The sequence below is a fragment of the Rhipicephalus sanguineus genome, chromosome 10 (genome assembly GCF_013339695.2).
Source record: "Rhipicephalus sanguineus isolate Rsan-2018 chromosome 10, BIME_Rsan_1.4, whole genome shotgun sequence".
Taxonomy (NCBI): domain Eukaryota; kingdom Metazoa; phylum Arthropoda; class Arachnida; order Ixodida; family Ixodidae; genus Rhipicephalus; species Rhipicephalus sanguineus.
The window spans coordinates 131,253,655-132,407,087 of record NC_051185.1 but is presented as its reverse complement, the minus strand read 5'-3'; the positions used below and the strand labels follow the sequence as shown (position 1 = coordinate 132,407,087).

General features: G+C 48.3%; 6 protein-coding genes, 1 long non-coding RNA gene and 1 pseudogene across 11 annotated transcripts in view; 4 read left to right on the top strand and 4 right to left on the bottom strand.

Annotated features, from left to right (window-relative positions):
* Positions 1-293,057, top strand: part of LOC119406743 (agrin) — a 439,130-nt gene extending 146,073 nt beyond the window's left edge. The window contains exons 5-12 of the mRNA XM_049420197.1: positions 5,329-5,699; positions 15,563-15,919; positions 58,021-58,266; positions 123,733-123,851; positions 169,629-169,740; positions 196,016-196,407; positions 253,913-253,942; positions 291,823-293,057. Of these exons, the coding sequence (XP_049276154.1) occupies positions 5,329-5,699; positions 15,563-15,919; positions 58,021-58,266; positions 123,733-123,851; positions 169,629-169,740; positions 196,016-196,407; positions 253,913-253,942; positions 291,823-292,270 (2,075 nt within the window). The 3' untranslated portion in view covers positions 292,271-293,057. The remainder of the gene's footprint in view (positions 1-5,328; positions 5,700-15,562; positions 15,920-58,020; positions 58,267-123,732; positions 123,852-169,628; positions 169,741-196,015; positions 196,408-253,912; positions 253,943-291,822) is intronic.
* Positions 293,058-403,800: 110,743 nt separating this feature from the next.
* LOC119406742 (uncharacterized) lies at positions 403,801-424,402 on the bottom strand. The gene is made up of 3 exons (XM_037673474.2): positions 424,314-424,402; positions 409,733-409,963; positions 403,801-404,177 (listed from the first exon to the last, which is right to left on the bottom strand). The coding sequence occupies exons 1-3, from the start codon at positions 424,400-424,402 to the stop codon at positions 403,967-403,969; spliced, it is 531 nt and encodes a 176-aa protein (XP_037529402.1). The 3' UTR covers positions 403,801-403,966.
* Positions 424,403-425,045: 643 nt separating this feature from the next.
* Positions 425,046-427,110, top strand: LOC119406741 (uncharacterized). Its single transcript, XM_037673473.1, has 2 exons — positions 425,046-425,520; positions 426,896-427,110. The coding sequence occupies exons 1-2, from the start codon at positions 425,046-425,048 to the stop codon at positions 427,108-427,110; spliced, it is 690 nt and encodes a 229-aa protein (XP_037529401.1).
* A 34,974-nt stretch (positions 427,111-462,084) lies between these two features.
* On the top strand, positions 462,085-463,829 carry LOC119406740 (uncharacterized). Its single transcript, XM_037673472.1, has 2 exons — positions 462,085-462,752; positions 463,814-463,829. The coding sequence occupies exons 1-2, from the start codon at positions 462,085-462,087 to the stop codon at positions 463,827-463,829; spliced, it is 684 nt and encodes a 227-aa protein (XP_037529400.1).
* Positions 463,830-464,904: 1,075 nt separating this feature from the next.
* LOC119406739 (uncharacterized) lies at positions 464,905-467,400 on the top strand. The gene has a single exon (XM_037673470.1). It carries the CDS (start codon positions 464,905-464,907, stop codon positions 467,398-467,400), a length of 2,496 nt encoding a protein of 831 aa, XP_037529398.1.
* Positions 467,401-472,007: 4,607 nt separating this feature from the next.
* On the bottom strand, positions 472,008-1,005,420 carry LOC119372459 (inactive histone-lysine N-methyltransferase 2E). 3 transcript variants are annotated; one of them, XM_049419603.1, is made up of 23 exons: positions 1,005,101-1,005,420; positions 949,271-949,362; positions 934,478-934,647; positions 934,289-934,418; positions 932,457-932,886; positions 908,153-908,304; positions 907,910-907,960; positions 875,735-875,902; positions 852,515-852,723; positions 828,922-829,155; positions 799,517-799,594; positions 771,933-772,101; positions 759,853-759,969; positions 737,418-737,662; positions 707,438-707,687; positions 679,207-679,392; positions 670,097-670,208; positions 630,180-630,385; positions 581,665-581,931; positions 581,218-581,304; positions 532,578-532,824; positions 507,743-507,813; positions 472,008-473,154 (listed from the first exon to the last, which is right to left on the bottom strand). In XM_049419603.1, the coding sequence occupies exons 3-23, from the start codon at positions 934,537-934,539 to the stop codon at positions 473,062-473,064; spliced, it is 3,564 nt and encodes a 1,187-aa protein (XP_049275560.1). In that variant the 5' UTR covers positions 934,540-934,647; positions 949,271-949,362; positions 1,005,101-1,005,420; the 3' UTR covers positions 472,008-473,061. The 3 variants fall into 3 exon arrangements, with proteins under 3 accessions (XP_049275560.1, XP_049275559.1, XP_049275561.1); XM_049419602.1 differs by lacking the exon at positions 949,271-949,362; XM_049419604.1 differs by lacking the exon at positions 949,271-949,362 and having other exon boundaries at positions 707,438-707,684.
* LOC119372460 (tigger transposable element-derived protein 6-like) lies at positions 566,540-568,276 on the bottom strand (annotated as a pseudogene).
* A 107,899-nt stretch (positions 1,005,421-1,113,319) lies between the features above and the next one.
* On the bottom strand, positions 1,113,320-1,141,131 carry LOC125760022 (uncharacterized). Of its 3 annotated transcripts, none has more exons than XR_007417686.1 (5): positions 1,140,500-1,141,131; positions 1,139,517-1,139,645; positions 1,137,673-1,137,812; positions 1,135,268-1,135,368; positions 1,113,320-1,113,389 (listed from the first exon to the last, which is right to left on the bottom strand). It is a non-coding gene; the product is annotated as an uncharacterized LOC125760022 (long non-coding RNA). The 3 variants fall into 3 exon arrangements; XR_007417685.1 differs by lacking the exon at positions 1,113,320-1,113,389 and adding an exon at positions 1,131,764-1,131,901 and having other exon boundaries at positions 1,135,264-1,135,368; XR_007417684.1 differs by lacking the exon at positions 1,113,320-1,113,389 and adding an exon at positions 1,131,765-1,131,901.
* Between the last annotated feature and the right edge of the window lie 12,302 nt (positions 1,141,132-1,153,433).

Sequence of the window (1,153,433 nt, the reverse complement as noted above, 5' to 3'; positions counted from 1 at the left end):
GGAAGGGCACTCAAAGAGAGAGAGAAAAAACTTTTATTTTCGAAACCCAAGTCCGGGTCTGGGCTCTAGGGTGAGGCTGTACTGACCTCCCCTAAGATGGTTAGTATGTGGTTAAGGAGAGTTGCCCACGAGGAAGAGGTGGATAGGCGAGCCGACGAACGCAGCCTAGCGAAGGAAACAGCGAAACGAGAAAGCGCGTGCAACTCCGCCAGCGTTCGCTGTAGTCTCGTGCACAACTGCGGCGCCACAACTAAATTTCGACCTCTGGGTGGTTTAGGCGCCCTTTAATATAACCTGCATAGAAGAACATGCATGCTGGAGCTATGCAACACGCTGATGCAGTGGTTTTAAAGACGATAGTCTTTCTTGGGGAACTTAAACGCAGAAATTTTGGTCTGTATTTCTGTCTGTCTTTCTGTTTGTCGGCACGTCACTCGATTCAGCCACCCGGCCAAAGTTGAACCACTTGCTTACCACCCACCCATCTTGAACAGGTATGGCTGTTCATACTTGTGAACGTTGTCGATCAAAAAGTAAATATTACGCATATCTGACGCACAACATCATTAGGTAAGTGTTAGGTGGTGTGTTCCTTTACTAGAAAATACGTAGATACACAATTTTAATGACCCTAGTTTCTTAAGCTGCGCTAGAAATGCGACTGCGCTGAAACTTGTCTTCCTACGTGCCCTCTGCTCAAGCTCATGTTGTGTGTCGGTTTCGGTTCAGTATTGCATTGCACGAATGACAGGGGGCGCCGCTCTGGTATTCCTGTTTTACCCAAGCGACGTGTAAATAAGAGAGTTTGTGGAGAGTACTCGTTGAGTACGGACGTTTCTTCTCCTTCGGCGCATCGCGCCAAACCGCGTGTTCGGGCTGGCCGGCGTCCCCGCCGGTCGCGTTGGTCACCGCCGGTCTTCGCCTGCCGCTGCGCCGGGACTACCAGCCCGCAACACAGCACTCATGTTTCTTGACGTATTGCCAGATGGCGTCCATATCTCACGCAGCGCCTCTTCTATTGTCTTTAGACGACATTTGCAGCGAAGCATGCAGATACGCGGCCATTTTTTTCTCCCTATAATTCTGAATACTTCGAGAATGTAAAACGAGTCATCGTGACGATGGTTCTTAACTCCGGCTAAAAGAAATCGTGCCACCATGGGATGCACGCATGTTTTATGAACCATAACAAAGCCAAAACAGCGCACACTTTACAAGGACGGACTGAAGGAACATATGGCACGGGCATTGTACTCTGTTTATGCAAGGTCACCCGACTAAGCAATTCTGACTACCCCAGTGGCCTCGTCAAAGCGGTCGCCGAATCACTACTGAAAATATCAAATCCCAAAGAAACACTGGTCAAGAAGAAGAAAAGGCCGAACAGAAAAAGAAAAACGCAGTCGTCATACACATGGCGTGACCCACAAACTAAAGAGGGTATCACAATTGCATGTTCTGCGCCGAACAAGCCATACTCAATGTGCGCGCAGGTCAATGATAAGGTTGACAGCAATCGATGCAACAAAAAACGGCAAGAAAATTGCGGCGCGTGCGGAACCGCGGTGATCTACGACATACAATTATCATCATGTCAACGATACATAGGACACGTGGGCAGATGTCGTCATGACAGCGCAGATAGCATGCGGTATCGTTAGAAAGAACCGCTGCTGGACATATCGCCCTCCACAATCGCCACTGTCAGTGCACTGTCCAATTTCACGATAACAGAATTTTAGAAGCCACGGCCATTGACGAAAGTGGACAATCGTACATCAGTGCACCATCCATACTGCTAACAAAAAAGAAAAGAAAGATTAACGCATAGAACCAAATCATCTGGTAATGAGTGAGCAACGCATTGGCTAACAACTGCCATAAGTATGAAAACAAAATTCAATAATCGTTCAGTTGTTTGCAGTAGTTCGCCGCCTGTCCTCGTCCGGGGCTGGAAGCATCCTTGCTAATCACTGAGACACCGATGCTCATTCCACTCTCTCGAAGCTGTACAAAACCGGGCGGCGCGTTCCTTTGGCTGTGTCTACAAACAACACTCACGTGTGACAGACAGCCAGTCTGTCACTTCCGTCTAACGTAGGAGCATTGCACTCGTCTATTCGCAGCACTTCTACGCTCATACCCATCGCATATCTCGTCATCAGTTGGCATATTTTGTTCGACCGAGAGAGGCTTTTAATTCGTCGCTTTTGCCCCACGCTATTTCATATTGGAATACCCGCCACGGTGGTTATGGTGCTCGACTGCTGACCCACAGGTCGCGGGATCGAATCCCGGCCGCATTTTCGATGGAAGCAAAAATGCTTGAAGCCCGTGTACTTAGATTTAAGTGCACGTTAAAGAACCCCAGGTGGTCGAAATTTCCAGAGCCCTCCACTACGGCGTCTCTCATAATCATATCGTGGTTTGGGGACGTTAAACCCCAACAGTGTTATTATTATTATTATTAAATGCGAAGCATTTCTTAGCGAACCTCTGGCACTTTGAGCGTTTCTATCTACGTATCTATCTATCTATCTATCTAGCTGCCTACGTCTGGGTGCCCTCATGATCGCCTCCTTAACTTCGTGTACACCAAAATTTGCATGGGAGGGCAAGAGGATTTGACGAATATGACTGCCGGGTCATGACATGAATAACTTTGAAATCCTGTTGAATACGTCGTCAAACCCTTTCCACTAGACACGTGTGGCACATACCCGTTTACCATGGGCCGCGGTGTACGGGTATGCGCCACAGGTGACTGACAGTTTATATCTACCCAGGAACGGCGAGAACAGACATTGGTAACTTGAATGCTAGAGCATTAAGGAAAACCAACGTCGGCATCGTTGACTCAGCGAATGGAAAGAATGAAAATTAGGATCCCAGCAGGAATCGAACCCAAGCATTCTGCGTGGCAATCAGGTATTCTACCACTGAGCCACGCCAGGTCAATAAACTGGCTTGGAAAGACAGCCTACGCAGGCGTAATAACGGTGCAGCGTCAATTGTGATTCTGGTGCTGGCTATCTAATTTTACAAGAAAGCAATAAACACTACATGATATTCCTACGATGTGTACTCCTAGGATACAGGCGTCATATCAGATTAACGTGTGTGGTTCCAGTGTTGGCTCCGCATTTATTGCAGTCTAATAAACATTACGTTTGTATTCCTATGATTCAGCAAGCTATAATGAAGCATTGCTCGACCCAGGAGGAATATATTAACGAAAGTTACATATGATATCCACATCACCGCATCGTAAGGTGCACTTCGTTCACCAGAACGACGCAGTGCCCTCTTCATTTCTTACGAGGCTGTGTGATGGCCTCATGCTGACCTAGGATGATGCCAGATTGATTGACAGCCGCTTTGTAGACTAGGCTAGTTGGCCACATACGCCCAGGTAGTCTACGAATACGACAAACACCATCCACTGATGTTGGCCTACGTAGCACTATCCAGGCCTACCAGCCTCGACGGTCTATACCACACCAACACGAAGGGTGGCTTCAGGTTCCAACATGTCGGTGTCTCTGTCGACAGACAATTTGTCGACGAAATCACCAGGGCATCCACGAATTTCAACAGCTCTACTATACCACATACTTCACTACACATGGACCCCTCGTCACCATGATCAAGACCGGATCCTATAACAGGTCATAACCAGCTGCTGGTGCTCACTGATAACGGTGATAATGCCCTTGTTCAAGAACTGTCAAGAACTTCTTGCACAAATGCACACGGGTTCGTGAAACGTGCGTGCGTTCTCGGGACACGTATAAGCACTACATATCAGCTTACCGCTTCTGGTGTTGGTAATACCCACGTTGCCATTGGCAGCGTTACCCAACCGTAAACAACTGGTTATATAACACATATCCGGCTCTTCAACATATATATGTATGCGTATAAAATTTATACAAATCTTTAGCGTCATTTGGTAACGTGTCGCTCAGTAAAAAAAGTTACGCCACAGTCACCTACCCGCCGCATGCTTCGCATAACATCTACTCCCACGGTACGTGGGATCTGCCGAATTTTTTTCATATTAGAATGGTCTTCCAGAGAGAGTGCGCGACATCTGCAACCCGCATGCTTTCATAACGAAACCGCACGTCAAGCTCGTTATAGTTAAGTGAGCTCCTTGTTTACGCTCACATAGTTGAAAATATATAGCCATGGTACAATGATCCTTTGGGTAATACGAAAAGCCTGACTTTTGCTAGAGTTATGTTGTAGGACATTGAATAAAGTTTTCTACATACTATTAGCTATTTATTGCTCATTTCCGCCATTGTTTCCGCGTACTACCCACCACGACCAGTGTATCCAACAGAATTGTTTTCGTTCATAGTGCAGTGACCACGTGTACTGCAAATTAAAAGAATCATGCCATGCTCTTTTCTTGCCTAAGGCCCTTCCTGAAACGTATCCATAGGAACTTATTCAGTAATTAAACAAACATTGCCCGATTCTCTGGCTGTCAGAATTCTTGTACAGGGTGCGCTACATTGTGAGTTACAAAATAGAATAAATGAATAAATAATATAATTGTTTGAATTCGACATCCCAAAACAGCGATATCATTATAAGGGACGCCGTAGTGGAGGGCTCCAGAAATTTCGACCAACTGGGGTTCTTTAACGCGCACCTAAATTTATGTACACTGGTATCTAGCATTTTGCCTCTACGGGAATGAGGCTGCCGCGACCGGGATTCGATCCCGCGACCTTCGGGTCTGCAGTCGAGCACCATAACCACTAGAGCGCCGTGGTCCCTTAGCCTAAGACGACTCGCAGGCGAGAGCTCTTTCTTGGCTCCCCCCGAAAGCTTTGTGCACCCAACATGGTTGGGCACTGCATCCAGGATCGGAGCCCCTCACGTGGCTTTGCAGTGTCTCCGGGATCGGCCCGCATTTGAGCAAGCGACAGTGTTATGTGATGACGTCATCGTGTGAAGTCAGATTATGTGATGCCACAATAATGTTGTGATGACGTCTCAAATTTCAGCGACCTGTCACGTAATGACGCCATCACGCGGTGGTTCTTGCATCACTCGTGTTGACACCGACGCCGTTGGTAACTTCTCGCGTTTGATGAGGCAGCTCAGGCCTTAATAAATAAACGCATGAATAAATAAATACCGAGAGCAACAAAGAATAACACAGCTGTTGACGAAGAGTGGACGCTATGGTTCTGTTGACTACTACTTCGCGAGATCGTGCAAGTTACCTTCTCGCACTGAAAAGAATGTACGCCATGAAGCGTGCCGGCCAGGCGTTCATAGTGAGGAGAATATGGCGCATAAACTTCGCAGAGCCCCAGGAAGGTCGTCCCCCGGTGGATGAGGAAGACATCAGGGGAGACGAGGAGCGAGCACCGCCGGAGTCCCCGTCGCAGCCACTCCGCGTGCCGCAGTTTTCGGGACGCTCTTTCCTCGAGCTGCATCGCCTGCAGGCTTACACGGGTCTGTCGCTCGAGCTGGAGCTCAAGGCGGACGCGCCTGACGGGCTGCTCCTGTACAATGGCCAGACCACCTCCGGCGCCGGAGACTTTGTGTCGCTGGCTCTGCGGGATGGACACCTCGAGTTCCGGTACAATCTCGGCTCGGGCCCTGTGCTGCTGCGTGCGCCCAAACCGCTCACCATGGGCCGCTTCCACCGGGTGGTCGCCAAGCGCTACCTCAAGGTGGGTGTCTTCTCGTCAGCGAATCTTCCACGATAGAGTAAGTACGGTGATTCAGCATTCCTACAACACGAAGCTCGGGCTTACCGCAGCCGACAAGAGAGCCCCCCCCCCCCCCCAGATCCAACGCAATTTCCGCTTTCTCAGCGAGAAAGAGGCAAGGAAATGTGGCGAGTTTGTTACAGTGCGTTTTTAAGGCCACTCTGAAGACGTTAGCACAAGACAAACAAGGCCACACGACAACGCGCTCAACTAATGACTAAAGGGTCTACTGAAAACAGGGAGGAATATATACACAACAACAACCACATGTCTTCGCATACTATGCCATCATTCTGTGCAGAAATGTTCAAAAAGGCCGATTTCGCAATACATTGGGCTGATGGATAGAAGCGAAGCGAGAATCATGATTGTTGTTAATGTGGCATGCGTTGATGATTTCGCGTCCGCCGCGTGGCTGAAGCGTACGAAAATGCGAAGACAAATTGCTTGAGGGATAACGTTCGAATTGTCATTATGCCGACGTAAGCTGTCATGGAGGCATGCGCCAGTCCTGCGCATACACATCTTTTCGTAAGAGATTGGCATGATGTAAACAACTTGGCAAACGCAAGTAACAAAGCGTTTACGATGCACACGCTCTTTTCGGAACTTGCTGTTCTCATTGTATCCACTGCATCACAGGCCATTCCAACATTGTTTGGAGCAGCAAAAATAACATTTACAGCAAAACCATTAGTCATCTTCTCAAGGTGATAGGAAAAGCCATGCGCGTAAGCGGGGAGCTTTCCTAGCTGCTTCCTTCCTGCCACATTCAACTATCGACCATTTGCGCAAGAGCATGGTGGCACAATTAGAGGTACCGGCGTAGGCATTTCTCTTCAGCACGACATATGTACCCGTTCACGCGAAAACCAACTAATTTCTTGAAAGCAGTCACACAGGTTTGTTATCATTCATTAAATTTGGATATTCACTCCCTCAAACTCGGTGGCGTCTTATGTTTCGCGGTTTATTTTTCTCACAATACAAGTCGGAATATTGTGTTGAAGGCGCGTATTTGAGCCTCCTCACGTAAAAGGAATGCATCAAAGAACGAGGGGTGCGTATACAGAAGAAATTACCGATTTTCCATATCGTCACCGGCAACTGCCCCCAAAGTGAAAATTGTACAAATACCGCACTCTACTAGTGTTTCTAACATTCGCTGCACAAACTTAGATCAAGAACCACGAGAAGGACCGTGGAATTGAACGAAGAAAGCTAAGCTCAACGATTAAGAGAGACAGAGCAAAGGTTGGTCACGCTTTATTAGTAGTGTCCTGAGAGACGCGACTAGCGCGCAGTGGGCTCCTCCCATGTTGGGACGGGCAGGCTGAGCCTGACCACCGCATCGTGTGGGCTCTCTGGTCGGCCCAGAGCTGGCGTATCCTTTTTAGAGTACAGAGAAAGAGCCAGGACTGGCCAAGGGTGCTATGCCGTAGTGTGGCGAAACTCGGAATCTCTCCGACCTCTGGCGACACCCTCTGTTGAACGAACTAATAGCACGAAAAGGTCAAATCCATCCCTTAGCGCAGGCCACGTTCCATTGATTACGATGGAACGCGGCGTCACGCCAAGGGCCGTCGACGAAGGTTGGTGGCGTATTCAAAGCCTCTTCTTTCGTTTGTTTGTCCTTCCACTGAGTGCAGATGTGCACCCATGCAAGAAAAGTCGCAGAATTTTTTTAGGAATGATATTTTTTGGAGGTACGGGCTGTTCAAACTCATTTTCAAGCGTTTATTGCCTGCACTAAATAATCTTTGAATAATCAGTACCGTAGACTTCGAGATTAGCTCCGGCTGAACGCCTTTCAAGAGCGCGCGGCCGGACCTAATTACCGTCGGAAAGGAACGAAAACGAAAATCTAAAAAAAAAACGATATCTTTGACCGGAACGAAGACATAGCCGAAACTTTATGTATCATTTCGTTCCGGAGTGAAACCGAAATTTTTAAAATCGTTTTCCAGTACACGAGGAAACTTGGCAATCCGGAACAACTGAGGTCATGCAACGTGAGCAGTTACGCATATATCAGGATACAGTATTAGCGTGTACCTCAGGCAGGACTTTCTAAGCAAAGATATGCTGAAATTGTGCGGAAAACGAAAGCAGTGGCAATCAGAGATGTGTATATGGACGCAAGTGGACTTTTGCGTGCCTGTCACGCGGGCCAGCGTGGAGAGGGCGTTCTCGGCGCTGAATTTTCTTACAGCGAAAGCCGTTATGGTATCACACCAGCCGATTTTGGCGCCATAGTTTTTCGTCGCCGTCGCCGCCGGTGTTCGTAAACGCTATCGCGTGAAATAAGTATTCTAGCTACCACAAAGTCACGGTGGTGCTTGACACTCCTTCGCGAAAAAATCACGCCATATCCACGGATGATAAGTGAGCGAAGCTCGAGAGGGGGAGATCATCGGTAAAACTGTAACCCTCCCGTGAAAGATCCCCAATTACATCATTTGGAAAAACGTGAGACTGTGTGCGTATATATAAATCAACTTTTATTTTGTTCTTTTATTTTGTTCGTCTACTGTCTACAGCCACCTGCTCCATCCGGTGACTCGCTGCGAACGCGAGTGTCACTCATGAACGTCGTCTTCTTCTTCTATTGCATACCAGAACGCGCGCAGCAAAGAAGAAAGAATGCCACACAGGCAAACACGCACGAGAGTCACTCGCCAACGTCGTCTTCTTCTGCTACTGCATACCAGAACGCGCGCAGCAAAGAAGAAAGAATGCCACACAGGCAAACACGCACGAGAGTCACTCGTCAACGTCGTCTTCTTCTGCTACTGCATACCAGAACGCGCGCAGCAAAGAAGAAAGAATGCCACACAGGCAAACACGCACGAGAGTCACTCGTCAACGTCGTCTTCTTCTGCTACTGCATACCAGAACGCGTGCAGCAAAGAAGAAAGAATGCCACACAGGCAAACACGCACGAGAGTCACTCGTCAACGTCGTCTTCTGCTACTGCATACCAGAACGCGCGCAGCAAAGAAAGAATGCCACACAGGCGAACACGCACGAGAGTCACTCGTCAACGTCGTCTTCTTCTTCTACTGCATACCAGAACGCCCGCAGCAAAGAAAGAATGCCACACAGGCGAACACGCACGAGAGTCACTCGTCAACGTCTTCTTCTGCCACTGCATACCAGAACTGCATACTAGCTCGTGAGAAGCGCGCGTTCTGGTATGCAGTAGAAGAAGATGACGTTGACGAGTGGTTACATACCGGTCACAGAGGAAGGACAGACCCACGGCTTAAGGAGCTTCGCCCCTAAAATACTCTACACAGGCGGCATGTCGGGCAAGGAATCGTGTTAACATATCTAATGTAACATAACAGAAGAGTGAAATAACAGCGTCACAATGCGAATTGCGCAATAAGTCGGTCGTTGAATGCTTCCAACACACTACAAATGCCTCAGCCATAATTCTTCATCATCATCAGCCACAGCACAAAGTATACAAAATGCGTTACAGATGTGTAACGGGTACCACGATTCTCTTAAGAATGACGTAAATTGGCGTAGTGGGTGCTTGCCTACTTCAGAAAAAACTACGATGATTTATGGCATAGTGGGTACCTTGCAAGTGTGCTTGTATAGTTGCCCCAAGAGAGTGTACAAAGGACTCTAGATATGCTGCTTTTCCAGCTTTCGCTGTGACTGTGCTGCGTGTTCCGCGCAGGCCTGGCGATTTTTTTGAGAACAGCGGTCTCGCACATCATGGAGTACATTCAATGACGTGCTGCTTCTGAGATCGTGTTCACTCCGCTGACACAAAGCATTGAGCCTGCTAAAAAAAATTCATAATTCACTTTAGAGAAACTAAATGCTATGACTTTGAAGGGCATTGGTTTGTGTTAGTTGGTAGGAATTTGGGGTACAGCTAATTCCGCTTCTCGTGGGAAGAACGCGTTTTACTTTTGTCCCACTTTCTTAAGAGGAGCGCAAGTAACTATACCATAAATGCAATGTTTTTTTTTTTTTACACGATTACTTTAACTTCAAATTTCTGCACACAAATAAAAACCGTTACGAACCGTTACGGAACGTTTTTTAGAGAACAAAAACAGAACGGATTTTTTTGTGGTGGAACGAAACTAATACCGAAACGAAGAACATTTCGTTCCGGCACCCTGATTCATCGAGGTCATATGTATTGATCATCATGATCGGCCTTCAAGCGCGTTGCTCGTCCGCCGCGCGCTTTCTTCGTCCTCTTCATCTTCTGCTCGCTCCCCGAACACGTGCGCCCGGCTGATTGGCTCATTAGCCAGGTGCGTGACCTAGCTCATTAGGCCCCCAAGATGAGAGTGAGCCTCTTAGGCCACGTCTTGCTAGGCACATGCCTATTACGATCACGTTAATTAGGACCACGCTAATGAAGCCGTGCCATGATAAGGCTGAGCTAATTCATACCACGCTAATCACGACCAAGCTAATCAAAAACATGCTAACTCAGATCCTGATAATTAAGACTCTGCGAATTAGCACCATACTAAGTAAGGCCTCGGTAATTAAGCCTAAACTAATTACGGTCTTGATAGTTAAAACGAGACTAAGACAAGTCTATTCAATGCCACGTTAATTAGGACCTAGTTAAGACCAACTTTATTAGGACTATGAAAATTGTACCGAGCTGACGCGGTCGTCACTCCGAAGCAGACAGAACAGACTGAATTGACGTTCAGGCTGAATTGACTGAATTGACGTAAAAAGCTGGGAGAAGCTGCTAGTAGCGTCGACTGCATGAGACACTTGACAGTGCGAGTTGAATTCGGGGCGTTCTCAGAATGTACGAGTTTGAAGCCGAGCTCGCGTGCCAAGTAGTTTGATTAACAAGCGCCCGCGGCAAGGCTCGGGCACGCCCATCGCGTTTGCTCTTGCTGGGGCACTGTACTCACGCCGCAACGATTCAGCTAATGGCTGCGACGTAACTTTATAGTATTCGACGTAGCAGACTAATCAACGCAATATTCGATCGAATTGAAACAAGCTGTACGAGAATGCTGCGTGTGCGACCTTGCTGCCTTTGAGTGGAAATTTCCATGCTCCAGGTGGTGTGACAGAACTTGCCCGAAAGAGGATAACCGCCCACGAACGCGCCTATGGGAGGCGCGATGATCAGTTAGTTGGCAAACCGATAGCGCGACAATCACACTGGCGTTGCTGCACTGTTGAAATGTTGGCCGAGTGGCGGCACTGATGCTTTCGCACGCGCGGTTCCTTTGAGAACCGCCGCAAACGCCGGGCATGCGTTTGTGACGACATGCGCGTTTTTGTAGCCGTTTTTCATGGCGTTACTTTCACGCGCTCCGCGCTGTCTTCCTGTCATGACCGCCGTAGTGCGAGCCCGGAGCAAACTCGTGTTCACGAGAAGCTCGGGCCATGCTGATAGCACCCCAGGACATCAGTTCATCATTCAGTTCATCAGTTCTAGGCTGTGAGATGGAAGGAGCAGGAAAGAAAATGTATGTCTTGTTAGTGCGTGCGTTCGCTTTAAGTGGTGTAATGCGCGCATGTGTCACTTGTATATATTCAGCCTTCGTGCGATGAATAAGTTCAGTTGGAAGTGAGCGCTGTACGTGGTTGATGCCTGGGTGTGTGGGTGTGAATGTGTCGTGTGTTTGCGCTCTAATTAGGTTTTTTGGAAATGATCTACCAACTAGCCCAACAACAAGATATTTTACTTCTTTGTGTGTGAGCAGCGCGCTCCTTTCGAAAACGCGGCCGCTGCAGCAAGCGAAGTCCCCTTCGTGCTCTCTGTAACGTCAACGGAAATTTGCGGTGAAAGCACAAGACGTACAAACCGCCCCCGTCACAAGAAAGCGAGCACGCATCAGAGACGCCCCCTGTAGAGGCGTGCTGGCATCGCAACGCGCGGGGCGACGATCTTTAAAGCGCGTCCTGCGCGCTCTTCGCGTTATCTTGGTAGTGACAGCTAGAACGCGCTCAAGCCACCGAGCTCTGAGTACCGCCAATGGTAAATGGTGCATATAAATAGCTCGCCGTTAGTATGGCGGGGAACGTACACTGTGTGGCCGAGTGGTTTCGCGCCGCGCGCTGCGGAGCGAGGGTTCGTAGGTTCGACTCCCGGCAACGGAACTTTTAACAGCGAAGCTATTCTTACTCGGGGCTTTCGTGTCCGGGGTTGGCGTAGAAGTGATCGTGTGGCCTTGCAGTGTGGCGAGAGTCAGGCTGGCTCGGAAGGGGAGGGCTGCGCCGTGCTGCGAGAGGCGAGAGCGTGCGGCGAGAGGCGAGGACGGAGGGTGTCGAGGGGTGAACCTTCGAGAAACGCGCCAAGATGGGGTGAGGCGCAGTGGAGTGTCAAATAGCGGGTCAGTATCGGTGTTCAAAAGCTTGCGCTTTCAAAAATGGCCAACATTTCCCATTCTTCCGATGAAGAAGCTGCCTGACGTGAGCGTCAACGAGAGCTGACGCGAGAACGGCCACGTCGGCGGTGTTCGCGCAAGGGAGGCCGGAGCTAAGCGCCAGCGAAGGGAAGACTTGAAAAAGCCGGCACATCCCACGCGTTCTGGGAATCGATGTAATGCGAAGCAGCCAGCAAAGCGCTGCATACATCGACTTGTATGTCATTGAGGAAAATGCGTGTCATGGTTTTCATGTTAACTCCTATTATTTATGTCCGTCACACAGTAACGTCACGCAATACCAACTTCGGGGTCGATCAAGCTAGAGAAACAGCCGCCAGCGCCTCATGAGCGTGGCACGTAAGTCATGCTGTACATGACATGCGTGTCATGATTTTCATGTTAACTCGTGTTATTTACGTTTGTTACACAGTCACGTCGCAAGATACCAATTTTGGTGTATGTAAAGCTAGCGAAACGGCCGCCAGCGCACCATGAGCGTGGCACGTAAGTCATGCTGCACATGACATGCGTTTCATGATTTTCATGATAACTCGTGTTATTTACGTTCGTTACACAGTCACGTCGCAAGATACCAATTTTGGTGTATGTAAAGCTAGCGAAACGGCCGCCAGCGCACCATGAGCGTGGCACGTAAGTCATGCTGTACATGACATGCGTGTCATGATTTTCATGTTAACTCGTGTTATTTATGTTCGTCACACAGTCATGTCGCAAGACACCAATTTTGGCGTATATCAAACTAGCGAAACGGCCGCCAGCGCACCATAAGCGTAGCATGTAAATCATGCTATACATGACATGCGTTTCATGATTTTCATGATAACTCGTGTTATTTACGTTTGTTACACAGTCACGTCGCAAGATACCAATTTTGGTGTATGTAAAGCTAGCGAAACGGCCGCCAGCGCACCATGAGCGTGGCACGTAAGTCATGCTGTACATGACATGCGTGTCATGATTTTCATGTTAACTCGTGTTATTTACGTTTGTTACACAGTCACGTCGCAAGATACCAATTTTGGTGTATGTAAAGCTAGCGAAACGGCCGCCAGCGCACCATGAGCGTGGCACGTAAGTCATGCTGCACATGACATGCGTGTCATGATTTTCATGTTAACTCGTGTTATTTACGTTTGTTACACAGTCACGTCGCAAGATACCAATTTTGGTGTATGTAAAGCTAGCGAAACGGCCGCCAGCGCACCATGAGCGTGGCACGTAAGTCATGCTGTACATGACATGCGTGTCATGATTTTCATGTTAACTCGTGTTATTTACGTTCGTTACACAGTCACGTCGCAAGATACCAATTTTGGTGTATGTAAAGCTAGCGAAACGGCCGCCAGCGCCCCATGAGCGTGGCACGTAAGTCATGCTGCACATGACATGCGTTTCATGATTTTCATGATAACTCGTGTTATTTACGTTTGTTACACAGTCACGTCGCAAGATACCAATTTTGGTGTATGTAAAGCTAGCGAAACGGCCGCCAGCGCACCATGAGCGTGGCACGTAAGTCATGCTGTACATGACATGCGTGTCATGATTTTCATGTTAACTCGTGTTATTTATGTTCGTCACACAGTCATGTCGCAAGACACCAATTTTGGCGTATATCAAACTAGCGAAACGGCCGCCAGCGCACCATGAGCGTAGCATGTAAATCATGCTATACATGACATGCGTGTCATGATTTTCATGTTATGACTTGTCATTTATGTTCGTCATGCAGTCATGTTACGCCATGCCAGTTTTGGTGCACATTCGATGAACCAAGTGACCAGGAGAGCAGAAAGTCGTAGGCGGCTAGATAGATAGATAGATAGATAGATAGATAGATAGATAGATAGATAGATAGATAGATAGATAGATAGATAGATATATAGATAGATAGATAGATAGATAGATAGATAGATACGCTCAAAGTCGCAGAAGTTCGCTAAGAAATGCTTCGCATTTAAAAAAATACAATATAGCCTGATGAATGGCCGGCATAAGCTGTTTCGACAGTGTTCGCGAAGTGGAGCTGGCTGGATTTTTCGTTCCAGTTCTTTCTTTGCATCTGTTAGTGTATATCTTACAACGTCATATCCGTGACTGAAATACGTGAGTGGAGCCGTGGTGTACCCCGAGATAAAACACTTTCGTATTAAAATTGCGAGAAGCGCCCGTAATTAGGATAATAGTAACCGAAATTCAAGGTCCCCATCGAGGCAATACCGAAACTGAGCGCATCAGGCGCGCGAGAATTCCGTCAGCCCTGTTACGTCAGGCCGGGAGCTCACATGACAATTTTAAGTGCGAATGCACTTTATAAGCGACCCTGAATCCGCCGTCCCATAGCAACGGCGCGAGGAAAGGAGAGGAGCGTCTGTAGCAACGGCGCAGCGACGTCACACCCCACGTGACTGCGCGCGCTCCGCCTCCTCCCCGCGGTTTGCGCGGGCGCGCGCCGGCTCCGCACCGCTCTTCTAGGTGGCATTGGGTGCAGTGCTTCGCCGCTCCTTCTCTCGCCGTTCGCTCTCTCTCCTCCCTGCGCCCCACTCTCCCGTCCGCTGGCTGGGCGCCTCTCGAAATGTGTGCTCGAGACGCCGCTGTGAAACGCCAACGGCGACCACAAGGCTGAGATTATGGCCGTCAGGTACAATGACAACACAAACAGGTGCTGATGAATGTGTAAGTAAATGGTTACGGTACAAATCCTCGTCTCGTCATTAATTTACGCCATTAAAATTACTGCGCCGTGTACTCTCGGCGCAAGAAATGCATTCGCATTTCCTCACGATTCCCTTCGGGGAGGTGGGGGCATTTTTTAAAAGAGGCGCCTCGCCGCGGAATATGATCAGGAAAAACGGCAAGTCGTCCTAAATACCAAAATGGACCGCTTAATATTTACGTTTTGCGTGTAGTGCTTATCTGTTCCTGGCAGTCGTACATGACATTCAGGCATCACGAAAACCTTGCTTTTATGAACGCGCCTATTGCTTTGTGTAGCCAAGCATTCTAACAACAAAAAGCATAGGTGTTGGAAGAAAAGCTCAGACGAATAATAGAATTACTTCGTAGCTTCCTTTTTAACACAATAAGGCCGGACGTTCTTGCGATTATCACATTATATCAGGGATACTAAAGCTAAAGATAATTTGCGCTTCTTCTATAAAAATTTCTCAGTTTTAACAGGTCCGTTTTGTAGCGTTGTCCTGAATTTCCCTGCACCTTTTATTTCGCTCTTCTTTATTCTTCTTTATTCTGTCATCTCGAGTCTTTAAATATGGGTACATTTCCACTGAAATTTGTTGGCACACTAGCACGCGCCGCTCGATCTTGCTATTAATGCATTCGGTTAATTGTGCAATGCCTGCTTAAATTTTCGCCTGTCTGACCTCCAAAATCGACGCCTCGGTGCCCGCGTGACCGCAGGACGGCTTCCTTACGCTGGACGGCGAGGCAGACATCCGCGGTCGCTCGGGGGGCCTTCTGCAGTCTCTAGACCTCGCCGAAAACCTGTTCGTCGGCTGGCTGCCGGGACCGCGGGGTCTGGGACCACCAGCCGGGGTCTTGGACAACGTGGGTGGCGTGGAGCACGGTTTCCGAGGCTGCCTGCGACGGCTGCGTCTGGGAAAACGCGACGTCCGCCTTTCAGGCGCGTCGCGGGATGTGTTGCGCGCAGTGCGCCTTCAGGAGTGCGGCCCACCGTGCGGACCTTGCCTTAACGGCGCAACCTGCCTTGACCACGGACCGGGAAACTACAGTTGTCTCTGCCCGCCGGGATTTCAGGTGAGTGGGACGCACAGCTGTGAGTCTACTAGTTCGAGTGAAACATGTTCCCGCGGAAGAGTAATGCTTAAGAAGACGGTGTAAATAGACAACAAGTACTCCAGCAAAGGTGACCTCAACTCCAATTCCGGAAGTAGTCATAGATAGCAATGGCTTGTTGTCACATGAGCGTTATTCTTGCGTGGTGCGTCCAAAGGGACCTCTTAGTGAGACGTCTTTAGAAACCTATCAAGAAGCGCTCTTGGCAACATTCAACAACCTGTCACGTTTTTAAAAGGAGCCCTCAAGCTTGGAATGATTGGACAGATTGTGTGTAAGCTACGAATCAGCCGCGGTCCCCTTCTCATCACAGAGACTCATCACTTTAACCCTTTTATGCCTGAATTGTGAAAGCGCCGAAGAAAAAAAATTGTTTTTCATTTTTCAGCTTTAAATAGCAAGCTTAACGGAAATCAGCAGTTGTATTATCCAAAATGCAACTTTAATGCATACTTTTGGGTATGTCGCGAATTCGCGACAACAGGCACTTAAAGGGGTCATGAAGCACCCCTTGGGCTGATTGAAAAAACACATCCTGCGGAAAGCTGACACGGCTATGAACTGCTCTGCCAAATATTACAGTCCTGCGCGCCGTGTAATGGCCACAAGCGGAGCGCGAAGTTGCCGTTTCCCCAGGCACCCTCTTTTCAAACAGAGGCCGGTTCTCACTCTCGTCGGTGGGCGGGGCGTCTGTCCGCTGTACGTAGCAAGAGACATAGCATGCTTATTGGCCGATAGCCGACGTAAATCGAGAGCGGCGTTCGGATCAGATGCGCTTCTTGCTGCGGGGTGCCACCACTTGCCGGCGCCGCACTCCTCAGTACACGGTAGCCGCACTCGCGCAAGCGAATCACAGCGGGAGAGCGATCGCGTTTCATGACGCGTGCTGACGTAACTTCTTTCCCCCATGCCATCCCTCCCTGTCTAGCTTCCAGTGCGCTCGCCGGCACGAGAAAAGAGAGAAAGCGCTGGGAGCGTGCGCCAAACCCCCGTAACTCCGCTGATTCTTGACGGATTCGAGAAATTTTTGCGGCAATCGATTCGGGAGGCAGTACACTACGATACTGAGGCCATTAGATCATTACTTGGAAAAGTGGTTCATGACCCCTTTAAGCCAATAGTAGCTCAATCTATTTAATGCGACGCAAGTATGGCATCGCCGCATCAATGAAGCGGATCTCTTCAGGGTGACGTAACTTGGCGTCGTCATTGTTGTTAAACGCAAGTTTGACTTTTTGCCTCCTTCCAAACACGTGACATCGTCTCGGCCACCGTGTGTGCCCTAGACACCGCCGCCCAGTATAGCCGACTTCATGAGAGCCGACAGAATGACATGAAGGTGACGGCACCGAGAAATAGATCTAGCTCACCACGAGACAGAGCCAATCCTTTGTTCGGATTTTTCAGCGTCGCAGACAGATTGCTCTGCTAAACGATGTTTTCCATGAAGGTGTCACAAAAAATTCCTTGAAATATTCAATAGGAGCTCAGACAGTGTCACATTGAGGATGAGCGGTTTTCCAGTGTGGCACTTCCCGCTGTTCTTGACAGTCCTTTTTTTCCACCGCACTGCATGTTTTAGAGAGGCACTAGCTTGGCTGGTCTACCACATCTTCGTCTTCATCCTCACTGCTGGATGAAGACACTCCAGCTTGTGCATGAGGATCGGCATCGGCATCATCGTCTTCGCTGTCATTGAGACAGCTGTCGTCACCTTTATCTTCAGGTGACAAGCGCGCGCGAAGCCTTTTTTTTCCCATAAGATGACCCGAAGTCCATCATGAACTTGTCATACCGGCAGTCATCACTGACTGACTCAAATGCCGGATGTCGCGAATTCGCGACATACCATAGAAGCGAGGATCGCGCAGGAAAAAACGTACTTCAAAACAACATGACACGTTGTGTGCAACCTCTTGTATGCGTGCACATCGAAAAAATTTTATCGGAGATGGAACTTGCGTCCCTCTGGCAGAAAACAACGAAGAAGTGTGAGCTGTTGCACGTGCTTCGCGCTCTCCGGCAACTGATACACAACACTGGGTTCCAGCTTGCAATACCTTACATGCAATGGCGCTAGATGTGCTGAAAGCTACGTTCGCCGCAAATACATGACAGCCGCCGGTGAAGGCATCAACGCGTTTCACGTGTTACTTAACCGCCGTCTTTTGGTATGTCGTGAATTCGCGACAACCGGCAGTAAAGGGTTCTTCACTTATGATGTTCAGGAACACTGATGGCGACTAAATTAAGGGATTAATGAATCGTGCCGTCAAGTAACTCCTTCGCTACTGCGTCTTTTCTTTGTACGCAAATAAACATTCCTGACCTCATATACTCTTTTTTTTTCAATACTACTACAGTTATAAAAAAAAATTGGCCGCGTATCTGCGTGCTTCGCTGCAAATGTCGTCTAAAGACGATAGAAGAGGCGCTGCGTGAGATATAGACGCCATCTGGCAATACGTCGGGAAACATGAGTGCTGTGTTGCGGGCTGGTAGTCCCGGCACAGCAGCAGGCGAAGACCGGCGGTGACCAACGCGACCGGCGGGGACGCCAGCCAGCCCGAACACGCGGTTTGGCGCGAAGCGCTGATGCAAGAGAAACGTCCGCACTCAACGAGTACTCTCCACACATTCTTTTATTTACACGTCGCCTGGGTAAAACAGGAATGCCAGGGCGGCGCCCCATGGCATTCGTACAGTGCAATACAGAACCGAAACCGAAACACAACAATGAGCGCACGGAGGAAGGCGCGTTTCAGCGCAGCTTAAGAAACTAGGGTCTTTAGAGTTACGTATGTATGCATTTTCTATTAAAGGAACAGACCACCTAATATTTACCTAGTGATGTTGCGCCTCAGATATGCGTAATGTTTGCTTTTTGGTCGACAATGTACACAAGTATGAACCTGGTCAGCCGTTCAAGATGGCTGGCCCTTGGGCAAGTGGCTCAACTTTGGCCGAGTGACTGAATCGAGTGACGTGCCGACAAACAGAAAGACAGACCAAAATTTCTCCGTTTAAGTATCCCAAGAAAGACTATCGTCTTTAAAAAACTATGCCTGTGCTCGTGAACATGCCACACAGCGACTGAGAAACGCGAGAGGCAGCGTTCGTAGCTTGAGCCGTAAACGCGCGAAGGCGTTCCGCTTCCCGCTGACGCGTCTCTATCTTCACGCAAGAAGGATTTAAAGAAATTCTTGACGTAGGTCTTCGTCTAAAGTGGATGCTTGGTCGTGTTGGTACAACATAGCGGAAAGAAAACAGCGCAAAAGACAAATGAAAAGGAACCACAAGCGACAGCGCTGACTTAGCACAATGCTTTAATCGTCCACACCACGCAATATATGCTAGCGCAGTGCAGAACGATGGAAGGAAGGGACAATGATAAACAAAAATAACATGAACAAACTATCAGTATCATCACAGTAACTCATGCACATTTTGTGTACAACCCTCCGATAGATAATCAACTTCCTTTCCTGTCAAGGCAATTCAAGGCCTGCTCACGCACACGCTGCCCCAGAGCTGGGCAAAGATACTTTGAAATTGTATCGCGATACGATACAAGGTACTCAGGCAAGAAGTATTGTATTCGATACGATACTTGGCAATTGTGTCTTAAAATACTTTGATACATTCGCAAATTTGTTTTTATAAGTCCATATAATGTAGCAGAAAACGCCTATGCACAAAATTGTTGCCTTGAAAATTTTTTAACTATGAACCATTTCTTCTCATTTATTTATTTACATCACACTGTATGCCATGTGTCCCAAGCAGCAGGGGCAAGGTACAACATAAGAAACACACGTACGAGACACCATTGAAAATCTCAAACGAAGGAAGGCAAATAAACAAACAGCTCTAAAATGGAAATTTTGTTTACGAAATAGTGAAAATGTAATTATGAATGTATTCAGGCGAGTCCAGATGATGAAAAAGTATCAGGTGCCATTCCTAGTAGTTCGGGGAAAAAATAATATAACAAAAATAAAAAGAAACTGAGTGAAATGTCTGTTAGTATCTCAAAATTTTGCCCATCTTCCTCAAATTTCATTAGTTTCCTTCCGAAGCAACTTATTGGCGTCTGTTTTAGCTTCCTAACGCGACAGCTGTTTATACACAACGTTGACAGCGCTTCTTGCTTGTAATTTTTGCAGTTGATGGGAGTGGCTGCTCTGCTTGCCGACAAACTAACGGGTTGCCATCTAATCACGAGAACTTCAATAAGAAGCCTTCGCACGATGCAGCAAATACCGGTGTGGCCATGTCCGTAAAAGACCGTTGGCGCAATACCGGATCACTGGACAGGTGTACGCAGCAACAGCGCTGCTAGCGAATTTTTTAGATTCGAAGCATCTTATGGCGGAGCTCAAATGGTGTGGCGTGAGCACCCTTACTGCGCATGCGCGAACCCTCTCCACAACCCCCTCTCCACTCCCCGGCTCCTCTCCCCTTTTCCCCTCTGCCGATCTTCACTCCCCTCCCCTCTCCACTTTCCGCTCCGCGCTCCCCCTCTCCATCCCCTTTCCCTCTCCCCCTCTCTACTCCTCCTCCTCTCTACTCCCCTCTCCCATTACCCGCTCCCCTCCCTCTCCTCGTTTAGATATAAGGCTCGCGTTAGGTCGTACACACGCTCAGTCACTGCGCCGGTGTCATGAGTCCCAACGTCAAGGTCGGTGCCAGTTGCCGTAATACTTTAAAGGGAGCCTAAACCACCCAGAGGTCGAAATTTAGTTGTGGCGCCGCAGTTGTGCACGAGACTACAGCGAACGCTGGTGGAGTTGCACACGCTTTCTCATTTCGCTCTTTCCTTCGCTAGGCTGCGTTCGTCGGCTCGTCTATCCACCTCTCCGAGTGCCCTTCCTCAGCGTCCGAGATGGAAACGCAAGAAGCGTGCGTATCTGCTAGCAGATAACAGCCTCTTGTTTGCCCACTGACAGCGTCTCTTGCTCGCGACGTCCCCTAATCGTACATGTGACGTCACTGCGGCTGTTGTCAACAGAGCTAAGCAACAGAGAGGAGCAGGTGAGCGTCTGTGGTTGGTTTAGTGGCCCTTCAAGGCCTGCCGAGATCGCGGAGCAGCGGGTGAAGCAGCGGAAGACTCGACGCGCCGAAGCGCAACGTAAACGTCGGCAAGCGGACCCCGAGCTCCGGGATAGGGAAGCCCAGCTCAAACGGCAACGTCGGCGGGAAACTGCTATGGATGAAACGCGGGCTCGACATGCCGAAACGCAACGGCAGCGTCGGCAAGCAAAACCCGCCGTACGCAACGCCGACGTCGAAGCCAAGCGTCAGCGTCGAGCCGACGCGTCGGCTGCGGACAGACGACGAGAGTCCAGCGCCCGTGCAGAACGCCTCGCTAGACAACTTCAACGCCCGGGCTTCGACGGTGCCGACGCCCGGTTCCAGCGCGAATTCCTCGACCGAAGCTTCGGGCACAGCTGTAACGTGTGCGACCGACTTTGGTTCGATAACAGTCTGACCGAGGTCGGTAGCATGCGAAACGAATGCCAACGGAACGCGATCGTCCAATTGCTCGGGCTTTCCACCGCCCATGGTCCCCTTTAGCGGGAGTTGGTGTAATTTTTTTTCTCGACGCATCGTGTATACCAGGGGACTCAAGCACGCGACCCGGCCCGCACATGTATGACCGTCTTCATCCCATATCTGTTTTTATTTTCTTAATAAGTATTTACATGAGCTACACTGACATGACTGGTCTCAGTCATTCTTTTCGTGCAGACATGTGGTCACCATGTGTTGAAACATAACGGTGGAACTAAAACTCCGTTCGGTCCCGGCCGCGGCGGTCGCATTTCGATGCAGGCGAAATGCTAGAGGCTCGTGTACTGTGCGATGTCAGTGCAGGTTGAAGCACACCAGATAGTCTAAATTTCCGAAGCACTCCACTGTGACGTCCCTCGTAATCATATAGTGGTTGTGAGACGTTAAACCGCCGATATTATTATTATGAAAAACTCGATATTTCAGACTCCGCGTCCCGATTTCAGTCATTCTGTATAACGGTATCGATGTTTCTCGAACCCGACACCGAAATTGCTTACAGAAATGACCTATACATGACATATGGGAATAGCTTCCTTTTCAAATGACAACGTTAGCTGTCGTTCAAGTCACTTCATCGCCCCCCCCCCCCACCCCTCGCACATTAACTTTACTGCCCTGGCTCTTGCGGGACAGCATTTAGTGAATGCGGCCCGCTGGCTATACGGCGAGTTTATGACCCTTGGTGTATATACGTAGAGGACGTAAAACTGCAATGAATTTTCATATTGTACTTATCTGCTGGCGTAAAGGATTCTTTGTTGATATACTCACTAAAGTGCAATCTTTTAACAATTTTTCTTCAACGAGAGAACATGTGCAACCCAGAAACGGCTCAGACGTATTGTATAGTTGCACAAAGCGTCGCGGGATACCGCCGCTATTCGCGCTATTGCCACTTATAGTTCTGATCACGTGGCAATTAGTCATACTAAAAAAAAATAGGAAGGCCTTAAAGAGGAAAACAAATATAGGTAAAGTAGAGAGGCGGTTCCGTATCAAACGTTCTCACTGAATGATTACAGAAAGGCGATACAGACGGTGCCCTTAATAGCTATGACAATTAAGCGTCAAGTGTCGGCAACTCACCTGTGAAGGTGAGACAATAGAAAATTCAGTGCCTATGGAAAATTGCCTGAAACGGGTCGTTAGGACGCTCATCAGAAAAACAGAGCATTCGGTATAACAGCGTTTCTCGAACCCCCTTCCTAACATCTTTAAGATGGCTCCTAATGATTTCCTCTTTTATAACGCAAACTCAATTTTCCTAAGCGGTAAGCAGAATGCTTTGTACTGTATACTCAAGGCACGCCCACATAATTGTATATCTGTTTTCACTATCGCCTTGGTAACGTGCAAAAGTGTAAACAGTAGCAAAAATAATGCAGACAATAACAGGAATAACGCAGATATCTTATTTTGGTAGCCCGTTACAAAAGACATACTGCAGTGACCAGACCGTAAGAAACAGTACAGAGACCTTGGTAATGCATGGGATGCAAAAGGACAGCTAAGAAAGCACTTCTCCTAGCATTCAAATTATGATTTCATAAATTCTTTGAATAAGGACAGCAGGAAGAAAAAATACGATAGGCCAAGATATCTTCTGTTAGGTAAACGCTCGCTCTATTATATCTAGAATCAGTATCAGTGGTGCTAAAGTTGGCAGAATTTTATTTGCATGAAAGTTAATTCATTGCATGTAAGTCAAACTTACATCCCCGAGATCCTTCAAATCGCTGGTATGTAAAAGCCACGAGACGCAAAGCAACCCAATCTTTGCAGGCGTCAGATTTCGTTACGAAGCAAGACGCAAGAGAATCTTCAATAACGACACTATAGCAACATCAGAATTGGCGCGATAGACGCCGCACGCATTGGAGTACGTGGCGTAGGACAGTGGTTAAGAGCATGTGTCATAGCCTTGGCGCTAATAAAAAGCAAACAAAGCGAGAAAACAAAAGGTACGTGAGATGGGCGTAAACGCCCGCGCGCTTGTTTTTGTCGAGACTGCGCGAGTGCTGCCACGTGACCCTGCTCCACCAATAGGGACACGCAGACCTCATATTCTGCCCTCACCGGAGGGCACTGGCGCAAAGAAAATTTCATCACTGCCTTTAGTTTTATTCAGATGGCATAGTGGCGCCAGTACCAGGTTGAGGAGTTGAGGTTGGCCAGCGATTATTGTTTCGCACAGTTGTGTGGCGATAGCAGTACCTTGTATCTTAAGATACACTATACATTATCAAATGTATCGGAAACACAGATACAGATACCTGTTTTGCGATACAGATACAGATAGAAGATACCCAAAGAGTATCTAAGATAGTATCTAAGATACATGTATCTTCGGTACTGCCCAGAACTGCGCTGCTCAGCCTAGCCATTTCCAAAGCCTCCATAATTTCTCGTGTCAGCTGGTCCCGATGTCGCTTCACAACCGCAAAATGCTGATACTCAGGAACGCAGCCACAGTCGCGGCATTGAATACCAAGGTGGCCAGATACCATCGCGGAAACGGTGTAAGCGTTCAGCAGTGTGCTTTTCTGGGCTAATTGGTACATCATGAGTAGTGAAGGCTTCCAGCAAGTTTCAAACGCGAACACAAGAAAGGAACGCACAGGACAAGGCTGGACTTACAACTGAAGTTTATTAAAAAAACGGCTTTCTCTAGGACACCATCACGCATGCGTAAAAAAATTACGCCATCTCCCGTTAAAGGGGACCATGAGGCGATGCGAAGCCGGAGTACTTGCACGATCGCGTTCCGTTGGCGTTCGCTGGGCATGCTACCGACCTCGGGCATGCTGCCGACCTCGGTTCGTTATTAACGGTGTTATTAGTGAGTTATAGCCAAGCGGCTCAGCAGGCCAGCGGAGGAGCGGAGAGGGCAGCGGAGCGCAAGACGAAGAGTAAAATTGGGGGACCCTTAAGCTTCGCCTTTAAGAATTGAACGCAATAGCGAAATCCGGCCCCTAGTGCGCACTTCAACCACTAAGTGCATACTTATTAATGTGTATTGTTACACATACACGCACACAGACACACACGCACGCGCGCGCGCGAATGGTACAGGTTTTTGATCTAAAGCAAGAGTCGCATGGCCTCCAAGATATACCGTCGCACGCTTGCCATCTCGGAGGCCATGAAGCGTCTCACAATGCCTCACAGATGGCAGCACATTATCTAACGTTTGCTGTTTGCTTGATCAACGCCTCCTCTGGAAAGCCGGCCTTGGCTTGATATGTTTTCCGCTAGATGGACATAGTTGTCCATTTTTAGAGCTGTTTGAAAGTTCGTGTGTGTTTTTAGCGGCGATGGCTGCACTATCCCGGCCTTTTTCAACGTAGTTTGATGGCCTCCCAAATGCGCCTACAAATCGCCGAATGGGCTCGTTTTCGTCGTGACACCTGTCGAACAAAATGCGTTAAGGAGACTCCTTCCACTACATGGCATTTATGTAGTGTTTTTTTCCGAAGCAGCTGCAAGTAACATCTTGGCTTTGTGGTAGGACGCCTGCTTGCCACGCGAAGGGCCCGGGTTCGGTCCTCAATGGGACCCAAAATTTTATTCTTCATTTTATTTGCTTCTTTCTCGATTTTTTGCTCACGGACAATTTTTGCTCACAACCAACGGTACCGACGCCGACGGCGGAATTTCTGCGACACGAGCTCTCTAACGCTATCGCGTTAATAAGCAAGGGTCGCCCCGCTCGTTTCAGCGGATTACAGCGGTTCGCATTGCTGCGCCACCTGTTGAACAAGGTTGAAGTTACTGTCCATCGAGCACAGGTCTTCCTTCGTCACCTGCCGAATAAAATTGAAGTTACTGCAAAAACAATATTGCAAAAGGAATTTTTTTCTTAGATTTCAATTGATTTAGTGGAGGTGCCACCGCTTGTGTTGGAGGCTGCCATCTTGGTAAACGAAATGAGTCGAAATGAGCGGGAGACGAAAGGAGACGAAATGAGCGGGCGAGCGGTTCGCTCCGTAAGGACGCCGGCTTTCGCAGCGTGCCGCGCATGCGCAGTTCGCCTCTCCGCTCGTCCGCTGGGCGCGCTGGCTCGCAAACCCGCCCAGCTATTACTCTCTATTAACGTTGTAGACGAACGTGAAACGGTTAACGAAGGTCTCTATTGAACAGCGTGTAGTACTTGAGCTCAGTGTGCACTTTGCTTTGATGAGGATGGCTTTGTGGTCTCTGAAGTGAACCGCGAGGTTCACTTCAGCGGTGCAGTGGGTGGATCTTGAAATTCGCGCTGCGCACTACCCGCTTAGAAGAGGAGAGTAGCGCTTGCGCCACGAGAGCAGAAGCGAGAACGCAGGGGAAGTACAAGCAGGGGCTGGTGGAGAAGTGGAGAGAGTAACGCGCAGCTGTTGGAGAGAGGGAAGGAGGATAGTTGCGCATGCGTACCGCACAAGCACCCGAAAGGCCGCCAGGGCTCTCACCGCCCCGAAGAACGCACCACAGCCAGGCAAAGCCAGGAAGGGTCAGGCGAGCGCCATGAGAGCACTCCTCACTATCCTCCTTCATCCCTGTCAGGAAAGTCGGCCCAGCAGACACCCACGGCCATCTCGCTGCCAGCGTCGTCGAAAAGGCACTCAGAGAGCCAGAAACCCTCTCTTCAAAACCCGCTTCTGGAGCCGGCAAGCAGCAGCAACCGGGAGGAATGCTGTACACAGCAGGACAGAAAATTGGCCGCGTATCTGCGTGCTTCACTGCAAATGTCGCCGAAAGACGATAGATTAGCGCTGCGTGAGATAATGACGCCATCTGGCAATACGTCGGGAAACATGAGTTTGTGCACATGGCCTCCGAGATGGCGGGCGCGCGGCGCGTTTCGCGCCCGCCATCTCGGAGGCCGCGTTGTGCAGAGGGCACGAAGGAGGTTCTTTCCTTTCTCCGTGGTCTGAGGGATTTCGTCGGCGTGCATAGCGTGGCATTTTCAGCGCAGCCGCATTTTCAGCGCAGCTTAAGAAACTAGGGTCTTTAGAATTACGTATCTATGTATTTTCTATTAAAGGAACACACCACCTAGTACTTACCTAGCGATGTTGCGCCTCAGATATGCGTAATGTTTGCTTTTTGATCGACAATGTACACAAGTATGAACCTAGCCACCAGATCAAGATGGCTGGGCGTTCGCAAGTGGTTCAACTTTGGCCGGAGGACTGAATCGGGTGACAGACAGTCCGAAATTTCTGCGTGTAAATTCCCTAAGATTTCACCCCGTTCGCACCTCCACAGCAGGAGAGTGAGACAAGCAGCCGCGGGTCACCCCTGCCTCAGGCGTCCCCCCCCCCCCCCCCCCCCCCTGGAAGCACACCGCGCCGCCCTCCTGCTCCCCCGCCGACTCTCCTGGGGACAGCAGCCCAGAGGAAACCCGCTTGGCCGGTTCGCCTGAGTGCGGACTAGCCCACCGCGGGACATACATCCGAGCAAGAGATGCTTTGCATCTAAAAGCCAACAGCATCATCAAGTCAACATACTATCTAGCACGCACCCCCGCCCCCTCCCTCTTTCTTTATCTTAACTGGACCTTAACACGTGTGCTACATGGGAAATCATAGATTCTCCAATTACTGAAATTCTTTATCAGTAATATGCACGTAAGGTTCACTGACACATGGTTCGGCGCCCAACTTCCCGATGTGGAAAGCTTCGCATATGCCTCTGTCTAATCTGTAGACCTTATGCAAAATCTGCGGCCATCTAGCGGTCGCCGTACGCATTTCCGCCATGTTGAAGGATAAGCGCGCTCCGCATGTGCAAGCACGCAGCGTACGTATCGACGTGTGGCGGTTAATAGGAACGGCAATACTGACATATTTTCGTGTACCGTGTTGCTCAGAGAGAAGAAATTGGGGTGCTGAAAAAGGGTCAGAATAAACTAACCTTCACGTTATTAGATTTCCTCTCGGCCGACGAGAAGCGGCAGATCGTTTCGTTGCTCCGGCTACTGCTCACGACTAACGCCGTGTTTACGTTCGCCGTTCGTAATAGATGCGGTATGTGACAGCATCGGCACTCATCAGCGAACACTTTTTCGCGTCATGCCGGAACCAGACAGTTTACGCGCATTGTGCTCTCAGGCACAGACAAACCGCGGCTTTGTGTACGAGCTTCAAAGCTGCATCGCGGCTACTTGCGAGTGCCTGCGCTGCTGTTGACATTACCTTGTTTATTACATTGCGATAACAATTACATGTTAGACAGGTCGCTCGAGTGCGTCATCGATTCTCAGCGAACGGACCGATTGTGCTGTAGCGTGTTGTTTGTAGTTGGTTTTCGATTGTGGAGTTTAAGATTTGGTGGGACGCTTTGCGCGCGTACTGCTTCACTACGCGTATTTTTCATTAGGGTGGCTTGTTGGGCAAGTTGGTACATAGTTCTTCGTGAGGAAATGCCAGCATCACCAAAAGAAAGCAGAAGAAACTGAGCCAAGAAAAAAGATACAGGTACAGGTAGGATGCTGGACTAACAACTGACTTTAATTCGACGAAGACGCGAACAACAAACCGATAGCAGCATGCGCAGCTACAACTGTGAATCACTGAAAGGCACCCTGTGACCGATCACTGTCAAGAAACCTGACCTCCTTGTCATTCAAAAACACAAATGGCACACTCACACACTTATCAGGACCAAGTTTGTGAATCTGAAACGCTGCACTAATTTCACGCTCTTTCTGTGTTTTAGCCCTCCCAGTCACCGAAACGTTGCTGAATAGAGGGGCGCAACCACACACCTTGCAGTGAATCGGTAGATTTCCACCCGTGCCCGTAGGAAGTAAATTTGCATGCTCGCGCATCCTATCGTTCACACACCTGCCCTATTGCCCCATACATTCTTTGCCACAGATCAAGGGAATACTGTAGAGAATGCATGTATCACACCTGCTGAATCTGTTGTCATGCGCCGTGTTACACCTGGAACTACTATCCCCATGCTGAGCAACGCGCTTACATATGCTGGCCAAAATGCAGGGCGCAGAAGAAACGAGCTTGACGGCGTTTCTCACTGCCACCTTCTTAAAATTGTGCGATACGCCATGTAAGTATGGCATAACAACTGTTTGCTTCTTCTCTTCACATTCCTTACCCAGTCTAGAAGGCTTTCTTGGTGCTGATACGTGGTCTTGATAAGTCTTGATAAGATAATCGATAAGATAACTGATAAGATAACTTGGTCCTGATAAGTGTGTGAGTGCGCCATCTGTGTTTTTGAATGACAAGGAGGTCCGGTTTCTTCACAGTGATCGGTGATAGGGTGCCTTTCAGTGATTCACAGTTGTAGCTGCGCATGCTCATATCGGTTTCTCCGCGTCTTCATCGAATTAAAGTCAGTTGTTAGTCCAGCATCCTACGTGTTCCTGTATTTTTTTTCTTGGCTCAGTTTCTTCTGCTTTCTTTTGGTGCTGCTGGCATTTCGTCACGAAAAAGCGCATTTTTTCAAACATTTCTTGCGCTATCATTACCAAATTCAGAGGGGCGGCCCGGATGGCCTGACCTTATTTTTTTTTAATTTATACGTAGCCCAAGAGGAGCACATATATCAGGCTCTCCCAGAAGCTGAGCCCCTTCGGAAAAATCCTGTATACACCCCTGTGTGCTATGAAATGTTAACAGATGCTTGTGTGTAGCACTTTTCGTATGAAATTGAAAAAAATGCTGTACCGGCAGATGTGTTACACTCGACCGTGGGTACGTTACCGTTGGTGACGCGCTGAGGTGGGTTCGCAAGCGTTCAGTCGTCGTCGACGCAAGACTGCCTTGCAGAAACGGGTTGAAATTGTAAGGCGCCAATTGAACCCGAAAGTGACGACGTGAAGGCGAATATGCTTGGCGTATCGTGTTGTTTAAGCACACGTCCGCTTTGAAATGGGTCACCGTTATAACGGTGCCTAGCCGTGTCGCGCGCCAAAGCCTACACTCTTAGCAAACGACCGCTTAAAACAACGCATATAAGGCGGAAAGTAGGTCAAATTTTCGACGCTTATAAATGGCTCTCTAAGCGGCCTACTTATACGGCTCTCTTATGCGGCCCTTCTTCATGCGGCCTCTGGCTAAGCGGCTCTTTCTTATGCGGCCTAAGTTTATGCGGCTCTTCCATATCCGAGGCCATCTCGTTGCCAGAAGGCCGTTTAAAAGTGACCACCTAAACTAACGCATACCGTCGATTTGGTTAAGCGGTATTTCAGGTCAAATCTGTCCCGCTTATATACGGTTCAATATGCGGTCGAAATATATGTGGTACTTTTCGCAAATTTCTAGAAAAAAAAAAGAAATTGTTCTATATTGTAGTTGGTCGTGGAGTGTTCCTCTATTTTTTTCTTTTGTTCTTTTCAGCCTTCCAACTCATGAATATGCATTTACACATCACAAGAACACTGCACAGAGTCATAAACCATGTATCAACACACACACTCCACCACGGGGATTTGAACCCAGGCCAACCGCGTGACAAGCAGACACTGTAACCACTACGCCACCGCACCACACGATCTGGATGGACTTACGCGGCTTTATATATGCACTTCACGTTATCTTGGACCATTTTATGATCGGTTACAACGCTGTAATTTTGCATATGTGAGATGCATCGTTCGCGTATATATGCGCGTGTATACGTGTACACGACCTTAAGCGAACCCTCGCGGGCAGTCACAGTCAGTTTGTGTGTGGAATTACGTTTCTCGTCCGACGGCTTGCGCATCCCGCACGGACATGAACGACGCGTTTCCGAGTGCATATCCATTTGCCGGCATCATACAGCAGCCAAACGTGCCCTGACGTGCAACCAGCCGCCAAAGAAAAGTATTCTGCGATGTTTGACGCAGCACAGGCGGTGGAAGTCAGCTGATCTCATCTCCACTCGGCGAAGTAGTCTCCCACGCCCTTCGCGGGCATCGCGTTGATGTCGGTGCGTTTATACGGACAGTATTGTGCAGAGGTTCATCTCAGGGAATCGGATTAAAACACATAATCGCTTATTCGCGCAACAGATGGGTTTGGTGTAGTGCAGCGCGTACGGGGCGACGGACCAGCTTTCAGAACGGGCGCGCTCATTTCTCCCCGAGTATAGTATAGACGATAAGGAAACGTTGTTGTTGAGTCGACAGAACAACGAGCCTTCGCAGAAAAAGAATGCAGTCACCCGAGCTCGAGGCTGACGGCGCCGACGAGCGATGCCGTGGAATTGTCATGCTGGGGAGGATGGCGGGTCTGAGGTTGTTCGTTCTCGTGGTTCGTTCGTTGTTGACAGTTTGAAGTGATGCTCCCCTTGGCTTCCACAAACGATGAAACGTAGTGCATGACTAGCGCGGAAAGACCACGCATGAAATCGCTTGCATCACCCGTTATAACATTTGTTTCCTGCCAAGCGTCGCATCAAAAGAAGCTAGCAATGTTTGAAATCGAATGAAGTCACAATATGATCCAGCTTTCAAGGATAAAACCATGCTATTTCTTCAAAAGTCAGAAGTGGCCTGAAGGATTCAGAAGGATCATGTGAACAATTATACTGAATAATGCAAAGATTAACTTGAAACATTCTAATATTTATATGGGTGCTGTTAAATCTAAATAACAACCCCAAATTAAATATTCACTTGTTTTGCACCTTGAAGGTTCATGAACGTTACGCTCTACATGTCTCAGTTGACCGCATATCAGCGCCGAAGAGCGATCTGGTGGAGGCCCTGTGTTGGGGAACATGGCAGGTTGAAGGTTGTTTTCGTATTCCACCCGTTGTCGACGAGTGAAAGTGATTACTTCCTTGGCTACGAGATGTGATCTAGGCGACAAGGGCCAGTATTACTTCACTCCACGTGATCCACTCGAGTATGCTTTGAGCTTAACGACGCTTTAATGTATAAACTAGCAAAATGTTAAAAGTGGCTAAACTAGGGCAGTAATCTTGACTTCTAGGAATAAATAATCGCCTGTCTTAAAAATGTGCAGTCAGTAGCATCCTGCTTGATTCGGATCACGGGACGCGACATGTAAACGTATAATACTAAATAGTCCATATAGAGGAACAATTCTTATACTCAATACGTGTCATAATTACAAGTAACAGCTGCAAATAAAAAGCACGCTTTCACACAAATAGCACAACCATAAATGTTGAGCTTTAAGTGTCCCAGTCAACCTCCCTTATGTTCCATACAGGGGCGTAGCCAGAAATTTTTACAGCGAAAGCTGTTATGAGAGCATTTCACCGGCCGTTTTTGGCGCCGTAGTTGTCCGCCGCCGCCGCCGCCGCCGGTGTCCGTAACCAGTTATCGCTCGAAATAAGAAAAAAAACGAAATAATAAAAAAATTCCAGGATGGAACGAGGTTCGAACCTGGGCCCTCTGCGTGGGAGCCCAGTATTCAACCTCTGAGCCATGCCGGTGCTCGAAATTGCTTTGCGAAAAGGTCCTATACAGGCTTCATGTCGGGAAGGAACCACATTAGCATATGCAATATAGCGTGGTAGAGGAGTAAAATAAGCACCGAGCGTAGCACAACGCGAATTCTGTAACCAGGCGTCACACAATGCGAATCGCGCAAGGAGTAGGTTGTTGAATGCTTCCAACCCATTACAAAGGACTCTGCCATAATTCTTCATCGTCATCAGGCACAGCATCAACAAAGTGCGCATAATGCCTTACATGCGTATAGCAGGTACCAACGCTCTCCGTAGAATGACGAAAAATGGCACAGTGCCTGCTGCCCTACTTCTCAAAAATTACAATGATTTATAGCGTAGTGGGTTCCTCGCAAGTGCACTTGTATTGGTTGCCAAGGAAGCCCATAAGCGCATGATCCACTTCCTCGGGGTCTCAGTAAAATTACACTGATTTATAGCGTAGTGGGTTCCTCGCAAGTGCACTTGTATTGGTTGCCAAGGAAGCCCATAAGCACATGATTCATTTCCTTGGAGTCTCAGTAAAGTTCTTCGCCCCCCCTCGTCTCTCTCCCACGTCAACGTATGTTATACAGCATGACGGGAGGGGGAAATAGCGACCGGGCGTCACCCAATGCAAATTACATAACTGGTGGGCCGTTTAATGATTCCAACCCATTACAAAGGGCTGAGCCTTAATTCTTCATCGTCATCAGTCGTCGCGTCTACAAAGTGCACATAATGCCTTACAGACGTGTAGCTGGGGCCTCGCTTCTCCGCAGAATGACGAATAATGGCTTAGTAGGTGCTTCCCAACTTAAAAAAAATTGTGATTTATGGCGTAGTGGGTATCTTTCTAGTGTACTTGTAGCCCCAAGAGAGCTTAACGGGCTCTAGCAACGCCGCTCTTCCAGCTTTTGCTGTGACTGTGCTGCGGTTTCAGCGCAGGCCTGGCGTTTTTTTTCGGGGGGAGGAGGGTTCAACCATACTTTATATATGTTCGTGCATGTGTTTGTATGCGTGCGTGTATATATACGCAAGCACAATTGAACATTTTTGTGTGTGGGGGGGGGGGGGGGTTGAACCCCTCCATCACCCGAAAAATCACCCTGGCTAAGCCCCTGCTCCATACCATGTAGCTTTGCGTGCACTTTTATTTAAATGTCAACTGTCATGCAACATCCTTAGCTTTGGCTAGTACAGCAGCTAATACAAACTGTGCTTGAGAATTCAAGATTTATTGCCAGTACCAACACCAGGTCTACACAAAAACATTCTGTAGTAGTTCACGTGCAAGTGTTGCTGCTTTTTTTCAGATTTAGCAGCTCATATAGCGGTGGCTCACAAAAGCATGCAGACATACACATGTCTAATGTGCAGCTGTTATTCTTTGATACGAAGAACTGCACGAAATAAACTGACACAAGGAGACGCATGGACAAGCGTCTTCCTTGTGCCAGTTTATTTCGCGCAGTTCTTTGTAGCCATGGTTTACCAACTTGCCCAGCGATCAATTCTATATTATCCTTTACATGCAGCCCCCTTCCGTGGCACTTACCACGGCACAACATCTGTCGGACATAAAGGGTATTCGCATAATGTACTAGATTTGTCCTTCACTAAATGTTGATACCTGAATTGTATTTGTTCTTTTTCTGGCACCATTTCAAAACATGACCTTTCCCTTGCAGTGTTGAGACATTTCTTTACAATAAGTTAGTCAGGCATTGAGTCCAAATCCATCACTGTGCCAGACTGGTACTTAATTATGTATGCATGGGTCCCTTATTTCCATGATTCTTCTGTTCTCTGCTCCAAGCCCTTCCCTTTACCCATTACTGTAGAACTGTGGCATATAGGTGTTTCATCTCGCACCGCTAATTATTGTTACATTTTGTGCCATTTCTTCGAGTGCCCATGCCAGTATTTAGTGCATTAATAGAATGAAGGAACATGTTATGCTGCTGCGCAGTTGCACACTGAGCAGAACAATGAGATGCAAAGCCATGAGAGAACAAATAGAGAATATTGTCACGGTACAACGCAAACACAAGACAGTGAGACGTTCTACAAGAGTAGGAGGACAGCTTGTTGACACAAAAGAAAAATTGCAGGCACAAACATGTCTAACAAGACTGAAACTTGGGCTAGTTGGTTGTCCTTCATGATGAATCGGCAGCACAACCATACACGGACAGATGAAAGGTACACAAAACACAGCACTGTGTTGTGTACCTTCTTTCCTATGTCCGTGTGTGGCTGCACTACCGATTCACCATGAATGACAAACATGATGTCTTCGGCAAAATCCCGAAGACCCACTAGGTGTTGATGTTCACTAATGTCCCCATTGTCTTTCTCGCCTGCAGAGCACACGCGTCAATACATATACAATAGGATGCATCATAAGGGTTCTTCACCTATATGCTCTATTTTTGGAGTAATAGGGCATTGTGTCAACTAAATAATCAATGTAATAATAAAATCACCCTAAAATATATGCCATATTCCTTATTGCTCAATTCTCAACCTCCACGTATTCCACTTCAGCACCTGTGAACATAATGGACCCCTAAAGGATCTCGGCAGTACTTTCCCTGAAGTGGTTTTCAAAGTTGTTATTGGATCAGATTAAGCTAACTGAATCTCATGAACTTATCCTTTCAAAACAAATAAGGGGGAGTCCACTTGTTATTTTCTAGCAAGATACTTAGCAATTTGGCCTTGAATATGTGCACTTTCCTTGCAGTTGTGTCCCAAAAGCAGTCAGTGGCCTATCGGTTATCAGTAAAAATTTTCTTTATGAAAAGTCTTACAAGTTCAGTAATGCAGCATTGTAATGGATGTATCGTTCTGACATATAGTTTATGCATTCAAAACTCTTCAGTTGAAATTCCTAACCAGTTTCTCCATCAGTAATGACCACAATTGCTTGCGACTCTCGGTACCATCTGCATGCATGGATTGATGCATTCTGCAATGCTTGTGAGACACTAGAACACATAATTTTTTAGTGTCCCGCATTTGTTATGCAGCGAGCACTGCTCATCAAGGAATATGGACTTATTGGTCTCAAGTGTACGAACCTTGATGATTGCCTGTTCCCGAGGGGTTGTGCTGCTCGGCGTGACCAGGCCCATCGAGCCCCACTTACTTTCTTAAAAAATACCGATTTGGCCTCGCGCGTATAGACATTTTTCCTTGTGACCACTTATTCTTGTTTACGTCTGTGTTATTTGTTTTTTTTTCTTACCTATTCTCTTTCCTTTTTCTTTCCCCCTATCTTCCTTTCCCCAATGTTTCCCCTTTCCCAAATGAGCAGGCAGGCGTTGTGCCCCTTTAGGTGGCAGTTGTCAGCCTGTTCCCTCCCTATTTCCTCTGTGTCTTCATGTTTTCTATGTATTCAAACCAAATAAATAATAAATAAATGCTTTAATCATGTATCTTATCACTGGCCCTGTGATCTCACAAGTCACCTGTGTCCTTCTCTAGACAGTAACAGCTATAAATATTTTGCATAACTCAACTAGTTTTTTTTTCCAAACAGCATGACTTACCTCTATTTGCACAGTCAGTAAGCCTGAACACACAGTGCACACTTTTGTAGTTTGACATTTTATTTTCAATTACAAACAAAACTAAGCAACAATGTATACACCAATACAGCGTTTGTAAACTAATAAGTGAATCTTACACTTTTACAGAAACAAAGTAAAAAAAAACAACTGCGAAATAGGTGATCAAATAATTGAACAGAATGATTGTTGTTTTTCTATGCTTATGGGTTTCAGGCCTTCTCATCTGACTAGAATTGATAATGACCTAGCTTGAGTTTCAGCACGCCTATACGTAGAAAAAACTCTACTTTCTTGCAGAGTTCAGGTCAATACATACATAGAAAATTGCACCACAAAAATGGCAGGAGCTACCTAAATGCCTTCAATTATAATAACTTTACTTAAACACAATAAGATAACACAGAATTGACTAGAGTAACAAAGAAGTATTGAAAGCAGGGGCGTAGCCAAGGGGGGGGCTCGGGGGGTTCAACCCCCCCACCGAAATTTTTCAATTTTGATTGCATATATAGGTACGCACACATACATACACACGCACGAACGTACATAAAATATGGTTGAACCCCCCCCCCCCGAAAAAAATTTCTGGCTACGCCCCTGATTGAAAGTAAGTGGGCCTTGATCGACGTCATATATGTAGCCTTGGAAACAGACGAAGGGCTTGAGGTGTGCTTCCTGCCTGTATCTGGCACTTAATTTGCAATGTATGAGTAGAATACACAGTGCAAAAAAATTCTGTTCTATATCATGAGCTGTGTAGTGCACGTAGGTACTATGATTTATCACAAATGTATGACTAAACTTGATACCCTCTATATTAGTAGGCCTGAAGTTTGAGGACGCAGCTTTTCTGTAGGTAGTGGCTAATAAAATTTCAAAGCATGGGCATCAGCTATGCATGAACGACAAGTGATATGCTAATATAATGCCCTAATAAATAGGACTTTTCATAGTACATGCATCAGAAATAATATGATGACTGTGTATGTTATACTTCGAGGAAAACTACAAAATGAACAATGAATATGTATATATGAACACACACATACACACACACACACATACAGTTATTATTGCACATGATGTCTGCCACAGATTCCAATGCTAGTGTACCTGTTACTCAGGTATCCTCAAGAGAAAGAGCATTGAAAAGTGCATGGACATAAAACGAACTTAAATGTCTCTAAAGTTTGTGAAAATTCAGCTAGCCAGCAGCCTTATCTACCCAGCCTAACAATGTAACAAAAAACACACAAACGAAATAAAGCTGCACAAAAAAGAACATAAGTTAGGCGTTGTCCTTGAGCTTGTCGAGAATCTTCAGCAGTTTACTGCTTGCCCAGCAACGTGAAAAACTCTCTTCCTTGTAGAGCAAACTTTGAATAAGTCCCAATGTTTGGGCGAAAGCAGACGGGTAGGTAACATCCTTTATGTAATGTACGGTCAAAGACAAGAAAAGTGCCTTCTCAAGCGTGCAGTCATCTTTCAGGGTAACACGCTCGTGCTCAGCCCAAAAAATAAGCTTTGTTGCCGAGCTCCAAACAATCATGGGCCCTGGCAACCCATGGACATCTGCAAGATACTGGAAAAAAGTAATAAAAACTAATATATGTTTTATGTTCTGCACAGCACATCTTTATACAAAAAGCTAACAATTCAGAGGTAGTGGATGGATGAATGCCAGCACTAAATATTGCAAGCTTTATATGCAAAACCGTGCATAAATTGAGATTTTTATGGGCGTGGTTTATGCCACAGTAAATAAAGCAGTTTCAGCAACTCCGATACACAGCTATAGGTGCCACTGCTTGAAATTTTGCTAATGCATTCAAAGCAGCCACAGGTACAATGTCAGATCTCACAAGTGTATAAGCAAGCGTTTCTTCGTGTTTCGCACGCAATGTTCATATCATATATCTGTTCCATGAAAATGGGTAAAAACAGCAGCCAAATGAGTGTACTGAGACCATAAGTTATGGAAAGCAGAGCCTTGGCTAGCTTCAATAGTAAGCTGAAGCCACCTCTCAGTGATGACGTATCATAGGTGGTGACAGATGGCATGTGTGTTGGGCATGTCCTTTTGTACTAAACTTGAGTGCTGTAGTGTCACGCTCACAGGGCAAACCTTGAAATACCTGGTTTCTGTTTCTGTTGGGAAATGGAAGAACCACAGGACAAACAAAAAGGCCCGAATGGATTGCCTACATTGACTTACATGATTGTTTATGTGTGTACGCCTTTGTGCATACAGATGTACTTGAACTACCTTAAACTATTTTAAACAAAGGAATTGACTGGACGCTATTTAATGGCAGAAAAGGAACTCTGCTACAAAAAAGGTGGACATAGCGACAGAGTCCGCATTGAAAAAACTAAAGGCCATGTCCACACTAGGATACACAGCAGTTCCCATCATCATGTAAGGTGGCTACGCATGTAAGGTGGCTACACATAGGCTAATATAAATATTCTTTGCAGCACCAAGGAAACAAACTTCAATCTTCATGGATGTTCTAATACTGAAATTTGACATATAATCTTTCGTTGAGTGAATGATACAAATTACATTCAAAGTCAATGTCAGAGTACTTTAGCAGACTCAAAGGGCCCACTTTGTGTACGCAGATGCATGCAGTGAATGATGCTGTTGTATATAGACTAATATCACAACTTTGCAGGTCCTTTCGGCTGTCAATGCACACATCTGAGAGTGGTGCAACCACCTGCTTATTGAATATTGTCTTTCTTTCATTGAAATTAAAGCTCTTTTGCAGAAACACATTCTTGTATTCTAAAGTATTTTGTGTTTGCATACAGCATAATTGGGCGTAAAATTACCCTGAATATCTCCTTTCAACGTGGTCTTGACAAACATATGTATTTGTCGTCTGGTCAGACATAGAATAGCTTTTTTTTTTAATTTCATATGCTGCGCCGAAAATCGCTGCATAATTGTGACAAAATTGTCGTGCGAAAGAAATTCTTCAATGGAATGAGCTAGCTATAGACTTAATTGTAATTTATCAACTCTCCACCAGAAACAAATATCTAAGTTATATCTGTTGCAGTACCTAAACGCAGATTGCGACCTTCATGCATTTCGAAGAAAAGGTCCGAGCAAGAGGCTCCTTCCGATGCGCCTTTCACAGATCTATAGAGACTCGTTAGTTAGGAGCGGTGCTTTGTTTCTAACAGCACAACACAAGATTGGGAGCATCGAAATAAACTCACCCAGTCGTGCATGGTTCACGGGGCAGTGCCCGCAGTATAGGAGCACCAGGCAACTTGATGTGGCACGCCTGGTTCCCCTGGCTGGCGGCTGTACGCGAGCAATCTGATGCACTCACACTCACGTCGCACTGACACACTTTGCACTTACACGTTCCGTCATAACTGCACGCTCCTCTCTGAATGCCTTTGACGTTGGTCGAGGTGTACATCCCACGCAGCAGGGCCTGATCGGCACTGCCGAAACGTTGAAGCACGCCAAGACAATCGCGGGACCGAATTCTCAACGAAAACAGAGAGACCACGCAAGGAGCGGGCGCAAAAGAGACGGACACCGACACCGCTCGACGCGCATGGTAGAGAGAACTGTAGGGGGGATAAGTCAGCAGCGTGAGCAGGGAGAGAACGCGATCAAAGGTGAAAACTTCCTTCGCACGTCGAGTTTGTAGACGTCGCGGGCGTTGCTTGCGTGATAATTTTGCGTATTCTCGAGTAAACAGAAACAAAGGCACGTCTACAATACGAACTTGTATACTTAAAACAAAAACGGTGCGAGGCGAACGAAGCAGCAGAGGCGACTGACGTAACTCGGCACGGCCGCTGCGTTTCCAACGCACGTGCTTCGCACGAAATCAGATACGATTGCCAAGGTCAGGGAATCTCGAGTTCACCGGCCGCATCCGGCGCCAACACAGGAAACACTATACGACGTGGACTTCGAGCCTTGAGCACGCTCGCTCGGCGCTCTCTCGCTTCTCGCCGCGCCGCCGATCTCAATTTCCCGCATAAAACACGGGCCCTGTATAAGCGTTGCGTCCGCTCGAGAAATTTTCGCGTCAATAAACCCCGGGCTCCATACAAGCGTTGCGTCCGCTCGCGGCCGCATATAGCGGGCCCAGCCCGTCACCGCAGAATTTGTCACGCTTAATGGCGATTGAAGGACCGCTTATATTGAGTACCTTGTGGTGGAATAAAAATGGGCCGCTTATGTGCCGGACGTTATGCGGGACTTGAATAAGAGTGTACTTCCAACCATCGTACACTGCACGCATGGTATTCAGATAGCTAACAACGCTTTATTCGTCACACTAAAAGCAGACACACAAAATTTATAAGCTAAGAAAAGCTTCATTCTCAATGACGGCAAGCCTACATGTGGCTTGGTGACAAACTTGTACCTCCATCTCGTTGTGAGGCAGTTCTTTACACGTAATAACTGTCAGCGTAATAGGTAGGAATTGCCGGTAACGTTTACATGCCGTTATACACTCGTCTGACGTTTTTATGGCCCGGTTGCCCACCACCAAAGCAGATACAAGCAAGAAGTTATAGCAGCGACATCAATACGATTCGGACACAAGCCTCCAAAATGGCGCCAAATCGGTAGCTTCGTGAAACCTCCGACAAATGGCAGCAATTTTGCGTAAGGTCTATTGCGTTCCCTCCCCACAATCGAGGCACTCTCAAAATGGGATGTGCATCCGCACCTCTTGCAATGCAAGGGCAAGTGCCCTCCTGTGCCAGTTGGCAGCAAATTACGATGTTCCCGCATGCGCACATTGAGGCATCGGCCCGTGTGGCCCACGTAGGACCGACCGCAGGACAGAGGTATCTATTTATTTATTTATTCAATACTCTGGTTCTTTTCAGCCCTATACAGGAGAGGGCATACAAAACATAGTGGACTTCATATTAGGCAAATGAAAAGAGAAAATCCGCAGTGCAAGGTAACCATAACAGCGACAACAGCAAAAAAATAAAATGCTGCGGTGGCTTAGCTCGGCTATGCCAGGATAGCGTAGCGTTAGCAATGGTTCAGCTGATTGTTCTTAGCTTTCCCGATTGTCTAGGATTAGCTTGATTATCGTGCTTCCTGCTTCTCCAATGACACACACATGGTATTATGTGGCATATGTATATTTATTTTGCCAGGCAACTACTTCGGGATCCGAAGAGTTGAGCTTCTCCGCTCTTCTGCGCCGTTGAGCAGCATTTGCGCTCTGCTTCTCCATGGCTAAACCAACCTGGCAAACGCCAGTCAGAGGCGCTATCAAGCGGCTCCAGCACATTGTCAGACGGCGACTGCGCAGCAAAGGCGAATAGCTGCGCGCGCGCCGGCGCCAGTACATCTACCCCAAATACGTCGTCACTCCACTGGAAAGCGCAGACCGGCGGCAGCGAGTCGCGCGCGGCAGCGGAGGCGTGCGCGGGAGGTGCCGGCTCCGATGCGCCAGCTGTGTGGCATCACTGATCCTCGCGCATGCGCAGCACGGCTCTTTAGGGGCCACGCGAAACTGGCTCGGCTAGGCCAGTGTAGCTAACGCTATAAAAGAAAAAGCAACAGATGACCCATGCATCTAAGTACTTCAAGGGTGTAAAAAAAAAGACTAGCATACATGTTCAAGACGAATCAGAATGTAGCAATAACAAGGTTATGCTATAGGAACAAGATAACATAAAATACACACAGGTGAAAACTGTTAAACACGTGTAATAATGCGCGATACATTGTTTTTTTCCTTTTATTTGCGCACCGATACCAGTGAATTTTATGCAATGCCTCTAAGTGAGATTCCAGTAGCGACAAAAATGAATCAAGTGGTTGAACACTGACGACGTCATTCGGCAGGTCATTCCACAACTCTATAACTGCGGGAAAAAAAGAATACCTAAGCATGTGACAAGAATGGGCGTATGCATTTCTCGTTGTTAGTTCTTCTGGAGTGCCGGTTCGGAGCTTTTAGGTAGATGTCCTTATTTATATTTACTGAAATGGATGGAGAAATGGATATGGTCCGGGCACGTAGCACATCGGCAGGATAACCGGTGGTCATTAAGGGTAACGGACTGGATACCAAGAGATGGCAAACGCGTGAGGGGGAGACAGAAGAATAGGTTGGTAGATGAGATTAAGAAGTCTGTAGGTATAACGTGGCAGCAGAAAGCACAGGACCGGGTTGATTGGCGGAACATGGGAGAGGCCTTTGCCCTGCAGTGGGCGTAGACAGGCTGATGATGATATTTACTGAGTTGTTCGAAAGAAGGAAAAGAAACTTCAGACAAGCCAGCTGTCGTCTGCTAGCGAGAGGTGCGACACGTGCTTGCAAACGTAGCGCGAAAACGCTCTCCTGCCTGGTATACTTTCAATAAAAGAATCTAAGAGCCCGATTTTGAAGTTTTTCTAATACATCAGTCATGTTCTTTTTGTGGGGTATTTTGTGGGGTATAAAAACCGACGCACTTGACCGCTTGTCAGTTGATCGACGGACGACGCCCTGTTCGCCGCTATCATTGTACAGCGTGTATTGCTGTAGTTCTAGTTCTCATTTTCCCGGCCACAAGTTCGGCCAAATAAACAGTTTCATTCTGCAAACGCCGACTGCTTTCTTCGTCGACGTCACGACCACGTGACATCTGTTGCTGCGTATTCTAGGACTATTGCTGCGTATTCTAGGACGGGTCTAATTACTGTTTTGTACGCTGTTAGTTTAACCTGAGGAGAAGTGTCGGTCCGTTTACGCCTTAAAAAGCCTAGTTGCGTGAATGCTCGTGCAGAAATCTGACTACTATGAACATACGACTTTAAAGACTGCGTTATTGTGACCCCCAAGTATTTTACGGTATTCACATGTTTGATGTCTGCCCCAGAGAGGGTTTATTTAGAGTGGAGTGATGTCTTTCCATGGCTGATTGTAATCTAATGGGTAATTGTAATTGTGATGGGTAATCTGTATTAACTTGCAACCGTGTTTTTCACGCCATTTTTCAATATTCTCTAAAAATTTGGCGAGTTTTACCTGGACCTCTGTTGTGATAGTAGGAGAGTATATGACGCATACTCTCCTACTCGGACGATACACTACTGACGTCATGCATTTTGTGAAAACAGTAGAGTGCTTTTTGCCCCACACCCACTCCAGACGGATTCTAAAGATGTTTGCGGTGGTCGATTCGTGAGGCTCCTTTAATGAAGCCGTTCCATGGCTACTTGGAAAAGTGTTGCAGGGCCCTTTTGAGTGGCCCAGGGATGTAGACGCATGTGTTTGCTACATGAGGAAGGAGTGGTGAGGCGTTGAGCCTGCATATGAAAGGTGGCCTGAATAAAACGCTGGATCACCTACTTACGTAATGACAGCCGTTGCTGAGTATCTGCTGAAGAAAATAAAAATAAGCCCAGGGACGTTCGCTCAAACTCGTGGGAATCGACCAGACAAAAGAAATTTTGTTGTCATTCCTTACATCCACGGTGTAACCCATAACCTGAAGAGAATAGCCGGCAGATGCCAGGTTGATGTGGTATTCGCAGCCCCTGAGCTAGCTTTTGGCTAGCTCTTGCAGGGCTGTCAACGATGATGTTCGGGAAAGCCACGCTTGCAGAACCAAGCATCGGAATAAGCTTTTTGAAATACGTGGCGCAAGGTTGCAACTGAGAAGAAACAAACAAAGAACGTCTCTTCTGGTTTCTTCTCAGTTGCAACCTTGCGCCACGTATTTCAAATAACGATGCACCAAGTAGCCCAACATAACGTACTAATAAGTTTTTTCCATGCGCTGAAGACGTGGTATATTCACTACGACTGTCTTGTGGCAAGCGGTACATCGGCCATATTGGCTGGTGCCTCAATGAGCGTCTGAAAGAACACGCTTACGGCGTTTCTGCGACGGTATCTGGCCACCTTGGTATTCAGTGCCGCGACTGTGGCTGCGTTCCTGAGTAGTAGTAGTAGTAATCGACTTTTATTCAGTCAAATTCATAGGCCGAGCATTTCGACCACCTGCGCGACCAGTCGATGCTGTTCCTCCACTTCGGCGCCGATCCAGTCGAGCCACGCGGTGATGGAAAGGGAAGGATTGCTGAGCTGGATTGCTGAGCAGTTGGGCAGTAGAAAAGGCAGTGTAACATGTCTGCATATGTAGAGGGACAATTGGGGCAGCAGGGGTCAGATCTATATTTATTAGGGGTGTGCGAATACTCGAATATACGAATACGAATCGAATTCCAACCTGTCGAATAGTTCGTTTCGCGAATCGAATATGAAGTATTCCGTAACTCGAATATTCGATATATTCGGCGAGTCTGTTTGGTTGGCGGGTGAAACACATACAATACTTTGAGACTGCACAGTCTGTCCAAAAGTACACAAAGTTTGCATGTCACGAACCTGAGAGCACGCAGATTAAATTGTGGTCGTGATACAGCCGAGCCGCGAAACTCAACTAAGACAGCCTTTTGTATGCGCCGCTCGCACAGGCTGCACTATGTCTCACTTCCTACACATGCAACAGTTGTAGATACTTTTGGGAGGAATCGCAGACTGCAATTCGCGAGCACAAAACGAAAGCGCGCCATTACGAACCGCAAAACCACGCACCACGACCGCCACAGAGAACATTACTGGCGTGCAGCACTGGTTGCGTCGCGTCGCTGCGCGGCCGATGATGATGATGATGTAGAAGTGGCCTGCCCCTTTGTAAAGGGGGAACACGCTCAGTGTCGTGGCCTCAAAAAATAAAAAGGGAAAAAAACGGAATCAATAAAACCCGCACGCGACAAAGGCGGGATACGCGCACGCAACAGCCTAGGTCCCAAGTTCGGCGTACAGTTGTCCACCACTCAGCTAACTCAGCTGGCTGGGCGGCACTCGCGCCACCTCTCGGCCGCAGAGCCGCCCAATTTCTCTTCTCCTTTCGCAAACGGGATAGAGGTGGCGCTTGTTTAACTTCTCCGTTGACTCGTCGAAGCTTTTCTCGTGGACATATTCATAGTCAGTGGTGGTTAGTTAACGCGTCTGTAACCACTCTTGCGTGCGCTTTTTAACTTTTTCATTTTTAAATTTAATTTCATTGTTTAGTCCTCTAGGCCGGGGCATCGGTTGATGCCCGCCCGTTACAAAGGGTGGGGCCACAAATCCATTCCAATCCAATCGCTGGCTCCGCGGCGTTTGGCCGTTTGCGTCAATTCTCCGGGCAATCCGAAACCACCAAGTCCCTCGCAATCGGAAGCCACGCCGACGTGTCCTGCTACCGAATTGTATCCGCGCGAGCTGCCGAAAAACGTCGTCCAACGGTCCTGCTGGTCAGGTGCGACATGAGTGAACGAACGAAAAGTGCCATTTGGAAACATTTCGTAAAGAACTCGGCCCAAGAGGCAACGTGTAAAAGCTGTGACATGAAACTTCGCACACCATTGAGTACGACCACGCCACTTGCGAATCATCTCAAGAACAAGCATTTTTCTTTGCACAGTGTGTTCATGAGAGACAGTGGTAAGCAAGGACGACCAGACGAAGCACAGCCGCTCATCAAAAATGCGTTGAAGTCGGGCAAGGACCTGTCGCAGCGCGAGAGAACGGCGATAACCACAAGGATTGCCCGAATGCTGGCGCTCGACATCCAGCCTTACAACTGTGTCGAAAATCGGGGTTTCAAAGATCTGATGAACCACATGGAGCCTTTGTACAAGATACCCAGCCGCACTACGTTTTCAAGGACAATCATCCCGGAGTTGTACCGAGACATGGTCATGGCTGTGAAGGAGAGAATGCACGCGGACTTCCAGGAAGGCGTAGAGTCGATTTCGTTGACAAGTGACATGTGGACGTCGAGGTCTAACCAGAGTTATATCAGCCTGACCTGCCACTATTTAACCTCCAACTTCGAGATGAGAAGCTTTGCGTTGGAAAACCGGAGCGTGACCGAGAGCCACACTGCTTGCAACATCCTAGAGCACCTGCAAGCAATGATGGATAACTGGGAGCTGCCACAGCAGAAAGTGCCAGTCTATGTGGTGACGGACAATGCACGAAACTTTCGCGCGGCCCTTAGGGGTATTTCTTGCGTCCCAATGCACTTTATCAGCCATACACTGCAACTAGCTATAAAAGATGCCAAGGAAGAAACAGCAGGAGTGCCTGCCAATCTCAAGAAGTGTCGCGCAATTGTTGGCCATTACAAACACAGCGCCCAAGCTGCGGCAAGTCTGAAGGACTGCCAGCGACGAATGGAGCTCTCAGTTCTGGAACTTATTCAAGACGTGGAAACAAGGTGGAATAGTGAGAACGACATGCTCTCACGTCTTGTGCAGCTGAAGGAAGCCATTTGTTTGGAGCTGGCCACCTTTGAGACAACTGTGCCCAACCTGGCACCACAGGAGTGGAAAGCTGTGGCTGGACTAGTCAAAGCTCTTGAACCAATCGCATCGGCGACCAAAGATCTTAGTGGCCACAAATATGCAACTTTGTCGTCAGTGGTACCGTTTTTGTATGGAACAGAGATGGTTCTGAAAGACTGTATTGCAGCTGATGATGACACCTCAGAGTTTTCTAGAAATGTGCTGAAAAACATGAGGACAAGGTTTCCAAGGCAGGACGAGCAAAAGGAGTATGCGCTGGCAACTGCCTGTGACCCAAGGTTTAAGAACCTCTTCTGTACTGAAACATTCCAGGAAACAAGGCTCTTGGAGGTTGCAAGAACTGAGTTGCAGCTCCCTCCAGAAGAAGAATCAAGTGACTGTGTCGAAGCATCGACATCTACAGCTCACAAGGAGCGTGTCAGCAGTATCTGGGTCAGCATTGAGAAGCTGGCAGCGTCATCAGAAAAATGACACTCCATGGAAACAGCCAACATTGAGGAGTTTAAGCGGTACCTTCGAGAGCGCACTTGCAGCAAGGACCAAGACCCTCTAGCATGGTGGAAAGAAACAGGCAAGCAGCACTTCCCAGAATTGTGCAAGATGGCCATGAAATACATGGGCATTCCCGCAACAAGTGTACCAAGTGAAAAGTTGTTTTCAACGGCTGGTAACATTGTTACGGCTCGGAGGGAGAAGTTTACCTCAGATCACGTACAACAGCTGCTTTTTTTTGCATGAGAATTTTAAACATTCGTGCTTCTTTTAAATAAACTTGTTATTCGATATTCGATTCGATATTCGGCTTTTTTTTTCTTAATTCGATTCGATATTCGATTCGATATTCGGCTTTTTTTTTCTTAATTCGATTCGGTATTCGATTCGAGACTTACTATTCGGTACTCGCACACCCCTACTAAATACATCTTCCCTAACGTGAAACCTGCGAAAGTACGTGCGTAGCACGGCATGATTGGATGCCGGAGAAGCGCCGGTGGGCGGAGAAATTGCGTGCTTGATGAGGCGGTGGCGCCCTCTTTGCGCGTTGCTGGTGTCATCCTGAGGTTTGGGAAGCATTTTTAGCAATTTTCAGTGAATATTTACAATTAATTCTTGCTTATTCCTGTAGTTTAACTTATTTTGAGTCATGTCAGTCTATTTTGAGCTCGTTTTGAGCAATGTTAGCCTTGTTTTATGCCTGTTTTCTCAACTTGATTTCGAGCGTGATCATGCGACAGACATACTGACGTCGACAAGCCGGGCCCCTAGACTGCTATTCACTTAAAAGCAGCTTTCGTTTCTTTCTTTCTTTTTGGGCGCCGCCTGGTGTTGTCTTGAGCCACTGGGTGCGTCTCGGAATACACAAGCCACAAAGTTAGGTGTGTACAAGGGGCAATTGTCACTGTGAAGGTTCACAGTTCAACAACAGAATACGAAGTGCTAGGCTGCTAGTGCAAGATGTCTTCATGCAAGTACAATATTCCTTTTCGACCACCGCATCTCGCACGTTTCAGCTTCAGTGTTATACACGAATGGTAACAGCATAGTTTGGTTTTCTTCGTTCAGCGAACTGGGAGCGCAGAAAAAAACACAAAGGACGAAGCGAGGAACCACGTAAGACGAGTGCTCACTAACAACTGATTTATTTTCCACATCGGAAGGACACATTTACACACAAAGTGCGCATGTCAAAGAAGATTATGACGATGGCACGAACAGCATGCGAAGCGTGTAATCAAGGCACATGTCTAAGGGTTATCTAGGTAGCTAAATTCACAGTCATGCAGGGAAGAATGACTTGTACATTGATTCGTATTCCTGGAAATGTGATATGCTTCAGATATTTCGCGCGTAGTTTGATGAGGATGCCGGAACAACACAATTGTATTCTCAAACAGAGGTTGGCACTTGCACGAAAAGCAATGTGAAGCTAAATGGGAGTAAGGTGTATTCTTCAACGAGCTTTTGTGTTCTCTGAGACGCACGTTCACACATCGGCCGGTTTGGCCATTGTACATACGTCCACAAGAAAGGGGTATCTTATACCCCTTTCACGAACTTGTTTACATGCTTCTGGAGGCATCTTCTACCTTTAGATGCATTCTGTGCCCTCCTGTGCACAATTGAACATATACTGCCCAATTTATTGGGTGCAGAGAAAACAACGCGCACGCCAAACCGGTTTCCCACATTTTTTAACCCATGGGCCATTTTATGAATGTAGGGGATTACCGCCGCACGCTTCTTTTTTCTTCTTCCCTGTTCCCTGACGAAGTGCATGTGCGTCTTTCATTATTTTTGACCGTACGCAAGAGCTTTTCACAGACTGAGGCCATTACGTAGAAAGGGTATCCAGCACCTATTAGCCGTTCTAACTGTGCTACGAAACCACTTTGCATGGTATGAAGGCAACATTTTTCGAGGGCTGAACGTAAGCACGACATTACGATTCCGCGTTTAACGAGCTTGGAATGACCAGAAGAGTAGTCTAGAACGGGTTTTGCAGAACGAGGATTATATCTCCAGCAAAGATGCTTATCAGCGAAAAACAGGGAAAGGTCTAGGAACTGCAATTTGTTATCTTTAGGAACCTCGGAGGTAAACCGGAGGCCCATGCCTTCATTCTCGAAGCATGCCTTGACACTTTCAACGTCCACTGCTGAACACTTTTTGATGATGATTAGATAATCGTCAACATAACGGAATACTTTTGTGCTTGGCTGAAGTTTAGTGCTGAATTACCAACTGGCCCACCTTTCGATCCTCCTGCAAAGCATAGTTTGGATCTGAGCAAAGTTTATGCGCAACTGTACACGGTGGTCATTTGTTGCTGTAAAACCTGCGTACATTCAACCCGTGTTTTGGCCACCAAAGAGCGACGAGGCGCATCGTTACGGCCAATTCTCTATCACCAGATGCTTCTCTTCGCCTGGCAACATTCTGTGTCGCCGCAGATGGTCCTTGCCCTACCTCGCCATTTATGCACCAGTGTTATGCGCCTACTTCACGTCGTACCGACAACTGGTCACCTATGTGTCTCGCGCACGGCGTCCCTTTCAAGTGCACACCACTTGAGGGGCCCGGTTCATCGTCAATCCACTGTCTCGTGTCGAATGGTAACGCTGTGGTCAATGCATGCCTAAAACAAGCCTTACAATGTTCAAAAGGAGTGCAAAATAAACAATGTCTAAAATAATAACCAGAAAGACCAAGAGTATCACTAGCATTGCCTACAATCGTAAAAAAAAAACATTTCTGGAACATCTGGCTCAAACCCGCGCCGCGCAAGCGAGGGCGCTACCGCCTCGGCAAGCGCGCGATTGCCGAGGAGATGGCAGGCCGCGCGATTGCCAAGGGAATCGCTGGGTTGGCCATGCTACACACTCGCTCTGTGTTCTCACGGAGCAAGCAGTTCCGTCGCAGAACGGGACACCCTGTGGCTGCGCGATGTAGGGTTGCTTGAATGCATGGGCGTGCAATCCCACCACTGCCATCAAATGTAACGGAGCTCTCTTCGCGCACAAGAGACCTCCTGCTCCGCGATCTTCTTGTCGTCTTTCTTCCTGTGCCCAACGCGCCGTCTCGTGGTGCTGCACAATCTATACCTTTTTCTTTTCCATGTCTGCATGTGTTGTTTTGTTTTCTATTTCGCTTAAAGGGATTGAGACACCAAAAGTAGAGGCTATAAAAAGCCTGCTGTAGTCTTCCTATATATGCAAAAACACTCGTCTCGAAGGGTTGGACACAGTAAACGTCAAGATCACATTTTAATTCGGGGCTGCGCAGAAATGGCATGAATGTAAGGTCATACACAGGGGCAGCCCTTCAGTTTGTGGGAAGGCAGTGGTGTATCAGGTGCCTTTCACGTCCGGTAAATGCTATATAAGACAGACAGGCCGCTGTCTGAACGTGCGCCTGCAAGATCACCGTCTATCTTTGAAAGGTCAGCCTTCGTCCAATTTGTCCCTGCACTGCCGTGAGTGTAGGTGTACTCCTCTCCTGTCTGATACCAAAGTGCTCGCACGTCATAGGGACCAGACGGCACGTGAGCTTGTTGAAGCTTTCCTAACTTTGGAAGCTGGAGATAACTATGTGACAAAGCCTTCTCTTGTGTTAAATAAGGCAGAGATAAGGTACCTCGATGCGCACATCAGAGGACCTTGGTTCTGTTCGTGGTGGACATGTGTAGGAAGCGTAACGCAAGCTTTAATGACGTCATACCACATTACAGTGACGTGCAAGAGCGTTGACCGGCAAGCCTAGGGCGGCGAAGCCACACATGCTCGTTTTTCTTAGCGTGTTGCCGAACTAGCCAAGCTTGCTGGCATTTGGCAAAGTGCTTCACATCGTCACGCGGACCTAGGAAGACAGCACTGGAGAATTTTAGTTTGTCTAGACACATCGCGTTTAAGCGTGACACGCCGGATAGGCGAGCCATCTGGTGGAGCTGGGATCAACCAGGCAAGCACAGTTTTGTTATTGTAGAAACTTTGTGTGTTCTACTTCCCTGCTGCCTGTGTGCGTCACAGCTTTGTGGGCCCATCTTGCCATGCTCAGTGACGTCCAGCGCCCAGGATTTGAACCCGAATGTCGTTCACATAACTAATGCGATATTAAATCATTGACCAAAAATATATTAATCTTAAAGCCTGTATCATACTTTCTGGAGCAATAAGAAGCGTTTTAAACAAACGACGCTCGACCCACAAACTTCATGTCTCAACCCGTTTGAGGGCCAGAAATCCATCAAAGCACTCAATGTCACCACTCAGATTCTATTTTTCGACAAGTGTCTGTTCCTTTTACCCATAGCGCTTCATACGATAAAAAATCGCCCGCATCTTCCCACGGGGGGAACTCGAGTAAATGCGTCGCAGAGTGGTGGGGGTATCGCGTGAATGTTGCGTAATTGGGTATGGTTTGAGAATGCTTAATTGTTACACGATGCGCACACCAAGTACGACTTGAACGGCTCCAGCGTGCACGAAGTTCCGGTACGCAGCTCGCTTCAAACGCTTGCGTTCAGCGTCGTATGCTCGTCTCTTCGCAGCCTTGTCTTCTGCGTTGCTTGCTGTCTGTTGTCGACGCCGACGACAGTGAGGGTGCCGACGACGGTGAGGGTGGGGCACGGTGTAAGAAAAATAATTGAGGTGTGGACACTCTCCGCCCGCCGCGAAGGAGAGCGTGTCCAGATAATGTTCGCCTTTAATACATGCGCCGGCCGCAGTTTCGTGGGGGGCGCTGCGACATGGGGGCTTAAGAAACCTATTGCGACGAGGCGAACGCGCGTTGTTCTTCATTTTTTTTTTCACCTCATTGCATTTTTTTCACGGCGAGTTTTCATACGGCCACGGTGTAAACGGCGCACCCGACGCACATAGCGTCCCTAACAGCGTTGCGTACGTAAAAGCGCGGCGTCTTGCTTAGAGCGCGTGAGCAGTCTTTCTGCTCGCTGACTTCTCACGTGCGCAACGCCGTTACGGACGCTACGCACGCAGCTCGTCCACGGCCGGGCTAGACTGCACGCGCGCGCTCGCTTCTTACGGCCTTCGCATCGGGTGTAGTACATTGTTGTTGTAGTGGTTCTGGGGGGGGGGGGGGGGGGAAGACGCTAATTTCTGCAGCCCTTGAGGGAGCACGGCGCAGCGTCTTGTAGTACATGCCTCTCGCCGCTGCTTTGAGGGGGGCGCTGCGACCCTGACCCTCCTCCGCCGCTCCGTGCAGCGCGCGCAACGCCGGCACATGAGTTCGGGCGCGCTTCTTCACTCACCGCGCGTTGAAAAACATGTTGCCTAATCGTTGAAGACGCACGAATGGTTTATTTTGATTTCTTATATGCGCAACGTGCATCGAGCTTAAGCTTATCGAAAAAAACGTATAAATGCAAGAGCCGGGAGTACAGCTCTCCGCCATCAAACGTGTAGACATTCTAAGGTTTAGAAATAAATATTTATTGCTCGTAAGCACTCGCAAATAGTTGAACCCTTTCAAGTGAAAACTTTTCCGGACTTCACAAATGTCTCGTTCACAACCTAAAATGCTTCCTAGTCGGCTTGTGTGCGTAGGTGGAAGGCTTGTCGTTTGCGTCAGTCAGTCGGTTTAAGTGACTGACGAAGAAAAATCTTGGGAATTTTTCGGCTATGAGATCTGCGGATCGTCGGGAGTGGCTGTCGTCAACGCCTTCAGGGCAGCTTAAGATGGGAGCGCGTTGCAAGTAGGGCTGGACTGCTGTTTCCAAAACTTCTAGCACATTCCTGCGTGGCAGGTGTTCAGAGGCCTTATCGAAAAAAGACCACTATCTTGACCAAAAGAGCTAGAAACTCAGGCCTCGGGTAGTGTAGTTCGTTCCTGTCTTGTGCTCGCAGTAGCTTGTACAGCTGATGCTGCCTGTTGTTGGTCGTCAGCAGCGCAGCGCAAGAGTCACATCCGAGGTCTGTAATAATAATAAGCGACGAGGAGAGTCTGAAAAGTGCGAGCGACTTGAGCGGTTGTGCGTTTGAGCGGTGCGATTAGAGCGGTTGTGCGTTGTTAGTAGTGCGATTTGAGCAAATATGCGTATGCGACTTTGTGTTATGAGTTTTGCGTTGTAACCAAGTTGTTGAGAATTAAATGTAAACTTCTTTTTCCCTTTTAACTGTGTGTCGTGCGTTGCGTTTTCAATTGTGTCTTATTTTACGGCCCAGCCATCCTGACGCTAACAAAAGGAACGCGAAAGAGCTCGGGGTCTCCGGAATTAATGTTTCCAGGTGGTGTTAACACCTTGACAATGCACACCACCACTCTCGGGGCGTGCCGTCCGAAGGGGTTATTCAGCAGCAAGAGTCCTCTCTTGTTTTCTTTTTTTAATTTCTTTCTCCCTATACGCAGTTATTTTCAACCCTTAGAGATACAACTCACGTACGTGTTTCAAAGAGCTGTCAAGCTGCAGACTGCAGCTTTTAGCCCTGAAAACCACTCCAAATATATTAGGAAAAATAAAGAAATAGAAAATAGCTAGCAAGGGGAAGGCGTGCTCGTCATTTATGTAAGCGACCTCTCTTAATTGCGCCCTCGTTGTCCAACGAGACCAAGGGCCAAAGGTATTTGATGCTCTCTGCTTGCAGAACAGGTGCACCGTTTTTTATCTCTCTCTCTGATCGTTGCCAGTGCTTCATGCCTCCTGCGTTATGCCTCATGATGGTTAGCGCAAACGCAACACGGACGTAAAGAAGAAAAAACGACTACACAAGCGCTATCTAACAAATGAATGTTTATTGGAAAAATCACAAATATATATGTCTAAGAAAGAGAACTGCGTGAGCTGCCCTTCTATTGCTTTGATTGATGAGGAAGTGTTTTTCCTGGAAAGGGCGTAGTTTTGTTAGCATACACGTTTTTATCTGTCAATTATCTTTGGCGCATGTGCGGGTTTGTTGTTTTTTTTCTCTTTCTTTTACATTTATATTTGTGATTTTTGCAATAATCATTCAGTTGTGAGATAGCGCTTGTGTCGTCATTTTTTCTTCTTTTCGTCCGTGTTGCGTTTGCGCTAACCATCATGAGCATTTTCCAACTCGCCCAATTCGCTACCCTCCTGCATTATGCCTTGTTAGCCGATTCTTCCACAGTTTTACGTAGTTTAAGCTTGTATTCTCCACGGGCACATGCATACCTACATTATGCGGCGAGCCGTCTGATAAAATTAGTTTTTTTTTTTTTTTTTAAGAGACGATCCTCCCACTACCCCCGACTTCCTGAATCATCCCCCTCTCCGCCGAGAACCCCCATTCCGCGGTTTCACATCGAGCAACGCTCTTGTGCCGAGTGCGCGGCGCAGGAGATGCACGGTCAGGGTCGCAGCGCCCCTACCGCCGACGGGCGGCGAAACATACTGAGAAACTCTCCCATTGCTTTCGCGGCGGGTGAGAAGGCCGTAAGAAAAGAAGCGCGCTTGCGGTCTAGCCCGGCCGTGGCTCGTCTTCTATAGTACATGCGCCGGCCGCGGTTGCGTGGGAGGCGCTTCGACATGGGGGCCGAGAGGAGGAAAGAGGCGAACATTATGTGGACGCGCCGTCGGGCGGAGTGTCCACACCTAAATTATTTTTCTTACACCGTGGGGTGGGGTAACGTTGCCTTCAACGAGTGGTGGGACGCTGATTGAAGGTACTGTTGCTTCCATCGCAGCTACTCGAGTCAAGCAAAGCGTCAACACTCTAAAAACTGGCAAGCGTATCGCAAGAGTAAGAAAGCCGAGTTACTCTTCAGAGCGTTCTCTTACTCTCGCAAAGCATCGCATAGAGTGAAATGCACGTTCACTCTGTACGAAAGGAGAGAGTGAAATGTGCTTATACTCTACCTCCATCTGAGAGAGTGGAATGCCCGTATACTCTTCTGGCATGACAGAGTAGAACGCAGTTATACTCCTGCTCCTCATATAGTATATGTCGATGTGCCGGCATACCGCGAGCGATGACCACTCATTATTAAGCACACGCATATACAGTAGAGAGCACTGCATTCGTCGCAGGGCTGGATACAATTAATAAAAAAAAGCAGCGTTTCCAGCACCTCCCAGTGCTTTTCAGTGTACTGGAATGCACCGGAATCCAGCGCCTCCCAGTGCTTTTCAGTGTACAGGAGGACACTGGAATAAAGCCTAATATCCGCGTTTTTAGCTTTGGATTTGTGCAGTTAAATAAGCGAATATCACCTCATCGAGTCGGTCGACGGTCGAAACTACATTCGAAAGGTTTTTAAGTTCTTCGTATTTCAGTATCCACGTTTTTCGCTCGAACGTCGCGCACGGAGTACACTGCCCATAAGCTAATGGTCCGTACGGCTAGAGTGCGCTATTACGGCTGTAGTTGCGGAACGTGAACAATAATGACCGAAAATATGTCCAAGGGAGTGACGAAAACTGAAGTGTTCAATGTGCAGTTCAGAAGTACAGCGTTTTCTACACAGAAATGACTAACCGCTTAGCTGGTCAATGCGAATGCCGCACATATCCTCGGTTACGCTAATCTTGTTTGCTGAGAAACAGGCCGGATTGACGTTCTGATACCGGGAAGCACAAAACAAAGAAATGAACTATCTTGTGTATGGTTGTCGCATGTACGGAGATACTCAAACCGGCGTTTCTAAACAAGAAAATGAAGACAGATCACCGATATGGTCAGTGCAATCAGTGACAACATGAAAGAAAAAGGACATGTTCGTCGTCTCCGAGTGTGGCGTTGTGGTAGCGCGTCGGACTCACGATCTGAGGGTCGCTGGTTCGAATCCCACTTGCGCGTGTTTTTTTTTTTTTTTCTCACGTCTTTTTTTTTGTCGCAGTGCTCGTTATTATGTCATCATTACGATCTACGCATGAATAAATTCTCAAATGCAATATTAAGGCCCTATTTCGCCCGGGTTCTGCTATTTCTTTCTTGAGGTGTACTACTACTCCTTTCGGAGGGGTCCGGCTACTCTGCTTCGGCAAGAGTTATGTTACTCTGTTGAGGTGGAGTACTATAACCCTCTCAGGGGGCATTACTATACTCTGCCTCAAGAAGAGGTGATTTACTCTGGAAAAGAGAGTTAAATATGGGACAAGAATGTACTCTCCCAAAGAGAGCGCCCAGCACTCTCTTAGTTCTTAGAGTGAAGCGAAAGCCAAGACGCCCTTGACTGAATTCCGAACGCGCGCTCTGCCGCTTAGTACACACCGCCCACGTTCGAGGGAGAGGAGGGAGGGAGGGAGGGAGAGGAGAGGCTGACTGCCGGCACGAGACGAGCCGAGCATGCGCAATGGGGCTGTGGACGGCACCGCCGATGCCGCAGGTGCGACTAAGAAATGCTCCGCATTTAAAAACTACCGGGAAATCTGGCGTTACTGTCAATGCGGGACTCCTTGAGCGGCGCTTGAGCATGGGGAGTACAGGCTTCCGATCTGCTTACGATGGATTTCGCTCTTGGGATTCATGGTGCTTGTTCAACGACCTGTAAACTAAGTGATATCAGTTACTTTCAATTAAAATTTGCTTCATTCTTCCGTACGTAAAACTTATTGCAGAAAGCTTGCGTGACTGAAGCGAAGCCTGGACAAATTCCAGGATATGCGATTGCTCTGCAATTGTGTTCCAGATTTGATATTACCAAATAATTAATGAATTTTTCTTTTACAAACAAACGTGCGTGCTTTGGTTTCCAAAGAACCAGCCTATAGTGGATACGGTGCTCGACTACTGGTCCGAAGGTCGCGGGATTGAATCCCGGCCGCGGCAGCCGGGATACAAAAAAGCCCGTGTACTTAGATTCAGGTGTACCTAAACAATCCCAGGTGGTCGGAGCCCTCCACCACGAAGTTCCTCATGTTCATACCGTGGTTTTGGAACGTTACACCCGTACAATTTAATAATTGCTGTCCAAAGTGCGCATAATCTATTTATAGAACTAAAGATACTCTATCGAGCGACAACCACGAAACGTATCGTGTGCTGCGACGTCAGGCGCGTCTGTCCGTGCACAGAACGATTGTAAGAGCAGCGGTACAGCGCATCTCTGGCTGCGCTGTAAAACCCACTCAGCGGAGCGTGACGGTTCGTCCACTTCGCCGTCGTTTGGCAGCCAAGCTGACCGCGTTCCGGCAAGACGCGCTTGTCAAAAGACAGAGAGCAAACATGAAATCCATGCAGCTGCCTGCATTTGCTCGGGTCCCTGTGCGGAACGTTGCGTGAACGACAATTTGCTAAAACTGTCAAATACAACGTGTAAAGTCACAAACTCGCCGCAAACCGAGAGCGCGCTCCAGCCAGTTTTATAAACAAAAAAAGTCACAGGTTGGCCGGAACGGCGAAGCAATGAATGCGATAGCAACAAATTGGAATGTAACGCGAAGAACGGAAAGCAGCTCGAAATTTCCAGCGCGTCGCTCAAGCGCAAAGGACGCACAAAAGAACACACGCAGGACGAGCGCGAACTATCAAGTGTCACAGCTCGACACTTAAAGCGCGCTGCACAAACATAAAAATGGACACACGAAACGAACGCACAGGCATACACAGGACCAGCGCGAACTAACAACTGTCACAGTTTTTAATTCTTTCTGTTTAAACAGCGCGCTCCTTTCACAAGCGCGGCAGCTGCAGCTAGCGAAGTGACCTCCGTAAGCAGGGGCGTAGCCAAGGGGGGGGGGGGGGGGGGGGGGTTCAAACCCCCCGCCGAAATTTTTCAATTTTGCTTGCGTATATATATACACACACATACAAACGCACGCACGAAAATACATAAAGTATGGTTGAACCCCCCCCCCCCCCCCCCGAAAAAAAATTTCTGGCTACGCCCTTGTCCGTAAGATCTGTATTCAGCGCGGACGTCCCGGTGAAAGCGCAACACTTACAAACCACCCCCTTGACGAGATGAGCGCGCCTGTCGGCAGTTCGCTAGCTAACGGAATCCAATTCTTTACTTCCCATGATTCCCATGGTGGTTGAACGATCGCAGCGCCAGATTGCCCTCTAGTTTGTATTGCATCAAAGTCTATGCCTTTACCTCATGCGACAGCTTCCACCTCAGCATGTCTTTCTTGAGCGGGCGCCGAAAGGTCACCGTGTTCCTTTAGCTTCCGCTAGGATCATACGCGAAAGCCTATAGTCTGCGAGGCACCCTTTATTGCACGTTGATTCACGCTTTGTGTCATTTGACTTCGCATTGATTCACACTTAATTCTCTTTATTCATTCTTGATTTCAGTCACTTGATTGACTCTTGATTAGGTCACTTGGCGCGTTCTTGATTGTCAGTTACTTCACTCTAGATGCAAGTTGATGCAAGTTGAATCACTGTCGGTTCACTTTAATGTCTGCGCATTTACACTTTAGACAACGTACGTTGAATCGCTGTTCACTCACCTAATGTACACTGACTTACTCTCCATTTATTTTTATGTACCTTAATTCTGTCGTCTTCAATCTACGTTCATTCATACTCAGTTCACTCACTTAAGTGCACGTCGATTCACTTTTATGTGCGTTGATTCACTTTAAATACCCTTTGAGTTGACTCCTAACTATTTAGCGTCATTAAATCAGTATTTGACGTCACTAGAGTTTGGCACCATTCGTATTCACGACGCCACCGGACGTCGCATTTTTTCGACTGATGAACCATAGCAGGCACTCACCTTAAAAACCACTGCAGGGTGGCCAGTGTGAGCGTCCCCGGCGTCGTGCCTGCGAGCCCGACCCTTGCGGCTTGGGAGCGTCGTGCCTTGCACGCGGGAGCGCCTTCTCCTGCCGATGCCCTGCGGGCCGCAGTGGCCGCCTGTGCGAGGGCCGAGCGGCGGTACCGGACTTCGCGACCGATGGCTACCTAGAGCTGCCGCGCTTGCACAACGTGGGTCAGGCCTTCTCCCTCGAGCTGTGGTTCCTCACCAGGGCTCCACAGGTACAGCATTGGTTGCAGTGAAAGTGAGCAGCATAGCTATGATTCCAGCGCAAATATGCTATCGAGTCATTGGAAAGTTTAGTGCCGGGAGCACCAAGCGTACGCGCGCTCTCGCGTTCCTTTGTGCTCCCAGCCGCACCCATGGAGAATACAAAGGTAAGTGCTTGCGTACGCGAGCCGCTTTGGGGCCCAGCCGCTAAATCATTCTACTGCGGTAGCATTCGCGAGGAAGGGGGTTTCGGTGCCCAGAGTGGAACTCTTACGTGATCGAATGTGTGGCATATGCCGCGAAGGTGCGACATTTAATTTCTGGGGCTCATGATTGAAGTTATAATTTCTTACTCTATATTTCATTTTGGCGTTATGCCGCGCTGATTTCTTATGTATTTCACAAATGAAAACGTACAGCCTGCCCGGCGTTCATGGTGCAAAAGCAAGCCTTCATTTGTGATTCAGTGGCACACTCTCCCCTCCTCGTTTTATTCCTCCCCACCCTCACATCCCATTTCCACTCTCTTGCTGTACTATACATGGCTACTATATTCTCTAGCCTCCTCAATCTCACACTTATCATTTCATATATACCGCACGAGACGACACCACAGAGAAGAAGGCACGCAAGGCACACGAAGCTCTGAAAACAACGAAACAACCGTGTTTATCGGCGGAAAGGAGGGACTGGGAATGCTCTTTCAGCCAAGTTACAGTGATACTTATATAATAAATGCACTACGACGACAGGGACAAAAGGCACAACACTAACGCTTCTGTTTCGCCATGTCTGCCAAAGAAGTCACACTGCTCTACGAGAGGAGAGACTGGGAGGGGGAGCGCATGTCTACGTATCTCCTGTGTTTTTCTTTGACTGATGGCTCGCATGCGCGGATAATACGCGAGGTTCCGGTTTGGGTATATGTTTTCTTTCAAAGCAATACTGTTCTCATTTGTGAGTAAGAACTCGTGTTGGGCACTTTCTTGTCCCTGTCGTCTGAGCGCTTTCAATTCTGGAGATAAGTTTGCGAGAAGCTTACCCTACGAGGCGACCGGGAAGGGACACGACGTTCTCCACTGCCGCTTCTCCTCACGTTCTCCTTTCCAGAGGAGCCCGTCAACCTCTCGTGCAGGCATGAGAGCATCTGACGCGGCCACGCGGCCACGCGGCAAGCCAGCGCCAGACAGAAGCAAGCTTACGGGAGAGGGGATTGGCAATGGCGGCCAATGAGGACAGGCGAAGCGCTGTGACGTGTGCCCAAGCTCGCACCAGGCAAAAGGGCCTGGCAGCGTAGCCACGGTAGCCATGTCGCCGATTAACGGCGGTTCTCGGCGCTCGAACCGCGCGGGGCCAGCACACGCGTTAGCTGGCGCCAAAGGGGAGGGCGCGCTCGGCTCCTAAATTCCCCCGGCCCTCCTAAAGACCGAGGCCAGCCTGTGAAAGAGGCTGTCCAAGGCCAAGTAGCAAGGTCAGCTCAGCCGCAAGGGTGCTCGCCAACGGGGCAATGTTCAAAAGGTGCTGTCATCTTCCCGAAGGCCATGACCAAAGAACGTTACCACACAGCACAAAGGCGAAAATTATGCTTTCGTTGATACGAGTCTATAGGTCGGCCTTGGTTACACTAAACGTTCCAACAAAAGTTCCACCACCAGGGAGAGCACACTGTCGGCAGAAGATCCGCAACCCAGGAGGAACGGGGAAAGACTGCACAAGGGCGCGCAGCTAGCCCGCTTGAAGTTCGCCGGTATGGGGAGGTTCGCAGCCGGGAACGTACGAGGTGTGGCTGCAAGCTGCGTGCGGCAGCTAAGCATCGAAAGTCGCTGGGACAGGGGTTTGAAAGAAACGGCAGGCAGCCAGGAAACGGGAGCCAGGGCGACCACGCCCTGGCCTTGGCCTTCAGTGGGCGGACCTGCCGCCGAGACCGCCAGGTGGGTTAGGCATGGTGGCTGTAGGGAACAAGACAGGGACAAGGCCACAGCAGGGATAACCATGGAACAGCAGGCGAGCTGGTAAGGAACAGGCTGGTGGCACGGTAGAGCCAGGCGCAGGGAGATGACTGGGCGATGCAGGAGAGGACAGGAGTGCCCCCGGCATAGCCGGCTTGCCAAAAAGGGTGCCTGCCTGACAGTGCTGCCCAACAAAGAGGGCGCTTGCCAGGGTATACCTTGTACGACACATGAGAGGGTATTTTCGGCCAAGAGGGCCTTCTACCACTTCAAGACGTGTGTCGCCGCACCTTAGCAGTTATTCTTCATTCACTATCATGGTATGGAGTAAAGTCCAGCTACTTGTTAGTGGGAGAAAGGTTGTTTAGGTGCGTTTCCGCAGGTTGAAAACCGGTGGCGTGACTTGGGGCCAGCCTTCTCATGGTTTTCCTGCGGTTCGGTGACCGCCTCCAAAGTCGTTGCTGCGGGCAACGAAAGGTTTTAGGTCGGAGACGTTAACTGGCCCGCCGACTTGCCTCCCGTGGTAGTCAGCCAGCTTGTACACCAGAGGCGACACTTTGGTCTGTGTATATATATATATATATATATATTGTAGCGAAGCGTTCCTACTGAGTAATGGGTCGTCCTCTCGAGCGCCTTCCAGTGGGTCGTTCTCTTCTCTGAGAGCACGCTCCTCGTGCAGAGAGTCGGCCCCGCTTTTGACTGAACCCCAAACCCACGTCCGTCAAAGAACTGCGCAGTTTCGTAGGACTATGCTCCTACTTTCGGCGCTTCATCCGAAACTTCGCGACTATCATATCACCGCTGACGAAGCTCCTTGGAAGTAACGGGCCCCTCAATTCGTGGTCGTCAGAGTGCGACGACGCTTTCGCAAAGCTCCGTCGTTTGTTGACGTCTCCTCCCATTCTACGCCACTACGACCCTACGGCCCCTACAGAGGTACACACGGACGCCAGCGGTGTTGGCCTCGGTGCTGTCCTTGCGCAGCGCAAACCTGGGTTCCCGGAATATGTCGTCGCATATGCAAGTCGTACGCTTACTAAAGCCGAGACCAACTACACCGTCACCGAGAAAGAATGCCTGGCAATCATTTGGGCACTTACAAAGTTCCGACCTTATTTGTATGGTCGCCCATTTGATGTCGTCACCGACCATCATGCACTGTGCTGGTTGTCGTCATTGAAGGATCCCTCAGGCCGTCTTGCCCGTTGGGCACTTCGCCTGCAAGACTACGACATCCGCGTGCTGTACCGCAACGGACGTCAGCATGCTGACGCCGACGCCCTGTCGCGCTCTCCCTTGCCTGACGACAATACCCACAACTCAGCGTCTCACTTTGTCGTTTCTTCCATCGATATTCACACCATCGCTACCGAGCAGCGCAAGGATAAATGGATTGCCTCACTGATAGACTTGCTGACTGATCCATCGGCCACACCATCCACTCGCTTGTTGCGTCGTCAAGCCCACCATTTCGCCGTTCGCGACGACCTGCTCCACCGGCGCAATTACAACAGCGACGGCCGCCAGTGGCTACTAGTAATACCCCGCAGTCTGCGTCATGACATATGCGAGTCGTTCCACTCTGATCCGCAGTGTGCACACTCTGGGGTATCGAAAACCTACCACCGCATTCGCCAACGTTACTTTTGGCGAGGGATGTACCGCTACGTGGAGAAGTTCGTTCGCTCCTGCATCGATTGTCAGCGCCGCAAAACTTCAACGCACCTGTCACCAGCAGGTCTGCAACCTCTACCTTGCCCTGACCGACCGTTTGGGCGCGTTGGCATCGATTTATATGGGCCACTTCCCCTGACGTCCGGTGGTAACCGCTGGGCCATCGTCGCTGTAGACCACCTCACGCGATACGCTGAAACTGCTGCCCTTCCTGCGGCTACAGCGAGCGATGTGGCCTCCTTCCTGCTGCACCGATTCATGCTGCGTCACGGTCCACCCCAGGAGCTGCTTAGTGATCGAGGCCGTGTCTTCTTGTCGGAAGTCGTCGAAGCCATTCTCAAAGAGTGCAACGTTGTTCACCGCAAAACTACTGCTTACCACCCGCAGACAAATGGCCTCACCGAACGCTTCAACCGCACGCTAGGCGACATGCTCTCGATGTACGTCGCCGCCGACCACACGAATTGGGATGTCATTCTGCCCTTCGTCACGTACGCCTACAATACCGCTCCTCAGAGCACCACTGGTTTCTCACCATTTTTCTTATTGTATGGCAGGCACCCGTCGCACACCATCGACACCATCCTTCCCTACAAGCCGGACCGATCTGAATGTGCGCCTATTTCTGCCACAGCCAGACTTGCTGAGGAGTGTCGCGAGCTCTCCAAGACCTTTACTACGCATAGCCAAGAGCGGCAGAAAAGCATTCGCGGTGACACCACCAGTTCTGCGCCCACGTTCCTTCCTGGAGCGCTCGTGTGGCTCTCGGTCCCTACCACTGCACCTGGCCTCTCTTCCAAACTACTGCCCAAATACGAAGGCCCCTACCGTGTCGTCGAACGCACATCCCCGGTGAACTACCTGATCGAACCCATCGACCCATCTTCGGACATGCGCCGTCGAGGGCGCGACATTGTCAACGTGGCGCGCCTGAAGCCCTACCGCGACCCGTTCATAGTGACAAGTTGCTAGGTCGCCAGGCGGCTCCCTTTTCGTAGCCGGGGTAATTGTAGCGAAGCGTTCCTACTGAGTAATGGGTCGTCCTCTCGAGCGCCTTCCAGTGGGTCGTTCTCTTCTCTGAGAGCACGCTCCTCGTGCAGAGAGTCGGCCCCGCTTTTGACTGTCGCCGTCGCCGAGTGCCTGCTAATAAACGTCTTGACAATATATATATATATATATAGAAGCCGCATGGGCCCAACCACTTGGATGACAGGGAGGCAGAGATTCCTTTAGCGGCGTCACTCAAAACATGATTACGCCTGAGGACGACATCGCGGACATCGTAGTGCACGTCCCGATGCAACCGATCGTACTGAGCCTTCTGTCCAGCTCGCGCTTTCGCCAGGTTGGAACGCGCCAGGTCTAGGGCTGCGTCCACCCGTGTACGCAGTTCCGCCCCGTAGCCAGACTGGCCGGCTTTCGTGGCGTACGTCCCGCTACCGCCCCGCAGGACATAGTCCATGGCGTCGGGCAGCTCTTTCCCAAAATTGACGAAAGCGGGCGTGTACCCGTTTGAACGGTTCACCGTGGCCGGCAAGGAGAAGCCTATCTCGTTAAGACAGGCATCCCAATCGCTGTGTTGCTGCGCAAAGGGTGTCAGAAAGGGCTTGAGGTTTCGATTGATCCGCTCAGTCGGGTTGGCCTGTGGGTGATACGTGGTTGTTTTGCGGTGCTTAACGCCAAAGGCAGCGCACGCATGCACGAACACCTAGCCGTGAAATTGGACGCATTATCCGTCTTAAGGATACTGCATGTCCGGCAAACCGCAAGTCGTTGAAATAGTCGAAGGTGGGTGGCTTTCTTTAGACTGCGGCGTATAGCCACCTTGATAGACTCCTGGGGTGCTTCTTCAGATGGGACATAGCACAGGAGAGCGCCATCAGTATCAAGCAGATACGAGTCCAACGTGCCCGCAGCAATACAAGTCTGCTTACGGCAGTCGGCGCCGACAGCAATACCAGCTGCCCGTTTGCGCCCGGCTGTTTGACCGTCACGCTCCTCTTGGGAGCTCAGGTCTTTTAGCCCGTCAACAATTTGCTGACAAAAAGGATCGTCTTGCTGTGCCTTAAGTAGGTCCTCTCTGCTGCAGACGATACCGGCGGACGTGACACCCTATTGGAAAACCCAGTGCCATACGTGATTATAGACCTTATGCAAAATTGCTGCCATCTGTCGGAGGTTTGACGAAGCTACCCATTCGGCGCCATGTTGGAGGCTTGTGGCCGAATCGTATTGCTGTCGCTGCTATAACTTCTTGCTTGTGTCTGCTTTGATAGTGGGCAATCGGGGCATTGAAACGTCAGACGAGTGCGTAAGGGCCTGTACACGTTACCGGCATTTCGTAGTTATTACGTTGACGGTTATTACGTGTAAATTCCTTATAGCGAGAAGAAAATACGAGTTTGACACCGCGAGTCGCATGTTGGCCTGCTGTCGTCGAGAATGAAACTTTGTGCTAGATTACAAGTTTGCTTTTTCTGTTTTCAATGTAGCGAGCAAAGCGTTGTTAGCTATCTGAATAACATGCGTGTAGTACAGGATGGATGGGAAAAAGCGTTAACGTGCGACACGGATAGGCACAGCGATGACGGAAAGAAAGTTCTGTAGACCCAATTTAAAACGTATTTCTTAAGAGACAGCCTATGTCGAGCTGATGTATTGTGCATCTAATTTTAAACTAAAGGCGTTGTCCTCGTTTTTATTTTTTAAATAAAAAAATATTTCGCAGCTTTAGCCACCGACATATGTTATGTATAAAATTACCGCACGATTAAAATGTAAGATATTTGCGCATCTCACGCACGTGAAAAGTGAACATGAAAAGTGTTGTGTCTCCAAGCAGTAGATGCCGATCAGCTGGTGTTTTATTGAATATCCTTCCGACATGTGTTCCTATAGACGGTTTCAAGATTGCGATAGCAGGAGCACGTGGTGTACCCCAAGAAACTTCCGGTCACCTCAATTGTTATTCTGCAACACCGAAGCGTAAAGCGTTGTTTTAGGTTTTGTCAGAGTAGGGGAATACTCTTTTTCAACTTTCACATAAAAGAAAGGCGCTTATAGTTAAACACTAACACTTTTAGTGTTGTGTGTAGCTTAGATGAATATTTAATTCAAATATTTTGCTAGACACAGGGAGAAAAGTGTTCAAACTCTACGGGCTACTCGCCAAGGCTTTTGTTCCCCGCCAATTCTGCTAGCCAACGCCAGCTCACGAAACCGGAAGCGGTCCAGGGCCTGTGTTAGTAAACAGCGAAACCGTCAATATAACACGATACGCCAAAATCACGTGCACATCGTCGATTTCGGGGCCTACTGGTGCCTTAAAATGTCAACCCGTAGCGGCAAGGCAGTTTTGCGTCGCCGACTGTATGCCTGCGAAACCACCAGTGGTAGCGCGCCCACGGTCGAATACAGCACATTTCCCGGAATAGCATTTTTTTTAGTTTTATAAGAAAAGTGCCACGCACTTGAAGCACCTCTTAAAATTTCCTAGCACACAGGGGTGGATACAGGACTTTTCCGAAGGGTGATCAGCTTTTGGGAGCAATTGATGTGCTCTTCTGGGGGTATAAATTAAACAAAAAGAAGTAAGGGGTGGGGGGCGGTCAGGACATCCGCGCCACCCGTCTGAATCTGGCAGTGATACCACATGAAATGCTTGAAAAATACGCATAGTGAAGCAATACGCGCGCAAAGCATCCCACCAAGCGCTACCTGGTTAAACTCCACAATCGAAAACAAACTACAAACAACACGCTGCAGCACTATCGGTCCGTACGCTGAGAATCAATGACGCGCACGAGCTACTTGTGTAACATGTAATTGTTATCGCAATGCAATAAACTAGGTAATGTCAACAGCAGCGCAGGCATGCGCGAGTATAGCCGCGATGCAGCTTTGAAGCTCGTACACGAAGCGGGTTTGTCTGTGCCTGTAAGCACACGGCACGAAAACTGTCGCGTTCTGGCATGACATGAAAGAGTGTTCTCTGATGAGTGCCGATGGTGTCACATACCGCATATATTAAGAACGGCGAGCGTAAACACGGCGTTAGTCGTAAGCAGTAGCCGCAGCAACGAAACGATCTGCTGATTCTCGTAGGCTGTGAGGAAATCTAATGACATGAAGGTTAGTTTTCTCCAAACCTTTTTTTCAGCATCGCAATTTCCTCAGTCTGAGCAACACGGCACAAGAAAATATGGTGGCATTGCCGCTCCTATCAGCCTCCACACGTTGATTCGCACGCTCCGTGTGTGCACATGCGGAGCGCGCTTAGCCTTGAACATGGCTGAAATGCGCACGGCGGCCGCTAGATGGCAGCAATTTTGCATAAGGTCTATACGACCAATGTGGCGCTGGGTGCTGGGACGCTGGCACGCTGCACGAGGCACGCTGGACGCTGGCGCGCTGCACACTGGGGCACCCGTTACGGGCTTTTAAGGATAACAGAGAGCTGAGGTAGTTGGTAAGTATTCATTCTAAAAAGACAAGGCGTGCAAACACGGACACAAGAAAGAAGTGAGGACACCACGAAGTCAGGTGTCCTGACACCAAGGAAGTCAGGTGTCCTGACTTCTTTCTTGTGTCCGTGTTTGCACGCCCTGTCTCTTTAGGATGACGGGCTTTTAAATTGTTTTTAAAGACTGTGGTCATGCCCAGATCGTAATTAGGACTGCAGCACGAGCACTGCGACAAGAAAAGAAAGACACCCCAAAAAAGAAAAAGAGCGAGCGGGAGTCGAACCCCCCATCTCGACGCACAATGCATTCTGAGTCTGACACGTTACCACTACGCCACACCTGGAACACGATAATCAATTTATTATTTCTTCATGTTATAAATACTTCCGGTAGCGAGTATTTTCATTTTTCTCGTTTAGAAACACATTTCAGTCTCTTCGTCTTCGGGAGAACCTAACAGAAGGCAGTTCATTGGTTTGTTATGTGCTGCCTAGGCTCAAAACGCCTCGATTCTCGAAAAGGCAGCGCAAAGGCAACGAACACGGACACAAAAAAAGACGCAAACACAGGCGCTGTACTGCAACTGGTGATTTATTGTCGAAAGACCCGGCTTATGTATGTGAACCCGCGCATGCGCCCTCACAGCAGTAGATACGATGATGACCGAGGAAACCGCACAAATAAAGGCACAACAAAAAAATCAACAGAAAAAAACAACAACAATAAACAAAAAAACAAAAAAACACGTGGTTCTGATAAAAAAATTTTTGCCACACAGTATGTGGTTACATACAAAGATATCGGCGCGCTTTTTCAGAGAACGCCTATCTGGCACGTTTTGCAGCAAAAAATATTAGCGTAACCGCAGATGTGTTGCGGAAATCGCACTGACTCGCTAACCAGTTAGTCATACCTATGTAGAAAACAACATTTATCTGAACTGCACGTTGAACACTTTAGTTTTCGTCACCCGTTTAAACATATTTTCCGTCCTCTTTGTTTGTGTTCCGCGTAATATACAGCCGCAGTTGTTCACCCTAGCCGAACCAACCGTTAGGCTTAGAGCTGTACTCTGTGCGCCACGATCGCTGTGAAGAACGTGGATATTCAATTACGAAGAATCTAATAACCGTTCAAATGTAGTTTCGATCATACCTGACTGAAGCGATGACATGTTTGCACCTTCGATTACACAAATCAGAAGATAAAAACGCCGAGATTGAGCGTTACATTGGCTCACTGTTGCCAGTGACGTGCGGCCATGGTGGGGCGTTCAGCGGTATGAGCCCATACAGAAAGACTGACTGGTAGAGTAGGTCGATGTTATTATCAGACTAATACTAATGTCATATTGTGTTGCGAATGATAAGTTCTTTCGATGCAGTTATATGAACTACATTCACGACACTCGATCACACACTTCAGATAAAGGGCGCGCGTTCGACAGATGATTGCTTTAGCGTATACGTACGTCCCTCGCTTAACTAAAGCTAAAGCTGGATATGTGTAGGACACAGAATAGAATAATATTTTGAAAATATTTGACAAGTTTGTCTTTCGACTTCTCGCGACCCAATACAAATTTTATACGAATTCCACCCAGCGCGCCCAGGTTTTTTCTAATGTGCTGCCAGTGCTCCCAGTGCGCGGGCAGACACTGTACAGCGTGGCCAGTGTTTGCCAGTGCGCTGTAAGACAGTGGACCAATGGGTACAGTATTCCCAGCGTCTTTCAGCGCACTGGGCGGCACTGGCCACGCTGTACTGTCTGTCCCAGTGCCTCCCAGCGCGCTGTAGTACGCTGGGACACACTGTACAGCGTTTCCAGTGCCACCTAGTGCGCTAAAAGGCACTGGGAGACACTGGAAACGCTGTTTTTTCCGATAGGGCAAGATCTACCAAGTATGCGTCCTCACCCGAGGCGGTCGACTCGAAAGTCACTTTGCCGCCGGGGTTCGCGCCTTTCGACCCATTGGAGACAGAGGCCCCGGAGTCTACTTGGTGCGACTGCTCTCGGGAGTGGCGGACACAAGTGTCATGTAGAAAATTGTGCGGCACGGACTGAAATACGAGGAAGAAGAGTAGTGGGACTGAGGCTGGGGCAGTTTGGACTGTTCTTACGTACGCCATGTTGGGACGGTATCGCGCAGTGCGCTAGTAAAGGCTGCAAAGGAGATTTCCCACATGTCAGACGCCAAAACGGGGGCACGTGACAAGGCGTCGGCCACGGCGTTCGACCTCGCTTTCCGGCAGCGCACAACGTCGACGGTGTGCCATTCGTGGCGGAAACGGACCACGCGGCAGTCACCTGGCTTAAGCGCTTGCGCGAGCCCTCGGGCCACCTCGCGCGGTGGGCGTTGACCTTGCAGCGGTACACGTTTTACCGCTGCAAGGTCAACGCCTACCGCGCGAGGTGGCCCGAGGGCTCGCGCAAGCGCTTAAGCCAGGTGACTGCCGCGTGGTCCGTTTCCGCCACGAATGGCACACCGTCGACGTAGCGGTCGAACTTCCGGAGAGCAATGACTATAGCGAGACATTCGCTTTCAGTCACGCTGTAGTTGCGCTCGGCGGCGTTAAGTGACCGGCTCGCAAAGCGACTGGCCGGAGGACGCCGTCGTGCTCCTGAAGCAGTACCGCCCCGAGACCCAGGTCGCCCGTGTGCGCTTGGACAACGAACTCCCCGTTGAGTTCGGGCAGCCTCAGATCGGTTGTGGCCAGCAGAGCTTCACAGAGAGCCTTGAAGGTTCGCTCTTGCTCCGGCACCCAGCTTCATCGTGCCTACATTTTCAACAGTGCGGTCAAGGGTGCTTGGAGGTCCGCGTAGTTTGGGATGAACTGTCGGTAGTAGTTCACCATGCCCAAAAAGCGCCTCAGGCCTTCAATGGTCGCCGGCGTCGGGTACTCCGCAATGGCTGGTACCCTCTCCTCACACGGCAGAACGCGACCGCTCTCGATGGGAAAGCCCAATAGGGAAACGGGACTCTCATCTCTTTGAGCTTTCTTCGGGTTCAATGTCAACCCAGCGGCACGCAACCTTTAAAGGATATCCTCCAAGTTGTGGAGGTGTTCCTAAAACGTTCGAGATAAGATGGCGATGTCATCGAGGTACGCCATGGCGAATTGCCATTTAGCGTCCGTGAGAATGTGGTCAGTCAGTCTCTGGAACGTAGCTGCAGCTCCAGAACAGCCAAACGGCATGCGGGTAAACTCGTACAGACCTCTGTGAGAGGTGAACGCAGTTTTCTCCGCGTCAGCCGGCTCCATCTGAACCTTCGGCATCCAAGGTGCTGAAGTAGCAGGCACCGCCCAGAACAGCCACAATCGAGTAAACGTTACGCATAGGATAAGCATTCTTCCTCGTGTCCTCGTTCAGCCGGCGGTAGTCCACACAGACCCGATAGGAGCCGTCTGGTTTGGGCATCATTACCACCGGTGAACCCCAAGGACTGTTTGAGCGTTGGACAACTCAGGTCTCAATCAACTCATCCAATGCCTGGTCAACTGCTTTTCTCTTGGCCACTCTGACGGGGCGAGGATTGCATTTTCACTGTTTCGCATCGCATGTGTCAATCCGGTGACTCACAAAAGAGGTGCAACCCGGTCGTTCAGTGAACATATCGCTGAAACGAGTCACAAGCGACGACAGGCGTGCTTTCTCATGTTTCGACAAGCTGTCCGGCCACGGCAGCAGGCAGCAGCGAGTGATCCGAGCTGCTGCTTACCGGGTGGTCACCGGCGTAGCCGGGACCTCATTCACCACGGTAGCGCAATGGTCAAGAGAAAGCGTATGCACGGACCGTTTTCCGGCGCGCCGGCCAAAGTCTTGGCCTCGGAGTCAGGAGCACGGGCCGAGGGGGCTACGCTTTGTCTCCTCTCTTCCTGCTTCCTCGTGGCGCCCGGCGACTTACGGGCAGCCGAGACCACAGGAGGCGTAGCGAATTGCCGTAGGGCGCCGGAAGGGCCGTCCCTGTAGCCGCCGCTCGCGACGTCTATCACGATACCCGTGCGCGGGAGAAAGTCGCGACCAAGAATCACGGGCATGAAAAGACCAGGGAGACGCGCGAAGCGCTGTTGGCGCGCGCGATTCTCCCAGCGCACAACCAATCGCGCAGCGCCGCACGAGGTGGCGGTACCGCTGGCGAGATGGAAGGAAGTGTCGCAAGCTCGAATGCCGACAGCGCGCTCGCGCAATGAGCCATAATTTCTCCGCCGAACGACGAGATCGAAGCCCCGCTATCCAGCAACGCCGCACACTCTCGACCGATCGATCGTAAGGGCGACGAACGGCGCCGGCGTGGCTGGAAAGTCATGTCCAGCACGACACGCCATCGGTGCCAGAGGTTGGTTACACCCCCATGCTCTCGTACTGCTGTCAACGCCGGCGAAGATGGCGCTCACCGACGGCTCACCCCATTTCCCGACGTGCGAGCAGGCCCTTGCGCTGGTAGGGGGGCGTCGCATGTTCGCGCGGTGTGGCCACGCTCATGGAAACGGTAGCAGACGATGCCTTTTCCCCCATCAGTGAGGGATTTTGGCAATCTTTGAGAGCTGGGAGTTCTCCGTTCGCTAGCCGGGGGGGGGGGGGGACTCCGCGATCGGATCTCCCCTCGTGCACTGGGGCACGGGGGTTCTAGGGATGGTCGATTAAAAATTTTAATCGAGTAATCGGTAATCGTTTGTCGATTTTGCCTTTCATCGATTAATTGCTTTCTGTGCGACGTTTTAATCGATTAATCGACAGTTTTTATGCGTGCTTTAAAAGAGATATCGCATTGTTTGAGAGGCATTGTGTGGGTTTGACCTTGACCGAAGATATATCAGACGCGCCAGAGATCACATGTGCGCATGTGCGTCCTCGTGAGAATTCGCACTTTCGCCCAATGGTTACAGGGGGCCCGTCGTCTTTGGGTGATGTCAAGGATTAAAGGATCTATAGCCATCATCTATGGACGATTCGGCCGCAGGTCGTATTTCCTCGAAGCCTGCCTTCTCGAGCGCACCGAAATCGGTGGCGTTGACGGCTACGACACTGGTCGAAAAGACGCGCCGGAAACATGCAGCGTGGTGAAATCCCGCGAAAGGCAAAACAGAGACGAGGAGGAAGGGGAAGTAAATAAGACGCTCGCACTCGCGGGGACGCCATTTTTCCTCCGTTTGTACGTTAAATACTGTGGAAGCCCTCGATAATACTATAATTGCGGACTGACGTGATCTCTTTCTTGACGTCACCCGTGCGAGATTGCACAGCAACACACTGGCCTCAAACAGGCTACTTATAATGTTAATAATAATAATAATAATAATAATAATAATAATAATAATAATAATAATAATATAATAATAATAATAATAATAATAATAATAATAATAATAAATTTATTTCTTCCTAAATAAAATACAGTGACAAGGGAGCTGCAGAAAAAGCTCTAATAGACAGCTTGACAGAGCTTCTGGATATGAGGAAACAGGCAGAGGCAGTTGAAAGCAAGAACCGTCCCAACTTCGTGATAAAAAAAGAAAACACTGCATATCAAAGCAGACAAGAAATCGTATCCAGGATGGATGGTATGAGCGTCCCCTTTATAACGGGGCGGTGACATGCCACCAGGCTAGAAGAAAAAAAAAGAAGAAAAAAAAACCTTCCTTGTTTCATGATGGCCTAATACTTTATCTACATTGATTAAATCTAAGTTATTATACCAAAAAAATATAAATTCACGGTCCATTTCTCTGCCTCTTAAAGCGGAATGACCTTATTTTTCCCCATTATTTATTTTTGTACTTTATCTCTACTTTTCTGCCACCAATACTCTAACCGTCTCTTACTTATTTCTATCGCGGACGTGTTCAGCTTTCCATTGTTATCCCTAAAAGCCAAGGCTTCATGTAGACTCGTGCCCACACGTATAACTGGGTGAATATCGCCACATTCAATCAGTACATGTTCCATCGTTTCCTTAGTTCTCTCGCAGCATGTACATTGTTCTTCTTCGTTACTGAATCTCGCTTTATAACTACGCGTTCTAAGGCAGCCCGACCTTGCTTCAAGCAGCAAGGCGCTTCCCCTTCAATTATCATCAAACATTTCCCTCCTTATTTCGTTTTTCCCCTTTCGGTAGTTACTCAGAGCCGGCTTCTTTTCCATCGCTGTCATCCAATAAGTCCTCTCCGCCTCTCTGACCTTCCGCTTAATGCTCCTTGTTGCCATGTAGCCCGCACTGCTAGCCGTATATTTACTCGTGAGCCTCCTAGTTTTTTTTCTCCACTGCGTGTCAACGCTTTTTCTATACAAATACCTGAAAACCTTCTTTGCCCATCTACTCTTCTTCATTTTCCTCAGCCTCTCTTCGAATCTCATTTTGCTCTGAGCTTCCCTCACTTCAAAGCCTGTCCATCCCATATCACCCTTTACAGCCTCATTTGTCGTCTTCCCGTGAGCGCCCAACGCGAGGCGGCCCGCCGTTCTTTGATTTACATCCATTCCTCATTGTACCTCTGACTTCTTGCACACCACTGAGTTCCCAAATGTAAGCCCCGGGACCATCACACCCTTCCACAGCCCTCGAAGCACCTCGTACCTATTGTATCCACATAAAGCTCTGTGCTTCATAATTGCAGCATTCCTCTTTCCCTTTGCTACCGATACTTCTTCTTGTACCTCCATATATCTATCCCCCTCATTTACCCATACTCCGAGGTATTTGTACTCGCTTACCCTCGGTACTTTTTGGCCCTGTATGAAGACCGCATGGTCTTCGTGATCATTGAATACCATCAATCCACATTTTGTTGCACTAAATCCTAGTCCTAGAGCCTCAGATTCCCTTCCGCATATATCTGCCAGTCGCTGTATATCATCTTGACTGTCCGCAAATAAGACAATATCAGCATAAAATAGACCTGGAAGCTTCTGCTCCACCATCGTGCCGACCTGTTTGTGTGACAAATTAAATTCAATGTTGCTACCTTGTAGCGCTTTTTCCATCCTCACCATGTACAGCATGAATAACAGCGGGGACAAAGGACATCCCTGTCTCAGCCCCTTGTTAATTTCAACGCTGTCCTTGCTACTTATTCCTTCCCATTCTGTACAAACTCTATTTTCTCGGTATATTTCCCTCAAAAGCTGTATACAGTCGTCCCCTATGCCCACTTCTTTCAATATATCCCACAAAATTTCCTGAATTAACGTTATCATACGCCCCGGTGATATCTAGATAAGCTACTTATAAGGGCCTGTTTTCTATTTTCGATATTTCTATACACTGGGTAAGAACAAACAGATTATCTTCCAACCGCCTGTCGATTCGAAATCCATTCTGAAGTTCTCCCAAAATATCATTTTGTTCTACCCACGCTTCTATTTTTAATTTTACTGCTTGCATCGCCAACCTGTATAGCACCGATGTAATGGTTAGCGGTCTATACGAGCGAATGTTATCCTTTTCTCCCCTGCCTTGATAGATTAAGTTCATTCTACCTTTTCTCCAACTGTCTGGTATTTCCCTCTCCTGTAAGCACTTTTCTACGGCTTTCAGCAGTGCTTCTTTAGTGTTATGTCCGAGTTCGTTAATGAGGCTGACGGGAACCCCATCTAAGCCCGGAGTAGTGCGCTTAGGAATTTTTCCTTCGGCCTTCTTCCAATTGAAATTCTCTAGTACTACATCTTCGTCGCTTGCACTCCTTTGCCTACTTTTACTCACCGGGGGAATCCTCTGGGCGACCTTTTTAAACGAATTGGCTGTTATCTTTCGGATGTAACCTAGCGCTTCATACCCTTCCAATTGATTTCCTCCTTCATCTACCATATGTTGTTGCATTGTGACAGACTTCCTACCCAACGCTTTCAGGTGGCTCGAAAATATCCTAGGCGCGGCCTTCTTCTTTTCGCGAATCTCTGTCATCCAGCGTTCACTTTCACCTTTAATTTTTGCCTCGACTAATTTCTGCACAATATATTATTGCTCTGAATATATTTCCCATATTTGGTTGACTTCGTCCTGTGGCCGCTTCTCCTTTTTTGCCTGTCTGTGCTCCCGTGATGCCTCACGTCGCTTCTCGATCGCCTCCCGGATTTCTTTGTTCCACCAACTTTTTGGCTTTCTCTTTACTTTCCAACAAATAGTTTTCTTCTCTTTTTCCATTTTTTCGTTATTAAATGTAGCAGCTCACTATACTTCCAGTCTTTGCCTGGTAGTTTGTCTACTTTTTCCTCGACTCTTGCGGCTATATTTGTTATTTGTTAGTCATTTAGATACAAGCTGCCAAACTTTGATTCTATGTTCTTATTTTCAGTTTTATATCCCATTTGTAATAATATGCGTTTATGATCACTACCTAAGCTGTTAATGCCTTCCTCGTCTATTCTCATCTCTCTAAGTTTGTCATATATTCCTTCTGTCAAGAGACAATAATCAATGCTCGATTGCCTGTTTCCGACTTCCCATGTGATCTGCCCCTCACACTTAGGCCCAACGTTAGCTATCTCAAGACTATGTTGCTCGCAGAGATCTAGCAATAACTTGCCATTCGTGTCTGAATATCCGTCAAGGTCATGAATGTGAGCGTTCATGTCACCTAGAAGGATTATTTCGGCATCATGACCAAATTCTTTAATATCGGTGCTTATGTATTTCACTATCTCCAGATTCTTTTCTCTGCAGTTATTCCTCGTCCACAAGTAAGCTACACCTAGCCACGTTTTCTTTCCACCTACTGTGCCCGAAACCCATATGTGCTCTGAACACGTTTGTTTCACTCTATCCCATTTTGTTCTGCTATGAATTAGCATTCCAACACCCCCACCTCTCCTTTCTGATGTGATCCTTTTACATCCTTCCCAAATATAATTGTCAATATGTGGTGGCTCTTCCAAGTCTCTAAGGTGTGTTTCTGTAACCGCATAAACACCTATCTCTTCTTTGTTTAACTGCTCCTCAATCTCTAACCATTTTGCCTTTTTTCTGCCACCCTGCATGGTAATGTAACTAATTGCAACACGCGCCTTCTCCCTTCTTTTACCTTTTCTCTGGTTTTTCGCTTACTGCCTGTCAAAGAGTCCCCCTGGTTGTTTTCCTCATTACAAGCTACCCTGGGCACCGAAAGGCCCGCGTGCCCCCCAAAAAAGCTACTGCGCGTCCTGCAAGTCGCCAACCCACCTCATGACCAAGCCTCCTATCGAAGTGTATTCCGTCTTTTCGAAAACCACCCCAGCTGTGCACCTCTCTGTTTATGTCCACTACCTTGATGCCTTTCTCTCGACTCATCTGCCATATCTCTTTGTTTGCGTCGACAACCGCTCTTTGCAGGTTGCCATCACGAACCGGTACCTCCGGTATTGTGCATACCACCATCTGCACCTGAGGGGAAATGGCGCGCATGTCATCGACCCCTTTCGCCAATGTGGTGGCTAGTTCGGCTGATTCTTCATTCAAGACGTCGTTTAGACCTCCCGCGATTATCACGAGGTTACGTCCATTAGCCTTAGTTGCGAGTTTTGCGCTAGCTTGTCTCCACACTGATGCCAGCCTATGTCCTGGGAACTTCCCTATTAAAACTCGTTTGTCGCCTGTCACCCTTTCCTTGACTGCTTCTGCGCATCTAACTAAATTCGAGTCCCCGGCGATTATCACGTGCTCCGACTTTTCTGCTGGACTGTTCCGCACCTGGCCACTGCCTCGGTTACTAGCGCGTGCCACTGCTGCTGTTTTGTCCCCTCCCCTTCCCAAAACTACTTCGCGGAAGCTGGGTCCTGTGAGCCTTGCACCTGTCTTTTCCAAACCTGTTTACCCCTTCGCGTCTACCACTCTGGGGCTCGATGCCTCGCTGTTCCCGCTGTCGCTTGCTTCCTTGCTCCCCATGACTACCTTTGCTAACCCCTCCTCGGCTGACTTAAGCCTTTCACCCATAGCCATCGTTTTTTCCCGCTCTGTCGCCAAGGCATTCTCCAGCTCGGCGATTCTTACCATGAGCTCATTCTGGGCAGCCATCATTATTTCCATTTTTGCCTCTAACTCGCATTGCTTACACTTGGCGTCAGCTCCCTCTGTCTTCTCATCCGTATAAACCTCTATTTTCCATCCCATTCCGCACCCTGAACACTTTACGGTCTTTTTGACAATGGCTAGATTGTTCACACGGCGGACTAGATACACTTAAAGCCAAATGGTATCACAAAACTCCGCAAGTATGCTACACTTCAAAGCACATGTGTAGCTTTCAGCCACGTGGTGGCCGAACAAACAAATAATAAAGAAACCCAGGCGACTGACACACAGGATACAGTACAAAGTTGTAAGCCCTATTAAGCTTCAATCTAGTGGCTTATGTACTCATATAACTAAAAAAACAAGCTCGAATCATGCTAAAAAAATTTATCTGACGCTGTCATTCCGGAGCCCACGAAAAACACGTCCGTCCTGTAGCATAACCCTGAGAAGTTAAACCAAATAACAGCCAGACACATAACAGCCAGCGCCCCTGGCGGCCCCGGCGCGAAGCTAGCGCGTTTTCAATGGAACTAGCGAGTTGTTCCCGAATAATTAAGTGTAGAGTGTGAATGTTAAAAAACGCAGACCACAGAGCGCTTCTGGGAACCTAAACGCACGAGAGGACTGCAGCGATCATATTTCATTAAGCTTCAATTTTGTTCCCAAGCAGCTAAAGATTGTACAATATGAGGAAACAGGCAGAGGCAGTTGAAAGCAAGAACCGTCCCAACTTCGTGATAAAAAAAGAAAACACTGCATATCAAAGCAGACAAGAAATCATATCCAGGATGGATGGTATGAGCGTCCCCTTTATAACGGGGCGGTGACATGCCACCAGGCTAGAAGAAAAAAAAGAAGAAAAAAAAAACCTTCCTTGTTTCATGATGGCCTAATACTTTATCTACATTGATTAAATCTAAGTTATTATACCAAAAAAATATAAATTCACGGTCCATTTCTCTGCCTCTTAAAGCGGAATGACCCTATTTTTCCCCATTATTTATTTTTCTACTTTATCTCTACTTTTCTGCCACCAATACTCTAACCGTCTCTTACTTATTTCTATCGCGGACGTGTTCAGCTTTCCATTGTTATCCCTAAAAGCCAAGGCTTCATGTAGACTCGTGCCCACACGTATAACTGGGTGAATATCGCCACATTCAATCAGTACATGTTCCATCGTTTCCTTAGTTCCCTCGCAGCATGTACATTGTTCTTCTTCGTTACTGAATCTCGCTTTATAACTACGCGTTCTAAGGCAGCCCGACCTTGCTTCAAGCAGCAAGGCGCTTCCCCTTCAATTATCATCAAACATTTCCCTCCTTATTTCGTTTTTCCCCTTTCGGTAGTTACTCAGAGCCGGCTTCTTTTCCATCGCTGTCATCCAATAAGTCCTCTCCGCCTCTCTGACCTTCCGCTTAATGCTCCTTGTTGCCATGTAGCCCGCACTGCTAGCCGTATATTTACTCGTGAGCCTCCTAGTTTTTTTCTCCACTGCGTGTCAACGCTTTTTCTATACAAATACCTGAAAACCTTCTTTGCCCATCTACTCTTCTTCATTTTCCTCAGCCTCTCTTCGAATCTCATTTTGCTCTGAGCTTCCCTCACTTCAAAGCCTGTCCATCCCATATCACCCTTTCCAGCCTCATTTGTCGTCTTCCCGTGAGCGCCCAACGCGAGGCGGCCCGCCGTTCTTTGATTTACATCCATTCCTCATTGTACCTCTGACTTCTTGCACGCCACTGAGTTCCCAAATGTAAGCCCCGGGACCATCACACCCTTCCACAGCCCTCGAAGCACCTCGTACCTATTGTATCCACATAAAGCTCTGTGCTTCATAATTGCAGCATTCCTCTTTCCCTTTGCTACCGATACTTCCTCTTGTACCTCCATATATCTATCCCCCTCATTTACCCATACTCCGAGGTACTTGTACTCGCTTGCCCTCGGTACTTTTTGGCCCTGTATGAAGACCGCATGGTCTTCGTGATCATTGAATACCATCAATCCACATTTTGTTGCACTAAATCCTAGTCCTAGAGCCTCAGATTCCCTTCCGCATATATCTGCCAGTCGCTGTATATCATCTTGACTGTCCGCAAATAAGACAATATCAGCATAAAATAGACCTGGAAGCTTCTGCTCCACCATCGTGCCGACCTGTTTGTGTGACAAATTAAATTCAATGTTGCTACCTTGTAGCGCTTTTTCCATCCTCACCATGTACAGCATGAATAACAGCGGGGACAAAGGACATCCCTGTCTCAGCCCCTTGTTAATTTCAACGCTGTCCTTGCTACTTATTCCTTCCCATTCTGTACAAACTGTATTTTCTCGGTATATTTCCCTCAAAAGCTGTATACAGTCGACCCCTATGCCCACTTCTTTCCATATATCCCACAAAATTTCCTGAATTAACGTTATCATACGCCCCGGTGATATCTAGATAAGCTACTTATAAGGGCCTGTTTTCTATTTTCGATATTTCTATACACTGGGTAAGAACAAACAGATTATCTTCCAACGGCCTGTCGATTGGAAATCCATTCTGAAGTTCTCCCAAAATATCATTTTGTTCTACCCACGCTTCTATTTTTAATTTTACTGCCTGCATCGCCAACCTGTATAGCACCGATGTAATGGTTAGCGGTCTATACGAGCGAATGTTATCCTTTTCTCCCCTGCCTTGATAGATTAAGTTCATTCTACCTTTTCTCCAACTGTCTGGTATTTCCCTCTCCTGTAAGCACTTTTCTACGGCTTTCAGCAGTGCTTCTTTAGTGTTATGTCCGAGTTCGTTAATGAGGCTGACGGGAACCCCATCTAAGCCCGGAGTAGTGCGCTTAGGAATTTTTCCTTCGGCCTTCTTCCAATTGAAATTCTCTAGTACTACATCTTCGTCGCTTGCACTCCTTTGCCTACTTTTACTCACCGGGGGAATCCTCTGGGCGACCTTTTTAAACGAATTGGCTGTTATCTTTCAGATGTAACCTAGCGCTTCATACCCTTCCAATTGATTTCCTCCTTCATCTACCATATGTTGTTGCATTGTGACAGACTTCCTACCCAACGCTTTCAGGTGGCTCGAAAATATCGTAGGCGCGGCCTTCTTCTTTTCGCGAATCTCTGTCATCCAGCGTTCACTTTCCCCTTTAATTTTTGCCTCGACTAATTTCTGCACAATATATTATTGCTCTAAATATATTTCCCATATTTTGGTTGACTTCGTCCTGTGGCCGCTTCTCCTTTTTTGCCTGTCTGTGCTCCCGTGATGCCTCACGTCGCTTCTCGATCGCCTCCCGGATTTCTTTGTTCCACCAACTTTTTGGCTTTCTCTTTACTTTCCAACAAATAGTTTTCTTCTCTTTTTCCATTTTTTCGTTATTAAATGTAGCAGCTCACTATACTTCCAGTCTTTGCCTGGTAGTTTGTCTACTTTTTCCTCGACTCTTGCGGCTATATTTGTTATTTGTTAGTCATTTAGATACAAGCTGCCAAACTTTGATTCTATGTTCTTATTTTCAGTTTTATATCCCATTTGTAATAATATGCGTTTATGATCACTACCTAAGCTGTTAATGCCTTCCTCGTCTATTCTCATCTCTCTAAGTTTGTCATATATTCCTTCTGTCAAGAGACAATAATCAATGCTCGATTGCCTGTTTCCGACTTCCCATGTGATGTGCCCCTCACACTTAGGCCCAACGTTAGCTATCTCAAGACTATGTTGCTCGCAGAGATCTAGCAATAACTTGCCATTCGTGTCTGAATATCCGTCAAGGTCATGAATGTGAGCGTTCATGTCCCCTAGAAGGATTATTTCGGCATCATGACCAAATTCTTTAATATCGGTGCTTATGTATTTCACTATCTCCAGATTCTTTTCTCTGCAGTTATTCCTCGTCCACAAGTAAGCTACACCTAGCCACGTTTTCTTTCCACCTACTGTGCCCGAAACCCATATGTGCTCTGAACACGTTTGTTTCACTCTATCCCATTTTGTTCTGCTATGAATTAGCATTCCAACACCCCCACCTCTCCTTTCTGATGTGATCCTTTTACATCCTTCCCAAATATAATTCTCAATATGTGGTGGCTCTTCCAAGTCTCTAAGGTGTGTTTCTGTAACCGCATAAACACCTATCTCTTCTCTGTTTAACTGCTCCTCAATCTCTAACCATTTTGCCTTTTTTCTGCCACCCTGCATGGTAATATAACTAATTGCAACACGCGCCTTCTCCCTTATTTTACCTTTTCTCTGGTTTTTCGCTTACTGCCTGTCAAAGAGTCCCCCTGGTTGTTTTCCTCATTACAAGCTACCCTGGGCACCGAAAGGCCCGCGTGCCCCCCAAAAAAGCTACTGCGCGTCCTGCAAGTCGCCAACCCACCTCATGACCAAGCCTCCTATCGAAGTGTATTCCGTCTTTTCGAAAACCACCCCAGCTGTGCACCTCTCTGTTTATGTCCACTACCTTGATGCCTTTCTCTCGACTCATCTGCCATATCTCTTTGTTTGCGTCGACAACCGCTCTTTGCAGGTTGCCATCACGAACCGGTACCTCCGGTATTGTGCATACCACCATCTGCACCTGAGGGGAAATGGCGCGCATGTCATCGACCCCTTTCGCCAATGTGGTGGCTAGTTCGGCTGATTCTTCATTCAAGACGTCGTTTAGACCTCCCGCGATTATCACGAGGTTACGTCCATTAGCCTTAGTTGCGAGTTTTGCGCTAGCTTGTCTCCACACTGATGCCAGCCTATGTCCTGGGAACTTCCCTATTAAAACTCGTTTGTCGCCTGTCACCCTTTCCTTGACTGCTTCTGCGCATCTAACTAAATTCGAGTCCCCGGCGATTATCACGTGCTCCGACTTTTCTGCTGGACTGTTCCGCACCTGGCCACTGCCTCGGTTACTAGCGCGTGCCACTGCTGCTGTTTTGTCCCCTCCCCTTCCCAAAACTACTTCGCGGAAGCTGGGTCCTGTGAGCCTTGCACCTGTCTTTTCCAAACCTGTTTCCCCCTTCGCGTCTACCACTCTGGGGCTCGATGCCTCGCTGTTCCCGCTGTCGCTTGCTTCCTTGCTCCCCATGACTACCTTTGCTAACCCCTCCTCGGCTGACTTAAGCCTTTCACCCATAGCCATCGTTTTTTCCCGCTCTGTCGCCAAGGCATTCTCCAGCTCGGCGATTCTTACCATGAGCTCATTCTGGCCAGCCATCATTATTTCCATTTTCGCCTCTAACTCGCATTGCTTACACTTGGCGTCAGCTCCCTCTGTCTTCTCATCCGTATAAACCTCTATTTTCCATCCCATTCCGCACCCTGAACACTTTACGGTCTTTTTGACAATGGCTAGATCGTTCACACGGCGGACTAGATACACTTAAAGCCAAATGGTATCACAAAACTCCGGAAGTATGCTACACTTCAAAGCACATGTGTAGCTTTCAGCCACGTGGTGGCCGAACAAACAAATAATAAAGAAACCCAGGCGACTGACACACAGGATACAGTACAAAGTTGTAAGCCCTATTAAGCTTCAATCTAGTGGCTTATGTACTCATATAACTAAAAAAACAAGCTCGAATCATGCTAAAAAAGCTTATCTGACGTTGTCATTCCGGAGCCCACGAAAAACACGTCCGTCCTGTAGCATAACCCTGAGAAGTTAAACCAAATAACAGCCAGACACATAACAGCCAGCGCCCCTGGCGGCCCCGGCGCGAAGCTAGCGCGTTTTCAATGGAACTAGCGAGTTGTTCCCGAATAATTAAGTGTAGAGTGTGAATGTTAAAAAACGCAGACCACAGAGCGCTTCTGGGAACCTAAACGCACGAGAGGACTGCAGCGATCATATTTCATTAAGCTTCAATTTTGTTCCCAAGCAGCTAAAGATTGTACAATATGAGGAAACAGGCAGAGGCAGTTGAAAGCAAGAACCGTCCCAACTTCGTGATAAAAAAAGAAAACACTGCATATCAAAGCAGACAAGAAATCATATCCAGGATGTATGGTATGAGCGTCCCCTTTATAACGGGGCGGTGACATGCCACCAGGCTAGAAGAAAAAAAAGAAGAAAAAAAAACCTTCCTTGTTTCATGATGGCCTAATACTTTATCTACATTGATTAAATCTAAGTTATTATACCAAAAAAATATAAATTCACGGTCCATTTCTCTGCCTCTTAAAGCGGAATGACCCTATTTTTCCCCATTATTTATTTTTGTACTTTATCTCTACTTTTCTGCCACCAATACTCTAACCGTCTCTTACTTATTTCTATCGCGGACGTGTTCAGCTTTCCATTGTTATCCCTAAAAGCCAAGGCTTCATGTAGACTCGTGCCCACACGTATAACTGGGTGAATATCGCCACATTCAATCAGTACATGTTCCATCGTTTCCTTAGTTCCCTCGCAGCATGTACATTGTTCTTCTTCGTTACTGAATCTCGCTTTATAACTACGCGTTCTAAGGCAGCCCGACCTTGCTTCAAGCAGCAAGGCGCTTCCCCTTCAATTATCATCAAACATTTCCCTCCTTATTTCGTTTTTCCCCTTTCGGTAGTTACTCAGAGCCGGCTTCTTTTCCATCGCTGTCATCCAATAAGTCCTCTCCGCCTCTCTGACCTTCCGCTTAATGCTCCTTGTTGCCATGTAGCCCGCACTGCTAGCCGTATATTTACTCGTGAGCCTCCTAGTTTTTTTCTCCACTGCGTGTCAACGCTTTTTCTATACAAATACCTGAAAACCTTCTTTGCCCATCTACTCTTCTTCATTTTCCTCAGCCTCTCTTCGAATCTCATTTTGCTCTGAGCTTCCCTCACTTCAAAGCCTGTCCATCCCATATCACCCTTTACAGCCTCATTTGTCGTCTTCCCGTGAGCGCCCAACGCGAGGCGGCCCGCCGTTCTTTGATTTACATCCATTCCTCATTGTACCTCTGACTTCTTGCACGCCACTGAGTTCCCAAATGTAAGCCCCGGGACCATCACACCCTTCCACAGCCCTCGAAGCACCTCGTACCTATTGTATCCACATAAAGCTCTGTGCTTCATAATTGCAGCATTCCTCTTTCCCTTTGCTACCGATACTTCCTCTTGTACCTCCATATATCTATCCCCCTCATTTACCCATACTCCGAGGTACTTGTACTCGCTTGCCCTCGGTACTTTTTGGCCCTGTATGAAGACCGCATGGTCTTCGTGATCATTGAATACCATCAATCCACATTTTGTTGCACTAAATCCTAGTCCTAGAGCCTCAGATTCCCTTCCGCATATATCTGCCAGTCGCTGTATATCATCTTGACTGTCCGCAAATAAGACAATATCAGCATAAAATAGACCTGGAAGCTTCTGCTCCACCATCGTGCCGACCTGTTTGTGTGACAAATTAAATTCAATGTTGCTACCTTGTAGCGCTTTTTCCATCCTCACCATGTACAGCATGAATAACAGCGGGGACAAAGGACATCCCTGTCTCAGCCCCTTGTTAATTTCAACGCTGTCCTTGCTACTTATTCCTTCCCATTCTGTACAAACTGTATTTTCTCGGTATATTTCCCTCAAAAGCTGTATACAGTCGACCCCTATGCCCACTTCTTTCAATATATCCCACAAAATTTCCTGAATTAACGTTATCATACGCCCCGGTGATATCTAGATAAGCTACTTATAAGGGCCTGTTTTCTATTTTCGATATTTCTATACACTGGGTAAGAACAAACAGATTATCTTCCAACGGCCTGTCGATTGGAAATCCATTCTGAAGTTCTCCCAAAATATCATTTTGTTCTACCCACGCTTCTATTTTTAATTTTACTGCCTGCATCGCCAACCTGTATAGCACCGATGTAATGGTTAGCGGTCTATACGAGCGAATGTTATCCTTTTCTCCCCTGCCTTGATAGATTAAGTTCATTCTACCCTTTCTCCAACTGTCTGGTATTTCCCTCTCCTGTAAGCACTTTTCTACGGCTTTCAGCAGTGCTTCTTTAGTGTTATGTCCGAGTTCGTTAATGAGGCTGACGGGAACCCCATCTAAGCCCGGAGTAGTGCGCTTAGGAATTTTCCTTCGGCCTTCTTCCAATTGAAATTCTCTAGTACTACATCTTCGTCGCTTGCACTCCTTTGCCTACTTTTACTCACCGGGGGAATCCTCTGGGCGACCTTTTTAAACGAATTGGCTGTTATCTTTCGGATGTAACCTAGCGCTTCATACCCTTCCAATTGATTTCCTCCTTCATCTACCATATGTTGTTGCATTGTGACAGACTTCCTACCCAACGCTTTCAGGTGGCTCGAAAATATCGTAGGCGCGGCCTTCTTCTTTTCGCGAATCTCTGTCATCCAGCGTTCACTTTCCCCTTTAATTTTGCCTCGACTAATTTCTGCACAATATATTATTGCTCTAATATATTTCCCATATTTGGTTGACTTCGTCCTGTGGCCGCTTCTCCTTTTTTGCCTGTCTGTGCTCCCGTGATGCCTCACGTCGCTTCTCGATCGCCTCCCGGATTTCTTTGTTCCACAACTTTTGGCTTTCTCTTTACTTTCCAACAAATAGTTTCTTCTCTTTTTCCATTTTTCGTTATTAAATGTAGCAGCTCATATACTTCCAGTCTTTGCCTGGTAGTTTGTCTACTTTTTCCTCGACTCTTGCGGGCTATATGTGTTATTTGTTAGTCATTTAGATACAAGCTGCCAAACTTTGATTCTATGTTCTTATTTTCAGTTTTATATCCCTTTGTAATAATATGCGTTTATGATCACTACCTAAGCTGTTAATGCCTTCCTCGTCTATTCTCATCTCTCTAAGTTTGTCATATATTCCTTCTGTCAAGAGACAATAATCAATGCTCGATTGCCTGTTTCCGACTTCCCATGTGATGTGCCCCTCACACTTAGGCCCAACGTAGCTATCTCAAGACTATGTTGCTCGCAGAGATCTAGCAATAACTTGCCATTCGTGTCTGAATATCCGTCAAGGTCATGAATGTGAGCGTTCATGTCCCCTAGAAGGATTATTTCGGCATCATGACCAAATTCTTTAATATCGGTGCTTATGTATTTCACTATCTCCAGATTCTTTTCTCTGCAGTTATTCCTCGTCCACAAGTAAGCTACACCTAGCCACGTTTTCTTTCCACCTACTGTGCCCGAAACCCATATGTGCTCTGAACACGTTTGTTTCACTCTATCCCATTTTGTTCTGCTATGAATTAGCATTCCAACACCCCCACCTCTCCTTTCTGATGTGATCCTTTTACATCCTTCCCAAATATAATTCTCAATATGTGGTGGCTCTTCCAAGTCTCTAAGGTGTGTTTCTGTAACCGCATAAACACCTATCTCTTCTCTGTTTAACTGCTCCTCAATCTCTAACCATTTTGCCTTTTTTCTGCCACCCTGCATGGTAATATAACTAATTGCAACACGCGCCTTCTCCCTTCTTTTACCTTTTCTCTGGTTTTTTCGCTTACTGCCTGTCAAAGAGTCCCCCTGGTTGTTTTCCTCATTACAAGCTACCCTGGGCACCGAAAGGCCCGCGTGCCCCCCAAAAAAGCTACTGCGCGTCCTGCAAGTCGCCAACCCACCTCATGACCAAGCCTCCTATCGAAGTGTATTCCGTCTTTTCGAAAACCACCCAGCTGTGCACCTCTCTGTTTATGTCCACTACCTTGATGCCTTTCTCTCGACTCATCTGCCATATCTCTTGTTTGCGTCGACAACCGCTCTTTGCAGGTTGCCATCACGAACCGGTACCTCCGGTATTGTGCATACCACCATCTGCACCCTGAGGGGAAATGGCGCGCATGTCATCGACCCCTTTCGCCAATGTGGTGGCTAGTTCGGCTGATTCTTCATTCAAGACGTCGTTTAGACCTCCCGCGATTATCACGAGGTTACGTCCATTAGCCTTAGTTGCGAGTTTTGCGCTAGCTTGTCTCCACACTGATGCCAGCCTATGTCCTGGGAACTTCCCTATTAAAACTCGTTTGTCGCCTGTCACCCTTTCCTTGACTGCTTCTGCGCATCTAACTAAATTCGAGTCCCCGGCGATTATCACGTGCTCCGACTTTTCTGCTGGACTGTTCCGCACCTGGCCACTGCCTCGGTTACTAGCGCGTGCCACTGCTGCTGTTTTGTCCCCTCCCCTTCCCAAAACTACTTCGCGGAAGCTGGGTCCTGTGAGCCTTGCACCTGTCTTTTCCAAACCTGTTTCCCCCTTCGCGTCTACCACTCTGGGGCTCGATGCCTCGCTGTTCCCGCTGTCGCTTGCTTCCTTGCTCCCCATGACTACCTTTGCTAACCCCTCCTCGGCTGACTTAAGCCTTTCACCCATAGCCATCGTTTTTTCCCGCTCTGTCGCCAAGGCATTCTCCAGCTCGGCGATTCTTACCATGAGCTCATTCTGGCCAGCCATCATTATTTCCATTTTCGCCTCTAACTCGCATTGCTTACACTTGGCGTCAGCTCCCTCTGTCTTCTCATCCGTATAAACCTCTATTTTCCATCCCATTCCGCACCCTGAACACTTTACGGTCTTTTTGACAATGGATAGATCGTTCACACGGCGGACTAGATACACTTAAAGCCAAATGGTATCACAAAATCCGGAAGTATCTACACTTCAAAGCACATGTGTAGCTTTCAGCCACGTGGTGGCCGACAAACAAATAATAAAGAAACACAGGCGGACTGACACACAGGATACAGTACAAAGTTGTAAGCCCTATTAAGCTTCAATCTAGTGGCTTATGTACTCATATAACTAAAAAACAAGCTCGACTCATGCTAAAAAACGCTTATCTGACGTTGTCATTCCGGAGCCCACGAAAAACACGTCCGTCCTGTAGCATAACCCTGAGAAGTTTAAACCAAATAACAGCCAGACACATAACAGCCAGCGCCCCTGGCGGCCCCCGGCGCGAAGCTAGCGCGTTTTCAATGGAACTAGCGAGTTGTTCCCGAATAATTAAGTGTAGAGTGTGAATGTTAAAAACGCAGACCACAGAGCGCTTCTGGGAACCTAAACGCACGAGAGGACTGCAGCGATCATATTTCATTAAGCTTCAATTTTGTTCCCAAGCAGCTAAAGATTGTACAATATGAGGAAACAGGCAGAGGCCAGTTGAAAGCAAGAACCGTCCCAACTTCGTGATAAAAAAAGAAAACACTGCATATCAAAGCAGACAAGAAATCATATCCAGGATGGTATGGTATGAGCGTCCCCTTTATAACGGGGCGGTGACATGCCACCAGGCTAGAAGAAAAAAAAGAAGAAAAAAAAACCTTCCTTGTTTCATGATGGCCTAATACTTTATCTACATTGATTAATCTTAAGTTATTATACCAAAAAAATATAAATCACGGTCCATTTCTCTGCCTCTTAAAGCGGAATGACCCTATTTTTACCCCATTATTTATTTTTGTACTTTATCTCTACTTTTTCTGCCACCAATACTCTAACCGTCTCTTACTTATTTCTATCGCGGACGGTGTTCAGCTTTCCATTGTTATCCCTAAAAGCCAAGGCTTCATGTAGACTCGTGCCCACAACGTATAACTGGGTGAATATCGCCACATTCAATCAGTACATGTTCCATCGTTTCCTTAGTTCCCTCGCAGCATGTACATTGTTCTTCTTCGTTACTGAATCTCGCTTTATAACTACGCGTTCTAAGGCAGCCCGAACTTGCTTCAACAGCAAGGCGCTTCCCCTTCAATTATCATCAAACATTTCCCTCCTTATTTCGTTTTTTCCCCTTTCGGTAGTTACTCAGAGCCGGCTTCTTTTCCATCGCTGTCATCCAATAAGTCCTCTCCCCGCCTCTCTGACCTTCCGCTTAATGCTCCTTGTTGCCATGTAGCCCGCACTGCTAGCCGTATATTTAACTCGTGAGCCTCCTAGTTTTTTTCCCACTGCGTGTCAACGCTTTTTTCTATACAATACCTAAAACCTTCTTTGCCCATCTACTCTTCCTTCATTTTCCCTCAGCCCTCTTCGACTCCTCGATTTGCTCTGAGCTTCCCTCACTTCAAAGCCTGTTCCCATCCCCAATCACCCTTTCACCCATTATTTCGTCTCCCGTGGCGCCCAACTCGAGGCGGCCCGCCGTTCTTTGATTTACATCCATTCCTCATTGTACCTCTGACTCTTGCACGCCACTGATTTCCCAAATGTAAGCCCCGGGACCATCACACCCTTCCACAGCCCTCGAGCACCTCGTACCTATTGTATCCACATAAAGCTCTGTGCTTCATATTGCAAGCATTCCTCTTTTCCTTTGCTACCGATACTTTTCCTCTTGTACCTCCATATACTATCCCCCTCATTTACCCCTACTCCGAGGTACTTTACTCGCTTGCCCTCGGTACTTTTTGGCCCTGTATGAAGACCGCACTGGTCTTCGATGATCATTGAATACCATCAATCCACAATTGTTGCACTACAATCCTAGTCCTAGTAGCCTCAGATGTTCCCTTCCGCATATCTCTGCCATCTCTGTATATCATCTTGACTGTCCGCAAATAAGACATATCAGCATAAAATAGACCTGGAGCTTCTCGCTCCACCTCGTGCCGACCTGTTTTGTGTGACAAATTAATTCAATGTTGCTACCTTGTAGCGCTTTTTCCATCCTCGACCATGTACAGCAGGTAACAGCGGGGACAAAGGACATCCCTGTCTCGCCCCTTGTTAATTTCAACGCTGTCCTTGCTACTTATTCCTTCCCTTCTGTACAAACTGTATTTTCTCGGGATATTTTCCCTCAAAAGCTGTATACAGTCGACCCCTGTGCCCTCCTTTTCAATATCCCCACAAAATTTCCTGAATTACGTTATCATACCCCCGGTGAATCTAGATAAGCTGCCTACTTATAAGGCCTGTTTTCTATTTTCGATATTTCTCTACACTGGGTAAAACAACAGATATCTTCCAACGGCCTGTCGATTGGAATCCATTCTGAAGTTCTCCCCAAAATAATCTTTTGTTCTACCCCGCTTCTTTTTAATTTTACACTGCCTGCATCGCCAACCTGTTAGCACCCACCGATGTAATGGTTAGCGGTCTATACGAGCGAATGTTATCTTTTTCTCCCCGCCTTGTATATTAAGTTCATTCTACCCTTTCTCCAACTGTCTGGTATTCCCTCTCCTGTAGCACTTTTCCCGCTTTCAGCAGTGCTTCTTTAGTTATGTCCAGTTCGTTATGAGAGCTGACGGGAACCCCATCTAAGCCCGGAGTAGTGCGCTTAGGAATTTTTTCCTTCGGCCTTCTTCCAATTGAAATTCTCTAGTTACTACATCTTCGTCGCTTGCACTCCTTGCCTACTTTTACTCACCGGGGACCTCTGGGCGACCTTTTTAAACGAATTGGCTGTTATCTTTCAGATGTAACCTAGCGCGTTCATACCCTTCCAATTGATTTCCTCCTTCATCTACCATATGTTGTTGCATTGTGACAGACTTCCTACCCAACGCTTTCAGGTGGCTCGAAAATATCGTAGGCGCGGCCTTCTTCTTTTCGCGAATCTCTGTCATCCAGCGTTCACTTTCCCCTTTAATTTTTGCCTCGACTAATTTCTGCACAATATATTATTGCTCTAAATATATTTCCCATATTTGGTTGACTTCGTCCTGTGGCCGCTTCTCCTTTTTTGCCTGTCTGTGCTCCCGTGATGCCTCACGTCGCTTCTCGATCGCCTCCCGGATTTCTTTGTTCCACCAACTTTTTGGCTTTCTCTTTACTTTCCAACAAATAGTTTTCTTCTCTTTTTCCATTTTTTCGTTAGTAAATGTAGCAGCTCACTATACTTCCAGTCTTTGCATGGTAGTTTGTCTACTTTTTCCTCGACTCTTGCGGCTATATTTGTTATTTGTTAGTCATTTAGATACAAGCTGCCAAACTTTGATTCTATGTTCTTATTTTCAGTTTTATATCCCATTTGTAATAATATGCGTTTATGATCACTACCTAAGCTGTTAATGCCTTCCTCGTCTATTCTCATCTCTCTAAGTTTGTCATATATTCCTTCTGTCAAGAGACAATAATCAATGCTCGATTGCCTGTTTCCGACTTCCCATGTGATGTGCCCCTCACACTTAGGCCCAACGTTAGCTATCTCAAGACTATGTTGCTCGCAGAGATCTAGCAATAACTTGCCATTGGTGTCTGAATATCCGTCAAGGCATGAATGTGAGCGTTCAGTCCCCTAGAAGGATTATTTCGGCATCATGACCAAATTCTTAATATCGGTGCTTATGTATTTCACTATCTCCAGATTCTTTTCCTCTGCAGTGATTCCTCGTCCACAAGTAAGCTACACCTAGCCACGTTTTCTTTCCACCTACTGTGCCCGAAACCCATATGTGCTCTGAACACGTTTGTTTCACTCTATCCCCATTTTGTTCTGCTATGAATTAGCATTCCACACCCCCACCTCATCCTTTCTGATGTGATCCTTTTACATCCTTCCCAAATATAATTCTCAATATGTGGTGGCTCTTCCAAGCTCCTAAGGTTGTGTTTCTGTAACCGCATAAACACCTATCTCTTCTCTGTTTAACTGCTCCTCAATCTCTAACCATTTGCCTTTTTTCTGCCACCCTGCATGGTAATATAACTAATTGCAACACGCGCCTTCTCCCTTCTTTTACCTTTTCTCTGGTTTTTCGCTTACTGCCTGTCAAAGAGTCCCCCTGGTTGTTTTCCTCATTACAAGCTACCCTGGGCACCGAAAGGCCCGCGTGCCCCCCAAAAAAGCTACTGCGCGTCCTGCAAGTCGCCAACCCACCTCATGACCAAGCCTCCTATCGAAGTGTATTCCGTCTTTTCGAAAACCACCCCAGCTGTGCACCTCTCTGTTTATGTCCACTACCTTGATGCCTTTCTCTCGACTCATCTGCCATATCTCTTTGTTTGCGTCGACAACCGCTCTTTGCAGGTTGCCATCACGAACCGGTACCTCCGGTATTGTGCATACCACCATCTGCACCTGAGGGGAAATGGCGCGCATGTCATCGACCCCTTTCGCCAATGTGGTGGCTAGTTCGGCTGATTCTTCATCAGACGTCGTTTAGACCTCCCGCGATTATCACGAGGTTACGTCCATTAGCCTTAGTTGCGAGTTTTGCGCTAGCTTGTCTCCACACTGATGCCAGCCTATGTCCTGGGAACTTCCCTATTAAAACTCGTTTGTCGCCTGTCACCCTTTCCTTGACTGCTTCTGCGCATCTAACTAAATTCGAGTCCCCGGCGATTATCACGTGCTCCGACTTTTCTGCTGGACTGTTCCGCACCTGGCCACTGCCTCGGTTACTAGCGCGTGCCACTGCTGCTGTTTTGTCCCCTCCCCTTCCCAAAACTACTTCGCGGAAGCTGGGTCCTGTGAGCCTTGCACCTGTCTTTTCCAAAACCTGTTTCCCCCTTCGCGTCCTACCACTCTGGGGCTCGATGCCTCGCTGTTCCCGCTGTCGCTTGCTTCCTTGCTCCCCATGACTACCTTTGCTAACCCCTCCTCGGCTGACTTAAGCCTTTCACCCATAGCCATCGTTTTTTCCCGCTCTGTCGCCAAGGCATTCTCCAGCTCGGCGATTCTTACCATGAGCTCATTCTGGCCAGCCATCATTATTTCCATTTTCGCCTCTAACTCGCATTGCTTACACTTGGCGTCAGCTCCCTCTGTCTTCTCATCCGTATAAACCTCTATTTTCCATCCCATTCCGCACCCTGAACACTTTACGGTCTTTTTGACAATGGCTAGATCGTTCACACGGCGGACTAGATACACTTAAAGCCAAATTGTATCACAAAACTCCGGAAGTATGCTACACTTCAAAGCACATGTGTAGCTTTCAGCCACGTGGTGGCCGAACAAACAATAATAAAGAAACCCAGGCGACTGACACACAGGATACAGTACAAAGTTGTAAGCCCTATTAAGCTTCAATCTAGTGGCTTATGTACTCATATAACTAAAAAAACAAGCTCGAATCATGCTAAAAAAACTTATCTGACGTTGTCATTCCGGAGCCCACGAAAAACACGTCCGTCCTGTAGCATAACCCTGAGAAGTTAAACCAAACAACAGCCAGACACATAACAGCCAGCGCCCCTGGCGGCCCCGGCGCGAAGCTAGCGCGTTTTCAATGGAACTAGCGAGTTGTTCCCGAATAATTAAGTGTAGAGTGTGAATGTTAAAAAACGCAGACCACAGAGCGCTTCTGGGAACCTAAACGCACGAGAGGACTGCAGCGATCATATTTCATTAAGCTTCAATTTTGTTCCCAAGCAGCTAAAGATTGTACAATATGAGGAAACAGGCAGAGGCAGTTGAAAGCAAGAACCGTCCCAACTTCGTGATAAAAAAAAGAAAACACTGCATATCAAAGCAGACAAGAAATCATATCCAGGATGGATGGTATGAGCGTCCCCTTTATAACGGGGCGGTGACATGCCACCAGGCTCGAAGAAAAAAAAGAAGAAAAAAAAACCTTCCTTGTTCATGATTGGCCTAATACTTTATCTACATTGATTAAATCTAAGTTATTATACCAAAAAAATATAAATTCACCGGTCCATCTTCTCTGCCTCTTAAAGCGGAATGACCCTATTTTTCCCCATTATTTATTTTTCTACTTTATCTCTACTTTTCTGCCACCAATACTCTAACCGTCTCTTACTTATTTCTATCGCGGACGTGTTCAGCTTTCCATTGTTATCCCTAAAAGCCAAGGCTTCATGTAGACTCGTGCCCACACGTATAACTGGGGTGAATATCGCCACATTCAATCAGTACATGTTCCATCGTTTCCTTAGTTCCCTCGCAGCATGTACATTGTTCTTCTTCGTTACTGAATCTCGCTTATAACTACGCGTTCTAAGGCAGCCCGACCTTGCTTCAAGCAGCAAGGCGCTTCCCCTTCAATTATCATCAACATTTCCCTCCTTATTTCGTTTTTCCCCTTTCGGTAGTTACTCAGAGCCGGCTTCTTTTCCTTCGCTGTCATCCATAAGTCCTCTCCGCCTCTCTGACCTTCCGCTTAATGCTCCTTGTTGCCATGTAGCCCGCACTGCTAGCCGTATATTTACTCGTGAGCCTCCTAGTTTTTTTTTCTCACTGCGTGTCAACGCTTTTTCTCTACAAATACCTGAAAACCTTCTTTGCCCATCTACTCTTCTTCATTTTCCTCAGCCTCTCTTCGAATCTCATTTTGCTCTGAGCTTCCCTCACTTCAAAGCCTGTCCATCCCATATCACCCTTTACAGCCTCATTTGTCGTCTTCCCGTGAGCGCCCAACGCGAGGCGGCCCGCCGTTCTTTGATTTACATCCATTCCTCATTGTACCTCTGACTTCTTGCACACCACTGAGTTCCCAAATGTAAGCCCCGGGACCATCACACCCTTCCACAGCCCTCGAAGCACCTCGTACCTATTGTATCCACATAAAGCTCTGTGCTTCATAATTGCAGCATTCCTCTTTCCCTTTGCTACCGATAATTCCTCTTGTACTTCCCCCTCATTTACCCATACTCCGAGGTACTTGTACTCGCTTGCCCTCGGTACTTTTTGGCCCTGTATGAAGACCGCATGGTCTTCGTGATCATTGAATACCATCAATCCACATTTTGTTGCACTAAATCCTAGTCCTAGAGCCTCAGATTCCCTTCCGCATATATCTGCCAGTCGCTGTATATCATATTGACTGTCCGCAAATAAGACAATATCAGCATAAAATAGACCTGGAAGCTTCTGCTCCACCATCGTGCCGACCTGTTTGTGTGACAAATTAAATTCAATGTTGCTACCTTATAGCGCTTTTTCCATCCTCACCATGTACAGCATGAATAACAGCGGGGACAAAGGACATCCCTGTCTCAGCCCCTTGTTAATTTCGACGCTGTCCTTGCTAGTTATTCATTCCCATTCTGTACAAACTATATTTTCTCGGTATATTTCCCTCAAAAGCTGTATACAGTCGTCCCCTATGCCCACTTCTTTCAATATATCCCACAAAATTTCCTGAATTAACGTTATCATACGCCCCGGTGATATCTAGATAAGCTACTTATAAGGGCCTGTTTTCTATTTTCGATATTTCTATACACTGGGTAAGAACAAACAGATTATCTTCCAACCGCCTGTCGATTCGAAATCCATTCTGAAGTTCTCCCAAAATATCATTTTGTTCTACCCACGCTTCTATTTTTAATTTTACTGCCTGCATCGCCAACCTGTATAGCACCGATGTAATGGTTAGCGGTCTATACGAGCGAATGTTATCCTTTTCTCCCCTGCCTTGATAGATTAAGTTCATTCTACCTTTTCTCCAACTGTCTGGTATTTCCCTCTCCTGTAAGCACTTTTCTACGGCTTTCAGCAGTGCTTCTTTAGTGTTATGTCCGAGTTCGTTAATGAGGCTGACGGGAACCCCATCTAAGCCCGGAGTAGTGCGCTTAGGAATTTTTCCTTCGGCCTTCTTCCAATTGAAATTCTCTAGTACTACATCTTCGTCGCTTGCACTCCTTTGCCTACTTTTACTCACCGGGGGAATCCTCTGGGCGACCTTTTTAAACGAATTGGCTGTTATCTTTCGGATGTAACCTAGCGCTTCATACCCTTCCAATTGATTTCCTCCTTCATCTACCATATGTTGTTGCATTGTGACCAGACTTCCTACCCAACGCTTTCAGGTGGCTCGAAAATATCCTAGGCGCGGCCTTCTTTTCGCGAATCTCTGTCATCCAGCGTTCACTTTCACCTTTAATTTTTGCCTCGACTAATTTCTGCACAATATATTATTGCTCTTAATATATTTCCCATATTTGGTTGACTTCGTCCTGTGGCCGCTTCTCCTTTTTTGCCTGTCTGTGCTCCCGTGATGCCTCACGTCGCTTCTCGATCGCCTCCCGGATTTCTTTGTTCCACCAACTTTTTGGCTTTCTCTTTACTTTCCAACAAATAGTTTTCTTCTCTTTGTCCATTTTTTCGTTATTAAATGTAGCAGCTCACTATACTTCCAGTCTTTGCCTGGTAGTTTGCCTACTTTTTCCTCGACTCTTGCGGCTATATTTGTTATTTGTTAGTCATTTAGATACAAGCTGCCAAACTTTGATTCTATGTTCTTATTTTCAGTTTTATATCCCATTTGTAATAATATGCGTTTATGATCACTACCTAAGCTGTTAATGCCTTCCTCGTCTATTCTCATCTCTCTAAGTTTGTCATATATTCCTTCTGTCAAGAGACAATAATCAATGCTCGATTGCCTGTTTCTGACTTCCCATGTGATCTGCCCCTCACAGTTAGGCCCAACGTTAACTATCTCAAGACTATGTTGCTCGCAGAGATCTAGCAATAACTTGCCATTGGTGTCTGAATATCCGTCAAGGTCATGAATGTGAGCGTTCGTGTCCCCTAGAAGGATTATTTCGGCATCATGACCAAATTCCTTATTATCGGTGCTTATGCATTTCGCTATCTCCAGATTCTTTTCTCTGCAGTTATTCCTCGTCCACAAGTAAGCTACACCTAGCCACGTTTTCTTTCCACCTACTGTGCCCGAAACCCATATGTGCTCTGAACACGTTTGTTTCACTCTATCCCATTTTGTTCTGCTATGAATTAGCATTCCAACACCCCCACCTCTCCTTTCTGATGTGATCCTTTTACATCCTTCCCAAATATAATATTCAATATGTGGTGGCTCACATATTACCACATACATAATTGTCCGGATACGGAAAACTTCCCACCTGGAGGGCGGACACGCATCAGTACGCCGACACCTTCGGATGCACACCTGTCAACGTCGGCTTCAGGGACTTGTGTGTCCTCGTTTGTCCTTGTTGTTCCGCGCTGCGCCAAACAGTCTCATGGATCATAACCAACTCGCCCAACAGCGCGCCTTGAGATACTGTGCTATACATGACTATGCTACGCTCTACTCCCTCCTTCCCATCTTCCTCACCCTTACTGATCTTTCCCGCCCCCTTGCTATGACATAGGCCTATCTACCGGGGGGGGGGCTAGGCCCCCCACTGAGAAATGGTGGGGCTTTCGACAATGGTTATTGTCGGCTGCAGACTGGGAAACTAACAAGTCAGGCAAAGTTTTACTTGAACGTAGCAATAACTTAATTCTGTAATAAAATTTGTCCTACGATCCTGCTGTGACGACCGTCCTCCGTTTGTCATGACCACGCACTGTAGGCTACCTGCGGTGCTGGCAGCCTATTCTACGCTTGTGCGTCTTGCGCTCGAGCATTGCAGAGGAGGCTATCGCTCAGCGGGGGCCCTATTGGCCTGGAGATCTTGGAGTGGCGCCCTCTCGCGTGTGACGTCCGAGTGGGGACTCCGCTCTCAACCGCGCTGCAGCAGCCGCTGCACCTGTATGCGGATCGTCTGCTTCAGGCGGGAACTTTGTCGAACGAACAGCCTCGCGACGGTCAAACAACGCCTGCAACGAATGTTTTCGAGTGTAATCTCGAACTTGTTTTAGTTGCGGCCCAATCGATAGGGCCAAGAAATGCCCCGGATGACCGACGAGTGCGCCGATGCCACCGACCGCATTGCTGGTAAGAAAGTGAAACTATGTGTGGGTGTTCTCGCTCGTTATCTTGTTTCCGCCTTACGATACTAATTAGTTTGGATGTTTCGATATTTCAGTAAGCGTGCCGTTCTCAAGCATCTACAAGTATATAGATAAAGCTTGTGAAAGTCGCGGTGCCTCATCGAGGGCGAGGCAGTGTACGACGCAGGCCACGTTGTTGAATGCGCGGTCGAGGACGTCAACGGAGATCGCATCCCCGTCGCAGCTCTCGTCCTGCAAACAAGTGCGCAAGTGCCGCCTTGTTGCACACTCCCCTCGCGATGCCCATGATCGCAGTTTGTCCCGTAATGTTGGTTCAGTGAGAACGATATTACGTCGTAGTTCATATTAATACCGCAGAGGGCCGCAGGTCGCATGGGTATTAGAATATAACAAATAGTTAATCGCTAATTATATTACGCACAGGGTCACAGGGATTAACGTGGCAAAGGCAAGCTGGGTCCAGTTTCATGCCACGCAGCCTAAGGAAAAGCTTAAAGAGCTTCGCTTTTTTTTAAAAAAAGTGTCTGCACTGCCTCAGGTGAAAACTTTTAGAGAATTTGCATTAAACAGCGGCAACAGGGTTTGCTTATGACTTCATGGTAAGCAGTCCGCTAGGCGCGCGCTTGCCTTCCCAAGTAAAGTACGCATGTACACCATCCAAATGCAGCCGTAGTCTGAGATATCTTGCGCAGCTCAGCTGAGCTGAAGAGGCGCGCTTACGTGCGAGGCAATTCGGAGGCTGCGTCGTCGGCTCCTTGTCTAGGGGCCTTCGTGGCAGGTTGCGGGACAGCACCGCACCTGGTGTAAGTCGCCTATGCTTATAGCCCGCGTGCAATAAACGGCTTAAGTATTGGTGAAGCGCTTAAACACGGTCACAAGCTTACCTAAGAGCTTACCTAAGTACAGTGGGTAGCAGAAGTCACTGTCCGCGAAGTGCTTGCTGCACACGGCCGATGAAGGCGTGGGGCGCATTCCCATTCTGAGCTTGACGATCCACTCCTTCTTCAGCTTCGGGTCCCTAGGGTAGTTGTGAAAGCTAACGCCTTTTTCACGAGCGGACGAAGTACACTGAGGCAGAGAGCAGTACTTCACCATTGCGCAGCACTCGCCGCGGAGACAAACGGCCGCAGTTCTAAGAAACAAAGAGCTGTAGTTCTAAATAAACGTTAAAAGCAGTCCCACGATTGTTAGAACAGAGTCAGTACCCCATACGCAAGATAACCAACTGAACTGCTTTTAAATGCGAAGCATTTCTTAGCGAACTTCAGCGACTTTGAGCGTATCTATCTATCTATCTAGCCGCCTACGACTTTGTGCTCTCCTGGCCGTTTCGTTCATAGGATTTACAACAAAATTGGTATGGCGAAACATGACTTTATGACGAACATAAATGACAGGTCATAACATGAAAATCATGATATCCATGTCATGAACGACATGATTTACATGCCACTGTTTTGGTGCTCTTGCGGCCGTTTCGTTAGCTTGCTATATACCAAAATAGGTATGGCGTGACAAGAGCGTACGACATACATAAGTGACAGGTCCTAACGTGCAAATCATGACACGCATGTCATGCACAGCATGACTTACGTGCCACGCTCATGGTGCGCTGGCTGCCGTTTCGCTAGCTTGATATATACCAAAATTGGTATCGCGTGACGTGACTGTGTGACGAACACAAATAACAAGTGGTAACATGAAAATCATGACACGCATGTCATGCACAGCATGACTTACGTGCCGCGCTCATGGCACGCTGGCGGCCGTTTCGCTATCTTCAATACACCAAAATTGATATCTCGCGACGTGACTGTGTCACGAACACAAATAACAGGAGTTAACATGAAAATCATGGCACGCATGTCATGTACAGCATGATTTACATGCCACGCTTATGGTGCGCTCGCGGCCGTTTCGCTATCTTTATATATACCAAAATTGGTATCGCTCGACGTGACTGTGTGACGAACACAAATAACAGGTGGTAACAGGAAAATCATGACACGCATGTCATGCACAGTATGACTTACATGCCATGCTCATGGTGCGCTGGCGGCCGTTTCGCTAGCTTGATATATACCAAAATTGATATTGCGCGACGTTACTGTTTCGAACACAAATAACAGGAGTTAACATGAAAATCATAACACGTATGTCATGTACTGCATGACTTACGTGCCACGCTCATCGTGCGCTGGCGGCCGTTTCGCTAGCTTGATATAGACCAATATTGGTATTGCGCGACGTCTGTGTGGCGAACATAAATAAGAGGTGGTAACACGAAAATCATGACATGCATGTCATCTAGGTATGATTTAGACGGTCATGGTGCACTCGCGGCCATTTTGTTAACTGCATATATACCTAAATTGGTGTGGCATGACAGCAGTGCCGAACATGAATAGCAGGTCACGCATCCTATATATGTATCAGAATACATGTTTCATTAGCATGGCATATACCAGATTGTACCCGCATGCATGTATGACAATCTCGCGATATATGGCGAACTAGATGTCACGACATGAGTGACTTCATTAGCCTCAATGACAAAGAAGACAATGTATGCAGCTCTTTGCTGGCTGCTTCGCATTACATTGATTCCCACACTGCGTGGGATCTGCCGATTTTTTTTTTTTTGAGATTTACCACAACGGTGGTTTCAACACGGCGCTGGGCATACGTAGCAGAAGAAAGCGCACGAATCCCCGCTCTGACGTCATACAGGCGCCGTTCGCAGCGCCGCCATCGGTCGCACACCAGGCCAATAACATTACAGCAACCTGTCGTGATTTTATTTTGTTCTGCCTGGCGTGAAATTTAAGTAATCCGCGACGCAAATATGGGCGCGAACCAGTAAACGTTTTATATAGCCCGATCAAACGCTCTCCTTTTTCAGGAAATTCGGTTTCTTTCTTTGAAAACGAATAGCATCGCCACTGCTCCATATCCAAGCTGCTGTGAGTTGATGAGTGTGTAGAAGTGCCCAGTATTTTAGTTGTGCCTAGCCAGGACACCTAAAATGGATTCCCACTTTAGTGTCCGATTAGCCTGATTTACTTCGCTTATCATTGGGTAGCCTGCAGCTATCGTGGCGGCTTGTAACAAGGCAGTGGACTCGAGCACATTGAGAAGCCCAGCTTTCAAGTTTGCCCCGTTACTTGATCTACGTCACCAGGGAGATTATCAGCGTCCACGGTTTTCTGGACTAAATACCTACAAAAGATTGTCTGTTCCTAATAATGTTCGTTTCTCTCTCTACCTCTTTGTCAGCTACGATGAGTTCACATGTACACGCGCAAAAACAGCTCAACATCGTTATACTACAACTGAAAGTATCTATTATACACATATAATCAATCTCGTCCGCTGCTATAAGCAGCCGCTGCCAGTGCCATTGGCGGGCAGCCTTATTAAATTACGTTCAGAAAGAGACACTGTCTGGCTATTCCGAAAAAAATTGAGTTGTTGTTCAAAACAGTAATGCGCTGTTTATTGTGCACACTTCATTTTAACGCCCTGTGTTTTCGCAGACTTGTGACGTCCCGTAACAAGAAGGCGATATTAGGGCACATTGAAAATTGTTGACGAATAACGCAGACCCAATGGCAAACAATACGCCGTATTGAAAATGGTTGATTATTATTATATTTTTACGCAGTCATGCATACGTGGTAATTACGCAGTGGATCACTTACGCGTCATTTGTTGCGTCGTTTTACGAGAAGCTGCGGTGAGCATGACCCAGAAAATTTCGACCACTCATTAACAGCTAACGACCTATACGGAAGGAAACCATGCGGGGCAGTTTAACGTTATAATCGCCAACATTTTTTCAAGGAAAGTTTGAGCTTACACAGTTTACGTTGGTTATTTACTTGGATGAACCGGAGGGGGGTGGGGGAGTAGAGGGCCACTTCACCGCTTTTCCGTCCACCCCCCACCCAAGCTGGGAAAGTGGGAGGGCAAGGAATGACACCTTTTCTAATAACGGTCACGTGTGTTGGATGTATGCGCCCCGTACCCAGAAAAAGCTTCTACCATTTGACTCATCACACTCTGAAATCGTGAAGCGCGCCATAGCCACCTTGTGCATCAACAATGCCCTGAACAGAAGCTGCCATCACTTGATGGAGCAAAGTTTTCCAGAACAGATAAAACGTCTGCAGGCGGCTGGCTTCCCTAAAACTGTTCTCAAGGCGGTAACTGAGACAAAACTAAAAAAGGTGAAGCAGACAACTAAAGCAGAACGAGTTAGCAGTGCTAACAAAGCTGCCCATGACGACCGCAAGAGAGTACAGGTCTCACTTAACGTGAAAAAGGTTGCCACACGGCATGGTGTTCGCGTTGTGTTTTCGGCGCCGTGTAAGCTATCAAGCCTATGTGGCAGGATTGATGGGCCGAAATCCAGGAGTGCCCTCTGTGCCGGTCACAAATCTTGTTTTACTTCATGCATCGCAAATGTTATTTATCGTATACCATTGTCGTGTGCTTGCGTGTATATTGGACAAACGGGACGATGCGTTAATGTCAGCTTAAAAGAACATGAAGGTCAGGAGGAGGAGCAAATCTGCCTGCTCATTGCCGGCTGTGCGGCTGTTCTCGTGATCTGAAAGGCACGCACATTATTGGTAAGGGAACCACGCAATATGAACGTGAAGTGATTGAAGCCTATGAAATCTGGAAACATGGCTCAAAAAAATGCGTTAGTGTACCTTCGCTGTCACTTTCAAAGAAAGAGATAGATTATTTAGAAAAATGTGGTGACTGATGTTGTTACTCTTTCGTTGTGAATCACGTGTTTTATGTACGACGCATGCGCGCTTGGCTTTCCTGGGAACGTTTTGTGTGATGGTTTCAGTAAACCTGCTGCTAGTTCCAGCGAGTGTCTGTCGTCTCCTCCTCTTGTGTACGCGTCCGTAAGCTGATTTTTCGTTTCTTCAAGGAAAAATAGCCGGGATGGAATGAGGTTCGAACATGGGCTATCTGCATGGGAGCCCAGTATTCTACCTCAAAGCCATGCCGGTGCTTCAAACTGCGTCGCAAAAAGACCCTATTGGCGGCAAGGCGTTACGGATTCGCCCTATCTCGAACACACCACGATTGCGTGCCATACAGGATGCCGCAGGCGCGCGCCCCATAGGTTTTGCTGTCGGCGCTCTACAATGTCACCTCGCGGAAGCCCTCCGGGACATTTCTGCCGGTACTTTCGAAAAGAAATATGTTCTTTCCTGTCAAAAGAATAGTTTTTGACAAACAGAAAGCACAAGATAGTCTACAGTCGCTGTCTATCTGCAGAAAACCGAGCAGCGGCTTCACGCGGTCACCGCGTTGGAGACCCCTGAACCGGCTTCTTGCGCGAAAGGTAGTCACTCGCTGAGTGCAAACTATGTGAAATATCTCGTTAGAGTAGACTGCCTGTATAGCCAAACGGAGCATAACAGAAAGAAGTCTCAAGCCAGCGATCGCACGGGTTCGCGACGACAGACGGTGCCTCGGCATGAATGAGCGTCTGCATGTATGCTCGTACTGATGTTCTCGATTTACAGCGAAAGCTGTTATGAGATCATTTCACCGGCCGTTTTTGGCGCCGTAGTTGTCCGCCGCCGCCGCCGCCGCCGCCGCCGCCGGTGTCCGTAACCAGTATCGCTCGAAATAAGAAAAAAAAACGAAATAAGAAAGAAAATTCCAGGATGGAACGAGGTTCGAACCTGGGCCCTCTGCGTGGGAGCCCAGCATTGAACCTCTGAGCCATTCCGGTGTTTGGAACTGCTATGAAAAAAGGTCCTATACAGGCTTCATGTCGGAAAAGAACCGCATTAGCATATGCAATATAGCGTGGTAGAGAGTAAAATAAGCACCAAGCGTCGCGCAACGCATCGCACAACGCGAATTCTGTAACCAGGCGTCACACAATGCTAATTGTGCAATGAGTAGGTTGTTGAATGCTTCTAACCCATTACAAAGGACTCTGCCATAATTCTTCATCGTCGTCAGGCACAGCATCAACAAAGTGCGCATAATGCCTTACATGCGTTTAGCAGGTACCACGGCTCTTCGTAGAATGACGAAAAATGGCCCAGTGCCTGCTGCCTTATTTCTCAAACATTACAATGATTTATAGCGTAGTGAGTTCCTCGCAAGTGCACTTGTAGTGGTTGCCAAGGAAGCCCATAATCGCATGATCCATTTCCTCGGGGTCTCAGATAAATTACAGTGATTTAGAGCGTAGTGGGTTTCTCGCAAGTGCACTTGTATTGGTTGCCAAGGAAGCCCATAAGCGGATGTTCCATTTCCTCGGGGTCTCAGTAAAATTACAATGATTTAGAGCGTAGTGGGTTCCTCGCAAGTGCACTTGTATTGGTTGCCAATGAAGCCCATCAGGGCATGATCCATTTCCTCGGGGTCTCAGTAAAATTACAATGATTTAGAGCGTAGTGGGTTCCTCGCAAGTGCATTTGTATTGGTTGCCAAAGAATCCCATAAGCGCATGATCAATTTACTTGGGGTCTCAGTAAAGTTCTTCGCCCCACCCCGTCTTTCTCCCACGGCAACGTATGTTATACAGCATGACGGGAGAGGGAAATAGCAACCGGGCGTCACCCAATGCAAATTACTTAACTGGTGGGCCGTTTAAAGCTTTCAACCCATTACAAAGGGCTGAGCCATAATTCTTCATCGTCATCAGTCGTCGCGTCAACAAAGTGCACATAATGCCTTACAGACGTGCGGCCGGTGCCTCGCTTCTCCGCAGAATGACGAATAATGGCTCAGTAGGTGCTTCCCAACTTCAAAAAAATTGATTTATGGCGTAGTTGGTATCTTTCTAGTGTACTTGGATTGTAGCCCCAAGACAGCTGACAACGGGCTCTAGAAACGCCGCTCTTCCAGCTTTCGCTGTGACTGTGCTGCGGTTTCAGCGCAGGCCTGGCGTTTTTTTTTAATGACATTCGTGAAAATGTATAGGAGGTCACTCAAGTTATTGCTGGGAGCATGCTTGAAGCGAACTTGCGTGCTTGGTACAAACGATAAAACTGTTACGCATATATTTGGCACTGGCGCCTCAGTGACATTTAAAGAATGTTGACGTGCATAATACCCGAGTTCTATTCATGTTAGCCGTCACGCCTTTCGCCTTTCGTGAACTGAACGAGTTTTCAACGCCAAGATTCGCTTGCCGTGGAACGTGAGCTCGGAATCCATCCGCGCGAATCGCACAGCGACGCAACCGATTAACGACGGAGAATCGCAGTATTCGGAGTAACGTCGCTGGCTGCTTCACCGCCGACGGTTACCGGGCCGGTAGCCGATATCGTCACTAAGCCTATTCAATTAATTTCGAAGCCGTAGTCGACGGTGCCTCAGAACAAAGCGCTCACGCTCGTACGCCAGGATGTTTTATTTGTTGCCGTTGTTGGCTTGAACCTCTCCCCGTAATAATTACACAGTGAGATGAGCATGCGCGGATAACCGCGGTATTGTCGGCCATATATATAATATGCCAACACGCCCGAGCACATGCGGTACGCCGGCCACGCACTGCAGATGAATTTCACTTGTAAAGGAACTCATCTTGGTTCTAAACGTTGAACAGTGCACGTCGCTTTCCCTCAAATGAATGACACTCTTTCAGGAGACATTATTTTTGCTTCAATAGAAAGTGTGGCCCACGTTTCCGTCGACCATGGAAGCGAGGAGCTGGCGCTGATTGCATGCAGCTTCGCGTTCGCTCGTCGCACAGCGCCCCGGAAGAAATGCCGCTTACTTTGGACGCCACTCGCGCGACAGATGTCACTTGTGAAGCGGGCTGTCCACGCTGCAGAGACACGGCGGCTCGCCGTTCGCCGTTCTCAGGGACGCAGTGCGCAGGCGGCGATTTGCTGCTAACATAGACTGGATCTTATATCCGGCAGTACTTATCGCAGTAATATTTGCGACGTTCTGTTACGACTCCCTGAGTGGCCATATTTCTTAGAGTATCTCGACTCACGCTGGTATAGCGGTCCCGCCGCGCAATAAATTTCACCCCATGCTCATCTCAAAGCCAACATTGCGCTAAGATCACACTGGATGATGCAATATTTTTTATGTAAGTTTACTGGAACATTTCCTGGAAGCGCGAGTTTATGCAGTATACTAAGTAGTATTGGTGCGAAAGGCACCTTCATGGGCATGCAGTGCCTAATTGTATACACAAGTTTCACCTTTTGATCAATTTTTGGCACTGTTCGCCGCGAAGAATACGGCTGTACACGCAAAACTTGCTAGCTACATCCACACAGCTGCAGTCGCATGCGCACGCGACTGGAGTAGGTTAAGGCTGGTTCACACCGGCGACTAGCACCGGTCGCGCGACTAAGTTAGTCGCAAAGCGACTGGTCGCACACGGTCGCAAATGGCCGTTTTGGTTGCAAAGCGACTGCTTTGGCTCAGTCGCTCGCTGCTCGATTTTTCAGTCGCGCGACTGCAGTCGCAAACCGCTGAACCAATCAGATGCGCAGGAACAGGACATCAGCCTATCTTACGGGGCAAGGGCAATGCAAGCTGTATACGAGCAGACGTGAATTCTATATGGCGACGTATATAGGTCGCACGCAGGTGTGAACATCGGTCGCTTTGAGTCGCTTTTACAGCGAAAGCTGTTATGAGATCATTTCACCGGCCGTTTTTGGCGCCGTAGTTGTCCGCCGCCGCCGCCGCCGCCGGTGTCCGTAACCAGTATCGCTCGAAATAAGAAAAAAAAACGAAATAAGAAAAAAATTCCAGGATGGAACGAGGTTCGAACCTGGGCCCTCTGCGTGGGAGCCCAGCATGGAACCTCTGAGCCATTCCGGTGTTTGGAACTGCTATGAAAAAAGGTCCTATACAGGCTTCATGTCGGGAAAGAACCGCATTAGCATATGCAATATAGCGTGGTAGAGAGTAAAATAAGCACCAAGCGTCACGCAACGCGTCGCACAACGCGAATTCTGTAACCAGGCGTCACACAATGCTAATTGTGCAATGAGTAGGTTGTTGAATGCTTCCAACCCATTACAAAGGACTCTGCCATAATTCTTCATCGTCGTCAGGCACAGCATCAACAAAGTGCGCATAATGCCTTACATGCGTTTAGCAGGTACCACGGCTCTTCGTAGAATGACGAAAAATGGCCCAGTGCCTGCTGCCCTATTTCTCAAACATTACAATGATTTATAGCGTAGTGGGTTCCTCGCAAGTGCACTTGTAGTGGTTGCCAAGGAAGCCCATAATCGCATGATCCATTTCCTCGGGGTCTCAGATAAATTACAGTGATTTAGAGCGTAGTGGGTTTCTCGCAAGTGCACTTGTATTGGTTGCCAAGGAAGCCCATAAGCGGATGTTCCATTTCCTCGGGGTCTCAGTAAAATTACAATGATTTAGAGCGTAGTGGGTTCCTCGCAAGTGCACTTGTATTGGTTGCCAATGAAGCCCATCAGGGCATGATCCATTTCCTCGGGGTCTCAGTAAAATTACAATGATTTAGAGCGTAGTGGGTTCCTCGCAAGTGCATTTGTATTGGTTGCCAAAGAATCCCATAAGCGCATGATCAATTTACTTGGGGTCTCAGTAAAGTTCTTCGCCCCACCCCGTCTTTCTCCCACGGCAACGTATGTTATACAGCATGACGGGAGAGGGAAATAGCAACCGGGCGTCACCCAATGCAAATTACTTAACTGGTGGGCCGTTTAAAGCTTTCAACCCATTACAAAGGGCTGAGCCATAATTCTTCATCGTCATCAGTCGTCGCGTCAACAAAGTGCACATAATGCCTTACAGACGTGCGGCCGGTGCCTCGCTTCTCCGCAGAATGACGAATAATGGCTCAGTAGGTGCTTCCCAACTTCAAAAAAATTGATTTATGGCGTAGTTGGTATCTTTCTAGTGTACTTGGATTGTAGCCCCAAGACAGCTGACAACGGGCTCTAGAAACGCCGCTCTTCCAGCTTTCGCTGTGACTGTGCTGCGGTTTCAGCGCAGGCCTGGCGTTTTTTTTGCTACGAGCGCGTTTTGGCACCGCGCTGTGAACTTTAGGCCGCAAAATATGAGAATTTGTGAGTACACAGACAACTACTGTTGCGCGGACGCTATCAGAGCAGTTCAAAAACAATTTCGTTACAACTACGGCTTCGGTGCGCATTGCAACGTTGTGATGTGCCGTCCGGACGATTTAGTGTTTTTTTTTTCGATCTAATTTCGTGTACGTTTCAATGTCATTTGACAAGTTGTCTCGCACTGCGTATTGATCGGCCTTCTCAGCGGGCAAATGCTGCTGCTTCTGTTTCTTTATTCAGTGGATTCGTTTCGTTTGGTGCTCACAGAAAACGTGAGCAAATGCGACGCCTTTTTTTTATTGCTCCTTAATTATCGTTCCATTTGCATTCCAGTGAACTTGCCGCTCTCCGTCATCAACAAATTCATAGACCAAAGCTTTACCACTTCGAGATTGTTGGTGGAAGGAGAAGTAGTCTACAAGACCGGGCATGTAGTAGCATGCAACGCCAAGGAAAAGAAAGAAAATGCAGTAACGTTCGCAGGACTTCTTGTGCAAACGTCGGCTGTGAACTAGGACCCACGTGAACTTGAAATAGCGGTGAATAAAATAGAAGTTATTGCAGCAACCAGCAGCCACAAAACAGGATAGGAAATATTTGACGAGTACCCGAGCAATTTTTGCAGCAGCGTGGTGCCTAACGCCAACAGGGTGGCATCTTTCCCACGTAAATAAATGAGGCTCCAAGAAAATACATGGGGTTGGAGAGGCTCAACCTCAGTTTGAGAGTGGCACAAATAAATGTGGGCTTTTTAGCACGTAGTGTTTGCGTCAGGGGAACGCAAGCTTGACTGAAAAAATGTTATTGCCAACATAAATGCAGCACACAGCCGCAGCATTTGACTCTCTCACTATGTACGTCCACCAGCAAACGTCGCGTAGCTTATGAAGGCGAAGGCCAGGTGCCTCTTCAAACGGGAAGATTGACCGTCACGGCGTCAAGACGAGTGGCGCAAAAAATAATCGACGCGTGATGACGTCACCATATGACGTCATCATGACGTCACATATCTCCTAAATTTGTAACTTTATTATGACATCACCATGACGTGACGTAACGTGATGTCACATGATGACGTATTCACACGACATGGTCCCTTTGCATTGCCTCCGTGATCGGCCCACCGATCACGGAGACAATGTAAAACGTCGAAAGCCCTAGATGCCTCATCGAACGGGAAGATTGCCTGTCAGCGTCCGCGTCGGCGGCGTCAACACGAGTGATGCAAAAAATAATCGTCACGCGATGGCGTTATCATATCACGTCATCATGACGTCACAGATCGCCAAAGTATGTAGTGTCATTACGACGTACACATAACGTGACGTCACATGATGACGTATTGAACGTCATGGTCGCTTTGCATTGCCTCCGTGATTGGTCGCGGAGGCCGTGCAAAACCGCGTTAGGTGCAGAACGCTTTTGGAGGGGGGCGCGGGAGAATCAATACATCGACTGACAAGAAGAAGAAGAACATGGCTTTCGCCTTCCAGTCATGTTTGGCGAGTACATAAAGGACCCTGTGAGTTTTTTCATTCAACGTATCTGAACAGTGACTTGCGCATCTGCAGCCGATTTGTGGACGCTGAGAACGGAGCCGACGATCAAGAGGTCGCACGGGAGGGTTTTGAGATGGTATCGCACGTGGTAAAAGGTAGCGCCTTTTCCATCCTGTGGCAGATAAGCATCATTTGCCAGCGGGAAGCGCGCGTGGGCCATCGTCTCAGTGCGCGCTGCCTGCTACTCACCGAACATCGCAGGCCCGACGCAGTAGCGAAAGTCTTCGTCACGCCGACGGTGGCGCCGGCGTTTCCAGTGGTGGGCCTCGCGGCCAATACAGGCTTCATGTCGAGAAGGAACTATATTAACACCTGTAATGTAGTGTGGTAGAAGAGTAAAATATCAACCAGGCGTCACACAACGCGAATTCTGTAACCGGGCGTCAAACAATGCCATTTGCGCAACGAGTGGGTTCTTGAATGCTTCCAACGCATTACAAAGGGCTCTGCCATAATTCTTCATCGTCATCAGCCACAGTGTCAACAAAGTGCACATAATGCCTTACAGGTGTTTAGCGAGTACCAGGACAAAAAATTGCACAGCGGCTGCTTCCCTACTTCACAAAAATTATGATTTATAGCGTAGTGGGTTCCTCGCAAGTGCACTTCTATTGGTTGCCAAGGAAGCCCATAAGGCTCCTGTGATCCATTTCCTCAGGGTCTCAATAAAGTTATTTCCCTCCCTCCCTCTCTTATTTTCTCAGGTTAACGTATGTTACAAAGCGTGGTGGGACAGTTAAATAACGACCGGGCGTCACACAATGTGAATTACGTAACTAGTGGGTCGTTTAAAGCTTCCAATCCATTACAAAGAGCTCAGCCATAATTCTTCATCGTCATCAACCATCGCATCAACAAAGTGCACATAATGTCTTACAGATGGTACCTCACTTATCCGCAGAATAATGAATAATGTCGTGGTGGGTGCTTCCTAACTTCCCCAAAATCATGATTTGTGGTGTAGGCGGGACGTTGGTAGTGTACTTGTATTAGTAGCCACAAGAGTTTATAACGGGCTCTAGAAATGCCGCTCTTCCAGCTTTCGCTGTGACTATGCTGCGCTTTCCGCGCAGGCCTGGCGTTTTTTGAGCAATCCTCTTGATGTTGTGCCACACTTTATGAATATAAGGGATTACAACAAATTTTCTTTTATCCCGCTCCTGAGAGGCGGGAGGCATGTTCGAGGCGGAAGCTCTTACATTTCTAAGTAGCTTCTCAGCTACGGAAACGACCAGTTCACCAGGGTAACCTGCCTGTGATAAACGCGCTGTTTGCTGAGAGTAGCTTTGAATCATTTGATGAGGGCAGGATCATTCCACGGGTGCTATGTAGGATGGCCCGAGTTTGGCGAAACTCGGGATTTTCCCGAGCTCTGGCGACACCCCCTTTTGAACGAGCTAACAGTACGCGAAGGTGAAATCCATCCCTCAGCGCACGCTCCGTTCCATTGGTTACGATAGAACGCGGCGTCACGTCAAGGGCGGTCGAGAAGGTTGGGTGGTGTCTTCAAACTAGAGGCACCTTCTTTCATTTGTTTGTCGTTCCACTGAGTGCAGAAGTGCACCCACGCAAGAAAAGTGACAGAAAGTTCTACTAACTATATTTTTTATGTGTTCGTGTGCCATTTGAATTCATTTTCAAGCGTTTAATGTCTGCGCTAAGTATCCTTGAGAACAATCAGCACCGTGGCCTCCTACATTAGTTCAGATCGAGCGCCTTACAACACCGCGGCAAGAGCTAATCGCCGAGGCCACCTGTATAATCACCATGGTCGGCCTCTACATTCTAGCGCGTTGCTCGGCCGGCGCGCGCCCTCTTCGGCCCTCTTATTAATCGCCTGCTCGCTCCCCGAGCAGGTGCGGCCGGCTGATTAGCTAATTGGCTGGGCGGTATACCTAGCTAGGTCAGGACATGCTATGACAAAGCTGATTAAGCCAAATCATGCTAAGGCCGAGCTAATTAAGCCACGTCTTACTAAGACCGTGTGAATGAACCGCGTACAGCTAAGGACAAACTAATCAATACCATGCTAATTAACACGAGGCTAATTAGGGGCGACTAATTAAAAATAATATAATTTAGACAATCCTCACCGTGATCGTGTTAATTTTTATAGTGCTAACTCGGTTTATGCTAATTACATCTGTACTATTCAGGACCTTGCGAATTAAACCAGATGTATAACGTCGTGGTAATTAAAACATTAACAATCAAGACAGGACTATTCAGTATCATGTTAGTTAAGACCGAGCTAATTAGGGACATGCTAATTAACACGACGCTAATTAGGGGCCAGCTAATTCAAACAACGCTAATTAGGAACTTCCTCGCCGAGTACGCGGTAATTATGTTCACTCTAATTAACATTATGTTAAGTACATTCGTGTTAATGAGGACCTTGATAATGATATCTGAATAATTAATGCCGTGTTAATTTAAACATCACGAATTAAGGCATAACTATTCACTGCCATGTTAATTAAAGCCTAGCTAATCAATAGCACGAATATTGAGACCGAACTGACACGTTCATTACTCTGAAACAGGCCAAGCATACTGGGTAGACGAGCCACGTAATAAGCTCGAAGAAGCTAGGTGGCCACAAGCTCCTTCGAGGGCCCCAGCCTTGCACAAGTGGTGCAAGCTGACCAAATTATTTTATATGCAAAGAAGTTGCTGAGTAGCGTCCACTGCATGAAACACTTTACAGGCACACCGGCACTATGACAGTCACGAGTTGAACTGGGGCCTTTTCAGAATCAACGAGTTTGTGCCCGAGTTCGCACGTCAATCGATTTGATTGACAGACGCCCACGGCGAAGCTAGGGTCCGCCCACCGCGTTTGCTCTTGCGGAGGAGCAGTGCTCACGGCGCTACGCCAGCGATCGGCACGATTCATCTATGAGCTTAATCACACAGACTATGCACACACGCACGAAGAACTAAAGGTTATATCTTCACGTGGCTACGATGTCTCGCATTCGACTTCACCGCACTCACGATCTACCACTCACAGCCACGAAGCAAGCGCCCCTGGTGCGATTCGCGGCGAGAAATGGTATTATTTACTTGTTTGTGAGGGCATTTTTTCTACCGATTCGTTACTGCAGAAAAATCTTCAGACGTGTAATGTAAGTATAGCAGTAACTTGTCTATTTATTTGTCTGTAATATTCCAGAGAAGCGAAGCGAGCTGCACCAGAGTGCTGCATGTGCGCCCTTGTTGCCTTCGAGAGTGGAAACTTCCATGCTGGAGGTGGAACGAAAGAATTCTCCGAAAGAGGACAAACGCCAACGAAAACGCCCATGGGAGGCGCGATGATCAGCTGGCAAAAAGATTGCGCGACAGTCACGCTGACGTCGCTACACTGTCAAAATGTTGACTGAGTGGCGGCGCTGACACGTTCGCACGTGGCATTCCTTTGAAAACCGCCGCAAATGCCGCACATGCGTATGTGACGCCACGCTCGTTCTTGTAGCAGTTTTTATCAACGTTGCTATCGAGTGCTCCGCACTGTTTTCCTGACATGACCGCCGTAATGCGAGCTCGGAGCAAACTCGTGTGACCGAGAAGCTCGGGCCATCCTGCACAGCACCCCAGGGCGTTTTTTAGAGAAAGATTGGCAATTGCCCTTTTCACTAACTTTGAGTGCGCTGAGTTAAAAGAAAGAATTCGTTTATTCGCTCGGGCTTCATAGGCCCAGCAGACATGGTTTTCTGAAAAGCTGAGTTTTAAATCTCGAAAACGAATACTTCCTTCGCTGCGAAGTTCGTTAGTGACATGCAACGGATCACAGCAATTTTCAACAAGTGCAAGAACATTTTTGGAATCTTGAGCAAAACCTGCCACGTCACATTCTAAAAGAAGTAAGTAGTCGTCAGCGAATGTAAAAACCTTTACTACATTCGTGGAGCTAACAGCTAAAGAAATTTGTTGCAATCCCTTATATTCATAAAGTGTCGCGCAACACCAAGAAGATTGATCAAAAAGCTGATGTGGAGGTTTTGTTTTCTGCGCCAGCCAAACTCGCTTCAGTGTGCAAAATGACGGACCCTAACTGCAAAGAAAAGAACTCATGTAAAAAGAAACATCAAGCCAGACATGTAAACTGCGTTGAAGGGGTTGTGTATCGCATTCCGCTGGCATGTAACCGCGTGTACAGCAATCAAACAGGTCGCTGCATAAACGAGCGCCTCCGCGAGCATGCGTACAACGTGAAAAACAAAACAGGGGGGTGGCTGGCCATTCATTGCGAAAATGTGGTTCAATATCAAAGTCGCAGTGTAATTGCAAAGAGCAAAAGGGAAACAACACGCCTAATCATGGAAGCTCACAATATCTCATGTCTCAAAGGCATCAGCATGCCATCGATCTCTTAATCAGCTAAAGAAATAGCATGTCTCACCGGTACTACACGTGTGTGTTAGATTGTCTTTGCTTCCTTCGTAATACGAAATGAGTGTATCTTAGTATATAAGGTCACAATTTCCGCCAATAAACTGTTGTTAGCTTGCGCTTCGTCTGTCCATCTATGTTCTTTCTTGTGTCCCTGGCTTATGTGCGCATCAGTTTCCATCAAGCTATACCTTACTATACATGGCAATGCTGTATATTCTGCTGTGCTATACAGAGTTTTGCCTGCCGTAGATGGCTCTGCCCTCCTCCTTGCCATCACTTCCCTTTTCCGCATCCTTACTATATATACATGTTTTTGTCTGTATGACATGGCTATGCTATGGTTTACCCCTTTCCTTCCTCCTCACTTCCCTTTTCAGCCTACTTGCTATACCTGGCTATGCTTCACCGTCTCCCCTCCTCCTTTCCCTCACTTCCCTACCCCCGCGCTTTTACTGTAGCTTACCATACATGGCTGTACTATGCATGGTTTTGCCTGCGTAACACCATACATCGCTATGCCACGCTTCACCCTCTCCCTGCCTCATTTCCCTCCTCCGAATCCTCACTTCCTGTTATGTATCGTTCCTAGCGCCCCCTCGCTCGTTGAGATTAATAAAACGCCTAGGCAAGCCAAGCCTAGTCAGTCGCTCTCTCACGCATGGCGGTGTTTTATTCACGGCTCCGAGCCGTCGCAACATTACGACAGTAACACGGTCCTTTCGACCCCAACAAACATAACATGGTGTCAGAAGTGGGATATGCGAGGTTCCACATCGAGAACACTTGCGATTAGGATTTTCAGACGAGCGATGCAGCTGCGGCGGCTTGTTGGCACTCATCGGGCGATGCTTTGGCTTAGTGTGCTTTTTCTGCTCGTGGATGGCATTAACTTCTGGCTTTTGGTCACACGTCGCAATTTCCTGAACGTGCCTCTTCGAAATTTCTGCTGCCTTGCATGCAGAGATGATTTGGTCGAGTGTTACGTCGCGCTCCCGTAATAGACGCTCGCGGAGAGCTGCGTCCCGTATGCCAACCACTATACGGTCGCCAATGAGTCTCTCGCACTTGTCACCGAAGTCACATTTTTGTGCCTGTCGACGAAGGTCAGTAACAAAATCATCTATGGACTGACCTGGTTTTTGAACCATTGAATTGAACAGGGCTGCCGCCTGTATTACGTTCTTGTACGGGCAATACATGTCGTCAAACTTACCCAGGAGGTACTTAACCGGGTCTGCATCGTCGGTGTCCGCGGCAGGGTCCACCGGAAACGTCTGTGCGATACGCCGTGCTTGCGGTCCCAGAACGTGAAGCAGAGAGCCTTCCTCGTTGGCTTAGGCTTAGTATCGTATTCGCACGCTACTTCGTATATGGTGTAGGCTTCCCGCCATTTCTCCCATGCGGTTGAGGGGTCGTCTCCCGGCTGGCAATGCGGAGGTGGCTGAATGAAGGCGGTGGCCATGCTTGGTGGTTGCGGGCGATGATTCAGTTAAACTTCTGACACCATGTTATGTTTGTTGGGGTCGAAAGGACCGTGTTACTGTCGTAACGTTGCGACGGCTCGACAGTGCCCAGCTTATGGCAAGACTTGCTACAACTGCGGAAAACTGGGCCATTTCGCGCATCTGTGCAAGCAGCCGCGTCAGCAGCCAGTAGCGCGCAGACCGCAAATTGGGTTGCTTGACGAGCATCCACAGCAAGACTCGCAGGAGGAATTATACTTGGGCTGCTTGACTGCATGCAGTGTAGATGTCCGCACAGCTGACTGGAGCGAGACTGTCAGTGTGAATGGGCATGAAGTGACATTCAAGTTAGACACCGGCTCGGATGTCAACATAATTCCACAACAGATCTTCGCTCAGTGGCCATGCAGACCGGCAACAAAGCCAACGACAGCAAAAGTCACTACCTACAGTGGGCAACAGCTTCCAATAGATTACGAATGTGAACTCATGTGTGCAGAAAACAACAAGAAAACAACAAGAAAACAACAACAACAAAGAGCCACTAAAGCCAATACTGGGGGCCACTCCATGTACAGCCTTGGGATTGCTCTCCCGTGTGAAGATTATTGATGCAGCAACGAGCTCACCCAGTACTCTGCCTCAAAAGCAGTACCAACAAGTGCTGGATGAGTTTCCAGATATTTTTGATGGTATCGGCCAACTGCCAGGACTGTACAGCATTCACCTTCGTGACGGTGCCGTGCCAACGGTTTGTGCTCCTCGGAGAATACCATGCGCGCTCGAGGAGAAAGTGAAAAGGGAGCTCGAACGAATGGAGGAGAATGACGTGATTGTCCCAGTGACTGAGCATAGCGAGTGGGTTCACCCGATTGTGGTGATAACGAAAAAAGATGGGACTGTGCGTGTGTGTCTGGATCCTCGCAACTTAAATGCAGCTCTCAAGATGCATCACTACTCAATACCACGACCGGAGGAGCTCTTTGCTAGCCTAAGTGGCTCAACAGTGTTCTCCATTCTGGATGCCAAGAGCGCATTCTGGCAACTGACCCTGGATGAGGCAAGTTCCAGACTGTGTACTTTCACAACACCCTGGGGCAGATACCGTTTTCTTAGAGTACCCTTTGGGCTTGCCACAGCACCCGAGCTTTTTCAACAGGCCATCGAACAAGTGTTTCAAGGCCAAGTCACAGTGAAGCCATACTTCGACGACATACTGGTCGCCTCAAGCACTCCAGCAGAACACATGGCCCACCTTCGAACAGTACTGACAGTTGCAAGAAATAACAATTTGAAGTTCAACAAAGCAAAACTCAAGTTGGGACTTTCTGCCATCACATATCTGGGACATCAGCTTTCCTCAGAGGGCTAGCTCCAGATCCTGAAAAAGTCAAATCCATCGAAGCCATGGCTGTACCGACCGACAAGTCGCAGCTACAAAGATTTTTAGGAATGGTTACATATCTGACGAAGTTCATTCCTAACTTTTCGGCAACAACCAGCCCATTACGTGAGCTGCTCAAGACAGATGTTGCGTGGCACTGGACAAGTCGGCATACTGAGACATTTAATCTCATCAAACAGAAACTCTCGACAGCACCAGTGTTGTGTTATTATGATCAGCATAAGCCCATCACTATTTCTACAGATGCCAGCTCATATGGCATGGGATCAGTCCTGTTGCAGGAAGGCAGACCAATTGCATATGCCTCTGCTGCACTCACAGCGCCCCAGCAGCGTTATGCACAAATTGAGAAGGAACTCCTAGCAGTGGTGTTTGCATGTGAGCGCTTTCACTACTACACTTTTGGCCGATCTGTGACAGTGGAAACTGACCACAAACCACTAGTAGGACTGCAGAATAAGGATCTCGCCAACATGTCACCAAGACTTCAAAGGCTTATGCCCGGCTTCAGTGTTACAGCATCAAACTCGTGTATGTACCAGGGAAACTACTGTCTGTAGCTGATGCACTGTCAAGGTCCCCAGATCCTCAATCCAAGATTGAAACTGCAGACAGTGACCCAGGACTAATGGTGTCAACTCTGGTTCAAGCGTCGCCTATCAAACTGAAGCAGATTCAAGAGGCGACAGATTGAGATCCAACCTTGCAGCAACTAAGCAAGTACATTCAACAAGGATGGCCAGAACGTCTTTCTGATGTCCACCCAGTGGCAAAACCATACTTTCACGTAAGGAGTGAACTCTACATCACAGAAGGTTTCATTTGCTGTGGGCAACGCCTTGTGATTCCGGCAGCTCTCCAAGCTGAGGTTCTGGAAAAACACCAAGCACATCGTGGCATTGTGTCTTGTAAGGGTTTGGCAAGCCAGAGTGTCTATTGGCCTTCACTGAACAAGGACGTCGTCAACCTTGTCTCAAGCTGTGATATATGCCAGTCAAACCAGAAGGCTAACCCTCAACAACCTTTGCTTGACAGAGACGTGCCAGTGCGACCATGGCAACAATTGGCCGTTGACTTCTTTCACTGTCAAGGCAACACATACATCCTTGTTGTTGACTACTTTTCAAAATATATAGAAGTGAAACGTATGGAAACGACGACGGCCTCCTCAGTTATTATGGTCCTGAAGGACATTTTTGCACGCTTTGGAATCCCCAATGTGCTGATTTCAGATCAGGGACCACCATTTGACTCGGAAGCATTCAAGTCATTTCTGCAACAATGGGACATTGTTCACGAACCGTCATCACCGCTTTATCCCAGGTCCAATGGGCAGGTGGAGAGAACTATACAGACGGTCAAGTCCATGCTGATCAAATCATGCAGCGATGGCAAGGAATTGTCTCTGGTTCTCCTAAACTACCGAGCCACCCCAACTATTGGTGCACGCTCCCCTGCCGAGTCGTTAATGGGCAGGAAATTAAGAACGTTTATACCAACCTTACCAGAAAACCTGAAACCGCACTACTCCACTGAGTCACATCAGCAACTTCTCAAATGCAGACAAAAAGCGCAGCACAAGCATGGAGACAGCGGTACTCATTTACTGCCGACATTGGAGATGCATCAACCAGTCTGGGTGAGGCACAAAAACACCTGGCAAAAGGCAGTCATCACACGAGTTGGTCCTCAGCCAAGGCGCTACACTGTGCAGACCGCAGATGGAGCAATACTTGTGCGTAACCGTGTTCATCTAAGGCCACGAATACAAAGGTTGAGTGATGCCACCCACTCAGCAGAAGACTACACCCTGGATGAGTGTCGACCAACCACTGAACCTTTACCAGTACCAAGTGTTGGTGATCCTACAACTGCCAGCCAGTCAGGGGAATGCCAGCCAAGGTCGACCTATGTGACGCGTACTGGGAGACACGTACGCCTACCGGCCAGATACCAGAACTGAACGCTTTTTGTGTTGGTGTCTCACACTTTAGCTTACAAAAAAAAGGGGCATGTTATGTATCGTTCCTAGCGCCCCCTCGCTCGTTGAGATTAATAAAAAGCCTAGGCAAGCCAAGCCTAGTCAGACGCTCTCTCACGCATGGCGGTGTTTTATTCACGGCTCCGAGCCGTCGCAACGTTACGACAGTAACACGGTCCTTTCGACCCCAACAAACATAACACTTCCCTTTCCCGCTACCTTTCTATACTTACTGTACATGGCTATGATACATAGCCATGTACAGTAAGTACATGGCTATATGTACGTGGCTATAAGTACATGGTTATACAGTAAGTACATGGCGTCTCATGTCACTTGCCGTCACTGCGTGACGGCAAGTGACATGAGACGACGACGACAGCATACGACAGCCCCGACATTTAATGCAACTCGGCTGTCTGGTCGGGATCGGGACCACACAGACAGACAGACAGACAGACAGACAGACAGACAGACAGACAGACAGACAGACAGACAGACAGACAGACAGACAGACAGACAGACAGACAGACACAAAAACATAGACAGACAGCGAGAGACCGAAAAACTATTTCGTATCCGGCGTGTTTGTGGACAGGGCTTCCCCATGGGTGGTCTTGCCTCCTAGCGGCTTCTTCGTCCTTCTGGATTGCCCAGAGTAGCTCATCCTGGGCTGAGCTGAGCAGCGCGGCCCGCCAAAGCGCCGGAGGCTATCGATATAGATTGCTAAAAGTACACGTTGCTGGGCTAGTCGGTTCATGTTCAATTACAAGCCACAAGAGTATGGCTTTTTGCGCAATGAAATAACGAGGGAAGGGGTCTAGAGGAGCGCAAATATTCGACTGTTTATTCATGAGATAGTGCAACGAAATATTTTGTCACGTGGTCGTGACGTCGATGAAGACAGCAGCCGGCGTGTTCAATATGAAACTGCTTATTTGGCCGAACTTGTGGCCGGCAAATGAAAAGTCAAACTACAGCTATACACGCTGTGCACGGATAGCGCCGAACAGGGCGACGGCCGTTCATAAAACTGCTCATGGCTGGGACGCGCCGTCTTTTATACATCACGCATCGAACTTTCCAGTCTTATCACTGGTTGTCGCGCCAGCTCTGGAATAATCTAGACTAGTGGCGTGCGCGCAATCTTAACATAGTGATCTACTACAATCGGGAAGTTTCTCTAACACTGCGGCGCGCTCAGCGTCGAGCGTTGATAACCGTCCTTGCTGGTCAAACCCGCATACATCAAAATAAAACAAGAAGCGGGCGTCGCATTGCCCCCCTCTGAAAAAGCATCGTCCCGATGCTTGCGACAGAACATAGAAGGGGTAAAAACAAGTGCATACACAAATAAATTACAATAACAAAGGAAAAAAGTAGAGTCCCCAGGTTCGCTAACGCGCAAAAAACGGCTTAAGGCGCCTGACATTGACGACTTGAGGTTGTGCGCGGCGTCGCTCGGAGTTCGTAATGCCGTCCGGGATGACCTCGTAGTCAAGAGCGCCGAGACGTCGAAGCACCTTGTATGGCCCGAAGTATCGCCGAAGAAGTTTTTCACTGACCCCACGTCGGCGTATCGGCGTCCAGACCCTCACACAGTCACCGGTTTGGTACTCCATGTGGCGTCGTCGAAGATTATAGTGACGGCTGTCGGCCCTCTGCTGGTTCTTGATGCGCAGGCGGGCGAGCTGTCGAGCTTCTTCAGCGCGTTGCAAATAGACGGCGGCGTCGAGATCGTCTTGATCGGTGGCGGTCGGTAGCATTGCGTCGAGTGTCGTTGCCGGGCTCCTTCCGTAGACCAGCTTCTACGGCGACATTTGCGTAGTTTCTTGCATGGCCGTGTTATATGCGAATGTCAGATACGGAAGGATGGCATCCCACGTCTTGTGTTCGACGTCGACATACATGGCCAGCATGTCGGCGATGGTCTTGTTCAGCCGCTCGGTGAGGCCATTGGTCTGTGGGTGGTACGCTGTGGTCGGCGGTGGCTAGTTTGGCTGTATCTCAGTATGGCCAGAGTTAAGTCAGCAGTAAACGCCGTACCTCTGTCGGTGATGAGGACCTCTGGGGCGCCATGGCGCAGGACGATGTTCTCAACGAAGAACTTCGCTACCTCGGCGGCACTGCCTCTGGGTAGGGCCCTTGTCTCGGCGTAGCGGGTGAGGTAGTCAGTTGCTACGACGATCCATTTGTTTCCAGTATTGGACGTCGGGAACGGCCCTAGTAATTGCTGGAACAGCCGTCGAGGTGGCTCGATAGGCTGCAGAAGTCCGGCTGGTCTAGTCGGCGGTGTCTTGCGTCGCTGACTGTCCCGGCAAGCCTTTACGTAGCGAGTGACGTCGGCGGCAAGGCGCGGCCAGTAGTACTTTTCCTGTATTCTTGCGAGAGTGCGAGAAACACCCAGGTGTCCAGACGTCGGGTCGTCGTGCAGAGCCTCGAGGACCTCTGGTCGCATTTTCGAGGGCACCACGAGGAGGGAATCGGCTCGAGTTCTTCTTTAGGAGAACACCGCTGCGCAAGAAAAACGATGTCATTCCCCGCCTGAACACCTTCGGAACAACCGTGGTCCTGCCCTCGAAGTGTTCCACAAGGCCCCTGAGTTCTGGGTCCGCTCGCTGTCGTTCGGCGAAGTCGTCGGCACTTATGGTTCCCAAGAAGCGACGGGGGCGCGAGACAGGCAGTCAGCGTCGGAGTGTTTTCTTCCGGACTTGTAAATGACGGTAATGTCGAATTCTTGAAGTCGTACGCTTCATCGTGCGAGGCGACCTGAAGGGCCCTTAAAGTTAGCTAACCAGTACAAGGCGTAGTGGTCGCTCACAGCTTTGAAGGTCCGGCCGTAGAGGTAGGGGCGAAACTTCGATGTAGCCCAGATGATGGCCAGGCACTCCTTTTCTGTTGTGGAATACTTGATTTCTGCCTTTGATAGCGACCGGCAAGCATATCTGATGACCCTTTCCAGTCCGTCGGTCTTCTTCACAAAGACGGCGCCGAGTCCTACGCTGCTTGCATCGGTGTGGATTTCGGTATCGGCGTATTCGTCGAAATGCGCTAGTATCAGAGGCGTCTGGAGGCGTCGTTCCAATTCTTGAAATGCTTGAACTTGCGACGTTTCCCACCTGAATTCCACGTCGGCCTTTGTGAGTTGCGTCAGTGGCTCGGCGATCCTTCAAATCATATTAAAAAAATCACAGCATATCCACGGAGTGAATGATGATGAGTGGGCGAAGCTGCGGAGGTTCATCGGTAAACCGTGAATCTTCCGTGAATTCTGCCCAGTACATCATCACCGACGTGAGATCGGGCGCGTTTATACTAAAGGTTCGATGAGAGTTATGACCACTTGCAGCTCACTTTAATTTTACATGTACGCTGTGAGAGAGAGAGAGAGAAGGAATGTAGGAAAGGCAGGGAGGTTAACTAGACTAATGTACGCTGTGAATTTTCACTGTGTAATCACGCACAGGAGAAATCGCACACACGCACTACCTTGGAGGTCAAAATCCAGTGCCTACATATACGGGGTGGTCAGTGAACGGTTGTGCAGCGCGAGCGGTCGGTTTTTTCAATCAAGACGCTGCCGCGACGCTGCCTCGCGACGCTGCCTGCGTCGGCGCCGCTGCGCCGCGAGGCAAGATAAGGGGGGGGGGGGACCGTAGGAGAGGAGAAAGAGGGGGAAGCGTAGGAGAGGAGAGGGCGATACATATCACGTACTGTCGCAGCGCATTGTCTTTAGGGAGCCTTCATGTGTGCACGCCCCCTCCGTTTTTAAGACTGGTTACACACTACTACGGGACGAACGCGTGCCGCTATCCGCCTTGTGCGCTGCTGCTTTGAGTTGTACTGGTGGCGCCTCCAACGGCGAACGATGGCGAAAGGTGGATACGCGCGGCTCATAGAAGCCGTGGCCAAAGCGCCCGTTACTCGCCGTTTTTCTATTCATTTTTCATTCTGGTTTGATATTTGTACTGCCAACGCTGCTCCACTAGACAACGATGCCGTTTGTTACGTCGATTGTTCTATATTATTTGTTTTAAAATTACATGCCCATTTTTATATGCGTGCGCGCGATGCACTGCATACGTTTCTTACGTGCATGTGTCCAAGTTGTTTGCGTGGTCTGTTAACACAGATGAAATAAAAACTGTTGCAGTAGGAAACAGCATTTTTGTTTTATTGAACACCCCGAACAGCACAACAACAATGACTATTACTGCTGTATGCCTGCTTAAGAAACGCACAAAAGACACGCGTTTTTATCTTCGCCCAACACTCGTAGCACACAACTAGGCCAAGAAAACCAAAATCTAACTTGCTGAACGTTTTAACAGCCGTCACGCAGCTGCATCATAATGCGTGAAAGTACTTTAGCAAATGACCAACAAACATTCACACAGCGTTTTTTTTTTGTTAACAGACCGTGTTAACATATGAGAAAGTTCTAACTGCACTGCAATCACATATTTCGGAATATCTAATCACTTTCACCATTGAAGCCACAGTCCTCTAACACATGCGCCTTAAATTGAGCATGGCATTACTCAGACTTATCAGGTTTATATAGGAAATGCGCACGCGTGTAATGTATCTCGTATGCTAGATTCTCCTTTGGTACGTGCAACACAACATAAAATGCGATTCTAGAAGTAATGTTCGTGGAGTAGCGAGCATATAGAAGGGAAACTACTTACAGCTTCACTTACCTTTGCAAGAACAGTATTTCAATTGCAATTCAATATTAACCGACGCAACAACGATAACAACACACTTGTTGCACACAGGCGTACCAGGTTGACGCGCGAGGCCAACCGCGGTATTTTAAGTGTAGCACAATCGTGCGCGTACAGTACGCTAGAATATTCTGGCACAATGTCGTCAAGCTTGCAGTCACTTCAGCGGTTCCCACGATGTAGCATCAGTTGACGTCCTCGCGTCATTAAACTGCTGCGACGCCGAGAACTACACACACAGCTGACTTGGAAAAACGCGGTCTTGCAGGAAGCCATCTTGTCCAGCAACCAACGGACAAAAGTACACAACTGAGGCGTCTGAAACATTGCCGTTGATGAAATGGCAGCTGAACGAAATCAGGGTTCACCTTCCGACGTGTGGCCGGCGCCTTACACAATATTAACGTTGCAACGTTCAAGGAAGACGCGACGAGCCCAGCCGGCCTTGTCAGGTGCGCTTTCGACTACACAGTGCACAGCGCGCGCTCTCACGGCCACCGAAAGAAATAAAAGAAAGTGGAGAGAGGAGTTAGCTTGGAGCATGGCCAGTCGGTGGAAGCAAGAGGACGTGTTGCGTCGTCGGTGTGGCGTATTGTTGAGAGATGGCGCTAGTTTGTTTTTGCGCAACGAAATCGCAAACTTCATTCAAAATGCATGGGATCCTATGGGGTGTTGGGAGAGGGTACAACCGCCTTAGCCGAGCGGTGGCGCCACCATACCGATGCACGAGGCGGATAAGGAGCTTCGCCCCTAAAAGTTTGCGCGGATAACGTGGCCGTAGCAAGAACATGACCGGGTCCATTGGCGAAACGTGGGAGACGCCTTTGTCCTAACCCTGCAGTAGGCGTTGTCGGGCTCATGATGATGGACTGCAGAACCATGTAATATACGTAACACTGTGGTGAGCAGTGGCGTACTCTAGAATAATTTTTTTTATCAGCGCTGCTGAAAGTGCACTAAGAAATGGTTTGTGGACAATCTGTTGTTTTCTCATATTCCTTTGTTGCGATGTGTCTTCCGATTCCAGGATGTCTATTTTATAATTTACTCACTCCTGTTCAGAACTTAGTATATGCGTACATACTGTGGACTCTAATGTATTTATGTATTTTTGCAATGTTTTCAGGTGTACCTTTATTATGATATGACAAAAATTCATAATGTGAGGCTCCTTTTCACATGCGCAGGGTCTCTTGCTCTACAACGGCGGAGGATCTTCTGGCCGAGGTGACTTCCTCGCACTGCGACTTGAAGCCAGCCGTGTCCAATTTCGATACGACTTGGGCTCCGGAGCAGCAAATGTTTCGTGAGCACAGCACATGATATCCTCTAAGTGTGCATGCAGTGACCACTTCCTTTATAAGTTCCGTAGAAGTGGTCGACAAAAGACACCTCTTCGGACCCTCTCACTTGCGACAGCAGACGCACAAAGCAGTTCACACCAGGTTCATGAGCACAGGAAAACTGTAAGCATAGCATGAAGGCGTACTTAAGTTTAGACAGACCTTTGTGCAAAAACTTCTTTCATAAAGTCATGTAAGCGAGACATTGACAAGTTTTCTCAATGTCATTATCACGATAACGTGGTGCTTGGAAAAAATAAATGCTTCCAGCCTGCTAGTAAGGAAGCATGGACTGCTCTGTAAGTTTAAGATATGCGCCTTCCTGGTAGCTTCGTCTTGCTGGTATGCCATTGTAACTCAAGCTATCATACAGCGCAAGTGAGTGAAAAAAAATTAGCAACACTGGCCACTAACTTCGAACAGTCTTTATTCATTGAAAGAGCGAGTACTCTATAGTTTTCAGCATAAGCTCGTGACATCCAACTACATCATCTTTCTTTATGAAAATGGATCTCTAGATCGAACAGAAAAAGGTCACAGTTTCACCGCAAGGGCGAAGTAATGAACGCGATAGCAACAAGTTGTACGAAGTAAGGCTGGCAGTTAACTCTTTTGGATCGGGTCTCGCGTAACTCTACAAAACGCTGGCAAATGCGGTTGCTCCCAGAAAAGACGCGAATTTTGCAGTCTCTTGGCGTTGAGAGCAGAGCACGTAGAAGGGCGTACGAGCCGTCTGCTGATGCCTGCCGAGATAGCGCGCTGGCCAGCGTTCGCGACTGCGCGCTTATAGGCAAAGTTGAATACATATTATAGCGGAACAAAAAGATTCCCGCGGGACGACCGCTAGACTTGAACTGAAAATTTTACTCCCGATACATGACATATAAATAGATAACAAAAAGAGAAACATCATCACCTGTTATCACTTCGTATGTCCTGTGTCGGGAGTAAAATTTTCAGTTCAAGTCTAGCGGTCGTCCTGTGCGAATATTTCTGTGTCCCTGTTTTGTTCCGCTATAATATCTATTCAATTCAAAATCAGCTCGCCAAAATTTCAGCTTTAACTTATAATCAAAGTTCACAGTTGCTGCTCGAGCGACGCATCCCCCCTCCCGCCGCGTTCCTTCATGCTCCTTCAAGACGGGCGGAGTGTTTCCTCTGTGCTTGAGCAGAAACGATGGCAGGCCTCACACGAGGGATGATGTTATCACACGGAGACGGGTCTGCTTGTTCCATCTCGCTTCAACCCAGCTCGCGCGCTTTTACCCTCGGGCAGAGCATACGATGCGCGTGTTATCGATTTGGACTTGATACAGAACATGACGACGACGGCAAAAACCCGTCGAGAGTATCCCTGTAATTGCTATCGCAATAAAAATAACCGTGTACTGACACGATCTGGACCGAATCCTGCAATCTACAACCTAATAAAAAAAATATTGGCGCGCAATTTCTTCGCACAAAAGTTGACACAGTCACACGTGACGAACTGTTGCTGAAGATTGTATCAGTCTCTAGTTCCACGAATAAGTATTACAACAAGTTAACACTTCGCTGACTTTCTCGTTTTGCTTTCACGTCGCTACTGATCATTGTTATTTACTCAGAATATTAGGCCACGCTGCGTCTGGCCCAGTAATACACGTGCTTCATGGTTGCACACAGAGGCGGAGTGATGACTGTCTAGTCGCTTGGAACACTCGCGGCGACCAGGCCAGGACCTAGCAGTTCGTTTTATCCGGCGAATGAGAGAGAACGGTCACGCAGAAAACGCAACTGTCGTAACGCTCATGTGAAGTGATTGGATAATGACAACTCAATACACTCTACATACTCATGTCTTTTTCAATTTTCATGCTGACAGCAGGGTAGGTTTCGCTGTCTTCGAATGAAGCTATTCTTATCGCCGTATTTAAACAAAGCAAGGACCAGCACTCAGCCAGCAGCCACAGAACACGAGCGTTAACGAGCCCACGTTACATTCTGAAAGAAAGGTGTTTTTTTTTTTCTCTGTCCTTGCAAGTTATATGAAAAAAGGTATTGCACCTGTGCTTAACTCTTTTGTTGACGTGGGAAAATTGACCACGTTTTGTGGGTTTTAGTAATTATTTTTTGTTATGAATGTTATCATCTAGGCAGTGTATATAATATGAAATATCAATATAAAGCTAAGATATTGCACTTTCCCATGGTAATAGGTAAAAAGACTAGTATTATGGTATACTATACAAGAATATTTATGAAAAATAACATTCATTAAACATTGACTAGAACATTTGTAATATTGTGCTCCCAAGATGAAAGCGAGAAAGAACGAAAAACAGCCTGAAATATACAAACTATTTCCTCATCAGTTTTCTATATTAAAGGAGAGTTTGAATAATCTGGCTGAAAAAGCGCATGAGTTAAATTTTTTTTCTGACAAGTGAAAACTGTACTATTTCATGAGGTTACACAGTTTCATTTTTCGCTGCGCAAATTTTCTAAGCGCAGTAATACAGTGGATATCAATAAGAGGAGGAATAACTTTGCTGATGGGTCTAGCTATTCCAGCAAATTTTGCGAAATAGCAGCAGAGAAGCAGATTCAGATACCGAAAGGTAATACTGTATTTTCTCCACATTTCCATGTCTGACACTATCGGTATAGGCGGAACTATGTCTCTGAATGCTCTAAGATGTTAAAAAAATCTCGCTGTTGTGTAGGCATTGGTCTAGTTCGAAATCATGCGCTTAATGCAGCCCGTGAAACCTGAGGAAGCGCATAGCCCAGCGTTTTTCGTGGCGCATGCCACCACCCCGGCAATCGCGCACTTGCCGAGGCGGTGGCGCCCTCTCTTGAGTGGCGCGGGTATCAGCCGCATGTTTAAGTCAAGGACTAAAAGTGTAAAAGTATTTTCTATAAGCGTATCTTCATAATATCACGATACTTACAGAACACCAAAGCGCAAATTTTCAACAAATGCGGGAAATGTTCGACTTCCACAATTTCTTATCTGTATTTTCTTTACGCTGCGATATTCTATTCGTCCTGGCATGCGCACTTTTTTTGCTCCCATTATTTTGGCAAAATTCTGGGGAAGTAATGCCTACATAAGTGCGCTTTTCTGTGTTTTTAGGGAAATGGCTGTTGAGTGTGTTGGGGTGGCTAGTTGGTGCATTTAGGCCGAGTTCAAAGTGCGCGGAGGACGGAGCACGGCTTGGAGAAGTATACAGGACTGCGCTCACCCTGTCTACTGCTTATACTTGTGTTCCGTCCACCGCGGGAGTTTTAACTCAGTTTAAATGGAGGTTTCTCAAGTAGCGCGGTTAGAATAGTTAGCGGGAAGTCACCATGAAATGCCTGCTTTATTATGATGTAAGAATGGCAGACTGGGCTTGTTGGTTTAACATATTTGATGTGCGCTTTTCTGTGTTTTTGAAGGCGCTCCGTGTGTGTGTTCCTATTCTTCGTCCGTGTCTTATTCGCGCCTTAAAACTTCAAATATGTTAACCTGCTTTATTCGTTTTACTTAAGCGTTAGCAGAGCCTACACTGATGAAAAAAACGTTCTATTTTATTTCATGCGGCAGGGGATCCGTACTCCTTGTGTAAGTATATTTTTGCTCGCCCTACAATTTTCATTCTACTAAGGCCTGCAATGAAATTTTCAGCGGCAAGAAACAAATGAGCTCTGTGTCGAGGCGTCCTTTGCGTACTGAAACCAGACATTTGAACGAAGAGAACCTTTCGTTTTTGGTTGCCGCCTTCGCTTTCTGCATTCTCCTGCGCTATCCCTTCGAGGCTGCAGTATGCTTGCAATCAATCAATCCATAAAAAAAAATAAAACAATTTGCTCAGCAGTCGTTCAATACGAAACGTAGAGCGTCGTGTAAATCACGTTAATTATTTAATGCACAAATGATGCACAAATGATGTTTTTATTCATGATAGAAATGCACCGCCATTTCACAGCGCGGTCACCTTCATTATATCGGCCACATGTTTTGAATTTCTCTGTCCACGTCTTAGCTTTCGAAATGTGTCGTTCAACTCATCGCTTTATTCTCCCACTCCCCTTCATAACGCCTAAGCTAAAGCTTTATCACTGAACGATTCAAATGCACACCGTGTGCAAAACTTCTTTTATTAAGCATAGGATCGGAATTATATTTGTTTCGGGTAAACAGCCGCATTCTACCAAGTTGAAAATGCAACATTTTAATGCAGAGGCGCGTAGTTGTTGAGAATGGCTAAGTTTCAAAAGGAATATAAGCGCTCTGCTGATCCGTGACGTTCCACAAAGGACAGATACAGCTTTTCTGTAAAATCACCTAAGACGATTAAAAGCTCGCGTTATGCGCATAAAGGTTCCTGGAAAGTGTTACAGTATATTCGAAGGTGGCGTGCAAGTCCTGCGTACGAACTGTCGATAATATAGCGCGTCATATGGTTTATTGTTAGAGGAAGGTGTATAAATAGAGATATATTCATGCACTGTTTCCAATAAATTTATTCCATCATTCCAAGATTTGTGCAGTAGCCATCGGTGCATGCTGCAGCGCGATGCCAATGGAGCGCTTGCTACCCCCACCTAATCAATTCGTCCTCACTGTAGTTACGCTTTGGGACGCCTTTGAGATCTCACGAGTACCACACCTGGTGCCGTGAGTTCGCGGATGCAACCACAGGTTGGACCAGTGCACCTATTCCGGCATTTTCTGCTGACACAAAACTTTCTTCGAGAAAATGACCTCCTTGTAAAGGGAATTTGGAAGCGAGATCACGCTACGACTTAAGCTCGCGTGTAAACGCTGTTTCGCATACTGCGATTGCACAAAAGGAAAAATCGTTCCAGTGGCTCTATTCGCAGCCGCCACCAATGGCGGTTTATTTCACATGGGCTGCGAGAGGGCTGCGCTTTTTGCTCTGCGGCTGCCGCAGCACGCAGCGTTGCTTGCTGTCGTTCTTTGTGGTAGACACTGCATAAGTTTTGAAATGTAACGGGAAATGTAACGGGTTATGATATTCCCACGTGCGTTTCTTATCACTTTGGCTGTATTCGGTTTTCGCCTACAAAGACTGTGAGCAACGCTCAGTGCAAACCACGCCTCATTGTTCGTGAAGCTTCGCGATTATTGTAGATCGTTTTGTTAAGATTGCGCTCAAGACGCCAACACTCGAGCTTATTCTAGAGCTTGCGCCACAACCAGCGATAACGCTGGAATATTCGACGGCACATGTAAAAATGCCGACGCGCTTCACCGCTTGTCAGTTGATTGACGGCCGACGCTCTGTTCACCGCTATCAGTGCATACCGTGTGTATTGCTGTAAATTAACTTTCCGTTTCTCGGCCACAAGTACGGACAAATAAAGAGTTTCATCTTAGACACGTCGCCTGCGGTCTTCGTCGACGTCACGACCACGTGACATCTGGTGGATGTGCTGCTTCTTTCATGTACCGGACCCCCCGTCAAACCGTGGACCCAGCCCAAGTTGCGAGGAAGACATCGACGGCAACCCTGAGCAGCGAGCAAGCCGAAGACAACAAGGTATACGGCCAGAGATGGGCCTTTACCTGAAAAGACCCGGTGAACCAAGACCCCGACCTCGACCGCAGCGTCGATGACAGCCCCTGTGCCGTCTGCGCCTATCCTGTTGTTCCGGCAAACCAAGGAGCCTCCGACCTTCCGCGGTTCCGCACTTGAAGACCCGGAAAGCTGGCTCGAAGCGTACGACCGAGTCGCCGTTTTCAATGCGTGGACCAGCGAAGACAAGCTTCGAAACGTGTACTTCGCAATGCAAGACGCCGCTCGCACCTGGGTCGACAACCAAGAGCGAACATTGACAATGTGGGACACATTTGGCACCAGGTTCCTCGCTACATTCAGGAGCGTCATCCGCAAGGAGAGGACCGAAGCGCTGCTTGAAACCCGTTCGCAGCTACCAAACGAAAACGTGATGCTCTTCACAGAAGAGATGACCAGACTCTGCCGCCACGCCGACCCCGAAATGCCGGAAGACAAGCAAGTTCGCTTCCTCATGCGAGGAGTAAAGCAGGAGCTGTTCGCGGGTCTGTTGCGGAACCCACCGAGTACTGTCCAGGAATTCATCTCCGAAGCGCCGACGACTGAAAAGACGCTGGAGATGCGCACCCGACAATTCAATCGCCGCTCGACGCCAGCGCACGCAGAAGTGCAACCACTCTGCCCCGGCGACCTGCGTGAAACGATTCGAGCGATCGTGCGGGAGGAACTGCGCAAGCTTTTACCCCCGCCAAAGCCGCAAGTGAATTCGATCAACGAAATTGTTCGCGAAGAAGTTCAGCAAGTGTTAGAAATTCCCAAACCATCGCGGCCTCATCCGTAAGCCATGACCTACGCTGCTGCAGTCCACCGTCCCGTGCCCGCTCCGCGACAACGTCAAGACTGCGCATCGCGACAGTTCGGCCGCCAGACGCCGCCGCCGCCGCCGCCACCACCGACGCCCTACCGTCCTCCTGTCGCCCATCGCTATGCCCCGCGCAACGCACCAAGGAAGACCGACGTTTGGCGCGTCCCTGACAACTGCCCGTTCTGCTACCACTGCGGGGAGGCCGGTCACCCGTACCGCCGCTGCAGATACCGACAGATGAGGCTACGCGGATTCGCCGTCAACGCGCCGCGCCCGCAGCCAGGCGAACGGCCTCGCGACATCGACGACAACCTCACCGGAACACAGTGGCAAGAACGACGACCTTCCCGCTCGCCGTCGCCCGGCCGCTACATGTCACCGCACCGCCGGTTGTACAATGGCCCAAACCGGGACTGGTCGCCTATCCCGTATCCGGAAAACTAAGGGCAGCAACCGATGGAGGTGCGGTTGCTGTACGACGAAATGCCGAAAATTCTGCACGGCCGCTGACGCCGACAACGCGACGAGACCTCCGAACACGACGCGAACCAGACGAAGCCCTGCCGACGAAACCTCGCGGCTCGAAGACCTGACGACGCGGCATGGAAGCACCGCAATAAATCGACGCAGCCGTGATCCGACGCCGCGGCCTAACCGCAACGCAAGGCGCCGGACTAGCGACTTCGACGTTCTCATCGACGGCCACAACGTCACCGCTCTCGTCGACACTGGGGCCGACTATTCCGTCGTCAGTGGGCCATTCGCCACAAAGCTGAACAATGTAGACTGCTTGGAGTGGACCCGATATCCGGCAAGCTCGAGGCCACCTGATAACGCCGATTGGTGTACCATAAATAATCGGGCTCATCCTGCGAGCTTTGTAAACCTACAAACCTGCTCCAGGGACGTGATACTTGGAATGGACTTCCTAAGTGGCCACGGCGTAGTCATCGACCTGAGGTCTGAGTCGATAACACTAACCTCAGACAAAGCACTCCCGCCCTACGCGACGCCAGGGAACCATGCATTAAATGTGATAGAAGAGCAGGTGACCGTTCCGCCGCGCTCCAGCGTAATTATTTCCGTCGGCACCGAAAAAACCTGCGAACCTTGAAGGCGTCATCGAGGTCGATCAGCACCTACTCCTGAACCGTCAAATTTGCGTCGCAAGAGGTATAGCCGAGCTGCGTGAGGGTAAAGCAAAGGTAGTGCTGACAAACTTCAGGCACAAATATAGGCACCCCAACATTGGTACGACAGTCGCCTACATCGACGAATGTGTGGCCGCCAGCAATGCTTTCGCCCTCTTCGATGCTGCGAAACCTGCTTCGACGAATCGAGATCCCGAACCAGATTTTGACGTCAACCCGAGCCCTTCGAAGGTCAAGCGAGACCAGCTCAAAACCCTGCTCCTGCAATACAAGGACTGCTCCTCGTCGTCCTCAAGAATTCGACAGACCCCAGTCGTCAAGCATCGTATCATAAGAGAAGAAAGTGCCCGACCAATCCTTCAGAGCCCGTACCGAGTTTCGACGCCAGAGCGCGAGGCCGTTAGGAAACAGGTCGGCGAAATGCTACACGACGACCCCATCCAGCCGTCCAAGAGTACGTGGGCGTCACCTACGGTGTTATTGAGGAAGAAGGATGGGACCCTACGTTTCTGCGTCGATTATCGTCGCCTGAACAAAATCAGGAAAAAAGACGTGTACCCTCTCCCACGTATAGACGACGCCCTAGATCAACTCCACAACGTGAAGTACTTTTCTTCGATGTACCTCAAGACCGGCTACTAGCACATCAAAGTCGACGAGAGAGACCGAGAAAAGACAGCCTTCATAGGACCGGACGGCCTGTCGAGTTCAAGGTCATGCCCTTCGGTCTACGCTCGGCACCTGCGACTTTCCAACGAGTCATGGATACAGTATTAGCTGGCTTGAAGTGGCAAACTTGCCTTGTTTACTTGGACGACGTCGTTGTGTTTTCCTCGAACTTCGACGAACACCTCCAGTGCCTTGAATCTGTACTTCAAGCAATCAAGAACTCCGGGCTCACCCTGAAGCCAGGATAGTGCCGCTTCGCGTACGAGGAGCTCTTGTCTTTGGGTCACGTGATCGTCAAGTCCGGAGTGCGTCCAGATCCGCAGAAAACGGCTGTCATCGCCGCTTTCCCGCCACCCACTGACAAGAAGGCCATGCGCCGTTTTCGCCTCCGGCTTGTGCGCCTATTACAGACGCTTTGTCAAACACTATCCACGGATCGATGAACCATTAACGCAGCTCACGAAGACCGACGTCGAACTTAGGTGGCAAACAGCGCAAGTCGAAGCATTTCACGATCTCAAACAATGCCTGCAGACGCCTCCGACACTTGCGCATTTCGACGAATACGCCGATACGGAGATTCACACCGATGCAAGCAGCGTAGGACTCGGCGCCGTTCTTGTGTAGCGAACGGACAGACTGGAAAGGGTTATCAGTTATGCCAGCCGGTCGCTGTCTAAGGCAGAGGCCAACTATTCCACAGCAGAAAAGGAGCACCTCGCCATCATCTGGGCTGCGCCAAAGTTTCGCCCCTACCTCTACGGCAGGCCCTTCAAAGTTGTGAGCGACCACCACGCCTTGTGTTAGCTAGCTAACTTGAAGGACCCTTCAGGTCGCCTCGCACGGTGGAGCCTAAGACTTCAAGAATTCGACGTTACCCTCGTGTACAAGTCTGGAAGGAAACACTTCGACGCCGACTGCTTGTCTCGTACCCCCGTCGACTTACCAACGCCCGACGACCAGGAAGATTACAGCTTCTTGGGAGCCATAAATACCGACGACTTAGTCGAATGACAGCGAGCCGACCCGGCACTGAAGGGTCTAGTGGAATACCTGGAGGGCAGGACTATCGTTGTTCCAAAAGTATTCAGGCGATGATTGGCATCATTTTCCTTGAAAAAACAACGTCCTCGTACAGAATAACTTCTCTCCGGCCCGTGCCAGCTAGCTTATCGTTGTACCTTCGGGACTGCGACCAGAAATTCTGCATGCCCTGCACGACGACCCGACGGCTGGACACCTCGGACTTTCCCGCACGCTCGCACGAGTACAGAATAAAGATGGTTGATCCCTCCGTCATAGGAATCGGTATAGCACGAAAGTAAAGCGTGCCCTTACAGAAGTAACTGAATGTTTACTGTACATTGATATAAGAGAGTGTGTACAATGTATATTGATGTCTGGCAGCTATAGCACCGTTTAACGTGGATGCACCCACTTTGATGATTGGTGGTACATCTCCATGCCGACGACTAACGTCCATGTTATATGATTAAACGAACTCTTGTGTTATCTGCAGTGGTTAACGGTGAAAGCGTAATCAGAGAACGAGGTGTGATAGCCAGAAGAGCGTCGCATATAGGACGCAGAACTTGGTCGCCATCCCGCGGCATGTTAAAATGTGATTGAACACCGTGGCCGGACTAGAGGGAAACGCAAAGCTCGTCGTGCCTGGCCGCGATTTTTCTCGGGGCGAGCGCGTGAGCGGGGAACGCAGTGTTACAGCAAGGTGAGGCAGGCGCGCGTCGAAGAGCTATTTTTGGTTTGTATTAGCGTGATGCTATGAGCGAGGCCGACGCTTTTACGGCGCTTGGGTTAAGATCGCCACCTCGCGGTGTGTTAAAGCATTGACAAAACTGAATTTCTAATGAAAACGCGCCAAATGGGACGGACGTGTAACGCGTTGCAGGTGCTAATTGCAGAGGCCACAGTAATGACGAATTACTTTACTTAACCGCTCCCAGAGGGCGCAACACCACCCCGCCGACTGGGAGAGTCGTAGATATAAAAGGCGCGTTTGTAAAGCCTCTGAAGTCTGTGACCATGGCGCAGTGGATAGCGTGCCCGGCATCTGTTGTTGCGGACCGAGCGGTCGTGGGTTCGATGCCTGTTGACGGATCTTTTTTTCTTTGCCATCTTATCATGTAAACTTTTTCGACGTCGTTTCCGTGACGGAAATACGTCACTGAAGTCTTGGTAGATCCCGGCGTAAAACACTTTCGTGTTAAAAGTACTACTGGCCGCGCCTTGCCGCCGACGTCACTCGCTACGTAAGGACGTGCCGAGACTGTCAGCGACGGAAGTCACCGCCCCTAAGACCAGCAGGCTTCCTTCAGCCAATCAAGCCTCCTCGGCGACCATTCCAGCAGATCGGGATGGACCTCCTGGGGCCGTTCCCAACGTCGACTTCAGGAAATAAATAAATCGTCGTGGCTACCGACTACCTCACCCGCTACGCCGAAACAAAAGCCCTGCCCAGAGGCAGTGCCGCTGAGGTAGCCAAGTTCTTCGTTGAGAGCATCGTCCTTCGACACGGCGCCCCAGAGGTTCTCATCACCAACAGAGGTACGGCGTTTACGGCTGACCTAACTCAGGCGACCTAACTCAGGCGATCAAGGAATACAGGCACACAAGCCACCGCCGGGCCACCGCGTACCAACCACAGACCATCGGCCTGACGGAGCGTCTAAATAAGACCATGCCGACATGCTGGCTATGTACGTCGACGTCGAACACAAAACGTGGGACGCCATCCTTCCGTACGTCACCTTCGCGTACACCACGGCCGTACAAGAAACGACGCAGATGACGCCATACAAGTTGGTCTACGGACGGAGCCCGGTAACGACGCTCGACGCCATGTTACCAAACGTGACCGACGAGGAAAACATCGACGTGACCACCTACCTACAGCGCGCCGAAGAAGCACGACTGCTCGCCCGCCTACGGATCAAGAACCAGCAGACGACTGACAGCCGCCGCTGCAACCTTCGACGACGCCACATGGAATACCAACCCGGTGACCGTGTATGGGTATGGACGCCAATACGCCGACGGGGACTTGGTGAAAAGCTTCTTCGACGATACTTCGGACCGTACAGGGTACCTCGACGCCTCGACGCACTCGACTGCGAGGTTGTCTCTGACGGCTGCACGAACTCTCAGCGGCGCCGTGCGCGACCTGAAGTCGTCCATGTCGTGCGCCTCAAGCCATATTACGCGCGTTAGTGAATCTGAGGACTGTGTTTTTGCTTTATTATTGTACTATCTTGCTTGTGCTTATTGTTTATTGTACTTTCTTGCTTTATTGTTATTTATTGCTGCAAGCATTGGCCACCCCCCCGTGTTCTCTTTTAAGCATCGGGACGATGCTTTCTCAGAAGGGGCTTTGCGACTTGCCTTTCTTATTATCACTTTTGCTCCATTCGGTTTTCGCCCACAAAAACTGTCAGCAACGCTCAGCGCAAACCGCGCCTCATTGTTCGAGAAGCTTCGCGATTACCGTAGATCGTTTTGTTAAGATTGCGCGCAAGACGCGAACACTCGCGCTTATTCTAGAGCTTGCGCCACAGCCAGCGATAACGCTGGAATATTCGACGGCACATGTATAAATGCCGACGCGCTTCACCGCTTGTCAGTCGATCGACGGCCGACGCTCTGTTCGCCACTATCAGTGGATACCATGTATTGCTGTAAATTAACTTTCCGTTTCTCGGCCACAAGTTCGGCCAAAAGAAGAGTTTCATCTTGGACACGACGCCTGCGGTCTTCGTCGACGTCACGACCAAGTGACAATGTTGTTAACTTTTCATCGACGGTAGCGAAGAGCAAGCGTGGTTTGTCCTTTCAAGATAGCTTGTATTCTTAATTCATTTCAAAGTGCGCAACAGCAGCAAACTCGTCGGCGCTATTTTGAAGTGCCTCCGCCACTGCGAACAAAGCGAAACATTTCCAACATGGTGCTCGCTCGCCGCTCACCATTGCGCCGAGAGCGATGGGCCGTTTTTTCGTTGCGAGCGAAATCGCACCCTAACAATCGATGTGTTTTGCGTCACGGTAAACGGCCTTAAGCTCTATCCTACCCCGTTTTTTTAACGCGAAAGCGTTAATGTCGAACCACATGCAACGCTTTTGTCGGCGTCTGTCTGGCGTTTCGTTCCTCGGCGTCACGCGGCGTTGACGCTAGCCGTGACGGCGGCCGAAACGTCCATCTCAGGATGTTTCAGACATCGGCAGCGTCGGCGTCGACAGCCAGACGCAGTTCCATGAATGAAGGACCAATCAGCGTGCTGCTGGCAGAGACTTCCTCCCATTCCTCCTACATAATGTCGTCGCCGCTGCTGCCAACGCTGATGACGTGCGCCTCGGATCTGTAATGTCGTCGCCGTTAACTGTGTGGCCCGCAAGCTTTCAAATGATGTTTGTATTTCACTTCGCTTTGTCCCTAGCAGTTTTGAGACCATATTGCTCGTGCTATTTTTATTAGGCTGGCAGGAGTTTCTCCATTGGCCGTATACACGGCCTCAAAGATGTACGACAGTGAGTTCTCAGAGGCTATAGATTACTTGTTTGTTTTTGTTTCATAGTCAATGGCTTGCGCTACGAGGAAAATAAAGAAAAATGTACCTTTTGGTGGCGCTGTCTCATTTTCTCCTCTACAAATTACAAATGAGGCTTAAAAGCTATAATTAGGAATATTTCTTGTTGGTCCATATACATAAATTGCATACTGCTATGTTAATGAGAAATAACAGACAATAACGCCAAGGAAAATATAGGGGGTGTTATCTGTAGTATTTATATTATAAATGTGAAGAAATTAAAGTGGACGAAAAGATAACTTGCCGCCGGCAGGGAACGAACCTGCGACCTTCGAATAATGCGTCCGATGCTCTACCACTGAGTTACGGCGGCGGTCATCCTCCCGTCCACTTTATGGCGTATATATGTGCATTTAAACCTTGGAGTGTTAGTCAGCGCCATTCGCAGCCATGGCGGCGAGTGTGGAACACTCTTTTTCTGCCTTTCTGGTGTCACGTAGCGCGTGATCTTTTTACGAGCTGGCAGCTGACCAATAATCCCTCGCATACTACCTGAAGGCATCAAGTCTGCCAGAACGAGACAAGAGTATGTCAACTAACAGACAATAACGCCAAGGAAAGTATAGGGGGTGTTATCTGTAGTATTTATAATATAAATGTGAAGAAATTAAAGTGGACGAAAAGATAACTTGCCGCCGGCAGGGACCGAACCTGCGACCTTCGAATAACGCATCCGATGCTCTACCACTGAGCTACGGCGGCGGTCATCCTCGCGTCCACTTTATGGGGTATATATGTGCATTTAAACCTTGGAGTGTTAGTCAGCGCCATTCGCAGCCATGGCGGCGAGCGTGGTCCCTGCGAGGTTTGGTCCCTGCCGGCGGCAAGTTATCTTTTCGTCCACTTTAATTTCTTCACATTTATATTATAAATACTACAGATAACACCCCCTATACTTTCCTTGGCGTTATTGTCTGTTAGTTCTCATTAATATTGTGTCTAACAAAGAAAACGAGCCCTTAAGAGTCATCTTCTTTCCTTCATACTGCTATGTGAGGCTTTGGGGTTATTGCCTGAGGTTACATCGCGCAACGCTAGGCTGGCGCTGGCCTCAGCGCTTCTCACGTGGTTGGCTGCCCGCTGTGATGACGCCGAGAGACGCAATGGCAGTAAACGGCCTTTACTTGGCTAGGTTAGCAAAAGCGCGTGCGCGCCGGGCGCTCACAAAATCCGTCCCCGGAAAGCAGGTGACCCCCCCCCCCCCCTTCGGAACTGACCCAACGTGGGAGTATTGGGTGAAGCCATAATCCCCTCTGAGGTGTTTTAAATATGCGTGACCCCAGGTTTAACCTGATGGTCACCGAGTGGGCTTAGCCAGGTGACGTTGAGTTTACTTGCGTCTATTGTGGACCGAATAAAGTTGTTTCACTCACTCACTCACCCTCAAAACTGCACTGCCCAGCTATGCCGAGGCAGCAAGGTCACCCTTTGTACTCCGGTGCAACGTTCTAGAAAAAAGACGCTCCCACTCTCCACAATTTCCGCCGAAACTTGCAGCCGCCGATTAGGAGAAATCCCGCAGCACAGAAGGACTCGAAAGAAGCGTGCCAATGTCTGCCGTATCAGATGGCCTTCAACTTGTGTAGAGACACTGCCGCAGCAGCCCGCCTAGCTGCAGTGGCTGTCGACGTCGGCAGAAGACCGAAGCGCTCCATTGACGAGGTGTACTTGGCGGACGAGCATGAATTGAAACATGTATGTCTACACCCTATTCACGAGAAGGGCTCGAAACGAGGAATCAGTTCGGCAAAATAAGGTCCGTACCTGATTGTGCGGAACATTGACGCGCAATGTGGACTCGTCAACGGAGCGGCTGGAAAGCTGTGGTGCGTACAGAACGACGTTCGCGGAGAAATAATCTGAGGGTGGCTGTAATTGCTGAAGGGTGAGGGCGCATCACGCGCAAGTGATTTAAACTCAGTGAAACGAACAACACAATTCTGCCTCCCGCGTTGCCTCATTCTTTATAACACAACTCGCCAACGCTACTTACCCCACCTAACAACAAAGCCAAAACAAACGCTTCTCATCTCACAAAAATATCTTGACAATTATCTGCAAGTTTTTAAGTTTGTAGTTTCTGTTTTACTTCGCCGGGGGGATCACCCTTGGCTAACGAGCCTGGTCGGCGCCGCGACAGGTGGACGCACCTGAAGAGCACCTCTCCCACGGCGTGTGTGGCACTGTTGGCGTTTTTCACTGGGAGATTTGGAGCGGTCGCCAAAATCCTGGAGCGAGCACTCGGAGTGCAGTAAACCAATTCTTCCAGATGGCATGCTCCGCATGAGTTCACACTAGAAGCACACGTCACGTTAACCAGTTCCAGAAACTATTCGTGCTTTTGCTCTGTGTACGTTTCCATGACAACCTTAGTCGCCGCTGGAAAGCACGACTGAGGCTGCTCGCAAAATGACGGATGTACGTCTGCTGCTCCTCTCCCGAATCTGCGACTTCGCGGTGGAGCAACTGAGAGCAATCCGGCGCGGAGCGAGTTGCTCGGAAACGACCAGTCAAATACGGATTGACCGCCGCGGTTGGCATTTCGGTTTATGATGTGGCTTTCGTGAGAAAGAGAGTGCGACAAGGGACAAAACATGGAAGCAGGTTGGGACAGAAAGCGAGTTGAGCGACCCCGGAGCGTGGCGAGACGAGCGAGCGAATGCGTGTGAGCGTCTTGTGGACTGTTGTACATATATCATAATCCAGTATTTTCTTTAAAGAAATCTAAATATTGTTATACTTTCTGTGCGTTTACCACGGCGATTAATCACAAGCTGAAAGACCTACTGGGCGAAGTCAAGAACTTGTCCAATACCTCTTTCAGGCCACCCAGAAACTCATCGACAAGATGTGCGAAACATCGGAAAACCTCATTTAACATCAAGATAACTTTCAGCGACAACCTGCTCCAAGTGGCCTAAGAGGATTGGCTTCGTCTGTCGTGTCTCGTGTGTCAGTACAGCCGCCAAGCGATGAATAAGCACGGAATCGGAATGCTACTCGAAAAGGTTTGGCGACACCTCCATCCTTGTGCCAAATCATTTAGGTGCACTTGTTGACCTGCAACATGCCTCCAAATCTCCCCGCGGCTTGAAGAACTACATGAAGACGTCCCAGTTTGGTTCGTCAAACCAGTCCCCGGACTTGCTGCTCTATGTGATGCGAAATTCTTCGAACATTTCCAGAGACACTCCGCTGTCGTCTGCGGTCGTCAGCGCTCGAAGACAGCGGCTCAGTAAATGGCACTAGATATTTTCAACCGTCATTGTGAACGTGAGCAGGCGGGTAACGAATGATACGACTGTCGCGAAGGAGTTTTTGATCTAGCCATTTATGGTGACTGCATTACACCGATGAACTGAGTCCTCACCTTATGAGCACCTAAACCTCACTAATGCATCCTCCTGTTACGCATCCTCAAGTCGGTGTGTGTGGCAAAAGCAGGGACCACAAACCGAGCTGTTCTGCAAACAGTCAGTATTTTCGAACCACTAGGACTTCTAGCCAACTCTTGCTCGCCCCAGTGCTTATTCTCCATAAATTGCGGGAGAGACATCTCGAATGGGATCATCAAGGTACCAAAACCCTTACTGTACTTTTGACAATCAGCGTATGTCGTGTTTTGTGTGTCTTTCATAGTCATAGTCCGGCACGCTGCATCACCTACACGGAATTATGTTCAGTCACCAATTCGCCCAATTGCCTGCTTTGGACGGACCCTTACTGCGACACCGAGGACACTGATGTCCCCTCATTGACAGCCGAGGGGCCATCTGATGAAAACTTCGAACTTGCAATGAGCCGAAAGGCGAAGAGACATAACACCACGGCCTCTTCGTCTCCGAACAACCGAATCAAAAGAGCGCCGCGAAGGGCCGACACCAACACCATCATTTTCCTTCCTGCTGACCCCAACGGCAACATGAAGCGCCTCAACAGGCAATCTGTTTCGGCGCTGCCCGAAGGACTGGCGCCAGATGAAATCATCGACATCAGAGTGAACCCGCGTAAGAACGCCATGGCGATTGATGTTTAGCATGCTGCCGCACTGAACATACTAAGCAACGTCACAGAGCTGGATGGAATCAACGCCCGCTCCTACATCCCGGTGGGCTCCAACGTCGTCACCGGCGTCATCTACGACGTTGACGCTGCCATTCGCATCTCCGACTTGTACGGCCTGGTCAAGCCAGCTAGTGAAGCTAGCGTCATCGCCAAGGTTGCTCGTTTGGGTATTTCACGCTTCTTGAAACTTGGTTTTAAAGGCAACTCTCTACCTCGGTATGTAAAGCCACTGCAGTGTCACACCTGCACGACCCATTCCGCGGACAGTTGTAAAGTCAATGTTCTCAAGTGTAATATTATCTGGGGTTTAACGTCCCAAAACCACGATATGATTATGAGAGACGCCGTAGTGGAGGGCTCCGGAAATTTCGACCACCTGGGGTTCTTTAACGTGCACCTAAATCTAAGTACACGGGCCTCAAACATTTTCGCCTCCATCAAAAATGCAGCCGCCGTGGCCGGGATTCGATCCCGCGACCTTCGGGTCAGCAGTCGAGCGCCATAACCACTAGACCACCGTGGCGGGGCAATGTTCTCAAGTGTTAATTGTAATGGACACCACGAAGCTTCGTCAAAAGGTTGCCCAAACATGAAAAGAGAGATAGCTGCATTGAGACAAATGGCGACAGACCATATATAGCATCGCGAGGCCGCCGCAACCGTCAGAAAGCGGCGTCGTCGGCGTCGAAGTTCACCAGAGACAACCAATGCCTCTGCATCCGCAGCACCCACTGGACGCCCCGCTTCACCACCTGCTTTGCCACCCGGACTGTGCACAGCTCGTATGAAACAGAGTTCAACGAAAGGCATGCTTGATGTGGATTCGACTTGGCCGACATTTCCGAAGCCGCAGCCACAAGGATCGGCAACGGTCTGTACAAACCTGAACACCATGAACGGCATGGACACAACTGACGCACCTTGGCCTCCGTTGCCGAAGTCGCAATGACATGCAGATTCACAGTGCACATCGGCAAGAGTGAACCCTTATTCTCGCACTGACAAGTTGCCAGAAGAACAGGAATCAGTCCTCATAGTGATTATATCACTGTTAGACACACTTCGCGTGTTCGTCAGCAGGCTCAAATCACTATACGTTGAGTGCGTACAACCGGTACTGGATCTTCCATGTCCAGTACTGCAAGCCTTCAGTAGGCATCAAGACTCAACGATTAACAGTGGAACGCGATACGCATGACGTCCTGCGTCTAGTACTATCGGACGCCGCAATGTAGTTCAAGAATAGCAGACTGGGCTTGTTGGTTTAACATATTTGAAGTTTAAGGCGCGAATAAGACATGGACGAAGATAAGGAACACACACACCGAGCGCCACTTCCAACAAAGATTTATTTCCAAAGAGCACAGAACATATTTATACACCACGTGCGCCGTCATCGTGCCTCATTGCGCAGTCGCATTCAAGTAGCGTAACTCTTTTGGGGATAATGAAATGGAGGCAACGCTGACGCATAGACCACCTGATTCGATTATTTTCTTAGCCTCAATAATTAGTCGTACTGATTTATCTGGGCTTCGGCCGACTGCCGCGCAGGCGCTAAAGTCGATACACTGCCTAGATTGTCATTGCGTTCCTGACTTTGGCGCGTGGTGTATAATTATGTTCTGTGCTCTTTGGAAATAAATCTTTGTTGGAAGTGGCGCTCCGTGTGTGTGTCCCTTATCTTCGTCCGTGTCTTATTCGCGCCTTAAACTTCAAAAATGCACTTCAAGCTCACGTGTACCTTTTAAATGCGAAGCATTTCTTAGCGAACATTTGGCACTTTCAGCGTTTCTATCTATCTATCTATCTATCTATCTATCTATCTATCTATCTATCTATCTATCTATCTATCTATCTATCTATCTATCTATCTAGCCGGCTACGTCTGGGTGCTCTCATGATCGCCTCCTTAACTGGTGTAGACAAAAAAAAATCTCACCATCTCCCCGCAAAGGGAACCCTGAGTAGTATTCGACGCAGCCATGAGTCGACTTAGCTCGGAACAGTAGCGCAAAAAATCACGCAGACGACGACAGAGCAAGACGGGACACAGCGCTTGCTCTGTTGTCGTCTGTGCGACTTTTTGCGCTACTGTTCCGAGTTATGCAATACCAACTAGCCCAACAGTCTGTCTTTTTAAAGTCGTCTTAGATATCTGTAAATGTTTTATTTTCTTCATCACTGTTTATGGTCCTTGCATTCCAGGTTCCATTGATGTTGTTACTCGTCATATATGGCCTTACGCTCAGAGCAATGGTTCCCCTGGTGTTGTTACTCGTCATATATGACTTTAGGCTCAGGGGAACGTTTCCCCTTCAGTATAACGGCCTTGGGGTCGGTAAAGTATAAAGTTAATGTCTCTTGCTGCAAAGGTTGTAGCTTGAAATTTGAGAATGCGATGTCAACGCGCCCGTTTCGCGAGGCTTCGCGAGGCCGCCGCTCCGGATCGGCTACGCCGATGCGACGCCGGGGGGCAGGCCTCGTTCATAAGGTGCTTCGCATCTAAGGGTACCTTGCATAATTTATGGCGTAGTGGGACCTTGCATGAATGACGATGATTTATGGCGTAGTAGGTAACTTGCATGCTTTATGGCGTAGTGGGTACCTTGCATGATTTATGACGTAGTGGGTACCTTGCACGGTTGATGGCGTAGTGGGTACCTCGCATGAGTTACGGCGTAGTGGGTACCTTGCATAATTTATAGTATAGCACGCAGCGCAGTAGAGCGAGCGCTCTACCGCACGTCCATATCTCAAGCAAACATTCCTTTCTGCACACCATGCGCGAGCTCTTCTCTCGTATCAACACTTCGTTGTCTTCTTTCTTCCATACATCTATAGTCGCACCGTTCTCACAGGCAAACATTCCTTTCTGCACACCATGCGCGAGATCTCCTCTCGTGCCAACACTTCGTTCTCTTCTTTCTTCCATACATCATCTAGTGGCACGTGAGGCACAGGCTACGCCGGGGGGGGGGGGGGGGGGGACAGGCCTCGTTCATCAGCTGCTTCGCATGTAAAATTGACATGGGAGGGTAAGAGGATTTGACAAATATGACTGTCGGGTCATGACATGAATAACGTGAAAATCCGGTCGCGTACGTCGTCAAAGCCTTTCCTCCAGACACGTGTGGCACATACCCGTTTACCACAGGCCGCGGTGTATGGGTATGCGCCACAAGTGATTGACAGTTTATATCTACCCAGGCACGGCGAGAACAGACATTGATAATTTAAATGTCCGAGCGTTAACCAAAACCGAAATCCCAGCAGGAATCGAACCCAAGCATTCTGCATGGCAATCAGGTATTCTACCACAGAGCCACGCCAGGTCTCTAAAGTGGTTTGAAAAAACAGCCTATGGAGGCGTAAAATGTCGTCGCAAGGTCCATTGTGGTTGTGGGGCTGGATATCTAATTTTACAAGAAAGTAATAAACACTACAAATGTATTCCTAACATACAGGCATCATATCGGATTAATGTCTGTGGTTGCAGTGTTGGCCGCGCTTTTATAGGCTCCCCAAGCATCGCTTAGTGGCGCTGCTGCTCTTAACAGGCAGCGCCATCTCTGGCATAAAAACATAAACTGGTTGCAAGCAACGCGCGTTTTGCCTTCTCTCCAACGCGCTGCCGCTCGCTCCCATGCACGTGCAGAGTTCTCGCGGTCCGCTTGCGGCGCCTCACAATGTACCGCTTGCAGCGCGGATTCAAAAAGATCTTCAAGCTGGAAAGGTACTTCCGAAAAGCGAACTTGTTAAAAGGAGAAAGGCTCGTCAATCACGTTTACGGTGAAGAGCAGACGATCGACGACAACGACGCCCGACTCAAAGTGAAACGCATTTCCCAAGTCGCGATTACACCGTGTAGGACGTATACCTCGAGGTAAGTCTCATTCTGTCGTGTTAAAGATGAATAATGGTCCACATGCACTCCGAAATGAAGCCGTACGCGCTATCGATGTTCTGCGGTGTGGACTACGAATCATATGATTGTTGTTTTGATATGGCATGCTCACAGTAGCAGCCGTGTACTTTCGTGAACAAACGTTTGCGTTTAGCAGAGACTTTGTCTGGGCAAGTTGGTGCGACATTTGCAAAATATAACAGCACGAAGGACAGGACTAAAGACACAAAAACCACAGGACGAGTGCTGACTACCAACTGAGAATTATTTGATGAAAGTGCCTTCTTTATAGTGTCACATGTCACCACCGACAACACGCCCCCCTCAGGAAACCAGTAATATCACCAATCATGAACGCTATCTCATAACAAAACCTGAATCAACGCACAGTTAACAACCGGAACAGCACCCACAGATTATGCGCGTCTGTATAATCTGTGGGTGCTGTTCCGGTTGTTAACTGTGGGTTGATTCAGGTTTTGCCATGAGATAGCGTTCATGATTGGTGATATTACAGGTTTCGTGAGGGGGATGTGTTGTCGGTGGTGACATGTGACACTATAAAGAAGGCACTTTCATCAAATAAATCTCAGTTGTTAGTCAGCACTCGTCCTGTGATTTTTGTGCCTTTAGTCCCGTCCTTCATGCTGTTATATTTTGCAAACGTTTGCGGCCTGCGAAGCAAAGAAATCATACGGCCATGGCACTGTTTCCTGAGAAGGAAGTCCTCCGTGCCGCTGAAGAATCACCCGCCGGTTAAGACGCGAGGCAGCTAGCTCAGCTTTAACCACTGTGAAGCAAGGATGAACTGCTCGCCTCGTTTTTTCGGCTCTCGCGTCATGCTTGCACATTCTTTTACAGCGAAAGTTGTTGTGAGATCACAACAAGGCCGTTTTTGGCGCCGTAGTTGTACACCGCCGCCGCCGCCGCTGGTGTCCGTAACCACTATCGCTGGAAATCTGAAAAAAAAACGAAATAGAAAAAAAAAATATCCGGGACGAGGTTCGAACCTGGGCCCTCTACGTGGGAGCCCAGTGTTCTACCTGAGAGCCATGCCGGTGCGTGAAAATGCTTTCCAAAATGACCCTTTAGAGGCTTGATGTCGGGAAGGAACCGCATCAACACATGTAATGTAGTGTGGTAGAACAGTAAAATAACAACCAGGAGTCACACAACTCGAATTGCGTAACCAGGCATCACAACGCGAATTGCGCAACGAGAGCGTTGTTGAATGCTTCCAACACATTACAAAGAGATCTGCCATTAATTCTTCATCGTGATCAGCCACAGTATCAAACAAGTTAACATAATACCTTACAGGTGTTTAGCGGGTACCACGGTTCTCCACAGAATGACGAAAAATTGCATAGTGGCTGCTTCCCTACTTCACAAAAATGATGATGATTTATAGCGTAGTGGGTTCCTCGCAGTGCACTTCCATTGGTTGCAGAGGAAGCGCATAAGGCTCCCATGATCAATTTCCTCAAGGTCTCAATTAAGGTAATTCCCTCTCTCTCAATCGTCCTTACGTTAACATATGTTATAAAGCTTGGTGGGAGAGTTCAATAACGACCGGGCGTCACACAATGCGAATTACGTAATTATACTCTTAATCAGGTCCCGCTTAAAGTTATAGATATAGCCAGGAAACCGGACATTTGTGTCTAGTTTCCTGGATAAAGCCAGCATTTAGCCAGGACCTGATTAAGAGTGTAGTGGGTCTTTTAAAGCTTCCAACCCATTACGAAGGCGCAGCCATAATCCTTCATCGTTATCAACCGTCGCAGCAACAAAGTGCACATGATGCCTTACAGATGGTACCTCGCTTCTCAGCAGAATGACCAATAATGTCGTGGTGGGTGCTTCCCAACTTTAGACAACGGGCTCTAGAAATGAAATGCCGCTCTTCCAGCTTTCGCTGTGACTGTGCTGCGCTATCCGCGCAGGCCTGGCGTTTTTTTCTTTTGTGAAGATATCGACTTGACAGACGTACAAAACCTGCTGCGCGAACGCGGCTAGAAAATCGCACAAAATCAGAAGGTGGTTATTTCAAGGTTGCAATTGCAAAGCATGTATTAAGTGCCAGTTATATTTAGCGGCTTAAATATATATCGCCCTCATAAAGTGACAAAAACAAACCAACCTGCTGAACGATGTCACAGCTCGCTGAAAATGCACAGACGTCCGTTCCGGCGTGATAAAGGAGCCTTCCCGACGCGTGAATTGCAGGCGCCGAACTTCTCACAATGTGCCGAGCCAGCGCCTCCTCTATTTTTCAGTGCCTGGGCGAACGCTCTCCTCAGGCCGTCGAGCGCGCGCTCTGCGTCCGCTCGCCACTGCCGCGTGGTGGCGCTGTGCAAGTAGGTATAATAACATAGATTTAATCAATGTAAATAAGGTATTAGGCCAACATAAGACAAGGAAGGTTTTTTTTTTCTTCGAGCCTGGTGGCAGACATGTCACCGCCCCGTTACAAAGGGGACGCTCATAGCATCCATCCATCCATCCATCCACGTAGAATCACTAGAAATTCAGAGTATCGCATCTGTTTTCCGCGCGCCGCCGCCGACGCGATTGGCTTACTCGCATCACGTGACCTCTCGCCGCCATATCCCTTCCAGGCGCTTTGGGTGCAGGCGCGTTGAATGCAGAGCGCGGTCGGACATTTAGCAATACCACGGTCCCTAGAAGTACTTCCTCGCTTTTTTAAACGCGTCATGCAGATGCCAGAGAGTAGCTCACCAGTGATCGAACGTTGCTAGTGAGCTACTCCGGGGATTTCGTATATTTTTGCATTCCGTGTGGGAAACATTAACGTCAAAGAGCGTCGTTGTACGTGGCTGCACAGTTGGCCGCGTAATAAGTTCGCCCCCTCGAAGAACACTCCTTTCTGCAGTGGACTACACAAACTTTGCTGGAAAAGCTCTCATGCAACAGGATACTTCACCTTTTCGGTTCGCTATGTTCAGCGATATTGAAAGCTACATACTACATACCTATTTGCTCGGCTGTTTATATCTCGATCTGTTGAACAGATTGTGCATGCATTTCGAGTTATAAGCGTGTCACGCACGAGAGCGAAATTGAAGACTTATTAAAATAATAACTGTTTACTGTACACCTTGAAGGCAATTGTCGCATGATCATTTGCCACTGCGCAAAACTGAAGCGTGGAACTCTGTTGATAAACTTGGTATAAAGCAATGTTATTAAGCGTATTTTATTTTTTTTAATGTTGCTGATGCTGCATTGCGCTGAGCGTACCCTTACAATACTGTTTAGCGGGGGAGAAATGGTCACAGCAAAAAAGAAAAAAAAAGATCGGCTTATCCTCCGACGTATAGAGGGAATCGATTTTATGCGAGCCCTAGATCTGTATACATACTGTGTTGCAGTAGCATGCCCGTTAAAAATTTTCGGGATGTGCTATTTCTGAATAAAATAACATAAAGCACTGCGCCGAGGAAGTTTTAACAAGAGTGCATTACGAAAAAATAAAAGTTGAAATTAAAAGCAGTGCAGAAACCGAACCCTAGCTATTTACGCGCTGGAAACGCCAAAAAAAAACTTTGTTGGAACACAGCAAAATATTTGCAAATGCACTGTAACGTTGGCAATATTAAGGAGACAAAAAATAGGAAATGAAACAACTGAGTAGTGACGTCAATCATTTTTGATGGCCTATTTTCTACGTATCTGTTAGGAAATGACAACGTATTCGCAAAATATGATGCACCTTACCTGCCGCACGCCTATTCGCCTGTGCGTTCGGCCGCTGGCGTTTCGAACCGAGACAAATACTTCCCGCACAACTTCCACTTACCGTACACACACCACTTCTATTACAGATAACACCCAGCTGAACAGCAAGCATGGTGCGCAAGTAAGGTATGCGTCAGCGATCAGTCGAAGGCAGTGCTGAATGTTCTCGAAGTTCGATAATGTTCTCGAATGCGCTATGAAGTGAACCTGAACACCGACTGCAAAGCTAGCGCAAACAGTCAACATTCACCAAGTGTCGAAGTAAAGAGCATCTCGTACGGTCATTACGCTAATGCAACTACACAGCTCCGGACCTTGCGAACACACCCGGCCGTGAAACGAAAAGAGACCGATGAAGCCACGAAGAGAGTTCGGGAGCACATGGCAACATTCGCCGCACGTTTCATTAGCTACACCGCTTACCGCGCAGTCGATTCATGACTCTCGATGACTTGAAATCACTTCTGATATCCTTTTGACGAAACACACACACACATATTGCAGTTACGCCGAGCGTAACACGGCATCGAGGCGAAAAGATCGGTCACTTCTCAACACACGCTACCAACGCGCCGTATGGTCCGGAAGGGAAATGGCCGCCGCCCAATGTTGCCCACGTGCAGCCTACCTTTGCGGTACTCTGAAATTTTCCAGTGACTCTAAGACTACGGGAAGCTGGCGCTGAACGGTCGCTCGTATCACGAAGCTCAGGAATTCGTGTTTGCATCCGAGTTTAATTGCATTTGTGCTTCTTGGAGGCTTTCGCGGATACAGGGGTGATGGAAAGAAACGCGAAAACAGCGGCACGCTGTTTTCATAACGCTCTAATCGTGGTGGCAATAAAAAGATGCTAGATGGTATTTTATTGTGTATGGATGACGTCGACTTTTCATCAATCATCCAGGCTATAACCACTTGAAAATATATGCGAAACAGCAAAGAATGAAGACGCCGCATGTTCGCGTGTATTTCCATCCCCGCTGTAAGTATTCTGCAGGCAGACTCTCAGGCCGTGCTGCTGGTTCAATACTTGCACTCAAGTTTGATAGTATTCGCGTTTTATTTTCTATTTCAATCTATTGCAACCGCCCCAAGTGCCTTAATATGTCATACTGTTGTGTTCCACTCTGCAAATGGAACTGAAAGAAATCACGATTGTCTTTTTTTATTTACCTTTATTGATAAAGAAAAAAATTTTCACAGGGTCCCTTATGTATTCACCTAAGATGACTGAAAGGCGAAAGCCATCTTCTTTTTCTTCTAGTCAATATATCGAACATTCCCTGCCTCCCTCCGAGATATTTCTGTGCCTAACGTGGTTTTCTTACAGCCTCAAGGATCGGAGGTAGTGCAAGCTTTCGGCACATCAGCGGAGGCATGCACTGCCTACGTGATCGGCCCATTTTGACCAAGCGAAGATGTAATATGACGACGCGTCACGACGATGCCACAAAATTGTATGATCTGTGACGTCATATGATGACGTCATCACGTAATTACTTTTTGCATAACTCGTGCTGACGCTGCCGACGGTCAATTTTCGCGTTTGATGAGGCATCTAAGGCATTCGCCTTAATACACTGTTCGGCTGTCGTTCCATGAAATTCCAGCTGCCGCTGGTGTTCGGTCGCGGTGGCTTGCAGTAGTCAGGCGGGATAATTGGTCTCCTAATACATCTTCAAACTACACTAGAATATGCAGCCGTCGTTTACGACGCGAAATTTTCATAGAATATAAGAAACGGCGGCTTACGAAGGATGCAGTAGCGTCACTCTTTGCAGACTACCCTTCACGTTTGCAGCCCAAGGTAACAACTGAATTAAGCACGGCAAGTATCCCTAAACGTGACCGTGTTGCGTCCGAACAGTCAACGAATGCATGTAGTACAAGTAGCAACGCTGCCTCGCGATCGCCGTCATGTGCGTGCAGCGCTGACATTAGGTCCCGAAGCTGAAGAATCCGAGCCCATGGACACTACATGCGCTACCGGCGAAACAACCGACAATCATTAAGTACATTGTCACTGGAAGCAGCTTAGTGACATTTCATGCTATTTAGCGCATGAACTCATGGCTTGCGTATAGTGTGCTACACCAGTAGACGGTAGCACGCATCGGAGAACTTTAAGCGCCCAAGCTTTCAGTATTAGCTCTTGGCAAATGCTGCTTTCGAAAATCGACTTTCAGAAAGTCAATAACCATAACCGACTCTCAGTCAAGCGAACATAACGGTTACAAAATAATTTTCCGCGCATCACTGGCATGCGGTCTCTGGCATCGGGCTAGCAGACGACGCGTGAGCGTCTCGATCAAATAGCCGCGAAAAACACATACCTTCGAAATGGGCTGGTTGCCCAAAACGACAAGTGCTTCATGATTCCAGTTTACAAGTTTTTATTATAGTTTAAACAACGCGAATACAGCCGAAAACTGAACCATATAGCAGCTTCGAATGCAGCCACGTCATTCGTTCCGCGAGCGAAGACGCGACGGCTGGTCTACTACGGTGGCGGCGCCCGGCGGCCAAAAGCCGCACTAACGCTGACGGTCGGTTCCCATTGCGCTCCGCTCCTTCGCCCAGGCACAGAAAAATAGAGGAGGCGCTGGCTGAGCTCAATATACCGATCTCACCGCGAGTTGCACTACGCCACCGCTGCCGCATTGCATGTCGGTACTTAGAGTACTCGGTACGTTCAGCTGTATATAGCTGGTGCACCGGCGAGCTGCATTATCGAGCTTTAGGGGCCGTATTTGGATGAATCGCGATGGTTGGGTTCACATGCTGCAAGCTGAGATGTTACAACAGCAACCTGAAGCAAAATGACTCGGATTTTACGTGTTTTCAAAGGATGTCAAGCTCCGACAGGAGTGTGTGCGACAGCCAACGAAGTCGGACGGAGCGGCAACTACCGCGCACTTTCAACGTGTATTGTTCACCGTGTTTGTGAATTCCGTGTGTATAATGCATTTTAATTTAGCAACAGTCTACTGCGTCATAACAAGCTTTCTGCACTACTGATGTGCCGATCAGCGACAGCAAAACTTCATACAACGTGTGCTCGGTCCCCTCGTCGGGGCGATCGCCGCCAGCGGCGACAGGTTGGATACAACGTGTTTTCCGGGCAAAACAGCGATCGCTCAAATATATAGCGACACCTAAACCGACCTCTCATCAAAAACGATCACGACTGTCAAGTGTCTAGCGTGAACGATGCCTGTGATACAAGCAACCACAGATATCCCTCAGGAATCCAGTATATATTCGTATCTGATGTAATGGATATCCACTGGAGATCCGTAAATCTCCGCTGGAGCTCTATCGGAGGTTCGACAGATGTTGAAAAAAAAACATTTTTGCAGATTCACAGGATATCCATAACGGGATCCTGTCGTGAACATATTATGGACTTTATACGTATGTTGTGCCTGAATGTACAGTGCCCACAGATTGAAACAACAAGCACAAAGCAACACTCAAATAAGGAAGAGACACGTACACAGGAAGGGCGCCTACGTGTCCGTTCCTTACTCGAGGATTCCTTTACATTTGCTCAGACGCCCAAGTTAAGTTATCACCAACTAGCCCAAGTGTCTGCGTCAGAATAACGACTGGTATGCACAATTGCTCAAGTTAAGTGCGTTATGTTGTTACAAATGCAGCTGCCAAAAGTAACATTGCCTCTGATATGAGGGTTAAAGTTGAATTTACACCAATACGACATGAACTGAAGATGCTAGAAATGAAATTGCATTCATAACTTAGCTTTACATTGCACAGTTTCAACCTGTGAGCACTGAACAATGCCTAAGTGTCATGGAAAGCATAAGGGTGCATGCCCAGAGCGACTCACCAAGGAATGCAATTGATACCCAAGTGCACTCAGGCAAGTAAATTATATACATATTTAAAGATAAATGAAATACAAAACAAAACAATGCAAATACAATACAAAACAATGCACAGGCATTGCGTGTAAACACAAGGCAGTGACATTTTCATAGGTCTTCAGTAATGTTGAGCAGGGTTTTTAAATGAAGTAGAAGGCCAGCAGAAGATGCATATACTAGTTCTTATTTCAGTCATTTGGGCTGCCATATGTGCAGTTACACAACTAAACTGTATTGTTACATGCATATTGCCAGCTCCTCGAACCATGCGCGTGTGCGCCGGACGAAGAGAAGGAAGATCTCTCTCCACTCGGGCTCTGAGCTGAACCGATCAGCGCTGCAACCGCTACTGTAAATATATCGTGTAAATAGTCTACGGACTACAGTCTACCGAGTCGTCATTCACGTAACAGTATAATAGAACAACCAAGCGAACAAGTCAATGTTATATTTCGATTAGTAAGGGCTACACATGAAAATATTTGATTGTACGTGGTACCTCAATGATGTTTCTGGGTTCTAAACCTAGTAGTGGATTCTCGATTATGCGTGCCCCGCATTTGCGACGACCCGCACTTCACGACGAATCGGTTTGGTCCCGGCAAAATCCCCATAGAAATAACGTATTAAAAAACTTCGTTATACGACGCAATTTTACACCGACCCCGCATCTTACGACGACTTTCTGATGCCACCCGAGAAAAACAAATCACCTTCTTTACTTGTATCTGAACGCTGACCAAGTATTCGCGAGTGCACAATAAGAACTCTCGTTCCCCTACGTTGACAATTACAAAAGTAGAGAGTGAGACAGTAAATTTATTCTCCTGGCAGTTCATGCGCTTCTGCAATCCATTTTTCCTGGCTTATAAGATAGCTTCTGGATACGCCTCGGTTGCATCCGTATCCAGGGTCGTTACCTAGACAAGCTCTCTCCACACTGAGTAGCTTCAGCTGACCGGTCATTGAGATCGAAATATTTTCACGTTTTCTGTCCGTGGAAACTTTTCCTGGTCGACATACAGCTGGTCTCCTGCCCTCGTTTGCGGCACTCGCAGTCACAGGTCTTGAGCACGCAAAAGGACGCGACGCAGCTATTTTCACCGTACAAAATAACTTTCGCTTGACATGAACGTTCATAATAAAAGCGGGACATCACTAGTCGCACTTCACAGGGGCACAAATACGATGCACACAGCTCAGTCGAGCACGAAAGTAGCCCCCCTAACGAAAGCATTCTACGCAAACTCGTGCTCTGTCGCCATTATGTGATGGCGATGACGCTGTGTCTGACTCCCCTGACGGGAGGCTGTTGCCAACGCGGTTTCGGTTTCGTTTTCACGCACAGGCAACTTTTGAACTCGATTTATACGCCTAGTGCGCGCCGACGGAAGCACCATAGGCGGCGAACTCAATCATTGCTCTCGGGAAAGCAAGCAGACGGCCGCCGTGGTTTCCTACGTCGTTGTACGTGTGTTTCCGCGTTGTTCACGTTCCCGTAGTGAAATAAGCAACGTTCGTCGTATGTGTGGTGGCCGAAACTTCAAGGGATGTCGAATAACAATTGCTGTGGAGTGGAGTGCTCAAAGACCTACAAAAAACGCGCCCGGAACACGGTTTTACTCACTTACCGCAAGGCCTCCTGAGCAAGAGCGACGGAAGCAGTGGATCGCCGCTGTTCGTTGGCAAAGACGAGCCGCTTCGTCATTGTGCGGGTTAACACGCCGCTTCTTGTTCTAATGCTTTCGTTCTGCCATATCGGTGCTCGCTGGATGCACTCGGTGATGTTGACACTGGTAGACGACCAACGTCATCAGCCTGAGCATGCGTTGGTTCGGTACGACCGCCGTGCAGGGCACTTCGCTCAAACGTTCTATATTTCTTAAGTGTTGTAGTTCGGGCGAGTTGGTCATCCGTGAACTTAGCTTGTACTAGCGCGGTACATGTACCGCGCTATTACAAGCTAAGTTCTATATTTATTATTTACAGAAATAGAAATGCAGCAATGGTTGACTTCAGAAAGTACAAGAAGTGATTGAGACGTCACCTTTGTAAACAAAACAAAGCGGATGTTCACCACGAGCTGCACCTCATAGCTGGATCTTGTTACGCTGGTCTGCGCGACGCACCCTTGATATTCACCGGCATGACGATTCACTCCACGCGGACGTTCGTTCTCCTCCGCAGTCGGTCATCACATGTCTTCTCGGCGACCCTCTTCAAAACTTGCCACTGTCATGTCTTGATACTTAACTCACAGCACTAGATCATCAATCAACACGTCTTCTGCGGTCGAGCGAACGATGCTATCACTAGAACGAGATAACTTCTTCGCCGACTAACTCCGCACTGACTGACTCTGCCTCCGCGCGCTTGCTGCGCTTGCATTGCCTGTGTCAGCCTGTATCGGCTCGCGCCTGGGTTCGGGAAGGTGCGTATGATTCGTCTGTGCGTAGCACAACGAACGCTAGGGAAAGGGCGTGATCCTCTCACCGATTCGTCTGCGGAATCAGACGGCGCCGCTGGCTCGGCTTTGCTTTCTCGAATATCCCGATCTTTCGCGTTCGTTGGCTGTGTCGGTGGCGTCTTCTGCGGAGAGGGTAAGAGGCGCGCGGGCGCACTCCCGGCGCCTTTTTTTTTTTCGATGCGCGCGCTCTGTCGCGCACTAATGTCACTGGAACGGGAAAAGTACCGCGACCGTCGTGCGCCCCGCCATATTTGGTCCAGCGCGGCCGAAGCTGCGGCGGTGCGGTGTTGATTTCACGTGTAGTAACGCATGTTTTACGCATTGCGTGCGCTTTTGCAGCCCCGAATGAAGCATACCGTTGTTCTCTCACTGATTAGGAAAGAAATAGCGGCAATTTTCACTTGCCTACATGTGCACGCACGCGTACTAACGCGATAAAGAAATGCGAACCGCGCGGCATTTACGCGCTCGGCTGTCTGCATTTATTAAATGCGAAGCATTTCTTAGCGAATTTCTGTGACTTTATACGTATCTATCTATCTATCTATCTATCTATCTATCTATCTATCTATCTATCTATCTATCTATCTATCTATCTATCTATCTATCTATCTATCTATCTATCTATCTATCCGCCCCCGACTTTGTGCTGTCCTGGCCGCTTCGTTAATGGGAGGTACACCAAATTTGGTATGGCATAACACGACTGTATGAGGAATTTAAATTAAGGTGATAACATGAATATAATGACATGCATGCCATGTACGGCATGATTTACATGCCACGCTCATGGTGCGCTCGCGGCCGCTTCGATAGCTTGATACACAACAAAATTGTTATGGCGTCACAAGAGTGTATGACGAACATAAGTGACTGGTTATAACGTGCAAATCATGACAGACATGCCATGTAAAACATGATTTACATGACATGGTTTCGGGGCGCTCGCCGTCGTTTAATTGAAATGCATATATACCAAAATTTTTATGACGAGCTATTTCTGTATGACGAACGTTAGTGATAGGTGGTAACATGAAAATCATGACTTCCATGTCATGTACGGCATGACTTACTTGCCACACGCATGCTGCGATGGCGGGTGGTTCGCTAGCTTGAAATGCACCCAAATTGGTATAGCGTGAGGTGACTGTACGACGAACACGAATGACAAGTGGTAACGTGAAAATCATGAGGGTATTTATGTTGGTCATAGGCCTCCCAAGCTCGGCCAGGGGGCGCTGCGTCGCACGCGTTTCGCCGCCTTTCTTGCGAAAACCGGTCGCTTCTCTCCCCGCGCCTGGCTTTTGACTGCGCTGTCTCCGCACGTTCAGGCACCCTGCACGCGCTGTTCTTTGCTCGCCGTGCACGTGCAGCTTCACGTGTCGCTTGCTCTGAAGGTTTAGAAAGATCCCAGAGATGGAAAAAAACGTTTTAACGGTGGGAATCTTACCAGAGGAGGACGGTTGATCGACCACCTTTTCGGGACCGAGCAAGTCGTCAAGGGTGATGCTGTTTGTGCGAACGCTACGTGCGTGCCGATGCTGAACGGGCACATTTCTTTGACATGAGTAGGGAGGTGACTGCGCGAGTTCTGTAATTATGTTACCGGTAAAATGCACATTCGTTGCGGCAGTCGTGTATACTCGGAGCTGTCAGCAACCATCCAGCACGCTTTCGCGTGCGTTTTCTATTGATAACTTTTCAATTGCTTGGATGCCAAGTTTGTCGTGCGGCTTTAAATTTATTATGAGCTCAGTGTGAAGAGCATAAATTTACATCTGCCCTGTTGAGTCACTGGCTGCATCGCAATGCGCAGTGTTCAGTTTCGTGGGAGTTTCACTTTTGCCGAGGTTTGCATCGAATGATAACAACGTCGGATCGCAAGTTTAATGTCGCCTTGGATTTTTTTAGAGCTCCCTTTGACAGCATAATGATATACGCAAACAAAAAATAAATAAATGTTTCATGCCCACTTCGACGATGCATGTTTCTTGCAGAGGCGTGTTTCATTTCGAATAATATCGACGCCTGATCACGCACCGTGTTCGCTTATTCGAATGTCGCTTTGGTTGTTTCGACAGCCGCCCGCTTGGTCAGCATCATACTATACAGGGGCGTAGCCAAGGGGGAGGGGGGTTCAAACCCTCCCCGAAAATTTTCAATTTTGCTTGCGTATATGTACACGCACACCGAAAAAATTTCTGGCTACGCCCCTGATACTATACAATACCCACTGGGATCGCGCATGTTTATGATTATGCCGAGATTTATGCCCAATAATAAGCGCATCTGAATTCGCGAAGCCATCGAAAATTTAATTGCCACCTTGGTTCTTTTTTCAGCTCGTTTCCAAAGCGGCATGCAAGGCTTTTTATTACGTGCCGAACGCATGACATTAATACGAGGCACGCCGTGGTGGATTAATTCGGATTAATTTCGGCCACCTGGGTTTCTTTAACGTGTACGTAAATCTAAGTACGCCGGTGTTAGTGCATTTCGCTCCCATCGAAATGCAGCTGCTGTATGCGTGAATCGAACCCATCACCACGATTTTAGCAGCGCAACACTTCAGCCTTCTAAGCAATCACGGCGTGTCGCATGCAAGGCCAATATAAACGCTCAGTGCAAACATACAGCTTAATTCTTTTTACAGGGAGCCGCGACGGGAAATGTACCGCAATCAGCTGAATTAAACACTTAGTACTCACGGTACGTTATTTAAACTGTGGTGTAATAAGCCCAAATGCTCCGCTGCTGCAACATTACATATGGTTGACTCGGAAAGCCAGCGCGCAATCTCGAAACGTACAGTGGCTGTCTATTTGTTGTAACTTCGGTTCACAAACGCACTTCCCTTTCAAATGAGCACGATCATCGCGTTTCTCCCCGTTAATAGTTCGTAATACTGTGTACGACAAAAACTGCTTCAAGGTGACAAGACCGCGAAAGCATCGCGGCGAACTGCCATAATCCACTCTTGACGCCTCTGCTCCTCGGACTGCTTGCATTGGAAACGGTAGAACATGACAGGAAGTTTTCGGCTCTTCGACATTTTTAAACTTTTGTGACAGTTCACAATGCAGCAGGACTGCGTGCCTGCTTTCGAGTACGACGAAGGAACGGCACCCATAGCGTGAAAAATGCGAGATAAAAGCCCCGGGGAGCACGTTCTCCGCGCGCGCGATGGGAAAGCCAAGCAAGAGCGACCCGTCCCAGCTACCGGAGTTTTCCCCTCTCTCCGCTGGGGCGGCGGACGGCGCTGCGCAAACTTGAGCGTTGGAGGCCTATACAGTCACGTCACGCAATACCGATTTTGGTGCATATCAAACAAGCGAACCGGCCACGAGAGCATCATGAGCATGGCATGTAAATCATGCTTTACATGACATGCGTACCATTATTTTCATGTTACTGCACGGTATTTATGTTGGTCATACAGTCACGTCATGCAATATCGATTTTGGTGCATATCAAGCAAGCGAACCGGCCGCGAGAGCATCATGAGCATGGCATGTAAATCATGCCTTACATGACATGCGTGCCATTATTTTCATGTTACCACCTATTATTTACGTTCGCATTACAGTCACGTCACGCAATACCGATTTTGGTGCATATCAAGCAAGCGAACCGGACGCGAGAGCATCATGAGCATGGCATGTAAATCGTGCTTTACATGACATGCGTACCATTATTTTCATGTTACTGCACGGTATATATGTTGGTCACACAGTCACGTCACGTAATACCGATTTTGGTGCATATCAAGCAAGCGAACCGGCCGCGAGAGCATCAGTCATTATTTTCATGCTACCACCTGTTATTTGTGTTTTTGCGCTACTATTACACCATTATGAATTTGTGTTCGTCATACAGTCACGTCAGGCAGGATCAATGTGTAGCAGTCAGTTTTCATAGCGCGCTGATCATTATATGTGAGCCCAAAGGCGTCAATTTTACGCCAAACATAATAAAATGTTATTGTGCATGAACCTCCTGCGACAACCACGCGAAACAAGCTGCACTAGTGCAGGGTAGGCGCAAACATTCCCCGAAACATTCGCGAATTCGCAATGAAGCGCTTACCTCACAATGTGGGTATCAGTCGTGGGAACAAATTTTGCCCGCCTAATTCTGTGCAGCCACACAGCCCGTCGTTTGGCATCCTTTTTCCCGCCGGGAATGGCAAAGAGGGCCTTACCCGGGCATTCTTCGATGCCTCGATAGGCTTTCGATGAAGTTTCAAAACGATACGGGATGTCGTAATGTTCCTGCACGCTTTCCCGAGCCTATAAAAACAATCGCCCTCCAAAGCGCCGTGCGTCTGCGGCCGGGAGACACTAGCGAGGCGAGCGAGCTGGCCCCTTTATGTGGCGAAGCCGCCGGAAGGGCGCGGCGGTGAAGAGAAAAGGAACGCGGTACTTTTCCCGTTACAGTGACTTTATCGCGCACGAACCGTCGGCGCCAGGCTTTCATGCCGCGGTTCGAAATCGGCGACGTGCGCTTAGTTAAAGGGGTGGTGCCACCATGTTTGTGGCTTGCGCGTTCTTTGCTGTAAGCGTTTCCTATAGCTCCAGGAAGCATGATGCACGCACCAAGATTCATGTATTCTCGCTAAATAATTTAATATCGCCTTTTGATGTGGACAACTTTCGGTTTCGGTTTCTGGGCGCCGAGGCTGGGCAGTGACGTAGAAGTGTAGGAGGCTTGGTCACGTGACCACACAAGGCTGTGACGCACTTAGCCAGGAAGCGATCGAAACTCGGCGAGTGATGTAGCAACCGATGCTTTGCCGGTACTACAGTGAACTAGAATATATTCTAGTTCACTACAGCCGGTATGTACGTTGCGGAGGTGGCAGAGGTCCGGAGGTCACTCACATGACTACAGCAGACCTGGTGTGACGTCACTACAACTTTCGTTGCCTTTCCTATACAGCTACGTCAGAGTTGGCGCGCTAGCGATGGGTTTCGATCGGGAGAATGGGCATTTAGGTACACTTTCGAAGTAAATTAAAATATATTCTAGACGTTTGCTGTGTCCGACCCTTCGTGTGGAGTGTCCTTGCATACAGAGGAAACCCACAACAGGCTTGTTATAGCCTCGAAATTCGATGGCACCACCCCTTTAAGCGCTCGTTCGTGACAAACATCGTGCACAAGTCCACTTTCGTAGAGACCCGCGCCTTTCCTGCAGCTGCCAGTGCAGAATTAGTTGTCTGGCACCCGCACGAAGGGGAAATAGCAGCCGCAAACTTCATTCATCTCCTCACAGCAAAGCTGTGCAAAGCGCTGTCGTCTGCTCGGCTTCCCGCACGTACTGTCGGCGACGCCCGCTAGGTGGCTATCAGTGGCGCCTCTATAGGCGGTGCACAAGGCGTATAGGGAGAAAGATGCGCACTGGATTCAATTTTTGAAGTTGAGGATGACGATTCGCTCATACCTCTTTCAACTAAGTAATGCTGCCGTCCGCTGCCATTTTCAAAAATAATTTAATCTGCCTTCCTTGGAAAAGCACAGGGTCGTGTCGTGGGCTTATTCAGGTGGTCTGTTCCCCTTTTCTGGCCAAGGCTGATTGCCACTGCCTATATTCTTAGTTTTTCGATTATACGACGCCCGGATTATACGACGGTTTTGCGTGGACCCCTCACAGTCGTATAATTGGGGTTCCACTCTAAATAATTTTCTGATTATGACCTGTGACGATGCGCATTGCCATGTGTAAGAAAGCTGCTGTTTCAGCTTACGTAGTGAATACACGTTCATTTGTGGACTCCTTCACAAAGTCATACATGAATATCTTTTGAAGATCCATAATCGATTATAACTTCTGTACGTCACAACTCCAAAAATGGATATCCACTATGGTATCTCTAATGTACATCCAATGAATGTCCCACACTGGCAATGGACGTTGGGCTCTTGCATGGATACTGAGTGGATATCCGTGGTTGCTTGGGCAAACTTATGTTTACAGCTCGCCTCATGGAGTGCACGGCGAAATTGCGACCGTTCCGGCATCGCAGCCAACTTCGCCGCCGGGATTTCCCTATTCTTTTCAAAATGTGACATTATAGCGAACGCAGCGTAAAGCAGCAACAGCAGTAGCAAAGCTTAGCTTCTTATATAAGCGTAGGCGGCTCTTAACGAACGTATACAAACCTATACACTGCAGCTTCGAAGCAGTATAGGCTTAGCGACGACATCGGCGCCGAGCAATCAGCTGAGGCTGCCGCCGCCGTCCTGAGCGGGCTACTGCTCATCCGCCACATTGTGTGTGTCACCAAAACCTCTTACTGACTCATCTATCCCTTGTGCAGCAGGAAATATTTTGCCGTTCACAAGATTTCCGTGACGTTAAACTTTTGCAAACGGCATGCGGCTAGTCGTCGCCCCGCGGGCGCGCTTCTAACCTGCTTCACGGCGACCGTCTGATATTCATTCACGTTTAACGCATCACTGTGCTCGAAGTCCTGCGCTGACAACACAGTGTACGTACATTGAAAGTACTGCTTGAACAAGAAAGAAGCGCAAAAAAGCTTTCTTTTTTTCGTCCCATCGGTTTGTTTTCTTCCCGTCTTCGTAGTCGCGGAGAGCTCTACGTTTGGGCAAGTTATTTTCCGCACACTGTAACTTGTATCGCTCGCGTGCTGACGCTCACTAAAGATTTTTGCTCTCATGAAGACAGGAACATGATTTCTCGTCTTTTTTTTTTAACTAATACTTATTCAGTGAAGCGACGCGCGCCCATCAACACGACGAGACCGACCTGGTCACATGTAAACGTTGTCTACCGCTCTTTTTTTTTTCTCCTAAAGCTAGGATATGCAGTGTAACCTAAAGTAAAATAACATACATGAGAGGTCCGGACACAGTTTAACACAGCGTTCAATCGTCTCCTGTGCCAAGGATTCATGCCAAACGACAATATACCTGAAGCACGCAGCAAGCAGCCGCACCAGCAGCGCTCAGAGTACTAACTAGATGGCGGCAGTGCCGCTGTCGGAAACTCGCGCATGCGCAGATCATCTGGTGAGATCGGTCTATTAATTCAACCAACCGCGCAACGCTAACGGTATATTCCGAGTGTGAACGTTCAACAACGACGTTTAGGTCTCACGAACACGCGGAATCAAAACACGAAGTTGTTTCACCTACAACCGGAGCTGGACTTTCACACTGCGAGAAGACAGCGAGTAATCATTACTGTAGTCGCTGCGTACATGCGCCGCGTTACTTACCGATTCAGGTAGTCGGAACGAACGAAAGCGATGAACTCAGACAGCCGAAATAGAAGGCGACACAGCGCTGTCAACTATCCACGCTTGCCGCCTTTATTTCTCGTGCGACACGCCCGGGAACTGATACAGTTTCACACGTGAATGGCGTGCCATGGTGTTGTCTGCACTGTTGTGGCAGGCCACGACACCGCAATACTTCGGACATCGCTTGCGCTTCCGCGGGGTCGCTTCTGCCAACGTGGAAATGCAGCTTCACACAGCAAGCCTCTCGGTTCAGCGCCAAGCTGTTGGCACGGCGCCCCAGTTCTGCGCACCGCCTGAGCAGCGCGCGCGCGTGTGTTCCCGCTGCCGACAAACAGGTTGAGCCGGCTGCGCTTGCACCCAGTTGCGCCAGAGCTTGCCTCCAGAGCCGCAGCGCGGCGCTGTCGTCGCGCCGCAGACTTAGGCTTGGGTTTTCTGTAGCGCTCTAATAAACGTGATTCAGCACGCTATAATAACGCGATAGCGTTAGAGAGCTCGTGTCGCAGAAATTCCGGTGTAGGCGTTGGCGATGACGGCGTCGTTGCGTCGTTGGTTGTGAACGAAAAATCGTTTGTGACCAAAAAATCAAGAAAGATGCAAATAAAATAAACAATAGAAATCTCCGGTCCCATCGAGAATCGAACCCGGGCCATTTGCGTGGCAAGCATGTGTCCTGCCACAAAGCCACGATGTTACTTGCAATTGCTTCCAAAAAAAAAAAAACACTACATAAATGCCCTGTAGTGGAAGGAGTCTCCTTAACGCATTTAATGTTGCATGGCAGAAGCGCACAATCGCGCATGGCGACGCTTAACTTCATCAACTGCTTCAGTGCGATTTTCGTGTGTGAAAAACTTTGAAGTACACATTCATGTGAAGACCAACATCACATCTTTCGCATTCCCATCTGCTCTCGGACTTCTTGCCGTGTGCCTTACAAACTAAGCACAGCCTTTGAGCATTCTTCTTTATTTTGTTCGGCAGGTGTCACTACGAAAATGAGCACATTCGGCGATTTGTAGGCGCATTGACGAGGATATCAAACTACGTTTTTTGCGCGATGCCATGCTTCTAAAAAGCCGGTATAGTGCACCCATCGCCGCTAAGACCATGCTAAACACACACACACACACACACACACACACACACACACACACACACACACGCACGCACGCGCGCGCGCACGCACGCACGCACATGGAGCGCATGTGTGTGTGTGTGTGTGTGTGTGTGTGTGTGTGTGTGTGTGTGTGTGTGTGTGTGTGTGTGTGTGTGTGTGTAACAACACACATTATTAAGTATGCACTTAGTGGTTGATGTGCGCACTAGGGGCCGGATTCCGCTGTCGCGTTCAACTCTTAAAGGCGAAGCTTAAGGGTCCCTCAATTTTTGAAGCATTTCTCGACCCCGGAAGCATACATTAACGAAAGTTACGTATCCTATTCACATGATTGCACCATAAAGTGCACTTAGTTTCGATAATACTGACGTATGTACTCTAACGTGAGGGCTGACGCTACGTCGCACCGTAAGTCACCCTTTAAACGCCAGTGTTGTTGTCTACGTGCCTGGTAAGCCCACGATGTACACACAGCTACTACACTTATCCACCTCGCAACGCTAGGCTCAAAGCCATAAAATACAGCATAGAAGTACTCGCTGACTGCTTCACATGAAACCCACTACGCGTGGGATCTGCCGAATGTTTTTGTATGTTCTTTCTATCTCTCTCTCTCCCCCAGCATAGAATAGCAAACGCGTGTCTGGTTGAACTTCCTGCCTTTCTTTCCTCCTCTTCCTAGACATACACCCTCGAACGCTTGCTTACGTACTATCTCTGTATTCTTCTGGAGGAAGACGACGAAGTGTCTTCTTGGCAGAACGCTCGTTTCTGTGCTCTCTGAATTTTTAGTGAAACCTTCGCTTTTTCGAGGTGCCTCGCCTCCCCGCCTTGCGGTCATGGACGCGGAGCAGGCCAGAGGCCCGTCTGGCCAGAAGTCATCGTGGCCGTCAATCGCAAGGAAGCGAGTTGGCTCACCCAGTGACACTGAGGACACCGAGCTGTACTCTATGTCAGAAGACGACACATCAGACGACAGCTTCATACCCGTCCGGGGTAAGAGGGCGAAGAGAAAGATCATCAACGCACCGCCTTCGACGCTTGCGAGTACAGCGACTATGCAGTCAAGGCCTGCGCGCTGGCCGCATGTCATCATCTTCATGCCGGAGGATCCCTCAAGCAACCTACGACTGCTGAACAGGCAAGCCCTATCCGTTATTCTGGAACGTGCGGTGCCGGATCAAATTAAAGACATCAGAATTAATCCACGGAAGAACATCCTTGCCATAGACGTGAACAACGTGAGTGCTCTGGGGCAGCTTCAACAAATGACGGAGCTAGGCGGCATTAAAATGCGCCCCTTTATCCCGATGGATGATACATCTATAGCCGGTGTAATTTACGACATCGACATTGCCATTCCCAGTGCTGACTTACCTACCCTCACCAAGCCGGCAAACGAGGGCATTGTCATTACGCAAGTGCGTCGCCTTGGGAATACGCGCTGCGTAAAATTGATTTTCAAGGGGGATTGCATACCATCCCACGTGAAAGTCGGACATTTCCGCCATCCGGTTCGGCCATTCATACAGAAGCCGCTTCAGTGTCATCAGTGCTTCAGGCTAGGACACATCAGAGGCGTGTGCCCCAACTCGCTACTCTGTCCCCGTTGCGCTGAACCTCATGCAGAAGACACCTGCCGTGCCACTACTCTGAAGTGCGCCAACTGCAGCGGTCCTCATGCTGCCTCGTCGAAAGACTGTCCTCGCATCAAGAAGGAGCGTGCGGTTCTCAAGCAAATGGTTCGAGACAACTCGACCCACAGGGAGGCAGCCGAAGTTGTCAACTGTCGGCGTCGACGTCGGCGTCATCGTACGTCTTCTAAGAACGCGCATGCTCGAAATGATAGTGCCCACTCCGTGGCGGCACCACTCAGTCGCGCCGCGAAAGTGCCCACCAGTTCCACGAAGGCAGCGGATAAGCATCTTCCTCCAGAGGAATGGCCTACGCTTCCGACCCGGCCCCTTGACAAGGAACCTCGGAAGGTCGCCGCTCCACCGGAGCCATCTCCAGTCATAGATGGTATACCTAAAACAGATCGTCAAGTCATTTCGGTGCTGCGTTCCCTCATGGGAGCCATCCGAGCGATATTAGTGGACATGGGAACAACATCAGCTCGAAGCGCACTTAAAGTGCTGGACGCCTTAAGCCCAGTGCTTGAATCTCTCGAATAGAAAGATGGCTACCCATACCTCATCCTTCCGTCAAGAAGTCAAATCAGCGTCCATCATCCAATGGAACGCCAGAGGGCTTAAATCACGCCTTTCAGATTTTCGTCAGTTTGTGTATAGTAATGTGTTTCCACTGATCGTCATTTGTGAGCCCAATTTGTCGAAGCCAACCAGATTGTCAGGATACGAAGCTGTCATGTCTTCAACAAACGGTGCATGCAGCAAAATCATCGTTTTTGTTCGTCGTGAACTCACCTATGTGGTGCAACCAATTGCGCCTCACGATGACAATCAATATGTATGCATCACCGTTAAAAAGAACAAACTCCTGTTTACTCTCATAGGCGTGTATATATCGCCTTCAAGCAATTTCGATTCACGAAGATTAGCGGATATCTTGAGTGTTTGTCCTGCTCCATGGGTTATCATAGATTTCAATGCGCACCACCCTGCATGGGGAAGTCCAAGGACAAATGCAAGAGGACGAAGATTAGCAAGCGCCGCCTACCACTATGGCCTTACTCTCCTGAATGATGGTTGCCCCACTTTTCTTCGAGGCGTGACATACGGCAGCTCCCTCGACCTTGCTTTTGTCTCTAACTCTCTCGCCAGATGTGTCAAGTGGTTTCCAGATGTTGAGACACACGGGAGTGATCACATTCCCATCTACCTTAGCATCAAAGGCTTGTCAAGATCTGGTCTACGGAAGACCATTCGAGCGACTCAATGGACCACCTTCAAATCTGACATGGAAGATGCTTGCAGCGAGGGCCTACAATCTGGGTTACAGCAAACAATTAAGAGTACAATGCAAAAGGCCACTCGCACGTTGACAATCTCTTCCACGCGAAACGATCTCGACATAGAGTTGGAACGACTTCGAGCACTGCGGCGCCGGGCGGAGCGTCGATATCGGCGCACGAAATCAATTCACGACCTTAGGGCAGCCAGGAGGATGCAAAACAAGATTCAGCGTCGCATGGATAAATTAGCGTCGGAACGTTGGACAAGGTTTTGCCAGACGCTAGACCCCCGCAAGCCACTTTCCCACATTTGGAAAACTGTGCAAGGTCTGCGTTGCCTTCCGGAGCAACGTTTTCCATTCAAAGCGCTCGCACTCTTTGAAGGGCGGCAAGACATCGATGTCGCAGAAGATTTTTGTGCGCGGATCACCAACCAAACGACTCGTCCAGATTCTCCAGCCCGAGGTGACGTCCCCCATTCCCGTGACTGCCGCATGGACCTCCCTTTCACAATGGAGGAGCTCGAGGCGGCACTAGCTCTCTGCAGGCGTTCTAGCACTTCGGGTCCAGATGGTATACCATATCGAGCCTTGTGCAACCTGGGAGGAGCCGCAAGGAGAGAATTGCTGAGCCTCTACAACTCCTCATGGCAGGATGGCAATGTTCCCGACGACTGGAAAGTAAGCCGCTTGGTGCCTCTCTTGAAGCAGGGCAAATCGCCCCTCGAACTCGCCTCATACCGCCCAATTGCACTAGCCAGTTGCGTAGGAAAGATGATGGAAAGAATGATCCTTGGCCGCCTTGAGTGGTATCTTGAACACTACAAGATTTACCCGAATTCCATGGCTGGTTTCCGACGTGACCGCTCTTCCATCGACAATGTAGTTGATCTCGTTTCGTATGTTCAGCACGAAAAGTCCCGTAAGCGACTATCTGCAGCTTTGTTCTTAGATGTGAAAGGTGCATACGATAACGTATTACATGAGGCCATTCTCGATGCACTTGCGGCGGTTGGCCTCGGTGGTCGAATTTTTTCGTGGATTGCAAGTTACCTGGCTGCAAGGTCATTCTTTCTGTTAACAGACGATGGCCCAACTACACGACGCTATACCTCCAGGGGCGTTCCTCAAGGCGGAGTTCTCAGCCCGACGCTATTTAACCTCGCACTTATTGGGCTTGCTGACTACTTGCCAACTACCATCAAGGTTTCAATATACGCAGACGACATCTGTGTCTGGACTTCGGCAGTCACATGTCCTCAGATACGTGCGCGGCTTCAAATAGCAGCAACTTTGACAGCTAGCTACTTGTGTAAACAAGGTCTCAGCATATCACCAGAAAAATGCGCACTAGTGGCATTCACTCGGAAACTAATGAAACCTTATGTCATCTCAATCAACGGGCGGCCCATTCCTTATGCCAGAACTCACAGGTTTCTTGGCGTAATCATCGACAGGGACCTATGTTGAAGCCCGCACGTGGCCTACCTGAAGCAGCGCCTGACAGCGATTTCCCAGTTATTCAAGTTCTTGGCAGGAAAGACGTGGGGGATGTCAGTAGACGCAATGCTGGAACTCTACAGAGCGCTCTTTCTCGGTTTTCTTAGATATAGCCTGCCCGTGCTGAGTAATACTTGTAAGAACAATATTCGTGTTCTGCAGGCAGTACAAGCTCAAGCACTCAGGGCGTGCCTTGGTTTGCCCAGATGTACGTCAATAGAGGCAACTATTGCGATTGCTCGTGACCATCCAATGCAAACTCACATTACGGTGGAAGTCCTGAGAACGCACGTCAGACATTTTGCACGTGCTCCCTGTCATCACCTTGCGACACTGCCTTCAGAGAGGCGCCAAGCATCATTTTCTAAAACTATCGTCAAGTACAACGACAAACTTCCCTCGGGCTTCACCACTGCATCTAAACCACCGATGCCCCCTTGGTGTTTTATTCGACCGACAGTTCAACTCAGTGTACGAGGGATCCGGAAAAAATCTGAGCTGTCGTCACCTGTGTTGAAACAACTGTCTCTGCTTCTTTTGTACGAGAAGTATGCGGACAGTGTACATATATATACAGATGGTTCCACAAACATCCAGTGTTCGTCCGGTGCGGTGGTTGTCCCAGCAAGAGCTATTACCATCAGCTTTAGGACCGACCACTCCACGACGTCGACAGCTGCGGAACTAGCTGCTCTGCGCGCTGCACTTTGTTTGGTTAATCGGGAACCACCTCAAAATTGGTCTATCTTCAGCGACTCAAAGGCAGCCCTACAATCTGTGCTATCTGCTCTGCATCGCGGGCCATACGAACAGCTCGTATTTGAAATTCGAAGTCTTCTCCACACTTCATATGAGAAAGGGCACCACGTGACGTTTCAATGGCTGCCAAGTCACTGCGGCGTCATAGGGAACGAACAGGCCGATAATGCCGCTCGGACAGCTCATGAAAGCACACAGGAAGATACCATCCCACTTTCAAGGTCTGACGCTGCCAGCAGTCTTCGAGGTCTTGCACAGGAGATCACGCTCGCTCTACGGTGCCCACCAAGCAGCCAAACCAACCGGACTAATCGTCAACGCCACCTGTCCTCTTTGATGCATATCTGTATGCCAACTGCACTCCGCCGAAGAGAGGCCACACTGCTTTATCGTTTGTGGCTAGGGGTGGCATTTACGAAATCCTATTCCTTTCGAATTGGAATGGCCGACAACGCTCTCTGCGATGCCTGTCGTTGCGAGGAGACGCTACACCACGTCCTGTGCGACTGTCCGGTATATAATGCTCACAGACAGTCATTGGCGTCCGTTCTAGCGCGCCTTGACAGTAGACAAATGTCTGTTCAAACAATACTTGCATGTTGTCAACAGAAGACATCACAACTGAAGGCGACGAAGGCACTGCTGAGGTTTTTGAGAGCGACGAACTTGGCCAAGCGCCTGTGACAGAAATGTCGCGTACCACGCAAAAGTGACCAACTACCACGCAAGAGTGAGCGACTGTTTCTATGTGTGCTATGCTACCACGCAAGAGTGACCGACTGATTCTATGTGTGCTGAGTCATGTGCTATCTTTCTATCTTTCTCTCTCTCTCTCTTTCCTCTCCATCTTTAAATCTCCCCCACCCTGTCCCCATGTGTAGGGTAGCAAACCGGTTGTACTATACTGGTTAACCTCCCTGCCTTTCCTTTTCTACTATTTCTTCTCTCTTCTGACGGAATAACTTGCAGCAATTACCGCTCCTCGTGTGTGCTCTCTAGCGGTATTTTATGCTCATTTAAAACATTTGTGCTTCCTCCGCTCAGGCCTCGGTTTTCGAGCGCTCCAATGGCAACCCTATTTTCCTATGGCGTTAACTGGGAGTAACATTCAGAGAGTGTATACGGTAGCAGCCTCACAGAAAGCCTCATCAAAAGTTCGTTTTTTGCGCAGGCTCCTTTATTCAGGCGCCCATAATCGGCCTTTCCCTGAAAGGGTTCCCCATTCTAGCACATGAAGTACGCGCTCCAATTTTATCTTACTTGGAAGGAATATCGAAAAGCATCTAACACTCTTGGTGCGCTGCAGGTCTCCCAATGAGGTCACTCTGAACCAATGGCACGTGGTGCGTGTGACGCGAACCCGTCGAGAAGGATCCTTACAACTTGATGATGGACCCACGGTGCACGGAGAATCGAGTGTAAGTAGCTGCCATGTCTTCCAAAACAATGTTGTTCTAATTAAGACGCTCTTGGTGAGCGTAATGTGTTAAAATGAGTTTTTATAGTTTAGCATTCGCGAAGTTCTAGTGGTGCCAGTCTTTTTTTACGGCCATTGTTAGCTACCACTGCGTAGCTGTTCTGATCTGTATAGTAAGTTCATAACGGCGCCACAATTGCATGGCCTGTCGCATTACAGTCCATTTCATGTTGGCATTCACGGGCTTAGGATCACCGCTGGATTTTGGTACCTCAAAAGTACTCGGTAGCGTTGCTTCTCGGGTACCTTCCTCGGGATGCGCTGGCCCTTCGCCTCGAGTACTTGCTGCGTTATCACTGCGGTGCAATATTTTCGACTAAATGGTGCACGAGACGGGCGATTTAATATCGCAATTAGGAAAAGGTATAAAACGGCTAATATTAGTACAACTTTTGGGTAAGTGAACTGGTTCATCGCTTTAGAAGGAAAAAAAGAACAGTATCGCGAATGAGAATGGAATACTTGACGGGCACTAACTTCCGGCCGTGGTTTATTGAGGAACTGGGCCGTATAATAGATCAATACACATGCATTATTAATTCGGATTATTGTTGAGCGTTGAATAGTAATGATACACGGCACTGAGTCTACAACAATTTGTTGTAGGCTGCAGATTTTTCTCATACAAATCTCATTTCTAAGTTAAGTTGAATGCGTGTCGCTTGGCCCCCGATCGTGTGTGGCACTGAACCGTGACATGTGTGCAAGCGCAACACGTATAACTGTGACATTACATGTGTTATGGCCCAACCCCTAATTTCCGCAAGTAGGGAAATCCTGAAATTGTCACCTTGACCGACCACAATTTTTTTTTAAATTGGTCCAACAACAAGTTTTCAGGTTAGGTCACCCCCAAGTTTGCAAACTCCCCCGAATATCAAGTTGATCCACGCACAATACAGGCTTCCTCATATAGTTTCTTCGAACCCTGTGTATTCCTAAGGGCGTCACGCTTTTTTGCCTTGCCAACACAGTTTTTGCTACGATTATACTCGCCAAGGAACTTCCGCATGAGAACTGTCAGTAACGCAAAAAAACGTGTGGCGCTTTGTATTCCAAATAGGAGCATATGGTACGGAAAATGCATGGAATGCTTGCATTTGAGGTAGAAAGAGAATGTTGGAGGGCTCGCTTCTTTTTTTGACGCAGCCTTAATGAACACTAGCAGATAATGAAGCCCAGGAAAATAAAGAGGCGTTAATTCTACTGTTTAAAGTGTTGTAACAATTGTGATACCGCTCGGTATCACAATTGTTAGATGGGCTTCGGTAAAGCCTCGACTTCAATTGTGATATAGATGTGAAAAAGTAAAGTAGACGAAAAGACAACTTGCCGCTGGCAGGGACCGAACCTGCGACCTTCGGATTGCGTTCCCGATGTGCTTAGCAACAAATAGTATTCCACACTCGCCTTCATGGCTAAGAGCGGCGCTAACACTCCCGGGGTTGCATGCGCATAAATAGCCGATAAGTGGACGAGGGGACGACCGCCGCTGTAGCGCAGTTAGTAAGAGCGTCGGGCGCGTAACCCGAAGGTCGCAGGTTCGGTCCCGGCCAGCGGCAAGTTATCTTTTCGTCCACTTTACTTTCTGCACATCTATATCACAATTGTTACACTTCGCTTTAAACAGCACAGTTAACGTCCACTTTACTTTCCATGGCTTGATTCTCTGCTGGTTTTCGTTATTGTATTTGAGCTAGGCAACATTACGTTCATTTAAAATGTTTGTAGGGTGGTCAGAATTAGGGGTTTGACCATCTGAAAGTCTTTGGTTCGTGCCAACTTGAAAAATTTGGACTCTCGAAAATATGAAATTTGGGGGTGGGCGATAGGAAATGCCATCGTTATTGTTTTTATTGATTTATTTATTACGTACTGCTGACCTCTTTACCAGGCCTTCAGCAGGAATGGGCATACAGAGCTCCTTGCTGCAAAAGCAACATAAATAGCATCACACATACAAAGACACATGCCTAATAATTGCAAAAAACTGTAGAGTAAACACATCAACAGAAACACAAAAGTATGGAACATATTGAGAACAATTTAAGAAAAACAAAACAGGAACATTACAACAAATAGCATAATTTTACCCACTGAAACATATTGAACAGAAAGCGAGACGTTGCTTATCTCTGAAAAATGCATGGCTATACAGTCAGTAATAGCACAATTTCTTAATGGTTGTTTAGTGCATTTAGAAATAAATCAACTGTTGTACAATCTACAACGTCGGCTCTTAGGCTGTTCCACAGACGGGTAGTCCCCGGAAAAAAGAATCCTTGAATGCGGTTTACGCAATCTAGAACTTTCTTTGAATGACATGAGCGCACATCACAATCAGCCGTCTGCTTAATATGCATTGCTTTCCTCATTCCAGTTTTGCCATGAAAAGTGAGGCAAAAAAAAAAACCGCTCCGTTGTTCTTCTTGCAGTTTTTCGAGCTCGCCTTTAGTAAAAGAAGTGAAGGTGATGTACGCCAGCTATAACAGTTCAACACAATTTGAACAGATTTTCTTTGGACCATTTATAGTTTTTTTTTCAATATTGGACATCGTAAACGGATCCCACACAGCAGGTGCGTACTCTAATGTTGGTCGAATAAATGTTTTGTATGCGAGAAGTTTGATCTGCAGTGTGGCATTTACGAGCATGCTTCGCAGGTAACCAAGCTTTTTCATTGCCCTTCTTTCAATATATTGAACATGTTCATTCCATTTTAAGTCTAATGTGAGTGTTGACACGGGGTCGTGACGTCGATGAAGGCAGCAGTCGGCGTGCCCAAGGAGAAACTCTTTATTTGGTCGAGCTTGTGGCCGCTAAACTGAAAGTCCAACTACAGCAATATACACTACACTGTACACTGATAGCGGCGAACAGAGCGTCGGCCGTCTAAAAACTGCTCATGGCTGGGACGCGCCGTCTTTTATACATCACGCATCGGACATTCCAGCCTTATCACTGGTGGTTGCTCAAGCTCTGGAATAATCTTGACTATTCGCGTCATGTGCGCAATCTTGACAAAATGATCTACTACAATCTGGAATGTTCCCATTCTGGCGCGGCCCGCTCAAGACAGTGGTCACACGTGCAACGGACCAGTTACAAAAACATAGTAAAAGAACAAAAACATAGCAAAAGAACAAACACATAGCAAAAGAAGTGCCCGTAGCAATATTAGTCCTCAGTATTTGTGTTTAGTGACCTCCGATAAAGCATGACCCATCAATGTGATAGCTAAACAAAAGCGGCTGTTTCTTACCCGTAACTCTCACTGCCACTGTTTTTTCTGATTATTGAATATCTGACATATTGTGCACCACGTTTGAAGCGCCGCTAATGCGGTGTTTAAAGTTTCTTGATGAATATAACTATGAATTTCTTGATATATTATGCAATCGTCCGCGAAAAGCTTTGTTTTTACGGGTACGTTTAGCACAATATCATTGATAAATAACGGGAAAAGCAACGGCCCCAAACGTGATCCTTGAGGTACACGTGATTTCACGGGGGCGGAGGTGGAGCTTACACCATTAGTTGTAACACACTGGCTTCCCATTGAAAGATAAGCTTCTATCAACGCAAATGATTTGTCATTTTTCAGCATTGATTTGAGTTTAAGCAGTAATTTGTGGTGACTCACAGGATCGAAAGTTTTTTCGAAATCCAGTATATAACATCTACTTGAACATTTATATCGATCGCTACTGCCAGGTCATGGAACGTCTCGACAAGTTTGAAAGAGATACGATGATATGATAAGTATGAGGAACCAACAAGCCCGCGTCACCACCCTAGTCTCGATAAGCTGGCTTACCGTAGAATATTAGGTTATTACTTTCGACAAGGACTGTCACATGTTTGAATATTGTATGTTCTAGAATTCGACACTAGAACATAGCAAGCAGATAGGCCTAAACGAGGATACAAGCGAGTGTTCGTCAGTTTTCTACACTGGCGCGATCTTGGCGTGTTTCTACTCTTTGGGAAGCTCAACGCGTGAAAGAGAGGATTTAAAGATCAAGTTTTGGTATTTGGCACTCCATTCAGCATACCTTATAACATATGCGTTAGGTATGGAGTCGCTTCCTGAGGACTTTTTTCGGATCGAGATTTAGCAGAAGCGATAACACACCTTCTTCAGTGATAAAGACATCGTCGATGGACGGTATGACGTCATAGCTAGTGAAATTAGTGGCAACGTCATTATCACGCGTGTATACTGAACAGAAATAATCATTCATTGCTTCTGCTATTTCCCTCTAATCGGTTATAAAATCGCCGTTACTTGACACGCTTGACACGGCACTAAGCATGACACGCGACTTTTTTTGGGCGAAAGGTACTGCCAACACTTATTTGGTGACGTCAAGAGAAATCTTGTCAAAACCTCACTTTGATATTTTTCTTTCGCGTTTTTCAAATTGAATGACATTGAAGTGAATCTTTATTTTCATGTTTGGTACAACATGAAGGATGGTGGGAGTAAAAGCTGCACTAAAATAGCTTGACTAGCACCCGCTACCGAAAAATAAATGAGTCAAAAGCAGTGGCACACAAATAACATAACAAAAGCATGATATACAGAAATATGGTAAAGTTAATCAACATAATTACATAACCTTCGTACGCTCTGTGACTTCAGCGCGGAGATCGCGCGGAAAGCACAAGACATACAAGCCCCCCCTCCACCCTCCCCCCTCGCCCGCCCCCCTCCTTTCCTTGAAGTAAGCGCACGAAGGCGACCACGCCTTCTAGGGCAAAGAGAATCGGCGTTCGCAGGAGCGGGGCGACGACCTTTAAAGCCCAGCGCCCAGCGCGCACATCGCGCCATCTCGCTGGTGAGTAAGAAAGCACGCTGAAGTTAAAATGGTGTATATAAAGAGCAGACAGCGGAAGGGCAAGGTTCTCTCTGAGCAAATATTAGAAGAAGCGAGCGAGCTGGCCGACGATTTTTGAATGCGCCCATTGCGCTCCTCGCGCCATCTCGCTGGTAATGAAGAAACTCTTATAAGCGCCTGCCGTCTCTGAGTCCGTCTGGCGGTAAAGGGTCTGTATATAACGCTCGCCGTTAGTTACCTGGAGGACCTGCGTTTCGTGGCGTAGTGGTTAGCGCCACGCGCTGTGGAGCGATAGGTCCCTGGTTCGATTTCGCACTTCGGAAGTATTTTTCTTTGGGGCTTATATATATATATATATATATATATATATATATATATATATATATATATATATATAGATATATATATATATATACATACTTACACATATACGGTACATGACGGCGGCGACGGGGACGGACACAACCAGCCGAGAGTGGCAATATAATTGCTATCACAATAAAAGTAATCAACGATTCTGATGTTTCAAGCCAATTTCGACAAATCTTCCCTTGTCTTCACAAGAACGGCAGGAAAACCATCCTTGCGTCTTATAAGAATTTTACCGTTCGCACACCACACAAAATGGACGTCATTCTCTCGCGCCCATTCTTTTGCCTCCCAAAGTAGAGTTCACGTTTCAGTGTGTGACGCATCTCTGATATACTACCTATTCCAGACAATGACGTCGTTTTATTTGCTGCTTTCTTGCCTTTTTAAGCTTCCGCCCCAGGCGTACGATTTCTTTTGTCATCCAGGGGTAGACCGGTTTATTACTTTCAGTTTGTGAGAAACAAAGTTAATACAGTTTGTTACTAGATCCTTGAAAAGCACCACAATCGGTCAACAGAGCACTCATTTTCTTTAGAAAGCGTTAGGAAATATTAATAAAAATGGTCGGAAGTGTCTATAATGTCCACGTCACTAGCACGCGAAAACACGGCTACAACGGTGGTCTTTTTATCGGGATTTTTAGCCAAGCATAGTTGGAACCATAAGGACAAACTTTTGTGGTCAGAAATGCCGTCGTAAATTTCTACTGTCGGACTGCGGCGGCATATACCTCTACTAACATAATAATGATATCTGAGGTTTCACGTTTCAAAACCACGATATGATTATGAGAGACGCCGTATTTGAGGGCTGCGGAAATTTCCACCACCTGGGGTTCTCTAACGTGCACCTAAATCTAAGTACACGAGCCTCAAACATTTTCGCCTACATCGAAAATGCAGCCGCCGCGGACCTCTACTAACAAGAAACAGGTCCAAAACCGTGCTAGAATTGTTTTGAATGCGAGTTTTTACCATCTGCGTCAAATCGTGGAACAGCAGAACATCAAGGAAAGGTACAGATGCTGTGGAGAAGACATGTGGAAATCTCTTTGACCTATTTACCATTGGAAAAAATCGCCACTGATTAGGACGTTGCAACTATTAGTTTTATACTTACACAGAAATTCGTGTAATTGTTCCACAAACTCATCACCACAATTGAGCGGACGGCAAAAGCTCCCAATATGTAGCTCATCTGAAAACACTTGGGCAATAACACATTAGATTTCTTTATTACCGGGTATTCGCATCACACATAACAATTCCCCGGAGTCTCTGTCCTTACTGTATATTTTGTGATCTGGTGGCGTTACTTCTAATCACCAATGTCTCGGTGCAACCACGACTGTGTAATTATTAAATGCGAAGCATTTCTTAGCGAACCTCAGGCACTTTGGCCGTTTCTATCTATCTATCTATCTATCTATCTATCTATCTATCTATCTATCTATCTATCTATCTATCTATCTATCTATCTATCTATCTATCTATCTATCTATCTATCTATCTATCTGTCTGTCTGTCTGTCTGCCTGTCTGTCTGTCTGTCTGTCTGTCTGCCTGCCTGTCTATCTATCTATCTATCTATCTATCTATCTATCTATATATCTATCTATCTATCTATCTATCTATCTATCTATCTATCTATCTATCTATCTATCTATCTATCTATCTATCTATCTATCTATCTATCTATCTATCTATCTATCTATCTATCTATCTATCTAGCCGCCTACGATTGGGCGCTCTCCTGGTCGTCTCCATAACTTGTAGTATACCAAAAATGGCACAGCAGGGGCTGAATGTATGACCAACAAGAATCACTAGTCATGACATTATTAACGCAAAATACCTGTCGCGTACGTCATGAAACTCGTTCTCTCAGTCACGTGTGGCACATACCCGCATACCGGAGTTCATGTTATGCGGGTATGTGCCACAGGCGATACATAGTCTCAACCAACACACTAACGGCGAACACACACATTCACCCGCAAGGACGCAAGGATTGATAATAATAATAATTGTTGGAGTTTTATATCCGAAAACCACGATATGATTATGAAAGCCGCCATTCGGAAGGGCTGCGGAAATTTTGACCATCTGGTATTCTTTAACGTGCACCGAGGCCGCACAATACACGGGCGTCTACCATTTTTGCTCCATCTAAATGCGACCGCCGCGGCCGGTATGGAACTTTCGGGTCAGCAGCCGATCACCGTAACCGCTACACCACCGCGGCGGACGCAAGGAAAGTGATGGAGCGGAAGACAGAACACCCCTGGAAGACGCTCAACTACCACCCACTCGTCCACGTGGTCCGCAACGTTCACCACGTGGATTACAAAAAAAAAAAAAACCGGAGTCAATGCATTCCTCTCATCATTACCGGTGACTTCAACATTGACTTATCAAGACCCAACAACGCCTGGTCCTTATGCCGCGTGAAAGACGGCTTGGTGTGGACAGGGCATCAAAGGACCTGGCTGCCACCTCCAGGACAGGAGGCATTATAGATCATTTCGTCGTAAGAGGCATCCAGCATTTCTACCAGCTGTACTATAACTCGCACTTCACCACACTTACACCCCTCGTAGCCGCGATCATGAACGAATCCGATAACAAGTCCGGTCCAGCTGCTGGTGCTCACTGATCACAGTGAGGACCTTGTTCAAGAACTGGCAAGGACCCTTTCTACACATACACACAGGTTCGTGAAACGTGCGCGCGTTCTCCGTCATAACGGACAAGTATAATCACAACAACTCTAACGCAACTGTAACAACTGCACCTGTGACTGTGACGTACGCGCAGTGCACCTGCGCGCGCCACTCGGCTGCGTACAATATATCCAGGGAAACATTCCTGAAAGAAGGTTACTTGCAAAATAAAGCCCGCCCTGTGCATCTGCGTTCCTCCTTTGTCCGGTTCGGATTCGCGCTATCCAGTATTGAAGAATATAAGTGCTACATATGAGCCTCCCGCGTTTGGTGTTGGTAACACCCATGTTGCTGTTGCCATCGTTACGGAACTGTACACCACTGGTTATATAATATATATGCGGCTATTCAACATATGAGTGTGTATGTATGCCACTTCCACATTTCTTTAGTGTCATTCCGTAACGTTTCGCTCAATGTGAAAAATTACGCCAGAGTCACCATCCCGCGCATGCTTCGCACAACATCGATTCCCACGGTGCGTGGGATCTTCCGAATTTTCAGCATATTCGGCTTTTGCGCCATTACAACGCAGTCAACAACCTTGTTAACCAAGCTGCGGGCATTTATATAAAGACAGCAAAACTGTTTAGTTTCCATGTCACTGTTTAACACGCAGCCTGCTACTTCGTCGACTGGTAGGAACCCTTCATGTGGAGACTGTCCCATTCGTGCATTTCGTTATAAATTCGTATGTCGCATGATAGTTTCACCTTTTCTCCCGCTCTCCTGTTATCAGAGGCATTATTCCATAAGTTCTTTCGGATTCGCCTCGTAGCTGCCGAGAAATCCTCAGACACCGAAATGCCCGTTCCTTTCAGTTTGGGACAGTTCTTCAGCGCGTTTCTTTTCTCCCTGTCATCGATTAACTTTACGATAACATGTCTAGATTTGTCGGTTTATTGCGCCCAACCCTTGTAGCTTTCGACAGAATTCACTTCTACACCAAGCTTAGTTTTGAACAAGTCTTCCACTACTGCCATCTCCAGCGATTCTTGTGCTTCACCCGATTCCTCAGGAATACCAAAAACCAAAAGATTGTTTCTTCTGCCTTCTCAATTCGCCAGTCTTTTCTCTAGTCTCCAGTTTTTTCGACACTGGTGACTTTGGTACTCAGTTCCTTGAGGGCTGATGCTGATGTTTCTACCTTCTTAAGCTTCGACGCTATAGCATCAAATCTTTTATGTATAGTCTTTTGGCTTTCAAGTAGCTCTTTTAACAATTGCTCGGCAGACGGACCGGTGTTGGATTCAATATCACCGCAAGGTTTCAATAGAGACAACAGTGTATTCAGCGCGTACGGGTAACCCATGCACGTCAGCTGGATAAAGCAGGGATCACTAGTTTTGGCAGAGTAGTGCTTGTCACTAACTTGCATAAGGTAAAGCAACGGGTTGGTCATAGCTGTGACAGGCGGCCAGCCGATAGTGAACATTAATTATATCTGATTAAGAAGCGGCTCTGCTTTTGCAAGAATAGTGGCTGTGCTTGTTTTTGCGGTTAAATTAAGCGGCTTTGAAAAGTTCGTACGCATCCAGGATTTTAAAAATTTGGGGCAGCTACGCACTAGTGATGCGAAGACTGAGGAATCCTGCTTTCACTTTCCCACCCCTTGCTATATTAAACTATACAAGGCTTTACTCTCTCCCCTCCTCTATAGCAAAGGATATGGCCGTTAGTAAGTACCGTGTATGCTTCGCGGCTCTACAAACTCCGCGAAGGCAAATAATATCCCAGTTAACATTTTCTAACTCCTCAAGTAACTACTGGCCTAACTTCGCTTGATAAGGTGCTAAACATTTCTAGGTTCGGTTTTCAGTAGCGGCCTGTCCGAGACAAGTTATTATAGTAGTGCTTTGCAAGGGTCGGGTGTTCGGCAGCCGCTGGAATGTGGGTGTCAGTCGACAGATTCCCATCTGTAGTCCGCACCAGCGAGGCCATATCTTTTCCTGGTGAGGGTGTAACACAACGAGTATATACCAGCCAGGCACCTGGAGGCGTCTGTTGCAGACTTCCGCGCTTTATTGGTGAAAGTGAAAAAATGGGGGGCCCAGATCCGTGAGCTCATTACGCCATTAAGTTCGGACTAGAAATGTGCCCGAGCGCTTTGGATGAGCTTCCTCCCCCAGCTGTATCCGTGCTTTCTTTAGCTTTTATTTTCAGTTTTGACCTCAAAATGTCTGCGATGCCAACGTTTTGATGGTTTTGAATGGTAGGACTCTTATTCTCGCGTTACATATATACCGACGAAGTTTGCGCTCCTGTTTCGCAAACTTATCGGCCGTCCCCGCGTGGCAGTCGCGTCGGGCGTCCGGCTCGAGCAATTTGGGACATAGTAACGAACTGAAACGAGCTATTCGTAACGGTTACCGTGCTTCGTAGGATTTTGGGATAGTCAATATAACTCGAGTAGAAGGAATATTACAGAGGTCATCTGTTTGATGGCCAACAATACATACTAGTAGTTACCGCTAGGCGAATGACCTATGAGAGAAATCAAAAGAGAACACACTTCTTTGCAGACCTGACGGACAAAGAAAGACGAAACATGGAGAGCCTAGTTTGAAGGGGCAAATGATACATTCCAGCGCTCACCGCTTGGCGGCATGCTCGGACGTGGCTCGAGCATCGTAGATTTTAGTGAAACCTTCTCATGCTGCCTCGTACACGACTATGTTACTAAATAACCCATTCCTTGCTCACTGAATTAGTAGTTTCCCTACCAACGGTCGCTAATACGTTATCTTTTAACACTTCTCTTTCATCTGAAGCTCAGGTATCGTGCGGCGCTTCCTAGGTACCTTATTTTTCTGCTATGTATTACCGACCTCCTAAGCTTAATTTCCACTAAAATTCGTTTTTAAGCCGACGTCTTCGTTTTGTATAACGTAATCAATCCACCTGATGATCATCATACGCTCAACAGTTCATTCTTAAACTTTTACAGGTGGTGTCGAGATTGGAAGATGAACACCAACTTTCAAAGGATAGCTGTCATGTGTTGCAGAAAACCCCATCAACATTTAAATATTCGTTTATGAATTACGTAGTGTTTTGCAGTACAAGCACCTCAGCCTCCTTTCACCACAAGTTTGGCTTTGTCTAATCACATCGACATAACTTGTAACAAAGCCCTCAAAAAGCTTGGATATGTTAACCGTTCATTACGTTCACCTCCAAATCTAACAAAATTGCTAACAAGTAAAACTCTCACGCGACCAGTCTCTCAGTAAGGTGCCACTGTGTTGTATCCTTATGAATTCGGTGATATTGTCACGCCCGCATCTTGTTTTATTTTAATGTATTCGTGTTTGACCAGCAAGGACGGTTAGCAACGCTCGACGCTGACCACGCCGCAGTGCTCGGGAAACTTCGCGATTGCAGTAGATCACTTTGTTAAGATTACGCGCAGGACGCGAATAGCCTAGAATATTACAGAGCTTGCGCGACCACCAGTGATAAGACTGGAAAGTTCTATGGGTGATGTATAAAAGACGGCACGTCCCATCCATGGGCAGCTTTTTCTACGGCCGACGCTCTGTTCGCCGCTATCAGTGTACAGTGTGTATCGCTGTAGCTTGACTTTCTTTCCCGGCCACAAGTTCGGCCCAATAAAGAGTTTCTTCTTGCACTCGCCGACTGCTCCCTTCGTCGACGTCACGACACCGCGACATTTGACGGAGGTGCTGCTTCCTTGATGTTCCGGACACCTACGAAAAGCCGGGAACCAAGCCCACAGCGTGAAGATGATGTCGAAGACCTCGTGCAACAGCGAGCTAGCCGCAGGATACACGGCTTGCAACACGAATACGGTCTCCTACCCGAGGCGCGAGAAACCACGGCGACGAACCCGAGGGTGACGATGACCACGGCTATGTCACCCGCGACAGTAGTGATGTAGCAACCCAGGGATCCACCGACTTTCCGTGGATCGTCGATTGAAGACCCGGAAAGCTCGCTGGAGACGTACGACCGAGTCGCCAGCTTCAACAACTGGGACTCCGATGAAGAACTGCGTCACGTCTACTAATTCAATCTAGAAGACACCGCGAGGACGTAGTTTGAGAATTGAGAATCCACGCTACAAACATGGGATCTCTTTCGGACGACGTTCCGAAGCACGTTCACAAGCGTTGTCCGCAAGGAAAAGGCCGCAGCCATGCTGGAGAGCCGTGCGCAGCTGCCCAATGAAAACATTGCTACTACACGGAAGAGATGAATCGCCTCATTTGACACGCCGACCCAAGTATGCCCGAAGAGAAGAAAGTCAGGTTCCTATGCGGGGTGTCAAACATGAACTCTTCGCGGAATTTATAAGGAACCCACCGAAGACGGTCGCTGAATTTGCTGCGGAGGCTTCGACAATCGAGAAAACGCTTGAGATGCAAACACGGTAATACAACCGCAGCTTCTTCGCCACAAGCTACGCCGACGTTCAAGCGCTGGGATCCGCCAACCCGCGTGAGACCATTCGAGAAATCGTGCAAGAGGAGCTGCGAAAAATTCTACCTTCGTCGCAACCTCAAGTAGATTCCATCGCCGACGTCGTGCGACAGGAGATCCAACAGTCACTGGGCGCGCCTCAGCTATCAGAGCCGCAGCCGCAAGCTATGAGCTATGCTGCTGCAGCCCGCCGTCATGCTTCTCCTTCATGCCCACGCGAAGACGCTACACCGCCGCAGTACCGCCGCCAGACGCCGCCACCACCACAGACACTCTACCGTCCACCTGTTGGCCAGCGCTACACCCCGAGAAATACCGACGTCTGGCGTGCCCCCGACCACCGACCACTCTGCTACCATTGAGGCGAAGCTGGTCACACCTACCGCCGCTGCCAGCACCGACAGATGGGACTGCGTGGATTCGCCATCAACGCGCCACGTCCAGAACGAGGTGAACGGCCACGTGGCATCGATGACTATCTGGCAGGAACGCAGTGGACCCCCCGAGGACCTTCCCGATCGCCGTCGCCAGGCCGCTACGCCTCTCCCCTACGCTGACGATACACTGGCCCAACCCGGGGCCGGTCACCTAGCCCGCATCTGGAAAACAAAGGGCAGCAACCGATGGAGGTGCGGCTGCGGTACGATGAACTACCGAAGATCCTCCGCCGCCGACGACAACGCCGCGACGATGCCCTAGGAACACGACGCAAACCGGGCGGAGCCCTCACGACGAAATTTCGCGGCCCGAGGAAAACCTCACGACGCAACGTCGAAAGAGAGGGACAAATCGTCGAAGCCGTGATCCGGCGCCACGACCTAACCGCCACGCAGGACAACAAACTAAGGACCTCGACGTTCTTATCGACGACCACAGCGTCACAACTCTTGTCAACACCGGACCCGACTATTCTGTCATCAGTGGACCGTTCGCCACGAAGCTGAAGAAAGTTAGTACAGCCTGGGAAGGCTCCAAAATCCGGACAGCTGGATGTCACCTAGTAACGCTGGAGGGAATCTGCACAGCGAGGCTCATCATTAACAACCGGATTTATCCCGCCAACTTCGTAGTCCTGCAGCGTTGCTCGAGAGATGTCATCCTCGGTATGGACTTCTTAGGCCTTCATGGTACTGTCATCCACCTGAGATCCAAGTGGATAACACTATCCACGGAAAAAGTACTGCCGCCGCATACTCCGCCAGGAAAGCACGCTTTGAATGTGCTGGACGAACAGGTCACCATTCCCCATCGCTCCAGCGTCATCATTTCCGTGGGCACTCAGAAATCAGCAGACCTTAAAGACGTCGTTGAAGGAGACCAGCACTTGTTGATCAACCGCGAAATTTGCGTCACAAGAGCAGTAGCCGAGCTGCTTGGAAGGAAAGCAACAGTGGTGCTCATGAAGTTCCGCGACGAGTACAAGCACATGAACAAAGACACGACGGTTGCCTACATCGAAGAAATTGTGCAAGCCATCAGTGCTTTCGCCCTTACCGATTCTACCAAATCTACTCCGACGAACCGAGCTCCTCAACCGGCTTTCGACGTCAATCGGAGCCTTCCGAAGCATAAGCAAGAACAGCTCAGAACCCTGCTCCTGCAATACTAGGACTGCTTTTAGTCGTCGCCGAGAATTCAGCAGACCCCAGTCGCAAAAGACCGCATCATAACAGAGGAATGTGCCAGGCCGCTCGCCAGAGTCTGTACAGAGTTGCGACGCGAGAACGCGAGGCCATAAAGAAAGAAGTCGACGAAATGCTACACGACGACATCATCCAGCCTTCGAAGAGTCCGTGGGCGTCACCCGTGGTGTTAATGAAGAAGACAGACGGAACCCTGCGCTTCTGCGTTGATTATCGCCGCCCGAACAAAATCACGAAGAACGACGTCTACCCTCTCCCACGGATAGACGACACCCTGGATCAACTCTACAACGCGAGGTACTTTTCGTCGGTGGACCTCAAGACCGTCTTCTGGCAAATCGAAGTCGACGAGAGAGACCGAGAGAAGACCGTCTTTATAACACCAGACGGCCTCTTCGAGTTCAAGGTCATGCCCTTTGGTCTTTGCTCGGCACCTGCGACTTTTCAACATGTCATGGTTACAGTACTGGCTGGCTTGAAGTGGCAGACTTGCCTCGTGTACTTGGACGACGTCGCTGTGTTTGCCTCAAACTTCGACGAACACCTACGGCGGCTTGAAGCTGTATTCCAAGCAATCAAGAGCTCCGGACTCACCCTAAAGCCAGAAAATTGTCGCTTTACTTACAAGGAGCTCTTGTTCTTAGGACACGTGATAAGCCACTCCGGAGTACGCCCAGACCCGCAGAAGACAGTCGCCATCGCTACATTTCCGCCACTTGCCGACAAGAAGGCCGTGCGTCGATTACAGGAGGTTTGTCAAACAAAACGCCAGGCCTGCGCTGAAACCGCAGCACAGTCACAGCGAAAGCTGGAAGAGCGGCGTTTCTAGAGCCCGTTGTAAGCTCTCTTGGGGCTACAATACAAGTACACTAGAAAGGTGCCCACTACGCCATAAATCACAATTTTCGTGAAAGTGGGAAGCACCTACTAAGCCATTATTCGTCATTCTAAGGAGAAGCGAGGCACCAGCTACACGTCTGTAAGGCATTATGTGCACTTTGTTTACGCGACGACTGATGACGATGTAGAATTATGGCTCAGCCCTTTGTAATGGGTTGGAACTTTTAAACGGCCCACCAGTTATGTAATTTGCATTGGGTGACGCCTGGTCACCATTTCCCTCTCCCGCCATGCTGTATAACATACGTTGACGAGGGAGAGAGACGGGGGGGGGCGAAGAACTTTACTGAGACCCCGAGGAAATGGATCATGCGCTTATGAGCTTCTTTGGCAACCAATACAAGTGCACTTGCGAGGAACCCACTACGCTATAAATCATTGTAATTTTACTGAGACCCCGAGGAAGTGCATCATGCGCTTATGGGCTTCCTTGGCAACCAATACAAGTGCACTTGTGAGGAACCCACTAGGCTATAAATCATTGTAATTTTTGAGAAGTATGGCAGCAGGCACTGTGCCATTTTTCGTCATTCTACGGAGAGCGTTGGTACCTGCTAAACGCATGTAAGGCATTATGCGCACTTTGATGCTGTGCCTGATGACGATGAAGAATTATGGCAGAGCCCTTCGTAATGGGTTAGAAGCATTCAACAACCTACTCGTTGCGCAATTCGCGTTGTGTGACGCCTGGTTACAGAATTCGCGTTGTGCGACGCTTGCTGCCTATTTTACTCTTCTACCACGCTATATTCCATATGCTAATGTGGTTCCTTCCCGACATGAAGCCTGTATAGGACCTTTTTGCAAAGCAGTTTCAAGAATCGGCATGGCTCAGAGGTTGAATACTGGGCTCCCACGCAGAGGGCCCAGGTTCGAACCTCGTTCCATCCTGAAATTTTTTTCTTATTTCGTTTTCTTATTTCGAGCGATACTGGTTACGGACACCGGCGGCGGCGGCGGCGGACAACTACGGCGCCAAAAACGGCCGGTGAAATGATCTCATAACAGCTTTCGCTGTAAAACTTTGCCCGCATCGCCGAGCCACTTACTGACCTTACCAGGACTGACGTCGAGTTCAAGTGGGGAACGCCCCAGGAGGAAGCATTTCAAGAACTGCAGAGGCTCCGTTACTGACACATTTCGACGAATACGCCCAAACAGAAGTACACACCGACGCAGGCAGTGTAGGACTCGGCGCTGTTGTGCAGAGGACTGACGGATTGGAAAGGGTAATCAGCTATGCTAGCCGGTCGCTATCAAAGGCGGAAGCCAACTATTCTACAGCAGAAAAGGAGTGCCTTGCCATAATCTGGGCTACATCAAAGTTTCGCCCTACCTTTACGGCAGGCCCTTCAAAGTTGTGAGCGACCACCACGCCGTGTGTTGGCTAGCTAACTTGAAGGACCCTACAGGTCGTCTCGCACGATGGAGCTTGAGACTTCAAGAATTCGACATTACCGTCGTTTAAAAGTTCGGAAGAAAACACTCTGACGCCAACTGCCTCTCTCGTGCCCCCGTGGACATGCCGCCGCACGATGGTCAGGATGGTGACTACTTCTTGGGAACCGTAAGTGCCGACGACTTACCTGAACAACAGCGATCCGACCCGGAACTCCGAGGCCTTATGGAATACCTCGAGGGCAAGACCTCCGTCGTTCCGAAAGTATTCAAGCGAGCACTGGCGTCGTTTTTCTTACGCAACGGCGTTCTCCAAAAGTAGAACTTCTCACCACTTCGAGTCAAGTACCTTCTCGTGGTGCCTTCAGAATTGCGACCAAAAATCCTCCAGGCCCTGCACGACCACCCGACTGCAGGACACCTCGCTGTTTCCCGAACGCTGGAAAGAATATAGGAAAAGTACTACTGACCGCGCCTTGCCGCTGACGTCACTCGCTACGTAAGGACATGCCAAGACTGTCAGCGACGCAAGACACCGCCAACGAGACCAGCGGGCTTTCTTCAGCCGATCGAGCCACCTCGGCGACCGTTCCAGCAGATCAAGATGGACCTCCTGGGGCCGTTCCCAACGACGACTAGCGGTTATAAGTGGATCGTCGTAGCTACCGACTACCTGACCCGCTACGCCGACACACGGGCCCTGCGCAAAGGCAGTGCCGCCGAGGTAGCCAAGTTCTCCGTTGAGAACGTCGTCCTACGTCATGGCGCCGCAGAGGTCCTCATCACAGACAGAGGTACCGCCTTTACTGCAGACCTAACCCAGGCGATTCTCAGATACAGCCAGACAAGCCAGCGCCGGACCACCGCCTACCACCCACAGACCAATGGCGTCACCGAGAGCCTAAATGACACCATCGCCGACATGCTGGCCATGTACATCGACGTGGAACACAAGACCTGGGATGCCGTCCTTCCGTACGTGACCTTCGCATACAACACGGCCGTGCAAGAAACGACGCAGATGACGCCCTCCAAGTTGGACTACGGAAGAAACCCACCAACGACGCTCGACGCCATGGTCGACTAAGAAAGCCTCGACGTCATTGTTAACCTTCAACGCACCGAAGAGGCCCGACAGCTCGCCCGCCAACGCATCAAGAATCAGCAGATGACCGACAACCGCCGTTAAAATCTTCAACGACGCTTCCTGGAATACCAGCCCGGCTACCGTGTTTGGGTCTGGACGCCTATACGCCGACCTGGGCTCAGTGAAAAACCTTCTTCGGCGATACTTCGTTCCATACAAGGTGCTTCGACGCCTCGGCTCTCTTGACTACGAGGTCATCCCAGACAGCATTGCGAACTCCCAGCGACGCCGCGCACGACCTGAAGTCGTCCATGTCGTGCGCCTTAAGCTGTTTTATTGCGCGTTAGCGAACCTGGGGACTCTACTTTTTCTTTGTTATTGTATTTATTTGTGTTGCTAAGAGGTTTATTGGCTGAGATTCCGTGTGAACAAGCAGCGGTCACCAGCGTTCGGACAAGCGCAGCAACCACGAGCTCACGGCGATGGCGATGCCGCTGAGGCGCAGAGCAATGCCGCTGAGGCCACTCTTCTTCTCTACAATTGCCCTCCACAGAAAAAGGCGCCATCCTGGTGCCTTAGGGTGAGGACACAACGATTGGGTCGTAGTACGGCTTGATGCGAGAGACGTGGACAAGTTCGCGGCCCCGATAGCGTAGATCTGTCGATGGTGGGATGGGGTCCACGAGGTAATTGACGGAGGACGTTTGCTCTACAACGCGGTTTGGTCCGAGATATTTGGCAACGAGTTTTGCGGAGCGGCCGTGTGCGGTAGCGGGTACCCGAAGCCATACCAAAGAGCCAGGGGAAAACGTTGGTGCCGAACGGTCGCCAGGTTGACGGGATTGCTGCTGCCACTGGTACTCGGTAGAAAAGGAGCGGGAAAGCTGGAGGCATTCTTCAGCATGTCGGGCAGCTTCAGACAGAAAGGTACTTTCGGACTGGTCAGGCTTATATGGTAGAATCGTGCCAATTGTATTTGAAGGTTCTCGTCCGTATAGAAGAAAGTACGGAGAAAATCCAGTAGTAGCTTGTGCCGTAGTATTGTAAGCGTAGGTGACGAAAGGGAGAACTTGGCCCCAATTGGAATGATCACAGGCGACGTAGATTGATAGCATATCGCCAAGAATACGGTTGAAGCGCTCTGTCATGCCGTTCGTTTGCGGATGGTACACTGTACTTGTGCGGTGCACGATTCGGCATTCGTCAAGTCGTGCCTTCAAAGCGTCGGCAAGGAAGGCACGGCCTCTATCGCTTAGGAGCTCGCGAGGGGCAGCATGGCGCAAAACGAAATGTCGCAAGAGAAACGTTGCAACGTCGCTGGCTGTGGCAGTCGGCAGTGCGGCTGTTTCGGCATATCGTGTCAGGTGGTCTATCGCAACGGTAATCCAGCGGTTACTTGCTAGAGTTGATGGCAGCGGTCCGTATATGTCAATGCCAACGCGGTCAAAGGGTCGACTAGGACAGGGAAGAGGTTGTGACGGATAGACTTGTACGGCAGGTAACTTTCGTCGTCGGCACTGAGCACACGAGCGAATCAACTTCCGCACGTAGTTATACATGCAGCGCGAATAAAATCGCAGTCGAAGCCTAGCGTATGTCTTGAAGAGGCCTGCATGCGCGCACTGTGGGTCCGCGTGGAAAGCATCGCATATAACAGCATGGACATGGCGGGGTATCACAAGAAGCCACTTGCGACCGTCCGAAAGGTGGTTGCGGCGATAAAGAAGGTCATCCCGGATGCAAAAGTTGGTAGCCTGGCGGCGGAGAGCACAAGACGGGGATGAGGTGCCAGGATCAGAAAGGATGTCGAGGAGGGCACTGATCCAGGGATCCTTCCGTTGCTCCGCCGTTATGTTGTGTAGGGCGGGTGACGCAAGGGCAGGCTCAAGGGCAGATAGGCAAGCACCCTCATCCGATACCGGTGAGCGAGAAAGGGCGTCAGCGTCCGTGTGCTTGCAACCGGATCTGTAAATAACGCGGATGTCGTACTCCTGAAGTTTGAGGGCCCAGCGAGCAAGTCGCCCAGATGGGTCCTTAAGAGTGGATAGCCAACAAAGGGCGTGGTGGTCAGTGACTACGTCAAACGCGTGAGGTAAGGGCGAAATTTTCCAAGGGCCCAAATAATCACTAAAGACTCTTTCTCAGTAACCGATTTGTTAGCCTCGGCTTTCGTCAGAGTTCGGCTCGCGTAGGCGACGACATATTCATGAAATCCTGCTTTTAGTTGCGCGAGCACAGCGCCAAGTCCGACGCCGCTGGCATAAGTGTGAACCTCCGTAGGAGCGGCAGGATCGAAGTGGCGGAGGATGGGCGACGAAGTTAACAGACGGCGTAATTTGGCGAAGGTGTTGTCGCAGGCTGGTGACCAAGCGGAAAGGTCCTTGTCGCCGCTAAGGAGGTCCGTCAGGGGCGCACATATGGAGGCGAAATTTCTAATGAAGCGTCAAAAGTACGATGACAAGCCGACAAAACTTCGGAGCTCCTTTAGGTTCTTCGGTTTCGGAAAATCGGCGACTGCGCGAAGCTTGGTTGGGTCTGGAAGGATGCCGTCCCGTAATACGACGTGTCCAAGAATGGTGAGCTCTCGGGCGCCGAAACGACATTTTTTTAGGTTGAGTTGAAGTCCTGCATCAGTGAGGCAGGTGAGGAGGCGCTCAAGACGACCTAAACGGGTGTTGCAATCAGCGCAAAAGACAAATATGTCGTCGAGGTAGCATAGACATGTGTTCCACTTGAGGCCTCGTAAAATAGTGTCCATCATCCTCTCAAAACTGGCTGGAGCATTACATAGGCCAAAAGGCTTGACAGTAAATTCGTATAAACCGTCAGGTGTGACAAATGCTGTTTTCGGTCGATCAGACGCTTTCTTGGGAACTTGCCAGTATCCAGAGCGTAAGTCCAGTGAGGAAAAGTATTCCGCTCCCTGCAGACAGTTGAGGGCGTCGTCGATTCGCGGTAACGGGTAAACGTCCTTCCGGGTGATCTTGTTTAAACGTCGGTAGTCGACACAGAAGCGAATGGAGCCATCCTTCTTCTTAACAAGAACGACCGGTGACGCCCAAGGACTGTTGGAAGGCTGTACAATACCTCGCGGGAGCATGTCAGCAACCTGATCGTCAATAACGCGGCGTTCCGACGCCGAGACTCGATAGGGACGTTGCCGTAGAGGCGCATGGCTTCCTGTGTCAATGGTGTGTGAAATGGTCGATGTGCGACCAAGACCAGAAGCATCGCTGTCAAAAGAAGCGCGGAACTTCTGCAGTAGGGTGATCAGCTGGCTTCCTTCTGAAGAAGACGTTGCGGCATCGATTGAGCGATGGAAAGCGTCAAGGAGTGGCTGATCAACGGCAGGGCCAGAAGTGAGTGCCCTGAGGTCCGTAGACAGTGAAGTAGGCGGAGCGTGAAAAATGTGAACGGTGTCGATCGGCTGTTCACGACCGAGGCATTCACCATGGAATAAAGATAAGGGCCACGCCAGTGTGCTGTGAACGGGCGTCTTCGTGACGCCACTGCGGAGAGTAAGGAGAGCGACGGGCAGTGGAGAACATTTGCGGTGAATGAAGAGGTCAGAGGGCGTAGAGAACATCGCCATCTGAAATAGCGGCGCAGGACGCAGGCACAAGCATGGAAGAGCACGGAGGAACGGTTGTGTCGTCGGATATGGACAGTTTGTGTAGCGACCACTGCGCACAGACCTACGCAGCCTCCGTCTCGTCACTGATTAGCCCGGCGTGATACAGCTACTTGCTTCAACACGCTTCCGATAAAGGACAGCGCCACGCAGTTTCGTCGGAGGCTTACGTCACCACTACTGGCTATATAACCCAAGCTACCAAGTTTGGTTTCATGTTTGTTTCTCTAACCTTTCGAAGCGCAGCATCGGCATGCTTGCCCTGCTGCTGCTACTACGTTAATAAACATCGTTTCGTTTTATGTTGGGATCCGTCCTTCACCGACTCCGCATCCCACATCTGGTGACCCGGAAAACGAACAAACCGCACCGCCATGACCCGGACCTTGGAATGACCTTCCAGAAGATTCCACGGGACCTTCACGCCGATTCAACCGACCTCTGACACGCCTATCACGATGGCGCTGCGACCGGATGAAACCACGGCGCACTGCATCTTGCTGCCGCCGGAGTTTCCCGAATTCTGGCCGCAATGTCCAGCCATCTGGCTCATCAAGATGGAGGCTGGTTTCTCCCTGCGTAACATCGTCTCGCAGCAGGACAAGTACGCCATCACGGTAGCTATGCTTCCTCCTGCTCTGCGACGCGTTGTGCCTCCTCTTGGGCCGCAGGCATACGACCAACTTCGAGGGTTCGTGCTAGTCCCACCGCAACCGGCAGCAACCGTGCCCGCACCCGCCGCAGCAACCGTTCCCGCACCTGCCGCAGCAACCGTGCCCGCACCCGCCGCAGCAGCCGTGCCCTCGGCACCCGCCGCAGCAGCCGTGCCCCCGGCACCGCCCGCGACGGCAGACGAGCCCCCGGCACCGCCCGCGACGGCAGACGAGCCCCCGGCACCGCCCGCGACGGCAGACGATCGCTTCGTTTCGTTTTGATAAACATCGTTTCGTTTTATGTTGGGATCCGTCCTTCACCGACTCCGCATCCCACAGTTTGTAACACGGAGGAGGGGTTTCGACAGCATCAACGTCTTGAAGTGGAGAAAGCTCGAGTTCGGCGCGACAGCAGTCAATGACGGCGTTATTACTCGCAAGGAAGTCCCAGCCTAATATTACGTCATGGGAACAAGAGGGCAGCACAACAAATTCAACGATATGAACAACTCCTTGGATGACGACTCGTGAGGTGCAGGCCGCGAGAGGTGTTATGCTTTGTGCTTTCGCCGTTCGAAGCGACAGATCGGATAATCGCGTCAGAACTTTTCGGAGTTTACGGCACAGCTGGGAGGAAATTACGGATACAGCGGCTCCTGTGTCAAAAAGTGCCATGACGACGATACCATCGACCGACACTTCAATGACGTTGGCTGGAGAGGGGCGAGGACTTGTGCATGACGACGAGGACGCAGTTCGTGCCTCGGGAACTGCGGCCATCAGTTTTCCTGCTCGGTGAGTCCGGTACGGCGACGCATCGGAGAAAGCGAGCGACGACGTGGAGATGGCGAGCGTCGGGTAGGTGCGAATGAGCGATCAGGGCGAAATGAAGTGGACGGATTGCTGGAAGGCGCCGAGGAAAACTGAGGAGCGAAAGACGGCACTCGTGGAATGTTCGGAGAGGACGCTGTGCGACGGCGGCAATAACGCGCCACGTCGCCAACACCACCACAAGCAGAACATATGGGACGGTCATCGTAGGTTCGCCATTGGTCGGAGTAGACTCCAAGCTGCGGCTGGGTGGTCGGAAAAGGTGGCCGGTGTGGAATCGGCAAAGGGGGCGGCGAAAAGGTCGGTGGTTGATACATAGGCGGTGGCTGGAGCGTCTGGTGAAGAGGTCGCGCAACGGCCTCTGCGTACGTGAGTGGAGAAGTGACCGGCGGTGGTTCACGGGCTAGAGGAATAGCTTGCGAGACCTGGTCTTGGATGAAGTCGCGGAGCGTAGGTGCCAAACTGCGTGGTTGGTCTGCTACGCAAGACATCAAAGAGAGTTGACGAGCGACCTCGGCGCGTATGAACTCTGGATCTTCAATAGCAGAGGAGCGTGGTCGTCTCCGATGCCAAGGCTGGCGAGAGAGTTAGGCGCCGAAGGACGTCTGGTGTGAAGACGCTGCCGGCGTAACTCGTCGTAACTCTGGCATAATTCTGCGATTTCGACGACAGAGCGAGGACTCTTCGACAGTAACATTTGGAAAGCGTCGTCCTCAATGCGCTTCATAATATGTTTGATCTTTTCCTCTTCGGACGTCGACGCATTGACCCGCTTGCAAAGGTCAAGGATGTCCTCGATGCAGCTGGTGAAATTCTCACTAAGCTGTTGGGATCGAGTACGACGCAAGCGTTGTTCTGCGCGGAGTTTTCGCACCTCGGGCCGACCGAAGACCTGGGTGAAGCTGGACTTGAAAACCGACCACGTAGGAAGGTCAGCTTCGTGGTTTATGAACCACAGTTTGGCCACGTCCGACAGATAAAAGGAAACATAGCTCAACTTGGAGTCGTCGTCCCATTTCTTGTCAACGCTCACTCGCTCGTACGTGGAGATCCAATCGTCCACGTCCTTGTCGTCAGTGTCCGAGAGGATGGGGGATCTCGCAGACGCAAGGAACCAGCGCAGAGCAGGGTGGGAGGTGCCGTTGGAGGAGTCGGATGAGTGGCGCCTGCGTCGTTGGGCATGATGGACGGTAGAGTGCGATTCCGAAGTTCCAGGGCGATCGAAACCGAGCAGCCTCCACCACTTGCTAAGAGGTTTATTGGCAGAGAATGCGTGTGAACAAGCAGCGGTCAGCAGCGTTTGGCGAAGCGCAGCAACCACGAGCTCACGGCGATGGCGATGCCGCTAAGGCGCAGAGCAATGCCGCTGAAGCCACTCTTCTTCTCTAGAGTGTATGCACTTGTTTTTTCCCTAATATGTTCTGTCACCTCAGCCTCCTTTTCACCACAAGCTTGCCTTTGTCTAATCACATCTGCATAACTTGTAACAAAGCCCTGAAAAAGCTTGGATATATTAACGCGATAGCGTTAAAGAGCTCGTATCGCAGAAATTCCGCCGTCGGCGTCGGCGCCGGAACCGTTCGTTGTGAGCGAAAAATCATCTTGTCCGTGACCGAAAAATCGAAAAAGCTGCAAATAAAATAAATAATAAAAATGTTCGGTCCGAGTGAGAATCGAACCCAGGGCGTCTGCGTAGCAAGCAGGAGTTCTACCACACAGCCACGCCTCTGCTTGGAGCTGCACTGAAAGTAACTTTGATGCTTCCCAAAAATACGCGTCCTGTATACAGGTGTCACAGTACGAGATGTAATATGGCAGTAATATTGCGTGGTACAGGCGTACATTGCCATCGGGCGTCACACCACGTCAATATCATAACGACCTGGTGGTTTAAAGACGGCCACCCATTACAAAAGGCACACAGATTACTGCGCGTATTCCCTTAAGACCACGTAGTGGGTGCATCGCAGCTTCGAAAAAGGTTCTCGCGCATAATTGCTCCTGGTTTAAAGCATGCTACCCATTACATAAGGCACACACCTTATTGCGCGCATCCTGTTAAACACTCGTAGTGTTCGAAATGCGCACTAGGGGCAGGATATTGCTATCGCGTTCAACTCTTAAAGGCGAGGCTTAAGCGTCCCCCAATTTTTTAACCGTTCATTACGTTTACCTCCAAATCTAACAAAATTGCTACCAAGTAAAACTCTCACGCGACCAGTCCTTGAGTAAGGTGCCACTCTCTTGTACCCTTATGAATTCGGTGATGTTGCCACACCCGCATCTTGTTTTATTTTAATGTATTCGTGTTTGACCCGCAAGGATGGTTAGCGACGCTCGACGCTGACCACGCCGCAGTGCTCGAGAAACTTCCCGATTGTAGTAGATCACTATGTTATGTTTACGCGCAGGACGCGAATAGCCTAGAATATTCCAGAGCTTGCGCGACCACCAGTGATAAGACTGGAAAGGTCGATGCGTGATGTATAAAAGACGGCGCGTCCAAGCCATGGGAATTTTTTTCGACGGCCGACGTTATGTTCGCCGCTATCAGTTTACAGTGTGTATCACTATAGTTTGACTTTCATTTTTCCCGCCACAAGTTCAGCCAAATAAAGAGTTTCTTCTTGCACTCGCCGACTGCTGCCTTCGTCGACGTCACGACCTCGTGAAAATATAAAAAGCATTGAATTCATCCAGAAAAACGCCAATTGCTTCATTTACTAGCGCTACGATTTTAATTTCTCATCATCATTCCAGGTAACGCACATTTGTTTAACTTCACTTTCTAAACGACACGACATCGAGTCGCTGGAACTTTTTCACTATCGCTTTAATTTTCCGCAATATTCCTTGCACAATAGCTATATGAGATCTGCCAAAGTAAAATTCAGCAAAACCCGTCACGCAAGTTTGCTCCTCGCACTGACTTTTTCAAATACTTTTCCCCCGAAGTATTATAGCGTGCCAGGTCTCATTCGTTCTCTACAGAGAGACGCATTTTTCAATGCGCTGAAATAATGTGTGCCCTAGGCCTCTCTTCTTGTTTTACACATTATTTTTGTTTCTAGTATTCAAATAATTCTGTTTGTGATTTTTTGTAATTCTCTGAGCTGTAATCGTTCGTCGGTATCCCACATGTTTTCGGTTTTCGCTAGTTCTTGCGCTGCACCTACTCCAGCTATAGCCCTGCAGCCGGGCTGCAGTGTGTTAACATAAATAAATAAGATGACCTGGCAATTCATGCTGACGTCATCACCCACGGTGCCGCGTGCGGACGACCTTTTAGGCGTCACTCGAATGCTTACGCATACTCCTGTGCACGTTCCGTATCACTTTTTTCAGGGCGGAGGGGGTTTCAGATCGACATAGTGATGGATGATGATAAATGGACGGGTGCTTACGATTATTAATAATATTAACAATATTGATAATACAACAATAATAAATTTGATCATGTTGCACATGGTGGTGGCTACGCACAAAAAAAATAATCAGCTCAAGAGGTTAGGCCCTTGGATCCGCACATATACCTTCAGAGACTTTGTGACTTCAGCAGCCACGTCTGCATCAAATCTGGAACGGCGAAATAACTTGGGCGTATTTGGGGGTGAAACACACACACGTGCTCATTGCAACGACTTGCTGCATTTTCAGTGACGGGTATGACATATCACGCTGGATGGATTCTTGTAGGGCCCGCTGAGCGAACTAAACCTGGAGCAGCCGCTGTTCCTTGGCGGACTGCCGCCGGAAGCCGCGATGAGCGCCGACGCGGGACCCCGCTCGCCCGGTCTGGACGGGGCGCTGCAGCGTCTGGTGCTCAACGGGGACGCCTGGGCTGACCTCGTAGCACGGGCGGTAGCCTCGGAACGCGTCTCCGAGCATCGGGGTCCGCCGTGCATGGGCGGTGGGCCAGCGGGGCCGTGCCTCAACGGAGGGATCTGCCTGCCCCAGCTTGCCGCCCATTCGTGCCTGTGTCCGGCGCGTTTCGGCGGAGCACTGTGTGAGCTCGCCTTCGACGAGGCCCAGAGGAGACCAGTAGACTTTCGGGGAACCTCGTTCTTACACTTCAGACACGGCTCAAGGTACATCAGGGCTTGACGAAAGAGATGCGTTGGTCGTTAAACGAGTGATAGACACGTTTTCGCGCACGCGCAGAGTCCCTAACAGAAAGGGAAATTGACAACCACCTGTTCGTAGCAGGAAGCCATAAGGATATACGTAGGATTTCTCGCAAAGAAAGCTTTTCAGTTGCCGGAAAATTCGTCCTGGCCTGGGGATCGAACACGGGACCCACGCCATTCCGGGGCGCTCGCTCTACTAATTGCGATAACTTCCTAGTAAGCTAGCAAATGGCAGCGCAAGGGCAAACTAATCGACAACTCGCACGGATACAGCATAATGCAAATTGGTTCTGTGCAAATCCGCCACCTTGCGCGATTCCGCAGCACCGATCTGCAGTAAGCCACAGCGTTCGGATTATGTCGCATACCACTACAGAAAAACACATCATGGTGTCTTTATTTGTCAGCAGACGCGTTCATTGCAATAAATTGCTGAGTAATGCAGGCTCGTCTATTATTATGCCGTCTTTATTAGAAATAGTTCCTGCGGTCGCTTGCTGGCGAAACAAGAAATCGGCATAAACATCAAGAAATTGCTGCGTATTTTGCGTAATTCATAATGCTGTTACACAAATAGGTCTCATTGATGAAGTGCACGCATACAGAGATTTCTGATGTTCTTGTGGCAATGGAACGTCCAAATGACTTAAGCTCTATTAGCCAAGCGTCGATCACAAGACCTTGCGGCTGCAGCGCTTAAGCTGGTCCACATGTGCGTGTCCATTTAAGTCACCTTTTCGTCCACGGCGGAGTCCACGGCCGCCCACGGCTGCTTTGAAAGCTGTGCGAGTGGTTCTGTGGCGAATAAACATGTCGGTGTAATGTTCGGTGTAATGATAGGCCCATATAACTTGTTTTGGGGTCATGAAACGGCAGTGGCACGAAAGTAGCCATGATATTTCGTTGCCGTTCTGCGCTATGATTGAATGCCAGCAGACATTGCTTCCGAAGCGAAGAACTGGCCATGTACGCAATGTCTCGTGCCAAAAGCTAGCTTTTGTAGGGAGCATTAGTGTTTTCTTCCACAACGATGTGACGACCCGGAAGCAAATTGTGCACGAAGGGGCGCTTCATTTGATGGCGAAACAATTGTACCATGCCATTCGAACATGGGTCTAATGGCATAGTTGAACTAGAAATAAAGTAGCTTCGAATTGTCTCTCGCGGTCTGTCGCTATTATTGCGACAGACCGCGATTATTATATAACAAGCAATCCAGATATCTAGGATGAATTCGAACATAGATTCGGCAGTCATGTGGGAAAGTGGCGTTGCCTCCATCCAGCGCTGAATCGTTCAGCGCAAGTGAGTATGTGTCATGGACTCGAGGACAGTCGTGGCGGACCAACAATGTCGACGAGAACACGACCGAAACAGACATTTGCTAGTGGACACACTGTGACCAGGAGTGCTCATTGTCTGTCTGCTAACTTTGGTACGCTGTAACTGTGTACACGCCCATGATCAGCACGCACGTCAACCGTGATACGTGGCCACACGTAGTGAATAATAATTGTTGGTGCTTTACGTCCTCAATCACGTGTAGAGAAGCATTGGAACGCTGTAATGGCCGTGCTCTCGAGCGCCTTATAGTGGGTCGCCCTCTTCGCCTCTTCTCAGAGAGCACGCCGCTCGTGCTCGTGCTCGAGAGAGTCTGCGAGTCTGCGCTCCGTCGTGAATGTCGTAGTTGTGCATCGTCGCTGTCAATAAACGCCTTTACAAAGTGGTGGAGAGTGCTGTACCGTCACCACAACTTCGGCCTCCATTCGATGCCCCTGGAGCTTCGATCCCGTACCGTGCCATCCACCATGCCGCAAGACGCCGCTCAACACACGCCGCCTCCTGCCCCGACCGCTTGTCCCGGTGTCCCCCGTGTCCGCGACCCTCCTGTCTTCACCGGCGCGGATGGCACCCACGTTGAGGACTGGCTCGCGAGTTACGAACGGCTGAGTGTCCCCAATAAATGGGACGAAGCAGGCAAGCTGAGCAACTTGGTTTTCTACCTCGCGGGAGTGGCAGGCATGTGGTACAACAACCATGCATCCGATTTGCCGACGTGGTCCGATTTCAAGACCACCATCGTCGACGTGTTTGGCCGCCCTGCCGTCTGTAAGCTGCAAGCCGAACAGCGGTTACGTGAACGGGCACAACAGGCCGGTGAATCGTTCACGAGCTACATTGAAGACATCCTTGACTTGTGCAAAAAAGCCGACGCGAGCATGCCGGAGTCTGACAGAATCAAGAATGTTATGAAATGCATCGACGACGATGCCTTCACCATGCTGCTGGCCAAAAACCCTCGCACAGTGGCAGAGGTCATTACGCTGTGCCAAAGCTACGAGCAGCTGCGCCAGCAGCGCTTGATGACCCGTCGACCGCCATCACGCGATGCTGATCTCGCGGGCTTGTCGGCCATTTCTGACCACTCCACCTTGCTCGCCGATATCAAGTCGTTCGTGCGTGAGCAAATTGCCCGCCTGGTCTCTCTACTGGTTTTCGCTCCACTGCAGCATGTTGATCAGCCGCCAACATGCTGTCTTCTCTCCGCCGAGCGATTCAGCGAGAAATCACGGAGGTCATTCCTGAATATCACCAGCCGCCTCCAGTGCCTGCGCCACTAAGCTACGCGCAAGCTGTAGCCAGGCCGCCCCCAGCGATTCCTGCGGCTGGCCCAGAAGTTACGCCGAAGCCGTCGTCGGACCCCAGGCCTTCGACGCGGCTGTGCCGTCTACATACGCCGACGTCGTCCCCAGGCCCCGACTGCTGCCCAGTTCGGCAGCGGTGCGCGCCTGAGCAGCACCTAAATATTGCGCTTGCTTTTACAGTGTTGTCGGACCCACGAGAGGAACTGCTGCTGCCCAGCCCAGTTGAAGACGGATCTACGCGACGAGCCCCGGGTATCACCTGCATCATCTGTGTTCGTGCGTGAAAGACGAGGCAACGCCCACTTTACGAGGACTGCCTAGAGTGCCGACGGCTTAAAAGGACCAGCACAGCGAGAATTCGACACAGTTCGGCAGCGGTGCGCGCCTGAGCAGCACCTAAATATTGCGCTTGCTTTTACAGTGTTGTCGGACCCACGAGAGGAACTGCTGCTGCCCAGCCCAGTTGAAGACGGATCTACGCGACGAGCCCCGGGTATCACCTGCATCATCTGTGTTCGTGCGTGAAAGACGAGGCAACGCCCACTTTACGAGGACTGCCTAGAGTGCCGACGGCTTAAAAGGACCAGCACAGCGAGAATTCGACACAGTTCGGCAGCGGTGCGCGCCTGAGCAGCACCTAAATATTGCGCTTGCTTTTACAGGTAGGCGGCATTCTTAGAAATTCCTGTTAAACTTTAGAACTGTGCACTGCTGCCGAACAATTTGTCACTTGTTTTGTTTGTATAGTCTTCGCTGTTGGCTTGCTGTTGGTTTACTGTTGGTTTGCGTTTGCAATGGCTAAAGAAATGACCAAGGCCTTCGAAGATTTCAAGCGTGAGCTTAGGCTAGAAATCAGAGGCTTAAAAGAAAAATTTGAGGGCATTGGTGAAATCACGAAGCAGTTACAGGAAGTATTGAAAGAAAACAGAGAACTTCGTGCCCAAAACATGAAACTGACAAACAAACTAGAGGAGCTAGAACAGTATCAGCGTTCCAATAATGTTGAGATTAAGGGCATTCCGCTTGAGGGTGAACCAGTCGCTATAATCAAACAAATTGGTGTAGTCATACAGGAGGAAGTAACGGAAGCTGACATTGATGTTTGTCATCGTGTGCCTACTGCTCGGCACGACGAATCAAACATAATTGTCCGGTTCATCCGTAGAACAAAGAGAAATGCTTTCCTCAGCAAAGCGAAGAAATCAAAATTAGATGCAAACAAACTTGGATTCCAATCCCCTTCCAGAGTTTATGTGAATGAACACCTAACCCGCTATGGCAAGCAACTGCTCGGTGCCACAGTACAAAGAAAGAAGGAACTACGATGGAAATTCGTGTGGACTGCAGGAGGCAAAGTGTTTGCAAGGAAGGATGAAAACTCACCAGTGTTGAGGATTGCATGCATCAGCGACACCGAAAAGATGAACGAAGGCACGTAGTGCGCAGTCTTCTAGGTGTACTTGTAGAGTGCCGCGTACGCAATGGGCAGTCCTGAAGCGTGTAGCTATTACGATGTTGCCACTTTTAACGAGACTTTTTCATGTGATTCTAAACGGTTTAAAATCCTACACCTAAACACGCGTAGCATTAGAAATAAAGAGCAGCAACTTAGTGACTTGTATGCCTCGATCACCCACAGCTTTGATATTCTGATGTACACGGAAACCTGGCTAACAGAAACGGAAAAACCGCCACATTTCCACGGTTACTCATATAATGGTCTCGTGCGGTCAAGCGGTAGAGGTGGTGGTATAGCAATTTATGTTAAAACGTCTTTAAGGCATGAAATTATTTCTGAGTTTTCAGTAATAAACAACAACATTGAATGTATGTCGGTTCGTTTACAGAAATTACTAGTTGCAGTAATGTATCGACCACCAATGGGCAACAAACTAGATTTTTTTGAGTATTTGGAGCGTATGCTTTCTTTTCTATGTCGATTTTCGATGCCTTTTGTAATAATGGGTGACGTCAACATAGATATGTTATCGAGTAACACTGCAGCTAAAAAGTTTATTGAAATCATACACTCCTTTGCATGCACCAATCTTATTACGGAAGCCACAAGATTAACTGAAAAAAGTGCAACTTCACTCGACATATGTGTAACAAACATTTATTCTCGAGACTGTTTTTCTGGACTGCTAACAGCTGACGTAAGCGACCATCTACCAATTTTTTGCTTACTGCCGAATATGCACGTCAAACGCGAAACCACAGTAGAAGCCTTATCTCGCAGCATTAGTGCTGCACGCTTGGAAGTGTTTCGCTCACATATTCAATCAGTCGATTGGACATGCGTGTTTGAGCATAGAAACCCAAATGCAGCATACGAGGCATTTTTTGAAAAACTTAGAGTATGTTATAATCAAGCATTTCCAATGACCTTGCGAAATCGAAAACCCAAACGCGCAAGGAAGCCATGGATTGATAAAAAACTACTGAAAATGATTAAAACAAAAAATAAATTGTACCACACTTTTGTTCGGTCACGGAACCTGGAGGCGTTCTCAGAGTTTAAAAAATACCGAAATAGGTTGAACACCGACTTAAAGCGTGCGAGGGAAACATATTACGAAAAGTTGTTTACGAAGATAAAAAATGACTCTAGGAAGGTGTGGGACGAGGTTAAGAATCTAATGTCTGAGAAAAAAGAAGCACCACCGCTATGGTTTCATACCAGTGCAGGCACCTTATCTGATAGTGACGCAGCGAATAAGATGAATGATTACTTTGTGACCAGTGCAGAATACAAAAATGATAGCAGTACAGCTCCCTGTGTTACATTAAAAGAGTACGGGCTTAAAAACTCCGTGTCACTATCTCCAGTGACATCAGAGGAAGTAATACAATTAATAAACCAGATTAAGAATAACGTAGCCGCTGGCTTTGATGAGATCAAGGCAACTCCGCTACAATACGTAGCTGATATTACAGCTCCAGTGATCGTTTATATAATAAATCGAATGTTTGCAACTGGCATTTTTCCAGACCGCCTAAAAATAGCGAGAGTATGCCCCGTGTTCAAGGGTGGTGATAAAAGGCAATTCACAAACTACAGGCCAATATCCGTTCTTCCTGTTTTATCTAAGGTATTCGAGAATGCAATAAACGTACGCTTGTACAAATTCTTTGACAAGTATAATGTGATCAGTGAGGCTCAGTATGGTTTTCAAAAAAATAAATCTTGTGAAGCAGCTCTGCTTAATATTAAACATGAACTAATCACAAACATCGAACACAGACTGTACTCACTCGGTTTGTTCATAGACTTTAGGAAGGCGTTTGATTCGGTATGTCACGAAGTACTAACGGGTAAACTTTGCAAATATGGCGTACGTGGTGTGGTTCTTGAGTTAATGAAAGACTATCTGACAAACCGCCATCAATATGTTTGTATAAACAACAGTGCATCCACTTACTTAAACATTACAAGAGGAGTACCGCAAGGGTCAATTCTTGGCCCTCTATTGTTCATAATTTATATAAACGACCTGTGTGATATCCCATGTTCTCCCAAGTTAATAATGTATGCTGATGACACTAACATATTCTTCAGCGGCACATCCATTCTAGAGCTTGAACAGCAGGTTAATAACTACCTACAAAAGTTGTCCGCTTATCTTAGTTTGAATAAACTGCAACTAAATGTTAGTAAAACGAAATACATTGTGTTTGCCCCACCTAATAAGCCGCGTAACTATAGTTCGACTGTTTTATTTGAGGGCAAAGAGATAGAGCAAGTCACCAGCCAGAAGTTTCTAGGTGTATGGTTTTCCGAAGGCTTGACATGGAACACACATATAGAAAAACTAACGGTAGAACTCAGTAAAACCGTTGGATGTTTATATAAGCTCAGCCCAGTCTTACCAAAGTGGTTACAACTAGAATTATATTATGCTCTTTTCTACTCTAAAATGACATACGGTATCTTGGTATGGGGTACTACTACACAAAAAAACTATCAAAAATTACTAGTTCTTCAAAAAAGAGTTTTGCGAGCATTCGAGCAGTACCATGGTATTATCAAGGACTTGCAAACTAAGCCACTCTTTGAAAAATACGTAATACTAACGGCAACAAAACTGTATCACTTCAAACTTCTGCAATGGGTGAAACAAAACAAGCCACAGTGTCTTCAGAACCCGCCTGACAATACGCATTATACCATGCGTCAGCAACGCCGGAAAATCCCAGCATTAAGGACAAATTATGGCAAGCAACACGTTCAGTATCAAATACCCACAATGTTAAATCGTTTACACGGTCTCATAGATTTCAATTCCATACCCTCGAACACCATTATCAAGACCATCCTAATGAACCATGATATTGAGTATGCTTATTAAGTTCCTATGCTTGATTTGTTACATCCTATCTATCAATTTGAGTTATGTGTTGTAGTTTCTTTTCTTATGCTTTATTTAACATTGTGTATTGATGAAGTTTCTTTTGAGATGAAGCTTTTGTGATGAAGTTTCTTTTGTTATGTTTTCTCCGAAATTGTGTAACAAGAACATGCTAAATATTGTTGTGTTATTGTTTTATTTCTGAAAATGTCTGCGACAGAGTGAGATGTTCAGCGGCCTGCGTGCCAAACTGTATTTAGGAGCAGAGGCCCCATGTCAGGCTATATAGCCTTTAGCCTCTGCTCCCGATCCTGTAAGAATTCAGGACAAATAAACTTCAATTCAATTCAATTCAATTCAAAAAAGCCCTCATATCAGCAGTCGCCTCGTCCATCCCGTTCTGCAACATGGATGGGACCCGCGAACCGCTGGCGCACTTCCGACAACCGCCCCATCTGCTTTGCGTGCGGTTGCGCCGGTCACGTCGCAAGCTACTGCATTCGCGTGCAGCGGCCTCGGGTCGCATCAACCCCCACCAGCCCATCAAGCTGGCCTTATTATGACCAAGCGCCGCCTATGTCACCGATGTCCCGCCCCGCACCATCTACCCGCCGTTCACCGTCTCCACGGCGTCGCTCCCTGTTGCCGATGCGGCCACGTCCGGTCTCACGCGACCAGGAAAACTAGGCGTCGCAGTCTACGAGGCAAGGGCTGCGACGCTATCGAACTGCGAAAGCCCTCAGCGAAGCTTCTCGAAGGTGATAGACGTGTTTGTGGACGGTGTTCGCGCATCTGCCCTTGTCGACACTGAAGCCACCGTATCCGTTATGGACGCCAAACATAGCCGATTACTGCGAGAAGTGACGACGCAACTTTCCGGGCTCTCCCTCCGTACAGCCACTGCCCAAAGTATTCACCCTACAGCGTTGTGGACCCGCGTCATTATTCAGGATGCTCTGTACGCCGTCGAGTTGATCATAATTCCTGCCTGCTCTCACGACGTCATCCTAGGATGGATTTTTCTCTCCCGCCACGACGCCGTAATTCATTGCGCACCAGCCGAAACAGAGCTCTCACCATTCTCTGATTTGACGCCGGCAGACAGCCCATCGGCTGCAGGCAAGGTACTTCTCAAAGACGACACGAAGGTGCCTGCAAACTCGTCAACGGCGGTGTCAGTCTACTGCGCCAGTCTCTCCGACACCGTTGCACTCCTCTCGCCATCTGACCGTGTTTGCACGAGGAAAGGTTTGCTGGTGCCTTTCGCGACCATGCAAGTCACTCAGGGCAGCACCTCTATTTTTGTTATCCCCATAAAGTGTCACGTTGGTGCGAGAGGAATGTCTCGGCAACGGCGAACCCCTCCAAGACGCACAAGTTATAGACGAACCAGATGAAATGCACTCCCACAGTTCCAGTACGCTCGGTTGTGTTTCCACGTCTGGATCATCACCCGCTGATGTATTTGGTTCCTCCATTGCTGACAACCTTACGCCGGTCCAGCGTTCGCAGCTTCTGGGCCTGTTGGAAGAATTTCGCTCTTATTTTGATGTCGCTCGAACTTCTCTCGGCCGCACGTCCGCCGTTACGCATCGCATCGACACTGGCGCCCAGCCGCCACTCCGGCAACGTCCATATCGCGTATCTCCCACAGAACGCCGTGTAATCAACGAGCAAGTCGACTACATGCTTTGACGCGATGTTATTCGACCTTCTAACAGCCCCAGGGCGTCTCCTGTCGTTCTTGTTGTGAAGAAGGACGGTTCTGTGCGGTTCTGTCTGGACTACCGACGACTCAACAAGATCACTCGTAAGGACGTGTATCCACTACCGCGAATAGACGACGCGATTGACAGCCTGCAAGGAGCAGAACTTTTTTCATCTCTCGATTTGCGCTCAGGGTACTGACAAGTACCTATGGCTGACGACGCTCGACCGAAGACCGCCTTTGTCACGCCCGACGGCTTGTACGAATTCAACGTCATGCCGTTTGGGCTGTGTAATGAGCCCGCCACCCTTGAGCGCATGATGGATACCGTTCTGCGCAACCTGAATTGGCACACATGCTTGTGCTACCTCGACGACGTCGTTGTTTTCGCTCCGGACTTCACGCATCTTCCACGCCTGCGGCATGTTTTGACGCGTTTGAGCAAGGCCGGTCTGCAACTGAATCTAAAGAAGTGCCGATTTACAGCACGGCAGCTGACAATACCCGGTTACGTCATGTCCAAGGATGGTATTCTCCCCGATCCAACCAAGCTTCGGGCCGTGACCGAGTTCCCCAAACCTACGTCCGTCAAAGAACTGCGCAGTTTCGTAGGACTGTGTTCCTATTTTCGGCGCTACATTCGAATCTTCGCGACTGTCATATTGCCGCTAACGAAGCTCCTCGGAAATAACGGGCCCCTCAATTCGTGGTCGTCAGAGTGTGACGACGCTGTCGCGAGGCTCCGTCGTTTGTTGACGTCGCCTCCCATACTACGGCACTACGACCCTACGGCCCCTACAGAGGTACACACGGACGCCAGCGGTGTTGGCCTCGGCGCTGTCCTTGACGCCAGCGGTGTTGGCCTCGGCGCTGTCTTTGTGCAGCGCAAACCTGGGTTCCCTGAATATGTCGTGGTATATGCAAGTCGTACGCTCACCCAAGCCGAAACCAATTACACCGTCACCGAAAAGGAATGCCTGACGACCATCTGGGTCCTTACGAAGTTCCGACCTTATTTGTATGGTCGCGTATTTGATGTCATCACCGACCACCATACACTACGCTGGTTGTCATCCACTGAAGGATCCATCAGGCCGCCTCGCCCGCTGGGGACTTCGCCTACAGGACTGCGATCTCCGCGTGCTGTACCGCAACGGACGCCAGCATGCTGAGGCCGACGCACTCTCGTGCTCCCCCTAGCCTGACGACAATACCCACAGCTCAATGTCTCACAATGCCATTTCCTCCATCGACGTTCACACTATCGCTACCGAACAGCGCAAGGATCAATGGATCGCTTCACTGATAGACTTGCTCACTGATCCATCGGCAACACCATCCACTCGCGCGTTGCGTCGTCAAGCCTACCATTTCGCGGTTCGCGACGACCTCCTTCACCGACAAAATTACAACGCCGACGGCCGCCAGTGGCTACTAGTAATATCCCGCAGTCTGCATTCTGACATATGCGAATCGTTCCGCGCTGATCCGCAGTTTGCGCACTCTGGGATATCGAAAACATACCACCGCGTTCGCCAACGGTATTTTGGCGAGGGATGTACCGCTACGTGCAGAAGTTCGTTCGCTGCTGCATCGACTGTCAGCGTCGCAAAACTTCAACGCGCCAGTCACCAGCAGGTCTGCAACCTTTACCTTGCACTAACCGGCCGTTTGGGCGCGTTGCATCGATTTGCATGGGCCACTTCCTCTGACGTCGGCTGGTAACCGCTGGACCATCGTCGCTGTAGACCACCTACGCGATACGCCGAAACTGCCGCCCTCCCAGCGGCTACGGCGCGCGATGTAGCCTCCTTCCTGCTCCGCCGGTTCATGCTGCGCCACGGTTGACCCCAGGAGCTGCTCAGCGATCGAGGCCGTGTCTTCCTGTTGGAAGTCGTCGAAGCCATCCTCAAAGAGTGCAACGTTCTTGACCGCAAAAATACTACTTACCACCCGCAGACGAATGGGCTCACGGAACGCTTTAACCGCACGCTCGGCAACATGCTCTCGATGTACGTCGCCGCCGATCACACAAATTTGGATTCCACTTTGCCTTTCGTCACCTACGCCTACAATACCGCCCCTCAAAGCACCACTGGTTTCTCACCTTTTTTCTTATTGTACGGGAGGCACCTATCGCACACAATCGACACAATCCTTCCATACAAGCCGGATCGATCTGAGTGTGCGCCTATTTCTGCCACACCTAAATTTAGGTACACCTAACGTGCACCTAAATTTAGGTACACGGACCTCTAGCAGTTCGCCTCCATGGAAATCTGGCTGTAACGAGGGTAGCGATGCGGGCTTGTTGGTCTGTCATGGTTCTTGGATGTGGGCGCGAAAAGATAAGGACGAAGGGAAGAAGACCCCTTCGTCCTTGTCTCTTCGCGCCCACATCCAAGGACCTGGCTGCAACGGCCGACATTCGATACCGCGGCCGTCGGGTCAGCAGTCGAGCACCACAACCACTGGACCACCGTGGTGGTGGCCACACGTGACGCCAGCTGATGAGGCGTTGTGTTGCGCTTATTCCCGAGTGCAATAAGGAGCAAAGGCATAGGAGACATTGCAGTGGGATGTAAGAGAGAAATTGCAGTGGGATGTAAGAGAGAGATATCGGCAAGGTGTCAGAAATTGCGTAGAGTGTCGGAAGAACTGAATGTGGTAATGGCATATATTAGAGCGTTGTGGTCGGGGAGACTGAAGAACCGACGATTTTCGACGGTGGGAGGGTTGTGGAGCACTGCCAGGTAGATCGCCAGCAATGCGCGGCCGCACATAGCCGGCTGCCCGCGGAGTGAGCTTCTCTGAAAAAAAAATTACTGATCCCTCCGTCATACGAATCGGTATAACAGGAAAGTGAAACGTGTCTTCACAAAAGTAGTTGACTGTTTATTGCACATTGTTATATGAGAGCGTGCACAATGACCATTCCCGTTTTACTTGCGAAGCAGCTTTTGCGCTGTGCTTTGTCCGTAGTTCCATTGGCGACTGTCCGCTTTCTAAAACCTACTATGGCCATCTGTAACATATTGAGCGCGCGCTGGCGCCAAGGAGAAGTCTTCTTCATCTTCTTCTTCGACCGCCTTGATGATGATACGTGCATAGCACTTCAGGGATCCGGGCTGCCGTATGCTGTCCTAGCTTGGCGTAACGCGGACAAAACCACATACGCTGGCACGCACTAGCGCGTTCGTGCCTGTGTAAGGGGCTGGGTAAGACGCTGTGGCCTCTCCCCCTTACGCCTTCTCAGCAATCATGTGATGGCGTCGGGGAATGAGATTCTGCAGACGCGCGATGAACCCACGTGGCGTGCTCCCATAAGAGTTCGGGATGAGTAACAGCAGCAGCAACTACAGCGAATTCATGGTGTGCTCCACATGCAAGGACGCGTTAGCATCGGGCAAAGTGCCCATGATGAACGCAACTTTAAGTCGACCCATGCGCTAATTCGCATACCCACATGGTTGCCTTTAGTTGGAGATGGTGAAATTTTTTCAGCTATGGTACCGTTTGAAGTGGATGCGTCCGCATTTCCATGCTGACGACTGACGTTCTTTGTGGTACTACACTCTAAAAAGTTTTCGGGAGTAACTGCGCAGTTCATCCGAAAAAGGGCGCTTTACTCCCTCGAAGGACGAACTGCAGAAGCATGCGTGCCGTGCGCAAAGTTCGGAGGGTAACTGCTTGGTCCTTCGTCAAAATGAGAGGAACGGGAGGACGAATAGCAACACTTACTCCCGCCCGCCTCGCGAAGGAGAGGGAGGGAGCCTGGGGTTGAGGGGGTGAGCGGGTAGATCTCCTTTCACTACTAAGCATATTTTTACGTTAAGTGCATTACGAAGTGTCAGTGCCTGGAAAATGTATATTAGTGGCCGTAACAATGCTCGTTCGTTTCTTGTAAGCAATAAGTGGATGAATAAATAACTAAAATAAAATTGTTAAGAGAGATGACAGGATGACCTTTATTGAACGGTGGAGGTGGGCCCTGTTTGCCCGACGGTATGTATACGTCCAGGCCGGTGCACCGTGGCCCATACTTCCTTTATTCCAGGGTCCATACTTCTTCGCACGGGGTATGGGGCACTGGCGCGAGAGCCAGATAGTATATTGCTTGTGGTTTCGTAGCTGTGGGGCGCGTTGTGCATTCACATTTCTGTCTCACGACTTGCTGGTATTTGCTCATGACATAGAGCTTCCTGTTATGCTTACTGTATGAAAGTCTATGGTGTCTTTGGCTCGTCAGTCAAAAGTAGTGCTGCGTTTGAGAACATCGCAAAGAAAGGAATTTCTTGTTTGTCTGGTGATATCACATTAATGTAAACTTAGTAAAAAAACGTAGAGGTTCCTTTCATTTTTGTAAAAAGACCAAAAAGCAGTAGATTCCGTCCCCTTTTCACTGAGTCAGAAGAAATTACAAACATCAGTAGAGCTACTGATAAATCAGCAGTCATGGCAACGAGGAGCGCACGTGGATACGTGCCGTACAGTGTTCTATGCCGTGTGTCGCGGACAGTTTGTTTTGGAGTTTCCAGTGCTGGCAAGAGCCACGCGTAGCGAAGGCCGTCTAGCATACGGCCCCCGTGTCCGTGGCCTTGGAACATAGAAAGCGCGCTTGACTGAAACCGCTACTGTTCCCCCCTCCGAAGTGGGCCATAAAACGGGGGACACGTGCACCAGTGTCCTTGGGGTAGGCAGGGGGGTGCAAAAGGGGCACTTGCTTCCCTCAAGCCACACCGGCACTTGCCCCCCCCCACCCCAAGCTATGCCAGCTCTCTCTCTCTCCCCCCCCCCTCCCCCAGACGCGATGTAACACGGGTTTGCACCCCCCAAGGCAAAATCCTGGCGACGCCCATGCTAGTGTCGGTGGTCGTTTTTGTGTGTGTGTGTTTGTGGTGCAAGGAGGAGAATCCGATCCGGCGGACCCAGGAAAACATCAGTCGCCAGCGAACCTTTTGAGCTGCGTGGACGTTTCCTGTTTTGGTGTATCAGTAAATAAGTTCGTTTTGTGTTAATCACCGGCTTTGTTTCACTTTTGGGTGTTTCAGGACTAGAGCAATCGAGTCGTAGAGACACTACACCGTGTATGTGTGAGCGAGTGCATGTGCCGCGGCAGGCTTGAGAACTGTTCTTTGTCTTGCGCCGTTGTCGGCCCAATGTCATCGAAGTGCCTCGTTACATACGGCGACAGAAATGCCATCATCACTTTCGACGAGCCGTGGATGGGGCGGGATTCAATGGAACATATAAAGGAGTTGGACATGTTCTCTGAAGTTGACGTCTCCACCATCGGCTTAACGGTGAGTGCTTGATCGTCATGTTGTAGCGGTTGCAGCAGCGTTTGTCATCGATTACTGCAGCTTTGTGTTACATTTTTGAGCATCGTCCATTTTATATGAAAATCCGGCAGCGCTAAATTTTACGTTATTGCCAAATTTGGTCCCATCTAAGCCTTGATGACAACATTGTTGCACCGAATTTAGCCCTCACTTCTTTCATCATAGAAAACGTGAAAGTTATTTCTGTTGAGTAGGATATCCTTCTTCGAGGCCACGCAAGGCGTCCATTCCAGTAGTGTTCGGCATCTAGCGCTGCTGCACGTGTATGAGTAGCCGACACTGTCAGTAGTCGAACCTCGTTATAGTGTGTTTTAATTTTAGATGTAGTAAAATGTCGCGCTTGTCACTTGCTATGACGGAAATTTGGGATATATAAATAGTATGAATGCTTGTGGCAACAGTAGGCTGTGAATCTTTGTTGGCCAGCATTGCAACCACGACACTTCCGAACTTTTCATCCGTGTGTTACGTAGTTCCCTTCTGAGTTCTGGCATTCTTATTTTTATAGCGTTTCGACGAAGACTTCCAAGTGTCTGTAGACATTAGAGAAGTGGACGTGATCGAAAATAGAGCAAGAATAAATGCTCGAGTGACCAGCCAGGTCCCGTGAGTAGTAGTATCGTTATCAATTACTACTTAGTCTGCTTGTTGCACACCGCTTTGAGAAAAACTTTAGTTAAATGGGGAAAAACAGCTAAAAAAAAAAGACGAGGTCGCAGGAACACAGTAGACTGGACGAGCGCTGAACTTACAACTGACATCTTTATTGCACCAACCTCTCGTTTTTACAGCGCTCAAGCCGAGCACGCCATTCCAATCAAACCGCCAATCAAAATCATCAGGTATGCAAACTACATTGTCACTGAAAGCTATCACGTGTACATGAATGACACCGTGCGCATGAATCTTTCACACTCAGATAAAATGAACAAACCAGTTCCTAACAAGGATGAACAAGCAACAAAAAAAAAACACAAAAAAACAACAACAAACCATGTTCGAGGCGCAGGCTCACTTTCCGCGATAACAATGATTGAGAGTAAGTCGATGGAAAATTAGAGGATGACCAACAAAAAACACAGTAAAGGAAATGATTTACATGAAACCTTTGAGATATTGAATCTCAGCGTCAGTGAGCAAAATAGATGGCTTGCTGATGCAACTGTCTCCTGCTTCCCTGATAAAAAACGCTTCCACGATTTCAAATTCTGTTTTGAGAACACACAATTTTTAAAGAAGGCAAACGCCAAAACAGAACGTGAAATTCATGTACATGTGATAGCTTTCAGTGACAATGTAGTTTGCATACCTGATGATTTTGATTGGCGGTGTGATTGGAATGGCGTGCTCGGCTTGATGCGCTGTAAAAACGAGCGGTTGGTGCAATAAAGATGTCAGTTGTAAGTTCAGCGCTCGTACAGAGTACTCTGTTCCTGCATCCTCGTCCTTTTTTGCGCTGTTTTTCCCCAGCTAAGCATGTACCAACTCGCCCAAATCGAAGTCTTGCTCGTAGTTAGTTTCTTTATAAAACAGGCCTCTCAAATGGATAAGCCTCTTTGCTCAGTTGCTAGTTGCACCTTCAATGGATAAGCCTCGCCACAGTGGTCTAGTGGTTATGGCACTCAACTGCTGACCCTGTCATTCGATCTCGCGACCTTCGGGTCGCGGGATCGAATCCCGACTGCAGCGGCTGCATTTTCAATGGAGGCGAAAATGTTTGAGGCCCGTGCACTTAGATTTAGGTGCACGTCAAAGAACCCCAGGTGGTCGAAATTTCCGGAGCCCTCCACTACGGTGTCTCTCATAATCACGTCGTGGTTTTGGGACGTTAAACCCAGATATTATTATTGGGTCATACCATGCCAAGTGTCCCAGACGTGGCGCTCGCACGTCGCAAATTTTGATGATAAAATTTGTGCCTTTTTCCTCTGCCACATAGAGTATTGTGGCAAAACATTTTTGCTCGATAAAAATTTTGACGATCATGGCGCCCCCTCTATGTTCGCTTGTATTTGTTAAACTGTGCCTAATAGAAAAATGTGCATAAAATCTTTTTTTTTTTGTGTTCAGCTTTGAAACCACGCTGGCGCTATCGCAGAGGTTCTCTTTAGTTGTCCTATTCATTAATTCCGAAATATTTGTGTTTCACTACCAGTTACGTATCTTCAAAAACTACAAAACTCTTCAATGTTCGTGATTTTTTCTTGTGCTATCTCCAACTCCCCCTAACCAATCTTAATACTAGTATGATTTTCAGGAAAGTTTATTATAGTACAAAAATGTTTAGGGGTAAAATAGACTTCAAAGCTTCCCGAAAAAAATTGTGAACTTATGCGATTTGTCGCATGTTTGACCGTATTTTTCATACTGATGCGGTCCAAGTAAAAATCCTCGTCATGCAGCGTTTGATAGAAGACTTTGTCGTTAAGTAATGAAGAAAGTCTAATCAAATCATTTTTTGTTTTAAGGAAGAAAATAATTTTTGAATTTGGCGCTCCGTAAGTGCCCGGCATTTCTTTTTGTTGCCACTTCGCCGCAAAGCACGTGGTCGCCCTTGCAGCTGAAACTCGTCACAGGCAGCGGCAAGATGCGAGATGTATGTCAGTGGCTCGTGAGTGCTCGAAAGTCTTGTCGCGTTGATGTCAGGGTGACGAGTAATGAATTCGCGTTACAATGTGAGCTTGCTTGGCGAGCCCAATGGGAAGTATGGACGCCCGAGAGCAGCCTATGGCGTCGTCGGCACAATGTGCTAGAGGCCGTCTGCACAACACGTATACCCCCAAAAAAAGTGTGTACAATGTGCATTATTTCTTTCGGTATATATGTGTATGCTAGTTGTGCAGACGGCCCTGTAGCACACTGTGGTTGGAAGGGGGGCTACTACACTCAAAAGTCGGGGATTTGCATTGGGTCGAGTGTGGCGCCAGTGTTGAGTGAAATTTTTCTTAGTGTGGTTGACCGTGGCCTAGCGACCGCGTTGGAATCCGTTGTGGTAAAGACATTTAGATACGTGGACGATTACATGGTTTTTGTAGAGGACGTTCGGTGTGTGAGCACTAGGATTGATGTATTGAAGGTGTTCAAGGAATTGGGGTCCGGGCTGAAGTTTACATGTGAGGTTCCCAGTAACGGTCGCATACAGTTTTTAGATCTGAGCATATTTTTTGGAGGAAGCCACGTATGTTGGATGTACGCCCCCCGCAGTGTAAAACCTATCATCGACTTCCGTTCGGGGATCTCTAAAATAGTGAAGAATGGTGTTGCGATGGCCTGCCTAAGGGCGTCACTCAAGAAATCGTGCCCTCATCTCATGAATGAGAGTTTTTCACGGCAGATAGAGAGGCTCCGGCAGTCTAGGTTCCCAGAGCGTCATTTGGCCGTCCTGAGCGAAAGGATCTTGCAAAAGATGAAAATGGAGGCGCGGGGTGGAAGTCGAGTGAGGCAGAAGGAAGGGAAACCTTTTGTAAGCATTCCGTATGTTCACGGTGTATCCCATAGGTTGAAGAAAGTGGGGAATAGGTTCGGATGCAGTGTGGTTTTTTCTGCTGCAGACAAGCTTGGGCGTGTATGCGCGGCCGTTGGTAAGAAGCTGATAGGGCAGAGCAAGCGGGACCACGGGTGCGACATCAAGCACCGTGATAAATTGGTCGACTGTGGCAGAGGGGTAGTATACCATATACCGTTATCGTGTGGTAAATGCTATGTCGGCCAGACGGGACGATGTGTGAACAACAGACTGTTAGACCATAAAGCTTCATTGAGGGGAACACCTTGTTCTAATCTGTCTTTACATTGCAGGGAGTGCGGCTGCGCACCCTTGCTATCAGAAGCTAAGGTGCTGTCGAGATTAAAAGAGAAGGTTGCGCGAGAAATTGAGGAGGCTTTCTTCATTAACAGATCGGGCGAGACATGCGTAGCGAGGCCATCTATCACGTTGCATGCCACAGAGATAGATTACTTGAACGCCTGCCACTAATCGAGTTTATTGTTTGCTAAGGTGACTCGTGACTATGACCTGCTCGTTTATATATGTGTGTGCTTTACGAATAAAATCAGTTGATAGTTTGCGCTTGTTCGTCTCCCATCTTCTCTCGTCTTGGTATTTGCGCTATTCTACCGAAGGAATGAACCAACTCGCCCAACAAGCCACCTTACTGAATATTTTCTCTAGTTTCACAATTTTTTTCGGGAAGATTTGAAGTCTATTTTACCCCCTAAACATTTATTCAATCATCAATTATTCAATCATCCTTTGCAATTCACAGCCATCTGTAAGGTCACATAGTTCTAAAATGTGTTTTGTGCGAGGTGTTGGCAAAATGAAGGCCATGAAGACCAGAGACGGCATGGTCTTTTCGCACTCTGTTTACTTGCGGGTCATTGCTGTAGTCATGCTAGCATGCTGGGCATGCTCGGTTCTTTCATGCCTCCAATGTAATCACTTACAATAATGTTTTCGTCGATAATGCAGTTCTTAACTCCACAATTCTGTCGATTGATGAGATCATGGCCGAGTGTGCCAATGCGTGCAGTGGTGGTGAAGTTTGGGAAAAAGGGCTGTGTTTTTGGTCTTTCACTGTTGCAAGACATGCGGCCATTTACAAGCCACACCAACCTGGCACTATGCCGAAAATACTGAGCAGGTCAGCTGAGATCGTCATTGCTCCTGGCATTATCGCCGGTGCATCCAGCGATAATCTTGTTTATGGATGTGAAAGGATCACGACGGATGGTCGCTTCAAGATACCGTTTTAGGTGCTGGCCACTCAGACACTGGGTTTATTCGGAAAAAATGTACACTCAAGTTATCATGGCAGGAGCCACGTGGCACAATGGGTATCTATAATTAGTGCAGGAAAGTAAGTCTCTCAAGTCGATAAATGATTCTAACAGCTCAACTCCCACCTACCACAATGAATTTGCTCGCATTGTGCTGATCAGATGGAAAAAAGGTACAGGAGCCAACGCTGCACTTTTTTTTTCATCAATAACCACTGAGATATGATTGTGCATTTCACTACGACTCTCACTTTTACTTTTTTTCCCGTTTCCTGGCTCCTACATTCTTTTTGCACATGGCCTTGAAAAATGTATCAGCAGGGTTCTACTTTATAAAGTATGCTAGCATGAGTGCTGCCTGCAAACAGCAAAGGCCTCTGTTTTTTTTCAGAACCAATTAATTGGCTTCCGTGTAAACGAGACCAATCTCTAACCTGTGGATAAACCTGTAGCCTTACTGCAAATGCTTTGACTTGTTAAGAATGTTCCTTCCAGTGTCGAATCATGCTTTGCAAATAAGTTGCAATTTCATTTATTTGTCAGTGTGTCGTAAAGCATTAGGTTTTATCTGTTGCTACATGAAGCAGCTGCTGTAATAATGAAGCAACAAGCGTTGTGTTAAAATGTGCCTTTTTTTGTAGGACCCCATCAAGACGCATCATGTGCCGACAGTGACATACAATGGAAGCTTGTTGACTTCAAGGGAATTTACTATGCGCCTGGAGGGCCTTGATATTAAGGAGACTGACCTTTTGGCAGCCATTGCCACACAAATCGCGCTATACTGGGCGCTGAACATTGTTTTCGGCAAGAAAGCTCAGCGGACCTTCGATCTCCTGTGTCAAGTTCTGAAAGTTCAGAGCGTCTTGCGGCCGACGTCACTCGTCCGTGTGGCTCTAACCATCTTGAGCCAGTGAACAGCCAGACTGATTTCAATAAAGTATTTTTCTCACAAATAGATCTGGATTTCTACCCTCTCCTGGAGCATTTGTGTCAGACTTGGCGCAGCCCGATGAAAATCATGTTCCTCAAAACTTTTTTTCATTTGCCGATGGGAGAGCTGGACTGCTGGTTTCTTGAGGAGCACTCAATACAAGCAAACGTTACTCCATCGAGAGGCATTGAGGATGATTATAACTGCATGCTGCTCCGATGAGGAATGTTGTGAAAGAGTAAATGTCGCTCCCATGGGGGTATTGAGAGATAATATACATTCCTCCCTGCGGGACTAATGGGAAAGAGTAAGTGTTACTCCATTTAGGTGTTCAGAAAGAGCAAGCATCGCTCCCGTAGGAGTATTGACAGAGAGCATCCATTCCTCCTTGTAAAGAGAAACCGTCGCTCCCCTGGGAGTATTGGAAAAGACTATCCTTTCCTCCTTCGGGAGTATTTGTAAGGAGCAAGTGTCACTCCCATAGGAGTATTGACCAAGAGCATCCGTTCCTCCCTTTAGGAGTTTAGGAAAGGAGCAACGGCTGCTCTCTAGAGGAGTAATCGAAAAGAGTAACTGTCGCTCCCTTGGGGGTATTGAAGAAGAGTAACCGTCCCTCCCGTGGGAGTATCGAAAAAGACTATCCGTTCCTCCTTTGAGGAGTATCGAGAAAGAGTAACCGTTGCTCCCGTGGGAGTTTTCACAAAGAGCATCCGTTGCTCCAGTCAGTTACCCCCTGAAGGAGCAACTTCTACGGGGAGTAACGGTTCGTCCCGTCGCAGTTACCCCCAAAAAGGAGTAATGGGTGTGGCAGGTTAGTTACTCCCCTAAAGGAGTAACCTCGACCCCCCATTTCCTCCTTTACTTTTTAGAGTGTATAGCTGAAGCAATCAGCATACGCCTCGGCACAGCATATGGTGAATCCCGCGCAAACATGGCATCAACAAGCACACAATAAACACTGGTACTCGATATGCACTCAGTCAAAGCGTCGTCATTTGAGGAGAGAAACGGCAAGCTGTACGCTCCCCAGCAATAGGGTAACCTAGGTAACCTACGCCTCAAGCATGCAGTACTTCAGTACCGCGAAAGGCAGAGTTCGTAGCTTGACAATTGTTATAGCGCAAAATCCGGACAAATACAAAAGGTACAAAAGGTTGTCCAGCTTTTGCGCTATGACAGTTGTCATGACCTACGAACTAGCCCAAGCCGCTGCCCTTCATAGCTTGAGCCGTGAACGTTCGAAGGCGTTCCACTTTCCGCTGGCGTCTCTCTTGCGAAAAACGTTCGAGATATATAAGGCGCGTTTGTACAGCTTTGTGTTGTGTATGTTGGTAGCTTACTGGGTAGAGTGCCCGGCACCTATCGCCGCGGACCGCGAGGTCGTGGTTTCGACTCCCAGGTAATCCGCAGCAACGAAAGTTTTTCATATATTCTTGCGGACAAATTTTCTTGGCAATGAAGCGAAGGCTACAGCGCCAAATCGTGCGTATCCTATCGCTAATGAATGTAGGCCCAAAATTGTGTCTATACTTTGTGCGTGAGATATAAATAAAACGTGCCTTTTACAGAAGTAGGTCATTGATATAAGAGAGCTTGCACAATTTCTACCGGTGTCTGGCAGTTACAGCGCACCCACGTTGACGCTTGGTAGCGACGGAGCAAGGCGGTGCAGCTCCACCGCTTGAAGTGACCAGATAACGTCAACATGCCGAAGAACCACTTCACGCTGGCGGCGTCTGCCGGTAAGCAGGGGAATTCCCGCAGTTTCGGTTTCCGAGGGAACCGGCCACACGCGTTGCTCCCGCTCCGCCGCAGTCACGGCCTCCATGGTCATGGCACATAGACGCGGAGCGCGTTCAGCCGCGTTCGTTTCTTGCTCGACCTTTTCCCTGCGAGACTTGCGCCCGCTTTTGCAGGTTTCAACAAAACACCTGCATCCCATCTTAGGTTAGCAAATACTGAAGAGAACTGCGCGTAGCAGCGCTATTACAGCCCTCTTGCAGACGCTGACCTGAGCTGTTGCCACGGGCTATAACTGAGAAGGCTTTAGTAAAACTTGTTGTTGGGCTAGTTGGTGCACGTTACAAGAAAATTCGACGACGCAAACCACCGAGAACAGAAGGCGAAAGGAAAGAGCGTCAACTCGCAACTCATTTTATTCTTGCAAATCCACCGCAATATATACACCATGCCACACATGCGCAATAACACACTATGCGTCTCATCCAACAATCGCCCACTCTCAATGCATGTGCTAGTTCAGAAACCTGTCAAAAAAATCAAATTCAGCTGAACGCAGTACCGCCGACGTATCGCTAATACAGATATCTTTTTTCTTTCGGATGAGGTATGCTTCTAGCATCTCTCGCTCAATCACCTCCTTGCTTCTACCTAAAATAGAGATATTGGCAAATCTTGCCTCACATCCACGCGCGCTGCAGTGCACAGGCAAGTGTGCCAAAAGATTATTCTTTATTGAAAGAACATGCTCCCTCGCTCGATCGTTTACGCATCGGCCGGTCTAGCCGATGTAAACCCTTCCACAGGAGAGCGGAATTTCGTAGACCACTCCCGTCGCACAGGTAACGTAGGGCCTCGCATGCTTCTTACCGCAGGGGGCAGGCACGGGTCCTCTGGAAATCTGTGGGCACAGGCCCGACAGTTTCCTTGGCGCAGAAAACACTACAGGTACTTTGTACTATTGGCCACCTTTTTAAGGTTGTGTGCAATTTTATGGGCGTACGCGACAACTACTGGTCTTTTTTCGAACCGCTGAGCTTCCTTCTTTTTCCCTTTAATCTTTGAAGCAAGGATTCAACCGCTGCTGCAACGACCGAGCGAGGATAGCCGGCTGCCGGTTGTCAAAGCTCTCCTGCATTCTGTGAGGGCAAGACTTAGCCAACGCACCTTCCAAGCATATAAAAGCAGTTCCTCTCTTAACTACTTTAGATTCGGCAGCATCATAGGGCATCAGCTCTTTGCACGAACGAGGCCAGTAGGCCCAACAGATGTGCTCTTCCGTCAGAGTGAGGCTCAAATCTGAAAACTGAATTTTCTCGTTAGTAGGTAGCTCATGCGTCAAGGACAGCCCCTTCGCATGTTGTCGAAATTTCTTTAAAATTTAGTCCACCAATTTGGTGGGTGTTAAACCTGGTTTAGTGTTTAAAACTACCAAGAAGTCGTCCATACACCTGTACACCCTGCGCACATTTGCATTGTCAAGAGCCTGAGCCAATACTCTGTCAAAAGATGCTAAAAACAAACTGCACAGTACGGGCGCTACACACGAGCCGACACATATCCCGTTACGTTGAAGATAAACCTGTCCTTCGTGCGTCACAAACGTCGAACACAAATAAAATTCTAAAAGGGTCATGAAATTATCAACAGAGATACCCGCACTCCTCTCAAGTGCCAAAACGCCATTGTCTTCAATGCTAGCTTTCACTACTTTGAACAATTCAACATGCGGCACTGAATAAAATAGATCTACGACATCCAACGAGAACGCATACCCGCCCCCTTGAACATCAAGCAAAAATTGGGTAACGTCAGCAGAGTTCCTTATAACAAAGGCATCTTCCACAGGGAGCATACTAAGTTGCTTTAACAGGTATCTGCTCACTGGATTCTTCCACGAATCTCTTTCGCTTACAATACACCGGAAAGGCTTCTCAGGCTTATGTGTCTTCACACTGAAAAAAATTGACAACACACCTAGCTTGGCAGCATTAACAGATTTAGAAAGTCTCGTCAGCTCGAGCTCTTTACAAAGCAACGTGGTCTTGGCTTTTACCTTATTCACTTGGACAGTCACCGGTTTGAAGTTCTGTTCTGTGTCAGCTGCCGCTTGTGTGCTGAAGGCACTCGTGCTCAACACGACAAAGCCTCCCTCCTTGTCAGCTTGTAGGAGTTGAAGTTCGTTCTGCTTGAAGAATGAAACCACTTGTCGGCACGAATCCTTACGACCCAGTTTGGCAGGCTGAACACACTTGGCAAGGCAGCCTACTTCTTCCAGGAGGCATCTTTCTTTGTCTTCCCCTTCCACTGGGTTCGCCACCCGCCTGTTCAGTGCCAACAAAGCTGGAACTTGAAGCCCGGTGGTGTAGAATACTTTGGCCCTTTAAAGCTTCAGTGTGCTTGAATTTCCTTCAGGCAAAGACACATCACCCAGAAGATGCAGCTGGGCAGGCCTTGCAGCTTCCCTCTTGCCAGCCCTGGGCAAATAGTTCAACGTGCACCGTCACCAAAACTCTGTTGTTTGCTCCGCGGCTTTCTGAAAGTACTTCAGTTTTTGATGAGCTCGCCAGCCTGTGTCATAGATAAAGCACTTCACACGCAGGCAGTCCTGCAACAGGCGTATTTGTCTCCAAACTTCCGACTTCCAAACTCGGCGAATCCGCCAAGCTCGGCAAACTCGGCAAAGCGGGACCAATCCATTCTTGATGTGATACGCCAGGTATCTTGCGCAGCAAGTAGCATGGGCAATAAGCGCTCCGAGGACAAGCTGCGCCACGTCTACTTCTACCTAGAAGACACAGCAAGGACCTGTTTCGAGAATCGGGAGTCCACTCTTCGAACCTGGGGAGTTTTTCACAGCGCTTTCTTGGAGACCTTCGCAAGCATCGTCCGAAAGGAAAGGGCCGCGGCCTTGCTGACGACACCGGTTCAACTCCCAAATGTAACCGGAGCCATCTATGCAGAGGAAATGTTTCGCCAGGCTGACCCTGCCATGCCCAAGGACAAAAAAGTCCGCTTCCTCATGCGAGGAGTAAACGAAAAGCTGTTCGCTGCGCTGATGCGGAACCCACTCTCGACAGTTCAAGAATTCGTCTCATAAGCAACGACGATTATACGTCGTCGCTTCCGTGGTTGCGCTGTACGTGGTTGTTGCCGGGGTGTGTGTGTGTGTGTGTGTGTGTGTGTGTGTGTGTGTGTGTGTGTGTGTGTGTGTGTGTGTGTGTGTGTGTGTGTGTGTGTGTGTGTGTGTGTGTGTGTGTGTGTGTGTTTGTGTGTGTGTGTGTGTGAATGTGTCATGTGGTTGCGCTCTAAGTTTTTGGAAATGATCTACCAACTAGCCCAACAACAAGTTTTTTACGATTGAGAAGACGCTGGAAATGCGCACCCGCCAGTATATTTGCCGATCGATTAAAGACACTCCACCTGTTCATGCCCACGGCTCCGACGACCTGCGCAAAACGTCCCGAGCGATCGTCCGGGAGGAACTGCGCAAGCAGTTACCCACATGACATCTGCGATCGAGTCCACTCGATCGCAGATGTCGTTCGAGCAGAAATCCAGCAATCGCTGGGCAACCTTGAACCGCCACTGTCTCAGCCGAAAACCTTTAGCTATGCTGCTGCAGCCCGACGCAACACACCCCTCCTCGCCCACGTCAAGACGTCGCGCCGCCGCAGCATCTCCGCCGCCAGGCACCACCGCCGCCACCACCAACGTCATACCACCCGCCAGCCAGCGAGCTATACACGCCGAGGAAGACCGACGTTTGGTGCGCCGCCGACCGCCGCCCGCTCTGCTACTATTGCGGAGAAGCTGGCCACACCTACCACGCTGCCAGTACCGACAGATGGGACTTCGTGGTTTCGTCATCAGCGCGCCACGTCCAGAACAAGGTGAACGGCCACGTGACATCGCCGACTATCTTGGAGGAGCGCAGTGGACCACCCGAGGACCTTCCGATCGCCGTCGCCAGGCCGCTACGCCTCTCCCCAATGCCGAAGATCCACTGGCCCAACCAGGGGCTGGTCTCCTAGCCGATATCCGGAAAACTAAGGGCAGCAACCGATGGAGGTGCGTTGCTATATGACGAAATATCGAAGATCCTCCGCCGCCGACGACGATGCCACTACGAAACTTCAGGACACGACGCAAACCAGACAGAGCCCTGACGACGAAACTTCGCGGACCGAAGTAGACCAAACGAAGTTATGTGGAAGCAGCGGAACAAACCGACGTAGCCGCGAGCCGACGCCACGACCTAACTGCAACGCAAGACGACGAATTGCAACCTCGACGGTCTTATCGACGGCCACAGCGTCACAGCTCTCATCGACATCGGAGCCGACTGTTCAGTCATCAGTGGACCGTTCGCCACGAAGCTGAGGAAAGTTCGGACAGTCTGGGAAGGCCCCGAAGTCCGGACAGCTGGACATCACGTAGTAATGCCAGCGGAAATCTGCACAGCGAGACTCACCATTAACAACCGCATTTATTCCGCGAACTTCGTAGTCCAGGGCGTTGCTCGAGAGTTGTCATCCTTTGTATGGACTTCTTAGGCCTTCATGGTGCAGTCATCGACCTAAGGCCCAAGTCGATAAAACTGTCCACGGAAAAGGCACTACCGCCGCACACTCTGCGAGGAAGCACACCTTGAATGCGCTGGAAGACAAGGTCGTCATTCCCCCTCGCTCCAGCATCATCAATTACGTCGGCACTCAGAAATCAGAAGACCTGGAAGACCTGGCGACCAGCGCCACTTAATTGACCGCGAGATTTGTGTCGCAAGAGGAGTAGCCGAGCTGCTGGCAGGGAAAGCAGCAGTTATGCTCACGAATTTCAGCAACGAGTACAAGCACGTGAGCAAAGGCACGACGGTCGCCTGCATCGAAGAAATCGTAGAAGCCAGCAGTGCTTTCGGCCTCACCAATTCTCTCGAGCCTACTCCGACGAATAAAGCTCCGCAACCAGCTTTCGACGTCAATCCCAGCCTTCCGAAGCACAAACAAGAACAGCTCTAAGCCCTGCTGTTGCAATACAAGGACTGCTTCTCGTCATCGTCAAGAATTCGACAGAGCCCAGTCACGAAACATCGCATCATAACAGAGGAAAGTGCCCGACCAATCCGTCAGAGCCCGTACTGAGTTTCGACGCGAGAACGCGAGGCGGTCAAGAACCAGGTCGACAAAATGCTACGCGACGACATTATCCAGCCGTCCAAGAGTCCGTGGGCGTCACCTGTAGTGTTAGTGAGAAAGAAGGATGGGACCCTACGTTTCTGTGTCGACTATAGTCGCCTGAACAAGGTCAAGAAGAAGGACGTGTATCCTCTTACACGAATAGACGACGCCCTAGATCGACTTCACAACGGCAAGTACTTTTCGTCTATGGACCTCAAGACCGGCTACTGGCAAATCAAAGCCGACGAGAGACCGAGAAAAGACTGCTTTCATAAAAGCACACGGCCTCATTGAGTTCAAGGTCATGCCCTTTGGTCCTTGCTCGGCACCTGCGACATTCCAATGGTCATGGATACAGTACTAGCTGGCTTTAGGTGGCAGGAGAACTTTTTGTTGGGCAAGTTCGTGAACGTTCTTGTGTATGCCCTCCTTTGCGCCTTAAAAATCAATTATAAACGTTCGCCAACTTGCCGAACAAAAAGTTCTTCTAAACCATATTTCTTGTCCCTTGTCCCATCTTGTCCTCCTATGCGTCCTATTTATGTCCTCCTATGCGCCTTAAAAATCAATTTTGAAGCGGCAGACTTGCCTCGTGCACTTGGACGACGGCTTTGTGTTTGCCTGAAACTTCGACAAACACCTACGACGGCTTCAAGCTGTACTTCACGCAATCAAGAGCTCCGGACTCACCCTGAAGCCAGGAAAATGTCGCTATGCGTACGAGGTGCTCTTCTTCTTGGCCCACTTGATCAGCACGTCCGGAGTCCAAACCGACGAACAGAAAACAGCTACCATCGCTGACTTCCCGCCACCCACCGACAAGAAGGAAGTACGCCGATTTCTACCTTGTCAGTAAATGAATTGTACTAACTCGAATGGTTCGTCCGTTACTAAATCGTTAGTAACCGCACGAGCAACTTAGTTACCGTACTAACTCTAGTGGACTACAATGAGCCAACCAGAGGTTTACGCCTATTTCGTTTGTATGCTCGTGTGCATTGCCATATCAAGTTCATTGTACCGCAGAATCATGTATAGGCGAAATAAAACAAGAACAAAATGACACGGCTTGTTGCACCAATGAACAACCACTAATTTCTTTAATTAATTATCACGGTAAGTATGCATCACAACAGCGTGGATTGGGGTATGAAGGGATTGTAAGTGAGAACACAAACAAGCACACCCAGAACATCAAGGCTTCTACGCACGCGCCATTTACTCTAATAGCAACTTGACGGCTGTTTATCTACCTACTTTGGAATTTCACACACTGTACTGGTTAGCAGTAATCAAATTTAGAGAGATAGTCGATTATTTTTTACCGAGTGTCTTGTATCCTACTCTTTGTACGTATGTATGCCATCACGTATCACGACGCTGTTTTTCTAACATAACCTAGAAAATTGAAGTTTTCCCTAAATTTTCCATAAGACTACTAGAATTACGGCATAATAAACTGCGGCATCTACAAAGCATCTGGCAACAGATGTATTTTAGTAGTATAGTTAAAGACACTAACAAACGCTCCCCGGTTAGTAACGGCAAAATTTACGAGCTTTACTAGCTGCTGGGTAGTAAAGGGATGTCGAGAAGGTTGCGAAATACGATCGAAACTAGTAAATGCGTGCATGTACCGTTTACTAACATTTTTCTAAGAGTATTATCGCTAGTAATTTTACCGATCGCACTACTGATTGCACTATCGATAATTTATCGATAGTAGTACTATCGATAGTTTGTTTACACCATCGATAGTTTAAAGTAAACTACCGATGCTACCGATAGTCAGTTTACCGAGCGCGCGCCTCACATCGTGCGGTGTGTTCATCTAAGTCCATTTTAGTGGGGAGAGGTCGGACCAGAAGGGCTGTGCGCCACAGTTCTGGTACCTTGACCCGCTCCTGTAGGTGGAAGTCATGTTTTATATGCAGTCGCGCAAGTAGACTTTCGCCAGAGTGTTTGGGCCAACCGTGTGTACTGGTTGAGGAGGTTGGCTGCCCTAAGCTCCTGATATGAGTTCACCACACCCAAAGCCTTAAGACGGCTGTTGGATGTAGAGACCAGAAGGTCAAGAGCCCTCTTGAACGTTTTCCTAATTACTGCTTCGATTTTTTCTTCCCCATGTTTGCGGAGGTAGAGGTAAGGGACGGAGTGCATGACCCTGCTGGTTACAAAAGCGTGCGCCAGCCGCAACGCATCTTTGCACCGAAGTCCCCCCCCCCTCTTGTTGGAGATCCTGCGGATCATACGACCCACCTGGTCCCCTATTTTCCTCAGTTTAGTCATTGTTGTGTCAATTCGGCGCTGTTGGTGAATGTATAGGCCCAAAACCTTGATCTTCTCCGCTCGTCTGATTGGACCCGTAGGAAGCGTGATGGAGATATTTGTATTTTCTTTAGACATGCCTCTGATGTGAAGGAATTCAGACTTGTTGGGCGGGCATTGGAGTCCGCAGGGCGCCGCGTAGGTGTGTACAATTTCTGCAGCTTGTTGCAGGCTGTCCTCAGTGTTACCCAAGTTCCCTTGTGTTGCCCAAACCGTGATGTCATCTGCATAGAGGGCATGGCGAATGCCATCTATGCCCGCCAGCTGGCGTGGTAGATGCATCATGGCGATGTTAAATAGGACGGGAGAGAGGACAGCCCCTTGCGGTGTCCCTCTAGTACCCATTTGATATGGTCCGTATTCTGAGTTTTCTGTGCGGATCAGGGCGGCTCTGTCCAATAAAAAGTCCTTGACGTAATTGAACGTGTTGTTTCCACAGTTAGTGCCGCTGAGGTGTTCGAGAATGACGCTATGTTTAACATTATCAAAGGCCCCCTTAAAATCTAAGGCTAAGATGACCCTGTCGTTGTATTTCATCACCGCCGGTTGGATGACCTCTCGGTGTAGTTGCAGGAGTACATCCTGTGCCGATTTATGTGGACGGAATCCGAACATGGTAGGAGCAAAGGCCCCCTTCTGCTCTAGATATTCCGAAAGTCTGTTCCGCACCATCGTTTCCATCAACTTGCCCACGCAAGATGTTAGAGAGATGGGGCGAAGGTTGTCTGTGTTTACTGGCTTCCCTGGTTTGGGGATGAATGTGACCAGGGCTGTTTTCCACTCAGGGGGGACCGACATCCGGCCACTCCAGATATCATTTATGTATTTCAAGAGTTGTGTCAGCGTGGGGTCGGCCAAGTTTGCCAGCGTCTTGACCGTGATGTTATCCCTACCAGGAGCTGTTCCTCTGCGCATCTTTGCCAATGCTGCCTTCATGTCATGTAGGAGGAAAGGGGCGTCTAGGGTCTCGTTTTCCCTTCCCGAATATGTATACTGCGGACCTCGCGCATCTTGCTGCTGGCAGAGATACCTGTCCCGAAGCGTTTCCGCTAGTTGTGTTGTGGTACCTTGAAATCCATGAATGGCTCTTCGGAGGTGTCTTTGCGTTTCTGCGCGCCTTTGTGTGGGGTCAATGAGGTTGCGAAATAGCCGCCACGTGCCCTTGTTTGACATCTGATGTGCGATATCATTACATTTGTCTGCCCAGTTTGTATCTGCTAATTGCGTCGCGTATTCCGCTGCTTCTCTTGTTAGGTCCTGAATTCGCTTTCGAAGGGCTCTATTATGCTTCTGGCGTTTCCATCGGCGCGTGGGGCTCTGATGGGCCCCCCACAAATGCAGAAGGTGGTTGTCAACCGCGGGGTGTTCGTCCGATGTTTGCATTATGGATTCGTACTTCTTCTGGGTGAGTATGATGTGCGCAGCCCAGTCTGCGTAATTGCCTGAACGGAGGATAGGCGGGATATTTTCCGTGCGCATTTTGTCCCAGTTAACTATTCGCGCTTCTCTGTTTTTCCGTCTGAAAGGGTGTGTGGAGAGTGTGATGTTTAGTAGGCAGCGGACACTGCCCAGTGTCTCCTCTAGGTTAGTCCACGTAACGTGTCGTGTGTTCTTAACCAGAGTGAGGTCAGGGCATGTGTCCCTGCTCACCGAGTTACCAAGGCGCGTGGGGGTGGCCGGGTCGGTTAGAAGGGTGAGGCTTAAGGTGGATATAAGCTCCGCAAGCCACCTCCCCCTGGCCTCCTCGCGTTTGTACCCCCAGAGTCTCCAGGGGGCATCGAAGTCGCCTGTGATAACCAGAGGTGCACTGTAGCGCATTTTAGTGCACGGCAGAAAATGTCTGCATAGGTGACGTGGTTTGTTTTGGGTGGAGTGTAAATGTTCAGTATATACACCGCATGGTTTGTCCTACGGAGGGGCAGGATCTGCGCCATGGTGTAGGAATGCTCCGAGTTAAGCCCTAGATCTATCTCTTGCGCGGTGTACGATTTGTGCACCAGAATACAGGTGGCTGGGTTCCTTTCAAACGTGTTATAGCTTGAGAGTTTAGCCTGCAAACCTGGCTCTTGAAGTTTATCACTGCAGGTATTTCGTCCAAATTTTGAATGTAGAGGTGCAGGTGAGATCTTTTGCGCCGGTCCCTGAAACCTCTGCAATTCCACTGTATTATCGAGAGCGATTCTTTTTTTCTCCGTGCTTTAGAGGTAGGCCCTGCCATATTTATTATATTCGTTGAGATGGGTTAGTGAGCAGTGCCGCGGGGAGAGCTGTACCGCCACATTGCACATTCTCTTGGAAGCCGGCGAATTCCTCGTGTTTCTCGCCCTCCGCTGCGCGTAGAATTTTACTGGGGCGCCCGACCTCACGGATAGGCCCTGTGCGTCGTGAGAATCTCGGGTTACTGCTGAGCCATGTCTGAATGGACTGCGTTACTTGCTGGGTTACAGTTGCTACCATGTGCTGCGTCTGCAGCTGGATAGCTGCCTGCACGGCTTGAGTAATCATATTTGGGAGCTGAGTCATCTGTTTGGTGAAAGCTAGTAGCTGTTCTTCGATATTAGAGACCCGGGACTCCAGATTTTCGGTCGAGGCCGAGGGAGATGTTATCGTACTGCACGAGCACACAGAAGCTGAGTCACTGTCGTCATTCATGTGCGGTGTAGGGTTCTCCGCTCTAGCCTTTTCGAGTGCCTGAATTTTGGCTGCCAGCTGCGCATTTTGTTTCCTTAAGGACTCCAACTGCTTACTCATCTCGAGTTTGCGAGAGGTGGAGGAAGGGGAGGAGGACTGTGAGGCAGTTCCTGTCCAGCCACTCACCTGTTGTTTTGGAGCATTGTTGAGTGGAGGGAAATCCCCGGCCTGGAGAGTCGGGGACTTCTTTCCTGGTCCTGGCTTGACTTGTTGAGACGTGCTTGACTTGTTGAGACGGCAACCACTGCTTTCTGTTGCGGTGGTTGCCGCTGTTGCTGACCTTGCTTCCCCATCTTCGGAAGTGGGGGGCTGCTTGCTCGGTGTTGTTGAGGGTCCTGCCTGGTTCGTTGCCTCAGAGCGTTGTAGCTTACGGAGCTTTCCTGTGCAGTCCGCGGACCCTGTGAGGTGGGCCCCTCCGCAGATCATGCAGGATGGCTGGCACTCGTGTTCTGTTAGGCCGTCTGTAGTGGCCCCAACTTGCTTGCCGCAGTATCCGCAGCGACCGTCTTCGGGGGGGGGGGGGGCAGTTGTCTACCCGGTGGCCGACTGTACCGCATCTGTAGCAAGCCGGGATCGTTTCTTGTAGGTTCTCACGGGGACACATTCATAGTTGTAATGGATGTATCGGGGGAGTCTTCGGCCCTCGAAAGTCACCACCGCTACATTTGAGGAGCCCACTTTTCTGACGAAAGCGATTTCGCCCTCCCTGCAGCGGAGTTTCGGCTTCAGTGAAGCAGAGGTTTCGTCATCACGGACGCGGATGCAACAGTAACCGTTTATTTTCAGGTGGCCACGGAAGGGATAATTCTCTTCCTCCACCGTGAGGTCAAATTCTTTGATAAGTTTGTCCGCCACGGCTGTAGTCTGCGTGCCGCAAACGATCACGTTCTGTTCCCACACAGGCCAGACGCTGAGGTCTTCGGCTGTTAGGTCACCCACGTAGTTAGCTACTGCAGAACCCACTTCTCCGTGCTTGAACACCGTCTTTAAATCGAGCGTCCCTCGGGGTTTCAGGACCACGATGAGGTCTTCTGAGCGCAGGCGTGGCGTCTGTTTCGGGCGCCACTGCTGTGCTGTCTTCCTACTTCCAGTCTGCGGCGCAGCGCGAGCACCGCCGGGAGTTCCTGAGCGGGGAATCCCCGCCTGTGCCAGCGACGCTGCGCTGGCGTCTCCCTTGGTTGTTGTGTTCGCCTGTGTCCTGCGTTGCCGTAAGCGCATTAGGGCTTCCAAACACTCATTTTCCGTGGGTGGAACATCTTCATCTTGGTTTTTGGTGTCAATTTCAGTCCATTGCATGGTGACCGGATCATACCCGGTGATCTTCGTCACTGCCATACCTGGGAAACCCCGACGCCAGCTGCGTCGAGCCCAGCCCTTGATAGGGTCAGCTCAACCGCGTCGAGGCGGAAACTTCAAGTTGGCTTAAAAGTCTTGAAACTTAGCCCACCTGTAATCGGTGTCCACAGGTTCCTTGTGATGTTAAGGCGTCCGAGGGCATCGATTTCGTTGGGGTTCAGCTTATAGATCCACGGTTGCAGTCGAAAAACGATGGAGCCGTTGCGCCGCACGTCCGATCACCTTGCGCGCTTGCAGCGCCCCCCACTCTGAATGTAGGAGGCGGAGGTCCGTACGCACAAGATGCAGCGAATGCCGCGGCTAGCTTGTTCAGGCATCCGCACTGAGAGCTCTACAGGTTATAGCAAACGTGGGGTGCCTTTGCCTCATGGCACGTTGCACCCGCTCCGCCGCCGTAGCGTCCGCGTACTCGCGCAGCTACTGCGTATCCGTACGTACTCGCCGAGTGGTTCGTCCAGCGCTTAAGTACGCAGCTCCAAGTCCCTGCGCATGTGCGTGGTGTAGTCGTAGAGGAGCAAGTCCGCCCAGAACATGCTTCGAAATTCGTCCATAGTCTTCGCCGCCTCGCCCTTGGAACTTTGATTCGCGGACGTGATGAGTTCAACGTTCGCAGCACCTGTTGCAACGCACTAACGAGAACTTCCGTCAGGGTACCAGCTGTAGTGGTCATACCATCGCTCTCGGGCGCCGTGTCACGTGGACTCTTTGTCGGATGAGCCATGCCACGCAGCTGGATTAAATCCAAGCCAAGTGCTCAACCTGCGCTTGAGTCCCCCCTCGGTTCCCTGAGGGTTGTTTTTGGCCAGCCCACTTTCCACACCTTTGTTGCCCGTAGAGACCTCTCGACCCTTTGGCAACCGCCACGGGGGTTTCCTGCGCGTCTCCACCTGAAGAGTGGCCCCCGTGTCGCCGGCTGGAGCCTTCCAGCTTGTCGGCGAGCTGCGTGGATGCTGGGAGCCCGTATCCACTTGGATGCAGCTCAAGCCGCTGGCTGCAGCCTTGTGGGCCACTAGCATAGCATGAGAAGAATGTGGGTCTCCTTCCAACTAGAAATGGTCCGTCGCGTCGCAGACTGAAACTTTCCAAACAGAACACGTTAACTTCTGTGAGCCCTTCGCGTCGCCAGCCAAGTTTTTCTGGCCTGGTAGCGCTTACTGGGCTGCGGCGCAAGCACCGAAATCTTCCGGTGCGGAGGCCGCGAGCGTGGTGGCAGAAAAGGGGCGCATTATAAAAAGACAGGGCGTGCAAACACGGATACAGGAAAGAAGTCAGGACACCACAAACGCCGACTAACAACTGAATAGATGCACAACGGCGGAAAAGAAAGAAGGCACGAAAACTTATCTGCGCATGCCGATGCAATAGGCGAACCTATCAATCCGGCACGCGTGGGGGCCTACGCCAAATATAACTGTTAAGGCATTTGATGTCATTGTTATGGAAGTTAATCGACGGTTCGCTCACGCATGCGCTACCACTATTCTGGATATGCCATGCCTCAATCATCAGACGCGTTTCTTCATTCCTATGTCGGTACAAAACTGCGCATTCATTGAATTTTGGCGTGCACTTGCAATCTCGACAATGTAACGATAGATTAGAAGGTGAGCCTCCGGTTAGCGATCTTTTATGTTCCAATTCCATCATAGATTTTTTCGAACTGCAGCATAATGATTTCGAGCGAGCATCACATTTCGAATCAGTGGAGCAATTGTGGCAGAGATTTAAAGGCAATGTCGTAACTTGCGTTCATCGCTTTGTTCCTACTCGTATAAAGAAAACGCGTAAACGAAATCCCTGGATAACGCTCGAAAAAAAATTGGGGGACGCTTAAGCTTCGCCTTTAACAGTTGAACGCGATTAGAGTCACTGTATATGCTACCTTATACAGTAACTCTAAACGCGATAGCGCAGTCCCGCCCCTAGTGGGCACTTCAACCACTAAGTGCATACTTATTAATGTGTGTTGTTACACACACGCACACGCACAGACACGCAACGCGCGCCCGCGATGTATCTATAGTAATGGTACAGTATTTCGATCTAAAGCACTTCCCTGGTGCTAGAGTCGAGACATGTTTTAACACGGAAGTGTTTTATGCCGCGGTCCACCAAGTACATCCGTCACGGATATGACGTTGATAAAATGGATGCCAACGGGTGAGAAAGAAAAAAACCAAGAAAAAGATACCCCGCTGGGAATCGAACCCACAACGTTGCGGTCGCGACGGCAAGCGCCCGACGCCCTACCAACTAAGCTAACTCGGGAGATGCTAGACACGGCGCGAACGCGCCTTATATCTTTCACACATTCTCTTTCGCGGCGGGCGGAGCGGGGCGGTGCCGCCGTCTGTGAGATGTGAAAAGAAGTAATGATTTACGATAGACACTTACTAGCGCTTACTCCGAGATTGCACGCGATATCGGAGGCCATGGTTAAAGCGTCTCGATACCAGAGAGGTAGACTGGCCGCGCTGGCGTCGCAGAGGCACACTTGACGCAGTTACGTTCTTTGCCTTTGGCTTCGTGTGAGCGCGCGTTGACTGCTTCAATTGCGAGAGCACCGACTAACAAAACTGCTGCAATACGCGTTGCAGAAAGGACGCGATTTCGACGGGTGAACGTCGTGCCTTGGTGGAGCGAGAGCAGCGCCTGCGAGACAGAAACCAGCGGGACGCACGCGTTTGCTGTCCGTGTTGCTGAAGCGCAGTGTGTGTTATGTATGCATGAGCACAGGCGTCGGCTACCCATTACTGGAAAACGCACAGCGTGCCGTTTCTCTCGTTAATTGACGACGCTTTGAAGAAGGGCATACCGGGTACCAGTGTTGATTACGAGCTTGTTGATATCATCCTTACGCGGGATTCACGATTCGCTGTGTCCAAATATGTGTTCACACCGTCAGCTACCACAACGGTTTAATCATGACCATGGGCGTTAGTCGTCACGATAGAGACATGCTGTCAACATGGGTGCATCCACGTCAAACGGTGCTATAGCTGCCAAACACGTATAGACATTGTACAAGCTCTCATATATCACTACACAATAAGCACTACTTCTGTGAAGACACGTTTCACTTTCGTGTTATACCGATTCCTATGACGGAGGGATCAGCCATGTTTTTTTCACAATGCCTCACAGATGGCAGCACATTATTTCATAGTTGCCTGATATGTTTTCCGCTAGATGGACATAGTTGTCAATTTTGCAGCTGTTTGCAAGTTTTTGTGTGTTTTTAGCGGCGATGGGAGCAATATCCAGGCTTTTTCGAAGCATGGCGTCGCGCAAAAAACGTAGCTCTATGTCCTCGCCAATGCGCCTACAAATCGCCGAATAGGCTCATTTTTGTCGTGACACCTGCTGAACAAAATGCGTTAAGGAGACTCCTTCCGCTACATCGCATTTATGTAGTGTTCTTTTTTCCGAAGCAGTTGCAAGTAGTACTGTGGCTTCGTCGTAGGACGCCTGCTTGCCACGCAAACGGTCCGGGTTGGATCCTCAATGAGAGCGAGCATTTTTATTGTTTATTTTATTTGCATCTTTCTCTATTTTTCGCTCACAAGCGACGCCGTCACCGACGGTGAAATTTCTGCGAAACGGGCTCTCTAACGCTGTCGCGTAAAAAGGCGCCGTTCTTGCGACCGTCCCATTAGGCGCGTTTCCAATACAAGTTTAATTTTGTCAAAATTTTGACACACCGTGAGGTGGCAGCTTTAGCTCAAGCCTCGTTTTTAGCATCCATACATATCGAAAAACAGCTCTCCGACGCTCGCCTGGATGTCGCACCGCGTTCCCCGCTCGCCCTGTGAGAAGTAACGGCCAGACACGAAACGCGTAGCGTTTCTCTTGGCATTTCACGATGCTTTGAAGGAATGCATATGGAGTATAAGTGTTTATTATTTTCTTTTTGATGCCATATTTGCGCGGCATTCACCCCCATATGCGGTGTCCACGTATATGTTAAAAACTTCAGCTACCGCAAGAGTTAAATCATGACCATGGGCGCTTGTCGTCGGTACGGAGATGTGCCACTAGGCGTCAACGTGAGTACGATGCGTCCACATCAAGCGGTGCTACATCTGTCCAACAGCAGTAGACATTGTACAAGCTATCATATATCAATGCACTAAAAACAATAAGCTACTTCTGTGACGACACGTTTCACTTTCGTGTTATACCGATTGCTATGAGAGAGGGATCAGCCCTAATTTTTACAACCTTCGAGTGCTTCGACGAAAAATTTAATAGCGGTTTTGAAGATCTAGGAGCATACTGCCAGCACACATGGTTCTTCTGAAACGTTAGGGAAATGTCTAGAAATTGTATCCCATTATTCTGAGGCAACTCTTTAGTAATGTTCAGCTCTCCTCCATTTAATTCAAATTTTTCGCTCATTGAGGTTACCACGTTTTCAAAGCCCTCACCATTACAAAAAATCAACTAATCGTTCACATAACGAAAAACCTTAATAACCGAATTACCTAAGGCGCCTTCCAAAAGATTGTCAATCTTGCTAAGGTATAAATCACTTAGAACCGGAGCAACCTTAGAACCAATACATATCCCTGATTTCTGCACATACACGCCTTCCTTCCAACCTACCAGCGTCGACTTTAAATACGTGGAAAGAATTTCTAGAAAAGCACCGGTAGAAACACCACATTTATCGGTGAAACCCATCTCGTGCCCTTGTTCGTAAATGCATTCATTAACACATTTTAACAAGTTCTCATGCGCCAAGGAGTAATAAAGGTCTTCAATATCCATACTAAAAGTTTTACAACTACCGGGGTTCTCCTCTGAGAGGAACTGAACTAGCGCCTGAGAATTACGCATACGAAAAGGGTCTGGAGAACTCAATGAAGTTAAGCAATTCTGCAAATAACTAGATACAGCGACTTGCCAGGTGCCTTTCTCTGAAACAGTTGCTCTAAAAGGAATCTCCATCTTATGTGTTTTCACTGATAAAAGAATTCTAAAGTAATTGATTTAGCCTTCTTGACATTACAAGCTATTCTCTCAAGATTATATCCTAACAAAAGGTCGACAGCAGGTTGCCTAACTACTGATAGTTTAAGTTTTACCGTCCAAAAATCTTTTGTTATGGCTGTTAATGCTTTTTCCGAGAACAAACTGTCCGGCATAATCACAAGATACCCTTCCTTATCTGAAATTACTGGCCAGACTTTCTTCTCCAGACACTAAATAACGAAAGGCCGGATAGGATCAGGACACTTGAGATGCATATTAGATCCCTTGATACTAGCAACGCAGTCTGTAATGCAGTGGGAGCGCTCTTCTTCAGGAACTACTCTAGTGATTGTACCCAGCAAACTTACAACGTCTATCATACATACCTTTCGTTATTATATTCCTCCGGGGTCGAGCAATGCTTCAATATAGCTTGCTGAATCATAACAATACAAATTTAATGTTTATTACACTGCTATAAAAGCGGAGCCAACGCTGGAACCACAGACGTTAATCTGATATGACGCCTGTATCGTAGGAGTACATATGTTTATTGCTTTCTTGTAAAATTATATAGCCAGCACCACAACCTCAATTGACATTCCACCGACGTTACGCCTGAACAGGCAGTTTTTCCAAACCTGTTTATAGACCTGGAGTACCTCTGGGGAAGAATACCTGATTGGCATGCAGAATGCTTGTGTAGGATTCCTGCTGGGATCCTAATTTTAGATGCGAAGCATCTTATGAGCAAGCTTGATCCGGTGGCGTCCGCGCTCCACTGCGCATGTGCCTACTCTCTCTCCCACTCTCCTTCTTTACGCAGGTGTTCGGTCGCCTTTTCTTCTCTCCTCCCCCCGCGCTGCAGCCTGTAAACCAGCCCTCTCCTCTCCCTCCCTCGTTTCATATAAGCACGTGCGCTCGGTCGGCTTCCGTCATTCTTGCTTCGCTCCCGTTCAGATGAGTTGTAATCTCAACGTCGGCGTCATTCTCGCTTCGCTCCGGTTCAGATGAGTTGTAACGTCGTCAGCGCCAGTTGCAGCAGCACTCCAACCTCTGCCGAGGTCGAGATCGTCGTGGAGCAGCAGCAGCGCAGGGCTCGCTACGTAATAATATCACAAACACTAAAGACACACCGCACAGACAAACGGAAACGCCGAGTGAACAAAACGGAAACTTGGTCTGCACCCCCAATGCTGGTTCGCATCCCCTCATGGTTCCCTTTAGTGGGAAATGATGTAATTTTTAATTCTTTCCATTCGTTGGGTCAACGCTGCCGATGTCGGTTTTTCTTAACGCTCTCTCATTTAAATTACCATTGTCTGTTCTCGCCATTCCTGGGTAGATATAAACTGTCAACCACCTGTGGCGCATACCCGTACACCGCTGCCCGTGGCAAACGGTGTGTGCCACAGGTGTCTGGAGGAAAGGATTTGACGACGTACGCGACCTTTTCACGTTATTCATGTCGTGACCTGACAGTCATATTTGTCAAATCCTCTTACCCTCATATGCCAATTTTGGTCTACACCAAGTTAATGAGGTGATCATGAGAGCACCCAGACGATGGATGGATGGATGGATGGATGGATGGATGGATGGATGGATGGATGGATGGACGGACGGACGGACGGACGGACGGACGGACGGACGGACGGATGGATGGATGGACGGTTGGACGAGTGGATGGATGGACGGTTGGACGGATGGATGGATGGATGGATGGATGGATGGATGGATGGATGGATGGACGGACGGACGGACGGACGGACGGACGGACGGACGGACGGACGGACGGACGGACGGAGGATGGATGGATGGATGGATGGATGGATGGATGGATGGATGGATGGATGGATGGATGGATGGATGGATGGATGGACGGACGGATGGATGGATGAGTGGATGGACGGATGGATGGATGGACGGATGGATGGATGGATGGATGGATGGATGGAAGGAAGGATGGATGGATGGATGGACGGACTGACGGACGGACGGACGAACGGATGGATGGATGGATGGGTGGATGGACGGATGGATGGATCAATGGATGGATGGATGGATGGATGGATGGATGGATGGATGGATGGATGGATGGATGGATGGATGGATGGATAGAAACGCTCAAAGTGCCAAAGGTTCGCTAAGAAATGCTTCGCATTTATTAAACCGTCCTCAATAAATCAGGTAGCTCTATAGCTTGCTAGGGTTAAGGCTTGGGCAAGTTGGCTCATTGTGCAAGGAGGGAAAACAGAGCGAATTTTTAGACGAGGGTGGCGATTTGGGCTTGTTGGTATGGTTGCATGATAACTGATGGTAGCGCAGGCCAAAGACACGGACAAAAGAAGGCGTCTCATATGCCTTCTTTTGTCCGTGTCTTTGGCCTGCGCTACCATCAATTATCATGAATTTTTAGACGAACACAAAAGGGAGACAGACGACGACAGGCGCTGACTTACTACTGATCTTTATTTCTGTGAAGTAGGCACGTTTATACCATGTCAGTGTACACACACGTGACTGCCATTAATGTGTTATCATCCCTCTGACATCGACATCACCGCATCACCATTCTGCGTCACAAAGAAGCGTGAATCATCTCAATGACAATAATCAATTTCTTTTGCGGATAATGTTACAGATGCCATACTAACACATTTATCTTTAAGGCGTACTATTTCGGCTGCTTCAATTATTTCTCTAGTTCTTTTTTCTTTATGTCTGGCAATGACAGTTGTCTCGCGAAACTTCGGTGCGCAGCCACAATCCCTACAATGGATACCGAGGTGGCCGCTGACAGCTTTTTATACGTTATACTCGTGCTCTTTCAACCTTACATTCAAGCATATTCCTGTTTGACCTACGTATCTTTTACCGCAGGGCAGCGGGATCGAATACACCAGGTGTTCCGCGCATTCTACGAACCTGAGTTTATGGTTCATTGCGGAGTACCGCTGCTTACTTGCTGTGTGGTTCATTTTCGCGTACACAGAAGATAGCTTTCTTGGCGCAGAGAATAGCACTCTCACATTGGCATATTGCCCTATCTTTTTCAAATTATGCGCAATCCCATGCATATATGGTATAACAGTCAACTTTGGATTTCTGTTGCAATCTGATGTCGACAGCGCCTGTCGTCGTCTGTCTCCCTTTTGTGTTCGTCCAAAAATTTGGTCTGTTTTCCCTCCTTGCAGCTCTATAGCGCTCTAACCTTACTGCTACTCATGCCTCGGGCCAACCTTACTTGGCACAGCTAATGGGTTCTCGCAAAGGTCCAGGATCGGTCGTGTTGTGTGCCTGTCTGGTATATTGACGCTCTTCACAAACGTCGCCGTCCTTGCCGCTGCCGAATTGTCGTCCGTCATCGTCTTCGCATGACAAGGGCTAAACTCTTGGGCTCTTGGGCTAAACTCGGAGGTCTCCGCCCTGACGTGGCGGAGACCTCCGAGTTTAGCCCAAGAGGCAGTCGCTGATTCTCGGTGTCAAGAGCCGACCCGGCCTACCGCGGACTGTCTTCGGCGGCTTGCTTCGAAGGGGGCTTGGGCCAGGAACGCCGTTGACGGCTGTGTGCGTTTGCTGCATCCAGATCAGCCTCACTCGAACCGGTTCGAGGCCTCCGGCCACCTCTCGGGACGCCCGCGTGACAGGCTGCAGAGTCGAACTCCTGCCGCTCCCGTCGCCAGTGCGCTTGCTGGCGATACAACCTTCGCCTTCCGAGCCCACGTAGTTAATGCCAGCGCATCGTTGCTTGCATCCCGATCACAGCTCGGGTCACACGCCTTGGGCTTCTCCACGTTATGGTGCGAGCGCTCACGCCCTTTCGAACGTTGTCTGCATGCCGTCATCGTCATCTTTCTTCTTCCGAAGAGCGCTTACTCATCACATCTATACGTCGCAGAGGATACACGTCCTTCTTTGTGATTTTGTTCAGGCGACTATAATCGACGCAGAAACGGAGGGTACGTTCTATGCTTCTTCCTCACTAATATCACGGGTAGCGCCCACGGGCTCTTTGACGCCTGGATGATGTCGTCGCATAGCATTTCGTCGACTTGTTTCTTACGGCCTCGCGTTCTCGCGTCGGAACTCTGTACAGGCTGTGACGAATTGGCACTTTCCTCTGTAATGTTGAGATGTTTTGCGGCTGAGGTCTGTCGAATTGTTGACGACAACGAAAAGAAGTCTTTGTATTGCAAGAGCAGAGTTTTGAGCTCTTCTTGCTTATGCTGCGGAGGCTAGGATCGACGTTGAAAACTGATTGAGGAGCTTAGTTCGTCGGAGTTGGCTCGGAAGATTCGGCTAGGGCGAAAGCATTGGTGGCTTGCACAATTTCTTCCATGTAGGCGACCGTCGAGCCTTTGTTCACGTGCTCATACTCGTGTCTGAAACTTTTGAGCATCACTGTTTCTTTCGCTCCCCGCAACTCGGCTATTCAACTTGCGACGCAAATCTCGCGGTTAATCAACAGGTGCTGGTCGCCTTGAAAAATGCCTTCCAAGTCTGCAGATTTCTTAGTGCCGACGGAAATAATGAGCTGGAGCGAGGGGAAATGGTTACCACGTCTTCCAGCACATTCAAGGCGTGCTTCCGTGGCGGCGTGTACGGCGGTAGTGCTTTTTCTGTGGATAGTGTTATCGACTTGGATCTCAGCTTCATCACTGCACCATGAAGGCCTAGAAGTCCATACCAAGGATGACACCTGTCGAGCAATGCTGTAGGACTACGGAGCTTGTGGGATAAATCGGGTTGTTAATGGAGACTCTCGCTGTGCAGATTACGCCGGCGTTACTAGATGACCTCCAGCTGTCCGGATTTCGGGGCGTTCCCAGGCGGTCTTAACTTTCTTCAACTTCGTCGCGAACGGTCCACTGATGACAGAACAGTCGGCTCCGGTGTCGACAAGAGCTGTGACGCTGTTGCCGTCAATAAGAACGTCGAGGTCGCTAGTTCGTCGTCTTGCGCTGCAGTTAGGTCGTGGCGTCGGATCACGGATACGTCGGTTTTTCCCGCTGCTTCCACGTTGCGTCGTCAGTTCTTCTGCGGGCCGCGAAGATTCGACATCAGGTCTCCGTTCGGCTTGCGGCGGGTTCTTTAGATTTCGTCGCGGCGTCGTCGTAGGCGGCGGAGGATCTTTGGTAGGCGGCGGAGGATCTTTGGCGGAGGATCTTTGGTAGCAACCGCACCTCTATCGGTTGCTGCCCTCAATTTTCCGCATACGGGCTCCGTGACCGGCCCCGAGTTGGGGAAGAGTACGGTCGGCGTTGGGAAGAGACGTAGCGGCCTGGCGACGGCGATCAAGAAGATCCTCGGGGGAACCATTGCGCTCCTGCGATATAGTCGGCGATGTCCCGTGGCCGTTCACCTCGTTCTGGACGTGGCGCGTTGATGGCAAATCCACGCAGGCCCGTCTCACGGTAGCGGCCGCGGCGGTATGTGTGACCAGCCTCTCGGCAATGGTAGCACAGGGCGCGGTGGTAGGGGGCGCGCCAAACGTCGGTCTTCCTCGGGGTATAGCGCTGGCCGACAGATGGGCGGTGGCCGACAGATGGGCGTCGGCGGCGTCTGGCGGCGGAACTGCGGCGGTGCGATGTCTTCACGTGGGCGCGGAGGGGGAGCGTTACGACGCGCTGCAGCAGCGTAGCGTAGCGTAGCGTAGCGTAGCTTCCGGATGTGGCTACGGTGGTTCGGGAATTCCCTGCGATTGCCGGACATGTTCGCGGGCATGTCGGCGATCGAATTCAATTGAGGCTGCGCCCAAGGTAACAACTCGAGCAGCTCCTCCTGCACGTTTTGAAAGGGTATGAAGCCGCTTCTGCAGCCGGCAGAGATGCGGCAAGAAGCATGGCACGACGTACGGGAAATGTGCCAAGGGCGTGGTGTATGAAATCCCCTTTTCTTGTGGCAACTCTTACATCGGGCAGACCGGGCGCTGTATTAATCCTCCTGCACGATCGCTATGATGGTTTCCCGCAGGTCGTCGGCGCCTAGCGAGTGCGCTTCGGTGTAGCCTGTACAGAGGGTTGAGTGGTTGTATTGCTTCGTCTGCATCTAGAGTAATTTTTCAATTGTAGCCTCCGTTAGGAATTCGTTTACTGTATTCGTTCCGTACCAATCCTGCAAAGGGGTCTTGTTTCACTTCCCGCATAAGGAAGCGGACTTTTTTCTCCTCAGGCATGGCAGCATCGGCCAGGCGGCTAGGTGTAGATGGTGACCGGCTGCGCTCTTGTGTCCAGCAAAACAGCGGCCTTCTTCTTGCGGGCAATGCTCGTGAAGGCATTAAGGAACCTGAAGTAAAAGAAACAGCTCAAAAACACAATACGCCTCACAGAGAAAAAACACGGCACACTGTTGGGACTCCGGGTCCTGCAGGTGACCGGCTGCAGGACCCGGAGTAGGATGCCCGTGGTAGGATCCATCTTCCAACAATTCAGAGGGAAGAGGCGCTCGTACGAACGACAGAGGTTTATTTACATGGTAAGAAGTTGAGAAGAAATTATCAAGTGATCAAGTGACATGATATACAAAACGTCTTCGGCTTTTTATAGCGCCTCGTTGCCAACCCTGGGCGCATTGTCCGCATCTTCAACCAAAATACGGTGTCCGCTGGTGTTGGCGCTCCGCCCACGAGGGAGGGGAAAGACACCACACAATACACTTGGAGAGGGCACAATCTAAAACGATGCCCAAATATGGTCACGAAATCTAAAACAATCCCCACATATGGTTACGAACTCACAGTACCAAGATTTTGCACACGGCATGGTCCCAGAACACTCCCGGCGATGGAGAAGAGCCTGAAAGGGGAGATGGGGTCGTCAGCCTCGAAGAGACCTGCTCCCTGGAACACGTGCCGAACTTGCATGTCTGCGTTCTTCGAGCGGTGCTTTTCCAGGCTTCCCTTCAAAACGGCCACCTCATGCAGCAAATACTACAAAGAGAGAGAGAGGGGGTGATCGACTAATGCTCGTCGTTTATTAGGAACCAGTCCTTAACACCTGCAAATTTCCCTTCTTGTCGGTGTTCTTCACGCAGAACCGGTCCGTTGACATCTCTGTTCTCGCTTCGCTGCGAGGCCGTCTCAATGCATGCTCTTCCTTGGAATGCGTCGACGACCTAGTTGTCGGGTTCGCAGCCGCGAGAAGAAATCCAATGCTGGTGACGGTCATAACAACACACAAGCGCTGTGTGTGCCGTGTCTTTTCTTTGTAAGGCGTCTTGTGTGTTTGTCCTGTTTCTTTTACCTCAGGAATGTGTGCCAACTAGGCCCAAATGAAGTAGTATTAAGGAACGTCGTCCGAAAGAGGTCCCAGGTTTGAGGTGTTGATTCTCGGTTCTCAAACAACGTCTTCGCGGCATCTTCTAAGTACAAGTACACCTGGCGCAGCTTCTCTTCAGAGTTCCAGTGGTTGAAGGTGGCGACTCGGTCCTACATCTCCAGCCAGCTCTCCGGGTGTTCAAACGACGATCCACGGAAAGTCGGTGGCTCCGTTGGCTGCTGCATCACGAACGTTGTAGGTGGCAGAGGGGCTGTCATCGTCTCGGCGGTCGATGTGACGGTCTTGGGCTGCCTGGTGTTTTCGGTAAGGAGCCCGTACACTGGCTGTGTTACCTTCTGCCGGCGGCTAGTTCGACGATCCGATTTATCTTTAGCGCCGTCTTCTTCGTGGCTTGGGCTTAGGTCAGCGCCCCGCGGTGGCGTCCGGATCATGAAGCAGCACCTCTACCAGATATCACGGAGTCGCGACGTCAACGAAGGCAGCAGTCGGCGTCTGCAAAATGAAACTTTATTTGGCCGTACTTCTGGCCGGGAAGCAAAGTCAAACTACAGCAACACACACTGTTGTACACTGATAGCGGCGAACAGAGCGTCGGCCGTCGAAAAACGGTTCTGCAGTAAGGCCCGTCGGCATTTACACATGCGGAATCGAACTTTCGACTTCACAGGATAGCGCACACTTACTACGGGGACAGAGGGAGAACACGACAACACAAGCGCTAACTTTCAACTAAAGTTTAATCAAGGAAAAACGGAAGATATCCTGTGAAGATGAAACGGAAGCTATCCTGTGAAGATGAATACCTACCAACTCGCCCTGTTTTCTGTTTTGTTGCGAACTTTTGAGCCTTATCTCTGGTGGCCGCGTTAGTTCCAGAATAATTTCAGCTGTTCGCGTTTGCGCGCTCAAGTATATCAGAAGATTCTCACATAATCTGGGAGGTTTCGAGACATTAGGGCGCGGCTTGTGCTAGGCAGCGGCTACGCGTACAACGGACTTGTTAGATAATAATAACAAAAGAAGCGCGCGTGGATATAGGGTCTTTTTCATAGGAAAATGACCCTATGAAGGCGTCATTTTGGTTTCGGTGTTGGCTACCCATTTATGTAATCATGTAATGCACATTAGATATATGTATACTCCTTAGATATAAACGCCTTTACAACTCCTATGACTCACCAAGCTATATTCAAGCATTGCTCTACCCCAGAAGCTAACGAACGCTACGTATGATATGCGCATCACCACACTGTGGATAACTCGATATAACTGACATCTGTGCTCTAACGTGATTGGCGACGTTACGTCAGACCATAAGCTACCCTTTTAGTGCCAGCGTAGTCGACATGGCTGGTAAGCCAGCGATGCAGGCACAGCTACTCCCTTTACACAAACACGTCGATCCATGTCTTTACGCTAGGCTTAAAGCGAAAAAAACGCAGTATAGGTAGCTGCTCGTTGACTGCTTCGCCTGAAACCGACTGGTATTGAGTGGGATCTGCCGGCATTTTTTTTTTAAAAAACGTGGTGCTCGCTCGCTGCTTCATTGCGGCACATGAGCGGTGCAGCTGTTGAGGATATTTTAAAACAATGCCGTGCTTTAGGCTCGCACGTATGGGTGAGCAGCAAATGGTTGCTTTTGTCTACCTCAAGTCTGATGCACTGACCCGCTCTTGTTCTTTGCGGCATCGTAGTACTATTACCTTGGAGAAGCGGTGAAAGGCGGGCTAGTTGGTACATAACTTAAAACTTGAGTAACAGCGCAAACACAGGACGAAGGAAAGTGACACACGGACGGGCGCTGACTGCCAACTGAAATTTTTATTGACGAAACCAAGAATAAGTAGTAGACGAAAGAGTGAAAAAAAAACGATAAGGTTACAAGATTTTTGTCACGTGCATGACGTCAAAGAGCTGATTTCTTTTTAACACGAAAGTGTTTTATGCCGGGGTCCACCACGGCTCCACTGACGCATTTCCGTCACGGATATGACGTTGTAAAATGTAAAGACTAACATATGGCGAAGAAAAAACTAAAAGGAAAAGGTCCGTCACCGGGAGCCGAACTTACGACCTCTCAATCGCCAGCGCGCAGCGCGAGACGACTCCGCCACAGACGGCATGTTCTCTGCTATGCTAACGGCGAGCTATTTATGTACACCATTTGCCGGTGGCGGTACTCAGAGATCGGCGGTACAGCGTGTTTTCGTTACCACTAGCGAGATGGCGCGAAGGGCTCGAAGAGCGCGCTTTAAGAGTCGTCCCCCACGCGGATTAGCGCGCGCCTCGACAGGGCGTGGTCGCTCGTGCGGGCGCTTATCTCGTGATCTCGGTGGTTTGTACGTCTTGTGCTCTGCCTGCAAGTTTCCGTTGGGAGCACGAAGGTCACCTTGCTCATGTAGCGGCCGCTTTTGCGAAAGGAGCGCGCTGCTCACACAGAAATAAGTTACAACTGTGAGAGTTCGCGCTCATCCTGTGTGTGTTCGTTCCGCGCGTCCTTTCTGCTTGAGCAGTGCATTGCAAGTTTCGAGTGGCTTGCCGTTCTTCGCGTAACATTACAATTTGATGCTGTAGCATACATTCCTTCGCGCTTGAGGCGAAAGAATGCACAACAAACGCTCAACTACGTCTGTGAAGACACGTTTCGCTTTCGTGTTATGCCGATTCCTATGACAGAGGGATCAGCCACGTTTTTCTAGCAATTCGAGTGACGTGCGTGACGTCGAATCAACTATTTGACGTCACGCACGTGACAAAAATCTTGTAACCTTATCGTTTTTTTTTCACTCTTTCGTCTACTACTTATTCTTGGTGTCGTCAATAAAAATTTCACTTGGCAGTCAGCGCCCTTCCGTGTGTCACTTTCCTTCGTCTTGTCTTTGCGCTGTTTTAAAGACGATAGTCTTTCTTGGGATGCTTCAACGGAGAAATTTTGGTCTATCTTCTGTCTTTCTGTTTGTCGGCACGTCCCACGATTGAGCCACTCGGCCAAAGTTGAACCACTTGCCCAAGGGCTAGCCATCTTGAACGGCTGACAGTTTCATACTTGTGTACATTGTCGATCAAAAAGCAAACATTACGCATATCTGAGGCGGAACATCACTAAGTATGTATTAGCCAAAGCAACCACGGATATCCTCTCAGTATCCATGCAAGAACCTAACGTCCAGTGCCAGTGTGGGACATTCAATGGATGTACACTGTCAATTTTTATGAAAGGGAACACGCGAGCGCGTGGCCCGCGAGCTCCGGCGGCTGCTTGCAGCGCCTTCAGGCGTGCGCAAGAGCAACCACGGTATCTTTTCGCGTCATCTAGTGGAGAATAAAACAACCAGTCATGGGTAATATGCAACCAGCTGCAAGATTGCAACCCCCTCCCCCTTCAAGCCGATTACACAAGAGGCCGGGCCAGCGGCGTGTCGTCTGCTGCTCGTAAACTGCGTTTGGCACGCGGGCGCAATCGAAACGCGGAAGCTCTGTCGCTTGGCTTTCGCGCCTTACACTTCGGCCGATTTAGATTTAAGCGACAGCGGTTCATTCAGGTAAATTTTCGTTGCTGGTTTCCGGTTTTCAAATCTCGCATCGAATGCTGTCGAAAACATTTTTCTGAGTAGAATCCCACTTAGCGGAGAACGTGTCACCTGTCGTTACAAAATGTACTGACAAGTCTGCGCTCGATGCTTTAAAGTCATGCATAGTGACTTCCGCCGGGTTTGGCCTCCCCAGTCTCGAGATCTTAACACCATCGAGAACTTCTGGGGACTTTTGAAAAGCGCGCTGGCGGGCCAGTCCCTGCATGGACTCTCGGCGGGCGACCTCTGGGTTGTCATTAAGGAGGAGTGGGAGAAGCTGAGAAGGGACACGTCCCTAACGCCCGCTCTTTATCAATCCCTACCAGCTAGAATGGCAGCTGTTATGGCCGCAAATGGTGACGCCGCGAGGTATTAACAATTGTCATAATGTGTTTTTACTTTTTATGTGGGGGTCAAAAGCAAGACGACATTTTTCCAGTTTCAATAAACTCATTGAATTTTTTTTTCATGTTTCATGCTCACGTCATTTATGTTAGTGATAATTATCGATCGAGATCTTTACAACCATGACAAAGCCTTTTCTCCTTCTGTTTGCTATGCAGCGCCATTTCGCGCTCTCAACACAAACCCGGCGGAAGTCACTATGCATGACTTTAAAGCATCGAGCGCAGACTTGCCAGCACATTTTGTAACGACAGGTGACACGTTCTCGGCTAAGTGGTGTTCTACTTAGAAAAATGTTTTCGACAGAATTCGATGCGAGATTTGAAAACCGGAAACCAGCAACGAAAATTTACCTGACTGGACCGCTGTCGCTTAAATCTAAATCGGCCGAAGTGTAAGGCGCGAAAGCCAAGCGACAGAGCTTCCGCGTTTCGATTGCGCCCGCGTGCCAAACGCAGTTTACAAGCAGCAGACGACACGCCGCTGGCCCGGCCTCTTGTGTAATCGCCTTGAAGGGGGAGGGGGTTGCAATCTTGCAGCTGGTTGCATATTACCCGTGACTGGTTGTTTTATTCGCCACTAGATGACGCGGAAAGATACCGTGGTTGCTACTCGCGCACGCCTGAAGGCGCTGCAAGCAGACGCCGGAGCTCGCGGGCCACGCGCTCGCGTGTTCCCTTTCATAAAAATTGACAGTGTACATTAGAGATACCATAGTGGATATCCATTTTTGGAGTTGTGACGTACAGACAAGTTATAATCGATTATGGATCTTCAAAGGATATACATGTATGACTTTGTGAAGGAGTCCACAAATGAACGTGTATTCACTACATAAGCTGAATCAGCAGCTTTCTTACACATGGCAGTGCGCATCGTCACAGGTCATAACCAGAACATTATTTACAGTGGAACCCCGATTATACGACTTTGAGGGGTCCTAGCAAAACCGTCGTATAATCCGGCCGTCGTATATTCGAATGAAGTCACACCATCTCCTGCTAAAGGGGACCATGAGGCGATACGAAGCAGTGTTTCGGCATGTAGAGCCCGCGTTTCAGAGGGAAAGGGGAGAGAGGAGGGGGAAATGGGAGAGGGGAAATGGAGAGGGGGAGGGGAGATGGGAAGTAAAGAGCGGTTGTGGAGAGGGAGAGGATGTGTGTGTGGAGATGGCTTGCGCATGCGCAGTAAGGGTGGTCACGCCGCACACCACCACCACCGGATTGAACTCCGCTATAAGATGCTTCACATCGAAAACTAAGAATATAGGCAGTGGCAGTCAGCCTTGGTCAGAAAAGGGGAAGAGACCACCTGAATAAGCCCACGACACGACCCTGTGCTTTTCCAATAATAATAATATCTGGGGTTTAACGTCCCAAAACCACCATATGATTATGAGAGACGCCGTAGTGGAGGGCTCCGGAAATTTCGACCACCTGTGGTTCTTTAACGTGCACCTAAATCTAAGTACACGGGCCTCAAACATTTTCGCCTCCACCGAAAATGCAGCCGCCGCGGCCGGGATTTGATCCCGCCACCTTCGGGTCAGCAGTCGAGTGCCATAACCACTAGACCACCGTGGCGGGGCTGTGCTTTTCCAAGGAAGGCAGATTAAATTATTTTTGAAAATGGCAGCGAACGGCAGCATTACTTAGTTGAAAGAGGTATGAGCGAATCGTCATCCTCAACTTCAAAAATTGAATCCAGTGCGCATCTTTCTCCCTATAAATCGAGTTCGAAAGTTGCGTGTGCGTGCAAACGAAACCGAAACCGCGTTGGCAACAGCCTCCCGCCAGGGGAGTCAGGCACACTGTCATTGCCATCACATAATGACGACAGAGCACGAGTTTGTGTAGAATACTTTCGTGCTCGACTGAGCTGTGTGCATCGTATTTGCGCCCCTGTGAAGTGCAACTAGTGATGTCCCGCTGTTATTATGAACGTTCATGTCAAGCGAAAGTTATTTTGCACGGTGAAAATAGCTGCGTCGCGTCCTTTTGCGTGCTCAAGACCTGTGACTGCGAGTGCCGCAAACAAGGGCAGGAGACCAGCTGTATGTCGACCAGGAAAAGTTTCCACGGACCGAAAACGTGAAAATATCTGGATCTCAATGACAGGTCAGCTGAAGCTACTCAGTGTGGAGAGAGCTTGTCTAGGTAACGACCCTGGATACGCACGCAACCGAGGCCTATCCAGAAGCTATCTTAAAAGCCAGGAAAACTGGATTGCAGAAGCGCATGAACTGCCGGGAGAATAAATGTACTGTCGCACTCTCTGCTTTTGTAATTGTCAACGTAGGGGAACGAGAGTTCTTATTATGCACTCGCAAATACTTCGTCAGCGTTCAGATACGAGTAAAGAAGGTGATTTTTTTTTCTCGGACGGAATCAGAAAGTCGTCGTAAGATGCGGGGTCGGTGTAAAATTGCGTCGTAAAACGAAGGTTTTTTAATACGTTATTTCTATGGGGATTTTGCCGGGACCAAACCGATTCGTCGTGAATTGCGGGTCGTCGCAAATCCGGGGCACGCATAATCGAGAATCCACTACTAGGTTTAGAACCCAGAAACATCATTGAGGTACCACGTACAATAAAATATTTTCATGTATACCCCTTACTAATCGAAATATAATATTGACTTGTTAGCTTGATTGTTCTATTGTAGTGTTACGTGAATGACGACTCGGTAGACTGTAGTCCGTAGACTATTTACACGATATATTTACAGTAGCGGTTGCAGCGCTGACCGGTTCAGCTCGGAGCCCGAGCGGAGAGAGATCTTCCTTCTCTTCGTCCGGCGCACACACGCATGGTTCGAGGGGCTGGCAATATGCATGTAACAATACAGTTTAGTTGTGTAACTGCACATATGGCAGCCCAAATGACTGAAATAAGAACTAGTATATGCATCTTCTGCTGACCTGCTACTTCATTTAAAAACCCTGCACAACATTACTGAAGATTAGAATAACAGAGAGCTGAGCTAGTTGGTAAGTATTCATTCTAAAAAGACAGGGCGTGCAAACACGGACACAAGAAAGAAGTCAGGACACCACAAACGCCGACTAACAACTGAAGAGACGCACAACGGCTGAAAAGAAAGAAGGCACGAAAACTTATCTGCGCATGCCCATGCAACAGGCGAACCTATCAATCCGGCACGCGTGGCGGTCTACGTGGAAGATAACTGTTAAGGCATTTGATTTCATCTTTATGCAAGTTAATCGACGGTTGGCTGCCTGTCACTGCCTTGCGTTCCACACCCTTATGCTTTCCATCACACTTAGGCATTGCTCAGCGGTTCACAGGTTGAAACTGTGCAATTTAAAGCTAAGTTATGAATGCAATTTCATTTCTAGCATCTTCAGTTCGTGTCGTATTGGTGTAAATTCAACTTTAACCCTCATATCAGAGGCAATGTTACTTTTGGCAGCTGCATTTGTAGCAACATAATGCACTTAACTTGAGCAATTGTGCATACCACTCGTTATTCTGACGCAGACACTTGGGCTAGTTGGTGATAACTTAACTTGGGCATCTGAGCAAATGTAAAGGAATGCTCGAGTAAGGAACAGACACGTAGGCGCCCTTCCTGTGTACGTGTCTCTTCCTTATGTGAGTGTTGCTCTGTGCTTGTTGTTTCAATCGGTGAGCACTGTACATTCAGGCAGAACATACGTATAAGGTCCATAATATGTCCACGACAGGATCCCGTTCTGGATATCCTGTGAATCTGCAAAATTCTTTTTTTTTTTCAACATCTGTCGGACCTCCGATTGAGCTCCAGCGGGGATTTACGGATCTCCACTGGATATCCATTACATCTGAAACGGATATATACGGAAATTATTCGGATAAAGCGGATAAGCGGAAATTATTCCCCCGGGCTATAGCATAGTTAGGCAAGACCGATCAAGAAGAGGAGGAGGTGTTGCTATCGTGATTAAACAAGATATAGAATTCACCACCATAGCAGTCCCAAGCGACATCGAATCAGTTTGGATCAAGATAACGTTAAGCAATCGCAGTGTTTTCATTGGAGGAGTATACAGGTCTCCTAACACGACGCTAGAACAAATTACTCATTTACGTAACTTCGTCTATTCAAAATTTAAACCCGGTGACAATATGCTGCTGTTGGGTGACTTCAATCTTCCCGATATTGATTGGAATTGCTATTTGCCTGGTGAAACAGATGTGACACTTAGTGAAAATTTCTTAGAATTACTATTTTGTTATAACCTAGTACAAGATGTAAAGGATCATACGCGGATATGCGCAATAAGATCCTCCATATTAGATCTTATTTGTGTGTCTAACTCCCTAATTAGCTTTATGAATGATGTAGTAGTCTGTGATGGTATGGCTGACCACAAAATGGTTATATTATGTCTTGACTTATTTCCACACTGTTTGCAAAAGGAATTACCAAAACAGATATTGAATTTCCATGCCGCGGATGATGTTAGTATATTAGACTATCTTGAACATTCGTTTGATGAGTTTGCCTCATTATACAAGTCAAAGGGTAGCACGGACAGCTTGTGGGAATACTTTTCGTCTGTGGTGGCTATCTGCATTGAACGTTTCATACCCAAGTGTAACAAAAAGAGAAAGTTTAAAAACCCATGGATCAACAGAGAAATAATACACGCGAAAAGAAGAATCCAGAGGAAAAGGAAGGCATGTTCCAAAAACTCGAGCACGGACATGAACACCCTCCGCGAAATGAGGAAAGAACTTAATAGACTTGTTCTGGAGTCGAAGCACAATTTTTATAACGTCAGATTGCAAAAATTTCTCGCGGATGCACCTGCTAAGTTCTGGCGATATGTCAATCCATCATCTAAACCTTATTCTACAGATAACCGGAAGGTTACGAAGGAACGCACAGAAGCTTTCAACACATTTTTTTCTTCAGTATTCACTCATGATGATGGAACGGTGCCCATCATGCCTGTTTCCCCTGACCGTCCCTCTGCTGACGATATCGTGATTAAAGAGGAAGGCGTCCTAAACCTTCTGTTGCGTATTAACGTTAAGAAAAGTGCGGGCACAGATGGTATCCCTAATGAGTTTTTATGCCGGTACGCTGAGTGGGTAGCTAAATATTTGACATTAATATTTCAGTCATCGATTATCCGTTCTGACTTTCCTAAGGCTTGGAAACAAGCTAAAATTGTACCCATTCACAAGGATGGCATTTCGACCGATGTGCGTAACTACAGGCCTATTTCCCTTTTGATAATAATAATAATAATATCTGGGGTTTAACGTCCCAAAACCACGATATGATTATGAGAGACGCCGTAGTGGAGGGCTCCGGAAATTTCGACCACCTGGGGTTCTTTAACGTGCACCTAAATCTAAGTACACGGGCCTCAAACATTTTCACCTCCATCGAAAATGCAGCCGCCGCGGCCGGGATTCGATCCGGCGACCCTCTGGTCAGCAGTCGAGCGCCATAACCACTAGACCACCGTGGCGGGGCTATTTCCCTTTTGAGTACCCGCTCTAAGCTGTTGGAGCATATTGTTAGTAAACACCTTTCAGATTATCTCGAAACACATAATTTATTATCTCCAGCTCAACATGGATTCCGCAAAGGTTTGTCTACCATAACGCAACTTGTAGAATTAGTTCATTATATATCTGAAACAATCAATAGCCGTGGACAGATAGATCTCATCTTTCTAGACTTTTCCAAAGCTTTTGATAAAGTATCTCACCCAAAATTGCTGTCCATAATTCATGCCTTCTTTAAAAATCCCAATATAACTCACTGGTTCGAATCTTATCTTCATTCTACAGAACAATACGTCGAAATAGGTGGCTATAAGTCAAGTCCCCTGCCAGTAGTATCAGGGGTACCACAGGGCAGTGTATTAGGGCCTCTGTTGTTTTTAATATTTAATAATGATATTGCAATGTGTACAAGTGTTCCACTTCGAATATTCGCGGATGATTGTGTATTATATAATAGAATAAAATCAACAGACGATCAAATGAACTTACAGGCTGGCTTACAAAAAATCTCTGAGTGGTGCAGCCAATGGCAGATGACACTGAACCCAGAAAAATCTGTGTCTATGACTATAACAAGGAAAAAAAACAGTTCATTCCTACACGTACACAATTAATGACACTGAATTAGAGAAGGTAAGGCAACACAAGTACCTAGGAGTGATATTCACCGATGACCTTAGGTGGAACTCCCACATAGATATGGTATGCAAGAAAGCCAGCAGAGCTCTATGGGGTCTAAGACGCAAGCTACGTAGTGGAACTCCTCTAATTAAAAGCTTAGCATATACAACCTTAATAAGACCCATTATAGAATATGCAAAAATAGTATGGGACCCTCACACGGCAATAAATCGACACAAATTAGATCGAGTCCAACGTCTAGCAGCTAGATTTATCTTTAACAAATATCGTCGCTGTTACTCCCGTACTGAACTGTGCCGAAATGCAAATCTTCCTGCTTTAGAATTAAGGACAGCAGTGGAAAGATTAAAATTCCTGTTCTTAATTGTCCATAACAAGCTTAAGATTAATGGGCCCGACTTTTTCAGATTATCACCGAATCCACGTTTCAGTCACAGGCATAGTATGTATATTGAACCTCCATTGACGCGAATCGACTCATTTAAGTATAGCTATTTTCCACGAGTAATTAATGAATGGAACATGCTGTCCGATTCACTGGTTTCCTCTTCCTCCATTTCTGCATTCTTAAACGAGCTTCATACTCTCGCCTATTCGGGTCATTCGGCATTTACAAGCACTAATCATTAACGTTACGATGTGGTCTCGACGAGTACATTTGTGTTGTTTTTTTGTTTTTTTTCTTTTCTTCCTTTTCTCTTTTTTGCATATCTCTGAAGCAAGCATGCTGCAGTGCCCTTGAAATCATGTTCACATTTATGTCGCGTGTATATTTTTTATTGAACTGTATCTGATTGCTGATCCATTCCTGTAATGACCCTTCTAGGGTTAACAGTATTATTAAACAAACAAACAAAATACTGGATTCCTGAGGGATATCTGTGGTTGCTTGGGAGGTGGTGTGTTCCTTTAATAGAAAATGCATACATACGTAATTCTAAAGACGCTAGTTTCTTAAGCTGCGCTGAAAATGCGACTGCGCTGAAACTTGCCTTCCTCAGTGCCCTCTGTACGAGCTCATTGTTATGTTTCGGTTTCGGTTCTGTATTGCGCTGTACGAATTCCATGGGGCGCCGCTCTGGCATTCCTGTTTTACCCAGGCGACGTGTAAATAAAAGAGTGTGTGGAGAGTACTCGTTGAGTGCGGACGTTTCTTCTGCTTCAGCGCTTCGCGCCAAACCGCGTGTTTGGGCTGGCTGGCGTCCCCGCCGGTCGCGTTGGTCACCGCCGGTCTTCGCCTGCTGCTGCGCCGGGACTACCAGCCCGCAACACAGCACTCATGTTTCCCAACGTATTGCCAGATGGCGTCCATATCTCATGCAGCGCCTCTTCTATCGTCTTTAGACGACATTTGCAGCGAATCACGCAGATACGCGGCCAATTTTTTTCACGTTTTAAACTATTATCTTCTTGCACAGTTTCCACTTTTGGGTATTTTAGAGTAAGGGAAAAGAAAGAAATGAAAGGACAAGAATTCGTTGGCCCCAGAGTACCGCGTACTACGAGCTAGTGTTTCCTAGGGAAGCAATAATAAAGTACAACAGTTAAGAAGTGTGGTTCCTTGGGCTAGTTGGCTACGCATCTTGTAAGTGAGAAAAGCAGTGCCAACAGAGACATAAGCGAAGAACACGACAGGGATTGTCGTGTCTGTCTGTTCGCTTGCGAATCATCTCGTGTGTCGCGTTGTTTTTAATTAACAAGATAACAGTTCAGCATAACTTCGCACTGATCCGGCACCACTAGATGCGCCTCTTGCATTGACAGCAGAGTTGCATAGTACATATTATTTAAGCTCTGGAAGTATGCAACGTTTCGTTGCCCAATTCCTTTGTCCACCGCCATACAGTAAGTCCTGGTACAACTGTGCCAAGGAGTATGGATGATACTATGAAATTTGTGTGTTTAGCACGAAATACCTTACAGGTTCATAAGGACATTCGTGATGTGCACCAGTTACTACGTCAGTGTTGGTGTTCTTGCACAAAGTGTGTTTTAAATATGGCTTTCTATTTTTCCAGAGAGCCTGGCGTTGACGAAGAGCCGTTAGGGTGAGTGAACAATGTTCCTTTATTGTTCAGCGCGCAGCTTTTCGCCATAATTTTAATGTTTCAGCTGGCAATTCTTCCTGCGTAAAAAAACCGACTTTTCTATAGTAAATACCACACCACCATAATTAATCAACGTAGCGATGTGCTCTTAACAACGTAGCTGTTTAGGCTTGGCGAAACTCCGGCATCGTCCGCACAAAACGGGCCGGGTATGCGTCACAGAATGCGGGTATGTGCCAAGCATAGCCTTGCCTACACTGCGCACATCCAAGCGTGGTATAGAATACGAACGGGGTCGGAAAAGGAAGTTGGGAAGGGGATATGCGGGCCAGCAGCTCTGCTGTTTTCTCAGTCTTCACACCACTTGCGCGTAGCTGCCGCCCTTTATTTTTCCACATCGCCTGCTTGAACGGTTCGACCTGATGTTTATTAAAGTTGTTTCTGTCGACAAGTTGCTAAAAGTTTCCTATAGATTAACGTGTGCATGCATAACATGTGTAGGCGAAGATAGATGTCGGCGAATGTTCTTCCAACATTGCCAGGGAGGCTGCCGCTTTTTTTAGCAGCGTTTTTCAAGCGAAGCTTGTATTGACTCACCGGTGATGCTGGTGTTCCAAAACGCCTATTGCCACGGAAAAAACACTTGACGCGGTCACCCAGATACCCTCCCCACACACACCTGCCGCGCACCAAACAAATTATAAATAAAACCAAATAAAGTTTCTTTCCGGAGCTGGGGTTTTAACTCGGTTTCTCCGGTCCGAAAGCGAGTGCCTTGACCACTAGGCTACGCGCGCATGCTTGCCCAATGCCAACTGAACTGAAGCATACAAATGCGTTCTACCGACGATGTAAAAAACAATTGAGAAGCAGTACACTTGCTATGGGCACTTCACTGAAATATTTGGTGTTGGTAGACTATAAGCTATGCGCTGGACAGCCCGTAATGTCGATATCCGTAATTGCGCATTTTAGGAAAATTCCTACTTGGAGAAAATTTAGTTCCATGCATGCGCGCTTGCTTTTAACCTCTTGCTTTTCAACGTGTCATTTTTCAATAAACCCAGTTACAAGTTTAGGCGCATGTGTGTCACTTTTAGCAGCGAGGCTGTTTAGCAAATCATTCCTTGTGAGTCGATCGCAGAAAACTATTATCTTAACGAATATGTGTCACTGTGTGGCTACCTGAGAACCACTGCAGAAAGTAAGAGAGAAAGGAGGAAAGAAAGAAGAAAGAAAGAAGAAAGAAAGAAAGAAAAAAAGAAAGAAAGAAAGAAAGAAAGAAAGAAAGAAAGAAAGAAAGAAAGAAAGAAAGAAAGAAAGAAAGAAAGAAAGAAAGAAAGAAAGAAAGAAAGAAAGAAAGAAAGAAAGAAAGAAAGAAAGAAAGAAAGAAAGAAAGAAAGAAAGAAAGAAAGGCGTTGTCTGTATCAGGGTGTCGGAGCGGAACGAAAACAAAAAAGGAAAAACGAAAAAAAAAAAACGATATTTTTGACCGGAACGAAAACGTAACCGAAACTTCATCTATCATTTCGTTCCGGAGTGAAACCGAATTTTTTTCAATCATTTTTTCGTTTCCGTCGTTTTTTCAACGAGAAAACTTCCCAATCCGGAGCAACTGAGCTCATGCAATGTAAGCATATCTCAGGGTATAGTATTAGCGCGTACCTCAGGCAGGAATTCCAAAGCAAAGATATGTTGAAATTGTGCGAAAAACAAGAACAGTGGCAACCAGAGATGTTTATATTAACGCAAGTGGACTTTTGCGTGCCTGTCGCGGAGGCCACAGTGGAGAGGGCATTGTGGGCGCTGAAGTTTGTTACAGCGAAAGCTGTTCTGAGATCACAACAGCTGATTTTGGCGCCATAGTTGTCAGCCGCCACCGGTGTCCGTGACCGCTATCGGGTGATATAAAAAAAATTAAATGACAAAGAAATTTCTAGAATCGGATGGGATTTCCACCGGCGCCCTCTGCATGGCAGTCGGGTCTTCCACCAGTGTGCCACGCTTGTGCTTGTAACTCCTTCGCAAGAATACTCTATACAGGCGTCATGTCGGGCAAGGAATCGTATTAATATATGTAATATAGCGTTGCAGAGGAGTAAAATAACAACCAGTCATCACACAATGCTAATAGCGCAAAGAGTGTGTTGTTTAATGCTTCCCACCAGTTTTGCGGATTTGCCCCACCAGAATTGGAATGACTCCAAATCATTCCACATTTTCGCAACCACGGAATGGAATGGGGACAACGCTTGGATCAATGGAATGGGAATGGAATTGAACGCCTTTTGCACGGAATGAAATGGGAATGGAATTACGTCTTTTTCCGAAAATAGAGCACGTTTTCGTCTACGTGCTGATTTTCAAACTTGAAACATTAGTAAGTCAGAGCCTCGAAATTAACAATGAAGCAGTATTTTTAAAATGGATTGGCTGATTACAAGCACGGTACATTTATAAGCAACGCGCCTACTAGAAACCGTTCATTAGTACTTCTTCTTGGGCGAGTTGGTTCATATTGTAGATTAAGGGGGTAACAGCGCGAACACACACCCACAAGAGAGACGACACGGACACAAAAGCGCTGACTGACAACTGGTTTTAATGGCAGAATGATACACCTTATATACGCCAAAGTGAAGCATGAAAAAGAAAAAGAAAAAAAAAGAAAAAGAGAAAGAAATAGAGGGATGAATAACAAAGATTAACAACCCGCAGCGCCAACAACGCATAACAGCCAACCAAAGAAAACCGCAGGAAAACGTGACCTAAGACCCGACAGCCGCATCTAGAAGATAAAACTCACAGTCAAGGAGGGCAAGAGATGGGGCGCTAACACACTTGTTATCAACTTTCTTAATATGATAGGCTTCTAAACTGACACGTGCAGTCTTGTCTTCGCTCCTGCCATGAATCATGGTCCCTTCAAACCGGGCCACACATCCTGTGCATTTAATGACATGCGCAACTAAATGTGCATACTTATCATCTAGCTTTTTTAATTTTTGTGCGTGTTCCCCCAAACGGCCGTTGACACAGCGCCCAGTTTCGCCAACGTAGAACATCCCACATGACATGGGAATGCAATAGACCACTCCAGTGGAACACTTGACGAACGGCGTTTGGTGGTTCTTCTGGCAACCACGTTTGCTGGTGTTGCAAATACGTGGGCACAGCTTTCCCAGCTTATTGGGGGCCGAGAAACAAATTGGGACCCCGTGCCTACTTGCCACCTTCTTTAGATTGTGGGAAAGCTTGTGAACATACGGTACAACCTCAGGCCTAAGGGCCTTCCGGTGGTCCTCAGCCGTTGTACGTCCCGTTCCACGTTTCAACTTTTGAAGGAGGGTCTCAGAAACACCAGTCAAGACCGAGTTGGGGAACCCCGCAGCCGAAAGACGACGTACCTGATTGTCGAAACTAGGCATCATTTGATGCGGGCACGATTTTTTGAGAGCCGATTCCAGACACATCATCGCTGTAGCTCTCTTAATCGTCTTATACCACTGACACACGGCCACTCTAAAGTCCTTTAGAAAAGGGGACATCTTCCGGAAAGGCGTTCGAGCGCAGTGACACACGACAAAGGAGTAACTCCCTTCCAGAAACGATCCTTTTCGGAAAGGCAGATCGCGCATCTACTTTTCGGCCAGAAAGGGAGTACTCTCGCACACAGTGTGCAGAATTTATGAATAAAAGAAAACATGTTGCAACACTAAGGTGCCTAGTGACTTTTTTTTTTGCGAGCGAAAATGTTTTAATTTTCAGCAGTAGAACGATTTGTCGAAAAGCGAACGTTTATACAGCAAAACAACTATTCATAGTTGCCAGACGAAGTTAAGTTGCTGCTAAAAACGGAAAAAACGAACAAAACTTGCGAGTATGCGAGTTATAAGCCGCCAGACAATAAAAAAAAAAAAGCTTTCATGCTTTAATATCGCGAAATATGATGCACATGTGCATTTTTTAATACATTTCCTATTTTGTTGCTTGCACAAACAGCGCCATTTTTTTCTACAGCGTTTTTCTGAGGAACCACCTAAAGCAGTTGTCCGGTGCCGTGTGTCATCGGCACAACTCCTTTCTGCAAATGGTCCCTTTAGGCGACAAAAGAGGTTTACCTCAAAGTACTTTACTATTGCCCGTGTGTCAGGGGTATTAGAATGTGCCGAATCAAAGGGCAGCAATCCCTTCTTAGCCCTCGGGTAGTAGCCCCAGCAAGCGTGTCCATCGCAGAACGTTATTTTAAGGTCTAAAAACTGTAAAACCGAATGTTCGGGGAGTTCGTGGGTAAAACGCAACCCAAGTCCTTGTGCACTAAAAACTGATAAAACTTCACCTACTGTAGAGGGGTAGGTGAAGGCTGGCTGTTTCCTTAAAACCACTAAAAAATCGTCAACATACCTAAAAATTCTTAAAACGGGCCCCCCATTAAAAACCTGTTCTAGAGTCTTATCAACCTTAGCAAGAAAAATATCACACAAGATAGGGGCTACGCAAGAGCCTATGCAAACGCCATCGCGCTGCAAGAACGGCTGTTCGTCAAACATTATAAAAGTAGAGTTTAAATAAACTGCAATTTTATAATGTTTGACGAACAGCCGTTCTTGCAGCGCGATGGCGTTTGCATAGGCTCTTGCGTAGCCCCTATCTTGTGTGATATTTTACTTGCTAAGGTTGATAAGACTCTAGAACAGGTTTTTAATGGGGGGCCCGTTTTAAGAATTTTTAGGTATGTTGACGATTTTTTAGTGGTTTTAAGGAAACAGCCAGCCTTCACCTACCCCTCTACAGTAGGTGAAGTTTTATCAGTTTTTAGTGCACAAGGACTTGGGTTGCGTTTTACCCATGAACTCCCCGAACATTCGGTTTTACAGTTTTTAGACCTTAAAATAACGTTCTGCGATGGACACGCTTGCTGGGGCTACTACCCGAGGGCTAAGAAGGGATTGCTGCCCTTTGATTCGGCACATTCTAAGACGATTAAGAGAGCTACAGCGATGATGTGTCTGGAATCGGCTCTCAAAAAATCGTGCCCGCATCAAATGATGCCTAGTTTCGACAATCAGGTACGTCGTCTTTCGGCTGCAGGGTTCCCCAACTCGGTCTTGACTGCTGTTTCTGAGACCCTCCTTCAAAAGTTGAAACGTGGAACGGGACGTACAACGGCTGAGGACCACCGGAAGGCCCTTAGGCCTGAGGTTGTACCGTATGTTCACAAGCTTTCCCACAATCTAAAGAAGGTGGCAAGTAGGCACGGGGTCCCAATTTGTTTCTCGGCCCCCAATAAGCTGGGAAAGCTGTGCCCACGTATTTGCAACACCAGCAAACGTGGTTGCCAGAAGAACCACCAAACGCCGTTCGTCAAGTGTTCCACTGGACTGGTCTATTGCATTCCCATGTCATGTGGGATGTTCTACGTTGGCGAAACTGGGCGCTGTGTCAACGACCGTTTGGGGGAACACGCACAAAAATTAAAAAAGCTAGATGATAAGTACGCACATTTAGTTGCGCATGTCATTAAATGCACAGGATGTGTGGCCCGGTTTGAAGGGACCATGATTCATGGCAGGAGCGAAGACAAGACTGCACGTGTCAGTTTAGAAGCCTATCATATTAAGAAACTTGATAACAAGTGTGTTAGCGCCCCATCTCTTGCCCTCCTTGACTGTGAGTTTTATCTTCTAGATGCGGCTGTCGGGTCTTAGGTCACGTTTTCCTGCGGTTTTCTTTGGTTGGCTGTTATGCGTTGTTGGCGCTGCGGGTTGTTAATCTTTGTTATCCATCCCTCTATTTCTTTTTCATGCTTCACTTTGGCGTATATAAGGTGTATCATTCTGTCATTAAAACCAGTTGTCAGTCAGCGCTTTTGTGTCCGTGTCGTCTCTCTTGTGGGTGTGTGTTCGCGCTGTTACCCCCTTATTCTACTAGAAACCGAGGTGTAAGTTAGTGTGCAAACAAATGCATTATCCCAGCAGATACCGAAGGGAGAAACAAGTTAACCCTGCGCGTTGCTTCCCATTGATACCCCCACACGATAGTGGTGAATACTCTATGCAAAGCCTGATCTTTATCTCACGAGCAGTTTAGTACCTGACACACGTAAATATCCTTTGCGGCAAGGAAGACATGGCATACCTGCGCACAGGCGAACACAGAAAGTTCTCCTCACCCCTTCCATGCTTGCCAGGCGCGCTTGACAAGCGTGAGTGCTGACGAGCAGTGCGGTCCAGTGTTCCGTATTCGACACAAAGGCTTTCTATTTTTACCCCAGAAACACATTTGTGCTCCTAACATACCTGCCATTAAACGAACAACACGTGTCGACTATAATTCCGTGCAAAGACGACTACAAGCTACGAATTTTGATGCCCTCTATGATGAAGACGTGGACGTCGAGTGTGATAACATTGTACAATGCATTGTGGATGCCATTGAACGATCAACGCGTAACTGTTCGCGCCGAAATTATGACCATGCCATATGTCCATGGATGAATAGAAATTAATATACTTGAGGTTTTGAAGCTGAAAGATTTTTACTACGACAAATGGAAAAATAACAGCAGCAATGAATACTACCATCAGAATTTTAAGTTTTACAGAAATACGTCAGTAGCAATGATAAGAAAATGCAAGAAGTGCTACTATACCAACCTAGTGAAAAAAATGATGGTAACACGAAGAAGATATGGCAGAGACGTCACTGGCATGGGTAGCAAACAACGCATTATACCTGATAATCCAACTCGCGAAGTGGCCGACAACTTTAACGATTACTTTACTAATATTGGTCTCAGCCTTGCGAGGAAGTTCCCTGCTCATATGCAGACTTTAAATGCACCCTGTACTGTTACCAATAATTTCCATCTATGTGATGTGACTGAGCATGATATCCGACAAGTTATTAAGAAGTCACCAAGTTATTAAGTTATTACAAGTTATTAAGAAGGCTCTAGAAAGGCCGCTCTTCCCGCTTTCGTTGTGACTGTGCTGCGTGTTCCGAGCAGGCCTGGTGATCTTTTTATCAGAACAGCGGTCTCGCACATCAGAGTACACTCAATGACGTGCTGCTTCTGAGATCGTGCTCACTCTCTTGACACAAATCATTGAGTCCACTAAAAAATTTGTATTTGTCTTTTGAGAAAACAAATAGTATATGACTTTAAAATTGATACTGGTTTGTGCTAGTTGGTACCGTTACTTCCGTGGTACCGTTACTTCCGCTCCTCTGAAGAACGTGTTTTACCCTTTTCCCGTTTTCCTAAGAGGAGGGCAAGTAACTACATCACAAATCCAACGTTCTCTATGGTTACCTTAACTTCAAATTTCTGCATAAAAAATACCATTACGAACCGTTACGTAACATTTTTTTCCTTCCGGAACAGAAACGGAACGGAACTTTTTGCGGTGGAACGAAACTAAAACCGAAACGAAAAACATTTCGTTCCGACACCCTGCTCTGTATGCGGTATGCTGTCCCTGGTGGTCTTGCGGGCAGTGCCACTGCGCGCCGGCGCGTGCTTGTCATACCTCGACGCAAAGGCTTTCCGGTCTGCGATGTGGGCGTGGCTGAGTTTTCCCGAAAGAAGATCTTTCAGCAAGTACGCGAGCGGAGTGCAAGCTTTCTCTACTCGGTACGGACCAAGCCACTTAGGGGCGAGTGAGGCTGAGATCCCCTTGCTCGCGTCGCTAAGAGCGTGGTTACGCTTCAGGACCAAGCCACCTAACTAAAATGAAAGATGCACTGATAAATTCATTGGTGCAGTGATCAATTCCTACGGAACGGCACGTATTACCAAACACCCGAGCGTTGAAATACGACGCGTTGTCCGTGATCAGCCTTTCCAGAAAGCCGAACCGACAAAACACTTCCTGCAGCCTCTCAAGTACCGCTCGCGCAGTCTCCTTCCGAAGCGGAAACAACTTCACCCACTTAGAGAAATGATCCACGACTAACATCAGATGTATGAACCCCTGCTTATCCCTGGGGAACGGTTCCCTTAGATCGCATGTGGCTACTTGCCACGGACGCGCAGTGACAATCGGTTTCATCAAGCCGGGTGGCTTGCCACCCCTTAATTTCACTGTTTGACAGACGTGCCAGGCACGGCAATAGCGCAACATATCACACTTCATGCCAGGCCAGGTCACAGTCTGGCTCAGTTTTGCAAAACCTTTGGAGCCTTTCAAGTGACCGGCCATGGGCTCGTCGTGAGAGGATTGCAACAGTGCGCCTCTCAGACTTTTGGGCATAACCACCTTAAACGGGTCCACGGACTCCTCATCGGTGGCTATGTATTTCAGCAGGAGTCCATCCGGCAAGTATGTATGCGTGGGGGACCCAGCGACACGCGCTGGTTCCCGTCCGCCTGCGCCCGCACTGAGACCGCCGCTCAACTCGCGACAAAACGGATCATCTTCATGGGCCTTCAGTAGCTACTGCCTGCTGAAAGCGATTCCCCTTCTCCCAAAGTAGAGCCTGGTATCGTTCCCACTTGGGACTGCAGCCATCGCTGCCGCTTGCGTAGGCGTCACGGGTTTGCTTTCGTGTAGCTCGCCCGCTTCGCGGCACGTTGCTTGAATGGCTCGCGGAAAGGGTTTGTTCGTCGGCGCACTCACCCTTCTCTCCGCTCCGCCGTCGTGATGCAGAACTATCGATGATACCATCGATACCATCGATAGTTCAGTCGCTATCGAACTATCGTTGGCAAAAAAACTATCGATAGCGCTATCGCTAATAAGTTTGATAGTACTACCGATAGTATAAAATCAACTGCACGAAGTCATTGCAGCATAAACTTGGTTCCCCAAGTGGGTGGAGCAGGAGGACCAGGGACAAAAAATCTGACATACTTCACAAGAATTCTTGGCTGACATATGGCAATTAGGTTCAATTATTCAGCTGTACAGCAAACGAGATCGTTGCATTTAACGGTATCGTGCGGCTTCAAATTTATATTGCATTTTGTGATTTCGAAACAAAAATATATCAAGAACTAGGTTTGGTAATTGCAAGGTGTAAGTGGTTACCTGTGAATGGGAATTTTTTGATGGACATATTCCTGCATTTTCACTGCTGAAATAACTTTTACTTCGCCAAAGCATTGCTCACAAATTAAGTAAACTGAGTATTGCTGATAGCAGGCTATTGCAAACGCTTTTTGGCAATATCGCCGGCCAGCAACAGCATAATTATTCACAGCACCATTGATAGCAATGTCGCTAGTAATAGTGCCGATGCAACCATCGATTGCACTATCTATAATGCTATCGATAGTTTATCGATGGTAGTAATATTGATAGTTAAAAAAGCTATCAATGTTATCGATAGTCGATTTGGGGATACTTTTACATCACTACTCCGCCGCCGTTTCGCCCCCGACGCTTGCTTGCGTAAAGGCACCGCTAGCGGTTGTCGCCCCGGGATCCAGGCTCCCGGTAGACACTGGGGCACGAGATCAGCTACCATGTGAGTGCTACTCTTCCAATACTGCACTGAAAAGTCATAATGCTGTATCAGGAGAGTCCAGCCTGCCTGCAGGCTCATGGAGCCGCATCAGCCAGCTTAGCGCGCTGTGAGCTGTTTGCACCGCAAACTTCGTCCTATCTAGGTAGACATCAAACTTCCGCAGTGCAAACACGATGGCGAGACACTCCCTCTCAGTCACTGAATAATTGTTCTCCGCGGGTATCAACGAGCGGCTGGCAAAGGCCAACGGCCGCAACACGCTATCGTATTTCTGTAGGAGAACTGCTCCTAATCCCAGATCGCTCGCATCAGTCTGGACCACGAACGGTCCGGTCAGGTCGCGTAGCTGCGCTGTCTCCGCAATGGCGCTAGGTCTCCATCGCTCTTGCTGCTCAGGTCTCCATCGCCACACAGCGGACTTACCCAAGAGCTTGGTCAAGGGCACCTGCACTCGGGCACAGGACGGAATGAACGACCGGTAAATGTTGGCCATTCCCAGAAAGCCGCGTACGGCCTGGGGCGCGGGGAAATCGAGGATTGCTCGAAGTTTCTCCCGGTCTGGCCCAATGGAGCCTTCACCCAGCGTACACCCAAGAAAATGAACTCGAATCTGCGCTAATTAGGCCTTCACAAGATTTCTCGTCATCCCAGCGGCCCTCACCCTCTCGGGCACATCGGCAACAAGGGCCAAGTGTTCTTCGAAGGTTCGCGAATAAATCACGATGTGGTTGAGGTAGCGCATGCAGTATGGCACTTTACTTTCCTGCGAACGCGGTCCACGAGTCTCTGAAAAGTCGCAGGAGCATTTCAAAGACCAAAGGACATACGAGTGAGCTCAAACGACCCTCTGTGGGAGGTGAACGCCGTCTTGCACCGGTCACGCTCATCCAATAGCCGCGCAGTGCCTGTAGGTAACCTTTGGAGGCATCAAATGTGGTGAAGTACCGCGCAGTACCGAGATTTCCTAAGATGGAACTAATCGTCGGGAGCGGATAGGCATCCTTATGAGTCACTCCGTTCAGACGGCGGTAGTCTACGCACAGGCGATGACTCCCATCTTTCTTAGGCACCAACACAATTGGAGACGCCCAGGCGCTGGATAAGCGGCGAACAATGCCAGCTGAGAGCATCTCGTCAGGCGAACCATCGATAACGTGCCTCTTGGCCAGGCTGACGGGGCTGGGGTTACTCTTCAAAGGAAGCGCGTCGCCAGTTTCGATCGGTAGATCGGTGATCGGTGATCGCTTGATCGTACTGGCGTAGCTATGCGGGCAGACGAGCCTTCTGTGTATCATCCAGTTCAGTCGCACAGACGGTCGAAGGATGCGGGACCTCCACGTGTCGTGCCGCTCGATCCCAATGGGGATTTTCAGCCGACGAGCGCAAGCCCAGGGGCCTGCCCACAAACTTAGCACGCGACACGCTTCCGACGCCGCTACTGCAGAGGCAACAGTATACGCTGGTGGGCTGATGAACGGCTTCAGCTGGGAAAAAGGCCCATCGCGATACATTCCATCTCTCTCTCTCTTTCTTTCTCTCTGTACTCGTTCTCTCGCCCGTCCGAGTTATTGCATCCCACGCCGGACAAATCGGCGCAGCGGCAGAACGCGCGTCGGCCGAGTTATTGCGCTGCACGCGCTGCAAAGGTAGAGGTCATTCATGATTCTGATAGTTTATGCGAACGCGTGACTGCGGCTACTACCTGGTCTTTCCCGCGCTGCAAAGGTAGAGGTCATTCATGATTCTGATAGTTTATGCAAACGCGTGACTGCGGCTACTGCCTGGTCTTTCCCGCGCTGCAAAGGTAGAGGTCATTCATGATTCTGATAGTTTATGCGAACGCGTGACTGCGGCTACTGCCTGGTCTTTCCCGCGCTGCAAAGGTAGAGGTCATTCATGATTCTGATAGTTTATGCGAACGCGTGACTGCGGCTACTACCTGGTCTTTCCCGCGCTGCAAAGGTAGAGGTCATTCATGATTCTGATAGTTTATGCGAACGCGTGACTGCGGCTACTGCCTGGTCTTTCCCGCGCTGCAAAGGTAGAGGTCATTCATGATTCTGATAGTTTATGCGAACGCGTGACTGCGGCTACTGCCTGGTCTTTTCCGCGCTGCAAAGGTAGAGGTCATTCATGATTCTGATAGTTTATGCGAACGCGTGACTGCGGCTACTACCTGGTCTTTCCCGGGAAGAAGATACAGTGTTGTGCTGTCTGCGTCTGGGTGTAGCGTTCACCAACGCCTACTCATTTAAGACAGAGATGGCCGACAACGCCGAGTGCAACGACTGTGCCGTTGAGGAAACTATTGAGCACCTTCTGTGTTACTGCCCGACATACGCAACCGAGATGCTTCACCTCAGCACTGCACTAAATCAAATGGACGGAAGCGCTTTCACTGTCGCGAAAATATTAGGACCATGGGGCTGCCCATCACAGTTCCGAAAGGCAACGAAAGCGCTGTTGCGTTTTCACAAGGATACCGGACTGATTCGTCGTTTGTGATGTCAAACGCGGAACTGTTACGTCGGCTGAAAGAGTGACTTTTCTCTCCTCCTCCTCTCTAACTTTCCTTCCCCCTTCCCCAGTGCAGGGTAGCCTACCGGGCTCAGCCCTGGTTAACCTCCCCGCCTTTCTTTTATTCTTACTCTCTCTCTCTCTCTCTCTCTTTATGCGAACGCGTAACGGCACAACGAAAAGCATAACAGCACCGCTGTAAAAATCATCATCACATGATGACGTCATAAATAGCCTAAATTTGCGACGTCATCATGACGTCACTGTGACGTCGCATGGTGAAGTCATCACGTGACATCATTGCTTTGTCAAAGGTGGGCCGATCCCGGAGGCAGTGCAAGACAATGTGAGATCCAGAAACTTACCACGCCTCCGATTTTGGAGGGATTGCAAAACTACGTTAGTTGCAGAAAGCTTTCAGAGGGGGCGCGAGAGGTTCAATACATCGACTTAGAAGACAGAGAAGAAGATGGCTATCGCCTTCGAGTCGACTGAGGCGGATGCATAAGGAAACATAGGAGTTTTGATCTATCTATCTATCTATCTATCTATCTATCTATCTATCTATCTATCTATCTATCTATCTATCTATCTATCTATAGCCACCTACGTTTCGGCACTCTCCTGGTCGTCTCCATAACTTGTAATATACCAAAATTGGCACAGCAGAGGATCAGTGCATGACGAACACGATTCACTGGTCATGACATGAATAACGCAAAACGCCTGTCGCGTACGTCATGAAACCCTTTCCCTCAGTCACGTGTGGCACATACCTGCATAGCACAGTTCATGTTAGGCGGGTATGTGCCACAGGTGATTCACGGTCTCAATTACGTGATTGAGAAAAACACAGTAACCACAAACGTACGCATTAAAATGCAAGGCAAGTGAAGGAGCTGAAGACAGAACACCCCTGGAAGACGCTCGACTGCCACGTGGTTCGCCAGAATGACTGATTGTTCTCTGCATATCTTATGAGGATGGGCGATGGCCTCATGCTGACCGAGGCTGACGCCAGATTAATTAAGAGCCGTTTTGACGAAGCACATCACTTCTCAATAGAATTGAAACGGGTGGGACTGCGAACTACTACAACCACGATATACGCCACAAAAATACCTCGTGTAAAAGTTTACCCTTGCGCAAGCAAACGCCAAAACTGTAAAAAAGTCACGCAGGGCTACATACGCCCACGTAGTCTACGGATAAGATAAGCGTTATCCACTGAAGTTGGTCAACGTAGCACTTTCCAGGGCTACCATCCTCGACGGCCTATTACGGATGCAGAAATATCGATGGTACACTCTTAATTTGCTTACACATAGGTTCCCTTAGTAAGAGCAACTTCCTTTCAAAAACGTTCCCCTTATATAGGAGTAACACATGAACTGGATAAAATTTTATTTATGTAGAGCATTGTTGCTCTTAAGTTTAGAATGACGTAATAGAAACCATCATCCCCACATTAATACATGAAACAATGTTCCTCTTCTATGCAGAATGATATAAGTAAAACGATGTTCCATGTTAATATCTGGAACACTGTTCCAGCTAGCCAGGTCGCCCACGGTGGTAAATTGCAGGAAGCAACTAAAACATTCTGCTAGAAGTCTTGCTGTAAAATGGTGCTAAAGACAGCCATGCTGTTTCAAAATGAAAATACACTTATTCAGTAGTAGGAAACCACTGTAAAGATTACACAGATGCTGTATTTGATACTTTATTATATAAAAGCTATTTTACATAATTGCATCAGAGCCGCAACAATGCAAGAACAAGAACGTCAAAGCAAATTACTAAACAAGCAACAGACGTATACTTCACAGCAGAAAAAATGACTAAGGAGTAATACTGAAGGCTACATGCCAACACTACAATGTGTAATCAATGAAAAGACTGCTAAATGATACCATTATACAAGATTGTACTTTCGTGTGACCGTTATATCTTTAAAAAAAAGTTCTCCTTGTGCACTAAAAGCGGAAACACCAATATAGCAAGAACAAGAGCAGCCCTAACAAAAAGCAACATTCTGATATCACAAAACATTCAAACATATTGACATGTCTTAGCGCCACTACCACAATGAAAAGGTAGTGCTGAAAAGTTCTCGATTGCTTACAGTACCGCTCACAAATTATAAACATATATAAAGACACACTTTCCTCCAAATGGGACTTCTCAGCCTGACTAGATAATACTAAAATATAAGGCAGCTTCAAAGCTCAAAGAGAGGTACAGACGTTGCTTGAAACTAAACCTGCTGTCAATCATAAACCTTCCAGCATAAACTATTATTACTTATTGCAGTTCACATTTACTGAGCATTTGCAGCTGTATCGTAAATTTTATTGCCAAAACCACTAAAGAAATCAAAGAATGCTTTTTACAGCATACCTCTACTACATTGCTGTAGCGCCGTGCACCAGAGCGAAGCAAGCACAAGCACTAAACAGCTACTCTACTGCATCACAGTGAACAAGCAGTAATTCAGAAGGCTAAGTGGAGGCAAGGATAAGATGTGTCGCCACTAAAAAGTCTGAGAGGCACGCTCTGTATAAGAGGTGAATATTTTTTTTACCCTGACATGTTTAGAAGGGAAAGCTGCTTCTTTTTCATCGTCTGCGCTGAGAGAACAAAAAAAGAACAGCATAGCAGCCGCGGCACGCATAACGAACAGTTGCCGAAAATGATTCATTGAAGCCAGCAATATTATGTGCTGCTAAACTATCACCGAGAAATGCAAGCAGACAGCTATAGTTTCACTTTTTGAGCGCACAAAAGAACAGGGACAAAAAACGATGCGGACACAGCGCTGACTTCCAACATATGCTTTATTTTCTACAGTGGTACATATATATATATATATATATATATATATATATATATATATATATATATATATATATATATATATATATATATATATATATATATATATATATATATATATAACAGAAAGCAACGCACGCAGGCGCATTGTACAGGAAGGCTTCATGTAAAACCACAAATAAGTATGCGTGATAAGCAATCAAACAACCTGATACAGGATTTTTGTTTCTTTAAAAGATCAAGCGGTCATTCCTGACTACCACTATCGTCAAGTCACCCTGTGGGCCTTGCTTAGAAAGTCTAGTTCTTTTTTGGATAGGTCAATTGAAGGTGCACTAATGCACGTGTCTCCCAAACTTAGGTATAGGTATTGATTTCACTTTCCCAAACTTTGAATGAGATTTCTTTGTCTGACAGTTCATTCACTGTCTGAATAAAATCTTGAAGCTGTCCTGCTATAAAACTTCGTTTTCAGGTTGTTCGCATAACCAACAGCAAGGAAAAACATTGAGTTCAGCTGAGACATGCTTGGGGGAGGAAAGTTGGCAAATATTACATAAAACAGTGCGAGCTTTCCATGCATGCCTCGTTTCATACCAAAGGGTTGGCAATTTCTACATTGTCGCAGTATAGAAGCATGCCAAGGCCACCGTCCTGCTTATTCAGCATAGCATAGTGGCTGAATCTCAAACCATCACACAGGTTCCTCAGGAAACCATCTTCAGAGAGAACAAACTTTTGCTGAATATGGCTACGTGTTTCTGGATGTTGGTAGACGTTTTCTAACAGTGCCCTTAGTGATATATAATAACCATCGGAAGTATTGGAAAGTGCTTTTTTGCAAGGTCCAACATTTATGTTATTACGTTCATACTGACGTTTTCTTGCCTTGTCTGTTAACAAACCTGATGCGTCTAGCTGAAGGCTCTTGGAGTGGAACATTTCTTAAATGTTTTTCACAACAGCACTGACAGCTTTTTCTGCACATCTGTGCGCACCCTGGAAACGCCTACACAGATCGGAGAGCATTGCTTCATCATTAAGCACAGACGGCTCAAATTCGGAGACCTCAGTTTCAGCGCTCATGCCGTGGTGTCCCATTTCACTGTCGTTTCTCATCAAATGCTGCTCTTCACTGGCCGTGATCAAGCTGTGAAACTCATCAAAATGCTGTTTATAACGGGTAAAAGCTGCAAAAGTGACCTTAAAAAGGCCACAGGCGTACTTTTTCACAGAAGGATGAGCAACTTTCACGTGATATGCAAAAGGACTAATATAGTAAGATAAAAAGTCGCAGTGTCCACACTTATGATGTACCTGGGTCGAGGTGCTTGCATGAAAACTTTCTTCGGTCCTGTGCGTCAGTACAGAGGTGGAAGCACATCCTGGGTGTCAAACTTCATTGCCTGCTGCACTGTCAAATGAATAATCTTCGACAGGTCGTGCAGGCCTTCTTTCTGGGAAAGTTGTGGTGTCCGTTGACTACTGCTCAGATATTTGTCAAGCTAAAGACTTGTGGTGCATTGTAAGATCCAGCTTCCTGCAGACATCCTGTAGAAGCACAACAATGCAAAGCAGTGAGGTCAGGAAATTTTTCCAGTGTTCACTGTGTGTCATAAATCCAATACGAAATTTAAGCTGCAAATGACGGTTTTATCAAGCTATGAAAAAACTCTGCTTAATAGTTACTATGGGCAATCAATGTTTCTCAGGTGCATCCCGTACACGTATGCTGCACAATGAATACAGATGAAATGCCTCCCTCATACGTTCTATAATTCCATATTTAATAGCACTCACGCCACCTGTAATTTCCATGGCGGTATTTGAAGCTAAATTTCCTCATTCATCGGGATTCAGAAAACTGCTCAAGCAATTTGTTTTAATTACGAAATAATTGACAACTAAATAATGCAGCAACGAGCAAACATTTTTTTCCGATGTCATCGTGGTTGAAAAAGATTGCAGTGTATTGGTGCATGCATTTCTCACGGGTGCCCTAATAAGCCTGGTGCCTCATTCACCTTTTGCAGGTAATAAGAAAAGCTGAAGTGCACTTTAAGAATAAATTTATTAACAACATTTTAGCGTGCCGTGACAGGAATGGAAGCTGGACAAAAATACCAGGCCTGCGCTGAAACCGCAGCACAGTCACAGCGAAAGCTGGAAGAGCGGCGTTTCTAGAGCCCCTTAAGCTCTCTTGGGGCTACAATACAAGTACACTAGAAAGGTACCCACAACGCCATAAATCACAATTTTTGTGAAGTTGGAAGCACCTACTAAGCCATTATTCGTCATTCTGCGGAGAAGCGAGGCACCAGCTACACGTCTGTAAGGCATTATGTGCACTTTGTTGACGCGACGACTGATGACGATGAATTATGGCTCAGCCATTTGTAATGGGTTGGAATCTTTAAACGGCCCACCAGTTATGTAATTTGCATTGGGTGACGCCCGGTGGCTATTTCCCTCTCCCGTCATGCTGTATAACATACGTTGACGTAGGAGAGAGACGGGGGGGGGCGAAGAACTTTACTGAGGCCCCGAGGAAATGGATCATGCGCTTATGGGCTTCCTTGGGAACCAATACAAGTGCACTTGCGAGGAACCCACTGCGCTATCAATCATTGTAATTTTACTGAGACCCCGAGGAAGTGGATCACGCGCTTATGGGCTTCCTTGGCAACCAATACAAGTGCACTTGCGAGGAACCCACTACGCTATAAATCATTGTAATTTTTTAGAAGTAAAGCAGCAGGCACTGTGCCATTTATCGTCATTCTACGGAGAGCGTTGGTACCTGCTAAACGCATGTAAGGCATTATGCGCACTTTGTTGATGCTGTGCCTGATGACGATGAAAAATTATGGCAGAGCCCTTTGTAATGGGTTGGAAGCATTCAACAACCTACTCGTTGCGCAATTCGCATTGTGTGACGCCTGGTGACAGAATTTGCATTGTGCGACGCTTGGTGCTTATTTTACTCTTCTACCACGCTATATTGCATATGCTAATGTGGTTCCTTCCCGACATGAAGCCTGTATAGGACCTTTTTGCAAAGCAGTTTCAAGCACCGGTATGGCTCAGAGGTTGAATACTGGGCTCCCACGCAGAGGGCCCAGGTTCGAACCTCGTTCCATCCTGGAATTTTTTTCTTATTTCGTTTTTTTCTTATTTCGAGCGATACTGGTTACGCACACCGGCGGCGGCGCCGGCGGACAACTACGGCGCCAAAAACGGCCGGTGAAATGATCTCATAGCAGCTTTCACTGTAAAAAAGTATTGCTGGAAACTTTTATTCAGCAGTGCGATAGTAGTAGCTTCGACATTTAGCACGACATGCTACACTCCTGACAAAGCTGTCGCACCTGCTTTTAAATGCAGACAGCAGCTCAACTTGATGTCAAATTAGATTCACCCATTTTACCAGCCTGTTTCGTGCAAAACTGCCCTGTCACGAATTCATCTTATAAAGGGCAGTCTCATACTCCAATCTTTATCAATGGCAAGAGAAAAAATCATCTAAGTATGAAAAGCTGTTCTCTCAGAGGTTTGTTTGCTGCACATAGCTTTCACCAAGTCCATCAGTTATCAAAGAAAAAGTGGCATGAAATGAGGCACAAATGTATTCCTTAAAGAAAGTAAACAGCACAGATGATAAGGGACAGCAAAGTAAGACAAGTGGAGACGCGCAATTGAAGTTTGTTTCAGAAAAATGGTGGAATAATGTTCTTTTGTTCACTGTCCCTTGTTTGCACTGTTTACTTACAAAGGTGCACCAACTTCCCTAACAAGCTATTTTAGTAGATAAGCCATCACAGCCCACTTTAAGCGAGCATGACGTAGGTTTGCAAAACTATTCCTGTAGCAGCCCCTTGGTACTAAGTAAATTATGGAAATATTTAAGACTGGAATAACTTGAACCACTGAAGCCTCACTTACTTCACTTACCACAGCGCAGCACATTAGCATTTCTGTTTTCTCTGCATTGTACAGTACTGGATAGAGAAAATATGACGAAATTGAATATCCCACTTAGAACACAGCACATACTCGCACTGCTTTTACACCGAGAGCAAGCGAATTCCATCTAGAAGAATGTAAACACACCTTACATTTGAAAGGACCCAAAATATAATTTTCTCTGGCTTGCCAGTAACCAAACATGAAACAGAAAAAGAGCAGCAGCCCGGTGAAAACCTGTCCCCTATTTAGGTTCTCAGAATGCTGCTAACATAAGCTTCAGTTATCACCAATGCAATGTTGCTGAAGGGGCTGAACGTATGAGTATAATATGCACGGAGTGAATATACAAAACCTCTATGTGTCAGCAAGTTTGCTTCTTCACAGGCATGGCAGTGTGCTGCCAACCTAAAACAAGGCAGTTCAAGTTTTTGGGGTTTGTACAAATCAATGATACTTACCTTGCCCTCTTGGGCACCCTCATAGAAGCTGACGAGAGCTCCATGGGAGACAGACGAGTGCCCACAGAGAATGCACCAGCCAATAGGTACTTTGTCATGGCCAACTAGATCAACAAGGCGCTGAAAACCATTGCATTCGAACTCCTTGCAGTGCCCTCTCAGAACGCCGGTGATGTCCTGCGGCACCGTCGAACACGCCATTATTCACGTATATATCCACCTGTGAAATTAGGCAAGCTCTTGTAAACCACACTCATAAACAAAACGCAACCCCCCCCCCCCCCGCAAGAAACCTGTAAATATTAAACGCTTTCTTAGCGAGTCCGAGCTGTTACTAAACTCGGCAGACGTTTTGGTATTCCAAGACTTAAGCATGACAAGGCTAAAGAGGCAACAGGGCAACTCGCTGATGACAGTTTTCACAATGGCAATCACTTCCATATTAAAAATAACTGTGCACGGCGTACTTATCCGTTGCTCCATGGCAACCCCCTGTCTACTAACAACATCAATGTTTAGAGGAATCGGCATGTCAATCGGGTGTTTCAACAATTGGCTACGGCACCGGCTCGTATCGACACTATGCCAATTTGACGTTGAAACAGTGTTACAAAATTACCTGCACAGGAGTGGACGCGAAAACAAAGCAGAAAAAATTAGCGTAGTTTGCACTGGATGCACAATGCTAAAGAGACAGCGGAGCTGATGGGCACCTAGCTAGTGTGAGCTTTTCGGCTAGGCTAAGCACTACCATGTCATCCCAGCTATTTCCGGAATTTATTGATTATTGATCGATTATCGATTAGCTATTGACACAATGAATGACCTAGCTACAGCGCAACAGTTTTTTGGAAGGAAGCGAAGAGGCAGGAAAGAACGCAGCTTCCAAGAAATTCTTGCCATTTACCTCGTTATTCAGTATGAACCAACTCGCCCAAACCAAATCAAGCTGTTGTTGGCTATCACAAGGTATTTGTCACGTATTGTACAATGCTAAGCACTACCAAGGCATCACCAGCATTTTTCGGATATTATCGATTAGCTTTTCAGTGGATATTGACTGGATATCAATGACTAACTAAGCTCCCAACCATGCCTGGCTAGACTTAGCCAGGCTGAGCTTCGCTAGTTCACAGGGGTATGTGCCATTGCGCTTGGACCATTTCTGCACAATCCCGAGGATCGACCCACCGAGCTTTTTGCGGACGACTTACGGAATTACGCGTAGCTTAAACAGCAGCTCTGTTAAAAGCGACGTGTGATTTCAGTTCTGCACTATAAGTTATCCCCGCCTGAGTGCCGGGCAGCGCTGAGCTGCCCAGAATTTGGGCGGGCGTGACATACAAGTTGCGCCGCCTCGCTCCGGACGTGTACCTACTTAACTTCCATTTCGCTAGCTCCGGGGCTGGCGCCTACCAATTTTGGACATGTTCTTGCAGAAAGACGGCCATTAAAAAGTGCTTTTCAAAAGTTAGCAGCAATTTTCCCGTCAAGCTCGAAATGCTTAAGCTTCCTCTTTATTCGTTGTGACTGCCCGCTCTGATTGCCTGAGTGCGACGAGAACATATCTCGTCACTTAGCTTCTCGAATCTTCGCCGCATGCTTCACTGCATTGCATGTTTTCAAATCAAATCAAATCAAATCAAATCTTTATTTCCACCGTGTACTTTACAGATGGAGGACAACGGAAAAAAAGCTGCCTATAGGCGGCTTGACTAGTCCGTAGCCCGTAATGTATGGCGTGTGGCCAACAGCAAGGAAAAACAGTCACTTAACAAGTCAAAACATATTATCAGTGCAGAATAAAAGTAATACACAACAGCCTGAGAAAAAAAAATGCAAAGAAAAAAAAATACAATACAATACAACGCCAGGATAAATGAAATTAGCTTTCTTCTACAAACATCGATCTAAGTTTTGCTAAGGAACAACCAAACAAATCATAATTAATTAACTGAAAATGGTTTAGCAACGATGGTAAAGAATAAGACAAAAGCTGTATGCCAGTATTCAAACGGGGTGTGACAACATTCCAATGCTCTCTGTGTCTTGTTTTATAGCAATGCTCATTTGTTTCCAAATGTGCTAGGGTATCTAAATTACGTATATTATTTCTCACTTCATATTTAAATCTAGAACTCAGCCGATAATAGTATAGCTTATGGGCTGTTATTATACGGGTTTTGTGGAAGAAGCCTGTGGTTGTTGCATTATACTCAGCATTGTAAACATTACGTAGATATCGTTTCTGCATAATGTAAATTTTTTGTAAATTAGAAAATGTAGTTGTACCCCAGACAAGTTGGCAATAGTTAATGTGTGAATAGAAAAGAGAATGGTAAACTAATATTTTAAGTTTTGGAGAGAGAATGTATCGCAGTCGACCGACTATACCAGTTATTCTAGCTAGTTTTGTTTTGTTAACAGCCAAGTGGAACAGAAGAAAATTACACCATTTCCCGCTAAAGGGGACCATGAGGCGATGCGAAGCGGGAGCACTTGCACGATCGCGTTCCGTTGGCGTTCTTTGGGCATGCTACCGACCTCGCGCCGTGGAACGCGAAGAGGAACGCTACGCGCGTCTTGTCTTCCCTCTAGCCTGGCTGTTAATTCTCACAGGGCGAGCAGGGAACGCGGTCGGCAGGCGTGCGAGATTGGAGCAGCATAGGAGAGGAGAGAGAGGGGGAGGGGACGCGCATGCGCTGGTGCTCATCGCGGCGTTGCGCAGGAGAGAATTTCGGCATGTCTAGCCCGCGTTTCAGAGGAAGAGTGGAAAGGGGGAGGGGAGAGGGGAAGTGAAGAGAGGGGAGAGGGAAATGGAGAGGTGGAATTGGGAGAGCGGAAATTGGGAGAGGGGGAAAGGGAGAGGGGCAGCGGAGAGGGAAGTGGAGAGAGGGAGGGGAGAGGGTATGCGCATGCGCAGTAAAGGCTCTGTTATACTCCGGCGTCCGACGCGAGCGCCCGCGAGGACGTTGCGTTTCGTCACGCCGAGTTGGCGACGCTACGCCAGGCGCAAATCGGTCTCCGCTACAGTCGAGCCGGCTCCAACGCGCCGGTGCGATCGCATCTAGAAGAGCGCATGCGCAGTAAAGCGAAGAACACCCGCGCCACCTTTCGGGAACCGACGAAAGAGCCCGCGAATCAGGTTCCTGTACATGCGAGTCCGGCGCGACCGGCGCGAAATGCAGCAGGATCTAGTCGGCGCCGAGCGACGCCCCAGCCGACGCCCCAGCAGCCGTCGGCCGCGTCGGCGGTCAGCCGACGCCGGACTACAGAGGGCTGTTTTTTGCTGACGTAACGTCGCCGTGACGCGCTCCCTCGCTCGTCGACGTTACGCTGGAATATATCAGAGCCTTAAGGGTGGTCACACCGCACACCACCACCACCACCGGATTGAGCTCCGCCATAAGATACTTCGCATCTAAAAAATGTCGCCCGCATCTTCCCACGGGGGGAGCTCGAGTAAATGCGTCGCACAGTGGTGGGGGTATCGCGTGAATGTTGCGTAATTGGGTTTCGCAGAATCGTCGCGCTGCCCGAGTGATGGATCCGATGCTCGACGTTCACGAACGGTTGCTGCTTCTCGAGCACGACGTTCAGGATCCGCAGCCCGTCGTTGCCGTCTCGCAGCAGCTTCTCGTGCACGAAGTTTCGGGTCCGCAGCTCGCTTCAAACGCTTGCGTTCAGCGTCGTATGCTCGTCTCTTCGCAGCCTTGTCTTCTGCGTTGCTTGCTGTTGTTGACGCCGACGACGGTGAGGGTGGGGTAACGTTGCCTTCAACGAGTGGTGGGACGCTGATTGAAGGTACTGTTGCTTCCATCGCATCTACTCGAGTCAAGCAAAGCGTCACGTCAAGCGAAAGCCAAGTAAAGACGCCCTTGACTGAATTCCGAACGCGCGTTCTGTCGCCTATATACACACCGCCTGCGTTCGATCGAGAGGAGGGAGGGAGGGAGAGGAGAGGCCTGCTGCCGGCACGAGACGAGCCGAGCATGCGCAGTGGGGGTGTGCACCAGAGGTGTGCACGGGCTCCGGGTAGCCCTAAAGCCCGAGCCCGACCCGGCCCGCGGGCCGGGCTCGGGCGGGCCGATGTACTTTCACCTCAGGCCCGGGCCGGGCTCGGGCTACTTGGAGTTTTGTCGGGCCGGGCTCGGGCCCGGCGCAAAGCCCGACTCAAGCCCGAAATATAGAAAATGAGCGGGAATTGTTTTCTAGCACGCATACAGCGCCTTTTCCGCGACCGCCCTTTACCGCTTTTCCTTTCCATTCGCTACTTTAAACAAAAGGGGAGCAGGTAAAGCAATGCCTCTGTTGCACTCCGACGAACAGAGAAGTAACACCACCTGAACTAGTGACGGCGCCACGCGACTGTTCGCGTTACATTTAAGGCCAAATCCCATATGAGTGAAAATGCACGCGACAGTGGCCCGACGTATATCGCCTTCGTGCAAGCTGACGCTTGAATGGGCATACCATACACGTGGATGCTTTGGCGAGCGAACTCCATTGTTGCTGGCATGAAGCCGTCTACTTGTATAGCAAAAGTGCCGCGCTGTCGCAGGTATGCAATGAAAATAAAATATTTGTTGCATGTTGGTACGTAAAGCGTTTACCGTTGTCTCGCAGTATTTTTATATGCACGTGCATAATTATTACGTTATTTGTTGGTGTACAGCTGATGTGCTTAGTGCGCAGCAAATCTTCTGTAAGGGCACGCTTTACTTTCGTGTTATTCCGATTCCTATGACGGAGGGATCAACCATCTTTTTTTTTCATTTATTTCCTTTCTCATCTATTTAAATTATGGCAATCTTTTAATGCCTACTCAGGAACGCACAAGACAAGCATAAATGTAAGCATAGTCATAAAATATGCAGAACTCCCAAAGCAAAGTTGAAAACTAAGTGTTGGCCAGAACAATAATTTTGTAAAATTATGAAGAAAGATCAGGTATTAGGACGTGTTTTGAGGATAAGAGGCTCTTATAAAAATAGCTTGACAATCCCTATTTTGTAAAAATTAATTGCATTTAACACAGAACATGCCCAGACACGCACAAAATTAGATAAAACTTACCAGTAATGACCTGGAGGAGCTGCAAAGCGTTAAACGGAAGTTTGCCTTTTCTCCCCGTTAGGGAAAAATCTTGCGCCAAGACATCTGCCATATATCTCCTCATCAGCTGGTGTAAGGCATCCTGAAGAGAAGAACCTCCCAACCGAGAGAAGTGAGCCACCTGAAGGAAAAAAACAACTGAGCTTCAACACTTAGCAGAGCATACTGAAATAATGCCAGAAAAAATGCTTCCATATGACTGAATAGCCATGCTTAACGCTGCACAAGGTCCGCAGTAGGGTTTGGTACTGCTGCACTACTCTGGAGCAGATTCCTGAAATATTACAATGTTATCTGATTTAAAAACACCAAACTTACTAGATCAGTCCTATTTTTCGGTGTGCGAAGATACTGCTCAAGTTCCTCCATGTCACTGTGAACGGCCAAGGGAAGCAAATCAAGCAGGGCACCATCAATGGGATCTGCCGCTGTACGGTTAAGTTCAGTCGGGTGTTGCAAGCTCTCCATAGCATTCTCCAGTGCTTCCAGTTTGAGTTTGATCTCCTTCAGCAATTTAAAGGTGTTTCCTTGCACTGTGAAAAATTAGCAAAGAAAAATCGGGATTCACAATAACAGACTAGCAAGCACATACATACAGGCGCTCAGTGAAATGAGAAAGCCTTAAATATTGTTTTTTTGCTGTAAAAATAATTTCAGAATGAAGTGACCTGTAAGTCCTCCCCAAGCAAATTCAAACTGCCCAATATTGCGAGCTGCATAATTAGGCCACAGAAGCACTGCTATAAAAGCTGCTGCAAGCATTTCCACACACGTGTCAAAGACTTTGCTAGACAATTGCAAACAGCAAGTGCGGGGTTATACTAGTTACTTCCTGAAGGTAGTTTAATGCTAGCGCCAAACAACCCTACAACCATGATGGTCAAATATGTCTTACAACAAAGGCATTTGAGTACCCATGAAAGCGGTAGCTACTAAATATTTTTCCATGTACACTGCTCTGTGTGCTACAGTGAGTGACATGGGCTTTTTAGCTATTGACATCAAAACTGCTACTGACACCACTTTGCTAACTACCGAAATCAGGCAGCAGTGTTATTATCTTAAAATGCAAATCTGTACAAGGCTTTTGCTAATGAATTACAGAGGCAATGAAACATGACTGCTATTTTGCTTCTGTTGCTGAAAGTTGGCATTATGGTGAATTGTAATATAAATGATTGTGCAGTAAGGAAGCATTAGAAAAGTGTAATAGATCGAGGTGGTGTTCCTAACAAAGTCATTAACTAGAACAGGTATTTTTATTCAATACAAAAATTGACAGCCAAAGGCTGTTCACTCAATCCTTCAAGTGAAGCTTAGCAGCTGCAGAAAAATTTGTCCTGGTCCAGGCAGTAACACTGAGCACCCCAACTCTCCGACCTGTCACTACACAAACTGAAATAACCATGCACAAAGCTAGCTGTACTAAATTCAGCATGATCCATGCTGTTCATGGTTAACATAACGTATACCTGCCGTGCTGCAGTGTTTGCATATCAATAGGAGGATATAGCATAGCTACCGTGTGACTAAAATGAACCATAACATATGGTCGCAATATCTTAACAAAATGCTAATTATAAAAGTTCACACTTGACTGCCTCACAACAGCTTTGGTGCACTGGTCTAAGATGGTTTTTAAAGATGCCGGTCACTTCGTGGCTTACTTTTCAGGACAGCTTGGATGCTGGCGGCAGACGATGGTTGCGAGGTAGTCAAAAGTGGTTGGAGGGTAGGTGCAGTTGGCTGTGATGCAGTAGCTGAGCCCTTTGAATGTGCTGTCTTCCGAAACTTTGGGGGTGGTGGTTGTGCAACAAAGTCGAAATGAGACCTTGCTGAATTATATGATGGTCCTGGCACTGGTGTCACAGGTTCAGTATCTGAAGCATGAACAATTTCTTCATCCGATGGAATCAGGCGCTTAGGTGGCCTCCTATCTCTCTTTTTGCTTATAATGGCAACTGTCAAAGGCAAGACGCTTTTTCTGCCTGGCAATTAGGTCAGCTGAAAAGTAACAATACAACAATACACTATGATGTAACACAGTCATCAGAGTCAATAAATGCACACAGAAGCATTTAGACTGTTTTTCCTTGCACCGAAAAAGTTGCAAAAACTACCAAAAAAGGTATGTACCATTGGTTTCATAACATCCAAATGTCCCCTGCAGCATCATGAGGGCTTAATACAAGCTTGATCTACCCTTAACACAAATTGACCCCTGTTGGAATTTAAAAAGAAACCTGCCCTATGCTTTAAAAAGCTAAGGGTCCGGAGTTCCGCTAAAGTTTGCACGCACTTCACAGAAACTTCTATGTATACGTATTCCGCATTAGCCATATACAATAACTACTGTGGTTCTTTCAAGTTTGTGTGAGCTCCGACTATGACACATTCTGGCTTGTACAACCTCCAATGGAACACTGATTTCTGAGCTTCCATGAACTGCTGAGACAGCAGTCTTCACAGTAATTCCACAGTCAGCTAGATGAATTTTACTACAGTACAATGTCAAATTTAGTGCTGCAATAGGACGAATATCTGAACTGGTGTGGGGACTATGTGCAAAAATGGTGTAGGGTACGTAGAACAGTACGTACATTTATATTTAGCTGTATTAGCTTGGCTAATAAAAAATGAGGGCAAAGACTTCCTGATTCGCCCTTATATTTATAAGTAGCCTGGCTGCGTATACTCACCACCAATCCTTTCAATTCAGTGTAGTGCACTGGTGTGGGTGTGCAGAAGGGGGAAAACGACATAGCTGTCCACACCATTTGCTAGGCAGACACATTTGTGCACAATGTCACCGTAATTCCACACTGCCAACTCTTGTGAAATACTTTTGGCAACAAAAAAATGCCAGGCCTGCGCGGAAAGCGCAGCACAGTCACAGCGAAAGCTGGAAGAGCGGTATTTCTAGATCCCGTTGTAAACTCTCTTGTGGCTACTAATACAAGTACACTAGCGAGGTACCCACTACGCCATAAATCACAATATTTGTGAAATTGGGAAGCACCTACAACGCCATTATTCTTCATTGTGAGCAGAAGCGAGGTTCCAGCTATACATATGTAAGGCCTTATGTGCACTTTGTTTACGTGGCGACTGATGACGATGATGTGTGACGCCCGGTCGCTATTTAACTCTCCCACCATGCAATATAACATACATTGACGTGAGAAAGAGAGGCAGAGAGAGGGGGGAAGAACTTTATTGAGACCCTGAGGAAATGGATGATGGGCTCATGGGCTTCCTTGGCAACCAATGCAAGTGCACTTGCGAGGAACCCACTGCGCTATAAATCATAATTTCTGTGAAGTAGGGAAGCAGCCACTATGCCATTTTTCGTCATTCAATGGAGAGCCGTGGCACCCGCTAAAACATGTAAGGCATTATGCGCACTTTGTAGGTGTTGTGCCTGATGACGATGAAGAATTATTGCAGAGCCCCTTGTGAAGAAATATTGCAGAGCCCCTTGTAGTGGGTTGGAAGCATCCAACAGCCAACTCGTTGCGCAATTCGCATTGTGTGACGCCTGGTTACAGAATTCGCGTTGTGTGGTGCGTGGTTGTTATTTCACTCTTCTACCACACTAAATTACATATGTTAATGTGGTTCCTTCTGGACATGAAGCCTGTATAGCGTCGTTTTGCAAGGCAGTTCCAAGCACCAGCATGGCTCTGAGGTACAACACTGGGCTCCCACGCAGAGGGCCCAGGTTCGAACCCCGTTCCATCCTGGAAATTTTTTCTTATTTCATTTTTTTTCTTATTTCGAGCGATAGTGGTTACGGACACCGGCGGCGGCGGCGGCGGCGGCGGACAACTACGCCACCAAAAACGGCCGTTGAAATGATCTCATAACAGCTTTCGCTGTAAAACAAATAACTGTGACGATGGCACTGGACGTGAATACAAGTCTGTCAGTTTCCAAAATACTGCCCACAGAAGCTGATTGTAGTGGATGACTGAAGAAAGTTGGCTATCAACACAATGTGGCCATTTTTTTTAAAAGGACACAATTATCCATGTTGTTGTTCTTCAGCACAGTGCCCGCAATCCCAAGAATAGAGTAGTGATGGCCTTCAAAACCCGGAGGCACCGGACCACGCTGTGCTTTCCAGAAAGCCGGGGACGAGAATCTGGTGCAGGTAAAGTAGATTCACTTAGCCAACTTTCTTCATGAAGGCGCCTGACAATTTGTTGAAGAGCTCGAGCTTTTGACTTGACCAGCGTTTTTAGCTTATACAGGAAGTTCTCGAACGGAAATGCAGAAAATTGATCGAGCGGACCAAACCGGCGGACAACATCAGCAAGATGCAAGAGAGAATGCACATTGTACACGTAGATACCCTTGCCATAAAGTGAGCCAGCCTCAGAAACAAACTGCTGTAGAAGGCTCTCAGCAACATCAGTATAGTGCACAGCATATATGGGACAAGCAAGAATGAAAATAGAAATGCTGAGCTTCATGAAATGATCATAGAAACGTCTTTCATTATTTCCTTTTAGGGCAACTGGCCCATAATAGAGAAGAAAATTCCTGAACTCTACTGCTTTCCAAAGTTCCACGAACTGCAACGACCGGGGCCTTCGTTTCATGTCACTTGGAACTGTGGCACCAAAGGCAACAAGCATATCAGAGAAACGGAGCTTTGGGTCTGAGTGCATTTTTGAAGATGATGTCGTAGTAGAACAGCGCCGGCGAAAACAACAGACCAGACGAGGAGAAGGACACGTAACACAAGGCGCAATAACAACTGAAAGTTTATTCGGTATCTGCACAGAATGAATACTGCCTTCACATGAATAAACAGAAGAAAGAAGGTTACAAAAGCTATGACACTGTATCACGTGGTCACTCCTACTGTGCGTGCAAAACGGTTCCTGAAAGAAATCTGACATCCTTCTTTGAAAGCAAAACAGAAGGCATGCTGACACAAGATTCCCCGAGCTTTTTAATCTCTAGGGCTTCAACAACCTCCCTTGTTAACCTGTCAGCTGACTTGTACATGACGCCAGTGCTTTCAAATCGAGGTGCGCAACCGCAGTCTCTGCAATGGATACCTAGATGCCCCGATACCACTTTCGTTGTGTTGTACTTGTGCTCTTTTAATCTATTATTTAGGCATCTTCCTGTTTGGCCTATGTATGACGCACCGCAAGACAAAGGGATTGTGTAAACCACATTATCGGTGCACTGTACAAACTTTCAGTTGTTAGTGCGCCTTGTGTTACGTGTCCTTCTCCTCGTCTGGTCTGTTGTTTTCGCCGGCGCTGTTCTACTACGATTATGAACCAACTAGCCCAAAAGTACATTTTGAAGAAGATGGTTTTTTTGAGAGCCAGTATTGAAGCAGCAGCTTTTTCACTACCCCTAGGCACACCAGATGCATATAATCGAGTGGAAACTGTGTTACCATTCCAACACATAGGCACTGCAATAGAGATACGCTGTGGTGATTATCTTTCTGAACAAAGTTTTGAAAGCTCTCATCAGTTCGCAAAGGGCTGTCACATTCTGGAAAAATTACTTTCCTATCTATATCGGAGTACACGCCCTTCTGTGTGCATTTTTCACAGCCAAAGTAAGCCGTGTGCCCCTTTATGCATTTAATGTAAGCCCTTGCCGGTGCATCACACACAAACGCAGTGAGTGTCACAGAGTATGACTTGTCGTTGTACAAAAGTCCACCTGCAAGCAGTTGACTCATTTCACACACAAACTCATTCAAGTACAAAGTTACATCCTCGGGCTTGCTGTCTCCCTCATAAAGGGCAGCAACAAAAGGATAATAGCAGCGGCTTTCCTTGACTAGCACAAGTATTGGCCAGAACTGCCTTCGAGAGCTGTGTGATATTGGAAGCCCATCCACATTTACAATTAATGAAAGCGTCTGACACACTGGTGGAATATGCTGCGAAATGTGCTGAATCAGACCGGATGCTACTCCAATGTAATAGTACACTCCACCACACATTGGCATAGGCTCAGTTTGTTTTAAAGTCTTCAGTAATGTTCTTGCATCCGCAGGTAGCTCTGGATGGAAAGGCTTGAGCACCTTTAGGAGAGAAGTAAGGTGAGAGGCTGGCACTTCAGTTGAGAATGTCCACGCGCTCAGGTTGCTCTCAAGTGAAGACTCGGGTCTCTGCGGACTTGTCCCATCACCTCCAGAACTGCTAGCAAACCTGTGTTCGCCGTTATGCAAGGTGGAAGCGGCTGATTCAGCGCCAGACGAAGAATAAAAGCCACTAACATCACATTCCCCTGTGATTGATTCGCACGGTAAACTGAGCGCGCCGTGCAACTACGAGCGCCGAGCAGTTGGGTCAGAAAACGGAACTTCATTCCCGCGCTCTGCTGACTCGTTCACCGAGTGATCGTCGCTCCAACAGCCGTCACTTGCATCACAACAGCTAACGAGCTCATGACGAACATCTTCAGCTATCCTTCGACGCTTTTGCCTGTCGCCGACTTCACTCAATGCGCACTTCACCCGCTGCATTTTTCGCCCGCGAACTCCGTATAAAGCAAAGAGCCAAGGCAGGAAAAGGAGCAAACCACGGAAAATTCTGCGAGTGAATCCAGAAAACACTTACCGTTCTCTTTCCAACGCAGTATTCTCGTAGTCTTCAGCTGGGCGCCACGAAGACCTCAAATATCGCGAACAACTTTCCGCGGGAAACTGCGCTCGGCCATTAACGATGTCAGTAACCGTAGGACTGCCGCTTATAAGCAAAGGCTCTGCTTTTTGTTTCGGTTTCACGCCGCTTGCCCCTGCGGCACCAGTGCGCCAGAATCAATGCGTCAGTGGGATAATTTATGAAAGTGCATATTTAACACGAGGTACGTATCGTATAAATCTGTTTTGAATATGCGCTGTGTACTTGAACGCGCGCGCTTTCATTTCAGGCAGCAGTGCAGCAATGGTTATTTATTTTGGGCAAGCAGCTGAGAAATCTTAAATTGAACTGTGCATGCCGCGGAAATAACACCGGTTTTGCAGTTGCAGCTGTTTTGCAGTTGCGGCGGCGATGTTCCAGTCGTGTGGTCAAATATGTGCCAACGTCTGTCAACATTTGACAACATTGTATTAACATAAAAAATGCAACGTTACCTCAACATTGCTGAACGTTGTCTAATGTTGAGCAACATCTGACGACATTGATACAATGTTGTGAAATGTTGCACAACATTCAACAACATTCGCAACATTGTGCAACATTGCAGCAACAATTCGTGCTACTAGGGAAGCGGCTTCATTGCAGATGCGGCGGCTTGGGCACACATAACACGGCGATGCGCAACTTCAGCGTAGGCCGCATCCTTGTCCTGTCTCTCCACAGGACAAGGAAAGAAAGAGCACTGAAGCACAGGACAAGCGCTGCTCGCTCCAAGCGTTATTACGAAATACTTCCCTACATATATACCAGGCCTGGGCAGTATCGCGATACAAGAGTATCGCGATAGTATTTCAGAGATACTTTTGAGTATCTGTATTTCTGTATCGAGATACATTTGAAAAATGTATTTGTATCTCAGTAGTGAAATACATTTACGATGTATCGCCTATATCGCGATACTATGCAGGACACGGGTATCTTGTTACATTGTTTTTTTGTGTCGGAAATGAGTTGAGGCGTGTTTCCAATGGGGCAGGGCTGGGCAGTATCGCGATACAAGAGTATCGCGATAGTATTTCAGAGACACTTTTGAGTATCTGTATTTCTGCATCGAGATACATTTGAAAAATGTATTTGTATCTCAGTAGTGAAATACATTTACGATGTATCGCCTGTATCGCGATACTATGCAGGACACGGGTATCTCGTTACATTGCTTTTTGTGTCGGAAATGAGTTGAGGCGTGTTTCCAATGGGGGAATGGCGTTTTTTTTTTCTTTTTTGTGCCACGACAAGCAAAGGCGCACCGCCGGTCGCCGACAGATAGGGCGGCGATCGTTTCCCCTCAAGCACAGAATGGTCCATGCGGTAAAGCGCGCGATGCCGCAGACGGCGGAATCACGGGGGCAGTGTTGTCGGCCTCTGCCGACGAAAGTCGCTGTCTCTCAAGGTCAGTGCAGCACGCCTAATTTTTTTCGGGTGGCAAGCAATTACTTCGCGACCCCCCGCGCGGATACCGCCTTGGAACAGGCTTTGCAATGCTTCGCGTGCGTTCAGTTATCAAAGCGGCGGCACTTCCAAAAGCAGTTCCCGTAGTCGCGGCGGAAGTGACTAGAAGATGGCTCGCTTTCAGCTACCTCTCCATGCCAGGGTGCGTTCCTAATTGATTACATGCGTGAAACGGTCTTTTGTGGTAGCAGGCTCCCCCACCGCCGGAGCCGACTTCGCCTGTTGCGGCTTTCTGAAATGGGTGCTGGTAGCGTCGGTGGTGGTGAAAGCTTCATTGAAGCCGACAGGGTCAGACGGCTGAGGATTCCAAAGATGGGGACCGACTTCGGATTCTGAACAGTCAGAGCAACCCAAGTGAGGGTGGAAGTGTTTCGGTATCTAGATGACCCGAGAAGAGATATGGCCACACTGCAGGGCAATCCGGCTATAAAGGCGGCATTTATTCACTATAACACGAATTTGTGCTCGCCTTCAGCGGTAGACAGACTTTCTTTCTTTCGTGAGTCTTGTGCTGAGCAGCCTCAACCGACGCTGTTAGAAGACAGCCCATTTGAGAAGCCTACACAGCAACCTTCTCAGCAAAGCAGATCTTCAAAATAAATCTGTGCTTTTTCTCAATTCACTGGTGTTCATTAGTGATTCGAGTGATTTGCTTAGGATGTGCTATTTCTAGCATAGCTTAGTTTGCTCGCCAAGTATGTAGATTTCGGTCTCCAATCCTTGTTACTGTTGCTGTGAAATAGTGTATTTTTATTGGAATTGATACTTGTAATTATGTCATTATTACTAATTATGTACTTTGTCCGCCCCCCCTCCCCTGCAATGTCTTAATGGCGCTGATGGTACTGTAATAAATAAATAAATGAACTGAACGTTTCGATGCGCAGTAACTTTAATTACAAGATTATGCTGCACTAATAGGTGTCTTTGCGTAGTATGAGCATCCTTGAAATAAAAAAAAGTATTGCAGTATCTGTATCGCTGTAACTGTATTCCGGAATACTTTTTTCGTCTTATTGCAAAAGTATCTCCGAAATATCGCGTTACGTTAAAGGAAAATGTATCTCAGTATCCGTATTTTAGGCTTCCAATTGATGTATTTCGATATCTGTATTCCGGAATACTTTTCTGGGTATCTCTGCCCAGCCCTGATATATACACAGCCGCGTTAACAGGCGCGCTGCCCGTTGCAGCCACACAGCAATCATCAAGATCGCAAAACAAAACAAATACAACCATCTTTCTGTTTTTCTTTGTTGCGCACTACAACAGGCGAGTCCCTTGCTCTCTTTCTTTCTAAGCTTGCATGAGTTCTCTCGACTGCGCATTCCCACTTCTGCCCAGAATTCGAATGCTAGTCCGCACTGGCTCACAGGCACAGGTCCTACAGTCATATGTAAATGATACGGCAAATTATTTCAACAGATCACTCGTGGTCATGTGCTCCATCGCTGACGAATCGACCAGCTTGCCCGGCATAAACATTTCCACAAGTGGGTGGGATTCTGTACTCGATGCCTAAGGCACACGTAACATAGGACCTGACGTGCTTTTTTACGTGCTTCGGTTTGTTAGGTGGTCCCGCAGGGCGCGGGCATAGCCCAGCCAGTTTGTGCCGCGCTGAAAAAGCACTAGGAACATTGGCCACAATTGAACAGCGGATCTGTTAAAGCCGGGCGTAAGGTCTGATCCGTGGACTGGAAAACCTCTCCGAGCGATGAAGTCACTGCGCGTCGCTATGGCAACCGGGTGCCCAATAAATCATAAAAAAAGCCACACTTCCGCCGCAACGGCGAAGCAGTCAACGAGGGAAGCAGCTCGAAATTTCCAGCGCGTCGCTCAAGCGCAAAGGACGCACGGAAAGAACACACACAAGACGAGCGCGAACTATCAAGTGTCACAGCTCGACACTTAAAGCGTACTGTTCAAACGTAAAGCGCGATGCATGAAACGAATGCACAGGTATACACAGGACGAGCGTGAACTACCAACTGGCACACTTCTTTCTGTTTGAACAGCGCGCCCCTTTCGCGAACGCGGCCGCTGCAGCGAGCGAAGTGGCCTTCGTACGCTCGGTAACTTCAGCGCGGACATCGCGGTGAAAACAGAAGACATAGAAACCACCCCCCTCACGAGATAAGCTCGCGCAAACGACCACGCCCTGTAAGGCAAAGTGCGCCTGGCGTGGCAGGAGGCGCGTGCGCATCGCAACGAGCGCGGCGATGACCTTTAAAGCGCGCCCCTCACGCCCTTCGCGCCATCTCGCTGGAGTAAATGGTGTATATAAAAGGTGAAAACACGCTGAAGTAAGCGGTGTATATGAATAGCTTGCCGTTAGCATGCTGAAAGACATACGCCTCGTGGCCTAGCCGTCTAAAGCGCGAGACAGACGGTACGATTTTCCATGCGATGTGGCAGCCAAAATGGTGGCTGTCCGATGCTATTAAAGGTCACCATTCCGGTTTCCCCACCGCCGCGTCGGGCGTCGCATCGCATGGAAAATCCTACCGGCTGTCTCGGCCTTAACGCCGCGCGCTGCGGAACGAGAGGTCGCCCGATCGATTCCGCGCTTCGGGGAAAATTTTTCTGAATAATTTTTCTTTGTGGCCTCTCTCTCTCTCTCTCTCTCTCTCTCTATATATATATATATATATATATATATATATATATATATATATATATTATATATATATATATATATGAGGCATGACGGCGACGGACGACAGCAATAACCAGCCGAGAGTGTCCATATAATTCCTCTCGCAATAAAAATGCCGCGAAATGCATACCTATGGTCGCTTGAGCTTGGGTAACTTATCAATCATTAAATACCCGATAACCATAAAATATAGTAACCTATAACCATTAAATACGCGATAATTCATATAAAATGCCACGAAACGCACAGCTCTGCTCGCTTGAGCTTGGATGCACGTGTAATACCGATCGATAGCCAATCAATACTTTCGATAACCAATCAATACCCAATATTTCATATAAGATACCGCGACATGCATGCCTATGTTCGTTTGACCTTGGATACACGTGTGACACGATCGACAGCCAATCAATAACAAATCACTACTGATCGAGAACTAACCGATGCCGGTTACGACCTCGAAGAAACCTGATGAGCATTACTTGGCGAATGTGGACTTCATCGGGCCAATCCGTACCGATCGATAACCAGTCAATACTGATCGATATTCAAAACTGATGGAACACGATAGCGGCATATCATAGCCGTATATGGTATCGTATAGCAAGGGGTGGCAAAGGGAAGGCTCAGCTCTTTCCTCAGCCTTCGCACCACTAGTGCGTGTAGCTGCCCCAATTTCTGAAATTTGTGCGACACTCTGTGCGCACCACTTCCGGCTTTTCAGCTGCAAGAGCAGGTTCAAGCTCCTTCTTGTTGCCCTGAAGTTTCTGAATGAGTGTTTCCGACGCAGCAGGCGAGTTCGAGCAGGGGAACCCGGCCGCCTGCAAGCGCTCAATCTGTCTTTTAGAACAACCCTGAGCCAAGTGAGCACAGCACTTTATCAGCACCGACTCGAGTCGTTGTGATGCAATAGCTCGTTTTACTGCCTTACTATGATCAGAATCGAAGGGTGAAATCTCCATTTGAGCACGCGAAGAGTACTTCCAGCAAATTTGCTTCCCCCTAGAAAGCCTGTTAATATCTAAAAATTCAAAGGCGTCAGTGTTCGCAAGTTCATGGGTGAAGGCTAAGCCTTTTCGATGTCGTCTAAGCAAGCATTCGTCCGGATGGGATAAGCGTTTACAGTCACGAGAAAGTCGTCTGCATATCTAAAAACTTGTAGGACCTTCTCGTTGTCCGAAAGGTTATTCAAGTCACGCTCAATAGAAACTATATAAACAGATATTGCAAAGTACTGCGGCAAAACATGAACCAATACAAATTCCCTTTCGCTGCATGAATATCTCGCTGTCAAAAGCAACACAACGTAGTACCATAAAATTATCAACAAAGATCCCGGTAGCACTCTGGAAAGCCACATCACCGTTATTTTCAGTACAACCGCACACACAGGCAAAATGGCATCCTGTGACATCAGGTCCTCCATGCATCTATCGAAACGGCAGGCCTACAGGAATTAAGAGACGCCGGAAACGTAGTCACTTGTTTCGAATTTTTAGCAATGTAGGAATCGCCAATAACAAGAGCGCTTAAGTGTTTCAAAAACACAGCAAGTTTCTGATGTCTGTCGAAACCGCGCCCTTCGAGCGGCGCTTCTTGCCTCTGGCGTCCCTTCATGCTCATTACGAAAGACGGGTGGGGCGTTTCCTGTCTGCTTGAGAGGGCAGGCCTCGCACGCGGGTTGGCGTTATCGCATGCGCCCTCCTTGCAATAATTTAGACGTTTCGTCTCTGCTTCAGCCGCGTTCGTCGCCAGCGCTCACTAGCTTTTACTCCCGGGTAGAACATACGATGTGCCTGATGATGGTATGAATTTTATATGAATAATGACGGCAAGAGCCTGTCGAGAGTGTCCATACAATTGCTATAGGAATAAAACTGACTCAGCAGCTGCTGCAAAATACTCTGCTAAGTAACAATACTTCTAAAAGGCATGTGCAGCGTGTGGGTTTTAAGACTGCGAAATACAGCAAGCTTTTGCAGCAAGCCACAAAAGCTTGCTGTTCATAATAAACTTACGTACACAACCATGAAAGTTGCAACTCGTTGCAGAAAGAAACAGCGTTACAGCTTTACAGGAGGCTTTACACAGCTTTACAGGAAGGAGAACCATGCGGCTCTTCTTCAACAAAGCCGGCCGAGCGGACACGCGTTGCGTTGCGCTTGCGGTCCGGCTGCTCAAAGCCATTGCGACAGGATGAATCACCTTGTCAGACATGGAGTAGCAGATCTTTCGCTCTAAGATAGTTTGATATTGCAGTCTATCGGAGGAAAAATATGGCTTATCTCGTACTGTAACCAAGTGAGTTTCCCATCGCGTCAGGGCGTCGCCGGTGCAGCCGAGCCTATAGGCCCGCAGCATGCCTCTTTGGGCTGGAAACCAACTCGTATGTCTGGGTCGGTCTCTGGACGTCGTGAACTCTGCTGCCTCGCTGTCTAGTGCTTGGTGCAGAATCGTTCGTAACTCAAACGAAGCGAGAGAATGTCGATTTCGGTATGCGACACGTGCGTTAGAATTTTGGGAAGGGTTACGTGCGTTAGAATTTTGGGAAGGGTTAGATGACCTGATCTCAACTAAACTTGTTTTACAAGACATAAAATAGGCGACAGTGCTCGTGAAAGACTGTGTAACGCGCCTATTGTAACGAGAACGCCTTGATCACGATGTCTTTGTGTTTTGCATCTTTCTGTCACTTTAAGCATCACCGCGTTCTCCTTGCCGCAGCGGTGCCCCCGAGAACGAGGTTGAGATTCGCTTCCGGAGCCGGGAGCCTCGCGGCCTGCTGCTCTGGACGGGTGGCCGGGGAGACCACATGGCGCTGGCTCTGGACCAAGGCCGGCTGCTTGTGTCGTACGACCTAGGCGCTCGACGACAGGAATTGTGGTCCGAGTCGCGAATTGACGACGGCCGCTGGCACACAGCGCGGCTACAGCGCCAGGGTCGGCTGGCAACGCTTGTGGTAGACGGTGCAAAGCCGTTGACCTCGAATGCTGCTCCTGGTGCCACACAGCTCAACACTGACGGGCTGCTGTGGCTTGGCGGATGCCCCAAGTTGCCCCCCGGGCTTCCGGCAGCGCTCTACTTAGGCTTCGTGGGCTGCATACACGAGGCGACCGTAGACGGGCGCGAGCTGGCGCTTGCAGGCCCTCAGTGCGCAGACCCCATCACCTGAAGCCGCCGTGCACGAAGTTCCTGAGGCGCTTACAACCAGGCGACGACAGAACGCTCCAACAGAAACAAGCGTAGCTGCGGCGCCCATAAACGTTACGAGTGTTTTGCTTTCAGCGATATCAAAAATCCATCAAGCGCTCGTAGCGTCAAAACGCGCTGAAACCATTATGCTGTCGTGCAAAGCGCCCCTTTGTCATTGAGGCTTGGAATGCACCGCTCCCAACACTGTCGTCAAGTGGCCACACTGTACAATGACATTACATAGATATACATGCATGCGCAAGTAAAGCATGCATCTAGCTATGCGCCACGTGTGCACGGTTCGTTAACAAGGTGTAACCATTGTTCTTTTTATCACTTATAGTGAATAATTATGGCGACACTTGTCATTGCGGCTCCTTCACAATTAACACGCATTTGTCTTTCTTTTTTTTTCTGCTAGACACGTGGCTTTGAGCAGGGCGATCTTCTTGCGCACGGCTAGGGAGCGCAACTTGAGCACGGATTAGCCCTGATAAGAAATGTTTATGGGTGGCCCTGAGTCTTCCCGTGCCTTGCTCGCCTAGGTTCAGACCTGAGGTGTCGCTGTCACAGTCTTCCAGAAACGTGCCTCTTCCCTTGTGCGGGTTACTCATTAAAGCGACATGCTGGCCGAAAGTTGTCCTCGATTGATTTAGGTGCTGCTGACCACCTATTGCCATGGCACTTACGGGCTCTTCAATGCGACGGCGAAGAAGTGACGTTGTTTTTCACAATCCCTGTCTTCGCCGATAATAAAAACTGTGGTGAACAGAAAGTTACTGTTAACAAAGCTTTTTCGTTATACAAGGGCCCAAACCCACTTGGTGCAACGCTTGTGCCGGCTCTGTGATACAGCGCTGCATAGGGTAGGAACATGTGACTAGGTGGACTCACTCGCCTGGTGTGCAATGACTCCACTATGCCTCGTGTAAATGCAAGGTTAGTGCGCACAGTCGGCCACTATGAATCGTACTAACATATTACGTGTCTGTTATTGTTCGACATGTTCCTATAAGATGTACACTAACTTCCACATATGATACTCTCTGGTACGAGCTACTGAATACACGATGTTTGAAAATCGCGCAGTAGAACCGAGCGGCTGATCTAAGTTTGCATTAAGTAACCGCTAATGTCAATTTAACATCAAAGTACGGATTTGTCATGGTCGCATATAACAATAGAACTATGTCTTGCTAAGAGACAATAACACTAGTACTACTATGTAATTTGCTGTTACATAGTGCTGAAGGAGGGTCCGACCCCCTTCATTCAATTTCGACATTCTACCTGAATAGCGAACGTTGAAGACTGCGATCATTTATATGTGTGCTGCCTATATGCGGCATTTTTGCTTAAGAAATAAACGACTTTAATACAGCGTACGCAGCCACAATAAAAGCACTTGCACCATAGGCGTAACTGTGGGGAGAACGCTGTCTAGGCACTCCTGGAATTTTTCGCTTTTCTTATGTGGCACATGACAGCTTAGGTTGCGTAAGCATCGCGCCGTGCATTACACAAAACGTATTTACTCGATTGTAACATGACCACGATTGTAACGCCAGGGGTGACATTTCATTACGTCCAGGAAGAAAAAATTGAATTTCAGTATTCGATTGTAACGCGAGGGTCGACTTTAGGTTGCAGAAATCTAGAAAAAAACATGGCTGATCCCTCCGTCATAGGAATCGGTATAACACGAAAGTGAAACATGTCTTCACATGTTTGCTTATTGTGTAGTGATATATGAGACCTTGTACAATGTCTATTCGTGTTTGGCAGCTATTGAGCTTAACGCGGCAAAACGTCTGAACTCATGCAGCTACTCTTGCAGTTTAGAAGCAGCAAATTTGTTCTCACCGCGGACATCCGAAAGGCCTTCCTCCAGATATGGATCCGGTCGGAAGACAGAGACGCTCTTCGCTTCGTGTGGATCGACCAATTACCGACACATGAGCATCCCGTCCCAACAATCATCGAGTGCCGCATGACCCGGGTCCCTTTCGGAGCATCTTCTAGCCCGTTCTTGTTGTCAGCAACCCTACAGCACTGCCTCGAAACATGGAAGACGAAGCACCCGGACACCGTCGCCCGCCTACAACGGTCATTCTACGTGGACGACTTAGTCATCGGCGCGTCTTCCGAAGAGGAGGCATTGGAGATTTACCGAGAAGCGAATGCTATCGTTACCGATGCGGGAATGGAATTGAGAAAGTGGTGCTCAAACTCTCGCCTTCTCTGCGACCAGTTCTTGAACGACGGCCTCTCACTAGAGAATGTCACCGAGCAGAGCTCTAAGTACAAGGTGATTGGTCTGCTGTGGGACCGCTCATCAGATGACATCATCATCACTACGCAAGGCGTACTCACGTTCGTTTCCAGTCAACCGTCAACGAATCGAACCGTCTTGCAAGCATATGCCAGGCTATTCGACCCCATGGGCTTCGTCGCTCCATTTCACGTGACAGCTCGTATCCTGTTTCAGCGGTTATGGCGACAAGGCATCGATTGGGACGAGCCTCTTCCGCGTGACATTGAGGAATTATGGAAGAAGTGGGTGTCGGAACTGCCTGTTTTATCTGCCGTTCGTATTCCACGTTGCCTCGCATGGGCATCCCAAGATCAGGGACGCGCTACAATACATTTGTTCGCTGACGCCAGCCCTCATGCGTATGGAGTCGCAGTGTTCGTACGCCAACCACTAGACGATGGCCGTGTTACCGTCCGACTCCTCATTAGCAAGTCTCGCATTGCACCGCTGAAGCCGATGTCTCTACCACGCTTAGAGCTTCTTGCCTGTCTTCTAGCGGCGAGATTATGGCAGTACATTCAGAGAATACCCGAGTTCTCGTCATGTGTCGCCTCCTTCTGGACGGATTCAACGATAGCGCTACATTGGATCTCTGGCGATGCTCACCGTTTGGAGCCATTCGTAAGGAACCGTGTGCAAGAGATTCAGACTTTGACTCGACGCTACAATTGGCGGCACTGCGTGAGCACAGACAACCCAGCAGACCTTCTGACCCGCGGAGTATCGGCAGCGGTTTTAACACGAGAGACGAAGTGGTGGACGGGACCTCCTTGGTTGTCAAAACCAGAGGGCAGCTGGCCTTTGAGTCCTTGCTCTGCGCTGACGGTTTGTGACCTGAACAGCAAAGTTGCGTCTGTGTGCCCAACCGCAGTCTCACCGCAAGCTATACATCTACACCCACCGCTACTGGACCTCGAGAAGTACAGCTCACTCTCCAGGCTTCTCAGAGTAACCGCCTGGAGTTTGAGGTTTTTCTGCAACGCCTCCCGAAGACAGGCATCCTTGTCTGGGTCGCTGACGTCCCTGGAAATAGATCACGCGGAGAGACACTGGAATAAGTTTCTTAAGAAAACCGCATTCTCAGCAGGGGTCGCTGCACGTCACGCGGGCCAGCCGTTGCCAGCACGTTCAAGTGTCCTAGCACTGCGGCCGGATATTGACCAGGATGGGTTGCTCAGAGTTGGAAGCCGCTTACAGGAACTTCAGGGGCCAGAGGAACTTAAAAACCCCATCCTATTGCCAAGTGACCACGTCTTTACATGACTCTTGATATCCGCTACACATGTCCGTCTTCTACATGCCGGAGTTCTCCTTACGCTTCTGGGCCTCCGATCAAGATTTTGGTTTTTAAAAGGAAGACGAACCGTTAAGGAAGTGCTTCAGTCGTGCTTGGCATGTCGCCGCCTACGTTTGCATCCAGCATCAGTCCCAGTGGCACCACTACCGAAAGACGCATAATGGAGACGTCACCGTTCGACGTCGTGGGAGTCGACTTTTGCGGCCCTCTTTATTATCGGTCTACTCGACAGCCTGCGAAGCTTTATATTGCCGTCTTCTCCTGTGCGGTGACACGGGCGGTGCAACTAGAATTAACCTCGAACATGACAGCACCCGCATTCATCCTTGCCTTTCGTCGGTTTACATCCAGGCGTGGCATTCCATTTACAGTTTACTCGGATAACGCCAGGACATTCCTCAGCTGTTCCGAACAACTGCGATCGCTGCTCAGCGAGAGCGTCCAAGACCACGCAAGTGCCCACCGAATCAAGTGGAAGTTCATCGCCGAACGAGCTCCGTGGTGGGGAGGTTTCTGGGAGCGCGTCATCGGGACAATTAAGGATGCGCTCAAGCGCTGCCTTGGACGAAGCAGCCTCAATTACGAAGAACTGCTCACTGTGTTGGCTGACGTAGAAGCGATAGTCAACTGTCGCCCTCTGACGCAACTCTGCGAGGACACGGAGGATGCAGAGGCGCTGACGCCATCGCACTTCTCAATTGGCAAGCGTGTCGTGGGGTTACCAGCAAAGACCAACGGCTGTTTGCCTAGTTCTACGGCGCCTGACTTGCGAAGGCGGGTGAAATACAGAGACGAGCTTCTGCACCGATTGTGGAAACGGTGGAAGAAGGAATTGCATGAGAATTGAAACTTGAGCTAGTAGGTACGGATTCATCATGATTTAAGTAGCGCACTGACGAACGAGGACAGAGACGAGGCGTGTTGTGCACCTTCTTTTTCTCTGTCCTCGTCAGTCAGTGCGCTACTTAAATCATGAGAAAGAAGGAATATCTGCTTCTCCTGCGCTCCGCTCATCACTGCCCGCCGTCGTCTTCATCCCAGCTGCGCGTTGGTGTCTTGGTGATTGTTAAGGACGACAACGTGCCAGCGCTGCAATGGAAGCTCGGCAGAGTGGTCGAGGCGTTTCCAGGCCGGGACGGAATCGAGAGGTACTTCAAGATTGCATTCCCAAACGGTCAGCAAGTACGTCGCGCCGCTCAACGGTTGTACCCTTTGGAGGCAAGCGAGCACAGCGCGGCCCCGGGAGGATGTTGAGTTTACCGCGGCAAAACGTTGGCGGGAAACGCCATGCCGCGCACAAGACACGCGAAGAAGCGGGCGTAAAGCGGGGCTGCTTGAGAGCACGCAATAAAAAGAAGGGAGAAGTGTTCAACCAGGGCAACACGGGTGTCGGCCTCTTCTCTGTCGCTACAGCAGCTATAGCACTATTTGATGTGGATGAACCCATGTTGACAGCATGTCTCTATCGCGACGACTAACACCCATGATTATGATTAAACCGTTGTGGTAGCTGACGGTGTGAACATATATTTGGACACAGCGAATCGTGAATACCGCGTAACGATGATATCAACAAGCTCATTATCAACACTGGTACCCGGTATGCACTTCTTCAAAGCGGCGTCAATTAAGGAGAGAAACGGCACGGTGTGCGCTTTCTAGTAATGGGTAGCCGACGGCTGTGCTCATGCATACACTAACACACACTGCGCTTCAGCAGCCGCAAACGCGTGCGTCCCGCTGGTTTCTGTCTCGCAGGCGCTGCTCTCGCTCCACCAAGGCACGACATTCGCCCGTCGAAATCGCGTCCTTTCTGCAACGCGTACTGCAGCAGTTTTGTTAGCCGGTGCTCTCGCAATTGAAGCAGTCGGCGGCGGAGAAATCCCGTTGGTGCACGTGGAAGCTGCACTACTCCGATGAGCCGACGCACGCTAACACGAAGCGAAAGGCAAAGAAAGACCTTAACCAACGTAACTGCGTCAAGGGTGCCTCGGCGACGCCAGCGCGGCCAGTCTACCTCTCTGGTATCGAGACGCTGTAACCATGACCTCCGATATCGCGTGCAATCTCGGAGTAAGCGCTAGTAAGTGTCGATCGTAAAGCATTGCTTCTGTTCACATCTCACAGACGGCGGCACCGCCCCGCTCCGCCCGCCGCGAAAGAGAATGTGTGAAAGAGATAAGGCGCGTTCGCGCCGTGTCTCGCATCTCCCGAGTTAGCTTAGTCGGTAGGGCGCCGGGCGCTTGCCGTCGCGGCCGCAACGTCGTGGGTTCGATTCCCAGCGGGGTATGTTTCTCTTGGGTTTTTTTTTTCTTTCTCACCCGTTGGCGTCCATTTTATCAACGTCATATCCGTGACGGATGTACTTGATGGACCCCGGCATAAAACACTTTCGTGTTAAAAAAAATTCGGCAGATCCCACTTACCGTGGAATTCGATGTTATGCGAAGCATGCGCGGGATGGTGACTGTGGCATAAGTTTTCATGTTGAGCACGCGCCACCACCACGAAGTCAATTACCACTAAGTTCCTCAAAGGCCTTGTTTTTAAGTATCAGGCTTAGACGACGTCCGATCGCAAGTTTGCAAACGGTCTGTAGATGATGGCGAGTCGACGTCGTTAAAGCACAAGACCTGTGACATGTTTGTATTTCCGCTACCACCACCGATCTCCACTTTACACCGGCCTTTTTACATTTATTTCACGCTTCACCGTCAGCTTCAAAAACGTTTTTAAAGACTGCGATACGAGCATTTAGTGGGCACATGCAAGCCGTTAAAAACACCGTAAAGGAAAGCGTGTAGCGAAACAGCTTCTGTAATATCCCTTACAAAAAACGCCAGGCCTGCGCTGAAACCGCAGCACAGTCACAGCGAAAGCTGGAAGAGCGGCGTTTCTACAGCCCCTTGTAAGCTCTCTTGGGGCTACAATACAAGTACACTAGAAAGGTACCCACTACGTCATAAATCACAATTTTTGTGAAGTTGGGAAGCGCCTACTAAGCCATTATTCGTCATTCTGCGGAGAAGCGAGGCAACAGCTACACGTCTGTAAGGCATTATGTGCACTTTCTTGACGTGACGACTGATGACGATGAAGAATTATGGCTCAGCCCTTTGTAATGGGTTGGAAGCTTTAAACGGCCCACCAGTTATGTAATTTGCATCGGGTGACGCCCGGTCGCTATTTCCCTCTCCCATCCTGCTGTATAACATACGTTGACGTGGGAGAGAGACGTGGGGGCCGAAGAACTTTACTGAGACCCCGAGGAAATGGATCATGCGCTTATGGGCTTCCTTGGCAACGAATACAAGTGCATTTGCGAGGAACCCACTACGCTCTAAATCATTGTAATTTTACTGAGACCCAGAGGAAATGGATCATGCGCTTATGGGCTTCCTTGACAACCAATACAAGTGCGAGGAACCCACTACGCTATAAATCATTGTAATTTTTGAGAAGTATATAGGGCAGCAGGCACTGTGCCATTTTTCGTCATTCTACGGAGAACCGTGGTACCTGCTAAACACATGTAAGGCATTATGCGCACTTTGTTGATGCTGTGCATGATGACGACGAAGAATTATGGCAGAACCCTTTGTAATGGGTTGGAAGCATTCAGTAACCTACTCGTTGCGCAGTTCGCATTGTGTGACGCCTGGTTACAGAATTCGCGTTGTGCGACGCTTGGTGCTTATTTTACTCTTCTACCACGCTATATTGCATATGCTAATGTGGTTCCTTCCCGACATGAAGCCTGCATAGGACCTTTTTGCGAAGCAGTTTCAAGCACCGGCATGGCTCAGAGGTTGAATACTGGGCTCCCACGCAGAGGGCCCAGGGTCGAACCTCGTTCCATCCTGGAATTTTTTTCTTATTTCGTTTTTTTTTTCTTATTTCGAGCGATACTGGTTACGGACACCGGCGGCGGCGGCGGCGGCGGCGGCGGCGGACAACTACGGCGCCAAAAACGGCCGGTGAAATGATCTCATAACAGCTTTCGCTGTAAAATATCTGGTAACATTCACGGTCTAAAGACAATTGTTACTAGAACCCACCAACGATCAAAAGAGTGTCTGCAAACTGTCTTTATACGTCTGTACCAACGATCTATCAACGCTCTGGCTGAAATTGGCCACCAACTATGAACAAACTCATGTCCATAGGCTGTCTGGTGACCTCGTAGTAACGAATTATCAACAATGTTCACTAGACACCTTAGTAACATACTCTCAATAGAAAGACGGTCCACGAGCAGTCTGTTAACCATCTAGTAACCTGTCTTAATACACTCTTCTAGCAGTCGGTTACAATAATTTTATTGAAGCATGCTTATACACGCTCTGTTAACGATTTGTTGGTTGGTCCACGGGGTTTAACGTCCCACGGCGAGTCTGGACGCCGTGTCGAGGGCTCTTGATAACTTCGACCGCTTCGGGTTCCTTAACGTCCATTGACTACGCGCAGTACCCGCACCTTTAGCATTTCTTCTTCGCCGAAATGCGACCGCCACGGCCAACATCGAACACCCGTGTTTCGGGTCAGCAGTCGAGCACCTTGACTATTACGAGAATGGAGTTGTGGCCGTGCTACACTACCTACAAACCCATGCCTTTCGGCAGCATGCGTATGTGGTATGTGTGAACGTGTTGCTTCTAGAAGGCAACGCAATCTAGAAGATGCCTGTGCGAGAAAAAATCGACGGAAGGTTACATTAAAAATCTTCATTTGGAGTTAATTGCACTAGTGGCTTGAAACTATTTGCATCCATTATTAGTCACACAATTCACCTAATGAATATGCAAAAAAAAAAACTCGAAGTGAACAACGCATTTCAAACGCACTCATGATTTACAGAATCATTTGAACACATAAATTCACATTAGCACAGTTGAACGCCGTTGATATCACAGTAAAATAATATATGAACCTTTGCAGAAAGCGCAGAAATTAAGATACTGAAGTAGAATAAGATTTGGCCAAGTGAACCTGCTACATCCGCATCAAAGAATTTAAAGTTCAATTTTAGAAATAAGACTAGTTATAAGACACCAACTAAAATGAAGCGTTTGGCAAGTTAGCAGTTATGATGTCAGATCTCAGTAGCCCATACTGTCACATGATACCTCAGGCAAGAAGAAAAACAAACAGCGCGAGGCATCCAAATAAGGCCCCCCCACACACACACACACTGCTAAGCTCGAGGTATTATTCTAACGAACACATCAACTATCCCGCAAATCGTACATGAAAACCTGCAATGTGCGCCCGTTCGGTAGGTAAGAAAGTAGAAATATAAGACCAAATGAAAAAGTCAAGCACACCATAAGAATAGAACACACAAGAAAGGGCGTTCAATAGTTAATGTTTAGAATAGATAAGATGAGTTAACAAAAGACCGATGAGACGTAAGAGCAGTCAACGTGTGGCCCTATCTGCAGCTTGAGATTCGCGAGTGCTGCTGGTTTCTCGCTGCGGTGGTCTCTGCTGAAAACAGTGACGGTTTCTTGCCACGTGTCGGTGTTCTTGACGGGAACACTTCCATGGTATTTTCACGACATCGCCTTCCGGCTACTCATATCCACCAGCGGTCAGACTGGCTCTCGCCGCAACAGCGGCCCAGGTCGCGCGAACTGCACAACCACGTGTGGCTCATAAGAGGAAAGTTCCACAGCGCTTCACTTCACCACAAACGATGACATCGGTATCACAAACCTACAATTACGTAGTATCAATCAAACAAGTCAACAAACGTAAATGAATGTTTTGAAAAGCACACGAGAAATCGAAAAACGGGCGAGCTGCGTGCAACCTTGCCCACTCCGCGACGACGAGGCGAAAAGGGAAAAGACGAACAGGTCTGAACAGGATCTCTTGGGCACCATGCAGCTTGTGTGACGTAGCGCGCCCGGTGCCGGAGGAGAGAGGGGTAAAAATACCTTGTCAGGCGAGTTTCGGGACAATGGGGCGCGTTTATCCCCACAGCACAGCCGCTCCACAGCTAGTCATTTGAGGTGTTATTCTAAACCCCCTCCTCCCTCCCCCTCCCCCGTGATAGAAAAAAGAAGAGAAAAAAAACCATGTTCCAGGTGTTCATGAAGGCACGTGCATGAGTTGTAACTGCATTTCTTTATCGTACTTCACACGCAGGAATAATAATAATAATAATAATAATAATAAATTTATTGTTTTTAATAGCGTCTGAGAAGCACTGAAAGAAAGATGTTTTGTGCTTTCAGACATGACATGACATGACTTGACAAGAACTTTATTGGAGTCCTGAGGAACTCGAATCTGGGGAGCCGGAGGCCCCCAGATCAAGTTGGTGGCTCCGCCCATGATGGGGAGGGCAAAATTATTTGACACCATTGCAGCTAATACGCGCATTACAGTTCACTGATCTGTGTAGTTTATGAGCACGCACTCAGTGCCTGGAAGGGTGGAAGGAACGTAGTGCTGTAAATGTCTCAGGTTCGGTTCAGCGCGCATTCAGAAGAACGTCTTACGCTAAAAGCATTCGTATGGGAATATTTCGGTGAATTCTGATGCTGGAGATATGAACCCGGTAGCGACCAATGACAAAAAAAAAAAAACATATTAAAGAGAAACATTGTGAGTTTGCCCCATGAGTTCAATGCTAGATGTTATCGAATTTCTACTTCTTGGGAGTGTTCAGCATATGGCATCGAGGGAGTTAATTATTTTGTGATGGCCACCTTTGTGGGCAGAAAAGTGATTGCGCTAATGAACACTGTTGAACATGGGGATAAAGGAAAACTGAAGAAGGAAGGAATGATACGCCTTCCATCCCTGAGTCGTATGTACGGCACTAGCACTATACAGTGCGCGCCCACTTATTTGTGTTAGCACACCAATTCGGCTTCGGTGCGGGAGCCTTTCTCATATAAAGCCGCTGCATGCGTACATGCAACGAGGACCTGCATGGATGCCATATTATTACATCTGTGTAGGTCCTCGATCGGCACGTGCACAATTATATGTCAAGACATACGCGTTTTGGGGCTGGGAAAGTGCGGAAAGGTTTAATGTTCCATGATGTCGCACCCCTAGCTAAAGCTAAATCATCTTTTCAAGGTACATTTAAAGTAGTACTTACAAATGAGGCCTTGAGGGATTGTATTTAGAATAGTCTTTATACGTCAGTAAGAAGGAGGGCTTTAGATGGTCTGCATAATATAGTCTTTCGAGAACAGTAAGAAGGAGGCCTTCAGTCGGTCTACATAAAATAGTCTGTATACAAAAGTAAGAAGGAGGTCTTTAGACGGTCTACGTAGAATAGTCTTTATAAAAAAGTAAGAAGGAGGTCTTTAGACGGTCTATTGAGAAATGTTACTAGATTGCTAACGTTACTAGACGGTCACCAATGTCAATAGATGGTTACTATAGGTGGTCTACTCAATGTTACTAGCCATTTTTGTAAGGGATAGTACGAGAGCTGTCTCTAGAGATTACGTAAATGTAATTTGCTTGCTCAAAACAGCTGTCACTCAATTGGCCGAATGCTCTCAGTGCTGCCTGAGGCGCTAATTTTATTTCAAAGCGGGCGCACAACAAGCGCACTGCATACATCGTCGAGCTTGCTAGCGCAATTTGAACACACTTACGTGTAAGTTTACGCCGTACGGTGCTTGACACTTCGCCGAAAGGTGACAATCGCTGTCTCTGCAAAAAAAAAAACGCCAGGCCTGCGCTGAAACCGCAGCACAGTCACAGCGAAAGCTGGAAGAGCGGCGTTTCTAGAGCCACTTAAGCTCTCTTGGGGCTACAATACAAGTGCACTAGAAAGGTACCCACTACGCCATAAATCACAATTTTTGTGAAGTTGGGAAGCACCTACTAAGCCATTATTCGTCATTCTGCGGAGAAGCGAGGCACCAGCTACGCGTCTATAAGGCATTATGTGCACTTTGTTGACGCGACGACTGATGACGATGAAGAATTATGGCTCAGTCCTTTGTAATGGGTTGGAATCTTTAAACGGCCCACCAGTTATGTAATTTGCATTGGGTGGCGCCCGGTCGCTATTTCAATCTCCCGTCATGCTGCATAACATACGTTGACGTGGGAGAGAGACGGGGGGGGGGCGAAGAACTTTACCGAGACCCCGAGGAAATGGATCATGCGCTAATGGGCTTCCTTGGCAACCAACACAAGTGCACTTGCGAGGAACCCACTACGCTATAAATCATTGTAATTTTACTGAGACCCCGAGGAAGTGGATCATGCGCTTATGGGCTTCCTTGGCAACCAATACAAGCGCACTTGCGAGGTACCCACTACGCTATAAATCACTGTAATTTTTGAGAAGTAGGACAGCAGGCACTGTGCCATTTTTCGTCATTCTACGGAGAGCGTCGGCTAAACAAAGTGCGCATTATGCGCACTTTGTTGATGCTGTGCCTGATGACGATGAAGAATTATGGCAGAGCCCTTTGTAATGGGTTGGAAGCATTCAACAACCTACTCGTTGCGCAATTTGCATTGTTTGACGCCTGGTTACAAAATTCGCGTTGTGCGACGCTTGGTGCTTATTTTACTCTTCTACCACGCTATATTGCATATGCTAATGTGGTTCCTTCCCGACATGAGGCCTGTATAGGACCTTTTTGCATAGCAGTTTTAAGCACCGGCACGGCTAAGAGGTTGAATACTGGGCTCCCACGCAGAAGGCCCAGGTTCGAACCTCGTACCATCCTAGAATTTTTTTCTTATTTCGTTTTTTTTTTGGTATTTCGAGCGATACTGGTTACGGACACCGGCGGCGGCGGACAACTACGGCGCCAAAAACGGCCGGTGAAATGATCTCATAACAGCTTTCGCTGTAAAACAGCTTCTTCCACGTCATAGACATACTTCGCATTGGACAGCTTCCGTCCTTTTGACAGCACACTCTCGCGAAGGTACCCGTCCGCACACACCACATCAATACCCAACGAAGTGCACGGCTAAGCGCTTTCCGTCATAGCTCAATCAGTAGAGCATCGGGCGTTTAGGTACCATCAACGGAAACGGTGATCATTCGTTCACTTTATTACATTTCAATTTAGGCCATTATTGCTACACTACAGAGAAATACAACAATTACAATTCCCTTGGCTAATCGAGTGATTTGGTAGCGTCTGTAGACATGTAAGTTCTACGACCAGCGACCTTTACGCAGCCAGACTAAAATCCTCGCTGTGGAACAATTACGTCCATTCTTTGCAAAAACGAGCCCAGCACTGCAGACGGCGACGCAACTGCAGACACAGCCTCTGAGCAGCATGTGGTAGGCATGAGAGCGTCGTGTGCGTACATGTGTCTGCACACCCGTCTACTTCTATAAAGTTGATTTTCATTTCATTTCATTTTATTATACCCCTCAGGGCCAGAGGCATTACAGAGGGGGAGTGGTAACAACACTTTGACACAAAAAACAAGAAACAAAGGGACGAAAAAAAAACAAAAAAGTAATAGAAAACGCACATGAAACAATAGAGCAGAATGTCAATTTACAGTGAGTTTACAAAGAGCCTGAGTATACAATGTTAGCTATGGAATTACGGAACTGTTCATGATGAATAATGTTCACGACGTCCGCGGGAAGGCCATTCCAATCGCGAGAGGTTCGTGGCAGAAATGGATGATAAATGTGCGCAGTATTACATGAAGCGAGTACGACTTTATGACGATGGTCTGTGCGATGGGATACATAAGATGGCTCAGGGATGAGGCGATCGCGTAGTGCAGGATGATGATGCGTCTTATGAAACAAGGCAATGCGTGACACTTTTCTGCGCGATGATAATGATGGGGGGGAAAGGTTTGATTTCATGGAAGTTATACTGGCGGTGCGGCTGTAATTAGAGTGAATGGAACGTGCGCAGTTATTCTGAACCATTTCTAGAGCATAAATTAAGCTTGCTTGGGTGGGATCCCAGACCGGTGTAGCGTATTCCAATTTCGATCTAATTAGTGTTTTATAAAGGAGGAGTTTCAAGGAAGGAGGAACATGGTAAAAGTTTCGACGAAGGTAGCCTAACATGCGATTAGCTTTGTTAATTAAGTGCTCGATATGAGTAGACCAGTTCAGGTTTGCTGTAATGTACCCGCCGAGGTACTTATATGAAGTGAGTGATTCTAAATTAATGTTATCAATGTAGTATGGTGGTGGGCAGGAAGATTTTCTAGAAAGGCGCATGACATTGCATTTATTAATATTTAGCTTCATTGACCATTCGTTACACCAATTAGCAACTGCACCAAGATCAGATTGGAGTAAGGAAGAATCGTTAGTATTCGTTATCTCTCTGAAAATGACACAGTCGTCCGCGAATAGAAGAATGTTAGAGTTTACAACGGAAGGAAGATCATTAATATAGATTAGAAATAATAAAGGCCCAAGGACTGAGCCTTGAGGAACGCCTGAATACACATCTGTAAATTCAGAGTTAGAGCCATTAAATGAAACAAACTGTGAGCGGTTTAAAAGAAAACACTCAACCCATTTCAGTAAATTATTATCAATATTAAGCTTGTTTAGTTTAAGCAGTAGTAATTTATGACATACCTTGTCAAATGCCTTACAAAAATCTAAAAATATGCAATCGATGATTGATGATCGGTCTAGAACTTGATGTAGTACATGAGTAAATGATATGAGCTGAGTTTCACATGAATAATGTTTTCTAAAACCATGTTGTGCTGAAGAGAAGAAAGAGTTTAATTCAAGGAAACTGACAAGGTTGGTGAATATAATGTGCTCAAACATTTTACAACATGTGCTGGTTAAAGAAATGGGGCGATAGTTAAGCGGAGATGTTTTGCTGCCAGACTTGTGAATTGGAATGACCTTCCCAATTGTCCACACTTTTGGAAGAAGGGAATGATCAAGTGATTGCTGAAAAAGTTTACACAGGATTAACGCAGTATAGGTAGAAGTGTTTTTCAAAAACTTCGCACCAATATTATCACATCCGGGTGCTGAATGAAGGCCAAGTTTATTAATGAGCTTAAGAAGACCGAATGTACTGATTATTATAGGTGGCATAGCTTCAAAAGTATGGTTGACAGTTGTCGGAGTATGAATAACCGGGATAGCTGAGAAGTTCTCAGCAAATGTACGGTTAAAAACTGTGGCACAAACATCCGATGAAATGGGGTCACCAGAGGAATCGGTCAGCGTGATAACGTCATTGGTTGAGGGATTAATTGTTCGCCAGAATTTTTTAACATTAGTGGTCAACATAGAGGGCAGTACATGTGAATGAAAATGTTTTTTTGCATCTCGAAGGGCTTGAATGTACAACGCAGACGCTGTTGTGTACAAAGCCCAGCGATCACTACTAGGCGAAAGCTTTGCGGCGCGAAAGAAACGCTTTTTTCTGTTTGATAAACGCCTGATATGGCTATTGTACCAGCACCCGGATCTGATATGGCTATTGTACCAGGGAGCATTTGAGCTGTTGGTTACGATACGGTGTGGAATGTATTGATCAGTGAGCTGCGTCATTTTATCTGAAAACATGTTCCAGTTAGTTTCGACACTCCGATCGTCGAAACCGTCAAGAAAAAGATCGGTGAAGTTAGAAAGTTCATTGTTGATCGCCTCAAGGTTACCCCTGTTGTAGTCACGTATCATTTTTTTCTTTTTGTTTGTTCTCGGGCGGGCTAATTTAATGTCAAAATATAGGAGCAAATGATCGCTAAGACCTGGAAGGTACGTTATGGGTGAAATTATATCCGCACTGTTTGTTAGTATTAAGTCTAATGTGTTTGAAGCGTGCGCTGCTATTCTTGTTGCTTGAGTACACATTTGCTGTAATGAAAATACCGAGCAAACATTTAAGAATTCGCGAGCTTGGGACGAGAGTGGCAAAATTGAAGCGGAATGGGAATTCCAAGCTATATTAGGAAAATTGAAGTCGCCTAACAACAGCAGCGGAGAGCAGCTCTGCACCGCGCTAACCATAACCCGCCCGAGCACAGTGCCACATCTCCCTCGCCGGCCGTTTAATCTAACTGCGGTCAATACGCGAAACGCGCGTGCGCCATGAGGCGCAAACTGCTTTACAGGGGGGTGATATCACCCCCACAAAGCGCATGGGCGCAGCGCGCGAGAACTGTTAATCGCGTCGGTAGCATTCGGCTAAACCGAAGCCATTTTAGGGGCGAAGCATCTTAGGGTCTCACGTGTCAGCGTGCATCGTCGTCGTCGTCTGCTGTCGTGGTTGTGCATCGTCGTCCGCTGTCGGGACGGTCCATGTGCTTGAGCGCAAGAGAGGGCGCCACCGCCTCAGCTATTGCCGTGTGGCGAGAGAGAGAGAGCAAACGACACGCCTGTGTGTCGACTAAATGTGTCCGTGTGTATCATCACGATCGTGGGAAACCTGAGCCTTCGACAGCGAGTGTTTGCGCTGCCAATTGATGTCTCTTCGTAATTTGCACCGAGCCAGTGTCACCATCGATGCCTCGCGCTTCGGGCGATTCAGCTGCAACTTCTTTCTCATTGATGTTCCCTGTTTGGCAGTGGCAGCAGCACTGGAAACACGTCTGACTCTCTGTACGCTACTCTTGCAGTTGCGGCATTGGAGCCCTACTGGAGCCGTCCTAATTTCAACCCTACCAGTGCATCGCTGAATCAGCTGTTTCTACGCACGCTCTTGTCGTCAACGTATTACGCCGACGAAATCTGGTGGCTCGACCGTCTCCCGCTGCTGGCTTCGAGATTGTCACGGACGCTGACTGCGCAGGCGCTGTCCGACGCTTCGTGGCCTCATAAAGGGGGGCGTATCCCAGGCGGCGGCATTTTGGCAGTGGCAGCAGCACTGGAAATACGTCTGACTCTCTGTACGCTACTCTTGCAGGTTAGTAGCTCTCCCTATGTCATAGCGGTTTTCTTTTTATGCTGCTGCTGCTGCCACTGCTGACATTGTTGCTATACAGTGATATAACAGGCGTAACTGGTATTTTCTTGCATTGCTCTGTATCTCTTTGTTAGTGTTCTCTGCGCTATGTCCGACACTTGCTTATTGTGTCAGTTACCTGTACGTGAAGAAGAGTCTGCGAAGTGTAATGAGTGTTCATACATGTACCATTTTGGGAAATGTGCTGGCTTGCAAGAAAAATTGTACAAATCTAAATCAGAGGCAGCAAAGAAGTCGTGGAAGTGCACGACATGTAAGAGTGTGGGACCGCGGACTAATCGCAGTGACAGTGAAGTCGATGTACATCTAGTTTTAGCATCGATCAACCAGAAACTTGAGGGCTTACCGGCTCTAATAGAAAAAGTAAACGCCATGGAACAGTCAGTTCAGTTTATATCCAAGAAATTTGATGAGTTTCAAGAAAAGGTCTCGAACCAAGACACTGAAATTAAGGAATTAAGAAAAAGAGTGACAGAACTAGAGGAAAGAGAAAAGGTGCATGAATCTGCAGAATGTGACCTCCAACGGCAAGTGAATGATCTTGAGTACCGAAGTAGGCGGCTGGACCTAGAAGTTCATGGAAACCCTGTTGTGGAGGGTGAAAACTTGATGACCTTTCTAAACAAAGTCGCTGACAAGCTTGAAGTACCTCAGCTTACAAAAGCCGATATTGCATCTATGCATCGGCTGCCGGCTAAGCAAGGTAGAATACCAGGAATTATTATCCGTTTCACAAAAGAAGAGACCAGAGACACATGGCTTAAAAACAAGAAATCGCTCGCGGACTGCAACCCTCGAATTTTCCTTCAGGAAAACTTGAGTCGAAATAGCAGGGAGCTTCTAAGGGCTACAAAAGCAATAGCGAAGCGAAATGGCTACAGGTTCGTTTGGTACGCCAACGGCAAGATCCTTGTTCGAAAATTCGAGGGTGCTCATGTAGTTCATATCAGAGATAAGGATGACCTTGACGAACTGTAAACAGTAAAGTTCACTGCAATACCTGAATGGAATGGAATTTTACTTAACTGGCGATGTAACCGACATCGTAGCAGCACTTCCCACTCCTTCCATCAAATGCATCCACCTAAACACGCGATCTGTGAGAAATAAGACATTGTGCTTAGAGGAACTATTTGCCGAATTTTCTTTTCAGTTCTCAGTGATCATGTTAAGCGAAACATGGAGTACTTCAGAATGTGATATATTTAGGTTGCCCAATTACAATACTTATTACTTAAACAGGTCAAACTCTCGAGGGGGCGGAGTATCATTACTGGTTGCTGATGACGTTGACTGTCAGATTCTTGACTGTTACACTGTGCTTTCACCTGACTATGAAATATTGACACTGTGCACTGCTAAGCATGTGTTTTCTGTGTGCTATCGACCACCTACTGGTGACATACCGATGTTCATCCAATTCTATGAGCAATTTCTTGCATATGTGGTTCAACAGCATAATTCGAAAACGTTAATAGCTGGTGGAGACTTCAATATTGACATGTGTCCCAATAGTCAATCATCGAAATCTTTCAATGCAATTATATTATCTAATGGTTTTACCAACTTAATTAACATGCCTACCAGGGTCACATCTGAGGGTCAGTCAACCCTGGATCTATTTATCACCAATTCCTCACAGTCCAATATTAAATCTGGTGTCTTATCTTGTTCTGTCAGTGACCACTTGCCAGTATTTTTGTGTGCTCAAATACGTGGGTTAAGAGAGAAACATTTCCCTGCACTGTCCTACCAAGTATTTACGGAAAAAACTTTACAATCTTTTTGTGACTCCTTGCTGAAAGTTGAATGGGATGTGATAACTAAAATCACGGATGCCAGTGACGCTTACAATATGTTCATTGACATATTCTCTGTCGTATATCACCAGAGCTTTCCCTCTAAGATACGTAGAAAAAGTAGAAAAATCAGGAAACCTTGGGTTACGTCTGAACTACGTGAGGAAATGAAAGTCAGGGACAAGTCGTATCAACACTTTCTTTACACGCGATCAGCAGATGACCTCGCCACATTTAAAAAGTACCGGAACAGACTTACTAAGAAATTACGGCAAGCACGCACAACGTACTATTCATCTCTCTTGGTCATCGAAAGCCGCAACCACAGCCTACTATGGTCGAGGCTAAACCGACTTTTAAATCGCAACGAGTGTCACAAGCATTTACAGCAGTTGCAAATCAATGGCAAAGAGTTGTCAGGTGTTGAATTAGCCGATGCGTTTAATAATTTTTTTACAGATATCGCACGCCCACAAGCCAAGCCTCCTCAGGCAAGTAAATATATTGGCACTAATAGCGAGAATACAATATACCTTGAACCAGTCATGGTGTACGAAGTTGTCTCGATTATAAAAAGATTAAAAAATAGCACTAGTTGCGACATTGATGGTTTTCAGGTGTCCCCAATTAAACATGCAGTTGAAATTATTGCTCCAATACTCGCTCATATCTTTAATGTGTGTCTGCAATCCGCAGTCTTTCCTGAAAAAATGCAGTCGGCAAAAGTTACCGTTCTGTACAAAAAGGGAGATCGAAATGATTTGGGAAATTATAGGCCAGTATCCATTCTGCCAATCTTTTCAAAGATATTCGAAAAAGTATTGCACTCCAGAATAGCAACCTTCGTTGAGAAACATAACCTGCTAACACCACACCAATTTGGTTTCCGTAAGAATAAATCAGCTGAATTAGCACTAGCAGAGCAGAAAGAATATATATTGACAGGGTTTGAAAACAGAGCAATAGTCATTGGTATTTTTGTAGACTTTTCGAAAGCTTTTGATTTGGTTGACCATAACACTCTAGTGGAAAAACTAAGCTATTATGGAATCCGAGGACACGCATTATCTCTGATCAAGTCCTATTTATCCAAGAGAACCCAAATTGTGAAAATCGACACCTTTACTTCTAAGGCAAGATCTGTCCAATGTGGAGTACCACAGGGAAGTATTTTGGGACCTCTACTTTTTAATATTTATTTGAACGATATCATCAATATTAACCCTGAGGCAAAGTTTATTGTTTGCGCGGATGACACGAGTATTTTCTTCACTGGTTATGATATTCATGATCTAATAGAACAATGTAACAATACAATGAAAAATCTAGAGGAGTGGTCTGCATTAACCTAATCAAAATAAATATAAACAAGACAAAAGCAGTCATATTCAGGCCAAAGAACAAGCGGTTGCCCCCACATCAAGACATTATGTTACATTCCCGAAGTATTGAAATTACCGAGAACTTCAAATGTCTGGGTGTTATCTTCTCAGCCAATATGTCATGGGATAATCATGTTAATTACGTCCTAAATAAAGCTAGCAAAATCACTGGTGTAGTAGGCCGTTTACGCTACATTCATCCCACATGTATTAAAGTTTTACTATATAATTCACTTTTTTAATCTCATTTAAACTACTGTCAAATAGTATGGGGTAACACAACGCACACCAATCTAGAATGTATTTTCCTGTTACAAAAAAAAATGTCTCCGCCATGCGTACAACGCTTCTTACACAGCATCGACAATAACTTTCTTTAACAATTCGGGCGTGATCCCTGCACATAATTTGTACAAATATCGTTTGAGTCACATATACAAACAAGATAATTATCGGAACATAAACAACCTAGGTAATCTTGCCCAACTTCAAAGAAAAGCTCCAAGTTACAGTACCAGACACTTAGAGGAATGGTTAGTGCCAACACCACGTTCAAACTACGGAAAACAAATGCTTCACTATACAATACCTACACTATTAAACAGCTAGAAATCAATACAGTTTGATCTTTTCACGGCCTCCTTCAAAGAACTTAAAAGGATGTATGTGGTTTCTACATAGATTCAGGTTGCAATGTTTAGACATCTTTGACTTCGTTGCCTTTTAAGATGAAAGTGTGAGTTGAAATATGTTAAAGCACTACTATGCCCCTGTATATATGCGCGTGTGTGTGGCTTTGTGTTTGTATAATTATGTAAGAGTGTATGTACATATATATGTGTGTTTATGTGTGATATTGCCTTACTGCCAAATACAAAGGGTTGTAGGCTAGTCAAGCTGTCCGGGGACAGCTTTTTTTCTACAATCCCCCCATCTCTATTTCACAAAGATGGCAAATAAACTTATTATCATTATTATTAATTTAAATTAATATATTCTTAGCGGGACGTGTAAGCAAGTGCGTACACACACATTATCAATTGGAAATCGCCTACTGAGACACTCTTTAAAATTACATTGCATGTCGTCGTAATGAAAATAGAAAAAATGCATATTTGCTGAAGAACATCTTAATGAAGATGCAGTAAAACCTCGGTGATACGAATCTTGCGGGGTTACCAAGAATATTCGTATCATCCGAAATTCGTATCACCAGAAAACATGGAAACTTAGTATGCGACAAAAGAAAGTTGGCATACGTTTTGATTTAGTGTTTCTCAGGGCCGCAGCGACGTCATGAACAACTCTGAATGATTACCAGTAAAGTTTTTAGACGTCAAGGGTCATACTTGTACTCGTAAATATACGGTGCATGTGCGCGTGTGTAATTAATGAACCGGATGTGATGTGCCCCGTGACCGCTAGTAGCCCTTGACTAATCTTACTGCGCTTTTATGCATGACACCAAAGTACTGCGACAGAAGTGACTTCAGAAGCGCTTTGCACACGATAGATAGAGGCCAAGCTTCTTCGCTAAGACCATCTGCTTCGTCTCTGGGGTCTTCTTCCACGTTTCATGGGACATGACGGACCAGCAGCCCAAGTTTCAGTCTTGTTTCATAGAACGTCTGATTGCGGGGACATGGCTTGCATCAACGTGGCAGGCATGTGTTAACACTGTACAAAGACGCTGCTGCCTCGAGCAAAGGAGCACGCGTCACCACGTCGAGAAAAAAAAAATGCGCGACGTCAACGTCATCTGTATTCTAAACGCGAAGTCGCATAAAGGCCTCCAAGATTCACGCGCACTATCTCGGAGGCAACGACGCACCATTGCTGGTCGCGCAGCGCGCATGCCCACGCCCGCGTGTGACTGTCGCGTCTTCCGCGACAGCGCGGGCAGCACCTGTTCGTACCTGTGCGCCAGCATACCCCTTTGCGACACGGCGTCCTCGTTTGGGGACGCGAACTTCGGAGGCGCGTCCCGCGCCGCGTGTTTCTTCAAATGGCCTGAAACTCAGTGTGCACTTTCGTGCACGCTTCCTGATTAGACAACTAGCGGTCATTTAACTTCATTGTCCTGCGTATTGCTGCAGAGCATCACTTTGCTGGAGACACTACCGTGTTAGACGATCGTTCGACGTGCCGCGTTCCAGGACCAACGTCAAGAGTACTATTTTTCTCTGCTCTAAACGAATACAACCAAAAAAGAAGGTGTGCATGCTTTTCGGGCCTAATACTTTATTCTTTTTATGCAAGTATTGAAGCTGACTGATAGCAGAAAAATTAGATAATTAGTTACACGCTAAATCACATTAATTACTGGAACTCACAAAAAACAACACATTCCTTCGTTTTCTTTCTTGAAATGTAATACTGAGTGCCTTCGAATCATGCCATGCGAATTTGACGCATTTGCAGACAATGCATCATAATGCGTGTCTGAAGGGGATACGTTCGTATCAAACGTCGCGGGGTGCAAGTCGGTTCGCAACAACCGTACTCCAATACATTGCAGGCTAATGGGCCTTGGCCGGGACGACAGAAAAATTCGTATAACCCCGAAATTCGTAAGAGCCGTGATCGTATCACCGATGCTTTACTGTATTATGTTTTGAAAACGTCGTGAAAGTGAATAAATATTAATGAGCTAGCGAAGGGCGACAGTTAATTCACAAAATAGTTTTAATAAAATTCGTTTCTGCCCAGTTGAAAATGACAACAGGACTTGCCTTGAGACAACAGAAATTTCTGTTGTCACAACAAGATTTTTCTGTAGTTACTACACATTCCAATTGTGGGGACAGACTTCTCTGTTGTGCAGCGCATATTTTTGTCGTCTCAACAGAAGTGTGTTGTGTCGAATGTGTTGTGGTACAAAAGGAAGCTGTAGTACTACGACAAATGCTTATAGTACTCTATAAAAATGTGTTGTCACAATAGGCACCCGGCTGTTACTACAGGAATGTCCCTGCAGTATGTGACAAAATTTTGTTGTACTACAGAAATGTGTTGTGCTACAACAGAAACTAGTTGTCTTAGTGTGTCTTCAGTTGTGACAACAGAAGCCTTCCTCAACTAACGCGACAAAAATTTGTAGTACTACGAAAACGTTTCGTGGTACAACAAAAATTTGTTGTCTAAGCATGCATCCAATTGTGACAACAGAAGTGTGCCTTGAGTGAGACACACTTCTGCATTACTACATCTTTATTTGCTAGTATTTTCTGTCCTGAAACCTGATGCCTTTATACACATATATATCAACTGAAAACTGATTGTGCTGTATATCTATGAAAAGTATGCTAGTGCCCAATGTGCCAGTGCACAAGACAGAGAAGCATGCAGTCATGATGAAACTGCCCCAGCCATGAATATAGTTGATAGAGCTTGTAGCTTGGGTGAGTTGGTGATTGAATATCAACATGGCTGCATAGCATAAATTGAACGAAGACAGAAGTGAGGACACAACACAGTGCATGCGTTGTGTCCTCTCTTTTCATTCATTTGTGTTGTGCAGCCATGTTGACATGAATATCCATTTTAAAAATTTATAATATGGCCATGGAACACCCTTTCCATGGTATTGTCAGGACCGAACTATACATGTAAATGAAGAGAGCAAATTAAAAATTGAATTCCAATTTCAAGAACTGAAGATTCACTTTTTGGGGTTAGCGCAGAACAGCATGTGCATATCCATGTCCTTGCCAAGATAAAAATAACAAAGAAAGTGGACAAGATAAGGTTTTGGGCTTTACATTGGGAAAACATAATGAGGCATGGTGCAGCAGGGGACTCTGGAATAATTTATACCACATCAGGAGATTTAATGTGTACTTAAATCACATTTAAAGTGCATGCATGTTTCTTCATTTCACCCTCATTTAAGTGTGGCATGGACAGATTCAAACGTGCATGCTTCATGCTAAGCAGCTAAATGCTATAGCCTCTTAGCTACCACGTTGGGTAAAAAGCACAGTGAACTGAAGTCGTGTATATCTCTTTAATATCAATAATGCATCCAGCCAATACATTTTTCACAAGCACAGAAGTCCAAGATGAGTCTTTTTTCTCTGTGGTCCTTCAAAACAAAAGCTAAGTACACAATCATTACCACACCAATACCATGCTTACGAGGACAAATAAATGTACAAGTTTGAACGAGACATCATTATAACACCACTGACACAACCACCTTCGCATGTTAATTGCTTCTTCAGGTGGTATGAAGCAGTGGGGTAGAGCACGTGCCTGTTGAGAGAATCTGGCCTTATGACTATATACAAATGCTTCAAGGAAACTTATATAATTACTCGTAAACATAGCTCGTTGTCAGATGCATCACCTTTCAAACTGTGGCAGTCAGTTTCCACAATGTAACTTTTCGTTTCCAAGTCTGCCTACTCTTATGAAGTGACTGCGTGTGTGTTTGGTGCTTCTGCTGCAGTGTTTAGATGATGCACACATGATGCGTGATATTTGCAACATGCAATCTGGAAAGGCTGCAAGCATGTCGAATGGCCAGTTGCCTGTTGATGAGGAACTATGTGCAAAGTGGCAGAAGAAAATTTGCCGGAAAGATTTTGGTTAATGACAAGTCTCTCCCCATAGTTCTATGCAGCAAGAATATTATTTCGCGCCACTATGTTAGAGAAAAATCTGGTCCCTGGTGCAGTGTGAGAAGCATTTGGGGGGTGTCTGCACAACCTGAAATACCTCTGCCCTCTGCAGACCCTCAGCAAAGAAACTGCGTAAACATAGAAAAGCTTGAGATTCTACTTCTTCGAGCAAGCCAGAAAACTAGAGAGAGCCAGATGGTCATGAGCCTGCCATTTCGTTTGCCCCAAAAAAGAAGGTTGAACAGATCATCACATAAACAATAACAATGCACAACGAGCCAGTTGACACATTTCATCGATAGCGAGGCTTCTGTCACAGGTTACACATTACCCTGTAGGTGGAAGGTCCGCAGCAGCTAGGCGCTGAGAGAAAAATGTTGAGCTTTTGCGGTAACAACAAGCACTACACCTCACTCTTATAGAATTTCGTGGATGTGCAAAAGGGGGAAAAAAGCTGCTTTGCAGCCTCATTGAACTGAAAGACTGAACGTTGCAATCCTACCCTGAAAAAATCCTCAGAGCGGATCATACGGTGCCCTATTTTGCTCAAATGCCATGACCGTGCCTGAACCAAGCTGCTGACATCATTACCGCTCACTGTGGAGGTACGCCAGTCTTAGCTCATGATCATTGAAAATGAGTGGTTGAATTAAAGAAAGGCTGGTTTGACAAAGCTCCTCTCCTAAGCCGCACCAGTGCAAGCCTTCATTAAGAGTAGTTGAGCTTTCAATAAAGCCATAGTGCGTATAGATGATCGGACGTCTGACATGGTATTCGGCATCAGACAGGCAAGAAAACAATAGCCGAGCAGCACGAATGAAACTTTTGCTAACAGTGTACTGTATGCGACGAGCTTCAAGGAGTAACCATTTCGTAGAACGTGCCATGTTTTGTTATTTCAGAAAAAATCCAAGCGGAAGAGACTTGTTTTCCTAGATGAATGTCGAATGTCGTCATTGAAATTGTTGAAAAATGCCTTTATTCCTCAGAGCACAGTGCTGGCCAACAAGCGGGCTGGATGCTAATGGCAGCTGATGACAAAATTGTAGTAGTGTGGCGTCTTGAAGCGATTGCGCAGGGTAAACAGCAATAGTGCACCTTGTGGCTCTCGACAGAAGCTATGCTGGCCATACTTATGCATACCATACCTATGTTCGTGCATTTGTATGTGTGCGTGTGTATATATACACATGCAAAATCGAAAAACTTCGAGGAGGGCCTACCCCCCAATGCTACGCTAGTGCACATACTATACGACAGATGTCTTGTCGAAAGTCGTGTTCATGTTGCACATGTTCACAAGCATGCTGGATCTTTAGAGCCACTTAGTGAGCCATCATCTAGTGTAATGGCGAATCATTGAACACACCAAAGTTTCACTGCACCCCCATGGAAGAGGAGTTGCTTTCAAACGAGTTCATTTTTTTAGCTGTGAACCAAACCCTATAGCTAGGGCTCCGTGTTTTCAGCTTTATCCGAAAAAAATTCGATAAAATTCATTGATAAAATTTTTAACAATTCGTATTTATTCGATAAACTCTGATTTCAAGGGCCAATATGACCTCGTGCTGTTCTTTATCGAAAGGGCAAGTTATAAGCGCTCATTGATACATCTTCTGGTATGACCGATTTATAGATTACCACGCCTAGCTGTATTAGGCGATGTAGCTGTATGGTGCTCCGACTCGGCTTCCTACATGCAGAAGCTTCACAAGGTCTTGCAACTTTCGAACCCCAAATTCAAGGCGCTTCAATTCAAAGATCCACGCCACCTACTTAACAACGCTCTGGAGGATGGAATCAGGACGAGCTCGTTCAACGTAGTTCATGATTTTGTAGTGCCCTTTCCTGCCCTGTTGAGGTCGTCGCGGGAGCTGCGCCATAAGTTTGGTCTTGTGTGCTTGGCCACGGGCATTCCCATCAAGTCGCTGAAAACCGTATGTTCGCTGAGGTGGTTCTCTTTTTATGAAGCTCTAGAAGATACTTCGGACAACTGGCGCGCCATTTCGTCTTTCTTGAGAAGCGACGAAGCCAAGGGAACGAAGTGTGAGAAGCTCAAGAGTCTTATTTCATCGCCTGAAGCTGTGCACGACTTGCTCGTTAAGGTGAGGTTTCTGAAGACCAATTCGTGTGCCGTGCTCTCAATCGTCAAGGAACTTGAGGCAGAGAGTATGTGTAGGATAAGAATGGCGAAATACTCAATGCTGAATAAACAAAAATAGAAGCACTGCAGTGCGCCCTGCTATTTGTGTCTTGAAAAAGAGCTGTTGTCCGGTGTTCACAGTGTGCCCATTCTCCCGCATCGAAGCTGCGCTTTCCAATATTCGACGAAATACATTGCCCTTTGCATTAAGGCGGAAAGAACCACACAGTCCCTGCAGTGATTTTAGTTTCTTTTATGAATTGCCGTGTTCGTTAAACGTCCCACTTTTTACAAGACAAAACTCACAAGGTTCCGATGCGTTTTTATAGCATCGTCACTCCCAGGAGAGTAAAGGCCCAGAAAGACGGTACGATTTTCCATGCGATGCGACGGCCGACGCGGCGGTGCGGCAGCCGGAGTGGTGACCTTTCATAGCATCGGACAGCCGCCATTCTGGCTTCCGCACCGCTGCGTCGGACGTTGCATCGGATGGAAAATCGCACCGTCTGTTTCGGCCTTAAAGCGCGAAACAGACGGTACGATTTTCCTTGTGATGCGACGGCCGACGCGGCGGTGAGGCAGCCTGAATGGTGGCGGTACGATGCTATGAAAGGTCACCATTCTGGTTTCCCCACCGCCGCGTCGGACGTCGCATCGCATGGAAAATCCTACCGTGTGTCTCGGCCTTAAGGCACCCGCGCTCCAAAAGACAACATGCTTGGCTTAAATTCGACAATAGCCATTAAAACGTTCAAAAAGGAAGAAACCTGAGAAGCAGGAGCAGAGACAGGGAACACAGGGGTGGCACTGACAACTGACGTTTGTTTCGAAAAAACGCCTTCTCCTAAGTTCGTAAAGCGCATTCGCAAAAGCACCGCACTGAATCACATCTCCAATCTTATTTACGCATGCTTTTGCGCATGCGCTGTACGGATTTTGGAAAGGCGTTTTTTCGAAATAAACGTCAGTTGTTAGTGCCACCACTGTGCTCACTGTCTCTGCTCCTGCCTCTCAGTTTTCTTGCTTTTTCGACGTTTTAAAGCGTAGGTAAGATTGTAGATGTGATTCAGTGGGGTGCTTTTGCGCATGCGCTGTACGAATTTAGAAGAAGGTGTTTTTTTTTCGAAATAAACGTCAGTTGTTAGTGCCAGCCCTGTCTTCACTGTCTCTGCTCCTGCCTCTGAGTTTTCTTCCCTTTTCGACGTTTTAGCTTTTGTCGAATTTAAGCATGTGCCAACTTGCCCAACAAGCAACACTTTTGAACGTGCTTCGCAATGGACGGAGATGAAGCGATGACGTTCTTTGTTTGTTAGTCTGTTTGATGTACAGAGGGACATTGAGTAAGGGGTGCTTAGTAGGAGTTAAACGAAAAGGTAGAAAAATTTCGAAAAATACACACACGTCTCGTAAAATTTCATTGAAAAGCATTACAAATGACAAGAAAAGGAAGTAAACCCATCTTAACTTCGGTCATTCACAGTCTATAGATTAGGTATTGAAAACAATACAAATAAGTAATCAGTTAATACTATAGGCAGCCTGGGATTAGACAAATACAAGCAACAAAATCTTATTGGCTTTTGCTTATAGACCTTCAATAGACTAAACTTAGACAAAGAATATTAGACAACTTAATGATTTTTGTTTATAGAAAATCTATAGTCGGGAATTAGACAAAAGTTATATTATGCGAAATTGTCTTTTCTCTATAGATTGTACATAAACTGAAAATTAAAAAAAAGAAACATGCGCTTTTTTACTTTTGTTTATAGACAATCTATGGGATACACTTAGACCACAAGTAACATGCAATTTGTCGATTTTTATCATACACCGTCTATAGATTCTCTTTAGACAAAAAACTAAATCTACATAACGGCAAAGTTTTCTACAAGAAGCCTGCAGAAACTCTATAGATTATCTAAATTCATTTTTGTAAGGGAAGAGCTCGTCTGCGCACTACTGCGCCGTCTTTGGATGCCAAAACAAGCAGCGCAACAGCAGGGCATTAGCGCTGTCTGCGACGATCTCGACGCGTCACGCGAATAGTGCCGGTGCGGTGTTTTCAGCTTCGCCGCAAGTGGATAACTGATTCAGAAAAACTAGGGGCCGAGTGAAAATGCGCGAGTGAGTACACTAACTGCATGTATTCTGTAGTGTGATGCCCACCTATTTCAATTTACGAACCTAATTTGCGTGGCACGCAGCTGGGTTGAAGGCAGGCGTGAGCTTTGTGTGGGGGTGTAATTCATACCTTTGAGCGTTTCCTTTGACGAAAATGTAGTGCAAGGTAGTGCTTTCAAGCACAAGCAATCAGCATGATTTGCCTTTAGCTTTAGTGCTTTTGATGGCATCTACGCCTTCAAGCTTTCGTCTCCAAACGTAGTAAATGGCACGGTGTTCCTCAACAGCTGGCCAGAATTTCGTGCTTTCATTTCAGTGTTTGATGTCCTCAAATTTATTTGGAGACGAGGCATAATATATATATTGGCACGTAAGTAAACAGTACTCGCTCCAGTGTCCTTTACGTCGCAGGCGTAGCGCTAACTCAAGCAGCTAAATTTTTAGCATATTTACACAGCACACATTTAATAAAAGACGGCTGGATTCCGCCCCTTTCAATATCGGCTTAACTAAGAGTAGCACAGTTTCGCGTGTAAAGCATCATGGTTACAAGATTAAAATCGCGCAGATAGCTTCCAGAAGGGACCGATGAACGATACTGCAGGCGATACTCTCTGATAGCACGCCTTTGTGAGCAAGACACATTATTGTAGGAGCGCTCGTGAAACAAAAATTACGTTCCGCGAAACTACCTGTAAAGCGTAAGCCTAACTATCCCACGATTCATGTTGAAATGACGAGTTTTCACAACGCTTTGAGCACAACTTGTAATATGGGGCCACAAAACATCGTTTCACTCTTTCGCGAGATGTACTGCAATTACGATTCACGCGTACTACAGCGAGGACGTTTTTTTTTACAGATGTAACAGCGTACGCACCTGACGAGGTTGCTTCCACAGCCTGCTCAGCACGTACTGTATACATTGTGGACTTGCGTGAGCAAGGTGCTCTTGATGTTCCAATGAAAACAGCGAAAATGTCCAGGCTAGAAAAGACGCGAAGCACGCTCTCCGACGGGCTGAGTTTCGGGAGTTCCACGTTTGCTCTGTGTAGCGTCTGCTGGCATGACAGCCCGGGCATGTTGTTTTGTCGCGTGTGCGATAGATGGCGATGCAAATATGGCGCTGCGCATGGAATTTGCTGTGTTCTGGTCTATAACGTTCTGGAAAATAGGAAGGATTTGTAACGTATATGAGAGTACTGATGGACACGTGGACCATGCAGAATCCGATTAGCAAACAGCACGGCGATTACGAGGCCGATACAACTTCAGTCTCCACTAGAATTACGCAAGGGAAATTGTCGGGGCTGAGGATGTAGGAAATTGCGTGACGGAAGAGGAAGGGTAGTGGAGTGGAGTGGAGTCTGGAATTGTTCGATATGTACGCCATGTTTAAGAGCGCCAATAAAGGCCGCAGAGAGATATTTCCCAAAGGTGCTAGTGCAAGCAAGCCGACGCTTGTTTATGACTATGTTTACATTATAATTACATGTTTACATTATAATTTGTTTACATTATATATGTTTACATTATAATTAAGTTCAACTGTATAACGTCTCAAAAATGTAGCCAGGGGTGGTGTGGCTCTACGCTTTGCGATATTTAGTTAATTTGTATATGGGCATATAGGGTAAGGCGGGGCAAAATGAGACGCGGGGCAAAACGCGACATTTTGACTTTGACGCCCTCTACAGCTAATAAAAAAAGTACCTTTTCTTTGTTTCTTTATTTCAGCGATAGGTGCCGGTAGCTTACGACGTTTTTTGTAAAAGTTGATGATTGTTCACAGCGTTGGCGCGGGAAAAATTGCGTGTGTGTGTGTGGGGGGGGGGGGGCAAAATTCTGCTCGGCCAAATTTTCGGATCAGTGCATGAAGCTACTCTGGCGTCAGTACAACAGCGTAAGTATTTATATTGTTACTTTTTACTACTAGCTACATTCTATCAAAAGTTTAGTTCATTTGGTGCCGTGGCCCAAAGGGCAAATCTTTTTTAATCCGCGGGCATGTGAGAGGGGCAAAACGCGACAAAAAGGCATTGAATTGCCTTAGAGAGTGCCTTATTAAGTAAGCCATTTATTTACGCTCATTATATGTAATATTTTTTTGTTTAGGATGGTACGGACGTACAAGAGAATATTATCTAGAGTTTCCTGGGAGGAAAACGACATGAAAAAAGCACTGAATGCTTTTTAGGAGTTTCGGAGCAACACAACGTCGGGTTCTGTTTGGATTCAATGCGTGGAGTGCAAAGACTGGGCACATGAAGACTGCGTGGGGGCCCACGGAGTGAATTTGAAGTGCTTCTTCTGCAAGAACTCAAAGGATAAAATTTTTTCACACTGTCTCGTTTTGCCTCACGCAGCGTCTCGCTTTGCCCCGCAGGTTGGGGCAAAATGAGACATCTGGTGCATTTTTTGTTTCTTTTTAAAATAAACTTTTGAACAGACGCAACATCGCCACATTTATGTAGCACATACCTTGTACCCAAAAGAAAGTTTCTGCATTGGTGGTTTATCGTAACAAGTGAAATGAAATAAAAAAATTCGGCAGATCCCACGTACCATGGAAGTCGATGTTATGCGAAGCATGCGGCGGTTAGGCGACTGTGGCGTAACTTTTTTTACTGAGCGACACGTTACAAAATGACGCTAAAGATTTGTATATATTTTATACGCACACATATATATGTTGAAGAGTTGCATATGTGTTATATAAGCAGTTATTTACGGTTGGGTAACGCTGCCAATGACAACGTGGGCATTACCAACACCACAAGCGGTAAGCTGATATGTAGTGCTTATACGTGTCCCGAGAACGCACGCGCGTTTCACGAACCCGTGTGCATGTGTGCAAGAAGTTCTTGACAGTTCTTGAACAAGGGCATCATCACCGTGATCAGTGAGCACCAGCAGCTGGTCATGACTTGTTATAGAATCCGGTCGTGACCGTGGTGAAGAGAGGTCCATATGTATTGAAGTATGTGGTATAGTAGAGCTGTTGAAATTCGTGAATGCCTCGGTCATTTCGTCGACAACTTGTCTGTCGACAGAGCCGACGACATGTCGGAACCTGAAGCCACCTTTCACGTTGGTGAGGCATAGGCCGTAGAGGCTGGTAGGCCTGGGTAGTGCTACGTAGACCAACATCAGTGGATGGTGTTTGTCCTATTTGTAGACTACCTGGACGTATGTGGCCTACGTAGCCTAGTCTACAAATGGCTGTCAATCAATCTGACATTATCCTCGGTCAGCATGAGGCCATCGCCCAGCCTTTTAAGAAATGAAGAGGACACTGCGCCGTTCTGGTGGACGAAGTGCACTTTACGGTGCGGTGATGTGGATATCATATGTAACTTTCGTTAATGTATTCCTCCGGGGTCGAACAATGCTTCAATATAGCTTGCTGAATCATAGGAATACAAGCGTAATCTTTATTAGACTGCTATAAAAGCGGAGTCAACACTGGAACTGCAGACGTTAATCTGATAGGACGCCTCTATCGTAGGAGTACATATCGTAGGAGTATCATGTAGTGTTTATTGCTTTCTTGTAAAATTAGATAGTCAGCGCCACAACCACAATTGACGTTGCACCGATATTACGCCTGCGTAGGCTGTTTTCCCAAACCAATTTATAGACCTGGCGTGGCTCAGTGGTAGAATACCTGATTGCCACGCAGAGTGCTTGGGTTCGATTCCTTCTGGGATCCTAACTTTCATTATTTCCATTCGTTGTGTCAACGCTGCCGATGTTGGTTTTACTTAACTCCCTAGCATTTAAGTTACCAATGTCTGTTCTCGCCGTTCCTGGGTAGACATAAACTGTCAATCACCTGTGGCGCATACCCGTACACCGCGGCCCGTGGTGAACGAGTATGTGCCACACGTGTCTAGTGGAAAGGGTTTGACGACGTACACGACAGGATTTTAGCGTTATTTATGTCATGACCCGGCAGTCATATTCGTCAAATCCTCTTACCCTCCCATGCAAATTTTGGTCTATGCCAAGTTAAGGAGGCGATCATGAGAGCGCCCAGACGTAGGCGGCTAGATAGATAGATAGATAGATACGTAGATAGAAACGCTCAAAGTGCGAGAGGTTCGCTAAGAAATGCTTCGCATTTAATATTTGCTATTTTCAAATTTTTGTCACATTTTGTTCAGCCCTACCACGTGCGTTTCTTTATCACTTTTGCTGTATTCGGTTTTCGGCCACAAAGACTGTCAGCAACGCTAAGCGCGAACCGCGCCTCATTGTTCGAGAACCTTCGCGACCATTGTAGATCGTTTTGTTAAGATTGCGCGCAAGACGCGCACACTCGAGCTTATTCTAGAATTTGCAGGACAGCCAGCGATAACGCTGGAATATTCGACGGCACATGTTTAAATGCCGACGCGCTTCACTGCTTGTCAGTTGATCGACGGTCGACGCTCTGTTCGACGCTATCAGTGTATTGCTGTAGTTTGACTTTCAGCTTCCCGGCCACAAGTTCGGCCAAATAAACAGTTTCATCTCCGACGTGATGACTGCTGTCTTCGTCGACGTCACGACCACGTGACATCTGGTGGAGGTGCTGCTGCTTCCATGATCCGGACGCCCCCGCGAAGCGCTGACCCAATCCCAAGCCGCGAGGAGGACGACGGCAAAGAAAACCCGGATCGTCGAACAAGCCGCAGGCAGAAGGGACTGCAGCCAGAGCACGGGCTCCTTCCCGAACAAACCAGGCAGCCCCAGGTCCCAACACTGACCGCAGCGACGATGACCGACCCCGTGCAGCCTCCGCCGATCTTACTCCGGCAGCCCAAGGAGCCGCCAACCTTCCGCGGGTCGTCAATCGAAGACCCGGAAACCTGGCTCGAGACTCTCGAAAGGGTCTCAACATTCAACACCGGCGAGGACAAGCTGCGCCATGTTTACTTTTACCTTGAAGACGCAGCAAGGACCTGGTTCGAGAATCGAGAGTCCACTCTTCGAACTTGGGAGGCCTTTCGCAGCGCTTTCCTGCAGACGTTTGCAAGCGTCGTCAGAAAAGAAATAGCCGCAGCCTTGCTAGAGACGCGGGTCCAACTTCCAAATGAAAGCGTTGCCATATTTGGAGAGGAAATGACCAGACTGTTCCGTCACGCTGACCCAGCCATGCCCGAGGACAAGAAAGTCAGGTTGCTCATGCGAGGGGTAAAGCAAGAGCTCTTCGCTGGGCTGATGCGGAACCCACCCTCGACAGTTCAAGAATTCATCTCTGAGGCGACGACGATTGAGAAGACGCTGGAAATGCGCAACCGCCAGTATAATCGCCGATCGATTAAAGACAGCCCAGCTGTTCATGCCATCGGCTCCGACGACCTGCGTGAAACGATCCGAGCGATTGTGCGGGAAGAGCTGCGCAAGCTATTACCCTTACCACAGCCTGAAGTTGCTTCGATTGCTGACATCGTCCGAGAGGAAGTCCAGCAGTCTCTGGGCACCCCCGAGTAAGCGCAGCCGCAGCTGCAAGCAGTGAGCTATGCTGCTGCAGCCCGACGCAACGCCCCCACTCCTCGCCCACGTCAAGACGCCACACCGCCCCAGCAGTTCCGCCGCCAGGCACCACCGCCGCCGCCACCGACGTCATACCGCCCGCCAGCCGGTCAGCGATACACGCCGAGGAAGACCGACGTTTGGCGCGCCCCTGACAACCGCCCGCTCTGCTACCACTGCGGTGAGGCCGGCCACACGTACCGCCGCTGTCAGTACCGACAGATGGGGCTTCGAGGATTCGCCGTCAACGCGCCGCGCCCGTAGCCAGGCGAACGGCCTCGGGACATCGACGACTACCTCACCGGAACACACTGGCAAGAACGACGACCTTCCCGCTCGCCGTCTCCCGGCCGCTACATGTCTCCGCACCGCAGAAAGTACACTCGCTCAAACCGGAGCCGGTCACCTAGCCCGTATCCGGAAAACTAAGGGCAGCAACCGATGGAGGTGCGGTTGCTGTACGACGAACTACCGAAGATCCTCCGCCGCCGACGACAACGCCGCAACGAAATCTAAAGAACACGCCGCAAGACGAACGAAGCACTGACGTCGAAACTTCACGGCCTGAGGAAGAACTGACGACGCCACGTCGAAGCAGCGGAACAAACCGACGCAGCCGTGACCCGACGCCGCGACCCAACCGCAACGCAAGACGACGAACTAGCGACCTCGACGTTCTCATGGACGGCCACAACGTCACCGTTCTCTTCGACAGTGGAGCCGACTATTGCGTTAACAGTGGGCCTTTCGCCACGAAGTTGAAGAAAGTTAAGACTGCTTGGGAAGGCCCCGAAATCCGTACCGCTGGAGGCCATCTAATAACGCCATCTGGAGTCTGCACAGCAAGAGTAACAATCAATAATCGCACGTATCCTGCGAGTTTCGTACTCTTGCAACACTGCTCCAGCGACGTTATACTTGGCATGGATTTCTTAAACCATCATGGCGCCGTCATTGACTTAAGAACCAAGTCGATAACCCTATCGTCGGACAAAACGACACCGCCGGATACGAATCCATGTCACCATGCCCTGAACGTGCTCGAGGATCAAGACATCGAAGGTGTCATCGAGAGCGATCAGCGTTTGCTACTAGACCGCGACATTTGCGTTGCAAGGGGCATTGCTCGGTTGCATGAAGGAAAAGGAAGCGTGATGCTAACGAACTTCAGCCAAGAATACAGACACCTGAGCAGGGGCACGACGATTGCATACATCGAAGAAATCTTGGCCGTCAGCGATGCGTTTGCCTTTTCAGATTACGACGAAACTACGACGACTACCCCAACAGCTGAGCCACCCTTCGACGTAAACCCAAGTCTTCCCGCTAGCCAGCTTCGATGCCTTCTGCAGAAAAACAAGGACTGTTTCTCGTCGTCATCGCGGGTCCGACAAATGCCCCTTAGTAAGCACCGCATTATAACAGAAGAAAATGCTCGACCACTCCGTCAGAGTCCCTACCGGGTTTCGACGCGGGAACGGGAGGCCGTGAAGAAACAGGTCGACGAAATGCTACGCGACGACATCATCCAGCCGTCGAAGAGTCCGTGGGCATCCCCCGTGGTGCTAGTGAAGAAGAAGGATGGGACTCTCCGTTTTTGCGTCGATTATCGTCGCCTGAACAAAGTCACGAAGAAGGACGTGTATCCCCTTCCCCGGATAGACGACACCCTGGATCGATTACACAACGCAAAGTACTTTTCGTCGATGGACCTCAAGACCGGTTACTGGCATATAGAAGTCGACGAGAGAGACCGAGAAAAGACTGCCTTTATAACGCCAGATGGCTTGTTTGAGTTCAAGGTCATGCCTTTTGGTCTTTGCTCGGCACCTGCGACTTTCCAACGGGTTATGGATACAGTACTGGCCGGCTTGAAGTGGCAGACATGCCTCGTGTACTTGGACGACGTCGTTGTGTTTTCCTCAAACTTCGACGAACACCTTCGGCGCCTTGAAGCTGTACTTCAAGCAATCAAAACCTCCGGACTCACTTTGAAGCCTGAAAAGTGCCGCTTCGCGTACGAGGAGCTCTTGTTCTTGGGTCATGTGATCAGCAAGGATGGTGTTCGCCCGGACCCGCGGAAAACAGCTGTCATCGCTGACTTCCCGACGCCCACCGACAAGAAGGCCGTACGCCGTTTTCTTGGCTTGTGCGCCTATTACAGACGTTTCGTCAAGGAATTTTCACGGATCGCCGAGCCACTGACGCAACTCACGAAGGCCGACGTCGAATAGTTGTACCTTCGGCACTGTGACCAGAGGCTCTGCAGGCCCTGCACGACGACCCGACGGCTGGCCACCTCGGCTTTTCTTGCACGCTCGCGAGGATACAGGAAAAATACTACTGGCCACGCCTTCCTGCCGACGTCGCCCACTACGTTAAGACTTGCCGAGATTGCCAGCGACGGAAGACACCGCCGACTAGGCCAGCGGCCTCACCCGACTACCTCACCCGTTACGCCGAGACAAAGGCCTTGCGCAAAGGCAGTGCGACCGAGGTAGCCAAGTTCTTCGTGGAGCACATCGCCTTGCGTCATGGCGCCCCAGAGGTCCTCATACCAGACAGAGGTACCGCCTTTACTGCGGACCTAACTCAGGCGATCTTCAAATACAGTGAGACGAGCCACCGCCGCACCACCGCCTACCACCCACAGACCAATGGCCTCACATAGCGTCTAAATAAGACCATCGCCGACACGCTGGCCATGTACGTCGACGTTGAGCACAAGACGTGGGACGCCGTCCTTCCGTACGTGACCTTCGCTTACAACACGGCCGTCCAAGAAACGACGCAGATGACGCCGTACAAGTTGGTCTACGGAAGAAGCCCGGCGACGACGCTCGACGCCATGCTACCCAACGTCACCGACGAAGAAAATCTCGACGCCACCGCTTACTCACAGCGCGCCGAAGAAGCACGACAGCTCGCCCGCCTACGGATCAAGAACCAGCAGACGACTGACAGCCGCCGCTGCAACCTTCGACGACGCCACATGGAATACCAACCCGGTGACCGTGTATGGGTATGGACGCCAATACGCCGACGGGTACTTAGTGAGAAGCTTCTTCGACGATACTTCGGACCGTACAGGGTACTTCGACGCCTCGGCGCACTCGACTACGAGGTTGTCCCTGACGGCAATACGAACTCTCAGCGGCGCCGTGCACGACCTGACGTCGTCCATGTCGTGCGCCTCAAACCATATTACGAACGTTAGCGAATTTGAGGACTGTCATTTTGCTTTATTATTGTGCTTTCTTTCTTGTGCTTATTGTTTATTGTACTTTGTTGCTTTATTCTTGTTATTTATTGTTGCATGCATTGGCCTGTTCTGTTTTAAGCATCGGGACGATGCTTTTTCAGAGGGGGGCATTGCCACGTGCGTTTCTTTGTCACTTTTGCTGTATTCGGTTTTCGGCCACAAAGACTGTCAGCAACGCTCAGCGCGAACCGCGCCTCATTGTTCGAGAACGTTCGCGATCATTGTAGATCGTTTTGTTAAGATTGCGCGCAAGAAGCGCACACTCGAGCTTATTCTAGAATTTGCAGGACAGCCAGCGATAACGCCGGAATATTTGACGGCACATGTTTAAATGCCGACGCGCTTGACCGCTTGTCAGTTCGCTTGTCAGACCGCTTGTCATCGACGGTCGACGCTCTGTTCGACGCTATCAGTGTATTGCTGTAGTTTGACTTTCAGCTTCCCGGCCACAAGTTCGGCCAAATAAACAGTTTCATCTCCGACGTGCTGACTGCTGTCTTCGTCGACGTCACGACCACGTGACAATACACACGTACAATTACGACAATAATGTCCGTATGAGAACCGCCGTTCTTTGCACGCGATCCAATTACGTTAGCCTTCTGATATGTTTGAGCCCTCATAACGTTGGGAAAGTCACATTTACACAGCGCATTTGTAAAGAGACATACCAACACGGCTTCGCCAATGGTAAACATTTTCGCGTGCTTTCGACAAGATAATATTTTCAGAACAGTTTTCTGGGCACACCTAACTTCCAATGAAGCGGCTCATTAAGTGAAAACTGCGCGAAAAACTTCGACAAAGGGAGAAACGGACGACACAAGTGCACTGTGTCGTCCGTTTCTCCATTTGTGTACGTTTTTCGCGCAGTTTTCACATAATGCGTCAACCCAACAGTCTGTTCTTCGAATTGCTTTCGAATAAACTAGACGCCGAACCACCACCAACAGAAAGACAGAAGAAATCAGAATAAGGGGCGCCCTTTCTGTTTCCTCTGGCGGTGGTTCGGCGTCTATATAGTTAATTCAGAGTAATGTGTCAAATGGCCCAGCAAACAAGTCCGGCTCAGTTACACCGAGATTGTGAATCTTCACTGTAGCAATCACCCCGTTTTCATTTTTATATTTTGCATACCTTCTAGCAGTCGCTTCGGCTACAAGAATTAATTTGCAGTTTCTCTCAAAGGCACGTATACGAAGCAAGCATCCATTAAAATCTTTGAAGTTTCGTCCATCAAGGCTTACGACGTCAAGTCCTAGTTAATAACGATAGACGCAGAACGAAATCCCCATTGCAGTGGCTTGGCTCGGCTATGCCAGGATAACGTAGCGTTAGCAAAGGTTCAGCTTATTGTTCTTAGCTTTCCTGATTGTCTAGGATTAACTTGATTATCGTTCTAAAAAGGCAGGGCGTGCAAACACGGACACAAGAAAGAAGTCAGGACACCACAAACGCCGAGGCGTTTGTGGTGTCCTGACTTCTTTCTTCTGTCCGTGTTTGCACGCCCTGCCTTTTTAGAATGAATACTTACCAACTAGCTCAGCTCTCTGTTATTCTAAGCTTGATTGTCGTGCTTGCTGCTTCTCCAATGACACACATATGGTATTATGTGGCATATGTATATTTATTTTGCCAGGCAACTACTTCTGGCTCCGATGACTTAAGCTTCTCCGCTCTTCTGCGCCGTTGAGCAGCATTTGCGCTCTCCTTCTCCATGGCTATACCACACCGGCAAACTCCAGTCGGAGGCGCTATCAAACGGCTCCAGCGCAGTGTCAGACGGCGACTGCACAGCAAAGGTGAATAGCTGCGCGCGCGCCGACGCCAATACGTCTGCCAAGGCTACGACGTCACTCCTCTGGAAAGCGCAGACCGGCGGCGGGGAGTCGCGCGCGGCGGCGGTGGAGTGCGCGGGAGCTGCCGGCTCCGGCGCGTGACATCACTGATCCCCGCGCATGCGCTGCACGGCTCTTGAGGATCCACGCGAAACTGGCGCCGATAGGCCAGTGTAGCTAACGCTACAAAAATTGAGGAGGGTCCAAGGCTGTTTGGAAGGCTGTTTCAGCTCCACTAACGTCAAACCTGTGGAGGGGCGAAGCCTGTAGTGTGCGCCGGTGTTTCCCACAGCAAAATCACTGTTAATAGGCAATGAGAGACAGAAGATTAGACGCAGAGACCCCCGCAGTGCGCTTTTAGTTAACGTGCACGCTGCGAATCTTTACTGTTCAACTACGCACAAGAGAAATCCGCCACCGGCACTACATTGCAGATCAAGGGTGGCCGGTGAACGGTTGTGCAGCGCGAGCAGTCGGTTTTAAATGCGAAGCATTTCTTAGCGAACCTCTAGCACTTTGAGCGTTTCTATCTACGTATCTATATATCTATCTATCTATCTATCTTGCCGCCTACGTCTGGGTGCTCTCATGATGGCCTCCTTTACTTGGTGTAGACCAAAACTGGCATGGGAGGGTAAGAGGATTTGACAAATATGACTGCCGGGTCATGACATGAATAACGTTAAAATCTTGTCGCGTACGTCATCAAACCCTTTCCACTAGACACGTGTGGCACATACCCGTTTAACACGGGCCGCGGTGTACGGGTATGCGCCGCAGGTGATTATTTATATCTACCCAGGAACGGCGAGAACAGACATTGGTAACTTAAATGCTAGAGCGTTAAGGAAAACCAACATCGCCAGCGTTGACTCAACGAATGGAAAGAATGAAAATTAGGATCCCAGCAGGAATCGAACCCAAGCATTCTGCGTGGCAATCAGGCATTCTACCAGTGAGCCACGCCAGGTCTATAAACTGGTTTGGAAAAACAGCCTACGCAGGCGTAATATCGGTGCAACGTCCACTGTGGTAGTGGTGCTGGCTATCTAATTTTACAAGAAAGCAAAAAACACTACATGATACTCCTACGATGTGTACTTCTACGATACAGGCGTCATATCAGATTAACGTCTGTAGTTCCAGAGTTGGCTCCGGTTTTATAGCAGTCTAATAAACATTACGTTTGTATTCCTATGATTCAGCAAGCTATATTGAAGCACTGCTCGACCCGTAGGAATACATTAACGAAAGTTACATATTATATCCAGATCACCGCACCGTAAAGAGCACTTCGTCCACCAGACCGACGCAGTGTCCTCTTCATTTCCTACGAGGCTGGGCGATGGCCTCAGGCTGACAGAGAATGATGCCAGATTGATTGACAGCCGCTTTGTAGACTAGGCTACGTAGGCCACATACGCCCAGGAAGTGTACGAATACGACAAGCGCCATCCACTGATGTTGGTCTACGTACCACTATGCAGGCCTACCAGCCTCGACGTCCTATACCTCACCAACGCGAAGGCTCGCTTCAGGTTCCGACATGTCGCCGGCTCTGTCGGCGGACAATTTGTCGACGAAATGACCGAGGCCTCCACGACTTCCAACAGCTCTACTATACCACATACTTCACTACACATGGACCCCTCGTCAACACGATCAGGACCGGATCCTATAACAAGTCACGACCAGCTGCTGGTGCTCACTGATCACGGTGATGATGCCCTTGTTCAAGAACTGTCAAGAACTTCTTGCACACATGTACACGGGTTCGTGAAACGTGCGTGCGTTCTCGGGACACGTATAAGCACTACATATCAGCTTACCGCTTCTGGTGTAGGTAATACCCACGTTGCCATTGGCAGTGTTACCCAACCGTAAACAACTGGTTATATAACACATATGCGGCTCTTCAACATATATATGTGTGCGTATAAAATATATACAAATCTTTAGCGTCATTTTGTAACGTGTCGCTCAGTAAAAAAAAGTTACGCCACAGTCACGTACCCGCCGCATGCTTCGCATAACGTCGACTCCCACGGTACGTGGGATCTGCCGAATTTTTTTGCAATCAAGAAACTCGCAAACAGACGCTGCCTGCGTCGGCGTTGTCTCTCGCGGGCGAGGGCGAGTTGTCCTTCCTTGCGACCTGGTAGTCTAGCGTTGATCGCAGAAAGAGTTTTAGAGCGAAAGCTGTTATGAGATCATTTCACCGGCCGTTTTTGGCGCCGTAGTTGTCCGCCGCCGCCGCCGCCGCCGGTGTCTGTAACCAGTATCGCTCGAAATAAGAAAAAAAAAACGAAATAAGAAAATCGATGTAATGCGAAGCAGCCAGCAAAGAGCTGCATACATCGTCTTGTATGTCATTGAGCAAAATGCGTGTCATGGTTTTCATGTGAACTCCTATTATTTATGTTCATCACACAGTAACGTCGCGAAATACCAACTGCGGGGATCAAGCTAGCGAAACGGCCGCCAGCGCACCACGAGCGTGACATGTAAGTCATGCTGTACATGACATGCGTGTCATGATTTTCATGTTAACTCGTGGTATTTATGTTCGTTACACAGTCACGTCGCAAGATACCAATTTTGGTGTATATCAAGCTAGCGAAACGGCCGCCAGCGCACCATGAGCGTGGCGTGTAAATCATGCTGTACATGACATGCATGTCATGATTTTCATGTTATGACTTGTCATTCATGTTCTTCATACATTCATGTTACACCATACCAATTTTGGTGTACATTCGATTAACCAAGCGACCAGGAGAGCACAACGTTGTAGGCGGCTAGATAGATAGATAGATAGATAGATAGATAGATAGATAGATAGATAGATAGATAGATAGATAGATAGATAGATAGATAGATAGATAGATAGATAGACAGACAGACAGACAGACAGACAGACAGACAGACAGACAGACAGACAGACAGACAGACAGACAGACAGATAGATAGATAGATAGATAGATAGATAGATAGATAGATAGATAGATAGATAGATAGATAGATAGATAGATAGATAGATAGATAGATAGATAGATAGACGGACGGACGGACGGACGGACGGACGGACGGACGGACGGACGGACGGACGGACGGACGGACGGACGGACGGACGGACGGACGGACGGACGGACGGACGGACGGACGGACGGACGGACGGACGGACGGACGGACGGACGGACGGACAGACAGACAGACAGACAGACAGACAGACAGACAGACAGACAGACAGACAGACAGACAGACAGACAGACAGACAGACAGACAGACAGACAGACAGACAGACAGACAGACAGACAGACAGACAGACAGACAGACAGACAGACAGACAGACAGACAGACAGACAGACAGACAGACAGACAGACAGACAGACAGACAGACAGACAGATAGATAGATAGATAGATAGATAGATAGATAGATACGCTCAAAGTCGCAGAAGTTCGCTAAGAAATGCTTCGCATTTAAAAACTTCGGCAGATCCCACGTACCCGGGGAGTCGGTGTTATGCGAAAGCATGCGGCGGGAAGGTGACTGTGGCGTAATTTTTTTTCCTGGGCGACAAGTTACAAAATAACGCTATAGATCTGTATAAATTTCATACGCACATATATATGTTCGAGAGCCGCATATGTGTTATATAACCAGTTGTTTACGGTTCGGTAACACTGCCAATGGCAAAGTGAGTATCACCAGCACCAGAAGCGGTAAGCTGATATGTAATGCTTATATTTGTCCCTTATGATGGATAACGCACGCACGTTTCACGAGCCCGTATGCATGTGTGGAACAATTTCTTGACAGTTCTTGAACAAGGTCATCATCTCCTTGATCAGTGAGCACCAGCAGCTGGTCATGACTTGTTATAGGATCCGGTCGTAATCGCGGTGACGAGGGGTCCACGTGTAGTGAAGTATGAGGTATAGTACAGCTGTTCGAATTCATGGATGCGTCTGTCATTTTGTCGACAAATTTTCTGTCGATAGAGCCGGCGACATCTCGGAACCCGAAGTCACCCTTCGCGTAGGTTAGGTATAGGCCGTCGAGGCTTGTAGGCGAGGATAGTGCTACGTAGACCAACATCAGTGGGTGGCGCTTGTCGTATTCGCACACTTCCTGGGCGTATGTGGCCTACGTAGCCTAGTCTACAAAGCGGCTGTCAATCAATCTGCCATCATCCTCGGTTAGCATGAGGCCATAGCCCAGCCTCGTAAGAAATGAAGAGGACACTGCGTCGTTCTCGCGGACTAAGTGCACTTTACGGTGCGGTGATGTGGATATCATACGTAACTTTCATTCATGTATTCGTCCGGGGTCGAGCAATGCTTCAATATAGCTTGCGGAATCATAGGAATACAAATGTAATGTATATTAGACTGCTACAAAAGCGGAGCCAACACTGGAGCCACAGACTTTAATCTGATATGATGCCTGTATCGTAGGAGTACACATCGTAGGAGTATCACGTATTGTTCATTGCTTTTCTGTAAAATTAGATAGCAAGCACCACAAGCAGAATTGACGCGTTGCATCGATATTACGCCTACGTCGGCTGTTTTTCCAAACCAGTTTATAGACCTGGCGTGGCTCTGTGGTAGAATACCTGACTGCCACGCAGTATGCTTGGGTTCGATTCCTGCTGGGATCCTAATTTTCATTCTTTCCATTCGTCCGGTCAACGCTGCCGATGTTGGTTTTTCTTAACGCTCTCGCATTTAAGCTACCATGCTGTTCACGCCGTTCCTGGGTAGATATAAACTGTCAATCACCTGTGGCGCATACGCGTAAACCGCGGCCTGTGGTAAACGGGTATGTGCCACACGTGTCCAGTGGAAAGGGTTTGACGACGTACGCGACAGGATTTTCATGTTATCAATGTAATGACCCGACAGTCATATTCGTCAAATCCTCTTACCCTCCCATGCATATTTTGGTCTACACCAAGTTAAGGAGGCGATTATGAGAGCACCCAGACGTAAGCGGCTAGATAGATAGATAGATAGATAGATAGATGCGTAGATAGAAACGCTCAAAGAGCCAGAGGTTCGCTAAGAAATGCTTCGCATTTAAAAATTCCAGGATGGTACGAGGTTCGAACCTGGGCCCTCTGCGTGGGAGCCCAGTATTCAACCTCTGAGCCATGCCGGTGCTTGAAACTGCTATGCAAAAAGGTCCTATACAGGCCTCATGTCGGGAAGGAACCACATTAGCATATGCAATATAGCGTGGTAGAAGAGTAAAATAAGCACCAAGCGTCGCACAACGCGAATTTTGTAACCAGGCGTCAAACAATGCAAATTGCGCAACGAGTAGGTTGTTGAATGCTTCCAACCCATTACAAAGGGCTCTGCCATAATTCTTCATCGTCATCAGGCACAGCATCAACAAAGTGCGCATAATGCGCACTAATTGTTTAGCAGGTACCAACGCTCTCCGTAGAATGACGAAAAATGGCACAGTGCCTGCTGTCCTACTTCTCAAAAATTACAGTGATTTATAGCGTAGTGGGTACCTCCCAAGTGCACTTGTATTGGTTGCCAAGGAAGCCCATAAGCGCGTGATCCACTTCCTCGGGGTCTCAGTAAAATTACAATGATTGATAGCGCAGTGGGTTCCTCGCAAGTGCACTTGTGTTGGTTGCCAAGGAAGCCCATTAGCGTATGATTCATTTCCTCGGGGTCTCAGTAAAGTTCTTCGCCCCCCCCCCCGTCTCTCTCCCACGTCAACGTATGTTATACAGCATGACGGGAGAGGGAAATAGCGACCGGGCGTCACCCAATGCAAATTACATAACTGGTGGGCCGTTTAAAGATTCCAACCCACTACAAAGGATTGAGTCATAATTCTTCATCGTCATCAGTCGTCGCGTCAACAAAGTGCACGTAATGCCTTATAGACGCGTAGCTGGTGCCTCGCTTCTCCGCAGAATGACTAATAATGGCTTAGTAGGTGCTTCCCAACTTCACAAAAATTGTGATTTATGGCGTAGTGGGTACCTTTCTAGTGCACTTGTATTGTAGCCCCAAGAGAGCTTAAGGGGCTCTAGAAACGCCGCTCTTCCAGCTTTCGCTGTGACTGCGCTGCGGTTTCAGCGCAGGCCTGGCGTTTTTTGCATAATCAACGCGTGCCGTTCGCTCTCCCGCTCTCTCGCCACACGGCAAGAGCTGAGGCGGTGGCGCCCTCTCTGCGCTCAAGCAGATGGACAGTCCCTACAGCAGACGACGATGCACGCCACGACAGCAGACGACGACGACGATGCACGCCGACATGTGAGACCCTAAGATGCTTCGCCCCTAAAATAGCTTCTGTTTTGCCGAGTGCTACCGACGCGATTAACAGTTCTCGCGCGCTGCGCCCACGCGCTTTGAGGGGGTGATATCACCCCCCTGTAACCAGTTTTGCGCCTCATGACGCACGCGCGCTTCGCGTATTCGCCGCAGTTAGATTAAACGGCCGGCGAGGGGGATGTGGCACTTTGCTCTCGCGGGTTATGGTTAGCGCGATGTAGGGAGTCTTCATACACACACGCCTCCCTCCCGGTTTTAGGGTGGTGACATCTCGAAAAGTGCGGCCGCTAGTAGCCGCCAGATTTGACAGGCAACCCAGTTGCCATCCTTAGTCGCCGCTAAAGTTGGCGGGCCGCCATTTTGTTTCTGACTTGCCACGGCATTTTGGCAGATCCGCGGCAGGCCAAGGACACTCCGAATGAAGCCCCTATGCAACAGCTCGAGGCGCTCCAGTTGCCGGAGAGGAAGTGTCACCAGAGGCAAGGCGTACAGGAGCCTCGCGGTTGCAGCTGCGACATGAAGACGAAGAGCCCAGGATGGTGCGCAGCTGCGGCCGCTCTGGAAGATGCACTTCGCCGCCTTCTGAACTCTTTTCACCATCCCCATGGCCTCTTTGATGGCGGGAGCCCTGGACAGCCGGTGGTCGACGCGGAGCCCAAGGTAGGTCACTGTAGTCTCCCACGGGATCGTGGAGCCATCTATGGTGAGGCGCGCCACGCGGCTGCGCGTTCTTCTTGCCTTAGGGTGCACGAGAAGGGCCTTCGTTTTGGCCGAAGACACAGCCAGGCCAACAGAGGCGATGTGGTCGACCACGGCGTTCAGTGCATCCTGGAGGCAGGATCGGACAGAACGCATATTCCTGGTGGGGCCCCAGTGTTGTGAAACAGAGTATAGATGACAGTGGCACGACGTTCGAGAACGAGAGAAATGAAGGGATGAGCTGGACAGCTATGTTCATTCTGCAGAGTTCCACAAAGATATTCTAAATTTGCTCCAGTGGTGGAAATTAGAAACAACGAATGCCGATGCCTTCGCCTTGACACTTTACCTTGACACTTTAATGCATTCCCTATCTCATTCGTCCTCTGAGTGTAGTTTTTACGCGCTAGCGGAGCTCATTTGCAGTCGAAGCGCCACTCATGTAATGTTAGCGCCCGCCGCATCGAGCGGCCGCTGCTGCGGGTTTGTCAAGCGGTTGATCGCCAGACAAAGCTTCTCGTACCATGCAACCTGGCCGCGGATTTGTTTTTGTGGAGCTTCTCCTTTGTGATTATGTCGCGTACAAATTTTTTTAACAACTTATATCCGATTTCCAGCGCATAACGAACGGCACGGCCGCTAGGCTGACTTGGTCAAATTTCAAGCATTACAACTTGTTGGCAACCAAAATAATGCAACGTTTTTTTTTACGCAGAAAGGTAGGTGATGTCCTTGGCTTCAATCAGAGGGATTATAAAAAAATTAAAAATGGCCTTTTTGAGAAAACAGTTTTCAAACTTCAGCGCTTTGGGAAACCACTTACGTTTCAGCACAACTATAAAGTAGTACGGAGCGCTAATAAACCACGAAAATTATTCTAAAAGACAGCGAAAATATCAAAGTTAATCTGTGCCGAGTTATATCATCCTGAGTTTAAGTTATTTGCAGCAATAAAGTCCTAAAATACAGGTACTTTGTGCGGTTTGCCATGTTTGTGATTTTTTTCCTCAAAAGCGATTCAACCTGTAAGAAAAATAATAGACCTATAAGATTGTATTCCACTTGTTCTTCGACGGGAATAAATATTGTGGCCAAAAAATGAACCGTTTTTTCCCTAGGTGCGCTCAAAAGTCAGAAATCGCGAATTTAGCAAAAAAGTGTTTTTTGCGGCCAAATATTTACATATTTTTTCAGGCGCACTAATTTTTTTTTCTCACGAAACTAACTTCGAGACCCTTGTCCTGGGCCTAATGCCTAGGCCTGTAATAAATTTCATCAAAATCGGGAATGGTGACCGGGACCTCGTGTTCGATCTTTTCTGGACACACCCAGTGGTGTGATATATGAAAAGAATGCTATGACAAATTGTTTTTTACTTCCTTTTGGCTGCTTATACCTATTTCTAAAAGTATACGTGGTGCACGCGGTTCATTAAAATTTTTATATAAAGGTTTGTGTATTTACAACAAAATAATAAATTTGCTTTCTTGCTCTATTTCTCTTCCTGTGGCAAGGTGCTACGTTGCTGAACACAGGTGCTACATATCCAGAAGGGCGCACGATCAGCTTTGTCGTTATAGGGCATGATTTAAACTTCAAAGGAGAGTGCAATCAAAACAAAGTGAAGAGGGCGTTTTGTTTTGTCTCTCCTGTTTTTATTGTGCTGCCTATTAAAACTGAACTTATGTTGCAAATCACTTTCCTTGCTACAAAACTCCCTTGATGATCCCTATTGTATTTGCAGAAAAAGTAGGTTCAGTGTACCACTGCTCATTCTGACATACTGGGTTCATTGTACCCAGTGTGTCCGCTCAACTGTTTCCACCATGAGCACCTTTTTAAAAGAAATTACCGCAGGTTGAAGTATAATTGTTAACGAAACATGCGCCAACAAAGCGCATATATTTGCCACTTAAAAAACCTTGCTGTCAATTTCGTGTTCGGTCAACACCACCTAGAGTAGTGGCTCGGGCCCCTGTCGGGCCCGACTTGCGGTCGGGCTGGGCCGGGCCGGGTAGGCGAATTTTTTTCTCGGGTTGAGGCGGGCTCGGGTCTCGCTTTCAGTCACCAGGCCGGATTCGGGCGGGTAAGCTTGAACGAGTTCCGGGCCCGGGCCAGGCCCGGGCTAAGAATCACGCCCCGTGCAGTGCTCTCGCCCGTATTCTGGTGGGAGACCTTGCTGCCTGTGACAGGCTCGCTGGTTGGCGTCGATGTCCCCTTGACCAAAGTATCTATAAACCTTTCCCTTGACGGTGTGGACTTGGCTCACGGTTGGAGGGGGGTGTACGGTACATGGACCGGGAAGCACCTCCACCAGATGTCACGTGGTCGTGACGCTGACGAAGGAAGCAGGCGGCGTGTTCGAAATTAAACTTTTTATTTGGCCGAACTTGTAGCCGTGAAGCGGAATGTCAACCTACAGCAATACACGCTGTACACTGATAGCGGCGAACAGAGTGTCGGCCATCGATAAACTGACAAGCGGTGAAGCGCGTCGGCATTTTTGCATGTGCCATCGAATATTTCAGCGTTATCGCTCGTTGTCGCGCAAGCTCGAGTGTTCGCATCTTGCGCGCAATCTTAACAAAATGATCTACAATCATCGCGAAGCTTCTCGAACAATGAAGCGCGGTTTGCGCTGAGCGTTGCTGACAGTCTTTGTATGCGAAAACCGAATACAGAAAAAGTGATAATAAGCAACGCACGTGGCACAATAACAACTACCAGACATTTGCAGGGACATATATGACTAGCAGTGGACTGGGCGACTTCCGCTCAGTTGGTGCCAGTGTGTACTGATGATGCCACCCTCATAGGTTGGCGAAACGTCCATGTAATTTTGTTATCATTCTTCGTAAGAAGCGCAAAACTATACACAGGGACAGCAAGAAAGAAAGACACTTACACAAGCGCTTGTGTAGTGTCTTTCTTTCTAGCTGTCCCTGTGTGTAGTTTTGCGCTTCTTACGAAGATGGATTTATACCAAGTAGCCCGTTACACTTGTTTATTAATTTTGTTATATTTTTGTTGCGTCAAGTCGGAGCAAATATTTTAGAATCATGAACTCACCTGGCTTTTGGAACATTTTTGCACCTGCCATTGCTGTCCGTCAGCTGCATGCTTGTATAAAAGTGGCGTAGTAAGAAAACATGAGTCAGCATTGTTTAAATGTAGAGTATAGGGTGTCATGTTCGTGCATGTTTGCATGTATATCCATAGACGCAGCATACCAAGTTTTCTACTGTTAGCACACCAAATTGCGCAGCTTGTCTGGTACCACCCACAATCTTGGATCTTACATACAGTGCACTTTTAGGGCTCTAACGGGAATTATTCTCTGGTCTGACGTAAAACTGCCAGTTGTACCAGACTTGTTAGTACCGACATAGCTATGCGACAAGCCGCATCTCATTGTTCGATAACGCTGTTCGAAGGCCGCTTCAAGGCCCTCATCCAGGATTCACGGCTCTCTGTCAATCGCTTTTCGCCGTGGGAAATTGGAAAAAATTCAGAGCATATCCACGTGGTGAATGATGATGAGTGGGGCGAAGCTCCGGAGGGAATCATCGGTAAACCGTGAATCTTCCGTGTAACGACCCATCAGTCATCATATAAAGAGTGAGAAACACTGCGTGTGTATCACAAACATCAAACTTTTATTTTTCTTAATTAGATGATGCTTGGCTTGCGTTGCGCCTTCATTATCACGGCTTTATGGTCCGTGAATTGAAGGGATAGCGGTTCCTGTACGGGTTGCAATTAAAATTTTGAAAATACCAGGTCTATACTGGTTGCGTTCTCTGAAAAAGCGTGCCGATACGTTGGTATATAACCACATACTGTGGGGCAAAATTCTTTATCAGAACCACGTGTCTTTTGTTGTTTTTTGTTGTGCCTTTATTTGTGCGGTTTCCTCGTGTTTTTCTGGTCCTCATCGTGTCCACTGCTGTCAGAGCGCATGTGCGTGTTCACCTACATAAACCGGGTCTTTCGACCATAAATCACCAGTTGCAGTGCAGCGCTTGTGTTTTGCGTCTTTTAAAGACGATAGTCTTTCTTGGGGAACTTAAACGCAGAAATTTTGCTCTGTCTTTCTGTCTGTCTTTTTATGTGTATGTATTTGTTGCCCTTTTGTGCGCTGCCTATTCGAAAATTATACACGTCCCTCAGATGGTCGTTGGTCTCATATGATCAAAGGACGTGCACGTGAGGGCATATTTGACTGTCATATGTTGTATTAACCACTCATTGTTCTTTCCGGTAATTTTTATTTTTATTTTTATTTATTGATACATCAAGGGTCCCAAGGGACATTACATGAGGGGTGGGCATCAAAAGTAAGAACAAACGACAGAAAAATAGGCGGAAAATACAATAATTAAGAACAAAAAACAATCGGAAAATGCAAGATACAAAAGACGGCAATGATAACAATTTGAAAGGAAGCAAAAAAATCTATTTACAAAGGTAAGTCCAAAAACAGCAGTTCCGTATATTAGACTAAGAGTTCGGTAGCAGATCGGAAGCACGCTGCATCACGGACGAGTGCGACATCTCCCGGAAGGCCATTCCAGTCTCAGGCAGTTCAGACGAAGAATGACTGATGGAATGTAGTGGTGCGGGTTTGGGGTGGAATTACTGCGTTCATGTGGCCTGTTCGAGATGTACGATGAGTCTGTTGAATCAACTGGCTGTCACGAGGTATGGTACGGAAAAAACTTTTATTTAGGTCCGTCGGGGCGTGCACTAGCACGTAGCGAGCCGCTCCCACGTCGGGACAGATAGGCCTAACCTGTCCGCCACGTCGTGGGCCCGTTGGACTGCCCATAGCTGCGTCCTTAAATCCGTACTGCGTAGCGCAGCATCCCACTTTGACGATGTAACGTTTTCAACCCGTAACGCAGGGCACCGCCAGAGCATATGATCTAATCTGGCAATGTCTGAGCAAAGCGCGCATGTGTTTGACGTCTGAATTTCTGGGTAAATTTTGTGCAAGAGTGCGGGACTGGGATATGCCCCGACCTGCAGGAGTCTGAGCGTCAATGCCTGAGGCCTGTTCAGTTTACTGTGCGGTGGCGGATACTTTCGCCTCCTCAGATAAAAGTTCTTGCAAAGTTCATAGTACGTCGTTGGGGGATCTTTGTTGTCAACAACCTCATCGTCACGCCGTTCAGTAGCTACGCGGTCGACGACTCCTCGCGCAGCTCTGTGGGCCTTCTCGTTGAGGTTGGACGGAGCGCCCTCGATCTGTCCCATGTGAGCTGGGAACCAGACGATTGTGTGTTGTTGTACCTCCTTATTTCGCAGGATCCGCAAGGCTGATTCCGAGATGGTGCCCCTACCGAATGCTCGGACTGCTGATCTCGAGTCACTGTATATTGTTGTTCTCCCGTCGTCTAGCAGGGCCAAGGCTATTGCGACCTGTTCGGCAACATCAGCCGTTGTGGTCCGGACCGACGAGGAGTTTGTAATGTAACATGGTAGGGCGCAGACAAGAACGCCAGCGAAAGAAGAAGACGAAGACGGTTGTTGTTGGTGCTCGCGCTTGCTCGGTTTGGACCGCTGATCGCTTCAGCTGCTGCAATCTTCTAATAAACGCGTTACTGCCTCAACGTTAAACGCATACCATCAAGTGGTGGAGAGTGCTGGTTCTGTTCTCCATCCTGGAACTCCGCAGCCGGACTCTACTTTCCCCTTCAACAATGCCGAACGATGCTACCACACCCCAAGCTGCCCGCTGTCCCGGTGTTCCAAGAGAGCGGGACCCCGTCATTTTCAGCGGTACTGATGAGCAAGACGTCGAGGACTGGCTCTCTTCTTATGAACGAGTGAGTGTCAACAACAGGTGGGATGACAACGACAAACTTGGCCGCGTCCACTTCTACCTGAGAGGAGTAGCGGAACTCTGGTTGAACAACCACGAGGCTGAGATTTCCAACTGGGCCTCTTTCAAAACGACCTTCGCGGACGTATTCGGCCGACCAACCGTGCGCAAGCTCCGCGCAGAACAGCGCTTGCGTGATCGCGCCCAACTGGCTGGCGAGTGCTTCACTTCGTATATTGAGGACGTCGTAGGCCTCTGCCGCCGCTTCAACCCTGTCATGTCCGAAGCCGATAAAGTCAAGCACATCTTGAAGGGCATTGAGGACGATGCGTTCCACATGCTTGTGGCGAAAAACCCTGAAACAGTCGCAGACGTCATTCAGCACTGCCAGAGCTACGATGAGTTGCGAAAGCAGCGCATTTCCACGCGACGTCCTAGTTCGGACATGACCAGCACGTCAGCAGCGACCGTTGGCGCAATATCTTCGGACCCGGCGGTCCTGACACAGCAGATTCAGCAGTTTATCCGAGAGGAAGTGGCTCGCCAATTGTCTCTTGCGGCCTTTCTCCCAGGCAATACTCATGGGCTCACTTCATCGCTGCGACAAACCATCGAAGAGCAAGTCTCCGAGGCACTACCACCCACGTACCAGCCACCGCCTGTATCCGCGCCCCTCACCTACGCTGACGTCGCGAGAAGGCAGCCACATGCGCTGCCGCCCATCGCGGACACTGCTCCCCAAACAAACGCATTTTACGCAACGCGGGCGCCGGCAGGCCCGCACGTTCCTCTTTATCGCCGTCCTGCAACGCCTTCCAATAACCCTTGGCGCACATCGGATAACCGGCCAATCTGCTACTACTGTTGTCTACCCGGCCATGTTGAACGGTTCTGTCGCCGGCGCGTCCCTCGTCCAGGTACCATCGAGGACAGCTACAGCTACGTCCTCCCAGAGCCACCACAGTCAATGCCTCCACACGCTACTTCAGACACCTTTTCATCGAACCGCCGCGCCTTCAACCCACGTCGATCGCCCTCCCCGCGGCGACGTTCGCTTTCACCTATGGTTCGTCGACCACCACCCGCCCAAACGGAAAACTGACCATCGCAGTTCCGGAGGCAAGAACTGCGCCGCTGTCGAACTCTACAAGGCCTCGTTCTCTACCTGCCAACGAAATTTCTGTGTGCGTTGATGGTGTTGCCGTGCAAGCATTAGTCGATACTGGAGCTGCTGTATCTGTATGGAGTGAAGCAATGTGCCGCAAGTTAAAAAAAATTACTATTCCGCTTTCTGGCGTCTCCCTGCGCACGGCAACCGCGGATCACGTAAAGCCTTCTATGACGTGCACGGCTCGGCTACTCATTCAGGACGTTCTCTATGTGGTCGAATTCGTTGTCTTTTCGCAGTGCTCGCACGACGTCATATTAGGCTGGGACTTCCTTTCCACACATCATGCCGTTGTTGACTGTGCCCATGCCGAGCTAGAATTATCAGCGATCGCCGAAGTCGATTCTTGCAAGTCTTCTTTTTCTCGTGTCCTCGTCGCCGCGGACACGGACATCCCACCTTTGTCTTCTGTTCTTGTGCCGATCTCCTGCGACTATGCTCCCTTCTCTAGCGCCATGTTCACGCCATCAGCAGACTTTGCCTCTCGCAAGAACTTCATTCTTCCCTTTGCTCTTCTCACGATCGTCGACTCTTGCGCAACCATTTATGTGACGAACCTGCTTTCGGTCCCCGCCACATTATTTCGCGGAGAATGTATAGGCCGACTTGAGGACATTGATTTTGTTTGCGCCAGTCAAATGCCCGATCGCACGACAAGCCTCCAGGTCGACAGTGTCAATTCCGTTACCACGTCCGACGCATCCTCCCTGGACGTCTTCCTTCCATCAATTGATTCGGAACTTCCTGTTGCTCAACGGACCCAACTTTTGAAGCTCCTCGACCGCTTTCGGACGTCTTTCGACTACAAGCAACCCACTTTGGGCCGAACATCTGCAATCGTTCATCATATTGACACCGGCACCCATGCACCCCTGCGCCAGCGTCCATACCGGGTCTCTCACGCTGAACGCCGAGTTATTGACGACCAGGTGACCGATATGCTTAATCGTGGCGTCATACAGCCGTCCCACAGCCCTTGGGCCTCCCCTGTGGTGCTCGTTAAAAAGAAGGACGGTAGCATCCGATTCTGTGTTGATTATAGGCGCCTTAACAAGATCACGCGCAAAGATGTTTATCCGCTCCCCAGAATCGACGACGCTCTCGACTGTTTGCAAGGGGCAGAGTTCTTTTCATCACTGGATCTTCGATCGGGTTACTGGCAGGTACCTATGGATGAAGCTGATCGCCCCAAAACTGCGTTCGTGACTCCCGACGGCTTGTACGAGTTTAACGTGATGCCGTTCGGCCTTTGCAACGCCCCTGCCACTTTCGAGCGTCTTATGGACAACACACTTCGAGGTCTCAAGTGGCAGACGTGCCTTTGCTATCTGGACGACGTCGTCGTTTTTTCAAAGGACTTCGATACCCATATTCTGCGCCTCGCAAGTGTCCTAGAATGCCTCACACATGCTGGGCTCCAACTGAATTTGAAAAAGTGCCATTTTGCCGCCCGGAAGCTCACCATCTTGGGGCATGTTGTCAGCAAGGACGGTGTTCTACCCGACCCCGCGAAGCTCCGCGCCGTCGCCGAGTTTCCCAAGCCGTCAACACTGAAAGAACTCCGGAGCTTCATAGGCCTATGCTCGTATTTTCGGCGATTCGTCCGTAATTTCGCCTCCATAATGGCTCCTTTAACACGCCTACTTGCTGACAGCCAAGGTGTCACAGCATGGTCTTCCGCTTGCGACGACGCATTCGCGAAATTACGTCATCTACTGACATCACCACCGATTCTTCGTCACTTTGACCCAGATGCCCCTACCGAAATCCACACGGATGCCAGTGGAGTCGGCCTTGGCGCTATTCTTGCTCAACGCAAGTCTGGCTTCGACGAGTACGTCGTTTCTTACGCCAGCCGCACTCTCACCAGAGCTGAAGAGAATTATTCGGTCACAGAAAAGGAATGTCTAGCCATCGTGTGGGCAATCACGAAATTTCGACCTTACGTATATGGCCGCCCATTTGATGTTGTGACTGATCACCACGCCCTCTGCTGGTTATCGTCACTCAAAGACCCATCTGGTCGTCTAGCTCGTTGGGCGTTACGTCTCCAAGACTACGACATCCGTGTCGTCTACAGGTCAGGCCGCCGACATTCAGATGCCGACGCTCTTTCCCGCTCTCCTCTTCCCCATGAATACGGAACTGCGTCTGTTTCCAGCTACGATTCTGCGTCACTTACATACGCTGACATGCCATCTGAGCAGCGCCAGGACCCTTGGATAGTCTCTATCATGGAGTTCCTGTCTCGGCCATCACCACCTACCGCCACTCGTTCGCTGCGACGCACAGCTCGACATTTCACCGTACGCGACGGGCTCCTGTACCGCCGCAACTACCTATCTGAGGGCCGCAAATGGCTGCTGGTGATTCCTCGCCAGCTACGGGCCGATATCTGCGCCTCCTTTCACGCGGATCCCCAGTGCGGCCACGCCGGCGTAATAAAAACGTATGCACGCCTCCGCCTGCGGTACTACTGGCGTGGAATGTACCGCTTTGTCCGACAGTACGTACGCTCGTGCTCCAAGTGTCAACGCCGGAAGAGCCCAGCGCACACAGTCACTGGACCACTACAGCCGTTGCCTTGTCCCTCCCGGCCCTTTGATCGCATCGGCATAGACCTGTATGGCCCCCTTCCCTACACACCTGACGGGAACCGCTGGGTGATTGTCGCTATTGATCACCTGACACGCTATGCTGAAACTGCAGCGCTGCCAGAGGCCACATCACGTGAAGTCGGCTTATTCATTCTTCAAAAACTCGTTCTTCGCCACGGCGCACCTCGCGAGCTACTCAGCGACCGCGGACGTACGTTCCTTTCTGAAGCCGTGCAAGCCCTCCTTCGTGAATGCAACGTTGTGCATCGGACAACCAGCGCGTACCATCCCCAAACCAACGGAATGACTGAGCGCTTTAACCGCACACTGGGCGACATGCTGTCCATGTACGTGTCCGCTGACCACACCAACTGGGACCGCATACTACCCTTTGTTACGTACGCCTACAATAGCGCCACTCAGTCTACGACAGGATTCTCTCCATTCTTCCTTCTTTACGGCCGTGAACCTTCCTCGTTTATGGATACCATTCTTCTGTACCGCCCGGACGCTTCAGAATCCACGACTTTATCTGAAGTCGCCAATTATGCCGAGGAATGCAGACAACTCGCGCGTTCTTTAACCGCCCAAGACCAAGCGCGCCAGAAGGACCGTCACGACGTAAACCTGCCTACTCCGTCATATTCGCCTGGAACGTTGGTGTGGCTTCGCGTTCCCTCCTCTGCTCCTGGCCTTTCCACAAAGCTACTGCCTAAGTACGAAGGCCCCTACCGCGTCCTACGTCAAACATCCCCAGTCAACTATATTATTGAGCCTGTTCAATCATCTACGGACCGCCATCGTCGCGGCCGCGAGACTGTTCACGTCGATCGACTGAAGCCGCACTATGACCCACCAGTTGTACCTGTTCCTTAGGTCGCCAGGATGGCTCCTTTTCCGCGGGGGAGTGATTTGTAACATGGTAGGGCGCAGACAAGAACGCCAGCGAAAGAAGAAGACGAAGACGGTTGTTGTTGGTGCTCGCGCTTGCTCGGTTTGGACCGCTGATCGCTTCAGCTGCTGCAATCTTCTAATAAACGCGTTACTGCCTCAACGTTAAACGCATACCATCAGTAACAATGCCATCTTGATCAACAGTGACCGCAACGAATGCTTTTCCGTTTGGGTAACGTGCAGCGTCAACGAAACAGCAACTCCGGGCATGTGCATGAGCACTCTCCAGTAGGGCTTTAGCCCTAGCCCGTCGTCTGCCTACATTGTATTCAGGGTGGACATTCCGAGGTATGGGTGCCACGGTAATACGCTCTCTTTGTTCTCGAGGAACGCTGCAGTAGCTGGTATCGATTTCTGCCGGGTGAACTCCAAGCTCTTTCAGGATGTTTCTCCCGGCACTGGTGGTAGAAAGTCTCGTGAACTGCGCCCTCTCTTGTGACTCAGCTATCTCTTCCAGCGTGTTGTGCACGCCGAGGTGAAGCAGCCTCTCTGAGCACGTATACATGGGAAGCCCGAGGGCTCGCTTCACCGCTTTTCTTATCAACGTGTTCAATTTATCCGGCTCCGACCTCTGCCAGTTGTGTATTGCCGCTACGTAGGTGACGTAACACATCACGAAAGTATGCACCAACCTGATGAGGTTGCCCTCGCATAGTCCTTGCTGCCGGTTAGCAACCCTTCTTATCAACCTCAGGGCGTTGTCTGTTTTCCTTGTAAGCTTCAGTACAGTCTGGTTATTTGAACCGTTTGACTCAATCATCATACCCAGAACGCGGAGGGTGTCCACCCTGGGAATGATACCACCCTCACTTGTCCCTAGAGTGATGTCGGTGTCCTCTACAGGCCTCCAACCTTTCGGTTTGGGGCCCCTGCGCTTGGGGCTGTAAAGTAGCAGCTCTGATTTCCGCGGTGAGCATCGGAGTCCAGTAGGTCTGAGGTAGCTTTCTGTGACCTCGATGGCATCTTGAAGCGCAGCTTCCAAATGCCCATCGCTGCCCCCGGTGCACCATATGGTGACGTCGTCTGCATATATAGTATGATTAATGCCGTCGACCTCCGAGAGTTTTTTGGACAGACCAATCATGGCGAGGTTAAAGAGGGTCGGGGATATGACCGACCCCTGTGGCGTACCTTTAGAAGCAAGTTTAACGCAGTCTGAAACGATGTCTCCCACTTTGAGGGTGGCTTCTCTGCCCGCCAAAAAGGATCTCGTGTAGTCATAAAAGTTCTTGCCCAGACCAAGGCTCGAGATCGTTCCCAAAACATAGGAGTGTAGGATGTTGTCGAAAGCCTTCTCCAAGTCAAGGCCAAGAATGGCTCTCGTGTCTCTCGTATTGCGATCAATGATCTGATTCTTGATTACCTTCATGGCATCTTGAGTAGAAAGCCCAGGTCTGAAGCCTATCATGTTGTGGGGATAGACGTCATTGTCTTCCAAGTATCGGGAGAGCCTGTTCAGGATTGCGTTCTCGGCTACCTTGCCCACACACGAAGTGAGCGAGATGGGCCTAAGATTGTCGAGACTGGGTGGCTTTCCAGGCTTGGGAATAAGGATGACGGTGGCCTTCTTCCATAGTGCTGGAACATTTCCGTTGCTCCATGACTTGTTGATGAACTCGGTGAGGTGCTCTATTGATTTGTCATCCATGTTCCTTAGGGCCTTGTTAGTGATCTTGTCTGGACCGGGCGCCGATTTGCAATTTAGGTCGTGTAGGGCTTGCCTGACTTCTTCAACACCAAACTCTGCGTCCAACTCTGGGTTCTCAACGCCCTCATAATCCTTGAGGGGACGATCATCCATCGGGCTGGAATCCACCTGTAGGTGCTTGCTCACAAGCGTCTGTATAACTTCATCGTCCGTGGATCCCTGTCTGGCTGCATGCAAAATGCGTCCCAGCGTGCTTCGTTGATTCGACTTGGTATTTGTCTCATCTAGCAAGTGCTTGAGGAGGTTCCAGGGCCCGGCACGGCGCATTTGACCATCGATGGAATTACAGACATCGTCCCACTGCTGCCTGGAAAGGACCTTGCAATGCTCCTCTATGGTTTTGTTGACTTCGGCAATCTTCTTGCGAAGCCTTCTGTTGAGACGCTGCCCCTTCCATCTGGACAGGAGGGACCTCTTGGCCTCGATCAGATGTGCTTGTCTGCTATCCATCTTCTCGACCGGGAGGTCCGTGCTAACTTCCTTGGTGGCAGCCTTGACATCTCGTGCAATCTGGTCGGTCCAGCGTTCGAGATCGGGCTTCTCCTCGTCTTCCACATAATCCTCCCTAATCTTGCGAAATTTGTCCCAATAGGTGACCATAAACTTGCGCAGTTTTCTCTGCTCTACCTGCAGGGTCGTGGCCAAGATGTAGTGGTCACTACCCAGGTCTATGTTGAGGTTGACCCACTTAGCTTCCGCCGCTCCTCTGACGAAGGTTAAGTCAGGAGTAGTGTCCCTGCTAGCCGACGTACCACATCTAGTGGGGAATGACGGGTTGGTGACAAGCATCAGGTCCCGGTTGAGCGCCTCTCTCCAGAGATCCTCCCCCTTGTGTGTATCATATGGATAGCCCCAGGTGTGATACGGAGCATTAAAGTCGCCGGCAATGACCAGCGAGGAGTCTCTGGCGAGCTGTGATGCCCTGGAGACGAGGGTCTTAAAGCGCTGCCTCAAGTCTTTTGGGCTGCTGTAGACATTCAAGATGAAGATGCTTCCCCTACTCACGGGTCCAGGAATGATTTCTATCATTATGTATTCGATTTTACTTGAAGCCACTTGCAGGTCGTGGGTGATATGTGTCAGCCTCTTGCTTATCAAGACACCGACGCCTCTTCCTTCATTGTGCTTTGCAACAGATCGGTAGCCGGGTAGACCTACGCTTTCGGTTAGTGTTTCTTGCAGGAGTACCACGTGTGGTTTCTCCTCGTGTGTGCGAATAAATTGCTGCAAGGGGGCCCTCTTGTGGAGAAACCCCCTGCAATCCCATTGCCATATTCTAAAACAATTTGTTTGGCCATCCTGTGGCTGGTGCTGAATTGTTGCACTGACCATCTCGAAAGCCCTCACGTTCTCACCGGCTGAGGCCGTTACCTGGAGTGGCCGCGGGCCCACTGCCACATTTTCTAGAAACGATTCTATTTTGCAAAAGCGCTGATGGTACCTCTCTTCCATGGTTAGCATGCTGCACTGGAGGTGGGAGACCGATACATTCAGCTGCTTCACGCTCTCGCTCAGAGAAGAGAGCATCTCGCGAATCTCTGACTTTGCTCTACTCGCCATTTTCTCCTGCTCTCCAGCAATGGCCCTCTTTTTGGCGGGCCTCTCCGCGTCACAGGCGGCCACCACGGGTATCTCCGTCGGTACCGACTCAGCTATTTGCTTGTCTGCCAAGCTAGAGAGCTCTCCCTTGCCTCTCCTAATCTCGGCCATTTCTGCCATGAGTTCTGCTATCGTATTCCTCATCAGCTCGTTTTCGCGTTCTAATTGCGCAAGCCTGTCGTTTTCATCCTCTGGCGGCAAACCCTGCGTTACCTGTTTTCCGGTGACGTCTCCACGGACACGATCAGCTCAAGTCGGCTGGCCCCCTGGTCTTCGTTCCCTGGGGGGCTATCTTGTACGCGTTCTGTCACAGAACGGAGGCGGAGCGTTCTGTGAGCTGCACGGGATTGGTCGAGGCTCGATTCAAATTCAGATTGAATATGCATTGTTTAACGGTCCAAGACGTGAGAATAGCCTGGAAAAGCCATAGAACGGTTACGTGATAGCCACAGAACGGCCGGAGACCTCGTTCCGTCGACCTCCTCTCCCCGTTCTACCGACAAAAGTGGATACAAAACAGTCTCCGGACGACTTGGATTGCATCCAAACGTATGCGCCTGGGTTGGGGAGAGGGGGAGCGGCTTCATGCGCTGACTGGCATTCAGCCATCTCCCTTTTGCGACAGTTTGCGAAAATGGCGTCTTCGTTCTCGTTCATGCCATTTCGTGTCGCCTGCGGGGCTGCTGCAGTCACGCAGAAATGAAGCCCCGAGGTAGAAGATGCGTTTGAGGTGATGACTGAAGAGGAGTTCCGGCGGCACTTTCTTCTGAATAACGGTTCGAATGCTCGCGCTGTTCAAATATTACTACAAGTGGACAAATACTAGAAGTATTGGTTGAAACCGCGTGGCAGCCAGCGTCACTATCGACAGTCTCTCGAAACTATGACACCACCTAGCGCTATGTGAAGATGCTAACATAAATAAATTGTTAATATAATCGTATTCTACAGTTTAAAGCGTTGAAAAACAATGTCAGAAAATATTGATGTTCAGCTATAAGGATTTCATATTTTTTCGAACGCTGAAAACATTCCCGAATTCCTATTGGCTGCTTGCTCCCTCTCGTTCTTCCGTTCGGTCCCGCCTCCGTTCTCTGACAGAACGCGTACAAAATAGTCCCCCTGGTCAGGGACCTCGTTGACTCGAACTTGACTTCCAGTCCTCCTCCGCCTCGGTGACATTGGTAGCTGGAACGCTCCCTAGATCGTGACCTGGCCGTGGACGAGGAACTAGAGCGCCCTGTGGACCGGGAGCGCCCTGTCGACCGGGAACGCCGTCTGCACCTGGAGCGTCCTCTGTGCCCTTGTGTCGAAAGCTGCTGAGTCTGCTTTCTGTCACCGCTGCCAGATGGTGGGGTCGAGTCTCGGTTTCTGTAGGCTTCTGCCGTCCTTTCCCATCTTCTTCTCCTTACCACGTACGGGATCTGGTACCGGTGTCTGCACACTTTGGCTGCTGTCATGTGCGCACCATCGCACAGCTTGCACTTGGGAATACATTTATGCTGCTCGTCCGGGTTCGGTGCGCTGCATCCCCTACAAATAGTTTCGCTCGGGGTGGGACACACATCGGCCCGATGTCCCAATCTGCCACATGCATAGCAGTGGTCCACTTGTTTTCGATACAAACAGCACCTCACTAGCACTGGTCCGTAGCGCACAAAGTTCGGAACTTTCCAGCCGTCGAATGCCACAATAACTGAGCCCGTGTTCTTGATCCTTTTCGCGGCCAGAGCCAGCGGATTTCTGGCATTGATGATGTTCCTCTCCAACTCCTCAGGGCTGTCGCTCAGGGTGATGCCTCTAATCACCCCCTTACAAGTACAGTGCGGCGCCGCTTCGTAGGCACTGACCTCGTGTTCTTTTCCCATCACCACGATCGACTTGATTCTAGTGTATCTTGCTGCATTGTCCTTGTCTGGCGTGCTAACCACAATTATATATTGCTGCAAGTTCGGGCAGATGACATCTGCTCCAGTATGGGCTTCAGTGACTCCTGCTGCTGCCATGACTGCTCTTCCTACGGTCGTTGCACCAGCCTTGGACACATCCAAGCATCCCCTTGGCCTTATTATGATCTTAGCGTCGTCTTTAGGGAGCGGGGGCATGCGTCCTGCCTTGATCACTCTTCTCTTATTCCACTCTTCATTCTGCCGATGCCCGGCAGATGTACTGGCGCTAGCTCTAACATCTTCCTTCTTCGATTCGACGGTACTTGCTGCTCTTCTCGACGAATGCCTGGCAACGGCCGTCTGCCAGCCCAGATCTTCCGAAAACATTTCGGGGAGCAATTCCTCTCCTTCCACGGAAACTTCCATGTTCGGTTAGAAAAGTATGTGGGTACGGCGCTCGGATGCCGCGCCCGGGGTTAGACTAGCTCTCGGCAGCGCGATCCGGGCGAAATACACTTGGAAAAACGAAAGAGTCCACCCACCAGCCAAACTTGTTATCGGCGTTGTCCTCTCGTCTTTAGGCGTCTTGTGGTAACAAAATCCACTCGGAAAATCTCGAAAATCCAGACGAAAACATTCTAGAAAGCGGCCGATGTTTGCAGAACTCTCCTAATCAGCGTCTTCTTCGTCTTCCTCTCGTCACGAGGTATGGTGTGAAAGAATCTGTGACAGAGGCATAGGCGTGAGATGCGACGACGAGAGGCAAGATGTACTAGCTCCAGTTTAGACGTTGGAGACGAAACGCTTGTGTGAGGAGTACTCGTAAAGAATAAATCTAGCAGAACGCTTTTGAACAGATTCGAGGGCTTTAGTGAGGTTAGATTGATGGGGGTCAAAGATAGCACAGGCATATTCAAGTTTAGGTCGCACGAGAGTTTTGTAGGCAAGTAATCTTACGTGTGACTGTGCCATGAAAATTTTACGGCGAAGATAACCAAGCATTTTGTTAGCCGAGTTGATACTGTCATGATATTACAGTCATGATCCGCCCAAGACAAATCATGAGACAGGTGAAGACCTAGGTACTTGAAGGAATGCACATTAGATATAATGCAGTTATTATTCTTGTACACGGAGGGTGCGTAGTTAGGTCGACGATGGGATGAAATGTTCACGGTCTTACTGGTGTTCAGTGACATGAGTCATATAGCACACCAGTCTTGAATACGAAAGAGGTCTTCCTGAAGAGAACAGACGTCAGAGAGGTTATTGATAGGGCGGTACACGACGCAATCATCTGCAAAAAGACGTATTACAGAGGGGTGTGTCCAGATAAGATAGAACACGAGGTCCCGGTCACCATTCCTGATATTGATGAAATTTACTGTAGGCCTAGGCATTACACCCAGAACAATGGTTTCGCAGTTAGTTTTGCGGAAAAAAATTTTGTTCGCCTGAAAAAAAATACACACATTTTGACCGCAAAAAACGCTTTTCCGCTAATTTCGCGATTTCTCAATTTTGAGCGCACCTAGGGAAAAAACGGTGCACTTCTTCGTCATAATATTTACTCCCCTTAAAGAACAAGTGGAATACAATCTTATGAGTCTATTATGTCCCTTGCTTGTTGAAGCATTTTTGACGAAAAAAATCACAAACTTGGCAAATTGCACAAAATACCTGTATTTCAGGAATTTATTGCTGCACGCAAGTTAAAGTGAGGGTGATAAAAATCGGTACATATTAACTTTGATACTTTCGCTTTCTTGTAAAATAATTTGCGTGGTTTTATCGCGTTGCGTTTTACTCGATAAGTGGGCTGAAATGTAAGTGACTTACCGAAAACGCCGAACTTTGAAAATGATTTTCTCAAAAAGACCATTTTTAATTTTTTTTTAAATCCCTCTGATTGAAGTCAAGGACGTCATCTACCATTATGCAGAAAAAAACGTTGCATTATTTTGGTTGCTAACAAGTTATAGTGCGTCAAATGTGACCATGCCGGCCTAGCGTCCGCGTCGTTCGTTATGTGCTGAAACTCGGATATAAATTGCTAAAAATACTTGTACGTGACATAATCACAAATCAGAAGCTCCACACCAACAAATGCGCAGCCAGGTGTCATGGTTCAGCAAGCTTTGTTTTGCGATCAGCCGCTTGACAAACCCGCAGCAGCGGCCGCTCGATGCTGCGGGCACTCACATTACATGACTGCCGCTTCGACTGCGGATGAGCTCCGCTTGTGCGCCAAACTACGCTCAGATGACAAACGAGAGAAGGAATGCATCACTCTGAAAGTTAAAGGCTGTTAAGTGCCAACAAATGTCATAATATACAATGAAAACTCTGCCGGCAATTTCCCAGTGAGCGCCTTCAATACAGCACGCATGTATTTTTTCCCTGCTGTTATGCCCGAAGCCGTAAAGTATCGTGATAAACGCTCGACTTGCGTTGAATATTCTATCTGCGGACGCACAACAATACAGTATTGTAAAAGCGGTTCTTTAATGAAGCAAAGGACTTGGACACGCTTATTTTACAGCCGGCTGACACAAGTGTTCCGGCACAAGATGAACAACTGCAATTTGAGTTGTTCGACCACCGGAAGCACGTATGACAGCTTTCTTTAGATGTCAATGGCTTTCTTTTGTGTCATATGTTGCTCATAGAATGAACGTAATTATCTTTAGGCCATCAGAAGAGAGAAAGCAAAACATGAGCGCACTACTGCAGGCGCTCACTGGGAAATTGCCGGCAGAGTTTTCGTTGCATATTATGACATTTGTTGGCACTTAACAGCCTTTAACTTTCAGAATGATGCATTCCTTCTCTCGTTTGTCATCTGAGCGTAGTTTGGCGCACAAGCGGAGCTCATCCGCAGTCGAAGCGGCAGTCATGTAATGTGAGTGCCCGCAGCATCGAGCGGCCGCTGCTGCGGGTTTGTCAAGCGGCTGATCGCAAAACAAAGCTTGCTGAACCATGACACCTGGCTGCGCATTTGTTGGTGTGCAGCTTCTGATTTGTGATTATGTCACGTACAAGTATTTTTAGCAATTTATATCCGAGTTTCAGCACATAACGAACGACGCGGACGCTAGGCCGGCATGGTCACATTTGACGCACTATAACTTGTTAGCAACCAAAATAATGCAACGTTTTTTTCTGCATAATGGTACACGACGTCCTTGACTTCGATCAGAGGGATTTTAAAAAAAAATTAAAAATGGCCTTTTTGATAAAATCATTTTCAAAGTTCGGCGTTTTTGGTAAGTCACTTACATTTCAGCCCACTTATCGAGTAAAACGCAACGCGATAAAACAACGCAAATTATTTTACAAGAAAGCGAAAGTATCAAAGTTAATATGTACCGATTTTTATCATCCTCACTTTAACTTGCGTGCAGCAATAAATTCCTGAAATACAGGTATTTTGTGCAATTTGCCAAGTTTGTGATTTTTTTCGTCAAAAATGCTTCAACAAGCAAGGGAAATAATAGACTCATAAGATTGTATTTCACTTGTTCTTTAAGGGGAATAAATATTATGACGAAGAAGTGCACCGTTTTTTCCCTAGGTGCGCTCAAAATTCAGAAATCACGAAATTAGCGGAAAAGCGTTTTTTGCGGTCAAACTGTGTGTATTTTTTTTTTTTCAGGCAAACAAAATTTTTTTTCCGCAAAACTAACTGCGAAACCATTGTTCTGGGTGTAATGCCTAGGCCTACAGTAAATTTCATCAATATCGGGAATGGTGACCGGGACCTCGTGTTCGATCTTATCTGGACACACCCAGAGGTTAAAGCAGATGGCAGGTCATTGATGTACATTAGGAAGAGGAGCGGTCCAAGAACAGTTCTTTGGCGCACGCCAGATAGAAAGGGCGAAGTGGATGATGTGAAGGTGTTCGCATACACGAACTGCTTCCTGTTGGATAAGAAACACTCGATCCAGTTGCGAACAAGCGGATCAATGTTTAGGCGCGATAATTTTAACAAAAGAGGAGAATGAGCAACCTTATCGAAGGCTTTTTCGAAATCTAAGAATAGAGCGTCGGTTGGATTATTACAGTCTAAGCTTAAATGAATGTCATGAGTGAATAGAGCAAGTTGGGATTCGCATGAGTGACCTCTCCTGAAACCATGTTGATTGGGATGAAAGAAGTTCACCGAGTTTAGGAAATGAGCAACAAGAGAGTAAGTGACGTGTTCCATGATCTTGGAGCGTATGCTGGTGAGCGAAATGGGACGGTAGTTACCTGGGGAAGACCGGTCACCTTTTTTGAAGACTGGAATGACCTTCCCTATTTTCCAGTCGTTCGGCACTGTACCTGTATCAAGTGAGTGCTGGAAAATCATACAGAGAATCGAACTGCACACATACTTTGTATTTTTTAGCACTTTCGCGTTGATTCCGTCTATACCACAGGACGATGAGCACTTCAGGGAGTCTATGATCTTAACAATGCCTTCTGCCCTGAATTCAATACCCTCCATTGGAGGAGAATTGAAATATGGAAAATGTGGTAATGCATCTGTACATTCCTTTGTGAACACTGAACAAAACGCTAGATTCAAGGCATCGGGAACATCGGAATCGGCAATGGTTGCACCCGTGTTATCACATAATGAAATGGAACTTTTATTATCAGGCTTAATCGCTTTCCAAAAACGTCGCGGGTTAGACTGCAACATATTTGGTATGGTAGTGGAATAGAAGTCACGCTTTGCACGGGCTTTTAATGAGTTGTACTCTTTAGCGGCTTCATTATGTTTTTGCCAGGCCGAAGGAGAACCAGTTCGTTTAGCTACTCGAAATAATCGTTTTTTCTTATTATTTAAGCGCGTTAAAGACTTATTAAACCAAGGAGAACGTGTTTTTTTTTTTCATTTATAGTGATAGTCGGGATGTAAAGATTCATTAAACGCAGCATTTCAGCTTTGAAGAGTATCCAAATGCTCTCAGTTGATTGCTGCCGATACGTAAGGGCAAGTTTCTCGTGAAAAACAAAGTTCACGCTTAATGCTGGAATAGTCCGCCTTGTCGTACAGCGTAAGTAGTTTTTTAGATTTCTTGCTTTTTAAGACGTTGCAGGGAAAGGTTGCATGGATGACGTTGAGGTCGCTAAAACCACTGATATACGTAAGGGGGGGGGGGGGGGGGCACGTTATCGGGGTGTGACGTGAGAAGGAGATCCAGGATGGTTGACGAGTGTTGGTTTATTCGGGTAGGTTTAGTGACCAGCTGCGAGAGGCCAAAAAGCAAACACGTGTTTACACTGAAGATTATAGCGCACGAAAGACACGGACGAAGGAAGACGTGACACACACAGGCGCTAACTTGCAACAATGTTTATTTCAAAAACAGGGAACCACATATATAGGCAACATCGCTTAACACCATCATCATACATGCACTTTGCAAATTCAGCTATCTTTACGTAGATAGGCTAACTCCTTACAGGAGAGGGCAATCGACGGTTTGTTAAATGCATTTATCTTCCAGCCTATCAATCAACTCAGCCTCGATAATTTCGCGGGTTAGCTGACCTCGGCTGGTATTGACAATTGAACATTCTTGAAAAATGGGCATCCACGTTGTCTGAACATTGTTACTTGCACTGGTACCTGAGTTAGTGCAGTGCCTGCAGTGGGCATCGAGGAACCCACCCCTTTTTTCTTTCACGTTGTAGTGGTGCTCCTTTAAACGTTCGTTAACGCACCGTCCACTTTGACCCACATAATTTTTGCCACATGTTAATGGAAGCCTGTACACTAATTCATGAGCACATTTTACAAACCTATTTCTATGCTTCGTTTTGCACCCCTGCTTCTCCGATGAGGCAGGTCTGGTTAGTCTGCACAAACACTGCAATTTTGTGGGAGCCGAAAACACTACTTTTACGTTCGCACGTTGTCCTATCTTTTTTAGTCTGTGTGATAACCCGTGTATATACGGAATGACCGCGACTTTCCTCGTGTCAGCTAGACCCTGGCAGGCAGGGGTCTTTTTTGACGCGTTAAACTTGAGGATGCCCTCAGAAACGCTGACATGCACGTGCGTAGGGTAACCCGCGGTCCGAAGGCGGCCAATTTGTTCATTGAAACTTTCGCTCATGCGCTCAGGACATGATTTGCGTAGGGCGCTGAGCAAGCAAGTTTTAGCTATTCCCCTCTTCACCAACTTGGAGTGCGCCGACTGATACGGAAGCAGTGGCTTGTTGGCGCGAGGGTCGTACTTCCAGTGAATGTGTTCGTCATGGAATAAAAGTCTGATGTCCAGAAAGCTAATACTACCATCAGTAGGTTACTCATGTGTTACGACAAGAGGGGATAAGCCCTCGCGTACGAAAGAAAGAGCGTTAGTGGCTAAAGAATCAAAACAGTCAGCGCTGCAGTCAAGAAAAATTAAAAAATCATCGACATATCGAAATATTCTCTTAATCTTAAAATCTGGGAGCCGATCACACATGTTTTTGTCAAGTTCCGCTAATAAGAAATCGCTAAGAACGGGTGCAATGCAGGAGCCGATGCAGATTCCCTGCTTCTGTACATAAGGCTCCCCTTCCCATAGAATAAAAGTAGACCGTAGATAAAAACTCAGGAGCTCTAAAAATTCCTCGCTTTTCATTCCGGTAGCGTTCATGAAGGCGACATTTCCAAATCGGTCAATACAAGCCTGAACGCAAGACAGCAGACTAGAGTGTGGCAGGGAATAGAAGAGATCAGCAATGTCTATGGAAAAGGCATTAAGATGCTTATGCGACGACGATCGAAGATAGTCCAAGACAACGTCAGAGTTTTTTACAAGGAACGGATCTTCAAGCGGTAACATGTTGAGCATTTTTTGGAGAAACAAGGCAATACACCTTTGCCAGGTGCCGTTTTCCGACACAATGGCCCGGCAAGGTGCGTCTACCTTATGCGTTCTTACGCTAAAGAACACGTCAAGGCAATCACACTTACTAGCACTAATACCCTTAAGAACACTGTCTAGTCGTAACCGTTTACAGAGCTTCTTAGCCTTTGCTTTTTCGCTAGAAATCGACAAATTTTTACATGGTTTAAAAGCTTTCTCGAGAGCGTCAAGGGCTTTTGAGTTGAAGGTACCATGAGCCAATACCGCAAAACCACCCTCCTTGTCAGCGGGTAAGACGCAGAGGTGATTGTCCTTTAAAAAAGTAGCTACACGTTTTACAGATACCTTTGGTACAGGCGGCTTGTTCAAGTTCAAGGCATCGACACCATCCGACACACAACGCCTTGTCGACTCCTTGCCGACAAGCCGACTATGCCAAGAGGAAAAGTCCACTTCCTTCAACAGGGAAGTCTTCCTCAGGATGTGCAGCACGCCCTCGCCTTGGGACCAAAGTTCGCTGTCGAGAAGAAGAGAACCGCCCCGGAACTTCTCACTCTCGTCAGACAGGTTTCCCAGAGGGCGCCGGCTGAAGACGCAGTGCGTTGTGTGTCGGATGGTGTCGATGCCTTGAACTTGAACAAGCCGCCTGTACCAAAGGTATCTGTAAAACGTGTAGCTACTTTTTTAAAGGACAATCACCTCTGCGTCTTACCCGCTGACTAGGAGGGTGGTTTTGCGGTATTGGCTCATGGTACCTTCAGCTCAAAAGCCCTTGACACTGTCGAGAAAGCTTTTAAACCATGTAAAAATTTGTCGATTTCTAACGAAAAAGCAAAGGCTAAGAAGCTCTGTAAACGGTTACGACTAGACAGTGTTCTTAAGGGTATTAGTGCTAGTAAATGTGATTGCCTTGACGTGTTCTCTAGCGTAAAAACGCATAAGGTAGACGCACCTTTCCGGGCCATTGTGTCGGAAAACGGCACCTGGCAAAGGTGTATTGCCTTGTTTCTCCAAAAAATGCTCAACATGTTACCGGTTGAAGATCCGTTCCTTGTAAAAAACTCTGACGTTGTCTTGGACTATCTTCGATCGTCGTCGCATAAGCATCTTAATGCCTTTTCCATAGACATTGCTGATCTCTTCTATTCCCTGCCACACTCTAGTCTGCTGTCTTGCGTTCAGGCTTGTATTGACCGATTTGGAAATGTCGCCTTCATGAACGCTACCGGAATGAAAAGCGAGGAATTTTTAGAGCTCCTGAGTTTTTATCTACGGTCTACTTTTATTCTATGGGAAGGGGAGCCTTATGTACAGAAGCAGGGAATCTGCATCGGCTCCTGCATTGCACCCGTTCTTAGCGATTTATTATTAGCGGAACTTGACAAAAACATGTGTGATCGGCTCCCAGATTTTAAGATTAAGAGAATATTTCGATATGTCGATGATTTTTTAATTTTTCTTGACTGCAGCGCTGACTGTTTTGATTCTTTAGCCACTAACGCTCTTTCTTTCGTACGCGAGGGCTTATCCCCTCTAGTCGTAACACATGAGTTACCGACTACTGCTTTCTGGACATCAGACTTTTATTCCATGACGAACACATTCACTGGAAGTACGACCCTCGCGCCAACAAGCCACTGCTTCCGTATCAGTCGGCGCACTCCAAGTTGGTGAAGAGGGGAATAGCTAAAACTTGCTTGCTCAGCGCCCTACGCAAATCATGTCCTGAGCGCATGAGCGAAAGTTTCAATGAACAAATTGGCCGCCTTCGGACCGCGGGTTACCCTACGCACGTGCATGTCAGCGTTTCTGAGGGCATCCTCAAGTTTAACGCGTCAAAAAAGACCCCTGCCTGCCAGGGTCTAGCTGACACGAGGAAAGTCGCGGTCATTCCGTATATACACGGGTTATCACACAGACTAAAAAAGATAGGACAACGTGCGAACGTAAAAGTAGTGTTTTCGGCTCCCACAAAATTGCAGTGTTTGTGCAGACTAACCAGACCTGCCTCATCGGAGAAGCAGGGGTGCAAAACGAAGCATAGAAATAGGTTTGTAAAATGTGCTCATGAATTAGTGTACAGGCTTCCATTAACATGTGGCAAAAATTATGTGGGTCAAAGTGGACGGTGCGTTAACGAACGTTTAAAGGAGCACCACTACAACGTGAAAGAAAAAAGGGGTGGGTTCCTCGATGCCCACTGCAGGCACTGCACTAACTCAGGTACCAGTGCAAGTAACAATGTTCAGACCACGTGGATGCCCATTTTTCAAGAATGTTCAATTGTCAATACCAGCCGAGGTCAGCTAACCCGCGAAATTATCGAGGCTGAGTTGATTGATAGGCTGGAAGATAAATGCATTTCCAAACCGTCGATTGCCCTCTCCTGTAAGGAGTTAGCCTATCTACGTAAAGATAGTTGAATTTGCAAAGTGCATGTATGATGATGGTGTTAAGCGATGTTGCCTATATATGTGGTTCCCTGTTTTTGAAATAAACATTGTTGCAAGTTAGCGCCTGTGTGTGTGTCACGTCTTCCTTCGTCCGTGTCTTTCGTGCGCTATAATCTTCAGTATGACATACCAACACGCCCAAAACGCCACGTGTTTACAAATTCGCTAGCCATGTTATTTTGAGCAAGACATGACGCAACATTACTCCAATCTATTGTAGGAAAATTGAAATCCGCGAATAGTAAGACGGGGGTGTTGGGATACGTCGTTGCTAGTTCTAACAATGCTTCATGAAAAGACGAAAGAAAGGAGCTATCAGTGCTTGGTGGACGATAGCAACAGCCGATTAACATGCGCGGTGAAGTGGCGTGGCAGCACGTCCAAACCATTTCCAAAGAAGTTTTTACATTTACAGCCGAGCACTTAAGCAAACAATGTGTGGCAATAGCCACACCGCCCCCACGGTTATCATCAGTGCGGTCTTTGCGAAAGATCTCAAAATCTGGTAGATCGGGAAGAATTTCGGAATCAAGTACGTTAGAGGTTAGCCACGTTTCCGTCAATAGTACGACGTTGCAAGAAGATGATGAGATCAAGGTGCATAACGGATCCCGCTTAGGTATCAGGCTGCGAATGTTAGTGTAGGGCAACAGGGCTTGTTGCTGAGCTAGTTGGTTCATAACTTGAGGAAAGAACTGTAATGACGCAAAGAAGACGGGGACGAAGCGAAGACACGACAGACACGGCGCCCGTGTCTGTCTGTTCGTGTCTTCGCTTCGTCCCCGTCTTCTTTGCGTCGTTACAGTTTTTTCCTCTATTGTAGGGCAGCGAGAGATCATGCTTTCAGCCTTGGTGGCTTTTGCGCTCGTTGCTAGGCTTGGCGTTCGACAACCAACTGCTTAGCCTGATCATAAACGTATGTTTTACGGCCACAGATGAGCTTGTCAAACGGAGCTTATACGGGGAGTGCTGCGCTTTTCCAAATTCTTCTGGCTGAGCGAATTTCCGGGCGGAAGTCTTCACTGATGCCGTAATCAGTGCCTTTCAGCTTACCGCTAGACGAAAGGAGCGCTTCCTTATCCTTGAAATGTGAAAATTTCGCTATTATCGGTCGCCGTTTATCCTCTCGATAAGTTCCGAGTCTATGGGCACGTTCTACACTCTTAATCATGTCCTGCTTAAAGTGGCAGTCTATAAGCCCGGAAACGAGACGAAAAATCTAACGCCTATAGACTGTTTTTGTTTAACCGGCGCAACCTGTAGGCGGTGCCGCCCGTAGCCGTCATGAGGCGTAGTAGTTTTCTCAGCGGCTCATCTCATAGGCGAGATTCAATATAGGCCGGAGATTTTTCGTCTCGAATCCCGGCTAGTTACCAGGCCGGCTATGGAGATCTCCTCGTTCCGCGTGAGCCTAGCTACGGTGTGTCCCAGCTATAGGCGGTGTATGAAGCGGCGAAACAATAATTGATTTTCAGTCACCTTTTAAGCACTAATCGGGAATTGGGAGGCTTAGACACACATTGTATGACATACATAATTCATATACACGTATTGCACTCAGAAGTAAACCACAGAAAAATTCACAACAAACACACACGGATTCGAACTTGCGAATACTCGATCAGCAAGCGCGTACGCCAACCACAAGACCACATCACGCCGCGGCCGCAGTGATAAAATAACGGGGGTTTATATGCACCAATGTGTCGCTACACCCTGTCGTATTAGTGCAGTGAAGGTTATTATGCATGCAGCGTTCACTCATACGTAAGGAGACATTTTACAGCGAAAGCTGTTATGAGATCATTTCACCGGCCGTTTTTGGCGCCGTAGTTGTCCGCCGCCGCCGCCGCCGCCGCCGCCGGTGTCCGTAACCAGTATCGCTCGAAATAAGAAAAAAAAAACGAAATAAGAAAAAAATTCCAGGATGGAACGAGGTTCGAACCTGGGCCCTCTGCGTGGGAGCCCAGCATTGAACCTCTGAGCCATTCCGGTGTTTGGAACTGCTATGAAAAAAGGTCCTATACAGGCTTCATGTCGGGAAGGAACCGCATTAGCATATGCAATATAGCGTGGTAGAGAGTAAAATAAGCACCAAGCGTCGCGCAACGCGTCGCACAACGCGAATTCTGTAACCAGGCGTCACACAATGCTAATTGTGCAATGAGTAGGTTGTTGAATGCTTCCAACCCATTACAAAGGACTCTGCCATAATTCTTCATCGTCGTCAGGCACAGCATCAACAAAGTGCGCATAATGCCTTACATGCGTTTAGCAGGTACCACGGCTCTTCGTAGAATGACGAAAAATGGCCCAGTGCCTGCTGCCCTATTTCTCAAACATTACAATGATTTATAGCGTAGTGGGTTCCTCGCAAGTGCACTTGTAGTGGTTGCCAAGGAAGCCCATAATCGCATGATCCATTTCCTCGGGGTCTCAGATAAATTACAGTGATTTAGAGCGTAGTGGGTTTCTCGCAAGTGCACTTGTATTGGTTGCCAAGGAAGCCCATAAGCGGATGTTCCATTTCCTCGGGGTCTCAGTAAAATTACAATGATTTAGAGCGTAGTGGGTTCCTCGCAAGTGCACTTGTATTGGTTGCCAATGAAGCCCATCAGGGCATGATCCATTTCCTCGGGGTCTCAGTAAAATTACAATGATTTAGAGCGTAGTGGGTTCCTCGCAAGTGCATTTGTATTGGTTGCCAAAGAATCCCATAAGCGCATGATCAATTTACTTGGGGTCTCAGTAAAGTTCTTCGCCCCACCCCGTCTTTCTCCCACGGCAACGTATGTTATACAGCATGACGGGAGAGGGAAATAGCAACCGGGCGTCACCCAATGCAAATTACTTAACTGGTGGGCCGTTTAAAGCTTTCAACCCATTACAAAGGGCTGAGCCATAATTCTTCATCGTCATCAGTCGTCGCGTCAACAAAGTGCACATAATGCCTTACAGACGTGCGGCCGGTGCCTCGATTCTCCGCAGAATGACGAATAATGGCTCAGTAGGTGCTTCCCAACTTCAAAAAAATTGATTTATGGCGTAGTTGGTATCTTTCTAGTGTACTTGGATTGTAGCCCCAAGACAGCTGACAACGGGCTCTAGAAACGCCGCTCTTCCAGCTTTCGCTGTGACTGTGCTGCGGTTTCAGCGCAGGCCTGGCGTTTTTTTTTTAATGACATTCGTGAAAATGTATAGGAGGTCACTCAAGTTATTGCTGGGAGCATGCTTGAAGCGAACTTGCGTGCTTGGTACAAACGATAAAACTGTTACGCATATATTTGGCACTGGCGCCTCAGTGACATTTAAAGAATGTTGACGTGCATAATACCCGAGTTCTATTCATGTTAGCCGTCACGCCTTTCGCCTTTCGTGAACTGAACGAGTTTTCAACGCCAAGATTCGCTTGCCGTGGAACGTGAGCTCGGAATCCATCCGCGCGAATCGCACAGCGACGCAACCGATTAACGACGGAGAATCGCAGTATTCGGAGTAACGTCGCTGGCTGCTTCACCGCCGACGGTTACCGGGCCGGTAGCCGATATCGTCACTAAGCCTATTCAATTAATTTCGAAGCCGTAGTCGACGGTGCCTCAGAACAAAGCGCTCACGCTCGTACGCCAGGATGTTTTATTTGTTGCCGTTGTTGGCTTGAACCTCTCCCCGTAATAATTACACAGTGAGATGAGCATGCGCGGATAACCGCGGTATTGTCGGCCATATATATAATATGCCAACACGCCCGAGCACATGCGGTACGCCGGGCACGCACTGCAGATGAATTTCACTTGTAAAGGAACTCATCTTGGTTCTAAACGTTGAACAGTGCACGTCGCTTTCCCTCAAATGAATGACACTCTTTCAGGAGACATTATTTTTGCTTCAATAGAAAGTGTGGCCCACGTTTCCGTCGACCATGGAAGCGAGGAGCTGGCGCTGATTGCATGCAGCTTCGCGTTCGCTCGTCGCACAGCGCCCCGGAAGAAATGCCGCTTACTTTGGACGCCACTCGCGCGACAGATGTCACTTGTGAAGCGGGCTGTCCACGCTGCAGAGACACGGCGGCTCGCCGTTCGCCGTTCTCAGGGACGCAGTGCGCAGGCGGCGATTTGCTGCTAACATAGACTGGATCTTATATCCGGCAGTACTTATCGCAGTAATATTTGCGACGTTCTGTTACGACTCCCTGAGTGGCCATATTTCTTAGAGTATCTCGACTCACGCTGGTATAGCGGTCCCGCCGCGCAATAAATTTCACTCCATGCTCATCTCAAAGCCAACATTGCGCTAAGATCACACTGGATGATGCAATATTTTTTATGTAAGTTTACTGGAACATTTCCCGGAAGCGCGAGTTTATGCAGTATACTAAGTAGTATTGGTGCGAAAGGCACCTTCATGGGCATGCAGTGCCTAATTGTATACACAAGTTTCACCTTTTGATCAATTTTTGGCACTGTTCGCCGCGAACAATACGGCTGTACACGCAAAACTTGCTAGCTACATCCACACAGCTGCAGTCGCATGCGCACGCGACTGGAGTAGGTTAAGGCTGGTTCACACCGGCGACTAGCACCGGTCGCGCGACTAAGTTAGTCGCAAAGCGACTGGTCGCACACGGTCGCAAATGGCCGTTTTGGTTGCAAAGCGACTGCTTTGGCTCAGTCGCTCGCTGCTCGATTTTTCAGTCGCGCGACTGCAGTCGCAAACCGCTGAACCAATCAGATGCGCAGGAACAGGACATCAGCCTATTTTACGGGGCAAGGGCAATGCAAGCTGTATACGAGCAGACGTGAATTCTATATGGCGACGTATATAGGTCGCACGCAGGTGTGAACATCGGTCGCTTTGAGTCGCTTTTACAGCGAAAGCTGTTATGAGATCATTTCACCGGCCGTTTTTGGCGCCGTAGTTGTCCGCCGCCGCCGCCGCCGCCGCCGCCGGTGTCCGTAACCAGTATCGCTCGAAATAAGAAAAAAAAACGAAATAAGAAAAAAATTCCAGGATGGAACGAGGTTCGAACCTGGGCCCTCTGCGTGGGAGCCCAGCATTGAACCTCTGAGCCATTCCGGTGTTTGGAACTGCTATGAAAAAAGGTCCTATACAGGCTTCATGTCGGGAAGGAACCGCATTAGCATATGCAATATAGCGTGGTAGAGAGTAAAATAAGCACCAAGCGTCGCGCAACGCGTCGCACAACGCGAATTCTGTAACCAGGCGTCACACAATGCTAATTGTGCAATGAGTAGGTTGTTGAATGCTTCCAACCCATTACAAAGGACTCTGCCATAATTCTTCATCGTCGTCAGGCACAGCATCAACAAAGTGCGCATAATGCCTTACATGCGTTTAGCAGGTACCACGGCTCTTCGTAGAATGACGAAAAATGGCCCAGTGCCTGCTGCCCTATTTCTCAAACATTACAATGATTTATAGCGTAGTGGGTTCCTCGCAAGTGCACTTGTAGTGGTTGCCAAGGAAGCCCATAATCGCATGATCCATTTCCTCGGGGTCTCAGATAAATTACAGTGATTTAGAGCGTAGTGGGTTTCTCGCAAGTGCACTTGTATTGGTTGCCAAGGAAGCCCATAAGCGGATGTTCCATTTCCTCGGGGTCTCAGTAAAATTACAATGATTTAGAGCGTAGTGGGTTCCTCGCAAGTGCACTTGTATTGGTTGCCAATGAAGCCCATCAGGGCATGATCCATTTCCTCGGGGTCTCAGTAAAATTACAATGATTTAGAGCGTAGTGGGTTCCTCGCAAGTGCATTTGTATTGGTTGCCAAAGAATCCCATAAGCGCATGATCAATTTACTTGGGGTCTCAGTAAAGTTCTTCGCCCCACCCCGTCTTTCTCCCACGGCAACGTATGTTATACAGCATGACGGGAGAGGGAAATAGCAACCGGGCGTCACCCAATGCAAATTACTTAACTGGTGGGCCGTTTAAAGCTTTCAACCCATTACAAAGGGCTGAGCCATAATTCTTCATCGTCATCAGTCGTCGCGTCAACAAAGTGCACATAATGCCTTACAGACGTGCGGCCGGTGCCTCGCTTCTCCGCAGAATGACGAATAATGGCTCAGTAGGTGCTTCCCAACTTCAAAAAAATTGATTTATGGCGTAGTTGGTATCTTTCTAGTGTACTTGGATTGTAGCCCCAAGACAGCTGACAACGGGCTCTAGAAACGCCGCTCTTCCAGCTTTCGCTGTGACTGTGCTGCGGTTTCAGCGCAGGCCTGGCGTTTTTTTTGACCGCCAGTCGCAAACGGTCGCGCGACCGTTGCTAGTCGCCGGTGTGAACGAGCCTTTAGATGGTTGTGCTTGAGTGCATGGGATAGCCTTCTGGTGTTTTTTACGTATACACTCCCTTAATTTTTTGTGTGAGTGTTATCGAGAGGCGTTGCGTACAGCAGAAATCCAGAACGTAGTATAGTGGTGCATTAATGGAAAATGTCTTTGACACTATCGAATGATAGGGTCTAGTGTTGCAGAGCTATACGCAGATGCTAAAAGACAACCTGTGGTCTATGAAAGATGCCACTTTTGTTGCAAGCTGGATTTTTTTTTTTATTGCGCACATGCAAAGCGGCTGCACCTCAGTGCGGCAGTCATCACGAGGAATTTAAACTGCTAAATTATGACATATTATCACAATAAAGTTAACGTAGAGTGGCCATTTGTGGAACATGAGGGTGTTTAACTATTTCTGAACTTTCTAAGCCAATGCAGCGATGTCATTACGCGGTGCATCCACCGGCGTGCGCACTTGGCACTGGCACACTGGCAAAGGCTGAGCGGTTTTGTGGAATCTAGAACACCTCGTGGAAGCTCTACCGCCCGCGCTGATTTCAGCAGCATGCCTTTACTGACAGTAGAACATTAGGTTATATATGTACATTTCAGCGATATAATTCGTACATTTGTCCAAAGAAACCTTTTGCTTTCCATCATTACCGGCCTATTTTATGTCGACTTGAGGATGAAGGTCTCTTCACTAATCCCCCATTGATCCTATCCAGCGTCCGCATTACTATTATTGTGTATTTGCGTGTGTGTGGCATACAGAGGAATCAGTCAGGTTGCGGCATCCCTAATGCAGACTCCCTTGACGTCAAATGGCACACCGTTTAGCGGTTGATTGTGGGCTAATTGAGTTTTAGAATTGTGCACGCAGACGTGCACAAGGGCCTCCCCCGAAATATTTATGATACATGGTGTTTTACCGAAAATAAATAATGAAAATAGGCGTTTTCCTCAAATACGAAAAAATTCCTGGCTACGGGCCTGACATGAGGCATTACACATCTGACCGAGTATGACTGTGACCTTGTTGAACTTTTCCATGAAACTTTCAGTTTTTCTTAGAAGTGAAGCTCTGTTTCGAATGTCAGCTGCAAGTGAAAACCACAGCACAGTCGCAATTTGATGAGAATCACGTACAAGGAAAGCAGTTTTACAATAGACTCACGATACATTTGTTAAATAAAATGGCAGGCAAACTTGGCTTGAAATTTGGTTGCACAATATTGCACAATATTGCAATAGCACAATATTGCAAACAAATTTTCTTCAATACCAGGTGAATGCCAGGCACGGCGAATGTTTGAATGGCAGCAACCAATGCATGATTAAAAATTAATTCGCTGCGGCGGGTCAATGCTCGGCTGCGGCGGCGATATTTAGATGGGAGCTAAACGCAAATAAATAAATAAATAAATAAATAAATAAATAAATAAATAAATAAATAAATAAAAACACAGAAAAGAAAGATCCTATGCTCAGTTACCGCATTGTAAACAACACCACGGCCGGTGCTGCTGCTGCTGCTACTGCTGGAAACCTGCAATGTGTGAGCTCCTGGCCAGCTGCTCGATAAAACTGCGCCTGGCTCTTGTGTCACAAGGTTTTGTCACCTGCAAACGTATTCAAATTCTGTGCATACTATCACGAGGATGAACGACAATTATATGCTTTATTACGACTACTGTATGCACTTCACTTCTCTGTAATAACATTAAAATTGAGCAATCCAACAACACAAATAATGAGCTGCCAACGAAAACAACAGCACTTTTATACAACCATGGTTATATATCGCTGCTGCATCGCATGAAATGGTGGATCCAGAAATGCAGAGAACAGTTGCTAGCCCAAAGATAAGAAGCCACTCGAGAGCTAAAATTGCACAGCTTGTCAAGCAACACGAAGTGATCATCTCGGTGACACTTGTCAAGAGCGACGAAAGAGCCTGAACTGTATGAGAGTTCACAATAAATGCGACCAACACGACAACACGTGCGCGACTATAGAGACGGACGACGATTACAGCAAAGATAAGTACTCGTATAATTACTCGTACGCATACTCGTACAGTTGCTTCAAAAGCCACCAAAACAATATTCTGACAGTTCAATAGCGTCATTCAAATATATCAGCGCAAGCATGCAACAATGTGAACACTAACAGCATGAACATATATGTGAAGAAAGAAGAACACTCACCCAGGCGGATATGATGCGCCGGGCTGTCTCCGCAGTGAGCGCACCAGCTAGATAGAAATGGCGCGAAATCGTCAGTCGTGTAATCCTGCGTCAACAGCTTGCGTGTATCCAACGCACGTGCACGGGGATGTCGCTATGTCCTCGCAGCACCCCCTTAATATTGAGATAAGAGAATTTTTCCATGGCGGCAGAGTACAGGCTCACGCCAACACGCTCAACGAACCACACCAACCTATCAAACATCCGCCGCTGTCGTGGAATGCGCTACAACTAACCCATTTCGCGCCAAAAACGCAACCCCCTTCCCGTCGCGCAATATCTTCGAACTCTCGTTTTTACCTCCTTCCTTTCTTTTCTCTGCGCAAAAACAGCAGAAGCGGAGTGCCACGGAGAGCGTACCAGCCCTTATTCCCTTTCACGCACGCAAGAGAGAGTGCGTAGTTAGCTCCATGAGTATGCCTCCTCGCAGCATAGCTCGCCTTTGCGGCTGACGCTATCGGCGCATGCGTATTCGCAATGCCCATAGACTGTCGCGCCGCCAAGCGGAATTCAGGAGCGTCCTCTCGAGGAGGGTTAGTAGACGACAAAATAGCAGCACTACGCAGTCGCTCCCTTGTTCGGCTGTGCTAACCTCAGTGTTAACGCGTTGGCAAGGAAGGAACACTAGGACTTGGCATGTTCCCTGCATCAGTGAACAAACCGGGCCCTCCGTGACACGAGAAATCTGATTCGTTCTTGCGAGGCGCGAAGTTTTCGTGAAAATACGTGGCGACTCGCGCTTTCAATGCTAGCCCACAGCCTACGCATACTATCAGCTTCGCGAGGCTTTCTGTAGCCACGTACGTTAGTTAAATGTTATCGTCTGACATATTCAGTGGAAGCTCACCCTGTTTTACTTGTATATAGCATTGATCAGTGTTTCTTGTAGTGTATGAATCCCATAACACTGAACGCGGGAAGTCGCGCCGGCTCGCGATGTGCTCTTGTAAAACTGAGCGATCTCAAATTGTCGATATATTAAAATATGCCTCTATCCTTTGTCAGCAAAGTGCTCTTACTAATCGTGCGAGCGACGTTTCATTCATATGAGGACGCGTCTACTCCACGCCTTTCGTGTAGCGAACGCTTTCCACGCCGTCCTTCGCCAGTGTTTCATAGGTTTCATAGCCAGCGCTGCGCCGCTTGTTTTTGTACGTTTGTTGACAGGTGGCAGCACACTGCAAGCGATTTGCTCGTTGACCGATCTGAGAGCGAAATGTTCTCCGCGCCCAGACGTCTCTGTAATTGTAAACGTGGTGACGCGGAGTGGTCGAAGTTGTTTGGCGGAGGAAATTCTTCAGATTGCTTCAGCAGTGATGTTGAAAGAAACCATCTTGACGACGAGGATTTTTCACTGGACCTAGAAGACTGTGAAGGCACCGAGAGTGACAGCGACGGTGAACGATCAGCTGCTAACTCACGAGAGCGAGTTGCACTTCACGTCCCCCCGTGCGTTAATGTTCTTTCACGCTCGTAAGTCAGTTTGATTGTATTTAATGTATAATATCCTTGAGCGAGATCAAAATAAAAGCATAGTTCCTCTTGTGCATTGCATGTATCAATTATTGTGGATATTATGGAGCGCCTCATGCCGCCAACACGCTCGAGCTCGACCAGAGAAGCGAAATGGTTAAGCGTTGGAACATGCAGTCACAGCCACAACCCACGCCTCTCGGCTAACTTCGCCGACGTTGCGAAAAGGATACGTGTGCATTCTATTCGACATTCGTGTTTCGATCGTGCTGATCGAGCCTGCAACATGCGAGTGAAGTGAATTGCACACGGCTAGAGTCTCAGCATGGCTGTGACACAAGCGCTACTGAATGGGAAGTTAAATGCTTGTGTTCCGTTGAAGACGTAACTCCGCGTTCCCGACTGCACAAGTAATGACGACGGCGTACTATGTTTGCAAACCATCACCATGTTAAACGTGCGGTCCCGTGCAGCAGCGATGGCGCTACTCGCTGGCGGCCTACTACTGCGGCAAATCCGTAAGGCAGGCTCGGTACAACGTATCTATAAACGTTGGCTCGGTACGTACTACCTCGGAGTGCCTTTCTGCTCATACGTCAATTTTAGTTCATGCAGTTTTATGTAGCACGCACAGGATTTCGCAAAGCATCGTTATGCACGGTAACGGAGCTGAAATATAACCTTTCACACCGCAGCAAATAATTAGGTGGCGAGTACTTAGCACTTTCCATGGTTTGGGAAAGTAGTTTAGTCTCATATCCAATTCAGCACAGCTCATGACTTCATCCGGTGAAAGTGGCACGGGGCCGTACGTCCGCACGTACTATCTGTTCCTATGCTAACAAACGGGTTGACCCTCCTCCTGGCACCATCTTGAAAAGCACGGCGCGCCACCTATAGTTCGTGGGCATTGCGAATACACCGACGCTTGCGCCGACAAGCTATAACACGAGGTAGCATACGCTGAGCCGTAGCCAGGATTCTTACTTACGCGGGCCACACCGACGCGCGACTGACACTGCAGGCCGTCTATAAGGCGGCGGTGAAGGGTGCACGTTCTTTATATACACTTGTCACGGCTAACTCCCTTTCCAAGGCCTACTATAGCCGGGAGTTCTCCTGAGTTTTGAAGCGTCCCGCCTACGGGGCATGCGTTAGCCAGGACTTGATTAAGAGTGTATGACACGACTTTGAATAGTCATGCCCAGCCTTTTGTGACAGAGTTCAGTAATTAATTCTTCACTATCACGCCACGTCTCGTTTCGTACATCACTAAGACCGTAAAAAATCAGGTTACACATTCGGGATCTGCTTTCCATGTCGCTAATCCGGTCAGATAGCCTGGTTACTTGAGCAGCGCTGTTAGTGGCAACACTTTCAATGCTGTCGATTTGAGACTTTACATTTGGAAGCGACAGTAAGTCAGATTCTATCTTGGTCAACCGCTGTGTGATAACTGCAACTGTGTAGAGACTATCGATCATCATTTGTGCTGCTGTATGCTATTTCAAACACATCGCCGGACTCTCCAGTGTGCCTTCAGGAGACTTGACGGTCGGCCTTTTCCCGAAGGAAAGATCTTGGGAGTCTGTCTTCATAACACATCAGCCCAGAAAACCACACGAGCCCTCCTGCAGTACTTCAAGGCAACAAAATTGAGTGACCACCTGTGATACACTCCTCTGTGTGTGTGTTGTGAAATGTGTCTCTTTCTCTCTATTTTTACTCTCTCATTCTCCTCCCATGAGTAGGGTAGCAAACTGTTAAAGCTGAAATTTGGGCTAGTTGGTCTTGACATAAATACATAATATAGCGGAACAAAACAAGGACAGAGAAAGAAGCACACAGGACGACCGCTAGACTTCAACTGAAAATTTTACTCTGGACACGTGACATGTAAAGTGTAAAACAACATCTAAACTGATGGAAACGTCACCATTCTGCCTTCGCATCAAGCTGCACGTGCCAAGCTGATGCGCTTGGCACGTGCTGATGCGCTTGGCACGTGCAGGCAGAATGGTGACGTTTCCATCAGTTTAGATGTTGTTTTACACTTTACATGTCACGTGTCCAGAGTAAAATTTTCAGTTGAAGTCTAGCGGTCGTCCTGTGTGCTTCTTTCTCTGTCCTTGTTTTGTTCCGCTATATTATGTATTTAAGTAGCAAACTGGACGCAAGTTAACCTCCCTGCCTATCCTCTGTTCGTTCTCTCTCTCCTTCCAACAAGAAAAAAGTTCAGCGCAAGATGAAGCGTTGAGGAAACGTTTCATCATGAACGCTTGTCTTCGTCAGGGCCCTGACGGCAGGGGCATAGCCAAGGGGAGGGGGAAGTGAGGGTTTCAACCCCCCCCCCCCCCCCCCCGAAAATTTTCAATTTTGCTCGCGTTTATATACACGCACACATACAAACGCACGCACGAACATACATAAAGTATGATTGAACCCCCCCCCCCCCCCGCCTCCCTCCGAAAACAATTTCTAGCTACGCCCCTGCCTGACGGAAACTAGTCCCCTTGTCGAGTCGTTGACTTCAGCGACATTCCCTTTTCGACAATTTCTCTTCACTTCATCCTTGCGTTTGATTAAGTAAAGCCAATGAGACGACGCTTACATGTTGCAGAATGGCTGTGCCAGATCCTAAATTTTGTCATATTGCACTGTTAGTTGTTTGACAACAATTTTGCGAATGATGAATCGCGCAACAAAAAGTGTTCTTGAAGGTTGGATACTATATAGCTGCATTTTATTTACCGCGATATTTTGCGTTCTTTTGCCGCTTCTGAATAATGTTATAAGTCGCATGCTACATCTCATTTCGTGGTTTTTACGTTTCTATGCTGTACAGGAATCGTTGTTTTACATAATAAATTATGACATGACCACTTATGTCGGTGAAACTACTGAGCTCTCACTCTGTAATAGTAACTACATAATAAAGTAACAGTAATTATTATAACGGAGAGGGCTTCCTAAAAACGTGCACTATTATAATTGCATGCGCAAAAACAAAACAGCTCAAAGAAAAGAGATCCTGCATGACGTCTTAAAAACGTTTAGAAAACGTCTTTTCAGAGATGATGCAATGGGATATTTTTATTTTAAAAGTGGGACTTTTTGCGACGTTTTTAAAAAGTTTTCTAGATCGTCCTAAAAACTTTTAGAAAACGTCTTTTCAAAGACGACGCAATGGGATATTTTTAACTGTTTTAAAAATGGGATTTTTTGCGACGTTTAAAACGTTTTTAAAACGTTTTCTAGATCGTCTTAAAAACGTTTTTTAGGTCGTCTTAAACACGTTCTCTAGATGGTCTTAAAAACGAATTCTAGCCGGACATTAGACGAGATATAAAACGTTTTCTAGACCTTTAGCTTCTATTCCGTGACGTTTTCTAAACGTTTTTGTCGTCTCGGATAAACGTTTACAAAACGTCAATTATCCGTTTTGTGCTACCTGGGCATATTGGCAAATTCTTGTCGCACGACGGCTTGAATAAGCGATATGGTTGCCAAGTTGTATTGCGCAGGGGGCTGATAAGTTGCGGGGGCCATGGCTTCCAGCTCCTGGCGAACAATCCTTGTGATGTTGGTAAGATTCGCGAATGGACGCGGTGTCACAGGATCTTCGCAGGAAGAAGTCGCAGCGGTGTACGGGAGTCGGTTGAACCGTTGAGTAATCCGCCTGCTTTTAGCTTGCTCAAACCGCCGATATTCAGTGATGACTGAGTCACCGGTGGAACAGTTCTTACAGATTAGTATGTTGAAGGCATCGTCAGCTATGCCCATCAACACGTTGCTAACCTTGTCAACCTCTGTCATGTATTTGTCAGTCTTACGGCAGAGGGCTAGGACGTCTTGGATGTACGCGACGTATGACTCCATGGATGATTCAACTCGCGACGCGAGTTCCTGCCTGGCTGCCATCTGTCGAGCGACTGAGCCGCCGAACAAGTCACGGAGCTTCTGCTTACGCAGGTCCCAACTTGTGAGGTCTTCCTCATGCGTCTCGTACCATGCGCGCGCTGCGCCGCTTAGGTAAAAAATGATGTTGGCCAGCATAAGCGTTTCATCCCACCTGTAGTGCTTGCTGACGCGCTCGTATAAGACGAGCCACTCGTCGACGTCAGTTGTGTCCGTGCCGCAAAATGTGCCAGGGTCAAGGAGGTGGGGAGGGATCACGGGTGCGGGAGCTGGCGTGGACTGCGAGGACTGCGCGCCGTCGTCAGGCATCGTGGCTGGATTAAGGCGGCGTCCGCTACGGAGATCCAGAGTCGGGTTGTTGTAAGAACCGCAAGCTCCACCAAAAAGATGTTACGGGAAGAATTTATTCAGTAGCACTGTTCGAGCTAACACTGCACACAGTGCACAGGAACGCAGGTCAAAAAAGGCAGCCCAGACTCTGCCCCAGAGCAACAACGTCGTCGTCGTCTTCATCCAACCGGTATCAATGCGGCGCCCGTCCTTTCCATACCAGTGACAATATATGTAAAAGTCTAAAAGAAAAAATAATTCAGAAAAATATCGGCCGCGTATCTGCGTGCTTCGCTGCAAATGTCGTCTGAAGACGATAGAAGAGGCGCTGCGTGAGATATGGACGCCATCTGGCAAATCTTCGGCAAACATGAGTGCTGTGTTGCGGTCTCGTAGTCCCGGCGCAGCAGCAGGCGAAGACCGGCGGTGACCAACGCGACCGGCGGGGACGCCAGCCAGACCGAACACGCTGTTTGACGCGAAGCGCTGAAGTAGAAGAAACGTCCGCACTCAACGAGTACTCTCCAGACACTCTTTTATTTACACGTTACCTGGGTAAAACAGGAATGCCAGAGCGGCGCCCCATGGCATTCGTACAGTGCAATACAGAACCGAAACCGAAACTCAACAATGAGCTCGTGCAGAGGGCACGGACGAAGGCAAGTTTCAGCGCAGTCGCATTTTCAGCGCAGCTTAAGCAACTAGTGTCTTTAGAATTACGTATGTGTGCATTTTCTATTAAAAGTACACACCACCTAAAAACTTACCTAATGATGTTGCGCCTCAGATATGCGTGAAATCTACTTTTTGATCAACAACGTTCACAACTATGAACAGCCGTACCAGTTCAAGATGGCTGGCCCTTGGGCAAGTGGTTCAACTTTGGCCGAGTGGCTGAATCGAGTGACGTGCCGACAAACAGAAAGACAGACAAACCAAAATTTCTCCGTTTAAGTATCCCAAGAAAGACTATGGTCTTTAAAATGCTTCCGAAGCGCGGAATCGAACCAGCGACCTCTCGCCCCGCAGCGCGTGGCGGCAACCACTATGCCACAAAACGCATATCCTTTCAGGCAGCTAACGGCGAGTGTTATATACACCACGACCTACTGTACTCCTGACCTGCCCAGATATCCCCTCCCCAGCGCCCACGTTCTAGTTCATACCTCCTGCCGCTAGGGACGTAACCTACGAGCGTTGTGGCGCTAGTCAGCACCTGTTCGCTGACGTCAGCTTTAACGCTCGGGGTGATGTGTCGCCAGCGCAGAGCGCTCATATCATGTAATTATTATGCATAAATGCAAAATACTTCGGAAATAAAAAATACGGAAAGTGAATTAGAACTTTTTTTTGCATTTAAAAGGACAGAGCCGTACTACACTATGCAAGTCTACGGCTTCTCACGTCAACCAGTGCGCAGTAAATATTTACCCGCACTGAATAGTTTACTTGAACCCCGGTCTAAGTTTGCAGAGACAGCCACATAATGCCGGCAGTTCGTCACATAATACAGGCGTTTTTACACCAGCGCCGTCCAAATGGTCGAAGAGTAGCAGACGATGATGATGATGATAATGATGTGGTGCCGTTCCCTTTATAACGGGTCGCCGCGTGTATAGCGGCTTGGTAATAAAAAATACAGGAGTATAAAAACCCCAGCTAAGGAGAAAAAAGGAAAAAAAACGATTAAGGAGGATGTGAGGGACGACCTACTCTATGAAAAAAAAAGAGCGGGGGGGAGTTCACTTCGCGACCCTCTGAAGAGATCAGATTCTCCATCTTTCCAAGCGCCGCTTAGTGCGCTCCACCGCTCCTCTGCTCATCTCCCCACCATAACCCTCGAATCCCAGTGCGAAATGCAACGGAGTGTCTCTACATTGGGGTTCGATTTCCCTGCACTGCACCACAATGTGTTCCATAGTTTCGTCCGCACACTCACAGACCCTACACAGCACATCCCGCTACTCACTATCTATAGTCCGCTGGCGTTCCAAGGTGCGCAGGGCCCCAACTCGCGCCTCGAAGAGCAGGCTGCTTCCAAGGCTATTGTCATATATGAACACCGCGCCAATAGTCCGCTTGTGTTGTCCATACAAGGTCATAGAGCTCTTGCCCCCCCATCCCCTGCAGCCACAGCTCCTCTTCCTTCTCCTGGACATGGTCGCGCACATCCTTCACATATTGCTGCCATGTGTCCGCCTGTATAGGTGCCGTGAAGAAGCCATATTTCTTCTCAAGGTGGCATATTCGGTTTGTCCAGTTGGTGCGCATACACGTCGCTGAGAGGTAGTCAAAGACCTGTCGGGCGAGTCGCTCTTTTCGCAGAAAAGGCAAGCGGCCACGGTAGGTCAGTTTGCTTGCCGCCTCCCGTGCCTCGAAGGTCGACCACCCGAGGTCTCCTTGAAAAGCATGGATAGCTACTGCCCCATGCGAACCCAAAGCAGTGCGGCCGACCTCTCGCTGCCGTCGTTCCAGCCATTCCCTGGTCGCATGAGACAAGCAGACAACGGCGTTGCAGAAAGTCAGTGCCGGCACATGCACGAGCTTCCAAATGTCGCGGACCATCAGATATCTGTTGAATCCCCATATGCTTCTGCGCTGGAGAACACACTGTGCCCGCAGGGCCATCCGTCTGACTATTTCCTCGTGTTCACTATAAATGTCACCTCCTGCACACAGCGTCACTCCGAGGTACTTGTACGATGAGGCAACCCCCAGCGCTTTTCCGGACAGTGTCAGGGTTTCGTTGCCCAGTGTCACACCCACCAGCTGTACTACTGTCGTCTTCTTGGCGTTATAGCGAAGCCCCAGCTTTTCGACTTCCGCTGCACAGATGTTCAGTAGTGGCTGCATGTCTCGATGATTTTCTGTCATTAAAACGATGTCATCTGCAGACGCTAGTCTATACCGGATTTTCGTCTATACCGGTGGTGCTGTATTTCAGGCTGAAGCCAAGGGAAGAGCTCTCTATCGCTCGCTCAAGTCCGGACACATACAATAGGTATAGTATCGGCGATAGTGGGCAGCCCTGACGAAGACCCCTCGAAACCTCCACAGATTCTGTCGTGACCCCAGCAAAGGACGTCGTAACTGTGTTGCCGCTGTACAACTGCTTAATTGTTGTCAGTAGTGTTTCTGGGAGACCCAGGTCTCTCAGGCAGTTAAAGAGACTGGCATGCGGAACATTGTCATATGCTTTCTCCACATCCAGGAAGCAGCAAAGCAGTCCACGGTTTTCTTTTCTGGCAGTCTCGGCACACTGCGTAATCACGAAGAGGTTGTCTTCCAACCGCCTGCCCTTTCGGAAGCCATTCTGTAGTTCTGTGAGGAGACCTTTGGACTCCGCCCACTCGTAGACCCAGTCTTTTATCACCTGCGTGAAGGCTCTGTATAGCGTGCAGGTGACTGTCAGTGGTCTGTAGTCGCTTAGATGACTTGTATTGCCTCCTTTCTTGGGGATCAGCACTACTCTGCCGAGTCGCCATTCTTTGGGTATCTCCTCGCCATCCAACATGTTGGTGAAGAAACCAGCCAACTGTTCTTTGCAGTCTGAGCCTAGGTACTTAATTAGGCTAGCTGGTATGCCGTCAGGCCCTGTGGCTGTGTGCGTCCGAAGGCGGGAGAGTGCACGTTCGACACTCCTGTGTGAGAAAGCCCAGTTTGTCTCCGAGAGGTGCGGAGCGGTCGGCACACTTCGAGTCTTGCTTGTAGGAATGTCCTTTGCGTCTGCAGGACTATACAGGGCCTCTAAAATACCCTTTAAGGTCTACAACCTAGTGATGCAGAACTATCGGTAAATTGACTATCGATAGTATCGATAGTTCTTTTGAAACTATCGATAGTGTAAACAAACTATCGATAGTGCTACTATCGACAAACTTTCGATAGTGCAATCGGTAGTACCATCGTTAATATTACTATAGCGATATTACTGCCACGCGTGTTCATTGCTTTGTTTTGACGTATTCAGGTTTCACCCAAAAAGACTGTTAGCAACGTTTGACGCAGAACACGCCGTAATGTTTGAGAAGCTTCACAATTGTTTGCGATAATTCTGTTAAGATTACGCGCCGGACGACAACAGTCAAAGTTATTCGAGAGCTTACGCGAGCACCAGCGATAACGCGGGACGGTTTAATGACTGATGTATAAAGGACGACGCGCTCCAACGATGATCACATTACTCAACGGCTGACGACTGCTTCCGGCGCTATCAGTGCATAGCATGTATCGCTTGTATTTCGAGTTTTGATTTTCTGGGCACAAGTTCGCCCAAATAAAGAGCTCCGTATTTCCCAGCCTTGCTGCAGCATTCTTCACCGTCACAACCACGTGACAATACTATCGATAGCGGTGTGAACAATGATGCGGTTGCTGGCCGGCCATATTGTCAAAATATTTGCGATAGCCTACTACCAGCTTCGCTTAATTTATGACCAATTTTGGCCGAGAAATTATCTATTTCCGCAGTGAAAATGGCGGACTATATCCATCCATAAATTCGTATCCAAAAGCAATGAGTTACAGCTTACAATTCACTTCTTGATATTTTTTATTTTGAAATCATAAAATGCAATATCAATTTGAAGCCGCGCAGTCCCACCACATGTAAAGGCTTCTATACCGCTACAGCTGAACAGTTTGACATTATGATCATGTGTCAGCAAAGCACTCTGGTGAAGAACACAATCATGTCAACTTTCTTGCGCTTGAGCCTGCTCCTCCGGCTCCACTATGTACCACGCGCGGGGAACCAAGTTTATTCTGCAGTGAGTCGGCGATGTTGTTTTTATACTATCGATAGTACCATCGAATTTCTTACTATCGATAGCGCTATCGATAGTATTTTTGACTATCGATAGCTCGATAGTGACTCAACTATCGATAGTATCGATAGTACCATCGATAGTTCTGCATCACTACTACAACCTGCTGTCCTATTTCGCTGTCCATGATTTGGAGCTCCGGCTGTTCTTTTCTATCCAGCGACCGGACATAGTTCCAGAATTTTGCAGCCGTTGACTCCCCCCCCCCCCCTCGCAGGTCCTGTAACATCTGTCTATTGGCATTGGCTAGCTTCATTTGAACCAGAGCCTGCATTTCGTGTTTCAGCTTCACGTAGTGCTGCCATTTTTCACTACAAACCTCGGGGTCTTTTGCCTTGACCGCACGGCGGTGGGCACGGTTTGCCTCTCGGCGTGCCTGCCACGCCTGAGCGACTTCCTTGTACCACCACAGTTTGCGCGTGTGGCGCGCGGTGTTCTTGTTGCGGGACATGTGCCGTCGCATGATGCTGCGCAATATGTCGACGTATTCTTCGTACGTTTCCGCCTCTCGTCGTCGTTCACTGTCCTCAAATTCTGCAGCCACCGCTTCAATAGCTTTAGCCGGAAGGTGCATTTGACCCTCGGATGTCATGCGGCGCTTCGGTTTGAGGTGTTGTGTGCGGGAGAAGTCGATCCGAATACGATTATGATCGCTTCCAATGCTATAGTCTCCTTCTTCATCTATATCGAGGGAGTTGAGGAGGCGAGTTAGGTTATGCGAAAAGAGGACATAGTCTATAGATGTTGCACTGCCTCGAGCGCACCATGTGTGTTTTCCCTCACATCTGGGATCAAGATTAGCCATATCCAGTTGTAGGCGTTCCGCCAGCTGCATCAAGAGGCTACCATTTGCGTCCGTGTATCCATCCAGTTCAGATATATGCCCGTTAAAGTCTCCAAGGATCAAAACTTCCCGGCCGTCGGTCACGCACTTTGAGTCCTGGCACACACACTCTGTCAGCGCCTCGTTGGCCTCTAGCCGAGTACCGCTGACTGCCATATATAGAACGCACACCGCGACAGAAATCCCCATGATTTCCCCCATTATCCACATATGGTCATTGCAATTTCTTCCGGCACCTTGCCATTGGGCGTCCCGCCGCCACATAAAACCGACTCCTCCTCCTTTGCGGCTGGTTCCGGATCTATTATTTCGCAGCCAGCACCAGTCTTCATGTACAGGTGGTTCTTCGAGGTCTCTCAGGTGGGTCTCCGTCACTGCATACAGTGAAATCCTTTCAGCCCTCAGCATACGATATACTTCCTCCCATTTGTCCACTCTACGTGCCCCATTAAGGTTCAGGTACGCCACTCTGAAGGTGTTTTGCTTCTTTCGTCGGGGTCGTGGGCGGACTTCCCTGGAGCGCTTCAGTGGAGCCGGAGGGAAGTTTGCAGAAGGAGATGCTGGCGGACCAAGTTCCCCACAACGTGAAAGATGTCGGCGCCAGCATTCAGGCTGGGGAGCGGAAGTGGCTGGTATCGCAGTTGATAGGGCTGGAAAACTGGGTGCTGTGGCTGGTTGCCGGTGTCCAACCTGTGCATCTGACCCTCGGTCATCTCGTGCGTCTGGGGAGGGTTCGTTGTGTGGCCCTCCACGCCGTTCCCAAAATTCACATGGTTCCAGGGGGGCTCCTGAGCTGCAGGGTTCGCGAGTGGGGGAGGCATTTCCTTTGACATCTCTGTCGGGTGCGAGTGGTGGACAGCCTTCTCTTTCGTCGGCTCGTCTTTCGGCCGGCCCTTGCGCCTGCCTTCTCGCACTCGTGGTCTCTTCCCTAGTCCTAAAAAGGTTTCCCATGCTCTGCTAGCTTATCCGCCACGTTTCTTGCTGTTTCTGCACGGAAGTGCATGCCATCTCGTGCCAGGCACCCTTCCTCTTCCAGGGTTTTTGATAGGTTCACAAACTTGACCCCCAAGCTAGCGCAGAACTTTTTCAGTTGGGTGTTCAACAGCACTGCTCGAGCCTGGACCTCTTTTCCTTTGGTGGAAATCTCGGGCACTGAATACATGAGAAAGCTCGGCCCGTGGTGTGCCATCTCTTCCTGAATGCCCGCCAGGGCTGCATCTGTCTGTACATTCTTAATAGCATCACTCACTCCATCATGAAGAATGACCAATCTTTTCTTCTGGCCCACCATATCAGTGTTTACGCAGGAGGCCTATCGCCCCCGAGAGGGTTGTGCCTTTTTTGAAGAGCGTCTTTACGTTCACCTCGCTCTTGAACTTGCGTCGTAGCGCCTTAGCGATGCGTGGCGCATTCCCGTCGCCGCATACAATTATTTCCCTCTCGACACCATTTGTGTGGTAGCCTTCACGCTCACGGTGCCTGTTTCCGTCTTGACTATCCCCTGTGTAGTCTGTGGCGTGGATGTTAGGGGTTGGTTGGGCTCCGCTTCCTGTTACTAAGGGCCCAGCCGGATCGGCTTCCTTCCCGAGTTTCGGTTTCGCGTTTCGTACGCTCGATCCACCACTGCCCATAGTAAGCCGCGCCGGTGCCTGTGGATGACTGTTCATTCCCTCATGCACGCTGCTCGTGTCATCCTTCGGTTGCGCTGTCTCCGTTGCAACTACTGGCTCCGTGAGTGGGCCACCATCGGCGCCCTGGATCGGCTGGCGTCCTGGATCTGCTGGCTCGCGGCCTGCGGCCTTTGGTTTATCCTCTGTCTCTGTTAGTACGTTCTCTATCGAGTGATCGGTGTGAGGGTTCTGATGGCTACTGCCACATCCACTGTGCCCCTCCCCAGGCTGCGTTGTTAAGTCGCGCATCTGCCTTTGGAGGTGCTGCACGAGTTCGCGAAGAGCGACAGTCTCCGCCCGGAGGACCTCCAACTCTGTTTGAAAGACATTCTGTGTCACACACAATGTACACACAAACTCTGCTGAATCTGCTTCCTGTTGGCTTTGGATATCCGTCTCGTCAATGAAGGCCCACCTTGAACACTGGTCACATTGGATTTGGAGCTCGCCGGTGTTCTGCCGGCGTTTCCCTTTTTTCGCCATTGTGATGCGGTAACTGGCGCCGCCTCTCGTCCGCAGTCGGCACCACTACGCGTCGGCGTTGTTGCTGTTTCGGCGACCACTAAGACGAGGCCGGCCCTTTAGGCCTCGTCCCACCGTAGGCTTGTACCGCGCAACTATACACTGTCACCGCACATAGATGGTATCCCGATGGTCCCTGGAGCTCTACGAGACACTCCCCGCACCCCCGGAGCGTAGGATTTGCTGACATACGCCTTAACCGCACATCACAGCACACACTCACGAGCACACGTGCGCCACGTTGACGCCAACTTTATGTGTGGCGGCATTTCGTCCACTCCCTGTGCATTTCGTCCACTCTGTGCATTTCTGTGCATTTCGTCCACTGTCTTCTTACGCTAGGAATGTGCTGGCGGATTCGGTGCGGCGACGTGGTCAAGAGCGAGGGGACATCACGGCTCACCGCTTTTTCAAATCACTGAATGCACTCTGCCGAAATGCACTGTGGACATCTACTTTGGATGAACGCATCGAGAATAGCTCCCCACTAGTTGTAGTATCTTTCTTCTCCAGAAATATCACGAGTATTGCCTGACGTTAACGCTGCCGCGTCCTCCAGTCTTAAAGGGCGACGACCCAACTCGCTGGATAGCATATTCTTGGAGTCTTGGACCTAGTACAGGTTATAGAAAGCGCCACCTAGGTGGCGCTTTCTACGGCGAGCGGTTGAACGAGACCTGGGACGCGCGCTTCCATAGGACCTCCGCTATCTGGGCAGGTCAGGAGTACAGTAGGTCGTGATATACACACCTTTCACCGCTGGCAGGACTCAGAGACGGCAGGCGCTTATAAGCGTTTCTTCATTGAATTGAATTGAATTGTGTTTATTCACAACAAGGTTGCGAGGATGACCAGGCAAAAAAGCTGCATTGAGCAGCTTGAGGGGAACCTGGCCACCTCATACACTGGGCGGCTTCACAGCGGTCAAACACACGATATACATAATCAATGGACTAACAAAAACAGAAAAACAATAAACATCCACGGTCGGAAATAAATAAACAAGGTTATTGTGGAAACATATGAAAACAAGGGAAAGAAATTAGGCGAAGTGTTAAAGGCATATAAAAAGACAAACAAATGGACCCATGGCAGCACAAGCAATCACATAAATACATCGCGTAGCCTTTTTAACGACAGAGTTGATATACTGAGACCATTCTCTTTGTATAATTGATTTAGAGCAGTAGGTAAACAAAACTGTAGCATTTGGTCACTGTATTTAGTTCTGTTTTTGTTAACGATCCAAGGTTCTAAATGACGAAATTTATAAAAAGAATTATGTTGCTGTAAGGATGCCAATTTTGTTAAATCGTTATCATTCTTACTTCTTTCCATTCTATACATGCGGCAAAGCCTATATGTGTAAAAAGATTCAATTTTTATAGTTCTAAGCGTTGTAGACAAAGGAGCAGTATGCCAAAGATATGGCACCCTGGAGACAAGGCGTATTGCTCTTTTTTGTAATACCGTCAGCTTGTGAACGTTCTCAGCTGAAGTCGTCCCCTAGACTAGAATTCCGTACTGAACTAGGGAAAGAAACATTGAATTATATAACATCATATTAATGGATGTAGGAAGATAGTTACAATGGCGACGCATAGTACCTATTGCTCTAGATAATTTACTAACTAAGTTATTCACTTGGCAATCCCACGACATAGTTTCAGAGAAATATACGCCAATTGATTTAAAAGACGATAGTATTTCTATTTCAGTACTATTTAATTTAATGGGGGTTAGTTGAAATTGTTTGCTACGTGGATGAAATATCACCGCCTTTGTTTTTTCTACATTAATCTTAAGACAATTACTTGTCGCCCACTTTTGTATACTTGCAAGCGTCTTATTGGCTCGATTTGACATTTCAGAACCTAAGTCACCATCAAAAAACAGACTTGTATCGTCTGCGTAAATTACGCACTTAGCAGATGGATCAACATTGACTATGTCATTGATGTACAATATGAAGAGATACGGACCCAATATGCTCCCCTGTGGGACGCCTGTTCTTACAGATTTCAACTCCGATTGGTCCCCGGCTATAGCTACGAACTGTGATCTGTGCTGAAGGTAGGACCGGCGAGATGGCGAGACGGCGAGATTGCCGGCGAGATGGCGCGAGGAGCGCATTTAAAAGTCGTCGGCCAGCTCGCTCGCTTCTTCTAATACATAGAGTTTCTTACAATAATACCTAGAGGAGAATCTGGCACTAGTGTCTACGCGGACTCCTTGAGCGGCGCTTCAACCATACAGGTGTGCGCCTGTATAAATAGTACACTGTGCATAAATAAATAAAACAGATCGGTAAGATATATTTCTGGGTGCGTTAGTACACTTTTTCCTTTCATTCTTACTCGAGTAAATCGATAAATAAGTACAGAAGTAAAGAGAATGGCAAACTTAACTGAGCTATATATATAGCTGCGCTAGTTAGTAGGTATTCACGTTAAGAAGACATGACGTGGAAACACGGACATAAGAGAAAAGACGAGAGAGTGAACAGCTATCTCTCACGTAGACCACTACTCGCACTTGATTGATAGGTATGGCCACTTACGTGGGAATGCGCAGCTAAATATTTGTGTCTACCTTCGGTCCCGCCGCTGTGTGATTTTTCAGTTGTTAGCGCCTTTTCTGGTTTCTTGACTCTCCTGTGTCCGTGTTTGCACGCCCTGTTTTTATAAAGGGCCCTTAAGCCTCTGAATATACAACAAAAAAACAAAAACAACGAGCGCCTTATTCACGACCTACTATACTCCTGACCTGCCCAGATGTCCCCCCTCCAGCGCCCACGCCCTAGTTCATACCTTCTGCCGCTAGGGATGTAACCTACGAGCGTTGTGGCGCTAGTCAACACCTGTTCGCTGACGTCAGCTTTAACGCTCGTGTTGATGTTTCGCCAGCGGAGAGCGCTCATATCGTGTAATTATTATTCATAAATGCAAAATGCTTCGGAAATAAAAGTACGGAAAGTGAATTAGAACTTTTTTTTGCATTTAAAAGGACACAGCCGTCCTAGACTATGCAAGTCTACGGCTTCTCACGTTAGTCAACCAGTGCGCAGTAAATACTTAACTGCACAGAATAGCTTACTTGACCCTCGGTCTAAATTTGCAGAAACAGTCACATAATGCCGGCAGTTCGTCACATAATACAGGCGTTCTTACTCCAGCGCCGTCCAAACGGTCGCAGAGTAGCAGACGAACAGGTTATAGGAAGCGCCCCTTACGGCGAGCGGTTGAACGAGAGCGGGGACGCGCGCTGCCATAGGACCCCCGATATCTGGGCAGGTCAGGAGTACAGTAGGTCATGGCGTTATTCTCTCTTGGCGTTTCTTGTCTTTTGGTGCACTTCGTGATGCCAGAACAGTAATTCACGTGACATCATCAGGGTACATACCATCGACTGGTCCATATATTAGAAATAACAATTGTGAATTGTCTCCCATACTGCTTTGCTATACAGCCACCCACCCGCTCTTTCTTCTCTCGCACTACTATCGTGTGCGATTATCTGATTTTAATCAATTTTGTGCGTTTGCGACCGCGCATGCAGGGATAACAGACTGTAGCCGACAAGCGCGAAATGATAGGTTCAACGCTTAGTGCTGACATTGTACGAGTGCTTTATAAAGAAATAAGTAGTGAGGAGATGTCCCCTGTAAGAAGGGTATTGAAGGCGAGAACGAAACCAATGGAAAATGCGCGGGATTATATGATTCTTCCAACGGACGCACTCTTTACAGCGGAGACGATGCAGCTTTCCAGAAAAATACGAGCCCGCTTCGACGGTTTTTTGTACATTTTTTATTGGGTTAGCAATTGTATGGACACTCAGGACAGGTTTTCACCGTCTCCGTCATGTTCCGTATAAACTCTAAATCGATAACATCGCTCCGCGCATTGTATGTTCTAGCCGCGAGTAAAAGCTCGCGAGCGTTGGCAAGGAACATGGCTAAAGCAGAGATGAAACAAGCTGGCCATTTCCATCACACGGAACATCAACCCACGTGCCAGGCCTGCCGTTGATTGCTCTTCAAGCAGAAGGAAACGCCCCGCCCATCATTTGTTGGGCGAAGGAGCAGGAAGGGATGTCTGGAGAGAGGGACTGCGTAACTCGAGCAGCAACTGTGAACTTTGACTATAAGGGTGCGGTCGAGAGCGCTGGCACGCGCGCTATTTCGGCAGACCTCTCCCAGCGAACGGCTCGTATACCTTCTACGCGCTGTGAGCGCTGTGATCTCACTGCTTCGCACTCGGACCACTGATACGACAAACTGACCAAAAACCGCTTCTCTCCCGGGGAGCCGCCGTCATACATCAGCGTTTTGTAGAGTTAAGGGAGATCGGAGCAAAAAGAGTTAGCTGCTAGCCCTCGTTCATGTAACATTACGGCGTGTACTTATCGCATTCACTGCTTCGCCCCCCCCCCCCCCCCCCCCTCGCCGCGCCGCCGCCGGTTCGATGAACCCCGCGCCGTTCACGCGCCGCCGCCGGTGATTTTGGGTCCGGCGCACATGTCTATTCAGCCACCATGGGAATGATGGGAAGTACAGGCTTCGGATTCGCTTCGGATGGATTAGGTTCCTGAGATTCGCGACGCTTGTTTGCCGAGTGTAAAACAAAGCGATATGAACTTATTTCCAATTAAAACTTGCTTCATTTTTGTACGTAAGACTTACTGCGGAAAGTTTGCGTGACCGTGAGATGGAACTGAAACCTGAACAAATTCAACTACCACTGCTCTGCAATTGTGTTCAAGATTTAGCATCACAATAAAATGAATTATTTTTAGTGGTGTGCGAATAGTGAAATTTTACCTCGAATCGAATTCGAATCGAATAGTGCCAAATAGTGGTCAAAAATATCGAATATCGAATCGAATATCGAATACTAAAGATTTTTTTCAAAATTTAAAGAAAGAACAGAGAAATTAAATTCTGCTCATGTCTTTGAGCACACAAAGCGGTCAGTGACTGTTACCGCAAGGCTACAAATTGTCGTGCAGAAACACAAGCTGCTCCACATGACCTGGCTTCAGGCTCTCTCGCCGCGATGTCACCGTGTTTCCCGCAGTCGAAAACATGCGCTCACTTGGCACCTCCGTAGCAGGGATGGGTAGGTATCGCAAAGCAATCTTGGCGATTCCTGGATACAGTGAAGCTCCGTGCACTTTCCAATATTTCAGAGGGTCCTCCTTCCTTGGGATCAGCGGCTCAGTGAAATATTTTTGAACTTCTTGACTATAAGGTGTCAGCTCATTGTGCTGGTTCTTTTCTGACGCCAGCTGTTCGACAGTCTCCCAGACTGTTCCCTGGCCTTCTTTGCTTGCGGCGTGATTTGTCGATGGCTTCGGATTTTGAAAGTGCTGCGATGGAGAGTTCATGCGAGCGTGTCGAGCACTAATTTCGGCTTCCAGCAGCTCAGCAGCCTGTGTCTGACTGCATGAACTTGTGCAGAAAATAGATTTAAACCTCGGATCGCATAGTGTTGCGAGCATCAGTTCCTTGCGTTCTGTATAAAGAGGGAACCGTGATTCCAAGCTCTTCAGCAAGTTCTTAGCAAACAAAGCTGCTTCGTTTTCAATGTTACCGTGCCTTTTAAGGACCTGTTCTGTCCCGTAAAGAAATGGCACAATAGATGATATAGTTCCATACTTCTGGCCGCTAAGATCTCTAGTCGCACCTGCAATAGGCTGCAGGATCTGCACTAAGCTTGCAGCAACATTCCACTCACTTGGGGACAGGCAGCTCACACTTGTTTCTGATGTTGCTATTTCGAGTGAGACAGCGTCTCTTAGCTGCACCAAGCGGCTCAGCATTGCGTGTTCACTATTCCAACGCGTGTCCACATCTTCAATGAGACCTATACTTGGCAGCTCCATGCGCTTCTGGCAATCCTTGAGCCGGCGAGTTGCCTGAGCGCTGTGTTTATAGTGCCCCACTAACGCTCGTGCCTTCTTGCACAGTGATGAAACCACCGGCGTTTCTTCTTTTGCGTCCTTTATTGCCAGTTGCAACGTATGTCCCATGCACTGAAGTGGGATCCATTCCATCTGACGCACGGCGGCACGGATATTCCGACCATTGTCTGTCACCACATACACAGGCACAGTGCTGAGGTCAAGAGACCACTCCTTGACGATTTCGGTCAAGCAGGCTTGGATATTCACAGCTGTGTGGCTTTCTTGCAGGTGACAACACGCCAGGGTGAAGGCCTTGACTGCGAAATCTTGGGTCATATAGTGGCAGGTCAAGGAGATATATCCTTGATTTGCCCTGGATGTCCACATGTCGGTTGTGAATGCGAGCGACTCTAATCCTTTTGCTATGTCCGATGCGATTTGTGTCTTGAGTGAGTCGACTGTGCGTCGGTACAGCTCAGGAATTACTGTTCTTGAAAACGTAGTTCTGTGCGGGATCTTGTACTGGGGCTGGAGGTGGCGGATCAAGTCCTGAAATCCTTTATTTTCCACGAACTCGTACGGCTGGAGGTCTCGAGCGATCATGCGCGCAATGAAAATCGTCGTTTCCTTTTTCGCGCTTTCGGACAGCGCACCTTTCGCTTTAGTCAGATCCAGCAATGTTTGCTGGCTTTTCTCCTTAGGCTTCGGTTTTTCCTTAGTCAACTTCTGGAGTTCCAAATACTGCATGTGATGCTTGCTCCTCAGATGATTCACGAGCGGGCTTGTAGTGCTTGACGGTGTCCTCAGAGTCGAACCGCACTTCGTGCAAATAGCAGAGCACGGAGTTGCCTTGTCGAAAAAATTCCAAATGAAACTTCTTTTTTCGCCACGGCAATCCATGTTGCAGAACGCGGCACATAAACGCTTGATGACTAAAAGCGTGCTACTGACAGCTGCAGTCACAACTGAGCACTTAACCGCACACAAGCTACCGCCTTCAAACGACAGCGCGTTATCACGGCGCCAACGGATTGCCTCGACAGAACGTGCGCATCGAAAAAAAACGCCAGGCCTGCGCTGAAACCGCAGCACAGTCACAGCGAAAGCTGGAAGAGCGGCGTTTCTAGAGCCCGTTGTCAGCTGTCTTGGGGCTACAATCCAAGTACACTAGAAAGATACCAACTACGCCATAAATCAATTTTTTTGAAGTTGGGAAGCACCTACTGAGCCATTATTCGTCATTCTGCGGAGAAGCGAGGCACCGGCCGCACGTCTGTAAGGCATTATGTGCACTTTGTTGACGCGACGACTGATGACGATGAAGAATTATGGCTCAGCCCTTTGTAATGGGTTGAAAGCTTTAAACGGCCCACCAGTTAAGTAATTTGCATTGGGTGACGCCCGGTTGCTATTTCCCTCTCCCGTCATGCTGTATAACATACGTTGCCGTGGGAGAAAGACGGGGTGGGGCGAAGAACTTTACTGAGACCCCAAGTAAATTGATCATGCGCTTATGGGATTCTTTGGCAACCAATACAAATGCACTTGCGAGGAACCCACTACGCTCTAAATCATTGTAATTTTACTGAGACCCCGAGGAAATGGATCATGCCCTGATGGGCTTCATTGGCAACCAATACAAGTGCACTTGCGAGGAACCCACTACGCTCTAAATCATTGTAATTTTACTGAGACCCCGAGGAAATGGAACATCCGCTTATGGGCTTCCTTGGCAACCAATACAAGTGCACTTGCGAGAAACCCACTACGCTCTAAATCACTGTAATTTATCTAAGACCCCGAGGAAATGGATCATGCGATTATGGGCTTCCTTGGCAACCACTACAAGTGCACTTGCGAGGAACCCACTACGCTATAAATCATTGTAATGTTTGAGAAATAGGGCAGCAGGCACTGGGCCATTTTTCGTCATTCTACGAAGAGCCGTGGTACCTGCTAAACGCATGTAAGGCATTATGCGCATTTTGTTGATGCTGTGCCTGACGACGATGAAGAATTATGGCAGAGTCCTTTGTAATGGGTTGGAAGCATTCAACAACCTACTCATTGCACAATTAGCATTGTGTGACGCCTGGTTACAGAATTCGCGTTGTGCGACGCGTTGCGCGACGCTTGGTGCTTATTTTACTCTCTACCACGCTATATTGCATATGCTAATGCGGTTCTTTCCCGACATGAAGCCTGTATAGGACCTTTTTTCATGGCAGTTCCAAACACCGGAATGGCTCAGAGGTTCAATGCTGGGCTCCCACGCAGAGGGCCCAGGTTCGAATCTCGTTCCATCCTGGAATTTTTTTCTTATTTCGTTTTTTTTTCTTATTTGGAGCGATACTGGTTACGGACACCGGCGGCGGCAGCGGCGGCGGCGGCGGACAACTACGGCGCCAAAACGGCCGGTGAAATGATCTCATAACAGCTTTCGCTGTAAAAAAAAACAATTACCAAAAGGTGCCGAGAGCACGCCCCCTCCCCCTCTCCGGAGCTGAGGAGAAACAAACATTTTATAAGAACAGCAAACTGAGGTTCCCGTGGCTAGAGCCCCTTTTTCAGGGCCCCACTTGCTCGAGCAACTCGCTTGGCCTGGTAGCCGCCGAGACAGCTAACTCCCGCGCAATGTCTGGAAAGATCCAGAAATCAACTCGGCTACCACGACGCGTCTGCCCGTCGACGCCGGCCAGACGAATGTGCGAGGAGGTACTAGCCCTTTCCGCAAGCCTTCACTGTGCTGTGAGCAGATCGGTCATATTGATTCCTGAACCCAGGTGCAACCCAATATAAGCGCGTGGCGACGGTTGTGCAGACAGGGTGTGAAGGAAGATTTAGATTTGTGTAAAAGTGTTTTACGGCGCTTGCGGCATACGCGACCGAACTACGCAAGAAGTCCGTGTTTTCGTTTCGGAGGTGAATTTCTGAATGGCTTGACAGTTTTCTCATGTTTTTTTGACGTGTGGAAATTGCATAATCTCCTTTATTATAAACATGCGCTCGCTTTTGAGCCAGGATACCAGCGAAAGTTTTAACGAAAGGCCTACTGTAACGACGTTAGCATTAGTTTTAGGCACACCACCCTAACCAAGTTGCACCATTGGCCTTTGTCACGTTTTAGATATTCGTCCTGTCGAATTATTCGAAACATCGAATACTAGCTATTCGAAAATCGAATCGAATTATTCGATTAGGTATTATTCGATTCGAATTCGAAACTCGAATATTCGCACACCCCTAATTATTTTCTTTACAACACTAGAAACAAACGCGCTTGTCTTTCCCTCGAAAGTACGCATTATCTATTTATGGAAATAACACTTCACGTATCATCTGCTGCGATGCCAGGTGCGTCTGTCCAAGTGGCCTGCCCCCAACGCATCTCTCGTTTTGTTGTGAAGTCGAGTCAGAGGAGCGAGACGGTGAGTCTACTTAGCTTCGCCGTCATTTTGCAGTCGATTTGAAAGGGTTTTGACAGGTAGCGCTTATCACAAAACCTGAACTCTATGCAATTTCTCGCACTGGCACGGGACACTACATCTACGCGCAGTGGTGAGTGCACCACGCTTTACTAAAACTGTTAAATACAACCTGTAAAACTGCAACGTGGCAGCAAACCAAGAAACCTAGCGGTCTTCAGCCTCTTTGAACAAGGGCACTGCTTGAGTGCTTTGCAACGCACCCCGCTGCCCACGCCTCGCAAAGAACGAAACTGAAACTATAGAAAAAGATCCGTAGACAGTTCGCTAGCTAACGCAATGCAATCCGAAGCCTGTACTTCCCATCATTCCCACGGTTGTTGAACGCAAGATATCCTCCTTGGTTGAACGATCGCAGCGCCAGTTTCCTCTCTAGGTTATTGCATGAAACTCTGTGTTCTAATATTTGCGCAGGGAGAATCTTGCCCTTCCGCTCTCTGCTCGCGCGTTAGTTGCTGCCGGGGGGCAGCGTAGCAGCGCGTCCATCACGGGCCGCTTTACTTGCTATCGCATTCATTGCTTCGCCCTTGCGGCGAAACTGTGACTTTTTTTTATCAAGTTCGCTTTTCGGAAGTGCCTGTCCAGCTTGAAGATCTTTTCGATGCCACACTGCAGGCGGTACATTGTGAGGCGCCGCAAGTGTACCCCGCGAGCTCTGCACGTGCACGCAAGCGAGCGGCAGCGCGTTGGAGAGAAGGTAAAACGCGCGTCGTCTGCCCCCAGTTTCTATTTTTATGCCAGAGATGGCGCTGCCTGTCAAGCGCCGCCAGAGCCGGCTGTCAGGCAGGATGGACGTGTTTTTTGAGAGCTCCGGAACGACAGCGACAGATAACTATATTTGCATGATTTGAGCTTGCCTCTGTCTGTCTGTAGCTTTCTATAAGGCGTTAGCGTAAAGCCTGATTGGGTTTATTACTTTGTACTGTTTTTTTTTTGTTTTTTTGTTTCTGCCACCACGTGGCTGAGGTCCGCGCGTAGACTGAGCACGTGCATGCACAGGTGCCTTGAAGTGTAGCGTGTTCATTGATTTTGTGGTTCCTTTTGACTTAGGGCAGTGTATTTTGTACGCCGTGATTATTTGTGACAGTTTTCTAATACGTGGCAATCGGTGAACAGATGTAGCCATGGTCAAAAAGACCGTAAAGTGTTCAGGGTGCGGGGTAGGTTGCAAGATGGAAGTTTGTGCGTACGAGAAGGCAGAAGAAGCTGACGCCAAGTGTAGACAATGCGAATTCGAGGAGAAAATGGAAAACATTATGGCTGTCCAGAGTGGGCTCATGACGAGAATCTCGGATCTGGAGAATGCGTTGGCGACAGAGCGAGGGAAGACGAAGGCCATGGGAGAAAGGCTGAGGTCAGCCGAGGAGGGCCTATCGAAGGTCGTCAAAGGGAACAAAGAAGACGCAGGTGACGGTGGAAGCATTAGGGCGACGACCCCCCGTGCGGGAGAGACGAAGGGAACATCAGACATGACAAATGCAGGTGCAGTGGTCACAGGGCCCAGCTTCCGAGTAGTTTTGAGGGATGGAGGGGACAAAGCCGCAGCCGTGACTCACGCTAGTCCCCCAGACAGCAGCCAGATGCAGGATACAGAAGGAATGTCTGAGCAGGTCATTATTGCCGGTGACTCAAATTTAAACCAATGCGCAGAGGCAATCACAGAAAGGGTGAAAGGAGATAAGAGATTTTCGATAGGGACATTCCCAGGAAATACGCTGGGGACAGTCATGAGGCAAGCGAGTGAAAAACTCGCAGCTAAATCTCACAGAGGTAACCTCGTGGTAATTGCGGCAGGGCTAAATGACGTGTTGAATGAAGAATCGTCAGGACTAGCGACGACCTTGGTGAAAGGGGTCGAGGACATGCGCGCCGTGCCCTCCCCCCCCCCCCCCCAAGGTGCAAATTGTAGTATGCACAATACCGGAAGTACCAGTGCGCAATATCAACTTGCAAAGAGCGGTTGTCGACGCAAACAAAGAGATATAGCGAATTATTCGAGAGAAGGGTTTCGAGGTAGTGGATATAAACAGGGAGGTGCACAGGTGGGGCGGTTTCCAAAGAGACAGAATTCACGTCGATAAGAGGTTGGTCATGAGGTGGTCTGGCGACTGGCAGGACGCGCAGTAGCTTTTTTGGGGGGCACGCGGGCCCTTCGGAGTCCGGGGTATCTAGTAACAGGGAAAACAACCAGGACTCTTTGACAGGTAGTATTGCGAAAAACCAGAAAAAAGGTAAAAGAAAAAGGGATAAGGCGCGTGTTGCAATTAGTTACATAAACATGCAGGGTGGCAGAAAAAAGGCAAAATGGTTAGAGATTGAGGAGCAGTTAAACAAAGAACAGATCGGCGTTTATGCGGTTACAGAAACACACCTTGGAGACTTGGAAGAGCCACCACATATTGAAAATTATGTTTGGGAAGGGTGCAACAGGATCATATCAGAAAGAAAAGGTGGGGGTGTAGGAATGCTAATTCACCGCGGCGCCAAATGGGTTAGAGTGAAACAGACGTGTTCAGAGCACCTCTGGGTTTTGGGCACAGTAGGTGGAAAGAAAACGTGGCTAGGGGTTGCCTGCTTGTGGACGGGAAATAACTGCAGAGAAAAGAATCAGGAGATAGTGGATTGCATGAGTGAGGATATTAAGGAATTTGGTAATGGGGCCGAAATCATCCTTTTAGGGGACATGAATGCCCACATACACGACCTTGACGGATATTCAGACACCAATGGGAAGTTATTACTAGATCTCTGCGAGCAACATAGTCCGGAGATACTTAACACGGGGCCTAAATGTGACGGCCAGATTACGTGGGAAGTCGGAAACCGTCAAGTATTGATTATTGTTTCATGTCTGAAGAAATTTATCACAAACTGAGAGAAATGAGAATAGACGAGGAAGGGATTAACAGCTTGGGTAGTGATCATAAACGAATAACATTACAAATGGGATATAAAACTGGAAATGAGAGCAGAGAATCAAAGTCTGGCACCTCGTATATAAATGACAAACAAATAATAAATATAGCCACAATAGTCAAGGAAGAAGTAGGCAAAATACCAGGCAAGGACAGGGAGTACAGTGAGCTGTTAGATCTAATGACGAAAGAGATAGAGAGAGAGAAGAAAACTATTTGCTGGAAAGGAAAGAGGAAGCCAAAAAGTTGGTGGAACAAGGAAATGCGGGAAGTGATCGAGAAGCGGTGTGAAGCATCAGGAATCATAGTAGGGCAAAAAAGGACAAGTGACCGCAGGACGAAGTCAACGCAATATGGAAAATATATCTAGAGAAAAAATCCATCGTACAGAAATTGGCCGAGGCAAAAATTAAAGGTGAAAGTGAACGCTGGGTGACAGAGATTCCCGAAAAAAAAGGAGGCCGCACCTTGGATATTTTGGAGCCACATAAAGGCGCTAGGTAGGAAGTCTGTCACAACACAACAACATATTGTAGATGAAGGAGGAAATCAATTGCAAGGGTACGAAGCGCTAGGTTACATCCGAAAGGTAACAGCCGATTCGTTTAAAAGGAGCGTCCAGGGGATTTTCCCGGTGAGTAAAAGTGTGGCGGAGAGAGCAACCGAGGAAGACCTAGTACTGGAGAATTTCAACTGGAAAAAGGCTGAAGGAAAAATTCCAAAGCGCACTGTCGCGGGCTTAGATGGGATTCCCGTTAGCCTCATTAACGAACTAGGAAATAGCACTAAAGAAGCACTGCTGAAAGCTGTAGAAAAATTGGCCGCGTATCTGCGTGCTTCGCTGCAAATGTCGTCTAAAGACGATAGAAGAGGCACTGCGTGAGATATGGACGCCATCTGGCAATATGTCGGGAAATATGAGTGCTGTGTTGCGGGCTAGTAGTCCCGGCGCAGCAGCAGGCGAAGACCGGCGGTGACCAACGCGACCGGCGGGGACACCAGCCAGCCCGAATACGCGGTTTGGTGCGAAGAGTTGAAGCAGAAGAAACGTCCGCACTCAACGAGTACTCTCCACACACTCTTTTATTTACACGTCGCCTGGGTAAAACAGGAATGCCAGAGCGGTTCCCCATGGCATTCGTACAGTGCAATACAAAACCGAAACCGAAAGACAACAATGAGCTCGTGCAGAGGGCACGGAGGAAGGCAAGTTCCAGCGCAGCTTAAGAAGCTAGAGTCTTTAGAATTACCTATGTATGCATTTTCTATTAAAGGAACACACCACCTAATACTTACCTTGTGATGTTGCGCCTCAGATATGCGTAATGTTTGCTTTTTGATCGACAATGTACACAAGTATGAACCTAGTCAGCCGTTCAAGGTGGCTGGCCCTTGGGCAAGTGGTTCAACTTTGGCCGAGTGGCTGAATCGAGTGACGTGCCGACAAACAGAAAGTCAGAAAGACAGACCAAAATTTATCCGTTTAAGTATCCCAAGAAAGACTATCGTCTTTAAAATGCTTAAAGGACCCCTGACACCGAATTTGGAAACTCGAGATGCTTGTGTTGTTTGATAGTCCTATATGCGGGGGCACTTCTGACCGATTATGAGTGACCAGCGTTGCCTTTAAGATATATTTATTTGCTTTTAAAGTAAGCCTAGGTGCTCATCTGAATTTTGAACGCCTATCAACATAACCACTAGTAAGACGTAGGCCCCTTGCGACGTTTCAGAGGTAAAGCGAGTGTTGTCGACGTCAGAGACAGAAAGAAATCAGACCATCTCCCGCTAAAGGGGACCTGAGGCGATGCGAAGCAGCGTTTCGGCATGTAGAGCCCGCGTTTCAGAGGGGGAGTGGAGAGGGGAGGGGAGAGAGGCAGAGGTGAGAGGGGAAGTGGGGAAGGGGAGGGGAGAGAGGGTGAGTGGAGAGGGTGAGGAGGTGTGTGGAGAGGGCTTGCGCATGCGCAGTAAGGGTGGTCACACCGCACACCACCACCACCGGATTGAACTCCGCTATAAGATGCTTCACATCTAATATGCGCGGTGCACTGTGGTATATTGCGAAGCATGTTTGCTCTTTGCTCCTCCCACCTTCTCCTTCTTCGGCACGTGTCGGCAGGCAGCCTGAGCTCTCCGTGTGTGTGTTCTCCAACTGGCAGTTGAACAAGCGCGTGGCTGACGTCACCCAATACTGAGCGCACGTCATCACGTGTGCCCCGAGGCGCGACCGCCGCGGCGCGGCGCTAGTTTCTTATACTCTTTCGGCGCGCGTTTTGAACCTACACTAAAAATGACCATAATTAACGCTGCTAGGATTAATTAGACATCACGTGTTAGGCATTTACGGTGTCATTCCGTGATTACAAGACATATACCTACTTATTACAACATAAATGTCACAAACAAAAAATCGGCTGTCAGGGGCCCTTTAAAAAAGTAGAATGAACTTAATCTATAAAGGCAAGGGAGAAAAGGATAACATTCGCTTGTATAGACCGCTAACCATTACATCGGTACTATAGAGGTTGGCGATGCTAGCAGTAGCAATGAAAATAGAAAAGTGGGCAGAACACAACGATATTTTGGGAGAACTCCAGAATGGATTTAGAGTCCACAGGCGGTTAGACGATAACCTGTTTGTTCTCACTCAGTGTATAGAAATATCTAAAATAGAAAATAGGCCCTTGTACATGGCTTTTCTAGACATCACTGGGGCGTACGACAACGTTAATCAGAAAATTTTGTGGAATATATTGAAAGGAATGGGCATAGGCGACGACTGTATGCAGCTTTTGAGGCAGATATACCGAGAAAATACAGTTTGCATAGAATGGGAAGGAATGAGTAGCAAAGAGAACGTTGAGATTAGCAAGGGGCTGAGACAGGGATGTCCTTTGTCCCCGCTGTTATTGATGCTGTACATGGTGAGTATGGAAAAAGCGCTGGAAGGTAGCAACTTTGGTTTTAATTTGTCACACAAACAGGGCGACGTGATGATTGAGCAGAAGCTTCCAGGATTATTTTATGCTGACGATATTGTCTTATTTGCTGACAGTCGAGAGGATATACAGCAGCTGGCGGATATATGCGGAAGGGAAGGGGAAGCTCTAGGACTAGGATTTAGTGTAACAAAATGTGGATTGATGGTATTCAATGATCCTTGTGATCAGGCGGTGTCAATACGGGGCCAAGAAATACCGAGGGTTGGCGAATACAAGTACCTCGGAGTATGGATAAATGAGGGTGACATGGAGTACAGGAAAAAGCCTCGGTACATGGAGGTACAGGAAAAAGCCTCGGCAGCAAAAGGAAAGAGGAATGCTGCAATAATGAAGCACAGAGCGTTGTGGGGATACAATAGGTACGAGGTGCTTTGAGGTCTGTGGAAAGGTGTAATGGTTCCGGGGCTTACTTTTCGGAACTCAGTGGTATGCATGAGGGCAGAGGTGCAATCGGGAATGGATATAAATCAATGGACTGTGGGACGCCTCGCTTTGGGTGCTCACGGGAAGACGACAAATGAGGCTGTAAAGGGTGATATGGGATCGGCAGGTTCTGAGGCGAGAGAGGCTCAGAGCAAAATAAGGATTGAAGAAAGTCTAAGGAATATGAAGGAGAGTAGATGGGCAGGGAAAGTGTTCTGTTATTTGTATAGGAAGAGCGTGGACACACAGTGGAGAAAAAGAACTAGGAGGCTCACTAGTAAATACAGGGCTGGTAGTGTAAGCAGTATGTCAACAAAGAGCGTTAAGCGAAAAGTCAGAGAGGCGGAGAGGATTTACTGGACGGCAGCTATGAAGAAAAAACCGGCTTTGAGTAACTACCGCAAGGGCAAAAATGAAATAAGGAGGGAGGCATTCTACGATAATTCAAGGGGAAGCGCTTTACTGTTTGAAGCGAGATCGGGTTGCCTTAGAACGGGTAGTTATGGGGAACCAGCGCTGGAGTTTCCGCTAGAGTTATTGTATATGCTACCAAAACGTAGCATATACAGTAACTCTAGTTTCCGCGGACAGGGTGTGCCGCCCTGTCGGGCACGGCTGGAAACACTTGGGCATACAAACAAATACAAGTGGCTACTAACGTCAACCATGCCGCCGTGCGCGATCATCAAACGAGGAAAAAGAAGCGTCGAGTCCGGCGGTATTGTTGTATTCAGAAATGAATACAACAATACAATGGCGTTAGTGTTAGTTTTATCCACCCTGCCCTAACCACGTGGCACCATTGGCCTTTGTTGTGTTTTAGATATTCGTCCTGTCTAATTATATGAAACTTCCAGTACTAGCTATTCCAAAGTCGAATCAAGTTATTCTATTCGAATTCAAAACTCGAATATTTGCACACCCTTAAGAATTTCCCAACATAAGTTTGCTTACAGTCTATTGACATCATACATAGATAAGTCTGAACACAGCCCTTACATTCATATTGCAAGACTCAGGTGGCACTCAAAAAAAGTAAACAGAAGCCGCTGGTTGTATGGCATTAGTGCATGCTTGGGTGGTAAGCAATATTGTCTACAGGAGCATGGCAATCACACTAAAAGAAATAAATGACTGCATAGCCTTATTATGTAATTTAATGCATTAGTGAGAATTCACATTTTGCACATTCTTTTTCAGACGGTGTGGATACGGAAGACGCTCGGCCTTCGAGTTATCACACCGTCTTTCATACATGTCTGATGATGCTCTTGAACCTCTTCCACACATGCTTCTCCACTGCCTGCACTGTGAAGCTTCGGAACTCTGAGACTCGCATCACAGCAAGAGTCGAGTGCCCTAACACACACACGTACACCTGGTGATGTGAACATCTTTTTGGCGACAAGCCAAAGGGGAACATTGACTTGGCCACAGCATTGCAGTTTTCTAGATAGAGTGTTGCCTCCAGCCTATGAATGATGCCTTTCATGGGTCTCCAAGCAGTCATTGAGCAATCCTTATTCTGAAGTAAGGCATGTTGTAGGTATAGTTGGTTCATAAATTTAGAAGAACGTTTAAACTGCACGAAGACGACACGTTGGAAACATAACACGCACACACATGAAGTGCAGACATTCAAGTGTGTCTATTTCTTGAAGGTAGAACATTTATAGGAGTTGACAGAGAGCAATTGCACTGATAATCTAAGAGGCTGCGAAAATGTGGCAAGACCACGGGCGCGTTGCAATTCCAGAAGGGTCCATCTTAGATGTGACCATCTAAGAAATTTATTTCGTTTTTTGTCTTTTTTTGCGATGAAGAAAGCCTTGATGACATGTTTCTGTTCTCGTTTTTGCCTTAGAAATGAATTTACTTTTTTCCAGCTGAGGAAAACAGCTCATGCTGTCGCAGTTCTTGCATTGTAAGGCAAGATTACTGTCCGAGCCAGTGCGCATGAATTGCTTGTGTTCCTGCGCGCATTCATTGAAGCAGCGGCCGGTTTGATCAATATACGACCGACCACAGGACAAAGGAACTTAATAAATAATATTTGATATGCATTTTGTGTACTCATTCTTGTGGTCCTTTGTGCACGAGCCTTGCTCGTTTTTTTTCCTTTAGTCAGGAGAGGGCACACTTTTTTATGTTTGCATGACACTAAAAACACGACGCGAATTTCCTACCATTGTGCTACCTTTTCAATATGTGATAGGCAATGCAAATATTGCATAACTTAAGCTGGTCGTTGAATGAAGGGCTGCTGTTTCCTTTCTGTGGATTTTATTTTCGGAAGTAGGCTTTCAGAAGTGCTGCGGATTAGGTGATCTGGGTAACCGGTGGACAGCAGGCACTCAAGCTAGCTGTTGAAACTGGCTACAGCTCTGTGTGCACAGGATTTCTGCAAGGCTGAGAGGAAGCTAATGATGCCTTGCTTCATAAGTTTGTTGTTTGCGCTCTTGTAATTCGACAGACCAATTGTAATTCGGTAGACCTTGAGTTGTACGACCAGCAAATGAGGGTGTCGGTGAAATGCAGTTTAAAATCTAGAAACTGGGTGCAGTTGATCATGGTCAACAAACTGTTCGAAGTACGGAGCACAGCGATGTTTAGACACGAGGTGGAACTCCGGGTTCTCTGTGACGCATTCTTCAGGCTGCGCAGCAGTGACAGGGTCTCCCATCTCTCGACAGCAGAGGCACTCCTCCTCGCTGAAGTTGTCGAGTACTACGCAATGTTCGCAGTCGCACCTGAAACAGCACCAAACAAGCGCTCAAAAATTTCCCGTTGGGCTGCAGTCATAAGATAGTGCACGCAATACATAGCTGCTGGAGGCGCCTTTTTGCGTAAGATATCGTTGGTCGGGAGCTGCGCATGACAAGGTAACAGGGATCATTCGGTCGAGGTGGAGCCTGATTAAGATCCAATTCCTCGATAAAAATTTAAATAGCTTCATTCTTCACTTACTCGCGCAAACACACAGGGACAAGAAGAGACTTACGAGGACAGGCGCGATCAAACAACTGATTTATTGTTCGGAATACGCACACATTTAACAGCCCACTGTTCTGCTCGAACAGGTTAAAAACACCAAAAACATGAAACGCACACACTGCATCATATGAGCACACGCCTTAACGTACTGATATCAGCGACAACTCTTTTGCGAGCAAAGCAATCTAAAGTCTCTTCTTGTCCCTGTGTGTTTGCGCGAGTAAGTGAAAAATGAATTTGTTCCAACTAGGCCGAATCGCAGCTTTGCTTAAATAGCTTCCTTGCGGTGTCAGTAGTAATTGTAGCGCCGTGAAACGGCGCTTCCGAGTGTGCGCCAATGTGTGCGCGAATGTGTGCTTCTGCGTGTGCGCGAAGGCCAACAGCGCAAGCGCGAGGAACCACGTGACTTTTCTTCGTGCACTTCAAAGGAAATAAAAGTACAGTTGTTGCTTGGGACGCGAGTGGCTTACTTTGCTAGCGCTACCTGCTCGCCCAGCTCGGCCTCGCAGTGCGTTCCAACATTGGTGACCCGGAATAGTGGTGCAGCCACCGGGGTTGAGCATCAACGTCGCCATGCCTTCGACGTCGACGACAGATTCCGCGACTATGACTTCGACGTCCACAACGGACGCTACGCCGACAGTCTCCTCAGTTGACGGTAAGCGGCCACCCTTTTGGACCGCGGACCCCGCACTCTGGTTTATTCAAGTAGAGGCCCAGTTCGCAGCGCGACGCATCACATCAGACTTGACCAAATACCACTACGTCGTAAGCAGCCTCCCGCCACCCACAGCCAGTGAAATACGGGATCTCTTACTCGACCCACCTGCTGAAAAAGCATACGTAACACTAAAAGAAACTCTCATCCGCCGTGTCACGCCCCCCGAATCGCAGCGACTACAGCAACTACTTCACGACACGAACCTCGGCGACCGTACTCCTAGTCAGCTGTTGCGACACATGCAACTATTGCGCGGCGAAACAAGGAACACCGTAGACGAACCATTGTTTAGAGAACTGTTTTTGCAAAAGCTGCCGTCAAGTGTTCGCTTGGTTGTCGAGGCGTCCGAGCAGAAAGACCTAGCTGCGGTCGCCGAGCTCGCTGATCGGCTCATGGCGGTCACCACGCCCACATCACTGGCTGCCGTGCGAGAACAACAGGCTCAGGATGAACTGCAGCAAATGCGTGGCGATATTTCTCGACTCACCGACACGCTATCAGCTTTGCGTACAAGCAGTACAGCACACAATGCAAGCGAGCCAAACACGTGCTATCACAATCTCAGCGACAAAATATATGCTGGTATCATCGACGGTTTGGGAATGCTGCGCGTAACTGTGTTCCACCCTGCGCGCGCTCGGGAAACGACCGCGGCAAGCACTGAGGGCGACCAGTGCTTCTACGCTGCCTTTAAGTCGTCCCTCGGTATGTTTTGTTACCGGGGCTCGTTTCTTAGTCGACACAGGCGCCGAGGTGAGCGTGATACCAGCGTCACAAACCGAAAGGAAGAATCCAACTACATCGCCACTCCAAGCCGTCAATAACACAATGATACGAACATACGGACACCGTTCACTCACGCTGAATTTCGGGTTCAACAGAACGTTCAAATGGGTGTTCATAGCCGCTGATGTCATGTTCGCCATATTGGGCGCTGACTTTCTGCAACACTTCGGTCTAATGGTTGACGTTCGAAACAAACAGCTTCAGGATCCTCTATGTCGTGCAGTGGTTCAAGGCAAGCCGTGTTTGCGTCCTCCGCTCAGCCCGACCCTACTCCGTCCACCAGGAGAATCGCGCTTCACCGCCATAGTACAAGAGTTCCCAGAGCTGACGCAACAGCAACAGGCATTCGCCGAAGTAAAACACGATGTTCAGCATCACATAGAAACCACAGGACCACCGGTCTACGCGCGGCCACGGCGTCTTTCGCCCGAGAAGCTACGGCTAGCCCGGCAGGTGTTTTCGCATATGATGGAACTCGGCATAGTACGCCCTTCATCCAGCCCGTATGCGTCACCTCTTCACATGGTCCCCAAATCAACAGGTGGTGATTGGCGTCCTTGCGGGGATTGCAGGGCACTAAACCGTGTGACGGTGCCGCACGTCCACGACCTGACCTCCGGCCTGCAGGGCGCGAACATCTCTAAAATAGATCTGGTGAGAGCATACCATCAGATACCTGTTGCACCAGAGGATGTTCCCAAGACCGCAATAACAACGCCATTCGGAATGTTTGAATTTACGGACGCCTTTTGGCTTACGGAATGCTGGCCAAACGTTTCAACGGTTCATGGATGGCGTTGTCCAGGACCTCGACTTTTGCAAGGTTTACCTGGATGACCTGCTGATTGCTAGCCGCACGCCCGAAGAGCACGAGTCACCTACGCTGCGTGCTACAGCGACTGGCCGAACATGGCATTGTTATCAGTACGGCCAAGTGCGTGTTCGGGGTACCAGCGCTACCATTTTTGGGCCACAGCATTTCAAGCGCGGGAGTGCAACTACATCCGGACAAGGTCGAAGCAGTGCGGAAGTTTCCACAGCCAAAAACCATCCGCCAGCTCCGAGAGTTCCTAGGACTCGTAAACTTCTACCGTAGGTTCGTTCCGAAGTGCGCCCACATCCTTCGCCCGCTGCACAGCCTACTAGCAGCTCCGGGAACTAAGGCAAGCGACATTCAGTGGAACGAACAAGCGGTACATGCGTTTCGGCATTTTAAGGAGTCTCTCGCGAATGCCGCCCTGCTCGCATACCTGCAACCCGGGGTACCGCAATGCATAATGGTGGGCGCCTCAGACGCAGTTATCGGAGCCGTACTACAGCAGAAGTCAAGCGGAAGGTGGCAACCAATTTCCTTCTTCTCCAGAAAATTGAGCCCAGCCGAACGCCGATACAGCACCTTTGGTAGAGAGCTCCTGGCCATATACGCGGCTATACGACATTTCCGACACTATGTAGAAGGAGGGTAGCGAATTGGGCGAGTTGGAAAGTGCTCATGATGGCTAGCGCAAACGCGACACAGACGAAAGAAGAAGAAACAGCGCTTGTGTCGTTGTTTCTTCTTCTTTCGTCTGTGTCGCCTTTGCGCTAACCATCGTGGACTATGTAGAAGGTCGAGAATTTTTTGTGCTCACGGATCACAAGCCGCTGACTTACGCATTGCGCGCGATCAACTCAGATACGGGTGCACACGTGGCACGAGAGCTCCGCCAAATGTCTTACATCGCAGAATTCACGACGGATATACGCCATGTCAGCGGGAAAGACAACGCAGCGGCAGATGCTCTTTCGCGCAGCCCAGTGAACGCCGTCACCCTACCAAGCGGCGTTGACTGCACCACACTAATGACGGCCTAACGCAGCGATCCGGAGTTGCAGCACCTACTGAAGTCCACAACCAGCGCCTTGAAACTGCAATGGGTAGATGGGCCGACAGGAGCTGTATGTTGTGACATGTCTACCGGTAGGGCCCGACCGTTCGTGCCCCCGGATCTTCGCCGCAACATTTATGAATCGCTGCACGGCCTCTCGCATCCAGGAATCCGAGCCACTCAGCGACTCTGCACAGCTAGGTTCGTGTGGCCCGGAATAAACCGGGATGTCCGACGTTGGACTCGGGAGTGCCTATCCTGCCAGCGCTCCGAAGTGCAGCGCCATACTGTGACCCCCTTAGGATCTTTCCCCGAGCCGGACACTCGATTTTCCCATGTACATTTGGACATTGTAGGACCATTGCCTTATTGTCAAGGGCAAAACTACTTGCTAACTTGCGTCGACCGCTTCACGCGATGGCCGGAGGCCGTCCCCATCCCAGATATCACTGCCGATACGGTTGCACACGCCTTCATCTGCCACTGGGTAGCGAGATTCGGAGTCCCATCGACTGTGACAACGGATCGCGGAACGCAGTTCGAGTCTGCCCTATTCGGGAACATCACGCGGGTCCTAGGAATCCGGCGCATCAGAACAACGGCCTACCATCTCATCAGCAACGGTATGGTGGAAAGGTTCCATCGCCAACTGAAGGCTAGCCTGACGGCAACTACAAGTCACAGTTGGGTCGAGGCTCTACCTCTGGTTTTGTTGAAAATTAGGTCGGCTCTGAAAGCGGACATTGGCTGCTGCTCGGCTGAACTCGTATACGGCACAACACTTCGCCTTCTGGGGGAGTTTGTCGCCGACAGAAAAAACGCAAACGCCCAGGCCAACAGCGAGTACGCCCTGCGACTGCAGGACATTATGAGCAAGCTGCGCCCTGTCCCTCCGCGTCTGCCAGCACCACGGCCCGTCCACGTCCCCAGTGATCTCTCGTCCTGTTCTCACGTATTCGTGAAGCACGACGCTGTACAGCGTCCACTCCAGCCCCCTTATGACGGGCCCTTCAAGGTGGTGAAACGAGGAGAAAAGCACATCACGATCGACAGAGGTGGCCGTCATGACGTAGTCCCGCTTGACCGCGTAAAACCAGCGCACGTGGACAGCAATGAAGTGCGTGCACCACCTCGAGTTCCACAGCCAGAAAGGCAACCAGCAGACCAGATTGAGCCAGCCCAACCATTCGTCGAAAGGTTCACGCGGAGTGGGCGACGCACAAGACCTCCGGTGCGATTGAACTTATGAACCACAACGTAGTGTTGACCCAATTACTAGGGGGGGGGGGGAGTATTGTAGCGCCGTGAAACGGCGCTTCCGAGTGTGCGCGAATGTGTGCTTCTGTGTGTGCGCGAAGGCCAACAGCGCAAGCGCGAGGAACAACGTGACTTTTCTTCGTGCACTTCAAAGGAAATAAAAGTACAGTTGTTGTTTGGGACGCGAGTGGCTTACTTCGCTAGCGCTACCTGCTCGCCCAGCTCGGCCTCGCAGTGCGTTCCAACATAATAAATAAGTTCTATCCGGGTCCGGGTGAGTTGGTGTCGTTTGACGTACAATACAGGTGTCGCAAGGCGCGCTTATGACAGTTATCGAGTCCAATCGGAGTCAAGTTTTTTAATCGCGACCGGCTCCCGTTTGCGGTCCCTATCGCGGCTCGAATGCGATCGAAAGTGCACCATGTGACGAAACATTCAGCGCGAATGGCGCACTCCTAGACACAACGGCGTAGACACCGCTGAGAACTGGGCTCAGTGACATCGCCCTGATACTGCATAAATAAGCCGCCGGAGAGATTGCGCAGCGCACGCGGACGGAATTCTGGCCCGAGGTAAACCCTCGCTTCGTCGCGTTGACGCACCATCCTACATGCAGAAGCACCATTTCTTTTCCCTGAACGAAAAAAATACGTGGGCAGTTAAACGCTTTAGCACTTACCAGTCAGTACGGGTGAGTCGCGAATGAAGCTCTTCACCGACGACGTCGCTTGGCTGACTGGCCGCCTCGCCTTCCGTCGACGAAAACGAGGCTTCGCTCTCCGACGGCGTGCGCTGAAACAACAGCCGCGCGAGCTCGAAGAAGTATATCGCGCTCCACTTGGCTGAAGTGGCTGAAATGTAAACCCATTTCCCTTGCGAGGTCTTCGTTGCAAGGTTCAGCGGGTTCAATCTGCACCGCTATACATCGCAGCCATGATCGCGGAAAACACCGAAGCAGCCATGAACCAGCGGTGGCGGCCGCTGACGCATGCGGTGACGTATCATGGCGCCCTCTGATTCGCTGAGAGCAAAGAACGCAATGACGACACAGCTCCAGCGCCGGATTTCAGGCGAGTGAAATTGAGGAAGAGATATTCGGTCTTTGATTACGGATTTCTCCACTAATAAGTCATCATTTTGCACCGAACAAAAACATGCACGCATTCTCGAATGCCCATCTTTCGTCCCGTATCAACTTCGTGTTGCTCTTTAGTGTACCTTTAAGAAAATGGTTTTGCAGAAAAATCACACCATCTCCCGCTAAAGGGGACCATGAGGCGATGCGAAGCAGCGTTTCGGTATGTCGAGTCCGCGTTACAGCCCAGGTAGCACAAAACGGATAATTGACGTTTTATAAACGTTTATCCGAGACGATAAAAACGTTTAGAAAACGTCACGGAAAAGAAGCTAAAGGTCTAGAAAACGTTTTATATCTCGTCTAATGTCCGGCTAGAATCCGTTTTTAAGAACATCTAGAAAACGTTTTTAAGACGATCTAGAAAACGTTTTAAAAACGTTTTAAAAACGTCGCAAAAAATCCCATTTTTAAAACAGATAAAAATATCCCATTGCATTGTCTTTGAAAAGACGTTTTCTAAACGTTTCTAAGACGATCTAGAAAACGTTTTAAAAACGCCGCAAAAAATCCCATTTTTACAACAAAAATATCCCATTGCATCGTCTTCGAAAAGACGTTTTCTAAACGTTTTTAAGACGTCATGCAGGATCTCTTTTCTTTTAGCTGTTTTGTTTTTGCGCATGCAATTATAATAGTGCACGTTTTTAGGAAGCTCTCTCTGTTATAGTAATTACAGTTACTTTATTCGGTAATTACTATTACAGAGTGAGAACACAGTCGATTCACAGACAAAAGTGGTCATGTCATCATTTATTATGTAAAACGGCAACGACTCATGTACAGCATAGAAACGTAAAAACCACGAAATGAGATATAGCATGCGACTATATAACATTATTCAGAAGCGGCAAAAGAACGCAAAATATCGCGGTGATTAAAGTGCAGCTATATAGTATCCAACCTTCAAGAACACTTTTTGTTGCAGGATTCATCATTCGCAGAATTATTGTCAAACAACTGACAGTGCAACATGACAAAATTTAGGATCTGGCACAGTCATTCTGCAATATGTAAGCGTCGTCTCATTAGCTTTACTTAATCAAACGCAAGGATGAAGTGAAGAGAAATTGTCGAAAAGGGAATGTCGCTGAAGCCAACGACTCGACAAGGGGACTAGTTTCCGTCAGGCAGGGGCGTAGCCAGAAATTTTTTTCGGGGGGGGGGGGGGGGGTTCAACCATGCTTTATGTATGTTCGTGCGTGCGTTTGTATGTGTGCGTGTATATAAACGCGAGCAAAATTGAAAATTTTCGGGGGGGGGGTTGAAACCCCCCCCCCCCCTTGGCTACGCCCCTGCCGTCAGGGCCCTGACGAAGACAAGCATTCATGATGAAACGTTTCCTCAACGCCTCATCTTCCGCTGAACGTTTTTCTTATAGGAAGGAGAGAGAGAGAGAAGGAACAGAGGATAGGCAGGGAGGTTAACTAGCGTCCAGTTTGCTACCCTACTCATGGGAGGAGAATGAGGGAGTAAAAATAGAGAGAAAGAGACACATTTCACAACACACACACAGAGAAGCGTATCACAGGTGGTCACTCAATTTTGTTGCCTTGAAGTGCTGCAGGAGGGCTCGTATGTTTTTCTGGGCTGATGTGCTATGAAGACAGACTCCCAAGACCTTTCCTTCGGGAAAAGGCCGACCGTCAAGTCTCCTGAAGGCACTGGCACACTGGAGAGTCCGGCGATGTGTTTAAAATAGCATACAGCGGCACAAATGATGATCGAAAGTCTCTACACGGTTGCAGTTATCGCACATTGATGAATCTGCCCTACCAATCCGATAGGTGAATGAGTTAGAAGACCCTACACCGAGCCACAGCAACACAACAAAAAGACGTGGACAGTAGAAATGGACAAGGCAGCGCTTACTCCTGTCCACTTCTACTGTCCACGTTTTTTTTTTTCAGTGTGCTTCAACCTAATTTTCCAAACATGAACGTAAACCAACGGGCCCAACTCGCCATCTTGCTCCAACACAGCATTCAAAGCAGGCAAGGAGGCATGAATCAAGCACTTGGTGTGTGTCTCCCTTCGTTTCAAAACAATCGTTCAGAGCGCTACTTAAGACCACAGTTAAAGGAAATCGACTCCAATGTGTTGAAATCACTAATACCAAAACAAAACTGCAAAATAATATTTGGCCCACCCAGCCAAGAATGCGTAATGAAAGAAGAACGTAAATTGCTAGCTCACTGTTGCTGAAGTGTATTGCTCACAAAACGAAACATTAGGAACGTTCTTACAACATGCTTCTGTTGGAACATTTCTCACTGAAAAAATGTTGGCAAAAAACTCTGGCATCATTACAGAAGTAAGACTAGACGTTGGGAACAAAAGGCGCCATTTTAGACGTTAGCTAAAAATATTTGTGCATGCAGCATCCGTGTTTCAAACGGCGCCCACTAAAGAAGTAACGGTTTCAGGCTTCGAAATGCAGCGTACAAAACTTATCCCAGAAATCATGGTCTGACATCCCTAGAGAGCGCACAGTTAAGCTTAAATGTGCCATGGCTAGCAGAAAATATGAACACTGTAAATTACAGCGACATATAACAAAAAGTGCAACTAAACCAATTGTAGCGCGAAAACAAAATGTATGAACAGAAAACTAATCCAAACGACCACGAAAATTACAATGAATGAGTCACTTACTAAAATGAATAAATAAAAATTAGGAATATGAAAATGGCAGCCTGATAAAAAAAACATCTTTCTTTTATGATGCCCAGTATTAGAAAATGTCAGGCTAAAAGAACAAATTAACATAATGATAAGACACATCAGCTAAAGAAATTGGGACTCTTCCCCATTTTTTACTCAAAAAGCACACAGCTGTAAACTCAGGATTGTCAGAGGCAGATCAGGGTATTGCACTTAGTACATCACATTGCTCAGTGTCAAAATATCACAATGTGTGGCAAGTCAGTCTGAACACATGGCTTCATGACAGGTACTTGATGGAAATCACTAGGCACATCCGGAAGTCTGCAAAGAACACTACAAATAGCATACACACGAAAGTTGTGCCATTAGCAGCATGGGGCAGCGTTTCACGTCAAAGATATTTTAGCACAATAGCCCAAGTTCGGTTTCTTGAAGATGCCGACAAACACAGACGCTCAGAAAGGTTAACTGCTTTACAAACTGTGACCTTTTGTTTTTGCAAGTTTCCAATGGAAAGAGAAAAATGTCAATCTCTTGACATCCATCTTTTTTCATACTAAAACCTGTCAGTCAGCCCATCAAAAAGAAGAAAGTAATAATTTAGTTGGTGTAGCCTTTGTTTCTAAACATCTAGGGCAAATACCATCTGCAATAAATAGGAGAAAAGATCATTTCAGTATTTGGTATTATACCTATAGGACGGTGTGAAAAGATGAAAACTCGATAACACCGTGCGGCGACAGAGAGCGAGCCTGCTATATTTAACCAGGCACAAGAGACGCGCAAGAGAACCTCTTGGTTCTGCTAAGAGCTGCAGGCTTTACCGAGAAAGGAGGAGGTTAACAGAGCAGGGGAAACAAATCACAAGTCCGAAAGCGCATCGAGATAGTCAAGGCAGCACTGAGAAAAAATGCCGAACTCCTCCCCGTGAAACGCGTCTTTGACTCTCATGCCCTCAGAAATTCGCAACTAACAGAAAAGCGTGCCCAGCCTCTCGTTACATGTAGCTAGTACTGTGGAAGGAACCATGAACCAGTACGCTGTCGCTGCTAAGATTCTCTCATCCACAAACTTCAGTGACACAATAAAACAGATGACACATGCCGTAACTTCCAACAATGCAGTTTTAAAATTGGGGCGCGAAGCTCTGCGTTTGTTCATCGCCAATGCAAAAGTGGCTACTCCGCATGCGTCGTACGCCATCCTCTTGCGTACTCACGTTAAGTGGCGGAAATAGCGTATGCGCCCACCGAACGCTATCTTTGCGTACCCTATTCTAAAACTGCTTCTTACGCGGCACACATAGCTTAAGCTAATGTGTATCTTGAAACTCATCAAGCGGCCAAGAAAAGACAGTCATTTTACTGAAATTAGGTTAACAAATATAAATATGGTTTTCGCCGATGTTCGTTCGAGCATGAACGGAAACCACGACGTGCATTTACGTTTAGAGAGCTTTATCATGTATGCTGAATAAATTCCGCAGTAACGTACTGCTGAAACATGTCGCACATGCAGCCCGTGATGCAATGGAACACGCTTTTTCATTTGTCATAGTTCTGAAATACTGAGCGCAAATGCAGTAAAAATGAACTTACCTTCAAAAATGACAGAAGCCCGTGGTTTACAGTATCCGCAAATCCACAGAAAACTAATCGCACATCAAAGTAACCACGCCCGTCCCTCGAGCATAGAAGAAAGGAAGTTGCCAGAGCGTCGCGCGTGCAAGCTGATGAGTGAATTTTTCCGCAGAGAATCTTACGGGACTCTAACCGTCAGTCAGCGTAACAGTCGCTCCACAGAGACATACTTCCTTCCGGTCCACAAGTTTAACACGCAGCGAAGTAGTTTCTTCACAGCTGCGTTTATAGCCTCCACGAACCACGACACAAGCACGAAATATAGCAAAAGAGTGCATGACCGGTGAGCTCGACCGCCCATGCGAAATCGGCGAACTTAACTGACATTGCAGAAGCAACGGCCGCGCGGATGGATACAGTCAGCGCTAAGGCCTTCGTGCGGAAGTTAGACGGTTATCGCTGCGAGTAAATTACAGCAAATGACGTAAAGTTTACTGGTTAACGAACTTTGAAGTCTTCATTATTGCTGATGCAATGGAGACACCATACGCCTTTATCCTTTTGCGCGCTACTTTCTTTATCGCAATGAGAGATGGCGTGCGCAGGCTCGAGTTCAAATTTCAATTCGCGGTGGTTCATGCATGCCCATGCATGCATGGGCCAAGTGGCGCGCGGTCCGCTGCTGGGCGACAAAACGTCTTATAAAGTGCGTCTTCTAGACGTCACAAACAAGACGTTTTTAAAACGTCGAAATTGGTTTAGGATCGAACAAACGTCTTGACATATACGTTCCAGACCAAAATGGTTTTAAAAAATACGTTTTCTAGACGTTATCAAAAACGGATATAATACGGATTTTCTGTGACGTTTCTAAAACGTCGAAATTGGTTTAGAATCGAACAAACGTCTTCAAATATACGTTGCCGACCAAAATGGTCTTAAAAAATGCGTTTTCTATCCGTTATCAAAAACGGATATAATACGGATTTTCTGTGACGTTTTGAAAACGTCGAAATTGTTTTAGAATCGAACAAACGCCTTCAAATATACGTTCCAGACCAAAATGGTCTTAAAAAATGCGTTTTCTAGACGTTATCAAAAACGGATATAATACGCATTTTCTATGACGTTTTTAAAACGTCGAAATTGGTTTAGAATCCGTTTTATCCGTTTCATCCCTAAAAAAAACGTTTTCTAGACCATGTGTGCTACCTGGGAGAGGGGGAGGAGAAAGGGGAAGTGAAGAGGGGGAACGGAAAGTGGAGAGGGGAAGGGAGAGAGAGAAAGGAAAGCGGGGATAGGGGGAGAGGGAAGTGGAGAGCAGGAAATGGCAGAGGGAAAGGGGGAGTGGAGAGGGGAAGTGGAGAGGGGGTACGGGGAGAAGAGGTGTGGAGAAGAGGTGTGTGGAGAGGAGGTGTGTGTGTGTGCAGAGGGCTTGTGCATGCGCAGTAAGGGTGGTCACGCCGCACACCACCACCGGATTGAACTCCGCCATAAGATGCTTCGCATCTAAAAAGTACCCGCGCACGTGTGGAGGATGAATGGTGTGCCATTCAGAGCCGCATCAAGCCTGTTTCTTCTTCGTGCCACTCTTCATCATCACTCTGAGAATACCACGGGACAAAAGGAAGAGATAACCAGCGGTCTAAAACACCAGTTTTATGTCGACGACATTGTGGCGGGAGCAGACACGGCGGAAAGTGGAGAGGGGGAGAGGGAAAGTGGAGAGGGAAAATGGAAAGGAGAAGGGGAGAGGGTAAGTGGAGAGGGGAATGGGAGAGGGTGAGTGGAGAGGAGGTGAGTGGAGAGGGTATGCGCATGCGCAGTAAGGGTGGTCACGCCGCACACCACCACCACCACCACCACCACCACCGGATTGAGCTCGGCCTTAAGATACTTCGCATCTAAAAAGTATGTGTGAGTCAGTCCGAGATGAATGCATACTTCAGTCTTCAGGCAGAATGGAATTAAATGGAAGTTTATAGCGGATTGCGCCTCATTGTGGGGCGGTTTCCGGGATCGGCTGATATGTACAGTACAGACAGCACTACAAAAGGCCTTGAAGACAGCCTTGCTGAACTATGTTGAATTAGAGACCGTGTTGACGGAAGTTTAATCCATAGTAAACTCTAGTCCATTGACAGTAATACCAAGTCAGCTGGAGGAGCCACGGCTTACACCGGCTCATTGTCTGGTTGGCCGAGGGTCAGTCTCCATCCTGACGATGAGATCATGGAGACGGAGCCTAGTTCGACCAAAGATGAACTACAAGGACGTTGGAGGCGAAGAAAAGCATGCCTTGATGCCTTCTGGAAGAGATGGCGCACGGAATATATTTTACAGCTACAATCAGCTCACCACATCAATGGCACTGCTTGTAGTGAAGCAAAAGTAGGAGACGTCGTACTTATCATGAACGAGAAATCTCCAAGGCTCTTATGGGTTCTGGCCGTAATTGAAGAGACATTTATGGGTCGTGACGATCACGTTTGTCTGTGTCTCCTGAGAAAGTCAATGGAAGGAAAGCACGAAGGGCTGTGCAACACCTTTAACGCTTGCAGGCTTCAAGCTGACCACTTGGTCGGTGGGAAGATGTTGGAGATTCATAGCAACAGAGAAAAAGAAGATTTGTTGTTGTTGTCCTCTGTGCATGGCTCTCGGAGCTCCTGGCACATGCCTCTTCTTCTTCTTTATGGTTTTTTTTGCAGCTCTAATAAACACCGTCTTGGTGCTGATAGGTCTCCGATTATTGTCCATTCTAAAAGGGCTGTGCCTCTAACTATGCCAGTGGTAGAAATCAACATTTTCTCGACCAATTATACCTGTCTGCTTTGGTTCACTTTTTCCTTAATTTTTTTACTGAGGGCACAATTGGTTGAGGGATTTTCCAAATGCCAGAGAGTTTAACGTTTTTACGAAGACCTGAACAAGAAGACTGGACAAGGATTCAAAGCAGCTTCCAAACACTGCCATCGCAATGCGCCTGCAATGATATCTCAATCATGAAGTATTGGACAGAAGACGATATTCCTGCATTTACACAATGATTCACTCACCGTATGCCATTCCAGCTGACTTTTATAAAACAGAAAATTAAAGGTCATCATCAGTACCATACCGTGACTCATAACAGTTTATTTGATCCCTGGGTCACTGACCCATGGAAGAGGGTTCAATGTGCCTGTCTAAACACTGCTAACGCATTGCAGCTGCAGCATGACAGCACATAGCTGCAATGGTCCCTCAATGACGAAGCATTGGACAGAAAAGAAAGTTCCTGCATGTTTACAATGATTCACTCACCCTACAATATTTCAGGTAACTTTCCTGAAACGAAAAACCATTGCCAAGAAATGGCTCGTGACATTTAACCCTTTACTGCCGGTTGTCTCGAATTCTCGACATACCGAAAGACGCCGAATAAGTAACACACGAAACACGTTGATGCCTTCACCGGCGGCTGTCACGTATTTGCGGCGAACGTAGCTTTCAGCACGAGACATCTAGTGCCATTGCACGTCAGGTATTGCAAGCTGGAACCCAGTGTTGTGTATCAGTTGCCGGAGAGCGTGAAGCACGTGCAACAGCTCTCACTTCTTCGTTGTTCTCTGCGCGAGGGACGTAAGTTCCATCTCCTATAACATTTTTTCGATGAGCATGCATACAAGAGGTTGCACACGACATGTCACGCTGTTTTGAAGTACGTTATTTCCTGCGCGATCCTCGCTTCTATGGTATGTCGCGAATTCGCGACATCCGGCATTTCAGTCAGTTAATGATGACTGCCGGTATGACAAGTTCATGATGGACTTCCGCTCATTTAATGGGAAAAAAGGCTTCGCACACGCTTGCCACCTGACGATAAAAGTGACGACAGCTGTGTCAATGCCAGCAAGAAAAAAACTATCAAGAACAGCGGGAAATGCCACACTGGAAAACCGCTCATCCTCAATGTGACACTGTCTGAGCTCCTATTGAATATTTCAAGAAATTTTTTGTGACACCTTCATGGAACACATCGTTTAGCAGAGCAATCTGTCTGCGACGCTGAAAAATCCGAACAAAGGATTGGCTCTGTCTCGTGGTGAGCTAGATCTATTTCTCGGTGCCGTCACCTTCATGTCATTCTGTCGGCTCCCAAGAAGTCGGCTATACTGGGCGGCGGTGTCTAGGGCACACACGGTGGCCGACAGGATGTCACGTGATTGGTAGGATGCAATAAAGTCAAACCTGCATTTAACAACAATGACGACGCCAAGTTACGTCGCCCTGAAGAGATCTACTTCATTGATGCGGCGATGCCATACTTGCGTTGCATTGAACATATTGAGCTACTATTGGCTTAAATGCCGGTTGTCGCGAATTCGCGACATACCTAAAAGTATGCATTAAAGTTGCATTTTGGATAATACAACTGCTGATTTAAGTTAAGGTTGCTATTTAAAGCTGAAAAATGAAAAACAAATTTTTTTCGGCGCTTTCATAATTCAGGCATTAAAGGGTTAAATTTATCACACGCACAAGGGACAACTTAAAAATAGTTCTGTGACTAAAGGCAGACACATATAAGTAATGTGTAGCTCCCTAAAGAAATGAAATACAGTTAAAACTTGATCTAACAAAACAATTTTATGAAGTTCCTGATCTAACGAAGTATTTTGTGATTTACCAGCAAATACCCATAGAGCTGAAATTAATGAATTAGCTCGGCCACAAAACCCGATTTAACGAAGTTTTCTTGGAAATTACTGCGTAAAAAGCGGTGATTTCCTCTTAATTTTGCATAGATGGGTTTTTCTTCAAGGGTGGACTCTAACGCTTTAGCCCTATAGAATTAGTTTGACAAGGCTGGGCGCTCCACTGTGCCCATGCATGGAGCAATGGACTCGGCAGTCAGTAGCGTTCTTACATATCGGATGGTGCTACAGGCGGCGGTGGCTGGTGTTGTGGCACTAATAGTCTCCTTGCAACTTTCTGGCTGGACCTGCTCGCACAATCACTTCATTCGTTCTCCACGTATATTGTTCGCCCGTCATTGCTTCACGTAATGGTCTTTCTGGCTTGCATGGCCTGGACATAGGTGACAAGGGAGCCTCATGTCAGAGCCACCCTCAGGCCAGCCTCGCGGATTTTTCACTTGCGCAGCAATAGATTAGTGGTGAGAGCAATGGCCTGGTAGCTTTTGGTTGTTGCTATATGTTACAATTTTAGATTTCAAAGAGCCGAAAAATCCCCTTCTCGATTTTACGAACTTCCCGATTTAATGAAATAATTCAAGCGTCCTCATCACATCGAAGTTTCAACTGAATGCCGTAATATCCCGAGCAAGACCCCCCCCCCCCCCCCCCCCTGTGAAAGATCGGACAAGATTTGGAGGGGGGGGGGCCTTGCTCAGTCACGGATCAAAGTTCAAGATGGCGGTGGAAGAGCCGCACGTGCTTCCAATGAAATGCGTTTTTGAATAGGCATGCATTCACTGTCGTTATTAGCCCTCGTCAAGCAAATAAAAGAACTGAATGAAGCAGTGTAAAGGACGGGAGGCCGAGGGGTACTTGCTCGGTCATTGGCGGATGTTTCAAATATCCAGAAAAAGTGAGGGGCGCTTGGTCGGGATTTTACGGTAGGTAGGCAGAAGATATTTTTCTACATCAAGTGTGGATGTTGACGGTACAACTTAATTACATTCCTAATAGACCTTGGTTGTGCTTTGAGCCAAGTGTCAATAACACCATGTGTGAGCTGGTACCTTTGGACTATTATGAAGGGATGTTGCATTATGCCCGGTACCTCTACTGTGTCAGAGTGGCAGCTGCACCCTTGCATGTTGCTGTAATCCTATATTCGGGAGACACAGAAAGCATGTTTGCCATGTTATTGTAGCATATAGAAGACAGAAGAGCAGTCTAGCCTACGACATGTTCATTCAATAAGCAAGTTTGAGTGGTGTGAGCGACAAGCAGTGTTACACAAGGGTCTTCCAGGAAGCGTAAGGCCACCAGACTGTGCACCCATTGGTCTGTTGCCAAGTTTGTTGCTTGAGCTAACCTCATTCTTGGTGTTCATGTCTTAAATAAAGATTCATATATCCTGCTGTATATAGTCATACTTTTTTTATTAACATTTGTTTCTTATTGCAAATACTTTAAATGCATCAATCTCACAATCCTTATAAGCATTACATGGCGCATAATTTTACTGAAGGGCAGCTAAGCAGGCACATGAGATACGCTGTACAAAAAAAAAAAGAGTGCACGCTTCTCGTCTTTCATTTTATATGTTACGTCAGTACGCTTACAATTCAGCTTACGATTCTTAGAATGCTTTTTACAAACCATCACCAAATGCGAGCGCACTAAACACGTTAAGTGTTGTCTGGTGAACTGTGGCACTTGTATCAAACTAGCGAACGGAAAGAGTCTACTTCCTCTGGCAAGCAGCTGTAATCCCTTAGAGACACGAAGCGTGATGACACTTCATAATACAAGCAAATCCGACATTCAAAGGTGAACACTTGCGAAATTGCCACCAAGTGAGAGCCTTCAATCAAACTATTTTTATGCGCGAAGAAACTGTTCCTATTAGTTGACGAGATAATAATAGTATATAGCAGTTATCACTTACGCAAAGCAGAACATTGCACTAGTTGGTGCAAGTTAACCTTGTCGAACTGTAGCGACTGTAGTGCATGAAAACACACGATCGGTTCTTCCGCAGCAAATTATTTTCTGCTCGCGCAGCGATCGTGGATGAGCCTCTTGTGCCGCAGTTCGAAATGTTTATCATGCTCCGAACCCACAACGTAAGAACGGCAGCATAGCTATACTATCACACTTTGATATGTAACCGGTACGCTGGCACTTGTGGCTATATTACTCGCGACAGAGGCTAGCGGAGCAAAACTCGATGTAACAGAGATCGCTACTTACTTGTTGTGGCAAAGCAGCGCATTGCAGCATCTTCGCTCTGCTTCGTCCTCGACGTCCGTCAATCAAGCAAAGGCGGTCACGACAAAGTCGCTACGGGACACCGGTTCACGGACTACGCTGTTGAAACGAAAGCTGCACGACTCGCGGTCATCGTCGTCGGTACAGAGACGAGAGACAAACGCGCGAGCCCGTGCACACGTGGAACACAGCCGACACCGGTCGGGGCACGGCCGGGCTAGAACGCACGCGCGCGCTCGCTGTGGTCGGGGCACGGCCGGGCTAGACCACTGACCTCCATTAAAAAAGCTGGACGGCGCACCCCCGCTCTGCGAGGCGGGCGCTTGTGAAGCCACCGGAAGGTCCCCTGTTTGTCCCGGAAGCTGGCGTCTTCTGTCCGTCTCAGTCGCGCAATTCAAATATTTTCGGGTGGCAACTCTTGTTATGATCGTTTTTCTTTTTTATTTCTTCAAACTCTGCGGCTACGCCTCACTTTAGACGCCGACGAACGCTACACGAAAGATGACAGACGCCGTGACGACACCGTCCGAATACGGCGGAGTGCTGCAACGTACAAAATGCGTGAAAAGTAATGCAACTTTGAGGTACTTACGCGTGAAATGACTTCCCTGACGACTTTTCTAGTCGATTCGTACAGTTTACTGCGCTACAGGCAGGTATTTCTTTGAAAAAAGAAGAGAAAAGTTCTCTTCCGGGACAAAAACGGCGGCTTCCGGTGGCTTCACGCCCGCGTGCTCGATGCGCCATCCAGCTCCTCCTAGTGGAGATCAGTGGGCTAGACCGCACGCGCGCTTCTTTCCTTACGGCCTTCTCACTCGTCGCGAAAGCAATGGGAGAGTTTCTCAGTATGTTTCGCCGCCCGTCGGCGGTAGGGGCGCTGCGACCCTGACCCTGTGTTGCTCGATGTGAAACCGCGGAACGGGGGTTCTCGACGGAGAGGGGGGGGGGGGATTATTCAAAAAGTCGGGGGTAGAGGGAGGATCATCTCCTTTAGAAAAAACTAATGTTATCAGGCGGCTCGCCGCATAATGTAGGTATGCATGTGCTCGTGGATAATACAAGCTGAAGTGAGGACAATTAAAACAAAACTCTGACCACGATTAAAAGCAAATAAAAGCACGACGTTTCGGCCCCCGTACGGGAGCCTTGTTCACAAGTGAAAAATGACTGTGTGAGCGGTCCGGTTATGTGTGTTATAAAATGTGACGTAAGCAACGTGTGTAGGCGTGTGGAAAGTTTCCGTCATTTCGATTGAGTGTGTGCGCCGTTGTCCGGATCGTGATAGATTCGAGATGAAGCCGAGATGACCAGTTCTTTCAGTTATTCTTGCGTTATCCCAGTCTATTTTGTGTCCGGACGTTTCCACGTGCTCCGCCAGCGCATTTGATGAGACCTTCTTCTTTTTTACGTCATACAAATGCTGTTTCAGCCTTTGTGGAAAATTACCAGTCTCGCCGATGTAACTTCCACTACAGTCTGCGCACGGGATGCTGTAGACAACGCCAGGAAATTTTTTTTCTTTTGGCAGCTTGTCTTTTACCCTCACAAGGGAATGCCTCAACTTGTTTGTTGGCACGCGTTTTGATGTCCTACGAAGACATATTTGATTTCGACAATCGCCCGCTGGGTCGAACCGACATCGTAACCCATCCGATCCACACTGGTGACGCTCCGCCCACCCATAGGCGTCCCTATCGTGTGTCGGCGGCAGAACGTCATGTCATACAAACAGAGGTCGAGAAAATGCTCTCGAAGGACATTATCGAGCCCTCCTCCAGTCCGTGGGCATCCCCTGTCGTCTTAGTAAAAAAGAAGGACAATACTTGGAGGTTCTGGATAGATTATCGTCATCTGAACAAGATCACGAAAAAGGACGTTTACCCGCTTCCGCGTATTGATGACGCCCTGGACTGCTTACATGGTGCCAGTTATTTCTCTTCCATCGATTTACGTTATGGTTACTGGTAAATCGCAGTCGATGACAGAGATCGCGAGAAGACGGCTTTCGTCACCCCAGATGGTCTCTACCAATTCAAAGTGATGCCCTTTGGACTATGTAATGCCCAGCCACCTTCGAACGCATGATGGACTCTCTTATACGTGGTTTTAAATGGTCCACGTGCCTATGTTACCTTGATGACGTTATTGTTTTTTCACCGACGTTTGACAGCCATCTCCACCGGCTCTCGGCCATCCTTGACGTCTTCCGACGAGCAGGCCTGCAGCTCAATTCTGCGAAATGTCATTTCGGCCGTCGTCAATTACGAGTCCTCGGTCACCTGGTGGACGCTACTGGCATACAGCCGGATCCTGACAAAGTGCGCGCAGTCCGCAAATTTCCACCTCCTCGTACCTCTGCTGATGTTCGAAGTTTCCTGGGGCTGTGTTCCTACTTCAGACGATTTATTGAGAACTTCGCCGAAATCGCTCGTCCTCTCACCAATATTCTCAAAAAGGACAGCCCATTCAGTTGGGGACCAGAGCAAGCTCAGGCATTTTCAACGCTTACGAGTCGCCTTATAAATCCGCCCGTTCTGGGTCATTTTGATCCGTCCGCTTACACTGAAGTTCGTACGGATGCAAGTGGCCATGGCATTGGTGCTATTTTGTCCCAACGACAGCGGGAGGTGAATCGTGTCATCGCTTATGCTAGCCGCCTTCTATCGCCCTCAGAGCGCAATTACTCGATCACAGAACGTGAGTGTCTCGCCCTTGTTTGGGCCATTGCCAAGTTTCGACCATACTTGTTCGGACGACATTTCACCGTGGTAACAGACCACCATGCCTTATGTTGGCTGTCCTCACTCAAAGACCCTACGGGACGCCTCGGTCGCTGGGCTTTACGCCTCCAAGAATACACATTTTCTGTGTCGTACAAATCTGTAAGGCTACACAAGGACGCCGACTGCCTCTCCCGATACCCCATCGACCCACCTGACACCACCGAAACTGATTCGGATGCCTGTGTTTTGTCGCTCAGCGACTTCGTACACGTCACCGACGAGCAGCGTCGTGACCCACATTTGCGATCTCTTATACAACGCCTCACCTCAGAACAACGGGACGGCACCCTCCGTATGTTTGTCCTGCACGACGGCACCTTATATCGACGCAATATGACACCACACGGTGCTGAACTGCTTCTAACTGCTTCTCGCTGGACATTTGGGTGTTTACAGAACTTACGATCGCGTGCGCAGACGTTTCTTCTGGCCTGGCCTATACCGCTCTGTTCGGCGCTACGTCGCTTCCTGCGAGCTCTGCCAACGCCGCAAAAAGCCTCCTCTTCCACCCGCTGGGTACCTTCAGCCTATAGCTGTCCCCAGCGAACCATTCTTTCGTGTCGGCCTGGACCTCCTTGGCCCTTTCCCGACGTCGTCCGCGGGTAACAAGTGGGTGGCCGTAGCGACTGATTATGCCCCACGTTATGCCATCACGCGAGCCCTCCCTACCAGCTGTGCAACCGATGTCGCTGACTTTCTCCTCCATCAAGTCATCTTACACCATGGTGCTCCTCGTCAGCTGCTGACTGATCGAGGTCGCTGTTTCCTTTCGAAAGTTGTCGACGACCTTCTCCGCTCTTGTGCAACGTCCCACAAGTTCAGCACCGCTTACCATCCTCAGACAAACGGACTTACTGAGCGCTTGAACCGTACACTCACGGACATGTTATCGATGTACGTGTCTGAGGATCATCGAGATTGGGACTGCACCTTACCGTTCGTGACGTTTGCCTATAATTCGTCGCGTCACGACGTTACTGGCTATTCTCCGTTCTATCTGCTGTATGGCCGCGACCCGCTCTTGCCTCTCGACTCGCTACTTCCTTCAGAGGCAAACTCAACCACATTCTACGCTCACGACGCCATCGCTCGAGCGGCGACGGCACGTCGCGTTGCCCGTGACCGACTCCTGGCGTCTCAGGCCGACCAAAAGCGCCTGTACGACAGCCACCACCGGGACATGCGTTTCAGCCCTGGCTCCCTGGTCTTGCTCTGGCTGCCTTCGCGTCGCGTTGGCCTGAGTGAAAAACTGCTGCCGCGCTACGCTGGACCTTACCGAGTTCTTCGCCAAGTAACCGAAGTCACCTACGAGATCTCGCCACTCACCCCCAAGCCTTCGTCCCCCTCACCAGCTGCATGTTTCCCGACTAAAACCCTACATCGCGTACGCCGACCCGACGCACCGAGACGGTGCTTCTGCCGCCGGGAGTTAATGTCACATAAGTGTTTGTGCCACTGGACTAGACGCTACTAGACGCTACTATCCGAAGACGAAGTTGAAGTGCCTCGGGCTTAGATGGATGCTGGCGTACTGGTCATAGTGCGTCAACGCTACACCTCTTACGTATTGTAAATATACTGTAAATACTGCAACTCTACGCGTAACAATATTTATTTCCAGACCTCAGAATGTCGAGACGTTTGATGGCGGAGAGCTGTACTCCCGGCTCTTGCATTTATACGTTTGTCGATAAGCTTCAGCTCGATGCACATTGCGCATATAAGAAGTCAAACCATTTGTGCGTCTTCAACGATTAGGCAACTTGTTTTTCAACGCGCGGTGAGTGAGGAAGCGCGCCCGAACTCATGAGCCGGCGTTGCGCGCGCTGCACGTAGCGGCGGAGGAGGGTCAGGGTCGCAGCGCCCCCCTCAAAGCAGCGGCGAGAGGCATGTACTACACCCGATGCGAAGGCCGTACACATCTGTTTCCCACGACTGACCAGAGGTGGCGCAAGCTGACATCAATCAATCAATCAATCATGTTTTATTTTTCGTCCTTCGTTTACACGATAAAACGGAAAAAAGGTGGCAAGAGAAAAAGCTGCTTCGTCGCAGCTTGACAGAGCTCCTGCCACCCGTACATAGGCAACATACAGCGAATACATAAGCAAAAACAACATGACACGCAGAACCACTGATCTCCATTAGGAGGAGCTGGATGGCGCATCGAGCACGCGGACGTGAAGCCACCGGAAGCCGCCGTTTTTGTCCCGGAAGAGAACTTTTCTTTTTTTAAAGAAATACCTGCCTGTGGCGCAGTAAACTGTACGAATGGACCGGAAAAGTCGCCAGGGAAGACATTTCCCGCGTAAGTATCTCAAAGTTGCATTACTTTTTACGCATTTTGTTCGTTGCAGAACTCCGCCATATTCGGACGGTGTCGGCACGGCGTCTGTCATATTTCGTGTAGCGTTCGTCGGCGTCTCAAGTGAGGCGTAATCGCAGAGTTTGAAAAAATAAAAAAGAAAAGCGATCATAACAACAGCTGCCACCCGAGAATATTTGAATTGCGCGACTGAGACAGACAGAAGACGCCAGCTTCCGGGACAAACAGGGGACCTTCCGGTGGCTTCACAAGCGCCCGCCTCGCAGAGCGGGGATGCGCCGTCCAGCCTTTTTAATGGAGGTCAGTGCGCAGAACGCCAACGCGCCGGAGCAAAGCAGAAGAGCAGCCCGAGATCCAGTGCGACGAATGCGGGATGTGGGTCTTTGTTGATGAAACTCCTTTCCCAGACGTTACATCGGCGACGCAGGGAGGGCCCTTCACGTGCAAACTGTGCGAAAAGTTAGCTGACGTCAACGTGAGACTGACCGGTCTTGAGGGCCACCGCGACGATGCGCCCCGTTTAAAAATGGAGGCGCTCGAAGCCCTGGTTCAAGAGCTCACCGTAAAGCTCCAACAGCAGCTACATCGTGTGGACATACCACAGACGCGGCACACGACATGAATACCAACCGCGAGCCAATCACAAATGCAAATTCGACAAAGCCCAGCCAACATGGAACACCAGTGCTGGTAACAACACATAGCGCTACACAGCCTGAAAGCACCGATGAAGACGAAACCTCCACACCTATGGGTGGCCAAGACAACAGCGGAATAACGCAGGCCGTGTCACCTCCAGCAGTACTTCCTGTGGCTGACATGAAGGATACTGGCCAGAACGGGGTAACACCTGCACACAAGAATTCAGGAGAGCCACGACCTGCCCCGCCGAGACATAACCAGAAGAGGGTAGCGAAGGAACGGGGAACATCGGGTGACAGTGGAAAAGAACCCCCGAAGAAAAATGGGTCCAACGCGAATGCCAAAGAGGCCATCACGAGACCACATGGCAGGAAGGGGAAGCATAAACAGCCCCGTTGACCAAACCAGACCAGGGAGCCCCCAAACAGGCAGCCTCCGGCGATAGCGCCTGGGTCAAGCCTGGACCAAAGGTCTCCAGAGAGCTGATTCTGGTAGGAGACGTTGGCAGTATCGCTGACGCTGTGAGGGAAACCGTGAACGTTCCCAGAGCTATAGGCTCCCTCTACAGTAAGAAGGCCAACGCAACAACAGCAATGAGATACACTGCCAGCTATGAAAAAAAAAAGCGAGACCAATACAGTGGCAATATATCGTTCACGTAGGGCTCGCGGATGCGTACGACGTGACCCCGTCGCTGTCACCAGAGCCCTGAGCGACACCTGGGCAGACTTGCAGAAGTGTTGAAAGGCGGGCAAGTTGGTATAAGTTCATACTGAAAATTGGCAGCGCAAACAAACGGGACACAGATGAGGAACACAAACAGGCGCAGACTGAAACTTGGATTTATTCACAGAAGATAATATATACCAGAAAAAACATGAAGGGAAAGGGAAATACATGAGGGAAGGATCCACCATAATCAGGTGTCGTCCATAAACGAGATTTCACAATCTAAAAGCGATATAGAAGGTGAGCTGACACAACTATCGATATTCTTTTTAATGAAAAAGGCTTCCGCAATCTCCCTAGTTTTAGTGTCACGATGGGCATATAAAACAGACGTGCGCGAAAATTCAGGTACGCAACCACACTTTGTGCAATGGGCGGACAAATGTAAACCCGGGGCAGACTTAAGCGCATTGTGGTGTTCTCGCAAGCGCACATTCAGGCAGCGCCCTGTCTGCCCGATATACACCCTGTCACAAGACAACGGGATGCAATAAACCACTTTTGACCGACACTTAGTGAAACAATTGACATGTTTAACACCACAACCTTCCTTCACAGGGCCTGCTTTCAATTTGCATTTTCTGTCAATTTTGGAACACACCTGCTGCAATTTTTCACTGGCGGTAAAAACAACGTCAAGGTTAAATTTTTTTGCACATTTTTTTATCCTATGCGAAAATCCGTGTACATACGGGACAACCGCAAACTTCTGTCGCTTTTTTACATCATTTGTAGGGCATCCTTTTCCTTTCTTCAATCTCAAAACCTTCTGAGCGGCGAACACCAAAACTCTGGACGGAAAGCCTGCTTCTTGTAGCCTAGTTATTTGTTTTGAAAAAACACATGCCATTTTATGGAAACATGATTTCGTAACAGCTGAATTCAGAAGGTTAACCGCAATACCTGATTTTACAACTTTAGAATGCGAAGAAGAATAGTCTAAAATTGGTTTCTTCGAACGGGGAGAGAAAGACCAGCATAAGTGGTTTGCATGAAAAGATAGCTCAAGATCAAGAAACTGTAATAAATTATCTTGCGGAACCATGAAGTTTCAACATTCCTGCAGTACCACTTGTCTGCCTTGAATTTTCAGGACCCTTTTCTCGTAAAAGGATCTAACCAGGTTGTCGAATTCTTGGCAAACAAAAAAATGCCTATTTGCAGTGGTTTTAGCATTGATGTAGTCGATTTGTTTTACTCTGTACCACATCCTGAACTTATGAAGTGTGTAAAAGAATGCATCACGCAGGAAAATGACGAACTTACATTTATCAACAAACGCATGATGTCTGTTGATAGCTTTATGGAACTACTACTTTTTTACTTGAATTCTACTCTTGTAATTTGGGGCGACAAGTTTTACGTTCAGAAATCTGGCATTTGTATCGGCTCTCGGGTTGCACCTGTCCTGTGTGATATATTCCTAAGTTATTTTGATAGGGCTTTGAAAACTGCGCTGAGTAGCCTTGTAATTAATGTCTTCAGGTATGTGGACGATTACCTTGTGCTTGTCGATTCTGCTTCCATGGAACAGAACCGGGATAAGATTATAGAAATCTTCGAGCAAAAAGGGCATGGGTTGCGTTTCACGCACGAGGTTCCGCAAGATAATTTATTACAGTTTCTTGATCTTGAGCTATCTTTTCACGCAAACCACTTATGCTGGTCTTTCTCTCCCCGTTCAAAGAAACCAATTTTAGACTATTCTTCGCATTCTAAAGTTGTAAAATCAGGTATTGCGGTTAACCTTCTGAATTCAGCTGTTACGAAATCATGTTTCCACAAAATGGCATGTGTTTTTTCCAAAACAAATAACTAGGCTACAAGAAGCAGGCTTTCCGTCCAGTGTTTTGGTGTTCGCCGCTCAGAAGGTTTTGAGATTGAAGAAAGGAAAAGGATGCCCTACAAATGATGTAAAAAAGCGACAGAAGTTTGCGGTTGTCCCGTATGTGCACGGATTTTCGCATAGGATAAAAAAATGTGCAAAAAAATTTAACCTTCACGTTGTTTTTTCCGCCAGTGAAAAATTGCAGCAGGTGTGTTCCAAAATTGACAGAAAATGCAAATTGAAAGCAGGCTCATCATGATTTAAGTAGCGCACTGACGGACGAGGACATAGAAAAAGAAGGTTCACAACACAGTTCATAAGCAGCTCTATGTCCTCGTCCGTCAGTGCGCTACTTAAATCATGATGAATCCGTACCAACTAGCTCAAGTTTCAATTCTCATGAAAGCAGGCCCTGTGAAGGAATGTTGTGGTGTTAAACATGTCAATTGTTTCACTAAGTGTCGGTCAAAAGTGGTTTATTGCATCCCGTTGTCTTGTGACAGGGTGTATATCGGGCAGACAGAGCGCTGCCTGAATGTGCGCTTGCGAGAACACCACAATGCGCTTAAGTCTGCCCCGGGTTTACATTTGTCCGCCCATTGCACAAAGTGTGGTTGCGTACCTGAATTTTCGCGCACGTCTGTTTTATATGCCCATCGTGACACTAAAACTAGGGAGATTGCGGAAGCCTTTTTCATTAAAAAGAATATCGATAGTTGTGTCAGCTCACCTTCTATATCGCTTTTAGATTGTGAAATCTCGTTTATGGACGACACCTGATTATGGTGGATCCTTCCCTCATGTATTTCCCGTTCCCTTCATGTTTTTTCTGGTATATATTATCTTCTGTGAATAAATCCAAGTTTCAGTCTGCGCCTGTTTGTGTTCCTCATCTGTGTCCCGTTTGTTTGCGCTGCCAATTTTCAGTATGAACCTGGGCAGACTGCCCGGATGAGCTGATTGTATGGTGAAACACACAGCGCGAAACTACGACGGGGACACAGGAAGGAAACACACACATCGTCAAGGTCATGAATGTGAGCGTTCATGTCCCCTAGAAGGATTATTTCGGCATCATGACCAAATTCTTTAATATCGGTGCTTATGCATTTCACTATCTCCAGATTCTTTTCTCTGCAGTTATTCCCCGTCCACAAGTAAGCTGCACCTAGCCACGTTTTCTTTCCACCTACTGTGCCCGAAACCCATATGTGCTCTGAACACATTTGTTTCACTCTATCCCATTTTGTTCTGCTATGAATTAGCATTCCAACACACCCACCTCTCCTTTCTTATGTGATCCTGTTACATCCTTCCCAAATATAACTGTCAATATGTGGTGGCTCTTCCAAATCTCTGAGGATTGTTTCTGTAACCGCATAAACACCTATCTGTTCCTTGTTTAACTGTCCCTCAATCTCTAACCATTTTGCCTTTTTTCTGCCACCCTGCATGTTAATGTAACTAATTGCAACACGCGCCTTCTCCCTTCTTTTACCTTTTCTCTGGTTTTTCGCTATACTGCCTGTCAAAGAGTCCCCCTGGTTGTCTTCCTCATTACAAGCTACCCTGGGCACCGAAGGGCCCGCGTGCCCCCCAAAAAAGCTACTGCGCGCCCTGCAAGTCGCCAACCCACCTCATGACCAAGCCTCCTATCGAAGTGTATTCCGTCTCTTCGAAAACCACCCCACCTGTGCACCTCTCTGTTTATTTCCACTACCTCGATGCCTTTCTCTCGACTCATCTGCCATATCTTTTTGTTTGCGTCGACAACCGCTCTTTGCAGGTTGCCGTCACGCACCGGTACCTCCGGTATTGTGCATACCACTATCTGCACCTGAGGGGAAATGGCGCGCATGTCATCGACCCCTTTCCCCAATGTGGTCGCTAGTTCGGCTGATTCTTCATTCAAGACGTCGTTTAGACCTCCCGCGATTATCACTAGGTTACGTCCATTAGCCTTAGTTGCGAGTTTTGCGCTAGCTTGTCTCATCACTGATGCCAGCCTATGTCCTGGGAACTCAGTAGGTGCGCCATGGAAAAATTTACTTTAATATCAAATTAAAATATCTTATCAGCATTTGCTGAGCTTCACACTTGCTCAGAGCCGTTTCTGCATGCAGGAGGTTGGTATGGCGGAGTAAACTCGCCTTCAAAAAAAGGTGTCAGTACCCCTTTAAAGGGACCGTCAACTGATTTTTCTTGACCCAGTTTTTTACTGCGCGACAGGAAGCTTACCCTTGGTAGCGTTTGCAGCTGCAGTGGTTTATCCTAAAAGCAGTATTTTTCGATCTGAAAGGCTCCAAACACGCATGAAGGCTTGCTCCAACAACGCTGAGAATTGATAGCGATGCCGCCAGCCCTTGTGAAAGCTGTCGTTGTTCTGCTTTCGCAGGAGTTACTGTAGCTGTGCTTAACCTCCTTTATTTTGAGCTTTCAAACCATTTTTGAAAATAGCAAGCTGTTACAATGAGATGATGTGGCTTTATACACCTTCTCGGTATTTGTACAGCGTTGTGTGCGCCTGCACGCAAGGTTGCCTGCGCCTGTGTCATGGATGGTTTGTCCTGGCATGGGATCATTACGCCAAGCGGAGGCAGCGCCACTTTGTTGCACACAACTAACGCAGGTCTATATGTACATTTTTATGGAGTAATGTCTTTTAATATAAAGAAATGAACAATATTTCAGTACTAACACAAAAGTCATCGAACGCATACACCATCAATGGTCACGTGACCAGCTTCATCGGACCGTTTATGATTTTGCCGCCAGAGGCGCCAAAGGTCATTTTTCGCGACTTTCAATGAAGAAATAAAAATATAAATCCACCTCACGAGATAAACAGGGTTGGTTTGAGTCAATGCGACGGACAATCTTTCCATCAGTGCAGTCATCTCATTTCATGTTCTGGGCAGTTGTCGGTCCCTTTAAACCGCAAGGATGGATGGATGGATGCTATGAGCGTCCCCTTTATAACGGGGCGCTGACATGTTGCCACCAGGCTCGAAGAAAAAAAAAGAAAAAAAAACCTTCCTTGTTTCAAGTTGGCTTAATACCTTATCTACACTGATTAAATCTATGTTATTATACCAAAAAAATATAAATTCACGGTCCATCTCTGCCTCTTAAGGCAGAATGACCTTATTTCTCCCCATTATTTATTTTTGTACTTTATCTCTACTTTTCTGCCACCAATACTCCAACCGTCTCTTACCTATTTCTATCGCGGACGTGTTCAGCTTTCCATTGTTGTCCCTAAAACCCAAGGCTTCATGTAGACCCGTGCCCACACGTATACCTGGGTGAATATCGCCACATTCAATCAGTACATGTTCCGTCGTTTCCTTAGTTCCCCCGCAGCATGTACATTGTTCTTCTTCGTTACTGAATCTCGCTTTATAACTACGCGTTCTAAGGCACCCTGACCTTGCTTCAAACAGCAAGGCGCTTCCCCTTGAATTATCATAAAACCTTTCCCTCCTTATTTCGTTTTTAAATGCGAAGCATTTCTTAGCGAACTTCTGCGACTTTGAGCGTATCTATCTATCTATCTATCTATCTATCTATCTATCTATCTATCTATCTATCTATCTATCTATCTATCTATCTATCTATCTATCTATCTATCTATCTATCTATCTATCTATCTATCTATCTATCCGCCTACGACTTTGTGCTCTCCTGGCCGTTTCGTTAATCGGATGTATACCAAAATTGGTGTGTCATAACACGGCCTTATTACGAACATAAATGACAGGTCATATCATGAAAATCATGACACGCATGTCATGAACAGCATGATTTACATTCCACGGCCTTTGGGCTCCCTGGCAGTTCCGTTAATCGGATGTGTACCAAAATTGGTGTGTCATAACATGGCCTTATCACGAACATAAATGACAGGTCATATCATGAAAATCATGACACGCATGTCATGAACAGCATGATTTACATTCCACGGCCTTTGGGCTCTTGCGGCCGTTCCGTTAATTTCATATATACCAAAATTGGTACGGCGTGACAAGAGTTCATGACGAACATAATGACAGGTCCTAACATGCAAACCATGACGCGCATGTCATGTGCAGCATGATTTACATGACATGGTCTCGGGGCGCTCGCGGCCGTTTAAATGAAGGGATACATACGAAAACTGGTATGACGAGACATTTCTGTATGACGAACATAACTGACACGTGATAACGTGAAAATCATGATATGCATGTCATGTATGACATGATTTACATGCCACGCTCATGGCGCACTCGCGGCCGTGTCGCTAGATTGATATACACCAAAATTGGTACTGTGCGATGTGACTTTATGAAGAACACGAATAACAGGTGGTAGCATGAAAACCATGACAGCCATGACATGTATGTCATGATTTACATGCCACGTTCATGGTGCATTCGCGTCCGTTTCGCTTGCGTGATATACACCAAAATTGGTGTTACGCGAGACGACTGTATGACGAACGTAAGTGAGACGTGGTAACGTGATAATCATGACATGCAAGTCATGTACGACTTTATTAAGATGCCACGCTCATGATGCGCTAGCGGCAGTTTCAGTAGATTGATATACACAAAAATTGGTATTGCGCGATGTGACTGTACGAAGAACATGAATGACAGTTGGTAAGATGAAAACCATGACATGCATGTCATGTATGTCATGATTTAATTTCCACGCTCATGATGCATTCGCGGCCGCTTCGCTAGCTCGATGTACACCAAAATTGGTATTGCGCGAAGCAACTCTATGACGAAGGTAAATGAGACGTGGTAACATGAAAATTATGACATTCATGACATGCACGACATGATTTATATGTCATGCTCATCACGCACTCGTGCTGTTTCGCTTGCTTGACATACACCAAAATTGGTATTGCGCGACGCGACTGCATGACGAACGTAAATGAGAGGTGGTAACATGGAAATCATGACATGCAGGTTATGTATGTCATGATTTACATGCCGCGCTCATTGTGCATTCCCGGCCGTTTCGCTAGCTTGGTATACACCAAAATTGGTATTGCGCGACGCCACTGTATGACGAACGTATATGAAAGGTGATAACATGATAATCATGACATGCATGAAATGTACGAGATGATTTACATGCCATGCTCATGGCGCACTCGTGGCCGTTTCGCTAGATTGATATGCACCAAAATTGGTATTGCGCGATGTGACTGTATGAAGAACATGAATAACAAGTGGTAACATGAAAACTATGACATGCATGCCATGTATGTCATGACTTACATGCCACGCTCATGGTGCATTCGCGGCCGTTTCGATAGCTTGATATACACCAAAACTGGTATTGCGCGATGAGACTGTATGATCAATACTAGTAACAGGTGGTAACATGAAAAACCATAATATTCATGTCATGTATGGCATGATTTACATGCTCTACTCATGGTGCACTCGCGGCCATTTCGCTCCTTTGATATACACCAAAATTGGTATTGCGCGATGTGACTGTATGACGAACATAAATGAGGTCTTGACATGCGAATCATGTTATGCATGTCATGTACGGTATGATTTACATGCCACTGTCATGGTGCGCTTCCGGCCGTTTTGTTAACGTGATATATACCAAAATTGGTATGGCATGACACGAGTGCGTGATGAACATAAACGACAGGTGATGCATTTATATACTAGAATATGCGTTTCATTGGCATGGTGTACACTAGATTGTGCATGCATGCGTGCATGGCAAACATGCGATATATGGTGGACTAGATGCCATGGCATGAATGATTTCATTTGGCTCAAAGACAAACAAGGCGATGTATGCAGCTCTTTGCTGGCTGCTTCGCATTACATCGATTCCCACAGGGCGTGGGATCTGCCGAATTTTTTTTCCCTTTCGGTAGTTACTCAGAGCCGGCTTCTTTTCCATCGCTGTCATCCAGTAAGCCCTCTACGCCTCTCTGACCTTCCGCTTAATGCTCCTTGTTGCCATATAGCCCGCACTGCTAGCCGTATCTTTACTGGTGAGCCTCCTAGTTCTTTTTCTCCGCTGCGTGTCAACGCTTTTTCTATAAATACCTGAAAACCTTCTCTGCCCATCTACTCTTCTTCATTTTCCTCAGCCTCTCTTCGAATTTCATTTTTGCTTTGAGCTTCCCTCACTTCAAAGCCTGTCCATCCCATATCACCCTTTACAGCCTCATTTGTCGTCTTCCCGTGAGCGCCCAACGCGAGGCGGCCCACCGTCCTTTGATTTACATCCATTCCTGATTGCACCTCTGACTTCATGCACACCACTGAGTTCCCAAATGTAAGCCCCGGAACCATTACACCTTTCCACAGACCTCGAAGCACCTCGTACCTATTGTATCCCCATAAAGCTCTGTGCTTCATAATTGCAGCATTCCTCTTTCCCTTTGCTACCGATGCTTTCTCTTGTACCTCCATATATCTATCCCCCTCATTTACCCATACTCCGAGGTACTTGTACTCGCTTACCCTCGGTATTTTTTGGCCCTGTATGAAGACCGCATGGTCTTCGTGATCATTGAATACCATCAATCCACATTTTGTTGCACTAAATCCTAGTCCTAGAGCCTCGCATTCCCTTCCGCATATATCTGCCAGTCGCTGTATATCATCTTGGCTGTCCGCAAATAAGACAATATCAGCATAAAATAGGCCGATGATCCAGGCGGCCGTGCGCTGACGAAACGAGAGTTGCAGTAGATCCCGTGTCCCATAGCGCTAGTGTCTCCACACCGTTGATCTTCGTAGGCACGAGAATGAGCCTGCCTTGCGTGCGCGTCGTCACGATGCGGTGGGTGCGTTGTTCTCGCGCTGCTCTTTCTTCCCTTCGTTTTGCGGCGGCTGCCTTCTCCTCTTCGATGCGTGTGTCAGGTTCCGTGCAGTCCTTCGCGCGGTGCCCGCGCTGTAAGCAGCGAGCGCATGTGTCGGCGGAGATTCTCGTGGGCTTGCTCGGTTGATGATCATCCTTCGCTGTGCTCTTTGCTGTCTCGATCCGCGCACTGCTGTCACGTGGGGATGGCTTCACGCTTGTGGTTTCGCCTCTCGTCGATGTCGTGCGTCTGTCGAACTGTCGCGCGTAGCTGATCAAGTTCGACACGCTTCCTTTTCGTAAGTCGTGAAAAGCCGCGAGCATGGGTTTTGCGTTTTCGATCGAATGCCTTGGATGAGCCAGTCGACGACGTCGTCGTCGCTTAATGCGTACTTGCCGCGTCTGATGCGTTGCAGCCGGGAATACATATAATAGTCTGTGATGTTTTCGTCTTCTTTTTGTCGCCGTGCGTTCACGCTCTTTACCCACTAGCAAAACAGTGGCTGTTTGTCGAACTACTATCGTAGTGCCGCTACCCAAGTGTGCCAGTCTTTGGGGTTCACGCCGTCCATGCGATGCCAAGCCGCTGCTCGTCCCCGAAGCCTTGAAATGCCGGCGTTTAGCGTGGCCATGTCGTTCCATGAGCATCTCTCGCGCACGTTCTCCACAGACGTGACCCATTCGTTCACATTGTCGTTGTCTGTACCGAAAAATGTAGGGAGAGTCGCCGCGACACCAGGCATGGTGGTAATCTGGATCGTGGCGTTTTCGTTTGCCCCATTGACTGTGTTTCCATGGGTTCCCATTTGTCGTTCCAGGAGCTGTGCCATCATTTGCATCGTAGTTGCCAGTATCGCGAGTTCCGTCGCGCTTTCGATTCATGTCGTCGTGGGCGTCTCGGGGGAAAATCTGCGTCGTTGCGTGTCGCCGTGAGGGTCTTCGCTCTCGTACTCGTCGTTGAGCGTCGAGTGTCTCACATCGGGTTCTCGATCCGTCATGATCCGTCATGACTACTCGTTTGTTGCACGCCGTGCTTCAAGGGCGTAGCCAGAAATTTTCGGGGGGGGGGGGGGTTCAACCATACTTTATGTATGTTCGTGCGTGCGTTTGTATGTGCGCGTGTATATATACGCAAGCAAAATTAACTGAAAAATTTTAGGGGGGGGGGTGAACCTGTTGTGTCGTGCGACCCCTGGTGCCTTGCTGAGACACCAGTGCTGTTGTGTTTTCTATTCATGCTACTGGGGGGAGCTGGGTCTCTGCCGTGCCTCTGTGCTACCACCAATCCGGCGTGGTCATGCCGGTCATGTGACCCGTGCCTCGCTGACCAATAACCTTTCTTCTCGCTCCTTAAAACCGCCTGCAATAAACGCGGGAGAGCAGTCTCTCGTCAGTCTCGCCGAAGCTTGGTCTCTGCGTCGTCACTCCGCGCGCCCTCCCGTCGTTCGGCCTCTCCGTCGGCCCGCCGCGGGTTACGCCGCGCTCCTGCCTACACAACACATGGCGACGAGTTACTGAACCCGGTTCAACAGGCGACGCCAGGAAGAGCACGACGTAAGTGACACTCACCTCGAGTCGCATTTCTCCTGCACGTCGGTGCTTTGTCCTTCCTGCTTGCTACATTGGCGTCGACCTGACTTTTCTTTGTTCCCGCTCCGGCTCCCTCTACGACGCCAATTTCCTGCTTGAGCCTTCTGCCTACCTCCTGCACACATGGCGGCCCTTTTTGCCAACCTTCCTCCATTCCTCGACGTGCCCGGCACGCCTCCTATTCCGTGGCAGAAATGGAAAAAAATTTTCCAGGTACACCTGAAGGCGGCCGGCGGAAGCGGCTGGGAGGACGAAAGACGCGCGTCAGCACTTCTCAGCGCGCTCGGTGTCGAGGGCCAGCGGAAATACTTCGCCGCGCAGGAGCAGCTCGAAGCTCAAGGCGTCCAAAATGCTCCACACACAGCCAGCACGCCGGCGGCGTTGGGCACAGGTGCGGTGTCGACGACGGAAGCGGCGGCGGCGACGGAGTACGACACGTTGCTACAATTCCTAGACGGGCTCTTTGCCGAGACGACTAACGTGCTAGCCGAGCGGCACCTATTCACGAGCCGCGAACAACTGCCCGGCGAAACCTTCCTCGAATTCGTCGCAGCTCTCAAGGAGAAAGCCCTCTGTGCAAGTTTGGCGCCACTTACGACGACAGAGTGCGGGACCAAGTAATTCACGGAGTCGCCAACGCACATGTACGGGCCAAGCTACTGTCGTACGGGGAAGCCCTTACGCTGCAGAAAGCCGAAGAAGTTGGACGCGACTTGGAGGCGCTCAACAAAGCCAACGCGGCATTCGGAGAGAATGAACGGCTACTCGGCTCGCTCGCCGGGGACGGCGGTAGCGTCCAGCGCGTCGCACGTGGCTACGCAGCAGCATCACAAAATGGCGGGTCGGCTTCCTCGGCGGCCCCGCATGTGACTCAACATGGCGGCGGCTTCCCCCCCAACTCGGGTGGCCGCGTCCAAGAGGGTGGCGATGCGCGCTTGTTGGTTGGTCATACTTGAATGAGTTGAGCGCATACGAGGACACGGACAGAAGGAAGAGAGCGTCCAAGATGGCTACGCGGGCTCGTCAGCGCGCCTCCAGGACGGCGTTCGCGGCCAAGATGGTCAGCCTGCTTCCAAGCCTCTAGTTGACCCTTGTTTTCGCTGCGGCAAGTCAGGGCATTTGGCGAATTCCAGAAATTGTCCGGCAAAAAACAAAACTTGCCAATTTTGCCGCATCAAGGGGCATTTCGCGGCAGTCTGCCGCAAACGGCAAGCGTCGGTGCAGGAAGTGGTCCCCGTCCAAGACGCTGACTCCGGCACTGCCACAGTCCTGTCCGTGCAAGCTGCGCCGACTAGCCCACGGGACTTGCGCATTCCTGTTATCGTCGGAGGACATAGCCACATGTCATTGCTGGTGGACACCGGAGCCACTGCATCGCTAATGACCAAGAAGGACTTCGACTTGCTTTTCGCTTCGAAGCACCGACTGCTCCAAACGTCCATCCAACTGCAGAATTTTTCGAAGCACCGCATACCGGTCCTAGGGTATTTCCGCACAGACTTGCAGCACCATGGCAAGCGGGACTTTGTCACCTTCTACGTGACAGCACACGGCACTTCACTGCTGGGGCTCGACGCCATCCAGCAGTTGGGACTCCTGATCGACGGCGCAACGCTAACGTGTCGTCTGGCTTCACCAGTTTCCTCGCAGCTTCCTGCAGGTGTGCCTCCGGGGTTCGAGCACCTGTTCGACGGGGAGCTGGGACTTGTGAGGGACTACGTCCACCGGGTCAAGAGGCGGCCGGACATCGTACCAGTGTCCGCCAAGCTGCGTCGCCTGCCTCTGGCGCTCCGGCAACAAGTCGCCAGCGAGCTGCGTCTACTCGAGGACAACGACGTCATCGAGCGAGTGTCGGCATCCGAATGGGTGTCGCCACTCGTGGTCGTGCGCAAGAAAGACGGGGACATCCGCCTCTGCGTCGATCTGAGGGAACCGAACAAGGCCATCGTCGTCGACGGGTTCCCACTGCCCCGTGTGGATGAACTGCTGCAAATGTTGAATGTGCCCCGGCTGTCCAGTGCGACGGCGCACCAGCTGAAGTGCACACTCCGATGCCTGCGACCCAGGATCAACCATCGGGACTTCAGGAGGAAAGTCCTGGGTGTTCCTCCTCACCTACAGTAAATGCACCAAATTCCAACACGGGGGAGGGAAGAGATGGGAATGGGTCTTCAAAGTCGGCTCAAGACAGCCGCAGCCCACAAAGTTTTTTGCCTGGGAGTGATGGGAATGGGTCTTCAGAGGTGGCTCATGGCAGCCACAATCCGCCAAGTTCTTCTGGGAGAGATGGGGACGGGTCTTCAAAGTCGGCTCCCGACAGCCGCAACTCTCAAAGTCTTCCTGCAGGGCCTGGGTCACGTCGCCCACAGCGGACGCGCAAGCCCCCAGCCCACTTGAAGGACTACATCACAGACTATAGTCCGCGTCTTCTGGGGCTATACTGCCTTAAGAGGCCCGCAGTATAGCCGCAGAGGTCTGTGCGTTTGTGTGAACTTTTCGTGAATAGTGCAAGCTGGCACTTGTGTTGGTGTGGTCAAGTGACTTTTTTTTTTGTGTGTGTAACATATGTTGTAATACGTACATCTAGGACTGAACTTCTGCGTATTGCAGGTGCCATCTTTATCGGAACTTGAATGTGATTTTTTTAGTGGTTCCTGATGTACCACAGTTACAATTGTATAAGGATGCAATTCTTCCCAGGGCGGGACGATGTAAAGTCACTGGAACGGGAAAAGTACCGCGACCGTCCTGCCCGCCGCCATATTTGGTCCAGCGCAGCCGAAGCTCCGGCGGCGCGGTGCTGATTTCACGTGGAGTAACGCATGTTTTACGCATTGCGTGCGCTTTTGCAGCCCCGAATGAAGCATACCATTGTTCTCTAACTGATTAGGAAAGAAATAGCGGCAGTTTTCACTTGCCTACACACGCACGCACGCGTACTAACGCGATAAAGAAATGCGAACTGCGCGGCATTTACGTGCTCGGCTGTCGGCATATATTAAATGCGAAGCATTTTTTTTGCGAACTTCTGTGAGTTCGAACGTAGTATCTATCTATCTATCTATCTATCTATCTATCTATCTATCTACCTATCTATCTATCTATCTATCTATCTATCTATCTATCTATCTATCTATCTATCTATCTATCTATCCGCCCACGACTATGTGCTCTCCTGGCCGTTTCGTTAATGGGATGTATACCAAATTTAGTACAGCATAACATGACTGTATGACGAATATAAACTACAGGTGGTGACATAAAAATAATGGCATGTACGCCTTGTACGGCATGATTTACATGCCACGCTCATGGTGCGCTCGCGGCCGCTTCGCTAGCCTGATGCACACCAAAATTGATATGGTGTGACAAGAGTGTATGACGAAGAGAAGTTACTGGTCATAACGTGCAAATCATGGCAGGCATACAATGTAAAACATAAATTGCATGACATGGTATCGGGGTGCTCGCGGTCGTTATGTGAAATGCATATATACCAAAATTGATATGACGAGATATTTCTGTATGACGAACTTTAGTGACAGGTGGTAACATGAAAATCATGACTTGCATTTCATGTACAGCATCACTTACTTGCCACGCTCATGGTGCGCTCGCGGCCGGTTCGGTGTCTTGATATACACCAAAATTGGTATAGCGCGAGGTGACTGTATGACGAACATGAATGGCAGGTGGTAACGTGAAAATTATGACATGCATGACACGCACGGGATGGTTTACATTACACTGTCTTTGTGCGCTTCCGGCCGTTTTGTTAACTGTATGTATACCAAATTTGGTATGGCATGACATGGTGCGTGATGAACATAAATTACAGGTCATGCGTTGTATATACCACATTTTACATTTATGCATGCATGACAAACATGCGATATATAGTGAACTAGATGTTATGGCATGAATCACTTCATCTGCCTCAAAGACGAACAATGCGATATATGCAGCTCTTTGCTTGCAGCTTCGTATTAGATTGATTCACACAATGCGTGGGATTTGCCGGACTGACAGAAAAGACACAATTATACAGTCATGTCACGGGCTACCAATCTTGGTGCATATCAAGCCAGCAAACCGGCCACGGGTGCACCATGAGCATGGCATGTAAATCATGCCTTACATTGCATGCGTGCCATTATTTTCATGGTACACACTGTTATTTATGTTCACGCAATACCAATCTGCAGCAGTCAGTTTTCATGGCGCACTGATCATTATATGCGAGCCCAAATGCGTCAATTTTACGCCAAACATAATTAAGAGCTGCCCGGCAATTTTTTCGTACATGAACCTTCTGCGGCAACCACGCGATACAAGCTGCACTAGCGCAGCGGAGACGCAAACATTCCCCGAAACAACATTTGCGAATTCTCAATGAAACGCTTGGCTCACAAAGGCGGGTATCAGTCGTGGGAACAAATTTTTCGCGCCGTATTCTGTGCAGCCACACAGCCCATCGATAAGCATCCTTTTTTCCCGCTGGGAATAGCAAAGAGAGCTTTGCCCGTTTCCCGCTGGTCAATTGCTGCACCCAAACGCGCAGCACCCAGGCCTTCTCGATGAAGTGTCAAAACGATACGGGATGTCGTAATGTTCCTGCACGCTTTTGTGAGGCTATAAAAACAATCGCCCTTCAAAGCGCCGTGCGTCGGCGGCCGAGAGACACTAGCGAGGCGAACGAGCTGGACCCTTTATGTGGCGAAGCCGCCGGAAGGGCGCGGCGGCGAAGAGAAAACGAACGCGGTACTTTTCCCGTTCCAGTGACTTTAGGACGATGTTGTGTCGTGCGACCCCTGGTGCCATGCTGAGACACCAGTGCTGTTGTGCTTTCTGTTCATGCTACTGGGGGGAGCTGGGTCTCTGCCGTGCCTCTGTGCTACCACCAATCCGGCGTGGTCATGCCGGTCATGTGACCCGTGCCTCGCTGACCAATAACCTTTCTTCTCGCTCCTTAAAACCGCCTGCAATAAACGCGGGAGAGCAGTCTCCCGTCAGTCTCGCCGAAGCTTGGTCTCTGCGTCGTCACTCCGCGCGCCCTCCCGTCGTTCGGCCTCTCCGTCGGCCCGCCGCGGGTTACGCCGCGCTCCCGCCTACACAACAGAACCCTCTCAACCCCCTCTCCCCTGGCTACGCCCCTGCCGTGCTTTGTTTAGGGGAATGATTGGACGTTCGCTGACACCGTGAGGCCGGGGACGTTCAGATTCGCTTCTGTCCCGCGTCGTTGACCTCGTGTCTTTGTCCTCACACCACCTTTTCAGCCGTACCGTGTGCTTGCCTTTTTCGCAGCATGGATTGCTGGTTTGTCCGCGTTGGTGCCTTTAAATTATCCTCGTCGCCATGTCAGGGGTTGGTGCACATGATGACACGACCGTTGATGGAAAACAGATTTATTAACGATTTAAACGGATTACATAACGGCTTCTCTAGCGAGCGCGTCTTTCCGCTCGAAACGCCAGACGTCACGTGATCTTCTTTTCTCGCCTCGCGAGCCAGGCGCACTTGTTCCTTCTCCGATTCGACGAAAGGTGTCGCTAGTCTCAGCTAAGGGAAAGAGAAGAAAACTGTTTCCTGGAAAGGAAAGAGGATGCCAAAATGTTGCTGGGACAAGGAAATCGGGGAAGCGATCGAGAAGCGACGCGAAGAATCACAGGAGCATAGAAAGGCAAAAAAGGAGAAGCGGCCGCAGGACGAAGTCAAGAAAATATGGGAAATATGTTTAGAGAAAAAAATTCATTGTACAGAAATTGGTCGAGGCTAAAATTAAAGGTGAAAGTGAACGCTGGGTGACAGAGACTCATGAAAAAAGCCGGCAGATCCCACGCGTTCTGGGAATCGATGTAATGCGAAGCAGCCAGCAAAGCGCTGCATACATCGTCTTGTATGTCATTGAGGAAAATGCGTGTCATGGTTTTCATGTTAACTATTATTTATGTCCGTCACACAGTAACGTCGCGCAATACCAACTTCGGGGTCGATCAAGCTAGAGAAACGGCCGCCAGCGCCTCATGAGCGTGGCACGTAAGTCATGCGGTACATGACATACGTGTCATCACTTTCATGTTAACTCGTGTTATTTATGTTCGTCACACAGTCACGTCACAAGATACCAATTTTGGTGTATATAAATCTTGCGAAACGGCCGCCAGCGCCCCATGAGCGTGGCACGTAAGTCATGCTGTACATGACATGCGTTTCATGATTTTCGTGTTAACTCGTGTTATTTCTGTTCGTTACACAGTCACGTCGCGCAATACCAATTTCGGGGTAGATCAAGCTAGCGAAACCGCCGCCAGCGCCCCATGAGCGTGGCACGTAAGTCATGCTGTACATGACATGCGTGTCAAGATTTTCATGTTAACTCGTGTTATTTATGTTCGTTACACAGTCAAGTCACAAGATACCAATTTTGGTGTATATAAATCTAGCAAAACCGCCGCCAGCGCCCCATGAGCGTGGCACGTAAGTCATGCTGTACATGACATGCGTGTCATGGTGGTTAGCCCCCTGACATTTTCGTGTCAGGGGGCTAACCACCTCCTTTTGTCCTGACCGCGGGCAATGCTTTTGTATTGTTCGAAAAATCAATAAAAAAAAAAAAAAAATCTCGTGTTCTTATGTTCGTCACACAGTCACGTCGCGCAATACCAATTTCGGGGCAGATCAAGCTAGCGAAACGGCCGCCAGCGCTCCATGAGCGTGGCACGGATGTCATGCTGTACATGACATGCGTGTCATGATTTTCATGTTAACTCGTGTTTTTATGTTCGTCACACAGTCGCGTCGCGCAATACCTATTTCGGGGTAGATCAAGCTAGCGAAACTGCCGCCAGCGCTCCACGAGCGTGGCACGTAAGTCATGCTGTGCATGACATGCGTGTCATGATTTTCATGATAACTCGTGTCATTTATGTTCATTACACAGTCACGTCACAAGATACCAATTTTGCTGTATATAAATCTAGCGAAACGGCCGCCAGCGCCCCATTAGCGTGGCACGTAAGTCATGCTGTACATGACATGCGCGTCATGATTTTCATGATAACTCGTGTCATTTATGTTCGTTACACAGTCACGCCGCAAGATACCAATTTTGGTGTATGTAAAGCTAGCGAAACGGCCGCCAGCGCACCATGAGCGTGACACGTAAGTCATGCTGTACGTGACATGCGTGTCATGATTTTCATAACTCGTGTTATTTACGTTCGTTACACAGTCACGTCGCAAGATACCAATTTTGGTGTATGCAAAGCTAGCGAAACGGCCGCCAGCGCACCATGAGCGTGGCACGTAAGTCATATGCTGTACATGACATGCGTGTCATGATTTTCATGTTAACTCGTGTTATTTATGTTCGTCACACAGTCATGTCGCAAGACACCAATTTTGGTGTATATCAAACTAGCGAAACGGCCGCCAGCGCACCATGAGCGTAGCAATATAAATCATGCTGTACATGACATGCGTGTCATGATTTTCATGTTATGACTTGTCATTTACGTTCGTCATGCAGTCATGTTACGCCATGCCAGTTTTGGTGCACATTCGATGAACCAAGCGACCAGGAGAGCACAAAGTCGTAGGCGGCTGGCTAGATAGATAGATAGATAGATAGATAGATAGATAGATAGATAGATAGATAGATAGATAGATAGATAGATAGATAGATAGATAGATAGATAGATAGATAGATAGATAGATAGATAGATAGATAGATAGATAGATAGATAGATAGATAGATAGATAGATAGATACGCTCAAAGTCGCAGAAGTTCGCTAAGAAATGCTTCGAATTTAAAAAGGCGGCCGCGCCTAGGATATTTTGGAGCCACATAAAGGCGCTAGGTAGGAAGTCTGTCACAACACAACAGCATATTGTAGATGAAGGAGAGAATCAATTGGAAGGGTACGAAGCGCTAGGTTACATCCGAAAGGTAACAGCCGATTCGTTTAAAGGGACCGACAACCAACTTTTGTGGTACCCGTTTTCTTGAGTGCAACGGGAAGCTTACCGGTCAGAGCTTCTAATCACGGAGTGGTAACGCGGAGAACGCCGTAAAACATTTGTAATCAGAGTTTTTCGATCTGCAGCGATTATGCAGTCTTAATATCACATGCTGCAAACAGTGAGAGGTGAGCGCGATAGCGATTATACGCCAGCAGTGGTGACAAGTTATGCCCTAAGTATGAAAAGCCTACGTTTGCAAAGCCTGCGGTGCCGCGACTACTGCTTTCTAGCCTATAAATTATTTTACAATAGTTATAGCATTTTTCTGGGGTTTCTTATAGAAGTACTTTGGCCGTACACAGGTCGCTTTGTCACATTTTAATCAAGCCAAGCCAAGCTAAGCCTTCGAAAACGAAACAAGTGGTAGGATACACCAGCAGTGTTGTTCATGAAGTGGTAGCAATCCTCCACAGAACAGTAAGTCGATGGCATTTTGCGAGCAGCAGCGCAAACTCGCGTGCTACTCTTCAAAAGTCCGATACGACGAGAGCAGACGAGAGCCGAGTACGCGGGAAACGCCGCCGGACGACGCGCGCATGCGCCGCAGCCTCTGTTTCACTGGAAGCCACGAAAGCAGCGCCGCATCTCATGCTTTACTTCTTTTACCTTAGAAACAAACGGGATTTGACAATAACATACATATTCAAAATTTCAGCCCTCGTTCTGGTGCGTGTAAAAGCATTGGACTACGTACGACAAAGTGCTTAAGACTGCATACGTCTAGTTCATGGCGCTCGCGCTAGGCTGCGCGACATGCCGGTTTTTGTTACTTTTAAAAGCGATTTAAACATATAAATCCTACTCAGATCGTGAAAAGTATTCTGGAATCTGTCACTATAATTCACGGCCTTTTCATTTCCACCAGGATCTAATCGCCCGTTCTGGCCAGTTGTCGGTCCCTTTAAAAAGAGCGTCCAGGGGATTTCCCCGGTGAGTAAAACAGTGATGCTACCGAGGACTTCTGATTTGGAGCAATTTTTGGAGCAGCAAAATTTCCGCTTTGGAGCAGCAAGAATTTGCATCTTGGAGCACTTTGGAGCAGATAATTTTGCATCTGGGAGCACTCTGGAACAGCAAATTTTACATCCTGGAGTACACTACAGAAGCATATTGCATTAAAGGGACCGACAACTGGCCAGAACGGGTGATTAGATTTTGGTGGAAATGAAAAGGCCGTCAATTATAGTGACAGATTCCAGAATACTTTTCGCGATCTGAGTAGGATTTATATTTTTAAATCGCGTTTAAAAGTAACAAAAACCGGCATGTCGCGCAGCCTAGTGCGAGCGCCATGAACCAGACGTATGCAGTCTTAAGCACTTTGTTGTACCTATTCTAATGCTTTTACACGCACCAGAACGAGGGCTGAAAATTTAAATATGTATGTTATTGTCAATTCCCGTTTGTTTCTAAGGTAAAAGAAGTAAAGCATGAGATGTGGCGCTGCTTTCGTGGCTTCCAGTGAAACGGAGGCTGCGGCGCATGCGCGCGACGTCCGGCGGCGTTTCCCGCGTAGCTCGACTCTCGTCTGCTCTCGTCGTATCGGACTTTTGAAGAGTAGCACGCGAGTTTGCGCTGCTGCTCGCAAAATGCCATCGACTTACTGTTCTGTGGAGGATTGCTACCACTTCATGAACAGCACTGCTGGTGTATCCTACCACATGTTTCGTTTTCGAAGGCTTAGCTTGGCTTGGCTTGACTAAAATGTGATAAAGCGACCTGTGTACGGCCAACGTACCTCTATAAGAAGCCCAAGAAAAACGCTATAACTATTGTAAAATAATTTAATAGGCTAGAAAGCAGTAGTCGCGGCACCGCAGGCTTTGCAAACGTAACATTGCCTTTTCATACTTAGGGCATAACTTGTCACCACTGCTGGCGTATAATCGCTATCGCGCTCACCTCTCACTGTTTGCAGCATGTGATATTAAGACTGCATAATCGCTGCAGATCGAAAAACTCTGATTACAAATGTTTTACGGCGTTCTCCGCGTTACCACTCCGTGATTAGAAGCTCTGACCGGTAAGCTTCCCAATGCACTCAAGAAAACGGGTACCACAAAAGTTGGTTGTCGGTCCCTTTAACATTTAAGCACCTGATTATTATTATGGGGCTCTTATGAAAGCAAGAAATATTTCGATCCATGGCAAATCTCATGGAAAAAATCATATCAGGAGAACTCCATACTTCACTCGCTAATGAAAAAATAAGGGCTCATGCAGGTGAGTGTTCTGGATTAACCTCGTCGGTGATTATTGTCGCCACTAGCAAATAAACAGAATACCGGATCAATAAAATTGCACTTTATGAAATAACCCTCTAAATACATCTATGTGGTTATCAGCAGACGTGGTAGACAAACGCCGTAATGTACAGCAGTGCCTCAATGCCAAAGAGCCCCACTGTCTCTAATACATTCCCCTAAAAAAAACTCCAAGGCGAAAGCCAGGTTCTTTTTCTTCTCGATCGGCGTGTTGATCCTCCCCCTCCCTCTCTGCATGCTTTCTGCACCTTACTGGTTTTGCACTAGCTCCATGATCGGCGCACTAATCACGAAAGCAGAGTAAAGCGACGATGTCATGTGATGATGTCATCACGTGACATCACAATATATGACATCACGGTATATGGTGTCATGATGACGTCAAGTTTTGACGATCTATGACGTGATGATGACGCCATCACATGATTCTTTTCTGCATCAATCGATTGACGCCGCCAATTTTCGTGTTTGATAAAGCATCTAAGGCTTTCGCATTGAGATTGCGTATTGAACAACAGCCTGGCCGTTAACAACCTGGTCTTACATACCCAACTGCCCTCCACAATGTCACCTCTGTGCCATGCGTGAAACAGCTTCGCTTATCATCCACTTCACAAGTGAAATGGCTCCTCAAATATAAACAAAATTTATTGTGATAGCGATTATATGGACACTCCGTCGAATTTTTGCCGTCGCCGTACTTTTCCGTATAAAGTCCAAATTTATAACATCACTACGCGCATTCTAGCCGCGGGTAAAAGCTCGCAAGCGCTGGCGACGAACGCGGCTGAAGCGGAGATTAAACTAGCTGGTCGTCTGTCTCCGTCGCACGGAGAGTGCATGAGATAACATCTTCCCGCGTGCGGGCCTGCCGTCGATTGCTCATCAAACAGAGAGGAAAACGCCCCGCCCGTTTTTTGTAAGGAGCATGAAGGGACGCCAGGGGGAGCGGAGGGGGGGGGGAAGGGGACCGCATCGTTCGAAGGGTGCAGTCGCTTGCGCGCGCGCTATCTCGAGACATCAGGAGACTGCTCGTAAACTTGCTCTGCTCTCAACGCTTACTGTGTTTAGAGAACTCCATGGAGGAAGGAAAAATAAGGAGAGGCCCTGACGTCACATTCGTGAAGCCTCCACATCGCAAACACCCGCATCGCCTCCTAGCGAAAGAGCCTCGAAACATTTCGCGATTTCCGTCGTGTCGTTTGCAAGCGCAAGCGCGATTCGAGCTTTTTTCGCGGCGCAGTCGATTCACGCATGCTGCTTCTGGTGTGCGCTCTTTAGGAAAGCTACGCAATGCCCAGCTGTTGCGTATGGTTGCGTATACCCGATGCAAATCGCGTGCACTGCGGAGAGTACCGGGTGTCACTTTTCATGTGTACGTACACGTTCGCTTCATTGCTGATCACTAATGCATGGTATTTGTATGCGAAGCTCTCGGATGTGCGCTCTGTTGCTTCTTACTCATTGTGTCAACTCAGAACACACGTGCACTTTTGTTTTTGGCGTCTGACGCGCCGTACATAACATGCGCCGAAGGCATCGTAGAGGCTGTGTCGCTCAACGAAAGGGCAACAAATTTATGTTGTTGTTATCGGACTACGTGATGTATGTATTGTGCGGTGTGCGCTCGCTGCGTGCTTGTTGTGTGTGTACTGGAATTACAAACTTTACGCGCACGATCGCGTATACAATACAGCGGTGTCCTCTTTTCGACGTGAAGTTGGCGTTGCGCCGAATAGCTACTACGCTCACTCCATATACACGAACAAAGAACCGCTAATCCGGCAACAGATCGGGAAATCGGACTACGAGAAAGGGAAGGCCTAACGCCCAGCAGAACGCGTAAGTCACTGCTAGGTGAGTTCGAATACGATGATGCAGGGGCTGAACGTTTTTGATCACGGCACGTACCGGTATTCTGTACTGTTGCACAAAAACGCTCGACGAAGAATTTCAGCACGCCGCGCTCGGGCCTGCCACGCACGAACACCCTTGTAAACGTCTGCTTACAACATTTTACTGCGTGCGAACCGCACAATACGCGCTAAGTTTACGCCGGGACTACAAGTCTGCGCAGAAGCTAACCACCGCGCAGAGCACGCCGCGGGGCGTCTGCTGTTTTGTTTGCCCCATACCGGTTTGTTTGCCCCATAAATCTGACGTCACTTCCGCCACACTTTTCTCAATGCATTGAAATAGGATAGGGCCTCTCCTTAGTATTCCTTCCTCCATGGAGAACTCGGAGCATGAAAACGCTTCGGTTCCTGGAGCAGCCATATTCCCTTAAACCAGCGTTTTGTTGAGTTACGCGAAATCGGATCCAAAAGCGTTAGCTGCTAGCCTTACTTCGTTTAACAATACAATTTGTTGGTATCGCATTGATTGCTTCACCCTTAAAGGCCAACTCCGGCGATTTTTCGAGGTCGATGGATCTCAATGAAATTCGCTGGGTACGTTCCTTTGCACGTTTCCGTCATTTATGGCAAATTACAGGCTTGAGATATGCGCAGATTGTTTGCAAATGAATTTTAAAGATTGTCTGCAAACGCCCTCCTGGCTTCCCACAGTTATTGGCAACAGTGCATCTGTGACGTCAGTATTGGGAAGGCGACGGAAGTGACGCAGCCGAGGGCACCGCTAACTTCGGCCGCTACAGCGAGCGTCTGCTGTGCTGGCCGAGACACTGTCATTATCAGACGCGGCACTGTCAGTCGCAGACATTACAGCTGATGCGCGGCGTGCTCACCTCTCCACTGTGCGCCTGCTCGTCCCGGCTGTCACAGTTTTCATTCTCCACGCCGGCATGACCGGCATGCCTTGCACGACTTCCGGTTCGTTCGTAAAAACGTCTGCGCCATACGTAGACAGTACACTCGGTTGTGTTTCGGTGTTGCGCTTTTTTGCTTATTTCAAATTATTCTCCAATTTGCCGAGTATTTTTGCTATCGGGCCCGTAACAGGAGCGTCTCAGGAACATAAAAGCACCATTACTTTCACATGGCCAAAAAATCGCCGGAGTTAGCGAAACCGAGTTTTTTTTTAACCGTCAGCTATATTGACCCTCGAAAGTGCGGGGCGGAGTGTAACATATATGGCGTAGCCAGAAATTTTTTTCGGGAGGGGGGGGGGTTCAACCATACTTTATGTATGTTCGTGCGTGCGTTTGTATGTGCGTGTGTATATATACGCAAGCAAAATTGAAAAATTTCAAGGGGGTTTGAACCCCCCCAACCCCCCCCCCCCTTGGCTACGCCCCTGGGCGTAGCCGCTTCACTGTGGGCCGTCAGCGACGGGCCCGCTATACTGACAGCTGCGCATTTGCGGCTGCTCCGACCAGTAGATATGCTTTTATTAATGAGATGAGATTTTTAAAAAAAAGCAAGCAAAAAATTCGAATTAGAACCCTAGCACGTGAGCTCGAAAGGGCAGGGCCTTTTAGGGGGTACTACCGCAGAGTGATTACAAACTCGGATGTGCTGGTGGAAGCAATTACGATAAAGCTTTTCTGGATGAAGATCCATGGATAAAGTATATCTGAGGAAAAGTGTCACCGCGTTCCCACCGTTCACGTGCTCTTCCATAAACGCGAAGCAAGGAAAATTCGATATCCTAGATTTCATTCCGCGACGTCCAGAAACAGAAGTGACAGACATTTTAGCGGCACGCATGTAGTTATTACTGAACATTGCTTTCCTTACGTGCCGAGCGACGCTTGAAACGAGCTATCAGCAGCGTTTCTCGAACAGACGACGTCCGCCGATGAATCGCCGTCGCACTTCCTCGCTACCGATAGGCCTAGACCAGGGGCGTAGCCAGGGGGGGGGGGGGGGGGGGGGGGCTTATGGGGCTTCAGCCCCCCCCCCGAAATTTTTCGTGCTCTCATACACCACCAACCAGCGGCGTCACCCGGGTGGTGGGATTTATTGGGCTTCAGCCTGATTATCATTTATTTAATTATTTATCTTTTTATGAGCCTCAAAATGTTAGCTGAAGCAAGTTTAATAATAATAATATCTGGGGTTTAACGTCCCAAAACCATGCTATGATTATGAGAGACGCCGTAGTGGAGGGCTCCGGAAATTTCGACCACCTGGGGTTCTTTAACGTGCACCTAAATCTAAGTACACGGGCCTCAAACATTTTCGCCTCCATCGAAAATGCAGCCGCCGCGGCCGTGAAGCAAGTTTGATATCGGGCTCTACACAGATGGCTCAAAAGTGGATGATGACACAAAACATCAACTGCTAGCTTCTCCTTGGATTCCTCCGCCATGCTATATGTTTAAGTCTACATATGAACGATTTTAAGCAGAAACGAATGTTTACGTGGCTTGGCTGGACAGGTATCGATGGCTTAGCTTCTCAGCGCTTCAAGAGGGTGCGTTTTGCCGAGTGTGTGTCCTTTTTAGCAGAAGTGAGATTGGCAAGGGCCAACATGCGCGCACTAAGGCCCTCGTATCCAATCCATTTCAAAAGTGGAAGCACGCCCTCGAAGTCTTCGGTGCACATGAAGTCACTAAATATCACACTGACGCTCATCTGGTAGCCGATAGTTTTCTTCAAACCTTCTCAGGATGTGTGCCCAGTGTTGTTGATCAGCTGGACCATGGCAGGCAAATTCAAATAAGAGAGATCCGAAGGAAGTTACAGCCTATTGTTGAGACAGTTCTCTTTTGCGGGTGGCAAGGTGTGGCTCTCTGTGGACATAGAGACAGTGGTCCCAGGGATTCAAGCACAGCCTCCTCTACAAATACAGGCAACTTCAAAGAGCTGCTTCGCATGCGCGCGGATTGTGGCGACACAGATAAAAAAAAAAGCATTTGGAAAGTTGCCCAAATAAGGCCTCATATTTTAGTTTATATGTACAAAACCACATTATAGAAATCTCTGCTGCAATCATCAAGGAAAGCCTAGTCGCAAAAGTAAACGCTGCAGGCTGCTTCTCCGTACTTGCTGATGAAACGACGGATGTTGCGAGTATCGAGCAGCTTACTGTTTGTGCAAGGTACCTTAATAAAGATGCGAACGGAATCGAAGAAGTGTTCTTTAGGCTTTGTGCCAATTCACGACCAAATGGCCGGGCCCTGGCCGACACCATCATAAGGCTCCTTATAGAAATGGGAATTAACATGCAGCATCTCCGTGGTCAAGGCTACGGTGGTGCAAGTTCGATGGCCGACAAAACGAATGGTGTTCAAGCTGCTGTCCGTGAGAAATATCCAGCCGCACTCTATGTATTCACTGCGCGTGTCACTCCCTTTATCTAGTTGTGTGTGCAGCATGCTCCATCACAGACATTCGAAACTGTTTTGGGACTCTGAAGGCGACGTCAGCCTTTTTCCGTAAATCTTCTAGCCGCTCACACGTTTTGCGAAAAGTGATAAGTTTGAGCTGTCCTGAGCCTACAAGGCAGCGTCTTTTGGGACTATGCGAAACGCGCTGGGCCGAGAAGCACGATGCAGTGCTTTCATTTGTGAGCCTCTTTCAGCCGTTGACCGCAGCACTAGAGGAGACTAAGTTTAACGGAAATGGCGAAAGTCCAGTGCAGGCAAACAGTCTAATGTTGGCACTCTTTTCACCAGCGTTCCTTGTAAGCCTGCATGTGACGGAACACGTGTTAGCACTGACTTTGCCACTGTCAAAGAAGCTGCAGACGAGGAGCATCGACATGAGAGCTGCCATTGACGACATAGAAGTGATACAGCAGACAATTGAAAGTGACCGCAAGAACACGAATGTTTCTTTCTCAAAAATATTTGCACAAATGCAGGCATTGGCAGAAAAACTGAATGTGGAGATCACCAGCCGTCGAGCCGGCGTCCGGAAGCAAAACCTTGGGAGCAATGCATTCGAAAGTGCGGAAGAATATTTTCGCAGAACCCTGTTCATTCCGTTCATGAACCACGTACTAGCCCAGTTAAACCAACGGTTCGAACAGCACAGGACACTTCTAAAGGACTTTTCATTAATTGTATCATCCGCAATACCACCAATGCAAGATGATCGGGAGAAAGGAGCAGAAAATCTCCTGACCGTTTTTGCGCATGACGTCGAAACGAGGGCTGGTTTTGGAGAACTGCGACTATGGTGGACAAAGTGGGCGAACAAAGCAGCAAACCAGAGCCCCGGTACAGGAACCGATGCCCTCTCTCATTGCGACAGCAGTTTCTGTGCGAATGTGTACAAGCTACTCCGGATTCTAGTCACCCTTCCAGTGACCACTGCCAGCGCAGAGGGAACGTTTTCAAGCATGAGGTTACTTAAGAACTACTTACGCTCCACGATGTCTGAGGAACGCATGGTTGGCCAGGCACTTCTGTACGCCCAGAAAAATGTCGACATCAGCGTGTCGGAAGTCATTGACCGCTTCGCTAAGCTTCCTCGCCGGGTCAACGTTGTCCTTTGATACCGAGCAGGACAAAAATCAGCGCAAACGAAAGGAAAAGACACTACTGTTCCAGAGTTCAGGTCAATGAGCCCGTAATTCTGACGCAATATTATTGTTCACCACCTTTTAAAGCCGTGAGGATTTTGTACCTTTTAGCAGTTAACACTGTGACCTAATATAAACATAAGAATACGGGCATCAGGTGGACATTACCAGCCAATCGACAGCTTCACCTTGTTCACTGAGAGGTCGGCATACGCGGCGTTACCAAACAAATTCAACTATTGGGAAGCCGTACTAACAGCATTGTTTATTACTTTCATTTGTCGTTTTTGTTCTTCATTGCTTTTTGAACTAGAAGCGGCAACCTTCCTTTAAATTGAGTGCACAATAGTGGTTCGCACTTTTAAAACAGTTTTGAAGTAGTTTCTTTCGTTATTTCTGCGCTCTTCCTTTATAGTTCTGTTTACATGGTGCGTCCGAGACAGCAGCTTGGCCCAAGGACATATCAGTTGGCCATTATGTATAGTGATCATTGCTTCCCAGACAACAGTCGACATCTTATGCTCGTCCTCAAAAGGTACAAACGTCTTCGTCCGCTTGGTAGCATTCTGAGTACGTCCTCAGGACCTCGTTTGCAGGATTATCCTAAACGTGCTCTCATGCGGACGTGTTCGGGACAGCAACAAGCTTGCGCTGAACTGGGAATTACAACATTTGTGCAATGAACACCATTTGACTGCATGTTATTTTTTTATTTTAAAAAATAGAACATCTTTATCTGGTGACATAATTATGATTGCCGACGGACACGTTTCTCCTTGTTCAGAATGAGTACATGTATTAATCGCCAACGTGGCGAGGGTAATGCGATGTATTAATTGCTTGTTTAAAAAGCCCAATTTAAGGGAAATACGCTTCGCGAAGTTAAAATTCGGTGACATATATTTAAATTTCCCGCACTTCGACCGCTGGCAACACTGTGACCCATGTGACCAAAAAAAAAAGAGTTGCCTCTTGGTGGTCCCAGACTCCCAGCAGTCCCCACGGGCCCACGCGCCCACGCTCAGGGTTGCCAGGTTGGGCTATAAATAGCCAAATTGGGCTACATTTTTGTGGACTTGGCGGGATCTTTTGTCGTTGGCTATTTGGCTACTTTTGGGCTATTACCTGCCTTCGCTTCACATGCTTGTTTTCCAGTGCCTTTTCTCCTCTTTAGTGGTGGTTGTGCCTCAAGTTCGTTGTGAATCAAGTGTTTACGTACACAGTTATCCTTACTTCACTCTTTCTACTATCCTTTACCTGTGCTTTTGCATTCTTTAGGTATCAGCAGCCTCCACTAGACAATTACGGTAGTCAGTAATAACGAATCTGTTCCCTTACAGTTAAGGCGAAGCTTCCTTTGCCGGGTTTCGCGATGCTGCTGAGTTGTTCCTTCTCACGGCGAATAAATTTGTGGATTCAAATATAAAGTGTAAATGATAGTACACACGTAGTAACTTGGAGCCTCGCAACGTTTTTCTGTGCTATGCCTACTATCACCAGATTATACGCATCGCTGTTGATATCAAAGGATATATATAATTTACCGCTTTACTTTAGCTTAGCTTGATATATATGGATTCCAACATATGCTCTGAATGTGATCCGCATCGTTTAGCTTTAGTTATTCGCTTTAAATAACCACGGCCGCTACATAAAAAATGTAGCGGCCGTGAAATAACAAACGAGCAACCACTAAAAACATTCGTCTCTTCCATGGGGTTCTCCATTCCTTTGACTACAATCCTCACATTGTATCGTCACTTCAAAGAAAACAAACAAATTAATAATAACAAACAAGAAAACAGAAATTCCAGCAAATAAAGTGACATTTCCTTTCTATTTCTACTACCTGCACCACACGCGATCTTGCAAGCAGCAGCACAATTGGAGACATGTATAAACCCTCTGTGTATAAATTATAATAAATGGAAATCTTTTTCTATATCTGCTCTCTTTGGCTATTTTGGGCTATTTTTTATAAATTACGTTTGGCTACTTTTGGGCTATTATTGGGCAGAAATTTGGCGGGTAGCTCTCCGAGTACCTGGCAACCCTGCCCACGCTGTGTCTTCACGGAGAGGTTGTGACATGGCGCATGCCGGACTGAATATCGGTGAGTTCGATCCAAGCGTCTTTTTCTTCCTCTAATCACCACCACCACCTTTTTGTGTTCTGGTGATGGCGGAGAGCAGTGAACGAATATTTCGCCGCGAGCGAAAACGCCGCGTCGATGCATCTGTTCAGCTTGCGAGCATGAACAATGACCTCGCTCAGCCGGCGTGTCGCATTCAAAGTCCGACCGAGTCCCTGCCCGACACCAATTCTAGTGGTCGCGCCCTGCATCAAGTCGAAGGGACTCGGCAAAATGAACAGACGGTAGCGCATCCTCCTGAGTTATGTGGCGATTCCGCCGTCTTTGTTAGTGATGATGTACTACACGTGGTGTATCAGGATGTTGTAGGGCCAGTAAGTAGTCCGATCAGTGGTGGCTCGCGCGATAACAGCATATACTTGCCGCCGTTGCAGCGACGCCGCCACAGCAGTGAGGCAGTGATGTGCAGAGTGCAGATTACGACCATGTTAGTGGAGCCATTACGTCTGACGACGAGGAAAGCAATGTGAACTTCCGACAAAGGTTACAAGCGTGGGCGGTTGAATCGCGGTGCTCGCATGCCGCTGTCACGTCACTGCTGTCAGTTTTGCGGAGCCACACTTGTTTTGTGTCACTACCGTCGACTGCTAGGACGCTCTTGCAAACTCCAGGTAGGGTCCGCATCAGAGAGCTGGCAGGAGGGAAGTTTCGCCATTTTGGCCTTGAGGCAGGACCGCGGCAAACTCTGCTGGACTGTACACACTTGCCTGACGAACTCGGCCTTTGCTTCAATATTGACGGTTTGCCATTAGTCCCGACCAAGCGCCCCTCTCCCGCCATTTCCACTGTTTCATTCACTGTTTTCATTCTCCCGGCGAGGGTGAATACATGCGTAATCATTAAAGCATTTTATTAGCACAGGTGTGCATTCCTTATTCTTAACAGCTCCTCCGCCACCATGTTGAATTTTGATTCATGACTGAGCAAGCGTGCCCCTCTCCAAATCTTGTCGAATTATCCTTCGATGTAGGGACGGCGCTTGCTCGGGATTTTACGGTGGTACCCTCAACAACTGTTATCATGTCCTCATAAAAAATTTTTGACTTTCTTTTAGGATCACCGGAAGGACAGTAAGATTATTCAGCTGAATGAACATTTCATCGAATGCCTCGCCGAGCTCATCCCTTGAAGAGTTGGTTTGCTGGAGGCATCGAAATAAAAATGTATTACCTAGAAACATATTGTTTTTGTGCTTGCTTTAGCAGGTGGCACGGCCACGTACCTTGCATGTGCATTTTCTGCATATGCACCGACACTGTTCTATACTATGTGACATTCCTTATACTGACTAGTCAGTGGTACATAACTGTGCTCTAACATTAAATTCGTGTAAAAGTAAAATCTAAAATCCAATAATTAAGCATGCAACCAATCTTGGTGTGTAGCCCAGTCGGTACGCTGCATGTTCAGAAATGTCCTGGTGGACCAATTGATCAATATGCTTCAGTCCCCAATAAATCCTGAGATTGTGCCCTGGTGGACCAATTGAGTATGTTTCAGTCCCCAATAAGTCCTGAAATTGTGCCCTGGTGGACCAATGGAGTATGTTTAAGTCCCCAATAAGTGCTGAAATTGTGCCCTGGTGGACCAATTGAGTATGTTTCAGTCCCCATTAAATCCTGAAGTTGTGCCCTGTTGGACCAATTGAGTATGTTTCAGTCCCCAATAAATCCTTAAATTGTGCCAAAAATGTCCTGGTGGACCATTTGAGTATGTTTCAGTCCTCAATGAATCCTGAAAGTGTGCCAGAAATGCCCTGGTGAACCATTTGTGCATGTTTAAAAGACATGCTGAGGCCGGACAATAGTATCTTTCTCGGACTCCATCAAGACTAGTTGAGCATGTTTTCGGGACGTCACAATGTCCTCACGAGAACGTTTTGAAAACGTGCTGAAGATGTGTTACTGTTGTCTGGGTTCCGTTTATTGATTGCATATTTAAATGTACATTTGTGAAGTTTTGCGTAAGCATACTGCGCACTGTTTCCGGTGACTTATATTTTGCCCGTATTCGAGGTGTACTTTCCCATTCTTACTTTTCCCTGGCCGCATCATTTGTGCAAAAAGATGAACATTTTGCGTAAACAATCTGCATTAAAATCCTGGTTATTTCGTGGACTTCATTTTTTTGTTATCAGGCACCTCTTCAGTTCAAAGCTGATGCAGTTCCGAAGTTTACGTGATATTTGCCGTACCTGTTACACACACACACAAACACAAATATTGAAAAGATTGAAGACAGTTATTCCTGGAAAGATTTTGCGGGCATGCCAACATAATATTTTTACGAAAAAACACATTTCTTACTCGTTCTTAACAGAGGGCAGCATTCAAGAAGCGATTTGCAGCATCTAATACAAATTGTCACTGGTAATACATATTAATGGTAGTACCAGTGACAATGTATGTACATGGTAATACATGTAAATACCCACGCCGCTTTTGGAAAATTATGAAACCGGACGACAAAACCACAGTCTCTCTTTGTGACACTTCTGGATCCCCCGTTGCCGACTGCGACGTTCCATCCGTCAACTCTGCATTTTGTTCAGTCTTTACTAACGAACCTAACAACGAACTTCCTGATTTTCCGCATTTTGCTTTTCCGCCAATGCCAAAGATTACATTCAATTCAGAGGGAATTGTAAAAGTTATTAACCAATTAAAGAACTCTTCGTCATGCGGTATAGATGGCATAAACGCCAAAATTCTGAAAAATACTAAACATGTATGTGGTTCCACATTGTCAATCATTTTTCAGCAGTCACCCGACACAGGTGAAGTCCCATTAGACTGGAGAGTTGGGAAGGTCTTTCCGTTCTTCAAGAAATGTGACCGCTCATTTGCAGGTTGCTACCGACCAATCTCGCTCACTAGTGTTTGTTCAAAGATCATGGAACACGTCATCTTTTCTCACGTTGCTACATTTTTATCATCCGTAAACTTCTTTCACCCAAACCAACATGGCTTTCGTAAAGATCACTCATGCGAGACCCAACTAACATTATTCCTGCACGACATTCACCTTCATATGGACCGTAACATCCCAATTGACACACTGTTCTTAGATTTTGAAAAAGCCTTCGATAAGGTACCCCACTCCCGTCTCCTTCAAAAAACCTCGCGTCTAAACCTTCATCGGCATGTTTTTAACTGGATTAAAGCATTCCTAACAAACCGTAAACAATTCGTGCATGTTAATGATCACTCCTCCGACCTCTCGCATGTCTTGTCCAGCGTGCCCCAGGGTATCGTCCTAGGGCCTCTTTTATTCCTAATATACATTAACGATATTCCGCTTTCCGTTGAATCTAACATCCGTATTTTTGCTGATGATTGTGTCCTCTACCGCCCTATAAATAACCCCACCGATGTCTCCTCTCTACAGCATGACCTCTCACGCATTCAGCAGTGGTGTACCACCTGGTTGATGTCCCTTAATGCGAAAAAAACATTACTAATTTCTTTCCATCGTCGCCGAAACCACACGCCGGCTACTTACACAATCAACAACTGTCATATAGCTGCTACTGACTCGATTAAATACCTGCGTGTCCATCTTTCGAGTAACCTATCTTGGGGCGACCATATAAATCACATAATTCACTCCGATAACCGCGCCCTCGGGTACACACGCCGTAACATTTCCATGACCCCACCTTCCGTTAAACTACTCGCTTATAACACCATTGTCAGACCAAAACTTGAGTATGCAGCTGCTGTCTTTGACCCCCACCAAACTAATCATATCGAAATACTTGAGTCAGTACAGAACCGAGCAACCAGATTCATTGTTTCAGATTATTCCCGCTACTCGAGCGTCTCCGCCCTCAAATCCCAGTTAAATCTTTCTACCCTCGCTCTTCGTCGTCGTATTGCACGTCTCTGCCTTTTTCACAGATTCTTTTATTCAACCCCGCGTGACAACCACCTCATCCAGCCGGTCCATCGAGGTCATCGCACAAGTCATCCAAATGCTGTGATTCCGCCATGTGCCCACACCACCTCATTTCAGCAGCCCTTCTTTTTGCGCACCACCCGAGACTGGAATGACCTTCCGAACGAAGCAGCAGTCATCCGCGATTTTGCGCGCTTCAAAAATGCCATCCAGGAAGCAGACTCAACCACATCCTAACATACACCTTCATCGATACCGCCATTTTATGACGCCCACCCCTCATGTAAAGTCCCATATGGGACCTTTGAGGATATAATAAATAAATAAATAAATAAATAAATAAATAAATAAATAAATAAATAAATAAATAAATAAATAAATAAATAAATAAATAAATAAATGTTATTTATATACTTAGTCGTTCTAAAAATTCAATGAGGAGGTCGCGCTGCAACGTGAGCCCCCCCCGAACAAAATTCCTGGCTACGCCACTGGCCTAGACGTCACGAGCCTCTGCGGAGAGCGCGTTTTGCTGTCGAGCAGACTTGCAGAACAGAAGCTGCGTCGGCACCGTGCATGGCATCGTCACCGTGGCTTGGGACGCACGCGTGAGTGCTATTTATTCAGCGGAATAATTCTTGGTACATGGTTGCGACTTCGGCAGCCCCAAGATCAAGCTGCACATGTTCTGACTGTTGTATTTGTCGAAGATTGTGAAGCGACCACCCACTTCGGAGCAGCTTGGAAGGCCCCGCGGCGAAAGGGAGGAGGACGGGCAACTCGGGGGGGACGCGTTTCGGCGTTGCGGCAGCAGCGGCCCGCTATCTGGAGGCGACAATGGGTACCGGAAAAGCGGAAAACGTCTACAGGTGACATCGTCGTTTTACGACATACGCGCCCAGCCCGTGAAAGAACACTGAAGCACATGGACCGTCTGCTCTTCAAATCAGTTGCACGTGCGGGGTGCAGAGGAAACTCTTTTGACTGTGCCTGTGTTTTTGTGTTCTGTTTTCCCTTTTTTTCCCTCTCTACGAGAGTCCTGTAAATAGTGGAAGAATAAAACCAGTCTTCGTGATGCGTTCGAACCGAGCGGACGTCTTGATCCTCCGTCGTCGTCCAACGCACTAAAGAAAGTTTGCCTCCCTGCTATTCCGCCACAATAATTTTCTGGTGCCGAAACCCGGGAATATAGGGACCCAAAGATGGACATCGACAGGATCAAGCGCAAAAGGGCCGTGGTGCGGACGTCAACGACAAAGCTTCTCAACGACATAGCCACCATGGAGGACGACGCATCACTCGGTGAGCTTGAAGAAAAGATCAACCTTCTCTCACTTAAGGAAGATTCACTCAAAGAGCTAGATCGGGAAATTGAGAGTGGCGTAGAAGATGATGGATTAGAAGAGGAAATTGCATGCTCCGAGACCTACAAAGAAAGAATCAGCATAGCAAAAACCAAAGTACAGCGCATGCTACGTGAGCGTAACTGCACTGACACCTCATCAGTGACCGCTTCGCTAGATCGCACCTCAAGCTCCTCAGATCAAAGAGAATCTAGCAATAACATACCGCAAGTAACCCCCACAGTAAAGCTGCCAAAGCTAGAAATGGCAAAGTTCAACGGTGAGCTTCGACAGTGGCAAGGCTTTTGGAGCCAATTCGACTCAACAATAAACGCTAACCACCACCTGTCAAACGTGGACAAATTCAAATACCTGAACAGTTACCTCACAGGAAAAGCAGCGGCTGCTGTTGCAGGGCTTGATTTGTCTGAAGGAAACTACGAAGTTGCTCTCTCGCTGTTAAAGGAAAGGTTCGGCCGAAAAGAAGTCATTATCGAGGACCACATGTCCAGATTGCTCAATATCAGGTCAGTGCGTGACTCACGGAACCTCAGCCAACTTCGAGGCCTTGTTGACGAAGTAGAAAGGGGTGTACGAAGCCTCACTTCTCTGGGCGTAGGTGTCAGCACGTACGGAGCTTTGCTACTGACAGTTGTAAAGAAAGCGGTGCCTGCGGACCTTCATCTCGAATACTGCCGAAGAAAAGACGCTACGACAGGAGGCAGTGAATTGGAGGCATTTGTGCATTTTTTGAGAAAAGAGGTTGAAGCACGGGAGATCATCCAGCGGGCCGAAGCACCCAGAGGCATGAGTGTAGAGTCGTCGACAGAAAACCGCAAGAGCACCTTTAAAGCGGCGAGAATGTCTTCGGCTGCGGCATTACATACAATGACCAAGGAAAGAATAGGGTGTCTGTTTTGTTCGTCAGAGTGCCACGAAACCAGTAACTGCGACGCAGAGATGTCGGCAGCTGATAAAAGGGAAATGCTGAAGCGTGAGAACAGATGTTTCCGTTGCACAGTAAAGGGGCACACGTCAAGAGAGTGCCGTAAGGCCAAATGGCTCAGGTGTGCCAACTGTAGCGGTAAACACGCCACGGCTATGTGTGATCCTGATTTCAGAGGATACCGCGGCACTGGTGAACAGAATCCATCCTCTCGACCAGTGACTGAACAAGCCGCAGTGCTAAAGTCTTCTCTAGGCTCAGAAGAGAATTTTATGTGCACGGAGGGGCATCAGTTGCTTCTTCAAACCGCGCGAGCTTGGACAGAGGGACCGCACAAAAGTACACTTGTCAGGCTTCTCCTAGATGGCGGCAGTCAAAGGACATTCATCCATCGCAACTTATCTGAAAGACTGCAGTTAAAGGTGCTTGGGGAAGAGGAGCTTAGAATATATGCCTTCGGCGACAAGTCGGCTGTAAACCGCACTAAAGCGCGTCGGGTCGAGCTGTGGCTCCGAAGCCAGTACGACGGGAAAAGGATACGAGTCGAAGCGCTGGAAGTTCCCTGCATCTGCGCGGATATCATGTCTACACCATCAAAGTCAGTTCTGCTTGAACTTTCGAAATTTGACTTACCCATTGCAGACGTCGCGCAGGGTGACGAATGTGAAAACATTGACCTTCTAATCGGAGCTGATCACTATTGGGAAATAGTCACGGGATCCACGAAGCGCCTAACCTCCAAACTGATGGCAGTGGAGACAGTATTCGGGTGGACAGTCCAGGGTCAGGTCGGCACAAGAAGGTCAACAGGAGTCTGTTCCTCTGCTGCTGGCGTAATGCGAGTGGGAGTGAGCGAAAAAACAGACAAGGAAATATCCGCACAGTTGAGGTCCTTCTGGGAGCTCGAGCACATTGGTATCAAAGAAAATGAACCAGCTCGTCACCAAGACGCAGTCCTACAGCACTACAAAGAAACCGTCAAGTTTGAGCATGGTCGGTACAAAGTGTCATTTCCCTGGAGGCCAATGGTCAGTGAGCTCGACGACAACTACGAATGCGCCGCGAAGCGTCTTAGAGCCCAAACAACGCGCCTTTTGAAAGAAGATTCCTTGATCAGGGAATATGACGCCTGCATCCGCGAATACATCGAAAAGGGCTACGCAGAGCCAGCCAACGAGCGTTGCAGCACTTCGGAAGGTCCAGTATATTATATGCCACATCAAGCAGTTGTTCGTCAAGAAAGCCAGACAACAAAAATGAGGGTAGTATTCGATGCATCCTCCAGTGCCAAAAATCGCCTCTCACTGAATGATGTTTTGGAAAGTGGTCCGAAGCTTAATCCAGAGCTGATCGATTTGCTGATCAACTTCCGCACTTACAACATCGGCCTCATTGCGGATATTGAAAAGGCATTTCTTCAAATATCCTTGTCAGACGACGACCGGAACGCTGTGCGTTTTCTCTGGTATGCTACTACGCCGAAGAAAGGTGAAGAACTACCAGCGGTGGCGGCCTATCGAATGACACGCGTGCCGTTCGGTGTCACATCCAGCCCTTTCCTATTGGCCGCAACATTACAACACCATCTTGAAGGACTCCCGGAGCAGTATGCTGAGACGGCGAGCATCCTACGCAACCATCTCTATGTTGACGACCTAGTGACTGGGGTCGACAGCCTTGAACAGGGTAAAGTGTTATGCCAGGAATCAAGCGATATATTATCACAAGCAGGAATGCGACTCCACAAGTGGATGTCTAACGACCACGATTTAGTCAACTTCATAGAGGATGGGAATGTGACAAGAAGTAATGCCAATGCTGAACCTCCTGCAGCCACCAAGGTATTGGGAGTGGCCTGGAATGCTCAGACGGATAATTTTGAGTACAATATGACCTCACTGCTTGATTTCCTCAACACAAGAGCTGACAGCAAGAGATTCGTACTGCAAGTCTCAGCCAGAATTTTCGACCCCTTTGGGTTTATTGCTCCCACAACACTGTACGTAAAGATATTGTTCCAAAGATTGTGGGAGTTGGGTGCTGGTTGGGACGATCCCTTGCCAGAAGAAATGCGGGCGGAGTGGGACTGCTGGTGTGAAGAGCTTCAATGCATCAAGGGAGTGTCCATTCCGAGAGTCATAGCAAGGGATTTCCGACATGAAGAGACAGAGAAAGTGTTGCACATTTTCTGCGATGCCAGCCCGAAGGCCTACGGTGCTGTCGCATACGTTGCATGCAAGTCTCCTCTGGGAACAATCACTATAAGCCTAATTGTGGCCAAATCAAGAGTAGCTCCTTTGAAGCGCCTCTCGTTACCCCGACTGGAGCTGATGGGGGCCCTCATTGGCGCTCGACTGTGCCGCTACGTTGTCAAGGCCTTGGACCTCCAGAATGCTGCTACCATTCTTTGGACTGATTCCACAGTGGCTATGCACTGGATTAAAGGAAACGCTGCCAGATGGAAGCCCTTCGTGGCAAACCGGGTGTCAGAGCTACAGGCGCTGACTGATCCTAAAGATTGGAGACACTGCCCAGGACCAGACAACCCCGCTGATCTAATCACTCGCGGTATCCTCCCGTCGGCCTTGTTGGAGAGCGAATTGTGGTGGAAAGGACCCCATTGGCTTCACGGCGATGAGACGCATTGGCCAACGACAGGCGAGCCGAGCCCAGGGGTTGCAGAATGTCACGTAGAAGAGAGAAAAGTGACGGTGATGCCCATTGTCTCATCATCATCCGAGGCAGTGCTGAAAGTGGAAGAGTTCAGCTCATTCAGCAGAGTCGTTCGCGTAACTGCGTGGATCCACCGCTTTGTCAACAATTGCCGCAACGGGAAGGAAAGAAAAAGTGGCCCACTACGAGCTGAAGAAGTGATCGATGCTGAGAGGTACTGGTTGGCTGCAACTCAAGGAGAAGCATTCAGCGACGACATTTCCAACCTGAAAGCCCAAAGACCGCTGCGCAAAGGCTCTCCTGTTTTGCCATTCAACCCGTACCTTGACAGGGAAGGTCTCATGCGAGTTGGTGGACGCCTGCAATTCACTGACAACCATGAAGAGACCAAACATCCTATCGTTCTCCCTGGCACTCACCCCTTCACGCTGCTGCTCATAAGGAAAGAGCACGTGAGAATGCTGCACTCAGGGGTACGCGACACTCTGGCGCAGTTGCGAGAGTCGTATTGGATCATCCGAGGGCGCCAGGCCGTAAAAAAGGTTATCAAGCGGTGCCTCATTTGTCGCAAACAAAGTTGCCCTCCCGCCACGGAACCAGTAGCACCACTTCCAGCTGACAGAGTGACAAAAGGAAATCCGTTCGACACCGTTGGCATCGATTTCGCAGGACCTTTGATTTGTCAACAGTCGCGCGACGTCCGGAAATGTTACATCGCAATTTTCACCTGCGCTGTGACACGTGCCGTGCATCTTGAGCTCGTCAGCGACATGTCGACTACAGCCTTTCTCCTGGCATTCAAGCGCTTCGTGGCTCGCAGGGGAATCTGCTCGACTATTTATTCGGACAACGCGCTAACTTTCAAGAGAGCAGCAAAAGACCTGAAAGCGATGTTCGCGCTACTAAAATCACAGGAAATGCAGTCTTACTTCGCCGGAAACCAAATCAGGTGGAAGTTTATTGTTGAAAGGGCAGCTTGGTGGGGCGGATTCTGGGAGCGGTTGGTGCGATCGGTGAAGGTAGCGTTGCGCAAGGTGTTAGGTCGGAGCAGTTTAAACTTTGAAGAACTCACAACGGTCTTGTACGAAGTGGAGGCCGTGATAAACTCACGCCCATTGACTTTCACCTACGAAGATGCCCGAGAGCCAGAACCACTGTCGCCGGCGCACTTCCTCGTCGGAAGAAAGCTGACAACCCTTTCTCCACACCACCTGCCAGCCGAAATTCCGGGCGGTGACGCGCATCTCTCACGGCGCTGGAAGTACCGGTCAGCCATGGCTGAAGGATTTTGGAGACGATGGCGGAAAGAGTATTTATTGGAGCTTAGATCAGCCCATTTGTCTCACCCAACGACATCGAGTGACCTAAAGATAGGCGATTTGGTGCTTTTAAAAGAAGACCATTTGAAACGCCACATGTGGAAGATCGCCAGAATCAAAGAAACGTTCAAGGGCAGAGACGGCAGGGTGCGGGCCTGCCGGCTGGCACTAAGCGGGGGAACGGAGCTGAAACGACCAATACAGCTGCTTTATCCTCTAGAAGTCGACGAACAATGAGCTAAAGAGTTCGCTCATCCGGGGGAGGTTGTTGTATTTGTCGAAGATTGTGAAGCGACCACCCACTTCGGAGCAGCTTGGAAGGCCCCGCGGCGAAAGGGAGGAGGACGGGCAACTCGGGGGGGACGCGTTTCGGCGTTGCGGCAGCAGCGGCCCGCTATCTGGAGGCGACAATGGGTACCGGAAAAGCGGAAAACGTCTACAGGTGACATCGTCGTTTTACGACATACGCGCCCAGCCCGTGAAAGAACACTGAAGCACATGGACCGTCTGCTCTTCAAATCAGTTGCACGTGCGGGGTGCAGAGGAAACTCTTTTGACTGTGCCTGTGTTTTTGTGTTCTGTTTTCCCTTTTTTTCCCTCTCTACGAGAGTCCTGTAAATAGTGGAAGAATAAAACCAGTCTTCGTGATGCGTTCGAACCGAGCGGACGTCTTGATCCTCCGTCGTCGTCCAACGCACTAAAGAAAGTTTGCCTCCCTGCTATTCCGCCACAATACTGACGCGCCGCCCCAAACCCGAGACATATTGGCGCAGCTTGGCGCAATTTTCGTCGATATTATCAGGATGGCGCAGTAAATGTAATTTCGCGCACTTTGGCGCAGTTGGCGCAGGAGTGGAATCACTGGTAAAAGTGTGGCGGAGAGAGCAACCGAGGAAGAGCCAGTACTGGACAATTTCAACTGGAAAAAGGCCGAAAGAAAAATTCCAAAGAGCACTGCCGCGGGTTTAGATGGGATTCCCGTTATCATTAACGAACTAGGACATAACACTAAAGAAGCATTGTTGACAGCTGTAGAAAAATGCTTAAAGGACAGACAAATACCGGACAGTTGGCGAAAAAGTAGAATGAACTTAATCTATAAAGGCAAGGGAGAAAAGGATAAGATTCGCTCGTATAGACCACTAACCATTACACTGGTCTATACAGGTTGGCGATGCAAGCAGTAAAAATGAAAATAGAAAAGTGGGCAGAACACAACGATATTTTGGGAGAACTCCAGAACGGATTTCGAGTCGACAGGCGGTTAGAGGATAACCTGTTTGTTCTCACTCAGTGTATAGAAATATCTAAAATAGAAATTAGGCCCTTGTATATGGCTTTTCTAGACATCACTGGGGCATACAACAACGTTAATCAGAAAATTTTGTGGGATATACTGAAAGGAATGGGCATAGGGGACGACTGTATAGAGCTTTTGAGGGAGATATACCGAGATAATACAGTTTGCATAGAATGGGAAGGAATGAGTAGCAAAGAGAACGTTGAGATTAGCAAGGGGCTGAGACAGGGATGTCCTTTGTCCCCGCTGTTATTCATGCTGTACATGGTGAGTATGGAAAAAGCGCTGGAAGGTAGCAACTTTGGTTTTAATTTGTCACACAAACAGGGCGACGTGATGATTGAGCAGAAGCTTCCAGGATTATTTTATGCTGACGATATTGTCTTATTTGCTGACAGTCGAGAGGATATACAGCAGCTGGCGGATATATGCGGAAGGGAAGGGGAAGCTCTAGGACTAGGATTTAGCGTAACGAAGTGTGGACTGATGGTATTCAATGAACCCTGTGATCAGACGGTGTCAATACAAGGCCAAGAAATACAGAGGGCAAGCGAATACAAGTACCTTGGAGTATGGGTAAATGAGAGTGATAGATGCATGGAGGTACAGGAAAAAGCCTCGGCAGCAAAAGGAAAGAGGGATGCTGCAATAATGAAGCACAGAGCGTTGTGGTAATACAATAGATACGAGGTGCTTCAAGGTCTGTGGAAAGGTGTAATGGTTCAGGTCTTACTTTTGGGAACTTAGCGGTGTGCATGAGGGCAGAGGTGCAATCGTGAATGGATGTAAATCAAAGGAATGTGGGACGCCTCGCGTTGGGTGCTCACGGGAAGACGACAATGAGGCTGTAAAGGGCGATATGGGATGGGAAGGTTTTGAGGCGAGGGAGGCTCAGAGCAAAATAAGGTTCGAAGAAAGTCTAAGAAATACGAAGGAGAGTAGATGGGCAGTGAAGGTGTTCCGTTATTTGTATAGGAAGAGCGGGGACACACAGTGGAGAAAGAGAACTTGGAAGCTCACTAGTAAATATACGGCTGGTAGTGTACGCAGTATGTCAACAAAGAGAGTTGAGCGAAAAGTCAAAGAGGTGGAGAGGATTTACTGTACGGCAGCTATAGAGAAAAAACCGGCTTTGAATAACTACCGAAAGGGCAAAAATGAAATAAGGAGGGAGGCATTTTACAATAATTCAAGGGGAAGCGCTTTATTGTTTTAAGCGAGATCCGGTTGCCTTAGAACACGTAGTTATAAAGCGAGATTCAGTAAAGAAGAACAATGCACATGCTGCAGGGAAGATAGGGAAACGGCGGAGCATGTTCTGATTGAATGTGGAGATATCCACCCAGGTGTACGTTTGGGCACGAGCCTACATGCAGCCTTGGGTTTTAGGGGACAACAATGGAAAGCTGAACACACCCGCGATTGAAATAAGAAAGAGACGGTTAGAGTATTTGTGGTAGAAAATTAGAGAGAAAGGACAAAAATAAATATTGGGAAAAAAATAAGGACAGTCTTCCGTAAAGGGCAGAGAACTGGGCTGAGAATTTATGCATTTTTTTTTCCCGTAGTAAGACAGATTTTATTGAAGTAGAGGCATTAGGCCAACATAAAAAAAAAGTAAACAGGCTAGAGATTTTTTTGTCGAGCCAGGTGGCACACTTGTCACCGCTCCGTTACAAAGGGGACGCTCATAGCATCCATCCATCCAACCACACTTGCAGCGATCTCTTATATGAGGCGGTTCATAGAATTGCCGGCGAAAAAGTGGCAGGTAGCTTCTGCTCATTTGCGTTAGCTGACGGTGCTGTTCCTGTGGTTACTCGAGCTATGGATGCGGGAATGTGTTTGACATTGTTCTTCGCGGCCCGGACATAGAGCGGATGGACGAACAGCCAAGACTCGACAGTACCTCCATCTGCTGCGTAACGAAGTTAAATGTGTGTGTGGCCACCACGGCCTCATACAATGCGTGAGCAAATCCGAGCACAGATCGCTCGCGCCTGGTGAAAAACATGAGACAGACAAGCCTGACTGCCTTTTCTGCACCTCAATAAAAGTTTGCTTTCCCGGCCATCCAGCAAGCCGCGAGGCGGTGAAGAGGCAAGACCTCGACGTCCCCACGTGGGAGGCCAAGGCACTTAAATTGCTGGTTCTTAATATCCTCCTCCTCCCTCGTGAAGATCTCGCAGTCAGACTTGATCACAGGTGTAGCGCGATTTAAGTTAGACTTTTTTATAGGCAACTAGTGAAATTTCATCTCGAATCGAATATTGCCGAATAGTGGTCGAAAATATCGAATAGTATCGAAGCGTGTACCGCCAGTTACGGCAAGACAAAAAAAAATCAAGGAAGCTACGGCGTGGTGACAGCTGGCGCGCTTGTTCAGGAGTCTTTTTCTTTTCTTTTTCCAGCTTTTATGGGCGTGCAACCACGTTGATAGAGCAGCTGCCATAATAATCAGCAGCGCCACTTTTAACTCCTAATGGGTAACAGAGGGCGGTACAGTAGATAGCTTTTTTTTTTTCCTACGGCCGTGCAATACGGTGCACTTGACAATGGTCACGTTATTGTGCTCCATCGCCATGGGTGCTCTGGGCCCGAAAATCTTCAGGCGCCCGTTCACAGCAGCGTTTTGAATGCATGCCGAAACGATGGGAGTTTCTGATAGAACGGAGTTTCTGAACGAGTCGTCAGTGCGGCTGTGGCGACTGCACAGCGCGAACAAATTTTCGCATCTGAAACCAATCATCAAGGGTTTCGCGGCCCAAAGTCTGGATGTTTTACGGCGCTTGCGGCATATGTGGCCGAAATAGGCAAGAAGTCCGGAAGCCAAGTTGAGAAGGGCTTACCACTTTTCTCGTCTGTCTTTTTTTGACGTGCTGAAATAACATAATCTCCTCTAAAGTAAACATGCGCTCATTTTCGAACCAGGAAATCTATGAAAGTTTTAACGAAAGGCCTATTGTAACGATGCTAGCGTTAGTTTTAGCCACCCCACCTTCACCAAGTTGCACCATTGGCCTTTGTCGCGTTTTAGATACTCGTCCTGTCGAATTATTAGAAAGTTCGAATACTAGCTATTCGAAAGTCGAATCGAATTATTCGATTAGGTAGTATTCGATTCGCATTCGAAACTCGAATATTCGCACACCCCTACTTTTTTAGCTTTCATTGAGTAGTCACTTTTATATGCGGTGTAACCATACGAATCTCGAAGATTATGCTTTCCTTTACGATAAACGAAAGTATCTTACTTGTGCCACACAGCTAACCTTACGGTCAACTTGGCCACTCTCTTCTGTGGCTCAGAGCGCACTTGACGACGTATCATACAGTCCCACAGCAGTGACAAACTCGCGGTGCCCATTGGATCCTACGGGAGCTAAGCCGGGACCGGCAGAAAATGATGAGAGAATGCAGCATTAAGGAGCATAACAGAGGGGTTCCATTGTACACATGGTGCAAGCTCACCTTGAAAATGGCTAAATCTGCATTTTGTGGCTACTTCAAGATTGCACACATGAATGTTCATGTCAGGCATGGCTCAAGAAGGCAGCAATGTTTATTTACAGCTTCAGGCATGGAAAGAATAGGCGCTTCTTCGCAGCTTTGCCATGGCTCCCCTCTTTCACAGTGTCAGGGGCTGCTCATAAAGACACACAAATGAGCCCAGGTTATATAAAATAAGTTATCACACAGGTTTTTGTCAATTTAACTTCTTTTTTTTTTCATATTAAAAGAGGCATGCTCAACCATATCAATCAAACCCTGAGCATAACAATAGGATTGCAAAGTGGGAGCACATGCGTTGACATCGAAAAGAGAATAAAAGATGGACAAAACCAGAGCAGTGTAGCTTGATAAATGACCACTTGCAGAATTGTAACATTACTAATGGCATGAGTAGAGCATACATATCCTGAACCACACGTGACCAGAACTATGACTGATCTTCGTCATCAAGCCACATATCGAAGCACTTTAACAGGCATGTCAAGCAGCAGTCGCAAATAAAAGTATACAGAACACAGAGGCATGTTTTTCCGAATCGTTATAGCAGCTGCCGAATTTCAATGTGCTATACTGCTCTGGTCTCGTACAGCTGGCAGAAAATTAAAAACACCTGTACATGTCTAAATCAGCATCGGTGCTGATTAATAGACTCGAGTCCTTATGTACACTATGTACAAAATGCACAGGTATAAAAACGGTGCTGCAGTCGCACTGCAGTGCAACACAAGCATTGTAAGGATGGCCATCACTGGAGAACTGAACCAGATTTTATCGCCATGGCCACCCGAATTAGACACCGGAAATCATGACATGACAACAGACAGGACATGTTGGGAGACTATGTATAGCTATGTACACAATGGATGCGAGCCCACTTGACACAAGAGCACAGTGGAAACAACGTCTCAACAAAACACCTTGGGATTGTCCGACAGCCAGTACCACAGGGATGCTGTGCGCAGACTAGCTGTCACCATGGGTGTTTTTGAGCACACAACTGGCCTTCGAGGGTCATCCCACTCAAAGGTGAGAAAACAAAGTAGTGAGAGGGGCACTATCATACAGGTCTGTCAGCACCACTGGGCTTAGTTGTGGTGAAAGTAACCGGGTCGATGTGATGCTGGCACGCTTGCTGGTGCAGAATCCAAGGTCTGTAGAGGTGTGCCAAAGGGCAGAACCTGCACACAACAATGCATTAGCTGAACATCACACTCTCTATAGTTCCTGTCGTGTTCTCTCAAGCATGGGAGATAACTTTGTAGTCATTCAATATATATCAAATTTATCTGCGTACTATTAGCCGTAAAGCTACTGAGCACTTGTGATATGGAGAAATTTCCTGAGGAACAGGATTTTTATGTTGAAGCACTTTGGAGCAGACAATACAGTAAAACCCGGCGATATGATCACGGCTAGGCCGAATTTCAGAGTGATATGAATTCGTAATATTACCCGGCCAAAATGCATTCCTTACAACACAGAGAAGATAGGCTGTTCTAAATGAGTTTCCGCACTGCTGCGGATCACACAAATGCATGAGAAACCGCGGCGGCGGCTGATGGAGCGACTGGTACAGCGCAATATTGGTGGGATCCATAGTCGGCGAGCAACTGTCTATGTCATGAAGCTGTGCAACCACTCACTGGTGCCCCCACCGAGCAGACCGAACCATTCGGTGTGTATGAAGGGAGGAAGCGCAAGAGAGACAGCCAGCCTTTGACAGCCCTGCTTGTGCTGAGGCATGCGTGTCCTCCCCTACACGCTGTGTCGAAACCACTTTCAGCTTTTCTTTATCTTTCTTTTTAAAAAAAAAATATGCGACACTTGCTGGCATTGACTGCAAGGGTTGGCAGGTTTGGCTGCTTTGCACCAATTTGACTACTCTTTTTGGTTGATGGAAGCAGAAAAAACATCTAGGCTACTTTTTGGCTACATTCCTGTTCCCTCAATTTGAACCAAAATATCAATATCTGGTTCACTGGCATTCGAGTATGCCGTGTCAGAACATGGAGTGTTTCGGGCTCCCAAAATTGAATTTGGCATTTGCATAACACAAAATAAAAGGCTTTTAGATATGCGGCTGACCCGCCACGGTGGTCTAGTGGTTACGGTGCTCGGCTGCTGACCCGAAGGTTGCGGGATCGAATCCTAGCCCTGGCGGTCGCATTTTCAGGGGTAGAAGTGGGCTTCAGCCTTTTGGAGCAGCTCAGGGAGCAGGAATAATGCTGTTTTGGAGCAACTTTGGAGCGGTAAAATGGGAGTTTTGGAGCGATGCAAGTTAGTTTTGGAGCAGGCTTCTTGGGTCAAACATGATTATTAATTGAAATTTTTTATTTCCGGTTCACACGAAAAATTCCAGTGGTTTTTACTAAACATCCAATACAGATGAGCCGACCAGACTTACCACAAATTAATAATATACATGTACATATGATCCCACCACTAAAACATCACAGCTGACAGAGCAATAACTTGGAGATATAAGCGATGCTTTGGATCACTACAGTTGACTAGACCTCGGACAAATGAAGAATGTTCATGTCAATAAAACAACATAGCTGAGATGAACAACTGAAGACTGGAGATAAGATAATAAAAGTTACCTTCATTCTAAGCCTATTGACACTCTATAAAATAAATAAAAAAAAAGTCACAGTTTTACAGCAAGGGCGAAGCAATGAATGCGATAGCAACAAATTGTAATGTTATATGAAGTGAGGCTGGCGGCCAACTGTTTTGTATCCGATCTCGCGTAACTACAAAACGCTGGTGTAAGAGAATATGGCCGCTCCAGGGAAAGATGCTCTCCGCATAGTCACTTCGCGTTGAGAGCGCAGCACGTAGAAGGGTATACGAGCAGCCCGCTGTGATGGCTGTCGAGATAGCGCGCGCGCCCTTAGAAAAGGCGCGACACCCTCCCCCTCCCGTCTTTTCATAGTCGTTAAAGACGGGCGGGGCATTTCCTGTCTGCTTCGATGGCAGGCCTCCCGAGCGGGCTGATGTTATCGCATACACTCCCCGTGCGACGGAAATGGGCCGGCTCGTTTGATCTCTGCTTCGGCCCCGTTTGTCACCCCCTCTCGCGCTCTTTTACCTGCGGTAGAACGTACAATGCGCGGGGGGATCTTATCAATTTGGACTTCATCCATCTTATCATTTGGCGCCTTGCACTTCCAATGGCCAATTTTCGCGGAAACTGCTGTCTGTGCGCAGCAGGCCCGATTGGCGCAGAATGGTGCATATTGGAACTTTAGCGCACACACACGAGGACACACAAGAAAGAACACACGGACCAGTTCCAATATGCAGCAAAACCAACTAGCCCGCTTTTCCGTATTATTACAGAATGGTGCAGTTGGCGCAGCACTTCCACCTCTGCATTTTCGATGGAGGCGAAAATATTTGAGGCCTGTGTACTTGGATTTAGGTGCACGTTAAAGAATTCCAGGTGGTCGAAATTTCCGGAGCCCTCCACTACGGCGTCCCTCATAATTGTATCATGGTTTTGGGACATAGAACCCCAATAATCGTTATTATTGGATGTGTGGCTGGGACTCGTGAAATACTGTTGCATGGCACCCCATTTTGAAGACCGCTGAACACAACTTTAAACCGTAATTGGGAAGGAACATCATAATTGAAAGCCCTTTCCATCTAAGGCGCTCTGCACTCATTGACATTAGGAACCGGGTGTCTCAGAAACTGCTTGTGTCACATCTTAGGATTAAGTACGGACTGCGACTCTGGTAATATTAACTGATTGTAGTTTTCATGCAAGCGTTCGTTTCACAACTACAGTTTGTGCTCTGATCTCAGCAACTGCGATTTTGAGCACAGTCATTCCGTATTCATTTTTACTGTCGTCACTAGGCTTCTAGTCCTGTTGAGAACAGTCATGTAAGATGGATGAAGAGAGCAACAGGGCAAGAAACTTTGTCCTCCTACATAGTCAACAATTTATGCTTCAATCTCGAAAATTGCGATGTTGAAGTGTTCATGCTGTACTTTGTTACGTTTTCACCAAAACGCTTTTGCATATACTCATTGAAACAAAAACTTTGCAGTTGTTTTCACACCCGTGTGGCTACTACGCTAGGCTTGCAATATTTTTGCTAGCTATTTCAGTATTTCTTTTTTGTGATTTTTTTTTTGTTCTTTCGACCTGGCAACCCTGTTGCCCACTTGTCTTGCAGCCTCGGTAAGCCATTTTTGCAGAGTTCAGTAGTTCACGCTAGCGGTTTCATGCTCGCTTCATGTTAAACAGTTTGCTCGTCTATGGAATTTGATCTGGTCCTTGCCAACATGTCATGAAAGCGAATGCCTCTGTCAGTGAATGAATTTGACATGCTGCATAAGGTGGACAAGGGTTTAAAAAAAGAAATGTATGCACTCAATGTGAAAGCCGTAGGAAGTGCAGAGCAGAGATTTTTCGCCTGCCTGTGGCCGATGCCAGCGTTCAAGGGCAAGCGCGCAGCCTGCTCGGTGTCCATGGCGGGAAAAGAAACCTTAATTTGTGATGCCCCATCTTCCCTTTCCCACCCCCTTGCTACGCTATGCTTTACCTGCCCCTCCTTTCCTCACTTCCCACCTTCTTGCTATACTCCCACCTTCTTGCTTACGTTGTACCACGCCCTGTTTGAATCACAGTTAAAATATTGCGTATTGGTATGGGGAAGTTCAACAAAAACAAATATTAGTAAACTAGTCTCTATGCAGAAAAATGCGCTTAGAGCGATTGCTGGCGTGCCTTACAGAACGCACTCTGAACCACTGTTTACCACCTACCATATCATGCACTTTACCAACATGTACCATCATCGTCTTTTACAGCTCTACAAATCACAGATTGAACGCGGCATATTGTTCTTATGTGAAGTCGCTAACCTCCACACCAACATTCTTTGCTACCTTACAAGACACCACGAGTACTGGTCTGTGCCTCACCCACGTACTAATTACGGCTTTCAAACCCTAAGCTATACATTACCTTCCTTGCTTAACAAGTTTGGCTTTACTCACACCTCGATACGCGAACTTTCCTTTAACTCTCTTCGAAACTTATTTCGTTAATGTGTACATTTTTGATGATGATTTGTGATTTTTGATTTTTAATGTGTGCACCTTAATTATATTTTGTGTACGCAACTCTATTTGAATATATCTGGAGATATAATGTGTTTGTAGTGTCACCCATTTTATTGTGCACCGTGTTCTTTTTTTCTGCTTTGGAGTTCTTGTTTGTTATGCTACAATGTTATCCTGTGCTATTTCTGTTTCGTGCATACCGCAGTGCCGATGTATACGGGGGGAAGGGAGCAATGTCAAGCCGCGACTGTGCGGCTTTTTTTCCCTCCTCCTCAGCCATGTATATATATATTTTTTTGTATGCATGTCTGGAATAAAGACTCAGACTCAGACTCAGACTCAGACTATACGGCTATGCTTTGCTTACCCTGCCCTCCTCCTCACTTGCCTTTACCACTGCTTGCTATGCTATACTATACAAGGTTCTGCTACGCTTCTCCCTCTCCCCTGCTCCTTTGCCCCCTTACCCGCCCCTTGCTTTACCATATACTATACATGGTTATGCTATGCATGGTTTTTGTCTGCGTGACGCCGCACATAGCTATGCTATGCTTTACCCTCCTCCTAACCGTCACTTCCTTTTCCAGCCCCCTTGCTGAACTGTATAATACGGCCATGATATGCTTTACCGTCTCACCCTCACTTCCCTTTCCCACCCATTGCTGTACTATACTACACGTGGGCAGTGGCACACTGGGCCCCCGAATTTTCTTTTGCCATGGGATACAAAGCACAAAATGACATTCGACCACATCTCCCTGCCCGGCCCCCACTTCAGATCAAGGAGGTGCCCCCACCCCCGACAAAAATTTCTGCCTAAGCCCCTGCACACGACGGGTATGCTATGCTTTACCCTCACTCTTACTTCCCTTTCCCGGCCCCTTGCTACACTATGCTATACATGGCTCTACTACTGCCGCACGCTCCTATGCCTTTACTTTAGATGTGATCGGGTTTCGCTCACAAAAACTGTTACGACCACATGTCGCAGGCTGCGCCGCAATACTTAGAAACTTCACGACTGTTTCGCATAGTTCTGTCAAGATTATCAGCAGGCACTAGCGATAACGCTGGAAAGTTTGATAAGGCACATATAAAAGCCGACGCATTTCAGAGATGAGCAGATTAGAAGCGTCAACTGCTGGGCTATGGTGAGACGTGTAGTTTTTTACGAGCGAAAACTTGACGATGTAACTACGTCGACGACAGCGAGTACAGACAGGAAAGACACTCAATTTGCAATTGAGTTAGATAGGCATGAAATAATCTCAAGATAACAACCGCGCATGTGCCAGAACCAGTGTGCCTCTTGAGAAAAAAACGCACTGCCCAAAAGCAAGTATAGAAATAATATGGTTAATAATATGGTTATGAAATATTATCGTTAAATATGAAAATAATACATAATATGGTAAAGATCAAGTATTATCCTTTTTGTTTTCATAATTTGTTTTTGGGCAGCACATTTTTTTTTTCTCAAGAGGCACACTGGTTCTTGCACATGCGCAGTTGTTGTCTAGGGATTATTTCATGCTTGTCTAACTCAGTTGCAAATTGAGCCTTTCTGTCCTTTCGACCTGGCAACCCTGTTGTCGACTCGTCTTGCAGCCACCGTAAGTCATTCTGAAAAAGAATTTTGACAAAGGTTTTATGGCATGCTTATTGGACATGAATGATTTATAATTTTACAAGGTGGGAGGACGGAAGGTTTAGCCGAGAATCCAGCCTCACTTCCTTCTCCTCTTTCACCCTTCGTCGGAGGTATCGATTCCCCCGTTGCAGACGATGTCCACCGGACGAGTCAGTCAGTGTCACGCATGGCATGGCCTCAAATGGGTGACATGCATGACGTCAGTTTTCCTGCAGCGATGGCCAGTAGGTGTGAGCCGTGACATCACGTACGTAACGTCGCCAAGATGCAACAAAGCGACAAACAGACCTGTGTAGCGGGCCAGAAACTTTTGGTACGAGCCACGTTTGCCGTATGGAGTCCACAGCCACACCATATCACCTTTGCTGTACGCAACATGTCGATGTCGCTTATCGTAGCGAGCCTTTGAACGGTCTTGGGAAGCGAAAGTTTGTAGACACGCAATGTGCCTTGCCTCCTCTGTGTTACAGAGGGTCTCACCAAGAGATGGCTTTTCCTGCTCCGAAAACGGAAGAATGGAGTCAAGGGCACTGCATGGCGGATGGATGCAGAGAAAGTAATAAAACGGGCTAAACCGGTGATTTCATGCAGCGCAGTATTAGAGGCATAAGTCATAAAAGGTAAAATGGCATCCCAGTTCTTGTGTTTGGCGTCAACGTACATAGCAAGCATGTTATGTTAACGAGCGTCCTGTTGACTCGCTCAGTCAGTCTGATGGTCTGTGGATGGTGCGAAGCGGCGTGGTGAAACTGGGAAGCAGAGTGGCACAGCAGTTCCTCTACGATGCTGGCTACAAACTGACAGCCTCGATCGCTGATGGTGGCGCAAGGAGATCCATGCCGGAGGATGATGTATCGTAGTATGAAATCTGAAACGTGATCGGCTGCTACAGCAGATAGCTGTGATTTCAGCATAACGAGGGAAATGGCCAACACAGATTATAATCCAGCGGTTCCCAGCGATCGATTGTGGGAAAGGGCCCATCATCTCAATACCGACGACATCCAAGGAGAAACACGGAGGGAGTATGGGATGGAGAAGTCCCGGTGACGTACTTGTGGGCTCATATAACTTTAATGCGTCCACACTAAAGAAGTAACAACAACAACTGAACTGATTGCGGGAGCACGCACAGCTGTTGTCTTCTGTCGGGTGAGAGTGTTCTTATCACACACTGGCGCTCAATTTAGTAGCGTCGACGCTGCGCGCATGTGCAGAAGCGGCGCTGCACCGTGCCGCCACACACTGATTGGACATTTGTACCGTTGGCAATGCTCACAACTCGGGACATACCTATTTAGCTGTAGCTTGTTGCATACATGGCCAGTAGAAATGTTCCAGTGTGCGGTATAATTTCTGGCAAATTCCATATGGCCAGACGTTGAGTTGCCGTGCATAGCTTGCAACACGTTGGGTCGCAAAGCCTTAAAGACAACCAAAAGTAGGCAGGCCCCCTCTGCAGGAAAATTTTGCTTGTAAAGGTCATGCTGCTACAAGGAAGTGAGAAGAAACTTCAACTTGAAAACAATGACTCCCGCTCTTTCCTCCACTGGAAGGGCACGTCCTTGTTGAGCAGAGTAAGGGGCTGAGCCACATGAGTGAATTTAGGAACAAAATGCCGGAAATATGAGCACAGGCCCAAGAAGCTTCAAAGTTCTCGCAGTGAGCGCACTTGAGTGAAACTGCTGACAGTGGTTGACTCTACTTGGATCAGGTCGAACACAGTGCTTGTCTACGAGAGGCCCGAGAAGGATAGTCTCACAATCACCAAAATGGCATTTTTTAAGATTAAAGGTGAGTGCCGCATTCTGAAGGCACATGAGAACCACATCAAGTCGACAATTGTGTTCGTCAAACGAGCGGCCAAGAATTACAGTAAACTGCCGATTTTTTGGATGCCCGATTTTCCGGACGTGCTCGAAAATTCGGACGCTTTCGTGGCACCGTCACCAGCCCTATAGATGTCAATGTATTAGAACGTCCGAAATTTCGGACGCTGAAACTCTTCCACGTTCGATTTTTCGGACTTTCTGCCCAAATTGCAGGTCCGAAAGGAGTTATTGAAGCCCCCACCTCTGCCGCATCTATCATCTCGTAGGTTCGAACCAGTGCTTTCGCGAGTCGATCTGTTTGCGACAGTAGCAGTCTGAAAGTCAGCTTTGCTGTAATGCTGCAGCGTTATCGGGTGAAGCAGACCAGAAATTCAAAGGGGCCGCTATCAGGCACCGTGCAGCGATGTCTTTATGGATAAGCAGCGGAAATGCACGGAGGCGTGATGGCGGCGTGATGGCAGCAGGTGGCAAATGCGCCAGTATGGCTTAATCGCTGACAACCCTTATGACAAGCATCTTCAGTTAACTGCTTGGTAGTGCATGTGGCCTAGCGCAGTTGTATGTGTACTGCACGCATTTAATAGGCGAGAACCAAAACGCACCGCCATTCATGCTGCCTCTTTGTGCAAGACCACTAAGTGCGCCGTACAGACGCGTTGCCTTCACAGACGAAACCAGCTCGCCATTGCTGCGCCCGTGTGCGGCCAGGAACAAAGTGCACATCACGAACCCTTTCATGATAAATGCGTGTGCGTACGATGCAGCAACAGTACAGTGACTGCGTCAGCTTAGTTGGCGATGTGCTGCACACAACTATAAACGATTAGCTTCACACAGCAGCAAATGCTGTGTATGCGGAGATTCGGCGATACAGAGCGTTTGTGTGTAAGCATCGTTTACATGCGCACACGCATCGGGGAAAGGCGTATGAGTCGTCTGCTCTTTCGCCACAGTCTGTGTTCCGCGTCACCGTTTCCAAACGCTCCATGCGAGAGCCGTAATCTATCGCGCGCTTTGCTGGTATCAGCGGCGCTCATCACGAGATGCAAACTTGCAAGTGGTGGTTGACACGTGGTTAAGCGGGGTTCGCGGCAGGTACCGAATGTATTTGCGAAAGCCTGGGCGCGCACCAAAATGCCTGATAATTGTACTGGGAGGCATTAAAGCTTTTTTTGGACGTGGCTGTGGAGATTTGACCACTTGAGCGGAATAAAAAAGCATGAATTCGTTTTTTCGGACTGCCCGATTTTTCGGACAATTTCGCGGTCCCTAGGGAGTCCAAAAAATTGGACGTTGACTGTACAACATCATCAAGATAACAAAGGCATATTTCCCATTTTAAACCGCGAAGAACCACAACCATAAAGCGCTCAAATGTGGCAGGAGCATTGCATAGACCAAACGGCATGACATTAAACACGAATAGACTGTCTGGAGTCATAAACGCTGTTTGTTACTTGACGGCAGAGTGCATGGAGATTTGCCAATATCCCAATCTCAGGTATACGGATGAAAAATACGAAGTAGAGTGCAGACAATCAATAACATTATCAATGCGGGGAACCTGATATACAACCTTTAGTGTGACAGAATTCAGCCGCCGGTCATCTACACAAAATCTCCAGGAACCATGCTTCTTTACAAATATATGACACGCACTGCCCAAGCGCCAGATGACTCCTGCATAACTTTCTTTGCTTGCATTTCTTCCGCTTACTGAGAAATAGTTTTACACTCAGACAAAGATATTCTCTATGGCCTCTGGTGAATGGGATGGGCAGAACCAGTATTAATGACATGGCAAGTGTGTGAAGGCGCTACAGAACATTTGTGGGCATTCTGTGCAAAATCAATGACTGAGGCATGCGTGAAGAGAATCCAAACTACCAATTGTCTCTTCTCTGGCAATAGCGACTTATTCATCCTAATTATGAATATGTCATCACTAGGGCAGGCCACATCGGATGCATTTTTTGTGTCACTGCTAATGACCAAAATGTCAACGTCACCCCTTGCGTCCAGTTCAAACACAGCCAGCCGCATTTCACTAGGCAGTACCACCGGCTCGAAAGAGGAGTTTATAACCCACAGGAAGGATTTGCCACTGCTCGCTGAAATCACAACGCGGTGCTTCTTTGCGCAGCTCAGCTCGAACTGGTCAACTATAACATCAATGTTATCAGCTGCGACACCAAATATGTCAGCAGGCACTCGAATTATGGACTGCGCTGGCAGAACTATGTCCTCAAAGGCGGCAATAGTCTTGTTGGCAGCGCATGGGCTACTCACAAAAAGCAGACAGTGAAACTTCACCAGCACCGCAGCCCATGGTGGCTCTACATTCTTTCAGAAAGTCGATCCTCAGGATAACATCCTAAATAGAATTCACAAGAACTGCAAACTCTGCCTTGAACAACATTGCGCCGAAAGGAACAAGTTACAGTATACACTCCCACCGGGTGCAACGATTCCCCACTTTGTGTGGAAACGTTCTGTTGTTTCCTCACTGCAACACGACTTTCTGACCAATTCAAGTCTTGCAATCACTGCTCACAACATAAACAGTTGCTCCCATGTCGACTAAAGTTGACGTGGGAGCACCGTCTATAAGAACACTGACCTTATTCTATAACAGAGAAACTGGTGGAGGCATATCTGTGTGCAGCGAAAAATGTCCGGCGACCTCACCCCTCCATTGGCCGCGGTGCCTAGTTTCCCGGCAAAGCAGGAGAGGTGAGACGCCGACAGCCTGATGATGGTGATATACGCTGATGGAAAGTTGGTGGCGTCATGCTCCACACAGAAGCAGGTGAATCGCCGCGGAAGTTCTGATGGAAGTTGCTGCCATAGTAGCCGTTTGGTGGGCCGCGGTAGTTACCACGTTTACTTGTGCGACGTGAAGATGCCGGTAGTTGTTCATACTGCGGTGGAGGTAAACGACGGCGCTTCAAGCAGAAGTGGGCCATATGTGCACAGATGCCGCACTGCAAGCACACAGGTGCTTTACGCACCGTACGCTCCTGAAGGCAGTCAGCAGGATGTCGCCACGCTGTAATGCCGGAGGGTGACATCTTCATGACATCTTCACTGACGGGTCGACAAAACACTTCTTTATCTCGCCTACGAAATTTGCCCACGTAGTCAAATTCTCCTCGTGATTCTTGAACGACATCAATGTTGTTCCCCAGTGACGCTACCGAGGACTTTTGATTTGGAGCAATTTTTGGAGCAGCGGAATTCCCATTTTGGAGCACTTTGGAGCAGCAAAAATTATAATCTTGGAGCACATCGGAGCAGATAATTTTGCGTCTGGGAGCACTTTGGAGCAGCAAATTTTACATCCTGGATTGCACTAGAGAAGCAAATTGGGTTAACATTCAAGCACCTGAATAATTATTATGGGGCTCCCATGAAGAGCTAGAAATATTTCGATTCACTGCAAATCTCTTGGAAAACATCATCTCAGGTGAACTCCATACTTCACTCGCTAATGAAAAAATAAGGGCTCATGCAGTTGAGTGTTCTGGATTAACTTTCTCTGTGATTATTTTCGACACTAGCAAATAAACAGAATACCACATCAATAAAATTGCACTTTATGAAACAACACTCTAAATACATCTCTGTAGTTATCAGCAGACGTAGTAGACAAACGCCGTGACGTAGAGCAGTGCCTCAATGCCAAAGAGCCACAGTCCCTAATGCATTCCCCTAAGACAACTCCAAGGCGAAAACCAGGCTCTTTTTTTTCTCGATCGATGTGTTGAGCCTCCCCCTCCTCCCTCTCTGCAAGCTTTGTACACCTCACCTGGTTTTGCACTACCTCCATGATCACGGAAGCAGCGCCGATCACGGAAGCAGTGCAAAGCGATGATGTCGTGTGATGACGTCATCACGTGACATCCGATATATGACGCCATGATGACATCACAAGTTTTGACGATCTATGACGTGACGATGATGCCATCACATGATTATTTTTCGCATGAACAGATTGACGACGGTCAATTTTCGTGTTTGATGAAGCATCTAAGGCGTTTGCATTATTATTGTGTATTGAACGTTAACAGCCTGGCTGTTAACAACCTGGTCTTACATACCAAACAGTCCTCCACCATGTCACCTCTGTGCCATGCACAAAACAGCTTTGCTTATCATCCGCTTCACAGAGCGAAATGGCTCAATTTTTTTAAAATTTTTACTGTGATATCAATTATATGGACACTCTCGACGGGTTTCTGCCGTCGCCGTCACCGTTACCGCAATTTTCCGTATAAAGTCCAAATTGATAACATCACCCCGCGCAATCTAGTCGTGGGTAAAAGCTTGGGAGCGCTGGCGACGAAGGTAGATGAAGCGCAGATTAAACGAGCCGACCGTCTGTCTCCGTCGCACGAAAAGTGCACGCGATACCATCTTCCCGCATGCGGGCCTGCCGTCCATTGCTCATCAAACAGAGAGGAAACGCCCCACCCATCTTTAGTAAGAACCATGAAGGGACACCGGGGTGGGGGAGAGGGAACGCATCGTTCGAAGGGCGCATTCGCTTGCGTGCGCTATCCCGAGGCATCAGGAGACGGCTCGTAAACTTGCTATGCTCTCAACACTTACTTCGCGTTTAAAGAACTCAGAGCAAGAAAACGCTTCGGTTCCTGGAGCGGCCATATTCCCTTAAACCAGCGTTTTGTTGAGCTACCCGAGACTGGATCCAAAAGAGCTAGCTGCCAGCCTTACTTCGTATAACAATACAATTTGTTCGTATCGCATTCATTGCTTCGCCCTTAAGCAAAACTGTGAGTTTTTTTAACGTTTAGCTATTGACCCTAGAAAGAGAGGGGCGGATGTGTAAGATCGTGTAGCCCCTTCACTGTGGGCCGTCAGCGATGGGCCCGCTACTGACAGCTGCGCATATTAAAATGCAATTGCGGCCGCTCCGACCGGGAGGTACGCTTTTATTAATGAGATGACATATTTAAAAAAGCAACCAAAAAATTCGAATTGGAACCCTAGCACTCACGAACTCGAAAGGGCAGGGCCTTTTAAGGGGTGTTCACCTCAGAGTGGTTATAAACTCGGATGTGCTGGCGTAAAGAATTGCGAAAAAGCTCTTTTGGATGAAGATCCATGATAAAGTATATCTGAGGAAAAGTGTCAATGCATTCTCACCGTTCACATGCTCTTCCATGGACGCATGTACGGAAAATTCGATATTGTTCCATATATCTATTGCTAGCGATCCCAGATTTCATTCCACAATGTCTAGAAACAAAAGTGACGGACATTTTAGCGGCACGCGTGTAGTTATTACTGAACATTGTTTTCCTTCCATGCCGTGCGACGCTTGAAACAAGCTATCAGCAGCGTTTCTGGAACAGACGACGTCCGCCGATGAATCGCCACCACACTTTCTCGCTACCGACAGGCCTAGATGTCACGAGCCTCTGCGGAGAGCGTGTTTTGCTGTCGAGCCGACTTGCAAAACAGAAGCTGCGTCGGCACCGTGCATGGCATCGTGAATTACTCGGGGCGCACGCGCAAGCGCCATTTATTCAGCGGAATAATTCTTGATCCGTGGTTGCAACTTTGGCGGCCCCAAAATCAAGCTGCATATGTTCTGACGCGCCGGTGGTGCGATTGCCGGTGATGGACGACCCCAAACCCGAGACTCTGGCGCAGTTTGGCACAGGAGTGGAACTCAAGAAACAGTGGTACGTAGTTCCATTGGCTGGCAGTGTCCCGGTGGCCTCACCCAACGGTAGTGCTTGAGCCATTCCTCGACATGCTCTCCAACTTTCCCAGAGAACGTGCGCGGCTCTTTGTAATGAAGACAAAACAAAACTCTGACCACGATTAAAAGCAAATAAAAGTACGACGTTTCGGCCCCCATACGGGAGCCTTGTTCACAAGTGAAAAATGACTGTGTGAGCGGTCCGGTTATGTGTGTTATAAAATGTGACGTAAGCAACGTGTGTAGGCGTGTGGAAAGTTTCCGTCATTTCGATTGAGTGTGTGCGCCGTTGTCTGGATCGTGATAGATTCGAGATGAAGCCGAGATGACCAGTTCTTTTCTCTCAGTTATTCTTGCGTTATGCCAGTCTATTTTGTGTCCGGACGTTTCCACGTGATCGGCCAGCGCATTTGATGAGACTTTCTTCTTTTTTTACGTCATACATATGCTGTTTCAGCCTTTGTGGAAAATTACCAGTCTCGCCGATGTAACTTCCACTACAGTCTGCGCACGGGATGCTGTAGACAACGCCAGGAAATTTTTCTTTTGGCAGCTTGTCTTTTACCCTCACAAGGGAATGCCTCAACTTGTTTGTTGGCACGTGTGCTACCTGCACATCGTAAGGGCGTAGAACACGCGCAAGGTGTTCGCTGATGCCCGGAATATATGGCACAGAAGCACGTTTTCTTGGGCGAGAGTTTCCAGAACGTGGCGACCGTGCCAGCTGACGTTCCACGAGTCAGGGTAGCCACTTTGCGAAAGATCCCGATGCACATGCTCCATGTCGGCAGTGAGTCCTCTGATTTTACGCAAACTCTCTTTGCGCGATTCATCAGCGAGGTCACCACGGACCTTTTGTGGGAAACCGGGTTCACGGAATTGAAATGCAAATAGCGACCCCTGCGGGTGCTTTTTCTGTAGACACTGAATGACATGCCTTCTCCTTTGCGCCTGACGAGGACGTCTAGGAAAGGAAGTTTACCGTGCTGTTCTTCCTCTACGGTAAACTTGATTGCTGCGTTCATGTCGTTCAGGTGCTGAGTGAATGCATTCAATGCCTCCTTCTTGATTATGCTGAAGCAGTCATCCACATAATGTAAAAAGGTCTTGGGGGCAGGACAAAATGCTGTCCAGAGGTGCTAGACGGAGGCGGTAGGATGAAACATTCATTCCCACATAAAGGGACACTGTAGTCAGTGTGGACGATCTCGACTGTTTAATGACACCACCGTTGTTTTTCACCATGGGGACCAACTAACCAAGAAAACTGTAGAAGCGTTTCACATTAACAAATGAAAGGATGGTTGCATTAGTCAATCATCTGTTTCAACGAGTCATCGGGAGGTCACCTTCCTGGAAGGACACTGGTCATAAGTTAATAATTTGAATTGAATGTGTAGTGTTTTCAACTGTCATGCACTTCACCAAGTTATCGATTTCCATTCCTGGTTTGAGTATGTGTATGTTACTAGCTGTTACGCTCTGTCATGACTAAGAAGTAGGTATGGGCGAATGTGATTTGGTCGAATAATTTCAAATCGAATAGTTCGAACAGTACTCACCACATATTATTAAAAAAATGAGCTTTTTGTCATGACCCTTGCACAATACTTTTAAGGACTGGAACTATGTATGAGTGAATGTCACTTTTTTGGTTTGAAATGAAGTGGAAGCAGCCTTTAATAGTATCAAGATATGAATAGCAGTAGGGTGCAAGTTATAAGTGGTGCAATATGTTACAATTTAAAAATTACTATACTTAGCGCATATAAGCCCATATAACATGCTTTTAAACTTAAAAAAATATGTACATTTAACCTTGAAGTGTGGCTTCGCGGCAGTGCAGATTTCCCCTGGATGGTATGTTTCACGGCACAGCAACCAGACGCCGCAGCGAAACCACCTTTACAGGGGGTTATGTGCGGTCAAATGTATACATATATTCAATTATTTCGAATACTTCGAAATTTCGAATTATCTAAATTCGTATCGAAGCGAATTCAAATACTGTAATATTCGTTCGAATATTCGCCCATCCCTAGTAAGAAGTATATGCCAGACGAAAGACGACGATGACGACGAAGCTGGCCAGGTGTTTGAATCTGCACGAGCGCGTGCTTGGAGGACTATCGAGAGCACGAGGCACGTGAAACAAGCCGAAAAGGAGGAAGAAGACTGGTGAGCAGGCATTGTATGCATGGACTCGGAAGAGGAAGGTTGCATCACCAGTAGACACACTGGCGACGGGAGCGACGAGCATTCAGGTCTGCAGCCAGTGATGCGGGTGTCCCGAGGTGAGGCCGGCGAACTTGAAGGCGTTCAAACGAGGCTCCTCGGAGATGCAGCTACAGCGCCCTGCAAGTATGGACGTCCCTGACGCAAGCCACCGAAGGCAATCCCCAGAGGGCCACATCGGCGGTGGAACGTTATGCCGGGGGAAGGATGTGACTGTCAAGAGTAACGATAGGACGACGCGACGTTCGGCTGGGCCGGCGACTAACTGCCGGGCCATGTTTATTGACACTATATATATACACCTGTAACCCCTTAGTGGCGCCGTCTGTTAGTGTGTTAGGGTAAGTGACGCCACCTAGGATTAATATAACAAAATACAACACTACATCTCTCTTTCCAAGATCTACAAATTCAGTCTTTTGGGTGGGACCACACGCCTTTTGGATCTGGTAACCTTGTGGGGTATGCTGTCAGGGTCTGCGCCGGTACTCGTATCGTGCTGGCCATGTGATGGTTCCTCCTGGCCGAGTCTGAGCTCCTGGTTTGGGCTCGAGCTCGGAAGGGAGACTGGGGATGATGCACTGAGATCTGGGGAATAAGGCACGAGATGCCGTCGGTTTCACTGTATAACTCCGCTGGGAGTTTCCACAATGTAGGATCGGGGACGCTGGCCCCGGCTAAGAACTTGGGCCCGGCACTCCGCATCAGTTACCCACACTTCGTCTCCTGAAGAGAGGTCCCGGAGCACTCTCGCCCCATGCCGACGGTTGAAGTCTCGAGTTTGCCTTTTCTTAGCCAGGGATGGAAGCGGGCTTGAGTGTTTTGGAGCAGCTCAGGGAACAGGCATAATGCTGTTTTGGAGCAGCTTTGGAGCACCAAAATGTGTGTTTTGGAGCAATGCAAGTTAGTTTTGGAGCAGAATTGTAGGGTCAAACATCATTGTTGTTGATTTTCTTTTTATTTCTGGTAAACACTAGAAATTCCAACCATTTTAGAAAACATTCAATACTGATGAACCAACCACACTTAACACAAATGATATATATATATAGATATATATATATTTCTCCAGGTCATCGTGACTGGGACGAAGCTCTGGCGTTCGTAACGTTTCCCTACAACACGTCTCGGCATGATACCGCAGGATTCTCTCCATTTTTTTCTCCTCTACGGACGAGAACCCACGCTGCCCTTCGACACGCTCCTTCCTCCCGTTCTTGATACGACATCAAAGTACGCTCGTGATGACATCGCTAGAGCTGCAGAGGCACGCGAGGTTGCCCGCCTTCGTCTTAGCACTCCGCAGGAAAAACAACGACGCATCTACGACGCCCGCCACCGCAATATCCACTTCAATCCTGGTGACATGGTCCTTCTTTGGACGCCGTCACGGCGAGTTGGCCTTAGCGAGAAGCTGACTTCTTCGTACTCTGGTCCATACCGTGTCTTGCGCCAAGTCACCGACGTCACGTACGAAGTCAAACCTCTGGACACTACCATAGCGCGACCCCCTCAAATTGTTCACGTCACTCGACTCAAGCGGTATCACTCGGACCAATCAAGCACCGGGTCGGTGCCTTCGCCGCTGGGGGTGATACTACGAAGCGCTACCGAAGAGGAAGAGGGAGACGTGATGAAAGAGGACAACGTTCCCTGATTCCGCCCGGACTTGGCTCCATCTTGTATGCCTGGCTTTGTCCTCTTATATACCTTGTAAATATAACCTTCCACGCCTTTTTCTCCCCTTAACAATATATATATATATATATATATATATATATATATATATATATATATATATATATATATATATACAGTTATCTACCTAAAAGGTCCCTGGCGTCGAGACTACGCATTCGGTCCGAAATCGAATGCGAATGTGTTTCGGGAACTCATTCGACAGGAAATGTCATTTTCATTGAATGGCATTAGTTTCCCCGTGTGACAGCAAACAAATGACATTACAAACGAATGACATTAGCTGTAAATGACATTAGATTTGCCGTGTGACAGGGGTATAAGCTCGTCGCTGCACGAGCGCGTTTACATGCTGCATTTATAACGTCTAACGGCTTGTGTGCAATGCAAAACATTCTCCACATGGCACGCTCTCACTAAAGAAAATCAGTTTCGGAAATGGTCCAACCGACTTACACAAACCGAAACCTTGTGAGTGGTTTCGCGGTCGGTAGCACTGGTAGTGGCTTCAGACCGCAAACGGATAAGACAAATTTTTCTTTCTCATGCAGATGTATGACACAAAATCCATCTTACACACTCAGCTATACAGCAGTTTCCTTAACGCAAAGTATATATATATATAGATATCAACGTTTTTCACCAGCGGCGTTTCCGCGCCGCGTTTGCCGGGTTGCTACATTTTCGTCAAAAGCCTACGCCGGCTTCAAATTGTTCCTTCGAAATGCGCGGAGGTCAGCGCCGTCTGGATGCACTGGAAGAAACCAAGGAAACACGCGTCTGCACCCTAAACTTCGCTTGCCGGACGAGCGAGCGCCGCGCCGCGCGAGGCGTTTTCGAGTAGGATGACGCGGCGGCGCGATTTTGAGATGGCGTTCGTCAAAATGACGCGCGCGACCGTCCGACCACGCGCGAGTTGCGCATGAAATCATGCCATTCGGGACGCAACAGCGCGATTTCGTGATGGCGTTCGTCAAAAAACACGCGCGTCCCTCCAAACGTGCGTAAATCGCACCAAAAACTGCGCCATGCGGTTCCACCTTTTCCCTTCAATTCCCTTCCGAGATTTGTCAATTATTGGTGTCGGTTATATGCCCGCAAATATTGCACATGAGGTACGATGATACTAGATGTCGCAAGCACACAATTTGTATCGCGTGATTCTGTTTTCGTACTACCTCACATTCGTCTCAGTAATAAGCGTTCCAAGTGCTATCTTGTTCTTTTTTGTACATTTCTTCACTCGCCACCTCATGTACCAGACCACACACAGCAACGGCTGCGAGCGGATGGTACGAGCTACAGCGTATTCAACCACGAGCCGAGCGCAGGTTCTGACGAGCAAAAATCGAACAACGCGACCAATCGCACTGGCAAGACTAAGCTCGTCGCTGCACGAGCGCGTTTACATGCTGCATTTATAGCGTCTAACGGCTTGTGTGCAATGCAAAAAATTCTCCACATGGCATGCTCTCACTAAAGAAAATGAGTTTCGGAAATGGTCCAACCGACTTACACAAACCGAAACCTTGTGAGTGGTTTCGCGGTTGGTAGCATTGGTAGTGGCTTCAGACCGCAAACGGATAAGACAAATTTTTCTTTCTCATGCAGACGTATGACACAAAATCCATCTTACACACTCAGCTATACAGCAGTTTCCTTAATGCAATGTTTCTAAATACTCGTTGCGCGTTTACGTCCGCGGCAGCTGCTCGCACTATCCTCATGGCCTCACATCAAATTAAATATTCGCAGTAAATAGAACCTTTTCGACATTATGAAGCGTCAACGCACTTACTTTTATTCATGTTCGCAATCCCAGGCCACGATGACAGCAACTGCCTCATGATTGCAGCACGCCAAAAAACTCCGTTGCCGCCGGCGCCATCGAAATATGGCTGGACAACTCACTTTCTTGAATCTAAAAACGTTGCTTTCTTGTAGCTAGCTCCTGTACAGGCTCGCTAGCTTTTTTGCGCCTTCGACGATGTCACGAGAGCGCGCCAAGTGATGTGATGATGATATGAGCATAGGCTCATATCGACGACCATAGGCACGCCATGACACGGATGACAGCGGCACATGAAGGCACCAAACGTAGCCTCGGTTATCAGTTCCGGCAGCGCAGCAGAGCCCATCGCGGAGGCCGCCCATCAAAGACCACTTGGTAGCAGTTCCGGCGCAATATTGCGTTTTGGAGCAGGATGGCGCAGCAGAAGCGGATTGGCGCAGCGTGGCGCAAATGGCGCAGCACTTCCACCCCTGCTTAGCTGCGGCATCCTTTTGGAAGACGACGTCTGGTCGTGGTAGGTCTGGTGACAGCTTGGCCGGGTCCCTGGGAATGCGTGTCCGTAACCGTCGCCCCATGAGAAGTTGGGACGGGCTGTACCCTGTGACCCCTGGCGTGTCACGATACGCCAGCAATGCCAGGAACCGGTCGTTGCTCTGCGGAAAAGATCCTTCACAGTCTTAACAGCCCGTTCCACCGCACCATTCGATTGAGGATAACCAGGACTACTAGTGATGTGTCTAAACCCATAGCTCTGGGCAAAACTTGAGAACTTGTGTGACGAGAACTGGGGGCCATTATCACTTCGAAGCACTTCCGGTATGCCGAATCGAGCCATGACACTCTTGATAGCCGATATCACCGCTTGGCTAGAAGTGTTGCGTAGCGTGATAACCTCTGGATAGCGTGAATAGTAGTCCACGAGCAGCAGAAAATTTTGTCCCTCCAAGTGGAACAAATCTGCTCCCACTTGTTGCCATGGGTACACCCTCCATTGAAGGTGTTGGCAGGAGAGGCTCGGCACGCTGGACCCTGGTAGTTGCACAACGTTCACATGATTCCACCATAGACACGATATGTTTGCCTATATGAGGCCACCAAACAGCATCCCGCGCACGTGCCTTGCATCGGTTCACCCCCTGATGACACTCGTGAAGTGAATCCAAGACGTCCTTCTGCAGAGCCTCCGGAATCAACAGACGTCCTCCTTTAAGGAGCAGCCCATTGCACACTGTCAGCTCCCCTTGGTACCTCCAATACTTCGAGAGGTTTGATGGCACTTTGTTTTTCTGAGGCCAACCTTGCCTGCAGTACTTCACGAGGGTAACACACTCGCCATCCATCAACTGGTGCTGACGAACTGCTTTAAGGCTAACTGGTGCGCCTTCCGCAATGTTGCCGACGACCTCACTGACGTACAACTCCACTTGGTTTCCTTCTGCTGGAGACGCTGATGTGACGGGGGCTCTTGAGAGGGTGTCAGCCGTTGCCAGCAGCTTCCCTGGAACGTACAATACCGTGTACTGGTACCTCATGAGTTTCAGTCGAATCCTTTGGATCCTTGGTGGTAAAGAATCGACATCCATGGAACCAAGCAAGGACGTGAGCGGTAAGTGATCGGTCTCGATGGTGAAATGTAAGCCCCGGACATACTCGTCAAACCGCTTGACAGCCCATGCAGCTGCCAAGGCCTCCTCTTCCGTTTGGCTGTACCTTTGCTCTGTTGGTGTGAGGGAACGTGATGCGTAGGCCACGGCTCTGCGCTCTCCGCTCGGTTGGTCTTGTAGCAAAACGGCACCTAAGCCAAACGAACTGGAATCTGCGGATACGATGGTCGGGTACAGTGGGTGGTAGTTAGCCATGCAGATGTTGGACGACATCATGTCTTTCAACTTTTGGAAGGAGACCTGCTGGGCCAGTCCCCACGCCCAGTCACTTCTTTTGTTGAGCAGTCCTCGAACGGGTGCCGTCACCTCTGACAGATGGGGTAAGAACCGTCCCACGTGGTTTACCATGCCCAATAATCTGCGGACGCCACTGACGTCGACAGGAGGTTCCATGCTCTTGACAGCAGCAATCTTGTCTGGGTCCGGCGAAATACCGCTGCCGCAGATAACTACGCCGAGGAACTTGACGCTTGTGACGCCGAATTGACATTTCGACTTGTTCAGGGTCAGCCCGGCGTTTCTCAATCGAGTCAGCACTGATTGGAGCCGGCTGTCGTGTTCTGCACGGTCGCGGCCAAAAACCAAAATGTCGTCGATCATGTTTACGACGCCTTCTTGACCCTCGAGAATGTAACTCATTTGGAGCTGAAAGTATTCGGGGGCGGACGTTATCCCGAATGGCAGTCGACGGTAGCAATAATGTCCGAACGGCGTTATGAATGTTGTTAATTCTTCAGACTCTTCTGCCAGTTTTACTTGATGAAAACTTGATGTAGCATCAAGCTTCGAGAACACCTGAGCATTACCCAGTAGTCCCAACACTTGGTCTACGGTGGGCAAGATATGGCGCTCGCGCAACACTACCTGGTTCAACTTGGTGAGGTCGACGCAGATGCAATATGAACCGGATGCCTTCGGTACGACGACCATACCGGCGCACCACGGAGTAGGCTTAGTCACGCGTCTGATCATGCCCTCCGCTTCAAGCCTGTCAAGCTCCGCCTTCACGACACTGTGTAAAGGGATGGGCACACGTCTAGGGACCAGCAGCAAATAGGGGACAGCATCTGGTTTTAGGCGTATAGTGTACGCTTCTTGCAGCTCGCCCAAACCACAGAACAGCTTGTCTGATGCCGCCTGGTTGCCTTGCGTCTCGACCACCGGATCCACGAGCTTGACCACACCCAGCTCTTGGATAGCAGGAAATCCCAGAAGTGGCATGACCTGTGACCGAAGCACGTAAAGTTGTTGCGTTGCCGACTTGTTCTTCCATTGCAAAGTGGCGGTGAACGTTCCCAGCACGTCCAGCGGTTGTCCCGCCGGTCCTGAAAGTTCCCCTTCCGGCGGCTCAAGATATGGCGGAATTCCAGAAAACGTACTGGGGCGACTGTGACCTCGGCGCCGCTGTCAACTTTGAAGCGTAGAGGCGTTCCGTCCACTTTTACATCCACGAACTTGGCCCGCTCTCCGCTGTTCGAACCGACAGCACCCAATTTCACAACGGAAAGTTGCTTGCTAGCCCGGCAAACCACTGCGAAATGGCCCTTCTTTCCACATTTGTTGCAGGTTGCTCGGCGTGCGGGGCATTCTGAGCGCAAATATAAGGACCGGCCACAAAATCCACAAGGCGAAGAAACATGCATCCGTGGGGCAGCTGCGTTGCACGTCTCTCGCTGCTGTGGGCGGTTTTGCATGACTTTTGCCGCGTCCACGTTTATCGATTCGTGATGCGTTATCACCGCTGGCGATTTGCCCTTTCCTTCTTTGCGTCTTCTGCTTGACGGACACAGATGCGCGCTTCGTCTAACGTAAGCTTTGGATTGCGGCAGAGCTTATCTGATAACTTCGTGTCACGAAGGCCAACGATAAAACAGTCGCGGACCAGTCGCTCCTCTATGTCCCGTGCAGAGTAATTGCATCGTTTCACCATATTTCCCAGTGCCGTGAAGAACGCGTCAGCTGTCTCGCCAGCCTGTTGAACACGTTGTTGGAACCGTGCGCTCTCGTAGAGCTCGTTGGCGGGGTGTAAGAAGTATCCGTCTAGCTTACCAACGATGACGCTGTACTTTGAATAGTCTACGTCCCGTACTTGCAATGAACACAAAATGTCCCGTGACCTGGTGCCCATGCAGTATAGCAGCGTTCTGACGTGAACTTCGTCATCCGCCGCATGAAGACCCGTTGCAAAACTGTAGTCGTCGAACTGCTGACGCCACCTCTGCCAAGCCGCTGGGTTCTCGAAGTCGAAATAGGGTGGCGGTTGCAAGTTGGGCCCAGCGACCATGGCCACCATGGCTTTCCCGCCGGTCGCCGCAGGTAGCTCGCTGTCCTTGTTCTGCTCGCCCAGAGGCATTCTTACTATGATGCAGATCCCACTTCTGACACCATGTCGAGAGTAACAATAGGACGACGCAACGTTTGGCTGGGCCGGCGACTAACTGCCGGGCCATGTTTATTGACACTATATATATACACCTGTAACCCCTTAGTGGCGCCGTCTGTTAGTGTGTTAGGATAAGTGACGCCACCTAGGATTAATATAACAAAATACAACAACACTACAGCGACGACGACATTAGGCCTAGCGGGTCTGAAGACTTGCGACAGCGATACGACTGCCTGCGCGTACAGGCAACGGATAAAGTAATGTACCTCGCACTGGATCCGAAGGTCGGCGAAGGACACAAGAAATGACCGAACAAGGACGACTACTGACCGGACATTGACGACGAACCGCGTCCGCACAAGCAAGTAAGAACTGCCTTGCACACTAGCAGTTCTGGAGTTGCTGGACAAGGAGTAGCTAGGACAGTTTAGTTATATTGCTAGTTGAGAGTTGGAGTTTCTTTGTGGTGACTCTATTTTTTGTACATTTGTACATTTTCTGAAAGCAGTGCCTTTTGTTTGATAAATGTGTCGTTAATAAATAAGTCTATCGCCCGGGACCACCCGAATCCGTGACACCCTCGTCTGTATATTTTTTAGAGTGTCTAAGCTATGCATGCTTTGTCCTGTCGCTTGAGTGTACGCAATGTACGTTCTCTGATGAGAGTGCATTTGACTTGTTAGTTCCTTTCTCTTTTCTTGAGAATAAACAAACACTCGGTAAAGTTTCAACAAAAATGAATCGATGTTCATGTCAGTATGAGTATATTTCGCCGTGGAATGCTACAGACAAGTGCAGTGATGCTACCGAGGACTTCTGATTTGGAGCAATTTTTGGAGCTGCAAAATTTCTGTTTTGGAGCACTTTGGAGCAGCAAAATTTTCATCTTGGAGCACTTTGGAGCAGCGAATTTTACATCCTGGAGTGCAATACAGAAGCATATTGCATTAACATTCAAGCACCTGAGTATTATTATGGGGCTCTTATGAAGGCTAGAAATATTTCGATTCATTGCAAATCTCATGGAAAAAATCATCTCAGGAGCATAGGCATGCGCACAGGGGGGGCAGGGGGGGCGCCCCCCCCCTAATCACCTAAGAGGGGGGGGGGCGCAAAATCTGCCCCGTACATTGACCCTTGCGATAGCAATTATATGGACACTGTCGGCGGATTTTTGCCGTCGCCGTTGCCGTAATTTTCCGTATAAAGTCCAAATTATTAATCACCACGCGCATTCTAGCCGCGGGTAAAAGCTCGCGAGTGCTGGCGACGAACGCGGCTGAAGCGGAGATTAAACTAGCCGGCCGTCTGTCTCCGCCGCACGGACAGTGCATGAGATAACATCTTCCCGCGTGCGGGCCTGCCGTCAATTGCTCATCAAACAGAGAGGAAACGCCCCGCCCGTCTTTCGTAAGGAGCATGAAGGGACGCCAGGGGAGCGGAAGCGGGGGGGGACGCATCGTTCGAAGGGCGCAGTCGCGCGCGCGCAATCTCGAGGCACCAGGAGACGGCTCGTAAACTTGCTGCGCTCTCAACGCTTACTTCGCGTTTAGAGAACTCAGAGCAAGAAAACGTTTTGGGTTCCTGGAGGGGCCATATTCCCTTAAACCAGCGTTTTGTTGAGTTACGCGAGATCGGATCCAAAAGAGTTAGCTGCTAGTCTTACTTCGTTTCACAATACAATTTTTTGGTATCGCATTCATTGCTTCGCTCTTAAGCGAAACTGTTTTTTTAACCGTTAGCTGTTGACTCCCGAAAGCGAGGGGCGGACGTGTAACATGGCGTAGCCGCTTCACTGTGGGCCGTCAGCGACGGGCCCGCTACTGACAGCTGCGCATTTGCGGCTGCTCCGACCAGGAGACGTGATTTTACTAATGAGATGACATTTTTAAAAAAGCAAGCAAAAAATTCGAATTGGAACCCTAGCACGTGAGCTCGAAAGGGCAGGGCATTTCAGGGGGTATTTAGCGCAGAGTGATTACAAACTCGGACGTGCTGGCGGAAGGAATTACGAAAAAGCTGTTCTGGATGAAGATCCATGGATAAAGTATATCTGAGGAAAAGTGTCAACACGTTTCCACCGTTCGCGTGCTCTTCCATAAACGCGAAGCAAGGAAAATTCGATATTGTCCCATATATCTACTGCGAGGCGATCCCAGATTTCATTCCGCGATGTCCGGAAACAGAAGTGACAGACATTTTAGCGGCACTCATGTAGTTATTACTGAACATTGCTTTCCTTACGTGCCGTGCGACGCTTGAAACGAGCTATCAGCAGCGTTTCTGGAACAGACGACGTCCGCCGATGAATCGCCGTCGCACTTTCTCGCTGCCGATAGGCCTAGACGTCACGAGCCTCTGCGGAGAGCGCGTTTTGCTGTCGAGCCGACTTGCAGAACAGAAGCTGCGTCGGCACCTTGCATGGCATCGTGGCTTACTCGGAACGCACGCGCGAGCGCTATTTATTCAGCGGAATAATTCTTGGTCCATGATTGCGACTTTATTGGCAGCCCCAAGATCGAGCTGCACATGTTCTGACGCGCCGGCGGCGCGATTGCCGGTGATAGACGCCCCCAAACCCGAGACTTTGGCGCAGTTTGGCGCAAATTTCGTCGATATTATCAGGATGGCGCAGTAAATACAATTTGGCGCACTTTGGCGCAGGAGTGGAATCACTGCAAGTGCTCAAGAAAGATTTGTGCCTACCTTCAAGAATGGCATTCGAGGTTGAAGACCTCTGTCATCTTCTGCATTTCTGTGTTAGTAACATTTACTTTGTGTTTAATGGGAACTTCAAAAGACAACTTTCTGGCACAGCCATGGGCGCATCCGTTTCTCTGACATGTGTAAACCTGGCCTTGGAACTCATGGAGAGCAAAGCTGTGGCTACCTTTGAGCATCGTCCCAAGACTTTCTTCGGTATGAGGACGACTTTTTCTGTGTAATCCACAACTCTGAAGTACAACCGTTTCTGGACCACCTGAACTCTACTGAACGGTATATTGAATTTGAAAACGAAAGCAATGAATGAACTGCCTTCCTCGGTGTCCTTGTTCAATGCTCTTCTGGCAGTTGTTCCACAACTGAGCATAGAAAGCCCACACATTCATGCAGGTACCTCAGCTTTACCTCATTTCATCCCACAGGACACAAATGCTCTGTGGTGACTCCCCTGTTCCAGTGTGCACTCAGTCTTTGCCCAGAAGAATCAGCACAAAGGTGGCAATATACAAAAGTAAAGCATGACCTCACAGGCAATGGCTACCCTTGCCACCTACCATGTCAGCAGGAACTTTGCTCCAGAGAAACTCCCAGAAACATAGTCTACGAGCGTAGCGATGTGGGCTTGTTGGTGCATAATGGAAAGGCAGTTTCTTAGCGCTGTTGTAGACGAGGACACAAAGGAAGAGACACTAGACACATGGGCGCTACTCACAACAATAAAGTTTATTCCTTGATCGCTTCGAACAAAATTGCCTTCACTTACACGTCACAAAACCATGTGACCTTCGTGAGATACCGGAAGCAGACAAAACCGGACGAATGAACAAAAAACAAAACACTGCAGCGGAATCACACAATAGAAAAATGTTTATGGTTTGCGCAGGAAGCTAATTTCTTTCTCAGACAGCGTTAGCGAAGTCTTGCTGATACAAGAGCTACCGTAATAGTCAATCTGCTCACTTTCTACTATCAATCGGGTGACTTCGCAGTTGCTATTTCTAACAATGACAGTTTTGTCAAACAATGGCACACACGCGCATTCTTGGCAATGTATTGCCAGAAAACCATCTGCGGGCGTCTTATTGCATTTATAGTGGTGCTCTCGAAGACGATCGTTCACGCACCTTCCTGTTTGTCCGATATAAAAGCGCTGGCAGGATAACGGAATGCGATAAACAACACCTCATTTGCACTCAACAAACTTTCTCTTGTGGTTCTTACCGCACTTGTCCTTAATCTTCGTTGGATTAGTTTTTTTACACAAACTTAAGAGTTTCTCAGGCGCTGTGAAAACAACCTGAACATTGTCCCGAGCCGCTATTTTCTTTAAGTTGTGCGATACCTGGTGGATATACGGAATTACAGCTACATTGCGTTTGTCAACAGCAGGACTTACGTTGGTGCTACTTACGGCACGACTAGCTTTTAGGTGCCGCAGTACACCTTCAGCTACCGATACTAACAAATCAGTGGGATACCCGGATGTCAAAAGTCGCGACACTTGCTCATTGAAGCTGCTTTGCATCAGATGGCAACATGACTTGTCGAGTGCATTATTAAAACATAACTTGGTGATACCACGCTTTATCAGTTTGGAATGGCACGAATGAAATGGTAAAAGTGCCTTATTCGCCCTGGGTGCGTAACACCAACAGGTGCGCTGATCTTTGAACAAAAAAGATACATCTAGGAACCTTAGGGTTCCGTCAACCTGACGTTGCCTACGCACAGGTTAGGCAGTTCCGGCACCTTGCGGACCAAGTCACGGAGCACCTTTGGAGTGTCCAATTGCGACAGTTGCGGAATCTTACCGCTAAGTCTCACCAAAAAGCCAGCAACAGTGTTCACGTTCCCGAAGGCCTTTCGATTCCAGACAGTGTTCGGCGTGTCCTTGAACTCGGCCCCAAGTTTGCAGTGGACTCCAGAAGGACAAATGCGGAGCTTCTGAGCGTTGTGCGCCGGGTTTCAAAGCGCGTTCCCGAAGACGAGGCACCAAGACTGAACTCTGAGGGAGTGGACGTCCTGCTTCGAAGTAAGCCCCGCTCTGACGGCATTCCAGTGAAGCGTGTTTTGTCATATCTCAATGATAATTCTCTTTGCGTTATTCCCGCAGACAAGGAGGGCGGTTTTGCCCTATTCTCACGCGATGCTTATTTAGAAAAGGCTGGAATTGCTGTATCAGCTGTTTTTAATGAGAAAAGGGTTGTGTCCTTGCCTAAGGTAAAAGCCCGCGCACTAGAACTTTGTAAGAACCTCGGTCTTGAGAATTTGCGGAAAAGTATTGTAAAATGTGCCAGCAATTCTTTAAACGTATTCTTTAGTGCCAAAACACACAAAGAAGGTATTCCTTTCAGAGTAATTGTTTCGGAGAGAGGCACGTGGCAAAACCAAGTCGCGTCCTATTTAAATGGCATGCTCAGGCGGTTGAAAATCAATGATCCATTTCTCGTAAGAAATTCTAACCAAGTGTTAGATTTCGTAAAGGCTCATGAAAACGTGTCCCTCAATGCCTTTTCCGTAGATGTGGCAGATTTATATTATTCCTTACCGCATGATGACTTGTTACGATGCGTCGAAGAATGCATTGATGAGTATGGGCCAGTAAAATTTTCCTGTGAAGCTGGTGTCGCTATCAGTGGTTTTTTAGAAATGCTTCAATTTTACCTCTCATCAACCTTCATTGAATGGAATAGTCATCCTCATTTACAAAAGAAAGGAGTTTGCATTGGCTCCTGTCTGGCTCCTGTTTTAAGTGACCTGTTTTTAGCAAAGTTTGATCGTGCCTTGTCCCTACGCTTAGCGTCACGTAGAACCTGCCTGAAAATCTTCAGATATGTAGATGATTTTATTGTGTTCGTTGACTGCTCTGTGGAGCTTTTCCAAAATGAATGCGATGACATCGTATCGATTATGCGTAAATGTTTTCAACCCCTTGTTTTGACTATCGAAACGCCTGTTGACGGAACCCTAAGGTTCCTAGATGTATCTTTTTTGTTCAAAGATCAGCGCACCTGTTGGTGTTACGCACCCAGGGCGAATAAGGCGCTTTTACCATTTCATTCGTGCCATTCCAAACTGATAAAGCGTGGTATCACCAAGTTATGTTTTAATAATACACTCGACAAGTCATGTTGCCATCTGATGCAAAGCAGCTTCAATGAGCAAGTGTCGCGACTTTTGACATCCGGGTATCCCACTGATTTGTTAGTATCGGTAGCTGAAGGTGTACTGCGGCACCTAAAAGCTAGTCGTGCCGTAAGTAGCACCAACGTAAGTCCTGCTGTTGACAAACGCAATGTAGCTGTAATTCCGTATATCCACCAGGTATCGCACAACTTAAAGAAAATAGCGGCTCGGCACAATGTTCAGGTTGTTTTCACAGCGCCTGAGAAACTCTTAAGTTTGTGTAAAAAAACTAATCCAACGAAGACTAAGGACAAGTGCGGTAAGAACCACAAGAGAAAGTTTGTTGAGTGCAAATCAGGTGTTGTTTATCGCATTCCGTTATCCTGCCAGCGCTTGTATATCGGACAAACAGGAAGGTGCGTGAACGATCGTCTTCGAGAGCACCACTATAAATGCAATAAGACGCCCGCAGATGGTTTTCTGGCAATACATTGCCAAGAATGCGCGTGTGTGCCATTGTTTGACAAAACTGTCATTGTTAGAAATAGCAACTGCGAAGTCACCCGATTGATAGTAGAAAGTGAGCAGATTGACTATTACGGTAGCTCTTGTATCAGCAAGACTTCGCTAACGCTGTCTGAGAAAGAAATTAGCTTCCTGCGCAAACCATAAACATTTTTCTATTGTGTGATTCCGCTGCAGTGTTTTGTTTTTTGTTCATTCGTCCGGTTTTGTCTGCTTCCGGTATCTCACGAAGGTCACATGGTTTTGTGACGTGTAAGTGAAGGCAATTTTGTTCGAAGCGATCAAGGAATAAACTTTATTGTTGTGAGTAGCGCCCATGTGTCTAGTGTCTCTTCCTTTGTGTCCTCGTCTACAACAGCGCTAAGAAACTGCCTTCCCAGAAACAAACGCAAAAAAACTGCATCCATTCCATACGATCCCGGCATAAGCGAAACCCTGGCAAGAATTTTCAAGAGTTATGAAATGCAAGCGGCACACAGGCCCTAATACAAATTAGGAAGCCAACTGGTCTGCGTTAAAGACCCATTGCAACGAGAACGCTACTCTGGAGTGGTATAGACGGTTTCGTTGTTTGTAAACAAACTGGCATGCGCCGAACGGTCTGCCCAAGAAGACTTCCGGTGCGCCACTTCCGGTAATACTTTTTCAACGGTCCCAGCGGTGTTTTCCTGGTGTGTTTGAGTTTGTTGCGCTATTATTTCTGGCGCATTCCTTCAGATGTGTTTGGAGAGATGTCTCGGGTGTATATGAAGGGGCTCGACAACGTCGCACGGGGGAGGCACAAGCAGAAACTGCAGTGGAGAGAAGAATTTGCCTGATACGCTGGATAGGGAAGTCAGCTTTTCTACTGGAGCTAGAAACCTGTCTCCTGTCACAGCCGCGGACATAATGTAGTTTGTCTAGACACGTAAGGTCACGATAAAGTTATTATTGCGCTTGTGTCACAACGGGCACTCTTGATGGAGATCGGCGCCGATCAGAATCGATCGGGATCCAAAATATTCGGTGTGGCTGAGAAAATATAAAACGTACTCATTATGTGATGGGACGTCAGGTGAGGCTCAGTCACGCAAACTACTATGGTTTACTTACGAGCACGGTATTCACGTATAAAGCTTTCAAGTTAGCCTGCCTACATCTGCAGTTCACGCTCCAACCGAAAGATAAATTAGCTAGAGTGCAACGAAGTCCATTGGCGGCAACACGACAGTCGATGAGTCATTTGCTCGCACCGATGAGAACCTACTCGCAGGCGTCGCTCACATAATAAGCATATGCAATGGCGTCACTGCAATTGGCAACAAAACGTGAGCACCGTGACGTACACTGTGTATTCATGTTGAGCACGGCTGCTTTGGTGTCCCTAGTGTTGCTTCGAACAGTACACATCACTGACGAGGCTCCAACTAGAAGAAACACCTTTACGGTGGATTTTCGGTGTTAACCACCCAGGTGAAAATTTCCTGCTGGTTCGCTACTGGTTCCAGTAGTGATGGTTTATTAGCACATTCCCAGCAGCTGCTGGAACCAGTAGGTGATGGAACCAGTAGGTGATGGAACCAGTAGGTGATGGAACCAGTAGGTGTGGAACCAGCAGGCGATGGAACCAGTAGGTGATGGAACCAGCAGGCCACGGAACCAGTAGCTGCTGGTTCCAGCGCAGTTGGCTCCCCTCAAGAGCTTGTAGTTCCATTGATGTAGCTTTTTCAAAATCCCATTAAGAACACGTATAACACAAAAAGGTCTATTTGAAGTAATATATTTCATCTGAAAAATCATTGTATACACTTGAAAGAGTTCATTTTGCCGGCTTCAGTTTGCGATTGACATTTTGAATCTTTTTGGACAGAGATCCGCAGGAGGCCTTGATCCACAGCAGTGGTGTTTGTGTTGTTGAAGGTACCCGAGTGACGCGCAGGCAATCTGTAACAAAATAAAAGGTTTGATTGCCCATGCAGATCACGACTGCAGACATCTAACTTTTTCATAGCCATTAATTCCCTCAACAAAGTAGATTTAAACATATTGTTACGCTTGCGGCCGTTAAGGCTAGAAGGGGCCGTTTGTTACGTCGTGAAGGTGAGCTCAGGAGCAGCCGGCTAGTTAGAGATTTTCACCTCGTATTCTCCCTTTCTAACCCGGAGCGGCACTCACGATCACTGGTCTTCGTTGTTTTCGTCCATATGCGCAACAATGTTCATTCTTTTTGTTGCACGCAGACAAAGACTCCTTACACAATCCGGTATGTGTGCTTCGCGCATATATATACATCGCGTACTACACCAAGGTGAAATGACACTGCGCTTAATAAAGCACAGAAGCGGTCGGGACAAACGTTCGCTACATATTTGAAATATATAAGTGCAACACTTACCGACAAATGGAAGAATGAGAGCTGAGGAAATCGGTGTCCCTCGATCGGCACTGTCAAGACGCCGCATAGTACAGCACCAAAAACCACTCGGATATGCTGCTATTGACTCGTTACACTTTCCACAGATGAAACGTGAACAAAAACTATTACATGTTAATTAATGCCGCACAGGTTCTGCTAGTAAACTCGCTACTTCGCTGCACTAGCGAGCACACACATGCAAAGAAGGCATCACGACTAGCCAGAACTAGCCGTCATGTGCTGTACGAAGCTACGGCGCTACGCGATGTCATGATAATTTATACGGTGTATTGGCCACCATTGTAATGCTGTTACACGTAAATAAAAAATACAACTTTTTCAGAATGTAGTATTTATATTATAAAGTTGGTCACTATTTAGCAATAGCGTCGAAAAACATCAAGAAAAGATACGAGACTAATGCTACTGAGATGTCAACAAAAATGACCTCACTTAGCAATGCCGCGTTCTTTACGGCGGTGTTCGCTTCAGTTCGCTGCTGTCCGATCGTGGCAGCTGAGAATGGTGAATGTTCATAACAAGAAGCTCCTTTTCGCAGGGAAGTAACCGCTGTGCCGTGAACACTACCTGTTTGCGCAACGGTTAAGTATGACCAAACTTTAGTTGGACGTTTACATTAGCAAGATGAGCCGTGTCGGTCGGACGCACATCTACAGGAAAGGTCGAATAAGTGTGTTTTTTTTTCCGGCGATATTTTTTGTAACCCTGTCGTACGGGGCACTTTAGATCTCTGTTGTAAAATGTGCACTCTGTACAGTGTGATGAAGATTACGATCTTATGAATGCACACCATGCTATGTACGTCACTTGTTTATAGCGCACTGTTATGCAGCTGGAGTTGTTTTTGTACTTCAAAAGAGGATAATTTTCTGCTAGCACATTATTTCCCAAATGAAAGTGGAAAAATTTCCAGATGAAAATATGACTTCCCGACTCTGAAAATGCCCTTTCAAGCTAGGAATGGTTCTTATTTCCAGCCAGCTTGGAATGAAAAATTCCAAGTCAGAGCGATTTTTAGCTGAAAATGATGCTTGAAAGGGGATTTGCAGCTGTTAATTCACACCGATTTCATGTGCATTGCTAGAACCAGTTCAAGCCAACTGAAAACCAGCAGGTTACCTGGTGGTTCCAGCAGCATCCTAGGAGAAAACCAGTATCTTGCTGGAACCAGTACACAAAACCAGTAGGCATCCTGCTGGAACCAGTACAGTCAGCAGGATGCTTGCTGGGACCAGCATAAAACCAGCAAGCACCCTGCTGGAACCAGCAGAGGACCAGTAAGCATCCTGCTGGAACCAGTACAACCAGCAGGAAACCAGCAGCTCTCCTGCTGGTTCCACCAGAAACCAGCACAAACCAGCAGAAAACCAGCAGGAAATTTTCACCTGGGCAGCTTTCACATTTTGCTATCCACTTCAGGCATCAGTGCAGCTATCTGTCATGGGTGGCAGACGATGGCGTCCGACGTGTTCCTTGTAAGTGGGGGCCTTCGACTAACGTCTGAGCATTGTCTGAGTATGCATTGAACTTTACTTGTCTTAAATTTGATGAAGTGGGCAGAACAAATCTGCGCTCTTTGTGGGAATTCAGTTTTTGTCGCCTGATCGCTGCAATCCAGGCGCTCTTTCTGCCTTCATCTGTTGGAAAAGATAATGTTTTGACTTGTGATAGCAAATTAGTTGCGGATCGCAGACTGCATCCTGGCACTACACATCAGTGCCCGAGTTACGAGCGCTTCATCGGAATAATTTTATCCGCAGAAAACATCGAAACACAAGCAGTCACGACCAGCAACGCAGGCTAAAACCACGCTAAAACAAGGTAAACAGGAAGTTTTATAGGGAGCATTTCCGGTGAATGCACAATGTTGCCAGAGAACGGTAAGCGCTGGCGAAACCGTCTATATAAGATACCTTGTCAAGACTGCCATGCATCATACACAGGAGAAACGGGCAACTTCAAACGGCGTATCAAGCAGCACGAAAATGGCGCAGCTAGGGAACATGCCACCACCAACACACTAGCTGAACATCACCTTAGTACAGGTCAAAACATTGACTGGAATTCTGCGACTGTCATTAACACCAAAATATCACTGTCATCCCGCCTTCTATTGGAATAATTATTCATCCAGTCACACATCATACACTTAATCAAACATGTGAAAATCTACCTAATACATACACCAGATTGTTGCACCATCTACTATACGCATATAAAGGCACAGCCCAACTTGCTTCGCTTGTATGTGAACGTCATAAATTGATTTTCATTGAAACTTCGGTCACTGTTTGTTTATTCTCAAGAAATGCATACCCCTTGCTGGACAGTGTTCCGTCAAACCCTGGACCACTAGTTCCTTTCTGTGTTGGTCGAAGGCGCGCGGGTACATGCATATATGAAATATTGTTTCTGAAATAAAATTAGTTGCGAGTGTAGCGTCTTTCTTGTCCCTTTGTCCTTGTAAAAGTGTGCTACTTCGCCTATACCGGATGATAATACTGGCTCAGCAAAGACACATATGAGAAAATGATTGTTAACCCTCATGTGGCCATTCTAAAGAATTAAGACTGACATCGAACACAACAATGAGTCACTGACGAATCAAACGTGTGGCTATGTATGTGCATAGTCTCTCAGTACAGTAAAAAGCCTACTCTGGAGTGCTACCTCCATGTGTGACGCTAAGTGGCACAAGAAAGTGGTGGACCTTGCTTTTCAAAGGCTCTTTATAGCCCACGCACATCATTTATTTATTTAATTAATACCCACAGCGCCCATACAGGCATCATCAAGCACCCTTGCCATTTCGAAGCTCTTTCTTGTGCAGCTCCTTTAAGCACAATGCACATTTTGCACTGCCTGCATGAAGCAGCGCAAGGGAGACACAGAATGGGCCCCTACCTGCAGGGGCGGTGGCAAGTACCCTCCGTACATGTGGGGGGCACCCAGGGGCAGCAGGGCATCTTCGGGACCTGCGACCAAGGACTGCTGTTAGCCACAGAAATCTATAGTGGCACTTGGCATTCTTCCTAACAAGGGAACCACCCTGACCCTTCTTATATTCCTTACCTTTCTGGCTCTTTACTGCATTTAAAGTGCCGAGCTTTCCTTCATCGGCCCCAATGGGCTAGCCAAACTTAAGTTCACAACTTAAGGTATCATCTGGGGTACAGCTCTTTATCCAATCCAACATGGCGATGTGCACACAGTTGCATCTGGAGCTCCCATGGCTGCTCCAGAATCTTCAGCATACATCACTGTTTTCATTGCTCAAATACAGCGAGTAGCAAAAAGGGAGCAGACAGAACCTGTCATAAACACTTCCACCATGCAGTCAGCCTTTTCTTTTAAATTATCCCATTTCCACAGTTGGACTGTGGTGTGAAAACGTAACGTCGAAAGTGCTAACAATGGATTTAAAAATAAAAATAAATAACCCCATGTAAGGTAAACATAAAAATATGCACATTTAAACATAAGGAACCAGAATTACAATACATTCATAAGGAGGAGATATTCTCCTTTTGCGCTGAGAACTTAGTTCACTTGTTTTGCACACATTGTCCATTGCTCTAATGACATCGCACACCCAGTGGCGGCCACCAGAACAGTGCCACACACAGTAGCCACATAAGGATGTTCTGGAAATTTAGCCTCGAGACATCCTCTTTCCCTAGAAGGGGATGCACTCAACTCCCTTCATGCTCACAAAAGCAAACATACACAAAAAGGACAATGCCAAATTTTAGCAAGCATGTTATTGTGACGGCATAGTGGCCAGCCCGAAATAAAGTTGAATCAACAATGAGCAAACCGCCTGTGCTTGCTCGCAGTTTCATTAACACTTTGCTGTAGGAATAAATTAAACACACCTAAGCATGGCCGCTGGATGTAAATACACACAGTGCGGCCTGGCGCATCATGCAGCTTTCTGTGGGAGAGGGCATGAAGGACCCATGTTGCAGACGTGATCACTCAGGCGCCGTGGAGGTGGCTCGGGTGCGGGAGTGTCGCGGCGGCCGCTTCAGCAGCCTTCACACGACCGTAACGCAGGTAGTACTGTTGCTTTTTACTGACTGCACTCAAATCAGTTTTCCCACACCTATACCAGCCATGACAGTTGTAGTTTGCCTGATCTGGTTCATTATCAACTCTTCTTTGTGACTACATGCCGAGATCCCTACATTTTTTCATTTATTTTTATTTTTTCATGCCCAACTGCTTGCTTTGTATCTGAAAGAATAAGCCCATTACTGCAAACCCTCATTATAACAAATTGAACAGGATGGCGAAAAACTTGTACATATGCGATAAACTCAATAAAAGCAACCACTCGGTAAAAGCTAAACTAAACTGCGAGGAAGTCTAAACGCGAGATGTTCAGGTATTCAGGGAAACAAGAAAGGTGCAAAGTCTGCGGCATTTGTAACCTGGCCATGACCAATCCCTGCTCTAATTTGCTCCTACATTACATGGCTGCCATTCACGCGTTCAACTCCTTCGCAGCAGACGGAGGTACTCTCGAGCCTGTGCCGTGGTTGACATTTCATGTGGTTCTTTGTCCACTGGTTTTTAGTCTTTGTCCGGGCCACAAAGAACAGTGTCAACTATTCCAGCATCCATAGCAGGGACAACAACAGGAACAGCAGCGTCAGCCAAAGCAAACGAGTCCAAGTCGACTTCCACTTTGCTGGCAATTCTATGCACTGCCTCAGAGAGATCGCTGCAAGTTTGGACACTGTTGGGCTCACTGGCACCGCATGGGAAAAGCTGGTATATGCAAAGTAGTTGGCAATGCGCAAAGCAGGCCACAGAAGGGTATGCATAATGAAGCACTTTGCACTCTTTCTTTTTGGAATGCTCAAGTGTGCAAGGAGGATTATTTTGTAAGGTGGTACGCCAACAAAACTGCCACTTGCAGGACTAGCAGAATACATGCAGCAACCAGAAGCTCACTGGTCTACAATGAGGGCCAAAAGAGAGTCCTTCAATAACTTCCTGCTCCCTGTCATCAAGCTATAGGAGAGCTTCATACACTGCTCAATGGTGCCACAACGATATGCCACAGAAAAGTGAGCTAATAGATATAGTGCGTTCTGCACATATGAAGGATAGCGATGAAATCGATGGTTTGACGATAAATCGTCTGGTTGGGAACAGGCATAGGGTTTCTTACTATAATACCTAGAGAAGAATCTGGCGCTAGTGGCTATGCGGGCTCCTTGAGCGGCGCTTCAAGCACCATGGGAATTCTCGTAAACTGTTGCGCGTGAAAGACATAGACGGGGAACACAAAAAGACACACACGGAGCGCTCCGTGTGTGTCTTTTTGTGTTCCCTGTCTACGTCTTTCACGCGCAACAGTTTACGAGAATGACAAACCAACAAGCCCAAGTCGACACCCTTCTCAAGACCATGGGAATGATGGGAAGTACGGGCTTCGGATGGATTAGGTTCTTGAGATTCGCGACGCTTGTTTGACGAGGGTAAAACAAAGTGATATGACATATATTTCCAATTAAAACTTGCTTCATTCTTTTGTACGTGAAACTTATTACAAAAAGTTTGCGTGACCATGAGATGGAAGTGAAATCTGGACAAATTCAACGACTAGGGTATGCATTGCTCTGCAATTGTGTTCCAGATTTGGCATCACCAAATAATGAATTATTTTTTTACAACACTTGAAAACAAACACGCTTGTTTTTTCCTCAAAAGTAGGCACTATCTTATATGGAAATAACAGTGCTGTATTGAGTGAGAAACACTTAACTTATCGTCTGCTGCAATGCCAGGTGCATCTGTCCAAGTGGTCTGTCTACAACGCATCTCTCGTTTTGTTGTGAATTCAAGTCAGAGGAGCATGACGATGCATCTACTTAGCTTCGCCGTCGTTTTGCAGCCGATTTGAACAAGTTTTGGCAAGATGCGGATATAAAAAAACGTGAACTCTATGCAATATCCTGCACTGGCATGGGACGCTACATTTATGCGCAGCGGTGAGTGCACGATACTTTACTAAAACTGTCATATACAACCTGTAAAGCTGCAACGAAACAGCAAATCAAGAGATTTAGCGGTCTTCAGCCTCTATGAACAACAAAGGCACTGCTTGAGTGCTTTGAAGCACACCCCACTACCCATGCCTCATGAAGAACGAAACTGAAACTGTAGAAAAAGATTCGTAGACAGTTCGCTAGCTAACGTTATCCAATCCGAAGCCTTTACTTCCCATCATTCCCATGGTGGTTGAACGATCGCAGCGCCAGTTTCCTCTCTAGGTTATTGTAAGAAACTCTATGGGAACAGGCAAGCTGAGAAAAAAAAAAATATATAAACGCCGACCAAAATGAAAATGAAAAGTTCACGTTCACATGAAGGCGGCCCGACAAGGCGAGCTTATGTCCATTTCAGTATGTGACCAAAACACCTGGTGGAAAATTGCCATCATTCCTCTTCAGAGTTTCCCTTGTACAGTGAAACCTCGTTAATACGTACCTGCCGGGAACGCGGCATAACTACGCACTAAACGGTAGTACGCATTAAACACCAAGTACAAATTTGCATCTCCTAGCGTACGCCATCGCCGCCAGCAAATAAATAGAGTGCCACAGCAAATATTGCCTAAAGTACCCATCGCAAAGCCTTTTCTTTCTTTTTGCCAAAGTGGAGAAAAGATCCTGGCACACTCGCACGGCCGCCCGATAGCGCGTAGTGGCGACGCCGAAGAGCATTTCGAAACTATTGCAGGGTCCGGGATACGCGGTCAACGCAGTGACCGACATAGCGACAGAACGGACAGTGTCTGCTTTCCGCGGTATATGTGCGTGCATCTAACCGCGATCTGCTACTGAACGAAAACTGACACAGTTCCAGTGAAACGTGGTACGGCCGCGTGGAGCCGATCGCCTCCCGGCTAGTTGTGTGCAGCGCGTCGCCTACTCGGCTCACGCCGTCACTACCGGGCCGCTTGCTGTGCCGCACGCGCGCATTTATCGTGGGAATCTTGTTCGTACCTACTTCGCTCCAGATCGTGCACAGATGCGGCGAGTAGCTTGTTCGGTTAACGCAGCGATGACGAGCTTCATGCAAGCGATGCGCCCTCCGCGATGCTCTAGCGGTCCTGGCAGCGGACGGAGGCGCGTTGGGTGGTCGCCTAATAAAAGCGTGCAGTATGGTTACACCCGCGCTACGCTTGCTGTATCTTACACGTGCGTTTAGTGCGATAGCGTCAATGCAGCGAGGTTTCTCGGCGCCCGCAACGCTAACTACGCAACAGCGATCTGCTTTCGCTTCTACAAAGCGGTGCGCGCCTGATGACGGCTTAGTAGCGTTTGCTGTCGGGCTAGTTGGTACATCGCTGAAGTTCTTGGTCCCTGTCCGAGCATTTGTGCCATTAATTCAACTTCAGCCTTGAAGACGGCCGCGCACAGCGAAGCGGCAGCGATCGGCGGCCCATCGCGTTCAGGTTGTCGCCTAATAAAAGCGTGCAGTAGGCTTAAAAAGCAGCGCTGCGCCGCACGCGTGCCCGAGCAGATAGCTGAAGATACTTATTGTGATAAGGTTGTCGGCGATAAGTCATGTCGGCGCGTTCGTCGGTGGCCGCCACCTCACCTTCGTTCTTTCCCGATGCTTACCCGCAAAGGCGTCGCCGCAATCGCGCGGAAGACGGGATCGGGGATCGACTGATCAGCGCACTTCTCAAAAAGGCGGAAGACCTTTGGCGGCACATTCTGGCGTCGGGAAGTTGAGCGGCGCAGTAAAATTTTATGGCACAAAAAGTTATCGCGGTACGCAGGGTACGCACTAACCGGTAGGCATAGGGCGAACCACTACGGCTTAAGCGGTCAGCGAATGCATTGGGCTCTATGGGACTCGGTCGGGGATTCGTCGCAACTACGTTTTAACCGTTAGTACGCTTAAAGCGGGTACGTATTAACGAGATTCGACTGTAGTCTGGAAAAGACGCAATTCGAGAGATTGATGGTGCAGTCAAATCCCGCTGAGGCAAAAACCAGTCAAAAAGACGCCGGACAAGGGGAAGAAGTGACACACACAAGGACTGGACTAGCAACTGTGCTTTATTAGCTGACAGCACCTCCCAGAAGAACCACGGCGCATGCGCTAATCACGTAAAACCATGAAGTCAAAACCCAAACCAAGAAAAAAGCAAAAGCAGAAATTGGCCTACATACCGGCCAAGAATCTACCGCCAGAGTGACAGGAACTCGCATTCTTTCTGCAGTAATGAAATAGACGTACTGCTTACACAATCATCGCGGTGCGTGTTTATATGATAAGCCTCAAGGATTTCGCGCTCCTCCTTGCCCCTACCTCTACCTAAAATCTTAACATTGGAAAACAGCGGCACACAACCACAGAACTGGCAGTGGCGGGGAAGATTAGCCCTGTCTGACGTGTTCAACGAATTGTGGTGCTCGCGCAGTCGTTCATTCAAGCATCGGCCAGTTTGGCCGATGTATACTTTTTCGCATGTTAGCGGAATCGCATACACAACATGTTTCGCGCAGGTAGTGTACTTGGTTTTATGCCGAATAGAACACACCGGAGTGCTCGTGTTTCCGCGAGCAACACGTGCACACAGCGCAGAAAGTTTGCAAGGCGCCGAAAAGACAACATCTACGCCCTGTCTCAGAGCGACTTTTTTCACATTGTGGGAAACCTTATGTATGTAAGGCATCACTACAACACTCTTCCGCTGGGAATCAATTGGTTCTGGACGTCTATTCGCCGACCTTTTCACCTTTTGCAGCAGCGTTTCTGCTACAGCTGTCAAGACCTGCCTGGGAAAACCCGCTGCTTCCAAGCGCTCAACCTGACAATCAAAACTCGACTTAACGCAGTGGTGGCAACTCTTCTGCAGTGCATTACGGAAGCAGTTACTCGCGATCCCTCTCTTAACAATTTTTGAGTGCGCGGACGAGTAGGGTAACAAGGCTTTCTTGCTTCTGGGAGAAAAGCACCAGCACAAATGTCCATCATCCCTAAAAGTAAGCAAAAGATCCAAAAACCTAATGGAATTGTCAACCGGAAGTTCATGAGTAAAAGATAGGGCGTTAGAGCAACCTCGGAAGTAACTCAGAACTTGTTTTGCTGCCAGTGTGACGGTGTCATTAGATGATAACTTTAAAATGATCAAGAAATCATCAACATATCTAAAGATATGACAAACACGTGAATCATGAAGAGAGCCCTGAAGCAGGTTGTTAAACTTGGCTAAAAATATCTGGCAAAGAATCGGTGCTACGCACGCCCCAATACAAATTCCTTTTTTCTGTAAGAACTGCGAGCCATTGAATTCCACGACCGTGGAAGAAAGATACATAGTTAACAGTTCAAGGAACGCGTCAACGGACAACCCACAGGCATTTTGAAAGGAAACAGGACCATTCTGATCAATCAGTTCACGCACAGCTAAAAACAGTTCACCATGGGGGATGCTATAAAACAAGTCCTCTATATCAACAGAGAACGCACCATTGGCGCCTGGGAATCCTTTCCTGAGCAGCTCAACAACACCAGAGGAGTCCGCTACACTGTAAGGATCCTGCAAGGTCAAGGATCGCAGATAGCGCTGCAGAAACTGGCCCACAACTTTCTGCCACGTGGCCGCCTCTGTCACAATAGCCCTCAACGGGCTCAACGGGCTAATACGCAAAAACTAGCTATTCGCCAACGACCAGGTATCCAACAACACCGAGATGCAGGCGTGCTATCGCGGAGCGATGACATACGCCTTATTCTATCCTACTCTTATCATCCACTCTCGGCTGGCTGATCCCGTTGATAATGCGGACAAATCGTTGCTCTGACCACTGGCCGCACTGGCCAAGCGCGAAAAGCACGAAAAGCATTGGCATTGGAAAAGGCATTGTTCCATGATTGCAAGGCACCTCAGGCTACAGCGTGGACAACTGAGCTTCGGCTTCGGATTGTCTGCGACTAAGAAGCAACTCAAGCCAGTTGCAAAAGCGGGGCAGTCCCATCGCCGTTGCTATCCAGCGATGGCAGCTCCCATGCTCAGTCAACAGCGGCGGTTTCTGGTGGTGCTAACACGCGATTTAGACATTGTAGACGTATTTTTATGTTATAAAATGCACCAAAACATTCGAGATTGTGTTTATTGCATGGCAAATTAACATTTTGAGCCTGGAATTGCATCCTCAGATTTTCTTGAAGCGGAACGGCACAAGAAAAAGTGTTCGTTGTGGTGAGCATATTTATGCATTGAATCCTACGGACTGCTGACGGGAAACCGAGAATTGTTTGTTGTACCGGAAATTTTGTTGAAGCGGCGTTTGACTGTAGTACCAGTTTCTATCGTTTGCAATTATGCTCGCCTTGGCTCAGTGAAGCGCATCATTAGAAGTTGTCACATGTTCCGCAAGTGCTCTGGAGACAACATTCTCTCCGACATCCATACATGTGGCACTTCACCACTCTTTCAGAATATCCACGCTCGCTGATATAGTAAACACAGTCACGGTCTGCACAGGGAATGCTATACATAAACAAACAACCCCTGGAAACTTTTATTTCTTCAGTGGGTCCTTCACATGCAGGCAATTTACAGGCACGAAGACGTGCCACATGTACGTCGAATGTCCACAGAACCCGCGCCAACGTTTCACTAACACCCGGCACACATAAAGGACGGCTGCACGATTTTTGGACTGCACTGTGCGTGATGACTCGTTGCACGCACACTGTTCTACGGAACGAGCAAAACTAACAGGGTACCCATTGTCAGATAGTTGGCTGCACACCTTGGACAGGTCATCTTTGTTGGAGCAAATCCTACGTGTTCTCTCTGTATCATGGAAGTGGCAACCATAGGTCGGCAAAAAGATTGGAGCTCACTCAGACTCACTCGTGAAATATATTTTGCTATGAGCACTCACTAGCACTCAGACTCACCAATATTTTCCTCAACCACACTCACCAACATATCACTCAGCCGGACTCGTGGCTTCACCCAAGTCTGAATGAGCCTGAGTGAGTGAGAAACTCATGAACGAGTTTCTCGACCCATGGCAGCAACTGAGCGCTTGTGGCAGGGCAGGTGGATTGGCTTGTAACACAAGTAACGACCACTATGTGTATCCGTTCTATTGATAGAACAGAGACCGTTCTATGACCATTCTTGCCTATTCTCATGTCTTCACCGTCAAACTAGCCTCCACCAATCACGTGCGGCTCGATAGAACGGACCGCCTCCGTTCTCTGACAGAACGCTTACACAATAGCCCCCCAAAGCAAAGGTGGCAAGAAAGACATCCAGAGATCTCCATTTCATTTGAGAGCTCAATGGAGGCTGCTCAAATGCGACGAGAATGCCTCTGAAGCTTCCTTCTTGTCAACATAAAATCAGCCATCAATGTACCGCAGGAAAATCAGTGCAGGGCAGTTGTCAAAGCTGGTGTCTCCTTTGACTCCGTGGTAAGGTTTGCCGCCGTAACTGACAGTGAAGCACCCATCGTGGTTCCATGTAGACGACATCGTCAAACACAGTGTGTTTCCCAGGCAGAACTTCAGTAGCTTGAGAAAGATCAGGTGTGTATCAGTGATCTGTTGGACTGTAAGGCAGCCTCGCACACTTCCACCGCCAGATCCACTGGAACACTGGTGAAACGTGACATCCCGTGGAAGGAAACTAATAGTCAACGTCCGATTCTTTGGACTCCCTAGGGACCGCAAAATCGTCCGAAAAAATGAATTCATGCTATTTTATTCCGCTAAAGCGGTCAAATTGCCGCAGCCATGTCCGAAGTAGCTTTAATGCCTCCCAGTACAATTATCAGGCGTTTTGGTGCACGACCAGGCTCTCGCAAATACATGCGGTACCTGCTGCGAACAGCGCTTAATTGCGTGCCAACTGCCACTTGCAAGTTTGCATCTCATGATGAGTGCCGCTGATACAGAAAAGTGCGGGATATATTACGGCTCTCTCGCATGGAGCGTTTGGAAACGATGACGCGGAACACAGAAACTGTGGCGGGAGAGCGGACGACTCGTCCGGCTTTCCCCTATGCGTGTGCGCACGTAAACGATGCACACACACATCGCTGAATCTCCGACGACACGCAGCATTTGCTGCCGTGCGAAGCCGATCGTTTGTAGTTGTGTGCAGCACATCGGCAACTAAGCTGACACCGTCACTGTACTGTTGCTGTATCGTACGCACACATTTATCATGAAAGTGTTCGTGATGCGCACTTTGTTCCTGTGGCGCACTTAGTGATCTTGCACAAAGAGGCAGCATGAATGGCGGCGCGGCGCGTTTGGGTTCTCGCCTACTAAATGCGTGCAGTATGCATACAACTGCGCTAGGCCACATGCACTTCCGGGCAGTCAACTGAAGATGCTCATCGTAAGCGTTGTCAGCGATTAAGCCGTACTGGCGCGTTTGCCAGCTGCCGCCATCATGCCTCCGTGCATTTCTGCTGCTTATCCGTAAAGACATCGCCGCACGGCGCCATGATAGCGGCCCTTTGAATTTCTGGTCTGCTTCACCCCATAACGCTTTGGCATTGCGGCAAAGCTGACTTTCGGACTCTGCTACTGTCGCAAACAGATCGACTCGCGAAAGCGCTGGTTCGAACCTACGAGATGATAGACGAGGCAGAGGTGGGGCCTTCAAATATTGCCTTTCGGACCTGCAATTTGGGCAGAAAGTCCGAAAAATTGGATGCGGAACACTTTCAGCGTCCGAAATTTCGGACGTTCTAATACATTGACGTCTATGGGGCTGGTGACGGTGCCGCAAAAGCGTCCGAATTTTCGAGCACGTCCGGAAAATCGGGCGTCCGAAAAATCGGCCGTTGACTATTCCTGTGGTGACCGGACCTGCGGCCATAGCGCACAGTAGTGAAAAAACAGTAGCTGCTGTCAGGGGCACAGGCACACTTCTAGAGTGCGAGTGGAACGCGGGCGGAGAGGAACACGCAAACACACACACACAGCCAAAGGTAGTGTCAGGGGCACAGGCAGTAGGTAGTGTCAGGGGCACAGGCACACTGCCTGTGCCCCTGACACTACCTTTGGCTGTGTGTGTGTTTGCGTGTTCCTCTCCGTCCGCGTTCCACTTGCACTGTAGAAACTTGGCACAATGACCCCACAAGTCATGCGCTCCACTTTTTATTGTGGATGGATGGATGGATGCTATGAGCGTCCCCTTTATAATGGAGCGGTGACATGTGTGCCACCAGGCTCGACAAAAAAAAAAACTTTTCCTTTTTCTTTTTATGTTGGCCTCATGCCTTGTCTACTTCGATTAAATCGATCTGAATATATATAAAAAAACAAATTCACAGCCCAGTTCTCTGCCCCTTACGACAGAATGCCCATATTTTCCCCACTATTTATTTTTGTCCTGCCTCTTTAGTTTTCTGCCACCAATACTCTAACCGACTCTTACTTATTTCTATCGCGGGTGTGTTCAGCTTTCCCTTGTTGTCCCTAAAACCCAAGGCTGCATGTAGGCTCGTGCCCAAACATACACCTGCATGGATTTCTCCACATTCAATCAGAACATGCTCTGCCGTTTCCTTATCTTCCCCGCAGCATGTGCATTGTTCTTCTTCTTTACTGAATCTCGCTTTATAACTACGCGTTCGAAGGCAACCGGATCTCACTTAAAACAATAAAGCGCTTCCCCTTGAATTATCGTAAAATGCCTCCCTCCTTATTTCATTTTGCCCTTTCGGTAGTTATTCAAAGCCAGTTTTTTCTCCATAGCTGCCGTCCAGTAAATCCTCTCCGCCTCTTTGACTTTTCGCTCAACTCTCTTTGTTGACATATTGCTTACGCTACCAGCCGTATATTTACTAGTGAGCCTCCTAGTTCTCTTTCTCCGCTGTGTGTCCACGCTCTTCCTATACAAATAATGGAACACCTTCTCTGCCCATCTACTCTCCTTCATATTTCTTAGCCTTTCTTCGAACCTTATTTTGCTCTGAGCTTCCCTCGCCTGAAAACCTGCCCATCCCATATTGCTCTTTACAGCCTCATTTGTCTTCTTCCCGAGAGCGCCTAACGCGAGGTGTCCCACAGTCGTTTGATTGTACCTCTGGCCTCATGCACACCACACCTTTCCATTACACCTTTCCACAGACTTCGAAGCACCTCGTACTTACTGTATCCCCATAACGGTCTGTGCTTCATTATTGCAGCATTCCTCTTTCCCTTTGCTGCCGAGGCTTTTTCCTGTACCTCCATGTATCTATGTATATTGTACATAGTACAAATAGCACCACCTGGTGGTGCCAGTTGCCACTACTGTGTTTTCACTACCATGCTCTATGAGTGCAGGTCCGGTCACCACAAGTGGGCGAGGAGGATGAGATTTGGGTCATTCTGAGATCACATGCTACGAGACCAAACCATCAGTGGCATTAATGACATGCCAATGCAAACGCAGTTACAGGAAACAGCCAATTCAAGGGGGGACGCATCCTTTGAAAATAAAAAAATTGCGAGACACTCGATTTTTGAAAAAAACATATATTTCAGTTGTACGTATTACAAACTACCTTTCCTGTAATTATGAACACCTAATAAATCGTAAAGGTACGTAAAATCGGGTAATAATGAGCAGCAGCAGCTGCTGTGCTGGCCAAACAAGCACCAAACCAAGCCCAACTTCGAGCGAGCACCATTCCCGCGCCGTTCAACCGATCAGTGTCATCTTGGTTTTGTTTTGTTCGTGAATTCCTGCTCATTTCATTACCACCCTCGGCGGTAGGGGTAGTGCTGGGCCGAAGCATGATTCGCGCTTATGATTGGGGAGCTCGCAGAGGTTTTCGAGTTTTTGCATCTCGCCTGCCGACTAAGAAGTGTCACGTGCCTACCATTGTGTTAACACACGCCAGTAGTCACGGTACACGCGTTCGGTGGGTTGGTGTGCTGAACCGTTATATAAACTTTGTTACCATGGTCAAGCGCACCGCCAACAATGATTATGACGGTCCCTTGTGTCAGCAAAGCAGCCTCTCTTATCGATAAAGACAATTGCATTGACGGTGTCAGCGCTTGTATCTCCAGAGTGTGCCAGCAGCACATGAATGCATATTTGAAATGTTCTTGGCGTCTCTAACCAACCTCCGCGATCGCAACCCCGACCTTGTATGAAAACAAGAAAACAAAACCAGGAAAGGTGGTATTTTTTAAATCTGCAGGGTCGTTTTAGACCAAGATACATGATCGAAACTTTCGAAGCCCAATATCTCGAAATGACATGTTTGGCTGGTGAAGCTGCTTATCAAGATGTATTTCTAAAATCATTCATCCGATTTCCATCAGTTTTTTTTATTATGAACCTGAATAAATTTCTCAGGGAAAGACAAGGCTTTTTTTTTTCAATATATTGTGTCTGTATAGAAAAGGGATCACTGCGCTACCTAACACACATGTAACAACCACACACACACACAGGCGCCTCTGTGGTTGTTACGTGTGTGTGTCAGGTAGCACAGTTGTCCCATTTGTATTCAGATGCACCAACTCGCCCAGCAGCAAGTTCTTCTAAACTACATATTGTGTCTGTAATTTGTAATAATTAAAATTTCACTGATGAAAGCCTAATCAGCAACACTACATTCAGTGCTCTGCTAACATTCTTTAGCAAGGAAAAAAGAAGGGGGGAGTTAAGTTCGCCAAGCCGAACGTTAGCTCGAGTGAGACCTCGGGCAGTGCGCAGAACACGTGCTCCGATTGTTAGAGGATTAGTCGCAGCCGACCCCACGCCACTGTTCACTTGGTCCGATAGTTTGCTGCTTTGCGGTAAAAGAACCATTAGTTTCAAAGACGCGCGGCCATTCCGCCGTGTCATCTGGAGGGGCACGAGAGTGGACAAAGAGCCTCCCCGACGGCGTGCGCCTTTTACGGCTTCGGGGGAGATAAGAGACATGGGTCATGGATTGCGCGGCACGGAAGACGAAGTTGCTTATGCATTGTTGGCGACCCTCGGACCAATTTGTGTGTTTGCGAGCAATGTTGCCATGCCAGACCAGCTGTACAGTGGTCGTCTCGTCACGTGTAGGCATGCCACATACAGTAGCCCGAAACCTCCCGGTGCCAGCAGCATCATTATCTGAGTGGGGCCTAGATGCTGACAAAGCGGACTCTTCGGCGGCGCGGGTCTATGACTTCAAAAGGACAACAGTGAGGAGAGGTCCCGCGTTGACAATGCGTGGGGCGAAGGGCGAGATAACTTGTTCATTGTTGCCAACATTCTAACCAGTTGTTGTGTTCGCGAGTGATGTCGCCGCGCCAGGCCAGCTACACTGAAATGGACGCAAGTTGTAAACAGGAGAGCCCTGGGGCACTGCTGTAAGTGTCCCACAGTGATGATGGTGAAGCGCTAAAAGAAACGGAGACTTACGAAGAACACAGGACGCAGCGCAGTCCCACAGTGTTACGTGAACGATGTGTCTGGAAGGCGGGCTCGAAAGGGGGCGCTGAAGGTGCCCCGCCTCTTTTTCTATCTTACGATATCACGCACTCACTGGTCAAAATTGAGTGAGAAGTTTAAACCATGGTTTCGGCCCACATCGCGAGTGTTTATAAACGGGTGTGTATGTGAATGAAGGGGAGAGCGTGAGCCGGGCATTGGCCGCCGCTGGATAGTCCTGTATGTTGATCCGATCTGATCTTGCCTTTTTGCTTTTAATAAACAGTTTTGTTTTTGGAAGTTGACTCCCTGGTTGCAAGGTGTCTCCGGACGCTAAGGAAGAGGCATCCCTAGTAGTGGGAAACGCCTAGCCTCCTACCAGCCTGGGACAGATCTTAACTGGGGGCTTTGTCTTGCCCCAAGGTACCCATCCAGGAAACTTCATAGTGAGTTTCACAGTGCTAGCACATTTTCCAACTTCTCCAGGCCCTGACTAAGGGCCTGGAGAAGTTGACTACTTTGACATATGGCTGTAACTTGGGAACCAGTTAACACAGCTGCACGAAAGTTTGTGGTTATTTAAATGACTTTGCTTTTAATCTATCCTGAAAATTTCATTAAGATATCTCAACAAACAAAAAAATTGCTCTTCCCAGGTGCCTCTCTCTTTAAAGGTGGAAACCGCAATGGGTTGGTACAGTATGGGCCATTGAGGCTGCTCGCAAGGATTCCCGTACGCTGAGCGCTCACCCAACACCACAGACGGAGCCAGCCCAATTGACAGCTGAAATTGCCATGGTGGCAACAAAAGCAGTGTAAAATGGCCGTCGCGAACGCCGGTGTTTCTGCTGCGGCTGTACCGATCAAGCACACCAGTGCCAACAAGTCAATTCAGAAAAACTTAGCAGTGGGCTAGTTGGTTAAACATTATTGAAGATTTTTGCGCAAACTTTACAAAAAGGGACTGGGAACAGAGTAAGAGCACACAAACGGCACATATGAGTGCAAACTAACAACTGTTCATTAGAACTATGGAATGAAATATATACGGTAACCCACGCATGCGCAGCGCTGCCCTAGCTACGACGCCCCCTGCTCTCCTTTATCATCTTGATTTCCATATCGGTGAGCGCAATAAAGGCGCGCTTATACACTCGCCTTCTGCTGCCGTTCTAATAATGAAGGCTTCGACGACCTCCCTTTTGGTGAGCTTGCTCGACGTGTGCAAAATGTCCGTTTCTTCAAACACCGGATGACACGTGCACCTGCTGCAGTGTGTCGCCAGATGCCCCGGAGCTTGCAGGAGGCCACAATTGTGTCTATGTTCCTTCAGCCTCTCATTGACACACCTTCCCGTCTGCCCCATGTAATGAGCTCTGCAGGACAGTGGAATTTTGTATACCACGTTTTTTGTGCACTCAACGAACCTGTTTGCATGTTTGGTCAAACACACTGCTTCCTTGTCCCTGTCGGGGTCGCCGTTCACTTTTGTGCATAGTCCGATGAGCTTTGTCGGCGCAGTGAAGACCGTCCTCACGCCGTACCTTGCCGCAACCTTCTTGATTCGGTGTGCCACCGTGTGCATGGACGCCATTGTTATGAAAGGAGGCCTTCTGCCATCTTCTGGAAGTCTCTCTTTTGTATGCCTTAGCACAAATGACGACATTATCGATGACACCAAATGACGTGGGCAGCCACTCGTTTCAAGGCGCTTCACTTGCATACCAACTCCTTCTTCGATGGAGTGCTCACATGGCTTTTTTATCGCTTCCAAAAGGCATGCTGTGGCTATGCTTCTCTTTACAATCTTTGAGTGTCCGGAATCAAACGGCAAAATCTGTTTTTTACCTCTCGTCTTGTACATCCAGCACGTGTGCTTGCCTTCCATGGTGGTGCTCAAATCGAGATACTGTAGGCGTCCGTGCTCCGGAACCTCTGACGTGAACTGAAGCCCTTCATGTTCTCTTTCAAATAAGCGCAGCACTTCGTCTCTTACCTTCTCAGACACCAGCTCGTAGGGAAGGCACACTAGAAAATCATCGACGTACCTCACACACTTCACCACCCCCACTTCCTGTAAACAGGCCTGCAGTTTTCCGTTTCCTTTTGCCATGAACAGGTCACAAAGCACTGGAGCGATTCTTGAACCTATGCAAATTCCGTCTTGTTGTAGAAGCGTCTTCCCACCAAAACCGACGAACAGTGATTGGAGGTACCTCCGAAGTAGGTCGACAAAGTTTTGCATGGACGTGCCACACTCGTTTTGAAATTTTGTCACGCCGAATCCTTCGATTGCTTCCTCAACAGCCTCGACTGCCACTTTTTGTGGAATGCTGTAAAACATGTCAGTAACATCCACTGAGAATGCACATATCGGGTCGCACTCTTTCAGAAATAGCACAACTTCTTCCGAGTTGCGAATCAAGAACGGGTCTTGCACATCGAGTTTTGCCAGGTGTTCTTGAAGGTACACCGCGAGTGCCTTCTGCCATGTGCCCTTGCCATGTGCCCAGTCCCTTTTTGTAAAGTTTGCGCAAAAATCTTCAATAAAGTCAATTCAGTTTGCTACAAATGCGGGCGGCAAGGGCATCTGGCAAGAGTGTGCAAGATTGATAGCGAATTAGACAGGCACTCCACATGCAGATTTGGTGTGAATACCGTGGATGAAGTGGACAACATTTGGGCACTTCAGGCAGCCGGACTGGTGCCAGTGCGCATTGCGGTTATCATTAATGGTGTGCCACTAGAAATAGAACATGATACAGGTGCCAGTGTCTCAACCATAAGTGAAAAAAACTTCATGCAACTGTTCCCATCGGCCGCTTTTGAACAATCTGACGTACAGCTGAGGAGCTTTTGTGGAGACATTAGAACGGTAAGGAACTGCGCGATTGACGGAACACAAGAAGAAGTAGTACACAGGATAAGCGCAGACTAACAACTGATATTTATTGAAGCAAAAACCTTCCACTTCAGAAAACGTACATGCGCACAAGCTTTCTCGACAATATCACACACCACAGTAAAAGCCCTTTATCCACGCTAAAAATGCCAACTCTTTCTTATGCAGACAAACGGAGGGTTCACTAATGCATTTATCAGGACCAAGCCTCGAGATCACTGGCGCTTCCAAAATTTCCCGTGCTCTTTTTTTCTCTGGCATGCCCCAGCACTTTCGTTTCTTCAAAAAGTGGGATGCAGTTAGCGCAGCATCTGCAGTGAACCGCCAAATGTTGCCCACAGGGTGAAGCTACAGCATACGAATGCCCCAAAAGGCGTTTATTTAAACATCTTCCGGTTTGGCCGACATAGACCTTGCCGCAGTTGAACGGGACCTCATAGACAACTTCCGATCTGCATGTACGTTTTCTGAAGTGGAAGGTTTCTGCTTCAATAAATTTCAGTTGTTAGTCTGCGCTTGTCCTGTGTACTACTTCTTCTTGTGTTCCGTCAATCGCGCAGTTCCTTACCGTTCTAACGTCATACCAACTAGACCCACAATGCGCTTTACTTGTGGAGACACGTGACCAGTCGCCGGGATGTTCGTGACCGCTGTAAAGCTTGGGGAGGAGGAGAGACCACGACCTCTGTGGTGATAGGGCAGTGCCCCACATTGTTTGGCAGAAGCTGGACGAAAGAACCTAAGGAGCAAGGAAGTACCCGCGCGAATGCACACTCACAGGAGAAACGACACGTACACACAAGCGCTGACTGATAACTGGATTTGATGAACTTTTGATGAAGGAATTTAAGTTAGGAATCAGCAAGCTGGTATTTTATCCTCGTCGTCTGCAGAAGAAGCTGTGGACCGTTTCATGAAGTGTTTTCAGAAGGTTTAGGCACGTTCCGTGGGGTTAAGGCTTGCATCATGGTGCCGCCAGACACTAAACCACGTTCTTCAAGGCCCAACGGATTTCCTTTGCTCTGATAGACAAGTCGGAGGTGTCGCTGCAGAGACTCCTCCGTCAAGGCGTGGTCCGACCAGCGACAGAGTGCCTCAATGCGTGCGCCCCCACTTAGAGTGGTGTCAGCTTTTGAAAGGGCAGGTGCCGCCTCCTCGGCCTTGGTGGCAGCGTGGACGTCATTTTGACTCCTCCGTGCGGTCATTTGCGCGTGGTGTGCGTGCTGTTAGGTCGGTGCTCGTTTCCCTCCTGTTTTATGCACTAACTACCGTCACCATGGCCGGTGTTGTGTGCCGCAGTGCACCAATCATTCCAGGGACGCTGGAAGCTGTATTGTTTTCCAAGAGACCCGAAAAGGAGGCTTCCTTTGGAGAGTAAAAATCAAATGTGCCAAGTGGTATCCGACAAACACATTACCCATTTGCAGCTTAAGTATTAAGCTAGTATTTCGAATGGACATGCAAGCAAAACTCGTGCCGGCGTCAACCTTGTGTAAGAAATGGACACTGATGTCAGCTGTATGCTTAAAAGATTTTGGTTCACGTGTTCATGAACCCTGCATTTTATTTCTTAAACATTCCTTACTGCACTTGGTCGGTCCCGTATCTGCCTATGATTTTTGCTTTCGCTATTTTTTGTGATCTGAAATGTATGATCTAATATATTATGCATGTGTGTCTGTAGATGATATCCTTTTTTCTAATAATAATTATTTGTGGGAATTTACACCCCAAAACCACGATATGATTATGAGAGATGTCGTAGTGGAGGGCTCCGGAAATTTCGACCATCTGTTGTTCTTTAATGTACACCTAAATCTCAGTACACGGGCGTCTGGCCTTTCGCCTCCATCGAAATACGGCTACTGTGGCCGGGATTCGATCCCGCGACCTTCGGGTAAGCAGTCAATAAGCACCATAAACACTAGAAAACCACAGCGGGTTCTTGTTTTCTGTATTCCTTTCTGTACGCCTTCTGTGCTGTCTCCTGCTCCGCCACTCTCCAAAAGCTGTGCGCACCTAGCGTGATTTTGCATTGCCTCCAGAATCGGAGGCACCTCACCTGGTTTTGCACTGCCTCTGTCATCTGCCCACTTTTGACCGAGCTACGATGTCACGTGATAACGGCGTCATATGACGTCATGCCAAAATTTGTGACGTCATATAGTGACGCCATCGCGCGAAGATTTTTTTCATCCCTCGTCCCCGACGCCGTGGGACGCCGACGGTCAATATTCGCATTTGATGAGGCATTCGAGGCTTTCACCTTAAAAAAAAAAAACGTCTGCCTCGGTGGTATAGTGGTTACCGTGCTCGGCTGCTGACCCGAAAGTCGCGGGCTCGATTCCCGGCCACGGCGGTTGCGTTTCGGTGGAGGCGAAATGCTAAAGTCCCGTGTACTGTACGATGTTAGTGGAGGTTAAGTAACACCAGATGGTCAAAATTCATGGAGCCCTGCACTACAGTGTGCCTCATAATCATATAAAAAAGAAAACTGCTCGAAGCTTGCGATGAAAGCTGGAAGAGCGGCGTTTCTAGAGCCCCTTGTAAGCTCTCTTGGGGCTACAATACAAGTGCACTAGAAAGGTGCCCACTACGCCATAAATCACAATTTTTGTGAAGTTGGGAAGCACCTACTAAGCCAATCTTCGTCATTCTGCGGAGAAGCGAGGCACCAGCTAGACATCTGTAAGGCATTATGTGCACTTTGTTGACGCGACGACTGATGACGATGAAGAATTATGGCTCAGCCCTTTGTAATGGGTTGGAAGGTTTAAACGGCCCACCAGTTATCTAATTTGCATTGGGTGACGCCCGGTCGCTATTTCCCTCTCCCGTCATGCTGTATAACATACGTTGACGTGGGAGAGAGGGGGGGGGGGGGGCGAAGGATTTACTGAGACCCCGAGAAAATGAATCATGTGCTTATGGGCTTCCTTGGCAACCAACACAAGTGCACCTGCGAGGAACCCACTACGCTATAAATCATTGTAATTTTTGAGATGTAGGGCAGTAGGCACTGTGCCATTTTTCGTCATTCTACAGAGAGCCGTGGTACCTGCTAAACACATGTAAGGCATTATGCACACTTTGTTGATGCTGGGCCTGTAACAATGAAGAATTATGGCGGAGCCCTTTGTAATGGGCTGGAAGCATTCAACAACCTACTCGTTGCACAATTCGCATTGTGTGACGCCTGGTTACAGAATTCGCGATGTGCGACGTTTGGTGTTTATTTTACTCTTCCACCACGCTATATTGCACATGTTAATGTGGTTCCTTCCCGACATGAAGCCTGTACAGGACCTTTTTGCAAAGCAGTTTCAAGCACCGGCATGGCTCAGAGGTTGAATACTCGGCTCCCACGCAGAGGGCCCAGGTTCGAACCTCGTTCCATCCTGGAATTTCTTTCTTATTTCGTTTCTTTTTTTCTTATTTCGAGCGATAGTGGTAGCGGACACCGGCGGCGGCAGCAGCGGACAACTACAGCGCCAAAAATGGCCGCTGAAACGATCTCATAACAGCTTTCGCTGTAAAAGCCGTAAACAGGAGGTGGGTGCTCGAGCAGCCACCTCCTGTTTACGGATTTTTTCATCATAATCATATCGTGGTTTTGGCCCATAAAACCCCAGATATTATTATTAATAAAAAAGACAAACAATGCAGTGGATCTGCCACACAGAATGCAAAACAGTATTGAAAACACTCAATAACATATGCATGCAATTGGGCATCCAATAAAAAAGAAAAGCTACAGAAAAAGAAAAAGCGCAGACACTACGTGTATGCAAAGTTTTATGGCATGCTACACAACGACGTATTCATCGTTTTGATAAAGACACCAGGTCCAACTCGAGTGCCGATACAAATGCGGCCACGGATTGTGAGCAAGAAATGTCAGCAATAATAATGATAAAAAAAAAGCTTTCGTTTCATTTTATCGGGATATTTGCACCATACTGCCCCTCGGCCCTTTATCCTGTGTACAATATATATGATGCCATTTATAATAAACCAGTAATTTGTTTGTAAACTTAGCAAAATAAGCCACCTTAATTGCACTTAGGTGGCTTTGCAACAATAAAATGCGTACGTAGAGATGCATATACTGCTGCTGACGTGCATATAAATACTTTAAACAATTATTTGTCTACTTGGAATGCAGAGTTTACAAGAAAGTTAGCTAAGACTTTATACTTAACTCAGTCGTTTCCAGCGTAAGGAAGAGGATTCGTTTTCAACATAACAGAATCTATGCCTACCTCTAGCACATAACACATGCACAGGCCGTCAGCTTACATGAATTACATGCTCCCTTAATAAACATTTAGGCAATGACAGCACTAAAAGCTCTCCAAGCTTCAAATAAGAAAAGAAAAAGCTCGCTAGCGTGCACTTATTTCCGGACGTATCCGTGCACCTCAAGTGCGTTGTGTGTAGCACATTTTGCATGCTGCGGTAGGAGGCGCAATGGCGGCCGTCACAGCAGACGACACGGCTGTCCTGACCCTCAGCGGAGCGCATGTGCATCAAGGCACCCTAACCACTGAAGACTTGTTCTAGTGCTAAAAAACAAGATGGGCACTTGCGCATATGCGGCAATTTCAAGTTGACTATAAATCCCTTAGGACTTGTGGAAATGTATCCCGTGCCACACACAGAGGAATTGTTCACGAAGCTCCAGGTAGGAGTTAGGTTCATAAAGCTAGATGTAAAGGACGGCTACCAGCAAATCGAGCTGGAAGAACAGCCACAGGGGTTTGCCACTATCAATTCCCCCAAGGACTTATTTCAATACACAAAACTGCCATTCGGGGTTGCTTCCACCCTGGCAATATTTCAACATGAAATAGAAAACCTCCTGGGGTGGTCTTGATCATGTCGCAATCTACTTCGATGACATTGTGGCAATAGGCGATAGTGACAAGGAACCTTGGACAAACATCTGCGAGGTGCTAGAGTACTTGCAAGAGGTGGGCTTGAAGATGAAACTGGCGCGCACTGGAACAGGGAAGCCGTCACAAAGCATTTGTGGCCTATGGGATGCAATGAGGCAAGGTGAGGTACCTGCATGAATGTGTGGGCTTTGCATACACAGTGATACCACGGTGTTGATCACCGATTCTTTCGCTCAAGGCCTGGGGGAAGTCCTAGCACAGAGAGTGACTACTAGAGAAGAGCGGCCTTTGCGTCAAGAAGCCTCCCGGCCGCTGAGAAGAATTACAGTCAAGTGGATAAAGAGGCACTTGCTCTCGTAAATGGTGTCACTAAGTTCAAGCAATGTGAACTGCACTAAATCCGTAAACAGGGGGTGGGTGCTCGAGCGGATGTTTTGACAAGTGGACTTGTCTTCTTCAAGGCTGGAACTTCTTGTCTTCAAGAGAGCTTCTTGTCTTCTTCAAGGCAGTTCCTTGTCTTGAAGAAGACAAGTCCACTTGTCAAAACGTCAGCTAGAGCACCCACCTCCTGTTTACGGATTTTTTCATCGCAGCCTCCATCTTCCACTTCCTGCCGTTTTATGAACTGCACTAGTGTGATTATTTGGGCCAGTTGGTACATGTTCATAGAATACAAGAAACAGTGCGAACCACAGGACAACAGGACAGAGACGGCAGCGCTTAGTCCCGTCTGTCCTGTGGTTTGCGCTTTTCTTGTTTTCAAGCAGCATCTCTGGGGACGGAAATTTGAAGCGGCTACCGACCACAGACCCTTGTAGGGCCTGTTCGGTGCAGGAAGGCCCGAAACATGCTTGCCGAGGCTTCTTTGCTGGGCGGCAGGGTACAGCTACAGCTTGAGCTATAGGCCTGGAGGCCTGATAGCTCATGCAGGTGGGTTGAGTAGACTCCCCTTGTCAACATCTGGGTGTTCTCCAGGGGCACCTGTGGAGCTATTTATGCTCGAAGGTGTCTATCCCCCTGTTCTTTCATCAAACGTGGTAGCAGAAGCCACTGCAAGAGACCGGTGTTGTCAAGAGTGCTACAGAATTTATGGTCTGGTCATGTCCAAGATTTAACATCAGAGGTGGGGCCATCTGTGTCCCACCTCAATGAGTTGAGTGTGCACCAGAACCGTGTTCAAGGGGAAGTCCTCAAGTTACTGCCACCCTAGGGTCACAAAAATGAAAGCCATCACCCATGCATGGTTACCAGTGTTAGACAGTGACATTATAGCCACTGTACAAGAGTGCCAACAACAACAGAGGTCATCGAGACCATTGCCTCTGATGCCATTCCCAGACAGCCTGGTCAAAGATCCATGTGGGACCTAAAAGGAATTCCTATTTTTATTGCAACTGATGCATTCTCTAAATGGATTGTAGTTTTTCCCGTTTTATCACCCTCAGTACAGTGTACAATTGCGTGCATGCGAGTCATGTTTACGAATCAAGGCCTCCCAGACATGGCGGTATTGAACAATGGTCCCGCGTTCGCGAGTGAAGTGTACAAGACATTCTTGGAGAAGAACGGCATGAAGAGGATGCCAGTACGGCCCTATCACCCTGCTTCTATGGTGCTGTGGAGAGGGTTGTGAAAACTATCAAAGTAAAACTACAGAAAGCTGGCCCAGGGGACCTGTGTGCACTATCCATCGATGCCCCACGAGGTCACCGGGTGTTGCCAATCCGAGCTAATGATGGGACAGAGGATCAGGAATGCACTGGATCTGCTGCGGCTGGACCTCAGGAAAACAATCCTCCACAAACAACTCACTCAGAAGATAGAGTACAATCAAAGAGCGAAACTGAGAATGCCAACACAATCAGGAGAAAGAGTTTTCACAAAAAGTTTTTGGCCAGGTCCGAGCCTGATTCCCGTTGTAGTCACCAGGCAACACAATTCTCAGAGGGAGCTACAGCTGGAGAATGGGCAACAATGGACAGGCACCTCGGCGATGCAAGGCCACAATCAATGCCCGACCAGCACAACCGTCAGTGCCCCAGCACCTCCACCAAACTACATTTGACCCTGCCCTCAGGCACCAGAGGCACAACTCACTGCGGTTTACCCGAAGCGGCGACAAGTTTGGCAGGCCAACTACTACCATCCAGCGAGTCCTATCAACTGGAGGCCAGTGACACCACATCACTACGCATAGATTGCGCAACAACTCCTCCAACACCGCAGCTTTGTTGGAGCACTAGGGAACGCCGTCCTGTGCTCTTAACTGAAGTCGCTCCAATGGAAACTTCGACAAAATGCCGTGTCCATGTGATGTTGTGTATGTGTAGGGGTGTGCGAATATTCGAGTTACAAATTCGAATCGAATAATTCGATTCGACTTTCGAATAGCTAGTATTCGAAGTTTCGAATAATTCGACACGACGAATATCTCAAACGCGACAAAGGCCAATGGTACAACATGGTTAGGGTAGGGTGGCTAAAACTAATGCTAACGTCGCCGTTTGTTAAAATTTCATTGACATCCTGGTTCAAATGCGACGGCATGTTGACCTCAAAGGAGATTATGTTATTTCCACACGTAGAAAAACACATGAGAAAACTGTCGAGTCCTTCACAACTTGGCTCGTGAAACTAAGGCACGGGCTTCTTGCGTAGTGCGGTCGCATATGCCGCAAGCACCATAAAACGACCAGGCTTTGGCCTGCAAAACCCTCGGCAATTGGCTTTGCATGTAAAAATTTGTTCACGCTGGGCAGTTGCCATTGCTGCACAGCACCACTACTTCAAAAACTTGCATCGTTCCTGCGCGCAGTTAAAACGCTGCTGTGAACGGGCACCCGAAGACTTTTGGGCCCGGAGCACCCATGGCGATAAAGCGCAACATTACAGTTGTCAGATGAGCCATGTTACGCGACCGTAGGGGAAAAGAAAGACTAGCTACCATACCCCCCTCTGTTAGGAGGTCAGGAGTGGCGCTGCTTACTGGAATGGCGGCTCTTCTATCAACATGCCTGCTCGCCCATAAAAGCTGAAAAACAAAGAAAAAAAGCCTCCCAAACAAGCACGTAATAAAGCACGCCGTAGCGTCCCTACTTTTTCCTTTGTCTTGCCTTAACTGGTGGTAGACATTGCGTGTACATATACTATTCAATATTTTTGGCCACTATTCGATTCGAGATGAAATTTCACTATTCGCACACCCCTAGTAATGTGCCCGTCAGAGCAGAAACCACAGCGTCGACTGCCGGGCAGTAAAGGCAGGCAACTTTGGGCAAGGCAAATGCTGCGTCAAGAAGCCTTTCCAGGCACGTGATCTGAAGTGTGCTAACGCTGTGCAGACCACTAAAACATGATTTTCATTCAAAATAAGCCTTTGCTTAGCACAAAACAAGCACTACGAGGTTTTTGTAATGCTATTTCAACAATCAATGTCAACTTAACATTTTCCTTTAGAGTGCCTTTAACATAACAGTAGCCGTCATTGAGGAAAACAGCTGTATAAAAGTGGAAACCTGTGCACACCTGATGGGGTGGTGCCCCTCTCTGTGTCGGAGTCATCGTCCAGCAAGCCAAACTCTCGGCGCAGCCTCTGGCTCAGCCGCTCTCGCTGGGGCCAAGACTCGTCGTCATCTACAGCCCTGGAGTCGGGTGGGATGTCGTGAGGCTGGCTGAGTGAACCACGCTTGATGTCAGGCAGTGCCATGGCCGGCACTGCAGCTAGCGGTCGTGCAGTGTCTCGCATCCGCTGCCGATATTCAGACAGGCTCACCTGTGTGGATGAGACAACAAGCCACATCACCCACCACACACACCAAGGCTCTGAAATGTGAAAAAGAGCCTTTGAGGAAAGTATAAACACCTTGTTGTGCTATCGTGGCCTGTGGCCACGAAGAAGGGAGCCGACCAGCCACCATAACACAACGAAACAGAATGAACTTCATTTGACGACACCCAAATACAGTCACCGACCGTTTATTCAGACACCTTCGCGGCACAGTCATTCGTCCCATTGAAGTAATGTAAACTCATGACCGAAAATTCGGATGCCCCACACGCCGCTCAATTTTTCGGACTCCGGCTGCCTGATAAGTCCACCTTCGAACACCATGACACACTGTCAGTGATGTTTACAATATTCCACTAGGTTGCCAGCACAAAAGGTTGCACTGGCTATGGCTGAAGGTCGTGCCAGTGTCAAAAGCCATGCAGAAATTAAATTGTAGATCTCGAAGGCTACGTGTGTTGGCTACATGTAATGGTTGCCTTTTTGCTTTAGCCAGTCAGGTATCCATTGAATGCCAAGCCAAGCCAGGCGCGATTCTGCTGAAATGGCTCCAATGCACCCGCTTCATCTGTGTTCTCGGTACTAATGAAGAAACGTGGCAACTACAGGACACTGATGATGGCGAAAAAAGCAGCGATTATTTGCCAGGTGTCAGATGCCGGTCCTCAATCCAAAGTTGCTCGGGAGTTTTTGCCGAGTTGGACAACGATCGGGTCGGGTCGCCGAACCAGCACAGGTGGACAGCGACTCCGATGCTAAGGCGCCGCCCACACTACAGCCATCAAATTCAGATTTAGCGCAGGCCACCACAGTGCTATCGTTGACCTACAGCGATGGCCAAATAGTGGCTGAAATACATGCCGACTTGGTCGCACGTGCAGACGCACAATGAGAAGTTTTACAGCGAAAGCTGTTATGAGACAGGGTTCGTACAGGTTTCCAAAGGAAAAATTCAAGGACTTTCAAGGACTTTCCAGGACCTCTCACAAGTTCTTCAAGGACTCAAAGCGGCATGCAAAGTTACAATTTTTGTACTGGAAAATTTCCAAAATGAAAAATTTTATTGCACTTACAATAAATAAATGCGTATCACAAGAACAACAAAAATGCCTTGTCCTGATAACTTCTCAAGATCACGACATGCAATGGATGCTTACAATGTAAAAGAGGTGGAGGTTTTTCCAGTATAATCTTCAAGTTCACCAGACATACTCAAAACGTCCAGTGTAGCATTATTTCACTCATATAAAGATAAATAAATGTATGTTATAATGGTGTTAATAATGACTAAGCTGCATTGCTTGGAAAGCCCAGAAGAGTAAAAAGAACAGTTCACAATACACAACGGCCGCTCTGACCTGAACAGTGTTATCTAAGCTTGTTTACCAACATCTCCAAAACATTCGGCCTAGTCTTGCTGCACTTCCGTTAAATTAATGTCTGTAGGAATTGTGTAAAACATGTATAATCCTGATCACTTCTCAAGTACAAGATGATAAAGTTCCCACAATGAACATGTAACAGCTGCAGAGACTACGTCAGTATTCGCTGGATTGGTTGACCAAGCATTTCCAAATCATTTAGCACAGTGTTATTGCACTTATACCATATTATAATAAACAAAGTTATACCACAAATATATTTAAAATGTCCAGCCGTTATCACTTGTCAAGTCCACAACACTGAAAGCTTCACACCACACACAGAAAAGTCTAGAACAGCTACTGACAGTTTTGTACTACATGTATTATTGCACTCAGTTACCCATAAAATGTACATCACAACTACATTATAACACTGCTTGATCACTTGTCCGGTTCAAAATATTGAGAAACAAAGTTTATGACTAATGTTCACAACTTCTGCAAGGACTTGTATAAGCTCTGTATTGCGCACCATTAATTTCCAGCTCGGAACACTTCTGCAGTCACAACAAAATACAAATGTTCACAACAAACTATAGCAGGTTCACAACAGCTGCTGGGACTTCTCTTGTATTAGCTGTATGATGTTTTTCAGCTCTTCCGCTTTAGTTTTTGCAGTCCTCTGCAAGCTGTTGGACTTCACTACGAAGGTAATATCATTTGACTGTTCTGCTTTTTCTGAATAGCGATCAGCTGAACCAGTCGAATCTGCTACGACAGCTTCCAGTACCTTTTTTCTTTTCTTCATGCTGTCGATCTCATCATTGATCAGACGCCTTTTTGAGTGCCTAGCGTCATCAAGTTTCTCCTGCTTTTGAGCCTCAATGTGTGCACTGTACCGATTCCTTGCTGCTGATACTGATATCCGTAGTTCCTTCGTAATGGGGACACTTAAAATACCACCAGCTTTCTCTACAGCGTCACATATGATGCGTTGTGACACATAGGACAAGTCTGTGAGGTTCTCTACAGCAACTTGACGGTTTATGCTAAACCCACGCTCAACTGTTGCTTGGCCATGGCTGAGAACAAGTAGCAATTTGACAACATTCCAAAGCTCACCATATGAGAAATTTAGGCCGATCAGCTCATGGAAAAATTCATCTAGCCTATTTGAGCCTTTCTGAAAGAGTCGAAGCTGATTCTTTTCCTGTTGCAACAGCTTCGTGTATTCAGCTAAAACAGAGTCTCGTTGCTTTTCGTCAAATCTGTGAGCTGCAGTGAGAGCATCAACCACTTTCCTTAGGCTTGAGAGACATTCATCTGGCTTGCAGCACATAAGCCGTGGGTCCAGGCAGGACAGGCCTCTGACAAGGGTCAACTTCAAAGGGCTTTTGTCGAGAATTTTTTTTGTCATGGCTATCAGAAACTTCTTGCATTCCATTTTGAACTGGAACACATCTTTTGCACTTGCTTTGCAGTCTTTTATAATCTGCTGGCATGTGTGGCCGATGTCCACTTTTTCCAGCGAAACATGTTTGCTCACATCTTCAATGTCTAGCCTCAAAAGGCCACTGATCCCCGTTGCAGACAAAATTGAGCATTTCATGAACTTCATGAGCAGCTTTCTTACAACCGTCTCGAGGTCTCTTGCCAAAAAGAAAACCATAGGTTTGTCTACTTGGTATTCAACCAAGAAGGATCTGACAGCTGAAGCAACAATTAGGGCAAAGTTCAGCTTTGCCAACACAAGAGGGTCATGGAAGAACAGACACAAGTTCTCAAAAGAAGCGCACTTTGGTAGGGTGACATTCTTGTTCCTTGCTGCTTCTATGCATTTTTTCATGTCGCTTCAGAGAAGCAGGGCCCTTTCTATTACCCTGACGTTCTCCACCCAGCGATGCGCTACATACTTCAGTAGAAATGTGCTCTGCCCAGTTATGGCTGTAAAATCTTCTCTTCGTGCCGGGGAGTTGTCAAAGAGCATGCTCAGACTTGACAGTAGGACATCAAGTCCCCATGTACTGGCCACGATACCTGCCTTATAGGCATTGTGGACTACGTGCAGGCCACATGTGCCGACATCAAGACACTGCACTTGGTAGTTTTCATGCAAGTCTGCTTGCAGGGACCTGAATAATTTCAAGTTAACATTGGGCCCATCCATAGAAATTTGGACAATCTTATTGGTAAAGGTTCAAGGGCCTTCAACAACCTTTCCTGGATGTCGTCAGCAGTCGTATGCCCCATGAAGATAGATGTGAGATATTTTGTTGTCACGTTGTGCGAGGAGTTCCAGTATCTCACGTGTACATCCATTTGTTTCTGGTGCATACATTCAATAGCAGATTCATCAAAAAGGACGACGTAGCAGTCTGAGTTTTCAACCTCCCTCTGCAAAGCTGATTGAAAAAAAGGTCTAAGCCCGTGGCACGCTATATATGAGCATTTTTTCTCTCCACAGGAAAAACCTTTCGCAAGATCGCTATCAGGGAACACGCGCCTAAAGAGATGGGCAGCTTGTGAGGAAGACCTGTAAGAATAATAGCTAGTGACCACCTTCAAGGTCCACAAAATTTCAGCGTCTGTGTCATGGGTCTGACAAGCACGATCTAAATTCATAGCCTGCGATGACACAGCGCGGGTGGGTCCTTCACTTGCACTAGCGCACTGTTCTGTCCTCGGGACAAGGTAGTTCTGTGCTTGGCACTCTTCATATGGCTCTTCAGAGCCCACTCACCCATCGTCGCAATGTCCAAAGTTTTCCGGCATCGTTTACACGAGGCTCGGTGAGGGTTTGTCGGGTCCGGCGAAATCCATTTGTTATAGCAGTCGTGGTTAAGCCACCCGCTTTGAAACTTGCACTTTCCCGGCATAATTCCAGAGTTTCACAATTGATGCCGCTCACATTAAAAGATGGAAGCTGACCATGAAACTCCCGTTCTACGCGAGCGTTCATCACAACACAACGCACGTGCACCACAAACCATAGAGTTTCCTACAATACTTACTAGAGGGAACTCTGGCGCTAGTGTCTATGGGAGCTGCAATGCATCGCGCTTCAGCCAGCATGGGAATCATGGGTAGTACACGGATTTGTCTAAACTTCGTTCTTTCGGCTCCGTTTGGCTCCGCGTCGCCTGCATCGCTTTGTCGCAAAATGAAGTTCAGCAAAAATCAGCAGTTTCACTACACCACTTTAACTTCTTTAGGCTCACCGATTCAAATCTGGTCACAAAGTTCACAACGATCCATTCTTTTATCCGAAAGAAAACCAAAACATAGCAATAAACAAAGCCACAAGTGCATTCGAAGCCCACAAGCACGAAGACTAGGCAAATCCGTGTACTACCCATCTTCCCATGGTGGCTGAACGACCGCAGCGCCAGAGTTCCCTCTAGGTCATTTTAGGAAACTCTATGCTTGAAACCAGATATCACACACAAAGCGCCATGCACGATGCGATGAAGCATAGTTAGAGTGACCTAGAATAGGGGGAGTGTCCGAAGCGCCGGCTCCCGCGTGGCCCTTTTGCTGTGAACTCCCGCGCCGCGCCGCTGCTGCGCCGGACCCGTGGGCTTTCCGCACTCGGCAAGCGCGCGGAAAGCGAGGGGCGTCTGCTACGCGCTGTAGTTTTTTGCGCCGCGTTTCCACACAGGGCACTTGAAGTCTACTTAACTTTAGTAATGCGGTCAGGAATGAAGCTTACCCATCTTTAAGCGTTGTGTTAGTGCTGGGGCAACAACAGAATGCCAAAAAATCATGTGTCAAGCGGCATCAGCGTGGCGCCTAGTTCCGGTCACAGAGTTCGAGAACGTTGGTGCGTGTGTAAAAACGCGCAAAACGGACACGCACAAGCAAAGAACGAAAAAAAGAAACCCTATTCGCACGAATAATCGGGCAATAGCATCACGCATGCACGAATTAAGAGTAATAAAAAAGTAAATTGCACGCGCAGTCAGCTGAAATACTTGGGCGCAGTGACTTCACAAGCTTTTTACTCATATTTGCTGAACATATGTCATATCATAGTCGCCACTGGTTTGCTAGCCATATGCACACCGCTTTATTTGACAATTCATTAGTCTCCACAAGCTCTTTATTATGTACGGAGCACACCGGGAAGACGCAAGGGTAACAAAAAAAAAAGGTAAAAAAGAGTAGAGACGGCCATACGACCGCAATGCTGTTGGCTTATTTTTATTTCTGAGGTAGCTAACAACAAGGCACACCGTGCGCGAACATTTGAAAGAAAAACAATGCAAGGTAAACTAAGCTTATTCCACAAGTTTTTGCATAAAAGGCGTAATATAGAAAATGCTTTACAAATATCCAGATATCATGAAACAAAGTTGCAAATGCCCCCATTCTTGCTGTACAAGCTGCCTGAACGAAAATACGGTAAGAATATATATATATATATATATATATATATATATATATATATATATATATATATATATATATATATATATATATATATAATAGCATGTTGCATTGGATCGCTGAACGTCAGTATGAAACGTTCGCGCGAGATGTGTGCATTGCTTCAAGCCTTCACCATACGAAATGAAAACAGTTTCAAACAGCTCATTCTCAACTTCAGATGTTTTCACGGGACTCGGAGGTTAGCGTTCACCCGGTTCAGAGACTTTACGAAAAGATGTGGACGAGTAGTTACATAAAATACGATTGTTTCTGCGGCAGTTGAGTGCGCGCCAACAGGGCACGCGACCGCAATTTCCCGCTTTTTCTTGATGACCTCAATATAGCGTCCGCCACAATTTCGTGCTGAAGCTCCGGAGTACTTAAATAGCGAGTCTGCTCATCTCTTGAATAAATATAAAGAGATGACCAGAGGGGTAAAGCAAGCCTCTTTTGTCCGGCAGACGCATGCAATCAGCTGCTCTGAACGGAGAATCACGTTTGTTTTCGGGCGATCGCTCGTAACATGAAGTGAGGCATACACGATGTTGCACTGTTATCGTTTCATTTTCTTTGGTTTGTCTTTTTTTAATGCTAAAGCCTTAGATGCCTCATCAAACACGAAAATTGACCGTCGGCGTCCCGCGTAGCTAACACGAGTGATGCACAAAATCATCACGCGATGACGTCGACCGAACTTACCACGTCACTGTGACGTCATTCAACGTGACGTAATATGATGACGCCATCACATGACATGGTCGCTTTCCATTGCCTCCGTGATCGGCCCCCGATGTAGGCAATGTAAAAACAGGTGAGGTGCAGAAAGCTTGCAATGCCTTCGATCCTGTGCGCAGTCCGAAACCACGCTATGTGCAGAAAGCTTTCGGAGAGGGGCGAGGGAGGATCAATGCATCGACTGACGAAAAAGATGGCTTTCGTTTTCGAGTCATCTCAGGCGAATGCATAAGAGACCATGTTTTTTTTTTCTAATTTTTTCTCGTACATTTTACCTATGCGGTCCGCTCTTCAATATGTATGGGTAAGTCTAACATGTTGACATCGATATTGGTGACCACCACGTTTTTTATAACCTGACGGAAACAAATCGTCAGACCACACATCGTCAGAATTATTTCTGGCTGAAAGCGGGTTTGCCCGCCATACACCATATTATTATTGTTATAACGTCGAGGTCTGGGTCAGTTGGTACATGACGCTGAGGCAGAAACCAGTAAAAAAAAAAGACGCCGGACACGGGGAAGAAGTGACACGCACAACGACTGGAAGTCGTTGTGTGTGTCACTTCTTCCCCTTGTCCGGCGTCTTTTTTTGACTGGTTTTTGCCTCAGTATTATTGTTAGTCGTTACGCAAATGGCAAGCATGTCATGTAAGTGATGTATCGGTCGGGTTGGGCATACGTACATTCGTGCCCCTCCGTGTCAATTTTCGTGCATACGAAGTGAACGAGACGCGAGTTACACGAGTAATTTTTTACTTTTGATAGCGCGGCCACGCCGACTGACACATTCGTCTTCGCATGAAATGGCTTGAAACAGAAGAGTGCCGGAGGCAGCCTTGTAAAACAAATCGAATGCACGAAATAAAAGATAGGATATGAAGGGTGCAAACGCGTTAGCATGCATGAGCTAGTTACTACGTGCATATGTGCTACGTTCTCCTGGTTATCTCCAGTTTATTGTCTCCTGCAGCAAGTTTACGTTCGTCATTCCACACGAAAGTAAGCTAAGCGCCTTTTCTCACGATGAAGTGTGCGCAGGATGCGTTCCTCAAACAGCCGCGGAAGTGTGGACCAATGCGGTGACAAATCAGCTGCAAGGATATATACAAAACCCCATTTCAAAAACACACAAACGCGTTCTCTGTGTCGCTGCAGTATTATGTTACAGTGACGCAGTATTAAAGTTTGCCCAAATTTCCACAATTTTAGCTAATAGCGGCCAAAATATCACGCGCGTAGCAGACGCTCGCCGCTTTGGCGCGGCTTCCGCCGCGGAGAAAGCCCACGGGTCCGGCACGGCAGCGCCGCGGCGCGGAAGTTCACCGCAAAAGGCCCTCGCTCCTCCCATGTATTTGCGCGGCGCTTTGGACACTCCCCCTATTCTAGGTCACTCTAGCATAGTGTAGAGACTAGTGTAGACACACACAGCACAAACACAGACTGGCATTGTGTCAATGTTGCCAACAGCTAAACGAGAATCTGCTATGCCTGTGTTGTTAATGTCTGCTAAAAAATAAAAATACAGCGTCGAAGCCAATTATTAAGCGTCAGATGCTGTAATTAGAATTAGTACTTTTGGTGTCTCGCTGTAGAAGTTTTTTTTTTTTAATTTTCCGTTCCTATGGGTGCGATGGTAGTACAACGACAGTGTAAGAAACTCTATGAACGACAGTGAATGTGCATTAAACTACTGGCAACATTGACAAGACAACTTAAACTGCTGGCAACATTGACAAGACAGCCCGACGAGCCCGACGGGTGGCGATAGAGGGGACAGTGTAAACGCTGGCAAGGGGCCAGCACCGAAGAGTGGTTGGTACGTGTCGTTCGCTTCGTTGACTCGCGGTTTGACGCGGTGTTTTTTTTTGTCTTTTTCTCAAGCAGTTCTGCAAAGCGCTGCACTCGCGCTGAATTACTGTTTCCGAAAAGGGGAGTTTGTCAGGTCGGAGCCAATCTACTCCATTACGGAGGTCGCATTGCTCAAGAAATTCAAGGACTTTCAAGGACCGGAAAAAATTCCAGGACTTTCAAGGGCCTTGAAAACGGATTTTTCAAATTCAAGGGTTTTCAAGGATTTCAAGGACCTGTACGCACCCTGTGAGATCACAACAAGGGCCGTTTTTGGCGCTATAGTAGTCTGCCACCGCCGCCGGTGTCCGTAACCACTATCGCTCGAAATAAGAAAAAAAAAAACGAAATAGGAAAAAATTTCCAGGATGGAACGAGATTTGAACCTGGGCCCTCTGCGTAGGAGCCCAGTGTCCTACCTCAGAGCGATGCTGGTGCTTGAAACTGCTTTGCAAAAAGACCCTATACGGGCTTCATGACGGGAAGGAACCACATTAACATATGTAATGTAGCGTGGTAGAAGAGTAAAATAACTACCAAGTGTCACAGAACGCGAAATCTGTAACCAGGCATCACACAATGCGAATTGCGCAACGAGTGAGTTGTTTAATGCTTCCAACCCATTACAGAGGGCTCTGCCATATTTCTTCATTGTCATTAGCCACAGCATCAACAAAGTGCACATAATGCCTTACAGATGTTTAGCAGGTACCATGGTTCTGCGCACAATGAAGAAAAATTGCGTAGTGACTGCTTCCTTACTTCACAAAAATTATGATTTATAGCGTAGTGGGTTCCTCGCAAGTGCACTTCTATTGGTTGCCAAGGAAGCCCGTAAGACTCCCATGATCCAATTCCTCAGGGTCTCAATAAAGTTAATTCCCTCTCTCTATCTCTTTCTCACGTTAGCGTATGTTATAAAGCATCGTGGGAGAGTGAAATAACGACCGGGCATCACACAATGCAAATTACGTAACTAGTGGGTCATTTAAAGCTTCCAACCCATTACAAAATGCTCAGTCATAACTCTTCATCGTCATCAGCCGTCGCATCAAGAAACTGCACAAAATACCTTACAGATGGTACCTCGCTTCACCGCAGAATGAAGTAATGTCGTGGTGGGTGCTTCCCAACTTCACAAAAATTATGATTTGTGGTGTAGTGGGTACATTGCTAGTGTAGTTGTATTAGTAGCCACAAGAGAGTTTATAACAGGCTCTAGAAATGCCGCTCTTCCAGCTTTCGTTGTGACTGTGCTGCGCTTTCCGCGCAGGCCTGGCGTTTTTTTTTTCTGGCCACTGGGTGAATAAAGGTGGTTTTTTTCTGGTGAATCCTTTTTCCAAACTTTCATTCAGACTTTTTGGCGGTTCCCGCTAAGTCCAAATAAATGGTTGGCGACCGTATATACATGGAAACAACAGCTTACCCAGACTCAGACACACCAAAAGTTTGCTCAACCAGACTCACTCGAATTCAGCCTCACTAAAATTGTTCTTAACCGGACTCACTCAGACTCAAACTCACCATTATATCACTCAGCCAGACTCACTCAGACTCAAAACTCACAGCTTGCACGAGTAAGCCTGAGTGAGTCGACTCATGAGTCTGTTAGCATAAAATTACCTTTTTTGATCATGGTGTCAATGCTCTTTAACGCCAGTATCTAAAAAAATCGGTGCTCTAAGATACTCCTTTCGATCTTGTACTTTCAAATACGAGTTATCTGTGGTTTCAATCCAGTAAGGACATTTTTATGAAATACGCGACTCACACGAGATATTTTTAGCAAGAACTTCCCGTGAAAGTGTTCTCCCCTAACTCGTATGCCTGATAAATAAACATTGAAGTGGCGCATGAACGCTAGTGTGTTAAGTATGTGTGTGTAGACTTGAGTATAAATGTCAGCCGATATAAGGCTGATCATAGTGCCGAAGATGAGTAGATAGGACCATAGGTTGGCAAAAAAAGGTGGAGCTCACTCAAAAAATATATTTTGCACTTAGGGCTCACTTGGACTCAGACTCACTAAAATTTTCCAGAACAGGACTCATTCAGACTCAAACTCACCAAGACGGTGAGTTGGGCTAGTTGGTGAACATTCATGTTGAAGCACAAGGCTTATAAGCGCACATAAAACGGGGACCGAAGAAATAAGAACTTGACAGGACAGCGCTTACTCACAACTGAAATTTTTTATTGAACAGAATAACATTTAAAAACACAAGAGAACGAATTGCACATGCGTAGTCGAACAAGAGGCCTAACTGCCTTCAGGACCAGAAACAATGAACACAGCAAAGTGATACAAACAATCTTCACTTATCAAGAAAGTCAAACTCCTTATCGTGTAACGTGATGGAAGGTTGACTAACACAGTCAGGGCCCCTTTTTCTAATATGAAATGCCTCCACTATTTCACGTGTTGCTTGATCTTTATGCCTAAACAGTATCTCGGTTTCATGCAAAACAGGATAACATCCGCATTTACGGCAATGCATTGCGAGATGCGAATGGGCTGAAGCTTTCAAGGAAGCGTTGTGTTCCATAAGACGTTCATTTACGCACCTACCAGATTGGCCAATGTATACCTTACCGCAAGAAATCGGAATCATATAAACAACTTTCATGTTACACTCCACATATTGGTTCGGTTTTCGATGCTTCACGGTACAGCCACCTAGCTCCTTCGGTTTGTTAACCCTAGGGCACAAGCGTGCCAACTTGTTTCTCGCTGTGAACTTCACATCCACGTTATATCTGTTTCCTATATGCTTCAAGTTATGTGCCAGCCCGTGCACGTAGGGAATGAAAGCCATCCTGCGGTTTTTTGAAGCGGCTTCTTGCTCTGTGCGTCCCCTTTTCCCCTTCTTGACTTCTTTAAGTTGTGGCACACTGAATTCATCAACTGCTGGGGGTAGCCAGATTCCTGGAACTTCACTTCTTGGCTTCTGAAACATTCGCTTACGAGATGCGCACACGATTTCTGCAATGCTGCCATGAAACATGCTTTCACGATGCCCCTTTTTACTAATTTAGAGTGTCCGGACCTGTAGTCTAGCATTGGTTTGACACTTCTTGGTTGGTAACCCCAGCTTATATGAAGTTGTTTATATGATTCCGATTTCTTGCGGTAAGGTATACATTGGCCAATCTGGTAGGTGCGTAAATGAACGTCTTATGGAACACAACGCTTCCTTGAAAGCTTCAGCCCATTCGCATCTCGCAATGCATTGCCGTAAATGCGGATGTTATCCTGTTTTGCATGAAACCGAGATACTGTTTAGGCATAAAGATCAAGCAACACGTGAAATAGTGGAGGCATTTCATATTAGAAAAAGGGGCCCTGACTGTGTTAGTCAACCTTCCATCACGTTACACGATAAGGAGTTTGACTTTCTTGATAAGTGAAGATTGTTTGTCTCACTTTGCTGTGTTCATTGTTTCTGGTCCTGAAGGCAGTTAGGCCTCTTGTTCGACTACGCATGTGCAATTCGTTCTCTTGTGTTTTTAAATGTTATTCTGTTCAATAAAAATTTCAGTTGTGAGTAAGCGCTGTCCTGTCAAGTTCTTATTTCTTCGGTCCCCGTTTTATGTGCGCTTATAAGCCTTGTGCTTCAACACAAACTCACCAAAATATTACCCACCCGGACTCACTCAGACTCGGACTCACGGCTCGATCCGAGTCTAAGTGGGTCTGAGTGAGTCGGCTCATGAGTGAGTTTGCCAACCTATGGTTGTGAGTGAGCGCTCGTGTGTGTACCCCTTTCCGTCCCTGTCTGCTTGCGCACTTTTTCTTTACAATGCTTCAGATATAGCTTCTGTCAAGTTTGGCGTCCCACAAGGATCCGTTCTTGGGCCTCTTTTCTTTTAGATGTGAAGCATCTTATAGTGGAGTTCAATCCGGTGGTGGTGGTGGTGGTGGTGGTGTGACCACCCTTACTGCGCATGCGCATACCCTCTCCACACTCCCCCTCTCCACTTCCCCTCTCCCCCTCTTCCTCTGAAACGCGGGATAGACATGCCGAAATTTTCTCCTGCGCAACGCCGCGATGAGTGCCAGTGCATGCAAGCCCCCTCCCCCCCCCCCCCTCTCATCTCCTACGCTGCCCCCTCTCGCGTGCCTGTCAAACGCGTTCCCCACTCGCCCTGTGAGAATTAACGGCCAGGCTAGAGGGAAGACAAGACGCGCGCAGCGTTCCTCTTCGCGTTTCACGACGCGAGGTCGGTAGCATGTCCAACAAACGCCAACGGAACGCGATCGCGCAAGTGCTCCGGCTTCGCATCGCCTCATGGTCCCCTTTAGCGGTTAATGGTGTAATTTTTTATTACCCCGATTTTTTTTACACAGAACATTACATCCATGTTCGCATAATGCATTCCTTATCGTCATGTCAAATTAGCTAAAGAGTAAAAAAACGAGAGAGTAATTGAAAAACCTAGGAATATCACAGCGTAGACAACTGACTAGGAAATACAATGCAACAGACCTCATGAAAACCCATCAAACTATAGTCCTGCTATGCTTTCTGCAAGCATGACAGTTGGGTCAAAACACACTTCTGAGAAAACAGGCACTAAAGTTGCACAGCCACTACATGTAAATCAAAATGCCGTGGGGCTGCAATATTTAGTGTCTTTGCTAGCAGAGGCTTTCTTGTGTCCTTGATATTTAATTTTTAATGCAAAACATGCTTTTCTTTTTTTTTATTGGCTATTTTTGTCAGCTCTTTGAAGGGTGAGCCTATCAGGTTTCATGCCCAGACTTTCATATTACATGTCTGTGGACATGCAAATTTAGGCGTGCTGTGGCAATTATGATCAAGACATTGGTGGCACAAGAATTACTGATTAGTACTTAATGAAGTGAGTTTGGCAGATAGAAATTCGTCATTCGTCCCCTCCTTTAGCCAAGTTCATATGTCACCCCCGCCTTGATACACTTCATCGTTCACCCGGTTGTGGAAATGGTAGTTGGCGATGCTTTCGTTATTTCAGTACATTCATAAAAGCTTGCTGCGATACCATGCACGGCTTGAAGCACACCTAAATTACATCACCACTGCGTGCTTATTTCCCCGCCAAGTGCTCGGCTGCGGGGTCCAGGAAGTTGATGCCCAATTTGCTGGGTGGCGGCATTCGGTGGCGATGTGCAATATGCCTAGCCGCGGCGAAGAAACATTGGCGTGCAATATGCTTGACCTCGCAATTTGGGGCGCCGAAGCGCAGAATTGCTGCGGTGCTTCAAGCGATCGCTGTGCGACGAGCTCGGCTGTGGGGTCTGCGGCGCTTCCGATGCGTAAAATGCTGATATGCGATTCCGAGGTGCCAGCGGGCGATGCGATTTGTTGCTTGCAACAAAGCACATTGCGGCTTGTTCGCTTTCGCATGTCTGCTAGCACGATGTTCTCTCCCGCAAAGTTCGGATTTGTCAGCACCGTGAACGTAGTTAGGCCTAGCCACGACTCCGAGCAGTAAGCTCGGTCGCGGTGTGTGCTGCTGCGGTGCCCCGATGTTTCAAAATTAGCCATGCTCGATCACGAGCACAAAATTCATCCCGTGGTGGTCTTAGTCACGAGGTCTGAGATGCCGACAGGCCAAACTTCTAACCGCGGGCGCAGTGGGTCCGACGAGTGAACACAATACAGGTCTGTGATGTGCTTCTGTGATATGTTCGGGACGAGTGTGTCGCGGTCTGATGATTGAGCTTCCGGATGCAGCTGCTAGTGCGTAATTATCGTCGGCCAGCGAACACGGAACGAGTGCGAACGCTTCACAAAGTAGCGTGCTTTCGACAGCCGTGGCCTCACGACGCGGAAGCGGCAGACGACGCACACCCGGAGCGACCACTGAACCAATGGCCAGGCGAGCTAGAGCATCATGGCGGCTGCGGCCAATCGGGGGCCTCAAAATGACCTTTAAACACTTGCTTTTTGTGCGCTTGTTTTTAAATGGAGGAGCCAACTGAGGCAGGGAATTTGAAGACAGAGAAATGCTCTTTCAGACGAGCCATAGATAGTGGTGCCCGGTCGCCCCGTTGCGGAGCTATAATTTTGTCGAAAACGCGTTCTTTTTCGCAATTTCCGCGATAATTTTCGTCACCTCAGCGGCCACAACAATTTCTAATAGTAATACTACGCGTTTTTCAGCGAAGATATTTTGGAATTAGATAGAAAAAGGGCTACAGAAACTGAAAATGTGATTTTCAGAAATCAATTTTCTTGCTATTTTTTGCGACTTGATCCCCGCGTCCCCGCTTAAGAAGCGACATCTGCCTCCTCTCCTGAGCCCCTCTCAGGCGCAGCTGGCGTCTATCGCCATGTTCTTCCTAGCATAGAAGAGTTAGAAAGCCATGCATTAGCCACGCAAACGGGCAAGATGAGAACTCGATGCTCGAGTCTCCCTGTGCTAATGACCTGTCATCACAGAGAGCGAGGGATGTGTGCCCTGCTGCTTCACCAGCGCCAGGTGCGATGGAACGCAGGGGCACATACGCTACAGTGTATAACTGGTGAACCCGTTTCTTCCGTTCTCACATTGTTGACATGCTCACGCAGGTGATCCTTCAAACAATTATCATGTCTGAATGTGCAGAATGGGGCGCGGGTAGGAAGCGATTGGCTCGCTTCCAAAAAGGTGGGAATTTAAGGTAGCCAGTTTCACGCACAGCGCAAAGGTTGATGAGTGCATTTCTCGCCGCAGACAGCGAAGGTCGCTGCAGCGCCCTAAAAAATTTCAGGTGCCGAAAAATTGCTGTCGATCGGGTGAACGGGAAGGGGCTAGTTAGTGGCCTGGGGGGGCAGGGATCGCCCAGTCGCCCCCCCCGTCTCTCGGATCTGCCCATCTAATGATAGAAGCAGTGCAGCTCCAATCTGAGCGCTTATCTCTAGCGGGCTATCCGATGCATTTGCAAATTTCAGTAGCTGAAGGTCTACTCAAAAAACTGGCACGACCACCTGAGGCGCGACCAAGTAACACGAAGAAGAAAGTGGTCATCCCCTACATTCATAAGGTGGCACACAATCTCAAACGAATCGCTCAGAAGTCACATGTTCCAACTGTATTCTCTGCCCCGCTTAAGTTGGCCTCTTTGTGTAGGTTAACTCAACCAGACAGAGCTATCGATGAAGAAGTTTCTTGCGCAACGAAACACCGAGCGCCTTTTCAAGACTGCGCAGTAGGCGTAGTTTATTCTATACCGCTAAGTTGTGGTAAACATTACATCGGCCAAACGGGCCGATGTATCAATGAAAGGTTCCGTGAGCATGCCAGCAATGTCACGAAAGGACAGGGAGGCCTTCTCGCTCTGCACTGCAATGACTGCACGTGCAAACCAGTCTTTCAGGAAGCTGACGTGGTTTGTAAACATAGAAATAAATATGTCCGTGAAATAATTGAAGCAGAGATGATTCAAAGGTTGGATGACAAACGTGTTAGTTCGCCGTCGATATTTTTATCAGATAAAGAATTGCAATTTCTCCGTTCGGCTTTTCCAAGTTGATTAGGAAGTAGGGGTGTGCGAATATTCGAAAGTTTCGAATATTCGTCGAATATTACATTCAAAATATTCGTATTCGATTCGAAAATCGTGTATTCGAAAAGTTTCGAATATTCGATAACTTCGAATAATCGAAAAATTCGAATATGCGATTCGATTATCATGCATAAAATAACTCGTCTTCCACATTTCTGCTGCGTTCGTAAAGCTAAAAACGTTGCCGAGAGGAGCGATAAACAGCGTAAGTACACGGAGGCACGATATCTCCCTGCGACGAGCGCCCCAATACGTATGATTTATTGCTGGTGCATCTCCGACGTGCAGCGCTGTGCGCGATCATGTAACCGTACATTTTGAATATTATGCGGCCGTAACGTGCCGCACTACCACTCGTTCACTATGCGGGACCACTTCTGAAGAAAGACAGTGACCCACGTGACTGGTGGCGGACTGTAGGCACCTTCAGATACCCCAGACTTGCAAAGCTTTGCCCCGTGTACCTCCCTATACCAGCCACTTCTGTTCCAAGCGAGCGTGCCTTTTCAGTGGCGGGGAGGTGGGGCGGGGGTTGTCTCTGTTATAAGGGAGCGCCTGCTGCCTGATTATGTGGAGCAACTCATATTTCTTCATGATAACATCTAGTCATTACTTTCATTGTGCCGTGATATTTGCTTGTGTTGTGATGTGCATTGTGCTAGCTTGGACATTGTGTTCCGGAGATAGCAGTGTATGTTGTGTTGCCAGTCAGGCTGTTAATGCTTTTTTTTCAGATAGCTACATGTTAAATAAAATATTGCTACTCTGGAGGCATTTTTCCTTTGATATTCGATATTCGATTCGATATTCGAAGGTGGATATTCGTATTCGATTCGTATTCGAAAATTTTGATATTCGCACACCCCTATTAGGAAGTTATCTGCTATGACATGCGCAGTGGTTGGCTGATCCCCTGTATATATGTGAAATGTTGCTTCAATAAACTTTGTTGTAAGTCAGCGCTGTGTGTGTTCCCTTCCTGTGTCCCCGTTGTTTACTCGCGCTGTGTGGTTCATCATGCTTAACCAACACGCCCAAGTTCACTCTATTGCAAATTTCATTTCTTGTACATCGGGCCCTTTTAAGTGGTTCCCTCCCCCTTCTGTCATCATCAGCCAAATCGCCATTGCGGCATGTCGGGCAAGATCACTCTCCTACTATATCCGCATCAGAAGGCTTCCACCAGAAGTTCTACAGCTGTTCGGTGGCTTTGTGCCTTCCTTCAGCCACGGCCTTCGGGTAATGAAAATCCTTCGGAGTGAATGGCGCCGGCAGGCCCGCTTCTACAGGATCTACCTCAGTGCGCACGTTCACCAGTCAACGAGTCCGTCAACCGCCATGAGACAGCTCGCAGATTACCTTCGTCTTGCCGACCAGACGACTGAATTCATCTGGGGGCACCAGCTCATTCAGCTGAGGAGTTTGCAGGAAGGCAAGCAGCACCAGGGAGCAATTCCTGGCAAAGTGCACACAATGTCTGACGTGGAATTACCGTCCAAAGTCGAGCAAGTTCTCTCGCTGGGACCCAAGTTTGCGGTGCAACCAAAGAAATCCCCACCGGAACTTCTTGCTATGGTACGTGACATTGCTCAGCAGGCTCCCGATAGTGAAAAAGAACGTTGTGTTGCCGAAGGCGTGGCTGTCCTGAATCGTTGTAGCGGCATGAAATCTGTTCTAAATGTAAGAAATGTTGCCTCATTATTGGTCGATAGATCCCTGTGTGTACTCGCCGCAGACAAAGAAGGCGGTTTTTGTGTGCTAACGCATAGGTCCTTCAAAGAAAAGGCCAATAAGGCCCTTTTGGCTGTTTTTGATGGCCATGACGATGTGTCACTGAAAAAGTTGCGAATGCAAGCGAAAAAGTTGTGCAATGCTATGAACCTTACTGGTTTGGCAAAAGCTATCAGTAGTAGCAAAAGGGACCACCTGAGTGTGTTCTTCAGTGCTAAAACGCACAAAATTGACTGGCCATTAAGGGTCATCATTTCGGAAAGTGAGTCTTGGCAAAAGGCAGTCTCATTGTTTTTAAAAGAAAGCTTAAACAAGCTGCCTCGTAATGACCCTTTTGCCCTCAAGAACTCTGATGAGGTTGTCGCGTTTTTGGAAGACCAGGCTTTAAGAAACATCAGTGCTTTTTCAATTGACGTGAAAGACTTATACTATTCACTTCCACAGGCCGGTTTAATGCGTAGCGTTGAGGCAGCTATTGACAAATATGGAAGCATTCCTTTCCAAAATGACACTGGCATCCATGTTAGCGGATTTTTAGAACTTTTATCTTTGTATTTAAAGTCTACTTATGTAATTTGGGATGGACAAGCGTACTTGCAAAAGCAAGGCGTGTGTATTGGGTCGGCCATAGCACCAGTGTTAAGGGGAGACCCTGCTTCTGAAACATGTTTCTTGTTTTTGAGCATATCATTATGAAACTTTCACAGCTTATGTATTTTTCTGTGCTGATTTCAAACATACAATTATTGTTTTAATACAATAAGTAGTTTTGAAACTATCAAATAGTTTTTGTATTGTTAGGAGCAGGCTTTATTTCTAAACTGTGAGAGTTATCAAGCAAATCAGCATATCACAATAACCTGGAATGAATACTGTATGCAATAAAACAAGAATGGATGTTCTAGGCCCATTTGAACAAAGGTTATGGTATGTTGAACATTCCCAGTTTGATCCCAGTTTGACCGAGCTCGACATTGCTCACTTGCCAAGTGTCCAACGTACCATAACTTTTGTTCAAATAAGCCTAGAACATCCATTCTTGTTTTATTTCATACAGTATTCATTCCAGCTTATTGTGATATGCTGATTTGCTTTATAACTCTCACAATTTATAAATAAATCTTGCTCCCAACAATATACATGAAATATATTATATTTTGAAAACAGCATAGTGTACTAGAAAAATAATTGCATATTTGAAATCAGGACAGAAAAATACACAAGCTGCGAAAGTTTCAAAAAGATTTACTCAAAAACAAAGAAATATGTCTCCGAAGCAGGGTCCCCCCTTAAGTGATTTATTTTTAGCAAACGTTGACAACGACCTGTCCAGAAGGATTGAACAGAGTTCTGTTAAAAAAGTTTTTAGATTTGTAGACGACTACTTGATTTTATTTCAGTCTAACTGCGCCTCACTTGAATCAGATGTTGCTGACATTCTTCATATGGCTCAGGATTGCTTCAATCCTTTAAATATTACCCATGAACTTCCGGTTGATGGAAAACTGCGCTTTCTTGATTTGTTGTTGAATTTTGGTGCTGAGCACGTATGTTGGCGGTATGATCCTAGGGCCGGTAAACCGCTACTGCCTTTTCAGTCAGCTCACTCCAAATTGGTGAAAAGAAGTGTGGCTTCTTTTTGTTTCAGAAATGCTGTGTCAAAGTCATGTGCCCATCTAATGATAGAAGCAGTGCAGCTCCAATCTGAGCGCTTATCTCTAGCGGGCTATCCGATGCATTTGCAAATTTCAGTAGCTGAAGGTCTACTCAAAAAACTGGTACGACCACCTGAGGCGCGACCAAGTAACACGAAGAAGAAAGTGGTCATCTCCTACATTCATAAGGTGGCACACAATCTCAAACGAATCGCTCAGAAGTCACATGTTCCAACTGTATTCTCTGCCCCGCTTAAGTTGGCCTCTTTGTGTAGGTTAACTCAACCAGACAGAGCTATCGATGAAGAAGTTTCTTGCGCAACGAAACACCGAGCGCCTTTTCAAGACTGCGCAGTAGGCGTAGTTTATTCTATGCCGCTAAGTTGTGGTAAACATTACATCGGCCAAACGGGCCGATGTATCAATGAAAGGTTCCGTGAGCATGCCAGCAATGTCACGAAAGGACAGGGAGGCCTTCTCGCTCTGCACTGCAATGACTGCACGTGCAAACCAGTCTTTCAGGAAGCTGACGTGGTTTGTAAACATAGAAATAAATATGTCCGTGAAATAATTGAAGCAGAGATGATTCAAAGGTTGGATGACAAACGTGTTAGTTCGCCGTCGATATTTTTATCAGATAAAGAATTGCAATTTCTCCGTTCGGCTTTTCCAAGTTGATTAGGAAGTTATCTGCTATGACATGCGCAGTGGTTGGCTGATCCCCTGTATATATGTGAAATGTTGCTTCAATAAACTTTGTTGTAAGTCAGCGCTGTGTGTGTTCCCTTCCTGTGTCCCCGTTGTTTACTCGCGCTGTGTGGTTCATCATGCTTAACCAACACGCCCAAGTTCACTCTATTGCAGACTAACAACTGATTTATTTGGATGACGCCTCTCTCCCACAACGGCAAAGCGCATGCGCACCATCAAACATAACCGCACATATAGGTGTAACGAAGCTTCACTGATACACTTATCAGGTCCGTATCGTATAATACACAAGGCTTCGAATATTTCCCGTGCCTTTCTGTCTCTTGCATGGCCGATGACCTTTGCCTGCCTGAAAAGCGGCACGCATTTTCCTGTTCCTGTCTTACAACCCTGGCAATGCCTAGGCAGGTGCATCCCACTGTGTTGAGTGAGGGAATAGCTGTGCTCTTGCAGACGCCTATTAATGCAGCGTCCCGTCTGCCCGACATATACTGAACCACAACTAAGTGGGATCTCGCAGACAACTTCCGTTTTGCAGGGCACATACATATTTCTGTTATGTTGTCCGAGCTGCTGATCTTGTAAGTGCCAAGAGCCACAAGGTGGAGTGCCCTTTCCGCGCGATTGTCACGGAAAGAGGAACTTGGCAAGTCGCGGTCAGCCGATACCTGCAGCAACACCCGAAGACCTTGTCCCCCGAAGATCCTTACAAGATCAGCAGCTCGAACAACATGGTAGAAAACTTCAGAGACCAACTACCAAAGGTGAACTGTGGCTTCTCAATTGACATTGAGGAATTGTTTTATTCTCTTCCCCATGACAAGTTGTTCTTGGCGATCCGCAACTGTATTGATGTTCGGGGATTGTTGCTTTTCAGAACGCGTGTGGGATCGCTGTTGAGGGATTTCTGGAATTGCTGAACCTGTATCTTTCTTCTACGATTGTTGGCTTTGAAGACAAGTTCTATGTCCAACAACGAGGCATATGTATAGGTTCGAGTGTGGCGCCTGTTCTCACAGAGATCTGTCTAGCTGAATTTGACGTTTCACTCTCACGTATCCTTACTGATGACCGCATCACGCGTGTGTTTAGATACGTAGATGATTTTTTAATCCTTTTAAATATTAACTCTGACGATAACCTAGAAGTGGTAGCCAATGAAATTTTAGGGTTTTTAAATCGACAGAGTCTAGTTTGAATTTCACCTGTCAACTCCCCGAGAGTTCCCGTTTACAGTTTTTAGACCTGAAATTATTTTTTAATGATGAAGACCACTTATGTTGGGCATACCTTCCTATGTCAAAGAAAGCTCTTTTACCTCACGATTCATGTCACTCTAAGCTTGTTAAGTGAGGAATCGCATCCTCGTGCCTGAGACCATCTCTTCTTAAGTCTTGTCCGCACATGGTTCAGTTCAGTTTTGACAGTCAAGTGGAAAGGCTTCGTAGTGCCGGGTTTCCTCCCACTCTTCTCAAGGCTGTCGCAGAATCGTTGTTGAAGACCCTTAGGGGTAATACAAAGAAGCAAGAGCTCGAGCAAAGTGAGAAGCGGAAGTTTGAGATTCTTCCATATATGCACAAGATCTCGCACGGCCTGAAGAGAGTGGGAAAGAAATATGATGTGAACGTTCACTTTTCTGCGCGTTGTAAATTGTCCCGTCTCTGTTCACTAACGAGCCACAACAAAAACTTTCGAATGAAAGAAGGCTGGGGAATAGCTCACACAAATATGTATGTGCCCTGCAAAACGGAAGTTGTCTGCGAGATCCCACTTAGTTGTGGTTCAGTATATGTCGGCCAGACGGGACGCTGCATTAATAGGCGTCTGCAGGAGCACAGCTATTCCCTCACTCAACACAGTGGGATGCACCTGCCTAGGCATTGCCAGGGTTGTAAGAAGACAGGAACAGGAAAATGTGTGCCGCTTTTCAGGCAGGCAAAGGTCATTGGCCATGCAAGAGACAGAAAGGCACGGGAAATATTCGAAGTCTTGTGTATTATACGATACGGACCTGATAAGTGTATCAGTGATGCTTCGTTACACCTATTGGCCTCGAGGAGTTACGGAGTCGCCCTCTATCGGACGCGCCTCGATTGCGTGCTAGGCAGGATACCGCCTGCGCGCTCCCCATAGGTTTTGCTGTCGGCGCTCTACGAAAACACCTCGCGGAAGCCCTCCAGGGCATTTCTGCAAGTACTTTCGAAATGAACTGTGTTCTTTACTGTCAAAATCATCATTTTCGACGAACTGAAAGCACAAGATGGTCTACAGTCGCTGTCTCTTTGCAGAAAACCGAGCACCCGCTTCACGCTGTCACCGCGTTGGAGACCCCTGAACCGGCTTCTTGCGTGAAAGGTAGTCACTCGCTGAGTGCAAACTATGTGAAATATCTCGTTAGAGTAGACTGCCTCTATAACCAAACGGAGCATAACAGAAAGAAGCCTCAAGCCAGCGATCGCACGGGTTCGCGACGACTGACGGTGCCTCTGCATGCATGTATGATCGTCTGCATGCAGACATGCATCGTACTGATTGTTTCGCTCTTGCTACGAGCGCGTTTTGGCACCGCGCTGTGAACTTTAGGCCGCAAAATATGAGAATTTGTGAGTAAACAAACAACTACTGTTGCGCGGACGCTATCAGAGCAGTTCAAAAACAATTTCCTTACAACTGCTGCTTTGTTGCGCATGGCAACCTTGTGATCTGCCGTCCCGACGACTCAGTGTTTTTTTTTTTTTTTTCTTTTTCGGTCTAAATTCGGGTACGTTTCAATGTGTATTGATCGGTCTTCTCAGTGGGCAAATGCCGCTGCTTCTGTTTCTTTATTCAGCGTATTCGTTTCGTTTGGTGCTCACACAAAACGTGAGCAAATGCGACGCCTTTTTTTTAATGCTCCTTAATTATCGTTCCGTTTGCATTCCAGTGAACCTGCCGCTCTCTGTCATCAACAAATTCATAGACCAAAGCTTCACCACTTTGAGATCGCTGGCAGCATGTAGCAGCATGCGACGCCAAGGAAAACAAAGAAAATACAGTAACGTTTGCCGGACTTGTTCTGCAAACATCGGCTGTGAACTAGCACCCACATGAACTTGAAATAGCGGTGAATAAAATAGAAGGTATTGCAGCAACCAGCAGCCGCAAAACAGGATAGTAATTATTTGGCGTGTACCCCAGCAATTTTGGCAGCAGTGTCGTGTCTAAGGCCAACAGGGTGGCATCTTTCCCATGTAAATAAATGAGGTTCCAAGAAAATACATGGGGTTGGCCAGTGGGCCGATCACGGAGGCAATGAAAAATTTATGTAGCTTATGAAGCAATGCATGCCTCATCAAATGGGAAGTTGCCCGTCGGCGTCCCGCGTCGGTGGCGTCAACACTAGTGATGCAAAAAATAATCGTCACGTGATGGTGTCACCATATGACGTCATCATGACGTCACAGATCGCCAAAATATGTAGCATCATTATCACGTCACATAATGTGACGTCACATGATGACGTATTCACACGTCATGGTCGCTTTGCATTGCCTCCGTGATCGGTCACGGAGGCCGTGCAAAACCGCGTTAGGTGCAGAATGCTTTTGGAGGGGGGCGCGGGAGAATCAGTACATCGACTGACAAGAAGAAGATGGCTTTCGCCTTCCTTCTAGTCATCTTTAACGAATGCATAAGGGACCCTGTGCGTTTTTTAATTCAACGTATCTAAACAATGACTTGCGCATCTGCAGCCGATTTTGTGGACGCTGAGCACGAGGCCGACGATCAAGAGGTCGCATTGGAGGGTTCTGAGATGGCATCGCACGTGGTAAAAGGTAGCGCTTTTACCATCCTGTGGCAGATAAGCATCATTTGCCGACGGGAAGCGCGCGCGAGCCGTCGTCTCAGTGCGCGCTGTCTGCTACTCACCGAACGTCGCAGGCCCGACGCAGTAACAAAAGTCTTCGTCGCGGAAGTGCTTGTTGCACACACGACTCGTAGCGGATGGCTACTTGCCGGTTCTTAGCTTTACAACCCATGCTTCACGCTGTTTCTTGTCCCGCGGTTACCGGTGCAGGCTGACACTGGGCTCCTTTGCGTAAGCGCGGCACTGCGGCACCGAGCGGTAGAGCCCCATGTTCGTCGCCTTCGGAGGCAGCCACTCTATTGCAATGGTTTCAATTGAGTAGAAAATGAGAGAAAACTTCCGAATTTGAACAGACCGCAGCGAATGTGGGACTTGAAACTCGTTTTCAAAGCACGCGGCAGTGCGCCACAAGCAGCCGACGCGGCCGCTGAGACCACGTGATCCTGCCAAGCACGTCACGCCGACGGTGGCGCCGGCGTTTCTAGTGGTGGGCCTCGAGGCCAATACAAGAAAGAAGTCTTAAGTTATCATACACGGTGTGCAGTTATGTTTGATGGTGTGCATGCACTTTGCTGTTGTAGGAGAGAGGCGTCATCCAAATAAATGAGTTGTTAGCCTGCACTGGTCCTGTCCACTTCTTTCTTCTTGTGTGCTGTATGTAGGCGCAGTTTTATGTTTTCCTAAGGATGTCTTCGGGTACATCCTTGCAGCACCCGAGGTACGATCAGGTCTTCTCAAGGAACACCACAACATCCGAGCTGGAAATAGTCTCTTCCGTTGTCCCAGACTCTGCATCTCCAGCGTCGTCTTCGTCACTGCTACAGCAATCTTGCTCCAGCATTTGACTCACGATTTCTTCGCAGGTGAGCTCTGCAGACGTAGCCGCTGCGCAGTCACTGTCTACGTAATCCTCGAAGCTTACCGCAGCGTCTACCGGGAGCTTCTCGGTAAGCTCATTCCAAAGCTCTGGGTCGAGCTCCGCTTCGTCATTGCAGTCTCGTGGCGTAGGCTCGCAGTCTTGCGGCGTAAGCGAAGTCTCGAGAAGACCTGCTTTTCACCAGCAGTTGCTAATGGTGCTTGCCTTGACGTTCCACCACGACCCTGTCAGCATTTCTGCGACTTGACGGATGTTGACCTCCGTAGGCAGCTTCAGTCGTATGTTAATGAGAAGGCGCTGCACAAGTTGCTTCCGAAATTCGGCCTTCACACATCTTATTATGCCCTGGTCTAAAGGTTGGAGCAAAGACGTACAATTCGGGGGCAGAAATTCAAGCTGCACATAGCTCAAACGCACGTTCACCATATGTGCCGAGCAGTTATCAACGATTAGAACCTTCTTTTGTTTCTTCTTCATTGTGTTGTCGAACTGCAGCAGCTGTAGTGTCGGGCTAGTGTCGGGAGTCATCAAGCGCCATCTCTGACGCTCAACCGAAACAGCGAACGGCCTTGAAGATGCATGCCCTACGGTTGCTATGCGCCGGACAGTACAGTATGTGAAGAGAGCGACGCGGCTCAGGTCTCAGGTGGCACGGGCTTCAGGTATCCGGGAGGCGCGTGATCTATTTGGACGCTCGACTCGCATCGCGGCACGACGCATATAGGGCGTCGCCCAGTCATGTAGCGTTAGAGTTAATAAACCAGATTTATAATTCAACTCTACAGCGCATCACTATAGAACATGGTGTCAGAAGTTTGAGCTACGATACCTCACGTCACCAAGTGAGTGCTCATCAAAACCTCCAGCCATGACTGAATCAGGAACTCAAAGCGGTCAGCGCATCCAACTCCAACCCCCTCAAGCCTTCAGCTTCATCGCCGAGCAATGGAGTGCCTGGAAGCGAAGGTGGGAGCGTTTCCGAACCGCCAGTGGTCTTCATCACCAACCAGACAATGATCAAATCAACTCATTGATCTACATCATGGGTGACAAAGCTGAAGACGTCCTCACGGCACTTTGTCTGACAGCCGCAAACGCGAAGAAGTATGCCAAAGTCATCGAAGCCTTCAACAGTCACTTCGTCGTCAAGAAAAACATCATCTATGAAAGAGTGCTCTTCAATCGCCGCATACAAGACGAAGGTGAACCAATGACAGACTTCATCACAGCTCTGCACACTTTAGCCGAGCGGTGCGACTATGGCGACTTAAAGGACGAATTAATCCGTGACAGGATTGTCGTCGGCGTGCGTGACCAGAAGTTGTCGACGAAACTTCAGCTTGAACAAGACCTCACACTGGAGAAAGCAGTACTTTGCGCAAAGCAGTTCGAAGAAGTCCTCAAGCAGCAACCGCATATTCATGCGGCCGGCTCCCCAGAAGGAACAGCTACCATCGATCGCCTACATACAGCTAGCCAACCACGACGCGTCGACAGCAAGCGCAAACCAGTTGGACAATCCCAGACTCGGCGTTCATGCGACTGGTGTGGTAAACAAGAAACTCAATCCAGAAAAGAATGTCCCGCGTCAAAAGTGTACTGTAAGAAGTGCCGCAAAAAGGGACATTTTGCCACGGTATGCCGTTCATCGCGAGTGCTTCATCTCCAATCAGGCAAGTCTCCGGAAAGTCCGAGCTTCCTGGGAGCAATCAGAAACGGTGGAATGACCCCGTGGAGAACGCAGCTGTACGTCAACGGACAGGAGGTGCAGTTTCGATTGGACACTGGTGCGGACATATCAGCCCTGCCGGAGGATACATATCTCAACCTCAGCTCATCAGCGCTGCTGCGTGAGTCGGAGAAATTCCTCATCGGTCCCTCTAACGAACAGTTAGACGTGCTGGGCATGATCGAAGCTACTGTGGTTTATAAGGGAGAAACCACCTCGGAGAGATTCTACATTGCACGCAACCTCGGCGAGCCACTACTGGGCTTAGGCCTCATAGAGAAGCTCGACATATTAAGGCGGGTGAGCGATCTGTCAGTTAAACACAACTGCGACGCTCTACTCGAAAGATATTCGCAACTCTTCTCTGGCCTCGGTGAAATCGAGCATTCTTTCACCATCAGACAAAAGCCAAACGCAGTACCTTTCGCCATAACCTCTCCGAGGCGCATTCCCATCCCGCTGCACGACGCTGTTGAGGCTGAGCTAAAGAAGCTGGAAAATCAGGGAGTGATAACAAAAGTCCAAGATCCGTCTCCTTGGTGCGCGCCAATAGTCGTCATACCAAAGAAGGATGGTGGCGTCAGGCTCTGCGTGGACTACACCATGCTCAACAAAGGGTTACTCAGAGAGCATCACCCCATTCCAAGCGTAGAACACACGTTAGGACTTCTCGGAGGAGCGAAGTATTTCTCGAAACTTAGGCGCATACTCCGGATTTTACCAAATCAAGGTGGATCCAAAGTCATCTGAGCTAACCACCTTCATCACTCCTTTTGGGAGATATAAGTTTAACAGGATGCCCTTTGGAATCTCATCAGCATTACCAAAGGATGATGAGTCACGTACTCGAGGGCTTGAAAGGAGTCGTGTGCCACATAGACGACGTGCTAGTGTGGGGAGAGACCAAGCAGTCCCACGACGAGCGCCTTGCCCTGGTCCTCGAGCAGTTACTCAAGGCAGGTGTGTCGCTGAACAAACAGAAGTGCTCCTTCTACCAAAATAGCGTGAAGTTTCTGGGTCACATCATTGATCAAAACGGCGTGCGCCTAGATGAGGGTATGATTGAAGCCATCGTTAAAATGAAGCCGCCAACCAACGTGACAGAGATCAAGCGCTTCCTCGGGATGACCAACTTCGTATCTCGGTTCATTCCGAATTTCGGTGACATCGCGCATCCGCTGACAGAGCTTTTGCGCAAGTCCAACCATTTTGTCTGGGACGCCGCACAGCAGCAGGCTTTTCAAGAAATTAAAAAAGCCTTAACTTCACGACCCGTCCTAGCTCTCTATGACCCGAGGCAACGACTCATCGTCTCATCAGACACCTCAAGCTACGGTCTGGGAGCAGTTCTGTTCCAAGAAGACCCCCATGGCAATCGGCGGCCTGTAGCGTACGCTTCAAAAACGTTGACCTCAGCTGAAGCAGGCTACTCTCAAATTGAGAAAGAAGCTCTCGGAATAACGTGGGCATGTGAGAAATTCAGGGACTACCTCATCGGGCTTCATTTCAAGATAGAAATGGATCACAAGCCTTTGGTGCCCATCCTTTCCACTAAACCCATCGACAGCCTAACACCCAGACTTCAGCGTCTTCGTCTGCGCATGATGCGGTATGACTACGAGACCACGTTTATACCAGGCAAGCAGCTCATCACAGCCGATGCTCTCTCTCGTCAGCCACTCGCAACGCAGGACTCCGGAGACATCTCAGGCGAAGTATCAACCTACGCAAGTGTCGTAGTGGGTCTTTTGTCGTCGGAGGTGGCAAGCCTAGAGAAAGTTGCCATGGCGCAGAAGCGTGATCCGACATGTAAAGCTATAGAAGCCTTCACGAGAAATGGGTGGCCAGCGCGCAAGAGCAAAACTCCGAAAGACTGCCGTGAGTACTGGCAATTCAAGCATGAACTCACAGTACACGACGGTGTCCTACTAATGGGCAATCGGCTTATCATTCCTCAATGCTTACGGAAGGCAACACTGAACGCCTTGCACGAGGGGCATGAGGGAGAAGTCAAGCGCTCGCGACTTGCCCGACAAACGTGCTGGTGGCCTGGTATCACAAGGGACATCAAAGACTTGATAGAAAAGTGTCCCAACTGCATAGAGCATCGACAACAAAGGAGCGAACCGTTAATGCCGACGGCACTCCCGGACCGACCCTGGCAACGGCTCGGTGTCGATCTCTTCCTCGCGAAAGGTTCCACGTATCTCTTAGTGGCTGACTGCTACTCGCGCTACTTCGAGATTGCGCTCCTCGAAGATGAGCGGCCTGCAACAAGCATACAGAAGATGAAATCAATCTTCGCGCGCCACGGCATTCTAGATACTGTTGTAACTGACAACGGGCCACAGTTTCATCCCTGCAATACATCCGAGTTTTCGAAATTCGCGAGAGAGTGGAGATTTAAACACATGACATCAAGCCCGAAGTACCCACAGAGCAACGGATTCGCCGAGGCGGCAGTGAAGATCGCCAAACAGAAGATAACCAAGGCAGCTGACCCATACAAGGATCTTCTGGCGTACCGTGCAACACCGCTAGAGAACGGCTATAGCCCAGCAGAGCTACTTTTCGGCCGGCGTGTTCGCACCACAGTTCCGATTTCTCCACACATGCTGAAGCCGATGCTCGCAGACAGTCAACGACTTCAAAAGACCGAGCAAGGAATCAAGCAGCGCCAGGAAAGGAACTACAATCGTCGCCGCGGTGTCCGTCGTTTACCAGTCCTGAATCCAGGGCAGCAAGTGTGGATAAAAGACCTCAAACGCAGAGGTGCCGTCCTGAGACAGGCTGACTCGCCACGCTCATACTGGATCCAATGCGAAACGGGCACTGTCCGCCGCAACAGAAGACACCTCGTAAAAGACAGCGCAGGTATGGCGCTAGAAAATCATCCGGCATCACTGGACATGCCATCTCGTCTGTCGGATCGGGCACCAGGCATGACGCAACCGAGAACGACGCAGTCAACACTGGCTGCGCCATCACCCTACGTCACCGCACATGGGAGAACTGTGCGCCCTCCTGCACGGTTCCGTAACTGAAGGAGGGAGATGTAGTGTCGGGCTAGTGTCGGGAGTCATCAAGCGCCATCTCTGACGCTCAACCGAAACAGCGAACGACCTCGAAGATGCATGCCCTACGGTTGCTATGCGCCGGACGGTATGGTAGGTGGAGAGAGCGACGCGGCTCAGGTCTCGGCTGGCACGGGCTTCAGGTATCCGGGAGGCGCGTGATCTATTTGGACGGTCGACTCGCATCGCGGCACGACGCATATAGGGCGTCGCCCAGTCATGTAGTGTTAGAGTTAATAAACCAGATTTATAATTCAACTCTACAGCGCATCACTATAGAACACAGCCACTGTGTGAACAGTTCCCGCATGATCCACGCTTTATTTGCCCGATAGTCGCAAGGCAACGAGACATTTTTCAAGCAGCGAGGCTTGGCGGACTTGCCAACAACAAGAGGCTTGAGTTTTTCCGTGCCTGTGGCGTTGCAGCAGAAGAGCACTGACACGTGAAGATGCGATTTTTTTCCGCCCTTGCATTTTTCACCTTTACAAGTTCATTGTCTTATCAGGTAACAGCTGATAAAAGCACGCCGTTTCGTCGACGTTGAAAATGTCGTCTGGACTGAACGACTTGACGATTTCCTGAAAGCGCTCGTTCCGCCAGGCAATCGCACTTTCGGCATCGGCTGCCTTTTCTTCCCCGCATGCGACTTGCCACATGATGCCAGTCCTTTGCCCGAACCGATATAGCGATCCGGCACTTGCGTCGAAGCCGGAGGGGCCCAAAGCGACCGCGAACCTTTTCTTGCATAATAGGGCCTGACAAAGGCACACCGTGTTGTCTGGCATCCTTAAACCATGTGAGGACAGTGTCATCGACGGTTTGGTAGTTGCCCAGCCGCAAGCGTTTTCTTGAGGGTGCCAGCTGTGGTTCTCGATGTAATTTCACGATCTTCTCCCGATCCTTCAGTATCGTTGCCACTGTTGACGGCGCAATATCACACTCCCTGCATATGTCCACTTGCTTTTTTCGAGCATTCAGCTCCGTCAGAATGTCCTCTTTTTCGTTGAGCGAAAACTGGCGTCACGTCTTTTTAACGCTGGGGCCAGGAGAACTCATTGCCAGATCAAGGTGGACGACTGGGCGAGTTGGTGATTCATGATCGACGTATGTATACTGAGCGGTAGTAAACACGGACGACAAGAAGACACAAGGACAAGCGCAGACTATCAACTGAAGGTTTATTTTTCACAAACCACATATATATGACTGAAACAGAAAAAGAAAACACAAAAACCTACAAAAAAATGATGATTTAGCTCTTAACAATCAACAAAACTTGAACGTTTGATAAAAGCAAATTCGTTTTTTCGGCACCTTACAAGCTCTCTCAGCTAGCCAAAATGACATGTGTAAACAATAAGCCGAAATGATCTTGCACTGTCAGGCATAAAACCCAGTTTGTCAGATGTGACACGAAGGTAGTTTATAGAATTCCGCTATCTTGTGGTGCGTGTTACATCGGGCAGACTGGGAGATGTCTAAATGAGCGCCTGCGCGAGCACGCACGCAATGTACGCAATGGCAACGAAGGTTTTTTCGCTCGGCACGTCAGTAAGTGTGGCTGCAATGCGCAGTTCGAAAGCACGGTCGTAATGGCACGGGAACCAGAAAACTGCGTAAGCAAACCGTCGTTAGCTCTTCTAGATAAAGAGCTACGGTATCTGGCAAGTGGCGCACATTTTTGTTGATTGTTAAGAGCTAAATCATCATTTTTTTTGTAGGTTTTTGTGTTTTCTTTTTCTGTTTCAGTCATATATATGTGGTTTGTGAAAAATAAACCTTCAGTTTATAGTCTGCGCTTGTCCTTGTGTCTTCTTGTCGTCCGTGTTTACTACCACCGCGCAGTATACATACGTCGATCATTGCCAGAAAAACGACCGGTTGGCGTCGCTCGCGTTGATGTCGACGCTGATGGGGCTGCACCCGTTGAAGCGGGGTTTCCCGGCGCATATCTGCTGCAGATGATGATAGGTCTAAGTTTCAGTGATTTCCGTACCGAAACATTCATGGAACTTCGTAATAACAAAGCATCGTGCTGATTTCAGGGTTAAATTACGTACGTTAATCTGAAATATTCGGTATTCTGAAATTCATAGCACTGAAAGTTTTTACATTGGCAATATAGGCATTGTCGAGGGGATTGGAAAAAAATTCGTTAATCTGGTGTTCGTAGTAACGAGATATTACTGTACACGTCGTTTTGTTCACCATAAGAGATCTGATTTAAGCATTTTATTTACGCAAGGCATGTCATGCGGATTTTTTCATCGGACGTGCGATGTGGTGAGGATAACGCTGCCAAAGCAAAGCAAGTCACCAATGCTGCAAAGAAAGGTAGAAGCGGATTCAAGGCTCGAAGTTTCCGGACGTCAAAACAGCGCTGATTGTGTGGTTGCATCGTGCGAGAGGACCCCCTTCCAGTCACAACATTGAAAGACTTAGCTGTGGGCTACACTGATCTCGCCTGCAACATCGGCTGACTGTTTTCTTATGCGAACCAAACGTGGCGTTACGCACAGTGATCGCGGCAGTGTTGACACAGCTGCTGAAGGGGTGACGACATCAGCTGAAACAAGAAACATGCTTCGCTTGATGCGAAATAAACTTGAGTGCTGCGGTGCGGATGATCACCACATGCGATGTGTTAAGCAACTCGAGAAAGCTTTGCTAGGTGCGAGTGTTACCGAGAGGCAGACCAGCCTTAGTCCGTCTTTCTGCACGAAATAAAAAGGCAGTGCCGAAAAACACAGCTGGTTGATAGCTCTGGTATGTCATTATTTTTCTTTAAAACCTATACGAAGAGCCAGTTAGGTGCTCCTGTTAAGAAGCTGGTCAGTAGTGATAACGTTTTTCGATAGAACTGGACTTCTAAATGGGATTCGCGCAACTTTGCTTATCTCGAAATTTTTTCTGGTTTTTACTACTTCCACTTAATGAGGTATTACTGTACAGTGAAGTCTAATTATACAGATATCAAGAAAACCTAAAAATATGATCGTTATAACCGGTGAACATTATATTGCCACGCCCACTTGTTTTATTTTGATGTATTCGGGTTTGATCAGCAAGGACGGTTATCAACGCTCGACGCTGTCCGCGCCCCAGTGTTCGAAAAGCTTCGCGATTGTAGTAGATTGTTTTGTTAACATTGCACGCAGCACGCGAATAGTCTAGATTATTCCAGAGCTTGCGTGACCACCAGTGATAAAACTGGAAAGTTCGATGTGTGATGTATAAAAGACGTCGCGTCCCAGCCGTTTTTCGACGGCTGACGCTCTGTTCGCCGCTATCAGTGTACGTTGTGTATCAGTGTATTACTGTAGTTCGACTTTCAATTTCCCGGCCACAAGTTCGGCCAAATAAAGACTTTCATCTCGGAAGCGCTGACTGCTGCATTCGTCGACGTCACGGCCGCGTGAGAATATCTGGACTGCCACAAAAAAATCGTAGCCGGACGTACAGTCGGCTAAATCTTTAACCATTGTGCGCGAGCGCCGACATTTTTGTGCGTCAGCGCTGTACGACGGAGCCAAGTTGGAAACAGGGCAAGATTAAGTGCAAAAAAAAAAAAAAAGAAAGCATTTGCGTCACCACATCACGGCCGGACTGGAATGACGCGCGTGGGCAGATAACAAATGAACGATCCACATTTGTCAGCTTATCTCATGCGCGCAGGCGCATGAGAAGACATGAGACATTCACTCCTAAGCGATAAGATTTATCGCTTAGGAGTGAATGTGGTTACGTGGATGTGAAGCTGCGCAGGCGTGGTGTTACCCTATATATTCATGTGTTTTCTTCAATAAAATTCAGTTGGAAGTTAGCGCTTGTGTGTGTCGCATTCTCCTGTCTTTCGTCCCTGAAGTTCGCGCTATTTAGATGTTCAAATGGAGTACCAACTAGCCCAAACATGCACCTTCATTTGCTGCTTCGAAAAATAAGATACGAGCAAGATGCACTGCCTGTTCGTCGGAACTGAGTTAATGTAGGGTGGCGCTTCTCGTGAAGCAACAGATAAGGAGACGGTGGGCCCAACTGAGCGCGCTTCGTGGGCACGCGTTTATTCTCGCCCTGTTTGCAACTTGGCTCCTTCGTACGGCGCTGACGCACAAAAAAGTCGGCGCTCGCGCATGATAGTTAAAGATTTGGCCGACTGTACCTTTTGTATCTTTAGGCTTGAATTTGCTATCTGCACCAATGAATAAATGTTGTAGATAGTAGGATGTCAAAAACAAGACTTCATTTCTTACTCCGAAGAGCGCATCACGAGTTCGGCACGCCGATAGTCTGAAACCTGCAGTTGCTTCCGCGGAAACTTGAGCTTCACAATCGCGGTGCACATAGCTTCCAGGTGTTGCGAAAACTCTGGCGGTATTCCTTTGGTGTGCATAAAGTCAATCGGTGAGTCGATAGACGTCAGTGCACCTTGCGTGGTCATCGACGGGGTCGTAGAGGCCCTGTCAACCTCCTCATCACTGTTGCTGCCATCGCACAACACCGCCATCTGTCGCGACAACACATCCGCAATGATTGCCTCGTCGGTGAGTTAATCGCAGAACGAAGCAGCACTGTCTGCTGTCAGAAAGTCCTCAACTGACTCGAGACTCGACACACTTGCTATCTGCGTCACCAGTAGCGACGTGCTCCCAGAGCCCCGTCAGATCCGCAGTTTCCGTGCTGGTCTTGCTTCACTAGGCGAGGGTGGCTGGTCCTGGCGCACAAAGCCTGCCTTCCTGAAGCAGTTTTGAATGGTGGTCTGCCTCACCTCGTACCACGCGCCGTAAACGAAGTTCACGGCCTTTAGGAGGTTAATCTTCAGATCAGGGGCATCAGGGGACCCATCTGCATTGCCCGACGTACCGGGAGGCGAGCGGTCAATCATCAACACGAGCCACTCGAGCATGCGTCGCCGGTATAACGCTTTAAAGTTGGCAATCACGCCGGCATCCAGCGGTTGCAAGCCTGCCGTCATATTTGGCAGCTTCGCGCTCACGCTGTGTGTGCTACAGCTATCCAGCAGCAACACCACCTTCCATTCCCGACTTTCAATGACACTGTCCATCTCGAGCAGCCACTCCTCGAACAAGACACAGGTCATCCAAGCCTTCTTGTTGCTCCTATAGCGGACCGGGACGTGTTGATTCCTGAAGCACACAGGCTTCTTGGATTGTCCGATCACGAAGGGCTTGAGCCGATGGCTTCCGTCCATATTCACACAAAGTAATACGGTTACCCTAACCTCGGAGTGGACCAAGCATCACAAACCCCTTTCTGTTAATAAATGTTTTTTCCTCCTCCTCCTCGGAGTGCTTACCGCTGGGACTCTGATCGCCTTTCAAGGCATGCATCTTCGAAGCTGTCATTTGAAAGAAAAGGGCAGTCTCATCACAGTTGTAAACATCTCTGTCTGAGAAGCGCTCCATCAGTACGGGCAGGTTGGTCTGGAGCCACTGCTGCTTCGCCTCTGAATTAAGAGAGGCCGCTTCTCTCCCAACGTTTTTGGAGACAATGCCGCGCCGCTCTTTGAATCTTTGTATCCAGCCGCCTCCGGGTACGAAATTTGGCCGACCAAGCAGAAAAGCCAAGTTTTTCGCCTTTGCGGCAAGTATTGGCCCACTAATCGGCACATTCTGGGCACAGATCAACAGGAACCACTGGTAGAGTGCCTCTTCAACGTCTGCATACAAGAGCTCCCAAACCCTCTTCCGCTCGTTGGCATGGCCACTGATTCCAGCCTTCAAAAGCGCGGTGCTTCCAGCTTTGAGGATGGTCGAGATTGTCGACTGGGTGAGCGCGTATTTTTTTACGACGGCGCTCACTTTAAAACCGTGTCACGAATCCTGCAAAATATTCGACTTTGTATATCAAGCGACACGGCCTTTCGCTTCGTCGGCGCCATATTCATTGAGGGTAATCTCTGCTCCGCTCTAGACGTTGCTCGTGCGATCGCTCAGGAAGAGACTGGGGGGAAGAAAGTGCAGCCAGAGGTACAGCCAGAATGCCACTGAGGCCGCCGCGCCGCTTTGCTTTTCGTTTTTTTTTGTTTTCTCTCTCTCCTTTCCCGCCTTCATTTGGCAAGCTACGAGTAGCTTGCCGTTGGTGGAAGGCAAGGCGCAAAACGTGACGCAGCTGGTGCCATCTAGTAGCGCGTCTCGCCAACTCGCGATGCTCTCCTCGGCTTTTTGAACGGTCGGGATGCACTGCCGGCGCTGTGCTGCAGTGGCGGTGGACACGTACTCGCCTACCCTAACTTTTCGCCTTGTCTCGGCATAGTTCGTTTCAGAGGAATTTATCATTGTAAATGTTATGATTATTCTGAATGGAACATGCCGTCCAGACGGCAAACTTTTCATTGTTGTATCCGATATGCAGTGGATAACATATCGTCACAGTATAACCTCGTTACAACGGATCTGTTTACAACAGACATTCGGATATTACACACCAATTTGCGGCGTTATGCCAACCTCCGTATTTGTTCCATTGATTGAGCTTCGTTTACAACGGATTCTGGTACAACGGACATTCGGATATAATTCACTAAAATGTCAGGCCAGTAAGGCGGTCAGGACTCCTTTAGAGCGGACTTTTCCACCACGGTCATTAACTTTCGACTTCAAACATCGCTTAGCATACTTTCGGGACGGGAGCAGCGCACCGCGGATATCAACGTACCGATTTAAGAACGAAGGCCGCCGATCTCCAGTCTGTCAATGATCAGCTATGCCTAGCTGTATCGACAAAAAATCGGCGCGCAGCGTGCTTCCTGTTGTGTTTTGGGACGCTGACACGCGAAATTGCGAGTCGCTGCACGGCGAGCTTGGCCGGGGGGTCCGCTGCCGATGCACAAAATGCCCATCCGTGGTTCTGAGGAGCCAGCGGGTGATGCGATTCGTTGCTTGCGACGAAGGACATTGCGGCTTCTTCACTTTCGCATGTCCACTAGCGCGATTTTTTTGCCCGCAAAGTTCGGATTTGTCTCGTACATTGGCACCATGAGCGGAGTTAGGCCTAGCCACAACATCGAGTAGAAAGCTTGGTTGCGATGTGCGTGGCTGCGGTGCCCAATGTTTCAAAGTACGTCATGCTCGATTGCGAGTACAAAGAGTTGTCCTGCGGTAGTCTTCGTCATAAGCTCCGAAATGCTGATAAGAACCTTGAACAGCGGGACCAACGAGTCTACGCTATTATATAGTCAAACGTCTGCGATGTTCTACACACGTCTGCAATGTTCGCGACGAGTGCGGCGCGCTATCGTAATTTGATGATGGAACTTCCGCTTGCAGCTGCCCAACTAAGGCATTCTAAATTATCGTCGACCCGTGAACACAGAACGAGTGTGAACGCATGACTAAGTAGCGCAATTTTCGACAGCCACGACCTCGCAATGCAAAAGCAGCAGACGACGATCCTGAAGCGAGCATCACGGAAGATGCAGCCAAAACATGTGCTTTTTGTACGCTTGTTAGTGAATGGAGGAGCCGGCTGAAATGGAGAACTTGAACACGGAGAAATGCTCCTTACAACGAGCCCAAAATGGTGGCGCCTGGTTGTGCCGTTGACGACCTATAATGTTGAAAAACGCTTTTTTTGCTATTTCTGCAATTTTCGCAAAGTCGGCAGACACAAAGAAAAATTTTTATAGCACTTCTATGTAGTTTTCATTGTGGATATTTTGGAATCAGATAGAAAATGGGCTACAGAAACTGAAAATCGCATTTTTTTTTGGCCCCCCGTTAAAAATAAGACCATGTTTGTGACTCGTAATTCTCTCCGGTCATAACAGACCCATTCAGTGTTTACATAAAAGTCTGTTGTAACAGTAGTACTTGGATTTTACATACTCCTTTTACAACAGACCAAAATCCGCTGCACTATGAAGGTCTGTTGTAATGAGGTTATACTGTATATATGGTTTTCCCCATAGCCCCAATGCATAAAATGAGACTGTTAAGGGGAGACCCTGCTTCTGAAACATAATTCTTGTTTTTGAGCGTATCATTATGAAACTTTCACAGCTTATGTATTTTTATGTGCTGATTTCAAACATGCAATTATTGTTCTAATACAATATGTAGTTTTGAAACTATTAAATAGTTTTTGTATTGTTAGGAGCAGGCTTTATTTCTAAACTGTGAGAGTTATCAAGCAAGGCGTTGCTTCGGGCTAGTTGGTAATCCATAATTACGAAATTTATAGCGCGGAACTTCTACACAGGGGACAAAGGAACACGACGAGCACAAGCGCTAACTTCCAACTAACGTTTAATATCTGCGCTCGCAAATATATACAGTGAAAGAAAGAAAATAAAAGAAGAAACAGCTACAGCCACTCATCTGCAACACGTGTGGTGCTAATCAGATGAGTGGCTGTAGCTGTTTCTTCTTTTATTTTCTTTCTTTCACTGTATATATTTGCGAGCGCAGATATTAAACGTTAGTTGGAAGTTAGCGCTTGTGCTCGTCGTGTTCCTTTGTCCCCTGTGTAGAAGTTCCGCGCTATAAATTTCGTAATTATCAAGCAAATCAGCCTATCACAATAACCTGGAATCAATGCTGTATGCAATAAGACAAGAATGGATGTTCTAGGCCCATTTGAACAAACGCTATGGTATGTTGAACATTCCCAGCTTGATCCCAGTTTGACCGAGCTCGAAATCGCTGACTTGCCGAGTGTTCAACGTACTATAACTTTTGTTTAATTGGGCCTAGAACATCCATTCTTGTTTTATTGCAAACGGTATTCATTCCAGCTTATTGTGATATGCTGATTTGCTTTATAACTCTTACAATTTATAAATAAATCTTGCTCCCAACAATATACATGAAATACTTGATATTTTGAAAACAGCATACAGGGTTCGTACAGAATATTTTACTGAAAATTCAAGGAGTTTTCAAGGATTTCAAGGATGAAAAATGGCAAAATTCAAGGAGTGTTAGCAAAATTTTATTCACTTACAAGACTTATGGAAGCAGCGCAGTTTTCGCATGGATTTCTTTTTCCACAGAAGCTATCTCCAGTTCCTTTTCTTTAGCAGTTCGACGAAAGCTGTTTGCCTTGACTAAGTAGGTAAGGTCGTTTTTCGCTTCAGCTTCTTCTGAAAAATGGTCCGCAGATTCCAGCAGGCACTTGAGAGTTTTTTGAAGCTTTGACTTCCTTCCGTGCATCTGGTCAAGCTCTTGCTCGAGCTCTTTTCTCTTTGAAGCTGCCTGCCGTGATAGTGCTTGTTTCTTTTGTTCGTCTAGGTATGCAGCGTACCTATGCCGGGCTTGGCGCACTGACGCCTTCAACTCTTTTGAAATCGGAACGTTCAGCAGGCCACCATGGCTTTTCACAGCTTCACAGATAACTCGCTGAGAAATATACGACAGCTCTGCCAAATTCTCGACCGCAACCTGCTTGTTGATGCTGAAGCCTCTTTCCACTGAGGCCTGCCCGTGGCTCAGGAGGAGAAGTAGTTTCACCACAGCCCATAACTGCGAGAATGAAGCATCGTGCTTCAGCAGCCGCACGAAAAAACTGTCAAGACGTTCATGATCTTTTTCATAGTTTTGTAGTTCATGCCGTTTTTCCAGACAAAACTGACTGTACTGTGTGCACACAATGTCGCGTTTGTGCTCAGAGAGAAGCTTGTTGTCGATTAGGCAGTTAAGCACTATTTTTAGCTTCCCAAGGCACGTGTCTGTCTTGGACATCTCTGTGGGGTCGAAACATGACAACCCACGAACGACAGGGTACCTCAGGGGACTTCTCTCCATGACTTTCAAGATCATGTTCACGAGGAACTTCCGGCACTCGTACCTAAACTCAAAAATACACTTGGTGCTCGCTTTGCAGCATTTCAAAATCTTCTCAGCTGCACGTCCAACATCCACCTTTTCAAGTTCTGTGTAAACGGCAGCATCTTCAACATCAATTCGCAGCAGCTTCGTGATGCTGATGGCTTCTGTCATTACAGAGCACTTTACGAACCCTGACAGAAGGCTCCTCAGAACACTTTCAAGTTCTTTTGCTAGCAAAAACGTCTTGGGAGAATCACTCTGAAAAACAGTCAGGAAAGGCTGCACAACCATGGTAACATTCAAGGAAAAGTTCAGTTTTGCAAGTGCAAGCTGGTCATTTAGGAAAGCACTGACGTTTTCATATGCTCTGCATTTTGGCACGGGCAGCCTGCGGCCACTCACTGCTTCAGTGTATTGCTTCAAGTGCTCCCATGTGGCCAGGGCTCTTTCCAGTACGGGCACATTCTCGATCCAACGGTGAGATACAAAAGGAAGTGGAAACACACTGCTCCCTGTCTCTCGAATAAAATCTTCTCGCCTGGCCGATGCATCATGAAAGAGTGAGAATAAGCTGGACAAATATGTGTCAACTGGCCAGCCCGTTGCATGCATTCCAGCTTTGTAGGCATTATGCACTGTGTGAAGGCCACACGATCCAATATCCAAACACTGAACTTGAAAGTCATTTTTCATGTGCTGCTGGAACTTGTGGAAAAGGCTCCAGTTGACATTGGGGCCATCCATGGAAAGCTGAACAATTTTGCTCATCGGAAAGCATGCCAGCGCTTCGGTCAAATTCTTCATGAGGTCGTCCGCTGTGCTGTGGCCCATGAATGCCGATGTCACATACCTTGTTGTCACCTCAGAATTGTTCCACAGTCTCACGTGAACATCAAGCTGTTTCTTTTGCAGGTATTCGTTTAACGTTTCATCAAAAAGGACAACAAAATGTTCAGATTTCTCCATCATGTCCAAGACATGAGAAGCGAAAAATGGGCGCAGACCATGGCACGCGACATACGCGCATTTTTTTTTCCGAACAAGTGAAGCTTCTCGCGATATCGCTATCGGGAAACATCTTTCGGAACAACTCTGAAATAGATCCGCTGGAGCTGTACGAGTAGTGTGAAGACACAACTTTCATCGTCCACAAAATTTTGGCTTCAATCACAGAGTCATGCCTTCTGCAGTTTTCGTCAAGGGTCGCAGCTCGAGAGGATGTTTCAGTGTTTTCCCGCTGTGGAGTCGTTTCTGTGACGTTTGCCGTTTGCAAAAAACTCGTGACGGAAGAGCAGCCCTCGCCTGCCGCAACTTTGGATCGGTGCTTGGCACTTTTCTGATGGCTCTTCAACGCCGACTCCCCCATTGTTGCAATGTCGACCGACTTCTGACATACTGCGCACTTCGCACGATAAGGGTTGCTTGTCTCCGGCCTCACCCAGTGACGATATTCGCTGTGCTCCAGCCACGCAGACTGAAACTTGCACTTTCCGCCTGGCATCCTGTCAAAGTAAAGTTGCAGGCATTGCACACAGCACAAACGCGAACTTTTGCCGAGAAATGACGCGCGAGGCCGACGCACGGACCGAGTATACCGAGCACAGACCGACCGACCGTTACGATAACTTGCGTTGGATTGGATTGGATTTCTGGCTCGCATTTGTTGCCAGACGACGCAGGCGCTGCCGGTTTCGAAAACCGAAACTTCTGCTATTGCTCTCCTGTCAAGACTACATGTTTTCGCGAACATTCCACAGTAAACGCGTTTTCGAAATCAGTGCGACTTACGGAAATACGTCGTTTATTTGCTATATTGAAGCAAAGTCCACTAAATTTTCAAGGATTACAAGGAGCTCACTTATATCTAAGGAGTTTCAAGGGCCCTTGAATTAATGTTATCAAATTCAAGGACATTCAAGGATTTCAAGGGTCTGTGCGAACCCTGAGCACAGTGCACTAGAAAAATAATTGCATATTTGAAATCAGGACATAAAAATACATAAGCTGCATAAGTTTCATAAAAATGTACTCAAAAACAAAGAAATATGTCTCCGAAGCAGGGTCCCCCCTTAAGTCGACCCATCATTATAACCGATATATCGTTATAAGTGGACTGCACTGTATTGGCCGCGCCTAAATGTCGACGTCCTCCACTATGTCAGAACATGCCGGGACTGTCAGCGATGCAAGACACTGCTGACAAGGCCAGCGGCATTCCTACAGCCGATCAAGCCACCTTATCGATTGTTCTAGCAGATCGGGATAGACTTACTGGGACCTTTTTCGACGTCAACATCTGCTAACAAGTGGACTGTCATCGCTTTAGACTACCTCACCTGCTACACCAAAATGAAAGCCCTACTGAAAGGCAGTGCTGCCAAGGTAGCGAAGTTCGTCGTAGACAACATCCTGCTGCGGCACTGTGCTCCAAAAGTCCTCATCACCGACAGAGGAACAGCCTTTACAGCGGATCTAACTCGAGCAATACTGTGATACAGCGAGACCAGTCATTGCAAGACAACCGCTTACCATCTGTAGACAAATGGCCTGACAGAACGCCGGAGTGAAACCATTGCGGACATGTCGGCCATACATGTCGATGTCAAATTGGAACGCCATACTTCTGTATGTAACTTTCGCTTACAACAAGGCCGTGCAAGAAACAACGCATGCGGCACCATTTAAACTAGTCCACGGAAGGAGTCCGGCAAAGACACTTGACACCATACTGCCAACGATTACCAAGAAAGAAAATGTGGCTGTCGCCACCTATCTTCAGTACGCCGAAGAAGCAAGATAACTCATCCGTCTGCTAATCAAAAATCAGCACAATAAGGACAGCCATCTTTACAACCTTCAACGGCGCTTTGTAGAATACCAGCCCGGCGACTGTGTTTGGGTCTGGATGCCAATACACCAACGTGGGCTCAGCGAAAAACTTCTTCGATGTTGCTTCGGACTATACAAGGTACTCAGTCATATTGGGCCGCTGGACTACGAGGTTCCTCAATGGCATTACAACCTCCCAGTGGCGCCGCACACGACCAGAAATCGTCCTTGTAGTGTGCCTTAAACCTTTCTATGTGCGCTGACCAACTGTGGAACTTTATTTCTGCCTTATTTTGTTAGTTTGTTTTGCGTGCATTTCTACTTCTGTGTTCTGTTTTCAGCATCAGGGCAATGCTTTTTCAGGGGAAGCATTGCCCCATGCACTTATTCTTTTATTCTTGATATGGTTGGCCTTCACCCCTCCCATAAGAACTGTTACCACCGCTCGTTGCAGCCCATGCTGCAATGTTATGAAACTTTGCAATTATTTCAGAATGTTGTGTTAAGATTACGTAGAGTACACGAGTAACTTAGTTTATTCTAGAGCTAACACGAGCACCAGCAATAATGCTTGAATGTTCGATAAGGGATGTATAAAAGCCAACGCATTCCACAGACGAGCTGATTACGAACGTCTGTGCTGGCCGCTTTCCCTGTGCTTTGAATGTAGCCTCTTTTTTATGGGCACAAGTTCGCCCAATAAAGCGTTTCATCCTTACCTGCTTGCTGCACTGTCCCGACCACGTGACAACAGCATCTGCTGGGTTCCTTCTAGCAAGTCCGATGTTTGCACTGGGGTGATGGTCTATCTGGGCTGAATTTGTAGCTGCTCACACTATCTGAAGAACATGAATGAAAACAGGAGGCCCAAATCGCCTGGTGCATGCCTTTAACGCAGCCTCAATTGCTTGTGATGGCAAACTGATAGTAATAGGTATGCAGCTTTTGTATCACAGGCTCTTCTACTTTCTCCCATCTTGGCAGTGGCTCCTTTAGTTTATCAAGAGCAGTTCCAATGACCTTGCTATGTGATTGGTGCAGTCTTTGTTTTCAATGTCTACAGCCCCGCCACAGACATTCGCTTCCACAACTGCAGCGTACGCTTTCGAGTCTCCATCTCTCAAGAATTTTTTTTAAGCACAATAGCTTGTCACAGGACTAGCTCCTTTGCGAATCTACACTGAAGCTGCTCCTCCTATTGCATGGGCTGAACAGTCAACATTCACACAGGGCCATGAAATGCTTTCCGCCTCTTCATCTGGCAGAGTCGTGTGCCTACTGCAGGCTAGGCAGAAGTTTGACAACGTCTAAAGAGAGTCCTCCCTGTCAAGGGAAACAGCTGTACTGATACCACTGTACTTGTGATGGCCATGTCGTCCCCACCCACTTCACTCTGCAATAGCTGCCTAGACTTGTCCAGATTTTGGGAGACAGCATCCACTGCCGCATCACGAACTTTCCAGCTGATGGCTGTAAAGGACTTGTAAGCCAATATTTCCTGCAAATAGGACCAGCTGCTCATAGCCCATTTCCACAGAGTGCGCAGCCACAACAGCTTTTGCACTGACTGTGAAGCTATTCTGTGAGCTGTCGTAACGTCTGTTTGTGCTCTGTCCACCACCCACAGTAGCCTCCCCGCAAGAAGACCCTTGCCATGACGTACATGTTGCCGAAAGAACACTTTCGCGGGCCTCATTGTTCTCGCAGCATAGTTCAACAAATGACGCAAGTCCTTTGCATTAATCAGCTGGTTCTTGAACGTGCACTTCTGAACGGTGACAAGTTCAATCCAGTGCACCGATCGTGAGAATGTTCAATGCTGTTGGATTGGTGATCAGTGAACACTCTTCATTTCTTGCTCTTTCTTCATCATTGAAAAGTCAATTCTTTCTTTGAAAGCCACTGACGTACTCCAACGTCGCAGTGAATTCGTCCGAAAAATAGTGCCACTGTCGCTAGGCCTCATGGCCACAGACACACTCGCCGTTGGTCGAGTCATTGGCTGTGACTTGTGCTGGCACTGAAATTTGTGCATCGAGCGGTACTTCACCAACTGGTGACTGCACTTACTGCAGCTTTCTTCATCCATCCAGTGCAGCTGAACAGCGGTCAAAGGACCGCTGTTCAGCTGCACTGCTCGATGAGACACAGATGCAGTTTGTAGGCTTCACCGCACCCAGACATGCAATAGCCAGTGGTGATCCTGGATCCGTACCACGCGAGGTAAACGCCAGTCACAGCACTAAAAAAATGTGGGAAACTCATGCTTCTTTTACTGTGCCTTGTGCCGCAGCAGCATGGGCAACCGTGGTTATCGGAAGAATAAGGCTTGGCCGAGCCCCTCATGCGACCCTCAATGGCGAGCAACCCCGTGTTGTTGGCAACAAGGCACTAGAAGCAGGCCCGTAGCCAGGAATTTTTTTCTGGGGGGCCCACTTGCTGACAGCCTTGACTATTTGAGAAAAACGCCTATTGTCAGTATTTATTTTCGGTAAAACACCATGTATCATAAATATTTGGGGGGGGGGGGGACCCCTGGCTACGGGCCTGGCTAGAAGACTGCACACCTTTGGTCATTCAACAGCTGAGTTGTGTCTTTAGTTTTTATTTTCACAACAGTAGAGCTGCTAAACTTAAGGGGGGACACGCCCTTTGAAAATAGAAAAATTGAGAAAAGCTCGGTTCCTGAAAAACTGTATATTTGGGCTGTACGTATTACAAACGACCTTTCGTGTAATTATGAACGCCTAAAACATCGTAAAAGTACGTCAAATCGGGTAATAACGAGCAGCGGCAGCGGCTGCGCCGGCCAAACAAGTAGAGCTGTGCGAATAGCAAAATTTTGGGTGTGAAGCGAATTCGAATATTTCTAGAATATTTTTCGAATACTTCGAAGTGAAATTGCAGAAAAAAAATGTTAGAGAGGATTCCTAAGCATATTCTTATGAGATAGCAACATGAAAGTGTTTCTTTTTGCTAGGTTGATGAAGCACTGGCAGGGTGGTGCTTCATAGTTGTGTTATCAAGAATGAGGCAATGTAGAGGCCGAATTCTATTTATGTACGTGATTTGGTGCAACCAAAGTGTTGCCGACAACACTTTACACGTGATAGGCAAAGATGCCATTTCCTCAACCTCTCCTCCTCCTTCAACTTCTGTGGAAGCCCAACTGATGTGGCGGACAAGGGTGTGCTCCCTTCAAGTCCGGAGTTCCAAATCTGCCCTGCAGACGTCGATATATAAGAACATCTGAAATTTTGGATGCTAAAAAGCTTCGGCTTTCGATTTTTCGGACTTCCTGGCCAAACTTCAGGTCCAAAACAGCATTAATTGAGCCCCCAACTCTGCCCCATCTTTCATCTCCATGTTGGAACCAGCGTTTTCTTGATTTGCGACTGTAGCAGAGCGTGAAAGGCAGCTTTGCCGCAATGCCAAGGTGTGGTGAGGTGAAGCATATTAAAAATCTAGGGACCACTTTCAATTGGACGTCGACTGTGTATTGGCAAAGTTCGACTGTAACGGAGCTTGAAAGGCAGCTTTGCCGCAATACCGGAGTGTGATGAGGTGAAGCATATTGAAAATCTAGGGACCACTTCCAATCGGACGTTGGCTGTCTCTTGACAAAGTTCGACCATAACGGAGCTTGAAAGGCAGCTTTACCGCAATACCGCGGTGTGACGAGATGAAGCATATTAAAAAATTGAAGGGGTCACTTTTAATCGGACGTCGACTGTATTTGTTTTTGGGAAGTTCGAATAGTTCGAATAGTAAAATTCCAGTGCGAATCGAATCGAATAGCAAACACTATTCGAAAAATATTCGAAATTTCGAATATTCGCACACCCCTACAAACAAGCGCCGAAACAAGCCCAACTTCGTGTGAGCACCGTTCCCGTGCCGTTCAACCGATCGGCGCCATCTTGGTTTTGTTTTGTTCGTGAATTCCTGCACATTTCTTTACCGCCCTCGGCGGTAGGGGTGGTGGCGCGGCCAAAGCATGATTCGCTTATGATTGGGGGGCTCACAGGGGTTTTCGAGTTTCCCGCGTGTCGACGCACAGCTGCGATTGGACTAAGCGCGCGCTCCTCGAGAGAGTGGGGGAATACGCGGCTGCTATTGGCTGCCGCGCACGATGACGCGATGGCCTTCTTCGGGGCTTGCTCCATGCGTCGTCCGTTGCAGCTAGTGCTAGCTTTGTTCTTTGCTGCCGTCGTCACAGTCGTGCAGCCAGCCTGTGTGTGTACCACTTCGCATTTCATTATCGCTCGCGGCACTTCCTGAACTCTACATCGTGTTTACGATATCGCATCCTGCCCGCTGACTAAGAAGTGTCATGCGCCTGCGATCGTTGTGTTATCAGACACGCCAGTAGTCGCGGTACATGCGTTGAGTGGTTTGGTGCACTGATTCGTTATATAAACTTTGTTACCGTGGTCAAGCGTACCTCCAACAACGATTATGATGGCCCTTTTCACAGCAAAGCAACCTCTTTATCGGTCAAGTTGACTGCATCGACGGTGTCAGCGCTCGTATCTCCAGCGTGCGCCAGCAGCACGTGAATGCATAGTTGAAATCAGCTTGGCGTCTTGAATCAACCTCGGCAATCGCAACCCCGACTCGTACGAAAAAAAAAAAAAAAAAGCCAGGAAAGGTGGCAAAGAATATAAATCAATAAAAACGCATTTTCTTTAGTCTACAGGGTCATTTCAGACCAAGATATGTGATCGAAACTTTCGAAGCCCGATATCTCGAAATGACTTTTTTGGCTGGTGATGCTGCTTAGTCGAGATATCTCTGGAACCATACATCCGATTTCCATCAGGTTTTTTGTTATTATGCACCTGAATAAATTTCCCAGGGCAAGACAAAGCCGTTTTTTCAATATATGGCGTCCGTAACTTGTAATAATTAAAATTTCTTTGATGAAAGCCTAATGAGCAACATTAGATTCAGTGCTCTGCTAAAATTTTTTAGCAAAGAAGTTTAAGAAAAGGGCTTTGTCTTGCCGTAAGGTACCCATCCAGGAAACTCCATAGTGAATTCTACAGTGCTAGCACATTTTCCAACTTCTCCAGGCCCTGACTAATAGACCCATATGGACTACTTGGACACATGGCTGTAACTTGGGAACCAGTTAACATAACTGCATAAAACTTTGTGGTTAATCAAATGGCTTTGCTATTAAACTATCCTGAATATTTCATCAAGATATCTCAACAAACAAAAAAGTTCCCCTTCGAAGGTAGCCTCCCCCAAACAGGTAAACACAAAGAATCGAGTTTTTCCGCCTGCATCTCTCCCTTTAGGTTTCAAAGGCATCTACCATTTGCTCGCTCCTCTCTCGACAAATGATGGGTAAGCGCAATTTTTACTACGTCGTAAGCACACGGCCATTGGCTCATTTGAGCATTGTGAGCTGCATAGTTACCGCAGCAACTGGAGGGTGCCACATCGTGCTTTACAGTGCTAGAACTACACAGACCATAGAATTACACCAGCCTGCTCACGATCACACTGAAAGTGAGCTCCACGTTGAAAGAGAAAAAGAATATAAAGTGCTCAAGGCCGTGACACACGCTGACGTATGAGCGTAGCTTGTAGCTACCCACCCCTGTGTAGCTTTCAGCAAGCTCACTGGGACAAAAGGAGAGCGAAAGCATTCACAGTGTGCGACAAATCCCTGCAACTCTGCTCATACTTGACAGATTCTAAATATTGCAATCAGTTCTGCGGAATCCCGCAAGGTGGCGGAAGGGTTATGAAAGGGAAAATAGACAGCCACCCATTTGTAGCACGAAGCCACAAGGAAATCCATACGGATTTCTCAGAAATAAAGCCTCTTAGTCCCGGGTTCGATCCCCTGACCAGGACAAATTTTTCGGCAACTAAGAGGCTTTCTTTCTGAGAAATCCGTATGGATTTCCTTGTGGCTTCGTGCTACAAATGGGTGGCTGTCTATTTTCCCTTTCTTAACCCGATTCTAAATATATTTGTGGTGGTCGATTCGTGAGGCAATAATAAACTCTTGTAGTAAGGCCATTTGATGATTACCTGGAAAAGTGTTGCAGGGCCCTCTTAAGTCAGTGTCAATTTTTCAGAGACAGAAAGTGTGATCCGTGTGTGAGTAAATATGGCAGCTGGTGCGAGGTGGTGTAACATTACAAAGCAACTGCAAGCCAAATGAGTCACAATCATGCAGGACACAGTTCAATCAAGTGCAACACACCTTGCGCTTGCCACCTCGAACACTGGGGGAAGAGGACGAAGAGTCCGAGGCCTCGGTGCCCCAGCTTGGTCGCACCTCAGGCTCCACCTGAATAGACCGTATTGGCTTTTCCTTGAGTGTCAGTAAAATCTCGTTCATTCAGATTTCATGAAACCGATCAAAACTTCTCAATTAACCTAATATCGAACTATTGCAAGTATCAAGAAAGAACATGCAGGAACACACTTTCAATTACTGACTGAATCCACAAATCCTGTTCTTTACCACAAGAACAGGGTGCAAGCTGCAACTATTATCATCTTGATTTCCTTCACAATTCAACCACAGTGCAAGACCAGTGCCTTCATCTGACAACTGAACCCCCCCCCCCCCCCCGTGAGCATGCGATCACCAGTGCTGACATTGACGCTTTCGTGTTCACTGACGCAGACTGCTGGTTGGACCCACCTGCTTGGCTGCAGAAGCTTCGTCCTCATCGTGTGGACCTGGCAGGGGCTCTGGAAGGCGAGGTGCGGACGGCAGCCTCCTGCCGCCCTCCAGGGTGCGGCCGGCCAGTTCCAGGGGTGATGGCTGGCCACTGGTCAGGGGGGGCAGTAGCCGTGGGCCTAGGGCGGCTGGTGGGGACGGCCCTTCTTCCCAGTCGACCGAGCCCTCGTCATCCAGGGGAGTCGGGGGGTCATCCACCAAGGGGCTGCCCGCACTGCTGGCTTCCGCCTGTGAGGCCACCAAAGTTCAAGCGATACTGGAGATTGGGAGAGCAATCCAAGTAAAGCATACTGTCACGTGGTCGCGACATCGACGAAGATAGCAGTTGGCGTGTCTAAGATGAAACTCTTTATTTGGCCGAACTTGTGGCCAGAAAACCGAAAGTCAGATTACAGCAATACACTGTACACTGATAGCGGCGAACAGAGTGCCAACCGTCGATGAACTCACAGGCGGTGAAGCGCGTCGGCATTTATACATGTGCCCTCGAATATTCCAGCGTTATCTCTGGTTGTCGCGCAAGTTCTAGAATAAGCTCGAATGTTCGCGTCTTGCGGGCAATCTTAACAAAATGATCTACAATAATCGCGAAGCTTCTCGATCAATGAGGCGCGGCTTGCGCTGAGCATTGCTGACAGTCTTTGTGGGCGAAAACTGAACACAGCAAAAGTGATAAGAAACGCACGTGGCAATGGCCCCCTCTGAAAAAGCATCGTCCCGATGCTTAAAACAGAACACGGGGGTGGGGGGGGGGGCAATGCATGCAACAATAAATAACAAGAATAAAGCAAGAAAGTACAATAAACAATAAGCACAAGCAATATAGTACAATAAACAATAAGCACAAGCAAGAAAGTACAGTAATAAAGCAAAAGTACAGTCCTCAGATTCACTAATGCGCGTAATATGGCTTGAGGCGCACGACATGGACAGCTTCACGTCACGCACGGCGCCGCAGTGAGAGTTCGTAATGCCGTCAGGAAAAACCTCGTAGCCGAGTGCACCGAGGCGTCGATGTACCCTGTACGGTCCGAAGTATCGTCGAAGAAGCTTCTAAGTCCCCGTCGGCGTATTGGCGTCCATAACCATACACAGTCACCGGCTTGGTATTCCATGTGGCATCGTCGAAGGTTGTAGCGGCGGCTGTCAGTCGTCTGCTGGTTCTTGATCCGTATTCGGGCGAGCTGTCGTGCTTCTTCGGCATGCTGTAAGTAAGCGGCGGCGTCGAAATTTTTTTCGTCGGTGACGTTGGGTAGCATGGCGTCGAGCGTTGTCGCCGGGCTTCTTCCGTAGACGAACTTGCACGACGTCATCTGTGTCGTTTCTTGTATGGCCGTGTTGTACGTGAAGGTCACGTACGGAAGGATGGCGTCCCACGTTGTGGGGATCCGAGGCGCGCCCGAAGCCACTGCGCGGGCATTTCGAATCCTTTCCCTCTCCCGTTCTCCCGCGACGGCAAGTGGCGCCATTTTGCGCTACGCGCCGACACTCGTGGTGGCGCTGCGCGCGGTCGGGAGAGCCGCGAAATTCGGCGACTGACGCGCGGGCAGGCCGGAACGAACTCTCCCTCTCCTCGGACGCCGCTGGGTAAGCACGTATTTCCTTCCGGTCCAACGTCCCCTTTGGGAATCGCTGGACTGTAGCCTGCCTGGGTGCCTCGGCATCCTTGCAGGCGTGTTTACCTCAGTGTTAGCTCCGGTTCGTACGCTAAGCCAAAGAGCGGTGCCTAGTGCTCGTGCGCGGTCGTACCACGCCGAGCCGCACTTGCCGGAGGCCCACGCGTACGGAGATTGCCCTAACCCTCGCGACCAGGCCCAGTGGTCATCGCGAGAGTGCGCAGCATAGCCGCGAGGGACCTTTTCCCGAGCGGCGTGTCAAAGCTCGCCATTGCGAGCTGCGACGTGCTCCGCGGAACCCCTTGGTGTATCGTCCGCGCGGGAGGCCCTTTGCTTCCCCGTGCCCCGGGAGCGGACGTGTACAGTGTGTGTGTTGGGGTGCCGCAGAAGGCAAATAAAGTGTTTGTGTGTTGTATTTGATCGAACACTGTGTTTATGCCGCGCGGCGCTCAACGCCTTTGCGAGCAGAGCGCGTGCGGAGCGGTGCGCAAAACGTAAGCAGGCGACGGTAGACGCGGCCCTGTGGCTCGCTAAGCCTGAACCCGCGGTAGTCTTCGGCTCCGGTGAGCATCGTGACTACCACACTCGCCCAACGCGGTATCAAAAGCTCATTAAGCCTTTGATTAGACTTAGTCGAGTCAGCACGCCTTTGCGTATCAGGCTCGCCGTGTTACCCGCGTTATGTCTGCTAGGCGTGAGTTTTGTCCGCTGTCGTTTTTAGCAGATACCGCTTTGCTCGAGAACAGGGCCAGTGCCCCCTTCGAGCAGAATGCGCACCAGGCGCTCCCCGAGAACGGTGCTACGGCCGGTATCCCTTTTGAAACCGCGCCGCTTATCGAGCTCGGAGACAGTTCCCCACCGCTCGAACGCGCCGTTAACACACCGACAGCTTCCTTTGAAGCGGGTGCACAGACGCTGCTGCAAAATGCCGCCCAAATGATACAGGCGCTCACAGGGGCAGTCCAAACGCTTTCGGCTGTTCCGAAACGCACTCATCCCACTGTCATGTTGGCCGTTCCGACCTACAGCGGGTACGGTGATCTGCAAAGTGCAAGAGATTACCTGGACTCCCTCACACGTTACCAGAGAGCCACGGGTCTGGACGATCAGGAGGTGCTCGGACGCGTCGTCCCAGCGGCACTGACTGACACGGCGGCGAGGTGGTATCGGCTTTCAGGCCACCGAGCAGCAACCCTCGATGAGTTCCGCGCGGCCTTCCTGCGCGAATTCTTACCCGCTGACTACGAGAGTAGGATGCGGCGCGAGCTCGAGCTCCGCACGCAAGCTCCTGATGAGTCGCTTCAGGAGTACGTACGCGCGATGGAAGACCTTTTCTCTATCGCTGAGCCCAGAGCTTCGAACGAGGAACGCGTCGAACGGGTGATTAGGCAGGCGCATCCGACCTTTTCGGCGTACCTGCGCGGCAGCCGCTTCCGAGATTTAGAGGAATTGGCCGCCGAGGCAAAGCGCATTCAAGGCGACATTCTCGCCGCGCGCGCCTATCGCCCGCCACCGCCAGCCAGCGTGGCCCTTGAACCGCGCTGCGCGTGGGGAGGGCCGTGCCCTTTCCCCAACGGCAACAGCCCGCCGGAGCTGACTTTGCGGCCCCCGCTAGAAGCGGGCACAGTTGGGAGCTGAGCGATCGCGCTCTAGATCCCTACGCGTACGCGAGGCGCGCAGCAGCCTGTGCTGCACCGCAACTCGACGCGCGCGAGCAGGGACGCTATCCGACCCAGCGCATCGATGAGGGTGACACTCGTCATAACAGATCCTTTGATCAACAGGCGAACCGACCCCTGCCGCTAGAGGCTGCTCCTCCTCGGGAGAGGGGCCGCGACGGCGCATCTTCCCTTTCCCGGGACGGAATGCGCTGCTTCCGCTGCCGCGAGCGAGGGCACATAGCGAGGGAGTGTCCCGTATCTAGGCCTCCTGTGAGGCAGGGAAACGGGGGCGCGGGTCGTTCGTGAAGGCACGAGCGGCCGAACCCTTGCTTCTCCCCTCCGCGTACCGGGCAAGCAGTCTTGCTGGTGCGCACGCGCCGTTTATTTCGGTCATTATTGCCGGCCGCGAATTTTCGGCGTTGCTAGACACGGGCGCGAGCGCTTCGTTGTTTGGCGAACAGGTTTTGTCCCACTTGCGGAAGCACTCGGTGCGCTTGCGGGACAGCCGAACGACATTCACCCTCGCGAAAGGCGTGGCCCAGTCGGCTGGCGCCGCAAGGTTGACTGTCACATGGGGAGATCGAAGGAGACGCACGCGTTTCGTTCATCTTCCAGGGCTCAGTGTTCCTGTTGTCAGCGGGGACCAAATGCTGGGTATAAGGCAAGGTTCGATTTTAAGAAGAAAACTGTATTGAACTGAAATTACAAGTGAATCGACTGGTTACAAGTGAAGGAAGAAAACGGGACTCGGTGCTGGAGCTCGTTAAGTTGCGTCCGACGCCACTCGTGTCTCGGTTCGCTCTCTCCTCTCCGGCGAGGCGTGGCTGCGCATTCCCGGCTCGCAGTCTCACTTTTTGTTGTTTCTTGTGCGGGGCCGAAAAGCTCTCGGTGAATTCGAGCTGCAGCCAGCGCTCCCCGGATCTTAGCCCATCGTCTCTGTTTGGGCTCCAAGCACGTACGTGGTAAACATAGCGGCCGCGTGAACTCGACGCACGTTGTAAACACAGCGACCGTGTGGACTCGAGGCACGTTATAAACATAGCGACCGTGAACTCGAGTCCCGGCTGACACGGCCCTCCCGAAAATTGCGCCTGTCCTCAGGCGCACGTGTCGTTCGGCGGCGATGGTTCCGTAACCTCTAGGAGCCGTTCTTTATGTCTCCGAAGCTGCTCCACGTTGACGATTTTTTGGTTGATCTTGCCCGCTGCGTGGGGTACTCTCTTGATCTCGGCCCTGTAGTGTTTCACGGCGTTGACGATTGCTTGGTGAGCGTCGGTCCACACGAAAAGAACGTCCTTTGCCAGAAGATGCCGTAGCTTGCGCGTGAGTTTTGCAAACTTCGGTATGAACTTTCGGTGGTGGTTAGCGAACTGCAGGAATGAGTACAGCTTCTTTGCGTTGCGATGCGGCTCGAACTTCTCGACAGCGGCAAATCTGGAGTCGTCCAGTGTTCGTCCTTCGGCGAAGATCACGTAACCCAGGAAAGATACTTTGTCTTGAATCAACTGGAGTTTCCGGAGATCCATCTTCAAGCCGTTGATCACTACTCTCCAGAGTGCTTCGTTCAGCAAATCCAAAGCCTCCCTCACTGTTGTGGCTCCCTGCCCGACATCGTCCATGTACGTGGATGTCCTAGGTAAGCCGTCGAACGTGCGACGCATGACTCTTTGCATGGTTTGAGGAGCCTTGCAAAACCCAAATGCCATTCGAAGGTATTCGTACTTTCCATCTGGAGTTTCCATCTGGAGTGACGAATGCGGTCTTGTGGACGTCGTCTGGTTTCATTCGTATCGTCAGAAATGCCGTCTTCACGTCTAACACAGTGAAGTAAGCCGATCCGTCACGCATGACATCGTCAATCACGTCCTCCATGACGGGCATTGGATAAGAAGGGTTGATGGTTTTCTCGTTGAGCTTGCGATAGCCGTGTGCCATTCTTCGTGGAGTTGTCGGGTGGTGCGGTTGGTCGACGACTATCGTCGGAGCGCCGTATTCGCTTTCGCTCGGCCTTATGATGCCTTTGTTGAGGTAGTCATTCATTTGCTCTCGTATGAACTTGCGATCAGCCGGTGAGCACCTATACGGCCTCGATGATACGGGTATATCGTCTCTGAGTTCGATGCTGTGTTCAGTGTGAGGACACACGCCCAAAGTGTCAGCTTTGGAGGTAAACGCTTGGTGATGCCTTAGCAGAATAGCGCGAAGTTCGTCCCTCTCTGCTTTGGTGGCATCCTTTGTTATACTCCGTGTGGCGTCTTCAACCAGACTCGTGAAGTCTTCGTCGGGTGCGGGGCATTTCGTGTTGAGGCGCACGAACCCGTCGTCCTCGGAAACGCTCTCATTCGATTGCCTGCAGAATGACGCGATAAGTGCTTCCCCGGTGCGGTGCGGTGTGCCTTGTTTCGGGGGTGTCACTTCGGACGATGAAGATTTTCCGGTGGTCTCGACTGGGACGATGGTCACATCGTTTGACGTGTGAAACGTTACGTCTACGCTGGCGACTCGTCGCCAGTCCGAGCCCAGAATCAGGTCGATGCCGCTGGGCAGTTCCGTTACCACGACGTTCTCGAGTCGCACATTCGTGGTGCCCAGTGTCACATCAATCGTCGCAGCGAGAGTTGGACGTATGCTGCGGTTGAGCACTTCAATGTCCTCGCGCGAGACCCATGCGTGCGTGGGAATGTCGTCAGTCAAGGCGTTGGCACTCATGATGGATATGTTGGCGCCACTGTCAATGCATACACGGACGGGTCGGTTGTTAGCAGTACCGGACACGATTGGTAATGTGCCACCCGTCGAATGCAAAAAACAGTTCGCTTGCCTCGCTGATGCAGTCCCTGTTCCGTAGCTGCTGTTGTCCCTCTTCGCTCGTTTCTCGTCCGCTCTGATCGTTGCTGGCGTTTTCGGCTTGCTACAATCACGGGACAGGTGACCGATGTCGCCGCAGTTGAAGCACGAACGAGCAGAGGTGGGCCGCGGGCGCGGAGCTCCCGAAGAATCGCTGCGCGAGTTGGCCGTCGGCAAGTTGGCAGAGCTGCTGGCTGGTACCCGCTGGCTTGAACCCTGACCACGGCTCGTTGTCGACGGTGGCGGCTTCTTATCGTTGTCGGCACACACGGTCATGCGACGCCTCGCGTCAAGCAAAGCCGCTCTGTCGATAAGTTCAGTCACGGTGCCGCAGAGTTGTGCTGCCAGTGGGTTGGCCCATGTGTCGTCCTCGATGCCGCTGAGAATGAGGGAAATTCGTTCCTCTTCTGCCAGACGGTACGGCGCCTTGTTGAGAATCGCGTTCTTTGAGTACATGTACTCGACGATGGTCTCGTGGCTCTGAAGGCGTCGCTTCGTCTGCAGTTCGAGGAACTCCTGCATGGTCAGCTTCCGTTTGAACCGGAAGGTCAGCGCTTCCTTCCATTGCTCCCAGGTGTCATGCTGTGAGCCGTAGGCACTGTGCCAATCCTTGGCAGATCCCGTCAGGCGGCTCGCTGCCGTCACCAACGTGAGCGATGGCGTCCAGTGGGCGAGCGCTGCGATTCTCTCCACTTGCGCAATCCATTCGTGGGCACTTTGTTGCGGTGTCCCATCGAATCTGGGGATTGAGGATGACGTGTCGCTTGTGGAGTGAATCTGGATCGGGCTCGTCGTCGGTGGACCTCTCGACAGCGAGTTGGCGAGCAGGGCCTGTGTATTCACAAGCGCGGCGAGGATCTGGGCCATGGATGGTTCTCCCCCATGCGTTGAAACGGTCGGCGCGGCATGGCTTTCCGCGTCTTGGTTGGTGCCGTCGTTAAGTGGCGATGACTGCGTCGAACCCGAGGGCATCGTTGTGTCAGCGGGGACGAAATGACACAGCCCGTGGGTTGGAGTCGTCACCCGTTTCGTTGGCAATGAAGCGTTGTGACTGGCGTTGTACGATGTCTCACGTTGTTCGCTCGTAGTCGCGCAGTTGAGCTTGGCTCGCAGACTGTTCAGCTCCGCACGAAGCCTTGCGTTGTCGGCGGACAGCGTCTCCAGGTGCGCCTGCCTGTCGTCGTCGTCGGCAGCCTGGTCGTTCGTTGACGAGTCCGTCGGCTCTAGGGCTTGGCGAGTGGTGTTGTCGCGGATGAGTCGTGCGATGAGCTCGTCCTTTCGTCCGGAGCATCGTAAACCTCGTACTCTCAGCTCGTCGACGAGTTGCTTTTTCGTAGCGGCGGCCATCGTGCTGCTATCGAGGGTCGTGAGCAGGCTTTCGACGATGGTCGCTTCCGAGTCCGATGACGATGTGCGGCGTGGCGTCGCTCCGTCTCGTGGCGTCGTTTCTCCTTCCCCATGCAGTTCGGTCGATTCGAATCCTGTCGACTGCGCCATGTCAGCGGGGACCAAATGCTGGGTATAAGGCAAGGTTCGATTTTAAGAAGAAAACTGTATTGAACTGAAATTACAAGTGAATCGACTGGTTACAAGTGAAGGAAGAAAACGGGACTCGGTGCTGGAGCTCGTTCAGTTGCGTCCGACGCCACTCGTGTCTCGGTTCGCTCTCTCCTCTCCGGCGAGGCGTGGCTGCGCATTCCCGGCTCGCAGTCTCACTTTTTGTTGTTTCTTGTGCGGGGCCGAAAAGCTCTCGGTGAATTCGAGCTGCAGCCAGCGCTCCCCGGATCTTAGCCCATCGTCTCTGTTTGGGCTCCAAGCACGTACGTGGTAAACATAGCGGCCGCGTGAACTCGACGCACGTTGTAAACACAGCGACCGTGTGGACTCGAGGCACGTTATAAACATAGCGACCGTGAACTCGAGTCCCGGCTGACACTGTGATTCACGGTCGGGACTTTCTCCTAAAAACCGGTATCGTTGTGGACATTGCGAATGGCGGCTATCGCGACGGACCTTTTTCCCAGCTCAAGCCGTTCATCAGCCCGCCGGCGTATGCAACTGCCTGTGCAGTAGAGGCGTCGGAACCGTGTCGCGTGCAAAGTTCGGGGGCAGGCCCCTGCGCTATGCGCTCGTCGGCTCAAAATCCCCATCGGGATCGAGCGGCACGACACGCAGAGGCTCCGCATCCTTTGACCGCCTGTGCGACTCATTTGGATGATACACAGAAGGCTCGTTTGTCGGCACTGTTACGCGAGTACGACGAGCTCTTCACCGATCAGCCGGGCTGTACTGAGTTGGTGAGCCACGCGATCGAAACTGGCGACGCGCTTCCTTTGAAGTGTAACCCGAGGCCCGTCAGCCTGGCCAAGAGGCAGGTTATCGACGGCTTGCTGGACGATATGCTTTCAGCTGGCATTGTTCGCCGTTCGTCCAGCGCCTGGGCGTCTCCAATTGTGTTGGTGCCTAAGAAAGACGGCAGTCATCGCCTGTGCGTAGACTACCGCCGTCTGAACGGAGTGACTCGTAAGGATGCCTATCCGCTCCCCACGATTAGCTCCATCGTAGGAAACCTCGGCACTGCGCGGTACTTCACCACGTTAGATGCCTCCAAAGGTTACCTACAGGTCCGGATGGATGAGCGTGACCGGTGCAAGACCGCGTTCACCTCCCACAGAGGGTTGTTTGAGTTCACTCGTATGCCCTTTGGTCTTTGTAATGCTCCTGCGACTTTTCAGAGACTCATGGACCGCGTCCTCGAGGAAGCAAAGTGGTCATACTGCATGTGCTACCTCGACGACATCGTGATTTATTCACGAACCTTCGAAGAGCACTTGGCCCATGTTGCCGATGTGCTCGGGAGGGTGAGGGCTGCCGGGATGACGTTAAATCCCGCGAAAGCCCAATTAGCGCAGACTCGGGTTCAGTTACTTGGGTTTACGCTGGGCGAAGGCTCCATTGAGCCAGACCGGGAGAAACTTCGAGCAATCCTCGATTTCCCCGTGCCCAAGGACGTACGCGGCCTGCGCCGCTTTCTTGGAATGGCCAACTTTTACCGGTCGTTCATTCCGTCCTGTGCCCGAGTGCAGGCGCCCTTGACCAAGCTCTTGGGTAAGTCCGCTGAGTGGCGATGGGGACCTGAGCAGCAAGAGGCGTTTTGCCGTCTGTCTAGCGCCATTGCGGAGACAGCGCAGCTCAAGCTCCCCGACCTGACCAGACCGTTCGTGGTCCAGACTGACGCGAGTGATCTGGGATTAGGAGCAGTTCTCCTACAGGAATACGATGGCGTGTTGCAGCCGCTGGCCTTTGCCAGCCGCTCGCTGATACCCGCGGAGAAGAATTATTCCGTGACCGAAAAGGAGTGTCTTGCCATCGTGTTTGCACTGCGGAAGTTTGATGTCTACCTGGATGGGACGAAGTTTGTGGTGCAAACAGATCACAGCGCGCTAAGCTGGCTGATGCGGCTCCGTGAGCCTGCGGGCAGGCTGGCGCGTTGGGCTCTCCTAATACAGCATTATGACTTTTCAGTGCAGTATCGGAAGGGGAGCACTAACGTGGTAGCTGACGCGCTATCTCGTGCCCCAGTGTCTACCGGGAGCCTGGATTCTGGTGCGACAACCGCTAGCGGTGCCTTTGCGCAAGCAAGCGTCGGGGGCGAAACGGCGGCCGAGCCGCCGAGTGGAGAGAAGGGTGAGTGCGCCGACGAGCGAACCCTTTCCGCGAGCCAGGCAAGCAGCGCGCCGCGAAGCGGGCGAGAGGGTGAGCAACTCCGAAGCGAACCCATGACGCCGACGCAAGCGGCAGCGATGGCTGCAGTCCTGAGTGGGAACGATACCAGGCTCTCCTTTGGGAGAATGGGAATCGCTTTCAGCAGGCAAGAGCTACTGAAGGCCCAGCAAGATGATCCGTTTTGTCGCGAGTTGAGCGACGGTCTCAGAGAGACGGAGCGCCGTGACGCTGCTGGTAGTGCGGCGGGCGCAGGGGGACGGGAACCGGCGTGTGTCGCTGGGTCCCCCGAGGATGCATACTTGCTGGACCATGACGGGCTCCTGCTGAAATACATAGCCACCGATGAGGAGTCCATTGATCCGTTTAAGGTGGTTATGCCCAAAAGTCTGAGAGCCGCACTGTTGCGATCCTCTCACGACGAACCCATGGCCGGTCACCTGAGTGGCTCCAAAGTTTTTGCAAAACTGAGCAAGACTGTGACCTGGCTTGGCATGAAGCGTGACATTTTCCGCTATTGCCGTTCCTGCCATGTCTGTCAAGCGGTGAAATCAAGGGGTGGCAAGCCGCCCGGCCTGATGAAACCGATTGTCAGTGAGCGTCCGTGGCAAGTAGCCACCTGCGATCTAATGGGGCCGTTCCCCAGAAGCAAGCAGGGGTTCATACATCTGATGGTAGTCGTGGATCATTTTTCGAAGTGGGTGGAATTGTTTCCGCTTCGGAGGGTGACAGCGCGAGCGGTGCTTGAGAGGCTGCAGGAAGTGTTTTGTCGGTTCGGCTTTCCGGAAAGACTGATTACTGACAACGCGTCGTATTTCACCGCTCGGGTGTTTGGTGATACGTGCCGTTCCCTAGGAATTAATCACTGCACCACTTCGCCCTACCATCCCCAGTCCAATTTGACGGAGCGAACCAATCGTACGCTCAAACCGATGTTGGCGGCCTTTGCCGAAAGTCAAAAACAGACCATTTGAGTGAGCTCGCGTTCGCAATCCGAACCTCCGAGAGTCGCTCTACTGGTTTCTCTCCTGCTTTCCTCAACTTCGGAAGGGAGTTGGCAAATCCGGTGACCAGTGTCATGCAATGCCAGCTCGGAGGCGAGGAAGCACCAGCAGACTGTTCTGCTTACGCATCAAAGCTTCGGGACAGGCTTTGTCGAGCTCTCAGTAGAGCAAGGCAGAGTTTGGCATCGGCCAGGGCGGCGCAGAAGGCCCAGTATGACCGGAAACATCGCCACCTTTCATTTAAGGTAGGTGATCTTGTCCTGAAGCGCAACCACGCTCTTAGCGACGCGAGCAAGGGGTTCTCAGCCTCGCTCGCTCCTAAGTGGCTTGGTCCGTACCGAGTGGAGAAAGCTTGGACTCCGCTCGCGTACTTGCTGAAAGATCCCCTTTCGGGAAAACTCAGCCGTGCCCACATCGCAGACCTGAAAGCCTTTGCGTCGAGGTCTGACGAGCTCGCGCCAACGCCCACTGGCACTGCGCGCAAGCGACGGGGCACACCCGGGACGGCGGACCGCATTCGGACCACGCACCGGTATACACCAGAGCACGCCTGCCTCGCACCCAGGCTGCTGGCGAGCCGAGCGGATACTCTCGCACCCAGACGCCGGGCTGACCGGGCTGCCGAGGCGCGCGCGGGCTGCACCAAGTAAACAGGGCAAGCTGCAGTTCTGAGGCTTTAAAGTGCGAAAAAGTACCCGTTCACGCCGCTTGAGCGTGTAAGAGCTCGTCTGGGCACTACTACGTTGTCTTTGGATGCCAAAACAAGCAGCGCAACAAGAGGATATTAGCGTTGTCTGCGACGATTACGACGCGCCACGGAAATAGTGCCGGTGTGGTGTTTTCAGCTTCGCCGCGAGTGGATAACTGTGATTCAAGCAAGAAAACTAGGAGCCGAGTGAAAATGCGCGAGTAAGTACACTAACTGCGTGTATTCTGCAGTGTGATGCCCACCTATTTCATTTTGCGAACCTAATTTGCGTGACACGCAGCTGGGTTGAAGGCAGGCGCGAGCTTTGTGTGGGGGTGCACTTCATACCTTTGAGCGTTTCCTTTGACGAAAGTCTCGTGCAAGGTAGTGCTTTGAAGCCCAAGCAATCAGCATGCTTTGCCACTTTCAACGTAGTATTAAGCTTTAGTGATTTGATGGCATCCACGCCTTCGAGATTTCGTCTTCAAAAGGTAATAAATGGCACGGTGCTCCTCAACAGCTGGTCAGAATTTCGTGCTTTCATTGCAGTGTTTGATGTCCCCAAATTTATTTGGACACGAGGCATCCAGCTGCACATAATACATATATTGGCACGTAAGTAAACAGTACTCGCGCCAATGTTCTTTACGTCGCAGGCGTAGCTAACCGGCTTAACTAAGAGTAGCACAGTTTCGCTTGTAAAGCATCATCGTTACAAGAATAAAATCGCGCAGGTAGCTTCCAAATGGGATCGCTGAACGATACTGCAGGTTATACTCTCTGATAGCACGCTTTTGTGAGCAAGACGCATTATTGTAAGAGCGCTCGTGAAACAAAAATTACGTTCCGCGAAACTACCCGTAAAGCGTACTCTAATTATTACGCGATGCATGCTGAAATGATCACATTCCACAAAACTTTGTGCACAACTTGTAATATGGCGCAACAAAACATCGTTTCACTTTTTCGCGAGCTGCACTGCAATTACGATTCACGCGTACCACAGCGAGAACGTTTTTTTACAAATGTAACAGCGTACGTATCTGACGAGGTTGCTTCCGCAGCTCACTCAGCAGGTACTGTATACATTGTGGACTTGCATAAGCAAGATGTTCTTGATGTTCCAATAAAATCTGCGAAAATGTCCAGGCTAGAAAAGACGCGGAACACGCTCTCCGACGGGCTGAGTTTCGGGAGTTTCACGTTTGCTCTGTGTAGCGTCTGCTGGCGTGGCAGCCCGCGCATGTTTTTCGTCGCGTGTGCGATAGATGGCGCGACGCGCGATGCAAATATGGCTATGTGCATGGAATTCTCTGTGTTCTGGTCTATAATCTGAGGAAGCGGTCACCTTAGTGATTTCGCGCCGGACGGCGGACTTATTTCCGCAACCGAAGGCCCTCACCTTAATGTCTAACCTCAGTAGGCTAACTTCTTTACGGCCTGTGCTCGCAAAGAAGTGGGGCCCGCCCAGTTTGCTGCTATTTTTCTGTGTTTGAGTGTTCATGTTTATACTTGACGTGTTTCTCGTACTTTTTGTTCGCATATGGAGTGTCATTTTGTTTTGTTTGCTTTTCGCAGTGTTTTTTTTCTTTCGCCTGCGGAAGGGGTCGTGAATACTGGTGCTTATGCGGGGGGAGAGGTACGAAGGACGCTACGCGCCTTCCATCGCGTGGCGCGTCGGGAGAAGCCCGTCTTCGGAGCTGTGTGTGCGTGTGTGTGTACGTGCGTGGTGGGTCTGTGCGTGCCCTGGAAGTGTGCGGCGTGGGGACGACACCATAGGAAACCACCTTCACCCTATCGCCGTGGACTATGGAGGTGTTCGGGAACTTGCTGACGTCAGGCGGACCGCCCGGCTGTGTCCTTGTCTCGGCCGTCGCCGAGAAGCCTTGCTGCCGTTTGCCTCACGGCTGCTGCGCGAGGCTAGCTGACATGGCAGCTGCGCCCGGCTCTCTGCCGACGCCGGGACGCCTTGCAGCCAATTTGGTTTGGCGTCAGGATTACAGCAGACCTCGCTGTCCCAGCGAGGTCTTTGGTCATCCAGCCTGGAATCCGGGACCTCCGAACCACCCCCGAAGCGGCGTTCGTCGGACTCGCGGGTCTGTAGTCGACAAGAGCGTCGAGCCGAAGGTGAGCCCGTTCCAGGCATGCGGACCTCAAACAGGCCTCTTGCCTCGCACTCTGGCCAGCAACATTACGCGCGCCGCCTCCCCTCCGCGCCGTGGACGCTCTCCCGTGTGAGCATCACGAACACTCGCCTTAATTTCTTTTACCCCCTTCCGTAGCATCATATTGTATAGTATAGTGTATTTCAAGTGTATTGTGTTATTTCTTTTTTTTTTCATTTTTTATTTGTAGAGTAATTAGCAGCACTTGTGGGCCTGGGCTGAGGTTAGCTGTTGCTCATTGCATAACGCCTTTGCATGCATGGGCGACGACCGGCTGCCTTTGCAGACCGGTATAGGGTGATTTAAGGAGAGGAGGATGTGGGGATCCGAGGCGCGCCCGAAGCCACTGCGCGGGCATTTCGAATCCTTTCCCTCTCCCGTTCTCCCGCGACGGCAAGTGGCGCCATTTTGCGCTACGCGCCGACACTCGTGGTGGCGCTGCGCGCGGTCGGGAGAGCCGCGAAATTCGGCGACTGACGCGCGGGCAGGCCGGAACGAACTCTCTCTCTCCTCGGACGCCGCTGGGTAAGCACGTATTTCCTTCCGGTCCAACGTCCCCTTTGGGAATCGCTGGACTGTAGCCTGCCTGGGTGCCTCGGCATCCTTGCAGGCGTGTTTACCTCAGTGTTAGCTCCGGTTCGTACGCTACCCTAGCAAAAATACCAATAGGATTTCCTATTGGTCCAATAGGAAATCGCTATTGGTTCTATAGGACATCTATTGGAGCTGTATTGGTTGTATAAGACTTCTATGGGTACCAATAGACACCAACAGCCACCACCTATTGGTGTCTTATTAGACCAATAGAAGTTGTATTGGTCAAATAGGGGCTGCCTTTTGGTGTCTTATTGGACCAATAGGAGTTGTATTGGTCAAATCGGTGCTGCCTATCGGTGACTTATTGGGCCAGTAGGAGTTGTATTGGTCAAATAAGTACTCCTATTGGTTTCTTAATGTACTAACAGAAGATGTATAAGGCCAACAGGAGTTTTATTGTTCAAACAGCTACCGCCTATTGGTAGCTGTTTATAACATCTTATGACTGATTGAGCGCGTCGGACCCGATCCCGATCAAATTTCTTGATCATGATTGGCTATATTATACGCAAGCTGCAGACGGGATCAATTCACTTTTGATAAGTCTGATCCCGATTGAGCTTAATCGTACACCGTGAGACACCGTGTGCAGTTAGCAACTCACGCGACTAAAAGAGTTATATAAAAAGGCTGCGTGTCGACCACGGCGGTACGGTGTCTCCGTACATGCCGTGCGGTAAACGGGCACTATAGTAAAACACGCTAAAGAAGAACTTGCGAAGGAATCGACAACACAGACACCACAGAATAATAATAAAGAAACCGCCATGAGATCACAACCGGCATAGAACCAGCCAGGTGACAAACAAAAAAAAAAGTGAGACGGTGCGCGGCGTGGCGACGCTGCATGTGTGAACATTTTTTTTTACACGTTCCTTGGTTAAGCAGGCTAAGCCATGTGCTAAGCTTTAAGATAAGTTTTGGATAATATGTAAAGTTTATAACTATTTATGCTAAGCAATATAAGTAGTGCTGTAAAGATACCGGAGAAAGAATTGTGGATCTGCAAACGCGACCGACCGTGCGTTTGGCGCGCCATCCGCGCTCGGCCGATACGAAGACAAGCCCAGCCTGCGGCCAAGCTAAGCCAAAACGTTGTGTCTGTCGCCATAGCGCGCGCTTTGTGTGATCTCGATGCTTCACGTAAGCCTGCTTACACGATGTTTGCTTTAGTGTGCTTCCGCGACGATAACGCGAAGACTGTGTTCAGCGCGCACCAGATGGAGACGTTCTGAGCCATGAATGTCTTGGATTTCGACCGATTTCGACCGATTTCGACTCTACAAAGTGGCACCAAGAATAATGGCAAGACGAGCAACAAGGCCCATGTGCTCCGATTGTTTGGTGAGTTGAGTGGGCATGGTAGTTACTCCTATTTAGTATTTATTTGATATCACCTTTTTTTTGTATTCAAACTTGGGACGAAGCTGAAAGGTCGGGAAAACAAGTCCCTCGTCTATTGTCTCCGGTATTTGATGACAGCGAGACCAGCGACGCCTCGATTGCAAGTCCACACGCTCTCAGAAGTTGAATGATTGAGCGCATATGTTATTGCAGTTTGTTTTTGTGTTTGTCAGTATGCACAAAAAAACGTAGCATAGATTAGAAGTAAAGGACAGGCGCCCTCCACGTGAGTGTAGTTGGAGTCTCGCAAGCCCTTTGTAAGTATTTACAACGTGCGTGTTAAGCCGAAAACGCGTTTATCGCCTCATAGTAAAACGCTCTAGTCGATGCTCTTTGTGTGTTGTAGTGCGCGCCAATCGGCTTATCATACTTGTTCGACATAATGTCACAAGAACCACAGAAGGCCACATGATAATTCATTATACAAAATGTGCATAGCATATGTACTGCACTGGTGCCATTTTTTATTTCATATTTTTTTTATTTTTACATACTGCAGCCCAATTAGGGCTATCGCAGGAGTGGGTTTATTAATGTTGTTGGTTTAATTGCATAAGCACGTAACATGCAGCACGTGTGTTATATCCAACTCATTGCAGCCTGACTGCTGTGTTGGGCTTGCAACGATATGGAATCTAGGCTGCCTTTACTACTGTCTTACATATTACCGTTGCCTCATCGTGAATCTACCCTAGCTTAATTTATTTCATGTCATCTTTAAGTTGAGATTTAGTGGCATGCTCTAGGTATGATAGTCGCACCACCATCGTGAAAAAGAGCACGTCACAGATAGTAAGTGATTATTGAGTTTGCTGTAATTTAAGGACGAGTTTGCAGTTCATTCTTGGGTACAGCTCAAAAAACACAGGACGCAAGCGTGTAAACGGGATAAGGTGCTGCTTAATTTTTAAAAAAAATCTTGCCCCTTTCTTTTCCTTCCTTTCTTGTCGCAAAATTTTGCCGATATGCTGTTTTCTTCCACGCAATAAGCCACAGTTGGGTGTGTAATATTTCACTCAGTTTTTTGCTATAGTTCAGCTCCTGAAACATTGTGAACATGTGCAGTGAATTAAGGTCTCGATAATTTCTCACTGTGCCGCCTACTTTCTATACATTGCTTTGAAGGTAAACTTTAAATAAACATGTGTTACTGTTTTCTGATTTCATGGCTCTGTTTATTTACAGAATCTTTCAGGCACTTCCTCGAGTGCGGATGAGGCAGTCCAGAAGAAATTGACACAAGACATAGTTGCCTTGGCAAAATAGTCGCCCGCAAGATCGCCAACGTCATCAAGGGCCAGAAGAAGCACTTGTAGTTTTGATTATGAGAATATATTTGAACATATGCCTCATTCATCCACTGTGATTATCATTGCAGGGGCGCTGCCACAGTGTGGGCCTTCTGCATGACGACAAGACACCCATAAAACACTTGCGCAAGACTAATTCTAATGGGGCTGAGAAGTGGGCAAATACAAAACTAATACAATGCCAGCAGGCAAATACAGAACCAATAGGCCAATATAATTCCAATTGGCTAATAGAGAACCAATACACCAATATAGGTCCAGTAGGCTGATATAGAACCAATAGACCAATAGCCAAATACAGTTCCAATAGACCTATAGAACCAATAGACCAATAGGTGTCAATAACCCAATAGGCTATTGGCTTTTTATTGGGAATTTTTGCTAGGGTAAGCCAAAGAGCGGTGCCTAGTGCTCGTGCGCGGTCGTACCACGCCGAGTCGCACTTGCCGGAGGCCCACGCGTACGGAGATTGCCCTAACCCTCGCGACCAGGCCCAGTGGTCATCGCGAGAGTGCGCAGCATAGCCGCGAGGGACCGTTTCCCGAGCGGCGTGTCAAAGCTCGCCATTGCGAGCTGCGACGTGCTTCGCGGAACCCCTTGGTGTATCGTCCGCGTGGGAGGCCCTTTGCTTCCCCGTGCCCGGGAGCGGACGTGTACTGTGTGTGTGTTGGGGTGCCGCAGAAGGCAAATAAAGTGTTTGTGTGTGTATGTTATCTCGAACACTTGTGTTTATGCTGCGCGGCGCTCAACGCCTTTGCTAGCTGAGCGCGTGCGGAGCGGTGCGCTAAACGTAAGCAGGCGACGGTAGACGCGGCCCTGTGGCTCGCTAAGCCTGAACCCGCGGTAGTCTTCGGCTCCGGTGAGCATCGAGGCTACCACAACGGCTTGTGTTCAATGTCGACGTACATGGCCAGCATGCTGCCGATGGTCTTGTTTAGACGCTCGGAGAGGTCGTTAGTCTGTGGGTGATAGGCGACCGGTGGTCCGGCGGTGGCTTGTCTGGCTGTACTTAAGGATCGCCTGAGTTAGGTCAGCAGTAAAGGCCGTACCTCTATCGGTGATAAGTACCTCTAGGGCGATATGACGCAGGACGATGTTCTCAACGAAAAACTTGGCTACCTCGGCGGCACTGCCTTTGGGCGAAGCCTTTGTTTCAGCATAGCACGTGAGGTAGTCAGTATCTATGACGATACATTTATTTCCAGAAGTCGACGTTGGGAACGGCCCCAGTAGGTCCATCCCCATTAGCTGGAACGGTCGCCAAGGAGGTTTGACTGGCTGAAGAAAGCCTGCTGGTCTTGTCGGCGGTGTCTTGTGTCGCTGACAGTCTCGGCATGTCCTTACGTAGTGAGCGACGTCGGCGGCAAGCAGCAGCCTTTCCTGTATTCTAGCGAGCGTGCGGGAACCACCGAGGTGTCCAGCCGTCGGATCGTCGTGTAGGGCCTGGAGGACTTCTGGTCGTAATGCTGAAGGCACTACGAGAAGATAGTTGGCTCGAAGTGGCAAGAAGTTCTTCTTCAGGAGACCACCATTTCGCAAGAAAAACGCCTGTCCTCGAATACCTTCTGAACAATGGCGGTCCTGCCCTCGATGTATTCCACAAGGCTCCTGAGTTCTGGGTCCGCTCGCTGTCGTTCGGCGAAGTAGTCGGCACTTATGGTTCCCAAGAAACAGTCATCCTCCTGGTTGTCCTGCGGCGGAGGGTTGACGGGGGGCGAGACAGGCAGTCAGCGTTGGAGTGTTTTGTTCCGGACTTGTAAATGACGGTTATGTCGAATTCTTGAAGTCTTATGCTCCACTGTGCCAGGCGAAGTGAAGGGTCCTTCAAGTTAGCCAGCCAACACAAGGTGTGGTGGTCGCTCACAACTTTGAAAGGTCTGCCGTAAAGATAGGGGCGAAACTTTGATGTAGCCCAGATGATGGCACTCCTTTTCTGTTATGGAACAGTTGGCTTCTGCCAGTGACCGGCTAGCATAGCTGATAACCCTTTGCAGTCCGTCAGTCCTCTGCACAAGGATGGTGCCACGTGCTGCTTGCGTCGTTGTGGATTTCCGTATTCATCGATATGCGAGAGTATCAGAGGCGTCTGCAGGCGTTGTTTCAGTTCTTGAAATGCCTCGACTTGCGCCGTTCCCAATTCCACGTCGGTCTTCGTCAGGTGAGTTAGTGGCTCGGCGATCCATGAAAATCCCTCGCCGAAACGCCTGTAATAGGCGCACAAGCGGAGAGATCGGCATACGGCCTTCTTGTCGGTCGGCGGTGGGATGGCAGCTGTTTTCCGCGGGTCTGGGTGAACACCATCCCTGCTGATAACGTGACACAAAAACCAGAGCTCCTCGTACGCGAAGCGGCACTTTTCAGGTGTCAAGGTGAGGCCTGAGGTCTTGATTGCTTGTAGTACAGCGTCAAGGCGCCGGAGGTGTTGGTCGAAGCTTGAGGCAAACACAACGACGTCGTCCAAGTAAACAAGGCAAGTTTGTCACTTCAAGCCAGCAGACGCCATATTTTTACCACAACCGTGTCTGAGGTCTTCTTTGTAAAAGTAGAAGGCTTTGAAAAATGTTCGCTATACGTGGATGCAATTTCAATGGGTAGCATCAGAAAATCATAAGTGCACCGAAATATGGTTGTTATAATCTTCATTTCAGACATTTATTTTGGGTATTTCTTCCAGTTTCTTGAAATCTAAATTAATAATGTTTTGCTATACCACCATATACCATAAAATTCTGAGCAAGTGCCCCCTCTAATTGCACAGCTAATTTCACATTTTCACGCCATTCCAGGAAAGCGCCCCTACTCTTTCTTGCTCTGCACCCCGATCATGCACCGCGTCCATGCAACACAGGCCTGGTTGAATCCCATGCAGTCCTGCTGCTTAGCAGCCCAATCAGTCTAAGCATCTGCGCATAAAATTTGTTGTCAAAACTACCATAAAAACTGGAATATAGGTCGACCCCCCAAACTTTGAATCTCCAAAAAAGAAACTAAAAAAAATCGCGAAATATCGCGACACACCCTTACCTTGACAAATACGCGACACAACCAGCTGCACTGTGGTGACATTTCTTTTTATTTGGACACTGATATGTAGTAAAACGCCAGAAGGCCACAAAGTGCTGTCACTCAGACTCGTCCAAACTTGAGTCGGACGACGCCTGCTTGTCACTAGTAACGTCCCAGAGTGCATCGTCCTCCGTTCCATCCAATACGTTGCTGATGCAGCATTTGCGAAAACTTGTGTACCATCTCTTCCGGGAGAGATTTCCATGCTGACGACACCAAGCCACAAACGGTCGCGAGAGGTGGACGTCAAAGGCGGCCAGCAGGGGGTCTTGGGATTGTCGCCCAGCATCCACTCATTGTAGAGCTCGCGCAAGTGATCTTTAAAGGGTTCGTTGAGCACTACATCCAGTGGCTGGAGGATTGATGTTAGTCCCCCAGGGATCACGACAAGATCCGTCTTGCCATCGGACAGGGCTCCCTTTGCATCGGCCGTGAGGTGGCCTCGAAATGAGTCGAGGACCAACATGCCCGGATCCATTTGAGCATGAGGGACTCATTCATGCACCCTTTTTCGTTCGCTCTCACGATCACATCCCGAGTAAAGTCTTCTTTCGGTAGCCCTTTTCTCTTGAAAATGATATACCAAGGGGGCAGCTTTTTTCATCGGCTGCGCACGCGAGCATCGCTGTAAATTGCGAATGCTCGTTGCCCGTGGTCAAGAGCTTCACTTGCTTTGATCCTTTAGCGGTCAAAGTCGTGTTCGAGGGCATATCAAACCAGATCGGAGTTTCGTCAGCGTTGCCAATGTGTCCCATCATGTAGCAACGCTGTCGACGAAGCTGTATGACGAAGCGCTGATACTCGACCAGCTTGTGATCGAAATCTTCGGGCAGTTTTTGGCACATGGAAGCACGCTGCCGCAGCGCAAAGCCCTTCCGCTTCATTATTCGGCGCACCCACGATGGCGAGCTCTTGAATTGCGCTCTCGTGAGCCCATAGTCGAGCGCTATCTCGAGAGCGTTCATGCGGATGCACTCCGCTGTCACGGGTAGCGACCTTGCACGCAGCTCCCTGACGAACTATGCGAGTAGCGTTTCCAGTTTGAGGTGCACTGCAGACCGTCCACGAAACGAAGTTTTTCTTTGGTTGCTGCAGGATGTGATGCGCTGCTTTTGGCTCCTCCAGTATCGGACGCTTTTCTCCTATGCACCAAATTCCCGTTGTGCTGCCAGGTTGCCGTGCGCTTCGGCATACTCGATAACTTTTTTTCTTAAAGCCTATTGTAAACTGCCGTCGGCTACCACTTATTTCTGAAGGAAACAAAAATTTCTGAAAAAACAGAAAAACAGTGGATAACCAAAGCAGCCACACTTGACGGAAGAAAAATCAAAATGGCATTGCCCAACGGTGCCGCCAGCCCGCCGCTGCTGATGCTCACGATGGCAATGGAGGCTTCTGACGTCAGCTGCCCAGTGTTGCGAGACTGCCACATTTTTTCCTGCCAATGACCGGTATATAAGATGAGGGTCGACTTTTCATCACGTTTTTTTAAAAAAAAAATTCGAGCTACCGTATTTACTCGAATCTAGGCCGGCCCCGATTCTAAGCCGACCCCCGAAATTCGCAAGGCCAGAAAAGAAAAAAAACTCTATCATTGTACTCGAATCTAAGCCGACCCCCCACTTTCGCACATCGTTTTTTCGAAAAAAAAAAACATTGGCTTAGATTCGAATAAATACGGTATATTCCGGTTTTTACGGTAGATTTCTTCCCCCCGCATGATGATTGCACTCCGAACTTAGCGCAAGACACGCATGACGATTTTCATAGTCCCGGGAGAAAAAGTATGGCCTTTCAGATCTGTATTCCGAGATGGTACCTATGACCATAGAGTTTCCTACAATATTTACTAGAGGGAACTCTGGCACTGGTGTCTATGCGAGCTGCAATGCGTAGCACTTCAGCCAGCACGGGAATGATGGGTAGTAGATAGATTTGTCCAAGCTTGATTCTCTTGACTCCATGTGGCCTGCATCCACTTTGTCGCAAGACGAAGTTCAGAAAACGTTCAGCAGTTCCACTTCCCACCTTAACCTTTTTAGGCTCACCAATAAACCTTTTTCAAACACACGAGCGCCACCAACGGGCGCGCAAGTGCTCATGGGAAAAGTGTGTATGCCACAGAAGTCGCCGCGACGAGCGCACGGGCCTCACGCTTTAGCTCTCCGCCTGCATCATGCCAGCAATTCTCAAATCAAGTGCATGTGACAATTTATAAATATTACAGTGTAATTAATACATGAACTTTTTTTTGTCTTTAACTACGACGGCCACTATATGATTTCCACCTGACTTGTGTTCCCGGGGGCCACTGCTGACCAGCTGAGCGGTTCTGAAGCGTCATTGTCTTTTTTTCTGTGCGTGCGTGTTTTTTTGGCGTCGGTATGCCCTACAGCATAAATTAAACATAAAATATACAACTTGGTTTCCCAGATTCCATGAGCGTTCAGTGAAATTCGCGGATCCATTTGGAATCAACATCCACCAACACTGTTGACCAGCACAAGGTGAGGCTCTGAGATTTAAAGATTACGCGAAAGACAGTGATGCTAGCGAGGACTTCTGATTTGGAGCAATTTTCAGAGCAGCAATATTTCCATTTTGGAGCACTTTAGAGCAGCAAAAATTTCCATCTTGGAGCACTTTGGAGCAGGTCATTTTGCATCTGGGAGCACACTAGAGCAGCTAATTTTACATTCTGGTGAGCACTAAAGAAGCAAACTGCATTAACGTTCAGGTACCTGAATAATTATTATGGGGCTCTTATGAAGAGCTATAAATATTTTAATTCATTGCAAATCTCATGGAAAGATTAATCTCAGCAGAGCTGCATATTTCACTCGATAATGCAAAAGTAAGGGCTCAAGCAGTTCAGTATTCTGGATGAACCTCTTCGGTGATTATTCTCGACACTGGTGAATAAACAGAATACCGGATCAATAGAATTTCACTTTATGAAATAACCCTCTAAATACATCTATGTGGTTATCAGCAGACGTGGTAGGCAAACTCCGTGACGTACAGCAGTGCCTCAATGCCAAAGTGTCACACTGTCCCTAATGCATTCCCCTAAGTAAAGTCCAAGGCGAAAGCCAGGTTCTTTTTTCTTCTCGATCGGTGTGTTGATTCTCCCCCTCCTTCTCTGCAAGCTTTCTGCACCTCACCTGGTTTTGCACTAGCTCCATGATCAGCGCACCGATCACGGAAACAGTGCAAAGCGACGATGTCATGTGATGATGTCACAAGTTCTGACTATCTATGACGACATGATGACACCATCACGTGACGATTATTTTTTGCGTCAATCGATTGACGCCGCCGACAGTCAATTTTCGTGTTTGATAAAGCATCTAAGGCTTTCACATTCATATTGCATATTGAACGTTAACAGCCTGGCCGTTAACAATCTGGCTTTACATACCAAACTGTCCTCCACATTGTCCCCTCTGTGCCGTGCGCGACACAGCTTCGTTTATCATCCACTTCACAGAGTGGAATGGCTCCTCAATTTTTTAAAAATTTTTATTGTGATAGCAATTTATGGACACTCTTGACAGGTTTTTGCCGTCGCCGTTGCCGTCATTTTTCGTATAAAGTCCAAATTGATAACATTACCCCGCTCATCTACCCGCGGGTAAAAGCTCACGAGCGCTGGCGATGAATGCAGCTGAAGCAGAGATTAAAGGAGCCGGCTGTTTCCGTCGCACGGAGAGCGCACGCGAAACATCTTCCCGCATGCGGGCCTGCCGTCGATTGCTCATCAACAGAGAGCAAACACCCGTCTTTCGTAGAGAGCATGAAGGGACGCAAGAGGAATGGAGGTGGGTACTGCATCGCTCAAAGGGCACAGTCGCTGGCGCGCGCTCTGTCTCAAGGCATCAGGAGACGGCTCGTAAACTTGCAGTGCTCTCAACGCTTACTTCGTGTTTAGAGAACTCACAGCACGAAAACCGCTTCGGTTCCTGCGGGGCCATATTTCCTTAAACCAGCGTTTTGTTGAGTTACGCGAGATCGGATGTGAAAGAGTTAGCTGCTAGCCTTACTTCGTATAACAATACAATTTGCTGGTATCGCATTATTTGCTTCACCCTTAAACGAAACTGAGTTGATCCTGGAAAGCGAAGAGCTGACGTGTAACATGGCGTAGCCGCTTTACAGTAGCAGGCCGTCAGCGACGGGCCTGCTACTGACAGCTGCGCATATTAAAACGTAATTGCGGCTGCTCCAACCGGGAGGCATGCTTTTATTAATGAGATGACATTTGTAAAAGAGCAAGCAAAAAATTTGAATTGGAACCCTAGCACTCACGAGCTCGAAAGGGCAGTGCCTTTTGGGGGTATTTACCGCAAAGGGATTACAAACCCTGATGTGCTGGTGGAAGGAATTACGAAAAAGCGCTTCTGGATGAAGATACATGGATAAAGTATACCTGAGGAATAGTGTCAACGCGTTCCCACTGTTCACGCGCTCTTCCATAGACACGAAGCACGGAAAATTCGATAATGTCCAAATATCTATTGCTAGAGATCCCACATATCACTCTGCAATGTCCAGAAACAGAAGTGACAGACATTTTAGCGGCACGCGTGTAGTTACTATTGGACACAGCTTTCATTACATGCCGTGAGACACTTGAAACGAGCTATCAGCAGTGTTTCTGGAACAGGCAACGTCCGCCGATTAATCGCCACCACACTTTCACGCTGCCGATTGGCCTAGACGTCACAAGCATCTGCGGAGAGCGCGTTTTGCTGTCAAGGCGACTTGCACAACAGAAGCTGCGTCAGCACCGTGCATGGCGTCATAGCTTTCTCGGCACACATGCGCGAGCGCTGTTTATTCCGCAGAATAATTCTTGGTCCGTGGTTGTAACTTTGATGGCCCCAAGATCAAGCTGCACATGTTTTGACATGCCAGCGATGCGATTGCAGGAGACAAACGCCCCAAAATCTGAGACTCTGGTGCAGTTTATGGTAAGCCTTTATCATCATTCGTTGACACTTACTGTCGGTATGTTACATCTTACAAATACGCCGGTTGTGTTTTCGCGTGTTGGCTCACATGTGACCACACTGTCGATATTATGGTCGTACTCATGAGCAATACGAGACTTTCTTCTAAAACTAAACGCAGTTGGCAAGCGCAGGAGTGATCATGAGACTAAATGCTCACGCGGAAAGCCAACTCCGGCAATTTGATACCTCGCATTGGTATCTTTATAGACATTAGAAGTAACCAGGGGCGTAGCCAAGGGGGGGGTTTGGGGGGTTCAAACCCCCCCCGAAATTTTTCAATTTTGCTTGCGTATATAGGCACGCACACATACAAACGCACGCACGAACATACATAAAGTATGGTTGAACCCCCCCCGAAAAAAATTTCTGGCTACGCCCCTGGAAGTAACCATCGAATAAACATGAATTCACTGTTCCAGCCCGTTTTGTAGTACGTCTTGATGGTAGTGGCACGCGATAATGGGCATGCTGCTTGACTGCTACATTCTATACATATCCGCTTGGTAATACCTACACTGCACTGTGGTAATCCTTTTACATTTCATGCGTAAAGATACATCCAGATGCATTTGGATATGTGTAGTATTTACGATGTAAGAATAGTCAAGAAGCGGCGATGTGTTCTTTTCATTTCATACTCCCACCGCTCCAACGAGCAGCAGGTGACCGAACAGCCGGCTCGCTCAGTGTCCACACACTTCCTATAGTGCTCCGTGCGCCCGTGGGGCACTCTGGGATTCCTTAAAGGGACACTAAAGGAAAGTAACAGTTTATGTCAGAGTGAAAGCCCAGTGTATGACAACTTCTAAAACGGCAATATTATCAACAGCAGTGCCCTACCTACCGAGAAATTAAGCTAAATGTATCACATGATGAGCGCCACGGGTGGGACATTTTCGAAGTGATCCCGATGACGTATGAGAGTCTGCCTACAATAAATCACTAGTAATCAAAGTGGCAGCTATAAAAAAAGAACCTTCCGTGCATCAAAAGACGTAATAAAATGCTGTTTGTTCGTTTCCGTTTAATTCATAGAAAAAAGAACCTCTGTGGCGTTGCCATGGGGAACGGCGCGCGTGGTTCAAAGGTTCTGTTTTCGCCAAACTGCGCTTCGCCCGGCGCCCTGCTTCGCTCACGCGGTCGCGTCTCAGTGGTAGCTTCGGGATCGCGTACTGCCGTGTGTGTTTTGCGCGCTCGTGAAAGCCGCTCTGACAGAGAGTTCGACAAAATGCCGCATGCAACGACGCCAGCACTACGAGCCCTCAGCAGCATACTGTGTTCATCGGGGCTCAAGTCGCTGAATTGGAGCCCAGCGTCGCGAGCCAATGTCTCGTCAAGTTCTCCGTCCACATCCATTGCGGCGATTGCGGCAAGCTTCGATAGCTTCGATGGCCGTTGTTGCTGCTGTGGGTCCCGCTACTTTCGATCTGTTGCTACTAGTGTCGGCGGCCACGCAGTAAAGGCGGGCAACGTTGGGCACAGCAGCAGTGACGTATGAAAGTCGGATTTTAGGCGGGTGATTTGAAGTGCGCTAACGCGATGCGGACCACTAAAGCGTGATTTTATTTCAAAATAAGCACTTCCCTAGCATAAAAGTAGCACTACGAGGTTTCTGGACCGCTATTTCAACAATCAACGTCGACTTAATATTTGCCTTTAGTGTCCCTTTAAAGAAGGTCTACTCAAATCAGCTCACGAAGTTCACAACGATCCATTCTTTTATCCGAAACAAATGACAAAACACAACAATAAACAAAACCACAGGTGCGTTCAAAGCCGCAAGCACGAAGATTAGCATACCTGCCAAGTTTGGAGAAACGCAATCCGGGAGATTTACTCAATGGGGGGAGGGGGGGGGTGTATAGTATGCCGACCGCGGGGGTGGGGGTACTGCGATAGCAATTATACGGACATTAGGCAGTTTTAGAATAGTGTGCGCAAAGCAGTGCATTGGCTTCTCACGCAACTGCGCATGCGTCGTGCGCTAACCACTTCCGGGCTCCCGTTAAGTGACTGAAATAGCGGGCCGCAAACGCTAACTTAGCGTACGCTAATCTAAAACTGCCTACCAGGCAGTTTTAGAATAGCGTACGCAAAGCTTTGCATTGGCTTTTCACGCAACTGCGCATGCGTCGTACGCTAACCGCTTGCGGGCTCCCGTTAAGTGACGGAAATAGCGGGCCGCAAACGCTAACGCTAACTTAGCGTACGCTATTCTAAAACTGCCCACTGTCAGCGGGATTTTGCGGTCGCCGCTGATCTGTACAGAGTCCAAACCGATAACATCGCTTACACATCGTCGGTTTCACGTGCGAGCAAAAGCGCGCTAGCGCTAGGGACGAATGCGGTTGAAGCAGAGATGAAACGACCCGACCGTCACCGTCGCGCGAAGGGCACATGCGATAACATCACTCCGCGTGCGAGGCCTTTCGTCGCTTGCTTACCAATTATTTCGTCGGGCAAGGGACCATAAGGGGCGCCGTTGAGACGGGACGGTCGCGAGCGCTGGCAAACGCGCTATCTCGATAGACATCGGTAACGGCTACGCTTTTAAGTGTTGGGCCCTCCACTTAAAGCAGTAGTGACAAAATTCTGAAAGCGAGATAACTTGTGGGATAGAATTGTGTCTACAAAAACGCATCATCTAAGAAATATTAATGGCTGATATAACCTATAACACACTTAGGATCAATTTTTAAATTGCGTGTTGCGCATCTGTACGCGGAACGTCCCAACTCACGTCACGACGTCAAACAGCCACTTGCATCACGAGTTTGTGTTGGCGCCATAATTCTTGCGAGCGCTCTCTCCTAGCGAAAACAGAGCGTACCTTTTTTATGTAATTATATGTACGCATCACAGGCAAGACGCAGCTGCAGCGCTATGACACGTTTGCGTTGGCAGCACTGCGGCACAACGTGCACAGCTACTTCATGCGCAATGCAACAGAGTTGAACCTTTCTACCATCGCTAAAAAAAGAAGAAGAAGAAGAAGAATCCTTTCTACTACGTGGCCAGACAACTTTGCTCATGTGGCCAGACAAAACACTGGACGCGCGGGGCAAAACTGGATTTCCGGGAGATTTTCCTATGACCCGTACAACCGGGAGAAACGTTCAAAATCCGGGAGTCTCCCGGATAATCCGGGAGACTTGGCAGGTATGGATTAGGCAAATCCGTGTACTACCCATCATTCCCATGGCTAAAATGTACTTGTGGGCTAGTTGGTTGATCATTACGGCATATGGCAGGGCACAGAAGGTGAAACAACATGCAAACGAAGGGACAACACAGCGCTTGTGTTGCCCTTTGTTTTCGTGTTCATTGTTTCACCCAGTGTGCCCTGCCATATGCCGTAATTCCCATGGTGGCTGAACGATCGCAGCGCCAGAGTTCCCTCTAGGTAATTGTAGGAAACTTGATGCCTATGACGACGCAGTTCAGGAGAAGTAAGGCCTCTGAGATCAGTGCGTGTTGATCAGTGCTGCTGCGTTCCCGCAGTCTGATTGTGTTGCCGTTGTGTTTCTTGTGTTTGAGAGCCGCACAAGAGTGAGAAGGTTCCTGAGGAAGCCCACATGAACTCCTTTTCAAGGAATGCAGTTTAATGAAAACATAGGATCTGCAGAAATTTCCAAGGAAGAAATTTCCCACCATGAAATTATACATCTTTAGGAACCAGATATACAGGGCCTTTTCAACACGGCCATACATATGCTGGAACATGCAAATGACAAGCACGAGAATGGCATGACTGCCTATTCTTTTTGGTGATCAGATGGGACCTGCTAGTGCGTGTACTGTTAAACCTTTGGCAATCATTTCAAGAGGATTTTACAGCCTTCAGAAGGCAGCAGGAGAAAAAAAAAAGGAAAAGGGAGAGGTGGCCATTGAACCAGCTATCTTGAAGCAGGGTGTCGGAACGGAACGAAAACCGAAAACGAAAAAAAAAAAGATATTTTCGACCGGAACGAAAACGTAACCGAAACTTTATCTATTATTTCGTTCCGGAGTGAAACCGAAATTTTTTCAATCGTTTTTCGGTTCACGAGAAAACTTCGCAACCCGAAGCAACTGAGCTCATGCAATGTGAGCATATCTCAGGGTACAGTACTAGCGCGTGCCTCAGGCAGGAATTCCAAATCAAAGATATGCTGAAATTGTGCAAAAAACGAAAACAGTGGCAACCAGAGATGTTTATATTAACGCAAGTGGACTTCTGCGCGCCAGTCACGCAGACCAGCATAGAGAGGGCATTGTCGGCGGTGAAGTTTGTTAGAGCGAAAGCTGTTATGAGATCACAACAGCTGATTTTGGCACCATAGTTGTCCGCCGCCGCCGCCAACGTTTATAGATACCTTTTCAGTTCCGTATCTCCTCGCGGCGCGCCTAGGGAGGAGGCGGCCTGTCGCCGCACCCGCCACCACAGCGCTACAGTCGCCCTTTGCGCTAGGAGAGCGAGGGTCATCCGCTAGCGCGAAGGGTTTTGCATCAGCATTTGCATACGGCCAAATGAGAATTGCGCGAACACTGTACTTGGTCTTTACACCAGTTACTTAACGTTAATTGGACATGTACTTTAATTTGTGCGCGTCATATTGCTCACGAACTTGAAAAGACCTGTGCAGACACGCTTCGCAGGCGTCAGTTTTGTGCAATGACAAAGCGCTCGCTTCGCCCTGCGCCTTTACATGTCCGTTTCATTAAGACCACACTAGTTTGGCTATTGAGCATGCTCCAAAAATACGAATTTCAAACGTAGAAAACTCGGGGTTACACAACATCTCTCAAACGCGGAGAAATTTACGGGTACAACATTTTGTAGTACGAATAAAACATTGCTGTATCAATATACTCGAATTATTCGCCGAGAATTTTTCGCGGTTGGCAAGCGTGTCACGGATTTAGCTAAAACTGACGGACACATATTTCAGTAATTCTAGTGCGTTCATTAACTTGAAAATATTTGGTCTAGCCAAGAGCACAGCATATTCCGCGCATAATAATTTTGCAACTTCGTGTTACGTGACGTTTTCGAAAGTCTTGCATTGTACGAAATAATAATTCGCATTTGTATTGTTTCAAAACGCCAAGCAACATGCATTTCGGTCAATTAATTGCAACATGGTGGCATCACAAAAAATATTACTTTGTGAAAGCAAACCGAGATCCTTGGTATGCAAAATGAACGGGGAAACTTTACACGCGTACATACTGTACAGCATTGTTTGCAGTCAGTAGCATAACCAGGCATTACATTCGCGGATGGGGGGGGGGGGGGGGGGTAATCATATTTTTTGTATGTTCGTGCGTGTGTTTGTATGAGTGCGTGGATATACACATGCAAAATCGAAAAATATCGGAGGAGGAAATTTGACCCCGCCCCACCCCTTCCTGGCTACGCTTCTGTTGGCACGTTTGCTGCCAACTAATTTTTAAAACTTGCTTTCTTGCTCTCTCTCTGTGCCCAAATGGTATTACTGTTTTCCAAGCATTTGGCTTGTGCAAAGAAGTGCATGGGAGTAAATAAAAGTGAAGCCAACAGTGTTTGTGCCTCTTGTTATAACAGCATTCAGCACACCCCAAAACAGGTCACCAAAAAATGTGCCCTTGCTAGCATGCTTTATAGCACGCTCTACCGTAAGTGCTTACATGCAAGCAGTTTCTCTGAAAGGCTACCACTGACACATTCGCGCACAGCAGCGGCGAGCCAGGGGGGGGGGGGGGGGGGCGCACACCGGGCCCGTATCCCCCCACCCGAATTTTTTTTTTGCCATAACATACAGAGCTCTCAAAATGACACTCGATCACGTTTGCCTGCCCGACCCCCACGTAACCCCCCCCCCTCCCCCTAAAAAAAAAAATGTCTGGCGACGCCCTTGGCGCACAGTGACCAGCATAGACTCATGCGGCAGGGAATCCCGCATACCAAGGGCATCTTACTTGCAGACCTCACAGCGCGTTGTTTTCTTCAATTTGAAAGCCACGTAGCCTGCCAGTAACAAAAGGCTTTTGCTTCTGGTGATGGTGCACAATTACCCATGGTCGTCAGAAGCACGTGCCTGAGAGGTCACGGAATGGCATGGACATAAGCTATCGGCAAACTTTGTCTTTCATCGCATTTTTCTGGACAAGGTGTTAGACATTCTTAAACTGCGCGAAATGACCAGGACACAAGCAAGGAAACACAGCGAACAACACGAACGCAGTTATGGTTGTTCTGCGTTCGTGTTGTTCTCTTTTCTTGCTTGTGTCCTGGTCATTTCGTGCAGTTTAATAACGTCTAACAGCAATGAACCAACTAGCGCGCCAGAACGTATTACTCTGGACAAAAGACTCACGACGTTTTTCTTTTTGTTTTTTTTTTTTTTTTGCACAGAGGCTTTCAAATGCACTATGCAAGAGTGGCTAAACTTGGTCACTGTGGTATATGGTCTCGCATGTTTCGCTCAGCGGTTTATCGGCGCGAGAAATAGCTCGCATCCAGCTTTCAAGAGGCTGCGGATTGGGCGACGGCGCAAAAAAGTGCCGCTTTTCTGGGTTATGCTTTTGTACCTGCTGGTACAGCCGGGCACTAAACAAGTTGGCATCGCAAAGCTTGAAAACTGCTCGACTTCCTCTGGCAAGGAATGCTCGGTTGTATGAATTCACCGAAGTCGTCGAGAGTAACCTCGCGCATGCACAGCAAACACACCCAGGAAAAACATTCCATGACAGCCCCGCATGCGGCCAAGCACTATGGGAAAGAACACGTGTGCCCGCACACGCGACAGCACTATTCACGACTGTGGCGCCCTCTCACTGCCTGGGTAAAAGCATCGGCCGCCTTCGGCGGAGGAGTTACAAAACTGAAAAAGTATCTATAAACGTTGGCCGCCACCGCCGGTGTCCGTGACCGCTATCGCGTGATGTAAGAAAAAATTAAATGAGAAACAAATTTCTAGGATAGGATGGGATTTCCACCGGCGCCCTCTGCGTGGCAGTCGGGTCTTCCACCACAGTGCCACGCTGGTGCTTGTAACTCCATCGCAAAAATACTCGATACAGGCGTCATGTCGGGCAAGGAATCATGTTAACATATGTAATATAGCGTGGCAGAAGAGTAAAATAACAACCAGTCATCACACAATGCTAACAGCGCAAAGAGTGTTTTGTTCAATGCTTCCCACCAGTGTTGCGGAGTTGCCCCACCAGAATTCGAATGACTCCGGAATCATTCCACATTTTCGCGACCCCGGAATGGAATGGGGACAACGCTTGGGTAGGGTGGCTAGCTTGGGGGAATGGAATGGGAACGGAATTAAGCGCCTTTTGCCCGGAATGGAATGGGAATGGAATTACGTCTTTTTCCGAAAATAGAGCACGTTTGCATCTACGTGCTGTTTTTCAAACTTCAAACATTAGTAAGTCAGAGCCTCGAAATGAACAATAAAGCAGCATTTTTAAAATGGCTTGGCTGATTACAAGCACGGTACATTTATAAGCAGCGTGCCTACTAGAAACCAAGGCATAAGTTAGTGTACAAACAAATGCATTATCCCAGCAGATACCGAAGGGAGAAACAAATTACCCCTGCGCGTTGGTTCCCACTGATACCACGAAAGTGGCAAATACATTATGCACAGCCTGATCTCTATTTCACGAGCTGCTTGGTACCTGACACACATAAGTAACCTTTGCGACAAGGAAGACATTGCACACCTGCGCATAGGCGAACACAGAAAGTTCTCCTCACCCATCCATGCTTGAAAGGCGCACTTGACAAGCGTGAGTGGTGCGACCCAGTGTTCCGCATTCGATACAAAGCCACAAGGTGCCCGAGCGGTGCACTGTTACAACTAATACCAGCAGATCTAGAGGGTCTGATTCCCCATTAACCAAATCTTAGTTTTCTCGATATTCACGACCGCTCCAGACGCGTGGCAAAACTGCTTAGTCTTCTTGAATACATCTTTTGTCAGCATAAAACTACGCTATGTCGTCATTTTAGCATTAACACATTTAAGCATAAACAATATCAAAACACCACCATTCGTTCAAACATGCTGACCATGCACTACAGGTAGCAGGAGAACTGCCCCTATGGGAATTAGTAGGGTGGTTCTACTGCACGAGATATGTCACCAAGCTACTATCCCTCGACCTTGGTAACGTGTTTTGCGTACTTTTGCAGTTCTTAAAGCATCTGATGACATCAGGTTTATGGGGTGTTCATTCTTAACTCGATAAAACTATCAAGATGCCTTTCCTACGTTGAGGAATTACAGGAATGGAATTGAACTGCCCGGCCACTCCCAGAGTGCGAATGAGCCAAGTTTTTTCATTCCCAGGAATTGAAAAGAATGGAATTGGGGCAAGTTCCAATTCCCCACAATGGAATTGAAATTGAATGGAGGCACCCATTCTGCAACACTTCTTCCGACCGACTGAAAAGTGCTCAGCCATAATTCTTTATCATCATCAGTCATAGCACAAAGTGCACATATTATGCCTTACAGATGTGTAGCGTGTACCATGAGACTCCGAAGAATGACGAAAAATGGCATAGTGGGAACTTTTTTAGTTCAGAAAAATTGGGATGATTTATGGTGCAGTAGGTACCTTGCATGTTTATTTGTATTACTGCCCCAAGAGACTCTTCAACGGGCTCTACAAAGTCCGCTCTTCTAGCTTTCGTTGTGACTATACTGCGTGTTCCGCGCAGGCGTGGTGATCTTTTTATCAGAACAGCGGTCTCGCACATCAGATAGTACACTCAATGACGTGCTGCTTCTGAGATCGTGCTCAATCCCTTGACACAAAGCCTTGAACCCGCTAAAAAATTCGTATGAGTCTTTTGAGAAAATTAATACTATGACTTATTAATACTGGTTTGTGCTAGTTGGTAGGAATTCGTGGTACAGTTACTTCCGCTACATCACAAGTAACTACATCACAAATGCAATGTTCATTATATGATTACCTTAACTTCAAATTTTTGCATACAAAAAAACTCGTTACGAACCGTTACGGTAACATTTTTTTTTTTCGTTCCGGAACAGAAACGAAACGGAACTTTTTGCGGTGGAACGAAACTAAAACCAAAACGAAAAACATTTCGTTCCGACACCCTGTCTTGAAGGCTGTGCTTTGCTGCCAGGCAAACGCCGCAATAGACCTTTTTCAAGCTATCCCAGAGTGCCTCGCAGGCGTGTGGAGCACTATAGGAAAAGTGTGTATACCGAGCGAGCCGGCTGTTCGCTTGCCTGCTGCTCATTGGCACCGTGATGGGACCACGAAACAGAAAGAACACGTTGCCGCTTGTTGACTTGTTACGCCGTAAATACTGCACATATCCGGACGCATCTGCATTTATCTCTATGCATGAAATGCGAAAGGATTAACAATGTGCAGTGTCAGTATTACCGAGCGGATATGCATTGGATGTAGCAGTTAAGCAGCGTGCGTACTATCGCATGCCGATATCATCAAGGTGTATTAAATATGAGCTGGAACACCGAATTCATTCTAAAAGACAAGGGCATGGAAACACGGACACAAGGAAGAAGTCAAGGCACCACAGATGCCGACTAACAACTGCAAAGCCACACAACGGCAATTAAAATAAAAAATAAAGAAACAAAATCTGATCTCCGCATGCTCATGCAATAGGCTAACCTATCAATCCGGCACGCATGGGGGTCTACATGACAGATAAGAAATCTTGCGCTGACTGCTAATAGTTTCAATGTAAAATAATTTCACTACTACGAACTTCAGAATACCAAACTTTTCAGAATAATGAGCACTATATTTGGTTCCATGTTACATCAACAACGCCTCAGTACTTCGAACTCATAATGTGAAGTGCAAGAAGCCTTAGGTTTGAATGAATCAGTCGCGGCCACCAGAGCGGTAGGAAAGCAGACGAGACAGCGAGCAGACGCCTTGCTCCTCGAAAAATGTGATACGACGTGGGGGAAAAATTAACTGTTAAGGCAACTGATTTCTTCTTGTGCAAGTTAATCGACGATTAACTCATGCATGTGCTATCACCGCTATCGATATGCCATGCCTCAATCATTGAACGCGTTTCTTCATTCCTGTGCCGGTACAAAACTGCGCATTCATTGAACTTCGACGCGCACTTACACACTCGGCAATGTAAAGAAAAATTAGGAGGTGAGCCTCCGGTGAGCGATCTCTTATGTTCCAATAATCTCTAACACAGCGGCCCGTCTGTCCTACGTGGAAGTGGCCACAGCTAAAAGGAACCTTATACAGCACACTTGTAGGGCATTCAGTGAATCTGTTGGTGTGTTTTACACAACAAATGTCGGTCCACATCTTGTCAATTACTTGCTCATTCTTTCTCTGCACAGCGGCACAAATCTTACCTAGCCTGTGAGATACGCAATGAATGTAAGGAATACTTATACGACACATTTTTTCCTACCGAATATCTGCAACCATGCTCGGACTTCACATAAGCGACTTCTTTAAATGTTCAGCGACAGTGGCCACTGCAATGCGAGGATAACCTACATCCAAAAGACGTAGATGTAGTTTAAGGATGTAGATGTCGGCCATCTAACCGAATTCATGTTTATCCAACGATTACTTGTATTGTACTGATATCAGCGAGACGCATCGTATTGACAGAAACAGTTTTTCAGTTGAGCATTTATGAACACTCTTGCGCTTGCCGACTGCACTTTGTCGCTATGGCCTTAAAAAGGTAATTTTGTATTGGTCCCAAGCAGGACTATACATATCCACAGTGTGGTCACATGTGAGGCAACGCGCAAAAACAGAACCGGCATTTGTAAAACGTAACATTTGCCGTAAGTGTCAATGAATGGTGATAAAAGCGTATCTTTTGTTACCTGTGATACGAGCGACGCGCACGCTGTCTAATCAATGTATCTTATTTGCTAAATGCATACTGTCTTGTGCAATCTTTAAATATTAGAGCCTGACCTTGTGCTCGTCAACAGTGTTGGTGGGCGTTCAAATGCGTTCGAACTAGATTTCGAATGGATCCACGATTCACGAATTGTAATGACCGCTCACGGAATTCATCTAGGAAACCGAGTTGTATCTTTTTGTTTAATTGATGCCGTAGGCCAGGCCCTGACCAGAAATAATAATAATAATTACGATGTTGCGGAACCGCTCAGGTGGTCCGACAGCGGCACGCGGGAACACTAGACAGATGGAAATGATATACAGTGAAATCTCAGTAGAACGAACACCACATTAACAAACTTTTCAGACTAACGAACTTTCAAGAAATCCCGTGCTGACTGCTAATAGTTTCAATGTAAAATAATTTCACTACTAGGAACTTCAGAATACCAAACTTTTCAGAATAATATATTTTCGAGCACTATATTTGGTTCCATGTTACATCAACAACGCCTCAGTACTTCGAACTTGTGGGTACACATAACTTTAATGCGTCCACACCAAAGACGTAACAGCAACATGTGAAGTGCAAGAAGTCTTAGCCTTGAGTGAATCAGTCGCGGCCACCAGAGCGGTAGGAAAGCAGACGACACAGCGAGCAGACGCCTTGCTCCTCGAAAAACGCGATACGGCGCGGGGGAAAAGAAAATGAAAGAACGCCTTCCTTTTTTTTTCTTTTTGTTGATCAGGTTTCACGCGCACAGCGGCAAAGGCACGTTGTGCAAGGGCAAGGTCAGTGAGGCAGAGCAGGAGGACACAGGAAACACGGGTGCAGAAAACCTGAGATAGTGTGGGAGCAGAAAACGAAACGCGAGGAACTTTCTTATAGCTTTTCCTTTTCTGTGGGAAAGGCTAGACAGCCGTGACGCCGGCAATGCATCGGGTTTTTTTCTTTCGTACTAGCTCACTTCTGCATGTGCTGTGTCCATCCTTTTTCAGCATGGTTTATAATATCGTGTCCGCATTCGTGCTGTGGTGCTACTACAATGAGTTCATCTCTCCCTGCGACGAAGAAGCGTAAACAGTTTTCGCTAAGCGAAAAAGGTGATATTCTTTGGCAATTAGAAGAAGGCAAAAGGCAGGCTGTTGTGGCCAAAGAGTGTGGAGTGGCGTGTTCCACAATTGCCACTATCATGAAGGACAAGGAGAAAATAATGAAGTACCAAGTGCAATCGCAACTTGCCCCCACGAGAAAGTGCCTGCGGCTTGGTGACTACCAGCAGATAGACTCGGCGGTGCTAACGTGGTTCAAAGACGTAAGAGCGCAGAACGTGCCCGTGTCAGGCCCCATGATCCAGGAGAAGGCGCAACAGTTTGCTGCAATTCTGGATATCGCAGACTTTGAAGCATGTTCTGGCTGGCTCCACCGTTTTCATCAATGGAATGCTATCACCTGGCAGACGGTGTCCGGTGAGGAGAAGGCGGCAAATGAGGTAGCAGCATCCACGTGGCGGGAAGAGAAGTTTAGGAAAATGATGGATGCATACCGTGCAGACAAAACAATGCACTTATGTCCGTGTTCCTGCGCTCTATTGTTGTAACGCAACCGGCACAGAGAAGCTTAAGCCTCTCATCATTGGGAGGTTTGCACAGCCACGCTGCATGAATTATGTGGTGTCCCTTCCGTGCGACTACAGGGCCAACAAACGAGCCTGGATGACTCGGGAGCTATTCATGGAGTGGCTTCTGTCCCTGGACAAGATGATGAGAAGGGAGGGCCACAACATTTTAATGATTGTTGATAACTGCTCGGCGCACACTGTCAACGTACGGCTAACGAATGTGCACCTTGAGTACCTGCCGCCCAATTGCACATCTGTGCTTCAACCCCTCAATCAGGGAATCATCAGAAGTGTGAAAGCACACTTCTGCAAGCACCTTGTTCAGCGTGTGCTGATAAACTTCCGAATGAAGCAATCGACCGTTATCAACGTAAGAAGACAGGCGGCGGAATGGCTTACTGGTGCATGGTGGAGCATCACTTCGACAACTATACAGAACTGTTGGAGGAAAGCAGGGCTTCTGCAAATGGGCGAGCAGCCAGAAGACGCCGAGCAGCCACGAAACGATGAGGAGGACAATCCTGGGGAGCTGTGGACCGAGGTGACCAATCTTTTGGCCATGGATTCTGTCTCATTTGACGACTATGTGTCATCTGATGAAGCAGCGAGGACATCAGCACAGCTGACGACAGAAGACACCCTTTCAACCGTTCCAAGACGATGAAGGCAGTGACGACAATGTGGACGGTGTCGTTGTCAATGAAGGTGCCACCTCGTCACAACCTGAAGATAACGACGAGGTTGTGACGCATGCAGATGGATCTTGTGAGGAAAGCAAGCATTTTTCTTGCAAAAAGCGCCACAGCGACGGAATCGCACCACAGGAATGTGGACAAATTGGAGGCTTTCGTGCTGCAAAGTTTGTGCTGCATGCATAAAAAAAATCACAGACTACTTTAAATAAACCTGCATTCTCTGGTGTTCACTTGTGCATTTTTTGCGATAGAGTTCAGGGACTCACTACGATAAAGGTAGGTCGTTTTGGTAATTGGAAAATAAGTATTTATGGTTAATTTTCGGGCTTTCAATATAACGACCTTTCAGAATAACGAACAAATTGCCACAGCCCCCTGAAGTTCGATATACCAAGATTTCACTGTAGAGAGGCCGTTGTAGTTAAACACAGAAGAAGTTCACGACTGATTTATGCAGTAATATGTTACACCTTGTCGCATTCCCTTGATCTGACAAGTGCTGGCCTGGCGTAAGTGCAAAGCTAAACCGTGAGGCCCGCACTTGGTGCAGTCACTGCTGCGGCATACACACTTTTCCCATGAGCGCTTGCACGCCCGTTGGTGGCGCTCGTGTGCTTGAAAAAGGTCTTCATGATTGATGCAGCGCTAAAGCCAAAGACTAAGATTAAAGAAACACAGAGTGCACAGGACAGCACCCGTCCTGTGCACTCTGTGTTCCTTTAGTCTTAAAGGCCAACTCCGGCGATTTTTCGAGGTCGATAGATCTCAATGAAATTCGCTGGGTACGTTCCTTTGCACGTTTCCGTCATTTATGCCAAATTACAGGCTTGAGACATGCGCAGATTGTTTGCAAATGAATTTTAAAGATTGTCTGCAAACGCCCTCCTGGCTTCCCACAATTATTGGCAACATTGCGTCTGTGACGTCAGTATTGGGAAGGCGGCGGAAGTGACGCAGCCGAGGGCACCGCTAACTTCGGCGCTTCGGCCGCTACAGCGAGCATCTGCTGTGCACAAGGCGACAGACAGCGTTGGTTTGGCCGGCGCTTCGCTGGTCGTCCCGGTTGTCACAGTTTTCATACACCGCGCCGGCGTGACCGGCATGCCTTGCACGACTTCCGGTTCGTTCGTAACAACGTCTACGTCATACGTAGACAGTACACTCGGTTGGGTTTCGGTTTCGGTGTTGCGCTTTTTTGCTTATTTAAAATTATTCTCCAATTTGCCGAGTATTTCTGCTATCGGGCCCATAACAGGAGCGTCTCAGGAACATAAAAGCACCATTACTTTGACATGGCCAAAATATCGCCGGAGTTGGCCTTTAAGTCTTCGTCTTTAGCACTGCATCAATCATGAATGCATTCCAACTAGCCCAACTTTCCATTTTACTGAAAAAGGTCTACAGTCGCACACGGATATATCAAACTCGAAGGGGATCGCGAATTAGTTCGATATATGAAAAATTAGATACAAAAATATACAGGTCCCAAGACCTTGCCAGTAGTGGACGATCACCTACAACCGGTGCATTCAAGAATGACAACTAATGCCTATTTTGACTGGATCGGGCGCACACACAGACGGGGACACAAGAAGGAAACCACGCGAACAACACAAGCGCCTACTCGCAACTATATAGTTTATTGGAAAGTAAAGCGCACACAGTAAAAGCTCGTTAATTCGGATTTCTAGGGACCGGAAAAAATGTCCGAATTAACCGAATGTCCGAATAATCGAATGGTCGAAATAAACACAATAAATGCACGAGTTTTTTCAACATATCTTTACAAAGTAATCGCGGATGCTTGTCTGTTTTCGAGAAGATATTCGCGCGGACACAATTTTTCTGAGCCCTTCAAGGTGCTCAGCAGCTCGCATGATGTCTGCAGTGTCCGCAAAAGTTTCACCCGTCATCCACGCTTTTCGGTTGGCACGGTAATCCACAGGAAGATTGTTGATGTTCTTAAAGCAGCGTGGCTTTTGAACCTTTCCGATAACGAGAAGCAGCAAGCGCTCTGTTCCCGTCACGTTGGCGGCTAAAAGTACGGTTACTCGTTCCTTGCTTCTTTTGCCGCCGATACAAGGATCCCCTTTCATCACTCTTCATCACTTCTTGTCGGGAGAGCCCATTATTCAGAGCACGCAAAATTTCTACTTTGGTGGTGAAGCCCTTGGCCTCGTACTTGGGCTGCTTCGTCGGCGTTGCCATCGGCATGGAGTGCGGTCACACGAGAAGTCAGCACAAAAGCACCAGCAACGATCAAGCTAAAGGAGCCGTACTGAAACGTTCCTCGATAAATCGGCGATCAACGATGCAGCACACCAACGGGAACAAAGCAACAAAACCCACACGCGGAAAAAAGGCGTTCAACCAGTCTCAATCCAAGCCAAGTCGATAATTGATGTCCATGGCGATGCTGCGTTTGAGCTTCACTTTTGTTCCGAATTGTTCTTTTTTCGTTTTCGAGCCTCGCCAGCGCCCGAAAGTCGCCGAATTATCCGATTTGCGTTCAAATCTGTCCGAAATAACGAGCGCCCAGTCTCATAGAGTGATGCGTATATTTACAGGGACCAGATGACGTGTCCGAATTATCGAGAGTCGAATTAACGAGCTTTTACTGTACATCACTCCTGTCACATGACTTGGCTATTAAAACAGCAAAAAAAAAGAGAGGGAGATAAAGAAAAAAACAATAATATACACGTGTGGCTAGACACATCTGCTTCATATCAGACCCTCAGTGTGCTGATGAGATACGAAAATTCATTGTCAGTTAATGTTACGGAGGGTGCACTCATCTCCTAATGTGAAATGCCTCAGTCAGCTCTCTGGTGGTCTGATCTGGGTGCTTAGATAAAATAGTGGCATCACAAAAAATTGGGGTGCAACCGACGAGCTGCAATGTTTGGGCTTGTGTGAACTGTCTTCTTAATCCAACAATCTTCTGTGTTCTTGCAGCCTGGTACTAACACATCTTCCCGTTTGTTCTACGTAAATGCGACCACAGGACAATGGTACCAAATATACAACACCTGTTTCACATTTTACATATGACTGCCGATTATTCACTCCACATCCTCGTCGTTTTTGGCCTGTTTTATTTTGCGCTAGTTTCCTATCTATTCGACCACACAAGTTGTTTAACTTGTTAGGTGCCGAAAATACTACCCCGACGTCATTCCTATTGGCCACGTTCTTTAAGCCATGGGACAGCCAGTGTATGTAGGGGATGACGGAGGGCTTTTTTACCGGTTCCTTAATTTTATCATATTCTTGTTCTTCGGGTTTTATTGCTTTTAGTAGCTTCTGTGCAACCTTGTGTAGGACGGGCTGAGGGAAGCCGGCTCTGCTCAATCTTTCAAGTTGATTTGAGAAACTTTCTGTTTTATCGGGGCACGATTTCTTGATTGCTGAAACCAAAGAAGATATAGCATTTCCCATCTTGACGATTTTTGAGTGTGCTGAATTGAAGTTTAGTAACGGCTTTTTTTTAGCATGGCACGTATGCCCAGCATACGTGGTTCGCTTCACGATGCATTCTTAAATCTAAAAACTGGATTTTGTCATCTTTCGGAAATTCAACTGTGAATTTAAGGCCGCATCCAAATTGGTTAAACACGTTCAAAACTTCTTTCACACTATTATCAAGGGAATTCGGACTGACGAACAATAAAAAATCATCCACATAGCAAACAACACCAACTAGCCCAACACCAACTAGCCCAATTAGCCGTGCTTTTGCAATACATTTCGATTACATCGGCCCCTTTCCTGCGTGATAATCACTTCTACATCACTAATCCAAGTTCCCTGGCTACAATGATAGCACTATGCATCTGCAGAGCAAGAACTTTGTCATGGTATGCACGAAAGCGTGGATCCTTCCGTGGAACACAGCAGAAGAATTTGCAAAATACTTCGGTGTCACATATAAGAGGTGACAAAGAAAATGTGATAGAAGAAGAGGAAGACGTCAAGCGTAGCCTGAGTGTTCGAACGGCAGCGTGTGAGCTTGGGACGAGCGTCGCCGGCCTGTGTTCCGGGCGCTCCGGCTCTTCCTCGGGCTACGGCATCGTACTGTAGCCACCGCCTGTTCGAGGACACGTCCACGGACCTGGACTTGGGACTACCAGCAACGCCCAGGACGCGCCATCGGCTGTTGGCCCGAGCGCACCGACCTACGGCACCGCTCCGTAGGCTTCGACCGAGCCAGTCTCTCTTCCCGGGAGACGCTGGCCATCTCAAGGACCTGCGACGCCCAGGTCACTGAACCTTGTGCTGCCCACCCTCAACCGCACCGCCAGCCCGCATTCTGCCACAGTTAAAGCCTGGGGCGTTGACGCGGTCGTCGACTTCAACGCCTGTGCCCCCCGCAACGCCTCGACTCTTCCAACGGGACAGAACGCCGTGACTGGTGTAAGCGATGAACGCCTCAGATCCCATACAACAGCTGCTTTTTTTGCATAAGAATTTGTAAACATGCGTGCTTCTTTTAAATAAACTTATTCGGTATTCGATTATATTCGGCCTTTTTTTCTTAGTTCGATTCAGTATTCAATACGAGACTTACTATTCGGTATTCGCACACCCTTAAAAAATACCATTCGGTATAAACGTGCGAATTTCTATACTTTGTAGGGTTTCGCGGCTGCAGACAGCCCTGAACCCTTTAGAGATGAGGCCGAGACCCAAAGAGATACATCTTTACTGGTCCAAGCCTTGGCCGCAACTGCCCGCTGCCAGCGGCTGCCGCGTGACACGAGCGCACATGCGATTGTCGTTGTCTGCTATGCGCTCACAGCCGCCGAGCGCCCCCATACTGCCCCCTCCCTTCGGAAAAAGTGAGCGAGAATAGCGCGGGCAACTTCACAAGGGTAGCGCGCACAAGTGTCTTGTCCTGGCTATCCTTAGCCACAGCGGACTGCACGTGGCACACACGACCACATGCCAGCGCTGTCCGCCCACAACTCTCTGTGGGACCTCATGGGCTGCTGGTCACGGGAACTGCTGACGCACGCAGCAGAGGCAACTCTGCTGTCGCCCGAAGACGGAGGCGCACCGGTCTCTCTCAGGTTGACGACCACGGTCGTCAGCGTGGTCGTCAGCATGACCACGGATGAACCTATACCAACACGCCCAACTGGCAGTCATCCACGGTTGAGAGCATGACGGAACGCCGATGCTCCTGGTGCAGCACCGGTCCCAGCGAGTCATAAGCCGTTGTCGCTGTCGTACGTCGTTGCCGTTGTAGCCCTCCAGACCATTCACGTGTGGGTGGCGGCCACTCCTCCAGGTAGTAGTCGTTGAACGCCAGTGACCTTGGCAGCCATGGGGTCGCGACACCCACATAGAAGGCTTGATTGCCTGTGCCTCCGGCGCTCACTCCTCTGTCACTGATGTTGGTACCTGATCGCTTTTCGTACTCTCTCTCGACGCAGCTTTGGTCCTGGAGGACAGCCACCTTGCACGCCAGGTCAGACAAACTGATGCAGTTGCTCGCGTTGGCCGCAGCTTCCTCCAACTGCTCCACCTTTGCTGCCACCCTCTCCACGAATTCCTGCAGCTGCGTCCCCTCTTCTTCCAGTTTGGATTGTTTGTCTGCTTGCTGCTGCCTTGCCTCAAGCCCCACCTTCAGTCGCCCGTTCTTCATCTCGGCCATGACCAACACCTGTCTGAGCTTCGCAAGCTCTTCCTTCGTGGTCTTTTGTTCAGTCTCGTTCTTCTTGAAGGTGTGCGACACAGCACGGAGCTGCTTGTCCAGTTTGGAGACTTTTGCCAACAAAGTATTCTGGCCGGCCTCGAGCCCTTGGATCCGCTCCTGGTTCTCCTTGCACTCGGTTTCCTTCTTGCTGAGTTCCGCAGTTAGTGCCTGCGCTCGACTGAATTCTCGGTTGCAGTCCTGCTGGGCCTGGGAGAGCTGCGCACGGAGATCAGCCACCTGCATCCGCAGCTCGTCCAGCTGATAGTCCTGGGGTTCACGCTGTCGCTGGAGCTCTTCTTCGTGGCTGCACCGCACGTTTTCCAGTTCAGTGTACCTCTCCAGCAACTGCTCCTCGAACTTGGCACACTGCTGCTGCTGATCCTTGAGGCGCTGCTGAGCATCTGCAAGTAGCCTCCCCATGCGACTGCACTCCAGCGAGTCCGCGGCCACCTTTCGGTTCAGGTTGAAGACCTGAGCTTCAAAGGTGTTGATTTTGTCCCACCAGGATGTCTTTACCTCGAAGAAATGTTGCTCTGGCTCGTCCAGATTCTTCGCGAACTGTTTCTCCAGAGTACGGACCTTGTCCTCCAGGTCAGAAATGTGGTGATTCTTCTCGTCAATCATGGTGGTTGCCTTGGATTTGTAGACTTTGTGCGTGTGCTTGAGACCATCATGTTCATCAGTCAAGCATCCAAACTCACGCTCCAGCTGGCTGATTCGGGTAGCCTGCTGCAATGTATCCCGCTTGAGAAGATCCACTTCAGGTTCCAGGGCAGCATTGTCCCTCTCAAGGTCACGAGGCCGGATCACCTTGGTGGAGGACTCCGATACATCTGGCGTTAGTCTCGTGTCCCTGTGTTCCGGTATCTTCTGTTTCCTCCTCTTATACCTCGTCTTCTTTCTTTTCTTTACGGCCGCCACATCATCGTCATCCTGGGACTTTCCGACCTCTGCTTCAAGGTCATCGCAGTCACCGGCCGTGTCCCCAGAAAGCGTGTCATCCAACGCCGTGTTCGCATCAATGTACCGGGGCTCTGCACCGTCGTTGGCGGATGATGCGTTGCCGGCGTGGCGCTTGTCTTCCGGCGGTGCCGGCCCGCCGCACAAGCTCGCACGCGCTTCGACGCCGACCTCCTCAGCGCACGCGTTGTCGGCCTTAAGTGCCGCCTCGCCACACGAGCGTGCCAGAGCCTCCTTGACCTGCACGGGTAGCGGGACACCGAAGTAAGCGCCGAGGTGCTCCAGGGCGATGATGGCACGCCGCTGCTCGTCGGGGGTCATTTTCCCGGAAAGGCCGAGGCACACGAGGGTCTTGACCGGCTGATGTAGGAGGACCAGGTCGTAGACCCCGTAGGGGGCGATGTCCAGGAACGCCCGTTTTAGCGGTCATAACTCCGCGAAGGCGATATCGCCGTGCAGGGGGCCGAAGTCAGGAGCTGCTGGGATCCGGTGGGCGATGATCGGGCAGAACATGGCGGGGCGGGGTCCTTCCCGTTGGGCGCCAGATGTAGGGTTTCGCGGCCAGCCCTGAACCCTTTAGAGATGAGGCCGAGACCCAAAGAGACACATCTTTACTGGTCCAAGCCTCGGCTGCAACTGCCCGCTGCCAGCGGCTGCCGCGTGACACGAGCGCACATGCGATCGTCGTTGTCTTCTACGCGCTCACAGCCGCCGAGCGCCCCCATAACTTTTACACAGGATTTTCAAGGCGATAATTTACGAGTTCGATATAGCTGAAAATTCGATATACGTAGGTTCGATATATCCGTGTTCAACTGTATCAGCATAACCCTCAAAGTCAGTGGGACGACTACAGATGAAGGTAATTGAGCAGGCCTTTTATTTACATATAAAGCAATTGACTATATCAATTGCTACATTTGAATCATAGTGGCTAACTGTGCAATGCCTTGAGGCAAAGTATAGCCTTTGACAATAAAACAGAAAGTAAGGCTAGTTGGTCTTGTCCGTGTGTGCTTCTTCAAGTGTTTCGTCCTGTATTCCGCGCTGTGCAATTCCATACATTATGGGTATAGCCTTTGAGATTGGTATCCAAGAACTGGTGTTTGCGAGCCACCGACTGACTAACGAGGCAAGTAACAAGTGCTACACTGAAACGTCATGACAAAAATGTGGGAAATTTCAGGTATACTAGAGCACGAATGGTGCTGTGGTAAGCCCAAAACATGTCTTACACAGAAAAACGCCTGCCCCGGTGATGCACATTCAGTAACAAAGGATGTAAAAAAACTGCCGACTTGCTTGATGCATGCAGCCTCTAAGTGAGATGATTGAACATTTGCATGCAGTGGCGAGACGCTTTCGAACTAATTATTGACCTAGAACAGCAAGACAATGCTTCTTGATGCTGGCGTCTGGGATGGCAGCTTTTGAAATACATGGCGGGAGCAGACAATAGCGAAGCCAATGCGTTTTCATCTGTGCCCTTTCGGTGGCCATTGCTAGGGGGTCGCACGACCTTGAAAAAATGTTCACCGCACTGCGGAGGCGGCGAGCAGTTGGTAGCACAAGAGCAAATTAATTTGTTCAAGGACCAGTTTCAGTGATGCTACCGAGGACTTCTGATTTGGAGCAATTTTTGGAGCAGCAAAATTTCCGTTTTGGAGCACTTTGGAGCAGCAAAATTTTCATCTTGGAGCACTTTGGAGCAGATAATTTTGCATCTGGGAGCACTTTGGAGCAGCGAATTTTACATCCTGGAGTGCAATACAGAAGCATATTGCATTAACATTCAAGCACCTGAGTATTATTATGGGGCTCTTATGAAGGCTAGAAATATTTCGATTCATTGCAAATCTCAAGGAAAAAATCATCTCAGGAGCATAGGCGTGCGCACAGGGGGGGGCAGGGGGGGCGCCCCCTCCCCTAATCACCTAAGAGGGGGGGGGGGCGCGCAAAATCTGCCCCGTACATTGACCCTTGCGATAGCAATTATGTGGACACTCTCGGCAGATTTTTGCCGTCGCCGTTGCCGTAATTTTCCGTATAAAGTGCAAATTAATAACATCACCACGCGCATTCTAGCCGCGGGTAAAAGCTCGCGAGTGCTGTGACGAACGCGGCTGAAGCGGAGATTAAACTAGCCAGCCGTCTGTCTCCGCCGCACGGACAGCGCATGAGATAACATCTTCCCGCGTGCGGGCCTGCCGTCAATTGCTCATCAGAAACGCCCCGCCCGTCTTTCGTAAGGAGCATGAAGGGACGCCAGGGGAGCAGAGGGGGGGGGGGCGCATCGTTCTAAGGGCACAGTCGCTTGCGCGCGCTATCTCGAGGCATCAGGAGACGGCTCGTAAACTTGCTGTGCTCTCAACGCTTACTTCGCGTTTAGAGAACTGAGAGCAAGAAAACGCTTCGGTTCCTGGAGAGGCCATATTCGCTTAAACCAGCGTTTTGTTGAGTTACGCGAGATCGGATACAAAAGAGTTAGCGGCTAGTCTTACTTCGTTTCACAATACAATTTTTTGGTATCGCATTCATTGCTTCGCTCTTAAGCGAAACTGAATTTTTTTAACCGTTAGCTATTGACCCCCGAAAGCGAGCGGCGGACGTGTAACATGGCGTAGCCGCTTCACTGTGGGCCGTCAGCGACGGGCCCGCTACTGACAGCTGCGCATACGCGGCTGCTCCGACCAGGAGACATGATTTTACTAATGAGATGACATTTTTAAAAAAAGCAAGCAAAAAATTCGAATTGGAACCCTAGCACGTGAGCTCGAAAGGGAAGGGCCTTTTAGGGGGTATTTACTGCAGAGTGATTACAAACTCAGACGTGCTGGCGGAAGGAATTAAGAAAAAGCTGTTCTGGATGAAGATCCATGGATAAAGTATATCTGAGGAAAAGTGTCAACGCGTTTCCACCGTTCGCGTGCTCTTCCATAAACACGAAGCAAGGAAAATTCGATATTGTCCCATATATCTACTGCAAGCGATCCGAGATTTCATTCCGCGATGTCCGGAAACAGAAGTGACAGACATTTTAGCGACGTGCCATGCGACGCTTGAAACGAGCTATCAGCACCGTTTCTGGAACAGACGACGCTCGCCGATGAATCGCCGTCGCACTTTCTCGCTACCGATAGGCCTAGACGTCACGAGCCTCTGGGGAGAGCGCGTTTTGCTGTCGAGCCGACCTGCAGAACAGAAGCTGCGTCGGCACCGTGCATGGCATCGTGGCTAACTCGGAACGCACGCGCGAGCGCTATTTATTCAGCGGAATAATTCTTGGTCCATGATTGCGACTTTATTGGCAGCCCCAAGATCGAGCTGCACATGTTCTGACGCGCCGGCGGTGCGATTGCCGGTGATAGGCGCCCCCAAACCCGAGACTTTGGCGCAGTTTGGCGCAAATTTCGTCGATATTATCAGGATGGCGCAGTAAATACAATTTGGCGCACTTTGGCGCAGTTGGCGCAGGAGTGGAATCACTGCATTTTGAATGTGGTGGCTTGACTGAGTACCTGAAGCGCTGGCTGGGCCTCTGGGACCTCCTCCGGCTGCTGCTGCTGCTGCTCTTCCTCCTCCGGGTAGTGGTGGTGCAGCAGCAGAGGAGTCTGGAAGGACAGCAGGGTGGCTGCCGCCTCCCCCGTGGCTGGTGACAGCCCACCCACCGAATCAAGAGAGTTGCGCATCAGCCGCCGCTTCTTCAAGGGCGTCACCAGGTCAGCTGCAGAAACAACACATTGCATCAGGTCCTATTGCGGTCCGCTGCGGAAAAAACTAGAGCTGTGCGAATAGCAAAATTTTGGGTGCGAAGCGAATTCGAATATTGAATGTGCGAGTGCGAATCGAATCGAATATTTTTCGAATACTTCAAAGCGCAATTGCAGAAAAAAAAAGGTTAGGATTTCTAAGCATATTCTTATGAGATAGCAACATGAAAGTGTTTCTTTTTGCTAGGTTGATGAAGCACTGGCAGGGTGGTGTTTCATAGTTGTCTTATCAAGAATGAGGCAATGTAGAGGCCGAATTCTATTTATGTACATGATTTGGTGCAACCAATGTGTTGCCAACAACACTTCACACGTGATGGGCAAAGATGCAATTTCCTCAGCCTCTCCTCCTCTTTCAACTTCTGTGGAAGCCCAACTGATGTGGCGGAAAAGGGTGTGCTCCCTTCAAGTCCGGAGTTCCAAATCTGCCCTGCAGACGTCAATATATAAGAACATCTGAAATTTTGGATGCTAAAAAGCTTCGGCTTTCGATTTTTCGGACTTCCTGGCCAAATTTCAGGTCCAAAACAGCATTAATTGAGCCCCCAACCCTGCCCCATCTTTCATCTCCATGTTGGAACCAGCGTTTTCTTGAGTTATACATTTGCGACCGTAGCAGAGCGTGAAAGGCAGCTTTGCCGCAATACCGAGGTGGGATGAGGTGAAGCATATTGAAAATCTAGGGACCACTTCCAATCTGACGTTGACTGTCTTGGCAAAGTTCGACCGCAACGGAGCTTGAAAGGCAGCTTTGCCGCAATACCGGGATGTGATGAGGTGAAGCATATTGAAAATCTAGGGACTACTACTAATCGGATGTTGACTGTGTCTTGGCAAAGTTCGACCGTAACGGAACTTGAAAGGCAGCTTTGCCGCAATACGAGAATGTAATGAGGTGAAGCACATTGAAAATCTGAAGGGGTCACTTTCAATCGGACGTTTCCTGTTTGGGAAGTTGGAATAGTAAAATTCCAGTGCGAATCGAATCGAATAGCAAACACTATTAGAAAAATATTCGAAATTTCGAATATTCACACACCCCTAGAAAAGCACTTACGTGATGTTGCACAAGAGTAATCGTATGCGCAAGCAGAGACAAGTGGCAGGTGTCCTCCCTCCAACAGGGTGTCTAGCCAAGGAGGTTTAAAAAAAACTTCTGGAGTGGAGGTCCCCTATACGCGCCCACGCGAGCGGGTGGAGCCTGGGAAACCGGTTGGCAGCCATCTTGCTCCAGGCAAGAGGGAGCACAGCTTGAGCTCGGGCAGCGTAATTGTGAGCTTCCGCAGGGGTGTTTCAGCATGAGAAAGGGACAGTTAGTGTCACTTATTTGGCCGAATTTTTTTATGTCCTGCAAGATTGAAGAAGGCAGTTGTTTACGCCATAATACATGGGATGAAGCGTGCCTGATAACACGTAGAATTCGCTTCCAGCATTCCCGAAATGAAGCACATGGTTGAGGTAATAAGTGGTACATAAAATTTCATTCAGCCATGGCTTTTATACAATTTCAAAAGAAAAAAGGAAGCATATACAATGTGGTTAATACGTGAATCGATAAAGCAACGAATCCAAAATAACTTCAAAATGCATTTAATGCAGACAGTCACAAAACTAACCGTATGAAACACGCGCCCTTAAAACTAAACACAGCAAAAGAAAAGATACAAAGGCAGACTAGTTCACCAGTTTGCTGCAGCTCTTGTTTACGCATAAGGCAGACAATCACGAAACTAACTATATGAAACACGCGCCCTTAAAAAGTAAACGCAGCAAAATACGAGATACGAAAGCAGATTGGCTAGCTCTTGTTTACACTCGTTCATAAATTTTTAAAAATAACAGTCCTTCTCAGCCGCGTTCTTACTGCGCTCTGGGAAGTTTAAAGGGGAAGCATTTCTTAGCGAACCTTTGACACATTCAGCGTTTCTATCTACGAATCTATCTACCTAGCCGCCGACTCCTGAGTGCTCTCATGATCGCCTTCTTAACTTGGTGTACATCAAAATAGGCATGGGAGGGTAAGAGGATTGGACGAATATGACTGTCGGGTCATGACATGAATAACGGGAAAATCCTGTCGCGTACGTCGTCAAACATTTTCCTCCAGACACGTGTGGCACATAGCCGTTTATCACGGGCCGCGGTGTACGGTTATGCGCCACAAGTGATTGGCAGTTTATATCTACCCAGGAATGGCGAGAACAGACATTGGTAATATAAATGCGAGAGCATTAAGAAAAACCGACTTCGGCAGCATTAACCCGACGAATGGAAAGAATAGATATTAGGATCACAGTAGGAATCGAATCCAAGCATTCTGCGTGGCAATCAAGTATTCTACCACGGAAGCGCGCCAGGTCTATAAACTGCTTTGGAAAAACAGCCTATGCAGGCGTAATGTCGGTGCAACGTCAATTGTGGTTGTGGTGCTGGCTATCTAATTTTGCAAGAAAGCAATGCACAGTACGTATGCACTCCTACGATACAGGCGTCATATCTGATTAACGTTTGTGGTTCCAGTGTTGGCTCCGCTTTTATAGCACTGTAATAACCATAACATTTATATTCCTATGATTCTGCAAGCTATATTGAAGCATTGCTCGACCCCAGAGGGATACATTAACGAAAGTTAGGTATGATATTGTGGTAGCCTCGATGCTCACCGGAGTCGAAGACTACCGCGGGTTCAGGCTTAGCGAGCCATAGGGCCGCGTCTACCGTCGCTTGCTTACGTTTAGCGCACCGCTCCGCGCGCGCTCAGCTAGCAAAGGCGTTGAGCGCCGCGCAGCATAAACACAGTGTTCAAGATAACACAAACATAAACATTTTATTTGCCTTCTGCAGCACCCCAACACACACGGTACAACGTCCGTTCCCGGGGCACGGGGAAGCAGAGGGCTTCCCACGCGGACGATACACCAAGGGTGCCACGAGCACGTCACAGCTGGCAATGACGAGCTTTGACATGCCGCTCGGGAAAAGGTCCTTCGCGGCTATGCTGCACACTCTCGCGGTGACCACTGGACCTGGTCGCGAGAGCTAGGGCAATCTCGGTACGCGTGGGCCTCCGGCAAGTGTGGCTCGGCGTGGTACGACCGCGCGCGAGCACTAGGCACCGCTCTTTGGCCCAACATACTAACCGGAGCTAACACTGAGGTAAACACGCCTGGAAGGGTGCCGAGGCACCCAGGCAGGCTACAGCCCGGCGATTCCCAAAGGGGACGTCGGACCAGAAGGAAACGCGTGCTTACCCAGCGGTGCTCGAGGAAAGAGAGAGTTCGTCCCGGCGTGCACGCGCGTCAGTCGCCGAGTCTCGCGGCTCCAAGACCGCGGGCAGCGCCACCACGGGAGCCGGCGCGTAGCGTAAGATGACGCCACTTGCCGTCGCGGGAGAACGGGAGAGGGAAAAGATTCGCGGAACGGCGAAATGGCCGTGCAGTGGCTTCGGGCGCGCCTCGAATCCCCACATCATCCACACGGTTGCACCATAAAGTGCACTTAGTTTGTTGTCGACGTGCCTGGTAAGCCCACGATGTGCACACAGCTACTACACTTACAAAAACACGTTGATCCACCTCGGAACGTTTGGCTCAAACGCCATAAAATACAGCATAGAAGTACTCGCTGACTGCTTCGCATGAAACATTCCCACAACGCGTGGGATCTGCCGAATTTTTTCGTTTGATTTCTTTTCAAATGTTGTGAAGCCTGATTTTACAGCGAAAGCTGTTATCAGATCGTAGTAGAACAGCGCCGGCGAAAACAACAGACCAGACGAGGAGAAGGACACGTAACACAAGGCGCACTAACAACTGAAAGTTTATTCGGTATCTGCAGAGAATAAATACTGCCTTCACATGAATAAACAGAAGAAAGAAGGTTACAAAAGCTATGACACTGTATCACGTGGTCACTCCTACTGTGCGTGCAAAACGGTTCCTGAAAGAAATCTGACATCCTTCTCTGAAAGCAAAACAGAAGGCATGCTGACACAAGATTCCCCGAGCTTTTTAATCTCTAGGGCTTCAACAACCTCCCTTGTTAACCGGTCAGCTGACTTGTACATGACGCCAGTGCTTTCAAATCGAGGTGCGCAACCGCAGTCTCTGCAATGGATACCTAGATGCCCCGATACCACTTTCGTTGTGTTGTACTTGTGCTCTTTTAATCTATCATTTAGGCATCTTCCTGTTTGGCCTATGTATGACGCACCGCAAGACAAAGGGATTGTGTAAACCACATTATCGGTGCACTGTACAAACCTGTCGCGATGCTTCTTAGTGCACACAGGTGTCTTCCTTTCTGCGTTAACCGCCCGACACATTTTTGCCAGCTTGTCGGGTGCGGTAAACACCACCTTTACTCCCGCCCTTTCCGCCACTTTCTTCAAGTTGTGCGAAACGGAATGTACGTAAGGAATAGCGGAGACATTCTTTGTACCGCACAATTGTGCTGCTGCACGGTTGGCGTTAGCGCCTTGGTTCTTCACTTTTAGCATCTTTTCTGCAACACTAGACAGAATTGCTCGCGGGTACCCCGCGTCTGTTAGACAATGAACCTGGTCGTCGAAACTACTTCGCAGCCGGTGAATGCATGATTTCTTTAGGGCATTGTCAAAGGATGAATAACCGATGCTACGCTTGACTAGCTTAGAATGCGAAGAATGAAACAACAAAACAGGTTTTTTATCTCTTGGCTGGAAAGCCCAGCAGACGTGACGATGTGAAAAATGAAGCCCTAAATCGAGGAAACGTAAGAAACTATCAACCGGAAGCTCGTGAGTCAAAACTAAAGGTGCCAAGCACTGACGAAAAAGTGCAAGTATATCAGAAGATTGCTTTTGCAAGTCTTCCTCGTCACAATCTAGAACAATTAAAAAGTCGTCCACGAATCTAAAAACACGTAACACATGAGTGGGTGTCAGGTGCTGCTGCAACAGTCTGTCTAATTTCGCTAAAAAGATGTCACTTAGTATCGGAGCTATGCATGAACCTATGCACACACCATCTTTTTGTAAACAGATGTCCCCTTTCCATTCTACATAAGTAGAACCAAGGTAGGTTCTTAGCAGCTCCAGGAACGAGCCTACTGCTATACCGGAATTCCAAAATGCTTCCGGTATAGCAGTAGGCTCGTTCCTGGAGCTGCTAAGAACCTACCTTGGTTCTACTTATGTAGAATGGAAAGGGGACATCTGTTTACAAAAAGATGGTGTGTGCATAGGTTCATGCATAGCTCCGATACTAAGTGACATCTTTTTAGCGAAATTAGACAGACTGTTGCAGCAGCACCTGACACCCACTCATGTGTTACGTGTTTTTAGATTCGTGGACGACTTTTTAATTGTTCTAGATTGTGACGAGGAAGACTTGCAAAAGCAATCTTCTGATATACTTGCACTTTTTCGTCAGTGCTTGGCACCTTTAGTTTTGACTCACGAGCTTCCGGTTGATAGTTTCTTACGTTTCCTCGATTTAGGGCTTCATTTTTCACATCGTCACGTCTGCTGGGCTTTCCAGCCAAGAGATAAAAAACCTGTTTTGTTGTTTCATTCTTCGCATTCTAAGCTAGTCAAGCGTAGCATCGGTTATTCATCCTTTGACAATGCCCTAAAGAAATCATGCATTCACCGGCTGCGAAGTAGTTTCGACGACCAGGTTCGTCGTCTAACAGACGCGGGGTACCCGCGAGCAATTCTGTCTAGCGTTGCAGAAAAGATGCTAAAAGTGAAGAACCAAGGCGCTAACGCCAACCGTGCAGCAGCACAATTGTGCGGTACAAAGAATGTCTCCGCTATTCCTTACGTACATTCCGTTTCGCACAACTTGAAGAAAGTGGCGGAAAGGGCGGGAGTAAAGGTGGTGTTTACCGCACCCGACAAGCTGGCAAAAATGTGTCGGGCGGTTAACGCAGAAAGGAAGACACCTGTGTGCACTAAGAAGCATCGCGACAGGTTTGTACAGTGCACCGATAATGTGGTTTACACAATCCCTTTGTCTTGCGGTGCGTCATACATAGGCCAAACAGGAAGATGCCTAAATGATAGACTAAAAAAGCACAAGTACAACACAACGAAAGTGGTATCGGGGCATCTAGGTATCCATTGCAGAGACTGCGGTTGCGCACCTCGATTTGAAAGCACTGGCATCATGTACAAGTCAGCTGACCGGTTAACAAGGGAGGTTGTTGAAGCCCTAGAGATTAAAAAGCTCGGGGAATCTTGTGTCAGCATGCCTTCTGGTTTGCTTTCAGAGAAGGATGTCAGACTTCTTTCAGGAACCGTTTTGCACGCACAGTAGGAGTGACCACGTGATACAGTGTCATAGCTTTTGTAACCTTCTTTCTTCTGTTTATTCATGTGAAGGCAGTATTTATTCTCTGCAGATACCGAATAAACTTTCAGTTGTTAGTGCGCCTTGTGTTACGTGTCCTTCTCCTTGTCTGGTCTGTTGTTTTCGCCGGCGCTGTTCTACTGCGATTATGAACCAACTAGCCCAAAAGTACATTTTGACATGTTATCAGATCACAACGGCAGTGGGCAAGGGCGTAGCCAGGGGGGGGGGGGTTCAAGCTCCCTTCCGAAATTTTTCAGTCTTGCTTGTGTATATATACACGCGCACATACAAATGCACGCACGAACATACATAAAGTATGGTTGAACCCCCTCTCGAAAAAATTTCTGGCTACGCCCCTGGCAGTGGGGTAGTTGTCCACCGGTGCCGCCGGTGTCCGGAACCACTATCGCGCGAAATAAGAAAAAATGAAATAAATAAAAAAGCTCAGATGGGATTTGAACCCGGCTCCTCTTCGTGGCAGCCGAGTATTTTACCACAGAGCCACGCTAGCGACTGGAACTCCTATGCAAAAATATCCTTACAGGCGTCATGTCGGGCAAGGAATCGCGTTAAATGTGTAATGTAGCGTGTCAGAAGAGTAAAATAACGACCAGCCGTCACACAATGTTAATTGCGCAACGAGTGACTGGGTCGTTAATTGCTTCAAATTTATTACAAAAGGCTCAGCCATAATTCTTCATCGTCATCACCCACAGGCAGCATCAACAAAGTGTGCATAATGCCTTACAGATGTGTAGCGGTACGTCGCTTATCCACAGAAAGATGAATAATGGCAGAGTGAATGCTTCCCTACTCCACAAAAATTAAGATTTGCGGCTTAGTGGGTGCCTTGAGAGTGTACTTGTATTAGCTTCCCAAAGAGAGTTTAGAACGGGCTCTAGAAAGGCTGCTCTTCCAGCTTACGCTGTGCCTGTGCTGCGCCCTGCGCGCAGGCCTGGCTTTTTTTAGGGGCGAAGCTCCTTATGCCGTGGGTCTGTCCATCCTCTGTTTGTAGCGTTGTAGTAGCCACCTCTAGCTCATGAGAAGCGCGCATTCTGGTATGCAGTAGAAAAAGAAGACGACGTTGACGAGTGACACTCTCGTGCGTGTTCGCCTGTGTGGCGTTCTTTCTTCTTTACTATGTCTCGTGTTTTCAATGACACCCGAAGACAACATTTCAGAAGTAATGCGCCATGAGGCTCCCTCTTGGCACGCTTTCTCTTTAGCTCGGAGTTGCCAGGTCGAAGACAAGGCTGCGGAACGGAGGGCACGGAAGGCGGCGGCAGCGCGCTTGCACACAGAATCCTGAGGTGAGAGCCCGCGAGGCCGAAGCTGCACGTCGACGCCGAAGCTGCTCGACAAGCTGCACGACTGCAGCGCAAAGACCCCGCCGTTCGAGCCCGCGAGGCCGAAGCTGCACGCCTGCAGCGCGAATCGGATCTTCAAAATGTGAAGGACCGTGAAGCGGCGAGAAAGCGTGCGTACCGGCAGGCAGAGCCCGAGGCTGTGCGAGCACGTGAAGTGGCTGCAAAACACATCAGGCGGGCTCCGACCGAAGGCGCCGACGCGCACTTCCAGCGGGACTTCCTTGATAACAGTTTCAGCCATAGTTGCAGTGTGTGCAACAGATTGTGGTTCTCAAACAATCTAGTCGCAATATCTTCCATCAAGAAGGACCACGCTCGCGCCAATGCCATCGCCGTGCTGCAGCGCGAGTTCGCTTCGCCCCACTCATCATCATTCACCATGTGGATATGCTGTAATTTTTATGTAGAGCTTGGCAATATTCGACAAATTGTAAAAATGATTGATCGAGTGGATTGCAGTCCAACAAATGAGACATCCACAACACTCGCTTGTCACCAAAGGAGAGGAGAAATTCGCCATCTGTGAAACTTCTGCGCGGGCTCAAACAACGCCCCACACGTTTTCTGCCTGGAGCAATATGGCGGTCGTCGGCTTCAGCGGTGGCGCGCGGCCTCCACTCCAGAAGTTTTTTTTTTTAACCTCCTTGTGTCTAGCACATTGCGTAGATCAAATTCCCTGAGGTGTTAACTACTGAGCATGCTAGGTAGACTTCCCTGACCGATGCAACAGATGTCATTTTGTAGGAATGGGCCATGAATCAGACGAAGAAAGATGACAAAACGCACAAGATATTTATTGCGATTGCCGTTACTCTCAAAATGCACTTGCATTGAGTTTCGAGTGTTCCTGAAAGATAAAACCTTTAGGTCTAGCTTCAATGAGCACCCTTCACTTTCTTTGTTTCTTGTGTCTCAGCGTTGCTGTTCCCTTCTTTTTCTCCAATTGCGATGTTTCCTGTCTCTCTTCCTCTGCAGTTGCCCTTTAGATGCTGTAGCCACTACAAACTGACCCTGTTGGTAATTTCCAATTTTTTTGCACCCCCTGCCACCAAGGAAGCATCTAACCAGTGTGATTTTTCATTAATCCATTCTATAAGCAATTGTTCCCGTAAATTCTCAACAAGACACTCCTTGTTGACAGAAAAGCCTCTCTCTTTATCGCAGTGTTGCCATGAGATAAGCACAAGACAACTTTCCCACAGAACTACAGCTCCTTGTGATCCTGAGAGCATATCCCTCTCTCCCTTTCTTCTTTTTTAAGTTTACAGCCCTCCAACAGACAGGACATAATGGCCGAAGCACAATACAGGAGTTGACTCTCAACTGGTGATTTATTGCAAGACACAAAGAATATATACATACACGCAAAAAGTCGGACATGCGCAGGGGAGCTGGCAGTGAGCTTTGTGACACAACAAAAGAAGACAACAACAAAAACTGCTGTACGAAGGAACAAAATATTGAGGGAAAGGCCTGAAAATCACATAAACATTGTGTTTAATAGCCGGGCTTCTTCTTCATCTAACACGAGACTGAGGCTTTGCTTACACATGATTGCTTATCTTTGATGATGTAGAAGGCCTCCACAAGTTCTCTGGCAGTTAAGATTCTTTGGCACTTGATACCCATTCCTACAGATTTTCACCCCACAACATTTGATATGAACGTACACTACCGTGCAGGTATGAGCAGGTGCTGCCTGCACTGCTGCAGAAGACACTAGCAATCATGCGCAGGAACCTTAGTGCAGGAATGTGCGCTGCCCCACCAATTTTGAGGGTTGTTGTGTTACTGATGTTACTAACGAAAAGAGTGTGGGGCAGGACACAGCGATAGACTTCAATGGGAAAATTTTATTCAAAGAACACGCAAAGAAGGCACCAGACGCTAAAAAAAGATGCGTAGACAGATGCACAAGCAAATCTGCGACAAGGAGACAACAAAATGTGCCAAGTCACATGGCACTTAAGGGGGGCACACTGCTCTTAAAATTTTTTTCTCATTTCTTGATCGATTTCTTGATCGATTTTGATGATACTTGGTGAGTTTATGTATATTTGTGTGCTGATTTCAAATATGCAATTATTTTTCAGGTACAACCGGTAGTTTTTAAAATACAATACATTTCATGTGCCTTTTGGGGATGATTTTTTTTTAATAGAGAGAGTTACAAAGTAAATCAGCGTATCAGAACAACCTGTATTCAGAACTGAGTGCAATTAAACAAAAACTGATGTTCTAAGCCCATTAGAACAAAAGTTATGGTATGTTGAACATTCACGAAGGAAATCGCAGCTTGAAATTGACGCAATCGTGAATGTTCAACATATTGTAACTTTTGTTCTAATGGGCTTAGAACATCTGTTTTTGTTTAGTTGCACTCAGTTCTTATTACAGGCTATTGTGATACACTGGTTTACTTTGTAACTCTTTGTTGAAAAAAAATCTGCCACCTCAAAAGGCGCATGAAATATTTTGTATTTTAGGAACTACTAGTTATACTAGAAAAGTAATTGCATATTTTAAATCTGCGCACAAATATACATATACTCACTAACTATCATCAAGAAATGAGAAAAAAAATTTAACAGCAGTGTCCCCCCTTAAGTGCCCGCAGCGTGCCATTACAAATCTTTGATACAAGATTCCTCTCAAGGTACAACACTTCCTTATCAGAGAGTGCCAGAGATGGTGCACTTATGCATTTATGAGCAGCGACTGAAATGCAAAAAGCCTGAAACATTTCCCTATCAAACTGCCTGGAGATGTCTGAGCACATGCATGTTATGAACACACACAGGGAGAAATTACATCTGCAGCGGTGGTCAGCCAATTGGGCAGCTGCCGCTACAGCGCTTCAGCAGCTCCCTAAGCCTATCAGTGACGCATCCGCCAGTTTGGCATATATAGCATTTGCCACGCGAGAGTGAATTCTTGTACACCACCCTTGCATTGCAGTTTACAAAGCAGGTGGCATGCTTTTTTGTGCAGGCATCTTCTTTCCCGGTGCTGTTTTTATTAAGCAGCACATCCTTGCAAGCTTATGCAGTACTGAGGAAACAACAGAAACACCGCACTTGTCTGCTCCTTTATTTAAGCAGTAGGACAGCCACGAGGCACCTGCTGGGGCACGCTTTTATGCACCGAGCAGCTGATGGGCCAGCTTTTACCTCTTTGATGAAGTCCCTTGGAAGTACATCGTTTAGAATGATTCGGATATGTACGAATTGTGGGCAACCATCGTCACACAACTGGTGCCTAAACTTTAAAACTAGGCTTGTGCAAATATTCGAGTACTTCGAATATTCGAACGATTATTACAGTATTCGAATTCGCTTCGACATGAATTTAATTATTTAGAAATGAACGAACAGACATAAATAAATCGCATGTAACCCCTTCTAAAGGTGGTATCACTGCAGTGGAGGGGTGCTATATCGTGAATACACCTATCCAGGGGAACCTATCCAGGGGAACCTATCCATGGGAAATACTCACTGCCACGAAGCCACACTTCAAGGTTAAATAAACATACTATTACCTTCACATTGATTTCATTTTTAAAGTTTAAAAGCTTGTTATACCAGCTTATATGCTCAAGGTACAGTAAATTTTAAAATGCAACATATTTTACAGGCTATCAAAGTCACATCCTGCTCCTACTCAAAGTTGCTTCCACTTCCTTTTGAACTAATAGAATGACATTTGCATATTTACATATACCTCGTTTCAATTTTTAAAATATTGTGCAGGTTAGTTGGGTCATGACAGATATGCTCATTTTTGTTTATACAGTCGATCCCGGATATATCGAACTCGGATATATCGAATTACTGGCGATATCGAGCAGTTGAAAAATCCCCTTGAATTTCCCATGCAATAGTATAGGGCTGGTGCACACGTATATCGAACTCCCGCACAGCGAAACATCCCGACATATCGAACGCTGCGCCGCGCTGAACTCCAGGGAGTGCATTTTTCCTAACATATGTCGGTCATTTTCGGCCGCATTCTGACAAAAAGGCAGTGTCGTTGCATTACGTATGTCTGGTTGGTTGCGCAGCGTTTGTGAGTGCACCAGCTTGTTTGATGCACGATCTGTAGGTTGTAATGCGTGAGCATAGTGTTTTTCAAAGGGGCAGATTCCTGAACGCACCAAAACGAGATGAATTCGGAGATACTCGGCAGCCTCGTCGCAATGTTCGCATTCCCTTCCCTGTTCGCGTACGATTGCATGCAGGCCTGAAAAGCATGGCCTTCGAGATCCGCAATGTCATGACGTATTTTTTTGGTTATAAAACGCACATCTCCGAGACTATGCTTTTTCTTGTTTTTCGCGCCAAAGCAGCGGCTGTTTGCTACAAAGCCAGAAGTGCTATTGCCATCGCCATGATGTCGATGGCGGTGGGGACTTTTTGTTCGTTGTTTGTGGGCAGCTTGTCTCCTGTAGGTTGAGGACTTGTGTACTTCTCGCTTCGTTCCTGACAAATCCTCATTCGAGAGACGAACTAAACACTGACCAGCTCGTAGCGATAAAATGAGTGGTGCTTGGAACGACGTCAAGCAAAGCACCATCATGAACTGTTTCTTTATGGGTTTTGGTGCCAGGTGGCGACTTTGGGTGCGGCATGTGGGGGTGCTATATCACCCCTGTATTGGCGACTGCCGTAACTTGGGCGCGACCGCTGTGTTTGGAACGCACGTGCTTGGCGTAAGCGGAGACGTTCGTCCAAGGTCAGGGATGCTCTGGCTGTAACCCGAGTTTAGTGCGGTGGCGCCGGCATCGCCGCCGCGAATTTAGGCCAGCGCATAGAAACGGCAGTGAGTCTCTTTTGGGGTGTGGCTGCGCGCGCGGATGGACGTCTCCTCGCGATGGGTCCAGGGGGGACGGTACCGCGGCTCGCTTCCCTCGGGCCCTCGTGGTGAGTCGTGCATCTGCGGCGCTGCATTTGTAATGTATTATGTTGTCTTATTTTATGTGTTATGTATGTCTTATGTTATATTGTATTGTATGTCTTACATTGTCTGGAGTGTGTGATATGTTTCCGAGTATTCATTGTCAGTGCATAAGTCTAGCGTGTTACATGTTACTAATTCGACCGGCAAGCTCGCCTTATGTAAAGAATTGTTTAATAAACGTCCATGTTTGTTGCCCGACCGCGTGATCTGTCTGCGTGTGTTCCGAGGGCGGCGGCGGCGGTTATATCGCTAAGACCCCACACTGGCGCCCAACGTGGGGCTCTTGGAGCATCGGACGACGGTTTTTGCGGTTCGGGGCAGCATTTGTGTGAGCCGAGTTAGAGTAAACCTAAGGAGGGATTTTCATCGCTAGCGTCGGCAGCGTGCTTTCTTGAGAGTGCGGAGATCGGTTGCTGTGGCGTGTTTGAACTTGTCGGCACGCTAAGGTTTTTTTCTGTTCGCAAGTGGTTTATTTTTATTTTTAAGAAGGTCGTTGAGTACGAGAGTCACATGGTCTGCATCCTGGGAGAGCGAGGCATAGAGCACGTAGATTGTAGGCAAGCCCGAAGCGAGTGAGTATGGAAGCCTTGTAGGTTGTCCGAGTTTTCTGTAAATAGTTTCTTCTGTCTCTTTGACTCTGGGAGTCGCGGCTTGTGTAGCCAGGTGGCCAGGGGCCACAGGTGTCGTTGCTGCTGGTATTGCGGCTCGACGCCGGGGCATCGTGACATCGTCCGGGACAGTGGACGCCGATCGCTCGGTAAGCTGCTGTGTGCAGCGAGCGCGTAGGGCCACCTCACAGAGCTGATGTCTCCTTGTGGCAGCCTCTTCTGCGCCTGTGCGAATGCTTGTTTTTGGATGCCGGTTGCTGTCAAGCGAGTCGTTAGGCCTAAGGCTCTGCGGAGCTGCCTGTTGCACGTGGGACACAACCCGTTGGATCGTGGCGTTGAGTGTTGCACTCCGCTTCCCTCATTTTAGCTTGTGTGCACGATTAAACTAAGAAAGGCAACCATTCACTTGCATTTGTCATCTCAGTCACCGCCAATGTTATCGCTAGCCGAACTGCACCGTTCTTTCGAGTGTTTTGAATGTGCACAGTGGAAGTTATAACCCGCAGCTGGCTGTCTGCTGCACATCGTCTTCACCACTGACCGACATGCCCGTGACCTGCGTAGCTGCCTTCAAATCGGCGCCCTCGTGAGTGCTGCCCGCAACCAGAAGACGTGTCTGCGCGAGCGACGCTCTCTCGCGCCGACGACCACGTTGCCTTTGCAGTTCCGGGACTGAGGTCAAGCCAGTGCAGCGGTGTCGACCAGCGGCTGTGTCGCAGTGCACGGACATTCTGTAGGGACATTTACGCCACATGTTCTTTCGTGAATCTTGTGTAGCTGTTCGTTTTTAAGTTTTTTTTTTTCGGGATATGTGTTTGATTTAAGGTTGGGGGGATGTGGGGGTGCTATATCTCCCCTGTAAAGGCGACTGTCGTAACTTGGGCGCGGCTGCTGTGTTTGGAACGCACGTGCTTGGCGTAAGCGTAGATGTTCGTCCAAGGCCAGGGATGCGCTGTGCTGTAACCCGAGTTCAGCGCGGTGGCGCCGGCATCGCTGCCGCGGAGAATTTAGGCCGGCACATAGAAACAGGAGTGAGTCTCTTTTTGGGGTGTGGCAGCGCGCGCGGATGGACGACGGCCACGCTGGGGTCCGTGGGGGACGGTACCACGGCTCGCTTCCCTAGGGCCCTTGTGGTGAGTCGTGCAACTGCGGCGCCGCCTTCACATTTGTATTGTATTATGTTGTCTTATTTTTATATCTTATCTATGTCCTATGTTATATTGTATTGCATGTCTTATATTGTCTTGAGTCTGCATAAATTTAGCGTATTACATGTTCATTGTCAGCCTATACGTTTAGCGTGTTACTTACGTGTCACTAATTCGGCCGGCGAGCTCGCTATATATGTAAAGAAGTGTTTAATAAACGTCCACACGTTTGTTGCCCGACCGCGTGAACTGTCTCCGTGTGTTCCGAGGGCGGCGGCGTTTTATCGCCTCAGACCCCACAATGTCGAGATTAAACAGTTAACAACAGCAACAGTTGATCAATCTCGGATCCCTATTTTATATTTGGCGCAGCCCGACAGGATGTGGATAGCAGTAAGAGTTGGTACTACTGCTGCGGGACAACCGTACGTCACGTCCTACAAAGCTGAAGACGAGCAACAAGTCGAACTCCAGGAGTCAGCGACGTCACCAAGCCTGCTACAGCTCATCGCAAGCAAGGTGAATGTCAGCGAGGCGGACCTCATCAGCCGAGGTACGTGGAAAATCAATATCAAGATGTCCGACTATGAAAAGCACTTCAGGCAGCTAACCCGTGACGAGCCGTTTTCAACTGGCACAAACCAGCACATTGCGGTGCTTATGGAGCAGCTGTTGCAAGTGCAGGCATTACAAACTGAGCAACATGGACAATTACTCGCTGTGCTAACAGAGACACTACGAGCTAACACTGGTCCCAAAAATGATTCAGTCAAGCCCGACATGCTCGATGGGGCGTCCTCGTCAGCAACTACTTGGCTAAAATTCTTCGAGTACGCTTGTGAGAAGAAGAGGTGGACGACGTCACAAGACAAAGTGTAGAATATGAGGTTGTTCCTCATTCACTATGCCAAGAAGTGGTACGAGCTCCGAATATTAGACCATCAGGACGATTCCTGGGATCAGTGGACAGCAAGTTTCATCTCGGCTTTTGACCAAAACCCTGTCGACCGGTGGGAAAGGGCTATATTTTTCAAGCAATGTTCAGGATCACTAATTGATTACTTCTATGAGAAGAGACGGCTATTGCAGTTAGCAGACCCTGAGCTGCCTGAATCATCTATTGTACCTTTAGTCATCCATGGTATGACGAAGGAATGTCAAAAGCAAGTGCAAATAAGATCGCCCAAGACTGATGAAGAATTATTGGGATGTCTTAAGGACATTAGCCATGAGACGTCTGATGCGCTGCACAGCATAACTGAACTCATTCAGTGAGAGTTCCTGCAGATAATGCAGCACCGGCATTGACAACAGCCCCAAGAAGTACCGCTTCATACTATCGGCCTAGCAACCAGGAGACAAAAAACTAATAAACGTCTGTGTACAGCCCCATCCGTGTAACGAAAACGAGGCTGTCTACTTGATTCAGTCAAATGTTTTACAAACTGCACTGATTATAAATGGAAGAAAAGTACTTAAAGGGTTGAATCACGCAAACGAGACAGGGACTAAAAGAAGAGACGACAACACACAGAGTGCAAACTACCAAGAAAAGTTTATTTCCTGAGCACACAGTTTTTATGCACCACTCTTGCGCCACCAGGTGAGTACAACAATCAACTTCTTCGAAACGCGAGTTCTTTGCCAGGTAAGTTTACAGACGGCGTGCTGACACATTCGGGACCTAATCTAAAAATGTTCTCATCTTCGATAATTTCTCTCCTCAATTTATCGTTCTGCGATGCGACAACTGTAGGCTTGTGCGAATATTCGAGCACTTCAAATATTCGAACGAATAATACAGTATTCGAATTAGCTTCGATTCGCATTTAAATTATTGAAAATTCCGAAGTATTCGAAATGAACGAATAGGTGTATATTAGTCCGCTTACAACCACCCCTGTAAAGGTGGTTTCACTGCAGTGGAGGGGTGGTATACCGTGAATACACCTTTCCAAAAGAAATTCGCACTGTCCATTTGTAACCTCCTGTAAAGGTTGTTTCACTGCAGTGGAGGGGTGCTATACCGTGTATACACCTTTCCAGGAAAAATCCGCACTGCCGCGAAGCCCCACTTTAAGGTTAAATGAACATATTCCGTCACATTCATTCATCATTTTTTAAGTTTAAAAAACGTAACATATTTTACAGGTTATCATTTGCATTCTACCGAAAGCAAAATCCTGCTACTATTAAAAGTTGCTTCCACTTCCTTTGAACCAAAAAGAATGACATTTGCACATGCCTTGTTACAATTTAAAAGAAAAACGTTGTGCAGGTTGGTTGGGTCATGACAAATATGCTCATTTTTCTTTATAATATGTGATATAAACTATTCGAATTCGATTCGAAATTATTCGACCAAAATCACTATTCGCCTTGAACCTAAAATTTACTATTTGCACAAGCCTAGACAACTGTACATGCGCTGAACACAGGTTGGCACCCACATGTCTTGCAGTGAATCGCAAGCCATCCGTCACGTCCATTTTTAACATTGTTGTTATGTTCTCTAAGTCTGTCATTAATACACCTTCCGGTTTGACCTATATATATCTTACCACACGAAATTGGAATCCGATACACAACATTACTCTTGCAAGGAACATAGGTGAATTTGTGTTTCTTAGTGCATGCATTAGATTTCATATTGCTGTTATTGCGGTGGCATAAGCTCAGGAGTTTGCGCGGCACTGAAAAGACTACTTTTACGTTGGAACGTTCCGCCACTTCTTTCAAATTGTGTGAAATCTTGTGGAAGCACAGTATGACGGCAACTTTTCTCGCGTTAGTTTTTGAGGGCTCCTCAGTTGAGGGCTTCTGGCGATGGTTTCTGAGCAAAGCTTCAGCTACAGAGGATTGCACACTTAAAGGGGCCCTGCAACACCTTTCTTAGTTATATTGGAATAGTCTCATTATTGACGTATGCCTCTTCACGAGTCATATGCCGCAAAAACTTTTCGAATCCGTCAAGTCTAAGTGGTGTTACCAAATTAAAGAGATCACATTCCGCAGCTTTCTCCCTCCACTCAACGCCGCGAGCGCGCGGAAAGCTGCGCGGGGCGTGGAGGGAGGGAGGACGGAGGTGCGAGGAGGCGCCGAAGAGTTACGTCAGCGCCGGCGGCATTTTTTTCTTCATTTTTTTTCTCTCTGGCGTCTCGGCGCAACCACGTGGTCTGTGGCGCCACTTCCGATCGGCTTGCATGGTCGTCGTCGAGCGGAGCCCATCGCACCGTGTATCGCGCGTGCTTGAAAACTGCGAGTCGGTTTGGTAATGTTGGGTGTGCACCTCGAACTGCCGTAGTGTTTTCATCGCTCTGCCGACCATGGACGCAAACCTGCGTGTGCGTTTGGAACGAATGACAGCTGAGATGGGTTTCGACCCACGCTCCGATACACCGCCTCGTCGCACTGCTCGCGCTTGAATCGTATTCAACACGGCAAAGCTGCGTGCACCCTTCTCCCATTGGCGGTACTTCGATGCTGTTTGCTCTTTGAATGCGGGCGCACAGCAAGTGTGGGCTGACAACAAAGAACTAAAGACTAGAAGAAAGGATCGTGGGGCATTGGGCTGGCGCGGATCCATCCCCCGGTTGTCTACAGCTACCATGAAAATGCGAGTCTGCTTGGTTGCTGTGTCGCGGTTTCTCGGGAACGTGAGACTACGGGGAGGATACGCTGAGGTACGGCTCGATGACATACTGAACAGACAGCGCACGGGACTCTCGCCATACAGCAAACACAGGTATCCTAAACTAGCCAGCGCCAGCATTGTTATCGGAGAAATGCTGCACCGCTGCCTCGGTCAGTCGTGAGAACGTGCCGACGATGCAGTTTCCAGCTGACGAGGCAACACTCCAATGGCTGCCACTCTCAACGGCAACCGGCGATGGTCAAAAGCACAGAAATATTCACGATTTCGGCACTGCGCATGGTGAAGAAAACGCAACCACGCAACTACGAGCAGACGAGCTGTCGGTGAGACCGGAAGTGCCAATATTAATGTTTGTTCGGTGTTTTAATGGCATGACACAATATAAACATACATATTATCTACTTATTGAACTCAAAATTAACAATGAAGGTAATAATGAGGGTGTTATCGTGATTATAACATCAGCCAATGGTGGAACTGCCGACAATCGCGTCATATATTGCGGACTAATACATCATTTGTCGAGAGAAGAGGGAGCGATTTTCAGCTGACTTTGAGAATTTATTGTAAATTCCAGGCCGCTCGCTTCGCTATAATATTTGGCTCGCGTGTTCTCGGGAGCCTCGACTAGCGATTGGCAGCGCTTTTTGACCCTGCTCAAAAAGTGTTGCAGGGCCCCTTTAAGGGGGGACGTGGCAGTGAAAACTATCTCGGTTATTTATGGAGATAAAGTGATGAAATTTGGAATGCAGATGTGATATGTTGTGCTGATAGCACAACTGAAATCGGTTTTGAGCTATCTGTTGTAGTTTCTGAGTTACAACACTTGATAGACTCTCATTGTCATCCCAAAATTAATTAATGAATTAGACATAAGTTTGTCAAGATTTTTATGCAAAGTTGTTCACAAGGGCCCATTCTGCACCGTAAAGCGTATGGTTTAATTTTTAATATAGAAACAAGCACAAAAATTTTTTGAAATTTCTTGTACACATTGTCTTACTAACAACTTTTACAAAAAGCCAATTATAAAAATCTGTATGCCATGCACACAAATATGGACAGCTTTACGGCACTCAACAATGTCTCAAGATTTAAGCACAGAAAATGGAATGGTTTTACCTTTACTTGTTGTGAAATGGCAAAGGGATGACTGAGAGCAGCCGAAAATGAAAGCTGAGAAAATGGAGCTCAAAGCTAAGAAAATGGAACTCAAAAGGAAGCTGGTTTTATTTTTTCATTGGAAAAATGCAGCTTTGTGGCTATCTTGAGCTCTATCTGTCTTCTTAATGATGACGCCAATATCGTGGCACTGTGTCAAGGGAAAACTGCAGATTTGCATTTTCTAAAGCCCAATTTTCTCATAGTTTTCTCAATGACAGCACACTAGTAAAATGCTTCTTTTTTTCCACTTCTACTGCTTATTCTGGTCTGATATTTCACCATGATGTAAAACATGGTCTCAGGACTGCAGAAAAAAATTAATTGGAAAATTGAACATTTTGACCAAATTTACCATTCCCAGTGCCCTTAAAGAATAACCTGCTTCAGATAGCCGGTCGGACTGGTGCTAAAACTAACCGCAACTTCATGCTCGCATGACTTTGATAGAGCATTATGAAAGCAAAGTTTTACAATTGATCTTTTTACTAATTTGGAGTGTGCCGAGTTGTATGGCAGGACCGGTTTATTACATCGAGGTTGATAGCGCCAACAGAAATGATCTGTGTCGAAGGTGAACATGATGTCAAGGAACTTGATCACATTGTCATCAGGCATTTCATGCGTGAGAGTTAGGGGCTTAAAGCTATCTTCAAAACGAGAAAGAACGTCTAACGCGTATGACTGGTTACCTATGGGGTCGTTGTCAAACAGGATGAGATAGTCATCTACAAATCTGTGAACCATGATGATGTTGAGATTACGTAGACTTTCCACCACCGCTTTTTCAATTTTAGCTAAAAAGATATTACTGAGAATGGCAGCAATGCATGATCCGATACAAATGCCTTCTTTTTGGATGAACGGCTTGCCTTCCCATGAAATGAAAGTGGTCTTCAGGTAAGGGGATAAAAGTTCTAAAAAAACTGCGCACTGGTACGCCGCACAAACCCTGAAACCGCATACTGCCATACAGGTCAATGCCTGTCTTTCTGTTAACTTATCTAGCAAAGAGCTCGCGTTTCTAAGAAGTTGATTGTTGTACTCACCTGGTGGCGCAAGAGTGGTGCATAAAAACTGTGTGCTCAGGAAATAAACTTTTGTTGTTAGTTTGCACTCTGTGTGTTGTCGTCTCTTCTTTTAGTCCCTGTCTCGTTTTCGCGATTCAACCCTTAAGATCATGAACCAACAAGCCCAACTGACAGCCATTCTAAAGAAAAGTAAATGCATTAGTTGACACAGGAGCTTCAGTAAGCCTGATCAATGAAATCATGGTGAAGCCAGAGGAGATGCGACGAGGTAGAACGATAACAGTTAAGAGCTATGATGGATCATCTCGTACACTGCATACCTGGACTAGAGCTCATGTACATTTGGCTGGGGAAGACTTCACGATAGAAGCACTGGTCATGCGTGATGTCAAATTTTCGTTTATATTGTCAAGACCCGACATGAAGAAGCTAAGAATGAACATTTCTTGGAAAGATGAAGTCACTCTAGATTCCATGATTTCATCTATCCAGACACCGACGCAGATGAGAACTGTCAAGTGCGCTCGTGATGTATGGACAGTTTTTCCGGAGCCTGTATGCTTGGATGCATATCCACCAGCAGCTTTCGTACCCGAAGTACCTTTCGAACTTCGTGACACGACTATTGCGCAAAAAAGAGCCTATAGGATATCCCATGAAAAGAAGACATGGCTGACGCAAGAACTGCAACAAATGCTAAACGCTGGAATCATAAGGCCATCGACATCACCGTTTGCGTCGCCTATAACTATTGTCCCCAAAGAAGATGGTTCACTGCGACTCTGTACCGATTACCGGCAAATAAACGCCCAAACAGAGCTATATCCATACCCTATGCCCTTTGCTGACGACATCATTAACGACACCGGAGGCTGCAAATGGTTCTCCCGAATCGACATGTGCAAAGGTTACTGGCAGGTATCTCTCCAGGAAGAATCGAAGAAGTACACGGCATTTGTAACGGCATTTGATGTACAGTCGAACCCACTTATAACGATCCCAAATATAACGACCTATCGGTTATAACGACCATATTTGGGTGCACTTACGATTTTCCTATGCTAACCATCGAAGCTGCGTCCAGATATAGCGAACATTTTTCAAAGCCTCCTACTTTTACAACGAACACTTCAGACACGGTCGCGGTAAAAATATGGCGCATACGAAGCGAAAAAAAGTTAAAACATGCCTTCTAAAGCGTGACAGGGGCGCACGCTCGTGCGCGCCCCGCTCCAGTTTACTCGCGACTAAGATACCCAGATCGGCGAGCACCGCACGCAGATTACGGACGCTGCGAGTGACGTCGCCCACTTTCCAGGCGTGTCTTCAGTGGTAGAATGGCAGTGACGGAAAAAAAATATAGTAGGCACCATGAAGCCTTGCAGTCACCTTTTGCACAGTAACCTTTCCTGACGTCTCTCTCTGCAGCTACGACCCCCTGATGAACCAAACAACGCCTTGGAACACAAGAAGGCATAAATGCAAGAGGTGATAACCGCGATAACTTTCCATCGCAAAAAGGTTCACTGCGTCCTTACCTTGTCAACGCCACAATGTGCCGCGAAAAGTCGTCCGTCTTTTCGGTAATGGCAGAGACCGGTCGATCGGTGATTACGACTTCCGCACGACTGCGGCGATGCCTTCGCGGATAAGCATCAGAAAAGAGCAAAGGCGAGGGGGCGGCCGTCGATGAACGTGCCATTATGCCTTATAGCCGACAACCTTATCACAGTCATCTGCAGATATCTGCTCGGTTGCGCGTGTGGCGTACGCCGTACACTGTGCGGATTGACGGCGGTACGAGCGCGCCATGCTTAGCCATGCTGCCGTTCACAAGTTCATCGCCACCGCGTCGTGTGAGACTGCTTTAAAGTGCGCATAGCTTTGAAAAACGAAAGTAGCTCGCTGTTGTTGAGCGGTGCGGGCACCGAGAAATGTCGATGTACTGACAGCGAGCGTATACTGCGTGTTTGACTAGGTGACAACTCAAGTGCGCTGCGCATTGTCGTGCAGGGCCGCGAAAGCATCGCGGAGACGTAGAGTGCATGTTGCTTAGAAAATGCTTGTTTTCGCCGCGTTGAACGAAGAGGCTAGTCACCGCACCCGTGCACGGTCCGAAGTGAAGCAAGCATGAATAACGTACAAACGCGTGCATACGGCATACAGCAAGCGGCCCGGCAGTGACTCCGCGACCCGAGTAGGCGACGCGCTGCACGCAACTAGCCAGGGATGATCGGCTCCACGTCACGGTAGCGCGCTTCGGTGAAACGGTGTCAGGTCATTGCAAAGGCGTTTAATACACTCATGAGCACGCAGCGGGCGTCGCTTCACGGCGCGAAATGGCTTAGCTTGTCACCGAAGGGGTTGTTAGCACTTTAATAAAAGTGCACAAAGAAAAAAAACACGGCTTGGCTGCTAAGCGCACGTTTTTAAGGGCTAGTCCATATACAACGAACTACAGATATAACGACCACTTTTCGCGTCACTTTTGAGTTCGTTATAAATGGATTCAACTGTATATGAATACAACCGCCTGCCATTCGGTTGGAAGAATTCAGATGCTTGGTTTCAGCGCATGATGAACACTGTACTTAAAGAGTTCATAGGAGACTTCTGCAATGTTTATGTCGATGATGTCATAATTTATTCTCGTATGGAGGAAGAGCGTTGTTCCCACTTGTCTCAGGTACTAGAGGCACTGAGCAATTCACACCTGAAAATAAATAAGAAGAAAAGTGAATTCTTCCAGAGAAAAGTGGTGTTTCTTGGCAGAGTCCTCGACAGCTCCACAAAGACCACAAAGGAACAGTACGTCCAACACATCAAGGAGATGCAGAAACCCTGCGATGTCCACTCACTGCACGTCTTCCTAGGGCTAGCCGGACATTTTAGGGCATTCATCAAAGATTTTGCAGCAATATCCAGGTGCCTTACAAGACTAACTCAAAAGGAAGTCCCTTTCGTGTGGAGCAATGAGTGCGAACGTGCACATCAAGAACTGGTGAGTGCCATATCTGCAGACCCAATCCTCATATTACCCGATTTCACCAAACCATTCCAGCTCTGCAGCGATGCATCCAATTATGGAGCAGGAGCAGTGTTAGGCCAAAGAGACATAGCCCAAGACCGAAGCCACCAGTTGAAGGTCATCGGTTATTATTCCTACACCTTTTCAAGAGCTGAAGTAAACTACATGAGCACAGAAAAAGAGGCCTTAGCAGTGGTGCTGGCATTGCGGTACTTCAGAAGTTATTTGGAAGTCTGCCAGTTTAAACTTTTCACAGACAATCAAGCATTGACGTACCTTCTGAGCCTTACACAACCGAAGGGCAGAGTAGCAAGGTGGATCAGCGAAATTCAGCAGTTCACGTTTGATGTCAGCCACAGACCCGGTGACAAACTACCTGACGCGGACGCCTTATCAAGATTTCACAGAGCGCAAATGAATGACTATCGAGGCGCACATTGCAAGTGTACAGGAAGGTACCGAAGATTTAGAACTGATGAACGGAAAGTTTGTTGTGCCTCAAAGCTGCACATCAAAAATATTGAGGCTCTATCACGACAGTCCACGCTCAGGTGGCCACGACGGCTTTTGGCAGACGTACTAGAAAATTCAGAAACGTTTTGCTTGGAAGAACATGAAGGCCGATGTAGAAAATTACGTAAGAACCTGTCACCAATGCCAGATGATGAAAGCGAAGTTCCGCCCCAAAGGAAACCAGATGGTGATTCCTTCATATTCAGATGTGCCATTCGAAGTTGTCTACCTAGATTTTGCTGAGCTCAAAAAGAAAGGGGAGGGTGTACGCCAAACTCAGTCCTTTCTAGTGGCTGTTGACCAGTACACACGTATGGCTGCGGCAAAACCCGGAAGAGAAGATGCAAACAGTGTCATTTCATTAATGGAGAGACAGGCATTTAGGCACACCAAGGTAATTGTATCTGATAATGGACTTGCATTCCGCAGTGAGAGGTTCCGACAGTGGGCAGAAGAAAAAGGTATCACCTTAAGATTCACTACACCGTACCACCCCAAAGGAAATGCTCTCGCGGAACGCCTCATCGGTGACTTGAAGACTTTTATTTCCATATATGATGACTTCCGTGGAGGATGAGATATAGCCCTTGAGGCAGCGATAAGGCATCACAATCAATCTCACACGGTTGGACTTGGCTGTAGCCCTCAGTTTGCTGCCTTTCAGAAGACGACGTGGCTAACAGCAGATTACGAACTTGGCATAGTAGGGAAGATTCATATTCCTGAACGCAAGAAGGCGATCGAGGAAACCAACAAATATAAATGTTCAATGAAGAAGTACTACGACTTGCGCCATGCAACTCCCATGCCCAGTGTACAACCCAGAGACGTGGTACTAGTGTGGAAACGTCTTGATCATTCGAAGAATGCTTTTACAGGGCCTTATATCGTCTGCAAAACGGTGAAACATCAAGGTATACTGAAGTCTGTGCACTTCAAAGGACCATCTGGCAAGACAGAAGTGACCACTGTGAGTAACCTAGTGCCAACCATCTGCGGAGGGATGGCGATAAGAGACCCAGAGGATGTATTGTCCCGAACAGAACACGAAGAGGAGCAGCAGCGACAAGAGAAGACGAAGAAGATCGAATGTCGAGATTAAACAGTTAACAGCAACAGTTGATCGGTCTCGGATCCCTATTTTATACAGGTAAAGGCATGGTTAAAAAGCAGGTCACTGACCAATGTCAAAGAACAAAATGACGTTTCGGGGTCCGTACGGATCCCTTGTTCACAATGGAATGACAGCAGAGCAGCAGGTTCTTAAGTAGCATTGAGCGCATGACGCACAGTCTGGGAGTACAGGTGGTTTAGTGTGCCAGATGATCTATTTATTGTGTTACTTGTTGTCTGAATTATTAGTGATTCGAGATTGAACCTCGTCGTCCAATTCTTCTTCGTGGCCATGGTGCGTGCGTTGTCCCAGCTTATCTCATGGCCCGTCTTCTCGGAATGCTCTGTGAGTGGGGATCTTCGATTTTCGGACTTCTGGCAGTTCGCTGGCAGCCAGAGATAGCCAGAGGGTCAGCCAGCTAGTTCCGGTCGGGACAGGAAACAGCGTCTTGGTCCCGTGTGTGGGTAGCCCGAGACAACCCGAAGCTGCCCGAAGATTACAAAATCGAACGCTGGGACAGCCAGCGTAAATATAAACAAATGCTACCGCCGTGGCAACAAACGAAACTTTGCGCCGCGTGCGCGTTGGTTTTTAGGGGCGTAGCTCCTCTCACTCTAATCTTGTCACGTCTCCGTTGTCCGGCGTAAACGGCAGTATCTCTGTCCGGCGTAAACGGCAGATGGCGCTGTCTCATAGAAGTACATACAAACTGCAGTTCAGGGACGATATTCCAGATGGCGCTATACACAATCTGATTCGTCATCACCATTTCTCGTCTCATTTCCTAGATGGCGTTTGTCCAATAGAATTGTGTGCAATATGGCGTTTCGTGAATCGACACTAGATGGCGCTAGAAGTGCCGCTGCTCTCCGATTGGCTGCTGCGCGGGGAGCGAGCGCCTCTCTCATTCTCCTGGATTGTCGCCGTACGTGTCGGATCGTTGGTGGAGCATGGACGATGCGTAGCGGCGGGCGCTTGCTTGGCGGCAGCCAGGCGCATCCCGAGACGGTGCGCGCCAGGGACGCCGCTGCGAAACGGGCTCAACGAGAAGCCGATCCCGAGACCATGATTGCTTCAGGAGCTTCGCCCAAGCTCTTCATCATTCACCCGTGGATATGCTGTAATTTTTTTTCTGCATTGCCTGCTTGAAAATATGTGGCTAGGTTTGCTGAAGAGCTGAAGTGATATTCTCGAGCATACGCATTTGGGATACGATCGCGAACGTTTGCAGGATCATGCGCAACTGACCCATCCGCGAACAAAACAGCCAGCGTGCGCCACGAAAGCGATGCAAGGTGAGCTGCCGCGCCACTCTCATGTCTGCTTAGTACATGTAACAGTCGCTGCACAACACGATGCGAAAATCTCGCAAAAGTGATCGTGTCCCCAAAAGAGCTCGAGGATCTATCGCGTACTACGTCACACACGCGTTGACCAGCTTGCGTTTTGTCATAACTTGAGACATGCGGCGGTATCGGTACCACGAGTGCGCATTATATCTAAAAGAAACTTCCGTGTGACGCGTCTTCGACTTGTTTTGGCAGATGTTGCCTGAGCCTCTTTTCCAGTCCTAAGTGGCACTCCAAAAATCTCATGTAGCTCAGCTTTTATTTGAGCTATCAGGTGATAGCCACATACATACTGCATGGCATTATCACAAAGAGGTGGAAAAAGACAAAGCGGACGATGAAATAAGCAACAAAACGATGTATACATTTCTGAATTCATCTCCGTTTTTTTCACATCGACGCGTCGTAGCATAACATAATACCATCCCTCATATACTGGCCCGTAGATCGAAGTATGCTCACACGCCGTTCGCGACCAATGAGCATCACACAAAAAACAATGTCGCTGTTACATGTAGCCGGAATAAGTGGAGCCGAGACCCGAGCTCAACGAGAACAAAACATGAACTGTTTATTCCTTTCACACTGCCCCAGCCCTGTTCTCCTCACTCCCACTTCTGCTCGCAGCAGTAGGTGGTGCTAGTAGCCAGCGGCACTACAGCTGGTGCAGCACACAGCATAAATTGTCACACTCCTCCCCCTTTAGTTCTTGTCATGGAGAACACCGGTTCACAGGGAGTCTTGTTCAGCCACTTCTTCGCAGTGGAACAGGGCTTCCTCCCAATGGAGTGACTGCTTGTGGTAGCCCAGTTCTGTGGTGGGACTGACTTTGTGGCTGTTCTGACTCAGCAGCAGCTCCTGCAGGCTACGCAGGATCTGTTGCTTGCTGCTCAGCTGGCTGGTCGAGAGGCACAGTGTTTGCAGGTGGTGGGTCTAGAGGCAGTGTTTGCAGGTGGCGGTGTCTGTACGAGGTTGGGGCGAATGTGGTCCCCATGTCTGTGCCACAAAGTTCCACCTTGTAATACAACTCAGATGAGGCGCAGCTCATAGGACCGCTAACAGAAGCAGGTACCCATGGTGGGCCTGATCGGAAGTTCCAGGTGAACACTGGGGCACCTGGGCCCATTGTTGGCGCAATGCGGCAACCCTTGTCTGCATGCAGCTTTCGCTTTATCTGCTTCAATTGAACAGTCGATCAAAGACTTGGGCGCATGACATCCAAGGGTGTCTTGATTTGTCTCCCCATGAGCAACTCACACGCACGGCGCATGGCCTGTTACTTCATGAGGCATTGAACGGCAGTGAAAGAGCACCCTGGTCACTTGTGTCCTGAATTCACCCGGTGTGCTTTCCTTCAGTTTATCTTTGATGGTCTGCACCACCCGCTCTGCAGCCCCGTTGGAAGCAGGGCGATAAGGAGGAACCAGCATGCGCTAGATGCTATTCCTGTTCAGGAAGTCAGCGTACTGGATGCTGGTGAATGCTGGCCCATTGTCTGAAACAATGATGTCTGGCAGACCATGCTGAGCAAAGACAGTCCTGAACACAGAGATTGTGGCCTCTGCAGATGGTGATGGAACAGGGTGAACTTCTACCCATTTGGAAAAAGTATCCACCATCACGAGGAAGTAGTGTCCCATGAATGAACCTTCAAAACCAACATGAATCCTGGACCAGGGCTTGTCAGGAAATGACCATGGCCTGCATAAGTGGTATCCTCCGGACAGACTTCTGGTGCATTTGGCAAACAGGGCAGCTCTGCACCTGGTTTGTCATGTCATGATCGATTCCAGGCCACCACACATGGGACCTAGCAATCACCTTTGATTTCTCAATAGGTGGATAGCAAAAGGACGTCTTCCGGTTCGATGCCTATAGCTCTTCGCTGTTTCAAGGTGTGTGCCGTTCAGTGTAATCGGGGAGAAAACGCATACTTTCTGCGACGCGGTTGTTACCAGTTATCTTGCCTCCTCCCCGATTACACTGAACCGGACACAACTTGAAGCAGCAACGAGCTGTGCCTTGACGGTTCCTAGAACCGGAAGTGCTGTAGCAGACGACGCGCCATTTTGCTATCCACCTATTCCAGGGTGGCCCGCATGCAACAGCTTAAGTACCTGGGATTGCAGGGACTTGGGAACGATGATACGGGCTCCCCACAAGAGGCATCCTTCGTGCAGATCCTTCATGCAGTTCATTGGGGTCCTTGTAGTATAAGGCCCCCAGTCTCCACCCTCCGGAAGAGGACTCCCGGTCAGGACAGCCTCAGCCACTTGTGACAGCATGGGATCTCTTACCGTAGCACGTCTAATGACTGCAGGTGACAGGACATCAGGGTATGCTTGTTCTAGCATGAAGACATTGGCAGGCGTAGAGTCCTGAACCTCAGTTGCGAGAAGAGGTAGCCGACCGAGTCCAGCAGCATGGCCTAGCATAGTGCCTGGCTTGTAGACGAGCTCGAATTGATAGCCTGATAGAGTGAGTGCCCACCTGAGGACTCTCGGTGATGCCCGGCTTGGCACACCTCGACTTGAACCAAAAAGTCCTAGCAATGGTTGGTGGTCTGTTACAGCAGCAAGCATAGTACGTGAAGCGAAAGCTACAGGTCTTCCGCTTCCATCTGCTTCGGTCTGTGCTAAGACTGCACCCACACCATACGGTGACGCATCGCAACTGAGCACAAGCGGTTTCTCAGAAGAGTAGTGGGCCGAAACAGGTGCCGTTGATAAGAGCCTTTTACCTGTGATGAATGCTTCCTGTTGCTCTTTCCCCCAGCTCCACCTTTCCCCATCAGGAAGCAGCTGATGCAAGGGACGCAGTCTTGCTGAGATGTTTGGCAAAAACAGTCTGTAGAAATTAAGCAGGCCAAGATAGCTTTGAAGCTCCTTCACATTCTGTGGCTTGGGCGCATTGATGATGGCCTCTACCTTCTTGGGGTCTGGCTTTAGACCTTGCTTGCACATAATGTGGCCCAGGTATTCCACTTCAGAAGCGAAGAAAACGCACTTCTCTAGCTTCAACCTAAGGCCTACTTCCCGAAGTTTCTGCAAGACAATCGTCAGATTTGCCAAGGGCTCTTTGTCGTTGATGCCTGTAATAACTATGTCATCAAAGTACACAGCTGTTTTCGGCACACCACGAAGCAGAGTTTCCATCTCTCGCTGAAAAATAGCAGGTGCGGCTGAAACGCCAAAGGGTAGGCGCGTATACTGGAAGAGACCCATGTGTGTGTTGATGGCCACGTATTCACGGCTTTCTGCATCCAGAGGTATCTGCTGGTAGGCATCTCGCAGGTCAAGTTTTGAAAACTTCTGAGCTCCCGACGTGGCTGCCCACAGCTCTTCGGCACGCGGAACTGGGTAGGTTTCCATGAGCGACACAGCATTGACTGTTTGCTTGAAATCTCCAGAAATTCTTATGGTGCCGTTTTTTTTCTGAACAGGCACAATCGGCACTGCCCACTTGGCTGTCTTCACGAAAATGAGAACATTCTCATGCTGCAACCTCAGGATCTCCTGCGTTACGAAATCAACCAACACAAACGGCAGAGGGCGTGGTTTGCAGAATTTCGGCACTGCATCGGGAGGCAAAAGAATTTTGGCAGAAAATTCCTTGAACGTGCCAATGCCTTCTGCGAATACCTCAGGGAAACGAGCAATGAACTTGCAGACATCACTAACTTGGTTAATTTGTTTGAATCCTTTGACGCCAATGCCCAAAGCTTGGAACCAGTTGCGCCAAAGCAACGTTGGAGTGCCACGCGTGAGGTACAACGGAAAGACCCGTTCGTGCCCCTTGTACCCAACGCGAACGTTTGCCTTGGCCTTGACTTGCTCGAGCTCCCCACTAAACCCGCGCAAAAATATGTTTGAAGGTCCCAGACTCACTTCTGGGAAGGCGCGTTGAAACTTGTCTACCGGCATCACTGAGACGCTTGCCCTGGTGCAACTCCATCGGAAACGGTTTCCCAAGCATTTCCACGGTGCAAAGGAAAGGTGGCACAGTCGGCTCACCACTTACGTGCCACATGTCAAAAACGTCAGCATTACGAGGAACATGAAGCACGTCAGCGTCGTTGACAGCGTTTACCTGTGCGGTACATGTGGATTGTGGCGATACACTTCTCGCAGCAGACACGTTTCCCTTCGCGAGTGTCTCGGCCTTCTGCAAGTTGCAGACGACTGCCAAGTGCCCCACTCTCTTGCAGTAGTGACACTGCAACTAGCTGTGTATGCATTGCGACGCTAAATGACCTCTGTCGCCGCATCAGTAACACACCATGCTCTTGGCCGCGGACGATACCCGGTGAGTTGGCAAACCCGGTAAACTACTTGCAGTTGTCTGACACAGTTCACCGGCATCCTTTTTAGCGGCTTCCATTTCCAAGGCAGTTTTCACTGCGCCCTCGAATGTGAGGTCAGGAATATCGAGTAGCCGCGTCTGAATCACCGCATTGTTTATGCCACATACAATTCAGTCTCTTAGCATGTTGTCAAGTTCGGTTTCATAACTGCAGTGCTCGGACAAACACTTTAGCGCCGCAACAAAGTCGCTGACTGCTTCTCCTTCAGAACGCCCCCTCGAACTGAAGCAAAACCGTTGCACCACGACGGATGGGGTGGGGGCGTAGTGCCTGCCAAGTACGGCCAGTATCTCGTCGAGAGCTTTATCTTGGGGCGTTTCCGTCTTTACAAGGTTACGAAGTAGTGCATAGGTACGAGGCCTGCAGCAGCTAAAAAATATTGACCTTTTCTTTGCTGGCACGACGTTGTTGGCTTCGAAGAACTCTTGGACACGCTCCATGTACGCAGCCCAGGCGTCGCCTTCCCCCTCGAACGCTTCGATCCTACCAAAGGCAGGCATCGTTGTTCACGAGGTTCGGTCTTCGTCGCCAGTTGTTAAATGTAGCCGGAATAAGTGGAGCCAAGACCCGAGCTCAACGAGAACACAACATGAACTGTTTATTGCTTTCACACTGCCCCAGCCCTGTTCTCCTCACTCCCACTTCCGCTTGCAGCAATAGGTGGTGCTAGAAGCTGGTGGCGCTACAGCCGGTGCAGCACACTGTATCAATTGTCACAGTCGCGATCGCTTTTATTCAATCAGTGCATTTTATCAACATCGAAGAACTAGTTGAAATAGTTAAGTTCTGACGGGGGGTTCACGCCCGCAAACATACGACGGAGCTAAATAGCTAGTTCGATCACAATCGTCTCAGCTAAATGCACATAAAGCACACACGACACCATAATCGAATACTACTACAAAAAAATAAACTCGAAAGGTGTCTCCATGCGTGCGTACGAACGTGTACAGAACTTTTGGGACATGTGCACGGTGCAGTTAGAATGCGACAGTTCGCCGCGTTGTTCACGGAAGGAAACTTTACGGGACACATAAGAAAAGCAATTAAACATTAGCTCCAAATGCTCGCCGCCACTCGTAATCGCGCCATCTCGCACGGTGGAATGGCGCCGAGCGTAAGGACAAGCGAAGGTGTAGTCCGCAAGTGCCCGCATTGCAATCCGTCGAGTCCTCACAAAGATGGTGGCGAGCGCGTATCGTCTCTTTACGGCGTCTGCTAGGCCGAAACCTTCCAGAGAGCTTCCACAACTAAATTGTCTTGGAAGCTTCTGGCGACACTTGGGTTCCCAGCGGGTCGCCAGAACCGTCCAACCCGAGAAAATCGAGCACGCTCTGGCTGGCTCTGGCAGCCCGCGGGTAGCCAGAAGTGGAAAATCGAAGAGCCCCAGTGCATTTGTCACTGTGTGGCCCTTAACAACGTCATTCTTGTGGTGCTTCAAACGCTTGCAGATATTTCCGCTTTCGCCAATGTACACCGATTCGCAGTCGGCACACGGGATCTTGTAGACCACACAAGGAAAAGGTTGCCAAGGGAGAGGATCCTTCACTAGGCTTGTGCGAATATTCGAGCTCTTCGAATATTCGAATGAATATTACAGTATTCGAATTCGCTTCGATTTGAATTTAATTATTGGAAATTTCGAAGTATTCGAAATGAACGAATAGGTGTACATTAGTCCGCATGTAACCCCCTGTAAAGGTGGTTTCACTGCAGTGGAGGAGTGCAATGCCGTGAATGCACCTTTCCAGGAAGAATCCGCACTGCCACGAAGCCCCCTTCGATTCATTCACCCTCACATCGATTCATCATTTTTTAAGTTTAAAAGCTTGTTATACCAGCTTATATGCTTCAAGTATACAGTCAACTGCCGATTTTTCGGACTCCCTAGGGACCGCGAAATCGTCCGAAAAATCGAATTCATGCTTTTTTTTATTTAGCTGAAGCGTTCAAATCGCCCCAGCCACGTCCGAAATAGCTTTAATGCCTCCCAGTACGATTATCAGGCATTTTGGTGCGCGCCCAGGCTCTCGCAAACACATTCGGTACCTGCCGCGAACCCCGCTCAACTACGTACAGTGGCGGTCAAAATTTTACGGACCACGGGAGCGCGTGGCAGACAGCACCGAGGCGCCTTCTCATGACTGCTTGCTAAGCTCTAGAGCGCGCACTGCGCACGCGCATCCTTGTTTGCCTGCTGGCCTGCTCGTTCGCTCGCTTCAAGTGCGCGCGCACCAGAACGCCAGAGAAAGTGCAAGGTGCCGCTTCTGCAGTCACCGCGGAAGCCCCGAGCGATTTGCCTAAAAGAAAGCTTTTCTACTTGGCGAAAGCTTTGTCCTGGTCTGGACAAATTTTTCGTCAGCTTTCAAAATTTTTCTTCTTCATTTTTTAAACCATGTGGGTTTTTCTTGTAAGTCTGTGCTACAAACCGGTCAATGCCAAGTTTTTTTTCATAGCGCATATGAACGGGCGCATTAGAGTTGCACCGATCACCACAAAAAAAATTGCAGCATGCATGGGTTCCGCGAATGGAAGCTGCTGGGTAATCTTATCACACATGTCGATTCGAGACAGACGCAAAGCGTATTTTCCATGCTGCGGAGCGTCTGGGAATAAAGCGTAGAGTGCGGCACGCACCGCGCACTGCCAGTACAAGTTACGTATTTTCGTCACGATATCATCGCTAGGTGCTTCCGCGGCGACTGCAGAAGCGGCACCTTGCGATTCCTCTGGCTTTTCGGCGCGCGCACACTTGAAGCGAGCGAAAGAGCAGGCCGGCAGGTAGACAAGGATGCGCGTGCGCATTGCGCGCTCTTGAGCTTCGCAAGCAGCCGTGAGAAGGCGCCTCGGTGCTGTCTGCCACGCGCTCCCATGGTCCGTAATATTTTGACAGCCACTGTACGTGCCAACCGCCACTTCTGCATCTCGTGATGAACGCCGCTGATAACAGCAAAGCGCGGAATAGATTACGGCTATCTCGCATGAAGCGTTTGTAAACGATGACTCGGAACACAAAGACTGTGGCGGAAGAGCGGACGATTCTTCCGGCTTTCGCCGATGCGTGTGCGCATGTAAACGATGCGCACACACATCGCCAAATCGCCGCCGATACGCAGCATTTGCTGCCGTGTCAAGCCGATCGTTTCTAGTTGTGTGGAGCACATCGCCAGCTAAGCTGACGCCGTCACTTTACTGTTGCTGTATCGTACACACGCATTTATCATGAAAGGGTTCGTGATGCGCACTTAGTTCCTGACCGCACACGGGTGCGGCAATGGCGAGCTGGTTTCGTCCGCGAAGGCAACGCGTCTATGCGGCGCACTTAGCGGTCTCGCACAAAAACGCAGCAGGAATGGCGGCGCGGCGCGGCGCATTTGGGTTCTCCCCTATTAAATGCGTGCAGTACGCATGCAACTGCGCTAGGCCACGTGCACTACCGAGCAGTTAACTGAAGATGCTTATCGTAAGGGTTGTCAGCGATTAAGCCGTATTGGCGCGCTTGCCAGCTGCCGCCATCACGCCTCCGTGCATTTCCGCTGCTTATCCGTAACATCGCCGCACGGCGCCGCGATAGCGGCCCCTTTGAATTTCTGGTCTGCTTCACCCCATAACGCTTCGGCATTGCGGCGAAGCTGACTTTCGGACTCTGCTACTGTCTCAAACAGATCGACTCGCGAAAGCGCTGGTTCGAACTTACGAGATAATAGACGCGGCAGAGGTGGGGCTTCAAATAATGCCTTTCGGACCTGCAATTTGGGCAGAAAGTCAGAAAAATCGGACGCGGAATAGCTTCAGCATCCGAAATTTCGGACGTTCTAATACACTGAAGTCCATGGGGCTGGTGACGGTGCCGCGAAAGCGTCCGAATTTTCGAGCATGTCCGGAAAATCGGGCGTCCGAAAAATCGGCAGTTGACTGTAGTAAATTTTAAAACGTCACATATTTTACAGGTTATCACCTGCATTCTACCAAAAGCCAAATCCTGCTACTATTCAAGGTTGCTTTCACTTCCTTTGAACCAAAAAGAATGACATTTGCACATGCCTTGTTACAATTTTAAAACACTGTGCCGGTTGGTTGGGTCATGACAAATACGGTCATTTTTCTTTATAATATGTGACATATACTATTCGAATTCGATTCGAAATTATTCGACCAAAATCACTATTCGCTTCGAATTTGCTTCGAACCTAAAATTTGCTATTCGCACAAGCCTATCCTTCACATTTAGCAAGTCACCCTTAATTGCTTGATGGCACATGCGCAATATGGACACCACATTTTCTAAACATGCGAGCTACTCGCGTGTTTAGAAAACGTGGTGTCCAGATCGCACATGTGTTACACGATAGTAGCTCGCGAGCTACTTGCGTGTTTAGAAAAGTGTGTGCCCCGCTCCAGTTCACTTGTGACGAAGATACCCTAGATCGGCGTGCACCGCATGCTCATTTCGGACGCTGCGAGCAAGGTCGCTCACTTTCCAGCGTGTTTTCTTCAGTGGCAGAATGGCAGTGAGGAATAAAAAAAGAAATAGGCAGCAGCATGAAGCCCTGCGGTCGGCTTTCACACCTTTTCTGGCGCCGTTCTCTGCAGCTACGACTGCCTACGATGAACCTATGCCTTGGAATGCAAGAAGCCTTAAAATGCAATAAGCGATGACCGCGATAACATTTCGGCGCCATAAGGTGCCTCAAAAATGTATTTCGCCTTTTCGGTAACGGCAGTGAATGGCCGATCAATGATTACGACTTCCGCGTGATTGCGGCGATTCCTTCACGGATCAGCATCAGAAGAGAGCGAAGGCGATGTGGCGGCCGGCGATGAACGTGCCATTATGACTTATCGCCGACAACCTTATCTGAAGCTATCGGCTTGGCCACATGTGTGGCGCACACTGTTCGGACTGACGGCGCTACAAGCAGTACGGGCGTGCGATGCTGCCGTTCGCAAGTTCGCCGCCGCCGTGCTGTGCGAGATAAAGATAAAGTGCGCGTCACTTTGTAGAAATGAAAGTAGCTCGCTGGTATTGAGTGGCACGGGCACCAAGAAACATCGATGCACTTACAGTGAGTGTATACTGCGTTTTTTATTAGGCGACAACCCAAGCACACCGCGCCTGCTGTGCAGGGCCATCAGAGCATCGCGTAGACGCAGAGTGTGCGCTGCTTGCAATATGCTTGTCTTCACCACATTGAACGAACAGGCTACTCGCTGCACCCGTGCACGGTCCGAAGTGAAGCGGGCATGAAGAGCGCACAAATGCGCGTAATACAGCAAGCGGCCCGGCAATGATGGCGTGGGCTGAGTTGACAACGCGCTGCACGCAACTAGCCAGGGATGATTGGCTCCATGTGGCAGTACCACGGTTCAATGAAACGGTGTGGGTTCACTGCAAAGGCAGCTTAATTCATTCGTGCACACAGCAGGCGTCGCTTCACAACGAGAAAAGGCCTACTTTCTCACCGCGGGGGCTTTTAGCACTTTCGAATAAAAATGCGCAGAAAAAAAAAGCGACCTGGTTGCTAAGTGCATGTTTTTTCAAGGCGAGTCCATTTACAACAAACTACTGCTATAACGACCAGTTTACGCGGCATTTTCAAGTTCTTTATAAACGGGTTCTACTGTATACACAGGTAATTTGACATATAAAATATTTGATATATCAAAATATATTCAAGGCTATGTCATAGCTGCTCAATATACACAATAACTCGTGACATGTGGGTTCGATATAGTATGCGGGTTAAACTCTATACCATGTTCTGGATGAGCATGGAGTCACTAATGAACATCTTATGTTAGAAAGCGCCTTTTGTCACGGTGCCACAGCCCACACGCCCTAGTGGAAAAGCCACAAACATTTCGGCGATCCCGAATCACCACGCATAACCCACCCTCTTCCCAAAACGTTCCCAGCAGCAGAGGACAGGACAGGAGCATGAAAAAGGCACACTGCTTGAAAGAGGCCATTTAATCCAGCGCTTACGAATGAAAAGCTTTTTGAATTGAGGCCCTCACATTGTTTATAGGCGACAATGTCGCATTTAGGCATAAAACATGCTCAAGGCCTCATTATCACTCGTCTTATGCTCATATATTGCAAAGTCGTGACATTGAAACAAGGAACAAAACAGGCATTTGCCTAAAATATGGTCTCTACCAATCACAAACAAGCAGCAAACTTCCTGTGATGTGTTGCAGGTTGTTGGTGAAATGGCCACACGGCTCTACCACCAACTCTGTGCATTTTGTCTTTGGTTGTCCTTTTAAACAGGGATGCAATTTATGAAAAGATCTCGCCAGTCAACAGAAAACTTACGAACAGGGTGAGAAAAGTGTGCAGAAAAATTGAGCAGATGCAAAAACCATTCCACGAATGCAAACACTCTAGCTTCCTCCGCCTCAGCATGCTGCAACATAGCTTCATCCTTGGACTGTCTCAGCTAGGGCCAGGGCTTAAACTCTCCCTTCATTGGAGGGGGGGCCCTCATAAAGTGGCAACTATATATATATATATAATATAATCTCGAAGAAAAGACAACCTCGCAACGTTCTTTTCACCGCAAGACTGATGCTGCTGTGGCCTCAGCGGCTCTGCAACGCCCCGCCACGGTGGTCTAGTGGTTACGGTGCTCAACTGCTGACCCGAAGGTCGCGGGATCGAATCCCGGCCGCGGCGGCTGCATTTTCGATGGAGGCGAAAATGTTTGAGGCCTGTGTACTTAGATTTAGGTGCACGTTAAAGAACCCCAGGTGGTCGAAATTTCCGGAGCCCTCCACTACGGCGTCTCTTATAATCATATCGTGGTTTTGGGACGTTAAACCCCAGATATTATTATTATTATTATTAGCAGCTCTGCAACGCACACATCGTGGGTTGTTGGAACGCGGTGCGAGCTGGCAGACCGAAGAATAAACGCAGGATTTCTAGATATATCGGCCAAGATCCACTTTCGCGGTCGTATTATCCAATTTTGGGCAAAAATGCATATTTCGAAGGGATGTTGGCCGGGAATAAAAAGAAAAACGTATTAGGCTCAAAAACGTATTATGCAGAATCGTATCAACGAGATTCCACTGTGTGTGTATGTGTATGTATATATATATATATATAAAGAAGTAAAAGCTCGTTAATTCGACTCTCGTTAATTCGGAAAATCGGTTAATTCAGACACGTCATCTGGTCCCTGTAAATATACGCATCACTCTATGAGACTGGGTGCTCGTTATTTCGGACAGATTTGACCGCAAATCGGATAATTCGGCGACTTTCGGGCCGCTGGCGGGGCTCAAAAACGAAAAAAGAACAATTCAGAACAAAAGAAGCTCAAACGCAGCATCGCCATGGACATCAATTATCGACTTGGCTTGGACTGAGACTGGTTGAACGCCTTTTTTCCGCGTATGGGTTTTGTTGCTTTGTTCCCGTTGGTGTGCTGCATCGTTGATCGCCGATTTATCGAGGAACGTTTCAGTACGGCTCCTTTAGCTTGATCGTTGCTGGTGCTTTTGTGCTGACTTCTCGTGTGACCGCACTCCATGCCGATGGCAATGCCGACGAAGCAGCCCAAGTACGAGGCCAAGGGCTTCACCACCAAAGTAGAAATTTTGCGTGCTCTGAATAATGGGCTCTCCCGACAAGAAGTGATGAAGAGTGATGAAAGGGGATCCTTGTATCGGCGGCAAAAGAAGCAAGGAACGAGTAACCGTACTTTTAGCCGCCAACGTGACGGGAACAGAGCGCTTGCTGCTTCTCGTTATCGGAAAGGTTCAAAAGCCACGCTGCTTTAAGAACATCAACAATCTTCCTGTGGATTACCGTGCCAACCGAAAAGCGTGGATGACGGGTGAAACTTTTGCGGACACTGCAGACATCATGCGAGCTGCTGAGCACCTTGAAGGGCTCAGAAAAATTGTGTCCGCGCGAATATCTTCTCGAAAACAGACAAGCATCCGCGATTACTTTGTAAAGTAAAGATATGTTGAAAAAACTCGTGCATTTATTGTGTTTATTTCGACCATTCGATTATTCGGACATTCGGTTAATTCGGACATTTTTTCCGGTCCCTAGAAATCTGAATTAACGAGCTTTTACTGTATATATATATGAAGGAAAGAAGTCTTAATTTCAAGGGCTCGTTTTCTTTGTTATACACAATATTAATGAGAACTAACAGACAATAATGCCAAGGAAAGTTAGGGGATGTTTTTAGTAATAAATGTAAGGTAATTGTGAAGAAAGAAAAGTGGACGAAGTGGAGAAGGACGAAAAGATATATATGCTAAGATATATATGCTAAAGATTAAGCATTAAGAGAGGTGTTTGTGATAATCACAGTGCAGAGAAGCCAACTGTCTCTAGAACTGAACAAATGCTTATGAACGCTATACAAATACATATACTATTTCGAATTTATTTCAGGCATTTATTCAACATGTAAATCCAATCAAGCATTAAATGAAGTTATTTTGGGAACGATTTTTCAAAGATAACTCGGGATATAGAGGCTTAAAGATATGTGAGCTCAAAGTAACATTAGTTGACTCACTGGATTCAGAACCTCAGACTCGACAATGCTATATTTTATTTTCACTACCACTTGCCTAATTAAGTAGGCAAAATACATGCATCTTTGCAATTACAGCAGACTAGTGATGCACAACTAAAACAATGAAAATTGAGTGGCAAACTAAACAGAGGAAAGTGAACCATTACTGATTCACAAGCAGGTAGCTTCACACTCAACTCCAGCACTTGTCAAATGGGTGCCGCAGTGCCACCGTCGGACTGCCGAGGGGGGGGGGGGGGGGCATCCTTAAAAAATGGAGAGGGGGCCGGCCCCCCCTCCCCCCGACTTTCAGCCCTGGCTAGAGCCACGTCGTGGAGGTGCAATTTACCAACGTTATTATTAAACATTTTTCAGTAATAATCGTTTCTTTCAAACTGTGCCGGACCCCTAGAAATCTTCAAGTTGATGTCAATTAGGCAGCAACCAACTATCAGTATATATGTTCCAAATAAATGGAAGCCTACCTGGTGGAGGTGAGATGCTGTCCTCAAGCATAGGGCTCACGGGCAGCTCAGCTCCTTCCCCCTCGTCTGGGCCATCTTCACTCGTCTCAAACATGGCCTGCCGCAACCAGCGCTGCACAAGTGACCAACAATTAGCTCGAGCAGTGGCACCAAGAGTTGGACACATATGCTATCTCAAGTACAATACACTCCCGACAATTCAAACTCGTGGGGATTTTGTTCACAAGTTCTCATAAACACGACTCGGGTCAGCATATCAACTCATGTTGTCATGTTTACCGTTTCCCGGTGCCGCAGCAACATCACAGACCGCTCTGCATGATTGCCAGTAGCATTTTAGACGCAAGCGAACATAGCAGTGTGTGCACGCCAGTGTACGTAATTAAAGGTCGAAATGTGTTGTGTCCCACGACAGCTTGTCGCCCCTTCCTAGTCTCGGGACGCTTTTCCGCATGACACCAGTGTACTGCAGCAAAAGTGACTGAGAAGCATTTGGCATGCGATAGACTCCTACCACTCCCTTTCCATTGCAGTGAACTTGCCAGTATTTATAGCATCAAAATGTGCATGGACCAAAGCTTAAGACCCTAAGCTTTGCGACTGCTGTGAGAAGGATAAGTAGTCTACGAGGCAAAACGTGGAATCGTGCAGCACAAAGGCAAACAAATATCACAACAACATTCGCTGGACCAGTTCTCCAAACGTCAGCAGTAGACAAGGACCTGCATGAGCTAGGAATTGCAGTGAAAAACAGAGAAGTTACTGCAGCAAGTAGCTCCAAAGGGGGATAGAAACAGTGTAGAGACGGCAATAGAATGTTTTAATGCGCAACATTCTTTGGCAAGTTCTGCAGCAATTTTGGTGGCAAAATCGCATCTATAATGCAAAATGCATGGCACCTTTCCAACAAGAATGCATACACCTCCGCAGAAAAATACGGTAGGGATGGGGCAACTTGAATTTGGGAGTCAATCAACCTAATCTTAGAGCCAATATGAAGGTGGGCAACGCATGGGCCAGCATGCGGGAGAAAGGCATGATTAGCCGGCAACAATGCATGGGCCTCAGTGAGCGTTTTCTGCTACTCACTGAACATCGCAGCCCCTCGCCGAGGCAGCAAGAGCTGGCTGCACACACATGTGGCAATTTCTAAGTTTCACAATCTAAGCTTCATGCAGTTTCTTACCCGGTGGACACGTATGAAGGGTGAGACATCTGGCTCCGTTGCGTATGTCCTGTACTGCGGCACTGAGTATTGACCTACCATATAAGACGCCTTCAGAGACGGCGACTACATATTGCAGTGCTTCCAAGTGTTGTAAAGTGCACAGCTAAAGTGGGAAAACTTCCCCACCTAATCAGAATTACAGCGCAAGTAGCACTCTAAAATTTCATTTTGAGCGGGCGTCGGTGTTCTCAGAGAAGACGACGCTGTTGCTGATCTTGCCTAGTACGTCACGGCGACGGTGGAACCAGCTTTTCCAGTGGCAGGCTTCGCTCCCAATACTGCAGGTAAGCAGTACAGGGCTTTCTCTTTCGGTGCTGCGTACTGCAAAGATCTTATCGATGACCATTTCTGCAATGTGCATTTTGCACCTATTTCCCGTTCGTTCCTGCCTGCAACAGCACATCAAAGCAGGAACCTAGCTTCAAACGAGGAAGCAAAAAACAAAATGCCACGCAAGCCAACACTACTTTGTTTAAGTTGTTCTCACACGCTGCTCTTCAGTCTCGCACACGGGGGAGGCACAGCTGCGTGGTGAGGCCCCCCAGATTGCTCCTCGTGGCCATCGCGCGACAACACCACAATGCATCGCAAAAGGCGGATTGGACCTTCATCCACGTGCATGGCAGAGAAACACTTCAGTTGCTACAGGCAACCGTCATGCATTCATATCGAGGCAACAATGAATATGGCAACATGAAATGACAAGTCATCTCGATAAGGGATCAGACTGCCACATCAGAAACAGTTGATTGCCGAAAAGCCCATGATTGAGAGAGCATCACTTATTGGGAAATGGCACATACAAATACACATGCGACTGGTGCACCTTCGAGAGCCACATTACGCTCATCGGTGCTAAGTTTTTCGCATACGACGCCGAACGGCACTGGGTTTTAGCTTCGCTTAAAAAACAAAAGGGTGTCAGTAGTGCCAACAACTCTTTATTTTTTTGCACATGCACGTGGCCAGGGGCAGAGTAAGCAAGGCAACACAATTTTTCTTGTGTCATCTTGCTTACTCCACTCCAACTAATGTAATAATGTCCGAGTCAGTTTGGCAAACTGACTAGGACGTTAGGGAGTTTTCGAATAAGGGCCCCAGAGAAATAGCGTCGAGGCAACTGCGCATGCACGTGACCCAAACAGCGTTTGGCTTTTGCGTTAGGGACACTATTTCTCGAATTTAGCGGGATCCCCAAAGCCTGCCCCAAAAGCTTTCTGTCAAACAAACATGACGGCACCCACTGAAGCGACGGCCCAGGCTAGAGTGACCTAAAATAGGGGCAATGTCCAAAGCACCGCAGACCCTACTCGAAAACTCTCAGCTCCCGCTTGATGCAAAGCGAGCAAACGCAAAGGGCGTTGGGGCCCCACACTTTTGGGGCCCCTATTCGAAAACTCCCTATTATTAGATTGTTTGTTCCAAGTCCTGAATATCTGCACAGAAAAGCTGTGTAGCATCCAAACTTGAAGCCTTGAATAACGTTGCTGGAAGGTCACGGCGCTCGACACTTCACCTAAGATGGCTGCACACTTGGCGAACTCTCGGACAGCTAAGCAACAGGACGCTGAGACTTCAAATGATTATCTGTACCCCCATGAGAGAGGCCTTTCCTGTAGACAAAATGACAATAGCTTCTGTGGTCTACCTGCCACCCAAGTGCGCTTTAGTCAAGCAAGCATCGGGGCACGTTAAGAGAGACGCATCATGAGAACAGCGACCAGTTATTGCCGCGACAGTTTAACTGCCGATTCTCAGAAACAATGATGGTGCCAAGACTAAAGTAATTTCAAATTTCACTGCTTTTCAAAACTAATAATAACATAATGTCATTACTCTTGCCAAGTTGTAATTCGTAATGTAATTTAGTTAATTTCTAAAAGAATTCCAGAAAAATAATTAGGAATGTAATTTATTTACTCTTTAGGAGTAATTCAGCAATTTCTGGCATAGTATTACTCTGTATGCTACCCTTGGGAAACACATACTGTAATTATAGAAGTGCATGAGTGACAGCAACACGACTTGGTGCCCAACATGTGCTGGAGAACTAAGGCTTTGCGCAAAGTTAGAATCAGCATGCCAAAGGACTGTGCACAGCAAAATTGACATGAAACATATTTTTTTCTTTGTGGAATAATATCCCACTATTGCACATCCGAATTTCATTTGCATGAGAACGTTTCGTGGTTTTGGCCCAAAACAACCCGCATATTATTATGCGTGACGAGGCAGTGCGTGGTGCCTAAAATGGTACACCTTACAATAAGCAGAGTGGCTCAGCCAAAGAACACCTCATCATCCCCAGTTCCTCATCAAGAGTGACGAGCTTCCCGACACCGTCCATAGTGGATACTGTGGATAGGCCAATTACAGCGAGGGAAAGCACAACAGGGAAAGAGAAAGCTCCGTGGCAATATGGAAAAGTTGTGTGAATTTGGTGTGACACCAAGAATATTTTAGGCCAGAAAATGGCGAAATATTTATTTTGGCACAAGCCGCACTTGAACGGGCACAGCAAAGCGCAGAGGGGCAGAATTGCAGCCAAGTGGCGCACCACCACTGAATAAACGGTTTACCTCATTAATTCAGAGTGTCTTGAAATTAAGAGGGTTTTAAGTGCGAATGCGCTTTATAAGCGACCCTGAATCCGCCGTCATCAGCGCTCCTCCTCCTCTCCCCTAGCAACGGCGCGAGGAGCGGAGAGGAGCGTCTGTAGCAACGGCGCAGCGACGTCACGCCCCACGTGACTGCGCGCGCTCCGCCCTCCGCTCCGTGGCTACGCGCGCCCCGCGTATTGCCTGTGGTGATGAAGGCCGGCGGCAAGACGCCGAACGAAAGCGTGCGAAGCGAGCCGAGCACCCCGAAGCCGTTCTGGCGAGGGGACGAGCGATGCGTGAGCGAGCGCGGCAGCGCGGGCCCTCGAATTCGATCGGCCGGACGCGCGCTTCAAGCGAGACTTCCTGGACCGCAGCTTCGGATATAGCTGCGCGGTGTGCGATCGACTGTGGTTCGAGAACAACCTGAGCCCCATCTCGGGCGTGCGCAACGCCGCCAACAAGTTGAACGCGTTGCGGGTTCTTTGGAACGAGTTCGGAAAACAGATCATCATCATCAGTAAAAGTGCTTTGCACTTAAAAACGGCCAGACCTCCGTGGGTCGGCTGGCGCGTGCTCTCTCGCTGCCGTCTCCTTCGCTCGGCTCTGCAGTTTAGTCAGTTTAGTCGCGCGCGCCCCCTGATAGCATCACCCCGTGCTTCGCACTTCCTCATACTCCCCTTCGGGGAAATGCGGGTTTTTTCAATACACATGTAAAGAGGGTGTTTGGATTAAATCGCAGAGGCTGGAATGCAGTTCTTCCAGCAGTACCCCATCCCGGTTTCATCATCATCATCATCATCATTTATTTTCCCTTAAAGGCCCCTCTCGAGGTATTGCATAAGGGTGGGGGGGGTTACATAAGCAGTTACAAACATATCGGATCAGAATACTGAAACATATCACAGAGAAACGCAGACTTCTTTAGAAGCACAAAAAAAAAAGGTACAATTTGAACGAGGCATATAAAGGCGAACAGAAAGAACAGTGTAAATGAATTGTACAGTGTGAGATGATCAGTGAGCAACTGCTTAAACACAATAGGGTTTCGCTCAACGACAACAGTCTGGCAAAATGTTCCATTCTGCAATGGCTGTTGGCAAAAAAGATTGATTAAAAGAAGACGTAGAACCGTGCAAACACTGGACGCTGCACGAGTTAAAAAGGCGACGAGATGTACGGCTTGGCGGGATAAAGAGTTTACTGTGAAGATGTGGGAAGTTATACGATGGAACAAGCACAGCCTCGCAATCTTCCGACGGAACGACTCATCGCGGCCGTAGCTAGAAGAGATGAATGTGGCCGCACGGTGCTGTAGAGATTCTAAAGCGTTAATGAGGTATGCTTGATGAGGGCTCCAAATAGCTGAGGCATATTCAAGCTTACTTCGTATGAATAAGGCAGTTTTCGCGTGGATGAGGGACACAGGGAAAGGGAACATCTGATGTAACCAAGCGATTTAGTAGTATCGGCTGCTAATTTGGTGACGTGATCGGACCATGTCAATTTTTTGTTTATTGTGACACCAAGATAATGATAAGATTCGACGAGGGACAAAGATATGGAGTTTAGAGAGTACGTGTAATTACTGTTGGAGCACTTACGGGATATCTGCATAACTTTACAATTCGAAATACTGAGTTTTATTAATGAATTGGAACACCAAGATTCGATTTGATGTAAGTCGTTTTGAATGATTTCATGGTCAGTTCGGTGAGCGATGCGACGATAAAGAACGCAGTCATCTGCAAAAAGTCGAAGATGAAATGCCCTTAGGAAGGTCCTTTATGAAGATGAGAAAGAGCAGAGGACCAAGGACGGATCCCTGTGGTACTCCAGAAATCACGTTAGTAGTGGCTGAACAATGATTACCGACAACTGTGTACTGGAGACGATTGGTCGGGAAGCATCGGATCCATGACAACGCTAGGGAGTCCAGCTGTATGCACGAGAGTTTGGCCAGAAGTCGCTGGTGGGGGACACAGTCAAAAGCTTTCACAAAATCAAGATAGATGACGTCAGTTTGAAAGGATGAGTCTAAGTGAAGCTCAGTAACAAATTCAAAGAGCTGAGTATCACATGATAGGTTAGGCCGAAAACCATGTTGATTGGGGAAAAAGAATGAATGATTACCTAGATGATATGCAATGTGTGAGTATACTATATGTTCTAGGAGTTTGCAGGCAATGCTTGTAAGCGAAATGGGACGATAGTTGGAGGGATCCGAGCGGCTGCCAGACTTGTATACAGGTACTACTTTATTAATTTTCCAGTCAGTCGGAAGTGAACTGTCAGTGACTGACTGCGTGAAAATTATTTGTAATATAGAACTAGAGAATACTTTTGTGCCTTTTAGTATTTTGGCTGTAATACCATCATGCCCTGGGGCACTAGAAATCTTCATTTTTTCAATGAGCTTCAAGATTCCTTGAGAAGTAATGATTATAGGAGGCATTTCGGAAAGAGAAAGGTTGGGCAGATCAAAGTCGTTTAGCGTGGGTTCATTAGTGAAAACAGTTGAAAAGTACGAGTTGACTACATCTGATCGCTCATCAATTCGCACATTGGAACCATCGGGGTAACTCAAAGAAATGTTATTGGAGCTTTTACTTGGTGTGAGGATTTTCCAGAATTTTTTAGGGTTGACACGCATAATGGTCTGTATGTCGTGGTGGAAGAACTTTTTGGATTGTCTCAAAGCAGAAGTATATTGAAGCAGACTCGTAAAGTACTTTTCCCACTTTGAGGAAGTTACCGATCGTTTCGCATCGCGGAAAAGATGCTTTTTTTTCTCTAATAACTAGAGCTGTGCGAATAGCAAAATTTTGGGTGCGAAGCGAATTCGAATAATAAAGATTGAGTGCGAATCGAATCGAATAATTTCGAATAATTTTCGAATATTTCTCAAACATTTTTCGAATAATTCGAAGTGAACTTACAGAAAAAGTTGCAGAGAATCCCTAAGTATGTTCCTGTGAGATCGCAACATGAAAGTGTTTCTTTTCGCTAGGTTGATGAAGCGCTGGTGGGGTCATATTTCATAGTTGTCTTTCTTATCAAGAGTGAGGCAATGTAGAGGCCGAATTGTATTTATGTACATGATTTGGTGCAACCAAAGTGTTGCCGACAACACTTTACACGTGATAGGCAGAGATGCCATTTCCTCAGCCTCTCCACCTCTTTCAACTGCTGTGGAAGGCCAACTGACGTGGCGGACAAGGGTGTGCTCCCTTCAAGTTTGGAGTTCCAAATCTGCCAAGTAGATGTCGATATATAAGAACATCTGAAATTTTGGATGCTAAAAAGCTTCGGCGTCCAATTTTTCAGACTTCCTGCCCAAATTTCAGGTCCAAAACAGCATTAATTGAGCCCCCAACTCTGCCGCATCTTACATCTCCATGTTGGAACCAGCGTTTTCTCGAGTTAATACATTTACGACCGTAGCGGAGCTTGAAAGGCAGCTTTGCCGCAATAGGGGGGTGTGATGAGGTGAAGCATATTGAAAATCTAGGGACCACTTCCAAACGGACGTTGACTGTCTCTTGGCTAAGTTCGACCGTAACGGACCTTGAAAGGCAGCTTTGCCGCAATACGGGGGTATGAGGAGGTGAAGTATATTGAAAATCTAGAAACCACTTCCAATCAGACGTTGACTGTCTCTTGCCTAAGTTCGACCGTAACGGAGCTTGAAAGGCAGCTTTACCGCAATACGGGGGTGTGATGAGGTGAAGCATATTGAAAATCTAGGGACCATTTCCAACCGGACTTTGTCTCTTGGCTAGTAAGTTCGATCGCAACGGAGCTTGAAAGGCAGCTTTGCCGCAATACGAGAGTGTAATGAGGTGAAGCATATTGAAAATCTGAAGGGGTCACTTTCAACCGGACGTTGACTGCATTTGTCTTTGGGAAGTTCGAATAGTTCGAATAGTGAAATTTCAGTGCGAATCGAATCGAATAGCAAACACTATTCGAAAAATATTCGAAATTTCGAATATTCGCACACCCCTACTAATAACCTCTTTAGTGTGTTCAAAAACCAGGGTTTTCCAAGGTCACTGCAAATGCGTACAAGGGGTACATGTAACTCCACAAGCGATTCTAAAATAACAGCCAATTGTCGTCTACTGAACGAATTGACGGAAGAAATCAAGAAACTCACTTAATTCTGAGTTAATTTTTGTGAAATTGGCTTTGTTGTAATCGCTGATGTGTTTTATAGAGCGCTGTCGTACAGGACGTGGGATGCAGAGGCACTAAATTGTGGTCACTCAGACAATCAACGGATGATAGCGATTCAACTATATCAGGGTTGGAAACAAGTACGAGGTCTAAGATATTTGCTCCACAGGTTGGTGTATTAACCATCAGAGTAAAGTTAAACGTCAGGGTCATATCAAGAAAATCTTTGGACTGGCGGTTATCTGACTCAAAATTTGTCCAGTTAATATCTGGAAAATTAAAATCACCACAGGGCATCAAATTAGCAAAAGGAAAACGAGAGTAAAGATGTACTAGAACTGTATTTAGTTCATAAATGAAGGAGGCATCACAATTAGGAGGGCGGTAACAAGCAATAATCACCGTCATTTTTGAAGCTAGTGAAATGTTCACCACAACAATGGCCCTTCAGAGCCACAAGCAATGCCACATAGCAATGTTGATGAGGGAAAGAATTATGGCATGCCTCGTGGACTGCAGCTGAAATGCAGATGTGCTTCACTGTCGCACAGAAGCCACATGCAGCCAGTGTATCCCCACAGCATGTGGCACGAGTCATGATGTGACCATTCATGCACACTTTTTCGGGGAAAAACAAAGGCAGGTGTGACACAATATATGGTGGCTGGAAAATGTGACTTGAAAATAAAGTTTTTGAAGCAGGTGTAGCGGGCAAGCACTCTGCAAGCAGCATCAGTGCACAAGTTATTGAAGCTAATTGCAGGTATGCAAATACACAAGTTCCATCACACTGGCCTTCTCCGATCACCAGAAAGAATGGGAAAACAATCACATCATTCCGCAAGCACACATTTAAACTGTCTGCGAGATGTACTACAGATCATACTGTTTTTTGGGCTGGCAGCAGCAAGGCTGGGCTGGTTCCCCTATCAGTCACCAACATCGCTATGTAACGTTGCCTTGTGGCTCCAAAGAACAGCCGTATCCCTGGGTTTGTGGCAAAAGTGGGATTGGGAAATGCCACATTGCAGACATCATCTTAGCATTAACTTCAGATCATCCAGCAGATTTGAAAATACACTGGGGCAGGAATTCTTCGAATTCACCTTTTTTGCCGAGCCAGCAGCATTGCAGGCGCTGCCCGCTGAGCCACTGTGCCTCCGCAGGTGGGCAGCCGAGATGCCAGCACTGCCCGTGTCCCTGGTGCAGCGTACGTACACAGGAGGGCCGTCGCCCGACGACGGTCCGGCTCCTTCGTGACGCTTTTCATGGAGCCAACCCTGCATCAGAAACTGTGGGCGTGGATGGGATTAAAAGCAGCGAAAAATTTCCAATGTTAGTGCTCCTCCTGCCTGTTGGTCGTACGTTACGGAGATGCACACCTTCAGCTTTGCATGATCAGAGCTTTTCTTTGGGCCATAACAGAGCTGTGATGCATACTTATCACTACAGCAGACAAAAGCTTTAAACTGATTTTTATGCAAGTGTACAAAGTCACACTTAGCAAAGAGAGGACAAAAGGCACTCATGCCTGATGGGGTCCTCCCACCTGAAACAACAGTTTGCACACAAGCACTGGCAACATGAATGAAAGTGACGACGCAGATTGGAAACTTACATAAGGAACCATACAGAAAAGTAAAAGTGCACGTACAATATTAAATGCTTATACAAAAATAAAATAACATAGCTCTTCAAATTAACTTTGATATTGTGACACATTCTTCAAGCTTTCTGAATGAACAGAAATGAAAGCAGTGAACCTCATAAAACAGCACAGTTAAACCTTGATGCAGCAAAGGACAATTCCACTTTTTATCACTCGTGTCCATAAAACACCACGTGTTTTTAACCCATCTATTTACCGTGCATTCGCTGTTGCTCTAAAGGTATCTCCCGAGGAACCACCAAATCGTCTCAAAAATCAGACAGTCCAAAGAAACAAATGCATGCTTTCTTTCCTTGTATCAGGTGCTCAGATTGTTGCCACTACGTCCAAAATAGCTCGGAAGGCCTGTCAAACACTTATTGGACATCTCGATGCTTGTGCAGTAAACCCTGATGACTACCTGCCGAGAATGCCACTTAACTGTGATTAACCTCCAAGTGTCAATTCATACGTCTTCAAGAACACTGCTAACGCCGATCAAGAAATAAATAGGATGCCATGGGCCACTATAACACTTTTTCATTCTACCACAGCACGAGTTATGGCTCTTGCATGACTGTGCAAGAGCGCATGGTTGTAATACCAAGAGGAGCATTTCAAAACTACGACAAGGCCAACGCAGTGGCTGTGGCAGCAGAGCACGCGACTCGTCCGGCTGTCCCCGATGCACATGCAAGTTGCAACGGTGATATGCTACTAAACGAAATGCTCCACTGCTTCGCAGGGACACGGCATTTGCTGCTCCTGTAGATTCGATCATCTCCAGCTAGTTGAGTGCAGCAAGTCGACTACTAAGCCCACGCTGTCACTGCAGGGGCACCTGCTCAACTGTACACTCACGTTTGCCATGCGAGTGTTCCTCGTGCCCTCTCTACTCCTGACCATGCATCTGCATCGTGGGTGTGGTGCGTATCTCGTAAGGTAATCGCAGCGACCGCGAGCTGCTTGCATTCGTGCAAGCGACAGATCACAGTGGCACACTTAGCGGTCTCACACAAAGAGGCGGCTGCGAACAGCAGTGCATTTGGGTTGTCACCTACTCAACAAAAGCAGTATGTTTACAAATGCGATATGCCACAGATATTACGATGCAGATATCTGAGCATGCTATCTGAGGATTGTCAGTGATAAGTCGCCCTGGTGTCGGTGGCCACTATCACGCTATTTCTGGCACTGATGCCCCAGTCGGAGTCAACTGCTCACTGCAAAAGCGGATCAACTTTTGCAGCCCTTTGTAGCGTCAGCCAGGTCGTGGGTTGAGTGGAGCAGGTAACACTTATGCCACAAAATGTGAACACGGCATGCACGAAGCGGTAGGCATAGCACAGGACATTATGTTCTATGAAGACAGTTCCCAATGATGATTAGTTACAACTATGTTTTCACCATTAGTACATTTAAAATGGCTACATATTAATGATCTTTATTGAGAAGAGACGGTGGGTGCGTGCATTCATATTAAGAAACGCACACTGCTTACGGTGACAGTAACCCCTTCGCATTCTTGGTATGTTTCACCACATACCTCCTTTGCATTGCAGCGAAGCTGACTTTTTGAATTTGCTACGGCAAAAAGCTAATTGGCACATGAGCGTGCAGGGTTTGATGCATTGAAATAACGCGGCAGCGGTGGTGGCTTCAATTAATGTACTTTTGGACTTGAGAAATCAGCCAGAAAGTAAGAAAAATTGCACGCCACAAAGTCAGCGTCTGAGTTTTCAGACATCCTTACATGTCGACTGCATCGGGCATATGGCAGGTCCGTGAAGGCGTCTGAACTATTGGCATTTTCACTGAGCCTCTCAAAAAATCGCTCATTAACTGAAACACATGCTGATGGCAGGTGTACTGAGCCGATGCCCGGCAGTGGAAAGTCACATGCAGGAGACTGTAGGCAACTGTGGTTGGTGCGGTCACCATGGCATGCATGTTACAATGGACAGAGCTTGCAGGGTGGCTGAACTAGCAGGCAGACTGTGCGAGTGAAAGCAACGATCTTGTCAGTATAAATAAATGTACTTGACATCCAAGCAGATCCATCATGCAAAAACCACCAAGAATCGCCTACAATACAACCGACCAGTGCCACCCAGCCAGTTGCGCAGCCTCTCCTGCCTCCTTTGACCTCTAGGACCACAATGAAACGAGAGATACTTGCAGCTGAAATAAGACTAGATTTTGCGCATCATGCCACTCAGCAACATAGTTAGGCCTAATAAAACAACCTGGGTAGCCGATGTGAGGCGAATGTTCAATGTGAAAGGTCGTCCCACTAGCGAAATTCAGCGGCTCCGGAGGACTTAGTGGACAAGTATGTGGGATGACGTGAGGCGTTCACTTTCCCACATATTTTATTGCTGCTTGCTCTCCGATGTAAAACCAAAGCCGCTGTCGTTCTTGCGGGCGTCTTCTTCTCACGCGCTAGGCTCGAACGTGCGGAACAGCTGAAGCGCAACTTCGTAGTCTTCTCTCGCGTTGACAGCTCGCCATAGGGCCCCCCCTCTAGCGAGGTAGCCAGTGCGCGAAGGAGCGATCCTTATGAGTAGCTGGTGGTTGCTACTGTTGCGAAGCGCGTTCTTCTGGTGTTGCAGGATGGCTTGTCGTCTGCGAGGACGGCGTCGGTGTCGAGGAAGGCCGGCTTAATGCGGTCAATGGAGACACTGTCCTCGCGTCCATTAATCAGCAGGACAAAATGCTTGGGGCAACGCTTGATAACTCTAAAGGGTCCGTCGTAAGGCGGTTGTAGTGGTGGTCTGATAGCATCGTGCCGTACGAAGACGTGTGTGCAATCCCGCAGAGCACGACTGACGAAATTTGGGCGTGAGTGTTGACGTGGTAGGATAGGAGACTTTCATGGCGTTCCTGAGGCGACTGGCATAATCAGCAACGTCCATTGGTGGTACCGGAGACACGTCGAAAAACTGGCCAGGAAGCCTTAAGGTCGTGCCAAAAACAAGCTCAGCTGAGGAGCAAGAAGCGTCCGTGCGTATCGTGCTGCGAAGGGCGAGGAGGACGAGTGGCAGTCGCTCCGTCCAGGGTATCAATGATCGTGAGTCCATGAGCGAGGCTTTGAGTTGGCGGTGAAACCGCTCAACCATGCCATTCGACATAGGGTGGTAGGCTGTCGTCTTGATGTGGTTGACACCAAGCATGCGGGACAAAGTCCGGAAGAGCGCGGAGTCAAATTGACGACCTCGATCCGTTGTGATGGTCTTGGGAACTCCGTAGCGGCTTATCCACACGGTGATGAGTCCGTGGGCAAATGACTCTGCGGTGATGTTGGTGAGCGGTAGTTCCTCAGGCCACCGCAAGAACCGGTCTACGCACGTTAATATATACCGGCTGTTTTCCGATGGGGGCAAAGGGCCTACGAGGTCCAGGTGCACGTGACTGAACCGTGAGTCCGGAGGTGCGAAGGTACCCAGTGGGCTGACTGTGTGACGCTGGACTTTGGTTTGCTGGCACTTGAGGCAAGCACGTGTCCAGCGGCGGACGTCGATGTTCATACGTGGCCATAGATATCGCGCTGTGATGAGGCGTTGAGTCGCACGTATGCCGGGGTGCGACAAGGAATGCAAGGCGTCAAAGACACTGCGGCGAAATGTCGCTGGAACGTACGGGCGAGGACAACCGGTAGACGTGTCACAAACGAGGGGAATCACGCAGCCTGGAAGTTGGACATCTTCGAACTTGAGGGAGTTCTCTTGGCGTCGGAGAACCTGAAGTTCGCTGTCCTCCTGTTGTGCAGTAGCCATGGCTTCAAAGTCGACTGGCGGGCGCTCATCCATCGTTGCGTTGATTTCTACGCGGGATAGTGCGTCAGCCACGGGGTTGTCTTTGCCACTGATGTGCCGGATATCGCTCGTGAACTCCGGTAGGTAGGCAAGCTGGCGGATCTCACGTGGGGTGTGGGCAGAGTTGGTAGCGGTCGAGGTAGACGTGAGCGGCTTGTGGTCGGTGAGGATATGGAATTGCCGACCTTCGAGGACGTGACGAAAATGCTTGACAGCCAAATAGGCCGCGAGTAGCTCGCGACCGAACGTGCTGTAACGGGACTCGGTCTGTGAGAGTTTCCTAGAGAAGAAAGCGACCGGCTGCCAAACTCCGTCGACCAACTGCTGCAGGACTGCTCCAATGGCGACGTCAGAGGCGTCCACGGTGAGTGACGTGATGGCGTCGCTCTTTGGATGCGCGAGGAGCGTCGCGTTAGCCAGAGCTTCCTTGATGGAACTGAAAGCTGTCTCAGCGTCGTCTGTTCAGGAGATGGAAGCGTTCGGCTTCGTTTGACCGGACAGAAGTGCATGTAGCGGTTGCAAGATGGCCGCGCAGTGTGGAATAAACCGACGGTAATAGTTGGCGAGCCCGAGGAATTCACGCAGCTTCTTCGTAGTTGTTGGCCGTGGAAACTGCAATATAGCTTCCACGCGCGCCGTCGGTGGAGAGATCCCACGGGAATCCACGCGATGGCCAAGGAAGTCCAGTGAGGAAACTCCGAACTCGCTCTTCGATCCGTTGACGACAAGTCCATATTTCCGGAGCCGCGTGAAAACCTGACGCAAGTGAAGTTCGTGATCTTCTGCTGAAGTGCTGAAGACGAGGATGTCGTCGATGTACGCGAAGCAGCAGGTCAAACCACGAAGAACCTGGTCCACGAACCGTTGAAAGGTATGTGCTGCGTTTCGTAGACCGAAGGGCATCCGTATGTATTCAAACATGCCAAAAGGTGTTATTATGGCAGTCTTCGGTACGTCGGAAGGCTCGACAGGTATTTGGTGGTATGCCTTCACTAGGTCGATTTTGCTGAATACGGTGGAACCGTGCAGCAATGCCGTGAAGTCCTGGATGTGCGGTATCGGATAGCGGTCCGGTACCGTCACTTTGTTGAGGGCACGATAGTCACCACACGGTCTCCAGTCACCTGAGGGTTTGGGGACCATGTGTAGCGGTGAGGACCAGGCACCGGAAGAAGGGCGGACGTATCCGAGGTCAAGCATGTGCTCGAATTCTTGCCGTGCAATCTTGTAACGGTCAGGTGCGAGACGACGAGCACGTGCAAACACCGGTGCTCCTACTGTCACAATGTGATGAGTGACATTGTGGCGCACTGGGTCTTCAAGAGATGGAGCACGGAAGAGGTCGGAAAATTCTTCCAGAAGCGCAGACCACGGCGGAGAGACTTTGGCATGAGCTTGCACGAGACGTAAGGGTGGTAAACTCGATGTCACGCCTTGAACTGTTAGGTGGGTCTCAGAATCCACGAGGCGGCTATGTCGTAGGTCCACCACAAGCTTAAAATGCCAAAGAAAATCCGCACCGATAATTGGCACACGCACGTCGGCGATTAAGAAAATCCAACGAAACGTGCGTCTCAAGCCGATGTCAAGCGTAACAGACCTCTGTCCGTAGGTCCGTATGGTGGAACCATTAACAGCAGTGACAGGCGGCGTGGTCTGGCGTCGCCGACGGTCCTCCAGCGTAGGAGGAACAACAAACACTTCGGCACCCGTGTCGATGAGGTACCGAACTTTGGTGACGCGGTCCGTGACGTGGAATAGGCGGCTGTATGTCGGGCCTGCAACACTGGCCGCCGTCAGTGCGTGGCCCGTGCGTTTCCTGCAAACTGGCATGGCTGATGGCACTGACGAGCGCGTGCCCCGTATCGGTGGTGGTACCAGCAGACGCTGCGAGGCAGACTTGGCGATCTATCGCAGCTTTGGCGTCGTTGTCGTGAAGTAGTGCGTCGGTGGTCTGCTTTCAGCGAGCTCAGTTCAGCGGCCAGCTGGTCCATTTTGCGGTTGAGCTCCTCGTTAGCTTGAAGGAGGCGGTCTAAGCGGTCATCGCGGACCGGCGCAAAGTGGGAGGAATCACGTCTCTCGATAGCAGATATGGACGGGGCACCGACATCCATAATCTTGTCGGCCATCTGTGCCAGTGAGTCGAGAGTTTCCGTGGAGGGATACACTCAAAATCATCCGCACCTGCTGCGGCAGTCGCTGTAGGAAGAGCTCTCGTAGGATGGATGCGTCCAATGCAGCAGGGTTGTCCCCGATGAGATGTCGCATGCGGCGCAGAAGCTCCGTAGGTTTGCGGTCACCGAGTTCCTTCGCGGTGAGCAGCTGCTGCAGCCTACGCTGTTCCGACTCGGTTGTCCGGCGGATGAGCTCTGCTTTAAGAGTGTCGAAGGGGTTGTCAGGAGGCGGAGAGCGCAGAATGTCTCTTACGATGGCGATGACAGCAGGTGGTAAAGCGCCGATGACATAGTCGTACCTCGCTGATTGCGATGTGACCCGGTGTCGTCGGAAGAGTGGCTCGACGCTCAGAAACCAGTGTTCCGAGTCCGCCTGCCAAAACTCCGGTATCTTGAGAGTAGCGACGACAGGGTCGGGTACCGTGGGATTCGGCGTTGCGTCACTGTTGGGTGTGGTGTCCATGGTCAGTCGGAATGTACGTTGCTGAAGTCCTTACTGTAGTCACCGAAGAAACGGGGATGGCCGTGACGCTCAGTGCGTTGGCGAAGGGACGAGCAGGAGGCGCGTTGCCGTTCGATGTCCGGGTCACCACTTGTGGGATGACGTGAGGCGTTCACTTTCCCACATATTTTATTGCTGCTTGCTCTCCGATGTAAAACCAAAGCCGCTGTCGTTCTTGCGGGCGTCTTCTTCTCACGCGCTAGGCTCGAACGTGCGGAGCAGCTGAAGCGCAACTTCGTCGTCTTCTCTCGCGTTGACAGCTCGGCATACGTACTATGAGTGGTGTGACATTTCCCCTGACCACCAGCTGCTTCCAGCAGCACTGGGCGGGTCCACCAAACAATGGTGGACCCAACACGGACGGGTCCAGCAAACAAGTCCTAATCGATAACATCCCCCGCGCATCATATGTTTTACTCTTGGGTCGCGAGCGAGGGCGACGAACGCGGCTGAGGCAGAGATGAAAAAAGCCAACCGATCCCCCTTGCACGGAGGGCGCATGCAATAACATAACACCGCATGTCAGGCCTGCTGTTGATTGCTACTCATGCAGAGAGGAAACACGCCACCCGTCTTGAAGGAGCACGAAGGAACGCGACGGGGGGGAGGTCGCTCGAGCAGCAACTGTGGACTTTGACTTTAAGGGCACGGTCGCAATCGCTGGCGCGTACGCTATCTTGGCTGGCATCACAGACAGCTCGTACATCTTCCAAAGTGCTGTGATCTCAACGCTTCTCTCCTTTGAGCAGCCATATTTTGTTACACCAGCGTTTTGTAGTTATGCGAGTTCAGATCCATAAGTGTTAGTTAGCTGCCAGCCTTACTTCATACAATATTACAATATGATGCTATCGCATTCATTGCTTCACTTGTGGGAAAACTGATTTTTTTGTATATCTGCTTATTTAGCTTTTCAAGCTTCTCCAGAGCTTCCTGTAGGTCAGTGGGACTCTTCGATTTTCGGACTTCTGGCAGTTCTCTGGCAGCCAGAGATAGCCAGAGGGTCAGTCAGCAAGTTCCGGTCGGGACAGGAAGCAGCGTCTTGGTCACGTGTGTGGGAAGCCCGAGACAACCCGAAGCTGCCCAAGGATTACAAAATCGAACGCTGGGACAGCCAGCGTAAACGTAAACAAACGCTACCGCCGTGGCAGCAAACGAAACTTTGCGCCGCGTGCGCGTTGGTTTTTCTGCATTGCCCGCTTGAAAATATGTGGCTAGGTTTGCTGAAGAGCTGAAGTGATATTCTCGAGCATACGGATTTGGGATACGATCACGTACGTTCGCAAAATCGTGCGCAACTCGCCCCGTCCGCGAACAAAACAGCCAGCTGGCGCACGGCGCCACGAAAGCAATGCAAGGTGAGCTACCGCGCCGCTAACGGCTTAACCAGCTCACGTCTGCTTAGTACGTGTAACAGTCGCTGCACAACACGACGCGAAAATCTCGCGAAAGTGATCGTGTCCCCAAAAGAGCTCGAGGATCTATCGCGTACTACGTCGCACACACGCGTTGACCAGCTTGCGTTTTGTCATAACTTGAGACATGCGGCGGTATGGGTACCACAAGTGCGCGTTATATCTAAAATAAACTTCTGTGTGACGCGTCTTCGACTCGTTTTGGCAGATGTTGCCTGAGCCTCTTTTCCAATCCTAAGTGGCACTCCAAAAATCTCATGTACTAGCTCAGCTTTTATTTGAGCTACTAGGTGATAACCGCGTACATACTGCATGGAATTATTACTAAGAGGTGGAAAAAGACAAAGCCGACGATGAAATGAGCAACAAAAGGATGTATACATTTCTGAATTCATCTTCATTTTTTCACATCGACGCGTCGTAGCATAACATAATACCATACCTCATATACTGGCCCGTAGATCGAAGTACGCTCGCACGCCGTTCGCGACCAACGAGCATCACACAAAAAACAATGTCGCGATCGCTTTTATTCGATCAGTGCATTTTATCAACATCGAAGACCTAGTTGAAATATTTACGTTCTGACGGGGTTCACGCAAGCAAACATACGACGGAGCGAAATATGTAGTTCGATCACAATCGTCTCAGCTAAATGCACATAAAGCACACACGACACCACAATTGAATACTACTACGAAAAAATAAACTCGAAAGGGGTCTCCATGCGTTCGTACGAACGTGTACATAACTTTTGGGACATGCGCACGACGCAGTTAGAATGGTTAGAACGCGGCAGTTCGCCGCGTTGCTCACGGAAGGAAACTTCACGGGACACATAAGAAAAGCAATAAACATTAGCTCCAAATGCTCGCCTCCACTCGTAATCGCGCCATCTCGCACGGCGGAACGGCGCCGAGCGGCCCGAGCGTAAGGACAAGCAAAGGTGTAGTCCGCAAGCGCCCGCATTGCAATCCGTCGAGTCCTCACAAAGATGGCGGCGAGCGCGTATCGTCTCTTTTCGGCGTCTGCTAGCCCGAAACCTTCCAGAGAGCTTCCACAACTAAATTGTCCTGGAAGGTTCTGGCGACCCTCGGGCTCCCCGCGGGTCGCCAGAACCGTCCAACCCGAGAAAAACGAACGCCAACCGGAAGTGCGCCGCGGGGGGGTCGGAGCAACCCGAGAAAAACGAGCGCGCTCTGGCTGGCTCTGGCAGCCCGCGGGTAGCCAGAAGTGGAAAATCGAAGAGCCCCAGTGTTTGTAAGGAGGACATCACCATAAGCGCCTTCAGCTCGGCTGCGCGGTTGTCGTAGCGTCAAACCTACTGCACACTTTGAACAGGCGAGGACAACGGCACGCTACCGCCGTTCGCTGCCCTCTCGTGCAGGAATGCCTTCAAGAGCGCGGCGCGGGCGCCAAGATACCTCGCCGCATTGACGTACGGTACTGCCAGCCTTGGTAAACGTACTGCACGCTTTTATTGTGGAACGACACAAAGGTGCTTCGCATCAGTCCGCTGCCGGCTTTGGCGTGAAAAACCGCCAGAGCATCGCGGAGGCGCACCGCATGCAGGAAGTTAGTTTTCGCCGTGTTGACGCAACAAGGGTGATGCCTCTCCCGTGCATGGTATGTGTCGTAACGGTACAAACACTCCCATAGCAAACGCGCGCATAGGTGACCACACGCAGCAGCATCGACGCGAAAACCATTGCGACCAGAAGAACACGCTACGCACAACGAAGAACCTGAGAGCCATGGGAGCTCTCATTCGAAAGGTGCACAGAAACACGGTTGGGCGCTTCTACGCGTTTTGCAAAAGTCTCATTTTTTTGGTACCCCATGTGCTGCTATAGGCGCAACTTGGAAAATCATGTTATCAACTGAGACCTTTTTCCCAACGAAGCTGACATGGCCATCGAAATTCTGGCTTTCTAGGCTGTTTTGGAGCAGTATCGGCGCAATTTTTGTGATTTTCATGCTTTTGGAGCAGCTTGGTGCAGGAAAGCGGAATTGTATCAAAAATGCACATTATGCGCAGCTGTCTCACCCCTGTGCCTTAGAACCAACGTGTTGTACTTGGGCTAGTTGTAACATTGTCGAAACGGATAAAAATCAGCGGAAAACACAAAACACAGTGAAAAGAAAATGACTGGACAGGCTGGCACTTACAACTGAACAAGATGTAAACTTGAAAGGCTAACTTATACCTGCTGGCAACCACCTTGCGCATGTGAAAACAAGCATGTGGCGTAAACAAGTGTACAAAGTGTTAGCTTGCCATGTTTAGAAAACTGATCTCCTTAAAGGGACACTAAAGGCAAATAACAATTTATGTCAGAGTGAAAGCCCAATGTATGACAACTTCTAAAACGGCAATATTATCAACAGCAGTGCCCTACTTACCGAGAAATTAAGCTAAATGTATCACATGATGAGCGCCACGAGTGGGACATTATCGAAGTGATCCCGATGACGTAGGGAAGTCGGCCTACAATAAATCACTAGTAATCAAACTAGCAGCAGTAAAAAAAGAACATTCCGAGCATCAAGAGACGTAATGAAATGCTGTTTGTTCGTTTCTGCTTGATTAATGGAAAACAAAACCTCCGTGGCATTGCCATGGGGAACGGCGCGCGTGGTTCAAAGGTTTCGCTTTCGCCGAACTGCGCCTCGCCCGTCTCAGTCGTAGTTTCGGGATCGCGTACTGCCGTGCGTGTTTTGCGCGCTTGTGAAAGTCGCTCTGACAGAAAGTTCGACAAAATGCCGCATGCGTGTGGTATTGCCGTATGCCCGAATGGTGCACAACGCCAGTGCTGCAGCAAGGAAACCGGTGTGTCTTTTCACTGGGTGCCGCGGAATGAACCCTTACGCTCGAAGTGGCTTAGTGTCATGCCATTGCGCCAGTGTGCTAAACAGTCAAAACCTCTGCGTGTGTGCTCGCTGCACTTTCGTACTGAGGATTACGAGACCAACCGCAACTCGGTGACGGCTTTGAATGTGCCCATCCGAGCAAGTCTTTGCCGCAGCGCCGTTGTTGCTACTGTGGGTCCCGCTACTTCCGCTCGGCTGCTACTAGTGTCGGCGGCCGCGCAGTAAAAGCGGGCAACGTTGAGCACGGCAGCAGTGACGTATGAGAGTCGTATTTTCAGGCGGTAGATTTGAAGCGCGCTAACGCGATGCGGACCACTAAAAACGTGATTTTATTTCAAAATAAGCACTTCCTTGGCACAAAAGCAGCGCTACGAGGTTTCTGGACCGCTATTTCAACAATCAACGTCGACTTAATATTTGCCTTTAGTGTCCCTTTAAAGGAGTACTGACACAAATTCTAAATATTTTCGGGTTGTTGCTCTAAATAAAAACACGGGTGTCAAGAACCCTACAGAGGGCGTTATAGTGCTTGGGAATGCTTTGAATATATTTTGAATGTTGCTAACTTAAAAACGGAATTTCGGTATCGTCATTGAGGGGGCAGCTTCGCAGTGACGTGTCAACACAAGTCTGACGTCACGGGAAGACTGCAACTCGCCACATACTAGCAACAGTGGTCAGTTTGGTGTCAGTCAACTGCGCATGAACCGCAACTGTGCTCGAACCGTCGTGTTCACTTGAACCACACGTGGTTAAGGTGAACACGACGAGTAAATTGTCGTCCAGAGGCTCTGACAGCGATTTCTGAAATTTAGGCTGCATGCAGGACGCAGATTTCACAAACCCAGTCAACTTTGTTTACTTGTCTTGAGAATGTCCATCGCGGTGGGGCTGGCTTGCAGATGCTGGGCGATGAAAACTTTAAAATCAATGCAAAATATTTTAAATGTGTCGTCTGGCTCCGGTGTGTGGAGAGCGTTGATTTTTTTAATTTTCTGAATATAGTATTTTCGTAACATACAAGCATTGTCGCAAGTGCTGACCAAGTTTCTTACATCTTGGATTGATATTTCAGCCCCAACAGCAATTTATACCAGCAAAACAAGCTATCGAAAAACCAAAAAGACGCGTACCATCAAGGAAAAAAGTAAGACAGGACAGAAAGGGCGTCCTTACTTTTTTCCTTGATGGTACGCGTCTTTTTGGTTTTTCAGTAAGCATGTACCAACTAGCCCAACAAAAAGTTCTATTAAAAACAAGCTATATTTCGATTGAGAAAAAGCACAAAAATTGGGCTTTTATATTGATATGCTGCTTCTGAATGACGTGTGCTGCAGCAGTAGGCATGCAAGTTATGTCCCTGGTGGAAACCAATCATCTAACAAAAATATTTCAATATCTTCTCTTGCACGTGGTTCAAAATGAGCTTTATCTGTTTTCTTGCATTTTCTCAAAACAAGCCTTTACTCACCCTGCTTGTTTGGCGCAACAATTGCTCAAGCTCTAGAATAGCTACAGCTGTAACGTTTTTTGTAGGGGTGTGCGAATACCGAATAGTAAGTCTCGAATCGAATACCGAATCGAATTAAGAAAAAAAGCCAAATATCGAATCGAATATTGAATATCAACTTTATTTAAAAGAAGCACAAATGTTTACAAATTCTCATGCAAAAAAAGCAGCTGTTGTACGTGATCTGAGGGCAACTTCTCTCTCCGGGCCGTAACAATGTTACCAGCCGTCGAAAACAACTTTTCATTTGGTACACTTGTTGCGGGAATGCCCATACGTATTTCACAGTCATCTTGCACAATTCTGGGAAGTGCTGCTTGCCTGTTTCTTTCCACCATGCTAGAGGGTCTTGGTCCTTGCTGCAAGTGGGCTCTCGAAGGTACCGCTTAAACTCCTTGATGTTTGCTGTTTCGATGCAGTGTCTTCTTTCTGATGACGCCGCCAGCTTCTCAATGCTGTCCCAGATACTGCTGACACGCTCCTTGTGAGCTGTAGATGTCGATGCTTCAACACAGTCACTTGGTTCTTCTTCTGGAGGGAGCTGCAACTCAGTTCTTGCAAGCTCCAAGAGCCTTGTTTCCTGGAATGTTTCAGTACAGAAGAGGTTCTTAAACTTTGGGTCACAGGCAGTTGCCAGCGCATGCTCCATTTGCTCGTCCTGCCTTGGAAACCTTGTCCTCATGTTTTTCAGCACATTTCTAGAAAACTGAGGTGTCATCATCAGCTGCAATACAGTCTTTCAGAACCATCTGTGTTCCATACAAAAACGGTACCACTGACGACAAAGTTGCATATTTGTGGCCACTAAGATCTTTGGTCGCCGATGCGATTGGTTCAAGAGCTTTGACTAGTCCAGCCACAGCTTTCCACTCCTGTGGTGCCAGGTTGGGCACAGTTGTCTCAGAGGTGGCCAGCTCCAAACAAATGGCTTCCTTCAGCTGCACAAGACGTGAGAGCATGTCGTTCTCACTATTCCACCTTGTTTCCACGTTTTGAATAAGTTCCAGAACTGAGAGCTCCATTCGTCGCTGGCAGTCCTTCCGACTTGCCACAGCTTGGGCGCTGTGTTTGTAATGGCCAACAATTGCGCGACACTTCTTGAGAATGGCAGGCACTCCTGCTGTTTCTTCCTTGGCATCTTTTATAGCTAGTTGCAGTGTATGGCTGATAAAGTGCATTGGGACGCAAGAAATACCCCTAAGGGCCGCGCGAAAGTTTCGTGCATTGTCCGTCACCACATAGACTGGCACTTTCTGCTGTGGCAGCTCCCAGTTATCCATCATTGCTTGCAGGTGCTCTAGGATGTTGCAAGCAGTGTGGCTCTCGGTCACGCTCCGGTTTTTCAACGCAAAGCTTATCATCTCGAAGTTGGAGGTTAAATAGTGGCAAGTCAGGCTGATATAACTCTGGTTAGACCTCGACGTCCACATGTCACTTGTCAACGAGATCGACTCTACGCCTTCCTGGAAGTCCGCGTGCATTCTCTCCTTCACAGGCATGACCATGTCTCGGTACAACTCCGGGATGATTGTCCTTGAAAACGTAGTGCGGCTGGCTATCTTGTACAAAGGCTCCATGTGGTTCATCAGATCTTTGAAACCCCGATTTTCGACACAGTTGTAAGGCTGGATGTCGAGCGGCAGCATTCGGGCAATCCTTGTGGTTATTGCCGTTCTCTCGCGCTGCGACAGGTCCTTGCCCGACTTCGACGCATTTTTGATGAGCGGCTGTGCTTCGTCTGGTCGTCCTTGCTTACCACTGTCTCTCATGAACACACTGTGCAAAGAAAAATGCTTGTTCTTGAGATGATTCGCAAGTGGCGTGGTCGTACTCAATGGTGTGCGAAGTTTCATGTCACAGCTTTTGCACGTTGCCTCTTGGGCCGAGTTCTTTACGAAATGTTTCCAAATGGCACTTTTCGTTCGTTCACACATGTCACACCTGACCAGCAGGACCGTTGGACGACGTTTTCCGGCAGCTCGCGTGGATACAATTCGGTAGCAGGACACATCGGCGTGGTTTCCGATTGCGAGGGACTTGGTGGTTTCGGATTGCCCGGAGAAATGACGCAAACGGCCAAACGTCGCGGAGCCAGCGGTTGGATTGGATTGGATTTGTGGCCCGACCCTTTGTAACGGGCGGGCATCAACCGATGCCTTGGCCTAGAGGACTAAACAATGAAATTAAATTTAAAAATGAAAAAGTTAAAAAACGCACGCAGGCGTGGTTACAGACGCGTTAACTAACCACCACTGACTATGAATATGTCCACGAGAAAAGCTTCGACGAGTCAACGGAGAAGTTAAACAGGCGCCACCTCTGTCCCGTTTGCGAAAGTAGAAGAGAAATTGGGCGGCTCTGCGGCCGAGAGGTGGCGCGAGTGCCGCCCAGCAAGCTGAGTGGTGGACAACTGTACGCCGAACTTGGGACCTAGGCTGTTGTGTGCGCGTCTCGTGCCTTTGTCGCGTGCGGGTTTTATTGATTCCATTTTTTTCTTTTTCTTTCTTGAGGCCACGACACTGAGCGTGTTCCCCCCTTTCAAAGGGGCAGGCCACTACTACATCATCGTCATCATCGGCCGTGCAGCGATGCTACAGTGTAGCGACGCGACGCAACCAGTGCTGCACGCCAGTAATATTCTCTGTGGCGGTCGTGGTGCGTGGTTTTGCGGTTCGTAATGGCGCGCTTTCGTTTTGTGCACGCGAATTGCAGTCTGCGATTCCTCCCAAGTGTATCTACAACTGTTGCATGTGTAGGAAGTGAGACATAGTGCAGCCTGTGCGAGCGGCGCAAACAAAAGACTGTCTTAGTTGAGTTTCACGGCTCGGCTGTGTCACGACCACAATTTAATCTGCATGCTCTCAGGTTCGTGACATTCAAACTTTGTGTAGTTTTGAACAGACTGTGCAGTTTCATTGTATGTGTTTCACCCGCCAACCAAACAGGCTCGCCGAATATATCGAATATGCGAGTAACCGAATACTTCATATTCGATTCTCGAATCGAACTATTCGACAAGTTGGAATTCGATTCGTATTCATATATTCGAGTATTCGCACACCCCTAGTTTTTTGCTGTATGAAGGTAAATGCATAAAGCTTGAAATGCTGCAAGCAAATTCCTTCTTTTTTTCTTCTATAATTTTTTAAACTGCCTGTGTTCTTCATCGTTAGTAGCTGTACCGTAAATGCTAAATTTCAATGGGCTCCTAAAGTGTTAATTGTTGCTGGATTTGAAAACTGCTTGCAGAAGTTCGATTCTTATTCATTCTGCTTTCCACTCATGCATTAAACATAACTTTCTGCCCAGTTTATTATTATCTATTGTCTCAACAAATAATAGTAATTAATATTTAATTATCTCAATAATTATTTGAGTCAAAGAAAAAATTACTGCACTTTTAAAATCAGCAGAATTAAATACATATATGTCTGTGCTTTTTAATTGAATCTGGTCAAAGAATGAACAAGATAGCCCCAGGTACAGTCAAACCTCGTTAATATGTACCCGCGTAGTTGCGACGAATCCCCGACCAAGTCCCATACAGCCCAATGCATTCGCTGACCGCTTAAGCCGTAGTGATTTGCCGTATGCCTACTGGTTAGTGCGTACCCTGCGTACCGCGATAACTTTTTGTGCCATAAAATTTTACTGCGCCGCTCAACTTCCCGACGCCACTATGTGCCGCCAAAGGTCTTCCGTCTTTTTGAGAAGTGCGGAGATCGGTCGACCACCGATTCCGACTTCCACGCGATGCGGCGACGCCTTTGCGGGTAAGCATCGGGAAAAAACGAAGGTGAGGTGGCGGCCACCGACGAACGCGCCGGCATGACTTATCGCCGACAACCTTATCACAATAAGTATCTTGAGCTATCTGCTCGGGCACGCATTCGGTGCAGTGCTACTTTTTAAGCCTGCTGCACGCTTTTATTATGTGACAACCTGAACGCGCTAGGCCGACGATCGCTGCCGCCTCATTGTGCGGGGCCGCCTTCAAGGCTCAAGTTGAATTGATGGCGCAAATGCTCGGACAGGGACGAAGAACTTCAGCCATGTACCAGCTAGCCCGACAGCAAACGCTACTAAGCCGTCATCAGGCGTGCAACGCTTTGTAGTAGCGAAAGCAGATCGCTGTTGCGTAGTTAGCGTTGCGGGTCGCGGGCGCAGTGAAACCTCGCAGCATTGACGCTGTCACACTAAACGCACGTGTACGGTACAGCAAGCGTAGCGCAGTTGTAACCATACTGCACGCTTTTATTACGCGACCACCCAACGTGCCTCCGTCCGCTGCCAAGACCGCTAAAGCGTCGCGGTGTACGCATCGCTTGGATGAAGCTCGTCATTGCTGCGTTAACCGAACAAGCTACTCGCCGCATCTGTGCACGATCTGGAGCGTAGTGGGTACGAACAGCATTCTCACGACAAATGTGTGCATGCGGCACAGCAAGTGGCCCGGCAGTGACGGCGTGAGCCGAGTAGGCGACGCGCTGCACGCAACTAGCCGAGAGAAGATCGGCTCCACGCGGCCGTACCGCGTTTCACTAGAACTGTGTCAGTTTTTGTTTAGTAGCAGATTGCGGTTAGATGCACACACACACATCGCAGAAAGCAGACACTGTCCGTTCTGTCGCTATGTCGGTCACTGCGTTGACTGCGTATCCTGGACCCTGTAGTAGTTTTGAAATGCTCTTTGGCGTCGCCACTGCGCACTATCGGGCGGTCGTGCAAAAGTGACAGGATCTTTTCTCCACTTTGGCAAAAAAGAGCTTTGCGGTGGGTACTTTAAGCAATATTTGCTGTGGCACTCTATTTATTTGCTGGTGGCGATGACGTAGGCTTGGAGATGCAAATTTGTACTTTGTGTTTAATGTGTACTACCGTTTAGTGCGTAGTTATGCCGCGTTCCTGGCAGGTACGTATTAACGAGGTTTCACAGTGTCCCCCCTTAACAGACAGATGCAACCGTGTGTCACTGATGCAGTGGTGATGAGAATGGTTGCCGAGAAGCTGCTCAAAGAGCAGAGAGAGAGAGAGAAAGACATTTTTATTATGAAAATTGTCATTGAGCGAGGAGCGTAGGGAAAATCCCTAGTCTGGGGTCCGTAGAATAGAGAGTTTTAGCAAGTTACGGCAATATGGTACCAGGGTTCATAGCAACTGTGAGAAATAAAATTCAAGGGTTTTCAAGGAATTTCAAGGACCTTACGAAGACTTTTCAAGGTCCTAAAGTAACACTTTAAATTGCAGAAAAAGACAACGCTACTTTTCACAGCATAAAAATTCATACTTTATTTCACAAAAACACAAGCAAATACATTTTTACAATCAATATGAAGACATATTGCATCTCACAATTAAAGCGTATTGCATACACAGACACATACGCACAAAGAAAAGGCCATCTTCAGGTAGTGGACCCGATACTAAGTTCATGAAGCTTCCCTTTTAGCTTCTCATTCATTTTTGCAAGTTCCAAAGCCTTTTCTTTCACCGTTTTTTTCTGAGGCTGTTTGACTTCACAATAAGAGAGATCTCACTTGTAGCTTCTGCCCGCTCAGCGTAGTTGTCAGCGCAAGCTGTTAAGTCAGCAATCGTTTCTTCAAGCTTCCGCCTCTTTACTATCATACTGTGAATCTCTTCTTCTTCAACTTGACTTCTCTTGGATGTCTTTGCCTGCTCGTTAACAATTTTTTCGTCTCCTCCAAGTAGGCCTGATAGCGGCTGTATGCAGCTGATACAGATCTACGCAATTTGCTTGTTATTGCAATGCTCATGACACCACCAGCCTTGCTTACTGCATCACAGACAATTCGCTGCGACACATGTGAGATCTGCTTGAGGTTTTCAACAGATACCTGTCGGTTGACGCTAAAACCTCTAAAGCAAATCTATTGCTTTATCATCCATCATTGATTCAAGCTCAGCGTCTTTAGTCTTACTTAGGGAGACATGGCTCGACGATACCGTGTCGGACGAGCATATTTTGAACAGTTGGTCCTCGTTTAAAATTTTTCGCTGTGATCGTAAGCAGAAAAAAGGCGGTGGCATTCTTTTGGAAGCTAATGTTCCAATAGACTATTTTTTAGAATGCATATGGGTGACTGTGAAATGTGACTTTAGACATTTGTTGATTGGCGTATTTTATCGACCACCTAACGTGAGCGCCACTTTCTCTGAAGAATTCTAAAGAATTCTCTATGTTCTTGTTGATCGCTTTCCTAACTATGTTCTCCTCATTTTTGGTGACTTCAACTTTCCTGGAATTAACTGGCCAATTTTATCTGCTTCTCCAACTCGAACAGAGGAGCACTGCTTTCTTCAAACCTGTCTTGACTTTTCTTTAACGCAGCTCATTACTAGTCCCACAGGTAAGGCGGCTTCGTCTGCAAATATTGTTGACCTTATTCTAACTAATAATCCTGAAATTTGTGTTGCTTTGCCCAACGTGGATGGCTTGTCTGATCACGACATTATAATTGGCAAGCTTTCAGCATTACCTATGAAACGTCATATAACGAACAAGATTATACGAAGTAATACTGAAAGACGAGCTAGTTGGTATGAGTGCATTGTAACTTATTTTTAGCGCACACTGACACGGACACAGAAAAGAAGGGTACACCACCAGCGCTACTATCAACTGAAGGTTTTATTCAGAAAAGGAACATTTATATATCAAAGTAGTCACCCTCTGCCCATGCGCACCGTCGTAATTTCAAATCCATGTCATCGTACCGTATCTCATGTGTTCATTATCCGCTTTAGCAGTGACACTTCTTTTTCGAAAATTGTCACTGACGGGTGGCTGATACAGGATGATTGCCTAATGTTGATGTGAAATGCTTCCGCGATCTCTCGTGCGGTGCGATCATGGTGCAGCGACCATGATCAATATTTATGCAGCGACCAGTCTGCCCCAAACTGGGGCAGACTGGTCGCTGCATAAATATTCGCTTAAGGGAGCACCAGTCATCTTTAAAGGACAGGCCGCTAACGCATTTGGCCTTACACTGTGCAAAGTGTGGATGCAAGGCGCGCCTTTCAAATACAATCATTTTGTTTAAGCACCATGATCGCACCGCACGAGAGATCGCGGAGGCATTTCACATCAACATTAGGCAATCATCCTGTATCAGCCACCCGTCAGTGACAGTCAGTGACAGCAGGTATGCATTCCCATCTTTAAGTCCGGTGATCGCTCCGTACCACTCAACTATCACCCAATCTCTTTAACCAATACAATCTGCACGCTACTGGAACATATCATTTACACTCAAATCATCAACTATCTTGAGGAACACACTATCATCTTTAAGCAACAGCACGGTTTCCGCAAAGGATATTCTTGTGACACTCAGCTCGCCGGTTTTGTACATGATTTGCACTCATCACTAGACTCTGGTTTTCACGTTGATGCTATCTTTCTGGATTATTCAAAAGCGTTTGATCGCGTTCCCCACCACAGGCTTATACTAAAACTAACCCAACTTAACATTCACCCCAATGTTATTGCATGGATTAAAGAATTCCTTTCGCACAGAACACAGTACACACTCGTTAATAACTCTCATTCTAATTATGTGAACGTAACATCAGGTGTCCCTCAGGGTAGTGTTTTCGGTCCGTTGCTTTTCCTAATCTATATTAATGACTTGCCTAATTGTGTGTCGTCTCATATTAGACTATTCGCCGATGATTGTGTACTATATTATTATTATTATTATTATTCAGATACCCTAAAGGCCCAGAAGGCATTACATAGGGGGGGGATACAGTTAATGTGGCAAATAAATAAAATACACACTGAACAATGAAATCAGCGTACATGAATAAGTAAACATCGAATGGTGTAAAAGCAGCTACGTGTGACAGTATTATAATACGTAAAACCGTAACATATCCAGTAATGCCGATCGTGAGCTCCTTCAATCCGACCTTGTCAATATTAATACTTGGTGCACCTCATGGTTAATGACCCTGAATGAATCCAAAACAAAGTTAATCTCATTTACCCTACATAATGGCCGCATACCAACATCTTACATTTTAAATAATGCCGAAATAACACTTAGTACTAGTTATAAATACCTTGGTGTTCACTTTCAATCAGATCTCACGTGGCATTATCCCATTGACGTCATCCTTGCTTCAGCTAATCGTTCACTCGGTCTTATCAAACATTCTCTAAAAAATGCCCCTCCCTATATACGTAAGCTTGCCTACTTAACACTCGTTCGACCAAAAATTGAATACGCTTCAGCTATTTGGGACCCAGTTCAAGCCTATCTTATCCAGAATATTGAATCCTTGCAAAACCGTGCTGTGCGTTTCATTTTTTCAGATTACTGACGTCATTCAAGCATCACTGCACTAAGAGATTGCGCCGAACTTGAACCCTTATCTCATCGTCGCCAAGCCGCTCGCCTTTCACTTTTTCACAAACTATACCATCATTCAATTCTTTCTGACGATTTCTTTCAGCCACCTGCAGTCATTTTTCCTCGTACTTGAAATGGTATAGCGACAGAGCGCTCTGTCCTCTTGTGTCGGTCTGCTAGGCCGTTTCTTCTTCCCCGTAATGCGCTATACCATTTCAAGTACGACGAACCAACTTGCCCAATCCTCAACATTTTTCCTCGCCGCGATCACCAGTACAAAGTCAAACGACCCATATGTCACACTCATCGTTTCGCTAATTCATTCATACCACGCACTATCATTGAATGGAACCATTTATCATTGCACGTAGCTACTGAAAAAAAAAACATAACGAAACTTCAAGATCTTCTACGCACTGAGCGTATTGCCTAAACGTGGTGTCCTACCTAATTCATTTCTTTTCACCTTTTTTCCTTTTCATTTCGCATATTGTAGCGGTATTCCTTTTGTATTGTGCATTTCAGTATTTCATGTACTCTGTTTGCGTAGGCATTCGGTAACTGCCTACTATGCTTGCACCTTTTTCGTTCTTTTTTTACCATTTGTGTCTAGTTACTTCAGTATGTTGTAGTTTGCATTTATTTCATTGTCGTTGTTGTTTTCTGACTGTATGTATACCAGCCAATCGTCAAGATTCTACTTTTTACTGTTTTTCTCACTCTGTTATTTTTCCCAATTTATTGTAAAATGTCCCCGTATGTAATACCCTCGTTGAGGGCCTTTAGGGGTATTCTGAATAAAAAACAGAGGCCTGTCGATGGCTCAAGACTAGAAGAAGTCGTACAACCTTCCACAGGTGCATATATGATGGATCAATCTTTAGCAGCTCAAGATAAAATTCATGAAGACTAGAAGAGCGTTTGTCAAACTACCGCAGATTGGGCTTCTTCTCCTGCAGAAGTTCTGCGTATTCACCAAGTACCGCGCTCATGCTAATCTAATCATCCAACTGCAATGAGTGCGTCTAGGACTTTTCTGAAGCTTGGAAGACACTCATCAGGCTTTGAGGCCATTTGGCGGGAGGAGCCTGTCTTTGCTCGACTCCAGCCAAATGGCCTCAAAGCCTGGCTCCTAACCAGCTGATATGCTAGTGGGCTCTTCCCCTGAATTTTTTTTGTTGTAGCTATAAGGAACTGTTTGCATTCCATTCGAAAGGCAAATACTCCTTTGGCGCTCACCTTTGTAGATCTGACTATTTGTTCAGCAGCATGCCCGATGTCAACCTTCTCAGCAGACACATGGTTATTTGGGTCTGTGAGGTCCATTTCGAGTGTGCTTACCATTCCTGTAGAAGCTGACAGCACTGAGTATTTCACCAACCTCGTGAGGAGTTTCCTCAAGAGACTCTCCAGATCCCTTTTCAAAAAGAAGATCAGCGGTTTGTCCAGCTGGTAGTCAGTGAGAAATGGTTTAAGAATCATTGCAATGCCAAGCTCAAACTTAAGTTTGGCCAACAGCAGCGGGTCCTGGCAAAAGGCACATATCTGTGTGTATGATGCACACCTTGGTGTGTTCACCTCTTTGCTTTTTGTGCATTCCACATATTTCTTCACATCATCCCACAGTGCAATGGCACGTTCAATCATGGCTGCATTCTCAACCCAGCAATGTGGAGCAAAGTTCAGAGGGAATGTCTCTTGGCTTGTGACAGTGGAGAAATCTTCTCTTCGTGCTGGTGCATCATGAAACATGGCACTGAGGCTTGACAGAAGATTTCCTAGGCCTCACTTGCTGGCAACAACACCCGCCCTGTAAGCGTTATGAATGGTGTGTAGTCCACAGGTGCCCAAGTTGAAACATTGAACTTGATGGTTTTTCTGCAGGTAATCCTGCATGCCTCTAAGACACTTCAGGTTTACGTTGGGGCCATCCATCAACAGCTGGACGGTTTTCTCCAGCGGCAAATCTGTCAAGGCACCTAGAAGTTTCTCCTGGAGTTCTTCGGCGGCCAGTGTCCCATGAAAACCAACGTGTAGTATCGCGGCGTTACGTGCTCCGGCGTTGTGCTCCAGAACCGCAAGCGGATGTCCATCTGTTTTTTCTATAAGCAGTCGTTCAAGGACTCGTCGAAAAGAATGGTGTACCCTTCAGACTGCCCCGCATTTCAGGCAAGAGAGAAAAAATGGTCTTACACCATGACACACAACACACGCGGACTTCTTTTCCCCACAGGAGAAGGCCCTAGCAATGTTACTTTCAGCGAACATTTTCCTGAATAAATACCCTGTGCGGGATGATGAGTTGTAAGAGTAGTCGGACGTCACCATCTTCAGTGTCCACAGTATCTCCGCGTCGGTCACACACTCGTGCGCTTGGCAGATGCTGCTCATGTCGGACGACGATGGAACTGGCTCTACGCATTGCTCATTAACGGCTGGCACCATGTAGGTCCACACGTTACCACGGACTGGAGTCGCTTTGTGTTCTCAACGTGTCTTGCACTCTTCATGTGACTTTTAAGGGCAGACTCCCCCACTGATGACACGTCGAAGCTCTTCCCACATGACTTACACTTTGCCCGATGCGAGTTTGACGTATCCAGTGAAATCCAGTCCCTATAAGCAGCAATGCATAACCATGACGGCTGAAAATTGCACTTGCCCGGCATAGTGCCACCATAAACGACGCGACTGCGAATATCCGTGCACACTTGCACACAGTCTCCACAAAAAAGCTAGGCTTAGCTCCATCGCTGCTGCTGCTGCTGCTGCCTTCTACTGGAACCACACTGCGTTACGGCCAGAGAGACCGATTGGCTTGGATGCTTTGTTGGCTCGAGCACATAGTTGCCAGGCGCTCAAAGGAAATCCGGTAAATTACGGCTGAACGTACTTCGATTGACGAAATTCAAGGACTTTTAAGGACCTCAGACAAATTTAAGGGTTTTCAAGGCCTTGAAAATGCCATTTTAAAATTTCAGGGTTTTCAAGGGTTTCAAGGACCGCTACGAACTCTGGGTACGCAAGTACGGTAAGGCAGTACGGTAGCGTTCCTCCTTTCCCGCTGGCTGTGCTTTCGCAGCTCCCCATTCCAGTGACAATGCGTACCCCAAATGATAGGTGTCTCGTTAACAATGCATGGGCTGACGGGCAACAATGAGGCGTGACAGCCCCACAGTAATTTTTTTTGGGGTGCCTTCATCGGCAAAAGGCCAACGACCTGGAAAGGAGGAGCGGTACCGTCATACGGTAGCGTATTTGCGTACCGTATTTCCGTAACTAGCTAAAACTCTCTAATGATTCCGGCGATGTGTCGAGCCCATCATATTATGGCTCGGAGGACCTCAGGACGTCCGTTGCGGAGGGCATCGTCCCACAACTCTTTATTTGCGCAGCGGGTAGAGGACAGTTGGCAAGAGAGGGAAGTGGTTTGCGGTGCACTCAATCGTGACATGGAAGATTGAGGGCGGCCTGCCACAGCCCGGACTATTGTCTGCATAACAGTGCAAGTAGAATTTGTTCAGAGAGACAATATTTGGAGAAGTTTCAATTTGCAACTGACATAGTGCCACTGCTTCCTCTTGTGAGAAGGACGGCGGTGGCACGCAGTGAGTGCAGCGAATGCGTGTATAATGGCGGAGGATGTCTCTGTAATGAATCCCCCACCCTGAACTGGTCGCCTCACCACGCCGAGCTGACCAGAGGGAAATTTTGTGGGCAACTGCATGTGCGTGTTCATTGCTTGGCAGCGAGGTATGACCAGGGGGTCCAGAGTAAGTGGATGCGGGGAGATGTGGTAAAAGCATTTTGCAGGCTCTGTTTGAGAATTTGGCGTGCCGCTCTCAGGGTGCCATGTCCTGATAGGAATGCCTGGCATGCCTGTTGTGAGTCTGTCAGTACATACACTTCCCCTGGAACATGGATGACATGTCGAATTGCAAAAGTAACCCCGAGAATTTCTCCGTAAGCAGCATTTGTTCCGTGCATTACAACAGAGTCCTTCCGGGATTCAGTGCCATCTAACACAACTGAGGTGTAGCCCTCTTAAGTGCATGCTTTGTCCGTGCATAGCCTGGATGTTTGCAAGCATATGGCTAAGGTATCTTACACAGGCTTTAAACCGTCCTCTGTCATGCTCAAGGTGCATATTACGTAGCAAGGGACGAATACCGAGTACCTTGCATATCACGGGCAATACGGTCGTTGGACGGGTTTTAAAAGACTGTGCAGGGCAGAAGCAGCTACTCCTTCTGCTTCTTCAGGCGACCAAGATAATTTTGTTGTTATGCCATATGTGCATGAGTGAGTCTGTCAGTACATACACTGACAGACTATTAAGAAGCAAACACAGCATGTGCATAGCGTGCATAAATTAGCCTTTCAAATTTACATATTGTTCAGTTGTAAGTGCCAGCCTGTGCAGTCATTTTCTTTTCACTGTGTCTTGTGTTTCCCGCTGGTTTTATTCCGTTTCGATGCCTTAAAGGGACACTAAAGGCAAATAACAATTTATGTCAGAGTGAAAGCCCAATGTATGACAACTTCTAAAACGGCAATATTATCAGCAGCAGTGCCCTACTTAACGAGAAATTAAGCTAAATGTATCACATGATGAGCGCCACGAGTGGGACATTTTCGAAGTGATCCCGATGACGTAGGGAAGTCGGCTTACAATGAATCACTAGTAATCAAACTAGCAGCAGTAAAAAAAGGACATTCCGAGCATCAAAAGACGTAATAAAATGCTGTTTGTTCGTTTCCGCTAGATTCATGGAAAACAAAACCTCCGTGGCGTTGCCATGGGGAACGGCGCGCGTGGTTCAAAGGTTTCGCTTTCGCCGAACTGCGCCTCGCCCGTCTCAGTCGTAGTTTCGGGATCGCGTACTGCCGTGCGTGTATTGCGCGCTCATGAAAGTCGCTCTGACAGAAAGTTCGACAAAATGCCGCATGCGTGTGATATTGCCGGATGCCCGAATGGTGCACAATGCCAGTGCTGCAGCAAGGAAACCGGTGTGTCTTTTCACTGGGTGCCGCGGAATGAACCCTTACACTCAAGTGGCTTAGTGTCATGCCATTGCGCCAGTGTGCTAAACAGTCAAAACCTCTGCGTGTGTGCTCGCTGCACTTTCGTACTGAGGATTACGAGACCAACCGCAACTTGGTGACGGCTTTGAATGTGCCCATCCGAGCAAGTCTCTGCCGCAGCGCCGTTGTTGCTACTGTGGGTCCCGCTACTTCCGCTCGGCTGCTACTAGTGTCGGTGGCCGCGCAGTAAAAGCGGGCAACGTTGGGCACGGCAGCAGTGACGTATGAGAGTCGTATTTTCAGGCGGGAGATTTGAAGCACGCTAACGCGATGCGGACCACTAAAAACGTGATTTTGTTTCAAAATAAGCACTTCCTTGGCACAAAAGCAGCGCTACGAGGTTTCTTGACCGCTATTTCAACAATCAACGTCGACTTAATATTTGCCTTTAGTGTCCCTTTAATTAGCATGTGAGGGTTTATTGGTCAACTGCCACCTTGTGCAAAGATCATGTGCCACATGATGACCTCTTACAAAAAGAGTGTTCCACACACACCACTTTGAATATGAGTGGTTCTAGTCAACACTCCCTGGGAATCACACACTTAAATACCGAACTAAGTGGACGAGGGAGCACTCTCCATCGTAGCTCAATTTGTAGAGGACCAGACCCGTAATTTGAAGGTTGTGGGTTCAGGCCCCACCGAGTGAGAGTGCTTTTTCGTCTCAATTTAGATCAAAATCATTAAACTACAGTTAAAAACAACAAATAATGTTCCCTTTCCTTTTCATGGCTTAAATGTCTGTTGGTTCCATTGCTTGAATCGAACAAAGAAACGAGCGCCTCAAACAATTCCTCTTCTTTCGTGCAGGTACTGTTAAAGGGACACTAAAGTGAAACATTGAATCAGTTTAGACAGATAAATTATTCTTTCACAACTCCATTGTCATTAATTCTGCCATCATAGGTTTTTTATAAAAAGGGAAGACGCTTCATGCATGAATTCCACACTGAAATTGAAGCGCATTAATGCTATTGTGACATCATTAATTAGACCTAACAGACAAAAATGCTTTTTTGTCTAAGTTCTAATTCATGTTGGGTCTAGCAAAGAAAAACGAGCCCTTAAGATTTCCCCTTCTTTCCTTCATTGTGACATCATGAATTTCAAAGTCTTTTGAAGTGCGTAGCGCTTTAGGGGCCTTGCTTGTCATCCATGCACTGTCTTACGTTACACAGTCACGCAGTGGTCAATACAGGCCTAAAACAAGGCTAACAATGCTCAAAACCAGTGCAAAATAAGCTAACAAGGTCTAAAATATATAAACTACAGAAATAGGCAAGAATTAATCGCAATAATTGACCTAAAATCACGAAAATCACTTTTGAAACCTCCAGCTAAGACCCACGCCACGTAAGAGAGGGAGCCACCGCCTCGGCAAGCGCACAACTGCCAAGGTAAACGCTGGGTTGCCCGTGCTACGCGCTTCCTCCGGTGGTGGAGCTGCATTAGGGGCAGAATTCAGAACTACACTAAGATCTACACAAGAGCTACAGTAGCACAACATGCAGAAGTTGCGCTACATTAGGTTTTTTTTACCTTTTTGTGCGTTTTGGCCACACTGGTTAAATGAAATTTTCTGAAACTTGATATGTTTAAACGTAAACAATTTCTGGCCTGCTGTGGGAACTTCGAGGCAGCGGCACCACATGTATTATTTCTTTCCGCATTTTTTTCGCCTGTCAAGTGTCTTCTCGTGCTGTGAGTGGGGGCTTTTGAGACTGCGAAGTTGTAATTCACTAATATGAAAAAAGTCCCTTACGTGTCCCCTTGAATGTCTCCGACAGGGTGGGACAACCCAAAGCTGTGGCACAATATGGTGCAATTGGCCAAGCACTTACATCACTGTAAGTGTGTGCTACTGCTAGTTTCGCCACATGACAGTGCTGCTCCATGCATTAATGCATGCATGCCTCGAGTGAGAGCATGCAACTGACCCTCTTAGACTTTGGCAGAGGAGGCGGCTGGCCCTGTGGGGAGCCTGGCTGGGGTGAGAGCTCTGTCGGTGGCGGTGACGAGGGCTCCTCTTCCTCGGGAGAGGAGGCTGGCGGTGGGAAGGACACGCCCTCGGGGCACTCAAGGCCACCCACTGTGGCCGCAGCCGCCAGAAGCAGCTCGGGCCCACCACTGTTGCTGCGTGTGCGTGTGCGCCGAGACTGTGTGCTCCTTCGTCGCTTGCTGCTGCTGCTGCACATACACCACTGGCCTTAATGGTCTCGCAGCTTTATCAAAAGGTTCATCCGACAATTTAGTTTGCACAAAAACACTACTTAAAGAGGCGGCAATCACTCTTTTTTTTTGTTGACCATCAGTAATTAAATTACTGAATATTAATAATGAAATTATTACTTATATGTACTTTTATTGTGATGCTTTGAGTAATTTTCAAATTACACTGTGCTACATAATCGGATTACATATACATAACATGGTAGCATGACGCTACAGAGGACGAAATTATCAATAATTTTCCATTCCTTTTAGATTTTTATAGAGAACATCACATGTATAGAGAACTCGCCCAGATTTCTGTTCTCGTAATCACCATCAGCTTCATGTATTGCAACAGAACTTGTCACGTGCAAATTATTCCATAGGAAAAATCTATGCCCTACGCAACATGTACAATAACCTTATCCTCTCAAGATTTCAGTGATTTAAAAAAAGAAAACAGGATCAAAGTCAGCCGAGCCATTCTTATGCTACACGGTCAACGAGCAATGCTACATGCCAAAACATACTTCTGAGAAATCGGCCCTCCCAGTTTTTGTAGCAGTTCACCTTCATCAATGTGCACCAGCAGAAGAGCAGCTTGGGTTTGCTGGTACATCATCTCAGCGGAATAGCATACACTGGGACAGGGACGGAGTAAGCCAGATGACACGAACACAAACTATTGCCACGCGCGCTCCTTTTTGTATTTTTATGTAACCAGTCCATTACACGTATAGCCACTGCCTTTCGCAAACCACGCCCGAATGTCTGCGAAGCGTCCAGATTATTTTAGAATCTACTGATAGGCTTGAGCGTGCAAACGGGAACAGCTGAGTTTATTCTGGAACTACCGCGGCCACCTGCGATAAAACTCAAATGTTCGATGCCACATGTATAAATGCCGGCGCGCCTAACCGCAGATCAGATTATCGACGTCCGACGCTCTGTTCGCCGCTACCAGTGTACAGCATGTATCGCTTGTAGTTTGACTTCTCATTTTCCGGGCACAGGTTTGCCCAAATAAAAAGTTTTGACTTGAACCCGCCAACTGCTGGTTTCATCAACGTCACAACCACGTGACATCTGGTGGAGGTGTGCTTCGTTCGTGATCCAGACACCCCCGCAAAGACGATGACGCTAACGGGAATCCGTCGAACTAGCCACAGGCCGAGTACAGACTAATTTCCAAAACCAGCAGGCAGCCTAAGACCACGACATCGATTGCAGAGACGATGGCAGCCCTTGTACCGTCTGCTACAGTCGTCATGCACCAGCCCAGAGAGCTACGAATCCAGAAAGCTGGCTGGACACGTACGACCAGGCCGCAACGTTCAACTGGGATGGGGACGAGAAGCTTTGCCATGTCTATTTCGCCCTTGAATATGGTGCAAGGGCCTGGTACGAGAACCAAGAGCCCACGCCAACAACCTGGGACCTCTTCCACACCGCATTCCTTGGCACACTTACAGGTGTGATCTGCAAAGGGCTGAAACCCTCTTGGAGACCCGTGTGCAGCTGCCGAACGAAAACGTCATGCTGTACTCTAAAGAAATTAGTCTATTTTGCCACACCGACTCCGCTATGTCTGAGGAAAAAAAAAAGGTTCGCTTCCTGATGCGGGGAGTGAAAGAAGAACTTTTTGCCGGACTTTTGCGCAACCCGCCTAAGACGGTCTCGGAATTTCTTGCGGAAGCTACGACGATCGAAAAGGCACTTCAAGTGCGTACTGTCCGTCGCGTTCCATCGATTACTCATGGGTAGGCTCAAGCGCTGCATTCCGAAGACCTGCACGACACCATCACAGCGATCGTGCGGGAGGATCTGCGGAAATTGTTGCCGCAGCCTCAAGTGGACTCAACTGTCGTATGCCAGGAAATACAGCAATCACTGGGAGCACACCAGCTAGTGCAGCCTGAGCCACAGGCGATCGGCTACGCCCAAATAAGATGTTTCGTCTTGAACCCACTGACTGTTGCCTTCATCAATGTCACAACCACGTGACACTATAAACAAATGTTTATTTGAAAACAGCAGGGAAAGACGTGTACAGAACCGGGTGAGGTGGGTGCACACATTACACAGGCATGACTGTAAACTATCTAAAAGCGGCACGAAGGAACTTAAATTACTTTCAAAATAAACAAACAGAAGGCGTGCTAACACAACGTGCGCCTGACCACTCAATCACATCAACTTCATCAAATTCAGGCTGACATCCACACGTGCCGCAGTGCATGGCAAGAAGACCGTCATTGAGTTCGTGTGCATTGCCACAGCGTTCTTTCAACGACTGTTAGGGCATCTAGCGGATTGGTTAATGTAGAACTTTCCACAAACAAGCGGGAACCGATACACAGCATGATCAACTCATTTAACTAACTCAGATCTATGTTTTTTTGAGCAAGTCACCAGAGGCTCCTTCCTAGGCACACTAAATTTGGAAAGGCTGAAAAGTTTTTTAGGGGAACTAAACACAACAGATACACCCCTACACTGCCTTCTTGAGGTTATGTGGAATCTTGTGCACATAAGGCATTACAACAACATTACGTTTTCTATCAGTGCGCTCGATGGTGTGGCCAGTTAATATGTGAAGTGAACTTTCCGGCACTGCTACCTGTAGGTTTTTCAGATAACCAGTTTTAGCAAGCGAGTTGCCTGGTTCTGATGCGCCTGAATAATTGAATGTGGACGCATTTTCAACACAGTATTACCGAAGTTCATGTTAACAATGCTCCTTTTTACCAGCTTAGAATCTGACGGAGATAGTCCGTGAGATAATTGAAGCCGAAATGATTGAGTGGTTAGGCACACGTGTTAGCATGACTTCTGTAGTTTACCTGGAAAGAAACTTGTGTTCCTTAGTGCCGATTTTAGATAGCTTACAGTCACGCCTGTGTGACATGCATACTCACCTCATCGAGTTCTGTACATAAGTCTTTCTCAGCTGCTTCAAATAAACATTTGTTGATAGTGCTTGTGTCATGTTGCTTATTCCGTCACTGTCGAAGTGTGCGCTATTTCACTTATGTGCACCTGCAGAGTTGCGATTGGTGTCCTTGCCAGCAGGCAGTGCTGGGCAGTATTGAAGATACATGCATCTCAGATACTCTCTGGGTATCTTATATCTGTATCGCTATACATCTCGCAAGACATGTATCAGTATCTGTATTTCCGATACATTAAATAACATATGTATCTTAAGATACAGGATACAGCGATCACAACACCACCGTGTGAAAGATTAAATGTTGGCTGGGCTCAGCTTCTCAAGCTGATACTGTTGGCACTAAGCCACCGAAATAAAACTAAAGACAGTGACATTCTTTTCCGCCAGAGTCCTCCAGCGAGGGCAGGCAACGAGGTCTGCTCATCCCTATCGGTGGAGCAGAGTCACACGGTGGCACACGCACAGTCTTGACAAAAACAAGCGTACGAATGTCTGTGCCCAGCCCACATTTTGTTTCCAATGCAAGGGGTGAATTTTTGCATGTCGTGCAAATATTGATTCCGCTATAATGTCGTTATCGAAATGTCTCTTGCATGGTGCTTCGTTACGAAACCTGAAGAATGCAAGAATGGGGTCGCTTTGCATCTCGTGCCATTCACACATCAGCGATTTGAAGGATCTTGTGGATGTAAGTTTGACTTAGGTGCGAAGACAATTACTTAGGTGCAAATATGATTTGAACAGCTATAGCACCACTGGTACCAATGCTAGATCTAACAGAACAAGCACTTGCCTAACCGAAGATATCTTGGCTTATCTTTTCCTTCCTGCTATCTTTATTCTTAGCTGTAACTTAATAGCGTGTGAATGCAAGCCTGTTATGTATCCATAAAGAACAGTGCAAAAATAAACAGGGACAGAATGCACACAGGACAGCTGTCCTTCTTTTGCATCCCATACATTACCTAGGTCTCTATTGTTATTTCTGGTCTGCTTACTGCAATATGTGTTTTGTAACATGCTGCCAAAATAATCACTCTAAGCATGTCCGCAATCGTTGATTTTTTTTGTGGCATTTTTTGTGTGACAAGGCGTTTTTGGTGGCATAGCTATAAGTGGTGATTTTTCAATAAACATTCAGTTGGCAGTACAGCGCTAGTCCTGTTGTGTGTGTTCCTATTTTTGTCGTCGTTTTTTTCGCGCTGCTTCTAGTTTTCGAATCACTCTGCTTTATTCTTACTTAATTGTCTGTGTAAATTCTACTATTGCTTACATATTTAAAATCCACTTGAGTTTAATGTTGTGTCAGGGCAATGTTGAGGATAAATATATAATACTGGTAAATATATAATAACAGTAACCAAAATTGTGCTTACTGCTAGGGGTGTGCGAATATTCAAACTTTTGAATATTTTTCAAATAGTGATTCAATTTGCACCGGAATTTGACCATCTGAAGTATTCGAAAACCAGGAAGATAAATACACACAACGCCTGATTTTTTGGACCCTCTAGGGACCACGAAATGGTCCAAAAAGTCGGGCAGTCCTAAACAACGAATTCATGCTTTCTTATTCCACTCAAGCAGTGAAATCACCACAACCATCCGAAATAGCTTTAACGCATGCCAGTAAACTTATCAGACATTTTGGTGCACGCACAGGCTCTCCCGAGTACATTCGGTACCTGCCGCGAACTCCGCTCAACTACGTGCCAGCCGCAAATTGCAAATCTGCATCTCGTGATGAGCACCACTGCTACCAGCAAAGTGCTCTTCAGCAAAGCGCTTTCTCTTGAAAACGATGACGCGGAACAGAGACTGTGGGCGGAAGAACGGTCGACTCGTTTGGCTTTCCCCAATGCGTGTGCACATGTAAACGATGCGTACACACATCGCCGAATATCCACCGATACGCAGCATTTTCTGCCGCGTGAAGCCGATCATTCCTAGTTGTGTGCAGCACATCACCAACCAACTGACACCGACAGTGCCAGGGCACTTGCTGTATCGTATGCATGTGTTTGCCATGATAGCGTTCATTCCGATAGGCCTAATTATGACATGGCCACTCCGTTCCCGTTCGCACACGGGTGCAGCGCTGGCGAGCTGCTTTCATTCGTGAAGGCATTGGTGAAGGCGATGCGTTTGTGCGGCGCAGTTAGTGGTCTTGCACCACTGCGCTAGGCCACATGCACTATTGAGCAGTTGGCTGAAGATGTTTATCATAAGGGCTGCGTGCGTTTGCCACCTGCCGCCATCACGCCTCCATGCATTCTTGGTTCTTATCCGTAAACACATCGCTGAACTGGGCCATGACAGTGGCTCCATCAGATTTTCGTATGCTTCACCCCAGCACACTGGCATTGCAGCAAAGCTGCCCTTCGTACTATGCCACGGCCGCAAACAGATTGTCTCACAAAAGCGCTTGTTCGAACCTTCGAAATGACAGACGCAGCAGAGGTGGTGGCTTTAATTAATGCCATCTCAGACCTGAAATTTGGGCAGAAAGTCCAAAAAATTGGATGCTGAAGTATTTCAGCGTCCAATATTTCAGATGTTCTTATACACTGACGCCTATGGGGCAGATGAGAAACTCCGCACTCAAAGGGAGCGCACCCTTGTCTACCACATCAGTTGTGCCTCCACAGAAGTTGGAGGAGGAGAAGTCGAGGAAATAGTGTCTTTTCCTTTCGCATATAAAGTGTTGTTGACACCATACTGAGTGCATCAAATCATGTAACTAAATACAATTCGGCCTCTGCATTGCCTCATTTATGATAAGACAACTAGGGAACACCACCCCTCCAACGCTTCACCAACCTAGCCAAAAGAAACGCTTTCATGTGGCTATCTCATGAGAATATACTAAGGGATCCTCTGCAACTTATTTTCTGTAATTTCACTTTGAAGTATTAAAAAGATATTCGACAAATATTCGAAAAGTATTTGATTTGCATTTAATTATTCAAATTGGCTTCACACTCAAAATTTTGCTATTCGCACAACCCTACTTACTACAATATGTGCACGTTTGGCGTTCTTCGTGCCTGCTTCACTCCGGACCGCGCACGGGTGCGGCAAGTAGCCTGTTCGTTCAATGTGGCGGAGAAGCATTTTGCAAGCAATGCGCACTCTACGTCTCTGCGATGCTCTGACGGTCCTGCATGACGAGGCGCGGCGCGCCTGGGTTGTCACCTAATAAAACACAAAGTATAAACTCGCTGTAAGTGCATCGATGTTTCTCGAGGGCCCGTACCGCTCAACATCAGCAAGCTACTTTCATTTCTACGAAGTGATGCGTACTTTATCTCGCACGGCGCGGCGACAGCATACTTGCGAACGCCGGCATCGCGTGCTTGTACTACTTGTACCGCCGTCAATCTACGCCATACGTGCAGCCACGCAGATATCTGCAGCTGACCGAGATAAAGTTGTTGGCTTTAAGTCAGTGGCGCGTTCATTGACGGCCGCCACCTCGTCTTCACTATTTTCCGATGGTTATCCGCGAAGGCATTGCCGTAATCGCATGGAAGTCATAATCACCGATCGACCGGTCTCTGGCGTTACCAAAAAGACGGATGACCCTTTGCGGCACATTGTGGCATTGATGAGTTTAGGGACGCAAACCTATATGCAAGAAGTTATGACTTCTTGCGTTCCAAGTGACTGGTTGCTTCATCGTAGGCGGTCGTAGCTGCAGAGAACGGCGTCAGGAAAGGTTATCGTGCGAAAGCTGACTGCAAGGTTTCATGCTGCCTCCCATCTCTCTTTTTTTCCTCACTGCCATTCTACCACTGAAGAAACGCCCGGAAAGAGAGCGGCCTCGCTCGCAGCGTCCGAAGTCTGTGTGCTGTGTCGCCGATCTGGGACATCTTAGTGGCGAGTAAACTGGAGTGGGGCACGCACGAGCGCGCACCCCTTTCATGCTTTAGAAGGCATGTTTTAACTTTTTTTTTTGTTCTGTATGCGCCATAGTTTTACCACGACCATGTCTGAAGTGTTCGTTGTAAAAGTAGGAGGCTTTCAAAAATGTTCGCTATATGTGGATGCAGCTTTAATGGTTAGCATAGGAAAATCGTAAGTGCACCCAAATATGGTTGTTCTAACCAATAGATCGTTATATGTGGGATCGTTATAAGTGGGTTCGACTGTACTTAGTAAATTAACGAAATTGAGCTTCTATAGCGTATGTGACTGTTCACGGGTGAATCTGGGAAATGAAGGAAGATGACGACAGTTGGAATAAACTGGTGTTCTGACTGACGCCATGTCTCCTTCGTCATATATATAATAATGGAAATTATTAGGATCCATCTTAAAGATGTTAGGAAGAGGACCGTTATACCAAATAGTTTTTCTCATGAGCATCTCTAAGCCATTTTAGCCTACGTTTCATAGGCACTGAATCTTCAGTCATCTTACTGCAACAGGTAACTTGACAATGCTTGATGCTTAATTAATTGTGATATCTGGGTGCTGCCTCTATCATAGTTCTATACTTATTCACTGAGATTGTTTGATAAGGACCACTTCTTTATTTTATTTGATATGTTTGGTTTCCCTTCTTAGCCCCCCCCCCCCCCCACCTCGTTCTCTCATTTTTTCCTGCTAGTGATCACCACGTAATCAGAGCTACAAGGGGCAACAGTGCGAGCTGTGGCTGTGTCCTGCGACGCTTTGTGCAATTGTACAATTTGTCTTAGACGTCTCCAGGCTGAACGCTGAACACGTTATATCGTGGAAGAAAATTTGTCAAAAGATTGCCTGTTCAAGAGTATGTTGCTAAGGAATGTTTTACGCCAGCAGATAAGTAGAATATGAAAAGTCGTTGCAGTTTTAACATCCTGTACATGTATACAGTCGCCGACCGTTTATTCGAACCTCGGCGGGAACCACCAAAAATTCCAAATAATCGGGAGTCTGAAAAAAAGGATTCACCAGAAAAAAGCCCCTTTATTGGCCCAGCGGCCAGAAAAAACTTGGCAATGCGCGTCTCTACATACGCATGCTTACGCACGACCAAGTAGGCCTGTATTTCAGCCAATGTTTGGCCACCTCTGTGGGTCGGCAATAGCACTGCAACGACCTACACTAAATCTGCATTTGATGGCTACGGTGTGAGAGGCACGTCATGACGGCAGTCGCTGTCCACATGCTCTGGTTCGAGTAGCTGACTGATGATCTCATCACCCAACTCGGCGAAAACTCCCAAGCAACTTCTGATCGAGATCGGCCGCCTTCTACCAGGCGAATAATCGCTGCTTTTTTCGCCACCATCAGGGCCTTGTAGTTGAGAAGGGCCTTGTAGTTGCCGCGTTTCTTTAATTCTGATGGCGCACACGGAACAGGCGGCATCGGAGCAATTCCGGCATATCAAGCCTTGCATGCTATAGGGGTTACTTTGTAATGCACAGATCCGCGCGTGCGAAACTGTCCCGTCTTTGGATCACACCGCGCCTAGAGGAGTGCAGTTACTCGCTACTAGCACTACGCAGCAGCCCTAACAGTCACAGCTGTGACCCCCTATCCCGCGTTTCGCGTTGAGTTGCGACCACGGCGGGTTTCAGGCCAGTGGTAACAGAGACGAGTTCTTTGCCTGACACAGTTTATTGTGCCAAAAGCGCCACCAACGCAACAAAATACAAGGTAGGAACGAAGTGGCGGAGAAGTTCCACACGACAACGTCAAAACAACAAAATGAGAAGCACACGAGATTGAGAGCGATAAGGCTACTCACGTACCGTGGCTTCGCAGTCCGGCGCTGAGGCAATAAGTCACCTCACAATAGACCGGGCGTTGCACAGGGGGTGATGGCGTCTGGGTGGCTCCCGACTCGATCGAGCTGTGGTCGTCACCGCTGCTCGAGTCTAAAGAGCAGGCGGTCCCCAAGAAAGCCGCGCGCGTTCCTTGTGGTCTGGGGAGGAGTCTCTCCAGAAAAGGGCAAGGAGGGAAAACGGGGCATCTCGACTTCGGCCAGCGAGCAGGGCGCGAAGGGCTGCGGGAGCGGCACAATGCCCTCTCCCACGCAACCCCCCTCGCCACTGCGCGCGCAAACGTAGCGCGAAGCCGAGGTGCCGCCACGTTGAAGACAATGGGTTTCGTGTGCAACCCCACATCCCCCCTTCTTAATTGAACCCTTTAGCCAAAAAGAGGATCACCATCACCTGGGGCTTAAGAGGGGGCTAGCGGCTCCACCAGGAACACGGCGAAGTCCGTGTCGATGAGGGTGCCGCACGGAGATGCAGATCACCGTTATCGCTGAAGGGGCAGTCAAATGGCGAGCCAAAAAAAGGTGCCGGTGAGTGATAATGCAGGGCAGCTTGACAGTTGAAGACAGTTGCCAGGACAGCCGTCGGGACAGTCGTCAGGAACAGTTGTCAGGAACCCAGGCAGCTCGGTCGGAATCAGCTCGGCTTGCTTCTGGCGTCGCTCGCTCGCTTGGATTTTGCAGCCCATGGTGTTGAAAGGGGCACACAGCTGGATGGATTTCAGCGCCAGACGGCAGGCCACCTTTATTTGCGTTGGTCGCACCGCCAGGAGAGCGTCATGTCGACGCAGGAGAGTTGGCTTGGGCGCTCATCAGTCGTTGCCCTCTGGTGGGGGTAGAATCGTTCCCCTCCTTTTCTCGTTTCTCCTATAGTCTTTGCTGCTCCTCCCGCTCTTGGTTTTCTTTCTTTTTCTTTTTCTTCTAAGGCGTTTGGAGTCGAAATTCCCCCGATGCTTGCGGCTGTCCGGCTGCAACCCCCGTTCTGCGCAGCGGAATACCACGCTCCTACCGCAGGTGCACTCCGTAGTTCGGTCCGCGGGTCTGCAGCTCTTCGCCGGGCTGTGCAGTGGTTCCGCGAATTCTTCTCCACCGAGGCCATTCGAGACCGGAAGCTGTTTTGCTGTTTTTTTTTTCTTTCGCCTTGACTCTGGCTGCTGCTGTGGGCTTTTGGTGTCGCCGCTCTCTGCTGTAAGACGCTTGCGTTGACAGCTTGATGAAGTGTCAGGCTGTGGGGCATCTGCTGGCGAAAACGGTCGTTTCGGCTTGGCTGTTGTTGAAATGCTGCCGATGGGTGATCTGCGACTCGAACAATAAGTTAGCCCCTCTCTTACTCTCCGAAAAAGCAAGCGCGTGCTCGCTCTCGAAGGTTGCATGCTAGATATCAGAGGAGCGTTCCATCCGATATCGCGCACAATAAAGCCCCTACGAACCGGACAGAGTTAGTTCTGCCGAGATCGCAAGTTGTAACGTCGCACTGAGCTCGTACGTCGAGCCGTGCCTGACAATGCCACTGCCTGCGGGCGCGGGGAAGCGTTTCCCTTGGGCCACTCGTTCCCTCTGTCATATTAGGGTTTGAGGTCACAGACATGCACCGGTCCGCCGATCGGTCTTAGCGTTAAGTCCGTCAGCTTGTACAGGATAGAAGAGACAGTCTCTCCTACCCGGTACGGTCCTATCCACTTCGGTGCCAGAGAAGCTGAAAATTTCTTACTGGCATAGCTTAGGACATGATTGCGCTTCAACACCAGGTGGCCCACTTTTGTACTGAACGTCCCGATGAGAGCGGTCATACCGCGCTTTCTGCTCCCCGCGAGCAATGCTCAGGTTCCGTCGTGCTTTGCACAATGCCTCCGTCACCTTCGCGCGCAGCCCAGCTGCATAATCAGCGCGTGCCGACGAAGCAGCCAGTTCCGTGCTGCATTCCTGTAGAGTATGCTCTACGGGATTCAGCAGCTCTCTCCCAAAACTGAGAGTGGCGGGGGTAAAGCCAGTCGAGCGGTTCACGGTCGTCCTCAGAGCAAATCCGATTTCAGGGACGCAATCGTCCCAATCCTTGCGCGTCCCCGCAAAAGCAAAGAGCATGTGCTTGATGTTGCAGTTTACACATTCGGTTGGATTTGCCTGGGCGTGGTACGTGGTTGCTCTTTTGTGCTTAATGCCCCGGGCTGCACAAAAGTCCACAAAAATTTTGGCGGTGAAAAAGGACGCATTGTCCATAATTAACTGCTTTGGATAGCCGGATCTCGTGAACACTTCGATGAGCTTTTCCATGATAATGCGTGCCGTCAGCCTTCGTAGGGGGAGCAGTTCCACCCACTTAGTGAAGTGATCTGTGACGACGAGAAGGAATTGGTTTCCTCTCGGTGTTCTTGGGTAAGGTCCTATGACGTCACAAGGCACAATTTGCCATGGTGTTTGGCTTTGGATCGGCTGCATGAGCCCGGGTGGGCGTCCACCACACGGCTTCACGCATTGGCTTACATTGCATAAGCGGGCGTAGCGCGTTAGATCCCGTTTCATGCCGGGCCAGGTAGCAAAGCGGCACAACTTAAGGTAAGTCTTAGGGCCACTTGCATGCCCAGCGATGCACATATTGTGAAAGTAGCGTAACAGTGCTCCTCTCAACGTGCGTGGGATCACCGCTTTGAAGGACTCGTGTATCCTTCTCCGCAGGAATGTATCTCAGCAAAGTGCCGTCAGAGTCAAGCAGGTATCCAACGCGCTCAACGCGTCAAGCAGGAATCCAACGCGCTCACAGCATTACCAGCTGTTTCAGAGCACCGCGCATTAACAGCAATACCAGCTGCGTCAACATGCGCCGCCCGGCTCCCGGAGCCCCTCAAACACCTTTTTGCAAAATGGATCCTCCCGCTGAGCCTCTAATAGCTCCTTCCTGCTGAACACGTTCCCCACTGAACTGACGCAGTCCATGTGTTTAACGCTCTCCTCAATTGAAGGTGGGTTGTCCACCCTTCCGTGAGGACTCTCGCCGTCGAGCAGTGTAGCAGTTACTCTGCTCTTAGGCTGAGTTTCAAAGGTGTCAGAACGGGTATTAATGTTACCCCTCCTGACAACATCGAGCATCGCAACAGTTACGTCGCTCTCGGGCACGACTTCGGGCGAGGTGAGTAGTAATGTTACTCCTCTCACAGTCAACGGGCGCGCGCGAAAGTGCGTCCGCCACAACGTTGCTCTTTCCTTTCCTGTAGCGAACGGTAAAGTCGTATCGCTGCAGGAAAAGTGCCCATCGTGCAAGCCTGCCGCTCGGCTCCCCTAGACGTCTAAGCCAAGTTAGTGCCATCTGATCAGTCTTGATAACAAATTGAACTCCATCAATATAGTAATCGAACTTTTTCAGGGCAAAAATGATTGCCAAACATTCCTTTTCCGTCACTGAATAGTTTTTCTCTGCGGGAGTCAAGGAGCGGCTAGCAAAAGCTACCGGCCACAAGCCACCTTCGTGCTGTTGGAGCAAAACCGCTCCTAGGCCGAGGTCGCTGGCGTCCGTTTGGATCACAAAATCTTTGATGAGATCTGCTAGCCTTAATTCAGTGGTTTCCGCGAGCGCTTTAACGAGGTTGCGCAGTGCCTCCTCTTGCTCGGGACCCCATCTCCACCGCTCACCTTTCCTCAATAGAAGTGTCAAGGGGGCTTGCAGTGCAGCGCAGTCTGTGATAAACTGTAGATAAAAGTTCCCCAGCCCCAGAAAGCGTCTCAGTCCGCCTATGTCTGTCGGTGATGGGTAGTTCAATAATGCCTGAGCCTTGTCATCACACGGCAGAAGGCGACCGTTATCCAACTTGAAACCCAGTAGCGTTACTCGGGTTTCAGTAATCTGAGTCTTGGCCGGGTTTAGCGTTATTCCCGCCGACCTCAGATGCTCCAGCACGTCTCTAAGATGGTGTAAGTGCTCATCAAACGTTCGTGATTATACCACAACATCGTCCAGGTAAGCAAGAGCGTAGTGCCACCTTGCATCACCTAAGACGCGGTCTATCAGGCACTGGTAAGTCGCAGGCGCACCGACAAGACCGAATGGCGTTCGGGTAAACTGGAAAAGGCCCCTGTGACAAGTGAAGGCAGTCTTCTCTCGGTCACGGGGATCTACCTCCACCTGAAAGTATCCTCTGCTAGCATCGAGCGTAGTGAAATACTTCGCTCCGCCAACATTGGACACGATCGAGGGAATACTAGGAAGCGGATATGCATCCTTGCGTGTTACCTCGCTTAAGCGACGGTGGTCAACGCAAAGGCGGGTCGTCCCATCCTTTTTAGGTACCAGCACCACGAGAAAACCCCACGGGCTCTCTGACCTTTCGACAACGCCTGTATCGAGCAGTTCGTCCAGAGCGCTGTCTAATGCTTTCCTCTTAGCCAAACTCACCGGCCGAGGATTGCATTTCCAAGGAGAAGCATAGCCTGTCTCAACTTTGTGCCTAAATAGCGCATTGCAGCCAAGCTGTTCTGTGAATATGGCGTCATATTCATTCAGAAGCGATGAGAGGCGAGCTTTCTCTTCCACCGTCAAACTGCTTGAGCTATTGAGCAGCAGGTGGTCCCTTTCACCTCGCTCTGCAGTGCACAGTGCCTCCGCAGAGCGAGGTGAATGCGGAGGCACTGTGCACGGGGGATGCGCGCGAGGGGAGCCGTTCCCTCCGGCGCGTTCTTTCTCCGCGGGTCGGTTTGTCGACCCGGCAGAAACGTGTACGAGTGACTTTTTCGGGCAATTGTTGGGACGGTCTGCGCGCGAAGCATCATCGAACGTAATTGTCTCTGACGCTTTTTGAAAGGAAACGAAAGGTTTCAGGGTGCCACATGCTCGCTCCCTATATCCTCCGTTGCAGATGTCAATAACAATGCCCGTCTTGGCGAGGAAGTCTCTACCAAGAATGATAGGAACCGACAGGGCGGGAAGGTAAGCTAGGCGCTGCCGCCTGACCCGTTTCTCCCACCGCACCACTAGCCGAGCGGCAGCGCTTGCTTGCGCCGAGCCGCTGGTGAGCCAGGAAGTCACATTACTCGATCTAAGCCGGATAGCGCTCCGACAGAGATGATTGTACACTTCGTCGCCAAAGAGTGAAGCGCTTGCTCCCGTGTCTAACAGCGCAAAAAAAACCTGCGCCGGGCGACTGTTAGCTCAATAAGTGGCACTGGCGTGTCATTGGGTGGTCCAGTACGACAAGCCAGCGGGGCTAGGAGTTCAGGTGTCTCACTCAGCACTGCTTTGTTTGCCGCCGGTCATGCAGTGTTGCTCACCGGCGGCCCCGCTCGTTTCCCGAAAGCGCGTGCGGGTTGCCAACAATCTCGGGCGAAATGCCCCGGCTGGTTGCAGTGATAGCAGAGGGTGGTCGGCCGCGTTCGGGCTTGGCGTGATGTGCCTCGCACCGTTTGGCCACCGTTCCTCTCTATCGGATGCTCCCTTCCGGGCGCGCTCCGCTCTAGCGTCCTCGGCTCGGTATGTCGACTCCGATTCTGCGTACCTCGGCCATCGGCAGCGTGTGCTGCTCGCATAGCGTACGTGTACGGGTCAAGAGCCCAGTCAGATATGTCTCAACCGCTACTCGAGTGCCCGTCACTGAAGGCAACTACACTATTTCCCTGTGGACGGATGCGAACGTTGTCTCCATTCCACGCGCATCGCGGCTCAAGTGCCTGCGATGCTGGGGGTGGTGGTCGGTACGCACGTGAGGCGAGTATGGCCGCCTGTATGCGTTTTGCCTCCGAGGCCAGCTCGTCCAAATCCCTGAACTTGGCGCCTCTCAAATATGCTGCGAAAGTGGGGTGCGCTTGTCGCGTGACTCGCTCCACCTTCTTGCAATTTAGAGCAGAGGGGTCAGCAATACGATAGAGCTCGTCCATCGCCCTCACGTACTCGAGCAAGGATTCGTCCGGATGCTGAATACGCCGCTCTAACTCGCGTAGCATGCGACGCTGGTAATCAGCGGGTAGGAATTCGTCGCGAAACCTCGCTCGGAATTCAGACAGCGTGCTTGAGCGGTGGCCGGTTAGTCGGAACCACCGGGCAGCCTGCTCAGTCAGTGATACTGGAACGACGCGTTCTGTTCTAGCATCTCGCCGTCGGACAACCCCGTTGCCTGCTGGTAAGTCAGCATGCGGTAGAGGTAATCATTTGTGCTGACCGTGTCACGATACCCGCTGTAGGTGGGTAAGTCCACCTTTACGCTTGGTCTCGCAGCTGTGCTGGGCCTCAGCAGAGTGTTCTGCACGACACCCGTCAAAGTCTCAATCAGACGCAAGGCTATCCCTTAACACCTGCGGAGACTCGCTCTGGCCAGTAAGGTCTGGCACGGGAGCTGATTGCGTTGAGCCGGTATGCCGCTGCGGCTCCCTGCTCTCTGCGCGCTCGGACAAAGGGATCGGCGTAATGTGCCTCGCGCCTTCGAGCGGACAGTCTAACGGAGGGAGGGCCTCATGTGTAGCGCCGCTCTCATCGAAGCAAATCAGATCCCCTTGGCTAATGTTTGCCGCATGGTCCGACTGTGCGGTAGCAGTTACCGCCGCTTCGAACTGTTGCCTGTTGGCAGCCACCCTTGACAGCGTGAACAGCGGCTGTAAGTCAGCCTCGTCTGCTGCCATGGTTGTTCGTGTAGTGGCAGTCACTCACACAAACTACTCGTCCTGTTTAACCACTGGCCCCACGTTGGGCGCCAAATATAGGGGTTACTTTGTAATGAACAGATCCGCGCGTGCAAACTGCCCCGTCTTTGGATCACACCGCGCACTAGAGGAGTGTAGTTACTCGCTACTAGCGCTACGCAGCAGCCTTAACAGTCAGAGCTGTGACCCCCTATCCCGCGGCTCGCATTGAGTTGCGACCACGGCGGGTTTCAGGCCAGTGGTAACAGAGACGAGTTCTTTGCCTGACACAGTTTATTGTGCCAAAAGCGCCACCAACGCAACAAAATACAAGGTAGGAACGAAGCGGCGGAGAAGTTCCGCACGACAACGTCAAAACAACAAAATGGGAAGCACATGAGATTGAGAGCGATAAGGCTCGTACTCACGTACCGTGGCTTTGCAGTCCGGCGCTGAGGCAGTAAGTCACCTCACAATAGACCGGGCGTTGCGCAGGGGGTGATGGCGTCTGGGTGGCTCCCGACTCGATTGAGCTGTGGTCGTCACCGCTGCTCGAGTCGAAAGACCAGGCGATCCCCAAGAAAGCCGCGCGCGTTCCTTGTGGTCTGAGGAGGAGTCTCTCCAGAAAAGGGCAAGGAGGGAAAACGGGGCACCTCGACTTCGGCCAGGGAGCAGGGCGCGAAAGGCTGCGGGAGCGGCACAACGCCCTCTCCCACGCAACCCCCCTCGCCACTGCGCGCGCAAACGTAGCGCGAAGCCGAGGTGCCACCGCGTTGAAGACAATGGGTTCCGTGTGCAACCCCACATCGCGAAGCAACAAACAAGGGAGCGAGACGCAAAGCTCGGGATGCAGATCAGGCCTAGCCACAGAACATGTGACAACGCCAACCCTCAAACCTCAAAAGGGAACAACGTTGGTCTATAGTTGGTGTTGCAGCACTCGTGTTGTCATACTCTTTCATAATGGTGCAATAGTAGTGCAAAAAAAAAAAGACGAAGAGAAGAAAGTGAACATCACAAGCGCTTACTCACAACTGAAAGCTTTATTGCTTGAACAGAAAACATATATCGAAACTTGATGCTTGACTAATTTCCGCGCATGCGCATCTTGGGCAAAGCAAAAGGCAAAAACCAGAACAAAACACACCGCCTTCAACCCCCCTCCCCCCAACAGGCTACCACCTTTCCTTCAGTAGCATCACTTCCCTCCCCGATATGGCTAAAGAAAGATGACTAACGCACGTAGATGCCCTCGTGTTAATATGAAACGCTTCTGCAAGTTCTCGTGTCGTGCGATCGTGGTGTTTAAGCAAGATCTCCGTTGCGGGGAATTGCACTTCGCACCGGCACTCTGCACAGTGCATGGCCAAGTGCGTTAGGGGTCTACCCCGCAAGGAAGACTGATGCTCTATTAGGCGTATGTTAAGACATCGGCCTGTCTGGCCGACGTAGACACGACCACACGACAGAGGGATGCAATAGATGATGTTGGCCCGCACGACACAAACCAAACTTTGTGGTTAATGGAGCAACCGCGCGTCCCGACGTTGTCAAGCCTGTTGCCGACCATTGAACATAGTCTGCCTAGCTTCTTACTAGCAGAGAAAACCACCTTCAGCCCAAATCGCTGGGCTGTCCTCTTAATCCGATGTGAGAGCGCATGTACGTATGCCATAACAGCCATTTTATCATTTTGATTCGTGTTCTGGCTGCGTGCATCGATACTTTTTATCTGTTTTATGAGGCACTGGCAGGCTATTTGCATCACCGATACAGGAAAGGCTGCGTTCTTTAGACGATCCACCTGCTCCTGAAAGCTGCGAAGAGTGAAATGCGTACACGATCTGTTGACAGCGGATTTCAGACACGACATAGCAATCCCGTCCTTCACCAGCTTAGAGTGGAAGGAACGGTAGCTCAAGAGCAGTTTTGTAGACCAGGGTGCATACATCCAGCAGATGCGCTGAGGAGAAAAATGCAGTGATAGGTCGAGGAATTGTAAGGTGTTGTCAACCGGCACCTCACAGGAGTACCACATCCGCACAAGATTCTATATGTGCACTTCTCGTCAAAACCAAAAAATCGTCGACATACCGACGATTTGGTATGCAGATGTGGTACTCTGGGCTTTTAAGTGGACAGGGGCGGTGGATTGAACTTGACCTGTGAGGTGCTGGTTGACAACACCTTACAATTCCTCGAACTATCACTGCATTTTTCTCCACAGCGCGTCTGCTGGATGTATGCACCCCGGTCTACAAAACCGCTCTTGAGCTACCGTTCCTTCCACTCTAAGCTGGTGAAGGACGGGATTGCTATGTCGTGTCTGAAATCCGCTGTCAACAGATCGTGTACGCATTTCACTCTTCGCAGCTTTCAGGAGCAGGTGGATCGTCTAAAGAACGCACCCTTTCCTGTATCGGTGATACAAATCACCTGCCAGCTCCTCATCAAACAGATAAAAGGTATCGATGCACACAGCCAGAACACGAATCAAAATCATAAAATGGCTGTTATGCCATACGTACACGCGCTCTCACATCGGCTTAAGACAGCCCAGCGATTTGGGCTGAAGGTGGTTTTCTCTGCTAGTAACAAGCTAGGGAGCAAGAGCTTGATTTGGGCGAGTTAGTTCATGCTGAATATCGTGGATACAGAGCAACATCAGTAGGAAAAAAAACGACACACAATAAAGTCTAGTTGAAAGTCAGCGCTCTTTCCTGTGTGTCGTTTTTTTTCCTAGTGATGTTGCATTGTACCCACGATATTAAGCTAGGCAGACTATGTTCAATGGTCGGCAACAGGCTTGACAACGTCGGGACACGTGGTTGCTCCATTAACCACAAAGTCAGGTTTGTGTCGTGCAGGGCCAACGTCGTCTATTGCATCCCTCTGTCGTGTGGTCGTGTCTACGTCGGCCAGACAGGCCGATGTTTGAACGTACGTCTAAGAGAGCATCAGTCTTCCTTGCAGGGGAGACCCCTAACGCACTTGGCCATGCACTGCGCTGAGTGCCAGTGCAAAGCGCAATTCCTGGCGACGGAGATCTTGTTTAGACACCACGATCGCACAACACGAGAACTTGCTGAAGCTTTTCATATTAACACGAGGGCATCTACGTGCGTTAGTCATCTTTCTTTAGCCATATCGGGGAGGGAAGTGATGCTACTGAAGGAAAGGGGGTAGCCTGTTGGGGGGAGGGGGGTTGAAGGCGGTGTGTTTTGTTCTGGTTTTCGCATTTTGCCTTGCCCACGATGCGCATGCGCGGAAATTAGTCGACCGTCAAGTTTCGATATATATTTTCTGTTCAAGCAATAAAGCTTTCAGTTGTCAGTAAGCGCATATTGTGTTCACTTTCTTGTCTTCGCCTTTTTTTTTGCGCTACTATTACACCATTATGATTCAGTACCAACTAGCTCGCCTTTCCGTTTTGTCATACTCTCTTTGTCCGAGTTAGGATCCGCGTCGTACTCGTACGCACTGTGATTCACCTCAAACGCTGCACCGAGCTGATTCCGATCTTGGCTTGGCTTGGCCTGCTGCTTGGCCGTGGTGTTTGTGTAGCCAACAAACATAGCCTTCGAGATCAGTCATTTCTGTGTGGATATTGACACTGGCACGATCTCCATTTCAGTGCTGGCAACCTAGCAAAAATATTGTAAACATCGCTGACAGCTCGTCATGGGTTTCAACGTCGCACTCAATGAGACAACCGGAGTAGGAAAAATGAAACAGCGCACTGTGGGGCGTCCAAATTTTCAGTCGCGAGTTTACATTACTTCAATGGGACGAGTGGTGGTGCCGCGAAGGTGTCCGAATTAACGAGCATGTCCAAATTTTCAGTGTCCGAATAAATGGCCGGCGACTTAGAGTATTACAAGTCTTACAAGTATTACATGTATTACATGTAATACTGTGTATTACATGTAATACTTACATGTAATACATGTATTACAAGTCTTACAGGTATTACAAGTATTACAAGAGTATTCGGTCCCTGCCGGCGGCAAGTTACCTTTTCGTCCACTTTACTTTCTTCACATTGTGGGGATTCGAGGCGCGCCCGAAGCCACTGCGTGGGCATTTCGCCGTTCCGCGAATCCTTTCCCTCTCCCATTCTCCCGCGATGGCAAGTGGCGTCATCTTACGCTACACGCCGGCTCTCGTGATGGCGCTGCACGCGGTCTCGGAGCCGCGAGATTCGGCGGGACTGACGCACGTGCACGCCGGCACACCGGCAGCAGGCCGGGACGGACTCTCTCTCTCCTCGGACGCCGCTGGGTAAGCACGTGTTTCCTTCTGGCCCGACGTCCCCTTTGGGAATCGCCGGGCTGTAGCCTGCCTGGGTGCCTCGGCACCCTTCCAGGCGTGTTTACCCCAGTGTTAGCTCCGGTTCGTACGCGGTCGTACCACGCCGAGTCGCACTTGCCGGAGGCCCACGTGTGCGGAGATTGCCCTAACTCTCGCGACCAGGCCCAGTGGTCATCGCGAGAGTGCGCAGCATAGCCGCGAGGGACCTTTTTCCCGAGCGGCGTGTCAAAGCTCGCCATTGTGTGTTATAACACAGATAACACAGTGTGTGTTATCTCGAACACTGTGTTTATGCTGCACAGTGCTCAACGCCTTTGCTAGCTGAGCGCGCGCGGAGCGGTGCGCTAAACGTAAGCAGGCGACGGTAGACGCGGCCCTGTGGCTCGCTAAGCCTGAACCCGCGGTAGTCTTCGGCTCCGGTGAGCATCAAGGCTACCACACTGGGCCTCGATGCTCACCGGAGCCGAAGACTACCGCGGGTTCAGGCTTAGCGAGCCACAGGGCCGCGTCTACCGTCGCCTGCTTACGTTTAGCGCACCGCTCCGCGCGCGCTCAGCTAGCAAAGGTGTTGAGCGCCGCGCTACATAAACACAGTGTTCGAGATAACATACACACACAAACACTTTATTTGCCTTCGGCGGCACCCCAACACACACACAGTACACGTCCGCTCCCAGGGCACGGGGAAGCAAAGGGCTTCCCACGCGGACGATACATCAAGGGGGACCGGCAGCACGTCGCAGCTGGCAATGGCGAGCTTTGACACGCCGCTCGGGAAAAAGGTCCCTCGCGGCTATGCTGAGCACTCTCGCGATGACCACTGGGCCTGGTCGCGAGAGTTACGGCAATCTCCGTACGCGTGGGCCTCCGGCAAGTGCGGCTCGGCGTGGTACGACCGCGCACGAGCACTAGGCACCGCTCTTTGGCTTAACGTACGAACCGGAGCTAACACTGATACACGCCTGGAAGGATGCCGAGGCACCCAGGCAGGCTACAGCCCGGCGATTCCCAAAGGGGACGTCGGGCCAGAAGGAAACGCGTGCTTACCCAGTGGCGTCCGAGGAGAGAGAGAGTCCGTCCCGGCCTGCTGCCGGTGTACGCGCGTCAGTCCCGCCGAATCTCGCGGCTCCGAGACTGCGTGCAGCGCCATCACGAATGCCGGCGCTTAACGTAAGATGACGCCACTTGCCGTCGCGGGAGAACGGGAGAGGGAAAGGCTTCGCGGAACGGTGAAATGCCCGCGCAATGGCTTCGGGCGCGCCTCGAATCCCCACATCCTCCTCTCCTTAAATTACCCTATACCGGTCTGCACAGGCAGCCGGTCGTCGCCCATGCATGCAAAGGCGTTATGCAATGAGCAACAGCTAACCTCAGCCCAGGCCCACAACTGCTGCTAATTAATCTACAAATACACAAGAAAAGAAAATAATAACACAATACACTTGAAATAGAGAAAAAAAATATATTCAGACCGCGGAAGTCGGAGGCGGCGTGGGGACAATGGACGTTGATCAGCTCCTAGAACTTTAGCCCCCCCCCCCCCCTTCCCCCTTCTCTAATTACTACAAATAACACCCCCTATACTTTCCTTGGCATTGCTATTGCTGTCTGTTAGTTCTCATTAATATTGTGTGTAACAAAGAAAAACGAGCCCTTAAAAATAATCTTTCCTTCATTTATAGCGAGGGTCTCGTTCTGGCAGACATGATGCTTTCAGGTAGGATGCGAGGGACTATTGGTCAGCTGCCTCCTCATAGATCACGTGCTACGTGACGCCAAAAAGGCAGAAAAAAGAGTGTTCCACACTCGTCGCCATGGCTGCGACTGGCGCTGACTGACACTCCTAAGTTTCAATCCACATATATACCCTATAAAGTGGACGGGGAGATGACCGCTGCCGTAGCTCAGTGGTAGAACACCTGATGTGTTATTCGAAGATCGCAGGTTCAGTCCTTGCCGGCGGCAAGTTATCTTTTCGTCCACTTTACTTTCTTCACATTTATATTCTAATTACTACAAATAACACCCCCTATACTTTCCTTGGCATTGCTGTCTGTTAGTTCTCATTATTATTGTGTGTAACAAAGAAAAACGAGCCCTTAAAAATAATCTTTCCTTCAAGTATACAGGATGCATAACAAGAAAATTACAGCATATCCACGGGTGAATGATGAAGAGCTTGGGCAAAGCTCCTGAAGCAATCGTGTGTACACCGTGAAATGTTCAGTGGCTTCGCCCAGCAGTAATCAAAGCGATACGCCGCTTTGATTATTTTTACCTTTTCCGTTTTTCCTTCTTTTTTATTTTTTTTAAATTTTTGTATATTTTTATTTATTTTTATTCTTTATTTTTTATTTTTATTTTATTTATTTTTTCTATCTCTATGGGACAGCGCCATCTATTATACTGTTCGGGAGATACTGCCGCGATTACGCCTGACATGGGACAAGGTTAGACTAAGAGGAGCTATGCCCCTAAAAATGTCACTGCCAGAGCAGTTGCTGCTGTACAGCTGTCCAATGATCCGGTATTGCATAAATGGTAGAGGTGTGCGAATATACGAGTTTCGAATTCGATTCAAATATTATCTAACCGAATAATTCGATTCGACTTTCGTATGGCTATTATTTTAAGTCACAAATATTTCGACAGAAGAATATCAAAACCGCGAGAAAGGTCATTCGTGCAACTTGGGTAGGGTGGGGTGGCTAAAACTAATGCTAACATCGTTACAGTAGGCTTTTTGTTAAAACTTTCATCGATATCCTCGTTCAAAGGCGAGTGCATGTTCGTTTTTAAAGGAGATTATGTCACATCTGCACGAAAAAAAAAAAAATGTGAGAAGTGTCAAGCCCTTCACGACATCTCTTCAGAAACGAAGGCACAGACTTCCTGCGTAGTTCGTTCGCGTATGTCGCAAGCGCCATAAAGCACCTCGACTTTGGCACACGAAACCCTCGGTGATGCCTTACATCTGAAAATTTGCTCACGCTGTGCAGTCACCACTGTCGCACCGCACTAAATGTTCAGAAACGCCCATTGTTCCGGCGCGCACATAAAAGTCTGCTGCTGTGAATGGGCGCCTGAAGATTTTCGGGCCCAGATCCCCCATGGCGATCAAGCACAGCCCCCCATGGCGGTCAAGCAAAGCATTACCGTTGTCAGATGAATCATATTCCACGATCATAGGAAAAAAATTTACACCATCTCCCACTAAAAGTAACCATGTGGGGATGCAAAGCAGCGCATCAGTCGACTTAAAGTTCCGCTCATCACGGGCACCTTGCCCGATGTTAACGCGTCCTTGCAAGAGGAGCACACCATGAATTCACTGTAGTTGCTGTTGCTGTTACTCGTCCCGAACTCTTGTTGGAGCACGCCACGCGGGTTCATCGCGCGTCTGCAGAATCTCATTCCCGACGCCATCACGTGATTGCTGAGAGAGTGTAAGGGGGAGAGGCCACAGTGTCTCACCCAGCCCCTTACACAGGCCCGAACGCGATATTGCGCGTGCCAGCACACATGCTTTTGTCTGCATTACGCCATGATAGGACAGCATACGGCAGCCTGGGCCCCTAAAGTGCTCTGCGCGTATAATCATCGAGGCGGTTGAAGAACACGAGGAAGAAGACTTCTCCTTGGCGCGAGCGCGTGCTCAGATGGCTATGCTCAGTGGGATGGTCGCCAATGGAACTATGGACACAGCGCAGTGCAAAAGCTGCTTCGCATCTAAAAAAATACAGCAGATCATACACAGAGTGGGAATCTATGTAATGAGAAGCAGCCGGCAGACAACTGCTACATCTCCTTGTTTGTCTTTTTGAGACAAGTGAATTCATTCATGACATGGCATCTAGTTCACTATAAATCGCATGTTTGACATGCATGCATGCACGTACAATCCGATATATACCATGCTAATGAAACGTATGTTCTGGAATATACAATGCATGACCTGTCATTTATGTTCATCACGCATTAGTGTCATGCTGTACGAATTTTGGTATATATCCAGTTAACAAAACGGCCGGAAATGCACCGTGGGAGTGTCATGTAAATCATGTCGTAGATGACATGCATGTCAGGATATTTATGTTACCACCTCTCATTTATGTTCGCCATAAAGTCCCGGTGCACAATACTAATATTGGTGTATATTGTCACGGGGCCGTGACGTCAACGAAGACAGGAGTCGTCGTGTTTAAGATGAAACTCTTTATTTGGCCGAACTTGTGGCCGGGAAATGACAACTCAAGCTACAGCAATACACGCTGTACACTGATAGCAGCGAACTGGGTGTCGGCCGTTGATAAACTGCTCATGGCTGGGATGCGCAGTCTTTTATGCATCACACATCGAACTTTCCAGTCTTATCACTGGTGGTCGCGCAAGCTCTAGAATAATCTAGGCTGTTCGCGGCCTGCGCAGAATCTCAACAAAGTGATCTACTACAATTGCGAAGCTTCTCGAACACAGCCGCGTGGTCAGCGCCGAGCGCTGAAAACCGTCATTGGTGGTCAAACCCAAATACATCAAAATAAAACAAGTAGGCGTGGCATTGCCCCCTCTGAAAAAGCATCGTCCCGATGCTTGTGACAGAACATAGAAGAAAAATAAAACAAGTGCATACACAAATAAATTACAATAACAAAGAAAAGTAGAGTCCCAGGTTCGCTAACGCACAAGAAACTGCTTAAGGGGGGACGCGGCTTTCGTATCGCGAAAAATGGCAAGGAGGAGGAATAAACTTTATTATTATTATTATTATTATTATTATTATTATTATTAGTTTCTGTAGCCCTTTTTATATCCGATTCCAAAATATCTTCACCGAAAACCGCATAGAAGTGCTATAAAAAAATTGTTGCGCCTGCCGAGGTGGCGAAAATTATTGGGGAAATCGCAAAAAAACACTGATTTTCAAAAAATCACAGCTCCGCAACGACGCCACCGGGCGCCGATAGCTTGGGCTCATCGGAAAGCGCATTTCTCCGTCTTCAAATTCCTCGCCGCAGCTGGCTCCTCCCTTCGAAAACAAGCGCACAAAAAGCAAATGTTCGAAGGTCGTTTCGAGCCCTCCGATTGGCCGCGTCCGCCATGTTGCCCCAGCGCGCCTCGCCATTGGTCCGATGCTCGCTCCGTTAGATCGTTGTCTGCAGCTCGTGCGTCTCGAGCTCACGGCTGTCGAAAGTCGCGCTACTTCGTGGCGTATTCGCAATCGCTCTGTGTTGACGGCTCGACGATAACTTTGAACAAGAACTACGTTTTAGTTTGGAGCTACTAGCGGAAGCTCGGTGGGATTACGATGGCGCGCCGCACTCATAGCGAACATCGCAAACGCGCGCCTCGGACCGACTCTCAGGTCGATTCCACGAAAGATAGAAAAAGGGTGTATATTTGATGTTTCCGATTTTCCTGATAATTTTGTATGTTGTGCACATATGACTGCACAGCACGAAATCGCAGTTCGTTTTCAAATAAAAATTTTTTTCAACACAGGAAAATTCGACAAGTGTCGCTGGTTGACGACGACCATTTTACGAAGAGTGCGTTTTCGTAAATTCGCAGTCATGCTGGCAGCCACTGAAGCTATATATTACAAATATCTTTCTTTTTGGCGGAAGTAGAAGTAAAGAGGAAATAGCTCTTATCATTTCATGGAATTCTGAGTAAATTATGTATTTTTAAAAATTCACGAAAAACTCTGCGTTTTTGAAAATCAGTCAAATTTGGGACGCTATGGCTACTTCTGTGAACATCTGAGCTTGTTCATATTTGCAGTATGAATAGGCCTTAATGTGAATAATGAACCTCTGCATTTGTATTTCTCTAATAATATTCAAAGTAGTAAATTTTCATGCTCGAAACACCAAAAAGAGAAAAGTGCTCCTCCATTCAAAAATCTATAATAAAAAAAACCCAATCTCAATATTGTTCAAAGTCCCCCAAAATGTTCTCAAAGGACTGCAGAATGATATTATGAAAAAACATGCATTTAATTGGAACGGTCTTTTTCTTTACAAAACAGTTCCCAATTTCCGACCATAGATCATTACTGTTGTTTAGCGAAGCTCAGAAAAGAAAAAAGACGTGTTACTGTATTTTCTTGTTACTAGAGATGTCCTTTGCGCAGTAGCCACCACGCTCTGGAAACACAATGTTTGACATTTTCTGCTTTTGTTGTAATAAAAATGATGCAACATGTAGGCGGGCGAGTTGTCGGGCTTCTTCAGCGCGCTGAAGGTAGACAGTCACGTCGAGGTTTTCTTCGTCGGTGACGTTGGGTAGCACGGCGTCCAGTGTTGTTGCCGGGTTCCTTCCGTATACCAGAATGCCACGCCCGCTTCTTGTTTTATTTTGATGTATTCGGGTTTGACCCCCAATGACGGTTATCAACGCTCGGCGCTGACCACGCGGCAGTGTTCGAGAAGCTTCGCGATTGTAGTAGATCACTTTGTTAAGATTGCGCGCAGGCCGCGAACCGCTTAGATTATTCGAGAGCTTGCGCAACCACCAGTAATAAGACTGTAAAGTTCGATGCGTGATGCATAAAAGACGGAGCGTCCCAGTCATGAGCAGTTTATCGACGGCCGACGCCCAGTTCGCCACTATCAGTGTACAGCGTGTATTGGTGTAGCTTGAGTTTTCATTTTCCGGGCACAAGTTCGGCCAAATAAAGAGTTTCATCTTAAATACGACGACTGCTGTCTTCGTCGACATCCCGGCCCCGTCACATCTGGTGGAGGTGCTGCTTCGTCCATGTTCCGGACAACCCCGCAAGACCGCGATACAAGTCCACGTCGTCACCAAGAAGACCCGAAAGACATCCTGAATCGTCGAGCTAGCCAGAGGCAGCTAGGACTACAACCCGAGTTTGGATCTCTACCTGACATTACAAGAGCCAAGACGACAAAGCAAGCGGCCACGATGACAGCGCCTGTGCAGCCTACGCCACTCCTGCTGTAGCAGCCCAGGGAGCCGCCGAAATTCCGTGGGTCATCGAGCGAGGACCCTGAAATCTGGCTGGATAGATACAACCGGGTCGCTGCCTTCAACCATTGGAGCAATGAAGACAAGCTGCGTCATGTCTACTTCGCCTTAGAAGACGCCGCTAGGACGTGGTAACCAAGAGTCCACTCTAAGATCGTGGGACATTTTCCGAACCATGTTCTTGACCACATTCAATAGCGTCGTCCGCAAAAAGAGGGCCGAAGTTCTGCTTGAAACTCGCGTCCAGCTCCCCAACGAAAGCGTCACGCTCTTCACGGAAGAAATGACCCGTATTTTCCGCCATGCAGACCCCAACATGCCTGAAGAGAAGGTTCATTTCCTCATGCGAGGAGTAAAAGAACAGCTCTTCGCGGGACTTATGAGGGAATCCACCGAATACCGTCCAGGAATTTCTCTCAGAGGCAACAACAATAGAGAAGACGCTGGAAATGTGAACCCGCCAGTACAACTGCCATTTTATCCAAGACAGCGGAGCGGTTCAAGCCGTCGGCTCTGACAATCTGCGCGAGAACATAAGGGCCGTTGTGCGCGAAGAACTTCGACGAATGTTCCCGTCGTGGCAGCCTCAAGTTGCCTCGATCGCAGACATTATCCGAGAGGAAATCCAGCAGTCGCTGGGCACCCCGGAGCCAGCGCAGCTGCAGCTGCATGCAGAGCTACGCTGCTACAGCCCGATGCAACGCCCCCCCCTCCTCGTCCACATCAAGACGCCGTGCCGTCCCAGCAGTTCCGCCGCTAGGCACCACCGCCGCCACCACTGACGTCATACCGCCCGCCCGCCCGCCGGCCAGCGATACACGCCGAGGAAAACAGACGTTTGGCGCGCGCCCCCCCCACCACCGCCCACTCTGCTACCATTGCGGAGAAGCTGGCCATACCTACCGCCGCTGCCAGTACCGACAGATGGGACTGCGTGGGTTCGCCATTGACACGCCGCGTCCACAGCGGGGTGAACGTCCACGCGACATCGCCGACTACCTCGCAGGAGCGCAGTGGACACCCCAAGGACCTTCCCGATCACCTTCACCAGGCCGCCACGTCTCTCCCCAACGCCGAACATACACTGGCCCAAGCCGGGACCGGTCACCTAGCCTGTATCTGGAAAACTAAGGGAAGCAACTGATGGAGGTGCGGTTGCTGTACGACCAACTAGCGAAGATCCTCCGCCAACGCAGTGACGCCACGACGAACCTTAAGAACACGACGCAAACTAGACGGAGCCCTCACGACCAAACCGCACGGCCGGAAGAAGACCTGACGACGCAACGGGGAAGCAGTGGAACAAATTGACGTAGCCGTGACCCAACGCCTCGACCTAACTGCAACGCAAGACGACGAACTAGCGACCTTGACGTTCTTATCGACGGCCACAGCGTCACAGTTCTCGTCGACACCGGAGCCGATTATTCTGTAATCAGTGGACCGTTCGCCACCAAGCTGAAGAAAGTCAAGACCGCCTGGGAAGGCCCCGAAATTCGACTGCTGGAGCGCACCTAGTGACGCCGGCGGGAATCTGCACAGCGAGAGTCACCATTAACAAGAAGCGGGCGTGGCAATATCAAGCTAGCCAAACGGCCACGAGTGCACCATGAGCATGTCATGATTTTCACGTTACCACCTCTGATTTACGTTCATCATAGAGTCTCATCGCGCAATACTAATTTTGGTGTATATCAGGCGAGCGAAATGGCTGCGAGGGAACCATGAGAGTGGCATGTAAAATGACATTTCATTGCATCAAGAAAGAAAAAATAGTTATTTCAGCATTCGATTGTAACGCGAGGGCCGACTATAGGAAGCAAAAATTTCGAAAAAAAACTCCGTTACATTAGAGTAAATATGGTACATTTGAGAATAGTGCCAGCGTGCTCCCACTGTTCCCGTGATCTTCTATGGATGCGAATCTAGAAATATTCAATATTGTTTCACAGATCTATTTCTAGTTTTCCCAGATTCCATTTCGTAATGTCCAGAAACAGAATTGAGACATTTTAGCGGCGTGCATGTAGTTATTACCAAATATTGGCTTAATTACATGCCATACGGAGCTTGAAATGTGCTACAAGCAACGTTTCTGGAACATATGACGTGAACTGATGAATTCCCACCGATTGGCCTAGATGTCACGAGCCTCTGCAGAGAGTGCACTTTGCCATCGAGCCGCTTTGTACAAGAGAAGCTGAGTTGGCACCATGCACGGTGTTGTGGCTTCAACAGGAGGCACGCTCGAGCACTGTTTCATCTGTGGAATAATTCTTGGTCCATGGTTGTGACTTTGGTGACCCCAAGATCAGGCTGCACATGTCGGACGTGCTGGCGGTGCAACGGCCAGTGATCGACACGGTCAAACCCGACACTCTGGCACCGTTTGGCGCAATATACATTGATCTTATCAACATGGTGCAATAAATCCAATTTGGTGTACTTTGGCGCGGTTGGCACAGGTGTGAAATCACTTTCTAATGCTTCGCCGAAGCCATCACTTACCAAAGGGAGCGGAGAAGTGAATGGCGACCACGGTGACTGTGCACAATGGGACTAAGGGCACAACGACGCGGAACCATGGCAGAAAGCGGCAAGCGGTAGTTTATACTCGCTCCCATCCACATCACACTGCTCGCTCTCCCAAATACGTGTGGGAAAGCGCTTTCTATGAGGAATGGGCAACCTCTTGTGAGGTAAAGCCAACTTCTTGGGCCATTTTACGCTGCCTGATGATGTATGAAGTGTTCTGGCTATTTTTGTTCTATGTAGCTGCAATATTTCCCTATGCACTGACGTCAAGGCATTGTCCTGTTTGAAAATAGTTTGATATAAAAGAGCATTCGATTTATCCGAGTTCAAAATAATCGGGTTTGGCAGTGCTTAATCGCAAGATGGAGCATACTGGATACCATGTTTTTCACACTCAGTGTTGAATAATTGTACTAAGGAATCGGCATAATGCCGCTTGATGTCACTTTGATGTGTTTGATCACAGATTTAAAAGCTTGCTTCACTAGGAGTGTTCTTTTGCCTTCAAGCACGTTTCTAGTTTCTCTGTGGTGCATCCCGAGCGAATTCTGACCTCTTGCGACTTCCCACTCGTAGAGAGCGAGAGCGCTCAGCATCCTCCGGCAGACCGGGAGGGTCAGTCTCAAGAGCTGGAGTCTCCTCGTTAGAGCGCTCATCCACCTCTGGCCGGCATTCATCGGTTGACGGCCTCCCTCCCCGATGCTGCAGCCGCTCCAGGGCCAGCTGGCGACGTTTCTCGGTGCGCTCCATTTTCTCAAATGCACGCATGATGGCATCGATCTTCCGCTCCTCCCGAGTCTGCACACCATGATGAGAAGAACAGGAGGACCATACTGGTGTTTGGTTACCATTGTAACTGCCAGTTAAAGTAAATAACTATCATGGCACCATTTGTAATGTTGACACACAGCCAGGTTCTTTTAAATAAACAACCTTAATTGCTGCTGTAAATTTTGCCCTCGTGTAATATACAGTAGACTCTCAGTATATGGAAATCTCCTGAACAGAATTGCTGCGTAAATGGAACTTTGGTTTCGTGCCTCAATGCTGCAACCCAGTTCATCTCTCAGTAAATGAAGCTCCTGTTACACGGAACATATTTTCTGGCTCCCTTTAGGTTCCATTTAACGAGAGTCTGCTGTACGTGCCTTTAAGATATCACCCTGGCATTCAAAAAAGGAGACTTTTGGCCCATCACTTTAGATCACGGCATGCAAAGCAGGCTTGGGGAGACTGGTGCAGTAGAGGCAGAAAAAGTAATTCTGGAAATCACTCCTGGTAAATTACCATATACAGCAAAAGCTCATTAATACGCCCTCACATTTAAAGTACTAATAGTTAAAGTTTATTTGCAACAAATCCTAAATCCAGAAGCCACAGGTCTGGCCATTAGTGTGTACCATGATTACTTTGCCAGGTTAACTGCACCTGTCCAGTTGCGGTGTGGCGAACACTTCGATGTGCAGCAAATATCTGGCGAGTTTTCCAGCATATCCTACACAGATAAGCAATAAAAATGCACGGTACCTATGGCTTTTGTAAACATTATTAGCGATGTGCTTGCAAAATTTTCACTTTACTTGTGCAACCCTTCTTTCGAGCCCTGAAGTAAGAAGAAAATTCCCCAATTAAGTATGGTAATTCAGAGTGAGTATTGTGAGTCAAGTCTCAAACAGGGTGTGCGGCAATACAGGCACACAAAACTCTATACAGTCAACGTACAATTTTTCGGACTCCCTAGAGCCCGTGAAAGCGTCCGGAAAATCGCGCAGTCCGAAAAAAACAAATTCATGCTTTTTTTATTCTGCTCAAGCGGTCAAATCGCCACAGCCACGTCCAAAATAGCTTTAATGGCTCCCAGTGCACTTATCAGACATTTTGGTGTGCGCTCAGGCTCTCGCAAATACATTCAGTGCCTGCCACGAACCCCGCTTAACTACGTGCCAACCACCACTTGCAAATTTGAGTCTCGTAATGAGCGCCGCAGATACCAGTAAAGCGCGGAATAGATTACAGCTCTCTCATGGGGCGTTTGGAAACGACGACGCGGAACACAAAGACAGTGGCGGAAGAGCAGACGAGTCGTCCAGCTTTCCCCGATGCGTGTGCACACGTAAACGATGCGCACACACATCGCCGAATCTCCGCCAATATGCAGCATTTGATCCCGTGTGAAGCCGATCATTCTAGTTGTGTGCAGCACATCATCAACTAAGCTGCCGCCATCACTGTACTGTTGCTGTATTGTATGCACACATTTGTCATAAAAAGGTTCGTGATGCCCACTCCGTTCCTAGCTGCTTACGTTCGTGAAGGCAACGAATCTGTGCGGTGCACTTAGTGGTCTCACACAAAGAGGCAGCATGAATGGTGGCGCAGCACATCTGGGTTCTCGCCTATTAAATGCACGCAGTATACATGCAACTGCGCTAGGCCACATGCACTACCAAGCCGTTAACTGAAGATGCTTATCGTAAAGGTTGTCAGTGATTAAACCATACTGGCGCGTTTGCCACCTGCCGCCATCACGCCTCCATGCATTTCTGCTGCTTATCTGTAAAGACATCGCCCCACGGCGCCGTGATAGCGGCCTCTTTGAATTTTTGGTCTGTTTCACCCCATAACACTTCGGCATGGCGGCAAAGCTGACTTTCGGACTGCTACTGTCGCGAACAGATCGACTCGCGAAAGCGCTGGTTCAAACCTGCAAGATGATAGACGTGGCAGAGGTGGAGGCTCCAATTAATGCTTTTTGGACCTGCAATTTGGGCAGAAAGTCCGAAAGATTGGACGCTGAAGAGTTTCAGTGCCCGAAATTTCAGATGTTCTTATTATACGTGGATGTCTATGGGGCTGGTGACGGTGCCGCGAAAGCGTCCAAATTTTCGAGCACGTCCAGAAAATCGGCAGTTGACTGTACAGTGGCACCTCGCTGTTACGTTGCCGGATACTAAATCTTTCAGCTGGTACGTTGTTTCCAGGTTGTCCCCATAAGATCCAGTGTATAAGGAGTGCTGCTGTTACAATGCAGTTGTAGCATCGTACCTGTATGATATGTTCAGGGTGCAACAACCAAAATAGGATTTAGAGCAATTTTTGGATCAGGAAAGTCCAAATTTGGAGAAGGTCTCGGGGGGAAAAACTATGCCATTTTCGGGAACAAAATTCCAAATATGAAGCAGTTTCACAAAGAAAACTTGCTTTTGGAAAAGTAAACAAAAAGATGTGCGAACCATTCAACATCAGCACAATCATGCTTTCAGCGGATACCATCCTGAAACGAGAGCCAGTCCCAGGAAAAAAGACGACCCATGCAGTGCTAGGAAGACAAAACCCAGTTTATTCATTCCATGACGTTAAGCACTTTGTAGCCAATTGGAGAGTGGCAGAAAATAAAAAGAAAAGAAGATAACGCAGCAAGTGAGGAAATTTTATTCGGAGGCCCCAACGTAGATTGTGACAAGCACCGCGAACGTTCCAGTGCGGATTGAATAGACTATTTTTCGATTATATCTCGAATACTTTTCAAATACTTCGAAGCAAAATTACAGAAAAAAAGTTCCAGAGGATCCCTAAGCATATTCTTACGAGATAGCAAAATAGAAGCGTTTCTTTTGGCTAGGTTGTCGAAGCGTTGGAGGTGTGGTGTTCCCTAGTTGTCTTATCAAGAATGAGGCAATGATGAGGCTGAATTTTATTTATTTACATGGTTTGGTGCAACCAAATGGTGTCAACAAACACTTTATACGTAAAGGGAAAGATGCTATTTCCTCAGCCTCTCCTCCTTTTTCAACTTCAGTGGAGACCCAACTGATAATTTTCTGATGGTGGACAAGGGCGCGCTCCCTTCGGAGTTCCTAATCTGCTCCATAGACATCAGGTATAAGAACGTCTGAAATTTCAAACGCGGAACATCTTTGGTGTCCTACTTTTCGAACTTTCTGAAAAAATTTATGGTCCGAAACGGCATTAATTAAGGCCGCCACCTCTGCTGCATCTATCATCTCGTAGATTTGAATCAGTACTTTCATGAGTCGATCCATTTGAGGCCATAGCAGAGTCTGAAAGGCAGCTTTGCCGCAATGAGAGACAGTGATGGAGTGAAGCATATTGAAAATCTGAAGGCGCCACTGTTAGGCGCTAATAGCACAGCGCGGCTGGTGCAGTGATGTCTTTATGGATCAGCACCAGAAATGCACGGAGAAGTGATCGCGCCAGGCGGCAAACGTGCCGTACGGCTTAATCGCTGACAACCAGAGGTGTGCAAATATTCGAAAGTTTCGAATATTAGTCAAATACATATTACATTTGTAGTATTCATATTCGATTCGAAAACCGTCTATTTGAGAAGTTTCGAATATTCGAAGCAACTTGAATATTTGATCTTTTTCGAACATTCAGCCGTATATATTACTGAAAAAAAATTTCAAACTTTGCACCCTTACCGTAAGCGCATGAGTGGTCAACCAGTGGTCAGTACAACTTCGGCGTGTGCGGTGATGCCTGCACGGATAAGCATCGGAAATACACGGAGCGTGATGACGGGTACCGGCGAACGCGCCGCGGCACTTTGCAACAAACCTATCAACGACGAGCACCTTAAGGAAACTAAATCATGAACTGCCTGCTCGGCAGTGCGTACGGCTTAGCGCTGTTGCCGCTGGTGTAGGTGTACTGCAGGCTTTTAGGGTGACAACCCAAACACGCGATTTGCTGCTGCGCCCTTGCGTGGGACCGCTTCAATTAAGGGCATGTCACTTGCAGAAATGAAAGCAGCTCGCCGTCGCTGCATCGGCTTGACAACATACTCGAAGCACTTTTGCTCGGTTTGACGCTTTCCGAGTGCGGAGAAATCTCGCAGCGCACGGGCAACGCACGCGTACGTTACGGTGAGCGTCCCGCCGTTTATCTGGGTGAGCTTTGTGGTGTCGTGCCAAGCACCACCGCGGGTTCGAGCACTGGGAGCTTCATGCAGGCTGCCGCGTCCTCGTTCGTCCCGCGCCCGTGTACCGTTCGAACTGCTGCGCGCGATAACTCGGCCCATCACCGCGAAGGGACGGCAAGCCGTCGCGCACAGCGAGGGAGACCCTAGGCGACGCTCTCCAAATTAGTGATTTATTACGGGGGATTTTAATACAAGAGAACAATAATTTGTTACAACCAATCGCACGTAAGATAGTTACACAGGACACCAATTAGCTAATACAATTGTTACCAAATGTGGCCGCGAATGGCACACCCACAAAACGAACAAACAAAGAAAGAACCAGGTTTGGAGAGCCGACCTACCCTTCGGCCAGCGCTCCCGCGATCTCGCACCCCAGAGCAGAAGAAAACAGAACAGACATAGCAACACTTAAAAGGAACATACGGTGCACGATCGCGAGGCGCTGCCTCGGGACTTCGAGATCGCGGAGGGTAGCGCGCGACCGCTGAGGCCGGAGCCCCGACAAAACGACGTAACCGCCGGCCGGCGGCGAAGAACAAAGAACAAAGGATCGCCGCCGGCCGGAGCGGCCAAAACGCGTACGCACCCTTCGAGGTCCCCAAGTGGTCTCTCCCGAACCTGGTCGCGCGCCCGTCGCTTCTAGGGTAGTGCGAGCAAGGTCCAAATCCCGCCAAAAATTGGGCCAATCGGCCACCGTGTTTAACCTTCGAGGGCGGGGTGGCAGCAAAGTGACGGCGATTTATGACTAGCTGCCACCCGTCCGGTCGAGAAGAGAGGGACACGAGAATTCTCCAAGGGAAGATGGCGTCGAGCCACTGGCGCGGACGCCTGAACTCCCACAGCTTAGCAGGTGACGCGCTGCACACAACGAACTTGGGACGCTTGTCTCTATGCCGCAGAGGTACCATGTTCAATATGTAGCTGCGACGGTTTTCACTAAGGGATCGCCGTACAAATGTACACGCAAGCATTGACGAAAGCCGCACAGTCGTCTGTCCGCCGTGCCGCAATGTCAGCCAGTATACTTGTCATAGTTCTGAAATGGCTCGATGGTAGCACCAGTAGTGGGCACTTTTGGTAACCTTTACTGTGGCCGCTGTGGCGACATCACATATATTTCTTTTTTGCTAGCTGTGGCGCACGTCAGGCGAAGAATATACTGCGTAGTTACGCTGCGTTCCCGTAAGCACGCCTTTAGATTCCATCGGGCGCGCATCACACCCGGGTGTATCGTTCGTGCTATCTCGCCAACCTCGCTGTTTCGTCAGCGTCATTTTCCTGCCATCAGCAACGAGTGCACGAAGGCGGTTCTCGAAGCGGCGAAATAACGTGCTCACCGCCGACATTTTGAACAGGTGTTGCGGCTGTGTCAACTTCGACAAAAAGGTGTATTTGGGGAATCTTTTTGCCACCCAACAATATCGCCTATCTCGTGGACTTTCACTGCGTTATCGCCGCGTGACAGGTACTTCCCAATCACAAACGACGTGCGGTTATCAGCATGACATAGCGTTCGTGATAGGAAAGTTGCCAGCGCAGAGTTTTCAAGAAACGAAATGCAAGCAACCCAGATGATAATCGTTGCGTGGCAGAAAGATGCCACCGATACTTCCGTTTGCCTTAGAGTGTCGACCAGTGATAACAGGGGCGAAAATATGCATAAATAAAGTGCCAAAACTCCCAAAACCCTGATATGATGATGATAGTGGGGGAATCCTGATCAGTTGTGACTATCTGGTGTTCTTTAATGGGCATTGTTACATTTGACCTCTTCATAATGCAGCTGCCTTGCCAGGAATCCAACCAGTGCCCTTGTACTCACTAGTATGACTCCACAGCAGCTAAGCCACCAAGACGGGTGCAGAAGCTTTTTTTTATATAATACGGTTCCAGCCCGTAGAAAAGGAAGAAGAAAGCTTTTCAACATGCGAACTGAACCTAATTAAGTCACAAGCTCAACTAAATATAGCACAGTCATGCCCTTCCTGGTAAGTACAGATATTCTTTCGTGCAATAACAGATTTTGTGCTGATAGCATACAAGTGTACTGTTTTCAACATAAACATGTAGTAAAATAAAAGATTACTGGTGGAAAAAAAAATTACTTCTCTTGATTATTCGGTATTCAATTCGTATTCGAAGCTCTATGTTCGCATTCGGTTCATATTCGAAAATTTTTATATTCGCACACCCCTACTGACAACCCTACTGATAAGCATCTTCAGCTAACTGCTCAGTGGTGCATGTGGCCTAGCGCAGTGGTATGCGTATAACCCAAACACACTGCTCCGCCGTTCATTCTGCCTCCTTGTGCGAGACCACTAAGCGCGCTGCACAGACGCGTTGCCTTCACGAATGTAAGCAGCTCGCCATCGCCGCGACCGAGTGCGGTCAGGAACGGAGTGTGCATCACGTACACTTTCATGACAAATGCAAGGGTACAGTACAGCAAGCGCCCCAGCAGCGACAGCGTCAGCTTAGTTGGTGATGTGCTGCACACAACTAGGAACGATCGGCTTCACGCGGCAGCAAATGCTGTGTATCGGCGGAGATTCGGCGATGCGTGTGCACATTGTTTATGCGCGTTCACACATTCGGGAAAGCCGGACAAGTTATCCACTCTTCCACCACTGTCTGTGTGTTCCGCGTCATCGTTTCCAAACGCTCCATGTGAAAGAGCCGTAATCTATTCCGCGCTTTGCTGGTATCAGCGGCACTCACCATGATACGCAAATTTGCAATTGGCGGTTGGCAGACAATTAAGGAGGGAAGTGGTTTTTTTTTAGATGCGAAGCAGCTTTTGCTTGGGGCTGTGTCCGCCGGTGGCGTCCGCGCTCCACTGCGCATGCGCCTACTCTCTCTCCCACTCTCCTCCTTTACACAAGTGTTCGGTCGCCTTCTCTCCTCTCCTCCCCCGCGCTGCAGCCGCGGCGCAGCCTCTCCTCCCACGTGATGCAGCTGTGCCACAGCCAAATACAGCCTGTAGAGCAACTGCCCCGGAAAGGCGTTGGCCCCGGGTTCGATCCCCGGACCAGGACGAATTTTTTGGCAACTATTTCTGAGAAATCCGTATGGATTTCCTTGTGGCTTCGTGCTACAAATGGGTGGTTGTCTATTTTCCCTTTCTTGACCCTTCCGCCACCTTGCGGGATTCCACAGAACTGATTTGCAGAAATAATAGTATAACCGGTTTTTATTATGTTGATAGCTTAGTTGTATAAATAGCTAATACCAAGCAATCTAGAATTTAAAAGCTGTACTAATTCAGAACAGAGCACTATGTCGCTGAAGTTAATGGTCACCTAGAGGGACCACCGTGCATGAAGGGTCTTCAAAGGCTGGTAATATATTATTTTTTTATTGGTGCTTAGAGAAGTTTTGCGAAATACTTTATTCAGCCTTCAAGATTGAGATGGATGTGTGCTATATACAATGTCCCCATGCTCCTGCAGAAAAAAAAGCATTGTTTTGCAGCCTTCCACTGAAACTGACTGGTAGACTCGGGTGGTCACCTCACCTGAGGTGACCACCTCGTACCTTTTGAACTAAAGGTGGCTTGGTTTTTTGCTTGTGAGAAAATTTTTTTTTGAAAAAGAATTCACCGTTTTTAGCATGCAACTCTGTTTCCTGCCAAAAATTAAGTTCTGTGCATGAAAGAGTTAATAAATTTACAATAAAAAATGACACTGAAATGTAAACATCTGCTCCCACCCCTGTAGAAGCCATTCATGTGGCTCTGCACTGCAACAAGAATGACAATTCTAGGCACTCTGGTTGTCGAGAAATCACTCCCGGTTGGTTGCAAAGTGTCAAAAATTCAGGATTTGAGAAAATGCACAAAAACAAACAAGGCTCATATTTGTTTAGATGTAACAAAAAATAGTGTCACATTCACCTAACTAAGTGGTCAGTAGCCAACAGGGATGTAGTCTGTCTGTCGGCATGTTACCAGAGTTGGGCTTTTTGAAAGTTCGTTGCAGATTTTCTGTAGATGCCAGCTTGCGCCCTGATGCTGCTCCACGCCTGTCATCTTTCTTGGCCATTCTCTGGCTGTTTAGTAGCCCCGAACTCAAATGAAGCTCCTGCAGTATAGCAGATGAAGTTCTCACATTTCCTGAATTAAATTTCATCACTGCCTCAGCCACAGCAGCTTCGACAGCAAAAAGTGAGGCGTGCTGTTCCTTTGGAGCCAATGCTCAAATCACAGAATGCAAGCATTCATTATTGTTTTGGGTCATGCTGCGCTGGCACCTTTCAAGCAGTTTTTCTTCTGAGAGGCGCTCGCACACTGGTCGAAGGGCTTCACAAACGTGGGAAGCCAAATTATAACGATGCTTCAGAATGGGCTCGTTTCTTGATTGAGCAGCATTCTGGCAACACCAAGAGTCGGGACCTGATGGGCAAAGACTGGTCAGAAACCATGTCATTAGAAGTGATGTGGCGGTATGTTGCCATCTGTGGGGATTCGAGGCACGCCCGAAGCCACTGCGCGGGCATTTCACCGTTCCGCGAATCCTTTCCCTCTCCCGTGACGGCAAGTGGCGTCATCTTACGCTACGCGCCGGCTCTCGTGGTGGCGCTGCCCGCGGTCTTGGAGCCGTGAGATTCGGCGACTGAGGCGCATGCACGCCGGGACAAACTCTCTCTCTCCTCGGGCGCCGCTGGGTAAGCACGCGTTTTCCTTCTGGTCTGACGTCCCCTTTGGGAATTGCCGGACTGTAGCCTGCATGGGTGCCTCGGCACCCTACCAGGCATGTCTACCTCAGTGCTAGCTCCGGTTCCGTACGTTAAGCCAAAGAGCGGTGCCTAGTGCTCGCGCGCGGTCGTACCACGCCGAGCCGCACTTGCCGGAGGCCCACGCGTACGGAGATTGCCCTAGCTCTCGCGACCAGGCCCAGTGGTCACCGCGAGAGTGCGCAGCATAGCCGCGAGGGACCTTTTCCCGAGCGGCGCGTCAAAGCTTGCCATCGCCAGCTGCGACGTGCTCGCCCCCCCCCCCCCCCCCCCCCCCCCCCGGTGTATCGTCCGCGCGGGAAGCCAGTTGCTTCCCCGTGCCCCGGGAGCAGATGTGTACTGTGTGTGTGTTGGGGTGCCGCCGAAGGCAAATAAAGTGTGTGTGTGTTATCTCGAACACTGTGTTTATGCTGCACGGCGCTCAACGCCTTTGCTAGCTGAGTGCGCGTGGAGTGGTGCGCTAAACGTAAGCAGGCGACGGTTGATGCGGCCCTGTGGCTCCCTAAGCCTGAACCCGCGGTAGTCTTCGACTCCGGTGAGCATCGAGGCTACCACACATCATGGCCTTCTGTATGTCCTTGACATCCCTGTTGCTGGACTTCAATGCCCATCCATAGTATGCACTGAGCTTGGTTATCACGTCACCCGTCAATTTCCCTTTTCCACCAAGAACTTCTGAAGCAGAGCCCTTGTGTTTCGCAACCTGTGTACACAGAGCCATCCCCATCCTTTCTTGCACATGATTTATGCAATCTTCTTTTCCAATTGGCACAAAGCCATACACTTGTGCTTGCTTGAAAGAAAGAAATGCTCAACTACAGTTAAACCTGGATATAACGAAATTGGAAAAAGTTCGCGAATTTTCGTTACATCCAGGTTTTCGTTACATGCAGTTTTCGAGTAAAGACTAGAGAAACTATCGCAAAAACCAAACGAAGACGTGGCGGATGCCAGTTCAGTGCCACTCGCCTCAAATATTTAATTAGCACAAAAAAACTGCATTATTTTGGCTTGTGTCTTTCGCGTCAAAGATGATGTCACGCGGCGGTTCAGAGAAACCAACTCATCCAATGCTGCCTCGTCATCCAGCGAGCCACCGTGACGGCGCAGGATGTCCAGCGCGTCCAAGACCTCCTTCGTGGTAGGCAACGGCTATGCATCTGCCTCTGACGAACCTTCACCATCACCGCGATCTTGGGCAGTTTCTACAAGTGCCACATCCAACATTTCTTCGGTAGATACAGCATCACTGTCAGCGTACAGAAAGTTGTCAAGTGCAACGTCATCGGGCACTCTACCATTCACACAAAAGGCATCCCACGCTTCACTGACGTCGGATGGATTTGAAGGTTCCTGAGGTTCTTCATCGACTCCAGCCTCTGCAACCACTGACACCCGGGCTTTCATGAAGCAATTTGCGACTGTGTCAGCTTTTACTTTCTGCCAGGAAGCAGCAAGCATCTCGATGGCTTGGTAAATGTCTATCTTTGTCAGTCGTTCAAATCGTATATCCAAGAGGATCTTCTGAATGACGCGACGACGATAGCAGCACTTAAAGCTGTTGATGATCCCTTTGTCTAACGGCTGTATTAGGGACGTGCAGTTGGCAGCGAAGTACTGCAGCTCGATGTTCAATAGCTGAAGGCGTTCGACGTGGTGCGCGGAGCAGTTGTCAAGCAAAGGACATATTTAGCGACCCTGACGCTTGACATCTTCGTTGAATGCCTTCGGCCATTCAGTAAAGATTTCTCGGCTCATCCAGGCCTTCGAATTGGCCACGTACTTGACTGCCATACGCTTCGTGCCTTTAAGGGGAGATGCGGGTCGAAGACACTTTTTTTTTTAAATATTCAACCTAGAGCAACGAAACTTGGGGTATTTGTAGAGATTTTTATGCTGATTTCAAATATATAATTAGTTTTCTTGTAAGTTGCATACTTGTTGTTCTGCACCATGACAAATGTGTAAAACATAGGCCTTTTAGCCCCCCTATTTCGATCCTTGAATTTCTATACATTTTGCTAATTAATGGCTCATATGGTTCCATTTGAACTGTAGAGTGCCGAAAACTATCCAGAAAGTGCATATAAAATATTTGCTAGACGTGAAAAATGGGTAATCTATTAGGACGCCGACACCGGTAAATGTTTACTTGCGAACTTTCTAATATGCGTAAATAATATTGAGATTTGGGGGAGATAACTGCACTCCTCACACTAACAAGAGAGAATGCCTCACAGAGCCTCGCACCTGACCCGCCTCACTGCTTCGTTCACCTGTTCGGCAGAGTAGCGCCACCAGACGTCGCAACTCGCAAGCAAAAGCTGCACAGCGTGGCCTTCGAGATGGTACGCCGCATTACCATCTCGAAGGCTTTGCAACGAGGAAACTCCGTTTGCCGCTAAGTGGCGCCAGCTATTCTAGCGACGCTTGTATCATCATCGCAGCACGCACTTGCCTGCTGTACCTGCTGCAATGGTATGCGTTCTACCCGCAGCCGCCCCCGTGTACAGTAAAACCTCAATAATTCGAAGGCCGCCGGACCGCGAAAATTCTTCGAATTATGCGGATTTTCGAATTAACCAAAATGAAAAAAAAAGCAAGAAAAACACACCACAAAATGAAATCACATCTTACATGTGAGAAAAAAAAAGTCACTTGAAATAATCAGTGATGTTGGATTGCTTAGTGCGGTAGTTGGCTGCCCCAAGTGCCATGTTCTTGTGGTAGCCTCGATGCTCACCGGAGCCGAAGACTACCGCGGGTTCAGGCTTAGCGAGCCACAGGGCCGCGTCTACCGTCGCCTGCTTACGTTTTGCGCACTGCTCCGCGCGCGCTCGGCTAGCAAAGGCGTTGAGCGCCGCGCGGCATAAACACAGTGTTCGAGATAACATACACACACAAACACTTTATTTGCCTTCGGCAGCACCCCAACACACACAGTACTGCGTCCGCTCCCGGGGCGCGGGGAGCAAAAGGCCCCCGCAGGCGGACGGAATACACAAAGGGGTTCCGCGAAGCACGTCGCAGCTCGCAATGGCGAGCTTTGACACGCCGCTCGGGAAAAGGTCCCACGCGGCTATGCTGCGCACTCTCGCGATGACCACTGGGCCTGGTCGCGAGTGCTAGGGCAATCTCCGTACGTATGGGCCTCCGGCAAGTGCGGCTCGGCGTGGTACGACCGCGCGCAAGCACTAGGCACCGCTCTTTGGCTTCACGTACGAACCGGAGCTAACACTGAGGTAAACACGCCTGGAAGGATGCCGAGGCACCCAGGCAGGCTACAGCCCGGCGATTCCCAAAGGGGACGTCGGGCCAGAAGGAAACGCGTGCTCACCCAGCGGCGTCCGAGGAGAGAGAGTTCGTCCCGGCGTGCACGCGCGTCCGTCGCGCTGAATTTCGCGGCTCCCAGACCGCGTGCAGCGCCACCACGAAAGCCGGCGCGTAGCGCAAGATGGCGCCACTTGCCGTCGCGGGAGAACGGGAGAGGGAAAGGATTCGCGGAACGGCGAAATGCCCGCGCAGTGGCTTCGGGCGCGCCTCGAATCCCCACATTCTCAAGCCTGCTCACAACACTTAGCATTTCGCTATCACCACCGCTGCACTCGATAAAGCTGCGGAAGGTGTTCACGGCATCGACAACAGCCGCTAAAGCGAGCGCGCGGGCGGGTTCGTTATCGTCACCGTCGTTGCCATCATCGCCGACTACTCCACTGTCAACGATTTCTTCCTGCACATCGGCGTACGATGTTTGTACACCTGCCTCAACATTTGTATACTCCGCGAAGCCTAGTCCGTCACCGTCGTCTTCGCTGAAGTCTGTGATTCGGGCACACATCGAGCCTCCCTCATCGTCTAGACAGGAGGAGCTGCACACGTCATCCTGATATTCGCCACCTTCTTTTCGGAACCCGGCACGTGCAAAGCAGCGCCTGATGACCTTTGGCTCCAACTCCTTCCAGGCAAAGGCAATCAAACATATCGCACCGAGGAAGTCTATGTTGTACTGCTTTCCACTGTCGTAGAAGAGCAAAACTCGCTTAAACAGGTGGTGGCGGTAATTTTTCCTCGTTTGCAGAATCACCCCTTGGTCTATCGGCTGCGATATGGCTGTTGTATTTGCAGGGAGGAAGACGATCTTGACAGCTTCCAGGTTCCCGATGACACCGTGGGCCGGGCAGCTGTCGATTACAAAGAGCACTTTCCGCCCTTTGGCAGCAAACTTCCGGTCGAGAAGCCGCACGTACTCCTCGAATATTGCCGCCATCATCCAGGACTTCTTGTTATGCCTGTATATGACAATATCTTTTGCGGGAAGGCACGCATCCTTGAAGCATCTAGGCTTACGCACCCGGCCGATGACGAGCAATGGGAGCTTGTCGTTTCCAGACATGTTCGCGCCCAACAAAATAGAAATTCTTTCCTTAGGCTGCTTTCTCCCCGAGACAGTGGTATCCTTTGCAGCAAATGTTTTTGAAGGAAGCATCTTATAAAATAAAGCTGCCTCATCCAAGTTGTGACATCGTCCTCTGCAAACTCCTGAAGCAGCGGTGCTAAAGTGTTTCCGCCAGTCGTCAACAACGTTTGAGTCTGTGCTACCGCTTTCCCCACACACTGTTAAGTACGTAAGGGTTGTTTCGCTCCTTAAACCAAGAGAACCAACCGTTACTGCACTTGAAGCCTTCGTGGCCAGGGCGCAGTGCCAGCTCGTCGGCCTTCTCCCGAAGAATGGTGCCATTCACGGGTAGGTGAGCAGCGTTTGCATGCTGGAGCCACTTCATTAAAGCGGCTTCAACGTCCGGGTACGTTGGAAAACGAATCCTGGATCGTTTCGATGAATGCGTCTTCCCGTAAGCCTCGAACACCTTCTCCTTATTTTTCAAAATGGTCGAAAGCGTCAACAAAGCCATCTTGTACTTCTCTGCAAGATGCGTTTTCGTGCACGTCGACTTTGCTGCCTCCTCGATTAAGGACACCTTCTCCCGAAGCGTCAGCGTCTTGTACTTCGGGATTGTGAGTCGCGCAAGCAGCCATGATTTCGCACGCGGTTAATTCAGGCACTGGTGACGAAGCGAACACGACGAATGCAAGACTGATAAGACGGCGAACGGGCGAACCACGCGAAAAATGCATGGAGGAACCATGGGAAAATGCAACGCGGCCCACGTGAAAAACACGAAACGGAAAACGCACTTAACCAGTTGGTTTCCGGTACTGACAGGAAACGACGTCAGAGTCAAACTGAGAACACGAAATAACACAAAAAACGAATGCATTTTGGCTCGCTGGCTGGCTCTGGCTGCCGGCGGATCGCCAGAAAGTCGGTGGAAAAACTGAACGTGCCCCTATCGCTCAACCAACAACATGACCTCCGAGATATGCGTTGCCGGGAGGCTGTCCCCGTACGTTGCTGCTGGCGGGAAATTACGAATTATCTGGATTGAGCCCCGCGCGCTATTCAAATAATCCGGTAGAATTTGCATTGAAAATCCCGGCACTGCTCAGATTTTTCGAATTAACCAAAATTTCGATTTAACCGAGATCGAATTATCGAGGTTTTACTGTATTATTAATTTTCGTATTATAAAACTTACGCGTTGTACATACAAGATTTTAGTAATGTTACAACTCAAAATAATATATGATCAGTGCCGCAAATTTGTTACATTCAGGTGAATTACCGCAACACCTTCATTACATGGAGGTCACAAATACATGGGCTTCTATGGGGATGGTATTGGGGATTGAAAAAAAATTCATTAAATCCAGGAATTCGTTACATGCAGGTTCGTTACATCCATGATTAACTGCATCACCATCTGAGAGTTTGTGCAGCTGAAGTGACCCCTGAAAAAGTCTGAGCACTGCTTCAACTTTCATCTCTCTGGCTGTTTTGCCTGTATTCCAATTTTCATAGTCTGGGTTGCCAGGCTTCGGGCCACACTCACAACCTGTATAGAAGTTGCTCAACACAACATAGTCGAGTTCAAGTCAAGAAAAAAGTTTGATGACTGTGCCGACTGTGCGACGAATGCACGCATCATCCACGAAGCAGTCGTAGGTACCGCTATATTGCCGGAATTAGCAAGGTATAACGACTTCACTCATACCGTGCACTCACCCATCAGCTTTGGGCAGCTGTCGAGCCTGCCGGCACCAGCTTCTGCCTCAGACAGCTCTGACATGTTTTGGAATGAAGGCCGCAGTGTGATGTATTCATTGCAGCGAAAATACGGTTCATTGCTGTTTGCCGATTCCCAGTGCTGACCATTGCACGAGCACCGACAAGGTTCACAACGAAGGGACTCACCGTCCTGCCATTTCTAACGCGCGAGGAGCTCCACTAGAAAAAAACATTCCCGCACTTCTCACAAATGCCGACAAGCTTGACGGAAAGGCCGTATTCTCGCTCCCGTGTCAAAAGTCATGGAGGCACCACAGAGTGCACATTAGGCGCGAGAGTAGAGCGCTTCTTGTTTCTCCACTGACAATAAAAAAGGCGTGACTCTATCTCCGCCGGCCCGTCCACACCGCCGTCAACGCTCGCAGACATTGCACGTCTGCGAGCGTTGACGTGTTGACATGTGCAGTGTTTGTATTTCATGAAAATGCCACTTTCAAAAAACCGATCTTTTCATGATTTTTTTGGTCGCAAGGACCCATGTCCCCCTTTGGGCGGGATTCACCGCAGGTACCGAGTGTATTCACGAGAGCCTGGGTGCGCACCCAGATGCCTGATAAGTGTACTGGCAGGCATTAAAGCTGTTTCAGACGTGGCTATAGCCATATGACCGCTTGAGCGGAATAAAGAAGCTTGAGTTCGTTTTTTTTTTTTGGACTGCCCGATTTTTCAGACGATTTCATGATCCCTAGGCAGTCTGAAAAATGGGACGTTTACTGTATTTATCTTCCGAAAGTTTGAATACTTCGAATAGTCAAATTCCAGTCCAAAATGAATTGAATAGCAAACACTATTAGAAAAATATTCGAAAGTTCGAATATTCGCGTACTCCTAGTTGAAACACTATCTGTTTGCTCGTGGACAATTGCTCTGCGTGCCACTTTGACTGCCTTTAGCTCTCAAATGTCGAGTTGATATATTTTCCTCCTAACTGTACCTCCCTGATACAGCCATTGGGCAAAGGAATAATCATAGAGTTTCCTACAATACTTACTAGAGGGAACTCTGGCGCTAGTGTCTATGGGAGCTGCAACGCATGACGCTTCAGCCAGCATGGGAATGATGGGTAGTACACAAATTTGTCTAAGCTTCGTTCTTTCGGCTCCGTTTGGCTCCGCGTCGGCTGCATCCGCTTTGTCGCAAAACGAAGTTCAGCAAAAGTCAGCAGTTTCACTTCGCCACTTTAACTTCTTTAGGCTCAGCGATTCAAACCTGGTCACGAGGTTCACAACGGTCTATTCTTTTATCCGAAACAAACGCCAAAACACAGCAATAAACAAAGCCACAAGTACGTTTGAAGCCGCAAGCACGAAGACTAGGCAAATTTGTGTACTACCCATCATTCCCATGGTAGCTGAACGATCGCAGCGCCAGAGTCCCCTCTAGTTAATTTTAGGAAACTCTATGGGAATAATCAGCAGCTTCAAGTGCTACTACTGCCATCGTGTGATAGACAAGATTCTTCTGGACATCCGTTTTGAACGGCAAACGAAGATGCACATACAGTTAAACCTGGGTGTAACGAGCCTGCATGTAACGAATTCCTGGATTTAATGAATTTTTTTTCAATCCCCAATACCATCCCCATAGAAGCCCATGTATTTGTGACCTCTGTGTAACGAAGGTGTTGCGGTAATTCACCTGAATGTAACGAATTTGCGGCACTGATCATTTATTATATTGAGTCGTAACATTACTAAAATCTTGTATGTACAACGAGCAAGTTTTATAATACGAAAATTAACATTACACGGGGGCGGCTGCAAGTAGAACGCATACCATTGCAGCAGGCAAGTGCGTGCCGCGATGATGATACAAGCCTCGCTAGAATAGCTTGCACTGCTTAGCAGCAAACGGAGTTTCCTCGTTGCAAAGCCTTCGAGATGGTAATGCGGCGTACCATCTCGAAGGCCACGCTGTGCAGCTTTTGCTTGCGAGTTGCGACGTCTGGTGGCGCTACTCTGCCGAACAGGTGAACGAAGCAGTGAGGCTCTGTGAGGCATTCTCTCTTGTTAGGCCTCTCTCACTGTGACAATGAGCTCCGTGCCGAGAAAGTGCAAGTCTTTTGAAAAAAAGATTGCAATTGTAAATGTGGTTTCCGCAGGTGAGCAAGAGAAGGACGTTGCTGCGTAATTTAATATCCCAGCCAGATCCCTGTCGACGATATTGGGCATCCGCGAGGCAGCGGGGCCGGGCACGGTCTCGAAGAAGAAAAGACTGAAGAAGTCAACGTACGCTGATGTGGACAAGGCAGTCTTCACCTGGTTTTCTGGACACATGGGCATGCAACGTGCCCAAAAGTGGCGCAATCCTGCAGCAGAAAGCGAAGGATTTTGAGTCTATTCTTGGTCATGACAATTTCAGGGCAAGTAACGGCTGTCTGCAAGGGTTCAAGAGCCGGCACGGTGTCGTCGGTAGAGTGATTAGCGGCGAGTCCGCATCTGCTGACAGCGATGTCTCTGCCTTGTGGGTGGCTGAGAAGCTGCCTGGAATCTTGGAGTGCTCTGAGGCGGCGGACTTGTACAACGCCAATGAAACGGCGTTGTTCTACCAGATGTTGCTGAATCGCACGATGGAGCTTAAGGGGAGATGCGGGCCGAAAAACGTGAGTTTTTTCAAAAATTATTGTTTTTCTGTTTTCACCTGTTTTGTTAAGATTGGTATCTCTGCTGTTCCGAAAATAAAAATCAAAGTCGAGACTCAACTGGAAATGCGTTAAAATTGTGTCTAAAGAGCACAAGGTGGCTGTTCATCTTGACCAAAAGTGTGACGTCTTCTAGCGCCTCACGGCCGATAACGCACGGCCGCTCGCCATTGGGGATCGCATGAGATCTTCAAATAACCATGGTTTCCCACGCTACAGAAGCGCAGTAAATAATAAAGAAACCATGCTTTTGCTGCGCTTTTCGAGCGCTGCGACTGGCTTTTATATCACGTGGTACGGATCGGGGACCGCCATTGGCTGCTGCACGCCTTGCGTGTTGCCTGGAATCTTGGACCGCTATGAGGCGGCGGATTTGTACAACGGCGATAAAACGGCGTTGTTCTACCAGATGCTGCTGAATCGCACGCTGGAGCTTAAGGGGAGATGCGGGTCGGAAAACGTGAGTTTTTTCAAAATTTATTGTTTTTCTATTTTCACCTGTTTTGTTAAGGTTAGTATCTCTGCTGTTCCGAAAATAAAAATCAGAGTCGAGACTCAACTGGAAATGCGTTAAAATTGCGTCTAAAGAGCACAAGGTGGCTGTTCATCTTGACCAAAAGTGTGACGTCTTCTAGCCTAGTTGCAGGGTCCATGTTTCATCGAGCTGCACAGCAGGACGTTTCTCTCGCGTATTTATTTTCATCATGGATGAAGAGAACCGTAGCAAGTGCAGTCACCGGCCACTGAAGTATTGCTCGGTGAACAAATTTTGAGGACGCCGGCGCAAATTGAAGCCAAACACTCGCCGAATGGCAAGTGCGTCTGCTGCCGCGAGGCCTAGTGACAGCGACGGCGACGGTTCCGACGACGAGTTTGCCGCGGCATTCGAGTATGTCAAGGCCTCTCAAAGAGAAGATTGGACTTTTCGACGACGAAGAAAGATCACGGTAGAAAGAGTCTTCTTTGATCGCTGACATAACAGCATTGAACATCCTCGTGATCGATGCAGTGTCCAACGTGTCATCGTTCGGGAATACGCGTCCGAGATCCAGCTTACAAACGTAAAGGCGTCGTTTCTGGAACTACAATGCGAGAACAGCGAATGTCCCGAAAGTATTCTTTCGATGATGTATACATTGCGGTGAGTTGCTCCGAGCGAGGAGGCCAGCGTAGGGGCGGCGAGTGACGGACCGATCGCAAGGAGAACCTACGGGAGATCGCGCAACATTGCTCGAAAGAGCTGTGAAGGAGAAACTTAGGGCTCATTTTAGTGGCAGTGGCTACTAGAAGAGCAATTTACCTCTTTTGTGTGCATTTTTGATCGGATTTCGTTACCTCTTTCATAAATAAACATCCAATCTTAACTTTGAAATTCGTTTTTCTCAACCTACACTTTTTGGCAATTTTTTCAGTGTGCCCCTCTTGTTTTTGGTACTTCTGGTGCTCGGATCTGCATGAAATTTTGCCCAAATTTTCTCTAAGGTGTGAGGAGTGCAGCTATCTCCTCCAAATCTCAATATTATTTATGCATATTACAAAATTCGCAAGTAAACATTTACCGTGGTCTGGGTAATAATGAATTTTCCATGTTTGAATTTTTCACGTCTAGCAAATATTTTCTATGCACTTTCTGGATAGTTTTTGGCACTCTACAGATCAACTGCAACAATATGAGCCATTAATTGTCAAAATGTATAGAAGTTTAAGGATCGAAATAGGGGGGCTAAAAGATCTTGTTTTACACATTTGTCATGGTGCAGAAGAAAAAGTATGCAACTTACAAGAAAACTAATTATATATTTGAAATCAGCATAAAAATCTCTACAAATACCTCAAATGCCATTGCTCTAGGATGAATATTAAAAAAAAAAAAGTGTCTTCGACCCACATCTCCCCTTAAAGGGCATGATTGTCGAGGCGGAAAGCAGAGCAAACTACGCGTCACGGTCTTGCTTTGTGCAAACAGTGATGGCAATGACAAAAGAATCCCATTAGTTATAGGAAAAAATGCCCGGCCAAGGTGTTTTAAAGTCATGAAGCGTATGGCAGTCAAGTACGTGGCCAATTCGAAGGCCTGGATGAGCCGAGAAATCTTTACTGAATGGCCGAAGGCATTCAACGAAGATGTCAAGCATCAGGGTCGCTAAATATGTCCTTTGCTTGACAACTGCTCCGCGCACCACGTCGAACGCCTTCAGCTATTGAACATCGAGCTGCAGTACTTCGCTGACAACTGCACGTCCCTAATACAGCCGTCAGACAAAGGGATCATCAACAGCTTTAAGTGCTGCTATCGTCGTCGCGTCATTCAGAAGATCCTCTTGGATATACGATTTGAACGGCTGACAAAGATAGACGTTTACCAAGCCATCGAGATGCTTGCTGCTTCCTGGCAGCAAGTAAAAGCTGACACAGTCGCAAATTGCTTCATGAAAGCCCGGGTGTCAGTGGTTGCAGAGGCTAGAGTTGACGAAGAAGAACCCCAGGAACCTTCAAATCCATCCGACGTCAGTGAAGCGTGGGATGCCTTTCGTGTGAATGGTGGAGTGCCCGATGACGTTCCACTTGACGACTTTTTGTGCGCTGACAGTGATGCTGTATCTACCGAAGAAATGTTGGATGTGGCACTTGTAGAAACTGCCCAAGATCGCGGTGATGGTGAAGGTTCGTCAGAGGCAGATGCATAGCCGTTGCCTACCACGAAGGAGGTCTTGGACGTGCTGGACATCCTGCGCCGTCACGGTGGCTCGCTGGATGACGAGGCAGCATTGGATGAGTTGGTTTCTCTGAACCGCCGCGTGACATCATCTTTGACGCGAAAGACACAAGCCAAAATAATGCAGTTTTTTTGTGCTAATTAAATATTTGAGGTGAATGGCAGTGAACTGGCATCCGCCGCGTCTTCGTTTGGTTTTTGCGATAGTTTCTCTAGTCTTTACTCAAAAACTGCATGTAACGAAAATTCGTGAACTTTTTCCAATTTCGTTATATCCAGGTTTAACTGTATGTTAAGCTGTCAAGATGACTGCTTCATTGTGGCAAGAGGTTGGAGCTTTGCCGAAGAGGAGCCTGCGAATCCTGCGGATGTAACCAAATCGTGAGATGCGCTACGAACAAATGGGGAAGTAGCTGACGACGTCGAACGCGGCATATTCTTGTATGCTAACAATGGCGCCGCATGTACTGAAGAAATGTCAGATGTGGCACTTATTAATATGATGCACGATCGTGGTAATGAGGAAGGTGTATAAGAGGCAGATCGACTGTTTGCCATGCCCACAGCGAAAGAAGTGATCGACGCGTTAGACGTCTTGCGTCGCTCCGCTGGGGCCCAGGATGATGAGGCTGCATTGCATGATTGAACCTCCTTAGACTGCCGTTTGATGTCACCATATACAAAGAAGACACAAGCCAAAATCACAGTTCTTTTTCTCCTGAATAAATGCGAGAGGTGAGATCATCTGAAGTGATATCCATCTCATTTTGGTTTTATTTGGCATGATACTTACCAATTCTCACATGAAACTGAATGTAATGAAATATTACAACATTCGTCAATTTCGTTACATCCAGGTTCAACTGTATACTGAATTTTTCTTTCAGAGGGGAGGGCTATTTTGGCCGCCATCGTGAATTGCAGGGCGGTTCTGAACAAAAGCCCTGCATTATTTCCATGTCAAGAGGAGAGGGCTTGATCAGTAATTTACGGTATGTACCGATCTGGTGAATAAGTTAGTTTTACCAGACTCAGTTTCATCACTTTATGGGCAAACCTTGTATAAGCTTCTATAAATTTAAAGCAAAGCTTCTTTGCAGCAAATGGCAAGTTTGTTGCTGCACTCACCGGACTATGTGAAAAGGAGTTATTTACAGAGTGTCATAGAACTCTTGATGGCAAGCTGTGGATGTGACATGGGTGTGAAAGGGAAGGACTTAAAAGGAAGGGTTTGCTCACACCAAGAACTACAGTGCAGTGCACACATACTTTTTTTTCTTCTTTCAGTTTTCTGTATGCCAGACACCAGCAAAGACAAGACGCAGACAGAGACAAGCTGTCAACAAATAGATTGGACTTTATCGAGACTCGTTGAAACTACATTTTAACTATTAGTATGTTTAAAATGGCTAAGTACTAAAGACAATTGATTGCTATTTAAAAAAGATTCATTTTGCCCCTTTAGCACATGCAACACATGCACCTAAAATAAGTGGAGTCCTCTTTTGTGGCTAGTTGCCTACTTGACGGTACAGTTCACAAGGTTATGATGCAAGCGGTTTCGTGTTGGTCTTTGAAACACCACACTGATACAGTCAGTGGAATAGTCAACAGTATTAGCTAGGCCTGGTAGGAGCAACTATTCGCTTGGCATTCCATGATGAGTAAGCACTTATGAGCAAGCTGGCATCCAAAACAGCAATATATGCACTGCCACGTGTGTTGCGCCTTGTTGTACCAAAGGAAACACATGTTATCCACTCACCATTTTGCGCCGGCGACTACTGTGACCAGGGTCAGGCAGCTCTCCATCTACGTCGTCTCCTGCCGCACTGACCCCATGGCCACCGGAGTCGGGGGATGCCAGGGGTGGGCTTCCTTCCTGCACATTTCATTTCCAGGGCTCTTTTGAGTCCTTCACAATGCCTTGCTATGTGTGTCTTCAGTGACACCGAAAAGTGAGCTTTGAAGCTTGCTCAACATATTTCAGCTTATTGAAATGGTGCCCACCTTCTTCAACAGCCAGTCATTAGAGGACAATGAAAACATGGCCCACAATATAACACTGCATGCTCTTTCATAGAAATCAGCAGTCCACCTCATGGTATAACAAAGCGCTGAGCTATGCTAAAAGACTGGGCATGCAAGCACGGACACAAGAGAGAAGTAACGGTAGTCAAGACACCACAAACGGCGTTCGTCTCAAATCCTCTCTTGTGTCTGTGTTTGCACGCCCAGTCTTTAAGCATCAAGTGCACCTCTTTCACACAAGTTCAACGCTCAAAAGCACAGATCTAGCTTCAAGTAATTGCAGTGGTGGGCACCTAGCCTAAAAATTCCAGCAGAATCGGTTTCATGCGATGCAGCCAGCGAATAGCTACCTATGCCGTGTTTTTTGGCATTGGGCCAAGCATTATGAGTAGGGGTGTGCGAATAGTCAAGTTTGACCTTGTATCGAATTCGAATCGAATAGTGTCGAATAGTGGCCAAAAATATCGAATATTGATTAATCTATTTACACGAAATGTGTACCGCCAGTTACGGCAAGACAATGGAAAAATCAGGGACGCTACGGCGTGCCAACAGTTTTATTACGACCATGTTCGGGAGTGGCATTTGTTTCAGCTTTTATGGGCACACAAGCATGTTGATAGAAGAGTCGCCATTCCTGTCAGCAGCACCACTCTTAACCTCCTAACGACTAACAGAGGGGGATACGGTAGCTAGTTTTTTTTCCCCATAGTAGCACAATACGGCTCATATAACAACGTTAATGTTGTGCTTCATCGCCATGGGTGTTCCGGGCCCAAAAATCTTCGGGAGCCCGTACAGCACTGTTTTAACTGCATGAAGGAACAATGGGAGTTTCTGAACCAGTGATTTGGTGCGGCACTGGCGATTGCCCAGCGGGAACAAATTTTCACATACAAAGCCAATGACCGAGGGTTTCGCAAGCCAAAGTCAGGACGTTTTACGGCGCTTGCGGAATATGCAACCGAACTAAGCAAGAAGTCCGTGCCTTCGTTTCGGGAACCAAGTTGTGAAGGGCTTGACAGTTTTCTCATGTTTTTCTACGTGCGGAAATGACGTAAGCTCCTTTAAGGGGGGATGTGGGTCCAAAGGCTACCCTTATCTATTTTTCAACCAAAATTGACAAAAGTTGGGATGCTTGCTTAGTTTGTTCTCCTGATTCTAAAAATGTAGTTATTTTTTTCCACAGCTTCATTAGTTCGTTATATATTTCAGAGAACAATCTCTATTCTTCTTACAATAGGAAAATGACCACCACCCAAAAGTTTACAAATGACATATGGATCAATAGAAGAAAGCACAAGATACACAACAAAGGAAGCACTTTTAAGATTGGGCCATTATTTTTTATTTTACAGTGCACTAAACTCCATAGTTTTGAATGTGGCCATGGAGTGGTCACACCTAAGGCAAATTTTAAAAACTTAGAACAAAAAAACTAAGATCTATTTATATGTTGTCTGCTCCAAACATCTAGCTACATGCTGCAACAAGAATTATTCTGCTATCCTTTAATAGTTTCTGATATATTGCAGGAAACGTCATGCTGGGTGTACAAAATTGGCCATTTTGAGAAAAACGAGAAAAAAAAAACAGTTGTCAAATTTTATTGCACAGAACCACAAATTTTACACATATACACTCGTAAAACATTAGTAGGCTCCTGGGGCACTGGCACCTTTGTGGCGCTCTCTTGGCACGCACTGCACATTTTCTGCTGATGCACGCTCGCGCTCAGATGCAGCTGAACAGCGCTGGTCTTTCCCCTCCATGCGTTGCATGCACTTTTGGCCGGGGTTCATGCAGAGTTCATGCAAGATGCTTGCTGAGGTTCTCTTGCAGCCAGCATTGAACTTCAGCACTGCTTCTGCCACAGCAGCCTCAATACTAAAAAGTGATGCGTGCCGCTCCTTTGGCGTGAGTGCCCATATCAGCGAGTGCAAGCTCTCGTTCTTCTGCGTTCTTCCTCGCTGGCACCATTCAAGCAGCTGCTTGTCAGAGAGCCGTTGGTAAATTGGCAGCAATGCCTTGCCTACATGAGAAGGCAAATTATAATGGTGCTTTGGCACGGGCTGGCCCTTGGCCTTTGCGGCATTTAGCCGGCACCAGGAGTCGGGACCGTCTGGACATAGGCTGTGCTTCGGCTCTTCATCATTTGATGTTATGTGGTGGTAACTTGCTATCACAGCCTTCTCCATAGCTTCTGTGTCACCAACGTGGGACTTCAAAGCTCAGCCATAATAAGAGCTGAGTTTGGTTACTAAGTCTCCTGTCAGCCTCCCTCGTCCAAGAGGCTCCAAGCCAGGCCCTTTGTGCTTTGACAGCACATTACGAAGTGCTGTCCCCATCCTTTTGTGGACGTGGTTGATGCAGTCCTCTTTCTCAACCTCGATGAACCCGTACACTTTGGCCTCTTTTAGGGCCAAGAAAGTACGGCTGTCACCATCCGACAGCACAGTGGTGTATTGAAGGCTGTGTTTTACGAGAGACCTCTTGAATAAAACGACGCCAGCCTCCACCTCCATTTCACCTGCCTTCTTATCGGTATTTTTCTGGCACTCGTGGTTGGCTTTCCATTCCTCGTACGAAGCGTCATCCACTTTTGGTCCCCGCTCACATCCAGCACAAAAGTTGCTGAGCGCAACGTAGTCCAGCACTAGTCCCGTGAAAAGTTCGATGACTGTGCCGACACCAATGTGGGAACTGTGCCCGCGAGTCATCCAAGACCCGTCGTAGGAAACAGTGATGTTTCCCGGGTTGCTACTGTACAGCTGCCGGACCGAATTCGAGCACTCAGTAGCGAGCGTCTCAGTTGCCCGAGTCGCGGCAGGTGTCAACTTTGTTTCGAGGTGCGTCTGCCACGTTTTAGTATGCAGTGCGCGGTGCGAGATATTCATAGCTGCAAAAATATCATTGAACTCCGCTTGTCAATTGCCGGTGCTTTGCATCACTCACGTAGCCAGAATGTTTATTGCAAATGGATTCTGCTTTCCAGTCCCATCCACACGCGGTGAGCTCCATGCAGACGCATTGTCACCGCAATTCAAGCGTGTGAGCACCAGACCGACTGCAAGGCCGTATTCTCGCTTCTGCCGGCTTATTTTCCCGCTGCCACCGCAAGTCTTACACTTCATGTGCTCCAGAAGAAGCGCATTCACCGAATCCAGGCACAAGATGGTGAAAACCGTATCGTCAAGCGGGCCGTTGACGACATCGCTAGTGGACAGGATGTTCGACTTACGAGTCACTGCTGCGGTTGACGCGAGCTCTTGTAGTTGCTCGTCAGCTCGTTTCTTCATTAACTCCAAATCTGAAGACGTCCGCATAACTGTGTCATGACGGATGCAGCTGGCATTTTGGTCGCACCCACTCGTTGGTTCTCCGCCTAGGCCTAACCCTCGCTCGTAGTCGTCCGCTCCATCAGTGCCGTCGCTTGACGCTGTTGGTGGCTCATCCTCGACGACTTGCGACGCGACAGGGCGTTTTTTGAAGTTGTCGAGAATTGACTTCTTCCTCTTCTTTCCATACACGTGCTTGGACGCGAACTTTCAGAGTGGAGGAGGCATCGTTGCGCGTACTCACAAAGTAACCGTACCCAACATGGCGCCTCGCTCTGCGTCTCTACTGTGGCTAGCAGACAGCTCAGGGTGAAAACAGCCAATCACACGGCGTTATCTAGTCACGTGCTTGCGACAGCGAATGAGAACTCGCGTTTCATCTATTTTTTGCGACGTTTTTGTATTGAACCAGCAAGCCTAATGAAGCGGCGGCACATGATATTTGAAGCCGAAAACTTACTCTTTCCAATGCGACTAAGATGGACGCCCTCGGGGCAGCGGAATGCGAGCACGGCGTCATTGAACATGCGTCATTTCAGCGTCGACAGAGGTGAAAAATCGGCTGCCCTGCATGTTTTAAATTGATATTACGGCAGAAATATGGTCTTTAGAGATAGGAAATCTGGCAGATAAGGAGAATAATGAATGAAGATTTCAAAAATGCTACTTTTCAAAAAAACGACTTTCTTATGATTTTTCGCTCCTCAGGACTCGTGTCCCCCCTTAAGGTCAGCATGCGCTCACTTTTGAACCAGGATGTCAGTGAATGTTTTAACGAAATGCCTGCTGTAACAACGTTAGCGTTAGTTTTAGCCACCCCACCCTAACCAAGTTGCACCATTGGCCTTTGTCACGTTTTAGATATTCGTCCTGTTGAATTATTCGAAACTTTGAATACTAGCTATTCAAAAACCGAATCGAATTATTCGATTACGTACTATTTGATTCGAATTTGAAACTCAAATATTCGCACACCCCTAGTTATGAGGAGTATGGATGTGGTTCTGGAAATGGAGTAGTTGTATGCATATCGTGGGCTTGTGAGGCACGTCGACTACAGTGATGCCTAAAGGGGTAACTTATGGTCTGACGTAATGTCAGCATTCACATCAGAGCGCCGATGTCTGTCTTATCGAAACGAAATGCACACTACGGTGCAATGTCTTGCATAACATATGTAACATTTCTCACCATATTCCTGCAGGGTTGAGTAGGGCTTGACTATACAGTCGAACCCACTTATAATGATCCCAAATATAACAATCTATCGGTTATAACGACCATATTTCGGTACACTTATGATTTTCCTATGCTACCCATTGAACATTTTCGATCAGCTTACAGCGCAAAAACGACGAGGACACAGACCAAGAATGCGACGACACGAGCGCTCGTGTCATCGCATTCTTGGTCTGTGTCCTCGTCGTTTTTGCGCTGTAAGCTGATCGAAAATGAACTATAACCAACTAGCCCAGATTTCCCTTCTTGTTCTACCCATTGAAATTGCGTCCACATATAGCGAACATTTTTCAAAGCCTCCTACTTTTACAACGAACACTTCAGACACAGTCGCGGTAAAAAGAGGGTGCATACGAAGCGAAAAAAGTTAAAGCAGGCCTTCTAAAGCATGAGAGGCGCAACTCGTGTGTGCCCCGCTCCAGTTTACTTGTGACGAAGATACTCTAGATCGGCGAGCACCGCACGCTCATATCGGACGCTGCGAGCAAGGTCGCTCACTTTCCAGGGCGTTTCCTTCAGTAGCAGAATGGCAGTGAGGAATAAAAAAAGAACTAGGGGGCAGCATCAAGCCTTGTGGTCGGCTTTCGCCCGGCAACCTTTTCTGGTGCCGTGCTCTCCAGCTACGACCACCTCTATGCCTTGGAACGCAAGAAGCCTTAAAATGCAATAAGGGATGACCGCGATAACACTTCGGCGTTTAAATGTTCCCTGCGTCTATGCCACAATGAGCCGCAAAATGTCTTTCGTCTTTTCAGCAAAGGCAGAGACCGGTTGATCAGTGATTACAACTTCCGCGCAATTGCGGCGATCCTTTCACGGATAAGCATCAAAAGAGAGCGAAGGCGATGTGGCGGCCGGCGATGAACGCGCCATTATGACTTATCGCCGAACACCTTATCACAGTCATCTGCAACTATCTGCGTGGCTGCATGTGTGGCGTAGATTGACGGTGGTACAAGCAGTACAAGCACACGATGCCGGCGTTCGCAAGTTCGCTGCCACCGTGCCGTGCGAGATAAAGTGCACATTGCTTCGTGGAAACGAAAGTAGCTCGCTGATGTTGAGCGGTACGAGCCCACGAGAAACATCGATGCACTTACAGCGAGCATATACTGCGCGTTTTATTAGGTGATAACCCAAGCGCGCCGGGCCTAGTCGTGCAGGACCATCAAGCATCGCGGAGACATATAGAGTGCGCGTTGCTTGCAAAATGCTTCTTCGCCATGTTGAACGAACAGGCTACCTGCCGCACCCGTGCGCGGTCCGAAGTGAAGCAGGCACGAAGAACGCACAAATGCACGCAATATGTACAGCAAGCGGCCCGACAGTGATGTTGTGAGCCGTGTAGGCGACGCGCTGCACACCACTAGCCAGGGATGGTCGGCTACACGTGGCGGTACCACGGTTCAGTGAAACGATGTCTGTTCATTGCAAAGGCGGTTTAATACACTCATGCATGCAGCGGGGGTCGCTTCACAAAGCGAAAAGGCTTAACTTGTCACTGGAGGGGGGTTAGCACTTTTCAATAAAAATTCGCAGAAAAAAAAAACTGCTTGGTCGCTACATGTGCGTTTTTGAGGGAGAGTTCCTTTACAACGAACTACTGATATAACTACCATTTTTCGCGGCACTTTCGAGTTTGTTATAAACGGGTTTGACTGTAGCTCGCAAAGTCGTAGGAGGCCATTTGAAATGTTCATTGCATTGTCGCAAAAGTGAATACTCAACGCTGTAAGCACAAGTGACATAGCCCTGACATTAGGCTTGCATAGGGTCCTTTTCCAAAGCTGTTTTAAGACCCGTCGTGGCTTTGTGGTAGTATACTTGACTGCTAGGCGGAATGCCTGGGATCGATTCTGGCTCACATCCCGATTTTTGTTTTTTGCATCCGTCAACACTTTTTGCTCACCGACAATGCCACTGGAGTCAAATTTTCTAACCAGGAGACGATCGGCGCCACGCGGCCATACCGCGTTTCAATGAAACTGTATCAGTTTTCGCTTAATAGCCAATTGTGGCAAGGACGCATACACATGTATTCCGGACAGCCGATACTGTCCATTTCGCCACTATGTAAGTCGCGGCGTATCCCTGACCCTTTAATACAGTAAAAGCTCGTTAATTCGGATTTCACGGGACCGGAAAAACTGTCCGAATTAATCGAATGCTGAATTAACAAATGAACAGGAAAAACAACGTTAAAATCAAGTTGGGAAAGCATATCTTTATTTGCTGAAGTATTTTGTAATGGTCGTCTGCGTTTTCGCGCAGATTCCGGCTGACATTAAAATTTTTCTTAACTATTCCAAATGGCCAACAGCACGCAAACTGTTGGAAGTGCTCAGGCAAACGTCCTCTAATATCAAAAGCACCACCGAAACTTCCCGTGAGGTGCGATGAGGTCGCGAGATCATTAATAATTTCTTGATAAGGCAGGAGACCAGTCGTGGCAACACAATCATCAATCGCGGTGTAGTCCTGAAGGGTCATATCTGTGGGAAGGACAGCATCGAAGGTCGGGCAGTCATCGTCGGTGGACTCGGCTGACACCTCGTCGATGCCATCGTCAGCTAGTGCCGCATGCTCGGACCTCACATGTAAACACGGTCACAGCGGGAAAAAAAAAAGAGAACTCCGCAAGAAGAGACGGTGCCAACACAACACAAGGGAAAATGGCGTCGGAGGCGCAGTGGAGCGAAGAAAGAAGACGCCGACATTCGGTGACGCTGCGATCACCCCCACTAGTTGATGACGATGGCGATGTCACTCAGGTTTCGGTTTCGCTCCAGTGGTGCCAGCGCTGCTTTACCACACTTTTGTGTAGCGGCAGCCGTTAGCATTTGTCCGAATTAAGCGGTGCGGAGCCCAATTCTGACGAATTAACGAAACTTTGGTCCCATAGATTAACATGCACTTTGGCAGGGACCAATAGAGCCGTCCAAATTATCCGAATTTCCGAATTAACGGGTGTCGAATTAACGAGCTTTTACTGTAATTTCAAAATGCTCCTTGGTGTCACCACTGCGCGCTATCGGACAGTCGTGCGTAAAAGCCAGAATCTATTCTGCACTTTGACAAAAAGAAAGAAAAAACTTTGTGGTGGGTACTTTAGGCAATATTTGCTGTGGCACTGAATTTATTTCTTTGTCGGTGGCAATGGCGCACGTCAGGATATGCAAATTCGTACGGTGGTTAATGCATGCTACCGTTAAGTGCATAGTTACACCGCGTTTCTGGCAGGTACGTATTAAAGAGGTTTCACTGTACATGATATAAACAGCGGCGAATTGATGCTGGTTCTGACGAGTTAGAAATGGGAATCGCATAGTGGCACATGGAGAACCTGCTCTCATCATGTCCTGTGACAGAGAGGAAGCGCTTATCGTGAGGCTCAGACGGGCAGGTGATCGCACGAGACCAAGTTGAATGTGTTGCGCAATCCTGTACTGTGTCGGTAATTCTGTGACAGCAAAGGAAAGCGCAGTGCCGTCGATTCATGCCCTGCATGCGGAGACACAATGGTTGCGTGGGTGAGTGTGTTCCCGATGTGGCTGCGCTCCTTTGCCCGCCTCTACATGCATCCACTGGTTCTTGCTGACTGTATCGAGGTGTGTGCGTCTAACGTAACTGTTTGAGAAATTATGCAGGATAATGTCGTGCTCAAACTCAAAGTTAATATAATAGCCTTCTATGGCAGACGTGTAATTTGTATAGTACTGCATCCCTGTGAAGACTGTACAAAACAAGGTGCAACTGCGCTGCTTTGCACAGAGGTCACAATGCCAAATGATGAGCATGTGGCATGATAATAGCAATAACCGCCATCGCTGCAAGGGTAAGTTCGGGGTGCCGCCATTAAGCGGGAAGAAAAAAAAAAAGACTAATTTTGATGACAGAATTCAGTGGTGAAACCATTATGCAAGTATCGTAGTTTATAGATAAATGGTACTGCTTCACACCCGACTTTCCATACTGAATCGTGCAGCTCTGTGCCACAGTTGGGAAGTACACGTTTGCTAAGAAAGAGTCGACACTGCACCGCAAGAGGAGTAGGTGAAGCCTATTCTGTAAGGATCAAGAAAAGGGTGATTCATGTATCCCTCGGTAACCCTGTAGAGAAGCTTTAAATGATTGCTGCTGATGTCCTGTTTGTGATAGCATCCGCCACTCTCACCTTTGGTAAAGCTTTTTCAAAATGGCAAAATCGGCTAGTTCATGCGTATGCTTTTCCATGTGTCGAACCTTTCTTGCTTGGATTTGCATATGTCATCTTAAAAACTGCCCAAAGCAACACAAAGACAAAGGAAGACCAAACTGGACGGGCACCAACTCGCAACTAAGAATTTTATTAAAAAGAAGACACACTTTTGTACAAAATCATATCACGTGCATTTCGAAACAGCACTCCACGTTGCTGAATAAATTTAGTTGGACATTGGCGCTCTTTCTGTCCTTTCTTTAGTAGTTTAACCTTTGTGCCTCACACCTTTATTATTTATGTTCCAGGCTGGAACGACACCCTACCAAATTGCATAGGCCTGTGTCCTATGTTGGTACTATTCCAAAAAACTGTGCACAAGTGCAACAAGTCTGTAGAAGGGAATACTTGCGTGTAACACTGGTGCAAAGTGTTCATCCTATTTTGGACTACAAGTGGGCACCGTCCAACTCTGGAAGCACATTTTTTAAAAGCTACAGTGAAAAAATGTTGCCTATTGAGTTCATTCAGGGCCAATGAAGGTAGCACAACACCTACACAGATAGAGGAAAGAACACGTCCAGAACTAGTGCTTTTTCGCAACAAATGTTTCATTGAAAGGTTTTCTTTCAATAAAGTTGCATAGAAACATATATTGAAGTGCCTTTAACCCTTTGTATCCCAGCGTCCACATATGTGGACAAAACATATCAGTGAAGTGGGATCAGGCTAGCCAACGCATTGCCTTAAAAATCGATTTGAAATGTTGGCATTACTTCAGAATTTCATAAAAACATCTATATGTGGCCACTTGTGTGCACAAACAACGGTAAGTGCGCACAGAACAATGGCGTTCTTCACAAGTCGCCTGTAGAGGTGTATGCCTACATATTTTTTATAGGTTCACTCTAAATTCGTAAGAGCTTTTGTATTATTGAGATTTATTCGAGAAAAGGAAGGATTTATCTTGTCTTTGTGTGAATTTTGTTGCACTGTGAGCGACCAAAGTTTTGCAAGTTGAGTTTTCGCTGCGGCGTCCACGTTTGTGGACACCAGGCATACCGAGTTCGTGTAAAAAGCTGATAGATCGACGCATGGTAGTAAGACCCGCTTCGTTGCCATGCGGCTCTACCCAAAACATTATCACTGATATAGCTAAACACGCCTTGTAGAAGTTATTTAGAATTTATTTGCTTTATTCTGGACGTGGATTAAGTGATGAAGACATACATGCCATAATTTTCGAGCTGACTAGCAGAAGCGAATGATCCGATTTGGAGGGCACCAGTAATTAGGACGTTGAAGTAGAGCCATCAACAAGCAAATGCCTTATGAAAAATGCTACTGCTGATGATGAAAGCATTCAGTTTGAACGTAACCATGAACGCACTGGTAATGATGATCAACCACGACAAAGATGATGACGAAAACGTTGAAGTAGAGCGGTGGGCAAGCAGATGGGCCTTGAATGGTGATAATGATGGTGATGATGAAGGCGTTGAATCAGAGCCGTTAGCCATCGGCCACGTGACCCCTTATGATGATGGCGATGATAATAATAATAATAATAATAATAATAATAATAATAATAATAATAATAATAATAATAATAATAATAATAATGATGATGATGATAATGATGATTAACGCGTTGAACTGATGATGGCGTTGATTATGGTAAGTAGTGATGATGATAGTGATTATTGTGTTGGAACAGAGCCGTCGGCAAGCAAAGTTCCCATGTACGATGAAGAAGGATGATGGACCCAGTGTAACTGGTGTTCCCAGCGTCCACATATGTGGACACTTGTTTTCTTGTAGAACTAAAGCTAAAACTTCCCATGTTTTGGTTTATTATCACTTTCGTATGTATTGTAATTGCATATACGCAAAAAAATATTTACTTGCGCAGCTGGATTGGCCATGGGATACAAAGGGTTAATGAAACTTTGGTTGTGCACATTCTGTAAGTGGCACCACCTTCATCACAAAGTGGAGGCACACCAATGTGCCCCGATGCCTTAAAGGGCCCGTAAACAGGCTGCGGCTTTTTTTTTACACCGGCCAAACAAGCTCGCTAATCCGTACAGTAGACCGCGGCGATCACGTTTTCCGAATATTACAGCGCTGCGCGCCGCGCAGACCCTTCATTTCGAAAAACAATTCCCGCGCTTCTTTCCTACGCCTGACCAATCCTCCTCGTACGCGCAGTGACGTCAACTCGGCGATCGCCGAGTTGACGTAGCACTGAGCTCGTCGATTGGTCTAAACCAGGTCTCAACAAACAATTGTCAAGTAACGTCAGTTCCTGTTCCCACCCACCGCTACGAAACTGCGCCTTGTTTTTTGGCCCTGCGGTGATGCGGTTTCGGCCACACAGTTGTCGCGCGTGTATTCCTCGCACTGCATAGCACCTGCACGCACTTCGCCCTTCGCCTTCGACATGAGGCGAAGCGTTGTTCAGTTGCCGGCTGCAAATCGAGCAGGGAGAGGGAATCTCCGGTAGCTCGGACGGGTCGCGCTTGCTCGCGCGGCAAGCGGGGTTCTCCAGGCTTTTCTCTCGCGCCCCTTCGGCGTCTCGGAAAGCAAGCACGCATTCCTGCTGCATTGTGAACTGTCACAAAGGTTTAAAAATAGTGAAAAGCCGAAAACTGCCCGTCAAGTTACGGAGCACGTGCGACAATATAAACAATAAACAACCAGGAGCCGCAGCAAGCGGAAGTGCATTGCGACTGATCGAGCTCGCCCATGACGTCAATTGTTGACGTCGTGTCACGTTGCCGAAGTGGGCGGAGTCACGACGACAGGCTACGCCTTTTCCTCCATGTGGCGGAGAAGGGTGGTGAGCCCGCGCGAAAATTTGAAACCAGCTGAAACGGATGTTCTAACCCCTGTAACTTCCTTATTATAGCACGTACTCGCAAAATTCTTGCGGCAGCATGTTCACATAGCAAAAGTGCGCATATTTCCTTTCATTACAATTTTTGGACATCGGGGTTGTTTACTGGCCCTTTAAAGAATGCTCAACTGCTCACCAACCTGGTGCTCATTGGACGAGCCATCTGTGACCGGCGGCGGTGGCGGCCTGTCGTCGAAAGAAGGCCCACTGCTGGTCACATCCTCTTCGTGGACAGCAGCGACCTCCTCTTTCACTTCAGCTTCCACCTGGCTGCTGCTACTGCGGCGGCTACGTCGTTTGCGCTCCATCCTGCACAGCGAAAGCACTCTGAGAATCACAAGGGGCTCTTTCATTCCTTTCCTGCTAATGCAAGAAGCCTTTACATATAAGCAAAGCTGAACATTTGTGAATGAATATTTCACGACTGTCTGCCCACGCCACCACTAAGCAAAGCCAGACTACACATCCAATCAAGACCTGTTCACACATATCTATTTTATTTAGAAGATACTGCAGTCAAAAAAGTTGGAGTCATTCTCCTATGTGAAGGTGAATGACCAGCAGAGCTGACTAGTGCAATATCAATCTGCTTTCATCGTCATATTTCATAAGTGTGCTGCTCCTCAAGAGTACTCGTCAGGAACGGTCACCCAACACTTGCCATGCACGACCACGCCAAAGCAGTGCCCTTCTACACCCGTCACCTCGGTTCTCTTCTCCTCCTACTTTTTCTACGTTGTCTGTCCGACTTGGTAGCAGCATGAACACGGCCCTCTCACCACCCCTCTTTCTCCAGTGCCCTGGTGTGCCTCCAATTCTGTGGTCAAAATGGCGTCTTGCCGGTGTACGTTGATGCGGTGGCCTCGGATGCCATACTGGAGCAGAAGAAAGCACTCCTCCGCAACACTCTCGGAGTGGAAGGCCTCGATGTATACTGCAAGGCTGCTGACGAGCTGACACAGCTTGATGCTGACCTGGGGAGTGGCCCAGCATTGAATGCGTACCAGCAAGCCCTAGCACTCCTGGACACACACATGCTTCGCACCAAAAGAAGACGCCATCTGCACCCACGCCATGTTCACACAAATGCAGCCCGAGCCAGAAGAATCAGCAGTTCAGTTCACTCAGAAAACTCGGAGATTGGCAGACAAATGCAATTTCAATACTTACAGGGCTGGAATCCCCACAATTAACGTGGGCTTTCTTCAAGACAATACCTTCACTCTGAAAAAAGCCCACGAGTACACAATACAAGTGAGTTGAGCGCGCCCTCGAACAATTCGGCCACCTGCAAGTCGACGCTGTGATGCAGCTCCCTGCGTCCCACGATGACCAACCCGACGCTTGCCATCCTTGATCTTTTTCCACTTGACCGGCATCCTGTCTGAGTGTGTGCATCCGCTGTGGCTCGCCTCTCCACTAGGCAAACATTCCAGGCTGCCCTGCGCAAAGCCCCACTTGCGCCAGCTGTGGCAAGAAAGGACAACTTTTTAAAATGTGCCGTTCAGCGGGCAATACAATGACCACTGTACAACACGAACGTCAAGTGCGGACAATCACAAATGCTGTTACCATACGCGATGTGGATGGAGCTGTCAATGCTGTTCGACTTCTGTGCGTCTCCACCTGCCTCAATGGAGTGCTTATCCATATGCTGGTCGACACTGGAGCTGTCGTGTCCCTGCTGAATATTTGTGACTTCGAGAAATAATTTCCTCGAGTTGAGATGCTGAAGTCTCACCTGGTCATCCAGAATTATTCAGAGCAGGTGAAAAGCAACTCTGCTTTTTTCCATGCAACCACACAGTGCCAAGGCAAAACTTTTATGTTACAAAAAGACTCTCTTCTGGTCTTGGATGCAATTCAAGCATTGTGATCTTCAACGAGACACTTTACTGTGCTCACGCTGCAGCCGCTAAACCATCTTCGAACGTACCGTTCAGATATCCATCCACATACGACCTTAGTCGGGTTAGAACTCAGTACATCAACGTGGTCGTCAACCGGACACTCCACCAGTGTCCACCAAGTTGTGTCGGTGCCCATTCCAGTTTCCACAGGAGGTGACCGATTAACTTATTCAGCTGGAGGGTACTGGGGTCTGCAAAAGGCTGAGCCATTCGGATTGCAACACTCATATGTGCCAGGTGAAAACGTGCTGTACCATTTTTCCTTGCACTAATGGTGAATTCCATTGGCGGATTCGGAGTGGCCAACGAACTCTACGCCGGAGCACTCCGCTGCAACAGAGAGCAACCGAAGGAAATCTGCCAATGGAACACAAGCACCCTCGCCAGAGCAAACAGTAGGGGATGCTAGAGCACATCTGTTTCGCAAGTGCCCAGCATTCCTCGCAGTTCGCGCAGTTTTCGCCAATTTTCGCCTTCACAGGCGCGAGCGGAGAGGACAGGCGCGATCGGACAGTACATCATATCGCGCACACGGTGCACCACGCTCTGCACATGCGCGTGGAGCTTGCAACTGCCGGTTGAATCCGCCGCTTTTTGCCAAGTACAGAGAGTTGCTCCGTGGAGTGAATCTGGCGCAGGAGCTGCTCCAGATCTGTCAATGAAACATACAGTGAGCACTCTCAATCCGCGAATGGAACAGACTTGCTCCGAATGAAGCAGAAAAACTGCTACTGGAAGTGCTCCGAATCTGCCCATGGAATTCACCATAATTCTACAATGCAGCAATTACCGTTTTGTAAGCAAGCTTATAGTGCTTGTGCCACAGCAAACAGTGTTTTATAACCAACTGTATTAGTACAGGTTCGTGCATAAAAATATGAAATTGAAGTCTGAAGACGGCACTCAATACTGCAATCAATTTACTGAACTGTCCCAGGTTGACTCAAGTACCCTTGGCTTTAGTGGTGTAAGCATGTCGAATAATTCTAAGGTCCATGCAAATCGCATGAAAAATTTAGCTGTGAAATTCCTGTTCCGGCACCAGTTCAATGTCCGACTGTGGTGCACAGCCAAAATGCAGTTTCTTTTTCGTCCAATGAGCACATAAGTGAACCACAGGGCCCCATGCAAGCACCTTACGAATGAATGATTGTTGTACTCAGTCGCATTCATCCTCTTCAATTGGGGATATTCAAAATGTGCAGCGCCATCAGTCGACAATCCCGCAAGCTCGAACTGCCATGTTTTTCTGGGCGTGAAAACAAAAACAGTCACATATTGCAGCCTTTCAGATTTTTTTTTTAGCTGCTGGTTTTTTTGTCTTCGCTCTGCGATGACTTCCCAATGCTTTGTGTGCTGTTCATGCAACAAAGGAGCCCTGACAATGCCCGCACCAAGGTACCACTGATTTTAATCGAATGTATTGGCTACCTGAACAAAAAGAAAAGTACGAACGTGAATTTGTTTTGTCAACAATATCAGCACTGCGCTCTGGTTTGGAAATGACCCGCGCTCAAAAGCGCTCTTAAACCTCACTTCTTATTTCCCCGTGCAATTTAGTTCGTCGCCTGCTTTATAAGCTAGAGTTGCCAAAGAGAACTTCAATATACACATTTTTTAACAGACAGACGTCGCACATGCATGAGAGAGCATGATTAATTATTATCTGCTTGTCGGTGTTGCAGATCAACGAAAGAAACTTATGAATATTAACTTGTGTACGGCACCGTCAATGGCTTTGCTGAGAAGCGCATGTTTTAAAATCAGTGTCACAGACGCTGCGTGCATCCACGGAATATCAGTGCCACCAAACGAGACTCGATCAGAGCAAAGGCCCCAACAGGCATCTCTACGCAATCTTCACAAGGCAGTGTGTGCTAGAGTACATAGTCTGCATGCCATGTCTGCCCTTCACTTTACACCCCACTTATCCCTCCCCTTTAATTTTTCTTTTGTTTTCTCTAGTCAGCGTGCGCTGCCAACCGTTGGAGCTAGTGTTGTAGTTGTCGAAGCGACCCCCCCTTCTGAGAAGCGTTAATTAATTGCAACACCCCGGAGCGAAAAGAAGGAAGAGGGGCAACTTGGGGGGACACGTTTTCGGGGTTGCAAATGCAGCGACTCGCAATAGGCCTCCCACGCTCAAGTTTGCGCAGCGCCATCTGCCACCCCAGCGGAGAGAGTGGTAATCTCCGGTAGCTCGCACGGGCCGCGCTTCCTAGCTTTTCCCATTACGCGCGCAAGTGGGATTCTCCACGCTTTTCTCGCTATGGCTGTCCCCCTTCGTCGCCTTGGAAAGCAAGCATGCATCCCTGCTGCATTGTGAACTGCCACAAAGGTTTAAAAATACCGCAGAGCTGAAAACTGCCCGTCAAGTTCTACCGTTTCCAATCAAAGCAATGCGAGGAGCAGAGTCGTCAAGAGTGGATTAGGGCAGTTCGCCAAACTAAGCTATGGGTGCACGTTAAAGAACCCCTGGTGGCCGAAATTAATCTGAGGTCGCCCAACACGGCGTGCCTCATAATAATATCGTGGTTTTGGCTAGTAAAATATTATAGCCTTGCATGCGCATGAGCCGCGGGCAATATACAGCTTCCACTTTAGAAACGAGGTGAAAAAAAAACCAAGGCAGCAATAAAATTTTTTATGGCTTTGTGAAATCAGATGCAGTTATCAAGGGGACAAATCTCGGCGTAATCATAAACATGCACGATCCCAGTGGATATTGCACAGTATGATGCTGACCAAGCAAGCTGTCGAAACAACTAAAGCGACATTCGAATCAGCGAACACGGTACATGATCAGGCAACGATATTATCCGAAATGAAATGCGCCGCTGCAATAAATATGCATAGTCGAAGCGGGCATGAAACATTTTTTTTTCACGCCGCATCATTATGCTGTCAATGGGAGCTATAAAGAAATCCAAGGTGGCATTAAACTTACGATCAGACATTGTTTTTATCCGATGCAAACCTCGGCAAAAGTGAAACGCCATTCAAACTAAACATTGCGCATTGCATTGCTGCCAAAGACTCAACAGGGCAGACGTAAATTTATGCTCTTCACACTGAGCTCATAATAAGTTTAAAGCCACACGACAAACTTGGCATCCAAGCAATCGAAAGTCGAGCGCTGGACAAACGCACGCAAAAGCATGATGGTTTTTTGCTGAAAACTCTAAGCAGAGAGGACTGCCTCAACGAATGTGCGTTTTACTGATGACATAACTACAGAGCCAGCGCAGTCCCAGCGACATGCAAGTAGCGCTCATACAAACAGCATCGTCCCTGATGACCTGCTCCGTTCCGCAAAAGTCCGCCGCTCATAAATCTCACCGCTCTCCTCTGGTGAAATTACCACCGTGAGAATGTTTTATCGATCTCAGAGTCTTTTTAAACGTTCAGAGCAAGCGACACGCAAGGCTGCACGTGAACGGCAAGCAGATAGCAGCACGCGAAGGTGTGGGGAAAACGCAGTCAAAAGGCGGGTGCGGGGAGACAAGCGACCAGTTTTCGCCAGATAGGCAGCGAAACGTGCCGCAGCGCCCTCTGGCTGAGCTTGGGAGGCCTATTCAGAGGAAATGACGAGTCGTCTAGATGACGAAAAATACAGGCGGAGCGGAGAGTGTCCTTGATACCGTCATTTTTTACGACCAACATGCCAACCCCATGAAAGAAAACGGTGAAAGCAAGAGGGACCATCACCCAACACAGGGAAAGCGTTATCTCCTTCTGTTTGTCAAGTCCCTTGTACGTGTGGGGTGCACAAATAAACTCTGCTGACTCTGTGTTTCTGTGTCTCTATGTTCTTTTGCACTTCCCTCTGTAGTAGGGCATTGTAAATAGAGAACGAATAAACCAGTCTTTGTGATGCATTGAAACAGAGCGGACATGTTGATTCTGTTTTGTCCAACCAAGAAAGCTTGCCTCCTGCTTTTCCACCACACATAGCTAGAGTTACGGAGCCCATAAAATGGATGGAGCTGTTTGGTAGATCATTGCACACATCTTTTCGCTGATCGCAGGCCATCGTATGCCGTTTGCAATAGCGCACAGTAATGCAACGCCACCGTGGGGTGCGGAAGCACAGCGCAATATTTTTAAAAGATGTTAATCTTCATCTTGTAATATACTGACGGTGTTTATTGCTGACGGCAACGCTGTGTATTCGCGATAAAAAAGTATATTATGTATCTTGAAACACGTACTAACTTTTGGAAGTTTGGTCTTCCTTTGTCTTTGCGTTGCTATTGGTGGGCTTGGTGGCTGTGCCACGAAACAGTCGACTAAGCCACTTCTTTTCAACATGCAGGTGTTCGCTTTTGCTTTCATCTGTGCTGCCCTGCCCGCTACCATTTCGACCGTCCCGCACGTACCTTCATCTTGCGTGGATCAACGCACTGGCTACGCACCGGTTGTCCTTCGTCAAGCGATGCCAGCCACACCCCAGCTTCCATTGGTGACACCCGGCGCGAGCCTGACCACCACTGCCTCATGGGAGCTGCCTACGTCACCTACTTCAACCACCGGATCGGCTTTAAAAGAGCAACACCCTTGCGCGCCCACCTGTGGGCTCGGTGGCTGTGCCACGAAACAGTCGACTAAGCCACTTCTTTTCAACATGCAGGTTAGTCATTCGTACAGCCTTTTTGCAAAAAAATCAAGTGACTACTTTTTGGTACTGCTACCGAGCCCCCAGTGTTTGCTTTCGATTGCCGTAGAGTGTGTTCGTGTCTCGCGCCTCTTGTTACTGCTCTCGGGTGACGTTGAAAGTAACCCTGGTCCCAATCTTAACACTATCCTAACCGAATTGCAGAAGTTATCTGCCGGACAATCTCAATTAATGACCGAGATAAAAGCTCTGAAAAGCGAGCTGGTCGAGACTAACAGCACAATATCTGAGCTTACCAAAAGGATGAACTCTGTCGAGAACCATTGCCAAAACATAGAAACCCTGCAGCGACAGGTCGAATCAGTTGAAGCAAACGCTTCTGAGACGATGCGAGCTATCTCTCATATAGAATCGCAATCGACGACGCTGAAAACCGAGCCCGCAGAAATAACTTAATTTTCTTCGGGATTTCCGACCCAGGTCCATCTGAATCTGCCGCTCTAGTAGAAGAAAAAGTCATTCGGTTCTGCGCAGATCACTTGGACATAACCCTGAACCTGGAGCATATTGAGCGTGCGCATCGTCTCGGCCGCCACTGCAATGGTCGCAACCGCCCCATAATAATGAAATTTTCGTTGTTTAAGATCAAAGAAAAAGTCTTGTCCAATGGCCGCAAACTAAAAGGCACAAACTATAGAATTGGCGAAGATTTTTCTCGCCCTGTGCAAAACGCGCATAAACATCTGATTGCATTTGCAAAGAGCAAATCGGTCCCTTTTTTACTGCGCTACAAAATGTTGTTCATAGGTTCAAGAAAGTACTTCTACGACGAAAATACAAGATGCGTAATAGAATCCAAATAGCAATCCCTACGTCGGGGTCAAACAACCCGACGTCGGACAACGTCGCCTGGCCCTACCACTATTTTTTCAGCAATCTATACTAACATACGCAGTTTCTTACCCAAACGTGACATCATATCTAGCGTTGTCCTCCCATCCGGATGTAGCTTACTAATACTCACCGAAACATGGCTAACAGATGGTATTTCCGATGCGGAGGTTCTTGATGATCTACCCGGCTTCAATGTCTTCCGCAACGACCGCCAGCATTGCTGGGGCGGTGGCGTACTCATCGCTGTTAAGGATACGTTGGCCTGCTCGGTCGTTGCTAACCCAAGTGACCTTGAAACGTTATGGCTGCTCTTTCGCTCAACCCCGCAAGATATCTTACTTGGTGTGTGCTATCGTCCCCCTCGAGCTAATAGTGAATTTACTGATAAACTGAACTGTGTGCTAGACACACTAACAAAAAGATACGCCAACGCGCACATTTTGCTGTTCGGAGACTTTAATTTGCCTCATATTAAATGGAATGACAATCCACCGTCGTCACAATGCCAAGTCGAAAACAATTTTCTTGATGTTTGCGTTAACTATAACTTAACTCAGCTTGTGTCGGAAAACACACGTGTCACGCAGGACTCAGCCACCATTCTAGAGCTCATTTTAACTAACAATCCTTCCAGTTTATCTACAATGACTCAGCTTAAAGAAATTAGTGATCATAAAGTGATTCATGCCGTTTTTGCTTTCGCCTTTCCGAAATGAGAATCGTGGGATAAAACAATATGCTTGTATGACAAAGGTAACTACGACGCGATCAACAACGAGCTTGTCTCCTTCTACCCTATCTTCTGTTCCGAATTCCACAACCGCACACTTCAAGATAATTGGTCGATATTTCATAGCAAACTTACTGAACTTGCTTCTAAACATATTCCTGTTATAACTGTCCGAGCCAATCATCATAAACCATGGTTCACAAAAAAGTTAGGAACCCTAAAAAACAAGAAAAAAAGGCTATTCCACTCCGCAAAACAACACAATTCTCCTGTGATGTGGCGCAAATATTATGAGGCAGAGAAAGACTACCTCGTAGCTGTTAATCGCGGAAAATGCTCCTTCTTCCATGATACCCTACCCAGTGTATTAAATAACAACCCCCAAAAATTCTGGCAAATCTTGCAACCCAAGATACCTGAAACTATCATCCTCACAGATCGTAATGACTTAGTGATCACTGACCAAGAGTGTGCCGATGCGTTTAACGTCGTGTTTTCATCTGTCTTTACTACTGAACCTGCCACTGCCGGTCCGTTACCGCCTGCACATTTACAGTCTGTCATGCCACCCATCGAATTCACCGAACATGGCATAATGCTAATCATAGAAAAACTAAAGTTATCATCAGCATCCGGGGTAGACAGTCTCAATTCTAAACTGTTGAAAAATACAAAACATGTGTGCGCATCTTACTTGAAACTAATCTTCGCTGAAGCGTGGAAACTTGGGCAAGTTGGTAGGTCATAACTGAATATACGAACAGCGCAACTGACAAGGACAGAAGAAGGTAACAACACACAGCGCTGCGTGTTGTTACCTTCTTCTGTCCTTGTCAGTTGCGCTGTTCGTATATTCAATCTTCGCTGAGTCTTTATCATCCTCCAGTATTCCCACCGACTGGAAGAGTGGGCAGGTCGTTCCGATTTACAAATCAGGAAATAAAAATTCACCTCTTAACTACCGGCCAATCTCTCTTACAAGTGTACCCTGCAAGATAATGGAACACGTCATCTACACCCAAATCATGCACTTCCTAGACACCGCTAACTTCTTTCACCCTGCCCAACAGGGCTTTCGCGAAGGCTTATCATGCGAAACGCAACTTGCCATCTTCACCCATGTCTTGCACATTAACCTCGACAGAAACATCCAGGTTGACGCTATTTTTCTCGATTATGCAAAAGCATTTGACAAGTTACCTCATAAACGGCTATTACTAAAAATGTCCCGTTTGAACTTGCCCCCAAACATTCTAAACTGGATTGCTGAATTTCTCTCTAACCGCCATCAGTCAGTGCATGTCAATAATCTTACATCCGCACCCCTCCCCGTAACGTCTGGCGTCGCGCAAGGAAGTGTCCTGGGTCCCCTACTCTTCCTTATTTACATTAACGACCTTCCCCTTCATGTCTCTTCTCATATCCGTCTGTTTGCCGACGACTGTGCCATATATCGCGCAATTAATAACGACTCTGATCACAGTGTCTTGCAGGACGACCTTAACAAAGTACAACACTGGTGTAACGACTGGCTCATGACCCTTAACCCGAATAAATGTAAAGTAATGTGTTTCACTCGCCGCCATCAGCCCTCCTATATGCCCTATAACATCAGCAATACTCCCTTAGAAAAAAGTAGACTCATTTAAGTACCTTGGTGTCACCCTTTCATATGATTTAGATTGGTCTGTTCATGTGTCGCGCATTACTGCCTCAGCTAACCGAACCTTGGGATTCTTAAAACGCCATTTACGTCATGCACCCCCTCACATCAAACTACTAGCATTTAAAACACTTGTACGTCCGAAACTTGAGTACGCATCCCCGATATGGTCCCCCCATCAAGCATATCTCATCAATGCAGTCCAAAAACGTACGGCAAGATTCATTCATTCATCGTACTCTTATCACACAAGCGTATCACTACTGAAGACACGATCTGGCTTAGATTCACTGTCATCCCGGTGCCGCACTGATTCACTAATCCTTTTTCACAAGTTCTATTACAGCTCGCTTCATCAGACACCATACATCTTGGCCCCACCCACACGTCTTTCCCTTCGTACTGGGCATCACTTACAAGTAACCCGTCCACGCAGCCGCACTACTACCTTCTCGGCCTCCTTTTTTTGCCGTTCATCGACTGAGTGGAACGGCCTGCCCCGTCCTATCGTCGATATCACCTGCCCATCATCATTTGCTGAAAAGCTTAAGCACTAATTTATTCTTATGTTTATATGTGGCTACTAGTTATATGCAAATGTGGTTATTGTGTATATTTTATGAATGTATATATCATGTATACTTTTTGTGTATGTTTAATTGTGTATATATTATTATTATGTATATATGTCACCCAATTGTAAACCCACCCCTTATGTAATACCCCCCTTGAGGGGGCCTTTAAGGAAATAAAAGTGAAGTGAAGTGAAGTGAAGTGAAGCTATTATGTACCTTGCGGTCTGACCGAGACACTTGGCGTGGTCGTCACCCGACACACGTGCACTTTTGCAGCACATAGTGCTGTTTACGTTGATGCGTTAAAGACATAATAGCCCTGGTGCCCATGTGTGTTTGTATGAGTTTATTACAAACATAGGCCCGTAAGCAGTACAGAAGCTGTAACACCCTTGCAAACCTTTGGAGCGGCTGCCACTCATTCTTCGTGCCAGCCTTCGTGTGTCATAACTGATACACCCTGCGAATTCACTTGGCATGATCGGCAAAAATTATCTATGTTTCAGAGGGTTTGCTGTATACCGTGACGTTAGTGTTCAGTCTTGAACGTGTAATTTACAACGATTCAAAATAGGACCTGGTGATATGGGCTCTTTACAAAAGTTAAGCGCTGAACTGTAGTGTACACAGTACCTTCAGATATGTGGGCCACCGTTGCGCTAGTTTAGACAATTTCCCTGCAAAACAGTTATCAAAACAATTGAAAAGTGCAGCTAATACATTTGTAGAACCCACCAGAGAGAATTATTGCGCCGCAAATGAAGATGCTTGCAGCCAGACTGCAAGTGCGAGTGCTTGTAGCGCACTGCCTCGCCGTGCGCACTCTGCCAAATGTCTGCTACGCTGTAGCGGTGCAGGCGGCACCGCGACTGAAGAGGGAACGCGAAAGGATGAACCGAGGAGGAATCAGGGCAGAGGAGAAGAGTGTCGCTACTTAATGAAGTTTCGGGGGCTTTAAGAAGAATGGGACGCAAGTGACCTCTGGAAAGAAGTCGCAGAAAGACTCGCCATAATTGCCTTGGCGGCGTTTGAAGATTATGTGCACTACAACAATAAAGTATGCACGTCAGCTGAACTGATGACTGATGACATTGTCAACGCCATTGATCGTGATGAGGGTAACAGCGACAAGGACGCCGATGGCAAAGACGACACTAAGACAGCACCAGCTAGCCAAAGCAAAGAATCGGTATCCAATGCCGACATTATGGAGTCAGTGGTAGTCCAGCCTGTTTAGGATTTGGAGAAATTTTTGGAGCAGGAAAAAGGCTGTCACTGATCCCGCTAAGGGGGAAGGCAATCGCCGGGCGGATTCCAAGAACGGACGTATCGGCCCCCCGAAACGCACCACGAAAGAGCGGACAATTTAGAGTTGGTCCTTTTAGTGCGCCAGCAAACGCCGGTTGTGGTCCAAAGACCGAGTCAGAGCCGAGAGTCGATAATACAAACAAAATATATTTTCAGTTAAGGCAGTACAAACATCACAAACACGTGCACACTCGGCTGGTACCAGTTACAACTTCACAATCTAACACAGATGGTGTTAACACAATGGGAACTAAACGAACAGATCACGCGCTACTCATGCAATCTCATGCATTACAACTATTCAAGAACAGTTAAAGTCCTGAATATTCAACGGCGTATCTAGTCTACAATTCTTGGACGGTACTTTAATGCTTCTCTTCTAGGAAACACTCACGCCAACTCCAGCGCTGTCTGTTGTTGTTCGTTCCGTTGACGTAACTTGTCGCACGGCTCACATGGCGTCGTCATCAGATTCTTCCAGATCGACGATCGACTGACCGCACAACATCATAAACACGTCTTCTTTGGCTGACGGAGCCACACTCAGCATAGCTTCATCTCCAGGCCGACTACTCACTCACTCACTGCTCGCTGGTCGTCGTAGCACGCTTTTATCCTTTCTCCCTCGGGTTCCAGACGCGTCGGGAGGGTTCTTCGCCATGCAGTACAGCCAAGGCTAAGGAATGTTCGAGGTTTTTCTTGCCGGTTCTACTCACGGCGGCGTCGCTCGGTGATGTGTCATCCTCTCCCTCTAGAAAGATCCAGGCTTTGCCGGGCGTTGTGGGGATCCGAGGCACACCCGAAACCACTGTGCGGGCATTCCGCCGTTCCGCGAATCCTTTCCCTCTCCCGTTCTCCCGTGACGGCAAGTGGCGTCATCTTACGTTACGCGCCGGCTCTCGTGGTGCCGCTGCACGCGGTCTCGGAGGCGGAGATTCGGCGTGACTGACGCACATGCAAGCCAGGACGAACGCTCTCTCTCCTCGGGCGCCGCTGGGTAAGCACGCGTTTCCTTCTGGTCTGACGTGCCCTTTTGGAATTGCCGGACTGTATGTAGCCTGCCTGGGTGCCTCGGCATCCTTCCAGGCATGTTTACCTCAGTATTAGCTCCGGGTGGTACGTGAAGCCAAAAAGCGGTGCCTAGTGCTCTGGCGCGGTCGTACCATGCCGAGCTGCACTTGCCGGAGGCCCACGCGTACGGAGATTGGCCTAGCTCTCGCGACCAGGCTCAGTGGTCACCGCGAGAGTGCGCAGCATAGCCGTGAGGGACCTTTTCTCGAGCGGCGTGTTAAAGCTCGCCATTGCCAGCTGCGACGTGCTCGCAGTCCCCTTTGGTGTACCGTCTGCGCGGGAAGCCCGTTGCTTCCCCGTGCCCCGGGAGCGGACGTTGTACTGTGTGTTGGGGTGCCGCAGAAGGCAAATAAAGTGTTTGTGTGTGTGTTATCTCGAACACTGTGTTTATGCCGCGCGGTGCTCAACGCCTTTGCTAGCTGAGCGTGCGTGGAGCGGTGCGCTAAACGTAAGCAGGCGACGGTAGACGCGGCCCTGTGGCTCGCTAAGCCTGAACTCGCGGTAGTCTTCGGCTCCGGTGAGCATCGAGGCTGCCACAGCGTTTGGTCCGAGACTGTTAGTGGGCGAGGAGGATGCAGCGCAGCGGCGTCTTTTGATACTTCTTTTTTTCGTTGTTCGCGCTTCTTGGGCGAGCGGTTGGCGCCGTGTTATCCCGCTGCTGTGGCCGCGCGCACTTTATTGACGGCCCGTTCGTGATAAAGGCGTTTTTGGAGCAGATTTATGAAGAGGAATTGTGTTTTGACGCAAGTTTGGAGCTCAAAAATTGTGTGATGGAGCAGGTTTAGAGCACACAAAACGAAGTTTGGGATTATGTTGGAGCAGTACAGTCTAACTTTTTGGTGCATATTTTTATTTGTGTGCAAACTGTACATGCTGCTGGAATGCCAACAAGGAGGCAAGACTCACAGTCAGAGAACTGCTATTAATCAAGCGCTTCCCATGAAAGAATGTCATCCACTGGCTTCAATGCTATATAAAGGATGTGCATTGTTGTGAAGCATTAGTCTCAAGGCCAGCTTGTCTGTTTCACCGTACCTTTTGTTTCCCGCTGGTTTTTATCCGTTTTGACAACGTACCAACTAGCAATGTCCAATGCCTTGGTTCACAAGGCGAGCACGGCCCATACAGTTTCTGTGAGCGACAATTGTCAAAATGTCATTGCAAATAGAAAAATCAAGTTAACCAGAAAACTAGCAGCATACCGATTAACCCTTTGAGGGTTTACGCCATACATGTACGGAATCACCTAACAGGCACCAAACCCTGTCATTGCAAATACAAAATCGAGTTAACCAGAACACCAGCAGCGTACCCATTAACCCTTTGAGGGTTTTCGCTGTACATGTATGGCATCACCTAACAGCCAGCAAAGTGCTTTAAAATGTCACTGCAAATAGAGAAATCAAGTTAACCAGAACACCAGCAGCGTACCTACTAACCCTCTGAGGGCTTACGCCGTACATGTACGGAATCACCTAACAGGCACCAAACCCTGTCATTGCAAATAGAAAAATCAAGTTAACCAAAACACTATGCAGCAGCGTACCCATTAACCGCTTGAGGGTTTTTGCAGTACAAGTACGGAATCTGCTAACAGGCACCAAAGGGTTTTATAATGTCATTGCAGTGAGAAAAATCAACTTAACCAGAAAACCAGCAGCGTACCCATTAACCCTTTGAGGGTTTTCGCCGTACATGTACGGAATCAACTAACAGGCACCAAAGGGTTTTCATCGTACATGTACGGCATAGCCTGTATGTTTAAAACGTGCGCTTTCTTCGATGTGCTGCCACACTTCGGGAATACGTGGAATTTTTTGCATTCGCCGATATCTCTCCATTGTCTTTTTGCTTCACAAAGCAGTGCGCCCACGGTGCGGCTGGTTCAAAATGTATGCCTTTTTCGATTTCTCTTGCTTGGAATGAGCTGCCACGCTTCTGGAATACGTGGAATTTTTTTCATGCACCGATGTCCCTCGATTGTTTTTAGGGGCGAAGCTCCTTAAGGCGGCACCCGTTCGTCCCTCGTAGTCGTCGTCGTCGTAGTAGTAGTAGTAGTAGTAGTAGTCGTAGTCCGTAACAAGTCTTACGCTTTGACCTCCAAGGTGGTGCCGGTGGGAGATTTTTCCTGTGCGTTGTTGAACAATAAAAAATTCGCAGCGTGCGCGTTAACTAAAAGCCGAATTCTTCTGTCTCTCATTCCCCATTAGCAGCCATTGGCATGTTCCAGTAGGAAACGTTAGTAGAAGTAGAAGTGTAAGTGTTAGCTAAAAGCCGACTTCTTCTGCCTCTCATTCCCATTAGCAGCCATTGTTTACCTCCAAGGTAGTGCCTGGTGAGATTTCTCCTGTGCGTGATTAAACAATAAAAATTTTGTTCAAAACGCCGTTGATTGATGAAATAAACCAACGAAAGACTCCAGATGTTTTGTAAAAGCAAAACGAAAGAACGCCAGATGTTTCTAAAGCAAAACGAAAAGACGCCAGCTGCTTAACGAAAGACGCCACATTTTTCTAAAGCAATGGTTTTCTAAACAATGAAAATTCACAGCGTACATGTAAAATTAAAGTGAGCTGCAAGTCGTCATAACTCATCGAACCTTTAGTGTAAACGCGCCCGATCTCACGTCGGTGATGATGTACTGGGCAGAATTCACGGAAGATTCACGGTTTACCGATGAACCTCCGCAGCTTGTTGTTCAATGTTAATTTGTTTTTTACAAACTACAAGTAAATCCTTTCTAATTCAGCCGTTACATCTATTTGCAGTGCAGAGAGAGTGTCCCCTGTGAATAATAAAGCTGTGTCATCTGCATACATCAAAGCGTTTGAGCTATGGAGAGCAGTAGGGAGGTCATTAATGTACAATGAGAATAACACAGGGCCGAGCACGGATCCCTGTGGGACTGCGCTAGTGACTGTGCTGTATGTTGAGTAATAATCGCGCATTACTACCATTTGTTTTCATGAGAATAAATAGCTGGAAAAATATTTGAGAGATTTATTTGCGATTCCGTAACCTTCTAATTTTTGCAATAGTAGAGAGTGAGAAACTGTATCAAAAGCTTTCTTAACACTTTCGTGACCACCCCTATTCCCATCAATATTATGTTATCGATGACTTCAAGTTCAAGTTTTGGTACTCTCTGAGCGGTTCTGGACAGCTAACGCAATACAAAGGCTAAAATAACATGTCTTTTATCAGTTTTGTTTGAGAGTTTCTTTTTTCCACTGCGGGGAGATTTTTAAAGCTCGTTCGCAGTCGGGTAGATGAGCGCTCATTGTTTCAGACTTCGCGTCGACGTCGCTCGTGGGTGCTCCACAGAAACGGCGAATTTCGACGAATTCTGAATAATCTGAGCGGGAATCTCTGGATGATGGTAGCAGCACAGGCATGGAAGACGACTTCGATTCGCCAGGCTTCAGTACGGACGGCGAAAGTGCGTCAAACCTCCCCGGAACATCAGCAGCTATCTGCCAGTAAGTTTCGTCTTCTCCTCGGGTCGTTTTATCGCTGCCGCACGTCGATGTAAACGTATCGGGTGCGTACTGTTGTGTCGCGCGACCCCCGGTGACATGCTAAGACACCAGTGCAGTTTGAGCTCTCTATTCATGCTACTGGGTGGAGCGGGGTCTCTTCCATGTCTCTTTGCTACCACCAATCCGGCGTGGCCATGCCGGTCATGTGACCCGTGCCTCGCAGACCAATAGCCATTATTCCCCCTCCTTAAAACCACCCACAATAAACGTGGGAGAGCAGCCTCCCGTCAGCTTCGCCGAAGCTTGGTCTCTGCGTTGTCACTTTACGCGCCCTCCCGTCGTTCGGCCTCTCCGTCGGCCCGCTGCGGGTTACGCCGCGCTCCTGCCCTACACAACACATGGCGACGAGGTAGTTGAACTGCTACGCTACTACGACAGGCGAGGCCAGGAAGAGCACGACGTAGGTGACAGTTACCTCGAGTGACATTTCTCCTGCACGTCGGTGCTTTGTCCTTCCTGCTTGCTACATTGGCGTCGACCTGACTTTTCTTTGTTTCCGCTCCGGCTCCCTCTACGACGCCAATTTCCTGCTTGAGCCTACTGCCTACCTCCTGCACACAGGGCGGCCCTTTTTGCCACCCTTCCTCCATTCCTCGACGTGCCCGGCACGCCTCCTATTCCGTGGCAGAAATGGAAAAAAAATTTTCCAGGTACACCTGAAGGCGGCCGGCGGAAGCGGCTGGGAGGACGAAAGACGTGCGTCAGCACTTATCAGCTCGGTGTTGAGGGCCAGCGCAAGTAGTTCGCCGCGCAGGAGCAGCTCGAAGTGCAAGGCGTCCAAAATGCACCATGCATAACCAGCACACCGGCAGCGTTGGCCACGGGTGCAGTGTCGACGACGGAAGCGGCGGCGACGACGAAGTACGACACGTTGCTACAATTCCTGGACGGGCTCTTTGCAGAGACGACGAACGTGCTAGCCGAGCGGCACCTGTTCGCGAGCCGCGAACAACTGCTCGGCGAAACCTTCCTCGAATTTGTCGCAGCTCTCAAGGAGAAAGCCCTCTCGTGCAAGTTTGGCGCCACTTACGACGACACAGTGCGGGACCAAGTAATTCATGGGGTCGCCAACGCACATGTACGGGGCAAACTACTGTCGTACGGGGAAGCCCTTACACTGCAGAAAGCCGAAGAAGTCGGACGCGACTTGGAGGCGCTCAACAAAGCCAACACGGCATTTGGTGAGAATGATCGGCTACTCGGCTCGCTCGCCGGGGACGGCGGTAGCGTCCAGCGCGTCGCACGCGGCTTCGCAGCAGCATCACAAAATGGCGGGTCGGCCGCGTCCAAGATGGCTACGCGGGCTCGTCACCGTGCCTCCAGGACGGCGTTCGTGGCCAAGAGGGTCAGCCTGCTTCCAAGCCTCAAGTTGGCCCTTGTTTTCGCTGCGGCAAGTTAGGGCATTTGGCGACTTCCAGAAATTGTCCAGCCAAAAACAAAACTTGCCAATTTTGCCGCATCAAGGGGCATTTCGTGGCAGTCTGCCGTAAACGACGGTGCAGTAAGTTGCCCCCGTCCAAGACGCTGACTCCGGTACTGCCACAGTCCTGTCCGTGCAAGCTGCGCCGGCTAACCCAAGGGACTTGCGCATCCCTGTTGTCGTCAGAGGACATAGCCACACGTCATTGCTGGTGGACACCGGAGCCCCTGCATCGTTAATGACCATGAAGGACTTCGACATGCTTTTCGCTTCGAAGCACCGACTGCTCCAAACGTCCGGTCAAGAGGCGGCCGGACATCATACCAGTGTCCGCCAAGCTGCGTCGCCTGCCTCTGGCGCTCCAGCAACAAGTCGCCAGCGAGCTGCGCCGACTCGAAGACAACGACGTCATTGAGTGGGTGTCGGCATCCGAATGGGTGTCGCCACTCGTGGTCGTCCATAAGAAAGACGGGGACATCCACCTCTGCGTCAATCTGAGAGAACCGAACAAGGCCATCGTCATCGACGGGTTCCCACTGCCCATGTGGATGAACTGCTTCAAATGTTGAATGGTGCGTCATACTTTTCTAAATTGGACTTAGCATCAGTATACCACCAACTGCTCCTAGAGGAATCTAGTAGAGACTTATGGCGAATTCCATTGGGAGAGCAGGAGCACTCAAAAGCACGCTGAAAGTGCTCTCTTCAGAGCCGGCGTGTTTCAGTGGTCGAACAGGAGTTGGAGCACCGTCATCCATTGGTAGAGCGAGAGCGCTTTTGCTGCGCTGAGAGCAGCGAAGAGCAGTTCAGTCTGCTCCCCGTTGAAAAGCGGAGTGAGCGGAGAACGCAGGAAGTCACGTGACTTGTTAACGTCATATCTGCTCATACCCTCCCAACAATCCTCCTCACTTGTTTGTATTTCGCTTGCTCGTGTACGGCGGCAATGGTGGCAGCGAAGCGTGTGTGGTGCTCTGGCTCCAACAATTTCGGTAGATTCTGGTAGTGTTCGTCTACCTTGCCTGTCGCCAAATGCCCGGGGGACGGTGGCAGCAAAGCGTCGTCGTCTTGCCGAAATACTTGACAATCTTAAATTTCGGTTCGGGACAGGCAAGCCCCCCCCCCCCCCTCCCCTTCAAATCTGGTCGGATTATCCTTCCGTAAGGGGGGTGCTTGCTCGGCATTTTACGGTAAGACTAGTGGGCTAGGGTCCCTACAAACAATCACTAAACGCGTGGCCGCGCGCGCAAAAATGCATGTGCGACGTGCGCGCTCAAACAAGCAAAAAAGCAATCAAATTCACTTTAACTTCTGTAGTAGACGGTGGCTGACGTTGCATCAAAGAAATAGGATGCGCTGAGCTTGCGATTCCATCATGTAATAGTAGGAAGCGGCAACTTTGCAGGATGGCGAGCAAGCGAGTGCGTCCTACCGATCACTGCCACATGTGCTTTCCCCGACCGCCCGGCTCAGATAACACGTGCTTCGCAGCAGAGGATGCTGGGATGCATAACATTTCTCCTCACTCGTTTTTTTTTACTCCCTCCCACCTGCTCTCTGGAAGCGTGCTGCATTCCAGTGGCAGATCGAGTGACACTGCTCTCAGTGTTCTGCCCCCCACTCCTCACTGCACGGCGCCCCTACTCCTGTTCTCTCAATGGAATTCGCCATCAAATACGTTCATTACGCATGAAGGATTGTTTGGTTTAAGAAGAGTATGTTTTGGTCTAGCCTCCGCACCTGCGGTATTTCAAAGAATGATGTCTAGTATTTTGCAAGGCTGTAATGATGTTGCGTGTTACTTGGATGACATACTAGTATGGGGAAGCTCAAAGTCTGAGCATGATGCGATTTTGAAGAAAGTGTTAACCTGCATTGCACAGAGTGGCATGAAACTGAACCAGAAATGTATTTTTTCGGTGAAGGAGTTAACGTTCCTTGGGCAGAAAATTTCTGCAGAGGGTATATCGCCCACGGAAAGCAAGATTCGGGCAATCCTTAATACTCCTCCTCCTACGTGCCTGAAAACCCTTCAGTCCTTCCTTGGCCTTACAGGGTATTACGCAAAATTCCTTCACCACTACGCAGATCTCGTTGAGCCACTCCGCAACATGCTCAGACAGGGCCAACAATTCTCTTGGTCAGAAGATGCACAACGCAGCTTTGAACAAGTGAAAGCTCGCCTTGCATGTGCTCCTGTCGTAAAAATGTTTGATCCTTCATTGCCAGTGGTTGTTACGACAGATGCTTCTGATGTTGGTCTGGGTGCAGTGTTACAGCAACTTGTCGGTTCTCAGTTACACACCATTGCCTTTGAATCTAGGCCCTTAACTCCTGCAGAACGAAAGTACTCTGTGGGCGAAAGAGAAGCATCAGCATGTCTATTTGCATGTGAGAGGTGGCGCATCTATCTATGGGAAAGGCGTTTCATGCTCAGGTCGGATCACCAGGCAGTAGTTGCCCTGCTAGCGGCAGGTAACTCAGGCAGACGTCCTCTCCGTATCTCCAGATGGTCGGCCAGGCTAATGTATTACAACTTCCATATCGAGTACTGCAAAGGGTCTAATAACCGTGTAGCTGATGCACTGTTGAGGCTTCCATTACAAAATGATAGTTCCACTGTTCAGGAAGAAGAGATTGTCTCACTTGTAACCACTGTAGTCGACAAGCAGACTGTTCAGGCAGCTACTGCGTCTGATGAAGCATTGCAACGGGTCATTCACTACGTAACTCGGGGATGGCCCCAGAAAAAAACTCTAGACACGGCACTGATGTCCTACTTCCACGTACGGGAAGAGCTTTCTTTTGTTGACGGACTTCTGATGCGGGGCGAACATGTAGTTATTCCAAATGTCCTAATACAGACTTTCTTGCAGTTAGCCCATGAGTCGCATCAGGGTATTGTTCGCACTAAGCAGCTGCTAGGTGAGCACTATTGGTGGCCTCACATGGATAAGTGTGTGGAAGTTTGTAAGGCAATGTCACATCTCTCAGCTCGTTGATAAGTCAGCTAAAACTATAGTACCTCCATTTCAGCCAGTACAGTGGCCTGAGCAGCCATGGCAGCAGTTAAGTATGGACATCATAGGTCCTCTGCGTACAGCTCCTAACCCTACATATGCTATCACTTTAATGGACTATTATTTTAAATGGCCTGAAGTCCTTTTTACCAATTCAATCACTATGCAAGACGTCATTAAGCTACTCAATGCTGCTTTCAACCGCAAAGGTCCCCTGAAACCTTAGTTACAGATAATGGACCCCAGTTTACGTCCAGAGAATTTCAGGATTTCTTAAAGGAAAGAGGCATTGTCCATCACTTCTCATCCAACTATTACCCGCAGGCGAACGGGCTAATAGAGAGATTTAACCGTGTCCTCAAGGAACACATTCAAGTAGCTAAACTGCAAAAGAAAGATGTCATTCAGAGCACCACAGAGTTCTTAGGGTCTTACAGGATCACTCCTCATTCTACTACTGGTTGTTCACCAGCTGTTCTGCTTCACGTTCGCCAACTGCGATCAACCTTAGACATCAGTAAACATAAGCTTCCGGGTTTGCCACAAACCTCTCCTTCAGCACTTCGTGAAAAGGTTCAGCAAAAGCAGCAGAAGTCCTATGCAGATGTGCACAAGGGCGCCAAACAAACTCGGATTAAAGTAAGCGATAAGGCAAAGGTTAAGCTACATACGAAAGGTCCATTCAGGTTCAGCAAACCCCTTACAGTATTACAACAAGTCAATCAGTCAAAGTTCCTCCTCAGCGACGGCAAGAAGTGGAATGCTTCAAAGTTAACGCTCGTTCCACATGTAGCTGCAGCATCCCTTCCGTTAATGCCTCATTCTGAGCCCATCACTGATGCAGATCTCCTCTCTCGTTACGATGACTTGGGTAATCTTCCCTCTACTTCCAATACAGAGCTGTTGCCTCGGCAATCCATTCCTAGTGCTCCGGCTGTCCAGTGCGACGGCGCACCAGCTGAAGTGCACACTCCGATGCCTGCGACCCAGGATCAACCCTTCAGGAGGAAAGTCCTGGGTGTTCCTCCTCACCTACAGTAAATGTACCAAATTCTAACACGGGGGAGGGAAGAGAGATGGGAATGGGTCTTCAAAGTCGACTCAAGACAGCCGCAGCCCACAAAGTTTTTTGCCTGGGAGTGATGGGAATGGGTCTTCAGAATCGGCTCATGGCAGCCGCAATCCGCCAAGTTCTTCTGGGAGAGATGGGGATGGGTCTTCAAAGTCTGCTCCCGACAGGCGCAACTCGCAGTCTTCCTGCAGGGCCTGGGTCACGTCGCCCACAGCGGACACGTAAGCCCCCAGCCCACTTCGAGGACTACATCGCAGACTAAAGTAGTCTGCGTCTTCTGGGGCTATACTGCCTTAGAGGCCGCAGTATAGCCGCAGAGGTCTAGTGCGTGTGTGTGTGAACTTTTCGTGAATAGTGCAAGCTGGCACTTGTGTTGGTGTTGGTGAAGTGACTTTTCTTTCTGTAACATATGTTGTGATGTGTGCTCCTAGGACTGAACTTCTGCATTATTGCAGGTGCCATCTCGATCGGAACTCAAATGTGAATTTTTTTAGTGTTGCTGATGTACCACAGTTATACTTCAAGGATTGTATAAGGATGCAATTCTTCCCAGGGCGGGACGATGTTGTGTCGCGTGACCCCTGGTGACATGCTAAGACACCAGTGCAGTTGAGCTCTCTATTCATGCTACTGGGTGGAGCTGGGTCTCTTCCATGTGTCTTTGCTACCACCAATCCGGCGTGGCCATGCCGGTCATGTGACCCGTGCCTCGCGGACCAATAGCCATTCTTCCCCCTCCTTAAAACCACCTGCAATAAACGCGGGAGAGCAGTCTCCCGTCAGTCTCGCCGAAGCTTGGTCTCTGCGTTGTCCCTCCCGTCGTTCGGCCTCTCCGTCGGCCCGCCGCGGGTTACACCGTGCTCCTGCCCTACACAACAGCGAGCATCACTGTAAATCGCGAATGCTCGTTGCCCGTGGTCAAGAGCTTCACTTGCTTTGATCCTTTAGCGGTCACAGTCGTGTTTGAGGGCATATCAAACCAGATCGGAGTTTCATCAGCGTTGCCCATGTGTCCCATCATGTAGCAACGCTGTCGACGAAGCTGTATGACGAAGCGCTGATACTCGACCAGCTTGTGATCGAAATCTTCGGGCAGTTTTTGGCACACGGAAGTACGCCGCCACAGCGCAAAGCCCTTCCGCTTCATTATTCGGCGCACCCACGATGGCGAGCTCTTGAATTGCGCTCTCGTGAGCCCAGAGTCGAGCGCTATCTCGAGAGCTTTCATGCGGATGCACTCCGCTGTCAAGGGTAGCGACCTTGCACGCAGCTCCCGGACGAACTCAGCGAGTAGCGTTTCCAGTTTGAGGTGCACTGCAGACCGTCCACGAAACGAAGTTTTTCTTTGGTTGCTGCAGGATGTGATGCCCTGTTTTGGCTCCTCCAGTATCGGACGCTTTTCTCCAATGCACCGAATTCCCGTTGTGCCGCCAGGTTGCAGTGCGCTTCGGCATACTCGATAACTTTTTTCTTAAAGCCTATCGTAAACTGACGTCGGCTACCACTCATTTCTGAACGAAACAGAAAAATAAAAACAGCGGATAACCGAAGCAGCCACACTTGACACAAGAAAAAGCAAAATGGCGTTGCCCAATGGTGCTGCCAGCCCACCGCTGCCGACGCTCACGATGGCAATGGAGGCTTCTGACTTCAGCTGCCCCTTGTTGCGAGACTTCCACATTTTTTTCTGCCAATGACCGGTATATAAGACGAGGGTTGACTTTTCATCGCGTTTTTTTGAAAAAAAATTCGACCTATATTCCGGTTTTTACGGTATTCATTCTAAAAAGATAGGGCGTGCAAACACGGACACAACAAAAAAGTCAGGACATCAGGGCATTTGTGGTGTCCTGACTTCTTTCTTGTGTCCGTGTTTGCATGCCCTGTTTTTTTAGAATAAACTAGTGTGTATCATAATCGGCAGATTATACCACATGTTCTAGCTAATTCACCTATGTGCATTCACACAATGCCACCACACCTTACCAGGGGTGAGACGGCTGAAATCGATTTGGGAACAGTTTTGGGAGCAGCAAAATTTCAATTTAGGAGCAGGAGAACCCTGTTTCGGAGCAGTTAGCAGCATTTATTATGTCATTTCTGGAGCTTGAAAAAACAAATTTGTAGCAACTTGAAGGAACAAGCACATATTTTAATTGGCTTAGAATACACATAACATTCAAACAGCCTTTGGAGAAAGCTTTTTTTAAGAGATTATCGCCAGGCATGAACTACACTACCTTTTTACAAACCTCGCAATTTATATAACCCAGGTAATAACATATGAAATAGATAAAAAAAGTTTTTCCAACTAGGTTCACTTTACATTTGAAAATAAGAAAAGAACAAACATCACACTTCTCAAATAATAAAAAAAAACTGATTGCACAAGAATTGTAATCACATAGCAGTAGGTCTTTGGATTAGATAAGCAATACAATTTAGCAGATCACTGTTTTCACTTTTTGCTGGTCTGCTTATTTAGCTTTTCAAGCTCCCCAGAGCTTCCTTAGGTCAGTGTTCCCCTTCTTGGAGGGGGTGGGGGAGGAGGAGCGCAAAGTCTGCCTCATACCGCCCATACTTTGACTTAATCGGCATTGGGGACGCTGCGATGAACCTTCGCCCTCCCTGAAGGGGAACGAACCCTGCGTATGCCTATAAGCATGCACCCCATCACGATAAAGCACCTTCAGCTATCTGCTCGGCCGCGCTGGTGGCGTAGCGTCAAGTGTACCACACGCTTTTAATAGGTGATAAAAGCGCGCTGCACCACCGTTCTGTGCCATCACGTGTGGGACTGCCTTCAAGAATGCGTCGCGAGCGCCGAGAAACCTGACCGCACAAACACTAAGTCATCAACCGCACGCGCGTACGGCGCTGCAAGCGTAGCGCCGTTGTAAGCGTAATAGTTTCGAAACGCTCCTTGATGTCACCACCATGTGCTACAGGACAGTCGTACGAGAGAGCCCGAATCAGCGCTGCGGCAAACGAACAAACAAAAAAAGGCTCTGTCATGCGCACTTGAGGCACTATATACAGCGGCACTGCATTTATTTCCTCCTTGGTGACGTCGGCGCAAGCCAGGAGATGGAAATTTGAACTTGGTGGTTAGTGCCTACTACCGTTTGATGCGTAGTTATGCCGCGTTCACGGCAGGTATGTTTTAACGGGGTTAATGCATGTAGCCGGGAATATTCACTCTATCCACAGGAAAAATACTCACCTTTGCTCATTGCGGAAGAACACACGCAGCAGCGTCGACACCAGAACCGTAGCTGGCAGAGGGACAAGCTATGCACAATAAAGCAACTGAGAGTGAACAACCCCGCTACACGCTACGTATGCCACTCGATAGTTTTCACTACGCGACAATTTACAGTAACGCCAGAACACTCAGCCTACCGAGAAGCACCAAGCTAGCGGAGCGGCAGCGCAATTGTGGGGCGGGGGGATCACACATATTTACAACCGCTCAGAGGCGATTATCACAGTACTGTAGAAGCCTCCATTACAAAGGCGCGTAGAAGGACACGCTTGGGCGCGTTAACATGTTCTGCGAATGTATCCCTGGTGCTGCTTCTAAAGTTACGTTTTCCCAGGCTGAAACTGACGCCGGCTTGAAAATTCTTGCTTGTGAGGCCGTTTCGGGGCAGTTCAGCGCAATTTTTGCAATTTTTATGCTTTTTCAGCAGCTTGGCACAGGAAAACGGAATCGTATCAAAAATGCGCAATATGCGCAGCTGTCTCCCCCTGCCTTATGTACTTGACATCGGACAGCAGAGTGTTGAGAGTGTCAAGGCTCACCAGAGCAAAACGTGCGTTTCTGTCACATCCAAGCCAGCCGTGGCATCGTCTGAGGCAGTGGCACCAAAAGCGAGAAGATCTGATTTTCACTTGGTAGCCGGCGTTGATGCAAGGTTCCAGAGTTTTAGATGCGAAGCAGCTTTTGCTCGGGGCTGTGTCCGTCCTTCCATTGGCGACCGTCCACTCATCTCCGACTAAAGGGAACCACGTGTGCTGGCACGCGCTAGCGCGTTCGGGGCTGTGTAAGGGACTGGGTAAGACTTGTGGGGTTGCACAAGCAACCCATTGTCTTCAACGCGGCGGCACCTCGGCTTCGCGCTACGTTTGCACGCGCAGTGGCGAGGGGGGTTGCGTGGGAGAGGGCATTGTGCCGTCTCCGCAGCCCTTCGCGCCCTGCTCCCTGGCTGAAGTCGAGATGCCCCGTTTTCCCTCCTTCCCCTTTTCTGGAGAGACTCCTCTCCAGACCCTAAGGAACGCGCGCCGCTTCCTTGGAGACTGCCTCGTCTTTCGACTCGAGCAGCGGTGACGACCACAGCTTGATCGAGTCGGGAGCCACCCAGCCGCCATCACCCCCTGCGCAACGGCCGGTCTATTGTGAGGTGATTTACGGCCTCAGGGCCCGACTGCGAAGCCACGAGAGGTGAGTCGAGCCTTATCGCTCTAAATCTCGTGTGCTTCCCATTTTGTTGTTGTTTTCACGTCGTCGTGCGGAACTTCTCCGCCACTTCGTTTTTATCTGTATTTTTGTTGCGTTGGTGGAGCTTTTGGCATAATAAACTGTGTCAGGCAAAGAATTCGTCTCTGTTACCACTGGCCTGAAACCCGCCGTGGTCGCGACTCAACGCGAACCACGGCTTAGGTGTCACAGCTCTGACTGTTAGGGCTGCTGCGTAGCGCTAGTAGCGAGTAACTACACTCCTCTAGTGCGCTGTGTGATCCAAAGACTGGACAGTCTCGCACGCGCGGATCTGTTCGTTACAAAGTAACCCCTATAGACTCTGTGGCCTCTCCCCCTTACACTCTCTCAGCAATCACATGATGGTGTCGGGGAACGAGATTCTGCAGACGCGCGATGCACCCACGTGGCGTGCTCCAATAAGGGTTCGAGACGAGTAACAGCAACAGCAACTACAGTGAATTTATGGTGTGCTCCTCTTGCAAGGACGCGTTAGAATCGGGCAAGGTGCCCGTGACGAGCGGAACTTTAAGTCGACCGATGCGCTGCTTCGCATCCCCACATGGTTACCTTTAGTGTGTGGTAGCCTTGATGCTCACCGGAGTCAAAGACTACCGCGGGTTCAGGCTTAGCGAGCGTCTACTGTCGCCTGCTTACGTTTAGCGCACCGCTCCACGCATGCTCAGCTAGCAAAGGCGTTGAGCGCCGCGCAGCATAAAGACAGTGTTCGAGATAACACACACACAAACACTTTATTTGCCTTCAGCGGCACCCCATCTTCGAAACAGTACAAGCAAGTCATGTGGTCTTTTGCTGTGGCACAGCTTTGAACGCATGAGAGCACTCCTAATGTGCTCAGGAGGAGGCTGTGCGAGCCCCTTCCTATGGGCATGCATGGAAAAGCTGTACATCTAGCAAGATTTTAGCCTCCCAGCTTTACCCAATTAAACATTGTTTCTGGTAAAATGACAGCAGTTTTGTATTGATTGAAATGGTACCTATTAGTTGCTTTCCTTTTTATTTTTGCAGTAATTTATTACTTCTTCCACTGGCTGTTTTGTATTGACTGGTAGCTCTTTTGGTTTCCTTGAATGTAAGCTCCCTACACTCAAACCTCGATATTACGAACACGGATATAACGAATTATCGGTTATAACGAAGTAAATGAAGAGTAGTGTTGTCTTAGCTGCAGTGTTACACACAGACGTTTATAACGAATCTTCAGATATAACGAAGTTATTTTCGTGGCAGATGTGACTGTTATAATGAGGTTTGAGTGTATAACAATGCCTTTTTGGCGCTCTCGGAAGGCTAAATAAATAAAGATAGCCTGCTGCTGATAATGACGACACATAGCCAATGTGAAGTACTAGGCAATGTTAACACTGCATGAGCACTGCACAGCCATAGTTAAAATTCTAGAAAATGCTTACGGAGATGTAGCAGTGCCGGTCTTTCTCTGGTGAAGTCTGCAGTCGTCCTGACCACACGCACAGGTCACACGATGGATGCTGCACAGAGGAAACACTTTGATTATCATCCGGCCAACCACAATACAGTAAAAAATTTGTTAATTTGAAGTCACAGGGACTGAAAGAAATCTTTGAATATAAACAGAACATTAAAAAAACAGATTCAGGAAACTCTGGATTACTGAAAGTAATTAGAGATGCTGATTTGTCAGGTCTAGTAACTAGCAGCTTCAAGGGTAATGTTTCCAAGCAATAACCAATCACAACTTTGCCGCAAACCTGAGAAAACTACGGCCTTATGGTACCACAAGTCAATGCCGCATATTGATGATTGACAGGTGAGTCCTGTTGCTGCGAGAGCAAAAATAGAGAGAGAGAGAAATGTGCAGACAGCTGAAATATGCGCCTGGGGAGGAGATCACACGGGAGCAGCGTGTCACAATGCAACCCATTCTTATTGGGAAAAAAAAGACTGAAGCAAATGTACCTAGTGGCTAAGAAAAAGGGAGGCCCGACGTACTAAAAGACCAGTTTCATCAACTTGAACAACACATTTGTAACAAAGGACAGATGCGACCCCTGGAACACAAATCAATAACGAAACAACAGTAATAAAGGCCAGTCTGAAATATTTCACGATGTAGACTCGCTAGAACATACCGTATATTGCCAATTATAAGTCAACGTTTTTTTTTCATCAAATGACCTTCCAAAGTTCGGGGGTTGACCTATAATCGGAGTCGACCTATACGCAGAATCGTAAAGTCGACTTATCTGTGGGGTCCAACGAAAGGTCGTCGTCCTCGGATTTCCTGCTATTTGATGCATCGATAACATCAGCCGCAGAGGCAGCGGAGAAGCGGCAACAGCTATCTCCCAACGCGCGCGCCGGTTCCGGAGCCGGACATTTTTGCAATCTGCTGCAACGATCGTGAAACTATAGCAAAACCACGCGAGGCGAAACTACAGAGCGAGTTTAAAAATCAGCGCCGCGCGGCATTAATGCGAGTTGCTTGGGAACCACGGTCTCGAAAGCAGCACTTCAAGCCTTTGATAGAGGGCGAACGATGCTCTATGAATAAAGAGGAATTTACCTTGCGATGCGCCCTGCAGTTTTTTTTTCATGCAATAGAAACGATTCGTTAACAAACCATCGGCGTCCGTGTGGGCTGGCAACACCTTGCGGGGAACTAAACCACATAACCAGTCATACGCACCCACAAGGGTCTTCGCATCTTTTTGCACTCACGCCTGTTCTGTTCGCCATTTCTGCATTTCGCTTCGCTTGCGAGCAGCGGTGTGCGCAATTTGCGACGCTGCCAAGCGGACGCCAAGATGCCACCGCTACACCGGCAACAGTACAGCGCTGCTTTCAAGAGGCAAGCGATCCTCTACGCAAAGTCGGAAAGCAACGTTGAAGCAGGGCGCAAGTTTGATGTGTCGGAAAAGTGCGTGAGGAAATGGAGAAAACAAAGGACCAAGATCTTCGCGTGCGCTGCTACACGCCGTTCCTTTCGCGGACCGAAGTCTGGACGATACCCTGCCGTTGAGGAGGCGGTTCGAGATTGGGTTCACGACCACCGGCACCCGTTCCGACGGCGAGCAGCAGCAGTGGCTCACAGATGGCAATGACCGTGACTGCGTCCTTCTCTCAAGCGACGACGAGTCGTAAGCAATGTTTCACGGACAAATAAATGTTTCTTTGCATCACTCCCTCTTCTGAAAAACTTAGTGGTGAGCTATGGCCACAGCATGAGGCTGTGTTCGGAGTCAACTTTCTCTTCCCCTAGAAGGGGTTGCAAGTTTGAGGGTCAACTTATAATCGGAGTCGACTTATAATCGGCAATATACAGTATTATCCTTTCATTTCTCAAATTAAGTTTTCAAAGTAAGTGCAGCAGGCAAGCCAGCAGCTTCCGTGCACAAGTTACTCAAGCAAATGCCAATAGGCGGTCGGCATACACCACAAATTCCGCCACACTGGCATTCCAACACGACAGCGTCGAAAAGCCTGTGTTGAAGGCAATGCGCTGTCGGTGAAATTGGTTGTGCACGAAAAATCCCAATAAATGCAAAAAATAAACACCACAGTTGGAACAGGAATCGAACCCAGATGACAAGCAAGCATTCTGCCACAGAGCCACGCCACTGCTTAGTGCTCTAAGGATAAAGACCCATACAGTCATCATGCCGGACAAAGAGTCCCATTAATAGATGTGATACTGCACGGTAGAACCCTCAGTTGCTATGTGCTTGTCTTGTGGCCTTCATCTTTTAAAGGGATCATAGCGCTAGATGACTAATACCCCGGTCACACTGGCAAATTTAGTGTCATTTTGAGCAAGTGCACCTACGCCCCCAGAATGTCACTTTGCTGCCACGCTGCCACACGAGAAACGGTAGTGCGCTGTGGAAATGATGGTAACTGCGATAGGTACTTAAATGGAGTGACAATCAATTTTTAGCGAAAGCTAACTGGAAGGCTAACTGGTCAGCACATTGGAAGACTAACTGGTCAGAGTGTCTAGCCGCGGAATGGTAATGTGGAAAACACCGTGAAACATTTTTAATCAGAATTTTTCTATCTGCGGCGAATATGAAGTCTTATACACACTTGACAACTCATGCTGCAAACAGTGAGCGCGAAAGCTGTTCGTGTTCGAGCGTGGCTGGTTACTGCGCATGCGTGCACTCCGCGCGCATGCGCCATGGCTCTACAGTATAACCTCGTTACAACGGATCTGTTTACAACAGACATTCGGACATTACATACCAATTTGCGACGTTATGCCAACCTCCAAATTTGTTTCATTGATTGAGCATCGTTTCAACGGATTCTGGTACAACGCACATTCCGATATAACTGACTAAAATGTCAGGCCAGCAAGGTGGTAAGGACTCCTTTAGAGCGGACTTTTCTACCACGGTCATTAATTTCGGACTTCAAACATCGCTTAGTATACTTTCGGGACGGGAGCAGCGCGCCGCCGATATCGACGTACTGATTTAAGAACGAAGGCCGCGGATCTCCGGTCTGTCAATGATCAGCTATGCTTAGCTGTAGCGACAAAAAATCGGCGCGCAGCGTGCTTGGTGTTGCGTTTTGGGACGCTGACACGCGCGGCGAGCTTGGCCGGCGGGTCCGCTGCCGATGCGCAAAGTACCCATCCGCGGTTCTGAGGAGTCAGCGGGCGATGCGATTCGTTGCTTGCGACGAAGGACATTGCAGCTTCTTCGCTTTCGCATGTCCGCTAGCGCGATGTTCTTGCCCGCAAAGTTCGGATTTGTCTCGTACATCGGCACCGTGAACGGAGTTAGGCCTAGCCACGACATCGAATTGAAAGCTCGGTTGCGATGTGCGTGGCCGCGGTGCCCGATGTTTCAAAGCACGTCATGCTCGATTGCGAGTACAAAGAGTTCTCCCGCGGCGGTCTTCGTCATAAGCTCCGAAGTGCTGATAAGAAGAACCTCGAAAACTGGGTCCAACGAGTCAACGCTATTAGTCACACGTCCGCGATGTTCGCAACGAGTGCGGCGCGCTATCGTAATCTGATGATTGAGCTTCCGTTTGCAGCTGCCAAACTAAAGCGTTCTAAATTATCGTTGACCTGTGAACACAGAATGAGTGCGAACGCGTCACTAAGTAGCGCAAGTTTCGACAGCCATGACCTTGCGACGCACAAGCAGCCGACGACAATCCCAAAGCGAGCATCAGGGCAGAAGCAGCCAAAACATGTGCTGTTTGTACGCTTGTTACTGAATGGAGGAGCCAGCTGAAACGGAGAACTTGAACACGGAGAAATGCTCTTTTTGACGAGCCCAAAGTGGTGGCGCCCGGTTGTGCCGTTGCTGAGCTGCAATTTTGAAAAACGCTTTCTTTCTTTTTTTGCTATTTCCGCAATTTTCGCCAAGTCGGCAGACGCAAGAAAAAAATTTTTATAGCCCTTCTACGTAGTTTTCATTGAGGATATTTTGGAATCAGATAGAAAATGGGCTACAGAAACTGAAAATGCTATTTTTTTTTGGTCCCCCGTTAAAAATATAGCCATGTTTGACTCGTAATTCTCTCTGGTTATAACAGACCCATTCAGTGTTTGCATGAAAGTCTGTTGTAACTGTACTTGGATTTTACATACTCCCTTTACAACAGACCAAAATCCTCTTCACTATGAAGGTCTGTTGTAATAAGGTTATACTGTACATGGGCCACTGACAGCCACGAAGGCAGCGCTGCTTCTCACCGTGCAACTCCTTTTACCTCGTAGGCAACACAGAACACAGCGGGAATAGATACATATACATACTCTAACTTTGAGGACCAATTATGGTGTGAATGACAGCATCAGACTACATACAGCAAAGTGACCGTCTTCATAATCCTGCTTCAAGGCTCTTCCGCAAGGCTGCGCGACATACCGTTGTTGTTTTTTTTTACTTTTAAGCGCTAATTAAAAATATAAATTCTACTCAAGACGTGAAAAGGATGCTAGAATCTGTCACTATATTTCACGGTCTTTTCATTTCTACCAGAATCTAATCACATGTTCTGTCCAGCTTCCGGTCCCTTTAAGTAGCACAACAGATATTTGTTATTTCAGGCAATCATTTTTAAGTAATAATGTGTTACAGTTACAACCAGCCCTTAAAATAAGCTTTACGTATACGTAAAGCTTATTTTAAGGGCTGGTTATACCTGTAACACATTACATACACGGCGGCTATGGCCATTGCACTGCGTGTGCTGGGCATGCCCCTGGCGGTCATGGCTGTAAACTGCCTGAGAGCGAGAATAGTAGAGTAGTTTTTGTGGTATATTATGTTTTAATGCATAAGAAAATTCCTAATAATGAAAACAATATACTAAAAAACGTTACAAACCCGGCTCCAGATAACACCTTATTTATTCTCGAGCTACCGCTACCGAGGCTAAATCCTCCGTCACAGCGAAGAGAGTTTGGCGAACGCACTCACTGGCAAGTGCACTTTGCAGCAAGTGTCACTAAGTCTTCACATGTGACAGCGTGTGAATAACACTAGCGGCGAAGTGCACTCCCCCAAAGTGCACTTAAGTTGCCCCGTGTGACGGGTATTACTAGCCCAAAAAGCTGTGGCTTTAGATTGTGGGGATTCGAGGCACGCCCAAAGCCACTGCGCGGGCATTTCGCCGTTCGCGAATCCTTTCCCTCTCCCATTCTCCCGCGACGGCAAGTGGCGTCATCTTACGCTACGCGCCGGCTCTCGTGGTGGCACTGCCCGCGGTCTTGGAGCCGCGAGATTCGGCGACTGACGCGCGTGCACGCCGGGACGAACTCTCTCTCTCTCCTCGGATGCCGCTGGGTAAGCACGTATTTCCTTCCGGACCAACGTCCCCTTTGGGAATCGCTGGACTGTAGCCTGCCTGGGTGCCTCGGCATCCTTGCAGGCGTGTTTACCTCAGTGTTAGCTCCGGTTCATACGTGAAGCCAAAGAGCGGTGCCTAGTGCTCGTGTGCGGTCGTACCACGCCGAACCGCACTTGCTGGAGGCCCACGTGTATGGAGATTGCCCTAGCTCTCGCGACCAGGCCCAGTGCTCATTGCGATAGTGCGCAGCATAGCCGCGAAGGACCTTTTCCCGAGCGGCGTGTCAAAGCTCGCCATTGCCAGCTGCGACGTGCTGGCAGTCCCCCTTGGTTTATCGTCCGCGTCGGGGAGCCCTTTTGCTTCCCCGTGCCCCGGGAGCGGACGTGTACTGTGTGTGTTGGGGTGCCGCCGAAGGCAAATAAAGTGTTTGTGTGTGTATGTTATCTCGAACACTGTGTTTATGACGCGCAGCGCTCAACACCTTTGCTAGCTGAGCGCGTGCGGAGCGGTCCGCTAAACGTAAGCAGGCGACGGTAGACGCAGCCCTGTGGCTCGCTAAGCCTGAACCCGCGGTAGTCTTCGGCACCGGTGAGCATCGAGGCTACCACAAGATTCCTTCATCTTTGTCACAATTCTCAAGAGCGCTTGCAAGGGATTGAATTGAGAGATGCAGGAGACAGCGGTGGCAAAGCAATCATTTTATCTCAAACAACACTGCAAAATAACTATACACTCAAAATACACACAGACACAAAAAACATTCAAAATTCACACACACAAAAAATCATGCACAAAATAACCTATTAACAAATCATGTCTGAGCTAGCCAACTACCTTGCTTAGCTACAAATCCAGCTCCAAGCCCTAGGTCAGTCTAGCCACTTTGGCTTCTCGGTCGCATCCTTTGGAGCGTCTTAACTGTTTGTACGGTCAGCACAGCGTCTAAAACCCTTGTCACATGGCCAACCTCAAACTCCGTTAAACACCGTCGATGTAACAACTGCCTTAAGGAGTTCGGCGGAGATGGAGTTGTGCCCATGTCGCATGGCAATTTTACGAGCTTTGGACAGAAGCCGCAAGGGGTCCATTAGGCACTGCTGCACCTAGGTGTGCATGCAAGATCTCGCGTCTAATCAAGCTGAAAACATTCTCAATCGTAGGTGGAATTATAAAAAGTATAACTTAATCACATCGAAACAAAAAAAAATGTTTTGTCACAGAAACGTGTACCTGCAAGCATGTTGGCAGTAATGTTGACAGGAGTGCTGGCAACGCTGTACATTTGTTTTGGTACGCATTTTCTCTAAGTGTGCCGATTGTAAAACACACTGCAAGTTGTCGTGAAGCTCTTTGAAGTTGTGCTACCACCTAGATCACATTGTCCTTTCCAATATCGGGTGAGCACAGGTCTCACGTTCGGTCCACGAAGCCCATGCTGCGGATGGGTTCCACAACAGTTTGCATGTGCTGCCGGCAAGACCACCGGCGTCGACGAAGAAAGAAGAAAACCCACGTCACTCACTGCTATGAGTGTTGAAGCAGAATAAAGAGCACTGCAAGAAGAATGGAATGAAATGCACAGATGTAAACACAATGGTGTGCACGGACGCTTGAGACATTTTCAAAATGGTGACACGATGGCTTTTCGCGAGGCACGGTGCGGAGAGTACGTGCACTCATACGAGTTTTTTATTGTTGTTGTTGTTGTTAGATGTAGGTTATGAATGGATTATGCACTGAAAGAACATTTAATATGGATAAAATTTGTTATTGTGTCAACTGCGGCTGTTTTGTGTTTGCAGTTTCTTCTGTAACTACAGATTACTGTGGAGGAGAGTACTCCATTCCTGCACTAACGGAGGTCACCGAACTCCCTTTGCAAAATGCTGTGTTTGACTTCCTTGACGCAAGGGAGCCCGTGTGACATGGACCGCATCTCCCTTGCCGTAATGATCAGGGAGTTAGACGGAGTTTGTGGGTGCCCATGTGACAGATGTATTAGTCGATTCCTGTCGTCCGTGTCACGTCGTGCTTGCTGTCGATGCTCTCGATGAGGTACTGCGTTTGCCATTGCTCAAAAACAACCAGACGAGCCACTTGTTGCTGGCTTTCCAGCCGTCATCATGGCCGTCACTGAGGTTGAGGAGTTAGGCCCAGCTCTGTGGCTCAAGTGACATGGTGTCCTGGGGATTGTACTCTGGGTCAAAGCCATTCTGCTGCACAGGTGTGGCGTTGCAGGTGCTCCGGGAACCATGGTGACAAGGATTCTGGGATTCCGTGGTAGCCTCACCCGGTCACTACCAAGATCGATGTCCGCACCATGAACGTCTAGTGCTGCACTTCCCGAACTGGCACCCGCCACTTTTCTCACCCGTGAGACGATGGCTTCTTCCACCTTCTTCCAACGGCACCCCACAGAAAATGCCCGTTCTCTCTCCTTAGGTCTTTTACCTCAGCTCGGGTCGCGTGCTGCGAACCCTCCTCTGACCAATCGCGTGCGCAGACGTGAGAGAGGTGCCTACAATAGAGGAATTTTCTGCTCCTCACATACCATCAAAACTTTTCTTCATTCAGCAAGTGCCTTGCGCCCCTTACTCATGACAACCTTGTCTCACGTTAATTTTGTGCTGATCTTCGTCATGAATAACCAACTCGCCCAGCAGTATACAGTAGAATCTCAATGATACAAACATGCGGGGGGGGGGTCACAATGAATATTCCTTCCAGAAGAAATTCGTATCACTGAAAAACATGAAAAGCTAGTATGCCAAATTATTATGAAACAAGTACGGCTACTGGGTGACGAAAGAAACCTGGCATGCATTTTTATTTATTGTTTGTAAGGGCCGCATCAACACAACAGACTGCTCTAAATGACTGCCAGTAGTTTGTACACATCAGCGAACATGCCAATACTCGTAAATATACAGCATGTGCAATTAAAAGACAGAAAGTACTGAGTTCCTTGACAACTACTGCATATACTCGTGTAAGGGCCGCATCCTTACTTTGGAGGGGGAATTCCGAAAAAAAAAAATGAAAAAGTCCCACCAGAAAGGTGTAGTTAGTTCAACTGCAGCCAGATGGCACTGCCAGTTTTTCGCTTCCGCTGACCTCAACAGCGCCATTATTGCTTTGTGTAGCGCATCGTTGGCATCGTGTGGGTAGCTTGACGGTGTTTCTTCAGATCGGCATTGTCGGGGTCTGTGATAAGTGAAGTACGCGTTTCAAAAAGAGCGCAAAAGTGACCAAAGGCGCCGGCGCAAGAAAAGACGACAGCTGAATGTGCGTACGCGAGTTCTCGGGGCGGCAAATGAAAGGAGAAGATGTGCGAACAGGGCCCGTGAAGTTACGCAAGACGAATTTGTCCAATGAGGATCTTCCACACGAGAAGAAGAGCCACGGGTGCAAACAGAAGAGCGAGCAGACGGGGCTGAGACGTGGCCGAGAGAAGAGCGCGACCAGGGCGCGGGGGTAGCGGCTGAGTTCCTGAGGCAAGGCCGCTGCGGGCTCCCACCTGGACCCAAGGTTCTTCCATCGTCTGGCGTTGGCCAGGCTTCTTCTCAATGTCTGGCGTTGGCCAGGGACGCCTACGTCTCCTGCTCCCTCTCCAAGCGGCGGTGGACGAACGTTGAAAGGTCGCCGACTGCGATTCGCCCGACGCCAATGTCCCTCAGAGCGGCGCCTTCATCCAAGACGAGCCTGCGTCCCGCATCTTTGAGCATCGCCGCCTGCACTACTGAGTCTCTTCTGTGGGGCTACGTGTACGGAACGGTGAACGGTTTTTTCCTTCTGAACTTACATCTATGCATTGTTACTGTTTATTAAGTGGCCCATAGTCCTGTTAACTTTCTCTATCTCTTTCATGTTTTGTTCCATTTTCTATCAATTTCTCTCTTTTTCCGTTTGTTTAAATATACTGAGTGTTGTTCTTTTCTTTCGGCGCAAATGGTCTCGTTTCTCCTTCCCTGATGACGGTTGTGTCATCCAGTTTTACTTATACGAACCTACACGAGAGAGCTTGCTAATTTAACAGCCTCGTGACAGTGTCACTTCGTCTCAAGTAGTGCGCCCTGTTTGAGCCAGCGCAGGTGAGGGACGATGGGCCGGCACTTGAGATCATCCACTGCAGCATTTAAACTGCAAGCGATTGAATATGCCGAGGAGCACAACAAGTGGGAAGCTGGACGCAAATATGACGTCGATGAGGAGCGCTTGCGTTACTGTATCAAACAGAAATATGCCCTCGTCACTACCAACAGGAGCCAAAAGGCGTTTCGCGGAAAGAAGTCCAAATACCCGGAACTCGAAGGCGAACTTGTCAAATATGTCACTGACACTCAAAGGGACGGCTACACCTGTTTGGAGACGCCGGGTAAAGACACGAGCACGGCTCGTAGCAACAAGAATCTTTTTATTCGATCCGCCCCCCTACTATATACCCAATGTCAGGGGGTGCTCGCCTGCCCACAGCGCCATCCATTAGCGACTATACAAAGCACTCAGCGTCCACTATATCTTCCCTCCCAGGATAGTTAAGGGTTCAATATGCGCAGTGGTTTCACAGTACGGCCACAATAAGTACGCTTAGGTTCACCACATTGAGGCACACTTGCTCGCACAGGTAAGGTTTGCACATAAGGTGAGGGAGGCATCTCTCCAGGTGGCACAGGTGATGTGCATGAAGCACTTGGTGACGATGCTTCCGGCGATGACCTCGAGGCTGGTGTTCTCGGTGGACTTGCAGCTAAGGTTCCATGCGTTGGTGATGAAGCCAGTGCTGTTTGACCTTGGACATCTTGGTCAGCGACGAACGGCACCAGATGGCAACGGTTCCTTTGGACAACACCACTGGGAGTCTCAACCACATACGACCTTGGTCGATGAGCTGGGCTGCGAACACGACCGCTGCAACCTATATCTTTTATCCACACTTCCTCCCCCATATTGAGAGGAATCAGAGGAGTGGCACCGTGGCGGCGATTGTAGTCCTGTGCCTGTTGCAACTTCGCTGCAGTATTCTGTGCTTGAAATTCTTCGTGATGTGGTAAGGCCGGAAGAAGTCGTTCAGGCAGAACCACAAGACGAGTTTGCAGTCTCCTCCCTATAAGTAACTGAGCTGGAGAGACGCACGAAACTCCAGGTGTGTATCGGTGTGCGAGCAGGGCGAGGTACGGATCCGATTTTTTCTTCAGCATATCCTTCACAGTGTGCACCATGTGCTCTGCCTCCCCATTACTCTGAGGGTATCGAGGGCTGCTGGTCTCGTGGCAGAATCCATACGCTCGTGCAACGTTGGCAAACTCCTTGGACACGAACTGAGGTCTGTTGTCCGTCCGCACAGCGTCTGGTATCCCAAAGCGAGCAAAACAACTCTTGATTGCAGCAATGATCGCTTTTGCTGATGAAGTTCCCAATGTGACTACTTCGGGAAATCTGGAGTAGTAGTCGACGATCAGGACGTAGTCGCTGGAACAAGTCAATTCCCAGGCTGTAGTGTCGAAGGTCGACACTAGGTGACTTTAGTTATGTTCAACTGTCATCAAGAGATGGCGCCACCTCTGACATATAAATACGACTGTCACCGGAATAAAGGAGTCTTGTGTGGCATGGGTTGAGTGTGTTCGTTGTCCTCAGTCACGCCGTGTTGCCGACACTACAATCTGGCGACGAGGTTTTCGATCACACCGCGATGGCTTCCGCCGCGCTTTCGCCGCCGCCCCCCTTTCTCGCCGCCCCGGGCACTCCAGCCATACCATGGACCCGCTGGATACGCCTCTTCGAGAATTTTCTTCTCGCGTCTGGAGCGGCCGACCTGCCTGCGCCCCGCCGTCGAGCCCTGCTGTTGCACTGCCTGGGCCCGGAAGGACAACGTATTTTCGATGCGCTTCCACCGACGCCCACCGCACCCCAGCTACCGACGACTGAGCCGTTGGCCGCCGCCGCTACCTCAACCGGTGAAGTCAAAGACCGTGGCGTGCCCTCCAAGCAAGAAGCAGCAGCGACGAGTCTCCCAGACGTATACGACGCGGCCCGCGAGATTCTGGAACAACATTTCGCCGGCGCGCGCAACATTCGCCTAGAACGACATCACTTCCGAGAGCGCCGTCAGCTACATGGTGAGTCCATCCCCGACTTCGCCCTCGCGCTTCGTGAACTGGCAGCCTCTTGCGATTTCGCCGAGCAAGCCAACGATAATATGTGCGATCAGTTCGTTACCGGAGTTGCATCCCCGCAGTTGCGATCACGGTTGCTCTTGGAAGGTGACACGTTGACGTTCGACCGTGCCGTTGAAATTGCGCTACTCAGCGAGCGAGCCCAGCTGCAGTCGGAAGCTTTTTCTAATTCCGTTGAGCGCATCACACGCCAACATCCACGTCAGTATGATGCTTCCGAACAAAGCACGCGCGATAGTCGCCGGTACAACAACGAGGCACGCCCCCTTTATCAGAACCGCCCTAGCTTGCCGCACGCTCGTCAAACGAGCTCGCCATCTTCAGATACCAACGCTGCCGATGTTCAGTACAGCAAAAATACGCAGGCTTGTGGTAATTGCGGCACACGTCACTGTGAACCGACGGCATGCCCCGCTCGCGGTAGAACCTGCTTCGCATGCGGCCGCCGTGGCCACTTTATGCGAGTGTGTCGTAGCTCACGTAGAGGACAACGCCCGACTCACATCCAAGAAGTAGTTCCTGAACAAGATGCATCAGATGTCATTAGCCTACTGACTGTTCACGAAGACAAGCGCAAGGGCGTCTACATTGATGTCGTAGTCACGCCAGTCGCCTCGAGCTCAGAACCGCGCGTTGCTAAGTTCTTGGTCGACACGGGATCAGCTGTGTCAATTATACGGGGACAAGAATTTCGAAACATGTTTGAAGGGGTTCAGTTGACCAGATCTGCCCTTACATTGTTGGACTTCCAACGCCGGAAGATCCCCGTACTGGGCCAGTTTAAAGCAAGCATCTCGTTTAAAAGGGAAACAGCCGTGATAGCCATTCATGTCACCCCCGGAGGAACTTCTCTTCTGGGTCTGGACACGGTGCAAGCTTTAGGACTGCACATTGTGGGCGCGCAGCTACGCTGCCTGTGCACGGCTGCCGAAGCTTCAGAGACCATGAGTCAGAAAACAGCAACATCTGCGCATACGGGCGGCGCAGTTCCTGCAAGCCCGCCGAAGTTCGATATGCCACCTCTGTTATGGGCTAAGTTTTCACATTTGTTTTCACCGGGCCTTGGCCTGGCCAAAGGCGTCCAGCATCAGGTCAAAATGAAGCCGTCAGTCCCTCCAGTGGTGCAGAAGCTGAGACGCCTCCCACTTTCCCTGCGCAAGCCAGTTAGCGACCAGCTTCAGCGGCTCCTCTCCGATGATGTAATTGAAAGGGCTAACGCCTCTGAATGGATCTCTCCTATAGTTGTCGTCCGCAAGAAAGATGACAGCATCCGCCTATGCGTTGACCTCAGAGAGCCCAACAAAGCAATTGTAGTTGATAGCTTTCCCCTGCCTCATACGGAAGAGCTGCTGCACTCTCTTAATGGTGCACGTTACTTCTCAAAGCTCGACTTGGCCTCTGCATATTACCAAGTTACCCTTCATCCGGACAGCAGAGACCTTACGGCTTTCATTACGCACGACGGCCTTTTCCGGTTTAAAAGAGTGTGCTTCGGATTGGCGTCTGCTCCAGCCGCATTTCAGCAACTCATGACTGCAATCCTGCATGGTTGCAAGGGGGTCCTCTGCTACATAGATGATATCATCATCTTCGGCAGGACAGAGTCAGAGCATGTGAGAAACCTGGAGCAAGTTCTGCTGCGCATCTCCGAAGCTGGACTCAAACTCAATGATAAGTGCATCTTTAATGCATCAGAGCTATCATTTCTTGGCCATCATGTCAGCGCAGAAGGAATAGCACCCCTTCAAGCAAAAGTTGACGCAATTGTACATGCTTCCACCCCCACAGATGTAGGCATGCTGCGTTCATTTCTTGGTCTTGTGGAGTATTATGCCAAGTTTATTCCCAACCTTGCCGAAGAGGTAGAACCTATGCGTAGGCTACTTCGCAAGGACGTTCATTTTGAATGGGATCTTGCTGCTGAACAAAGCTTTACAAAGGTAAAGGAACTTCTTGCATCGAGAAGAGTTCTGCGAATGTTCGACCCAGCGCTCCCAGTTATTGTAGCCACAGACGCGTCTGCATATGGCCTGGGTGCAGTACTGCAACAAGTTGACGGTCCATCCATTCGAACCGTTGCATTCGCATCACGAACCTTAACAGAGACAGAACGGAAGTACTCGACAGGAGAACGCGAGGCCCTGGCCTGCCTATGGGCATGCGAGAAATGGCACATTTACCTCTGGGGACGATCATTCACTTTGGTAACAGATCACCAGGCCCTCGTATCCTTGCTGTCAACACAAAGCACAGGACAACGACCACTTCGCATTGCAAGGTGGACTGCTCGGTTGCTGCGTTACAACTTCGTTGTACAGTTCCGGCGTGGGGAACACAACAAAGTAGCAGACGCTTTGTCCCGGCTTCCTGTCCCAGGCACAGAAGACGGCCTTAAGATTGAAGAAGAAATAGTGTCCATCGTAACGTCTTCAGTCCATATCAATGATCTCCGTATTGCCACAGCCGAGGACTGCAAGCTCCAGCAGGTTGCACAATGCGTTCAGACTACATGGCCAACCAAGAAAACATTGTCACCTGAACTAAGACCTTACTATGATGTGCGAGAGGAACTGTCAGTAGTGGACGGCCTGTTGATGCGCTCAGAACGCGTTGTAGTTCCAGCCAAGCTCACAGCTACATTTGTTCAACTAGCCCATGAATCACACCCGGGAATAGTGAAGACAAAGCAACGTCTTCGCGAAAAGTACTGGTGGCCAGGTCTGGACAAGCAGGTTGAGAGTGCTATCCACAGCTGCGCAACCTGCCAAGCTGCAGACAAGAGTGTTAAGAGCTACCCCACTCCACTGCAGCCAGTAGCTCTTCCCGACCGGCCTTGGAGCAAGATAGCTATTGATGTTGTTGGGCCATTTGAGCGTGCATCAGCTGACTGTCGTTTTGTCATCTCTGTAGTCGATTACTTCTCAAAGTGGCCGGAAATAGCTTTCTGTCGTGAAGCCTCCTCCCGTACAGTGCTTGACTTCCTCTTGTCGATATTTGCACGGGAAGGCTATCCGGTTGAACTCGTCTCGGATCACGGACCACAGTTTACATCTCAAGAATTCGAGTCCTTTCTTCAAGACAGAGGTATCAGGCACAGCTTTTCGGCTGTATATCACCCCCAAGCCAACGGACAGGTCGAAAGGTTTAACCGTGTCCTCAAATCATACATTCAGTTGGCAATACTGGAGCAGCGCCCAATAAAAAATACTGTTACAGAGTACTTGGGAATCTACAGAGCCACTCCTCACAGTACCACTGGACTCTCTCCGGCAGTGCTTCTACATAGCCGGCACATGAGGACATCCTTGGACGTCATTGGCTATCCCACTGCAAACTTCTTCGCAGATCCCGCTCAGGAGATGTCCTCACTTCGGAAGAGGGTGAAAGAGCGCAAGCTTAAAAGCAAGGATTATGTTGACCGACGGAGAGCTGCCCGAGTACCCAAGTTCCAAGTTGGAAAGTACGTGAGGGTCAAGAAGCCAGTCCCTGGTCCGAAAGGCACTACCACTTTTGGACCTCCTTTGAAAATTCTCAAGCGAATAGGACGCTGGTCCTTCTGCCTGTAAGATGGTCGCACGTGGAATGCCTCTCAATTGACTGCAGTTCCCAAGGAAGCCCTGCCGCACCATGCGCTAATATGGAATGACAAAGGACACTCCCACGACACCGTGCGAAGTCCACCGACGCCTGGCAGACCGACTCTTTCCTCTGAGCTTCACCAGCACCCTGCTCCTAATGATGATGATCGTGATGGTGATAGTGCTCCAGTGGATGGTGATGGTGATGGTGCTCCAGTGGATGGTGATGGTGATAGTGCTCCAGTGAATGGTGATGGTGACTGTGCTCCAGTTGTTGGCACCGAACCGGCTGGTGAGCCACCACCTCTTCGTAGGTCCGCAAGAAACCGAAGACAACCCACGAGATTTCAGGACTATGTATAATGTACCATGATGTGAACATTGACTCTTTTTGTAATTATTTTTGTGTAAATATGTATATATTTAGGGAGGAGTAGATGTAGTGTCGAAGGTCGACACTAGGTGACTTTAGTTATGTTCAACTGTCATCAAGAGATGGCGCCACCTCTGACATATAAATACGAATGTCACCGGAATAAAGGAGTCTTGTGTGGCATGGGTTGAGTGTGTTCGTTGTCCTCAGTCGCGCCGTGTTGCCGACACTACACAGGCGTTGCCATGGTCTTTCCAGTGTTGGCGTTGGTATCAGTGGCTCAAAATGCATGGCTCGAATTTCAGCACACTTAGCACATTTGAGTCACAAGGTCTTCGATATGGTGATTACAATGGGGCCACCAAAGGCACTCTCAGGCGCGCTCTTGACACCGGCGGACACCTTGATGTCCTTCGTGCAGCAGTGAGAGGATGTCCTTGCGTTGAGGCGACGGGATGACAATGCAGTGATCCAGTAAGAGTAACCTATCGTACATACTCAGTCTTTCTCGCTCCTTCCAGTATGGTGCTAAATGGGTCGGAACTCTCTTCTTGGACGGCCAGCCTCTCTCACAATAAGTAATATTCGAAGAGGATTCACTATCTTGAGTTTGAAGACAATGGATCTCATCAAGGTGAATTGCCAGTTGTGGAGGTAGATCCCTATGAACCTCCCCTATATAGATTTCCAAGCTGCTGACCGCTTTGGAAGTTGGCAAGTCGCAAGGCGCTCGTGAAAGCGTGTCGGCTGTAGCTAGCAGTTTTCCAGGAACATACTTGACAGAGAACTGATAGCGCATCAGTTTGATCCACATACGTTGAATTCTAGGTGGCAAGACGTCTAGATCTTTACTTGAAAGGAGGGCTACAAGCGGAAGATGATCGGATTCGACCTGAATGCTTAGTCCGCGAAGGTATTGGTCGAACCGGGTGACAGCCCATGTGACAGCCCATGTGACAGCCAGAGACTCTTTTTCCGTTTGACTGTAGCGTCCCTCTGTACCAGTGAGAGATCTGGAAGCATAGGCGAAGGCACGTCGAATTCCCAAAGGTTGATCCTGGAGTAAGACGGCTCCGAGGCCATGAGAGCTTGCGTCAGCTGATACTACAGCTGGGTAATGGGGATTGTACATAGCCATACATATGTCGGAGCTGAGCAAAGACTTGATGTTCTTGAACACTTGCTCTTGGTTGCAACTCCAACTCCATGCGTTGTTCTTGTTGAGGAGAGCACGAATAGGTGCAGAGATCTCAGACAGGTTTGGAATGAATCTAGCCACATGGTTTACCATTCCAAGTAATCGGCGAACACCACTGACATCGATTGGTGGTGGAAGGTCCATGATAGCCTTGACTTTGTCCGGGTCTAGACTAATTCCTTGCTGGCTGACGACAACTCCTAAGAACTTGACAGAACAGACTCTGAATTGACACTTCTTTTCGTTAAGAGTGACGCCCGCTTGTATTAAACGCGCCAAGACGTCAGCTAGACGCTGGTCGTGCTCTTGACGGTTCCTACCGAAGACGAGTATGCCGTCTATCATGTTGACGACTCCAGTGATGCCTTCGAGCAATCTTGACATGAAGCGTTGGAAATACTCGGGCACTGTCACAATGCCAAAGGGAAGACGCTTGTAGCAATAGCGGCCAAAGGTGTGATGATTGTTGTCAGTTCTTCGCTCTCACGATTAGTTTGATCTGGTGGAAGCTGGATCTTGCATCGAGCTTAGAAAAAATTCGTGCCCCACCAAGCTGGACTAAGATGTCTTCAACTGTTGGCAGATTGTAGCGTTCCCGCTGGATAACCTTGTTAAGCTTCGTCAAGTCGACACACAGCCTGTACCCGCCCGACGGCTTCGACACGACAACGAGGCCTGAACACCATGCGGTAGGCATGTCAATCTTGCGAATGACTCCTTGGGTTTCCATTTCATCCAATTCCTTCTTCACCTGCTCGAGTAGAGGCAGAGGTATTCGTCGAGGAACACTCAATGATAAGGGGCGAGCGTCTTGAGCAACGCGAATATGGTATTCTTCTTGCACTTCCCCGAGGCCATGAAAAATTCTTGCTTGGGCTGACGGAATACCTTCCACAGAGTCCGAAAACTGAACGATGCCCAAGTCTTCAATTGCCGGTAATCCCAGAAGGTGTGTCGTCTGGTTCTTGATGACATACAGTCTTTGCACCGAGACCTTGTTATGCCATTGCAAGGTAGCAGCTGAAGTTCCCAGAATATGCAATCTTTGATTTCCAGGACCAGACACCTCGGCGTCCACTTTATCCAAAACGGCCGGTAATCCCGGGAAAGAAGGCGATACCAGCGTTACTTCGGCTCCCGAGCCTATCTTGAAGCGAGGTGACCATTCGCGAGAATGTCGGCCTATCGTGCCCGACGCGTATTGTGCACGTGAAGTTCAACTGAGCCTAACAGCCTAATGCTGCGGTCACGAGTTTCACCGACGGTCTGACTGTCCAGCAGCCAAAGCGGTCTGTAACCACTGCAAGAAGAGAGGCCACTTCGCGGCGGTATGTCGCCCAAGGAAGCGCCTCGGATCCGTGGAGCTCCACACCGTCGTGTGGCGGTCGCTTGCAACGGGCGGTATGTTGAGGTGCGAGTCAACGGGCACCCTCTCGTCTTCAAAGTGGACTCTGGTGCCGACGTCTAAGTGAAGAAAATGTGGGACGTGAATAAAGCATGATAGTCCCGACCAAAGTGTGAGAGCTGTTGAAGAGGTGGGCTTATCTGCTTGCCTGACACTGCATAACAGAGATGGCGGAACGCAGAGGCGGCAGCTAGGCAGCGAGCTCACGTGTATCAACGTGAAAGTTTTCGCGCCGTAAGTCTCTTTGTGCAATAAACTTGTGCAAACTTTCTTGTGCCATTTTACGTCGATGTACTGGTGATGTGGTGAACTGCATTTGTGTTCCTATACAGACAATCTTAGTTCACTGTGTGTTTCTGCACTGTTTCGATGTGTAAAATTTTTCAATAAATGGTCAAAAGAATTTTCTGCGTTTTGTACTTGTGTCTGCCGAATTTACACTGGTGTGCAAGACAGGGCTTCCCTCCTGTTGCATGTACAAAAATGTGGCATCGCGAAAAATCAAGGCTAATTATTCCTCAGCCAAGCTGGGTCCTACGTAGCTTACAGCTGGCCGTATGCGCGAATAAGCACCGGGCAAGGCGTGGTCCCGCAGTGGCTGGCAACTGGCCATTTCACCGGCCCAAGCTTGGCACTAGAGTGGCTGGCGCCTGGCCATGAGCATATTTTCACAGGGCCAAACGTGGTCCTAGGGAGGCTGGCAATCGGCCAGGTTGCCCATTCAGGTCGGCCCAATGTCGGTGGCCATAACATCGGCCAACCTGAGGCCAGTGTCAATCCCCAAATGTGGGCCGACGTCGGCAGCTGACCTATGGCCGAGGTCGGCCAGGTTGGCCAATGACCTTGGGCCAGCGTCGTGCCGAGCACTTTTGTACCATTGGGGTGTTTATGCCGCGCGGCGCTCAACATCTTTGCTAGCTGAGCGCGCGCGGAGCGGTGCGCTAAACGTAAGCAGGCGACGGTAGACGCGGCCCTACGGCTCGCTAAGCCTGAACCCGCGGTAGTCTTCGGCTCCGGTGAGCATCGAGGCTACCACAAGCTCCACCCAGTGGCATGTACAGGGACCTTTACCGCACTGGTGTTTTCGCATGCCACCAGGGGTAGCACAACATAACACATGTGCTTTATAAGTGAGCTGAGGATTTTCCCAAATACAGGGGTGCAACAGCCAAAATAGGATTTGGAGCAATTTTTGGAGCCGCAAAAAGTTGCTTCTAGAGCACAGAAATCCAAATTTGGAGCAGTATAACAAAGAACGCTTATTTTAAAAACAGAAAACAACAATATGTACAAACCATTAAAAATCAGCTAACTCGTGCAAAGTGCATGTGAACACTGTTATTTCAATAAAAGCAGTGGGTTGGGCCACCCCACAGCGCGAACAATGACTAAGTCCACATTAGCATTAGCATTAGTCCACAGGCACTGCAAATGCTAATGTGAACCTGCGAAACTGGCAACCTCAAAATTCGGGAGATTTGTAAAGCAGGAGCAAGTGCGGGTGGACAGAACTGGCACACGTTTTTGCCTGTTCCTTAAGGCCGCAGAAACACCATACACAGCAGCTCCAAATGATTGCCAATAATTTTTCAGATGTCGGCGATCATACTGGTACTCGTAATTACATGGCGCGTACACGAATGAGCAATTAAGGAACAAAATTTGCTGTGTCCCTGACAGCTAGTACTAGTAGCCCCTTCTAAATCTCAGTACACTCTTCCGCAGGACCCCAGTGTACTGCAGCAAAAGTGGCTTGAGAAGCCTTATGCACGCAAAAAACAAGCATCAAAAAATTTGAGAACCACTGTCCTTTTTTACTGCGATAGCATTTATATGGACACTCTCGACAGATTTTTGCCGTCATGTTCCGTATAAAGTCCAGTAAAAGCGCGCGAGTGCGGGCGACGAACGCGGCTGAAGCAGAGATCAAATGAGCCAGCCCATCTCCGTCGCTCGGAGGGCGCATGCGATAACACCACTCCGCTCGGGAGGCCTGCCGTCAAAGCATAGTGGAAACGCCCCACCCGTTTTGAATGAGCATTAAAAATGCGAGATAGGCGGGGGGGTCGCACAGCAATTTTGAACTTTGATTCTAAGGGCGCGGTCGCAATCGCTGGCGCGTGCTATCTCGGCAGCCATCAGCAGGCAGCTCATATACCCTTCTATGTGCTGCGCTCTCAATGCGAAGAGACTGCGCAGAAAGAGCATCCTTTCCTGGAGCGGCCGTATTCTCTTACACCAACGTTTTGCAGAGTTACGCGATATCGGATACAAAAGAGTTTGCTGCCAGCCTCACTTTGTATAACATTATAAATTGTTGCTATCACATTCACTGCGTCATCCTTGCGGTGAAACTGTCACTTTTTTCTTTTCTTTTGCAGGAGGTTAGGGTTAAGGTCTGCGCGTCTGTATTGGATAATGATGCCGACACTACAGATGACCAACGCAGCCTCCATTTCTCGCTAAAATCTGCGCAACTGAGAAAATTTCGAAGCTGGTTGGGCCTTTTGGTGCAGCGTGGCGCAATTTCAACAAACTTCACAGTTCTGGCTGAGCTTGGTGCAAAAATAGGGAATTGTATCAAATTGGCACAATTGGCACAGATGTTGCACCCCTGCATATATCCTGCTGTTGCAGAATATTTGGGAAAATCTGAATATGCACTTTTCAAATTGAAAGTTCTTTGAATAAGGAACCTGTCTGATTCATATTCAATATTTCAAACATTCGCACACCCCTCATGTTTACAGCAGTTAATGTTTGTACACACAAGCCGGGATAACCGCCACTTCAGTATGTTCCATCGATAATGTGCCCTTACACATAGCACGTGATTTCATGTCACTGCATTCTCTAGACGGTGAATCGACACAGTGACGAAACAAACAAGACGAGCACAAACTGATGCACACACAAGAAAGACACAAACATGATGACATGGGCGGCCAATAACAATTAGGCCAAGAAAAAGTTCTCCTCAAACCGTGGGGATTGATCCTGTCCTCTGGTTTATTCCGTCCCTGGACCTTTGTGTGCCACGTTACTGAAAAACTGATGGGCAAGTTCAGTGTAATCAGGTTAGACTATATCTTCCATCATGACCCCGCGACCAGTGTACTGGACATAACAAAAAAAAGCGGAACAGAAAAGCAAGCAAACCCACAATCAACGCCGAAACTACCCTATAGTGCGGAATATAGGTCGAGATTTCTTCCAAAAAATGTCACTAAAAAGTCTCTCCTTGACCTATATACCGGCCCTTGGCACAAACCGAGTGATCGTCTGGCAACATGGAGCGTCGCATGCTTCTTGGGAATCAGCATCGACATTGCCTCCATGGGCCGACGCCCAACGGCATTTTTCTTTTCTTGTTCATCTAGTGTTCCTAGCGAGTGGCGACCTTGCGACCTTGCTCTGCGGCCAGCTATGAATACCGGGACGCGGTGCCACTTCACCGCCGTGTTTAAAAGAAAAGCCATTGAATTCGCGGAAGCGAATGGCAACATGTCGGCGCAGCGGCAGTTTGGAGTGTCTGAGAAAAGCGTCAGGTACTGGCGCAACCAGAAATCAAAACTGTCGGTGTGTAACGCGCGGAAGGCGTCATTTCGCGGTCGCCAAGCTGTGCACCCGAAACTCGAGGACAAACTCGAAACGAAACACGAGGCACCCGAAACTCGAGGAGCAGCAGTACTGCTGTACTGCTGTACAGCAGTACAGCAGTACACGGGCGCGGGACGAACGAGGACACGGCAGCCTGCATGAAGCTCCCAGTGCTCGAACCCGCGGTGGTGTTTGAGCGACGACACCACAACGGTCCGGAGTGAAGCAAGCACGAAGAACGTACAAAGGCGGGCATACGGCATACAGAAAGCGGCCCGGCAGTGAATCCGTGACCCGAGTAGGCGACGTGCTGCACGCAACTAGCCAGGGATGATCGGCTCCACGTCGCGGTACCGCGCTTCGGTGAAACAGTGTCAGCTCATTGCAAAGCCGGTTAATTCACTCGTGAGCATGCAGCGGGCGTCGCCTCACGACACGAAAAGGCTTAGCTTGTCACCGAAGCGGTTGTTAGCACTTTAATAAAAGTACGCAAAGAAAAAAAAATGGCTTGGCCGCTGAGCGCACGTTTTTAAGGGTGAGTCCATATACAACGAACTACTGATATAACGACAACTTTTCGCGACACTTTCGAGTTTGTTATAAACGGGTTCGACTGTATACGGTACTTTGACAGCTTCTGTAAGAGGAGTGAATTATGTTTCTGAATGTAGTTCCTCCTTCAGCCCCATTTTCTTATGGGGGCGCATCAGAGTAATGGTGTCATTCAAGAGGAAACGGGCACGTATGGTGTGCTCAAGCATACAAAATTATTTGAGGAGTTATCTTCGTGCAATTCAAATAACTTAAATCGTGCGAGCTGATTTATGCCCTCTTGAAACAATGTTGCAAAAAGGTAGCTCTTGTGATCACAAGTTTGCTCACAATGCGAGATTGTATGCATGTCCAGTGCACGGGACACCGGGATGCAATTGGCGTGCATTGTGCTAAACATGGAGGAGAGAAAAGAAACTAGGAAGGACGTCACGTGACAATTTTGAAACCCAGCTATAAAAATTGAACCAGAAGCAAGCTGGGAATTCTACCAAGAGCCTGCAGCACGAGGAGGTTGGCTTGTGGACGCTAAGCGCATTCCCTCCTAGCTTTTTACCCCTTCGTGGTGCTGAACACTATGCGCGACAGTTAACAATAGAAATTATTTTTTCTTTTTCTCAGGTCAAAACAAAAACATTTTTCTGTTTTAAAAGACAATTAACTTTCTGACAGGAACAGCAGCAACATTTTTTCAAGAAAAAAGAAGAATGTGTGTACCCATAAGTGGAACAAATGAATCCTAGCGTCCAGCATACTGGACATGATTCTCCCGTGAAAATCATTGTACCTACGGTCTCCTTCATTTTTTTGCATGTTTTTCGATAGCCTCTTAGCTAGAAAAGAACATTGAAAAATTTCGTTCTGCCCTATGAAAAATTCAGGACGGAAAGGGATATAAAGCAGGGGTCTCAAACTCAGCTCAGCTAGCGGGCCAGGACAGTGAAGAAGGTTGGAGTGGGTGAAGGGGAGGGTAGGCGTCACTTCTCAAGGGGATTGCAAGGTTTCGAGAAACATATTGTCACGTGATCGTGACAATACTGGCCGAACTTGTGGCCGAGAAACTGAAAGTCAAACTACAGCAATACACTAATAGCGACGAACAGAGCGTCGACCGTCGATCAACTCACCAGCAGTGAAGCACGTCGGCATTTAAACATGTGCCATCGAATATTCCAGCGTTATCGCTGGCTGTCGCGCAAATTCTAGAATAAGCTCGAATGTGCACGTCTTGCGTGCAATCTTAACAATACGATCTACAACGATCGCGAAGCCTCTCGAACAACGAGGCGCGGTTCGCGCCGAGCGTTGCTGACAATCTTTGTGGTCGAAAACTGAACACAGCAAAAGAGATAAAGAAACGCACGTGGCAATGCCCCCCTATGAAAAAAAGCATCGTCTCGATGCTTAAGACAGGGGGCGGGGGGCAGTACATGCAACAATAAATAACAAGAATTAAAGCAAGAAAGTACAATAAACGATAAGCAAAAGTGCAGTCCTCAGATTCACCAACACGTGTAATATGGCTTGAGGCGCACGACATGGACGACTTCAGGTCACGCACGGCACCGCTGAGAGTTCGTAATGCCGTAAGGGACAACCTCGTAGTCGAGTGCGCCGAGGCGTCGAAGTACCCTGTATGGTCCGAAGTATCGTCGAAGAAGCTTCTCACTAAGTCCCCGTCGGCGTGTTGGCGTCCATACCCATACACGGTCACCGGGTTGGTATTCCATGTGGCGTCGTCGAAGGTTGTAGCAGCGGCTGTCAGTCGTCTGCTGGTTCTTGATCCGTAGGCGGGCGAGCTGTCGTGCTTCTTCGGCGCGCTGTAGGTAGGTGGTCACGTCGATGTTTTCCTCGTCGGTCACGTTTGGTAACACGGCGTCGAGCGTCGTTGCCGGGCTCCGTCCGTAGACCAACTTGTATGGCGTCATCTGTGTCGTTTCTTGTACGGCCGCGTTGTACGCGAAGGTCACGTACGGAAGGATGGCATCCCACGTCTTGTATTCGACGTCGACGTACATGGCCAGCGTGTCGGCGATGGCCTTATTTAGACGCTATGTGAGGCCATTGGTCTGTGGGTGGTAGGCGGTGGTGCGGCGGTGGCTCGTCTCGCTGTATTTGAAGATCACCTGAGTTAGGTCCACAGTAAAGGCGGTACCTCTGTCTGTGATGAGGACCTCTGGGGCGCCATGACGCAAGACGATGTGCTCCACGAAGAACTTGGCTACCTCGGCGGCACTGCCTTTGGGCAAGGCCTTTGTCTCGGCGTAGCGGGTGAGGTAGTCAGTTGCCACGACGATCCACTTGTTTCCGGCATTGGACGTCGGGAACGGCCCCAGTAAGTCCATCCCGATTTGCTGGAACGGCCGTCGCAGGAGCTCAATAGGCTGCAGAAGTCCAGCTGGCCTGGTGGGCGGTGTCTTGCGTCGCTGACAGTCCCGGCAGGTCTTTACGTAACGGGTGACGTCGGCGGAAAGGCCCGGCCAGCAGTACTTCTCCAGTATTCTTGCTAGCGTGCGAGAAACACCCAGGTGTCCAGACGTCGGGTCGTCGTGCCTGGAGGACCTCTGGCCGCAGTGTCGAGGGTACCACGAGAAGCCAATCGGCTCGATGTTCTTCTTTAGGAGAACACCGTTGCACAAGAAAAACTACGTCAGTCCCCGCGTGAATACCTTTGGAACAACGGTGGTCCTGCCCTCAAGGTATTCCACAAGGCCCCTGAGTTCCGGGTCCACTCGCTGGCGTTCGGCGAAGTCGTCGGCACTTATGGTTCCCAAGAAGCAGTCGTCCTCCTTGTCGTCCTGTGGCGGTGGGTTGACGGGGGCGCGAGACAGGCAGTCAGCGTCGGAGTTTTTCTTCCAGACTTGTAAACGACGGTTATGTCAAATTCTTGAAGTCGTAGGCTCCACCATGCGAGCCGACTTGAAGGGTCTTTCAAGTTAGCTAGCCAACACAATGCGTGGTGGTCGCTCACAACATTGAAGGGCCTGCCGTAGACATAGGGGCAAAACTTGGATGTAGCCCAGATGATCGCTAGGCACTCCTTTTCTGTTGTGGAATAGTTCGTTTCTGCCTTTGATAGCGACCGGCTAGCATGACTGATGACCCTTTCCTGCCCATCAGTCTTCTGCACAAGGACGGCACCGAGTCCTACGCTGCTTGCGTCGGTGTGGATTTCCGTATCGGCGTATTCATCAAAATGCGCTAGTATTGGAGGCGTCGTTTCAGTTCTTCAAATGCTTCGATTTGCGCCGTTTCCCATTTGAATGGCACGTCGGTCTTCGTGAGGTGAGTTAACGGCTCGGCGATTCGTGAAAATTCCTTGACGAAGCGCCTGTAGTAGGCGCACAAGCCGAGAAAACGGCGCACGGCTTTCGTGTCGGTGGGTGGCGGGAAGGCAGCGATGGCAGCTGTTTTCAGTGGGTCTGGGCGAACACCATCCCTGCTGATAACGCGACCCGAAAACAAGAGCTCCTCGTACGCGAAGCGGCACTTTTCAGGCTTCAAGGTGAGGCCGGAGGTCTTGATTGCTTCAAATACAGCTTCAAGACGCCGGAGGTGTTCGTCAAAGCTTGAGGCAAACACAACGACGTCGTCCAAGTACACGAGGCACATCTGCCACTTCAAGCCAGCCAGCACTGTGTCCATAACGCGTTGAAATGTCGCAGGTGCCGAGCAAAGACCAAAGGGCATGACCTTGAACTCGAACAGGCCGTCTGGTGTTATGAAGGCAGTTTATTCTCGGTCTCTCTCGTCCACTTCGATTTGCCAGTAGCCGGTCGACGAAAAGTACTTCGTGTTGTGGAGTCGATCGAGGGCGTCGTCTATCCGTGGAAGAGGGTACACGTCCTTCTTCGTGATTTTTTTCAGGCGACGATAATCGACGCAGAAACGTAGGGTTCCATCCTTCTTCCTTACTAACACTACGGGAGATGCCCACGGACTCTTGGACGGCTGGATGATGTCGTCGCGTAGCATTTCGTCGACTTGTTTCTTAACGGCATCCCTTTCTCGCGTCGAAACCCGGTAGGGACTCTGACTGAGTGGTCGAGCATTTTCTTCCTTTATGATACGGTGTTTAGCAAGGGACGTTTGCTGGACCCGTGATGACGACGAGAAACAGTCCTTGTATTCCTTCAGAAGGCATCGGAGCTGTTGCTGTTGGCGGGCGGGAAGGCTTGGGTTTACGTCGAAGGATGGCTCAGGCATTGTGGTTGTCGTTGTAGCTTCGTCAGAATGGGAAAAGGCAAACGCATCGCTGACAGCCAAGATTTCTGCGATGTACGCAATCGTCGTGCCCCTGCTCAAGTGTCTGTATTCTTGGCTGAAATTCGTTATCATGCTTCCTTTTCAGTCATACAGCCGAGCAATGCCTCTTGCGACGCAAATGTCACGGTCTAGCAGCAAATGCTGATCGCTCTCGATGACACCTTCGATGCATTCAGCCGTTTCGGTGCCGACGGGAATTATGATGCTGGACCTAGGAGGAATGGTGACTTGATCCTCGAGCACGTTCAGGGCATGTTGACATGGGTTCGCATCCGGCGGTGTCGCTTTCTCTGATGATAGAGTTATCGACTTGGTTCTTAGGTCGATGACGGCGCCGTGATTGTTTAAGTCCATGCCAAGTATGACATCCCTCGAGCAATGTTGCAAGATTACAAAGCTCGCAGCATAAGTGCGATTATTAATGGTGACTCTCGCTGTGCAGACTCCAGACGGCGTTATTAGATGGCCTCCAGCGGTCTGGATCTCGGGGCCTTCCCAAGCAGTCCTAACTTTCTTCAACATTGCGGCGAACAGCCCATTGATGACGGAATAGTCGGCTCCGGTATCGACGAGGGCTGTGATGCTGTGGCCGTCGATAAGAACGTCGAGGTCGCTAGTTCGTCGTCTTGAGTTGCAGTTAGTACGTGGCGTCGGGTCACGGCTACGTCAGGTTTGTTCCCCTGCTTCCAAGTTGCGTCGTAAGGTCTACTTCGGTCCGCGATGTTTCGTCGTCAGGGCTCTGTCTGGTTCGCGTCGTGTCCTGAAGGTTTCGTCGGCGGCGGCGGCGGAGGATCTTCGAAGTTTCGTCGTACAGCAACCGCACCTCCATCGGTTGCTGCCCTTAGTTTTCCGGATACGGGCTAGGAGACCGGCCCCGGAATGGGCCAGTGTACTGGTGGCGTTGGGGAGAGGCGTAGCGGCCTGGCGACGGCGATCGGGAAGGTCCTCGGGGGGTCCACTGTGCTCCTGCCAGACAGTCGGCGATGTCACGTGGTCGTTCACCCTGTTGTGGACGCGGCGCGTCGATGGCGAACCCGCGCAGTCCCATCTGTCGATACTGCCAGCGATGGTAGGTGTGGCCGGCTTCTCCGCAGTGGTAGCAGAGTGGATGATGGTCGGGGGCGCGCCAAACGTCGGTCTTCCTCAGCGTGTATCGCTGGCCGGTTGGCGGGCGGTATGGCGGCGGTGGTGGCGGTGGAAATGCGGGGGCGGCGCGGCGTCTTGACGCGGGCGAGGAGCGGGGGCGTTCCGTCGGGCTGCAGCAGCATAACTCATTGCTTGAAGCTGCAGCGGTGCCGGCTGAGGAACACCCAGTGACTCTTTGATTTCCTCGCGGACAATGTCTGCGATCGAATCCACTTGAGGCTGCGGCGAAGGTACCAGCTTGCACAACTCCTTCCGCACGATCACTAGAATGGTTTCGCGCAAGTCGTCGTGGCTAGTGAGTGCACTTCGGAATAGGTTGCAGACAGCGGCGAGCGGTTGTACTGTTTTGTCCGCATGTCCAGTGTCCAGTGTCCAGTGCCTTGGTGAGGAATTCGGCGACCGTCGTGGGCGGGTTGCGGACAAGTGCCGCGAAAAGTTCTTGTTTGACACCCCGCATGAGCAGGCGAACTTATTTGTCTTCCTCCATCGCAGCGTCGGCCTGACGGAAAAGTCGAGTCATCTCTTCCGTGAAGATGGTGACGTTTTCGTTTGGCAGCTGCACCTGGGTCTCCAGCAAAGAAGCGGCTCTTTCCCTGCGGACGACGCTTGTGAACGTGTGCAGGAATGCGCTGCGGAAAAGATCCCAGGTCTGCAGTGAGGACTCCCGATTCTCAAACCAGGTTCTGGTTGTGTCTTCGAGGTAGAGGTACACGTGACGCAGCTTGTCTTCATTGGTCCAGTTGTTAAAGGCGGCGACACGATCGTATGCTTCAAGCCAGGTTTCCGGGTCTTCAAACGACGATCCGCGGAATGTTGGCGGCTCCTTGGGATGCCGAATGAAGGATCGGCGCAGGCTGCACGGGGTCGGTCATCGTCGCTGCGGTCGATGTTGGGATCTGCGGCTGTGTGTCTTTTTCGGGAAACAGCCCGTGCTCTGGCGGCAGTCCCTTCTGCCTGCGGCTTGTTCGACGATCCGGGTTCTTCTTGCCGTCGTCCTCGTCACGGCTTGGGCTTGGGTCAGCGCTTCGCGGGGGCGTCCGGTTCATGGAAGAAGCAGCACCTCCACCAGATGTCACATGATCGTGACGCCGACGAAGACAACAGTCAGCACGTCCGAGATGAAACTGTTTATTTGGCCGAACTTGTGGCCGAGAAACTGAAAGTCAAACTACAGCAATACACTAAAAGCGACGAACAGAGCGTCGACCGTCGATCAACTGACCAGCAGTGAAGCGCGTCGGCATTTAAACATGTGCAGTCGAATATTCCAGCAATATCGCTGGCTGTCGCGCAAATTCTAGAATAAGCTCGAATGTGCGCGTCTTGCGCGCAATCTTAACAAAACTATCTACAACGATCGCGAAGCCTCTCGAACAACGAGGCGCGGTTCGCGCCGAGCGTTGCTGACAATCTTTGTGGCCGAAAACCGAAAACAGCAAAAGTGATACAGAAACGCACGTGGCAATATAGACACCGATCTCCAGAATGACTGCAATCTGGTCGGCAATTCTGAAATATACAGTTTTTGTTCCACGGTTATGCTTTACAGCATGGTGACTGCATTGGGTGCCTCCAGAAAAGAATGATTGAGACAAATCACATCTATGTAGCTCATGAACAAACTTAATGAGAAAATAGGGACGAAGAACGTCACGTGCACGGACACCGCAGGTGCAGCCGCACATGCCGCATGTTTGCGATCCCTGCTATAGTGCACGAATGGCAGCTCACCAGTGGCGGTAGTCAAAGTCAAAGGGAATGGTGATCTCCTCTGCAGGTGCCAAATCTCGGTCAGCCACCAGGTACAGTCGCAGCAGTCCCCCTTGAAGGGTGTGCACCACCCGTGCACTGGGACGGCACGAACGGCGCACAAAGCGTGCCTCGTTGCCATAAATGCGAGCATCCACACACACTCCATCTTCATCGCCTGCCCAGCCCTTGTAGAAGAGCACACATGGGTAGAGCCTGGAACAAAAGCTATCAATTGCACTAACGAAAATATTGCTGTACCCAACCCGCAGGTGGTACAAAAATTTTACACAAAAAATAACGTCAGCACTCTCTTTGGCTGGCACACATTTTTTTAATGCTTATTCATGAGCTCATGTTATCGTATTTTGCATAATGATCGCACCTATTTTTCTCACAAAACATTTATCTAAATTTGGGCATGTGTCGAAATAACTTAAGTTTGGGCATGTTGGTATTTCTTAACACTGCATCTGGCGCACAACACGAGCACTTGTCTTCATCCATTTTCACCGTCTTTTCTTGCGCTGTGCACTAGATGCTGAAACTGGGGGTGCGATCATCACGCTAGGTAAGGTCTGTAGGCCAGAATTCTTGCATTAGCTACTCCATGCATGATCAAAGAATCAGGCTGATGAAGGCCTCATTTTATGTTAAAGCCATGCATTTGCATGAAGTGCTTCACGGCTAGCATGGGGGTGTATAGGGGGAACCGCGAAAACTAAGAAAAAAAAAAATGAAAGGCACGTTCGATGCCTTTATCAACACTGTCTTTTATCTACACTATATAAATACTAGGCTTGTGCGAATAGTAAATTTTAGGTTAGAAGCGAATTCAAAGTGAATAGTGTTTGGTCGAATAATTTTGAATCGAATTCGAATAGTATATATAACATATTAGAAAAAAAAAGAGCATATTTGTCATGACCCAACAAACCTGCACAATATTTTTTTTTTCAATTGAAACGAGACATGTGCAAATGTCATTCTTTTTGTTTCAAAGGAAGTGGAAGCAACTTTGAATAGTAGCAGGATTTCACTTTAGGTAGAATGCTAGTGATAACCTATCAAATACGTTACGTTTTAAAATTTACTATACTTAGAGCATATAAGCCGGTATAACAAGCTTTTAAACTTCAAAAATGATGAATCGATGTTTACGTTCATTTAACCTTGAAGTGAGGCTTCGCGGCAGTGCAGATTTCCCCTGGAAAGGTGTATTCACGGCATGGCAACTCTCCACTGCAGTGAAACCACCTTTACAGGGGAGTTACATGCGGACTAATATGCACCCATTCGTTCATTTGGAATACTTCGAAATTTTAAATAATCTAAATTCGAATCGAAGCGAATTCGAATAGTGTAATATTCGTTCGAATATTCGAAGTGCTCGAATATTCACGCAAACCTAATAAATACCATTAAGCTGAATCCACACTGTGCCCGAAAAAGTCTTAATCAGCGCAGGCGATTTGACAAGAACTCAAAATCATGAAAAAGTAGCATTTAATTCATCTTTCCCACTGCCAATCACCTTTCCGTTCCCACCACGGCTTGCAAAGTGGTTCCCACCCGCCCTGCACCCAATGGCTGCATCAGAAAGTGGGGAAAAAAACTGGAGAATGCTTGAGCAATAGGGAATATTTAAAGCCCCCCAAACGTCGTAAAGTAGTGACATACGTGCTTCATCGGCCTGGTGAGCCACTGATGGCGCCGCGACGAACAGCACTCCGGTGACACAAAGGCGAGGATTCGGCTTTTGTCGTCTGCTAGGCTGCGGCTAGAACGGCAGCATTTTCGTTATAGTTTGCTCGCGTCGCACGGCGTTCCTCGACTACTAGCTGTATTTTCGTGTAATGATAGTTCTTTAGATGGCTGCTAGCATTACTGGAGGTTAAGAAACGTTAACATTTAACGCATCTTCTATACAGTCGAAACACGCAATAACGAAATCCCAAGAGAACGAAATTCTCACCGCAACGAAAAATTTTCGGAACACCGGCGAACGCCCATAGGAGTCAATGCATTTCGTAACTCGCGACTACAAAAGATATTCATACCGCAGTCCCTCATTAACGAAATTTTTGAAACACGAGCGCGCAAATAATCTGCTCTCGCAACATTAACTACATTCGAAAACTGCTGAAATGCATTAATGCTACTCTTAAATTGTGCAAAACTATCGCTGCAGCGCACTTGAGAAGCAGCCGCCATCATTGTTTACAAAAAAACAAAGCTGGCGACAATGATTATGATGATGGCTTGCCGAAACACTTGCTCGTTATCGCGGACTACGTATCCAAATCCATTGTCACGTGTGTGGAGCCATTTGTGGAGCGTTGGCTTGGTCGCTTGGTGCAACGTGAACTGTGTGTTGCGATTGCTTCGTCCGATTTCACTGCCTGCGGAGATGCCGCCTCCAACAAAAAACCAGAATTTCATCACTCTGTAAGATAAGGCTGCAATCATCAGTGAGGTGGAAAGTGGGTGGAAAAGGGCACGAAAAAAATGGACATCGCCGAAGAATTCGGCGTTGCGTGCAGCTTGCTGTCCACGATTCTGCGCTGATCCAGGGGAGCCGGAAGAAGGTTCGCCGGTAGGCGCACTTGATGACGGTACTGGTGATAGCGCAGTGCCGCCGTCACTGACCAGTGCATGGGGCGAACTTTGTGCCGTGGCAAACGAGATTCCCGATCGAGAGGCATGAAACTGCTGCATGGTAAGGCCCGCCAAAGCAAGCTTACTGACTTTTGGAAATAAAATGCGTTTTTTGTAAATTCCATGTCTTTTCTGCCGCATTCTCGCACCAACGAAATTCCCGCAAGAGCGAAATTTTGTGCTTTCCCCGCCGATTTCGTTATTGCAGGTTTCAACTATATACATACAGCCATTGCGGTCAGGATCATGCCACCGAGTTCTTAACGTCACTCACTGGGCTGGATGACGTTGAAATAGCTTACGAGAAAGCACGAACGTCCAGCCAATCGAGTTAAAGAGGGTCTACGCTGCTTTGGAGCGAAGCGTGATCAATTTCACGGCTTATTCGCAAAAGTTAGCGCTATGTTAACAGACTTGAGCGAAAGTTCACACTCCACTCCCAATTGCAGTAAGTACACAAAACGTGTACCGGCAAAATAAAATTGATAACTTCATCGACCAGCGGGTTATTGTGGACAACTAGCGTAGATTGGGCGAGTTGGATGCACATTAAAACTTGTTAACGTACTATCGCCTCCGAATGAAACGCCAGCAGTGGTGCGCGTGGTACAGTTCACACCCTTATGATTAGAAATAGATACGCTCTTGCAGTTTGCCGCTCATGAGCCAGATTCATGCTTTCGATTGCGCAGTGCTGCCTAATCGGCTGTGCGTGCCTGTCAATGGTGATGACAGGACGGCGCGCATTATACAGTTCCTAATGTTTGGGGAACGTGCTCCGCTGTTCGTGTTTCATTTGCCACCGATTATACAGCTTGATAAACAGTAGGAAAAATTGGCGAATATGTCCAGGAAGAGGAGCAAGAGAGCTCTTTCCCATCATTCTTTTGGCCCCTTTGGCTGGTTATTGCTATTCTTTACCGTGATGTAACAAGGTTAAATATTTCACGATGAAAGCTTTGGATTCCTGATCAAACGCGAAAATGCACCATCGGCGACCCTAGTCGACAGCGTCAACATGAGTGATGCAAAAAAATCTCACACGATGACGTCACCTTATGACGTCCTCATGACATCACAGACCGCCAAAATTTGTGCCATTATAACGTCACGTCACATGATTACGTCATCACATGACACCATCGGTTTGCATTGCCTCCATGATCGGTGCGTCGATCACGAAGGCAATGCAAAACCAGGTGATGTATAGAAAGCTTGCAATGCCTCCGATCCTGGAGGCAGTGCAAAGCCATGTTACGTCCAAAAGGCATTCGGAAGGGGGCGGGGAAGGAACAATACATCGACTGAACAAAAAGAAGATGGATTTCGCCTTCAAGTCATCTTAGACAAATGCATACGGGACCCTGAGAGTCTTCTTAGTATAGTGACCGCATCACGCCCTATCAGGAGTCGATCGTTGAGAGTGAATTACACTATTTTATAGCAAATACAGTCGAACCTCGTTACTACGTATTCGCTTTAAACGTACTAACGGTTAAAACGTAGTTGCGACGAATCCCCGACCGAGTCCCATTGAGCCCAATGCATTCGCTGACCGCTTAAGCCGTAGTGGTTCGTCTTATGCATACCGGTTAGTGCGTACCCTGCATACCGCGATAACTTTTTGTGCCATAAAATTTTACTGCGCCCCTCAACTTCCCGACGCCAGAATGTGCCGCCAAAGGTCTTCCGCCTTTTTGAGAAGTGCGCAGATCAGTCGATCCCCGATTCCGACTTCCGCGCGATTGCGGCGACGCCTTTGCGGGTAAGCATCGGGAAAGAACGAAGGCGAGGTGGCGGCCACCGACGAACGCGCCGACATGACTTATCGCCGACAACCTTATCACAATAAGTATCTTCAGCTATCTGCTCGGGCACACGTGCGGCGCAGCGCTACTTTTTAAGCCTACTGCACGCTTTTATTAGGCGACAACCTGAACGCGCTGGGCCGCCAATCGTTGCCGCTTCGTTGTGCGCGGCCGTCTTCAAGGCTGAAGTTGAATTAATGGCACAAATGCTCGAGCAGGGTCGAAGAACTTCAGCCATGTACCAACTAGCCCGACAGCAAACGCTACTAAGCCGCCATCAGGCGCGCACCGCTTTGTAGAAGCGAAAGCAGATCGCTGTTGCGTAGTTAGCGTTGCGGGTCGCGGGAGCCGAGAAACCTCGCTGCATTGACGCTATCACACTAAACGGACGTGTACGATACAGCAAGCGTAGCGCAGGTGTAACCATATTGCACGCTTTTATTAGGCGACCACCCAACGCGCCTCCGTCCGCTGCCAGGACCGCTAGAGCATCGCGGAGTGCGCATCGCTTGCACGAAGCTGATCATCGCTGCGTTAACCGAACAAGCTACTCGCCGCATCTGTGCACGATCTGGAGCGAAGTGGGTACGAACAACATTCCCGCGATAAATGCGCGCGTGTGGCACAGCAAGCGGCCCGGTAGTGACGGCGTGAGCAGAGTAGGCGACGCGCTGCACGCAATTAGCCGGGAGACGATCGGCTCCACGCGGCCGTACCGCGTTTCACTGGAACTGTGTCAGTTTTCGTTTAGTAGCAGATCGCAGTTAGACGCACGCACATATAACGCGGAAAGCAGACACTGTCCGTTCTGTCGCTGTCGGTCACTGCGTTGACCGCGTATCCCGGACCCTGCAATAGTTTCGAAATGCTCTTCGGCGTCGCCACTACGCGCTATCGGGCGGTCGTGCGAGTGTGCCAGGATCTTTTCTCCACTTTGGCGAAAAGAAAGAAAATGCTTTGCGGTGGGTACTTTCGGCAATATTTGCTGTGGCACTCTTATTTATTTGCTGGAAGCGATGGCGTCCGCTAGGAGATGCAAATTTGTACTTGGTGTTTAATGCGTACTACCGTTTAGTGCGTAGTTATGCCGCGTTCCCGGCAGGTACGTATTAACGAGGTTTCACTGTACATCTTACAATGATTTTCGATGCGAAAGCTTTGTATTTAGCTATGTTAGTATGATTACACTAATTCTGTTCAGCATGCTTTCAAACGGCCGGGAACGAGTCAGGAAACGTTGATTTATTAACGTAGGGATTAAAATATGCTGCAAAAATGAAGAAACGACAACTCCGCACAACCTACGATATATTTCATATCACCGTCGTGCATCCCCTTTTGACATGTGCTCTCAACCTTGTTATTTCTTCTTCAAACTTCAACTACTTATGACACGCTTACGTGGTAGCTGCTGAAAACTTGGATTTAATCAAAAGTTGTTGCCTGTAACGACCATTTATTTGATTTGAATGACATCACACGTCGCTTGTCACGCGTTTAAAACTTTGAACAAAGGAAGTGAAACGAAGGAGTAGGCTTGGCAACTGAACACGTGCAGCAAGCGGTATAGTACGTATATTGTGCTTTAACGCAGACACGGTAGCCGAAGCCCGAACGCTGAAATTAGTGATTGAAAACGGGCCGGAAAGTAATTTTGAGTGCGCCACGGCCATAGAACAGTCACAAAAAGAAATCGTCACCATACATGCAGATGTACACATTGATGGCTAGCAGACGACACCAGGAGCAATCGACACTGAACGTGCTCCAGGTGGCAGCTCCGCTCGATTTCGCTGGGCATTTTGCTTGAACATTCAGCACAAATTGCTTTATAATCTTGCCCATTCATGTTTCAATAACTCGAGCAGGACAGACTGGCCGGTAGCGTTGAGTAGCCTACACGCAGCGAGCGCGCGCTATAAGCAGCACCCGAGTCCCCTCTCTGACGTCACACGCGAGAGGGTGCCAACTCAAAGATCTCGAGGCCAATAGCGCACCTCCCATCTTTTCTCCCTCCTCCGCCCTCTCCGAGGCTGACGCCGCGTCGGTATTGGCCAGCTGCCGTCACATGGGACAGCACGCAGCGTTGGTTTGTTTACAGTGGCATTCGACTGCCATCTTTGCTCGTGAAGCGCAAGCGTGGACTCGCTGGTGCACAGCACATGTGTTTTATGGATACACACTTGTCATTCCGTGCGATTTGTGCTGTGAAATATGGTTCGCACAAGACCGATGTCGCTGTTGTTTGCCATGGGTGGCTGCTGCTCCTTCTGATGTCAGAACAAGTCTAGCCAAGGCAAAAAACTCCTCATGATACCGTCCGGTAAGCGCAACGAGTTGCGACGAAAGACTTGGTTGCACACAGTCGAAAGGTAGTTTCAGGCCGACATTTTCAAGTTGACTATACAAGGTAAGTTGTGCGTCTCTCATATTGCAAGAATGCATCGAGGTTCGCAAAGTTGGATGCCCGCTCTAACGCCATATAGTAGAGCGGGCATCGCGCTGCATTAGGTCGCCATCTTTTCACGCACGTTTTATTACTGCTTCTGCGGGGTCTTTGTTCTTGCTTCTTTGTCAACAATACGTGGTTTCGTTTTCAGCTTAACGTGATGCGCCTACTGGTTCGAGTTCGCGGTATTGGTTTGTGCGCAGCTAGCACCATGCACGCGGACTGACGATCAACAATGTGACTGCGAAACTTCAGAGATTCGGCGTAGCTCTTTTGAAGAAACAAAGCATGAGCGCGAAAACACGCATTCGGATTTATACTCCCCGTTTGTTTTTGTTGCGTGCTCGTTTAATTAAGATGAAATAGCTTTCTTTAGCTCTTTTGTGTTGACCGATCAGCCGGTGGACATGCGGTGCGAAGGTAGCTATGCAAAGCGTGCGTTCCCAACCGAGTCATAGCGTGCATCATCGTTTAGGAAGCTCACATATACGTGCCACCGTAAACGTTCCCCTTGTGAAGGAAACGTTTTCGGTGATATGTTAGTTTTTACATTCGCTTTCTCATTTATTCAGTAATATACTTTGTATGTCAGATAGATCTACAAGGCGCACTTGCGCAATATTGTTGGTGCGTTTAATCACTTCACGAAACAACCAACGCCGTTCAAATATCAACGGTAATTGATGTACGCCTTCTGGCGCAGTATTATTGTGAAAGCTTTACATGCCTCATTGAACGCTAAAACTGACCGTCGGAGGCGTCAACATGAGTGATCCAAAACATCATCCCGCGAAGACTTCACCAAATGACGTCATCATGACATCACAGATCGCCAAAACTGGTGACGTCACTATGACGTTCATTAATACTTCTTCTTGGGCGAGTTGGTACATCACAGATTAAGGGGGTAACAGCGCGAACACACACCCACAAGAGAGACGACACGGACACAAGCGCTGACTGACAACTGGTTTTAATGGGAGAATGATACACCTTGTATATGCCAAAGTGAAGCATGGAAAAAAAAAAACAAATACAGGGATGAATAACAACGCGCAGTGCCAACAACGCAAAACAGCCAACCAAAGAAAACCGCAGGAAAACGTGACCTAAGACCAGACAGCCACATCTAGAAGATAAAACTCGCAGTCAAGGAGGGCAAGAGATGGGGCGCAAAGCACTTGTTATCAAGTTTCTTAATGTGATAGGCTTCTAAACTGACACGTGCAGTCTTGTCTTCACTCCTACGAAGAATCATTGTCCCTTCAAATCGGGCCACACATTCTGTGCACCTAATGACATGCGCAACTAAATGTGCGTACTTATCATCTAGCTTTTTCAATTTTTGTGCGTGTACTCCCAAACGGTCGTTCACACAGCGCCCAGTTATGCCAACATAGAACATCCCACATGACATGGGAATGCAATAGACCACTCCAGTGGAACACTTGACGAACGGCGTTTCGTGGTTCTTCTGGCATCCACGTTTGCTGGTGTTGCAAATACGTGGGCACAGCTTTCCCAGCTTATTGGGGGCAAAAAAACTAATTGGGACCCCGTGCCTACTTGCCACCTTCTTAAGATTGTGGGAAAGCTTGTGAATATATGGTACAACCTCAGGCCTAAGGGCCTTCCGGTGGTCCTCAGCCGTTGTACATCCCGTTCCACGTTTCAACTTTTGAAGGAGGGCTTCAGAAACAGCAGTCAAGACCGAGTTGGGGAACCCTGCAGCCGAAAGACGGCGTACCTGATTGTCGAAACTAGTCATCATTTGATGCGGGCACGACTTTTCGAGAGCAGATTCCAGGCACATCAACGCTATAGCTCCCTTAATCGTCTTAGAATGAGCCGAATCAAAGGGCAAACACCAGCAAACGTGGATGCCAGAAGAACTACCAAACGCCGTTCGTCAAGTGTTCCACTGGAGTGGTCTACTGCATTCCTATGTCAAGTGGGATGTTCTACGTTGGCGAAACTGGGCGCTGTGTGAACGACTGTTTGGGGGAGCACGCAAAAAAACTGAAAAAGCTAGATGATAAGTACACACATTTAGTTGCGCATGTCATTAGGTGCACAGGATGTGTGGCCCTGTTTGAAGGGACAATGATTCTTGGTAGGAGTGAAGACAAGACTGCACGTGTCAGTTTAGAAGCCTATCACATTAAGAAACTTGATAACAAGTGCGTTAGCGCCCCATCTCTTGCCCTCCTTGACTAAGTTTTATCTTCTAGATGCGGTTGTCGGGTCTTAGGTCACATTTTCCTGCGGTTTACCTTGGTTGCCTGTTTTGCGTTGTTGGCGCTGCGCATTGTTAATCATTGTTATTCATCCCTGTATTTGTTTTTTTCTTTCCTATGCTTCACTTTGGCATATATAAGGTGTATCATTCTGCCATTAAAACCAGTTGTCAGTCAGCGCTTGTGTCCGTGTCGTCTCTCCTGTGGGTGTGTGTTCGCGCTGTTACCCCCTTAATCCACTATGATGTCATCATGGCGTCAATAATGTGACGTCACACGATGACATCGGTGCTTTGCATTGCCTCCGTGATCGTTAGGCCGATCACGGAGGCAATGTAAAACCAGGTGAGGTGCAGGAAGCTTTCGGAGGGGTGCGGGGGTGGATCAATACCTCAACTGAAGAAGAAAAAGAAGATAGCTTTTGCCTTCTCGTCTTAGGCATAAGAGATCCTGTGAGTTTTGCCTAAACGCCTCATGTCTAGGACTACTTGATCTTGCGCACGCAGTGACTTCAGGGACTGCAGTGCGTCTCGCGATTTGAAATTTACCAATGAAAAAACTACTACAGCTCAGACCACTTATAACGTAACCGCTTACAGTGCAGTACCGGCTATAATGCAGTTTTTTCTGACTCCCGTTTACCCTCCCATAGAACTCAATGTATACGCATACCGCTTATTGTGCAGTCCCCCGAGATGACGGACCGGTTATAATGCGGCTGCCGGAACGTTCTCAGCGATGCGAGGGAGCGAGCGTGCTTTTCAGCGGAGATGCGCCGGCAGGGGAGAGAGCGGTGACGGCGTTACGAAGGAGGAGGGGACGCGGAACAAACAAACAAGAAGCAGGGGGGAGGAAAAAAAAGCGATGGCGGTGGGAGGCAGCAGCCTGGCGCGGGTCCGCGGGTGCATGGTGTGAGGAGGGGGAGCGGTTGTGTGGCCGACGGAGAAGCCTTTGCCCCCTTCGGCCGCTTGACATTTGCGCTCCGCTACGTACGGAACGGGCGCCCGCGTCCGCATCAAGAGCGCGACCGCTGTTCGTCTCCGTCGGGAAAATAGTTGCTTCGTCGTAGAGCGCAGATATCGCGCGTGCAACCTCGATTCCCCCGCAAGTAGCAATGCTTTGAGACTCGATTGAGTTTTCGCCTTTGCCGCCAGCAGGCGGACTTACAAGCTTGAAATACTCTTTCAGGATAGTTGTCGCGGCTGTTCTCCCGACGGCGAACCGAAACTTCGTTTCACGCGTGATGCCCTCGGCTCGCGAGTGTGATTTCTTCTACGCCCAATCTCCGTGTTGTCTAGGGGCAAGCTTCTCGCGACGGCATGCCAAGTTGCAACGCGCACGCTAGGCATAACAAGCACTAGCTGCCATGTCGGCGGCCGCGGACTACAGAAGTTGCGGTTTGGTGCCGAGTCAATGAAACATTTTGCAGTTGTTGCATTTAGAAGGGGTGGCTTACATCTTTAACGAAAACGCGGGCGTGCGTGTGTAACACTCGAGTGGTGGTTTGTGGTCGCCACCGTTTTCGACATCACGCACGTGCAGTGTGTTACCGCGGCGACTTCTCGTGACGGCGCATTTTTTCCGCGTTCGCTATGTCGGCAACGCAGGTCCGCGGAGGCTAACCGTTCAACATTTTAAAATGTAAGCAGATGCAAACTTACGTCCCAGTCGCATGCCTCGATAGTCGGAATCGCGCGCCTGCCTGTTGGTCATGTTTTGCACACGTGCAACCTTTCAAAAATGTTGTTTTGGTTATAGTGCGGTACCGCTTATAGTGCAGATATTCACGACTCCGGCGACTTATGTTATAAGCAGTCTATGCTGTAATTTTACCAATAACTGGCAAGAACATGCTCTCTGCACATACCCTATGCGTATACCCTATGCGGCACTAAACAGAGCTGCCAAGGGCCACCATTACGCTCGTTTAGATAATTTTAGAATAAGTTATCAAACAGCAAAAAGTGCAGTTGATAGATGTGCACAAGCCACCGGAGAGAAATTTTGTGCTCTAGAAGAAGATACACAAACTCTCCCTTGCTGTCCTTTTATGCAATTTCTTATTTCATTGCTGTGTCTAATTGTATTTGCGAGAAGGAGTAGCCGTTGCTATATAAAAGCGCTAACATTTCCTGAACAAATATTAATCAAAACAAAAAATATTCAGAGCTGGACGGCTGGTGCGAATGCTTAAATCACGCTGCCTAGCAAGAAAGCGCTATCTCCGCGAAAGGCCGTCTACTATGCAGGAGCAAGGTAGGTGGCGCCACGTTCGAAAAGAGAGTGTGAAGGAGAGGAGACCGAGGAGGAACAAGAGCGGAGGAGGAGAGTGTCGCTACTTTACGAAGTTGCAGGGGCTTTAGGGATATTTATGGTGCCTCAATGTGCTCCTCCGGAACAGGGTGGAGACACTGCTTTTGTGGACGCCATATTGGTTCAAACGTTCGCGTTCAGTGGCAATGCCTGGCATGCAAAGATGGAACGCTTTCGGCGAAATGCGCGATAATTTGACTCAGTTTCTCCCTTCTGGCGGTACGGTTTGCACATATAACGTTGGTAACAAATAGATTAGGGACTAATTATTACGCACGAAGCATTTGATAGCGAAGTAAATGCATTTAGAGCGTATCTATCGGTCTATCTATCTCACTTGTTGCGTAGGTCCTCGTGCTCTCGCAGCTGATTGATAAAGTTAACGAGTACCAAAATTGACATGGCATGACAAGAGCATGAGAAAAGCATAAATGACTGCTCATTACATGAAAATCATGACACGTCGTTAATGTATGCCATGACATATGTGACATGGCCAAGGAGCTATAATGGCCGTTTTTGGTCAACTTCATGTATACCAAAATCGACATGGTATGATAAGAGCATGAGAAAAATATACATGACCGGTCATGACACGAAAACCTTGTCATGCATGTCATATAGGCCATGACATACATGACCTGGTCATGGAGCTCTTACGGCCGCTTTATTAACTTGATGTGTACCAAAACTGACACGGCATGACAGGAGCGTATGGCTAACATGAATGACTCGTCACAACACGACAATCATGTCATGCATGTCATGTGCGCCATGACACACATGACACAGTCATAATGTTCTAACGGCTGTTTTATTAACTTTATGTATACCAAAATTGACAGGGCATAATAACAGTGTAAGATGAAAAAAAAAATTACTGGTCATAACACCAAAAAGATGTCATGCATGTCATGTACGCCATGACATATATGACCTGGTCATGGAGCTCTAATGACAGTTTTATTAACTTGTTGAGTACCAAAATTGGATTAGCTTAATATAGATTAGCTTAATCCGGCTTAATCCACACTGCTTTGTGGCAGTGTGGATCATCCAACTGACTATACAAACTGAATTTACTCAAAATGGCTGGTTCACGATTACATTAGTCCAGATTAGCTTAAACCGGCTTAATCCGGGCTAGATTAATCAGACTTAAAACTCTATTGTCTTATTGTGGCCATACTCAGTCATCCAAATGGCTAGGCAATTTCAACTTACTGATAAGAGACTTGCTCAAGATTCGCGTAATTCGGATTAGCTTAATCTGGCTTAATCCGGGTGGGCTTAACTGGCCATGCTCCAGCATCCAACAGGCTAGACAATCTCAACTCACTCCAAATTCACTCGCTCGTGATTAGCTTAATTCGGATTAGCTTAATCCGGCTTAATCCACATTGCCTTATTGTGGCCATACTCTTGTCATCCAACTGGATAGGCAATCTCAACTTACTCAAAATTGGATGGTTCAAGATTCGGACTACCTTAATCCAGCTTAATGGAATTTAATTGGATCGGCTTTATGCGACTATACGCAGTCACCCAAACGGCTAGTCATTCTCAATTCACTCAACATTGACTTGTTCAGAATTAGCTTAACCCAGATTTATTTAGACATGCTTAATCCGAAAGAACATAGCCTAGTTGGGTCTAATCTACCTCATGGCTATGCCATCTCATCTTGGACCGGATTAGTGTGATCCGACATAATCTCCACTAATCTTGCCTAATCTCACTTGATAGGTATCTATCAGTATAGATTGGTATCGACTAGCGTTAAATTGGCTGGTCCTAACTCAATTAGGCTGCGATAGACTGGCTTAACTAGGCTTTTTCTAAGCTTACCCTGGTTTAATCCGGCGGCTTAATTGGTAATGAGTATCAATCAGTATTGATTTGTATCGATTACTATTGTTTTGACTACGCTTATTTAGCATGAGCTATGGTTAACTTGTTTTGACCAAGCTTATCTAAGCTTAACGACAAGGTAGCGGAACCATCTAATCACTCCGCACGACTTAACGCAAAGATTACCCTCCTCTTTGTAAAAGCAGCTTCACGCAATGATTATGCGATGCAGCTATAGCGAGACAAACAAGAATTTCTTCAACAGCATGCTCACTGCCAGCGACAAAGAATGCACGGCCACATGCTGGACAAGCCAACAACTAACCTCACATATTTTGGTGCTGTCGGTCGGATGCCAGCGGTGGCGTTTCACTTGTGCTTCCCATTTTTTTCTTCGCTCACTGCTAGGAGGGAAGCGAAACATCCGCTGGCCTTTCACACATGAACTAGTACACAGTGGCCCACAGTACCCTCTCATAGCGGCCAAAGAACGGATCTCAATACGTCAAGAACAACGTGTTTACAGCACCGTTCCCGCACTAGTTTCTGTGTGCCACCCGACACTTTTGAACCAATATGCCACCAGGCGGCGCGGAGTCTTTCAAAAGGTGTCTTCACCCTGGAAGCGGAGGCGCGCACACATCGAGGCACCCTCGGGATATTCAAAGTAGGGCACCATCTGTTGACAAGCCCATAAACTCCATCCACCATGTTTCCCAGGGCACAAAAATGAAACCAGTCGCATTAGAATCTCAGTGATACGAATCTCATGGAGGAGCGGAAATATTCGTACCACCCGAAATTTCACATCACCAAAAAACTCGCAAAATGCATTTTCAAACTACGATATACATACAAAACATTTAATGCCATCGAAAGGTCTCGTGTATGTCTTGACACACGTGAACGAACCAATAAGGGACAGCGCAGCTGGCTGCCGCGAAGGTATACACCAAAGCTGCGCTTGAGGCCAACTGAAAACTAAGTGCCCAAGTTCGCTCCACCATAATCAAGAGTGAACGATAAGAGCGTCGAAACGCTTCGTGCTTTTTTACGACTTTATTGCCTTTAACCTGCCGCTGAGTTAGCCGTGTACCTTCAGAGCTTCAGAGCCGTATACCCTCAGCGGTTGCGGCAGGCAGCATCGCTTTGACTCGGTGAGTGTTGGATGTGCAGGTACTTTCAGAGTTTCGTTGTCGCCATACACGTTCTCGTCGATAGTGACTGCGGCTTCGTCCACAGCAGTTGTGGCAAACGGTAACCACAGTTCTGACTGTGTGTGCGCTGCCGTGTGCATACTTCCGAAGCTTCCAGAGCACACGCCTGTCAGCCAGCGCTCGACTGTTTTGGTTCCCAAGTTGATATGGGAGCGACTAAAAAGCCACCAAGACATGCCCGCGTTGCCAGACAACGTTTTGGTGCTGTCCCTAGGAAATTCCAAGCGAGATGTACCTAGCCTAGTCCCGTGGCTCTACGTGCGTGCGAGACGTTGATCATGCAATTTAACCGTGGAAATGCAGGTGGCTTGATTTAATGGACGCACGAATAAAGGTGCATACTTGCTGTTTTCTTTGGGAAGGGCCACTTTTTGACTAAGGGGCAAGCAGTTCGCAAGGAGGGGGAATCAGTTTTGTTTCAGCTCAGTGAGATCAATTATGCACTCTTCGAGTGCAGGCATAGCCGCACTGTGCATTAGGTTTTATTTTTGTGTTAACGTTGCTGGCGTATGAAGTGCATTAGTTTACGAAGCTGATTCTTTTCGAACGGCGAAGTTTGAGACATGATCGGAACAGCTAGCATGCTATATATTCATATGAGCTGCTGTTTGGGCCTTGTTCTGTAGTTCCAGAAAAGCCAGCTTTTCCCAAAAGGTACCTTGGAAAAACGTTTAGCTCCAATATTCCATGATAGTCACCGCCGAATAATCAATATTATTGCTTGTTTTAAACAAATGCTTGTGGCGATCGAGCCACCACGCGAACGAGCCTCACGCCGAAGCTGGCCTCCCTACCCCACAGCATGTGTGTATTAGGAGGCGCAGCGATGCAGATTGCTTATTTTCTCATCAGATCAGTGGAGTTCCAGGTGCCTACCGGACACATCCTGGTGATGGATCAAGGCCATCCTCAACCAGTACATGTCGCATATGCATACATATGGCTCCCATCGCATGCGTGCGGTATCAAGCAGATATATGAAACACCATTGTGAATAACTTTTTCTGTTGTATACGAACTTATATGAACTCTGCCTAGCTGTTCTTTATGAAATATTTTTTTTATTGCTGTGCTTTTAACATATCCTATCATCAGCGAAAAGGAGTAGCCAGTGCTACACAGAAGCACCAACATCTCCTAAATATCATATAATAAAAAAAAGTATTTGTTTACGCCCGGAAAATCAGTACTCCTCACCACATAATGCTTCGCTGAACCGACCAATATGTTACGAATGCACACTGTTGGCTAAGTGTATATGCAGTAAAACTCGCATACATCGGAATCAAAGGGCATCGCTAAATAGTTAATTCGATATACCCATAATTAAATATGCATAATATGCCTGTCTGAAGCTTAAATATTCATTCTAGAATGATCATTTGATGGGCGTCTCGGACTGTCCCTCAAGACAATTGTGCGTTCTAAAGCTGCTGTGAAGCCGTTAAAAGTTTTCCTATTACTTATTTTTCATCAACATGGTCGTGGGAAACGTCTACGTGTCGGACCAGAGAACACTTTGCGCCACTGAAGCAACCTGGCGATACTCTTTCCGGCAACTAATTGCAGCCACAGGTAGCAAGCTTCACAGCGTGGCATTTAGTTTTCGTCGCATTACACCCCTGTGTAGCGGTAAAACTTACAAAGCAATTCCTTCATTGTGGAGAGCAAAGAAATCTGTGCTGCGCACGCCGCCCATATTTTGACTTATGCCCTGCTTGTTTACGCCATGCTTGCACTGCCCCTTGGATTCAATGCACTATATATTTACATTATATATACGTCCTACAAGATGACAGATTCACTATAGTCAGCTTTATGGCATTGCAGCTGTGTTATGCCACAAAGCATGTACTGTGCATTACGGTATCGACGATTCGCTGTGCAGCGAAGCCCACCAGCAGGGGAAATCGTAACTGCCACATACGTTACCCGATGTTTTGTCTTCTTTAATTACAAAATAGGCGCCCACGCAGTCTCCAGTCACCGTACGAGACCCAAACGTCTAACAAATGCGCAAGTGCACAGCAAAGGCTTCTTCAATTCTTCTACCTGCCACGAACGAATTAGCTGCAACCCTCTTCATTAGAGAATTAACAGACCAAGCCACTTCTTGGAACAGTGTCATGGAGAAACTTAATTAGGAGAGATTATTACAAGATACCAATGAATCAGGTGGCCTGAAGCATCATCGCATAATGAACTTGCTGCACAATTCCTACGAGCCGCTACGGATGTCAACTTCAAACGCCAGCTGCACATTTCAGGTCAAATAATAAATGCGCAGATGATGGATTTCTTAGCGCAGCTGATAGTCTTAACAATCTGTATCAATTCAAGCGAACACTCGCGATGTAACATAAAGCAGGGCATAGGCCTCCCAAGCTCGGCCAGGGGGCGCTGCGTCGCACGCCTTTCGCCGCCTTTCTTGCAAAAACCGGTCGCTTCTCTCCTCGCATCTGCCTTTTGACAGCGCTGTCTCAGCACGTTCACACACCCTGCACGCGCTGTTGTCTGCTCACCGTGCACGTGCAGCTTCACGTGTCGCTTGCTCTGAAGGTTTAGAAAGATCCCAGAGGTCGAAAAAACGTTTTCACGGTGGTAATCTCACGTACCAGAGGAGGACGGTTGATCGACCACCTTTTCGGGAACGAGCAGGTCGTCAAGGACGATGCTGTTTGTGGGAGCGCTACGTGCGTGCCGATGCTGAACGGGCACATTTCTTTGACATGAATAGGGACGTGACTGCGCGAGTTCTGTAATTGTGTTACCGGTAAAACACACATTCGTTGCGGCAGTCGTGTCTACTCAGAAGAATCTCAGAAGAATTGTGGGAAAGTCGGGGGTGGACGTAGTCTTTTCCGCTCTGGACCGTCTACAGAGGCTATGTCATAAGGTAAATTGGGAGAGTAACAAGGTAAACGCATGTCCTATTAATCACCGAACACTTTTTGTAACCAGAACTCGCAAAGTTGTCTACGCCATTCCGCTTTCGTGTAAAAGGACGTACGTTGGTCAGATCGGCAGATGTATCAACCAGAGACTGATAGACCATCAATATAAAGCACAAAAGCAATCTCAGGTCATTTGGGCAATCATTGCCGAGTTTGTGGCTGCATGCCCTTGTTTGAAAACACCTCTATCCTGTATAAGACATATAGTACAATGACTAGAGAAATTGTTGAGGCCTATGAAATTAATAGATTAGAAGAAATGTGTGTTAGCCAGCCTTTCCTCTCGCTTTCTCAAAAAGAGTTGCAATATCTTGCTTTGTCGCGTTCATACTTTTGCCATGTCGTGATATTGCCCTGTACACGTGTTCGGTTCAGCGATATACCCACTCATTGTCCATTTGTTTTTTTCTGTTGTCTCCGCTCACTAGGTATATAATTATCGGTTTAAGCGAAAATAAAATCAGTTGAAAGTAGCACTGTATCCTTGTCTGTTTTCTTTCTTCGTCCCTGTCTAGTCGCGCTTACCACTCTTCATGTATGGTGTGCTGCGAAGCCATCCCTTCCAATGGTGTCTTCCAAGCACCGTATGGTGTGTTGACAAGCCATTCCTTCCATTGGAGTTTTCTCAGGCAACATTTGGTGTGCTGTGAAGCCATTTCTTTCACTGGAGTCTCCCAAGCACCCTATGTTGTGCTGTGAAAACATTCCTTCCATTCGAGTCTCCCAAGCACCGTATGGTGTGCTGTGAAGCCATCACTTCCATTGTAGTCTTCCAAGCCCTGCTTCTTCAATGTGTTGACAAGCCATCCCTTCCACTGGAGTCTTCCAAGCACAGTTTTTTCAATGTGTTGACAAGCCATTCCTTCCATTGGAGGTTCCCAAGCAACATTTGGTGTGCTGTGAAGCCATTCCTTTCATTGGAGTCTCCCAAGCACCATATGGTGTTCTGGGAAGCCATCACTTCCATTAGAATCTTCCAAGCCCCGTTTTTTCAATGTGATGACAAGCCATCCCTTCCATTGGAGACTTCCAAGCACCATTTCTTCAATGTGTTGACAAGCCATTCCATCCACTTGAGTTTCTCAAGCAATGTTTGGTGTGCTGTGAAGCCATTTCTTCCACTGAAGTCTCCCAAGCACTGTTTCTTCAATGTGTTGACAAACCATCCCTTCCGATGGAGTTTGCCAAGCAACATTTGGTGCGCTGTGAAGCCATTTCATCCACTGCAGTCTTCGAAGCATTGTTTCTGCAATGTGTTGACAAGCCATTCCTTCCATTTGGGACTCCCAACCATCGTATGGTGTGCTGTGAAGCCATCCCTTCCACTGGAGTCTCCCAAGCACCGTATGGTTTGCTGTGAAGCCATTCCTTCCATTGGAGTCTCCCAAGCACCATAAGGTGTGCTGTGAAGCGATCACTTCTATTGGAGTCTTCCAAGCCCTGTTTCTTCAATGTGTTGACAAGCCACTCCTTCCACTCGAGTTTCTCAAGCAATGTTTGGTGTGCTGTGAAGCCATTTCTTCCACTGGAGTCTCCCAAGCACTGTTTCTTCAATGTGTCGACAAACCATCGCTTCCGATGGAGTTTCCCAAGCAACATTTGGTGTGCTGTGAAGCCATTTCTTCCACTGGAGTCTCCCAAGCACTGTTTCTTCAATCTGTTGACAAGCCATCCCTTCCATTGGAGTCTTCCAAGCACCTTTTCTTGAATGTGTTGACAAGCCATTCCTTCCATCGGAGTTTCTCAAGCAATGTTTGGTGTGCTGTGAATCCATTTCTTCCACTGGAGTCTCCCAAGCACTCTTTCTTCAATGTGTCGACAAACCATCGCTTCCGATGGAGTTTCCCAAGCAACATTTGGTGTGCTGTGAAGCCATTTCTTCCACTGGAGTCTCCCAAGCACTGTTTCTTCACTCTGTTGACAAGCCATCCCTTCCATTGGAGTCTTCCAAGCACCGTTTCTTGAATGTGTTGACAAGCCATTCCTTCCATTGGAGTTTCTCAAGCAATGTTTGGTGTGCTGTGAAGCCATTTCTTCCCCTGAAGTCTCCCTAGCACTGTTTCTTCAATGTGTCGACAAACCATCCCTTCCGATGGAGTTTCCCAAGCAACACTTGGTGTGCTGTGAAGCCATTTTTTCCACTGGAGTCTCCCAAGCACTGTTTCTGCATTGTGTCGACAAGCCATTCCTTCCATTGGCGTTTCTCAAGCAACGTCTGGCCTGCTGTGAAGCCATTTCTTGCACTGGAGTCTTCCAAGCCCTGTTTCTTCAATGTGTTGACAAGCCATCCCTTCCATTGGAGTCTTCCAAACACCGTTTCTTGAATGTGTTGACAAGCCATTCCTTCCATTGGACTTTCTCAAGCAATGTTTGCTGTGCTGTGAATCCATTTCTTCCACTGGAGTCTCCCAAGCACTGCTTCTTCATTGTGTCAACAAACCATCCCTTCCGATGGAGTTTCCCAAGCAACACTTGGTGTGCTGTGAAGCCGTTTTTTCCACTGGAGTCTCCCAAGCTCTGTTTCTGTATTGTGTCGACAAGCCATTCCTTCCATTGGGGTTTCTCAAGCAACGTCCGGCCTGCTGTGAAGCCATTTCTTCCACTGGAGTCTTCCAAGCCCTGTTTCTTCAATGTGTTGACAAGCCATCCCTTCCATTGGAGTCTTCCAAGCACTGTTTCTTGAAAGTGTTGACAAGCCATTCCTTCCATTGGACTTTCTCAAGCAATGTTTGCTGTGCTGTGAATCCATTTCTTCCACTGGAGTCTCCCAAGCACTGTTTCTTCATTGTGTCGACACACCATCCCTTCCGATGGAGTTTCCCAAGCAACACTTGGTGTGCTGTGAAGCCATTTTTTCCACTGGAGTCTCCCAAGCACTGTTTCTGCATTGTGTCGACAAGCTATTCCTTCCATTGGGGTTTCTCAAGCAACGTCTGGCGTGCTGTGAACCCATTTCTTGCACTGGAGTCTTCGAAGCCCTGTTTCTTCAATGTGTTGACAAGCCATCCCTTCCATTGGAGTCTTCCAAGCACCGTTTCTTGAATGTGTTGACAAGCCATTCCTTCCATTGGAGTTTCTCAAGCAATGTTTGCTGTGCTGTGAATCCATTTCTTCCACTGGGGTCTCCCAAGCAGTGTTTCTTCAATGTGTCGACAAACCATCCCTTCCGATGGAGTTTCCCAAGCAACACTTGGTGTGCTGTGAAGCCATTTTTTCCACTGGAGTCTCCCAAGCACTGTTTCTGCATTGTGTCGACAAGCCATTCCTTCCATTGGGGTTTCTCAAGCAACGTCTGGCGTGCTGTGAATCCATTTCTTGCACTGGAGTCTTCCAAGCCCTGTTTCTTCAATGTGTTGACAAGCCATCTCTTCCATTGGAGTCTTCCAAGCACCGTTTCTTGAATGTGTTGACAAGCCATTCCTTCCATTGGAGTTTCTCAAGCAATGTTTGCTGTGCTGTGAATCCATTTCTTCCACTGGGGTCTCCCAAGCACCGTTTCTTCATTGTGTCGACAAACCATCCCTTCCGATGGAGTTTCCCAAGCAACACTTGGTGTGCTGTGAAGCCATTTTTTCCACTGGAGTCTCCCAAGCACTGTTTCTGCATTGTGTCGACAAGCCATTCCTTCCATTGGGGTTTCTCAAGCAACGTCTGGCGTGCTGTGAATCCATTTCTTGCAATGGAGTCTTCCAAGCCCTGTTTCTTCAATGTGTTGACAAGCCATCCCTTCCATTGGAGTCTTCCAAGCACCGTTTCTTGAATGTGTTGACAAGCCATTCCTTCCATTGGAGTTTCTCAAGCAATGTTTGCTGTGCTGTGAATCCATTTCTTCCACTGGGGTCTCCCAAGCACTGTTTCTTCAATGTGTCGACAAACCATCCCTTCCGATGGAGTTTCCCAAACAACATTTGGTGTGCTGTGAAGCCATTTCTTCCATTGGAGTCTCCCAAGCACTGTTTCTGCAATGTGTTGACAAGCCCTTCCTTACATTTGGGTCTCCCAAGCACTGTTATGTGCACTGTGAATCCATCCCTTCCACAGGAGTCTCCCAAGGACAGTTAGGTGTGCTGGCAAGCAACTGCTACCATTTCAGTGAATATTATTGCTAAAAGAATGGAAGTCCGTCAATGGGTACTTGACCTTTTTGGAAATGAGGAAAAAGAGGTGATGGACGGTCGCTACTGTGTAATATAACTACTCACGGTATCATGTTTAACAGGCATATTTTGCGAGTAAAATCACTTCGAGTATACGTAAAAGCTCGTTAATTCGACTCTCGTTAATTCAGAAAGTCAGTTAATTCGGACACGTCATCTGGTCCCTGTAAATATACGCATCAATCTATGAGACTGGGCGCTCATTATTTCAGACAGATTTGACCGCAAATCGGATAATTCGGCGACTTTCGGGCCGCTGGCGAGGCTCGAAAACGAAAAAAGAACAATTCGGAACACGAGTGAAGCTCAAACGCAGCATCGCCATGGACATCAATTGTTGACTTGGCTTGAGACTGGTTGAATGCCTTTTCTTCGCGGTGTGTTGTTGGCGGGCCCAAGTACGAGGCCAAGGACTTCACCACCAAAGTTGAAATATTGCGTGCCCTGAAAAATGGGCTCTGCCGACAAGAAGTTGCTCCTGTGCGATGACATCGGCAAACAATACGACGCGAGTCTCCTGAGCGCAGTTAGCATTCTTGCGTATATGTGGCAGAACACGCCTGCGCACGCCATTGCCAACTGTTTCAGGCACAGTGGCTTTGTTGTACCCAACTCCAGCGATGCCGAAGTGTCGCCGGACGACGATGCCGACGATGGGCAGGATTTCGGAAGTGCTATGCCTGATGCAGTGACACTAGAGGATTATATCGGCATTGCTGATGGCGTTGCCACTGCCGGCTGTCTGACTGATGAGCAAATCGTCAAGGAAGTGATGCATGGCAACGAATCCGAGAACGAAGAGCCTGAAGAGGAGCAGCCACACCATGAGCCACACGGGCCCCCTCACACTGTGAAGGAAGTCGCGGAGGCCCTCGTCGTCCTTGAAGAATTTTGTTTTGGCACTGCAGAGAGCATGCGAGCTGCTGAGCACCTTGAAGGGGTCAGAAAAATTGTGTCCGCGTGAATTTCTGCTCGAAAACAGACACACATCCACGATTACTTTGTAAAGTAAAGGTATGTTGAAAAAACTCTTGCATTTATTGTGTTTATTTCGACCATTCAATAATTCGGACATTCGGTTAATTCAGACATTTTTTCCGGTCCCTAGAAACCCAAATTAACGAGCTTTTACTGTACCTGCAAGTTCATTACTCTAGCAGACGAAACAAAAAGTTCTTTTCATCGCCACTTCCCCTAATTATCTCACGGCACTTTCCACAAAAAGGATCCTTCGAAGACTATTTTGGATAAAAGGTCACTTGCAATTTAGTGAAATTTCTAGATAAAAGAATAAACTTCCTATTTTACCGACTTATGTCAAGGTTGAACCGTATCAAGAAATTTGTTTCCTAGAAGCTCGTTATATGTAGCTTTATCGCTACAGTGGGCCTTGTCGAAGCTGTTGAAGGAACATGGATGTATTAAATAACATTGTGCCACCTTAGTACTCGTCGCCAAGGCTACAAGTAGTCGCCTGAGTTATATCAGTGGGATCAGCCTGCATGAGAAATTCTTGAGGCTTTACAAAATTTGAGGCGAGGTGACACAGGAGCCTTATGGTTCTGCCTCTGTGTTCTGTCAAACAACGCTATAGGTCTTGTTTCTTAGGCTGGCTGTTTAAGTCAGTATTATTTTATTTTTATGTCGTCGGTTATAAACCATGCAGCTATACACTGCACAGCTGCAATGAAAACTAAATAGTTATGAGTCCTCACTGTTCTGAGTCTAAGTCCACTCTGTCTCCTGTCATTTGTGCTGCTCGAATGGCCATGTTCAAGTGTCAACATAATACAATCTTGATATAAAGGACTGAAGGACCGATGCCAAGGCGTTATTATAGTTGTATGGGAGCAGCGTCACGTTACTGTCACGCAGATGACAATTTTCTGCCTCCTTAAGGCCCTCGGTGGAAATCTGCGAAAAAGACGTGCCTCTTCTGGAAGACTGGATTCTGCAGGCGGAACTGACTGGCTGACAGGAACTTCCCGCGCACTTCGAGCAGTGGCTGCTCAGCAGGCACAGCACGAGTGGTGAGCAAGCGATGACGGCCTTGACGGCCTCGGGGGACGCATTCATCCAGTTGCCAGGCGCCCTCCCAGCCGTCCTGGGCCAGCAGCTCCTCTTTCGCCACGCCTTTGGTCTGGGGAAAGACACACACACTGTTAACCACTTGGCAAAAGTCTCCACATCCTTCATTTTAACAAAACAGTATGCAACTTTTGGCGTAGTGGTAGAGCATCAGCCTCGCATGCAAGAGGTCCGCGGTTCGAATCCCCGTGTCAGACAACTCCCAACCGGACTTAAAAAAAACATCCGCTTGATGATGGAATTGTGTAAAAAGGCAGCCTCACTGGCGACCACAGCCAGCAATGCACTCCCTCACCAGAGCAGGATTGGCCACCCTGGTGTAGTACTTGGCCACTACCTCCCACATGAATACACCAATTAACCCTCGACCCTCAGTCCCCAGCGGCTGCGAAGCAACTGACCAAAGCGGCGGTCAGACCTGCGACGCAGCAGAGGGTGCTAAGAATCTCTGGGTCCGGACAGGCCGCCATTGGAATCTGAACTTGGCTACGTATAAGCTAGAACTTTATCTAGTGAGGTGAGTCTAGCTGTACTATTCGAGGAATTAGAGGGTGTTAAATGGGATGTAGTAATAGGGCTCAGTGAGGTTAGGAGGCCACAGGAGGCTTATACAGTGCTGACGAACGGACACGTCCTATGCTATCGTGGCTTAGCTGACAGAAGAGAAGTAGGGGTGGGGTTCCTTATTCATAAAAATATAGCTGGCAATATAGAGGAACACTATGGCATTAATGAGAGGATGATATGTATCGTAATTAAGTTTAATAAGTGGTACAAGATGAAGGTGGTACAGGCCTACGCGCCTACATCCAGCCATGATGATCAACTGGTTGAACGCTTCTACGAAGACGTAGAATCAGGTAAGGACACAGTATACTGTACTGATGGCCGACTTTAACGCAAAGGTAGGCAAGAAGCAGGCTGGAGATCATGTAGTTGGGGAATATGGCATCGGCTTTAGAAACGCCAGAGGGGAGTTACTACAGTAAAACCTCATTATTCGAACTCGGTTATTTCGAAATCCCTCTTAATTCGAAGGGTTTCTGCGGTCCCGTATTTTGCAATGTAAATCTGAGTGGATATTTTGAAGTGACGGTCAGCGCCAGCCCGGTTAATTCGAAAACTGGGTGCTATGTGCCAATTCCCGATCACGACTTCACCGGAACTCCGCGGAAGCGACGGCCATTAGGAGCCACAGGGCAATTCAGTGTAGCGATATTAATGAGTGACAGTTGAAGCAACCCAGCCTCGCTGGTGCTAGCACAAAAAAAAAAGTAATAAAGAAAAGAATGCGGTCTCGTGGTCACCTACAACGTGCGCCTGCGAAAAATAAGACGTGCTTCACTGCAACACAGCGGTGACACGCGGCCAGCATGTCGCATGCTTCTCACAACGTCGGCACGTCATGATTTACCCATTCTTTTTGGGAAAAGAAAAGGTAATAAAGGACGACCTGACGGAATTCATGATGTATGCGAACCTCCAACTGGCGGTTGCTCCGGCAATTTGCGCACTTGCACTGCTGGCGGAGTTCTTGCCTGTAACGCCTACTTCGAAAACTCTGTTCGAAAACTTCATTGATCATGTTTTCCAGCCAGAACAGATCGCGGATTCCGTCACACTGGCCACTATCACATTCTTTATTTTACCAGAAAGAATGGGCGAATGGTCGCATCATGACGCGCTGACGCTGCGAGGAGCAGGTGACATGCTGCCCGCGTGTCACCACTGTGCTGCAGTGAAGCACACCACTTTATCCGCAGGCACGCATTTCAGCTGACCACGAGACTTTCTTTTTCTTTTCTTTCTTTTTTTGTTGCGCTGACAGCAGCGAGGCCCGCCGTTTTCCCGGGTTTGCAGCAAAACTGGGACCAGGTATTGCTGCAAAAGAACCCTTGGAGCCGCAAAGTAGAAGGCCAAACGACCACCTCTGATTACTTTCAGTAATTCAAAGTTCTTTGCATCCCGCTTTTTGTATGTTTCGTTAATTCGAAAACCCGCTTAATTCGAAAGTTTTTCACAGTCCCAGTGACTTTGAATTAACGAGGTTTTACTGTAGTAGATTTCGCAGAACGCAATAATTTACGGATCTTGAATACCTTCTACAGAAAACGGGCTACTCGTAAGTAGACGTGGAGGATTGTACAGGATGTAGAAGTAGTTAACAAGATCCGATGCAGTGACCATAGAATGGTAAGATCTAGAATTCAACTAGACTTGAGGAAGGAATGGCAGAAACTGATACGCAAGAAGCCGATTAATGAACTAGCTCCTGAGAGGGAAAGTACAAGAATTCAGAGTTTCACTTCAGAATAGGTACGTGGCTTTAGCCGAGGAAACCGACCTTAGCGTTGACGCAATGAATGATAACCTGACTAGTATCATTAAGGAGTGTGCAGTGGAAGTCGGGGGTGCAGTCGCTAGACAGGACACTCGTAAGCTATCCCAAGAGACGAAACACCCTATTAAGAAACGTCAAGCCACGAAAGCCTCAAATGCAACAGACAAAATAGAGCTGGCCGAGCTTTCGAAGTTAATCAATAGGCGTAAAGTAGCCGACATAAGAAAGTATAATATGGAGAGAATTGAGCATGCTCTAAAGAACGGAAGAAGCCTCAAAGCTACGAAGACAAAACTGTGCATAGGCAAAAATCAGATGTATGCATTAAGGGACAAGGAAGGCAACGTCACAACCAATATGGATCGAATAGTTGAGGTAGGGGAAGAGTTCTACAGAGATCTGTACAGCCACCGAGACAGTGAGGATGATAACGTAAGAAGCAGTAATAGCCCAGAGGAATCTGACATCCCACCAGTATTGACAGGAGAAGTAAAGAAAGCCCTGAAGGGAATGCAAAGAGGCAAAGCCGCTGGTGAGGATCGGATAACATCAGACCCGTTGAAAGACGGTGGAGAGATTATGTTAGAAAAACTGGCCACCCAGCATACGAAGCATCTCTCGACGGGGAGGATACCAGAATCTTGGAAGTATGCCAACATCTTGATCCATAAGAAAGGGGACATCAAGGACCTGAAAAATTACAGGCCCATCAGCTTACTGTCAATTGTCTACAAGCTATTTACAAAAGTAATTGCTAACAGAATTAATACGACATTAGAGTTCAATCAACCAAAGGACCAGGCAGGATTTCATACAGGCTTCTCAACAATAGACCATATTCATACTATCAATCAGGTGATAGAGAAATGCAGGGAATACAACCAACCAGGCACGTAGCCAGAAATTTTTTTCGGGGGGGGCCCGAGGCCTAATTGTTCGAAAGAAAGTCTTTCCATGGCAAAAAGAAGAAAAAGTTGCCCGGAAATATAGAAGGTTGGACGAATTTCGGGCGGGGCCCGGGCCCCCCGGGCCCCCCCCTTGCCTACGTGCCTGCAACCAACCTCTATACATAGCCTTCATAGATTACGAGAAGGCATTTGATTCGGTGGAGACATCAGCAGTCATGCAGGCACTGCGGAATCAGGGCATCGACGAAGCCTATATAAACATAATGGAAGAAATCTACAGCGGATGCACAGCCACTATAGTCCTCCATAAAGAAAGCGACAGAATCCCAATAAAGAAGGGCGTACAGCAGGGAGACACGATCCAATGTGGAACAATCTTGTTAGAGAACAGCGCTTTGCGATAGGGGGCAAGACAATGGAAGTTGTAAAGGAGTACGTCTACTTAGGACAGGTAGTAATCGCGGAGCCGAACCATGAGAGTGAAATAACTAGAAGAATAAGGATGGGATGGGGCTCGCTCTAATAATAATAATAATAATATCTGGGGTTTAACGTCCTAAAACCACGCTATGATTATGAGAGACGCCGTAGTGGAGGGCTCCGGAAATTTTGACCACCTGGGGTTCTTTAACGTGCACCTAAATCTAAGTACACGGGCCTCAAACATTTTCGCCTCCATCGAAAATGCAGCCGCCGCGGCCGGGATTCGATCCCGCGACCTTCGGGTCAGCAGTCGAGCGCCATAACCACTAGACCACCGTGGCGGGGCTGGGGCTCGCTCGGCAAGCATTGTCAAATCATGATTGGTAATCTACCACTACCCCTCAAGAGGAAGGTACATAACAGCTGCATCTTACCGGTACTTACCCACGGAGCAGAAACCTGGAGACTTACAAAGAGGGTTCAACTTAAACTGAGGACGACGCAGCGAGCGATGGAAAGGAAAATAATAGGTGTAACCTTCAGTGACAGGAAGAGAGCAGAGTGGGTCAGGGAACAAACGGGGGTTAAGGACATCATAGTTGAAATCAAGAAGAAGAAATGGATATTGGCCGGGCACGTAGCACGTCGGCAGGATAACCGGTGGTCATTAAGGGTAACTGACTGGATTCCAAGAGATCGCAAACGCGTGAGGGGGAGACAGAAAATTAGGTGGGTAGATGAGATTAAGAAGTTTGTAGGTATAACGTGGCAACAGAAAGCACAGGACCGGGTTGATTGGCGGAACATGGGAGAGGCCTTTGCCGTGCAGTGGGCGTAGACAGGCTGATGGTGATGATGAGATGACGATGATGTAACTTTTGCCAACAGTAAAGAAAGAGGCAATAAATAAATTTAAGGCGTCACATGGCTATACCGTTTTTTACCACCTTAAAATGCTTCGATGAGAAGTTTAGCAGCAGTTTTGAAGATCTAGGAGAATACTGGCCGCACATGTGATTCTCAAACGTTAAGGAAATATCTAGAAATTGTATTCCATTATCCTGAGGCAATTCTTTCGTAAAGGTAACTCCTCCATTTCATTCAAATTTTTCGCTCACTGATGTAACCATGCATTTAAAGTCCTCGCCACTACAAAAAATCAAGTAATCGTCCACGTAACGAAAAACCTTAATAATAGAATTACCTAAGGCGCCTTTTAAACGTTTCTCAATCTTGCTACGAGGTAAATCAGTAAGAATGGGAGTAACCTTAGAACCAATACAAATTCCTGATTTCTGCACATAAACGCCCTCCTTCCAATCTAGCAGCGCCAACTTTAAATACATTCGAAAGAAGTTTTAGAAAACCGTTTCCTGCACTTGTTCGGTAATACAGTCATTAACACATTTTAACAATCCCTCTGGAGCAAGGAGTAATAAAGGTCTTCAATGTCCATACTAAAAGCTTTGCCGGGCTTCTCCTCTGAGAGAATCCAAACTAGCGCCTGAGAAAAGCTCTGAAAAGCTCACAGAGGCTAAGCAGTTCTGCAAGTAACTAAATACAGCAAGTTGCGAAGTTACTTGCAGAAATGCGTCGAGGACAGTGATTGATTCTCCTTGTACTGCCTTTGCCCCTTAACAGCACTGTGCATGCAAACAAAGACGCGCCACGCCATTCTATTGCGCTACATGACGGCTACAGTATCCCGTGCAAAGCTGGCACGTGACCAAGGTACTCGAGCGCTCATGCAGCCCAAGCAACGACTACAAATGGAGCTGCACAGAAAACTTGACACAACTGCTGCAACACGTGTGGTTTGCCGATCATATGTTTCACCCCCTGCATTGCAATGGGTTGTCATGTCAGACACAAATGTTATCTTTTACTGAACAATTCCCTAGCAAAAATACCAATAGGATTTTCTATTGGTCCAATAGAAAATCGCTATTGGTTCTATAGGACATCTAAAGGAGCTGTATTGGTCGTATAAGACTTCTATTGGTACCAATAGATACCAATAGCCATCACCTATTGGTGTCTTATTGGACCAATAGAAGTTGTATTGGTCAAATAGGTGCTGCCTATTGGTGTCTTATTGGCCCAATAGAAGTTGTATTGGTCAAATAGGTGCTGCCTATTGGTGACTTTTGGGTCAATAGAAGTTGTATTGGTCAAATAAGTACTTCTATTAGTTTCTTAATGTACTAACAGAAGATGTATAAGGCCAAAAGGAGTTTTATTGTTCAAACAGCTACCGCCTATTGGTAGCTGTTTATAACATCTTATGACTGATTGAGCGCGTCGTACCCGATCCCGATCAAATTTCTTGATCATGATTGGCTGTATTATACGCAAGCTGCAGACGGGATCAATTCACTTCTGATAAGTCCGATCCCGATTGAGCTTAATCGTACACCGTGAGACACCGTGTGCAGTTAGCAACTCGCGCGACTAAAAGAGTTATAAAAAGGCTGCGTGTCGACCACGGCGGTACGGTGTCTCCGTACCTGCCGTGCGGTAAACGGGCACTATAGTAAAACACGCTAAAGAAGAACTTGCGAAGGAATCGACAACACAGACACCACAGAATAATAATAAAGAAACCGCCATGAGATCACAACCGGCAGAGAACCAGCCAGGTTACAGTAGCCAGGTGACAAAAAAAAAAAAATGAGACAAGCCAAGCCTGCAACCAAGCTAAGCCAAAACGTTCTGTGTCTGTCGCCCCTAGCGCGCGCTTTGTGTGATCTCGACGCTTCACGTAAGCCTGCACACGATGTTTGCTTTAGTGTGCTTCCGCGATGATAACGTGAAGACTGTGTTCAGCGTGCACCAGATGGAGACGTTCTGAACCATAAATGTCTTGGATTTCGACCGATTTCGACTCTACAAAGTGGCACCAAGAATAATGGCAAGACGAGCAATAAGGTTATACTTCAAGGTCCATGTGCTCCGATTGTTTGGTGAGTTGAGTGGGCATGGTATTTACTCCTATTTAGTATTTATTTGATATCACCTTTCTTTTTGTATTCGAACTTGGGACGAAGCCGAAAGGTCGGGAAAACAAGTCCCTCGTCCTTTGTCTCCGGTATTTGATGACAGCGAGACCAGCGACGCCTCGATTGCAAGTCCACACGCTCTCAGAAGTTGAATGATTGAGCGTATATATTATTGCAGTTTGTTTTTGTGTTTGTCAGTATGCACAAAAAAACGTAGCATAGATTAGAGGTAAAGGACAGGCGCCCTGCTCGTGAGTGTAGTTGGAGTCTCGCAAGCCCTTTGTAAGTATTTACAACGTGCGTGTTGAGCCGAAAACGCGTTTATCGCCTCATAGTAAAACGCTCTAGTCGATGCGGTTTGTGTGTTGTAGTGTGTGCCAATCGGCTTATCATACTTGTTCGACATAATGTCACAAGAACCAAGGCCACATGATAACTCATTATACAAAATATGCATAGCATACGTACTACACTGGTGCGATTTATTAATGTTGTTGGCTTAACTGCATAAGCACGTAACATGCAGCACGTGTGTTATATCCAACTCATTGCAGCCTGACTGCTGTGTTGGGCTTGCAAAGATATGGAATCTAGGCTGCCTTTACTACAGTCTTACATATTACTGTTGCCTCATCGTGAAGCTACCCTAGCTTAATTTATTTAGTGGCATGCTCTAGGTATGATAGTCGCACCACCATCGCGAAAAAGAGCACGTCACAGATAGTAAGTGATTATTGAGTTTGCTGTAATTTAAGGACGAGTTTGCAGTTCATTCTTGGGTACAGCTCAAAAAACACAGGACGCAAGCGTGTAAACGGGATGAGGCGCTGCTTAATTAAAAAAAAAAAAATTGCCCCTTTCTTTTCCTTCCTTTTTTGCCGCAAAATTTTGCCGATATACTGTTTTCTTTCACGCAATAAGCCACAGTTGGGTGTGTAATATTTCACTCAGTTTTTTGCTATAGTTCGGCTCCTGCAACATTGTGAACATGTGCAGCGAATGAAGGTCTAGGTAATTTCTCACTGTGCCGCCTACTTTCTATACATTGCTTCAAAGGTATAAACTTTAATTAAATATCTGTTACTGTGTTCTGATTTCATGGCTCTGTTTATTTACAGAATCTTTCAGGCACTTCCTCGAGTGCGGATGAGGCAGTCCAGAAGAAATTGACACAAGACATAGTTGCCTTAGCAAAAAAGTCGCCCGCAAGATCGCCAACATCATCAAGGGCCAGAAGAAGCACTTGTAGTTTTGATTATGAGAATATATTTGAACATATGCCTCATTCATCCACTGTGATTATCATTGCAGGGGCGCTGCCACATTGTGGGCCTTCTGCATGAAAACTGACACCAACGACGCATTTATGCAAGACCATTTCTGATGGGCTAATGAATGGCAAACAGACAGATACAAAACTAATACATTACCAATAGGCTAATATAGTTCAAATATGCAAATACAAAACAAATAGACCTATGCAGAACCAATAGACCTATGCAGAACCAATAGACCTATAAGAACCAATAGACCTATAAGAACCAATAGACCTATAGGAACCAATAGACCTATAAGAACCAATAGACCAATAGGTGTTCCATAAACCAATAGCTATTGGTTTTCTATTGGGGATTTTTGCTAGGGAATAAACAGGCGAAATGACAAGAAATAATGAACACAAACATTGATGGTGACTGCCTATGCTTCGAGGTTTACACTGGCCTGCCCCACAAATCACCATTTCAAAACACTGTCACACATCAGTGTTTTCTATCACTTTGAAAATGTGATTCATTTGTATAATTTATGTCCTCTCTCTTCACTTGAGGCCCTAAAAGCATCCTGCATTGCTAACTCTCTGAAAGAGGTTTGCTGCCTGCTGCCATCACGCCTCCGTGCATTTCCGGTGCTTATCCGTAAAGACATCGCCGCAGCGGCCGCACTGCGTGGCAGTGGCCCCTTCAGATTTTCGATATGCTTCACTCTAACATACTGTAGCACTGCGGCAAAGCCATCTTTCGAACTCTGCTACAGCCTCAAACGGATCGACTCGCGAAAGCGCTGGTTGAAACCTATGAGATGAGTGACGCGGTAGAGGTGAGGGCTTCAATTAATGCCTGTTTCAGCCCTGAAATTTGAGCAGAAAATCTAAAATATCGGACGCCGAAGATTTTGAGTGTCCAAAATTTCAGATGTTCTCATATATTGATGTCTACGGGGCAGATTAGGAACTTCGGACTCGAAGGGAGCGCGCCCTTGTCCGCCACGTCAGTTCGGCCTACACAGAAGTTGAAGGCGCAAAGGAGAGGTTAAGGAAATGGTGTTTTTTCCTTTCGCTTGTAAACTCTTGTCGACACCACATTGGTTGCACCAAATCATGCAAATAAATACAATTCGACCTCTGTGTTGCCTCATTCTTGATAAGACAATACCACCCCTCCAGCGCTTCACCAACCTAGCCAAAAGAAACGCTTTGATGTGACTATCTCATAAGAATATGCTTAGGAACCCTCTGCAGCTTTTTTTTTTCTCTGTAATTTCGCTTCAAAGTATTCGAAAAATATTCTAGAAATATTCTAAAAACATTAGATTCAATTCGCACTCGAACTTTAACAGGGTTCGTACAGGCTTCCAAGAGAAAAATTCAAGGACTTTTCAAGGACCTTCCAGAAAATTTAACGAACACGATTGTAGTTAACAGTAAATTTTATTGCACAACACAAATGATGTTCACTTCACTTATTACACAGTTTCACTACATTAGAAGCTCTGAGGCTCAGGGCAGGTCTTTCAGTTTTTTTTTCTATTTGTGTCTTAATGCTGTCAAGTTCATCGGTCTTAACTTTTCCAGTCTTTCGCAGGCTGTTAGATTTCACTACATGTCTGATGTCCCCGGTCGCTTCTGCCTTTTCGGCAAAGCCACCAGCAGAGGTTATCAAATGGGCAACAACTGCTTCCAGTTTCTTCCTCTTCAGCTGCATACAATGAAGTTCCTCCATAATCAAGCGTCTTTTTGTTTGATTAGCATTTTCTTGGCCCTTTTCTGATTCTAAGTGTGCACCCTAGTGCTGCCTCGCTGCGGACACAGCCAATCTGAGCTCTTCTGTTATGGCGACATTTAAAATGCCACCCGCCCCTCCACTGAGTCACGTATGGCATGCTGTGAAATGTACGTTCAAGTTCTCGACGGAGATTTGGTGGTTGCCACTAAACCCCCTTCAACCCTTGCTTGTCCATGGCTAAGAACAAGAAGGAGCTTGACTGTTTTCCATAGATCTTTGTAGGAAGGATGGAAGCTCAAGAGTTCACGAAACAACTCATCCATCAAAGAGGCGAAGCTCATGCTTGAACTCTTCCAGCATTTCGGTGGACTCTGCAAGTAAACATTCCCGCCACCTGTCGCTCAGTCCTCCTGCCATAGTCATGGTGTCTAGCACCTTCCTTAGACCCACCAGGCACTGATCCGGCTTTGAGAACATGAGCCGTGGGTCTAGAGAGGAACTAACCAAAGATGACTCAGGGGACTTCGTTCCAGTATTTTCTTGGTCACAGCTGCCAAAAATTGTTTGCACTCCATTCTGAATTGAAATGCGTTTGAATCCTTCAGTGCTTGTTCACACTTGGGACCAATATCCACTTTTTCAAGTAGAGCGTGGTTAATGAGGTTATCAACCTCCACCAACTCCTCCCAATGACGACAACACTGAGGCCTTCATGAATGTCGAAAGGAGCTTCCGCACAATACTTTCAAGGTCTCTCCCAAGAAAGAAGATCATGGGTTTGTCGGACTGAAAGTCTTTCAAGAATGGCTGAATAATCGATGTGACACAGAGGACCAAGTTCAGTTTTGCCAGTGTCAAGGAGTCGCGACAAAAGCTATTCACATTTTCAAAGGATGCACACTTCGGTAAGCTCACCTGCTTGCTCGTTGCGGACTCCACATATTTCTTCATATCATTCCAAAGAAGCAAAGCTCTCTCAATCACAATTGCGTTTTCCAACCATCGATGGGACACAAACGGCAGAGGAAATTTGTTCTGGTTAGTCACGGTGGAAAAGTCATCACTTCGTGCAGGCAAGTCATGGAAGAGTGCACTCGTGCTTGACAGTAGAATGTCGATGCCCCACTTAGAGGCTGGAACGCCTGCTTTGTAGGCATTATGGACAGTATGGAGGCCACACGTCCACAAGTTGACACATTGGACCTGATGGTTTTGCTGAAAATGAGCGTGCATGTTCCTGAAAAACTTTAGGTTCACATTTGGACCGTCCATAGAGATCTTGCCAAGTGGCAAAGGCTCCAAAGCCTTCAGAAGTACTTTCTGCATATCGTCTGCCGTGGAGTGCCCCATGAAAGCGGAGGTGTAGTGCCTAGTGACCACCTTGTGTGAGGAGTACCCATACCGCACATGCAAGTCCATTTGCTTTTCTTGCAGGAAGCCGTTCATTGACTCGTCAAAAAGCACAACTTAATATTCAGACTTCTGTAGCTCTTCTTGCAAGCACGACAAGAAAAATGGCCCAAGTCCATGGTACGCAACATACGCACATTTTTTCTCACCGCAAGAAAATGATTTGGCCACATCGCTGTCAGGAAACATCTGCTTGAACAAGTCGCCGGTTTGTGCCAACGATCTGTACGAGTAGTGGTAGGTAATCACTTTCATTGTCCACAGAATTTCTGCATCGGTAACCACCTCGCGCGACTTGCAAGTGCTGCTTAGATCGGTCGCTTGGGATGGAGCCGACCTAGTGGGCCACTCACTTGTGCTTGCTGTCAGGTTGGTCTGCATCGAGTTTCCAGTTGCCATTTTCACAATTCCACAGTGCTTTGCACTTTTCCCGTGGCTCTTGAGAGCGGATTCGCCCATAGAAGCGATGTTGAAGGTCTCCTTGCACAATGTGCGTTTTGCACGGTGGGGGTCAGATGTATCCGGCGTAATCCAACGCTTATAATCATCGTTGCTGAGCCAAGTGCTCTGGAAGTTACATTTCCCAGGCATGACTCCAAATTATACCACATGCATGCATGATCATGCGAAATTCAACGCGCGCAAAACAAAACACCACCAGAGCACGAGCAAGCACTGACAAGCTACACAGCGCACAATGTGGCCAACAGACCTGCTGAGGTGGCTGAGGCTAGTCAGAGTGTGCTGCATTTTTATAGCGGGTTGCTGAGGGATACCACTAAAACCGAAGCCACAAGTAAAGTCTACTGCAACAAGCGCATTCGTGCAACTTTTCTTTTTTTCCGGAGAGCTCAAGATGCTGTAGCCTCACTGTGGCCATCAGCTTATGGCTTCTGGCCAACCGAAACCAAACCATGCCAGATTTAAAAAATGGCACTGCGGGTGCGCACATGCCTCGATCGCGCCAATCTAATACAGGCGGTTTCACCGTGTCTGACTTCGACTTCGCAATCGCGGTGTCGCAGAACGCAATAAGCAATGAAGTTTGCCCGGCACCACGCTCAAATGCCGTGAATTGCAAGTCGTGCAATCCGACCCTGAGAAACTCCCCAATATTCAAGGGTTTTCAAGGACCGGAACGAAATTCCAAGACTTTCACGGCCTTGAAAATGAAATTTTTAATTTCAAGGGTTTTCAAGGATTTCAAGGACCTGTGCGCACCCTGTTTAATATTTGAAGCGTGGTCGACATGGTCTTCGACTCTGACGTCTTCCTTAGCAAAGCGTGCAACAAGGATGGCCCGAGCATCTTGATAACACATCAAACTTGCGGTTAGTCCGGCGATAGCAGCTGCGGTGGGGCCTGTCAGTGATCTCCACTAGGAGAAGCTGGATGGTGCATCAAGCACGCGGGCGTGAAGCCACCGGAAGACGCCGTTTTTGTCCTGGAAGAGAGCTTTTCTCTTCTTTTTTCAAAGAAATATCTGCCTGTAGCGCAGTAAACTGTACGAATCGACCGGAAAAGTCGTCAGGGAAGACATTTCACACGTAAGTACCTCAAAGTTGCATTACTTTTTACGCATTTTGCACGTTGCAGCAATCCGCCATATTCGGACGGTGTCGGCACGGCGTCTGTCATCTTTCGTGTAGCGTTCGTCGGCGTCTAAAGTGAGGCGTAATGGCAGAGTTTGAAAAAATAAAAAAGAAAAACGATCATAACAACAGCTGCCACCCGAAAATATTTGAATGGCGTGAATGAGACTGACAGAAGACGCCAGCTTCCGGGACAAACAGGGGACCTTCCGGTGGCTTCACAAGCACCCGCCTCCCAGAGCGGGGATGCGCCGTCCAGCCTTTTTGATGGAGGTCAGTGGGGCCTGTTAGCGCTGATCTCAAATAGGCATGCTTATCTACATCCATCAAAGTTGGATTCTCGTGGACTACGGTTTGAAGCTGTTCTCAAAATGGAGGACAGTTGCGAGGCGTTCTGTTAAACTTCAAAAGTACCAGGCGTGGAAGCCCTATGCTGTCCACAGCAGTAAGGTTTAGGTTTGGCGGTGCATGTTCTCCTATTGGCTACAAATGCAGAATCCGGTACTTCAGTTTGAATGAATAAGTAACTGCCTTGTCTATGTAATCGGCAGCTCGAAGGAATTCTTCCTCATTGTTGGGGCCAGTTATGTATGGCTCTATCTATCAATCAGCAGATTTCAGCTCACTTGTCATACCTTCCAACCGGTCTGCGGGTATCTGAAGATCATGCAAGCCTGCTCAGTTATTCGAAATAGTTGCCTCGATTTCATTTACAAGCTTTGTTAAAAGGGCATGATGGGCTTTGCGCCTGCCTCTAAGCGAGTCCGTGATGGTGGTCGGTTGAGATGGGAGAGCCTTGATGACCGGTCATAATCAGACATTTGTCTGCCCTCGGTTGCTGTGGATTCTGTCGTTCGACGGCTTCCGGCAAGTTTCAGAACCTCTTTTAAGAGAAGCAATAACTTAAGGGCTTTAATATGGCAGAGAACTCATCCTTAACCTGCGGGTGTACAGGCAAGGCCAAACGGGTCCCAAGCCTCTGCGCTGCTCGTGCACTCAGCAGCTTCTTCTTCCTCGGAAGTTGCAACAGTGTATGCTTGCTGTCAGTGCATCAACGTTTCCTGGTGCCCGCTCTGCTCAACACCAGCAGGCTACCTTCATTTCTAAGAAGTGATGCGCACCTCAAAGCGGTCTCGCGCAACGCGGCAGCAGCAAACTTGAAAATGGGAACATGGCACACTTGTACCGCTGTCAATCCACACAGTTTATGCCACACATGCAGCCGAGCAGATAGCTGCAGATGACTGTGATAAGGTTGTTGGTGATAAGTCATAATGGCATGTTCATCGTTGGCCGCCATCTCGCCTTCGCTGTTTTTTTATGCTTATCCGTGAAGGCATTGGCGCAATCGCGCAGAAGTCATAGCCATTCATCGACCGGTCTCTGCCGTTACCAAAAAGTCTGAAGACCTTTTGCGGCACATTGTGGCGTCAACAAGTTGAGAGGCGCAATAACTTTTATGCAATAAAAATTTATTGCGGTTATTGCTTATTGCATTTATGGTTTCTTGCGTTCCAATGCCATGTTTGGTTCATTGTAGGTGGTCATAGCTGCAGAGAACGGCATCAGAAAAGGTTGCTATGCGAAAGTTGACTGGAAACCTCCTATTTCTTTTTTTTTCCTCACTGAAGAAACGCCCGGAAAGCGAGCGACCTCACTCATAGCATCCGAAATCTGTATGCAGTGCTCACTGATCTAGATCTTCATCCCGAGTAAACTGGAGTGAGGCTCGCACAAGCTTGCGCATTTCTCATGCTCTAGAAAGCCTAGTTTAAGGGGGGACACGACTTTCGAATCGCGAAAAATGGCAAAAAAATTGATTTTTCAAAAATCACATATTCAGTTTCTGTAGCCCCTTTTATATCCGATTCTAAAATATCTTCACCGAAAACCGCGTAGAAGTGCTATAAAAAATTGTTGCGCCTGCCGAGGTGGCGAGAATTACTGGGGAAATCACAAAAAAACACTAATTTTAAAAAAATCATAGCTACGCAACGACGCCGCCAGGCGCCAATATCTTGGGCTCATTGGAAAGCACATTTCTCAGTCTTCAGATTCCCCGCCACAGCTGGCTCCTCCCTTCGAAAACAAGTGCTCAAAAAGCAAATGTTCGAAGGTCGTTTCGAGCCCTCCGATTGGCCGCGTCCGCCATGTTGCCCCAGCGCGCCTCGCCATTAGTCCGATGCTCGCTCCGGGAGATCGTCGTCTGCAGCTCGTGCGTCTCCAGGTCATGGCTGTCGAAAGTCACGCTACTTCGTGGGGTATTCGCACTCACTCTGTGTTCACGGCTCGACGATCACTTTGAATAGAACTAAGTTTTAGTTTGGAGCTGCTAGCTGAAGCTCGGTGGGATTACGATGGCGCGCCGCACTCGTAGCGAACATCGCAAACGCACGTCTCGGACCGACTCTCTAGCGTTGACTCGTCGGATCCGCGGTTGGAGGTTCTGCTTATGAGCACTTCGGACGTCGTGACAAAGATGATCGCAGGACGACTCTTTGTACTCGTGACCACGCATTACGTACTTTGAAACATCGGGCACCGCGGCCGGCGTGTCTATTGCTCGGAGTCGTCACTAGGCCTAACTCCGCTTACGGCGCCGGCACGCGAGACGAACCTCAAACTTTGCTGGCTAGAACAACGCGTTAGCGGACTCGCGGCAGTGTGCTTCTTCGCAAGCAACAAAGCGCTTCGCCCACCGGCTCTTCGGTACAGCAGATGGTCATATCGGCAGCGGACCCCACGGCCAAGCTTGTCGCGCAGCGGGCACGCGTCGGCGTCCCAAAATACGAGGCCAAACACGTTGCGCGCCTATTTTTCATCGCTGCACCTAGGCATATTGTGCATCGTCACCGAATGCCGCCACCCAGCACATCGCGTGCCGACTTCCTGGACTACGCGGCCGAGCACTTCGAGGTGAAATAAAGCACTGGCGATGCAATTTAGGCGTGCTTGGGGCCATGCTTGGTATCGCCATAAGCGCTCATGAATCATCTGAAAAAATAAAAGCCTCGCAGATAACCGTGTCCGCGACCGGGTGAATGATGAAGCGCATCGCAGGCGAGGTTTACAAATTAGCTTGAGTGAAACAGGGAGATGAATTCATATCTTTCCAATTCGCGTCTTGAATAAACTGCTAAGGAATTCCTATTCCACCAATGTCTTGGCCATAACTGCCTGTTATTTAGGAGGAAGGGATAGGTTGTCATGATGAGAGCCACTCTTAGTAACCTATAAAAATGATTCAATGATCAATTGCAATCAAGACTGTTAATTATGTTACTGATATCTTGAATATAAGAAAGCTGGCGAATCATCATAGTACATGGCCTAATTGCATTACAATATCTTATTTTTTGTCATGTTTATCACACCATTTCATAGCTTCGTTTAAAATCCACGCTACATGTTCTTTGTATATCAGAATAGGATTTTAAGAAAAAAGAAAGAAAAAGGCACAACAGATGAAAGGCCACATGTGCAGGAGGTCCAATGTTATAAAAGACACCAAAGATCACAATCTCCTTGTGTTTTAGAGAAGCAAGGCACCTCAAACTAAAGACAGGGCACTCAAGAAACTGCACATTACGAAGGACTCAAAAGATTACGACCCCAGTGCCTTTTGATCAAGTAATATGGTTGGTACAACTTTAAAAGTCGTTCTCTCAAAATGACTTTTCTTGCTTCCTGCTTCGCTTGTTCCGCTGATTTCTCAGTGACCGCTGGGTCTATTTCAGTTCCGTTTTTTTTGTTCTATATTCCTTGAAGCACAGTTCAGGGCGTGACATTCTTGCTTTTTCAGTATGGCCTTTTGATAATTAGCTATTTGACGAGTTGCACAAAGCCTCGATGCCTGTTGCACAGTCACCTCATGAAAAATGAAAAGTAAAAAAATCTTGTTGCAAATAAAAAAATCTAAGAATGCCATGCCCGCAATCAGCCATCTTAGAATGCATAGCGCTTTGAACGAGTTTGCTATCGCATTTTTTAAGCGAGTCAGACTCGGAACAAGAGCACAAGGTGAAAGATACTGTACGTCAAAAAGTTGTAAAGATATATTCATGAAATTTCTGCAGTAGCATTAAAAAAGCATTTCATTTCAAATAAGTGTGCCAATTTTCATCAAAATCCATGAAGAAATAAGAAAGTTGGTACCGAAAGCCACGTCCCCCCTTAACTTTATTTTTTTGCTTGTATGCACCATGTTTTTACCACGACCGTGTCTGAAGTGTCCGCTGTCAAAGTAGGAGGCTTTGAAAAATGTCTGCTACATGTGGACGCAATTTCAATGGGTAGCATAGGAAAATCTTAACTGAATTGAAATATGGCTGTAATAACCAACAGACCTTTATATCTGGAATCAATACAAGTGCACCAGAATGTATGTTTCATTAGCTAGGTCCATACCAAAATATATAGGCATGCATGCACGACCCACATATGATAGTAGACAATATGTCATGACATGAATTCCTTGATTTGTCTCAGAGCCAAACAGTGCAGTACAAGAAGTGCCTTGCTGACTGCTTTACATTACACCGCTTCTCACAGTACAAAGATCTGCCGGATTTTTTTTTTTTTAACACGAAAGTGCTTTATACTGAGGTCCACCAAGACTTCAGTGATGCATTTCCGTCACGGATATGACGATGATAAAATGGACGCTAGCGGATGAGAAAGAAAAAATTATAAGAGAACCTCTGACCTCTCGGTCCGCGATGATAAGCGCCCAGTGCACTACAGACTAAGCTATCAAGGCAGACGCGCGACACTCAACAAATGCACCTTATATCTCTCACACATTCTCTCTCGCGCAGTGCTCTCTGTTGGTGGGGCGGTGCGGCACCTGTGAGCGCTGAAGAGAAGTATTGCGGCATGACACCTACTAGCGCCGGCAGAGACCGATTCGGCGACGACGCAGTTAAAGCGTGGCCTCCAATAAACCTGCTGGCGCGCACTCTCAGAGGCCAAGGTTAAAACGTCTCAATACCAGCGAAAAACACTGGCTGCACTAGCATCAGGGAGTAGCCCTACACGCAGTTACGTTCTTTGCCTTTCGCTTCGTGCTAGCACGAGATGGCTAGTTGTCGGAGTAGTGCAGCTTCCACACGCACCAGCGGTGTTTCTCTGCCGCCGTCTGCTTCCGGTGCAAGAGCACCAGCTGATAAAACTGCTGCAATAAGTGCTGAAGCAGTTTTATCAGCCAGTGCTGATAGAGGCCAGCGGGACATGGAACGCCTGTGCGCGTTTGCGGCTCAAGCTACAAACTTCTGCCTCCCGTCTTGCTGAAGCGCAGTGTGGTACAGTCGAATCCCACTATAACGAATACCGCTACAACGAAATTTCCACCACAACGAGTAATTTTCGATTCCCCGTCAGCCACCAATAGAAAACAATGCAAAAAAATGTCTCATCACAACGAATACTTTTTCTGGGTATTTCCGCTTGAACGAAGTTTTCGTGAGTGCCACCAGATAAGAAAAAGGAGCTTGTCTAGGATTGCCACGAAATTCCGCTATAAACTCGACCATTTCTCGTTGCCAGAGCCATGCGGCCGCATCGCAAGACCCGTGTCTTCATCGGAGACATGCTTTCTGCCACCACACGCACATCCCAGTAAATTTTTCGCCATCGAGATGCTCGGAGACAGATCGTCCATCCGCCATGATGCTGCCGGCGGGTTTGATGCGCGTGCGGGCGGCGGAAGAATTGTTCTTCAAGAACTCCCGCCATGTTTTTAACCCCTTCAGGGTTTTCGCCGTACATGTACGGCAGAAGCTTCCTGGTACCAAAGGGTTTTCGTCGTACATGTACGGCATAGCATTTATTTTTAAAACGCGCACCTTTTTCAGTCATTTCTCTTGTTTGGCCTGTGCTGCCACACTTCGGGAATATGTGGAATTTTTTTCATGCACCGATGTCTCTCCATTGTATTTTTTTTTTCGCTTCCCAAAACGGCGCGCCGCCTATCGCTTGCTCGTCCGAGCGCGTTCGCGGTGCAGCTGGTTTAAAGTGCGCGCCTTTTTCGATGACTTCTCTTGCTTGGCATGTGCTGCCACGCTTCGGGAATACGTGGAATTTTTTTCATGCGCCAATGTCTCTTCGTTGTTGCTTTTTTTATGCTTCGCAAAATGGCGCGCCGCGCGCCAGCTATCGCTTGCGCAACCGAGAGCGCCCGCGGCGTGGTTTGGTTTCACGCGCGCCTTGTCCCATTTCTCTTGATTGGAATGTGCTGCCACGCTTCGGGAGTACGTGTAATTTTTTTAATGCGCCAATGTCTCTCCGTCTTTTTTTTGTTGTTTCCAAAGAGTCGCGGCAGCTTGTAGTCTCGCATCAGAACGCGCGCACGCAGTCCGGCTGGTTTCGGTTTCGTCCTTCGGGCGGTTTTCGCTTCTTGCGCCCGCAAAGCTGATGGCTGTTTGGTTTCTAATCTCTCAAAGGGTGACCGCTTGTTACTCTCTCGTTTATTGCACCTCGGCGCGCGATTACATCTATTTCCGTGCGGCGCTAAATTACACAAACGACGCCACCGTGATTTCGTTTCCTGTTTTGGGGTCGCAGAAAAACTAACTACGTCTTGTTGGCGATAAGACGAAGTATTACTGTAGCTTTTTCACTCGTTTTGCTTTCCAGACGGGCGCACAACCATAACTTTCTTCCGTGCACTCACTGACGCAGTTCGCTTATGCTATGGAAGCGCGCGCCGGTTGCGCTGCTGCCGGTGAGTCGAGCAGCGGTTCTTCCGATGCGGACTATTCCCCAAGTGCCGAATCAGAATCTGATTCATTGGATTTCAGTTCGTCAGACAAGGATTTTTTGACAAGTTCAGACTCCGATGATGATCAAGGAGAGACATCTGAAACGCGTGCGCGGGGAGCCATGCTTCAAAGACTATCACACGCTGAAAAGTTTTTAGTGTTACAGCACGAGCGTTTTTAACCGGAAACGTACTCTGGTGCGCTTATTTTTGTATGTTTGTGAGCTATGTTTAATACAATGCATAATTTTTATTCATAAAAGACTGTGAAGCTTTTTTTTTTAGGATTCTGCTTGATTTTACTGCGAATAAACCATATGTATGTAACAACAAAACTGATTTTTTTGTCACTTTACGGTCACGAAAAAAAATTTTAGACAATTGTTTTCTTAAATAAAATCGTCTGAAGAATTTATTTCAGCAATAAAAAAATTACACATTTTTGGACTGGATTTCGCGAAAAAATTCGACCCTCATAGGGTTAAAGTAGCACTCAAAACAAAACTACTGCTCGTCGTCACCGTGCGATCGCGAATGACATCCACAGCGTTCTGAAGGCACACGCGCGGCAGCGCGCACCTAGTCCAAGTGTAACTTCATTCTGCCGCAACCGCTGCTAACAGAAATGCGGTCGTGTCGACGCGATCATGGGTGACCACGAAAGTACGCGCGCATCCAACGTATGCGCACCGACTCAAAGCAATGCTGCGGTCAAAACCGCGGTGGACGCGATCACAGATAGCAACGACGCAGTTCTGAAGGCACGCGCATGGCCAACGCGCACAGATTGAAAACGAAACTACTGTTTATCGCAACCGCTGCGCAGAAAGCCGCGGTCGCTATCGTCGCAATCATCGATAGCGAATACGCTCAAGTACACAGCTAACAACTCACCGGAAGAAAGATTAAAGGCAATAAAGTTGTAAAACGGCACGAAGCGTTTCGGCTTTCCGGAGCTTCGGCACTTCGTTTTCAGTTAGCCTCTAGCGAACTTTGGCACGTTCCTTCGTGGCGCTACGTGCTCGGCACGCTTCGAGGGTAGCCTGCATATCGTATTTGCTTGTGTATAACCCCGTGTACAACTTGCGTATTGACGCAAAGCCACCTTCCTTGCATTGCCGTGAAGTTAACTTGCACACCGAAATTCGCGTATAACCCACTCCCCGAGTTCAGTGCTAAATTTTCTGTATATTTCGTTTGTGTTATACGCGAGAAAATACATTCACACGGTGTACGGCCAAGTACATCCAAGCTAGCGAGAGTTAAATGCAAAGGACAATGCATGCGCTTGCCGCGACCAAAGGACGAATCATGATCATCAGATCTTCCTAACATTCGTGGTCTATAGATGAAATTTTGCTGCAACGAAATTCCGCGACAACGAACTTTTTCGCAAGTCCCATCAATTTCGTTGTAGCGGGATTTGACTGTAGTGTATGCACGAGCACAGGCGTAGGTTACCCTATTACTCAGGAGTGCACAATGTGCCGTTTCTTCTTCATTGAAGACGCTTTGAAGAAGTGCATATCGAGCACCAGTGTTTATTATGTGCATGTTGACATCATCTTTGCGCGGGATTCGCGATACGCTGTGTCCAGATATATGTTAACTTCAGCTACCACAACGGTTAAATCATGATCGCGGGCATTAGTCGCCGCGATGGAGATGTGCTACTAAGCGTCAACGCGAGTCCATTCACGTCAAATGGTGTCATAGTGTTTGCATAATAATAAGAATAATATCTGGGGTTTAACGTCCCAAAACCACGATATGATATTGAGAAACGCCGTAGTGGAGGGCTCTGAAAATTTCGACCACCTGGGGTTCTTTAACGTGCATCTAAATCTAAGTGTACACGGGCCTCAAATATTCTCGCCTCCATCGAAAGTGCAGCTGCCGTGGCCGGGATTTGATCCCGCGACCTTCGGGTCAACAGTCGAGCGCCATAACCACTAGACGACTGGCGGGGCCCAAACACCCATAGACATTGTACAAGCTCTCATATATCGCTACACAATAAGCACTACTTCTGTAAAGACATGTTTCACTTTCGCTTTATACCGATTCCTATGACAGAGGGATCAGCTATGTTTCTTTAAGTTGTGGGGTTTCGTGGCTGCAGCAAGCACAGAAACCCCACAGAAACGAGACCAAGACAGACCAGGAACCATCTTTACTATCTTGAGCCTTGGCTGCAACTACCCGCTGCCAGCGGCTGCTGACCGTGTGATGCGAGCACAGACGTGATCAGCGATCGCATTGGCAACAGCTTCAACGTCGGCCAGACACATAATTAGTGACTCAAAGACAGCGGTGCGAAATTTTCTAAGAGGGCGAATCTGGTCGGAGGTGTTTAGAATTTTAATCACTCTCAAAATCAATAGGCACATAGAAATAGTATGGACACCTGCGCATGCCTCTCTCCCTGGAAATGAGGTGGCTCACACAGTGGCTCGAGAACACGCACACCAAGCCAGTGAGCAGCCTCAGCCAGAGATGAGAGAGGAGCGCATGGTCAGTTACAATGAAATCACTAAGTATTATAGATTGGCGAGGGCTCGGTATTCCCCTGCCCACGCAAGACTCAATAAGACACAGACAGTGGTCTGGCGCCTTCTCCAAACCAACACTTACCCGAATCCGGTGGCCTACAGCCGTTATTACCCCGACCAACACGATGGCAAATGCTAGCCATGCAGGGAACGGGCGAATCTGCGACACATTTTGTTGGCTTGCCCTCAGGCGTCCCTACAGGGTCGCGGTATAAATAATGATGAGCGGTGGGAGGCCTTACTGCTAAGCTCGGATCCGGAAGAGCAACTCTGGGCTGTCCAGCTGGCCAAAAATGCCGCCAGGACCCAAGGGCTACTGGCCGCCGTTTAGGCGGGGACCTGTTCCCCAAACCGCTGGACAAAATAAGGTTATTTCTCTCTATCTCTCTCAGCCAACGAGGCCTAACAGTCACTCGTCACAAGTTAGGACAAACCAGCCATATCTCACTGTTGAGCGACTTGGATGCAGCTTGCCATGAAGGCACAGAGCCAGAAGGTGCTTATCGGTTGATTCAGATGGGCAAACATTGTCGTTGCTGGCACATCACTGAAGCAACCATAAAAACAGATAGTGATGCTGCAAATGCTGCCCTTTGCAATGGATTTTTGACTGTATGTTTACCTTGCAGCAACGGAAGTTAGTGGATGTCTTCAGAATAAAGCCCTTTCTTTCTTTGTTTGTGTCATTTTATTTTTGTGCAATGCTATACCACAAAATTGACCTGTTCCACACACAATGAAAAGCCTGATGACGACTTCGTTATCACCGTAAAATCTTAAACTTACAAAACAGTTACCTTGATGCACCTATACATGTTATTTATTTTCTACGGTTTGTTTCCACTTAGTATATGTAACAATCAAGGCAAAGGGGGTATCACAGTGTGTACACTAGTGCAGCATACAATGGCTGTCCCAGACAGTCCCTCCCTCCACCCAAGAAAATTTGCATGTGAAAAAATGAGCCGAAACTTAAGCAGTTGGGCACATATCGTTCCAGTGGTTCATGAGCTGAACTGCCAGCCAGTTTGAAAACAATTACTTTATTTCTTTGAACTCAACGGCATCGGGAGTCTCACCTGCAGGCTGGATGCCAGCAGCTGCACCTCTGGGCTGTACTGGTTGGCAGATGCCTGCTCATAGCTGGGGGGCCCCTCGCTGCCGCCACTGCCCCCTCGCCACGGGTCTCCCACCGCAGCTTCTTCCTCTTCGGCAGAGGGCGCCAGGCGACGGCCAGTTCGCTTCACCTGCACACCCCATCACGTTTGCCCTCACACAGGTATGGATGCACAATATGCACTAGTACTGCGAGTTGTCTCCAAAGCATCCATTGCCAAGCATCAAAGTAATCACTGCAGCTACAATCACGATGCCAACCCGAACTCAAACCGATATTCTCAGAATGAATAGGCTCGAGCTTCAAGCGACAGCAGCTGTTACAGTCTACATGGAGAGACAGATTCAAATGGGCACTTGTGTATTGCTGCTGCTGTGACCAGGTTCCTGACCAAACACACAAAGTCATGACCTGCCACATTAAAATGCTGCGCCACTACCTTCAGCAATTTCCTCGCGGTGTCCACATGATGCCCGCTTAATCTAAAATTAATTGGTTGCCCTGTTTCGCCAATGTACTATTGCTTGTGCAAAGTGAACACTGCAAGGACATTACCGAAATCAGTGGCACAGCATTTCAATCTGGTAGGTCACAACTTGGATCAACTAAAACTTACATAGTTCAGTCATACTTCTGGTCAATAAGAGGGAGAAAACATAGAGTCACAACTGATTTACAAGTTTATTTTCACACATTCCCGCCAATAGGGATAAATATTTCAAAGGGAGCTCCCAAATCTATCCGACATAGTATAGGTACCGTATTTACATTAATGTAGGTCGACATGTTCTATCTAAATCTGAAATCCAACGCAGGGGGGGCACGTACGATCAGCACCAAAACAAGTACCGCCAGTAACGGTGAGGCAAACACTTTATTACAGAAAAGCGAGCCCCCGATTGACATGCTCAGAACGGGACTGCTTTAGACCGAGCGACGAGGGCCTGTTGAGCTCTGAGGTCGGAACAGCCAAGCAACGTCGCCACCCAGTCCTCTCACATAGGGTTCGGGAGAGGAGCAATGGCTGGGTTGAGATGGCAGGCCCTGTGGTACCCTGTGGTAGGCGTCGGCTGTCTGCCCGCAGTGCTTGCACCTGCCAGGGACCACGCGGTCAAAGTATTGTAACATGGCCGGGCATGGCAATGTGTTTCTTTCAAGTCTCCAGCCTTATCCAGACCCTTGGCGGGGGGTGGATACCGGCCGTGCCGGGAGCGAGAATACCCTACACTTTCTAGGTACCGCAGTAACGGCGGTCATGGGATCCAGTCTATAGGGCTAAGATGAGGTAGCCGGGGAATGAGCGCTCAGGCAGCCGCGTCTGCCGCCTCGTTCCCTCGACGTCCCCGATGACCTGGGGTCCATACCAATTGTTTTGGGGTGAGGTCGGCGACCCTCGTGCTCCCATGCAGAATTTCATAGGTAAGGGGTGAAATTTCCCCTGCCAAGTAGCGGGCGCAGGCTTTGCGAGAATCAGTAATGATTGCTTTCAAAATTCTGTGCAAGAGAAGTAAAGGAATACCGACCTCCTACACCTGTGTTAGAGGGACCGACAACTGTCCAGAATATGAAATGAGTTAACGTTAACTCCACTGATGTAAAGATTGTCCGTCGCACTGACTCAAACCAACCCTGTTTTTTTCGTGAGAGATGGATTTATATTTTTATTTCTTAATTGAAAGTCGCAAAAAATGACCTGTGGCTCCTCTGGCGGCAAAAACATGAATGATCCGATGAAGACTGCCACGTGACCGTTGATTGCTGTACGCGGTCGACGATTTTTTTGTTAGTATTGAAATATTGTTTGTTTCTTTATATCAAAAGGTATTACTCCATAATAATGTACATATAGGCCTGCGTTAGTAGTATTCATTAAAGTGGCGCTCCCTTCGCGTGACGTAATGATCCCATGCTCGTCAGCGCGTCTTGAGCAACTTTTCAGCGTGCTCATGCAACCGTGCACGCAGTTTCCAGGTCGCTAAGATTTCGGAGCCGACCTAGTTTTGCTACCTACACTTCGTCTCAGAAATGACGCGCGCTGCTACTCGGTGCGGCCGTGCATATGCACAGTTACGTTTTCGATTACTTGGCTTGGCTCGTGTATCGAGAGAGTAACGACGCCGGACAAGCCATCTATGACACAGGCGCAGGCAACCTTGGGCGCAGGCGCACACAACGCTGTACAAATACCGGGAAGGTGTATAAAGCCACACATCTCATTGTAACAGCTAGCTATTTTCAAAAATGGTTGGAAAACTCAAAATAACGGTGGTTAGGCATAGTTACAGTAACTCTTGTGAAAGCAGAACGACAGCTTTCACAAGGGCTAGCAGCATCGCTATCAATTCTCAGCGTTGCTGGAGCAAGCCTCCATGCGTGTTTGGAGCCTTTCAGATTGAAAAATACTGCTTATAAAATAACCACGTGCTTTTCGGATAAACCACTGCAGCTACAAACGCTACGAAGGGCGAGCTTCCTGTCGTGCCGTCAAAAACTGGGTCGAGAAAAATCAGTTGTCGGTCCCTTTAAGTTGCAGGCCTTAAAGAGAAAAGCCATCCACCTGGGTTTCCTTGTGGAATACTGCTGCCATATGGTAGTATACCCTCGTTACCAGTCCGGCAATGTACACATAGTAAACCAGAGTTACTACCATACCGTGTTTCTAGCGCCCGAAAGCGAGCTTCCAGTCTTCCCTGGCATAGCTTCGAGTTTCTAGTTCGAGGCTGTACAAAAAGGTTGTGTCTCCGGTACTCTGAGCATGTCCTCTGTTTCATGGTCATGTTGTATACGGAGGAAAGCCAGGCTCCTCTGTGTGCTTCAAAGAGAAAGATCATTGGCATACGGCGCACGTTGGACGCCTGGAATCCGAGCCAGCTCTCTTGGAAGGTACATCAAAGCGATGTTAAAAAGTAGCGGCGAGAAGACTGCTCCTCGTGGTGTGCCTCTCGTGCCCATGAGGTAGGGACTGTATTCATCATCCTCAGTGGGCCTCTCTATTAAATAAGAAACCTTGTATGTAGGAAAAGGCCCTACCGCCACAGTTTGTGGTCTTGAGACTGGCCAAGATAGCACTGTGCTTGACAGTGTCAAAAGCACCCTTAAGGTCTAGGGCGAGGATGACCTTAGCATTGCTGCGCGGAATATGTACTCTTCGAAAAACGAATTCAATGAACAAAAATATATGATGATGGCTCTCTTACTAGTACATGTGCGAAGATTACATTCAATGGTCTAGATAACCATACTCTTTCTTGAGCAGGTCTGTAGAAGCCATGCTAACAGATGATTAATTGCGCGTGTGGATCACGTGGGCCTCATAGATTTCCCTGATGCACTGTTTCTTGTGTCTCTTTAGTATTTTTGTTTGGTCGAAGTGTGGCGTGCACCTGCATTTCATGCAATGTAGGGCAAGGTTGCTGCCTGTTCCGGTTTTCATTGTGCATGCATGCTCTCGCAACCGATTGTTTAGGCAACGGCCCGTTTGCCTAGTGTACGATTTTCCACAAGATAGTGGTATGTCATACACTACTCCGGATCGGCATTCAACAAACTGTTGGGCATGCTTTTTGGAACAAGTGTTCCTTGTAGCTTCTTGCTTGTTCACTTTTTACACAAAAGTGTTTTATGCCGGGTTCCACCAAGACTTTCATTACGTATTTCCGTCACAGAAGTACGTAAGCAAAATGAATGCCATCAGATGGCAAAGAAACTATAAGAAAAAGTTCCGTTGACAGGAATCGAACCCATGACCTCCCGGTCCGCAACGATGGCTGGCGGGCGTTTAGCCCACTGAGCTACCGCCAAACACATTACGGAGGCGACATGAATGCGCCTTTTATCTTTCACACTTGCCTCTCGCAATGCTCTTGGATGGATGGATGCTATGAGCGTCCCCTTTATAAAGGGGCGGTGACATCTGTGCCACCAGGCTCGAAAAAAAAAACAAAAAAAACACACCGTTGCAACGAGTGTCCCATTCGGCGCGTTTCCAATACAAGTTTAATTTCATGAACGCTTTAACACACTGCAAGGTGGTGGCTTTAGCAAGCCTCGCTCATAGCATCCATTCATATCGACAAATAGCTCTTCGACGCTCGCCTGGCTGTCGCACCGCGTTCCCTGCTCGCCCTGTGAGAAGTAATGGCCAGGCTTAGAGGGAAGACTCGACGCGTGTAGCATTTCTCTTCGCATTTCACGACGCTTTGAAGGAGTGCATACCGAGCATTAGTGTTTATTATATGCTTGTTGATGCCACCTTTGCACGAGATTCACCATATGCGGTGTCTGCGTATGTGTTAAGAACTTCAGCTACCGCAAGGGTTAAATCATGATCATGGGCGTTTGTCGTCAGTACAGGCATGTGCCACTAGGCGTCAACGTGAGTGCAATGCGTCCACATCAAGCGATGCTATATCTTCCAAACAACAGTAGACCATATACCAATACACTACAGTCAAGCCCGTTTATAACGAACCTCAGCGTGACGCGGCGTCCGTTCGTTGTATCCCGAAGTTCGTAATAAATGAAAAAACAGCTTTTAAAAAGTTACACGTGAAAACCCAAAATTTATTGTTTCGCAAAAAAGTCCATGACGCACGTCTGCTTCGAGAGTGCCGATGCGATAAGGGTGGTCTCCAGTTTATATAAAGCGGCAGCATGCTCCTCGCCGAGGCCCTTGGCATAGACAAGTTGCCTGAGGCTATCTATGTAGCCAATTGCTACAGGCACGCTTGTGGGCGCTGGCTCCAACGTTTCATCGTCGTCGTCATCTGATTCCTCAGAGTCGCTCTTGCCGCGAACTTCATTGACAATGCCCTCTCATCCATGCACGGTTCCGTGGTGTCGGCATCATCATCGGCCATAACGAAATCATCCCAGCAGATGTCCCGCCCTCCCATGTCGGAGTCAACAACACGCTGCCACAAATCGCCAACGGAGTGGTCCTCTTCGGAAGCTTCAGGGTCGGCATCGGCTCCGACGTCAGCGAAGCCGGCCTTGCGAAAACATTTTTGCACATATGTAGCCGTTACCTCCGCCCACGAAGCCTTTACCATCTCCAGAGCTGAGTACAGCGACACCTGAAGCGGCAGGTTGGCTGCCGGCCGGTCAACAGCTATGAGCATGCGCTCCACAACGCGGCACCTATAATAAGCCTTAAACGCGCGGATTATGCCCAAGTCAAGCGGTTGCACTTTCGACGTTGTGTTGGGCGGCAGGAAAAGCAGGGTCACTGCCGTGAGAGAGGTTTGTACATGGTGCGCGGAGCAATTGTTGACCACAAGCAGCACACGCCTGCCTTGCTTGTGCATGTCGCAGTCTAACTCGCTCAGCCACTCTGCGAATAAATCGCGCATCATCCACGCTTTAGCACTATGCCTGTAACGCACAGGCACATAGCCCCGAAAGCAACACGGCTTCTTTGAATTGCCGATTACAAAGGGCGCGCACCGGTCGCTGCCGTCCATGTTAGTGCACAAAAGCGCTGTGACGCGCACTTTACTGTGCTTGCCGCCAGCAAGCACAGTAAGTCTGTGCTTGCAGCGCGCCGGTCGCTGCCGTCCATGTTAGTGCACAAAAGCGCTGTGACGCGCACTTTACTGTGCTTGCCACCAGCACATGTGTCGCCTTTCATGGCGTGCGTTTTTCCTGGCAGCATCTGGTAGAATAACGCAGTTTCGTCTGCGTTATAGACGTCTCGCTCCGCATAGCTTAAAATAGTGTCTCGATTTGCTTCAAGCCACGAGGCAACGTCTTGGTCGCTGGCTGAGGCCGCCTCACCGACAATTGATTTAAAAACAATGCCATGACGCACCTTGAACCGATGTAGCCAGCTATTTCCTGGGCAGAAGTCGGGAAAATCCAACAGAAATGTGAAGTCTTTCGCTTTGGCCAGCATCATAGGACCACTTATCGGAATGTTCCGAGCCCGTGCGTCGACGAACCATTTCAGAAGCGCTTCCTCCACGTCCGCGTAGGTGGCCCACCACAGGTGCTTTCTGTCCGTCGAGTTGGCATCGGCACTGATTATCTTGTCCTTGTTCTTTAGAATCGTTGATATCGCTGACTTGGACATGCCGTACTTCTTAACCAGCTCGCAGTTTTTAGCGCCTTGAGCTAGCTCGTTTGAATAGCTCGCTTGGTAGAAATGTCCAGCGCTTTTCACTTCGTGCCATGTTTGCGCGGAGGGCTTCCCGTCCGCCATCCTGACACATACGCACACCAACAACGAGCAAGACGCGCACGTGCGACACACAAGCAAGCGTAGAACGGCTCTGCACCTTGTCTGAGCTCGTTTCTACCCAGAAAAAGAAACTTCGGAATTCGAGCCGGCATGGACAGGCGGAGGAGTTGCGATAAAGGGGGAAGAGAGGAGAACGGCCTTGGGATAGAGTCACTGTACTTGGGAGAGTGGCCTACACGCGCAGCGGTCAGAGAATCTCATTGGGGCGCCGGTTCGCGGAAGGGTGAAAACGGCTGTCACACGGGACGGATCGTGAAAAGTTGAACTTGCGCAGCCCCACCGACTTCGATAATTCGCACTTCGTTCCGCGTAAGCCATTTTTAACTTTCCACACGCGTGCAGGGCATGCTGAACGGAGTGCAAAATGAGCGAGAACACGGAACGAATCGCGAAATATCGAAGTCGGTGAGCACCCCGCACCCACTGGCGATGCGGGGTGCTCGGAGAAGCAGGGGGACAAAGGACGGAGGGGTGCGTAACAAAAAACTGTCGGGGAGAACGACAATGAGAAGCCTGCGGAGGCAGGATCGGCGTTTGGCTCGCCGATGGCTTATAGGTGGTCGAAAAGGGTGTCTCCGCAGTCGCCGGCCGACTCCGTTCACTGTAACCGATCGGCAGGGTTCAAAGGCGTTCGTTGTAAATGTGATTTTGTGCCATTGAAATAGTGTATATTTCCACGGTCACGCGGGAACCGTTGATTTTAAGACGAAGTTCGTTTTAAGTGGAGCCGTTATATGTGGGCTCGACTGATAAACAAACTACAGTGGAACCCCGGTTTTATGTCCTCCGGTTTTACGACGACCCGTATTTCACGACGGATTAGTCCTGTACCGGTGAAAGCCCCACCCCGTAGACCTCAATTAAAAACCTCAATTATCCGACGTGATTTTACGCCGAACCCATGTTACACGACGACACACGCGAAACGGGGGGGACCCAACGGTGAACAAGAGGGAAATGATGCAGGCGCCTCGTCGCACCGGCTCTTTCAGGAGGGCATGCGATCGCGGAGGGCGCCCCATCGCAAGCCAAGCACGTAGAAAACCGGTTCATTCCGGCTTTCTGCTGCCGTTCGTTTTTCCCTTCGAGCGGCGCCGGGCCGCCGGCGCCGCTCGATTACAGAGTGGAGGCGTAGAGTCGGTAGAGTGGTGAGGTTGTGGTATTCCGCCATTCTCTTTACCTTTTCCAAACAATCATCTCTCTCCCGCTCTCTTTGCGCAGTAGACGTCACCGAAGAAGTATTCCTTTCTTTGCGAGCAGCCGTTTGAAAACAATGTGGTCTTCGCTCATGTTGTCCGCGATCGTCTCAACACGCACGGCTACGCAAGATGTCGCGAAAGCGCATAGTTTTGTCGCTCCGCAAAAAGCTGCAAGTCATCGAAGAAGCCAAAAGGTGGCATGGAGCCACAAAAGCAAGCATTGCCCGGGAGCCAAAGATAGCGGAATCTTCGCTGAAAACTATATTGGCGAAAAAGGCTTCGATTCTTGAGAACGCAAGCAAGTTCGGACTCAAGCAAAAGATGGCAAAAGAAGGCGCGCACGAGAAGTTGGAAAAGGTGCTGGTGAAGTTACTGCTTCAGGCGCGGAGCTCCACCATCAATATTGATGACGCCATCCTCAAGGAGAAGGTCGACCTGGCGGCGTTGCGCCCTGAAATTGACGATTTTAAGGCGTCGAATGGGTGGTTAGATCGTTTTAAAAAGCGAAATAATATCGCCTACAGCCGCTCCTGTGGAGAAAGTTCGACAGCAGACATTTCCACAGTGCAGGAGTGGAAAGAAACACTGCCGGACTTGATCGCGGCATACAAGCCTCGTGACATTTTCAACGCGGATGAGAGTGGTATTTTTTATAACAAGCAACCTGAGCAGACCCTCACCTTCAAGGGTGACAGCTGCCACGGAGGGAAGCGCAGTAAGGAGCGCTTGACGGCTCTGTTTTGTGCCAACAAGGACGGGTCCGAAGGCCACGGTGCTTTAAAGGGATACTGAACAAAAATTTCAAAAAGCTACGAAAGCACTTACATTCGACTCGGACGACACGACTGTTCCTGTAAGCAGCGTTTATTTCACGTAATTTCAAGCAATTGGTCGTATTTTTAGTGGATTGTGAGAGCGCGGCGGCTGCATGCCACTGCGCTTGTCGGCGGACGTGACGTCGAGTGCTCCAGCAAGAGGGGGGCAACCGGCACGCTCTCTCCTGCCCTGCCACTTCCCTTTCTCCACCTCTCCTCTCAAGAACCGAGGGTGGCTGGTGTGGCGCTGAGCCTTGTCCTCTTTTCCCCACATAGGAAACAAAATAGCGCTTATTCCTCAAAAACCGCTACAACTACCGAGCGTGTCGCGAGAGCGCAAAGATGCAAGGTGCGAGTGACAGTGGTTCCACGAGCGGTCATTGCGACTCCGAGTTCGACAGGCCTCCAAAACGGATGCGCCAAATACAACCATATGCGTGTGACCGTTCTGCTGTGTCAAGCGACAGCAAGGACGACGAGCCAGACGAGCCGCCATAGCACAACATGGGTCGGCAGCCGGGATCAGCAATTTACACAGTAACTCATAGTCACTATCCTCGAAGTGTTCGCAGCACAAAAAGTCACGCTTTGAAGGCACCCACGTTGGCTGCGATGGGCGCTCAGCGCGAATCCATATCCTTCGAAGCTTCGGCTCTGTGGGAAAGGTATGACAGGGCACACCCTAGCGCAGATCAGCGTTGAGGCATTCTGCGTTGTGTCAGGTGCTTCACCGTTCACATTACGTAGCAGCACACAACACAGACGGCAAATTCGTAGACGTGGGCGCAAGCTCCGCTTGAGAAAACAAAATATACAGCCGAGAGCGCGGCAATGGCGTCGTTGGCTGCCGGTTGAGAACACGCACTGAGAACACCTTCCCAACAGTGAAAACACGTTTTGAGAGAGACGCGCGGCAATGGCGTCGTTGGCTGCCGGTTGAGAACACGCACGGAGAACACCTTCCCGACAGTGAAAACACGTTTTGAGAGAGACGCGTGGCAGCGGGTGGCGGCTTGCGATGTCGATTGGTAAGCGATTTTGCTGCGAGCACGGTTGACGAGTCACTATCCGTAGAGTTTCGCGTCACTTCCTCTCTAGTTCGCGGCGCGGCCGCTAGACGCGCCAATTCGCGAAAAATGCATTAAATTCATTATTTTCTGCTAGTCTCTGGCTGAAATGAAGGTTGTTTCAACAAATTTCAGCACCCAATCTTTCAATTGAGCCATTTATCTCGGCGGCGAAAATTTTGTTCAGTATCCCTTTAAGAATTTTCGAACGCTGCCGTGCAGCTACGACTACAGTTGAACCCGTTTATAACAAACTCGAAAGTGTCGCGAAAAGTGGTCGTTATATCAGTAGTTCGTTGTATATGGACTCGCCCTTAAAAACGTGCGCTTAGCGGCCAAGCCGTTGTTTTTTTTCTTTGCACTTTTGTTAAAGTGCTAACAACCCCTTCGGTGACAAGCTAAGCCTTTTCGCGTTGTGAAGCGACGCCCGCTGCGTGCTCACGAGTGAATTAACCATCTTCGGAAACAGCGCGAGCACACGGGACAAGAAAGACAGACAGGACTTTGCGCTGTCAACAAGCTCAAGTTGACACCCTCCTGAATTAACCACCTTTGCAATGAGCTGACACCGTTTCACCGAAGCGCGGTACCACGACGTGGAGCCGATCATCCCTGGCTAGTTGCGTGCAGCGCGTCGCCTACTCGGCTCCCGGAGTCACTGCCGGGCCACTTGCTGTATGCCGTATGCGCGCGTTTGTACGTTCTTCGTGCTTGCTTCACTCCGGACCGTGCACAGGTGTGACAACTAGCTTCTTCGTTCAACGCGGCAAAAACAAGCATTTTGCAAGCAACGCGCACTCAACGTCTCCGCGATGCTCTCGTGGCCCTGCACGACGATGCGCGGCGCACTTGAGTTGTCACCTAGTTAAACACGCAGTATACACGCTCGCTGTCAGTGCATCGACGTTTCTCGGTGCCCGCGCCGCTCAACAACAGCGAGCTACTTTCATTTCTACAAAGCGACGCGCACTTTAAAGCGGTCTCGCACGATGCGGCAGTGGCTAACTTGCGAACGGCAGCATGGCTACCGCCGTCAATCTGCAGTGTACGGCGTACGCCACGCGCGCAGATGAGCAGATATCTACAGATGACTGTGATAAGGTTGTCGGCTGTAAGTCATAATGGCACGTTCATCGATGGCCGCCACCTCGCCTTCACTCTTTTCTGATGCTTATCCGCAAAGGCATCGCCACAATCGCGTGGAAGTCGTCATCACCGATCGACTGGTTTCTGCCGTTACCGAAAAGACTGACGACCTTTTGCGGCACATTGTGGCATCGACGACTTTAGGGACGCAGTGAACCTTTTTGCAATGGAAAGTTATCGCGGTTATCACTTCTTGCATTTATGCCTTCTTGCGTTCCAAGGCATTGTTTGGTTCATCGCAGGCGGTTGTAGCTGCAGAAAACGGCGTCAGGAAAGGTTACCGCGCGAAAGCTGACCGCAAGGCTTCATGCTGCCAACTATTTTTTTTTTCCTCACTGCCATTCTGTCATTGAAGAAACGCCTGGAAAGTGAGCGACCTCACTTGTAGCGTCCGAAATCTGCGTGCGGTGCTCGCCGATCTGGGATATCTTAGTCGCGAGTAAACTGGAGTGGGGCACACACGAGCGCGCGCGCCCCTGTCACACTTCAGAAGGAATGTTCTAACTTTTTTTTGCTTCGTATGTGCCATATTTTTACCGCGACCGTGTCTGAAGTGTACGTTGTAAATGTAGGAGCCTTTGAAAATGTTCGCTATATGTGGACGCAGCTTCAATGGTCAGCATAGGAAAATCGTAAGTGCAACCAAATATGGTCGTTATAACCGATAGATCGTTGTATGTGGGATCGTTATTAGTGGGTTCGACTGTACAACAAAAAGGCGTGGATGACGTCCTCTATTTTCACCAACTTTCTGCAGCGGCTGGACAACAAAATAGGTGCAAAGGCACGAAAAATTCTTCTTTTTTATGGATAATGCACCATGCCACCCACCAGACACGACCAGCCTGCGGAATATCAAGGTGGCGTTTCTACCGCCAAACTGCACAAGCTGTCTGCAGCCGCTGGATGCTGGCATCATCAAGCGCGTGAAGCAGGGCTACGGAAAGCGGCTTGTGCAGTGTCGGCTGGCAGCAATGGAACGCAGCGAAGAGGAAAAGATCTCCGTGCTCGACGCTATGCACATGATCGCCAGTTCGCGGGGCGCAGTGTCGCAGAGCACAATTGACCATTTGCGGGAAAACTTCTGCGCATGCGCGGCAACGGTGAAGCTGGCACCCTCTACAGGCGCTTTGGTTTTGGTTGGAAAACATGAGCCGGACTGCCCGCCAGACGTACACTTGTATGCTGTGATCGAGCTTCATTGCCTCACTTTCGCAGTGTGTACCAAAATGCCAGCGCACTGTGTAGCCTACGAATGCACCAATTATTTTGCTCGGAAAGGCAGCACGAACTTCTATAAGTTCCCGTCCCAGAGGCTATGTGCCGAAAAGAGAGATGCTTGGATAGCGGCTGTGAAGAGACAGAATGCTGACAGCTCGCCGTGGGTGCCGAACGATCACTCTCGGATCTGCAGCGCGCATTTTATAACTGGTACATAAACCTATTGCTTATATCTAGATCAGCTTACAGCGCAATAAAAAGACGAGGACGCAGACCAAGGATGTGACGACACGAGCGCCGACTCTCAACTAAAGTTTATTGGAAGGAAGGGCACGAATAAATACACACAGAGGCCAACCGGCTATCGACTGAGCAACTGCGCGTGTGCATCAGAGTCATCGAGGTGATAACCAAATTACTCAGGGCACGTTGTGGGGATCCGAGACTCGCCTGAAGCCACTGCACGGGCATTTCGCCGTTCCGCGAATATTTTCCCTCTCCCGTTCTCCCGCGACGGCAAGTGGCGCCATCTTGCGCTACGCGCCGGCGCTCGTGGTGGCGCTGCACGCGGTCTGAGAGCCGCGAAATGCGGCGTAACAGACGCGCGTGCACGCCGGGACGAGCTCTCTCTCTCTCCTCGGACGCCGCTGGGTAAGCACGTATTCCTTTCCGGTCCAACGTCCCCTTTGGGAATCGCTGGACTGTAGCCTGCCTGGGTGCCTCGCCACCCTTCCAGGCGTGTTTACCCCAGTGTTAGCTCTGGTTCGTACGTTAAGCCAAAGAGCGGTGCCTAGTGCTCGTGCGCGGTCGTACCACGCCGAGCCGCACTTGCCGGAGGCCCACGCGTACGGAGATTGCCCTAACTCCCGCGATCAGGCCCTGTGGTCATCGCGAGAGTGCGCAGCATAGCCGCGAGGGACCTTTTTCCCGAGCGGCGTGTCAAAGCTCGCCATTGCCAGCTGCGACGTGCTGGCGGAACCCCTTGGTGTATCGTCCGCGTCGGGAAGCCCTTTTGCTTCCCCGTGCCCCGGGAGCGGAAGTGTACTGTGTGTGTGTTGGGGTGCCGCAGAAGGCAAACAAAGTGTTTGTGTGTGTGTTATCTCGAACACTGTGTTTATACTGCGTGGCGCTCAACGCCTTTGCTAGCTGAGCGCGCGTGGAGCGGTGCGCTAAACGTAAGCCGGCGACGGTAGACGCGGCCCTGTGGCTCGCTAAGCCTAAACCCGCGGTAGTCTTCGGCTCCGGTGAGCATCGAGGCTACCACACTGGCGCCCAACGCGGTATCAAAGCCTCATTAAGCCTTTGATTAGACTTAGTCGAGTCAGCACGCCTTTGCGTATCAGGCTCGCCGTGTTACCCGCGTTATGTCTGCTAGGCGTTGTGGGGATTCGAGGCGCGCCCGAAGCCACTGCGCGGGCATTTCGCCGTTCCGCGAATCCTTTCCCTCTCCCGTTCTCCCGCGACGGCAAGTGGCGCCATCTTGCGCTACGCACCGGCGTTCGTGGTGGCGCTGCACGCGGTCTGAGAGCCGCGAAGTTCAGCGCGACGGACGCGCGTGCAGGCCGGGACGAACTCTCTCTCTCCTCGGACACCGCTGGGTAAGCACGTATTTCTTTCCGGTCCAACGTCCCCTTTGGGAATCGCTGGACTGTAGCCTGCCTGGGTGCCTCGGCATCCTTGCAGGCGTGTTTACCTCAGTGTTAGCTCCGGTTCGTACGTGAAGCCAAAGAGCGGTGCCTAGTGCTCGTGCGCGGTCGTACCACGCCGAGCCGCACTTGCCGGAGGCCCACGCGTACGGAGATTGCCCTGACTCTCGTGGCCAGACCCAGTGGTCATCGCGAGAGTGCGCAGCATAGCCGCGAGGGACCCTTTCCCGAGCGGCGTGTCAAAGCTCGCCATTGCCAGCTGCGACGTGCTTCGCGGAACCCCTGTATTCCGTCCGCCTGCGGGGGCCCTTTGCTCCCCGCGCCCCAGGAGCGGACGCTGTACTGTGTGTTTGGGGTGCCGCCGAAGGCAAATAAAGTGTTTGTGTGTGTGTTATCTCGAACACTGTGTTTATGCCGCGCGGCGCTCAACGCCTTTGCTAGCTGAGCGCGTGCGGAGCGGTGCGCTAAACGTAAGCCGGCGACGGTAGACGCGGCCCTGTGGCTCGCTAAGCCTGAACCCGCGGTAGTCTTCGGCTCCGGTGAGCATCGAGGCTACCACACTGGCGCCCAACGCGGTATCAAAGGCTCATTAAGCCTTTGATTAGACTTAGCCGAGTCAGCACGCCTTTGCGAACCAGGCTCGCCGTGTTACCCGCGTTATGTCTGCTAGGCGTGAGTTTTGTCCGCTGTCGTTTTTAGCAGATACCGCTTTGCTCGAAAACAGGGCCAGTGCCCCCTTCGGGCAGAATCCAGCACCCTCCCCTGTCACAACCCCCAGTGGGGATGACGCGAGGCGCTATGTACCAGCTCCCAGTGGAGATGTAGCGTGTTGTGGGAACGGGGCCATTGCCCAACCCGAACAGTGCACACGGGCAAAGTGGACCGCTACTGCTCCCTTTGGAATGCACGGCACTTCCATGTCGCATCGCTCCCAATCGGCTCCCTACGGAGCTTACGGAGCGCAGGTCGGAAACGCGGCCTCAGCCGTCACCGACTTTTGCCCGCTGGCTGCTATGCAAGCAAGCAGCCAAGCTCACTTCGAGCACGCGTCTGTACCGCTAGCCGCAAGCGGCTTAGCCATTTCACGAGAGGCTGCCCCAAGAGGCGGCTGTGAACAACGACAGGCGCTCCCCGAGAGTGGCGCGACGCCGGCCGGTATCCCTTTTGAAACCGCGTCGCTTATCGAGCTTGGAGACAGTTCCCCATCGCTCCATCGCGCCGCGCATGCTCCCACAACTTCCTTTGAAGCGGGTGCACAGACGCTGCTGCAAAATGCCGCCCAAGTGATCCAAGCGCTCTCGGGAGCTGTACAAACGCTTTCGGCCGTTCCGAAACGCGCTCACCCCGCTGTTATGTTGCCTGTGCCTACTTACAGCGGATACGGTGATCTGCTCAGTGCCCGAGATTACCTTGACTCTCTGTCACGTTATCAGAGAGCATTGGGTTTGGACGATCAGGAGGTGCTCGCACGCGTCGCCCCAGCTGCACTGACTGACACGACGGCTAGGTGGTATCGGCTTTCAGGCCACCGAGCAGCAACCCTCGATGAGTTCCGCGCGGCCTTCCTGCGCAAACTCTTACCCGCTGACTACGAGAGTAGGATGCGGCGCGAGCTCGAGCTCCGCACGCAAGCTCCTGATGAGTCGCTTCAGGAGTACGTACGCGCGATGGAAGACCTTTTCTCTATCGCTGAGCCCAGAGCTTCGAACGAGGAACGCGTCGAACGTGTGATTAGGCAGGCGCATCCGACCTTTTCGGCGTACCTGCGCGGCAGCCGCTTCCGAGATTTAGAGGAATTGGCCGCCGAGGCGAAGCGCATTCAAGGCGCCATTCTCGCCGCGCGCGCCTATCGCCCGCCACCGCCAGCCAGCGTGGCCCGATTCAGAGCCTGAATGTCCAACGAGACGGAATGTACAACGAGACTGAATGTCCAATGGGTCACGTGACCGGCGAGACTGAATGTCCAACGAGACGGAATGTCCAACCGAGACGGAATGTCCATCGAGACTGAATGTCCAACGAGACTGAACGTCCAACCGAGACGGAATGTACAACGAGACGGAATGTCCAACGAGACGGAATGTACAACCGAGACGGAATGTCCAACGAGACTGAATGTCCAACGAGACGGAATGTCCAATTTAGAAGAGATAAACGTGTCCTCGTTTGAAATCTCTCAGACAACTGATTCATTGGGTTAAGATAGCCTAACGGAATATCGCATTTTTTGTGTGTGTTTTGCAAATATTGACTGTCTGTGTCGTCGGGCGTCGTATTTTTGTTTCCGTATTCGCTTTACTGCATTTACCATAATTTCAAGTTTTGTTAGCTTTATTTCTATTTTGTATTTTTAGTTTTCATATGTATATTGAATATGTTACTCTAATGCTTTATTTTGGTTGTTTGCATACTTTGCTGTTCCTGTTTATCTTTGTCATAAATCGGACATCACAGCCCCTTAAAGGGTTACGAGAGAGGGCGCTCCCTCGTCCACTCTGTGCGGTATCTATCTGCGTTTAATCCCTGAGAGTGTTACCAGCGCCACTCGTAGCTAAGGCGGCGAGTGTGAAACACTATTTTTGTCAGAAAGCGTCACGAGGCAGGACGAATCCCTTGCTATGAAAGTGCGAAAGAAGAATAGTTTGAGAGACTCAGTTATTTGTTAGAAACCCAACAGCCAATTAAGCCAAATAAAACATTGGGGACATTATTTGTGGCTTTTTTTCACTGCAGTGTATTAATTATAACCCATATTCAAAGAAATCCAAGTAGACGAAAAAGCACCCTTTCCATCGGTGGGATCCGAACCCGCAACCTTTTAATTACGGCGACGATTTGCGCTTCCTAACACTCCCAGGGATCAAGCTCACGTAAATACCCAACAAAGTGGACGAGGGAGCGCCCTCCTTCGTAGCTTGATTGTTAGAACATCAGGCGCTGAATGCGAAAGTTGTGGGTTCGAATCCCACCGAAAGAAAGTGTGCTTTTTCGTCCCATTTAAGTCCTTTCAATTTAGGTCATATTCATTACACTACAGTTAAAAAGATTAACAAATAACGTACCTATGCTTTCCTTGGCTTGATTGATGGCTTTCTACGAGCCCCTAGAACAATTCTTCTTTCCTCTTAAAGAATGCGGGTCGAAGAAGCTAGGGAGGAAATTTTCCTTTAAAATTAAATTATTGGGTTTTACGCGCCAGAACCACGAAATGATTATGAAGCATGCTGAGTGTGGGATATCAGTTTTAGTTTTGACTACCTTGATGGAAACATGTCATGGCATTTCGGCTACAAGAGAACTGCAGGCCGGTCTAGGAAAGACCATGCCATTAAAGAGGTGGTGTCACCAAATTTTGAGGCTATAAAAAGCCTGCTGTAGGCTTTCTGTGTAAGCAAGGACGCTCAGCACGAAGTATTGCACGCAGCAAACGTTTAGAATATATTTTAATTCACTTCCAAAGTCTGTATAAATGCTCATTCTCGCGATCGAGACCCATCGCTAGCGCTACTGACACCGACGTCACTGTCTAGGAAGCGTAACGAAAGTTTCACTGACGTCACACCACATTAGAGTGACGTGCAATGAGCGGTGACCTACACCTCCGCTGCACCGGGCCAGTGAAGAGAGCATCAGGCCATCCCCTGTGAACTGCTCATTTTTTCTGAGCTTATTACCGAAGTAGCCAATCTTGCTCGCGTTTTGCAAAGTGCTTCGCGTGAATAATTTTTCATTACAACACATAGCATACAGGTAATCGTTGGCGACAATAAAACCGTTTTTATGATGTTTAAAATCATCTGAGGACTTTTCAGAACCGGCCTGAACACGAGCTTTTCTATTACTCTTCCAATGATGTCGATATTAGTGCTGTGAAGCTCAAGTGAAAAAAAAAACTGGGTCGGGAACAGGCTTGTACGCATTACAGTGAAAGAGCGTCAGCGATTACAATTACCTTTAAAAAAAAACTAACGGATTACCGAGAAAAAACTGAAAGCTAATCGATTACTCAACAAGGTGAGGTAGCGGGCTGTTTGGTTTTGCATAATTGTTAAACTGTGGTAAAGTTACAGGTACATATTTTTAGGGAGGACGCACAGAACAAAAGCATGAAAAGCGCGAACTTTCAACTCGATTTGTTGAAAAGGCATCAAGTTATATGAACATGAGCAAATGGGTGCAAAAGGGAGGTCTTTAAATATTTTTTTCTTATTTTTAAATAATATATATATATATATATATATATATATATATATATATCCTTGCCGTGCGTAATACGCAGTCTCAGCGCCACGTCCTATCACGACGAAACGAATTTTCACGCACGTCGCAAATGTTAGGGCACATTCGGAAAATTTTCACAGCAAATATTCGGATGTGTGGAACGACAACGGAAAAGTGAAATTTGTGACCGGGACGGAATGTCCAACCGAGACTGAATGTCCAACGAGGCTGTATGTCCAACGAGACTGAATGTCCAACCGAGACGGAATGTCCAACGAGACTGTATGTCCAACGAGACTGAATGTCCAACCGAGACGGAATGTCCAACGAGACGAAATGTCCAACGAGACTGAATGTCCACTATTGGACATTCAGTCTCGTTGTACATTCCGTCTCGTTGGACATTCAGGCCGCAAGCGGCGTGGCCCTTGAACCGCGCTGCGCGTGGGGAGGGGCCGTGCCCTTTCCCCAACGGCAACAGCCCGCCGGAGCTGCCTTTGCGGCTCCCGCTAGAAGCGGGCACAGTTGGGAGCTGAGCGATCGCGCTCTAGATCCTTACGCGTACGCGAGGCGCGCAGCAGCCTGTGCTGCACCGCAACTCGACGCGCGCGAGCAGGGACGCTATCCGACCCAGCGCATCGATGAGGGTGACACTCGTCATAACAGATCCTTTGATCAACAGGCGAACCGACCCCTGCCGCTAGAGGCTGCTCCTCCTCGGGAGAGGGGCCGCGACGGCGCATCTTCCCTTTCCCGGGACGGAATGCGCTGCTTCCGCTGCCGCGAGCGAGGGCACATAGCGAGGGAGTGTCCCGTATCTAGGCCTCCTGTGAGGCAGGGAAACGGGGGCGCGGGTCGTTCGTGAAGGCACGAGCGGCCGAACCCTTGCACGCGCCGTTTATTTCGGTCATTATTGCCGGCCGCGAATTTTCGGCGTTGCTAGACACGGGCGCGAGCGCTTCGTTGTTTGGCGAACAGGTTTTGTCCCACTTGCGGAAGCACTCGGTGCGCTTGCGGGACAGCCGAACGACATTCACCCTCGCGAAAGGCGTGGCCCAGTGGGCTGGCGCCGCAAGGTTGACTGTCACATGGGGAGATCGAAGGAGACGCACGCGTTTCGTTCATCTTCCAGGGCTCAGTGTTACTGTGATTCTCGGTCGGGACTTTCTCCTAAAAACCGGTATCGTTGTGGACATTGCGAATGGCGGCTATCGCGACGGACCTTTTTCCCAGCTCAAGCCGTTCATCAGCCCGCCGGCGTATACAACTGCCTGTGCAGTAGAGGCGTCGGAACCGTGTCGCGTGCAAAGTTCGGGGGCAGGCCCCTGCGCTATGCGCTCGTCGGCTCAAAATCCCCATCGGGATCGAGCGGCACGACACGCAGAGGCTCCGCATCCTTTGACCGCCTGCGCGACTCATTTGGATGATACACAGAAGGCTCGTCTGTCGGCACTGTTACGCGAGTACGACGAGCTCTTCACCGATCAGCCGGGCTGTACTGAGTTGGTGAGCCACGTGATCGAAACTGGCGACGCGCTTCCTTTGAAGTGTAACCCCAGGCCCGTCAGCCCGGCCAAGAGGCAGGTTTTGACGGCTTGCTGGACGATATGCTTTCAGCTGGCATTGTTCGCCGTTCGTCCAGCGCCTGGGCGTCTCCAATTGTGTTGGTGCCTAAGAAAGATGGCAGTCATCGCCTGTGCGTAGACTACCGCCGTCTGAACGGAGTGACTCGTAAGGATGCCTATCCGCTCCCCACGATTAGCTCCATCGTAGGAAACCTCGGCACTGCGCGGTACTTCACCACGTTAGATGCCTCCAAAGGTTACCTACAGGTCCAGATGGATGAGCGTGACCCGTGCAAAACCGCGTTCACCTCCCACAGAGGGTTGTTTGAGTTCACTCGTATGCCCTTTGGTCTTTGTAATGCTCCTGTGACTTTTCAGACTCATGGACCGCGTCCTCGGGGAAGCAAAGTGGTCATACTGCATGTGCTACCTCGACAACATCGTGATTTATTCACAAACCTTCGAAGAGCACTTGGCCCATGTTGCCGATGTGCTCGGGAGGGTGAGGGCTGCCGGGATGACGTTAAATCCCGCAAAAGCCCAATTAGCGCAGACTCGAGTTCAGTTACTTGGGTTTACGCTGGGCGAAGGCTCCATTGAGCCAGACCGGGAGAAACTTCGAGCAATCCTCGATTTCCCCGCGCCCAAGGACGTACGCAGCCTGCGCCGCTTTCTTGGAATGGCCAACTTTTACCGGTCGTTCATTCCGTCCTGTGCCCGAGTGCAGGCGCCCTTGACCAAGCTCTTGGGTAAGTCTGCGGTTTGGCGATGGGGACCTGAGCAGCAAGAGGCGTTTTGCCGACTGTCTAGCGCCATTGCGGAGACAGCACAGCTCATGCTCCCCGACCTGACCAGACCGTTTGTTGTCCAGACTGATGCGAGTGATCTGGGATTAGGAGCAGTTCTCCTACAGGAATACATGGCGTGTTGCAGCCGCTGGCCTTTGCCAGCCGCTCGCTGATACCGGCGGAGAAGAATTATTCCGTGACCGAAAAGGAGTGTCTTGCCATCGTGTTTGCACTGCGGAAGTTTGATGTCTACCTGGATGGGACGAAGTCCATGGTGCAAACAGATCACAGCGCGCTAAGCTGGCTGATGCGGCTCCGTGAGCCTGCGGGCAGGCTGGCGCGCTGGGCTCTCCTAATACAGCATTATGACTTTTCAGTGCAGTATCGGAAGGGGCACTAACGTGGTAGCTGACGCGCTATCTCGTGCCCCAGTGTCTACCGGGAGCCTGGATACCTGCTGAAATACATAGCCACAGATGAGGAGTCTGTGGACCCGTTTAAGGTGGTTATGCCCAAAAGTCTGAGAGCCGCACTGTTGCGATACTCTCACGACGAACCCATGGCCAGTCACCTGGGTGGCTCCAAAGTTTTTGCAAAACTGAGCAAGACTGTGACCTGGCTTGGCATGAAGCGTGACATTTTCCGCTATTGCCGTTCCTGCCATGTCTGTCAAGCCGTGAAATCAAGGGGTGGCAAGCCGCCCGGCCTGATGAAACCGATTGTCAGTGAGCGTCCGTGGCAAGTAGCCACCTGCGATCTAATGGGGCCGTTCCCCAGAAGCAAGCAGGGGTTCATACATCTGATGGTAGTCGTTGATCATTTTTCTAAATGGGTGGAATTGTTTCCACTTCGGAAGGTGACAGCGCGAGCGGTGCTTGAGAGGCTGCAGGAAGTGTTTCGTCGGTTCGGCTTTCCGGAAAGGCTGATCACGGACAACGCGTCTTACTTCACCGCTCGGGTGTTTGGTGATACGTGCCGTTCCCTGGGAATTAATCACTGCACCACTTCGCCCTACCATCCCCAGTCCAATTTGACGGAGCGAACCAATCGTACGCTCAAACCGATGTTGGCGGCCTTTGCCGAAAGTCAAAAGGACTGGGCGGACCATTTGAGTGAGCTCGCGTTCGCAATCCGAACCTCCGAGAGTCGCTCTACTGGTTTCTCTCCTGCTTTCCTCAACTTCGGAAGGGAGTTGGCAAATCCGGTGACCAGTGTCATGCAATGCCAGCTCGGAGACGAGGAAGCACCAGCAGACTGTTCTGCTTACGCATCAAAGCTTCGGGACAGGCTTTGTCGAGCTCTCAGTAGAGCAAGGCAGAGTTTGGCATCGGCCAGGGCTGCGCAGAAGGCCCAGTATGACCGGAAACATCGCCATCTTTTATTTAAGGTAGGTGATCTTGTCCTGAAGCGCAACCACGCTCTTAGCGACGCGAGCAAGGGGTTCTCAGCCTCGCTCATTCCTAAGTGGCTTGGTCCGTACTGAGTGGAGAAAGCTTGGACTCCGCTCGCGTACTTGCTGAAAGATCCCCTTTCGGGAAAACTCAGCCGTGCCCACATCGCAGACCTGAAAGCCTTTGCGTCGAGGTCTGACGAGCTCGCGCTAGCGCCCAGTGGCACTGCGCGCAAGCGACGAGGCACACCCGGGATGGCGGACCGCATTCGGACCACGCACCGGTATAACCTGAGGAAGCGGTCACCTTAGTGATTTCGCGCCGGACGGCGGACTTATTTCCGCAACCGAAGGCCCTCACCTTACTGTCTAACCTCAGTAGGCTAGCTTCTTACAGCCGGTGTTCGCAAAGAAGTCGGCCCCCGCCCAGTTTGCTGCTAGTTTGATTTGTTTGAGTGTTCATGTTTATACTTGATGTGTTTCTCGTATTTTTTGTTCGCATATGGAGTGTCATTTTGTTTTGTTTGCTTTTCGCTGTGTTTTTTTTTTCTTTCGCCTGCGGAAGGGGTCGTGCATACTGGTGCTTATGCGGGGGGAGAGGTACGAAGGACGCTACGCGCCTTCCATCGCGTGGCGCGTTGGGAGAAGCCCGTCTTCGGAGCTGTGTGTGCGTGTGTGTGTACGTGCGTGGTGGATCTGTGCGTGCCCTGGAAGTGTGCGGCGTGGTGACACCATAGGAAACCACCTTCATCCTATCGCCGTGGAACCTGGAGGTGTTCGGGGACCCGCTGACGTCAGACGGACAGCCCGGCTGTGTCCTGCTCTGGGCCGTCGCCGAGAAGCCTTGCTGCCGTTTGCCTCACGGCTGCTGCGCGAGGCTAGCGGACATGGCGGCTGCGCCCGGCTCTCTGCCGACGCCAGGACGCCTTGCAGCCAATTTGGTTTGGCGTCAGGATTACGGCAGAAGGACCGGCTGTCCCAGCGAGATCTTTGGTCATCCAGCCTGGAATTCGGGACCTCCGAACCACCACCGAAGCGGCGTTCGTCGGACTCGCGGGTCTGTCGTCGACTAGATCGACGAGCCGAAGGTGAGCCCGTTCCGGGCATGCGGACATTAAAGAGGCCTCTTGCCTCGCACTCTGGCCAACAACATTACGCGCCGCCTCCCTTCCGTGCCGTGGACGCTCTCCCGTGTGAGCATCACGAACACTCGCCTTAAGTTCTTTTACCCCCTTTCGTAGCGTCATATTGTATAGTATAGTGTATTTCAAGCGTATTGTGTTATTTATTTTTTTTCTTGTTTATTTGTAGAGTAATTAGCATCAGTTGTGGGCCTGGGCTGAGGTTAGCTGTTGCTCATTGCATAACGCCTTTGCATGCATGGGCGACGACCGGCTGCCTTTGCAGACCGGTGTAGGGTAATTTAATGAGAGGAGGAGGTGGGGATCCGAGGCATGCCCGAAGCCACTGCGCGGGCATTTCGCCGTTCCGCGAATCCTTTCCCTCTCCCGTTTTCCCGCGACGGCAAGTGGCGCCATCTTGCGCTACGCGCCGGCGCTCATGGTGGCGCTGCACGCAGTCTGAGAGCCGCGAAATTCGGCGTGACAGACGCGCGTGCACGCCAGGACGAGCTCTCTCTCTCCCCTCGGACGCCGCTGGGTAAGCACGTATTCCTTTCCAGTCCAACGTCCCCTTTGGAAATCGCCGGGCTGTAGCCTGCCTGGGTGCCTCGGCACCCTTCCAGGCGTGTTTACCCCAGTGTTAGCTCCGGTTCGTACGTTAAGCCAAGGAGCGGTGCCTAGTGCTCGTGCGCGGTCGTACCACGCCGAGCCGCACTTGCCGGAGGCCCACGCGTACGGAGATTGCCCTAACTCCCGCGACCAGGCCCAGTGGTCATCGCGAGAGTGCGCAGCATAGCCGCGAGGGACCTTTTTCCCGAGCGGCGTGTCAAAGCTCGCCATTGCCAGCTGCGACGTCCTGGCGGAACCCCTTGGTGTATCGTCCGCGTCGGGAAGCCCTTTTGCTTCCCCGTGCCCCGGGAGCGGACGTGTACTGTGTGTGTTGGGGTGCTGCAGAAGGCAAATAAAGTGTTTGTGTGTGTGTTATCTCGAACACTGTGTTTATGCTGCGCGGCGCTCAACGCCTTTGCTAGCTGAGTGCGCGTGGAGCGGTGCGCTAAACGTAAGCCGGCGACGGTAGACGCGGCCCTGTGGCTCGCTAAGCCTGAACCCGCGGTAGTCTTCGGCTCCGGTGAGCATCGAGGCTACCACAACGTGGAACACCTACGTGCATCAAAAAACATACATACAAAACAAGACCCGCTTACACACAAACGTGTGAGGCCACCTAATCCGGCGCCAGTCAAGACAAGCTTCGATTAAGAAATTACGCTGTAAGCTGATCGAAAATGAACTATAACCAACTAGCCCAGATTTCCCTTCTTGCTTATATCTAGGTTTGTACAATCAGAAATTACGTTTATTGCAGGACGGCTGTCAAAGTTCAAGAGCCATCCTGACTTCGTCCCCAGTGTACTGCCCTACATGAGACATTGTGGCAGTGCTGCTGCGCGTCGCCATAGCTGCTCTTACCAGGCCTAGTTCATCATCAGCGGTTTGAAGGTTCAACCTCAAGTGTTTAACGTAGCCTTCTTCCTTGAAGGACCAGCCGCGATAAGCCTGGCGAACAGTCGAACTGGCGCAGTGCAGGTAACGCTACACGTCGTCGTTGCTTAGGCTGAAACGCAACAAATGCTCACTCCAGCCTGTTTCTACATACGCAAACGGGATGTTTTCTTCTATCATGCTGCTTCTATCATGCTGTTTCCGGCAAAGAAGCAACACTAAGTCAATAAAACAAGCGCACGTGAGCCACTGAATGCAGCCTTGCACATTTTAATCGACGAACGAGTTTCCAACCAAAAGCGCGAGCGAAGCTTCCCTGTTTAGACGGCAGGTGGCGCTCACTTTTCCGCAAATGGTCAACTGCCTCCACCGCTGGCGACTCCACATCCTCGATGGAGGAAAATGTAAGCTCCGTCGACGACGACTTCGAGCGCCTGAACCCAGCTACAACCTTCGCCGAGTTCGTGGAGGCAGACGACGACGTTGCCGTCTGCAGCGAACTGTCGCTGGACGATGCAATTGCGGAGGCATTGCCCGATGCCGACACTGCAACATCAGACGAGGACGACGCTGTCGCTGCTGCCGCTGCAGATGTTGCAGTCCCTACGTCATTTGACGATATGCTACGGCACATAGATGGCATAAGGAACTACGTTTGTACATGCAAAGCCACGGAGGACGTTGCCAAACCTGAGGGGAAGCTTTTGCGGCTGGGCTCCAAGAAAGTGCAAAAGAAGCTCATTGATTTTTTTCAAGTATGTGGGCAGAACCTTCGTACTTGCACAGTGCCACGTTTCACTACGGCTGTTGTGAATCGCGCCAGCGGATTTCGGCACGCTCAAGGTTTGCTTTTTAGATGCGAAGGCATCTCTTGCTCGGGGGTATGTCCCGCGACGTGCTAGTCCGCACTCACACTACGCATGTGCAACTCTCCCCCTTCCCTCTCTCCAACAGCTGCGCGTTACCCTCTCCATTCTCTACGAGCACCTGTTTGCGCTTCTCCTGCGTTCTTGCTTCTGCTCTCGCGGCGCATGTGCTACTCTCCTCCTCTAGTCTCCTCTCCTTCAAGTGGTAGAGCGCTGTGCGTGTTCAGTCCAGCACTTGCTTCGCTTGACTCCTCTGAAATGCGGGCTCGACATGCCGAAATTATCTCCTGCGCAGCGCCCCGATGAGCGCCAGCGCATGCACATCCCTTCACTCTCTCTCTCCTCTCCTACGCTACCTCCCCCTCGCGCGCCTGTAGACCGCGTTCCCCGTTCGCCCTGTGAGAATTACCGGCCAGGCTAGAGGGAAGACACGACGCGCGTAGTGTTCCTCTTCGCATTCCACGATGCAAGGTCGGTGGCATGCCCAACGAACGCCAACGGAACGCGATCGTGCAAGTGCTCCAGATTCGCATCGCCTCATGGTCCCCTGTAGCGGGAGATGGTGTAATTTTTGTGTTATTTGAGTTTTAGAGCCCTGTAGCATTTGTTGGTAGTGTGCACAGAAGTTTCTCGCTAATACGTCGTGCTAAACAGTGTTTTTGTACGCATACATTTTTGTGTTTGGATTTTAAGACGCCCGCATTTTACGACGCTTTTCCGCGGTCCCGAGAACGTCGTATAATCAGGGTTTCACTGTACAGTCAACGACCGATAATTCGGACTCCACGGGGAACGTAAATAAGTCCGAATTATCGAATGTCCAAAAAAACGAATGCGTCAGAAAAAAAATACTTTTATTGACACTTCAGGGCATAGAGTTTCATACAATACCCTAGAGAGGAAACTGGCGCTGCGATCGTTCAACCACCATGGGAATGATGGGAAGTACAGGCTTCGGATTGGACAGTGTTAGCTAGCGAACTGTCTACGGATCTTTTTCTACAGTTTCAGTTTCGTTCTTTGCGAGGCGTGGGTAGCGGTGTGCGTTTCAGAGCATTCAAGCAGCGCCTTTGTTGTTCAAAGAGGCTGAAGACCGCTAGATCTCTTGGTTTTCTGCGACGCTGTAGCTTTACAGGCTGTATTTGACAGTTTTAGCAAAGCGTCGTGCACTCACCGCTGCGCACAGATGTAGCGTTCCATGTCAGTGCAGCAAACTGCATCGAGTTCACATTTATTTGATAAGCGCGTCTTACCAAAACTCGTTCAGATCAGCTGCAAAACGACGGCGAAGCTAAGTAGACGCACGGTCGCGCTCCTCTGACTCTACTTCACTGCAAAACGAGAGATGCGTTGGAGGCAGACCACTTGAACAGACGCACGGGCATCGCAGCAGACGATAAGTTAAGTCTTTCTCACTCAATACAGTACTGTTATTTCCATAAATAGATAATGCGTACTTTCGAGGGAAAAACAAGCGTGTTTCTTTTCAAGTGTTGTACAAAAATAATTCATTATTTGGTGATGCCAAATCTGGAACACAATTGCAGAGCAATGCATACCCTGGTGGTTGAATTTGTCCAGATTCCAGTTCCATCTCACGGTCACGCAAACTTTTTGCAATAAGTTTTACACACAAAAGAATGAAGCAAGTTTTAATTGGAATTAACTTCATATCACTTTGTTTTACACTCGGCAAACAAGCGTTGCGAATCTCAAGAACCTAATCCATCCGAAGCGAATCCGAAGCCTGTACTTCCCATCATTCCCATGGTGGTTGAAGCGCCGTTCAAGGAGCCCGCGTAGACACTAGCGCCAGATTCCCCTCTAGGTATTATTGTAAGAAACTCGATGCTTCAGGGTCCCAGTGGCCGAAAAAAGTTGTCAATGCGTTGCTGCCCGCACTTCCGCTTACGTACGACCAAGTCCGCCTTTATCTCCGCCAGTGTGATGTGATTGCTGTACAATAACGAGCTGGTTTCGTTCGTGAAGGCAACGCGTCTGTGCGGCGCACTTAGCGGTCGCACAGAGAGGCAGCATGAATGGCGGCGCAGGGCGTTTGGGTTCTCGCCTATTAAATGCGTGCACTACACATGCAACTGCACCAGGCTACGTCCACTATCGAGCAGTAGACTGAAGATGCTTATCGTAAGGCTTGTCAGCGATTGAGCCGTACTGGCACGTTTGCCACCTGCCGCCATCACGCCTCCGTGCATTTCCACTGCTTATCCATAAAGACATCGCCGCACGGCGCCGTGGTAGCGGCCCATTTGAATTTCCGGTCCGCTTCACCCCATAATACTTCGGCATCGCGACAAACCTGACTTTCGGACTCTGCTACTGTCGCAAACAGGTCGACTCGCGAAAGCGCTGGTTCGAACCTACAATATGATAGACGCGGCAGAGGTGGGGGCTTTAATTATTACCTTTCGGACCTGCAATTTGGGCAGAAAGTCCGAAAAATTGGACGCCGAAGAGTTTCCGCGTCCGAAATTTCCGACGTTCTTGACCATTGACGTCTATGGGGCTAGTGATGGTGCCGCAAGAGCGTCCGAATTTTCGAGCATGTCCAGAAAATCGGATGTCCAAAAAATCGGCAGTTGAGTGTATCTGCTGCGTTTCGTTGTCGTCGGCGTGGCCTTTGGCGCTGGCTGTGAGGGCACCGTTGGCGCCATTTAACTCGCATCTTTTCAGACAGCAGAGCGTAAAATAAAGCAAGTCTCAAGATAAAAGTGAACGCGCGCGCAAAACACTTTACCGCAGACACATTCGACATAATGGCAGTGATAGCAGCGCAGCGCGGGGATGCAGGAACCGGAATGTAGGATGTTCGCGATGTCGATACGATTTCCCACAGTTGACCTCCAAGATCGGCATTTCCAATCACAAATCTTTGAGGCATAAAGTAGCGATCGAAACAAAGCCTCATAGATCACCAATTAGCTTTCGTTTTGATCTCTGAGGCCATACTTTGTATGGTACGGGTGCCGGAGGAGATAATGGCTGGCGATTCGGCGTGCGCGACAGTCTCGGACAGGGTCCGAATTATCGAATGTAGATCTCGCAGCTGTCCGAAATATCGGTCGTCTTTACACATTACTTCTATGGGATCATCGGCGGTGCCGCACGACTGTCCGAATAACCGAGCATGTCCGAATTATCGGTGTCCGATTTATCGGTCGGAGACTGTACTTCTGTGACGACACGTTTCACTTTCGTGTTATACCGATTCCTATGAAGGAGGGATCAGCCATCTTTTTTTGCACAATCCACTCAGTTTGTTCGGTGCGCTGAACATGACCGAGAACCCGACTCGAGCTACAACCTGAGTCTATGGGATACACCATGCATGTACAGAATGACAGCCATATTCTCCCGTTGAATAACGTCACGTATGTTCACAGATTTTCGCGTGCGAATTTCTTTTAGGAGCACTTCGTAGAGACTTAACAACATAGGTGCGGGAAATCCTGCCTTGGTCAATCTACCAGCTTGCGCCAAAAAACTATCGCTTATTTGATGTGAGCAGGATCGGTTGAGGGCATTGCGGAGCGCTGATATAGCAATGCCTCCTTTCACGACTATTGAATGGGCTGACGAAAACGGCAAAATGTTCTTTTTTGAGCGGGGCGACTATTTCCAGCAGAGGTGTCCGGGGCAGGGCGTGTGATAGTGTTTTCTGGCCTGGAATGAGTCGGGACATTGAAGACTTTGTACAAAAGTGTGCAGTTTGCAGGAAATTTGCCTACAGCCAGGCCCGTGAACCATTGCAGATGCGTCCGATACCTGAGCAATCATGGTGCCGAGTAGGTATAGACCTCTTCCACTACAGCGGCAAAATGTACCTATGCGTCTACGATGCATTTTCGAACTTTCCCGAAGTATAAATGCTCAAAGATGCATCGGCTGCCACGGTTATCCAAGCGACAAGTGTCATTTTTTCCAGATATGGTATACCAATGGAAGTGTGTTCCGACAATGGGCCACCTTTTTCGAGCAAGTCTTTTGCCGCGTTCGCGCGAAAGTATGATTTTCAGCATGTCACTTCTAGCCCTGGCTACCCGCAATCGAACGGTCTAGCAGAAAAGGAACGGATTTTAAAAAAAACTGATGAAGCAAAACACAACTTTTGGCTCGGTTTGCTTGCTTACAGGACAGCACCTCTGGAAGGCAGCGCGGCACCGGCGGAGCTTCTCCAGGGCAGGAAACTGAGAACAAGCACACCGGACTTCGAAGGTGATCCATGTCTCCGCATCGTCAAGCATGGTCAGACAGACAGCTAGAGGCGTCCCCTGCCAGCACTTAAGCGCAGAGATGTGGTGCGTCTAAAGAAGCAATCGTGGGACACAAAAGCGCGGGTGGTGGAGCACTGCCCACAACCTAGATCTTACAATGTGGTCACAGAAGAGGGGAGGATCCTACGACGTAACAGGAGAGATTTGTTGCGAACCAGAGAACACTTCGTGCGTGATTTTTCAGATGACAGCGAGGACGACAATGAGGACGAACCACTCGACAGCAGTGGAGGTGCATCAGCACAAGAACAGTTGCTATCAACTGGGGCAACGGTGACGAACGCTCCACCACTCCGAAGATCACAGAGGCAACGTAGATCACCAAATCGTTTAAGATATGACAGAAACTTTGAACAAGTTCCAGAAGCGTGATTCTTGGTGCATGCCACTAGCAGTGTACTAACACTTCACTAACAATGTACTAACCTTGCAGAGGCGGTGCGATGTTTTCTTGCTCTATTTTTTGTGTTCCGAAAGAAGAAAGATGTATCGTACACGTGGCGCAAGATATGCACATGTACTGTTTATAGATGTACCTATACGCATGCATTCAGTGCATATAACCGACTGACGTTCAATAAAGCTGGCTTTTTCCCCCACCGGCTACCAGGCGTATCATGTCATAGATACAAAGAGTTGAATTTTTTCTTTACCTGTAAATATATTTGTTTGTGTGAGTGCAATGGTGGCTTGATTGCATTGTGTTTGGCGCTCTTTGGCCAGAGTGGCCCTTGCGCCATAAAAATCTAATATCATCATTATCATCAATTGCTTCTTTGGCGAGCGGTCCTGGGCCCACACTATGACACGTTCACTCCATCACAGTATGAAAGTGACCAAGGCGGTCTTCAAGTCAGAGGAGGACCTTGCCAGATGGTGTTGGTATTGTCGAGGAGGTGCATGTGTGCCGAATCGGGGAGCTTAGCAAGGAGCGCGATCTTGTCTCGGCCCGGCACCTTGCCCATCTTAACAAGTGCCACTTCGAGGTAGTGGAGCTGATGAGAAAGTGTCCAGATCTAGATTAACGCACTTTTCGGCGAGAGTGGGGTGTAGGCTTCTGCGGTACTTTATGGTAGGTCTTTCCACAATGAATCTGTCATGCAGCTGGGCCTTCCTCATTGATGCAGGCAAGTCTCTCAGACACTGCTGAGAACACCCCAGCATTGCTTTTGTCCATTCTTTTGATGCTTTGATCCTCTATGGTTCCTCAACAGAGACTCATCAAACTAGACTATTTCAGTAAGACTGATAACTGGGCAAGTTGGTATGTATCCATATTTAAACTTTTTTAGCGCTCGTGTGTCTCTTTCTTGTCCTTGTCTTTTGTGCACGCTAAAAAAGTTTAAATATAGACTATTTCAATTCCTCTTCTAATACACGTTCATCCTTGTCATTATGCCACTAACAGTGGTGGGCCGGCCAGTTTAGAATTCGGACCAATTTTTGGAGCAGAAATAAAGATGTCTGGAGCCAATTTGGAGCAGAAGGAACTGTGTTTCAGAACAGGTTTGAAACTCAAAAATAAAAAATTGTTGGGAGCAGCAGACAAACACTCGTTTACGATCACTTGGAACAGTGCAACAGTATGTCTGTAACTTTTTAGTGCCTATTCTAATTTGTGTACAAACAGGAAATGCTGCTTCAATGTAAAAAGGAGACAAGACGAACAGTCAGCGAGAGGCCATTCATGAGGCTGTTCCCATAAAATGTTCTGTGCTGGCTTTACCTCGAGATACAAGATGTACTTTGCAGTGAAGCATTAGTGACAAGGTGAGCATGGCATATATGGTTTGAGAGTGACAGGTGTTAAAACATCATTCACTCCAGATTTTTGAGAAAGGGAGGGATGACCACCCCTATAGATATCCTCTGCCCCCTCCCCTTCCCCAGCACTGGCAGGAGTTCACGAAGAAAGTATTATTGTTATACAAGTGCTGTTAACTAACTACATACCGCTCACTTTCCACAAACTTACACAGTTTAATCATTCAGAGCTACAATTTTGCATTGCACATTGGATTCAACAAGGCCACCACATCCGCATTTCTGTTGTCTGTGAGCAGCGAGAAATCTATGCAGCAGAGGTGCTCCAGACTCATCCTGGTGCGGACACACAATTGCCGCGCTAGGCACACTCGCAGGTGTAGTTTACAACAAGCAGCTGGGTTGAGGAGTTTTGCAGACTGACAGCGACTCGTGCGGCCTCTTATAGAGGTCGACAGCGATATATTGGCTGTTTAAACGCCGTGTTTTTACAGACACGTCAGTGCAATCAAGCGCTAGCTCACAACACGTCGGTGTCTGCATGGTTCAGTTTCTGTACATACTGGTTTGATTACGTCACTTTAGCAATCAAGATGAGCAGCAACACTTCATGCTGAACACAGGCATTTAGGCTTAACGTTATCAACCATTGTACCATAGAATGTTGCACAGCGCAATTGACATGGAACATTTTTTTGCATATTATCAAGCTTTTGTAGACCTGAATCTTCAGTTGTGTGAAATCACCGTTTACACTATGCGACCGGTGAGAAAAACAGCAGCCAGATTGCCGACGTGCCCTACGTTAGGATACACACAGTGGCTCACAAGAAGAAAACAAAATCCTTTGTCAATGTATCATCACCAATCCGTCATGAAGATCACTGAGCTTCCGGACAATATACCGAATTGTCACTCATAGAGATAACACGCGCCTATGATTATATAACGAGAAAAAGTGCATGGAGGAAAGTTGTTGGTGTGTTAGGGCTTGACCAAGAATATTTTAGGCAAAAACACTCCACTGCCACACAAGCAATCGGAATAGTGAACCTTGGTTGGTGGCGCACTTGACGCAAGCTGCCCTTGAAGTAAGGCGCAGAGACACAGGATTGTAGCAAATTGGCGCAAATGGCACAGCACTGTGCAACAGTTATCCGACATAAATTGAAAGTTAAAATATTCAGACATGCCTAAAACAAGTGAAAACAATCCACTCCTTCCAACACAACTGGAACACAGCTGCAGGTATGAAAATAAGATTTCAGCTGTACACCCCAGTGAGGTCCACTCACCATGCCTTTTAACTTGACCTTCTTGCGTTCAATCTTCTCTTTCGTGGCCTTCTGCAAGGAGAGAGACCCCCTTACATTTCCAAGGTTTCTTCAAAGCATAGCTGCACATTTGAAATGCTGCACAGATGGGCACTTATCAAGCTATTTTTAAACAAAACTTTATTGCAGAGCGTCATTCAAGGTCAGACAAGAAATGAGAAAAGCCTTATCAACCAAGTGACTCCCCCCAAAGGCCAATCATACCTTGTGCACCGCTGGGGCTTCAGGGGACGACTCGGAGCGCTGCCGCTTACGTCGCACCACTCGTGAGCCTCTTTTAAAAGCAGGGCTGCACTCAACGTTCTTGGTGGCATCTACGTCCTCGGGAGGAGCCGACTCAAGCCGGCTCAGCAGACCTGCATCACAGCCCACGTGCAGTCATCAACTCCACTCTCCTCACCATGAATAAAAATCATAGCTTTACACTTATATCATTCGTTGTCCGGCAATCTATGATCAAAATTAAGAAATGCATGTGGATAGTTGCGCATGGTTCATGACTTGGTATGGTGTCACCCATTTTTTCTTTCCCCCCTTGCATTATCGTTCAGTTATCTACAACAGAGAAGGAAAGCCACAGCGAAATGTGTTCATATCAAATTATCTTGTGAGAGTGATCAAATTGCATTGTCAAGAGCCCAACAGTCCCAATATGTTGGTGGTTCATCAACATCTAGCCACTGCCAAGACAGCTCAGCTACAGCTTATTCACAGATGCAATGGATTCTTGTGGCTTTGATTGTATGAATAAAATCACTGCTTGTCTGATTGACTAAGATTTGTCAGATTTAACGCTGTTCTGTCCCCACACTTTACCAATGAAAATAATTTTCTTCCAACCCAGATTATGTCGCAGCAAAACAAAAGCACCAAGTAGCTCAACGTTCAGTCAGCTTGCACTCATCATAAGTACGATGAGCGCAAGAAAAAAAACTTAGTTGGAAGGTTATGAACAATGCAATGACAGTTGCCATTCAAATTTGTGGACTCTCACTGAGGCAACCAAATAATTCCAAATGATTGCGCAGTCTGGAAAAAGCCAACTGCAGAAACAAAAACATTTCAATGCTTTTTAGAATGCCTGTGGTATTGCGGGTAGGGCAGCAGCACGGTGGCCTTCAAACATACATCCAGATTATCAAGACTGCGCTGATTCAGCAACATGACAACAGCCTTACTGCCAAGAGTGTGCAGAATGTTCACTGCAGGGGTGAGACGGCTTAAATTAAATTGGGAGCAGTTTTTGGAGCACCAACATTTCGATTTTTGGAGCAGAAGAACCTTGTGGAGCAGTTAGCAGCATCTAATATGTTGTCTGAGAAGCTTGAGAAAACAAATCTGTAGCAACTTGGGGGGACAAGTACATTTTTTAATCGGCTTAGAATACACAAAATTCACAGATTATCACAAAGTTTGAACTACGCTACCTTTTTACATGCCATGCAACCTAACTAGTCCGAGTAACAAATAACATATGAAATAAATGAAAGGTTTTGCAAACTATGTTTGCTTCATAAACATTTGAATAAAAGGAAAAGCATCACACTTCTCAAAAAATTTTAAAAAAGAAATGTGACTGCACAAGAATTGCAGTTACATAGGAATAGGCCTTTGCTTATGATCAGTGGTGTGATTTAGCAGATTACTGCTTTGGGTTTTTGTAGGTCTGCTTATATAGCTTTTCAAGCTTCCCAAGAGCTTCCTGTAGGTCAGTGTTACTCTTTGTCAGAAGGACCTCACAATAAGTGCCTTCAGCTATTTGCTCGGCTGCACAGTTTGCGTAGCATCAAGTGTACTGCATGCTTTTAACAGGCGATAACATAAGCGTGCTGCACCGCCGTTCGGTGCCACCTCGTGCGGCGCGGGTGCCAAGAAACCTCGTCACATTGATTATCTCATCAAGCGCGCGCATATGGCAATGCAAGTGCACTGCATGCTTTCATTGGGGCACAAAACAAACGCACTTCGCATCAGTCTGATGCCGCCTTCTCATGCAAAATGTGAAACAGCTAGACCATCGCGGAGACGCGTTGAATGCAGGAAGCTTGTCGTCGTCGCATTGACGCAACAAGGTACTCGCCTCACCCATGCACGGTATGGGGCATAACGGTACGAACACTCCCACGGCAAACGTGCACATAGGTGACCACACATAGCAGCGTCGACAGGAAAACCGCAGCGACCGGAGGAACACACTACACACAACAAAGAATCTGAGAGTCAACAGTGACAGTAGCAACAGAACACACAATAAGATGGAGAGGCGGACAAGTTGGTTTGGCTTCATAATGGAAGATTTGTGCTTAGTTGGTGAAAGTATGTTCTTTGGTGTGGAATAAAGGTCAGTTGCGAAAACTAGAAGCAGCGCGAAAAAAATGACAAAAATAGGAACACACACAACAGGACTAGTGCTGTATAAGGACTAGCGCTCTAGCGCTGTATGTTGTGTGTGTTTTTATTTTTGTCGTCGTTTTTTTCGCGCTGCTTCTAGTTTTCGCATCATGAACCGACTCGACCAAACCTACAAGTTGTTGCTAACAATGGTCAGTTGTTAGTCTGCATTGGTCCTTGTGTAGTCTTTTCATTCTGTCTTCGTGTGGCATGCGCAAATTTTCCACTATGCACAACACACAGCCAGAAGCAGCACGCTCGGGGCACACTTTTGGGGGTCACGCATATTTACAACAGCCCAGAGGAGATTATGGTGGCACTATTGGAGCCTTCATTAGAAAGATGCATAAAAGAAACACGCTTGGGAGCATCTATGTGTTCTGCAAACGTCTCATTTTCTTGGTATCCCTGGTGCTACTCAGAAAATCATGTTGCCAACTCAGCCTTTTTTTCCCATTGAAGCTGATGTGGGCACCAAAATTCTTGCTTTTGAGGCTGTTTTGGAGCAGTTCGGTGCAATTTTTATGCTTCTGGAGCAGCTTGGCACAGGAAAAGGGAATCGTATCAAAAATGAGCAATATGCGCAGCTGTCTCACCCCTGCCTCTTGCTTGAAGACAGCTGCAGCTATCTTCAAGCAAGAAGCAGGGTTGAGTCATTGGTCATAGAAACCTGATGTCAAATGGGCCATTCATGAAGGGGATTTGAGATCAGGTTTTGAAAAACATATATATACTGATTTCCACAATGACTGAAATCCGGACACCGATTCTAAAATATAGAATTTAGCTTCAACTCATAATGACCGCATGCGGTGCCTCACGAAAAAAAGAAATGCTTGAGACCAGACCTGTCTCTGTAGCTTACCCGAACAAAGCGCTATTATTTGTATTAGGTGAGAAATTAATGGGAGTACTGTTTAGCAAAGTCACAAAACTTTATTCAGTGTGAAGCCGTGGGCCACATGTTTGAGACCCCTATGCTAGGCTGTTAGCTCTGGGGCTTCTGTCGCATCTCGAAAACAACTGTCGGCTAAACTTGAAAAAAGAATTTGAGGGCTGTGCGTGAGTTTTCGCGATGGCCATCCCATGATGCTGGCGCTATAAGTGCTCGCAACGGTAAGCACGTGTGAATCTTCTAAAGCAAACATTTTGTATGACTGCTTCGTTTACTATACCACTGTGCCGCAACTCTGAAACCGGGATGAAAAGATCTCCAGTACCATGCACGCGAACTTACCAGGCACTGACAGGTGCGCAATTTCTATCCCAATAAACTCGCAGGGTCCCTTATGCACTTGTCCAAGACGACGCAAAAGCTTTTACTTCCCAGTCGAGACTGCAGTGATCCCCCCCAGCTCAGGCAGTACCTCCAGGATGGTGTCACTAAGTCTGATGATCTGTGACGTCACCTAATGATTATGGGGCCATATAGATAGGGTGCCCTTTCACATTTCATTATTTGATATTCCTCATCGTACACCATTCGCATCTGTCATGCGAATTGTGCTCTTCACTGCGGTGCTAGGAGTACTCGCTTCACAACTGCAAAAATTGCTCCCATGTGTTTCGCTAAAGCTCAGCAGTGCATTTGTGTGCATGCGTGAGTGCGCCCTCCAAGTATGTATGTTGCGTTGCTTCACCTCATCTTCCCCTCTCTGCCTTCTCGGCACGCTTGCACCACAACATGGCCAATGCCACACTAATCCCCATTCATATTCATGCAGCTTTCAAGTAGCTATGTAACAAAGAAAAGGGCCTCCATGCATCTATTTTGGGATGCATGAGGCTCATGGTGTTTTATCTGGAAAAGAGGCAAAGCCTTTCGTCACGCATACATCTAAAATCACCATTTTTGGCCCACCATAAAGGCACAGAGAAGGGGCTTTGTGTAATGATAGCCTGGAAGTAGTGGAAAGGAGCTTTCTGGGGACACAGGTATCAGGTGAAGCACCACATGCACGACACCCACACTACATTTACAGTTGAATCGAAACTGGTGAAAGCTAAGACATCTCTAATTACTATGCAAGTACATGTTCCGGGCTGTTCCACACAACCCATCGCTGCTGGTGTTCAGGGCCAATGACAAACTTTCTCAAGAAGTCAGTGCACAAACAAACTGTCTTCTTTTTTAAGAGAGAGAGAAAAAGAGTTGGTTCAGAAACCGAACCACTATTTCTTGCAACCCTTGCGGCAGCATGGTTCAGTGCCTAACCGCTCTATTGTAAACCGTTCTACACATGGCGACTGAAATTATACATTAACATGAGAGAGAGAGGGTGCACCTCTTTTCTGCACAGTTGCACGGCAGTACAAAGGCTTTTTGGACAGTGCAATTTTTTTTTTCCTGGGGAGCTGGGGGAAGGGGGCGGGAGGGCGTTGTGCACATTTACATCCCAAAGGAGATTATGGCAACACCAAAGAAGCTCTTGGGTGTCGTTGCACCTCTGAAAAGAAGGCATTAGTTGCAACAGGGACAGACCGGAGCATGCTGCGACTCCGAAGAGCACATTTTTCTCGTCTTTTTCCAAACATGACTGAGTGGCATCGTCTGGTGGCTCAAATAGGACTACTCGCAAAATGGCGACAGTGGAACCACCACCTGAAGCAAAAAACGCTCAAAAATTCAGCTGGCGTTGCAGTCGCCTTCACGTGAAGCTCTGGTCTGCTCCAGCAGTTGGGCGGGTGGAACTCTGGCGAGGGCACCGAGCTGTCGTCTGCTCGACGCGGCATCGTTTTTTTGACGTACCACTGCTCGCGCATTGTTTTTACCGTTTGTTCTCTAGCTTCCTTCTTTTAACCTTGTTGGTTCAAAAAAACAGTGAAACGAAACAAAAGTAACACTATCGTTATTAGCTATGAGAAGGATATTTAGCGAAACAAGCATGCTGCCTTCCTTTAGTTGAATTATTCCTGAAACCCAGTGCGACGCCATCCACGGCCTTGCACGAACGCTGCGGGTTACACTTGAGACGTGACTGCTAGGCTGCCGCCGCCACTGGCCACATGTAACCATGGCAACATGGTTACGGCACACTGTTACGGTAACTATGGTAACCTTCAGGTGCAGACAACGATGGCGTGATCTGCATTAAAAAATTCCTCAGCGCTGGCGGTCCTTTGTGGACCCGCTCCCCCAATCTGGTACACTCTACTCGCAACAAGGTGTGCTCCACTGCCATTATGTGGTGGCAATGACACTGCATTCGACTCTTCTGATGAGAGGCTGCTGTTAACCCTGTGCTTCTCAAGTGGTTTAAATAAATGCCACGTACTTCACACTGCATGTGACCCAGCTTTCTCTCACTGCAAGGTGCCCCTCATCTATACCACCGATCCACAAGGGTCCCCAAACATTCATGGCTGAGAAACACTGCATTAACCATTTTGGACAAGCACAGCTCGTCCTTGCCAAACTGTGCCCAAACCGTTTCAGACAAGCGTGGCTCGTCCGCTAGAGATACCTCACCATGAGTGTTAGTTCGTGTGTCACTTCAAAGGTGGCAGCACTTGGTTGGCAATTTCTTTCATTTTAACTGCCATTTCACCTTTTAACACGAAAGTGTTTTATGCCAGGGTCCACCAAGACTTCAGTGACGTATTTCCGTCACGGAAATGACGTCGAAAAAATATACACAATCAAATTCCAAAGAAAAAAATTTCTGGCAACGGGCATCGAACCCACGACCGCTCGATCCGCAACAACGGATGCCAGGCATGCTATCCACTGCGCCACGGTCACAGACTCTAGAAGCTTTACAAACGCGCCTTTTATATCTACCACTCTCCCGGTCGGCGGGGTGGTATTGCCCTCTGGGAGCGGTAAAGCAATTCGTCATTACTGTGGCCTCCGCGATTAGCACCTGCAACGCGTTACACGTCCCTCCCATTCGGCGCGTTTTCAATAGACATTCAATTTTGTCAATGCCTTAACACACCGCGAGGTGACGACCTTAGCCAATGAAGCTTAGAATAACAGAGAGCTGAGCTAGTTGGTAAGTATTCATTCTAAAAAGACAGGGCGTGCAAACACGGACACAAGAAAAGTCAGGACACCACAAACGCCGACTAACAACTGAAGAGAAGCACAACGGCTGAAAAGAAAGAAGGCACGAAAACTTATCTGCGCATGCCCATGCAACAGGCGAACCTATCAATCCGGCACGCGTGGCGGTCTACGTGGAAGAAAACTGTTAAGGCATTTGATTTCATGTTTATGCAAGTTAATCGACGGTTGGCTCACGCATGCACTACCACTATTCTCGATATGCCAAGCTTCAATCATCAGGCGCGTTTCTTCATTTCTATGCCGGTACAATACTGCGCATTCATCAAATTTTGGCGTGCATTTACAATCTCGACAATGTAAAGATAGATTAGAAGGTGAGCCTCCCGTTAGCGATCTCTTATGTTCCAACAATCTCTGGTTGATGCATCGGCCCGTCTGTCCTACGTAGAAGCGGCCGCAGCTGAAAGGGATCTTATACACCACACTCGTACGGCAATCAGTGAATTTTTTGGTGTGTTTTATGAAACAAATATCGGTCCGCTTCTTGTCTTTTACTCCCTCATTCTTCCTCTGCACAGCGGCACAAATCTTACCTAGCTTATTGGCAGCCGTGAAAACAACATTAACGCCGTATCTGCTTCCTACTTTCTTTAGCCTGTGAGATACGCGATGAATGTACGGTATACCTACCACACGCTTCTTCCTATCGCTTTCTGCAACCATGCTCGGACTTAACACAATAGACTTCTTTAAACGTTCAGCGACCGTGGCCACTGCATCACGAGGATACCCTACATCTAAAAGACGCGTAACCTGTGCGTTAAAGCTATCACTCATTTTGTGCTCACACGACTTGGTGAGGGCTGACTTAAGGCAAGACATGGCGATGCCGTTTTTTACAACTTTCGAGTGCTTTGACGAAAAATTTAACAGCGGTTTCAAAGATCTAGGAGAATACTGCCAACACACGTGGTTCTTCTGGAACGTTAAGAAAATGTCTAGAAATTGTATTCCATTATTCTGAGGCACCTCTTTAGTAAAGCGCAGCCCTCCTCCATTTAATTCAAATTTTTCGCTCACGGAATTTACCACCTTTTCAAAGTCCTCACCACTACAAAAAATCAAGTAATCGTCCACATAACGAAAAACCTTAATAACCGAATTACCTAAGGCGTCTGCAAAAGATTGTCTATCTTGCTAAGGTATAAATCACTAAGAACCGGAGCAACTTTAGAACCAATACATATCCCTGATTTCTGCACATAAACGCCTTCCTTCCAACCTACAAGCGTCGACTTTAAATACATGGAAAGGATTTCTAGAAATGCCCCGGTAGAAACACCACATTTTTCGGTGAAAACCGTCTGGTGCTCTTGTTCGTTAATACATTCATTAACACATTTTAACAAGTCCTCATGCGGCAAAGAATAATACAGGTCCTCAATATCTAAAGAGGTGCCTCAGAATAATGGAATACAATTTCTAGACATTTTCTTAACGTTCCAGAAGAACCACGTGTGTTGGCAGTATTCTCCTAGATCTTCGAAACCGCTGTTAAATTTTTCGTCAAAGCACTCGAAAGTTGTAAAAAATGGCATCGCCATGTCTTGCCTTAAGTCAGCCCTCACCAAGTCGTGTGAGCACAAAATGAGTGATAGCTTTAACGCACAGGTTACGCGTCTTTTAGATGTAGGGTATCCTCGTGATGCAGTGGCCACGGTCGCTGAACGTTTAAAGAAGTCTGTTGTGTTAAGTCCGAGCATGGTTGCAGAAAGCGATAGGAAGAAACGTGTGGTAGGTATACCGTACATTCATCGCGTATCTCACAGGCTAAAGAAAGTAGGAAGCAGACACGGCGTTAATGTTGTTTTCACGGCTGCCAATAAGCTAGGTAAGATTTGTGCCGCTGTGCAGAGGAAGAATGAGGGAGTAAAAGACAAGAAGCGGACCGATATTTGTTTCATAAAACACACCAACAAATTCACTGATTGCCGTACGAGTGTGGTGTATAAGGTCCCTTTCAGCTGCGGTCGCTTCTACGTAGGACAAACGGGCCGGTGCATCAACCAGAGATTGTTGGAACATAAGAGATCGCTAACGGGAGGCTCACCTTCTAATCTATCTTTACATTGTCGAGATTGTAAATGCACGCCAAAATTTGATGAATGCGCAGTATTGTACCGGCATAGAAATGAAGAAACGCGCCTGATGATTGAAGCTTGGCATATCGAGAATAGTGGTAGTGCATGCGTGAGCCAACCGTCGATTAACTTGCATAAACATGAAATCAAATGCCTTAACAGTTTTCTTCCACGTAGACCGCCACGCGTGCCGGATTGATAGGTTCGCCTGTTGCATGGGCATGCGCAGATAAGTTTTCGTGCCTTCTTTCTTTTCAGCCGTTGTGCTTCTCTTCAGTTGTTAGTCGGCGTTTGTGGTGTCCTGACTTCTTTCTTGTGTCCGTGTTTGCACGCCCTGTCTTTTTAGAATGACCTTAGCCAAGCGTCGTAAAAGCGTCGGCCTCGCTCATAGCTCTGCGACACGCACCTGCCTCACGTGGCTGCAACACCGCGTTCCCGCTCGCCCCTAGACAAATCGCGGCCGGGCTACCGGGGCGGCACGACGCGCTTTGCGTTTCCCTCTAGTCCGGCCGTGGTTTTCAATCACATTTTAACATGCCGCGGGATGGCGACCAAGTTCCGCGTCCAATATGCGACGCTCTTCAGACTATCACACCTCGTTCTCTGATTACGCTTTCACCGTTAACAACTACATCTAGCACAAGGGTTTTGTTCATCATTTAGCAGGGACGTTAGTCGTTGGGATGGAGATGTACCACCAATCATCAAAGTGGGCACATCCACGTTAAACGGTGCTATAGCTGCCAGACATCAATATACATTGTGCAAACTCTCATATGAACGTACAGTAAACATTCAGTTACTTCTGTAAGGGCGCGCTTTACTTTACTAATTCAGGCACGCTAGCAGAACATAGCATACCCTTGCAGAGCAAGGGGGTGGGAAACGGAAGTGAGTATGAGGAGGAGAGATGTGATGGTGAGGAGGGGGAGAGTAAAGAGTAGCACAGAAAGAATAAGAAAGAGAGTGAAAGAAATGCAGAACGAAAACAAGACACAGAGAGAACATCAACAAAAGAGAAAGAAGCAGAGAGAGAAAAAAGGTAGAAAAAAAGACAAAGCAAGAATCGTGTCATCTATGATCAGATACCGCACCACCTGGCCAAGTCACGCACGCGCAGTAGCTAAGCCAAGCCTACCGATGGAAACATCGCGTGCAAACTCCGGTCTATAGTGCATAGCCTAGCTGCACCCGATTGTGTCCAGAGAGTCATGGGGCGTCTGTGTCTGAAGAAAGTGCGTACACCCAAGGAAGAAGCCGCGCATCTCGAAGCTGTTGGTCGAATGGGAGTACGAGCGGCAACAGGCCCTAGCTTCACTGTGCCAAGCTTTAGGGCCGTATTCTCAAACGATCGCAAAAGGCGACAATCACAAAAGTATCACCTTTGGTGCGCGCTGATTGGCTATTGAGCAAAACCGGAAAAGTGAGGGCGCCATCTAGTATTTCTGTCGATGTGACGGTGCTCTAGTGCGCCCCTGACATGCCTAGAATAAACAAACACACCTTATCATCGTCGGTTGGTGGTGAAGTCTAGCATTTCAGTGACAGACAGTAGTTTCTAGCACTCAATCCTCGGTGGATTTGCGCAGCATTTTTTACGCTGAAGCTTTCAGCGAGCATTAACTTGGGGTGTTTTCAGTACTCGTTCTTTGCCAGTGCATGTTTTTCATGGTTTGAACATTCCAGGAACATGAGCCGTATGTTGCTCACATGGTTTATCGTGCACCAGCAACATGTTGCGATGTTGAGACGATATCGCTGCGGCGGCACACTCCACCTGAACTCTGAGTACACCTAAAGTCCAAACAAAAATACATTTCACGCAAAGTTGCATTCTTTAAGTATTATACTGTGCATTAAACAGTAGCACAAAAAAAGTCACAGTTTCGCCACAACGGCAAAGCAATGAATGCGATAGCAATAAATTGGAATGTAACGCGAAGAACGGAAAGCAGCTCGAAATCGCCAGCGCGTCACTAGAGCCCAAAGGACGCACGAAAAGAACACACACAGGACAAGCACAAACTAATGCGTCACAGTTCGATACTTGAAGCACACTGCTGAAACATAAAGCAGGATGCACAAAACGAACGAACAGGTACACACAGGACGAGCGCGAACTAAATGTCGCAGTCGTTACTTATTTCTGTTTGAAGAGTGCGCTCCTTTGGCAAACACGGCCGCTGCAGCGAGCGAAGTGACCTTCGTAGGCTCTGTGACTTCAGCACGGACATCGCAGGGAAAGCACAAGTTATACAACCCCCCGCTCCACCCCAACGGCCACCCCTTCCTTCCTTGAGATAAGCGCATGAAGGCGACCCCGCCCTGTAGGGCGAAGAGCAACGGTATTCGCAGGAGTGGGGCGACGATCTTTAAAGCGCGCCACGCGCGCACATCGCACCATCTATGTGCTGACTAAGAAAGCATGCTGAAGTAAATGGTGTATATAAATAGCTTGCTGTTAGCAGGCTGAAAGACGGCACTGTTCATGGCCTAACCGTCTAACGCCGCGCGTTGCGAAGAGAGAGGTCGCCCGTTCGATTCCACGCGTCGGGAAAGCTTTTCTGAATTATTTTTCTTTGTGGCTTTTATATATATATATATATATATATACAGATACATATACGGTGCATGACGGCGATGACGGGGACGGCAAAAATCAGCCAAGACTGTGCATATAATTGCTATCGCAATAAAAACGTTGAAAGCACTTTCAACATATTTTATATTTCAAGTAGCCACAGCCAAGCCTGGTCACTGCATAGAAGCCAGCATATGCTCGAAAACGCCACACTCAGGTCGCTCTGCGCTCGTACGGTACGCTCACTCCTGTGTTGCGAGACATTCGTAACACCAACGGCCAGTGCAACAATACGTCACAGGCAATGTTTCTTCAGTTATTGAACGCATTAGATTCTACGTCGTCAAAAGCGATACTATTACCTTTCGTGATCGTTAGAGAATACGGGCCTTGCACAACTTGGTGCAAAATTCCAGCAGTTCTTGCAATTTCAGATGCCATTTCGGGGCCCTATAAAAAAACAAGGCGTGCAAACACGGACACGCGAGAATATACAGTCAAGACAGCACAAGCACCACTAACTGCAAAATCATACAACGGCGAAAAAGAAGGTAGACACAAATACTTATCTGTGCATTCCCAGGCAAGAGGTAATACCTATTAATCAGATGCATGTGGCAGTCTATGTGAGAAATAACTGTTCACTCTCAACTTCTCTCTTGTGTCCGTGTTTGCACGTCCTGTCTGTTCAACATGAATACTTAACGACTAGCTAAGTTATCTGTTTTTTTTTTCCTCCGTCGTTCAAGCGCATTCCATCCCTCTCATTTATGTCGAGAGTTGTGAAAGCTTCGCGACACCAAAATGACATTGCAAAAGAAAACCGGAAACAGAGGGCACGCTGCTTGCCGAGCTACGGTCAATCAGCGTCGGCTGAAATGGACAGTCCATTACATAGACACACCGTGAAGAGTTCCTCCGGTAAGGCAATGCACATTATGTCTCGATTGCCCATTCGGTCTAAAAGAAAGGCTAACAGCAGCACGCTGCAATTTTTTGCGCGGCAGCGGCGTGATCACTCGCGGGACTTTGGCGGGGCCGCAAGCGGCGTGAGCGAAAAGTGGCGGCGGCGTACAGGTCTACTGTAGAGACAAGGCCATTTCACAGGAGATTTATCACCTTATAATATATATCACCGTATATCACCGTAAGACTTCAAGTTGAGAGAGTCAGCAGGTATGCCTTACATTTATCCGTCGCATAAAGAACAACAACGAAAGATTACTAGATTTGGGTATGTGTGTGTTTGCAGTTATCCCCACACAACTGCCTCCTCCTTATTTAGTATGTTGTGTGGTGATGGGTACTTGCGTCTTCCTAGCTTGCAGTGCTACATTATTTCCTTGTAGCTATGAAAAATTCATTTTTAATCGCAAGCTTCCATCATCTTACCCCTAATCCTGTCTTCTTTTTTTTTTTGATTCCCTGTCGCTAGTCATACATTCCCCCACTCCCACTTTTCTCCACGTGTGGCCTCAGTCAAGGCATTGTTCACAACGGCCAGATATCATGATAAAATTTCAAAGTACACTTTCCAAAACACTGTGTAACGAAATAGACGAAGAGAGAAACAGAACCCGGCCGTCTCGCTGTGTCGAAGGACTGGAACCGACTGAGCATGCCAGCGCCTGTGGCCGTAGCTCATGAGCCTCGCCCCTTCGTTCTCTTCTATTTGTAACACACTCCCGCGGCCAACAAACTTATGACGTGCTGCCTGCTTCAAGGAGGTAAACTTTCTGGACGGGACGTGTAATTATGGAGCCCGACGCCCACCTCAGGCACCACGCCCGTGCGATGTTGTCGCGACCCAGAGGCAGTTCGGTTACTTGAGCCATTTTCCACATTATTGGTGGTGAGTCGTCATACACCAGGACGACGTCGCCGACCTGAAGCCGTGGTGGTGTCTTGGGTGCCACTTCGTGGGCCGATCGCAGAAGCAACAGGTACTGCTTGCGCCAGCGCTTCCACAGATGATCTGTCAGCGCTTGTCGATGTAGAACTTGACGTCGTAGATTGACGCCTGTTGACTGAGGGACTGTGGCGCTGAAACCTTGCGGCAAGCATGTTGCACGATTGCGGAGCAGGAAGTGCGAAGGTGTCAGTGGGCATGGCTCGTCGGGATCAGCAGATAGACAAGTCAGCGGGCGGCTGTTGATGTTCACTTCCACCTCGCAGAGAACCGTCGAAATGTCTTCGAAGGACAGATGGCTGCAACCCAGCGCTCGTTTCAACGTGTTCTTGGTGACGCGTACGAGTCGCTCCCACCATCCGCCCCACCAAGGGGTCCTTCGACACTGAACTTTCACTCGATGCGATGGTCACTGCAGAAATCTTCCAGACTGGAAGCTGCGTGATTTCTGAGCTCTCTTGCGCTGTGATGGAATGCTAGTGCATTGTCAGAGTATATGGTGGATGGTATTCCACGACGGGAGATAAAACACCGAAAGGCTGCGACAAAGCTGATGGCAGTCGTGTCCATTGTGAGCTCTAGGTGTAGAGTGCGTGTTACAGCGCATAAGAAGATGGCTATGTAGACTTTAGAGCAAGTCTGCTTCGCTTGTGGGAATTCAGGCGTCCGCGCCAGTGGCTCGACGCCATCTTCCCTTGGAGAATTCTCGTGTCTCTCTCCTCTCGACCGGACGGGTGACAGCTAGTCATAAATCGCCGTCACTTTGCTGCCACCCCGCCCTCGAAGGTTAAACACGGTGGCCGATTGGCCCAATTTTGGCGGGATTTGGACCTGGCTCGCGCTCGCCTAGAAGCGGCGGGCGCGCGACCAGGTTCGGGAGAGACCACTTGGGGACCTCGAAGGGTGCGTACGCGTTTTGGCCGCTCCGGCCGGCGGCGATCCTTTGTTCTTTGTTCTTCGCCGCCGGCCAGCGGTTACGTCGTTTTGTCGGGGCTCCAGCCTCAGCGGGCGCGCGCTACGCTCCGCGGTCTCGAAGTCCCGAGGCAGCGCCTCGCGATCGTGCACCGTATGTTCCTTTTAAGTGTTCCTTTATCTGTTCTGTGTCTTCTGCTCCGTGGTGCGTGATCGCGGGAGCGCTGGCCAAAGGGTAGGTCGGCTCTCCAAACCTGGTTCTTTCTTTGTTTGTCTTATAGGTGCACCATTCGCGGCCACATTTAGTAACTTGTATTAGTTAATTGGTCTCATGTGTGACTATGTCATTCGCGATCGATTCTTGTGTAAAACAATTGATCTCTTTGTAGTCCCCGAATAAACCACTAATTTAGAGAGTGTCGTATAGGGTCTCCCTCGCTGCGTGCGATGGCTCGCCGTCCCTTCGCGGTGACACGCCGAGTTCTCACGCGCAGCAGTGCGAACAGTACACGGCGCGGCGGCCTGCATGAAGCTCCCAGTGCTCGAACCCGCGGTGGTGCTTGGCAAGACACCACATTCTGGCGCCCAACGTGGGGCCAGGGGCCTAATCAGCCTCTGGTCGCTGAAAATCCGAGCTTTTACGCAGAGTGCGGTTGTCGCGTCAAGTTCAGTGCGTCCGTGTACGTTCGTATCTCTTTCTTCATCTCTCTTTTTATCCATCCGCCACTTTCTTGAGAGTTGCCTGCCTTGTCATCGTTTGAGCGCAAATTACCCTAGGCATGGTCTCTGTTGAGGTAACGTGGTACGGAAAGAGGCAAGTGCCACTTTTCAAGAAGTATTAGGCACCCGCTTCAAAGCTTCTGCTGCGAAGCGCGGACGAGGAAAGGAGTGCTGCAAGTTTCCGCCGAGATACAACATTCGTTCTTGGCGGCAGGAGTTCGTTGGATAACCTGAGATCCTCGTCATGCCGTTCCGGGGAGACTGACCTCCCCTGCTCTGCCTTTGATTCAGCGATTCGGTGAGTCCAACAGATTTTCTCTGAGCCCCTATGTGTTTCTGCCCAAAGTTCACATTTCTGTAATAGTTGACGCACTATTTCGTGCCCCGTGTTGCTGCTGGTCACGATTTTGGCACATGCCAGCAAAAGGGCGAAAATGGCAGAACAACCGCCGAGCGGACAAAGATGGGTCATAAAACGAGCCCGGTCCGCGAAGAGGCGAGCGCCTCAGGCACCCCCCGTCGCGTGCGCAGAAGGGGACGCTCCTGCAACCCCGTGGCAATGACGGGAAGGCTGTCCTGACGGAAAGCCGGCTGGGGGGAGACAAGGCAAACCATCCCCATCTGGGCTCTGGAGTTGTCTCTTTTTGTTTTTTGTAGTGGCCCGAAGAGCTGCGAACGGACCGCGTGGTGACCCAGTTGTATATATTTGTAAATAGTTTCTTCGTTTGTCGCTGGTGATGCGACGGCCTCCGGGAGGCGATGCGCCGGGACGTGCTGGTATTGCACGGGCGCGGGCTCTGTAACGTTGCTGGTATTGCAACGAGCGCGTGGGGTCCGAAGCAGCGCCGGGCGCTGCTGCCCCAAGGGTAGGGGGGAAGGGTTTACTTCGCACGGTCCAGAAGAGCTCGGCCCAAGTTCGCATGCCACCTCTCTTTTGCCGCTTTCGACGACCGAGGCGTGTAAACAGATTGGCAACCCCCGGCAGCAGAGGTACGAGGTTTTGCACCACTGCATTTGTTATATTTTGTTGGCCTGTCTTCAGAGAGGTAATGCTTACATTAAGGTTAGTTCGCTCTCAGATTCGGCGCGCGGCATGGTGTGAATGTTCGACTATCGCCGTCCCCTCCACGTCTGTCCATTTCGTAGACAGCACGTCATGGACGCCCATTTCGGTCGGTGTCGCGAATGGGCAGTGTGCGTCCATGGGAGGATTATCCACTAGTGTCGAGGTCATATGTCAACGCGCTAGTGAAGACCACGCTTACTATCCGGATGAACTGATCAGACGGAGAAGCAATGACAAGAGACCGGCTGTACATATGTTATGCACGTTAATTTGATTTACGGTGGCGAATAGAGACTTCAATAACATAGGGGCTCCTCGATGAAGCTTTCGTTCGCTTCATCAGGTTATGGATTTCAATATTCGGCTAGTGACTTCCTTGCAGGCAACTTCTCTTTCCTTGGTTGTTCCCATTCTTGATTTCCCGTTTATGCAACCAGTGTTTAGATTCTGTTGAGCCCTCACCTTTTGCTTTTACGTATGTGTTTGCTTGAATGTTTCGTTCTTGGATGTCGTGTAGTTCATTTATCTAGAGTGTTTTGTGCTCCGCGAGTGGTTTGATGTGTTTTCTGCCACCTCGCGTCGTTGAGCGAAGCCTGCGTGGCCGGAGGCAGCGAAGGCAGGGCGGTGGATCGGGCTGCGGTTGCGGCACCTGTCGCTGTCAAGGCGTCGACGTAGCGGCCGGCGACCGACGCCTGTTGCGGTCAGTGTCCGTGAGGACGGGCCTGAGGCGAGCGGGACCATTCGGGTCGACCATCTAAGAGACCTTTCGCGATCGTTCTGACTTTTATGTCTTCTTCACTGTTTGTACTGTTCCTTATTACTACCTCGGCGGATGTTTGTTCTTCTATTTCTTCGTTTCGAGTTGTTCTTAACTGTGGTTTCTGTGCACGTCAGATGTACGCGTTCATTGGGTGTTCACATTTTTATTGGGAGAGCTTTAGAGCTAATGTTTGTCTTTTTTCTGAGGATTTTCGAAGCGTGTTAATTTAATTGAACGCCCAGGTGTCGTGCCGTTGCGACTTTGGTGTGTATGCTTACTTGGCCGACACCGGAGCTCCAGTTGGTAGGGGGCATTTAAGGAGGGAGGGATGTGGGAATTCAGGCGTCCGTGCTAGTGGCTCGACGCCATCTTCCCTTGGAGAATTCTCGTGTCTCTCTCCTCTCGATCGGACGGGTGGCAGCTAGTCATAAATCGCCGTCACTTTGCTGCCACCCCGCCCTCGAAGGTTAAACACGGTGGCCGATTGGCCCAATTTTGGCAGGATTTGGACCTGGCTCGCGCTCGCCTAGAAGCGGAGGGCGCGCGACCAGGTTCGGGAGAGACCACTTGGGGACCTCGAAGGGTGCGTACGCGTTTTGGCCGCTCCGGCCGGCGGCGATCCTTTGTTCTTTGTTCTTCGCCGCCGGCCGGCGGTTACGTCATTTTGTCGGGGCTCCGGCCTCAGCGGGCGCGCGCTACCCTCCGCGGTCTCGAAGTCCCGAGGCAGCGCTTCGCGATCGTGCACCGTATGTTCCTTTTAAGTGTTCCTTTATCTGTTCTGTGTCTTCTGCTCCGTGGTGCGCGATCGCAGGAGCGCTGGCCGAAGGGTAGGTCGGCTCTCCAAACCTGGTTCTTCCTTTGTTTGTCTTATAGGTGCGCCATTCGCGGCCACATTTAGTAACTTGTATTAGTTAATTGGTCTCATGTGTGACTATGTCATTCGCGATCGATTCTTGTGTAAAACAATTGATCTCTTTGTAGTCCCCGAATAAACCACTAATTTGGAGAGTGTCGCCTAGGGTCTCCCTCGCTGCGTGCAATGGCTCGCCGTCCCTTCGCGGTGACACGCCGAGTTCTCGCGCGCAGCAGTGCGAACAGTACACGGCACGGCGGCCTGCATGAAGCTCCCAGTGCTCGAACCCGCAGTGGTGCTTGGCAAGACACCACACGCTGCATGACAATAAAGTGGTCCGCAGAAGTCAACTCCGACAACTGCAAATGGGCTTGCTTCAGTAATTCGGTCTTGTGGTAATGGCGCCGTGGGTGCTGATTCCGGGGCAATGTTGCGTCGTCGACACATCAGACAGCCTCTTAATGCGGACTTTATGGTTTTGCATCAGACAGCCTCTTAATGCAGACTTTATGGTTTTGCAACCTTTCAGCACCCAGAAGCGCTCATGTAATTCGGTGAGTGTGTGCTCGACATTCGAGTGAAGCATTCGCTCATGAGTGGAACGAATCAGCAACTCAATGACAGCATCGCCACCAGGAAGCACGATAGGGTTACGGAGGGACATGATGCCGGGCAGAAGTTGAAGGCGCCCTCCAACGCGTATGAGTCCGTCATCATCGATGAACGGATGCAGAAGTAGGAGATGGGAGGAAGTGGGCACAGATTTTCCAGCCGACAGTGCCGCAAGGTCGTCAGGAAAGTGCGAATGCTGGACTTGCTTGATCCAGTAATGTTCAGCTCGTGCGATTTCTTGGGCATTTAGCGGTCCGACTGTCGACACTTGCCGTGTTGCTGCGTTATCGATGAAACGGTAGATCCATGCCGTTACTCGAAGAAGGCGTGAGTACCGGCTGTAGTCTGTGACCTTGAGTAATGCTTGGTGTTGGGCAAGGGTGATGACGCATTCGGCCTCAGGTACTGCTTCTTCAGCAGTTATAATGGGCTTTGAGCATCGCACGTCATCCTCCCAGGCTTGCTTGGGAGTAGAGAGCCATGAAGGACCTCTCCACCATAGATATGAACGAAGAAGCGCGACCGCAGTGATACCTCTTGTTAGTAGGTCAGCCAGATTTTCCTTGCCTTTGCAGTGCTGCCACTTGTGGCCCGCTGTATGCTGCTGTATTTCTGCTACTTGGTTTCTGACGTAGACGTCGCGGCACCCTGGATCTTGTGACATCCAATGGATGGCAATCTGGGAGTCAGTCCAAAAAAACTTTGTCTTTTGGAAACGTGGTATGTTCTTGATGTGGTTGTAGATGCGGGCCGCTGTCAGACAGGCTAGCAGTTCCAACCAAGGCAGAGATATAGCTTTCAGTGGTGCAATTCGCCCCTTGCTCACGAGAAGGTAAGTACTGCGTTCTGGCGAGTGCATTGACTCAGCACATACGAAGACAGCTATGCCATACGCCCGCATGCTAGCATCTGCGAAGACGTGTCGCTAGGTGGTTCTAATTGGATGTCCTAGCGCCCTGTTGACTTGTCGTGGCAGGTGAACCTCGCTTAGCGTCGGGAGCTCGGAACACCAGGCGTTCCATGCTGTTAGCTGTTCTTGCAGTAGTGGGCCATCCCAAGGATGCTTTAGTTTCCAGAGATCTCGAAAAATCAGTTTAGCTCGAACAGTGAACGGCATGAGGAAGACGAGAGAATCGTACAAGCTAGCAAGTCCTTGGAGCTTTGTTCGTTTTGTGGTGGGCATAGCTGATACAAATTTGATGACGTGGTCGGCGCTCACGATAATGGAATCATTGTCTCTTTTCCAGCAAAGCTCGAGGACCTTCATTGTATGTGGATCGCCACCTTCATCTTCCAATGATAATCGGTCCGTCCGGAACTGTTCTCTTAGCAAGGAGTTGTTTCATGCCCACTTACGAAGCTCCATGCCGGCGTCCGCTAGAATGATTCTCGCCTCTGAGTAAATCCGTTGAGCCGTCTGCAGGTTGTCCACACCAACCACTAAATCATCGACCTAAAATGACCGTCGGAGGCATTCCACAGTTTTGGGGAATCGCCCTTCGAAGACTCAGAAATGGTGCTGTATGTCACTGCTAGTAGAAAGGGGCTGGACTTAGCGCCAAAAGGCACGCGGGTCATTCGCCAGTGAACGATTGGCGGAAATGGTTCGTGTTCCGTCGGGAGATGAGCAACCCATAGGAAGCGCAGCGCATCTGTCTTCCGGGCGAATGCTGATTTGAAGGTACGCCTTCTTAATATCGGCCACCATGATTATTGGATGCATTCTGAAGCTGAGCCAAAGTAAGTAAGTCGGCATCCATCTTAGGCCCTTTCATGAGCACGTTGTTCAGGGATAGTTTACCAGGAGCATGAGATGATGCGTCAAAAACAACGCGAAGCTTGGTCGTGACAGCATCACGACGAATTACTCCATGATGGACATGTATGTGTTGGGCTTGCGCGCCGTGTCGTTGTCTGGAACTCGCTCTGCGTGGGATTCGTTGAAGTATGCCTTGATGGTGTAGTCATAACGAACAAGAAAATCTGGTTCCTGTCGAAAGCGACGGATCTGCATCAATAGCCGCTGTTTAGCGAGGTCGTAATTGCTTTGGCCGGTGTCCAGACCAGGCTCCCGAAGAAGAAGGGGAACCTCGTAGCGCTCTCCTTTCTTGGAAACGTCATTTTCAAACAGTTCAAGGGCGATGCTGTCACTTTGGCTGCCGTCAAGACTGTCTTGCACATCAAGAGTGTCGATGCACCATAAGTTGGCAACTCGCATGTTCAGGGCAGTATCGCTTTCAGTGGCTTCTTCGACAGCAATGAAGAGAGAAGTAGCTTGTGTGGTCGATCCTTGCGCTAGGTTGCTTAGAGTACTCTAAATGGTCCATCCAAAATAGGTTTCTGCTGCCGTTTTCTGTGGGGAAAGCCGTGTTATATGTCCGGTTCCCACGTCCCAGTAGATGTCCGATCCTATTAATACACTGATCTCGTTTTCCCGGAACGTTGTCGCTTCTGGACGTGCATCAGCCGGGAGCATACCTTGCCGTGTCATCAGGGTGACGAGCTCACCGTCTGCTGGTGGATTTGTCACTGGGCTAATTTCTGCTATCGCCAGAGCTTCTATTGTGGTCTGGTTACCGCTATGTTGGCTCCGAAGCGCCACCGCAACGCGCTCACAAGTCAGAGTCGCGGGACGTTGCGTTTTCCCGAAAGTGAACAAGGTAAGACGCTCAAGTGCCTCGACGGGACAATTCAAAACAGGAGCAATGTCCTGCCTAACGAAAGAGCGTTGACTTCCTGTGTCGAGCAGGAAGTGAACCAGCACTGCCTTTTCTGGCAAGACAGCCCATGCCCTGCCAGTCTGCAGCAGCACGGGCATGAGACCAGTGCCGCTAGTTGACACAGAAGTTGCTCGAGATGGGGTTGTGGCAGACCCTGGTGCGCGATCTTGTGGTGCCAAGGCATTGCCAGTACGCTGCGACCGGCTCTTGACGTTGTTGATGTCGCATAGCGAAGTCAAATGCCATCCAGTGCGTTGGTGGCACTACAGAGATCTGGAGGTTTGGCAATCGTTGGCGAAGTAGTTACGTTTGGCGCAGCGGAAGCACAGCTTGTCCACCTGAAGCCTCCTTCGTTTCTCTTCCGGAGTGAGGCGTTCGGAGCACTCCTGAATAGTGTGTTCGGGTGAGTTGCACAGCAGGCAGGGGTCGCGAGTAGGGGGCTCGAACTTCGGCTGATAAAGCCGCCGCGGAGGGCAGGGATGGTTGTGGTGACCGGAATTCTCGCTGCGGAGGCCGCCGGCTTGTGGACGAAGTCGCTTCCTCGAGACCGCTTTCCTCCCATATTTCTATCCGAACTCGAATTAAGTACATGAGGTCTTTCACTTGTTGTGACTGCGCTCCTTGAGATGCATCAGCGTTTTCCGCTAGCAGGGCTTCCTTTTGCCGCTGACGATACAGGATGATGAAGTCCGGAGGTAACGCTTTCAAGAGGATGCGCCGCAGAACCGTGCAATACTCTCCTGGAGACACTCCGTGACCTTCCAGTGCGTTGATGCGAAATGCTGTCTCGTCATAGAGATTCCTTAATTTGGTCACGTCGGCCGAGCTTCAAACTGGCGCGACCGACAGCAAATTGTCTAGGTGATCATCGACTAGCATGTCACGACGACCGAAACGGTCGGACGAGATCTGAATGGCTACGTCGTAGTTAGCTTCGGCGAGGCAAACACCTTGAATGGCTGCCTTGGCTGCCCCAGTCAGGTATGTCAATAGGTATTTGAATTTGTCGATTTTTGGGATCCAGTCATTGTCATGAATGCTGGCTTGGTATTGGTCCCAAAATCCTTGCCATTCGCGCCGCTCACCAGCAGAACTTGGGCTGTGCAGCTTGGGCAAGGCGATGTGAGATGGCGGCGTTGGAGTTGAGAGGACGGGCGAAGATGAATTTGCGACCTGCGTCGACGAGAGAGGCTCACTGGTAGGACTTGCGGTACAGCGACGGATGCGGGTGGTGTCGGAGGCCGCGGTTCGGTTGCGCGGCGAACTCTCGTTTGTGACAGTAGGATTGGGCGTGTTGGTACATGATAAAGAGTGCTTAACAGCGCAAACGACAGGAGGGGATAGAAGAAAGGAGACAGAGCGCTGAACTGCCAACAATTTATTTCTTGCGAAAGTCTTCGCTTTTATACAGTCACCAGTTCCACCAGTCATGCGCGAAACACAATGATATTGCACAACTTGAACATGTTTAACTTAGCGCAATGACGATGTGGACACAAGAGGAGACAAACCACAGCACCTCCTCTTCTCTTGTGTCCACGTCGTCGTTGCGCTAAGTTAAACATGTTCAAGTATTGTCACTAACTGGCCCAGCTATCAGCTCTTCTACAGATATTGCACAAGTACATCACAACGCCAAGCCAAGGAACAACTTTTCTTTATCCAATAAGGATTCAATGGGGGCTAGTTGGTACTGCATCGTTCTTGTTCTGCGCTAAAAAATGTGACAGGGGGACGACACCGGAACACAGACGTGCGCAAATCAGTGAGCGCGACAGAAGGAGTGCTAAACAATCATCTTTTAATGAAAAAATCTTTTCTGCCTCGATGATTTCGTGTGTGGTGCGATCCCTGCATTTTGTGACAATGATGCAATCTGAAAACTTTGGCCTGCACCCACACGTGCTGCAATGAGCAGACAGCCACCCTTGTTTATACCGATCCACATTGTACAGATGTTCGTTCAGCCTCTCCAGGCCAAACAGGTCGTTGTTTAAATGAGAGGCTGAAGAAACATCTGTACAATGTGGATTGGTATAAACAAGGGTGGCTGTCTGCTCACTGCAGCACGTGTGGGTGCAGGCCAAAGTTTTCAAATTGCATCAATGTGACAAAATGCAGGGATCGCACCACGCGTGAAATCGAGGCAGAAAAGATTTTTTCAATAAAAGATGATTGTGTTAGCACCCCTTCTGTCACGCTCACCGATAAAGAAAAGTTGTTCCTTGACTTGGCGTCGTGATGTACTCGTGCAATATCATTGTGTTTCGCGCATGACTGGTAGAACTGGTGACTGTATAAAAGCGAAGACTTTCGCAAGAAATAAATTGTTGGCAGTTCAGCGCTGTCTCCTCTCTTCTATCCCCTCCTGTCGTTTGCACTGTTAAGCACTCTTTATCTCGTTTGTGCATAGCTGACCTTCTCCTCGTACTGGTAGGCGGTGGTCAGGTCTGCTTCCAACTCCTTATCGTGAAGTGCGGCCTGGATTTCGCTGTCGAAGTGGATGAGTTGGGCGTTCTTTACCACTATTAGATCGAGGAGCTCCTGGAGCCTGCCAGCCAGCGTGGTCGGATCTGCGAGCAGGGCGTCGAGTGCCCAGGTTTCGGCACCAGAACGAATGTAACGAAATAGACAAAGAGAGAAACAGAACCCAGCCGTCTGGCTGTGTCGAAGGATTGGAACCGACTGAGCGTGCCTCGCCCCTTCATTCTCCATTATTTGTAACATTTATAAACAATATAAATGGGTATTTCATGTTTCAAATAAATGCTTCCAAGCATTTTCTGCTCAGAAATTTCAAAGGTGCTGAAGCAATGTCACAAGATCCGAAATAAATTTGCTAAAAGCACGAGTGAGGCATTACACACTCGCATATACAGCCAGCTCAGCTAGATAAAACGTCGTTACGCACATAACGCTTTATTCTTTCAGCCACAAAGCATGCAGTTGATCCTGAAAAAAAAATGTTGAGAGCTCGATTGGCATGTAGCTGCAAAACTAAAGTCAATAATGAACCGGATTATGCAAATGAACCGGTCGCAAATGCTCCTGCAGCCCCTCATGCTCTCTCCCACAGAAACATGGCGAGCCGCGCAGTGTGTATTTGCATCCAGTTTCACATTTAGAGGCAGAAGAAAGCAGGCGCAAGTAGCATACTAGTAACCACGCTTTCGAGAAAGGCATGCAGACTGGCACTGCCATGTTTAACCGTACCCGACAAAAATTTGGAGGCGCAAAGGAACAAGGACAAGAAATGACAGGACTGGTGCCAAACTAACAACTGTTTTATTGGAAAGAACATTGCATTCCAGGTAGCTTAATGCGCATGCGCGAGTCACATTGACAATCACAGTAACAGAATGACAACCTACTTTGAGTTAACAAAACTTGTCTAAAAAGTGCAATTCGTTGACCTGTGCATGCGCGCCCCGGTTTTTCGAAACCAGGGTGCTTGGGAAAAGTCGAAACCAGGTGGCCAGAGAATTGTTGGGGGCTTCTTGCATAAATAAGAAGGGTGCCCAGTGTGTTAGTGTGCCTTCCTTGAATTTATATTGCAACGAATTGCACTTTTTAGACAAGTTTTGTTAACTCAAAGTAGGTTGTCATTCTGTTACTGTAATTGTCAATGTGACTCGCGCATGCGCGTTAAGCTACCTGGTAACAATGTTCTTTCCAATAAAACAGTTGTTAGTTTGGCACCAGTCCTGTCATTTCTTGTCCTTGTTCCTTTGTGCCTCCAAATTTTTGTCAGACCATAAACCAACTAGCCCAAGAACGCGTTTTAGTTAACCGTACCCATTTAACCACAGGGGCCAAATCTCTGAAACTACTCACGTGCCATCTGGTGTTTCTTGCGAGTCTGGAGGGAGCGGGCCCGCTGCCTGTCCACCCGTCGCGGGCAGCAGCGCTCGCACAGGTATGTCTCGGGGATGTGACTGCGGTCCAGGCCCATGCAGTCCACATGCTGCCACACCAGGCACTGGTCACAGCAGATCATGTACTCGTCGTCCTGATTGAAGCCACAGATGCAGCGCGTCACACTCTCCTCACTGGGGGCACTGCACTCCTCTTTTCTGTCGCCCGCCGTTGACCCGCCATTGACCAACGGAGGAGGGCTGCCGACCTCGACCAGAAGGCCCGGCGATGTGCCGTTGAACCGTGTCTGGCCGGGCGATGGTGGCGGTGATGGTGCCGGTGGCAAAGGCGGTGGAGGGGGTGGGCTCTGTGGGGGCGTGGCTGGCGGGGGAGCGCCATAGTTGTGATCCTGCACAGTGTGATAAATTCTTTCACTGGAAAACAACGACCACACTTTCTTCCATAGAAGGGAGGTGACAGACTTTCGATTGGCCAGGAGCCCCTGCTCCTTGGCTCATCTGGGTAGGAGCAGCGTGGCCTCCCACGGCTGCGTCGTGTTAATTTGCATGTGCTGTGGGCCACCGTGGATACTCATCAAGGACAGCCCCGTAGGACAGAAAGAGTTTGGTCCAGGGGCTCGGCACAGCTTGCACTGAGGTATAGAGGTAGCAGGATAGATGTAGGAGTACAGAATCTGGGTTGAAAAGGAGCCCATCTAGAGTTGCCTCCACACGAGCTCCAGCTGTTTAGTTGAAGGGACACTAAAGGCAAATATTAAGTCAACGTTGATTGTTGAAACAGCGGTCCAGAAACCTCATAGTGCTACTTTTGTGCCAAGGAAGTGCTTATTTTGATATAAAATCCCGTTTTAGTCATCCGCATCGCAATAGCGCACTTCAAGTCACCCGCCTGAAAGCGGTCCTTCTGACATCACCATTGCCGTGCCCAACATTGCCCGCCTTTACTGCACGGCAGCAGCGTGCACTGGCGGCGTGCACCATTCGGGCATCCGGCAACATCACATGCATGCGGTATTTTGTCGAACTTTTTATCAGAGCGACTTTCACGAGCGTGCAAAACACATGCGGCAGTACGCGATACCGAAACTACCACCGAGACTCGACCGTGTGAGCAAAGCAGGGCACTGGGCGAAGCGCAGTTCGGCGAAAACGGAACTTTTGAACCACGCGCGCCGTTCCCCATGGCAACGCCAAAGAGGTTCTTTTTTTCCATGAATCCAAGAGAAATGAACAAGCAGCATTTTTATTACGTCTCTTGATGCACGTTCTTTTTTTATTGGAGCTAGTTTGATTACTAGTGATTAATTGTATTCAGACTCTTCCACGTCATCAGGATCACTTCCAGAATGTCCCACTTGTGGTGCTCATTGTGTGATAAATTTAGCTTAATTTCTCGGTAAGCAGGGCACGGCTGTTGATAATACTGCCGGTTTAGACGTTGTCATACACTGAGCTTTCACTTTGACATAAATTGTTATTTGCCTTTAGTGTCCCCTTAACTACCGATCTGAGCCCGTTCACAAAGTGTTGCAGGACCCCTTCAAGGACGAGGCTTTCCACTACTCTTCCTCTCTTCTCACTATAGGAGACTGGAACCACCTGACACTGTCTGCATTTATTCAAAGGATGACTGCTTCTATGTACCTTCCCTACTGAATGACGAAGCAAGTACTGAATAAATAATGAATACAAGCTACAAGAAGATCCATGCAGATTTCTCAGTTGACACTGTCCTGGTCCGGAAATGGGGGACCCTCTGAATGTCTTTTATATCAACCTGCAAGGACAGACCTGGTAGGGCAAGCCAAAGCAGTTGTGGTGTGAGGTGCGGCTCTTGGCAGGTGGTGGAGGGGGCAAGGCCACTGGCTCCACTGACGAGGCCTCCTCCTCTGCCCCCATGGCCGCTGCACCACCCTCCACACTGAAACAAGACATTCGAGGTAAGCACCGAGTGCCTAGCACCATGCCTTGCCATCTCACCTTGCCAGAGCGTCAAGAAGAAAGTCCCCCGGGTACCGGGGCTGCGTCAAGGCCAGGCTCATGCTGCCCAGCTCCTCGGCCGCCGCCACCGCAGCCGCAAGTAGCCTGCTGCTGCCGCCACGCTCCAGCGGGCTTGCCGCCTCATTGGTAGCCACGCCATCGTGTTGTCCCTGTATCAAACACAAAGTCTCTCCTGCAGTTTTGCCGTATGAAAACAAAAGGCATGCTATGAAACACCGACATTTGTATAGCCAATTAGGCACTTTGGATGAGCACAGTTCGTCAATGCATTCCTGGTAAACTTCACTTTGTCCACAGCAATCTTGCCATGTGATTCCTCTGCAGCAATAACTATACTTCAGGCAAACTTATGCAGTTACCGTTGTGGCCAAGTTCTGTATACATGCATTAATTCCACAGCAATTATACGGAAACTTGAAGCAAAAGTTCACCGTTGACGTGGCGTTGTAAGGTGCAATAAAATATTAGCACACCCTGCACACAGTACGAATGAACGAAAGCATGCGACACAATTGCATGTGCACACAGGGCGTGGAGTACATGATACAAGTCGGTTTGAGGGAAGCAGATGGTGGGCATGCCTGGCCAGTAAAGGCTACACGAAACATGCATCTTCTTACGCTGCAGCCGTTACAAAGGCTGAGGGTTGTTTGTGCGCAGAGGAAGGGAAATAAGGAGCTTCTTCACAATCAGCACAAGAACGGACAAGGAACAAGAAAGGGAACATAGACGAGCGCTGTCTTCCAACTGAGGGTTTATTGAAAAAACGCACATGTATATATGTCATCATACCACATCACCTGAGCGCTCACAAAATCGCGTAACTATCGTGAACAGGTTAAGCAGAAAGCACTTGTCAGACATGAAGAAATACATAATGAATGAATGCACAGAAAGGCCACCGCAAAACATATCAGTGGTGAGGGAACGTTAAGTACAATGTCACCAAAGTCATTTACGAACACCTTGCTATTCACTGTCAAAGATGTGGCTGTTTTCCCATGTTTGGTAAAACTAGCATTCTCAACAGGGCAAGAGATCGATTGACAAGAGAAATTATTGAAGCGTATGAAATAGATAAAGTGCGCATTCTGTGCATTCATTCATTATGTATTTCTTCATGTCGGACAAGTGTTTTCTGCTTAACCTGTTCACGATAGTTACGCGATTTTTTGGTGAGCGCTCACGTGACGTGGTATCATGACATATATACATGTGCGTTTTTTCAATAAACCCTCAGTTGGAAGAAGCGCTCGTCTATGTTCCCTTTCTTGTCCGTTCTTACGCTGATTGCGAAGATGGATTAGGCCAATCTCAAACTTTGCTTCGGAAATAAGGAAGCATGACATCTGCAAGCCAACCACATCTGACGCTGCCTGTCTGCCCAGTGGCTCCTGGGCAGAGTTGCCAGTTCCACAAGCGGACTTGGTCTTGTTTTTTCACCGAGTCGCTTGTAGAATTTTCCAGTCACTTGTCATGTTTTTGGGGGCTTATTTGCATTTTTTCAGCAAATATAGTTATTTCAGTGATCATCACGTTCACCAACAGCGTGTTTGTCGTTCACTGATAGCGTGTTTGTCGATGACCTTGAGTAGTTGATTGTTGAAGTCAAGCATATGCTGGGGGAATCAACAAGTAACGTTAACCATGCACTGGCAAGTGTGCATTTAACCGAATAAAGACTACCCTGGGAACAATGTTAAAAAGCAATTATGCCCTTTCGTTCATAGCAGAGCATAATTTCGCTGTAAAAAATATTTAGGTGATCTTTTCAACTCTCCTTTGTATTTTAGTAACATTTTTTATTACAATTCAAAATATTTTCAAGCATGAACAAATGCGTAAAATTTCCGCTTTTTTGGGGCTTCTTCGCGAAAGTCGCGCCACTTTTTCTGGGCTTCTTTTGTGCTGATTATTTGTTTGTTAGCTCCGTAGCGTCTGGCAACACTGCTCCTGGGTATATCTTGGTCCCCAAGGTTACTGGACCATTTACAAGATTGTTTGGCTCATTGTAATCATTACTGGTGCCTACATAATGATGGCAATACCCAAAATGCGTTGGCGAGCTAGTTGGTTGCTCATGCTAAGTTTCTACAGCGCGACTGGACGTGGACGGAGAAGGAACACGCAAACACACACACAGCGCTGACTTTCAACTGGAATGTTTATTTTTCATATGCACGTGACGCCTACATAGACACACGCGAGCAGGTGCACACAAAACAAGCAACAAAAGCAGGACCCAAACACATATTTTTTGCCGCAATCACAACCAGATGCCACCTACCAAGAGTGACGGATCCAGATATCTCTTTTCCTTATCTGACAGTGACAAGGATGGCATGCTGACACATGTATCATTCATTTTATCTATTTCATGCGCTTCAATAATTTCTCTTGTTAATCGATCTCTTGCCCTGTTGAGAATGCTAGTTCTATCAAACATGGGAAAACAGCCACATCTTTGACAGTGCATAGCAAGGTGTCCGGAAATTACTTTCGTGACATTGTATTTATGTTCTCTCAACCTTTGATTCACACAACGGCTGGTCTGGCCAATGTAGACACGAGAACATGACAGCGGGACGGAATAAATTACGTTTTTAATGCAGGCCACGAACTTCTCGCTATGTTTAGTGGAGCACCAAGTATTTTCTTTTTCAGCGTTGACTCGCTTGCAATGTCCCTGCAGTCGCACGGGCGCAGAAAAAACAACGTCCACACCGGACCTTCTCACAATCCTTTTCAGATTGTGAGGTACGGTGTGTATGTAGGGCACTACTGCGAGCTTTTCTCTTCGAATGTCACTTTGACGCTCACTCGGATTTGACCGGTACTTTTTGCTCAGGCGTTTCGCACCGCTGACAACAGTCTCATGGGGTAACCGGAGACGCACAGACGTTTGGCCTGGCCCCACAAACTTTCCTCAATCTTATGCTCACAAGACTTGGACAAAGAATTGTGAAAACACGACTGAATCACAGCACATTTGGCTAACTTGGAGTGCGCCGATGCAAATGGCAACACCGGCTTGTTACCTCTGGGCTCGCAGCTCCAACAAACACCTCTTGGACTACAGCCCTATGCCAGCCCTATGTCCAAAAATCTTATGAAATTGTCCTTCGGGACTTCATGCGTCAGTAAGAGGGGGGAAAAACACGTCAGTAAAAATGCTCAGGGTTCTAGCGACCCCGCGTCAAAGTTGTTAGAGTCAAGCTGTAAAACAATTAGGTAGTCGTCTACGAATCTGAAGACGCCAATGATGTTCGTACTGGTGAAACGATCGCGAAGGAGCTTGTTTCGGTGAGCCAGAAATAGGTCGCTCAAACAGGGAGCGATAGATGACCCAATACATATGCCAATACATATGCCACCTGAGGTATCTTCTAGGACCGTCTTCAAGCCCTCACACTCGGCGGGAGTTCTCCAGGCTTACGAGCAGCTCAACCGAGTTCCTATGGCAGCAGGTGCTCCCTGGCTTAAGAAAGCAGGTGCAGAAGGCTCCGGTTTCAACGAATACCATTCACGTGGCGGGTGACGTGACACTGCCGGAACATGTGCAGCGCGTCCTCAAGTGTGGACCCAAGTTCGCCATCGAACCTCAGAAGTCGCGTCTTGAGCTGCTCTCCATGGTCAGGCAAGTGTCCACGGAAGTTCCCGAAGCCGAGTTTGATAGGAGCGTATCTGAAGGCGTGGATGTCCTGTGTTGCGCCCGTCCTTCAGGTGAAAAACTTTCGTTGGCTAGTACTGTTAGGTACATGAAGGATAATCCTCTGTCAGTGTTATCCGCGGACAAAGAAGGTGGTTTCGCGGTAATGCCCAAGTCCGTTGTGGGGTTGCACACGTAACCCAGTGTCTTCAACGCGGTGGCACCTCGGCTTCGCGCTACGTTTGTACGCGCAGTGGCGACAAGGGTTGCGTGGAAGAGGGCATTGTGCTGCTCCCGCAGCCCTTCGCCCCGTGCTCCCTGGCCGAGGTCGAGACGCCCCGTTTTCCCTCCCTTGCCCTTTTCTGGAGAGACTCCTCTCCAGACCCCAGGAACGCGCGCCGCTTTCTTGGGAGCCTCCGGTGTCTTCGGTCTTGGGCGGTGTGATTGACCACATCGGACCTAAGCCGTGAGCACCACCGCCGCCATCAACCCCTGCAGCGCTCCAGCCATGGAGTGCGAACCACCGCCCCGGACCGGAGTGCAAAAGCAGCCACGCGAGGTGAGATGAGCCTTTATCATTCCCTCGACGTGTGCTTGCTATTTTGTTGTTGTTTCCCCCAGTAGTGTGGAACACTCCGCCGCTGAGGTGTTAACCAGATGTGCTGCTTTATTGTTGCAATTGGCATCTGAGGTGAATAAACACCTTCAGTTGAAAGACTTGTCTACGTCCCCACTGGCCTGAAACCCGCCGCGGTCGCAACTCAACGCGAACCGCGGGATAGGGGGTCACAGCTCTGACTGTTAGGGCTGCTGCGTAGCACTATAGTAGCGAGTAACTACACTCCTCTAGTGCGTGGTGTGATCCAAACGAGGGACAGGTTCGCACGCGTGGCTTGTTATGTTCATGCTTGTTACAAAAGTGAACCCCTACACCGTGTACTTGACAAAAGCCTCGGAGTCTGTATCCGCCGTGTTCAATGCGCATGACAATGTGTCGCTGAGGAAACTTCGAAATGAGGCAGTAAAGTTGTGCAAGAGATATAATCTCGAAAGCCTAGCTCGGTCGATAGGAAATAGCAAAAAGTTTGTGGTAGCCTCAAAACTCAAAGGAGTAGAGACCACCGCGGGTTCAGGCTTAGCGAGCCACAGGGCCGCGTCTACCGTCGCCTGCTTACGTTTAGCGCACCGCTCTGCACGCGCTCAGCTAGCAAAGGCGTTGAGCGCCGCGCGGCATAAACACAGTGTTTGAAATAACATACACACACAAACACTTTATTTGCCTGCGGCGGTACCCCAACACACACAGTATAGCGTCCGCTCCCGGGGCACGGGGAAGCAAAGGGCTTCCCATGCGGACAATACACCAAGGGGGACCGCGAGCGTCGCAGCTGGCAATGGCGAGCTTTGACACGCCGCTCGGGAAAAAGGTCCCTCGCGGCTATGCTGCGCACTCTCGCGATGACCACTGGGCCTGGTCGCGAGAGTTAGGGCAATCTCCGTACGCATGGGCCTCCGGTAAGTGCGGCTCGGCATGGCACGACCGCGCACGAGCACTAGGCACTGCTCTTTGGCTTAACGTACGAACCGGAGCTAACACTGGGGTAAACCCGCCTGCAAGGATGCCGAGGCACCCAGGCAGGCTACAGTCCAGCGATTCCCAAAGGGGACGTTGGACCGGAAGGAAATACGTGCTTACCCAGCGGCATCCGAGGAGAGAGAGCTCGTCCCGGCGTGCACGCGCGTCAGTCACGCCGAACATCTCGCGGCTCCAAGACAGCGGGCAGCGCCACCACGAGAGCCGGCGCGTAGCGTAAGATGACGCCACTTGCCGTTGCGGGAGAACGGGAGAGGGAAAGGATTCGCAGAACGGCGAAATGCCCGCGCAGTGGCTTCGGGCGCGCCTCGAATCCCCACAAGTTGCAGTTAGAAATATATTTTACAGCTAAAACGCATAAAAGTGACTGTCCTCTCCGTGTCATTTTGTCCGAAAACAAACACATGGCAGAAGTGTTTGGCATTGTTTTTACAGAAGCACTTGAAGATTCTTCCTGTTGACGATCCTTATTTGGTAGTTAAGTCGGAGCAAGTTGTTGAATTCTTTAAAGTCAGGCAGGACCAGAACCTAGCCGTCTTTTCGATCGACGTTAAAGATTTGTTTTATTCACTTCCCCAGGCGAAATTGATGACATGTGTTGCAGATAGCATTGACAGGTTGGGAAGTGTCAATTTCCAGAACGCTTCCGGCTTGTCCTGTGATCAGTTTTTAGAGCTCCTCCACTTTTATATAAACTCAACCTACGCAACTTGGGATGCTCACATTGTGAAACAAAAAAATGACATATGTATTGGGTCATCTATCGCTCTCTGTTTGAGCGACCTATTTCTGGCTCACTGCAACAAGCTCCTTCGCGATTGTTTGACCAGTACAGACATCCTTGGCGTCTTCAGATTCGTAGACGACTACCTAATTGTTAACAACTATAATGTAGTGAAGCCTGTCCCGCCGTGATGCTGCGAGTGGTAGTGCATGTTCTTGTAGAGTGGTTGCCGACACTGAAGGCCTGCAACAGCAGCGAGACAGTCTGACGAGTGCTCGGGTGCATCTCTGCACAGACTGATCATACGTCGAGGAGGTGTAGTCATTGATAGCCTTGAGCGGTTCAAATCCAGGGTAGCTATTGCTCTCTAGATGGCCTCTGCCACTCTTGCGCTTCAGTTTCATTTTCTCCGGAGTGCAGACGGCGTGGAAGAGGTGGCGAACAACACTGGTCGCACCGATGGACCACGACGACGGGGCGAGCCTCGGCTTTGGTTTGCAATGTTTCCAATATGTTGTAGGAGTTGCCACCGTAGGCATACATGTGCAGCTCCAACGGTGGACGTTGGCCGATGGATGCGCACAGAAGAGTCCTCCTGCTCAACAACCATGCCTCTGGAAAGAGACTTGGGCTGTACGGGCAAGTCTTCCATGATAATTACGTGTGTCATTTCAGTTTTCTTGTAAGGCAGTGCTCCGTAGTAGGTCACTGGCTCCACGTTCGTGTGGTGACTGCTCCGACAGCCGAGGATATTGCTCCAACGGGTCAAGATGGATTTCCTTCCTTAGATCTGTGGGCAGGTCATATTCCTGGTATTGCAGTGCGTCAAGTACCGGTGGAGTCATCGTTTCTGAATGTCCAAGCAATGCCGAACTTGAGGGGTGGGGATGTTATGGTACCTGGCTGTGATGGACTTGAATTGGTTCCTGACGCAGAGTCCGCAGCCTGAAGTGGTGAAGTGCAGTGCACAGCTGCAACCTCAAGGAGGAACCGCTGCTGAGCTCCATCATCTGCAGTGGTCAGGTTGGACTGGGTGGTGGTAGCGAGGTGGCAGGGAATCCGCGACCGAATTAGGAGGGGCTGGGGATACCTCATGGTATCCCCAGCCCCTCCTCATTTCGGTTGCAGAGAGCCTGCTAAAGAAATAGCGCCATCGCCCGAAAAGTTGTGAAGCCAGCACACTGCGCAGGCAGAAGGTGGCTATGACACCTTATGTGCACAAGCTCTCCAACAACTTGAAAAAGTTGGCCCAGTGGTACAACACGAAAGTGGTATTCATGGCACCACACAGGCTGTCTAAGCTCTGCAGAATGATCAACCCAGAGGCAAGGAAGCAGCAGGTCTGTGGCACAAAGCACAGGCGGTGCTTTGTTGAATTCACAGACGTGGTGTACAAAATTACTTTTAAGTGCGGAAAAGAGTACGTTGGTCAAACCGGAAGATGCGTCAACGACAGGCTAAGGGAGCATGCGAACAATGTAAAAAATGCACATGAAGGAAAGGATGTCGAAGGTTTCCTAGCCAGCCATTGTTAACCTGTCAGGATTGCACACCCGAGCTAAATAACACATCCGTCATTAAGAAGAGAAAAACACGAATCAGCTGAGAAATCATAGAAGCGGAACGCATTTCCTATATGGGGGAGAGTTGTGTAAACATGACGTCCCTACAACTAATTGATAAAGCGTTGGCATTCCTACGCATGTGTAGTGGATGACGTCTGCGTCGGACAGCATAAGTATATGTGCAATTTTTCCAATAAAGGTTGTTGCAAGTTCAGCGCTCGTCGCCGTCGTTTATGTTCCGTCCGCTGTGTTTTTTGCATTGCAGTGTGCCAGAATTATGTACCAACAAGCCCAACTCGACACTTTCATCGACTCCAAGCAGTCCAGTTGGTGTGAGACCTGCGTGAGGACACACCTGAGCTCTCTGCGGTTCTCGGGTGAGCTGCGTTCCAGATCTAGCGAAGCGGCCGCAGCCAACAGGGCATTCATTGCGCACAACAGTGGCAAGGCAGCAGGGCATAGCTCGGAGCTCAGCGCTGTGAAGGCATTAATCTCAACGTGGAGCTGCTTGATGGTATGCAGCAGCTCTGCGGCACTGTCGAATGAGACCCCCAATGTGCGAGGGTTCACGTCCGTGAAGTATGCGGTAGTAGCAGTAGTCACGGCGGCGACATGCACATTCAAGGAAGCCTGAACAGCCTTCCTTGGCTCACACTTCGGAAGACTCCTGGGCAAGGGATGCATGCCAGGGGAAGCATATGCAACCTTGCCAGATGAGAGGGGCCCATGCGCATTCTCAGACAAAGGTGGCAGCTTGAAGCTTGTCATGTCGTACCCTGGAACTACCGAAGAGGCATGGACACCGTCCTCAGACAATTCAATGGGTAGCTGCAACAGCGGTCGGGTCGTGGAGTCCATGATCGAGGAAGCATGGATGACATTCCTTGCATAGAGAGACCTGCGCTACTGATGACCCGCGACGACATGTGGCTTTAGCTTCAAGGTTTTGGTTTGCATTGTAGGCTGCACTATTGTAATGCAGAGAGACAGACACAACACCTGTTCGTTGAGCTTTATTCTGCCCTCGTCTTCCTCTAACTTCACTCTCGCTGTCTGCGCGCCAGCGTCCTGGTGCCGTTTTTCGTCTTCACAGTATTGCCACGCACGCTTCTTTTTGTCATTTTTATGTAACTAGTCCGTTGTACGCGTAGCCGCCGCCTTGTGCAAGCCAACGTTTATAGAACCAGGTCAGTTGCAAAACTGAGCGATGTTGCGCGGCGCCGCCGCCATCAGCGACAGATGTGGCGCTGCTGTCGCAACAAGATTCACTCACTCCACTCTTTAGCCGGCGTTGCGGTGCGTCAGTATCCGAGAAGTCTGCTTTCTGCGTGAACAGTTTTACGCTTTCTATTGTGCTTCGGATGTGCTGCGTGTCTTTACCATGCCGACATGTTTTGTTCCCGGCTGTACGAGTGGTTACATGAATTCTGTGAGAAAATTGTAGCGCAAAACAACGCAAGGACCGACAAAAAACACGGGACGTGTTCTTTCTCGTTGCAGTTGGAAGTTGGCGCCAGTCCCGTGTTCTTTGCTGGTCCTCGAATTGTTTTGCGCTACAATTTTCCCACAGATGTCATGGACCAATTAACCTACGAAAACGTTTTGCTAGGTTACAGGAAATCCGAGACACCGCCACATTTCTTTTGCGCCTAGGGTTACCAACTCTCAATGAAGGGAGTCGGGACGGGGGGGGGGGGGGGGGGGGGATTATTTCCTTATTGTTTGGGCCTCTTCAGCTGGCTACGTGCTGCTCGCAACACTTCCTCTCGCTGGAGAATGCACCCGTAAAAGTTGTCGCGCTTCGCACAGAAGTTCAGCCAAAGTGACTAAAGTCCTTCGCAGCCACCGCTAGCCACCGACGTTGCTTCGTGCGTTCTATTCGTGAGAACTTCGTGTTCTGGAGCGTGACCCGCGTTGGCGGGCGTGCGCTGGATAACCTAAAATTTTCTAACTGGACGGTCCGGAATAAATCCGGGACATATATATACCCCGAAAGGGACGGCTCGGGACGCTGTATGAAAAGTCGGGACAGTCCCGCGAGATCTGTGACGGTTGGTAACCTATTTGTGCCCCGCGTCTGACCAGCGAACGGCGTGGGATCGCGCCATTCCTCGCGAGGACAAGAAACTGTCCGTCACATAACGTGTTGTGATATGCACTTTCATGAGGAAGACATCCTGAAGACTTTCACTCACATGGTCAACGATAAGAATTAAGGTTGAAATGGCCAGCGGAAAGGAGCCTCGTCGAAGGATGCGTCCCAAAGATATTCCCGAACTAGCCTTGATTTGAGTGATTCTAAAAATTGTGCCGTAAATAATTTTTTACACTTAATTAGAGATGTTTTGATAAGGTTTAATGCTTGTGATTGTAAAGAAATTGTGCCGTTTGTGTGCATCACACTATACATGCAATATCTGAAAACTTGTTTCACTGCACTGCGTGCGTAAAATAAATACAATTTTTCTTTCTGTAGCAGGACTGAAACTGTGGTGTGCAGTACACACATGGCGATTTTACCGCTCAATAATTGCAAGTAACGATGGCTGCGATACAGAGTGACACCTCCTGACTTAAAAAAGTGAGAGTGAAGAATTATCGGAAAGAAAACAGCGCAAGAAAGACGGAGCACCAGAAAAAGGAAGATACAAACAACAGCGCTGACTTACGACAGAGATTTATTCGTTAACAACACGCAATACTTGCACAGTCCAAAACGAAAAGAAAGAAGTACCAACATACCAAGCATTCCTTTTAGCTAAAGAATTACGCTACAGGAATGCGCCATATAGTTAATTTCTTATAGGGTAATGGACAGACATTTATGTTATGCCATCAAGCGTCAGTTGCAATCTAAAAAGTCATAGCTTTAATGACTTCGTTTTACCGCTGCTAAATAATACTCATTTTTACGTTGCAGCGCGGCAGCACAACGAAAAATCTCGATAATATACAGTCGGCGATGTAAACAACGGAGCCTTTCCGAACGGCTGCCCCGGCGTCTTGCCACACAGACTACGCGCTTTCGTCTGCTAGCGGAAGCTTGTTGCGCCGCCAGCGCCACCAAACCGGAAGCTGGCCCGGCGCCGCGCGACGGGTTGGCTGACGCGGGGAGTTTTGCAACTTACCTGGTTCTATAAACGTTGGTGCAAGCCACGCCCTAATGCCTGGGAACCTTCCAGATTACCTTAGAATCTTTTATAGGCTTGAGCGCGCAAACGCGAACAGTTGAGATTATTCTCGAACTAATGCGGCCACCAGCGATAAGACTTGAATGTTCGATGCTGCATGTATAAATGCCGACGCACCTTACCGCAGAGCAGTTTTATTGATGGCCAACGCCCTGTTCGCCACTATCAGTGTACAGCGTGTATTGCTGCAGTTTGAGTTTTCATTTCCTGGCCACAAATTCGGCCAAATAAAGAGTTTCATCTTGAACACGCCGACTGCTGCCTTCGTCACCATCACGACCCCGTGACATCTGGTGGAGGTGCTGTTCGTCCATGTTCCAGAGGCCCCCCGTCAAGCCGTGAACCCAGCCCACGTCGCGGAGAAGACATTGTTATGACTGGCAGTCGGTGGCGAGGCGCGGACCATGAGAATCTGCGGGCGAGGCGTTCTCACACTGCTAGAACACCTGCATCCTTCCACGAAACGGAATTTCTGGGACGACGAGTGACCAACAATGGGCAGAATCTCGGCCTCAAAGTCTGGGACGGCAAGGCCGGAGACAATGGGCCACCTGGGCTTGGCTTGGTACGCTGCCGAAGCCACCCGACGGGTATGTTTGGACGGGAGTCTCCGCAAACCTTTTGCTGCCTTCGGGGAAAGAACTGCAGGAGCAAGCGGCACGTTCTTGCCTTCGGGGAAAGAACTGCAGGAGCAAGTGGCACGTTCTTGCCTTCGGGGAAAGAACTGCAGGGGCAAGCACGAGGAACCTGTTGTCCTGTTTCCCCCGCCTGCGTGCCGTCAACCGCCGGACCCTTGCTGCTTGAAGTGTGCAACGACCCCTCCGCGACAGTGAAATGGACTGTGCCATGGTGGGAGGTGTCGTGTGTGTGTGATTGGTGGTCATCAAGAGGGAGGAGCCAAACTGAGGGGTTAAAACGACGGTGCTGAGTGAGAAATGGGGCTCTGAGCCCTCGGTAACAGGCTCATCCAATTTGCTTGTCGCTGAACTCTGACCTTGTCACGATGTAAATTGAGTGTACAAAAAGTGCCAGTAAACTTGTTATTGTTTTCCCATCTTGCTAGCATCAGTTCCTCAACCCGGAGACTCGACTACGCTACCAAACGGAGTCCGGGTACGACGCTGCCCTATCGTAGCAACAACCTGGTTGCCGATGAGGGACGGATCAAAATACCCAGGCACGACAACATCGACGCCTTTCATGACCAGCGAGCTAGCCGTAGGCAGCAAGGTCTAGCACCGGAGTATGGGCCTCTACCCGACAAGACTCAGAAGACCAAGGCCGTGACCCCGACTGCGACAACTATGACAGCCACTGCACTATCACCCGCAATCGTGATGCAGCAGCGAAGGGAGCCACCGATATTTCAGGGATCATCATGTGCCGATCCAGAAATGTGGCTCGAGTCATACGAAAGGCCAGCGGCCTTCAAGAACTGGGACACAGACGACGAGTTGCGCCTTGTGTACTTTGCGTTGGAAGACAGCCCCGGGACCTGGTTCGAGAACAGGGAGTCTACCATGACGACATGGGACATCTTCCCGACCAGCTTCCTCGCAGCGTTCGCAAGCGTCGTGCGAAAGGAAAGAGCCGCCGCTTTACTGGAAACACGGGTCCAGCTCCCGAACATAAACGTGACAGTCAAGCCCGTGACAGTATGTACACGCCATCTTCATGAAGGCGCTCTGTGGTGTGTAGTCTTTCCTTTGTCCCTTGTTTTTGCGCCGCCCGTTTCGAACATTCATAAAGGAATGTACAAGATTTTCACATGATGCACCCTACTAGTATCGTGAGCACGCTTTCCACAGACACCCTTGGCACACCTATCTTGCTGCTTTCAAAGTGACAGGCAACATGATGTGCGACTCACATCTGTTTTCACTGTTCATTGCTGTGAGAGCAAGCACTTACACTAGTCGAGTGACATGTGTTCATGTTTGCTTATGTGTGCTAGTTGCCATGATTGTTACACAAATGTCTGCTGCAGTATATAAGGCCAATAAAACTATGCTATCATGACTTCAACTTTCTAGCAAAACAACGAGTTCAAAGGGGCCCTGAAACACTTTCCCGAGTAATCATCAAATGCCCTCACTGTCAGAGTTGATTGCATCATGAATGGACTGCCGCAAAAATTTTTAGAATCCGTAAAGCAGGAGTGGAGTTGCAGGGAGCAAGCACGCTGAAAGCTACACAGGGGGTGATGACAAGGGGCGAGAAGAGACACCCATACTCCAGCACGCATCATGACCTTGAGCTTAGAATAACAGAGACCTGAGCTAGTTGGTAGGTATTCATGTTGAGCCAGGGCGTGCAAACACGGACACAAGAGAGAAGTCAAGACACCGCAAACGCCGTCTAAGAACTGAACAGGCGCACAGCAGCAGGAAAGAGGGTGGAAACAAAATTTATCTACACATGCCGGGCATGAGGCGATACCTGTCAATCCGGCATGCATGGTGGTCTACGTGAGAGATAACTGTTCATGTACTTGATTTCTTTATGCAAGTTAATTGATAGTTGGCTCACGCATGCGCTACCACTATTATCGATATGCCTGGTCTCAACCATTGCATGCGTTTCTTCATTCTTGTGCCAGTACAAAACTGCGCACTCATCCAAATTCTGTGTGCATTTACGCTCTCGACAATGTAAAGATAGATGAACTGGTGAGCCACCAGTTAGTGATCTCTTGGGTTCTATCATGGCTGGACTAGAAAGGCGCTAGCGTTCCGTCTTACGGCCTTTGCAATCGAGTTCAACACAATGGTAGCGTTTCTACGCGGTTAGAGCCACTGCTCACCGCAAGGCACGCAGCAACCCTGCCACTGTTATAGGCAATTTTGCTTGTTGCTTGGGCTCTGACGATTTTTTTTTCTCCGTTGCGCGTCTACTTTTGTGTGGACCGCAGTCACGAACTCAACGGCTAGCAATGGCAGGGTCGCAGCGACAACACAGTGGTGTGGCGGGAGGTGGAAACAGACACAGTGTGAAGGCCTTTCCACTACGGTCGTGGGTCTGTTAAGCTCTGGTTAACACAATGACTAGTCTGTCCTACGTAGAAGCGGCTGCAGCCTAATGGAATCTTATACGCCACATATGTAAAGCTATCAGTAAATTTGTTGGTATGTTTTACGAAACAAATGTCAGTCTACTTCTTGTCTATTACTCGCTCATTCCTTCTCTGCATGACGGCGCAAATCTTACCTAGCTTATTGGCAGCCGTAAAAACAATATAAACACTGTATCTACCTTCCACTTTCTTCGGCCTGTGAGATATATACACAATTAATGTAAGGAATACCTACGACAAGTTTGTTACTATTGCTTTCTGAAACCATGCTCGGACTCAACAAAATGGACTTCTTTAAACGTTCAGCAACAGTGGCCACTGCAACATGAGGATCACCTAAATCTAAAAGACACGTAACCTGCACGTTAAAGCTAGCACTCATTTTGTGCTCACACGGCTTGGCGAGATATAGCTACACCATTTTTTACAATCATAGAAGTTTAACAGCGGCTTTGAAGACCTAGGAAATACTGCCAGCAAATGTGGTTCTTCTGAAACGTTAAGAAAATGTCTAGAAATTGTATTCAATCATTCTGAGGCAACTCTTTAGTAAAGTTCAGCCCTCCTCAATTTAATTCAAATCGTTTGTTCACTGCGGTAACCACGGATTCAAAGTCATCAGCACTACAGAAAATCAAGTAAACATCCACATATTGAAAAACCTTAATATAATATAATTACCCAAGGTGTCCTCTAAACGTTTGTCAATCTTGCTAAGGTATATCAATCTTGTCAATCTTGCTAAGGTAGCCTTAGAACCAATTCCTCTTGCATCCGTGTTGACACCCCCCGTCTCTTTAACATCACTTTGAGCACTTTCTTTTTTTGTTTGCTTTGAAGGCATGCGACTCACTTTCAGTGTGACCGTGAGTGTGCTGAAAAGGTGTTGCAGGGCCTCTTTAAGTAAAAAAATTAAAACATTACCATAAGCACATTCCAATGGCTCCAAACACTCCTACACATGTGCGACACTAACCTGCAGTGGACTCTTCAAAGGGCCCTGTCCATTTTTCGGTCCTGCATGACTTGCCCGAGGCTCCCGAGCAATGTTCACTTAGAACGACAGGACTGCGTACCAAGAGATGGGCAAGGACAGCTGAGGCGGGCTAATGGAATTAAAAATTTGTCAAGTGTATACAGTGACATTTTTACTCAATTCCATTATCATGTAAATGTGTGTATATTAGGCACACAGGCCACTGTATAAATCAGAAGCTAAAACATTAGTATGACATCAAGTCTCATAGTTCGGATCTACAGTCACCACCTGCCCCATGTAGACGTATTCTTTTACAACTTCCAGTTTTTCGCTACCTATCACAAACTGTTGTTCTTATCCAAGACTGTTGAATATTAGTTTAGATTTCTGCATATTGATTTTTAGACCCACTGTCTAGCTTTGCCTGTCCAATTCAGCAATCATTTTCCGCAATATGTCCCCTCAGTTACTCATTAAAGCAATATCACCAGCAAATCGCAGCTTACTAAGGTGTTCTGCATTAGGCCTCATCCCAAACTTTTTGCAATCCAGGGATCTGAATACCACCTGTAAACATGCACTGAACAATAGCATTAGAGATATTGCATCTCCCTGCCTTACATAATTCTTTACTGGGATTTTATTTAGATATGGGTAATAGTAAACTTGAGGTTTGAAGTGAATTCTAAGCGAATAGTGATTTGGTCAAATAATTTCGAATCATATACTTCGTATAGTGTATATCAAAAATTACAAGGAAAAATGAGGATTTTTTTCATAACCCAACTGACCTGCACAACATTTTTATGAATTGGAACTAGGCATGTGCAGATGTCACTTTCTCATTCAAAATGAAGTGAAGCCGGCCCAGTCGCCAATATGCAGCTCATGATTCTGCTGTTTCTGCAGGTTGTTGGCGCTGTTGCATCTACACGCAGTCGCAGTTGTGACTCGCAGTTGTGAGTCGCAGTTGTGAGTTGCGCACGCTCGGCCTTCATCGACAGTATCGTCATGGATGGTGCCAGTGGAACGGTGAAACCTCTAACAACTATCAACGGTCATGACAAAGGAATGCGACCATCAACGAGGGCAGTCATCAAATCACCATCGGCTGACGAAAATTGCCTGACACCAACAGACCTTTTAATCGCGCAATATGTTGGCTACGTGGGATTTGGAGTCGGCACACACGCCGACATGAAGCCAACAATTCTTCTGTTGCTGCAGGTTAGTGACAATTACCCAACTCTGACTTGTAGATTATAGTGTGCATTGCCAGCTCCATGTCCCACAAGTGATGTACCCGTTTGCCAAAAGCATAGGCTGATGATGTATCGTAACGTTTTCATTTTTTTGTACATAAGGTTCTATACATTGGTCTGTTATTAATGCTTTCTGGCGACGTTGAGTTGAATCCCGGACCGCTGAATACCCGCAGGTTAGAACTGCTCAAAACTTGACAAGATGGTCAGGCTACAATTTTGAGAAAGTTGGAGGCCATTGACACAAGACTGGCAAAGCATGAAGCAATCATGGCGGAAATTAACGGCAAATTCTGAGTGACAGAAGGTCGTCACACTATCACGCACTGGGACAATAAAAAAAGCAGTTAAACAGCTGTATGACGTTGACTCAGAAAACAGAAGCCGGAGAAACAACCAGGTCTTTTATGGGGTCAACGATTCTGGATCAGAAACATGGGCACAGTCTGAACTATTGCTCAACAGCATCTGTAAAGAAAACTTGGATTTAGAATTGCAGTGAGTGGGAAGACTGCATCGTACAGGTCACTATAATGCAGCGAAGAACAGGCCAATCCTCGCCAACTTCCAATGCCCCAATGTTCTTTCCAAAGCTAGAAACTTAAGGGAACTGCATACAGTGTCCACCAAGATTACACACCCGAAACAAGAGAAAAGACTCTGGGGATATGTTAAGGTCAACAACAAGAATGAAAAACATTGTGCTAGACTGAGCATTGATAAGTTAATTGCGAACAGTAAAACGTACACAAAGAAAACTCGTTCAAGTCATGAAAAACTGATCCACATCAGAGAAAAGGGGCCATCAGACACGATATCTGATTACAGTGACAGTGAATTATAGAAGAGTTGTCAATAAAGCTGATGACCTCTCTGCTGTTACTCACTCTGCAAAAGCTGATAGAGCATTTGGAACTGAACCATAGCTGGATCCCCCTGTTAGGGATGCTGCTTATCGAAAAGATACATCCCGCATGGGTGTTTTTCCCTCTTTAAATTCATCTGAACTACGCATAAGCAGGAAGAAGTAGAATCTGAGTGGTTACTAGGCGAGACAATTCCTCCTTCGTAGGCACTTTCTACCGATTAAGGTAGGTCCCCACCTTCAAAAACGCACTTGTTTTTTTTTAATGATTTTTTTGCATTTAGAATTTCAGTGGTGCTACCGAGGGCTTTTGATTTGGAGCAATTCTTGGAGCAGCAAAATATTCATTTTGTAGCACCTCTTGCAGCAGCAAAAATATCCATCTTGGAGCACTTTGGAGCAGGTAATTTTGCATTTGGGAGCACTCTGGAGCAGCTAACTTAACATCCTGGAGTACATCAGAGAAGCAAGATGAATTTACATTCAAGCACCTGAAGAAATATTAGGGGTTGTTATGAAGAGCTAGAAATATTTGGATTCATTGCAAATCTAATCGAGGAAATAATCTCAGGAGCACTCCATATTTCGCTCGACAATGCAAAAATAAGGGTGTCATGCAGTTGAGTGTTCTGAAACAGCCTCTTCAGCGATTGTTTTCAACACTAGCAAATGAACAGAATACTGGATCAATAAAATTGTACTTTATAAAATAACACTCTAAATACGTCTAAGTGGTTATCAGCAGACGTGGTGGACAAATGCAGCGACGTACAACAGTACCACAATGGTAGAGTCAAACTGTCTCTAATACATTCCCTAAGACAACTCCAAGGCGAAAGCCACGTTCTTTTTCTTCTCGGTCGATTGTATTGCAAGGCGTAACATGACGTCGCTTAGCCAGACTCAGAAAGCCAACCTCCTCCAACACTTCATTTCCTTTTTCTGAGGGCCCTCTGTACTGTAGCAAGAGCATTCTCGCAGTGCTTCCAGACTATCGTTTGCATATGCACTGGGTTGCTTGAAGATGGAGATCAGCTTCAAGTCGGGCTTCCACAAGAGTATCCCAAAGTGCATTCAACGGGGGACTACATGATATAACAAACTTCGTTTTCCTTTTACGGCGAATCTGTATATGGCTAGGACATTTCGCTTGTATGTCGCCAAAAACCCCCCAGGCGCCCTTTAGGGATCAGTGAAAAAGAAAAACTCAAGAGGTTCCGTTGCGTTCACCTCAGATGACTTGAAGGCAAAAGCGACGTTCTTCTTTTTATTCCCCCTCGACGCATTGAGCCTCCCTGCCCCTCTCTGAAAGCTTTCTACACCTAACGTGGTTTTGCACTGCCTCCGTGATCGGTGCACCAATCACGGAGGCAGTGCAAAGCGACGATGTCATGTGATGACGTCATCACGGGACGCGAAGATGCATGACGTCATGATCATCACAAGTTTCGGCAACCTATGACATCATGACGTCATGACGTGATGATTTCTCGCACCACTCGTATTGACACCACCGACGGTCAATTTTGGTGTCTGATGAGGCATCTAAAGGCTTTCGCATTAATATTGCGTATTGAACGTTAACATGCACACTCTGTGGTAGCCTCGATGCTCACCGGAGCCGAAGACTACCGCGGGTTCAGGCTTAGCGAGCCACAGGGCTGCGTCTACCGTCGCCTGCTTACGTTTTGCGCACCGCTCCGCACGCGCTCTGCTCGCAAAGGCGTTGAGCGCCGCGCAGCATGAACACAGTGTTCACGATAACACACACACAAACACTTTATTTGCCTTCTGCGGCACCCCAACACACACACTGTACACGTCCGCTCCCGGGGCACGGGGAAGCAAAGGGCCTCCCGCGCAGACGATACACCAAGGGGTTCCGCGGAGCACGTCGCAGCTCGCAATGGCGAGCTTTGACACGCCGCTCGGGAAAAGGTTCCTCGCGGCTATGCTGCGCACTCTCGCGATGACCACTGGGCCTGGTCGCGAGGGTTAGGGCAATCTCCGTACGCATGGGCCTCCGGCAAGTGCGACTCGGCGTGGTACGACCACGCACGAGCACTAGGCACCGCTCTCTGGCTTAGCGTACGAACCGGAGCTAACACTGAGGTAAACACGCTTGCAAGGATGCCGAGGCACCCAGGCAGGCTACAGTCCAGCGATTCCCAAAGGGGACGTTGGACCGGAAGGAAAATACGTGCTTACCCAGCGGCGTCCGAGGAGAGAGCGAGTTCGTCCCGGCCTGCCCGCGCGTCAGTCGCCGAATTTCGCGGCTCTCCCGACCGCGCGCAGCGCCACCACGAGTGTCGGCGCGTAGCGCAAAATGGCGCCACTTGCCGTCGCGGGAGAACGGGAGAGGGAAAGGATTCGAAATGCCCGCGCAGTGGCTTCGGGCGCGCCTCGGATCCCCACATCCTCCTCTCCTTAAATCACCCTATACCGGTCTGCAAAGGCAGCCGGTCGTCGCCCATGCATGCAAAGGCGTTATGCAATGAGCAACAGCTAACCTCAGCCCAGGCCCACAACTGCCGCTAATTACTCTACAAATAAAAAAGGGGAAAAAATAATAACACAATACACTTGAAATACACTATACTACACAATATGGTGCTACGGAAGGGGATAAAAGAAATTAAGGCGAGTGTTCGTGATGCTCACACGGGAGAGCGTCCACGGCGCGGAGGGGAGGCGGCGCGTAATGTTGTTGGCCAGAGTGCGAGGCAAGAGGCCTGTTTGATGTCCGCATGCCCGGAACGGGCTCACCTTCGGCTCGTCAATCTAGTCGACGACAGACCCGCGAGTCCGACGAACGCCGCTTCGGTGGTGGTTCGAAGGTCCCGAATTCCAGGCTGGATGACCAAAGACCTTGCTGGGACAGCCGGTCCTTCTGCTGTAATCCTGACGCCAAACCAAATTGGCTGCAAGGCGTCCCGGCGTCGGCAGAGAGCCGGGCGAAGCTGCCATGTCAGCTAGCCTCGTGCAGCAGCCGTGAGGCAGACGGCAGCTAGGCTTCTCCGCGACGGCCGAGACAAGGACACAGCCGGGCGGTCCGCCTGACGTCAGCGGGTCCCCGAACACCTCCAAGGTCCACGGCGATAGGGTGAAGGTGGTTTCCTATGGTGTCGTCACCGCGCCGCACACTTCCAGGGCACGCACAGATGCACCACGCACGTACACACACACGCACACACGCACACACAGCTCCGAAGACTGGCTTCTCCCAATGCGCCACGCGATGGAAGGCGCGTAGCGTCCTTCGTACCTCTCCCCCCGCATAAGCACCAGTATTCACGACCCCCTCCGCAGGCAAACGAAAAAAAAAAAAACGGCGAAAAAGTAAACAAAACAAAATGACACCCCATATGCGAACAAAAAGTACGAGAAACACATCAAGTATAAACATGAACACTCAAACACACAAAAATAGCAGCAAACTGGGCGGGGCCGACTTCTTTGCGAGCACTGGCTGTAAAGAAGCTAGCCTACTGAGGTTAGACAGTAAGGTGAGGGCCTTCGGTTGCGGAAATAAGTCCGCCGTCCGGCGCGAAATCACTAAGGTGACCGCTTCCTCAGATTATACCGGTGCGTGGTCCGAATGCGGTCCGCCGTCCCGGGTGTGCCCCGTTGCTTGCGCGCAGTGCCACTGGGCGCTGGCGGGAGCTCGTCAGACCTCGACGCAAAGGCTTTCAGGTCTGCGATGTGGGCACGGCTGAGTTTTCCCGAAAGGGGATCTTTCAGCAAGTACGCGAGCGGAGTCCAAGCTTTCTCTACTCGGTACGGACCAAGCCACTTAGGAGCGAGCGAGGCTGAGAACCCCTTGCTCGCGTCGCTAAGAGCGTGGTTGCGCTTCAGGACAAGATCACCTACCTTAAATGAAAGATGGCGATGTTTCCGGTCATACTGGGCCTTCTGCGCAGCCCTGGCCGATGCCAAACTCTGCCTTGCTCTACTGAGAGCTCGACAAAGCCTGTCCCGAAGCTTTGATGCGTAAGCAGAACAGTCTGCTGGTGCTCCCTCGTCTCCGAGCTGGCATTGCATGACACTGGTCACTGGATTTGCCAACTCCCTTCCGAAGTTGAGGAAAGCAGGAGAGAAACCAGTAGAGCGACTCTCGGAGGTTCGGACTGCGAACGCGAGCTCACTCAAATGGTCTGCCCAGTCCTTTTGACTTTCGGCAAAGGCCGCCAACATCGGTTTGAGCGTACGATTGGTTCGCTCCGTCAAATTGGACTGGGGATGGTAGGGCGAAGTGGTGCAGTGATTAATTCCTAGGGAACGGCACGTATCACCAAACACCCGAGCGGTGAAATACGACGCGTTGTCAGTAATCAGTCTTTCCAAAAAGCCGAACCGACAAAACACTTCCTGCAGCCTCTCAAGCACCGCTCGCGCTGTCACCTTCCGAAGAGGGAACAACTCCACCCACTTCGAAAAATGATCCACGACTACCATCAGATGTATGAACCCCTGCTTGCTTCTGGGGAACGGCCCCATTAGATCGCAGGTGGCTACTTGCCACGGACGCTCACTGACAATCGGTTTCATCAGGCCGGGCGGCTTGCCACCCCTTGATTTCACCGCTTGACAGACATGGCAGGAACGGCAATAGCGGAAAATGTCACGCTTCATGCCAAGCCAGGTCACAGTCTTGCTCAGTTTTGCAAAAACTTTGGAGCCACTCAGGTGACCGGCCATGGGTTCGTCGTGAGAGGATCGCAACAGTGCGGCTCTCAGACTTTTGGGCATAACCACCTTAAACGGGGCCACAGACTCCTCATCGGTGGCTATGTATTTCAGCAGGAGCCCGTCATGGTCCAGCAAGTATGTATCCGCGGGGGACCCAGTGACACACGCCGGTTCCCGTCCCCCTGCGCCCGCCGCACTACCAGCAGCGTCACGGCGCTCCGTCTCCCTGAGACCGTCGCTCAACTCGCGACAAAACGGATCATCTTGCTGGGCCTTCAGTAGCTCTTGCCTGCTGAAAGCGATTCCCATTCTCCCAAAGGGGAGCCTGGTATCGTTCCCACTCAGGACTGCAGCCATCGCTGCCGCTTGCGTCGGCGTCATGGGTTCGCTTCGGTGTTGCTCACCCTCTCGCCCGCGTCGCGGCGCGCTGCTTGCCTGGCTCGCGGAAAGGGTTCGCTCGTCGGCGCACTCACCCTTCTCTCCGCTCGGCGGCTCGGCAGCCGTTTCGCCCCCGACGCTTGCTTGCGCAAAGGCACCGCTTGCGGCTGTCGCACCGGGATCCAGGCTCCCGGTAGACACTGGGGCACGGGATAGCGCGTCAGCTACCACGTTAGTGCTCCCCTTCCGATACTGCACTGAAAAGTCATAATGCTGTATTAGGAGAGCCCAGCGCACCAGCCTGCCCGCAGGCTCACGGAGCCGCATCAGCCAGCTTAGCGCGCTGTGATCTGTTTGCACCACAAACTTCGTCCCATCCAGGTAGACATCAAACTTACGCAGTGCAAACACGATGGCGAGACACTCCCTCTCAGTCACGGAATAATTCTTCTCCGCGGGTATCAGCGAGCGGCTGGTAAAGGCCAGCGGCTGCAACACGCCATCGTATTCCTGTAGGAGAACTGCTCCTAATCCCAGATCACTCGCGTCAGTCTGGACAACAAACGGTCTGGTCAGGTCGGGGAGCTTGAGCTGCGCTGTCTCCGCAATGGCGCTAGACAGTCGGCAAAAAGCCTCTTGCTGCTCAGGTCCCCATCGCCACACCGCAGACTTACCCAAGAGCTTGGTCAAGGGCGCCTGCACTCGGGCACAGGACGGAATGAACGACCGGTAAAAGTTGGCCATTCCAAGAAAGCGGCGCAGGCCGCGTACGTCCTTGGGCACGGGGGAAATCGAGGATTGCTCGAAGTTTCTCCCGGTCTGGCTCAATGGAGCCTTCGCCCAGCGTAAACCCAAGTAACTGAACTCGAGTCTGCGCTAATTGGGCTTTCGTGGGATTTAACGTCATCCCGGCAGCCCTCACCCTCCCGAGCACATCGGCAACATGGGCCAAGTGCTCTTCGAAGGTTCGTGAATAAATCACGATGTCGTCGAGGTAGCACATGCAGTATGACCACTTTGCTTCCCCGAGGATGCGGTCCATGAGTCTCTGAAAAGTCGCAGGAGCATTACAAAGACCAAAGGGCATACGAGTGAACTCAAACAACCCTCTGTGGGAGGTGAACGCGGTCTTGCACCGGTCACGCTCATCCATCCGGACCTGTAGGTAACCTTTGGAGGCATCTAACGTGGTGAAGTACCGCGCAGTGCCGAGGTTTCCTACGATGGAGCTAATCGTGGGGAGCGGATAGGCATCCTTACGAGTCACTCCGTTCAGACGGCGGTAGTCTACGCACAGGCGATGACTGCCGTCTTTCTTAGGCACCAACACAATTGGAGACGCCCAGGCGCTGGACGAACGGCGAACAATGCCAGCTGAAAGCATATCGTCCAGCAAGCCGTCAATAACCTGCCTCTTGGCCAGGCTGACGGGCCTGGGGTTACACTTCAAAGGAAGCGCGGCGCCAGTTTCGATCGCGTGGCTCACCAACTCAGTACAGAGCCTCCTCGTGTCGTGCCGCTCGATCCCGATGGGGATTTTGAGCCGACGAGCGCATAGCGCAGGGGCCTGCCCCCGAACTTTGCACGCGACACGGTTCCGACGCCTCTACTGCACAGGCAGTTGCATACGCCGGCGGGCTGATGAACGGCTTGAGCTGGGAAAAAGGTCCGTCGCGATAGCCGCCATTCGCAATGTCCACAACGATACCGGTTTTTAGGAGAAAGTCCCGACCGAGAATCACAGGAACACTGAGCCCTGGAAGATGAACGAAACGCGTGCGTCTCCTTCGATCTCCCCATGTGACAGTCAACCTTGCGGCGCCAGCCGACTGGGCCACGCCTTTCGCGAGGGTGAATGTCGTTCGGCTGTCCCGCAAGCGCACCGAGTGCTTCCGCAAGTGGGACAAAACCTGTTCGCCAAACAACGAAGCGCTCGCGCCCGTGTCTAGCAACGCCGAAAATTCGCGGCCGGCAATAATGACCGAAATAAACGGCGCGTGCGCACCAACAAGACTGCTTGCCCGGTACGCGGAGGGGAGAAGCAAGGGTTCGGCCGCTCGTGCCTTCACGAACGACCCGCGCCCCCGTTTCCCTGCCTAACGGTGTTGTGGCTGACGACCCCGCACGCCTTTCGCGCTGGCCACCCCCTCACCGTCGAGTGCCCCTTCGAGTGAACTTGCACCTGCCGGGCATTCGATCCAAACGCCACACCCCCATCAGTGCCATTGTTCAGGAGGCCGCGGCGCGGATGTATGAGGACCTGGCCGGGAGGACGCAGGTGTTCACCGATGGGTCCGTCCTGCAGGATCGCTCAGCCGCGGCCGCCTGCATAGCCCCTCAGCTCAGCTCGGAACGACAGTGCCGCTTGCGACACTGTGCATCCTCAACAACAGCTGAGCTAGTCGGGCTCCAGCTGGCTGCAGACCTCCTGCGCAATTCGCCGGCCGTCACGAGCGCAGGAATCTTCTGCGACTCGAAACCTGCACTCCGCCAGCTCGCGAGGGAGGAACGAGGCCCCCTTCTTGCTCAGCGTGCCGCTCTCAGCCTGCTGGCCCTCCAGGAACGAGGCTGTGGTGTGGTCCTTCAGTGGCTCCCTTCACACGTCGGCATCGCGGGCAACGAGGCTGCAGACGAACTCGCAAAACGAGCACACTCCGCCGAGACTTCGCTGACGGATTACGCCAGCTCGTTCGACTCGGCACGCAACAACCTTCGCCGGGAGCTGGTGCGCGAGCATCCTGACGCACGGGTCGCCTCCGGACACCCCCCTCCTCCCATCCCAGCCACTGGTTTCACTCGCCGCGAGCGCGCGCTTCTTCTTACCCTGAGGACCGGTTCTGTGTGGCCCGCGGAACGCAGGCATCGTCTTCGCGGCGCCGCTGCACCGAACTGCACCGATTGCGGCGCGATCGAAACCCTGTGCCACCTATTGTTTGACTGTCCGTCTCTCAACACTGCGCGGAAGCGGCTCGCCATGAAGTACCGCCTCGTCGGACTGCCGTGTGCGACCCTACAGGACTTGCTCCATCCCACCGGCCACGTACACCGTCGCCGATCAGCCCTTGCGGCCCTACTAGCTTTTCTCGAGGATGCCGGCCTAGTCGAACGAACTTTCTAGCCGCTCACCACGGTGACTCGGACGCCCGTTCTCCTGCCCCCCACCCCCTCACTGTTTTTTTTTTTTTTTTCACTCATACCTTTCTTTTTCTTCTTTTACCATACTCTTTTCACTCTCACTGTCCCTTTAATCCCCAATCCCCCGTGAGTGTATCGGTTGAGGTGTCCTCACTTGAGAGACAGTTATCGTGCACTCCACACCCAATTTCCATTTTCATTTCCTTCTTCCTTTTAAGAATCACCTCCCCCCCCCCCCCCCCTCACAGGAGGCCTAGATACGGGACACTCCCTCGCTATGTGCCCTCGCTCGCGGCAGCAGAAGCAGCGCATTCCGTCCCGGGAAAGGGAAGATGCTCCGGCGCGGCCCCTCTCCCGAGGAGGAGCAGCCTCTAGCGGCAGGGGTCGGTTCGCCTGTTGATCAAAGGATCTGTTATGACGAGTGTCACCCTCATCGATGCGCTGGGTCGGATAGCGTCCCTGCTCGCGCGCGTCGAGTTGCGGTGCAGCACAGGCTGCTGCGCGCCTCGCGTACGCGTAGGGATCTAGAGCGCGATCGCTCAGCTCCCAACTGTGCCCGCTTCTAGCGGGGGCCGCAAAGGCAGCTCCGGCGGGCTGTTGCCGTTGGGGAAAGGGCACGGCCCCTCCCCACGCGCAGCGCGGTTCAAGGGCCACGCTGGCTGGCGGTGGCGGGCGATAGGCGCGCGCGGCGAGAATGTCGCCTTGAATGCGCTTCGCCTCGGCGGCCAATTCCTCTAAATCTCGGAAGCGGCTGCCGCGCAGGTACGCCGAAAAGGTCGGGTGTGCCTGCCTGATCACCCGTTCGACGCGTTCCTCGTTCGAAGCTCTGGGCTCAGCGATAGAGAAAAGGTCTTCCATCGCGCGTACGTACTCCTGAAGCGACTCATCAGGAGCTTGCGTGCGGAGCTCGAGCTCGCGCCGCATCCTACTCTCGTAGTCAGCGGGTAAGAATTCGCGCAGGAAGGCCGCGCGGAACTCATCGAGGGTTGCTGCTCGGTGGCCTGAAAGCCGATACCACCTCGCCGCCGTGTCAGTCAGTGCAGCCGGGACGACGCGTCCGAGCACCTCCTGATCATCCAAACCCAATGCTCTCTGATAACGTGACAGAGAGTCAAGGTAATCTCGGGCGCTGCGCAGATCACCGTATCCGCTGTAAGTTGGCACAGGCAATATAACAGCGGGGTGAGCGCGTTTCGGAACGGCCGAAAGCGTTTGTACAGCTCCCGAGAGCGCTTGGATCATTTGAGCGGCATTTTGCAGCACCGTCTGTGCACCCGCTTCAAAGGAAGCTGTCGGTGCGTTAGCGGCGCGGTCGAGCGATGGGGAACTGTCTCCGAGCTCGATAAGGGGCACGGCTTCAAAAGGGATACCGGCCGGCGTCGCGCCACTCTCGGGGAGCGCCTGTTGCGCATGCTGCTCGAAGGGGGCACTGGCCCTGTTCTCGAGCAAAGCGGTATCTGCTAAAAACGACAGCGGACAAAACTCACGCCTAGCAGACATAACGCTGGTAACACGGCGAGCCTGATACGCAAAGGCGTGCTGACTCGGCTAAGTCTAATCAAAGGCTTAATGAGCCTTTGATACCGCGTTGGGCGCCAGTGTGGTAGCCTCGATGCTCACCGGAGCCGAAGACTACCGCGGGTTCAGGCTTAGCGAGCCACAGGGCCGCGTCTACCGTCGCCTGCTTACGTTTTGCGCACCGCTCCGCACGCGCTCTGCTCGCAAAGGCGTTGAGCGCCGCGCAGCATGAACACAGTGTTCGCGATAACACACACACAAACACTTTATTTGCCTTCTGCGGCACCCCAACACACACACTGTACACGTCCGCTCCCGGGGCACGGGGAAGCAAAGGGCCTCCCGCGCGGACGATACACCAAGGGGTTCCGCGGAGCACGTCGCAGCTCGCAATGGCGAGCTTTGACACGCCGCTCGGGAAAAGGTCCCTCGCGGCTATGCTGCGCACTCTCGCGATGACCACTGGGCCTGGTCGCGAGGGTTAGGGCAATCTCCGTACGCGTGGGCCTCCGGCAAGTGCGACTCGGCGTGGTACGACCACGCACGAGCACTAGGCACCGCTCTCTGGCTTAGCGTACGAACCGGAGCTAACACTGAGGTAAACACGCCTGCAAGGATGCCGAGGCACCCAGGCAGGCTACAGTGGCTAGAAGGGGAGGTGTGATGACCGGGCGGCAAAAGTTGGCCGCCATTCGCGTGAATGCCGTGGGGCGGCGCTGTCGTCGGGGGCGCCGTCAGCGAAGGTGGCCGTTCTCCATTCTCGGCAAGAACGCTTCAGTGGAAATGCGTTACCAAATTATATAAAACTTTAGCTGATAATGCAGTTCCTTAGTCAGCGCACCGTCTGTATTGCGCTACTGGTATCATGCGGTTGTGAAATACGGTTTTGTCCGAGTTTTGTTCCGACGGAAAGCAAGCAGGCCGGGAAAGCGAGGCTTACAGGGCTGTACCCAGGATTTTTTTTCGGGGGGTGTTTGTGTGGAACGGCTAACTTTGGCAACTGGAGGTCGCTGTGAAGCCGTGCACGTATTTTAGTGTCACCCGAAAAGTCTTTAGAAGAATCTTCATTACCAGATGACTATATGACTTGTAACTTAGTGCCTGTTCACAAGAGGGGACCGCGAAGTAGTGTTTTAAACTATAGGCCCATTTCCCTTAAAAGTGTTGCATGCATAATACTTGAACATGTTCTATTTACCAATGTTATAACTCATGAGCACGCATTCCTTACTTCAGCAGCACGGCTTTCGTAGTCATTTTTCATGTACAACACAATTACTTGAATTGACACACGACTTATCCTGTGCTTTAGATAAGGGTTCCTCTGTTGACTGCTTGTTCCTAGATTAAAAGAAAAAGCCTTTGGCGTTGTACCCCACTCTTTATTAATTGAAAAACTAAAACTGTATAATGTGAACGATACAGTTAATTGTGAACTGGATAAACGAGTATTTAAATTTGAGAAGGCAAAAGGTCATTATCAATGGTAAGACATCCCGGGAAGTTTATGTGTCCTCTGGCGTAGCCCAAGGGTCAGTCTTGCAGGGGCGTAGCCAAAAATTTCTTTCGGGGGGGGGGGGGGGTTCAACCATACTTTATGTATGTTCGTGCGTGCGTTTGTATGTGTGCGTGTATATATACGCAAGCAAAATTGAAAATTTTCGGGGGGGGGGGGGAGGTTTGAAACCCTAACCCCCCCCTTTGGCTACGCCCCTGCAGTCTTGGTTTCGCTATTGTTCCTCATCTACATAAATGACATTTGTTCCGGTATTTCATCCCATATCAAATCATTTGCCGATGACTGTGTTTTGTACAGAATTATACATAGCTCCCATGATTCACTACTCTCCAAAACGACCTCGACGGGGTCTTAGAATGGTGTGATAGGTGGCGTATGTTTATTAATGCAAAAAAAAAAACAGTGCATATGTGTTTCACTCCCCCATGACTCTTTTTATGTTGTAAGTTCAACCAGGCTGCTATTAGTTCGCGAACACAAGCATCTTCGTCTATATTTCACACCGGACCTTTCCTGAGCTGTCACATCAATCACGTCACAATTAAAGCCAGGCGTGTGCTAGGTTTCCTGTGCAGAAATGCAAAAAAGTTACCATTTGAGGCCAAGACTCAACTGTACATGTCTAACGTTCGATCTATCTTAGATTTTGCTTGTGCTGTGTGGGATCCGTGGAAGGCAAGTGACGTGTCCAATTTAGAAAGAATTCAGAACATCGCTGTTCGGTTTGTCTGCTCTGACTATACCAGGAATTGCAGTGCGCCAAAAGCAAAAAAAAAAAAAAGGCTTGGTTGGAAACTTCTACACAAACGAAGGGAATATCTGCGGTTGAAACTATTTCATAACGTATTTCATAACCGAACGGGTTTAAACCCCTCGCGATACTTTCACAAACGGGATTACGTTTCGCAGCGATTACATCATGCCAATAAGATAAAGGAAATAAGCTGCCGGACTGACGCATTTAGAATGTCATTTTTTTCCAGGACGATAAGCCAGTGGAATAGGTTGTCTCCTGCAGTAGCAGAAATTACTTCACATGAAGTATTTTCAAGTTCACTGCTGGGTCTCCAGTAGTGTGCTCGCGCGATTCTGTAAGGACAAAACAGTACTATGAACCCGATTAATATTGTGTATATCCCATGTATCACTACGTAAGTTGACAGTGAATTGCATTTATTGTGATGTTGAAATGTTGGAATCTGTATTCTGTATCGAAATATTGTATTCTTCCCCCCGCCCCCCACACTGTAATATGCCCTTGGGCGCTGTGGGTACTATGATAAATAAAAGAATAAATAAATAAAGCATGAAAAATTTTCGGGGGTGTCAGAACCCCCTCAACCCCCCCCCCCCCTTAGTTACGGCCCTGGGGGCTTAATTATGCTCCAATGCGCACTGATCATTTTATTCGTGCGCCTCATTACGTGCGAAAGCAGACAACTTGACTTACGCCAACGAAATCAGGATTAAACCATGGCATACATGGTAATACAACGTTCGGTAGTCTTTTCAGGCTCAATTGAGAAACCAAATAAATAAATGCAACATGTTACTAGGTAAAGAAACTATTGTGTACACCAGAATGCACTTGATCGTTTCCGTGGCTTGCCTCACATCACACAAGGCTTTCTTCTTTTGACTTTTTTGTCATTCATTTTTTTGAGTTCTTGTCATTCATTCCGCTGTTTGCGCAAACAGCGGAATTCTCTAGAAGCGGTTTGTCAGCCCTCGGAATGGCGCATGCCCACTTCAAGAACAGTTCTTGGCAAGTCGGAGCACGGAAAAGGGCATTTTTTCCGAACAAGACCTGGAGCCGGAATCACACCCTGGCACGAAGCACCAACGCTGAGTTTTTTTTTAGGTAGACAGCATCTTTGCCAGCACACAGCACTCATGAATCAACAGCACACGCCGACAGTTCGCAGCAAACTACACAACTACAAACCGCCGGCCAGGCGTTGACAGCCGGATTAGCCTCTCTCCGCGGAAATGCTGACGGCGCCCCAGACGGCAGCGCTATGTTGTGCCCTAGCGGCGATCACGCGAAAGAGGACCACCCGCTCCTATGGCTGGCCGCCGCGCTCAGCACACCTCCCCTTCTAGCCACCTTACTACAGTCCAGCGATTCCCAAAGGGGACGTTGGACCGGAAGGAAAATACGTGCTTACCCAGCGGCGTCCGAGGAGAGAGCGAGTTCGTCCCGGCCTGCCCGCGCGTCAGTCGCCGAATTTCGCGGCTCTCCCGACCGCGCGCAGCGCCACCACGAGTGTCGGCGCGTAGCGCAAAATGGCGCCACTTGCCGTCGCGGGAGAACGGGAGAGGGAAAGGATTCGAAATGCCCGCGCAGTGGCTTCGGGCGCGCCTCGGATCCCCACAACTCTCAACGCGTTTTTACAGTCACCGTCATTTCCCGCATATCGTCCGAATTGATAACATCAACCCACGCATCGTATGTTCGACCCGCGATAAAAAGTTCGCGAGCGCTGGCGACGAATGCGGCTGAAGCGGAGATGAAACGATCCAGTCGTCTCCGTTGCATGGAGGGCACATGCGATAACATCCCCCGCGTACGAGGCCTGCCGTCGAGTGCTCATCAAACAGAGAAGAAACAACCTGCCCGTGTTTCGTAAGGAGCATGAAAGGACACCAGGGAAATGGAGGGGGGTAGGGGGGCTGCATCGCTCGAAGGACGCAGTCCCTGGCGCGCGCACTATCTTGAGGCATCAGGAGGCGGCTCGTAAACTTGCTGTGCTCTTAACGCTTACTTCGCATTTAGGAAATTGACAGCACGAAAACCGCTTCGGTCCCTGGAGCAGCAATATTCCCTTAAACCAGCGTTTTGTTGAATTACACAAGATCGGATCCAAAAGAGTTAGCTGCTAGCCTAACTTCGTACAATACAATTTGTTGGTATCGTATTCATTGCTTCGCTCTTCAGCGAAACCGATTTTTTTTTAACCGTCAGCTATTGACCCTGGGAAGCAGTGGCGTAGCCAGGGGGGGCACACCGGGCCCGTGCCCCTCCCCCCCCCCACCCCGAAATTTTTTTTGCTATGGCACAGAGAGCACAAAATGACACTCGATCACATCTGCCTGCCCGACCCCCACTTCAGATCAAGAAGGTGCACCCCCCCCCCAAAAAAAAAAAAAAAAAATTTCTGGCTACGCCCCTGCTGGGAAGGGGGGAGGGCGGACATGTAACATGGCGTATGGCATAGACACTTCACAGTGGGCCTTCCGACACCAGGGCCGTCAGCGACAGGCGCATCACTGACAGCTGCGCATATTAAAACCGAATTAAGCGGCCGCTCCGACCAGTGAGTATGCTTTTATTAATGAGATTACATTTTAAAAAAAGCAAGCGAAAAATTCGAATTGGGACCCTAGCACTCACATAAGGGGCGTAGCCAGAATTTTTTTCAGGGGGGGGAGGGGGTTCAACCATACTTTATGTATGTTCGTGCGTGCGTTTGTATGCGTGCGTGCATATATACGCAAGCAAAATTGAAAATTTTTTGGAGGCAGGGGTTTGAACACCCCCAACCCCCCCTCGCTATGAGCCAGCGACAAACCTACACTGCATTATATCTGTGAACGCAAACTTTTTTTCTTACACCGCGTGCATTATTTCTCGACCAGCGAAAATTTCTTGTTTGAGCTTTCAGCGTCAACTGTCACTAGATTGCGCTAGATTATTCACACAAGATTATTTAATCCGTCTGTGCACCGTGCACCTGATGTCTACAAGGTCCGCCTACAACCTTGGGCCTATGTTAGCAGCCAAAGGTCGGCCGGTGTAAGGCCATTAAAGGGACACTAAAGGCAAATACTAAGTCGACGTTGACTGTTGAAATAGCGGTCCAGAAACTTCATAGTGCTACTTTTATGCCAAGGAAGTGCTTATTTTGAAATAAAATCACGTTTTAGTGGTCGGCATTGCGTTAGCGCACTTCAAATCGCCCGCCTGAAATCCGACTTTCATACGTCACTGCTGCCGTGCCCAACGTTGCCCGCCTTTACTGCGCGGCCGCCGACACTAGTAGCAGCAGAGCGAAAGTAGCGGGACCCACAGCAGCAACAACGGCCATCGAAGCTTGCCGCAATGCAATGGATGTGGACGGAGAACTTGACAACGAGGCATTGGCTCACAACGCTGGGCTCCAATTCAGCGACATGAGCCCTGATGAACGCGGTATGCTGCTGAGGGCTCGTAGTGCCGGCGTCGTTGCGTACTACGATAGCAGCCTCGGCAGCGACTCTCCCGAGCCCGAAAGCAGCGAGGAAACCAGCTCTTTGGCGGCTGCTCATCTGGGTCGGAGCAGTGTGGCCTCCGACGGCTGCGTCGTGTTAATTTGCATATGCTGTGGGCCACCGTGGATACTCAAGGACAGCCCCGTAGGACAGAAAGAGTTTGGTCCGGGGGCTCGGCACAGCTTGGACTGAGGTACAGAGGTAGCAGGATAGATGTAGGAGTACAGAATCTGGGTTGTAAAGGAGCCCATCTAGAATTGCCTCCACACGAGCTCCAGCTGTTTAGTTGAAGGGACACTAAAGGCAAATATTAAGTCAACGTTGATTGTTGAAATAGCGGTCCAGAAACCTCATAAAGCTACTTTTGTGCCAAGGAAGTGCTTATTTTGATATAAAATCACGTTTTAGTCATCCACATCGCGATAGCGCACTTCAAGTCACCCGCCTGAAAGCGGTCCTTCTGACATCACCATTGCCGTGCCCAACATTGCCCGCCTTTACTGCACGGCAGCAGCGTGCACTGGCGGCGTGCACCATTCGGGCATCCGGCAACATCACATGCATGCGGTATTTTGTCGAACTTTTTATCAGAGCGACTTTCACGAGCGCGCAAAACACACGCAGCAGTACGCGATCCCGAAACTACCACTGAGACGCGACCGCGTGAGCGAAGCAGGGCGCCGAGCGAAGCGCAGTTCGGCAAAAACGGAACTTTTGAACCACGCGCACCGTTCCCCATGGCAACGCCACAGAGGTTTTTTTTTTTCTATGAATCGAACAGAAACGAACAAACAGCATTTTATTACGTCGTTTGATGCACGGAAGGTTCTTTATTTATTGCTGCTAGTTTTATTACTAGTGATTTATTGTAGGCAGACTCCCATAAGTCATTGGGATCACTTCGAAAATGTTCCACTCGTGGCGCTCATCATGTGATACATTTAGCTTAATATCTCGGTAAGTAGGGCACTGCTGTTGATAATATTGCCGTTTTAGAAGTTGTCATATATTGAGCTTTAACTCTGACATAAATTGTTATTTGCCTTTAGCGTCCCTTTAACCAATCCCAACCTCGGCCCAACTCTGTCATCCAAGCTCAGGCCATGGCCGACCTCGTCGACCATGCACGTTGGGCCAGCATAGAGCCGAGTCGTTTTTTTCAGCTGGGCCCAACTGAAATTGGCCGACGGCCGATGGTTAATTGGCAAACAAATTGGCAGCACTCGGCAACCGGCATTGTTGGCCGACCAATGGCGGCCCAAAGTGGGGCCCTGGTTGGCAACCAAATAATTAGGCTGGTTATTAGTTGGCTGGAAATGTTCAGCAAACGGTAGACAAATGATAGGGAAAGAGTTGGCACCCAATTCTCGGGCGACCAAACGTGGTCCTCCGTAGGGCCATGCTTTGCTACCTACCACGTTGGCCAGGTACTATGAGCCAGCGACAAGCCGACATTGCTTTATATCTGTGGGCGCAAATTTTTTTCCTACACCGCGCGCATTATTTCTCGGTCAGCGAAAATTTCTTGTGTGAGCGTTGAGCGTCGGCTGTCTTTTTTTACACTACATTATTCGCACAAGATATTTGATCCAGCTGTGCACCGCCTGATGTCTGCAAGGTCGGCCTACGGCCTTGGGCCTAGCAGCCAAAGGTCGGCCGGTGTAAGGCCATTAACCAATCCCAACCTCGGCCCTACTCTGTCATCCAAGCTCGCGCCATGACCGGCGAGGTCGGTGGCCATGCACGTTGGGCCAGCACAGAGCCGAGGTCGTTTTTTCAGTTGGGCAGTACCTGGCCAACGTGGTAGGTAGCAAAGCACGGTCTTACGGAGGACCACGTTTGGTCGCCTGAGCATTGGGTGCCGACTATTTCTTTATCATTTGCCGAACGTTGGCTGAACGTCTTCGGTCAACTAATAACCAGCGTAACTGGTTGTCGATCAGGGCCCCACTTTGGGCTGCCATTGGTCTGCCGACGATACCGGTTGCCGAGAGCTGCCCAGTTGTTTACCAACCATCGGCCGTCGGCCAATTTCAGTTGTGTACGCCCCTGACTCACACGAGTTAGAAAGGGCAGAGCCTTTTAAGGGGTATTTACCGCAAGAGCGATTACAGACCCGATGTGCTGGTGGAAGGAATTACGAAAAAGCTCTTCTGAATGAAGATCCATGGATAAAGTATATTCGAGGAAAAGTGTTAACGCGTTCCCACCATTGACGTGCTGTTCCACGGACGCGAAGCACGGACAATTCGATATTTTTCCATATATTTACTGCTAGCGTTCCCAGATTTCATTCCGCGTATGTCCGGAAACGGAAGTGCCAGCCATTTTAGTGGCAGGCGTGTAGTTATTACTGAACGTTACTTTAATTGCGTGTCATGCGATGCTTCAAACGAGCGATCAGCAGTGTTTCTGGAACAGACGACGTCCACCGATGAATCGCCACCACACTTTCTCGCTACCGACTGGCCAAGACGTCATGAGTCTCTAAGGAGAGCGCGTTTGGGCGTCGAGCCGACTTGTACAACAGAAGCTGCGTTGGCACCGTACATGACATCATGGCTTACTCGCGATGCACGCGCGAGCTATGTCTATTCAGCTGAATAATTCTTGGTCCGTGGTTGTGACTTTGGCGGCCCCAAGATCAAGCTGTACATCTTTTGAGGCGCCAGCGTTGCTATTGCCTGTGACAGACGCACCCAAACCCGAGACTCTGGCGCAGTTTGGCGCAATTTCCGTCGATATTATCAGGATGGCGCAGTAAATCCAATTTGGCCCACTTTGGCGCAGTTGGCACAGGAGTGGAATCACTAGAATTTTCAAGCTCCCTGTCTATTTCACAATATTTAGCAAATAGAATTAAGATGTTATCTTAAGCTGTTTAAGGCATATGACCATTTTTCCAACCCCTCCTAAATGCAATCCAAAACCGAAACTGAAGGTTCCCCATTCCACTGGATCTGCCATCTCATAATAAAAATCTCTATGTACTGTCGGCCGCAAAAGTTTGCGGGATGTGCAGCGCGTGGCCGAGCGACGGAAAACTGCATTGCTGTGTCACCTACCGTGATGCTGCGGGTGTTGAGGCTATCGGCCGCAGCCTCCGCGATTAGATCCGGCAACGGCACGTTGTATAAACGCGCCGTCGCTTATCGCCGAGGTCGATAGCCTCAACGCCCGCCGCATCACAGTAGGTGACGCAGCAATGCAGTTTTCCGTCGCTCGGCCACGCGCTGCACATCCCGCTAACTTTTGCGGCCGACAGTACACATATAACGCAATGCTAATATGCTTAAGCATGTTCTAAAGCTTCTGGAAGCATTTCGTGAGACAATGTTTTTTTTTTTTTTTTTTTTCCACTAAAGGACTGTGGAGCACTCAAGGTTCTGCGGTTTACATTGTGCGCATTTGCATTGGGTCGTCTGTGCTCTTTCGTGCACCATTTCGAGCTTATGGATTTAGTTTTAGCCTTTGAAGGCAGTTATAGTACTGCATGAAATATGGAAAAGTACAGGACAAAATGGAAGCATCAATGCAAGAGGTTAACCATAACACACTCAGAGCTTAAAGCTTGAAAAACAGTGCAAAGACAGGACGAAGGAAAGTGACACAAGGACGGGCACTGACTGCCAACTGAAATTTTTATTGACGAAACCAAGAATAAGTAGGTAGACGAAAGAGTAAAAAAACGATAAGGTTACAAGATTTTTTTTGTCACGTGCGTGACGTCAAATAGCTGATTTCTTTTTTCTAGGAATTCGAGTGATGGAACGATCACCCCTTTGGTGGATGACAAAGGCCTCAAATATCTCCCGCACGCGCCTTTGACGATAGCGTTTTAGGATGGTGACATCAGACAGACTGGGGCTGCACCCATGCCTGGCACAATTACTCCCGATACCAGTCCTTAATGAATTGGCATGTTCGCGAAGCCCATCATTGATGCACCTCCCAGTCTGTCCCACGTACACACTGCCGCACGAGCACGGAATCTCATACACAACGCACGTTGCACACTCGGTGAATGGCTTGGCGTGCTTCTTCCAACAGCTCGCTCTGCTTCCTTCCCTTTCGTTCACACATGCCGCCCAGCTTGAAAGGTGCTGAAAACACATCGGCACGTCCAACCACCTTCTTGACCCGGTGTAAAACACCGTGTACGTAGGAAATCACTGCCACATTGCGGTTCGGCTCTTTCCTTCGTCCTGTCTTTGCACTGTTTTTAAAGTTTTAAGTTATGTAACAACTAGCCCGCCTTTCGCCGCTTCTCCACGCTCAGAGGTTAACCACGTTTTTTACATGTGAAAGTAATATGACTGCATTTTTTGGTCTTTAAAGTCATTTTCCAAACATGCGATAGGTCACTTTATAGCAGAGCTACATCACCTTCATTTCTAATTTTCCTGTATCAGACACAGTCCTCTGCGAACAACTGTATACTAAAACCAATTCCTGGGCAAATGTCACTTATGTATATTATAAATAAAAGTGGCCCCAGAGCTGATCATTCTGGAACCCCCGATATGGTATCTACGAAACTTGATTCCTTGTCATTTAACACTACGCACTGTCGGCGGCCCAAGAGACTATTTCCTATCCATACTCTCGTGCTGCAAGTTTACTGTAGAGGAAGGACTGCAAAGCAGTGTCGAAAGCTTTCTGGAATCTCGCATATTAAGCCATGGTAAAATTCAATTAATTGTGTTGTGCAAGATAGACCCTTAAGGAACCCCTGTGGTTGTGAGACCAGCAAGCTGTTTGTTTATAAATGTGTCATTATTTCTTCATACAGAATGTGTTCTAATAATTTAGAGGGTATGGATGTAAGTGAAATGGGCCCATAGTTGGTTACATCTTTCTTAGACCCATTTTTATGAATAGGAACAGTGTGTGCAATTTTCCGGTCGTCTGGGAAAGAACAAAGACTTGCTGCAGGTTATGTACAGATAAAGGGAAATCGACTCAGAACACTGCTTCACGATTGAAGGTGAAATACCACCCGCTCCAGTTGACTGATTGTTAATTTTGTTTAGTAGTCCCCCTATTCCATTCGCACGTAACTCGACCAATTGCATAGCTATATGGAACTTGTGCATTGTGAAGGGTCTACAGCAATGTTTCAGCAAGTATGTGAAGCGAAAATAGTTGAACAAGTAGCTTTCAGAATATCATTACTGAAGAAAATTTTGCCAATTCCTGCTCGATCTGCTCCGCAGCCGTTCATGTATTGCCAGAATGAGTTTTTGAAAGTAGCACCACTTAGCATGCCTTATACTGTGTTTGTATTCACGAGTTGCATCACTCAAGCTTTCAAAGTGACAATAGCTATTACTTCTTTTGTATTTCAAATATATGCACCTTCATTTCCTTACTATTCTTACGATACATGCAGTCATCCATGGTTTGTTTCGCTTTGTAACTTTACCGCGTTCGATAATGGGATGTAGGTATTGGTAAGCTCCTTGATTTTTTGTTTGAACTTATCCCATAATTCCTGAATGTCACAAGTACTCATTAACAATCATGTGAGAGGCATTCAACAAGCTTCCTTGATATACTAGCGTAATCACCTCTATCATAGTGGTACACTATTCTCGTCTCATGTTTCGTTTGCCTTCTACTTTTGGTTTGAACAGTTCACTTATTCCCAGAGCAACAATTACAAAATTCACGTTTGGCAAGTTGCTGAAAACAAGGACCGATGTATAAACACCATACGTTGGATTATTATTGCGACAGCAATTATATGGAAACTCTCGGCTGATTTTCCCCGTCACCGTCTGTCGACGCCATCATGTCCCGGATATGTATATGTATGTATATATATAAAAAAAAAGGCACAAAGAAAAATAAAGCAGAAGAAAAGAATTCTGAAGTACCCGACCGCGGATTCGAACCAGCAAACCCTCGGTCCCCAGCGCGCTGCGTTAGGCAAATCAGCCACACGCCATGTATGCGCCGGCGAAATAACGGCGAGCTATTTATATACACCATGTAACGCTGGTGGTAAGCAAATCTCGAAAGAGTTTGAGCGTGTTTTCTATCACGCAACGCTCCTAATTTTCTTTCAATTTGAAAACTGCCCTTGAGACGCGCATGACAACGTGGCCCTTTTCTGTACCCACTCGTGATGTGGAAGGAAAAAAAAAAAGAACTCCACGCACCGCAGTTTAAAAGAAGAAGAAATATCTAAGAGTGTCTAAATTCTAAATTTCGCCACTTATATTAAGTTTGATGGCCAATCCCCCGTAGTGGGTAAGAGCCAAGAATTAAGGGTCGAGCAAGCAAGCGTCTGATTCTCCATTGTCGACACTTGCAGCATGTTGCTCAAGCACATAGGCGTGTGACAGTTGTTAGTTCACGCTTGCCCTGTGCATGCCTGTGCGTTCATTTAGGGCATCCTTCTTTGTGCTTCAGCGGCACGCTGCAAGTATCGAGCTGATTTCCATTTCTTGCCATCGCATTCATTGTTTTGCCCTTGCGACAAAACTGACTTTTTGGGTTAACCCGAGAGAATCTGCAATACTTTTCTTCATCTCAAAGTTCAACATTTCACCCGCTGTCATCTCACAAGTTCCACCATGCTCGGATAAGTCGGGCAAATTAGTCTCCTGCCAGAATTAATGTGTGACAAGAAGTTTAATTTTTCATTATTTTTTAATTTTCGTTTTTTAATTTCAATATATGTTTTACTGTTTTCTTGTACAAGAAAGAAGAAACAAAAGGATGTTGGGGCTAAAGGCTGTGGTGGTGTCGTCATCACTCAGTTGGTTTTTGTTCAATTGGTTTTTACTTATGTTCACGTTATTCGTTGCCTTCACCGAACACCACCGCGGGTTCGAGCACTGGGAGCTTCATGCAGGGCGCCGCGTCCTCGTTCGTCTCGCGCCGTGTACTGTTCGCACTGCTGCGCGCGAGAACTCGGCCCGTCACCACGAAGGGACGGCGAGCCGTCGCGCACAGCGAGGGAGACCCTAGGCAACACTCTCCAAATTAGTGGTTTATTACTGGGACTACAAAGAGATCAATTGTTTTACACCAGAATCAATCGTGAATGACATAGTTACACATGACACCAATTAGCTAATACAAGTTACCAAATTTGGCCGCGAATGGCACACCTATAAAACAAAGAAAGAAAGAACCAGGTTTGGAGAGCCGACCTACCCTTCGGCCAGCGCTCCCGCAATCTCGCACCCCAGAGCAGAAGAAACAGAACAGACAGAGCAACAAAAGAACAGTGCACGATCGCGAGGCGCTGCCTCGGGACTTCGAGACCGCGGAGGGTAGCGTGCTCCCGCCGAGGCCAGGGCCTCGACAAAACGACGTAACTGCCGGCCAGCGGCGAAGAACAGAGAACAAAGGATCGCCGCCGGCCGGAGCGGCCAAAACGCGTACGCACCCTTCGTGGTCCCCAAGTGGTCTCCTCCAACCTCGGCGCGCGCCCCCGCGTCTAGGCGAGCGCGAGCCAGGTCCAAATCCCGCCAAAACTGGGCCATGGGACACCGTGTTTAACCTTCGAGGGCGGGGTGGCAGCAAAGTGACAGCGATTTATGACCAGCTGCCACCCGTCCGGTCGAGAGGAGAGAGACACAAGAATTCTACAAGGGAAGATGGCTCCGAGCAACTGGTTGCGAACGCCTGAATTGCCACAAGGCATATAGCCTGACAGAGGACCCAACACCCTTGTACACAGTTCGTACAGCAAAATAAATAAAAAAACAGCTTTCGCGGCATCCAGACCATCATGAACAAAAGAAGCAATAGAGAAAAAATAGCTGACAAAAAATGTCATGTTACATTGAATCTGACTGACTATACAAATCGTGTACATAACATAATTAAAAGAATCGAACTAGAACATTAGAGACATGTGATACATAACATTTTTATACTTAATCAAATTCAAGAACAATTTCATGTAAAACCTTTAAGATAGGTTACCACCTTTGAGAAAAGCTTTTATAATTGTAGTCCTAAAGTTACCGTTATACTCTTGGCTTGTAAACCGTCGGTAGTTTGAAACTTGACAACGATGAAATTGCTAAAAACATTTTTAAAATGTATCATAATGTGCCAAAATATGCATGTTGCGCCAACAGAGGTAGGTGCGATTCAAACGCAACTTGGTAGGTACATAAAGAGGGCAACAACCTACGCTTCTAACCATCACTACACCTCTAAGATAAGGTCCATTATCATAAAAAGACAGTTGGCCACAGTGCAATATTGAGGCTTGTCAGCCAGTTTGGCGCAATTTAAACAAATTTCATGGTCTTGGTGCAGCTTGGCACAAGAATAAGAAATTGTATCAAATTGGCACAGCTGTTGCACCCCTGTATTCTTCCCTGCCCGCTATGCTGCTGATGCCATGGATGATTCCAACCGTACATTAAGGATACATCATCATGGATAATGGAGGCTCGGATTACACTACCAAAATTCACCTACTGAAATAGTGCCTTGAGTAAAGTCTCTGTGCCCTGACCATAAGACAATGGTTACAGCAAGGTGAGCACTCAAAGTCTCAGTGTTTTGTTTGAAGAACGCGTGCCATGGAATAAGCACATAGAATTAATCACATGTAAAATAAGTCTGGTCTGCAGTATACTAAAAAAAAAAATCCAGCCACCTGCACTTTGCGAACACTGTCGAAACAGCGAAGCTCATGCCCGTCCTTCACCAGGCTATATCGTACTTCCATGTTTTTCAAGTCTACCATTCGCTGGCACTTAGCTTCGGCCTCTCTTGCGCGAACATCGCGGTTGCCTCGGCGACGACATGCCCGTTCTCACGTCCGCTCTCGCCGACGCTCGCATCGGGTGGCTTCTTCATTGGGAGAACGAGAACTGTTCACCATTTTGAAAGCACAAACACCTGAACACTGACAATGACAAGCTATTTTACACTCCACTGCGCCTCAACCCATATTGGTGCGTTTCTCGAAGGTTCCCCCCTCGACGTCCTCTGCCCTCGCCTCTCGCAGCACACGCTCTGCCCTTCCTAACGAGCCTCACTCTCGTCAAAGTGCGAGGGCACGTGGTCAGTGCTACCACAACAGACTAAGAACAGCTTCACTCTTAACATGTAAATACTGCTTGCAAACAATATTAAACTTCTTACTTATAACAGCCTATTTGCATCTCCTATAAACTACTGCTACTTAGCACGATGCTGGCAAACATAAAAAACTCGCATAATCCGGAAAAAAGCTATTTGTGCCATCATGAATGCACCACATAAACACACCAGGTCATTTTTTCATCAATTGAACTTAGTTCCTCTCACACTACCTCATGAAAACACACACTCTGATCCCTATCACAGTGGTGTCTGGTTTGTAAAAAAAAAACTGCAGTGTCATGCGTAATAAAGGGCTTAATAGTGCACTATGGTGTGCGGTGGTATGCGACTGTGTGCGGGGAACGGAAAATTACTTGGTGGTGTGCACCTCTGCCACGTCCACATACGTGATTGGTTGGAGGAGAGCTCGTGGCAAGCACTGTCTGTGCAACGTGTCACGTGTATGTGTGTGTGTTGACATGCTAGCCGCACCCCCAGAAAAAATTTGACTACACCACTGAGTGGTAGTCATCTAAATGGAACATCGCTGTGCACAGCAACAAATTCATCAAACCAACTTTTTTAATGGAAGTTTCCAACCTTTAAGGCCAACTGCTATCACCTTTTAAATATCATGAAAGGCCTAGTTATAGATGATGACATTGAGCAGCCTCCCTCAAACAGTTTAGGTTCGGTATTATTGGAACAGTTTAGGTTCGGTATTATTGGATCTCGCCGTTGAAGCACGGGAGCCGGCTGAGAATGATGTGAACGTACGGAGAAACCCGAGTTTATTTAAATTTGTTACAATAAGAGTATTGGTGAAATGACCGCAGAGGTTATGTGGATCCGAGGCGCGCCCGAAGCCAATGCGCGGGCATTTCGCCGTTCTGCGAATCCTTTCTCTCTCCCGTTCTCCCGCGACGGCAAGTGGCGCCATCTTGCGCTACGCGCCGGCTCTCGTGGTGGCGTTGCACGCGCTCTCGGAGCCGCGAGATTCGGCGTGACTGACGCGCGTGCACGCCGGGACAAAGCTCTCATCAGGCGCCGCTGGGTAAGCACGCGTTTCCTTCTGGTCCGACGTCCCCTTTGGGAATTGCCGGACTGTAGCCTGCCTGGGTGCCTCGGCATCCTTCCAGGCGTGTTTACCTCAGTGTTAGCTCCGGTTCGTACGTTAAGCCAAAGAGCGGTGCCTAGTGCTCGTGCGCGGTCGTACCACGCCGAGCCGCACTTGACGGAGGCCCACGCGTACGGAGATTGCCCTAGCTCTCGCGACCAGGCCCAGTGGTCAACGCGAGAGTGCGCAGCATAGCCGCGAGGGACCTTTTCCCGAGCGGCGCGTCAAAGCTCGCCATTGCCAGCTGCGACGTGCTCGCGGTCCCCCTTGGTGTATCGTCCGCGTGGGAAGCCCTTTGCTTCCCCGTGCCCCGGGAGCGGACGCTATACTGTGTGTGTTGGGGTACCACCGCAGGCAAATAAAGTGTTTGTGTGCGTGTGTTAATTTATCTCGAACACTGTGTTTATGCCGCGCGGCGCTCAACGCCTTTGCTAGCTGAGCGCGCGCGGAGCGGTGCGCTAAACGTAAGCAGGCGACGGTAGACGCGGCCCTGTGGCCCGCTAAGCCTAAACCCGCGGTAGTCTTTGACTCCGGTGAGCATCGAGGCTACCACACTGGCGCCCAACGCGGTATCAAAGGCTCATTAAGCCTCTGATTAGACTTAGCCGGGTCAGCACGCCATTGCGAATCAGGCTCGCCGTGTTACCCGCGTTATGTCTGCTAGGCGTGAGTTTTGTCCGCTGTCGTTTTTAACAGATACCGCTTTGCTCGAGAACAGGGCCAGTGCCCCCTTCGAGCAGCATATTCCAGCACCCTCTTCTGTCACAAGCCCTAGTAGGGATGACGCGAGGCGCTACGTAACAGCTCCCAGTGGAGATGTAGCGTGTTTTGGGAACGGGGCCACAGCAACCCGAACAGTGCACACGGGCAAATTGGACTGCTACTGCTCCCTTTGGAATGCACGGCAGTTCCATGTCACATCGCTCCCAATCGACTCCCCGCGGAGCTTACGGAGCGCAGTTCGGAAATGCGGCCACAGCCGCTGCGGACTTTTGCCCGCTGGCTGCCATGCCAACAAGCAGCCAAGCTCATTTCGAGCACGCGTCTGTACTGCCTGTACCGCTAGCCGCAACCGGCTTAGCCAGATCACGTGAAGCTGCCTCAAGTGGCGGCTGTGAACGACAGGCGCTCCCCGAGAACGGTGCAACAGCCGGTATCCCTTTGGAAACCGCGCCGCTTATCGAGCTCGGAGACAGCTCCCCATTGCTCGACCGCGCCGTTAATGCACTTACAGCTTCCTTTGAAGCGGGTGCACAGACGCTGCTGCAAAATGCCGCCCAAATGGTCCAAGCGCTCTCGGGACCTTTACAAACGCTTTCGACTGTTCCGAAACGCACTCATCCCGCTGTTATGTTGGCCGTTCCGACCTACAGCGGGTACGGTGATCTGCAAAGTGCAAGAGATTACCTGGACTCCCTCACACGTTATCAGAGAGCAATGGGTTTGGACGATCAGGAGGTGCTCGGATGCGCCGTCCCGGCTGCAATGGCTGATACGGCGGCTAGGTGGTATCAGCTTTCAGGCCACCGAGCAGCAACCCTCGATGAGTTCCGCGCGGCCTTCTTGCGCGAATTCTTACCCGCTGACTACGAGACTAGAATGCGGTGCGAGCTCGAGCTCCGCACACAAGCTCCTGATGAGTCGCTTCAGGAGTACGTACGCGCGATGGAAGACCTTTTCTCTATCGCGGAGCCCAGAGCTTCGAACGAGGAACGCATCAAACGGGTGATCAGGCAGGCGCATCCGACCTTTTCGGCGTACCTGCGCGGCAGTCGCTTCCGAGATTTAGAGGAATTGGCCGCCGAGGCAAAGCGCATTCAAGGCGACATTCTTGCCGCGCGCACCTATCGTCCGCCGCCGCCAGCCAGCGAGGCCCTTGAACCGCGCTGCGCGTGGGGAGGGGCCGTAACCTTTCCCCAACGGCAACAGCCCGCCGGAGCTGCCTTTGAGGCTCCCGCTAGGAGCGGGCGCACTTGGGAACTGAGTGATCGCGCTTTAGATCCATAGAATAACAGAGAGCTGAGCTAGTTGGTACGTATTCATTCTAAAAAGAGACAGGGCGTGCAAACACGGACACAAGAAAAAGATCAGGACACCACAAGGTTAGTCGGCGTTTGTGGTGTCCTGATCTCTTTCTTGTGTCCGTGTTTGCACGCCCTGTCTCTTTTTAGAATTAGATCCATACGCGTACGCGAGACGCGCAGCCTGTGCTGCACCGCAACTCGACACGCGACCCAGCGCATCGCTGAGGGTGACGCTCGTCATAACAGGTCCTTTGATGAACAGGCGAACCGACCCCTGCCGCTCGAAGCTGCTCCATCTCGTGAAAAGGACCGCGATGGAGTGCGCTGCTTCCGCTGCCGCGAACGAGGGCACATTGCGAGGGAGTGCCCCGTATCTAGGCCTCCTGTGAGGCAGGGAAACGGGAGTGCGGGTCGTTCGTGAAGGCACGAGCGGCCGAACCCTTACTTCTCCCCTCTGCGTACCGGGCAAGCAGTCTTGCTCGAATTTTCGGCGTTGCTGGACACGGGCGCGAGCGCTTCGTTGTTTGGCGAACAGGTTTTGTCTCACTTGCGGAAGCACTCGGTGCGCTTGCGGGACTGCCGAACGACATTCACCCTTGCGACAGGCGTGGCCCAGTCGGCTGACGCCGCAAGGTTGACGGTCAGATGGGGAGATCGAATGAGACGCACGCGTTTCGTTCATCTTCCAGGGTTCAGTGTGCCTGTGATCCTCGGTCGGGACTGATGCGAGCGATCTGGGATTAGGAGCAGTCCTCCTACAGGAATACGATGGCGTGTTGCGGCCGTTGGCCTTTGCCAGCCGCTCTTTAACACCCGCGGAGAATTATTCCGTGACTGAGAGGGAGTGTCTCGCCATCGTGTTTGCACTGCGGACAGGGCTGGGCAAAGATACTTTGAAATTGTATCGCGATACGGTACAAGATACTCAGGCAAGAAGTATTGGAGATACAGATACAAGATACTCCCGCAATAACTGTATCCGATACGATACTTGGCAATTGTATCTTAAGATACTTCGATACATTCTCAAATTTGTTATTATAGATTCATATAATGTAGCAGCAAACGCCTACACACGAAAATGTGTGCCTGAACGTCACAACGAGCAGTTTCAGGCAATTTTATATAGGCACTGAATTTTCTATTGTCTCAACAGGTAAGTTGACGATACTCCATGCTCATAAACATTAAGGGCGCCGTCTGTATTGTGTTTCTGTACTCATTCAATGTGAATGTTTGATACACAACCACCTCTCTATTTTACTAATATTTGTTTTTCTGTTTTAGGCCTTCTAAAATATTTTTCCTTTTACTAATCGCCACGTAATGGGAGCTATAAGCGGCAATAGTGCGAATAGCGGCGGTGTCCTGCGAAGCTTTGTGCAACTATACAATACGTCTGAGACATATCCGTGTTGCGCATGTTCTCTCGTTGAAGAAAAATTGCTAAAAGATTGCTCGTTAGTGAGTATATCAACAAAGAATCCCTTACGCCAGCAGCTAAGTAGAACATGGAAATTGATTGCAGTTTTACATCATCTACGTATACACCAGAAGTCTCAAACTCAGCCTATAGCCGGCGGGCCGTAGTCGCGAAATTTAGCTCAAAGGGCTGGGACAGTGAAGATGGTGGGGTCGGAGAGTTTGAACAAAATGATGTTACCATTTGAAAGGAAGCCTTTCCCATATCTCATATATAGGTCATTTCTGAAGGGGATTTGGAGTCAGAGAAACATCGATACCGATGTACACAACGAGTGAAATCTGGACGCCGATTGAAATATAGAGTTTTTGTTTCACAGTTATGTTTCAGCACACCACATCTTCCTCACGAAAGAAATGCTTGAGACCAGTTATCTCTGCATAGCTCACGAACATATTTAGAAAATAAAAACAAATAGGACGGAGACGGTCATGTGTGCCGGCCGGGCAGCTAGCGAACGGTCTCAAACCCCGTATACACCATGCGTTATACCCCCCCCCCCCCCAAAAAAAAAAAAAAAAAGTCGCTATCAGCGTTGTTACTGCTGTACACCTGTCCGGATATACGGTATTGTGCAAACTGTCTTTTACGGACAAGGTAAAAGTCCACACCGGTATTTGCGCCGTCGTGCGAAGGCTTATTGACGTTATTGGGATGATATGGCAAACCCGCTAGCTGGACGGCAAGCTGAGAAGCAACTCTCATCAATTGCAAAAATGACAAGCAACAACCGCTGTCAGCGTAGTGTATAAAGAGTTGTCCTGTGAAGCAGCTAAAACAAGCCCCTATAAGTTGTTTTGGAAGGAAACTAATGTACTTTGAGCAAGAAGGGCAAAACTTTTAAGATACTAACACATTTCATTCCAATGAAACAAAATAGATCTCAAGAAATTTTCATGAAAATTTCTTGAGATTGAGGGAGCAAAACAGAGCATTCAGCAAAACAAGGTTTCTCGAATCGCGAGAAGGTGGCTCCTAATGATTTTCATTATTATAATGCAAATTCAGTTTCGCTATTTTCTTAAGCAGTAAGGAGAATATTTTGTACTGTATACTCAAGACACGTCCACATAATAATATATTTGTTTTCAAAATCACCTTGGCAACATGTAAATGTGTAAACAGCAGTAGAAATAAAGCAGACAGTTAGAAGAATAAAGCAGAAATCTTATTTGGGAGCGCTTTACAAAAGACATACTGCAGTGACCAGACCGGAAAAGCAGTGCAGAGACCTAGGTAATGTATGTGATGCAAAATGACAGCTAAGAAAGCACTTGTGCTAATAATCAAATTATGATTTCATAAATTCTTTGAATAAATGTAGATGGAAGTGAAAAATACGGTACGCCAAGATATTTTCTGTTGGGTAAACGCTTGTTCTATTAGGTCTAGCATCAATACCAGTGGTGCTAAAGTTGCTAGAATCTTATTTGCATATAAGTTAATTCACTGCATGCAAGTCAAACTTACATCCACGAGATCCTTCTCATCGCTGTTATGTAAAATCCATGCGACGCAAAGCAACCCCATTCTTGCACGCATCACATTTCGTTACGGAGCAAGACACAAGAGAATGTTCAATCACGACACTGTAGCAACATCAGAATTTGTGCGATAGACACCGCACCCAGTGGAGTACCCGGCGCAGGACAGTGGCTAAGAGCAAGTGTCGCGGCATTGGCGCAACTAAAAAGAAAAGAAATCGAGAAAAAAAGAAAGGTACGTGGGCTGGGCGTAGACGTCCGCGTGCTTGTCTTCCTGATCTTCTACCATCACTAGATGACTCTATGGCGTCAAAATAAATATTGTCACTGCCCTTAGACTTATTCAGATGGCTTAGCGGCACCAGTACCAGCTTGAGAAGCGGAGCTCTTCCAGCGATTATTGTTTCGCACGGTTGTGTTGCGATAGATGTATTTTGTATCTTAAGATACGCGATACATTATTGAATGTATCGGAAATACATATACAGATACTCGTTTTTCGAGACGTATCGCGATACAGATACAAGATACCGATAGAGTATCTAAGATAGTATCTAAGATACATGTATCTTCGATACTGCCCAGCACTGACTGCGGAAGTTTGATGTCTACCTGGATGGGACGAAGTTCGTGGTGCAAACAGATCACAGTGCGCTAAGCTGGCTGATGCGGCTCCGTGAGCCTGCGGGCAGGCTGGCGCGCTGGGCTCTCCTAATACAGCATTATGACTTTTCAGTGCAGTATCGGAAGGGGAGAACTAACGTGGCAGCTGACGTGCTATCTCGTGCCCCAGTGTCTACCGGGAGCCTGGATCCCGGTGCGACAACCGCTAGCGGTGCCTTTACGCAAGCAAACGTCGGGGGCAAAATGGCGGCCAAGCGGAGAGAAGGGTGAGTGCGCCGACGAGCAAACCCTTTCCGCGAGCCAGGCGAGCAGCGCGCCGCGAAGCGGGCGAGAGGGTGAGCAACACGAAAGCAAACCCATGACGCAGACGCAAGCGGCAGCGATGGCTGCAGTCCCAAGTGGGAACGATACCAGGCTCCCCTTTGGGACAATGGGAATCGCTTTCAGCAGGCAAGAGCTACTGAAGGCCCAGCAAGACGATCCGTTTTGTCGCGAGTTGAGCGACGGTCTCAGGGAGACGGAGCGCCGTGACGCTGCTGGTAATGCGGCGGGCGCAGGGGGACGGGAACCGGCGTGTGTCGCTGGGTCACCCGCGGATACATACTTGCTGGACCATGACGGGCTCCTGCTGAAATACACAGCCTCCGATGAGGAGTCCGTGGACTCGTTTAAGGTGGTTATGCCAAAAGTCTGAGAGGCGCACTGTTGCAATCCTCTCACGACGAGCCCATGGCCTTGAGTGGCTCCAAAGTTTTTGCAAAACTGAGCAAGACTGTGACCTGGCTTGGCATTAAGCGTGACATTTTCTGCTATTGCCGTTCCTGCCATGTCTGTCAAGCGGTGAAATCAAGGGGTGGCAAGCCGCCCGGCCTGATGAAACCGATTGTCAGTGAGCGTCCGTGGCAAGTAGCCACCTGCGATCTAATGGGGCCGTTCCCCAGAAGCAAGCAGGGGTTCATACATCTGATGGTAGTCGTGGATCATTTTTCTAAGTGGGCGGAGTTGTTTCCGCTTCGGAAGGTGACAGCGCGAGCGGTGCTTGAGAGGCTGCAGGAAGTGTTTTGTCGGTTCGGCTTTCCCGAAAGACTGACTACTGTTACGACCGTCCCCAGCATTGGGGTTCTTCCAACGCCTGCGAACCCGTCAAGGAGGTCGTCGACGCATTCCAGGGGTAGCATTGCACTTGAGACGGTCTGGAAGCCAAGCGAGAACAAAGGTCAACGGACCGGGCTTGCACGGAGAGGACCGAGTAGTCGTCGAGTAGTCGTCGACCCCTCCCCCATTCAGGCTTTCCCCTCGCCGGGAGAATTCTGGAATCCGTGTGCAAGGCCTTGGTGCTGTGATTCGTGACCATATTTGGGCATCGTTTTAGGTTTCGTGACCATATTTGGGCATCGTGTTAGTTTGTGCCCTCTCCATGTGTGATGTCTTTCCCTCCCTCGTGGGCGAGGCGCCGACACCACCGTATTGGCTGAAGGAGCGGACAATGCGCCCATTGTTGACGACACGGCGCTATAAAACGCCAAAGACGTTCTGTACTTGCCACTGGTCACTCATCACTTGTCGCTTGTCTTGTATCACTTGATCATTTCTAACATGTAAACAAATCTCTGTCGTTCGTACGAGCGCCTCACCTCTCTGAATTGGCGGGACAAAGGGTCCGATGAAGGGGGCCAGCTACGAATGATGAGACCCGCAGGACCCGGATTCCCAACATTACTGACAACGCATCGTATTTCACCGCTCGGGTGTTTGGTGATACGTGCCGTTCCCTAGGAATTAATCACTGCACTACTTCGCCCTACCATCCCCAGTTCAATTTGACGGAGCGAACCAATCGTACGCTCAAACCGATGTTGGCGGCCTTTGCCGAAAGTCAAAAGGACTGGGCAGACCATTTGAGTGAGCTCGCATTCGCAATCCGAACCTCCGAGAGTCACTCTACTGGTTTCTCTCCCGCTTTCCGCAACTTCGGAAGGGAGTTGGCAAATCTGGTGACCAGTGTCATGCAATGCCAGCTCGGAGACGAGGAAGCACCAGCAGACTGTTCTGCTTATGCACTTCGGGGCAGGCTTTGTCGAGCCCTCAGTAGAGCAAGGCAGAGTTTACATCGGCCAGGGCTGCGCAGAAGGCCCAGTATGACCGGAAACATCGCCATCTTTCATTTAAGGTAGGTGATCTTGTCCTGAAGCGCAACCACGCTCTTAGCGACGCGAGCAAGGGGTTCTCAGCCTCGCTCGCTCCTAAGTGGCTTGATCCGTACCGAGTAGAGAAAGCTTGGACTCCGCTCGTGTACTTGCTGAAAGATCCCCTTTCGGGAAAACTCAGCCGTGCCCACATCCCAGACCTGAAAGCCTTTGCGTCGAGGTCTGACGAGCTCCCGCCAGCGCCCAGTGGCACTGCGCGCAAGCAACGGGGCACACCCGGGACGGCGGACCGCATTCGGACCACGCACCGGTATAATCTGAGGAAGCGGTCACCTTAGTGATTTCGCGCCGGACGGAGGACTTATTTCCGCAACCGAAGGCCATCACCTTACTGTCTAACCTCAGTAGGCTAGCTTCTTTACAGCCAGTGCTCGCAAAGAAGTCGGCCTCCGCCCATGCATGGGGGTCGTGAATACTTATGCTTATGCGGGGGGGATAGTGGCGAAGGACGCTTCGCGCCTTCCATCGGGTGGCGCGTTGGGAGAGGCCCGTCTTCGGAGGTGTGTGTGCGTGTGTGTGTGTGTGTGTGTGTGTGTGTGTGCAGTGCGTGCCCTGGAAGTGTGCGGCGTGGTGACGACACCATAGGAAACCACCTTCACCCTATCGCCGTGGACCCTGTAGGTGTTCGGGGACCCGCTGACGTCAGACGGACAGCCCAGCTGTGTCCTGCTCTTGGCCGTCGTCGAGAAGCCTAGCTGCCGTCTGCCTCACGGCTGCTGCGCGAGGCTAGCTGACATGGTAGCTGCGTCCGGCTCTCTGCCGACGCCGGGACGCCTTGCAGCCAATTTGGTTTGGCGTCAGGATTACAGCAGAAGGACCGGCTGTCCCAGCGAGGTCTTTGGTCATCCAGCCTGGAATTCGGGACCTCCGAACCATCACCGAAGCGGCGTTCGTTGGACTCGCGGGTCTGTCGTCGACTAGATAGACGAGCCGAAGGTGAGCCCGTTCCGGGCACGCGGACATCAAACAGGCCTCTTGCCTCGAACTCTGGCCAACAACATTACGCGCCGCCTCCCCTCCGCGCCGTGGACGCTCTCCCGCGTGAGCATCACGAACACTCGCCTTAATTTCTTTTACCCCCTTCCGTAGCACCATATTGTAGTATAGTGTATTTCAAGTGTATTGTGTTATTTTTTTTATTTTTTTTGTAGAGTAATTAGCAGCAGTTGTGGGCCTGGGCTGAGGTTAGCTGTTGCTCATTGCATAACGCCTTTGCATGCATGGGCGACGGCCAGCTGCCTTTGCAGACCGGTATAGGGTAATTTAAGGAGAGGAGGACGTGGGGTTCTGAGGCGCGCCCGAAGCCACTGCGCGGGCATTTCGCCGTTCTGCAAATCCTTTCCCTCTCCCGTTCTCCCGCGACGGCAAGTGCCGCCATCTTGCGCTACGCGCCGGCTCTCGTGGTGGCGTTGCACGCAGTCTCGGAGCCGCGAGATTCGGCGTGAATGACGCGCGTGCACGCCGGGACAAATGTTCTCTGTCTCCTCGGGCGCCGCTGGGTAAGCACGCGTTTCCTTCTGGTCCGACGTCCCCTTCGGGAATTGCCGGACTGTAGCCTGCCTGGGTGCCTCGGCATCCTTCCAGGCGTGTATCAGTGTTAGCTCCGGTTCGTACGTTAAGCCAAAGAGCGGTGCCTAGTGCTCGTGCGCGGTCGTACCACGCCGAGCCGCACTTGCCGGAGGCCCACGCGTACGGAGATTGCCCTAGCTCTCGCGACCAGGCCCAGTGGTCACCGCGAGAGTGCCCAGCATAGCAGCGAGGGACCTTTTCCCGCGCGGCGCGTCAAAGCTCACCATTGCCAGCTGCGACGTGCTCACGGTCCCCCTTGGTGTATCGTCCGCGTGGGAAGCCCTTTGCTTCCCCGTGCCCCAGGAGCGGACGCTGTACTGTGTGTGTTGGGGTACCGCCGAAGGCAAATAAAGTGTTTGTGTGTGTGTGTTATCTCGAACACTGTTTATGCCGCACGGCGCTCGACGCCTTTGCTAGCTGAGCGCGCGCGGAGCGGTGCGCTAAACGTAAGCGGGCGACGGTAGACGCGGCCCTGTGGCTCGCTAAGCCTGAACCCGCGGTAGTCTTCGACTCCGGTGAGCATCGAGGCTACCACAGGGTACATAGTTTCGGCTGGCAGCAAACAGTACGCTGCCGACCACGGCCAGGAGAAGACTCCAACGTATCTCGATGGTTGCCCTGCTTATAAAGCCTTACATCACATCACTTTCAGTGAATCACGAACTGGGGTGAGTGATGTCATGTGTGTGGTTGACAAGGTGGTTGACGAGTTTCGGGCTAGATGTGTGACTGAGTGCGTGGACGTTGTTGCGAGGACAGGTGAACCAAAACGTAAGTCCGAAAACACCAAATCTGTAGTCACTTCCTTGTGCAAAAAACAGCTCAGACGTGTTACTGCCGATAAAGAAGGTTTTTTTGTCGTGCTTCCTGAAGCGATGTACCGAGAAAAGGCTAATGAGGCTATTGAAAAGAACTTCGAAAAAGCGAGAAATAAGATGACTAAAGTTAAACAAACTGCCGTGAAGTTGCTGAATGCCATGAAGCTAGACAGAATTGTCACCGAAGTCAAAAGGGCCAAAAACAGTTTCTTGCATGTATTCTTCGCCGCGAAAACGCACAAACCTGATATACCGTTTAGGTCAATTGTGACAGAGAGGGGCGCTTGGCAACATGCTGTGTCGGGATACTTGCAGCGGCATTTAGCTACCTTAAATGTAGATGATCCGTTTCGTGTTCCCAATTCTTCTGCCCTCGTAGAGCTCCTGCAGCAAAATAACCCTGGTAAATGTCAGGCTGTTAGTGTTGACGTAGAAGACTTATTCTACTCAATACCGCATGATGAATTAATGAGAAGTGTGAAAATGTGCGTATGTGATTTCAACGATGAACACGCCTATTTTAGTAGTTGTCAAGTTCCTCTGGAGTCCTTTCTAGAGTTAGTATCATTCTACCTGAAGTCCACATTTGTTAAATACGAAGAAGATCTCTACATCCAAAAGAAAGGAATTTGTATTGGTTCTAGAGTGGCGCCCATTCTGTGTGAAATATTTCTGAGCTTTGTGGACAGGAAGCTGGCACAAAGTTTAGATGGAATGGCACAACATATTTTCCGCTATGTTGATGATTATTTAGTGCTGTTCGAAGCTGGTGATTATTGTCGATATTCAGTCAATATCTTGAAGGTGTTCCGCGAGAACGGCAGTGGCTTGAACTTCACGGTTGAGATGATGAAGGACGGAGCCCTCCAGTTCCTAGACCTGCAGTTAGAATTTTTACCCACTCATGTTTGTTGGCGCTACCATCCTCGCTCACTGAAGCCACTTCTTAACTTCACTTCAAATCATTCAAAAATAATAAAGCACGGTTTAGCCTTTTCTTGTGTCCGTGCTGCATTGCAGAAGTCCTGCCAGCATAGATTGCAACTAAGCTTTGATGAACAGGTAGTTAGACTTAGGCAAGCGGGTTTTCCGGAACACGTAGTTGCGCAAGCGTGCGAGAAGATGCACAAACACCTAAAAACAAATGGAACGCAGCCTGGGAATGATGAGCGGACCGCCAGAGCAAGAAAGTACACGGTGATACCGTACACTCACCGAGTGGCACACGGTTTAAAAAACGTGGCCAAAAGATATGGCGTTGACGTAGTTTTCTCATCTCCTCATAAGCTGGTGTCCATTTGCGCAAAGGTACAGCAAAGCATTGACAGGCAGAGGAACGACAGGGAAAGTGTTCCTGGCAACTGTACAATTAACCACACCTACCACTATACAGATTGCAAGGAGGCCATAGTGTACCAAATACCGTTATCATGCGGAAAAACTTACATTGGCCAAAGCGGAAGATGCGTTAACGTTCGTCTTCGTGAACACGAACGATCATTGACAGAAACAAAGCCATTTTCTCTCGCCGCTCATTGCCACGAATGCGGCTGCGCACCCTTCTTCTGTGACACAATGATTTTATCGCATCATAAAGAACAGGTAGCAAGGGAAGTGATCGAGGCGTTCCACATTAGAAGAAAAGGAGATATGTGTGTTAGCATGCCATCGATTTCGCTGAGTGACTCAGAATTTTCATACCTTTGCAGCACCTGCAGAGTATGATACCTGCTTTGTTTGCTTTTACTTGCCCGAGACTTGTTTGGGTCTTTTTTTCGCCTTTGGTGTTTTTTAGTTGTTGTTTTGTTGTTGCACATCACCTATATATATGCGTGTCTTTCCTAATAAACTTTAGTTGCGAGTCAGCGCCTGTCCTGTGCCTTCTTTCTTCGTCGTCGTCTCGTGAGCGCTGTTCCACAAAGATGAATGCATAACAACTCGCTCAAGCTTCCATTCTTATACGTGGTTTCTCTTTACTGAAACGAATACTGAGCTCTATGCTGTATGCCTGATTGCAAAGAAATATATGCCGTTTGCCTTCAATTGTTAAAGGGCCCCTACACCACCCAGAAGTCGAAATTTAGTTGTGGCGTTGCAGTTGTGCACAAGCCTACAGCAAATGCTGGCGGAGTTGCTTGTTTCCCTCTTTCCTTCGCTAGATTGAGTTCGTCGGCTAGTTCGTCGGATTGAGTTCGCGACGTACCCAGCGAATTTCATTGAGATCCATCGACCTCGAAAAATCGCCGGAGTTGGCCTTTAAAGACGATGATCTTTCTTGGGAAACTTAAACGCAGAAATTTTGGTCTGTGTCTTTCTGTTTGTCTGTCTGTCACGCGATTCAGGCACCCGGCCAAAGTTTAACCACATGCGGAACGCCCAGCCATCTTGAACTGGTGCCGCCATTCATACTTGTGAACATTGTCGATCAAAAAGCAAATGTTACGCATATCTGAGGCGCAACATCAATACATAACTATTAGGTGGTGTGTTCCTCGACTAGAAAATACATAGATACGTAATTCTAAAGACCCTCGTGTTTCTTAGGCTGCGTGGAAAATGCTAGTGTTTTTGGGCTGCGCTACAAATGTGATGCTAGGAGACAGATGCGGCGATTCAACATAGAGGAGGAGGACTCGTGTAGTACGGCCAGCAGAAGACTATCGTCTTTCGACGACATTTGCAGCGAAGCACGCAGATATGCGGCCAATTTTTTTACAACTGCGGTACCAGTGGCAATGAGACCAAAAGCTGTGGGTAAGATATTGTTCCTGCAATGGAGGCCCGAAAGAAAGGAATGATGAGATCGATGCTCTAGAGAGTCAGGAAGCAAAAGAGAACACGAATATGCAAAGCCTAAGAGAAAAGCCTCAGACATGGATGGAGTTCACGAATGCATTTACAGGATTCGGTGACACCACATTGATGTGGCTTGCCTTGATTCATAGCTGCAATTTTATATATGGGTGGAAACTGAGGCATAACTGAAGTGCTTATCTATCCCGACAGAAGAGACAAAGGAGCTACAACGGTGGGTGTATGCGAAGAGCTCAGACAGAGCTGCTGGCACAGCACCACAGGTACACATTGTGCACGACAGCTGGAAATTAGTTGCACCAGAATATTCTTTTTGCACAATTTCTAAAGTGCCCCTCTGTACCACTTGCTTCAAGCGTTTCCGTGCAAGAAATTTGGTGAAAGGATTACAGCTTGGTGCGCTCATGAGACAATGGGGCAGGTGCTGTCCCACTTCTTAAAAGACACGTCGTGGGTCAATGGGACACATACGTCCCACTTTTTTCTGTTAACTAATGGTCGTATTTTGTTGAAAATTGCTTCCTACTATTTTTAAGCACGTTACATAGATATTCCGCAGGCATATTTTCTATTGTCATGTAAAAAATATATATGAACTCATAAAGGGTTAAAGCATTTTGAATTTGCCATTCTGACACACAACACGTGATTTGAAGATCATCCATGTAAAATGACTGCATAGTGTGGTAGGTACAACCCTGTTACCAGAGTTCATCTTGACTACAAACAGTACTGTGCTTAAAGGGACACTAAAGGAAAATATTAAGGCGACGTTGGTTGTTGAAATAACGGTCCACAAACCTCGTCGTGCTACTTTTGTGCCAAGGAAGTGCTTATTTTGATATAAAATCACGTTTTAGTCATCCGCATTGCAATAGCGCACTTCAAATCACCCGCCTGAAAGCGGTCCTTCTGACATCACTATTGGCGTGCCCAACGTTGCCAGCCTTTACTGCACGGCGGCGGTGTGCACTGGCAGCGTGCACCATTCGGGCATCCGGCAACATCACATACATGCGGCATTTTGTCGAACTTTCTGTCAGGGTGACTTTCACGAGCGCGCAAAACACACGCGGCAGTACGCGATACCGAAACCACCACTGAGATGCAACCGCGTGAGCGAAGCAGGGTCCCGGGCGAAAACGGAACCTTTGAACCACGAATGCCGTTCCCCAAGGCAACGCCAAAGAGGTTCTTTTTTCCATAAATCAAACAGAAACGAACAAGCAGCATTTTATTACGTCTCTCGATGCATGGAAGGTTCTTTTTTTATTGCAGCTAGTTCGATTACGAGTGATTAATTGTAGTCGAACTCTCTCACGTCATCGGGATCATTTCCAAAATGTGCCGCTCATGGCACTCATTGTGTCATACATTTAGCTTAATTTCTCGGCAAGTAGGGCACTGCTGTTGATAATATTGCTGTTTTAGATGTTGTCATACATTGAGCTTTCACTCTGACATAAATTGTTACTTGCCTTTATTGTCCCTTTAAAACACGGCCCTGAGGCACCCCTGCCTGGGCGTGCTAGTGAAACATGGGAAGGAACACAGCGCCCTTCCTTGTCCCCGTCTTCTATTGCGCCGTGTTCCTTCCAATGACGCACACCATTGTCTTGGATGAAAACACATGAAAGCACTGTGCCAAGACGCACTTGAAATGTTCGGTTAGACGTAAAATCAGAGACACAGTTTAGCTTTTTGCCCCGAATCCCCAAGTCACTTCCCATCCTCCATGTCGTGTCATACACTTTTTCCAGGTCGAAAAAGACAGCTAAGCGACGTTGTTTGAGTAGGAAGGAATTATGTACTTCATTTTCTAATCGAACGAGGTGATCGGTTGTTGAGCAACCTTTCTTGTACCCACACTGATCCAACAGCCTCTCTTCTTCAAGGACGCATGTTAATCTGATATTTATAATAGTTTTATATGACTTTGCGAGACAGCCTGTGCGTGCAATCAGCCTGTAGTTGCTTGCTAATGTGGGCTGCTTTCCGGCTTTCAAAAATGGGGAAATGATGGCTTTCTTCCATTCATTTGGCTTTTCACCCGTTTCCCAGCTGATGTTGAAAAAATGGAGCAAGGCCTCTACTGCTTTCGGGGATAGGTGAGCCAGCATCACATAATGTATCCTATCAGGACCTGGTGCTGTATGTTTGCATGCAGGGGCGTAGCCAGAAATTTTTTTCGGGGGGGGTTCATCCATACTTTATGTATGTTCGTGCGTGCGTTTGTATGTGTGCGTGCCTATATACGCAAGCAAAACTGAAAAATTTCAGGGGGGGTTTGAACCCCCCCAACCCCCCCCTTGGCTACGCCCCTGTTTGCATGCAACCTGTTGATTTCAAGGAGCATTACTGGGCTGTTGTACCACCTGTCAAACTTCCTGTAGTTGGAAGCTTTTGTTTTGCTGCCGATTGCTAATATTTTACAAAAGCTGTCGAATAATTGGCTGAGCTGGATATTGCGTGGGAATGTTGGCCTAATATGTAAGTTTCTTTGCAGTTGAGAGGAGGTGTAACCACCCCTAAACTTACACACCTGGCCCTGCATTCGCTGGGATGGAGGAGACAATTTTTCAAAGATTTTTTTTCCGCTTGCCTGCATACATATCTTGCTTTTGCTCATGCTTTTTTAAATGTTAAAAGATTATCTTACGCGAAATATCTATGGAAAACACCCCACGCTTCCGTTTCACAGTCTCTTAGCTTGCTCATTATTCCACCAGGGATCTAGGTTTTTATAAAAGATGCCGGAAGATTGCAGGATAGCCTCCCCTGCTGCTGCGAATATACAGGGAGTGATACCGTCATTCAATTTGCCTACACTTAACCCGTCAGTTATCTCTGTTTCAAGTGTAGCTTTTTGGGCGAAATGAGGCCAGTTTGCAGATTCAAGCTTCCAGTGTGGTGGTCTACAGGGTATTGTGGGATATACAAATACAAGCTTTACAATGCAAGACATGTGGTCACTACTATAAGGATTATCAATGACCCTGCAGCTAAAATCGGTAAATACAGATGGGGAGCACAGCGCTCAATACAAGCTTCTGTGCTTCGGGAGCAGTATGAGCACCAGTGTTTGAAGGCATACGTCGTTCACAAGTATAAAATCTTGGAGTGTATTTCCTCGGGCATCAGTTGCAGTGATTCCCCATAGTCTGTTATGAGCGCTAAAATCCCCAGTTATGACAAAAGGTTCAGGCAGCTGGTTTAAAATCAATTCCAGATGAGTGAGCGGCTTCGTTGGTGAAATGTAGATAGAATAAACTGCGATTGTTTTATGTGTTAAAATTGTAAAAGCTACAGCTTCTGCACAGCTATTAACAGTCTCCTAGGGTCACTGCTTTGTACAGCCAGCTATGCCTTGGTACGGTCTCGCCATTATGACCATAAAGCCCTTTAGAAGGTCACCCAAGTTTGTTTCTTGTAGGCACAATGCCACAGGGGACAGGTTGTTTATCAAGTAAAAGTTTTTACAATTCTACTGAATAATGAAAGGGATCTTGCAAATTAAAGGTGAGGATAAATGGAACACAGGAATGTTAAATGGTGTATTTCTAGAAACAGTAGGTTCACTTATTTTACAGGGCCTCTGTCACACCCTCAAGTAAAAGTTTTTACAATTCTATTGAATAATGAAAGGAATCTTGCAAATAAAAGGTGAGGATAAATGGAAGACAAGAATGTTAAATGGCATATTTCTAGAAACAGCAGGTTCACTTATTTTACAGGGCCTCTGTCAGACCCTGCAATGGGCGTTTTTGGAGCGGTCAAGAAAGCCTCACTGCTCCTTCGATGCCGCCTGCACCGTTTGGCTTGGACTGGTATCCACAGCCTCTTGCAAGGCACTCGACTCCAAAGAGTGATGTGTGCGTCACATAGATTTCATCTTGAGCGCAAAGTCTTGGAGCCCACCGCACTGGAGGTCAATGGCACCTTCATGGTCACTGCGACGCCACAGCAGCTTGTGGAAACCACTGGTGCGGTCAGGCTCAAAGACTCCCACTTTGTGAGGGCAGCCCCTGTTGTTCAGCGTCCTTGTGTGTTGTGCAGGCAACCCTGGTGCCTGAGTACCGACTGCTGGCCACAGTGACAGCGACTATTCCCGGGTGCTCACAACTGTGCCGAACTTGCTCGGTGTACATACTATGACCATGTAACAGTTGCCAACAACAACTATGTAGTTCACTCGATGTACCGCAAGTGGTGGGCAATCAAGATGCATTGCACCATTCCAGCAAAAGACTTTTTTGGTGCAAGGAACAATGAAATATGTCGTGTTTCATGGAATGTTATATTCTTTTTGACTTTTACTGTAATTATTTCTTTCTTTCAGGCCACTCTGAAGCATGCCGGTTGATTGCTACCACAGCTTGCACAATGCACATCATCATCACTACAGTTGTCATCAGAGTGACCCGTTCTTCCGTGTTTTGTGCAAGTAAGCTGCCCCCAACAGCGTTGAAATGAGTGACCAAACCTTTTGCATTTAACCCTTTGTGGGGCAGTGGGACTCTTATGTCCCATTTACTTGTTAGCCATGTTCTAATTTTTTTAGATCAAAACCACCGAATCGACTGCTTTCAGATTTTTAGTGCGACTGCATGGATGTTCTAGAAAGCGGTTTTGGTAGCTGTTTTTATGGTATTCGCAAGGTGCCAGCACATACCAGTGTTCCAAATGAACCATTCCGTTTGCACGTGCTGTATCTTTTTTTTCATCAGATTTTGGCTCTCTCCACCCGATTCGGCATGAGCGGTATGCTTGAAAAGTTTATTTCATACTCATGAGTTCCTAAATGTGCTATTATAGTGGTTTTATTCGTTCTTACCGATACCGTTTCCTCAAAAATTTGTGCAATGCAAAGTTGACAACCTCTCAGGGATATATTTCCAAAAGCGTGGCCAGTCTAACATTGTGTGCAGCTGATTGCAGAATCCAATTTTCATTCTGCTTCACGCAGGGAAGTCTCTTCCCGTGGAGGAAGCAGCTGAGCTTCCCCAACGGACAAAAATGAGACTGTTGCAGGCATGCCCGGTACCCACATCTGCTGCTCGAGTGCCGTTAGCAAGCGGATGTGTACAATGAATATTTACTAGAGCTTTTTTTTTATGATAGAGAGCAGGTGTTTGTAGCCTCTGTCCTTCGTGGTCTGTAAGGCCGCAGCAAGTTCGCATTAAAAAAATAAGAGTAGTACTTTCTTTTTCTGAAACTACTGTGTCAGTAGGACACGTATGTCCCACTTTTTTCTCTAAAACCCTCAACAATAGAGAGCTCAAATTTTGTACATATTTTAAGAAGCTGATAGAAATTACAATGCTTCCCTCAATAGGTGGCATGCGTTGTTCGTAACATTATGCCCCACAAAGGGTTGAAGCAGCGTCGCAGCTTGGGAATGTAGGGTCTGACATGAAGTTTTACATAGCTGGTTTCCAGAGTTTTGGAAAAGTCAGTCAAGCTGGAAGTGAGTATTATGTGCTTTGTTGGGATTTCAATGTTGTTCGACAATGATGTGCTACACATGGATTACGTTTTGACCTTTCCATCCATCTAGGTGTTCTGTTTCATTCACTTCCATTATATCTTTGTCGGATACTACACCTTTCTTGTAGCGTTCATTGTCCAGTGTCACCCAGAAAGGGTTGTTTCCAAATGTTACGAGGTACGCGAGTTTCTTATACTGTTCCTTGTCTTTTACTTCGAGGAGCAAATCCCCCATGCCGTCCTTGTACCTTTATAACTGTTTGTTTCCCCTAGGCACTTAGCAACCAAAAATGGTGAAATTGCTCAAGCCTTTGTGGATGCTTGTTCTCAGTGTATCCCATGGAGCTTCGAGAATGTTTCTTTTTTTTCTTTGGTGAAAACAGGAAGGATGCGTCGGTGCGTACCCTTTTCAGGGCACGATCAGTTGAAGAAGGGTTCGAGGATCCCATGAAAAGGTTAATTTGTTTGGCAACAATGCCGCTCACCCTGACCCACCACCGAGCCGAACAAGGGCACATGGCAGAGGTTGTTGTGTGAAGTGCGCCCTGACATGCCAGCTGTACATTGTCACTACAACCAAATATGATATAACCTAGGTTGGTTATGTTACACAGGATTAACCCCTGCCACCAGGAGAATTTGAGGTAAATAGAAGAGAGGAGAGGTCAGGAGAGATTGAAGGTGGACGAGAAAGACGAGGGAGAGAGTGACAGGAAGAGACGACTGCCGATATCCCCTGGGTGCATCATCCCAGAGATTCAGTCTACGTGAAGCCAAGGTCAAAGGGGCGTGTTGCCTCTGTCGGGGACCTTACAAGTCTAGTCCCCCGGCTCAACCTCCAGGATCCCCTTTTCCATTGTGAAGGGCATTTTGCGCAAAAAGCCGTGGACAAGAAAAGAAGAAAAACACGAAACAAGCGCACTCTTGGTGGGCTTGTCTCATGTTTTTCTACCTTTCTTGTCCCTGGCTTTTTGCGCAAAATGCCCATCACAATGGATTACCAACATGCCCAATGCTCTGTTCTTGTAAATCTCCTTTCCTCGGACACAGCTAAGCCACCGACCCCCTCCCCCACCTCTATTAGCTCGGGTCTGTGGCGACGCTACTCACAAAATGCCTGCCGAAGCAGACGCCTCTGCAGGCGTTTGGTGAGTAGCGTCGCCAAAGACCCGAGCTGATGGGCGTTCCAACCCCCTCCCACGCCTTGCCGTGTGTGGCACCTGCATAAGATGGGCCGAGGTATGCGGGTACGCCCCACAGGTGACTATATCAACTCATGAACGGCAACAACAGACGTAGAAAATCCTAATGCAAGAGCATTAAGGAGCCCGTGTCACAGAAAATCAGCTGTCAGCGTCAGTGCCATTGTCGGTGAGTGAAAAATCCCCATGGATGCAACGTGTAAAAATCAGGATTCACGCCGGAATCAAACCCAGCCATTTTACGTGGCAGTCAAGTGTTCTACCTCAGGGCCAAGACAGGTCTTGCAACTTCTAGGGAAAAAGACCTTATGCAGGCGTCATATCGGGGTAACCTCAATTTTGGTTGCAAAGTTGGCTAGACGCTTTTGTAATCATGTAATGCAGATTAGATATATACTCCTACGACTGAGCAAGCTATATTCAAGCGTTGTTGAACTCCAGAGGACTACCCTAACGAAAGCTACGTTTTACGAACTTGATGACCAATTCCCACAATGGGAAAATTGCCACTATGCGTGTGATCTGCCGGCATTTTTTCTTTAAAACCTTGGAGTGCAAAAAAAAAACTTTGTGCTACGAAACAGGGGGTTGCCAAAACATAACGCTTTTTCACCTTGCAGGATTACGTTGTGGAGGCATCTGTAGTAGGATTTAAAATTTTCATGCCACTTGCGCCACTGCCTGGGAATTTATAATCATCGAATAAATGAGCATTAAGGAATACCTTTTAATGAGTTCACCTGTTTTAGGATTCCTGCACAGCATAGAGCAGTGGTTCTCAAATGGGGTTCCGTGGAGCCTAGAGGTTCCACGACGCCGTCGGCCACACACAAAAAAAGTTTTTAGGAGGCGAGTTTTGAGATATTCCCAGCCCCAGGTCCTGCTCCAGGAACTGCAGCAACATTCTCAACAAGAACATCACCCGCAATAGCGCTGCAGTTCCTTCGCCTGTTCGGTCTCCTTTTCAATGCGATAGCAAGCATGCCTCGCCCCTGCCACCCCCATCGGTTGGTCACATCGGTTAGTCACTGTCACTTCGACCAGTCCACAGGGGGTCCCGACACATCAATGGCCGAGAACCACTGGTATAGAGTTTCATGCTACAAACACTAGAGGGGACTCTGGCGCTGCAATCGTCCAGCGAACTGTCTACGGGTCTTTCAGGGGCAAAGCACCTTAGAGCCAAGCCTTGTACCCCCCACATCTAGCGTAGCTCTGGTTTACATGGAGTCCGCTAGGGGCGCTGCGGTAGCAGCGCTCGCTCCCGGCGCGTGCTCTGGTTTGAATGGAGACCGCTTGGGGCGCTGCGGTGCCCAAGGGCTATATAAGCGCGCGTTTCCGCCGCGCGCTTTCTTCCTCTCTTCAGCCATGGATGAAAACGCTGGCTTCTGACATGGATGAAAAGGCAAGAGTGGCAGCTCAACTGCAAGCGGAGTCGAGGGCTCGCAAAGCTGCTGCAGCACGGCAACGTAGACAACAAGCGGACCCCGAGGTGAAGGCGCGGGAAGCAAAATGGCAACACAGACAATAGGCTTGCGAAGCGGATCCGGAGCTGAGGGCTCCAGCAAAACATTCAATTCAAGAGCCCCTGGCTCTTTATTTCACAAGGTGGTCCTAATGAAGGGGAATCCAAGTCCGCACCTCAACACCATATACGCCTTATGACATCAATAAAACAACATTGTATATACTTTATGCACGTGCTTGTCATGCATTTGCATGCTCGAGTGGGCAATGTACAGGGGATTCACGGTATTACCCGAATGATCCCCGGTGCTTCACCCACTCATCATCATTCACTTCGTGGATATGCGTGAACTTTTTTCTACAGTTTCGTTCCTTGTGCAGTAGCTGTATCCGGCCGCAGTAATGTACACGGTGTTCTCTGCTGTGGGTCGACGCAAAGCACTCAAGCAGTGCCTTTGATGCTGAAGGAGGCTAAAGACCCCTAAATTTCTTGGTTTCCGGAGACACTGAGGCTTTAGAGGTTGTACTTGACATTTTTTGCAAAGCATCATTCACACACTGCTCCACATAGATGTAGTGTCCCATGCCAGAGCAGGAAACTGCCTAGAGTTCACACTTCTTTTGATAAGTGATAAGTGATAAGACGACGACGAAGTGAAGTAAATGCACACCCGTAAGACAGTGGAACAAGAGACGCGCCTCGAGTCGCAGCACATTCAGTGTTTAGCACTCGACACAGTATTTTTTTTATTTTCACAAACAGATGGCACATACTTTCGAGGGGAAAACATGCACATTTGTTTTCATTGCTGTAAAGAAGAAATTTCATTATTTGGTAATGCCAAATCAGGAACACAATTGCATGCCCTGGTGGTTGAATTTGTCCAGGCTTCACTCTCACAGTCACACGAACTTTCTGCAATAAGTTTGACATATGAAAGAATCAAGTAAATTTTTATAGGAAAAATAACTTGGCATCACTTCCTTTGAAGCTCGATAAACAAGCGCCACGAATCTCAAGAACAAAATCCACCCGAAGTAGATCCGAAGCCCCATCATTCCCACAGTAGTTGAAGAGCTGCTCAATAGGCCCCGCATAGGCACCAGATAATTGTTGGGGTTTTATATCCCAAAAACCACGATGTGATTATGAGGGACGTGGCGGGCTCCGGCCAGCTGGGCTTCTTAGAAAAGTACTCTTTCACGATACCAAAAACACCACACTTGCTGCGAGAAGACGCTTCGTAAGTGAGAAAACGCGCAAAAAACAAAATGTAGGTGGCGACGCCACCTTGAAGTTTGCGCACCATTCGCCGTGACGGCGCCTACTAGGGACTATGTAGTTCCTAATCGGTAAAAATGAAGAGAGATGCTATGCGCATGACTCCCACCGGAAATGGCTGGGTGCACGACGACGTTCTTTCTAGGGAACGATGCTGGCTCACGTAGATCCCTAGATCTAGGGATTGGTGCTAGCGCAGTCCACGCGTACAGATTTTATACACCTCTACCGGCCTACGTCACTCACGCCCCATGACGTCAGGTCACGTGACCTTTCGGCGCATGAGCAACGGCGGTGGTTGGCAAAACACTCCCGCTGCTGGCTCAGCATGGTACAGTCGCACGGTGTTTGGCGCACGTTTTTTTTTTTTATTTTGAACCTTTTTCTTCATCTTTCGGTTCCAAGCTTATTTGTGGTATGTGCCAAAGAACATATAAATGTGTTGTGGACTGCGTGACGAAACATTTGCCACGCTGCTGGCTGTTTAACTTGGAGAAGTGAACCCACGTGGTGGTCTGTGCGCGGAACAGCGGCATCGTCTTCGAAAATGTGCCGCGCTTACTGTGGCGTGCATTAAAAGGCAGCGAAAATACCGGTTCACCTTTGCGGACGTTGAAACTGACAATATTTTGTGTGTGGTGTGTAAACAACGATGCATCTTGTTTGCGAAAACATCGGCGCGCGTTGTGTCTAACAGGGCCATTTGCAGTGACCGGTTGTCGGCGGAACATCAGGATTGGAATTTTGTTTGACGCGATGATCTGCGAGTGCGTACATCTCAGGGTTTGTGCTGCGTGCACAAAAAATATATATATATATAAACCTGCGTGATGTCCGAGCTGAAAGGTTAGACTATGCGCATGAGCTACCAGCGTGTTTTAGCATTGCCAAACATGCATGTACGGTTTACCACGGCGAATACCCAGAACCATGCGCGTATCGCCTTTTATTGGAGATGTACGTCTTAATGGAAGCAGTGGAGATTATTGTTTGTCATATTCTAGTTAGCTTATCTTTACGGCTCGATATACATGAAGTGACATTCCGAGTTTCTGTACCAATTGAGTCTAAAGGAGAGAAATAAGTATGGAAACACGTTGTAGGCATCAGCTACAGCGAAGTAACCGCGCCAGAGATTATTTATAATTAAATTATTGTGTTTAACATCTCAAAACTGCTCAGTGGATTATGAGAAATGCCGTAGGGGAAAACTTCGCTTTAATTTTCACGGGGATTTCTTAACCTCAACCGAACGCACGCCAATGAGTGTTTCCTTCGGGTTTTTCTTTTTTTTTTTTTGCATTCATCTCCGATGAGAATCTTGCGCCGTGAGTGAGAACCTAATCCGTGACCTCGCGCAAGATAGCCGCCAATGCTGTACATCATTTAAAACTGCAGTGCAGATTTCGCAACGGAAATTGAGTACGTTCACATCCATGCCATGCTAATATTTCTCCAAACACCAGTCGTCGTAAAAATGTACAACATTCGCTTTCGAAGAGCATAAGATTTTTTTATGGCTGTCATCCATGACGAGCAAATCATATGTTGACCTAGCAGAATCGTTCATTATAGGCAGTGACTATTTCCTTTAACAGCTGTGAGTTCAGAAAATAGCAATTTGCAAAAACATCTATCGGAGTAACACAGACACACGCAGCGCTGCTATGCAGAGATCTCGCCGGTGGAACTTTCTTACCAACCAGCGCTTGCGCCGAAGGTGGGACTTGGGGGCGGGACACTGCCAGTGACGTCACACTGTTTGCAAACAGGGGGAGGTCTATTAAGGCGGCAATTGAACTGTTACGCTTAAAAGCAAAGTCCGTGGCCGAGGTTGAGTTCTTCAATGAAGATCGTAATTGAACTGTTACACTCTGAAACATCGTCTGTGCCAAAGGTTACAACTCAAAAATCATCAGTGCCCGAGGTTGAGTAGCGGCTTTGCATTCGTTTCGCAATATGTCATACACGCACAGGTGCCGCACGACGATTCCATCGCGTCCCATTGTCATTTCAGCCGTACCAGTAGTAGAGCCAATTCGCGCAGACAAGCCGCGGGAGCTTCAGCACATCGTTCTAGCCGAACTGCAACTGAAGAAACGTAGCAAATTGGGCTTGCTGGAACCTACTCATGACGGCCAGTGCAAACAAGACAAGAAAGTATACGACCCCAGCACTGTCTATCAGTTGAACCTGCGTCGCGAACTCTCTTGTCTCGTTTACGCTGGCCGTCATGAGCGAACTGCGACTGTTGTAAAAGACGTAACGCCTTTGGCGTAGCGACAACACGCAGAAAATCGAGAATAAGCCCAATTCTACATTCCCTTACTAATGTTATTCGATACAGCACATTTAAACGCCGTATAATTGCATGTCTTTATTTGGATTGAATTGCAAAGTAACAACCATGTGGGAACTTTTCAACGCACTTTTTTCGGGCTCACATTAAGCAAAAGATGATTTTCAAGAGAAAATTCGAATAAAATATCTTATGTCAATCACACATGCAGCGCACATATACAGCCACTAAAATAAGGCACACTGCTCCAAGCCGACAGCGTTACGACCCTCTCCCCATAGATGGCGCCGCATCGTCGTGCACCCTAAAGCCCCTATACCTTCGGAAAAGTACAGCTTTCTCTTGATCTACGCCGCTTCCTCCTCTCCATGCCTCTGATAGGGCGGCTGCACTCACGTGGTAGCGCGCGCCCGCTTTCTCGGTATCTTGTTTCCTTCGCCTCTCGGCGCCATGTTGAACACTCCAACGTGTCATGTGCTGTGTGTTCGCCCCATGTGAAGTGCACGAAGTGCACATGTGCGTCTCGCTCGTTTTGTCGTGATGCCGGGTTACTGTGCATTTGGCTGCCATAACCGTGACACCCAAGGGAAAAAGTTGTTCGCCATTCCGCACGGAAAAGAGAATGCAGGTCGTCGCAAAATCTGGTTCTGCAGAATAGGTCGAGCAAACTTCGAGCCGAGATCGGCACGGCTTTGCGAGGTAAGTGCTCGTGCGTTTTTACTCTTGACAGGCGTCTTGCTTTGCCGTGTGGCATATGTGGTGTATTACTTACTCAATGTCACGCGAAATTTTGTGTCATTTGTCATGCACCAACGCAGTCACTTTCTCGAGCAAGTGACTGTCTTGAACACCAGATGGTCGAAACTTCCGGAGCCCTCCACTACGGCATGCCTCATAATCATATTGCGGTTTTTTACATTTCATTTCACTAACATTTCACTGTCATGTGCAGACGGAAGGGCGAAGACGGAGCGAGCGTCGGAATGAAAGTGTGATAGCAAAAAAAAAGAACCTAGCGCGCAGAATTTATCGAAAGCCGTGCATTTACGTGCGGCTCCTGCATGTATTTCGCGCTTCAGTCTTCTGTTCCTCCATCACATTGTCCAATTTGGCGATCCACTTCTGGGTGACAGTCAGAACTTTCTGCAAATTCGGAACATGAGCGGGGCTTTAGTTCAGCGGACCGCGGCTCACCGGCCGGCGTGTCATCATGAATAATCGCGTCGCACATTTAGCGCATAAGTTTCAAAACGCTGCGGTAGTTGTAGCAGATGCCTCTTTGACGCGCAGTAGATCAAAGCAGTAAATTTTCAATTAAAGCACAGGCATTCGCTTATTTTTATAAACGTTCATTCATGTTTATAACATTCTCCGACGCTTATAGTGTTTCGCTGCTGTGATAAGATTTCCCGTTACTTCCAGTGATAAGAGTTCCAGTTACCGATATCCGCGCCAGATACACAGGGAAACGCTACGCTCCAAAAAGAACTGTAAGCGACGTGCAATTGCAGCAGCTCTTCTGGCGCGCTATAAGAGAATTAGATGGTGCACACAACCACATCAACTGAGAAAATGAACTCAGAGATTAAGAGAATCATTACACACAGCCGTATGCGAGACATGGCACACGGCTGGGCTAGAAAGGCTGTGGCTAAAGTGGCAGCGCCAGCGCGCAACCAGCCTGAAAGCTTCACCCGTCCACGTGGAGCGTTCGAGGGGGCGCCGCCGTCGCACGCGAAAGACGCGCAGGAGAGGAGGCGGCGCAGGGGAGAGCAGATGACGGTACTTTTCGAAGTACAGCCAGCCATTTCCGGCAGGTGTGCACTCCATCGTACGAATAGCATCACTCAAAAATGAAGTACACTGTCCTCTGAGGGGGCCATAGACTTAACATACCAAGTTTGGGGCAATTTTGTTGAGCCAATGGCACCAGGATACGATAAATACACTTCATAATACGTGACGTCACGCGAGAAGATTTCGGCGCGAAATTTAAGAATGAAGCTTTGAACTTTATTTTCTCCTCTATTGATGGCGAAATTAGCCATTAACGACATTAGAGTTCTCAGAGCGCAATTTATCGATCTAGGCCGATTCATTGTTTCTCTTTAGTGTCCCTTTAAATCGAAGTACACAGGTGTTCTTTGCATTTCGAAATGCGGCCACTGTGGCCGGGAATCGAACCGGCACCCTGGAGCTTAGCAGCGCGACGACCTACGTGCGGGTACTAGCGCGAGCTTCCCCTCGAAATTTTACAGTATGAAACTAAGTTGCATAGCAACTGTCCTGCCGAAAGCGAAACCAACGCGGCAACTGGCGCGACCACGCACTTAGGAAAGGCCCCTCCGATGCTTACAGACACGAAAAAAGTCTGCATTATGGACGCGTGCAACTCCTATTCGCGCATTTGCATACCTTGCCGCCATGTTACGCGATTGGACTGACCTTTATTTGAATGACAGCGAGCAAAAGCTGGCCACAGATGGCGCCACGGGCATTCCGTTGCTTCCGGGGAGAAGCGAGCGCTTCCCGAGGAATATGGCGGCACCCTGACGAGCCCATTAAAGGGTCACGTAGAGCGACGATTCGCCCAGTGATGGCATTCGCGAGAACAAAAAGGCACACTGCATGGGCTATGCACACGAACAGCAAGATGCTTACAGAGCCACGGATCCCGAAATGAAGCGACAACACAATGGCGCTTTTCCAAGCTGCGGTACGAGGAATGCTGACCGTCTCTTCAAAGCTGCCTTCTCCTCTGACTAATTTTACAGACGGGTAATTACTCACAAGTGCGCCTACTGGTCGTGTCTTCCTTTTTTTTTTATAGAAAGTGTAAAGAGTACAACAAGGTCGACCAACGCAACGTGCTGCTAGGCACAATACCCGCCACACAACGACGTTCGTTTCCAACGCAAAGGAGAAATGTGTGTTTTTAAGCCTAAGATAGGGTGAAACACTCGAATCACACGGCCATCGACTGCGCTGTCCGTAAAGCAGGTTCACAGATGTGTCAGACGTGCAGGCGGTATACTGTCCGCAAACGAAACTGCCATCGTGACAGCGCAGCGCAGGCACATGTGGCCATATCCATCATCTGGCAGCTCAGTGATGTCGCCGCGACCAGCAGGGCATTTTAAACACTCTACGACGCCCACACACGACCGAAAAACGAATCTAAATGCACGCGCGATACCATCAACACTCGACATTTTCCACGCGAGGCCTGTCGCGAGCGTCTCGGACACAGGCGCCGTCAGGTCTGCTCACCTGAGCTCAGAAGAGCCGCTGCCTACGGAAGGAGCATATCTTGTGCACGGGTAGTGAGCAAATATCCTCGCAAGCCGATCGGTTTACCGAGGAGCACCCACTCGGCGGCTACAGAAGAGTCAGTGCCAGTGATGCTGCTCGCGCCGACCGTACAGTCGCTGGGGTCGTCTCGGGAGGTATCCTTGGGCTGAAAAATCACGCACACACTCCTCCAAAGCCGCGTATATACGAGCACTCTAGCTCTCCAGGCACTCGGGGGACACACATTCAAATATTCGCACTAGACAAATGGCGGCCATTCTGTATTTAACTGCGCGGGGCTCTCTTATCTACTTGCAAGGACGCTTTATAATACCTACCGCTATGCTGTTGATGCAAATTGTCGTTTTTATTTTTTTTTCTGCTATTCAAATAAAGAAAACTGTTGTAGTGATGAACACTCTTTTTGTTAAAACAAAATAGAACGTATGCGCGTAGTACCGGCCCCGGAAAGTCTCAAGTTCTAGCGATCGCCGCAGAGGGCGAAAAAATCGACCGCGGCGAGTCCAAGGAGGTTACATACTATTTCTTCTGGAGTGGAGGTGGCGCCCCCGTAAGTGAAGCCGGTCGCCGCCATATTGCAAAAGGAAAAACTCGGAAGCAGACGACGGAGTGCGCTCCGTTGCCCCGCCGTCGCAGTTGTCTTTGGGGACGGTGGCATGCTTTTGTAAAGCAGTTAAACATTTTACGAGGCCATGGCGACTTCGTGCGTCGCTTATGGCTGCACAAATCGCAATAAGAAGACGCCTGGGATCACTTTTCACGTGTAAGTGTCCTCACTTAGTTCGCTGACGATTGTCTGTTTTTCGTGCATGCTGTTAAACTAGAAACAATTTGAAAGGTGCGTATACATGTAATACATGCGTGCAGTTGTAGCGACGAAAATTTTACGCTTTAAATGTTCGCTGACACGACGTTGTACGTGATTTTTAAGTGTATACACGAAGTGGGTGCAGTCTAGCTGGACGTACCGAGCAATATTGGTACGAGTAGGAAGTCAGAACGCCCTTAGAATTCCGAGCTTTCTGGTGTTTTCTTGCAAGTCAAGACTGACGGCGTGCATGCATATTTATCCGGTGCATGGATATCGAATTTGATGGATGTTTATCGAGGAATTGGCAAACGCAACATTCCATGACGTGATTATCCGTGTTACATGTTTCCAAAAGACTGCGCGCAGCGTTCTACCTGGGAACGTGCCGGTCGAAGAAGTGGTTAGAGAGCTAAGGACGGTTACCAGCTCGACCAGCTATGACCATCTCTGCTCCATGTAAAACAATTTTATCTCTAAAATAAGGTGCCGCCCGTTTCATGGCCGATACCCCGCGGTGGGTTGCGCCAGGTTGCCAAGGAACAACCAACCAACCAACCACCTCTGCTCTATTCACTTCGCAGAATGCTGCTTCGACAGAACGAGGCAGACGGCACCTACAATTTGTACCTACAATTTTTCCTGCTTTCCCAGCGCATCTACAAAAGCCTGTTAGTTTCTACCTCCTTGACGTAGCTTCAACACAAATAGTTACGAAAAAAAGAAATTGCGGCAAAAGCAAGATGTAACTCTTTTGAAATCCGATCAAACCGGAACCGAAACACCGAAGGACGCGGCTGCTTTACTTTTTTATGCGTCTATATATAGTCTGAGAGGGCGAGAGCTACCTCGTTTCGAGGCTGTGCGCGCTGCGCTTGCCGTGATGGCACACGTCGCCCACGTAGGTTAATGCTTGCGAATCCTCCTTCTGGCCAAATGTTCGCGTGATGGATGTGTGCTTATGTAAAGAGAATAAGTGCGTTCCACGTTAGCTTGTGATTACCCTTTGAACACTGACGCCGTTACAACACAAAAACCCAGTTCCTAGTAACACATATGAAATTACAGTGCGCCAGCGCGCTCGATATACGAAGCACCCCTTCGACAACAGATTATTCTGAAAGTCTGCAGCTGACAATGGTTGTATGACATAATTTGTTTCATAAACGAGAAGAGGCAACTGTTCGTGGGTTTAAAGCAGTTTCCATCTCATTTTTTGATTGTGGGACTGCAAACCAACGCGCGCGCCGCGCGTATTCCATTGCCGTCTATGGCGGTCGCGCCGTGTTTTTCCTCTAGCTACATGGCCGCCGGCGGCTTCACTTGTTCCCGTTGGCGGCGGCCGGGACTGCCACTCCAGAGGTTCTATAGAACCTCCTTGGGCGAGTCCCATCGATATGCGCGCAGAGTGGAACTACTGACTCCTCTTTTAGCGCCGGTCGGCTATCTTAGTTTGCATTTTCCCTGCTAGGGGCGCTAAACCACCCGAAGCCGGCTCTGAGTAACTACCGAAAGGGAAAAAACGAAATAAGGAGGGAAAGGTTTTATGATAATTCAAGGGGAAGCGCATTACTGTTTGAAGCAAGGTCGGGCTGCCTTAGAACGCGTAGTTATAAAGCGAGATTCAGTAACGAAGAAGAACAATGTACATGCTGCGGGGGAACTAAGGAAACGATGGAACATCTACTGATTGAATGTGGCGATATTCACCCAGGTATACGTGTGGGCACGAGTCTACATGAAGCCTTGGGTTTTAGGGACAACAATGGAAAGCTGAACACGCCCGCGATAGAAATAAGTAAGAGACGGTTAGAGTATTGGTGGCAGAAAAGTAGAGGTAAAGTACAAAAATAAATAATTGGGGGGGGGGGGGGGGGGGGAAATAAAGGTCATTCTGCCTTAAGAGGCAGAGAGATGGACCGTGAATTTATACTTTTTGGTATAATAACATAGATTTAATCAATGTAGATAAGGCATTAGGACAACATGAAACAAGGAAGCTTTTTTTTCTTTTTTTTTCGCCTTCGAGCCTGGATCCATCCATCCATACCTACCACTAGGGTGGCTAGAAGGGGAGGTGTGCTTAGTGACTCTAGGTGTGCTGAGCACGGGCGGCCAGCCATAGGAGAGGGTTACAGTGTTCTAGAAGTTTATAGTGCGCTCACTGAGCGGCGGAGCGTGACGCACTTCATGTCGCCGCCGACAGGCGGCGCGGCTCACAGCGTCACCTGAAACTTTCCGGCGGGTTGCAGGGCGCGGATAGCGCGCGTTGTTGTTTTGCGCGCAAGAAAAGTCAATCTTACGGTGCGCAACTCACGGAAGTTCTTTTGATGCAAGTTTTCTGTGTGTTGTGAAATAAATTACTGTCGTTGTGACTGATTTACGGAGGGCGAGCGATGTTTTAAGCGGCTATTGCATAAATGAATGCTCCTCCACGCAGCCGCTGCAATAGGTGTGTAATTGGGGGCGTTCGGTTTTTTTTTTTTTTTTGTCCGGCTGATCGATACGATTTTCAATGCACTTTCGCCACTGTAGCTGTCATAGCGACTTCACTCCCGCCTTTCGAGCCCCACTATGCCGAATATAAACAACGCCTCATTTAAAAAATTTTTTCGCGTATATATGATCTAGCTGGTCTGTGTAACTAACCCACTTAATGTTCTCTTTTTTTTTCGCGAATCAATAATGGGCGGAATCACTCGGCTTCGTAATAAATGTATCCGCACCGTACGCTTAAAAATTTTTTTATTTACAGACGTAGATCGTACAAGGTTACCAAAACTGCAGTTGGACTCGTATACCCAATAAAAAAATATTTATACATAGTTAATATGAGTACATAACAAGTAACATGTATCACGTGCGTACACATTTTTATTGCACCTTGGAATTGCACCAGCGCGGATAAAACAGGACACGAAGAAACACTCGACAGTGTCACGCACTGACATACTGATTTTATATACACAAAACCCTGCCTATGTATGCGCAAATGTTTGCCATATCACAATATGAATTATCAATGCCGAAAATGTCACTCGTGGTCGAACAATAAACAGATGCAACAAACGTGCATGAACATCTGCTAGTCGACTACGAAAATGAAAAATAAAGGACAGCAAGAAACGCCGGCGATGTTTGCAGTCGACAGCCGACGACAACGTCGACCTACCAGCAACTGGGGCATCCCAAAGAGAGCCCAATCCCTTTGGACCTCCCCCGCTTCCTAATGAGAGCTACTTCAGCCCCCATCTACATCTCCTTTTTCTGTACGTCACTATCCAGCCCGTTTCATCCGTCAGTATAGTTCTGTGCTAAGGACTTCGATAGCGAAACAAGCAACGACGTACCAGCATTCTTTATTATTTTTTTAGAAGTACCCCTAACCCCCCCCCCCCTTTTTTTTTTACTAAAGCACGAGTATGGTTTTGTTGTCACCACCCTCGCGCGTTTTCTTGCTTTTATTGCTTTCACACTTGACTCTGCGGTCACTCCTAGCTTCGTTGGGTCCAGCTGTTTTTTGTTGTCAAACGCAGCCCCAGAAATTTCTCTGCACGTACGCTGCATGCTCTATGTGCACGACCGCCTGAGGCTGTAAAAAAGCGCGTCCCTCCCGTCCAGATGCAGCGGCGGGCCGTCTTTGAGACAGTTGCGATTTGCGGATAGACACAGATGCCGATCCTTCAGAAAAACAAGCATATATAAGTGCAGTAAAGCGGCACGCGGGGTGCCGACAAAGGTCCTTCAAGCGAATGAACGGAGTGAACATGCGCTGCAGGGCACACACAAATGGAAACAGCAGCTTCAACTACTTGGATCAGTTTAAAAAAAAAAGAATAAAATGCTCGACTCCCTCCCCTCCTCATTTTTTTTTTTTGTGATCTCTTTTTGTGTCATTGTGGTGGCCCTCTCCCCGCCACCAAGCCCGCGTTTGTTGATACCCCCGCAACTACAGCGTAACCAGCCTAACCCCCACCGACCAAGGGGACGCGCTCCACACCCCGCAAGAGTTTTCAGGAGAAACTGGCGGCAGCGCCCCTGGCGGGCGCTCAAGCTGTCGACGCGGAGAGGGCCGCGGCGGCGCGGCGCAGGGATACGGCAGTGAGCCCACTGCCCCATTCTAGTACACTGTAGAGAGGGTGGTCCTCTTTCGCGTGATCGCCGCTAGGGCACAACATAGCGCTGCCATCTGGGGCGCCGTCAGCGTTTCCGCGGCACTAACCCGGCTGTCAACGCCTGGCCGGCGGTTTGTAGTTGTGTAGTTTCTGCGAAGTGTTGGCGTGTTCTGTTGATTCATGAGTGCTGTGTGCTGGCAAAGATGCCGTCTATCTCAAAGAAAAAAACTCAGCGTTATTGGTGCTTCGTGCCAGGGTGTGATTCCGGCTACAGATCCTGTTCGGAAAAGTGTCCCTTTTCCGTGCACCAACTTGCCAAGAACTGTTCTTGAAGTGGACATGCGCCATTCCGAGGGCTGACAAACCGCTTCAAGAAAATTCCGCTGTTTGCGCAAAGCATTTGCGCAAACAGAGGAGTGAATGACAAAAAGTAAAAAAATTAATGACAAAAAAATCAAAAGAAGAAACCTTGTGTGATGTGAGACATGCCGCGGAAACGATCAAGTGCATTCTGTTGTACACAATAAAGTTTATTTACCTATTAACATGTTGCATTTATTTATTTGGTTTATGAACTGAGCCTGAAAAGACTACCGAACGTTGTATTACCATGCATGCCATGGTTTAATCCTGATTTTGTTGGCGTAAATCAAGTTATCTGCTTTCGCACGTAATGAGGCGCACGAATAAAATGATCAGAGCGCATTGGAGCATAATTAAGCCCCCAGGGCCGTGGGGGGGGGGGGTTGAGGGGGTTCTGACACCCCCAAAATTTTTTCATGCTTTATTTATTTATTTATCTATCATAGTACCCACTGCGCCCAAGGGCATATTACAGTAGGGGGGAAGAATACAATATTTCGATACAGACTACAGATTCCGACACTTTAACATCACAATAAACACAATTCACTGTCAACTTACGTAGTGATACATGGGATATACACAATATAAATCGTGTTCACAGTACAGTTTTGTCCTTACACAACCGCGCCAGTACACTACTGGAGACCCAGCAGTGAACTTGAAAATATATCTTCATGTGAAGTAATTTCTGCTACTTCAGGAGACGACCTATTCCACTTGCTTATCGTCCTCGGAAAAAATGACATTTTAAATGCGTCAGCCGGGCAGCTTATTTCCTTTATCTTATTGGCATGATATAATCGCTGCGAAACGTAATCCGGTTTGTGAAAGTATCGCGAGGGGTCCAGAACCGTTCGGTCATGAAATACGTTATGAAATAGTTTCAACCGCAGATATTCCCTTCGTTTGTGTAGAAGTTCCCAGCCAAGCCTTTCTTTTGCTTTTGAAACACTGAAATTCCTGGTATATAGTCAGAGCAGACAAACCAAACAGCCATGTTGTGAATTCTTTCTAAATTGGACACGTCATTTGCCTTCCACGGATCACACACAGCACAAGCGTAATCTAAGATAGATCGAACGTTAGACATGTACAGTTGAGTCTTGGCCTCAAATGGTAACTTTTTTAACACGAAAGTGTTTTATGCCGGGGTCCACCAAGACTTCAGTGACGTATTTCCAAAAACTTAATTAGAGCGCAACCACACGACACATTCAAACACCCACACACCCACGCACCCAGACATCCACCACGCTGCGTGGTGGATGTATGGATGTGTGGGTGTTTGAATGTGTCGTGTGGTTGCGCTCTAATTAAGTTTTTGGAAATGATCTACCAACTAGCCCAACAACAAGTTCTTTTAGACGTATTTCCGCCACGGAAATGACGTAGAAAAAATTTACACGATCAGATGTCAAAGAAAAAAAGTTCCGCCAACGGGCATCGAACCCACGACCGCTCGGTACGCAGCAACAGATGCCGGGCACGCTATCCACTGCGCCACGGCCACTTTTTTTTTTTCTTTATTGACTGCGCCACGGCCACAGACTCTAGAAGCTTTACAAACGCGCCTTTTATATCTACCACTCTCCCGGTCGGCGGGGTGGTGTTGCTCTCTGGGAGCGTTAAAGCAAAGTAATTCGTCATTACTGTGGCCTCCTCGATTAGCACCTGCAACGCGTTACACGTCCGTCTCATTCGCCGCGTTTTCAATAGAACTTCAATTTTGTCAATGCCTTAACACACCGCGAGGTGGCGATCTTAGACCAAGCGTCGTAGTGTGCCTCGATGTGTGCAAAACGCGCAACAAAACGCGCATCAAGGCACCCTAAAGCGTCGTAAAAGCGTCGGCCTCGCTCATAGCATCACGCTAATGCAAATCAAAAATAGCTCTGCGACGCGCGCCTGTCTCCCCTGGCTGCAACACCGCGTTCACCGCTGACGCGCTCGCCCCGAGAAAAAATTACACCATCTCCCGCTAAAGGGGACCATGAGGCGATGCGAAGCCGGAGCACTTGCACGATCGCGTTCCGTTGGCGTTCGTTGGGCATGCTACCGACCTCGCGTCGTGGAACGCGAAGAGGGACGCTACGCGCGTCGTATCTTCCATCTAGCCTGGCCGTTAATTCTCACAGGGCGAGCGGGGAACGCGGTCGACAGGCGGGCGAGAGGGGGGAAGGGGAGGGGACGCGCATGCGCTCGAGCTCATCGCGGCGTTGCGCAGGAGAGAATTTCGGCATGTCTAGCCCGCGTTTCAGAGGGGGAGTGGAGAGGGGTATGGGAGAGGGTATGTGGAGAGGGAAAGTGGAGAGGGTATGTGGAGAGGGAACGTGGGAGGGAACGTGGAGAGGGAAAGTGGAGAGGGGAAGGGGAGAGGGTGAGTGGAGAGGAGGTGCGTGGAGAGGGTATGCGCATGCGCAGTAAGGGTGGTCACGCCGCACACCACCACCACCACCACCGCCGAGCGCGGCTGGGCTCCCGGGGCGGCAGGACGCGCTTTGCGTTTCCCTCTAGTCCGGTCGTGGTGTTCAATCACATTTTAACATGCCGCGGGATGGCGATCAAGTTCAGCGTCCAATATGCGACGCTCTTCTGGCTATCACACCTCGTTCTCTGATTACGCTTTCGCCGTTAACTACTACAGCTACCAAAAGGGTTTGTTTAATCATTTAACTTGGACGTTAGTCGTCGGAATGGAGATGTACCACCAATCATTAAAGTGGGCGCATCCACGTTAAACGGTGCTAAAATAATAGACAGATTTAGTTGGGCGTCCGCAACAACGTACGGACGCAGCCTGCCAGCCATTTCCTATGGCAGGCTGCGTCCGTACGTTGTAGCGGACGCTCAACTAAATCTGTCCAATAATATTATCTGGGGTTTAACGTTCCAAATCCACGATGTGATTATGAGGGCCGCCGTAGTGGAGGGCTCCAGAAATTTCGACCACCTGAGGTTCTTTAACGTGCACCTAAAGCGGTAAACGGTGTTATAGCTGCCAGACATTGTGCAAACTCTCTTATAGGCACCCGGCAATGCAGTTTCCGAGATACGATGGTAGCGCCAGAAAACACAGCCTAGCGAGTAGACGCAGCAAAATCGAGTGTCTATCCTCCGCATCCTCCATGTTCAGAAACGCTCCTTGACTTGAACGTGACTTTCCACCGCCTCAATGTAGTGCGTTTGAAACGCGTTTGTAGCGTTTGTGCTGCCTTGGCACAGCCTGAAAAGAGCGCGTTCTAAACGCGTTTGTGCTGCATTGAAGGCAGTGGCAACATCCCTGAGGTGATTACGAACGCACGTAGGAAGCGTTCGTTGAAAGAGGCGCCCAAAAGGGAGACACTTGAGCGCGTCGATGTGTCCAGCGAGCGTTTCATTTTCTTGGTATCCCTGGCGGCTGGTGCCCTCAACACTTAGGCGTTCGATAACAGCTCCATCGCGCCCTCTGGTCAGTGACGGGTGCCTATATCGTTTCAGTTACTTCTGTAAACATTCAGTCACTTCTGTAAGGTCACGCTTTACTTTCGTGTTATTCCGATTCCTATGAAGGAGGGATCAACCATCTTTTTTGCATTTCTGCATGCCCCTTACAGTGGCAGCGATAAGCGCCCACACCTCCGTGGGTAGGTCGCCCCGGCAGATGCGCAGGAAACCTAGCACACACCCGGCTTTAATTGTGACGCGATTGATGTGACGGCTCCAGGAAAGGCCCGGTGTGAAATATACACGAAGATGCTTGTGTTCGCGAACTGATAGCAGCCTGGTTGAATTTATAACATAAAAAGAGTCATGGGGGGCCTTTTCCCTAGTGAAACACATATGCACTGTTTTTTTTTTTCATTAATAACATACGCCGCCTATCACACCATTATAAGACCCTGTCGATGTCATTTTGGACAGTAGCGCAATAATGGGAGCTATGTATAATTCTGTACAAAACGCAGTCATCGGCAAATAATTTGATATGTGATGAAATACCGGAACAAATGTCATTTATGAAGATGAGGAATAGCGGACCCAAGACTGACCCTTGGTGCACGCCAGAGGACAGATCAACTTCCCGGGATGCGTCTTACTATTGATAACGACCTTCTGCCTTCACAAATTTAAATACTCGTTTATCCAGTTCACAATTAACTGTATCGTTCACATTATACATTTTTAGTTTTTCAATTAATAAAGAGTGGGGTGCAACGCCAAAGGCTTTTTTTTTTAATCTACGAAGAAGCAGTCAACAGAGAAACCCTTGTCTAAAGCACAGGATAAGTCGTGTGTGAATTCAAGTAATTGTGTTATACAGGAAAAACGACTACGAAAGCCGTGCTGCTGAGGATTAAGTAAGGAAGGCGTGTTCATATGAGTCATAACATTGGTAAATAGAACATGTTCGAGTATTTTGCATGCAACACTTGTAAAGGAAATGGGCCTATAGTTTAAAACACTACTTCGCGGTCCACTCTTGTGAACAGGCACTAAGTTAGCAAGTCATATAGTCATCGGGTAATGAAGATTCTTCTAAAGACTTTTCGGGTGACACTAAAATACTTGCACGCCTTCACAGCGACCACCACTTGCTTTCCGTCTGAACAAAACTCGGCTCTGTACCCCGTATTTCAAAACCGCATGATAAGAGTACCGCAATACAAGCTGTGCGCTAAGGAACTGCATTATCAGCTAAAGTTTTATATAATTTGGTAACGCATTTCTACTGAAGCGTTCTCCCTGCCGAGGACGGATAACAGCCACGTTCGCTGACGGCGCCCCCGACGACAGCGCCGCCCCACGGCATTCACGCGAATGGCGGCCAACTTTTGCCGCCCGGTCATCACACCTCCCCTTCTAGCCCTACTACCGCTATGCTGTTGATGCAAATTGTCGTTTTTATTTTTTTTCTGCTATTCAAATAAAGCAAACTGTTGTAGTGATGAACACTCTTTTTGTTAAAACAAAATAGAACGTATGCGCGTAGTACCGGCCCCGGAAAGTCTCAAGTTCTAGCGATCGCCGCAGTGGCGCGAGGGCCTCCACTGGAAAGGCCGGCGCTGCGGTCGTTTTGACGCCACAGATAGGATGCTCCTGCTCGCCTTGCTTCGTAGTTGTGCAACGCGACGTTCAGGTAAAATTGCGGTGCGCTAGGATCAATTCTCACCGCGTGAAGCTTAATTTGGCCAGCTGGAGGCATTATCGCCACATGAGCAGTGCTATAGGTTGCGTGCGAGCAGCTTCAGCTTGTTGGTGTACTGTTTGGTGCCGCAGGGCCAGGCGTATGCGACAGATCTCGCTGTAAGTTTTCATCGCCAGCCCAAATGTAAAAAACACTCGGCTGGTAAAGCCGAAAATGGGAAAGGACGCCAACGCGAACTCGCAGGTCTGCAGCAAGCACTTTCGTGACGAGAATTTTGTGTACGACGCCGCAACCCATGTAACACAAAACCTCTAAAAGACGTCTCGAAACGGCTACGGACGGCTATAGACGTCTTGGTTTACGAGAAGATCAAGAATAGACATTTTTGCAAAATAAAGAACTTGCCTCTCAAATATGCCTGCGTACTGTTTATTACCGTTTTCAACAGCTACGACATAGCCAGAGTGTATTCTGCCAAAGAAGTCCACAACGTCTACTTTGAGACATTTTTAGACATTCTGGGGGAAAGTGCGCGCGCAACGACTATCGAAATGATTCGATCTTCAAATATTTTGTCCACGAGCGCAAAGACGCGGCATGTCTAAAGAGCGGTGACTGTCGCTTTAGTGAAAGAAGAGACGCAGAAAACAAAGCCATCAAAATAATTGGTTTCGCTCCGCAAGGCGCGTTTCTATCAGCAGGTTGGTAAGTATATTCTTTTCAAGCCAAGGCGGCTAAGGTCGCGCAACGCTCGCGCAACAGCGAACGACAACAGAAGCAAACGCAGGCAAGCCAGGCAAGCATGATACTGATGCTACGCAGTCGGAGGCTCGAAGCGGGTGTTGTTGAAGCGCGCATGTTTACCCCTGCATTCAAGAACATCTTTTCACTCAGCGCTCCACCTTGACTCAATATCGATGGCAGATACACCTATTGGCAGGAATGTTCACTAAATATTGAGCAATAGGCGGGATTATTTTGTGAGAACCGTTGTGTCTTTTCTGTTGGATGGTGACGCTGTGTTCAGCTCGATCAAGTGAAGGGTGAGGCTTGTTTCAGAATACTTGTTCCTTCCTCCCCCTTTCCCCTCTTCCTTCACTAGTTCGCGCCAGCCGCCAGTTCGCGGCGGCTCGATCGGCAGCAGAGCTAGGCGACGGCCGGCGGTCATTTGCGTTTTGTGTAGCGTTGTCAGCTTTTGTTTGTGAACGGATGAACGGATTACGGGCTGTTTGGCATCAAGTAACGGCGATCATACTGTCTGTCGCATATTTTCCATCAGTGTTTGGTGAAACAAGCTTTACTGTACTTTTTGCGACGGTACGTTCGTCGGTACGTTCGTTTCAAGAAGCGATTGTTCTGCTCACCACCTTCTTTGCAGCCAGACAAACAGCTAAGAACGTGTGCACGTTCGGATAGAGCGCTTTTTTCGGTAAGTGCACCTGACCTTTCGTCGTTTTTACTGAAAGGTTTTAGCATTGTGATTAAACTGTGAACAGTTCTTTGCTAAGTTGAACCGCGTGGTCGAACGCGAAACTATAGTATACGCGCCGGCCGCGAATCGTAAGCCAGACTGACTCGCCCTATTTTGAGTAATTATGTTTTGCGCGTTACAGCTCGTGGCTCCACGCACGCACGCTAGTGACAGGCCGACATAGTTTAGGCAAGCATGCTTACAACTACGCCGGCCTGTCGCTGACAAAGTGTCAAAGCTTCTACCGTAGGCGCCTCGCCTGTAGGTGCGGTTATGATTGATTGTCGTTTCTTAATACATGACAGCATTTTATCATATCTGTAATTGGAAATGTTTCTTTAGAGTGACTTGATGATCTGTTATTTGTTGTAAATCCTGCGTAGCTTACTTGCTTTCTCTGTATGCAGCTTTTCTTCACTGCTGTTTGTGCAAGATATTGGGCCTGAGACCACGCCAGCTAATGCGGAAGCCAGTGCAGTTTCTTTGACGAGACTTGGAGTGCATTGATGCAGAATTTTATTTACGTCGCTGCCGTGCCACTCAGCTTCACCTTGTGCGGTCACCCTCCGACGTGTTTTGTGCCACATTTGGTTGTGCTTTATTCATTAATAAAGCCTATTTGACAACATCATGGGATAATTTATTGTTGCTGAGAAGCGCGATTATTTATTTGCGCGCCATCCGCAACTAGCGGGACATTAGCACAGCTATCAGACGTCGGATAGACGTCTACGGCTACGGGAATGTCTTGACCAAGACGTCTATTAGCCCTTTTTGATAGCCGTTCAAGACGTCTTTTAGACGGGAAATAGCTTCTTTTGTGTTACATGGGAATGAAGATGTTCGGTAACAGCTGACATGTGCTCGCGAGCGCTCCCGGCAGTTTATCGCGGGCGTTTGTCGATGAATTTATTGATGATGGAGAACGACAGGCTCACTGTAAGTTAACAAAATAAGTAAAAAGAAAAGTGCCCGCGTCTAAGAAAAGCGCCCGCGTCTCAAATGTCTCTCACGGCGAGGTCCTTACGAAACTTAAGGATTTTGTCACGTTTAAGATTGCCTTGTAGGCACTCAAAACTAACATTGATACGCTGCCGAAAAGTGTAAGCCAAGGCGAAAAGTAAACGCATCATTAGCAAAAAAATAAAATAAATAAAAATAAAGAAAGAAAGAAAACGAAACGCTGACGATCGTAAAACAAATAGGAGCCCAACCAAAATGAGCAGTGGAGGGGAAATCGGCCTTTGTTTTGCAGATCCCGCCAGCACTTATAAACATGTGCGGCGATGCACTCCGCTCACCATTCCCACGTGTTCGTTGACAGCAGTGCGTGTGCACCGCACGCGCGGTGGTATTACTATTCGGCGGCACGTTTCCCTCCTTTATACTCGTTTACTCGTTCGTTTTATAAAAAGTCTGAGAATGATTACGCGCAAGGTATTTCATACCAGCTTAGCTTTGGCGACATCACTTTCATCGTCCTCCATGGCGTCAGCTGTACCGGTCACGATTGTAGCATGCTAATTAGACACGTGTGAGCCACCGGGGGTAAGAGCCGTGGTTTGCTTGCCCAGATTATAAGGTCATGCCGCTTCTTTAAGTAATGAGCTTCAAAACAAGGGGGACGCACGCGCAGCGGCCACAACAAAAACGCGCGGCAGCAAAGGCAGAGGAAATGTGGTGTTCCAGCAGACGACACAACGCCGAATCCTACGAGTGACGTCACAACGTAGGTGGCGCTACGCTGTCTCCTCGCGGCCAATACACAGCTTGGGCAGCGACCACAATCGTCTGCTAATCAAGTTCAACTGCGCGGGTAGCTCGGCGCCCCACAGCAACGTTCGGAAGAAACGGGGCAAGTACTTGCCCAGCCAAGCCGTTTTGGGTGTCGCGGACGACTTCGAGAAGAATCCGTTTAGAGACCAAGCTGGGACCTATGATGACTTTGTGGCGGCCTTGTCCTCAGTCATGCAAAAACATATGGTCTGGGAGAGGCACCGTACACGTGTGGCACGCAAACCTTGGTGGGATGCGGAAGTGAAAACTGCATGGCAAGCCCGCCGTGAGGCGAACCGCCGCCACCGTGCCCTAGTCAAGAAGGGAGACGGAGAAGCATGTTTGAAAGCTTCGAGTGAGTACCTCGACTTGAAACACAAGCTTCAAACACTGGTTCAAGGGAAGATTGCCAAACATAATCTCCGTCTTATGGCCTCTCTAAGGGAAGAAGGCAAAGCATCATCGCAAAAGTTCTGGCGATATGTGCAGTCACTAGATTGGAAGGATAAGCGCCCTGTTCAGCTGCGAAATGCTGCCACAGGGGAACCAGTCGTGGAGCTGAAAGAGCATCTCACCGCTCACCTGCTACGTTTATATGGTCGTACAGACGGAAGCGAGGATGGGACTCAAGTAGAATCAACGCACACGCATGTGCCCGGGCCCCTTCCGGAGAGGCTGTCAACCGAAGAGTCGGGTGTGCGGTGGCGGGTCAGCAAGGGTGAAATTGACCGGGCATTGAAGCGGATCAGTGCCCATACAGCACCTGGTCTGGACGACTTGCCAGCTAGAATTCTCAAAGTCTTGGCAAGGAGACCAAAGAACAGCTTGCTGGCTTGTTCTCCGATATCATTGAAGGTGCGCCAATCCCAAGGGTGTGGTGCCTTGGCCGTGTGGTATTTATACCAAAGAAAGGAGGCCAGTCTGACCTCATCGAAGACTACCGCCCACTAACGGTTACAAGTGTCCTGTATAGGCTCTTTGCAGGCATCTTGAAACAGTGGATAAGTGGTTGGGCAGAGGCTAAAAATTTGCTTACAGAGATGCAGAATGGCTTCCGTCCAGGCCGAAGACTGGAGGATAATTTGTTCGCCCTCACTGAGTGCGTGTCGATTGCAAAGGCAGAGCAGCGGCCCCTCCTGTGCTGTTTTCTGGACGTGGAGAAGGCGTATGACAATGTTCCACACGCTGCACTCTTTGAGAGCCTGTCTACAATGAATCTTCCAGCTCCTCTGCTAACAACGGTGCAGCGCCTGTATGAAGACAACACGGCGATTGCCCACTTCGGGAGTGCGCAATCTTCGCCTATCAAGGTCACAAGAGGTCTACGTCAGGGATGTCCGCTATCCCCACTGCTGTATATTCTATATGTGGCCAACATGGAGCGAAAGCTCCTCAGTAGTGGTCTTGGTTTCCAGCTGAAATACAGTACAGTGGGGGTAGACGAGAGGTGCAGACTACCGGGGCTCGCCTTTGCTGACGACCTTGTGTTGATGGCGGAGTCTGCTCAGGACCTTCAGGACCTCATTCACATCTCCCAGGCGGAAATCACGCGCCTTGGGCTCCGCTTCAATTGTAAAAAATCTGCAGTAGTCCCCCTCGCTCGCACATGTGCGGATAAGGTCACTCTCAGGCTCGGAGATGATGTCCTAATGGTGTGTGCGACGTAGAGATACCTGGGAGTGCAGCTTTCCAGTGGACCGGAGCTGTTTGGCCAACAAGAGGAAATCCTCCGGCAGAAGGCACTTCGGGCCCAGTCCATCCTCCGTCGACAATGTCTCTGGGGGTGCAATCGACTTGTGATGGTTCGGGACCTTTGGAAGATAGTGCATGTGCCGGCGTTGACGTTCGCGAATGCTGTGCTATGCCTTTCGGCAGTCACGCGGGAATGGCTTGAGCGACGACAGCGGGAGGTTGGCCGGATAGCTCTCGGCTGCCATGGTGCTGTGGCCAACGAAGCTATTCTGGGTGATCTCGGCTGGTCGAGCTTTGAAGCTCGGGAGGCGGTCAGCAAAATTGCCTACCGTGGCCGCTTGCTCTACATGCCCAGAGAGAGATGGGCGCGGCGCGTTTTTGACTACCTCTCTGCAACATGCATGCGCACTCCGTGGGTGAGGCGCCTCTACCGCATCGAGAGCAAGTTCGGCCTCTTTCGCGCCCCTCTCAGCGCAAACTCATCCGCCGAGTGGGCAAAACAGGCGCGGGAACGAGTGCGGGAAGAAGAGGATCCACAACATGTCGGAGAAGTCGACGCTAGCGGTGTACCGGTGTCACAAGAACAGTATTGGCATGGCACACTTGTACGACAACTCCCTTGGCAGCAAGCTACTATTTGAGGCGAGAGCTGGTGCACTCCGCACACTTGTACGCCTTAAGGCTATCAAGGACGTGAGTGATGTGCGGTGTCGTGTGTGTCGTGCGTCTACAGGACGAAACTATCGAACATGTGGTACTGCGGTGTGAGGGCATTGGCCCAGCGATGACGGATGGTGCCTCTCTGGAAACTGCTCTGGGCTTCGAACAGGCCGGCGGAGACGACGATCGGCGTAGTGTGGACAGAGCCGCGGTCGCAGCGACAAAGGGCCGCCTCGAATGCTGGCGAGCGGCTGTTGCGGCGAGACATTCTTGACTGCTGCCTAGTCAGAGCGGCTCCTGTTTCTTCCTCTCCCCCCCCCTTTTTTTCCCTCTTTTTTTCCCTACCGTTTTACTGAAAAACAGGTAATAAGTAGAGCTTCATGTTTGGCTAGGGCGTGGATTCCACGTCCACCCGTTGCGAAGGGTTGGCCACAAAGTCATCATCATCATCATCTACTTTAATAAATTGTTTTGCGCAAGCCAATGAATTATTCAAACATGCTATTTTGCTTTGGACAACTAGAGAGTGAATTACATTTAGACCTAATTTGTATAGCTGCTTTATAATTGAAGTGTCAACGTTTTAAGACCTCAGTGATGACTAACTGGACCAAAATCCAATTCGTATCGATCTTTTCCGTGGCCCTTGGCGTTCAAATTGTTCGGCGGCAACATAAATGTGGATGCACCTTTCGCTTCAGTTCGCAGACGCCCTTTTATCTTTACAGCAATGGTAGCTGACTCAGTTTACCGGCGAATTTAGGAATGCCGCAGCGATCGAGATCGAGGGGTACGTTTGACGCTTTCATGGAGTCGATCTGTTGATTCCGCACCGTAAACACACTCTAAGAAAAAAAGGACTAAAAGGTGTAGGGAGGTTAGTCCTTTTGGGGATCAACTGATTTGCCACAACCAATAGTCCTTTAGGGGATGAACTGCAAGGGAATAAACAGTTAGTCTTTGAAGGATTAACTGCAAAGGACTAACGGTTGCTCCTGTAAGGAGTAACAGTTGATTTTCGGAAGTGGTCCCTGAAGGAGCAAATGTTACTCCTGTAAGGACTAACAGTTGGTTTTTAGAAATGGTCCCTGAAGGAGCAAATGTTACTCCATTAAGGAGTATTGGTTGATCTTCAGAATTGATCCTTGGGAGATCAAATCGCGCTTCGCAATTGTAAAAAATGGTGGCGATGTTCCTGCGCTCTTAGGAACGGACATTTCACGGAAACATGCCACTTAAATAGTGCTTTAGAAGTGGTACCCAACTTACATGTATTAACTGCTATTAATGCACTCAGTGAGCGCTTGCAAGCAATAATGCTGATCATTCGAATTTACTTTGCCGAACATGAGAGAAATTGTGTATACCGGCTTCAAGACTTGCCCTAGCGAGAATATTTAGTTGCGTGCCCTGATCTTTCAATCCTTTAAAACACTTTGAATCCTATGAACAAGGTAAAAACTTGGCGAGAAGTGGCAAACCACGAGACGGAAACACAGGTCACATGAATGACACCAACCACACACACACATGCACAGTGATTCAGGTTACCAACGGTTTTGATTTCTTGATTGTTTAAGTTGCAGATAACCTACGGTGTTCTATAAAGTATTCAAGGAAGAAAGAGAAACACGATTCTATTAACATCAATTTTTATTTTTACGAAAACACAAAAAGGAACGAATGCCATCATTTAGTTGGTGTAGGGCCTGTTCCCGAATTACTAAGGCGAGTCCTACCTGGAATAAGTACAAAAAAGAAAATTTTGTTACAAAATAAAGTAGTTAGAAGAGAACGACTTAATCACGTAAGCCCCAATAATTGCGCAGTCGCATGCTCAAAAACATGCGACGCACAATGCTTTTTTCGTCTTCATATTATTTATAACACAATGTACCAAGGCAATGAAAATTATAAACTTACCTTCAATATTAGCAGATGGACGTTGTTGGCAGAGCAAGTAAATCCAGAAATTGTTGATCACACCTCGATGTGACGGCGTCCATCTCTGAAGCTTTGCAGGAAGGAAGCTGCGATGGAGTCTTGCATGTAAGCTGAGGTGTCTATTTTTCCGCAGGAAAGTTACGATGCTGGGTTCAATAAACAGCCGGTACACGGAAACAAACGTGCATGCGCGTCCACAGTTGCAGCACATGCAGCGAGGTATATGTTCTTCACAGCTGCGTTCATAGTCTGCGTAAATAGCGGCACTCGCTGACCCCGAAACAAGAGCAAGATAGATCACAAGTGACGAACACGACCCGCACTCGACACTCCGGCGAGCGATACTGAAGAAGAAAGAGTGCGGCGCGGAAGGATACCCAACATAAGCGCTGAAACGTCCGTCAGATTTGCACGATTGTCACCGCCAGTGAATATTGGGAAGCTTATTGGTGAACTAAGTTTCAAGTCCTCATAATTTATGACACAATATTAACACACTACAAATTAAATTAATCTTTTCTCGCGTTATTTTCTTGATCGCAGCAGTAAGCGGGCCGACGCGCCGATGCCTTCTTGTCATCTGTGCAGTGGACATTTAGAACATGCGTTCGCCGAATTCCTTACCCCTCAGGTCGTCGCCGCCTGCAACCCGCACCGCGACAGAGTAGAAAGGAGGGCTCCGGAACAATAGGGCGCACCTGGCCGAGAGCTAAGCTCATGACCTTTGAAAGAGGCATTCGTGGGTCTACGATCACTGCTTCGCGTTCGTTCGATGCTGAGCCTTGTTGCAAACAAAGGCCACAGAAAAGACGTCTTCCCTTCAACCTCTACCCGCGGGAGTAAATGCAACCGTTCGTCCCCCCATTAGTATTTTCCGAGGTATGTCTAGTCCTCCGAATTTGCACACGACACGCACTTCGCGGCAGTTGGTCCTCTCGCGGACTAACGACACGATTTGAGGACTAAAGCTGACGTTACTCCCCCTTGAGCCGGTTTTTTTCTTAGAGTGCAGGTAAACCGGCGCGTCAGTTATGCTCTTGTTCAATGGTCCGCCGTCATTTCTTTGACATAGTTGTTACATCAACTAATAATATTAAGCTATTAGCTTATAAAACGTTTATCCGACCAATCATCGAATTCGCATCAGTCGTATGGGACCCGCACACGATAACAAACATTGCTCACTTAGAAAGCGTCCAAAGAAAATCGGTACGCTTCATTTTTAATATGTACAGCTGGCGCACATCGGCAAGTATGCTAGTGGAAAGGGCTGAACTGGAACCCCTGGAATTCCGGCGTCACACAGAAAGACTTGTGCACCTATACAAGATTTTTCACAATAAAATAGGAATAGAAAAGGACCATTTCATTCACCCTGTAAAGCGAATCACACGTTCTCATTATTCAAAAAAACTACGGGACTATAACTGCCGAGCAGAGGTATTTCGGAACACATTTTTCCCACGAGCGGTAAGGGAATGGAATCAGCTCCCAGCCGATGTCGTGGACCGCACGACCACAGCAGATTTCACTCTGACACTTAAGGCTCATTTGTCGACTGTTTAAATATTTGAATCTACTGATTTCTTCTGTCAATGTCCGCTCGTGTCTTTCTATCTGTATGTTATTTTTTTCTGGTCTTTTTTTTTTTGACGATACATAAACTCAGTATCGGTTACCTTACATGCGACAAAATGCGAATATTCATTCATGCTATTTAGACGACGTCGTCGTGTTTTCCTCGAGGTTCGACGAGCATCTCCGGCGGCTTGAGGCAGTACTTCAAGCAATCAAGACCTCTGGACTGACCCTGAAGCCAGAAAAGTGCCGATTTGCGTACGACGAGCACTTCTTTCTGGGTCATGTGATCAGCAAGTCTGGAGTGCGCCCACACCCGCTGAAAACAGCTGCCATCGCCGACTTCGCGCCTCCCACCGACAAGAAGGCCGTGTGCCGATTTGTCTATGCGCCTATTACAGACGCTTCGTCAAAAACTTTTCACGGATCGCCGAACCACTGACGCTTCTCACGAAGACTAACGTGGAAGGTGGGAAACGGCGCAAGCGCAAGCATTTCAAGAACTTAAACGACGCCTACAGACGCCACCCATACTTGCGCATTTCGACGATTGCGCCGATACGGAAATACACACCGACGCAAGCAGCGTAGGACTCGGTGCCGTCTTTGTGCAAAAGACTGACGGGCTTGAAAGGGTAATCAGTTATGCTAGCCGGTCACTATCCAAGGCAGAAACCAACTATTCCACAACAGAAAAGGAATGCCTTGCCATCCTCTGGGCTACGTCAAAGTTTCGCCCCTACCTCTGTGGCAGGCCCTTCAAAGTTGTCAGTGACCACCACGCCTTATGTTGGCTAGCTAACTTGAAGAACCCTTCAGGTCGTCTCGCATGATGGAGTCTGAGGCTTCAAGAATTCGACATTACCGTCGTGTACAAGTCCGGACGAAAACACTCTGACGCCGACTGCCTGTCTCGTGCCCCCGTCGACGCGCCGCCGCAAGACGACGACGATGACTGCTTCCTCGGAACTATAAGTGCCGACGACTTCGCCGAAAGGCAACGAGCCGACGCGGAACTGAGAGGCCTTATGGAGTACCTCGAGTGCAAGACCACCGTTGTTTTGAAGGTATTCAAGCGAGGACTGCCGTCGTTCTTGTTACGGAACGGCGTTCTCCGGAAGAAGAACTTCTCGCTACTTCGAACCGACTACCTTCTTGTCGTGCCCTAATCATTGCGACCAGAAGTCCTCCAGGCTCTACACGACGACCCGACGGCTGGACACCTCGGTGTTTCCCGCACGCTCGCCAGAATACATGGAAAATACTACTGGCCACGCCTTGCGGCCGACCTCGCCCACTACGTCAAGACTTGCCGAGATTGCCAGCGACGGAAGACACCGCCGACTAGGCCAGCGGCACTTCTGCAGCCAATCGAACCACCTCACCGGCCGTTTCAGCAAATCGGGATGAACCTAATGGGGCCTTTCCAGACGTCGACTTCCGGCAACAAGTGGATCGTCGTAGCAACTGACTACCTCGCCCGCTACGCCGAGACAAAGGCCTTGCCCAAAGGCAGTGCCGCCGAGGTAATCAAGTTCTTCGTGGAGAACATCGTCTTGCGTCATGGCGCCCCAGAGGTCCTCATCACAGACAGAGGTACCGCCTTTACTGCGGACCTAACTCAGGCGATCTTCAAATCCAGCGAGACGAGCCACCGCCGCACCACCGCCTACCACCCGCAGACCAATGGCCTCACCGAGCGTCTAAATAAGACCATCGCCGACATGCTGGCCATGTACGTCGACGTTGAGCACAAGACGTGGGACGCCGTCCTTCCGTACGTGACCTTCGCTTACAACACAGCCGTCCAAGAAACGACGCAGATGACGCCGTACAAGTTGGTCTACGGAAGGAGCCCGGCGACGACGCTCGACGCCATGCTACCCAACGTCACCGACGAAGAAAATCTCGACGTCGCCACTTGCTTACAACGTGCCGAAGAAGCTCGACTGCTCGCCCGCCTGCGCATCAAGACCCAGCAGCACACCGACAGCCGTCGCTACAATCTTCGACGACGCTTCGTAGAATACCAGCCCGGCGACCGTGTTTGGGTTTGGACGCCGATATGCCGACGTGGGCTTGACGAAAAACTCCTTCGGCGATTCTTCGGGCCATACAAGGTTCTTCGACGCTTCGGCGCTCTTGACTACGAGGTCATCCCGGACGGCATTACGCACTCCCAGCGACGCCGCCCACGACCTGAAGTCGTCCATGCCGTGCGCGTTAAGCCGTTTTTTGTGCGTTAGCGAACCTGGGGACTCTACTTTTTTCTGTGTTATTGTAATTTATTTGTGTATGCACTTGTTTTTTTTTCTCTTCTATGTTCTTTCACAAGCATCGGGACGATGTTTTTTCAGAGGGGGGCAATGCCACGCCCACTTCTTGTTTTATTTTGATGTATTCGGGTTTGTCAAGCAAGGACGGTTATCAACGCTCGACGCTTTCCGCGAAGCAGTGTTTGAGAAGCTTCTCGATTGTAGTAGATCGTTTTGTTAAGACTGCGCGCCGCACGCGAATGTTCCAGCTTTGTCGAGAGATAGCGCCGCCACCAGCGATATTGCTGGAAAGCTCGATAGCGCCTGTATAAAAGCCGACGCGCTTGACCGCTTGTCAGTTGATCGACGGTCGACGCTCTGTTCGCCGCTATCAGTGTATTGCTTTCAGTTTCCCGGCCACAAGTTCGGCCAGATAGAGAGATTCATCTCGGACGTGCTGACTGCTGCCTTCGTCGACGTCACGACCACGTGACAATATAGGAAATTTTTGTTCACTTCATGTGATAACGAAGTTCCAAGTTGACTTCGCAGCCGTGATAATTGGAGTAATTTTCAATGGGGTAATTATGCATAAGCCATAAAGTGGGGAATTAAAGATGCAAAACTTTTGAGTTGCAGATTGCACTGGCTGGCGTGAAAACATTGAAACATAGCTGTACTAATTATGCATAAGTACTGGTACATTGCAGTCATGTGGTTATGCCGAGAAGTTCGCAAGCACACGTCCAGAAATTTACGATGGTTTTCAGATATCTGTGAGTAAACATGTACAGCAATATATGAAGACAACCTTGTCATTTTGTGGTCATTGCTGAATGATTTTATGAATTTTGGTAAGTGGACCTACAGTCAACACCACAGGTCTATTCTGGACTTTTCTGCAGGAAACTTAACTGCACAATCATGTGTGACATGTTTTGATGCCATATGGTGAACTAACGCAACAGAGACCGTACAACCTGCCTGTCTTCACGGTTGCATATTTCTCAAAAGTGATGCTAGCCTTTTGTACTAATTTAGTTGCCTTCATGTGTAGGCTGACACCAAGTTTCTCAGGTATCCCATTTCTTTGGATTGTACTTACATACTGGCACGCTGAAGTGTACATGTCAGTGTACATTATGATATGATTTTACACCCTACTTTCGTGTTGCTTTACTGCTGTGAATTATGTATAGTGCTCAGGTTCTACTGTATATGTTGTTCCACGTGTTCAGTATTTGGAGTAGGTTGTGTGCGCCATGACAGAAATATATATATCCTTACATTGACATGAGAATGCTACTGTTTTGATTCCAATAAAATATTGCAACCACTTGTTTTTGTATCAGTTGAAGTATGACTACTTGTCGTGCAGAGAAATGAACGAAATCAACTTGTGCATGCAAAACAAATTGCTGAAACACTGCCTGCTCAATATAACTGCTTCTGTTTTATAACCAAACAAGTTGAACAGATGATTCACGCATTATGACACATTGTCGAGGAGAGATAGGCAACGGAAAGTTAGACAGAAATCACAGTGTTCTAACGTAGATTGGGTGATCTTTCATCCATAGTAGCATAATTGAAGGTGCCTTCTGTATAAATAAAGATTAACATAATGAGCAGGTGGTCGGAGGAGTACACATATGATAGAGTTTTTCCAGTTTTTTGCATATTTGCTACAGTCCTCATGTTTCTGTGTTATGGGTGTCAACTTCATAATTGCCAACAAGCCAACCTGTCTGCTGCAGTGAAAATACCATACTAGTAATTCAAAAGAACCATAATTTTCTGAATAACCGCTGTTTCATTGAAGAAGGCGGTAATGCCTATTTCCTAATTCGTGCTACATCATCTGTGCTAGAGGAGGGCCAAGTATTCATGAGCGTTCACAAGAGAGAAGTGCAAACACAATAACTTTTTTATTTTGCAGGGGACCTGTCACTGGTAAATTTGGGGAGGTTGTGTTTGACCTTGGGGCAAGTGTCGGGTATTCGCTTTAACGCGGAGCCGTGATGCTTAACAAAAACATTAATGAGTAATATAGTAAGTAGGCAGTTTTCGAGTATGAAAGCAACTAAATACTGAATATGAGGTATAGAGAACCACTGTATGCCGCGCTAAAGAGTGCATTGCGAATAAGCGCTAATTGCGGAAACAGATTATCGTTCAGCTGCTCAGAGCGCGCTGCTGCCCCTGCGTGCAGCTCGTGGCAGTACTCGCGCATTAAATGCACTTAATGTAGGCGCGTTACAATGTTCTTGTAAGTCGGGCATCTGCGTGTGTAACTTTCATATGAGAACGCAGGCGGTCTTCGAACCGCTCGGAACACGCTGCCGCATCTGGACGCGCGCAGTTCGCGGCTGCAGAAATAACGAAAATTGCTCCACAGCATACGCTCATGGAATGCACATACGTTCGCTCATCTGAAGATGCCTTTGTCACACTGGTATTCACGAATTTAGCGTGTGGGGTCTGAGCGATAAACGCCGCCGCCCTCGGAACACACGGACACAGCCCACGCGGTCGGGCAACAAAACGTGGAGGTTTATTGAACACTTCTTTGATATATGGCGAGCTCGCCGGCCGAATTAGTAACATGTAACACGTTAACAATGAATACTGGGAAACATATCACATACTCAAGACAATGTAAGACATACAATACAATATAACATAAGACAACATAATACAATATAAATGCGGCGCCGCAGATGCACGACTCACCAGGAGGGCCCGAGGGAAGCGAGCCGCGGTACCGTCCCCCCCGGGACCCACCGTGGCCGACGTCCATTCGCGCGCGCTGCCACACCCAAAAGAAAGAGACTCACTCCCGTTTCTATGCGCCGGCCTAAATTCTCCGCGGTGGCGATGCCGGCGCCACCGCGCTAAACTCGGGTTACAGCCAGCGCATCCCTGGCCTTGGCCGAACGTATCCGCTTACGCCAAGCACGTGCGCTGCAAACACAGCGGCCGCGCCCAAGTTACGGCAGTCGCCTTTACAGGGGTGATATAGCACCGCTCCCATCCCCCAACCTTAGCTCAAACACATATCCCGGAAAAATACTTAACACAAAACAGCTACACAAGCTCTACGAAAGAACAAGTGGCGTAAATGTCCTTACAGAATGTCTGTGCACCGCGACACAGCCGCTGGTCGACACCGCTGCCATGGCTTGACCTCAGTCCCGGAACCGCAAAGGCAACGTGGCCGTCGGCGCGAGAGAGCGTCGCTCGCCGGCACGTCTTCTGGTTGCGGGCAGCACTCAACGAGGGCGCCCATTTGAAGGCAGCTACGCAGCTCACGGCATGTCGGCCAGCGGTGAAGACGATGTGCAGCAGACAGCCAGCCACGGGTTACAGCTCCCACTTCGTACACTCTCGAAAGAACGGTGCAGTCGGGCTAGCAATGACATTGGCGGTGAATGAGACGACAAATGCAAGTGAACGGTTGCTTTTCTTAGTTTAATCGTGCACGCAAGCTAAAATGAGGGAAGCAGAGTGCAACAACTCGACGCCACGATCCAATGGATTGTGTCCCACGTGCAACCGGCAGCTCCGCAGAGCCTTAGGCCTTACGACTCGCTCGACAACAACCGGCATCAAAAACAAGCACCCGCACAGGCGCAGAAGAGGCAGCCGCGAGGAGACGTCACCTCTGTGAGGTGACCCGAAGCGCTCGCTGCACACAGAAGCTTACCGAGCGATCGGCGCCCACCGTCCCGGACGGTGTCACGACGCCCCGGCGTCAAACCGCAATACCAGCAGCAACGACACCCGTGGCCCCTGGCCACCCGGCTACACAAGCCGCGACTCCCAGAGTCAAAGAGACAGAACTATTTACAGAAAACTCGGACAACCTACGATGCTTCCGTACTCACTCGCTTCGGGCTTGCCTACAATCCACGTGCTCTATGCCTTGCTCTCCCAGGATGCGGACCATGTGACTCTCGTACCGACACTCAACGACCTTCTCAAAAATAAAACTGAACTAGGGGTGTGCGAATATCAAATTTTTCGAATACGAATCGAATACGAATATCCACCTTCGAATATCGAATCGAATATCGAATATCAAAGGAAAAATGCCTCCACAGTAACGATATTTTATTTGACATGTAGCTATTTGAAGAAAAAGAAAAAGCCGGCAGATCCCACGCATTGAGGGAGTCGATGTAATGCGAAGCAGCCAGAAAAGAGCTGAATACATCGTCTTGTATGTCAGTGAGGAAAATGCGTGTCTTGGTTTTCATGTTAACTCCTATTATTTATGTTCGTCACACAGTAACGTCGCGCAATACCAACTTCGGGGTAGATCAAGCTAGCGAAACGGCCGCCAGCGCACCATGAGCGTGGCACGTAAGTCATACTGTACATGACACGTGTGTCATGACTTTCATGTTAACTCGTGTTATTTATGTTCGTCACACAGTCACGTCGCAAGATACCAATTTCGGTGTATATCAAGCTAGCAAAACGGCCGCCAGCGCACCATGAGCGTGGCACGTAAGTCATGCTGTACATGACATGCGTGTTATGAATTTTATGTTAACTCGTAATTTTATGTTCGTCACACAGTCTCGTCGCGCAATACCGATTTTGGGTTAGAACAAGCTAGCGAAACGGCCGCCAGCGCCCCATGAGTGTGGCACGTAAGTCATGCTGTACATGACATGCATGTCATGATATTCATGTTAACTGGTGTTATTTATGTTCGTTACACAGTCACGTCGCAAGATACCAATTTTAGTGTATATAAAGCTAGCGAAACGGCCGCCAGCGCACCATGAGCGTGGCCCGTAAGTCATGCTGTACATGACATGCGTGTCATGATTTTCATGTTGACTCGTGTGTTATTTATGTTCGTCACACAGTCACGTCACGCAATACAAATTTCGGGGTAGATCAAGCTAGCGAAACGGCCGCCAGCGCACCGTGAGCGTGGCACGTAAGTCAGTCATGCTGTACATGACATGCATGTCATGATTGTAATGTTAACTCGTGTCATTTATGTTCGTCACACAGTCACATCGCAAGATACCAATTTCGGTGTATATCAAGCCCGCGAAACGGCCGCCAGCGCACCATGAGCGTGACATGTAAATCATGCTGTACATGACATGCGTGTGATGATTTTCGTGTTATGACTTGCCATTTATCTTCGTCATACAGTCATGTTACGCCATACCAACTTTGGTGTACATTCGATTAACCAAGCGACCAGGAGAGCACAAAGTCGTAGGCGGCTAGATAGATAGATAGATACGCTCAAAGTCGCAGAAGTTCGCTAAGAAATGCTTCGCATTTAAAACATTAACAGCCTGACTGGCAACACAACATACACTGCTATCTGCAGAACACAATATCCAGGCTAGCACAATGCACATCACAACACAAGCAAATATCACGGCACAAAGAAAGTAATGACTGCATGTTACCATGAAGAAATATGAGTTGCTCCACATGATCAGGCAGCAGGCGCTTCCTTGTAACAGAGACACCCCCCCCCCCCCCCTGCCACTGAAAAGGCACGCTCGCTTGGAACAGAAGTGGCTGGTATAGGGAGTTACATGGGGCAAAGCTTTGCCAGACTGGGGTATCTGAAGGTGCCTACAGTCCGCCACCAGTCACGTGGGTCACTGTCTTTCTTCAGAAGTGGTCCCGCATAGTGAACGAATGGTAGTGCGGCACGTTACGGCCGCATAATATTGAAAATGTACGGTTACATGATCGCCAACAGCGCTGCACGTCGGAGATGCACCAGCAATAAATCATACGTATTGGGGCGCTCGTCGCAGGCAGATATCGTGCCTCCGTGTACTTCCAATGTTTATCGCTCCTCTCGGCAACGTTTTTAGCGATACGAACGCAGCAGAAATGGGGAAGACGAGTTATTTTATGCATGATAATGGAATCGCATATTCGAATTTTTCGAATATTCCAAGTTATCGAATATTCGAAACTTTTCGAATACACGATTTTCGAATCGAATACGAATATTTCGAATGTAATATTCGACGAATATTCGAAACTTTCGAATATTCGCACACCTCTAAACTGAACCACTTGCGAACATAAAAAAACTCTTAGCGTGCCGACAAGTTCAAGCACGCCACAGCAACCGATCTCCTCGCTCTCAGAAAGCATGCCGCCGACGCTAGCGATGAAAATCCCCCCCTAGGCCTAGGCTTACCCTAACCCGGCTCACACAAATGTTGCCCCGAACTCCGAAAACTGTCGTCCGATGCCCCACGAGCCCCACGTTGGGCGCCAGTGTGGGGGTCTGTGCGATAAACGCCGCCGCCCTCGGAACACTCGGAGACAGTTCACGCGGTCGTGCAACAAAACGTGGACGTTTATTAAACAATTCTTTACATAAGGCGAGCTCGCCGGCCGAATTTGTAGCACGTAACACGCTAAACTTATGCACAATATAAGACATGCAATACACCATAACATAAGACAACATAATACAATACAAATGCGGCGCCGCAGATGCACGACTCACCCCGAGGGCCCGAGGGAAGCGAGCCGCGGTACCGTCCCCCCCGGGACCCACCGTGGCCAACGTCCATCCGCGCACGCTGCCACACCCAAAAGAAAGAGACTCACTCCCGTTTCTATGCGCCGGCCTAAATTCTCCGCGGCGGCGATGCCGGCGCCACCACGCTAAACTCGGGTTACAGCCAGCGCATCCCTGACCTTGGCCGAACGTCTCCGCTTACGCCAAGCACGTGCGCTGCAAACAGCGGCCGCGCCCAGGTTACGGCAGTCGCCTTTACAGGAGTGATATAGCCCCACAAGCGCAAGCGAAGCATTTACGATATATGAAGAAGCACTAAAGAGGGCACACGTTTATAATTTTCTAGCGGCAGGACACGGTGAATCGACGAATTCGGAGCCGAGAGTGTTTACGTCGGCTCGACCTGCATGACGCCCCACAAACACACGCCGATGATACAAGAACAGAAGTGAGAAGTTGTGCCGACGGGTTGCCAGCCGCTTTTTACATACATTGGTACATATATAAGACCACGATAGAAGCATGCAAGCAAGTGGTGGCGTTGTGGAGTAATGGTTATATTGTTTGCTTTCGGTGCGTGTGGTCGCGAGTTCGATTCCTCTGTCGTGTGTACTTGTATGCATATGTAATGGTTGTGCATGAATACTTTTATGTCTATTTTCTATTATGTGAAGAATAGCAGCGGAAATTGGCCGGTAAACGTAATATAGTGCCTAAAATATACTTTTTTTTTTCATTTCGCAACCGCTCTAGGGCCTCGTATAAAAGGATGCTTTAAAAGCTCCAAAAGCAAAAAAACTCTCAATGCGCTCTGTTCAAGCCCCCAAAATGGGTTAAATAAAAACACAAACTTTACCTCCAAAAGGAGGCTTTAAAAGCTCTCAAAAGAACCAGAAAAACTTCCAATGCGCTCCGTTCAAGCCCTGAAGATGAGTTCAATAAAAACACAAATTTACCTCCTTATTTCCGTCTAATCACTCCCTTAACAAAGGATGTAAATAAAACCTCCTTTTGAAGGGGCTTTTGCGTAGTACCTTCAGGATGCACGTTATGCGTCGAGCCCGAAACTCCCTAAAAGGCTCAAACCCGTTTGCAGTGAAAAGACAGCGCGTGCAAACATGGACACAAGAAAGAAGTCAGGACACCACAAACGCCGACTAACAACTGAATAGATGCACAACGGCGGAAAACAAAGAAGGCACGAAAACTTATCTGCGCATGCCCATGCAATAGGCGAACCTATCAATCCGGCACGCGTGGGGGCCCACGCGAAAGATAACAGTTAAGGCATTTGATTTCATCTTTATGCAAGTTAATCGACGGTTAGCTCACGCATGCGCTACCACTATTCTCGATATGCGATGCCTCAATCATCAGGCGCGTTTCTTCATTTCTGTGCCGGTACAACACTGCGCCTTCATCGAATTTTGGCGTGCGCTTAAAATGTAAAGATAGATTAGTAGGCGAGCCTCCTGTTAGCGATCTCTTATGTTCCAACAATGTCTGCTTAATGCAACCGCCAGTCTGTCCTACGTAGAAGCGGCCGCAGCTGAAAGGGACCTTATACACCACACTTGTACGACATTCGGTGAATTTGTTGGTGTGTTTTACGAAACAAATATCGGTCCGCTTCTTGTCTTTTACTCGCTCCTTCTTCCTCTGCACAGCGGCACAAATCTCACCTAGCTTATTGGCCGCCGTGAAAACAACATTAACGCCGTATCTACTTCCTACTTTCTTTAGCCTGTGAGATACGCAATGAATGTACGGTATACCTACGACACGTTTCTTCCTATCGCTTTCTGCAACCATGCTTGGACTTAACACAATAGACTTCTTTAAACGTTCAGCAACCGTGGCCACTACATCACGAGGATACCCTACATCTAAAAGACGCGTAACCTGTGCGTTAAAGCTATCACTCATTTTGTGCTCACACGACTTGGTGAGGGCTGATTTAAGGCAAGACATGGCAATGCCGTTTTTTACAACCTTCGAGTGCTTCGACGAAAAATTTAACAGCGGTTTCGAAGATCTAGGAGAATACTGCCAGCACACGTGGTTCTTCTGAAACGTTAAGGAAATGCCTAGAAATTGTATTTTATTATTCTGAGGCACCTCTTTAGTAAAACTCAGTTCCGTTTAATTCAAATTTTTCGCTCACGTACGTTACCACCGTTTGAAAATTCTCACCACTACAAAAAATCAAGTAATCGTCCACATAACGAAAAACCTTAATAACTGAATTACCTAAGGCGCCTTCCAAAAGTTAGTCAGTCTTGCTAAGGTATAAATCACTCAGAACCGGAGCAACCTTAGAACCAATACATATCCCTGATTTCTGCACATAAATGCCTTCCTTCCAAACTACCACCGTTGACTTTAAATGCATGGAAAATATTTCGAGAAACGTCCCTGTAGAAACAGCACATTTATCGGTAAAAACCGTGTCGTGCCCTTTTTCGTTAATACATTCATTAACCCATTTTAGCAAGTCCTCATGCGGCAAGGAGTAATAAAGGTCTTCAGTATCCATACTAAAAGCTATGCAACAGCGGGGGTTTTCTTCTGAGAGGAACTAAATTAGCGCCTGAGACTTACACATGCGAAAAGGGCCTGAAAAACTGCTTGTTTTCATGAGTCAGTCTTTTTGTTTGCTTTCAGCTTTTAAAGATTGTGCACACGCCCAGAAGACGCTCGATATGCGCACTAGGCAGTACAATCGCCGCGCATTCCAAGACAGCGCAGCAGTTCATGCCCTCGGCTCCGACGACTTGCGCGAAACGATCCGAGCCATCGTGCGAGAGGAGCTGCGAAAGCTCGCACCTTTTGCACAGCCCGAAGTGACGTCGATTGCGGACGTTGTACGCGAGGAAATCCAACAGTCACTGGGTGTTCCTCAGCCGGCACCGCCGCAGCTGCAAGCAATAAGCTATGCTGCTGCAGCCCGACGCAACGCCCCCCCTCCTCGCCCACGTCAAGTCGCCGCGCCGCCCCAGCAGTTCCGCCGCCACCACCGACGTCATACCGCCCGCCAGCCGGTCAGCGATACACGCCGAGGAAGACCGACGTTTGGCGCGCCCCCGACCATCGTCCACTCTGCTACCACTGCGGAGAAGCCGGCCACACCTACCGCCGCTGCCATTATCGACAGATGGGACTGCGTGGGTTCGCCGTCGACGCGCCGCGTCCACAGCAGGGTGAACGTCCACGTGACATCGCCGACTATCTGGCAGGAACGCAGTGGACCCCCCGAGGACCTTCCCGATCGCCGTCGCCAGGCCGCTACGCCTCTTTCCAACGCCGACCATACACTAGCCCAACCCGGGGCCGGTCACCTAGCCCGCATCCGGAAAACTAAGGGCAGCAACCGATGGAGGTGCGGTTGCTGTACGACGAGATGCCGAAGACCCTCCGCCGCCTACGCCGCCGCCACGACGCGGACCCCTGACGACGAAACCTCGCAACCGAAGTAGACCTGACGACTCAACGCGGAAGCAGCGGAACAAACCGACGTAGCCGTGACCCGACGCCACGACGTAACTGCAACGAAAGACGACGAACTAGCGACCTCGACGTTCTTATCGACGGCCACAGTATCACAGCCCTCGTCGACACCGGAGCCGACTATTCTGTCATCAGTGGAACGTTCGCCACGAAGCTGAAGAAAGTTAGGACAGCCTGGGAAGGCCCCGAAATCCGGACAGCTGGAGGTCACCTCGTAAAGCCGGAGGGAATCTGCACAGCGAGACTCACCATTAACAACCGGATTTATCCCGCGAACTTCGTAGTCCTGCAGCGTTGCTCGAGAGATGTCATCCTTGGTATGGACTTCTTAGGCCTTCATGGTGCAATCATCGACCTGAGGTCTAAGTCGATAACACTTTCCACGGAAAAGGCACTACCGCCGCACACTCCGCCAAGAAAGCACGCCTTGAATGTGCTCGAAGACCAGGTCACCATTCCCCCTCGCTCCAGCGTCATCATTTCCGTCGGCACTCAGAAATCAGCAGACCTGGAAGGCGTTGTTGAAGGCGACCAGCACCACTTGATTAACCGCAAGATTTGCGTCGCAAGAGGAGTAGCAGAGCTGCGGGCAGGGAAAGCAACAGTTATGCTCACGAATTTCAGCAACGAGTACAAGCACGTGAGCAAAGGCACGACGGTCGCCTACATCGAAGAAATCGTAGAAGCCACCAATGCTTTCGGCCTCACCGATTATCCCGACCCTACTCCGACGAATAAAGCGCCGCAACCAGCTTTCGACATCAATTCCAGCCTTCAGAAGCACAAACAAGAACAGCTCAAGACCCTGCTCTTGCAATACAAGGACTGCTTTTCGTCGTCATCAAGAAGTCCGCAGACTCCCGTGGCAAAACATCGCATCATAACAGAGGAAAGCACCAGACCACTCCGTCAGAGCCCGTACAGAGTTTCGACGCGAGAACGCGAGGCCGTGAAGAAACAGGTCGACGAAATGCTACGCGACGACATCATCCAGCCGTCGAAGAGTCCGTAGGCATCCCCGGTGGTGCTAGCATAGGCGTGCGCAGGGGGGGGGGGAAGGGGGCGAGAAGGGGGGGCGCAAAGTCAGCCCTATACATTGTAGGGGGGGGCGAGAAGAGGGGCGCAAAGGCAGCCGCATACATTGACATAATAGGGAGGGGGGCGCTGCGACGAACCCTCGCCCCCCCTGAAGAGGAACCCTGCGCACGCTTATGGGTGCTAGTGAAGAAGAAGGATGGGACTCTACGTTTTTGCGTCGATTATCGTCGCCTGAACAAAGTCACGAAGAAGGACGTGTATCCCCTCCCCCGGATAGACGACACCCTGGATCGATTACACAACGCAAAGTACTTTTCGTCGATGGACCTCAAAACCGGTTACTGGCAAATAGAAGTCGACGAGAGAGACCGAGAAAAGACTGCTTTTATAACACCAGACGGCCTGTTCGAGTTCAAGGTCATGCCCTTTGGTCTTTGCTCGGCACCTGCGACATTTCAACGGGTTATGGATACAGTACTGGCCGGCTTGAAGTGGCAGACGTGTCTCGTGTACTTGGACGACGTCGTTGTGTTTTCCTCAAACTTCGACGAACACCTTCGGCGCCTTGAAGTTGTACTTCAAGCAATCAAGACCTCCGGCCTCACCTTGAAGCCTGAAAAGTGCCGCTTCGCGTACGAGGAGCTCTTGTTTTTGGGTCACGTTATCAGCAGGGATGGTTTTCGCCCAGACCCACGGAAAACAGCTGCCATCGCTGCCTTCCCGCCACCCACCGACACGAAAGCCGTGCGCCGTTTTCTCGGCTTGTGCGCCTACTACAGGCGCTTCGTCAAGGAATTTCCACGAATCACCGAGCCGCTAACTCACCTCACGAAGACCGACGTGCCATTCAAATGGGAAACGGCGCAAATCGAAGCATTTGAAGAACTGAAACGACGCCTTCAGATGCCTCCAATACTAGCGCATTTTGATGAATACGCCGATACGGATTATACGCAGCGTAGGACTCGGCGCCGTCCTTGTGCAGAAGACTGATGGGCAGGAAAGGGTCATCAGTCATGCTAGCCGGTCGCTATCAAAGGCAGAAACGAACTATTCCACAACAGAAAAGGAGTGCCTAGCGATCATCTGTGCTACATCCAAGTTTCGCCCCTATGTCTACGGCAGGCCCTTCAATGTTGTGAGTGACCACCACGCATTGTGTTGGCTAGACAACTTGAAAGACCCTTCAAGTCGGCTCGCATGGTGGAGCCTACGACTTCAAGAATTTGACATAACCGTCGTTTACAAGTCTGGAAGAAAACACTCCGACGCTGACTGCCTGTCTCGCGCCCCCGTCGACCCACCACCACAGGACGACAAGGAGGACGACTGCTTCTTGGGAACCATAAGTGCCGACGACTTCGCCGAACGACAGCGAGTGGACCCGGAACTCAGGGGCCTTGTGGAATACCTCGAGGGCAGGACCACCGTTGTTCCGAAGGTATTCACGCGGGGACTGACGCCGTTTTTCTTGTGCAACGGTGTTCTCCTAAAGAAGAACTTCGAGCCGATTGGCTTCTCGTGGTACCCTCGACACTGCGGCCAGAGGTCCTCCAGGCTCTGCACGACGACCCGACGTCTGGACACCTGGGTGTTTCTCGCACGCTAGCAAGAATACAGGAGAAGTACTGCTGGCCGGGCCTTTCCGCCGACGTCACCCGTTACGTAAAGACCTGCCGGGACTGTCAGCGACGCAAGACACCGCCCACCAGGCCAGCTGGACTTCTGCAGCCTATCGAGCTCCCGCGACGGCCGTTCCAGCAAATCGGGATGGACTTACTGGGGCCGTTCCCGACGTCCAATGCCGGAAACAAGTGGATCGTCGTGGCAACTGACTACCTCACCCGCTACGCCTAGACAAAGGCCTTGCCCAAAGGCAATGCCGCCGAGGTAGCCAAGTTCTTCGTGGAGCACATCGTCTTGCGTCATGGCGCCCCAGAGGTCCTCATCACAGACAGAGGTACCGCCTTTACTGTGGACCTAACTCAGGCGATCTTCAAATACAGCGAGACGAGCCACCGACGCACCACCGCCTACCACCCGCAGACCAATGGCCTCACCGAGCGTCTAAATAAGACCATCGCCGACATGCTGGCCATGTACGTCGACGTCGAACACAAGACATGGGACGCCATCCTTCCGTACGTGACCTTCGCGTACAACGCGGCCGTACAAGAAACGACACAGATGACGCCATACAAGTTGGTCTACGGACGGAGCCCGGCAACGACGCTCGACGCCGTGTTACCAAAAGTGACCGACGAGGAAAACATCGACGTGACCACCTACCTACAGCGCGCCGAAGAAGCACGACAGCTCGCCCGCCTACGGATCAAGAACCAGCAGACGACTGACAGCCGCCGCCACAACCTTCGACGACGCCACATGGAATACCAACCCGGTGACCGTATATGGGTATGGACGCCAACACGCCGACGCGGACTTAGTGAGAAGCTTCTTCGACGATACTTCGGACCGTACAGGGTACTTCGACGCCTCGGCGCACTCGACTACGAGGTTGTCCCTCACGGCATTACGAACTCTCAGCGGCGCCGTGCGTGACCTGAAGTCGTCCATGTCGTGCGCCTCAAGCCATATTACGCGTGTTGGTGAATCTGAGGACTGCACTTTTGCTGAGGACTGCACTTTTGCACTTTTGACCACAGCGTACCACCCACAGACCAATGGCCTCACCGAGCGGTTAAACAAGACCATCGCCGACATGCTGGCCATGTATGTCCACGTCGAACACAAGACGTGGGACGCCGTCCTTCCGTACGTGACCTTCGCTTACAACACGGCCATGCAAGAAACGACGCAAATGACGCCGTACAAGCTGTTCTACGGAAGGAGCCCGGCAACGACGCTCGACGCAATGCTACCAACCGCCACCAACGAAGACGATCTCGACGTTGCCGCCTATTTGCAACGCGCCGAAGAAGCTCGACAGCTCGCCCGCCTGCGCATCAAGAACCAGCAGAAGGCATGAAGTACCAACCCGGTGACCGTGTGTGGGTCTGGACGCCGATACGCCGACGTGGGCTCAGTGAAAAACTTTTTCGGCGATACTTCGGGCCATACAAGGTGCTTCGACGTCACGGCGCTCTTGACTACGAGGTCGTCCCGGACGGCATTACGAACTCCCAGCGACGACGCGCACGACCTGAAGTCGTCCATGTCGTGCGCCTTAAGCCGTTTTTTTGCGCGTTAGCGAACCTGGGGACTCTACTTTTCCCTTTGTTATTGTAATTTATTTGTGTACGCACTTATTTTTTTTTCCCTTTCCATGTTCTGTTGCAACCATCGGGACGATGTTTTTTTCAGAGGGGGGCAATGCCTCGACCGCTTCTTCTTTTATTTTGATGTGTTCGAGTATGACCAGCAAGGACGGTTATCAACGCTCGACGCTGGCCGCGAAGCAGTGTTCGAGAAGCTTCACGACTTTAGTAGCTCGTTTCGTTAAGATTGCGCGCCGCACGCGAATGTTCCAGCCAGGCCTCGGAAAGTCTCAAGTTCTAGCCATCGCCGATGGGGGGCGAAAAAATCGACCCCGTCGCAGCTAACAAACAAACCATAGTGACTCCGTTCAAATCTGCCCTCGGCAACGCCAAAAAATCCGCCAGAGGCGCCGTAATAAAAGCAATATTTAAGAGAAATACAGCTATCATTGCCGCATAAAAGTGCTTTTTCTTGTGTAACTGAAAGTAATGTTTGAATGATGAGTAAATTTGTTGTTTAGTGATTGAAAACATCTCTGCCTTGTCGCTCACCGCTGACGGCCAGCGCGCGGTAGCGAGCAAGCGAACCGTCGCTGTGACCAGTGACGAAGCGCAAAAAGTGCCCCGCTGCGTCTCGGGCTCTCGGGTGCCGCAGATAATGCGCAGAATATGCGCAGTTATCGTCCGATGGTTGGCAGCTGGTTTGTTGCTCCCCGTTTTCTTGCGAATTCTATCGTTAATGTTGTCTAAAATACGCATGAAAGTTCTTTAATTCACCGATGTAATCATATTGCAATTATGGTGGGCAGTCGGTGTGCTACTGTATGGTGCCGCAGGAGCTGCGATACCAGCGAAGGCGTCAGTTTCCACAGGTTCCTCGACGATGGCAGGTACACGTACTTTCAAGCTCAGCGTTTTTCTTTCTGCTTTGTGACCTCGTTAGCATATCACACTTCACTGTTCTCGCTTTTGAGTTGTATGCTAACACGCGTGGACAAAGCTGCTATTTCACTTGTACTTGCAAGGTCTGGTGGCCTCAAATGAACGAGTGAATTATGCGATGGCATGAGCACGACTTGGCCAGACTGTTGATGAAGCCTACTTTTCAGCGGCGATGTCACAATAAGAGAATGACCGGTATAGAAAATCGTTTCTCCCTTCTCTGTATTTCTGCACTTCTTTGAGGCCTTGCATATATCCCATTTATGGGTTGTTTCATCGGTATCACGTGTTAAAATGCTCATGTTTTCTGCCATTCTGTAGGCATCCACTATAGGCACCCTGCAATGCAGTTTCCGAGATACGATGGTAGCGCCAGAAAACACAGCCTAGCGAGTGGACGCAGCAAAATCGAGTGTCTATCCTCCGCATCATCTATGTTCAGAAACGCTCCTTGACTTGAACGTGACTTGCCATCGCCTCAATGCAGTGAGTTTGAAACGCGTTTGTAGCGTTTCTGCTGCCTTGGCACAGCCTGAAAAGAGCGCGTTCTAAACGCGTTTGTGCTGCATTGAAGGCGGTGGCAACATCCCTGAGGTGATTACGAACGCACGTAGGAAGCGTTCGTTGAAAGAGGCGCCCAGAAGGGAGACACTTGAGCGCGTCGATGTGTCCAGCGAGCGTTTCATTTTCTTGGTATCCCTGGCGGCTGGTGCCCTCAACACTCAGGCGTTCGATAAGAGCTCCATCGCGCCCTCTGGTCAGTGACGGGTGCCTATAATGTGATTTTGCGTGAAACTGCTTGGTATTCTCAGCCTGACCGCAATACGTTGTAATAACAACAAACCCGGGGGTCTTCAGGCGTACTCGTTGAAAGCAAGTACTAAAAACTGTAGCAAAAAAAAATGCTGATGCTTTACGCCTGTCCTACAATACAAGTTGGTTATTGTGAGCGCTAGCTGACGGTTAAAACGGGCAACAAACGTCATCTAATTTGTTTTGTCTCTTTGAAGTACCGCGAAGGCTAGTCGTTTACGAGCTCACGATGTCTGAACAAGGGCCTTTTACCGCTTGCTCACTGTCAATAAAGATTATCGTTTCTTCTACTCACTCGTGAATTGTTCTTACTGGTGCCAGTTGCCAATGTATGCCTTTCGGTTCCATGTAACCTTCGTACGCACAGGTACTGCGTTCCGAAGGGCGCTTTGGCATGCTGCTCGGCGCATCGACGCGCTCAAAACAAGCGGGCGAAAGATAACGAGACCTCCGTAGCCTTACATGAGTCCCGGCCTCTTTCGTCCAGTTCTGTTTAAAAAGGATAGAATAAAAAACCAGCCGAGGCACCTGCGTATGCGCATACGCACCAGGTACGGAATAAAAAAGGCAGCCATTTGCTTTTTTCTACCTAAATAAACAATAAATTTTGTTTTCCGCTTCCTGTTTACGCAGCGCCATCTCTTGGGTGCCTTCGGTAGTTCCATGCGCTACCGCTGCTTATCTTTCGTACCGTTGTCAAGGCTACAGTTTCCCTTCTCTAAACTGGTTCTTTATTCTATGTTCCAGCTTTGTCGAGAGATAACGCCACCCCCAGCGATATTGCTGGAAAGCTCCATAGCGCTTGTATGAAAGCCGACGCGCTTGACCGCTTGTCAGTTGATCGACGGTCGACGCTCTGTTCGACGCTATCAGTGTATTGCTGTAGTTTGACCTTCAGTTTCCCGGCCACAAGTTCGGCCAAATAAATAGTTTCATCTCGGACGTGCTGACTGCTGCCTACGTCAACGTCACGAACACGTGACAATATGCATCTCAAGTGTCCTGATCTTATCCGGCCTTTGGTTAATTACTGTGTCGAGAAGAAACTCAGGCCAGTGATTTCAGATAAGGAAGGGTATTATGCCGGACAGTTTGTTCTCAGAAAAAGCATTAACAGCCATAAAAAAGAATGTTGGGACGGTAAAACTTAAACCATCGGTAGTTAGGCAACGTGCTGTCGACCTTTTCGTAAGACATACCCTTGAGAGAATAGCTTGTAATGTCAAGAAGGCTAAATCACTTACTTTAGAATTGTTTTTTTTTTCAGCCAAAACACACCAGAACGAGATTCCGTTTCGAGCAATCCTTTCAGAGCGAGGCCCCTGGGAAGTCGCTGTATCTAGTTATTTGTAGAACTGCTTAACCTCTCAGTTTTACAGACCCTTTTCGTATGCGTAATTCTCAGGCGCTAGTTCAGTTCCTCTCAGAGGAGAACCCCAGCTGTTGTAAAGCTTTTAGTATGGATATTGAAGACCTTTATTACTCTTTGCAGCATGAGGACTTGTTAAATTGTGGTAATGAATGTATTAACGAACAAGGGCAGGAGACAGTTTTCACGGATAAATGTGGTGTTTCTACCGGGGCTTTTCTAGAAATTCTTTCCATGTATTTAAAGTCGATGCTGGTAGGTTGGAAGGAAGGCGTGTATGTGCAGAAATCAGGGATATGTATTGGTTTTAAGGTTGCTCCGGTTCTGAGTGATTTATACCTTAGCAAGATTGACAAACTTTCGGAAGGCGCTCTAGGTAATTCGGTTATTAAGGTTTTTTGTTATGTGGACGATTACCTGATTTTTTGTAGTGGTGAGGATTTTCAAACGGTGGTAACGTACGTGAGCGAAAAATTTCAATTAAATGGAGCTGAGTTCTACTAAAGAGGTACCTCAGAATATTAAAATACAATTTCGAGACATTTCCTTAACGTTTCAGAAGAACCACGTGTGCTGGTAGTATTCTCCTAGGTCTTCAAAACCACTGTTAAATTTTTCGTCGAAGCACTCGAAGGTTGTAAAAAACGGCATCGCCATGTCTTGCCTTAAGTCAGCGCTCATCAAGTCGTGTGAGCACAAAATGAGTGATAGCTTCAACGCACAGGTTACGCGTCTTTCAGATGTAGGGTATCTTCGGGATGCAGTGGCCACTGCCTCTGAACGTTTAAAGAAATCCATTATGTTAAATCCGAGCATGGTTGCAGAAAGCGATAGGAAGAAACATGTCGTAGGTATACCGTACATTCATTGCGTATCTGACAGGCTAAAGAAAGTAGGAAGTTAGATACGGCGTTAATGTTGTTTTCACGGCTGCCAATAAGCTAGGTAAGATTTGTGCCGCTGTGCAAAGGAAGAATGAGCGAGTAAAGACAAGAAGCGGACCGATATTTGTTTCGTAAAACACACCAACAAATTCACTGAATGTCCTACAAGTGTGGTGTGTAAGGCCCCTTTCAGCTGCGGCCGCTTCTACGTAGGACAGACGGGTCGATGCATTAACCAGAGATTGTTGGAACATAAGAGATCGCTAACAGGAGGCCCACCTTCTAATCTATCTTTACGCTGTCGAGATTGTAAGTGCACGCCAAAATTCGATGAATGCGCAGTGTTGTACCGGCACAGAAATGAAGAAACGCGTCTGACGATTGAGGCATCGCATATCGAAAATAGTGGTAGCGCATGCGTGAGCCCATCGTCGATTAACTTGCATAAAGATGAAATCAAATGCCTTAACAGTTATCTTCCACGTAGACCCCCACGCGTGCCAGACTGATAGGTTCGCCTGTTGCGTGAGCATGCGCAGATAAGTTTTCGTGCCTTCTTTCTTTTCCGCCGTTGTGCGTCTGTTTAGTTGTTAGTCGGCGTTTGTGGTTCCCTGACTTCTTTCTTGTGTCCGTGTTTGCACGCCCTGTCTTTCTTAGAATGAATACTTACCAACTAGCTCAGCTCTCTGTTATTCTAAGTCTGGCCTAAGAAAAAGTACATCCATGGTATCCACAAAGCGTGTCGTGTAAGAACGAGCAACACATGTACACAACAGCCTAAGCGTCATTCTGAGATCATCACAGTGTGTCCTTGCGTGGCGTAGTCTGACGTGTGGTGAACAAACTGCTTGTCGTGACGTCAACCCTGTGCTTGCCGTAACACTAGGATGCACGAGCAGCCGTTTCGATGGCTTTTACGGTGGAGCTGCTATTGGCCGCGAGATCGACCTATAGGTGGCAGCCCCGTAGCCGCGTTAGTGTGGATAGGCGGTTGGGGCCGCGTATACAAATGCACACAGCGGCGCTTCGCTGTGAATGATTTGAGACAATTATCGACGAATAAAATGTGTTGACTGCAGCTTTCTGGTAATATATACGCTCTTCATTGTTGAATATATGCACGAAGATCATCGAACGTTACTATTACTATGATTAAAATAGATACTCCGACTTAACTAGTGAGAGAAGCGGAATCTGCCGGTGAAAGGGATGCTCGCCCAGGATGACAGTCTCCGCTTACGCACTATATAACGTTTTTTGCTGTTTTCTCTGTACGTGTTTAGCTTGCGTTGCGTGTACTACGCACTGCTGTAGCACGACTGAACTACTTAAGTATTTACTTGTTCATTTGTATGCCAGCCCATATTCTTGTGCACTGAATTCAACAGCACTGTTCGCGCGAGTACGCCTACGCGTTTTTTTTAATTGTTCAGTTCTCTATGAAATGTAAGACAGTTGATAAGTTTAGTCAGGAAAGCTACGTGGTTGACAGTGCTTTAGCACCACGGAGACGTTCAACGCGTACGCACTCGTTCTTGCTCAAGTAACAGAATAAAAAGATAAGAGTTCAGCACAGAGCTTTCATCAATTGATTACGTGAACGACAGTGATGCAACAAAGGTCCGGTTATTTTATGAAATAAGTGTTTTTCTCTTCTTTTTTTCAAACTAATAATGTCCGCTGCCTTCCATCAATTTATAAAAACTCCACAGAAACGCTTAAGATAATGTAAAAAAAAAGGATGAGGTTTTGCGTGAAATTATACGACATAAATGTAAGGCACGCCGTCGGAATTACGAACATCGGGGTTCGTCAAAGCGCACCTAAATCTAAGCACACGGGTGGTTCTGCATAAACTTCGCCCCAAGTTAAAATTGCGCGCGGCAACCTCATTTTACCGTTGCCGTGTCATTCCATTGTCTGTTCTTTTTTTCTAGGGGACAGTTTCAGTACCGAAGTGTCAGACTTCACTTGACAGAAATATTTCGCTGTAGTGGGGCCACGACTGTACAATAAAAGGACCTCTTAAGCACAACTAAAGCTCAACGCATAACCGATGAACTACAGTGCCGCAGTCATACACCTAACAACGCGAAAGTGCATGGCCTAGAGTCTCGTTTTTGTTTACCACCGAGTCGGTAAAACGCTGCATTCACACATTATTTAATGCTCCTCATGTTTGGGACTATGCCAAGTGCACTTTACGATGTGCTTGAACCAGAAAGCGGCACCAACACTGAAATGATTCTGGCGAACGAAGGGTACGACACCAATACGCATCCCTCTCGAAAGACGCACTCACAAATCTCATTACAATGCGCATGCAGCCGAGCAAGCCCGTTTGCTTCTGTACACCATGTTAGGCAGGGGCGTAGCCAAGGGGGGGGGGGTTGGGGGGGGGTTCAAACCCCCCCCGAAATTTTTCAGTTTTGCTTGCGTATATAGGCACGCACACATACAAAAGCACGCACGAACATACATAAAGTATGGTTGAACCCCCCCCGAAAAAAATTTCTGGCTACGCCCCTGATGTTAGGTATACGTACAAGCAGTTAAAATCGCGCTAACATAACAGAACAAACCGCCCTTTGAGAACGCGCACATGCAAACACGACGTGGCTAGCAGACGACGCAGGGAGCAATCCACACTAGGCGCGCTTCAGTCAGTAGCCGCCAGGCGGCGACTTCGCTCGATCTCGCGGCCAATAGGGAACCGAGCTAGAGTGACCTAGAATAGGGGGAGTGTCCAAAGCGCCGCGCAAATACATGGGAGGAGCGAGGGCCTTTTGCGGTGAACTTCCGCGCCGCGGCGCTGCCGTGCCGGACCCGTGGGTTACATAAATATAATGTATGCCTGTATGTGCAACATTTGGGAACTCAGTGGTGTGCATGAAGTCAGAGGTACAATCAGGAATGGATGTAAATCAAAGGAGGTGGGCCGCCTCGCGTTGGGCGCTCACGGGAAGACGACAAATGAGGCTGTAAAGGGTGATATGGGATGGGCAGGCTTTGAAGTGAGGGAAGCTCAGAGCAAAATGAGATTCGAAGAGAGGCTGAGGAAAATGAAGAAGAGTAGATGGGCAGAGAAGGTTTTCAGGTATTTGTATAGAAAAAGCGTTGACACGCAGTGGAGAAAAAGAACTAGGAGGCTCACCAGTAAATATACGGCTAGCAGTGCGGGCGATATGGCAACAAGGATTAAAAAACTTTGAGCGCGCAAAAGGACGTAGGACCAGAAGAAACACAAACCACAAGCGCTCACTCGCAACTGAATTTTATTAGACGGAAGAACGTACATTTATACATACATCGCATCGCGCATGTCACAAGGAGTTACAGGCCTACAACCCAAGGAACGTGTTCTGTGTCTGTTGATAAAATTGAATTCTTTGTCATGTAAAGATAGGGATGGTTGGCTAACACATATCGCCGCATTTTTTTTTATTGATATGATATATAAGGAGATGTTGGCGCACAATTATGGCGCCGGCTACTCCTTAGCCCTTCTTAGTAATGTGATAGGCCTCCGAAATTTCACGCGTGGTCTGCTGACGGCGATGAAACAAAATAATGGTGCTTTCGAACAATATGGCTTGCATTTACATGTTTGACAGTGGGAGGCAAGATGAGATGAAGGCGTGCCATTCAAAGAATTTTTGTGTTCTCGAAGTCGGGTGTTGATACATCGACCGGTCTGGCAGATGTACACGCAACCACATGAAAAAGGGATTTGGTATACCACACCTAAACCGCATCTTACAAAGGCGTTTATGTGCTTTTGACTACATTTACCACTCGTCACTAAAGTACCCTGCGCCTTTCTGTGCACGATGGGGCAGATGCGCCCAAGCTTCTGCGGTGCCGAAAAAATTACGCTCACGCCATACCTCTTCCCAACGTTTTTTAGTCCGTGCGATGTCTGGTGTATATACGGAATAACCGCCCTATTCCTGGTTTTTTCGTCTTTAGTTTTAGGAGTAGGGGGATCATGTCTCTGTTTAACTATGCGTATGAGCTTTTCGCACACCGAAGTGATGAGGTGTGTTGGATGCCCTGCCGCTTTGAGGCGATCATATTGCACCCGAAAGGCGTCGTTAATCACATGCACGCAGCTTTTGTCAAGTGCCGCGCGTAAGCAGGATGATACAATTCCACGCTTCACAATCTTTGAATGCGCTGAAGCGAAATTCAAGATCGGTTTTGCGGACCGAGGGCAATACCGCTGTTCCCTCGAGACAACGTCTACGCATTCCGCGACACACCTAAACCGTTCTTCTTCTCTTGCTAATCGAGAAACATTCCGAGCGATCGCTAACCTTTCCTCCGGGCGGACGGACGGTTCCTCCGAGAATTTGGGTCCCCGTCGCAGAACATTCTGGAATTTCTCAGGTATCGACAAATGAATGAATCGGAATGTTTCTCGATTAGCAAGAGAAGAAGAACGGTTTAGGTGTGTCGCGGAATGCGTAGACGTTGTCTCGAGGGAACAGCGGTGCAATAAGTCGAAGTTGTGTGTTGGACCACTGATTGATTTTTGTTCCGAAAAGAAATTGAGGGTTATTACGTCAGATAAAGAAGGTTTTTTTGTTACCATTGGTGAAGGTATACTTTCAAAGAGAAAGCGCTAGAAGAGTTGGAAAAAAATTTTAAACCAGTGACGGCAAAAAGCAGAGAAGTTAAAGCCAGAGCAAAGAGTCTGTTAAAAAGACTTAATTTAGAGAAGCTTGGGGCAAGCGTTCAGAGAGCGAAGGCTGATGAGTTAGAAGTCTTTTTTACAATTAAAACCCACAAACCCGACATGCCATTTAGAGCAATTGTGTCGGAGCGCAACACATGGCAGCAAGCTGTATCAATATACCTTCAAAGGCATCTTTCAGGGTTGACTGTAATGGATCCTTTTGGTATAAGTAATTCTGAAGATGTTATTAAGGTTCTGAACAGTAGCAATGTCGCTGGTGTCTCAGGCTTCAGTATAGACGTAGTGGACCTATATTATTCATTGCCGCACGATAAAGTGTTAAGAAGTGTAGAAAAATGCATTGTAGAGTGCAACGATGAGATGCTCTTTAGAAACGAGTGCGGTGTGCCAGTAGAATCTTTTCTAGAAATGTTGTCTTTTTACCTAAAATCCACCTTTGTGAATTGGTTCGGGAAGTTGTACATGCAAAAAACGGGTGTGTGCATAGGGTCTTGCGTGGCCCCTGTTTTAAGTTCCATTTTTCTTAGTGAAGTAGATAAGGCAGTTGACACTAAATTGCGGAGAGGCATTAAGATATTCAGATATGTAGATGATTACCTGATTCTTATCGACAATTCCCGAGCGGCACAAAGCAGGGAGGAAATTTTGAATATTTTTAAAGAAGAGGGGATGGGAATCGATTTCACTTGTGAGATGCCACGTGATGACTGCTTGCAGTTTCTAGACGTGAAGTTAAGTTTCAAGGCGGAGCACGTGTGTTGGCAGTATTGCCCTCGGTCCGCAAAACCGATCTTGAATTTCGCTTCAGTGCATTCAAAGATTGTGAAGCGTGGAATTGTATCATCCTGCTTACGCGCGGCACTTGACAAAAGCTGCGTGCATGTGATTAACGACGCCTTTCGGGTGCAATATGATCGCCTCAAAGCGGCAGGGCATCCAACACACCTCATCACTTCGGTGTGCGAAAAGCTCATACGCATAGTTAAACAGAGACATGATCCCCCTACTCCTAAAACTAAAGACGAAAAAACCAGGAATAGGGCGGTTATTCCGTATATACACCAGACATCGCACGGACTAAAAAACGTTGGGAAGAGGTATGGCGTGAGCGTAATTTTTTCGGCACCGCAGAAGCTCGGGCGCATCTGCCCCATCGTGCACAGAAAGGCGCAGGGTACTTTAGTGACGAGTGGAAAATGTAGTCAAAAGCACATAAACGCCTTTGTAAGATGCCGTATAGGTGTGGTATACCAAATCCCTTTTTCATGTGGTTGCGTGTACGTACATCGGCCAGACCGGTCGATGTATCAACACCCGACTTCGAGAACACAAAAATTCTTTGAATGGCACGCCTTCATCTCATCTTGCCTCCCACTGTCAAACATGTAAATGCAAGCCATTGTTCGAAAGCACCATTATTTTGTTTCGTCACCCTCAGCAGACCACGCGTGAAATTTCGGAGGCCTATCACAATACTAAGAATGCGGCGATATGTGTTAGCCAACCATCCCTATCTTTACATGACAAAGAATTCAATTTTATCAACAGACACTGAACACGTTCCTTGGGTTGTAGGCCTGTAACTCCTTGTGACATGCGCGATGCGATGTATGTATAAATGTACGTTCTTCCGTCTAATAAAATTCAGTTGCGAATGAGCGCTTGTGGTTTGTGTTTCTTCTGGTCCTACGTCCTTTTGCGCGCTCAAAGTTTTTTAATCATGCGTTACCAACTAGCCCACCTAGCCATTTTTGTTACAAGGCAACAAGGAGCATTAAGCGGAAGGTCAGAGAGGCGGAGAGGACTTATTGGATGACAGCGATGGAAAAGAAGCCGGCTCTGAGTAACTACCGAAAGGGAAAAAACGAAATAAGGAGGGAAAGGTTTTATGATAATTCAAGGGGAAGCGCTTTACTGTTTGAAGCAAGGTCGGGCTGCCTTAGAACGCGTAGTTATAAAGCGAGATTCAGTAACGAAGAAGAACAATGTACATGCTGCGGGGGAACTAAGGAAACGATGGAACATGTACTGATTGAATGTGGCGATATTCACCCAGATATACGCGTGGGCACGAGTCTACATGAAGCCTTGGGTTTTAGGGGCAACAATGGAAAGCTGAACACATCCGCGATAGAAATAAGTAAGACGATTAGAGTATTGGTGGCAGAAAAGTAGAGATAAAGTACAAAAATAAATAATGGGAAAAAATAAGGTCATTTTGCCTTAAGAGGCAGAGAGATAGACCGTGAATTTATAATTTTTTGGTATAATAACATAGATTTAATCAATGTAGATAAGGTATTAGGCCAGCATGAAACAAGGAAGTTTTTTCCTCTTTCTTCGAGCACGGTGTCAGACATGTCACCGCCCCGTTATAAAGGGGACGCTCATAGCATCCATCCATCCGTCCGTGGGCTTTCTCCGCGGCGGAAGCCGCGTCAAAGCGGCGAGCGTCTGCTACGCGCTTGATATTTTGGCCGCTATTAGCTAAAATTGCGGAAATTTGGGCAATATTTAATACTGCGTCACTGCAACATAATACTGCAGCGACTCATCACACAGAGAACGCGTTTGTTAGTTTGTGTGTTGCGAAACGGGGATTTTGTATATATTCTTTCAGCTGGTTTGTCACCGCATTGGTCCACACTTCCGCGGCTGTTTGAGGAACGCATCCTGCGCGCACTACATCGTGAGAAAAGGCGCTTAAGTTACTTTCGTGTGGTAGCGTCATCATATGACGTCACGTTGAATGACGTCATAGTGACGTACAAGTTCTGTCGACGTCATCGCGTGATGATTTTGTGCATCACTCGTGTTGGCTACGCGGGACGCCGACGGTCAATTTTCGTGTTTGATGAGGCACCTAAGGCTCTACCTTAAAAAAAAAACAAGACAAATCGAAGTAAATGAAACGATAACAGTGCAACATCGTGTATGCCTCACTTCATGTTAACGAGCGATCGCCCGAAAACAAACGTGATTCTCAGTTCAGAGCAGCTGATTGCGCGCGTCTGCGGGACAAAAGAGGCTTGCTTTACCCGTCTGGTCATCTCTTTATATTTATCAAAAGATGACCAGACACAAAATTGTGGTGGACGCTATATTGAAGTCATCAGGAAAAAGCGGGAAATTGCGGTCGGGTGCCCTGTTGGCGCGCACTCAACTGCCGCGGAAACAATTGTATTTTATGTAACTACTCGTCCACATCTCTTTGTGAAGTCTCTGAACCGGGCGAACGCTAACCTCCGAGAACCGTGACAACATCTGAAGTTGAGAATGAGTTGTTTGAAACTGTTTTCATTTGGTATGGTGAAGGCTTGAAGCAATGCACGCATCTCGCGCGAACGTTGCACACTATATATATACATAGAATATATATATATATTATCGCATGTTGCATTTTTTCAGGCTAGGTACATGAGGGATCTCTGCATTTGAACAATTTTCTGAAGTGATTGAGATATTACACTTCTATTTGTCAATTTCTTGATGTATTTTCGTTCAGGCAGCTTGTACAGCAAGAATGGGGGCATTTGTAACTTTGTTTCATGATATCTGGATATTTGTAGAGCATCCTCTATATTACGCCTTTTATGCAAAAACTTGTGGTTAGTTTACCTGGCATTGATTTTCAAATGTTTGCGCAAGGTGAGCCTTGTTGTACGCTACCTCAGAAGCAAAAATAAGCCAACAGCATTGCGGTCGTATGGCCGTCTCTACACTTTTTTTTTCTTTTTTGTTTTCCTTGCGTCTTCCCGGTGTGCTCCGTCCATAATAAAGAGCTGGTGGAGGCTAATGAATTGTCGAATAAAGCGGTGTGCATATGGCTAGCAAACCAGTGGCGACCATGAGTAAAAAGCTCGTAGTGTGAAGCGGTCACTGCGCGCAAGTATTTCAGCTGACTGCGCCTGCAATTTACTTTTTTTTATTACTCTTAATTCGAGCATGCGTGATGCTATTGCCCGATTACTCGTCCGAATAAGGTTTTTTTTTCGTTCTTTGCTTGTGCTTGTCCATTTTCCGCGTTTTTACGCACGCACCAACGTTCTCGAACTCTGTGACCGGAACTAGGCCACGCTGATGCCGCTTGACACATGATTTTTTGCATTCTGTTGTTACCCCAGCACTAACACAACGCTTAAAGATGGATAAGCTCCATTCCGCACCGCATTGTAAACGTTAAGTAGACTTCAAGTGCCCTGCGTGGAAACGCGGCGCAAAAAACTACAGCGTGTAGCAGACGCCCCTCGCTTTCCGCGCGCTTCCCGAGCGCGGAAAGCCCACGGGTCCGGCGCGCGTATTTGACAACCGTATGCTACAGAACGCAGGAGAGAGGGGGGGGGGGGGGACCATGAGGACACGCCCATGTCGTCTGCTCTGGCGTTCATTGGCTGCCGATGCCGCGAACGCCATTTCCGCTTTGGTTGAAATTTTCGCACGGTTGCCACGGCAACGGCTGACGCCTCGCAGTAAATGGCGGGTGAGGAGCAACTGGGAGCCGCTGTTACAGCTGTTAGGGTAGCCACGCTACCGCTGTGTGTGGTGTTTTGTGAATACGCCGTTGATCAGATTGCGGTTCGAGTTGTTTCCAAACTACTGAAGCCGTAAGTAAACAGTGCGTAGATAGACGGCAGCTGCGCACGCATCGCGTAACGATGACTAAGTAGATGTCCAAGACTTACGCGTTGGAGCGAGACGTACGGCCGAGGCCGAACGTTTGTTTTCCTCTAGGGTTCCATAACGTCGCTAATGTCAGAGCTCGCTTTTTCCCGTAGCCTCCGCCGCATGTACGTCACGCGTGTTTAACGCATGTCAAGTTTTAATTCTCATAGTAGTATTCTGGTCTTGGCGAAACGACTCGTTCGGCTTATTTACCTATGTACGGCCGTACGTTGCCGTTCATCGAGACTAACAGACTGCTTGCTCATAAGATGCCGCCTGAGCGTTCGAAACGCTTATACTTGCGAGTTTAAACCCAGACAACGCAATGGCGTCCTTTGGATACACCTAGGATGCGCTGCTTAGGATGTGTGGGAAGTTCTAAGGATGTCCCAAATAATTCCCGGAAACCTCCCGGAAGCCTCCAAAATGAGACAAAAAACTGGATCCCTAGGACTTCCTCCCCATAGGACATCTCGGGATTATATTGGGATTATATTTGGATGTTGCACATTCCATTATCAGTACATGCAGCATTTAAAGGACACATGCTAGTTAATAGAAAGAACTGCTTTTTTGAAAGTCTTACATTTCTTTCAATGTTTTTAAAACCCCTGCACGTACTCTTGCAGCAATGCAATTCACCCCTGCTTTTTCATGTGACTGTAGGCCTATAATATGTTGAGTGGTTCTGTTGCTTTCTTCTTTGCTTATTTTCCAAAACTTGAAAATACTGCAAACACTGCTGCAAGGGCAGAACCCCACACATCTGCCTACAGAGCACTTTGCATGTAGAAGTTCCCAATGTAAAATAGAAGAACAACGGATCTTGCCCTATGTGTTTCAATTTCAAGCCTGAATTACAGAACAGCTTGAAGATGCTTTCAAGCACAGGTAAAGGAGCCAATGATAAAAGCTCTGAATTCCATGATCCTGTAACAGTTCTAGAAAAGAGATGAGTACAAAAAAAGCAGTAGGACAAGTACAACACATCTCGTACTTTTCTGAAGATGGCTAAAGTTAGGCGTGTTCAGATAGAAAATGAATTTTTAAAATACTCGTAGTATTTCTGGATCTTGTAATTGTATTACACTAGTTTAATGTCACACTATAACTTAGACAATATGTAGTTCATACAAATAGAAGTTTGAATTCTTTATTTTACTGCACATTTGCCATGCATAAAGGGCACGCATATGTATAATTAGGAAACATTCTCCTCACTGGAACTGTTAATACAAAGCTTAAAGTAATCATTTTCTTTCTTTGTTGTTCCCTTAGCCTAACTGAAATTTTGATTTCCTGAAACACAATATCTTTTCTAGCACACTCAACTTGCCTAATTCTCATCTACTAGTGCAGAATTCAGGGTTGTATTTGCTTGCTCGGATGCTTTTGCGATTACTGCAGGGGCACCTTTTGAACAATGCACTATGTAGTGGACCTGATTTTAGCATTATACTATTGGTGCAGTTAATTACTCTTTGCTCTTAAATCTACAGGCAGCGTGCAAGTAAGAAAATTAGGTTTTAGGAAACAAAAAAGTTCAGTTCAGCACAGGAAACAATGCACCAGAAAAATGATGGCACTGAATATGGCGTACATAAATAAGAAACAACAAAGAAGGAATGAAACAGTGGTGAAAAAAAACACAAATTTTAATACACGCAATGCAGAGAACTTGCAACAAATAACTGACCTTCAGGATTATCTTATTAGTTCAAAAAAAAAAAGAAAAACTATTTTTGTTGCGCGGCAAGCCGCTCAGCAGCATGACGGAACCAGGTCATCGCGGCCTTCTCCACATCCTTCAGGGTCGCATTCGGGTTTCGGATGTCGTTAGTCAACACGCCTGCATGCATAGAAGCAAAATTATCGTTCCTATAAGTTTTGCACACCACACAAAACTTGGGCCGGTATGGCACTCTTCTAGAAATTAAGGCAGCTTCGCATGTATGGTGCCAAGCCTGTAGGAAGTGCGGAGCTGGGCAGCCTTCTTTGTTTCTCTTCAGTTTTCTCTTTCTTTCCGCCTCTCCTTTTTTACTCCTTTTCCGTCTTGCTGTATTTTCTTCTTTTTTTATTTTTATTTATTCCTTCCTCTCTCTTTATCTATTTCTTTTTCTTTCTAATTTTCTTTCTACCTTTTCCTGTTCTTGCTCTGTCTATTTCTCGCTTGGTTCCTCTTTTTTCTATTTTTTACATGGTTCTGCCTGCGTAATGCCAAGCGACGGCAGGCTATGACAGCCCGGGCCCCTAATGTGCTCCACACTTAATATCATCATCAAGGCGCTCGAAGAACCAGAAGAAGACCTCCTTGGTGCGAGCACGCGCTCATTACGCTACAGATGGCTATGCTATACGTGGTTTTGCCTGCATTATGCCAAGCGATGACAGCATACGGCAGCCCGGGCCCCAAAAGTACTACAACCTTAAAAACTGAAAGTAAATACCAGGACTAATTGCAGCAAAGTATAAATAGACAACCTAGCTATATTGAGTATACTGCTTGACAGAAGATTTCACAAAAAAAAAAAAACAAGTTATATCAAGCTTGCTACACCTGACTCACCGCACATCAGCTTGCAGAGGTGCAGTTCGCAGAATTTTTTTCTCTTGGTGTCAAACCAACTGAAGCCCACTGCAGCATTCCAGCTGAGGAGGGACTGCAGTACACATGTTCTTTTCTGTTTCGTCGAATCTCCCCCTTCTACCATGTGCTTTTTCTGTTAAAAGGAAACAAGAAGATATACAGCCAGAAAGATACATTGGGATCCAGTTTACTTTGAATGTTTTGCAACCTAAATAATCTTGTGGTAATAAAGAAATACAAGCTGGCTTCTAGCTTTACTTAAATTCTTTAGAACTATCATACGCAGCTAGCTATGTAAAAATTCAACAGTACGTCATTCATCAGACTGTCATAAGTAATATTCACATGAATTTATAAATGCATTGTCACTCCAGCACGCTGTAGTTACAAGACAGGCACATTATACTGAGCTTAGGCCATGAAGCAGAGAAATTACCATTTGATCATGAGCTTGGCTGTATGTCTCGAACTTCTCCTCATACGCAAGAACATCCGCCACATTCGAGAAAGGCAGGTGTGGGAGGCCATGAGGGTGCGGAGCTGCACTGTCGGCATTACTTAGCAGCTCGTTGAAATATTGCGAATGGGCTTGCTGGGCGTGCTTCATGCTATTTAACACTTGTAGTATTCTTTCCATCAAGGCTGAAAAAGAAGTGATGGCATCAGTGTTATGAAAGTTTTCAGTTCAGCACTATGTCTAAGATTAAAAACTACCGCAATGATTCGAACATAGCCAGGCTTAAGGTAACTATAGGTATGTAATGTTCAAAGTGCTTTGCTTTTCCAGGTAGCTATAGGTCAGCCTATAGCTTTAAAACTTTTCAGTGAATTATATGGCAACACATGGAAAAAAACGATCATGAACAGTTACTCGTAGGAGCGCTAACAGCAAAGCATGAGTCTTCTTTGCAATAACAATTGTTAGGGTTTTACGTTACAAACCACGACATGATTATCGTAGCCAAAAATTTTGACCACATGGAGTTCTTTAACATGCACTGAAATCTACGTACAGCCTTCTTTGCAGTTTTGGCGACACTGGCTTGGTGATAACAGTGTAATTGAGGATCTACGATTTGATCGATGCTGCAGCAGCACCACGAGCACATATGTTTTATAAGTCCCCGCTTGCACACTAGCAACCATCGTTGCTCAAATAATGAAGCATGCTCCCCCCCCCCCCCCCCCTAAAGAAGAACGAAGGGATAAACTGCGCCACTGACGTATGGTTAGAATGACAGAAAGCTGAGCTAGTTTGTAGGTACTCATATTAAAGAGACAGGGCGTGCGAACACGGACACAAGAGAGAAGCCAAGATGTCAAGGCATTTGTGGTGTCTTGAGTTCCCTCTTGTGTTCATGTTTGCACGCCTGTCTCTTCAACATGACTCATGGTAGTGTGTCACTGTGTCACAACGAAATGGGAAAGTATGTTATGCCAGCAGCAACATACAATTTTTTTTCGTTTGTGGTACGTGGCTACGACATAGGGGAGGGTAATGAATGATCACACTAATACTATTATCATGAAACCAGAGCAAGGTGAGGCAGACTGTGCAGAAGCTATGCTGTGTGCGTTTCTATTTATGCTGATACATCGCATATATGAAGAAAATAGGACACTGCCCAGATACACGAGCTCAAGAGATGGAGGTGGAGCAATACAGCAGGCTGTTACATTGCTTGAACACAAATCGTATTACTGGTGACAGTCATTGTAAGATGGGTTGTGCCATAATTTTTTCCATCATGAAGCGAGCAACCCAACTAAACTCTAAGCTGATTTAGTGCTAAGAATATCACCTTCCGTTTCTAACACGTTACAATAAAGAACAATACTCGTGGAAATAATTTCACTCTTCTGGGCATGCATTATTACATATGTGAATAGTACATCTACAGTACAAAGGAAACATTTGCCTCAAGTAAACATGAAGCAAGAAAACACATAAACAAGACTGGAATTTTTCCCTTAGTATTAATAAGACCCAAGGACACTGAACAGTATGGACTGTAACCATTAAAGAAGGTGAATGACATACCGAGCACTTGTGGGTCTGTTTGTGACCACGTAGCCCCGGTCAGATATGCGGGTCCTGGACTGCACGGTGAATCTGAACATAATTGACACCACAAGTTAACTTCTAGAGTTACACAGACAGGCAGACAGAAATAAAATAGATACAGAGACAGACAGGCAGGTTCAAAACACCTGAGGTGGGCAAAGAATTCTCAATTTAACGAGTAAATGTAAATAAACTACAGCAACATGCAATAAGACATCAGTATGACATACCAAGCATGCTCGGTTTCATGCGTGGCCATGCAGCCGCAGCAAGAGTTGAAGATACTGGTATGTGCGATGAGCCTGAACATAAAGCAGATTACAGGCATTTGGCCGTAGCACAATGACTGTACAACAAAACAAGGTAAAAACTGGAAACATTGCATAACAGCAACATAATGATGTATATCGCATAAATGACATACCATGGGATTAAGGAAAGAAGTTTACTCTTAAGGGCTCGTTTTTCTTTGTTAGACACAATATTAATGAGAACTAACAGACAGCAATGCCAAGGAAAGTATAGGGGTGTTATTTGTAGTAATTAGAATATAAATGTGAAGAAAGTAAAGTGGACGAAAAGATAACCTGCCGCCGGCAGGGACCGAACCTGCGACCTTCGAATAACGCGTCCGATGCTCTACCACTGAGCTACGGCGGCGGTCATCTCCCCGTCCACTTTATAGGGTATATATGTGGATTGAAACTTAGGAGTGTCAGTCAGCACCGGCGGCAGGTTATCTTTTCGTCCACTTTACTTTCTTCACATTTATATTCTAATTACTAAAAATAACACCCCTATACTTTCCTTGGCATTGCTGTCTTTTAGTTCTCATTAATATTGTGTCTAACAAAGAAAAACGAGCCCTTAAGAGTAAACTTCTTTCCTTCATTCATAGCGAGGGTCTCGTTCTGGCAGACATGATGCCTTCAGGTAGTATGCGAGGGATTATTGGTCAGCTGCCTGCTCGTAAATAGATCACGTGCTACGTGACGCCAAAAAGGCAGAAAAAAGAGTGTTCCACACTCGCCGCCATGGCTGCGACTGGCGCTGACTGACACTCCTAAGTTTCAATCCACATATATACCCTATAAAAAGTGGACGGGGATATGACCGCCGCCGTAGCTCAGTGGTAGAGCATCGGACGCGTTATTCGAAGGTCGTAGGTTCGGTCCCTGCCGGCGGCAGGTTATCTTTTCGTCCACTTTACTTTCTTCACATTTATATTCTAATTACTACAAATAACACCCCTATACTTTCCTTGGCATTGCTGTCTGTTAGTTCTCATTAATACCATGGGATTGCAGTTCCGTAAAAGAGTTGGCAGGTTCCAACACGTGCAAAGCACCTAAAACATAGAAACCATAGTTTGCACTCCACCTTGCCGCACAATGCAAAAGCAAAAGCAAACACCCAACCTCAGCAAGATAAAACATTGCTATGTGAAACTGCAGAATGATATACCAAGCATGCGTGGTTCCGTGTGTGGCCTTGAAGCCGCAGCAAGAGTTGAGGATACTGGTATGTGCGATGAGCCTGAACATAAAACAGACCACAGGCATTGGGCACATGGTAAACATGTCTGAGAGCAGACATGCAAACCAAAACGACAATCATGTCCAGAATCCAGCAGTAGTGTGACATTCGCCACTCTTGGTGTGGGCATAAGCGCCCTGGCGCTACTTGGTAGCTCACGCATGCAAGAATACGAGCGAAGAACTTTTAACAGATTTGTGACGGCATCGTGAGGCACACTTCACTCTAAGCTCCATTGTCACAGGTCTTCTCTCAACGATGCGATATCCAGTTCTTTCAATATGCTTGAGTTAGAATCCGTTGCAGTGTCCTGCTGTGTAGGGCATCTGTGGCAGCCGTCGGGCACGTTATTGGGTTCCACGGGAACGCTGTGCATGTTGACACCAGTATGGTGCTCCTAGTCGCAAGATTCCAGCATGCCGCCATAAATGCCGGCACTCGCAACTTGGCCGCGCGAACGGTTCAAAGGTGGTTCGGGAACTTCTGGCTGATTGGAGGTAAAAGAGACACGTGAAAGATTCTCCTCCGCGTTAAAACATTCGCCAGCAGCTACCAGTATTGCGCGCACATCGGCCTGCACGGCGTGGCTGATCAGCAGTCGATCTCGACATGGAAGCCATGTTTAGGCGACTATAAGCGTGGTAAACCACTTGCTGAACCACGTGGTAACCGGTAAACTCACTTGTGTCGTGCTGTTTAAGCGGGTGACGTCTAAAGTATAGCATCGCACTGCACATTACAAAAGGCAGATGAACACAACCAACGTGGAATAATGATAAGTGCAACGATAACTTACTCTCGTATTCGCTTTCCATGGCGCGCGCTTCCCGCCAAGCGTATGCAAGCTCTAAAGATAAAAAACAAGGCCAACACACGTGTATCTTCACGTTTGACAGACCAAAAAACAGTAGGAAAACAACACTTACCTTCGATTACAACGAGCTCCACGAACCCAAATTTCAGAGTGCGCGCGAATTGTAACTGTTGTAACCGCATGCACCGCCATGCACCGCACGCAGAGAACACGCTTCAAATGCGGAACTATAGAAACAGACTGCAGCCACAGCCGCGTTGTCGTAATGCCGTAATGCTGTCGTACATATAATGAGCATAACATAAAAGAAAAAGTTAAGAATCTACAGCGCACTTCAAATACGAATTACAAATCTTTTCTTTTCATAATTTTTCGCCTGCCCACTTAAGAGCAGCGTACATGTCAAACGATACATTCAAAGAACCGAAACTGATCACCGCTTCTCGAACGGAGCACACAGTTTTACATGGGACGGCTTCAATCCCCATTAATGTTTAGCTATATTGGACTTCTTAGTGTACCATCGGAGCTAAGTACTTTGGAACAGTTTAGTGAGCAAGGTTGATCGCATGCATGAATGTGGTTCCGAATAAACGAGCAACGCGCAGCACATCAACACATCACGCAATATACGTCGTTGCTCAAGGCGGACATGCTTTAATTAATTAAGGCCTGCACGAAAGAATAATTAGTATGCAAAGCTCCAGCAAACAAGAGCCCTTATGTGTTCTCGCCTGTTTAATTAATACATGTTAATTATTTGTGAAGGGTTGCGCAAGTTCCGTATATGTATTGGTGCGATTTTAAACAATGATCGCTGGAAATGTACATAATTCATGAAGACAACATGCATATATGTGTGCTAATATGAGTAAGTAGATTAAAAACGCGTGTGTTGATATGAGGCATGCAAGCATCCACCCATTCATGTCCTCTTCTGGGATGTTTAATCGGCATCCGTTCGCTGATGGATGTGGGACTTAGATACTTGTTTGGGGCATCCTTAGGACTTTTCGTGTTGTCTGGGAACTATCATTACTGACTCGCCTTAATCCATACGCGAAGTGGCGGTCGGTATGATCGAGGCTCGAGTACGCGTACCGCTGCACGCTTGCTTGAAAAATGAAATACTCGATATGAGTTTCATATCAGCACTTTCGACGTCGTCAAGCCGCGGTAGTTATTAAATTTCACTATCCTGAATGGCCCCCTTCCGCATCTTGCGCAAGACACTCCAATCGCGATTAAGAAACGTGATTGAAAATTCACCCTGTAATGTCCGTATAAAACTTTCAGGGCCAGCATAAATCATGCTGTGTAAAAATGTCCACGGTAGACGTACGTAACTCAATGTCGCGTTTGTCTCTTCATCATCGTCCCATTTTGAGCACTGCTTTCTTCACTTTCAGTAATGTACCATCCAGCCCAATTCAATGCGCTACTGTACTCTGTAATCATATTCCGTTTCTCAAGACACTATTTTTGCACTCAATCACAACGTACGTTATCAAGTCTAATATGTCAAGTTTATTGAAACTGTCATGGTGGAGCTACATGGTAAAAATATCACAGTAGCAGGTTCCAGAATTGAAAAACTGCCAGGATGAACTGTTACGATTACATAAATATATGGTTACTGTGCAAAAATGGCAAATAAGTGTAGACATGTGAACAGCGAAAATGAAAATTAAGTAACATGATTATATATATATAAGAAGGAATTTGCGCTAAATTTAACAGAAATACTGATTTAAACAAAAAGCATGTAAAATAATCAAAAGTGTTTCAACAAGCAAAAATACAAGAGAAAGTAACAAAAAATCAACCTGACATAACACTCATTGCATTGTCAATATAAATTATACAAAACCAAAAGGTATACAGCAAAATGACGTATAAATATTGTTATATGAAAAGAGAGGCATGGGAAAGATTATACACAGCTGTATTTACAAGTGCGTTTGCATGCAGTACTGCACAAGACAAACAGCTTGCTCCAGTATTTCTCGTTCTGATCGTCTTTGTAATCATTTGTAATAATGAACAAAGTGTCTTCTATAACTGCTGCTATTATGTAGCAATACTGAGAGTCAATTAGAAGATTTAAATGAGTTGCTTCATGTAGAGAAAGTGTGAACATTCTGTGATGATTCTATTTTGAGAGTTAATGAATGCCGTATTGCTATGCTAGAGAAGAGGATTTCGAATTTGCTGTAATTCTTCCCAACGGCAGGCATAAGATGATTATTGTGCCAGGAAAAACCAAGTACTCTTGTTATAAGTAGTGTTCAGGATCAGTACTATCACAGTGAGTCAAAGCTAGTGAAGCAATGGAAGCAATAACAACATAAACAGCAATGTAATGAAGAGAACCAAGACATGCAGTACCGGCGCACACTTGCCACCCGGCCCCTTCAAATGCAATATTTGGACGCCCTGTACCAGTACGTTCAATGCAAACGCCATCTGGGATGAGCCTATATGCAATGATGCACGAAACAAGCACTACGAGGTTTCGGGAATGCTATCTCAACAATGCACGTCGAATTAATATTTGCCTTTACTGCCTCTTTAAGGTTACACTAGAGCGTGGCTGCTGGATATCTTGGGCGTAAAGATGGTTGTGTAATCGGCATAATTATGCACTTGGTTTTAGCAAGAATAGTAGATAGGTCACTAATAAGCATCAAAAATAAAAGAAGGCCTGAAATTAAGCCCTGTGAGACTCCCACATGATTAGCTTGCAGGGATAGCTGTTAAGCTGCGTCATTTGAGACCGGTTAATTATTTCTAATCAAGTTTTGCGGAGGACCAGAAACCTGGAGAATAAGAAATAAACGAAGACATTAAGGACGTGCAGCTTGCAATGGAACGAAAAGCGATAGGTGTAATTCTGAGAAATAGGAAGATAGCAGACTATATCAGAGAACAAACGTGGGTAGCTTTTACCCTAGTAGATATTAAGAGAAAACAAATGAACCTGAGCTGGTTACTTCATGAGAAGGACAGATAATTGATGGTCAGCTATAGAGCATCGAAATGGATACTGAGATGAGAAGGGCGACCGAGGGTGGCAGAGGGTTAGGTGAAGCGAACATATGAACCGTTGCTCCACGTGGGCAGGACTTCTTAAAAGCATTCAGCAAGCACATATTGGCGATGCTACGTTTGACGAGCTTAGAGTGGGACGAGCTGAAAGGTAGCAGTGCTTTGTTTGCACGAGGCTCGTACTGTCAACATACATGGTCAGCTGCAAACAAAGCACTGTGCCTGCTCTGTTGTCGGGTGAAGCCACGATAAATGGGTAAGATTAATGACTGAGGCCAAGACAGCCATCGAGGCAGGCAATAAGTGTGTTAGCGGGGCTTGAATTTGACTATCACCAAAAGAGTTGTTTTACTTTAATGCAACTGCACATTGATGATTTGTGACAGCACGTGCTGTATATATACCCTGTGCTCATTTCGTAATAAACATTGCTGGAAGCGGCGCTCCGTGTGTGTGCGTACTTTCCTGTTTGTCCGTTGTCGTCGACGCACCTTACATTTCGAACATTGCAAGCAATGCCAAAATAGCTGACGCCGTTTTGCACTCACTTTCATTATCATTCACAATGGAACTTCTTGAGAACTAGTGAGACAGGAAATTGTTTCCTTATGCCTCAAATCAACTTCAACCTAACCATGCACACAAAAAATCAATGATATTTTCAACCTAGAGGTTTCACAACCTACAGCCTTGCGATTCCCTTCAAGTTTGCTTGTTGCTGTGGGATCAACCCTTACAAGCCCACTGTAATGCCTATGACCCACTGTATTGCCTGTGAAGGTTCTGTGTGTACTTTGGTAAATAAATAAATTGCCAACAGCAACAGCTAGCTCAGCATACACAGACTCTAAAAACAGGCTTAGCCATAGGGGCCCAGGATGGCCAGGACAGGACTGAGGGCCCAACCTCTCCAGCAGGCATGAGCCAGAGATGATGGTTGCAGCTGATGTTCTTCTTTATTTAATTTTATTTGTCATGTTAACAATGTCTCTATGATAACAGGAATTATTAACATGTTATTTTGTGAACTGTACTTGCAGAGTGTTATACCCCGGTCACACTGGCAAATTTAGTGTCATTTTGAGCGAGTGAAAGAGTGTCACTTTGGCGGCGCGCTGCGACACGAGAAAGAGAAGTGTGCTTTGGAAATGATGGCAGTGGCAATTGGTGGTTCAGTAGCGCAACATATATTTGTTATTTTTTGCCATGCTCGCACTTTCATTGCTTATTATAGGCATGAACATAATTTACAATGAACTTTGGGCGTAAATGTAGTAAATATTGCAACCGCATACCGTCATTGGTCATCGCGAGCCGATACAAGATAGTATCATATCCAAGACGAATCGAAAACAAAAATGGCGGACTCCGGTGCAGAAGGGACGCGTAGTGGTGACTTTTGGAGCGTGTTTTGGCAGCAATCATTTGCTCCTCCCAAAGGCGTATAAGCGCCCGCGTCTCTGCGTCGGACCACGTTGTCTTCGCGGAAGTGGCACCCGTGGCACACGCCATCGCAAATTATTAAAGAATGACTGACCTGCACATGTGCAAGGAAGTAAACAGCGTGACGGACGCGGCCATTGCACGGCATGTGCTCCCGCATACCCCAGCGGACGTAACCGCAAACTGCCCGAGGGCGAGAGTAGCGAGGTTTTTTGTTGTATCATTTGTTTGAATACATGGCAGTATCCTAATAACGAGAACGATGGTTTAAAAGTACCATGATCGTCGCGTTTTGCATTAGCGTATTTATTTGCAAGCTACTGCTGCCGAGGATAGACACCATAGACACTCCGTCGCAGCGAAGTGAGTTTGGCGAACGCACTTGCCGGCAAGTGTACTTTGCAGCGAGTGTCACTAAGCGTTTTTGTGTGACAGCGTGCAAATGACACTACCGGCGAATTGCACTCGCTCAAAGTGCACTTAAGTTGCCCTGTGTGACAGGGGTATTAGGCGAGATGTAATATTGGACCAGTTTGTGTTCTTCAATAGACAACTGGTGGATAATTGTGCATGCAACTACCTGACTCACTACCACAAGACAGCAGCCCTAACCTCTGACACCTCAGCACAAGTTTATGCTGCATTCAGTAAAACTTCGACATGGGCTGCCTCTCATGATAAGTGACTGTGGTCACCAATTTCCAGCTGATGTTGTGGAAGTAGTGCCTTATTTCTGTGGTTCAACTTCCAGCACTCAATGCCTTATCATCCACAAAGCAGTGGCCTGATCGACCGCATAAACCAAACATTGATCAACATGTTATAAAACGGCACTTCATGTCACAAGAGCTGGCGATCAAGCATCATTTAGTGTCATGTACACTTTCAACACTGCAAATCACAAAACAACTGGCTATAGCTTTTTCTTTCTCCTTTTAGCTCACCCACCTCATTGGATACTATATTTTACCATCCATGACAATTCGTCCATAGCGAAGACTTCGCGTCATGCAGAGGATGCCCTCCGAATTGCTCATGCTTATGTAGCTGGGCTTTATGAGAAAGCCCCAAAACATGCCATCATAATTAGCTCAAATACATTACCCATGTTTTTGGTGACCTCGTGTGGCTGTGAACACCAATATGCAAATGTGGCTTGTGTCAAAAGCTACTTGCGGACGATGCCAGACTGCTGTTCATCCCTGATCGTCTAAGCTAACTACAAATTTGCACTCCTCACTTCATGTGGCCAGTGCCCATCAAAGACTGAGGTGATGCTTGTTGCCTGTCTGAAGCCCTTCACACGAAGGCATCAAGAGTGACTCACCAGGAGGGCTTCGTGTGGGAGAGTAGAAATATTAAAGTGTGTTGATCACAATAGAAAACAAAAGAAGTGCTGAGACAGGAGGAAGGCGACAGCGTTGTTCCCATGATTGGTAGTCGTTGTGTTTTAGTACTTGCTTACTTATTCTAAACACCTGAACCTCTCAGAAACATGTAACAATATACATAACGCTGTATAATCAGAAATTACTAATGCTTACTTTATTTGTGTGCTTTGAATTTTCTACTCCCTTCTGCGATGCCCTCGAGCCGTGGAGGTAATACGAATAAAACATTTGGCATAAATATACTCTAGCAGATATTTACTGTGACTAAAGTCACCCTTAACAGCATTTAGTCTTCTTTTTTTGTACTATCTGCTTGTGATATAATCTTTATTTAATGATCATTCTTGTCACCTCACAAGTGTGCCAAAATTAAGGTAACGTATTTGCAAGGGACTCATAGTGTTTATCACAACAACCCAGCCTGTGTGATAAAGACTATATATATATATATATATATATAGCTTAAGTGTTTTCTCTTCGGAGTTTAGTCTATTTGGTGCTACAGTGCCTGCAAACAAACTGACTGACTTTTTTTTTGTCTCCCATGGTGCAACAGAGACTTTTGTTAACATTGTCAGCCGCTAGGTTGGCGGCTGATAATCTCTGCTCATCACGAACAATACTGCTTTTCATGCACTCTTCAGCTGTCATATAGTCTTAATCATGGTCCATCAGTGAGCTCTCACTTTATGTTCGACATAATTTCGTATCTGATGCTGTATCGTCACACCGTGTTTAGTTGGAAGCCACTGTGTTCACAGCAGAGTACCATCACTTCAGTGATGCAGCTGTGTGAAAAGTCACCCACATGTTATCCCCTGTGTCTCGTATGTAGTCAAAACTAGCTTTTTTTTTCCCTGGCTCAGATAACAACTACCTCATTTCTCTCTGATTTTGGTTATGTTACTACGGTCACCTGCAAGTTATACAGTCGCAGTATTACGTAGAATGATCGCTTCACAAAGTTAGCAAACCTACGGGAGATGTCACGAACGGTCACAGCAATGCCAAGTTGCAAGGCAGTTTATTTTAAAACATGAAATACACAGTGATTGAACAACATTGTACGATTTTGGACCGGTGTCGCTGCAGGTAAAAAGCTGACTTGGACTTGGTGTTCCAATGAGCACTTAATCGTTAAAAAAATATTAGGTGCAATCGCTATGCATCGAACGCGTAACCGTCGGTAGCCTCGAAACTGCTCAAAACATGAACGGCAACGTAGGGCGGTACCTGCAACAGGTAAATAAGCCGAACTGGCTAAAACTTGACATGCTTTAAACACGCGTGACGTACATGCTGCGGAGGTTACGGGAAAAGCGAGCTTTGATATTAGCGAAGCTGTGGAACCCTATGCGGCATATACATAGAGGCAAACAAACGTTCGGCCTCGGCGTACGTCTCGCTCCAACGCGCAAGTCTTGGACGTCTACTAATCGTCGTTACGCAATGCGTGCGCAGCTGCCGTCTATCTACGCAGTCAGCCCGACACTGAATTTTAGGATTGCCATCTTTTGGGCTTGTTGGTATACTGAATTAGAAACCATCTTCAGCGCTAGCAGAAAAGGACGAAGGAGAGACGACACCACACTCCTTCGTCCTTGTCTGCTAGCGCTGAAGATGGTTTCTAAGCCCGACACTGTTTACTTACGGCTTCAGTAGTTTGGAAACAACCCAAACGCAATCTGATCATCGGCGTATTCACAAAAACGCCACACAAGAGCGGCTCTCAGTTACTCATCAACCACCAACGTCAAGCATGCCCGCAATGCCCGCCGCCTCGGCCCTCGGCTGCCTCGGCTGCTGGCAAAGCGGAAATGGCGGTCGCGGCGCCGGCAGCCAATAAACGCCAGAGCAGACGACATGGGCGCCTCCCTCGGTCTCCCCTCTCTCTCCTGCGTTGCGTAGCATACGGTTGTCAAATACGCGTCCTATTAACGCGTGAGGCGTAGCAGCGGCGCGGCGCGGGAGTTCACGGCAAAAGGCCCACGCGGGAGCCGGCGCTTTGGACACTCCCCCTATTCTAGGTCACTCTACCCAAGCTCAAGTTTGCGGCGCGACGACAGCGCCGCGCCAGCCGCGCTGCGGCTCTGTCGGAAAGCTCTGAACCTTATGCGCGGCCGACTCAGCCCCTTTCACGGTAGCGGTAGCGCACGTGCGCACGCGTTCTTCTGTCGGTGCGGGTAACTGGGGGGCCATCAGCTCGGCACGTTGAACCGAGAGGCTTGCTGTGCGAAGCTGCGCATTTCCGCGATGGCAGAAGCGATCCCACGGAAGCGGACGTGAGGTCGGAAGTATTCCTGTGTCATGGGCTGCCACAATAGTGCAGACAACACCAAGGATTTACGTGTGAAACTGTATTGTTTCCCTGTCATGTCGCACGAGAAATAAAGGCGGCAAGCGTGGATAGCTGACAGCACTGTCTCGCCTTCTATTTTGGTTGTCTGAGTTAATCGCTTTCGTTCGTTTCGACTACCTGAATAGGTAAGTAACGCGGCGCATGCACGCAGCGACTACAGTAATGATTACACGCTGTCTTCTCGCATTGTGAAAGTCCAGTTACGGTTGTACGTGAAACAACTTTGTGTTTTGATTCTCTGTGTTCGTGAGACCTACCCGTCGTTGTTGAACGTTCACACTCGCGCTATACCGTTAGCGTTGCGCGGTTGGTTGAATTCAACTGAACTCGGCACATTGTCAGAAGTTCGGCGCCTGCAATTCACGCGTCGGGAAGGCTGCTTTATCACGCCGGAACGGACGTCCGTGCATTTTCAGCATGCTTTGACATCGTTCTGCAGGTTTGCTTTGTTTTTGTCACTTTATTAGTGTGATACATATTTAAACCGCTGAATACAACTGGCACTTAATAGCAGGGTGTTGGAACGGAACGAAAACCGGAAACGAAAAACGAAAAAAAAAACGATATTTTCGACCGGAACGAAAACGTAACCGAAACTTTATCTATTATTTCGTTCCGGAGCGAAACCGAAATTTTTTTCAATCGTTTTTTCGTTTCAATCGTTTTTTCAACGAGAAATCTTCCCAATCCGGAGCAGCTGAGCTCATGCATTGTGAGCACATCTTAGGGTACAGTATTAGCACGTACCTCAAGCAGGAATTCCAAAGCAAAAATATGTTGAAATTGTGCGAAACACAAAAGCAGTGGCAATCAGAGATGTTTATATTAAAGCAAGTGGACTATTGCGTGCCTGTCACGCAGCCCAGCGCAGAGAGGGCATTGTCGGCGCTGAAGTTTGTTACAGCGAAAGCTGTTATGATGTCACAACAGCTAATTTTGGCGCCATAGTTGTCCGCCGCCGCCGGTGTTCGTGACCGCTGTCGCGTGATATAAGAAAAAATTAAATGAGAAACCCGCGCCCTCTGCGTGGCAGTCGGGTCTTCCACCACAGTGCCACGCTGGTGCTTGTATCTCCTTCGCAAAAATACTCTATACAGGCGTCATGTCGGGCAAGGAATCGTGTTAATATATGTAATATAGCGTGGCAGAAGAGGAAAATAACAACCAGTCATCACACAATGCTAATAGTGCAAAGAGTGTGTTGTTTAATGCTTCCCACCAGTGTTGCGGAGTTGCCCCACCAGAATTGGAATGACTACGGAGTCATTCCACATTTTCGCGACCCCGGAAGGGATGGGGACAACGCTTGGAGGAACACATTGGAAATGGAATAAAGCGCCTTTTGCACGGAATGGAATGGGAATGGAATTACGTCTTTTCCCGAAAATAGAGCACGTTTTCGTCTACGTGCTGTTTTTCAAACTTCAAACATTCGTAAGTCAGTGCCTCGAAATTAACAATAAAGCAGTATTTTTAAAATGGCTTGGCTGATTACAAGCACGGTACATTTATAAGCATCGCGCCTACTAGAAACCGAGGCGTAAGTTAGTGCACAAACAAATGCATTATCCCAGCAGTTACTGAAGGGAGAAAGAAATTATTCCTGCGCGTTGGTGTCCATTGATACTCCCACACGAAAGTGGCGAATACTCTATGCACAGCCTGATCTTTATCGCACGAGCAGTTTAGTAGCTGACACACGTAAAACCCTTTGCGACAAGGAAGACATTGCATACCTGCGCACAGGCGAACACAGAGAGTTCTCCTCAACCCATCCATGCTTGCGAGGCGCGCTTCACAAGCGTGAGTGCTGACGAGCAGTGCGGGTCCAGTGTTCCGTATTCGATACAAAGGCACAAGGTGCCCGAGCGGTGCACCGTTCCAACTAATACCAGCAGATCTAGAGGGTCTTATTCCCCATTAACCAAACCTTAGTTTTCTCCATTTTCTCGACCACTCCAGACGCGTGGCAAAACTGCTTAGTCTTCTTGAATACTGCTTTTGGCAGCATAGAAATATGCTATGTCGTCATTTTAGCATTAACACATATAAGCATAAACAATATTAAAACACCACAATTCGTTCAAACATGCTGACCATGCAAATACTAAGTTATTTCATTCCGAGGAATTGAAAGGAATGGAATTGCGGCAAGTTCTAATTCCCCGCAATGGAATTGAAATGGAATGGAGGCGCCCATTCCGCAACACTGCTTCCCACCCACTGCAAAGTGTTCAGCCATAATTCTTTATCATCATCAGTCACAGCACAAAGTGCACATAATGCCTTACAGATGAGCGTGTACCATGAGACTCCGAAGAATGAAGAAAAATGGCATAGTGGGAACTTCTCTACTTCAGCAAAATTGAGATGATTTATGACGTAGTAGGTACCTTGCATGTGTACTTTTATTATTGCCCCAAGAGACTCTCCAACGGGCTCTACAAAGTCCGCTCTTCCAGCTTTCGTTGTGACTGTGCTGCGTGTTCCGCGCAGGCCTGGCGATCTTTCTATCAGAATAGCGGTCTCGCACATAAGAGAGAACACTAAACGACGTGCTGCTTCTGAGGTCGTGCTCACTCTCTTGACACGAAGCACTGAGCCTACTAAAAAAAAAAGACGGTGGATCCCTCCGTCATAGGAATCGGAATAACACGAAAGTAAAGCGTGCCCTTGCAGAAGTAACTGAATGTTTACTGTACATTTGATATAAGAGAGCTTGCACAATGTATATTGATGTCTGGCAGCTATAGCACCGTTTAACGTGGATGTACCCACTTTGATGATTGGTGGTACACGTACATCCCGACGACTAACGTCCATGTTAAATGAATAAACAAACCCTTGTGGTAGTAGTTAACGGTGAAAGCGTCTTCGAGGCGTAATAGCCAGAAGAGCGTCGCATATTGGACGCAGAACTTGGTCGCCATCCCGCGGCATGTTAAAATGCGATTGAACACCACGGCTGGACTAGAGGGAAACGCAACGCGCGTTGTGCCGCCCCAGTAGCCCGGCCGCGTATTATGATTTCCTGGCGCGGCAGCGGAAAAAAGAGAGAGCGAGGAGGCCGCCAGCGACTCCTCCGCGACCGCTTGCGCGCTATTGGTTCTCCTCTTAGGGTCACGTGGCTGGGCACGCGAGAGCGTTTACGAACGCACGCACGCACGGAGTAGTGTTTACGGCTGTTCCATCGTACGGAAGCACCCTCCTCCTAGCCATGCGGCAGATTCGCGCCACGCACATGGCGGACGCTCAAGTACGCGCGCCTGTTCCGAGTTCCGCTTGCCCATCTCACGTTGAGCGGGTTTCAATAAACGTGCTTCCGAGTGACATGTTGGACACGAGTACGCCTACGTGCGAAATAAACGCCAGATCTCATAGCCCATGTAACATCGAACAGGTTTCGATGAGCACGCGGACGTTCACGCGTGAGTTAGACGCAAGTTCTAACTGCACATCAAACGTGAAGTGCCTCCGCGTCGACCTGTGCACGGACGGCGACGCACACGAGTGGATCGCCAGCTACAGTAGGAAAACCAACACGACATGGATCGTCGACAGGGAAACCCGAAATCCAAAGAGGTAAGTTCACGTGTTCGTTTCTTCTACAAGTGGTGAATAGGCCAGTCTAATAATAACATTTGATGATATCGACGCTAATTGCGAAAATGCTAAATGCGAAAGCGCTAAATGCTCGCTCATCGTATCGAAAGGCGCGACGCTAAGGGTGACCGCGTGGTCTAGGACGTACAGTGACATGTAGAACAGGGGCGTAGCGAGAAATTTTTTTCGGGGGGGGGGGGGTTCACCTATACTTCATGTATGTTCGTGCGTGCGTTTGTATGTGTGCGCGTATATATACGCAAGCAAAATTGAAAAATTTCGGGGGGGGGGGGGTTGAACCCCCCAACCCCCCCTTGGCTACGCCCCTGATGTAGAAATCTTAAATGGGGGCGTAAACACGCGAAAATGGACTATCGAAAATGCAAACATTACATGGCCGCCGGCCCGTAGCCAGGGGAGGGGGCAGGCGGGGGGCCCCGCTCCCCCTCCCCCCCCCAAATTTTTATGATATATGGTGTTTTACCGAAAATAAATAATGGAAATAGGCGTTTTGCTCAAATAGTCAGTTTTCAGCAAGTGTGCGCACCCCGAAAAATATTCCTGGCTACGGGCCTGCATAGTGCGTTGCTTGCGGCGCGATCCGATCTGCCACTCTAACTTTTGAACGAGCCAAACGGGCCACAGGGCCGCAAATAGGAAAAGTTGGTGATAAAATCTTCTGCAGGTAAGCATGGTTCAATGGACGCGGCTATTTCAGGCATGGCTTTCCAAAAATGGAAAATAATCACACAATATCACCAAAATTCACAGTGAAAACAGAGGCCACTTGGTTTCAGTTCAAAACAACCTTTCAAGTACACTAATCGTACCACTCATTGACAGTTTTGCGGACTTCAGCAGCGGCATTCCCATGCTGCAGCTGCGGCTTTAGTGCACAATATCATTGCAGCATTCAGTCCAAAACACACCGTCGCGCCTTTCGATACGATGAGCGAGCATTCAGCGCTTTCGCATTTAGCATTTCCGCGATTGGCGTCGATATCATCAAATGCTATTATTAGACTGGGCCTATTCGCCACTTGTAAAAGAAACGAACACGTGAACTTGCCTCTTCGGATTTCGGGTTTCCCTGTCGACGATCCATGTCGTGTTGGTTTTCCTACTGTAGCTGGCGATCCACTCGTGTGCGTCGCCGTCAGTGCACAGGTCGACGCGAAGGCACTTTACGTTGACACTCGGAGCCACGTTGCTCATCGAAACTATCGAAATCCGCTTGCAGGCGCCGTCAGCGCGCGTATCTGCGGCGTCTCGGCGTGGCGAGGGGTGCTTCCGAACGATGGAACAGCCGTAAACACTTCTCCGTGCGTGCGGAAACGTGCTCGCCAGCCCAGCCACGTGACCTCAAGAGAAGAAGCAATAGCGCGCAAGCGCTCGTCGAGGGGCCGCTGGCGTCCTCCTCGCTCTCTCTTTTTTCTCTCTCGCGTGCGCTGCCGCGCCAGGAAATCATAATGCGCAGCCCGGCCGCGATTTTTCTCGGGGCGAGCGCGTGAGCGGGGAACGCGGTGTTACAGCCAGTGGAAGCAGGCGCGCGTCGCAGAGCTATTTTTGGTTTGGATTAGCTTGATGCTATGAGCGAGGCCGACACTTCTACGACGCTTGGACTATGGTCGCCACCTCGCGGTGCGTTAAGGCAATGACAAAATTGAACTTGTATTGAAAACGCGCCGAATGGGACGGACGTGTACGCGTTGCAAGTGCTAATCGCGGAGGCCACAGTAATGACGAAATACTTTACCGCTCCCAGAGGCCAACACCACCCCGCCGACCGGGAGAGTGGTAGATATAAAAGGCGCGCTGGTAAAGCCGCAAGAGTCTGTGACCGTGGCGCAGTGGATAGCGTGCCCGGCATCTGTTGTAGCGGACCGAGCGGTCGTGGGCTCGACGCCCGTTGACGGAACTTTTTTCTTTGCTATCTGATCGTGTATCTTTTTCGACGTCATTTCCGTGACGGAAATACGTCACTGAAATCTTGGTGGACCCCGGCATAAAACACTTTCGTGTTAAAATTTCGTATTTGTCTTTTGAGAAAAAAAGTCACAGTTTCGCCGCAACGGCGAAGCAATGAATGCGATAGCAATAAATTGGAATGTAACGCGAAGAACGGAAAGCAGCTCAAAGTTGCCAGCGCGTCGCTCGAGCACAAAGGACGCACGAAAAGAACGCACACAGTACGAGCGCGAACTATCATATGTCACAGCTCGACACTGGAAGCGCACTGCTCAAATATAAAGCAGGACGCACGGAACGAACGAACAGGTACACACAGGACGAACGCGAACTGTCCCAGTCATTACTTATTTCTGTTTGAACAGCGCGCCCCTTTCGCAAACGCGGCCGCTGCAGCGTCGAAGCGACCTTCGTACGCTCTGTGACTTCAGCGCAGACATCGCGGGGAAAGCACAAGAGATACAACTCCCCGCTCCCCCCCCCCCCCCCCTGTCAGCCGCCCCCTTCTTTCCTCGAGATAAGCGCACGAAGGCGACCACGCTCTGTAGGGCGAAGAGCAACAGCGTTCGCAGGAACGGGGCGACGATCTTTAAAGCGCGCCACGCGTGGACATCGCGCCATCTATGTGGTAACTCAGAAAGCATGCTGATGTAACTGGTGTATATAAATAACTCGCCGTTAGCAGGCTGAAGGACGGTGCTGTCGTGGCCTAACGTGTAACGCGGCGGGCTGCAAAGCGAGAGGTGGCCCGTTCGATTCCGCGCGCCGGAAAGTATTAAATGCGAAGCATTTCTTAGCGAACCTCTGGCACTTTGAGCGTTTCTATCTACGTATCTATCTATCTATCTAGCCGCCTACATCTGGGCGCTCTCATGATCGCCTCCTTAACTTGGTATAGACCAAAATTTGCATGGGAGGGTAAGAGGATTTGACGAATATGACTGCCAGGTCATGACATAAACAACGTTAAAATCCTGTCGCGTACGTCGTCAAACCCTTTCCACTAGACACGTGTGGCACATACCCGTTTACCACGGGCCGCGGTGTACGGGTATGCGCCACAGGTGATTGACAGTTTATGTCTACCCCGGAACGGCGAGAACAGACATTGGTAACTTAAATGCCAGAGAGTTAAGTAAAACCAACATCGGCAGCGTTGACACAACGAATGGAAATAATGAAAATTAGGATCCCAGCAGGAATCGAACCCAAGCATTCTGCGTGGCAATCAGGTATCCTACCACAGAGCCACGCCAGGTCTATAAATTGGTTTGGAAAAACAGCCTACGCAGGCGTAATATTGGCGCAACGACAATTGTGTTTGTGGTGCTGGCTATCTAATTTTACAAGAAAGCAATAAACACTACATGATACTCCTACGATGTGTACTCCTACAATACGGGCGTCATATCAGATTGACGTCTGTAGTTCCAGTGCTGGCTCCGCTTTTATAGCAGTCGAATAAACATTACGTTTGTATTCCTATGATTCAGCAAGCTATATTGAAGCATTGCTCGACCCCGGAGGAATACATTAACGAAAGTTACATATGATATCCACATCACCGTATCGTAAAGTGCACTTCGTCCACCAGAACGACGAAGTGTCCTCTTCATTTCTTAAGAGGCTGGGCGATGGTCTCATGCTGACCGAGGATAATGTCAGATTGATTGACAGCCATATGTAGACTAGGCTACGTAGGCCACATACACCCAGGTATTCTACGAAAAGGACAAACACCATCCACTGATGTTGGTCTACGTAGCACTATCCAGGCCTACCAGCCTCGACGGCCTATGCCTCACCAACGTGAAAGGTGGCTTCAGGTTCCGACATGTCGCCGGCTTTGCCGACAGACAATTTGTCGACGAAATGACCGAGGCATCCACGAATTCCAACAGCTCTAGTATACCACATACTTCAATACATATGGACCCCTCTTCACCACGGTCACGACCGGATCCTATAACAAGTCATGACCAGCTGCTGGTGCTCACTGATGGTGCTCACGGTGATGATGCCCTTGTTCAAGAACTGTCAAGAACTTCTTGCACACATGCACACGGGTTCGTGAAACGCGCCTGCGTTCTCGGGACACGTATAAGCAATACATATCAGCTTACCGCTTGTGGTGTTGCTAATACTCACGTTGTCATTGGCAGCGTTACCCAACCGTAAACAACTGCTTATATAACATATATGCAGCTCTTCAACATATATATGTGTGCGTATAAAATATATACAAATCTTTAGCGTCATTTTGTAACGTGTCGCAAAGTAAAAAAAAGTTACGCCACAGTCACCTACCCGCCGCATGCTTCGCATAACATCGACTCCCACGGTACGTGGGATCTGCCGAATTTCTTCTTTAGAGCTTGCATACGCTTGGCGGGAAGCGCGCGCCATGGAAAGCGAATACGAGAGTTATCGTTGCATTTATCATTCCTCCACGTTTTTTCTGAATTATTTTTCTTTGTGGCTTTTCTATATATATACATACTTATACATATACGGTGAATGACGGCGACGGGGACGGACATTTTCTAGCGGAGATTGTCCATATAATTGCTATCGCAATAATAAATAGTATGACTTTGAAATAATACTGGTTTGTGCTAGTTAGGATTTCGTGGTACAGTTACTACCGCTACTCTGAAGAACGTGTTTCACCCTTTTCCCACTTTCCTAAGAGGAGGGCAAGTAACTACATCACAAATCCAATGTTCTTTATGATTACCTTAACTTCAAATTTTTGCATAAAAAACCGTTACGAACCGTTCTGGAACAGAAACGGAACGGAACTTTTTGCGGTGGAACGAAACTAAAACCGAAACGAAAAAGATTTCGTTCCGACACCCTGCTTAATACATCCTTTGCAATTGCAACCTTCAAGTAACCTTCTGTCACCTTCTGACTTTGTGCGATTTTGTAGCCGCGTTCGCGCAGCAGGTTTTATACGCCTGCCAATTCGATATAAAAAGAGTCTGCAAGCATGACACGAGCGCCGACAAAACGAGGCGAGCAGTTCATCTTGCTTCACAGTTAAAGCTCAGCTAGCTGCCTCGCGTCTTAATCGGCGGATGATTCTCCAGCGGCACGGAGGACTTGAGTTTAACCTTCTCAGGAAACAGGGCCATGGCCGTGTAACTTCTTTTTTTCGGACGCCGCAAACGTTTGTTCACGAAAGTACACGGCTGCTACTGTTAAGCATGCCATATCAAAACAACAATCATATGATTCGTAGTCCACACCGCAGGACATCCATAGCGTGTACGGCTTCGTTTCGGAGTGCATGTGGACCATTATTCATCTTTAACATGACAGAATGAGACTTACCTCGAGGTATAAGTCCTACACGGTGTAATCGCGACTTGGGAAATGCATTTCGCTTTGAGTCGGGCGTCGTTGTTGTCGATCGTCGGCTCTTCACCGTTAACGTGATTGACGAGCCTTTTTCCTTTTATCAAGTTCGCTTTTCGGAAGTGCCTATCCAGCTGTGAGACCTTTTTGAACCCGCACTGCAGGCGGTACATTGTGAGGCGCCGCGAGAGCTCTGCACGTGGTGGTGGTAGTGGCTTGGAGAGGAAAAATCACAGCATATCCGCGGAGTGAATGATGATGAGTGGGCGAAGCTGAGGAGGTTCATCGGTAAACCGTGAATCTCCCGTGAATTCTGCCCAGTACATCATCACCGACGTGAGATCGGGCGCGTTTATACTAAAGGTTCGATGAGAGTTATGACGACTTGCAGCTCACTTTAATTTTACATGTACGCTGTGAATTTTCATTGTTTAGAAAACCATTGCTTTAGAAAACATCTGGCGTCCTTCGTTAAGCAGCTGGGGTCTTTTCGTTTTGCTTTAGAAACATCTGGCGTCTTTTCGTTTTGTATTTAGAAAACATCTGGCGTCTTTCGTTGGTTTATTTCATCAATGAACGGCGTTTTGAACAAAATTTTTATTGTTTAATCACGCACAGGAGAAATCTCACAAGGCACTACCTTGGAGGTAAACAATGGCTGCTAATGGGAATGAGAGACAGAAGAAGTCGGCTTTTAGCTAACACTTCCTTCTACTACCTACTAACGTTTCCTACTGGAACATGCCAATGGCTGCTAATGGGGAATGAGAGACAGAAGAATTCGGCTTTTAGTTAACGCGCACGCTGCGAATTTTTTATTGTTCAACAACGCACAGGAGAAATCTCCCACCGGCACCACCTTGGAGGTCAAGAGCTGGTACTAGCGTTAAGACTGGTTACGCACTACGACGGGAACGAACGGGTGCCGCTTTAAGGAGCTTCGCCCCTAAAAGGCGCCTAATTTCTGCAGCCCGGTCGGGAGCACGGCGCAACGCCTGAGCTCTGCACGTGCACAGAAGCGAGCGGCAACGCGGTGGAGAGAAGGGAAAACGCTCGCTGCTTACACCCCAGTTTCTCTTTTTCTGCCAGAGATGGCGCTGCCTGTCAAGAGCAGCAGCGCCGCCAAGCGTTGCTCGGGAAGCCTATAACTCGGCGACAACTTATCTTGGCATTGGAGCGAAGGCTACGGAGGCGGGGCATCCACACATTTGTGTTACTACGCAAGTAGTTCGGCATCTTGCAGCCTGTTTCAGTTCCAGTTTCGGTTTCGCTTGCTCGCATCGCTAGAGCGTTTAGCAGCACGTATACATGCAGCATGGAACCAAAGTGAAATTGTGATCAGTGTGCGTAGATGCATCTACCTTCTGTATTGTATATTGTCACGGGTTTTTTACATTGACGAAGGCAGCAGAGGGCGTGTCCAAGATGAAACTCTTTATTTGGCCGAACTTGTGGGCTGGAAACGAGTCAGTCAGAGCGTTGTCCGTCAATAATTTTGACAAGTGGTAAAGCGTGTCGGCTTTTATACGTGTTCTATCGAATGTTCCAGCGTTATCGCTGGTGGCCACGTAATCTCTAGCCTATTCGCTACCGCGTGTGATCTTAACGCAAAGATGTAAAACAATCGTGATGCTCCTGGAACATCGTATCGCGGTCAGCGCGGAGCATTACAAACAGTCTTTGCGGGTGAAGCCCGAAGACAACAAAATAAGACACATGACAATATGATGAACGCCGCCAAGCGCACACCGCAGCCTGAATACGGTGTTTGCTCGATTGTAACGCGATCACGATTGTAACGCGAGGGGCGACTTTAGTAGCAAGAATTTGGAGGAAAAGCTAGCATTGCATTCGAATAAATACGGAATGCAAGTACCATGATGCCGCTGAGTTGGGTTTAGATTTAAAGAGAGCTCACGCTTAATTAAAAAGAGGCTCACGCAGATTATTTTAACACGAAAGTGTTTTATGCCGGGGTCCACCAAGATTTCCATGACGTATTTCCGTCACGGAAGTGCGTCAGCAAAATGAAAGCCATCAATGGCAAAGAAAAAAACTATAGAAAAAGTTCCGTCGGCGGGAGTCGAAACCATGACCTCTCGGTCCACGACGATGCCTGGCGGGCATTTAGCCGACTGAGCTACCGCCAAGCACATTACGGAGTCTACGTGAACGCGCCTTTTATCTGTCACACTTTCCTATCGCAGTGCTGTTGGATGGATGGATGGATGCTATGAGCGTCCCCTTTATAACGGGGCGGTGACATCTGTGCCACCAGGCTCGAAAAAAAAAAGCACAAAGAAACGAGGCCGTTGCTACCACCGTCCCATTCGGCGCGTTTCCAATACAAGTTTAGTTTTATCAATGCTTTAACACACCGTGAGGTGGCGGCTTTACCACAATCCTCGCTCATAGCATCCAGCCATATCGAAAAATAGCTCTCCGACGCGCCTGGCTGTCGCACCGCGTTCCCCGCTCGCCCTGTGAGAAGTAACGGCCAGGCTAGAGGGAAGACACGACGTGCGTAGCGTTTCTCTTCGCATTTCACGGCGCTTTGAAGGAGTGCATATCGAGTATCATTGTTTATTATGTGCTTGTTGATGCCATCTTTCGCGGGATTCACCCCCCCACCCCCCCATATGCGGTGTCCACATATATGTTAAGAACTTCAGCTACCGCAAGGCTTAAATCATGATCATGGACGTTAGTCGTCGGTACGGAGATGTGCCACTAGGCGTCAATGTAAGTGCTATGCGTCCACATCAAGCGGTGCTATATCTTCCAAAAAACAGTAGACATTGTACAAGCTCTCACATACCAATGCACTATAAACAATCGACTGCTTCTGTGACGACACGTTTCACTTTCGTGATATACCGATTCCTATGACGGAAGAATCAGCCACCTTTTTATCAAGCTTCGCTGCAGTCACACACATTCACAGAGCGTAACGGCCATGCACCGATGTTTTTCCATCTGTATATGCAGTATGTAACAGGTATCGTCCATAATACCGATTGTCACTGGTAGAAAAAAATAAAGCATAATAAACCGTTAATATCTTTTATTGCATTGCATCCAGGCGTGATATGAAAGATCTCGGAAGCAAAAGGCAAGTAATTACATTTTACAGCACAAGAAGGCACATTGCGAACAAAAAGACCAAAAGTTCTTGTTGCTCTAAATCAGGATTTTCCAGAAGTTTCGTTAACAAATCAGTCTTATCTAATTCACAAATGAATTTACGTTTTTTCAAATTAATCATTATATCCGACGACAAAAGCATTTCCACATAGGCTTTCAAGTGCAAATAAGAAAGCTTTTCCGCGGTGGGGAATACAATATTTTTGGGCACTCTGTGTTAACATATTGTTTTGCACTTATGGCACAGAACGTGATAATCGTAACTTTTTGCTGACACTTATAACACTAATGCACTTGTGACAGAGAACATAACAATTACAACCTTTTGCTGGAACTCGATGTCAACATGACATTTTACACGTGTGAGTCACGACACAAAACATAACCATAACAACGTTCAGCTGGAAATCCATGGCAACTGAAATTTCGTGCTTGTGACCATAGGTCGGCAAAAAAAAAACAACTGGAGCTCACATACTCAAGAAAAATATTTTGCTCCGAGAGCTCACTGTCACTCAGGCTCACCAAATTTCCATCATCCGAACTACCTAAACCTTTTCTTGACCAGACTCACCCGAGCTCAAACTTTTTTTATTTAAATAGAAAAAAAATAACATGACAAGGTAGCCGGCTATCTCACCATCAAGAAGAAAGAGGCCATAACAAAAAATGGAAACAAACAAAAAATAGAAAAATAAACAATAAGCTGAACTACGCACACATGCAACATGCGTCGTACAACTTAGCACTTGCAGAGGGCAGAGTCTAGCACATAGACGGTTGTGTCCCATAACACCTCGGATGCAGTCCACACAGCCAGTATCCCATACAAGGACATATGACATGACTAGAAAGTATTCTCAATAATACAATGCTATGAAAGTGCAATGCTATACAATGCTATGAAAACCATGACAATCGTAAGCAGTTCATTAAGTCTCTATCAATTAAAAAATCCCAAAGGGCACTCACAGCCCGTCTTTGATTGTCAGGATTTGGCCATGGTCCAAACCTTGCAAATTGAGAGTGGTCGTTTCTCAAGTCTCTTGAGTCGATCACTAAGTCGAACGCGCTGTTCTTCGTATTTCGGGCATTCTATAAGGACATGCTCCACTGATGCATCAATATTATCACAACGGTCACTGGTATTGCTCGGCAGAATAACCATTTCTAATAAACAAATCTAAACACGCAAGAGCAGGAACACATTGATGACAAGGAAAGCCAGGGTAGAATAAGTCACTAAATGAGTAAATAAAACACAAAAATGATTAGTGGTATCACTTATTCAGGTCCCATTGTGACAGAAATGAAACAAGGCAGCAAGCGCCATTGACATGAGATCAAAAAGACAACGGAGCCTTATTTTGAACATTTCAAGTCTCAACTAAGCAATGTGGATCTCACTGATGCAGCATATAACGTTAGCATTCACCACCAAGATAATCACATCCCAGCCACGGTGACGGTACAGTGCTTACAGTACCTGGCTGCTGACACAAAAGGCTCATGTTTGAGCGTGTCGCATTTCAATGAACGGGAAATGCCAGATGCCCGTGTACTGATATTTGGGTTCACATTAAACAACCCCCAGAGGTCAAAATCTGTAGAACCTCAAGCACAGCATGCCTCATAATCACAACGTGGTTTTGGCACACAAAGTCCCAGCCGTCATTATCACATCACGATAACGTAACCAGAACATGCACGAAGTGCAACGAAAGCGATCAACAGATAAAATCACAATTAGTTGAAGAAGCGATAAAAAGAAACTAATGCTATATGAAGTGAGGCTCGTCAATGAATACTCTCAGTTTGAATAGCGCTCCTGTTGCAAAGGCGGCCGAAGCAGCGAAGGAAACTAGCGTGCTTCAAGTGTCGAGCTGTGACACTTGATAGTTCGCGCTCATCTTCTGTTTGTTCGTTTAGCGGCGTCCCTTGAGCTCGAGTGACTTTCGTACGCTCCGTAACATGAGCGCGGACATCACGGTGAAAGCGTGAAACATCCCTCTTCCCCTCAGCACAAGAAAACCGCGCGAGCAGACAGCGGAAGGGCAAGGAGGGCAAGGTTCTCCCTGCGAGCTCGCCGACTACTTTTAAATGCGCCTGTCGCGCTCCTAACGCCATCTCGCTGGTAATGAAGAAACGCTTATAAGCGCAGCCGTCTCTGAGTCCGTCCAGCGGTAAAGGGTGTGTATATTGCACGAGACTAAAAAGCCACCTAAACATCGCCCAATGTTAGCGGTGTAAGCATGTTTCATGTTGGCTACCTTGTGCTGCCGAGCAAAACTAGCGCCGTGGTGTACCCAGAAATTCCCTAGTCAAGTTGGCGAGAGCAGGCGAGGCACTTGATGGCGCGTCTTCTTTAAAGATTTTGTGTATCTGTGTCATGCTTTGTTGTGTTACCTCGCGAGTGTTCGCTTAGAAGTGACTGAGATTGCTGAGACATTGACTCTGCTGTCAATTTCGACGAAGCGCGAAAGACAAGGACAGAAAAGGCACACATACAACCACACATACTGCGCTACGTGTGGGTGTATGTGTGCCTTTTCTGTCCCTGTCTTTCGTGCTGCTCCCTTAAGTTAGGTTGAACGATCTAGCCAACAAGTTCACGCTTCAAGGTATCAGTGGTGTTCCCATGTAAGCGCCTGGTATAACTCAGTGCGCTCCAGAATGAGGGATTTGCTTTGTTAAGCTTCACCGCTGCACAGTGGCGTTATGCGAAGAAAACTAAACGTCACGCTGTGAAGCTCTAGCCCTTCGTGGCCGAGAAGGATTCGCTGCCGCAAAGTGGTTGATAAAACATTTACGGCTTCGAAGCAACTTAAAGGAATCAGTCATCTCATGAGACTGCCCGAGACGTGTGAATATTAAAGCTTACAGGCGTATTTTCCATTTGTAATAATGGATATATCGAATTATTTCGCGATCCCCTTCGAATCCGATGTGCCCGACGGTCGTCAAGTGAGGTGAAACTTGAGGCACTCGAGAGCATACGTTGCGTTAAAATGTCTGTGTATGCCCTGCTTTATGTTACCTCGCGAGTATTCGCTTGAATTTATACAGATTCTTAAGACAACCAACAGCGCTAAGAAATCCATCATCAGCCCATTTATTATTTGACCTGAAATGTAGCAGCTGGCGTTTGAAGTAGACATCCGTAGCGGCGCCTCGTCGCAATTGTGCAGCAAGTTGACACTATGCGATCACGCTGAATTCAGGCCACGTGATTCATTGGTATCTTGTAATAATTTCTGCTGGCATAATTAAGTTTCTCCATGACACTATTCCAAGCTATTCCAAGAAGTGGCTTGGTCTGTTCTCTAATGTAGAGGGTTGCTGCTAATTCGTTTGCCTGGCGGGTAGAAGAATTGAAGAAACCTTTGCTATGCATTTGCGCATTTATTAGACGTTTGGGCGCTCGTACGGTGACTGGAGACTGCGTCGGCACCTTTTTTTGTAATCAAAGAAGACAAAGCATCAGGTAACGTATGTGCAGTTACGATTTCCCTGCTGGTGGGCTTCGCTGCACAACGAATCATCGATGCACAGTATATGCTTTCTGGCATAACACAGCTGCAATGCCAAAAAGCTGACTATAGTGAATCTGTCATCTTGTAGCACGTATATATAATGTAAATATATAGTGCATTGAATCCAAGGGGCAGTGCAAGCATGGCGTAAACAAGCAGGGTACAAGTCAAAATACGGGCGGCGTGCGCAGCACAGATTTCTTTGCGCTCCACAATGAAGGGATTGCTTTGTAAGTTTTACCGCTACACAGGGGTGTAATGCGACGAAAACTAAATGCCACGCTGTGAAGCTTGCTACCTGTGGCTGCAATTAGTTGCCGGAAAGAGTATCTGAGACGCATGAATATTTATTGATTATATATATATATATATATATATATATATATATATATATATATATATATATATATATATATATATATATATATATATATATATATATATATATATATATATATATATATATATATAGGAGAAGACATAAACGACATAGACTGGCTATGTCGTTTATGTGTCTTCTCTTGTCTTCGTTTCATTGAGCTGCACATACTCAGCATATATCAAGACATGTACCAACTATATTTAAGCTTCAGGCAGGCATTTTATGCATTTTTAATTACAAGTATATCGAACTATTTAGCGATGTCCTTTGATTCCGATGCATGCAAGCTTTACTGTATACACTTAGCCGACAGTGTGCATTCGTAACACATTGGTCGGTTCAGCGAAGCATTATGTGGTGAGGAGCATTGATTTTCCTGGCGTAAACAAATACTTTTTTTATTATACGATATTTAGGAGATGTTAGTGCTTCTGTATAGCACCGGCTACTCCTTTTCACTGATGATAGGATATGTGAAAAGCACAGCAATGAAAAAAATATTTCATAAAGAACAGCTAGGCAAAAAAAGTTATTCACAGTGATGTTGCATATATCAGCTTGATACCGCACGCATGCGATGGGAGCCATGCATGCATATGCGACATACATATAGCGGTTGAGGATGGCCTAGATCCATCACCACGATGTGTTAGGTAGGCACCGGGAACTCCACTGATCTGATGAGAAAATAAGCAATCTGCATCGCTGCGCCTAGTACACACATACTGTGCTCCAAGTAGGGAGGCCGGCTTCGGCGTGACGCTCGTTCGCGTGGTTGCTCGATCGCCGCAAGCATTTGTTTAAAACAAGCAATAATATTGATTATTCGGTGACTATATCATGGAATATATTGGAGCTAAACGTTTTCTAAGGCACCTTTTGGGAAAAGCTGGCTTTTCTGGAACTACAAAACAACTTCCGATCATGTCTCAAACTTCGTCGTCCAAAAAGAACCAGCTTCGTAAACTAATGCGCTTGATACGCCAGCAAGGTTAACACATGTCTCATTGAGCTGAAACAAAACTGATTCCCCCATTCCCCCGCCTTGCGAACTGCGTGCCCCTTAGTCAAAAGGTGGCCCTTCTCAAAGAAAGCAGCAAGTATGCACCTTATCCGTGCGACCATTAAATCAAGCCACCTGCATTTCCATGGCTAAATCGCATGATCAACGTCTCGCACGCACGTAGAGCCACGGGACTAGGCTAGGTACATCTCGCTTGGAATTTCTTAGGGACAGCACCAAAAAGTGGTCTGGCAACGCGGGCATGTTTTGGTGGCTTTTTAGTCGCTCCCGTGCATATTGGCCTCGAGGCCCACCACTGGAAACGCCGGCACCACCGTCGGCGTGACGTGCTTGGCAGGATCACGTCGCCTCAGCGGCCGCGTCGGCTGCTAGTGGCGCACTGCCGCGTGCTTTGAAAACGAGTTTCAAGTCCCACATGCGCTGCTGTCTGTTCAAATTCGGAAGTTTTCTCTCATTTTCTACTCAATTGAAACCATTGTAATAGAGTGGCTGCCTCCGAAGGCGACGAACATGGGGCTCTACCACTCGGTGCCGCAGTGCCGCGCTTACGCAAAGGAGCCCAGTGTCAGCCTGCACTGGTAACCGCGGGACAAGAAACAGCGTGAAGCATGGGTTGTAAAGCTAAGAACCGGCAAGTAGCCATCCGCTACGAGTCTTGTGTGCAACAAGTACTTCCGCGATGAAGACTTTTGTTACTGCTTCGGGCCTGCGATGTTCGGTGAGTAGCAGACAGCGCGCACTGAGACGATGGCTCGCGCGCGCTTCCCGCCGGCAAATGATGCTTATCTGCCACAGGATGGTAAAAGCGCTACCTTTTACTACGTGCGATGCCATCTCAGAACCCTCCAATGCGACCTCTTGATCGTCGGCCCCGTGCTCAGCGTCCACAAAATCGGCTGCAGATGCGCAATTCATTGTTTAGATACGTTGAATTAAAAAAACGCACAGGGTCCCTTATGCATTCGTTAAAGATGACTAGAAGGCGAAAGCCATCTTCTTCTTGTCAGTCGATGTACTGATTCTCCCGCGCCCCCTCCAAAAGCGTTCTGCGCCTAACGCGGTTTTGCACGGCCTCCGTGACCGATCACGGAGGCAATGCAAAACGACCATGACGTGTGAATACGTCATCATGTGACGTCACATTATGTGACGCCATAATGACGCTACATATTTTGGCGATCTGTGACGTCATGATGACGTCATATGGTGACACCACCACGTGACGATTATTTTTTGCATCACTCGTGTTGACGCCGCCGACGCGGGACGCCGACGGGCAACCTTCCTATTTTATGAGGCATGCATTGCTTCATAAGTTACATATATTTTGCATTGCCTCCGTGATCGGCCCACCGGCCAGCCCCATGTATTTTCTTGGAGCCTCATTTATTTACGTGGGAAAGATGCCACCCTGTTGGTGTTAGACACGACACTGCTGCCAAAATTGCTGGGGTACATGCCAAATAATTACTATCCTGTTTTGCGGCTGTTGGTTGCTGCAATAACTTCTATTTTATTCACCGCTATTTCAAGTTCATGTGGGTCCTAGTTCACAGCCGACGTTTGCAGAACAAGTCCGCAAACGTTACTGTATTTTCTTTCTTTTCCTAGGCGTCGAATGCTACTACATGCTCCGTCTGGTAGACTGGTTCTTCTTCCACCAGCAATCTCGAAGTGGTGAAGCTTTGGTCTATGAATTTGTTGATGACAGAGAGCGGCAAGTTCACTGGAATGCAAACGGAACGATAATTAACGAGCATTAATAAAGGCGTCGCATTTGCTCACGTTTTGTGTGAGCACCAAACGAAACGAATGCGCGGAATAAAGAAACATAAGCAGCGGCATTTGCCCGCTGAGAAGACCGATCAATACGCAGTGCGAGACAACTTGTCAAATGACATTGAAACGTACCCGAATTTAGACCAAAAAAAGAAAAAAAAAACACTGAATCGTCGGGACGGCAGATCACAAAGTTGCCATGCGCACCGAAGCCGCAGTTGTAAGGAAATTGTTTTTGAACTGCTCTGATAGCGTCCGCGCAACAGTAGTTGTTTGTTTACTCACAAATTCTCATATTTTGCGGCCTAAAGTTCACAGCGCGGTGCCAAAATGCGCTCGTAGCAAAAGTGAAACCATCAGTACGAACATACATGCAGACGCTCATACATGCAGAGGCACCGTCAGTCGTCGCGAACCCGTGCGATCGCTGGCTTGGGGCTTCTTTCTGTTATGCTCCGTTTGGTTATACAGGCAGTCTACTCTAACGAGATATTCACATAGTTTGCACTCAGCGAGTGACTACCTTTCACGCAAGAAGCCGGTTCAGGGGTCTGCAACGCGGTGACAGCGTGAAGCGGGTGCTCGATTTTCTGCAAAGAGACAGCGACTGCAGACTATCTTGTGCTTTCAGTTCGTCGAAAATGATTATTTTGACATTAAAGAACACAGTTCATTTCGAAAGTGCTTACAGAAATGCCCTGGAGGGCTTCCGCGAGGTGTTTTTGTAGAGCGCCGACAGCAAAACCTATGGGGAGCGCGCCGGCGGTATCCTGCCTAGCACGCAATCGAGGCGCGTCCGATAGAGGGCGACTCCGTAACTCCTCGAGACCAATATATATACATACTTATACATATACGGTGCATGACGGCGGCGATGGCGACGGCAAAATCCAGCCGAGACTGTCCATATAATTGCTATCGCAATAAAATGTGAAGAAACAGCAGTGACCGGTAGTCCTCAGAAACAATATCGCAGTTTCTGGTTAGGTACATGTGCTCGAAGCCTTGGCAAGGCACACATGGAGATGTCACGGCAGTTCATCAATTCCACTCATGTCGGAGCTGCTCGACTCATCTGAAGAACTTGAGTCTCAGCACAATGAAATGATGAGACTTTCTGTTTGGCTGTCTATAATGCCATCACGCTCCCATGCCTCATCCTCAAGCCTCATCACGTGAGTGCAGTCATGGAGTCAGTTCTGTTGGGTCACACTTGCGATTCCTTCCTGCAGCAGCTTGTCGACAGATTATATCTTGAAGTCTGTGTTCCTTGAAGCAACATAGCATTTGACTTGGCTCCATACAAGCTCTATATGATTTAGCTCACAGTGGTAAGCAGGCAAGCGCACAACCTCATGCCCGGCAGCACTGGCAAGTTTGTCAACCTGGTAAGCAAGGAAAATATGCTCATCTGCTTATCGAGCTGCAGCAGTTCACTTTCAGTTGGTCATCCGAAAAAGGAATATTTTTCGACATCAACCACGACTGGATTTCCGCTTTTCTGGATGATGAGCTTGGTAGCTTCTCAACCTGAGCACTGTGATATGACGCGTTATCCATCACAATCACACTGCATGGCTTGATGCACGGTAGCAGCTGTTCAACAGACTATTTCTGGAAACGCGAAGCATCCATTTCTGTGTGGTAATCACCAGCGCCCTTCTTGGCACGGAAACTAGGGCGGCTCCATCAACAAAGCCTTCTGCACTTCCAGCATGCAAAACGATTAGGCGTCCTCCTTTACCGCTGGGTGCACGGAAGCCAGTTGAGAGCATTTGACGAAATGCGTCTTGCCGAGTGATCACGCTGGTGTCTGTCCAATCTCTCCCCTCCCCTTGATGAGACCCGGGCCGGCGTTTGCCCGGGTCTCATCAAGGTAGTAGATGGTCCTGTAAAAGAGAAAGCAGTCTTATTGTTAACAGTGCACTTTCACTGCAAGGAGCCCATTAACAAAGCAGGCAGCCTTCATCCGAGGTTATGCCTTTGTTTAAGGGCAAAAAAAGTGCACTGACAACAACATAGACATAGAGACAATAACATGGACATAACATAGACATATAACATAGATAAGCTGGCAAAAATCTCTCTGTGAAAGACTGAAACCAATGTTTAGGAAACTTTTTTCAAGCTACCAGAAGCGTTGCCAGAGGGCAGCACTCCGGGCCTGTGCCCCCCCCCCCCCCCCAATTTTTTTATTCTTCCACGGAATACAGAGCACAAAATGACACTCGACCACATAGTGTGACCCGGCCCCAAACTCAGACGAAAGTGGTGCCCCCACCCCCCCGTAAAAAAATTTCTGCCTACGCCCCTGCAGGCTGTACTTCAAAACTGATGCAACCACGTCACCAATCCCCAATTACGTGCGCAGCGTAATTGCTCACTAACATCTACAATTCAGAGGGCCATCACTAGCTATTCCTTTCTCCAAGCCATTGAGATTCCTTGCTCATACGCGGAAAAACGGCAGTAAGTGTTCTCCAACGATGCTACGGGAAATGCTGCAATACACAACACTGAGTTAAACCTACACCACATGAAACGGAATACTCGGCGAATACTATTATTTACCGTACAAGCGCAAGCATGAACAACCACCGTATCTTAATAGGGAATTCGCTGCGACTTTAGTCAGCATTATGTAAGGCTTTCAAACACACACGTCAGTAGCACACGTTTGGCGATCACAAATGCAAAGCACACCTGTCGTTTTCGCTAACCAGTAGGTACACACGCATGCTCACCATTCGCGTCAACTTTTCTTACCAACAATCAGGCGTAGTGAACAGAAAGTTTGCAGAAATAAAAAATGCCAGGCCTGCGCGGAAAGCGCAGCACAGTCGCAGCGAAAGCTGGAAGAGCGGCATTTCTAGATCCCGTTGTAAACTCTCTTGGGGCTACTAATACAAGTACACTAGCAAGGTACCCACTACGCCATAAATCAAAATATTTGTGAAATTGGGAAGCACCTACAACGCCATTATTCGTCATTGTGCGCAGAAGCGAGGTTCCAGCTACACATATGTAAGGCATTATGTGCATTATGTGCACTTTGTTTACGTGACGACTGATGACGATGAAGAATTGTGGCTCAGCCCTTTGTAATGGGCTGGAAGCTTTAAACGGCTCACCAGTTCCGTAATTCGCATTATGTGACGCCCGGTCGCTCTTTAACTCTCCCACCATGCACTATAACATACATTGACGTGAGAAAGAGAGACAGAGAGAGGAGGGAAGAACTTTATTGAGACCCTGAGGAAATGTATGATGGGCTCATGGGCTTCCTTGGCAACCAATGCAAGTGCACTTGTGAGGAACCCACTACGCTATTAATCATAATTTCTGTGAAGTACACTGCAAACCGTTTCACACCCCTATAGGTGTATTTGCAATAAAACACCTATCGTACACCCTTTTTTCTGTCAATATTATCCGAAAGGGTGTAATGTCTTCTTTGCACACCCTTCGCACACCCTTTTTTCATTTTTGGGTGTACAATGGGTGTATGTTCTGTTAAACACCCATGGGTGTTCTTTGGATTTTACACCTATGGGTCAATTCCACGCAGTGAATTGACCCATAGGTGTAAACAGGTATCGTTGTACTGCTGAATGCAATTAACTGAGACATTGAACACCACGGGCAACGCCTCCTGAAACCACGGGTCACCACCATGTTCGACAGAGCGTCTTGGCACAGGATACTGTTTCACGAGGCACCTGAGTGTGAAGCTACCTGCTCGTTAATCAGTAATGGTTCACCTTGGTCTGCTAAGCTTGCCACTCAATTTTCATTCTTTTAGTTGTGCATCACAAGTCTGCTGTAATTGCAAAGACGCATGTATTTTGCCTACTTCATTAGGCAAGTGGTAGTGAAAATAAAATATAGCATTGTCGTGCCTGAGGTTCTGAATGCAGTGAGTCAACCGATGTTACTTATTTTGAGCTCACATATATTTAAGCCTTTACATCCAGATTTATTTTTGAGAAATCATTTCCAAAATAATTTCATTTATTGCTTGATTGGATTGACACGTTGAATGAATGCCCGAAATACATACGGAATAATATATGTATTTGTTTAGCATTCATACGCATTCGTTCAGTTTAGAGACAGTTGGCTTCACTGCTCTGTGATCATCGCAAACACCTCTCCTAACGCTTAATCTATAGCATACATATACAGTGAAATCTCGTTGACACGATTCTGCATAATACGTTTTTTAGCCTAATACGTTTTCGTTTTTATTTCCTGCCAACATCCCTTGAAAATAATGCATTTTCATGAGTTTAATACCATCACATTTTTGCCAAAACTGGATAATACGACCGCGAAAGTGGATCTTGATCGATATGTCGAGAAATCCTGCATTTATTCTTCGCTATGACAGCTCTCACCGCGTTCCAACAAGCCACGATCTGCGCGTAGCAGAGCCGCTGAGACCACAGCAGCACCAGTTTAGCGGCGAAAAGATCGCTGCTAGGCGATCTTTTCTTTGAGATTATATATATACATATATATTGCCGCTTTGTGAGGGCCTCCCCTCCAGTGAAGGGAGACTTTAAGCCCTGCTTGTAGTCAAGCAGCCCTTACTGTGTCGTCGCAATGCTTACTGCGATTCGAATACACTGTGTAAAGCATAACAAAACATAACACTGCCGCAGAAAGAAAGCTGCGCCCACGCGACCCAACAACGGCCGGGGCGCCACCTCCTCTGCCGGTGCAGCCGCCGCGCGTGCGCAGCGCGCGGAACAGCTCTATCACCACGTGACTTAAGCAACGCGCTCAGACACGTCGCCGGACTCCATCGTTTTCAGCGTGTGTTGTCCATCGCCTCCCGATCGGTCGAGTTTTGCAATCGGTGTGTTTCGGTTGCTTGAAGTGTGCGTGCGCTGTGTGCTCGTCCTTTACCCTCTGCCAGTGCTGCTTATTACGAAGATGCACTATACTCAAAGGGAGACCTGCAGCTTCATATCGTGGAGCACTCGAACTGAAACTGTATGTACCACTATCACGTTGCTACGGCCAGCGCTTTGTTAACTCCGAGAGCGCGATCTAATGCCGTTAACTAAGCTTTTCTTAACTGGTTGACGATCGGTGAGCATTTGTTAACGTAGCGAGCATATGTGAGTGTATTGTTTCATCGGGATGAAGGCAAAGTTGTGTGACATTAGACGCGGGCAAGCTTTGCTTTGTTTGGTGTTGAAAGCTGTGTGCGCATGCGCGGCTGTGATTCGGAGGGGGATTTGAACGCAGTTGTGGCGGTGCCCTCCTGTCGGCGGTGGTTTTGGAAGGGGGCCCGGCTCTCGATGAACAACTATTTTGATTTAAGAATAGTTGGGTTGTGACGGCACCTGTTACCTCTAAGCGTCAAGCGTGTCTAAGGCGCGTATGCTTCGGCCTGTTGGTAATTCAAGTGCATTTTTTTCGCACAAGAAAAAAAAAAAACAGGACAGAAAACAACGACGTGGTGTCCGCGTCGTTCTTTTCCGTCCTTGTTCGTTTTGTGCGCTAAAACTACCGTGATGCTCGGGTTGATGCGTGTGGGTCATTTTAACGCGGCATGTTGCTTCGTTTTAGGTACGCCGCGCGAAGTTCGCCTAAGTGGTAATACATTCCGTTTCGTTAAATTCGTACCGACGTTTTAATTCATCCGTAACATAGGTTTCCTGATAATGCCGGCACCAGTGCACGGGGAGCCGTTCGTTAAACTTGACTTGTGTTCGAATGAATTTTTCATGTCTGTGTATGGCCGAATCGCCTTAACTACCTGAACTGTGCAAGCGCTAGTTCGAGCATCAGTGTGCACTTGGACGTGCGCAGGGTTTCCCATCAGGGCGGAGGGAATTAGGAAGGTTAATCGCTGCCCCCCTCCCCCCGCCTTACTAAAAAGTCACAGTATGGGGGCAGACTTTGCGCCCCCCCCCTCTGTCTGATTTGACTAGGGGGGTGCACCCCCCACCCCCCTTCGTGCGTACGCCTGAGTGCCCGCGTTCGAGCACAATTTATTTTATTCTATTTGGTTCCATTATGTCTAGCTTTCGTTATTTTGTTGTGGTTATTAAGAGTTATATGCGCCTCGCCTCGCTTTGGCGTTGTAACTTCGCTAAATACTTTTACGTGTACAAACATTAAAAAACGCAGTTTGTACGACCACCTCCAATGATATTATTTGGTAAAAGACAAGCCTAATGATTTATAAGACATTTGATTATAAGATTTATAAGACATTGAAGGCTGCAACTTGCAGCCTTGAAGAGAACTCCTTGTGCAGAGTTTTGTTTTATATGCTTTTTATCGCTGTGCAGGAATCCTTCATGCCACTAAAGAATGCTCCCTTTTCTTTCGAAATTCGGATGATATTTGTCAAATAGTACTTCCTCTTTCCCAAACAAGCTAATTGCACGTAGAAAAGCTGTTAATTCTCTCCAGTTCCATATGAGCCATGTTATGAGCTTCATTTTTGGATGGTACTATCGTGAACAATATGAGCTCGAACACGTGAGCGCGTGGCGAACAGCCTTGAACCTTACGTCGGCTGATTCGCAGCGGCGGCTGTCGGAAACAAAGCGGAAAAGGCGCCGCGCTTCCACTAGCTGTTGACCCTCCCGCTTCGATATTGTTGATGCGAAACAGCATCTTAGAGAGTGTGAGTGGCCGCTAGCGGTGATATGAATTCCCATCAACGCGAACAGCCACATCAGACTAGGTAGCTGCTGAGATATCGGCTGTGACGTAGCCTGCCACGATCGCAGGCCATGCTTGCGCATCGGTATCTCGGTGGTGTCGGCTGAGGATTTTGCTGCGCCTCATTTATTTATTTTGTTATCATTGCTAGCGGTCATTGGCACGCAATCAGCCGATCGACACCTCGCAGCAACGCTAGCGAGGCGGGAGCACCAACAGTCAGCGGATCAGCGCCCCCCCTCTCCCCTCCAGTTTCGGCAGCGCCATCCACGTATCACCCTATCTCAGTTTTAAGGCTATTTTCCACGTGCTCTCATGTTCGAGCTCATATTACGATAGTACACGGTACAGAAACTGTTATTTACTGAAACAAATAATTGAAGTCTGCGTAGCGCTTTCCAGACAATGATCTTTTTATTTTTATCATGCAGGGAGCGAGCGTTCCAATAACACCTTGCATTGTGTACGATGGCCCCGATCTTCCCTATGCAAGCAAGCTTTTCCTCCTTGTGGACAAAGAACTGCTCTTCAGTGGGTCCAATGCCGAAGAATGAGTAGCTGCACTCATGGCAGCACATTGGCTGTTAAATATCGACTGCCATCACAAGGCGTTCAACGTTCTCGTCGCTGTTGAATGGCTCCTTCTTGGCCAGTGGGTAATGACTCCGAGGACACAAGTAGTAAAGCTCCTGAACATTTTCAAAAAAGCCTAGAAAATAGGCCTTATCTTCTGCTTAAAGTATGTCGCCACCTGTGATTAATTAGAGCTTAAGCCATAAAGTTAATTTTCATGTGGTAACGAGTAGTTATTTGTTTTACATTATAGCGAAACGAGTACTATGGCGGTACCAGTATTTCATTTCAATTTCTTGCTCATTTTTGTGACATTTTAATACAAGCCATTTTGTCTCTGCCGATTTCAACATGTTCTCGCAGGTCATTCCACTTTGTGGTTATTGGCTTAGTTTTTATATTCAAAGGACTTTGTGACTTTTTTTTGCAGTAGTTTTAATAATTGAGACATTTTGCTATTGAAACTTTAGCTTTACAAAACTGCCACTACTTGTCAGTGAAATCAGTGCATCGAGTATTGTTTTAAAATTTATTTTTGAGCTATATGACAAGCTTTAAGTTTTGTCAATATTTTTTAAAAGAAATAAATACTCGTTTTATTCAATTACCAATGATTCTGTTGTCTTTGCTTGGAAAGGATAATCTTTAAATTTCTCTGAACATGCCCGTGTAAAATTTGATTCTACTGTTGTTATGTAGGTAATGCTTCTGCAGTGCTGTCGTGGTCATAACGTCCCTATTCCCAATGCATTTCCTGCATATTACCGCATTCAGCATGCGCTGCAACGTGCGCGTCATGGCCCGATTGCTCACTTTTTTGTGTTGGAGCCACAATCCATTGCTTTTGAGAAAGTGGGAAAGATTTCATAATTCCAGCAATGTGCACAGTTTTCTACTTCACTCATGTACTTTCCCAGAAAAGAGATAATATGGAGGCTCTGCTGTGGAAACGACATTCTGAGTCCTTAAAATGTTGCGTGAGTTGTCACGGAGCATTGATAACCTGCTCGTGTATTCAGCTACAGCTGTGTGATGACAGTGTTTACCCTACTAAGAAAGTCGACAACAGGCACAATGGTGTGGGCACTGCTGGAATTTTGAACTTTATCAATCCACTTTCTCATCAAGGAATTGCACATTTCTGAACTATCTCTTTAACAGGGAGAACGACCAGACCGTACCTTGTGTGTTTCAGTTGATTTCAAACACATACACTGATGTTATGCAGCCCATTTAAGACGATGGCACCTTATTTTATCCACTGCATAAGTGCAGGTATAAGAAGTGGCACCAATATTTCCCTTCTTGGGAAGGGCAACTTCAGCGGGAAAATTCATTCTGGGGTGCGCCCAAAGGGACCAGGTGTCTGTAGTGCCCCAAGGGGGCTGACAGGGAAGAAGGTTCATTTGTGCTTCTCCCTGTAACTGCTACCTTTTCGAGGCGGTTTCATCTATTACACCCCACCCGCACGGGTTGTAGCTTGTTCTTAGACCCATACTGCACTATACGCCTGTGTTACAATGAAGCATGTTAAATTGAAATCCTCATTATGAAGTGGAAATAACGCCCTTGCTTCATATTTTGACACAAACGCCTTGGTCATTTGTGCTCCATGTCATTTGTGCTCCTTGTTTGGCGGCATACGCGATGCCGCTCCGCACACTCGAGAAAGGTCATTGAATACCGTAGAATTTGTCTCGGATGTACGAGCTTTGTGTTATAAAGCTTGACTTTATTTTGTACTATTGGATAACTGTGTGAACATCTTGCAATGTGTGTCAACACATTTTAGGTAATGACTTTGTATTCAGTCACGATTGCACTGTATATGTAAGGGCCATATATGCCGTGCTTCATATGCACATAAAATTAGTGCTGCTGCCAGCATTTTCCTTCTGTGGCAGGAGCCACTATAATAGGTCATGCACCCTTGAAAGGACTGGCTAAAGGGTAAGCTTTCTAGCGTTTCAATGGGAGCCAACTGGGAGGGGGGAACCACTCGAATTATGGAAATTTTTGCCTGGGTGTTTGGGTGTAATTGTGCATAAACACCCTAACGCCCTTTTTCTCGTTTGGGTGTAATGTGCTTTTACACCCTACACCCTTTTTTTCATTTGGGTGTAATATGCTTTTACACCCATCCACACCCATTGGGTGAAAGTTTGAAATTACACCCATTGTATATGTGTAATCCTGCTTGGTACACCTATTTTTTGGGGTGTAGGGGTGTGAGTTATAGACACCAAGTTACACCCATACGGGTGTAAAGTGGTTTACAGTGTAGGGAAGCAGCCACTATGCCCATTTTTCGTCATTCAACGGAGAGCCGTGGTACCCGCTAAAAACATGTAAGGCATTATGCGCACTTGTTGGTGTTGTGCCTGATGACGATGAAGAATTATTGCAGAGCCCCTTGTAGTGGGTTGGAAGCATCCAACAGCCCATCGTTGCGCAATTCACATTGTGTGACGCCTGGTTTACAGAATTCGCGTTGTGTGGTGCGTGGTTGTTATTTCACTCTTCTACCACACTAAATTACATATGTTAATGTAGTTCCTTCTGGACATGAAGCCTGTATAGCGTCTTCTTACAAGGCAGTTCCAAGCACCGGCATGGCTCTGAGGTACAACACTGGGATCCCACGCAGAGGGCCCAGGTTCGAACCCCGTTCCATCCTGGAATTTTTTTCTTATTTTGTTTTTTTTTTTATTTCGAGCGATAGCGGTTACGGACACCGGCGGCGGCAGCGGCGGACAACTACGCCACCAAAAACGGCCGTTGAACTGATCTCATAACAGCTTTCGCTGTAAAAGAACGTCAGAACTTACCGTCACTGCCTCCGCATTTCTCGGTTGGTCCGGAGGTACTTTCGACACAAAGCAACGATGTCGTCTCTCTCGAGCAACGCGGAATTCCTTGTTCTTTTTCGGAATGTGAACCCCAAGTCGTTCAGCATTCTTTGGATCGTACGAGTGCTGATGGTCGGCATGTCCATGTCAGGGTCACTGATCACGTTGTTGCGTAGCTTCTCGGCTATAGGTATTTCATTGCACATGAAGTAGCTGTGCACTTTGCGACGCAGTGCTGCCAACGCAAACGTGTCATAGCGCAGGAGCCGCGTCTTGCAGTGATGCGCTTCTCAGCTTGGCCCGAGAAATTCAATTTCTTGCGCTTCGGGGAGGCAAGTGGGGCCCGCAGAGCTTCAGCCTTGACCCGCTTAGTTCGCTCGCTCACTCCGGTGAGCTCGGCAACAGTTCGGCATACTGCATTTGCAGACAAGTCAGGCTGACGGCGCCTCACTCCAGCGTAGACGTCGCAGATAACTTGCTTTGTCTGTTTTGACAGCCACTTTTTGTCACATTTAGTGTACAGCTTCTTCGGAAAACGAAACGGCGAGTTTACGGCCGCACACGGCTCAGCCGCCATCACGGACGCCATGTTTACTGAGAGAGCAGGCGTGAGGAAAACGAGGGGCTGTCCAGGAAATTAACAGGCAGATACAAAATTGAAGTTTACAATAACTTTTTTACGAACGGCTTCCCATACTCGTTCTCTTTTTATATTGAACAATCATTATTTATTCGAGCTAGGTAACTTTTCGAATTAGAAAATAAATATAGGTACTATTTCTTGGCGCGCGCGCATGCAGGCACTTAATTGGCTCTGTAGCTTCCACAGTGATCCAAGAAAAGTTGTCACCGAGTATAGATGCTGTTTTACATTCTGTCGTCGCCAAGCTGTGGAAGCGGAGTGGAGAGGAGGAGTCCATGGTGTAAGAATATACTCAGGTGATGACACTCATCCCCCAACGCATAGAAAACTGCAATCCACATGCGGCCAGATAATGTTCGGGTTCTTATCAGTTGACTTGCAGTTTCATTGGCGCCTTCTTGGAGGGCGCTACGAAAAGCGGGGCAGTCGTCTCCATAGCAACGCGCATGCTGCTGATAATGTGCGTTTGCTGCAGGGGCGTAGCCAGAAATTTTTTTTCGGGGGGGGGGGGGGTTCAACCATACTTTATGTATGTTCGTGCGTGCGTTTGTATGTGTGCGTGTATATACGCAAAAGCGAAACTGAAAAATTTCGGGGGGGGGTTGAACCCCCCCCCCCTGGCTACGCCCCTGGTTTGCTGCACGTGCAGCCGCGCTGTTTTGAAGCCAGGCATTTTTGTTCGCGTGCGTTTTATGCACGGTGGTTTTATGCTCTTGTATCGGCGAAGGTGGCAACGGACTGATGAGAGGTGTTTGCAATGGGTAGGAAGTGCTTCGTACCGAACTGTCGTTCTGGCTATCGGACTTGCGCGGGGCGTGTGCCTCTCTTCAAAGCGCTGTCCGACAGGAATAAACTTTTGACTGCTGAAATAGAGGCACCCTACAGGGAGACATACTTTTTAATGTAGACCCCATAAAGCTAGCATGCGGGCTGAACAATCTGAAAGGCGATGTAACTTTCATGTAACTTAGTGTGGGCTACAACGACGCTAGCGAACATCAAAAATCTTCACATAATCCAGAAAAAAGCGATCCGTGCTATCATGAACGCGCCACATAACAGTCACACTGAACCACTCTTTCTTCAATTGAACCTAGTTCCGCTTCCATCACTATACGAAAAGATGCTATCTAAACGCTATCATGCCGGTGTCGCTAAGAACAACAATTTCTTACGCAACCTTTCTTGTCTAAAAGAAAATAAAAAGCTACGCATGACCACGGCCGGGCTAGACCGCACGCGCGCTTCTTTCCTTACGGCCTTCTCACCCGTCGCGAAAGCAATGGGAGAGTTTCTCAGTATGTTTCGCCGCCCGTCGGCGGTAGGGGCGCTGCGACCCTGACCGTGCATCTCCTGCGCCGCGCACACGGCACAAGAGTTGCTCGATGTGAAACCGCGGAATGGGGGTTCTCGACGGAGAAAGGGGAGGGGGATTATTCAAGAAGTCAGGGGTAGAGGGAGGATCGTCTCCTTTAAAAAAAAAAAAAAAAAAAAAAACTAATGTTATCAGACGGCTCGCCGCATAATGTCGGTATGCATGTGCTCGTGGATAATACAAGCTTAAACTCAGTAAAACTGCGGAAGAATCGGCTAACGAGGCATAATGCAGGAGGGTAGCGAATTGGGCGAGTTGGAAAATGCTCATGATGGTTAGCGCAAACGCAACACGGACGAAAAGAAGAAAAAACGACGACACAAGCGCGATCTAACAACTGAATGTTTATTAAAAAAATCACAAATATATATGTATAAGAAAGAGAAAAAACAACAAACCCGAACATGCGCCAAGGATAATTGACAGATAAAAACGCGTGTGCTAACAAATTAATCTACGCCCTTCCAGGGAAGACACTTCCTCATCAATCAAAGCGATAGAACAGCTCACGCAGTTCTCTTTCTTAGACATATATATTTGTGATTTTTCCAATAAACATTCAGTTGTTAGATAGCGCTTGTGTCGTCGTTTTTTTCTTCTTTTCGTCCGTGTTGCGCTTGCGCTAACCATCATGAGGCATAATGCAGGAGGCATGAAGCACTGGCAACGATCAGAGAGAGAGATAAACAACGCTGCACCTGTTCTGCAAGCAGAGAGCATCAAATACCTTTGGCCCTGGGTCTCGTTGGACAATGAGGCCGCAATTAAGAGAGGTCGCCTTCCCTTTGCTAGCTATTTTCTATTTCTTTATTTTTCCAAATACATTTGGAGTGGTTTTTAGGGCTAATAGCTGCGGTCTGCAGCTTGACAGCTCTTTGAAACACGTACGTGAGTTGTATCTCTAATGGTTAAAAATAACTGCGTATAGGGAAAAAGAAAGTAAAAAAACAAGAGAGGAATCTTGCTGCTGAATAACCCCTTCGGACGGCACGCCCCGAGAGTGGTACTTTGTGTTAACACCACCTGGAAACATTAATTCCGGGGACCCCGAGCTCTTTTGCGTTCCTTTTGTTAGCGTCAGGATGGTTGGGCCGTAAAATAAGACACAATAGAAAACGCAACGCACGACACACAGTTAAAAGGAAAAAAGAAGTTTACATTTAATTATCAACAACTTGGTTACAACGCAAAACTCGTAACGCAAAGTCGCATACGCATATTCGCTCAAATCGCACTGCTAACAACGCACAACCGCTCTAATCGCACCGCTAAAACGCACAACCGCTGAAATCGCTCGCACTTTTCAGACTATCCTCGTCGCTTATTATTATTACTGACCTCGGATTTGACTCTTGCACTGCACTGCTGACGACCAACAACAGGCAGCATCAGCTGTACAAACTACTGCGAGCATTAGACAGGAACGAACTACACAGCCCGAGGCCTGAGTTTCTACAGCTATTTTGGTTAAGATAGTGGTCTTTTTCGATAAGGCCTCTGAACACCTGCCACGCAGGAATGTACTAGAAGTTTTGGAAACAGCAGTCCAGCCCTACTTGCAACGCGCTCCCATCTTAAGCTGCCCTGAAGGCGTTGACGACAGCCACTCCCGACGATCAGCAGATCTCGTAGCCAAAAAATTCCTAAGAATTTTCCTCGGCAATCACTTAAACCAAATGACTGACGCAAACGACAAGCCTTCCACCTACGCACACAAGCCGACTAGGAAGCATTTTAGGTTGTGAACGAGACATTTGTGAAGTCCGGCAAAGTTTTCACTTGAAAGCGTTCAACTATTTGCGAGTGCTTACGAGCAATAAATATTTATTTCCAGACCTCAGAATGTCTACACGTTTGATGGCGGAGCGCTGTACTCCCGGCTCTTGCATTTATACGTTTTTCGATCAGCTTAAGCTCGATGCACATTGCGTTGTGCGTTTTCAATGATTAGGCAACTTGTTTTTCAACGCGCGGTGAGTGAAGAAGCGCGCCCGAACTCATGTGCCGGCGTTGCGCGCGCTGCACGGAGCGGCGGAGGAGGGTCAGGGTCGCAGCGCCCCCCTCAAAGCAGCGGCGAGAGGCATGTACTACACCCGATGCGAAGGCCGTAAGAAGCGAGCGCGCGCGTGCGGTCTAGCCCGGCCGTGGCATGACTCGCCTTACTGAAAAATGGGTACTTCCACGAACACGATCTAACTATGGTAAACAGATGTTATGCTACTTATTGCCATACCATTTAAAACAATTCTCATTAGCGTGTGCGTTTCTCTTTTCTTGCTCACGAGAAATAAGCTTACAAACATTTCGTTTATAAACATTTCGCTTTTGCCGTTTTGATTGTTTTGATTGTTTGCATTTTTTTATGCGTTATAAACTTCTACTTTTTGTGCATATTATGACAACATATGTTCTACAGCAGGTTTACATTCTACGTGCTGCAATGTAATAAATATTGTCACATTTTATGTTAAGATGCATTTCTCATATACAATTGCATTACGTTATGTGAAAACATGCGTATTTTTATGTAACAATTCATTAATTTGTTTCTTTTTTGTTTGTTTTTCTTTGTATCTGTGGGGGTAAAAGGAAGACAGTATATTTATTGCTTTTCTGTGTACATGTTGCATTTCTGTCGGTGCCAAGTTCAAGGGACCGTGGGCCTCGTCAAGCCGTTTTGTGGCTTTTAGCTCACGGCCCTCAACATCTGTATTTGTCAAAATCTGATGTTGAAATAAAAAATGAATGAAAAAAAAAGGCGATGTAACTTTATGGGGAGAGGGTGGGTCTTATGCGGAAAAATAAAACGAGTGTATCGATGTACTGAGGGCCCGACCATAACTGCCTGAATTTATTTTTTTCTCGATAAAACTTCTTTTTCGTCCTAGTCTGCGAGTTGACAAATTATTCCTCCGGTAAGAGTCGTATTGACAGTTTATTTCAATGTTTTTTTTTTCGTTACTGCCACAGCCATAACTTCGATCAACGTTCGTGATTCTTTTTAGCAGAAGTAGAGTGTACTAGAACAGGGGAGTGCCCGGAACGAGCTTCGAAAAGTGAAGCCCAAACAGGGTCAATCCGCTTGTAGCGCTGCGATCGGTGGTCTGCAATGTGTCGTCGTTTAAGAGATGCGCGCGGCTCCGCCGAAATGGTGCAGGGGAAAAATGCCCGCTTCCCACTCAAAAGGCCCTGGTTCGAATCGCAGCTGCAGATGGTGAGTTTTTATTCTTAGTGTCACCTTTTCTAGCTGCATTGGTTTTCCTTTGTTTCTTAAAACTAGCTTAAGTTACACGTGTTGGTTCAAAAAGTAACGCGAAATGTGAAGTCATATAGAAGAAATTTGAGAGCGAGCGCATTTATTTGCAGCGCCACCGCCCGGGATTGACCAAAAACGTAAAGTATGGCCTCCGAGATTTTCGCGAAGACGAGACTCCGAAACAATATTTCACATTTTACATTACTTTTTGTAGCAATACGTAGCATTACAAGCTAGTTTTAAGAAAGAAAGTAAGAAACCAACACAGCTATAAAAGGTGACACTAAGAATAAAAACCCACTATCAACAGCTGCGATTCGAACCCGGGCCTTTTGAGTGGGAAGCGGGCATTCTACCCCTGCACCATTTTGCCGGAGCCGCGCGCAACTCTTAAACGACGACACACTGAAGACTACCGATCGCAGCGCTGCAGGTGGATTGACCCTGTTTGGGCTTCACTTTCTGTACATTGGTGCTGCGGCCGTTCCGAGCACTCCCCTGTTCTAGTACACTCTAGCAGAAGACCGAAAAAGAGCGAAAGGTCGGCGCGCGGGCGGCGGAGAGTGTCGTCTGCAAGGCGCGCGGTGTGGCTTGGCGGCACTGCGCCGTCGACGCCATCTGCCGCCACGGCTCGGAAGCGCTGACGGGTCCCGGCGAGCAGTGTTCCCGCGAGCGTCTACGCGAGTGCACGGATGGATGTGTTTTTCATCGTGATTTAACGACTCTGGCGGGCCTCAGCGACGTCGAAAAATAGTTGCTGCGTTGTCGGCTGCTCAAACACACAGAAAAAATCGCGAGGAACGCACATCTACAGGTTTCCGGTGCTATTTCATGAGCGATCGAAAGCGGCGGCGGCGGTGGATTGCGGCTGTACGACGTAGAAGCTAAGCAATCGCGCTTTGTTTACGGCAGTGTTAGAACGATTACCGTGTTTTTATTTCTCCATTTATGTCGCTACGTCTTCAGCGAACGCTACTACGTTTACACTTGGTCGCCTCGCCTGCATTGTAGACAGTACAGTTCACATAAGGTTGTTATTACTGATAAGACGCGATACCCTGGCTCTCTTGAAAAACGAATGGCGCGAAGCGCAATGCGAGAGAATGTAGGGCAGGTGACGGCTCCTTTACGAAAGCGCCGTGGAATCACACGTGTGCTGTACGAAATCGGCTGCATTCTACTTATTGATGGCACTGGAATGCGATCATCGGTGCAGAATGTTCACTGTGCGCTTCTGCACCGATGATGACAAGATGAAGCTTAGAATAACAGAGAGCTGAGCTAGTTGGTAAGTATTCATTCTAAAAAGACAGGGCGTGCAAACAAGGACACAAGAAAGAAGTCAGGACACCACAAACGCCGACTAACAATTGAAGAGACGCACAACGGCTGAAAAGGAAAGAAGGCACGAAAACTTATCTGCGCATGCCCATGCAAAAGGCGAACCTACCAATCCGGCACGCGTGGCGGTCTACGTTGAAGATAACTGTTAAGGCATTTGATTTCATCTTTATGCAAGTTAATCGACGATGGGCTCACGCATGCGCTACCACTATTCTCGATATGCCATGCTTCAATCATCAGGCGCGTTTCTTCATTTGTATGACGGTACAACACTGCGCATTCATCGAATTTTGGCGTGCACTTGCAATCTCGACAATGTAAGAATAGATTAGAAGGTGAGCCTCCTGTTAGCGATCTCTTATGTTCCAACAATCTCTGGTTAATGCATCGGCCCGTTTGTCCTACGTAGAAGCGACCGCAGCTGAAAGGGACTTTATACACCACACTCGTACGGCAATCAGTGAATTTGTTGGTGTGTTTTACGAAACAAATATCGGTCCGCTTCTTGTCTTTTACTCGCTCATTCTTCCTCTGCACAGCGGCACAAATCTTACCTAGCTTATTGGCCGCCGTGAAAACAACGTAACGCCGTATCTACTTCCTACTTTCTTTAGCCTGTAAAACAACATTAACGCCGTATCTACTTCCTACTTTCTTTAGCCTGTGAGACACAGGCTAAAGAAAGTAGGAAGTAGATACGGCGTTATGTTGTTTTCACGGCGGCCAATAAGCTAGGTAAGATTTGTGCCGCTGTGCAGAGGAAGAATGAGCGAGTAAAAGACAAGAAGCGGACCGATATTTGTTTCGTAAAACACACCAACAAATTCACTGAATGCCCTACAAGTGTGGTGTATAAGGTCCCTTTCAGCTGCGGCCGCTTCTACGTAGGACAGACTGGCGGTTGCATTAAGCAGACATTGTTGGAACATAAGAGATCGCCAACAGGAGGCTCGCCTACTAATCTATCTTTACATTTTAAGCGCACGCCAAAATTCGATGAAGGCGCAGTGTTGTACCGGCACAGAAATGAAGAAACGCGCCTGATGATTGAGGCATCGCATATCGAGAATAGTGGTAGCGCATGCGTGAGCCAACCGTCGATTAACTTGCATAAAGATGAAATCAAATGCCTTAACTGTTATCTTTCGCGTGGGCCCCCACGCGTGCCGGATTGATAGGTTCGCCTATTGCATGGGCATGCGCAGATAGGTTTTCGTGCCTTCTTTGTTTTCCGCCGTTGTGCGTCTCTTCAGTTGTTAGTCGGCGTTTGTGGTGTCCTGACTTCTTTCTTGTGTCCTTGTTTGCACGCCCTGTCTTTTTAGGATGATGACAAGCTTATCGTTTATTTTTTCACAAGTTTATCGTGCTGGTTTCAAAGTTTTACCAACGCTGACCCTTCACGTGGCCGACCCTGTGAAATCTATACGCCGGTGCGACAGCGCTCCCTCAAAATATACTATATAAACACATGGCACGTAAACGAAGCTACTGTGTCGAGAATAAAACGTTGGCTCACGGGTCAACGCATGCAGGCGTTAGTGATCGGGACGTTATAAAGAAAGCGGTGTACTTACGATGAGCTCCACTTCGTAGGGAAGCTTGTTGACGCTTGTCTGTGACAAACACTTGGCGCGTATGGGGACATTGTTCTCCCACACAGCTGTGACCTCGGACACATGCCCACTATTATAAAGTGCGGCACCTTTGCGCACACTGTTGCCGCAAAAGTAATTATCTGGGACGCGCACAAGCGGCAAATCGCACGCGCACAAATGAGGCGTCTGCTACGCGACCCGCCAGCGGTTCCAACGGCCGCCGCTACGCGGCTTTCAGTGGCGCCCCTATAGGCGCTGCGCATCGCGGATATGCTACCTTTAGGTAGCAGAGTTGCGCCACTGTTTTCCGGACGCCGCTCGCTCTGCCATCGGTGATTCCAGCAACGCTATTCGCCGAGCACCGTCGCGTGGTCATAGGTGGCTCATTGCGCTGCGGAGAAGCCAACACTTCGCAGGCGACAACGACACTCCGTAGATTCCGGCCGCTCAAGCGCGGTTGACATCGACGCTGTTGTTATTAAATGCGAAGCATTTCTTAGCGAACCTCTGGCACTTTGAGCGTTTCTATCTACGTATCTATCTATCTGGGTATGCGCCACAGGTGATTGACAGTTTATATCTACCCAGGAACGGCAAGAACAGACATTGGTAACCTAAATGCTACAGCGTTAAAGAAAACCAACATCAGCAGCGTTGACTCAACGAATGGAAAGAATGCAAATTAGGATCCAAGCAGGAATCGAACCAAAGCATTCTGCGTGGCCGTCAGGTATTCTACCACTGAGCCACGCCAGGTCTATAAACTGGTTTGGAAAAACAGCCTACGCAGGCGTAATATCGGTGCAACGTCAATTGTGGTTGTGGTGCTGGCTATCTAATTTTACAAGAAAGCAGTAAACACAACATGATATTCCTACGATGTGCCCTCCTACGATACAGGCGCCATATCAGATTAACGTCTGTAATTCCAGTGTTGGCTCCGCTTTCATAGCAGTCTAATAAATATTACGTTTGTATTCCTATGATTCAGCAAGCTATGTTGAAGCATCGCTTGACCCCGGAGGAATACATTAACGAAAGTTACATATGTTAGTTACATATGACGAAGTTACAAAGTTACTTCGTCCACCAGAACGACGCAGTGTCCTCTTCATTTCTTACTAGGCTGGGCGATGGCCTCATGCTGACCGAGGATGATGCCAGATTGATTGACAGCCGCGTTGTAGACTAGGCTACGTAGGCCACATACGTCCAGGTAGTCTACCAATACAGGGGCGTAGCCACGTTAGGGCACACCGGGCCCGTTCCCCCCCCCCCCCCCCCCCCCCCAATTTTTTTGCCATAGCATACAGAGCAGAAAATGACACGCGACCACATCTGCCTGCTCGTCCCCACTACAGATCAAGGAGGTGCCCCCCCCCCCCCCCCCCCCCCCGAAAAAAATTTCTGCCTACGCCCCTGTACCAATACGACAAACACCATCCACTGATGTTGGTCTACGTAGCACTATCCAGGCCTACCAGCCTCGACGGCCTATACCTCCCCAACGCGAAGGGTGGCTTCAGGTTCCGGCATGTCGCCGGCTCTGTGGACAGACAATTTGTCGACGAAATGACCGAGGCATCCACGAATTCCAACAGCTCTACTATACCAGATACTTCACTACACATGGACCCCTCGTCACCACGATCACGACCGGATCCTATAACAAGTCATGACCAGCCGCTGGTGCTCACTGATCACGGTGATGATGCCCTTGTCCAAGAACTGCCAAGAACTTCTTGCACACATGCACACGGGTTCGTGAAACGTGCGTGCGTTCTCGGGACACGTATAAGCACTACATATCGGCTTACCGCTTCTGGTGTTCGTAATACCCACGTTGCCATTGGCAGCATTACCCAATTTATACAAATTTATACAAATCTTTAGCGTCATTTTGTAACGTGTCGCTCAGTAAAAAAAAGTTACGCCACAGTCACCTACCCGCCGCATGCTTCGCATAACATCGACTCCCACGGTACGTGGGATCTGCCGAATTTTTGTTATTATTCTCGCCGCGCTTCTTCGGTGCCGCTGGTCGAGAGACGTGTGATAGTAAGTGCATTCTTTGGTGAATTGTTTGAACAGGCCATGTAATAGACGCATCGACAGCTCTTTCGCTATGACGGGGTGTTGTATTTACGTAAATTTATTGCAGCGTTCAAACCTTGAGCGAAAGGAATGGTGCACGCGACAGGGCTGTTTAACTGCCCTGTCGGTGCCGCGGGCCGTAATTGTAAGCATGCGCGCATAATACGGGTATCGCACGGCCACTTACGATCGCTATCCAGCCCTATTCAAATAGAAACTAGATTACAGCTGGTTTCCTTCCACAGTTAACGTAAAAGAGACAAACACGACAGAGAAATCCCGTCCCTAACTGGCTCGATCGCGATCGAGAGTGCAAAAATAATATCATATCTGCAAATGGGAAAAACAGCGGAAAATGAGACGAGGCAAATGTGTGACCAACTAGCTCAACGAACCACACTTCTGCTATTAGGTAGCTAACGACGAGCGTTATATACACACCCTTTACCGCTGGCAGGACTCAGAGACGGCAGGCGCTTATAAGCGTTTGTTCATTACCAGCGAGATGGCGCGAGGAGCGCGACGGGCGCAATTAACAGCATCTTCGACTGGTCGTTTGAGAGCATTCTGACTGTGTTTGAAACTGTTCAATTCAACAGCTTTAAACCTTTTCAATGAGAACAAGCCGGTATGCAAGTCATATTTCTCGTTCATGATCATGTTTTGACCCGGCAATGTTAGTAACGATATTTGGTTGCTATTTTACATACTTTTTTCAGCGCCTGCGGAGCACTCAAAAACGACCAGTAGGAGATGCTATAAATGTCATCAGCCAGCTCGCTCGCTTCTTCTAATATTTGCGTAGGGAGAACCTGGCCCTTCAGCTGTCTGCTCGCGCGGTAGTTGCTGCCGGGGGGCAGATGTTTTTGCAGCGTAGCAGCGCGTCCATCACGGGCCGCTTTTCTTGCTATCGCATTCATTGCTTCGCCCTTGCGGCGAAATTGTGACTTTTTTATCAACGCGACTATAACTCTTACAAGACGCGTTTACATGTGCAGTTGGTTTTCTCGACGTGAAGAGCAAAAGTGGAAGCGAAGCGGGCCGGTTACTCGCCGAGACGGCCTTCCATCACGGCTCGATATCTGGCTCGTGATTCGGAAACGGGCGCCGCCTTGCACAAATGGCACACTTCAAATGTAACTTTATTCAATCATGTTGAGTAGCACTGACAATTGGACGAGTTGGTACGGATGCATGGATTTAGAACGGCGCAACAAGACCGGCGAATGATCACACAGTGTTCGTGTGATCATTCGTCTTTTCGTCTGTCTTGTTGCGCTGTTGTAAATCCATTTATTCAATCATGAGTTATGTGATGTCAGAAAGAAAGTTTAACCAACGTTTTTCATGCCGCCGTCAATGGCGATACCTGCAAATGCCACAGTGATTGGAGCCATACGAGCGTAGCGCTACAGACGCGCAAATTATACTCTGGGACAACTTTCTGTGGCAATGAAGGGAAAGCTACGGGGGCGGAGCTAACTGCTCTGTGTTACTGCGCCAAAGTAGTCCCCGTTGAACTTGTTTCGGTTTCGGTTTCAGTTTCGGCGTGACAGATGCCTATTTCCTGCAGTTCATTTCTTCGCATGTGTTCCTTGGTTGATTGCGTTGAACCACGATTACCGAGCGTGCAGGCATATTGGCGCTTCGTTCCCTACGCTTAATTTGTCTGTGCCATTCTGTGTCGTCCAGAACCGACGTGAATATTTTCAGCGCTGCAGGTTTTAGGGCATGCACTGATATGTAAACGCATCTAGAGCTGAAAACTGACGCGTGTAGCGTGTTTACATAGTGCGGCCGCGGTATACCGAGGAGCAGCTCGCACATCCAGCGGCGCGAAGTGAAATTCAGCTTGGATCGCGTTGAGTTACGCCGGCATGAAAAGGCATCGGTGGCCCACTGCCCACACGCTCCGCGGCTCAGAAAACGTATAGCGGCGACCACGCGCCGCTGCAGAACCCACAAATCCGGTGCTCAATCCCAACCGCTGCCCGTTTCCGCCTCCTTCATTAAAAACCGTACGGGCATGCGGTCATTTCTCACGATACTGCATGGCACCGGTTATGTACGCCTCAGGATAGCAATCGTATGTTGCACTTGTTAGGTCACTTACTTAGAACAGGAAGGCGTGTAAACCCCTGCACGTCTGTAAAATGTCATGCCTTCTGAATATCTACACAATTAGCGCTGGTTCTAAAGTTCAAAAATAAATGGTCACCTACCATTTCGCCAGCAATAATTGGTTCTTGACATCGTCAAGTACATTTCATTAGCTAACTTTGTCCAACGCCAACATTCTGAACCATACTCAGCCTGGTAATTACACCATCCCTCTTCCCTCTACATTACAATTTCGATTTTCGTGGCCGTGGCCGGTATTCACACATACTATTCCTTAACCAGCAAGGAAACCGCTTAAACACACAGGGCTACTACGGCCTGTTGCAGACAGTTTTAAATCTGAACACGGCGAGTATTTGTCAGGAGGAATAAATTGTGCCACGCGAAAAATTGCAGCAGCTAAAACAAGGTGTTTTCTTATATATTTTCTGCATAATCAGCTGGCTAAAATCTAAAAGTCGCTGAAGTAGTAATGCACACACACACGCACACCAGTCACAGGAATAAACCTTTAATACTGTGTCCCCTTCTTTCAAGCCAACTTAATCTATCAAAGCCAGACAGCCGTGTATTTTGAACGAAGCATTTATGACTCCGTGAGCACTTATATGAAGTACCTGACTACAAAGTACAGTAAAAACTTCATGAAGACGCACACATTACTGCGCGTATTCACTTAAGACCTCGTCATTTGGCCCTGTAAAACGCACTTGAAAAAGCATTTGTGCTCAGCGTGCTCATTTACTTAAGCAATTAACATGTGCAATCGAAGGGACAAACAAAACATGAGAAAGTGGATACTAATTATTATCCACGTACGTAGTGTAACTGATGGTGGTATTTTTTTGCCAGAGGAGTGAAACAGTTACAAATGATGAGACAATAAATTTCTGGAATTCACTTCCATCTTGCAGCTCTTGAGCTATAATTCATCCAGTCTTGTCAGATCATCCACCCGTAACAGCAATTTGGAAAGCCTGTTTACAGTCTCTTGGGTTGTAATCAAAATTTTGCTACCATTTCTTTCGGGTGAAACAAGATATGTGATGCATCACTCAGCACTGCTTGCACTCCTCAGCTGGCATTTTATGTGTGAAGTACAAGTGCCGCCCACAACTGACAATCAAAAGACTAATTCACAGGCTGACAACAAACATACTAAATGATTGCTTGGTGCTGCATGCAACCAGAATCACGTAAGCGAATAGTGCAGATCGTCACTGGTTAGTCGCCGTTTGTGGTGTCTTGACTTCCTGTGCCCTTGTTTCCACGCCCTGTTTTTTAGAATGACAAAGCATACTTCCATGCTGTTGGGCATCAAAAAGCAATACATAGCATCTCACAAACAATCACATCACATGAGTCAGCGCACACCGGGTTCACCAGAGTTCCTCTATACCGCTCAATTACTGTCGCTGCAGCTGCTGGAGTGAGATCCCAGAGTAATTATGATGATGTCGAGCATGCTTTCGATTGCGCCATCCTGCTCCTAGGCCTTCTCTTTAAGATGCACCACATGAGCGCAGTCGCGCGCCCTGTTTTCTGGTGTCACAAGGTCAATGGCTTCGTCCAGAAGTTCTTCGACTCCAGCAAGAGTGAACGACCTGTTGATGGCTGCAATATACCCCTTGACCTGGCTCCATGCCATTTCAATACGGTTGAATTCCCAATGGCAAGGAGGAAGCCGAACAATGCCATGACCAGCAACCTTGGCCAGGGCATCAATCCGGTATCGAGAAAAACGGTGCTTGTTTTGGTTAACCATATTAATGAGCTCGGGCTTCAACTGGTCATTAGACCACGGGATGTTTTTGAGTCAACCAAGACTGAATCTCTGCCTTGCGCGACAACGTCGAGGGCAACTTTTCGAGCTGAACACTATGGTATGGAGCATTGTCCATGACAATTACGCTCCGTGGCTCAATGTTTGGTAAAATTTGTTATTTGAACCATATCTCAAAGAGTGGGCCATCCATTTCACTGTGGTAGTCACTGGTAACACTCTTTTTCGCCCGGAAAACGAGAGATGCCCCATCCAAGAAGCCGTTTTCGTTTCCAGCATGGAGGACAATGAGCCGACCACCTTTGCCGCTCGGTTCGCGAAGCCCAGTTGTGAGACCCTTGCGGAAGGCGTCCTCACGTGACGACACAGTGGCGTCCTCCCACACCTTTTCCTTGGTGTGCTCAGCATTCGCCCAAGTCTCGTCAAGGTAGTATATAGCCCTGCGAAAGCAAGGGAAAAATGTGCCAGGTTTCTGTTTTTAACGAGAGGGGTCCATTGAGACAGAAGAAATTGATGATGTGCATCTAATATCATTCTACCGGGCCGGCAGATATTTGCAGTTCTTGGGTGGCAATGGAAAATACAAAAATACAAAAATGTTCGCAGAAGGTAAATACTCACATGAATAACAAAATACCTTCATTCAGAGCTATCCATACTTCATTAGAACACGCCGATACGTACTTGTGCCTTCGCTTGCCTAACCAGAATAACACGCAAAATACAAATAAGAGGCACAGACGCAGAAGCAAGCCAGAAAAAAATACAAATCAAGATGAACGGCAACATGTATGAGGACGGGTGAATTAAAAATTAAATATTTAGCGGTACGAGAACCTTCCATCGTTATTTTCTCTTTCTACTCTTTCAACTCTGATTTTTTACATGCGGCATTTGCGTTTTAATTGACATCGTTGACATTTATATCTCTGTCCAACAAATCGAAGCAGTAACTGTACGTACCGTTTCTCCTTTCGCCTTTCTCGAATGGTCCGCAGATATCTCCGCCGCCACACAGCAGTGCACAGTTACGTTTTCGCTTCCGAAATTCAAATCCAATGTCATTCAGAAGCCTGCGCATCGTTTTGACACTCAGCTGCTTCGGTAGCCCCATGTCGATGTCGCCAATTACCTCGCTGAGGATCTTTTCTGCCGTTGGCGCCTCGTTGCGAATGTACTACTGATGTACATACTTTCCGGCGAAGAGCAGACAGGGTAAAACTATCGTACCGCTGCGCTCTTTTCTTTCCAGTAACTGTTGCTGGTGATTGCGGCGAAATTAAGCCTTTTACGCTTCGGGGACTTCAGGGTACCCTTTAAAACATCCGCCTTGAGCCGTGCGACAGTACGCTCGCTCACGCCGGTAAGCTGGCTAACCGAACGAAACACGGAAGCGACGGAGAGTCCCGATTGCGTCAGTCTCACTTGGGCGTACACGTTGCAGACCACTTGCTTGGTTTGTTTCGATAGCTTTTGGTACTCAAGCTTCTTGAACATCCTGTGCGGCGAGCCATATTGGCGAGCAACCGGAGGAAGAAGGCACAGGTGACGCGGAGGCCATTTTTTTTTTCTGAAGGATGATGGTGAAGGAAGAGAGCCAATGCGACGCCAGTGGGGAACGCGGCAAGTAAAAAAAAAACACGAAAAATCTAAAATATAACGCTATTTCACATATTACTAATAACTTTCTGGCATTATCAATTAGCAGCTAAAAATTATAACTGCACATTGTTAAATAATTAGGTTACGCACAAAAAAACTTCTTTGTGTGTGTGGCACTACTTCCAGCTGCGCAGTGACACTGACGAAACGGCGTGGTTCGGCTCTGTAGCCTTGACTGCATTGCCACAGAAAGTTGTCCCCGAGTATGTAGGCTGCGTTCCAATTCTGGACAGCATCGTAAACAGCATACGCTGACAGCTTAGAAGACAGCATCGAGCCCCGGCACTCCGAGAAATGGAACGCGTCTGGATGGCGTCTGCGCGACGTGACGCCACGTCGCGTCGACAAGAAAAAGCTCAGAAAAACAAACGTAACAGTTATTTCTTTACCTTTTTTCGTGTTCAAATCCATCAAAAATTGAACATAGCTCACACTGAGCGCCTGGAAAAGCGTCTGCTGGTGTGCAGACGACCATACCGGCGACATCAGAGCTATCCCAGTTCGCTGAGCCGCCATCTTGTTTGGACAGCAATGTAGCCTGCATCGTATTTGTCTCAGATGGCGTCTTTTCGAAGCTGTCTCCTTTGCCGGCTACGTGAGAATTAAACTGGGACTTAAAATGGCCTAGAATAACAGAGAGCTGAGCTAGTTGGTACGTATTCATTCTAAAAAGAGACAGGGCGTGCAAACACGGACACAAGAAAGAGATCAGGACACCACAAACGCCGACTAACAACTGAAGATACGCACAACGGCTGAAAAGAAAGAAGGCACGAAAACTTATCTGCGCATGCCCATGCAACCGGCGAACCTATCAATCCGGCAAAAATGGCCGCTGTCCACTTAGCTGTCTACGGTGAGTATTGGAACACACCCTGTAGCAATAAACGCGCCACCAGAGGCGTGACGTCACACGTCTCCCGCGCTGCCATTGGCTGCGGCCGTCTGACCGATGCGGCAGCCGCGCGGGTACATTAAGCAAGTGGGATGCCCGTGCGGCGTGCAAATCGTCTCCACATGCTGTTGGAAGCTTTAGGAGGTCTGTCGGAGGCGGCTGTTGGCGCGAACAGCCGCACGTCGAATCGCATCCGAATTCGCACCACGTGTTCAGCACTTAACGAGGTAGAAGGGCGACGCGGCGGGCACAGGTGGTGTGACGTCATTGATCTCCGATAAAACCCGCGCGCTCGCTTCGGTGATCCCCTTTCTCGCAGTGGAAAAAAAGTGGCGTGGCGTTGCTTAGCAATGACGAAGACTACCGCCAAGACTCCCGAAGAATAAGCCACTGAATGCAGCGCCGGCGAGAAGCTAATCGTAAGCGGATGCGGCGACAGCGACCCCACCCTGACGAGAGAGCTAGGGAGAGACCAAGCGTCGCAGAAGAGATGATCCCGAGTTTAGATTGAGGGAAGCCGAGAGTTCGCGTAGGCGAAGAAATGACGATCCGGAGGCACATGAACGGGGACCAGTGGAGGTGGACAAGGTGTGTGGTTTGTGTGGATTTACTGGGCTCCGGTGGTCTCTGTTGCTTGCGATAGCAGAGCCACGCACAATTTTATGTCGTGGCTCGGCTTGGCTATGGTTACTTTACATATTACCACGTGCGTTTCTTATTATCACTTTTGCTGTATTCGGTTTTCGCCCACAAAGACTCAGCAACGCTCAGCGCGAACCGCGCCTCATTGTTGGAGAAGTTTCGCGATCATTGTAGATCGTTTTGTTAAGATTGCGCGCAAGACGCGCACACCCGAGCTTATTCTAGAATTTGCGCGACAGCCAGCGATAACGCTGGAATATTCGACGGCACATGTTTAAATGCCGACGCGCTTTACCGCTTGTCAGTTGATCGACGGTCGACGCTCTGTTCGCCGCTATAGGTGTATTGCTGTAGCTTGACTTTCAGTTTCCCGGCCACAAGTTCGGCCAAACAAGCAGTTTAATCTCTGACGTGCTGACTGCTGCCTTCGTCGACGTCACGACCACGTGACATCTGGTGGAGGTGCTGTTCGTCCATGTTCCGGACGACCCCGTCAGGACGTGAACGCAGCCCACGTCGCGGAGAAGACATCGAAGCCAGCTACGACCAGCGAGCTAGCCGTAGGCAACAAGGTCTACCACCGGAGTACGGGCCTCTACCTGACAAGACCAGGAACACTCCGACAATGCCCACCACATCAACGACGGCGACAGCACCTATGGCGCCTGCACCTGTGCTGCTACATCAACCGAGGGAGCCACCTACCTTCCGCGGGTCACCGCTCGAAGACCCGGAAAGTTGGCTTGAAAGGTACGACCGCGTCGCTCTTTTCAACAAAAGGACTGATCCCGAGAAGCTACGGCACGTGTACTTCGCCTTGGAAGACGCCGCTAGAACATGGTTCGAGAACCGAGAGGCCACGCTCACAACCTAGGACCTTTTTCGCGCCGCTTTCCTGGACACCTTCACGAGCGTCGTCCGGAAGGAAAGAGCCGAAACTGCTAGAGACTCGTGTACAGCTGCCGAACGAGAACATCGGCATATACACTGAAGAAATGGTCCGCCTTTTTCGTCATGCTGACCCCGCTATGTCCGAGGAGAAGAAGATCGCCACAACGATCGAAAATGCGCTTGAAATGCGTACGAGGCAGTACAACCACCGGATTCCCACGACAACCTACGGGGAGGTTCAAGCGCCCCAGGCGAAAATGTGTAACTGGGAATCCAACTAGTTTCAACTGGTATTAGGTGGGATCAAATGGTCCCAGCTGCAGGCCAACTGGCCCCAGTTGCAACTGGTTCCAGTTAGCAGCTAGTCCCAGTTACAATTCAACTGGTTCCAGTTGATTCCAGTTGCAACCGGTTCCAGTTAGCAGCTGGTCCCAGTTACAACTCAACTGGCCACCAACGGTAACCATGACCAGTTGAATTGGAAGTACCTGGTCCCAATTGGAAACCATATCCAGTTATATTGGAAGCAAATGGTCCCAATTGTACGCTAACTCGAAGTGCGACCAATTACTCTGGTTGTACGATCCTTCACAGTGAACGAAAAAAAAAATTGAACTCGAATGTATACGACGTATCATTGCTGGACTTGAGCGAATGGGTTTTATCCAAGAGTTTTTTGTGTCATACTCACAGAAGGGCCTAGTATTGTAAGGGGCCGTTATGAACACAGATGATAGGACGATGAGAGAATAAGAAAATAGCTTCTCATGGGTTGCGAATGAATTATCTTTTCTTGTTTAGACGTCATCCTCCTCTTCGCATTGTTTTAACCGCATTACAATAATATAAACATTCTTACCTGACTTGATATGTATTTTTTTAAATCGTATATAATCGTCGATTATTCCGTTGTGCAATTGCGCAACACAGTGCACTCAAAGGTACGCTTGTTTTAGCATGAGTACTGCTGCCATCAGCTGTTGTCAATCTTTTTATGTCCATCGCGGATACGCGCAGGCGAAGCGGGCCCCATTGATGTTGGGGTGTCAATATTGCCGTTGTCTCGCTGAGAGTATGCCTGCTCGATTGGCTTGTGTGCAGCACAGCGATTACTTCTGTACGTACGACAAAGAAAAATCGAGCAGAGCCGAGAGCTACCACTTCCGAGACTGCCGCCGACATGCTGCCGACACAGACGCACGCCACACACTCTCTCCCCAACTACCTCGACAGCCGTCACATCAGTTTCGTATATCATACGCTCAAACAAATGAAGCAGTAAAGTAATGAAACATAAAGATTACACATAAAATAAACTGAGAAGAATTATTTCCTGCCAATTCCGCACTATTTAATGGAAGAAAGAAGCTAGATAATAAAGGCAGAATATTTAGAAAAACAGCCATGCTAGTTTCGTACACCACATGTGACGATCGAGGGCTAGCTGTCGAGTAGTGGAAGGTGGAAGCGTGGAAGTGTTTTTTGGTGGTGGTCCGTGGAAGCGCTGCTTATAGTTGTGCTGTTTTTCAAAAGGAACGTGCAGTCATGGCGTGCGTAATTTAGATTTTGTCGAATTAGTGTTCGACAGTTTCATCTCTGGAAGTCTTTATGGGTGAACGCCGGACATGCGTTTTTTCCTGTGACAACACCGATATGTGGATCCATTGTGTGCGGAATGCTGTGCAAGTCTGCGCCTTGTTGGCGATGCAGCCGTTTGAAGGGAACTAGATATCACTTATGCTTCGAGTGCTAGTTGTTCAATATCCTAGAGAACATGTAGATATAATGCAATGCAAAGTGTTTTGAGTGTTGAGACGATGGCGCGCCGCATTGTAAACAAGTTCTGCTCTGTAATATATTTGTTTATGGGTTTGTGCGGAGTGCGTGCAAATTTTCTGCCATTTGTTTTGAAGGATCACAGAAAACGAGTGCCGTGCAATACTTGTATTTTGAACTGCATGCTAAATAACTATCAACTATACTCGTGCACATTTGTAGCTCCGTCCGCGACTTTTCAAGAAAGGGCAAAGGTACCCGTATTTTGCACTGCAAATGGATTATCCTGAACCTGTTGCATCTGTAGGTACACACATTCGAGCAGAAACAAAGATGCTTTCTCCTTACTGCCCGTAGTTCTTATGCTTTTGCCGCTGAGGTAAGCGACTTAAAAAAAGATCGGATTACATCCGGCATGATCTCTGAAATAGTGTTCGTAGTGTGAATTTTTATAAGGTTGGTCTGCTGTGTGTATCTATTAAATTGATATGGCTATTCTGAGACATGTACATGTAACATATGTTACCTCTTATTTCGCAGCAACGCTCTGCCATTGGTCACGGGTACGTGAATCTCAAGAAAAAAAATTCAGGATTGCCACCAAACACTAAAAAATTTGAATGCTGTGTAATGTTTGTAAAATAAACATTTTATGAGTATCCAAGGTTGTTTTTTTATCTTGCGCTGGAGCCCCAGGAATTAAATAGGCACATCAGGTTGGATTTTTAATGGGACCAGCTTCAGATCACTAGCCAATAGTTCCTAATGGGACACGATTTGCACCGGGCAACTGGCTCTTATTGAAATCTCAGTAAGAGCCACTGGCCCCCGCTGGGACCCACTGCCAACTGGTCCCAATTGCAACTGGAAATAACTGGGACTAGATCAAGTGGTTTATGGGAGGATTCCCAGTGGGAACCAGCTGTCAGTGTGTGCCAACTGGGACCAGGCCAAGTGGTTTATGGTCAAATTCCCAGTTGGGACCAGTTGCCAGTGGGTCCCAACTGGGACCAGTTGGCAACTGGTCCCAACTGTGAATTTGACCATAAACCAGTTGAAATGGTCCCAGTTGGGGCCAGTTGTTTCCAGTTGCAATATTTTCACCTGAGGCTGCAATCCGACGACCTGCAAGACACGATCAGAGCGATAGTGCGGGAGGAGCTGCGAAAACTGTTGCCGTCCTCGCGGCCTGAAGTAGACTCGATTACTGACGTGGTACGCCAGGAAATACAGCAATCCCTGGGAGCACCTCAACTAGTGCAGCCTGAGCCACAATGGATCAGCTACGCCGCTGTAGTCCGCCGCAACACTCCTCTTCGCCCGCGTCAAGACGCCGCGCCGCCGCAGCAGTTCCGCCGCCAGGCACTGCCGCCCCCACCACCGACGCCATACCGCCCGCCGACATGACAACGCTGGGCCCCCCGAAAGACCACACGTTTGGCGTGCCCCTGACAACCGACCGCTCTGCCATCACTGCGGGGAAGCCGGCCACTCATAGCGCCGCTGCCAATACTGTCAGATGGACCTACGTGGCTTCGCCGTCAACGCACCGCCTCCACAGCGTGGTGAGCTGCCACGCGACATCGCCGACTACTTGGCCACCACTGAATGGGCACCTCGACGTACCTCGCGTTCGCCGTCGCCTGGGCGCTACCGGTCCCCTCAGCGACGACAGATGTACAGCGGCCCTAACCGGGGCCGTTCCGCGAGCCCATATCCGGAAAACTAAAGGCAGCAACCGATGGAGGTGCGGTTGCTGTACGACGAACTACCGAAGACCCTCCGCCGACGACGACGACGACACCGCGTCGAAACATTCAGAACACGACGCGAACCAGACAGACTCCTGACGACCAAACCTCGCGCACCGTAGATCTGACGACGCGACATAGAAGCAGCGGAACAAACCGACGCAGCCGTGATCCGACGCCACGACCTAACCGCAACGCAAGACGACGAACTAGTGACCTCGACATTCTGATCGATGGCCACAACGTCGCCGCTCTCGTCGATACTGGAATATAGCCCCGAGAAGTTGGAGTGGCACCGCCTGGCGGGAGGCCTGGATGACGTCACGGCAAGGACTCTTCGACGCCCGCCGTGACGCGCCGGCGTATCATGCGCTTGCTTCGTACGCTGTTCCGCTGTTTGCGATTGCTTTTTGCCTGTCTCAAGCTTCAGATGAATGAAGAAAACAGCATCGATAATGTTCCTAGTAAAACGACAAAAAGCTAAACATGTTTTCTTCACAATCGCCAGCGGTGCCCGCGCGCCGTCGTGCACAATTTGAAAGGCCCGTGATGTTTGTTGTTGTGTCGCGCTGCTAACCTCGGGGATGGGTCTCATTCCCGACCACAGCAGCCGCAATACGATGGGTAACATCCCTTTACTTAGATACAGGAGCACATTAAAGAATCTAAGGCGGTTAAAATTAATATATCCCAATCATATCTTGGTCTTGGCAAGCAATTAGACACCTTATTCACATTATTAGGTTGCGTTATTCACGAGCGATTCCTTTAAAAAATATGGTGGCTTCGCCAAGTGGTATTTGCATCGGACGTATCAGCGACCTGCGGACAGCGTTTTCGCCGGTGTGCCAAGGCGCGCGCACAATTAGAAAAACGCTTACAGTAATGTGTTTCACAAAATATCTCGAAAGCGCTCGCCTGGGTACCGCCACAGTTGTGTTTATTTTTATTGCGATAGCAATTATATGGACAGTCTCGGCTGGATTTTGCCGTCGCCGTCGCCGTCATGCACCGTATATGTATAAGTATGTATGTATATATAAAAGCTCCAAAGAAAAATAATTCAGAAAAATGCTTCCGAAGCGCGGAATCGAACCAGGGACCTCTTGTTCCGCAGCGAGTGGCGCTATCCACTACGCCACGAAACGCAGATCCTCCACGTAGCTAACGGCGAGCGTTATATACATACCCTTTACCGCTGGACGGACTCACAGACGGCAGGCGATAATAAGCTTTCTTCATTACCAGCGAGATGGCGCTAGCAGCGCGACGGGCGCATTTAAAAGTCGTCGTCGAGCTCGCTCGCTTCTTATATTTGCGCAGCGAGAACATTGCCCTTCCGTTGTCTGCTCGCGCGGTTTTCTCGCGGTGAGGGGAAGAGGAATGTTTCACGCTTTCACCGTGATGTCCGCGCTCATGTTACCGAGCGTACGAAAGTCACTCGAGCTGAAGGGACGCCGCTAAACGAACAAACAGAAGATGAGCGCGAACTATCAAGTGTCACAGCTCGACAGTTGAAGCACGCTAGTTTCCTTCGCTGCTTCGGCCGCCTTTGCAACAGGAACGCTGTTCAAACTGAGAGTATCCATTGGCGAGCCTCACTTCGTATAGCATTAATTTCTTGCTATCGCATTCATTGCTTCGCCCTTGCGGCGAAACTGTGACTTTTTTCTTGTGTACTCGCTCAGTCACCACGTCGTTTAGTTTCACGTTTTCCCCGCAATAACTTCACGGCTTCATTTTACTACAAAAACAAGTTGAGCTAAATTGCGGAAACTTCGTATTGCTGTCAGATTGTGTCTTCATGCAGCATCGTAGCAACGGCGCTGCTACACTTGTGAAAGTAGGTACTAGTTTAGAAATTATTTTTCGTTGCATTTGATATGCCCCTGAGTATCATCAACCTTTATGCGGACATGAAGTGCCAGACCATTCATTGACTCATTGAGGCGAAGGACGTTTAATTAATACGTGGGCCACCTCACTGAGAATGCCATCGAAACAGTTGAGAACGCTCATTTCGACTTTCATGTGTTTGTTTTGCAGACGATTGCTATTAACAGTGCTCCCACGAGAATTTAACATTACCACTTGTGACCCGGTGGTTCATCAGACCAGCAGTTTATGCAAATCAGGGTATACGGCCAGATAATCCCAGACGAGTGTTGAGAAGAAATCTTTACATAATCCAAGTATACTAACATCTCAGCATTTCCGAAATCATTGTGTGTGAGGCAGAATTATGTTGTTTAATGTTACAAACATATTAAATGAATCTTTATGATAGACAGATTCATACAAAACTTTCCTGTAGTAGAAAGCACAATTCTGTCAAATCACCTAGTTAATCTGTAACGGCAGACATAACTTTTGCGATAAACCGCAATGTACTTAGTGAATTGAAAACGTCCTAACTTCATTTGTAATTCTTCGGGACGCATGCTCTAACCGTGCAGTCTGCGCCAAGTTCTAATGAAGTTAGAACCATTTGCGTAAATTTTATTAGCACCGATGTCTTGGAGTCCGCGGTGAAAACAACGAATGTCTTGCTCTCGTACGTGATCACTCAAACCATTTTCACAGTGAATCTTTCGTCCTGGCGGGAATTTGTCCATTATAAGCTATATTATCCATGCTTTCTACCGCAAACTTTCGCTAGTAGTGCAAACTTCCATCTTCTACCTTAAAGGGACCGACAACTGCTCAGAACATGAAATAAGATGACTGCACTGATGGAAAGATTGTCCGTCGCATTGACTCAAACCAACCCTGTTGATCTCGTGAGAGGCGAATTTATATTTTTACTTCTTCATTGAAAGTCGCGAAAAATGACCTTTGGCGCCTCTGGTGGCAAAATCATACACGGTCCGATGAAGCCTGTCACGTGACCATTGATTGGTGTATGCGTTCGATGACTTTTCCGTTAGTACTGAAATATTGTTCATTTCTTTATATTAAAAGATAATACTCCATAAAAATGTACATATAGGCCTGCGTTAGTTGTATGCAACAAAGTGACGCTGCCTTCGCTTGGCGTAATGATCCCATGCCGCGAAAAGCCATCCATGACTACCCACCGACCTCCATTAAAAAGGCTGGACGGCGCATCCCCGCTCTGCGAGGCGGGCGCTTGTGAAGCCGCCGGAAGGTCCCCTGTTTGTCCCGGAAGCTGGCGTCTTCTGTCCGTCTCAGTCGCGCAATTCAAATATTCTCGGGTGGCAGCTGTTGTTATGATCGTTTTTCTTTTTTATTTTTTCAAACTCTGCGATTACGCCTCAGTTTAGACGCCGACGAACGCTACACGAAAGATGACAGACGCCGTGCCGACACCGTCCGAATATGGCGGAGTGCTGCAACGTACAAAATTCGTAAAAAGTAATGCAACTTTGAGGTACTTATGCGTGAAATGTCTTCCCTGACTACTTTTCCGGTCGATTCGTACAGTTTACTGCGCTACAGGCAGGTATTTATTTAAAAAAAAGAAGAGAAAAGCTCTCTTCCGGGACAAAAACGGCAGCTTCCGGTGGCTTCACGCCCGCGTGCTCGATGCGCCATCCAGCTCCTCCTAGTGGAGATCAGTGTGACTACCATGACACAGGCGCTGACAACCTTGGTCGCAGGCGCGCACAACGCTGTACAAATACCGAGGTGGTGTATAAAGCCACATCATCTCATTGTAACAGCTTGCTATTTTCAAAAATGGCTGGAAAGCTCAAAATAAAGGTGCTTAAGCATAGCTACAGTAACTCCTGCAAAAGCAGAACAACGACAGCTTTCACAAGGGCTAGCGGCATTGCTATCAATTCTCAGCGTTGCTGGAGCAAGCCTTCATGCGCAGTGTTGCCATCGCTGAGCGTCAGACATCCGCTAAAAAGCAATGAGAAATCCGCCAGATTCCGCTATATTCTAAAACATATCCGCTAAATTTCCCGCTAGGGCCTATTTTATTCAAAAAACACTGCAATTTCGTATGATAAATACCTTTATCATTCTTAAAACCTCCCCAAAACTACGAGAGCTGAAATAACATATAAAACAGTATTTCAAGGAGTCTAACTAGAACACTTGAGGCTTCAGTGCTGCGGTGGTCGTCAGTGGTGAACCTCATGACAGATGAGGCTAAAAGTTATAAATGTTTACACTGATGAAAAAAAAAAAAACTCACAGGTCAACGAAAAACACATCGAGGTCTTCGTCGCCGCTGTTGTCATCTGACACCATCTCCACAGGACCGCTGGTACTTGTCGAGGGACCAGACAGGTGACTTGGTTGCACATACGTTGCAGATGTCCCGATTGCACTAACAACTGCCGCGGGAAGTTCGTAATCAAAACAACCTTTCTGGTGTCGCTTCAGCCCCGCTCTTACGACGAGGATGGCATTTGTTGTTTCAGGCTTCAGCTTGTTCCTCAGCTTGGATTTTACTATGTTAAGCTGACTAAATGTCCTCTCTACTTCGGCATTTGAACACGGCAGCACGAGCATCGACATGGCAAATCCGGCCAGCTCGGCGAACGGGTTTTCGCCGCAGGCGTCCTTATAGGAGTGAACTTCACACCAGAACAACTGCGTGGACGATATTTGCTTCCAGTCCAGGAGGGTGATTTTGCCCCACTGGTTTTGAATTTTTTCGATCGTTTCAGGGGGCACTACCATTGCTTCCAGCAGAGGAATCAATGGCTCCTTCACGACGCACAAAGCGTTTTCGACCGATAAGTGTGATGTTTTCTGGAGAACTGTGATGTTGTCGGGAAGTCGCTGTCTGATTTCATCTACTAGCGTGGTAATAAACCTTATGCAGCTTTCTCGCATCACAGCTTCATCTGCGACAGAGAACTCGTCGGTCTTCTGAGCTTTCATGTTGTCAACGTACGTCTCAAACAGGTAGCCCAGATATGGCTTGGGATTCAAGTGGTCCTCAAGTCTGCACGTCAGAACGTCAATCTGCTCTGTCGGAATTACGACTTCTTCAACCAAGCTTGAAAGCAAAGTCATGAGGTCTTTCAGCAGCTTTGTTTGATCCGCATCTTTCGCCTCGAATTCCTCGTTAACCTTCTGAACATCTGTCAGAATCGGTCTCAAAAAAAGCAAGTACCCCAGATTGATCTGGTTTTCGTACATACCATACAGCACCTCTGCCGCATAGCACTTTTCAGTGCGCCTTGCAATCTCGAAGTGCGCCTTCAATTCGGTCCACTGGTCTACGATCCTCGATACGGCTATTTCGAGGGATAGCCATCGCGTCCTGCACGCTTGCACAATCTTCAGTGGTTCATCGCCGTCATTCATCAGACCGTAGAGCTTCTTGTACGCCATTTGCGGGGCAGGGGATCTTGCGAACCAGTTGTACGTTTCGCTTATTAGGTATTCTAAGATTCTCGGCAATGCTTCCGCCGTTGCAGCCGACGTGGCTAGCTGCAAAGAGTGGCAGACGCAGCGTATCCGTACGAGGTGGGGAGCCTCAGCTTTCAACTTCCGATGAACGCCATTATTGATCCCCGTCATAACGCTAGCGTTGCTGTCCCTACGCCTCTCATCCTTTCCAGTTTAAGACAGTACTCCATCAGAGTGGATTTCACGGCCGCCACAATTCCATCTGCCGTGCACACTTCCAAGGTGCACAAGTTAAGGAATGTGGTCATGATCCTTGACTTGGTGACACTGTGATAGATGATTGAAATGGCAAGGAATTTTGTGACACTGATGTCGGTCGACTCATCTATGATCAAGCTGTAATAGCTGTCCCCAATGTCCTGTGCCAGATCCACCTTGAAGTGTGGGCCAAGAACGTTCTTAATCACGGAAGCGCACTTGGAGCGGCGCATTTGATACGCTCTTGCAGCTTCGCTGTCACGAAACGACTTCTTATAGAGTTGGCACAAGTGATCGGCAGTCATAATTGAAGAATGTTCGGCGATAAATAGAGCAGTTCTGCCCTCAGTGGCATTCCCTGGTTGGACTTGCCTTTTTGTAGTGAAGCCCAGTTGCTTCTGGATCGAAGAACTGCCAGCCAGTTCCCTATGCTTCTTGGTGTTCGCATGAGCTTTCAGGTCCGAATATCTGCTGCCTAGTTGACAGCCGCAGTGCTTGCACGCCGCAACTTGTTCTCCATCAGCAGACGCTTTGCACTCCAGCCATTTGCTGAGTAAGGGATCCTTTAACCACTCCGTCCTGAACTTCTGCGAATATACCACTTTCGACTAGAGGTGTGCGAATATTCGAAAGTTTCGAATATTCGTCGAATATTACATTCGAAATATTCGTATTCGATTCGAAAATCGTGTATTCGAAAAGTTTCGAATATTCGATAACTTGGAATATTCGAAAAATTCGAATATGCGATTCCATTATCATGCATAAAATAACTCGTCTTCCCCATTTCTGCTGCGTTCGTATCGCTAAAAACGTTGCCGAGAGGAGCGATAAACATTGGAAGTACACGGAGGCACGATATCTGCCTGCGACGAGCGCCCCAATACGTATGATTTATTGCTGGTGCATCTCCGACGTGCAGCGCTGTTGGCGATCATGTAACCGTACATTTTCAATATTATGCGGCCGTAACGTGCCGCACTACCATTCGTTCACTATGCGGGACCACTTCTGAAGAAAGACAGTGACCCACGTGACTGGTGGCGGACTGTAGGCACCTTCAGATACCCCAGTCTGGCAAAGCTTTGCCCCATGTAACTCCCTATACCAGCCACTTCTGTTCCAAGCGAGCGTGCCTTTTCAGTGGCAGGGGGGGGGGTGTCTCTGTTACAAGGAAGCGCCTGCTGCCTGATCATGTGGAGCAACTCATATTTCTTCATGGTAACATGCAGTCATTACTTTCTTTGTGCCGTGATATTTGCTTGTGTTGTGATGTGCATTGTGCTAGCCTGGATATTGTGTTCTGCAGATAGCAGTGTATGTTGTGTTGCCAGTCAGGCTGTTAATGTTTTAAATGCGAAGCATTTCTTAGCGAACTTCTGCGACTTTGAGCGTATCTATCTATCTATCGAGCCGCCTACGACTTTGTGCTCTCCTGGTCGCTTGGTTAATCGAATGTACACCAAAGTTGGTATGGCGTAACATGACTGTATGACGAAGATAAATGGCAAGTCATAACACGAAAATCATCACACGCATGTCATGTACAGCATGATTTACATGTCACGCTCATGGTGCGCTGGCGGCCGTTTCGCGGGCTTGATATACACCGAAATTGGTATCTTGCGATGTGACTGTGTGACGAACATAAATGACACGAGTTAACATGACAATCATGACATGCATGTCATGTACAGCATGACTGACTTACGTGCCACGCTCACGGTGCGCTGGCGGCCGTTTCGCTAGCTTGATCTACCCCGAAATTTGTATTGCGTGACGTGACTGTGTGACGAACATAAATAACACACGAGTCAACATGAAAATCATGACACGCATGTCATGTACAGCATGACTTACGGGCCACGCTCATGGTGCGCTGGCGGCCGTTTCGCTAGCTTTATATACACTAAAATTGGTATCTTGCGACGTGACTGTGTAACGAACATAAATAACACCAGTTAACATGAATATCATGACATGCATGTCATGTACAGCATGACTTACGTGCCACGCTCATGGTGCGCTGGCGGTCGTTTCGCTAGCTTTATATACACCAAAATTGGTATCTTGCGACGTGACTGTGTAACGAACATAAATAACACGAGTTAACATGAATATCATGACATGCATGTCATGTACAGCATGACTTACGTGCCACACTCATGGGGCGCTGGCGGCCGTTTCGCTAGCTTGTTCTAACCCAAAATCGGTATTGCGCGACGAGACTGTGTGACGAACATAAAATTACGAGTTAACATAAAATTCATAACACGCATGTCATGTACAGCATGACTTACGTGCCATGCTCATGGTGCGCTGGCGGCCGTTTTGCTAGCTTGATATACACCGAAATTGGTATCTTGCGACGTGACTGTGTGACGAACATAAATAACACGAGTTAACATGAAAGTCATGACACACGTGTCATGTACAGTATGACTTACGTGCCATGTTCATGGTGCGCTGGCGGCCGTTTCGCTAGCTTGATCTACCCCGAAGTTGGTATTGCGCGACGTTACTGTGTGACGAACATAAATAATAGGAGTTAACATGAAAACCAAGACACGCATTTTCCTCACTGACATACAAGACGATGTATTCAGCTCTTTTCTGGCTGCTTCGCATTACATCGACTCCCTCAATGCGTGGGATCTGCCGGCTTTTTCTTTTTCTTCAAATAGCTACATGTCAAATAAAATATCGTTACTGTGGAGGCATTTTTCCTTTGATATTCGATTCGATATTCGAAGGTGGATATTCGTATTCGATTCGTATTCGAAAAATTTGATATTCGCACACCCCTACTTTCGACATAAGTCAAGAGGAAGGGGAGTCAGGTTACACGGAGAATAAACAGAACCGTTTTTCGACACAAAGCAGTCGGACGTCTTCCTTTGTTCTCTGCAAATTCGAACGTAAAAAAAACAACTGGGTGGCTACTTCGCCAATCGCCTCGCTTCCCACCGGGACTACAGGCGCCCCCTGCCGCTTGCGGTGCAAACAGCGAGCCCGCTCCATGCACGATAGCGGACTCACTGTTTGCACGGCAAACGGCAGGGGGCGCGCAGAGTCCACAGATTGGTGCATCGCAGCTCGTCCGTTATTTATTACTTAGAAAGCGATCGCCGCTTTGAAACCTCACGGATTTGTTTGTCTGAGATAGGCGGAGCAAGTGAACAGGAGCCTCTGAAGTTAAAGAATTTCCGCATTTTTAGAGAACACGGAAATGGTTTCTTGCAGGGCGATTTTGAATCGGTCCCCTGCGTGAGGTATCCGCCAGAAACCCGCTATGTACAAAAATGGCCCGTCAGAAAATCCGCTACCGGCTAGACTGATTTTTTTCCCGTCAAAATAAAATAAAATCCGCCAGACTTAGCGGGAAATCCGCTAAATTGGCATCACTGTTCATGCGTGTTTGGAGCCTTTCAGATGGAAAAAATACTGCTTATAAAATAACTACGTGCTTTCAGGATAAGCCACTGCAGCTACAAACGCTACGAAGGGTAAGCTTCTTGTCGCGCCGTAAAAAGCTGGGTCGAGAAAAATCAGTTGTCGGTCCCTTTAAGAGGTTTGCACCACAAGACTAATCAGCACCGTATCGCGAAAGAGCGGGTACGCGGCGGGCGCAGGAAAAGGCGATCCTCGGCCGCGGAGCAAGCGAGTCCTTGCCGTGACGTCAGATCGCCGCGACTGCCGCGCCGCCAGTGTTCGTTCTCGGGGCTAATAGGGAACCCAAGCTCAAGTTTGCGGCGCGACGACAGCGCCGCGCCAGCCGCGCTGCGGCTCTGTCAGAAAGCTCTGAACCTTAGGCGCGGCCGACTCGGCCCCTTTCACGGTAGCGGTAGCGCACGTGCGCACGCGTTCTTCTCTCGGTGCGGGTAACTGGGGGGCCGTCAGCTGGGTACGTTGAACCGAGAGGCTTGCTGTGCGAAGCTGCGCATTTCCGCGATGGCAGAAGCGACCCCGCGGAAGCGCAAGCGTGGTCCGAAGTATTGCGGTTTAGTGGCCAGCCACAACAGTGCAGACAACACCAAGGCACACGATTCACGTGTTAAACTGTATCGGTTCCCGGGCGTGTCGCACGAGCAATAAAGGCGGCAAGCGTGGATAGCTGACAGCGCTGTCTCGCCTTCTATTTTGGCTGTCTGAGTTCATCGCTTTCGTTCGCTCCGACTACCTGAATTAGTAAGTAACGCGGCGCATGCACGCAGCGACTACACTGCAAAAAATCTGGCCCCTAAACACGGACAAAGCTGAAGGTATAGCGCTGCCGAGCACTTTTCCGTGTTCCTAATTAAACGATTTCTCTAAAAAGGAGCCTTCTAACGAAGTGCCTTCGTTAGCACAGCTAGCACAAAGCACTCCGTCACGTCGTTTGAATGAGAACACTGTTCCGTGACCCAGAATACAACAATTTCCTTCAAAGAAGGTCTTCTTACGTACCTCCTACGTTAAGATACTAAAGAATGGTCTGCCCGTACTGTCCAATATAATACGGCACATTTGCCTTAATGCAAAATAATGGTTTTGTACCACAACTGCACCATAAAATCCCATAGAAGCTTTGCCACCTATGCAGGTGGCAGTCTCGGTATACGCTGGCAACAAGTGAGCGGAGGTCGACCAGTCCACTAGCCACATACGTCCACGTACACGTTCGGTATGAGTCTGTGGTTTTTGTTTCAAGCAGATGCTTCCTGACGCATGAACCATAATTGCAATAGTTTTCCTCCACCTTCGTTCCTGAGCCAGCATCGTCGCATTGTTAAGGTCGAAGCTATAACCTTTCGTCTAGCAGTATTCAACAAGCTGTCTTAAAATGCGCTCCATGGGTGGCTTTAGCAACATTCCCACTTTGTGTTCTTTGAACGTCTTTGGCATTTTCCTGCCCGATTCGCCGATGTAAGTGGTGTCGTGAACCCCACAACGTACTCTGTAGAGTACCCTGCTCTAATCATCCGCAAGTGTGCGGTCATTGGGCTTTGTGAACACATGTCCTAAGGACAAGGTATACACAAACACCGCCGAAGATTAGAGTGGGATCATCTACGAAGTACAATGTGGGGATTGCGACACAACTTGCATAGGCGAAATGGGTTGAAGAAGGTGATCGAAGGGTAAAGAACACAAAGAGGATGTTGCGAAAACCACCCATGCAACGTGTTCTAAGACGGAGCTTGTTGAACGCTGCTGAATGACAAGTCATAACTTTGACCTAATCAATTCGACGATGCTACCTCGTGTACAAAAGTCGGAGGAAAAGAAAAATCTTGGAATCATGGTTCATTCATCACGGCGCATTGGCTTGCAACAACAACAGCGGCCCTCTACGAGATGTTTACAAGGAAATGTGCCACTAATGGACTGGTCAAACTCCGCTTATATTTGCCAGCGTATACTGAGAATGTCGCCTGCATAGGTGGCAAAACTTTCATGTCATTTTGTTAATTGTTGTGTTAAGTCAAAGTAAACATTTTACAATCAAGCTACACATCCCGAGCTGGTAGATGTGGGGGTAGCATGCCATGTGTAGATGCACTGTACTGTGTGAACTTGCTGATGACGGAAGCAAACCTGCTGCTTCATGCCAAATAAACAGTGAAGTACACTACTACATGCTTCTTTAAATGCCACTTTGGCAGATGTATTCAGGAACATATTTGTCAAAAGTGTTGCAAGCCTGCTTATGAAACTGTGTGCACTGCCCATGGACAGCTCCACTTCGCTCCTTTCTGTACGTCTGAAAAGGAAGTGAAAGAAAACACCTAGAGCAACAGCAATGTTCAGAATTTATACCCATTTAAACATTGCCATGGTGCATGTGCACATGGCCTCCCTTAGCATCACTGTTTCAGAAATCAAAAAAGCAGAAACGATATTTTGCAGATATTTCTGGACTCGTTCTGATCATATGAAGGACAAGCAGCATGATTTTACGAAGACTTATTGCTATAGTACACAAGAATTCAGGGTTAAACACACTACGTTCTAACTGCAAGAGTATTTATGTACGTGCATTACCAATTCTATTCAATTATTGTCATGATGTTGAAGCAAAAGTCTTAACAGTTACAATTTTTGTACTTAATGCTGCCGAGAAGGCCGAGAGTTATGTGGGTGAAGAAATGAAGAATTGCGCATGTATAAAATGGAATCGGCTCGCACAAGACGAGGCGAATTGTAGACCACTGCGAAGGGCTACTGCTGCAGTGCACATATAATAAGGCTGAAGATGACAAAGATTAAAGCGTAAACGTAAAGGATGAGAATTAAATTGAGAAGCAAGGCTTGCTGTCAATAGCTCTTGAATTCTATCAGAACACAACATGACAGTTGTATATCCTGTACATCTTGACGCGACAAAAGTTGAGCTGAAGATGGCGGCTTGAATGAATGTCAAACCATTGAACAAAGCGTGTTGTTGGAGCCAATGTTTCAACAAATTGATGTGTCTAAGTTGTTGCAGCAACTTTGATGCAATTCGTTGCCCCTCTAAAGACGAGTCCTCATGTTGAGTCACTAGCTCCAACAACATTCGTTGTTCAACAATTATTTCATGAGCTGTGCATCTCGTTACATTCATTACAAACCTCTACTGTACCAAATGCTACTATGGCAATGATAGTGGGTGCAATACTTAAGCTGCAGTGTCATAAGCAGGTGGAGAAGCGTACGTTGGGGGGCTAGTTGGTAAGACATAATTGAAAAAATTTCTAACTGCGCTAAGGACGAGACACCACAAACGAAGTGGACAGGACGATCGCAGACTAACAACTGGTTTATTGAAACATACACCACCCTTATGAAACAAACTAAGCGCGTGCGCAATGACATTCATGACCACGTGACAGGTTTCACCACCCCCAAGACTCCTATCTACTACAAAGGAAATCACGCTCTTTTCTGGAAAGATACACGGATGTGTCGCTGACGCACTTATCAGGCCCGTGTCTAGCTATCCGAGATGCCTCCAAGATTTCTCTTGCTCTTTGGCTTCTGGCTCGCCCTATCACCTTGGTGCTACTGAAGATGGGCTTGCATCCCTGAGCACATGCGCCACAATGAACTGGTAGGTGCTTCCCACTGCCGTCTCCTAATGAATTAGCATGCTCCATCAAACGCTCGTTAATACACCTTCCGGTCTGCCCCACATAAACCATTCCACAGGTCAGGGGGAATTCGTAGACCACTTCAGATGTACAGGGTACATACGCACGTCTGTGCTTAACATCACATCCTCTATCGTTCACTTTGCTCGCGTTGGACATGGCACACAAACGCGACAACTTGCAAGGCGCTGAAAAAACCATATCGACCCCGTATCTTCTCGCCACCTTTTTAATGCCGTGCGACACCTTGTGTATGTACGGCATCACTTCAAACTTGCGCCTTTCATTCTTCTCCGATTCTTTTCCTTCATTTACTTCTGCATTTCCGTCAGCTGCAGTGGTACGGTGGCAAATGACCCTTAAAAGTGATTCTGCTACAGCCTGAAGCAGCGTCTGCGGGAAACCTGCAATTCGGAGACGACTCACTTGTGTACAGAAACTATCATTGACATAGTGGTGACATGACTTGGTCAAAGAAGACCTTAAGCACGACGCCGCCATGCCCCTCTTCACAAGCTTCGAGTGCGAGGAATCGAAAGGCAATAGGGCCTTGTTCGTGCGTGGCGAGTACGACCAGCACAAGTGTTTGCTGTCCTTAAAAAACAACTTTAAATCTAAGAACTGCAGAGATGCATTGTCAGGCAATTCAAAAGTAAAATTCAACTTAGTTGCTGTGGATTTAAAAGACTGAAGAATGCGCTTAGCTATCTCTTCAAGGTCATCGTTAGAGTCAGTTTTTACAAGTACTAAAAAGTCATCTACGTATCTACAGACACGAGCAATGTAATCGTCGGTGAGGACACGGGACAAGGAACAATCTACATCAGCTAAAAATATTTCCGCGAGCACTGGCGCTACGCAAGACCCTATGCATATGCCTCGCTTTTGTACGTAAAAGCTCTCCTGGAAACTCACAATTGTAGACGTAAGGTAAGTCTCCAGCAGCTCCAGGAATCCCCCTACCGAGACACCACTCGAGTTCTGGAACGCCACCGCACCAGACCGTTCAATACAATTGCGAACTGCCTTGAAAAGGTCCTCGTGGGGAATAGAGTAGAAAAGCTCCTCAATATCAACAGAAAAGCCGGAGTTCGCTCCTGGTATACTATCTTGGAGCAGCCCCACTAGTCGGTCTGAACTCGCGATCTTGTACGGGTCCTCAGGTGCCTCAGGTGTTGTTACGGAGCGTGGAACATGGCAGGCTACTGTCAGCCGATACCTGCAGAGGCAGCTTACGGGGCTGGCACCTGAGGACCCGTACAAGATCGCGAGTTCAGACCGACTATTGTGTATAGAACACAATAATTTAGTAACTCACCCCCTCTAAAAGTGTTGCTGTCACAGCTCCAAATTCTATTCACGAGCTATACTGGCTAAAATATTAAAACACAGCTGCATTTCCATCTCAATGATGGATGCACACAAGTATACAATAATTTAGTAACTCGCCCCCTATAAAAGTGTTGCTGCCACAGCTCCAAATTCCATTCACGACCTATACTGGCTAAAATATTAAAACACAGCTGCATTTCCATATCAATGGTGGATGCACACAAGTCTACACGAACAGGCATGCACTTTAGATTGACTTCACAAGCCATATATACGGTAATCCTGCCGTTGGAGAACGTTACCAAGTGTATGAGCTGGACTACTACATCAGCTAAAATGGATGCTTGTGTGTTGGTATGACAGAGCGTAAACAAAGCAGTGCAGAAGACTGAGCACACGAGCACAGCACTGTTTGTGTCTTCCTTTTTCTTGTGCTCCGTCTATTGCGTTTTTTTACACTAATGCATTAATTGTGAAAACAACTGGCTGCCGCAATTTGGTCATCTAGGTCGAACTTTTTGGGCCTTTTACCAGACTAAAGAGCTCTGTTGTGAAAGCAACAGGGTGTAACAATATTGCACTACAAATCAGGGAATACAAAGCATCGATAAGAATGTTCAGCCAAAATAAAAGGCTTCAACAAATTGTTTAAGACACATACTCACAGGTTAATGCTTATTCACAGCTTCTACGGCAGCCCCATGATTTCTGTGCGTCCATCTGTGCGTGCCTTCCTTCCGCCTTTGAGCAAGTTTGAGTAGAATGTCTGCCAGGAAAACAAAAACATCAGAAACAAGTCGACTTTTTTTAGCATGCCTCACATAACCCAAATTAACTTTTCTCTCCCCATGAGGTAGCTGTTTAGAAAGCGTCCAAACAGCCGCTGCTTTGTCTGTGTATAGCTCATAACCAATTAGTAGCATCCAACACGACACCTGGTCATTGTCAAAGCATACGAGACAAGAAACTGAGACAAGTATAAGCAAAGAGCAAGCGGCTATATTTCGCCATTATATCGTTTCCTAATCCAGCCCGATGCATTCATCGCTTAAATTTAATTTACACTGCTATTTTGGTGTTCGCCCTAAACTTACTTTCCCAATAACTCACTAGATAACCTATTTCTCTTATGCACTATATGAATACATGTTAAAAAGATGGGGCATGCAAACATGGACACAAGAGAGTCAAGACGCCTAAAACGCTGAGATCACTAACTGGAGGCTCATCACCTAATATACCTTTACATTGTCGAGAGCCTAAATGCATGCCAAAATTTGATGAATGCAGTTTTGTACAAGCACATGAATGAAGAAATGCGTCCAATAGTCGAGGCCTGGCATATCGATAATGGCAGTGCACAAGAGAGCCAATCGTCGATTAACTAGCAGTTATCTCTCACGTAGACTATCGCGCGTGCCAGATTGATAGGTATCGCCTCTTGCCTGGGCATGCACAGATAAGTTTCTGTGTCTACTTTATTTTGTGCCACTGTCCACCTTTCCAGTTGGCGTTAGTGGTGTCTTGGTTTCTCTCTTGTGTCCATGTTTGCATGCCCTGCCTTTTTAACATGAATACCTACCAACCAGCTCAGCTGTCTGTTATACTAAATATGTATACAATCTAGAATTACCACTCTGTCCACTTGCTGATGTAATAATAACAATGGGGTTCTGCAATGTAAATGTCAAATTAAAAGCACGGGAACCTCTAGGATTTGCACCTCCACCGAAAGTGCAACCACTCCATCAAGGATCGAACCCGCACAGTTCAGATCAGCAGCTGACCATTATAACCACTGTATTGCAGCGGGATATGTTCACTTGGTAATGTAGGTTAATGTTAAGGATTATGGAAAGAGCTGCAGGTTGAAGAAAGACATGCAATTAAGCAAGGAGCTGCAGACATTATGCAGTTTAGATATTTCTGTAATCCAAAGGGCTGGTGCTCAGGGCATGTACCTAAGGAACTCCTGTTCAGCGTCTCTTTTCGAACCAAAGCTTAGCAGAATTGATGTTCCTGTCTAGATATGCCACTGAAAACCACAGTTAAATAGCTGCAAAGTAAACACTAGAAGATAGAAAAAAATCCATCACTTGTATGATATTAAACACATCAAGATGCAAATACACCAAACACGATGGACTGTGAAACGCATTGATTGAAAAGATATCAGTTAAACAAAGCAGCGTAGCAATGAACTTCCACGTAGCTGCCACAGGGCAAAAAGCAGGTGGCTCTGGTGCCATGAAAAATCTATAATAACACTTGTTGAATATAGCAGGATGTTTTGTATGATAAATGTATAAATTACCACTCACAGAAGCTGACATGCTATTTTAAAAATGAGCATTGCAAAAAATAAAGCAAGAAAACCACGTGACGCGTGAATTTACCATTCATAATTTAAGGCTAAAAGGCCCCTAAACAACTTCGGAGTCTAAAATTTGTGACAACTGCACGCTTGTACAACGTGAACATGTTGTCACATGAATTTTTTGATTAAGTGGTGTAATAATGAAGCCACAGGAGATAGAACAAACATTCCAGCTGGTTTCAGTCTCGCTCAGCCTGACCATCCTGAAGAGGGGCTTCCTCGGTGTGCCACTGTGCCAGAGTGGTGCGGTGAGGAAGCACATTCAAAGCACTGGCGAGATAAACCAATTCGCAACACTTGTGACAACCACAGATACTGCATCATCACAAAGCCAAAATGCCATTTCGTATTGCAGAGGACTATTCAACAGTCAGCGTTACTTAATGTTGCTCATAGGCAACATTACACCACTTCGCTAGCAAAGAGGACTGGTCAAGCGCTGAAGAGGAGGCGGTTATTGTTTTTAGAAGTGGAGTGTCTGACATTCGCACAATGTGATTCCTGCGGCCCTCTGTACAAATTAGCGAGCTTGTTTGGGAGGTGTAAAAGAAAGAAGTAGGAGCCTGCTGACTGGCCCTTTAAGAGAATGTAAACATACACTGGAAGGAAGTGCACTTGTAGACATATTACTATAAGCTATAAAAAACAGGCAATTAACATGCGCAATCCATGCAGCATAGGGATGTCTCACACCTTTGCAAGAACTTTACTATGGTGGCTGCATATTTGTGTAGGCCAGAAGCAGCAGGCACGTGGCTTCCATGAATTTGACCCGTTCATTGAAGGGAAACTGCTGCTCACATCCTTGTAGCACTGCTTTTTGAAGATGCTTCCTGCGATAACAAATGACCACAACACAATTATGGTCTTCAAATATCAACAGGTGACCTACATTGCTGCCCTTTCTCATTAAATTCAGCTCTAGACTAAACACTGCAATAGCAGCATCCTCCTACATTACAGGGCATCATACTGCTTTCCTTGGCCTGGTTTTTAGTTCAATAATTGTTTTCACCCATAACAGAATGTAGCACTAGTAAAGATTCGGTTGGGGAGGGTGCAGTTGTAAAGTGTGTATGCAAAGTAAGAATATAAAAAAAAACAATGGCATAATTTCACATGAGATATAACAATTATCATAATTCCTGTAATGTCAGACACCAAGAAGTGTTTAATTGAGCAAGTTCTGACTTTAAGCTATCACAAAACAATGTCCTTTATAGAAAGTGGGATTTGCAGAGTGAACTCTGATGATGAAATTGGCTGTCTTTACTGGCTCTGTAGCTGCTAGTGCATAGCTAAAGCCGCTTGAATGCACTTAACAAGCCTGTGTAATGGTATTGACAAATGGACAGAGAAGACAAACTCATTCGTTCTCACTTAGCTGCCATCACAGCAATACGTTGCTTCGTGTCAGGTTTCCTGGTATGCAGAATGCACGAACTTGGTGGCCGTGCCATACCACAGTAAACATGATCGACATCTGCTCCAACTGCGTAAGTAGCTGGAAAGTGCTAAATTACACAATCAGCTGTACCATGCACACATAATGTAAATTCTAGCAGTGGCAACATTTCGCACCTCATACTAGCCTATGGGCATTGTACTCGTTGATGCTGCCAGCTGCATTCACTGTTTTCATTCCTAGCATGCATAGCACATGCACACAAAGCACCCAGTAACTGTGGGAAGCAGAATAGATTGTCCGAGGTAATCAATAAAATTGATTGACAAGAATTCCACACATCACTCAAGCCTGTTGTTTGGCATAAGTGATGAGAATGTGCAGCCAAATATACACAGCAAATTTAGTATTGGCCTTGAAGAATTGCAAGATAGGTTGAAGCTTTCCAGAAACAAACCATATACAGTAAAGTCTGTCCCAGATACTGAAATCATGAAGTTATAAATTTTAAAGTGGGCCGCTATATTCTTCAGGCACCATGCATTGCATTTATGAAAATGCTAACATCCAATGTACAACAAGCGTGCTGCAAGAAGTCATAAACATTGATATTTTTGGCACAATGCCATTTCCCAGTACCACGTTTTACAGAAAGGCAACATTTTCCTTTGCAAAACTAAGCCATGTTCCCAGGCAAAATGCACTGTCCATGGTGAAAAACACATGGAGTACACTCTTCTATACAGCTTAGCTGGTTTACTGGAACTAAAAGCTACGGTAACGCTGTCTTAATTGAAATGGCTAGCAAAAGCCTTCTCGCTGCTGTTTATGTGAAGTAATTTCACCTTGGTGGAACGTCACAAGAGTAAGTGGCACATAATAATGAGTGCGAGAACACAGTAACAGGATGTGCAACGGCTACCAGGTATGCCCATTCGTGGAAACTGTGGGCTCTTGCCCCAAATGAACCAGTTGGAAATAACCCTTTTGCATGAATAAACTTAAGTTGGTTGCTGGCATACATAACATTGTTACTCTGCATTTCCATCTCATTTATCTAGCGCTCATTGTTTCCCTTCGACAATAGCTCAAAACAAGATTCTTCTTCATTAAATGGAACTTTGTACATTACCTTTACGTTGGCTGCAGATGCTTATTTCTTCTGCCTGAATAAGCACCTCCTATAGCATACTTGCCTCGGCCACCTTCTGGACTGCATGGTCAGCACTCCACTGTTTGTCGTAGCACTGCTGTTTGCTACCTGCAGTACGTTGCAAAAAACTTCAGCATTCAAAAAAAAAAGATAAAGAAAAGCCGAAGCAGGTGTGCCAGCAGCACCTTGCCCTTTGAGGAGGGAGGAAGAGCTCTGACAAATGGCTAATTAAAGACAAGCGTTGTTCTTCACAAGCTATTATTATGCGATGAGAGGTGGGACTTCAATACACGGACGCACATATAGTGCCATAAGCAATTGAAAATTCAGCTGAAAGTACGGCTTGTCAAATTAGGTCAACGTGCATAAAGGATAAAAATGGAGCAAACCAATTGAACAAAATACAGTGTCATGCTGCAGAAATTGCATTTTTAACAAATCTATGTTATCTATTGCTTGAAAGATGATAAGCAATGTCCAAGAATGCTAACCTAAACGCTTTTGAGGGTCACGTTACTTAATGACGAATAAAATGCACGCCTAAGGAAAACATCCCTAAATACACTTTATTTCTCCCACTGTACCGATTCAAGATTCACACGGTGGCTGATGATTATTCCTTCAGAGCTCGTGCGAACGAAATTCGGTTTCATGCCGTTACTCCAAGTAATTTGTCAAGAGACATGCATAAATTTGACATGCATAAAACGCATGACAATGGTGAGCCTGACAAAAATGTTGTCTCCTTTCAGCAAATATTAGCGTACAGCAGTGCGTGCAAGCGAGCTAATTACCAAAACTTTATAACACTACCGACTACGTTCGTGACAAATGTCATGCGCGAGCACAATCCGCACAGCTACAACCGCATACACTACCAACACGTTATGCGATTTTATTCGGCGACAACACGTACTACAATAAGAACAACTCACAATGTAAGAAGCGTAACGTTCACTTACCTCTGGAAATAATGAAAATACGCTGGCAGCGTACACTGCTGGATGACCGCCGGTTTTCAATGGTGCGCAAAGCGAGGAATCGCCGAGCTACCGGCCGTCCCCGAGCGTCAAGGCATTTTCCAGGGCCACAGAACGCGTCGTCGAGAAAGGATTGCAGCGCTGCTACTCACTGCCGTGTAGTGTGCATCGATGTGAGCGGACAAAACGCGCATCAAGGCACCCTACTGACGGGCGGAAACATTTGAAGAACGTGTTCTTCAAAACTATGAATCGCCTCCGTCGGTCACACTGAACAAAGCAGTCGCAGATTGGAGTCGCACGGCCGGCATCTGGTGACTATTTACCTGCTACCGCGTATAACACTGCGTGACGAACTTGCGCTTACGTCAGTAACCACAACATACAACACACAATGCGAGGCAGCGCGGTAAAAGTCGACCGTATGAACAAAACTCGCACGACGACACACACACGAACGCAGAACTATCGTGGCTAGAAAGGTTTGCCTAGTGTCGTGAGCGAGGCAGCGAGCCTGCCAGGCGGGAATAGCTTACGATGAAGCGTGCAGAGGGCGCGGCGCTCGCTGGCGCGCCCAGCACTGGTGCGCCCTGAGGAGTTTCTCGTTTAAACCAAGCTTTGTAGTTGCGGTAAAAGCTCGTTGTGTAGGCCACACATGGCTCTGATAAATTGTAAAACGAAGAAAAGACAACTCTGGAGACCATGCGGGCCGGTTAGCTTCTTCTGAACGGCACATGCTGGCGTAGAGAACAAACATGTAGGAGATTCGGGGTTTCCGTTCTAGTTTATTAACATTCTTTTTCAAGCAGTTATGGTTGAGTACAATGATTGAAATATTCATTGACAATTATAGCGGTTACATCAAGAACAAAAATACAATGAACAGTGAATGAGACGCAAAGACAGATATTTTCGCGCAGAATGTGAGTAAACAGTGAAAGGAAAAGATAGGTGCATACAAAAAAGAAAAATAAATAATTAAAAGTAAGAATCAGCGAACAGTCAAATGAAATTTATGTACACATGAGGGACCTCTCTTGATGTTTCACGCCCACTCTTGCAGGCGTACTGGATCCGTAGAAGCTCTGAATGAGAATCGATGCCTTTTCATTGCACGAGTTCTTTTGCATAACGTCATGGAACAGGTTGTTTTTTCTTTTTAGGCATGGTGTGTTGGAGAGGCTAGAAAGATTCGCAGTCGCACGCGAGCATGCACGAACCTCTCAAGACGCAGCTCGGAATGAAATTGCAACAACCACGAAAATTCCAGGGTCGGATCTAAGAGGAACAGGGTACCGGTGCCCTTACCCCCTCCCCCCTTTAATTTTCGACGACCGTAGCGGCGGCCGCTACGAGTGCCTGCACCCTAAAGCTTTACTGCACCTTAGAGTTACTGCAAATGTTATTTTTAGGTGGCGGAGTTGCGCATCTGTTTTCGAAACGCCGCTAGCAATCGTGCACTGCGGAGAAGCTGATGCGCAGGCCGCCGCCGCTGCAGCGAACCGGTTTGTACTCCCGTGCCACAGTCCCGATTTCGTAAAGGGACGCTTTTCACCAATACGAAGCAGCGCCGCATGTTCCTTGTGTCCTTGTCTATTAGGCACCGTGGAACGCCGCACAGTGGAACGCCGCCTTCGCGGTAGGGATGTCCGAATAGCAAATTTTAGGTTCGAAGCGAACAGTGATTACGTCGAATAATTTTGAATCGAATAGTTCGAATAGTAAGTATCACACATTATATAAAAAACATTAGCATAAATATTGTCGAGGCCCAACTAACCTCCACAGCGTTTTTTTTTTAATTGGAACGAGGCATGTGCGACTGTCATTCTTTTTGCTGCAAGTAAACGCTACTAAACTAAGCGCTACGCTACTAAACGCTACGTTTAGTAGCGTTTAGTAGCATCAAATAGTAGCAGGATTTCAATTTCAGTAAGATATGCAAGTGATAACCGATAAAATACGTCACACTTTAAAAATTACTATACATATACCATATTATAACATATAAGCCCGTATAACAAGCTTTTAAACTTAAAAAATGATCAGAGGCGTAGCCAAGGGGAGGGTTGGGGGTTTCAACCCCCCCCCCCCCGAAATTTTTCAATTTTACTTGCGCATATATACACGCACACATACAAACACACGCACGGACATACATAACGTATAACTGAACCCCCCCCCCCCCCGCCCCCCGAAAAAGATTTCTGGCTACGCCCCTGAAAATGATTAATCTATGTCGGAGTAATATGTTAATTTAACCTTGATGTGGGGCTTCGCGGCATTGCGCAATTTTGTTGGTTAGGTGTTTTCACGGCATAGCAATTGCAGGCTGCAGTGAAACCACCTTCACAGGTGGGTTACATGCCGTCCAATATACGCCTATTCGTTCATAATGAATACTTTGAAATTTCGGAACCTTAAATTCGTGTCGAAGCGAATTCGAATACTGTAATATTCCTTCGAACATTCCTAGTGCTTGAATATTCGCACATGCCTACTTCGCGGCAAACAGACGCAGACAGTCTGCCAGTATGTCAGGACGGCAGCAAAATATTGTTTACCCTCGTTGCTCGCGACGGTAACATGCACAAAACAACAAATTTAACCACTCTCGGTTGACCTGAAAAAAAAAAGGTTAAAGACAAACCGCTCACATAGAGAACAGTGGTAGTTGCACGCTCCCCAGGCCTTCTGTAAACGCATCGTGTCTGAAGAAAAAAGATCACAGTTTCACCGCAAGCGCGAAGCAATGAATGCGAAGGCAACAGATTGTAATGTTATACGAAGGAAGGCTGGCAGCTAACTCTTTTGGATCCGATCTCGCGTAACTATACAAAACGTTGGTGTAAGAGAATACGGCCGCTCCAGGGAGAGGTGCGCTTTTCGCAGTCTCTTGGCGTTGAGAGCGCGCGTAAAAGAGTATACGAGCCGTTTGCTGATGCCTGCGAGATAGCGAGCGCGCAAGCGATCGTGAAAGCGCTTTTAGGATCAAAGATCGCAGTTGCTGCTCAAGCACCCTCCCCTCCCCCTCCCCCGCATCCCTCCATGCTCGTTCAAGACGGGCGGGGCGTTTCGTTTCTGCTTGGGCAGCATTTGACGGCTGGTCTAACACGCGGGGGGATGTTATCGCATGCGCCCTCCGAGCGACGCAGATAGGCCGGCTCGTTTGATCTCTGCTTCAGTCGCGATCGTCGCCCCTGCTCGCGAGCTTTTACCCGCGGGTAGAACCTACGATGCGCGGCGGGATGTTATCAATTTGGACTTTATACGTAACATGACGGCGACGGTGACGCCGACGGCAAAAACCCGTCGAGAGTGCCCATATAATTGCTATCGCAATAAAAGTAGCCCTGTGGCGGTCTTTGGTTGGAAAATACCTTAACAGCGCAGTCAACTTTAGGACTTTTCAACTTTACGACCTTTAGAACTTTCTTTTTTGTTTGGACTTTAGAACACTCTCTCCCTAACTAAAAAGAAAGCAATATGTCCGTTGAAGTTACGAATATGTACTTCCTATTTCCATATAATGAGAGCCATCTGTAAGTTCTACGTCGGTCTTGTTCGTGGATCTGAAGGAATCTGAAGGACAGTTTTTGCAGTGTACAGTAATGATTACTCGCTGTCTTCTCGCATTGTTAAAGTCCAGTTACGGTTGTAGGTGAAGCAACTTTGTGTTTTGATTCCCCGTGCTCGTGAGACCTATTCGTCGTTGTTGAACGTTCACATTCGCGTTATACCGTTAGCGTTGCGCGGTTGGTTGAATTCAACTGAACTCGGCACATTGTCAGAAGTTCGGCGCCTGCATTTCACGCGTCGGGAAGGCTGCTTTATCACGCCGGAACGGACGTCTGTTCATTTTCAGAAAGCTTTGACATCGTTCTGCAGGTTTGCTTTGTTTTTGTCACTTTATTAGGGTGATATCTATTTAAGCCGCTAAGTATAACTGGCACTTAATACATGCTTTGCAATTGCAACCTTGAAGTAACCATCTTCTGATTTTGTGCGATTTTCTAGCCGCGTTCACGCAACAGGAGCCTGTCAAGTCGATATCATAAAAAGAGACTGCAAGCATAACGTGAGAGCCGAAAAAACGAGGCGAGCAGTTCATCTTGCTTAACAGTGGTTAAAGCTCAGCTAGCTGCCTCGCGTCTTAATCGGCGGGTGATTCTCCAGCGGCACGGAGGACTTGACTCTAACCTTCTCAGGAAGCAGTGCCATGGCCGTATAATCTTTTTTTGCGCACGCCGAAAACGTTTGTTCACGAAAGTACACGGCTGCTACTGTGAGCATGCCATATCAAAACAACAATCATATGATTCGTAGTCTACGCCGCAGAACATCGATAGCGTGTACGGCTTCATTTCGGAGTGCATGTGAACCATTATTCATCTTTAACATGACAGAATGAGACTTACCTCGAGGTATACGTCCTACACGGTGTAATCGCGACTTGGGAAATGCATTTCGCTTTGAGTCGGGCGTCGTTGTCGTCGATCGTCTGCTCTTCACCGTTAACGTGATTGACGAGACTTTCTCATTTTATCATGTTCGCTTTTCGGAAGTGCCAGTCAAGCTTGAAAATCCTTTTGAAGGCGCACTGCAAGCGGTACATTATGAGGTGCCGCAAGTGCACCGCGAGAGCTCTGCACGTGCACAGGAGCGAGCAGCAACGCGGTGGAGAGAAGGGAAAACGCGCGCTGCTTACACCCCAGTTTCTCTTTTTTTGCCAGAGATGGCGCTGCCTGTCAAGAGCAGGGTAGGCCGGAGGGTTCTGCTAGAGGACGGACGTGTTTTTCGTGGGCTCCGGAATGACAGCGTCAGATAAGTTTTTTTTGCATGATTCGAGCTTGTTTCTTTTAGTTTTATGAGTACACAGGCCACTAGATTGAAGCTTAATAGGGCTTATAACTTTGTACTGTTTCCTGTGTGACAGTTGCCTGGGTTGTTTTTTTTTCTTGATTATTATTTGTTTGTTTGGACACCACGTGGCTGAAAGGTACACATGTGCTTTGCAGTGCAGCATACTTGCGGACTTTAGTGATATCATTTGGCTTACAGTGTATCTAATCCGCCGTGTGAACGATCTATAGCCATGGTCAAAAAGACCGTAAAGTGTTCAGGGTGCGGAATGGGATGGAAAATAGAGGTTTGTACGGACGAGAAGACAGAGGGAGCTGACGCCAAGTGTAAGCAATGCGAATTAGAGGCGAAAATGGAAATAATGATGGCTGCCCAGAATGAGCTCATGGTAAGAATCGCCGAGCTGGAGAATGCGTTGGCGACAGAGCGGGAAAAAACGATGGCTATGGGGGAAAGGCTTAAGTCAGCCGAGGAGGGGTTAGCAAAGGTAGTCATGGCGAACAAGGAAGCAAGCGACAGCGGGAACAGAGGGGCATCGACCCCCATAGTGGTAGACGCGAAGGGGGAAACTAAAGTCCCTAGATTTTTCCCTTTTACTTAAGTAGCGACAACTGCCTCCTTTCCCGGCCCTCACTCACGCGCAGCTGGCGTTCGGCGCCATTTTCTTCCTAACTTGGACGATTTACAAAGCCATGCGCGTCTAAGTACACTAGCCACGCATCTTTCAGCGGACAATATGCTAACGCGACGTGCCTTTCTCCTCCCGTCAAACCCCTGTTATTAGTGAATGGGGGGTCGCGTTTCACCGGGTGCTGGAAAAGAGTTAGGAAGAACATGGCTACCGAAAACGAGCGTTAGCCAATGAGATTCGTCGACGGCGCTTCAATGGTTGTCGGTACTTAAGAAAGAACAGGGAAATATCTAGGGACTTTAGGGGGAACAGGTTTGGAAAAGACAGGTGCAAGGGTCACAGGACCCAGCTTCCGCGAAGTAGTTTTGGGAAGGGGAGGGGACAATACAGCAGCAGTGGCACGCGCTAGTAACCGAGGCAGTGGCCAGGTGCGGGACAGTCCAGCAGAAAAGTCGGAGCACGTGATAATCGCCGGGGACTCGAATTTAGTTAGATGCGCAGAAGCAGTCAAGGAAAGGGTGACAGGCGACAAACGAGTTTTAATAGGGAAGTTCCCGGGACATGGGGCTGGGATCAGTGATGACCCAAGCTAGCGCAAAACTCGCAACTAAGGCTAATGGACGTAACCTCGTGATAATCGCGGGAGGTCTAAACGACGTCTTGAATGAAGAATCAGCCGAACTAGCGACCACATTAGCAAAAGGGGTAGATGACATGCGCGCCATTTCCCCTCAGGTGCAGATAGTGGTATATGCACAATACCGGAGGTACCGGTTCGTGACGGCAACCTTCAAAGAGCGGTTGTCGAAGCAAACAAAGAGATATGGCAGATGAGTCGAGAGAAAGGCATCGAGGTAGTGGAAATAAACAGAGAGGTGCACAGGTGGGGTGGTTTTCGAAGGTACGGAATACACTTCGATAGGAGGTTTGGTCATGAGGTGGGTTGGCAACTTCCGGGACGCGCAGTAGCTTTTTTGGGAAGCACGCGGGCCCTTCGTTGCCCACGGTAGCTTGTAATGAGGAAAAAACCAGGGGGACTCTTTGACATGCAGTATAGCGAAAAACCAGAGAAAAGGTAAAAGAAGGGAGAAGGCGCGTGTTGCAATTAGTTACATTAACATGCAGGGTGCCAGAAAAAAGGCAAAATGGTTAGAGATTGAGGGACAGTTAAACAAGGAACAGATAGGTGTTTATGCGGTTACAGAAACACACCTTAGAGACTTGGAAGAGCCACCAATATTGACAATTATATTTGGGAAGGATGTAACAGGACCACATCAGAAAGGAGAGGTGGGTGTGTTGGAATGCTAATTCATAGCAGAACGAAATGGGATAGAGTGAAACAGACGTGTTCAGCGCACCTCTGGGTTTCGGGCACAGTAGGTGGAAAGAAAACGTGGCTAGGTGTAGCTTACTTGTGGACGGGGAATAACTGCAGAGAAAAGAATCTGGAGATAGTGAAATGAATAAACACCGATATTAAAGAATTTGGTAATGATGCCGAAATAATCCTTCTAGGGGACATGAACGCTCACATTCATGTCCTTGACGGATATTCAGACACGAATGGCAAGTTATTGCTAGATCTCTGCGAGCAACATAGTCTTGAGATAGTTAACGTGGGGCCTAAGTGTGAGGGGCAGATCACGTGGGAAGTCGGAAACAGGCAATCGAGCATTGATTATTGTCTCATGACAGAAGGAAAATATATCAAACTTAGAGAGATGAGAATAGACGAGGAAGGCATTAACAGCTTGGGTAGTGATCATAAACGCATAATATTACAAATGGGATATAAAACTGAAAATAAGAAGATAGAATCGAAGTTTGGCAGCTTGTATCTAAATGACAAACAAATAACAAATATAGCCGCAAGAGTCGAGGAAAAAGTAGACGAACTACCAGGCAAAGACTGGAAGTATAGTGAGCTGCTACATGTAATCAAGAAAGAAATGGAAAAAGAGAAGAAAACCATTTGTTGGAAAGGAAAGAGAAAACCAAAAAGTTGGTGGAACAAAGAAATCCGGGAGGCGATCGACAAGCGACGTGAGGCATCTCGGGAGCACAGACAAGCAAAAAAGGAGAAGCGGCCACAGGACGAAGTCAACCAAATATGGGAAATATATTTAGAGCAAAAATCCATTGTGCAGGCATTAGTCGAGGCAAAAATTAAAGGTGAAAGTGAACGCTGGATGACAGAGATTCGCGAAAAGAAGAAGGCCACGCCTAGGATATTTTGGAGCCACCTAAAAGCGCTAGGTAGGAAGTCTGTCACAATGCAACAACGTTTGGTAGATGAAGGAGGAAATCAATTGGAAGGGCATGAAGCGCTAGGTTACATCCGAAAGATAACAGTCGATTCGTTTAAAAAGGTCACCCAGGGGATTCCCCAGGTGAGTAAAAGTACGCAAAGGAGTGCAACTGACGAAGATGTAGTACTAGAGAATTTCAATTGGAACAAGGCCGAAGGAAAAATTCCTAAGCGCACTACTGCGGGCTTAGATGGGGTTCCCGTCAGCCTCATTAACGAACTCGGACATAACACCAAAGAAGCACTGCTGAAAGCCGTAGAAAAGTGCTTACAGGAGAGGGAAATACCAGACAGTTGGCGAAAAAGTAGAATTAATCTATAAAGGCAGGGGAGAAAAGGATAACATTCGCTCGTATAGACCGCTAACCATTACATCGGTGCTATACAGGTTGGCGATGCAGGCAGTAAAATTAAAAATAGAAGCGTGGGTAGAACAAAATGATATTATGGGAGAACTTCAGAATGGATTTCGAATCGACAGGCGGTTAGACGATAATCTGTTTGTTCTTACCCAGTGTATAGAAATATCGAAAATAGAAAACAGGCCCTTGTACGTAGCTTATCTAGATATCAACGGGGCGTATGACAACGTTAACCAGGAAATTTTGTGGGATATATTGAAAGAAGTGGGCATAGGGGACGACTGTATACAGCTTTTGAGGGAAATATGCCGAGAAAATACAGTTTGTATAGAATGGGAAGGAATAAGTAGCAAGGACAGCGTTGAAATCAGCAAGGGGCTGAGACAGGGATGTCCTTTGTCCCCGCTGTTATTCATGCTGTACATGGTGAGGATGGAAAAAGCGCTAGAAGGTAGCGAAATTGCATTTAATTTGTCGCACAAACAGGTCGGCACGATGGTTGAACAGAAGCTTCCAGGTCTATTTTATGCTGATCATATTGTCTTATTTGCGGACAGTCAAGATGATATACAGCGACTGGCAGATATATGCGGAAGGGAATGTGAGGCTCTAGGACTAGGATTTAGTGCAACAAAATGTGGATTGATGGTATTCAATGATCACGAAGACCATGCGGTCTTCATACAGGGCCAAAAAATACCGAGGGTAAGCGAGCACAAGTACCTCGGAGTATGGGTAAATGAGGGGGATAGATATATGGGTGTACAAGAGGAAGTATCGGTAGCAAAGGGAAAGAGGAATGCTGCAATTATGAAGCACAGAGCTTTATGGGGATACAATAGGTACGAGGTGCTTCGAGGGCTGTGGAAGGGTGTGATGGTCCCGGGGCTTACATTTGGGAACTCAGTGGTGTGCATGAAGTCAGAGGTACAAACAGGAATGGATGTAAATCAAAGGACGGCGGGCCGCCTCACGTTGGGCGCTCACGGGAAGACGACAAATGAGGCTGTAAAGGGAGGTATGAGATGTACAGGCTTTGAAGTGAGGGAAGCTCAGAGCAAAATGAGATTCGAAGAGAGGCTGAGGAAAATGAAGAACAGTATATGGGCAGAGAAGGTTTTCAGGTATTTGTATAGAAAAAGCGTTGACACGCAGTGGAGAAAAAGTACTAGGAGGCTCACCAGTAAATATACGGCTAGCAGTGCGGGCGATATGGCAACAAGGAGCATTAAGCGGAAGGTCAGAGAGGCGGAGAGGACTTATTGGATGACAGCGATGGAAAAGAAGCCGGCTCTGAGTAACTACCGAAAGGGAAAAAACGAAGTAAGGAGGGAAAGGTTTTATGACAATTCAAGGGGAAGCGCTTTACTGTTTGAAGCAAGGTCGGGCTGCCTTAGAACGCGTAGTTATAAAGCGAGATTCAGTAACGAAGAAGAACAATGTACATGCTGCGGGGGAACTAAGGAAACGATGGAACATGTACTGATTGAATGTGGCGATATTCACCCAGGTATACGTGTGGGCACGAGTCTACAGGAAGCCTTGGGTTTTAGGGACAACAATGGAAAGCTGAACACGTCCGCGATAGAAATAAGTAAGAGACGGTTGGAGTATTGGTGGCAGAAAGGTAGAGATAAAGTACCAAAATAAATAATGGGGAAAAATAAGGTCATTCTGCCTTAAGAGGCAGAGAGATGGACCGTGAATTTATATTTTTTTTGGTATAATAACATAGATTTAATCAACGTGGATAGGGTATTAGGCCAACATAAAACAAGGAAGTTTTTTCTTTTTTTTCTTCGAGCCTGGTGGCAGACATGTCACCGCCCCGTTATAAAGGGGACGCTCATAGCATCCATCCATCGATCCAGCAGCGCCGCTAAGCGTTGCTTGGGAAGCCTATTCCGTCATCAGTGGGCCGTTCGCCGCAATTTTGAAGAAAGTTAGGACTGCTTGGGTAGGCCCCAAGAACCGGACCGCTGGAGGCTAGAGTCACTGGAAAATCAGAGTACCGCAAAGGTAGGCTGCACGCGGGCAACAATGGGCGGCGGCGGCCATTTCCCTTCCAGACGGTGCGGCGCGTTGATAGCGTCTGTTGAGAAGTGACCGATCTTTTCGCGTCGGTGCCGTGTTACGCTCGGCGGAACGGCATTCTGTGTGTGTGTTTCTTCAAGAGGATATCAGAAGTGATTTCGAGTCATCGACAGTCATGGATCGACTGCGCGGTTGGCGGTGTAACTAATGAAACGTGCGTTGAATGTTGCCATGTGCTCGCGAACTCGCTTCTTCATCGGTCTCTTTTCGTGTTACGCCCGGGTGTGTTCGCTAGGTCCGTAGCTGTAAACATAGTTGCATTAGCGCAGCGACATCGTGCGAGATGCCATTTACTTCGACATTTGGTGAATCTTGACTCTTTGCGCTAGCTTTGCAGTCGTTGTTCAGGTTCACTGCACTCGACAACGTTATCGAACAACATCGAGAATATTCAACATTGCGTCCGTCGACTGATCGCTGACGCATACCTTGCTTGCGCACCATGATTGCTGTTCAACTGGTTGATATGTGTAATAGAAGTTGTGTGTGCACGGTTATTGGAAGTTGTGCGCGACATAGTTATGTCTTGAATCGGAACTCCAGCAGCCGAACGCACGGGCGAATCGGCGTGCGGTAAGTGAGGTGCACCTAATCTTACGATACGTAGAAAGCAGGTCATCAAAATTGATTGACATCGCTACTTAATTGTTTAATTTCCTATTTTTTGTCTCCTTAATATATTTCCAACGTTGCAATGCTTTTGCAACTATTTTGCTGTGTTCCGACAAACCGTCTTTTTTTTTTTTTTGGCATTGGCAGTACGTAAACAGCTGGGGTTCAGTTTCTGCACTGCTGCACTTTTTTTTTTCATAATGAACTCTTATTAAAACGTCCTCGGCACGGTGATTTATGTTCTTTTGATCAGAAATAGCACATCCCGGAAAATTTTAAAGCGCATGCTACTGCAACACACTATGTATACAGACCTAGGGCTCGCATAAAATCGACTCCCTCAATGCGTGGGATCTGCCTCTTTTTTTTTTTTTTTTTTGCTGTGACCATTTCTCACCCACTAAAGAGTATTTTAAGGTTCATTTTCGATCAGCTTACAGCGCAAAAAACACGAGGACACAGACCAAGAATGCGACGACACGAGCGCTGTCTCTCGTGTCGTCGCATTCTTGGTCTGTGTCCTCGTCTTTTTTGCGCTGTAAGCTGATCGAAAATGAACTATAACCAACTAGCCCAGATTTCCCTTCTTGTTCAGTATTTTAAGGTGCGCTAGGCGCAATGCACCATTAGCGAGATTTTTGTTTGCAACAAATTTATAAACACGCTTAACATGGCCTGATACCAACTTTATCAACAGTTTTCCACGCTTCTGTTTTGCGCAATTGCAAATGATCACGCCACAATCGCCTTCCAGGTATACCAGTAAACAGTTATTATTTTAATAAATCTTCGATTTCGCTCTCGTGCGTGACACGCTTATAACTCGAATAGCATGCGTAATCTGTTCAACAGATCGAGATATAAACAGCCGAGCAAATAGAAAGGTATGTAGTTTTCAATATCGCTGACCATAGCGAACCGAAAAGGTGTAGTATCCTGTCGCATGAGACCTTTTGCAGCAAAGTTAGGGTAGTTCACTGCAGGGAGGAGTGTTCTTCGAGGGGGCGAATTCATTCCGGCCAACTATGCAGCCACGTAGAACGGCGCTCTTTGACATAAATTTTTCCCACATGGCATGCAAATATAAACGAGATTCCCAGAGTAGCTCACCAGTAACGTTCGATTGCTGGTGAGCTACTCTCTGGCATCTGCATGCTGTGGCGTAGCCCGGGGTGGCACACCGAGATCGTTGCCCCCCCCCCCCCCCCCACGTTTTCTCCTGTGGCATACATAGCACGAAATGACACTCGACCACATCTGCCTGCAAAGCCCCCATTTCAAGGAGGCAGGGGCGTAGCAAGAAATTTTTTTCGGGGGGTGGTTCAACCATGCTTTATGTATGACCGTACGTGCGTTTGTATGTGCGCGTGTATATATACGCAAGCAAAATTGAAAAATTTCGGGGAGGATTTGAACCCCCCCCTCCTCCCCCTGGCTACGCCCCTGCAAGGAGGTGCCCCCACGCAAAAAATTCTGCTTACGTTCCTCTCTGTGTGACGCGTTTAAAGAAGCGACAAAGTACTTCTAGGGACCGTGGTACTGCTAAATGTCCGGCCACGCTCTGCATTGAACGCGCCTGCACCCAAAGCGCTTGGAAGGGATATGTCGGCGAGAGGTCACGTGGTGCGAGTAAGCCAATCGCGTCAGCGGCGGCGCGCGGAAAACAGATGCGATACTCTGAACTTTTTCCAATGACTCTACTGGAGGCCACCTAATAACGCCGTCTGGAGTCTGCACAGCGAGAGTCACCATTAATAATCGCACTTATGCTGCGAGCTTCGTAATCTTGCAACATTGTTCGAGGGATGTCATACTTGGCATGGACTTCTTAAACCATCATCGACCTAAGAACTAAGTCGATAACTCTATCGTCGGAGAAAGCGACACCACCGAATGCGAACCCATGTCAACATGCCCTGAACGTGCTCGAGGATCAAGTCACCATTCCTCCTAGATCCAGCATCATAATTCCCGTCGGCACCGAAACGGCTGAATGCATCGAAGGTGTCATCGAGAGCAATGAGCGTTTGCTGCAAGACCGTG

What these genes read in the sequence shown, in the direction of transcription:
- LOC119406739 (XM_037673470.1), top strand. Translation starts at nt 464,905, where the DNA reads ATGCGACTCCACAAGTGGATGTCTAACGACCACGATTTAGTCAACTTC.
- LOC119406742 (XM_037673474.2), bottom strand. Translation starts at nt 424,402, where the DNA reads ATGTGGGTCACGACGCTGCTCGTCGGTGACGTGTACGAAGTCGCTGAG. An exon ending in ATCAGTTTCGGTGGTGTCAG is followed by an intron (nt 409,964 to 424,313) that starts GTGGGTCGATGG and finishes ATAGCGGTGCAG; the next exon opens with ATTGAACCCGCTGAACCTTG. An exon ending in CGACTCACCCGTACTGACTG is followed by an intron (nt 404,178 to 409,732) that starts GTAAGTGCTAAA and finishes GTGCTGTTTCAG; the next exon opens with GTGCGACTGCGAACATTGCG.
- LOC119406741 (XM_037673473.1), top strand. Translation starts at nt 425,046, where the DNA reads ATGTTATCGATGTACGTGTCTGAGGATCATCGAGATTGGGACTGCACC. An exon ending in GTCCCCCTCACCAGCTGCAT is followed by an intron (nt 425,521 to 426,895) that starts GTTTCCCGACTA and finishes CTCCTTTCCCAG; the next exon opens with ACGTTACATCGGCGACGCAG.
- LOC119406740 (XM_037673472.1), top strand. Translation starts at nt 462,085, where the DNA reads ATGGACATCGACAGGATCAAGCGCAAAAGGGCCGTGGTGCGGACGTCA.
- LOC119372459 (XM_049419603.1), bottom strand. Translation starts at nt 934,539, where the DNA reads ATGAGCCTGGCCTTGACGCAGCCCCGGTACCCGGGGGACTTTCTTCTT. An exon ending in AAGCCCCAGCGGTGCACAAG is followed by an intron (nt 907,961 to 908,152) that starts GTATGATTGGCC and finishes CTCTCCTTGCAG; the next exon opens with AAGGCCACGAAAGAGAAGAT. An exon ending in TGCTGGCATCCAGCCTGCAG is followed by an intron (nt 852,724 to 875,734) that starts GTGAGACTCCCG and finishes GTCTTTCCCCAG; the next exon opens with ACCAAAGGCGTGGCGAAAGA.